Source organism: Hyla sarda, chromosome 5 (genome assembly GCF_029499605.1).
Source record: "Hyla sarda isolate aHylSar1 chromosome 5, aHylSar1.hap1, whole genome shotgun sequence".
NCBI classification, from domain to species: Eukaryota; Metazoa; Chordata; class Amphibia; order Anura; family Hylidae; genus Hyla; species Hyla sarda.
The window spans coordinates 169,896,667-171,048,276 of NC_079193.1; the positions used below are offsets into that span (position 1 = coordinate 169,896,667).

At 43.6% G+C, this 1,151,610-nt stretch overlaps 6 protein-coding genes across 16 annotated transcripts; 3 read left to right on the forward strand and 3 right to left on the reverse strand.

Annotated features, from left to right (window-relative positions):
- Positions 1 to 886: 886 nt before the first annotated feature.
- CCT5 (chaperonin containing TCP1 subunit 5) lies at positions 887 to 14,067 on the reverse strand. 3 transcript variants are annotated; one of them, XM_056520724.1, is made up of 11 exons: positions 14,047 to 14,067; positions 12,526 to 12,586; positions 11,000 to 11,164; positions 9,422 to 9,620; positions 7,398 to 7,590; positions 5,893 to 6,042; positions 4,875 to 4,994; positions 4,064 to 4,249; positions 1,848 to 1,985; positions 1,450 to 1,630; positions 887 to 1,148 (listed from the first exon to the last, which is right to left on the reverse strand). In XM_056520724.1, exons 2-11 carry the CDS (start codon positions 12,575 to 12,577, stop codon positions 1,021 to 1,023), a joined length of 1,512 nt encoding a protein of 503 aa, XP_056376699.1. In that variant the 5' UTR covers positions 12,578 to 12,586; positions 14,047 to 14,067; the 3' UTR covers positions 887 to 1,020. The 3 variants fall into 3 exon arrangements, with proteins under 3 accessions (XP_056376699.1, XP_056376697.1, XP_056376698.1); XM_056520722.1 differs by lacking the exon at positions 14,047 to 14,067 and adding an exon at positions 13,574 to 13,808; XM_056520723.1 differs by lacking the exon at positions 14,047 to 14,067 and adding an exon at positions 13,410 to 13,493.
- On the forward strand, positions 13,744 to 73,767 carry ATPSCKMT (ATP synthase c subunit lysine N-methyltransferase). 5 transcript variants are annotated; one of them, XR_008844065.1, is made up of 7 exons: positions 13,744 to 13,865; positions 23,286 to 23,584; positions 43,471 to 43,608; positions 53,773 to 53,823; positions 60,892 to 61,096; positions 66,142 to 66,351; positions 73,448 to 73,584. XR_008844065.1 is itself a non-coding variant. In XM_056520725.1 (7 exons), the coding sequence occupies exons 2-7, from the start codon at positions 21,740 to 21,742 to the stop codon at positions 73,615 to 73,617; spliced, it is 879 nt and encodes a 292-aa protein (XP_056376700.1). In that variant the 5' UTR covers positions 13,760 to 13,865; positions 21,703 to 21,739; the 3' UTR covers positions 73,618 to 73,767. The 5 variants fall into 5 exon arrangements, 4 of the variants coding, with proteins under 4 accessions (XP_056376703.1, XP_056376700.1, XP_056376704.1 ...); XM_056520725.1 differs by lacking the exon at positions 66,142 to 66,351 and adding an exon at positions 21,703 to 21,755 and having other exon boundaries at positions 13,760 to 13,865; positions 73,448 to 73,767; XM_056520726.1 differs by lacking the exons at positions 13,744 to 13,865; positions 66,142 to 66,351 and adding exons at positions 14,150 to 14,223; positions 21,703 to 21,755 and having other exon boundaries at positions 73,448 to 73,767.
- MTRR (5-methyltetrahydrofolate-homocysteine methyltransferase reductase) lies at positions 66,992 to 139,649 on the reverse strand. Its single transcript, XM_056520716.1, is given in 16 exon segments — positions 66,992 to 68,044; positions 75,554 to 75,736; positions 87,102 to 87,194; positions 95,962 to 96,080; positions 96,247 to 96,445; positions 97,582 to 97,624; positions 99,749 to 99,929; positions 103,879 to 103,967; positions 110,703 to 110,856; positions 115,110 to 115,235; positions 119,932 to 119,984; positions 119,987 to 120,282; positions 122,670 to 122,787; positions 122,930 to 123,083; positions 136,059 to 136,217; positions 139,509 to 139,649. Coding segments are annotated over 15 exon segments (2,097 nt in total). The 5' UTR covers positions 136,203 to 136,217; positions 139,509 to 139,649; the 3' UTR covers positions 66,992 to 67,899.
- On the forward strand, positions 139,424 to 216,474 carry FASTKD3 (FAST kinase domains 3). Of its 4 annotated transcripts, XM_056520719.1 has the most exons (8): positions 139,785 to 139,908; positions 165,701 to 165,895; positions 185,369 to 186,788; positions 189,030 to 189,115; positions 201,001 to 201,175; positions 205,868 to 205,937; positions 208,324 to 208,438; positions 216,203 to 216,474. In XM_056520719.1, exons 3-8 carry the CDS (start codon positions 185,384 to 185,386, stop codon positions 216,299 to 216,301), a joined length of 1,950 nt encoding a protein of 649 aa, XP_056376694.1. In that variant the 5' UTR covers positions 139,785 to 139,908; positions 165,701 to 165,895; positions 185,369 to 185,383; the 3' UTR covers positions 216,302 to 216,474. The 4 variants fall into 4 exon arrangements, with proteins under 4 accessions (XP_056376696.1, XP_056376695.1, XP_056376693.1 ...); XM_056520721.1 differs by lacking the exons at positions 139,785 to 139,908; positions 165,701 to 165,895 and adding an exon at positions 139,424 to 139,465; XM_056520720.1 differs by lacking the exons at positions 139,785 to 139,908; positions 165,701 to 165,895 and adding an exon at positions 139,581 to 139,718.
- A 29,209-nt stretch (positions 216,475 to 245,683) lies between these two features.
- On the forward strand, positions 245,684 to 315,627 carry CFAP90 (cilia and flagella associated protein 90). Its single transcript, XM_056520732.1, has 5 exons — positions 245,684 to 245,725; positions 266,964 to 267,029; positions 277,173 to 277,384; positions 286,861 to 286,977; positions 309,746 to 315,627. Exons 2-5 carry the CDS (start codon positions 267,011 to 267,013, stop codon positions 309,923 to 309,925), a joined length of 528 nt encoding a protein of 175 aa, XP_056376707.1. The 5' UTR covers positions 245,684 to 245,725; positions 266,964 to 267,010; the 3' UTR covers positions 309,926 to 315,627.
- A 136-nt stretch (positions 315,628 to 315,763) lies between these two features.
- ADCY2 (adenylate cyclase 2) lies at positions 315,764 to 848,664 on the reverse strand. 2 transcript variants are annotated; one of them, XM_056520730.1, is made up of 25 exons: positions 847,941 to 848,664; positions 712,097 to 712,294; positions 631,213 to 631,377; positions 550,921 to 551,070; positions 503,763 to 503,911; positions 488,083 to 488,194; positions 483,932 to 484,059; positions 481,011 to 481,169; positions 474,883 to 475,015; positions 471,128 to 471,304; positions 468,923 to 468,966; positions 461,740 to 461,820; positions 457,439 to 457,508; positions 453,603 to 453,700; positions 421,892 to 421,973; positions 408,667 to 408,801; positions 398,850 to 398,969; positions 375,670 to 375,854; positions 369,079 to 369,163; positions 361,517 to 361,675; positions 354,017 to 354,163; positions 328,211 to 328,318; positions 326,704 to 326,818; positions 322,084 to 322,208; positions 315,764 to 316,474 (listed from the first exon to the last, which is right to left on the reverse strand). In XM_056520730.1, exons 1-25 carry the CDS (start codon positions 848,145 to 848,147, stop codon positions 316,322 to 316,324), a joined length of 3,285 nt encoding a protein of 1,094 aa, XP_056376705.1. In that variant the 5' UTR covers positions 848,148 to 848,664; the 3' UTR covers positions 315,764 to 316,321. The 2 variants fall into 2 exon arrangements, with proteins under 2 accessions (XP_056376705.1, XP_056376706.1); XM_056520731.1 differs by lacking the exon at positions 398,850 to 398,969.
- Positions 848,665 to 1,151,610: the final 302,946 nt, after the last annotated feature.

Consider the following 1,151,610-nt stretch of genomic DNA (forward strand, 5'->3'; position numbering starts at 1 on the left):
GGGGAAGGGAATGCAAGTATCTCACCCCCCCCCCCGCCATGTTAATCCCTTTGTGCTATTATTATCGGATATGGCAAGAGGGGATCAGAGGAAGGGGGAATAAGAGCACAAAAGGGATTAAGATGGAAGGGGGGAAATTGTGCAAGAGGAATAATGGCACAAGAGATTAAGATCCTTTTTTATTAGCAATAAGATTTGCCAATTTTCGCCTTCCGATTTCCAACAACCTTTATTTTCTCATTTATCATCTCTATAGTTAATCAAATTAAGTGAGGTCTACTGTGCGACATGGATAGATTTTGTCTGTATGTTCTGCGGTAACTTGAACGCCTTGATAAATTTGTCTCAAATTTTATGTAATAACAGGGGTGGATACACAACACTATTAAAGTTAGCTGAAATCGGTCAAGCAGAAGAAAATGACTACCCTCCCCCATTGATACGCTCTCCATAGTACTATGCTGCTGTGTCATATCAATCCACTATGTACCTGTACATTGGTTCCGTCCACAGACAGTTCATATGATCAGTCCATTATTGTAAGTAGTGACTGTACATTGGTTTGGTCCACAGTTAGCTAAGAAGAGATGTAGAATTAAGGTAGAGTGCCCCTGACCTCTAGTGGCTGCAGCCTAGAACAGGATAAGATGGAGGTGACTGCAGGAAAGGAAGAGGTATGCTTTTATGGGGGGAGGGAAGAGGTTCACAATTTTGTATCGCCACAAATTAACGTATAAATATCCAAATTGCCCTAGGCAGAAGAAAGGTTCCCAACTCCCGATATAAAGGTTGTGGCAGGTGTTATAACCAAGGACAAATGCTAAGAATATACTTCCAGTTGTTATTTGTAAGGGGACAATACAGATATTAAACCAAAACAAAATAGTAAGGATGACAATTTATTTTTTGATAGAAGTAAACATACAGTATGTGGAAAAAAAATAAAAATAAAGTGTTAATAAATAACAGTTGTATACTGCTAAGTGGAAGTGGCTTGGAGCAGATTTCTTCAGTAGCATTTTATTCCTCTGTTTCACCAGGTCTACGTATGTCATCAATCTTCAAAATCATTTTAACAACCTGTGTTGCTAAGGAAATCTGCTGTTTTTTGCCAATCAGCGTTTCTATGACATGCTGCTGTTTCATGTCTAAAAAAAATAAAAGAAATTAAAAACACTTTAGTATCCACAGAAGATGTACAGAAGTGCAGCACAGAGCATCCTGTCAAACTATAGTCTCACATTAGATTTTAGAAACCCCAGACGCAGCCACCTTGGTTATAGAGTTCTAGATTTGCAGTGGATTTAACAAATATTGAAATCTGAAAAAAGGACAGTGTGTAGAATTTTAAATAAAGAATTTATTTTCCTTTGGCAAGTTAACTGGGTTTTATAGAATTTCTTTCACATGCACTGTTAAAAATAAATAAAAAGTAAACTAAATGCTCACCATTAGTGCCCTTATGCAGACAATCAATGCCAAGCGCAGAGTTGTTTTCTTTCAGCTGTTTCGCACGAATTTCTGTCATAGTCTGAATGGGGTTCATACCACTGTTCTCTGCAAGTGACATAGGGATACTTTCCAAAGCATCAGCAAAAGCTCGCATTGCGTACTGCTCCAAGGATGGACACTAAATGGGAAATAGAGGTGAAAAATATGACTTCAATAAGTGTCATTTTACTACCTGGCTAACTACAAACACAAGTACAATAGAGTAACACCATAAAATAATGTTCAACAAATACAAGTAAAATTATCAACATCTACGTTTTTGGAAAACCAAAGCATGTAATATAAAAGCACATTATAGCTATGTTTTAGTACTTAAAATGTCCTTTTTGCATTACCTTGTCAGCAGCTTGGCTTACGGCTAATGCACAGGATATCTCTGCAGCTCCACCACCATAAACAATCCGACTGTCACGCACCAAGTTGCGAATGACACACAGTGCATCATGAAGTGATCGTTTGGCTTCTTCAACAATCTGCACATGATAAAACATTTATTTTCACATTCTATACTAGCAAAGCATAAAACATCCCAACTAGTATTTCTAGGTGTTTAAGTTTGGGATGCTTTATTTCTAGGTATAAAGCATCCCAAACTGTGATGGGTAAGGCTAAGTTCCCATCTGCTCCAGAGCACTGTTCAGGAACTCCGTCACAGAGTCCGTTTCAGACAGACTAAAAGCTGTACGGTCTGTTGCACAGCAAACACCATTGGGTCCCGAAAAGGTCCCAATGACTTTGAATGGGGTCCATCAGGTTTCCATCTGGTGTTCAATGTTGTAAATGAGTTCAGCAGAGAGAACACCCCAAAAAAAAAAAAAAAAAAAAAAAAAAAAAAAAAAAAAAAAAAACAACTTTGTTGCTTGTTTCTTGAATACAGCAAATCAACTCATAGGGTGCACCAATAGGGACAGATGCCCACAACAAGGAAATAATTCTACCGCTGTACAAATCACTAGTCAGACCACACATAGAATACTGTGTACAGTACTGGGCACCAGTGTACAAGAAAGATATAGTGGAGCTGGAGAGGGTTCAAAGACGGGCAACCAGAGTAATAGGGTGTACAGTACCCAGAAAGATTATCAGAATTAGGGTTATTTACTGTATTTATTGGCGTATAACACGCACTTTAAAAACTTAAATTTAAAAGGCAAAAAGCCTGCCTGCGTGTTATACGCCGATAAATCTTCTGGTCACTGATTTAAAGCGGCCGCAGCAGCGTCTGCTTGTTAAGTATTAGCAGTACGGCCACTTTAAATCAGTGACCAGCGGCGTCTCCTCCCAGCTCTGGAAAATGGATAGTGCGGGAGACACTGATTAAAATGAGCCCTACCTTGTCCGGATGTGCCCTACCTTTTAATCAGCGTCTCCCGCACTATCCACCAGTACCTGTGGATAGTGCGGGAGAAAATAAGTGACAGTTTTACTTTCCCTGCTTTTCATAGTTTTGTTTATTTTCCTTACCTGGCTGCGCTTCGGCAGGTCAAGTCAGGCGGGGGGGGGGGGGGGGGGGGGGGGGGGGGGGGGGGTCTTGCGAGCTGTGAAGCAGATGAGTGACGTCCTCTGCTGGCTTCTCTGTGCGGCATCAGAGACGTCACTTTTCATTTCCTGTAGTCGCTGCTGAAGAGTGACATCCTTGATGCCGCGCAGAGGAGCCTGCGGACCTCCAGATGTTGCAAAAGCCGTTGGATGTCCGGGCAAGCTGGGAGTTGTAGTTTTGCAACATCTGGAGGTCCGCAGGTTTAAGACCACTAGATGAGGAACATGATTTGGGGGGGGGATGATGAGGGACATTATGACGGCAGGAGAAGGCACTAAATGCTTAATGTCTGTATGACTAGTGGTGGTCTATGAAAGGGGAAAATGATGAGACATGGGGGGGGGGGGGGGGGGATGATGAGACATGGGGGGGGGTGGCGATGAGAGGGGTAAATGTGGCACAGGGACTGATAAAAGGGAAGGAATGATGTGGCACTGGAGGGGACGGGACCAATCTGAGGTGCAGAAGAAAACGAAGTTGGGGGGGGTGATGTGGCATTTCGTCTAAGTCATTTATTTTACATTTTATTTTTTTTTACTTAAATTTCCCTGTTAAAATGGGGGTGCGTGTTATACGCCAGTGCGTATAAACTAAGATTTCCTGAATGTAATGGCAGTTGGTCTTCCCTGCATATGTAAGCAAGGACGATTGTGGGAAATTGTGTGCTCTGTTGCCAGGAAACGGCAGGGTCACAGTTCAGAGAGGGAAAAAATAAAAATGGAAATGATCAGATCCACCGATACAGATTTAATAAAAAAAAAAAAAAAAAAAAAAAAAAACATTTATATTCTTTTATACCATTTCAATAAATAGGTTGAGCATTGTGTATAAGCACTTAAAAAAAAAACAGCAACCAGTTTTTTTTGTTGCTAAACAGCGATTGGACCCCAAAGCTACCAATCACAGCTCAGCTTTCATACCTTAAAAAGCCAAGCTCCGATTGGTTGCTATGCACAACAAAGTTGCACAATTACAGTTTTAACATCCCCAATTTCTTATTACTACACTTACCATTTTATTACCGCCTCTGATGAAAATGGTTACAGCTCTTGAGTTTTTACATTGCTCTATGACTAGCATTCGATCCTTTGTAGTTCCAAAAGAAATTTCCCGAACTATGCCAGCATAGCCCAGTTTCTCAGGAGTGAGCTCGCAGAATCGTGGCACAATGCGGCCTCCGGTAGCAATAGCTATTAACTGCAAAAGTAACAACATTTTGGTTAACTTAAACTATAACCCAGGTAAGGAATTCCTACCCTGTATATTTAGGCGTGTTAGGATAGTATTTCCAAAAGTCTAATTATGTGATAAAGGGACCTGTACATGCAGTGCTTGGGTACTTGAGAAGTTTCAGGTTGATAGCTAAAGAAAAGATTCTAATATATTAGTATAAAGGAGAGGGCACTGGCAAAACTTGAAACTTGCATTATTTAGGCTCCAGTAAGAAAGCATTTTAAGCCTCTGTTCACATCTGTGCACATCTGTGCTGCGATTTCAGGTTTGATATACAGCAGATAAATAAATAGACCTATGATGGATTATGACATTTTTTGGTGCCAATAGTGCTACATGCTTCACTATTTTTCGTGTTAAACCTGATTGAATCTGCCATGGGAGTTCTGAATGGGTCAAGTGAAGCAGATGTAAGAACAGACTAAAGTATGCTGCCAGTTCAGGAATAAACTCAACAAATAGAGATTTCATAATAAAACTTCAATAGCAGCAGAAACAGCCAAGTGTTCTTGTGCATATTTAAATGGAGATGTTGGTACTCATATACGGAACAATTCCTTCAAAGACGGGCAGATCTAAAATCCCTTACCTCTATTTCAGGCCCTCCGACCCAACGGACAGCAGGCAGCTCATTCTGAAGCAAGAGATGATTTGCTTCATCATCAAAGCCCCACTGACAAATGGCAAGATTTGCACCAGTATCTTTAATCTGCAAGCCAAAAATAAGAGTTATAACTGCTAAATAATTGATTCATTTATGTGTGGGAGGAAAAAAAAATAATTCAAAACTGTCATTTTTTAAAGGGGTATTCCGGGCAAAAACATTTTATCCCCTATCCAAAGGATAGGGGATAAGATGTGTGATCGCAGGGGGCCTGCCGCTGAGACCCTCCTGCCATCTCCCTGCTGAATCTCCAGTTTCGGATACCTCTGGGTTTCCGGTACTGGGGACATCACGCCACGCCATGCCCCCTCCATTCATGTCTATGGGAGGGTGCTTGACGGCCAACACACCCCCCTCCTGTAGACATGAATGGAGGGAGCGTGGCGTTATGTCCCCAGTACCAGAAACCCGGAAGTTTCCGAAACTGGAGATTCAGCAGGGAGATGGCAGGATAAGAAATGTTATCCCCTAACTAAATTCTGTGGGTCAGTACAATTACAGCGATACACAATTTTATAGTTTGTTAGTTCTTTCATGACCCCTATAACCCCGACAGCAATAAATCACAAAATCACATTTCAAACCTAATGTGGGCAAAACATTAAAAAAGCTGTGCCTTTAAGTGCCTATACAGCAGCTTCAATAATTGTTGTACGATTGTTCCTAATGAAGAAAAGAGGTGTAAGCTGCTGTCAGAAAGCTATGGTGGCTGCTATCTTCCTGAAATGCCCAATCCCTCTTTCCCGACATGTCTGCCAAAAGAGAATTGGGAGGCCATCACACAGTTGTCTGGTGCCACCTAGCATGGCGGATTCTGCTGACTTTTCACTAATGTGTAGGGTGGCCTTTACACTGAACTCTTGAAAGAGACGGACATTACAACAAATGTGAGAACATAAATATGGAATGAAAACATAATGATGACAGATGAGTCCATACAAACCTGTTTAACCATCTCAAGGAATTTCTCTTTTTCATATTTTTGAAGTGATTTATAGTCTTCAACTGATGTCACATCAAGCTTATGCTTAGTCTTGGGTTTAGGGGGCTCAAATGGACAAGTGAGAATAGCAATTTTAGCATCTTTAATTTCCTGAAATTAAAAAAAGAATCATTATTTAAAATCAGGTTGTACTATCCAATTTTGTTTTATTTATTTATTTTTATCTCCACACTAAAGACTTTTTTTGGGTGAAAAAACTTTTTCTCCATAGGTCTTAGTTAAAAGTTTTTATTTATTTATTTTAAATAAACTGATGCCAGAAAGTTAAACAGATTTGTAAATTACTTCTATTTAAAAATCTCAATTCTTTAAAAGGGGTTCTCCGGTGCTTACACATCTTATCCCCTATCCAAAAAGCTGTAAGGACCCCTCCCATAGGCTTGCATTGAGGGGCGCAGCGTGACATCACACGGGGGCGTAGGTGTGACGTCGCCCGCCCTGTGGTCGCCCGTAATCAGACCCGAAGCAAACACGCTCCGGGGACTGATTACAAACGGCGTGCCGCGTGCAAGATCCCGGGGGTCCCCAGCGGCGGGACTCCCGCGATCAGGCATCTTATCCCCTATCCTTTGGATAGGGGATAAGATTTTAAGCACCGGAGAACCCCTTTAAGTTCTTATTAGCAGCTGTATGCTACAGAGGAAATTCTTTTCTTTCTGAATTAATTTTTTTGTCTTGTCCACAGTGCTCTCTGCTGACACCTCGGTCCATGTCAGGAATTGTCCAGAGCAGCATAGGTTTGCAATGGGGATTTTCTCCTGCTCTGGACAGGTGCTAATAAGTACTGGAAGGGTAAACATTTTTTAATAGAAGTAATTTACAAATCTGTTTAACTTTCTGGCACCAGTTGATATAAAAAAAAATAAAAAAAATAATAAAAAAAGTTTTCCACTGGAGTACCCCTTTAAAGATTTTGCTTCCACAGCCCCTACAACATGCTGCACAACGTTCTATTTTCTCTGTCTATATTTTGCTCTAAATGTAGAATTGCCTTGTATCTGCTCTTCTCACTTCCAAACCTTTGTCAGCCGTCCGTCAAGGTTTCTCCTCGTCCTACAACCCCCTCTTTGCGGAGTAAAAAGTCCCCTGGCTGAATTATTTAGCTGCTAAATGGTAGGGAATGTCTAATGAAGACATCAGAAAGTCGCTTTACTGTGCATTCAGGAAACAAAACAACAAAAAGAATACAAAATGTGTCTATAGCCTTTAAAACATTAGAAATGTTGCAGTTCTCAATCTGGCCACACATTACAAAAAGCAGATGTTTTCTGTTCTCTTTATACTGCAAAACTGACAAGGGGGCTATAAAAAGGCACAGGATGAGAACTGCACAATTCTCTTTTCTTCTTTACATTAACAGGGTCTGTTACCAGCATTTTTTGCAAGGTAGGATTCTAAGACACAGGTGTGACTGTAGCCTTAGTTGTAAGACGTCTCAATCTTACCTTTGTCATCTGCGGGTGGCTAAAATCTTTGTCTACAATGACACCTTTTATCAGTTTGGTGTCTTCAAGTTTTCCTCCAACTTTTCCTTCAACTTTAATCAACTCAAAATCCACATCTCTGCGCTCCATATCGGCAACAGTGAGAATAGCATTCACCGCGATTTCTGCCATCTGCCTGTGACAACGATTAATTCTATAAAATAAAAAAGTAATCATTACAAGTTGTTTATTGCTCACATGCGCCCACACTGCGTTTGCAGCATTTATAAAATAAGCTCATTTAAATATTTAGTGTTATAGGGGTCAGAATGGCCTAGTCTACAGAGCTGTGAATTTAGTTTGAGTAGAAAGGACTTTTCAATTGCTTTTACGTAAGTTTTTTTGGGAGGTAATAGAACAAAAAACATGCAATTCTACTTTCCTGTGTGAAATGCTGTTTCAGACTTGCATGTCACTCTATTTACTAGGGTAAGCACAGGTCAGGTTCAGATACCGATAATCTATGACCTTTCAGGCCGATAACTTTTACCGATAATACGGTATAAGTTGTCGGCATCCCCCCCCCCCCCGCTGCAGATCAAAAATTTAAAGCGTGCAGCGGCTTTTGCGGGGCCACAGAATGCTGCCACCCGCTTCTCTCCCCCTGCCTGTCCTGAAGTGCTCCCTAGTCCAACCACCAGTGCACATTGCCTCCCCTATCCTCGGTATTATAATTACCTGTTCCCGGGGTCCGCGCTACTTCTGGCTCCGGCGGCGTCCTGAGCTGTCACTGTGAGCATCGACATTGACGTCGCGTTGAGGACGTCACTCGTCATTGCGCTGCACAGCAATAGCACAGGAGCCAGAAGTAGCACGGACCCCGGTCATTATAAAACCGGGAATGAGGGAGGCAATAGGGCAGCGGCGGCAGTCTCTCGCCGGGGCATTATTGGCAAGGTAATTGCCGATACCGATAATGTCCAAAATCGTGAATATCGGCCGATAATCGGTCGATCCCTAGATGCTTAAATAGTAAATCATGGCCAATTTGCGTAATATGCTTAAAGCAAAACCTAAAAGATCCCCATAGACAGAAAAGTTTGCCAAAGCCACCAAGCTTGACGGGATTAGACAACTGTCTAATGTGTATGGGGTCCTCAGGACTCATTCCCTCTCCACTTACAAGAGATGAACACTCAGGTTGATGAGTTTACGGAGAGCGGGAGAGATAGCGGTCAGCTAACCAAAATGATCCTTCAGATATCCTTTATAAAAAGGACACAGACTTCCTTAACCTACCCACATAGACCGATGACCAGCCTTCGGAGGGCAGACAATGATACAGGGAAAGCTGTTGTTATTGTGGGAGTGGAGTAAGTGGACTTTTTCCTTGTAAATAACTCTGTACACCACACAATCCTTTCTATAACAGAACTCAGCTTCTCTAAAATATCTTCTTTCAAGTTTGAGAAATAGAGAATATATCTCTCTCTCTCTATATCTATCTATCTATCTCTATCTATCTCTATCTCTATATATCTCATGACGGGTTCTATCTGCCACTGAAAGTCAGTTCATTCAACTAAACAGGGAATTGCTTTGGATGAAAAAAAATAAAATAAATCAGGCTGTGGGGTGACCTTGTGACCTATCAATGTTTATTTACTGTTTTGCCTGATGTCGATGCCTATAAGCTTGTAAGTGACATGTTGTATACTCTTTTAGGGAGGGGGGGGGGTTTCAATGGCTAATTTCTACATTGATCGTTGAACCATTGTTTATTACTATGGTTTCCATGACTGTTTCATTTATGCATCAGGAGCTTGTATCCTGTCGAAGTTTGTAAAATATTTGAAAAAGCAAATAAAAATATACTTAAAACAGTGTAGGGCCAGCAGCTTGCGCTAACTGCAGATGGAAACCATCCCACGTGTGGAGGCCAATGTACAGAAAATTTTGCCAGTAATACCGCAGCCACCACATGACAAGTAGCAGGGATGAAGGGCCAGAAATGCTTGGACACAAATGTAAATAAAATATCTTACATTTTTGATCCCAGCGTGGTCATAGCAGTTTGGACAAGCGATTCTACATTTTCAGGATCAACTGGATAATTGTCACTGATTTTATCCAGGTTCTCAATAGCAATCCTGGCAGCCTGTTCATAGCCATCTGCAATCCTGATAGGATGGATACCACGATCTAATAATTGTTCTGCATGTTCCAATAATGCTCCAGCAAGTACTTAAAAGAGAGATTTAAGAACATGTTTAATGTTTTACAGGTAACAATAGAACTATTCTATTACACACACCTCTATAGTTTTACACTCAGTGTTCCTAAGTATATCACCAATTCAATAGGAAGACAACTGGAATGTGCATAAATAACTGTAGCACCATCATGGTATTTTCATACAAAACAAAAAGGTGCTACACAAGAAACAGAAAAAAAAAAATACATATGTTAAGACAATTATCTAAAAGAGCATAACTGACTAAGAGGCACTCCAAGCACTTCTTTACAAGGAAAGTTAGCTAAAGCAACTGAATTCAGTTGATCACCAGAAGTACAGCTTCCTAAGTCTGTGGAGAATAGCTGTTACCAGCGCAAGTTGCAGATGCCAACACATTTTCATAGTATTCCCTATTGAAGTTGGCAAACACAGATGAGAAGGGTCAATGAATGTGGATGTTACAGTGCAACTTCTCATCAAATCGCCATATAATACTGTGCACACTGAGTAAAAGCTGTATACAAAAATATATGGTTGCTTATTCTGTGGCTTTATTGCCATAAAAATGACTATCCAACAGTCAGAGTGCCCCGGGGCAGTCATGCCTCTCAGTCTAGATTATTGCTTGGCCACTGATTGACAGTCCTGCCGTTGCTCAGTATTTTGGTGCTTGCTCCTGATGCTTCTCAATTGCAGAACCCTGGCCACGAATCTCCAACTGTTTGAAAAAGCATTTTTACGGGGATAAAGCCACAGAATAAGCAGCCATACCTTTTGTTTACAGCTTTTACTCAGTGTGCACATTTTTATATTTTATATTTCATGCAATAGTTGTGTTTTAATGTGGACAAATCTCATTTATGCTTTCTTTCTAAGGCTGGCTTCACACTACTATCACATACAGAGACCAGATTTGTCTGGGAGATGGGAAAACCGGGCGCTCCCGTATGCCAGCCGGACCAGGCCCATATATTATTCATGTGCATGAGCTGACCGGTGTCAGGTAGTAACTCCGGTTGGCTCATTTTTGCCCCGTATTCGGACATAAAACCACAGTTTTAGGTCCGGTCGCAAAACCGGATACAGGGCAAAAATTAGCCGACCAGAGTTACAATCTGACTCCGTTCAGCTTATGCAAATGAGATGTGGGCCGACTCCGGCTAGAATATGGGAGCGCCCGGTTTCCCATCTCCCAGCTGGATCCGGTCCCTGTATGTGATAAATGTAGTGTGAACCCAGCCTGACATACATGTATAATATGTTGGTGTTAACCGGTTAAAGTACCTTTAATATGCTAGCACTATATTTAAAACTGGCAAACAATACTTGTTAAGGCTTTCTTTGTGATCACATTTTAAGCATAAAATTAGGTAATGCTGCAACTTACCGACAACTCCTGTAGTCCCATCTCCAATTTCATCATCCTGAGATTTGGACAATTCAACCATCAATTTAGCAATCGGATGGTCCACATCCATCATACCAAGTATTGTTGCGCCATCATTAGTTACGGTGACTTGACCATCCTGATCAACCATCATCTTATCAAGTCCTGGAAATTAAATAAGAGTTTAAGGAACCATTGTTTTACAAAATGGGTAAAAAAGCCCTGATTAAGGGTATGTTCACATGGGAATGCTACAGCAAATTTCCTGTTGAGCCATGGCTCATGCAGAGTCGCAGCAGGAAATCCACTGTAGCTCGCCCACGAGAACATACCCCCTTAGGGTAGATGTTGTGGAACTCTAACTCAGCAATGCTGGGAGTACGTCAGCCCCCAAAAATCATGACACATAGGAAACCAGTTTATCACTCAGATTGGTGAAGATTTTTTCAGCAAAATATGTTTAAATATTAACCTAGTCTTATACTGGTCTGCACTCTGCCACACCTGTAAAGCAGCTTTTCATCTAAGCTATATTCACATTGGGGGAGATTTATCCAAATCTGTAAATGGAGAGTGATGCAGGAAAAGATCCTAAAGGTAAATGTCCTGTGTCCTCTAGGTTAACATGTACACCCTGGCACACCAGGAGGCAGCCGGGGACCCGCTGCTAATGGCAGACAATGATCACGCTGTTGTCCGCTATTAACCATTTAGATGTTGTGATCAATACTGATAGCCACCCTAAAGTATTACTAAGCTTTGTGACACTTATCCGACCACCCACAGCACGACAGAGTCAAGATGGCGGCAAGAGGTCTCCTTATCACTCTTCTGGAATCCATTTGTATAGTCTGTCTTCTGTCAGGCTATATAAGCAATATTACTGATCAGCTGTAACGGCATTTATCAAAAATAATAAAAAGAAAAAAAAGAAAGAAAACCCCAGCAGAACAAGTTTTCCAGGGATATTTGCCTTTTATCAACAAATGTTTGTTCATGTCACAAAAAGGCATGGGCAGAAGACTGTCTCAAGTGGCTGTCTTTGCTGTATTAAAAGGAGAACTCTTTCCTCCTCCCCCCCCCCCTTTCTAACTATGGCCATTGTGCGATATAAAAAAATAAAAAATAAAAAAATAAAATCTAAACCTGTACTCCCCTCCAGCCTTCCTGCTGTGCCTCCGGTGTCATGCTCCGGTCCCCCAATGCGATCATGTTCCTAAGCTGCAGCATGACCTCTCATCCATGGAAGCACCCGGGCCCAACATGTCATCCTGCAGCTCCGCTATGTCCCACCAATGAGTCGCTGAGCTTCAGTATGACACATTGGGCCGGGCCCAAAAATGTCCTGCAGGTCAAGAAGACAATCACATCGGGGGACCAGAGCAGGACACCAGAGGCACTGCGGGAACACTAGAGGTACGGCCATAACTGGAAAGGAAAAAAACCTTGACGCCGGAGTTCTCCTTTAAATCACTATGACACATCTAATTTTAGGGTACAAAAGACCAGCAAAACCAATTGCTTACCATTGGGTCCTAAAGAAGTCCTAAGTGTGTTCCCAACAGCTTTAGCGGCCATAATGTGAGACTGAAATATAAAGAGGAAAATCATTAAACAAGTTATTTACATTTCCTAAAAATTATACTTGTCCAGAGGAAAAAAACTGTCCAGTTGCCCATGGCAACCAATCAACTCCTTTCATTTTTAACAAGGCCTCTGCAAAATGAAAGAAGTAATCTGATAGGTTGCTGTGGGCAACTTTTCCTCTGGACCAGTTCTGATAAGTCTCCTCCATCAACTATATATATATATATATATATATATATATATATATATATATATATATATATATATATATATATATATATATATATATAATTTTTTTTTTTATAATTTGACAGTGACACTAATGGTGCACTCACACTACGAAATTCCGCAGTGTGAACTTAACATCAGTGTGAATGTGTTTCAGCGAGACCCGTTCCCACTGCGGAATTTCAGCGGCGGACAATTCCGCCACTGAAATTGTTCCGCGTAAAGAAAGAACATGTTCATTCTTTGCGCGGATTCTTCGGCGGCGGCTGCCAGGCGGAATTCAGCGAGCGGAGATTCTGCAGTGTCAACGCACCGTTGGAGTCTGTTCCATGATGGGGGTAGTAGTAGTAGTACAAACACTAATGTAGCCTCCCCAGTCATCCACAGATTCCCACAGCCAGGAACTACTACTCCCATCATGGAAACAAGTCTGTTCCATGATGGGAGTAGTAGTCCCGGCTGCAGGAGTCTGTAGGCAGGTGTTAAAACGGCCATAAAATAACGGTAAACGACGGACGTTATAGTGTAACAATCTGTAATGTAGGGGGTTCAATGCCGGTGTGAACAGAGCCTAAGGAACAGATACAGCACACACCAGAGTGCTCCATAGAGAACACAAAGCAGCAGGGGAGAAGTCAGTGTGGTGACCGCATTAACCAGTATAAACCGCTATAGGCAGCGCCCTAGAACACATGTCACCGGCCCGTGCACACAGGCCGCGGCCTCCCCCCCAGCGGTATACACGGGAGCCGGACCTACCTTGATCGCCTCCAAACCACACAGACGAGACTTGCGATCTTGATCCTTGATGATAATGAACGGCCGTCCATACTCATCAAAGGCGAGGGTGCCCATGGCAGACATGATGGCGATACCGGGCGGCCGACTGAAAGAACCCAACTGTCTCCAACTGCCAAGCAACGCGCATGCGCAACAGTAAGAGGCGGGCGCTTTATGGCATATTCTGGAAACGTCTACCGTGGGACATACCATTATGCGCTTATAAGAAGGGGTGGTGAACTCACGCTGCATTGTTACCTTTATATAATGAGTAAATGTGTATTTACTACGCCACATAATAGACATCTAATATTAGATTTTTGACTATTTTTTTTCTCCGCCTTCGGTGGGCGTTTCCTTCAAGAGTTCATTGTTAAGGACGTTCTTTTGCAGTTGTTAATTATTATTATTTATTTTTTTGGCAAGGATCGGAGTTTTTCTTGATTCATTACATAGTTCTATTGGTCACGATGGCTCAGGGCTTGCTGGGAGCTGTAGTCCATATCAGGCGGTTTATATTCCAGGTTGACCGTAGGGTGACATGTGTGCGCCATGTGCCGCCTGCAGACCCCGCCTCTTCCTGTCCGCCCCCTCCTTGCGGTTTCTGTGCTGTTGTAGAGACTTCTAAGGTCAGTTGTGCGTTTTACCGGTGTGAGGTGAAAAAATGAAACCCGTGAAAACATCGGACCGCTCCGGGAGGAGCGGTCCGATGTTTTCACTGGTTTCATTTTTTCACCTCACACCGGCGGCGTCCCGTGTGCTTCTGCTGGAGGAACTGACTGGACTTTCTAGTCACAATCTTCTTTCTATCGCTTAGGCTGGGTTCACATCAAGTTTTTGCCATACTGTTTTCAACCCGTTTTTCTAAAGAAAACCGTATGGCAAAAAAACGGATGGAACAGTATGGAAAAAAGGAAACTGTATGCGTTTTTAAACAGTATACTGTTTTTAAAAGCGCATACAGTTCCGTCAGTTTTTATAGAAAAAAAAAAAAAAAAACATACGTTTTTGAAAATGTTGTCCATTTTTAATGGGAGGGGTCTTGGGTGGGGACTTTATAATTCAAATGCGCATGTGCAAAGTAAAAACGTATACGTTTTTCCCGTATGGAACCATATACATGTGCGTTTCCCATTGACGTCCATGTTAAAAAAAAGTATGCGGTTGCAGTACGGTTTTTAAACCGGAGTCAAAACCGTGGTTAAGGTTGGGTTCACACTACGTTTTCTCCCATACGGGAGCGCATACGGCAGGGGGGAGCTAAAACCTCGCGCTCCCGTATGTCATTCATTTCAATGAGCCGTCCGGAGTGAAACGTCCGGTCGGCTCATTTTTGCGCCGTATGCGCTTTTACAACCGGACCTAAAACTATGGTCAACCACGGTTTTAGGTCCGGTTGTAAAAGCGCATACGGCGCAAAAATGAGCCGACCGGACCGAACGTTTCACTCCGGCCGGCTCATTGAAATGAATGACATACGGGAGCGCATACGGTGACATACGGGAGCGCGAGGTTTTAGCTCCCCCCTGCCGTATGCGCTCCCGTATGGGAGAAAACGTAGTGTGAACCCACCCTAACTACGATTTTGTCTCCGGTTTAAAAACCTTACTGCAACCGCATACGTTTTTTTTTTAACATGGACGTCGATGGGAAACGCACATGTATACGGTTCCATACAGGAAAAACGTATACGATTTTACTTTGCACATGCGCATTTGAATCCTAAAGTCCCCACCCAAGACCCCTCCCATTAAAAATGGACAACATTTTCAAAAACGTATGTTTTTTTTTTCTATTAAAACTGACGGAACTGTATGCACTTTTAAAAACAGTATACTGTTTAAAAACGTATACGGTTTACTTTTTTCCATACTGTTCCGTTTTTTTTGCCATACGGTTTTCTTTAGAAAAACGGATTGAAAACAGTATGGCAAAAACGTGATGTGAACCCAGCCTTATTCTCCATGCCAGTGTTTCCCAACCCTACCAAGGCATGCTGGGATTTGTAGTTTTGTCAGTTGTCAAGTCCTTGTCTAAATAATATTTTTTACGTTAAACATACTTTTAAAGCATTTGACCTGATGTTCCCCCCCCCCCCCCCCCCAAATTTTTTCATTTTACTATCTATTATAAAATAGGGGGGCTAGTATGAAAGGGGTACGCCAACGTTATAACACCAATCTCCTAGCCACAGCATTATATGTATCCCCGCGATCTCCCGAACACCAGTGGCTATGACAAATATACTTATGTTTTATCTGCAATAAATAAAAAGATTTTGCAAGTGACTGTGCCTATTTAACCCCTTAAAGGGGTATTCCAGGAAAAAACTTTTTTATATAAATCAACTGACTCCAGAAAATTAAACAGATTTGTAAATTACTTCTATTAAAAAATCTTAATCCTTTCAGTACTTATGAGCTTCTGAAGTTAGGGTTGTTCTTTTCTGTCTAAGTGCTCTCTGATGACATGTGTCTCGGGAACCGCCCAGTTTAGAAGCAAATTCCCATACCGTGTTTCCCCAAAAATAAACCCTACCCCGAAAATAAGACCTAGTTCAGGGGTAATCTGCTGGCGGACCGCGGTCCAGATCCGGACCACGGCCGCCAGTAATGCCCGAAGACCCCACATGGCCACCACAGTAATGACCGCAGACTCCACACACCTCCCCCCCCCCCCCCGGCCGCCACAGTAATGCCCGCAGATCTGACACTGCGCCCGGCCACCACAGTGCGGTAATGCCCGCAGATTCCACATCCCCCCCGGCCACCCCAGTAATGCACGCCAACCCCACAGCCCCCCTCGGCCAGCCCCGGCACCCGCAGCAAGTTAGCTTACCGTAATTCAGCCGGGGCAGGGACGCTGACGTTCTAAAACGTCGGCGCGTATGCACGGCCGACGTCACGGACGTGTCCCTACCCCCGGCTGCTAAGCAACAGGAAAAGATCTCGCAGGAGGGTACCATGCGGTAAGAAAGTGAAATGAGTACCGGTACCCAAGTTTATTATGGCAGAGGGGTGGTGGGCACTGTAGGGCAGTGTTTCCCAACCAGTGTGCCTCCAGCTGTTGCAAAACTACAACTCCCAGCCTTTGGCTGTCCGGGCATGCTGGGAGTTGTAGTTTTGCAACAGCTGGAGGACATTGGTTGGGAAACATTGCTGTAGGGTACGGTAGGAGTGTGGAGGACGACAGGGGAAGGGGAGGATGGGGGGCTGAAGGAGTATGGGGGGCTGCAGGAGTGTGGAGGATGCCCCCTATCCTCCACATTCCTGCAGCCCCCCATCCTCCACACTCCTGCAGCCCCCCATCCTCCACACTCCTGCAGCCCCCCATCCTCCACACTCCTGCAGCCCCCCATCCTTCACACTCCTGCAGCCCCCCATCCTCCACACTCCTGCAGCCCCCCATCCTCCACACTCCTGCAGCCCCCCATCCTCCACACTCCTGCAGCCCCCCCATCCTTCACACTCCTGCAGCCCCCCATCCTTCACACTCCTGCAGCCTCCCATCCTCCACACTGCTGCAGCCCCCCATACCGTAAATAAATGTTGTGTGTTTTTTGTGATTAAAATTAATATAAGACCCGGTCTTATTTTCGGAGAAACACGGTAGCAAACCTCTCCTAAACTGGGTGGTTCCCGAGACAGGTGTCATCAGAGATTACTTAGACAGGAAAGAACAACCTAAACTTCAGAAGGTCATAAGTACTGAAAGGATTAAGATTTTTTAATAGAAGTATCTGTTTAACTTTCTGGAGCCAGTTGAGATTATTAGTTTTTCCCTGGATAACCCCTTTAAGAACACAGGCAATTTTTTTTTTTTTTTTTTGCATTTTCGTTTTTTCCTCCTCGCCTTCTTAAAATCATATCTCTTATATTTTCATTAGTGTTGAGCGGCATAGGCCATATTTGAATTTGCGATATTTCGCAAATATATGGACATATATTTGCTAAATTCTCATATTTGCAATATTTGCGGCCTTTTTTTACTATGTGCCATCAACTTTGCATCCGCATTCACCATAAAATTTGCATGCGCGATATCGTGTGATGAAAAAGCTAAAATTCGCATTTGCCCGGTCTGACAGTAACTAGTATTGGAGCCTTGTTTACACCACAAGCTTGAAACAGGGAGGGATGATCACATGTGTACTGTTTCCAAAACGGAGCCTCCAGCTGTTGCAAAACTCCCAGCATGCCTGGACAGTCAATGACTGTCCGACAATACTGGGAGTTGTTGTTTTGCAACAGCTGGAGGCTCCGTTTTGGAAACAGTGGCGTACCAGACGCTTTCATTTTTATTGGGGAGGGGAGGGGGGCTGTGTAGGGGTATGTGTATATGTAGTGTTTTTTACTCTTTATTTTATTTTGTGGTAGTGTTGTGTTTTTAGGGTACAGTCGCACGGGCGGGGTTCACAGTAGTTTCTCGCTGGCAGTTTGAGCTGCGGCAGAAAATTTGCCGCAGCTCAAACTTGCAGCCAGATACTTGCTGTAAACCTCCGCCCATGTGAGTGTACCCTGTACATTCACATTGGGGGGGGGACATCCAGCTGTTGCAAAACTACAACTCCCAGCATGCGCTGACAGACTGTACATGTTGAGAGTTTTAGTTTTGCAACAGCTGTAGGCACACTGGTTATGTTTCACTGAGTTTGTGACCTAACTCAGTGTTTCACAACCAGTGTGCCTCCAGCTGTTGAAAAACTACAACTCCCAGCATGTACGGTGCATGGTGTACATTGACTGCTGAGAGTTGGAGTTTGCAACAGCTGGAGCCACACCGGTCGTGAAACACTGAGTTAGGCAAAAAAAAAACTGAGTTTCACAACCAGTGTGCCTTCAGCTGTTGCAAAACTACAATTCTCAGCAGTCACCGACAGCCAACTGGTATGCTGGGAGTTGTAGTTATGCAACCAGCAGATGCACCTACAACTCCCAGCATGCACTTTAGCTGTTTGTGCAAGCTGGGAGTTGTAGTTATACAACAGCTGAAGGTACACTTTTCCATAGAAAAAATGTGCCTCCAGCTGTTGCAAAACTATAAGTCCCAGCATGCCCATAAGGGAATGCTGGGAGTTGTGGTGGTCTGCCTCCTGCTGTTGCATAACTACAGCTCCCAGCATACCCTTTTTGCATGCTGGGAGCTGTTGCTAAGCAACAGCAGGAGGCTGTCACTCACCTCCTGCTGCTGCCGGCACACAGGTCAGTCCCTCGTCGTCGCCGCCGCTGCTCCTGGGGCCCCGATCCCAACATTGACGCAGGGGATCGGGGTCCACAGCACCCGGGGTGCACGTCCTGCACCCGCTGACGTCCTCCGGAAGAGGGGCGGAGCGGGTTGCGGGAGTGACACCCGCAGCAGGCACCCTGATTGGTCAGCCGGTAATCCGGCCGACGAATTAGGGCGATCGTGAGGTGGCACTAGTGCCACCTCACCCCTGCGGCCCCGATCAGCCAGTAATTCCGGGTCACTGGAGACCCGATTGACCCGGAATCGCCGCAGATCGCTGGACTGAATTATCCAGCGATCTGCGGCCATCGCCGACATGGGGGCAATATGCCGGGATGCCTGCTGAACGAATTCAGCAGGCATCCGGCTCCGGTCCCCAACCGGCTAGCGGTGGGGACCGGAATTCCCACGGGCGTATGGATACGCCCTCGGTCCTTAAGGACTCGGAATGCAGGGCGTATCCATACGCCCTATGTCCTGAAGAGGTTAAAATCCCTATTTTGACGACCTATAACTTTGTAATTTTTCCGTAAACGTGCCTGTATGAGGGCTCTTTTTTTTTGCACTGTGATCTGTACCTTTTATCGATACCACATTTGTGTATATGAAACTTTTAAATCACTTTTTTATAAATTTTTTGGGGAATAAAATGTGATAAAAAAAAGAGCAATTTTGGACCTTTTTTTTTTTTTTTTTTTTTTTTTTAACGTTTACTCCGTTCAGCGCACGGGATCATTAACATTATATAATGATAGTTCGGACATTTGATTGCTAATACGGTTCAGTGCCATAGGTGATCTGCTCTGGTCTGCTCGATCTCAGACCAGAGCAGAATACTCCTGGAGACGGACAGAGGCAGGTTAGGGGACCTCCGGCCGCCATGCTGGATGATAGAATCCCCATGCACAGTGGGCGATCCGATCATCCATTTTAAGTGCCACACTGCCACAGATGCCGTGATCTGTATTGATCACAGCATCTGAGGGGTAAACCTCTTAAAGGAAAACTGTCAGCTTGCTCCCCCCGCACTAACCAGCGGTACTGGCTGGTAGTGCAGGGGACACCGCCCCGCCGTTCGGCCGATATCTTCGTTTTTCTGTATATGCTAATTAAGTGCTAACTGGCACAGGCGGGGTAACTGGCACTCTGATGTCAGCGTCCGCTGGCCCTCCCTCTGCCTCTCCCCCACTCTGTAATGAAGAGGGAGAGGCTGAGGGAGGGGAGGAATATTGATGAACTGGGCGGCGCTGCAGCCGCTGACGTCAGAGTTCCAGTTACCCCGCCTGTGCCAGTTAGCACTTATTTTGCATATACGGAAAAACGAAAATATGGGCTGGGCGGATCCGTGGCACGGTAGGCATCAAACTGATCAGTGTTCCCCGCATCAGCCAGTACCGCTGGTTAGTGCGGGGGGAGCAAGCTGACACGCCGTGACCCTGCATCATAGCTGGTTGGTCCAGGAGGCTAATCGTTGTGCCGCGCGCTATTAACCCTTTAGACGTGGCAATCAAAGTTGATCGCTGTGTCTAACATTGAAAAAATTGCATCCCGACAGCTCAGTCGTGTTGATCAAGAACACAGAGGTGTCCTGATCAGCTAGGACGTAGCAGGAGGGTCCCTTACCTGCCTCTGGTGCATCCAATCGGCGATTGACTTCTCCATGCCTCAGATCCAGGCAGGAGATGTCAAGCCACGATAACACTGATCATCCGCATGCAGTTCTATGCCGATGATCAGTGTTAGGGGCTATAACATAGCAAAAAAAAGTTACTAATGATGAATTAACCCCTTCCCCAATAAAAGTAAGAATCACCCCCCTTTTCCCATTTTCAAATTTTTTTTTATAAACTATGTAAAACTATGTAAATAAAAATGAAACGTGGTATCGCTGTGTGCGGAAATGTCCGGACTATATAAATAATTAATTAAACCACACGGTCAATGGCGTACACAAAAAAAATTCCAAAGTCCAAAATAGCGTTTTTTTGGTCACTTTTTATAGCATAAAAAAGTGATCAAAAAGTGCAATCAAAACAAAAATGGTACCGATAAAACTTCACGAAATGAGCCCTTATACCGGCCCATACGCGAAAAAAAAAAAGTTATAGGGGTCAGAAGATGACAATTTTAAACGTATAAATTTTCGTGCATGTAGTTATGATTTTTTTTCTAGAGGTAAGACAAATCAAACCTATATAAGTAGGGTATCATTTTAACCATATGGACTTACAGAATAAAGATACGGTGTCATTTTTACTGAAAAATGCACTGTGTAGAAACGGAAACCCCCTAAAGTTACAAAATGGCATTTTTTTCTTAAATTTTTCTATTTTTTTCATACAATGAAATTTATTTCCGTGTCGCCGTTGATTTTTTTGGTAAAATGAATAATGTCACTGCAAAGTAGAATTGGTGGCGCAAAAAATAAGCCATAATAGGGAATTTTAGGTGCAAAATTGAAAGGGTTATGATTTTTAAAAGCTAAGGAGGATAAAATGAAAGTGCAAAAATGGAAAAACCTTGCGTCCTTAAAGGGGTATCCCAGGATTTTTTTTTATTTGATTATGCTACAGGGGCTGTAAAGTGTGTGACGATTTTCTCACAATTCTTATGGGATTTTCACCCCAATATTTATTTTTATCAGCATACAAAATGACTGTTGTATCAGAATTTGTCCAGGTTGCAATGCGGCCGAGGCTTGACTCAATAGTCAGCTGATGACAGGGAGCCTGTCTGCTTCAATGGGTGGAGCGATTTCAATCTGCAACTAATGCAACAGCTGTAGGCACCCTGATTGAAAACCACAGGTCTTTTTGAATGGATGCAGCTCATTTATGTTTCAATGGTTCAATCATTTTACAAGAATTGTAGTTTTTCAACAGCTGGAGGAACACTGGTCAGAAAACACTGGTCTGTTGCATGGAAAGGAACACAGGTGGGTTTCAATGGGTAGGGTGGCTGATGTGCGGGAGGTAGAAAAGTTATCTCACACTTACAAACAAGGAATCCTGGCACTTGAAGTTTAAGGGAATGAACTCCAACAGGAAATTGCCAGCAGTACGATAATTTCACAACATAGCTATTTAGCATGTAGACAAGCACAGATCCTTCCTAAGCATGTCTATTACTGTCTGGTAGGTAGGTGCTAAAAACACCTTATGGTGGATAACCCCTTTAAGGGTAGGATCACACATACTGCATCCGCAGCATATTTCATGCTGCAGATCTGCTACGTGCAGACATGCAGAGCTACCTGGCCAGAGCCCTGTGTGTGGCATGAGGTGTGGAGGCTGGAACACGCATTACAGTTAGTAGAAGCAGGGAGCTTGCTCTAGTGATTGATGTCAGCGCCCATACACAGCATGGAATAAGATGCCGGTGCAGTATGTGTGACCCTACCCTAAGGCGTAAACATACTTATTAGGTTACAAAAACTTTTGTTCTAGGGAAAAAAAAATGTAGCACAATAAGTCCCATGTTTTTTCTCTGCTCAACGTCTTTAAAATACCTGACACTCCGATGACGGACCCCATTCAAGTCAATGGGATCCGTCAGGACCAGGCGGTGTCAGTTGTACTCCGAATAGAGTCTATTTTCCATGGAAAAAAAAAAAGCCAATCAGACCCTTAAAGGAAAACGGTCACTCGTTCACCCGCACTATAACCCAATACACCAGGTTATAGTGCGGGTGAACAGAAGACCGATGCGGGGTCTCGGACTGCTAAACTTATCTGCAGTCCGGAACCCCGATCCTCCAAAGGTCCCCCTCTTTTAGCGCTGACTTGCACTCTGGAAGCTGGCCCGCTGACTGGATTTAAATATTCATAAGCGTTGGTCCTGTGAGCTCTCAGTAGGAACGAGCGCTCACATGATCAGCGCTTTTGAATATTAAAATCCAGCCGGCGGGCCCGCCTCCAGAGCGCATGTCAACGCTGAAAGAGGGGGACCTTTGGAGGATTGGGGTTCCGGACTGCAGATAGGTATAGAAGTCCGAGACCCCGCATCGGTCTCCTGTTCACCCGCACTATAACCCGGTTTCCTTTAATGGGTCAGAGCACAGCGGCTGTGTAAACCTAGCCTTAGTTAGGGTTGGAATACACTACGTTTTAGCCCCTGTGAGTCATACCTGTCGGCATTCCGCTGAAAACGGGGACTGTTAACGGGAGCAGCACACCCCATTCACTACTGCTGCCGAACGGAGTTACCACTAGTGACTATTGCACTATTGCATTCAAGTAAACTCATGACGGGCTGTTGCGCTTTTGAAATAGCGCACACGTCCCGAAAGGAGTCACTAGGTGACTCCTTTCGGCCATAGAATTAAATGGGGTCCGCTGCGCCTGTTAACAGTATACATCAGCATTTGTAAAACAGATTTTTTTTTTACAATAATGGTTATGAGAATGGATATATTTAGGATGAATGTGTAATGTCAATATAAGTTATTTTTTATTTCAATTTCCAGATTTTCCAGTGATGCCCAATACTATGTCAAGTGGCAGTACCCCAGAAGAAGACCTCTCTTTGAATGATATTGATGAAACTCAGAAAAAAACAAAAAGATGGGGTCTGGTTGCAACAGGTGTGGTGGGAGGCACATTATTGGCTTTGTACGCTGTGGCTACTCCATTTGTGGTGCCAGCTTTGAGAAAGATTTGTCTCCCTTATGTGCCTGCATCAAACATTCAGGTGAAAAACGTGTTGAAAATGCTCCACTTGAGGTGTGGAACTGTTGTTGACATCGGAAGTGGTGATGGTCGTATCGTAAGTTCCAAGCAACTTTTTTTATTGTCTTTTATTTATATATTTATTTAATGTAGAATGTTTCTTATAAAAACAAAGTAAGAATAACATATACAGTGGCAGCTATGTGGATAATTATAATTTTTTTTAAATCTCAGCCACATGTCATGGATAAAATGGGGTCAGAAGTGGTCCTGCAGTGCAGTTTAAACCTGCAGTCCTGTCAGATCTGCTGTATATTTGTGCTGATTTTCACCAATCAAAGCGGTGCTCCGCTGCTAGACATCTTATTCCCTATTCCCTATCCCCTGCTCCTGGCCTGCCGCCCGCCCCCCCCCCCATCTCCTGCAGCACCCAGCATTCTAAACAAACACTTGGTTTTGTGTCGTGTCGTGATGTCACACCATGCCCCCTCTATTCATGTCTATGGGAGTGGGTGTGACAGCCGACACCCCCCTTCCCATAGACATGAATGGAGGGGTTGTGGCATGATGTCATGAGGGGACACGGCTATGATGTCACGATCACACCCTCTGGCTCTGAGCGTTCTGAACAACAGGGTGGAATGTTCGCACAGAAAATCTGTATGGGGAAGATTTATCAAAATCTGTCCAGAGGTAAAGTTGCTGAGTTGCCCATAGCAACCAAACAGATTGCTTCTTTCATTTTTGAAAAGACCTATGAAAAATGAAAGAAGCGATCTGATTGGTTGCTATGGGCAACTCAGAAACTTTTCCTCTGGACAGGTTTTGATAAATCTCCCTCTATATATTGTGCGGAATTCCACACTGACATTCTGCTGTGTGAACATGGCCTTAATGGGGAAGTCATCACACATTTATTATCCTTTTATATGCATGGAAAAGGACAGGAAAATGTTGAAAAAAGGATGAAAATTTGCATGAAAAAAAAAGTTACATATTTTTATGCAGTGTGAACTTAGTTTGCAATCTTACAATTAGATGTTTTAATAAATGTGCCCTGTTTTATTCTTAGTATAAATTTACACTACAAAGTCTAAGAATATGCCAAATTTATAACAGTGACTTGTGCTGTTTAAAAATGTGGTGCATCTAGGGTTTCCACCTTTCTTGCAAAAAAAAAAAAATGAAATTACCGGCCATGCTAATTTGCATAATTAATTATATATATTCGTGACATCACAGGAAGTGATGTAAGAGATAAAATACATATGCGGGGGGAAATTTTAATTTTTTTCCTCCTTGCCTTTTAAAATCCATAACTCATTTAATTTCCCATCTACAGACCCATATGAGGCTTGTTGGTTGTGGGACTAATTATACTTTGTAATGACATCACTAATTTTATCACAAAATGTATGGCGATGTATCCCAAGCATCCTTACAAACCCTCCCCCTCCCCCCCAAATGCCACATTACTATGCCTCACAACATCCCCCACAATACTGTGCCTCTTCAATATAATGGCACCTGGGTGATCAGAGGTTGGTTGGCGAGCGGTTTATGAGGCTTGCAACCAGAGAACCGACATTAAGAAGAAGCACGTACCATTTGGCTGCTGTTGGGCCCCCTGACATACACCATACACACATACAGTATATAAAAACACACACAGAGTATACACACATACAGACAGTATATACCAGGGCTTGACAAATTTTTTAGGAGCTAGCAAAAAAAAAAAAAGGTTAGGAGCTAGGATGCCGCAAGTCACATCATGTTATGTAACATAAGGGGTGATGTTATATGATCACTATTTACTGTCCCCGCATCTCTCACAGCATTTTTGTAAAACGACCAGCACGATTTGAATGAAAAACTCATATTTACACATGAATCGCCAAGAATTTGGCGATTAGATTCGAATCACGATACCAGTGTGGCGATTCGATATATCCCAATATATCGCGATACCGTCTAGGTGACGATACATCGCGATATATCCCGTTTCTGTTTAAAAAACAATGTCTTTTACGCTTTTATTAAAACTTTTTTTTTTTTTTTTTTTGTACACTTTATTAGTCTTTTAGGAATCATTAGATTCCTCAGACAGATGAATAGAGTTCTATTGAACTCCATTTATCTGCGATCCATTGATAGAGCCTGGTCCAGCCAGGCTCTATCAATGACAGAGCCGCGGAGAGCCTACACATCTCCCTTTAGACGCCGCGATCGCCGCATGCTGGCTATTAGCGGCGGCCCCCGGCTACTGAGAACAGCCGGGGGCTGCAGAGTATGGAGCGGGCACGAGTCGGGAGCCCGCTCCATACACACTGCAGAGTACCGCATGCTGGATATTAGCGGCGGTGATGCATCAGCGGCCCCCGGATACTGAAATCAGCCGGGGGCTGCAGAGTATGGAGCGGGCACGAGTCGGAGCGCGCTCCATACATCCAGAGCGCCGCCGCCGTGTCAGATCCGGCTGACAAAATGTGGAACTTGTATCTCCTGATGCCCGGGACATGCTTTCTGTGCATCAGGAGATACAAATTCCACATCACTAAAGCGATTTTTCACTTGCCGATACTGAATCGATTCAAAATATTTTTGAATCGATTCAGTATCGGCAAGTGAAAAATCGCGATAATCGCAGGAATAGATTTTTTCTTACATCCCTACTAATATATGCAAAATTCTCAAGCATGTATCTAGAAAAGTTGGGTGAGAACCCATGTGGAGGATATGAACAAGTTGTCACCCAACTTTCCCAGACTTCTGAATAAAAAACTTAGTTATGCAATGTTATAGAGACAGATGAGCTGCGACTATGACTTTGATGAATTATCATGCAGAAGTCTAGGAAAGTTGGTAGAAAATCTAGAAGGGAGTTATGAATAAGTTGTCACCTAACTAATTTTTTTTTATTTACACACTAATAGAGGCAGGTTAGCCATGGCTGTGTGCCTAGGCAGAATTCTCAATCAGGAATCTAGGAAAGTTTGGTGAAATAAGGAGGATATTAAGTTGAGTGGTTACCCAGCTTTCCCAGACTGCTGACTGGTATATGTAATTAGTTATGCAATATTAAAACGGTGTTCTCTACATTGTGGACCTCCAGCTGTTGCAAAATTGCAACTCCCAGCATGCCCAGAAAGCAAACGGCTGTCCAGGCATGCTTGGAGTAGTAGTTTTGCAGCAGCTAGATGTCCACAGGTTTGAAATCACAGCTATAAGGAGATCGTGGAGATTAATTAGATGTCACCCTGCTTTTCACCTCATCATCACATCAGCACCACACATGAGATTGCCCCAATGATCATAAAGGAACAGAATGCACAAAGAGGTTAAAAGGCCCCTCCCCCAGACAACCCCTCAGTGGTTCCTGTTCCTTGGGAAGCATAGAGGTTTTACCTCCTGGTCCTGGGGCTAGTAAAAGGATCGGTGAAAAGACCAAGCCAGGCAGTGGATGTCGGCTCCCTTGGATTCCCTCCTCTGTATGACACCGCTCCGGGTAGTGCGCTCTGCATGGCGTGCCTCCCTTGACCCTTTGTTCCCCGCAGAGGTGCTCCATGAGTTTATGCGGCGGGGAGATGTTCAGTGCAGGACCTCGGGCGCACGCGCGTTTCCCCCCCTGGTTTTTTTCTGGTCTCCGGCAGTTCCGGCACCTGCGTGTGACGTCACACTGCGCACAGGATGCTGGGATTGTTGGGGACCGGAAGTGCCATCACCGTATACAGCGCAGGTTTTGAAAATCAAATTATGCTGGGCTATATAAAGGTAAGACCTCTATTTACTTACTGTCTATTGTCAGAATGGAGGCTGCTGCTTCGTTCCACTCTGATTCTGCGGAGCAGGGGCAAGTAAGTATCTGACCCCTTGGGGTTTCATTTGCTTAAAGAATGTGGTTTTTCCTTTTATTTATGGGTGTTCCTTCTCTCCTTCTAGGGAGACAAGGAGACCCCCCAAAAAACCTTCTAAGGACAAGCCTAAAAAATGTGCAGCATGTGTTATGGTCATGGCAGGTGGTGGATCCTCTGGGCCTGTGTGGATGATGACGTGAGCTGTGCCAGGGAGCGGAGTCTAAGGTGCCGCTGGTTTTCACCAGAGCCCGCCACAAAGCGGGATGTTTTTGCTGCGGCAGGCAGCACCCAGGTCGCTACCCCTGGCACGACTCGTCCACACAGGTAGTTGGGAGGTGGCGTGGCACAGAAGGAGAATGGCAGGACATGGCAAGATGCCAGTAGGTCAGAGCAGGAACAGGTGCAGGGTGGGAAGGTAGCAAGGAATAGGTACAGTAACGGAGACACAGAACTTTCACTATGGCAATAGACAACCAAAGATCCGTCCGGGAACCAAGGGAAGAGCTGATATTTAAGGACCAGGGTGCAGGTGTAAACACTTGACTAAATGAGCACTGGCTCTATAAGAGTGAGAGCTCCGGCACGCGTGCGCCCTAGGAGGCTGGGGCATGCGCATCGGGGCTGCGAGGACAGGGAGGTGAGTAACAGGCTGGAATTCTCATGCGGGTGTGTCCCGCGATGTGAATCCTAGCCCCACCGGCAGCAGGGATATGACAGAGCTCTCACGGCCAGTGTGTCTGGCCGGAGCGCGGATGTTACAGTATGTTTTCAAAAGTTACCTGAAGGGCACTTGATACCCCTAGGTAATTCTTGCACGGCCAGGATTGTTCAGCAGGAGACTCCGTCCTTCATGGATGAATTGAGATCCATGATAAGTCAACAGGTCCAGGCCTCTGTAGCAGCTTCCCTGCCTACGCCAACTACTTTTGATCCTCCTCCTACTAAAAAATCTAAGCCAATTATTCATGTAGACTCAGATTCGGAATCTGAAGTGAATGTTTTGTCTTCTAACTTGGATTCAGAAGATGTTCCCTCTACTTCCAAAAAATTTGAAGATAAAAGATGATATTTCTCGGCTGAAGATACAGATATCCTTTTGGGTGCAGTAAAAATTACTATGAATATAGAGGATCCCCGGCTATCTTTTCAATACGAGATGTTTGAAACCTAAAAAACTAAATGTATTCACTATTCATGAGAACCTTAAAAGTCTAATCATAGATGACTGGAAAGATCCTGATAGAAGACTTATGATTGCTAAAGAATTCAGATCAAGGTTCCCATTCAATAGTGAAGACACCAATTTGTGGAATGAAGCCCCTAAAATAGATATTCAGGTGGCTAAAGTAGTCAAAAAGACATCTTTGCCATTTGAGGATGCTTCACAATTAAAGGAGCCTATGGATAGGAAAATGAAGGGATTACTTCGTAAAAATTGCAATGCCTCTTCTGCACTCTTAAACCCTAATATAGCAGCCACAAGTGTAGCAAGGTCTCTGTTCTTCTGGCTGCGACAACTAGAAAATTATTGAAAATAAAACGCCTAGACATCAATTACTTTCTTCCATTCCCATGTTAAAGCTTGCTACTGCCTTTTTGGTTGACATATCAGCTGAATCAGTAAGGATGGCGGCTAAATCTGCAGCGTTATCTAACTCTGCTAGAAGAGCTCTGTGGTTGAAGAATTGGCAGGGTGATTCAGTTTCAAAGACCAAATTGTGTTCTATTCCCTTTCAAGGTAAATTGGTTTTTGGCAATGTCTTAGATAATATTTAGCAACAAGCAGCAGACAACAAGAAAAAATTCCCTGAAGAAAGGGTACAAAACTGAAAAAGAATTATCATCTGTACAAGAATAAACAGAGAGGGGAGACTACAAGGGTAAAGGAAAGTCCAGAAGGTGGAGTTACCATAAAGGAGGTAAGGGGCGAGAGTTCTTACTCAACCCCAAAACTTCCGACAAAAAGCAGGGACTTTTCTCCGGTTGGGGAGACTCACTCTATTCTACCATCAGTGGAAGGATATTACAAGAAACCCGTTTATTCTAAACTCCATGAAACACGGATTCAAGATAGAGTTAATCTCTCCTTCACCACAAAAATTCCGCACAACAAATCTCAGTTCCGATTGCCTGAATAAACGGTTATTTCAGGGGGTTCAAGATCTACTAGCTCTAAGAGCAATCATTCCTGTCCACTTAGAGGAACAAGAACAGGGCCACTATTCCTGTCTTTGTTCATCAGGACCATAATAAATCTAAAACACCTGAATTGTTATATTACTTACAAACGCTTCCATATAGAAACCCTCAAAATAGCCGTTCCTTTAATACCTCAGAATGCCTGAATGGCAACAATGGATGCATATTTTCACATACCCATTTTTCCCAATCATCGAAAATTTCTGAGATTTGCTGTGATTCAAAACCATGAAACCTTCCACTATCAATTCAAGGCACTACCGTTCGGGATATCCTCTGACCTAAGGATCTTTACCAAAGTGATGATAGAAGTAGTGGCCTTTCTGAGACAAAAAGGAATACTAATTATTCCATATCTGGACGATCTTCTTGTCATTGCTCAGTACAAAGAACTTCTGTCCCAGTTTTTCAATCTAACAATTCTCTCTCTACGTAATTTAGGCTGGATCATCAACTTCCAGAAGTCGTACCTCCTTCCTTCAAAACAAAAATGTTTTTAGGAATGGTGCTGGAACGCAAACAATTAACCTTTCTTCCGGGTGACAAAGTTTCATCACTGATTCAGAAAATCAGAATCAGATGGATGCGACTACCATCAGAAAAGCAATGTCCCTGTTAGGTTCCATGACCTTGTGCATTCCAGCCGTCCCATGGAGCCAAAATCATTCCAGAATGCTTCAAAAACAGGAGAGGATGAGTATTCCTCTGATTTTCAAGAAATCCCTCAAATGGTGGATGAAAAGTCAGAATCTAAAGAAGGGAGTATCCTGGATTTCTCTACTGTCACAGTCATGACAGATGCCAGCCTGAAAGGTTGAGGAGCACATGTACAGGATCTTTTTCTCCAAGCACCTGGTCAGAGGAAACTCACCTCCGTTCTTCCAATTTTTGGAAGCTAAAAGCAGTGTTACAGGCTTTGAAGGCATCAGAACATGTCAGAGACATCATGTGAAGATTTACAAAGACAACACTACCACTGTAGCTTTTCTAAACCACCAAGGGGAACAAAACACAGATTCCTGCAAGTGCATTGTCAATTTCTGCAATATATCTCAAGGGAAGCGAAAATATCCAGACAGATTACCTAAACTATAGAAAATATATAATAAAGAAATTATATGTCCAGTCCTCAAGGATAGTGAAATACAGAAAAAAAAGGCAGAAAGAGCTAGCAAAGAAATAAGAATTAGAGATATAGAAACATTGGAGGATTTAAGTTCACAGATGAAAATATAGGATATATACAGATATAGATAATAACTTAAATAATCATATCTTAATAGAAATACCTGCAGAATGGATAGCTTAAACAATTATGTGAATTTTATTGAATGAAAATTATATAAATTGTATAAAAAAAACCTGGGCAGGGCCCTTGCCCAGGTATTAGGAAAAATATACTTATTTAAAATAAATTAAATATAATAGTTGCCAAACTTCTTATAAAAAAATGTATATAAAAATATATAGTGTTCATAAAGATATTTTATATCAATAGTGATTATACTTATTATAGTCTGATTTGACAGCCACAGTGGTTAGAATTGTTCATCAAATAGAGATAATGCACTGGAATAGCAGCAAAGTAGAAACAAAGAGGGAGATTTATCAAAACCTGTCCAGAGGAAAATTTGCCCAATTGCCCATAGCAACCAATCAGACTGCTTCTTTTTCATTTTGCAGAGGCTTTGTCAAAAATGAAAGAAGCAATGTGATTGGTTGCTATGGGCAACTGGGCAACTTTTCCTCTGGACAGGTTTTGATAAATCTCCCCCAAAGTGTCTGTTAGATGTAACAAATGAGCTGAGCGATATAGTTGTAGCATTCACTTCAATTGATGGTTATGGCAATACTTATAAATCGAGGCTAAACACGTTTCACCACTATTGTGGTATTCCTCAATAGCCTTAATATATTAGTATAATATAATATACTAATCTATTAAGGCTACTGAGGAATACCACAATAGTGGTGAAACGCATTTAGCCTCGATTTATAAGTATTGCCATAACCATCTTTTGCTCATATCAGCCACTAAATCAGCCGATACCGCCTTGCCAGCGCTGCAGTACCCAAATCTGCGGCCCACTATTGAATAGCGCGCTATTCACACCAGGAGGACGCCGGCTTACAGCTGATTGCTGCTCCTTAGGCCAACGGGCGAACAGTGCTCAGCACAACTACATTCACTCACCTTCTGATATTGGATGCCGGCTCTCTGCATTACAGAGAACAACATCGCATGATTTTGGACCAGTGTACCTTCAAAAACGCTTTCCCGGAGGAACCCCTACACCCATGCCAGGTTGGTGGTTGCCCTCGTCCTAGTCCGTGCAGGCGCTGATCTTTTACAGTCACCGGAGTCTGCCGCTCCAGAGACGGTCAGCTGCCGGGGAACACGGCGAAGACTTCTAATAAGGTACCGCTCTGAATATTCAAACTTTGTAATCATCCATACCCATAATAACGGTCTCTCTTCAATTGAAGTGAATGTTACAACTATATCGCTCAGCTCATTTGTTACATCTAACAGACACGTTATTTCTTCTTTGCTGCTATTCCAGTGCATTGGCTCTATTTGATGAACAATTCTAACCACTGTGGCTGTCAAATCAGACTATAATCAGTATACTGACTTTGGACATTGGCTGATATTGATATAAAATATCTTTATGAACACTATATATATATACACACACACACCGGTGTATATATATACATATATATACATTTTTTTTTTTATATACATTTTTTTATAAGAATGTTGGCAACTATTATATTTTATTTATTTTAAATACCGTATATACTCGAGTATAAGCCGACCCGAGTATAAGCCGAGACCCCTAATTTCAACCCAAAATCCCAGGAAAAGTTATTGACTCGAGTATAAGCCTAGGGTGGGAAATACCTCATCCCCCCCTGTCATCATCCAGACCCGTCATTAACATCCTCATCATCATCCCCTTGTCATCATCCCACACATCCCCCCTTCATCATCCCCTTGTCATCATCCCACACATCCCCTTATCATCCCACACATCCCCCCTTCATCATCCCCTTGTCATCATCCCACACATCCCCCCTTCATCATCCCCTTATCATCCCACACATCCCCTTATCCCACACATCCCCCCTTCATCATCCCCTTGTCATCATCCCACACATCCCCTTATCCCACACATCCCCCCTTCATCATCCCCTTGTCATCATCCCACACATCCCCCCTTCATCATCCCCTTATCATCCCACACATCCCCCCTTCATCATCCCCTTATCATCCCACACATCCCCCCTTCATCATCCCCTTATCATCCCACACATCCCCCCTTCATCATCCCCTTATCATCCCACACATCCCCCCTTCATCATCCCCTTGTAATCATCCCACACCCCCCCCCCTTCATCATCCCCACCCCCCCCCCCCCCCCTTCATCATCGGCTGTCCGGGCTTGCTGGGAGTTGTAGTTTTGAAACCTCCGGAGGTCCGCAGGTTGAAGACCACTGCGGCCTTCAACATGCGGACCTCCAGAGGTTTCAAAACTACAACTCCCAGCAAGCCCGGGCAGCCATCGGCTGTCCGGGCTTGCTGGGAGTTGTAGTTTTGAAACCTCCGGAGGTCCGCAGGTTGAAGACCACTGCGGCCTTCAACATGCGGACCTCCAGAGGTTTCAAAACTACAACTCCCAGCAAGCCCGGGCAGCCATCGGCTGTCCGGGCTTGCTGGGAGTTGTAGTTTTGAAACCTCCGGAGGTCCGCAGGTTGAAGACCACTGCGGCCTTCAACATGCGGACCTCCAGAGGTTTCAAAACTACAACTCCCAGCAAGCCCGGGCAGCCATCGGCTGTCCGGGCTTGCTGGGAGTTGTAGTTTTGAAACCTCCGGAGGTCCGCAGGTTGAAAACCACTGCGGCCTTCAACATCATCCAGCCCCCTCTCACCCCCTTTAGTTCTGAGTACTCACCTCCGCTCGGCGCTGGTCCGGTCCTGCAGGGCTGTCCGGTAAGGAGGTGGTCCGGTGAGGAGGTGGTCCGGGCTGCTATCTTCACCGGGGGCGCCTCTTCTCCGCGCTTCCGGCCCGGAATAGAGCCGTTGCCTTGACAGCGACGTATCTGCGTCGTTGTCAAGGCAACGTGACTATTCTGAGGCCGGGCCCGAAGCGCTTAGAAGAGGCCTCCCCGGTGAAGATAGCAGCCCGGACCACCTCCTCACCGGACCACCTCCTTACCGGACAGCCCTGCAGGACCGGACCAGCGCCGAGCGGAGGTGAGTACTCAGAACTAAAGGGGGTGAGAGGGGGCTGGATGATGTTGAAGGCCGCAGTGGTCTTCAACCTGCGGACCTCCGGAGGTTTCAAAACTACAACTCCCAGCAAGCCCGGACAGCCGATGGCTGCCCGGGCTTGCTGGGAGTTGTAGTTTTGAAACCTCTGGAGGTCCGCAGGTTGAAGACCACTGCGGGTGGGGGAGTTCACTCGAGTATAAGCCGAGGGGGGTGTTTTCAGCACGAAAAATCGTGCTGAAAAACTCGGCCTATACTCGAGTATATACGGTAAGTATATTTTTCCTAATTCCTGGGCAAGGGCCCTGCCCTTTTTTTTTTTATACAATTCTTTATATAATTTTCATTCAATAAAATTCACATAATTGTTTAAGCTATCCATTCTGCAGGTATTTCTATTAAGATATGATTATTTAAATTATTATCTATATCTGTACATATCCTATATTTTTTATCTGGGACCTAATATCCTCCAATTTTTCTATATCTCTTTCTGCCTTTTTTTCTGTATTTCACTATCCTTGAGGACTGGACATATCATTTCTTTATTATTTATTTTCTATAGATTTCTTGGTCTTGGGGTAATTAGACCACACCAGTTAACCTCAGGCTAGATATTGATTGAGCTGCACTGCCCTTGACATTATTCTACAGATTACCTAAACTGTCACCAGATCAATCCAGGAGAATGGGAACTCAATCCTCAAGTATTTCAGGAGCTGGTATTGAAGTGGGGCTCATCAGAAGTGGATCTTTTCGCCACTCGAAAAAATCAGAAGATAAACAAATTATTTTCCCTATTTACAGGCGACCTCCCAAAAGGAGTAGATGCCCTTCAACAAAGTTGGAACTTCAAGACAGCCTGTACGTTTCCTCCATTCCCTCTGATCAGCAAGACTCTGCAGAAAATTTGTATGGGGAAAAAACTAAGTCATATTCATATCTCCAAAGTGGCCCAAAAGGGGATGGTTCACCCTTGTTCAGCAACTGTCTGTGGATCCTCCATATCTTCCTCCTGTTGCAGGGCCCTCTATTCTTCAAGGGTCTAACAAATCTGCAGTTGACAGCCTGGCTTTTGAGCGTTCAATCCTAAGTCAGAAAGGTCTCTCACATAAAGTCATTAATACCCTGTAAAAAAAAAATGCAACCTCTGCTATCCATCTAGCAATGGAAGAAATTTGTCTCTTGGTGCGGTTCCTGTCCTCCGGATCCCTTGAACCCTGATATCTCACAAATGATTAACTTTCTTCACGACGGACTTGACAAAGGTTTAGCCATCAGTACATTGAAAGTACAAGCAGCAGCCCTGGGATGCTTTTTTGACACAGGCAATGCAGACCATAAATGGATAAAAAGATTCTTAACCCCTTAAGGACCCGGGGTTTTTCCGTTTTTGCATTTTCGTTTTTTCCTCCTTACCTTTTAAAAAATCATAACTCTTTCAATTTTTCACCTAAAAATCCATATGATTGCTTATTTTTTGCGCCACCAATTCTACTTTGTAATGACGTCAGTCATTTTACCCAAAAATCTACGGCGAAACGGAAAAAAAAATCATTGTGAGACAATTGAAAAAACACAATTTTGTAAATTTTGGGGGCTTCCATTTCTATGCAGTACATTTTTCGGTAAAAATTACACCTTCTCTTTATTCTGTAGGTCCATACGGTTAAAATGATATCCTACTTATGTAGGTTTGATTTTGTCGTACTTCTGGAAAAAAATCAAAACTACATGCAGGAAAATTTATACGTTTAAAATTGTCATCTTCTGACCTCTAACTTTTTTATTTTTCCGCATATGGGGTGGTATGAGGGCTAATTTTTTGCGGTACCATTTTTGCATTGAAAGGACTTATTTTATTCATTTTTTTCATGATATAAAAAGTGACCAAAAATGCACTATTTTGGACTTTGGAATTGTTTTTGTGCGAACGCCATTGACCGGGCAGATTAATTAACGATATATTTTTATAATTCGGACATTTCCGCATGTGGCGATACCACATATGTTTTATTTTATTCAAACTTTTTTTTTTTTTTTTGCAGTGTTATAGCTCCCATAGGGACCTATAACACTGCACACCCTGATCTTTTACATTGATCAGTGGTTTCTCATAAGAAACCACTGATCGATGATTCTGCCGATTGACTGCTCATGCTTGGATCTCAGGCACTGAGCAGTCATTCGGCAATCGGACAGCGAGGAGGCAGGTAGGAATCATGTAATCTGTTCAAGATACCGCGATTGCGCATCGAGGAGGCAGGTAGGGGTCATGTAATCTGTTCAGGATACCGCAATTTCGCTGCGGCGATCCCGAACAGCTCCCTGAGCTAACCGGCATGGTTTCACTTTGATTTTAGACGCGGCGTTCAACTTTGAACACCGTGTCTAAAGGGTTAATAGCGCGCTATTCGCCACGGGTCCCGGCCGTTGTTAGAGGCCGGGCCCGACCCGCTATGATGCGGGGCCATGCCGTGGCCCCCATTATAGAACAAGAGCGGACTCAGGACGTACAGGCACGCCCTGGGTCCTTAAGAGGTTAAATGCAGTGGCGAGATTAAAACCCAGTATAACTAACCTCTTACCGCCTTGGGATCTAAACTTAGTACTTACAAGTCTTACTAAAGAATAGTGTTGCTCGCGAATATTCGTAATTCGAATATTATTCGTGAATATCGCATATTCGCGAATTTCGCGAATATAGCGCTATATATTCGTAATTACGAATATTCGTTTTTTTATTTTTTTCTTCACAGTACACATCACAGTGATCACCCCTCTCTGCTTCCAGCTTGTGTGGTGTAAAGAAGGCTCTAATACTACTGTGTGAGACTGGCGTGCGAATATTCGCATATGCAAATTTTCGCATATGCGAATTTTCGCTTATGCTAATTTTCGCTTATGCCAATTTTGAATATGCTAATTTTCACTTCTGTAAATTTTCGCATACGCGAAATTTCGCACATGCGAAAATAAAACGAGGATATAACGAATATGCGAATATTCGCGAATATATGACGAATATTCGTCCATATATTCGTGAATATTTGCGAATTCGAATATGGCCTATGCCGCTCAACACTACTAAAGAACCCTTTGAACCACTTCTAAAGTCTTCCTTGAAATATCCTACCTGCAAAGCTGTCTTCTTAACAGCCATCACGTTATAAAGACAGGTGAGTGAAATTAAAGCGTTATCCATTGAAGAACCTTATTTGACTATACTAGAAGACAGGATCATTCTAAAGTCAAATCCAGCTTTCTTACCGGAAGTAGTATCAGTCTTTCACAGGTCCCAAGACAGCATTCAACCTACCTTTTGTAATTCTCCATAAAACGAAAAAGAGGAAGTTTTTCATTCCTTGGATGTGAGAAAAACTATACTCTTTATTTACAGCAAACCAAAGATTGGAGGAAACATTTAAATCTATTTGTTCAGTTCCAGGGCCCTAACAAAGGGAAAAAAGTTTCTAAAGCTTCAATTGCCAGATGGGTGAAGTCAACTATTTCTGAAGCTTATAGAAGATCAGGAAGTCAAGTTCCGGAACGTCTCAAAGCGCATTCAACTAGAGCAATGTCTGTCTCCTGGGCTGAAAAGTCTTCTGCCTCTTTAGAACAGATTTGCAGGGCAGCGACTTGGTCTACTCCTCACACCTTCTTTAAACATTAAAAACTGAATGTAGCCTCATCTCAAGATATGGCTTTTGGAGTGCTGCAGGCTGTAGTCCCTCCCTAGACATCGTTTATCTGTTATGTCTCATGTATGGTGCTGATGTGATGATGAGGTGAAAAATGGGAATTATGATTTACCGATGATTCTGTTTTCTTTAATCATCACATAAGCATCCTTTAATCCCTCCCTAAGTTGTGTAGGTATGAGATATATATATATATATATATATATATATATATATATATATATATATATATATATATATGTATATGTATATGTGTGTGTGTGTGTATATATACATATGTGCTTCTTAGTAATTTGTAAACACTGAGGGGTTGTCTGGGGAGGGGCCTTTTAATCTCTTTGTGCTTCCTGTTCCTTTAGGATCATTGGGGCAATCTCACGTGTGGTGCTGATTTGTTGATTCAAGAAAACAGAATAATCGGTAAGTCATAATTCCCATTTTGCCAGGACCCAGCAGTAGAAGATGATCTACTATTATTTGTTGTATGGTACCATATTTGTTGTAATATGACGAATGTGCAATACCTGCATGCTGTCTGTCCCCCTATAACTTCCCCCGTCCCCTTACTTCCAGCAATAGACCGGGCACCTGGAAAGACACCCAGAGCAGCCTTTCATTGACATCCTTGTCCTCCTCTGCAGCATATTTTTTGTTTTCTTGTCTCCTGCTGTCCGGGCTTCCTCAGCTTATTGTGTGATAGGAGGTGGACGAAGGGTATGGCTGTGGGGATCTGGTCAGGTCAGGCGGAGAGTGCATAGGCTGCAGTTTACCGCTAGTAGGGAGCGGGCCAGGTCAGTTCAGGCCAGCTGAAGCTGGGCACAGGCTGCTAGCGGGGAGCTCCATGCAGTCGGGGAAGCGTAGTATGCCGCAGGTCAGAGACTGCCGTCCCCACTGCCTATGCCAGTCACATTATTGGGCATCTGCTCAGATTTTCTTAGCAGGATGCAGGTCACAGCTGCCCAAAGAGGGTTGACAATATCATTGTTTATAGGCAGTATATATAGACATGGAAACAGTGGGTGAGGCTTATCAAAACCTGTGTAGAGGAAGAGTGGCGCAGTTGCCCATAGCAACCAATCAGATCACTTTTTTCATTTTTAAAAGGCCCTTTCAGAAAATGAAACAAGCTATTTAATTGGTTGCTACGGGTAACTTTTCCTCTGCTTAGGTGTTAATAAATCTTCGCAGTGAATACAGACATACAGTATATACAGACAGTGGCCCTCATTTACTATTACAAACCCGACATGTTTTGTCTGGTTGTGCGCCAGTTTCTGTTGCATTGCGCCAGAAATTCTGTCTGCAGCAGAATTGAAAAAACCCTGACTAACTCTACATTTTGCTAAGAAAACCCAAAAAGGGGCATGGCCACCACGAAAAGGGGGCATGGTCTCGGAAAAGGGGCATGTTCCCGACATTTTCACAAAAACCCAACATACCGTATTTATTGTATAACACGCACTGGTGTATAACATGCACCCCCATTTTAAAAGAGAAATTTAAGTTAAAAAAAAGAATACATATAAGATAAATGACAGACTAAATGCCATATCATCCCTCTAACTTAGATTTTGCCTGAACTTCAGTTTGGTCCCCCCTTCCAGTGCCACATCATTCCTCCCCTTTTATCAGCCCCTGTGCCACATTAACACCCATCCCCCCCCCCCTTACTCTCTCATCATGCCCCCACTGTCTCATCATGCCCCTCTGCTCATCATGCCCCCACTGTCTCATCATGCCCCCCTGCTCATCATGCCCCCCTGCTCATCATGCCCTTTCCCCCCCCCCCTGTTTTTGATATATATTTTTTTCCCCCATCTTCCTTACCTAGCCGCGCTCGGCAGGCCAAGTCCGGTGTCGGGTCTTGCGTGCTGTGGTCAGTGAAGCAGGATGAGGCTGCACAGTGTCTGGGACGTCACTCATCATTCGCTGCAGCCGCCGCTGGTCAGTGTGGTCGCAGCAACCGCAGCCATTAGAATAGTCACAGTGGCAGCACCATTGAATGAGTGACGTCCCTGATTGTGCAGCGGAGCTAGCAATCAGGGACGCCACTCATTCAATGGTGTCTGTGGATGGAAATATAAGAGTTATGATTTTTAGAAGGCGAGGAGGAAAAAACGAAAATGCTAAAATAAAATTGGTCTGGTCCTTAAGGTCAAAATGGGCCTGGTCCTTAAGAGGTGATTGGCACCTGTTTGAACCTATCAGTATAAAAGACACCTCAACCACAATCTCAAACAGTCACACTCCAAACTCCACTATGGCCAAGACCAAAGAGCTGTCGAAGGACACCAGAAACAAAATTGTAAACCTGTACCAGGCTGGGAAGACAATAGGCAAGCAGCTTGGTGTGAAGAAATAAACTGTGGGAGCAATTATTATAAAATGGAAGACATACAAGCCCACTGATGATCTCCTTCAATCTGGAGCTCCACGCAAGTTCTCGCCCCGTGGTGTCAAAATAATCACAAGAACGGTGAGCAAAAATCCCAGAACCACACAGAGGGAATGGCCTGCATAGAGCTGGGACCAAAGTAGCAAAGGCTACCATCAGTAACACACTACGCCGCCAGGGACCCAAATCATACAGTGCCAGACGTGTTCCCCTGCTTAAGCCAGTACATGTTTAGGGCCATGTGAAGTTTGCTAGAGAGCATTTCGATGATCCAAAAGATTGGGAGAATGTCATATGGTCAGATGAAACCAAAGTATGAATCGGGTAGAATCGGGTAGAATACAGACATAGCGCACATCTATAATCTTGTATAATGATCTGATTGCTTCTCAGCATAATATAAAAAACTAACAGGTTGTTAGTATACATTTTTGATCAAAAAGTACAAGCCCACTCGCCACGTCTAGGCCACCTATTCAGAGTGGGTCCCTAACATCCCTAGCATAAAATGGCGTAGCACTGGGCGGCGACCACCACCGCCGCGACACAGGTGCCCACGGGTGGGGAAGCGACCCACTGGCAGAGCGGCCCCAATGCCACTCAAACCAGTCTATGGGCCGCACCTGCCCGCAGACACAGCGCCACGGCAGCAACGGACACCGCCCTGCACCACACCAGTGTGAACAAGGTGTAATGGCTCACTTACCCTGCTCTCCCAGTCAGACTGGGAGGCTGCCAGGAGTAAAATGGCCCTAGTGTGGCTAATTACCACCTATATAGGGTTGGGCTGAGGGGGTGGGGAAGAGTGCAGCACATGTTCAAACAAAAAAAAAAAGGAAAGGATAGAAATCACAGTATGAATTTCGGGTAGAATACAGACATAGCACACATCTACAATCTTGCATAATATCAAAAACTAACAGGTTGTTAGTATACATTTTTGATCAAAAAGTACAAGCCCACTCGCCACGTCAAGGCCACCTATTCAGAGTGGGTCCCTAACAGATGAAACCAAAGTAGAACTTTTTGATAAAAACTCAACTCATCGTGTTTGGAAGAGAGAGAGAATGCTGAGTTGCATCCAAAGAACACCATACCTACTTTGAGGTATGGGGGTGGAAACATCATGCTTTGTGGCTATTTTTCAGCAAAAGGGACCAGGACAACTGATCTGTGTAAAGGAAAGAATGAATTGGGCCATGTATCGTGAGATTTTGAGTGAAAACCTCCTTCCATCTTCAAGGGCATTGAAGATGAAACAGGGCTGGGTCTATCAGCATGGCAATGATCCCAAACACACCACCCGTTCAACGAAGGAGTGGCTTCGTGAGAAGCATTTCTAAGGTCCTGGAGTGGCCTAGCCAGTCTGCAGCTTTCAACCCCATAGAAAACCTTTGGAGGGAGTTGAAAGTCTGAGTTGCCCAGCGACAGCCCCAAAACATCACTGCTCTAGAGGAGATCTGCATGGAAGAATGGACCAAAATACCAGCAACAGTGTGTGAAAACCTTGTGAAGACTTACAGAAAATGTTTGACCTCTGTCATTGCCAACAAGGGGTATATAACAAAGTATTGAGATTAACTTTTCTTACTGACCAAATACTTATTTTCCACCATAATTTGCAAATAAATTCTTTACAATCAGACAATGTGATTTTATGGATTAGTTTTTTCCTCATTCTGTCTCTCATAACAATTTTGTTCATAGGGGAATTGTTAAATTTTAATGTAAAGAGTCTCTGTTTTTTCTTTATTAGTTTGCTTCACATTTAACAATTCCCCTATGAACAAAATTATTGAAAGAGCAATAAGAAATAATTGGTATATTTAAGAATATAGAGATGGAGAATTGAACAGAGTAATTAAAAATAAACCATTAATAACATACTGTAAAAATAAAACAATTGGAGATGCAATCAAACAAAAAGATACAGCACAGAAAAAGAATCGTGGTTAAATCAAATAGTACCGAAAGGGAACTTAAAATGTAAATCATGCAATTTCTGCAAATATAACATGAATACGAGTCTGATCAGAATGGGAGCAATTTAACATACGGTAAATGAACTAATAACTTGTTGGACGACAAATATTGTATATGTCATCATGTGCCCGTGTGGGTACTATTACGTGGGTAAGACGAAAAGGCAGCTCAGGATCAGAATAAAAGGGAACACTTTTATTCATTCTGTACAAGAAAAGAAGCACCTCGTCTTATTACCCATGTAAATAGTGCCCACGGAGGAGATCCCACTGTTCTCAGGTTTGCAGGTATTGAAAAAGTAAAATCAAAGCCTGAAGAATTACAAGAGAAAAAACTGCTTCAAAGAGAAGCAGTATGGATATTGAGAACAGAAGAAACGAGACCCGTAGGGTTAAATGACTGCATCGATATGAGCTGTTCTACCTGAAGTCAAGATCTGAAACGCCATGTTATCATGTGACGTGAAAACTAATGGTGACTGGTAGTAATTAAGAAATGCACCTGTATAAATTTTGCCTTGTCCATAATGAACCACAGGCCCGTTGAAGCTCTGTAAAGTGAAGAGCGAAACAGTGCTGTAGCCTAGTGGTACCCCCCCCCCCCCCCCCCCACACACACACACACACACTCCTATGCACATCTCCCATCCTGTAAATGTTATAAATGAGTATTCTTCAATAAAGAAAAGAAGATAGAAGAGCATGGTGAGTGCCGACTTCATTTCTTCTGCGAACTGAATTGTATACTTGCACTATATTTGGTCAGAGCACCACACCGTTCTTCACTAGTGGAAGCTGTTGTTCCAGGCTGAGTAACACACCTTTTTCATGCTGGCAGCGCCGGGCTAATCTGTCTATATGAAGTGTAAATACTTTTTTCCCCCACTGTATATTACAAAGATACCGGCAGGCTGGTGAAAATACCAGCTGTGCTGGTAAAATACCAGCTGGGTGGCAACCCTTGGTGGATCTGAAATCTTCTTGTCTATGGGGGGCATGCCTCCCTCAGTGCACAGGCTCCCCTGCTGGATGGGTCAGAGCCCAGCTGATACTGCCGGATCCGGACGTATCTCATTGTTTCAAATGAGGTCTGTCAGGTGTTGGGTATTTTACAGGAGTTGAGCGGAGAAAGAAAATAAGACATACACTTTTCTTTTTCTCCGCTCAGCTCCCTTCCTTCCAACGGACTGACTGATGGAGCTCCCTTTACTGAAGCACAATGGCTGTGTGAACGAGCCCTAAGAAAATTTAAATTTTACAGCCAAAACATTACAATAATGTTTGTTCACAGCCATAACATAACAATTAAAATTTTAATGAATGAGAATCACCATTTAGCTTAAAAAAAACTTTCAATACTAAGTTTTTTTTTTTTATGTAAAGAATTTTAAAAAGTCTTTTGTTTTCGATATGTTTTCTGTTTTCAAGATGTTCTGAAAGCAATATGGTATGAGTACAGGACTGTTGGGGGGGGGGGGGGTATATATAATACTTTGTAAATGTATTGAAGTGTGAAGGTTAGGGTGCTTTCACACTGCCGTTGGCATCTAATGTAAATGTATATTTCTTAAGGTAATAGCTGCTGCAAAGAAAGGGTTCCAAGCTGTTGGCTATGAGTTAAATCCTTGGCTTGTGTGGTACTCAAGATACAGAGCATGGAGAGAAGGTGTACATCAAAACACCAAGTTTTATATATCCGATTTATGGAAGGTATTGAATATTTTTTTACCCTAAATATTGTTTGACTGCCTTAATTTATTTTCATGAACTGAGGTTCTTCAGTATGCCTTCTGCTTACCTGTTTTAGCTTATGCATCATGCATGGGTTTTCAGCTATTATTGATTCCAATTTCATCACCAAAATGACTTTCTTATGCTGACTACATTTCCCATGAATCCTCTGGCTTTGTAGAGAGAGGGGGCAGAGTCTCCTCACTAGAATATCCCTAATCAGATGACCTCTCTAGACTCTAGCTGCCTAAACTGCGGATACTCATAACTTAGGTGGGTTCAGTGCACACTATGTGCAGTTTTGATGGGTTTCCTTATTAATATGGGTAATGTCAGATCCAAAAACTGTTTGTTGTTACTTTTGTAATATGGTTGTTTAAACATTGAAAACTGCTCCTGAAAATCCCACCACTAGGGGTCACTAACCAGTCCTGCAGCAGCATCAGGATTGTCCATAAATCTTGGACAAGAGATGACTCATAAATCATGGACAACATATGACTCATGGACAAGGCTGCATGAGCAGACACACCAATCACCTCCCACCACCACAAGGGAAGAACACGCCTTCTTTCCCTGAGAGGATTTCTAACACTGTGAGCTAATGAAATGAAAAAAAGCATTTTAATAATAAATATAGGTGATAGAGGCATAAAAATTAGATGAGCATGGTCAGGACTAGGTATGGAGTAACTTTTTAAATTTTTTTTTTTTTTGTGGAATCTGACAAGTATGCTTTAAAGTGTGTGTGTGTGTGTGTATTTTTTTTTTTTTTTGAGGAAAGTGATTTAACCGATCAGGGATGTGGAATTCCTATCGCCCAACGCCTGGGACATGCAGTTCCGGGTGCCAGGCAGGTGAATTTTTCCAGCCCTTAGCTCGGCTTCGGGCAAGCAGGGCTGGAGCTGACAAGCGCGGCAGCGCTCAGGAGTGTATGGAGCGGGCTCCAGACTCCTGCCCACTCCATACTCTGCAGCCCGCGGCTGTTCTCAGAAGCCAGGGGCCACCGCTAATAGCCAGCATGCGGCGATCGGTGCGGCTGGCTATTAACCCTTTAGATCGCCACTGTCAAAGCTGACAGCGGCATCTAAAGGGACAAGTGAATGCTCCCTGGTGGGCTAGTGGGGTGGATCGTCCCCCCCACAGTGCAATCTCGAGTGGACAATCCACTATAGAAGTAGCCAGAGGGCTTACCTCTGTTCTCTGCTGTCCAAGGCTCGGTCATTGATAGAGCCTGGCTGGACTAGGCTCTATCAATGGATCGCAGAGCACACAGATCAATTAAGCTCAATAGAACTCTATTCATCTGTATGAGGAATCTAATGATTCCTCCTAAAAGTCTAATAAAGTGTTAAAAAAAAAAAGTTTTAATAAAAGTTTAAAAGACACACATTTACTCCTTCCATGTTAAAAGTTCAAATCGCCCCCCCTTTTCCTATATAAAAACATGTAAACATAATAAAACTAAACCTATTTAGTATCGCTGCGTGCGTAATACAAACTATAAAAATATAAAATTATGTATCCCATACGGTAAATGACGTAAATGTAAAATACCAAACCACAGAATTGCAATTTTTATAATATCCCAGAAAAAGTTAAAAAGTGATAAGTCAGATCAATACCATAATGGTACCGATACAAAAAATAGATTATGGTGCAAAAAATGAGCCCTCATACAGTCTAGTATGCAAAAATAGAAAAAAAAAATAAAAGCTACAAAAATGGCAATAAAATTTTTTTTTTTAAGTTCTGAATTTTTTTTTAAATTAGTAAAACATGACTGAAACTATACAAGCTGGTATTGCTGTAATGAGGCCGGTCTAAAGTATCAAAACAACATGTTAGCTCAACCACGAGGTAAATGGCATAGAAAAGAAAACCACCAAATTTGCTTAATTTTCTTTTACTATTTCAATTTCACTTCGAACCAAAAATTATATATAATTGGTGGAGAATATGTTCTTGAAAAATGAAAAAGGTATCATTATAATACGTTATGGCTGTTATAGGGCGAAGAGGAAAAAACGAGAGTGTAAAAGCAAAAATTGGCCCAGACAAGTGGATCGTCATGAGGAACAAATACTGTATTTATCGGGGTATACCACGCACCGGCCTATAACACGCACCCTCATTTTACCAAGGATATTTGGGTAAAAAAAGTTGCCCGCTTCTCTCCCCCTGCCTTTCCTGGGGTTTAGAGCCCTGCTGCCGGCCCTTCTCTCCCCCTGGCTATCGGCGCCGCTGCCCGTTCTGTCCCCCTGACTATCGGTGCCGGCGCCCCATTGCCGGCGCCGATAGCCAGGGGGAGAGAAGCGGCGCCGACAGCCAGGGGGAGAGAAGGGGCAGCGGCACCCGTTGCCAGCGCCGCTGCCCCGTTTCCTCTCCCCATCCCTGGTGGCATAATTACCTGGGTCAGGTCCGCGCTGCTGCAGGCCTCCGGCACGCGTCCCCTGCGTCGTTGCTATGCACGGCGCGGCGCACTGACGTCATGCGCCGCGCCGTGCAGCGCATAGCAACGACGCAGGGGACGCACACCGGAGGCCTGCAGCAGCGCGGACCCGGCAACAGGTAATTATGCCACCGGGGATGGGGGGAGGCAACGGGGCAGCGGCGCCGGCAATGGGTGCCGCTGCCCTTTCTCTCCCCCTGGCTGTTGGCGCCGCTTCTCTCCCCCTGGCTATCGGCGCCGGCAATGGGGCGCCGGCACCGATAGTCAGGGGGACAGAACGGGCAGCGGCGCCGATAGCCAGGGGGAGAGAAGGGCCGGCAGCAGCGCTCTAGACCCCAGGAAAGGCAGGGGGAGACAAGCGGGCAGCGACGGCCTCTCTCTCCCCCTGCCTTTCCTGGGGGTGTATCGGCGTATAACACGCACATAGACTTTAGGCTAAAAATTTTAGCCTAAAAAGTGCGTGTTATACGGTAGTTTTTTTTTCATTAAATTTCCACACCCCTGCCTATAATCACAGTTGTGGTGTTTTATGAAATTTTAAAGTAGCATTTTTGTAGCGTTTTGGTTCTGTTTTTGCTATGATTTTCTCAAAATTCCTGTAAAAATTGTGTATTTACCATGAATTGTTCAATGCCATAGGCAGAGGAGCAAACAGGGAATAAATACAACTGCCGCAGATTGTGCATGACATGGTAGAGGAGAGCATTACAGACACACAAAACTTTAATTTTTTTATGGTTTTAGCAAATAAGCAATGCTAAATGTTTTTTTTTTTTTTATTTAAATTCGGAGTACCTCTAAACCCCTTAAAGGGGTACTCCGGTGAAAACCTTTTTTCTTTTAAATCAACTGGTGGCAGAAAGTTAAACATATTTGTAAATTACTTCTATTAAAAAATCTTAATCCTTCCAGTAGTTATTAGCTGCTGAATGCTACTGAGGAAATTCCTTTCTTTTTGGAACACTGATGACATCACGAGCACAGTGATCTCTGCTGACATTTCTGTCCATTTTAGCAACCATGCAGAGCAGATGTATGCAGAGCAGATGTATGCTGAGGACAGCATGGTGGCTCAGTGGTTAGCACTGCTGCCTTGCAGTGCTGGGGACTTGGGTTCAAATCCCACTAAGGACAAAAATAAATAAAGCATTATTATTATAATAATGTCAGCAGAGAGAACTGTGCTCGTGATGTCATCAGAGAGCATTCCAAAAAGAAAAGAATTTCCTCTGTAGTATTCAGCAGCTAATAAGTACAGGAAGGATTAAGATTTTTTAATAGAAGTAATTTACAAATGTTTAAATTTCTGCCACCAGTTGATTTAAAAGAAAAAAGGTTTTCACTGGAGTACCCCTTTAACCCCTTCACGACGAGCGACGTACATGTACGGCGCCGCGAAGTGTCACTTGGCGCGCAGCGACGTACATGTACGTCGCGGGGTTCCGGGAGCGCCGCGTCGCCGGTAGCGGTGATCGGACCGGGATGACTGCTGTTATCTAACAGCAGGCATCCCGGCACATCGCCGAGGGGGGTCCTGAGACCCCCCCATGACCGCGATGCGCGCAAATCGCAGGTCAATTCAGACCTGCGATCTGTGCGATTACGGGTCATTGGTGACCCGGAAAATAAGAGGGATCGTAGGTGTCCGAGACACCCTCGATCCCCCTAAAGGGATAGGAGTTTGGTGGCAGGGTTGCCACCCCTCCTATCCCTGCTATTGGTCGGCCGAGCGACCGACCGATAGCAGACCGGGGGAGGGGGGGTTAAAGTTCGGTTCCCCCGCTTTGCCCACCTATAGGTGTCCGGGCAAAACGGGGGAACCGTCCAGGGAAGGTCGGCGCCGGAGGTCCCTACCTGGATCCCGGATCGCGATCCTCCATGCGGGGATCCCCCACGTGCGGCGGCTTCCGGGTCCTGCTAGGTGAGTTGTTGCCTAGCAACATCCGGAGGGCCACAGTTTACAGTGGTCTCTAAACCGTGGCCCTCCAGATGTTGCAAAACTACAACTCCCAGCATGCCCAGACAGCTGTTTGCTGTGTGGGCATGCTGGGACTTGTAGTTTTGCAATATTTAGAGGGGTTCAGGTTGTAGATCACTAAATGGTCTCAAACTGTAGCCCTCCAGATGTTGCAAAACTACAACTCTCAGCATGCACAGACAGCAGTTTGCTGTCTGGGCATGCTGAGAGTTGTAGTTTTGCAACATCTGGAGGGCCACAGTTTTGAGACCACTGGACAATGATTTACAACTTGAACCCCTCTAAATCTTGCAAAACTACAACTCCCAGCATTCAGGAACAGCATAAGGCTGTCTTGGCATGCTGGGAGTTGTACTTGCGTGCCTCCAGCCATTGCATAACTACATCTCCCAGCATTCCCTTCCGCAATCAGTACATGCTGGGAGTTGCAGTTTTGCAACAGCTGGAGGCACACTGGTTGGAAAATACTGAGTTAGGTCATAGAACCTAACTCAAGGTTTTCCAGCCAGTGTGCCTCCAGCTGTTGCAAAACTACAACTCCCAGCATGCATGGTCTGTCAGTGCATGCTGGGAGTTGTAGTTTTGACCCCCCTCCCGTGTGAATGTACAGGCTACATTCACACTGGCGGCAGATTACAGTGAGTTCCCCGCTGCAAATTTGAGCTGCGGCAAATTTTCCGCCGCAGCTCAAACTCCTAGCGGGAGACTCAGTGTAATCTGCCGCCAGTGTGAATGTAACCTAAAAACACTACACTACACTAACATAAAATAAAGAGTAAAACACTACATATACACACGTACACTGCCCCCCCACCCCCCCACCCCCCTTCTCCAATAAAAATGAAAAACGTATTGTATGGCAGTGTTTCTAAGATGGAGCCTCCAGCTGTTGCAAAACAAAAACTCCCAGCATTTCTGGACAGCAATTGACTGTCCAAGCATCCTGGGAGTTTAGCAACAGCTGGAGGCACCCTGTTTGGGAATCACTGGCATAGAATACCCCTATGTCCACCCCTATGCAAGTCCCTAATTCAGGCCTCAAATGCGCATGGCGCTCTCTCAGTTTGGAGCCCTGTCGTATTTCAAGGCAACAGAATAGGGTCACATATGGGGTATCGCCGTACTCGGAAGAAATTGCCTAACAAATTTTGGGGGGCTTTTTCTCCTTTTACCCCTTATGAAAAGGAACAGTTGGGGTCTACACCAGCATGTTAGTGTAAAAAAATAAAAAATTTTACACTAACATGCTGGTGTTGCCCTAAACTTTTCATTTTCACAAGAGGTAAAAGGGAAAAACGCCCCCCAAAATTTGTATCGCAATTTCTCCCGAGTACGGAGATACCCCATATGTGGGCGCAAAGTGCTCTGGGGGCGCACAACAAGGCCCAGAAGGGAGAGTGCGCCATGTACATTTGAGGTGATTTGCATAGAGGTGGCTGATTGTTACAGCGGTTCTGACAAACGCAAAAAAAAAAAACACACCCACATGTGACCCCATTTTGAAAACTACACCCCACACGGAATGTAATAAGGGGTGCAGTGAGAATTTACACCCCACAGGTGTCTGACGGATCTTTGGAACAGTGGTCCGTGAAAATGAAAAATTTTGCACAGCCCACTGTTCCAAAGATCTGTCAGACACCAGTGGGGGGTAAATGCTCACTGTACCCCTCATTACATTCTGTGAGGGGTCTAGTTTCCAAAATGGTATGCCATGTGGGGGTTATTTTGCTGTTCTGGCACCATAGGGGCTTTCTAAATGCGACATGCCCCCCGAGCAAAATTTGCTCTCAAAAAGCCAAATATGACGCCTTCCCTTCTGAGCATTGTAGTTCGCCCGTAGTGCACTTCAGGTCCACTTATGGGGTACCTCCATACTCATAAGAGATGGGGTTACAAATTTTGGGGGGTCTTTTCTGCTATTAACCCTTGCAAAAATGTGAAATTTGGGGGGAAACCCACATTTTAGTGAATTTTTTTTTTTTTTTTTTTTACATATGCAAAAGTCGTGAAACACCTGTGGGGTATTAAGGCTCACTTTATCCCTTGTTACGTTCCTCAAGGGGTCTAGTTTCCAAAATGGTATGTCATGTGTTTTTTTTTTGCTGTTCTGGCACCATAGGGGCTTCCTAAATGCAACATGCCCCCCGAGCAAAATTTGCTCTCAAAAAGCCAAATATGACTCCTTCTCTTCTGAGCATTGTAGTTCGTCCGCAGTGCACTTCAAGTCCACTTATGGGGTACCTCCATACTCAGAAGAGATGGGGTTACAAATTTTGGGGGGTCTTTTCTGGTATTAACCATTTAAAAAATGTGAAATTTGGGGGAAAACCAACATTTTAGTGAAATTTTTTTTTTTTTTTACATATGCAAAAGTCGTGAAACACCTGTGGGGTATTAAGGCTCACTTTATTCCTTGTTATGTTCCTCAAGGGGTCTAGTTTCCAAAATGGTATGCCATGTGTTTTTTTTTTTTTTGCTGTTCTGGCACCATAGGGGCTTCCTAAAGGTGACATGCCCCCCAAAAACCATTTCAGAAAAACGTACTCTCTAAAATCCCCTTGTCGCTCCTTCGCTTCTGAGCCCTCTACTGCGCCCGCCGAACACTTTACATAGACATATGAGGTATGTGCTTACTCGAGAGAAATTGGGCTACAAATATAAGTATACATTTTCTCCTTTTACCCCTTGTAAAAATTCTAAAATTGGGTCTACAAGAACATGCGAGTGTAAAAAATGAAGATTTTGAATTTTCTCCTTCACTTTGCTGCTTTTCCTGTGAAACACCTAAAGGGTTAAAACATTTACTGAAAGTCATTTTGAATACTTTGGGGGGTGCAGTTTTTATAATGGGGTCATTTATGGGGTATTTCTAATATGAAGACCCTTCAAATCCACTTCAAACCCGAACTGGTCCCTGAAAAATTGCGAGTTTGAAAATTTTGTGAAAAATTGGAAAATTGCTGCTGAACTTTGAAGCCCTCTGGTGTCTTCCAAAAGTAAAAACTCGTCAATTTTATGATGCAAACATAAAGTAGACATATTGTATATGTGAATCCCCAAAAAATTTTTTGGGAATATCCATTTTCCTTACAAGCAGAGAGCTTCAAAGTTAGAAAAACGCAAATTTTTTAATTTTTTCATCAAATTTTGGGATTTTTCACCAAGAAAGGATGCAAGATACCACAAAAATTTACCACTATGTTAAAGTAGAATATGTCACGAAAAAACTATCTCAGAATCAGAATGATAACTAAAAGCATCCCAGAGTTATTAATGTTTAAAGTGACAGTGGTCAGATTTGCAAAAAAGGGCTTCGTCCTAGAGGTGAAAATGGGCTCCGTCCTTAAGGGGTTAAGGGCCAAGCCCATTTTGGCCTAAAGGACCAGGCCAATTTTATTTTTGCATTTTCGTTTCTTCCTCCTCTCCTTGTAAAAATCATAACTTTAAAATTTTCATCCACAGACCCATGAGGCTTGTTTTTTGCGTGACCAATTTTACTTTGTAATGACATCACTCATTTTACCATAAAATGTACGGCGCAAGCAAAAAAATTATTAACCGCAACTTAGCACATTTTGGAAGGTTTTGTTTTCACACTGTACACTTTATGGTAAAAATTACATGTTTTCTTTATTCTGTGGCTTAATACAATGATACCCATGTTATATGCTTTTCTATAATTTTTATTTAAAAAAAATCTCAAACTGTTATAACAAAATTTGTATAACTTTCAAATTTTTCCATATATGGGGCGGTATTAGGGTTCATTTTCTGCGCCATGATTTAGTTTTTATCGGTACCACTTTTTAAAACATTTTTTATAAATTCTTTTTGTAATAAAATGTGACAAAATCAGCAATTTTTGACATTTTTTTACGTTTACGCCGTTCATCATATGGGATAATTAACATTATATTTTGATAGTTCTGACTTTTTTGCGCTTTTTGGGGGTAAAATGGGGGTAAAAGGGATGATTTACAGTTTTATTGGGGGAGGGGATATTTACATTTTTTTATTTTTTCCCCCATAGGGGAGTATTTACTGCAATCAGTTGCGGATCTGTAAATGTATTGCGATCCTAGTAACTTGGTGCAAAGCGCTATACGTTTACAGGGCACCATAATTGTTATGGGCCCGGTTTATAGGAATAGAAATGCAGAAAGCTAATTTTAGAAATATGGGACAGGTGGCTCAATTCCATTGCTAGAATACTATGTGAATGTGAATGTCTACTTCTTTTCCCATTCTTTTAATTTTCTTAACCATTTAAGGACACAGGGCATATAGGTACGCCCTTGTGTCCTGGTACTTATAACACGCCGTGACGCGTTAAGTGGCTTTAAAGAGAGCGCAGGAGCTGTGCTTGCTTCAGAGCAGTGAGTGACTGCTACCATCAGTAGCCAGACACTCACTTCTTATGCCAGACACCGTGATCTAAAGTGAAAGTAAACATCTGCAGTAGCTCATAGGAGATTACCGAACCCCCGCAACGTGATTGCGGGGGTTCGGTAAACTAAAATAGCAGAGGAGGGTCCCCTTACCTGCTCCCTGCCATCAATTACAATGGCTTAGCCAGGCTATATAAGTGGATCGCAAAGTTCACTGTGTAATGCTATGCCATGTGTAATGCAGTCTAAATATAGAAGTCATTCCGGGCTGTCCATTTACATCGGGGAGGTCTCTTATCCGCGCTTCGGGCCCGGAATAGTGGCGTCGCCTTGATGACGACACACAGGGACGTTGCGCCTGAACGTCTGTGTGCGCTGTCGTCAAGGCAACGTCACTACTCCGGGGCCGGGCCCGAAGCGTGGAGAAGAGGCCCCCCCGGTGAAAATGGACAGCCTGGAACGACTAACCCTCCCCACCGGACGGTCCCTGCAGCATAGATGGCCCAGACCAGCTCGCCCTTCCTTCCCGCCGAGGGGAGGGGAGTACAAAACAAAAGGGGGGGCGGGCTGGATGATGACGAAGGCCGCAGTGGTCTTCAACCTGCGGACCTCCAGAGGTTTCAAAACTACAACACCCAGCATGCCCGGATAGCCGGTGGCTGTCCGGGCTTGCTGGGAGTTGTAGTTTTGCAACATCTGGAGGTCCGCAGGTTGAAGACCACTGATGAAGGGATTGACAGGCGGAGAGTTCACTCGAGTATAAGCCAAGGGGGGCATTTTCGTGCTGAAAAACTCGGCTTATACTAGAGTATATATGGTAGTACAAGAATAGAAAAACTATCCATATTTAGGTATCGTTTTAATCATATTGACCTACAGAATAAAAATAATGTATAATTTTTACCATAAAGTGCACTGCGTAAAAACCAAACTTCCCAAAAGTTGCAAAATGGCAGTTTTGTTATAAATTTCTTGCCCGCAAATAATAATTTTTGGGTTTTGCCGTACATTAAATAACAAGAAAGGTGTCTTTACAAAGTACAATTGATCATGCAAAAAACAAGGCCCTCATATGAGTCCTTAAGGTTAAAGATTAGTAGTTTCATGACCCACAAGCCAAAATTTGTCTCTTTTATCACTAAGCAGCTTCTGGTCTGATGCTCAAAATGTATTTATGATGTCTGGTTTATATATTTTCTTATCTTCATAAGTTGGTTATAGGCTTATTTAAGATTGTATAAAATAGCATAGAATTAAATCTTACTATACAACTGAAAGCAGTCAATTCCACTTACTGATTGTATGGCAATATCTTTTTCTAGGTCAGTTTTTCACAGTACACAAATATTGTCATCTTTGGAGTACCACAGATGGTAAGTAACCTTGTTTTAATTGAGTGTTGTTTTCTAAGGTTTTTCAGTTTGTTTCTATCCATCTAAAAGATACTGTCCTAAAGAAGGACATCTTCCAAATTAGACATTAAGTTTTCAACTTGTGGTATGATGTCTGCAAGGTATTCCTACATTATACAGTAAAAAGGTCATAGGTAATTTGATATATTTGTAAGTAGAAGGTACAGTCAACATGAAGCATGCAGTGTATTGTTGCTTCAAAACAATGGAAACCTCAACAGAAGTCAGTGCTGTTTGACTCAGTAGTATGATTATAGCAAGGCTCAGAACTGATGTGAACAATTCCTTAGTAATGTTAAGAAACACTGCTACAGTTTACCTTATACTGTATTTATCGGCATATTACATGCACTGGCGTACAACGCGCACCCTCATTTTCACAGGGAACTTTGAGGAAAAAAGAAATAAATGTAAAATAAATGACTTGGAAGCTCTGAACTAAATGCCTCATCATGTCCCCCCAACTTTGATTCTCCCTGCTCCTCAGTTTGGTCCCCCTGCCTCATCATTCCCCCCCTGCTGATCATACCCCCTTGCTGATTGTCCCACCCTGCTAATTATCCCCCTCCCCCCCCCCCCCCCCCCCCGAATTTTATGTTTTTTTTTAGATTCCCTTACTTGGCCACGCGCCCTCAGGCTCAGGTCAGGCGGTTCAGGTGGACTGTACGGCCAGTAAAGAATCACGAGTAACGTCCTTGCCGTCTCCTCTGCGCGGTGTCAGGGACGTCACTCATCATTCCCTGCAACCGCCACTGGACAGTGTGGCCGCAGTGCCGCCTGCTTGTTAAAGTTCAGAAGCCCGGCCGTAGCCACTTTAGACCAGTCACCAGCGGCGGCTGCACAGGGAATGAAAAGTGACCTCCTGGATGCTGTGCAGAGGAGCCACCACATATTTTTATTTACATTTTTTTTTAAATGGGAAAAGGGGTGAATCGATTCAAACTAATTACTGAAGGGGTTAAATCACATTTATTTATAAATTATCGGCACCGCTGCAAGGGCCCTGCAGACAGATGCCATATTGTACATTAATAAACAAAAACTTACCTATACTGTATCTTACATTTGTTATCCAACTGTGCACACACTACTAACCACCATATATGCTCCCATTTATGAGCTTATAAGAAACCAGATTTGAGGAAAGTCTCTTCACCCCCCCCCACCCCCTGCCCTTGTTACTATACATTTTCTCTGCAGGTCGCACAGGATATGCAACTTTATCTACTAGTACTCATCTGGCATTTTTACCTTTTCAACTACCTCTCTCCCATATTTGAATCACATTTATTAACTTTTTTTTTAACATAGGGGGCTATTACGTGCGATCCTTTGATTGCATACACTGAACAATATAATGCCATAGCATAGATCAGTGTTATAGGTGCTCTGCTGCTCCAGTCTGGACCTCAGGCTTGGAGCAATCAAATGCCGATAGGACAGAGAGGAGCAAGGTAAGGCGCCTCCCACTGTCCTCTCAACTGTTCGGGATTTCACCGCGGCGGTCCCCAACAGCACACTGAGCTAACCGGCAACGGAAATCTCCCGTTTTAGATGCTGCAATCAACTTTGATCGCAGCATCTTAAAGGGTTAATACCGGACATCAGCCCGATCAGGTATTAGCAGTGGGTCTGGACCTGCCGGGTATGAAGCGCACTCAGCCCCAGAAAAAATTAAAAAATAAACATATGCGGTATCGCCGCATGCGTAAATGTCCGAACTATAAAAATATAATGTTAAATTAAACCGCATGGTCAAGTCCAAAATTGCGTATTTTTGGTCACTTTGTATACCCTAAAAAAAAAATATATAAAAAGGCGATCAAAACAATCATGATACTGATAAAAATCATGATACTGATACAAAGATCACGGCACAAAAAAAATTATCCCTCATACCATATAAAGTATTTAGTTTTGCACTTTAAGAAACAGACATTCAATTTAGCAGGGGTATAATACAACCTCAAGACATATCTAGATTGGATCAACATATCTCTACTACTAACCACAGTGGAGTAATAAGTACCCTCAACCTCTTTCCTCTGGCATTCAGACAAATCCGGAATATCAGCCACCCATTTATGAAAGGCTTCAGAGAAAGGGCTAGGCCCCACCTACTGAAGGAGAAGATAGAACTGAGTAAGGGGTTTAGAAAGATCAGTGGTGCCCAGGAGACTCTCCACATCAGAAAACACAGGAGTAAATGTCAAGGAGCCAAACTGCACCAGAACCGCATGCCGAAGCTGAAGATACCTATAAAAGGCATTTTCATGGATGCTATAATGTTCATTCATGTCCTAAAAGGATAAGAAAACCTGATCCTCTCCAAACAAGTGGATCACAAATTTGACTCCCCGAGTTCCCCAGAAACTGGCCTCCTGTACCCCATGCAGGTGAGGAAAAATGCACATTCCCCTACAAGGGTGCCCTAGGAGATACAGTCGACAGATCCAGGTCGACACCCCACGCTGCGTAGACCAGTTGAGAGGCAAGAAAATAGTTATACACATCAGGGGCGGCCAAGCCGCCATGCCATTTAGGAGCCTGGAGAAGGGCCCGTCCAAGTCTGGGAGGCTTTCCCTACCAATAGAAGGATCCTAGAGCACCACACAGTGTATTAAAATATTTCTTAGGAGGAATCAGGGGAGCTAAATGGAATTTGAATATATTGATACTGTCAGCTAAGGATAGAGGGAGTGAAGACCAGGCCTTCAACCTCACCACAGTGGAGCATAAGAGCGATTCCAAATTCAGGGAAAAATAATCAGTGAGGGACCACCTGTACACTCGCTGGAAGAGAGGAGGGAAGGGGGACCCCAGGTGAGAGCGCCATTAGAGAGGACTTTAGAAAAACATTGAGACAAAAAGGAAGGTGCACACCTAGTGCAAATCAATAGGTAATAACAATGGCTGGTGATAAAGAGAAGATGGCTCCTTACCAGACGGGGTTATGCTGAGAGCATAACACCTGAATGCGCATGTGAAGCGGAATGAGCAGAAAATCCACAGCCTCCTCGTCCCTCCGGCGTCCAGGCTTAGACCGGCCGGTGGCAATCAAAACAATATACCCAACGGATCAGGTGTAGGAAAAAGTGGGACTCCTCAGGCGCAGGAAATGGAACTAAAACTTGATGTTTGAAACAAAAAGGAGGGGTGCAATGCTTAAAACATATATAGCGTTTCCAGCCCGAACCGGGCTCTTCCTCAGGCATAAGTATACAGGACACAATCACAGCTTAAAAAGACATAGAATAGAACAACATCCGGGTCACCGGAACCGAACCGGGACCGGAACTAAAACCCAAGTAATAAGATGCACAATTCATAACTTAAAATCACTAAAATATGATAAAACACAAAAGAATACTGACTGGTACCAATGTGATATGTCAATTCTGTGTATAATATCAGATCTATGACAAATTGTAGCGCTGCAGGTACCTGATTGCAGGAAAGCCATCAGCGCTGCCAGAGATAGAGTTGCGCATGCGTGGAAGTGTCATTTCTCCGGCAGCCGCTGACAGTAAAAACCAGCACCCGCAAGGGAAATCAGTGATTGCTACATAGAGATACTAGGTAAGTATAAACATATACAGTAGCAATTACTAAATGTAATGCATGAGAAACAATGATAAAATCATAAGGACAGGGGCTGAAGAAAGTCCCAATATAACTGTGTATAGCATAACCGGTAATATAGTTAGTGTATACCAAATTGCTATAAGTATATGTTGTATGAATATGGCTTCAAAGAGTGGATCACTAATAAGTATAATATATGAATGAACAAAACCCCCTATGAGGACATGTGAAAGGACTAAGAAGATAATGGCAATAAAAACATGATAAAAATAAAGGAGGGAGAGATGAGGAAAAAACACCTGAAGAACTATATATATGTGTGTGTGTCCCTCTATGTAATTAACTCCCTCATCTCATTAAGTCCGTCAGGAGAGAGAGTCTTCATTTTATACATCCAAAACATTTCTAATCTCTTTAATTGCTCAAATCTATTATTCACGCTGGCTGGTACGTGATCAATAGGAGTGATGGTGATAGGATCTGCTTCTTCGGGATGTGACATCATACAATGTTTTGACACTCCATGAAAAAGGAATTTCTTCCTAATATTCAATCTGTGTTGATTCAGTCTCAAATGAAGAGGCCGCGTAGTCCATCCAATGTACTGGAGAGGACAAATTCGGCACTGGATCAGATAAATAACATATTTGCTTTGGCAATTGAAGCAAAATTTTATAGGAAATAATTCACTAGTGGAAGAAGACTGGAATGTAGTGTTGCCATTGGTGATCTGATGGCAACAAAAACATTGTTTTTTATGGCATTTAAAGCTGCCTTTTTTGAGAGGTTTCCCAAAAACATCGACCTGTTCCTTAATGATGGTCCTCTGTCGCCTAATTTGGCTGGGAGCTAGAATACTTTTCAGGGTTGGTGCTCTTCTATAAGTGAATCTAGGCCGCTCTGGTAGTATTTTTGACAGATAAGGATAAGCTCTAAGAATATGCCAATGTTGGCGAACTATTCCTTTAATTCGCTGCGCATCCTTACTATACGTAGAAATGAAACTCAAAGAATGTGTGGCATGTTTATTAGAGTGACCTATCATTCCATTTTCAGGCTCTCTTTTTTTATACAGTCAGATTGTGTAAGAATTTTTGTTTTATTATATGCATTAATCAGAAGCTTGTCGGGATAATGTTTAGAGAGGACTTAGCCCACTTGGACCGTATGCTCGAAATCGAACCAAACTTGTCGATAAGAGACAGGAGAGACCTTTCCGCATCCGCCAAAGTACACTAACACTAGCGCAAAAAGGAAGGAAGACAGTGGGCACCCCTGCCTCGTTCTATGGCCAAGGAGAAAGGGAGCAGAAACATCTAAGTTAGTGCGGTAGCGGGTCCTAGGGCTATCATATAACAAACTAACCCAAGCACAAAAACTGGGGCCCAAACCCAAATGTACCCAAGACCTCTTACAAATACAGCCACAACACCAAATCAAAAGGTCTAATTGACATCCAGACTAACTACCACTCCAGTAGGAAAACCCTCCCCTACCGCTGCAATATTGAGCTGCAGACTCTTAACATTCACATCAGTAGCTCTACCCGGCATAAACCCATTTTGGTCAGGATGAATGATGGAGATGACACCACCTAAGCAAGTAGCCAGTACTCTAGCCAAGATATTAATGTCAACATTTAAAAGGGAGATAGGTCTAGAAGAATCAGGCAACAGGTCCTTTCCAGGCTTGGGGAGTACCACAATAAACGCCTCCCTCATTGAGTCAGGAAGAGAATCGCCAACAGCCATCGAGTGATCCAATTTAAGGAGGATAGGAGCCAGCCTCTCCCCATTCATCCTATACCAATCACCAACCATCCCTAAACCCAGGGTTTTCCCATGATGAAGATCACTAATGGCCTGCTCCACCTCTGCCTGTGCACGACTGAGTATGGGAGGGGATAGCTCACTTAAGAGCTTAGAGGGGGCAGAATACAAGGAGGAGTAAAAGTCCCTGAAGACTGAGTTAATCAGCTGGGGGGGGGGGGGGGGGGGGGGTCAGACACTACAGAACCATCTCTGCCCCTAATACATGGTATAGAGGCAGCAGGGCGGCTAACTCTCGCCAAGTAGGCCAACAACCTCCCATTCTTGTCCCCAAACTCAAATAGGGCAGCTTCCCTGTCCACTAACCACAACTTAACCCTATCCTTCTGGACAACTAAAAGAGACCTCTGAGCCTTGGCCCACGCCCTCTCATTAGCAGGAGAAGGATCCCTAATATAAGCTGCCTCCAAAGCACTCACTTCCTGCAGCAACTTGCTCTCCATAGCCGACCTAATTCTCCTCTGACCCGCTACACTGACACTGAAGCCTGACCGGAGACACCACCAGCAGCTCCCAAGCATCCTTTTGAAGAAAAGTGGTCAGACAGGGTAGGAATTCAGGGCTATTAAAGCTGGGATAGTGGGAGCCCTCACTTAGTGCGGCCACTCACACCTGAATCCAGACCAAGCCCTCCCCCCATATACTCATACAGAAAAATAAAAAAAGTTATAAGGGTCAGAGGGACAATTTTAAACATACTAATTTTGGTGCATGTAGTTTTTAATAAAAAAAAAAAATAAACTATAAATTGTTTATCATTGTAACCCTATGGACTTACATAATAAATATAGTGTTATTTTTACTGAAAAGTGCACTGCGTAGAATCGGAAGCCCCCAAAAGTTTCAAATTTTTTCCCAACAAACATTTTTTTCTGGTTTTGCCATAAATGTTGGGGTTAAATGATTGATGTCATTACAAAGTACAATTGGTGGTGCAAAAAACAAGCCCTCATATAGGTCTGTAGGTGGAAAATTGAAAGAGTTATGATTTCTAAAAGGTGAGGAGGAAAAAACAAAAGTGCAAAAACTGAAAAAAAAAACTCAGTCCTTTGGGGGTTAAGGACCTAATGAAGAGGGGGTAAACATTCACCCATATCCGATTATTATTTTTATTTGTCAGTTATCTGTATTCACCCCTGTTGGTGTCTGTCATTAGAGATGCGCGAACTTACAGTAAATTCGATTTGTCACGAACTTCTCGGCTCGGCAGTTGATGACTTATCCTGCGTAAATTAGTTCAGCTTTCAGGTGCTCCGGTGGGCTGGAAAAGGTGGATACAGTCCTAGGGAAAGAGTCTCCTAGGACTGTATCCACCTTTTCCAGCCCACCGGAGCACCTGAAAGCTGAACTAATTTATGCAGGAAAAGTCATCAACTGCCGAGCCGAGAAGTTCGTGACTAATCGAATTTACTGTAAGCTTGCTCATCTCTATCTGTCATCGCCATAGAGTATTCCTTTTCTTTTGTATCCTTAGGGTGCTTCTGCTTCTTACTAAATTTATTTTCAAACTCTGGTCATTAAGCACTAAAATGGTTTGGTTCCTTAGGTGTTAATAAGTTAATTATTTTAAATTTCATTTCAATACAAAGAATAATAATTTTTTTGCTGTTTTTAGATGCCACAACTGGAAAAAAAACTTGAACTGGAGTTATCTCATGCCTCAAGAGTTATTGCTTGCCGTTTTCCTTTTCCACACTGGATCCCAGAACATATTTCAGGGCAAGGAATAGACACTGTATGGGTCTATGACATGATGACATTGAATAAAAGCAGTATTACAAGATCGGTGGATGAGTTAAAAACAGAAGAAGAACTAGACAGTTAAGCACGCTCTTGAAATTAAGTGTTTCCAGATTTCTAACCAAATCTACCCCTTTGAACAGCTTTACATCCTACTTGGCAATAGCCAAAAAGCCCAAAAGTATAGGAGGTGTATGTGCACCATGTTACCCACCGTCACTAAAACAAACAACAAAAACTTGCATTACATCTGAAGTCCCTTGTAAAGATTTTTTATAAGAGTATGCATTTTATTATTTCAAAAACTTTGTAATAGATAAAAAAGGAACACAGCAACTGAAAAAGGCGCTCCTTGTTGTATCCTAGGCAGGGATAATTCAATGATCAGAAAAATAAATGACTAAAGAAATTATGTGCTTAAAGGAATACGGTCAGCCAGGTTCACCCACACTAAACCCAATGCACTGGGTTATAGTGTGGGTGTACAGGAATCCTATGAGGGGTCACTTTTCTCCCTCCAAGTTATGCCCCGGTAAAGTTACGCTGTTTGTCCCCAGCATGTGACGTGGAGTCATATACCCAGTGAGCGCAGCGCTCTTTCTGCAGAGTGCATGTGCCTAAAGCTTTCACCCAGCTCTCACGATGTGAGAGCTCTGCATATGGAGAGAGCTCTGCGTACGGAGAGAGCGCTCTGGCCATTGTTACTGCGCATGTGCTTGTCCTTTGCTACTCCCGACTTTAGTGAGGGTGAAAGCTTTAGGCCCATGTGCTCTGCAGACAGAGCGCCGCGCTCATGGTGCATGTGACTCCATGTCACTAGCACGTGGATTTGAAGGAAATGATTATGCTAAGTAAGGGGGCAGGCTTAGGATGTGTCAGAGGCAGACAGCCAGCAGGGGCCCAGCCTTGAAGAACAATGCTGGGGACAAACGGCGGAATTTTACTGGGGCATAACTCAGCGGAAAAGTGACCCCTTATTGGATTCCTGTTCACCCACACTATAACCCAGTGTATAGAGTTTAGTGTGGGTGAACTTGGCTGACAGCTTTTTTTTTTTGCACCAATTCTACTGTGTAATGACATCAGTTATTTTACCCAAAAATCTACGGTGAAACAAAAAATAAGTAAAAAATTGTGCAACAAAATTTAAGAATTTTTGTTCCCGGTAATTACACCTTTTTATTCTGTAGGTCCATACGATTAAAATTATATTCTACTTATATAGGTTTGATTGTCATACTTCTGAAAAAAAAAAATCATAACTACATGCACGAAAATGAATAAGTTTAAAAATGTCCTATTCTGACCCCTATAAAAAACTTTATTTTTCCGCATACGGGGCAGTATGAGGGCTAATTTTGTGCACCATGATCGGAAGTTTTATTAGTATCATTTTTGTTTTGATCGGACTTTTTGATCGCTATTTATTTTTTATGGTTTAAAAAATAAATATTTTGGACATTGGATTATTATTATTTTTTTTTTACAAGCACGCCATTGACCGCGCGGTTAAATTATATATTTTTATAGTTTGGACATTTACGCACATGGCGATATCACATATGTTTGTTTTTTATTTATTTTTATTTTTTTAAATGGGAAAAGGGGGTGATTCAAACTTATATGGGAAGGTGTTAAATCACATTTATTAACACTATAACATGCAATACTTTGATCTCTTACACTGATCAATGCTATGCCATAGCATAGCACTGATCAGCGTTATTGCCGCTAGACTGTTCCTGCCTGGATCTCAGGCACGGAGCAGCCATTCAGTGATCGGAGTCCAAGGAGCAAGGTAGGGGCCCTCCTCATGTCCTGCAAGCTGATCGGGACACCGTAGTTTAACCGCGGTGGTCCCCATCAGCTCGACTGAGCTGCCGGGAGGAGGTTAACATTTTTGATGCGGCGATGAACTTTGATAGCTGCGTCTGAAGGTTTAATACTGGAGATCACTACGATCGGTGATGTCTGCGATTAGCGACGGGTCCCCGCTTTCATTGGGACCAACCCACTATGACACGTGACCCCGCGTTATAGAAAGGGAGCAAGTTCAGGGTGTACCGAAAATGCACTTGCGCTTTAGTATTTTGCCTAACTATATTATAAATATAGGGCATTTCCAAGAGGAATCTTGGGTATAGTGTACTCGGCAGATCCCATAATAAAATTTAAAAAAAATATGTTGCTCAGTACCTGATAATGTAATTTTTATGTCTCTCTTACCCGTATTTCACAAAAAAAACACACATTACAGCTGCTCAATGTCAATCTTGTCAAAGGGAAGGAGCACTGTGATGACTCCTCCCTAACTCTACCGACTTGCTGTTCTCAGAGAGCATGGCAGCCATCCTGCAAAGCTGAGACTTGTAGTTTTGAAAGTTTTTGGATAACTTTTTTTGCAGCAGTGTTGTTTTCAGCTGTGTGCCTACAGCTTTTGCAAAACTGCATGTTATAGTCCTATGGGGGCCAAAGTTAAATGTGATCTAACCCCTTCCCTAATAAGTTTGAATCACCCCCCTTTCCCATTAAACTGAAAATAAAAATAAAAAGCATACGTGGTATCGCCGCATGAGTAAATGTCTGAACTATAAAAATATCATTAATTAAACCACACGGTCAATGGCGTACACGTAAAAAAAAAAAAAAAAAAAAAATCCTTTGTCCAAAATAGCGTATTTTTTTAGTCAATTTTTATACTATAAAAAAATAAAAAATAGTATGAATAAAAAATGATCAAAAAGCCAGATCAAAACAAAAATGCTACCGTATACAGAAAAGTAAAAGAAAAGGTATAGGGGTCAGAAGAGGACAATTTAAATGTATTAATTTTCATGCATGTAGTTATTTTTTTTCCAGAAGACAAAAATCAAACCTATATGGAGTAGGGTATTTTAATCGTATGGACCTACAGAATAAAGGTGTCTTTTTACCGAAAAATTTACTGTGTACAAAACGGAAGCCCCCAAAAGTTACAAAAATGGCGTTTTTAATTTTGTCCCACAATGATTTTTTTTTTTTTTTGTTTTGCCATCGATTTTTGGGTAAAATGACTGTCATTGCAAAGTAGAATTGGTGGTGCAAAATATTAGCCATAATATGGATTTTTAGGTGGAAAATTTAAAGTTATGATTTTAAAAGGTAAGGTGGAAAAAACTAAAATTCAAAAACTGAAAAACACTGAGTCCTTAAAGGGGTACTCTGCTGCCTGTGTTGTTTTTTGACCATGTTCCCTTGTTTCTCCTAGCTATGTGTTAGCCTGTGTTTGGTTTCATTATTGCTGAGGGTTTAGTGAGAATCCTACCTTTATTTTTGGGCAATGTAGTTTTGTTTAGACCTCTTTACTGGCGACCACTTTTTTTTTTGGCTTGTCCCCATGTTGTGCTCATAACGTGGTTTTCCTGGTTTGTGACGTGCATTGCGCCTTCCCACCGTGTGATTAATTCTGCTCTGCCCCTTCTTGAATATTAATTAGTCAATACGCTTATCTCCTCCTTTCTTTTGCCCGTCACTACCTTCTCATCCAATAAGGTAGTTGCTGTGACGCAGGCGCCCGTCTGCATCTCAGTGTCTTTTCTTCCTTTGTAGTTAGGTTGGCCTGAATGTTCTCGCCGCGATCCTGCAGATGCAATTGGTTTAGTTTGCGCATGCGCACACCAGGTTCCTCGGCTTCACGACAGTACATTACTGCCGGTAGGTGCGCGCACAATAGCAGGAGGATGACAGCCTTAATGATTCCCTATTGGCCCACGCCTTACAGACTTCAGTGCTAGTATATTAGACTGCAATTAACCTGTTGAATGCCAGAGCCAGAGGGGGGAAAAAAAAGGGAGGCATCGCTAAGGATACTGAAATAAGCAAAGGAGGCAAGGTTACACAAATGAGGAAGGGTGTATAGGGGGCAGAGAACAACAAGCAAAGGGGCAGATTTTACAAAGACTACTGGGAAATGTAGTTCCAAAAGGAAGAGAGACAGGAAGTCACAGCAGAAAGCACAAACGAGCATAACACAATGGGGAAGCTACACAGCAGTTTCTACAGCCCAGGTCACAATGGAAGAATAAGAAGCTACAATATAGAAACACACTTGGGACACAAAACACTGGCCCAGCGGAGTACCCCTTTAAGGGTTTAATCAAATGTGAACATTTTTTTATTATATTAGAAAAAAAAATTTCTTATTTTGCCAAGATGTACAACATATAAAAGGTTTATATCTGACAAAGCCCATTTAAATTCAGGGCTAACAAAGGAAACCCTAGTAGATGTTACCAGTATGGACCACATGACTGCAGCGATCAAAGATTTGTTTGTGCTCTGGTGGGTGACAGTAAGTTGCTATTGAAAAGCCAGTTTGTTTTATCAAGTTAAATGTATTACTCTATGTATGTCTGGCATCATGAGACCAATAGGTAGGAGGAAACATATTGTATATGTAAAATGTACAATAAGAAATATGCACAAAAATTTTACAGGTTTTGTTTTTTTTAATAATTGCATTTAAGAACAAAATAAAGTAAAACTTTTTAATGCCTGCAGGTTTTGTTCCCTACACCAACTATAAATTATATTTTCTGGTAAAAAAAAAAAACTAGACTAACAGTTTGCGCGCGCCCCCACTTAAAATAGTTCATAGAGGGAGCCAAGATTTTAGGTATGAATATTTTAAAACCTTTTTCTACACTGCCGAAATATTTCCTACAGTGTGATAAACCAGCATGTGGGATCCCACTTATATTAATGATCTCTGCTATGCTGTTTTTAGCCACAAGTGGAGTATGAATGGACTAAAAATGTCTATGTACTGCACATGTAAAAGGCTATAGAAATTATTAAATAAGTTATCTAGACTAAAAACAAATGTGCTATGTGTCAGACTGCCGGGGTGCAACTCCTAGGACCCCCTGCCATTTGAAGTGTGTCAAGCACTACACGAAGTGGTGGCCGACGTGCCCCCTCAATGTATCTTTAAGGGACGGAGATACACGAACTGTGGATAGAGGATACGTTAACTGGACTACTCCTTTAAGTTTGTTGTCCCACAACTAAATGTTTCATTGTTCAACATGACCTAAGAAAAGAAATGTAATTTAAAATCATTTTAATAAATTGTTCCTCTTTGTAGATACAGCTGTAACATTTTGTTATGGTGCCCCCTGGTGTTTATTTTTAGTGCAGCTTAGGACATACACACTGGGACAGCACTAAACACCTTAAGTTAGAATGCTTATTGGCTGACCTGCATAACAGCAGGAATCGCTTTACCGCCCATGTACAAGATTATCCAGAAGGTGGGACTAAAATACTGGATGTGCATGTCTATCGGCACTACACAGTAAGTAAACATTCTGAGGGGGTAGCAAAGGAAAAAAAAAAAAACAGAAAAATTATATGTTTGAAAAATTACTTTAACCCCTTAACGAAGCAGGGCGTATATTTAGGTCCTGCGCCGGTCCCGGCGCTCCCATCACATTGCGTCGGTCCCGGCGCTCATTAAAGGCCGGGACCCGCGGCTAATACCACACATCGCCGATCGCGGCAATGTGTGGTATTAACCCTTTAGAAGCGGCGGTCAAAGCTGACCGCCGCTTCTAAAGCGAAAGTATACTGGCTAGTCAGTCGGGCTGTTCGGGACCGCCGCGGTGAAATCGCGGCGTGCCGAACAGCTTACAGGACACCGGGAGGGCCCTTACCTGCCTCCTTGGTGTCCGATCGATGAATGACTGCTCCGTGCCCGAGATCCAGGCAGGAGCAGTCAAGCGCCGATAACGCTGATCACAGGCGTGTTAATACACGCGCCAGTGATCAGCATAGGAGATCAGTGTGTGCAGTATTATAGGTCCCTGTGGGACCTATAACACTGCAAAAAAAAAAAGTAAAAAAAAAGTGTTAAGGTCAGTTAACCCCTTCCCTAATAAGTTTGAATTCCCCCCCCCCCCCTTTTCCCATAAAAAAAAGTGTAAATAAAAAAAAACATATGTGGTATCGCCGCGTGCGTAAATGTCCGAACTATAAAAATATATTAAACCGCACGGTCAATGGCGTACGCGCAAAAAAAATTCCAAAGTCCAAAAAAGCGTATTTTGGTCACTTTTTATACCATTAAAAAATGAATAAAAAGTGATCGAAAAGTCAGATCAAAACAAAAATCGTACCGTTAAAAACTTCAGATCACGGCGCAAAAAATGAGCCCTCATACCGCCCTGTACATGGAAAAAAAAGTTATAGGGGTCAGAAGTTATCATTTTTTCCAGAAGTACGACAATATCAAACCTATATAAGTAGGGTATCATTTTAACCGTATGGACCTACAGAATAAAGATAAGGTGTCATTTTTACCGAAATATGCACTGCGTAGAAACGGAAGCCCCCAAAAGTTACAAAATGGCGTTTTTTCTTCGATTTTGTCGCACAATTATTTTTTTTTCCATTTCCCCGTGAATTTTTGGGTAAAATTACTAATGTCATTACAAAGTAGAATTGGTGACGCAAAACAAAAGCCATAATATGGATTTTTAGGTGGAAAATTGAGAGGGTTATGATTTTTAAAAGGTAAGGAGGAAAAAACGAAAGTGCAAAAACGGAAAAACCCTGAGTCCTTAAGGGGTTAAAAGAATATACAACTAGCCACTTACAAACCACTTCTACAGTTTACCACAGTACAATAGGCACAAATCCAGGAGAAGCTGCAGGGTTTGCTGTAGGTTTTTCATATGGAGTATTAAAACCATTTGCTTTGCAATATACTGTACAACTACAGTTGGGATGTTCTCTTACAGAACAATATAAATCTATTGCTTTACAAAAGGTTTAAAAACATCACAATTTGTTTTCTTTACAATATAGTCTGGGTGTATATTATGATAAACAGTATTTTTAAAAATCAACACCAAATGTCCTGTAAATATCTCTTATCCTCTTTTAGTTTTGCAAGTATCTTCATAGCTTCCAGCTGGTCCACACACAGCTCAGCACATAAAATATCAGCTAAGGCAGCATTAACATCCTTGGCCATATTTTTTGCATCTCTGGAACAAAGAAACCCCCCCCCCAAAAAAACAAATTAGTCTGTTATTCAAACTATCAAAAAGAAAAGAAAAGCTTTAATGTGAAAAAGGATTTTACAAAATGGATTTGCTTCTTGTTTTGGCTCCTTTTTCCATTCCATAACAGTTACTTATCACCAAAATTCCTACAATATAACATCCAAATAACATGATCCTGCAAGTTCAAATTAAATTAACGTTTGGGCTTTACATCCTCACAGCCATATAAATTGTGTAAGTTTGATCAAAATACAATAACTATAATAGTATATTATATTTGATACATTTCTCAGAGATCTTTCTTGCTTGTTCATCAAACAATAGGAGTTTTCATGTAAAACACAGATTACAATTTTTGCAGTGCAAAGCAATTACTCTACGGCTAAGTTTCTACTTGTTTTTTTGTCCTGCGTGCTTTTGTGTGAAAAAAAAAAAAAAAACACCAGAAAAAACGTCAGTGCATTTTCCTAAAAAAAGAAGAAAAATGCAGTAGGGATAGAAAAAAATGTAAACGATTTTTTTTTCTAACAATTTTATTTTTTAAACGGACCAATTTATGTGGGCGGGCAGGGAACTAAAAATTTAGCCTACAATAATACAATTGTAGAAAGGGGCCATTTAAATGTAAAACTATTTTTTATAATTTTTTTTTATTAGTAATGTATTAATTGGGGATCGACCGATATCTTTTTTAGGGCAGATACCGATAATCGGTGGAGGTTAGGGCCGATAGCCGATAACATACCGATATTCCGGTATAAGTTATCGGCTATTTATCCCCACATGACACCGCTGCAGATCATTGATTTAAAGCGGGCGCTTTAAATCAATGCACTGCAGTGGCTTTTGCGGTGCCATAGGCCGCCGCCGCCACCACCCACTTCTCTCCCCCTACCTGTCATGGTGCTCCGGGCCATCCTTCCTTCCTGTAGTGTCCGGCGGCATTCCGGGTGGAGGGTGAACCGGTCCGGGCTGTCCTTCTCCGGGGGTCATCTTCTCCACTCTGGGCAGGCTCCGGCCTAGTAACGCAGCATAGACGCCGCTGCGCAGTGACGCCCGTGTGCAGCGACGCACTTGACGTCACGGCGTAGCGGCGTCTACGCAGTGTACTAGGCCGGAGCCTGCCCGGAGTGGAGAAGATGACCCCCGGAGAAGGACAGCCCGGACCGGTTCACCCTCCACCCGGAATGCCGCCGGACACTACAGGAAGGATGGATGGCCCGGACCACCCCCATTACGGGTAAGTTTAATTTTTTTTATTGACTCGGAGGGTGGGGGAGGGACCCGACCGTTATAGCGGTATGGGCAAAAATCCATACCGGTATAACGCCCAGCACTACGGTGGGGGTGCGACGCGGTGCGGCGGGTCGGGGGGTGGTCGCGGTGCGGTGGGGGCGGTGCGGGGGCATTATCGGCAAGGTAATTGCCGATACAGATAATGCCCAAAATCGTGATTATCAGCCGATAATATCGGCCATACCGATAATCGGTCGATCCCTAGTATTAATGCGTTTAATAAAGTGTGTGTGTTTGTGTTTCACTGTTTTAGGTAGTACTACTACTCCAAGCATGGAACAGACTGTTCCATGATGGGAGTAGTAGTTCCTGTACTAAGACAGATCTCCTCGGGTGTCACGCCTGACACCCAATGCGATCGTCCTATCTATTGTAGAGATGCAGAGCGGTGCTAGTCAGCACTCACATCTCTGCACTATACTCCAGGCCGGCCAGTAATCTGAATAGAAATTCACCTCACTCATTCATCTTTTCATCCCAGAGTGGGGATTGGCCGGATGGTTGCAGCCATTCCCCGCTCCCAGCGGGAAATACGAATCAGTGATGTTCTATTCATATCACTGGCCGGCCGGAGTATAGAGCAGAGATGAGAGCGCATTAGAGAGCCGCTCTGCATCTCTGCAATAGAAAGGACGATTGCATCGGGTGTCAGGGGTGACACCTGTGGGATCTGTCCTTAACTGCAGGTACTACTACTCCCAACAGGGAGCAAACTCTGCACCATGCTGGGAGCTGTAATACCTGCATCGCAACAGATGTCAGAAGTTACACTCTCTGCGATCTGTCTATTAATGCAGGTACTACAGCTCCCAGCATGGAGCAGAGTGTACTCCATGTTGGGAGCAGTAGTACCTGCAGTTAAGGAAAGATCACAGCGGGTGTCACTCCTGACACCCGCTGTGATCCTCCTGTATAATGTATAGATGCGGGTGGTCGCTCTTCTATGGTCCCCTACACTGACTTATATATACACACTTATTCATATTTCCTGCAGAGTGTTGTGTTTGGCTGGAACCATCTGTATATGTGTGTATTATTTATTTATTTAATATATATATTAGTTAGGAGTAGCTGTATTAGTCCAGTGATGCTGAAAAGCAAAATCATCGGTAGTTGCAGTATCTTGTAATACCTTTTTTATTGGATTAACAAGATTATGTAGAGACAAGCTTTCAGGATTCCTCCCTTTATCAAGTCATAAGCATTTCTGAGCTCACAAGGAGAAAACACAGGTTCTATCTCACAAAATATGCAGGGGTTAGAACAACATATGTGGAGAATGGACATTAAGTTGGGCCATAAATTGCATAGCTATAGAACGATAGATACAGATAAGGATGAGGGGGGGCTGGAGAGCAGAGGTGAGGATGGTGGTTACGCTGGACAGAGGAGAAAGGACAATTTTACTACAGAGCCATAGACTGAAGATAAGACTTGGACAGGAGAGGGGGAGCAGGGGTGTAATGGTGTTAGAGCAGGGAGAGGGAAGACAGTTTAGCAAAGGTTATAGGAAATTTTGATAATGGGATAAGAAGCTTAAATCGACATTAAGTCCTCTGTTCTTGGAGTCATAAAGAACTATCATTTTGTCCTATAACCTTTGCTAAACTGTCTTTCCTCTCCCTGCTCTAACACCATTACACCCCTGCTCCCCCTCCCGTCTTCTCTTCAGTCTATGGCTCTGTAGTAAAAGTGTCCTCTCTCCTCTGTCCAGCGTAACCACCATCCTCACCTCTGCTCTCCAGCCCCCCCTCATCCTTATCTGTATCTATCGTCCTATAGCTATGCAATTTATGGCCCAACTTAATGTCCATTCTCCACATATGTTGTTTTAACCCCTGCATATTTTGTGAGATAGAACCTGTGTTTTCTCCTTGTGAGCTCAGAAATGCTTATGACTTGATGAAGGGAGGAATCCCGAAAGCTTGTCTCTACATAATCTTGTTAGTCCAATAAAAAAAGGTATTACAAGATACTGCAACTACCGATGATTTTGCTATATATATTTATATTACACACATACACACACACAGCAACAGGAGAATACAGCAGCACACTGCTAGCACAAAGATATGGATAAAACATGAGTATATAGATAAAACATGGAGTATATAGATAGAACATGAAATTTGCAAGCCAAGTACCTCATAGTTTCATATTTTCATTTATTGCACTACAGCTGTATATCTTCATGTTCTATCTATATACTCATGTTTTATCTATATCTTTGTGCTAGCAGTGTGCTGCTGTATTCTCCTGTTGCTGTATATTTAGCCCAGCAGCCTGCACCTGTAAGCCAGGTCTTTACAATAGTTTGGAATCAATAGTGCTGGCCAACTTATTCTTTGGATAATATATACGGAAGTGCAGGGGACCATAGACGAGTGGCCGGCCGGCCGCATCTATACATTATACAGGAGGATCGCAATGGGTGTCAGAAGTGACACCCAGGGTGATCTGTCAATCAGTACATGTACTACTCCCATCATGGAACAGTGTGTTCCATGCTGGGAGTAGTAGTACTACCTAACAAAACAATTTTTTTTTAAACACACACTTTATTCAACACATTAAAATACATTATTAATAAAAAGTTTAGCAAAATTAATAACAAATATAATTTTTGCATTTAAATGGCCCCTTTCTAAAATTATTTTTATTGTCGGTTACATTTTTAGTTCCCTGCCCGCCCACATAAATTGATCCCTGTTTAAAAATTTTGTTATAAAACAAAAATACATTTTGTTAAATACAATTTTTTCCATCACTATTGTATCTTATTTTCTTAATGGTACCCTACAAAATTTTATTAAAAAAAGTTAAAAAAAAATTTGAATAAAAACCACCAGCAAAAAACGCCAAAGTTAAAACCCACATGGCATTTTTCTTGGCTTTTTTTTTTTTACTCCCATAGACCTCTAAGAAAAAAAACCATTTCATGGAAAGAAACGCCATAGGATAAACATTCTGCGACTTTTCAAAACCGCCAAGGAGCTGAAAGAGTGCATTTGGTGTTTTTTTTAATCCTCTTGGTTTTTTTTCAAAGTGTAAAAGGAATTGTGTTTTCATTGATTTACAGCTAACATCTGTCCATTTGAGTTTTTTTGGGCAAAACGCCAAAACAAACAAAAAAAAAAAAAAAAAAAAGGGCCCTACACCAATAACCTGCCACCATTCATATAACTAATTCTAGTACTAATAGTATGAATTCATAAAAAAAATTTTTTTTTTATATACTCTAGTATAAGCCGAGTTTTTCAGCAGGATTTCTGGTGCTAAAAACGCCCCCCTCGGCTTATACTCGAGTGAACTCTCCGCCTGTCAATCCCTTCATCAGTGGTCTTCAACCTGCGGTTGCAGATGTTGCAAATCTACAACTCCCAGCATGCCCGGACTGCGGCCTTAGTCATCATCAAGCCCCCCCCTTTTATACTCACCTCCCCTCGGTGGGAAGTTAGGGTGAGCTGGTCCGGGCCATCTATGCTGCAGGGACCGTCTGGTGGGAAGGATTAGTCGTTGCGGGCTGTCTATCTTCACCGCGCGGGGGGGGGGGGCCCTCTTCTCCATGCTTCAGGCCCGGCCCGGGAGTAGTGACATTGCCTTGACGACGATGCACAGGGACTTTCATGCGCAACTTCCCTGTGCAAGGCAACGCCACTAGTCCGGGCCCGAAGCACGGAGAAGAGCCCCCCCCGGTGAAGATGGACAGCCCGCAATGACTAATCCTCCCCACCAGACGGTCCCTGCAGCATAGATGGGCCGGACCAGCTCACCCTAACTTCCCACCGAGGGGAGGCGAGTACAAATCAAAAGGGGGGGGGGGGCTGCTGGGAGTTGTAGTTTTGCAACATCTGGGAGGTCCGCAGGTTGAAGACCACTGATGAAGGGATTGAAAGGCAGTGATGATGAAGGGGGGGGGGGGGGGGGGGGGGGGGATGATTTATTTCCCACCCTAGGCTTATAGTAGATTCAATTACTTTTCCTGGGGTAAAATTAGGGGCCTCAGCTTATATTCGGGTCGGCTTATATGCGAATATATTATATATATATATATATCTCCTTCTCTGCTCTTTTTCCCTCTTTGTGCAGGACATCCTGTGGCTACATGTGTTGCCTCTAATGGCATTGCTTCCACTTGCCATTTTTTAAAGGATAATGCTTGCCCACACAGAGGAAGGGGTTTTCAAGAATATCTACACCAGATTGCAAGACTTCTTTGGCCTACCTGGTCATTGGATTTATCGCCAATCGAGCAGTAATGGCTAACCAGCTTTAGCAACCTACATCTAGGATCTACAGCTGCAACATCTATTGATGGATATACGGAACCTGTATGCCTCCATACCAAACCGTATCTCCTGTTGTATCCAGGCTAGAGGTGGCCAAACAGAGCCTCTTTAATTAAAGCGGTACTACTGTGGAATTTATTTATTTTTTTTAAGTCAACTGGTACCAGAAAGTTAAACAGATTTGTAAATTACTTAAAAAATTTAAAAATCTTAAATCCTTCCAATACATTTTATGGGCTGTATACTACAGAGGAAATGCTTTTCTTTTTGGATTTCTCTGATGTCACAACCACAGTGCTCTCTGCTGACCTCTGCTGTCCATTTTAGGAACTGTCCAGAGCAGCATATGTTTGCAACGGGGATTTTCCCCTGCTCTGGACAGTTCCAATAATGGACAGCAGAGGTCAGCAGAGAGCACTGTGGTCGTGACATCAGAGAAATCCAAAAAGAAAAGCATTTCTTCTGTAGTATTCAGCAGCTAATAAGTACTGGAATGATTAAGATTTTTAATAGAAGTAATTTACAAATCTGTTTAACTTTCTGGCACCAGTTGATTTAAAAAAAAAAAATTATAATAAAAAAATAAATAAATAAATAAAAGTTTTTCACGGGAGTACCCCTTTAAACAGTTGTTTCCAATAAATTTATTATTTCGCTCTAATATAATCACTTCCATAAATCATCATTACATTCACATATAAGGTTTCATTTGACTCATAAACTTCAATGTTTCTGAAAGAAAGTAGCTTTATTTTTCTAATCCTGGATAGCACTCCTAATACTATGCTCACCTTTTGAATGTATTCTGTCTCCTACAGCAATCAACATTGTGAGAATTAATTAAGAATTCACATGGAGACTCTTTAAATTTGCTATAGACATCTGACCACAATATATATATATATATTTTTTTTTTTTTAACCAACACAAAAGTTAAAACTTCAAACAGAGAAGCCACACAAAATGATGAATGTGAATCCAGCTTTAATGCTGGCCAAAGTCAGACACTGATACTTGTCTGACTTGCTTATTGTTTATTTTGGTATTAATGCAACCACCCCAATACAGGTTGTCTGTTAATGAATCATATGTATTTGAATTATAATGTACCGTATTTATCGGGGTTTACGACGCACCGACCTATAACACGCACCCTTATTTTTCCAAGGAAATTTGTGTAAAAAATTTTTTTTTACCCAAACATCCTCGTTAAAATGAGGGTGTGTGTGTGTGTGTGTGCGTGTATACCCCGATAAACTTTTTCTGGCCCCACAGAAGCTGCTGCAGATCAATGATTTAAAGCTAACGCTTTAAAATCAAACTGCAGTGGCTTCTGTGGGGCCAGAGTCCCACTGCCAGATTCCCTCCCCCATCCCCGGTTTTATAGTTGCCTTTCCTGGGGACAGAGTCCCGCTGCCGCGTGCTGCCAGATTCCCTCCCCCATCCCTGGTTTTATAGTTTCCTGTCCTTGGGACCGTGCTCCTTCAGGCTCCGGCGGCGTCCTGAGCCGACACTGTGCGCAGCGCAGTGACAGTGATGTTGCGTTGAGGACATCACTCGTCATTGCGCAGCGCACAACAACAGCACAGGAAGCCTCCGGAGCTTGAAGGAGCACGATCCCCAGGACAGGAAACTATAAAACCTGGGATGGGGGAGGGAATCTGGCAGCGGCGGCAGGAATCTGACCCCACAGAAGCCGCTGCAGTTCATTGATAAAAGCGCACGCTTTAAATAACTAAACTGCTGTGGCTTCTGCGGGGTCAGAAACAGTTTATTGGTGTATAACACGCAGATATAGCCTAAATGTGTGTTATATGCCGATAAATACGGTATTTACAGACTAGCTTTGCACAAATGATGAACAGAAATTGGTGACTAACCATACAGTCTACCTTAAAATACTTACCCACAGATGTAAAAGTATCCATTTTCTTTGATTAATATTCGGACAACATCTTGAGAGAAAACTTTTAGGTATTCCTGAACATATTTTGGCACACATTCATTTGCAGTAGGCGGTGCCTCTCTTGAGAAGCATACCTTTAAATGTGTTAATGTACCATTTTTAACAAAATGTCTCAGTTCATCCCTGAAAATAAAGGGTTATATAATTTATTGCCAAGGACAGAAAAAAAAAAAACAGAAAATCATACAGTAAGGTTCAAATAATGGTTTGCCATATATATTACTTCAAGTATGAGTACAGGCTGGCAATCTGCTCCTGTGCAAAACTGGACTCAAGGCTCATTCATTCATTCAATTAGTCCTGACAGGACTGAGACTGTATGAAACTGTAAAAATGTTGCAAGAACACAAGTTTACCTTTATATTTTCATGCACAGAGGCATTCCGCTGATCAGTTTTAAAGTGCACTTAAAATTCTGATACATCACAGAGACATTTTAAATGCCAGGCATTGATTGCTAGAATAAAGGGACACAAGTGCTCACTTGAGCTGCAATCTACCTTCCTGCTTCCCAGAACGGCCCAATTATAAGCTTAGTGAAATGGCACAGTCCATTAAAGCAGGACAAAGAGGGTTGCTAAATAGGGAGTGAAACAAGGTACTGCAAGCTTCTTGGTCTAATGATCGGTGGGGTCAAAAATCACCAGATATCAAATTTATATACTTTAAATATATAATAGCCTAAATCTATAATAAAAAGGAGATATCCCATGCAGAAAAATTTTCTGCCATTATGCCCAGATAGCCAGAATATAGAACAAATGGGACTCACCTGCCTCCGCTCTTTCAGTGTCCTGGTATCACTGCTCCAGTTCTCCTGTGGTGCCTTTTCCCTGTTTGCCCATGGTCAACGAGTCACCCTGTGGCTCAGCTAACCACCAGCCGCAGCAATATATCGGCTTGGCTGATAAAAGGCTGAGCGGCAGTGTGATGCTGAGCCCCAGCAACAAATGCCGGGGTGCAATGCATCACCCTGCATCATACAAGTACATTTATATACACGTCTGATTTTCATTTAGTAAAAATGTAACAGGGGTGCTACTAACAACAAAAACATGCAATAGATCACAAAAAGGAGAAAGAATTGCTGCATGAAGTGCACACCCAAAAAGAAATTGCTAAATAAATAACATCTTTATTATGGGAACCACATATAAATACATGAGATGACAAACACCTAAAAGCAATTAAAAATCTCAAAAAACGAGCCAAGCACAACGTGGGGAGGGGCCATGAACCCCCTAACTCCAACCCTGCCCAATATACGACAATTTATGCTACTACTCCAAAGTGCACAGTGCATACAATATAACAAATAATAATGCAATAATACCCAAAGTGCACAAAATGGTATGACCGAAAAAATATTAAAGAGCAAACCACAAATGGAGGAGCAGATGTAAGGATGATTGCAGGGCAGGGTGACTGGAATATTTTTTTCTGTTATATTTTTTGCACTTGGCCATTATTTCATTATTATTTGTTATAGTGTATGCACTGTGCACTTTGGAGTTGTAGCATAAATTGTCATATATTTTGCAGGGCAGGGTTGGGGTTAGGGGGGTTCATGGCCCTTCCCCATGTTGTGCTTGGCTCGTTTTTAGCTTTTTAATTGCTTTTAGATGTTTTTTGTCATCACATGTATTTATGTGGTTCCCATTATAAAGATGTTCTTTGTTTAGCAATTTCTTTTTGGGTGTGCACTTCATGCAGCAATTCTCTCTTTTTTGTGATTTTCATTTAGTGTCCATCCTACACTTTTCCATCTGTATTTTCACTTAGTCATTCTTTTCCACTTCAATGCAATCACTTTGGCCTTGCATGTGGGAGATAGAGATTATATTATTATATATATACATATATATATATATATATATATATATATATATATATATATATATATATATATATATATATATATATATATATACACACACACACACACACACACATACATATATATATATATATATATACATACATACATAGAGATATATATATATATATATATAGCACATATATTCATTAATCCATCACCATTTTATTTAAACACCTTTCTTATCTAGATTCTTTTTATGGTATACTAGCCGAGTACCTGCCACTGGCTGGTTTTTCCTACCTAATCCTTGTGGGGAGGAAAAGCAACGGATGAGGCTTTTGTCCTCACATATTGTCCTCAAATCCTGACCCCATATCCCTCCTCATATCCCGACCCCCTATTCCATCTTAATGTCCTGTCCCCAAATCCCATCCCCATATCACAAACTCATATCCCATGCCCATATCTAATCTCCATTTCTAATACTCATATCCTGTCCTCAGGTGGGGCTGAGTTGTGATGAAGATATTGAACTGAATATAAAAGGGGTGTGGCTTACACATTGGGTGTGTCTTTGCAAGATAGGGCATGGAATGCGTGGAGGATGTGGCTTTCCAGCCGGACTGACGCATTCACCAGGACAGGATACTTGTATGGGACTTGAAACAAAATCCCCATCCTTCACGTAAGGGGGTAGGTTAGGGTTAATTTAACTATTATATTTTTTTATATGACTTATAAGTAACATGTGACCAAGTATTATCTACATTTTTTAAACCTGTTTTACATTTTTTTTTTTTAAATATGCTGTTTTGAAGTTATGCAGTAACTTATATTTCCCATAGACTTGTATGGGACTTTAACCTGTTGGGGACCATGGGCGTATGGTACGCCCTTGCGCCCTGGTACTTAAGGACCAAGGGCATACCTGTACGCCCATGGGAATTTCGATCCCCGCCGCTAACTGGGGAAATCATTCAGCAGGCATCTCGTGCAATTGCCTGGGGAGCAACCCCCCACCCATGACGTTATCGCCGATCAATTCAGATCAGCGATTCGCGGTGATTCCGGGCTGATCGGGTCTCTGATGACCCGATAGCCCAGAAAATAGGGATGATTAGAGCTGTCAGAGACCGCCCCGATCATCCTAAAGGATTAGGAGCGAGGTGGCAAGGTTCCACCTCCTCCTATCCTCTGATTGGCTGATCAGGACTGATGGATGTCGGCGTAGAGTGGGGGAAGATGGTGGCGATGTGCAGGAGCAGTGGAAGCGGCGGGGACCGCTGACGGCAGTTTCCTGTGTTCACGCTTAACAGGAGGAGGCAGGCAAGTGGAGGCAGTGGCGGCGGTGTCCCAGATGCAGCAGTGAAGATTGCCATAAAGTGATCTTCACTGCTGCTTCTAGGAGTTTCAAAACTACAACTCCCAGCATGATGGCCCTTCAGATGTTGCTGAACTACAACTCCCAGCATGCCTGGGCAGTCTGGGCATGCTTGGAGTTGAAGTTTTGCAACATCTGGAGGGCTACAGTTTGGAGACCACTACACAGTGGTCTCCAAACTGTTCTCCTCCAGTTGTTGCATAACTACAACTCCCAACATGCCCTTCGGCTGTCTGGGCATGCTGGTAGTTGTAGTATTGCAACAACTGGAGGCACACTGGTTGGGAAACATTGTTTCCTAACTCAGTGTTTCACAACCCGTGTGCCTCCTGCTGTTGCAAAACTATAACTCCCAGCATGCACTGACAGACCATGCATGCTGGGAGATGTAGATTTGCAACAGCTGGAGGCACATAGGTTGGGAAACACTGAGTTAGGAAACAGACAGTGGTGCAAAACCACTGTCGTAGTCTGTTACCTAACTCAGGCGCTTGCTGGAGGTTGTAGTTTTGCCCCCCCCCCACGTGAATGTACAGTGAAACTCACTGTAAGCCCCCACCCATGTGAATGTACCCTAAATACACTACACTACACCACCCCTAAATAAAGAGTGAAAAAACCCTTACACTGCCGCCCCCCCCCCCCCAATAAGAAAGAAAAACGTCTTGTACGTCAGTTTTTCCAAAACTGAGCCTCCAGCTGTTGCAAAACAACAACTCCCAGTATTGCCGGACAGCCATTGACTGTCCAGGCATGTTGGGAGTTTTGTAACAGCTGGAGGCACTCTGTTTGGTGGAGGAGGCAAGTGTAACGCTTGCATGAGGGTACACCCCTATGAAAAATGCCTAATTTAGGTCCCAAATGCGCATGGTGCTCTGTCGTATTTCAAGGCAACAGTTTAGAGCCACACATGGGGAATTTCCGGACTAAGATTTGGTCTACACCAGCATGTTAGTGTAAAATAATGTAATTTTTTTTTACACTAACATGCTGGTAATGTCCCATACTTTTCATTTTCATAAAAGGTAAAAGGAAATAAAGACCACCAAAATTTGTAATAAAATTTCTCCCAAGGACGGAAATACCCCATATGTGGGCGTAAAATGCTCTGCGGGCGCACAACAAGTCTCAGGAGTGAGAGCGTACTATGTACATTTGAGGCCTAAACTGGTGGCTCCTGGTTACAGCAGTTCTGACATAAACGCAAAAAAATAAATACCCACATGTGACCCCATTTTGGAAACTACATCCCTTATGGAACATAAGGGGTATAGTGAGCCTTAACACCCCACAGATGACTAACAGATTTTTGAAGCAGTGGTCCATGAAAATTAAAAATGTAATTTTTCATTTGCACAGCCCACTGTTCCAAAGATCTGTCAAACGCCAGTGGGCTGTAAATGCTCACTGCACCCCTTGTTACATTCCTTGAGGGGTGTAGTTTCCCAAATAGTGTGCCATGTGTTTTTCGCTGTTCTGGCACCATGGGGGCTTCCTAAATGAGCCGATACCGATAATCTGTGACCTTTCAGGCTGATAGCCGATAACTTATACTGATATTCCGGTATAAGTTATCGGCTATTTCCCCCCCCATCCAGCCCCGCAGTAGCCGCTGCAGATCAATGACTTAAAGCGGGCGCTTTAAATCAATGAACTGCAGCGGCTTTTGCAGGGCCAGAGACTGCCACCGCCCGCTTCTCTCCCCCTGCCTGTCCTGGGGTCCTCCCTAGTCCAACCACCACCGCCGCCGCTGCCCCATTGCCTCCCCCATCCCCGGTTTTATAATTACCTGTTCCCGGGGTCTGCGCTACTTCTGGCTCCGGCGGCATCCTGAGCCATCACTGTGCGCACTGACTGTGACATCGTGTTGAGGACGTCACTCGTCATTGCGCTGCGCAGCGCTCAGGAGCCAGAAGTAGCGCGGACCCCGGGCCACGGTAAGAATAAAACAGTGGATGGGGGAGGCAATGGGGCAGCAGCAGCCTCTGGCCGGGGAGGCAGGGCATTATCGGCAAGGCAATTCCAGATAATGTCCAAAATCGTGAATATCGGCCGATAACATTGGCCAAACCGATAATCGGTCGATCCCTAATTTCAGCAAAATTAGCTTTCCAAAAGCCCCTCCCTTTTGAGCCCTCTAGTGCACCTGCAGATCACTTTACATCCACATATGAGGTATTTCCTTATTCGAGAGAAATGGGGATTCAAATTTTGGGGGACATTTTCATCTATTACCCCTTGTGAAAATGAAAAAATTGGGGTTACATCAGCATTTTATTGAAAATGTAATTTCATTTTCACGTCCAACCTGTGGGGTGTTAAGGCTCACTGTACCCCTTGTTATATTGCTTGAGGGGTGTAGTTTCCCAAAAAGCAGCCATGTGGGGTGTTTTTCACTGACCTGGCACCATAGGGGCTTCCTAAATGCTACATGCCCTCCAAAAACCATTTCAGCAAAATTCGCTCTCCAAAATCCCATTGTCGCTCCTTCTCTTCTGAGCCCTCTACTGCGCCCACAAAGCACTTACCATCCACATAGGAGATATTCTTACTCAAGAGAATTTGGGTTATATATTTGGGGGGGGGGGGGCTTTTTCTCCTTTTACCCCTTGTAAAAATAAAAAAATATGGGTCTACAAGAACAGGTTAGTGTAAAAAATGATGATTTTGAATTTTCGCCTCCACTTTGCTGCTATTCCTGTGAAACACCTAAAAGGGTTAAACTTTCTGAATGTAATTTTGAATAAGTTGAGGGGTGCAGTTTTCATAATGGGGTCCATTATGGGGTATTTCTAACATAAAGACTTTCAAAAAACTGAAATGGTCCCTGAAAATTTTGAAAATTGATGCTGAACTTTTGAAGCCCTCTGATGTCTTAAAAAAAGTAAAAAAACATGTCAACTTTATGATGCCAACATAAAGTAGACATATTGTATATGTGATTTATTATATACATTTATTTGGAATGTCTATTTTCCTTACAAACAGAGAGCTTCAAATTTATAAAAATGTTAAATTTTCTAATTTTTCATGACATTTTTTAATTTTTCACCAAGAAATGATGCAAGTATCGACGGACATTTACCACTAACAAAGTAGAATATGTCACGAAAAAATATATACAAAAAAAAAAATCTCTGAATCAAATTCATAAGTACAAGCATCCCAGAGTTATTAACCCCTTAACGACGCAGGACGTAAATGTACGTCCTGGTGATGTGGTACTTCACGCACCAGGACGTACATTTACGTCCTGAGCATAACCGCGGGCATCGGAGCGATGCCGGCATCATGTGCGGCAGGTCCCGGCTGTGGATCGCAGCCAGGGACCTGCCGGTAATGGCGGACCCCTGCGATCCCGTGGATGTCTGCCATTAACCCCTCAGATGCCATGATCAATACAGGTCATGGCATCTGCAGCATCGCGGTCACTTAACAGGATGATCGGCTCGCCCGCAGCGCTGCCATGGCGATCCGATCATCCTGCATGGCAGACGGAGGTCCCCTCACCTGGCTCCGCTGCCTTCCGGGAGTCTTCTGCTCTGATCTGCCTTCCCGCAGACCAGAGCAGAAGGTGACCGATAACCCTGATCAGTCCTATACATAGCACTGAACAGGATTAGCAATAAAATGGTTGCTATAAATAGTCCCCTATGGGGACTATAAGAGTGTAAAAATAAAAGTAAAAAAAAAAGTAAAAAAAATAAATAAAAATGTGAAAAACCCCCTCCCCCAATAACAACGTAAATTGTCCCATTTTCCCTATTTTACCCCCCAAAAAGTAAAAAAAAAAAAATGTTATATACATATTTGGTATCGCCGCGTGCGTAAATATCCGAACTATTAAAATAAAATGTAAATGATCCTGTACGGTGAATGGCGTGAACGTAAAAAAATAAAATAAAATAAAAAGTCCAAAATAGCAGCTTTTTTTTTTTATTTTTTTTTATAACATTTTATTCCCCCAAAAAAATCATAAAAAATGTACCGTATTTATCGGGGTATACCACGCACCGGCCTATAACACGCACCCTCATTTTACCAAGGATATTTGGGTAAAAAAAGTTTTTTACCCAAATATCCATGGTAAAATGAGGGTGCGTGTGTGCGCGTGTATACCCCGATATACCCCCAGGAAAGGCAGAGGGAGAGAGGCCGTCGCTGCCCGCTTCTCTCCCCCTGCCTTTCCTGGGGTCTAGAGCGCTGCTGTCGGCCCTTTTCACCCCCTGGTTATCGGCGCCGCTGCCCGTTCTGTCCCCCTGACTATCGGTGCCGGCGCCGATAGCCAGGGGGAGAGAAGCGGTGCCGACAGCCAGGGGGAGAGAAGGGGCAGCGGCACCCATTGCCGGCGCCACTGCCCCGTTGCCTCCCCCATCCCCGGTGGCATAATTACCTGAGTCGGGTCCGCGCTGCTGCAGGCCTCCGTTGTGCGTCCCCAGCGTCGTTGCTATGCACGGCGCGGCGCACTGACGTGATGCGCCGCGCCGTTCAGCGCGATAGTCAGGGGGACAGAACGGGCAGCGGCGCCGATAACCAGGGGGTGAGAAGGGCCGACAGCAGCGCTCTAGACCCCAGGGAAGGCAGGGGGAGAGAAGCGGGCAGCGACGGCCTCTCTCCCCCTGCCTTTCCTGGGGGTGTATCGGCGTATAACACGCACACAGACTTTAGGCTAAAAATTTTAGCCTAAAAAGTGTGTGTTATACGCCGATAAATACTGTAATAAGATTTGTATAAGCAAATATGGTATTAATAAAAAGTACAGATCACGCTGCAAACAATGAGCTCTCATACCACCGCTTATACGGAAAAATGAAAAAGTTATAGGTCTTCAAAATAGGGGGATTTTAAACGTACTAATTTGGTTAAAAAGTTTGCGATTTTTTTTTAAGCGCAACAGTAATAGAAAAGTGTATAATCATGGGTATCATTTTAATCGTATTGACCCAGAGAATAAAAAACACATCATTTTTACCATAAATTGTACGGCGTGAAAACAAAACCTTCCAAAATTTGCTAAATTGCGGTTTTCTTTTTAATTTCCCCACACAAATAGTATTTTTTTGGTTGCGCCATACATTTTATGGTAAAGTGAGTGATGGCATTACAACGGACAACTGGTCGCACAAAATCCAACCCTCATACTAGTCTGTGGATTAAAATATAAAAGAGTTATGATTTTTTGAGGGGGAGGAGGAAAAAACCAAAACGTAAAAAATTAAATTGCCTTAGTCCTTAAGGTCCAAATGGGCTGGGTCCTAAGGGGTTAAGGACTCAGTTTTTGCATTTTTGTTTTTCCTTCTTACCTTTTAAAAATCATAACCCTTTCAATTTTCCACCTAAAAATCCATATTATGGCTTATTTTTTGCGCCACCAATTCTACTTTGCAGTGACATTAGTCATTTTACCCAAAAATGTCCTCTTCTGACCCCTATAACTTAATTTTTCCGCGTATGGGGTGGTTTGAGGGCTCATTTTTTGCGCCATGATCTGAAGTTTTTATCAGTACCATTTTAGTTTTGATCGGACTTTTTGATCGCTTTTTATTTATTTTTTATGGTATAAAAAGGGACCAAAAATACGCTATTTTGGATTTTGGAATTTTTTTGCATTTACTCCATTGACTGTGCGGTTTAATTAACGATATATTTTTATAGTTCAGACATTTACGCATGCGGCAATACCACATGTTTATTTTTATTTACACTGGTTTGTTTGTTTTTTAATAGGAAAAGGGGGGTGATTCCAACTTATTAGGGAAGGGGTTAAATCACATTTATTAACATAGGGGGCTATAACACTGCACACACTGATCTTTTACACTGATCACTAGCATGTATAAATGTGCCATTGATCAGTGTTATCGGGGCTTCACTGCTCCTGCCTGGATCTCAGGCACTGAGCAGTCATTCGCCAATCGGACACCAAGGAGGCAGATAGGGATCCTCCCGGTATCCTGTAAGCTGTTCGGGGCACCGTGATTTCATTGTGGCGGTCCCCAGCAACTGACTGAGTTGCCTGGATACTTTCAGTTTCACTTCAGACGCAGTCAACTTTGATCGAGGTGATGCCCTGTATTAACCCTTCAGACGCGGCGATCTGTGATATCCTGTATTAGCTACGGGTCCCGGCCGTTGATGGCCGCCGGGGCCGACCCAATATGACGCGGGGTCACCGCGTGACCCTGCATAATATCGCGGGAGCTGGCGCAGGACGTAACTATACATCCTGCGTCGTTAAGGGGTTAATGCTTAAAGTGACAGTGGTCAGAATTGCAAAAAATGCTCTGGTCCTTCGGGTCAAAATGGGCTCAGTCCCCAAGGGGCTAAACAAAAACCCTGATCCTCGCAAATGAGATGGGTAAGGGTTAAATTACCTATCCTATGTTTGTAGTTGACATAAGTAACGTGTACCAAGTTTCATGTAATATCTTTAGCCATTTAGAAGTGATGCTGGAACATACACATTAACCCCTCCCCGCAGAATGACAATATAAAAATCATAATGTTCAGGTAGTTCGCGCATCATGACGTTTATATAAGTCTTCAGTTAACCCGGCGGTGCGCAGCATCGCACAGGTTAAGTGGCAGAAGTCCCGCTGTTACCAGCGGGGGACAACTTCTGCACTTCTGCAAGCCTGGGGGGGGGGGGGGGGGGAGGGGGTTGTTGGGTTAAAGTTCAGATCGTGGCACATACCTGCGGGGGACCGGCGGCAGGCACACATGGTGGCAGCAGTCAAGTGGAGGCAGCAGTGAAGGTCGCTCTAAAGTGATCTTCACTGCTGTTTCTAGGAGTTTCAAAACTACAACTCCCAGCTGTCCGGGCATACTGGGAGTTGTAGTTTTGCAACATCTGGAGGGCCACAGTTTGGAGACCACTGTGCAGTGGTCTCCAATCTGTGCTCTTCCAGATGTTGCAAAACTACAACTCCCAGCATGCCCGGACAGTCCAGGCATGCTAGGAGTTGTAGTTCTGTAACATCTGGACCTTCAGATGCTTAGAGTTGCAGTTTTGCAATATCTGGAGGGCTACAGTTTGAGCACCACTTAACGGTCTCCAAACTGTTCTCCTCCAGTTGTTTCAAAACTACAACTCCCAGCATGCCCTTCGGCTGTCTGGGCATGCTGGGAGTTGTAGTTTTGCAACAACTGGAGGCACATTGGTTGGGAAACATTGTTTCCTAACTCAGTTTTTCCCATCCCGTGCGCGTCCAGCTGTTGCAAAACTATAACTCCCAGCATGCCCAGACAGACCATGCATGCTGGGAGTTGAAGTTTTGCAACAGCTTGAGGCACATGTGGGGCCGTCACGCCCCCTCCCATAGACATGAATGGAGGAAGCATCGCATGATGTCACGTCCCCAGTCCCGGAAAACGGAGGTTTTCGAAACTGGAGATGTATCTCCCGCATAGAATGCGGGTGCTGCCGGGAGATCGCCAGGGGGGGGGGGGGGGGGTCTGACCGGCAGGCCCCCTGCGATTAGACATCTTAACCCCTATCCTTTAGCCTGAAATACCGCTTTAAAACAGTTATCCGGCAGCAGCTGAGTGAGAGGCCATCGTATGTTAAAATTATTGTACATCGGGGCCATCACATACACACATAGAGAGATAGATATATAGATATAGAGATAGATATATAGATCTCTCTCTATCTCTATATCAAGGGGATGAGTATTTACCTCAGGGCGAGGCCACCACGCCTGGTGTAACAGAGCTTCAGAAGGCTATTAAGCTTTTATATTCCTTAACAGGACTAAGCTGATACCAGGGAACATTACCTGAAAAGGTGATGTAATGAGCTGCTTTGCATATTCCCCTACCCAGAATGCCCGCAGAGTGCCCTGCTCTGTACTGACGAGTGGCAAAAAACACGAAACAGCTGTCTACAGATGGGTAGAAACTTACCTTTTGGGGAGTAGTCTGGCTTGGCATAAAATCCTGATCAGCTTTTTATATTCCTTAACAGGAGCTAAGCTGATACCAGGGAACATCACCTAAAAAGGTGATGTAATGAGCTGCTTTATATATATATATATATATATATATATTCCACAGAAAATAATCTATAGTTATTTTCTGTGGAAACCTTAGTAAATATGTTGGGTTGGACAGTTGGTCGTTTTTCTTTCAATTTTGGAGCAGACAGAATTGCTGCCACAAAGCCAGGGTGAGAGACAAATTTCCCTGTGCTTGAAGCTGTTTCTTCCTAGTATATGTAGATATTACCTGGTCGAATAAGAAAACAAATACGGCAATATATGTTAATGTGTAATGTAAATATAAATTACCTAAATAAATAGTCCTTATCATGGCTGCGGCAACCAAAAAACAACCATGTTTCTCCAAATATGCATTCCTTCTCCTTTTGACGCTGCATTTTCCTAAATATAAAGGCAAACATCAATAAGAGGACAAAAGAGCTACATAAAGTACATACACGTGGAAAATCACTACAATTATGAAACATGCTAGCGATTTTATACTAGCGAGTGGCTATGTTCACATACCATTTGAGGCTCAAAAACCAGCCAAATTACACGGAAAAAAAAAAGTGAAAACACATTTTTAAAGTTCTCTCAGTCTGTTTTTGATCCTTGTTTCCAACGTTTCAGTAAAAAGCTATAGCCTAAAAGATGCCTTTTTGTAAAAGGAGACTTTTTAAAAAGGATATCTATTAGGTTAAAATTGATTAAAAAATAAATAAATTTAAAAAAAAACACACACACCAGCTAAAAATTATCCTAGTTTCTAAATTGTGAAAATGCTGTTAAGAAGTCTTGGCAAGTAGAATGATCTTATTAAAGTTATTAAAATCTTTTACATAAAAAAGGTATCAGCGGGCAGCATAAAACTGGTGCTGGGCATTTCAGAAAAATCATTAATTTAAAAATGCTGCAAGGGCCCAAGTAAGTAGTCACAGGGGGCAGGTCCCAGCTGCTTCCCATCTGGCCAGCTTGAGTGAAACTCTCTCTCTAAGTAGGGAGAATCAAGTCACTCAGTGCTTGTGGGACGAAAAGCAGCTGCTGGGACCCGCCCCCAGCTCCTGGCGACATTTTTTAACTCTCTAAAAACGGGTCCACTGTAAAATCTTTCTCTGAGGATCCATTGGGGGACACAGAGACTGTGGGTATATCTTGCTGACACTAGCCATACAAAAAGAAAGTCGGCCCCTCTTGCAGGATATATCCCGCCTACTAACTCTGAGCTAATCAGTTTAGTCCCAAAGCAGTAGGAGAGGACCAACCGAGAAAGAAACCAGCAAAAGGAACCGAAAACAACCCCTCGGACAGAAAACTGAACCACAGTAACAAATACAAATGGGTGGGTGCTGTGTCCCCCAGAAAGATTTTACGGTAAGCATAAATAAATAAAAAAAAAAAAAAGTCAATCTACTTTTCTCAGATGGGTCCATTGGGGGACACAGAGACCGTGGGACGTACCAAAGCAGTCCCCGGGGTGAAAAAGTAAAAAATAAAAAAATCAGGCATAAAACAGCCACTGCTGCCTGCAACACCTTGTGACCCAAACTGGCATCAAAAGTGTGCACCTGATAGAATTTAGTGAAGGTGTGTAAGGACTTTACAACCCTCCAGAATCACAAAGAAGGAGTCACCCTGCCGGAAGGAAGAGGTGGTGACGGAAAGATAGATCCGGAGGGCTTGACAATGCAGACAATGTAGGGAACGCTCCTTAGAGATGGATGGAGCTAGACAAAAAGGAAGGAAGGAAGAACGATTTCTTCATTCACGTGAAAGGAGGAAACTACCTTGGGCAAGAAGGAAGGAGGCGGCCAAAAAAACAACCTTGTCCTGATGAAGGACCAAGAATGGAGAGCGACAAGAGCTGCAAGCCGCCAGCTTGGAGACCCTTCTAATGAAGGTAATCACAAGGAAGGCGACCTTCCACAAAAGGATGCGAAGAGAAGTGTCCCGGCGAGGTTCAAACGGCGCCAAGTACCAGATTGAGATCCAAAGGCGAGGTGGGAGACCTGTATTGCCGCAAAGCATGGGCCATGCCCTGCAGGTAGTGCAGACATGAGAGTTGGATGCTAACGACTGTTGAAACAGAACAGAAAGAGCTGACACTTGACCATTAAGAGAGCTGAGTGCCAAGCGCTGATCCAGGCCGGATTGCAAGAAGGCACGGAAAAGAAAAGGTAACCGGAGAAACTGACTGAGCCTCGCACCACCAGAAATAGGCTCGCCAAGTGCGATGGTAGATCCTAGCAGAAGAGGGTTTACGAGCCCGAAGCATGGTGCGAATCACCCTGGTAGAAAACCCCCGAGCTCTCAAAACCGCGGTTTCAACCACCACGCCGTCAAATGCAGCGATAGTAAATTGGGGTGGCAGAGAAGACCCTGGGAGAGCAGATAGGGACAGGAACTGGAAGATGCAGAGGTACGTCAGCGCCCAGCCAGTTAACGTCGGTGTACCAAGCATGTCTGGAGCCACCAGAATGGCGGTAACGACCTCAGCCTTGTGTTTCCTCAGAATCCTGGGGAGTAGAGAGAGGAGGAAAGAGGTAAGGAAGGCTGAAGGATGACCACGGGATCACGAGCACGTCCACTGCCAGAGCCAGAGGGTCATGGGACTTTGCAACAAAGCAAGGAACCTGTCTGTTGTGGCGAGACACAAAGATCTATATCCGGGCTTCCCCAAAGATCGCAGATCTGTGCAAAACATCTCCAGATGGAGCGACCACTCACCTGGATCCGCAGAGGAGCGGCTGAGAAAGTCCGCTTCCTAATTCTCCACTCCCAGAATGTGGATCGCCGAGATGGAGGGAACTCAAGTCTCTGCCCAGAGCAGAATCCTGGAAACTTCTTCCATCGCCAAGCAACTGCACGTGCTGCCCTGGTGATTGATATACGCCACCGCCGCAGCGTTGTCCGACTGGATGCAAACTGGATGACACTGTAGGAGCATCTCCCAATGGAGGAGGCAAAGAAAAATGGCATGGAGCTCCAGAAGATTGATGGGGAGGCACGCCTCCTGGGAGGACCAGCGACCCTGGACAGTAAGGTTCCGAAACACCTCCCCAACCTAGTAGACTTGCATCAGTCATGATGACCTGCCAGTGGAGGGGGGGGGGGGGGGGGGGGGGGGGAGGGGCGACTCCCCCTAGAGAAGGAGGGGGAAGTGTAACCACCACAGAAGAGACCGCAAACGGAGGGGGGCAGAAGAGAGGGCGACACCGGAACTGGGTAAAGGGAACTGCCTCCATGGCCGCCACCATCAGGCCCAGCACTTCTATGCAGAAGCGAATTTGAACAGGAGAGAAGTGCCGTAGACTATGGACACCCTCCGAGATGGACAAGCGGTGCTCCCTAGGAAGCGAACTCGGGCAGCTGCTGTGTTGAAACGGAGACCCAGGAAGACAAGGGACTGAGAATGGGAGAAAGGTTGGACTTCTCCCTGTTGATTACCCAGCTGAAGGCGGACAGAATCTGCACCGTGAGATGAAGGCTCTTCAAGTTTTGGGACCGGGAAGGAGCTTTTATCAGTAAGTCATCCAGGTAAGAAAGGACCGAGATCCCACAAGCCCGAAGGATGGCAATCACTGCTGCCATGCCCTTGATGAACACCCAGGGAGCCGTGGCTAGGAAAAATGGGATGTGCAGGTAAGCATCTCGGATATCCACTGATTAAAGAAATTCCGCCTGATCCACGGACGCGACCACGAAGCGGAAGGACTCCATGCGGGAAATGGCGCAGGAGCAAGTGGCGGTTGAGCAGTTTGAGGTTCAGAATGGGGCGAGCAGAGCCCCCTTTCTTGGGGATGACAAAGATTGGAGTAGAACCCCGAAAAATGCTCCCCTGGAGGAACTGGAACAATGGAGGGTACGTAAAGTGACCAGAAAGGCTGCCGCCAAAGAAGGGGAAAGTGCAGGGTGGGATTGGAAGAAACGATCCCGGGGAAAAGAAGCAAATTCTATCCGGTAACCATCGGATACGACGTCCCGAACCCAGGAGTCCTGAAACTGCACAAGCCAAACGTCCCAGAAAAAGGACAGACACCCGAGAAGAGGACACGGGTGGGGGTGTCCCCTCAGGAGGAGGGAGGCTTACGGTTACTGGACTTGGCCGCGAAGCCGCCAGAATGGTTGCCTGACTTCCAGGAGGGATGTACCTTGAAGGAGGGAGCCTGCTTGGGAGGAAGACCTGAGAGAAAGGCCCGAATGGAAGGAATCTTCTGACTGGGATGGGAGCGGCGAGGCTTGTTCTGCGGCAGCAGAGAGCTTTTACCTCCAGTAGCTTCAGATATGATCTCGTCCAGGTGCTTCCCAAAGAGCAGAGTACCGGAGAAAGGCAACTCAGTGAGGGATTTGTTCAAAGCAGCATCTGCATCCCACGCCTTCAGCCACATGGAGCGATGAATCGCAATCAAGTTACCTGAGGCAAAGGCTGTACAACTTGCGGACTCCAGGGCTGCTGAACAGAGAAAGTCCCTGGCCTGAGAGAGTGGACGAGCGAGGTCCACCAAGTCCTCCCGAGGGGCGTCTGACAGGACACCTTGGTGAATCTGAGAAGGCCAAACCAAAACAGCCTTGACACCCAGTCGGAAGCAGAGGTAGGTAGCAAAGAAAAACCTGCCGCTTCAAAGGCAAACTTTGCCAAGTTCTTGATCTTCTTGTCCGCCGGAACCTTAACAGGGGTACTCCGGGAGTGAATTTTTTGAATCAACTGGTGCCAGAAAGTTAAACAGATTTGTAAATTACTTGTATTAAAAAAATCGTAATCCTTCCAGTACTTTTTAGCTGCTGAATGCTACAGAGGAAAGTCTTTTCGGAACACAGAGCTCTCTGCTGACATCAAGAGCACAGTGCTCTTTTTAAGGACTGTCCAGAGTAGGAGAAAATCCCCATAGCAAACATATGCTGCTCTAGACAGTTCCTAAAATGGACAGAGATGTCAGCAGAGAGCACTGTGCTCATGATGTCAGCAGAGAGCTCTGCTTTCCAAAAGAAAAGCATTTCCTCTGTAGTATTCAGCAGCTAATAAGTACCGGAAGGATTAAGATTTTTTTTTTAATAGAAGTAATTTACTAAATCTTTCTGGCACCAGTTGATTTAAAAAAAAAATAATAATAATAATAATAAAAAAAGTTTTCCACCGGAGTACCCCTTTAACCCCTTAAGAACGACGCCTATTTGGGCCTTAAGGACACAATTTTATTTTTACGCTTTTGTTTTTTCCTCCTTGCCTTCAAAAAATCATAACTTTTATATTTTCATCCACAGACTAGTATGAGGGCTTGTTTTTTTGCGCGACCAGTTGTCCGTTGTAATGCCATCACTCACTTTACCATAAAATGTATGACACAACCAAAAAAATACTATTTGTGTGGGGAAATTAAAAAGAAAACCGCAATTTTGCAAGTTTTGTAAGGTTTCGTTTTCACGCTGTACAATTTACGGTAAAAATGACATGTGTTCTTTATTCTTTGGGTCACTACGATTAAAATTATACCCATGATAATATACTTTTCTATTACTGTTCTAAAAAAAAAAATAAAAAATTTTAACTTTTTTACTTTTATTTTTACACTTTAATAGTCCCCAAAGGGGACTATTTATAGAAATCATTCGATTGCTAATACTGTTCAGTGCTATGTATAGAAAATAGCACTGATCAGTATTATCGGTCATCTTCTGCTCTGGTCTGCTCGATTGCAGACCAGAGCAGAAGACCCCGGGAGACGGTCGGAGCAAGGTGAGAGGACCTCTGGCCGCCATGCTGGATGATCGGATCGCCGCGGCAGCGATGTGGGCGATCCAATCATCCATTCACAGTACCGCGATGCTGCAGATGCCGTGATCTGTATTGATCGCGCGATCGCAGATGTCCGCCATTACGGACTGGTCCCTGGCTGCTATCAGCAGCCGGGACCTGCTGCGCATGACACGAGCATCGCTCTGATGCTCGAGGTTATGCATAGTACGTAAATGTACCATTTACGTAAAGTACATTTACGTCCTGCATCGTTAAGGGGTTAAAGGATGCTGCGTCCGCCAAAGGCAGAGTAGTAGATTTGGACAGATGAGAAACCGGAGGATCTACTGCCGGTGGCATTGTCCACTTGGAAACCAGATCCTGAGAGAAGGGAAACGGAGCTTGAATCTTCTTGGTCCCCCTGAAAGTTTGTCAGGATGATTCCAAGCCGCGTCCAGCAAGGCGTCAAATTCAGCATGAGAACTGAATACCCTGGAAGAACGCAGAGTGCGTTGAAAAGAAACTTCCGGATCAGGATCCGAAGTTCTTGGGTCCTCAAGGTGAAAAGTGTCCCTAATGGCTGACACCAAGCTGTCCACCATGACAAAAAAAATATACAATTTCCCAATAGGGCTTACGCCTTCATGGGACTGATTTCCCAAAACTGATTTCCCTATAAATGTTAAAACTTGTAGCTTTAGCAAGGGTCGAGGTGATAAAGCCAGTTACGGCCGGCAAAACGTCGGGGGGGGGGGGCTGCCAGTCTAGGGATCAGATATATAGTAATACTAGTGTATGGATTGGAGATACTAATAACTCCAGAGTGGAGTAAAATCACAGCATCCCGATTGGGAGATTATCCAACCATACTATAGCTAGAAAGAGGAATATACACTCTGAAATCTGTAACCCGGACTGTGTTTTTTAAAGTTATAATTTTCTCACCATTATTTAAAAATCTTAAATAAATAAATAAATAATAAAGATACAAGTTTTAACATTTATAGGGTTCCCAAGTTTTGGGAAATCAGTCCCATGAAGGTGTAAGCACTAATGGGAAATTGTATATTTTTTGTATAAACCCTGTGAACCACTTTGGATTTTTTCTGTCCACGATGTCAGACACAGCAGAGTGGTCATGATCCGAGGTGGATTCCGACCCATCATCTACTACTTCCCCAGGAGAGTGGGAGCGTGTGGAGGTAGCCTTAGACTGAGGCGTATTAGACCTTGAACGAGGAGTTGGGGACCTGGGATGGACACAGGGGGAGCAGCCCCTAGAGTGGGGACGCTGCCAGCGAGCTGGGAAGGAGCGTGATCTACGGGAAGAATGTCTATCCCTATTACGCGACTCTGGAGAAGAGCCTGACGAAAGCACTTTAGGGCTCTTGGGAGAGCGCTAAAAGTGGGGGTCAGGAGAGACTGAGCGGGACGTGCACAGGGAAGACCGCTCCAAGGCCCAATCCACTGATCTGGAGACCCTAGCTAAGTCGAAGAACGACTGGGAAAGGGAAGAGACCCATTCTGGGGGGAGGGACGGACACCGCGCATTCCAGGGGGGCATCCTGAGAAGCAGGCACAGGAGGGATGGAACGCGTGGTGGAGCAGGCGGAACAGGTGGATTCAGTGGAACGACCGGGCATTTTGGTCTTGCAGCCCACACAAGAGTAGTAGGTGACCAAGGCTGCGACCGCCTGTCTGGGGGTTGGACATAGGTGTTAGTAAGTAAGTAGTCAGCAAATAAAATGGAGCAATCTCACCCAGGTTCTGTGTCCCGTGGCTGGAGCTGGGAAGCAGGCTGTAACTGTGCTGTGTCCTGGCCGGAGCTGAAGAGGCAGGTAGCAGCTGAATCTGCACACAAGCAGGCAGAGGAGGAGGGGGGGGGGGGGGAGGATGGCCTCCGTTTCAGAATGGTGTCCTATTGGAGGAGAGGGAGGCACCCCAAAAATGACCCCCAGAAACACAGAAGGCTATTGGCTGCAGGAAAGAGGGAGGCGGGAGCCCCACCAGCACGCCCATAACGTGGGTGGGCGGAGAGAAGTCCCGGCGCAGGCAGCAGCCATGGCCTCAATTAATATGCTCCCCACAGCATGACCTGTCCAAGCAATGAAAAGCAAAAGTAAACGGCAGCACGACTGCAGCCCAGCTAACAGGGACTGTGGCCGGGCGACGGAGCGTAAGCGGTGACTGGGCTGCTGGGCAGAAGTAACGGCTGCCTAATAGGGAACTATAAAGTAAGTGCTGGCTGGGGGTTGGAAGGGTTGCCTCACAACCCCATGGCATGTGCAGAGAGGGAGAGAGCCCGGCGTCTGTACCTTGACGCAATAGAGAGAATAAAATACAGTGTCCCCCTAGGGAAAATCCCCCCCTGAGGAGAGACGGGGGGGGGGGGGGGGGTTGGGGGGAGAGACATACTCACCAAATTTCGCCATACTCACCTATGACGTCTTTGGCCAGCTATGGTCACCTGCATCATATCAGGCTGAAGAAGCGGGGCAAGCAGGGAAGGTAGGAGGGACCTGGACCCAAGGTACAACCCCAGGCACTGGCTATTGGCGGGAAGGAGTTAACGGTGCATACTCTATGCCCCGTACCGCATATGGGAGAGCTTGTAGCGTCATGCTCCAGGACCCCCCACCTAAAAACAAAAAATAAAAAAAAAAGGAGAAAACCTAAAAACCATGCCCTAGCTATAAAATAAAAAAGGAAGACCAAGTCTGGAGGCCTAGTGACACCAAGCTAAAACTGATTAGCTCAGGGTTAGTAGGCGGGGTACATCCTGCCAGGATTGACCAACTTTCCTTTTGTATGCGTAGGCAGCAAGATATACCCATGGTCTGTGTCCCCCAATGGAGCCGACCAAGAAATTTTATTTTAAACATTCTTTATTAAAGTGCATTTGTCACATACATTCACCACATACAACCTTCCCCATAGCCTAGCAGAGGTTAGTGTCCCCATGCCAAACATACCCTTTTTACGACATCTTGTGTCTTTCTTCTCAAAAAAAAATATTTAATGTTCATTCTGTGTCCCACAGTGTCCGGGAGGCATGGCAAGGTGGTCTGTTGTGCCCCCGGGCGGAAACACTTTTCTCCACTGTGTCACACTGCTTTAATTGACACTCAGAGCCCTACTGCTGACAGCCACCCGATGTGTTTTCTCTGAACAATAGCGGTGAGCTTTACAATCCCTAGAGGCAGAGCTCTTGGTGGCACATGTGTGGACAAAGCACACAGGGCTGCCATCAGCAGGAGAGTCCTGTATGTCAATTAAAGCAGCGTGAGGTAGTGGAGAGAAGTGATGGACCCAGGGGCACAACGGACCCCTGGCCACACTTCACAGGCATGGTCAGACACAAAATAAGGTAGACACTTGCTTTTTAAAAATTCAAATATTTCACAACAACATAAAAGTCTAATGTTGACTACTTGCCTGTGCTGTAAAAAACCAATATATGGTGCAATTCCTGTTCCTGGCCCCACCATTATAATAGGGATAGATGAATCCAATGGCAAATGGAATAAAGTAGATGGTCGGATAAATATTGGTATCTAAATGATAAAATAATGCTGTTGAAATAGTGTACTACAAAACAGGAATAACAAAAACAATGTAGATTGTTTAACATTTGATTTGATTTTAGTTTTATTAAATTATCATAATGAACAAATTAAAAGCAATAATGAATCAAAGCTATGGCTATAATACATTTTATACCTGTGGTTCTGCAGTGAACATGTTTAAACTGCCAGGGGCAGCCATCGCTTTGGATACAGATGTTTCAGCATTTTCTCTCACAAGTTCAGCAAGCCAGCCAGTACAAACACCTTTCCTAGGTAATGGTCGCCCTGAGCAAGGTTCAAAGGTTACGACATTGAAAACGATGAACAATTTTCCTGGATGAAATAAACCGGAGCTAGGAAATAAAATAAAATTATATGGTTACATAAACCATACAGATCATTATGCACATAATAAATGACCACTATAATAAGCTACTTTTATAGTTATAGACTTTAGTTGCTGTTTATTTATATTTAGCGCTGTGATTAAAAGCATATAAATCTAACCAAGAATGAACTGACTTTGTGTCTTCATTTAAGATGTTCAAGTATATGTATTTGTTGAATCTGAATGGTATGGCTATGGCATACATTTATTTTGCCATGTAGGAGTTAAAAATTAAACTGGGATTTATGCCAAAATGTAAATCTAAACTAGATAAAACTTACTGTATGAAAACTCCATGAATTCTCTTACTGCTAAAATCTGAAAATGTGTAAAAATAACATTGGTGCTATTAGAAAGGTTTCATTTCATTAGTATTGGTATTTAACACCAGTGCATGTTCAACATCTCTCCTCTGGCTAAAATCAGACATTTTAATATCTTTATGATGACTGATTTGTTGATGCCATTACTTTCAGAATACAATGACACGTATTTAAGTTTTATACAAAAATTATGTAAAAAGTTCAATAATTTTGTTAGAAAAATTTTAGACACTCAGATTGTAGAAGGTAATGTTGAGATGCGATTTGCAAACCAGATAACATTATAGTGTCTGATGCAAAAACAAAACACAAAGAGAAACTCATCAGAGCAAGCTCCGTGCAGGCAGCAAAAAAAAAATGTAAACCCACCAGAACTGTGAATGGAATTCCAAGTACAAGATCAGTAATGCAATATATCTACAAATTTATTCCACTTAAAGGGGTACTCCGCTGCCTTGCTTCGGAAGCTCCACTCCCCAGTGTCCGCAGGTTTCTTGTTCCGAACGCTGCGTGCAGGCTTCAGTGTTCTGGCCCGCCCCTCGTGACATCATGCCCGCCCCCCTCAACGAAAGTCTATGGGAAGTCCCATAGACTTTCGTTGAGGGGGCGGGCATGACGTCACAAGGGGCGTCCCTGAACACGGAAGCCCGCACGCAGCGTTCGGAACAGGAAACTTACGGACGCTGGGGAGCGGAGCTTCCGAAGCAGGGCAGCGAAGTGGAATACACAGAATTACACAATAAAGTGTAGAATGTGCATATGCTTATTAAGATATTACCTGGCAGCAGAGTAGGATCTTGGTTGTAGCTTTGGAAAATGTTCTAAAGAAAAAATAAATAAATAAGTAAAGTCATATTTACTCTTCTGCATATAACAGATCAATATATTATGAAAAGATTTAAAAAAAAACAGCTTAGTTGCCTTCTGATATCCAGCAGACATTGGGTTCTTAGAGTAGAGTGGGAGTTTAACCCCTTCCAGTTATAGGACGTATGCATACGTCCAATAATCCGACACGTTCGCGCAATTGGACGTATGCATACGTCATAGCGAACTACTACGGGCAGCGCAGGAGATCGGTGACGGGAACCGGCCAGCCCCGGCAGCATTAACCCCATAGATGCCGTGATCAATACTGATCACGGCATCTATGGTGTTGACAGGAGGAACGCTCTCCCCCTGTTCAACGGGTCGCTGTTGGTTGCTATGGCAGCAGGAGGTCAGATCATGACCTCCTGTATGCCTGCTATGGAAGCCTGTGAGATCAGGTTATACAAATGTATTGCAGCATAGTATAACCTGTAAAAAAATAAAATAAAAAGTTCTTCAATAAAAGTATGAAGTGTATAAAAGTATAAAAGCCCTGTATTATCACAAAAAAAGATCAAAACGCCGCAAAAAAAAAAAAAAAATAAATAAAATAAATTGGTGTAAAAATCACCAATTTTGGTACAAAAAGCGGAATAAGAGATATCAAAAGGTAGCGCGTAGCAAAAAAGTGATACCAATAAAAAGTACAGCTCATCCCGCAAAAAATAAGCCCTTAATGGTGTCGGACAAAAAAAAAAAAAAAAAAAAAAGTTATGGCTGTTGGAAAATGAATGGCAGAAAAAGCATTTTGCTCAGAAAAGGAAAAACATAGAAAGCTATATAAAATGGGTATCGCCATAATCGTACTGATCCACAGAATAAATATAACATCACTTTTACCGCACAGTGTAAACCATAAAAAAAGCCAGAAATGTTCCAGTTTTTCACAATATTTTGAAGTTTTTCACAAAAAATGCTTCATGTGTCAACAAAAATGCACCAGTTATATAAAGTACAATAGGTCACGAAAAAAACAATCTCAGAATCGCTCTACTCAGAAAAAGCGTTCTAAAGTTATTACCATTTAAAGAGATACATGTCAAAAAGAGCCTGGTCATAGAGGTAAAAAAATGGATCGGTCCTTAAGGGGTTAAGCAAAAGTGGTGGCAAATTTAGGGACTTTTCTTTTTTGCCCTTGTCAATTTTAGCATGAAAAAGATTCACAGGATAACCTCCTTGTTACGCCTAGCGCTCCGGGTCCCCGCTCCTCCCCGGAGCGCTCACGGCGTCTTTCTCCCTGCAGTGCCCCGGTCAGTCCCGCTGACCGGGAGCGCTGCACTGTCATGGCCGTCGGGGATGCGATTCGCACAGCGGGACGCGCCCGCTCGCGAATCGCATCCCAGGTCACTTACCCGTCCCGGTCCCCTGCTGTCATGTGCTGGCGCGCGCGGCTCCGCTCTCTAGGGCGCGCGCGCGCCAGCTCTCTGAGACTTAAAGGGCCAGTGCACCAATGATTGGTGCCTGGCCCAATTAGCTTAATTGGCTTCCACCTGCTCCCTGGCTATATCTGATCTCCTCCCATGCACTCCCTGGCCGGATCTTGTTGCCTTGTGCCAGTGAAAGCGTTTAGTGTGTCCAAAGCCTGTGTACCTGAACTTCTGCTATCCATCCTGACTACGAACCTTGCCGCCTGCCCCCGACCTTCTGCTACGTCTGACCTTGCCTCTGCCTTGTCCTTCTGTCCCACGCCTTCTCAGCAGTCAGCGAGGTTGAGCCGTTGCTAGTGGATACGACCTGGTTGCTACTGCCGCAGCAAGACCATCCCGCTTTGCGGCGGGCTCTGGTGAAAACCAGTAGCCTCTTAGAACCGGTCCACTAGCACGGTCCACGCCAATCCCTCGCTGACACAGCGGATCCACAACCCGTAAGCCGAATCGTGACACTCCTCAATAGTATAACTATTAGATAAACTTTCAAAAAGTGGCATTTTGTAAACATTGTTACATTATTAGAAGAATACCAGTCATATTGGCGAACAAGAGGTATATTTACATATATTTCTAATGTTAGGTCAGTATCTGCAGTTTGTATTAATAAATTAGAAAAAATAAGAGATTTTTTAAAAGGCAACTTACCTATTAATAAGCCTAATGGAGGCCGGCAGCTTGGGAATGCATTGAGAAGGTCCAACACGCTGACTGCATGGTCTCTAATAAAACAGTTATAATCTGAGCTGCCCTGTTTACTGCACAGCTCCAGCAACCTTCGCTTCTCCGCAGCATCAGATGTATACTCCGCCAGTGCACGCAAGAAGGCCTACAGGGCACGTACAACAGTGTGATAAAACAGACATTATGCATATATCAGTGCAGATGAAATAGTATATACAATTTTGCTATTTATCTTTACATTATTAAAAGTCAGCCCACTATTTAAAAGTTAACCTGCCACCTAAACCACAGGCGGCATAAAACAGGTGCAGGGAGTGCGTTCTTGATACAATGATTTACTCTAAAAACATCTGGCATTTCAGAGAAATCAAAGTTCATAACTTGCCGTACCACAAACAAAACACAATATACATGTAGATAAAAACATATGACCCATGTTTAACAGATTTGCTGAACGTGTATGATTGGTTTTCACAGGCTAGAAATCACACAATTTACACTTATAAGAGGAGATCAAAACCTGTGCAGAGTGATGAAGTTGCCCATAGCAACCAGATTCCTCTCATTTTTCACAGGCCTCTAAAAATGAAAGCAGCAATCTGATTGGTTGCTATGGGCAACTGCATCTCTCTCTCTACACATGTTTTAATCAATCTTCCCCATGGTGCAAAAATCACAGAAAAGAAACGTGGGATGAGATTTGTGGGGTGGCAGGGTGTTCAGACAGTGTTTAAAGATTACCTGTCAGGAGTTTGATAACATTTTTAATCCTCATTAATCCTTATTTGAAACTCTCTGCTAATAAGGAAAATAGACAAATTATATATTGATTCACATATACAATAGGTCTACTTTATATTGTCATCATAAACTTGATATGTTTTTACTTTTGGAAGACATCAGAGGGCTTCAAAGTTCAGCAGCAATTTTCAAATTTTTTACATTTTCAAAATAGAAATTTTTCAGGGACCAGTTCAGTTTTGAAGTGGATTTGAGGGGCCTTCATATTAGAAATACCCCATAAATTACCCCATTATAAAAACTGAACCCCTCAAAGTATTCAAAATGACATTCAAAAAGTTTAACTCTTTAGGTGTTTCACAGGAGAAAATTCTAAATCTTAATTTTTTACAGATAAGAAGAAGACGGCACGGCACTGACACGATGTGGTATAACTGGATGCATCTGTATCAGTGGTGGTGCTCTGGTAATACGGTAGTGGAAAACTTCTAATACATGTGCAGTAGAATAAAGGATAAACCGGCAGACTCCCCACTTTTCTTCTTCTTTATTGCATTAACAATGCAGTAGCATACCCCCAAACTCTGGGTGTAGGGATAACAGTGGGGGGAACAAAAGGCAACAGATTCCGTTTCGCACGGTTTACCGTACTTCCTCCGGCCAAGGAAGGCCGGAGGAAGCACGGTAAACCGTGCAAAACGGAATCTGTTGCCTTTTTGTCCCCCACTGTTATCCCTACACCCAGAGTTTGTGAGTATGCTACTGCATTGTTAATGCAATAAAGAAGAAGAAAAGTGGGGAGTCTGACGGTTTATCCTTTATTCTACTGCACGTCTTAATTTTTTACACTTGCATGTTCTTGTAGACCCAGTTTTTGAAAATTTACAAGGGATAAAAGGAGAAAAAGCCCCCCAAAATTTGTAACCCAATTTTTGAGTAAGGAAATATCTCATGTGTATGTAAAGTGTTCGGCGGGTGCAGTAGAGGGCTCAGAAGGGAAGGAGCGACAATGGTATTTTGGATAGTGAGTTTTTCTGAAATGGTTTTTGGGTGGCATGTCACATTTAGGAATCCCCTATGGTTCCAGAACAGCAAAACACACAACAAAAACATGGCATACTATTTTGCAAACTACACCCCTCAAGGAACGTAACAAGGGGTACAGTGAGCCTTAACACCCCACAGGTGTTTGACAAATTTCCGCTAAAGTTGGACGTGAAAATGAAAAATTTGATTTTTTCTTCACTAAAATGCTGATGTTACCCCAAATTTTTCATTTTCACAAGGGGTAATAGGAGAAAAAGCCTCCCAAAATTTGTAACACCATTTCTTCTGAGTATGGAAATACCCCATATGTGGATGTAAAGTGCTCTGCAGGCGAACTACAATGCTCAGAAGAGAAGGAGCACCATTGAGCTTTTGGAGAGGAAATTTGGAATGTGCGTTTACAAAGCCCCCCGTGGTGTCAGAACTGTGGACCCCCCCCCCACATGTGACCCCATTTTGGAAACTACACCCCTCAAAGAATTTAATAAGGGGTGCAGTGAGCATTTGCACCCCACTGGCGTTTGACAGATCTTTGGAACAGTGGGCTGAGCAAATAAAATTTTTCATTTTCACGGACCACTGTTCCAAAAATCTGTCAGACACCAGTGGGGTGTAAATGCTCACTGCACCCCTTATTACATTCCATGGGGGGGGTGTAGTTTTCAAAATTGAGTCACATGTAGGGGGGGGGGGGGGGTCCATTGTTCTGGCACTATGGGGGCTTTGTAAATACACATGGCCTTCAATTTCGGACACATTCTCCAAAAGCCCAATGGCGCTCCTCCTCTTCTGAGCCCTGTAGTTCGCCCCCGCAGAGCACATTACATCCACATATGGGGTATGTACTTAGAAGAAATGGGGCTACAAATTTTGGAGGACTTTTTTCCTAGTCTCCCTTGTGAAAATGAAAAATGAAGGGTAACACCAGCATTTTAGTGAAAAAAATAAATAAAATTCTCTTCATTTTCCCATCCAACTTTAACGAAAATTCTTCAAACACCTGTGGGTTGTTAAGGCTCACTATGCCCCTTGTTACATTCCGTGAGGGGTGTAGTTTCCAAAATGGGGGTCACACGTGGGTATTTATTGTTTTGCGTTTATGTCAAAACCGCTGTAAAATCAGCCACTCCTGTGCAAATCGCCAATTTAGACTTCAAATGTATATGGCACGCTCTCACTTCTGAGCCATGATGTGCGCCCGCAGATCACTTTACACCCACATATGGGGTATTTCCGTACTCAGGAGAAATTGCGTTACAAATTTAGTTTTTCTTCTTCTTCCTTTTACCGCTTGTGAAAATTAAAAGTATGGGGCAACACCAGCATGTTAGTGTAAAAAATTATTATTTTTTTTTTATTTTTTATTTTTTTTTACACTAACAGGCTGGTGTAGACCCCGGCTTTACCTTTTCATAAGGGGTAAAAGGAGAAAAAGCCCCCCAAAATTTGTAACGCAATTTCTCCCGAGTACGGAAATACCCCATATGTGGCACTAAACTGTTGCCTTGAAATATGACAGGGCTCCAAAGCGAGAGAGCGCCATGTGCATTTGAGGCTTATTTGGGGATTTGAATCCGCCATCAAAATACCCTACAGCACGGGGTGCCTGCTGATATCAGCAGTCATCCCGGTCCGGACCCCACCGTGCACAGGTATGCCCTGGGTTCTTAAGTACCAGGGCGTACCTGTATGCCATGGGTCCCTAAGTAATTAAAGAGACCTGTCAGATTTTGGGGGGGGGGGGGGGGGGGGGGGGGGAAATGAATTGAGTCAAAGGCCAAAACTAGCTTGGTCATAAAGGGGTTAATTTAGGGGAATTTCAGATTGTTTCACATAGCACTAATCACATTAGTAGGTGGGTGATAAAAGCACCTTCACAGGCATCTTTAGACCTCTCAAATTTAGTATTTTAGTCGGTATACGTAAAAAAAAAAAAAAAAAAAAACAGGAGTCTGCCAGGGGGAAAAAAAAAACAGGTACATTTCCTTCAATTAGAGTTTTTCTCTGTCATTTTCACTGCAAATACTACATGTAAAACGACCTTAGAGTTGCAAACGTTTGCCTATTTGCATTTATTTTTAATATGTGCAATTGTCCACAAGGCAAGGCTGAACCCCACAAGTTTCCAATATTTCCTATGGCTTTTTGCCTCTTCCTACTTTAGATTGGAAACCTCTGGAGGTATTGGCTATAGGGTATGGAAATGGGCACCTGCTTATTGGCATATGTGAGAAAAATTCTAATTGCTTAGGTTGCAAGCAGACGTTTGTAAATCTAGTACACCTGCAAAGAATACTTATAAATACCTTCTTTGGCAAAGCCCGTATTTCAAGGCACCATGTCAGCAGGTATTGCACAGAACACTTTTCTGGAACATAATCAGGTATCACTGCACCTATAAAACATAAAGAACAAGCTGAAAGCATACTGGTCGGGAAACACTGCTTTATAACATTCACATACCTTGTTTTGATAATGCAGCCCCCTACAGGTAATTTGAGTTCTTCACTGCCTATTTTAACCCCTTAAGGACCAAGCCCATTTTGACCATAAGGACCATGCGAATGTTATTTTAGCATTTTAGTTTTTTCTTCCTCGTCTTCTAAAAATCAAATTGCTTATATTTTCATCCACAGACTAGTATGAGGGCTTGTTTTTTGCGTGATTAGTTGTCCTTCGTAATGACGTCACTCATATTACCATAAAATGTATGGAGCAACCAAAAAAAACACTATTTTTGTGGGGAGATTAAAAAGAAAACCGCAATTTTGCACATTTTGGAAAGTTTCGTTTTCACACTGTACAATTTCCGGTAAAAATGACACGTGTTCTTTATTCTGTGGGTCAGTATGATTAAAATGACACCCATGATTACATACTTTATTATTGTTGCGGCCCAAAAAAAAAAAAAAAAAAAAAAAAAAAAAAAAAAAAAAGCAAACTTTAACAAAGTTGTAACTTTTAAATCCCTCTATTTTCACAGCCTATAACTTTTTTCCCGTATAAGTGGCGGCATGAGGGCTCATTTTTGCGCTGTGATCTGTACTTTGATACCACATTTGTGTATGTAAAACCTATTTTATAAAAAAAAAAAAAAAACTTAACGTTTACGCCGTTCACCATATGGGATAAACATATTTTAATAGTTCGGACATTTACGCATGTGGCAATACCAAATATTTAAAAAAAAAATTTTTTTATCCTTACACTTTATGGGGGTTAAATTGGGGGGTGGGGAACCTACCGTATTTATCGGGGTATACCACGCACAGGCCTATAACACGCACCCTCATCTTACCAAGGATATTTGGGTAAAAAAAATTTTTTACCCAAATATCCTTGGTAAAATGAGGGTGCGTGTGTGTGCATGCGTATACCCCGATACACTGTCTCTGACCCCGCAGAAGCCCCCAGGAAAGGCAGGGAGAGAGAGAGTCCGTCGCTGTCCGCTTCTATCCCCTTGCCTTTCCTGGGGTCTAGAGCCCTGCTGCCGCCGCTTCTCTCCCACTGGCTATCTGCGCCGCTGCCCGTTCTCTCCCCCTGACTATCGGTGCCCCATTGCCGACGCCGATAGCCAGGAGGAGAGAAGCGGCGCCGGCAATGGGGCAGCGGCGCCGATAGCGAGGGGGAGAGAAGGGGGAGCGGCACCCATTGCCGGCGCCGCTGCCCCGTTGCCTCCCCCATCCCCGGTTGTATAATTACCTGTTGCCGGGGTCGGTCCGCGCTGCTTCAGGCCTCCGGTGTGTGTCCCCTGCGTCGTTGCTATGCACGGCGCAATGACGAGTGACGTCATTGCGTCTCACAGCGCATAGCAACGACGCAGGGGACGCACACCGGAGGCCTGAAGCAGCGCGGACCCGACCCCGGCAACAGGTAATTATACAACCGGGATGGGGGAGGCAACGGGGCAGCGGCGCCGGCAATGGGTGCCGCTGCCCCTTCTCTTCCCCTGTCTGTCGGCGCCGCTTCTCTCCCCCTGGCTACCGGCGCCGGCAATGGGGCACCGGCACCGATAGCCAGGGGGGAGAGAACGGGCAGCGGCACCGATAGCCAGGGGGAGAGAAGGGCCGGCAGCAGGGCTCTAGACCCCAGGACAGGCAGGGGCAGAGAAGCCGGCAGGTCTCTGCACCTGCAAAGCCGCTGCAGTTCATTGATTTAAAGCGCCCGCTTTAAATCATTGAACTGCAGCGGCTTATCGGCGTATAACACGCAGATAGACTTTAGGCTAGAAATTTTAGCCTAAAAAGTGCGTGTTATACGCCGATATATACGTTAAATTTTTATTGGCGGAGGAATCTAAAATATTATATTATATATATATTTTTTTTATTTATTTATTTATTTTTACACACTTTAATAGTCCCCAATGCTCTGATTGCTAATACTGTTCAGTGCTATGCATAGGTAGGGAAGGTGAGAGGACCTCAGTGTGCAATCCTGGACTATCGGATCCCCGTGGCAGCGCTGCAGGCGATCCGATCATCCATATTTCTGACCGCACTCCCGCAGATGCCGTGATCTGTATGGATCACGGCATTTGAGGGGGTTAATGGCAGACATCCGCACGATTGCGGATGTCGCCCATTACCGGCGGGTCCCAGGCTGCAATCAGCAGCCAGGACCAGCCGTGGATGACCCGAGCATCGCTCAGATGCTCGCGTTCATGTACAGGTCGTTAAGGGGTTAAAAAAAAAAATCTGATGTTGCTGTACATCCCACTAGGTTCATCACTATTACTAGGGTATATCTTGTGCTGCATAAACTGCCCTGGAGTGTGTGCAAATTGCCCATCTAGATCTCAAAGCAACTCAATTCTGTTGTCTATACACAACATAGGGGGAAAATGGTCAGTTTCAGGAGTACTCATTTCTTACATGAAGCATAAATATCACAAAGACCAACACCACAATACAGTTTGCAATCTGTAATCCTGACATATGGAGATGTTTTGCCCTCCCAGTTCTTATTAAGTATATGCATTATTTTAAAAAGGAGATTTTTTTGTACTCACAGTAAAATCTCTCGTTGCCTTCATTGGGGGACACCTAACTGATGGGTATATGCTCTTGCCACTAGGAGGCGCTGACACTAGGAAAAAGAAAAGTTGGCTCCTCCCTGGCAGGATATACCCGCCCACCTGCAGTGAGGTAACCAGTTTTGTCACAAAGCAGTAGGAGAAGCCAACGAGGAATTACGTTCGAAGGACCCAAGAAAGGAATCCCGGAGAACCCCAGAAAAAGAAAAAGAAGAAATGGGTGGGTGCGATTTCCCCCAATGAAGGCTACGAGAAAGATTTTACGGTGAGTACAAAAAAAAGAAAATAAAAAAAAAAAAAAAAAAATCTCCTTTTCTCGGTCGCTCTTCATTGGGGGACACCTAACTGATGGGATGTACCAAAGCAGTCCCCTAGGGTGGGAAAAGAACAATCACCAGCGAAACGAGACAGTCCCAGACTGAACTCACATGTCCGCAGGGCCAGCGGACGAGCCCCCAGGTCCGAGACACACCAGGCCCAGAAAATGAGCCCCGAAAGATCTCCAGTTCAGGGAGATGGACCAGTACCCAAAGTAAAAGTCAGTCCTCTGTAGAGACCTAAGGCACCCGGTGATATGTCCACGAAAAACTCTCCTGGCGAAAAAAACTGCCAGAAGGAAGAAAGAGCGTAGAACCGAAAGACCACCCCGACGAACGGATCGCAGAGGGGGTCGTGGTCCGGGCTGCTACAAATTACCAAGACCTGACCCATCACCAAGGCTCAAGGAATCGGAAAGCCGCCTGAAAGAAGGCACACTGCAGCATCATAGGACAGAGTCACGAAAAAGGAACCAACAGCGATAGATGACAATTGACCGGGTAGACCAGAGCAGCCATAAGAACATCCCGTCAGAACGGGAATGGAGGGAGAACCAGGGAGAAACCAGCTTGGACTCCCAGGGGCTGGTTATAGGAAGGAGTACTCCAGAAGACTGTGGTGTCAATGTAGTATGATCGACACCGACCAAAGGTTAAGAAGGACACAATCTTCCAGGGAGAGCACTAGGCTGTGAAAGTGGACCAAAACACACAAGCCTAGGCAGGAAAACCACTGTGGAATGTACTACAACAAAAAAACTAAATAGTTCCCCTAAAGGAGGGAAAAATCAAGGGCGGTCGAGGTGACAACTCAAATACAGACCTACGACAAGTACCCAATCCCCGCACCCCTTGTGAAAAGGGGGATTGGCAAGCGCGCTAGTCGCAGGAGGAGCGGAGAAATGCAAAGACTGGGTGGACGAAGCGCCCAGGCTCCATCGGCAACCCTTGCGCATAGAGGAGCCACCTTGCGTCCCATGAGGGATCGGAACCCCGCACACTGAGGCTGGGGAACAAATACAAGATGTGTTGAGAACCAGTAAAGACAGTGACCAGAAGGCACCTGAGCCACTCTGGACAGGGACCCCAGAGAGAAACCTCCGGAAGAACACGGAGGGGCTGAGCAGATAGGCACTGCAGCAGGTCCCATGGCAGAACAGGGGTGCTCAACCGCCTTGGAACCGCTGGAACGAATTCCTGGAAAAAAATTTGGGCGCCCTCACCAAGCCAAAGGAAGGAGGGCTCTACTCCCACAAAGCAGTCCCAGCATTTGTAGGAACACAGACCTGGGGACCCCAAGAAAACAGTGACGTACCAAGACTGAAGACTTTGTGAAAATGCAGACCTCCAAGGGATCAATGCCCCAGCAGACCAACAGTGTAACCCAAGAAAGGAAAACAGAGCGATGCTACTGTAGCCGCAAAAGGAAGACAGGGACCCCAGGACCCATATGCACACACCCTGCGGGACTGTACCTGGAAGAGAGACACCGGACTACAGCTGCAGTAGCAGCTGAACGGGGAAGGCGACTAAGTGGATTAGAACACCCAACAGACACAGTCTGACCTCGTGGCAAGGAGACCGTTGCCACGAAGGGTCCCGCATAATTATAAAATTATATTATAATATATATATATATATATATATATATATATATATATATATATATAATTATAATATTTTGTGATGAGGTGGCAAGGAAAGGGTGTATTTCCTTGGCTCACCCTGAAGTATCTCTCACCTGCTTCTTAATTAATGAGGCAGGAGGGACGGGAGGTGTGTATATAAGATGGAGAGTCAGTCTAATCTGGGCTCTTCCTAGGAGACAGCAAGTGGGCTGTAGGGGAGAGACAGAGCCTGCTGAGGGAGGAGTACACAGCCCGAGCTATGAGTGGCTCAAAGAGTGACATGAATTGCGAGTAGAAGGTTGCAGGGGACATATGTTTAACCGGCTGAGGGAAGCTCATCGGTTGTTAGTCAGGACAAGCTGATCTGTTTAGACAGTAACCAGACGGTCTAGGATTTTGGGTTTGAGGTGGAGCAAGGTGGAGCAATGACCACTCCCCACTCCCCCGAATCCAACCAGCCGGGGTGGGGACAAGAACTTCACTGATAAAGGGGAGGGAGGGCAGAAGAGATGTGCTGACAGCGACACGGCCGCCGGCATCAGAGAGGCTGCGGGAGAAGAGAGGATGTGGGCGGAGCAAAGCTCTGAGTCCCCGTCCATCCTGTGGAAGAGTGAGAGCCGCGAAGCCTGGCTGGGAATTATCCCGCCGGCTAAAAAGGTACGGCCCCCAAACCAGGGAGTCAGAGGCTTGATACAGCCTCTGATATCCCTGGTAAAACTAAAGACCCCTGCAGCGTGCCAGACCGGAGCGCTCGCTGCGGGGAGGAGGGGGCGGAGCTAAGCTCCGTAAGGAAATGCCCAGATTCTCCCGTCGGCGCTATGAGGGCAGCTCCGCCGACCCGCAAGAAGGGGCGGAGCTAAACTCTGCTGAAGGGGGAGCTGGACGGGCGGCTGCACCGGCCACAATCCCCACCAGCTGAGAGACTACAGACCTGAACCATGGAGTCAGAGGACATACCCCTCTGACATCCCTGGTAAGACTAAAACCCCTGCAGTGAGAGCTCACTGTGGGGAGGAGGGGGGGGGGGGGGGGTAGCTAAGCTCCGTAAGGAGAGGCACAGAATCTCTCCCCCCTGTCGGTTCTCTGAAGGCAGCGCCGGTGTGAGGAGGACTCCCGCGCCCCGAATTCCCGCGTCTGAACTCGGGAAGAAGGGGGCAGAGCTACCGCCGCCATTATGGCCCCCGCCGCCTGCCAGCACAGCGCCGGAGAAGCCGAAACCTGGCTGTAGTGCAGGACTAAGGGAGCCACCGCAAAAGCCGGCGGCTGCCCGTACATAACATACATGTGAGAGAGCCCAGACCCCATAAACATCGAACCCATGACCCCCTTAACCGCCCCCACAACAGTCAGTACATAAGACACAAGGAAGATATTAACCCCTTAAGTCCTCTGCAGGGGGAGGGAGGGGGTGGTTGGGGAACATACTTCCCCAACCAGCTTTACATACTCGCCTGTCTTCGGCCAGCATTTTAGTCACCTGCATCACGTCATGCTGCTACAGCCCAAGAAGAGCAGGAAAAATAGGGGGACCTGGACCCACGGTGCAACCCCAAGCGCTGGCCGTTGGCGGGAAGGGGTTAACTGTGCATTTGTATTTTATGTCCCGTGCCCCTTAGCCGCATATGGGGGAACAGGTAGCGCCATGCTCCTGAACCCCCACCTGAAAAAGGGAAACAAAAAGGAATAAAGAACCTAACTAAACAGCCCTTGCTAGAAAATAATAAAAAATACAAGGTCTGGAGCGCTCCAGACCTATGTGTCTACCTCCTAAGTGACACTAGCTAAAACTGGTTACCTCACTGCAGGTGGGCGGGTATATCCTGCCAGGGAGGAGCAGACTTTTCTTTTTCCTAGTGTCAGAGCCTCCTAGTGGCAAGAGCATATACCCATCAGTTAGGTGTCCCCCAATGAAGAGCAACCGAGAAAAGGTATTAATTTGCCTTTCATTTTGCAGTTGCAGGAGTTATGGCCCTGTTTTGGAGGTCTGACCCCCACGATTACAGACTTTTTCCCTATCCAGTGGAGGCTGGCATACCCCTTTTATTTATGCAATTCTAAAATACAAATTAAACATATATTACAGGGAAATCAGAAAACAAACATTTTAAGCTTTCTGCTATAAATTAATATAAAGTAAGTGACTGCCATACCTCTTTTTTTTGTTTTAGAGTTAACAGTCAGGCACACTTGGCAATCTTTCTGATCAGACAATCCCAGCTTGATAATTAGATCTCTTACTTCATCATCTGGATTTGGACAAACTATGCCAAAGGAATCCCCGGGCTGAAAGTCAATTGTAGTATTCTGGAAAGAAAAATAAATAAAAATAAATAAAATACATTTTAAAATGTTTTATATAACTTAGGGTGCATTTTATATAACTTAGGGTGCATTCACAACACGTTTTCTTCATACGGTCACCGCATCTGGGAGTGTCAAAACCGGACGCTCCCGTATCCCAACCGGACCCGGACAGCATTTTGTTCATTTGAATGAGCCGACCCGAGTCAGATAGTGAATCTGGTCGGCTCATTTTTGCCCCATATCCAGTTTTGTGGCCGGATTGAAAACCGTGGTATGTGGCAGCCCTGCAGATCTGCTCAACAGATGAATTAGCCCTTTCTGTTCAGTAGACTAAAATGGGTCTTGTAAAATGTGCTCTAAGTTCCACAGGTAGAGAGAATACTTAAATATTATAGCATTCAGGGATTGTTTTCATGTTATGTCAGGTGCTTCCCAGGCCCGACAGTCCTGCTGCAGCTCAGAAAGGAGACAGAACACAGGAGGCATCGCGGAAGCAGGTTTATTTTGTTATACCCCACACAATGGAAATACAGCAGCTGATAACTACTGGAAGTAATAAGATTTTTAAATAGAAGTAATTTACAAAATCTGTTTACCTTTTTGGCACCAGTTGATTTAAAATAAAAAAAATAAAAATTGTTCCCCTGAAGTACCCCTTTAACCCCTTAAAGACCCATGATGTACCGGTAGGTCATGAGTCCACTCCCGTTCTATATCGCGGGGCAACGGCCGGGACCCGTGGCTAATAGCTTTTAACCCTTTAGATGCGGCAAAGTTGAACGTCGCGTCTAAAGTGAAAAGTAAATCATTGCCGGTTAGCTCAGGGGGCTGTTTGGGATTTCCGCAGCGAAATTGCGGCATTTCGAACAGCAGGAGGGTCCCTTACTTTACTGTCAAGCGCCAGAATCCATGATCAATGGTTTCCTATGGAGAAACCATTGATCAATGTAAAAGATCAGTGTGTGGAGTGTTATAGCCCCCTATGGGAGCTATAAAATTTCAAAAATAAAAAAAATAAAAAAGTAAAAAGTGAAAAAAGTGAATAAAAAGAGCCCAAATAAAAGTTTGAATCACCCACCTTTTCCCATTTAAAAAAAAAACTGTAAATAAGAGAAAATAAATAATGTGGTATCGCCACGTGCGGAAATGTCCGATTTATAAAAATATATTGTTAATTAAACCACACGGTCAATGGCGTACGGGCAAAAAAATAGTGTATTTTGGTCACTTTTTATACATCATCAATAAGTCCTATCAATGCAAAAATGGTACCACAAAAAACTTCAGATCATGGTGCAAAAAATTAGCCCTCATACGCAGAGAAAAAAAAAAAAAAAAAAAAAAAAAAAGTTATAGGGGTAAGTAGATGACAATTTTAAACGTATACATTTTCCTGCATGTAGTTATGATTTTTTCCAGAAGTATGACAAAATCAAACGTATATAAGTAGGGTATCATTTTAATCGTATGGACCTACAGAATAAAGAGAAGGTGTCATTTTTACTGAAAAATGTACTGTGTAGAAACGGAAGCCCCCAAAAGTTACAAAATTGTGTTTTTTCTTTCAATTTTGTTTCACAATGATTTTTTTCCAGTTTCGCCGTAAATTTTGGGGTAAATGACTGACGTCATTACAAAGTAGAATTGGTGGCGCAAAAAATAAATCATATGGATTTTTAGGTGCAAAATTGAAAGAGTTATGATTTTTTAAAGGTAAGGAGGAAAAACGAAAATGCAAAAACTGAAAAACCCCGGGTCCTTAAGGCACCATTCAGATAAATGGCTATGTATCTCAGATACCACTTCTCCCAGTCGAGGATTTTTTCTGCCGAATAATGTAATTCCTTTCTTGTATAAGCCTTGATTTCTTATCAAGGCTATCATAATTATATTGTCTGAAGATACATAAGAGCCTCTTATGAGTGAAGAGGCTGTCTGTAGGGCTTCTAAATGCTTGCATTTGAACTGTAATGATTCATAGTGTTGAGCCAGATGTTTTGAAAGGACTTGTTGCCCACAGGCTCCCCATCCTCTTTTGCATTCATAGTGATGACTGGCTTTGGATGCCAGCCTACTCCTTTTCTCAGGTTGAATATTTTTGTCCACCACAGAAGAGACTTCTTTACCCAATGTGGAATCTTGATCTTCTCCATTGACATTAGACTGTGGTCCCATGATGAGAGGATGAGTTGTTGGAGAAGTCTTGAGTGAGCCTGGGCTCAACTTACTAAGGAGATACTGACAGTTAAGAATCTCAATAGAGGCTTTTGGGGAGATCAACAACCTGTGCAGAGAAAAGTTGAACAGTTGCCCATAGCAACCAAATTTCCCCTTAAATTTTTCACAGGCTTTTTTAAAAATGAAAAGCGATCCGATTGGTGCCGATGGGCAACTGGTCAACTTTTCCTCTACACAGGTTTTGATAAATCTCCCCAATTGTTACCTTTTCTTCTGGAAGGAGCCAATTTTTTTTTTCCTCGTAAAGAATCATTTTTTTCCTGTAGAAGAAAGGACTCCTAAAAATATCTTTTTCTTGAGATGGGAGGTCTGGCTCTCCTGACTTAGTCTATTGTAGCCATTCAATAGTCCTTGCTGGTCAGGGGAATAGTTGTCTTTATTGAGTCCATTTTGAAGTAATGGTAGGTGACTAATTTTTTGAGCGCCTTCATATTTATTATACTGACATTGGGCTTTTGTACAACAAAGGCATGAATAATGACCTGAACACTCCTTCCTCACAGAAACTGGAGAGATGACCTTCATCCTTAATTTGTAAACTCTGTCTTCTAGGTTTTTCTGTCTAATTGGAGATGGAAGTTGGGTCAACACAAACTTTGAGGGATGATAGGCTTAAAGGGAACCAATCATCAGATTTTACCCTATATAATGCTTGGCAAAGCGTTATATAGGGTAAAATTGTTGTCCTCACCATCCCCGGGGGACGCTCCTGCCCCCAGGGATGGTGAAGATATGAAGTTATAAACTAGTCACCGCCGCCACCGTAAGTAGTCTCCTGGGCGGGGAGCTCTTCTCACCAACTCCCGTTCTTCGGCCGGGAGCGACGCCCCCTCCGATTGATTGATGGGCAGCGTCATTGTTCCGCTCACTGAACAGACGGAGCAGAGCGATGACGCTGCCCATCAATCAAGCGGAGGGGGCGTCGCTGCCGGCCAAAGAACGGGACTTGGTGAGAAGAGCTCCCCGCCCAGGTGACTACTTACGGCCGTGACTAGTTTATAACTACATATCTTCACCATCTCTGGGGGCAGGAGCATCCCCCGGGAATGGTGAAAATAAAGATTTTACCCTATATAATGCTTTGCCAAGCGTTATATAGGGTAAAATCTGATGATTGGTTACCTTTAAAGCTCAATTAAAAATCCCTGTTTGATGGATTTTAGGATCCAAGTGTTGTTGGTGATGTTCTTCCAAAATGCCAGAAATTCTACCGGCCACGTCGCAGTCATTGTTTATCTGTCCACTGCTTGTTATTGAGTTCAGTCCATCTTTAGTATCAGACACCAAAACTATTGAGAAAGTGAGGGCATGGCTATGGTCACAGGCTCCCTGCAGTGCACAAAGAAAGATTGCTGCTCTCCTGTTTCTGCTACAAACTCTTCTCAAGTTAAGTTACCAAACTTTACCTCCTCTTATCTTATGGATCTGTCTTTTGTTGTCACATTAAGTGTGGACATTGAAATTGTGGCTGGCAGCCTATTGGTCTATAGTACTGCCAGCAGAGGCAGACTAGCAGATAAGGTACACACCCCATGCCATGGAGAAGAAAAAAAAAAAAGGGGGGGGGGGGGGGGGGGGGGGAAGTACCAGAAATAAACATAATGTAGCTGCAAAGAATGATTCAATCAGCAACAATAGAGCCCAGGGCTGCCTGAAATTATGTAAACTCTTACTTTTTACATTTAATGTTGATCATTTATAATAATCATGCTCCCATCATGCCATAGTATCAGAAATTAGTGTTTTATGCCTTATACTAAAATCATAAAATGCTAATTTCTGAATGTTTAATATGGACGCAAACACATATCTGAGTGGTAACCCTAGATGAAATCAGTGAGAGCCATATACTTTAATGCCATAGCCTCCTTTCATTTATAAGCTGCCGCTGCTATGGATCGTTAAGTATGTGACAAAAAGCTACATATCTACCATGAAAAAATATTGCATTTGTTATTAGAGTTAATAAAAAAAAAAAAAAAATTAAATAAAAAAATAGTAAAACTGATAATTACTGAAATGTCAAGCTCCAGCATTAAAGTAGTTTTCACAGCATCATTTGTAGTGAGTCTCTTAGCTTGTTTGATGGGAACTGTGAAAATCTCATCTTCAGGGTACAGCAAACTTGTAAAATCAGTATCCTGCAATGAAAGGAAAGGAACGGTCACCATATTGATAAATCTGGGCCATAGTTTGTAAGGCCAAACAAGACATCTCCTTACATGTTCTGCCTATTCTCCTACAGTGTTGAAGAATAAAAATTCTTATGCTGAAGTAGTTTTTTCAGCACCATAACAAAAGTATTAGTGTGTGTGTGTGTGTGTGTGTGTGTGTGTGTGTGTGTGTGTGTGTGTGTGTGTGTGTGTGGGGGGGGGGGGGGGGGGGAGGCCAAACAAAAACAAAGCAGCACAGCCTTTAACCCATCGTGAACATTGGGCGTACTGGTAAGCCATTGCCGCCCGGGACTTAACACACCAGGATGGGACTTAAAAAGCTATGTAAAATGGACATCGTACAAATTACATTGACCTACAGAATAAAGAGAATCTGTAATTTTTACCATACAGTGCACTGTGTAAAAACCAAACACCTCACACTTTGCAATTTTTATTTTGTTGCACATGGCTCTGATCAAAACCCGCCATGACATATGCGCTCTACTAAAGGACAGCTACAAGTACTATAGACAACACTGCTCCAAGGTCTTCTACGAATGGGGCAATAAACCCGGGAGGTACCTGGCTAGGGCGCTCAGGGATAGGAGAGCGGCGCTATACATCCCCTCGGTTACTACGCCCCAGGGTGGGAAGACTTACTTGACGAAGGACATATTATCTGCTTTTGAGCAATACTACACCGAACTGTACAACCTTCCGCACCCTTCTTCTAACTTTCCTCACTCCACAACCCCCATCTAGCTTTTAGAATACATGACCAGGATGGCCCTCCCTTGGCTTTCTGAGGATAATATTGTGTTCTTGGAGGCCCCGTTTACAGAGGAAGAAATAGCAGCAGCTATAGCCAACTTGCCTTACGGGAAGAGTCCTGGCCCGGATGGCTATACCGCCAAATTTTTCAAGACTTTGAAGGGAGACCAGCTCCACCCCCTTTGCGGAGCCTTCAATGACATATCGCAGGGTACCGTTTTTCCCCCTGATTCCCTAACTGCCCATATAACGGTAATCCCAAAGAAAGGCAAAGATCCCAATTTATGCGCCAGCTATCGTCCCATCTCATTGCTGAACGTTGATACCAAGCTGTTCGCAAAGATACTGGCGGATCGCCTGGCGAATGTACTGGGACCCCTGATCCACCCAGACCAATCTGGCTTTATTAAATCAAGAGAGACGCACAATAACACTGTTAGAGCCTTCTCCATCATTCACCAACCGAAAACTACTCAGCAGCCATTGAGGTTTTTCTCTCGATGCCGAAAAGGCTTTCGATAGGGTGGATTGGGGGTTCCTGAGAGCCTCTCTTACACAAATTGGCCTAGGCCCCGCCATGCTGAGATGAATCACGACCCTTTACAATGACCCGACGGCCCGCGTGAGAGTCAATGGCTCTCTGTCCTCCCCCATTCAGATCCGAAACGGCACGAGACATGGATGCCCCCTCTCCCCCCTGCTGTATGTTTTATGCATGGAGCACCTACTGAATGCTCTACGATCTGACCCAGCCATTTTGGGGTTCCAAAAGGGGGGAGAGAAACATATCTGCTCAGCATTCGCGGATGATTTGCCTGCCACCTCTTTGCCTGCCATCTCCCGGGCGATCCGACTACTCTCACTTCAGTAACCACATGGTTAACCTCTCTAAAAGTTTGGGCCTCAACATCACATTACCTGGGGCACTGATGGACAGCCTCAAATTGGCTCACCCCTTCCGATGGCAAACTTTGTCGATTAAATAACTGGGGGTTCATGTTCTGGCGAACCTCTCTGACAGTTTTGACTTAAATTTCCGACCATTACTGCAGACTATCGACAGAGACCTACATAACTGGAACAGAGGGACCTTTTCCTGGTTGGGAAGGGTGAACATTCTAAAGATGAATGTGCTCCCTAGACTGTTATACCTGTTCCAAACTGTACCGATAGCACTCCCGCTCTCCTTCTTTAAAAAGGTGGATAGGACATTTCACAAATTCATATGGGCGGGTAGACCTGCGAGGATAGCCAAACAAATCTTAAAATCAGACGGAAGCAAGCGGGCGGCCTTGCGGTCCTGGACAGCAAGGCCTACTACATCGCTGCCACGTTAAAGGTTTTTGGACCTCCTCCATGATCGGACAACCAAACGTTGGGTGGGTATTGAACTTGGGACTGCTGACATTGCGCTTACTTCCCTCCCTCGGTTGCCCCCTGGGACCCCCTCACAGTGCACCATACAGACCCTGCCATGGGTGTTGGGGGAATTGGTTAGATCTTTTCGGAGGTACATGGAGAGACGGGGATTGATGGAGCCAAACAGTCCTTTGACGCTGGTCCTGGGCAATCCCCTCTTCCCACCAGGCTTGGAGAGTTCCACCTTTCTGGGTAGGGGGGGGGGGGGGGGGGACGCTAGGTCCCTCCCTCCAATTGTCTTTCTAGATGGGACACTGCTTAAATCCTACACTGACCTGGTCCCGTCACACTTACGGACGCCCCTCTTACATATGCAATATCTCCAACTGGACCATTTTATCAGAACCTCAGGCCAGAGCCTGAAGCTGGCTAGACCCCTACTACCCTTTGAGAAACTATGCTCATCAGACTCCATGCCTGTTAAGCCGGTCTCACAGATTTATGGCATATTGATCGAGATAGCTGCCCAATCGCCCACAATTGGAGAATTGTTGTCTCTCGCATTTTCTCTATCTTGGGAGTTTCTTATCCGAATGACCCCAAAGTTCTTCTGCTGTCCATCATGCCTGTTTCTAGGAAGACCCCTTCCAGGGCACTGGCAAATTTTTTGCTGATGGCAGCAAGAACGGTGATCCCAAGATAGTGGAAGGATCCACTTCCCCCGTCCATTACTGACTACATTCCATTACTGGTACAGAGAAGTCCTGTTCCTGTGTTGGATGGAGGAACTGATGGCAGATTCATCGGGTAGACAGGATATGCTAAGATATGGCAGCCCTGTTCTACTTTTGTGTAATCCCCTCTTTATACAGCAAGTGATGGAGTATGAGAATAGAACCCTGTTGCCCTTCCATTCAGGCTGTTGGTCTTCTGTGTGCGGTAGCGTGGCCATGGAGGTGTGGAGGCTGCTTCGTCTCTTGCTGGCGGGTGGAGCCCAGTCCCTGCAGGTAGGTCTGAACTGTTCTTTGTGATGTTACTAAAGCCCCCCCCCTCCCCCCGGCCCATTGTCAGGAGCCTTTCCCATGCTCACTACCTTCTCCCTTTGTTTTCCTTTTGCCTCTTCACTTCCCCTTTCCCCGTCCCCGTCCCCCCCCTCTTGGTGTTAGTTCCCATTCTAGCTCTGTTTTTCTAAACCCCATCTAAATGGAGTTTTCCATTCCTCTTGGATATCTACCCTTTACCTAGTCTAAGGTTCTTTACCACTTTTCCTAAAAATGTTGTGCTGGACTTGCTGTTTGTATTGAATTGAATGCTATATATTACAATACACCGGTCATTAGGATGCTAGTAAGCTTTTGATATATGCACCTCCAACATTTCCATTTTTCTTAATGCTCGAATTTTTCTATGTGATGTTTGCACTGATACATCTTTATGGTATCCTTTTTTCATGACTGTTGTTAGTGTTTCAAAGGGAAAAAATAGCAACACGCTTAAATTGCTGTTCAAAAAGTTTTCTTCATGTATAATAAAGAGGATAACAATTCTCTCATAAGAAAAATCTCATTCACCCATGTGCACAAAATAATTTCAGCAGTGTATGCTTGACAAAGAAGGTGTGCCTTCAAAACATTGCATGGATCTTTCACACCCTCGGGTGTAGGAGATGGCCGTACCTATGGACACAGGTTATATAAATACAGAGAACCTGGCGAGCTGATCAAAATCTCCGATCGGACACTGTTGAAATTATTTTGTGCACATGGGTGAATATGAGTTTTTTTCTTATGAGAGAATTGTTATCCTCTTATTATACATAAAGAAAACTTTTGAACAGCAATTTAAGCGTGTGTTACTATTTTTCCTTGGATGCATTGTGCCGAGTATAGAGCGCTCAGGAAACCACGCTAGCCCTATGCACACCGGTCCCCAATTGTGAATTATAAGTAAGTGTTTCAGCCTAATAAAACACGTGTTTGAATACAAAAAACAAAAAAAAAAAGAAGCCCTTAAAGGGGTACTCCGGCCCTAAGACATCTCATCCACTATCCAAAAGTATAGGGATAAGAGGTCTGATCGCAGGGGTCCCACCGCTGGGACCCCCCGCAATCTCTCATGCAGACAACCACCTGTGGTGGCTGCACAGAGCGATGTTCGGGGACCATCACACCCCCTCCCATAGACTTGCATTGAGGGGGCAGGGCACGACGTCACAAAACTCCAGCCCCATAGTCGTGCCCCTTCAGACACTGAGCGAACATCGCTCTCTGCAGCTGCCACAGGTGGGTGTCTGCATGAGAGATTGCAGGGGTCCCCAGCGATCAGACATCTTATCCCCCTATCCTTTGGATAGGGTATAAGATGTCTTAGGGCCGGAGTACCCCTTTAACTTAAACACAGAGTTGCAGCTCCTGTTATTTTTGTGATATACAAGGATTTGGGCTGCACCGCAAGCACCTGTGGGCTTCATATACTCAGGTGGCTATTCAGGCACCACTGTGCTATGCATTACTATACATTTACTTATACTCAATGCCTACTTAAAACTTACCTTTGCTACAGTGTCAAGAACAAGTACATCTAGATGCGAAGAAGGTACAGCAGAACATTAAGGCTACACTGACACAAGGGAGGCACTGAGTGGACAAGGGAGTGCTCATCTTGTTTGCAAGCATCTGACACAGCTTTGTTTTGTGATGTGCCATCTGAGGCCAGTTCGCTTTCAAGGCTAAGAGATTTCATCTGCATGTCCAAACTTCCAAGTACTTCTGAAATATTATGGTTTCCATTGGTTACATTGTTTGATTCCTCACTCGTCTTTTTATTTTCTGCCTTACATAAGTATTCTTTTTCTAAGGCATCCCAGAGGTCTTTAATCCATGGGTCTACAACCAACTCCAAACTAAAAAAAAATAATAATAAAGAAATCATTACTTAAGCACCTGAAATTTTTTTTAAATACATCATGGTTTTGTAATATTGACATTGTAGAGTGGTAACAAGGTTAATTTAGTGCCCCTACTACTGCAAAGCCCCCTCCATGGTGCACAGCTATTCCTCATTTTGACAATATTTTTAAAGAGGATCTGTGGTCCCTCTTAAAAAAAATGAGTTGCAGTAACCAGTAGATAGCCTAAGGGGGGGGGGGGGATCTGATCACATACCTATTTACAGCATAATGATCATCCACCCTTTTGCGGAGTTACAGGGCTTTGTAGTCCCCTATTCACTGAATCTATCAAAAGGGCAGGACTTTATATTTCAGCTTTTATTTCTTAGACTGTTCTTGTGGAAAGACTGGTTGCAGCAAAGAGTTTCTTTCAGACACTTGATAAATCTTCCCAATAATGGCCAAGACTTAAGGGCTTTTCGCCAGAGGTAAGGATACATTTTTTTGGCAAATGAACTTTAGAAATTCTGCATCAGACCCCATTACAGCCCAATTTGGTGCTCCCTCTCCACTAGAGATGAGCAAACTTACAGTAAATTCGATTCGTCACGAACTTCTCGGCTCGGCAGTTGATGACTTATCCTGCGTAAATTAGGTCAGCCTTCATGGTGCTCTGGTGGGCTGGAAAAGGTGGATACATTCCTAGGAAAGAGTCTCCTAGGACTGTACCCACCTTTTCCAGCCCATCGGAGCACCTGAAAGCTGAACTAATTTATGCAGGAAAAGTCATCAACTGCAGAGCCGAGAAGTTCGTGATGAATCGAATTTACTGTAAGTTCACTCATCTCTACTCTCCACTTCAAAAGGGAATCGGTCAGCTCCATATCATGTTTAGAGTTCAAATGTCAAGGAGGTAACACTGGGTCACAGCAGTATGCCTTCTCCCCCACCCATCCCTGCATGATTGATGTACAGGGCTTGGCTTCCAGCGCTGAGATTTTCATGTCAGTCAGGCAGGGAATGGTGAAGGAGGAGTCATGCATGCTGTAGCTCAGCGCACCCTCCTTGAAACTTTAGCTCTGCACATCATACAAAGCGGACCTGTGGTCAGTCCCAAAAAGTAAAAGTTTTTATATCACCTTGTTTAGGTTTCCAAGATATGGGGATCTTATAGCTTGGTTGATAAGCTGCATTTTTCACGGAACTATCAGATGGGTGGGAAGTTCACTACAATAAAGGGTGTGCATGCTAGGCTAAGCGGGCACTCAAGGCTAGAAAGAAATACAGGGTAGGGTTACACGTAATGAATTTGCTGCTGATGTTACGTGTGACCCTACCCTTAAATAGATAACTGCAGATACAGATTCTGGATTTTCCAAAAAAATAAATTTTTAAATCAGTCCCAGAGGATTATATTCTCCCCCAGAAAGTCTTTTATTTGGGAGTGTGTATTCTTATCAATTTTAAGCGTCTGGATCCTGGTATCATTCCCTATCATGTATTCATACTCTCTCCTCTCCCCTCCCCCCCCCCCCCCCCCCCCATCATCTCTTGCTGTAGGTTCTGTAGCAAGGCCACTACTGCAGCGGCTAGTGTCTGATGTTTAGAGTGATGTGCCTGGCTATCATGAAGCCAAGTGCTGCTCGCCATATTAGCTTCCCCTGTGAGTACTTGTGTCCTAGATCTGGAGGAAGTTTAAAAGGAGCCTTGTTCACAATGAAGTGGTCAATATATTTGCCCCCAGACAGAAGAGATTTTTTACCTTTTGTAGGTATATGGCTACATAATGCAGGTATTTTAGGGAAGAGTTTCAGCGGACGTTCAGAAAATTGATAGCAGTGTTCCCAAATCTCTGGTATCAAAACTAGATATGAGCGAAGTTACAGTAATTCGATTTGTCACAAACTTCTCGGCTCGGCAGTTGCTGACTTTAGCCTGCATAAATTAGTTCAGCTTTCAGGTGCTCCGGTGGGCTGGAAAAGGTGGATACAGTCCTAGAAGAGAGTCTGCCGAGCCGAAAAGTTTGTGACAAATCGAATCACTGTAACGTCGCTCATCTCTAATCAGAACCATAATTCCTCCCACCTTTCTTATATCAGTGAAGTAGGCACTGGTCCTCCTCAGAATGTGCTAAGAGTAATAACAGTAAAATAATAAGATTATTGCAGCAGCTTTTTTAATTCGTATTTTTACTCATGTAATATTGCTGCCTCATCAGTAATGGTGTCATGTTGTTCCTAAAATTAACTGCTAAAAACACACAACTGTCTTGTTAATTAAAAATGGTTAAAAATTAAATAAATAAGAAACAAAGTACATTACCATGGACTAGTATGTTAGCAATGGATGGATTTACCCACTGTAAATATTATAAAAAAGACACAGAGTATTGCCCTTACCCTACACAATCATCAGCATATCCAGTGTCATAAAAATGTTTGGCACCCAGCTCTTGAAGTCTTCGGTCAACTACTTTTCCACCATTGCAAAAGTATGTGTATTCAGAGTCACCAAGGGCTAAAAAATAAATACCACAATGCAAAAGGAAAATTTTAATAAATTTACTTAAATGTTGATGAAAATGTAATAATGTTATGCAGGTTTTATACACTGATTTATATTCTGGCATAACAACTTGTCCCCTACCAAGTGACATTACCTAACAATCCATATCGCAGATGTGCAAAATAGTCATCTGGTAGATCCTTGTTTCGAATTCTCTTCACAAATTTTAAAGCAGTATCTGGAGGATCTCCAGTTCCAGTAGTTGAAATGACAATAACCACAGGATCCTTTTCATTCTCCAGGTTAAACTAGAAACAGGGTAGAGAATCATTTCAAGAGCTTCAACTTTTATTGCTCCAAGTATTGAATCTAGAAAAATTTTAAACAGTGCAGCGACTTATTTAACCAGAGCTCTGTCCCCAACTGAATGGGGACAGTGTTTCTTTCTCTCTAATGAAGGCAACGGAACATGGTGACTAGAAAGTGAGACCAAGGTCTCTGGATTACCTTTCTCTCAATAGGCAAGGATCCCACACCTATCAGGAAGTTATGGGATATCCTGTGCTTATGCCAGAAATACTGTAGATGGGAATAAAACCTTTAATCTGATTCTATTTTCCAAATAGGAACATAGTAAGATCTTATTAGGGGCAGCCAATCAGTGGCATTAAGCAACATATACAGTAATCATGGGCACACACCCTATTGGGATACCCTATAGAACAGTTTCTCAAGCGCGGTCCTCAAGCACCCCCAACAGGTCATGTTTTCAGGATTTCCTTAGTCTTTCACAGGTGATATAACTGTGGTGATGCCCGAGTCACTGACTATAATTATATCACCTGTGAAAGACAAAGGATATCCTGAAAACATGACCTGCTGGGGAAACTGGAGGACCACGCTTGAGAAACACCGCTATAGAATGACAGCGCCTGCAATGGATCAATAAGCAAAACCATCAACATGCCCCAATTGATCATAGGACCATACAGCTATCCAACTAATTTAGATTATTAATTAAGGGATGCCACTTGCACCAATGACTGACCAGTGTCTCCCAGATTGTTGGTGTGCAGCAATGCTTTGCTGCTATGGCAAATGGGGGGAATACAATAGACACACCTGCTTTTTTTTAATCCATAAACGCAATGAGGAATTAAACAAAAAAGAAAAGCCATATATTCACCAGCCAATCCCCCACTGGTGCTGTCCACACTGCACTGACTTGTTTTTCCTCCTGACACACGGGAAGTGTCTGCTCAGCCAAGCTTTTGCCACAGTGGTGGCCTCCCTCAGACGGTGATTGGCAGGCCGGGCATTTCTTTGCATGTCGGGATGAGTCACAAGGCCCCTCATTTACATTAGATAGTTGGCCAGACACACTGAAATCACCAGGTTCTAACAACATTAATGTAATGTATATGGCCAGCTTTAGAACAGCTACAGTGCATAACATAGAATAAATATATATATATATTATATAAAATAAAATAAAAAACACACATATACACACACACATACACACACACACACATACACACACACACACACACACACACCCTTCCTTTTTCTGCATTTATGTTGCAGACTCTAAGCTAATGACCTAGACCCTCTGATGAAGCTGTAAAGAACGAAAAACATGTCAGAGCTAATAGGGCTGGGCGGTATACCGGTTCATACCGAATACAGAAATTTTTGTCCCGCACGATATGAATTTTTCCCCATAACACAATACTGGTTTGGCCCCTCCTCCTCGGGAATGAATTAATCAGCCCAACGCTGCGCTGTCCCCATCGGGGTAAATACTCACATATCACCCGCAAGCACTGCCCTCCTGTTTGTTGCGGGCCGCCGGTGCAGACACTCTATACTGTGCGGTATCCCTATGCCTGTGATGCAAAAGGTAAACAAAATAAAACTAACTCCCCTTCCCCATCGGTCTGGACCAGCTTCCTAGGGAATGGAACGTCGGACAGCCGTCAGCCTATCACTGGCCGCAGCGATGTTACGCCTCGGCCAGTAATAGGTTGAGCGCACTGTCATGTAAGAAGCCGGGTTCTTACATGACAGTGGGCTCAGCCCATTACCGTCCGAGGCGGAACATTGCTGTGGCCAGTGACAGGCTGATGGCTGTCCGACGTTCCAGTCCCCAGGAAGAGCGTAAGGCTGACGTAGGAACATGCGTTAAAGTATATTTTGTTTACCTTTTGCAGCCCCGGCATAGGGATACCGCACAGTATAGAGTGTAAGCGCCGGTGGCCCACAACAAACAGGAGGACGAAGAGGGCACCGATTGCAGGTGATATGTGAGTATTTACCCCGATGGGGACAGTGCAGCGCTGATAATTTATTTTTTGGGGGGGGGGGGAAGGGAAATACCGGTATATACCTTGGAACCGCCATAAGTTACAAAAATACTGTGATACACATTTGGTCATACCGTCCAGCCCTAAGAGCCAATAGTTATGTCATGATCAGGCAGATGTTCTACAGTGTGACATTTCATTAGAGTAAGAGCAGTATAACAAGACTAATACATTACATGTAAACTGCCAGTTATGCATTATGGAGCTAGCGGTACCTAAAAAATTTTTTTTTTTTTTTTTTTTTTTTTACATATTTTGTTTAGGTCTTAATAACAAACATTATGTTTTAGGGTGAGGGATTACAAGCAGGGTTTTACTCATGTAATTTTACCAGAAGAGCCCAAATTACTAATTTGTTAAGGCACCCCCCAGTGTTTTTTTAATTTCCAATCAATCAGAGTACCCCCCTATACAGTTTGTGCTGTGGAAGAGAAGGCTCTTTTCAAATAGCAGATATTTTCTAGGTTGCACAACAGCAGGAATTACTTTGCTTCCTGTGTACAAGTAATTTCAGGTGTTTATATTTTTTTAATATCACATATGTGGCTATTTATCAAAACCTGTGCAGAGGAAACATTGACCAGCTCCGATCACTTCTTGCATTTTTAAAAAGGCCTCTGAAAAATTAAAGAAGTGATCTGATTTGTTGCTAAGGATAACTGTTCCACTCTTCCTTTGCACAGGTTTTGATAAATCTCCCTCATTAGTTTGATAAATGTATTCTAAGGTTGGTATTAGAGTAACATAGTTCATAAATTTGAAAAAAGACCAGAGTCCACCAAGTTTAACATAGGGAAAAAACAGGACGGCAAAAAAACAAAACAAAAAAAACAAAAACATAGAATTACTCTTCCCGGTACTTGTTTTTCGTTGAGCTCAAGATGGCATCAATGGAGAGACTGCCACCTCACCCAAGGGACAGGAAACAGGAACAAGAGCATATAAAGGATGAAACCGGTTGCTATTCCCCAGTTCTTAAGCAAGTATCAAGGAGTAACTGCCAGAATCACCAATGAGTAGCACATTAACTAGAATCTTATGAACTAAGATGAACTCCTATCTCTCTGGCCGCTCCTTTAATGTCTCGTTTTCTGGCTCTACTTCTCCTCTTCCCCTTGCTGTCGGGGTTCCCCAGGGATCGGTCCTGGGTCCTCTACTCTTTTCGCTCTACACATCCCCCATTGGAAAAACAATCAGTAGATTTGGTTTCCAGTACCACCTCTATGCTGATGACACCCAACTCTATACCTCTTCCTCCAACATCACCCCTGCACTCCTACAGAATACCAGTGATTGTCTCTCTGCCGTCTCAGACATGTCTTCTTTATATCTGAAACTAAATCTTTCTAAAACAGAACTTCTTGTCTTTTCTCCATCAACTGATACTGTGCCTAACCCTGACATTTCCATCTCGGTATGTGGTACTACCATAACTCCCGGGCAGCAGGCTCGCTGTCTTGGAGATATACTTGACTCTGATCTGTCTTTCACTCCCCATATTCAGTCCCTTGTCACCTGCATCTCAAAAACATTTCCAGAATCCGCCCGTTTCTCACTACTGAAACTGCTAAAACTCTCATTATTGCTTTGATTCACTCCCGCCTCAACTACTGTAACTCTTTACTAATAGGCCTTCCTTTCTCCAAACTCTCTCCTCTCCAGTCCATCCTTAATGCCGCAGCCAGACTCCTCTTCCTCTCCAGCCGCTACCCCGACACCTCCTCCCTGTGCCAGTCATTACACTGGTTACCAATTCAGTCCAGAATGCAGTACAAAATCCTCAGTCTCACACACAAAGCTCTCCACAATGCTGCACCTCCCTACATCTCCTGCCTCATCTCTGTCTACCATCCTACACGTTCTCTCCGATCTGCTAATGATCTCACACTAACATCTTCTATAATCCGAACTTCTCACTCCAGTCTCCAAGAAATAACCCCCTGCTGCACCGATTCTCTGGAATGCTATCCCTCAATCCCTAAGACTCAACAACATCCATAGTTTCAAACGTGGCCTAAAAACACATCTCTTCAGACAGGCCTATAACATTCTTTAATTGGCCTCAACATATCCTCAATATATCCCCACACCTCTTGTTTGAATAGTTATTGTGTAATTTTATGTCTGATAATGGTCTTTGTTTGTACCTCATAATTGTAAGCGCTGCGGAATCTGTAGGCGCTATATAAATAAAAGAAACTAAAAAAGATTTTTTTTTATAATCTATCTAGCTATCTAGCTATCTATCACATCCAGACCCTTAGAGATCTGGCTACTGATGTGGCAGAAATCACGGGTCTTTTTAAAAAAAAAAAAAAAAAAAAAAAACTGTTGCTGCCTCCCAGGTTTGTTTTTTCAGGAAGTAATCCACCCTCCTAGCCATTGGTTCCTTTAGGGAACCAGCATCCTCACATGGTAGAGCTGCTTTTTTAGCCATTTTGCTACAGATTTTAGGGGATCTGTCCCCATTATAATTCCTGGGACCACCGCAAACTTTATCTTGCTTCTGCCATTCAGACTTTTTGATAGAAGATAACGAATCATGAACCATAAAAGAAATTCTCTTCTTGGGGGTAAGACCCTCAAACATACGGTCCTGTACAGACATATGCACGACTTTATCCTCAAGCTTCATGGTCGCTCTAACCACTCGGACCAATCCATCCACATTCTCAGTTGGAAAAAGAGCACCGCAATGACATTCATCCACAACTTCAGACTCCTCCTCCAATTCTTCTCCCATCTGCAAATAATCTGCCTCATCCAAAATTAACAGACAAGAGCGGCGGATCAGAAGCCACTTTGGTACTCACACCTGGCTGTACAGATGACCAAGTCGACATACATGCCCTAATCTGTTCTCTGACTACTTCTTGCATGCTTTTGGTAAAAGCTGGAGACACCTCCTCCACAATCTTCACACACAGGATTCACAGTGTGAACTCCTATGCAGAATCCAGCTTTCTTCTACATAGTACACATTCCTTACTCTTACACAGTCTTTTAGGGGCTTCCTTAGCCTAAAACAGTAAATAGATCCACCATTAGAAAATAAAACATGTGGTACAGTGTCCCCTTACCCAAACATTAGGTACCGTCTCGGCTATCACAGCTGGTTCCATATTCTCAGTGTGGGATGTCTGCTCCATTTGTTCTTGGACTGAAGCAAAGTCCTTCTCCTTCAGGGTCTTGAGAGGTCCTGGGACTGGCTGGGCACCTCTCCTGTTTAAATCCCCCTCTGGATTACCGCCCTTCCGGGCCAGAAGTCACTTGCCCTCCCCTCTTTGGGTATTTCCTATAGGCCACAGTGCCCCCATCCTCCGCAAGTAAGCACGCCGCACATGCCTACGCAAGCTCCACCCTCTCCCTGGCCACACATAGCGTACCCAGAAAAGGACAGAGCCCACATGGAGACCAGGCTGCCGAAAGGAGTGAGAGGGACCGGGAGACGTGCGCCCTGCCCAGGTGGAGAGGCGCTGCTCCGGGCTCTGCAGAAACCTCTCAAAAGAGGACTTCTGCCGCCAGAGGTACCCTGTCAGTCCCATATTGACCAGGGCCCCCCCAACGTCCCTTAATCCTTATATGCAAAATCCAGTAAACCGAGACCTGTCCCGTTCCTCCTGTAGCTTGTGTCATCCTGATATGCAAGTTGTTCCTGTTCCGCTGATGAGGGGGCGGTCTCTCCATGAGTGCCGCCGTGGGCGATAGGGAAAACCCTCATACTCTAGGTAAAAATACCTTCCTGACTCCAAATACGGAAATCAGAATAGATTCCTGTATCAACCTCCTGTCCCTATAGATCTAGAATCCATAACCTGTAATATGATTATTCTCCAAAAATGCATCCAGACCCCTTTTAAAATTCTTTTACAGAGTTCACCATGGCCACCTCCTCAGGCACAGAATCCCACATTCTCACTGCTCTTTACAGTAAAGAACCCCCATCTAAGCTGGTGTAGAAACCTTTTTTCCTCTAAACGTAGAGGATGCCCCTTGTAAATAACCCCAATTCTGCTAATCTTTCTGGGTACTGTAGTCCTCCCATTCCCCGTATTACTCTGGTTGCCCGTTTTTGAACCCTCTCCAGCTCCACTATATCTTTCTTGAACACTGGTGCCCAGTACTGTACACAGTATTCTATGTGTGGTCTGACTAGTGATTTGTACAGTGGTAGAATTATTTCCTTGTCGTGGGCATCTATGCCCCTATTGTTGCACCAAATGATTTTATTTGCCTTGGCAGCAGCTGCCCGACACTGGTCACTACAGCTAAATTTACTATTAACTAAGACTCCCAAGTACTTTTCCATGTCAGTTGTCCCAAGTGTGCTCCCATTTAATACATAATCCCAGCCCAGATTTTTCTTCCCCATGTGCATTACCTTACATTTATCAGTGTTGAACCTCATCTGCCACTTCTCAGCCCAAACCTCATACCTTTCCAGATCCATTTGTAATAGCGCACTGTCCTCTATTGTGTTTACCGCTTTACAGAGTTTAGTATCCTCTGCAATGATTGCTACTTTACTATTCAACCCCTCTACAAGGTCATTAAAAATAGATAGAGATATATATACACATATATTTATATATTTAATAGAGCATTACCAATAACTGACCCTTGTGGTACCCCACTAGTAACAGTCACCCAATCAGAATAAGTAACATTAAAAGGGGTTATCCACCATAAGATGATTTTAGTATGTACCTGGCAGACAGTAATGGACATGCTTAGGAAGGATCTGCGCTTGTCTTGGGGCTAAATGGCTATGTCATGAGATTACCATAACACTGTGGCTAGCTTTTTGTGAACTGGTATTTCCTGTTTGAGTTTTCTTCATTTGCCTACAAATCCCATAATTCCATTTTCCTCCCTCCCACATCAGCTACCCCACCTACTGAAACATAAATGAGCTGCATCAATTCAAAAGACCTGTGGTTTTCTATCAGGGTGCCTACAGCTGTTGCATTAGTTGCAGATTGATCTCTCCCACGAAGCGATTGCTCCACTCATTGAAGCAGACAGGCTCCCTGTCTCATTCTCATATGTATATAAAAAAAAAAAAAAAAAAAAAAAACAACAAGCGCAATATGGGACTTTAACCTCTTAAGGACCGAGCCCTTTTTCACCTTAAGGACCGGAGCGTTTTTTGCAATTCTGACCACTGTCACTTTAAACATTAATAACTCTGGAATGCTGTTATTCTGATTCCGAGATAGTTTTTTCGTGACATATTCTACTTTAACTTAGTGGTAAAATTTTATGGTAACTTGCATCCTTTCTTGGTGAAAAATCCCCAAATTTGATGAAAAAAAATGAAAATTTTGCATTTTTCTAACTTTGAAGCTCTCTGCTTGTAAGGAAAATGGATATTCAAAATAATTTTTTTTTTTGGGTTCACATATACAATATGTCTACTTTATGTTTGCATCATAAAATTTATGAGTTTTTACTTTTGGAAGATACCAGAGGGCTTCAAAGTTCAGCAGCAATTTTGAAATTTTTCACAAAATTTTCAAACTCGCTATTTTTCATGGACCAGTTCAGGTTTGAAGTGGATTTGAAGGGTCTTCATATTAGAAATACCCCAAAAAAGACCCTATTATAAAAACTACACCCCCCAAAGTATTCAAAATGACATTCAGTAAGTGTTTTAACCCTTTAGGTGTTTCACAGGAATAGCAGCAAAGTGAAGGAGAAAATTCAAAATCTTCATTTTTTACACTCGCATGTTCTTGTAGACCCAATTTTTGAATTTTTGCAAGGGGTAAAAAGGAGAAAATTTTTACTTGTATTTGAAACCCAATTTCTCTCGAGTAAGCACATACCTCATATGTCTATGTTAATTGTTCAGCGGGCGCAGTAGAGGGCTCAGAAGGGAAGGAGCAACAAATGGTTTTTGGGGGGCATGTCACCTTTAGGAAGCCCCTATGGTGCCAGGACAGCAAAAAAACACACATGGCATACCATTTTGGAAACTAGACCCCTCAGGGAACGTAACAAGGGGTAAAGTGAACCTTAATACCCCACAGGTGTTTCACGACTTTTGCATATGTAAAAAAAATATTTATTTTTTTTACCTAAAATGCTTGATTTCCCAAAAATTTTACATTTTTAAAAAGTGTAATAGCAGAAAATACCCCCCAAAATTTGAAGCCCAATTTCTCCCGATTCAGAAAACACCCCATATGGGGGTGAAAATTGCTCTGCTGGCGCACTACAGGTCTCAGAAGAGAAGGAGTCACATTTGGCTTTTTGAAAGCAAATTTTGCTCTGGGGGCATGTCGCATTTAGGAAGCCCCTATGGTGCCAGGACAGCAAAAAAAAAAAAAAAAAAACACATGGCATATCATTTTGGAAACTAGACCCCTCGGGGAACGTAACAAGGGGTTAAGTGAACCTTTATACCCCACAGGTGTTTCATGACTTTTGTATATGTAAAACAAAAAATTTTTTTTTGCCTAAAATGCTTGTTTTCCCAAAAATTTTACATTTTTAAAAAGGGTAATAGCAGAAAATATCCGCCAAAATTTGAAGCCCAATTTCTCCCGAGTACGGCGATACCCCATATGTGTCCCTAAACTGTTGCCTTGAAATACGACAGGGCTCCAAAGTGAGAGCGCCATGCGCATTTGAGGCCTAAATTAGGGACTTGCATAGGGGTATTCTACGCCAGTGATTCCCAAACAGGGTGCCTCCAGCTGTTGTAAAACTCCCAGCATGCCTGGACAGTCAGTGGCTATCTGGCAATACTGGGAGTAGTTGTTTTGCAACAGCTGGAGGCTCCGTTCTGGAAACAGTGGCGTACCAGACGTTTTTCATTTTTATTGGGGAGGGGGGCTGTGTAGGGGTAAGTGTATATGTAGTGTTTTTTACTTTTTATTTTATTTAGTTGTAGTGTAGTGTTTTTAGGGTACAGTCGCACGGGCGGGGGGTTCACAGTAGTTTCTCGCTGGCAGTTTGAGCAGCGGCAGAAAATTTGCTGCAGCTCAAACTTGCAGCCGGATACTTACTGTAATCCTCCGCCCATGCGAGTGTACCCTGTACATTCACATTGGGGGGGGTGGGGGAACATCCAGCTGTTGCAAAACTACAACTCCCAGCATGGACGGTCTATCAGTGCATGCTGGGAGTTGTAGTTTTGCAACAGCTGGAGACACACAGGTTGTGAAACACCGAGTTTGGTAACAAACTCAGTGTTTTGCAACCGGTGTGCCTTCAGCTGTTGCAAAAGCTACAACCCCCAGCATGTACGGACAGCGGAAGGGCATGCTGGGTCTTGTAGTTATACAACAGCCGGAGGCATACTACATTGGCTGGGGATGCTGGGGATTGTAGTTATGCAACAGCTGGAGACACACTGGTTTACTACTTAACACAGCGTGCCTTCAGCTGTTGAAAAAATACAACTCTCAGCAGTCACCGACAGCCAACGGGCATGCTGGGAGTTGTAGTTATGCAACCACCAGATGCACCACTACAACTCCCAGCATGCACTTTAGCTGATTGTGCAAGCTGGGAGTTGTAGTTACACAACAGCTGAAGGTACACTTTTCCATAGAAAGAATGTGCCTCCAGCTGTTGCTAAACTACAAGTCCCAGCATGACCATAAGGGCATGCTGGGAGTTGTGGTGGTCTGCCTCCTGCTGTTGCATAACTACAGCTCCCAGCATGCCCTTGTTGCATGCTGGGAGCTGTTGCTAAGCAACAGCAGGAGGCTGTCACTCACCTCCAACGATCCACACAGGACTGTCCCTCGCCGCCGTCGCTCCTGGGGCCCCGATCCCAACATTGACACCCGGGGTCGTCTTCCCACACCCGCTCACGTCCTCCGGAAGAGGGGCGGAGCGGGTTGCGGGAGTGACACCCGCAGCAGGCGCCCTGATTGGTCGGCCGGTAATCCGGCCGACGAATCAGGGCGATCGTGAGGTGGCACCAGTGCCACCTCACTCCTGCAGGCCCTGGCTGTTCGGGGCCGTCTCTGACGGCCCCGATCAGCCAGTAATTCCGGGTCATCGGGTCACTGGAGACCCGATTGACACGAATCCGCCGCAGATCGCTGGACTGAATTGTCCAGCGATCTGCGGCAATCGCCGACATGGGGGGACATAATGACCCCCCCTGGGCGATATGCCGGGATGCCTGCTGAACGATTTCAGCAGGCATCCGGCTCCGGCTCACCTCCGGCTAGCGGTGGGGGCCGGAAATGCTCAGGGCGTATCCATACGCCCTCGGTCCTTAAGGACTTGGAAACGGGGGCGTATGGATACGCCCTATGTCCTTAAGATTTTTGATATTTACCTAAGATTGTTAGTCAATCAGGCGAAGATATGTAGAATGCAGGATATGATGAGAATATATATCAGATGCTAAAATGATATAGCAACAATAAGTGGACAATGTAATATAAATATGAATAAAACTGTATGGATTAAAAACAAGCGCCTACCTGTTTAAGGTGTGTACATGAGTGCAGGACAGCAGTAAAGTGCATATAGGGATATGTAACAGGGAGGAGGATCTAGTTAAAAAGGAAAAGCAGTGAACTGGTTAAGCAATAGAATGGTGGTTAAAACAATATAAATATGTGATATTGTGCAATTGCCTATTATGACGATAAAATATACTTCCAGATGTAATACATGTCACCAGCATTCAGGTAGAGGGATGCTGCGAGGGGAGAAAACAGTAAGGTTTTTATCCAAGGATAGTGATATACAGTCCGGGATAGTGTGGGCTGTTTGCACCTGTGAACATTTCGAACCGAGGAGCGGGCTATACAAATAGGTATCGAAACTGTTACAAGAGGTGTCAATGTGGTTAAATATTTTTGTGTATGGTACCTTGTATTCGATGCAGCGTCTCTTAGCTGGATATTTGCTGTGGTCCAAATAAGTCCTTGATGTTAGCGGTAGTTGCAGAGATTCACAGGATCACAGGAGTACGCCCCGGCCGGTGGCGTCTCAACCGTAAGATCTCCGGCTATAGAGTAAGCCTGATGGTTCCGGCAGGTGCAGTGACATCACTACAGAGTTCAGCGAGGGCCAAAAAACAATCCAACGCGTTTCGGAGACTTTACACCGGTCTCCTTCCCCGACGAAGGAGACCGGTGTTAAGTCTCCAAAACGCGTTGGCTTACTCTATAGCCGGAGATCTTACGGTAGAGATGCCACCGGCCGGGGGCGTACTCCCGTGAATCTCCGCAACTACCGCTAACATTAAGGACTTATTCTGACCACAGCAAATATCCAGCTAAGAGACGCTGCATCGAATACAAAAGTACCATATACAAAAATATTTATTTAACCACATTGACACCACTTGTAACAGTTTCGATACATATTTGTATAGCCCGCTCCTCAGTTCGAAATTTTCACAGGTGCAAACAGCCTACACTATCCCGGACTGTATATCACTATCCTTGGATAAAAACCTCACTGTTTTCTCCCCTCGCAGCATCCCTCTACCTGAATGCTGGTGACATCCATTACATCTGGAAGTATATTTTATCATCATAATAGATAGGCAAGTGCACAATATCACATATTTATATTATTTTAACCACCAATCTATTGCTTAACCAGTTCACTGCTTTTCCTTTTTAACTAGATCCTCCTCCCCGTTACCGTACATATCCCTATATGCACTTTACTGCTGTCCTGCACTTATGTACGCACCTTAAACAACAGATAGGCGCTTGTTTTTAATCCATACAGTTTTATTCATATTTATATTACATTGTCCACTTTTTGTTACTATATCATTTTAGCATCTGATATATTTTCTCATCATATCCTGCATTCTACATATCTTCGCCTGATTGACTAACCATCTTAGGTAAATATCAAAAATCTTATTTCAAAGTCCCATATTGCGCTTATTGTTTTTTTATACATATGTTATACCCTCATTTGTATGAGATATAGGGACTCATACGTACAAATATAGCAGCATTTGGGCACAACATTTCTCAGTGCTTGCGCTAGTGTTATTACACGTATTTTTTTTCTTTTTAATTTTTTTTTTATAAGGCTCCCTGTCTGCTACATTGCGGATGATTGAACAAGGAAAAAAGAAAAAAAACGGTGCTGGTAGCGCAAACCACTGCAGGAGCTGTTTCAGGTAGGTATACTTCTTTATTAAGCCGTGCAACAACGCGTTTCGAGGCCACAATGCCTCTTCAGGAAAAATGGCTTACCATTAGGTAAGCAGAAGGAGAGCAGCACATCCCCAATGTAAAGTGCACAGGCGCCGTCAGCATAGAGCCCAGGTTCAGGGGTCCATAAAATAGTAGCAAATAGGCAGCAGCAACTCCATAAGGTGCAAAAAGTGGATTTTATTCACACAACGTGAGGCGACGTTTCGGTTTGCTCACTTGAAAATGATTTGGTGAGCAAACCGAAACGTCGCCTCACGTTGTGTGAATAAAATCCACTTTTTGCACCTTATGGAGTTGCTGCTGCCTATTTGTTACCATTAGGTAAGCCATTTTTCCTGATGAAGAGACAGCTATCACGTCCCCTCCCGTAGGCTTGCATTGAGGGGCGGAGTGTGACGTCACACGGGGGCACAGGCGTGACGTCACACGCCGCCCGCCCTGTGATCGCCCGTAATCAGACCCGCAGCGAACTTGCTCCGGGGACTGATTACAAATGGGGTGCCGCGAGCAAGATAACGGGGGTCCCCAGCGGCGGGACTCTCGCGGTCAGGCATCTGATCCCCTATCCTTCGGATAAGGGATAAGATGTCTAAGCACCGGAGTACCCCTTTAAGCATGTCCATTATTGTCTGGCAGGTAAGTACTAAAATCACCCTATGGTGGATAACCCATTAACTACAGAGAACAAGAGACTAACAACAAAATAAATTTAAAAAAATGTTTATTCATAGCATTTACTGCACAATAAGTATCTCACCTTGTCGATATCTTTAAGAGAGAACATTTCAGGAACAAAACCGTACTGCTCTGCCTGTTGACATATTTCCTCAGCAATAGCTTCAGATTGTCCTTTCTGGGTCCCATAAAGTAGCAAGAATCTTCTCTTCAGCGCACCACACATTGTATACCTCGATATCTGTAAATGTGGATACAAAACCATAATATTTCCCTTGTGTTCTCATTGTAAAGCCTGCACTAGGCTGCAGTCTTTTACTATATACTGGGATTTAACTGTTCCAAACCATACATCTTGGGGGGAATTGATAATTCTCTGTACAGTGTTTCCCAATCAAGGTGCCTCCAGCTGTTGCAAAGCTACAAATCCCAGCATGCTTGGAGTTCTAGTTTTGAAACAGGAAAAGGCACTCTGGTCCGCAAACACTGGTCAGTGTAAATAAAGTTCTTTTTCAGTTTATTTCTTAGCCTTAGAGATAGGCAAATGTTACTGGCTGGTGTGAGAGTGAGCAAAAATGTCACTGTTTTTTCTGCAAAAGTCTTTCAAAAATGTTAAAAAGTTGCAGTTAATCACAGACCACTGCAGAAAACTAACCATGCCACATTGTATGCCACGTTGTTTTCTTGAATGAGTCTCAGTCATTTCGGCAAAAATGTTAAAAATTTTCACCCATTGTGTCAAATTTTGCAACCTTTTTACCTCCAAGAATGAAAAATTCCCGCTGATGTGCCATTAAACAGCAGCTCCACTCATTGGGGTGCACAACAAGTCCAGTTCTGTTATAAGAGGGGGAGGGTAGTGCAGTGTGCCTGACCCTGTATGATTACAGACCAGAAATCGCTCAAATTGAATTTGTAATCATTTGATCACAGATTTGCTCTGCACTGGGAGACAAATCCTGCTCTGCCTCCAAAACTACTACCGTACTACAGAATAAAAGCTAGCTCTACAGGATGTAATGTGACACCTGCCAGCTTTCCAAAATGATTGACGTATATAGAAATAGAACCTACCAACTGCTGCAAGGTGAGGAAGAAATCACCTTCCCCCTAAGAGGCGCACTATAATGTAGCTGTGCAATATATTGGGATGGTACCAGAACAGGAAATAAACTGGTGGCACAGAGTATGTCCCACAGACTATTATTGCAGGATCCCCACATAAAGCCTCCCAGCTGAAGTTGCGCTACCATAGAAGTTGGTGCAATCTAAAAGGAGTAAGGTAAGGCAGAAATGATGTCTCTCCTCCGCTGTGTGCTCACACCTGCGCCCGGATCAGCCGGCAGTGTTCCCGGTCCAAATGGTTAAAGAAGAACGATTTCTAGCGCAGGATACAATGCAACAGGTACTTTATTTAGGATCACATGGAATGCACAGAAAACACCAACGCGTTTCAGGTCAAGCTGGACCCTTAGTCATGGCAAGACTAAGGATCCAGCTTGACCCGAAACGCGTTGGAGTTTTCTGTGCATTCCATGTGATCCTAAATAAAAGTACCTGTTGCATTGTATCCTGCGCTGGAAATCTTTCTTCTGAATCTAAAAGGAGTAGTCCAGTTATTGAAAAACTTATCCCCTATCCTATGGATAGGGGATAAGTTTCAGATCTTGGGGGTCCAACCACTGGGCCCCTCCGTGATCTCCTGTACGGGGCCCTTGCTCTCTGGCCAGATAGCATGTCGACCACCGCACGAAGGAGCGGCCAAGACACCCAGATTGCCAAAGGCAGCGCTCCGGCTCTCCCATAAAGTTGTATTGAGGGGGGAGTGTCAGCCGCTGCTTCGTGCGGTGGTCAACACGCCCCCTACCCGCAGACTGCCAGGGCCCTGCAATCTGAAACTCATCCCCTATCATTAGGGCCCAGGATAAGTTTTCAGTCCTGGAATACTCCTTAAAACAGAATTTAACTAAGGCTATGTTTACACTGTGTGACTATACAAGCATAATTCACTTTATACTTGCATTTTTATTTATTTATCTATCTTATGATTTTTGCTGAGAAACAAAAAATTATAAAAAAACATTATGACTGTAAGGCCGAGTTTCCACTTTTTTTTCTGGCAGTTTTTGGATATCTGCCACTGCAGTTTTTGAGCCAAAGTCAGAAGTGGATCCATAAGGGAGGAGAAGTGTAAGTCCTTCCTTTATATGTCCTATTCCTTTTGAATACATTTCTGGCTTTGGCCCCGTTCACACAGAGTAATTCAAGAGGAATTTACTCGAGTAATTCCTCTTGAATTCTCCGCTCCAAACTAATGCACATCTCCTCTGCCCAATGACTTTAATGTAATTTCTGCTGTCCTGTTCACACTGTGGAAATTCTGCTAGCGGAATTCCGACGCTGAATTCCATTCCGCTTGAAGAGAGAGCATGTTCATTCCTCATGCGGAATGCGCTAGCAGAAATCAATAGAAGTCAATGGTAAAAAAAATAAAAATTCCGCCCGAAATCATTTTCGTGTGGAATTGACTTCACTTCCTTCTCCCCCATTTTTCTGCGCAAATTGCACGTAAATTACTTGCAAAAAAAAAAAATTCTGGCCATAAATTTTTTGGCGAGAATTACTCTTGATTTACTCAGTGTGAACATACCTTTTGGCTCAAAAACTGCCAGAAAAAAAAAACAAGTGGAAATAGTCAATAAAAATCTGATTTTATTTATTTATTTATTTATTTTTTTTTTTTTTTAAATAAATGTGTCAAGTTAGCCTAAGGGCATGTTCAGACATCTTATAACCGTGTTGTTTTGGTGCGGATACAGTGCCGATATCCACAGTAACAAAAACCTGAAGCGTCACTTTTGAAAACCAAACAGGAAATGATACAGTAAAGTAGTGATTTGTCACTATTCTCATCTAAGCTATTAGGATCAAATGCACCATGGAAATCAATAGGAGCATTTGGGGCACGTTCACACAGGTAATAGAGGGGGGCGGGGGGTTAAAAATGTAGAATTTGCTGTGTAATTTGAGACAATTTCGCAGTTTAGGCTCCTACTGCTCTGAAAAGTGATGCCATTTTCTTTCAGTGTGATTTTTGGGAAAAAAATTAAATAATTTTGAACACTCTCTATTAAAGTTAATGAGATAAGAAAACTGCTCAATTATTGACACGTTTTGGCCTGTGTGAACAGCTGCATAGTAAACTGTTGCTGCAGAACTGCATGGCGATTAGTTTACAACTGAAGTAAATATTTAAAAAAATAAAAAGCATTATCCAGCCTGCTCATGTCTATGTGAAAACAGCATTCAGCACCTCACTGTCTAATAAAAAATACAAAGTAAATGTAATAAAATATGTCCCTAAAGTTCACTGCCTTCACTTCATCTACAGGCGAACCCTAAGCGTGGGCCGTAAAGCGAGAGGTGTCGCTGTATACAGACGCAGCTGATCAGGCAGGCAGTGACGTCATCAAAACCTTCATCCACATGGTTAGTACCCTCCATGTATGCAGGGTCTGCGCTCTAGCCTTACCTGGGACGCATCCAATCCTGGCAGATGAGCTGTGCGGAACTTTCCTAATAAACGCAGAGCTCTCAGCGCTGAGCAGCTTACACAAGCCAGTTATACAATCATGACCCCACAAGCAACCGGAGCACGCGTGCGCAGTCCATATCCTGGTGTCCGCTTGTGGGCAGAAGATTGAAACACCGGGGAACATACCACAATATCGCACATGGGGGAGTATGTGTACCTTTTACTTCAGCACTTTCTTTAGGTTCTCTTAAAAAACTGTTGCTGTACAGTTTACGGGCGTGTAAGGAACTTTATAAAAGAAACGACCAAAAACTGTGTAAAGACTGAGCCTAGTCCCCCTAGTCAGTTGGTATACGCTACTGTGGGCGGTCGCTATGCGCTATGGCTAGGAATGAAGGTGAGTGTTTTTAGTCGCTGCGCCGCTTTGTGTTTTCTGGGTCGCGGTGTCTCATGGCATGCTGGGAGTAGTAGTGAGTGTCAGTTTATATCTGAGGATGATTCCGAACTACCGAACTGCGCGCACTGACCGGTGTAATAAAGAAAACTACAAATCTGAAGTAGAGTTCCTCCCAAATTAGAGTTACTATACACGTTGGTACACCCCTATCCCATCTGTTCTCAAAAATGACAGCACTGTCAGGCAGAAGCAATCGATAGGGGGAGCCCTCCTGCAAGTGAAGCATTTGCTGGTTGCACATCATTTGATACATTTTGTGCAGGTCACATTTTCTGAAATTTCTCTATTCACATACACTAAAAAGCTAAGCTAAGTCTGGGCTGGTGCAGTTTTAGAGACTTCAGTGGACTTGCGCCTTTTTTGCACCTTTTCACAAAAAGGCGCAGTTCATAAAACCCTTCAGTATCGTGTGTATTGCCAAAATCAGTGGAGGCGGAGCCATGATGTCAGGAGGGGGAGGAGACGCGACATCACGATGCTCCGGCCCCTGTATTGCCAATCATTACGCACAGAGCGAGTTTGCTCTGTGCAGTAATGACAGGGGTGCTGCAGCGGAGATCCTGGGGGTCCCCAGCGGCGGGACCCCCACGATCAGACATCTTATCCCCTATCCCTTGGATAGGGGATAAGATTTCTAGGGACCGAGTACCCCTTTAACCCCTTAAGGACCCTTGATGTACACGTACGTCATAACACCCTGGTACTTAAGGACACATGACGTACGCGTACGTCATGGACAATTCCGGTCGCCGCCGGGTGGGGATCGGGCCAGGATGCCTGCTAAAATCATTCAGCAGACATCCCGTGCAAACGCCCAGGGGGGTCATTACCCCCCCCCCCATGTCGGCGATCGCAAAAAAACGCAAGCGAATTCACACTTGTGAATCGCTGTGATTCCGGTGATGCGGGTCGCTGACTCGGAGATACAAGGTGATCGGGGGTGGATGCACCCCGATCACCTCCTGTATCTATGGGGAGGTGGCGATTTCGTCAAACCAGAGAGACCTCCCTCTAAATTTTCTGCAGACACCTATGCCTAAGGGTGAGTCCCGTGCCCTTGCCCATGAAAACCTGTTGCTGGTCAGGTATAAGGATAAGAGGGATGTCCTTATGCTGACCACTATTCATGGCAATGGCAGCTCACCTGTCCCTGTGCGAGGTACCACAACACCGGTCCTCAAGCCCGATTGTATTCTGGACTACAATCGGTATATGGGGGGAGTTGATCTTTCTGATCAAGTCCTCAAGCCATACATGGCCATGCGCAAAACACAGGTATGCAGGGATGTGGAATTTCTATCGCCCGACGCCCGGGACTAGCAGTTTTGGGCGCCGAGCAGGTGAATTTGTCCGGCTCTTAGCCCGGCTTCGGGCAAGCAGGGCCGGACCTGACAAGTGCAGTGGTTCTGCAGTCTGTATGGAGTGGGCTCCCGACTGCTGCCCGCTCCATACTCTGCAGCCTGTGTCCTCCGAAGCAGAGCAGGGGAGATGAGAAGCTGTGTATTTGTCTTCTCTCCCCTGCTCTGCAGACGTGCGGGGGGAGATGAGGGGCGTTTCTTCTTGCTCCCCGTGCAGACCTGCGTCCTCTGCCTTCACTCCCCCCAGCTGTAGCTTCGGAGAGCTGAGGGGAGGAGGCGCGTCTGCACGGGGAGAAGCTTGTGGCGCTCACAGGGGAGTATGGAGCGGGCTCGGGATTCCTGCCCGCTCCATACTCTGCAGCCCCCGGCTGTTCTCAGTAGCCGGGGGCCGCCGCTAATAGCCAGCATGCGGCGATCACCGCGGCTGGCTATTAACCCTTTAGATCGCCGCTCTCAAAGCTGACAGCGGCGTCTAAAGGGAGATGTGAATGCTCCCTGGTGGGCTAGTGGGGTGGATCGCCCCCCCGCAGCGCGATCGCAGGGGGGCGATCCACTATGGAGGTAGCTGGAGGGCTTACCTCTGCTTCCTCCTGTCCCGGCTCTGTCATTGATAGATCCTGGCTGGACCAGGCTCTATCAATGGATCACAAAGCTCACAGATTAATAGAGTTCAATAGAATCTATTCATCTGTCTGAGGAATCTAATGATTCCTCCTATAAGTCTAATAAAGTGTAAAAAAATAAATAAAATAAAATAAAAAAGTTTTAATAAAAGTTTGAAAGACACACATTAACCCAGTGGTCTTCAAACTGTGCCCCTCCAGATGTTACAAAACTACAATTCCCAGCATGCCAGGACAGCCGTTGGCTTGCTGGGAGTTGTAGTTTTGCAACATCTGGAGGGCCACAGTTTGAAGACCGCTGCATTAACCCCTTCCATGTTAAAAGTTCAAATCACCCCCTTTTCCTATATAAAAACATGCAAACATAATAAAAATAAACATATTTGGTATCGCTTCGTGCGTAATTGTACAGCCTATGAAAATATAACATTATGTATCCCGTACGGTAAATGTAAAAAAATACCAAACCACAGATTTGCAATTTTTATAATATCCCAGAAAAAAAAGTTAAAAAGCAATTAAAAAGTCAGATCAATACCAAGATGGTACCGATACAAAAAACAGATTATGGCGCAAAAAATGAGCCCTCATACATCCTGGTATGCAGAAAAAAATAAGGCTACAGGGGTTAAAAAATGGCAATTAAAAAAATGTGAAAAAGTCCAGAATTTGTAAAACATTATGTAAACGATACAAATCTGGTATTGCTGTAATCAGGCGGCCTAAAGTATAAAACTAACATGTTACCTCAACCACAAGGTAAATGGCGCAGAAAAGAATAACCACCAAATCTGCTAAATTATCTTTTACTATTTCAATTTCACTTCCCTTAATATATATATATATATATATATATATATATATATATATATATATATATATATTTTTTTTTTTTGTTTTTTTTTTGTTCGGAGAATATGTTATTGAAAAATTAAAAGTTATCATTATAGTAGGTAGTTATGGCTATTATAGGGCGAGGAGGAAAAAACGAGAGTGTAAAACGGAAAATTGGCCCGGACAAGTGGATCGTCATGAGGGACAAGTAGATTTTGCTCCATTTTAGTCCCATGGACAAGTAGTTTTTTATAAAATTTCCACACCCCTGGTATGGTACAAAAAAGTTGCAGTCTACTTGGTACAGGTTGCCATGAACAACGCTTTTGTACTGTCCCAGCACGCTGGCAACACAGGGACATTCCTCCAGTTCCAAGAAGAAGTCCTAAAGGTCCTGATCTTTGGCGACCGGGAAAGAGCAGGCCGGACTTCCCAAGGAACTGGAGTAATAGGTGCCAGGATCGTCCCAGGCCAACACTTTCCAGGTGAAGTCCCCCACACTGGAAAGAAGGGACGAACCCAGAGAAGTTGCAGAGTGTGTTACAAGAGGGGGATACGGAAGGACACCACCACTCAATGTGACATTTGCCCCGATCATCCGGGCCTCTGCATTAAGGATTGCTTCAGGGAGTATCACACTTCCATGGAGTACTAAATTTTCCTCATTTACATTTTCCATAATTTGACCCCAATATACCAAGTCCAGAGTACATTCCAAGTTTTAACCCCATAAACCACTAAATTGCCCAAAATAATGTTTCATCTGAAAAAACAAAAACAAACTGATAAGACCTCTGGCGGTATTTTTTACCAAAAATGGGTCATGGGTCACTGAGTCACTATCATTGGGGACTTTTTATGTTGCCTCAAATGCGCAGCGCTCTCTCTCCACCTGAGCGGGGTGTGCATTTGAGGCAACAGGTTAGGGACGGACACACACATTACATTCCCAGAATGATGATTCAGAGCACAGGGTTTGGGGTGGGCATATTTTTTAGTTTTGGCTATGCCCTGGGTCATCATTCTGGGAACATAATTTATAATTTTAGGTCCCACTGTACCCCATTTTAGTTATTTAGTGTACCCCAGTTATTTACCCCATGTAATGCCCCTTGAGGGGGGGGGGGGGGTGGTCCCACTGTTCTAGCTCCATAGGAGAAAGCCAAAGCTCAAGGACCCTGACTGATCTCTGGCACCTCTGAGACCGGTGTGCATGCTGTTTACGCCCAGACTTGAGGTATGTCCTTACTCCTAAGAAATGTATTTACACATTTACAATAAAATGTTCTCCTTTTACCACTTGTGAAAATGAAAAATTTGGGGTAACCCCAGTATTTTAGTGTAAAAAAATCTAATTTTTCATTTTCACATCCCACTTCATGAATATTTATCAAACACCTGTGGGGTGTTAACGCTCACTGTACCCCTTGTTACGTTCCTTGAGGGGTGTAGTGTCTAAAATAGTATGCCATGTGTTTTTTTTTTATTTTGCTGTCCTGGCACCAGAGGGGCTTCCGAAATGCGATATGCCCCCCCCATTTCAGCAAAATTTGCAAATATGACTCCATCTCTTCTGAGCATTGTAGTCCGCCCGCAGTGCACTTGACGTCCACACATGGGGTATTTCCATACTCAGAAAAGATGGGGTTACACATTTGGGGGGGCATTTCTCTTATTACCCCTTGTAAAAATTTAAAATTATGGGAAAAAACTGCATTTTAGTGGAAAATAAGAATAAAAAAACATTTACACATCCAAAGTCGTCAAACACCTGTGGGGTGTAAAGGCTCACTGTACCCCTTGTTATGTTCTTTGAGGGATGTAGTTTCCAAAATAGTATGCCATGTGTTTTTTTTTTTTTGCTGTCCTGGCACCATAGGGGCTTCCTAAATGGGACCTCCCCCCAAAAAAACATTTCAGCAAAGTTTACTTTGCAAAAGCCAAATGTGACTCCTTCTCTTCTGAGCATTTTAGTACGCCAACAGAGCACTAGACTTGCACATATGAGGTATTTCCATACTCAGAAGAGATGGGGTTACAAATTTTGGGGGTCATTTTCTCCTATTACCCCTTGTAAAATTTGGGGGAAAACCAGCATTTTAGTGAAAAAAATAATAATAATTTACACGTCCAAATTTAACGAAAAGTCGTCAAACACCTGTGGGGTGTTAAGACTCACTGTACCCCTTGTTACGTTCCTTCAGGGGTGTAGTTTCCAAAATAGTATGCCATATGTTTTTTTTTTTTTTGCTGTCCTGGCACCATAGGGGCTTCCTAAATGGGACCTCCCCCCCAAAAAACATTTCAGCAAAGTTTTCTTTGCAAAAGCCAAATGTGACTCCTTCTCTTCTGAGCATTGTAGTACGCCAACAGAGCACTTGACTTGCACATATGAGGTATTTCCATACTCAGAAAAAATGGGGTTACAAATTTTGGGGGTCATTGTCTCCTATTACCCCTTGTAAAAATGTAAAATTTGGAGGAAAACCAGCATTTTAGTGAAAAAAATTAAATAAAATGTACACGTCCAACTTTAACGAAAAGTCGTCAAACACCTGTGGGGTGTTAAGGCTCACTGTACCCCTTGTTATGTTCTTTGAGGGATGTAGTTTCCAAAATAGTATGCCATGTGTTTTTTTTTTTTTGCTGTCCTGGCACCATAGGGGCTTCCTAAATGGGACCTCCCCCCAAAAAAACATTTCAGCAAAGTTTACTTTGCAAAAGCCAAATGTGACTCCTTCTCTTCTGAGCATTTTAGTACGCCAACAGAGCACTAGACTTGCACATATGAGGTATTTCCATACTCAGAAGAGATGGGGTTACAAATTTTGGGGGTCATTTTCTCCTATTACCCCTTGTAAAATTTGGGGGAAAACCAGCATTTTAGTGAAAAAAATAATAATAATTTACACGTCCAAATTTAACGAAAAGTCGTCAAACACCTGTGGGGTGTTAAGACTCACTGTACCCCTTGTTACGTTCCTTCAGGGGTGTAGTTTCCAAAATAGTATGCCATATGTTTTTTTTTTTTTTGCTGTCCTGGCACCATAGGGGCTTCCTAAATGGGACCTCCCCCCCAAAAAACATTTCAGCAAAGTTTTCTTTGCAAAAGCCAAATGTGACTCCTTCTCTTCTGAGCATTGTAGTACGCCAACAGAGCACTTGACTTGCACATATGAGGTATTTCCATACTCAGAAAAAATGGGGTTACAAATTTTGGGGGTCATTGTCTCCTATTACCCCTTGTAAAAATGTAAAATTTGGAGGAAAACCAGCATTTTAGTGAAAAAAATTAAATAAAATGTACACGTCCAACTTTAACGAAAAGTCGTCAAACACCTGTGGGGTGTTAAGGCTCACTGTACCCCTTGTTACGTTCCTTGAGGGGTGTAGTTTCCAAAATAGTATGCCATGTGTTTTTTTTTTTTTGCTGTCCTGGCACCATAGGGGCTTCCTAAATGGGACCTCCCCCCAAAAAAACATTTCAGCAAAATTTACTTTGCAAAAGCCAAATGTAACTCCTTCTCTTCTGAGCATTGTAGTGCGCCAACAGAGCACTTCACGTGCACATATGAGGTATTTCCATACTCAGAAGAGATGAGGTAACAAATTTTGGGGGGAATTCTTTCCTATTAACCCTTGTAAAAAAAAAATTGGGGGGAAAACTAGCATTTTAGTGAAAAAAATAATAATTTACACATCCAACTTTAACAAAAAGTTGTGAAACACCTGTGGGGTGTTAGGAATCACTGGACCCCTTGTTACATGCCTTGAGGGGTCTAGTTTCCAAAATGGTATGCCATGTGTTTTTTTTTTTCTGGCACCATAGGGGCTTCCTAATTGTGACATGCCCCCCAAAAACAATTTCAGAAAAACTCACTCTCCAAAATCCCACTGTTGCTCATTCCCTTCTGAGCCCTCTACTGTGCCCGCCGAACACATATGAGGTATTTCCTTACTCGAGAGAAATTGGGGTACACATTTTAGGAAGATTTCTCTCCTTTTACCCCTTGTAAAAAATTCAAAAACTGGGTCTACAAGAACATGCGAGTGTAAAAAAAGAAGATTTTGAATTTTCTCCTTCACTTTGCTGCTATTCCTGTGAAACACCTAAAGGGTTAACAAACCTTTTGAATATCATTTTGAATACTTTGAGGGTGTAGTTTTTATAATGGGGTCATTTGTGGGGTATTTCTAATATGAAGACCCTTCAAATCCACTTCAAAACAGAACTGGTTCCTTAAAAATTTAGATTTTGAAAATTTTGTGAAAAATTGGAAAATTGCTGCTATACTTTGAAGCCCTCTGATGTCTTCCAAAAGTAAAAACATGTCAACTTTATGATGCATTCATAAAGTAGACATGTTGTATATGTGAATCAATATATAATTTATTTGGAATATTCATTTTCCTTATAAGCAGAGAGCTTCAAAGTAAAAAAAAAAAAAAGCCAAATTTTAAATTTTTTCATCAAATTTTGGAATTTTTCACCAAGAACTGATGCAAGTATCGACAAAATTTTACCACTAACATAAAGGAGAATAATCACGAAAAAACAATCTCGGAATCAGAATGAAAGGTAAAAGCATCCCAGAGTTATTAATGCTTAAAGTGACAGTGGTCAGATGTGCAAAAAATGTCCGTGTCCTACAGGGAAAATTGGCTGGGTCCTTAATCCCTTAAGGACCACAGGTTTTTCAGTTTTTGCACTTTCATTTTTTCCTCCTCACCTTTTAAAAATCATAACCCTTTCAATTTTGCACCTAAAAATCCATATGGGGGCTTATTTTTTGCGCCACCAATTCTACTTTGCAGTGAGATCAGTCATTTTACCCAAAAATCTACGGCAAAACGGAAAAAAAAAATCATTGTGCGACAAAATTTAAGAAAAAATTTCATTTTGTAACTTTTGGGGGCTTCCGTTTCTACGCAGTACATTTTTCGGTAAAATTGACACCTCTTTATTCTGTAGGTCCATACGGTTAAAATGATACCCTACTTATATAGGTTTGATTTTGTCATACTTCTGGAAAAAATCATAACTACATGCAGGAAAATGTATACGTTTAAAATTGTCATTTTCTGACCCCTATAACTTTTTTATTTTTCCACGTATGGGGCGGTATGAGGGCTCATTTTTTGCGACATGATCTGAAGTTTTTATCGGTTTTGTATTGATCAGACTTTTTGATCGCTTTTTATTCACTTTTTCATGATATAAAAAGTGACCAAAAAGACCCTATTTTGGACTTTGGAATTTTTTTGCGCGTACGCCATTGACCGTGCGGTTTAACTAATGATATATTCGGACATTTACTCACGCGGCGATACCACATATGTTTATTTTTATTATGTTTATATATTTTTTATATGGAATTTGGGAAAAGGGGGGTGATTTAAATTTTTAATAAGGAAGGGGTTAATGTGTGTGTGTGTTTAAACTTTTTTTAACCTTTTTTTCTTTTACACTTTTAGTCCCCTTAGGGGACTTTTAGGAGGAATCATTTGATTCCTCATACAGATGAATGGGATTACATACAATCCCATTCATCTGTGTGCTCTGCGCTCGATTGATAAAGCCTGGTCCTGCCAGGCTGTATCATTCAGAGAGCCAGAGCCGACACAGGAGGAGAGGTAAGCCCTCAGGCTACCTCAGTAGTGGATCGCTCCCCCACGATCGCGCTGCGGGGGAGCGATCCACCCCACTGGACCACCAGGGACTGGATACAGGCACATTTAGATGCCGCTGTCAGCTTTGACAGCGGCGATCTAAAGGGTTAATAGCCGGCCGCGGCGATCGCCGCATGTCAGCTATTAACGCCGGCCCCCAGCTGCAAGAATCAGCTGGGGGCCGGCCGGTATGACGCGGGCTCCCGACTCGAGCCCGCGTCATACCGGCCGGCCCCCAGCTGATTCTATACACGTCCATGGTCGTTAAGGGGTTAAAGTGTATCTGTCGTTGACAAAAACGTTTTAGAAAATGTAGATAATACCATTATATGTATATTTGTAATATACATTGATTAAAAAATGTGTACATATTTGTCCCTGCAGCTATTGTCTGCCTGTCTCTGTAAGAAGTCAAAATATAGGAAGTGTGGGTGGACAAGCAGGGCTCTGTGCACTTAGGACAAGCAGGGCTCTGTGCACTGAGGACAAGCAGGGCTCTACACTGAGGACAAGCAGGGCTCTGTACACTGAGGACAAGCAGGGCTCTGTACACTGAGGACAAGCAGGGCTCTGTACACTGAGGACAAGCAGGGCTCTGTACGCTGAGGACAAGCAGGGCTCTGTACGCTGAGGACAAGCAGGGCTCTGTACGCTGAGGACAAGCAGGGCTCTGTACACTGAGGACAAGCAGGGCTCTGTACACTGAGGACAAGCAGGGCTCTGTACGCTGAGGACAAGCAGGGCTCTGTACGCTGAGGACAAGCAGGGCTCTGTACACTGAGGACAAGCAGGGCTCTGTACGCTGAGGACGAGCAGGGATCTGTGCACTGTAGACTGAGGACGAGCAGGGCTCTGTAGACTGAGGACGAGCAGGGCTCTGTAGACTGAGGACGAGCAGGGCTCTGTAGACTGAGGACGAGCAGGGCTCTGTGCACTGAGGCTCTGTGACATGCCCCCGGCTCACACTGCAGACTTATTGTCAAGCCAGGAGCCTGCACAGAGCCCTGCTTGTCCTTCCCTCACTTCCGGTATTTGGTCTCCGCACAGAGACACATACGCAATAGCTGCAGGGACAGCATTTTTTCACCCAAAAATATACACATTGTTTGATCGATGTATATTACAAATATACATATGTCTCTGTAAGAAGTCAAAATATAGGAAGTGTGGGTGGACAAACAGGGCTCTGTGCACTGAGAACAAGCAGTGCTCTGTACACTGAGGACAAGCAGGGCTCTGTACACTGAGGACAAGCAGGGCTCTGTAGACTGAGGAGGAGCAGGGATCTGTGCACTGAGGACAAGCAGGGCTCTGTAGACTGTGGACGAGCAGGGCTCTGTGCACTGAGGCTCTGTGACATGCCCCTGGCTCACACTGCAGACTTATTGACAAGCCAGGAGCCTGCACAGAGCCCTGCTTGTCCTTCCCTCACTTCCTGTGTTTGGTCTCCGCACAGACACATACGCAATAGCTGCAGGGACAGCATTTTTTCACCCAAAAATATACACATTGTTTAATCGATGTATATTACAAATATACATATAATAGTATTATCTACATTATACCAACATTTTTTGTTAACAGGTACACTTTAGCCTGTTAACCCTTTCCCTCTATGGTAGTTTTTTTTATTTTTACACTTTTGTTTTTTTCCTCCTCACCTAATGTTATGTGTTCACACACAGCTATTGGATTGCTTGTGTGTGAACAGTTTTATGTTTCCTGGCCAGGGAATAGTTAATGTCTCTGGCTTGCTATCCAATTGCTCCTAGGGTGTGTCTAGATGAGGGTCAGCTCAGCCTAGCCTCAGGGCTGGAGATACTTCATTATATCCTGACTTGCTAAGATTCTGGACATGCTGCATGGAGCTCTTGGTGATACACTCTTTGTTTGAGCTTTTAATCTACTATCCCTGTTTAAGCATGCACTTTGTATTTTCTGGTTTTAACCAATGTTTTGTGGCATGCTCTTAGTATATTTTAAGCTGTGTTTGTTTAGTCGGTTTTAGGATTTGTATGTTCTTTTCTCTGTGTCTGTTCACACTATGTTTTCTCTTGTATCCGTTTATATGAAGTTCTGTGTTTTATATTTCTGTTTTCCTACTGGGTCAGCTTCTAACCATACTGTGGAGTGTGTTGCTGGCCAGTAGTCTATTTGGATTTATTTTTAATGGCTTCTTCATTAGTGGAGTGTCCAGTTTGTGTGTCCAGTGTGAACAGTGTCCTATGTTGCATCCCTGTTACTGTTCCATGGGGACTCCTTGTCTACTGGAGGTGTTTTGTGGCATTGCAATTTATCCTTTCTTGTGTTCAGTGTGAACAATGTTATATATCCTGTGTATTTAGGCATCCCTGTTACCTGTCCATGGGGACTCAGAGGGTATTGTAAGTCCTGCGTCTACTGGAGGTGTTCTGAAGGGATTGGGATTATTCCTGTCTTGTGTTCAGTGTGAACGGTGTTCTATAATTATATCCTGTTGTATCTGTTTTCTGAGTTGTAACTAGGCATCCTTGTTACCTGTCCATCGGGATTCCGTGTCTGCTGGAGGTTTTATATGGGATTGCGAATATTCCTGTTTAGCTATAGATGCCTGTTACCGGTCCATGGGAACTTTGTGTCTACTGGAGATTCTGGGGGATTATGCTATATTCCTGTTTGTTCCTAAAGTCTTTTCAGACTTATTTGTTTTGCTGTCTGCTGTTTTGAACTCTATGTTTATTAGTTCTTTATTCAGATCTTTGGAGTTCTGTTCATGACTGCTTATCTATGGTGTCCTCTGTTCACAACCACTGAGTCCTCTGTTCATGTCCGCTGTTAATATCCTATGTACTACTCTCTGATCTGTGTCCTCTGAACGTTATACTATAGAGTTCTATGTTCCTGTTATGTTTCTGGTTTGTTTATTAGTATGTGTTTTTATTAGGCCCCTGCACTTTAGTTCAGGGAGGGATCGGCGCCCACTTATCGATCCACCGTTTAGGGTGGAGGGGCAAGTAGGCAGGGAGAGTGGTTTTAGGGTCAGTTTAGGGCTCACTCTCCTGCCCCCAGGTCAGTCCCTGACATCTAAAAATCATAACACTTTCAGTTTTCCACCTAAAATCTATATGAGGGCTTGTAATACTATTAATAATTTCACTACAAAATCTACGGCAAAACCAGAAAAAAAGGATTTTTGGATTAAAATTGAAAAAAAAAGCCATTTTGTAATTTTTAGCAGCTTCCCTTTCTACGCAGTGCAGTATTCAGTAAAAATTGCACCTTATATTTATTCTGTAGGTCCATACGGTCGCAAGGATACCCAATTTATACAGGTTTGATTTTATTTAACTACAAAAAAAAAATATTATAACTACGGTACATGCACCAAAATTAATACTTTGAAAAATGTCCTCTTCTGACCCCTATAACTTTTTTTATTTTTCCGTATAAAGTTTTCATCGGTACCATTTTTGTTTTGATATGACTCTTTGATCACTTTTTATTCATTTATTTATGGTATAAAAAGTGACCAAAAATACGCTATTTTGGACTTTGGAATTTTTTTTACGTGTACGCCATTGACCGGGTGGTTTAATTAACGATATATTTTTATAGATTGGACATTTATGCCCATGGCAATACCACATATGTTTATTTTTAATTACACAGTGTTTTGTTTTTTTTATGGGAAAAGGGGGGTAATTCAAACTTTTGTTAGGGAAGGGGTTAAATCACATTTATCGCCGCTCAACTGCTTCTGCCTGGATCTGAGGCACCGAGCAGTCATTCGGCGATCGAACAGTGAGGAGGCAGGTAGGGATCCTCCTCGTGTCCTGCAAGCTGTTCGGGACGCTGCGATTTCACTGCGGTGGTCCCGAACAGCACCACTGAGCTAACCGGCAATGTTTACTTTCGATTTAGACGCGACGATGAAGTTTGATCACCGCATCTATAGGGTTAATGCCGGACATCAGCTCAATTGGCGATGTCCGGCATTAGCCGTGGGTCCTGGTTGCCCACCGGGTATGATGCACGCTCAACTGCTAAGCGCACGTCATACCTCGGGAGCTGCAGATGGACATTAATGAACATCCATTTTCGGCAAGGGGCTAAGAACCAAGGGCGTAAAGGTACGCCCCTGTGTCCTGGTACTTAACACCTTAAAGGGGTATTCCAGGCCAAAACTTTTTTTATATATCAACTGGCTCTGGGAAGTTAAAAATATTTGTAAATTACTTTGATTAAAAAATCTTAATCCTTCCAATAGTTATTAGCTTCTGAAGTTGAGTTGTTGTTTTCTGTCTAACTGCTCTCTGAGGACTCACGTCCCGGGAGCTGTGCAGTTCCTATGGGGATATTCTCCCATCATGCACAGCTCCCAGGACGTGACATCATCATTGAGCAGTTAGACAGAAAACTTCAGAAGCTAATAACTATTCAAAGGATTAAGATTTTTTAATTGAAGTAATTTACAAATCTGTTTGACTTTCCGGAGCCAGTTGATATATAAAAAAAAGTTTTTGCCTGGAATAACCCTTTAAGGACAAGGGGCGTACTTGATGGCGTACCTGTATGCTCTGGCCCCATTACTGGTGTTTGAAGCGTGCTCTCAAGCTGAGCACTTTTCATACCAGGTGGGTCCCGGTTGCAGCCGGGACCCACAGTTAATACTGGGCATCGCCAATTGGGCCAATGCCCGGCATTAACCGTTTAGACGCCACAATCAAAGTGGATCCTGGCATGTTAACGATTCTGGCAGCTCAGCGGAGCTGATCGGGACCATCGCTGTGAAATTGCGATATCCCGATCAACTGAGTGGACAACGGGAGGGCCCTTACCTGCCACCTTGCCGTCCAATTGGTCCTCGGCTTCTCCAGGAAGCTTCAGCAGGCTGGAGCAGCAGAGCACCGATAACACTGATCAATGCTGGGCCAACGCTCTGCATTAAACAGTGTATACAATCGAAAGGTTTGCATAGTATGTAGTCCCTATGGGGACTAATAAAAAATTAAGTGTTAAAAAAAAAAGTTTTTTAAAAGTTAGAAAATTAAATAATGTAATAAAAAATATTCATATGTGGTACTGCCATGTATCAAAATATAAGGTTAGTTAAACCACACGGTCGATGGCGTACACGTAAAAAAAATAAAATGCCAAACTCCAATATGGGATTTTTTGGTCACTTCATATACGATAAAAAAAAAATTATAAAAAGAGGTCAAAAAGTTCCATCAAAATAATAATGGTATTGATAAAAGCTACAGATCACGGCGCAAAAAATGAGCCATCATATAGCCCTGTATGCGGAAAAGTAAAAAAGTTATGGTGGTCAGAAGAAGACAATTTTGAACATACTGATTTTGGTGCTTGTAGTTATAATTTTTTTTAACTAGTAAAATAAAATTTGCATAAATCGGGTATCCTTGTAAGGCCCTGTTCACATTGCCATCGGACTCCGCTATTCGGAGTTCCATCGACAATCTTGCCAGAAGGACGGTAGTTTACCGGAGAAAAAAAATTGTGCAAGCTCTTTTAATTACCTATATTATAAAACTTACTCCTCTATTCTCCTTCCTAAGCTGGTTCCTCTTTTTAATTCTTTTTGGGGGGGGGGGGCGCCCTAAGCGCTAAGGCGCGTAGCATAGACCTAGAGGTCGACGGTGACGCCCCGTCTCCTCCCCGTCCCCATACAGTTCTATGGGGAGCCATGAATGCTGCCTCCCCCATAGAGATGTATGGAGGAGGCGTGCCGACGTCATGCTGTGGCTGGCACGCCCCCTGCATGGGAGAGCCGCGGCCCCATACAGGAGATCGCCGGGGGCCCCAGCGTTCGGACCCCCCGCGATCAAACACTTATCCCCTATCTTGAGGATAGGGGATAAGTGTTTGTAACGCTGCAGATGTCCTCTAAAGGAGATATCCAGTGCGGAAAAACGTATCCCCTATCCTAAGGATAGGGGATAAGTTATCCTAGGGGATAAGTATGTCCTGTATGGGGCCCCGGCAGCCTATGGGAAGGCAGCATGTTGACCACTGCACGAAGCGGCGGCTGACACGCCCCCTCAATACAACTCTATGGCAGAGCCGGAGCGCTGCCTTCAGCAATCTCCGGCTCTGCCATAGCAATGTGATATTTCTGGCAAGTTCCTCACTGCACTGCGGGGTCTCTATTCTTGTCCTACTGCTTCTATTAAATTGCCTCACACTTCCTCTCCGACCTTTCCCTTGTTCAATGGCACTTGGCAGGGATGTCCGCTCTCCCCCCTGATTTTTGCTTTGTGCATAGAACCTCTAGCTGCTATGATCCGGGGGGACTCTGACATTTCTGGCATTGCCCTTCACGATAGGGAATTTAAGATTTGCCTATTTGTTGATGATGTATTGCTAACTCTTACTAATCCTTTGCTGTCTTTACCTGCTTTATATTAACTTCTCCACTCCTATGGTCGTGTTTCGGGCAACCTCTCCAAATCTGAAGCCTTGCCTCTAAATCTCCCTTCTTCCTCGATTTCTCTATTGTGGGCTGTCTAGGTGTGTCACTTTCTCCTAGCTACTTCTCTTTGTACTCTGCTAACTTTCCTGCTCTTGTTTGTGAGCTGCGGGCTCTAATGGAAAAATGGCGGTCCCAATATATCTCTTTTTTTTTGGACGCATTGAGGTGGTGAAGATGACCATTCTTCCCAAATTGCTATACTTTTTTGAGACGTTACCGGTCCGGGTACCTCTCACCGCGTTGCGCTCTTTGCAATTGGCTATTTTCCGGTTTATTTGGGATGCCAAGCGCCACCATCTCCCTATGTCTGTTATGTTGGCCAGTAAATTAATGGGGGGGGTCCCTGATACTAGGGATCGACCGATTATCGGTATGGCCGATATTATCGGCCGATAATCACGATTTTGGGCATTATCGGTATCGGCAATTATGTTGCCGATAAGCCGATAATGCCCCGCCCCCCGCACCGCCCGCACCGCGACCGCCACCCCCTCGACCCGCCGCACCGCACCTCCGACCCACCGCACTGCGTCGCACCCCCCACCGTGATGCTAGGCGGTATACCGGTATGGATTTTTTCCCATACCGCTATACCGGTCGGGCCCCTCCCCCACCCTCCGAGTGAATAAAAAATTAAACTTACCCGTAATGGGGATGGTCCAGGCCATCCTTCCTTCATGTAGTGTCCGGGGGCGGAGGGTGGTCCGGTCCGGGCTGTCCTTCTTCTCCGGCGGGCCTCTTCTCCACTCCGGGCAGGCTCCGGCCTAGTATGCTGCATAGACGCCGCTACGCCGTGACGTCAGGTGCGTCGAGTGGGAACGCCCCCGGACACTACAGGAACGATGGATGGATGGCCCTGAGCACCCGAAGCGGGTGGTGGCAGCGGCGGCCTATGACCCCGCAAAAGCCACTGCAGATCATTGGTTTAAAGCGCCCGCTTTAAATCAATGATCTGCAGCGGTGTCGCAGGGGGTTAAATAGCCGATAACTTATACCGAAATATCGGTATAAGTTACCGGCTATCGGCCCTAACCTGCACCGATTATCGGTATCGGCCCTAAAAAACCGATATCGGTCGATCCCTACCTGATGCTAAATATTATTGGGCTGCCCATATGCGTCACCTAGCTGTGTGGTCTTCCTACCATGCCTACAGTAAATGGATGGAGGTGGAGAAGTTGTGGCTGGCTCAGATCCATCCTAATTCCTTCTTATGGGCTTTCCCCCCACCCCCACTTGTCCTCTTTTGGGTCCCATGTTGTTTTCCCATTGTGTTGAGCTACTGTTCTAGACGATTTCGGCTTCTTTTCTCTTTCTCTCCTTTACAATCCTTTCTCAATCACCCTGATTGATCAGTTGGTTGCTCGTTGGGATCTCCCTTCTTCTGAGGAAGCCCATTCTGTTCAGCTTCGCCATTATCTGTCCTCTAGACAGGACACTCTGACGGTGTCTCTGCCCACAGGTTTTGAATGACTATGTAGGGGCGGTCCTCAGGAGAAGGGACTCCTCTCTTGCATTTATTCTATCTTGATTTCTCCTCCAGATGGACCCCCTCCTTCCCATCGCTATATGAGTCGCTGGGAGGAGGCTCTCAATACTACTATCTCGATCCCTCAATGGCGAATAATCTGGGAGCGGGCCTCCAAGGCATCGATATGTACAGCTTATAAAGAGACACAATTCAAGATGCTCATGGGCTGGCACCACACTCTGGTACTATTGACTAAATTGAACCCTGACATCCCTCCTCAAGGTTGGCGCTGGGGTGTGGGCCTGGGAACTATTTTCCATATTTTCTGGTCGTGTCTGCTTATAGTTAACTTTTGGGTGTGGGTTCAAAGGCTAGTCCACTCAGTCATAGGCTTTTGGTCCCTCTGGACCGCATGGTCTTCCTCCTACACCTATCTACCCGGGTCTTATCAAAGAAGCCGATTAAGCTTTTTATGCACATAGTTCTTGCGGCTAAGAACCTCATAGCTAAGCACTGGAAGCAGTCCTTGCCACCATCGTAAGATGACCTCATAGCTCACATTCGTGAGATTCGCTCTCTAGAATCTCTCACTGCCTCCTTGAATAATACTGTCCCCATGTTTGTGTCAATATGGGATCTGTGGGATCAATTCTCTGACAGACAGCCTCCGTGATTCTGTTTCTTTTAGCTTGGTTCTAGTACTGGCCTCTTGATCTCTACCTCCTTTTCTCTTTATCTGCTCCCCTGGCTTCTCTCTTTCTTTACTCCGGTATTTCTTCTTCTTCACTCTCTTGTTGGTCTTTATGTGTTCTTCCCTCCCTCTCCTCCCCCCCTCCATTTCCCTTATATTTTGAAGTTCCTTACTGATTATTACTGATTATAATTTTACATTATGATGGTTAACTTGCAGGCTGTTAGCTTGACTTATTGTTCCTACTCTGCTATTTTTGCCTGAAAGGGATTGGTATTCCTTTCATAGGAAGCTCTAGTTTTTTTCTGCTACTACTGGTGATGTCTATTTTGTTATTGATTGCTTAGCCTTGTTTGGCTCTACTGTGTTCTTTGTTGATATAAAAACCCTAATAAATATTACAGTAAAAAAAATAAAAAATAATCAGCTACAATCCTGCATAAATGCATCTGACTCCTTTTTCAGGGTCCGATTGTCCCAAAAATAAAATGATCGGACCCTTTTTTTCCTGCAGATTTTGGGATAAAATAAATTATGTCATTACAAAGTACAATTGGTGATGCAAAGAACAAGCTCTTATATAGATCTGTAGGTGCAAAATTGAATGCATCATGTTTTTTGGAAGGGGAGGAGGAAAAGGGGTATGGAAAGGGGATAAGATGTCTGATCGCAGGGGTCCCACCGTGTCGTGGTGGGGCGTGACATTGTGTCTCTGTCTCGGGAGCAGCGCCCAGCACAGAATGCTGGGAGTGGCATGGGGATCGTGGGGGGAGGGGGGGGGGCAGTGGCAGGATTCCTTAAAGCACAACTGTCATTCATTTATAACCCTCCAGATTGTTACCATGTCATAACTGATGATTAGCAACTAAATGCAGCCATACCTTTTATTGTATTCTTTGGTTCCCAACTTTTAAAACCTTTTCTCCTCCATGTCAGCGCTGGGACCCCTGTGTAGTAAGACACAGCTGTCCACAGCACATGTGCCCCGGCCGGCTGTGACGTGCACGCGCCACGGTGAATTGACAGAGCAGGTGCTCTGCACCTTTTGACTTTTAATTTATTCAACAAAAAAGAAAGCCCATTGTCATCCTCTTCTTTCCTCCTCTGCTCCCTAGATTGAGCTGAGAACTCGTTCGCTCCCTGCCTCTAGCACTGCATATGAGTGCATAGATGGCAGAAGCAAGCGCTCGCTCTGTCAATTCATGGCGGCACGCGCACGTCACAGCTGGCCGTGGTGCATGCGCTGTGGACCACTGTGTCTTACTACACAGCGGTCAAAGCACTGACAGGGAGGATAGGATATCCAACTGTGGCTGACCGCCGAAGAAAAGGTTTTAAAAGTTGGGATATTAACCAAAAAATACAATAAAGGTATGGCTACATTTATTTGCTTATGACATGGTAGCAGTCTGGGGGGTTTAAATTGATGACAGTTGCACTTTATCCTCTTGGGAACGAAGGGCGTATCTTTACGCACTTGTCTTGCTCCCCTTCTATGATGCTCGCTCAGGAGCTGAGAATGGGTCATAGAGGGGTGGTCCCGGTGACTATCTACCGTCGGGACCCACAGCTAATGCCGGACATCACCGATCAGTGATACCCGATCAGCTGAGAGGACAGCGGCAGGGCCGTTACCCTTCGCACTGTCCGATCTGTGCCTCAATGCTCCAGTCAGACATTCAAGGCTGGAGCAGTCAAGCACAGATAACACTGATCACTGCTATGCTATAGCATAGCATTTAATAGTGTATGCAATCCAATGAGTGCATGTGTGTAAAAAGTTTTTTTTTAAAGAAGTTGGGGGGGGGGGGGGGGGGGCGAAGCTTGCCGCAGAGGAACATGGTTGCTTGATCCCTGAGCTCCCGCTCACTGTGGCCGTGAATCAGCTATAATTAGCCCTTTCTGCTTTCTGCCCGATGAGGAAAGGTACCTGACGCCGACGGAGGCACCTACCTGTCAGCTCAGATCCTCTTTTTCTCCCCTGGGAGCCTTCCTGAGGCCACTCAGGCAGAGGACCTGCATGTCACCTTGGAAGCTTTATTTAACCCCTTAACGACGAAGGACGTATATTTACGTCCTCCACCGGTTCCCGTGATATGCCGCGGGGTCACGCGACTATCAACGGCCGGGACCCGCGGTTAATACAGGACATCACCAATCGCAGTGATGCCCTGTATTAACCCTTCAGATGCGGCGATCAAAGCTGACCGCCGCATCTGAAGTGAAAGTATCCCGGCTGCTCAGTCGGGCTATTCGGGACAGCCACGGTGAAATCACGGCGTCCCGAACAGCTTACTGGACACCGGGAGGGCCCTTACCTGCCTCCTCGGTGTCCGATCGGCGAATGACTGCTCCGTGCTTGAGATCCAGGCAGGAGCAGTCAAGCACCGATTCCACTGATCACAGGCGTGTTAATACACGCCAGTGATCTGTGTAAAAGATCAGTGTGTGCAGTGTTATAGGTCCCTATGGGAGCTATAACACTGCAAAAAAAAGTTTAAAAAAAAGTGTTAATAAAGGTCATTTAACCCCTTCCCTAATAAAAGTTTGAATCACCCTCCTTTTCCCATAAAAAAAAATAAAACAGTGTGAATAAAAATAAGCATATTTGGTATAGCCGCGTGCGTAAATGTCCGAACTATAAAAATATATTGTTAATTAAACCGCACGGTCAATGGCGTACACGTAAAAAAAAAAAAAAAAAAAAAAAAAAAAAAAAAAAAAAAAAGCTTATTTTTGGTCACTTTTTATACCATTAAAAAATGAATAAAAAGTGATCAAAAAGTCTGATCAAAACAAAAATGGTACCGATAAAAACTTCAGATCACGGTGCAAAAAATGAGCCCTCATACCGTCCAGAAGTACAACAAAATGAAACCTATATAAGTAGGGTACCATTTTAACCGTGTGGACCTACAGAATAATAAGGTGTAATTTTTACCGAAATATGCACTGCGTAGAAACGGAAGCCCCCAAAAGTTACAAAATTGCGTTTTTTCTTCGATTTTGTCACACAATGATTTTTATTCCCGTTTTGCCGTGAATTTTTGGGTAAAATCACTAATGTCACTGCAAAGTAGAATTGGTGATGCAAAATATCAGCCATAATATGGATTTTTAGGTGGAAAATTTAAATGGTTATGATTTTTAAAAGGTAAGGAGGAAAAAACGAAAGTGCAAAAACTGAAAAACCCTGCGTCCTTAAGGGGTTAACATGATCCTGGGTAAATCCCTGTCTCATAGGATAAAGCTGGACCGGGCCCACAGTAGGGCTGGGCGGTATACTGGTTCATACCGAATACCGACATTTTTGTGCTGCACGATATGAATTTTAACCCATACCGCAATACCGGTTTGGCCCCTCCCCCTCGGGAATGAATTAGCCCAGCGCTGCGCTGTCCCCACATCGGGGAACTAATCATATGTGTCCCGCGAGCGCTGTTCTGCCCCCCCCCCCCCCAGTTAATTATCAGCCCAGCGCTGTCCCCATCGGGGAACTAATCACATGTCACCCGCATGCGCTGCCCTCCTCGTCCTCCTGTTTGTTGCGGCCACTGGCGCTGACACTCTATACCAGTGGTCTCCAACCTGCATGCTGGGAGTTGTAGTTTTGCAACATCTGGAGGTCGTCAGGTTGAACACCACTGCTCTATACTGTGTGGTATCCCTATACCTGGGCTGCAAAAAATAAACAAAATTAAACTTTAACTCACCTCCCATCGGTCAGGTACTGGCCTCATCTGCTTCCTAGGGAATGGAACGTCGGACAGCCGTCAGCCTATCACCGGCCGCAGCGATGTTCTGCCTCGGCCGCTGATAGGCTGAGCCCACTGTCATGTAAGGAGCCATCCAGAGCTCCTCCAGAGGGGTGTTCTCCGGGTCCGGATGGATTCACCTACCTGTACTATATAACTTATTCTACTATTCTCCTTCCTTGGCTTGTCCCTCTTTTTAACTCTTTCTTGGAGGGGAGGATATCCCGCAGTCTTTTCTCCGTTCTTTAATTATGTTGATTCCTAAGCCTGGTAAGGACCCTCAGGATTGTTCCAGCTATCGACCCATTGCCCTTTTCAACTCTGACCTGAAATTCTTCTCTCAGGTCCTGGCTAATTGCCTTTGCTGCTTTCTTCCCACCCTTGTTCACAAGGAACAGGTTGGTTTTATACCTTGTTGACAGGGCGGAGATAATACAAGATGGGTAGTGTATCTTATAGCTCTAGTTAATCGGAGGTCCGACCAGGCTTTGATTCTTAGTTTAGATGCTGAAAAAGCCTTTGATAGGCTGGGTTGGCCGTTTCTGTTTGCTACCCTTCAGAAGTTTGGTATCTCGGGCAATTTCCTCACTGCACTGGGGGGTCTTTACTCCTCTCCTACTTACTCTATTAAGTTACCTCACGCCTCCTCTCCAACTTTTTCTTCATTCAATGGCACTAGGCAGGGATGACTGCTCTACCCCCCTGATCTTTGCTTTATGTATTGAACCACTAGCGCTGGGGGGACTCGGACAGTTCTTTCATAACCCTTCATGATAGGGAGTTTAAGATCTGCCTCTTTGCTGATGATGTCTTGCTAACCCTCACTAATCCTCTGCTCTCTCTAGCTGCATTGTATAAACTCCTCCATTCTTATGGTCGTTTGTCAGGCTATAAGGTTAACCTCTCTAAATCCAAAGCCCTGCCTTTAAATCTCCCTCCTTCTTTGATCTTTCTCTTACGGGCTGCCTAATCCTTCCGTTTGTATTCTTCTGCTATTAAGCATTTGGGTGTATCCCTCTCTACTCTTCTTTGTACTCTTCTAATTTCCCTGCTCCCTTTCGTGAGCTCCGAGCTCTAATGGACAAATGGCAATCCCAACATATTTCCTTTTACGGGCGTATTGCGGTGGTGAAAATGACCATTCTCCCTAAGTTGCTATACTTTTTTGAGATGCTACCGGTTCGTGTCCCGTTAGCTGTGTTGCGCTCCTTTCAGTCGGCTATTCTTTGGTTTATTTGGGACGGCAAACGCCACCGTCTCCCTATGTTGGTCATGATGGCCAGTAGATATATGTGAGGATTGGGGTGCCCAATGTGTCTAAATATTATTGGGCTACCAATTCACGCCATCTAGCTGGGTGGTCTACTTTTCACTCCTATAGTAAATGGATGGAGGTGGAGAAGTTGTGGCTTGCTGTGGGCTTTCCCATCCCCTTCTCCTGCATGCTCTTTCCTGGGTCCTATGTAATTTTCACGCTATGTCTAAAGCTCCTGTTCCAGATGATTTCTGCTCTTTTCCTCTTTTTCTCCTCTTCATTCCTTTCTTTATCACCCTAACTTTTCTTCGGGGCTCTCTTCTTGAATGGTTAGGGAATGGATGTGCTTTTTCTTCTCCTCTCTTTCCTCCCTTCTCCCGCCCCCTGTATTTTGAATTTTCTTATGGCCTAATGTTTTATGATGCTTTCCCCTGACGTAAGCTTGGATTTATATTTCTTGAATCATTGTCTTTGCCAGATCGGGACTTGTATACTTTATTCATAATGTTTTTGCCTATTTCTGGCTTTCTCTATTATGGCTATTATGTGCTTGCCAAATTTGATGTTTTATTTGCCATACTTGACTTTTTTTGTGTTCTTTGTTTTGATAAAAAAACTAATAAATATTACAGTTAAAATGAAATGAAGAAGTTAATAAAGTGATTTAACCCCTTCCCTAATAAAAGTTTGAATCACCCCCTTTTTCCCATTTAAAAAAATAAGTAGACAAAAATAAACATAAACATGTGGTATCGCCGCATGCGTAAATGTCCGAACTATAAAAATTTAGCATTACTTTAACCGCACGGTCAATACGTGAAAAAATACCAGTCCAGAATTGCGTATTTTTGGTCACGTTGTATACCCTAAAAAATATCTAAAAGATCAAAAAGTCCCATCAAAACAGAAATGATACTAATAAAAACCACAGATGTCAAAAGTGAGCCCTCACAGAAAAATAAAAAAGTTGATGGTCAGAAGAGGACAATTTTAAACATGCAAATTTTCGTTTGGATAGGGGATAAGATGTCTAGGTGCAGAGTACCCCTTTAAGCTAACAATCGAGTTTACAAGTTTTTATAGCCTTAGCTGAATGGCAGCAGTTTTTCCAATGGTTTACAGCTTCAGTCTTGAACTATTGACCCTCCATTCCCTTCACTTATACAAGTGTCTCTAGTCCTGCAAAAAACATATTTCCTTAACCCCTTATCAGTGAGAGGCTAGGTTACCCATGGGTTCCCTGTAACAGCAGAACACAACACTATGGAAAGTATAAGTATTGCCACTCCTAATTGTGCGTTGTGTGCCATATAGTAAAGCACATGAAAAGCATGCTTCTTCATGGTCACTTAACGTGTTCGTTTTGCGGTTACGTGAGGCACTGCATGCATTGGTCTTTGTTCTTAAAGTAGAGAAGTCATTAATTATAACTTTTTGTGAATTGGGACATTTAAACTTGCTTTTTTTTTTTTTATTCAATTCTAAATTTAGTAGGAGTCGGAGTCGGTGCACTGTTTGCCGACTCCGACTCCAGGTACCCAAAATTTCGTCCGACTCCTCGACTCCGACTGCACAGCCCTGCATATTACCACAAAATCTACAGCGAAACCAGAAGAAAAAATATTTGTGGGGCAAAATTTATAATTGCTAAAAAAAAAAAAAAAAATTTTGTAACTTTTAGGGGCTTCTAATTCTACGCAGTGCACTTTTTGGTAAAAATGACACATTATTTTTATTCTGTAGGTCCATACGGTTACAAGGTTATCTAATTTATATAGATTTTTATTTTACATGCAGCAAAATGAGTATGTTTAAAATTGACAATCTTCTGACCCCTATAACTTTTTAATTTTTTTGTATACAGGGATGTATAATTTTTTATTTTTTGCGCCATGTTCTGAAGTTTTTATCGGTACAATTTTTGTTTTGATGGGCCTTTTTTTATGTGAAAATATGAATGTGAAATAATGTTTTTTTGTGAAATAATGTTTTTTTGTGAAAATATGCAATTTTTGAAACGCCATTGACCGTGTAGTTTAACATTATATTTTTATAGTTCGGACATTTATGCACACGGCGATAAGGCATCGGGGGGGACGATGGCATCCACTCCACTGGACCACTAGGGACTGGTTAAAGGTCCCTTTTAGACTGCTGACAGCAGCGATCTAAAGGGTTCATAGCCGATGCGACAGTCGGCTATTAAAGGCAGCCCCCAGCTTCAGGAATCTACTGAGGGCCGGCCGGTATGGAGCGGGCTCGAGTCAGGAGTCAGCGCCATGCACCGGTTGCGGTCTCAGGATGAGCCATCCCATCCTGAGACCGCAACCGGTTAAACATACTGGTTTTGTAAAAATAAGTTTGAGATTTTTATAAGCAGTACAATAATAGAAAAGTATGTAACCATGGGTATCATTTTAATTCTATTGACCTACAGAATAAAGAGAACGTCATTTTTATCATAAAGTGTACAGCGTGAAAACAAATCTCTCCAAAATTTGCCAAATTGTGTTTTTTCACTCTTGTTTTCTCACTCCTGTCACCCTCCGCTCCATGCCGTATGACGGACAAACACAGCCGCCACCCGCCCTCCATTCATGGCTCTGGGAGGTTGACGTGACGGCTGCGCTCTAGCCATCACACCCCCTCCCATAGACATGAATGAATGGAGCTTGGCGTGACGTCACGATCACAGAAGCCCCAGGCTTCCGGGACCGTAGCGCCACAGCGGTGGGCCCAGAGATCTCTGGGGTCCCCGTGACCTTACCCACCGAAATCAAACATGTTAAACCCCTATCCTTTGGAAAGGGGATAACATGTCACCAAAAATATATAACCCTACATATATAGTAGGTAAAGGTACGTGATTAGACCTCTAACACCAAAAGCAAAAAACTTACCACAAAATCAAGAAGATAATTAACTTTAAAAAAAATTTATTTTATTAATGCAACATGATAAAAATAAAAACAAAAAAAGGAAAGAAATAGAAACAATGTTTAGGCACCAGTAAACATACAAAAGTATAGAAATATGGTAGGACCCAAGTACATGAAAGTAACAATATGCAGATACAGTAAAAGAATACCAGAATAACAGGTAAGGTACATAAATTATACCTCCCAAAAATACAAATACCACATTAAGGGTGCCAGACCATACCTACACCTAACCCCAACAATCGTTTTGCTGTTATGCCGCTTCTTCAGGGGGCGTGTACGCCCCTTGAAGAAGCGGCATAACAGCGAAACGATCGTTGGGGTTAGGTGTAGGTATGGTTCATGTACTTGGGTCCTACCATATTCCTATACATTTGTATGTTTACTGGTGCCTATACATTGTTTCTATTTCTTTCCTTTTTTTGTTTTTATTTTTATCATGTTGCATTAATAAAATTAAAAAAATTTTAAAAGTTAATTATCTCCTTGATTTCGTGGTACGTTTTTTGCTTTTGGAGTTATAGGGGATAACATGTCTAGGGGTGGAGTACCCCTTTAAGGGGTTAAAGAAGGGCTTCAGGTTTTTTCTTTTTTTCCCTTCATTTGACATTTTTTGGATTAAAGTTTTGCTATCATTTGAAAAAACTTTCAACATTTTCTTCAGACCTGTAAAGCGTTTAAAACTCCAGGTTTCAGTCCTGAGTCCTCCTCTAACCTGTGTGGCTGATGACATTGACCGTATCAGGGAGTGGAGTCTAAGGTGCCACTGGTCTTCACCAGATCCCGTCGCAAGGCAGGATGGGTTCGCTGCGGCAGACGACACCCAGGTCGCTACCCCCGACACAGCTCGACCACACAGGTAACAAGGCAAGGTACCAAAGGATAAGGCAGTAGCGTAGTCAAACATAGCAGAAGGTCAAGGCAGGCGGCAAAGGTGCGAAGACAAATAACGTAGAGGGAAGGTCTGGATACACGGGTAAAGCAAACAGGCAATATGGAATGCTTAACTGGTTAACGACCATGGACGTCTATACCTCAGCTGATTGTTGTAGCTGCTTGTCCTCAGTGCACAGAGCCCTGCTTTTCCACCCACACTTCCTGTATTTTGACTTCTTACAGAGACATATGTATATTTGTAATATACATCGATTAACCCCTTAAGGACGCAGGACGTAAATGTACGTCCTGGTGAGGTGGTACTTAACGCACCAGGACGTACATTTACGTCCTGTGCATAACCGCGGGCATCGGAGCGATGCCCGTGTCATGCGCGGCTGATCCCGGCTGCTGATCGCAGCCAGGGACCCGCCGGCAATGGCCGACGCCCGCGATCTCGCGGGCGTCCGCCATTAACCCCTCAGGTGCCGGGATCAATACAGATCCCGGCATCTGCGGCAGTGCGCGATTTGAATGAATGATCGGATCGCCCGCAGCGCTGCTGCGGGGATCCGATCATTCATAACGCCGCACGGAGGTCCCCTCTCCTTCCTCCGTCCGGCTCCCGGCGTCTCCTGCTCTGGTCTGTGATCGAGCAGACCAGAGCAGAAGATCACCGAAAACACTGATCTGTTCTATGTCCTATACATAGAACAGATCAGTATTAGCAATCATGGTATTGCTATGAATAGTCCCCTATGGGGACTATTCAAGTGTAAAAATAAAATGTAAAAGTAAAAGTAAAAAAAAAGTGAAAAATCCCCTCCCCCAATAAAAAAGTAAAGCGTCCGTTTTTTCCTATTTTACCCCCAAAAAGCGTTTTTTATATAGACATATTTGGTATGCGTAAATGTCCGAACTATTAAAATAAAATGTTAATGATCCCGTACGGCGTGAACGGCAAAAAAGTCCAAAATTTAATAAAAAATTTATTAAAAGTTTTTTATATGCAAATGTGGTATCCAAAAAAAGTACAGATCATGGCGCAAAAAATTAGTCCCCATACCGCCGCTTATACGGAAAAATAAAAAAGTTAGAGGTCATCAAAATAAAGGGATTATAAACGTACTAATTTGGTTAAAAAGTTTGTGATTTTTTTTAAGCGCAACAATAATATAAAAGTATGTAATAATGGGTATCATTTTAATCGTATTGACCCTCAGATTAAAGAACACACGTCATTTTTACCATAAATTGTACGGCGTGAAAACGAAACCTTCCAAAATTAGCAAAATTGCGTTTTTCGTTTTAATTTCCCCACAAAAATTGTGTTTTTTGGTTGCGCCATACATTTTATGATATAATGAGTGATGTCATTACAAAGAACAACTGGTCGCGCAAAAAACAAGCCCTCATACTAGTCTGTGGATGAAAATATAAAAGAGTTATGATTTTTAGAAGGCGAGGAGGAAAAAATGAAAACGTAAAAATTAAATTGTCTGAGTCCTTAAGGCCAAAATGGGCTGAGTCCTTAAGGGGTTAAACAATGTGTATATTTTTGGGTGAAAAAATGCTGTCCCTGCAGCTATTGCGTATGTGTCTCTGTGCGGAGACCAAATACAGGAAGTGAGGGAAGGACAAGCAGGGCTCTGTGCAGGCTCCTGGCTTGTCAATAAGTCTGCAGTGTGAGCCAGGGGCATGTCACAGAGCCTCAGTGCACAGAGCACTGCTCGTCCACAGTCTACGGAGCCCTGCTCGTCCACAGTCTACAGAGCCCTGCTCGTCCACAGTCTACAGAGCCCTGCTCGTCCACAGTCTACAGAGCCCTGCTCGTCCTCAGTCTACAGAGCCCTGCTCGTCCTCAGTCTACAGAGCCCTGCTCGTCCTCAGTCTACAGTGCACAGATCCCTGCTTGTCCTCAGTGTACAGAGCCCTGCTTGTCCTCAGTGTACAGAGCCCTGCTTGTCCTCAGTGTACAGAGCCCTGCTTGTCCTCAGTGTACAGAGCCCTGCTTGTCCTCAGTGTACAGAGCCCTGCTTGTCCTCAGTGTACAGAGCCCTGCTTGTCCTCAGTGTACAGAGCCCTGCTTGTCCTCAGTGTATAGAGCACTGCTTGTTCTCAGTGCCCAGAGCCCTGCTTGTTCTCAGTGCACAGAGCCCTGCTTGTCCTCAGTGCACAGAGCCCTGCTTGTCCACCCACACTTCCTATATTTTGACTTCTTACAGAGACAGGCAGACAATAGCTGCAGGGACAAATATGTACACATTTTTTAATCAATGTATAATACAAATATACATATAATGGTATTATCTACATTTTCTAAAACGTTTTTGTCACCGACAGATACACTTTAACCCCTTAACGACCATGGACGTGTATACACGTCCAATGGCTGTTACTGAGGTATGACGCGGGCTCCCGACTCGAGCCCGCGTCACACCGGCCGGCCCCCAGCTGATTCTTGCAGATGGGGGCCGGCGATAATAGCCGACGTGCGGCTATCGCCGCGGACGGCTATTAACCCTTTAGATCGCCGCTGTCAAAGCTGACAGCGGTGTCTAAAGGTTCCAGTATCCTATCCCTGGTGGTCCAGTGGGGTGGATCGCCCCCCCCCCCCCCCCCGCAGCGCGATGGCGGGGGAGGAGGGGTGGGGAAGGGGGTGATCCACTGTGGAGGTACCTCTCCTTCCATGCTGGCTCTGGAGCTCCGAATGATACAGCCCTGCAGGGCCAGGCTTTATAAGTCGAGAGCAGAGCACACAGATGAATGTGGTTTTATAGAACCACATTCATCTGTATGAGGAATCAAATGATTCCTCCTAAAAGTCCCCCAAGGGGACTAAAAGTGTAAAAACAAAAAACTAAAAAAAAAGTGTAAAAAAAAAGTGTAAAAACACACTCATTAACCTCTTCAGGACGCAGGGTGTATGCATATGCCCTGCATCCCAAGTCTTTAAGGACGTAGTGCGTATGGATATGCCCGTGGGAATTCCGGTCCCCGCCGCTAGCCGGTTGGGGACCGGATCGGAATGACTGCTGATATCTATATGCCCAACGTCAATTCAGACCGACGATTATCGGCGGATCCGGGTCATACCAGTGTCCGGTGACCCGGAAAATCAGGGGGATCGGGGGTGTCCCCCTGAAGGGATAGGAGTTAGGTGGCAGGGGTGCCACCCCTCCTATCCCTGCTATTGGTCGTCAGAAGCGACGACCAATAGCAGATCGGTGGCGGGGGAGTTAAAGTTCGGTTCCCCCGTCCTGCCCACCGATGGTACTCCGGGCAGAACGGGGGAACTGTAGCGTGACCGGCGGCGGCAGCGGTGGAGGTCCTTTACCTGATCGGCGGCGGCGGGCGGTGATTACGTGCGGCTCCCTCGTGGCTCCCTGATGAAGACTACTGAAGCCGGTGAGTAGTTGCCTAGCAACATCTGGGGGGGGGTAAACTTTGGAGACCACTATACAGTGCTCTCTAAACTGTAGCCCCCCCCTCCCCACAGATGTTGCAAAACTACAATACTCAGCATGCCCAGACAGCCGTTTGGGCATGCTGGGATTTGTAGTTTTGCAAGATTTAGAGGGCTGCAGTTTGGAGATGACTTTGCAGTGATCTATAAACTGTAGTCCTCCAGATCTTGCAAAACTACAACTCCCAGCATGCCCACACAGCAGTTTGCTGTCTGGGCATGCTGTGATTTGTAGTTTTGCAACATCTGGAAGACCACAGTTTGGAGATCACTCTGCAGTGGTCTCTGAACTGTGGACCTGCAGATGTTGCAAAAGTGCAAATCCTAGCATGCCCAAACAGAAAACAGTTGTCTCGGCATGCTGGGAGTTGTATTTGCGTACCTCCAACGGTTGCATAACTACATCTCCCAGCATGCACTTCGGTGATCAGTACATGCTGGGAGTTGTAGTTTTGCAACAGCTGGAGGCACCCTGGTTGGAAAATACTGAGTTAGGTAACATAACCTAACTGAAGGTTTTCCAACCAGTGTGCCCCCAGCTGTTGCAAAAGTAGTTTTGCAAAAGCTGGAGGTTTGCCCCCCCCATGTGAATGTACAGGGTACATTCACACAGGCAGGTTTACAGTAAGTTTCCTGCTTCAAGTTTGGGCTGCGGCAAATTTTCTGCAGCAGCTCAAACTCCTAGCGGTAAACTCACTGTAAACCTGCGCCAGTGTGAATGTACCCTAAAAACAGTACACTAACACATAATAAAGGGTAAAACACTACATAAACACCCCCTTACACTGTCCCCCCCCCCCCCCCCCAATAAAAAAAAAAAACTTCATACGGCAGTGTTTCCAAAACGGAGCCTCCAGCTGTTGCAAAACAACAACTCCCAGCATTTCTGGAAAGCCACTGACAGTCCAGGCATGCTGGCAGTTTAGCAACAGCTGGAGGCACCCTGTTTGGGAATCACTGGCGTAGAATACCCCTATGTCCACCCCTATGCAATCCCTAATTTATTCCTCAAATGCACATGTTGCTCTCTCACTTCGGAGCCCTGTCGTATTTCAAGGAAACAGTTTAGGGCCACATATGGGGTATTTCCATATTTTGGGGGCTTTTTCTCCTTTTACCCCTTATGAAAAGGAAAAGTTGGGGTCTACATCAGCCGGTTAATGTAAAAAAAATATATATTTTTTTAGACTAACATGCTGGTGTTGCCCCATACTTTTTATTTGCACAAGAGGTAAAAGGAAAAAAGACCACCAAAATTTGGAAAGCTATTTCTCCTGAGCACGGAAATACCCCATATGTGGGCGTACAAGGCTCTGCTGGCACACAACAAGGCTCAGGAGTGAGAGCGCACTATGTACATTGGCTGATTTTACAGCGGTTCTGACATAAACACAAAAAAATAAATACCCAAATGTGACCCCATTTTGGAAACTACACCCATCACGGAATGTAATAAGGGGTGCAGTCAGCATTTACCCCCACAGGTGTCTGACAGATTTTTGGAACAGTGGTCCGGGAAAATGAAAAATTTAATTTTTCATTTGCACAGCCCACTGTTCCAAAGATCTGTCAAATGCCAGTGGGATGTAAATACTCACTGCACCCCTTATTAAATTCTGTGAGGGGTAGTTTCCAAAATGGGGTCACATGTTGGGGGGTCCACTGTTCTGGCACCACAAGGGGCTTTGTAAAGTCACAAGGCCCCCGACTTCTATGCCAACCAATTTCTCTCTCCATAATCTCAATGGCACTCCTTCTCTTCTGAGCATTGTAGTTCACCAGCAGAGCACTTGACGTCCACAAATGGGGTATTTCCATACTCAGAAGAAATGGGGTTACAAATTTTGGGGGGCATTTTCTCCTATTACCCCTTGTAGAAATGTAAAATTTGGGGAGAAACCAGCATTTTAGTGAAAAAAAATTATAATTTACACATCCAACTTTAACTAAAAGTCGTCAAACACCTGTGGGGTGTTAAAGCTCACTATACCACTTGTTACGTTCCTTGAGGGGTGTAGTTTCCAAAATAGTATGCCATGTGGGTTTCTTTTTTTTTCTGTTCTGGCACCATAGGGGTTTCCTAAATGCGACATGCCCCCAAAAACCATTTCAGCAAAATTTGCTTTCCAAAAGCCAAATGTGACTCCTTCTCTTCTGAGCATTGTAGTGCGCCCGCAGTGCACTTGACGTCCACACAAGGGGTATTTCCATACTCAGAAGAAATGGGGTTACAAATTTTGGGGACATTTTCTCCTATTACTCCTTGTAAAAATGTTAAATTTGGGGGGAAAAAATGCATTTTAGTGAAAAAAATAATAATAATTTACATGTCCAACTTTAACAAAAAGTCGTCAAACACCTGTGGGGTGTTAAGGCTCACTGTACCCCTTGTTACATTCCTTGAGGGATGTAGTTTCCATAATAGTATGCCATGTGGGGGTTTTCTTGCTGTTCTGGCTCCATAGGGGCTTCCTAAATGTGATATGCCCCCCAAAAACCATTTCAGAAAAATTCACTCTCCAAAATCCCATTGTCGCTCCTTCCCTTCTGAGCCCTATAGTTCACCCACAGAGCACTTGACATACACATATGAGGTACTTCCTTTACTCGAGAGAAATTGGGTTACAAATTTTAGGAAGACTTTTCTCCTTTTACCCCTTGTAAAAATTCTAAAACTGGGTCTACAAGAGCATGCGAGTGTAAAAAAGGAAGATTTTGAATTTTCTCCTTCACTTTGCTGCTATTCCTGTGAAACACCTAAAGGGTTAACACACTTACTGAATGTCATTTTGAGTACTTTGAGGGGTGCAGTTTTTATATTGGGGTAATTTGTGGGGTATTTCTAATATGAAGGCCCCTCAAATCCACTTCAAAACTGAACTGGTCCCTGAAAAATTCTGATTTTGAAAATTTTGTGGAAAATTGCTGCTATACTTTGAAGCCCTCTGATGTCTTCCAAAAGTAAAAACTTGTCAACTTTATGATGCAAACATAAAGTAGACATATTGTATATTTGAATCAATATAAAATGTATTTGGGATGTCCATTTTCCTTATAAGCAGAGAGTTTCAAAGTAAAAAAAAAAATGCTACATTTTCACATTTTTCATCAAATTTTGGAATTTTTCACCAAGTAATTATGCAAGTATCGACGAAATTTTACCACTCACATAACGTAGATTATTACAAGGATGGAGAGGCTCCTGTGGGAAGGTTCACCAAATGACCTGGGCTACTCAATCTGGCACCTGTACCTAAGGTGTCTGCAAAAAGGCTACTGAATTGTAAGAAATATTGAGGCTCAAGGTCTGTAGATAATGCACACACTTGTTTATTAAATGATAAATAATATATGTCAAAATGAAAATCCGGGATCACAGTGATTAAATTAAATTGTTATAAAAGATAATCCATAAAACAAATAATATAATAAAAGTCCACTGTAAATATAATAATAAATAGTAAATACTTAATAAATAAATAATATACAATATATAATGGATCAACAGCTTCTCCTAGATGACACTCTATATTTCAATTAATGTATCGTGAAGCTGTCATTAAACGTCCATTAAAGTGCTGTGGCAGTCAAAGTAAATCACAGTTCCTCACAATTGTTACAATTCCCTTGCAATGCAACAGTTCAAAGGATTACAGAGTTAACTATTTATCTAAATGTAGCGATCAAGGTAATAGCTGGATACTGTTGTTTATCAGTCCAATACCGCTGGTTATAATAGTCAGTGCTGGCAATTTGCTCTAACTATGCGCATAGTATAAAAATGGAAATCTCTCACCAGTCTGGATGCGGGATGCCGATATTATATTCACCACTTTGTGATCACTGGTAGCATTTGTTCAGTAGCCGCCCGTGCCCGCTCTCCGGCCGGAGAGCGCACCGCTGGAGTCTCGGCCGACTCCTATTGATGCGGGGCTTCAGGATAGTGGGCAGAGTTCTCGGGGGCTGCAGCGCTTACACAGGCAGGTAATTCTAAGTGGCGTCCTCGTGGTGGCAGCGCGTGCTCCTGGTCTCGGACCGCGTGTTCAGAGGATGATTGACAAGTCTTAGCAGATATGGTGAGTAGTGAATTCTATTGACTGCGATTGTAGTTAGCATAGGAGTGGTCTCACAAGTCTCTTAAGGGGGGTCGCTGGACGCGTTTCAGCACCCACTAGGTGCTTTCTTCAGCAGCTTAAATCTATAAGTCCTGGGGGTCCGAGTTTGTTCATTATATAGGGTTAGACTCCACCCCTACCAATGATGATGTCACACTCAGTTGTAAACATTGTAGTGGACATCCCCGCATCAATAGGAGTCAGCCGAGACTCCAGCGGTGCGCTCTCCGGCCGGAGAGCGGGCACGGACGGCTGCTGAACAAATGCTACCAGTGATCACAAAGTGGTGAATATAATATCGGCATCCTGCATCCAGACTGGTGAGAGATTTCCATTTTTATACTATGCGCATAGTTAGAACAAATTGCCGGCACTGACTATTATAACCAGCGGTATTGGACTGATAAACAACAGTATCCAGCTATTACCTTGATCGCTACATTTAGATAAATTGTTAACTCTGCAATCCTTTGAACTGTTGCATTGCAAGGGAATTGTAACAATTGTGAGGAACTTTGAATTACTTTGACTGCCACAGCACTTTAATGGACGTTTAATGACAGCTTCACGATACATTAATTGAAATATAGAGTGTCATCTAGGAGAAGCTGTTGATCCATTATATCTTATATATTATTTACTATTTATTATATTTACAATGGTCTTTTATTATATTATTTCTTTTATGGATTATCTTTTATAACAATTTAATTTAATCACTGTGATCCCGGATTTTCAGTTTGACATTTATTATTTATCATTTAATAAACAAGTGTGTGCATTATCTACAGACCTTGAGCCTCAATATTTCTTACTATAAAATAGAACATGTCATGAAAAAACAGTCTCGGAATCAGAATGAAAAGTAAAAGCATCCCAGAGTTATTAATGCTTAAAGTGACAGTGGTCAGATTTGCCAAAAAGGCCTGCGTCCTTAAGGTGAAAATGAGCTGCGTCCTTAAGGGGTTAACCCCTTCCTTATTATAAGTTTAAATCACCCCCTTTTCCCAAATTCCATATAAAAAAAAAATAAACATAATAAAAATAAACATATGTGGTATTGCTGAGTGCGTAAATGTCCGAACTATAAACATATATCATAAGTTAAACCGCACGGTCAATGGCGTACGCGCAAAAAAAATCCAAATCCAAAATAGCTTATTTTTGGTCACTTTTTATACCATAAATAAAGGAATAAAAAGCGATCAAAAAGTCAGATCAAAACAAAAATGGTACCGATTAAAACTTCAGATCACAGCGCAAAAAATGAGCCCTCATACCACCCCATACACAGAAAATTTAAAAAGTTATAGGGGTCAGAATATGACAATTTTAAATGTATTAATTTTCGTGCATGTAGTCATGATTTTTTCCAAAAGTATGACAAAATGAAACCTATGTAAGTAGGGTATCACTTTAATCGTATGGACCTGCAGAATAAAGATATTTTTACCGAAAAATGTACTGCGTAGAAACGGAAGCCCCCAAAAGTTACAAAATTTAGTTTTTTCTTCAATTTTATCGCACAATGATTATTTTTCCCGCTTCGCCATAGATTTTTAAGTAAAATGACTGATGTCATTACAAAGTAGAATTAGTGGTGCAAAAAATAAGGCCTCATATGGATATTTAGGTGCATTGAAAGGGTTATGATTTTTGAAAGGTAAGGAGGAAAAAACAAAATTGCAAAAACTGAAAAACGCTTGGTCCTTAAGGGGTTAATCTCAGGCTAGGAGCACTGAAGATCCAGCAGGGAAGTGTGGGAGGTGCAAAGACTTTATAGACTAGTTTCAGGTGTACAACTAATTATGTGCATACTGGCCCTTTAAATTTTAGAGCGCTCGCACCCTAGGAGACAGGAACACGCACGCCGGAGCTGAGACACAGTGGAGGAGGCGGCAGCGGAGTGTGGTGACGGGCTGGGATTTGCATGCGGGGGACACAGGGACAATGCGCTTGCGGCCAGAGCGCGAAGTGTGACAGCGTGACAGGACATGCCTCATTTCCGGGCTGTCTCCTAAATACTGAATTAATCAGCAAGAGCAGCTGACCGGGGAGTGCCACACACTTCACAGGGTTATAATACGCGATTGCCGCAGGTCTCAGGATTAAGACCTGGTGCGATCTAAACTTTTCAAAGGACAGGAAAAAGATAAACTGGATTAGCGCTGGATCCGTATTCGTGGTTGCACAAATTGGCAGTAGTCCAAATATAGGTGAAGCAAAAGATTTATTGATACTTAAATGCATTAAAATATATAAAATAGCAATAACACGTTTCGGAGGTTAGATCCCCCTTCTTCAAATTTGCGTGTGTACATATGGGGTTACATACAGTCTTTAAATACACACAAAATAGGTGCCAAATGTAAGTGGATGGAGTCTGGAGGTCACTCTTGGGCATCTCTTATATTCGTGCAAACAGTTAAAAACATATACAATCATATTAGATGCATACAAACAGAGCAGTAGGGGTTAAAAATAAAAGTTTCATGTTGCAATAAATAAAACCTTGTTATGTTTCATTAGGTCAGGTGTATTTTGACCTGGCAGTCAAAGTCAGAAAGAGGCTGAATGAATGAGTGTAAACAATAACAGTCAGCGTGAGAGCGCATAAAATAACTCATGCTGTAGGCGCCTGCAGTGGCATCGATGTGAGCACAAGGGGTATCGGTGCTGACATCGGGGTGAGCGCACTAGATCTCTGTACATTACCAGCACATCACTGAGTGGGGTCCCGTGACTCAGAATGGCCATTAGCAAATAAGGGGGAGTGGTTAGGATGTAATGTTAACGTTAAAGTAGTCAAGGGCGCTCCAGAGTAGGTGGGGGAATATCACGTGTCGCTGAAGCTCCTTGGTGGCAATAATATTACTGTATCATGCATATAATTAGGAATCAGGGCACATAAGACTCTGCAATTAATAAAGATAAGTAGGTATCTTGCCAGATACACTTAAGTAAAAAGTGTGGGGGCATAAAACCCATAGTATTTAAAATGGTTGGAGATAAATATGTACATTATTATTGTGTAACCACTCAAAACAGATGAGCAAAAGTGGAGGTGTCTCAATTACACAAAAGCGGTGTCTAAAAATTAATACCTAAGAGGGGTGGGGGTGTAGAAATCATCTTGATGAATATAAATATAAAAAATAAAAATATATATAGAAACTATAAAATAGTTTATGTATGTATATATACAGTCATTGCCGTAAATGTTGACACCCCTGAAATCTTTCAAGAAAATGAAGTATTTCTCACAGAAAAGGATTGCAGTAACACATGTTTTGATATACGCATGTTTATTCCCTTTGTGTGTGGAACTAAACCAAAAAAGGGAGAGAAAAAAAGCAAATTGGACATATTGTCACACCAAACTCTAAAAATGGTCTGGACAAAATTATTGACACCCTTAACTTAATATTTGGTTACATACCATTTGGAAAAAATAACTGAAATCAGTCGCTTCCTATAACCATTAATAAGCTTCTTACACCTCTCAGCCGGAATGTTGGAGCACTCTTCCTTTGCAAAGTGCTCCAGGTCTCTCTTATTGCAAGGTTGCCTTTTCCCAACAGCAATTTTAAGATCTCTCCACAGGTGTTCAATGGGATTTAGATCTGGACTCATTGCTGGCCACTTCAGAACTCTCCAGCACTTTGTTGCCATCCATTTCTGGGTGCTTTTTGACGTATATGTTTGGGGTCATTGTCCTGCTGGAAGACCCAAGACCTCGGATGCCAATCCAGCTTTCTGACACTGTGCTGTACAGTGCAACCCAAAATCCGTTAGTAATCCTCAAATTTCATGATGTTTTGCACACATTCAAGGCAGCAAAACAACCCCAAAACATCATTGAACCTCCACCATATTTCACTGTAGGTACTGTGTTCTTTTCTTTCTAGGCCTCATTCTGTTTTCGGTAAACAGTAGAATGATGTTGTTACGCCGAGCGCTCCGGGTCCCCGCTCCTCCCCGGAGCGCTCGCTACACTCTCGCTACTGCAGCGCTCCGGTCAGATCCACTGACCCGGTGCGCTGCGATACCGCCTCCAGCCGGGATGCGATTCGCGATGCGGGTGGCGCCCGCTCGCGATGCGCACCCCGGCTCCCGTACCTGACTCGCTCTCCGTCGGTCCTGTCCCGGCGCGCGCGGCCCCGCTCCCTAGGGCGCGCGCGCGCCGGGTCTCTGCGATTTAAAGGGCCACTGCGCCGCTGATTGGCGCAAGTGGTTCTAATTAGTGTGTTCACCTGTGCACTCCCTATGTATACCTCACTTCCCCTGCACTCCCTCGCCGGATCTTGTTGCCATTGTGCCAGTGAAAGCGTTTCCTTGTGTGTTCCTAGCCTGTGTTCCAGACCTCCTGCCGTTGCCCCTGACTACGATCCTTGCTGCCTGCCCCGACCTTCTGCTACGTCCGACCTTGCTTCTGTCTACTCCCTTGTACCGCGCCTATCTTCAGCAGTCAGAGAGGTTGAGCCGTTGCTAGTGGATACGACCTGGTCACTACCGCCGCAGCAAGACCATCCCGCTTTGCGGCGGGCTCTGGTGAAAACCAGTAGTGACTTAGAACCGGTCCACTAGCACGGTCCACGCCAATCCCTCTCTGGCACAGAGGATCCACCTCCTGCCAGCCGGCATCGTGACAGTAGATCCGGCCATGGATCCCGCTGAAGTCCCTCTGCCAGTTGTCGCCGACCTCACCACGGTGGTCGCCCAGCAGTCACAACAGATAGCGCAACAAGGCCACCAGCTGTCTCAACTGACCGTGATGCTACAGCAGCTACTACCACAGCTTCAGCAATCATCTCCTCCGCCAGCTCCTGCACCTCCTCCGCAGCGAGTGGCCGCTTCAGGCCTACGACTATCCTTGCCGGATAAATTTGATGGGGACTCTAAATTTTGCCGTGGCTTTCTTTCTCAATGTTCCCTGCACTTGGAGATGATGTCGGACCAGTTTCCTACTGAAAGGTCTAAGGTGGCTTTCGTAGTCAGCCTTCTGTCTGGAAAAGCTCTGTCATGGGCCACACCGCTCTGGGACCGCAATGACCCCGTCACTGCCTCTGTACACTCCTTCTTCTCGGAAATTCGAAGTGTCTTTGAGGAACCTGCCCGAGCCTCTTCTGCTGAGACTGCCCTGTTGAACCTGGTCCAGGGTAATTCTTCCGTTGGCGAGTACGCCGTACAATTCCGTACTCTTGCTTCTGAACTATCCTGGAATAATGAGGCCCTCTGCGCGACCTTTAAAAAAGGCCTATCCAGCAACATTAAAGATGTTCTGGCCGCACGAGAAATCCCTGCTAACCTACATGAACTCATTTATCTAGCCACTCGCATTGACATGCGTTTTTCCGAAAGGCGTCAGGAGCTCCGCCAGGATATGGACTTTGTTCGCACGAGGCGTTTTTTCTCCCCGGCTCCTCTCTCCTCTGGTCCCCTGCAATCCGTTCCTGTGCCTCCCGCCGTGGAGGCTATGCAGGTCGACCGGTCTCGCCTGACACCTCAAGAGAGGACACGACGCCGCATGGAGAATCTCTGCCTGTACTGTGCCGGTACCGAACACTTCCTGAAGGATTGTCCTATCCGTCCTCCCCGCCTGGAAAGACGTACGCTGACTCCGCACAAAGGTGAGACAGTCCTTGATGTCAACTCTGCTTCTCCACGTCTTACTGTGCCTGTGCGGATATCTGCCTCTACCTTCTCCTTCTCTACTATGGCCTTCTTGGATTCCGGATCTGCAGGAAATTTTATTTTGGCCTCTCTCATCAACAGGTTCAACATCCCGGTGACCAGTCTCGCCAGACCCCTCTACATCAATTGTGTTAACAATGAAAGATTGGACTGTACCATACGTTTCCGCACGGAGCCCCTCCTAATGTGCATCGGACCTCATCACGAGAAAATTGAGTTTTTGGTCCTCCCCAATTGCACTTCCGAAATTCTCCTCGGACTACCCTGGCTTCAACACCATTCCCCAACCCTGGATTGGTCCACTGGGGAGATCAAGAGTTGGGGTTCCTCTTGTTTCAAGGACTGCCGGTTCCCAGTTCTCCTTGCCGTGACCCTGTGGTTCCCCCTGTAACCGGTCTCCCTAAGGCCTATATGGACTTTGCGGATGTTTTTTGCAAAAAACAAGCTGAGACTCTACCTCCTCACAGGCCTTATGACTGTCCTATTGACCTCCTCCCGGGCACTACTCCACCCCGGGGCAGAATTTATCCTCTCTCTGCCCCAGAGACTCTTGCTATGTCTGAGTACATCCAGGAAAATTTAAAAAAGGGCTTTATCCGCAAATCCTCCTCTCCTGCCGGAGCCGGATTTTTCTTTGTGTCCAAAAAAGATGGCTCCCTACGTCCTTGCATTGACTACCGCGGTCTTAATAAAATCACGGTAAAGAACCGCTACCCCCTACCTCTCATCTCTGAACTCTTTGATCGCCTCCAAGGTGCCCACATCTTTACCAAACTGGACTTAAGAGGTGCTTATAATCTCATCCGCATCAGAGAGGGGGATGAATGGAAAACGGCATTTAACACTAGAGATGGACACTTTGAGTATCTGGTCATGCCCTTTGGCCTGTGCAACGCCCCTGCCGTCTTCCAAGACTTTGTTAATGAAATTTTTCGTGATCTCTTATATTCCTGTGTTGTTGTGTATCTGGACGATATCCTGATTTTTTCTGCCAACCTAGAAGAACACCGCCAGCATGTCCGCATGGTTCTTCAGAGACTTCGTGACAATCAACTTTATGCCAAAATGGAGAAATGTCTGTTTGAATGTCAATCTCTTCCTTTCCTAGGATACTTGGTCTCTGGCCAGGGACTACAAATGGATCCAGACAAACTCTCTGCCATCTTAGATTGGCCACGCCCCTCCGGACTCCGTGCTATCCAACGTTTTTTGGGGTTCGCCAATTATTACAGACAATTTATTCCACATTTTTCTACCATTGTGGCTCCTATCGTGGCTTTAACCAAAAAGAATGCCAATCCTAAGTCATGGCCTCCTCAAGCGGAAGACGCCTTTAAACAGCTCAAGTCTGCCTTTTCTTCGGCTCTCGTGCTCTCCAGACCTGACCCATCTAAACCCTTCCTATTGGAGGTTGATGCCTCCTCAGTAGGAGCTGGAGCGGTCCTTCTACAAAAAAATTCTTCCGGGCATGCTGTTACTTGTGGTTTTTTTTCTAGGACCTTCTCTCCGGCGGAGAGGAACTACTCCATCGGGGATCGAGAGCTACTAGCCATTAAATTAGCACTTGAGGAATGGAGGCATCTGCTGGAGGGATCAAGATTTCCAGTTATTATTTACACCGATCACAAGAACCTCTCCTATCTCCAGTCTGCCCAACGGCTGAATCCTCGCCAGGCCAGGTGGTCTCTGTTCTTTGCCCGATTTAATTTTGAAATTCACTTTCGGCCTGCCGATAAGAACATTAGTGCCGATGCTCTCTCTCGTTCCTCGGATGCCTCGGAAGTAGAGCTCTCTCCGCAACACATCATTCCTCCTGACTGCCTGATCTCCACTTCTCCAGCCTCCATCAGGCAAACTCCTCCAGGAAAGACCTTCGTCTCTCCACGCCAACGCCTCGGAATCCTCAAATGGGGTCACTCCTCCCATCTCGCAGGTCATGCGGGCATCAAGAAATCCGTGCAACTCATCTCTCGTTTCTATTGGTGGCCGACTCTGGAGACGAATGTTGTGGATTTTGTGCGAGCCTGCACTGTCTGTGCCCGGGATAAGACTCCTCGCCAGAAGCCCGCTGGTCTTCTTCATCCTCTGCCTGTCCCCGAACAGCCTTGGTCTCTGATTGGTATGGACTTTATTACAGACTTACCCCCATCCCGTGGCAACACCGTTGTTTGGGTGGTCGTTGATCGATTCTCCAAGATGGCACATTTCATCCCTCTTCCTGGTCTCCCTTCAGCGCCTCAGTTGGCAAAACAATTTTTTGTACACATTTTTCGTCTTCACGGGTTGCCCACGCAGATCGTCTCGGACAGAGGCGTCCAATTCGTGTCAAAATTCTGGAGGGCTCTCTGTAAACAACTCAAGATTAAATTAAACTTTTCTTCTGCCTATCATCCTCAATCCAATGGGCAAGTAGAAAGAATTAACCAGGTCCTGGGTGATTATTTACGGCATTTTGTTTCCTCCCGCCAGGATGACTGGGCAGATCTTCTACCATGGGCCGAATTCTCGTATAACTTCAGAGTCTCTGAATCTTCCTCCAAATCCCCATTTTTCGTGGTGTACGGCCGTCACCCTCTTCCCCCCCTCCCTACTCCCTTGCCCTCTGGTTTGCCCGCTGTGGATGAAATATCTCGTGATCTTTCCACCATATGGAAAGAGACCCAAAATTCTCTCTTACAGGCTTCATCACGCATGAAGAAGTTTGCTGATAAGAAAAGAAGAGCTCCCCCCATTTTTTCTCCTGGAGACAAGGTATGGCTCTCCGCTAAATATGTCCGCTTCCGTGTCCCTAGCTACAAATTGGGACCACGCTATCTTGGTCCTTTCAAAATTTTGTGCCAGATTAATCCTGTCTCTTACAAACTTCTTCTTCCTCCTTCTCTTCGTATTCCTAATGCCTTTCACGTTTCTCTTCTTAAACCACTCATCATCAACCGTTTCTCTCCCAAACTTGTTTCTCCCACTCCTGTTTCCGGCTCCTCGGACATCTTCTCCGTAAAGGAGATACTGGCCTCCAAGAAGGTCAGAGGGAAAACTTTTTTTTTGGTCGATTGGGAGGGTTGTGGTCCTGAAGAGAGATCCTGGGAACCTGAGGACAATATCCTAGACAAAAGTCTGGTCCTCAGGTTCTCAGGCTCTAAGAAGAGGGGGAGACCCAAGGGGGGGGGGGTACTGTTACGCCGAGCGCTCCCCGCTCCTCCCCGGAGCGCTCGCTACACTCTCGCTACTGCAGCGCTCCGGTCAGATCCACTGACCCGGTGCGCTGCGATACCGCCTCCAGCCGGGATGCGATTCGCGATGCGGGTGGCGCCCGCTCGCGATGCGCACCCCGGCTCCCGTACCTGACTCGCTCTCCGTCGGTCCTGTCCCGGCGCGCGCGGCCCCGCTCCCTAGGGCGCGCGCGCGCCGGGTCTCTGCGATTTAAAGGGCCACTGCGCCGCTGATTGGCGCAAGTGGTTCTAATTAGTGTGTTCACCTGTGCACTCCCTATGTATACCTCACTTCCCCTGCACTCCCTCGCCGGATCTTGTTGCCATTGTGCCAGTGAAAGCGTTTCCTTGTGTGTTCCTAGCCTGTGTTCCAGACCTCCTGCCGTTGCCCCTGACTACGATCCTTGCTGCCTGCCCCGACCTTCTGCTACGTCCGACCTTGCTTCTGTCTACTCCCTTGTACCGCGCCTATCTTCAGCAGTCAGAGAGGTTGAGCCGTTGCTAGTGGATACGACCTGGTCACTACCGCCGCAGCAAGACCATCCCGCTTTGCGGCGGGCTCTGGTGAAAACCAGTAGTGACTTAGAACCGGTCCACTAGCACGGTCCACGCCAATCCCTCTCTGGCACAGAGGATCCACCTCCTGCCAGCCGGCATCGTGACAGATGTGCTTTACCAAAAAGCTCTATCTTGGTCTCATCTGTCCACAAGACATTTTCCCAGAATAATTTTGGCTTAATCAATTTTGGCAAAATGTAGTCTTGTTTTTTTTATATCCGTGTCAGCAGTGGGTCCTCCTGGGTCTCCTGCCATAGCGTTTCATTTCATTTAAATGTTGACAGATAGTTTGCGCTGACACTGATGCTCCCTGAGCCTGCAGGACAGCTTGAATATCTTTGGAACTTGTTTGGGGCTGCTTATCCACCCTCCAGACTATCCTGCGTTGACACCTTTCATCAATTTTTCTCTTCGGTCCACACCCAGGCAGATTAGCTACAGTGCCATGGGTTGCCAACTTCTTGATAATGTTGCGCTTTGTGGACAAAGGCAAATCTAGATCTCTGGAGATGGACATGTAACCTTGAGATTGTTGATATTTTTCCACAATTTTTGTTCTCAAGTCCTCTTTTCCTCTTTCTGTTGTCCATGCTTAGTGTGACACACAATGCAAAGACTAAGTGAACTTCTCTCCTTTGTATCTGCTTTCAGGTGTGATTTTTATATTGCCCACACCTGTTACTTGCAACAGGTGAGTTTAAAAGAGCATCACATGCTTGAAACAATCTTATTTTTCCACAATTTTGAAAGGGTGCCAATAATTTTGTCTAGCCAATTTTTGGAGTTTGGTGTGACATTATGTCCAATTGGCTTTTTTCCCCTCCCTTTTTTGGTTTAGTTCCAATCCACACAAAGGGAATAAACATGTGTATAGCAAAATACTTCATTTTCTTGAAATTTCATGGGTGCCAACATTTACGTCCATGACTGTATGTGTGTATGTGTATATAAATATATATATATGGTATAAATATATCCAGCATATTGATATTACGATGCTACACTGAACACATATATGGAAAAATGTTTGTTAATGGGATCATACATTTTCTATATACTCATTGAGGCCGGTAGGGACCAAAGTTTTTAGTTTGTGAATCCAAACGTTTTTGCGCTTTCTTAATGTCCCGAAACGTTGGTTTGTATTTTTTGGAGATGTTCAATGGGTGTGTGTTTGAAATCTGTGATCTTACAGTCATGGCTAGTTGCGGCGTGATGAGAAACTCTGTGTAAAGTGAAACCTTCCAAATATTGGGGGAGATTTATCAAAACCCGTCCAGAGGAAAAGTTTCTGAGTTGCCCATAGCAACCAATCAGATCGCTTCTTTCATTTTTAACAAGGCCTCTGCAAAATGAAAGAAGCGATCTGATTGGTTGCTATGGGCAACTTTTCCTTTGCACAGGTTTAGATAAATCTCCCCCATTGTCTCTATGTTTGTTTAGCTTGCACCGGAGAGGTTGAATAGTGCAACTTACGATGGTAATTTGTTCCAAATGAACCATCGTTAGTTCAAACCATCGTATGTTGAGGGATCCATGCAATGTAAAGTATAGGAAGTTATACTCACCTGCCCTTGCCGCTCCAGACCGTCACCGCTGCCCTGAATGTCGCCCTCCATCGCTTAACGTCGAGGACAGGTGAGTGACCATCACCGGACCACATGGGACACTGTAAACGGCTATCCGGTGGCAGCTGAAGCAGTCTGAGCTACCGGATAGCCATTTATGCGATGGCCCCAATGTACACATGCATCGTATGTTGATGCTGCCTTCAACATGCGATGGCCTCTGAGAGGCCATCGTATTTTGAAATTATCATATGTCGGGGCCATCGCAGGTCGGTGGATCACTGTATTTAAAGACTGTATGTAACCCCATATGTACACATGCCAATCTGAAGAAGGGGGATCTAACCCCCGAAACGAGTTATTGCTATTTTATATAATTTTATATGCATTTAAGTATCAATAAATCTTTTGATGCTTCACCTATATTTTGGACTACTGCCATAAACCATGAATACGAATCCAGCGCCGCTCCAGTGTATCTTTTTCCTGTCCTTTGGATTGCCCCAACTGGTTCCTGCATAGGATACCAGTTCTTCTACACTGACGGGTCGCAGGTCCACTTCGTAACAGTACCCCAATTATACAGGGGTGATGTGCATCAACCCAAGGAGGTTTAAAGGTGATAGACGAATCTGCTTTTCTTCTGCACTCTCCTTATCTCACAGAATTACACGAGGTGCTGTCCTCCTGACTTTTTTTCCTCTACTTTACTACAGTGAGCTAAACTTTTTACATGTCTTTCCGACATTTTCCAAAGGACGGTAATACTTTTTAATATATATGAACAGTATGGTTTGATGAATGAAAATGACATGTAAATGTGTTATGTTTCTCTATTCTTTACAGTTATGATCATCTAAAATGGCAATAACAAAATTACTTCAACATTGGCCGTGTATGTCTATTTTGAAAAATGCCTGCTTCATGTGTTTAAGAATACAAAACAGGTTACTGCTTCACCAAACCAGCAGGAGATACTTACTAAAAGAACTTAACTATGGCACAGTTATTCCATGTAAAGGATACCACTCTCTCACATTGTATCTTCCTCGTGTTATATCAGAGTGTTCCATACATCTTTATGGAAAAAGAGAAAATATGGAGCTAAAAGACAAAAAGATAGATGAGAAATATTTGTTAGACCAGTTGTGCTGCCTTTATTCAACCAAACAAATCCTACAATTGCTGGACACTGCTGAACATATATCTGATAGGTTGGCTGCAGAAGCATTGCTAAAAATTGCTGAAGTGGAATCCAAAAATGGTAACTTATTTAGTCACAGTGAGCTGTTTAAAAACAAGACTTTTCAAGCCATTCTTGTACAGTTTGAGCAGGAATGTCAGAAATTATCTACATCTAGCCTGGTGAATGCCCTAAAAGCATTTGTTCAGTTAGGCATGAACATAAGGAGCACTTCATTATCGTGTTTTTTACACGAATGCCAAGAAAGAGTTTTCAATGGACAAATGACAATAGAAAATCTTTGTGTCTTAGGTAAATGTTTGTCATCTATCGAGTCAGACAGTACTATGTTAGAATCAATCATGAATCACGTGCAAATGAAGGAGGTTGAAAGGTGGACTTCAGAAGAGATTGTAATGGTTTATTCCTTGTTACCAGCTATTTCCTTCAATGGACTCCAATATCAAAGCTTATTAGATAAAATGCATACTGTTGCAACTTTAGTATCAACACAACTAAGTCCCAAACAGATCAGTTCTGTGCTTTATTCTTTGGTAAAGCTCCAACAAACAGAAGCCATGGGTCTCATCATAAACTTGTGCAGGCGTTCTGTAAAATATATACCTGCCTTCACAGATGAAGAGCTTTCGAACGTCTTGGCTGCTTTGAATGAATTAAGTTGTTGTGATCCAGACCTTACTGAAGCTTTAGAAAAGCGAGTGTCTGAAACCGCATTTACAATGTCACCAGAGGCAGTTACCCAGGTCATGCAGTATTGCAGTAAAAATCGAATACTCTCTAAACCAATTTTTAATGCTGTAGCTGAAAGTTTTGTTTATAATTCAGAAAATTTTACTACCTATGAAATTACAGCGCAAGTTACTCCTTTTGGCAAGCTGAATTACCTTCCACCTAATGCATCTGATTTGTTCAGGCGCTTGGAAAGAGTTATGAGCAATCGTTTTTCACAGTTCCAGCCACAAACCTTATTGAATTTGTTGCACTCATGCACACTCATACAGCGCTTTCCTGTCAATTTTTTCGAGAAGGTTTTCAGTCCTTACTTTATTCAACAGCTGCAAGGTAGGAGAAACTATTTTACTATTTTGAATAACAGAATGCTATAAATATTTAAAAAATATTCTTAAAACTTACTTAAACCACAAAAACTATCTTTTACCATCCCACATGGCCATGGCTAGCACTTGCAATAACCGCTAATCACCATGTTGCACCTGGGCTTGTGTTTTTCAACGCAGCCCAAAATTAGCAGTAATCACAAGTGAATCCTGTACAAGCACCCGAAATTAGCTTTACAAATGACGCCCTAGTCGCTGGCAAAGATTTGATGGACATTTCAATCAGGAATGTCCTCCAATTAAGAACAGAATTACACTGTTAGGTCGGGTTCACTCTACAGAGTTTCTGACCGGAATTCCGTTTTGAAATTCCACTCAGAAATTCCGGTGCAGCAATGGAATTCCGCTGCACATTGCACACTGTGAAGTTTCTGAGGCGGACTTTCTGCCTGGAAAATCTGCGCAAAAAATTCTGCCAGAACATTGAACTGCTCAATGTCCTAGCAGATTTCCGCTCCACAGACATTGCCGTCTATGAGGATGGCAATGTCTGCACAGTCCTAGCCTAGCCATTAGTTAGGCAGCAATGTCTTCTGTAAATATTGCTAGTAGCAGCAATATTGTGCCAAGTTTATATGGCAGCTTGACCGATTAAGGTCAACAGTAAATAATAGTTCTGTTGTTTATCTTCATACACTCTGGGTAATTATTGCCTTATGCACATTATTGCTTTTCACCGTCCTTTATCTGCATTCCATCTATCTGCATTACTACAAAAGTTGCATACTAAAATCAGTGCCATATTTGCATCCTTTGTATGTTTTTTCTTTGATAAAATTTAATGGCGTGCCAAATGTGGGTAGAATAGGGTTTAAAACAGTGTGCCTCAACCTGTTGCAAAACTATAACTAGTAGTTGTGTAGTTGAAAAAAACATGGTCCATATGTTTGTATTATAGACCTGTAAGCACTACTGACATATGATGCTTCTGCACCTCTGCTACTCACAATTAAGCTTGCAAATTTTTTTCTCTCACCAATTTTTACACAGTAAATTTAATGTGAAGTACATAAATCCATGGATCTATAACAGATTCATAGTACATCCGGGTGCATGAGACACACAAAATGTTCCATTACAATGTACTATGTCAGTAGTTAGATTCCTTTTAAGTACAATGTTAAAGGTTTGTTCTAAATTATATTAAATTATCCCCTATACACAGGATAGGGGAGAAGTGTCTGATTGGAGGGGGTCTGACCACTGAGACCCCCCCCCCCCCATTCCACCCCGCACCCGTTACCTGTAAAACAAGGTCCAGAGACTTTAGTAGGAATGGATCCTTAAGTTGCGCATGCACCCCACTCATTCTTTACGGGAAGGTAACTAAGCATTGTACTTTGCAATTGTCGCTCCTTCCTTAAAGGGGTACTCCGGTGTGAAACTTTTTTTTTTTTAAATCAACTGGTGCCAGAAAGTTAAACAGATTTGTAAATTACTTCTATTAAAAAATATTAATCCTTCCAGTACTTATTAGATTCTGAATAGAACAGAGGAAATCCTTTTCTTTTTGGAACACAGTGCTCTCTGCTGACATCATGACCACAGTGCTCTCTGCAGACATCTCTGTCCATTTTAGGAACTGTCCAGAGCAGCATATGTTTGCTATGGGGATTTTCTCCTACTCTGGACAGTTCTTAAAATGGACAGAGATGTCAGCAGAGAGCACTGTGGTCATGATGTTAGCAGAGAGCTCTGTGTTCCAAAAAGAAAATAATTTCCTCTGTAGTATACAGCAGCTAATAAGTACTGGAAGGATTAATATTTTTTAATAAAAGTAATTTACAAATCTGTTTAACTTTCTGGCACCAGTTGATTTAAAAAAAAAAAAGTTTTCCACCGGAGTACCCCTTTAAGCTTAAAGTGAGCAAGAAAGCTAGGTGCACAAAATAGCTCTGTGTTCCAAGATCCTGGTGGTACAGAGGAGCAAAGGAGGGAAGTACAGTTTTTTTTTTATGTTCTCTCACAGCCTGGGCAATTTTATTGAAAAAAAGTAGCTTGATAACTCATTTTAACAGTGGCTTACATTAAAGTTTATATTCTTGGTAAAGTTTTGTCACACTAAAAAATTTTTTTTGTTTTTTTTGAGATGCTTATGCTTTTTTGTTTTCTTTTTTTTTCCAGAAATAATTGTTGTTTCACCCTAAGTCACATTTGTATATTTAATGTTTAATCAATATTCTAGATCAGAATGGAAACATAGATCCATGTGTGTTATCCCAGCTGGCACAATTATATCTGACTGTTAACCTGGAATGCCCCTTCTACAAGGTATGAGTTTTTGCTATATAAATATTTTTGGTGAGACTAGAAAGATGTCTTGTCAATTTGCATGTCAACTTGAAAAGAGGTGATTTATTATATCCATAAGGATAGGGTCACATAGCACTTCTGCAGCGTATTTTGTGCTCCGTGAAATACACTGTGCAGTGGGAAATACGCTGCAGATTCTCCTACAAGCAGACACACAGTGCTACCCCGCCACAGCTTTGTGTGTGTAGTAAAGTTTGGATGTGGGACTGTGCATCACAGTCATGTCAGAGCGCTGGGCCCACCTACAAACCTTACTGCACACATACAGTACTTATTGCATTTTGATTTTACATTTTTTTTTAAACTAAGAAACACTGACACACATTGTGGACAAGTTTATTTTCCGTTTACATTTATCATTCATTGTTATATTTTGTGTATCTCTAACCCCTTTCAGGGGTACTCCGGTGGAAAGCAAGTTAAATGCCAGAAAGTTAAACAGATTTGTAAATTAGCGATAAGCCGCTAGAGGAGGAGAGAGCACACCGTATAGCTTAAGCATGCAAATATACGATACCACTGGTAAACACTGGCAGCCTCCGGACCCGATATATAACATATGCAGCACCTGAAGGGGGGCACACACTAGATAAAGTATCAAACAATACAATGGAAAAGGGTAGCGTGCACTCACTGCGGGTAAACAGCTGCAGGCCCAAGGTCTGGGATCACCATGGCATGGACGAGGACGTGCCGTGGTGATCCCGGACCTCGGGCCTGCAGCTGTTTACCCGCGGTGAGTGCACGCTACCCTTTTCCATTGTATTGTAAGATTTGTAAATTACTTCTATTTAAAAATCTTAATCCTTCCAGTACTTATCAGACGCTGTATGCTCCAGAGGAAGTTGTATAGTTCTTTTCATTCTGACCACAGTGCTCTCAGAAGTTTGCTATGGGGATTTGCTTGTACTCTGGACAGTTCCTGACAGAGGTGTCAGCAGAAAGCACTGTGGTCAGACTGAATTTTAAGAAGTGTCCAGAGTAGGAAAAAATCCATTCCTAAAATGGACAGAGATGTCAGCAGAGAGCACTGTGCTCGTGATGTTCGCAGAGAGCACGGTGTTCCAAAAAGAAAATAATTTCCTCCGTAGTATTCAGCAGCTAATAAGTACTGGAAGGATTAAGACTTTTTAATAGAAGTAATTTACAAATCTGTTTAACTTTCTGGCACCAGTTGATTTAAAAAATAAAAATAAAAAGTTTTTCACCGGAGTACCCCTGCGGACATGGCCCACTTTGGCCTTGAGAACACAGCCAAATTAAAATTTTTGTGTTTTTCTTTTTTCCTTCTAAGAGGCATTCTTTTTTTTTTTCCACCTATGACCCATATGAGGGCTTGTACTTTGTAATTACACTTTTTATTTTACCATAAAATGTACCACAAAACCTAAAAATTATTTGTGGGTGCAAATTTATAAGAAAACTGCAGTTTTGCAACTTTAGGGGGTTTTGTTTTTATGCAGTGCACTATGCAGTAAAAATGACCTGTTATCTTTATTCTGTGGGTCAATACAATTAAAATGATACCCATGGTGACATGCTTTACTTTTATTTCACTGTTGTTGTTGTTTTTTTTTATTTTTTAAAGTCAAACTTTTTTTTTTTTTTTACAAAGTATGTTTAAAATTGTCCTATTCTTACCCCGTATAACTTTCTTGTTTTCGCTCCTCTCCTGCACATCTTCTCTTCGCCTTCTGTTAAACTTGGATGTGTTTCTTTTTTTTTCTTTTTTTTTCTTTTTTTTTATGTGCACAACAAAAAACAAACCTTAAAAACAATGGCCGAATACGTTTTCTCCCATTTCACTGCACAAATGTATTTTTAACCCCTTAAGGACCAGGCCAATTTTATTTTTGTATTTTAGTTATTTCCTCCTCGCCTTCTAAAATCCGTAACTTATTCATATTTCCATCTACAGACCCATATAAGGGCTTGTTTTTTGCGTGACCAATTTTACTTTGTAATGAAACCTCTGATTTTACCGTAAAATGTACGGCGAACCCAAAATAATATTTTTTTTGCGAGGAAATTTAAATGAAAACCACAATTTTGCACATTTTGGAGGGTTTCGTTTTCACACTGTACAGTTTACGATAAAAATTACATGTGTTCTTTATTCTGTGGGTCAATACGATTAAAATGATACCCATGGCTAGATACTTTTATATTTTTGTACCACTAGAAAAAAAAAAAAAAAACCTTTTGTACAAAATCAGTAATCTAATATCGCCCTATTTTGACCACCTATAACTTTTTCATTTTTTCGTATATAGGGCGGTATGAGGGCTTATTTTTTGCGCCGTCATCTGAACTTTTTATCGATACAACATTTGAATATATAAAACTTTTATATAATTTTAATACATTTTTTTGAATAATATGTGACAAAAAAGCAGCATTTTTGGACTTTAAAAAAAAAAAATTACATTTACTCCGTTCACCGTACGGGATCATTAACATTATATTTTGATAGTTCGGACATTTACGCACGCGGCGATACCAATTATGTTTATAAAAAAAATTACGCTTTTTGGGGGTAAAATGGGAAAAACTGACCATTTTTATTTTTTATTGGGGGAGGGGATTTTTTTTTTTACATTTTTCAACTTTATTTTTTTTACACTTTTTATGTCCCCATAGGGGACTATCTATAGCAATCCTTTGATTGCTAATACTGTTTAGTGCTATGTATAGGACGTAGCACTGATCAGTATTATCGGCTATCTCCTGCTCTGGTCTGCTTGATCTCAGACTAGAGCAGGAGACGGCGGGAGATGGCCGGTGCAAGGTGAGGGGACCTCCAGCCGCCATGACAGATGATCGGATCTATTTTACTATGCGCATTGCCGCAGATGCTGTGATCTGTACAGATCACGGCATTTGAGGGGTTAATGCCGCACCAGGACGTACATTTACGTCCTGTGTATGACCACGAGCATCGGAGCGGTGCTCGCGTCATACACGTCAGGTTCCGGCTGCTATCAGCAGCCGGGGACCCGCCGGTAATGGCCGACATCCGCGATCGCGCGGATGTCCGCCATTACCGGCGGGTCCCCGGCTGCTGATAGCAGCCGGAACCTGACATGTATGACGCGAGCACCGCTCCGATGCTCGTTGTCATACACAGGATGTAAATGTACGTCCTGGTGCGGGAAGTCCCTCCAAACCAGGACGTACATTTACGTCCGTGGTCGTTAAGGGGTTAAAAATATTACATTTTACATTATATTATATAATAAATGGTACCATTAAGAAAAAAAAAAAAGAAATCTGGGTGGCATGACCTGAAGTCAATGCAAGTGGATTGCAGCCTGGAAGAGTTTCGATCCTTCACTGCTTATACTTGTGGTAATTGCCCAGTCTGCTCAGCTCTCCTTCTCTGGCCCCTTGGATGCTCTCTGCTGGTGTCTCCAAACATGCCGTCTTCTCCTTGTGTAGCCTCCTCACGTGCTGTGAGGAGGCTACACAAGTTCCTCTTCCCGCGGGCTGGCACCCTTAACGGACCTTCTGAGCCACATGGAGACCAAGAACTACTGTCTCTCTCCATCTCAAGCTGCAGGCACACACCATTCTCTCCTCCCTGCTACTCCAGAAAGACTGAAAATAGCATCACCTTTAACATCTGACCTGCACAGCTTATGCTACTCCTGCCCGCGCTGCTGTGCATTTTTCCTGTGACTGTACTAGCTATCACATAGTCGGTCCGGGCCATGGATCTGTCTGGGCCTGGACTGTGGGGCTGCAGCTCCCTTGCTCGAATATCATTCTAAGCATGCCCCAGCTTCTGCCTCTTAAAGGAGCTATCCAGACAAAAGTGGTTAAAATAAAAACTTAAATTATATATATACTCACAATAACTCAGCAAGATATCCCAGCTGATTTGTTTCAAAATTGGACCTCCATAGCCCTTATAAACAGCCTTTGAAAATCCATCTGACAGCTGCAAAAAAAACTACATAAACCATCAGCTCCTGCACTTGTTACCTGTGTGAGCTACAGGAGGGGCTGCCTTGAGAGAACTGAGCTGATCAAATAGTCATATAGATGATGGAGGTGTGGGGGCCTCAGCCAATCAAGGACAATCACACACTACATGCTGAAGCTTTCTGCTCTCTGAGCTGAAGACAAGGGAGTGTGACATTGCAAAGTGTTGTGTCTGGCCCAAAATGGACGCTAAACACATTAAAGTGGTGCCTGACAGTCATCATGTGTGCTAAGGACTACTGGACTTCCTGCTTGGAAGAAAAGCTGAGAGAAACACTTTTATGTTAGAAAAAATGTAAAACTTTAACATGTGCAGCTATTTAAAGGTAATTTCATTTGGCTGGAGTTCTTCTCTAATCGGTACTTTACACACAGCCTGCATGGGACTCCCCTCGTACTGCTGACCTGTGCCTGAAGCCTCCTCTCCCCTGTGCAAAAAGCCTGGAAATTCTAAATTATCTGCCTGTTCTTTATCCTGCATCATCGTGCCCAAGGAGATTTGTATCTGAAATCAAAAGGACATTTCACCAAGCAAACTTTCTCTCTCTCTCTCTCATTTACTTGAATTTGAATGTTACACGGCGACTACTCCTACGGGAATTGAAGTCAGTGGATATAACATTTGTTCAAGAGATGCACCATGACAATACTGGAAAATTAAATTTTGCCTTATACAACTCTCCTACTGTTTACACAACATAAATAGGAAGCAAGGAGGTGTTGTGATCCTAATGTGTTATAACTGCCCTTACCCTGTGGAGTACCCTTTTAAACTTTTTGCCAAGATTCTGGGGGACAGGTTGGGTCAGTTGCCTTCTGATCAGGTGAGGTTTGTTACTGCCTTATTGGCGTGATGTCCAGTCTTTATTACGGAACCTTCTGTATATCTGGATCCCCTTAGACTCTGCCATCTAGCTTTTCAATGTCCATTTAAAAACACTCTTTAAACCATCTGCCAGGTTGCTTCTACATGTCCTTACATCTACTAGAATCCTGGAGGAAGCTTAGGGATATCCCCTCTCTGTTAGCGCCTTTTTGCCTCTCTTTTGTGTTGTGTTTTTGATGCCTTTATTCATTGCCTAATGTAGTGTTTTGCTAATAGTTTCTGTAAGTTCTCCTGTCCTGACTGATTCTTGATATTTTATGTATGCATGTTTTCGTACTAGATACTACCTGCTCTTCCGTATCTGAGAAACATATTCTGAGGCCATGCAATTGTACAGTAAAAGCTTTGCGTTTTTACCCAGTTTTCTCGAGATGCCTGCCTATGAATAGGTTTCAAGATTTAATCATTGAATAATTGCTTGTTCTAGAAAATATGGTGGATAAAAGAAAAGAAAGAGTTGAAAAATAATTGAAGATTTTCCTTGGTGAAGGAAAATGTAGATTTTATTGACAAGACGTGAGTATTATGCTTTAAAATCTCTTTTACTATCTAAGCAGCAAAACAATATATATGTAAATATATAAGAAAACATTTTGAAAAACGTAAGCATGATGTAGCCAAACATGCTAACATGCTAAATGAAGCAATCAGAATGCAGTATAGCATTTATGAGTGACAGTTAATATATCTTCCTTCTTCTTTTGAGCGAAGATAAATAGTCCATAGCAGGAAAATCAAATCTGGTAAAGTAGAACCGGAACATGAAGAAACTTCTTCATCAGGAAAGAAATTTCAGTAGAAGAATGGAGGTCTCTTCGGAGATAGCCTTCTTAAGTGTCTGCGAGAACAAAAACAATGAAAAAAATCATAGGGATGAGTTCATTGGGAGGGATAATACTCGCGTCTTGTCTTTAATAAAATCTATATTTTCCTTCACCAAGGATAGGAAAATCTTCAATTTTATTGAAATACAAGACACTCCTATTATGCTAGTTTAAAGTGAAGCATAAAACATAATTAAATATTAATCATCATTTGTCATTACAAAAGTAACATAGAAGCGTGGGAATCAGGTCTGAAATAGAACGTTTTGAAGTTGAGTCGGATGACCAATTTGTCGCTTTAATGATACCAGAAAGAGAAGCTCCAGATAGAAATAATTTCGTTAATACAGCTCCTCTAGTAGAGTGAGCACCAAAATTAGAGGCGTCAATGCCAGCCATAGCCATGGTTAATTTAACCCAATGGGCTAAAGTACTGGAAGAAACAGGTTTGTGAGGCTTACAAAAGGAAATCAGAAGTTGAGAGGAAGAAGGAGAGCGTAGAGATTCCGTTTAGAAAGCGTAAACAACGTACGACACAGAGTTTGTGTTGATGAGGAAAAGTTGGATAGAATACTGGATGTAAGTTCGTTTTTGTACGACGATAAACTGTAAAAATAACTCCTTCGGGGGAGTATTGTCTTCTAGTTATATCAGGAGCTCTAACATCAGATATACGTTTGGAACAGTAAGACATAAAGGAACGGTAAGTTTGAATGAAAGTAATTTTAGTGATAAAGAATCATTATCTTCCCAATAAAGGAAAAGATTGAAAAGAACATTCACATCCCAGGTAGAGTTGTATTTAGGTAAGAAAGTATGCCTTTCAATAGTTTGCATACGAGAGGATGTCTACCAATTGGAACGGAATCAATAAGAGAATGTCTAGCCGAAATAGCGGAGCGATATAAGTTGATAGTTCTATAAGCTCTACCAGCATCAAAGGATGCCGAAAGAAAATTTAGGATGTTAGAGAGAGATGTTTGTAAGGGATAAAAATCCCTTTGGGGGCATCAATGAAGCCAAATTTTCCAGGCTGATCTGTAAGCAGATCTGGTACCTGGAGCCCAAGCATCGGAGAGGAGTTCTCTAGATGTGAGAGAAAGTGGAGAGGTCGCTCTGGAATGCCTGAAATTAGACAGGCCATTAGAACTAGTTGATCTGATAAGATTAACAGATAAGAGTTGCCAAGTGGGTCCTGGAGGAGCTCCGGAACAGAAGGAAGAATATGAGGATAATTTATTAAGAGGTGAAGTAATTGAAGGAACCAAGGTTGAGTCAACCACCAAGGGACGACTAGAACCATAGTTGATTCAATATGTAAAAAGAGGGAAACCTGGCACTGGTGGAGGAACCGAAAGCATATATGACAAAAAACTAGTGTACGAATCCACTAGATAGGGTACAGCTTCCAGGAGGTATAGGTGCTCTTGCGGGGGGTGCTCAAATTAAACAAAATCAATAGTGACATATATTCAAGTAGAGCAGGAAATAATGGAGCAACTCACCCAGGACCAGCGGGAGCTTGATGAAGTCATGTATTCATAAAGCAAAGAGTACAGCTTGATAGCACAATGGGTAGGCTCAGATGGTACGTGGGGTAGCAGCAGACGTCTCCGGGCCACGGTCTGTATTGCGCTGCTTTGCGCTTCGTCAGGCCCCTTCGTCAGGCCCCTTCTGAGAGTGGTTGATTGACTATTGATCAGAAAACCTAAGAACTCTACCTCTTGAGATGGGAGAAGAATGGATTTCTTGAGGTTGATAAGAAAACCCAGGTTGGAGAGGAAAGATGAAGTCCAATCTCTGTGAGTGAGAAGAAGATTTTCGGATTGGGCCATGATGAGAATATCGTCGAGGTAAATAATAAGCCGTACTCCTCGACTTCTGAGTAATGCAACAGTTGGCTTCAGAAGTTTTGTGAAGCACCATGGGGCCGATGATAGGCCGAATGGAAGGCAGGTGAATTGCCATTTTCGATCGTTCCAAAGAAATTGAAGAAATGTTTGGGAAGAAGGATGAATTGGAATGTTTTTTTGATTAACCAATTGTCTTTTAGTAATATATCTCTTAGGAGATGGATGCCTTCCATCTTGAAATGTCTGTACACAACAAAATTGTTGAGTAGTCTCAGATTGATGACAGGTCTGTGACCTCCGTCTTTCTTTTTTACAAGAAAAAGATTGCTGAGGAATCCTGGCGAATTTTGAGGGACAGATATAATGGCTTTCTTTGTGATAAGATTTGTCACTTCTGAATTGATCAGATTTTGGTCTGTCATCGAAAATCGAATAGGATAAGGAAGAGTGTATTGGATGGGTGGAGACACAAATTCTATTAGGAAACCTGATACAGTATTCAGAATCCAAGAGTCTGAAGGAATCATATTCAAATTTTTCAAAAAATGTATGAGTCTTCCGCCCAATGGAAGATTGTAGGAAGAAAGTGGAAGACTTACCTGTAGTTGGTTTAGCATGTGGGACTCCTCCGTTGTCCTCTAGGGCGCCAGGTTCTTGCTCGGTAAGGGAAGAATGGTAGGGAATTTGGAGGTTGGACCGTGTAGGGTTGTTGGTATGGTTGGTTTGTTGATAGGAGCCTCGTGGTTGTTGTCTGGGTGGGAGATAGCGGCCGGAAAAGTGGCTCCTCCCTTTTCCGGCACTACTAAAAAACACTGTTGGAAAAGACCTCTTCTTTAAAGAGGTCTGTGCTTTGTTAATTGAGGAGAAAAGTCCTACATATTTTCCCATCTGGTGTATAAAATCTTTCTAAAATAACATGCCTTCAGTGGGATGCGTGGGATCATTAGAGGCAAGATTTGTAAGTTGGGGGTCTGTTTTCATGAGGATAGAGCGTTTCTGCTCCGTAGATAAGGCAGTATTAGCGTTGACTAAAAAACATACGGAATGTTGTGCCCAGCCCTTTAAAATTTCCGTATCCACTTGGTTGGTGGAGGCAGATGATTCCTCGACTAAATTAAGAATTTTAGACAAAGGGCCTAGGATATCAAGTAGTTTATCCTGACATGCTTTAAAACTCAATTCCCTTTTGGGGATTTTTTCCCGTTTTCATCTGAAACTTGTTTAGAATGGGATCAAGTTCTGGAGTCACAGAAGAATTATGTGGAAGAGTAGGTCTTGGACATTCTGCTTTTAATTTATTGCGGGTTCCCATGTCCATACCTTTATTTATCCTGATAGTTAAAATTTTGCTACTAAAGGATTGGGAAGCCATTCCCCTGATCTTGGGTGGCAGATCAAGGATGGATCAAAACAAGAAGGATCCGATTCCACTAAAGAAGTTTCTTCCTGTATATCAGGGTCCTCCAAAAGCTCATCACTCTCTTGCGAGAGGTATTCGTAGTCATCTATGGCATCATCCTCTTGTGAATCCGAAGATTCATCCGAATCAGGTTCATTAAAAGAATTGGGTTTTAACCGCTTAGCGATTTTCTGAGCCCTTTTATTATGTTACTCCTCTCGGGGAGAGGATAGAATCTGTTTGTGAAGCACAGTCAAGGTGATCTACATTAGGTCTGTCATCCAGCAAATTATCTTCGCGAACCCCTATTGATTGTTTTCTAGGGGGAACATTGCCGTCAGCGGTATTATGTCTTTTGGATATAGCTTTTTTGGGGACATAAAAACCTTTGGCCAGTTTTGAAACTGAGGTTTCAGGAGACCAATAATAGTCTGAAGGGGTTTTAGGGTTGGTATTAGAGGAGCGTGATAACGCCATGGAGACGGATTTAGATATGCTGTCTTGCAAAACCGTGACCGCAGATTGGACTGAGGAGTGAACAGAGCGGGCCACGGAATCATCCACCATATTTTGAAGGTGTTCATGACTAACCATATGAGTGTTTAATGGTTGGGGATGTATCTCCCTGGAGAGATTTCTGGATTCATCAGACAAATCCATTTGGGAATAATAAAATAGCCACCAATAAAATATGTTTGAAATATATAGAGACTATGTATATAATAGGGTATATACTGAAAATACAGTAAATTGTGAGGTAAAGTAGCAATAGAAATGAATTTGCTTTGGCCACTAGATGGTAGTGCAGGATAAGTTAAGAATTAAATGAGTTAACTTAGTAATTAACAAGGTATGTTATTTGTAACAAATTCACCAAGTGCCAGAGTGTGATAGGAGAGGCTGTACTGCATCGCTGAGAGACCTGACTGACAGGATTCCTGCCCAACAGCAGGTGATGACCACTCTGCTGAGGTATCACAAGATTCCCAGAGTGCGGGGAGAAGATATCGGCGGTGACGAATAAGAAGATGAAGGAGACAGAGTGCTGGGAAGAAGCCGACGGTGGCGGAGGGTCAGAGGGATGATCTGAGACGTCGGACAGGTAAAGTATACCTTATATACTCGAGTATAAGCCGAGTTTTTCAGCACGATTTTTCGTGCGGAAAACACCCCCCTCGGCTTATACTCAAGTGAACTCTCCGCCCTCAATGGTCTTCAACCTGTGGACCTCCAGATGTTTCAAAACTACAACTCCCAGCATGCCCGGACAGCCGATGGCAGGTGGTGATGATGAATGGGGGGGGGTGGGATGATGACAGGTGGTGATGATGAAGGGGGGGGTGTGGGATGATGACAGGGGGATGATGACAGGTGGTGATGATGAAGGGGGGGGTGTGGGATGATGACAGGGGGATGATGACAGGTGGTGATGATGAAGGGGGGTGTGGGATGATGACAGGCGGTGATGATGACAGGGGGATGATGACAGGCGGTGATGATGAAGGGGAGTGTGGGATGATGACAGGCGGTGATGATGAAGGGGGGATGATGACAGGGTAATGATGAAGGGGGGATGATGACAGGCGGTGATGATGAAGGGGGATGATGACACGGTGATGATGATGAGGGTGTTAATGACGGGGGTCTGGATGATGACAGGGGGGATGATGTATTTCCCACCCTAGGCTTATAGTTGAGTCAATAACTTTTCCTGGGTTTTTGGGGTAAAATTAGGGGCCCCGGCCTATATTCGGGTCGGCTTATACTCGAGTATATACGGTAGTTTGATTTTTTTCTTCTTAAGTAAATAATAAGAATTTAATGAACGCGGGGTAAGAATATAATTTATATGGAGAATGTATATGTACGGCAACAGTGGAAAAAATGAGGAATAAATAGGAAGATAATAAAGAGCAATATATAAAATGAGCAAATATATATATATATATATATATATATATATATATATATATATGAGTTTTTTTAAATCTGCAATAAATCTGGAGTTTTAAAGAGTGCCGGTATTTCCAGTGCTACACTACTTCTTAGTTGTCTTAGTTCTGTTTTTTCTACTGTTCATTTGCTTACTCCATCAATTGGTCCTCCTAGGATCTTTGGATCCAAGAGCTTCTTAGTTTTTTTTAACAACCTTGGATGGGGATGACTCCTTGATATGGCAACCTTATGTGTCTGACTGTGCTCTGTTTCACTCGCTGTGCTACTTGTAAGGATATTAGCGTATCTTATTTTTTTCCGCTATTACTTATGTTTCTGCTGTTTTTGTAATCGTAACTAAATTTGTGATTTTTTTTACAAAACACCCCAGTCATCCAACATAAAACAAGCCCTGTTTTTGTTGGAAATGTAAAAAGAGTTTTCGCTCCTGGAAAAAAACAAAGGGGTTACAATGGCTCCTGGAAAAAAACCATAGGGGTTACAATGTCCATTGTCAACATATTTCTCTTACATATCTGTTATTGTGCCCTATGGTTGATTTTTTTTCTTTGTCCTGAGCCCATGGTCTCACGTGTCAAGTAGCTGAGTGGATTGTGGAGTGATTTCTGCTGTTGTACATGTAAGCCAATAAGAATTGGCACACTAGAAAAGGCACTCTCACTGGACACTTTTATAAGGTCTTCCAGGATTAGAAAAACATGGCTACTTTCTTCCAAAAATAATGCACATGTACTGGTTGTGTGTGGTTTTTGGAGCTAAGCTGTAATACCAGACACAAAATGGAAAGAACACCAGGGGTGTCATGACAAACATGTGAAAGTAATATTAGATAAATTAGATTATGTGAGATATTTAATCATGAAACAACCCTTTTAACTTTGTGTTTATGTGTAAAGATGTTTTTATATAAAAATAATCTTCTGTTTAACATTTTTACTTAGGGTCCAAAACTCTTTCCAAAATACAGACTAAAATCGTTGAGTACATCTGGATGTTCAATAGAAACAAAGGTCGATCAGATTATGTACAAAAAGGTTAAAAAGGGGTTGATTGGCCTGTTAGGAGAAAAACTGTACTTCGCTTCCCAGGTCCTATCTCCACAGGGTTACATACTAGGTAAGTGTATTAATGTTATTCTGCTAGTTTTGGTATTGGGTGCTTGTCTATAATAATTTATTTGTTGTGTATACCCATGGCGCTGTCTTCCTGCTTCTCCCATGGCTCAGTGCGTCACGCTGCCGGTCAGCAAATCGCCGGCCACAGCAATGTCCCCCCCCTTGGCGACGATAGGCTGGGCGGCAGTGGGAGGCACTGAGCCTAGGTCACCAATGGTGTGGCTCAGTGCATCACACTGCCGCTTAGCCTATTGGCTGCTGAGGCGGGATATCGCTGAAGCAGGAAGGAAGAAGACGCCGGCGGAGGAACAGAGCCATTTACGGAATTGTTTTATTTTATGGCAGCCCGGGCGGTATATATATTTTTAGTTACAATGGGGGTTATCCTTTAACCCCTTAACGACATCGGACGTAAATGTACGTCATGGTGTGGTGGGACTTAACGCACCATGATGTACATTTACGTCATGTAAATGACCATGAGCACCAGACCGTTGCTCGCATCATGCATGGCAGGTCCCGGCTGCTGTCAGCAGTCAGGGACCCACCGGTAATGGTGGACATCAGCAATCGCACTGATGTCCGACATTAACCCCTCAGATGTCGTGATCAATACAGATCACAGCATCTGCAGTAGTGTGGCACTTAAAATGGATGATCGGTTCCATCCGTCTCCTGGGGTCTTCTGCTTTGGTCTCAGATCGAAAAAATAAAAAGTAATGGTAAGATGGTAAAAATCTCCTCACCCAATAAAATTTTAAATCCTCCCTTTTCCCCATTTTACCCCCCAAAAAGCGTAATAAAATGGTGAACGGCGTAAATATAAAAAAAAAAGTAGAAAATTGCTGCTTTTTTGTAACGTTTTATTCCAAAAACAATTAATAAAAAATGTATAAAAAGTAAAATATAAGCAAAAGTGGTACCGAAGAACTACAGATCACGGCGCAAAAAATGAGCCCTCACATCAATACGTTTTCCCAGTTTTTGTGGTAAAATTAGGTGCCTCGGCTTATATTTGGGTTGGCTTACACTTGAGTATATACGGTAATTGTCATATACCGTATATACTCGAGTATAAGCCGACCCGAATATAAGCCGAGGCCCCTAATTTCACCCCAAAATCCCAGGAAAAGTTATTTACTCGAGTATAAGCCTAGGGTGGGAAATAAATCATCCCCCCTGTCATCATCCAGACCCCCGTCATTAACAACCTCATCATCATCACTCTGTCATCATCCCCCCTTCATCATCACCGCCTGTCATCATCCCACACCCTCCCTTCATCATCCCCTTGCCATCATCCCACACCCCCCCTTCATCATCCCCTTGTCATCATCCTCTTGTCATCATCCCCACACCCCCCCTTCATCATCCCCCTGTCATCATCCCACACCCCCCCTTCATCATCCCCTTGTCATAATACCACCCCCCCCTTCATCATCCCCTTGTCATCATCCCACACACCCCCTTCATCATCCCCTTGTCATCATCCCACACCCCCCCTTTATCATCCCCTTGTCATCATCCCACACCCCCCCTTCATCATCCCCTTGTCATCATCACCACATGTCATCATCATCACCCCTCCCTTCTTCATCACCGCTTGTCAATGTCTGTTACAGTGGTCTTCAACCTGCGGACCTCCAGATGTTTCAAAACTACAACTCCCAGCAAGCCCGGACAGCCGATGGCTGCCCGGGCTTGCTGGGAGTTGTAGTTTTGAAACCTCTGGAGGTCCGCAGGTTGAAGACCACTGAGGGCGGAGAGTTCACTCGAGTATAAGCCGAGGGGGGGTGTTTTCAGCATGAAAAATCGTGCTGAAAAACTCGGCTTATACTCGAGTATATACGGTACACAGTTTTTTGTTTTTGGCTTGCTGGGAGTTGTAGGTTTGAAACCTCTGGAGGTCCGCAGGTTGAAGACCACTGCGGCCTTCGACATCATCCAGCCTCCTCTCACCCCCTTTAGTTCTGTACTCACCTCCGCTCGGGGGGACGTTAGGGTGCGCTGGTCCGGTGCTGCAGGACTGTCCGGTGGGGAGGTCGTCCGGTGGGATAGTCGTTCCGGGCTGCCATCTTCACCGGGGGGGCCTCTTCTCCACGCTTCGAGCCCGGAATAGAGGCGTTGCCTTGAAGATGACTCAGAGGGACGTTGGTAATGAACGTCCCTCTGCGTCGTCGTCAAGGCAACGTGACTATTCCGGGGCCGGGCCTGAAGCACGGAGAAGAGGTGAAGATGACAGCCCGGAACGACTATGCCACCTGACAACCTCCCCACCGGACAGTCCTGCAGCACCGGACCAGCGCACCCTAACGTCCCGCCGAGCAGAGGTGAGTACAGAACTAAAGGGGGTGAGGGGGGGGGGGCTGGATGATGGCGAAGGCCGCAGTGATCTTCAACCTGCGGACCTCCAGAGGTTTCAAAACTACAACTCCCAGCAAGCCCGGACAGCCGATGGCTGCCCGGGCTTGCTGGGAGTTGTAGTTTTGAAACCTCTGGAGGTCCGCAGGTTGAAGACCACTGAGGGCGGAGAGTTCACTCGAGTATAAGCCGAGGGGGGGTTTTCAGCATGAAAAATCGTGCTGAAAAACTCGGCTTATACTCGAGTATATACGGTACACAGTTTTTTGTTTTTGTTTTTAAATGGGAAAGGGGGGGGGGGTGATTCAAACTTATTACGGAAGGGGTTAAATGATCTTTATTCACTTTTTTTTTCACTTTTTTATTGCAATATTATAGCTCTCATAGGGGGCTATAACACTGCACACACTGATCTTTTACATTGATCAATGGTTTCTCATAGGAAACCATTGATCAATGATTCTGCCGCTTGACTGCTCATGCCTCGATCTCAGGCACTGAGCAGTCATTCGGCAATCGGACACCAGGAAGCAAGGTAAGGGACCCTCCTGCTGTCTCACAGCTGTTCAGGATGCCATGATTTTGGCACGGACATCCCGAACAGCCCCCTGAGCTAACCGGCAATGATTTACTTTCGCTTTAGACGCGGTGTTCAACTTTGAGCGCCGCGTCTAAAGGGTTTATAGCGCGTGGCACCGCGATCAGTGCATGCTATTAGCCATCAGTCCCGGCCGTTGTTAGAGGCCGGGCCTGACCCGCTATGGCCCCTGCCGTGGCCCCGCGTTATAGAACGGGAGCGGACTCATGACGTACCGGTACGTCATGGGTCCTTAACAGGTTAAAAAATCTCAATCCTTCCAGTACTTATCAGCTGCCGTATACTACAGAGGAAGTTGTATAGTTCTATTCTGTCCGACCACAGTGCTATCTGCTGACACCTCTGTCCATGTCAGGAACTGTCTGGAGCAGGAGAGGTTTGCTATGGGGATTTGCTCCTACTCTGGACAGTTTTTGTCTTCATAAGTGGGAAGTAATTACCGTGTTGCTTCCTTGGCAAGCAGCATAGAAGCAATTTATATATGATGATTTACAATGAACAGAGAATCAGTATGTTGGGTAAAGGAGTGATGATCTGCCGGTGGTGGGGGGGGAGTGACTGAATGAATGTTCACCCAAACTTAGCTCAGTATGTGGACTTGAACATCGATATACATTTTGACTACCAAATGGTCCATATACTATGTACCATATATACTCGAGTATAAGCCGACCCGAATATAAGCCGAGGCCCCTAATTTCACTCCAAAAAACCTAGGAATTTTTTTTGACTCAAGTATAAGCCTAGGGAGGGAAATATATCATCCCCCCCCCCACCCTGTCATCATCCATCATTCCCCCGTCATCATCCAGACCCCCCCGTCATCACCCCCTGTCAACCGCCCTCCCTGTCATCATTACCCCGTCATCATCACCCCCTGTCAATATCCCCCTGTCATCATACAGACCCCCTTTCATTGTGCACTCACCTCCCCAGTTGTTGCTCTCTCTGTTTTTTCCTGTTGCCTAGTAGCTGCAGGGACGTCCGCATACCGGTGGGGATGGCGAGCTGGTCCGAGCATTCATGCCAAAGCGCAGGGATGTCCGTGCGCAGCAGACATCCATTATGTCAGGGTCGTCCCTGCGTGGCAGCGTCAATGCAGCGTCACTAGTCCGGGGCCGGCCCAAAGCGGAAAATAGGGCCTCCCGACGAAGATGGACGGCCCGGATCGTCTCACCCTCCCACCGGAGTGCGGATGGTCCCTGCAGTGAAGATGGATGGCCCAGCCAAACCACCCAAACAAACCCCCCCACCACCCCCCACCGGTATGCCTGAAGAGATTTGAGTATAAGCCGAAGGGGGCGTTTTCAGTATGAAAAATCATGCTGATAAACCCGGCTTATACTCGAATATGTACAGTAAGTATATGTAATACCTCTTCATTTTTATCATAAATCTTGTTAATTTTTCATGTTCTTAAATAAATATAAATATATTTCCTAGTAGGACCACCCCATGAAACAAATGCTTTTTAGAAAACTTATTAGAGCAGTATTTAAATTTATTTAGCAATTCACATTTCCAGAAATTGTATTCATCTGTTAAATGTAGCAGCTGATTCACATTAGTTAATCTAGTTTGGTATCTAGTATCATTGTTATATGATAACCAAATGGAAATCGGTAAAAAAGTGTATAGATAATATGTAATCATAACCCCTCAAAACACGAATTACAGTCAAATGTAATAATATAGTCAATTTCAGTTTTTATTTTTATTTTCGATTATTATTAGATATAGAAATTGGCTTGGATGAAAATGGATTTGTTTTGCCACACTGCATTTTGAAGAAATCCAGTAAAAGGTAAGCATGCTGTGAAACATTTTAGCACAAATACGAAGCAGTTCTTTACTGTGCTATCTTTGCAATTATACTATTTGAAGGGATATTCTGCTTTAGAAACACAGATTGCTAAAATAATGTACAACTAACTGATGCAATTGAAGAAATCTCCAACATTTTTTCAGTACATCAAGGTGGTAAGCTCAAGGTGTATCATAGTTTTGCAGATATTAACAGTAGTAGGCTGTAGAAAAGCTGGCATATCAAAATATGATGTGACAAAGTACAAGGTGGTGTTATTTTGAGATTAAGATATAAGGGAGCATGGATCAGTGATAACCAGGAGGTTATGCCTATGTGCATGACCATTGATAACACTAGACCACTGTTCTATTTAGTTACCGTATTTATCAGGATATACCACGCACCGGCCTATAACACGCACCCTCATTTTAACAAGGATATTTGGGTAAAAAAAGTTTTTATCCATCGTAAAATGAGGGTGTGTGTGTGTGCACGTGTATACCCCGATACACCCCCAGGAAAGGCAGGGGGAGAGAGGCCGTCGCTGCCCGCTTCTCTCCCCCTGCCTTTCCTGGGGTCTAGATCCCTGCTGCCGCCGCTTCTCTCCCGCTGGCTGTCTGCGCCGCTGCCCGTTCTCTCCCCCTGACTATCGGTGCCGGCGACCCATTGCCGGCGCCGATAGCCAGGGGGAGAGAAGCGGCGCCGGCAATGGGGCAGCGGCGCCAACAGCCAAGGGGAGAGAAGGGGCAGCGGCACCCATTGCCGGCGCGGCTGCCTCCCCCCATCCCCGGTTGCATAATTACCTGTTGCCGGGGACGGGTCCGCGCTGCTTCAGGCCTCCCGTGTGCGTCCCCTGCGTCTATGCTATGCACTGCACGGCGCACTGACGTCATGCGCCGCGCCGTGCAGCGCATAGCAACGACGCAGGGGACGCACACCAGAGGCCTGAAGCAGCGCGGACCCGACCCCGGCAACAGGTAATTATGCAACCGGGGATGGGGGGAGGCAACGGGGCAGCGGCGCCGGCAATGGGTGCCGCTGCTCCTTCTCTCCCCCTGTTTGTCGGCGCCGCTGTCCCATTGCCGGCGCCGCTTCTCTCCCCCTGGCTATCGGCGCCGGCAATGGGGCGCCGGCACCGATAGTCAGGGGTAGAGAACGGGCAGCGGCGCCGATAGCCAGGGGGAGAGAAGGGCCGGCAGCAGGGCTCTAGACCCCAGGGCAGGCAGGGGCAGAGAAGCCGGCAGCGCTGGCTGTCTCTGCACCTGCAAAGCCGCTGCAGTTCATTGATTTAAAGCGCCTGCTTTAAATCATTGAACTGCAGCGGCTTATCGGCGTATAACACGCAGATAGACTTTAGGCTAAAAATTTTTGCCTAAAAAGTGCGTGTTATACGCCGATAAATACGGTACTTAATAGGATATCAGGAAGGTGAATTCGCTTTTATCATTCATCCTAAATAAAACAGAAGAAAGATTGTGAGATGTTGGTTAGTCAAGTTATAAAAGTTAAAGAATCAGTAGCATAATATTCATCTTCAGAACTCTTAGGCTAAGTTTCCACTTGGTTTTTTATCTGCCAGTTTTTGGAATACTGCCACTGCAGTTTTTGAGCCAAAGTCAGAAGTGTATTCAAAAGGAATAGGACATATAAAGGAAGGACTTACACTTCTCCTCCCTTATGGATCCACTTCTGACTTTGGCTCACAAACTGCAGTGGCAGATATCCAAAAACTGCCAGATAAAAAACCAAGTGGAAACTTAGCCTTAGGGCGGCTTCACATAATGGAATTTCCTGGCAGAATTCTGTTTGGAAATTCTACTTGAAAATTTTGGTGCAGCAGAGTCCCATTGAGGCAATTGGATTTTAATCCACAGTGCACACTGCGCAGTTTTCGAGGCGGACATTCCACCCGGAAAATCCCCATTGGCTTCACACTATGGAATCTCTGGCCAGGCGAAATCTGGTGGGATATTCCGAATGCATGCAGTGCACTTGATCTACAGAAATTGTTGGATTATATTGCACCCATAAGCTGTTGCGTCTTAAACAACGTTTGCACATGTCCTCACAAGAGCCTGAATTTGCTTAAATATCCTGACATACTATCCCATGGGAAGCTCTGCTGTTTTTTTGTTATATAGATGTGCACGTAGGCAAAAATAAAATAGTCAGGGCCCTAGGCCCTCTGTAACTTATTTCTTAGAAATTGACCTTAGTGTGTTTGACAAAGAATTATGTTAGAAGCTGCACTAGGTATAGGGACTGGTGGGAGGGATAAAAACATACAGCTTATTATTTTTGTTCAAGTGGTCAATAATAAATTTCCCCTTTTCAGTTTTCATTTTGACATTTTTAGTTTTTCTTTTTTCTTTTCTCTAAACAGAATAGCTCTATGCATTGATGATGAAAAAAGATTTTGCTCCAACAGCAATAATCTTCTCGGAAAAGAATGTATCAAACAAAGACACTTAAAATTACTTGGATATCATGTTGTACAGGTGGGTTCAATTCTTTAGCTCAAGCACTTGTATAGCACATTATACGTTTTTGTGGAATAGCTGGGCTGAAAAGGTACAAAAAAAACAAAACAGTACCTGTTGGAATCCCCCACTGCTGTCATTTCAGGAATGCCCAGTTCTGTCTGCTGACCATGTCTTGGTGACCTCTTGACACAATGAAGTGCCTGCTCAGTCTTTCTCAATGTCTCACAGCCTTTCTTGTGTTAAAAGGGAAGACCAAAAAGAATGGCAGCAATCAGGGATAGTCAGGGCTCAAGTCCTGCAGGAACGCGTGGGAACTGAGTTCCTGCACCTTTTCCACAGTAGGAACTCCGTTCCCGTTAGCAGGAGTCCTGCAGGACCAGATCATGAGTGGAAATCTTGGGTAAGTTCCCTCACCTCACCTGGGGATAGTGGGAGGTAATAGGATCAATGCTTGATTAAAGGAGCCCCAGTGTTCGGACCCCCCGCAATCAAACACCTCCTATCTTGAGGATAGGGGAGAAGTGTTTGTAACCCTGCAGATGTCCTTTAATCGCTCCCTGATGTCCCCATTCCCCTGTGTAGCCAGTCTGTGTGCATCATTGTCCATGGACACCTACACTACTACATTTACTATGTGTGTAATTCTCCACTTCATGCCATGCATGTGCAGGAAACTACATTTCCCTGTGCTTCTTGCATGCTCTGAGTCACTGCTGGGGGGAACCCGCCCACCCATTGTAACACAGTTCCTCTGTAAAAGTCACTAGACAGGAGGCCGGGCTCCACTGTGTGACATCAGAAGGGGACCTAGCTTGCAGTGAGATGGAGAGAAGACAAAAAAGACAGCACGGACGGCACAGTCTGATACTTCTGGTGGGTGAATGCATATTTACATCTCTGAACGACACAGCCTTGCCGTAATGTTGCATTTACAAGAAGGCATGTCTTGCCATCTTGTATTAAATGCAAGTAAAAAAGGCTAAAGTGGAGTCAAGACCTCAACCCCATTAAGATGCTGCAGTGGGATCTTAAGAAAGGTGTATGTAAACGAATACCCTTTAATGGTGCTTTGATTTAAAAATAAATACCAACTTGATATGTCATATCAAAAGCATTGATCAAATTATGTTATCTTGAAACATGACTTTATCACGACTGAATCTTTTTTTCTATCTATGGAATGACAAAGTGTTCAAAATATTTCTGTCGACTTGTGTATTAACTGTTGATGTTGAATTAATAAGTACAATTTCCCTTGACCTTTTACCTAATATGCAACTGCGTATCATTAAAAAGGGAAAGGGATGTGACTGTTTCTTCATGTCTCATCTCTATATGTTTTAATACAGTGGCACCAGATAAATAAAAGTTGCGCATTATATCATTGGCCAATGCAGATTTATCACCAGATAACACTCATTTATTCCTCCACACTCCGTGACTCCTCTTTAACCCACTGTAACCTTGTTTCTTCTGTTTTATTATATAGATTCCATTTCAGCCAGCCAGGTCTTTTGCAAACATTAACCCGGTTACTGCCCAATTGTTGTACATTTATTATTTTTAAGTCATATTAGGAAGAAATGTACAATTGCAGAAGCATCACATTTATTTTGCAATTTGCACAAAAAATGATGTACTGTACATGCCTAGCAACACATTTATTTAGTATTTTAGACTTCTTTTCAAGTACTTCTAAGGCTTGCAATTTTCTGTGACTTAAATCAGCTTATAGGTCTAAACTTAAAGGGGTATTCCAGGCCAAAACTTTTTTTATATATATATACTGGCTCCGGAAAGTTAAACAGATTTGTAACTTACTTCTATTAAAAAATCTTAATCCTTCCAATAGTTATTAGCTTCTGAAGTTGAGTTGTTGTTTTCTGTCTAACTGCTCTCTGATGACTCACGTCCCGGGAGCTGTGCAGTTCCTATGGGAATATTCTCCCATCATGCACAGCTCGCGGGACGTGCGTTCATCAATGAGCAGTTAGACAGAAAACTTCAGAAGCTAATAATTATTGGAAGGATTAAGATTTTTTAATAGAAGTAATTTGCAAATCTATTTAACTTTCTGGAGCCAGTTGATATATATAAAAAAAGGTTTTGCCTGGAATACCCCTTTAACCCCTTAACCCCTTAAGGACTCAGGGTTTTTCCGTTTTTGCACTTTCGTTTTTTCCTCCTTACCTTTTAAAAATCATAACCCTTTCAATTTTCCACCTAAAAATCCATATTATGGCTTATTTTTTGCGTCGCCAATTCTACTTTGCAGTGACATTAGTCATTTTACCCAAAAATGCACGGCGAAACGGAAAAAAAAATCATTGTGCGACAAAATCGAAAAAAAAAACGCCATTTTGTAACTTTTGGGGGCTTTCGTTTCTACGCAGTGCATATTTCGGTAAAAATTACACCTTATCATTATTCTGTAGGTCCATACGGTTAAAATGATACCCTACTTATATAGGTTTGATTTTGTCGCACTTCTGGAAAAAATCATAACTACATGCAGGAAAATTTATACGTTTAAAAATGTCATCTTCTGACCCCTATAACCCCTGTGATCAGCATTATCGGCGCTTGACTGCTCCTGCCTGGATCTCAGGCACGGAGCAGTCATTCGTCGATCGGACACCGGGGAGGCAGGTAAGAGCCCTCCCGGTGTCCGATCAGCTGTTCGGGACGCCGCGATTTCACCGCGGCGGTCCCGAACAGCCCGACTGAGCAGCCGGGTCACTTTCACTTTCACTTTAGAAGCGGCGGTCAGCTTTGACCGCCGCTTCTAAAGGGTTAATACCGCACATCGACGCGATCGGCGATGTGTGGTATTAGCCGCGGGTCCCGGCCGTTGATTAGCGCCGGGACCGACGCGATATGATGCGGGATCGCGGCGCGATCCCGCTTCATATCGCGGGAGCCGGCGCAGGACGTAAATATACGTCCTGCGTCGTTAAGGGGTTAAGGACCAGGCCATTTTACACCTTAAGGACCGGAGCGTTTTTTGCAATTCTGACCACTATCACTTTAAACATTAATAACTCTGGAATGCTTTTAGTTATCATTCTGATTCCGAGATTGTTTTTTCGTGACATATTCTACTTTAACTTAGTGGTAAAATTTTATGGTAACTTGCATCCTTTCTTGGTGAAAAATCCCCAAATTTGATGAAAAAAATGAAAATTTTGCATTTTTCTAACTTTGAAGCTCTCTGCTTGTAAGGAAAATGGATATTCCAAATATATTTTTTTTGGGTTCACATATACAATATGTCTACTTTATGTTTGCATCATAAAATTTATGAGTTTTTACTTTTGGAAGACACCAGAGGGCTTCAAAGTTCAGCAGCAATTTTCCGATTTTTCACAAAATTTTCAAACTCGCTATTTTTCAGGGACCAGTTCAGGTTTGAAGTGGATTTGAAGGGTCTTCATATTAGAAATACCCCATAAAAGACCCCATTATAAAAACTACACCCCCCAAAGTATTCAAAATGACATTCAATAAGTGTTTTAACCCTTTAGGTGTTTCACAGGAATAGCAGCAAAGTGAAGGAGAAAATTCAAAATCTTCATTTTTTACAATCGCATGTTCTTGTAGACCCAATTTTTGAATTTTTGCAAGGGGTAAAAAGGAGAAAATTTTTACTTGTATTTGAAACCCAATTTCTCTCGAGTAAGCACATACCTCATATGTCTATGTTAATTGTTCGGCGGGCGCAGTAGAGGGCTCAGAAGGGAAGGAGCGACAAATGGTTTTTGGGGGGCATGCCGCATTTAGGAAGCCCCTATGGTGCCAGGACAGCAAAAAAAAAACACATGGCATACCATTTTGGAAACTAGACCCCTCAGGGAACGTAACAAGGGGTAAAGTGAACCTTAATACCCTAAAGGTGATTCACGACTTTTGCATATGTAAAAAAAATATATATATTTTTTACCTAAAATGCTTGGTTTCCCAAAAATTTTACATTTTTAAAAAGGGTAATAGCAGAAAATACCCCCCAAAATTTGAAGCCCAATTTCTCCCGATACAGAAAACACCTCGCATGGGGGTGAAAAGTGCTCTGCTGGCGCACTACAGGTCTCAGAAGAGAAGGAGTCACATTTGGCTTTTTGAAAGCGAATTTTGCTCTGGGGGCATGCCGCATTTAGGAAGCCCCTATGGTGCCAGGACAGCAAAAAAAAAACACATGGCATACCATTTTGGAAACTAGACCCCTCGGGGAACGTAACAAGGGGTAGTTTGAACCTTAATACCCTACAGGTGTTTCACGACTTTTGCATATGTAAAAAAATATATATTTTTTTTACCTAAAATGCTTGTTTTGCCAAAAATTTTACATTTTTAAAAAAGGGTAATAGCAGAAAATACCCCCCAAAATTTGTTAGGCAATTTCACCCGAGTACGGCGAAACCCCATATGTGACCCTAAACTGTTGCCTTGAAATACGACAGGGCTCCAAAGTGAGAGCGCCATGCGCATTTGAGGCCTAAATTAGGGACTTGCATAGGGGTGGACATAGGGGTATTCTACGCCAGTGATTCCCAAACAGGGTGCCTCCAGCTGTTGTAAAACTCCCAGCATGCCTAGACAGTCAACGGCTATCTGGCAATACTGGGAGTAGTTGTTTTGCAACAGCTGGAGGCTCCGTTTTGGAAACAGTGGCGTACCAGACGTTTTTCATTTTTATTGGGGAGGGGGGCTGTGTAGGGGTATGTGTATATGTAGTGTTTTTTACTTTTTATTTTATTTTGTGTTAGTGTAGTGTTTTTAGGGTACAGTCGCACGGGCGGGGGTTCACAGTAGTTTCTCGCTGGCAGTTTGAGCTGCGGCAGAAATTTTGCCACACCTCAAACTTGCAGCCCGATACTTACTGTAATCCTCCGCCCATGTGAGTGTACCCTGTACATTCACATTGGGGGGGGGGGAACATCCAGCTGTTGCAAAACTACAACTCCCAGCATGTACGGTCTATCAGTGCATGCTGGGAGTTGTAGTTTTGCAACAGCTGGAGGCACACTGGTTGTGAAACACCGAGTTTGGTAACAAACTCAGTGTTTTGCAACCAGTGTGCCTTCAGCTGTTGCAAAAGCTACAACCCCCAGCATGTACGGACAGCGGAAGGGCATGCTGGGTGTTGTAGTTATGCAACAGCTGGAGGCATACTACTTTGGCTGGGGATGCTGGGGATTGTAGTTATGCAACAGCTGGAGACACACTGGTTTGCTACTTAACTCAGTGTGCCTTCAGCTGTTGCAAAACTACAACTCTCAGCAGTCACCGACAGCCAACGGGCATGCTGGGAGTTGTAGTTATGCAACCACCAGATGCACCACTACAACTCCCAGCATGCACTTTAGCTGATTGTGCAAGCTGGGAGTTGTAGTTACACAACAGCTGAAGGTACACTTTTCCATAGAAAGAATGTGCCTCCAGCTGTTGCAAAACTACAAGTCCCAGCATGCCCATAAGGGCCCCGATCAGCCAATAATTCAGGGTCACCGGGTCACTGGAGACCCGATTGACTCGGAATCCGCCGCAGATCGCTGGACTGAATTGTCCAGCGATCTGCGGCCATCGCCGATATGGGGGGTCATCATGACCCCCCTGGGCGATATGCCCCGATGCCTGCTGAACGATTTCAGCAGGCATCGGGGACCGGCTCCGCTCCAGATGGTTTCGGGGGGCCGGTAAAACACATGACGTTCTCATACGTCATGTGTCCTTAAGGACTCGGAAATGGAGACGTATGAGAACGTCATGTGTCCTTAAGGGGTTAAAGGGGCAATCCAGTAAATTAACCATATGTATTATCTGCGAGGAGAGGGGCACAGCAGAAAAAACAACCCTCTCTTACCTTCCCCGTTCCCACACTGCCGGCAGGGTTTGGTGACGTGACATCACACGGCTGCTCATTCAATCAGCGGCAGCATCATTGTCCTGCCTCAGCCGCTGATTGGATGACTGGCCATGTGACCTAAGGTCAGCAAACCCCAGAAGTGACTGACACAGGAAGTGAGTTAAGTGATTCCAGAGAGAGGGTTGTTGGATTTTTTTTTTGTTTGTTTTAGTTTTTACTGAACCCCTCCCTGAGTAAATATTATATAGGATTAATTCACCAGAGTACCCCTTTAAACTAGACAGTCTAAATCTGTACATCTAGTTAATCAAACAGCATCAGCCACTGTGATCAAATAAGACTATTTTTAGACAGTTTAGTCTGTGATTATTTAGCAGTTTTCTATCCTGAAGGTTTAAACTCTTCTTTGTTCTGTCTTTTATTTTATATCCAACAACCCCTTTAACAGCTGAACATTCTGGCTTGATGAAACATACCTTAAAGGGTTACTCTGTTGGAAACATCTTATCCCATATCCAAAGGATAGGGGACAAGATGTTAGATCGCAGGGGGTCCCACCACTGGGGACCCCCACGATCTCCGTGCTGGCAACGGCAGCATCCAGAACACGGAAGCTTGCAGCTGTCACGCCTCCTCCCATAGACAGGAATGGAGGGGGCGTGGCAGCTTGCATCGCCAGTCATGGGGCATGGAGTGGAGTTCGCTCTGTGCACCGAATGACAGGGGTGCCGCAGTGGAGATTGCGGGAGTCCCCATCGGCGGGACCCCCGCGATCTAACATCTTATCCCCTATGGTTTGGATAGGGGATAAGATGTTTCGGCGGAGTACCCCTTTAAACTTTGTTTGGTGTCATATCTGTGATTTTTTTTTTTTTACTACAGTGTAATATATATTGCACACAAATCTGAACTTCACATCATTGGGCCATACTGATAGCCACAAAAAATTATTACAAAAGTAATATTACAAAATAATCCTAATGTATTACCTTCCTATATATATTACTATATCTCTTCATAAAGCGTTTATGTTCTGTTAACACATTGTCACTTTGGGTTCAACATATTGGGGTTTATTTACTAATGTGATCCCGACTATTTTTTCTCGGGTTTTGCACCCAAATTGTGTCGCATGTAACGTTACATGCGACACAATTTGCGACCAAAAAAAAACAAACTCCATTTTACAAGAAAAACCCGAAAAGGGGTCATGGTCACTGGAAAAAGTGGGCGTGGTCCCAAAATATTTACTAAGGTTTCCACAGAAAATAAGGTGGATTTGAGCTGGGAAAAACCTGACAAGATCGTAACAGGTGTAAAAAAAAAAAGCAAAACGTTAGGAAAAGTGCAAAATGTAGGGAAACCTTGGGGAAATACCTTGGGAAAATACCTGTTGAAAATCAAAACCCACAAAGAAACTCCACTCCACTCTTAGTAAATAAACCCCAAGGTAAATAAACCTTAGAAATGTTCTACAGAGCTCCAATTTCCCTACACAGTCCAGTTAAATAAAGTTAAAGTAAAGTTAAATAAAATTCCAGCTTGTTGCAGTAACTACAAGGATAGGTCAAGAAGCTTATTCCATAATGATTTATTATTGAGATCAATATACTGTATACATCATACGTGGTTAACTCCTTATCTTCTCCTAATAGGGGTTACAGGCAGACAGAATTTATCATTGATGGGATTTACAGGGGATGCAGGGGATTTGGAGATCTGCTTCAGAAAAAGAGAGCTGGTACTGCTTTAAAGGGATTACTCTAATCAGCTCAGAATTTTGGACTTATGAAGCTAAAAAATAAATGCTGAAAAGTGAACATTCTCTTTTAAACATCTATATCTTGTTAGACGTAGAGCTATTTTTGTTTCAGGTAAAATTACGGTATTTATAGCAACTCTGTTTTCCATTTCAGATACCATTTTATGAAATCCATAACTTGCACATCGATGAAGAAATTGTTGAATATCTTCACAAGAAGATATTTCCACATTCATACAGAATGAAATGGTAATACATACAAAGAAACCACATATGGACTTATCTAGAATTTTGATTTTACAAATAGAATAAATACATACAAAAATGTTTACTAAATGTTTTTGTAAATATTTCCAGATTTAAAAATCTGTTGTTGAAATTGTGATTCTGGATTAAAATGAAACCATTAATAAAGGATCTTGCACTATAAAACAGTAGTACTTTGGTATCAAAATAATCTTGCAATGTGTATGTTTGAAAAAAGAATATAATGGGCACCACTGCATACATAAAAAATGCATGTACAGTATCCTGCAGAAAAAATACTAAATATCCCCTTCTTAGGTTTATATTCCTCCTAAATCTACAGTACTGTAGTAACACCCTTTCCATGGCACCACTCAAAAGCCTTAACCCCTTAAGGACCTGGGGTTTTTCCGTTTTTGCATTTTTGTTTTTTCCTCCTTGCCTTTAAAAAATCATAACTCTTACAATTTTGCACCTAAAAATCCATATGATGGCTTATTTTTTGCGCCACCAATTCTACTTTGTAATGATGTCAGTCATTTTACCCAAAAAATCGACCCGCTATGGCCACGCCATAGCCCCGCGTTGTAGATCAGGAGCGGACTCATAACGTACGCGTACGTCATGGGTCCTTAAGAGGTTAAAGGGGTATTCCAGGAAAAATATATATATATCAACTGGCTCCAGAAAGTTAAACAGATTTGTAAATTACTTCGATTAAAAAATCTTAATCCTTTCAATAATTTTCAGCTGCTGAAGTTGAGTTGTTGTGTTCTGTCTGGCAGCAGTTCTCTCTGCTGACATCTCTGCTTGTCTCAGGAACTGCACAGAGTAGAAGAGGTTTGCTATGGAAATTTGCTTCTACTCTGGACAGTTCCCGAGACAGGTGTCATCAGAGAGCACTTAGACAGAAAAGAACAACTCAACTTCAGCATCTCATAAGTTCTGAAAGGATTAAGATTTTTTAATAGAAGTAATTTACAAATCTGTTTAACTTTCTGGAGCCAGTTGATATAAAAAAAAAGTTTTTTCCCTGGATAACCCCTTCAATTCCAATTCATATTCCTCTTAGAACTGAAATTAGACTGGTTGAATGAATTCACATTTGCACCAACAAATCCTTCCATAGCATAATGTAATGTAAATAAGTATACTCTTAGTTCCGTTGTATGGCTAAGCTTCAGTGGGTGGGTGCAGCATAACCACGCTCACCTGGAGTCCATGTGACTTATAACATACTAGCTGAGTACCCGGCGTTGCCCTGTTTTTCCTTCCTAATCCTTGTTGGGGAGGAAAATAAACAAAGGAGGAAGCTTTTGACTTCATATCCCGTCCTCATATATTGTTGTCATATCCCAACCTCATATCCTGTCATCATATCCCAACCTCATATCCCATCCTCACATCTCGTCCTCATATCCCGAACTCTTATCCCAACCTCCTATCCAGTACTCCTATCCCGACCTCCTATCCCATCCTCCTATCCCGACCTCCTATCCCTAACTCCTATCCTGTCCTCCTATCCTGTCCTCCTATCTCGACCTCCTATCTCAACCTCCTATCCCGTCCTCCTATCCCATCCTCCTTTCTCAACCCCCTATCCTGTCCTCCTATCTCCACCTCTTATCCCGACCTCCTATCTCCACCTTTTATCCTGACCTCCTATCCTGACCTCCTATCCCGTCTTCCTATCCTGACCTCCTATCCCGACCTCCTATCCTGACCTCCTATCTCAACCTCTTATCTCGACTTCTTATCCCGTCCTCCTATGTTGACCTCCTATCTTGACCTCCTATCTTGACCTCTTATCTCGACCTCTTATCCCATCATCCTATCCCGTCCTCCTATGTTGACCTCCTATCTCGACCTCCTATCCCATCCTCCTATCTCGACCTCCTATCTCTACCTCCTATCCTGACCTCCTATCCTGACCTTCTATCCCGACCTCCTATCTCGACCTCCTATCCCATCCTCCTATCCCGACCTCCAATCCCGTCCTCCTATCTCAACCCCCTATCCCGTCCTCCTATCTCCACCTCTTATCCCGACCTCCTATCTCAACCTCCTATCCCGACCTCCTATCCCGACCTCCTATCCCGACCTCTTATCCCGTCCTCATATCCCGAACTCCTAACTCAACCTCCCTTCCCGACCATCCCATCCACCTATCTTGACCTCCTATATCGACCTCCCATCCCGTCCTCATATCGCGACCTGTAATATGTGTACCAGGTATTGAAATATCTCCAGCCGTACGGAAGTTATGTGAGAACTGGAACTGGTCACAGCAGGAACAATTAACAGCTTTAAAACAGGGTTAGATACATTCCTGGAACAAAATAACATTAATGCTTATGCAGAATTATAAAACTACATCCCTTTCCCTTATCCCCTTACACCCTTCACTTCAATTCCCTGGTTGGACTTGACGGACGTATGTCTTTTTTCAACCATACTAACTATGTAACTAACTATGTAACTATGTAACATACATTTCCCATTGATTTGCATGGGACTTTGAACAAAACCCCCGACCCTCACAAATGGGGGTAGTTAAGGGTTAAATTAACTATCCTATATTTTAAGTGGACATATAAGTAACATGTGACCAAGTATTATCGAAATATCTCCAGCCGTTTGGAAGTTATGCAGTAACATATATTTCCCATAGACTTGTATAGGACTTTAAACATAAACCCCGCCCCTGGCAAATGGGGGTGAGTAAGGGTTAAATCACCTGTCCTATGTTTGTTGTTAACGTATAAGTAACATGTGTGCCAAGTTTCATGTTAATAATCTTTAGCCGTTTGGAAGCTTTCACCCGGCGTTGCCCAGTTTTTCCTTCCTAATCCTTGTTGGGGGGGAAAATAAACAAAAGAGGAAGCTTTTGACTTCATATCCCGTCCTCCTATATTGTTGTCATGTCCCGACCTCCTATCCCGACCTCCTATCCCGACCTCCTATCCCGACCTCCTATCCCGTCCTCCTATCCCGACCTCCTATCCCGACCTCCTATCCCGTCCTCCTATCCCGTCCTCCTTTCCCGTCCTCCTTTCCCGTCCTCCTATCCCGTCCTCCTATCCCATCCATCTATCCCGTCCATCTATCCCGCCCTCCTATCCCGTCCTCCTTTCCCATCCTCCTTTCCTGTCCTCCTATCTCGACCTCCTTTCCAGTCCTCCTTTCCCGTCCTCCTTTCCCGTCCTCCTATCCTGTCCTCCTATCCCGACCACCTATGTCGACCTCCTATCCCGACCTGTAATATGTATACCAGTTATTGAAATATCTCCAGCCGTACGGAAGTTATGTGGGAACATACATTTCCCATTGATTTGCATGGGACTTTAAACAAAAACACCGATCCTCACAAATGGGGGTAGTTAAGGGTTAAATTAACTATCCTATATTTTAAGTGGACATATAAGTAACATGTGACCAAGTATTATCAAAATATCTCTAGCCGTTTGGAAGTTATGCAGTAACATATTTCCCATTGACTTGTATGGGACTTTAAACATAAACCCCGCCCCTGGCAAATGGGGGTGAGTAAGGGTTAAATCACCTATCCTATGTTTGTTGTAGACATATAAGTAACATGTGTGCCAAGTTTCATGTTAATATCTTTAGCCGTTTGGACGTGATGCTGGAACATACACACACACATACATACATTCACACACACATTGAGTTTTATATATATATAGATATACTAGCTGAATACCCGGCGTTGCCCGGTTTTTCCTTCCTAATCCTTGTTGGGAAGGAAAATAAACAAAGGAGGAAGCTTTTGACTTCATATCCCGTCCTCATATATATCCCGACCTCCTATCCCGACCGCCTATCCCAACCTCCTATCACGACCTCCTATCCCGACCTCCTATCCCGACCTCCTATCCCGACCTCCTAGCCCGACCTCCTATCCCGTCCTCCTATCTTGACCTCCTATCCTTACCTCCTATCCCGACCTCCTATCCCGACGTCCTATCCCGTCCTCCTAACCCAACCTCCTATCCTGACCTCCTATCCTGACCTCCTATCCAGTCCTCCTATCTCGACCTCCTATCCCGACCTCCTATCTCGACCTCCTATCCCGTCCATCTATCCCGACCTTCTATCCTGTCCTCCTATCACGTCCTCCTATCCTGTCCTCCTATCTCGACCTCCTATCTCGACCTCCTATCTCGATCTCCTATCTCGACCTCCGATCCCGTCCTCCGATCCCGTTCTCCAATCCCGGTCCCCCTATCCCTGTCCTCCTATCCCGTCCTCCTATCCCTGTCCTCCTATCCCATCCCCCTATCCCGACCTCCTATCCCGACCCATAATATGTGTACCAGGTATTGAAATATCTCCAGCCGTAGGAAGTTATGTGGGAACATACATTTCCCATTTAAAAATCTGTTGTTGAAATTGTGATTCTGGATTAAAATGAAACCATTAATAAAGGATCTTGCACTATAAAACAGTAGTACTTTGGTATCAAAATAATCTTGCAATGTGTATGTTTGAAAAAAGAATATAATGGGCACCACTGCATACATAAAAAATGCATGTACAGTATCCTGCAGAAAAAATACTAAATATCCCCTTCTTAGGTTTATCTCCACCTCATATCCCGACCTCCTATCTCAACCTCCTATCCCGTCCTCCTATCCCGACCTCCTATCCCGACCTCTTATCCCGTCCTCATATCCCGAACTCCTAACTCAACCTCCCTTCCTGACCATCCCATCCACCTATCTTGACCTCCTATATCGACCTCCCATCCCGTCCTCATATCGCGACCTGTAATATGTGTACCAGGTATTGAAATATCTCCAGCCGTACGGAAGTTATGTGAGAACTGGAACTGGTCACAGCAGGAACAATTAACAGCTTTAAAACAGGGTTAGATACATTCCTGGAACAAAATAACATTAATGCTTATGCAGAATTATAAAACTACATCCCTTTCCCTTATCCCCTTACACCCTTCACTTCAATTCCCTGGTTGGACTTGATGGACGTATGTCTTTTTTCAACCATACTAACTATGTAACTAACTATGTAACTATGTAACATACATTTCCCATTGATTTGCATGGGACTTTGAACAAAACCCCCGACCCTCACAAATGGGGGTAGTTAAGGGTTAAATTAACTATCCTATATTTTAAGTGGACATATAAGTAACATGTGACCAAGTATTATCGAAATATCTCCAGCCGTTTGGAAGTTATGCAGTAACATATATTTCCCATAGACTTGTATAGGACTTTAAACATAAACCCCGCCCCTGGCAAATGGGGGTGAGTAAGGGTTAAATCACCTGTCCTATGTTTGTTGTTAACGTATAAGTAACATGTGTGCCAAGTTTCATGTTAATAATCTTTAGCCGTTTGGAAGCTTTCACCCGGCGTTGCCCAGTTTTTCCTTCCTAATCCTTGTTGGGGGGGAAAATAAACAAAAGAGGAAGCTTTTGACTTCATATCCCGTCCTCCTATATTGTTGTCATGTCCCGACCTCCTATCCCGACCTCCTATCCCGACCTCCTATCCCGACCTCCTATCCCGTCCTCCTATCCCGACCTCCTATCCCGACCTCCTATACCGTCCTCCTTTCCCGTCCTCCTTTCCCGTCCTCCTATCCCGTCCTCCTATCCCATCCATCTATCCCGTCCATCTATCCCGCCCTCCTATCCCGTCCTCCTTTCCCATCCTCCTTTCCTGTCCTCCTATCTCGACCTCCTTTCCAGTCCTCCTTTCCCGTCCTCCTTTCCCGTCCTCCTATCCTGTCCTCCTATCCCGACCACCTATGTCGACCTCCTATCCCGACCTGTAATATGTATACCAGTTATTGAAATATCTCCAGCCGTACGGAAGTTATGTGGGAACATACATTTCCCATTGATTTGCATGGGACTTTAAACAAAAACACCGATCCTCACAAATGGGGGTAGTTAAGGGTTAAATTAACTATCCTATATTTTAAGTGGACATATAAGTAACATGTGACCAAGTATTATCAAAATATCTCTAGCCGTTTGGAAGTTATGCAGTAACATATTTCCCATTGACTTGTATGGGACTTTAAACATAAACCCCGCCCCTGGCAAATGGGGGTGAGTAAGGGTTAAATCACCTATCCTATGTTTGTTGTAGACATATAAGTAACATGTGTGCCAAGTTTCATGTTAATATCTTTAGCCGTTTGGACGTGATGCTGGAACATACACACACACATACATACATTCACACACACATTGAGTTTTATATATATATATAGATATACTAGCTGAATACCCGGCGTTGCCCGGTTTTTCCTTCCTAATCCTTGTTGGGAAGGAAAATAAACAAAGGAGGAAGCTTTTGACTTCATATCCCGTCCTCATATATATCCCGACCTCCTATCCCGACCGCCTATCCCAACCTCCTATCACGACCTCCTATCCCGACCTCCTATCCCGACCTCCTAGCCCGACCTCCTATCCCGTCCTCCTATCTTGACCTCCTATCCTTACCTCCTATCCCGACCTCCTATCCCGACGTCCTATCCCGTCCTCCTAACCCAACCTCCTATCACGACCTCCTATCCTGACCTCCTATCCAGTCCTCCTATCTCGACCTCCTATCCCGACCTCCTATCTCGACCTCCTATCCCGTCCATCTATCCCGACCTTCTATCCTGTCCTCCTATCACGTCCTCCTATCCTGTCCTCCTATCTCGACCTCCTATCTCGATCTCCTATCTCGACCTCCTATCCCGTCCTCCGATCCCGTTCTCCAATCCCGGTCCCCCTATCCCTGTCCTCCTATCCCGTCTTCCTATCCCTGTCCTCCTATCCCATCCCCCTATCCCGACCTCCTATCCCGACCCATAATATGTGTACCAGGTATTGAAATATCTCCAGCCGTAGGAAGTTATGTGGGAACATACATTTCCCATTGATTTGCATGGGACTTTAAACAGAAACCCCGACCCTCACAAATGGGGGTAGTTAAGGGTTAAATTAACTATCCTATATTTTAAGTGGACATATAAGTAACGTGTGGCCAAGTATTATCGAAATATCTCCAGCCGTTTGGAAGTTATGCAGTAACATATTTCCCATTGACTTGTATGGGACTTTAAACATAAACCCCGCCCCTGGCAAATGGGGGTGAGTAAGGGTTAAATCACCTATCCTATGTTTGTTGTTGACATATAAGTAACATGTGTGCCAAGTTTCATGTTAATATCTTTAGCCGTTTGGACGTGATGCTGGAACATACATACATACATACACACACACACACACACACACACACACACACACACACACACACATTGAGGGAGATTTATCAAAACCTGTGCAGAGGAACAGTTGTGCAGTTGCCCATAGCAACCAATCAGATTGCTTCTTTCATTTTCCACAGGCCTCTTTAGAGGCCTGTGGAAAATGAAAAAAGCGATCTGATTGGTTGCTATGGGCAACTGCACCACTCTTCCTCTGCACAGGTTTTGATAAATCTCCCCCATTGAGTTTTATATATAGATTGGTCCTCATTTGCTAAGCTAAAACCGACTAATTTTTGTTGGGTTATTTTGACACGTAGGGGGAGATTTATCAAAACCTGTGGAGAGGAAAAGTTGACCAGTTGCCCATATCCAACCAATCAGATCGCTTCTTTCATTTTTAACAAGGCCTCTGAAAAATAAGTGATCTGATTGGTTGCTATGGGCAACTTGTCAACTTTCCTCTGCACAGGTTTTGATAAATCTCCCCCATAGTGTGTGCGACAGTGTGCGCTGGGAAAATCCTACAATTTCGCCATTGTATTGGGAAAAGCCGAAAAAAGGGGCAGGTCTGCCACAAAGGGGTGTGGTCAGTCCAAATAGGGGTGTGGTTTCTTAACCCGACCAAGTTACTATTGAATTCACAGAAAATCCTGTCGATAAATGGCTAGGAATTTCCACCTAGAAAAAGCTGGTCAGTATGCCCATAGTAAATAGAGTGGAAACAACATTTCACACTAGTGAAAACCCAACACTCTTACTATGTGAGTGCCATTGTCTCAGGCCACATGGAATGCTGGGAAAGGTCAGAGACAATACTTCCGGGTATAGGTCCTGTATATGAATATGGGACAGAACTGCGCACAAAGGTAATTGAAGCATATTATACAAAGCTTGGTAAAAAATCCTGAAAAAAACATTTAAGGTTTTGATAACTTAGCTGGCACCTTGAATCCAGAAGTTTGTTCATTGGAAAACAAGTTTTTAAAGCTCCACCTTCTATATGACTGCTCTGTGATTTTTAAGTTGCCAGGTGCTTTTAGGATAAAAGCACAATTTTGTTCCTTTCTTACCTGTTTTTTTCTCAACTTTTGTATGTGTGAAATAAAAATATTTTGTGTTTAACCCCTTAAGGACCAGGCCCATTTTGGTCTTAAGGACCAGGCCAATTTTATTTTTGCATTTTAGTTTTTTCCTTCTTAACTTCTAAAAATCATAACTCTTTTATATATTCATCCACAGTAATGAGGGCTTGTTTTTGTGCGCGACCAATTGTCCTTTGTAATGACATCACTCATTTTACCATAAAATGTATGGTGCAGCCAAAAAAAATACTATTTGTGTGGCTAAATTGAAAAGAAAACCACAATTTTCCAAATTTTGGAAGGTTTTGTTTTCACGTTGTACAATTTTACATGAAAAATTATATGTTTTCTTTATTCCTTGGGTCAATACGATTAAAATGATACCCATGATTACATAGGGGGAGATTTATCAAAACCTGTGCAGAGGAAAAGTTGTCCAGTTGCCCATAGCAACCAATCAAACAGGTTTTGATAAATCTCCCCCATAGTTTTCTATTATTGTACTGCTTTAAAAAAAAATCTCAAACTTTTTAACCAAATTAGTTTGTTCAAAATCCCTCTATTTTGATGACCTATAAGGTTTTCATTTTTCCGTAAGAGGCGCCATGATCTGTACTTTTTTGATACCACATTTGCTTATATAAACTTTTAATACATTTTTATTTATTTTCTTTAAATAAAATGTGACAAAAAAGCAGCAATTTTGTGTTTTTTATTTTTAATTTCTTACCTTTACGCCGTTCACCATATGGGATAGTTAACATTCTATTTTGATAGTTCGGACATTTACGCACGCGGTGATACCAAATATGTTTATAAATTTTTTTTAAGCTTTTTGGGGGTAAAATAGAAATTGTTTATTGGGGGAGGGGATTTTTCATTTTTTTTTATTTATTTCTTTTTTTACATTTTATTTTTATGTTTTTTTATACATTTTTTATGTCCCCATAGGGGACTATTTATTGCAATCACTTGATTGCAGATACTGAACAGTGCTATGTATAGGGCATAGCGCTGATCAGTATTATCAGTGATCTGCTCAGACCAGAGCAGAAGACCCCAGGAGACAGATGGAGGCAGGTGAGAGGACCTCCGTCCGCCATTATGGATGAGCGGATTCCCGTGGCAGCGCTGCGGGTGATCCGATTATCCATTTTAAGTGCCGCACTGCCTCAGATTCCGTGATCTGTATTGATAATGGCATCTGAGGGGTTAATGGCAGACATCGACATGATCGCTGATGTCCACCATTACCGTGGGTCCCTGGCTGCTGACAGCGGCCGGGACCTACCATGCATGATGCGAGCACCAGTCCGGTGCTAGCGGTCATCACGGAGTGTAAATGTATGTCATAGTGCGTTAAGTTCCACGGTACCATGACGTACATTTACGTCCATTGTCATTAAGGGTTAAAGGGGTTATCCACCATAAGGTGGCTATTTACTTTTGGAGTTCCTTCCCTCCAATAACATATCCCAGGATCCCATGTTTGTAGGTGTGAGGTCACTTTTCTGCCTCCCACTCGTCAGCCACCCCACCCATTGCAGCACAGCTACAACCCTGTGGAGAATGATTTTCCCCCCACCCAATGGTCGTTCCACCCATTGAAATAAAGACAGGCTCCCTTTTAACACCTGACTGGTAATCTAATGTCTCGGGTCTCACTTCAACCTGGGAAAAGCTGCGAGAGCACTCATTTTGTATGCTGATTAAAAATGAAAATTGGGGAAAAGATCTCATAAGAGTTGTGAGACCACCATCAAACACAGGTACAGACACTATATTATGAACTAACTTTACAGCCTCTGTAGCATAGTTAAATAAAAAACTATATCCCAGAATCTCCCTTTAAGTTTCCTTTTTCTCATGTGCTCTACTTAAAAATCACTTAATTGGGACTTATACAAGATTGCACTTGGTCCTTGGAGGCAGCCAATCTGAGATCAGACGTACTATAACTCCTAAACAGACTGTCGGCACTGCTGACCATACTGTGGCACCTAAGTAGTTAGATGGAAGGAGTAAAAAAGAGTTTAGTTAAAGAGGTACTCCGCTGCCCCAGCTTTCGAATATTGGAATATTTTGTTCCAAACACTGGGTGAGGACAGCGAAGGTAGTGACGTCAACGCCATGCCCCCTCGTGCAACCACGCCATGCCCCCTTCAATGCAAGCCTATGGGAGGGGGCATGATGGCTGCCACACCCCCTCCCATAGGCTTGCATTGTGGATGTGTGGTGTGACGTCATGAGGGGCGTGGCCGTGACGTCATGACCCCCGCAGCCTGCACCCAGTGTTCTAAATAAACACCAGGTGCTGCACAGAGATTACAGGGGTCCTTTGGATAGGGGATAAGATGTCTAGGGAGAGAGTACCCCTTTAAAAATGTAAAATAAAAAAAATAGCACACATAATTGGCTTTACTTCATCTGTAATGACCTGTAATTGTACCTGTATAATGAACAGCCTAAAAAGATACCATAATTTGTTTATTTTTTTTAACAATTATATAGTTCACTTCCCTGGATTCTCAGTGAATAATCAGCTTTTACCTTCAGCTGGTACATAACTGCTGTAGAGGTTCTATCATAAACCTCTTCAATAGCCACTCACAATGAACACAGCCAGGCTCTGGCAATCTCTTGTCTGTTATGTTCTCACAATACTCAAGTACTATATAAATGCAAGCTTCTTGCTTTCTTCCTTAGGGTGCCTTCAACCTGGGCAATTTAAGTTGAATCTCCACTTGCCGAATTCAGCAAGCGGAGATTTAGTCTGGCAGCCGCCGCCGAAATACTTCAGTTATAGGACCGCGCAGCCTGCACCGTCACCATTGACGGCTATGCAGAGCTTGCAGACTTCTGCGCAAAGAATGAACATGGTCCTTCTTTTGCCGGAACAATTTCAGCAGCAGAAGACCCATTAACACTTGATGTCAAAGTTAACGGCTCAGAATTATGCGGGAATTACTTAGTGTATACGCACCCTTAGTCCATACACACTGTCAGTACACATAGTACAAGTTGTTAGTTCCCCTCTACCACATGTTTCAGGGGCTCTGCTCCCTTATTCCTGTGTGGCATGAATAGAATGGTAACATAGTACTCACAAGCAGAGAACTGAAGTAGCCTCTTTCCATATTACAGACAGCAGCAACAATGCCCTGCCACTGTACAGCAGTATCCACTGAGCCACCCACGAAGGTAGTTATCACCCCCTGCTGTCGCCCCCCCCCCCCCCCCAAATTAGACTGCCCTTACTGCTGCAGCTTTCACTAGGCTAAGATGTTAGCTCTGCCTTCAGGGGTGAGGCTAAAATATGTGTGAAATTTCAGCCAGCCATGGTAGAGATGCCTGTCCCCACCCACCTGATGGCTCATCCTGTGACATCATATTTATTGTAAGGAACAGGGAGTCAACGACTGTGAGATCACAGGAGATAAAGAAATCACAGGCAGAGCAGTCATCTGACCCAGCCTAAGAACAGAAGAAGCGCTGAAAATAAAAAATTAAAGTGTATATACAGTGGGACAAGAGATTTAGTCAGCCACCAACTGTGCAAGTTAAAAAGATTAGAGGCCTGTAAATTTCATCATAGGTATACCTCAATTATGAGAGACAGAATGAGAAAAAAAATCCATAAAATCACATTGTCTGATTTTTAAAGAATTCTGGTCACCTACAAACAAGCAAGATTTCTGTCTCTCTGCCCTCCTCTCCTTACCGTATTAATGGCACCTGTTTGAACTTGTTACCAGTATAAAAAACACCTGTCCACAACCTCAAACAGTCACACTCCAAACTCCCCTATGGCCAAGACCAAAGAGCTGTCGAAGGACATCAGAAACAAAATTGTAGACCTGCACCAAGCTGGAAAGACCGAATCTGCAGTGGGCAAGCAGCTTGGTGTGAAGAAATCAACTGTGGGAGCAATTATTAGAAAATGGAAGACATACAAGACAACTGATAATCTTCCTCGATCTGGGGCTCCATGCAAGATCTCACCCCGTGGTGTCAAAATGATCACAAGAGTGGTGAGCAAAAATCCCAGAACCACACGGGGGGACCTAGTGAATGACCTGCAGAGATATGGGACCAAAGAAACAAAGACTACAATCAGTAACACACTACATCGCCAGGGACTTAAATCATGCAGTGCCAGACGTGTCCCCCTGCTTTAGCCAGTACATTTCTGGGCCCGTCTGAAGTTTGCTAGAGAGCATTTGGATGATCCAGAAGAGTATTGGGAGAATGTCATATGGTCAGATGAAACCAAAGTAGAACTTTTTGATAAAAACTGAACTCTTCGTGTTTGGAGGAGAAAGTATGCTGAGTTGCATCCAAAGAACACTATATCTACTGTGAAGCATGGGGGTGGAAACATCATGCTTTGGGGCTGTTTTTCTGCTAAGGGACTAGGACGACTGATCCCTGTAAAGGAAAGAATGAATGGGGCCATGTATCGTGAGATATTGAGTGAAAACCTCTTTCCATCAGCAAGGGCATTGAAGATGAAATGCCAAAGGAGTGGCTTCGTAAGAAGCATTTCAAGGTCCTATTGTGGCCTAGCCAGTCTCCAGATCTCAACCCCATAGGAAACTTTTGGAAGTAGTTGAAACCTGTGTTGCCCAGCGACAGCCCCAAAACATCACTGCTGTAGAGGAGATCTGCATGGAGGAAAGGGCCAAAATACCAGCAACAGTGTGTGAAAACCTTGTGAACACTTACAGATAACGTTTGACCTCTGTCATTGCCAACAAAGGGTATATAAGAAAGTATTGAAATTAACTTTTGTTATTGACCAAATTCTTAAAAAATCAGACAATGTGATTTTATGGATTTTTATTCTCATTATGTGTCTTTTTAAGTGGGAGAACTTGCACAATTGGTGGCTGACTAAATACTTTTTTGCCCCACTGTAGAACATTCAACCCCTACAAAAGTCAATGCAATTCTAGTTTATTGAACAGTTCTGTAAAACCCCATTAACCAACCCCTAAAGGGCTCCTAGCATCGGAATTATTTGCTGTGGTTTTGTGTTTTGACCCCACAGGGTCTTCTGCCACCTCCTACAAAAGAACTCCTGCGGCCTTGACTTGGTTTAGGGAGAGTCTTAACATTTCTATTAGAAAGGTTCTCTACCTCATCCAGCAATGCACCCAAAAAGCCTCTTTGGCTTAAACTTGATGTTGCATAGGCAAACCAAGGTTTGATTCACATTGTTCTCCATTAGTGGAGAGGGCCATAAATCTAGAGGTCAACATTGATTGGTCTGGGTAACAGTAGAAAATATATTGCCTGGTCTATATACTTACAATATTGCCTGGTCTATATACTTTAAATACAACTTGGCACACTTTTATTTATCAACAATAGGTGGTAGGAAAAAAGTATGAAAAATCTCAAAATACGTCAGTACTAATCAGAGTATAAAACCTTATATCTATCTGACAGCCTTCTTATTTCAAATATGTCCTCCTATCAGGCTTTCCATGTAATACATCCAGAACACTAGACCACAGCCTGGAAACAAATTTCACCTTGGGGTGACATTTATGAATGGATGTTATCCATATCCATTTAAAAGGCACAAGCCTACATGCCAGAATCTCTCTAGCCAACCCCTTGGTTTTTCTTTCCATAGCTTTTTTCAGGCATTTGTCTAGGTTATGTTTTTCAAACAGTGTACCCAGGGGTCAAGTCCTGGAAAAAAAGTGTGGGAACTCACCCAAGAGTTCTACTCAAGGGCTTCTCCTGCTAATGAGAACAGTGTTCCTGTTTTTTTTTTTATATATATATTTGCTGGGCAACAACCACCAATTAGAATTTCCCTTTACGCACGGAACGGCATCTCCAATTCCTCAGTGTGAACATACCCTTAAAGTAGAAATGTTTGCTTCCATCCAGGCAAAATGGCGTCTCTTTCCAGCTCTTTACCTACAATGTAGTACCACCAAAAGGCCACAAGATGGAGACAAAATACTGAACATGAAACATTACAAAAATGATATGTTCACAACTCTGCCCCAACAAAGATGACCAAAAATTATGTTCACACATGCGCTGAAAGCCTATGCATGAGTAGTGAGAAGGACAGAATGTCAGACTGAAGCACAGCGTGGGAAGAGGAAACATGGAGATAGAGCAGGGAAAAAAGGGGATGTAAGTGAAATGTATTTTGAGAGAAAAGGGAAAACTAAGGCAGCATAAATAGATGGCTGTATGCTGAACCCAACATCCATATGATAGCATCAAGTCTGCTCAACAATATTCTACCTAGAAAAAAAAAGAGAAGACACACAGTTTTAGCACTCAAACTGCTGATCCACATGTAGGTAAAATCCCCATAGGAGACAAGTTTTTTTTAAAATTGTTTTGCACCCTGATTTACTTTATTTGATGCGTAACGTTGGTTCTTCTCCCAAGCAGCCACTGCGGTACTCCTAAAGGACCGCAGTGGATGCCTGAAGATGGTGGCGCTGCTAGGAATGGTGTCACTCCTAACTCATAACCCCCCCCCCCCCAAAGAAATATTTATAGCCTGTTGTGACAGATGCGAGTGGTGTAGCTCGTTGCGGAAAATTATTTCCAGTATGAAAACAATAATCATTATAACCTTGCTACACACTGCGCTCTGTGAATATAATGCTACCACACACTGCACTCTCTGAATATAATACTACCACACACTGTACCCTCTAAATATAATACTGGCACACACTGCACCCTCTGTATATAATATTACCACACACTGCACTCTTTAAATATAATACTACTACCAGGGCCGGTTCTGCCTATAGGCAAAATAGGCGGCCGCCTAGAGCGCCCTCTTGATGGGGGCGCTGCTCTGCACTCTGCAAGAAAGTTAGTAGCCAGCTAGCATCCGAAGAACCTGCCCAGCCAGCACCACTGTGTCACCCCAGTAGTAAGGTAATTACATGAGGAGGAGGTTTGTATCAGTGTGTCACCCCAGTAGTAAGGATATTAAATGAGGAGGAGGTTTGTTACAGTGTGTCACCCCAGTAGTAAGGAGATTACATGAGAAGGAGGTTTGTTACAGTGTCACCCTAGTAGTAAGGATATTACATAAGGAGGAGGTTTGTTATAGTGTGTCACCCAAGTAGTAAGGAGATTACATGAGGAGGAGGTTTGTTACAGTGTGTCACCCCAGTAGTAAGGAGATTACATGAGGAGGAGGTTTGTTACAGTGTGTCACCCCAGTAGTAAGGAGATTTTATGAGGAAGAGGTTTGTTACAGTGTGTCACCCCAGTAGTAAGAAGATTACATGAGAAGGAGGTTTATTATAGTGTGTCATTCCAGTAGTAAGAAGATTACATGAGAAGGAGGTTTGTTACAGTGTGTCACCCCAGTAGAAAGAAGATTACATGAGAAGGAGGTTTGTTATAGTGTGTCATTCCAGTAGTAAGGAGATTACATGAGGAGGAGGTTTGTAACAGTGTGTCACCCCAGTAGTAAGGTGGGGCATGTCAAATGGCAGTGGGTAATGTGGCCAATGGGTAAGGTCAATGGGTGGCAAAGTTAGCTTTCATCTAGGGTGACAAAAATCCTTGCACCAGCCCTGACTACCACACATTGTACCCTCTAATTATAATATTGGCACACACTGTAATACTACCACACACTGTACCCTGTCTTGTGCCCTCATCATATTAGTTCCCCTGTCCTGTGCCCCTGACATAATAATGCCCCCTCTCCTGTGCCCACACATTATCTACTGAAGAAGGGGTCAGATTAAGCACCCTGAAACGCGTTTAGAGTTTTTTATCATCTGAATCCAGCACTAAAGGAAACACACTGCCAATTGCTGACAATTTACATGTGAGCCGGCTTTTACTAAACAGATCCGCCTACCTCACCTGGCTCTCCACCTCATCACTGGACATGCAGCTTCTCTGATCCAGGAGGAATCCTCTGTTTGTGTTCTAAGAATATAGAACTGCAAGTATTCAACTCGCTAATTTGCGGGCTTCATCCATTCGGGCACTCCTGCCGGAGTTTCACCCAGTGCAGCACACGCAAAGTCTGCAATCACTGTCATGCACAGGATTGCAGCGCTCGTACGAACAGCCAAAGGACTTCATTCACGGTCCGTCGAGATATAAGATTACACTTAAGGCGGCTAGTTATAATCATTCTAGAGGACTGTATTAAACACTATTGGAGAGACTGTTTAGATGCATTGTGCAGTATATGCATAATTGGCGGACTATCGGAATTCTGAACCAACAGACATTACCAATACAGGAGCATTTTTACAATGGTTAAAATTCTTGCAAAATTTGCAAGTGACGGGTTTATCTCTGAGTGTTTCTTCATTTACTCTGTGTATATTTCTCCCTGATTTACTAATGTGTCGCATGGGAAAAAAAATTGTGTGTTGGAAATTGTGTCGCACGGTAAATTGTAAATATGTCCCCCGCAGAGCGCATGTTATATATGTCACCCCCCCCACAGCGCATGTTATATATGCCCCGCACAGCGCATGTTATATATGTCCCCCGCACAGCGCAATCATATGCCCCGCATAGCGCATGTTATATATGACCCCCGCACAGCGCAATCATATGCCCCACACAGCGCATGTATATATGCCCCCCGCACAGCGCAATCATATGCCCCGCATAGCGCATGTTATATATGCCCCCCCCACAGCGCATGTTATATATGCCCCCCGCACAGCGCAATCATATGCCCTGCACAGCACAATCATATGCCCTGCACAGCGCATGTTATATATGCCCCCGCACAGCGCATGTTATATATGCTCCGCACAGCGCATGTTATATATGCCCCCCCACACAGCGCATGTTATATATGCCCCCCCGCACAGCTCATGTTATATATGCCCCGCACAGCGCATGTATATATGTCCCCCGCACAACGCAATCATAAGCTCCCGGTAGCGCTATCATTGCATATTATCAGCAGAGCATCTCTCCGGGAAGCCGCTGCCCGATGCTCTGCTAATGCTCTGCTTGTGAGTGATAGCGCTTCAGAGGCATATGTGTATAGAAGCGAAGTGGGGACCAGATATATAAGCGTCATCTGGTCCCCACTTCGCTTCTATACACAGTCCTCCTGAGTACAAACACCACAGCTGCCCCATCGCCTCCCCCTATCCCCGTTGTTATAAATACCTGTTCCCGGGGTCCGGGGTCCGCGATCCCTCTGGCTCCGGCGATGTCACTGTGCGCACTAACGGTGACGTCGCGTTGAGGACGTCACTCGTCATTGCGCATCGCAGCGCACAGCGGGGGACATATATACATGCGCTGTGCGGGGCATATTTAACATGCGCTGTGCGGGGCATATATAACATGCGCTGTGTGGGGGACAGATAACATGCGCTGCGGTGGGTATATAATATATAGAAGCCTAGGGGACATATACATTCCCCCAGCGATTCTATATATCTTTCCCCACCGCAGCTCTTCTATTTGAGAACCCTGCAGGGATCCCTGAATGGCTCTTCAGTACCGGCCATTCAGGGATCCCGGCGGGGAGCCGGGAATTTGAAAATGAAAGTAAAATACATCGTACATCGCTGGTGAGCGGACCATGCCGCCCGCTCCCCTGCTTAATAACTTTTGATCGGATCGGGTCTCAGAAGTGAGACCCGATGCAATCAACCCCTTTGCCCCTGTACTACTACCCCCAGCATGGAACAGACCCTGTTCCATGATGGGGGTAGGATTTAGTCAGTTTTGAGTCATTTTCTGACAGCTCAGAGCTGTCGGGTATTGGTGAAGAAAAATTCACAGGTTTTCCTGTGAGTTTTTCATTATACTCAAAGTGTTTTTTCTTTTTTGTCAGGAACACGCCCCTTTTTGTGATAACCACGCCCATTTTGACGGGTTTAAAAAACACTCGGAGTGATGATATATTTTGTCGGGTTGTGCGTCCAAATTTGCGTCGCATGGGCTATGGACAAAAAGAGTCGGGTTGACATTAGTAAATGAGGGCTATTGTTTCCAATTATTGTTGTGTACCATCTAGTATGGTGAGATCCTTGAGGTGTGGTTAATATATTTTGTATAGTTTCTCTTCTGTACTCCTGCCCATCCTGTGTAGCAGATGCTGCTTCAATGTCCGTCTTGGGCCCACTTTCCTCAGCACTCTCTATAATTCATAATATAATGCAATGTTATGTATGGTTATGTACAATGCGGAAAAAAAAAGAATTTAGTTAGCCACCAATGGTGCAAGTTCTCGCACTTAAAAAGAAATAATTTTCATCATAGGTATACCTCAACTATGAGAGACCTAATGAGAAAAAAAAATCCATAAAATCCCATTGTCTGATTTTCAAAGAATTTATTTGCAAATTATGGTGGAAAATAAGTATTTGGTCAATAACAAAAGTTCATCTCAATACTTTTTTATATACCCTTTTTTTTGGCAATAACAGAAGTCAAACATTTTCTGTAAGTCTTTTCACGGTTTTCACACACTGTTGCTGGTATTTTCCTCCATGCAGATCTCCTCTAGGGCAGTGATGTTTTGGGGCCATTGCTGGGCAACATGGACTTTCAACTCCCTCCAAAGCTTTTCTATGGGGTTGAGATCTGGAGACTGGCTAGGTCAGTCCAGGACCTTGGAATGTTTGTTTGGGATCATTGTCACGCTGAAAGACCCAGCCACCTTTCATCTTCAATGCCCTTGCTGATGGAAGGAGGTTTTCACCAAAATCTCATAATACATGGCCCCATTCATTCTTTCCTTTACATGGATCAGTTGTCCGGGTCCCTTAGCAGAAAAACAGCCCCAAAGCATGATGTTTCCACCCCTATGAGAGCCAGAAATCTTGCTTGTTTGTAGGTGACCAAATATTTATTTTCCACCATAATTTGCAAATAAATTATTTAAAAATCAGACAATGTGATTTTATCTATTTTTTTCTCATTATGTCTCTCATAGTTGAAGTATACCTATGATGAAAATTACAGGCCTCTCTCATCTTTTTAAGTGGCAGAACTTGCAAAATTGGTGGCTGACTAAATACTTTTTTGTCCTACTGTATGAGTATTTTCTATGCACTTGTTACTTTAAGAATCCTGTTTCTATGAACCTTGTTAGAGGAGTATGCAGAGGTGAACCAGGTGACTTATCCGGCCAATGGGATCTCTCTAAATTCCTCCCCTATATAGTGAGGTCAGAGTTCAGTTCAGCCTCTTAAGTTCTTACTCTTTTGCTGTGGTACAGTGTGGTGAAGTGTGAAGTCTGTCTGTGAGGTGATTCTGAAGGAGGCCTGAGGCCTAGTCCAGCAACCATGCATCTACTACCAGTTAACCCCACTACCCAGGTGAAAGTCAAAGCCTTGCAATAAGCACTAAGTCCGGGAAATGTAATACAAGTCAAGTCCAGCAACTTAGTAAGGTCCAAGTCACTAAAGTCTAGCGTGGGCTGCATACAAGTCAAGTCAGTCATATATAGCACAATCAACTATAAGTCCCATTAAGCCGATAAGCTTCCCAAAGTTCACCCTGCATCTGCTTCACGCTAATCTGAGCTGTATCGGATTGTACCATCTTTTAAACCTCAGAAAAGCATACCAGTTATCCGTAGCCTTCCGTCAGAGTAATTATTTGCTTCATGCCTGGCACAGGAGAAACTGGTCTACCTCTGGTGGTGTATAGGTCAACCATGCCCTGGCACCACGAAACGGTTAATACACACATTACCCTCACTGACACCACATTTTGTCTTATTTTTGAACAAAGCTAAAATAAAAGCTACAAAGAATTCCAGACATTACCAGGGTACTGACAGCCCTGTTTTTTAATGATAAAATTGTCATACAGAGAGTTCTAAATGGTCTGGCAACAGCTGGAGACAATACTACTGGTGTTGATTTTTACCCCACAAAGCCGTAGAGATTACTTGGGCATTTTGGTTTCTCCTGGTGCTTAATCACCAAAATTTATCAATAACATAATAACCTGATGAGCGCAACAGAATTTGCGTGCCCCAAGTTGGAATAACAGAGAGTCGCATCTGTCTGTCAAGGCACATGCACTAACCTTCAGACTAAACGCAGCTTACCTGTTACCCAGCTGTCTCCCCCGCAGTGTTTTCAACATCTAGGTCATTGTGACTAGGATTTTCTCCGCTCCCTGGTCTCAAAGCTTGGGGCTCTCACTTTGCGATCTCCAGTTTATTAGGTGAGTGACAATTTAAGGCAATTTGGCTCATGGAGCAACCCAAATGCTGGAATACTCTATCCAGCTGGATGTCAGAAAATACAACGACAGCAGTGATGTCTCCAGCTGTTGCCAAATGGAAAATCTAATACAGCCTGACATTACTAGCTTGTCTGGCATGTCCAAATTGTATGTACTAATCTATCCAAATATATTGCTCTTCATAATAATGTATTGCTCTTTTTCTGTCACACAACCCTGCTTGGTGCTTAGTTGTTAGCTAATTTGGATTACTCTATACTAAAAGAGGACTCTAAACTTTCTAAATAAGTGTTACGCCGAGCGCTCCGGGTCCCTGCTCCTCTCTGCAGTGCCCTGGTCAGACCCACTGACCGGGAGCACTGCACTGACACTGACGACGGGGATGCGATTCGCATAGCGGGACGCGCCCGCTCGCGAATCGCATCCCAAGCCACTTACCCGTCCTGGTCCCCGGCTGTCACGTTCTGGCGCGCGTGGCACCACTCTCTAGGGCGCGCGCGCCAGCTCTCTAAGATTTAAAGGGCCAGTGCACCAATGATTGGTGCCTGGCCCAATCAGCCTAATTAGCTTCCACCTGCTCCCTGTCCATATAACCTCACTTCCCCTTCACTTCCTTGCCGGATCTTGTTGCCTTGTGCCAGAGAAAGCGTTCAGTGTATGTCCAAAGCCTGTGTTCCAGACCTTCTGCTGTTGCCCCTGACTACGACCCTTGCTGCCTGCCCTGACCTTCTGCTACGTCCGACCTTGCTCTTGCCTTGTCCTTTTGTACCGTGCCTGTCTCAGCAGTCAGAGAGGTTGAGCCGTTACCGGTGGATACGACCTGGTTGCTACCGCCGCGGCAAGACCATCCCGCTTTGCGGCGGGCACTGGTGAATACCAGTAGCAACTTAGAACCGGTCCACTGGTACGGTCCACGCCAATCCCTCTCTGACACAGAGGATCCACCTCCAGCCTGCCGAATCATAACAGTAGATCCGGCCATGGATCCCGCTGAGGTGCCGCTGCCAAGTCTCGCTGACCTACCCACGGTGGTCGCCCAGCAATCTCAGCAAATTGCCCAACAAGGACAGCAGCTGTCGCAGTTGACCGCCATGTTACAGCAACTTCTGCCACTGCTACAGCAGCAACCATCTCCTCTGCCAGCTCCTGCACCTCCTCCACAGCGAGTGGCCACTCTTAGCCTCCGCTTGTCCCTGCCGGACAAATTTGATGGGGACTCTAGACTTTGCCGTGGTTTCCTGTCTCAATGTTCCCTACATACGGAGATGTTGTCGGACCAATTTCCTACAGAACGGTCTAAGGTGGCTTTCGTAGTTAGTCTTCTGTCTGGAAAGGCCTTGTCTTGGGCCACACCGCTCTGGGACCGCAATGATCCTGCCACAGCCACAGTCCAGTCCTTCTTCGCTGAAGTCCGTAGTGTCTTCGAGGAGCCAGCCCGGGCCTCCTCTGCCGAGACTGCCTTTCTGAACCTAGTCCAAGGAACTTCTTCTGTAGGCGAATACGCCATCCAGTTTCGTACCCTTGCCTCAGAGCTAGCCTGGAACAATGAGGCCCTCTGCGCGACCTTCAAGAAAGGCTTATCCAGCAACATCAAAGATGTACTGGCCGCACGAGAAATTCCAGCTAACCTGTCAGAACTTATCCTTTTGGCCACCCGCATCGACAAGCGTTTTTCTGAAAGACACCAGGAGCTCCGCCAGGAAAAGGACCTTGATCTCTGGGCACCTCTCTCCCAGTATCCTTTGCAATCTACCCCTGTGCCTCCCGCCGAGGAGGCTATGCAAGTGGATCGATCTAGCCTGACCCATGAAGAGAGGACTCGCCGCAGAGATAAAAATTTATGTCTGTACTGCGCTAGTACCGAACATTTCTTGGTGGATTGCCCTATTTGTCCTCCGCGTCTGGGAAACGCACGCAAGCACCCTGTTCAAATGGGAGTGGCGGCCCTTGGTGTGAATTCTGCTTCTCCACGTCTCACTGTGCCCGTGCGGATTGCTCCTTCTGCCAACTCCTCCTTCTCAGCTGTGGCCTTCTTGGACTCTGGTTCTGCTGGAAATTTTATTCTGGCCTCTTTGGTTAATAGGTTCTGCATCCCGGTGACCCGTCTCATCAAGCTGCTCTACATTTCTTCGGTCAACGGAGTAAAATTGGACTGCACTGTGCGTTACCGCACAGAACCCCTGCTTATGAGCATTGGACTGCATCACGAGAAACTTGAATTTTTTGTTCTTCCCAACTGCACCTCTGAAGTCCTCCTTGGTCTGCCATGGCTCCAACGTCATTTTCCCACCCTTGACTGGACCACCGGGGAGATCAAGAATTGGGGTCCTGCTTGTCACAAATGATGCCTCACATCTGCTCCTCATAGCCCCCTTCCTGGTAACACTCTGCCCCGTGACAAGCTTCTCCCTCTGCCCCCCCTCCCCATTCCCACTTCTTCTGGATTGCCTGCCGCTGATATAGCTACCCAGGACCTCTCTTTTTTCCGGAAGGAAACTCAAGAGTCGCCCCCTATGTTCTCGTCTCATTTGGAGGGACAAGGAGACAAAAAGAGGGGGAGACCTAAGGGGGGGGGGGGGGGTACTGTTACGCCGAGCGCTCCGGGTCCCTGCTCCTCCCCGGAGCGATCACGGCGTTCTCCTCTCTGCAGCGCCCCAGTCAGACCCGCTGACCGGGAGCGCTGCACTGACACTGATGACGGGGATGCGATTCGCATAGCGGGACACGCCCGCTCGCAAGCCACTTACCCGTCCCGGTTCCCGGCTGTCACGTTCTGGCGTGCGCGGCTCCGCTCTCTAGGGCACGCGCGCGCCAGCTCTCCAAGATTTAAAGGGCCAGAGCACCAATGATTGGTGCCTGGCCCAATCAGTCTAATTAGCTTCCACTTGCTCCCTGTCCATATAACCTCACTTCCCCTTCACTTCCTTGCTGGATCTTGTTGCCTTGTGCCAGAGAAAGCGTTTAGTGTATGTCCAAAGCCTGTGTTCCAGACCTTCTGCTGTTGCCCCTGACTACGACCCTTGCTGCCTGCCCTGACCTTCTGCTACGTCCAACCTTGCTCTTGCCTTGTCCTTTTGTACCGCGCCTGTCTCAGCAGTCAGAGAGGTTGAGCCGTTACCGGTGGATACGACCTGGTTGCTACGGCCGCAGCAAGACCATCCCGCTTTGCGGCAGGCTCTGGTGAATACCAGTAGCAACTTAGAACCGGTCCACTGGTACGGTCCACGCCAATCCCTCTCTGACACAGAGGATCAACCTCCAGCCTGCCAAATCATAACAATAAGTGGTTCCCCATGCTTAAAAGTCTTTTCACTGTGGCGCAGTTAATAAATATTGTTCACTGCATGGGCAACTGCACAGCCCTGCAACCCACAGCCAGTTTTTACAAAAATTGTTTATTTCAAATAGGCGCAAAAGAAATTCACAAAATTGTGCCTTTTTACAGCCATAAAAAAAAAATTTAAAAAAATGGGAACAGTTTGATAAATCTCCCCCATAATGCTTACAAAATCCCTTAATTATGAGTAGTTTTCTTTCCATAATATGGTCACATTTAGGGAATTTTTGTAAACATGGAAAATCTGTGCTAAAATGCCAAATGACACTCCTTCCCCTCTAAGCAGTTTACAGCTACATATGTAGTATCCTTATATGCGGGGGGAAACTGGCTAATAACTGATGCTTAAAGGGCAATGAATAACATAAAATGTAAATATGTAATAGAATTTACTGAAAAATAACTGATGGAAATCAGACATAGCCCTTGAATTGTGGTTCAACAGAATCATTTTGAAAAACAAAATAATGAAACTGTCCTAGACAAAAATGATGGTCACCTGAACTTGGTCACTAATTTGCTGCATGTCTCTTCCCTGTACTCCCTTCTCATCAGCAGGGACTCCCGCGACCTCCTTCCCTTCCAGGGGAGTTGGGGAATTGAACTCAGTGGCGCCCCAGCACAGCGGAGTGGGAAACGTCATTCCTGCTTTGTCCCAAGTCACCCATATCTGTGGCACTGCAGGAATCGAATCACAAGCTTCTGTCCTGCTGGTACAGAGTCCCATCCCTGCTTCACAGGTTCTATCCGGCTGTCTCCAACCTGTGCTGGCGGTGCCATCAGACTAGTGGAATGCTCTCCCTCATCTGGCCAGGACCCAGTTGTCCTCGTCCCCCTCAGTGACTTGTCAGGCCTCCTACTGGCGGCTGCGAGACGTGTGATCCCGAGGTGCTGGAAGTCAGTCTTTCCCGCTACTGTCAATTGCATTCTGAGGCCAAGAAATATACTGGCTTGGCTTCCCTGCCTGCTCATGATCCTTTACCTTTTTAATGTACTGTTTATGATTGCTATTCTGCTGTGGGGGTCTCCTGCCTGAACCCTTGCTCTGACACGTTGAGATTTCAGTGTTTGTTTGTACAATGCTCTCTCTACATCGTATTGAATTCTTGATATTTTATGGTTGTTTTCCCCGGTTGGTTTTATGGTTGTGTTCCCCTTCTTTTTATTTTGTCTCTCTTCTTGTTGACGTTCAATGAAGCTCTTTGAATATAAAAAAAATATGTATACATTTTCCTGCACAACCTTTTGACTACTGCATTTGTCAAGAAAGTATGGTAGTGTAGCTCAACACACTTCTGCACTTGTCTCCAATTATCTTGGCCCACTCCTCATAAGATACTGCCCCAGCTGTCTCAGGTGTGAAGGTGTCTTCCCCAGACTGCATGTTTCATCTCCTTCCACAGATGTTCAATAGGATTTAGGTTAGGGCTCATAGAAGCCACTTCAGAATCATCCAATGTTTTGCTTTTAGCCATTCTTAGGTGTTTTTAGATGTGTGTTTTGGGTCATTATCCTGTTGGGGGACCCATGACTTGTGACTGAGACCAAGCTTCCTGACACTGGGCAGCATATTTCGCTCCAGAATGCCTTGATGGTCTGGAGATTTCATTGTACCTTGTACAGATTCAAGACACCTTGTGCCAGATGCAACAGTACATTATATCAATGCTAAAAGATTAAGGTCAGAGCATCAAGGACCCCTAAATAATTATAGTCACTGGGGAGTAGGAGAAGACAGAGCAACTGAAAGGATTCTTTAGATCTCTTTATATATATAAAAGAAGAGGGAGGCGCTGATGCAGGCAAAGCCAGTGCTGGTAACACATCATGTAATGTACTGAACTGGTTAAATGTAGATATGACCCAACATAAATTAAAGGGGTATTCCAGGCAAAAACTTTTTTTTATATATCAACTGGCTCCGGAAAGTTAAAATCTTAATCCTTCCAATAGTTATTAGCTTCTGAAGTTTTCTGTCTAACTGCTCAATGATGATGTCACGTCACGGGAGCTGTGCATGATGGGAGAATATTCCTTGCATGATGGGAGAATATCCCCATAGGAGCTGGACAGCTCCGGGACGTGAGTCATCAGAAAGCAGTTAGACAGAAAACAGCAACTCAACTTCAGAAGCTAATAACTATTGGAAGGATTAAGATTTTTTAATAGAAGTAATTTACAAATCTGTTTAACTTTCCGGAGCCAGTTGATATATAAAAAAAAGTTTATGCCTGGAATACCCCTTTAAATAAAGTGAATGTAAGCAAAGCTCTAGGACCAGATAGATTACACCCACGAGTTCTTAGGCTTGGTTCACATCACAATTTTACCATCCGATTAACAGACGGTAAAATCGGAGAAAATCTGATTCCCTGAAATCGCATACTATCGTATTCTAAATATTTGTTTGGCATCAAATTCAAAATTGTATCCAAAAATCGTAGAAAATTTTATCCGATTTTAACAAAAAATCTTGAAGAATTTTGAAGTTTCTAGCACTTTCCAGAGTATCCCAAGGCTACTGCGCATGAGTAAAAAAAAATTGTGCGTGATAAATCTGATGAAATTGTCATGTTATTCAATACAATTTACCATAATAATATAAAAATTGGACACGATTTCAATCCGATTTTAAATCTGGATGAAAAATCGTGGTCAACCACGATTTTACCCCAAGATAAAAATGGGCAAAATAAGATGCGGATCAAAACTGATGCATGTGTTTGATATTACAGTGATCCCTCAACTTACAATGGCCTCAACATACAATAGTTTCAACATACAATGAACAGACAGTCCAGATCTGGGAAACATGTCAATGAACTGACCAATCAGAATGGGCATTCACTGGTAAAACTCCTGTATTACTGAAGCATATGCACTGACTGGTGTCTGGTAGAGCCCCCTACAGTACAGGGAGGTATTACATGTTCTGTACTACTCTAAGGCTAGGTTCAGACTACCGAATCTCCGGGCAGAAAATTTCCGCCCGGAGATTCTGAGTGCAGCCAGCGCTGACTGAATCAGTTGGCGCTAGGACCGCGTGGACACTGCAGTGTGTTCCGCGCAGATTTCCGCCTGAAGAAAGAGCAACCCCTTTCTTCAGGTGGAAATTTCCCAGCGGATTTTCCTTTCACAAATTCTGCTTCACAAATTCCGAAGTGTGAATTTGTGAACGGAAAACCATTCACTACACAGTACATTTTAGCAAGCGGATTTTCCGCCTGCAATTTCGAAGAGGAATTGCAGGCGGAAATTCCGTAGTCTGAACCTAGCCTAAGGGCCAGGGTTACCTGCTCCTTTGGACACCAGGTGATGCGGCTCCATGTTACTTTTTTAGGACATTGCATGTAATGTACAGGACCCTGAAGAAGCTCCTGTCCTGTACATAGACCAGTGCTTCCCAAGCAGGGTGCCCCCAGCTGTTGCAAAACTACAACTCCCAGCATGCCCGGACAGCCTTTGGCTGTCCGGGCATGCTGGGAGTTGTAGTTTTGCAACAGCTGGAGGCTCCCTGCTTGGGAAACACTGACATAGACAGTGATTTACAGCTCCCAGCAGATCTTTCTTACTTTTATATGTAAGGATTTGCTTTATCTATATTAGTTATCTACTTATTTTTTCTTTAATTCTCACTTTTTCCTATTTTTGGATGACATTTTGGTGCCTTTAGAACCAATCACCAGGTTTCCATAGAGTTATAGTCTCAACATACAATGGTTTCAACATACAATGGTTATCCTGGAACCAATTATTATTGTAACTTGAGGGACCACTGTATTACTCAGTGGAAGTCAATGTTTACGACTTGGCATACAGTTTTGTACGATTTGAAGTTAAAAAATTGTGAGAAAAAGTAGGATGGTAAAATCGTGATGTAAACCCACCCTTAGAGAAATAAGTTCAGTAATTTTTATGGGAAAACTATTTAAGGGGCTTATAAAGGACTAGAGGAATATGTAGGGGATTATAGTATTATAAGTGATAGCAGCATGGTTTTACTAAGGACAGAATATGTCAAGCTAACCTAATTTGCTTTTCTGAAGAGTAAAGTGTAAAAGCGGGGTGTCTGTAAATACAGGGGGACAGTTATCACATCTGTGCCCAGTGCAATTCATCAAAGAGTCGCTAACTTTATAAATAAACTGATTTACTTAAAATGTTCCAACTATTTGCCCTTCTCTGCTACACTCGCAAATGGTCGGGGGGTTACTGTGGAAGGGCGTGGTAGCTCCCACATGCCAAATACATTACGATTTATACCTGCTAGCAGGCGTAAACTGTTGTTAAGCCAGTTCGGAGTTGCCATAGATTTAAGTAAAGCCACACAGGGAAGCCTTAGATGCAGCTGTCCCATGCAGGGAATTCATTTAGATTGTTATGTGAGACAGTGGTGTCGCTGTGTGTGTATATATATATATATATATATATATATATATATATATATATATATATATATATATACCATGTTTCCCCGAAAATAAACCCTACCCCGAAAGTAAGCCCTAGCAGGATTATGGGGTAGGGCTGCAATATAAGCCCTACCCCGAAAATAAGACCTAGTCCAGGGGTAATCTGCTGGCGGACCGCGGTCGCCAGTAATGCCCGCAGACCCCACATGGCCACCGCAGTAATGCCAGCAGACTCCACACACCTCCCCCCCCGGCCGTCACAGTAATGCCCGCAGACCCGACACCGCACCCGGCCACCACAGTGCGGTAATGCCCGCAGATTCCACATCCCCCCGGCCACCCCATTAATGCCCGCCGACCCCACAGCCCCCCTCGGCCACCCCCCTGCCTCCTTTGGCTGGTCCTGCGACACCCACGGCAAGTTAGCTTACCGTAATTCAGCCGGGGCAGGGACGCTGACGTTCTAAAACGTTGGCGCGTATGCACGGCCGACGTCATGGACGTGTCCCTGCCCCCGGCTGCTAAGCAACAGGAGAAGATCTCGCCGCAGGGTACCGTATGGTAAGAAAGTGCCCCCCCCCCTAAATATGAATGCTGGAGATGCCAAATGCTGGAGATTTATAAAAACCTGCACAGGGGAAAAGTTGCTAATTGCCTATAACAAAAGGCCTGTAAAAAAAAAATGAAAGAAACAATCTGATTTGTTACTAGGGGAAACTCAGCAACTTTTCCTTTGGACAGGTTTTGGTAAATCTTCCCCTGTAAATTTAGAAAGTTTAGTTTGCATCTGAATTGAAAACTGGCTTAAAGGGGTTGTCTCCCAAAGCTTAGTAGGCCTAAACGTATGCAGTATGTGAAATTTCAATATGTAGAAGCGATTATGAAAACAAACTATTTAAGGGATATATACTTCCTGATCTCCCATGTGCCTGGCTACAGCCCACTAAAATGGGTCAGACATGCTCAGTTTAACTGCAATATCCTAGTCTGTCCAGGAAGTACTGGCTTAGTTAGTCTCCAATGCACATGCAATCAAGGGGGAATTGTGGGAAAGTGTGTGCTCTGTTGCACGGCAACAGCACAATCAGGAAGGAGAGAAAACCAGGAAGTGTTCGGATATATAGGCAACACAGTACAAGTATGTAAGTTACTTTGCATAAAAACACACATCTACATTTACATAAGTGGTACACATCTGATTTAACAAACTTTGCTTTGTGAAACAACCTATTTAAAGGTGTAATCCAATTAAAGGGGTACTCCAGCGGAAAACATTTTTTTTTAAATCAACTGGTGCCAGAAAGTTAAACAGATTTGTAAATTACTTCCTAAAAATCTTAATCCTTTCAGTATTTATCGGCTGCTGTATGTCCCACAGGAAATTATTTTAATTTTTAATTTATTTTCTGTCTGACCACAGCGCTCTCTGCTGACACCTCTGTCCATTTTGGAAATTGTCCAGAATAGAAGCAAATCCCCATAGTAAACCTATCCTACTCTGGACAGTCCCTGACATGGACAGAGATGTCAGAATAGAGAACTGTGGTCAGAAAGAAAGGAAATTAAAAAAAGAAAAGAACTTCTTGTGGAGCATAGCAGCTGATTGAAGGATAAATATTTCTAAATAGAAGTAATTTACAAATTTGTTTAACTTTCTGGCACCAGTTTATTTAAAAATAAAAATTTACACTGGAGTACCCCTTTAACCCCTTAAGGACTCAGCCCATTTGGACCTTAACCCCTTAAGGACTGAGCCCTTTTTCACCTTAAGGACTCGGCCATTTTTTGCAATTCTGACCACTGTCACTTTAAACATTAATAACTCTGGAATGCTTTTAGTTATAATTCTGATTCCGAGATTGTTTTTTCGTGACATATTCTACTTTAACATAGTGGTAAAATTTTGTGGTAACTTGCATCCTTTCATGGTGAAAAATCCAAAAATTTGATGAAAAATTTTTAAATTTAGCATTTTTCTAACTTTGAAGCTTTCTGCTTGTAAGGAAAATGGATATTCCAAATTTTTTTTTTTATTCACATTTTCAATTGTCTACTTTATGTTTGCATCATAAAATTGACATGTTTTTACTTTTGGAAGACACCAGAGGGCTTCAAAGTTCAGCAGCAATTTTCCAATTTTTCTCAAAATTTTGAAACTCGCTTTTTTTCAGGGACCAGTTCAGGTTTGAAGTGGATTTGAAGGGTCTTCATATTCGAAATACCCCACAAATTATCCCATTATAAAAACTGCACCCCCAAAAGTATTTAAAATGACATTCAGTCAGCGTTTTAACCCTTTAGGTGTTTCACAGGAATAGCAGCAAAGTGAAGGAGAAAATTCACAATCTTCATTTTTTACACTCGCATGTTCTTGTAGACCCAATTTTTGAATTTTTGCAAGGGGTAAAAAGGAGACAATTTTTACTTGTATTTGAAACCCAATTTTACTCGAGTAAGGACATACCTCATATGTCTATATTAATTGTTCGGCGGGCGCAGTAGAGAGCTCAGAAGGGAAGGAGCGACAAATGGTTTTTGGGAGGCATGTCCCCTTTAGGAAGCCCCTATGGTGCCAGAACAACAAAAAAAAACAAACATGGCATACCATTTTGGAAACTAGACCCCTCGGGGAACGTAACAAGGGTTAATGGGAACCTTAATACCCCACAGGTGATTCACGACTTTTGCATATGTAAAAAAAAAAAATTTTTTTGCCTAAAATGCTTGTTTTCCCAAAAGTTTTACATTTTTAAAAAGGGTAATAGCAGAAAATACCCCCCAAAATTTGAAGCCCAATTTCTCCCGATTCAGAAAACACACCATATGGGGGTGAAAAGTGCTCTGCTGGCGCACTACAGGTCTCAGAAGTCACATTTGGCTTTTTGAAAGCAAATTTTGCTCTGGGGGCATGCAGCATTTAGGAAGCCCCTATGGTGCCTCGACAGCAAAAAAACCCCCACATGGCATACTATTTTGGAAACGACCCCTCGGGGAATGTAACAAGGGGTTAAGTAAACCTTAATACCCCACAGGTGTTTCACGACTTTTGCATATGTAAAATGCTTCTTTTCCCAAAAATTTTACATTTTTAAAAAGGGTAAAAGCAGAAAATACCCCCCAAAATTTGTAACACAATTTCTCCCGAGTACGGCGATACCCCATATGTGACCATAAACTGTTGCCTTGAAATACGACAGGGCTCCAAAGTGAGAGCGCCATGCGCATTTGAGGCCTAAATTAGGGACTTGCATAGGGGTGGACATAGGGGTATTCTATGCCAGTGATTCCCAAACAGGGTGCCTCCAGCTGTTGTAAAACTCCCAGCATGCCTGGACAGTCAGTGGCTTTCTGGCAATACTGGGAGTAGTTGTTTTGCAACAGCTGGAGGCTCCGTTTTGGAAACCGCGGCGTACCAGACGTTTTTCATTTGTATTGGGGAGGGGAGGGGGCTGTGGAGGGGTATGTGTATATGTAGTGTTTTTTTACTTTTTATTTTATTGTGTGTTAGTGCAGTGTAGTGTTTTTTAGGGTACAGTAGCACGGGCGGGGGTTCACAGTAGTTTCTCGCTGGCAGTTTGAGCTGCGGCAGAAAATTTGCTCAAACTTGCAGCCGGATACTTACTGTAAACCTCCGCCCTTGTGAGTCTACCCTGTACATTCACATTGGGGGGGGAGGGGGGGGGGAACATCCAGCTGTTGCAAAACTACAACTCCCAGCATGTACGGTCTATCAGTGCATGCTGGGAGTTGTAGTTTTGCAACAGCTGGAGGCACACTGGTTGTGAAACACCGAGTTTGGTAACAAACTCAGTGTTTTGCAACCAGTGTGCCTTCAGCTGTTGCAAAAGATACAACCCCCAGCATGTACGGACAGCAGAAAGGCATGCTGGGTCTTGTAGTTATGCAACAGCTGGAGGCATACTACTTTGGCTGGGGATGCTGGGGATTGTAGTTATGCAACAGCTGGAGACACACTGGTTTGCTACTTAACTCAGTGTGCCTTCAGCTTTTGCAAAACTACAACTCTCAGCAGTCACCGACAGCCAACGGGCATGCTGGGAGTTGTAGTTATGCAACCAGCAGATGCACCACTACAACTCCCAGCATGCACTTTAGCTGATTGTGCAAGCTGGGAGTTGTAGTTATGCAACAGCTGAAGGTACACTTTTCCATAGAAAAAATGTGCCTCCAGCTGTTGCAAAACTATAAGTCAGAGACGGCCCCGAACAGCCTGTAATTCCGGGTCACTGGAGACCCAATTGACCCGGAATCTGCCGCAGATCGCTGGACTGAATTGTCCAGCGATCTGCGGCCATCGCCGACATGGGGGGTCATCATGACCCCCCCTGGGCGATATGCCGCGATGCCTGCTTTCAGCAGGCATCGGGCACCGGCTCCCCTCCGGCTAGCGGCGGGGGGCCGGGATTTGACAGGACGTACTCAAACGTCCTTAGTCCTTAAGGACTCGGAAAAGGGGCCGTTTGAGTACGTCCTGTGTCCTTAAGGGGTTAAGGACTCAGACAATTTTATTTTTCGTTTTTTCCTCCTCACCTTCAAAAAAATCATAACTCTTTTATATTTTCATCCACAGACTAGTATGGGGCTTGTTTTTTGTGCGACCAGTTGTCCGTTTAATGCCATTGCTCACTTTACCATAAAATGTATGGCGGAACCCCAAAAATACTATGTGTGTGGGGAAATTAAAAAGAAAACCGCAATTTTGCAAATTTTGGAACGTTTCGTTTTCACGCCGTACAATCTACTAAAAATTACATGTGTTCTTTATTCTTTGGGTCAATGGGATTAAAATGATACCCATGATAACATACTTTTCTATTACTGTTGCGCTTAAAAAAAAAAATCGCAAACTGTTTAACCAAATTAGTGTTTAAAATCCCCCTATTTTGAAGACCTATAACTTTTTAATTTTTCCGTTTAAGTGGCGGTATGAGGGCTCATTTATTGTGCCGTGATCTGTACTTTTTATTGATACCATATTTGCTTTTATAAAACTTTTAATACTTTTTTTATAAAAAAATTTTGGAATAAAATGTTATAAAAAAAAGAAGCTAATTTGGACTTTTTTTCTTTTTACGTTCACGCCGTTCACCATAAGGTATCATTAACATTTTATTTTAATAGTTGGGATATTTACGCATGCGGCGATACCAAATATGTATATAAAATATTATTTTTACACTTTTTGGGGGTGAAATAGGGAAAATGGGACAATTTACGTTTTTATTGGGGAGCATTTTTTTAACTTTTTTTTTTCTTTTTTACTTAAATTTTTAGACTTTAATAGTCTCTATAGGGGACTATTTATAGCAATCATTTGATTGCTAATACTGTTCAGTGCCATGCATAGGACATAGCACTGATCAGTATTATCGGTCATCTTCTGCTCAGGACTGCTCGATCGCAGACCAGAGCAAAAGACCCATGGAAGGCAGCGGAGGCAGGGGAGGGGACTTCCGTCTGCCATGCTGGATGATCGGATCCCCGCGGCAGCGCTGCGGGCGATCCGATCATCCATTTTAGTTACCCTGATGCTGCAGATGCCGTGATCTGTATTGATCATGGCATCTGAGGGGTTAATGGCGGACATCCGCACGATCACGGATGTCCGCCATTATGGACGGGTCCCTGGCTGCTATCAGCAGCCGGGACTTGCCGCGCATGACACGAGCATCACTCCGATGCTCGCGGTTATGCATAGGATGTAAATGTACGTCCTGGTGCGTTAAGTACAAGCTCACCAGGACGCACATTTACGTCCGGCGTCGTTAAGGGGTTAAGTAAAATATCACTTATTTAATTCCCTCATGTAATGATAAATATATCTTCCCAAGCAAGTAATTATAAATAATGCACTGTTGCAGAGCTTTATAAAGCACTAATCAGGCGAAATGCAGCAAAATGAGCTATTCTGCATCCCCTTTGTCTCGGCTTTCTTCCCCGAACTGCCTCTAGCCCCCACCCTTGGAGAGATCATGTGACTTTTATGCTGTCTATGGGGCCTGGCTTGCAGTTCTGTCTCTGAGTCCATGTAAGCCACGCCCCCAAGAAGAACTGCATGGAAGAAAGATCTGACAACTGAGGGGGTTGAGGGAGTCTAGAGGCTGGGGAGTTGGCTGCAGAAATCTTTAGCTGAGCAGGGGAGAGGCAGAAGAGGATGCCGTGTTTGGAGGAAGTGTTAAATGTGGGGGAAGCAGGAGATATCTTGATGTGTGAGACAAACTGTGTGTCTTATGAAGCATAGGTGTGTGTGCATGTCTGTCTTATGAAGCAGAGCTGTGTGCAGGGCCAGCATTAGGGCGGGGCAAACTAGGCAATTGCCTAGGACCCCCATCCCCCAGGGGGCCCCCTGCCGGCTGCTCAGCATAGGCATGTGACCGGGGTGCTCAGCATAGGCGTGCGCAAGCCCGGGGGGGGGGGGGTCCGTGGCTGCCACTGAGCAGTCCGCAGGGGGCCCCTGTCACATTCTGGACATCCCTGTGTCCCGATTGATCTTTTCGGGACACAAAGATGTTTTGGTTACCTTTCTACGGCGGCCTCTGCATTACCGCCGGGAGGTAGCGAACGCAGGGACGTCACTGACGTCCCGTGCTTGCGCCCATAGCAATGGAGGAGCGGAGCATCGAGGAGGACATGTGCTGGCCGGCATGGTAAGTCACCAGCACCAGCTGGCAGCACGTCATCTTCAGTGTTCCGACCACAGCTCCTCCGGTCCCAGGATCTACTGCTATGGTCTCTAGGCCATAGCAGTAGATCGTGACCCTGGACCGGAGGACCGGTGGTTGGAACACTGAAGTGGGGCAGTAGACAGACATACAGCCTCCATTCCTGTATTGGCAGCATAGATATGTCCATATACACATAGCCTTAGGAGTACCGTAGGGACGCATTATAGTTCCCCTCCTATACTAGGCTGTTCACTGTGTTTTGTTGGTGTACTGGTGAGGTTACTGTGTACATACATTACATTACTTATCCTGTACTGATCCTGAGTTATATCCTGTAGATCTTTTATTAAAAAATATTAAACATTACAAAAAGAACAAACATCACCATAACAATAATACAAACAACATACACCTGTATAATATATACAAAAATGAGTCCATATTAGTCTAAAAATGTCCATCCAAGTATCTTCGGGTCCAGCCTCATTCTCACCAAACACACCGCTATAATAACAACAACTACTAAACACTCTACAATAATAATAATACTTACAGTAATAATAATAATAACAATAATAACTAAAAACTGGTCCGGTTGCATTTCCCCACCCAAAATAATAAATATGTCAAACCACCAACAAACACCGCAAACAGAAAAACAGAATATACAAGTGTTTATTTATTTATTTATTTATTTATTTATTTTTTAATTATTATTTTTTTTGGCCCTGAGCTGGTCCCGCATCCCATGCCCCCAGTACATGATAACAGACGTCCATGAACCAGTCCAGGATTTTTTTTTTTTTATTATAAAAAGTCCCACACAGAAACCCCCCTCCCCTATCTACCCACCACCCAACCTAACACTAAACCCCAACACAACACAACCCCTAGAAAAAAAATACAATATATATACATATATACACATATACATAAATGTACAAACAAAACAAATATATACAAAATAATACAAACTATACCAAACCAAACCAAACAACAAACAACAATAAGGCTTTTCAATCACACAAACCCCTAAAGCTCAAGTTCAGTGCCTGCAAGCCCTATATCACCATATATCTACAGCACAAAACAAAAAGACTAATGTGCCAGCATCAGCCCACCACCAGGGGGAGACAACAGGCTAAGGCACTTTAAAGACAGAGCCCCTCCACAGATGAGAGGCCCTGCCAGCACCCAGCCTCTCGTACTCCAGAGAACGCACCTTCACCAGGTCACCGAGAATGTTCCTAACCACCTCACCCACAGGGAGGATTTTACGCTGCGTCGACATTAAACACCGTGCGTTCCACGTGTAATACCTGACCACTGAGCTGACTAGGAATAAAGTGCACCGGTCCCAGCCTCCAAGGTTTCTGAATGCCCCATAGGCCCATTCCGCATAGGAGAGACTGGCCAGCCGAGGCCAACCAATGGAAGTGCCCACCCTGTTGTAAACCTCTGTGTTAAAGGGACAATGAAGCAGAAAATGCTCCATGCTTTCCAGCATGCCTCCACACTCTTCGCGGGGACATCCCCGGTCATCAGAGCTCCTGCACTTCAGATTGTCCCTCACACACAGTTTCCCATGGAAGCAGCGTCAAGTCAAGTCCCAAAACTTCAAGGGGATCCTGATAGAATTCAAAAGCTCTAAACCCACCTCCAGATCCCAACTTGGGCAGTCCTTGAGCGCCAATGGCCTCTGGAAATAAGAAGACAGGACCCTCTTGTCAAGGAATTTCCTCGACAGAGTCCTAATCTCCCACATCCCCAGACCCCACCGACGAATAACCTTCAGAACCGGGGTAGCATAAGCCGGGAGATGTCCGTGTGGTGTGCGAAGATCCTTCACCTGCCCTCCTGTCTCCCATTCCTGGAAGAAAGGCCGAAACCATCCCCTACAGGAGGATACCCACGGAGGAGCCCTCTCTGACCAGAGGTTTGCTATATTGGTCTTAAGAAAGGTATTCACTAGGAACACCACAGGGTTGACCATACACAACCCGCCTAGTCTCCTCGTACGGTAAGTAACCTCCCTCTTCACTAGGTTTAGTCTATTCCCCCATAACATTTGGAAGAACACACTGTAGACCCGGGTCCAAAGAGGTTCTGGCAACATGCATACACTGCCCAGATATATCAGCAAAGGGAGCAGGAAAGTTTTCATCAGGTTAACCCTTTCCCTGAGGGTCAAAGACCAACCCTTCCACTGATCCACCTTCTGAGCGGCGATCTTAAGCCTGCTTTCCCAGTTTTGTTTGGGGTAATCCCCTTGACCAAATTCGATGCCGAGGACTTTTGCGGATTCCTGGGGCTCTGAAAGGGCGTCCGGGAGATCAAAATCAGGATCTCCCCCTCCCAGCCAGAGACTCTCACACTTATCCTGATTGATCTTGGACCCGGATGCCTCCGAGTAGCGGTCCACCTCTGACATCACCCATCTGCCCTCCTCTTGTGAGGAGACAAACACGGTGACATCATCAGCGTATGCTACCGCCCTCAGAGCCGAATCCGGCACTGCCAGGTCCATTCTCACCCCCGCCAACGGTCCACAATCAATCCTTCTAAGGAATGGATCAATTGCAAACACGTACAGCAAAGGGCTCAAAGGACAACCCTGACGGACACCAGACTCAACCTCAAAAGAGCGGCCAATCCAACCATTCACAAGCGGGAAACTCTCTGCCCCTACATACAAGGTCTTAAGCCAATCAACAAACCCCCCTGGCAGGCCATATCTCAGAAGGACAGACCAGAGGTACTCATGGTTAACCCGATCAAACGCTTTTGCCTGATCCAAGGACAGCAAGTACCCCTTCCAGTGGCCAGCCCTACCCTGCTCCACAGCCTCTCGGACACTGAGCACAGCACTGAATGTACTGTGGCCCAGAACAGAGCAATGTTGAGCCCCCGAAAGGAGCCGGGGTGCAAACTCCACCAGCCGATTAAACAGCACTTTTGCCAGAATCTTTCTGTCCGCATTGAGAAGTGCTATGGGACGCCAATTCTCAATGTGGGACGGGTCTTTACCCTTTGACAGGATGATCAGCGCTGACCTCCTCATTGACTTTGGCAGAGTGCCCGAGGATAGACACTCATTAAAAACCGCGGTCAAGAGGGGAACCAAAGTGTCCTTAAAGGTCTTATAGAACTCAGATGTTAAGCCATCCGGACCGGGTGACTTCTTGAGGGCAAGCCCATCAATAGCCATCCTGACTTCCTCTTCCCGGATCATCTCTGTCAAAACGTCAAGAGAGGGGTCTACTCCTGGTTCAGGGACGGTTTCAGCCAAGAAAGCTGATACCTTATCTCGATCTAGATCCTTCCTTCCCAAGAGGTGCGAGTAGTAGGATCTAGACCTACAACTACCCCTATGATAGGTGAATCCCGCGTGGCCTGGAGTGTGCCGGATGTGGACATCCACCAGGCGAGCCTCACTCGCTATGCTATTAAGGGCGACGCTATCATAAGTCAGCTTTTCTCTGGCACCTCCCCTGTCTTGGGGCCTCGTGACAGCATTAAAGTCCCCTCCAAAGACCACCTGCCGACTTGTAAAAAGATAGGGCTTGATCCTCATAAAGAGACACTTCCGGTCCCACTTAGACTGTGGGCCGTAGATGTTAATAAGGCGAAGTTCTTGTCCCCTCATGAGGACATCTAAGATCAGGCACCTCCCCATTTCTAACTCGATAACCCGTCGACATTCTACCGCTGCGGTAAAAAGGACCGCCACTCCGCTATACGGCTCGGCCCCAAGAGACCAGTAGGAGGGCCCATTCCTCCACTCTCTTTTAGCCTTGTAGATAGATGACATATCTGTTATCCTGGTCTCCTGCAAAAATAAAATATCAGCATTAATATGGGCAAAAAAATCATAGGCAGCAAATCGAGCCGTATCTGACTTAATGCTGGCGACATTAATGGACGCCAGCGTCAACGGAGAGGGTGCCGCCATCAAGGGTGATTGAGTTAAACAGCTTTCTTTTTCCCACTCCCCTTCTCACCCTCCACATCAGAAGAACTCTTCACCCTCTTTAGAGAAATAGAAGTGTCCATCTCACCAGATGTCGTTTTACTTTCCTCGTCTCCGGATTCTAGGCCAGTCCCTTCCCCCGAGGACATAACCTCCCCAGGGGAAGAGGACTCGGCGTCCCCTGGAAGCCCCTCTGCCACCTCCCCCTCATCCTCCCCTTCCGAAGAAGAGGAGGAGATGTCCCTGAGGGGTCGGAATCGATTGGAAAGGCCAACCAGAGGGGAGTCAGTTTTGCCTTCCTTTGGCACCTGGACTGGGGTGGGAGAAGATCTTAAATCTCCCTTTTTTTTTCTACTTGTACCCCGCTTTCGTGTCTCCTTCTTCCATCCCCCATCATCCTCCTCCACGCTATCTGAGGAGATGGCACCTTCCTCATTCTGGATCCTCCTGACCTCCTCATTCAGCTCGCCATCCCTCAGGGTCTCAGCAGCAAGGTTGGCCTCTGGGACAGAATGAGAGGTCGTCCCAGTAACCCGGGCTTTCCCCATCACCCTATCCCTTTGGCGTTTATCAAGACGTCTTAGTTGGGCTGGTGTCTTTCTCTTGCTGTTCCTCACTGACCCCTCAGTTCCTCCACCCCTGCTAGTCCCCTCCCCAGCAGATTCCGGCTCGTGATCTTCACCCGCCGGGGACAAGACTGCATTAGCGAAAGAACGAGGACAGCGACTGAATGGGTGCCCTAAGTCACCACACAGGTGACACCTAATCTCTGCACAAGATGCGGCAAGATGGCCTACACCCCACACAAGGCACATTTCTGCACCGTACAGTTTGCACTGAAGTGTGTGGGGTCACCACATCTGTGACAGAGCTTCGGCTGACCCCGGTAGAAAATCTGGATACGATCTCTACCGAGAAAGGCAGAGGATGGAATATGGGTAACTGTATTTCCTGAACGTTTAAGTTTTACCAAAAACGTCCAGGCTCCTGACCAGATGCCAAACTCGTCCCTGTTCTTCTGCGGGACCCCCATTAACTCGCCATACCGTCCTAACCAGGTGATGATGTCAACACAAGAGAGTGATTCGTTACGGGTCAAAACGGTCACTCTCTTGATTTCGTTTTGACGAGACAATGCCTGTAGTGCAAAGTCTCACCAGCCGGGCTCATTCTTTACCAATTCATAATTCCACCAGAAAAGCTCAAGCCCCTCTGGCCGAACAAAACTGATATCGAATTCAGGAGTACCGTAGGGATGTATCAAGGCAAAGATATCAACTGCCTTGAAGCCCATCTTTAGCAAGAGCTCAACCACTTTGGTCCTTGAAGGACACGTATCTTCACCCTGCCACCGAAGACGGACCACATTCCTACGGTTACTACCTGCCCGGCTGTTGGGAGGGACCACACAGTATCGCCCCCTCTTTCCTCTCGGAAGGCAGAGAGACCATGTCTCTCTATCCAGAAGGACAGATCAACTGCTCTACCCTCTACATTAATCGACCTTTCCCCCTTTTTCAGAGCTTCCAGGAGACGTCGCTGCAATAAGCCGTCACTAGAGTCAGGAGACGAGGAAAGTATTCTACTTCCCCCAGCAGTGACATTGGCATAACTCCTATGGTCTGTCACCACTGGGGGGGCAACCAGACCAGACCCTACACCTACACCCCTGCCGATGACAACATCCCCACCACCCCCAATGACAACATTAGCACCAACTCCAATAACATGGTCACCACCTCCCCCAAAAACACCTTCCCCAGTAACATCAATCTCAATCCTCTCCCCAGTCATACATCCCCCAACCCCATTTACCCCATCACTCACACTGGCTGGACCAGCAACAGGTAAACCGGCAAATGATGATGGTGATGTTGATGAAGATACATTTTCAGTCCGTTGTGCCTCGGCATCACGGGGCACTAGAGCTGGGACAACCTCCGCTGGCCCTTTAAGGGACCGGGCAGCATGCTTACCCAGTCTAGAGGAGGCCCCAGCCCTGTTCTTATTAGTGCCCTCCGCCTCATCAGCAATTTCTCCAGTCTTTTCAGGGCGCCGCTGATCAATGGGATCAGCGGCGCCAATACAAAATAAGATTTTTTCTTTTCTTTTGGGAGCGTCTGTTACATCTGTAGTCACCGCGACTAACTCAGGCACTGAGTCACCCCCCCCTCCCACAGGGGAGCGAACTATAGCCCCGGAGTCTGCCCCTATGCCCACTGCTGGGCTGCCCTCACTGTCCGGCCTTGCGGCCGGTGCCTTCTCTACTCCATCCCTGCTGCTGCAAACAGGCATGGAGTTTTGCGCCCTTTTAGTACCTGTACTCTCCCCGCTCCTTTGCACCGAGTCCACCACAGAACACGGGCTGGGCTGGGTAACGGGGCTTGCACAATGAGCTGACCCTGCGGCCGACTCAGGGTATACAGGGAGGGGGGGTGTAGATGTAACTCAACACTTCTTGCTGCTTTGGCTTGGTCTTCTTCTTTTTCTTACCCCCAGGTGCCTCATCTGGCAGCTCATCTCCAAACACCAGATTCTGAGGACACACTGGGGATTCCAGCATACGTATCTGAGCCATTAGCGCCCCTCCCTGGTAGCTGTTGTCACTGTCTTCCCCTGAGTCGGCAGGTGATACTGCTGGCTGCTGTGCAGGGGGCCCACTGTACGGGGCCTGCTGCTGTTGCGACAGGCCACCAGGTGGATCTGGCTGTTGTTCTCCCTCTATCTCCTCCTCATCATCCACCTGGCTCTCAGGTTGCAGCCCCATCAACCTTCTCTGTTTCTTTTCATCCATTTCTCTGAAACGCTCTTGATTTTTCAGCTTTTCTTTAAATGGTCCACTCATCTCCAGCAATTCCTCCTTTCTTTCCTCCAAAGCATTTATTTCAGCCATCAGACCTTTTATCTGTGCCTGGACTTCAGGCTTCTTCTTCTTTGGGGTAACCTCCAGCTTAGAACGGACATGGCGAAGTTCCTCCTGAAGCCTCCTCACAGCTTTACTGGCGTCTTCATACTCACGAAGGTGACTTACGACCCGGGTAGTATAGGTGGAAATAGACTCCCGGGTCCTCAGCATTCCCCAGCCTTCCTCACTGAGGGCGGCTTCACCTCCGTGAGTACTCTGCCTTCCTCCAGATGACTTTGGCTTTCTGCTGGCAGCACCCAGCTTTCCCAAATTGGGATCCTCATTTCCAGAAACCTTTCGGCCTCTTGCCTCTGTGGGGGGTGTTGGAGTGACATTGCTGCGACTCCGGGTGGATCGTCTAACCCCCAAATCTTCTGATGTACAGGCCGCTTGCTGGCCTCTCCTGCCTCCATGCGGCCTACTCCGGGAGGCAGAAGCCTGGGCCTCGCCTCCCTCACTCATCCCTGGAAACCCACTCCCTCCCTGGGGAGGAGAAAGCAGGTCCCAGGTGGAACAGGTGGTAATTCCCTGGAGCTCAGGAGGCACAGCAGACACACACAGCTGAACTTAAGCAGAACCACACCCACAACTGATTGGCTCCCACTCCAGAGCTGTACTCACTATTCTGCTGGTGAGGTCACTGTGTACATACATTACATTACTGATCCTGTACTGATCCCGAGTGTGTGTGGGATGGAGGTGGGGGACCAAAAAAAATAGCTTGCCCAGGGTCCAAGACGGCCTTGTGTGTGCCGCTGGCGCTGCACTGCGCTGCCGCTCGTGGGCCCCTTACCAAGAATCGCTGCTGCTCGGGGGCAAAAACAAATGTAAGAATTACCTACAGATGCTCTTCATAAGTCCATAGGAAATGCCTATGGCAGTACATATCAGTATGGACAGAGTAATTTGTGATGGGTGGGGTATATTGGTGTGGGCGTGGCATACCTTGTGGGGGAGGAGCTTATGGGCCTCCTCAAAAAATCTCCAAATTTATTGTTACCCCACTGGACGGGATATGAGGTCGAGATATGATGACGGGATATGAGGTCAGGATATGAGGTCGAGATATGATGATGGGATAGGAGGTTGAGATATGAGGACGAGATATGGTGTTGGAATATGACAACAATATATGAGGATGGATTTTTTGCTCCTTGCCTTTAAAAAATCATAACTCTTTAAATTTTGCACCTAAAAATCCATGTGATGGCTTATTTTTTGCGCCACCAATTCTACTTTGTAATGACGTCAGTCATTGTGCCCAAAAATCTACGGTGAAATGGAAAAAAAAATCATTGTGAGACAAAATTGAAAAAAAAAACACGCAGTTTTGTAAATTTTGGGGGCTTCCGTTTCTACGTAGTACATTTTTCGGTAAAAATGACACCTGATATTTATTCTGTAGGTCCATACGGTTAAAATGATACCCTACTTATATAGGTTTGATTTTGTCGTACTTCTGGAAAAAATCCTAACTTCATGCAGGAAAATTAATACGTTTAAAATTGTCCTTTCTGACCCCTATAACCTTATTGATCGCTTTTTATTCATTTTTTCATGATATAAAAAGTGACCAAAAAAACACTATTTTGGACTTTGGAATTTTTTTCTCATAAAAAACCAGTGATCGATGATTCTGCCGCTTGACTGCTCATGCCTGGATCTCAGGCACTGAGCAGTCATTCGGGGATCGGACAGCGAGGAGGCAGGTAGGGACCCTCCGGCTGTCCTGTAGGCTGTTCGGGATGCCGCGATTTCGCTGCGGCTATCCCGAACAGCCCACTGAGCTAACCGGCATGGTTTTAGTTTCACTTTAGACGCGGCGTTCAACTTTGAACGCCGCGTCTAAAGGGTTAATAGCATGCGCCACAGCGATCAATGCCACGCGCTATTAGCCATGGGTCCCGGCCATTGTTAGAGGCCGGGCCCCGCGTTATAGATCGGGAGCGGACACATGACGTTCCAGTACGTCATGTGTCCTTAAGGGGATATATATATATATATATATATATATATATATATATATATAAATATAAAATATCTATCAAATATGTGTATATGTAAGTTTAGTCAAACATATATGTGTGTATGTAATGTATATATACAATCTATGTATTAGCTTTATTGAGGAGATGTATTTCTGTTTATCTCTCTCTCTTTCTCTCTCTTTCTCTCTCTCTCTCTTTCTCTCTCTCTCTCTCTATGTATATATATATATATATATATATATATATGCAAAGTACTTATGATATATATATATATATATATATATATATATATATATATATCGTATGAACATATAATTATATAAACAGTGGGTCAAAAAAGTATTTAGTCATCCACCAATTGTGCAAATTCTCCCACTTAAAAAGATGAGAGAGGCCTGTAATTTTCATCATAGGTATACCTCAACTATGAGAGACATAATGAGAAAGAAATTCCATAAAATCACATTGTCTTATTTTTAAAGAATTTTTTTGCAAATTATGGTGGAAAATAAGTATTTGGTCAATAACAAAAGTTCCTCTCAATACTTTAATATATACTATTTGTTGGCAATGACAGCGGCCTAGTGTGTTACTGATGGTAGCTTTTGTTACTTTGGTCCCAGCTCTCTGCAGGTCATTCACCAGGTCCCCCTGTGTGGTACTGGGATTTTTGCTCACCGTTCTTGTGATCATTTTGACACCACGGGGTGAGATCTTGCATGGAGCCCCAGATCAAGGAAGATTATCAGTGGTCTTGTATGTCTTCCATTTTATAATAATTGCTCCCTCATTTGATTTCTTCACACTGCTTGCCTATTGCCGATTCAGTCTTCACAGCCTGGTGTAGGTCTACAATTTTGTTTCTGGTGTCCTTCGACATAGTGGAGCTTGGAATGTGACTGTTTGAGGTTGTGGACAGGTGTCTTTTATACTGATAATAAGTTCAAACAGGTACCATTAATACAGGTAACGAGAGGAGGGCAGAGAGTCAGAAATCTTGCTTGTTTGTAGGTAACTAGAGATGAGCGAACTTACAGTAAATTCGATTCGTCACAAACTTCTCGGCTCCGCAGTTGATGACTTTTCCTGCATAAATTAGTTCAGCTTTCAGGTGCTCCGGTGGGCTGGAAAAGGTGGATACAGTCCTAGGAGACTCTTTCCTAGGAATGTATCCACCTTTTCCAGCCCACCGGAGCACCTGAAGGCTGAACTAATTTACGCAGGATAAGTTATCATTTGCCGAGCCGAGAAGTTCGTGACGAATCGAATTTACAATGTGATTTTATGGATTTTTTTTTTCATTCTATCTCTCATAGTTGAGGTATACCTATGATGAAATTTACAGGCCTCTCTCTTTTTAAGTGGGAGAACTTGCACAATTGGTGGCTGACTAATGACTTTTTTGCCCCACTGTGTATATATACATATATATATATATATATATATATATATATATACATATTTACATATATATGTAAATACACTATAGCAATACTAAAATATGGTTTCCATATCGTCCCTCGGCGGCACACAAAGGGTTAATATCTCTCATTTCTCCTACTGGACAGAAGCATATTATCATAATGGGATTAATTAACTACCAATAAAGTAATCAACCAATCCAGGCACCTGCTCAGCAACCTGATATCCTATAAAAAAAAAAAACACAGAGAAGACACGTGTTTTTTTTCTTCTGTCCTATGGACATTATACTTTTATTTTTTAGGTACAACCCTTCATCGGGTTAAATTTCTCCGCTGGCTCTGCCTGAGTGTCTCAGGCCTCCAGCGCAAACTGCGGCCCATGCTTCTTCCTCAGAGTTCTGGGGATCGCATGTGAGGGATAGCGGGGCCTTGGGGGAATGCTGCCTGGGAGAGTCTTTCTGTATCGGGACCCCTGTGGTAGCGTTTTACCTTGCGGTTCGCTTCCCTGCCTCGGCCTCCAGTCCACGGAGTCTCCGGCGCGCCGCGACTTCCGGCTGGCTGCTAGCGCTCTCTGTTTGCAGTGAGCATGCGCCGCTTATGACGCGCTTCCGGAGCCTAGCGCTGCGGACCTCCCGGGCCCTTCATGTGAAGGGATGTTATCCCTTTATGTTTTCGGACAGTTTCCATTTCCGGTAGGGCCGGGATTTCGCTTATTTAAGCAGAGCTGTTCCAGTTATCGGTCCAGCCTCTACCAAGTGCGCGACTCTGCAGCATACAGGTATGTCCTATGGAGTGGGTTAGCCTATTCCCTAGGAAAATTGTTAGGTTTATGGCTACTGTTAGGCTAACTTAGCCTGTTCATTATGTTATGGGTTTGCCCATCCCTTAATGCTTCTTCTCCCCTGTGTGTCTATATTATAATGTCATAAATCGCTTCTTGATATAGCTGTTTATGAAATTTCAGGATGGATAGGCCTCAGGAATCCCATTCCTCTAAGAAAAGGAGAAGAAAGGAGCATCACAGGATGTGCATTCAGTGCAGCCAACCATTACCAGATGAGTACTCTCCTGACCTATGTTCAGCTTGTTCTGAGTATGCTCCAGCCTCCAGTGCCTTCCAATCTGAAGCTAAACAACTTTTTGGATCGTTTAGATCTAGTCTACAATCCGTTTTGTCTGACATCTCTAGTCACAAAACTTCTAAATCCTCCAAAACCGCAGCAAAAGCCCCTTTGTCACCTGTATCCTCGTCCCAGTCTTCTTCTGAATCTGATGGTGAATTGAAGTCATCCTCTTCTCAGGAACTAGCAGAGGTTGGCACTCCGGAGGATTATTACCTCTTTGAGAAAGAGAAAATTAATTCTTTAATGAAAGCTGTAAAAAAAGACTGTTGAAGGTGCACCTTCTGATGAGAATTTACCTAAAAAAGAACCTCTTTTTTATTTTCCACAGGCCAGTGCTTCTGTTTTTTCAGGTCAACCGTTGTTGGATCCCTTGATTAAAGTCGAATTGCATAAGCCTGAAAAGAAATCCGATTTGGGATCCAGATTTAAGGTGACATATAAAATGGATTTCTAAAATCACGGAGTCTTGGGAGTCTCTCCCTAAGATTGATTTAGCTGTGGCTAGATTATCTAAAAAGTCTATGTTTCCCTCTGATGAATCCTCCTTACTAAAAGACCATATGCATAGGAGAGCGGAGGGATCTCTCAAGAGGATTTATTCCTCAGCTGCTTCAGCCTGCAAGGCATCCCTAGCCTCTACATCTGTGGGTCGTGCTTTGTGTATATGGCTGTCTCAGCTTACTAGAGACTTGCGAGATGGTATTTCCAGAGAGAAAATATACAGGATTTACCCAAAATGAAGTTAGCTGCCGATTTTTTTTGCAGACTTCCCTCTGGATGTTATACGGCTAGTTCTACTGCAGATAGAAGGTCTCTCTGGCTGAAAGAATGGTCAGGGGACGTCCCTGCCAAGAACTATTTTTGCTTTTTACCCTTCGAGGGTAGTGAACTTTTTGGGCCCCAGCTAAATCCTATCCTTGAAGGCATGAGCAGTAAGAAAGGGGTATTTTTTTCCTCCCCACCTAATAAGCCCTCTAACCGTAATAGGAGGAGACAGTTTCGTTACTCCCCTCTTCATAGGAGGTTTGTTGCCCAAAGGGGTAGACAAAGACATCAAAATCGTCAGCAGTCTTCTTCTTATAAGAAGAAATCTCCCAAAGGGGGGGGGGGGGAAAGAACAAGGGTTTTTGACGCCAGCTCCTGGTTACCCTGCGTTGGCGCCAGGCTCTCCCATTTTGCCTCTCTATGGTGTCTAACATCCTCAGACTCGTGAGTAAACTCAGTAGTGTCCAGGGGTTACGCAATAGAATTTTTAAAAAACCCTCCAAACAAATTCTTTATCAACAGAATCAATCAACATACCCTTCCTTTGATAGCGGAGTTTCTTCAAAAAAGAGCATTAGAACCTGTCCCATACCATCAGAAAGGTTTTGGCGTGTACTCCAGGGTCTTCGCAGTCCCCAAGAAAGGAGGATCCTGTAGACTTGTCATAGACCTCACCTTCCTACATTGTCAAAAGACGGCTCAAGATGGAAACCATAAGATCTGTACTAGCGCTCATCGAGGAAGGAGATCTTATGGCAACCATTGACATGAAAGATGCTTACCTTCATGTCCCAATTTTGAAGTCTCACAGGAGATTTCTCAGATTGGCAGTAATCGACAACCATCAAGTCCTGCCTTCCCTTCAGCCTGTCATCAGCGCCACGTGTTTTCACCAAAGTTGCTGTTGTTCTGGCCGCACATCTTCGTCTCCAAGGAGTGAATCTTATCCCCTACCTGGACTATTGGCTAATTCTAGCCCACTCCGAGGAAACTCTGGTCAATCACCTGTATCTCACCATTGCAGTTCTTCAGGATCATGGCTTCATCATCAACTTTCAGAAATCTCAGCTGACTCCGACCTCGGTAGGGAGGTTTCTGGGCTTCAGGATCAACTCGACGGACATGAGGCTGTTTCTGTCAGAAGGCAGACTCCTCAAGCTCAAGTCACAGGTAAACTGTCTGTTAAATTGCACATAGTTGTCGGTCCGTTCTGCTATGAGCGTATTAGGCTTAATCACGTCTGCTCTAGATGCAGTGCCATGGGGGAGGGCGCACATGAGGCCCCTCCAGCTTGACATTTTGAACCAGTGGAACAGGAGAACCTGGGGCCTAGACAGGCTTATGTCGCTTTCTAGTCCTACGGTACAGGATCTAGCCTGGTGGTTGCGTCCCGATAAGATCGAAGTGGGCAGATCTTTACGAGCAGTTCCTCAGGTTCTTCTTACCACAGATGCCTCTGCCAGCGGTTGGGGAGCACATCTTGGGTTCGATTGGGTTCAAGGCTCTTGGAGTAAGTCAGAGGCGGCTCTGTCTTCCAATCGTAAAGAGCTTAGAGCAATACGTCTCGCCTTAATTCATTTCTCTTCTCTGTTACAGGGCCACCGGGTCTTGGTGCAGTCAGACAATTTGCCGTCATTTTTTTACCTCAACAAACAGGGCGGAACAAGGTCACCTCAAATGATGGAGAAGTGTCGCCCTCTCATGATCTGGGCAGAGGATCATCTGGCGTACCTTCATGCAGTCCACATTAGGGTCTCTCTGAACTCTCAGACGGACTTCCTGAGCAGGAAGAAATTCCTCCCTCCAGAGTGGAGTCTCAATTCCAGAATTTTTCGTCAGCTAGTTTAGAAATTCGGCCAGCCAGAGATGGACGTTATGGCCACTCGAGCCAACAGGAAGATTCAGTCATTCTGCTCCATCTATAGCAGAGACCACCCCGACCAGCTGGATGGTCTCTCCTTTCCGTGAAACAACAGGTTCCTGTATGCATTTCCTCCAGCCCCCCATATTCCCAGAATGCTGACAAAGATCAAGGAAGAACATGCGGTAGTCCTAGCAATCCTTCCATTCTGGCCCAGGAGGGCTTGGTTCCAGTTCGCGTGGAAACTTTCGAAAGGCTGTCTTTGGGAGCTTCCCCTCATTCCAGACTTGCTATTGCAGGAAGACCTCTGCCATCCAGCTCTTCACAAGCTGAAGCTGACAGCTTGGCTACTGAAAGGTTGAGACTTAGCGCGCAAGGCTTCTCTGAAGATGTGATATCTCTCCTTGCAGCCTCTAGAAAACTGTCCACCCTCAAGGTCTACTCCAGAGTTATGATTTCTTGGTGTCTGACTTATCATGTTGATTCCCCTTCCTTATCTCATGTGTTGGATTTTTTGAAGGACGGTTTCAATAAAGGCCTCAAGCCAAATACTTTACGGGTACATTTTTTGGCAATTAACAACTTTTTTCAAGGTTCTTTCTCAAATAATGCCCTGGTTTCTAGATTTTTCAAGGCGGTCTCCAATCTCAGACCTTCAGTGGCACCTCCAGTTCCCTCCTGGGACTTACCATCAGTCCTTCAATCACTGACCAGTCATCCTTTTGAACCTCTGGCAGATGCAGACATCAAGTTTGTCTCCTGGAAAACCCGGTTTTTGTTGGCCATTTCCTCAGCTAAGAGGGTCGCCGAGCTTCAAGCTTTATCCATACTTCCTCCATACATAAAGGTTCATGATGATTGTTTAATTTTACGGCTAAATCCTGCATTCAGACCTAAAGTATGCACGGTCTCCAACCTTGCTCAAGAAATTTTCCTTCCTGACTTCTATCCTAACCCTGAGGATGAAGTTCAATCCTCTCTTCACACATTGGACGTGAAAAGGTCGGTTCTATGCTATCTTAATAGAACCCAGGATTTCAGAAGCTCAGAAACCCTTTTTCTGCAATTCCTGGGTCCAAATAAGGGCAAACCAGCTTCCAAGTCTTCATTGGCAAGATGGATTAAGGATCTAATCTGGCTCTGTTATTCTCTACGAGGTGCAGAAGCTCCTATTGGTGTCCGTGCTCACTCCACCCGGGCGATGTCTACATCCTGGGCGAACCTAGCCCAGGTATCTCTTGACCAAATATGTCGAGCAGCAACTTGGTCATCTCCAGACACTTTCATTAACCACTACAAGTTGAATCTCGCAGCTGGCAGGGAAGCGTCTTTCAGCAGACAAGTGCTGGAAATAGTAACCTCTTTACCCTCCCCCCCCCTTTGATTTACTGCTTTGTATATCCCTTTGTGTGCCGCCGAGGGACGATATGGAAGGTTAAAATTTACTTACCAAAATGTTTTCTTTCCATGAGTCCCGAGGCGGCACAGATATTCTCCCTTTCTCCCTATTAACTTTTCTTTTGCTGAATACTACACGTGTCTTCTCTGTCTGTGTTTTTTTTTAATAGGATATCAGGTTACTGGGCAGGTGCCTGGATTGGTTGATTACTTTATTGGTAGTTAATTAATCCCATTATGATAATATTCTTCTGTCCAGTAGGAGAAAAGAGAGATATAAACCCTTTGTGTGCCACCTCGGGACTCATGGAAAGAAAAAATTTTGGTAAGTAAATTTTTACCATATTTTTATATAGCATATATAATGATACATAGTACATTTTTTATATTATGTTACAGTGTTTCCCAAAAAAGGGTGCCTTCAGCTGTTGAAAAACTTTAAAACTTCAGCCCCACGCATGCACAGATGGACTTTGACACAGATGGAGTCACCCATTTTGTGAATCATTGCTATATAGTACAACAGGGGAAAGCAGGATGGGAATGGTTGCTTAGTATGTGATACCCTTAAAATCTTTTTGAGAGGGTTTATTTTTAGAGAAGTGGCTTATAAAATGACAAAAACTATGGCTTGCCTAGTAACATTCCGAGTGTTGGGGCCAAGGAACTGGGGCAGAAAACGGCAGTTAGGAGGAAGTGAGCACAGAGCAGCAGCAAAGAATGCTGGGACCTGTAGTTTAACCCCTTAAGGACGCAGGACGTAAATGTACGTCCTGGTGAGGTGGTACTTAACGCACCAGGACGTACATTTACGTCCTAAGCATAACCGCGGGCATCGGAGCGATGCCCGTGTCATGCGCGGCTGATCCCGGCTGCTGATAGCAGCCAGGGACCCGCCGGCAATGGCCGACGCCCGCGATCTCGCGGGCGTCCGCCATTAACCCCTCAGGTGCCGGGATCAATACAGATCCCGGCATCTGCGGCAGTTCGCGATTTAAATGAACGATCGGATCGCCCGCAGCGCTGCTGCGGGGATCCGATCATTCATAACGCCGCACGGAGGTCCCCTCTCCTTCCTCCGTGCGGCTCCCGGCGTCTCCTGCTCTGGTCTGTGATCGAGCAGACCAGAGCAGGAGATGACCGATAATACTGATCTGTTCTATGTCCTATACATAGAACAGATCAGTATTAGCAATCATGGTATTGCTATGAATAGTCCCCTATGGGGACTATTCAAGTGTAAAAAAAAAATTAAAAAAATGTAAAATTAAAAGTAAAAAAAAAGTGAAAAATCCCCTCCCCCAATAAAAAAGTAAAACGTCCGTTTTTTCCTATTTTACCCCCAAAAAGCGTAAAAAACATTTTTTATAGACATATTTGGTATCGCCGCGTGCGTAAATGCCCGAACTATTAAAATAAAATGTTAATGATCCCGTGCAGTGAACAGCGTGAACGAAAAAAAATAAAAAAAAGTCCAAAATTCCTACTTTTTTAATACATTTTATAAAAAAAAAATTATAAAAAATATATTAAGTTTTTTAATTGCAAATGTGGTATAAAAAAAAAGTACAGATCATGGCGCAAAAAATGAGCCCCCATACCGCCACTTATACGGAAAAATAAAAAAGTTAGAGGTCATCAAAATAAAGGGATTATAAACGTACTAATTTGGTTAAAAAGTTTGTGATTTTTTTTAAGCGCAACAATAATATAAAAGTATATAATAATGGGTATCATTTTAATCGTATTGACCCTCAGAATAAAGAACACATGTCATTTTTACCATAAATTGTACGGCGTGAAAACAAAACCTTCCAAAATTAGCAAAATTGCGTTTTTCGTTTTAATTTCCCCACAAAAATAGTGTTTTTTGGTTGCGCCATACATTTTATGATATAATGAGTGATGTCATTACAAAGGACAACTGGTCGCGCAAAAAACAAGCCCTCATACTAGTCTGTGTATGAAAATATAAAAGAGTTATGATTTTTAGAAGGCGAGGAGGAAAAAATGAAAACATAAAAATTAAATTGTCTGAGTCCTTAAGGCCAAAATGGGCTGAGTCCTTAAGGGGTTAAAGACAGCGTGCGGGGAAGGGAACAAATAAGAGGGTAGAAAGGTGTATTAGAGCCATGTACAGGAGATAAAAAAAGTCACATAATAGGTGCAAGGTTAAAGGGGTATTCCGGGCCAAAACTTTTTTTTTATATATCAACTGGCTCCGGAAAGTTAAACAGATTTGTAAATTACTTCTATTAAAAAATCTTAACCCTTCCTATAGTTATTAGCTTCTGAAGTTGAGTTGTTGTTTTCTGTCTAACTGCTCTCTGATGACTCACGTCCCGGGAGCTGTGCAGTTCCTATGGGGATATTCTCCCATCATGCACAGCTCCTGGGACGTGACATCATCATTGAGCAGTTAGACAGAAAATTTCAGAAGCTAATAACTATTGGAAGGATTAAGATTTTTTAATAGAAGTAATTTACAAATCTGTTTAACTTTCCGGAGCCAGTTGATATATAAAAAAATGTTTTGGCCTGGAATACCCCTTTAAAGTGATTGATTGGGTGTTGATCAAGAAACCTAGGAATTCTAGTTCCTGAGAAGGAATAAGTACAGATTTTTTTAAGTTGATGAGGAAACCTAGGTCGGTCAAAAGAGAGAGAGTCCAATTCATGTGAAGAAGAATTAAATCTTTGGATTGGGTCATAATGAGAATATCATCAAGGTAGATGATTAGGCGTACACCTCGACTTCTGAGAGAGGCTAGCACTGGCTTTAGAAGTTTGGTAAAGCACCAAGGGGCCGAAGATAGGCCGAATGGCAGGCAATTGAATTGTCATTTTTGTTCATTCCAAATGAATTGAATGAATGGTTGGGAAGAAGGATGAACTGGTTCAGTAGGCATCCTTCAGGTCGATTTTTATCAACCAATCGATTTTCAAAAGTATATCTCGAAGAAGATGAATGCTTTTCATTTTGAAGTGGCAGTAAACCTCAAAATTGTTGAAGAATCTGAGGTTGATAACAGGCCTGTGGCCTCCATCCTTCTTTTTTTACTATAAAAATATTGCTTTTGAAGCCTGGACAATTGGAGGTTACAGGGATAATAGGCTATTTTGTAATAAAATCTTGTATTTCTGAATCCATTAGATCTCTGTCTGTTTGAGAAAAATGTATGGGAGGAGGGAGGACAAGCTGAATTGGTTGAGACCCGAATTCTATTTGATAACCTAGAATGGTATTTAGGATCCATGATTTGGAAGTAATCATTCTCCAGGTTATGGAAAAATGTATTAGTCTTCCGCTTAATGGATACATTTGGGAAGGGGCTAAATGTGTTACCTGAAGTTGGTCTGGTACGAGGGAGTCCTCTGGAATGCCAGGATATTCCTCAGTAAGGGAATAAAGGTTGGGTGGCAGTGGAAGTTCCTGGATATGAGGAATGTCCTGATTGATAAGAGCCTCTGTATTGCTGTCTGTAAGAATGGGCCCGGCCGGGAAAACGGCTCCGTCCTCCCGAAAACCTTCCAAAAACCTTTTGAGGGAAAACTTTTCTAAGAGAGGTCTGGACTTTTGAGAGGAAAGAGGAGAGGCCTAAGTACTTCCCCATTTCTTGAATAAAGACTTGCTCGAATAACTGTCACGATTCGGCTTCCAGGTAGTGGATCCTCTGTGCCAGAGAGGGATTGGCGTGGACCGTGCTAGTGGACCGGTTCTAAGCCACTACTGGTTTTCACCAGAGCCCGCCGCAAAGCGGGATGGTCTTGCTGCGGCGGTAGTGACCAGGTCGTATCCACTAGCAACGGCTCACCTCTCTGGCTGCTGAAGATGGGCGCGGTACAAGGGAGTAGGCAGAAGCAAGGTCAGACGTAGCAGAAGGTCGGGGGCAGGCGGCAAGGTTCGTAGTCAGGATGGGTAGCAGAAGTTCAGGTACACAGGCTTTGGACAACACTAAACGCTTTCACTGGCACAAGGCAACAAGATCCGGCCAGGGAGTGCAAGGGAGGAGACTAGATAAAGGCAGGGAGCAGGTGGGAGCCAATTAAGCTAATTGGGCCAGGCACCAATCATTGGTGCACTGGCCCTTTAAGTCTCAGAGAGCTGGCGCGCGCGCGCCCTAGAGAGCGGAGCCGCGCGCGCCAGCACATGACAGCAGGGGACCGGGACGGGTAAGTGACCTGGGATGCGATTCGCGAGCGGGCGCGTCCCGCTGTGCGAATCGCATCCCCAACGGCCAAAACAGTGCAGCGCTCCCGGTCAGCGGGACTGACCGGGGCGCTGCAGGGAGAAAGACGCCGTGAGCGCTCCGGGGAGGAGCGGGGACCCGGAGCGCTAGGCGTAACAGTACCCCCCCCCTTAGGTCTCCCCTTCTCTTTGTCCGGTAACTGCCTCCCCTGGGATGAGGACACCGGGAAAGAATGGAGGGTTTCCTCAACGGCAGGCAGTACAGCAGGAGTGGGAATGGGGAGGGAGGGCAGAGGGCGAGGCCTGGCACGGGGCAGTGTGACACCAGGACGGGGGCCATGGGAAGGCACAGAGGCTTGCCTGATGGGACTGGGAGGGGGGGAGAGGCACTTCCTGTGGCAGGCAGAGTCCCAGTTCCTGATCTCCCCGGTGGTCCAATCAATGGTGGGGGAATGAAGCCGGAGCCAAGGCAGACCGAGGAGAACCTCAGAGGTACAGTTGGGGAGAATGAAGAATTCAATCCTCTCAAGGTGGGGTCCAATAGACATGAGGAGGGGCTCTGTGCGGTAACGCACGGTGCAGTCCAATCTGGCTCCGTTGACCGCGGAAATGTAGAGCGGCTTGACGAGACGGGTCACCGGGATGCTGAATTTATTAACAAACGACTCCAAAATAAAATTTCCTGAGGCACCGGAGTCCAAGCAGGCCACGGCTGAGAGGGAGGAGCAGGCTGAAGAAGAAATCCGCACGGGTACCGTGAGACGTGGAGGAGCAGACATGGAACCAAGAGACGCCACACCCACGTGAGCTGGGTGCGTGCGTGCGTTTCCCAGGCGTGGAGGACGGATAGGGCAATCCACCAAGAAATGCTCGGTACTGGCACAGTAAAGACAGAGATTTTCTTCCCTGCGGCGATTCCTCTCTTCCTGGGTCAGGCGAGACTTATCCACTTGCATGGCCTCCTCGGCGGGAGGCCCAGGCGTAGATTGCAACGGATACTGTGGGAGAGGTGCCCAGAGATCTAAGTCTTTTTCCTGGCGGAGCTCTTGGTGTCGCTCAGAAAAACGCATGTCAATGCGGGTAGCTAGATGGATGAGTTCTTGCAGATTGGCAGGAATCTCTCGTGCGGCCAGCACATCCTTGATGCGACTGGATAGGCCTTTTTTAAAGGTCGCGCAGAGAGCCTCGTTATTCCAGGATAATTCTGAAGCAAGAGTACGGAATTGTACGGCATACTCGCCAACGGAAGAATTACCCTGGACCAGGTTCAACAGGGCAGTCTCGGCAGAAGAAGCTCGGGCTGGCTCTTCGAAGACACTCCGGAGTTCAGTGAAGAAGGCCTGGACTGTGGCTGTGGCAGGATCATTGCGGTCCCAGAGCGGTGTGGCCCAAGACAAGGCCTTTCCTGAAAGAAGGCTCACTACGAACGCCACCTTAGACCGTTCAGAAGGAAACAAGTCCGACATCATCTCCATATGCAGGGAACACTGAGACAAAAATCCACGGCAGAGTCTGGAGTCCCCATCAAATTTGTCCGGCAGGGACAAGCGGAGGCTAGGAGCGGCCACTCGCTGCGGAGGAGGTGCAGGAGCTGGCGGAGGAGATGGTTGCTGCTGTAGCAGGGGCAGAAGTTGCTGTAACGTGGCGGTCAACTGCGACAGCTGCTGTCCTTGTTGAGCAATCTGCTGCGATTGCTGAGCGACCACCGTGGTAAGGTCAGCGAGACTTGGCAGGGGCACCTCAGCGGGATCCATGGCCGGATCTACTGTCACGATTCGGCTTCCAGGTAGTGGATCCTCTGTGCCAGAGAGGGATTGGCGTGGACCGTGCTAGTGGACCGGTTCTAAGCCACTACTGGTTTTCACCAGAGCCCGCCGCAAAGCGGGATGGTCTTGCTGCGGCGGTAGTGACCAGGTCGTATCCACTAGCAACGGCTCACCTCTCTGGCTGCTGAAGATGGGCGCGGTACAAGGGAGTAGGCAGAAGCAAGGTCAGACGTAGCAGAAGGTCGGGGGCAGGCGGCAAGGTTCGTAGTCAGGATGGGTAGCAGAAGTTCAGGTACACAGGCTTTGGACAACACTAAACGCTTTCACTGGCACAAGGCAACAAGATCCGGCCAGGGAGTGCAAGGGAGGAGACTAGATAAAGGCAGGGAGCAGGTGGGAGCCAATTAAGCTAATTGGGCCAGGCACCAATCATTGGTGCACTGGCCCTTTAAGTCTCAGAGAGCTGGCGCGCGCGCGCCCTAGAGAGCGGAGCCGCGCGCGCCAGCACATGACAGCAGGGGACCGGGACGGGTAAGTGACCTGGGATGCGATTCGCGAGCGGGCGCGTCCCGCTGTGCGAATCGCATCCCCAACGGCCAAAACAGTGCAGCGCTCCCGGTCAGCGGGACTGACCGGGGCGCTGCAGGGAGAAAGACGCCGTGAGCGCTCCGGGGAGGAGCGGGGACCCGGAGCGCTAGGCGTAACAATAACATACCCTCTGTGGGGTTCTCAGGCTCATTAGAGGCTATGTTGGTCAATTGGAGGTCAACTTTCATTAAAATAGCGTGTTTGCGCTCGGTGGAAATGGCAGAATTGGCATTGCCAAAGAAACATATGGCTCGTTGAGCCCATCCTCTCAATACTTCAATATCAACGGGTCTGTTAGAAATAGATGCTTCTGCCGCCAAGTCCAAAATTTTGGTAAGAGGACCTAGTACATAAGTTCATCTTGGCACGCTTTACAGCTTCTATCTATTCCTTTTTTTGATTTTTGCCAGATTTCATTAGAAATGTAGTTAAAATCGGATCAAAATCCGGGGTGAGTGAAGCGTTGTGAGGAAGAGTGGGTGTTCGGCACTCGGCCTTAAGTTTATTACAAGCAGATTTTAGTGTTTGGCAACCTTGGGATTGGGTAGCCATTCCCCGGATCTAGGATGGCATATGAGTGAGGCATCGAAGAATGGGTTCCCAGAATCCCCAACAATGATTATGTCCTGATCATCAGGGTCATCAATAATCTCACCACTCTCATCAGAGTAATATTCATTATCCTCCATGACCTCATCTTGAGAATCTAAAGATTCGTCCAAAGACGATTCTTGGAAAGAATCAGGTTTTGTCAGCTTAGCGGATTTATGAGCCCGTTTTAGATGTTCTTCCTCAGGGGACGAGGGTATGGAGTGTCTAGGAATCACACTGGTTAAAGGACCGATGTTAGATCGGAAGTCATTATTATAATCATGGCGAACCCTTTTAGCAGAAAATGTTGAAATCTTAGCAGGGTGATTGCCGTCAGAAGTATTATTAGTCTTATTAATGGCTTTTTAGGGCCTTGAAGACCTCTTGCCATTGTAGAGACTGAAGTCTCAGGAGTTCAGTACTGGTCAGAGGGTGTGGATGGACCAAAAACAATAGGATCTACCATATTGGACCGAGACAAGGCCATAGTAATAGATCTATTAATGCTGTCATGAAGAGAAGAAACTGCAGTCTGGACTGCTGAGTTGACAGATCTTGACACAGTCATCAACTAGGTGCTGTAGATGCTCATTAGTGTTGAGCGGCATAGGCCATATTCGAATTCGCGAATATTCGCGAATATATGGACGAATATTCGTCATATATTCACGAATATTCGCATATTCGTTATATTCCCGTTTTATTTTCGCATATGCGAACATTCGCGTATGCGAAAACTATCATTTGTGCATATTAGCATATACAAAATTAACATACGCGAAAATTCGCATATGTGAAAATTCGCATGTGTTAATTTTCGCATATGCGAATTTCCGCGCGCCAGTCTCACACAGTAGTATTAGAGCCTTCTTTACACCACACAAGCTGGAAGCAGAGAGGGATGATCACTGTGATGTGTACTGTGAAGAAAAAAAAAAAAAAAAAAAAAAACGAATATTCGTAATTACGAATATATAGCGCTATATTCGCGAAATTCGCGAATTCGCGAATATGCGATATTCGCGAATAATATTCGAATTGCGAATATTCGTGAGCAACACTAATGCTCATGAGTGATGGGTTCAGAGACTAAGGATTGAGGACGGATGTCCTTATTAGATGATCTATTGTCTTCAAACATTGTACTAAATGTAAGTAAATAAATTTATATAAATAAATTAAAGTGAATAAATAGGGTAATAAATAGATTAATAGATTAGCTAATGTAAATATTAAATATATAATAAAATATATAAATATTTTAAATGTTTTTTAAAATAGTAGGGTTGAAATAAAGTCAAAAGAATTTAATATATAAATCTGAAATAAATAGGGTGCAATTTAAAATTTAGCCACTAGACGGCATTATAGGATAAGACAAGGCTATATTTGTAGAAATTTGCTTGAAATAGAGATCCGTATAATAAAAAACAAAGTAACAAAAGCCCTCTCGACGAGACTGACAGGGAGCTTGTCAACGTCTAACAGGTGAATACCACACTGTCAGACAAAGTTTTGCGAGACGTAACTGTCAGATGCTCGGAGATGAAGAAAAAATGGCGCCGATGACACAGAAGAAAAAAACAATAACAGAGGAGGTGAGAAGGAGAACGGGGGACCCGGCAGAAGGAGAGATCACTGGGGATGATTGGGAAGTATGGGAAGAACGATAGGAGGTAAATAGAGGCAAAATACAAAGGGGAATATACAAGAAATATATATATATATATATAATGTATATATTACATATATGAGAAAGCGCAATGAAATATGTAAATATGTAAATAACTGTAAAGATGTATAATAGGAGGAAAGATCTTAAAACAAGGAAAGGGGATTAAACAAGGGGGGGAAAGAAAAAAATAGGGGGGATTAATATATATAGGAATAAACTAAAAATATAAATAATGCAATATAAGTAAGGTACAATAAGATATAAATAGATAATAATTACACAATGCAAATAAATGTTTTATTATTATTAGGAAAAATAGAAAAAATTATACACAAATATCAGAGCAATAAAATACTTATCTGATCGCACTGCTGAGCAGCAAAGAAGAAGAAAGAGACTCATTTGTCAGTTACCTTTACTGTGTTCCTGCTAATCTGATTGGTTATTGGTGACGTAACAGCATGTTTGGCTACGTCATACTATATGTGTTCAAAGTTTTTCTGTATCATTTAAATATATATATATTTATTAATTTTATTTTTTTTGCTTTGCTGCTGAGTTCAGTAAAAGAAGTTTTAAGTATAATAGGAGCATCTTAACTTGGTTTTGAAATCATGAGGACACCATTTTGCTGTGGGAGAAATCGAAGGCCTCTGATAGCTCAATATTGTGCATGCAGCAGTCCAATTTACCTTCCCTTTTCCTCCTCCAGGAGAAAAGTAAAAAAAAAAAAAAAATGGGGATAAATGTAAAGTCATGTATCTGATACTGCATGCATCATATGTCCTTGCAAGAGTAAAATGAGAATGTCACTGGTAGAGAAGGATCTGGGTGTACTTGTAGATCATAGACTACAGGACAGTGTGCAATGTCAAGCAGCTACTTCTAAGGTCAGCAGAATATTGTCATGTAATAAATCTGGCATGTACTCACGGGACAGGGACATAATATTACCCCTTTGTAAAGCTTTGGTACGGCCTCACCTGGAATATGCTGTTCAGCTTTGGGCATCGTCTCATTAAAAAGGATGTCCTGGAGCTAGAAAAAGGTACAAAGGAGCAAAAACTTAACTAAGGGGCATAGAACTTCTTAGCTGTGAGAAAAGATTGAAAGAATTACATTTGTTTACACTTCAAAACAGGTTTAGACAAATTCTTAGAAGAAAATAACATTAATGTGTATATATATATAAATACAGTATCACATGCCCTCATCTTTATCCCCACACCCCTTCCCTTCATCATAACCACCCAAACACCTCCCCCCAACTGCCACTCCTCCTCCGAGTTGAACTTAATGGATGTGTCTTTTTTGCCTTTTTTTAACAGTACTAACTTTGTAACTATGTAACTTTGTCTTGATTTAAATGATCTTTTTATGTGTTGTCATTCTGTATACGGTTTTTCAACATAAACCCAGGTTCACAAATTTGTTTCTCACAAATATTCTTTTTTCCCCACACCTATCTGGCTGCATGTTTATTACATATTGAAACAATGTTAGTATTTTTTTTTATAATAGCTTGTTATGTAAATAAGCATTGTGTACAGTGTTTCCAACCAAACAGACAAGCTAAACAATGAACCATTGTGTGCTCCAGAAAGCTTATACTGGGTGTCTCTATCTGAGGTCAGAGGTTTTGTGTTCCATGAATCCTAGCAACCCAGAGACACTTCAGCAATTGCAGCAGCACAAGGAACAAGGGACTGGACGCAGAAAAGTTTGTTACAGTCATGGAAAACAAGGAGCTAAAACCTGAATTTACAGTAATGCTTCATCAACCACATACTTCATCTTTGTCTGCATTTTCCCATGTACCAGTGGATAGAAAAATACCTAAACATTTGAGTTATTTCTATCAGAAAAATAAGGTAAGTTATTTTATATTTGTGGTTTGTCTAAAGTCTTAGGTTAATGTTTATGTTATACTACAGGTAGATAGTATTTTCATTTTGCTGTGTACATAGACATATACTTATAACTTATAATAAAATGTGTTACCTTGCTCAAAACTAAATAAGGAAGTGCAGCTAACAATAGTGATAAGATACACTGAGGTTAACTAGAAAGTGCCAAAATAGAAGTCACAGAGCAGTCAAAGGGCACAGCCCTCAAAGCTTGACTAAAGTAAGACTGGCAAAGAATCAGATAGTGGTGAGAAAGTATGTGCTTTTTATTAGTAATAAAATTATGAATAAAAATATATATGGATACAGGGCCCTTTTGTAGTTAGGAGAGGCTATAAGAGTATATAAATTACGTAAGAAATAAAATGCTAAAACTGAAATAGGTTTGTATAATAAGTTAGCATAAATAGAACCCATATCCAGAATGTTTGTATGTATAGTTCATAAACTTGAGTATGCACGCACAGTCTGGTTGAGCGTGCATGCTGCATTTTATAGATATCAATTCACAGTCCTGTAAATAAAACAGTTCTTTTCAAAAATTGTTTCAGTACAGTTTCTGTAAGGAACAAATAGGTCCTCTCGTACCGCTTACTCTTCCTGTGATCTGTTGGTCCTGACATCCTGGTAGTCTTTGTTCACCTCAACTCTAGCATCACTCGCAACAGCTTTCAGCTGACAGCACCCTACAGGTGTGCAAGCCAGGAACTAGAGAGGGATGATCACTACAGAAGGAACTACATTCAATGTAGTTGCCATAAGCAATAGATAGGCAGGATGAAGAAACAGATAAAAACTCTTTAACTTTTATGGCCCTCCACAGTGTCAGGAGAAATTGGACAGGAGGGAACTACATCACTCAAATGTCCAAGATATAAACTAGAAAATCTTCCAGTTTGGAAGTCTCAAACCCAGAGAGCTGACCGCTGGCATTGAACTGGAATTGGATTCCTTTGATCATGAGTCTGGGGTGGGCTCATCCTTATGGCCTGTACTTAGCAAGACTGCTTACTTACTAGTATGGACCCCTGCGCCCAGCCCGCTCCAGTCATACGACTTTTGAAGATAGGAACCCTGTTCTGCCAGTGTAAACCCTTTGTCTGTTTTTAATGTGTTAAAGGGGTACTCCGGTGCAAACATTTTTTTTTTTTTAAATCAACTGGTACCAGAAAGTTATACAGATTTGTAAATTATTTCAATTTAAAAATCTTAATTATTCCAGTACTTATCAGCTGCTGTATGCTCCACGGGAAGTTCTTTTCTTTTTTAATTTATTTTCTGTCTGACCATAGGGCTCTCTGCTGACACCTCTGTCTGTGTCAGGAACTGTCCAGAGTAGGAGCAAATCCCCATAGCAAACCTATTTTGCTCTGGACAGTTCCTTACATGGACGGAGGTGTCAGCAGAGAGCACTGTGGTCAGACAGAAAATAAATTCAAAAAGAAAAGAAATTCCCCTGTAGTATACAGCAGTAGTGTTGAGCGGCATAGGCCATATTTGAATTCGCGAATATTCGTGAATATATGGACGAATATTCATCATATATTCGCGAATATTCGCATATTCGTTATATTCTCGTATGCGAAAATTAACATATGTGAATATTAGCATATACAAAATTAGCATACGCGAAAATTCGCATATGCAAAAATTAGCATATGCTAATTTTCGCATATGCGAATGTTCGCGCGCCAGTCTCACACAGTAGTATTACAGCCTTCTTTATACCACACAAGCTGGAAGCAGAGAGGGTGATCACTGTGATGTGTACTGTGAAGAAAAAAAAAATATATGAATATTCGTAATTACGAATATATAGCGCTATATTCGCGAAATTCGCGAATTAGTGAATATGCGATATTCGCGAATAATATTCGAATTGCGAATATTCGCGAGCAACACTATACAGCAGCTGATAAGTACTAGAAGGATTAAGATTTTTAAATAGAAGTTATTTACAAATCTGTTTAACTTTCTGGGACCAGTTGATTAAAAAAAAAAAAATGTTTTCCACCGGAAAGTATCCCTTTAATGCTTTGATTTTCCCTAACTTAACTGTTTCCTGTAATATCCTATATTGTTTGATTCTGTATTCATGTTAATATAGTTCCTTAATATTTAACCTTTTTTAATAGTTTGGCACTCAATACTGGTACTCAAACTGTATCAATACTTCGTACTGCCACCTTAAGGACCCAGCCATTTTATACCTTAGGACCCGGCCATTTTTTGCACATCTGACCACTGTCACTTTAAACATTAATAACTCTGGAATGCTTTTAGTTATCATTCTGATTCCGAGATTGTTTTTTCGTGACATATTCTACTTTAACTTAGTGGTAAAAATTTTTGGTAACTTGCATCCTTTCTTGGTGAAAAATCCCAAAATTTGATGAAAAATTTGAACATTTAGCATTTTTCTAACTTTGAAGCTCTCTGCTTGTAATGAAAATGGATATTCCAAATATTATTTTATTTTATTCACATATACAATATGTCTACTTTATATTTGCATCATAAAATTGACGAGTTTTTACTTTTGAAAGACACCAGAGGGCTTCAAAGTTCAGCAGCAATTTTCCAATTTTTCACAAAATTTCCAAAATCACAATTTTTCAGGGACCAGTTCAGGTTTGAAGTGGATTTGAAGGGTCTTCATCTTAGAAATACCCCACAAATGACCCCATTATAAAAACTGCACCCCCCAAAATATTCAAAATGACATTCAGACAGCATTTTAACCCTTTAGGTGTTTCACAGGAATAGCAGCAAAGTGAAGGAGAAAATTCACAATTTCCATTTTTTACACTCGCATGTTCTTGTAGACCCAATTTTTGAATTTTTACAAGGGGTAAAAGGAGAAAATGTATACTTCTATTTGTAGCCCAATTTCTCTCGACTAAGCACATACATCATATGTCTATGTAAAGTGTTCGGCGGGCGCAGTAGAGGGCTCAGAAGGGAAGGAGCGACAAGGGGATTTTGGAGCGTACGTTTTTCTGAAATGGTTTTTGGGGGGCATGTTGCATTTAGGAAGCCCCTATGGTGCCAGAACAGCAAAAAAAAAAACACATGGCATACCTTTTTGAAACTAGACCCCTTGAGGAACGTAACAAGGAATAAAGTGAGCCTTAATACCCCACAGGTGTTTCACGACTTTTGCATATGTAAAAAAATGTAAAAAAAATTTCTATAAAATGTGTGCTTCCCCCCAAATTTCACATTTTTGCAAGGGTTAATAGCAGAAAATAGCCCCCAAAATTTGTAACCTCATCTCTTCTGAGTATGGAGGTACCCCATAAGTTGACATGAAGTGCACTATGGGCGAACTACAATGCTCAGAAGAGAAGGAGTCATATTTGGCTTTTTGAGAGCAAATTTTGCTCGTGTGCATGTCGCATTTAGGAAGCCCCTATGGTGCCAGGACAACAAAAAATACCCACATGCCATACCATTTTGGAAACTAGACCCCTTGAGGAATTTAACAAGGAATAAAGTGAGCCTTAATACCCCACAGGGGTTTCACGACTTTTGCATACGCAAAAAAAAAAAAAAAATTTTCACTAAAATGTGTGTTTCCCCCCCAAATTTCACTTTTTTGCAAGGGTTAATAGCAGAAAATACCCCCCAAAATTTGTAACCCCATCTCTTCCGAGTATGGAGGTACCCCATAAGTTGACCTGAAGCGCACTACAGGCAAACTACAATGCTCAGAAGAGAAGGAGTCATATTTGGCTTTTTGAGAGCAAATTTTGCTCGGGGGGCATGTCGCATTTAGGAAGCCCCTGTGGTGCCAGGACAGCAAAATAACCCTCACATGGCATACCATTTTGGAAACTAGACCCCTTGAGGAACGTAACAAGGGGTACAGTGAGCATTTACCCCCCACTGGTGTCTGTCAGATCTTTGGAACAGTGGGCTGTACAAAATTTTTAATTTGCGCAGCCCACTGTTCCAAAGATCTGTCAGACACCAGTGGGGTGTAAATTCTCACTGCACCCCTCATTACATTCCGTGAGGGGTGTAGTTTACGAAATGGGGTCACATGTGGGGTATTTTTTTTTTTGCGTTTGTCAAAACCGCTGTAACAATCAGCCACCCCTGTGCAAATCACCTCAAATGTACATGGTGCACTCTCCCTTCTGAGCCTTGTTGTGCGCCCCCAGAGCACTTTGCGCCCACATATGGGGTATCTCCGTATTCGGGAGAAGTTGCATTACAAATTTTGGGGGGCTTTTTTCCCTTTTACCTCTTGTCAAAATGAAAAGTATAGGACAACACCAGCATGTTAGTGTAAAAAATTTATTTTTTTACACTAACATGCTGGTGTAGACCACAATTTTACCTTTTCATAAGGGGTGAAAGGAGAAAAAGCCCCCCAAAATTTGTTAGGCAATTTCTGCCGAGTACGGCGATACCCCATATGTGGCCCTAAACTGTTGCCTTGAAATACGACAGGGCTCCAAAGTGAGAGCGCCATGCGCATTTGAGGCCTGAATTAGGGATTTGCATTGGGGTGGACATAGGGGTATTCTGCGCCAGTGATTCCCAAACAGGGTGCCTCCAGCTGTTGCAAAACTCCCAGCATGCTTGGACAGTCAACGGCTGTCCGGCAATACTGGGAGTTGTTGTTTTGCAACAGCTGGAGGCTCCATTTTGAAAACAGTGGCGTACCAGACGTTTTTCATTTTTATTGGGGAGGGGAGGGGGGCTGTGTAGGGGTATGTGTATATGTAGTGTTTTTTACTTTTTATTTTATTTTGTGTTAGTGTAGTGTTTTTAGGGTACAGTCACACGGGCGGGGGGGTTACAGCGATTTTCCCGCTGCGAGTTTGACCTGCCGCGCAAAATTAGCTGCATCGCAAACTGCAGCCTGATACTCGCTGTAAGCCCCCTGCCCATGTGAATGTACCCTGTACATTCACAAGGGGGGGGACCTCCAGCTGTTGCAAAACTACAACTCCCAGCATGCACAGTCTATCAGTGCATGCTGGTAGTTATAGTTTTGCAACAGCTGGAGGCACACGGGTTGGGAAACACTGAGTTAGGAAACAGACAATGTTTCCCAACCAGTGTGCCTCCTGTTGTTGCAAAACCACAACTCCCAAACATTCTCAGGCATGCTGGGAGTAGTAGTTCGGCAACATCTTTAGAGCCAGATGTTGCCGAACTACAACTCCCAGCATGCTTGGAGTTGTAGTTTGCAACATCTGGAGGACTACAGTTTGCAGACCACTAATACAGTGGTTCCCAATCTGTGCCCTTCCAGATGTTGCAAAACTACAACTCCCAGTATGCCAAAACTGTCCAGGCATGCTGGGAGTTGTAGTTCTGCAACATCTGAAGGGCCAGATGTTACAGAACTACAACTCCCAGCATGCCTGGACAGTAAGGGCATGCTGAGAATGTGTAGTTTTGCAACATCTGGAAGGGCACAGTGGTCTCCAAACTGTGGACCTCCAGATGTTGCAAAACTGCAACTCCCAGCATGCCCAGACGCCAAGGGCTGTCTGGGCATGCTGGGAGTTGTAGTATATAGGGTCCCAATACAGCAATGCATGTCGCTTTACGGCGACGTGCATTGCTGTAAAGGGCCCGACCGCGGCTGAAGAGGAACTCACCTGTCGCCGCCGCCGCCATCTTCCTCGCCGGGATCCGGGTCTTCAGGGACGAGGTAAGTACCGGGGCCGGTCCCCAGCACTCCCCCGTCCCCCGCCGCGTCCTCCGGTCTTCCTCCCGTCCTCTCCGGACTTTCAGGGGCCGGGCAGGACGGGAGGAAGTAACCGCCCCCACTCCTGCGATTGGTCGGTTAACTAACCGACAGATCGCAGGGAATAGGAGGAGGTGGCAGGCTTGCCACCTCGCTCCTATACGTTAGCATGGTCCTGGCTGTCTGTGACAGCCGGGATCATGCGAAATTACCGGGCGGTCGGGTCCCAGAGACCCGATCAGCCCGGTATCGCCGCAGATCGCAAGGGCGATTTCCCTTGCGATTTGCGGCGATCGCCGACATGGGGGGCATACATGGCCCCCCTCGGCGTTTGCCCTGGATCCCTGCTGAAGGATTTCAGCAGGGATCCGCTTCCGATCTCCGCCGGGTGAGCGGCGGAGACCAGGAAAAGACATGACGTATGCATACGTCATGGGTCCTTAAGACCCAGGGTGTGAAGACGTATGCATACGTCATGGGTCCTGAAGAGGTTAAAAAAAAAACTGTTAGCCTAATTGCACGCTACTCCTGTCAAGCCATAAGAATGCGCTGGAGAAGCAAACCACACCACAGCACAGCTGAATATTTTGCCATTTGACATACTGTACTTACCTGTACACATTCTGTCAGCCTGCTACCACCGTGGCTGCAACTGATCAATCTCTTCCTTCTTCTGTAGCGGTTTATCATTTCCGACAGGAATAACAATATTTGCAAAAAACTATTTTATTTACAGGAACTGAGAATTGATATATACACTCATGGCTGTAAATGTTGGCAGCCCTGAAATTTTTCAAGAAAATGAAGTATTTCTCACAAAAAAGATTGCAGTAACACATGTTTTGCTATACAATGTTTATTTCCTTTGTATGTATTGGAACTAAACGAAAAAAAGGGAGGAAAAAAAGCAAATTGGACATAATGTCACACCAAACTCCAAAAATGGGCTCGAAAAAATTATTGGCACCCTTTCAAAACTGTGGAAAAATAAGATTGTTCCATGCATGTCATGCTCCTTTAAACTCACCTGGGGCAAGTAAGAGGAAAAGAGAACGGACTTGTAACCTTGAGACTGTTGATATTTTTCCACAATTTTTGTTCTCAAGTTCATCTTCAGAGATCTAGATTTGCCTTTGTCCACAGTGCGCAACCCATGGCACTGTAGTTAATCTTTCTGGGCGTGGACCTAAGAGAAAATTTAATGATGGTGGATAAGCAGCCCCAAACAAGTTCCAAAGATATTCAAGCTATCCTGCAAGCTCAGGGAGCATCAGTGTCAGTGCGAACTATCCGTCGACATTTAAATGAAATGAAACGCTATGGTAGGAGACCCAGGAGTACCCCATTGCTGACACAGAGACATAAAGCAAGACTACATTTTGCCAAAATGAACGTGAGTAAGTCAAAATCCTTCTGGGAAAACGTCTTGTGGACAGATGAGACCAAGATAGAGCTTTTTGGTAAAGCATATCATTCTACTGTTTACCAAAAACGGAATGAGGCATACAAAGAATAGAACACAGTACCTACAGTGAAATATGGTGGAGGTTCAATGATGTTTTGGGGTTGTTTTGCTGCCTCTGGCAGTGGCTGCCTTGAATGTGTGCAAGGCATCATGAAATCTGAGGATTACCAACTGATTTTGAGTCGCACTGTACAGTCCAGTGTCAGAAAGCTGGGTTTGTGTCGGAGATCTTTGGTCTTCAAGCAGGACAATGACCCCAAACATGTCAAAAAGCACCCAGAAATGGATGGCAACAAAGTGCTGGAGAGTTCTGAAGTGGCCAGCAATGAGTCCAAATCTAAATCCCTTTGAACACCTGTGGATATATCTTAAAATTGCTGTTGGGAAAAAGCACCCTTCCAATAAGAGACCTGGAGCAGTTAGCAAAGGAAGAGTCGTCCAACATTCCGGCTGAGAGGTGTAAGAAGCTTATTGATGGTTATAGGAAGCGACTGATTTCAGTTATTTTTTCCAAAGGGTGTGCAATCAAATATTAAGTTAAGGGTGCCAATATCTTTGTCCAGCCCATTTTTGGAGTTTGGTGTGACATTATGTCCAATTAGCTTTTTTTCCTCCCTTTTTTGGTTTAGTTCCAATACACACAAAGAGAATAAACATGTGTATAGCAAAGCATGTGTTACTGTAATCCTTTTCTGTGAGAAATACTTCATTTTCTAGAAACATTTCAGGGGTGCCAACATCTACAGCCGTGACTGTATAACTTGCAGCATGCATGCTCAATTGGACTATGCATACTTAAGTTTACGAACTATACATATAAACGTTGTGGATACAGGTGCTATTTTATACTAACTTATTATACAAACCTATTTTACAGTTTTAGCATTTTTTTATTACATGATATATATATATATATATATATATATATATATATATATATATATACTCTTATAGGGGGACATTTTACAAGGTATTTACAGCGTTTTTTTTTGCATACAAAAGTCGCTCAAAAAGTCATACATGAGCCTAAGCACTTGTTTGTGCGACTTTTGTGGGTAAGCAAAAAGTTACAAGCAGCCTTACCTAAACAAATTTCAGTTTTCCTTTTGCAGTGGTCAGGTATTTATGATGTGGGGAAGTCGCACGTAGGCATAAAAAAGTCGCAAACCCCCTGGAGTACAAAACTCCAGTACGTAAGCAAATTAAAAAAGTGGCAAAAAAGAGCTCCAAATTTATCAACTCCCTGTGATAGTATGATAAATATGTAGCACATAAGCAAAACTAAACCAAAAAAAATTACTTCAAAACTTGCTTACCAAAGCAAACAATGATAAATGCCCCCCATAGTGTCTTCTAACCACAAGGGCCCTTTGGCAGAGACTCTGTAGCCATATATTTATATTCATAATTATATCACAAAAAATGTCATTACTATAAAGAGACTCTGTATCTATATATATATATATATATATGTATATATATATATATATATACACACACATATATATGTATATTGATATTTAGTAATAGCTAAAAGGGTACATGACAAACAAGGTTTCTACTAATAATAATGGATAAGAATGTAAAAAAAATTTCATCCAAAGCTCTGTCCGGTTGTCAGTTTTGTCTGGAAATAATTTTTTCCCATTCAATAGTAATCGGTCTATGCCATTCACATGGGGTTTAGCCTTATCTGGATCCAATAACGTTCATATGTAAAAAAAAGTTTGAAAGATGTTTTCAGTCTACCATGTAACTTTTCTTATGTTTACTGAGCAGATATACACAGCTTAAATGATTTTGTAAATCATTCGACCAGTCACCTATGAATAATGTGAACAGTTTGGGTGAGATATTTTTGACAAAATAGGCCTAGTTTAATATGTATCTTTATAGCGTATCGCCAGAGGGATCCTAGCTGTTCTGAAATCTAGGTCAAACATGTTGTGTGCCTACAGTTCCGGTAAAAGAGTTACATATTTCATGCAGTAGAAGAACAGTTCTAAATTATGTATATAATGTACACAAAACTGGTAATTCTACAGCTGACTTATATACGTAGATATCTTCATTGTTTTGGCTCTATATTTCAGAAAAAAGTTTAATAAGATAGATGATCTTGTTATCTTTTATGTTTTAATGCTTAGAACTGTCAGGTATAGAATAGCCATTTTAATGTGCCAATTCAAATAATGCACCATGCACTTTGTGATAGATCTTAAACATTCCTTCATGAATAATGGAACATCTTTCTCCTATTAAAAGGAAGAACATATTTCTGCATACGACTCCATATTCAAGAGGCCACATAGTTATAATGAAAAACTTCACAGAGATGACAGAAAGTATGCGAAACACAACAGTCTGGATCTTTATACTGAGGTAATAATAAGCGAGAGAAAAAGAGAATAAAAACGCTTTTTAGGACAGCAGATAATAATAAGGAATAATGTATGAAAATGAAGATTTTACAGAGTAAAGGTCCACAATATGGATTTTTCCTTTATAGGTTTATAGGGAATCTCTGACCATGACAGAGCCCTTTTAGTGTTTATTTCACAAAAAAACAATGGTATCAATGGTCTTTTGGTCAGACTGGGACATCATGCCTTCTTCCATGATCTCAACAATACCGTTAAATAACATCCCCTTTCCTAAACCAACTGTTCATATAGTTGCTTATGTTTCTTTGTTTGTTGACAATTGGTTAAAGGGGTATTCCAGGCAAAAACTTTTTTATATATATCAACTGGCTCCAGAAAATTAAACAGATTTGCAAATTACTTCTATTAAAAAATCTTAATCCTTTCAGTACTTATGAGCTTCTGAAGTTAAGGTTGTTCTTTTCTTTCTAAGTGTTCTCTGATGACACCTGTCTCGGAAAACGCCCAGTTTAGAAGAGGTTTGCCATGGGGATTTGCTTCTAAACTGAGCGTTTCCCGAGACAGGTGTCGTCAGAGAACACTTAGAAAGAAAACAACAACCTTAACTTCAGAAGCTCATAAGTACTGAAAGGATTAAAGGGGTATTCCAGGGAAAAACTTTTTTATATATATCAACTGGCTCCAGAAAGTTAAACAGATTTGTAAATTACTTCTATTAAAAAATCTTAATCCTTTCAGTACTTATGAGCTTCTGAAGTTAAGGTTGCTCTTTTCTGTCTAAGTGCTCTCTGATTACACCTGTCTCGGGAAATGCCCAGTTTAGAAGAAGTTTTCCATGGGGATTTGCTTCTAAACTGGGCGTTTCCCGAGACGAGGGAAACGCCCGAGGTGTCATCAGAGAGGACTTAGACAGAAAAGAACAACCTTAACTTTAGAAGCTCATAAGTACTGAAAGGATTACGATTTTTTAATAGAAGTAACTTACAAATCTGTTTAACTTTCTGGAGCCAGTTGATATATATAAAAAAGTTTTTGCCTGGAATACCCCTTTAAGGGTTTTCTAGAGAAAAAAAAGGCATCACTTTTCCAGTAGTCATAGCTTTAGGAGTTCCTCAGAAAGTAAAAAAGGTTGAGAATTACTGACAACATTTAAAGCTGGCTACATATATACTATTGCTGCCTACAAATCCACCACAAATATGCATGCTTCACTCCCCAGAATCTACCTGTTTATTTTAATGGGGTGGGGGGAATTAGTCTGTCAGAACAATTTAGCAATGGCTTATATTTTACAGAAACAATGTATTAGGCATGTTAAAGTACAACATACCTGTTTATTCTGCCCCCCAAGCATCTGCCACCGAAGTTGTGTTCAGACAGCCCCCATACACATTAGATTGTTGGTCTAGCTCTCTTAAATCTGAATCTTTGGCTTATTACGTATGGTCAGTTTAGAGGGAACCTGACAACTAGTTTTGGGACACTAAACCACCAACACACAGCTGGGGTTAAGTGTCCCAAAACTGCCTCTATGATGCCTCCCCAGTTCCCCTCCTTGTTGCAGTTTATTGCAACGTTATTTTAACTGGGAGTAGAGTCCAGTAACTGCATTATTTTCAGCGCATGTGCATTCCACCAACGAAGCCGTGAAGATTGCAGCTCGCTTCATTACATATGTGTTGTGGTATCAGCTCTTCTTCCTTTTGCTCATCCCATAGGCATAATCCCCTCTCCCTGTATTATTTATCCCTCTTTATCTAAGACATCTCGCCTGCCCAGGTATAATTGCTTCCTTCCCCATAATCATAATTTCCACAGTATTATGCCTCTTGCTTAACAGACTGGCACAATATATTTTCCACACTTGCAGTATAGTAGTAGACTGACAAATAAAACTCAGAAGGCAGTGCAGTGCGATCAGAGCCTACGTTTAGTTTAGTGTTGATTGGCCCTACTTACATATAGAGTGGTGATGGTGATTCTGGAAAGTAAGGTTTAAAGCTTATACAATAAAGAAGGAGGACTAGGAAAAAATGGAAGCAATTTGGAAAACATATAGAATGTATTTTAATGTTTCCACTAGCTTGTGTTTGGAACTAGGGAATATTGAATTACAGATGTGTCCTTTTGTAACTTTTCTTTAAAGTATACCTGTCATTAGCAAAAACTCTTTATATAATGTAGAAAATAATATTATATGTATATTTGTAAAATACATTGGTTAAAAATGTGTATTTAATTGTCCCCGCAGCTATTGCCTGTGTGTTTCTATGAAGAGACCAAATACAGGAAGTGTAGGTGGCAAGCAGGGCTCAGTGCACTGAGGACAAGCAGGGCTCTGTGCACTGAGGACAAGCAGGGCTCTGTACACTGAGGACAAGCAGGGCTCTGTGCACTGAGGACAAGCAGGGCTCTGTGCACTGAGGACAAGCAGGGCTCTGTACACTGAGGACAAGCAGGGCTCTGTACACTGAGGACAAGCAGGGCTCTGTACACTGAGGACAAGCAGGGCTCTGTACACTGAGGACAAGCAGGGCTCTGTGCACTGAGGACAAGCAGGGCTCTGTACACTGAGGACAAGCAGGGCTCGGTGCAGTGAGGACAAGCAGGGCTTTGTGCAGTGAAGACAAGTAGGGTTCTGTGCAATGAAGACAAGCAGGGCTCTGTGCACATAGGAAAAGCAGGGCGCTGTGCAGTGAGGACAAGCAGGGCTTTGTGCAGTGAGGACAAGTAGGGTTCTGTGCAATAAAGACAAGCAGGGCTCTGTGCACTGAAGACAAGCAGGGCTCTGTGCAATGAAGACAAGCAGAGCTCTGTGCACATAAGAAAAGCAGGGCTCTTTGCAGTGAGGACAAGCAGGGCTCTGTACACTGAGGACAAGCAGGGCTCTGTGCAGTGAGGAAAAGCAGGGCTCTTTGCAGTGAGGACAAGCAGGGCTCTGTGCACTGAGGACAAGCAGGGCTCTGTACACTGAGGACAAGCAGGGCTCTGTGCACTGAGGACAAGCAGGGCTCTGTACACTGTGGACAAGCAGGGCTCTGTGCACTGAGGACAAGCAGGACTCTGTCCTCAGTGCACAGAGTCCTGCTTCCCTCAGTGTACAAACAGGATCTGTACAGTGAGGACAAGCAGGGCTCTGTGCACTGAGGACAAGCAGGTCTGTGGGCAGTGAGACTCTGTGACATGCTCCCGGCTCACACAGAAGGATAATTAACAAGCCAGGAGCCTACACAGAGCCCTGCTTGTCCTGCCCTCACTTCCTATATTTGGTCTCCACACAGAGACACATATGCAATAGCTGCAGGGACAGCATTTTTTTTTTAACACAAGAATATGCAATTTTTTGCCAATGTATATTAAAAATATACATATAATGGTATTATCTACATTATATAAAAAGTTTTTGCTAACAGGTAAACTTTAAACTCAGTGGGGGACATTTATCAAACTGTTTAGACCAGTTTAAACAGTCTATATTTGTCTCTCAGAATGTCTCAGTCTTTTAAGTTGAGACTTTTATGTGACTTTTGCTTTAGAGCCCTTCTCCACAGAAATAGAATAGTGTTGTACAATAAAGCTTGAAATGCAGTAGTCAGGAATTTATAAATGAGACTTTTATTGGAAAGTCTCAAAAAAGTCACATCAAGGGAAATTACGCAGAAATGTCAGACCATGTCAGACCCTATGGAAATCCAATCTAAATAGTTATTTGGAAGCCTTTTAGCAATTTTTCTGGACGTACAAGGCGACACAGTGCAGTTTCCGTTTCAAATGACATTTTAGCTTTAATCTGAAGGGTAATCTAATCTAATAGTATATACAACTCTAAAATAATACAATTTAATCCCAATGATCCCAAATTTTTTAAACAATTTTGTTATCCATGTAGATGTCTGATGCTAATGTTTTGTTTTCCAGCACCGCAGTCACAGATAACAATGCTTCTTTATTGGAACATCAAGCTAAACACGGTACACGGCACACACAGACCATAGACGGACGTAGCCGCCTTAGTCATACTACAAACACTAAGGATCCATCCAGTCTATATAGGGGAGAACTCCACCCCCTTGCCAGGTATAACACCTGAGCAGATCGAGTGGAGTCCCCACCTACACAGAGAAGGACTCACAGAAAACCTTCCCCTCAGTGCATTTAAAAAATGCTCAAAAAACTAAAACTATAACAATAAAAGTAACTATATATCTAATAAAGCTATGTGTGATACTGACTACTACCCAATTCAAAAATTAGCCAGTGCAGGTAAAGAGGTTTTAACTAATGGTATAAAATCACAAGTGGCAACTGTGTATTAAAACCGAATAAAAAGGTTGCTACACCTATTATCCACTATAAAATATTGATACTGAAGTCTAGAACAATTTCAGTGTGGTCAAAATACTCAGGTGAACACCACATAATTATACAACTGATATACCAATCACGGGTGGAGCAGAGTATGTGACACACAGAGTGAGGAGCAAGAAAACCAATGCTATTTTTATTATAATTATTTTGTTGTTGTTTATGTGCGTAATTACAAAGGAAAACATGTCCCATCATTTGCAAACATCTATATAGTATAGAAGAATGTATGTGTATATACAGTGGGGCAAAAAATATTAAGTCAGCCACCAATTGTGCAAGTTCTCCCACTTAAAAAGATGAGAGAGACCTGCAATTCTCATCATAGGTATACCTCAACTATGAAAGACATAATGAGAAAAAAATTCATGAAATCACATTGTCTTATTTTTAAAGAATTTATTTGCAAATTATAGTAGAAAATAAGTATTTGGTCACCTACAAACAAGCAAGATTTCTGGCTCTCACAGACCTATAACTTCTTCTTTAAGAGTCTCCTCTGTCCTCCACTCATTACCTGTATTAATGGCACCTGTTTGAACTTGTTATTGGTATAATAGACACCTGTCCACAACCTTAAACAGTCCCACTCCTAACTCCACTATGGCCAAGACCAAAGAACTGTCGCAGGACACCAAAAACAAAACTTGTAGACCTGCACCAGGCTGGGAAGACTGAATCTGCAAAAGGCAAGCAGCTTTGTGTAAAGAAATCAACTGTGGTAGCAATTATTAGGAAATTGAAGACATACAAGACCACTGATAATCTTTCCTCGATCTGGGGCTCCACGCAAAATCTCACCTAGTGTATGACCTGCAGAGAGCTGGGACCAAAGTAATAAAGGCTACCATCAGTAACACACTATGCCGCCAGGGACTCAAATCATGCAGTGCCAGACGTGTCCCCTGCTTAAGCCAGTACATGTCTGGGCCGTCTGAAGTTTGCTAGAGAGCATTTGGATGATCCAGAAGAGTATTGGGAGAATGTCATATGGTCAGATGAAACCAAAGTAGAACTTTTTGGTAAAACTCAACTCGCTGTGTTTGTAGGAGAAAGAGCACTGAGTTACATCCAAAGAACACCATACCTACTGTAAAGCGTGAGGGTGGAAACATCATGCTTTGGAGCTGTTTTTCTGCTAAGGGACTAGGGCAACTGTTCTGTGCAGGAAATAATGAATGGGGCCATGTATCGTGAGATTTTGAGTGAAAACCTCCTTCCATCAGCAAGGGCATTGAAGATGAAAGGTGGTTGGGTCCTTCAGCATGACAATGATACCAAACGCACCACCCGGGAAACGAAGGAGTGGCTTCATAAGAAGCATTTCAAGGTCCTGGTGTGGCCTAGCCAGTCTCCAGATCTCAACTCCATAGAAAATCTTTGGAGGGAGTTGAAAGTCCATGTTGCCCAGCGACAGACCCAAAACATCACTGCTCTAGAGGAGATCTGCATGGAGGAATGGGCCAAAATACCAGCAACAGTATGTGAAAACTTTGTGAAGACTTACAGAATAAATTTTTTCAGAAAATTCTGTGAATCGGCCGAATCAAATTTTTAAACAATTCGCTCATCTCTACCTATGATGAAAATGACAGGCCTCTCTCATCTTTTTAAGTGGGAGAACTTGCACAATTGGTGGCTGACTAGATACTTTTTCTTTGCCCCACTGTATATTTTTGCACATAAAAAAGGTATAAAAAAAATATACTAAAAGTAGGTTATTAATACTAGGGAAAATGTTACTCAATGAGGCTCACAACACAATAATATAGGATGGAATAAATCAATAATATAATGTCCTGCCCTTTATTCATTCCCATCGGTAGTCTAGTTCCTATTTTAATTATCCAAAAGAAATCTCTGTCAAGGAGTTTTTGTGGTCACCACCATGTATAGGGGTTCTGACTCATTCAACTCCTTGGACTGAAGTGCTTGAAAAACTCCCTTGATGGAAGCCAGCGCAATGCTTGCTGACCATGGACACGTGTTGGGAACTGAAGAATGGGGAGGATGGCACAAACCCGCATGCAAGATATCTTGCATGCAATGTATCTTGCATGCGGGTTCGTGCCATCCTCCTCACAATGTAAAAAATCTGCCTGTGGGGGAGATGGTGCGGGCCCGCCACAATTGTTCCCGTGATGATGACTTTGAACCTGAGGCGACAAATATTGCATCTTGCCTTAGAGACCGGGGATATCGGGCTCATCATGTTGATCGGGCAATAAGAATCGCTAAAAAACAAACCGGGGATACTCTTGTTGCAGATGGCAAACGACAAGATAATGTTGACAGTATGGATCAGCCCATCGTTTTTTCAACTATAGAGATGATTATATGGCCATACATAGAATTATTCTGAAATACATTCCCATGATTAGTGGGGACCCCGCATATTCTGCTGTATTTCAGGATTGGTTTTCGTTGTGTTTCCATGAAGGCTACCACTATTGCCAACACTGTCTCTCCCAGCTTTTTCTCCAGTAACACCTGAAAGATACCGAACTGGCTCACATGTCCAGGATCCCATAAGTGTGGACACAACAGATGTGTTTGCTGTTCAGTCATAAACAGCAGTACTGCATTTGTTTCTGCTGCCAATGGAGGCATGTTCAAAATCCAACAGTATATCAACTGTGACACAACATTTGTTGTGTACATGGTCACGTGTCGGGAATGTAATATCCAGTATGTGGGATGTATGATGAATGCTCTGAAAGTAAGAGTTCAGAAGCATTTGTCTGACATCCCACATTTTGGTTCCCGACACATGTCCATGGTCAGCAAGCATTGCGCTTACTTCCATCAATGGAGTTTTTCAAGCATTTCGGTCCACAAACAAAAACTTCTTGACCGAGAGGTCTTTTGGATAATTAAATTGGGAACTAGATTCCTGATGGGGAAGAATAAACGACAGGACGTTATATTACATTATTGAATTATCTACCTGTAGTGAGTTCCATAATCATGTATTCCATCGTATATCATTGTGTTGTAAGCCTCATTGCCTAACATAAGCCTGTGGCAAGATCCCTCAGCCCTAGGATTAATAACCTTTATACTGTTAGTATATGTTATTTATACTGGTTTTATGTGCGAAAATATATATACACATACATTCTTACATATTATATAGATGTTTGCAAATGATGAGACATGTTTTTCTTTGTAATTCCGCACATATAAACAACAAAAAATAATGAGAAGAAAAAAAAATTAGGTGGTGGGGCCCAGACTACAAGATGGAATTGGGGGGGTGGGGTGGGGGGTGGAGATAGCATTACTCCTTTATTTTGTTTTGGTTGTTTTGTATACTTATATGGTGGCTCAGTTAGGGATGTTGTCACGATGCCGGCTGGCAGGAGGTGGATCCTCTGTGCCAGAGAGGGATTGGCGTGGACCGTGCTAGTGGACCGGTTCTAAGTCACTACTGGTTTTCACCAGAGCCCGCCGCAAAGCGGGATGGTCTTGCTGCGGCGGTAGTGACCAGGTCGTATCCACTAGCAACGGCTCAACCTCTCTGACTGCTGAAGATAGGCGCGGTACAAGGGAGTAGACAGAAGCAAGGTCGGACGTAGCAGAAGGTCGGGGCAGGCAGCAAGGATCGTAGTCAGGGGCAACGGCAGGAGGTCTGGAACACAGGCTAGGAACACACAAGGAAACGCTTTCACTGGCACAATGGCAACAAGATCCGGCGAGGGAGTGCAGGGGAAGTGAGGTATACATAGGGAGTGCACAGGTGAACACACTAATTAGAACCACTTGCGCCAATCAGCGGCGCAGTGGCCCTTTAAATCGCAGAGACCCGGCGCGCGCGCGCCCTAGGGAGCGGGGCCGCGCGCGCCGGGACAGGACCGACGGAGAGCGAGTCAGGTACGGGAGCCGGGGTGCGCATCGCGAGCGGGCGCCACCCGCATCGCGAATCGCATCCCGGCTGGAGGCGGTATCGCAGCGCACCGGGTCAGTGGATCTGACCGGAGCGCTGCAGTAGCGAGAGTGTAGCGAGCGCTCCGGGGAGGAGCGGGGACCCGGAGCGCTCGGCGTAACAGTACCCCCCCCCTTGGGTCTCCCCCTCTTCTTAGAGCCTGAGAACCTGAGGAGCAGACTTTTGTCTAGGATATTGTCCTCAGGTTCCCAGGATCTCTCTTCAGGACCACAACCCTCCCAATCGACCAAAAAAAAAGTTTTCCCTCTGACCTTCTTGGAGGCCAGTATCTCCTTTACGGAGAAGATGTCCGAGGAGCCGGAAACAGGAGTGGGAGAAACAAGTTTGGGAGAGAAACGGTTGATGATGAGTGGTTTAAGAAGAGAAACGTGAAAGGCATTAGGAATACGAAGAGAAGGAGGAAGAAGAAGTTTGTAAGAGACGGGATTAATCTGGCACAAAATTTTGAAAGGACCAAGATAGCATGGTCCCAATTTGTAGCTAGGGACACGGAAGCGGACATATTTAGCGGAGAGCCATACCTTGTCTCCAGGAGAAAAAATGGGGGGAGCTCTTCTTTTCTTATCAGCAAACTTCTTCATGCGTGATGAAGCCTGTAAGAGAGAATTTTGGGTCTCTTTCCATATGGTGGAAAGATCACGAGATATTTCATCCACAGCGGGCAAACCAGAGGGCAAGGGAGTAGGGAGGGGGGGAAGAGGGTGACGGCCATACACCACGAAAAATGGGGATTTGGAGGAAGATTCAGAGACTCTGAAGTTATACGAGAATTCGGCCCATGGTAGAAGATCTGCCCAGTCATCCTGGCGGGAGGAAACAAAACGTCGTAAATAATCACCCAGGACCTGGTTAATTCTTTCTACTTGCCCATTGGATTGAGGATGATAGGCAGAAGAAAAGTTTAATTTAATCTTGAGTTGTTTACAGAGAGCCCTCCAGAATTTTGACACGAATTGGACGCCTCTGTCCGAGACGATCTGCGTGGGCAACCCGTGAAGACGAAAAATGTGTACAAAAAATTGTTTTGCCAACTGAGGCGCTGAAGGAAGACCAGGAAGAGGGATGAAATGTGCCATCTTGGAGAATCGATCAACGACCACCCAAACAACAGTGTTGCCACGGGATGGGGGTAAGTCTGTAATAAAGTCCATACCAATGAAAGACCAAGGCTGTTCGGGGACAGGCAGAGGATGAAGAAGACCAGCGGGCTTCTGGCGAGGAGTCTTATCCCGGGCACACACAGTGCAGGCTCGCACAAAATCCACAACATCCGTCTCCAGAGTCGGCCACCAATAGAAACGAGAGATGAGTTGCACGGATTTCTTGATGCCCGCATGACCTGCGAAATGGGAGGAGTGACCCCATTTGAGGATTCCGAGGCGTTGGCGTGGAGAGACGAAGGTCTTCCCTGGAGGAGTTTGCCTGATGGAGGCTGGAGAAGTGGAGATCAGGCAGTCAGGAGGAATGATGTGTTGCGGAGAGAGCTCTACTTCCGAGGCATCCGAGGAACGAGAGAGAGCATCGGCCCTAATGTTCTTATCGGCAGGCCGAAAGTGAATTTCAAAATTAAATCGGGCAAAGAACAGAGACCACCTGGCCTGGTGAGGATTCAGCCGTTGGGCAGACTGGAGATAGGAGAGGTTCTTGTGATCGGTGTAAATAATAACTGGAAATCTTGATCCCTCCAGCAGATGCCTCCATTCCTCAAGTGCTAATTTATTGGCTAGTAGCTCTCGATCCCCGATGGAGTAGTTCCTCTCCGCCGGAGAGAAGGTCCTAGAAAAAAAACCACAAGTAACAGCATGCCCGGAAGAATTCTTTTGTAGAAGGACCGCTCCAGCTCCTACTGAGGAGGCATCAACCTCCAATAGGAAGGGTTTAGATGGGTCAGGTCTGGAGAGAGAGCACGGGAGCCGAAGAAAAGGCAGACTTGAGCTGTTTAAAGGCGTCTTCCGCTTGAGGAGGCCATGACTTAGGATTGGCATTCTTTTTGGTTAAAGCCACGATAGGAGCCACAATGGTAGAAAAATGTGGAATAAATTGTCTGTAATAATTGGCGAACCCCAAAAAACGTTGGATAGCACGGAGTCCGGAGGGGCGTGGCCAATCTAAGACGGCAGAGAGTTTGTCTGGATCCATTTGTAGTCCCTGGCCAGAGACCAAGTATCCTAGGAAAGGAAGAGATTGACATTCAAACAGACATTTCTCCATTTTGGCATAAAGTTGATTGTCACGAAGTCTCTGAAGAACCATGCGGACATGCTGGCGGTGTTCTTCTAGGTTGGCAGAAAAAATCAGGATATCGTCCAGATACACAACAACACAGGAATATAAGAGATCACGAAAAATTTCATTAACAAAGTCTTGGAAGACGGCAGGGGCGTTGCACAGGCCAAAGGGCATGACCAGATACTCAAAGTGTCCATCTCTAGTGTTAAATGCCATTTTCCATTCATCCCCCTCTCTGATACGGATGAGATTATAAGCACCTCTTAAGTCCAGTTTGGTAAAGATGTGGGCACCTTGGAGGCGATCAAAGAGTTCAGAGATGAGAGGTAGGGGGTAGCGGTTCTTTACCGTGATTTTATTAAGACCGCGGTAGTCAATGCAAGGACGTAGGGAGCCATCTTTTTTGGACACAAAGAAAAATCCGGCTCCGGCAGGAGAGGAGGATTTGCGGATAAAGCCCTTTTTAAAATTTTCCTGGATGTACTCAGACATAGCAAGAGTCTCTGGGGCAGAGAGAGGATAAATTCTGCCCCGGGGTGGAGTAGTGCCCGGGAGGAGGTCAATAGGACAGTCATAAGGCCTGTGAGGAGGTAGAGTCTCAGCTTGTTTTTTGCAAAAAACATCCGCAAAGTCCATATAGGCCTTAGGGAGACCGGTTACAGGGGAAACCACAGGGTCACGGCAAGGAGAACTGGGAACCGGTTTAAGGCAGTCCTTGAAACAAGAGGAACCCCAACTCTTGATCTCCCCAGTGGACCAATCCAGGGTTGGGGAATGGTGTTGAAGCCAGGGTAGTCCGAGGAGAATTTCGGAAGTGCAATTGGGGAGGACCAAAAACTCAATTTTCTCGTGATGAGGTCCGATGCACATTAGGAGGGGCTCCGTGCGGAAACGTATAGTACAGTCCAATCTTTCATTGTTAACACAATTGATGTAGAGGGGTCTGACGAGACTGGTCACCGGGATGTTGAACCTGTTGATGAGAGAGGCCAAAATAAAATTTCCTGCAGATCCGGAATCCAAGAAGGCCATAGTAGAGAAGGAGAAGGTAGAGGCAGATATCCGCACAGGCACAGTAAGACGTGGAGAAGCAGAGTTGACATCAAGGACTGTCTCACCTTTGTGCGGAGTCAGCGTACGTCTTTCCAGGCGGGGAGGACGGATAGGACAATCCTTCAGGAAGTGTTCGGTACCGGCACAGTACAGGCAGAGATTCTCCATGCGGCGTCGTGTCCTCTCTTGAGGTGTCAGGCGAGACCGGTCGACCTGCATAGCCTCCACGGCGGGAGGCACAGGAACGGATTGCAGGGGACCAGAGGAGAGAGGAGCCGGGGAGAAAAAACGCCTCGTGCGAACAAAGTCCATATCCTGGCGGAGCTCCTGACGCCTTTCGGAAAAACGCATGTCAATGCGAGTGGCTAGATGAATGAGTTCATGTAGGTTAGCAGGGATTTCTCGTGCGGCCAGAACATCTTTAATGTTGCTGGATAGGCCTTTTTTAAAGGTCGCGCAGAGGGCCTCATTATTCCAGGATAGTTCAGAAGCAAGAGTACGGAATTGTACGGCGTACTCGCCAACGGAAGAATTACCCTGGACCAGGTTCAACAGGGCAGTCTCAGCAGAAGAGGCTCGGGCAGGTTCCTCAAAGACACTTCGAATTTCCGAGAAGAAGGAGTGTACAGAGGCAGTGACGGGGTCATTGCGGTCCCAGAGCGGTGTGGCCCATGACAGAGCTTTTCCAGACAGAAGGCTGACTACGAAAGCCACCTTAGACCTTTCAGTAGGAAACTGGTCCGACATCATCTCCAAGTGCAGGGAACATTGAGAAAGAAAGCCACGGCAAAATTTAGAGTCCCCATCAAATTTATCCGGCAAGGATAGTCGTAGGCCTGAAGCGGCCACTCGCTGCGGAGGAGGTGCAGGAGCTGGCGGAGGAGATGATTGCTGAAGCTGTGGTAGTAGCTGCTGTAGCATCACGGTCAGTTGAGACAGCTGGTGGCCTTGTTGCGCTATCTGTTGTGACTGCTGGGCGACCACCGTGGTGAGGTCGGCGACAACTGGCAGAGGGACTTCAGCGGGATCCATGGCCGGATCTACTGTCACGATGCCGGCTGGCAGGAGGTGGATCCTCTGTGCCAGAGAGGGATTGGCGTGGACCGTGCTAGTGGACCGGTTCTAAGTCACTACTGGTTTTCACCAGAGCCCGCCGCAAAGCGGGATGGTCTTGCTGCGGCGGTAGTGACAAGGTCGTATCCACTAGCAACGGCTCAACCTCTCTGACTGCTGAAGATAGGCGCGGTACAAGGGAGTAGACAGAAGCAAGGTCGGACGTAGCAGAAGGTCGGGGCAGGCAGCAAGGATCGTAGTCAGGGGCAACGGCAGGAGGTCTGGAACACAGGCTAGGAACACACAAGGAAACGCTTTCACTGGCACAATGGCAACAAGATCCGGCGAGGGAGTGCAGGGGAAGTGAGGTATACATAGGGAGTGCACAGGTGAACACACTAATTAGAACCACTTGCGCCAATCAGCGGCGCAGTGGCCCTTTAAATCGCAGAGACCCGGCGCGCGCGCGCCCTAGGGAGCGGGGCCGCGCGCGCCGGGACAGGACCGACGGAGAGCGAGTCAGGTACGGGAGCCGGGGTGCGCATCGCGAGCGGGCGCCACCCGCATCGCGAATCGCATCCCGGCTGGAGGCGGTATCGCAGCGCACCGGGTCAGTGGATCTGACCGGAGCGCTGCAGTAGCGAGAGTGTAGCGAGCGCTCCGGGGAGGAGCGGGGACCCGGAGCGCTCGGCGTAACAGATGTGATGTGGGAGGGGGAGGAGAGGTATTATTTAAATTGGTATGTGGGTAATATGGGTCGGACAGGGCACTGGAACCGGACTTGAGAAATGTATGGGCCAGGGGAGGGGGTTAAAGGAAAAAACTTTTTGTAATTTTGATAGTATGTAAAGAGAATGGAAAAGTAATTTTATAAAAAGAATGTATAATTATTGTTATTGCAAATCAAAAATAAAGTGAAAAAAAAAAATAATTATAACAAAAATAACATCGGTTTTCTTGCTCCTCCCTTTAAACTGTGTGTCATATACTCCGCTCCACCCGTGATTGGTATATCAGTTGTATAATTATGTGGTTCACCACATAATTGAAAATGTTTTAGACTTCAGTATCAATATATTATAGTGGATAATGGGTTTAGCAACATTTTTATTCGGTTTTTATACAAAGTTGCCACTTGTGGTTTGATACTATTAGTTAAAACCTGCATTGGCTAATATTTGTATTGGGTAGTAGTCAGTATCAGACATAGCATTATGAGATATATTGTTACTATTATTGTTATCATTATTGTTGTTTGAGGTGAAGATTTTCTTAGTACTTCTCTGTGTAGGTGGGGACTCCACTCGATCTGCTCAGGAGTTACATCTGGTGGGGGGTGGAGTTCTCCCCTATATATACTGGATGCATCCTTAGTGTTTGTAGTATGACTAAGGCAGCTACTTATCACTCTATGGTCCGTGTGTGCAGGGTACTATGTTTACTTTGCTGTTCCAATAAAGAAGTTTTCTTATCTGTGACTGCGGTACTGGATTTCGCTTCTTCCTACATACTCACAGATCTTTCGGAATTTCCTACATACTCACGCGTGTAGTCCACACGCTTCCATGCACGCCTGAGCCGGTGGTGAGCTGGACATTACTCCCTGAGTGTTTTCTAATTTTTTGTTTTCTATATTTTAGTGCTACAATTTCACTTTTGTGGCTAATTCAAAGAATGCATATGAATTTACGCCATGCACATAGTGCAATTTAGTCTCTTTGGAGATTTCTCAAAAAATGTGTAGTGGAAGCGTGGTGTAGTTTACCATGGCACCCAATCAGATCCCTTCTTTAATTATAAAAATTTTGTTGTGATCTGCGAAAAAAAATAAAAAGCCATCTGATTGGTTGCTATGGTCAACTGCACCACTCTTTCTCTACACGTGTTGTCATCAATCTCCCACTTTTAAATTCCACGACACTATGCTGCTGAATAATGACTGTGCCTAAGGCTATGTTCTCATCACGGAATGTCCACGCTTAGAATCTCTAAGCGAATGTTCCATACAGTGCATGCGCTGGCAGAATATTCTGGCACTTGGACCGCACAGTAATGCGCTGTCTCATTGACAATTATGCATTCCACGAGGCTTCCGCACAAAGAATGATTGCGTTCATTCTGTGTGGACACGGACAAAGGAATTTCTGTTCAGGAAACATCTGGCATGAAAATTTCACTGTGTGCACTGAGCAGCAGTGTCACGTTAAATTAAATGTGACTCTGCTGCAGCGGAATCTCCATGTCCATTTCCTATCCAAAATTTGGAATTGAATTTCCATGGTGTGAACCTAGCCTACAATTCTGGCTGATTACCACATGGATAATCCTCCTTTTGAACTTAGACTAACAGAGTGGAGGGCATAGAGCAGTGTTTCTCTTTTTTTTTTAGATAATTGTCTCCGGCTGTGCGAATTTTGTGAGATTTTTTTAAATGACTTTTTAGCTAATTGTCTCAGTCTGTGCAACTTTTGTGAGACTTTTCTGGTCTAAAGTGCTGCAGAGAATAGACACTAAAGGCCATTAGCAAAATTGACTAAACGCCGTGCGACCTTTCATAAATTTCACATACAATAGACCCATGCTTAGAGACTTTTCTCGTCTAATGTACTGCGGAGAATAGACAATGATGGTAAATCTCCCCCAGTGTATTCTGAGATGTAGGGTGTGAGAATAAAACATGTAAAAAAAGAAAATGGCAGCAGCACACTTGGTCATCAAAATGGAGGCTCTTAGTGCACTTTTTGATCAAAACGTGTCCCCCCATCCACCACGCGGAGGTAGCCTTATATAGGATGGGACCCTAACACAAAAACTGAGCCTAACACTCATAACACTCACCTCTGCTGGGCATATAGCCTCTGACTGGGTGACATGTTGCATCCACTATCATTCCAAACCACCTCCTGTGAAATAGGGGAAGGGATGCACGGCTACAGAGGGAGCCACTCCCCCCAATTTGCATACCCTAAAACAAAAAAAACTAAAATGTAGTCAGCACCTATACCATATACACGGGTGCACACTGCTGTGGCAAGTACAAAACATGTAAAATGGCAGCAGCACACTTGGTAAACAAAATGTAGGCTCTTAGCGCACTTTTTGATCAAAACGTGTCCCCCCATCCACCACGCAGAGGTGGCCTCATATAGGATGGGACCCTAATACAAAAACTTAGCCTAACACTCATATTTTGTTGATAAGGGTGCTGCTGCCATCTTCTTTTTTTTACATGTTTTGTTCTTGCCACAGCAGCGTGCACCCGTGTATTGGGAATAGGTGCTGGCTACATTGTTGTTTTTTTTGTTTGTTTTTGCTGTGTAAATTGGGGGGAGTGGCTCCCTCTGCAGCCGTGCATCTCCTCGCCTATTTCCCAGGAGGTGGTTTGGATTGATAGTGGATCCAACATATCACCCAGTCAGAGGCTATATGCCCAGCAGAGGTGTTAGGGTCCCATCCTATATGAGGCCACCTCCACGTGGTGGATAGTGTTGCTCGCGAATATTCGCAATTCGAATATTATTCGCGAATATCGCATATTCGCGAATTCGCGAATTTCGCGAATATAGCGCTATATATTCGTAATTACGAATATTTGTTTTTATTTTTTTTATTTTTATTTTTTTCTTACAGTACACAACACAGTGATCATCCCTCTCTGCTTCCAGCTTGTGTGGTGTAAAGAAGGCTGTAATACTACTGTGTGAGACTGGCGTGTGAAAATTCGCATATGCGAAAATTAGCATATTCAAATTTGCGCATATACGAATTTCCGGGTGTACTAATTTTGCATATGCTAATATCCCCATATGTTAATTTTCGCATACCCGAATATTCACATATGCGAAAATAAAACGAGAATATAACGAATATGCGAATATTCGCGAATATATGACAATATTCGTCCATATATTCGCGAATATTCGCGAATTCGAATATGGCCTATGCCGCTCAACACTAGTGGTGGATAGGGGTACACAGTTTGATCAAAAAGTGCGCTAAGAGCCTTCATTTTGTTGACCAATAGTGATGTCGCGAACATAAAATTTTCGGTTCGCGAACGGTGAACGCGAACTTCCGCAAATGTTCGCGAACCGGCGAACCGGGCGAACTGCCATTGACTTCAATGGGCAGGCGAATTTTAAAGCCCACAGGGACTCTTTCTGGCCACAATAGTGATTTAAAAGTTGTTTCAAGGGGACTAATACCTGGACTGTGGCGTGCTGGAGGGGGATCCATGGCAAAACTCCCATGGAAAATTACATAGTTGATGCAGAGTCTGGTTTTAATCCATAAAGGGCATAAATCACCTATTATTCCTAAATTATTTGGAATAACGTGTTTTAGCCCCCTTTAGGTAGCACATAGAGCCCCCTTTAGGCATCACATAGTTAGATCCCCCCTTTAGGCAGCACATAGATTCCCCCATATTAGGGAGCACATATTTAGAGCCCCCCTTTAGGCAGCACATAGATTCCCCCATGTTAGGCAGCACATAGTTAGAGCCCCACTTTAGGCAGCACATAGATTCCCCCATATTAGGCAGCACATAGAGCCTCCCTTTAGGCAGCACATAGAACCCCCTTTAGGCAGCACATAATTAGATCCCCCCTTTAGGCAGCACATAGATTCCCCCATATTAGGCAGCACATAGTTAAAGCCCCCTTTAGGCCCCCTTTGTTATTATTTCACAGCCAAAAAAGGTTTTTTTATTTTTTATTTGAACAACTGTCACACCAAATGTGATTTGCACTAGTGTGACAATGAGCAAAAAAGGTTGCCAGCAGAGTTCCCCTTTTAAGCAGAGGTCCCTAACCAGGGTGCCTCCAGCAGTTGCAAGACACACGGACTGAACTTATAGCCCTTTTAATACTGTAGTTAGTTGCTTGAAGGAACTTAAGTTTTACACTTGAGTACCCCTTTTAACCAGCGGTCCCCTCCCAACCAGGGGGCCTTCAGCTGTTGCAAGACACACAGACTGATATTTTAGCCCTAAAAAGGGCTTTTTTGGGTGCTGTCCTTAAAACAGATGTTAGACTAGTGCTTTAGGAGTAAAGTGGACCCTGAATACACCACCTAGCAGCAACCTAGCTATCGCTTTCCCTATTACAGCAGGAGTAGCTTCTCTGTCCCTCCACTTTCTAAGCCTGCAGCATGCCGAATGAAGGTAAAATGGCGTCCGTGCAGGAGGTAGAAGGGTCTGGAAGAGAGGGACTGCTGCTGATTGGCTGTAATGTGTCTGTTGACTCTGACTCACAGGGTCAAAGTTTACCGCAATGTTAAAGTATAGGGGGCAAATCGAACTTCACATATGTTCGCCCGGCGATGCGAACGCAAACATGCTAAGTTTGCCAGGAACTGTTCGCCGGCGAACAATTTGCGACATCTCTATTGACCAAGTGTGCTGCTGCAATTTTCTTTTTTTTACATGTTTTGTACTTGCTACAGCAGCTTGCACCCATGTATTGGGTATAGCTGCTGGCTACATTTTATTTTTTTTTGTTTTAGGGTGTGTGAATACCCACTTTTCCCAGCACAAATACAGAGACTGTCACTGTGTTTGATAACAACCGCAGATTGTTATGTAAATGAAGCCATATGGGTGTTCTTATAGCAGGTAGTGATGTTGAATGACTTTCATTAGAAATTGGAATACTTAACTAAACTAAAGGAAAGATAAGGGTTTACACATCAGCAAGTTCAGATTTTTTTCATATTATAGTTTTTCCATAAAGAAGTAAGTCTGGGTTCACATTAATTGAGTTCCATTAACGATGCATTCACACCCCGTTTTTTACATACGGGTGCCGGATCCGGCTGGGGGAGGGGCAAACCGGGTGCTCCCGTACCCCAGCCGGATCAGCCCGCGACTCCATTTACTTTAATGAGCCGGCCGGAGTCAAACGGTGACTCTGGTCGGCTCAGTTTTGACCCGTATGCGGTTTCCTGACCGGACCTAAAACCGTAGTATACTACGGTTTTAGGGCCTGTCCAAAACCGGATACAGGTCAAAACTGAGCCAACCGGAGTCACCGTTTGACTCTGGTCAGCTCATTAAAGTAAATGGAGTCACGGGCTGATCCGGCTGGGGTACGGGAGTGCCCGATTTGCCCCTCCCCTAGCCAGATCCGGCACCCTTATGTTAAAAACGAGGTGTGAATGCAGCCTAAGATCAGTTTTTATGCAAAAAAAATAAATAAAAGCAACCTCAACTGATGCCACAACTAATGAAAAAATGCATCAGATGTCATCTCCATTTTATACTAGAAAAGTTTTCAGCTGATATATGGACCAGTCTTATGCCAAAAAGACCCTTTAAGAACAATAGGGTCCACTCTGACATTGATTTTTTTCTCTGGCATTTACTAACACTCCAGGAGTAAAACTTCTTTAGATAAATGGGAACTAAGCCAAGCTACAGTGGGGCAAAAAGGTATTTAGTCAGCCACCAATTGTGCAAGTTCTCCCACTTAAAAGATGAGAGAGGCCTGTAATTTTCAACATAGGTATATCTTAACTATGACATAATGATAAATAAAAAAAAAATCATAAAATCACATTGTCTAATTTTTAAAGATTTTTTTTTGCAAATTATGGTGGAAAATAAGTATTTGGTCAATAACAAAAGTTCATCTCAATAATTTGTTATATACCCTTTGTTGGCAATGACAACAATCTTTTGAGGACAAACTTTTCTGCAAGTCTTCACAAGGTTGTCACACACTGTTGCTGGTATTTTGGACCATTCCTCCATGCAGATCTCCTCTAGAGCAGTGATGTTTTGGGGCTGTCGCTGGGCCACATGGACTTTCAACTCCCTCCAAAGGTTTTGTATGGGGTTGAGATCTGGGAACTGGCTAGGCCACTCCAGGACCTTGAAATGCTTCTTACGAAGCCACTCTTTCATTGCCTGGGCGGTGTGTTTGGGATCATTGTCATGCTGAAAGACCCATCCACGTTTCATCTTCAATGCCCTTGCTGATGGAAGGAGGTTTTCACTCAAAATTTCACGATACATGGTCCCATTCATTCTTTCCTTTACACGGATCAGTCGTCCTGGTCCTTTAGCAGAAAAACAGCCCCAAAGCATGATGTTTCCACCCCTATGCTTCACAGTAGGTATGGTGTTCTTTGGATGCAACTCAGCATTCTTTCTCCTCCAAACACGACGAGTTGTGTTTTTACCAAAAAGTTCTACTTTGGTTTCATCTGACCATATGACATTCTCCCAATACTTTTTGGGATCATCCAAATGCTCTGTAGCAAACTTCAGATTGCCCTGGACATGTACTGGCTTAAGCAGGGGGACACGTCTGGCACTGCATGATTTGAGTCCCTGGCATTGTAGTGTGTTACTGATGGTAGTCTTTGTTACTGTGGTCCCAGCTCTCTGCAGGTCATTCACTAGGTCCCCCTCATGTGGTTCTGGAATTTTTGCTCACTGTTCTCGGGATCATTTTGACACCACAGGGTGAGATCTTGCATGGAGCACCAGATCAAGGGAGATTATCCGTTGGTCTTGTAGGTCTTCCATTTTCTTATAATTGCTCCCACAGTTGATTTCTTCACACCAAGCTGCTTGCCTTTTGCAGATTCAGTCTTTCCAGCCTGGTGCAGGTCTACAATTTTGTTTCTGGTGTTCTTCAAAAGCTCTTTGGTCTTGGCCATAGTGGAGTTTGGAGTGTGACTGTATGAGGTTGTGGACAGGTGTCTTTTATACTGATAAGTTCAAACAGGGGCCATTAATACAGGTGGAGGACAGAGGAGACTCTTAACCCCTTAAGGACCAAGGACGTACCGGTACGTCCTTGGTCCTGCTCCCGTAATATAACGCGGGGTTACACGGTAACCCCGCATCATATCACGGCAGGCCCGGCGTCATAGTGAAGCCGCGACCCGCTGCTAATAGCGCGCGGCGCCAATCGTGGTGCCGCGCGCTATTAACCCTTTAGCCGCACGCTCAGAGCTGAGCCACGGGGCTAAAAGTTAAAGTAAGAACTGCCGGTTAGCTCAGTGGGCTGTTCGGTATAGCCACGGCGAAATTGCGGCATCCCGAACAGCTTCAGGACAGCCGGAGGGTCCCTACCTGCCTCCTCGCTGTCCGATCGCCGAATGACTGCTCGGTGCCTGAGATCCAGGCATGAGCAGTCAAGCGGCAGAATCATCGATCACTGTTTTCCTATGAGAAACCAGTGATCAATGTGAAAGATCAGTGTGTGCAGTGTTATAAAGTGAATTAAAAAAAAGTGGAAAAAAAAAGTGAATAAAGATCATTTAACCCATTTAACCCCTCCCCTATAGTGCATTTTTGGTAACTTTTTATATCATTTAAAAATGAATAAAAAGCGATCAATAAGTCCTATCAATGCAAAATGGTACCGTTAAAAATTTCAGATCACGGTGCAAAAAATGAGCCCTCATACTGCCCCATACACAAAAAAAAAAAAAAAAAGTTATAGGGGTCAGAAGATGACAATTTTAAACGTATTAATTTTCCTGCATGTAGTTATGATTTTTTCCAGAAGTACGACAAAATCAAACCTATATAAGTAAGGTATCATTTTAATCGTATGGACCTACAGAATAAAGATAAGGTGTCATTTTTACAGAAAAATGTACTATGTAAAAACGGAAGCCCCCAAAAGGTACAAAACTGTGTTTTTTTCAATTTTGTCGCACAATGATTTTTTTTCCATTTCACCGTAGATTTTTGGGCAAAATAACTGATGTCATTACAAAGTACAATTGGTGGCGCAAAAAATAAGCAATCATATGGATTTTTAGGTGCAAAATTGAAAGAGTTATGATTTTTTAAAGGCAAGGAGCAAAAAACGAAAATGCAAAAACGGAAAACCCCCCGGTCCTTAAGGGTTTAAAGAAGTTAAGTTAAGTCTGTGAAAGCCAGAAATCTTACTTGTCTGAAAGTGACCAAATACTTATTTTCCACCATAATTTGCAAATAAATTCTTTAAAAATCAGACAATGTAAGTTTACAGATTAGTTTTTTTCATTATGTCTCTCATATTTGAGGTATACCTATGATGAAAATTATAGGCCTCTCATCTTTTTAAGTCTGAGAACTTGCACAATTGGTGGCTGACTAAATACTTTTTTGCCCCACTATATATTAAACCAAACTTTTCATGTTGAAAAGAGATTTATATATACTTTATATCTATGTACCTATTATTCTTATCTATAAAATATTTTAAAGTATTATGGTCACCAATATGTTAACAATATTATTATTATTTATCTGTTATATTATTAATGTTATTAATTTGCTGTTTAAGATCACTAATATACTATATAGGGGTTAAGTTCTTTTTCTTGTTATGGATGGGGCCGGCCCCTAGGGGAAGCATAGAGTACTCTTTATTATCTTCGCGATGTGCGGCGTGGTGCGCGTGCGCCAGGCTGCCGGACCCATGGCTGCGTGTGTGTAGCGTCAGGTGACCCGGTCATGTGACCGGGTCTGTGACGCGGCACCCGGAAGCTGGCGGTTATCCCGTATCCAGAGGCGAGCGTGCCGACATCTCGCCGCACAGGTGAGATAAATTACAAATATATGGATATGGCAGTTCATTGGTGTATGCTTATATAAAAGGTAACCCCCACTGGATGCACACCACTCCTCGTTAAAGGCTTTCCTGCCGAAACGCCAGCGTTGGAGTGGTGTCGCTCCAATCTCCTCCTTCCTACCTAGGATATTTTTTGTATGTATACCCCCTAATCTTGCATGTATACCTTTGTGGTGCTGTTTTGATTTTTCTTTTGGATAGTGCTATCCTTTACTATGTAATACTGTTGCACTTTAGTACTGTTTTGCATTATTGCATATATAGGTATCCTGATACTTGATTCATGCATATGCACTTTATTGGGGACAGTAATATTTTATAGTTGTATATTGTCAAAAGGGTTACTGGAGGGGCTCGGAGTGACACCCCTTTGTTTTGCCACTTGTTTTTTCTCCCCTTGGGGATTGTTTCCTCTCTTGTTTTTATGTTCCAAAATAAAGAGATATACTGTTTATATGAATTGGTGAAATGACTCCTTTTTCTTTTGTGTATATATAAAGAGATTTATTATATTATTTATCATAATGTTATTATTTATATAGGAAGCTGCTCGTCCTGTGCCAGTTCTAAGCTCTTCAGAATATGGGAGATACCTTCAGCGCAATGTGGACAATGTCAACAGAGAACATGTTAGAATTGGGCTTGTACGTATGGACTTTTACCGCAAGAATGGGATCAGTAAATCACTGGAGGAAGGCTATGGCCACGTGGCTCCATCATGAGGGTACTTGGAGGTGCCTACTTCAATACTTAAAAATAAAGATTACTTGATCCTAAATACATGTTTTAAAAATGAATGTGTACATATTGCTTTGAAACCCAAGACCTTTTTAAATTGATTCATTTTCCCATTTTAATATAGTACTGTCAGATCACTCAACTTGTTAACACTACAAATATTGTTTTTCTGATTTAAATGGGTACTATAGGAAGCTGAACTTATCAGACACTTTTCACCTGCCCACAGGATTTGCAAAAAGTGTATTATTAGGGGAAGGGTGTGGGGGTTGGGTTGCAAGTGACCGCCCATTCAGTCAATCACCGGCAGAGGCGGGACATCGCTGTAGCCGTTGATTAGCTTAGAGGCCTGTAACTTACCTAGGTCCAGGACATTGAGAGCCTAAGAGGGTTGAGAATGGGCCTCATACAGGAGATTGCAGGGGGCCCCAGTGGTTGAAACTCCTGCGATCAAACACTTATCCCCTATCCTGTAGATAGTGGATAAGTGTCTGATAAGTTCAGTTCCTAGAGTACCGCTTTAATAACTAAATAAATATTCTATTGCTATATAGTAATGTGGGAAACATAATACTCACATATAGCATGTTAATTTAGCAAATATTTAGACAAATTAAATGTTGTGGTTTTTATGAATTTTGGGTTTGTGAGAGAGAAGCAGCAAATGTCTATCGAAAGTCTATAAAAAGTTGTCCTTTTGTTTTGCTGCTTTCCCCAGTTTTGTGGTGGTACATTGCAACATGCTTTTTCCAGTCGCCACTGCACTAGTTTAGTTGGTGGTGGAATGGATGAGGGGTTTGTCTATATTGTGCACAGCCATTCAGCCAGCCAAGAAAAAAAAAAAACTGAAAATGTAGCCAGCACCTAAACCCAATACACGGGTGCACGCTGCTGTGGCAAGTACAAAACATGTAAAAAAAGAAAATGGCAGCAGCACACTTGGTCAACAAAATGGAGGCTCTTAGCGCACTTTTTGATCAAAACGTGTCCCCCATCCACCACGCGGAGGTGGCCTCTTATCGGATGGGTCCCTAAACACTCACCTACCTCAGGCTGGGTGACATGTTGGATCCACTAACGATCCAAACCACCTCCTGTGAAAATAGGGGAGGGGATGCACGGCTACAGAGGGAGCCACTCCCCCCAAATTTGCACAGCAAAGAAAAAAAAAAACTGAAAATGTAGCCAGCACCTAAACCCAATACACGGGTGCACGCTGCTGTGGCAAGTACAAAACATGTAAAAAAAGAAAATGGCAGCAGCACACTTGGTCAACAAAATGGAGGCTCTTAGCGCACTTTTTGATCAAAACGTGTCCCCCATCCACCACGCGGAGGTGGCCTCTTATCGGATGGGTCCCTAAACACTCACCTACCTCAGGCTGGGTGACATGTTGGATCCACTAACGATCCAAACCACCTCCTGTAAAAATAGGGGAGGGGATGCACTGCTACAGAGGGAGCCACTCCCCCCAAATTTGCACAGCAAAGAAAAAAAAAAAACTGAAAATGTAGCCAGCACCTAAACCCAATACACGGGTGCACGCTGCTGTGGCAAGTACAAAACATGTAAAAAAAGAAAATGGCAGCAGCACACTTGGTCAACAAAATGGAGGCTCTTAGCGCACTTTTTGATCAAAACGTGTCCCCCATCCACCACGCGGAGGTGGCCTCTTATCGGATGGGTCCTTAAACACTCACCTACCTCAGGCTGGGTGACATGTTGGATCCACTAACGATCCAAACCACCTCCTGTGAAAATAGGGGAGGGGATGCACGGCTACAGAGGGAGCCACTCCCCCCAAATTTGCACAGCAAAGAAAAAAAAAAAACTGAAAATGTAGCCAGCACCTAAACCCAATACACGGGTGCACGCTGCTGTGGCAAGTACAAAACATGTAAAAAAAGAAAATGGCAGCAGCACACTTGGTCAACAAAATGGAGGCTCTTAGCGCACTTTTTGATCAAAACGTGTCCCCCATCCACCACGCGGAGGTGGCCTCTTATCGGATGGGTCCCTAAACACTCACCTACCTCAGGCTGGGTGACATGTTGGATCCACTAACGATCCAAACCACCTCCTGTGAAAATAGGGGAGGGGATGCACGGCTACAGAGGGAGCCACTCCCCCCAAATTTGCACAGCAAAGAAAAAAAAAAAAACTGAAAATGTAGCCAGCACCTAAACCCAATACACGGGTGCACGCTGCTGTGGCAAGTACAAAACATGTAAAAAAAGAAAATGGCAGCAGCACACTTGGTCAACAAAATGGAGGCTCTTAGCGCACTTTTTGATCAAAACGTGTCCCCCATCCACCACGCGGAGGTGGCCTCTTATTGGATGGGTCCCTAAACACTCACCTACCTCAGGCTGGGTGACATGTTGGATCCACTAACGATCCAAACCACCTCCTGTGAAAATAGGGGAGGGGATGCACGGCTACAGAGGGAGCCACTCCCCCCAAATTTGCACAGCAAAGAAAAAAAAAAAACTGAAAATGTAGCCAGCACCTAAACCCAATACACGGGTGCACGCTGCTGTGGCAAGTACAAAACATGTAAAAAAAGAAAATGGCAGCAGCACACTTGGTCAACAAAATGGAGGCTCTTAGCGCACTTTTTGATCAAAACGTGTCCCCCATCCACCACGCGGAGGTGGCCTCTTATCGGATGGGTCCCTAAACACTCACCTACCTCAGGCTGGGTGACATGTTGGATCAGCCAGCCGCAGGACTTTGCCAAAAAAACAATCGGCAGGTCCAGGAATCTAAGGCTCATTAAGCAGAACATTCAGGGTCTAGATTAGTGCAGCCAATCTCTGAACTTGACACTTCATTTTAATTAACTATTTCCCATGATTGTTATTTTTGTATTCTAGCTACTTACTTGGATTAACTCTTGCTGCCCTGTATTGGATATGAACTTGGACTTCCTAATGTTCCTTATGCCTGCTATTCTGTTATTTGTGGACTCTCCTGATTATTTGACTTGGTCTTGCTTCTGTGTACATATGTCAATTTAAGCTTGGACATATATTCTGTCTACCTGGAATGGACTCTTGACTCATTTGTGTCTCTCTGGATTATCAAAATCGCCAGACAGTGGCTACTCCACAGATGCTACCAAGAACTACTTAGCAGCGAAGTCCATATCTCTGTATATGAGTTAAACAGAGAAAACATATTAACTCTTAGTCCCTACTAACCAGAGAGACCAGAGCAAAAATGACAGTGGAAGTGTAAATGTGTGAGAGTAGTCACAATTAAATTTGGATCTGCATTGTAAGATCTACTAACCATTTAGCCACCTTAATAGTGTCTATAAGTTACTAATGGCTGTCTATATGAAGTATATGTGAATGATCACGAATAACTAATATACCAATGGGATAACCTGTGTTCATTTGGATTTGTATGGACTGATAGGCTATGTTTGGATGGACACTGCCATAGGAATAAACAGTCTAATGTTTGGATAGGGTGGTGCTGAAAGCTACATACTGAAGTGCTATATAACAGTCTGAAGGGACTATATATGGAACATACATTTTCTACTAATCAGCAGAAAAGCTACCAGCATATGTTGGAAGTTTATTCAAAGTGTGAAATGTATAAATTGTAGATATGCTGGTAGCTGAATAGGCTAGTGCTTATTTTTGTAAAAGTTGTTTAGAGAAACCGTTTTTTAGAAGATTAAATAAAATTGATACGTTTTAATGTCACAGTATAATGTCAGAAAAAACACCAAAATGATCAATTTGAAATAAATAGCATGTGCTTCGGAAAAGCAGATGTAATCTCTGTTTGAGGCATTAAAAGTATGCCAAGCCTTTACTTATTCATGGGAGAAAAGGAGCCTAATAAAGTAATGTCCCAGTTTAATTTGAAAGAATATTTGCAGGTCCTCAGTGGAGGATCTAAAGCTTCAACTGAACCTTCAAAATACGTTCCAGGAAAGAAACAGGTGTAGAAAGAATGCCAAACACTAAGACATTTATCAGCCAATCAGATTGCTTCTTTTATTTTTGAAAAGGACACAAAAAAATGAAAGAAGTGATCTGATCTGACCAGATCTTAAAAGGTATCTGACACTTTCGGTCACCTGGCTTGAAATTCCTAAGTCTAGCAGAACAATTGTACACTTTCAGTCTCTTGGGTTCTCTGCAGGTGTTCCTTCACTATTGGCATCATCTTAAAAATTATTTCCTGCATTTGTGCAACATGATCAATTACACTTTTATATGGGGTAGCTTCAGTCTCCCAAGTCTTCGTAGCACCATCAAGCAAGCCCCGAGGGTGTCTACCATACAACAATTAAAATGGTGAGAACCCTGTAGAGGCCTAAGGAACTTCCCTGATCGAGAACAACATTTGTGGGAACATACTGTCCCAATCTTTACCATCTTTGTCAACATCTTTTTTCAACATGAATTTCAAGATCTTACTAAACCTCTCTACCAGCCCGTCAGTTTGTGGATGGTATACAGAAGTTCTCAATTTTTATTACATAGTTCTTTCATCACCTTGGACATAAATTAGGTACCTTGGTCTGTTAAGATATGTTTGGGAAGAACATATGAAACAACTCACAGTATTTCTCAAAGGAATCGCCTCTGGTTGTCAGGTAGCACAATTTAGAATTACCAAAATATATCAAAGGGGGATCTTAATCAAAACCTGTCCATAGGAAAGTTGCAGAGTTGCTCATAGCAACCAATCAGAACAATTTTTCAGAGACCTTTTCAAAATTGAAAGAAGCAATCTGATTGGTTGCTATGGGCAACTCAGCAACTTTTCCTCTGGACAGGTTTTGATAAATCGCCCCTATATCTCTGGCAATCCTGTCAAATGGCACCTCAATGACAGGGAGGGGAACCAAAGTGCTCATGAAATGAAACAGACACTGAAACCTTTAACTGACTGGGAGTACACATTTTACATTAGTTTTCATTTTCTTTAAACCTGGGCAATAGAACATCTGAAAAATTATGCTCCATGGTCTTCTCTGTAACATCTGTCTTATCTGCAGTGTCTCGACCATGGTACAAAGTTGTGACCAAAATGCCCCCTCCATGCATCTCTATTGGAGAGCCAGAGATACCCGAACGCTGTATCTCCTGCCCCTCCCATAGAAATGCATGGAGGGGGCGTGTTGGTCACAGCTTCGTGCCATGGTTTACACACTGCATTCATGCAGAGAGCTTGGGCACACAAAACCACTGGGAAAGAGCTTATCACTTATCTACTGAAATACAGAAAATTTGTGCCAAAGAGGACCATCATTCATTGCCTCTGGTGTGTATTATGGGTGATGGTCACCTAGATATTTTATACTCTTACACTCTGCCTCTTGTTTGGTATTAAGATTAGTATGCTGTACAAAAATTCATGTGAAAAGTACATTTGTTAACACACGTGGATCAACCAAAATGTTAAGGAGTAGAAAGAGAAATATTTAAGTACTGAAATCAGGATTGGACTGGGGTGCCTAGGGCCCTCCTACAGAACTGACTCTGCGGACCCACTGTAAAGGTACCCACCCTTTTATAGACCTTCAGCATGCAGCAAAAACATCACAAAGTTACCATGATTTGCACAAAAAATTGCACTTTTGACACAATTTTGTGAAAATCGCTGAGACATTTTTCTGAACTATTCAGGGGTCCACCGCGGGCTCCACCTGTTTCCCTGTGGGACAGTCCAGAAGAGAGCTGCCGCTTGGACAGTAGGAATGCAAATTTATCAGGATAGGAGTAAGGGTTTCCTTAGATCATTTTAAGTTCTTAAACAATTTACTGAAAAATACAACAAAGGAGCACTAAAAAGATAGAGATATTATTTAATTGAATACTTTCAAATTACTATAATAACAGATTATAGCTCAAAATGTTGACAGGTGTTCATTAAGTTCTTTGGTTATAACAAATTCTATTTCATATATTAACTATTCTATTTCAGATATTAAACTTTTTACCCTGTATGCTAATGTTTTTACAATTCATGTATGCATTAGAAAAAATTATTTTTATTACAGTTTGTACTTTTAAGTATTTACAAAAAGAAGCAATGAAACATTAAAATCCACAATTATATAATTATAGTTAATTTATAGGTAAACAAAATATATAGAAATGTTTAATGAAATTGTTTTTCTTACAAAAGACAATGACAAAAAAGCAAAAACATTTGACACATTGGTACAAAAAAGGGTCCTAAGGCAGTCTGTGCTAAAGTGTACAGTGGGGTGGTTCACCCAATATAACAGTGATTATGAGATGCAAAAGTGAAACACATTCACGTGTTGCAAGAGAATTGGGGTAACTACTTAGTTTTTGAGTCTTTATGGCTACTATAAAAATGTATTATTGTAATTAAAGGAAAACTCAAGATGCTAAATTTCCTTGTGATAAAGATCTTGTTATTTCTGTATGTACAAAATAAGTCTTCAGTTCGCCTTTGCCTTTAACATTAATTATTCCTCGGCATGTGCAAATATATCCTAATGTTACCAGGACATTGCTTGTTTCTTCTGTTACCTAAACGGAGAAAACAATTACAATTAGAACTATTCAAATTATTCAATTATTCAAGTAAATAATTATTCAAGTAAATAATTATTCAATTATTTACTTTAAATGTATAGTCTCTTTACATCTATATATACATCTCAAGTTCTACTTTGGTAACAATTTTTACAGCCATGAGACATGTAGGCTGAAAGCTGCAAATAGAGTTTAGGCATACATGGCATAAGGCTATTCTTAAGGCCAGGCACTATCGATAGTATTTAGAATACTGGGCAGACTAGATGGGCCAAATGGTTCTTATCTGCCAGGGGGGAAATCGCTGGATGTTGTATATCTTGATTTTTCCAAAGCATTTGATACGGTGCCACATAAAATGTTGGTGCACAAATTGAGAAGGATTGGGCTGGGGAGAATGTGTGTAAGAGGGTAAGTAACTGGCTCAGTGATAGGAAACAGAGAGTGGCTATTAATATAAAAAAGTACTTATTCTGATTGGGTGACTGTTACTAGTGGGGTACCACAGGGGTCAGTCTTGGGTCCTATTCTATTTAATATATTCATTAATGACCTTGTAGAGGGGTTGAATAGTAAAGTAGCAATCTTTGCAGATGATACTAAACTCTGTAAAGTGGTCAGGACTGTGCACTGTTACAAATGGATCTGGATAGGTTGGAGTTTTGGACTGGGAAGTGGCACATGAGGTTCAACACTGATAATGCACATGGAGAGGAAAAATCCAGGCTGGGATTATGTATTAAATGGGAGCACACTTGGGACGACTGACATGGAAAAGGACTTAGCGGTCTTAGTTAATAGTAAATTTAGCTGTAGTGACCAGTGTTGGGCAGCTGCTGCCAAGGCAAATAAAATCATGGGGTGCATCAATAGGGGCATTGATGCCCACGACAAGGAAGTAATTCTACCGCTGTACAAATCACTAGTCAGACCACACATGGAATACTGTGTACAGTACTGGGCACCAGTGTACAAGAAAGATATAGTGTAGCTGGAGAGGGGTCAATGACGGGCAACCAGAGTAATAATGAGAATGGAAGGACTACAGTACGCAGAAAGATTATCAGAATTAGGGTTATTTAGTTTAGAAAAAAGAAGGCTTAGGGGAGACCTAATAACTATGTATAAATATATCAGGGGACAGTACAGAGATCTCTCCCATGATTTATTTATACCCAGGACTGTATAAAAAGGGGGCATCCTCTACGTTTAGAGGAAAGGTTTCTACACCAGCACAGATGGGGATTCTTTACTGTAAGAACAGTGAGACTGTGGAACTCTCTTCTGGAGAAGTTGGTGGTCATGGTGCAGGGCCTGGATGCATTTCTGGAGAGTAATAACATTACAGGTTATGGATACTAGATTTATAGGGACAGAAGGTTGATCCAGTGATTTATTCTGACTGCCATATTTGGAGTCGGGAAGGAATTTTTACCTCTAGTATGAGGGTTTTTTGCCTTCCTCGGGATCAACTCAGTAGGGACTCATTAGGGATAAAGGTTGAACTCGATGGATTCTTTTTTCAATCTGGTCTTTTTTCAATCTTATGAACTATGTTACTATGTTACATTCTATGTTTCTATGTTACTGTGACTCCCAATGAAGAGTACAAGAATGAAAAAATCAAACCAGCGAGCCAGCCACCCAAAAAGCAGAGCCTAAGGACAAATGTAACTAAGGCATACCCAAGGTAAAATCTGGGCTTAGGCCTCGGCCCATGTCGGGCCATGTTTCTGAAGGCAGGACATATCCACTGGAAGATATAACCCTTGGGGGCCATAACCCCCGGCATCAGTCAAGATAGAGTCGGCACTGGAGGAAGGGTTGTTTGGAGAGAAGCCCAGTGACAGACAACTCAACGTGAGGACAATTTTACAGTAAGGAAACTCGTTGGACCGAGATTGAATGAGAGAAGAAACCAGAATTGCAGTAGTGACAACCTCAGGTAACAAAAAGAGGCATACAGATGCAGGTTTTTCCACTGTTAGGCTATGTTCACACTACAGGATGTCCGCATAGAGAATCTCCGTGCAGACATTCCGGACACTGTGGTTCAGCGGCATAATATGCCGGCACTAGGACCGCAAAGGAATGCGCTGTCTTATAGACGGCTATGTATTCCGTATGGACTCCCCACAAGGAATGAACGTGTTCCTTCTTTGTGCAGACACGTAAAATAAAATTCCCATGCCGGAAACATCTGACTCAGATTATGCTGTGCGCACAGCGAAGCAGAATCCTGCTGAATGTAATGGGACTCTACTGCAGCTGAGTCTCCAGTTAGGCCATGTTCACATGTCAGAATTTCCATGCGTGAGGGTATATGTAACACTATTCGTTACAACCATTGAATGTTGGGAACAACAACTAACATATATTGATGTGTGTACACTAATACTAAATTAACTGTATTATTATTCAATAGTCTGCTGAATATTTGGTTTAGAATTAATAGAACCATGCGTGGGACAGCTGGAGGAAGCTGATTTCACTAATAGTTGCGACCTGCAATGAATAATAGGTGGATCATTGTTTAATATCTTGTAGGAACTAATATCCTTAATGCAACAAGAGCCTAGTTATAACCAGGTATGGACAAAGAATAATTATTTTACCTATGTGAATGCAAAAATAGTGATGGATTTATGACCTGGCATCATTTCAGAGGGGATACAACTCATGAATTTTTCTCCCTCTAATAGTAAACTGTGTTGGATGAGAAGAGAACAGAACTTGATTTTCACTTTATGTAATGCAGGACAGTATAGTACTATCCTATGTGGTAAAGGTGATGGCCCATGAAACTATAATGGTCTCATGGGGGTAGATCAGGGTGGATCTAGATTACACACCATGCCCATGTCTAGTAGGAAACCTAGAAAGGAGAAAAGCCTTAAACTGTCCCTGTCGTTAGCCAAAACTTTTTATATAGTGTAGATCAGTGATTCTCAACCTGGGGTACAAGTACCTCCAGGGGGTACTTGAAAAAAAAAAATCAGTTATGGCAGCCACAGCCACTGGTTACTGGTCTGGACCACTTTGAAAGAAATGGTAGGCTGATGTCACTGCACCGATGAGCAGAGCAAGAGGACAGCAAAGGGGAAGCGTGGGCACTGGGCTGCTGTGGGCAGTAACTACCATCAGCTTTGTTGCTTCACTGCCCTACAGACCAGAGACCTACTACTATGAGCCATAGCAATAGGCCCCAAGACCAGAGGAGCACCAAAGTGGGACAGTATGGCCGTCTACAACTATATATGGGGTCAGTTTGGGGGCCTACAGCTACATTTGGGGGTACAGAGGGGGCCTAACAATTTTATGGGGATGCAATGTGGGTACAATTACTGAGTGTGACAATAAACATGTAGAGTTTGTAAATAGGTGGGTATTGTACTACAGAAAGGAGCCTAAAATGTTTGTTTGGATGGTTCTGTGGAGAAGTCTTGTATGGGAGAAATCTTAATGGCCAGATAGTGAAGAAAAGAAAATTGAGCTGTCAAGGGGTACTCAGGCAAAAAAGGTTGAGAACCACTGATATATGATATGTATATTTGTAATATACCTTGGTTAAAAATGTGGATATTTTTGGGTGAAAAAATGCTGTCCCTCCAGCTATTGTCTGTGTGTCTCTGTGAGGAGACCAAATACAGGAAGTATGGGCAGAACAAGAAAGTGTGGACTAAAACTATACACATTTTTTAACCAATGTTTATTACAAATATACATATAATGTTATTTTCTACATTATATAAAAGTTTCTGCTAATGACATGTACACTTTAATTAAACACTGTAAGGGCTTGTTCACACGGCCGTCTGTCCCCGTTTTTTATATCCCCGTTTCAGTTCCGTTTTTGCAGACTTTAAACGGATTAAAAACTGTTTAAAAAAAATCCCATTCATGTCAATGGGATTTTTTTACAATCCGTTTACATCCGTGTGCACCCGTTTTCACCAGCCTGCACTCATTTCCGTTTTTTTCATGGAAGAACACGGCACATGCAGCATTTTTTCTTCCGTGAAAAAAACGGAAGAAAACACGGACATCATAATTTTAACATTGAAGTCTATGGCAAACGGATGAACCTTTAATGTCATCCGTTTGCATATGGGTTTAAAGGAAATCTGTCATCAGAATCACCCGCACTAAACCTGTTACACAGGCTTGTAGTGCGGGTGATCCTGATTAAAACGCTCCTTACCTGGTTAAAAATGGTTCAGCGCTTCTTAAGATATCTATATTTTTAGTTTTCTGTTATTCCCTGGCTTGGGACTCAGTGGGAGGTGTTATCATCTGGGACTCGGCCACACGTCATTCTAGCTGGGCGGAGCTGCCGCCTGGCTCATGAATATTCATGAACTTAGACCGAGAAAGAAGAATTAGACCAGGAGGATAAGTTCATGAATATTCATGAGCCGGGCGGCAGCTCCGCCCAGCTAGAATGACGTGTGGCCGAGTCCCAGATGATAACACCTCCCACTGAGTCCCAAGCCAGGGAATAACAGAAAACTAAAAATATAGATATCTTAAGAAGCGCTGAACCATTTTTAACCAGGTAAGGAGCGTTTTAATCAGGATCACCCGCACTACAAGCCTGTGTAACAGGTTTAGTGCGGGTGATTCTGATGACAGATTTCCTTTAAAAGATCCGTAATTACATCTTAGCATGCTCAGAAGAGGTGACAGAGCTCCCCGAGGGGAATTTAAAAATGAAAGTAAAATACATCGGTGATCGCAGGGTTGTGGACCGATCAGATCGGATGTCAGAAATGAGACCCGATGCGATCAATCCCTCAGCCCCTTTACTACTACCCCCATCATGGAACAGAGTCTTTTCCATGATGGGGGTAGTAGTACAAGCACTAATGTAGCCTCCCCAGCCGCTGGCAGACTCCTGCAGCCAGGAACTACTACTCCCACCATGGAAACAAGTCTGTTCCATGATGGGAGTAGTAGTAGTCCTGGCTGCGGGAGTCTGTAGGTGGCTTATTTTTCATACTTCATACAAAAAAAAACGGATAAAAAACGGTTAAAATGGTTAAAACAGATACCCGCTTGATCAGCTGTTTCTATCTGTTTTTTAAAACCCGTTTTTTTTATTTAAACGGAACTGGCAACCAGACCTGTGTCTGCCTCCTACTGATACTAAGCTAAAACCAGTTACCTCAGTGCCAGTGGGTGGGTATATCCCACTCCAAAGGAATCGCTTCCTTTTTTCACTTAGTGTTAGCAGCCAATAACCATGGTCTCCTGTGCCCCCAATGAAACATCCCATAAGGAAATTTATTCAGGGAGAATTATTTAACATGCTGCACAAAATTACTGTTCTGAAAAAAAAAATGGAGTCCTAAGGAAAACAGGCACTTGATGTTGCAATGTGGAAAATACGTAGTAGAAGCAAACGGAATGTATAAAAATACCAAGTTTTCCATTGAGTCAGTAGAATGTTCAGTGGGCCATTTCATTTTTGAAATTAATTTACAATTGGTGTAAGCTACATTAGTGTGAATTTATTTTAGCTGCTTTGCAATAAAAAAAATGTAAACCATCTTCAACAACAGCTGATATATATTCTGATATCAAATAATTGAGAACAATATTACCTGTATTTTACCTAAAACTCCTGTGCTCTCCATTCTGCTGGCAACATTTACTGTATTGCCCCAAATATCATACTGGGGTTTTTGTGCTCCAATAACTCCTGCAATTACTGGTCCATGGTTGATTCCTGTGAAATATATTATTTTTAATATTAGGGTTGGGAAACAATAATATAACACAGATGATATTATGAAAGTTTTTTGGTTTAATGATGGAACTAAATATAGGTGGTTTAGACACACTGAAGATATGCGGTGTAAGTAAACTGCAGCTGAGACGAGATTTTGAAGACATTTTGTCTACTTAAGAATGAGAAGAAGGTAGACACCCTACTCCCTAACAGACATATCCGCTACACCTAGTTACTCATCAATTACATTGAAGAGAAATATAAGCACCGGCATGCACTGCCATAGACCCTTTCTGTGTTGGCTGCACAGAAAGGATCTATTTCTTCTCCACAATACCCACAACTCTTTATTTTTATATTCATTAAAACTTTTTGCTTGTCCAGTTGTTTTTTTCTTTTCTTCTTTTTTCTACTCCCCTTTTTTTTCTTCTACCCTTCCCCTCTTCCCTAAAGTAAGGCCATCTTATAATGGAGAGGTGTATACATGAGGTGTTTGCTATAGTTTGCACATTGGTTTGGTAATCCCCATTTTACTGCTTCAGTTTGGTGACACCCTGTGAAGAGCTCCTCGTAGACACATCTTTTTCTATACGTTGTTTAAATACATTTTATTACTGATCTTAGGTTTTTACTAGATTCTCTTGCTGGTTCTTGTTGTCTTGTTCTAACTGGCCTAACCAGGCCGATATATCTCCTTATTTGTCAGTGTTTCATATGCTTCTATATTATATACTCTGTTATTTTCAATACATTTTCAATTTGAAAAAATAACTTACACAAATGTTTGCTAATAGATCCTACAGGAACTTACAATATGCTGAAATACTTATAGTAGAACAGTGTATAGTATGAAATAAGCATAAGAATCCTTAAAATTGTAGTTGTGTGTTATAACCTTGTATTACACATACTCAGCCAGTAGGTCTTGAGAATTTACTTTTAATAATATACTAAATTTTTGTTAATTTCTAAATGCAGTGGTAATGCTGGGTGGCACTTTTTCGTTTTTTTTAATTGGATTACACTGTGTCTCTTCCCACAGAATTTCAGTGGTGGATAATCTGCCGCCAAAATAATGTCCATGCAGTCCAAATCCCAACTGATTCAGTTTGTGCTGGATGCACTCGGAATTTCCAGCTAGTACAGGGCTAAACCTCCTTTTGCCTTCATTTTGTGTAGCATACTTCCTACAAGGTAACAGATTTGGGTCCAAATAGACAAGATGGCATTATGCAGTAGCGGCATATTTTTCAGCTGCACATCCATGATGCAAATCTCCGGTTCTACTGCATCCCAGAGGTGATCTATTGGATTGAGATCTGGTGACTGTGGAGGCCATTGGAGTACATTTAGCTCATTGTCAAGTTTAAGAAATCAGTTTGAGATGATGTGAGCTTTGTGACATGGTGCATTATTCTGTTAGAAGTAGCCATCAGAAGATGTGTGGTCATAAAGGAATGAATATGGTCAGCAACAATACTCAGGTAGGCTGTCACAATTAAATGATGCTCAATTGGTACTAAGGGGCTCAAATTGTGTCAAGAAAATGTCCCCCTACACCATCAGACCACCAACAGCCTGAACTGTTCATACAAGGCGATATGGATCTTTTATGTTGTTAATGCCAAATTCTGACTCATCATCTAAATGTCACACCGGGAATCGAAAATGTTCAGACTAGGCTTTTCCAGTCTTACATTGTGCAATTTTGGCAAGCCTGTGTGAATTGTAGTCTCAGTTTCCTGAACTTATCTGACAGCAATAACATTCTGTGTGGTCTTCTGCTGCTGTAGCCCATCTGCTTTAAGGTTGGACATGTTGTGCGTTTAGGTTTTCGGCATACATTGGTTGAAACAAGTGGTTATTTGAGTTATTGTTGCCTTTCTGTCATGTTGAACCAGTCTACCTATTCTCCTTTGACTTCTGACTTCAACAAGGCATTTTCGTCCACACAACTGCCGCTCACTGGATATTACCTCTTTTTCCAACCATTCTCTGTAAACCCTAAAGCTGGTTTATCTCTTTGCAGATGACCTATTGCTTAGCCTAACAAATCCTTTCACCTTTCTTTCTAACCTATTACACATAAGAGAATAGGATGTCTGTTAAAGTAAGTCTGATATACTCTTGAAATGTTGTCAGCCTTCAAGAGTAACATGTCTTATTTTTTGTATATTGGTGAACTACCTAAACCTTCTTAAGTAACTAATAAATTGTCTTATTCCAAATTGTTCTGGTTAGACAGAATATACACAGTAAAAAATCTTCTTCTTATAACCAAAGCTTGCTGTAAACATATGGAGCCACATAACTACATGGTTCCTATTGAAAGATTCCCTTTTACTGCAGATTTTGCCTTGGAGATTACTGTGATTTCCCATCTACAACAGATGGCATGCTACAGTTTTGAAAATCTAAAACATGTCCAGAATCCACTGTGAGTTTTTAATATTATTTGTTGAAACCCCACCACATGCATTATGTATACAAACCCAAGTATGATAAGTTTGGGTATGAAAAAGAAACACGTACTCTGCAAAAGTATTATGCATAGGTACAGGGGTTGTTTGGCAGGATACAATAAAAAGATGGCAGACGGGGAAAAAAATTTAACAAGCGATACTCACCTCACTGATCCCCCATCAATTCTATTTGACAGAGCCAAATTCCTGTTGGTCTTGGTATCAGAAAGTGGAAATCAGTGAGCACCCAGGCACTGTCAAAAGGGCAGTGGCAGGGCATCTGTGAGGTGATTACTCCTTTATTTTATTTTATTTCCCTCCAGGCAACCCTATTTAGGTCTTTATACACTGCTCAAAAAAATTAAGGGAACACTAAGATAACACATTGTAGATCTGAATGAACTTTACACAGTTGAATGTGCTGACAACAAAACCACACAAAAATTATCAATGGAAATCTAATTTATCAACTCCTGGAGGTCTGGATATGGAGTCACACTCAAAATCAAAGTGGAAAACCACACTACAGGCTGATCCAACTTTGATGTAATGTCCTTAAAACAAGTAAAAATGAGGCTCAGTAGTGTGTGTGGCCTTCACGTGCCCATATGACCTCTCTACAATGCCTGGGCATGCTCCTGATGAGGTGGTGGATGGTCTCCTGAGGGATGTCCTCCCAGACCTGGACTAAAGCATCCGCCAACTCCTGGACAGTCTGTGGTGCAACATGGCGTTGGTTGATGGAGTGAGACATGATGTTGCAGATGTGCTCAATCGGATTCAGGTCTAGGGAACGGGCTGGCCAGTCCATAGCATCAATGCCTTCCACTTGCAGGAACTGCTGACACACTCCAGCCACATGAGGTCTAGCATTGTCTTGCATTAGGAGGAACCCAGGGCCAACTGCACCAGCATATGGTCTTACAAGGGGTCTGAGGATCTCATCTCGTTACCTAATGGCAGTCAGGCTACCTCTGGCAAGCACATGGAGGGCTGTGCGGCCCCCCCCCCAAAGAAATGCCACCCACACCATTACTGACCCACTGCCAAACCGGTCATGCTGGTGGATGTTGCAGGCAGCAGAATGTTCTCCATGGCATCTCCAGACTCTGTCACATGTGCTCAGTGTGAACCTGCTTTCATCTGTGAAGAGCACATGGTGGCAGTTGCGAATTGCCAATTTTGGTGTTCTCTGGCAAAATGTAAGCACAACCCCCACCTGTGGGTGTCTCCAGACTCTGTTAAGAGCACAGGGCGCAGTGGCAAATTTGCCAATCTTGGAGTTCTCTGACAAATGCCAAACGTCCTGCACAGTGTTGGGCTGTAAGCACAACCTTCACCTGTGGATGTCGGGCCCTCCTACCACCCTCATGAAGTCTGTTTCTGACCGTTTGAGTGGACACATGCACATTTGTGGCCTACTGGAGGTAATTTTGCAGGGCTCTGGCAATGCTCTTCCTGCTCCTCCTTGCACAAAGGCAGAAGTAGCGGTCCTGCTGCTGGATTGTTGCCCTCCTATGGCCTCCTCCACATCTCCTGATGTACTGGCCTGTCTCCTGGTAGCACCTACATGCTCTGGACACTACGCTGACAGACACAACAAATCTTCTTGCCACAGCTCGCATTGATGTGCCATCCTGGATGAGCTGCACTACCTGAGCCACTTGTGTGGGTTGTAGACTCTGTCTCATGCTACCACTAGTGTGAAAGCACCACCAGCATTCAAAAGTGACCAAAACATCAGCCAGGAAGCATAGGAACTGAGAAGTGGTCTGTGGTCACCACCTGCAGAACCACTCCTTTATTGGGGGTGTCTTGCTAATTGCCTATAATTTCCACATGTTGTCTGTTCCATTTGCACAACAGCATGTGAAATTGATTGTCAATCAGTGTTGCTTCCTGAGTGGACAGAGTGATTTCACAGAAGTGTGATTGACTTGGAGTTACATTGTGTTGTTTAAGTGTTCCCTTTATTTTTTTGAGCAGTGTAGTTTTTAAAGAAACAAATAAAACTATAAAATATAACTTACCCACTCGAAGCATAAAGTCATTGAATGAATGCTTGTTAATTACATCAAGTTTGGCCACAAGTGCAAATGCAAACTCTACCATCGTTCCTATATGCATGTACTGTTTGTCTGTTTCCTGTGACAGAAAGAAAGAAAAATGGTGAGAAATAATAATTGTAAGTTGAAAATAAATGCATTTTGAAGGGGATTGTTTGCGCTTACAAAATGGGATCAACTTTGTTTCAGAAATAGCACAATTCTCTGTAAGTCAATCATGTAAAAGAGATGTACAAATAGTCCAATATTATTTAATAAAACAAAATTTAAAATGTTTTATTTTATAAAATACATACCAGACAGCATGAAGAAAAAAGTCTTATCTTTAAAGCAGATCACATACCTGTTTATTACCCCCTCCCCCCATTGCTAAATTATAGGGCTTTGTAGCGTCCTCTGATTCGGTGAATCTGTTCGATTGGTGGGACTTTTTAAAAGACTATTAACTGAAACTTGCTTCAAAGGCTTCTTTCTATATGCAAATAGATAACCAGGTAACCTGACTTTGATGCTTAAAATAATTGGATCAGTAACCACAGTTTTTAAACATGTATCCTGGGCTGGAGGGACCCTAAGAAACAAGTATACTTATCCTCCCTGCTGCTGCAGGTTTCCCAAGTCCCCTCTCCTGCAGTCCTCTTCTTCACTACTTCCACTGATGTGCTGTGCCATGGGAACAGGAAATGCCCACTCAGCGACTGATCTCTGTGCTGAGTAGGCATTTTTTGTCTGCACAACACATCAACTATGTGTCGTGCAGAAAAGGGGTGTAGCAGAGTGTGTAAGTATAGATGTTTGTTATGTTGCCTCCAGACTGGGCCACATGTTGTAAAAACTGTTCTTAGCCAGATAACAACTTTATTTGTGGAGATCAGGGTTGAAATATTTTACTAACTGATTATTGTAAAACCCCAGAAGTAAAATTTCAATACCATCTCATCTACAGTAGTATTATTAATCAATCCTAAGGACACTTAAAACTCAAAAAACCTCAAAGAAGTTTCACTAAATAAATAATTTCCAGTATTTACTTACTTTATATTCTTTTCATTTTATTCTTATTTGTGTTTTATGTGTCTCTAATCTACAGTAGGACACAACATTTTTATTTTTCACCAGTTGTCTAAACCCCACTCTCACTTGGAAAAATCTGCAGGCAATAACCCATTTATGCTCTTTAGAATTTCTAAAAGACTGTTTATTTCAAGAACATAAAAAAAAATTCTGCAGACTGTATGAGCAAGTTTATATTTGTGACTTATTGTTCATTTCTATGCTTAGTTTCCCTATTTTTGTGTAAAAATAACGACATGAAAGATACAAAAACAGCAACATAAAAAAAAAAGTGCTTGTCGGGTGAAAATTACTCAGGCCAAAAGATGAAGATCCTAAACTGCGGATGAAATGGGTTTTCCCAACCTGACAACCCTTTTAATTTGCATAGATAAATAATAATTCAATGTTATATTACCTGGCTACATTCCTGACTTGGGGTAGAGTTGAGTCCAGTTGCTGCCATATATGTACTTCCAATAGTTTTGATCTTTTCAACACCACTAAACTTTGGTTTAGATAACAACTGAAAAACAAATAGAACATTTTATAATCCGGTGTTCTATCCAGAAAAAAAAATGAAACTAAGATCTGATTTCATCACGTGAATGTTGTTACAGGTCCAGTAGATTTGTTTAGTTCTTCTATTACATTGTGTGGTAGCATAGTCTGAAGACTATTTTTCAAGTGGATTATTGATCCACCTTTCCTATGATTTCGGTTTATGGGTACCTAGCACATTTCATGGAATTGAAGAAGCCTTCAGGGATTATTTTTACTCCAGCAGAGAATATTATTAGAAAAAAATTGCAAGGGTACCTGTGAATGCCTTCTGCGTATCTATTTTTGCTGATGTTGCATACATGGAATAAGCTCCATTTTGGAACTAGATCCTTTACTGTATGGGTTGTGTTAAGCTATGTTCACACGATAGAATGTTTGCAAGGAAAATTTCCACTGACAGCAGTGTGCTGGCAGAACATGCTGCTTAAAGGGATACTCCACCCCTAGCCATCTTATCCCCTATCCAAAGGATAGGGTATAAGATGTCTATTCGCAGGGGTCCCGCCGCTGGGGACCACTGGGATCTTAGCTGTCATTGCTGCACAGAGCAGCAAAAGTAATGACAGGGGTGCTGCGACCAAGATCCCGGAGGTCCCCAGCGGCGGGATCCCAGTGATCAGACATCTTATCCCCTATCCTTTGATTAGGGGATAAGATTTCTAGGGGCCGAGTACCCCTTTAATGTCTGTGCGAAATTCTCCATGTGAACATAGCCTCATACAGCCTACATTTCACATGAATCCTCTTGGTTTTAGTCTGGAGTTTTATCATTGCACCTGTTCATCTCATCAGACTGCTGGTGCTGTAGATCACACAGGTAAACTCAGACTCATAAGTGGGTTGGTATCAGTTCACACTACCTACAGTTTTGTATATTTTTCTATATTCAAAGTGCACTTTTTAGAGAAATATTACCATTTTGAAAAGGTGATTTGACCAATAATCTCAACTGAAATCTTTAGGCTGAGTAAACAGGTTGAATGCATTCTAGCTGTTTTTGGTGGGATTTTTCAAAATGCAGAAAAAATGTGTTTTACAAAAGTGGGTATGGTAGCGTACATTTCATGTTTCAAAGAGTGAGAGTCCATTATAAAATCTAGAGTGAATTTCACACCAGACCTTTGATAGTGTGAAAATCATGACAATGTTTTTCCCCTAAAAGTACCATGAATAATGACAATAGCCTGATGTGTGCCCGGCCGGCCGTATAGGGTAGCCTAAGGTAAGAAGTGGGAAAACACCAAACTGTTTAGGAAGAGATATTTTTATTGGCAATATATTGCATATTAAACGTCAGCCAGCTTGCAAAATGCTTGAGACATTTCCATCTGCGGGTCAGGGATATAACGCTGAAAACATGGGGACTTCCAGCGACCCAATTTCTTAATGATGTGAGAGGGAACACCATGTCTGGAGGCTGATGAAGCTGCCCCCATCCTAAAGGAGTGACCAGTGATTGACACCGGGTTTAAACCAGCATTCTGAGCCAGAATCCTCATATGTCTTACAAAGTCCTTGGAGGATAGCGGCAATACAGGGAAAGGAAGTAATGGAGAATCGAGAGATTTGTCACGTAGTAACTCCAATAACCAATGAAGGACTTCTACTGGGCACCAAGTATTGTGAGTAGGGTAATAATTAACAAGTACCTGTTTATTTTGCTGAGTTTTGGTGTTGTCTAACACAAGTTTATAACCAGACCCTAAAGGCACCAGATGTCTGATCAACAAAACTTGAGAATTATAATAAGTCTTGGTGAATTCACCTGGCCTCAGGAACCCAAAATAACCCAAATACATAGCTGCTTTTAACACTATGCTGGCTGAAAATCCAAACAGGTGATTATCTAAGGTACGACTAAACTGCTGAAACATAGCTGTGGACAGCGGGATTGTGCCTGGAGGTTAAGGCTTCTCGGATTCCTTTTAGAGCTGCTTTGACCGGGTGAGCACTTAAAATGGATGGAAGACTAGGGTAACTGAGGGAGAGATAGTGTTAAATGCCAGAAAGATACAACCGGATAGAACTGTGGGATAATTTTACCTCTTCAGGACATGGGGCGTATGCATACGTCCTGCATCCCGAGTCCTTAAGGACGTAGGGCGTATGCATACGCCCGTGGGAATTCCGGTCCCCACCACTAGCCGGTTGGTGACCGGACTGGGATGCCTGCTGGAATCATTCAGCAGGCATCCCAGGCACATCACCAAGGGGGGGTGGGGTCCTGAGACCCCCTCCATGTCGGCGATTGCAGAAAATCGCACGTCAATTCAGACATGCGATTTTCTGCTATTCCGGGCTGATCGGGTCTCTGGTGACCCGATCACCCGGAAAATAGGCGCAGGTAGGGAAGCGACGGTGGGATTGGGGGGTGAAGGAAAGTTGCAGTAAAGCAATCTTTACTGTGGCAACCACTAGGAAGGCCGAACTGCAACTCCCAGCATACTGGGAGTTGTAGTTTTGCAACATCTGGAGGGTCACAGTTTTTAGGCCACTGTTACAGTGGTGCCCAAACGGTAGCCCCCCAGATGTTGCCAAAGTACAACTCTCAGCATGCCTAGACTGCCCAGGCATGCTGGGAGTTGTAGTTCTGTAACATCTGTCCCTTCATATTTTGCAATTTTCATGAAATTTTTGAAAATTACTGCTCTACTTTGAAGCCCTCTAATTTTTTCAAAAATTTAAAATGTCCATTTTATGATGCCAACATAAAGTGGACATATTGTATTTGTGAATAAAAATAACACTTTGTTTGGAATATCCATTTTCCTTACAAGCAGAGAGCTTAAAAGTTAGAAAAATGCAAAATTTTCTAAATTTTCCAAAAATTTGGGGATTTTTCACCAAAAAAGGATGCAAGTAACGACGAAAATTTACCACCAAAATAAAGTAGAATATGTCACGGAAAAACAATCTCAGAATCAGAATATTCGGTAAAAGCGTTTTAGAGTTATTAATGCGTAAAGTGACGGTGGTCAGAATTGCTAAAAAGGGATCAGTCCTTAAAGGGTACCTCTCATCAAATAAACTTTTGATATATTTTAGATTAATGAATGTTGAATAACTTTCCAATAGCATGATAATGAAAAATATGCTTCTTTCTATTGTATTTTTCCCGATCAGTCGTGTCAGCAAGCATTTCTGACTCATGCTGAAGTCCTAAACACTCAGAGCTGCCAGCCTGCTTTGTTCACAGCCAAACAGGCTGTGAACAAAGCAGGCTGGCAGCTCTGAGCGTTCTCCTTTGTGAACAAAACAGACTGGCAGCTCTTAGTGTTTAGGACTCCAGCATGAGTCTGAAATGCTTGCTGCCAGGACTGGTAGGGAGACCCCTAGTGGCATTTCTTCAAAGTGGAAAATTAAATATAAAGAAGCATATTTTTTAATAACATGCAATTGTGAAGTTATTCTGCATACATTAATCTATAATATATCAAAAGTTTTTTTGATGAGAGGTACCCTTTAAGGTGAAAAAGGGCTGCGTCCTTAAGGGGTTAAGAGAAAAGTGGCAAAATTATACAAACGCTAAGATGTAGTATATATCTGTGGGCTGAGGGGATGGGTGAGAATAATGAAATTTAGGGAAAGTATCCAAAGCTATTTTATAAGACCTGGCTGTATTTTTGGCTAAAGATGGGTTGATTAATGTTTTTGCTCCGTTGAAATGCCTGCATAATCCAACCTCAAGGTGCTGAACATTGGCAAAAGCGTGGCTATCCTGTCTGCTTTTGGCATGACTTGGCGGAATACCTGGAGATTAAAACGAGACAGTGCGTCAGCGGCCACATTCCTTTTCCCCTCTATATAGGTGCACTCTATGTGGAAATTTAGAAGTAATGCCGTATGAATCATTCTACGGAGAAATGACATGACTTTGACCTCCCCTTGCAAATAATATCAAGCGTGGCCATGTTGTCCGTGCGAAATACTACTGTCTGACCTTGCCAAAAGTGACCCCAGGTCTGGGCTGCCGCCACCATCGGAATGATCTAGAAAAATGCTGACGTGGATGCAAACTCCGGCAAGGCCAGCAATTTCTGGGGCCATGTGTCAAAGAACCAATGGGTGCCGTGTATGGCCGCATAATCTGCGGATGCTGCCGCGTCCGTGATTACAGTTGGTGACAACTGATTGGACCTTGGAATGAACATCGAGACTCCATTCCATCCCATCAGGTATTGGTCCCACATGGCCAAATCTGCTCTGGCAGCCTGATCTAAAACCACAGGAGAATCGGCTTCGGGGGCAGAAGGAAGAAGGGCAAGTAGTCTTGATACGAAAGCCCTGCCCTGAGGGATGATTCTCATCGCAAAATTCAGCATACCCAACAGGCTCTGAAGCTGCTGTTTATTTGACACTGGAGAGCATGCTAAACTGTGAATGACCACCCGGATCCGAACCAATTTCTCCTGTGGGAGCCTGGCCTCCATGTTGGCAGTATCCAGTACAATCCCCAAGAAGGAAATGGAAGTTGAGGGACCCTCAACCTTTCTGTCTGCCACAGGAATATTGAGACAGCGGAAAACATAAAGAAGAGTCTCCAGATTCCTGGGCACACATGAAGGACTCTCGAGTAATAAAAAATCCTCCAGATAATGCAAAACATTGGAACATGACCATTGATTAACTAAGATCCATTCCAATGCTGATGCAAAAGAGTCGAATAGCCAAGGGCTACTCTTTGACCCGAATGTAAGGCGAGTAGCGAAATAATATTGTCCACACCATTTAAACCCGTGCCATTGCCACAGCTCCGGGCGGATGGGCAGCAGTTTGAACGCATCCGAGATATCGGCTTTGGACAGCCATGTACCAGGACCTAACCTCAGGACCCGCTGAATCGCCATGTCGACAGACGTGTATTTTAAAGTGACCTCTTCTGATGGTATTAAATTATTCAAGCTGGGGACAAAGGACGAATGAGGTGCGGACAAGTCATAGATTAACCTGAATTTATTTGGGAACTTCCCACAGGCCACCCTAATAGGACTGACCTTCCATTGGCTGAAGGGAGCCCTGGGAAAGGGGCCAATCACAAAGCCTTTGGAGACCTCCTGGCTTAACAGTTCCGTGACCACCTCAGGGTTACAGGCTGCAGACTGGAGATTCAAACACTCATAGGTCTCATGTGGCAGGCATCCTAATCCTGTGTGGAAACCCCCTCGTGAAACCTTCATAAAGAAAATCCACAAAAGCCTGATCAGGATGATCATGCAAGTAAACCCTAAGCACTTCGGCATTCACCCAGTCTAGTCACGTCTCGGTGCCAGATTTTTTCGGGTTCTGCCTCTTCGGGTGAGCCCTATGGCAAATGCAACAAACATGCAACAATCTGCATTGACAGGACGAGAAATTGAAATTGTTGCACGTTACCAAGGTAGTGAACTGGCCTACCCAATTTATCAACCGAAGGTCCTGCCTGCGCTTTAGCTACAGACCCCCCTTCCACAGCTGTAGACCCTGTCACTGCGTTCGGACACCAGTTCGTGGCGTGGGTGGAAGATTGGCAGATGCCACAGTGGTGTTCTGAGCCCGGCAAAATGCCTACAAAAGAGCTCCGTATCTAACACTGCCCAATTGGTACCCTGCTGGAATTGGGAGAGTGTGGCGGCTGCTTTAGCGGAGAACGACTTGTGATAGTCGTAGAATGACGCACCTCCATATTTATAGCCCAAGTCCACCAATTTGTGCAGGTATTGGTCGAGCTCAGTTCTCCTGCTGGGATGAGCTGCGCAGAGAACATCCCTGAATAGACCAAAAGCCAACACAAATTCTGGAATGTTTAGTTTCCTACTTAATCTGGGATCTCTTGCCTTCACTGTAACTGAAACTTCCCCACAAGCAAACATCTTATTATCCAGAACATCCTGTGAGGCCACCAGGAGGGATGCTAAATTAACATCCTTGCCGTCAAGAATATCTTTCCTGATGGCCTCAGGGATGAAATGTGCTGGAATAAGACTCACGGAGGAAGACGTACCTGGAGAAGGACCCCCAAGAGCCGCCACAGAAACCCCGGCCTCAGGTACTGGATGAGTCACCGCTGCCGCTGGTGCCGAGGTATTGACAGGAGTAACCTCCGCCGAGACCCCTGGAACTGTAGCCGCCTCAGGTAATGCAGGGATTGCTGGCGTAGCCGAGGTGTCCCGGGCCTCCAAAGCCCCCAATCTGCCCTGCATTTCATCCATAGAAGATGATAATTTGTTCAGTAGACTATGTATCTGAACCAAAGAAACTGATTCTTGATCTGCTTGATCAACAAAACGTGGTGAGTCATGGGAGCGTAAAATCCGGAAAAGCTCCGCTTTTCTAGCTGTAGCCGGGAAAGGGATGCCTCGCCGGCGCAGTTCCGCTATGATTTTTGGGACAGTCCAAGTCCTGAATGACAGGATGCTCCCTTGCGTAGTTGATCTGGCAGGTGAGGACCTTGCAGGTGAAGATCTGGGAGGTGAAGAGGGGACCACTGCCCCTTCCATACTTCCTGAGAAAAGAGATATCACGGTAAAATAATGATAATAATCGCCCATCAGAAAATATACTTCTAAGAACGGCAATCCCAAATGACATAAGAGACAACATAAGGCACGTGGATTGACGACAATCTGCCTCTAGAGGTGCGTAAAGACAAGACAAGTGAGCTAACTAAGCCAGATTACGAGGCACGGGGATTGACGTGGGCAATCCACCTCTACTGGCTACCACCCCCCACCCCTCTTTTAACATGATTATCACCCCCCCCCCTCCTAATGACATGAGATATCGAGGACTGACCCGGCAGCCCACCACGGAAAGCGAAAGTGAAAACCAGAGTGGCTAGGGATAGCCTTGCCACTCTCCCCCATCCCCCCCAAAATGTCGGAAAACAGAAAAAATAAATAACCGACGTGATACTTACTATAATTTTGCTCAACCACACACCAGCTAAAATAAATACATTTCAAGAAATACCACATCAGCTGTTGCCCGAAGAGTAAGTGTATCAGATTAACAAGAAAGAATTACAGTACAGTACCTGTAACCGAATGCCGAAAAGGAACGGATGTGTTGGTGGACAGATGAAGGCTGCCTATACAGACACAAGTATGACAATGACGAACAATTATGGCTTGAATTCCATCTGGCTTGAAGATTAATGCAGTCGCCATAAATACCATGATAAACCAAACAAATGACCTGAATAATAACCCTACAAATGCAGTAAGTAGGAACCAACGCTGGAATGGTTAATGATAACGAATGTATCAATCTGAAACGGCATAGGACAAGGCGATCAAACTCAAGTTCTTAACATCCCAAATGACAGCTTGACAATGACTTTGTACGTAACATGATGCTGAACAAAAATATATATGGCATGATCAGAACGTACCCAACCGTAATGTACTAACCGGTACAGGTAAAATGCTCAGAGCAACATTACTAATAAAAGGCTATTATCGTGAAAAGCGAAATAACCAGACATGATAATCATATGACTTTAATACCATACTCTACCATGACCCTGAGTGTAATAATTACCCTCTTTTTTTTTTCAAGCCGAACCTAATCATAATCTAGACCAACCACAAATCTTTCATCATTAAAACATATATACATATACATATATGTATGTATATATATATATATATATATATATATATATATATACGGGATGAGTATTTAACTCAGGGCGAGTTCACCACTCCTGGTGTGACGGAGCTTTCAAGGGCCACAAAGCACTCTGCAGGCAGTGCTTAGTGGCCCTTGAAAGCTCCGTCACACCAGGAGTGGTGAACTCGCCCTGAGTTAAATACTCATCCCGTTTAGTTGTTCTAAGGCCCCTTATCTCAGCCAAGCCAGATCACCCTGCTCTGTACTGACGAGGGGCAAGAACCCCAAAACAGCATTGCCTCCGGAGAAGGATTTGCATAGCTCCTCCCACCGGGACTGGATCTGCATAGCTCCTCCCACCCGGGAAAGAAGACTTTGCAAAGCTTCTCCACAAGCAAGAAAGCGGAAAAGAGCCTGCTGGAAGAAGCCATGGCCTCAACCAGCAAGTCCACCCAGGAGGCTGCAGGGCAAGGCCTGGAGGACCAGCCCCAACCACAGCAAGCTTCAACCTCCACCACAGCAAGGCAGAAGGGTGGCAGAATCCCCAACCTTGAAGCTCCAACCCTGGAGCCCTGGATGAGGCAGACTGTTGCCTTGAAGCTGAAGCCTGTGGATGGAAGGGTGCCGGACATGTCCCACGACGTGTTCTGCAAGAAGATGCTGGCGGATCAAGGCTTCTCCACGGCTGATACCCTTGGAATAGCAACGTTCATGTCCGGAATCTTCTATATCACCTTTGCCACCATTGGTACCTGTAGAAGATACTGGGAGGCAGTTAAAGCGGCGAGTCCCGAATCCCCTTTCTCTCGCTTTGTGGGCAACTGCCCTATTCAAAGAGAAGAGAAGCGGGTGACTGTCTCAATGCGGAACCCACACACCCCAGGCACGGACATCTCGACCTTCCTGAAGCGCTTCTGCACCGTGGTGAGGGAGCCCACCCGCATCCTGAACTCCCTCGGATACTGGACCTGCAAGTGGTCTGTGGTCGTCAGACTGAACAGGAATCTTGCTTCTCCAGATGGACTACAGCACCTGCCACCGACATTCTCCTTGGGCAACTCCACAGGACTTATCTTCTACCCGGACATGCCGCAGACCTGCAGGAGATGTGGCAAGATGGGCCACGAGGGCAGGGACTGTAAGGAGGATGCCTGCAGGTTTTGCCGTGTGACAGGCCACACGACCAAGGATTGCCCCAACAGCAAGACCTGCAACCTCTGCGGATTGGCGGCCCACAGCTACAAGGACTGCCCCCAGAGGGAAAGAACATGGGCATCTGTGGCAGCGAGAGCACCGAAGCCAGCCCCAGCTCCGGAGCCAGCAGCACGGATGGCCAAGCCGACCAAGGAGGGTAAGAAGGCGAAAGCCACCACTCCTGCCCCGTCCTTCCCCTGCCCCTCCCGCCCCATCTGTGGCCCCTCCCGCCTCACCCCGTCCAACTCCTGCCCCCCGTACCCCACCCGGCCCACCCCTGCCCCGTCCTCCCCTGCCCGGCCACTCTCTCCTGCCCCCCGCCCCACCCAGCCTCCTTTCTCTCCTGGCCCAGCAGCACCTAACCCCCCTCCAGCTGCTGGTGCCTGCTCTTTGGAGGATTTTCCTGTGCTTCCTCCCCCAGGTACCATACAGAGGAAGAGGAAAGGAAGGGACAATGCATCAGCTGAGTCCCACAAGAGAAAGATCATCGAGACCTGCGAGACTCCTCAAACTTCAGATGAAGAGGAGGAGATGGAGCAGGCCCAAGCAGAGCAGGTCTGCGAGACACCCGAAGCTCCAGATGGAGAGGAGGAGATGGAGCAGGCCCAAGTGGAGCAAGTCCAAGCTCAGTCTACGGAGGAGCTGCTGCAGGACCCAGAGGTCAAAGAAATCCTAGACGCACCGGCCAACCCGGTCTACAACGAGCTCTTGGAAGGGCACTATGAGAAGCCACAGGAGCTGACAGGCGCCAGAGAAGAGGACCCGCCCGACCAGAGTGGTAACTAGTATTTGAACTAACCTCTCTTTTTATTCCCATGGCTGATCTCAACATCTTCTGCATTAATGTGAGGAGTATTAGAGCTAGGTTTACATTTCAGACTGTCCTTACGTTCTTAGATTCTCAGAGGTGTGATGTTTACATGCTGCAGGAATGTGCTTTGTCTGCTTCTAGGTCTTACAACCATCTGGCCCTTCCTACTGGTCTGGTGGGGGTGACAGTAGATCTGCGGGGGTGGCCATCCTGATCAGGGGAGGTAACTTTGCACTTGATTCCGTCCGGGAGCTCGTTTGTGGCAGACTTCTCGTCGCAGACGGTTCCTGGGCGGTGAGCCTGTGCGGCTCATCAACGTGTATGCCTAACCTGAGAAGAATGTCGGACTGGAGGCACCCCAGGCCCTGCGGGCTCAGCTCGCCACCACTAGGGCAGTAGTGTTGGGTGGTGACTTCAACTGCCCCATTGAGGTGGACGGGCGCAGTTCTGGCACATCCACCAACCTGGACGTGACGTCTAAGCTGCTGATTGAGATGGTGACAGAGGCATCCTTGCAGGACGTTGTTGGGTCCATCGAGAATGGCTCCGTAAACTATACGTGGAGCCGCCCCGATGGCTCGCTCCGTTCTTGGATAGACTTCATCTTCACTTCGAGAGCAGTCAGAAAGGTGTCGTACTCTATGGTCCCCTCGTTCTTCTCTGACCACAGGGCCATTTGATTTCGGGGGACTCTGGGCCATGAATTCCCACCTGGCCCAGGGTCCTGGAAGTTGAATTGTGCCCTGTTGGAGCAGAGGGAGGTCATGGAGGAACATAGGGATGCGTACCTTGTATGGCGTAATGACAAATGTCCGTTTAACTGCATTAGCGATTGGTGGGAATATGTTAAAGTCGAGTTCCGTTGTTTCTTTCAGGCAAAAGGCAGACAACAGGCATGTGCAAAGATGTGGGACTTCAGGAAACTGCAGCGCGAGCTGCAGTCCCTGCAGGACCTGCTACAGTGTGGCTGGGACGTCAGGGAGGAGCTGGAGGAGACCAAAAAGAGCCTGAAAAGACACTTTGAGGAGGAATCCAAGCGAATCGTCTTGCGTTCCCAGGTGGAGAACCTGGAGAAGGGTGAGAAGTGTAACTCTTTCTTTTTCAGGAAGCTCCATGCTGGCCACACGCCCCTGACTGAGCTACGAGATGAGACCGGGAGCAAGGAGGAAGTGGTGGGGGTCGTTTCCGACTTCTACAGCAACTTCTATGTCCCCAAGTCATCCGACCCCGAAGCAGCCGAGAGGTTCTGGTCAGGTATCACTAACGTTGTTGATCCTGCAGGTGCGGCGGCTATGGACGATCCCTTGATGGTGGGGGAGCTGCTCTCTGCCGCTAAATCCTTTAAGCCCGGCAGGACCCCGGGCAGTGACGGTCTCCTGGCCGAGCTCTATGTAGCGCTGGGTGACCTGATCTGTCCAGAGGTGTTCGAGGAGATGGTGGTGGAGGGCAGAATGCCTCCGTCGTTGAGGGAAGGGATGATCACGATCTTGTATAAGCGGAAGGGGGAGAGATGTGACCTGAAAAACTGGCGTCCCATCTCTCTCCTGAACATGGACTACAAGATCCTCGCCAAGGTGCTTGCCAACAGGCTGAAATCTGTCATCGGGCAGATCGTCCATCCGGACCAGACCTGCGGCATTCCTGGTCACAGGATTGCTGACAGCCTTGCCCTTGTGAGAGACACGGTCCATTACATCCAGGACCGTCGTGGCCGTGCAGCCCTGGTCAATTTGGATCAGGAGAAGGCGTTTGACTGTGTCTCGCACGCATTCATGGGCAGGGCTTTGCGCAGGCTGGGTCTGGGGAAGAAGGTTTGCTCTTGTGTTAACGTCATGTTTTTTGATATTTACAGCACGGTATTGGTGAACGGCTGGAAGACTAATCCCTTTTCCATCCTTTCAGGGGTTAGACAAGGCTTCCCTCTTTCACCTCTTCTTTTTTGTTTGTGTTATAGAGCTCTTCGCTGAGACTATCCGGCAGAATGGAGAGATCAGAGGGATCACCGCACCAGGAACAGATCGCTACGAGGTCAAGTGCTTGCTCTACATGGACTATGTGACCGTCTTCTGCGCTGACCAGCGTTCAGTGACTGCGCTCGTCCAGACCTGCGAGGACTTCGGCAGAGCTTCAGGGGCAAAAGTCAACTGCGGGAAGTCGGAAGCCATGCTCTTCGGGGAATGGCACCTGGCTTCTTCCGCCCCCTTTCCCTTTACTGTTAAGCCGGACTTCATTCAAATTCTTGGAGTCTGGTTCAGGAAGGAAGGAGCGGCCCTTAAGTCTTGGCAAGACCGACTAGGAAAGATGAACTCTAAGATCGGACTGTGGAGCTCCAGAAAGCTCTCTATTGAAGGCAAGGCACTTGTCCTGCGGAGTGAAGTTTTGCCTGTGCTCCAGTATACTGCACAGGCCTGGCCTTCCCATACCAAAATTTGCAAGGCCATCACCTGGACAGTGTTTCGCTTCATCTGGGGCAAAATGGACAGAGTCAAGAGACAATTTTTATTCATAGGGTTGCAACAACACATCTGTGATCAAGGTTGTTTGAATTAAAATTGCACCCACACTCACATTTAGCCCCTAGAGAAGAAGCAATGGACATGTAAGCCGCTGTAACCTGGTAGTGCACAATGATGTACATTTACAGTCTATCGCTGGAGCTGCACACAATTCATAGACTGCAGATCCCCCAAAAGTGGCGCAAAGTTAAACTCTCATATATTTTCGAAGCAGCACAAGGGACCTTTAAAAATGTTAGGAGAAAAAAAAAAAGAGATTGATATTGCTGTAACACAAATTACAGTCGTGTTTGAATATGTTTTCGTTTTCGAATAACTAAGTTTCACACAGGCTTCTGAATAAGCAGTTGTGAGACGGATTTGATGTCACATTTTATCCTATTGTTTGATAATTATGTCGATACAAGATGAACCACGCAAGGCAGTACATCGACATACCATCTAGGATAGTTAATATTGTATTATTAGTCACAATACAGCCAAGAATACAGAACTGTGCCTACTAAACATTGAAAACAACTTGTGCCGCATGGGCATCTGAGTTTAGACCCTGTTGATCTAATATAGATAGCCGAACATCAGTTTGTAGTGTCTGATAACCCATTATTATTTATTTATGTGCAAATTGTATTAAAATAATTAGCCACTGCCATTAGGAAAAACTTTTGACATGTCCTAGCTATTTTGATCGGATGGGGGGGTCTTAACTTAGTATTCAGACCTCCACAGATCCAAAGAACGAGTTGGGAGGAGTTTGCGCTTAATCAGCATGTTCTCTCCCGGGTCCGTGTCAAGTGATCTAGATAAACTTGCCATGTAAGTCTATGAGCATGTCTCGATTACATGACACAAGCAGAGGGGGGCAGAGAGAGGAGCATTTAGCAGCGCAGACTTCTTCTAGCTCCTTCTCATGATTAAACACTCCAGAATGCTCAGACTCGGCCGATCAAAACTTTTGACATTTCGCTAGGACATGTGCAAAGTTTTTCATAACAGGTACTCTTTAATTCAGTAGTGTGAGTTGGATTCAGGTCAGCATTTTACAGACCCATTTTTGCGACTGCCATCAGACATTTTGGGGCCCCTCACACAGCTCAAGGCCTGGGCCCCTGTGGCCGTCTCCTGGGCATGCCTGCTATTTTCCCCATCATCTATGAAAAAAATGTTTTAAACACAGGATAAGAAAAACAAGATCCCGTGAGTTCAATGAGTAAGGAAGGAAAAAGGAAATATCACCATACATATTACCATCATACTGTTACTGACCTGATCTGTATGTGACCTCAGCCACTGCAGGTGGGTGCAGCGGGGCCGGGCTGTACCCCCCCTGATGGCGGCCCTGCTTGGTACAGCCATGCATCTGATGGGCAAAACATAACACAGAGGGACCATGGCTAAACCGTCTGATATTGAAGTGGTTAACTTAGGCTATTTTCACACTTTGCTTCACAAAGATTTTCCAACGTATGCCTTCAATGTCTTTCTCAGTGGGCTACCACTCTATAGGAATAAACTGGTACCTGCCATTCATAGGCTGTAATTAGATAGGTATACAAGCAGCTATAGAGAAAAAAACTTAGGGGTAATACATTTTTAAAAATTAGATTTAGGCAAATATACTGCAGTAAAAGCAGACAAGAATCAACACAAAGTGTTTGATGAAACATGTCGGAGGATCATGGATTACTTGGGAGAGATCCCTATGCTGTATGTTCTCGATTATGCTGCTATGATATAATATGCATGCTTTGATGGTATTCTAGCAATGGTCACTTTCTTTTTGGGATATCTATATCTAGTAAAAGATGAATATTATATGGTCCCTAAGTGGTTTTCTCCGTTTATGTCTTGCATTGGTTTTCCCACTGGACCTCATTAGTGTGTACCTTTTTGGTGCTTCTATATGGCATAACATTAATTTTTTTTACTGTATGCTGCTGCAAAAAATTATACAGTGATGTTTAGTAAGGGGATATAGTGATAACCCTCTTTTGGCCTCTGTTCAATGAATGGGGTCCTATATATGTTTGCCATATGTGAGTAAATATGTTAACACATATTTTTTAATACCAACTGTTTATCCAGAAGTCTATTTAGTGATAAGCCTATCTGGCTGTATTTGTGGGAGCGGCGTAGAATAATTAACCCACGCCCCCTCTGTCACTCAGGTGCGTGCGTATTTGTGGGAGGGGTGTTGAATATTTAACGCACGCCCCCGTCACACAGGTGCGTGCGTTGCGTTTGGCGGTGTTTCAGTTTACGGTGCCCCGCTGTAAGCTGGTATGTTCCCCCCTCTCAGAAGTGTGTGGATTTCGGTGGCAGAGGTTTTCGGACATTTATCAGGTCATTGGTAGGTAAGTGCCGGTATTCGGCGAGGGGATATGTCATTCTCATGTTTTCTCTTATTCGATTCATGTTACGGTGGGCGGGGATCGGGGGTCTGCAGTGCTGGTGACGAGTGCAGCGTCAGTACCGGGGTGTCATTGGGGCTTGATTGGTGTTATGTTTATGTGGGCATGGCAGTAAGATCGCCAAGAACTTACCAGGGGCAGCAGCTATGTTCGGGTCCCGGGGGACGGGGACTGCAGTTCCCGGCGTAGTTTTCATTGCGGTGGCTTAGCTGACTGCAGTGCACGGATGCTGTTGCTAGGTGGCGCTGCGCGCGCACGTGTACTGCTAGTCACTTTCTTTACTACATAAAGTTTTGTTGTGAACAAAAAGTGGCTTAATTTTCATCAGTAATGTTATGATGATAGTGGAATACATAGGCTATGGTTGCCAATACAAATGCATTAATCAAGGTTCTGATAAAAAAAATGTTATCTTATACGCTTCATACACTCGTAATATCATATACAGTGCATATAATTATGTTTTTTTCAGTACATTCTTTTCCGTGTTAAGCGCAATATATACAGTCATGGCTTCTGTATAGTACATACACTCGTAATGGATTGTGCAGCGGGAACGGTGGCAGCATAGTATACAGTTCAACTATCATGGTGTTTACAGGTATAGTGTTGTATACAATACAGGCGCACAGTGTTATATGCAGAGGGTACGGTTATAGGTATGTATTCAGTACATACGTTTCATAGCAATACATACGGTCCACACAGTTATAATATTATAAGTGGGAAATACGGTATTGTATTTGTTAATTGCAGTACATTTGGTTATTTATAGGGTTTATCTATATGATGCATAACTATTATAGCAGTCATAATGTTTGTTTTTCATGGTAGCATTAACAGAGCGTTAATTTAATTCATGTAGTTTCACACGTTATAGTGTTTACAGTGCTTTTACCTTTGTAGATATATCATAGTATTACAGGGCATACGTTTGTAGCATTGGGGCACACACGTTTCATCATATTAGTAACATACGTCTGTTACGGTCATTGCGTAATGCGTTTGCATAGCTTTGGTAGCGGGTAATCTTGTCAGCGTTTTCTGGGGGTATACGTATTGAGTCCACAATTGAGCTTTCAAATGTATAGGTGATAACGTTTTTGTTTAGCTGCTTCACGGTATTATGTCATAGCCGAAATATCAATGCCTTATGGCATTCTATACTTGGCATACGCATTGGTGGTAGCGATGCCGAATGTTCATGGACGCTTGTGCTATTATATGGTCGGTACTCATGGCATCTATATTTGATACGCTAGGGGCTTCATTGTGCCTACACTCATGACATTCATACTGTTTACACGCTCATAGAGTTATACTGTTCATGCACTCTGGGAATTTGTACTGTTCACACGCCTGTTCATATTGTGCACACGCTCAGGGCAGGCATATGTTCATACTCTTATAGCAATCTTACTGTCCATATGCTCATGATATTTATACTGTTCACACGTTTTTGGCATGTATACCTTTCATACGCTCATGGCATTTATACTATTCGTTCGCATTCTGGTTACGCTTGTGGTGGTCATACCGTTTTAGGCTCACTGCATTTATACTTTTCATACATTCATGGCATGTACACGTTTATGGCATATATATTGTTCATTAGCCCACAGTAATCATATTGTTCACCAGCTCATAGTACTTGTTATTACATGATCAGGCTATTGATACTGTTCATACGCTTAGGGCAGTTATATTGTTCAGGCAATTTTGGTGTTTACACGATTGTTATGCTCATGATATACGTGTCATAGCCTCGTAGTCATTTATACTGTTTTATACACTCATGCCGTTTCACTGTCCATACGCTCCTGTCATTTATAATGCCTTTATGCTCTTGGCAATTATACAGTTCATACGCTCATGGCACTCATTTTGTTATACGATATTGTTCACACGCTCGCAGCATCTATAATGTTCACACATTCTCAGCAGTTACTGGTCATGTACTCGTGGCATTCGTGCTGTCACATTCATGGTGGTCATACGGTCTTGCAATCAGGGTATTTACACTGTTCATATGCTCCTGTTATTCATACACCCATAGCTTTCATGCGGTACGTGTACTCGTGGTGTTTTATGCTGCACATGCGCTTGTGTGTTATTTTCAGGCACTCAGGGCATTTATATTGTGCATGGCATTATACAGTTTATACGCTCATAGTATTACGGTTGTTTCCCATCACACCTGCCACTTCTGCAGGGGGTCGGTTGACATGGTTGTTCATATCTGACACATATTCAGACCAATAGCATCACGACACATAAGTGGTGTATACTCTCATATCTGCCAAGACTGCAGAGGGATACATTGCATAGTCGTTGCTACTGACACGTTTTCAGAGTGACAACATCACAACACATAGGCGGTTGTATACCCAGTATACCTGCCATGTCTGCAGGGGGATACATTGCGTAGTTGTTTGCTACTGACACGTTTTTTCAGAGCAGCAATATCACGTCACAAAGGCGGTTGTACACCCTTTGTTGGTACTGACGCACATGCTGGGCAGCAACATCATGACACATAGGTGGCTGGCTTCTCCTTAGTACATGACACCTCTGCAGGGGGATAACCAGCGCAGTTGTTGTTACTGACACATATACAGAGCAACAACAACATGACACATAGGCGGTGTTATACCCATTATACCTGCCACGTCTGCAGGGGGATCCATTGCACAGTTGTTGTTACTGGCATGTTTTCAGAGCGACAACAACATCACACACAGGCGCTTGTATATTGACCACACACGACATCGCTGCAGGGGAATTTGCTGAGCAGTTGTTGTTACGGTCACGTCTCCAGTACAATTACATCACAACACATAGGGGTGGTATACCCACCATACCTGCCACGTTTTCAGGGGGATACGTTGAATAGTTGCTGTTACTGACGCATTTTCAGAGTGACAACATCAACACACATAGGCGGTTGTATACCGAACATACGTGACTCGGCTGCAGGGGAATTCCACTGAGCAATTGTTGTTATGGTCACGTCTCCAGTACAATAACATTACGACACATAGGCGGTGGTATACCCATCATACCTGCCAGGTTTGCAGGGGGATACATTGCATAGTTGCTGTTACTGACACGTTTTCAGAGTGACAACATCAACGCACATCACAGCAACGGTGGTTGTATACCGATCATATGTGCAGGTGAATTCACTGAGCAGCGGTTGTTATGGTCATGTCTCAGAGCAAAAACATCACGACACACAGGCGGTGGTATTCCCATAATACCTGCCATGTCTGCAGGGGATACACTGCATAGTTGATGTTACTGATACGTTTTCAGAGTAACAATATCACGACTCATAGACGGTAGACATAGATGGCATACTCATCATACCTGCCACGTGTGCAGAGGAATACACTGCACAGTTGTTGTCACTGAAACATCTTCAGGGTTAACAACAGCACGACATAGAGGTGGCTGTATACTCTTTATATCTAACACGGCTGGAGGAGGATGCACTTCAGAGTTTTCGTTAATAACACACTGTCAGTGTAACAACGGCATGGCGCATAAGGGTTGTAGTCCCTTCATAACTGCCACACCGGAAGTGGGATATACTGCGTAGCTATTGTCCCTAACACGCTTTCTGAGTTATAGTTTCATGACACATAAAAAAAAAAAGAAAGAAAGAAACGATGGATATGCCGGACCTGTCACGTGTACCAGGCACGAGGGTACGCAAAAAACGCAAAGAACTGTCACACAGGTACGATGATTATGTATGTCAATTGGCCAACAGTTTGGGCTTGGCCTCTAAAATAGGGATCGGATAGTGTAGTTTAGGCCTGATAGGCAGCTATCAGTTCTCTCGATTCAATGACACACATCAGTGTGTTTAGCTTGTATGCTAGCATGGTCTAGAGTCAGGGCTGGTTTATTCAGAGTAGGTATAGTGGTTATAGCTACCCATCACTAGGTAGAGCCTTTGTTCATAATAAGTTGGTTGATTCTACTGTCACAGGGTCTGTATTAGGGTATTCAAGGGCAGTGAAGTTAGGGGGTGGGGTTGTTTATGAGGTTTATACATCCTACTACGTAACCTGCCAGGTCAGGTGTTTTTGCTCTCTAAAGGCCTGCCCTCTGCCGCAGCTATGGGCACAGTTTAGCTGCTGTTGTCAGGTTAACCTTCCATGCAGGTCGGTAGGACGTTTATGACGCAAACACGAGGGGAAGTTTGCTCTGACCATGTGACAGTGTCATTCTCACATAAGGCCATTGATCACCACTTTGGGAGGTAATTGTCGGGAATTCTCAGGTCACCCTTATTCGCATTAGGTTAATAGCTCGTTTAGAGAACCTTTTCATGATATGCTAATTTATTGAGATAGGAATTTGGGGTTTTCATGAGCTGTATGCCAAAATCATCAGTATTAAAACAATAAAAGACCTGAAATATTTCAGTTGGTGTGCAATGAATCTAAAATATATGAAAGTTAAATTTTTATCATTACGTTATGGAAAATAATGAACTTTAGCACAATATGCAATTTTTTTTTAGAAGAACCTGTAGATGACATGGTCCATAGTGCAGGTAAGGTATGATTATATTTTATATTCCTTCCCTTTACCAGGCTGTTTAAATGTGGGCCCTTTGATCATGTAGGCACAGTTGACGCAATTCCGACAGGGATATGAGCCTTTGTTTTTTACAGTCACCACACTGTCACCACACTGGAGCAGACGTCAGTCTATGTATCGCGCCACTTCAGCCTAGTGCTGGGGTGGTGGCCGTACATCGACAACGTCTTCCTCCTGTGGAAAGGCTCCCAGACATACCTTGAGGAATTCCACCTATTCCTCAACGGAATCAACCCCCATATACAGTTCACCCTAAACTCCTCTCACGAATCTGTCCAATTCTTGGACACAGTTGTCACCATACAAAACCAACAGATTCACACAGACCTGTACACGAAAAAAACTGATTGTAACTCCATCCTAAGATTTGATAGTAACCACCCCAAACATGTTCTCAAATCTCTCCCTGCTGGCTAAATGATGAGGGCCCGCAGAATTGTCAGCAGGGAAGAGAATGTGGAGAAGGCTTTGGACGGCATGGTCCAGAACTTTACCCAAAGGGGTTACCCTCAAGAACTAGTCCAACCGAGTAAAACCAAAGCACTACACATGGACAGAAATACCCTCATGCACACCACCAGACAGAAAAAAGAAATTACTTTAGTACCATTTGTCTCCACATACAACCCCAGTTCCCAAAAAGTGGCCCAATCCATTCAACAATACTGGCATATACTAAAAGACAGCTATCCAGATATAACTGAGTTTCAAACACCACCGCTGATGTCATACCGCAGACCTCCCAGCCTGAGGAATTCCCTCATCAGAGCTGACATTTCCAGTAAAAGACCATGCCGTCCAAAGCCTTCTCCACATTCTATTCCCTGCTGACAATTCTGCGGGCCCTCATCATTTGGCCAGCGGGGAGAGATTTGAGAACATGTTTGGGGTGGTTACTCTCAAATCTTAGGATGAAGTTACAATCAGTTTTTTTCGTGTACAGGTCTGTGTGAATCTGTTGGTTTTGTATGGTGACAACTGTGTCCAAGAATTGGACAGATTCGTGAGAGGAGTTTAGGGTGAACTGTATATGGGGGTTGATTCCGTTGAGGAATAGGTGGAATTCCTCAAGGTATGTCTGGGAGCCTTTCCACAGGAGGAAGACATCATCGATGTACCGACACCACCCCAGCACTAGGCTGAAGTGGCGCGATACATAGACTGACGTCTGCTCCAGTGTGGTGACAGTGTGGTGACGGTAAAAAACAAAGGCTCATATCCCTGTCGGAATTGAGTCAACTGTGCCTACATGATCAAAGGGCCCACATTTAAACACCCTGGTACAAGGAAGGAATATAAAATTAAATCATACCTTACCTGCACTATGGACCATGTCATCTATATCCTCAGCTGCCCGTGCAACCACATCTATGTAGGTGGGACCACTTTGGAATTCAAAAACAGAATCAGCCAACACAGGTATTCTATTCGCAAAAAACTTTTGGATCTACCTGTATCCAAACATTTCTCAGACATGTGCCACTGTGAAAAAGACTTACATTTCACACTCATTGACCACATACCCCGACTTAAATATGGGGGGGGGGGGGGGGGACTGTACCAGCATCCTAAAAAAACGTGAACTAAAGTGGATACACACCTTAAGATCATTACGTCCCCACAGTTTACCATGCATAACAGCTAAACTCTTGTTCTTTATTTTTTTAGATAATGGATATACGCAAGAAACAGAGGAGGCAACATACTACAACACTGCAACCCCTTGCACAAGTCTGCAGCACGTATTTGCCTCGCTACGAAAAGAGTCTGCCATCTGAAAAACTATGGGCACAGAACCTGTCTCCACATCACCCTGAATCGGGCCCGCTAGTTATTGGCAAGTGGGGGGCAGAATCGGTCTTCCCGCTATTCCACGTCTATGACGGGGGTGGAGGGGGACCGACTGGTGACACTCAATCCACATGTCCATGTGGTGAAGGTCGCCACTGTCCTCTACCCCTGTCACGGGCATCCTTTGAGACCGCATCCGTACATAGCCGCATGCCCACAGGTTGTCCTTCAGTTGTAATGGCTGCCACAGACTCTAGATGCATCTTTGCGCAGGCGCGGGCCTGCCAGAGAACCCGTTACTATGGCGACGCTGATGCCGGAAGGGGATTGGCTCCGGCCTGGTGTGAGTCATCTATGCGCAAGCGCAGTGACTCCCCGGCCGGCACGCGCACCACCGGAGTCTCACAGCGGCGTCTGACGCCACACCACATGCTGCAGATACCGGGATACAGTATGTATGCTCTGCCCCTCATATTACATTGCGTTATACCCTGTTCTTTCTTCACTATGAGTTAGCACCTGTATATGTTACACGACACTGTTGATACCTATGTAATAACACTGAATATGCATTGACCGTATGTATATATGGATCTGTATGTGAATCTTCTTATGATTTTGTAAATATTGTCGACACCACTGTGATTGGCTGACATTATTATTGAGTCACTATTTAACATCCTGTTTGTAACACATGTCTCATGCTTGAGAAAGGCTGTAATTGGACGGCCGAAACGTCGCATGACTTTGGGTGAATAAACCTCACTACCGTTTTTTAACTACATTGGTGTGCTGCTGGATTTACTTATTTTTTGGATATATATATATATATATATATATATATATATATTGCTGATCTGATGCTAACTTGTCAATTGTTTCCTATGGATTTTATTTTTATAGTTTATCTCATGAAATTAATTGTTTCTACTAAAGAGAAGAAACAACAGCAACAATTCATATTTTAACCCCTTCCCGCAGAATGTCATATATAAACGCTGGGTTGTGCAGTGCGTTCGCGTATCCCGGCGTTTATAAATGACATTTGTTAACCCGGCAATGCGCAGCATCGCACGGGTTAACTGGCAGAAGTCCCGCTGTTTCCAGCAGGGGACAACTTCTGCTTCACCCCCAGGACCATCAATTGATGGTCCTGGTCAGCGATCACTGTGATTGGTCCCTGTGGACCAATCACAGTGATCTGGGGTGAAAGTTCAGATCCCCCGCACTGCCCGCCCCTGGAAGTCGGGCAGAACGGGGGACGAAGGCTGCAGGGGCTCGCGGGGACCTGCGGCACACGGGGGGAACACGTGGGGACCGGCGGACTTACCTGGAGCAGCGGCAGGACCGAGGAGCAGCGGCAGGACCGGCCACGTGGGCGAGCAGCGACGGGACCAGCAGGTAAGTATGTAGTCCTCAGAGGCAGCAGTGAAGATCTTCACTGCTGCTTCTAGGAGTCTGAAAACCACAACTCCCAGCATGCCTAGACAGCCTTTGGCTGTCTGGGCATGCTGGGAGTTGTAGTTTTGCAACATCTGGAGGGCCCCAGTTTGGAGACCATTGTATAATGGTCTCCAATCTGTGCTCTTCCAGCTGTTGCAAAACTACAACTCCCAGTATGCACTGACTGTCCAGGCATGCTGGGAGTTTTAGTTCAGCAACATCTGGCCCTTCAGATGTTGCCGAACTACAACTCCCAGCATGCCCTTCAGCTGTCTGGGCATGCTGGGAGTTGTAGTTTTGCAACAACTGGAGACACACTGGTTGGGAAACATTGTCTGTTTCTAACTCAGTGTTTCCTAACCTGTGTGCCTCCAGCTGTTGCAAAACTATGACTCCCAGCATGCACTAAAAGACCATGCATGCTGGGAGTTGTGGTTTTGCAACAGCTGATGCAAGCCCCCCCCCCCCCCCCCCCCCGCCCCGCCACCCCCGTGAATGTACAGGGTACATTCACATGGGCGAGGCTTTTACAGTGGGTTTCTCGCATCTTGAGATGCAGCAAATTTTGCGCTGGGAAACTCGCTGTAATCCACCGCCCATGTGACTGTACCCTAAAAACACTACACTACACTAACACAAAATAAAATAAAAAGTTAAAAACACTACATATACACATACCCTTACACAGCCCCCCTCCCCCAATAAGAACGTCCGGTACACCACTGTTTCCAAAGCAGAGCCTCCAGCTGTTGAAAAACAACAACTCCCAGTATTGTCGGACAGCCGTTGACTGTCCAGGCATGCTGGGAGTTTTGCTACAGCTGGAGGCACCCTGTTTGGGAATCACTGGCGTAGAATACCCCTATGTCCACCCCTATGCAAATCCCTAATTTAGGCCTCAAATGCACATGGCGCTCTCACTTTGGAGCCCTGTCGTATTTCAGGGCAACAGTTTAGGGCGACATATGGGGTATCGCTGTACTCGGGAGAAATTGCGTTACAAGGTTTGGGGGGCTTTTTCTTCTTTAACCCTTCATGAAAAGGAAATGTTGGGGTCTACACCAGAATGTTAGTGTAATTTTTTTTTATTTTTACACTAACATGCTGATGTTGCCCTATACTTTACATTTTCACAAGAGGTAAAAGGGAAAAAAGCCCCCCAAAATTTGTAACGCAATTTCTCCCGACTACAGAGATACCCCATATGTGAGCGCAAAGTGCTCTGGGGGCGCACAACAAGGCCCAGAAGGGAGAGCGCACCATGTACATTTGAGGTGATTTGCACAGGGGTGGCTGATTGTTACAGCGGTTTTGACAAACGCAAAAAAAACAAAACCCCACATGTGACCCCATTTCGGAAACGACACCCCTCACGGAATGTAATGAGGGGTGCAGTGAGAATTTACCCCCCACAGGTGTCTGACGGATCTTTGGAACAGTGGTCCATGAAAATGAAAACTTGTACAGCCCACTGTTCCAAAGATCTGTCAGACACCAGTGGGGGGCAAATGCTCACTGTACCCCTTGTTACGTTCCTCAAGGGGTCTAGTTTCCAAAATGGTATGCCATGTGTTTTTTTTTTGCTGTTCTGGCACCTTAGGGGCTTCCTAAATGCGACATGCTCCCCGAGCAAAATTTGCTCTCAAAAAGCCAAATATGACTCCTTCTCTTCTGAGCATTGTAGTTCGCCCATAGTGCCCTTCAGGTCAACTTATGGGGTACCTCCATACTCAGAAGAGATGGGGTTACAAATTTTGGGGGGTATTTTCTGCTATTAACCCTTGCAAAAAGGTGAAATTAGGGGGGAAACACACATTTTAGTGGAATTTTTTTTTTTTACATATGCAAAAGTCATGAAACACCTGTGCGGTAATAAGGCTCACTTTATTCCTTATTACATTCCTCAAGGGGTCTAGTTTCCAAAATGGTATGCCATGTGGGTATTTTTTGCTGTTCTGGCACCATAGGGGCTTCCTAAATGCGACATGCCCCCCGAGCAAAATTTGCTCTCAAAAAACCAAATATGACTCCTTCTCTTCTGAGCATTGTAGTTCGCCCATAGTGCACTTCAGGTCAACTTATGGGGTACCTCCATACTCAGAAGAGAAGGGGTTACAAATATTGGGGGGTATTTCCTGCTATTAACCCTTGGAAAAATGTGAAATTTGGGGGGAAACAAACATTTTAGTGAAAAAAAAAAAATAATTTTTACATATGCAAAAGTCGTGAAACACCTGTGGGGTATTAAGGCTCACTTTATTCCTTGTTACGTACCTCAAGGGGTCTAGTTTCCAAAATGGTATGCCATGTGAGGGTTTTTTGCTGTTCTGGCACCATAAGGGCTTCCTAAATGCAACATGCCCCCAAAAACCATTTCAGAAAAACGTACTCTCCAAAATCCCCTTATCGCTCTTTCCCTTCTGAGCCCTCTACTGCGCCCGCCGAACACTTTACATAGACATATGAGGTATGTGCTTACTCGAGAGAAATTGGGCTACAAATATAATTATACATTTTCTCCTTTTACCCCTTGTAAAAATTTAAAAATTGGGTCTACAAGAACATGCGAGTGTAAAAAATGAAGATTGTGAATTTTCTCCTTCACTTTGCTTCTATTCCTGTGAAACACCTAAAGGGTTAAAATGATGACTGAATGTCATTTTGAATACTTTGGGGGGTGCAGTTTTTATAATGGGGTCTTTTGTGGGGTATTTCTAATAAGAAGACCCTTCAAATCCACTTCAAACCTGAACTGGTCCCTGAAAAATAGTGAGTTTGAAAATTTTGTGAAAAATTGGAAAATTGCTGCTGAACTTTGAAGCCCTCTGGTGTCTTCCAAAAGTAAAAACTCGTCACTTTTATGATGCAAACATAAAGTAGACATATTGTATATGTGAATAAAAAATTTTTTTATTTGTAATATACATTTTCCTTACAAGCAGAGAGCTTCAAAGTTAGAAAAATGCAAAATTTTCAAATTTTTCATCAAATTTTAGGATTTTTCACAAGGAAAGGATGCAAGTTACCACAAAAATGTACCACCATGTTAAAGTAGAATATGTCACGAAAAAACAATCTCGGAATCAGAATGATAACTAAAAGCATTCCAGAGTTATTAATGTTTAAAGTGACATAGGTCAGATGTGCAAAAAACGCTCTGGTCCTTAAGGCCAAAATGGGCTTGGTCCTGAAGGGGTTAAGACATTTTTGCCTTTCTGAATATAAGGGACACAGACAAGACATTGATAAAATTGCTTATATATTTGAAGATATCTAAAAACAATACTTACATCATCAAAATCTGCAATTATTTCATTTAGAAGTCTTAGGCACTCTAAGCCTTCTTTATTGACATCTGACTCTGTGTAAAATTCTTTGAAGTCCGGAATAGATGCAAACATTACACATACACAATCATATGACTGGTGATATAAATCCTGCAAGAAAAAATTAAGGTAAATAATTTAGATGCTTCAAAATAAATATAAAGAATTGGCTCCTGAACTATTTATTCCAACAACTGCGTAACTGAATAGGTATAATTTCAATCCAGAAGGAATTTCATTCTATGATCAATATAGAATAGATTTGATACAGTAAGCAGAAGAGGTATCAAGAGTGTAACTTGAACATTTAGCCCATTTGGTTTTAAAATTTACTAAATGTACAAAATGTGAAAAGTAAAAACAATAAAGATGTACACACACACAGCACAGCCCCGAGTCCTTACTGCTAAGCAATGAAATAGTGCTGGTAAAAATGCACCGAATCGAACAGGCTTGCACTGTGCTGGACAATGATATTCAGTACACCATTATAAATGGCATGTGAAGGGAGAAGAGGTTACATTAAGCACTAAAGGTTTGCTAATGAGAAGTTATCCTAGATTTACATTTCAAGGAAAACAGGATCCTAGAAAGCAGTGGCGTTGCTAAGGTTGGTGTCACCCGGTACGATATAAAATGGTGTCACCCCATACCTACCCCCCCCCCAGTAAGTTTTTAGCCTGTTGTGACAGGCGCCACTGATGTAGAGCAGTGTGAAAAATTCCAGTATAATAATCAAATATACCAATTGCCAAAGAATGGGAAAGCGCTAAAAAAGGTTTCACCAATTAAAACTACAGCTCCCAGTATGACCTAAGCAGTGGTGAGGTTATGCTGGGAGCAGGCCTGGTGCTGTCATAAGGCAAACCATGCGTCCGCTTGAGGGCGCATGGACTCGCAGCTGATGGGGGCGGAAAAATTAAGACTTTTTTTTATACTAAGACCCCCACCTGTGCGCCCCACCGCCGCACAGCAGAGGTCACTGCTACCACTCCACCCTCTCTGGTTTTATTGCTGCGGCCCACCGAGTTTCCCGAAATGGAGCTTCGCTTGTGTAGGCAGAAATCCTTGCAGCGGCCCTGGCTGGGAGTTGTAGTTTTACTCATCACAACTGCAGAACTTACAATTGACTACAGCTCTGATGGGACATAATGAGGAAAATACACAATAATATCAGTGACTACAGGTGACTTCTCTATAGTCTTTCCTTATGCACCCTCATCATACATAAGGAGGATCATCCTCCTGCCAGTGGCACCCCCATCATCCCGGATGTCGGGGGTGCTACTGGCAGAAGGATGATCCTCCCAATGGATTATGAGGGTGCTACGGCCAGGATGATGGGGGTGCTACATCTGCAGGAGCATCCTCCTGCCAGTAGCACCCCCATCATCCCGGAGGATGATCTGCTGATGGATGATGGGGGTGCAGCACCCCCATAATTCATCAGTAGCACCCTCATCATACATAAGGAGGATCGGATCATCCTCCTGCCAGAGGCACCCCCCATCATCCTGGAGGATGATCCTGCTGATGGATGATGGGGGTGCTACTCACAGGAGGATGATCCTACTGATGGATGATGGGGGTGCTACTCACAGGAGGATGATCCTGCTGATGGATGATGGGGGTGCAGCACCCCCATCATTCATCAGTAGCACCCCCATCATACATAAGGAGGATCATCCTCCTGGCAATGGCACCCTCCAGAGCCTCTCAGCACCCCATTTCTCCCTGTTACATTAAAACATTAAATCAGTGTTTCCCAACCAGGGTGCTTCCAGCTGTTGCAAAACTACAACTCCCAGCATGCCCGGACAGCCAAAGGCTGTCTGGGCATGCTGGGAATAATAGTTTTGCAACAGCTGGAGGCACCCTGGTTGGGAAACACTGCAGTAAATACACAGTTTTGCAGAGAGGTCTCACCAGCTCACCAGTCTCTTGTCTTCACTTTCTCCTCTCCCCGAGCGGCTCCAGGTCCAGGAATGTCCGAGGGTTGGGGAGGAATTTATCACCCATGAATCCTCAGAAGACGCGGAGCACATGAGGCAGGGACACGTCGGGGGAGGGAGCAGACGTGCGCACGGCACTTCTGTTCCCAGAAAGCATTGCAGGTCTTAAAGAGGCAGCTTCCTGGGGCTGGGGGATAGGATTGTGTCGGGGGCTGAAACTGGAGTGCGGCAGCCTGCAGGTCATGAAAGAAGCCTCTTCTGTCTGGGGATGCTGCAAATACTGGCTGAGTTGATTGACGGTGTGCAGATGCGGGGGGGGGGGGGGGGGGGGCGGCTGCTGCCGGCCGTGATGTCACCCCTCCAGGCTGGTGTCACCCGGTGCGCTCCGCACCCCCCGCACCCGGGTCGCAACGCCACTGAGGCTGTGTTCCTGAAATCTGTGAGCCTGTCTCTGTCCGTTCTAGCAGTGGCGTTGCGACCCGGGTGCAGGGGGTGCGGAGCGCACCGGGTGACACACCAGCCTGGAGGGGTGACACCACGGCCGGCAGCACCCCCCCCCCCCCCCGCATCTGCACACCGTCACTCAACTCAGCCGGTATTTGCAGCATCCCCAGACAGAAGAGGCTTCTTTCATGACCTCCAGTTTCAGCCCCCGACACAATCCTATCCCCCAGCCCCAGGAAGCTGCTTCTTTAAGACCTGCAATGCTTTCTGGGAACAGAAGTGCTGTGCGCACGTCTGCTCCCTCCCCCGACGTGTCCCTGCCTCATGTGCTCCGCATCTTCTGAGGATTCATGGGTGATAAATTCCTCCCCAACCCCCGGACATTCCTGGACCTGGAGCCGCCCGGGGAGAGGAGAAAGTGAAGACAAGAGACTGGTGAGCTGGTGAGACCTCTCTGCAAAACTGTGTATTTACTGCAGTGTTTCCCAAATTTGCACAGCAAAGAAAAAAAAAAAAAATGAAAATGTAGCCAGCACCTAAACCCAATACACGGGTGCACGCTGCTGTGGCAAGTACAAAACATGTAAAAAAGAAAATGGCAGCAGCACACTTGGTCAACAAAATGGAGGCTCTTAGCGCACTTTTTGATCAAAACGTGTCCCCCATCCACCATGTGGAGGTGGCCTCTTATCGGATGGGTCCCGTGTATTGGGTTTAGGTGCTGGCTACATTTTCATTTTTTTTTTTCTTTGCTGTGCAAATTTGGGGGGAGTGGCTCCCTCTGTAGCCGTGCATCCCCTCCCCTATTTTCACAGGAGGTGGTTTGGATCGTTAGTGGATCCAACATGTCACCCAGCCTGAGGTAGGTGAGTGTTTAGGGACCCATCCGATAAGAGGCCACCTCCGCGTGGTGGATGGGGGACACGTTTTGATCAAAAAGTGCGCTAAGAGCCTCCATTTTGTTGACCAAGTGTGCTGCTGCCATTTTCTTTTTTTACATGTTTTGTACTTGCCACAGCAGCGTGCACCCGTGTATTGGGTTTAGGTGCTGGCTACATTTTCATTTTCATTTTTTTTTTTCTTTGCTGTGCAAATTTGGGGGGAGTGGCTCCCTCTGTAGCCGTGCATCCCCTCCCCTATTTTCACAGGAGGTGGTTTGGATCGTTAGTGGATCCAACATGTCACCCAGCCTGAGGTAGGTGAGTGTTTAGGGACCCATCCGATAAGAGGCCACCTCCGCGTGGTGGATGGGGGACACGTTTTGATCAAAAAGTGCGCTAAGTGTTTCCCAACCAGGGTGCCTCCAGCTGTTGCAAAACTATTACTCCCAGCATGCCCAGACAGCCTTTGGCTGTCCAGGCATGCTGGGAGTTGTAGTTTTGCAACAGCTGGAAGCACCCTGGCTGGGAAACACTGATTTAATGTTTTAATGTAACAGGGAGAAAGGGGGGGTGCTGAGAGGCTCTGGGGGGTGCCATTGCCAGGAGGATGATCCTCCTTATGTATGATGGGGGTGCTACTGATGAATGATGGGGGTGCTGCACCCCCATCATCCATCAGCAGGATCATCCTCCTGTGAGTAGCACCCCCATCATCCATCAGCAGGATCATCCTCCAGGATGATGGGGGGTGCCTCTGGCAGGAGGATGATCCTCCTTATGTATGATGAGGGTGCTACTGATGTATTATGGGGGTGCTGCACCCCCATCATCCATCAGCAGATCATCCTCCGGGATGATGGGGGTGCTACTGGCAGGAGGATGCTCCTGCAGATGTAGCACCCCCATCATCCTGGCCGTAGCACCCTCATAATCCATTGGGAGGATCATCCTTCTGCCAGTAGCACCCCACCATCCTGGATGATGGGGGTGCCACTGGCAGGAGGATGATCCTCCTTATGTATGATGAGGGTGCATAAGGAAAGACTATAGAGAAGTCACCTGTAGTCACTGATATTATTGTGTATTTTCCTCATTATGTCCCATCAGAGCTGTAGTCACTTGTAAGTTCTGCAGTTTTGATGAGTAAAACTACAACTCCCAGCCAGGGCCGCTGCAAGGATTTCTGCCTACACAAGCGAAGCTCCATTTCGGGAATCTCGGTGGGCCGCAGCAATAAAACCAGAGAGGGTGGAGTGGTAGTAGTGACCTCTGCTGTGCGGCGGCGGGGCGCACAGGTGGGGGTCTTAGTATAAAAAAAAGTCTTAATTTTTCCGCCCCCATCAGCTGCGAGTCCATGCGCCCTCAAGCGGACGCATGGTTTGCCTTATGACAGCACCAGGCCTGCTCCCAGCATAACCTCACCACTGCTTAGGTCATACTGGGAGCTGTAATTTTAATTGGTGAAACCTTTTTTAGCGCTTTCCCATTCTTTGGCAATTGGTATATTTGATTATTATACTGGAATTTTTCACACTGCTCTACATCAGTGGCGCCTGTCACAACAGGCTAAAAACTTACTGGGGGGGGGGGGGTAGGTATGGGGTGACACCATTTTATATTGCACCGGGTGACACCAACCTTAGCAACGCCACTGCACAGCCTAGGTTCTCCTGCCTCTGCACACAACACAAGCTAAGGCCCATGCATACTTTTTGTGTTCTGTCCTGGTTTGTCTGGTACTAGAGATCGACAGCAGATTGAAGAGAGGTAAAGATCCTTTCACACTATGAGTATTCATCCTATTTTAAACATCCGTTTTCTGTCTAAGAACAGATGTATAATAACGGATGAAATAACGGGTGCTAACGGCTGAATAATGTCCATCAAAATAACGAGCATATTCATCCGTTAAGACCAGTTATAACATCCTCCATGTACAGCCGTTTTAACATTTCTGCCTACAGACTCCCACAGCCAGGACTACTACTGCTCCCATCATGGAACATACTTGTTTCCATGATGGGAGTAGTAATTCCCCGGATGCGGGAGTTTGCCTGTGGCTGGGGAGGCTACATTGGTGTTTGTAATACTACCCCCATCATGGAACAGGCTCTGTTCCATGATGGGGGTTGAAGTACAGGGGCTGAGGGATTGATCGCGCTGGGTCTCACTTCTGAGATCCCATGCGATCAGAAGTTATTAAGCAGGGGAGCTGGTGCTATTGCTGCGCTCCCTTGCAATGTATCATGTGTTTTTACTTTCATTTTTAAATACCCAGTGGAAGCCCTGAATGGCCGGTACCAAGGAGCCATTCAGGGCTCTCCGCAGGGTTTTTAAAATGAACTTTGTGAGTGGCAGCGGGGCCATATGTATATTAAAAGCGCTGTGGGGGGCAAGATATATAGCACTGCAGGGGGGGTGGCAGACATGTAGCCTATATATCTAGCCCCACAGCACATTTATAATATGCCCCCCGCAGCGCATTAATAAAGATATGACCCTCACTGGTGCATTTATAAATATATACCCCCGCCAGCGCATTTATAATGTGCCCCCTGCCGGCGCATTTATAATGTACTCCCCGCTGGTGCATTTTTTATGTGCCCCCCCCCCCGCCTGCGCATTTCTCATATAATGCCACCGCAGCGCTATATGTGAAAAGTATTTCTATCAGCAGCTGGCCGGCCCGATGATGCCGATACAATACTTTTCATACATAGTGCTACAGGGGCATATGTATATAAAAGCGCTGGGGGAGGGGGAGATGGGCAGAAGATATATAGCGTTATCTGCCCCCCACCGCACTTCCATATACATATGCCACCGCAGCCCTCATCAGGCCGGCCGGCTGCTGATAGAAATGCTTTTCACATATAGCGATGCGGTGGCATATGTATATAGAAGTGCTGTGGGGGGCAGATAACACTATATGTCTGCCCCCCCCCAGCGCTTCTATATACATATGCCCCTGCAACGCTATGTATGAAAAGTGGTCCGACTGCTGATAGAAATACTTTTCACATATAGCGCTGCGGTGGCATATGAGAAGTGCACCGGCGGGGGGTACATTATAAATGCGCTGGCGGGGGTTATATATTTATAAATGCGCAGGCGGGTGTCATATCTTTATTAATGCGCTGCATATTATAAATGCGCTGGGGAGCTAGATATATAGTCTATGGGGGAGATTTATCAAAGGATTTAGACTGGTTTTTCTTGTCTAAATTTGTCGCACAGAAAGTCGCAGTCTAAATCTGTGCGACTTTTCTGCGACTTTTGCTCTAGAGGATTTTTAGAACAGGATGCATGCAAGTCTATTTTAGACTGAAATGCATTGAAAAATGCATTGGTGCTGAATTTATCAAAAGCGACTTTTCAGCGACAAGTCGCATCGGCTGAAAGTACGCCGAAATGTCAGACCATGTTGGAGCAGGTTTAAATATAGACTAAAGCATAGATCATGTAGTCTGTGCACAGAATTTATCAAGAGCTGTGCGCCATTTGATAAATTCGGTGCACAATAGATCAGACTAACCCTCTGTAGTTTGGTCTATATTGATGCGGGACATAGACAACTTTGATAAATCTCCCCCTATATGTCTGCCCCCCTGCAGCGCTATATATCTTGCCCTCCACAGTGCTTTTACGCCCCCCCACAGTGCTTTCTTGTGACGGAAGAAAAATTTGTGCATGTCCCGTTTTTTCTTCTGTCACAAATAATGTCCGTTATTAATGATGGGCTATAACGGGTCATAACAGATAATAAAAAAAATCCCATAGACTTGAATGGGATTTTGTAACGGACGTTTAACATCCGTTTTTAAGGCTTTTCTAACGGATGTTTACAACAGGTCTTTTAACGGAACAACTTTATAGTGTGAAAGGGGCCTAAGACACCTGGTGGCTAAAACGTTAAAGATTTTTTCTTGGATAGGGAGTCATTTGTGTTAAATGAAGTGATTTACAATACTGTATGTTAATGATCACATAACTTCACATAGAGGGAATATGCTTTAAATGACAGTAACCATATAAATAATAAAATGCAGAAATACAATACATTGAAATTGCTTAAAATTCTCAAATATTGAATAGTGTAAAAAAAAAATGTCCACTAAATAAATAAAGCACTTGACTAAGAACAATCTAGTAATTATAGCAAACAAAAATACTATACAATTGCTAACCTCATTTTTCAGATTTCGTGCTAAGAAGTGTTCAGCAACATGAGCAGGGAGCACATTTTCCAAAAGCACTCTATTCAAGTTTTCCATTGTCTCAATTTCTTCCCGTTCTTTTTTAAACTTGTTCTTCCATAAGAAGTCTAACCTACAGTAATATTCATTCTGTTACAAGAGGACACAGAAGTAAAGAAACAATAGGCATTTTATCCTACAATTCAAATTTAAGTATAAATAATTTTTCTTAAAAACTAGTTATAATTAGAGATGGGCGAATCGAAGCTGACCAAGTCGAATTCGTTCCGAATTTCATGAAAAATTTGAATCTGAATGAATCTGAATTTCCTCGCGCTTCATGGTAACAAATCGCTTCATTCACTACATTTTGTGCGGGCTGGGGGGCTAAAATTGTGGCTACACATGTAAGGACATGGGGCAAGGAAGTCTGTGAAGGCGGGATCACCCTGAATCACATGGCGGCATGCAGCCTATCAGCAGCCAGCCCTGTGATGTCACAGCCCTATATATTTGGCAGCTATTACCGAAGATGGGCATTGTGTTCTGGCTAGAGAGAGAGCAGACACTTTGTGGTCACTAATCAGCGTTACTGACAATACAGATCAGCACAGGGGAAATCCATTGACCTCAAGCCCACATTACTGCAGGCAGGGAGAGTTTAGAAGTCGTTTCATAGTCTGCCAATTGAGATCATTACAGGAAGCACTCCCCATTCAAAGACTACAAGCAACCATAGTGCATCCAGACTCTGTCTGCTCTGCAGCAGTGATTCTAATAGTGACCCCTGTAATCTGCATGTCATACTGAATAACATTATTATTTCACTACCCCAGCACACTCCCTATGCATGTTACGGCAAGGTTCTACACCCCTATTCAGGCTCTCTGTAGCTCGGAAATAGCCGTTTTAATAGCGATTCGCTGCAAATTAATTTGGTTCGAAACAAATTTTTAGGAAAATTCAGCAAATTAGCCGAATAAAATTTTTCAAAAATTCGCCCATCTCTAGTTATAATAATGTAAAATTTAGTATTTATTGGCCGACATTTATCATTGTCTTTAGACTGTTTTTTGTGTCTAGAAAAGGTGCAAAAAATGCACAAGCAGGGCTTATTTGCGCCTTTTTTGGTTTACACATTTCTGCTGATTTTGAGTTGCAATCTACAGATTTTGGCAAATACAGACGATATGGAAGGGTTTTTTGAAAATGCACAAAGCCACTGAAAAGTCTCTAAAACTACCAGCCCAGACTTAGCTTAGCTTTTTGGTGTATGTCAAGAGAGAAATTTCAGAAAATGTGATCTGCACAAAATGTATCAAATGCTCTGTGACCATGTAATAAATTTGGTGCTCCTACACATTACCAGCACACAAAAAAGGTGTAGAAAAATGCTTCACTTACACTACAATGATAAATGCTGACCATTGTTTTTTATTTATATATTTTCTTTTAAGCATATAATCGAGAACTGTTCAATATTTTTTTTCATTAAACTACAAAAATTGTAGTTGCATGATAGCCAGATTGTCTTTATCTACTTATAGCAGTGTGCTTCTGTTGTCCACTAATTGCATAAACATTCCTGAGGCTAGGATTCCACTTGAAAAAACGCCAGTGCAATTTCCTGCATCTGATGTTGTTTCTGGTGTTTTTTCTGGCATTTTTGCATTTGAGTTGAAATTCCATTTTGGCCCCTTTGGCGTGTTTTTCAAAATGTGTTGGGCACCAAAAAAAAAAATAAAATGCAGTAGTGATGGGAAAAAAAATTCTTTAACCCCTTAAGGACGCAGGACGTAAATGTACGTCCTGGTGCGGTGGTACTTAACGCACCAGAATGTACATTTACGTCCTGTACATAACCGCGGGCATCGGAGGGATGCCCGTATCATGCGCGGCTGATCCCGGCTGCTGATCGCAGCCAGGGACCCGCCGGCAATGGCCGACGCCCGCGATCTCGCAGGCGTCCGCCATTAACCCCTCAGATGCCGGGATCAATACAGATCCCGGCATCTGCAGCAGTACGCGATTTCAATGAATGATCTGATCGCCTGCAGCGCTGCTGCGGGGATCCGATCATTCAGAATGCCGCACGGAGGTCCCCTCACCTGCCTCTGTCTGGCTCCCGGCATCTTCTGCTCTGGTCTGAGATCGAGCAGACCAGAGCAGAAGATAACCGATAACACTGATCTGTTCTATGTCCTATACATAGAACAGATCAGTATTAGCAATCATGGTATTGCTATGAATAGTCCCCTATGGGGACTATTCAAGTGTAAAAAAAATTTAAAAAAATGTAAAATTTAAAGTAAAAAAAAAAAGTGAAAAATCCCCTCCCCCAATAAAAAAGTAAAACGTCCGTTTTTTCCTATTTTACCCCAAAAAAGCATAAAAAATAATTTAATAGACATATTTGGTATCACCACGTGCGTAAATGTCCAAACTATTAAAATAAAATGTTAATGATCCCGTACGGTGAACGGCGTGAACGTAAAAAAAAAAAGTCCAAAATTGCTACTTTTTTTAATACATTTTATTAAAAAAAATTATAAAAAATGTATTAAAAGTTTTTCATATGCAAATGTGGTATCAAAAAAAAATTACAGATCATGGCGCAAAAAATGAGCCCTCATACCGCCGCTTATATGGAAAAATGAAAAAGTTATAGGTCATCAAAATAAAGGGATTATAAACGTACTAATTTGGTTAAAAAGTTTGTGATTTTTTTTAAGCACAACAATAATATAAAAGTATGTAATAATGGTATCATTTTAATTGTATTGACCCTCAGAATAAACAACACACGTCATTTTTACCGTAAATTATACGGCGTGAAAATGAAACCTTCCAAAATTAGCAAAATTGCGTTTTTCTTTTTAATTTCCCCACAAAAATAGTGTTTTTTGGTTGCGCCATACATTTTATGATTTAATGAGTGATGTCATTACAAAGGACAACTGGTGATGCAAAAAACAAGCCCTCATACTAGTCTGGCGATGAAAATATAAAAGAGTTATGATTTTTAGAAGGCGAGGAGGAAAAAACGAAAACGTTAAAATTAAATTGTCTGAGTCCTTAAAGGGGTAGTCCAGTGGTGAAAAACGTATCCCCTATCCTAAGGATAGGGGATAAGTCTGAGATTGCGGGGGGTCCGACCGCTGGGGCCCCCTGCAATCTCTCTGTACGGGGGCCAGGCTCTCCGGCCAGATAGCAGGTGTCGACCCCCGCACGAAGCGGCGGCCGACACGCCCCCTCAATACATCTCTATGGCAGAGCCGGAGATTGCCGAAGGCAGCGCTTCGGCTCTGCCATAGAGTTGTATTGAGGGGGCATGTCGGCCGCCGCTTCGTGCGGAGGTCGACACGCCCCCTTCCCGCGGGCTGTTGGGGCTCCTTACAGGAGATCGCAGGGGGCCCCAGCGGTCGGACGCCCCACGATCTGCAACTTATCCCCTATCCTTAGGATAGGGGATAAGTTGTTCACCACTGGGTCACCACTGGACTACTCCTTTAAGGCCAAAATGGGCTGAGTCCTTAAGGGGTTAAAGGGGTACTCCTGTGGAAAAAAGTTTTTTTTAAATCAACTGGTGTCAGAAAGTTAAACAGATTTGTAAATGACTTCTAGTTAAAAATCTTAATCCTTCCAGTACTTTTTAGGGGCTATGTGCTACAGAGGAAATGCTTTACTTTTTAGATTTTTCTGATGTCATGACCACAGTGCTCTCTGCTGACCTCTGCTGTCCTTTTTAGGAACTCTCCTGAGCAGCATATGTTTGCTATGGGGATTTTCTCCTGCTCTGGACAGTTTCTAAAATGGACAGCAGAGGTCAGCAGAGAGCACTGTGTTCATGACATCAGAGAAATCTAAAAAGTAAAGCATTTCCTCTGTAGAATATAGCCCCTAAAAAGTACTGGAAGGATTAAGATTTTTTAATAGAAGTAATTTACAAATCTGTTTAACTTTCTGGCATCAGTTGATTTTAAAAAAAAAGTTTTCCACAGGAGTACCCCTTAAGGAAATGTTTGTAATACCCCTTAATTGCATTTTGTAATATCACTTTATTGTTGCCAACCACTGCCTACATTTTTGCATCATTGGTGTGGTTCCACTGGCTATACTTGGGCCCTTGGGGTCCTTTGAGTATTTGACCTGCTGTTCTTCTTTTTGTCTGTACATTTTTAAAACTTTAATAAAAATTTACAGTTAAAAAAAAAAAAAGCAAATACGCAGCAAAATACGGCATGTGTGACCCTACCCTAATAGAAGGCTTTCTAAAATATAAATCTTCATTTCTATAAAATTGGCATAGCAGGATAGCAGGGGTGATTTTTAAGTGTCAGTTAATATTAATTTGAATATTCTTTACAGAATTCCATTATTGGGGGGAATAATGGTTCATAATGAGCTTGGTTAAACCGTACACTAAATTACATCTGAATTGTACCCCATGTCATTAGCCCCTTAAAAGGGATAAGTGTAAGATCGCGGGGGGTTCGACCGCTGGAGCCCCCACGATCTCCCAAACAGCTCCCCGGCTCTCTGCATGAAACAAGCATTTTCGACCACAGCAGGAAGCAGCGTCTGACAAGCCCCCTCCATGCAGCTTTATGGGAGAGCCGGAGCACTGCTTTCGCAAATCTCCGGCTTTGCTATAGAACTACATGAAGGGGGTGTGTCAGCCACAGCTTTGTGCTGTGGTCGAAAATGCTTGTTTCATGCAGAGACAGGGCACCGTTCGGGAGATCGTGGAGGGCCTCAGCGGTCGGACCCCCGTGACGTAAATCTTCTCCCCTATCCTTAGGATAGCAGATAAGTTGTTGCATCCTGGAGTTATCCTTTAAGGACCAAGCCCATTTTGGCCTTAAGGACCAGGTCAATTTTATTTTAGCATTTTCGCCTTTTCCTCCTCTCCTTCTAAAATCCATTCTCCAAAACTCTTTTTTTTATTTCCACCCACAGATTCATATGAGGGCTTTTTTTTTTTTTTGCGCAATCAATTGTACTTTGTAATGACACCTCTCATTTTACCATAAAATGTACGGCGAACCCAAAAAATTATTATTTGTGGGAGGAAATTTAAATGAAAACCGCAATTTTGCTAATATTTGAAGATTTCATTTTCACGCTGTACACTTAATTTTTGCCATAATTTCTTTATTCTGTGGGTCAATACGATTAAAATAATACCCATGGTTATTTACTTTTTTTTATTATTGTACTGCTTTAAAAAAATCTAAAACTTTTTTACAAAATCAGTATGATCAAATCGCCCTATTTTGACCACCTATAACTTTTTTTTTTCTGTATACAGGGTTGTGTGAGGGCTCATGACCTGTAGGTTTTTTTTTTACCACCTTTATGTATATGTGACAATTTGATCCCTTTCTATTAATTGTTTTGTGAATGTGATATGACCAAAAGGCAGCAATTTTGGACTTTTTTATTTTTACATTCATACCGTTAACTGTACAGGGTAATTAACATTATATTTTGATAGATCGGACATTTATGCACATGGCAATACCAAAATGTTTAATAATTATTATTTATTATGCTTTTTTTTAGTAAAACGGGGAAAAAGAGTGATTTTAAATTTTAATTGGGGAAGGAGATTTTTCAAATTTTTTTAAAACTTGTTTTTACTTTTATTTTTAACTCATTATGTCCCCATAGGAGACTATCTATATCAATCATTAGATTGCTCATACTGTTCAGTGCTATGCATAAGCATAGCACTGATCAGTATTTTCAGCAATCTTCTGCGATCTTCTGCTCTGGTCTGCTGGAAGGCAGATCAGTGCAGAAAACCCGGGAGAGCAGCGGAGGCAGATGAGGGGAACTCAGGCCGTCATCTTAGCTGATCTGATCTCTGAGGATGTCACGCGGGTGATCAGATCAGCTATTACAATAGCCGCACTGCCGCAGATGCCGTGATCTGTGTTGATCAGCAGTCAGAATTGCTGTGCATGACGCGAGCACCGCTCCAGTGCTCGGGGTCATGTACAGGAGGTAAATGTACGTCCTGGTGCACGAAGTACATCTGGAGGTACGTTCACGTCCATTGTCCTTAAGTTTCTGTCACTTTTACATGGGCCAACAAGCTGCAGATATTGGTGATTGGCACTTCTTTTGCTCAGCCTTCAGAAGGCTCATTAAATCTTGTAGCTTGGCTACATGAACGATTTATGGATCATATGTGTGATCTGTGTACACATTATGCGCTTATTTATTCACAGTCTGGTACCATTGTGGGACAAACTTGTTAGTCCAGGTACCTACACATATGACTAATAATAAAATATTAAGATGGAAATTTTTCCACAATTCATTTTTGGTCATGCCCTGTGACTTGACATGGGCGTTCTATCAGAAACAGTAAAGGGGCAGTGGACAGAGCCAGGAACATGAGCAGATGCATGACAGGAAAGCATGGACAAGACTGCATGGATTGGAGATTACCTGACTGCTGTGTGCACTGGTAGAAGTCGTACACCAATGGTAGTGGACGCTGATGTTACTGTACAGTGTAATAGCTGCAATGTAGTTTATATGATGGCATGTACATGTGGATTGCAGTATATCAGCTGTACTAGCTGACAATTAAAAGTACAAATTGGCAAGCATGTTCATAATACTGAAATAGGGTTAATGACAAACACAATAAAGACACCTCCAGTTGGAAAATAATATGAAAATGTAAAATATAGAAAAGCAGTATTGGAGAAGATAGACCAAGGGTAAAAAGTCTCTCAACCACAACAGGGGTTGTTGATATCAATTATTCCAACTGTTTGTATACTGACCTAAAGTTTGGAAGCTATGTACTATTTGACTAGACTTAGATTATTAAAGGGGTATTCCCATCTTAGTGTGCAGAGGAAATAGGCCCAAAAACCTAAAATATTAAGCTTACTAATTTGCTACTTTTTCCCCAGAAATGTATTGCTATTTTCCACATTCTTCATTGTTGGTTGCTCGTTGCCTAGAGAAATGACAAACACGGGATCCTTGCAGTGGTGGCTGTGCTTGCGTAGAGCCCAGTCTTGTGTTCCTGATCAGGAGCCAGTGCACCTGTGTCATGATGCACTCTCCGAGTCCTTTCGATCCCCTTCCTCCATAGAGTTTAATAGGAGGGGTGGGGGGTGGAAATGCACACAGTCAGGCATGCGTTGGGTTGAAGTCACAGGAACACCGCTTGCCTGAACTGTCAATCAGGTGCAAGCGTTCCACCCCTCACTTGGAACACTGCAGGGAAGCAGTGTGAAAGAAGACAGGTAAACCCTGTGATGGGAATATCCCTTTAAATTTAGCTGTAAGCTTACTAAGGCTTTGGTTTATCATTCTGTCTGACACAAAAACTGGTGTGATTTGCCCTTAGCAACCGAGCACAGCTTAACTTTCTTGTTATAAGAGCTCATTAAGATATGAAAGCTTGGCTGTGATTGGTTGTTATGGGCAAATCACAGCAGTTTTTATCTCAGATTGATAAATCTGGGTCTAAATCTGTGATTTAAAAGGCAAGGTGAATTCGGTAGTGTTCATGTATAGCTTACCTGTCTACTAAGAACAAGCAGGGTCACAAAAAATATGAAAAGAGACACAGATCCCATTGTCTTCAGATCTTTCAGAACACCTGGTCTGTAAATACAAATATGTGACATTTAATTTACCATTTCACTACTTCCAGGTAAAATGTTGTCCTACTGTTTACACTTATAACAGCATGCATGCTATTTTCTGTTAGACCTACTATCACACAATGTTGGTTCAATTAAAGGGAATCTGACACCTCGGCAACATAAAGAAAAAACAGAACCCCTGTTTCCAACAGTAAGAAAACAACTGTGTTTTATCAGCTGCATTGTGAACTGACTGCTATGTGACTTGCATTCATGAGATACAACTCCTGCCTTTATTCTTATATTGGACAACTTAATTGTAATATTATGTTTACAAGAGTATCTGATAACTTTTTGGTTGATCATCTCAGTGGATGCCTTAAGATGGTCATATCTAAGGGCACAGGGAAAATTGTACTGGTTGAGATTAGTATAAATATATATACAGTACAAACCAAAAGTTTGGAAACACCTTCTCATTCAGAGTTTTCTTTATTTTCATGACTATGAAAATTGTAGATTCACACTGAAGGCATCAAAACTATGAATTAACACATGTGGAATTATACACATAACAAAAAAGTGTGAAACAACTGAAAATATGTCATATTCTAGGTTCTTCAAAGTAGCCACCTTTTGCTTTGATTACTGCTTTGCACACTCATTCTCTTGATGAGCTTCAAGAGGTAGTCACCTGAAATGGTCTTCCAACAGTCTTGAAGGAGTTCCCAGAGATGCTTAGCACTTGTTGGCCCTTTTTGCCTTCACTCTGTGATCCAGCTCACCCCAAACCATCTCGATTGGGTTCAGGTCCGGTGACTGTGGAGGCCAGGTCATCTGGCACAGCACCCCATCACTCTCCTTATTGGTCAAATAGCCCTTACACAGCCTGGAGGTGTGTTTGGGGTCATTGTCCTGTTGAAAAATAAATGATGGTCCAACTAAACGCAAACCGAATGGAATAGCATGCCGCTGCAAGATGGTTTGGTAGCCATGCTGGTTCAGTATGCCTTCAATTTTGAATAAATTCCCAACAGTGTCAATAGCAAAGCACCCCCACACCATCATACCTCCTCCTCCACACCAGCACACCTGTGAAGTGAAAACCATTTCAGGTGACTACCTCTTGAAGCTCATCAAGATAATGCCAAGAGTGTGCAAGGCAGTAATCAAAGCAAAAGGTGGCTACTTTGAAGAACCTAGAATATGACATATTTTCACACTTTTTTGTTATGTATATAATTCCACATGTGTTAATTCATAGTTTTGATGCCTTCAGTGTGAATCTACAATTTTCATAGTCATGAAAACTCTGAATGAGAAGGTGTTTCCAAACTTTTGGTCTGTACTGTATATATATATTTCAAACAGTACAATTTCAGAAATGCTTGTACATTAAAAATATGGTTAAGTGTTCCTGTCATTTCAAAAAACTATAGACATATCAAAAGTTTTGAACGGTCTAAGTCTTAGTGCTAAGACCCCCACCAATCAGCAGAATGAGTGGGGAGATGCACACAGTAACATGCTTCATGCCCTTGCTTGCAGCAATCTCTGGCCTGTGGCCCCATAGTGTCTTGTAGGGCTGGGATATGTGGAGCCCTAAGCTCACCCACAGCCAGTTTCCCCGCTTACTTGAGTATCTGCCCTAGATACGGATCCTCAACTGGACTAAATGCAGGAGCATACAAAAGTCCAATACAACAAACACTGTACACAAGTCAGGGAAGCAGGCCAAGACACAATGAGTTAACAGGCACAGAACATGATACAAAACACAGAGGATAAATAAACAAACAAACAGTAACAGCATAATCAAACAGGCTGAATCTAAACCAAGAAAGCTTGCAGTACAATACGAAAAACAGAATAGCCAGGTCATGTAGCCAAGGGTCAAAATACACAGGATAGACCAAGAAAGGAGAGATACAAAAGTTTGTGCACATAGGCTCAAACACAAGCAAGGAGTATTTATATCCAAGGACACTGAGACATGATATAATTGGCACATTATCCAAGCGTCTGATTGGCCTGGGCATCATCACAGCAATGCAGAAAGCATCAGCCGACTCCGGATAAATAAACCCTACTGCTGGAAACAGATACACTCATTACACATAGACTGCGATTACTGCAAGCCAGGGAGTGAGACTCACTACTATACGATTCTCCTTGCTCTTCTAATGATCAATGGGAGTCTCAACACTGAGATCCTGACCGATCAAACCATGACATGCTAAAAGTTTTTTTTTTTTTTGCTTTCTAAATAACAGGGACACTTAGGTTTAAATAATGCATGAGTTTAGAACTACAGTATGTATCTTTGTAGTAAAGCCCTTTAGGTTGAAAATGGTCATTCAGTGGTGGGTTTGTGATATATGGTATATCTTTGGCCTGGAGTCCTGCAAGGGGCGACAATATACATGGAATATAAAGAAAAGGATTTTCACTACACAAAAAAGCTGGTATAGATGAGACTGGTCAGAGGTAATCTTTTAGAGAGGTTTGACTTTATCTGTTAAATATGTCTTGTAGAGGTTGTCCATAAAGCAATGCAATAAAAATTGAAAAAAATGCAGATACTAAAATAATTTTAATTTAATTGCAGTTATTTTAAGCACCCTATCTTCATAGCACACAGGTTTTGGTTTCACACCACTTTTTCCCATTTCCTGCAACTTTCTTCCAATTTCCACCATAATAAAATAAAAACTAGTGGCAATTTAAAATCCTGAAAAATTCAGGAGGGAACAATAAAATTACACATAATGAGATTGTGAGATGCTTTAGGAGTCCACCAAAGAAGATTAATCTAAAACATCATAATCCGACACACTAACTTTAAAAAAGCAAAAAAAGGTAAAAGTCCACCCCCCAAATTTTTACATTCTGAAAAATATATAATTGTTGAGGAGGCAAGAGAATCATTTAGGCCGTGTTCACATGTTGTGTTTTATGTGTGGTACATTTGCAGGTTTACCATGATATTCTGAAACTCTGTAAAAATTGTGAAACTTCACAGTGAATTTGCAAATTGCGGTAAAATGTGCCATTTTGCGGCGAACTAGGTAATGTGCCATAAAAACGCAGAAAAAATGTGTTAAACAAAGCTGCCTCCAGTTCAAAGGAGCAGGAGAAGCACTGCCAGAGCCCTTCAAAATGACCTTCAGCAGGCCACAAATGTGCATGTGTCCACTCAAACGGTCAGAAACAGACTCCATGAGGGTAGTATGAGGGCCCGACGTCCACAGGTGGCGGTTGTGCTTACAGCCCAACACTGTGCAGGATGTTTGGCATTTGTCAGAGAACACCAAGATTGGCAAATTTGCAACTGCGCCCTGTGCTCTTCACAGAGTCTGGAGACGCCGTGGAGAACATTCTTCTGCCTGCAACATCCTCCAGCATGACCGGTTTGACTGTGGGTCAGTAATGGTGTGGGTGGCATTTCTTTGGTGGGCCACACAGCCCTCCATGTGCTTGCCAGAGGTAGCCTGACTGCCATTAGGTACCAAGATGAGATCCTCCGACCCCTTGTGAGACCATATGCTGGTGCGGTTGGCCCTGGGTTCCTTCTAATGCAAGACAGTGCTAGACCTCATGTGGCTGGAGTGTGTCAGCAGTTCCTGCAAGAGGAAGGCATTGATGCTATGTACTGGCCCGCCTGTTCCCAGACCTTAATCTGATTGAGCACATCTTGGACATTATGTCTCGCTCCATCCACCAACGTCCCATTGCACCACAGACTGTCCAGGAGTTGGCGGATGCTTAAGTCCGGGTCTGGGAGGACATCCCTCAGGAGACCATTTGACACCTCATCAGGAGCATGCTCAGGTGTTATAGGGAGGTCATACAGGCACGTGGAGGCCACACACACTACTGAGCATCATTTTGACTTATTTTAAGGACATTACATCAAAGTTGGATCAGCCTGTAGTGTGGTTTTCCACTTTGATTTTGAGTGTGACTCCATATCCAGAACTCCATGGGTTGATAAATTTGATTTCCATTGATAATTTTTGTGTAATTTTGTTGTCAGCACATTCAACTATGTAAAGAAGAAATTATTTCATACTATTAGTTCATTCATTCAGATCTAGAATGTGTTATCTTAGTGTTCCCTTTATTTTTGAGCAGTGTACTACAGAGAAATGTGTGAAGTTCTTAGAAGCATATTCCCATAAAAAACCTCTCCTGCTCTGGACAGTTCCTAACACGAACAGAGGTCTGTGTCAGGAACTGTCCAGAGCAGGAGAGGTTTTCTATGGGGATATGCTTCTAATCTGGACAGTTCCTGACATGGACAGAAGTGTCAGAAGAGAGCACTGTTGTCAGACAGAAAATAAATTCTAAAATTTCTCGGTTTTATACAGCAGCTACTAAGTACTGGAAGGATGACATTTTTTTATAGAAGTAATTTACAAATATGTTTAACTTTCAGGCACCAGTTGATTTGAAAACATTTGTTTTCTACTTGTTTCCACTGGAGTTCCCCTTTCACCCTTAACGACCACAGACTTAAATGTACGTCCTGGTTTGGCGGGACTTCCCGCACCAGGACGTACATTTACGTCCTGCGTATGACCGCGAGCATCGGAAGGGCGCTCGCATCATACACGGCAGGTTCCAGCTGCTAGCAGCAGCCGGGGACCCGCCCGTAATGGCCGACATCTGCGATCGCGTGGATGTCCGCCATTAACCCCTCAGATGCCGTGATCAATACAGATCATGGCATCTGCTGCATTGCGGTACTTTGATTGGATGATCGGATCGCCCGCAGCATTGCCACGACGATCCAATCATCCAGCATGGCGGCCGGAGGTCCCCTCATCTGGCTCCGGCCGTCTCCCGGGGTCTTCTGCTCTAGTCTGAGATCGAGCAGAAGATCACTGATAATACTGAGCAGTGCTGTGTCCTATACATAGCACTGCACAGTATTAGCAATCAAAGGATTGCTATAGATAGTCCCCTATGGGGACATAAAAAGTGTAAAAAAAAAAAGTTGAAAAATTGAAAAATAAAAAGTAAAAAAAAAATTGAAAAATCCCCTCCCCCAATAAAAATGAAAATTGTCAGTTTTTCCCATTTTACCCTCAAAAAGCGTAAAATAAATTTGTAATAAACATATTTGGTATTGCCGCGTGCGTAAATGTCCGAACTGTGAATGGCGTAAACGTAAAAAAATTTACAAAAATGCTGCTTTTTTGTCACATTTTATTAAAAATAATTTATAAAAAAATTATCTAAAAGTTTTAGATAAGCAAATGTGGTATCTAAAAAAAGTTAAGATGACGGCGCAAAAAGTGAGCCCTCATATTGCCCTATATACGGAAAAATGAAAAAGTTATAGGAGGTCAAAATAGGACGATTTTAGATTACTGATTTTGTACAAAAAGTTTTAGATTTTTTTTAAGCGGTACAAAAATATAAAAGTATCTAGCCATGGGTATCATTTTAATTGTATTGACCCACAGAATAAAGAACACATATCATTTTTACCGTAAATTGTACAGTGTGAAAACGAACCCCTCCAAAATGTGCAAAATGTTGGTTTTTATTAAAATTTCCTCCCTAAAAAAAATGTTTTTTGGGTTCGCCGTACACTTTATGGTAAAATGAGAGGTTTTATTACAAAGTAAAATTGGTCACGCAAAAAAAAAGCCCTTATATGGGGCTGTAGATGGAAATATAAAAGAGTTATGGATTTTAGAAGACGAGGAGGAAAAAACGAAAACACAAAAATAAAATTGGCCTGGTCCTTATGGTGAAAATGGGCTTGGTCATTAAGGGGTTAATATCACAGGCCCTCCATGCACCACCAGCCAGAACATTGTTAGGCTATGTTCACACAACAGAAAATTTGCAGAATGTTCGCCCAGAACATAAGCAGACATTCCACAAATGTGCATGTTCACTAGGTCCGCTTGGAAATGTGTCTTCATGGACGAGAATGCATTTTTGAACGGATTCCACTGAAAGAATAAACATGTTTATTTTTTCAGCAGACATCAGAATTTTTTGCGGCGGAAACATCTGCAAAAAATATTTTTTGTGTTTTATTTTCTTTCAAAAATTATTCTTTCAATAATTAATATTATTAATTATTTAAAAAAAATTATTGTATAAGATACGTGTGGAGTCCAGTTGCTCTTTTCTTCAATCTAAATTATACATTTTCTCAAGAGTGACTTCATCCCAATTAGTAGTTTTCCATAGGGTTTTGGTCTCAAGATACAATGGCCCTGATTTAAATCCCTACAATTTTATTCCACAGTATTTACTAAGGTTTCCTTATGTTTTTTTTTTCTTTCTTACACATGCTCTGATCTGTGGGGTTTTCTGGTGCAAATTCTGGCAGACAGAATACGTGTCAGGTTTACAATAGTAAATCAGGGCCAGTATTTTCAACTTACAATGGTCGTCCTGGAACCCATTAATATTGTAAATTGAGGAACCAATGTATTTTAATATAAAGATAAAAGATGTTGAAAAATAAGTAAACTGGACAGATTAAATAAAAATACATACCTTTCTAGGGAAACTGTTGCATAGAGATACCTGCTGTAGGCCTCAAGCATTGGAGCATGTGTGTGAAGAAGAATAATGTTGTATATCACCAGAGCGATGATCATGATAATCATTTTCAATTCATAATTTATCCGTATAAATACAGAGCAAGAAATGAATCCAAGAATACAACTGTATATAAAGTACTGCAGATAAAAGACAAATGATAAGACTATTAAATATAGTTTACACTGTGAACCTTAAAGGGGGTTCTGGTGTTTTATAAAAATGTTATATGGTTTTGGGGCCTTATAAATATAGAAAACAAATGTATACTTACCTACCCCTGGTCCCCCTCAGCTCTTGTTACCTGATGCTTCTGTCTTATTCCTGCTTTAGAGAGTGGTGCTGGGTGCAGCTACTGTTGGCAGTGATTGGCTGAGTGGCCAGGTCCTGTTCTGCGAGCTCATCATAGAAGCAGAAAAAAGACAGACCCATTGGGGGACCAGAAGGAGCCAGTCGAGAGTTGTGGGGGGCCAGTGGGGGACATGGGGTAGGTAAGTATAGTTTTCTTTTTTCTAAGGCCCCAGAAGTATACAAATGTTTCCCCTTTAAAAATTTTCACATTAAGGTAAAACTAAATGATGATATAAAGGGGTGTTTTATGTAAATAATATGTGTGATTTACATTTTCTTACATATCTACTTTTCATATCCCCAGAGAAAATTGCACAATTAGGCATGAACTTTCACTGTAAAGCTTTTGTAGCTAACATTACAGTATATAATTGTATATAAAGACAAACACCAATAAGGCCCATCTGATTAAAACATAACTTTTACTGCTACATTAATATGAAACAACACAAGTATAAACAAAAGACATGTACACTTGTATAATGTATGTTTACAAAGTGAATGGCACCCAATATAACTAGGAACATACGGATAAACAGTCAACACCACTATAGTAGCTGATGTGAATTACAGTGTCTGTGATGTGATTTAAGCTGATAGATAGGGAGGAGGAACGGGTACAGGTGCCAGTCCCTATATCTAGTCAATAATCTCTCCCTTCCTAACTAATGTACAACCCTCCCTATATTAAAAGTGTGGATATGTAGATAACATATGTCATCCCCAATATAAACTTCTTGATATCCTATATACAACCATTATTAAATCTATGCATCTTAGATCTCATGAGATGGAAGATTCTAAAAAAATTTTTAAATTGCCACTGGCCCAAAAATGCACCTATGGAAAAATTGCACAAAGTGAAAAGCATTGTTTGTAGTATGTTTGACAGATAACATCTGGCTACAGTGTTTATTTTACCAAGTGAAGGGAGTACTGTGTAACCATCTCTGACTGCTACTTGATGCTGTTTGCCTGTATCGCTGTTAATCTTCCACACCACCTTGATTAAAAGTTAAAACATTAATCAAGTGTAGCCCAAAAGATACCATTACCCCTCGGGGACACAGGGCAAACCTTAACATCCTGGCTGCCTTGTACTTGGAGCACCAGGATGTACAGATATGTTCTGAGTCCCATAATGTGATGGAGTATTCCTTACCTTTTCCATGGCTGCTTCTGGCATAGAGGTAGATTGCAGATTATACTGATCAGTGCTATGCCTATGCATAGCACCAAACAATATTAGCAATTAAAAGATTGCTATAAATAGTCCCCTGTGGGGACTTAAAAAATGTAGAAAAAAAGTGCATTTTTTTTTCTAAAAGTGAAAAGCCTTTTCCCCAATAAAAATCAAACCCCCCTCTTTTCCAATTTAACAAATAAAAAAAAACATAAAAATAACATAGATCAACATATTTGGTATCCCTACATGCAGAAATGTCAGAGCTATTAAAATATGTTAATGATCCCATACAGTGAACGGCTTAACTGCAACAGTCCAAAATCACTGATTTTCGGTCACATCACATCCCAGAAAAAGGGAAATAAAAAGTGATCAAAAAGTTATATAAACAAAAAAGTGTCACCGATAAAAACTAAAGGTCACGGTGCAAATAATGCATCCTCAAACAGTTCTATATATGGAAAAATAAGTAAGTTATAAGGAGTCAGAATAGGGCAAATTTTAGACATGCGTTAACAAATGTTGATTTTTTTTTTTTAAGTAAATAATAATAGAAATGCATGTTAACATGGTATCATTTTAATTATATAGACCCACAAAATAAAGAGAACATGTCATTTATTTTACTCTATCGTGAACTGGGTAAAAACAAAACCCTGCACAAGTTGCAAAATTGTGGTTTTATTTTCAATTTTACATTTAGTTTTCTATTTTATTTCCAATTTTTCTGTATGTGCGTAAAACAGGACAACCACTGCATAAAATGTTTAACTCACACAGATACAATATTAAAAAAAAGAGGACAGAGACACTGGTGGGAGAACATTTCTGCCAGACTGGACACAGCGTTGGAGATATCAAACTCACTGTATTAATGGGCGAGTTTCCAACTCAAAGGGGAGAAAAATATAGGAGATCAAAGTGATGTTCAAATTCAATTCTTTAAAGGGGTACTCCGGTGGAAAACATTTTTTTTTTATCAACTGGTTTAAGGGAATCTGTCAGCTCTTTATCAGTTAAACAAATTTGTAAATTACTTCTTTTAAAAAATCTTCATCATTCCAGTACTTATTAGCTGCTGTATACTAGAGAAGAAATTATTTTCTTTTTGGATTTATTTTCTGTCTGTCCACAGTGCTCTCTGCTGACGCCTCTGTCCAGAGCAGCATATGTTTGCTATGGGGATTTTCTCCTGCTCTGGACAGTTCCTGATATGGACAGAGGTGTTAGCAGAGAGCACTGTGGACAGACAAAAAAGAAATCCGAAAAGGATTTCCTCTGTAGTATACAGCCCCTAATAAGTACTGGAAGGATTAAGATTTTTTAATAGAAGTAATTTAGAAATCTGTAGAAGTAGAAAAATGGGTGGGCACTGCTAGAGAGCCACTATGCAGGTGTAGCAATCAATGTGTTAGGGTGTACGGCTAGTATGCCGTGCTGGACATTTAAAAAAACAGTCTTTCATATACAGTTGAATGAAGATAGAAATAGGTCCGCACTCACCATGCCTTTTCAATATGTTCACTTTATTGGATTCTTCAGATATCCATAAAAAAGCACGTAACAAAAACACCCGAGTGTAGGGAGGGGGAGCTGCTCCAGGCAGGGAGACTAGGAGCGGGCGTCAGGAACAACAGCACCGTTTCACATTATTCACGCATCTTCCGGTTCCTGGTTCTCTGGGATTACCACACAGGTATATATTGGAGAGGGGGAGGGGAAAAGTGCACCCGTCAGCAATGTAATAAAATCCTATGAAAATGAAAATAATCAACTAAAGGTAAAACAGAGATGACAGCATTATATCTTGTGTACAAGGATACCTATGATCTAGGTTTTTTTAATTTTAAATCTATTCTATAAAAATGAACTCAGATCGTTTTGGTCGTTTAAACCCATTGGCCCTAGAGCTTTTAGTTTAATTATTCACCTAGCTTCACTTTGGATAAGCTTTAGGTGTCTGTCTACACCCTGCGGTTGTGTCGGAATATGTTCTATACCCGCAAACTTCATACATTCAGATTTACCTTCGTGTGCTTCTTCTATGTGAGAGATTAAGCGTGTTGCTCCTATTTTTGACTTAAGTTAATAGATGTGTTCCCTGAATCTTGTATTTAAATTTCTTTTAGTCTGACCTATATAGTAATGTCCGCAAGGACACACTATACAGTAGACTACGAATTGCGATTTGCAAGAAATAAACTGATTGACATTAATGATTTGTCCCCCTAACTTAAAAGACTTCTTTTTTAGCATAAATGTGCAGAATTTACAATGTCCACATGGAAAATTTCCATTTGGTGTTTGTTTATTTAGCCAGTTTGGTTTGTTTTCAGTCTCTTTTTTACCTTTTTTGATTGCATCTGATATGATTTTATTTTTACGGAAGGTAATAATTGGTTTATTTTTTGCTATTTCTGCTACAAGTGGGTCTTGTTCTAGCATGTACCAATTTGACCATATTGATTTTTTAATCGCAGTATTCATGGGGCTGTTTTCAAAAGAAAAAAAAATGTTTTTGAGTTGGGGTCACTATGCTTTTTCTTTTTTAATTTATTTGGCATCAATAGTTCTTTTCTTACTCTTGTTTCTGCTTTCATAAATGTTAAATTTATGAAAGCAGAAACAAGAGAAAGAAAAGAACTATTGATTCCAAATAAATTAAAAAAGAAAAAGCATAGTGACCCCAAAAAAAAAAAAAAATTTTTTCTTTTGAAAACAGCCCCATGAATACTGCGATTAAAAAATCAATATGGTCAAATTGGTACATGCTAGAACAAGACCCACTTGTAGCAGAAATAGCAAAAAATAAACCAATTATTACCTTCCGTAAAAATAAAATCACATCAGATGCAATCAAAAAAGGTAAAAAAGAGACTGAAAACAAACCAAACTGGCTAAATAAACAAGCACCAAATGGAAATTTTCCATTGGGACATTGTAAATTCTGCACATTTATGTTAAAAAAGAAGTCTTTTCAGTTTGGGGGACAAATCATTAACGTCAATCAGTTTATTTCTTGCAAATCACAATTCGTAGTCTACTGTATAGTGTGTCCTTGCGGACATTACTATATAGGTCAGACTAAAAGAAATTTAAATACAAGATTCAGGGAACACATCTATTCACTTAAGTCTAAAATAGGAGCAACACGCTTAATTTCTCACATAGAAGAAGTACACGAAGGTAAATCTGAATGTATGAAGTTTGCGGGTATAGAACATATTTCGACACAACCGCAGGGTTTAGACAGACACCTAAAGCTTATCCAAAGTGAAGCTAGGTGGATAATTAAACTAAAAGCTCCAGGGCCAATGGGTTTAAACGACCAAAACGATCTGAGTTCATTTTTATAGAATAGATATAAAATTCTTGGATCATAGGTATCCTTGTATACAAGATATAATGCTGTCATCTCTGTTTTTACCTTTAGTTGATTATTTTCATTTTCATAGGATTTTATTACATTGCTGACTGGGTGCACTTTTCCCCTCCCCCTCTCCAATATATACCTGTGAGGTAATCCCAGAGAACCAGGACCCGGAAGATGCGTGAATAATGTGAAACTGTGCTGTTGTTCCTGACACCCGCTCCTAGTCTCCCTGCCAGGAGCAGCTCCCCCTCCCTACACTCGGGTGTTTTTGTCACGTGCTTTTTTATGGATATCTGAAGAATCCAATAAAGCGAACATATTGAAAAGGCATGGTGAGTGCGGACATATTTCTATCTTCATTCAACTGTAATTTAGAAATCTGTTTAACTTTCTGGCACCAGTTGATTTAAAAATAAAAGTTTAACACTGGAGTACCCCTTTAAGTGCAGGCCTCAACAGAGACATGGAAATTATGTCACATTACCACTTGGTGGACAAGTAAAGTTTCATCCCCTCTGACACTTCCAGAGGCTGACTGCAGTATACATCATATTATACCACCATTGACTGATCAAAAGAACTGAGTTGATCTTATCTGCTGTCTATTTGTATATATGCATGTTGTAAATGTCCTTAAATGAGATGCAATGTTCTGTATATACCACCTCTGGTTGATCAAAAAATTATCCTACACTGAGTTGGTCATATCTGTTCCACCATCTGTAACCATGCCAGTTAGAATTGTATTTAAGAGAAATGTTCTATACATGCATTCTGTAACATGCCTTACCTAAGAGGTCTTGTAAGCTTGCAATCGATATCCTCTCAGCCAATAAAGGTATCATTGCTACTCCAATCTCTAAGGCTAACATGGTACAAACTCTCATCCAATTTTCCACCATAAATAATATTTTTTTTTATGTGCTATACATTTTATAGTAATGAAAGGTGCCATTACAAACTACAATTGGTCGCACAAAAAATAAAGCCCTCGTGTGTGGATTGAATACTAAACGAGTTATGGCTTAGAAGGGGAGGAGGAAAAAAATTATAATTTTCTGTGTCCTCAAGGCCACAATGGGCTGTGTCCTTAACAGGTTTAAGGCAATCTGAAGCTCTTCATCATGCACTTAGCTGATGACCGTTTTCACATTTATAAAATGATGTTTTTCTTATAAGTTCAATACTTGTAGAGGCCAGGTAAAATTCCTATTGTGATGAAAATAATCCTAAAAAGGAGCCATGACTTAGTCTATTAAAATAGGTCTGTGTTATTTCATTTAACACGATACAATTTGTTGGTATCCTGAATTGGAAGCTAGATTGGAAGAATGCTATTTTGGTACACGTGAAGGCTGAACTATTATCCACACTGTTAATTATGAAATCACACCTGCTGTGTAAGATTCTCAAGTGGCTTCATAATTAGCTAGGTTGCAATGTGTCTTTTCATTAGTCACATATTAGGAGTTTACAGATCTTTGCAGCATCTGCATCAGTAAAAAGCATTTTTATAATGAAAAATGTATTGCTATATGTAAGGATATGTAAGCAATACTACTGTGTTAGAGTAAAATATGCTATTACATATGAATAAAATGCATGTTTTAAATATTTTATTTCATACTATAATAATAATCATAACCGACCAAAAGCAAAAGACCCAGTCAAAATAGTGAATACCAATGAATACCAACTATCCCCTACAAAACCAAAAAGATGTCACACGCTAAATTCATTATTTATAGTGGATTTAAGTTTATTTTATTGTTTTAATATTGGAATCTTTACAAATCAGAGGTGTAAAGATAAGTCCAGAAAAATTTGCACAAGGTGCAAGTGTCCATAGTACCAAATACACATTGAATATTGATATAATTATGGTCCCACAATATCCCATATTTTCTTTTTTCCTTAGGTTTATTGCACCAGAGTTTCCAGTCCAATGGCTGAGAGTCAATGTGGATAACCTTGGCTTACCTGGTGCTTTCCCTGGTGGTCCATGTGGGTAACCTGGAAAAAATCAGGAGGTCCGTTGTGGACCTTTTACAGCGTTTCTGTGGATAAGTTAATGCCCTGGAGTGATGGTTCCTCTATCTGGGCGCTTATACAGCAATTACTAAGGTAATTACCTTTTACTATAATCTTTATGTGGCTTCCGGTCCACGGCCATGTTGATTGTGGTGCACACTGCGCTTCTCTTGCGAATAACTGCCCTCCTCTGGTGTCTGACGTAAACTGGAAGTGACGCGAGTGCCAGTCCTCCAGAATACGGCACGCGTTTGCGCTATTTAGGCTGTGCAGAGCCGACGTATGCTGCCTTTCTGTGCAAGCAGCCGGTCTTTCTAGCCTCTAAGGTTGTTGTTGCTCTGCTGTATATGCTGGTCACTTTCTAGGTAGGTGCACAACTGCACTTGGGGTTGAGCACCTCCTGCCATTTCAGACCATGTCAATGTAGTTGTTTAATCACTTTTTAGGTAGCCTTGTTGTGCACATATGCCTTTGTACCTTTACTGATTCTACTTCTATATTCTGTTTTGCAGATGTCTAGCTCTGCCTCTTCAAGGAAGAGAAAGTCTAAATCAAAGCATAAACTGTGCAGATCATGTGACCAGCTTATTCCGGATGCCCAGAGAGGGGACTATTGCAGTATTTGTTCTGGTCATTTGGAACATCATGAAAGTGACTAGGGATGAGCGAATTGAATCTGACAAATACAAATTTGTTACAAATTTCAGGAAAAAATCAATTCTTAACAAATGCGAATATCGCCACAATTCAATCGCACAAATCGCTTCATTAAACTCCATTTAGTGCGGTCCAGGCTCCAGGGCATCTAAAATGGCGGATCCACATGTGAGGACATGGGGCAAGGAATTCTGGGAAGGCGGAACAAAGGTAGGCGGGATGACCCTGAATCACATGCAGCATGCAGCCTATTAGCAGCCAGCCACCCCTGTGATGTCACAGCCCTATATAATCGCCAGCCATTTTGTGGCCAGTCACTTCAGGGATAGACAGCGCTGTGTGTTGCACAGAAAAGCAGTTTTCCAGCAGCGATTCACCTCCCAGTCACATCACTGTTCTGTTGCACAGAGAGGGAGACAGAGAGCAGTGTGTGTTGCACAGAAAAGCATTTTTACAGCAGCGATTCACCTCCCAGTCACTACAGCGCTCTTTTACAGAGAGAGACAGAGAACAGTTTGTTGCACAGAACAGCAGCGATTCACCTCAAGCCCAAATCCTGTCTAGAAGCACTGATAGGGAAGGTAGTGAGATTGAGAGAGAAAGTGCAATTTTGGGTGTAGTACACAGCGACTGTGTGCTGCAGCACTGGTGTGTACTGCTGGTGTTGTACACAAATACTGTTTTAAGCGTACTGGAGCGCATTGTCCTCCCCTCATAAGAGAATACCACATACATACATCTCAGTGGTGTACCATATTGTTCCTGTTCAAGTCTTAAGAGACTAGATACTGTGAAAGGCCAGCCAAAAGTACACACTGGCTGGTATTGTACACAAATACTGTTTTAAGCATACTGGAGGGCATTGTCCTCCCTTCATAAGTGCATACCACATACATACATCTCATTGGTGTACTATTTTGTTCCTGTTAAGATCTTAAGGGCCTAGATACTGTGAAAGGCCAGCCAAAAGTACACACCTGCTGGTGTTGTACACAAATACTGCTTTAAGCGTAGTGGAGCATATTGTACTCCCCTCATATACGCACTAAGTACGTCAGGCAGAGAAGTGCCAGGACGTACACAGAGTGGCAGAGTCCTAAATTCATCAGGCAGAAGTTGAAGCAGATTAGGGACTAGTATCAGCAGGAGAGGCCTGAGCTCCCGGTATCAGCTAGCTGTCATGTCTCAACCAGCAACCCATCTGCCGTCATCCACTTCATCACAAGTGACATCTGACAACCCCAGTCAACAGTCGGTGGGTTCCTTAGACACAACCCTCAGTTGGCATGCCTCTGTCCTATGAGGTTCCCTCCCCACCAGAAGCCTCTTATGCTGTGGGTTCAGCTCAACTATTTAGTGAGGATGATCTAGAGGAAAGTCAGCAGCTACTGCCCAGCCAAGAAGTGGAGGAGACTTCACTAGGCGGGCAAGTAGGGATGAGGAGAGTGACGTGGGAGGTGGTGTTCCGAGTGTTCAGGCTCCCGAAGCAGACACTGTTGAGGAACCTGAGGAGGACATCAGTAACGTGCAGACACAACTCGATGATGATAAAGCCGATCACACTTGGGAGCTGGGTGCAGAAAGGGCTTCATCATCATAAGGAGAAGAGGGTTGCAGGTTGCACCGTGAGGCAGCAGCTGAGCCAGCAAGGTGGTAGCATGGTTGGCAGTCAGCATGGTGGCAGAAGTGGAAAGTCTGGAGCCAAAGCCTACCTTTCCGGGAGGTAGTAAAACAGGGTTTCCTGGAGTCGGCGGCAGTAGCAGTCAATAAGCGTGGACTGTTGGTAGGAAAATCAGCTACTCGGCGGTGTGGCAGCTTTTCATCAAGCATCCGGAGGAGGTTAACATGGCCACATGCAAGATGTGTCGGCAGAAGGTGAAGCGTGGCCAGGGTCCCTATGTTGGCACCACGGCCCTGCTTTAACATATGCAGCATTACCATAAAGCGGACTGGGAGAACCGTTGCTCCGATGTGGTGGTACAGCCTGCTGCATCACCCAGTGGCACGCCACTCCCTGATTCAGGCAGCCAAGTCTCCATCACCTCAGCCAAAGGGAGCTGTGGGTCATACCCATCTTCTGTTGCTCTAGATGCTCCTGCTCCTCCTACTTCTTGTCAGTCATTCTGCCAGCAATCCATCGGTATGCACCCACTCATCCAAAAGCGCAGAAGCTGAATGTGTTCCTGTCCAAGTTGCTATTGCTGCATTCCATCCCAATTCAAGTAGTGGACTCTGCACCTTTCAAAGAACTGATGGCTTGTGCTGAGCTGAGGTGGAGAGTGCCAGGCCGTCATTTCTTTGTGAAGAAGGCAGTACCAGCCCTGCACATCTTTGCGGAACAGAAGGTGGGCCAGTCCTTAAGCCTGTATGTGTGTACCAAAGTGCACGACAACGCCGACGTGTGGAGGCGTAACTACGTTCAGGGACAATACATATCCTTTACGGCCCACTGGGTGTATGTGGTTTCTGCACAGCCACAACAGCAACTTGGACAGGTCACACCGCTTCTGCCTCCACGCTCTCAGGCCGTTGGTCCTGTGACAGTGTGCGACTCAGCCTCCTCATCCTCCACCGTGTCCTCAGCCCCGACAAGTCTCAGTACCCCTCCAGCATACCATGTGTGCAGGGCACGGCAGTGTCACTCTGTTCTTCACATGGTTTGCCTTGGCGAACAGAGTCATACAGGGGAGGAACTGCTAAAAGTCATTCATGAAGTAATCGAATGATGGCTTACTCCACTAAAACTGGAAATGGGAACCATGGTGACCAACAACAGGAAGAACATCTTGTCTACGCTGCAATAAGGAAGCCTGAGACATGCGCCCTGTATGGCACACGTGTTCAATCTGGTTGTCAAGCGGTTCCTGAAGTGTTCCCCCCCCCCATCTGCAAGACATCCTAACAATGGGAAGGAAACTTTGCATGGACTTCAGCCACTCGTATACCGCAAAGCACACCCTCCTTGAGCTGCAGCGTCAGAACGGTATCCTCCAACATGTTGGACCGACTATACGAACAGAGAAAAGCCATCATCGATTTCTTGATGATTCAAGCAGATAGGTGGAGTCGCCTGTGTAACTTCAATGTCAACCAGTGGCAGCTCATACGTGACACCTGCTGTTTGCTCAGGCCCTTTGAGGAAGCCACATTACTAGTCAGTCGCCAGGATTATTGGATGAACAACGTCATTCCACTACTTAATTTCCTACAACACTTGTTGGAAACGATGGCTGTTCAGGGCACTACATCTCACTGCCACATGAGCACAGCAAAACAAAAATAGCCAGTACAACTACCTAATACATGGGTGCACGCTGCTGTGGCAACTACAGAGTATACTCTGTAATTCCCACAGCAGCATGCACCTGTGTATTAGGTAGTTGTGCTGGCTATTTTTGTTTTTGCTGTGCAATTTAGGGGGAGTGGCACCCTCTGTAGCCCTGCACCCCTCCCTGTTTCACAGGAGGTTTTTTAAATTGATAGTGGATCCAGCATCTCACCCAATCAGAGGCCATATGCCCAGCAGAGGTGAGTGAAATGAGTGTTAGGGTCCCATCCGAAATGAGGCCACCTCCGTGTGGTGGATGGGGACACGTTTTGATCAAAAAGTGCACTAAGAGCCTCCATTTTTTGACCAAGAGTGCTGCTGCAATCTTCTTTTTTGTATACTCTGTATTTGCCACAGCAGCGTCCACCCGCGCATTAGATAGTTGTGCTGGCTATTTTTATTTTTGCTGAGCAATTTAGGGGGAGTGGCACCCTCTGTAGCCCTGCACTCCTCCCTGTTTCCCAGGAGGTTTTTTAAATTGATAGTGGATCCAGCATGTCACCCAGTCAGAGGCCATATTCCATGCAGAGGTGAGTGAAATGAGTGTTAAGGTCCCATCCGATATGAGGCCACCTCCGTGTGGTGGATGGGGACACGTTTTGATCAAAAAGTGCACTAAGAGCCTCCATTTTTTGACCAAGAGTGCTGCTGCAATCTTCTTTTTTGTAAACTCTTTTTTTTGTACCCTCTTTTTTCCTATTTTGTATTTTCGAGGAAAGTGTTACTGGTCTTAAAAAGGGTGGCCCCACATAGGAACCTATCCCTTTTTCCACCTAAAAGCCCTGGGAAATGGCAGTGTTTGTAGGTGGAAATAGGGAGAGGTTATCGACCAGCAACCCATCTGCTATCATTGATTGGTTAACACGGTCATCCACTTCATCACAAGTGACATCTCACACCCCCAGTCAACAGTCGGTGGGTTCCATAGACACAACCATCAGTTTGCATTCTGGAGAGGTAGTTAAGCAGTCCTTGTCCTCCAATTGCCTCTGTCCTATGCTGTTCCCTCCCCCATAGAAGTATCCTATACTGTGGTTTCAGCTCCATTTTTTAGTCAGGACGATCTACTAGAGAACAGTCAGCAGCTACTGCCCAGCCAAGAAGTGGAGGAGCCTTCCCCTGCTTCCTTCGGTAGGCGGGCAAGTAGTGATGAGGAGAGTGGCGTGGTAGCGGGTGTTGGGAGCGTTCAGGCTCCTGAAGCACACACTGTTGAGGAACCTGAGGAGGACATCAGTGACGTGCAGACACAACTCGATGATGATGAAGCCGATCGCTCTTGGGAGCCGGGTGCAGAAGGGGCTTCATCATCATCAGGAGAAGAGGGTGGCAGGTTGCCCGTGAGGCAGCAGTTGAGCCAGGAAGGTGGTAGCATGGTTGGGAGTCAGCATGGTGGCAGCAGTGGGAAGTCTGCAGCCAAACGTGCCCGGGGTAGACCACCTGCTTTGCGACAGCCTACTTGTCCGGGATGTAGTGAAACAGGGGTCCCTGGAATATGGCGGCTGTAGCAGTCAGTCAGTGCAGACTGTTGGGGGGAAAATCAGCTACTCAGCGGTGTGGCATTTTTTAATCAAGTATCCGGAGGATGTTAACATGGCCACATGCAATTTAAAAAAATATCTTTAAACTTTTCAATTATGAGGCCCTTTGGACTTGTCAGGCTGCCGCCACCTCCAGGCTGTGTCATTCTGTCACCATATGGTCTCCTCTTGCTGCTCCCACCTCCAGGCTTTGTCATTCTGCCACTATATGGTCTTCCCATGCTTCCGCCTCCTTCAGTCTGTGCTATTCATCAAAAAATTTAATCATGGCTTACTCCAAGAAAACTGGAAATGGGTACCATGGTGACTGACAACGGGAAGAACATCTTGTCTGTGCTGCTTCAAGGAAGCCTGCGCAATGTGTCCTGCATGGCAAACGTGTTCAATCTGGTTGTCAAGCGATTCCTGATGTGTTACCCCCATCTGCAAGACATCTTATCAATGGGAAGAAACTTTGCATGCACTTTAGCCAATCGTACACCACAAGGCACACCCTCCTTGAGCTGCAGCATCAGAACAGCATCCCCAACCTTGTCTGATTTGTGATGTTTCCACACGTTGGAATTCCACCCTCCATATGTTGGACTGACTATACGAACAGAGAAAAGCCATCACTGATTTCTTGATGATCCAAGCGGATAGGGGGACTCCCCTGTGTAACTTCAATGTCAACCAGTGGCAGCTCATACGTGACACCTGGCGTTTGCTCAGGCCCTTTGAGAAAGCCACGTTATTAGTCAGTCACCAGGATTACAGGATGGATGATGTCATTTCACTGCTTCATATCCTACAACACGTGTTGGAAACGATGGCTGGTCAGGGCACTGGAGATGTGTTGCCTACATCTTGAGGCCACATGAGCCCTGTTGGGGCTGAACTGGAGGGGGGACAGTGGAGCACAGGCAAGGTTTAGCAAAATTGGTGGTTTTTCTAGTCATCTGACAGTAGAGGAGGAGCAGGAGCAGTCTGTGGAGCTACAGGGTGATGAGAAAGACGAGACAGAGGACCCGAAACCTGTGAAAATAAAAAAAGAAAATCAGAACAGGCTAAAGGGTAAATTTACACAAAGAAGTTCAGTTCATTTCTTTCATTCAAGCCGATCGGTCCCGTGGCTTGCAGCTTGAAAATCCACTGTGCCTTCTCAAAAGGTATGTGTGTGAATCAATTCCTGGTGGAGGTTTTTTGATGGCTTCGATCCCGAAGCACCGGAGGACCTCTGGTGAACCTCCATGGGATTCACTGACATGCATAGACACTCTGGGGACACTTTGTCCTAGTCTAGTGAGTTGAATATGCTCTCAGTCTTTTTAAGAGGGGTCTGATCATGGAACCAACATAACAGAACTCGCAGGGACAGATGAGACAGTACATTACGTATGGTGTACGGCATGTAATAAAATCTTTTACTATGATGTCTTTGCTCCCAATGTATTAGTTTTTTCTGGTGCTCATGTACTTGCAATGATTGCATCTCCCGCATTAGAAATTACCCTCTGGGGTGGATTTATTAAGCCAGGTAACTTTTTTTTGCATCTAACGCGGGCTTAAATTTACTGTGCACCAATGTATCTCTCTCTCTCTCTATATATATATTATATATATATATATATATATATATATATATATAAAACTCAATGGGCCTCATTTACTAAGCTGAAACTGACCAGTTTTTGTCTGGTTATTCTGTCTCAGACATGTCAGACCAGTGTGCGACAGTGTGCACCTGAAAAACCCGAAAAAGGGGCATGGTCGTCCAAAGGGGGCGTGGTTTCACAACCAGACCGATTTACTATGGAATTCACAGAAAATGCTGTGGGTAAATGGCTGGAAATATCGACCTAGAAAAAGCTGGTCAGAAAATGTTCCCGACTTTTCCCAATAGTAAATAGAGAGGAATCCTGCATGTCTGAAACAACTTATCCCACTAGTAAAAACCCGATACTCTTAGTAAATGAGGCCCAATGTGTGTGTGTATGTATGTGTGTATGTTCCAACATCACGTCCAAAAAGCTAAAGATATTAACATGAAACTTGGCACACATGTTACTTATATGTCAACAACAAACATAGGATAGGTGATACCCTTATTCACCACCATTTGCCAGGGTCGGGGTTTTTGTTTAAAGTCCCATACAAGTCTATGGGAAATATATGTTACTGCATAACTTCCAAACGGCTGGAGATATTTCGATAATACTTGGTCACATGTTACTTATATGTCCACTTAAAATTTAGGATAGTTAATTTAACCCTTAACTACCCCCATTTGTGAGGGTGCAAATCAATGGGAAATGTATGTTCTCACATAACTTCTGTACGGCTGGAAATATTTCAATACTTGGTACACATATTACAGGTTGGGATATGAGGTCGGGATAGGAGGTCGGGATAGGAGGTCGGGATAGGAGGTCGGGATAGGAGGTCGGGATAGGAGGTCAGGGTATGAGGACAGGATATGGGGTTGGGATATGACAACAATATATGGGGATGGGATATGAAGTCAAAAGCTTCCTCCTTTGTTGATTTTCCTCCCCAACAAGGATGAGGAAGGAAAAACCGGGCAATGCCGGGTACTCAGCTAGTTTTTGATAATTTTACTGCGCCTGTATGAAATTAAAGCGGCGACCGCATTCAGAATGGGGTCATCTTTGATAAAATGCCAATGGCGAAAAATCTTTTTTCATATATCTGACGCCAGGCTGTTATACTTGAAGGAGAAGGTAAAGCGTCTGTTGTTAGATGTTTTTGCATTTATATTTTTAGTTTTTTTTTTTTTTAATTAAATCACTTCTGGATATCTGTCTAGTTTTATCCAGTGCATTTTTTCAGAACAGTCCCTGGCTAGCCCCTCTTTTTCAAATGATGGTATAATTAATCTGATTGCTTTAAGAAGTCATACGGAGTACTGTTCACCTTCTTCAGCTGAAGAAGTTGGCTATATGGGATCGCTTCTTTTGTGTGGGGCGGATGATAAGAATCATAATGAAGTTAAGAAAAAGTGGCGGATGGTTTTCAGTACCCTTTTGTTTCGAATGAGCCATCTTTTATATGGACAACGGTATCTAAGAAGGTGAGTTCTGAGGTACTGTACCCTGATGTGAAAAGCATGTTCATCCCGTTTGTGTCGTTCAAATAGGTAACAAAAGCCTGAAATTACATTTCCGTACCATTCCATACAACGAAGACGTCGTCCACAAAGCGTTTATAACACTTTATGGACCTTAAAAACGGGTAACTGTTGCTATAAATCAGCTTTGCTTCCAAAAATTCTAGATATAAATTGGCAAAAGTGCACGATACTGGTGTGCCCCTGGCCGTGCCATTCTACTGTTTGTATTAGCTATCACTGAACTGAAAAAAACTTTTATTGTTCATGTTCACAACAAAAAACAGAGCCTCACTGACAAAATTACAGTATTCTTCAGTCTTGCCACTAGAAAGTGAAGTGTGTAATAGCAAAGACAGGATACAACTTACTAGCACACATAATCTAGAACAGAAGATTCAAAGATTAGCAGAACAGGAGTTAAGGTTCTTTTGGACCACAAAGTCTCTCAAGTCATACCTGGCAAGCAACAGAGTGCCCCATGGGCTCAGAATTTATAAAGAGATCTCACAATTTCAAGGTGACGATGAATTTAAGTCCAAATGGGACAAGTTACATTTACAGCACTCCCTGAATGTCCTAAAATTAGTATTGAAGCGTAATGAAAAAGAATACGAGTCAGTAACTGTAGACTTCTGAAAGTGCAAAACAGAGCTCTGCAGCCGTCTGAGCCAGGAGAAAGCCGATGCTTTTTTCAGCAAAATAGAAACAAAAATAGCTGAACAATAAAAGGAAATAAAAGACAGAAAAAGAGACAAATTCATCAGGGACAGCTTAGATTTTGAAAACAGGAAAATCTTCATATGGAAACATACAGTGCGAGCAGCGCAAAGAAAAAGGAGAGTGCCTAACAAAAATAAAAGAGTTAGTCGTGACTTTTGGACAACCGAGTCAGAGTCCAGCTCTTCCGAGGAAAAGCCAGGACCTAGCCAACGGAGTTAAAAAACAAAACAATAAAAATATAAAGCCACAAGAGAGAACTGAAACATCAACTAACTCAAACCCAAACGTAGCACCCCCTTTAGGCCAAAGACAAGCATAGGAGAGTGCCACAGGAAGGGAAGCACAACAAAGTGTAAAAAGGAAGACTGTCACTTGGAAACATTAGAGGGACAAGACAACATTGTCATTAATCTCTCTGGAGAAGTTTTGGAAAAATACAATTTCTGTGCTGAGCAAAGGATAACATTTTTTCCTACCTGAAAGGTTTGATTGATTGAGGTGGACTTATACAAGGGGATCTGCAAAATGAATTTGCACAAGTTTTTTTAAACTAAGTTGCCATCTCAACAAACAGAGCTTGAAGGAGAAGTTCCAGCTATAGTGGGTGATCTCGGCTTTAGTGCCCACTTTGCCGCATCCCCCTCTGACACACGGGACATGGAAATACTACTGAAATGTCCAGAAATAGGGACTATGGCCCTGTCAAAAGTACCTGCATTCAAAGGTGGGAAAAAATCCTCCCTCTGCCCACTATTGCCAGTGGTAGCAATCTAGAGAAATTCAGCCCCACAATTAAAAATTATCTTAAAGCATTGATCTACCCTGAACCGAGACCTAACCTCTCCTCCAAAGAAAAAAGACCACTGGACTGGCTAAAAGGCCGTACAGATCTTACTGTATGGATGAAGCTATGGAGCAATTAAATGACAAGGGCACATACGTGTTGGTGAAACAAGATCCCACGTCTAAGGTATCTTCTAACCTGCAATCTTTCTTAAAGGGGTACTCTGGTGGAAAACATTTTTTTTTTTAAATCAACTGGTGCCAGAAAGTTAAACAGATTTGTAAATTACTTCTATTAAGAAATCTTTACCCTTCCAGTACTTTTTAGCAGCTTTTTGAATTTATTTTTTGTCTTGTCCACAGTGCTCTCTGCTGACAGCTAATGCCCGTATCAGGAACTGTCCAGAGCAGGAGAAAATCCCCACTGCAAACCTATGCTGCTCTGGACAGTGTCAGCAAACCTATGCTGTTCTGGACAGTGTCAGCAGAGAGCAAAAAAGAAATTCAATAAGCAAAGAATATCTTCTGTAGCATACAACTGCTAAAAAGTACTGGAAGTGTAAAGCTTTTTAATAGAAGTAATTTACAAATACATTTAACTTTCTGGCACCGGAGTACCCCTTTAAGGCAGCAAGTAGAGAAGGGCCTGCTCTCTAAGAAAACAGCAGAGAAGCTTTTTCCAACAAATCCCACCAAACCACAGTGGTACCACCAAATCTCCGGTCAACCGACCCGGATAACCCATAGTTTCTGGGATTGGGTGGGTGAAGGATTACCTCTCACAATAACTAAAGTGGTTCTCCCGCCCACTACTGAAGGACATTCCGTCATTAGTGTTGAGCGGCATAGGCCATATTCGAATACGCAAATATTCGCGAATATATGGTCGAATATTCGTCATATATTCGCTAAATTCGCATATTCGTAATATTCTCATTTTTTTTTTGCGTATGTGAAACTTAACATATGCGAAAATTAGCATATACAAAAATTAGCATATGCAAAAATGTGCATATGCGGAAATTAGCTTATGCAAATTTTTGCATTTGCGAAAATTCGCACGCCAGTCTCACACAGTAGTATTAGAGCCTTCTTTACACCACACAAGCTGGAAGCAGAGAGGGGTGATCACTGTGATGTGTACTGTGAGAAAAAAAAAACGAATTCACGAATATGCGATATTCGCGAATAAAATTTGCATTGTGAATATCCGTCATACATAAAAGATATCGATTTCCTGTCTTGTCTAGATGATATGGTCCTGGAAGAAGGAGATAGCCTGGTTTCGGTGGATGTTGAATCATTGTATACTAGAATCCCCCCACGAGATGGGTGTAAAAGCGGTACGGGACATTCTAGTGGCTTTCGGCAAGACTGAAGAGTACTGTAATTTTGTCAGTGAGGCTCTGTTTTTTTGTTTTGAACAATAATTTTTTTCAGTTCAATGATAGCTGGTACACACAGTACAATGGTACGACCATGGGCACCCCAGTATCGTGCACGTTTGCCAATATATATTTAGCATTTTTGGAAGCAAAGCTGATTTATAGCAACAGTAACCCGTTTTTAAGGTCCATAAAGTGTCATAAACGCTTTTTGGACAACGTCTTTGTTATATGGAACGGAATTTCAGGCTTTTGTTACCTATTTGAATGAAACAAACAGGATGAACGTGCTTTCCACATCAGCGTACAGTACCTCCGAACTCACCTTCTTAGATACAGTTGTCCAAATAAAAGATGGCTCATTCGAAACAAAAGGGTACAGAAAACCGTCTGCCCCTTTGCTTTACCTTCATTATGATTCCTATCATCCGCCCCACACAAAAGAAGCAATCCTATATAGCCAACTTCTTCGGCTGAAGAAGGTGAACAGTACTCCGTCTGACTTCTTAAAGCAATCAGATGAATTATGTCATCATTTGAAAATGAGGGGCTAGCCAGAGACTGTTCTGAAAAATGCACTGGATAAAACTAGACAGATATCCAGAAGTGATTTAATAAAAAAAACAACTAAAAATACAAGTGCAAAACATCTAAAAACAGACGCTTTGCCTTCTCCTTCAAGTATAACCGCCTGACATCAGATATCCGAAAAGCGATTTTTTGCCATTGGCATTTTATTGAAGATTACTGTGTTCTGAATGTGGTTGCCTTGAATAAACCTTTAATTTCATACAGGCGCAGTAAAGCTATCAAAAAACATTGGTGCACAGTACATTTTTACATCCCCTTCAGATGCAAAAAAAGAAGTTACCTGGCTTAATAAAACCGCCCCAGAGGGTAATTTCAAATGCGGGAGATGCAATCATTGCAAGTACATGAGCACCAGAAAAAACAAACACATCGGGAGTGAAGAATCATAGTAAAAGATTTTATTACATGCCGTACACCATACGTAATGTACTGTCTCATCTGTCTCTGCGGGTTCTATTATGTTGGTTCCATGATCAGACCCCTCTTCAAAAGACAGAGAACATATTCGCCTCACTAGACTAGGACAAATTGTCCCCAGAGTGTCTATGCATGTCAGTGAATCCCACGGAGGTTCACCAGAGGTCCTCCGGGGCTTCGGGATCGAAGCCATCAAAAAACCTTCACCAGGAATAGATTCACACACATACCTTTTGAGAAGAGAGGCACAGTGGATTTCCAAGCTGCAAGCTACGGGACCGATCGGCTTGAAAGAAAGAAATGAACTGAACGTCTTTGTGTAAATTTAGCCTGTGCTGATTTATTTATTTGTTTGTTTTCTCCTGCTCTTTTCTTTTTTTCTTTTCACAGGTTTGATTATTTCTATGTCAACCTCATGTTTATTCATCTACCTGTGATCGAGTGTTTACCCGTCCCCCATTTGCTGTTTTCTTTGTTAGTAGGCTATGCAGCCCGGTTACATCACCGATTACAGTGTACCGCCCGCCCAGTTGTAAGTCCTCAGTTGTCTGGTTTCCCATGGCAACCAAAGTTACTTTACATGGTGCCATGTGCACAGCGGCATAGGCGTGACCAAGTCTTGTCTGTTCTCTTCCTGTGATGTGGATCATTGTACAGTAATGTGTGTTCTTCAATCAAGCTTCTTTCAACATAAGGGTGAGTGCTATGTTCTTTTAACAGTTCTCTTTTGGTGAATTTCTACATACTGCTTTATTCTATTTACGCCTGCACCACCTTGGAGTCATCTACTTTGCGGATCTTCTCCAATACAAGAGGCTTGTAATATATCCCAGTGCCGAGTGTGCTCCACATACTTTGCATCAAATCTTTTGGAAAGCCTCTATAGAACAGTGAAGGCTGTTATAGAATCAATTGTGGGGTCTACTATATAATAACACCTATAGTTTTGTAATGTGATGTCAAACTTTCACAGGTGTAATGGTCAGTTGTCCCCCTAATTTGGATCACAGTGTGTATGTATATATATATAAAGACGATTTGGGTGCGTAGGTATGTACTTTTTTACATTTACAAAGTATCTGCAGAAGTCATACATGTTTTTATTTTGCACACCTAAATATGTTTTGAGGTCTTGCAGCATTTCTGCCTTACTGTTTCCTGGCATTAATGTGAGGAGGAGGAGGCTGAGCTACTATTGTCTCATATCTGTTGGTGTGACCTTTCGCTGTACTGCTATGCAGATCACTTTCTAGCATCCTCCTCCATATCTTCACAGAAAGAACAGGAAGTCTCAGCTTAGTTGAAAGGGGTATTCCGTCCATAGACATCTTATCACCTAGTGGCCAGAGAAATACTGCAAGATTTCTGGATTATTTTGTTTTATAGATAAAATGGAAAGTTAGAGATGACAAAACCAAAAAATCTTGAAACATTACTTTAACACATTCCTTTTAACCCATTAAGGACACAGCCAATTTTTTTTGCTAATTTTTATTTTATTTTTGCCTTCTAAGAGCCATAACTCTTTTATATTTCCACCCACAGACCCATATGAGGGCTTGTTTTTTGTGAGACCAATTATATTTTGTAATTACATCACTCATTTTACCATAAAATCAATGGAAAAACAAAAAAAGTATTATTTGGGTCAGGGAAATTAAAAATAAAAAGGCAATTTTGGAAATTTTGGAGGGTTTCCTTTTCCCGCTGTACACTTTACTTGACCACCTATAACTTTCTCTTTTTTTCTATATGCACAGGACTGTATGCTCATTCTTTGTGCTGTAATTTGTAGGGTTTTTTTGTACCACTTTTGCATATGTGTGACTTTTAATCATTTTATATAAAAAAAAAATTGGAAATGTGAAGTGCCGTTCACCGTACGCTATCAAAACATTAGATTTTGATTGTTCGGACATTTAAAAGTGTCCTGATACCAAATATGTTTATTATAATTTTTTTTTTGCTTTTTTGGGTAAATCGGGAAAAAGGGGTAATTTAAAGAGTACCTATTATCAACTAAACTTTCCCCTAATTCCCCTCCCCATCTGTCCCTGTCTCTAACTCTATCTATCCTAGCATTTATTTTACTAAAAAAAACACATAAAAATACCTTTTTATGTTCATCTTCAGTAGCTCAGAGAGGAGCGTCTGAGAAGGGAGGAAGTGGGCGGGGCCCGTCAGGCGCAACGTAATCTGAAGCCTTGCCGGGCCTCTTCCGCCCTTCTTCCTGTATGCTGCACTCCCGAAAGGCGGAGTGCAGGGCAGGGACGGTGTGAGGCGGATTTTTCAAACCCATGCAAAAGTCGGACTGCAGTCCGACTTTTGCATGGGTTTGAAAAATCCACCTCACACCGGCTCTCCTTGTCTGCGGGTGGAGCCTGAGACGCCGTTGGCCAGCAGAGTCAGGAGTGCGCCTGGCAGGGATGCGCACAGTGCTGTGGGAGACCCCTAGTGGCCAAAAGTTTAAACACAAAAAAAAAATAGAAGAATACATTTTTTTTATAGAACCCTATTAGCCTTATAGTTCATTATATATATATATATAAAACAATTTACTGACATGCAGACAACATGACCCCTTCTATGTATCTCTATGGGAGAGGCGGAGGGGGGCGTGTCTTTCAAGGTGGACGACACAAGCATTAGCTGCGCAGATCCGCAGCAGTTTCGGATCCCTGTGCAGACAGGGGATAGGTTGTCTATGGCTGCAGTACTCCTTAAAAAAAATTGGGGGGGGGGGAGATTGGGGGGAGGAAATTTTTAAAATTCTTTAAAACTTTTTTTTTACATTTATTTTACACTTTTTATGCACCCATAGATTGCTAATATTGTTCAGTGCTATGCATATCCATAGTATTGATCAGTATTTTCTATGATCTTCTTGTCTCGGGAGACCAGAGAAGAAGACCCCATCAAAGCGGCCGGAAAAAGGTAAGAAGACCTCCGTCCACTATCTTGGCTGATTGGTTCCCCATGGTCATGCTGTGGGCAATCCAATCAGTGGCGTACATTTTAGGATATCGTCAGTCATAACTTTGTCCCCCCTCAGGCGAAACAGCGTCCTCGCCTCCTCCCTCACACCAATCACCATCATCCTTCAGCCAGAACTCCCCTCCTCCCTCATCCGAAACTCCCTCTTCCAAAACGCTTTCATGCCTCAGACAATTCTCCCTCAGAGGCAACCTCCTGCTGCATAGCAGAGCCGACGCTGCACGGCATGTATAGCAGAGTCGAAACTGTGAACCTTGCACATGTACTACAGACACTACATGTGCTACAGAGTCTGTATAGCAGAGCCGACACTGAATAGCATGTACAGCAGAACCCGTATAGCAGAGAGCCGACACTGACTCGGCTCTACTACAAAGCAGGAAGGTTTTTCATCTAAGGGATGAAAGAGTTTCGGATGAGGGAGTTTAGGATGAAGGAGGAGGGAGTTGCGGCTGACGCCTGACGGAGATAGGTCCGAGGGAGGAGGCGGGACGCTGTTTCGCCTGACGCGGGATGGAGTTATGGCTGACGACTGACTATTGTTCTAAAATGGACACTGTACACTAGATATGTTTTTATTTAAACAGCTAATAAAGAATTGAAAATAAAGGAGATTACTATAAATGACATAACTAGCAGTAATAAATAAAAGAATAAAACAAGAACACTCACCGGAAGAAAAAAATAGTTGTTCTGAATAAGCCATTGTTTCTCTTCTATAGAACCAGACGAACTAGAATTTGACCATTTGAAAACTGAATTTATAGAAATTAAATTATCATCCAGAAAAAACTGCAATTGAATAAAGTAAATAAAATTTTGGTTAAACTTTTATTTATGTCTAATTTATATTTATAATGTGGCATTTTTCATAAATTTTTGCTTTATAAGCTCCATTTCTAATTTTTAGATGTCCCTAAACTAGAGGGGGGACCTAGCTTCTATGTTGTTTCTTATACAATGAGCACACAATGAAGAGGGGATCCTCCTCTCCCATGTCTCTATATTTATATAATATGAAGCAGAAGCAGCGTGGAGGATATTATAGAGCAGAACTAAACAGCCTAAGCTATGGGATCAAGCCATAAGGTAAAATCTTAAATAGAAAACTAGTGACTACTCTTTGAAGTCACTGTTTGCTTCTGGCTCTTACCAATCACACACACCCCTCTCCAAAGACTTGTATGGGCAGCATTTAACTTGATCAATCAGTTAGCTTATAGTTTGTCTTATAAACACAAAACAGTGAAAGTTGTGAAATTTGTGTTGTGTTGCCATGGCTTACTTTTTTAAAATTAGTTATATACTGTAATGAGTTATATAAATTAACGAAGTTTATTAACTGTAAATGAAAAGGTATACCATGAACATATAGTGGACCATATTAGCTATTTAATAGGTGTCAGCATTTCGGCACAATCTGCCTGAATAACTGGCATACATGCTGTTTACTACATTTTATATGTATTGTAGACACCATTTCAGTGGCACCTGAAAAAGGAGGCATGGCTTAATTAAAGGAGTTTTAAGATTAGACACTGTACACCACAATTGCATCAGGATTCTTGTGTAAGATTCTTAGTTTACGCCAACTAACTAAAGATGTACTAGCCTCAACCACTTTGATGAATCTGGTGTATTCTAAGACTAAGGCTAGGTTCAAACTACGGAATCTCTGGGCAGAAAATTTCCGCCCGGAGATTCCGAGTACGGCCAGCGCTGACTGAATCAGTCGGCGCTAGGACCGTGAGAACGCTGCAGTCACCAATAGACTGCAATGTGTTCCGCGCGGATTTCCCGCCTGAAGAAAGAGCGCCGCCATTCTTCAGGCGGAAATTTCCAAGCGGATTTTCCGCTCACAAATTCCGCTTCACAAATTCCGAACTGTGAATTTGTGAACGGGAACCCATTCACTACACTATATATTTTAGCAAGCGGAATTTCCGCCTGCAATTTCAAAGTGGAATTGCAGGCGGATATTCCGTAGTCTGAACCTAGCCTAAGACTTAGACTAAGTATACACTGTTGAAGAATGAGACAGTTTAAGTAAATCGGGGCCAGTGTCTGCCAAATTTAGGTGTTAAGACATCTGCCTAGGCAGTTTTGGAAAGTGCTTACAGGTGTTATAAATGTGGTGTGTAAGTATGCCAGATGTAATGTAGTTTACTGAAATGTATCTGATGTGTTGTACCCAACCACAGTCACCAGACCTCCAAGGTTATCTTGATAAAATTGGCGCAATTTGTGATATTTTATGCCTGCATCCAATGAAGCAATACATATGGCCTTCTATGTTTAAGTTTATTAACATTTTAAAGATCTGATTGATGCCATAATTACTAATAAATATGTTACTTAAAGCCTTTAATGGTGCAGCCATTTTGCTTTAAAGCGTACCTGTCAGATCCCACAAAAAAAAGAGAAAAAAAAGTTACAAAAAAATATTATAATACCTACTCCTGACTATGTACATCTAATAATTTCTCTATCACCTATTTTTTTTTATTATAAAAATACATCTTTTCATTAGCTCATAGTGTTAGAAATCCTCTCAGGGGAAGGGGTGTGTGTCTGCATGCAGCCTTGACTCATGGACAAGCCTGCTGTTGCAGGACTGGTTAGAAATTGAAAAACAAAAAAAACAAAACAACAACCCGAAATTTAGCAAATTGTTTAGTTTTTTTTATAACACAGTTCATCGTGTCAAACTGATATGCTATTTAGATTCTTCAGGTTGGTACAATTACAACAATGCCCAATTTGTTTAGTTTCAATTATGTTTTAATAAAAATGTAAACTTTTTAGTAAAAATAAAAATTATTTAAAGAGATTATCCAGGAATAGAAAGAAAACAGAGCTAATTTCTTACAAGAAGCGCTCCCCGTCTGTCTTCAGGTTGGGTGTGGTTTTGCAGCACAGTTCCATTGAAGTGAATGGAGCCACCATGTTGTAATACCACACACAACCTGGGGACAGACCTGGAGCTGTTGTTGAAAGAAATTACCTCTGTTTTTCTATTCCTGGAAAATCCCTTTAAATTGCCATTTTTCAGACCTGTATACCTTTTTTTTTTTTTTTTTTTTTTTTTTACTTTTTCACCTATGGACCTATTTTGGGGCTCACTTTTTGCATCATTATTTGTAGTTTTTATTGGTACCAATTTAGCATAGATCAGACTTATTAAGTGTTTCATGTATCTTGAAGATCAAAGACCAAAGCCTGAATAACTCTTTTAAAATACGTTTTGGTATTATGTCTGCATTTCTATTCTGTTGTTGATAGTGTTTTTAGTTGTGTGTTGATGTAGATGTGATGTAGACATGTTTGCTACTCTAACTTCCCATGTACAAGCTTCTCCTCTTCCCTGCTTATATCTCTAAGCTGGACTGGGTGTCCGTGACAAAAAATCTATGTGGTCTCACAACACGCGAATTCCGTCGACGAGTGCATGAGCATGTACTTGACATTAAGGCAGCCAAAAATGGCCCTGACCCCTCTTGTACTGTTTTTCCTCTTTCTACTTTAATTCCTCATGGTCTCTCATTATTTTCTTTTTTCATTTTTCATATTCTTCCTTTTATTTTTCTGCGGCTCATTTGATTTCTTTGTGATATCCCATTGTTATATGTATTACCTTTGTCCCTGTCTTTCACATTTATACTTTTTGTCTTTTAGATTCCTGGAATCAATGTCCTGGCTGTTTCTCTATCCCCCCCTCCCCCGCCCTTCCACTTTCCCCTGGAATGTATGCACCATATTTTTGCATCTTGCATGTATATATGAACTATGTCCCATCTTTGCACACATTGCTGCCTTTTACTTTGGTATATGCATTATTTGCACTTTCTATACCTATTTATTATTATTATTTTTATTCATTTATTTTTATCTATTTTTATCAATTTTTATCTATTTTTGCCATGCTGCTTGCACCATCTATAATTTTTTCTTAATTTATATGCATATCCCTATGCCCCCTGTTCACTACCAAAACCATACCCCCCTCGCCCCTTTTTTCGTATACTCATTTTTATTATATATATTGTACATTTATTTACATCCATAGTTATATTGTCCTCATATCTCCCAGTCAGCCGTTACAATATATATATTGTGGCAGTGTGGCAAGGAAAGGGTGTATTTCCCTTGCTAACTCTGGAGAATCCACCTGTGACCTGATTAATGAGGTATCAGGATGGGGAAGTGTGTTTAAAAGGAAAGGAAACAGAATAGTTGGGGCTCTCCCTTGGAAACAGTATGCTGGCTGTTAGAGGGGGAGACACACGGACCGTGTTTAGGTAACACGCAGAAGGCGCTGCGAGTGGTTCAAGAAGTGGTGTGAACTGTGAGTAACAGGTTGCAGGAGACACATGTTTAACTGGCTGAGGGTAGCTCACCAGTTTGTAGTCAGGGCATGCTGATATGTGTAGTCAGTGACCAGACGGTCTAGGACTTTATTTTGTTCCCGTTTATGTTTTGTTTTACCTGCAACCTGTGGAAATAAAGCTGGCGAGGAGCCAGACTTGTATGAGGAACTGTGGTCTGCTGTATTATTGTGAGGAACATGTCCCGTGGCAAGTGACCAGGACGATCCCAGAGCTAATCCCCAAGGAGGAATCCTTACATCTTGGTGGAGAATGCGGGCATGCTGTTGCTAAGTGCAACCCGTTGCCAAGGGCCCTGCAAGATTGCAAGTCGGAGGAGCCCAGCAGAGGAGTTCAAGCACAGGATGGTGTCTGTGGAGGAGCGGTGCTAGGGGCAACGGATCGAGATTTTTCTTCTAGAAAAAGGACATCGGCAGGCCTTTGCTGGGGGCAACCGATGTGGGCCACAACCGGTGGTCGCCAGGATGAAGCTGAGGTCCCGTGAGTTGTTGGTGGGCGGAATCCCACTGTGGGTGGACTTGGATTGTTGCCAGACTGTATCTCGGATTATGCCAGAAATAATTCCATTTGTGAAGTCCCGCCCGGAGCCCGGTAAGACTGTTCAAATTACCTTTGATACATGTTTTGGGGCAGTAAGCCATATGATGGAGATATGTGCGGAACTTACAGTTGAAATTGTACTGGGCAGAGACTTTCCGTATTTCTGGCAGCTTTGGGATGCCGAGTGTGCACCTGAGAGTTCGCACACAAAGGTTCCGGAAGTAGTGAGGACTGGGGGGTCTCTACTGGACTGTGTGAATGGTGCTTCTATTGTGAACCCATGCAGGCTGATAATGTTTTTCTTGAAACACTTATGTTAATGTGTTCTGATGTAAAGAGTACTGTTGCCACCTCTCGCAGGACAAAAGAAAACCTGTGTGAGCTGGAAATAGAAGGTAAAAAGATGATGGTTTTGTTAGATCCAAAATGTGTAATAAGTCTGGTAAAGCCAGACCCTGCTGTAGTGTCTATACAAGCCGGTATCTGGGATTATAAAACAGTGTGTGTATTTCTACTCCTTATGGTACCATAAGTCACAAGGTTGCAATTGAGCCTACCTTAGAGTATGAAGTAGTGCTGGGGAAGGATTTTCCATTTTTTCAGCAGTTGTGGGAAGATAGTCAGGTGACTAGAGCAGGAACACCTGATAGGCTCACAACACTTGATTTACACCACATAGCAGGGGACAGTAACTCCGCAAAGGCTGAGGACGGGGAGTGACAGCAGACTCTAGGTATATATCAGGTGGGAGTGTGCCAGACCACTAGGGGAGCTGAAGAACAGTCAAGTTAAAGAAGTGACTGGAAAAGAAGCTACAGAGATGGCTGTGGAAAAACCAAAACTCCGGAAAAGAGTACTGGTGGAGCTGGGAGCTGCACTTACGGTCACAGACAGAGTCTTAAGTGAAGAAGATGTGGTGTCTGAACTAGAGAGAGGTCGTAACCAGGAAGGTCGAACCACTGGACCACATATTGTTGCAGACCCAGGAGCCCTAGTAGTTTTTGCCAAGCCATGGAGAGACTATGACAAGACAAAAGAAAAGTCTGCCAAGGAGCCGAGGGACAGTTCAGAGGAACTGTTTGGGAATCACCCGGATTCGCTGGTGCCCAGAGCCATTGAAGTTGTTGCTAGGGGCAACAAACTTACCGCCAAGGGATTGCCGGTCCGACGGGAGTGTTTAGCAAGAGTCTCCAGAGTTGCCAACGTGGTCGAAGAGTGCCAGGTGTCAGTGGCACCTGTTGTTGATGATAATAATGAGGCACAAGTGGCCGCAACCCCGAAAAAGGGGGAGCTTCATCTCGAGAGTGAGAAGAGCTGGGTCAAGTGTCTGACAGAGGACCAGAGGATGTCTCAAGGTCTAACAGCGAGAGTGAGGAGACCGCTGTCAGTAAAAGGTCTCGGAAAAGGCGAGCTGGCCTTGGAAAAAAACTGGAGCAGATCCAGAATCTGGAAGAAACCCTGCAGATGTTTTCTGTGAAGTTGATGGAGAAAGAAAAAGAGGTACATCGCTTGACAGAGAAGGACAAATCACTTGCTGACTTTAAGAAAGAGCAAGAAGCGAGGTGTCAGCTGGAAAAAGTCATGGAGCATCACAAAAGGGAGTTTGTGGCTCTGCAGGATGAACTGTCCCTCTCCCAGGGTCTTGTGACCAGCAAGGAGAGTGAAGTGGAGAGTCTGGCCAAGCGGATGTCATTCCAGGAAAAATAAGTGAGTCTTCTACATGGTGCATATCAGGCTCTGCGGAGTGATCACAAGGCTAGGCTGGTAGCCATGGAAAAAATAGAAAAAGAGAAGAATGAAATGAAGATGGAAGTTGATGATCTTGCCAGCAATCTGAAGAGTGTCTCTAAAGCTAAGAGACAACTTGAGGAGGAAGTCAAGGCGAAGAATGCCCTTGCACATGCTCTTCAATCTGCTTGTCATGACAATGACTTGCTCAGTGAGCAGTATGAGGTGGCCCTGGAACAAGTTGAGACTCTGAAACATGAAAACAAGAACTTGCAACAGGAGATCTCAGATCTATCTGAACAGATTGGTGGAAAATTTATCAATGAGTTAGAGAAGACCAAGAAACAGTTGCTGGACAGTGAAAAGATGATCTCTGCACAACTCAAGAGTGAGCAGCTGAAATATATAAAGCTGGAAGATGACATGAAGATCTTAAGAGAGCCTGGAAGCGCAGAACAAAATGCGCAGAAGGTCCCACGTAGATGCCTTGGTTTTGCTGGGAGCGCAACTCTACGAGCAGGTGGCTATGCTGGAGGACAATGAACAATTGAGGAAACAATTGCTGTCTTCGGAAGATCCTGTCAGGGACTTGACAGAGTTACTTGACAGTGAGAGGATGAAGTCTGCTAAGCTCCAGTTAAAGCAGTGAAAATGTGAGAAAAAGGAAGAGGACCAGGAAGTTCTAAAAGAGAGCAGAGACCAAGCTATGGTGGAATTGGCTCAAGAAAGGCTTCTGGGGCAGAAGTTACGGGATACAGGGATGCTTTCTCTGAAGCCTGGTAAAAAGTCCTCTAAAGGCTAAGATTGAGGTGAAGTCCTCTGAAGTTAGGACTGGGCTGAAACCTGGTGTGAAATCCTCTGAAGTGGAGACTAAGGAGGAGTCAGGCGGGAAATCATCTGAACCTGAGCAGACCAAAAATTCTGAAGGTAATGATGAGGCAGAGAAATCCTCTGAAGCAGAAGCTAAACCAGAGTCAACCTCAAAAGCTATGAGTAAAGCGAATGGCATAACTGAAGCTACAGGTGAAGAGAAGAGTAAGCCTGAAGAAGCTGCAGAGAAGAGCCAAAGACTCGGAAGCCAAACCTGAGGAAGCTGGTGCCCCTGAAGAGAAAGCTGGAAGGGATGAGGTGAATCCATGTGAGAAATGCACTGAAGTCAAAACTGTGGTGAAACCAGGTGGGAAGTCCTCTAAAGTTGAAACTGAGATGGACTCGTGTCGGAGGTCCTCTGAAGCTACAGAGAACAAGACAGTGGTTGGTGAAGCCACTGAAGCCGAAAGATTCTCTGAAGCAGAGGCAGAGGTCCGGCAAGCCAGAAGAAGACAAAGGTTAGAAGCATCGGTCCTCTCCCTCCTTAATTTCAAGAACCCTGCCCACACCAGGGTGAAGAACCTGGTACTGGAGAGGCGTGACCGAGAGACTTGCAATTGGTTGCTTGTAAAAGTCCGGAAGAAAAAAGTCAAGGACTTCAGAGACTGTGGGACAAAAGTTGTCCAAGGAAAAGGAAAGGCGGTTGGACTCTGCCTTTTGAATAAAAGTGCTCCTTCCCGGTGGTCTGAGCAGAGGGGGGGGGGGGGGGATATGTGGCAGTGTGGCAAGGAAAGGGTGTATTTCCCTTGCTAACTCTGGAGAATCCACCTGTGACCTGATTAATGAGGTATCAGGATGAGGAAGTGTGTTTAAAAGGAAAGGAAACAGAATAGTTGGGGCTCTCCCTTGGAAACAGTATGCTGGCTGTTAGAGAGACACACGGACCGTGTTTAGGTAATACGCACAAGGCGCTGCGAGTGGTTCAAGAAGTGGTGTGAACTGTGAGTAACAGGTTGCAGGAGACACATGTTTAACTGGCTTTGGGTAGCTCACCAGTTCGTAGTCAGGGCATGCTGATATGTGTAGTCAGTGACCAGACGGTCTAGGAATTTTTTTCCCCCGTTTATGTTTTGTTTTACCTGCAACTAGAGATGAGCGAACTTACAGTAAATTCGATTCGTCACGAACTTCTCGGCTCGGCAGTTGATGACTTTTCCTGCATAAATTAGTTCAGCTTTCAGGTGCTCCCGTGGGCTGGAAAAGGTGGATACAGTCCTAGGAGACTCTTTCCTAGGACTGTATCCACCTTTTCCAGCCCACCGGAGCACCGGAAAGCTGAACTAATTTATGCAGGAAAAGTCAGCAACCGCCGAGCCGAGAAGTTCGTGACAAATCGAATTTACTGTAAGTTCGCTCATCTCTACCTGCAACCTGTGGGAATAAAGCTGGCGAGGATCCAGACTTGTATGAGGGACTGTGGTCTGCTGTATTATTGTGAGGAACGTGTCCCGTGGCAAGTGACCAGGACGATCCCAGAGCTAATCCCCAAGGAGGAATCCTTACAATATATATAAATATAATATAAATATATATATATATATTGTAAGGACTTCTCACTGGGGATAGCTCTGGGATCATCCTTGACACCGCCACAGGACATGTTTCCACTTCAATCAGCAGGCAAACAACAGTACTTTATGCAAGTCCGGCCCCTCGCCAGCTTTATTAGACAGGTTGCAGGATAAATAAAAACATAAGCCAGGAACAAACAAAACCCTAGACCATCTAGTCACTAACTAAACAATCTGGCATGCCCTGACTACCAACTGGTGGGCTTTTCCTGGCCAGTTAAACTTATGCCTCCTGCAACCTTCTACTCACTGTTCACACACAGCGTTTGCAACCTCTTGCTGTGTGTCTCGTCCACACTTCACTGTTGGGGCCACTCACAGCTTGGGCTGTGTGTTCCTCACCAGGACCCCTGCCTCCCCCTACACCCACCTTGCTGTCTTCTGGGGAGAGCTCAGACTACACTGTCTGACTTCCTTTTAAACAGACATCCCTGCCCTGCTACCTCATTAATTTGGCCACAGGTGGAGGTTTCTCCAGGGTTAGCTAGGGAAATACACCCTCTCCTTGCCACACTGTCACAATATATATATATATATATATATATATATATATATATATATATATATATTTGTTTACACAACATAATCCTGGGTCTGGGATTGCACTCATTCTATTTTTCTTTATTTTGCATGATCTGCGGCCATTTTGGGGTAGCCAGGGTTTTCCCCTAGCACTCACCCACCCACGCATGAGCAGCACCAGCGATGGCGGCCATTTTTCTGCAGCCGTACACCCTGCGCAGCACAAGGGATGGCGGCCATGTTTCTGTAGCTATAAACCCTCTACAATACATGCGCACACCATGTGCTGAATACATGAGCGCCGTGGCGTCCCACGTCATTTCTGGCCGTGCGATTTACCACTACACAGACAGGTGTCAGTCCATTTATATTTGGTTATCTTTATATAGATATCGCATCTGTAGTCACTATATGCACTCCTTGAGAAAGCCTTGCTATTGGCGAAATGCGTCGGAGGTTTGTAGCAGGACCGGTCTGTAGCGGGGTGTACAGAAACTAAATTATGACGCTTGTGTCACTGTTCAAACACTATTGAAGTCACCTAAAGTATATGCGTCAATAAGAGAATTTGATTTGTTCTCTTCGAGAAATAGTTCATTGAATTCTGCAACAGATCTAGCTTGAGAATGCAAATATTCAAGCAAATATTTAAGTATACTTTGTAATAACATTTACGGTTCCATGCCTTTAGAAAAATTATCAAGTGTTTAGTTTGATGTCATATTTGCTTCCTTTAGGAAAGCAAATAGATATATTTGACTACCCCTAAAAAATTCATAAATATATTTAAAATTTAGTACTGCTAACATTTTATTATAAAAACATTACCTGATAACAGTAGCATACATTACAAGGTGTATATTTAAGACCTACCATGTTAAGAACAGCCATGATTAAAATAATAGTAGTGAAAGTCACTGTAAAGATAATTCGGGGCCATGGCCTGTTGAGATTTAATCCAGATGATTTTAGCATCCACAGTAGAGATGTTGAAGCCTTTTTACTGCACTGTTAAAAAATAAAACATATAATAATGCAGAACAATAAAACTTTGTCAATGTTTAATTTTTTTTTTTTTATAGTTTTTTTGTATGCATAAGCAGAACCGGATTAAAAGTTTGAAGGGCCTAAAAGTGGCTACGACCCATCAGCTAGGTTGCGGCCATTTGTGGGTCGCTGTGTAACTCTTTTTACTTCTATTATGTGCAACACAGCACGATACACACAATGTGATGTAGGTAGGTAGCTAAGTTGGTTGTTAGCTAACTAGGTAGGTAGCCAGCAAAGGCAGAGGTAGAGCAGCACTTCACAGATCAGTTGCACAGGTGCAAGTGGCAATAGCCCAGGTCAGAGGCTTCCAGATAATTCCATAAAGACAAGTTGCTGCAGCACACTTAAGGTGAAGAAAATAGCTTGTATTCCATCCAAAAAATGTGTAAAAATGCAACGTTTCAGCTGCCCATGCAGCCTTTTTCAAGCATAGGTAAGTAGCTAAGTAGGTTATTAGCTAGCTAGGTAGGTAGCCAGGTAGTTAGGTAGCTAGCTATAAAATGACGCCAACAAAAATGCCCCCATAGCCATTATTTTAGAGCATTAAGTGGACAAGTCGGGGCCCGTACAGGAGATCACTGGGGGTCCTTTGGGTAGGAGACAAGTTTTTCAGCGTGATACTTCTGCTTTAAGATACTTTTCCATTACCAATTATACCAGTATACAAGGAGGAATATTATTGCCATACACATTACCATCATACTGTTACTGACCAAATCCTGCATAATGAGACCAATATTACCAATAACACCAGTATACTAGGAGGAACATTATTACCATAAATATTACCTTTATACTGTTACTGACCAAATCTTGTATACTGAGACCAATATGACCAATAATACCAGTATACAAGGAGGAATATTATCACTATACATATTACCATCATACTGTTACTTACTAAATCCTGTATACTGAGATTAATAATACCAACAATACTAGTATACAAGGAGAAATATTATCAGCATACATACATAGAGCATTACCATCATACTGTTAATGATCAAATCCAGAGTATTAGGACCAATATTACCAATAACAGTATAGATGGAACAAATTATACCGCTACACAAACACTGGATAATACCATACTGAGTAAAAACCACTATACACAGACTATAAATACCAATATACAACACCAGTATACAAATTATACAAGGGCCAAATAATACTGATGCATCAGTAACACACTATACATCACACAGTGACTGTACTGTTACTGAATAAAACCACTGTACAAAGACTTTTATTCCTTCATACAGTGACCATATATAGGTAGATACCAGGATCTATATGCCATATACGTGATTATATACAGGACCAAATAATGGCAGATATCAGCTGCACACAGGATCTGTAAACCATATAAGTGATTATATACAGGACCATATTGAGGTATATACTGGCTATACACGGGATCTGTATACCATAAAAGTGATTATATAGAGGACCATAAAGTGGTATTTGCCAGCTGTACACAGGATATGTTTTCCCTTATAAGGGTAGGGTCACACATGCCATATTTTGCTGTGTATTTGATGCGCAGATTTGAAGCTACAGATTTAATGTTGCAGATTTCAGTGTAAACTAAATGACTGAATACAGCATCAAATCTACAGCTTTAAATCCTGTGTATCAAATATGCGCAGGGTACTGTATGTGTGAATAAACCCTAAGGGTGCGTTCACACGTACATTATCCTGCACAGATTTGATGTGCAGGATTTTCTGCTGCAGATTTCAATGTTAACTAAATGGCTGAACACAGCTTCTAATCTGCAGTTACAAATCCTGTGCATCAAATCTGTGCATGCTACTGTACATTTGAATCCACCTTAAGGGTGTGTTCACAAGTACAGTATCCAGCGCAGATTTGATGCACAGGATTTGATGCCCAAGATTATCTACTGCAGATCTAAATGTAAACTAAATGACTGAATACAACTTTAAATGTTGCGCATCAAATCCTGCAATCAAATCTGTACAGAATACTGTACCTAAGACCCTAAGGGTGTGTTCACACATGCATATTTTTGATGCATATCTGCTGCAGATTTCAAGGGGTAGCAAAATTTGCTACAGCAAATCTGCAGCAGAAAATCCGCACATGTGAACATACACTAAGTGCTCGTTCACACAAGCAGTTTTGCTGCATATTTTAGTGCATATTTTGTTGCAGATTTTCAGCTGCTTATTTTATACAGCTTTTTTTCTGCAGAAAATAAGTATCTGAAAATACGCAGCTGAATATAAGCCGCATAAAATAAAAAGCAGCAGATCAGCTGTGCAAAATCTGCACAAAAATCTGCTCATGTGAACGAGCCCAGGGTACGTTCACACGTGCATATTTTCTGCTGCAGATTTGATTCAACAGATTTTGCCACTCGTGTAAGTTAATGGGCAGTAAAATCTACAGCAAAAATTTGCACATGTGAAAATCCCCTAGGGCTCGTTCACACGCGCGTATTTTTTCAAACTCTGTGGACCTCCCACTGCAAGTTTAAAAATGGACAGGGTCTCCGTATGCGGAATCTCCGCTAATAAAAATCCACCGCAGATCCTATTGAATTCAATGGCGAAAATCTGCTGCGGGTAGCATGCGGAGATCCCGCCCTTTTTCAAACTCATTATTAACTACAACTTCCAGAATGCCCTGATACAGCCTACGGCTCTGCTGCTGTCTCAAACCAAAACTACACTACAACTCCCAGCATGTTGCACTACAACTAAAACCAAAACTACAACTCCCAGCATGTTTCATTATATGGTAGTATAGTAGTTATAGTTGTAATGCAACATGCTGGGAGTTGTAGTGTAGTTTTGGTTTTAGACAGCTGTAGAGCAATAGGCTGTATCAGAGCATTCTGGGAGTTGTAGTTAATAACTAATTGCAACTCCCAGCATGCCTTGACACAGCCTATGGCTTTGCAGCTGACCCAAACCAAAACTACAACTCCCAGCATGTTGCACTATAACTTATACTATACTACCATATAATGCAACATGCTGGGAGTTGTAATTTTGGGTTGGGTCAGCTGCAAAGCCATAGGCTGTGTCAGGGCATGCTAACATGCAGTTAGTTACAAACTACAACTCCCAGCATTCTCTCATATTGCTTATGGCTCTGCAGTTGACCCCAAAAAACAACTACCACCATGGTGCACTTCAACTTTATTAACATCAACAAGTGTCCAGCCCACTGAAAATTCCTGATGCACGCATAGCAAGCCACGCCGCTTCCGTGTATCCACACCCCTCTCTGAAACTACGCCCCCTATATTTCGGAACCTCTTTTTTATAATTTATTTTGGGTGAGGGGTCGGCTGGGCCTATTTTCACGTAAGGGCCTGGAGCTGCCACTCCATCAGCCCCTATGTTAATCCAGCCCTGTGCATAAGAGGAATCATAACATGCTGTGAAACATATTAGTGTAGATGCTGTTTTGAAGCATCTCATTATATTTTATCTGCTTTACTTTGTGTGAGGCAGTCATGTTAAAGTGTATTATTTACTGCTCTAAATTGACATTGTAGTTAGAATTTTTCCCCTAACAGACTTTTTTACACCCTACGTATGCAGAAAAGCCTTCTGTTTAGGATTATGTGCATGTGACAGTTTAACCAAGCCATGACTAAAGACGGCTATATTTATATTGCATTTGAAGCATGCATGTAGGAATATATTGTACATTTGAAATGTGCCACTGAACATAAGGCTATGTTTACACGTCGGAGATTTTGGAATTCAACAGGATTCTGCTGTGCTATGTAGACAGCGGGATTTCCTTGCCAGATGTTTTTGGTAGAGAAATTCTGTTTCCCATGTCTGCAGAAAGAATGAACCTGTTCATTCTTTCTGCGGACTCCACACAGAATGCATAGCCATCTATGAAACGGTGCATTCTTGTGCGGTCCTAGCACAAGCATATAGTACTGGCACCCACAGTCTCCAGAATGTCTGCATGGAGATTTTCCATGCAGACATTACAGAAGTGTACAATATAGGTGGTAAATATATAGTGGTAATTCACATAGTAAAATTATTTTTTACAGCTATACCAACACGTACCATCATGCTTAGGAAAGGCACTGAGCTTGCCGAAACATTGCATTAATGATTAAAGGGGTATTCTGGCTTTATACATTTTATCCCCACCGCAATCTCGGTGCAGTCCCTGGCATTGTGTTCTGGGTGCTGCATCCGAGACGGGGACATGATGTCATGGCCACACCCCCTGGCGATGCCACACCCCCTAGTGATGCCATGCCCCCTACATCCATGGACATGAATGGAGGGGGGCATGACATAACATCACTAGGGGACGTGGCCGTGACGTCACGTCCCCATCTCTGAGGCAGCACCCGGTGTGAGGTGCAGACTTGCGTCCTTGCGTCCCAGCAGCGGGACCCCTGCGATTATATATCTTATCCCCTATCCTTTTGATAGGGGATAAGATGTATAAAGCCGGAATACCCATTTAAAGGGGAACTCCGGTGGAAAAAAAAAGTTTTCAAATCAACTGGTGCAAGAAAATTAAACAGATTTGTAAATTAATTCTATTAAAAAATCTTAATCCTTCCAGTACTTCTCAGCTGCTGCATACTACAGATATACTACAGAGAAATTTGTGAAGTTCTTTCCAGTCTGACAATAGTGCCCTCTGCTGACACCTCTGTCTGTATCAGAAACTGTCCAGAGCAGGAGAGGTTTTCTATGGGGATTTGTTTCTAATATGGACAGTTCCTGACACGGACAGAGGTGTCAGCAGAGAGTACTGTTGTCAGACTGGAAAGAACTTCACAATTTCCTCTGTAGTATACAGCAGCTGATAAGTACTTGAAAGCTTCAGATTTTGAAATAGAAGTAAATTACAAATCTGTTAAACTTTCTGGCCCCAGTTGATTTGAAAACATTTGTTTTTCACTTGTTTCCACCGGAGTTCCCCTTTAATGATTTTAAGCATTTCTTCACTATCTTGGCCCTCTGACCTTGTTGTGAATATGTTTCTTCTGTTAGTGTGTTAATAGAGTATGTAGAAGACATTTCTACATGTTCTACATGTCTGCTACTTTGCATTGGCATTTCAAGTGGTCTTTTTCAGGGTGGATGGTGTCTAGAGCTGGATTCCCTCTGTTACTAACTGAGTTAACTGTAATCCAACCAAATCTGTTGAATTTTTAGAGTAATATACATTGGACAATAAAAAATGCTGCATACTTTTCCAGTGGATTTCACTTTTTAAAATTTGCTAAATTTTTGTAGATAATATAAAAAAAAAATACAGGAACATATATAAGAATGTCATGGCTTCTGTAATGCAGGGAGGTAAAAATTGCATTATGAACACCCTTTATGAGTAGAAGCAGATATGGTGATCAGCTTTATACTGTAGGATGACCTTCTCTAACCTCAACCAAATGGAAGTTTCTTTTGGAATAGACATTTTTCCGATAATTGTGGATGTCATAGAGAATTTGTCCCTCACTTGTAATCTATAAACCCTAACAGACAAACTGAAAAAGCTACTCAGCTCACAGTTCTTTTAGTTTGACAGCAGGAAAAAAAAAAAAAAAAGGAAATTTTTGGCAGAAGTCTAGCCATGCTATTCCTCTTTCCTGCATTATTAATATTTTTTCTATAAATACATAAAAAATGCATATAAAATACATTAAAGTGTCATTATCATTACTTTATAACACATTTACTATTTATTACATAAATGAATGCCCCAGTTTACAATGATTAAAAATAAAATTACGATTTCATTGTTTCTACGCAGATTTATATGTAGGTCTCCTCCCTTTCTCAATTTTTAGGCTTGGTTTAAATTGCACAATAAAAGGAAAAAAAACTACAGTAAAAAAAAGCAGTTTTTTTAATGTAATAAAATGTTCTATTAAAGTTTAATGTATAAAAAAATGATTTTTTTTTTTTTTTTAAACCATGCCCTTATTTAGGACATGTTTGTGTTTTTACATTTATTTCATCCCATATTGAATTCCTAGTGTTTTTCCTTCATATTCTTGAATGTGATTTTTGGATGTCAGTGCATTGAACATGTCAAAGTGCATCCAAATGACCAAACAAAAAGGTTTTTATTCATTGAAAATATCTTGTGTATCATATGTACAGTATTTATTTCCTTTCTCACTTTGTATGTAACATCAAATAGATACCATCCTGTGTTATTCATTCACTTATTAATTTTACAATTTTTTTCATAATTTTTTTTATTGTTCGGACTAATATGGTCTTTATAGTTTGTGAGGCGTCATAAGTACCAAATATAAAATGTGCTACTGGAATCTAGAAGGGTTGCTTGCGGCACTCTGACTGTAAACTCTGATGTACGGGAGTACGTTCGCCACACACTGACAGCTTAGGTACAACTCTGCTAGCAGTGGTGCTCAGTCCATGAAGACAGGTGGAAGTAAAACGAAAACGAGAGACGAGAAGACGGCACTCACCATGCAGGAAAGTCTTTATTTTCTTTGAGCGGCATAACAAAGTAGACAGGCAGGGGAGGTGCAGAGGAGGAGGGGTGACCGGGACACAGTGTTTTGTGCGCCTGCGCGCACTTCCTAATGCCGGAACTAGGAAGCGTTATGCCGCTCTAAGAAAATAAAGACTTTCCTGCATGGTGAGTGCCGTCTTCTCGTCTCTCGTTTTCGTATAAAATGTACTACGGTAGTAAGTATGCCTTATTTTTATAGTGTACACCCTAGTTGCTCTCTTGTATGTGATGCTTTTAGCCTCTTGTGTGTGAATGCTGGCCGCCTCCATTGTTACCTTTTCATGGGATTGAGGGCATTAGCAATTGTGTTATAGTTATTGGCTACTTGTGGTCTGAATATGTGATGGGTTTGACCTAATTTCTTATATTTTGCACCTAGTTTCCCTATTTATAAAAATGACAGGGGAAGGGATATGAAGTTCTAATTCGTACTCGAACCTCTGTTCCTCCCTTGCGGATCACCCATCCTGTTAAGTGTGACCCACCAACCAAGAAGAAACTCCCTTCCCGTGCTAATGTGAGAGAGGTAAGTGGGGAAAACAAACAGTTAAATGTAGTTGACTAGCTGGGTCAATTGGCGGTAGGTCTGGTATAAACACAACCAGGTACCATCCAAGGGTCTAATAACAAGGAGGTCAAGTATGAGCAGAATTAGTAGTCAGAGGGTTAACAGAGTCCAGTCTAAAGTTAAAGCCATGGATTCTCAACTGTGCAGAATCGGAATGACAAGGAATTTCCAAAAGCCAGGCAAAGTTCAAACAAACTGGAGGTCAAAACCGCAATCCATATGTTAGTGAAGTTCACAGGAAAAAAAATCAGAAGAAAATGCCAGAGGCAGAAGCCTGGTTTAAATGGCCTGCACTGTGCAAGCATTGGATGCTGAGCCACAGCCCTGATTGGCCAACCAGTCCTCCTGACAGTATGGCTGTTGGCCATAGAGATGGTAGGTGCTGCCTCACTGTACCGCCATGCTGGTCAGATTGCCAAGTAGCGGGGGAGCCTTGACAACTAAGTATGCACGATCTAATAAATGCTCTTGTTTCAGGTATTGCCCTTATCCTCCTTTCTCACTCGGGATGATTGTAATTCTGCAGTATGTGCATGATGTTTTGCAATGGTTCACTCCACTGGTGGGGTTTATTTAGCAGTCATTTAGCTTTCGTCTAGATCATGCTCTGTTTTTGGTATGCCATAGTGCCAATTTGTTTTATGTAGAAAGAAATGGAGACCGGCGAAGGGGCACCTAGTGTATTACCACAAATAAATGGGAACAGAAAAAAAAGAAACAAAGGTGGGCACAGGTTGCCGTAGGTAGTGGGTGCCCACCTTGAGCGAGTAAAAAACTTGCGTATCAACCCACCAACCGGGGTTACAATGTTGGAAACAGATGTTAAGCCCAGGGTACAGGAGAAGACTTGCCAATCCTGGAAGAAATCATGTAGAGGAGTGGATGCAAAAAACCCTTTGGAGATGGTGCTGCTGGTATCCAGTATGGATATAAATGATCAGACCAGTTGTGTAAACCAAAGCTGGATCAATTTTTTGAGAATAAAGCAGTAGCAAACATGATAACACATTTCAGGGGACAGCGCCCCCTTCTTCAGATCAGTGATACTGCTATACAGGACATACAGGGTTTATGTACACTCAAATTTGGTGCCCAAAGTAATAGGGAGGGGCCAGGGTACAATACAGTAGATTGATTGAAAAAAAACAAATAATAAACATTCACATAAATAAAATCATATAGGTTCATGATCAGATGGCACAATAAGTAGTAACATGCAGAAATTACAAAGCAATAAAGTGTAATCAAAAACTATCATAACATGAACGGGAGACGGGAACCTCCGTAGTATATCCGGAGAGTAGGAGGAAGTAGTCATCTCCAGAACACATCGCTAGGCTAGTAGCAGGCATGTCAGGGAGCGGAGGTGCATCGTCATGGAGACGTGTCTCGCACTGCATACAGCGCTGCAGGGATTAAATAGGTAGAGCGGCGCAGTGGGCGCTGAGAGCGGTGTCACATGCCATGCGCTCATAATGGCAAAAGTACTGGAAAAATATGATGAAAACATTATGAATGGTGAGAATGAACAGATGAATGTAATGAAACATATGGAGAGAAAAATGAGAATGGGTATTCAATAATAAAGAGATGTAATGATTGTGTGTGTGGGAATGAATGATAGGTATGGATAGGTATTAACCGTACTATGTCCTCACATAGGTGTAACCTATACATACACTCAGCCGGTGTAGGTTTTTTTCCTGTTAAACTCATAAGGGCCAGTTACTGTTTTAGGCCAGTAATACCTGCACACCTGCTTTTAACGCCTAATTGAGGTTTAACTGTACTAGGGCATATTGTCCTCACATAGATGTAACCTATAAATACACTCAGCCAGTGTACATGTTTTTTTCTGTTAAACTTATAAGGGCCAGTTACTATTTTATGCCAGCAATACCTGCACACCTGCTTTTAACGCCTAATTGAGGTTTTACAGTACTAGGGCGTATTGTCCTCACATAGGTGTAACCTATATGTACACTCAGCCGGTGTATATATTTTTTCCTGTTAAACTCATAAGGGCCTGTTACTGTTTTAGGCCAGCAATACCTGCACTCCTGCTTTAACGCCTAATTAAGGTGTAACCTTAATAGGGCATATTGTCCTCACATAGGTGTAACCTATACGTACACTCAGCTGGTGTATGTTTTTTTTTTCTCTTAAACTCATAAGGGCCAGTAACTGTTAAAGGCCAGCAATACCTACACACCTGCTTTTAACTCCTAATTCAGGAGTAAGCATGCTGGGGTGTATTTTCCTCTAATAAGTGCAACATATACGCACCCAGTTGGTGTATAAGTATGTCAGGCAGAGAAGTGCCAGGACGTGCACAGAGGAGTGGAAGAGGCCTAAATTCATCAGGTGCAGGCAGAGGTCGCAGCAGACTAGGGGCACATGGCAGCAGCAGTTGCAGCGAGAGGCCTGAGCTCCCGGTATCAGCTAGCGGTTGTGTTTCTACCAGCAACCCATCTGTCGTCATTGATGGGCTAACTTGGTCATCCACTTCATCCCAAGTGACATCTGACACCCCAAGTCAACAGTCGGTAGGTTCCTCAGACACATCACTCAGTTGGCATGGCCCGGGTGCAGTCCCTGTCCTTTGCTGTTCCCTCCTCCACAGAAATATTGTATGCTGTGGTTCAGCTCCACTATTTAGTGGGGATGATCTACCAGAGGACAGTCAGCAGCTACTGCCCAGGCAAGAATTGGAGAAGACATCCGCCGCCTCCTCCGCTAGGCAGGCAAGTAGTGATGTGGAGAGTGGCATGGGAGTGGGTGTTGCGAGTGTTCAGGCTCCTGAAACACAATACACGCCTCCACATCTGCTTCTGCTCCTGCCTCCACGCTCTCACGCGCTTGGTCCTGCGACATGCCTCCACCTCCTCCGCCATGTTTTCAGCCTTCACTGCACGGACAAGTCTCAGAACCCCTCCAGCATACCATGTGTGCAGGGCACAGCGGTGTCACGCTGTTTTTCACCTGGTTTGCCTTAGCGGTCGGTGTCACACAGGGGAGGAACTGCTGAAAGTGATTCTTCAAGAAATGAAATCATGTCTTTTTCCGCGACAACTGGAAATGGGAACCATGGTGACCAACAACGGGAAGAACATCTGGTTGTCAAGCATTTCCTAAAGCCTTCCACCGAATTGCAAAGTATCCTAAGAATGGCAAGGAAACTTTGCATGCACTTCAGACACTCATACAGCGCAAAGCACACCCTCCTTGAGCTGCAGCATCAGAACAGCATCCCCAAACATAGTCTGATATGCAACGTTTCAACCCATTGGAATTCCGCCCTCCATATGTTGGACTGACTATACGAACAAAGAAAGGCCATCAACGATTTCTTGATGATCCAAGCGGATAGCCACTACTCAATGTCAACCAGTGGCAGCTCATACGTGACACCTGCCATTTGCTCAGGCCCTTTGAGAAAGCCACAATGTTAGTTGGCCGCCAGGATTACGGGATGAACAATGTCATTCCACTGCTTCCTTTCCTACAACAGATGGTGGAAATGATGGCTGGTCAGGACACAGGAGACATGGCGCCTACATCTCATGGTCACATGAGCCCTGTAGGGGCTGAATTGGAAGAGGAGGAGGGGACAGTAGAGCACAGGCAATGTGTAGCAAAATGGGTGGTTTTTATAGTCATCTGACAGGAGAGGAGGAGCAGGACCAGGTCTCCTCATGCTGCCACCATCTTCAGGCTGTGTCATTCTGCCACCATATGTTCTCCTCGTGCTGATGTAACCTCCAGGCTGTATCATTCTGCCACCATATCCTCTTGCTGCCGCCACCTCCAGGCTGTGTCATTCTGCCACTATATGTTCTCCTCATGCTGATGCAACCTCCAGGCTGTGTCATTCTGCGACCATTTCCTCATGCTGCCGCCACCTCCATGCTGTGCAATTCTGTCATCATATGTTCTCCTCATGCTGATGCCACCTCCAGGCTGTGCAATTCTGCCACCATATGTTCTTCTCATGCTGTTGCCACCACCAGGCTGTGCCATTCTGCCACCATATGTTCTCCTCATGCTGATGCCACCTCCAAGCTGTGTCATTCTGCCCCTATATGGTCTCTTCATGCTGTTGCCACCTCCAGGCTGTGTCATTCTGCCACTATATGATCTCCTCATGCTGATGCCACCTCCAGGCTGTGTCATTCTGCCACCATATGGTCTCGTCATGCTGATGCCACCTCTGGGCTCTGTCATTGTGCCGCCATGTGATCCCCTAGTTATATTTCTTTGGTTGTCCTACAGTATTAGTTCAATGTAAACAACTTGGGCACCCGGGACACACAACCATGAGAATGGGGGGGCACACTGAGAGGCCGGGTGTTGGGACAGGTGGTAGCTTGCAACGCAGACCACCAGCTTGATTTTAAGATGAAACTACAAGCTTTTTCACTGCAGCAACTTATACACTGCAGCAATTATACACTATTGGAGCTAGAATGACTGCAGCGCCAGACTTGCCCTCCAATGGGTCCTCAAAAAAGGATTAAAAATTAGCTCATTCCAATTACCAGGCTCTGTCATTGTGCCGCCATGTGATCTCCTCATGCTGCTGGCACATTAAACTTGTGAATCTGTTCAAAATCTAATTAAATTAAAAAAATCTATGCAATCTTTTCAATTGTGAGGTCCTATGGTCGTCGTCATATATTACCTCTGGAATTACCACAAGAATCCAATGAAACAGGTTGGAGCGATAAAAATGAACCATAACTGATTAAATTAATCATTCACAGTTTCACAGTCGGGGGGGGGGGGGGGGGGGGTTGGTGAGAGGGCGCTGAGAGGCAGGGGCTGGAACAGGTGGTAGCTCGCCTCAAGGTGGACCACCAGCTCGATGCTCACCCGAATGGGTCATCAAAAAAGAAATAAAAAAAAATAAAAAAATTAAATTATATAGAAATGTCATTAAAAAAAATCTCTTCAATCTCTTCAATTGTGACGCCACATGCAGACGCTCTGTGGCAGTGATTCTAATAGTGATGCCTGTAATCTGCATGTAATACTGAATAACAGTATTGGTTCACTAACCCAGCACACTCCTTATGCGTGTTATGGCAAGGCAAAGTGTTCTACACCCCTATTGAGGCTCTCTGTAGCCCGGAAATAGCCATTTTTAATAGCAATTCACTGCAAATTAATTCAGATCGAAATAATTTTTTTTCGGAAAATTAGGCAAATAAGCCAAATCGAAATTTTCGAAAAATTTGCTCATCTCTAGTGCTATTCTTAAGCTTTTTTTTGCAATGTTCTACTTTGAATCCCTTTTATTCCTGGGGTATTGGCATATTGCAATATTGACCATTTCAGTGGTTATCTTTATACTTTTTCACCTATATTGAATTTATCTATGTGAACAAATGCTATATAATTTTTTACTCTAAACCTACCCAAGCATTGTGAATGTGATTCTACTGACCACCTGCTGCCACCCTTTTTCCTTACTGAGCTGACTGATTTTTTTGCTAAACATTTTTAGCCCTGTGTGTTTGCTTTTTTTGTTAACATTTCCACAAAAAAATTATCTGATGAACTTTAAAGTAAACAGATTGGTTCACATTTACAAAACAGGCAGACTAATTAGCGCTTTAAATCGCTTTTTAAAAAACAGAAATCAGGATGGTTGCCTACCCCCCCCCCCCCCCCCCCCGAAAAAAAAAGAGAAAAATTTGTATCTTTCTCATCGCTTGCCAGATTTCAAACGTGACCAGAAAGGTTTTTGCTAATATGTTCGGAAAAAAGCCTTTATAGGGCACAAACTTTGTTTCCAACTTTGCACCAAGAGCACTTAAATCAAAAACAGGAAACATATTAGCACTGGGAAGCAATTTTTTTGAACTCCCTTTTTTAAGCTCTTAAGCTCTTTATTTTTGCATTGCCATGATTATGGAATTAGCAGAATTAAAAAATTACTTTTGATGTAGTAAAGGAACAACCTACCAGCTGTCCAGCAAAACATACAAAAAGAATGAAAGATAAAACGAAGAATGAAGCTCCAAATGAAATTCCAAGCATCGGGGTTCTGTAAAAGAAATGCAAAGTTAAATATTCCGGTATATGAGATCATAACTAGCTTAACAGTAAGACATTAAATTAGATATTGGCTTATTTCCATATCTAAGAAACATTTTTTTTTATCTAGAGGAATAATCAAAAATCCCATGTATCTTAAAATTTGTACCCATAAAAACTACAACTCCTAAAAAAGATTAAAACTCACAAATAGAGAAACAGAAACATAGCTGCATATTCACAACTAGCACTATGATCTACTTGCTACTCAGCAAAATTTCAAAAACAGGTTGTTCGTGTACCTTTTGATCAAAACGTGCAAGCCCACTTGCCACATCAAGGCCATTTGATAAGGCTTACACATTTTGATCAAATGGTGCATGAACAACTTAGTTTTTAAAATTACAGTGCCTTGTAAAAGTATTGGTGCCTTACAACCTGACATGAATTGTTTAAGGATTTTGAAGATGTTTTTTTTTATTTTATTTATTGTGAAGCAAACAACAAATAGGACAAAAATAACAGAAAAAGTCAATGTGCATATCTATTCATCCCCCTAAAGTCATTACTTTGTAGAGCCACCTTTTGTAGCAATCACAGCTCCAAGTTGCTTTGGATAAGTCTCTATGAGCTTGCCACATCTTACCACTCGGATTTTTGCCCATTCCTCCTTGCAAAACTGCTCCAGCTCCTTCAAGTTGGATGGTTTGTACTTGTGAACAACAATCTTTAAGTCTGACAACGGATTTTCGATTGGACTAAGATCTGGGCTTTGACTAGGCCATTCCAACACATTTGCATGTTTCCCCTTAAACCACTCAAGTGTTGCTTTAGCAGTGTGTTTGGGGTCATTGGGGGAGATTTATCACAACCTGTGCAAAGGAAAAGTTGCCCATAGTAACCAATTAGATTGCTTCTTTCATTTTGCAGAGCCCTTGTTAAAAATGAAAGAAGCGCTCTGATTGGTTGCTATGGGCAACTTTTCCTCTGGACAGGTTTTGATAAATCTCCCCCATTGTCCTGCTAGAAGGTGAACCTCTGTCCTAGCCTCATATCATGCAGGTTTTGCTCAAGAATATCCCTGTATTTAGCACCATCCATCTTTCCCTCAACTCTGACCAGTTTCCCAGTCCCAGCTGCTAAAAAATGGTGATGGATGGTGTTCTTTGGGTGATGTGACGTGTTGGATTTGTGCCAGACATAGCGTTTTCTTTGATGGCGGAAAGTTTAATTTTAGTCTCATCAGACCAGAGCACCTTCCTCCATACATTTTGGCAGTCTCCCACATGTCTTTTCGCAAACTGACAACGTACCTTTTTGTTTTTAGCTGAAAGTAATGGCTTTCTTCTGGCCACTCATAAGGCCCAGCTCTTTGGAGCATACGGCTTATTGTCGTCCTATGTACAGATACTCCAGTCTCTGCTGTGGAACTCTGCAGCTCCTCCAGGGTTACCTTAGGTCTCTGTGCTACCTCTCAGATTAATGCACTCCTTGCCCGGTCCGTGAGTTTTGGTGGGCGGCCGTCTCTTGGCAGGTTTGCTGTTGTGCCATGTTCTTTCCATTTGGTTATGATAGATTTGATGGTGCTCCTGGGGATCATCAAAGATTTGGATATTTTTTTTATAACCTAACCCTGACTTGTCCTTCTCAAGAACAGTCTCCCTTACTTGTTTGGACAGTTCCTTGGTCTTCATGGCAGTGTTAGATTACTGATGCCTCTTGCTTAGGTGTTGCAGCCTCTGGGGTGTAATATCTGTTTATTTGTCTTTGCATTTTTCCGTTTTAGGCCCTGTTCAGACCTTGTTTTTCATGCATTATCTGTTTATGTGCTTTCCTTTTCAGACATGGAAGAGTTAAGCTTTTCATTCAATTGCAAGGCGGGTGTGCCTATATAACTCACGCTCAGTCTGTATTCTAGTTGCTGGTTATTTAGTGCAATACATTTTGTCTGCTTGTGCAATAATGCTGCTATGATGTCTGTGCATTATACTTCTATGTCTGCTTGAGTATTAACTTTACTAATTATCTTGTGATATTTTATCTGAGTTTTAGCCATGGTTATGTAGTCTTGTTTATTGTAGATTTTAGTCTGTGTTACATAAAACGGTTTTTAGGATTGTATTTCCATTCTGCTATGTTGCTAAGTTCACACTGCGGGTCTTCTTGTATCCGTTTTTTGAGGTTTTTGTAACAAGACAACCCTGTGACCTTTTTTGGGAATTGAGTTTTAGTACAAGATACCTCCATGCTCCATGGTGGTCTGGAGATTGAGTTCTAGTATCAAGACATTCCCGTGTTTTCTGGAGGCTTTCTGGGGGATTGAGGTTTTATTCCTGTCTGTTCCTGGAGTCTATGCTGACTCATCCATTTCCCAGTCTTGTGTTCTGGACCTAATCTGTTTGTTAGTTATCTGTGTTCAGTGAGAAGAGTGTTCTACATTTCTATACTGTTTGGTTCATCTGATCTTTGTCCTTTGACTTGTATCTGTAAGTAAACAGTGTTCTATGTTTCTGATCAGTTTTGCCTGTTTATATTCTGCCCTGTTAGTATTTGTATTCTGTCTGGTATATCTGGTTGTCTAGTAGTTTTTCCGCTTCTGTTCTGGCCTGTGACCGAATATGCATAATTTTTGTTTTTACCACTGCAAGTTGTCGATCCATCGCTTAAGATGGAGGGGCAAGTAGGTTGGAAGTGTGTTTTTTGGGTCAGTTTAGGGCTTACTCTCCCTCTCCCCGCAGTGGTCATGACATGGGTCCTTTCAAAAAGGTGTGTGTATATGTAATGGCAGATCATGTGACACTTAGATTGCACACAGATGGACATCATTTCACTAATTATGTGACTTCTGAGGGTAATTGGTTGTACCAGAGCTTTTTATGGGCTTCCTAACAAAGGGAGTGAATACATATGCACACGCCAATTTTCTGTTTTCTATGTGTAAACAATAGTTTTATTTATATATTTTTCTCATTTCACCATTTCACTTCACTAACTTAGACTATTGTGTTCTGATCCATTACATAAAATTCAGATTAACAATACATTGAACTTAAGGCTGTAATGTACCAAAATATGTAAAAAATCAAGAGGGGTGAATACTTCTGAAAGGCACTGTATGCTGAGAAGCAAGTAGATCACAGTACAAGTTGTGGATGTGAGCTATGTTCTGTTTCTCTATTTGTGACCTAAAAAAGATTAGACCTCACACAGCTACATTGTTTTTTAAATTGTTTTGGAAGTAGCAAAACATAACAAGAACTGTATAGCTTGAGTATCACTGGAATCATACTTATCCACTTACCCAACATGTCATTTTTACCACAACTAACACGAAAATCCCCATAAAATTGCTCAGTGTTTTTTATTTTATTTTATTTTTTATTTATTTATTTTTTACAGTTCAACCCCACAAATATTTTTTTTTGTTTTGCAACAAACAATATTCTGCCTTTATAAAAATACAACTTGTTTTCAAGGATATAAACCTCTATGAGGTTCTGTTAATGGAAAATGAAAACATCTTGGATCTCAGAAGGCAAGAAGAAGAAAAAAACCTAAAAAGTTAGCAATTTAGTGTAGAATCAAACACCCCCCCATTTGCAGTAACATAGTTCATAAGGTTGAAAAAAGACCAAAGTCTATCAAGTTCAACTTATATCCCTAATGAGTCCCTACTGAGTTGATCCAGAGGAAGGCAAAAAAAAAACCTCATAATAGAGGTAAAAATTCCTTCCCGACTCCAATATGGCAGTCAGAATAAATCCCTGGATCAACGTGCTATCCCTATAAATCTAAAATCCATAACCTGTAATGTTATTACTCTCCAAAAATGCATCCAGGCCCCTTTTGAACTCTTTCACAGAGTTCCCCATGACCACCTCCTCAAGCAGAGATGTCACGATGCCGGCTGGCAGGTAGTGGATCCTCTGTGCCAGAGAGGGATGGCGAGGACCGCGCTAGTGGACCGGTTCTAAGCCACTACAGGTTTTCACCAGAGCCCGCCGCAAAGCGGGATGGTCTTGCTGCGGCGGTAGTGACCAGGTCGTATCCACTAGCAACGGCTCACCTCTCTGGCTGCTGAAGATGCTGAAGATAGGCGCGGTACAAGGGAGTAGGCAGAAGCAAGGTCGGACGTAGCAGAAGGTCGGGGGCAGGCGGCAAGGATCGTAGTCAGGGGCAACGGCAGGAGGTCAGGAACACGGACTAGGAACAGACAAGGGAACGCTTTCACTAGGCACAAGTGCAACAAGATCCGGCAAGGGAGTGCAAGGGAAGTGAGGTAATATAGGGAAGTGCACAGGTGATACCAATTAAGCTAATTGGGAAGATTGGGCCAGGCACCATCATTGGTGCACTGGCCCTTTAAATCGCAGAGACCCGGCGCGCGCGCGCCCTAGGGAGCGGGGCCGCGCGCGCCGGGACAGGACCGAGGGAGAGCGAGTCAGGTACGGGGGCCGGGGTGCGCATCGCGAGCGGGCGCTATCCGCATCGCGAATCGCATCCCGGCTGAAGGCGGGACCGCAGCGCACCCGGTCAGTGGATCTGACCGGGGCGCTGCAACAACGAAGATGAGGCGGGCGCTCCGGGGAGGAACGGGGACCCGGAGCGCTCGGCGTAACAGTACCCCCCCCCTTGGGTCTCCCCCTCTTCTTGGGGCCAAAGAACCTGAGGAAAACAAACTCAATTTTTCCGTGATGAGGTCCGATGCAAATTAGGAGGGGTTCTGTGTGGAAACGTACGAGACAGTCCAATCTTTTATTGTAAAAACAATAGATGTAGAGGGGTCTGGCGAGACTGGTCACAGGAACGTAGAACCTGTTGATGAGAGAGGCCAAAAAAAATTTTCCTGCAGATCCGGAGTCCAAGAAGAGCATAGTAGAGAAGGAGAAGGTAGAGGCAGATATCCGCACAGGCACAGTAAGGCGTGGAGAAGCAGAGTTGACATCAAGAACTGTGTCACCTTTGTGCGGAGTCAGCGTACGTCTTTCCAGGCAGGGAGGACGGATAGGACAATCCTTCAGGAAGTGTTCGGTACCGGCATAGTACAGGCAAAGATTCTCCATGCGGCGTCGTGTCCTCTCTAGAGGTGTCAAGCGAGACCGGTCAACTTGCATAGCCTCCGCGGCGGGAAGCACAGGAACGGATTGCAGAGGACCAGAGGAGAGAGGAGCCGGGGAGAAAAAACGCTTCGTGCGAACAAAGTCCATATCCAGGCGGAGCTCCAGACGCCATCCGGAAGAACGCATGTCAATGCGAGTGGCAAGATGAATGAGTTCATGTAGGTCAGCAGGAGTCTCTCGTGCGGCCAGAACATCTTTAATGTTGCTGGATAGGCCTTTTTTAAAGGTCGCGCAGAGAACCTCACTATTCCAGGACAACTCGTAAGCAAGAGCACGGAACTGAATGGCGTACTCGCCAACGGAAGAAACACCCTGTTCCAGGTTCAGCAGGGCAATCTCGGCAGAAGAAGCTCGGGCAGGCTCCTCGAAGACACCACGGACCTCAGCGAAGAAGGACTGGACTGTGGCTGTGGCAGAATCATTGCGGTCCCCATCAAACTTGTCCGGCAGGGACAAGCAGGGGTTAAGAACGGCTGGTTGCTGCGGAGGAGTTGCAGGAGCCGGCGGAGGAGATGGTTGTTGCAGCTGTAGCTGTGACTGAAGTTGCTGTATCTGCGGCAGCAGCTGCTGTGACTGAAGTTGCTGTATCTGCGGCAGCAGCTGCTGTAACTGTGACTGAAGACGCTGTGTCTCGGAGATCAAGTATGCCAGCTGTTGATCTCGTTGGGCGATCTTTACGCCAAATTTGTCCGGCAGGGACAAGCAGGGGTTAGGAAGGACCGGTTGCTGCGGAGGAGTTGCAGGAGCCGGCGGAGGAGATGGTAGTTGCAGCTGGAGCTGTTGCTGTATCTGCGGCTGCAGCTGCTGTATCTGTGACTGAATACGCAGTGCCTCGGAGGTCAAGTATGCCAGCTGTTGATCTCGTTGCGCTTTCTGTTGCGACTGCTGGGCGATCTGACGAGCTTGCTGGGCGACCAGCGTAGGGAGGTTAGCGACAACTGGCAGAGGAACTTCAGCGGGATCCATGGCCGGATCTACTGTCACGATGCCGGCTGGCAGGTAGTGGATCCTCTGTGCCAGAGAGGGATGGCGAGGACCGCGCTAGTGGACCGGTTCTAAGCCACTACAGGTTTTCACCAGAGCCCGCCGCAAAGCGGGATGGTCTTGCTGCGGCGGTAGTGACCAGGTCGTATCCACTAGCAACGGCTCACCTCTCTGGCTGCTGAAGATGCTGAAGATAGGCGCGGTACAAGGGAGTAGGCAGAAGCAAGGTCGGACGTAGCAGAAGGTCGGGGGCAGGCGGCAAGGATCGTAGTCAGGGGCAACGGCAGGAGGTCAGGAACACGGACTAGGAACAGACAAGGGAACGCTTTCACTAGGCACAAGTGCAACAAGATCCGGCAAGGGAGTGCAAGGGAAGTGAGGTAATATAGGGAAGTGCACAGGTGATACCAATTAAGCTAATTGGGAAGATTGGGCCAGGCACCATCATTGGTGCACTGGCCCTTTAAATCGCAGAGACCCGGCGCGCGCGCGCCCTAGGGAGCGGGGCCGCGCGCGCCGGGACAGGACCGAGGGAGAGCGAGTCAGGTACGGGGGCCGGGGTGCGCATCGCGAGCGGGCGCTATCCGCATCGCGAATCGCATCCCGGCTGAAGGCGGGACCGCAGCGCACCCGGTCAGTGGATCTGACCGGGGCGCTGCAACAACGAAGATGAGGCGGGCGCTCCGGGGAGGAACGGGGACCCGGAGCGCTCGGCGTAACAAGAGAATTCCACAATCTCACTGCTCTTACAGTAAAGAACCCCCCCCCCCCCCCCCCGTCCCGTCATGTCTGTGCTGGTGTAGAAACTTTCTTTCCTCTAAATGTAGAGGATGCCCCCTTGTTATAGATACAGTCCTGGGTATAAATAGATCATGGGAGAGATCTCTGTACTGCCCCCTGATATATTTATACATAGTTATTAGGTCTCCCTTAAGCCTTCTTTTTTCTAAACTAAATAACCCTAATTCTGATAATTTTTCTGGGTACTGTAGTCCTCCCATTCCCGGTATTACTCTGGTTACCCATCTTTGAACCCTCTACACTGGTGCCCAGTACTGTACACAGTATTCTATGTGTGGTCTGACTAGTGATTTGTACAGCGGTAGAATTATTTCCTTGTCGTGGGCATCTATACCCCTATTGATGCACCCCATGATTTTATTTGCCTTGGCAGCAGCTGCCAGACACTGGTCACTACAGCTAAATTTACTATTAACTAAGACTTCTAAATCCTTTTCCATGTCAGTTGTCCCAAGTGTTCTCCCATTTAATACATAATCCCAGCCCATATTTTTCTTCCCCATGTGCATTACCTTACATTTATAAGTGTTGAACCTCATCTACCACTTCCCAGCCCAAACCTCCAACCTATCCAGATCCATTTGTAAGAGTGCACTGTCCTCTATAGTGTTTACCGCTTTACAGAGTTTAGTATCATCTGCAAAGATTGCTACTTTACTATTCAACCCCTCTCTAAGGTCATTAATGAATACATTAAAGGGGTATTCCAGGCCAAAACTTTTTTTTATATATATCAACTGGCTCTGGAAAGTTAAACAGATTTGTAAATTACTTCTATTAAAAAATCTTAATCCTTCCAATAGTTATTAGCTTCTGAAGTTGAGTTGCTGTTTTCTGTCTAACTGCTTTCTGATGACTCACGTCCCGGGAGCTGTCCAGCTCCTATGGGGATATTCTCCCATCATGCACAGCTCCCGGGACGTGACGTCATCATTGTAATTTACAAATCTGTTTAACTTTTGGAGCCAGTTGATATATAAAAAAAAGTTTTTGCCTGGAATACCCCTTTAAATAGAACAGTACACAAGACGGACCCCTGTGGTACCCCACTAGTAACAGTCACCCAATCAGAATAAGTACCATTAATAACCACCCTCTGTTTCCTATCACTGAGCCAGTTACTTACCCACTTACACACATTCTCCCCCAGCCCCATCCTTCTCATTTTATGCACCAACCTTTTATGTGGAACTGTATCAAATGCTTTGGAAAAATCCAGATATACGACATCCAGTGATTCACCCTGGTCCAGTCTGAAGCTCACCTCCTCATAAAAGCTGATCAGGTTAGTCTGACAGGACCGATCCCTCATAAAGCCATGCTGATATGGGGTCATACATTTATTTTTATCAAGATACTCCAGAATTGCATCCCTTAGAAAACCCTCAAGCAATTTACATACAACGGAGGTCAAACTAACAGGTCTAAAATTCCCAGGGTCACCTTTTGATCCCTTTTTAAATATTGGTACCACATTTGCCATGTGCCAGTCCTGGGGGGGGGGGGGGGGTCCATGTTACTATAGAGTCCCTGAATATAAAAAATAGGGGTCTGTCTATCATATTACTTAATTCCTTTAGAACATGGGGGTGAATGCCATCTGGACCTGGTGATTTGTCTATTTTGATTTTTTGTAGGCGGCACTGTACTTCTTCCTGGGTTAGACAGGTGATCTTTACTGGAGAGTTTACCTTATCTCGCTGTATTTCACCTGGCATTTCATTTTCCTCGGTGAAGACAGTGGAGAAGAATTTGTGTAACATATTTGCTTTTTCCTGATCCCCGTTTATAATTTCTTCCTCGTCATTTTTTAAAGGGCCCACACTTTCATTTTTGATCTTTTTGCTATTTATATAGTTAAAGAACATTTTGGGGTTAGTTTTACTCTCTTTGGCAATGAGTCTGTTTTTTCCATATTTTACTTTTTTCTCTATAGCTTTTTAATTCTTCTTCACTGCCGTCCTGTTTTAATAGTTTAAATGCTTAATTTTTTGTCATTTATTGCCCCCTTAACATTTTTGTTAATCCATATTGGTTTTCTTTTATTTCTGACCCTTTTATTCCCATAAGGTATATACATCTTGCAGTGAAAATTTAAGATATTTTTAAGTCTCCCATTTAGTGTCAGTATTCTTGTTTTTAATAAGTTCTTCTCAGAGTTGATCAAACTTTTCCTTCCTAAAGTTCATTGTTTTTGTGGCCCCTCGAGAGATTCCCTTATTGAAGAACAAGTTATAATGTATTATATTATGGTCACTATTTCCTAGGTATCCTTCTACTTGCACATTAGTTACTCTATCAGGTCTGCTGGTTAATATTAAGTCTAGTAGGGTGCCCCATCTGGTCGGGCCCTGCACTATTTGGGACAGATAATTGTCTTTAGCTATAGTCAGAAACCTGTTTCCTTTATGAGATTCACAGGTCTCAGTCTCCCAATTTATATCAGGATAGTTAAAGTCCCCCATTATTATCACGTCATTTTGATTTGCTGCCTTGTTTATTTGCCTCAGTAATTAATCTTCTGCCTCTTCCATTATGTTTGGTGGCTTATAGCAAACCCCTATCAGGATTTTTTTTATTTTTATCTCCATATATTTCTACCCATAATGACTCGACATTATAGTTTCCCTCCCCTACATCCTCCCGTAGTGTGGCCTTCAGACTCGATTTCACATACAAACTCCTCCCCCTTTCCATTTTGTCCGATCCTTCTTGAATAGACTAACTCTGTATGTAGACCGCCCAGTCACAGCTATCGTCCAACCAAGTCTCTGTAATACCAACTATGTCATAATTCTCCTCAGACATCAACCACTCCAGTTCGTCAGTTTTATTGGTCAGACTTCTGGCATTAGTCATCATGCAATTCAATGGTGTATGTTTTTTCTTCCTATGAAGCCTATCCCTATTAATTATTTGAACCCCTCCCACCACTCCCCCCCCCAGGTATATTACTTTGTCCCCCCTCTCTATCTACACTATCTTCCCCCTCTATGTTGTAGGTTCCCTCCCCCCTAGTCCCTAGTTTAAACACTCCTCCACCCTTCTAGCCATCTTCTCCCCAAGCACAGCTGCACCCTCCCCATTGAGGTGCAGCCCGTCCCTACGGTAGAGCCGCTAACCGACAGCAAAGTCAGCCCAGTTCTCCATGAACCCAAACCCCTCCTTCCTACACCAGCTTCTGAGCTACTTGGTTACCTCCCTGATCTCCTGCTGCCTCTCTGGTGTGGCTCGTGTATTTCAAAATTTGCTGCACAGTTGGAAATATACTGCGTATTCTCCTATCCACACACACACACAGGGCTACCCACGGCAGTCCTGTCTATGCTCAGTGAGGTGTGGAGGCAGGGCCAGTGCACCAAGGTAACTGTGGCCCGCATGCCAGCTTCCAAACCTCACTGCGCACACAGCCCTGTGTGTGTGCTGATAGGAGAATATGCAGTGTATTTTCCGCTGCTTTGTATGTGTTCCATGTGAAGTTTTCCTCTACACAGGTTTTGATAAATCTCTTGGGTTTGGAAAATAAAAATAACAGGCCTAAAGGAAGCATTTCTTTCCAGATAAATTTGAAGACAGTAGCCCAGGTCTAAGGTAATCCAAAGGAAATCATTTTGAGGGGACTCTCGACCTCTATGTTAAACAACCTGGTTACAAGATAGTCTCCCATACACAGACTAGGAAGGCTTATAGCTGCTTAGCTTCATAAGCAAGACAGGTGGAGTAGTAGGCAACACACACAGAATAACATTGCTTCCAGTAAGGAGCTACAAACTATGGATTCCTGAAATCAGGGGACAAGGGCATGAGTTTTTTTTTTTTTTTTATCAACTGGTGCCAGAAAGTTAAAGGGGTTATCCACCATAAGGTGATTTTAGTACGTACCTGGCAGACAGTGATGGACATGCTTAGGAAGGATCTGCACTTGTCTTGGGGCTAAATAGCTATGCTGTGAGATTACCATAATACTGTGGCTAGCTTTTTGTGAACTGGTATTTTCTGTTTTAATTTTCTTTTTTCCCTACAAATCCCATAATTCCATTTTCCTCCCTCCCACACATCAGCTACCCCACCCATTGATACATAAATGAACTGCATCCATTCAAAACACCTGTAGTTTTCAATCAGGGTGCCTACAGCTGTTGCAGATTGATCTCTCTCCCACCACCCATTGAAGCAGACAGGCTCCCTGTCATCAGCTGACTAGTGAGTCAGGTCTCGGCCGCATTGTGAGAAAACCGTCACACACAGGTACAGACACTATATTATGAACTACACTAACTTTACAGCCCCTGTAGCATAGTCAAGTAAAAAAAAATACTGGAATACCCCTTTAAACAGATTTATATATTACTGCTATTTAAAAATCATAATCTTTCCTGTACTTATCAGCTGCTGTATACTACAGAGGAACTTCTTTTCTTTTTGAATTTCATTTTTGTCTCATCACAGTGCTCTCTGCTGACACCTCTGTCCATTTCAGAAACTTTCCAGAGCAGGATAGGTTTGCTATGGGGATTTGCTTATGCTCTGGACAGTTCCTGACACGGACAGAGGTTTCAGCAGAGAGCACTGTGGTGAGATTGAAAAGAAATAAAAAAAGAAAAAAACTACCTGTGGAGCATACAGCAGCTGATAAGTACTGGAAGGATTTAGATTTTTAAACAGAAGTAATTTACAAATCTGTTTAACTCTCTGGCACCAGTTGATTTGAAAAAAAAAATTGTTTTCCAACGGAGTACCCCTTTAATCCCTTAAATTCAAGAGCCACAGACACCATGTTAATCTGCAGAAAACATAAAATTGCCTTACACATTGTGATAGATTTGATACATTTTATATACTGTATATGTAAAATGCCCATTTAGGATGAAGACTCCCCATTTCTGTTACTTGTCCACTCCTCCCCCATCTGCTCTCCCCCCATCTGCTCTCTCTCATATCACCCTTCCCATCGTGTGAAGACTTTGAACAAAGAGAGGCCTGCGAAAAAGTTCAGGAAGTTGAGAGACATGAGGACAAGGCACATCCCCCATGCTATTTGCTCACTCCCTATATGCTAGAACATCCTACTAGTGAGGGTGGGAACTTATGACAAAGGTGATCTAAACTTGAATGATTTGAAATAAAGCTCAGAGGAAAGCACACTGAGAACGCAGAAGCATATGAAACCGACAATGGCTCTGTCTGATTTACTTCTCTATGCTTCGGTATATACATTCTGTATACGGATTTGGCCGGGAGTAAGATAGCTACAAGAACACTGATATAAGCCACCACAGATGTCGCCCAATTTTGTGGGGCCTGGGCTATAGGCCTCATGTTCAAGTCGCAATACACAGACCAGACGGATTGAACAAAGACAGACGCAGACGGGATTTCATCAACTCCAAGCGTACGGTAGGACATACTTGTACCTTGTCAAAAGTACCCATGTATCCCTTTTGTTTTGTCTTACTGGTCTAGACGACTTACACGTGACCTACCAGAGAAGAGACATTTAATAATTCTCGCCCAGAGCCAATTACCCATGTATCTGTCATAAAGTATCTACTGCCCGAGTGTGTATGAAATGTGAGTGAGTGAGTACGCAGGATCCTGGCGGGAGGGACTGGGTCATAATTGGGGAATGAATTGCAAAGTAAATTGTCGTAAGTAGCCAGTTGCATGTCTGGGATGAGTAGACATGCATTGCTAGGACAAAGGCTATTATAAGTAGGCGGCAGCAGTCTAGAACAGAGTGGCGCTGGACACCAGATGCTGTTGTAAATAGACGCTGGATGGGAGCCTAGGATAGGGGGACTTTCTGCAATATTCCTGGGACCTTGCCCCATTATAACTGATTGAATATGTGTTATGTTTTTTTTTTTTATGTGTCCATGGATTATTGTTAAATTAGCTAATTCAGACGAAGAGGGGAAAAAAACTTCCCTTCTAATACTAGATCTAATGTATTAGTGTTTTAAAGATATCTCCTAAAAGTAAGGGTTTTTTGAGAGGGCTTTAGTTGGCAACAGCTGGGGGCACCCCAGAGCTTGTTAGTTTCTGGTGGGTATGAGACAGAGGGGGCTATAGCTTCAAGGAGGGGGCTGTGGAATGTGCAGAAGTAACCTGACCTCACTGATAGAATTGCATATGGAGAGGAAGTGGGGGAAGGGAATTGCATGGAGTTGTATAGAAAGAAAATGGAGTTTAGAAAGAAAATGGAAAGCATGTGGTGAGTTCAAAATGGAATTGATAAATTATAGATATTAAGGGAGTTGCAAGTTTGAAATATATTGATGGTTGATGGGATAAGAAAGTTTATATATATATCTATATATATATATATATATATATATATATATATATATATATATAAACCAAAAAATTATTGCAGCACTACTCAGCCTCAATGTGTGGGTGCCAGCGTCCAAAAACTTCTTGACCAAAAGTCCTCAGTTTAGATAGGATCCAACAATAACGCAGCACTCCAAAGAGTAGCTATAGGTGGCTGAAGAAAAGGCCCGCGGCCTTGAAACGCGTCTAGCCCATTATCTGCACCTTATCCATAAGTGTATATCACTTCAAATAGACTGTATCTGCCATATTCCAATTGCAACAGCTGGATGCCCGAGATTCCGGGACCACTGCTGCACGCGCGCTGTTAGCACCTTATTCATACGTGCAATCCACACCACCTGTTACCTGCATCCACTCACAGCCCCGGTCGGCAGAGTTACTCCTGGACATCATCCTCCCCAAGGCCGGACGCCTCCCGTGCCAGCCCAGGACACTCGGACCCCCGGAGATTCAGCCACTCACCCAGCATACCACCCAGGCGGGCATTGATATCCAGAGTGCCGGACTCAGCCGTGCCAGCCCGAACCTGAGGACTCCAAAGGAGAGTGAGTGGTGCTGTGCACCGAGACTTGACATCTTCATCGCTGACAGTGTTTGCCACATTGTCTGCATTACCTGTCCATGAATTTCCTATTGTAGCTATTGTCGCTACATTCACTACCATATACCGTTACTCCGGACACACCCAAACTAATTGTGACTCTTCATTCTGGACATTTCTTGTTGATTTTTCATTGAACTATCCCTATGAATTATATGGACTGAGAACGTTTTCTCCTTATATATGCAGCAGATATTTAATTAATGAATTTTCTTTGGTGCTACTTACCCATCATATTTATTTCATTTTAATCCTACTATATTCTGTATTTTTTATTATATCTATTTATTTTTTTACCCAGTATATGCCATTCGCCTTTAGCAAGGGCCCTGCTAGGCGATTGGTCATATATATCCTTTTTATATAATAAAGACCATTTCTTGGATCCCATCTCCACTAGTCTTTTCCTTTTTCTCTCCCCTGTGCTTTTGAGGACTGGTTCACATAAATATTTTATATTTATAATTTCTACATATTACATTAGGCCTTTTGGGTGAAGGCAACACCTTTAACCTCAAGCACATTATTTCTTTTATCCTAAGTGAGCTACACATATTTTACATTTCCTAATGAAACACAGTCACATTAAATTGAATGAACTACAAATCTACTGTTTAAACTTGAATGTGTTATAGTACCTGCATACACAATGTGATATACCTATACATTCTACATTGTATTTATTTGAACAACATCAATTTTAAGTGGATAACTTTATAATGATATTTAGTGTAATACGAAGATGCTGATTGTCTTGAACTTATAAGGTAAAAAAAAAAAATGTCAACAGCCATGGTAGGATATCAGAGAATCCATGGTTGATGCTGAGTTATAAATGTAAGTTTGTTCCAAGTAATGTAAAGATGTAATACATAAGAAAGGATATATGGTGACCACACGGAGAATGAAGTTCTACTGCAATAAACCACTCGATCTGAGCTGGTGGTTCAGATAAGCAGAGTTGAAGGTATTCACAGAGATGTGTAAGATATCTGAAGGTATGACACAATGAGTATGGGTAAACTTTAATTATCGCCCACAAGTATGGGCCTATTGAAATAAAAGTGTTCTTGAATCCTTGAGCGAACCAATCTGTAGTTTGTAATTTAAATGTTCAATGTCCGAGAGCGGCCAGAGAAAGTGGCCATCGTAAAGATCAGAGACACATGAAGGAAACAGCCCCAGAAGCCAAGGGGACTGAATGGTAAAGGAGGCTGGCAAGGCTGCAGCGCTCCTGTTCCCCCACAAGGATGGTACAAAGTGTACAGGTGGATGGGAAATGTGGAATTTTTTGGTTAGGTCTCTTGCAGGAACCAGCTATGCATGCTGAGAGAGACCAATGGAAGAAGAAAGAGGTGGTACAGGGTAAAGACTGCATCCGGAGAGAGTTGGTAAGAAAAATGTATTTGCCAGCAGTCTTGTACCCCATGGTAACATATATGACCCCATACACTAAGCAACGGGGAGCTATGTGCATTGTAATGTCAGTACATTGGGTCGCCTCAGGATTCAACAATGCAGAAAGAAGGTTTGTACAGACGTCATCATTTAAATCTGACATATGATCTAGGTAAAACAATAAAGGTACCTAACCAACACACTCCATAAACATCTTACCTGTTATGAGTAGACTTCATCTAACTGCCTGGGGTAGGTCAATATCAGTATCTCCTTGTCTAATTGTACTGATCCCTAACCATAGATACAGTAAAGTGTACAATTAAGAACCTTTAGCAAAATTGCACCTAGTTCAGATTCTGTAATTGTCACTCAATTTTTCAAAACCTATGCAGGAAATAAGTGAGGAAAGAGAAGATTGCATATGATGATCCCGTATAGATGTATCTCTGAAAACTGTTAAATCTATGTCTGTGCATAACCATGGTTGGTCCAAAGGGAAAGATAATCACAACGGATTGTTAGGAGGGGACGTTGTATGAGGAGACTCAGTAGGTAAACATGTAGCTGGATGAGTAAATGATAACCATCGTAAAGTATGAGATACTTGGGGATATGACGTTTAGAGTCAAATTAGAAGGGAATTAAACTGGGGAATACACATTAGTCAAGACACGTCTGCCCATACACACTTCCATTACCGAACCTACAAAGAAATCTAAACCACACTTTAGAGGTAAACGTGCAGCCCCTGCTGGGAGTTTTGATCCCTTTGTGCATATTGATGTTAAAGGAGTCCCAAGGAGGGCCCCAGATGAGTTTTATAGCTATAGGTCAAGTAAAAATCCAGAGTTGAGTCAATAATATCACAGATTTCCATGAGTAAAATTAATTATATCTATTATAACCAACAAAGATTAATACATTTCTTTGTAAATGCTCTTTAAAGTCAGACCGAACAACTAAGAGCCACATCCACTAAAATATTCCAAAATGGTACGGCATTAGATATGATGTATGGTGTAAGAGGAAAAAAGGGGGTATATAAGATGTTTCGGAGACTTTATATCTCAGCCAATATAGGATCGGTAAGATAATTATATGGATAATTCTAATAATCTTGCTTTGTTGTGTGGTGTGTTTTGCCTTGCCTAAAGAAGAAGTGTGGGACGACCATTGAGAATGCCACGCCAGTGATGACAAATGAGGACTTTGAAATTACAGATGAAGCCTATACCCCATTACAGAGCTTCAATGCCATCTATAACACAAGTGACCCATAGGGACAGCATCTGACTCCATATGTCTAAAGTCTGAGACTAAGGGGGTCCATGGATAAGCCATGGGTCGTCTAAAGTACAGTGAAAGGTTCGAGAAAACACATTGGGGCAGATGAGTTAGGATGATGGAAATTAGGGAAAGGGAAAATGGTCATTTTAGGGGGGACTGTCATAGATTTATATGTGTGTATATATAAATTTTATATACTGGATATGTAAAATGCCCATTTAGGATGAAGACTCCACATTTCTGTTACTTGTCCACTCCTCCCCCATCTGCTCTGCCCCCATCTGCGCTCTCACATATCACCCCTCCCATCGTGTGAAGACTTTGAACAAAGAGAGGCCTGCGAAAAAGTTCAGGAAGTTGAGAGACACGAGGACAAGGCACATCCCCCATGCTATTTGATCACTCCCTATATGCTAGAACATCCCATTAGTGAGGGTGGGAACTTATGTTAATGACAAAGGTGATATAAACTTGAACGATTTGAAATAAAGCTCAGTGGAAAGCACACTGAGAACGAAGAAGCATATGAAACAGACAATGGCTCTGTCTGATTTACTTCTCTATGCTTCGGTATATACATTCTGTATACGGATTTTGCCGGGAGTAAGATAGCTATAAGAACACTGATATAAGCCACCACACACATATCTTCACAAAATTACTAAAACTGAAGAGATCGAAATCAGCGTGATTCAGATTCCAGTAGACATTTCATGGAGTTGACAGATGGCTTGCATAGGCGCAGGGAATGATAACATAAAAAGAATAACCATTAAAAAATGAGAACATTTTACTTTTCTGATCAAGAAGAGGGGATTACAGTAAGACATGTCTGAGGTCACCACACTAACAGGCTGTCATTTTTCATTCTGCTTGTCACTTGCATCTTCCCCCTTTTATACAGAGCCACAGAAACAGGTAAACTTTTTATCTTGTTCTCTGACTTCAAAGGAGTTGGTAAATATTGCATCTAGAGCTTTGATCTTGCTATCATCTGAAAGCTAAGATTCTGAACTCTAATATGATACCATCTGGAAGTGAAAGGGGACATTTATTTGTCCTACTTTAAATCCTCTCAAGCTCTCCTATGTTTTTTAATTATGTAATTAGAAATTCTAATAATTTGTATTATATATTTTAGATTAGATACTGATATTACTGTATAAAGAGTTAAAAAAAAACATAATGATATGTGTGCACATGTATCGATTATGTATAGCTTCACTTAAAGGAAAATAAACTTTATCGTCAACGGACTCTGTAAACTATTGCACATTTTGGGTAAATAACTAACATAAAATATCATCAGTGCTCGCCTAGCCTGGATTAGCCTTGCATAGTTTTTCCATGCAACATAAGAATGCTATGACTGAGGAGAAATGTCCAGTAATAGGGGATCCTTGGGACGGAAACAGCTGTAAACTAACAGGGTCAAAAGAAGATTCCAAGAATTGCACTGAGGTATAGTAAAGAAAATTGCAGCCAAATACAACCCTGTACACAACTCACCATTCCTTAGCACATATGGGCTATAACAGCAGATAGCCAGGTTGAATGTCAATGCTGTCTACAATAAACAGTAAGTCATGACTCCAGTGAACAAAAAAGAGCAAATATAAGATCCCTAGGCAATAGAGAAAGATTGCCAGGTAAAAAAACAAAAACAAAAAAAAAAACACAACAGTTCAGGGAGGTGGAGGTGGGATAATGGTGTGGGAAAGGTTTTCTTCTATTCCAAACCCCAAGTCTCACAGAGACTGACTCTCTTCAGGATCACAGGATATAAAACCCCTTATCTTTGACCCTCCCTACTAACATACATTGTAAAACATCACATTGTTTAATTACATTTGGTTATACAAATAGTTAAAACCACAGATCACAGTCCACTGATCAATATAACTTGCTTTCAGTCGAGAGTCTTGATATCATGTATCCCCAAACATGTAGGGGAGGTGAAAGTATAGAAGTTAATTTTCCTAATTTCTACCCTGGGGCGCTGTTGTGTTTATATTGAAAACGTGACCTTGGCACACCTAGGGTCCTCTGATATATGAGGATGGATGCTTGGACAATATATAATATCTAAGTGAAGTGTCCCGATACAGTTTTCCAGAGAGTGGTATGGCTGAGGAGGTCTCTTGTCTCCGTATCGTGAGTTCAACATGCATAACCTGCTGTCTCCTGCTCGTGAGGGGGGGGGGGGGGGGGCTAGCTAACATTTTAAACAGCGGTTAGGTAGCTGGTAGTAGCAATATATAAGTTTGACACAGACTCGGATAGTAACTAATACACCGTATATCCATACATAAGTGTTAGTTAGAGCACTACATGTAGGAGAGGCTATCCTCTCCTTTACTGACCTAGTAAAAACCGCTGATAATTTTAAGTGTCTGTCTTTAGGGTACATATGTATTTTGCATTTTCATAAGGACAATAATAACATTTTTCTATTTTAAGGGGGGTTTCTAGAAAGGGTTGTCCCCGCAAGGGGTTTCACCCCTTAAAGGTTGTTTACTGACATCATCATCATCAAACTCCTCATTGTCCCCCCCCACTCCTCTTAGCATGAACTTCTTATGCTGGGTCACATGATCTTGTTACTAGCAGCAAGGTATGCTGACCTACACAGACAGATAAAAGTGATTAGAAAATATCTCATCTATCACAAAATGGTACTAATAGAAACTACAGAGCACCTCACACAGCTCAGTAAACAAAAAAAATGCCACAGGGCTCAGAATATGCCAATTTAAAGTATATTAATAAAAAATAAAATAAAAAAAAAGGTTTTAAAAGTAAAATAAAACAAACTATTTAACCTCTCAAGGACTCAGGGCATACCTGTATGCCCCGAGCCCGGTGTTTAAAACCGCATCACAACGGGTCGGTCCCGGCTGCTAACGATAGCCGGGACCCTGGGCTAACAGCGCGCGGCACCGATCGTTGTGCCGCATGCTATTAACCCTTCAGACGTGGCGAACAAAGTTGACCCCCACATCTGAAAGTGAAAGTAAGCTCTTCCCGGTAGCTCAGTCAGGCTGATCGGGACATCGCGATAAAATCGTGACGTCCCGATCAGCTAGGACGCGAGCGGAGACCCCCTTACCTTGCTCCGTCACGTCCGATCTGGGTTTGATTGCTCCAAGCCTGAGCTACAGGCTTGAGCAATCGAGCCCCTATCTCGCTGATCCATGCAAAGCTATGGCTTTGCAGGGATCAGGGTAAAAGATCAGTGTGTGCAGTGTTATAGGTCCCTATGGGAGCTTTAGCACTGCAAAAAAAAGGGGGAAAAAAAGTTAACAAAGGTCATTTAACCCCTTCCCTAATAAAAGTTTAAATCAACCCCCCCCCTTTTCCCATTAAAAAACTGTGTAAATAAAAATAAACATATGTGGTATCGCCGCGTGTGTAAATGCAGGTACTATAAAAATATATCATTAATTAAACCTCACGGTCAATGGCGTACGCACAAAAAAATTCCAAAGTCCAACATAGCGTATTTTTTTATATAAAAAAAATGAATAAAAAGCGATCAAAAAGTCAGATCAATGCAAAAATAGTACCGATAAAAACTTCAGAAAACGGCGCAAAAAATTAGCCCTTATACCGGCCCGTACGCGGAAAAATAAAAAAGTTATAGTGGTCAGAAGATGACAATTTTAAACGTATAAATTTTCCTGAATGTAGTTATGATTTTTTTCAGATGTATGACATAATCAAACCTATATAAAAAGGGTATCATTTTAACCGTATGGACCTAAAGAATAAAGATAATGTGTCATTTTTACCAAAAAATACACTGCTTAGAAACGGAAGCCCCCAAAAATTACAAAATGTAATTTTTTCTGAAATTTTGTCGCACAATGAATTTTTTTCCCGTTTCACCGTGGATTTTTGGGTAAAATGACTAATGTCACTGCAAAGTAGAATTGGTGGCACAAAAAATAAGCCATCATATGGAATTTTATGTGCAAAATTGAAAGCGCTATGATTTTTAGAAGGTGATGAGGAAAAAATTAAAACGCAAAAACTCTGAGTCCTTAAGGGGTTAAATAGAGATGAGCGAACTTTTCAAAAATTCGATTCGGCTGATTCGCCGAATTTTCCCCAAAAGTTTGTTTCGATCCAAATTTTTTCGTGGCGAATCTATATTAAAAAAGGCTATTTCTAGCCTACATATAGCCTCTATAGGGGTATAGAACACTTTGCTGTGTTCTAAAACGCATATGGAGTGTGCTGGGGTAGTGAAATAATACTGTTATTCAGAATAGCATGCAGATTACCGGCATCACTTTTAGAATCACTGTTGCACAGCAGCACAATGACAGAGCCTGGTGGTGGCATCAGTGTCAGGAGACTATATAGTGACTGAATAACATAGCGTGGAGGTGTTGGCAGCATGAGGAGACCATTTAGTGGCTGAATAGCAAAGAGTGGAGGTGTTGGCAGCATGAGGACACCATATAGTGGCTGAATGACACAGCTTGGATGAGGCTGAAGCATGAGGACACCATATAGTGGCTGAATGACACAGCGTGGAGGTGTTGGCAGCATGAGGAGACCATATAGTGGCTGAATTGCACAGCGTGGAGGTGTTGGCAGCATGAGGACACCACATGGTGGCTGAATGACACAGCGTGGAGATGTTGGCAGCATTAAGAGACCATATAGTGGATGAATGGCACAGCCCGGAGTTGCCAGCAGCATGAGTAGGCACTAGGCCTTCACAATCCCTAAGATTAAAAGATGAATTAAGAAATTTAAACCGAAGATTTTGGATAGTGGGTGCTACCTATGAGAAAATTTAAAACTCCCAGACCCAGGCCCCACAGCGGCATCAGTAAACCATATATTGCCGGAACGACACAGCCTGGAATTGGCTGATGCACGAGTACACAGCAGGGCTTCACAATTCCCCCCCAAAAAACAACACAATTTTAGAAAAATTTTTAAAAGATTTTGGATAGCGGGTGCTACCTATGAGAAAATATGAAATTCCCAGACCCAAGCCCCACAGCAGCATCAGTAAACCATATATTGCCTGAATGACACAGCCTGGAGTTGGCTGATGCACGAGTACACAACAGGGCTTCACAATCCCCCCAAAAAACAACACAATTTTAGAAATTTTTGAAAAAGATTTTGGATAGCGTGTGCTACCTATGAGAAAATTTGAAATTCCCAGACCCAGGCCCAGCAGCGCAATCATTTTTTGATTTGAAATTGAAAACAAACTTTCAGTGACCCAGACCCCAGCGTGTGGGTACGAAGGACCAAATCCAACAAGCCCCCACAGGGCTCATGTGGCCGTGAGATGTAGGCGCAACGTCTCCATTGCCCTGACCGGCCACTGTTTCCAAGACTTTTCACCAAGGCAAACCATATGAAGAACAGCTTGACACCGCCGTGCCCTACACACATGGTACGATGAAAGGCCACCGAGATTTGGACGTGCAGTGGAGGCCGAGGACACAGTGGAGGATGAGGAGGTGGCGTCGCACACTGTAACAGGACCAACTGCCTGAGAGCGAGAGCGTGGAGGAGGAAGCGGTGTGACCTGTCCAAGTTGCTGTTGTGGCTGTGCAGGAACCACATTTACCCAGTGGGCTGTAAAAGACAAGTATTTTCCCTGCCCTTAGTTACAGCTCCACACGTCGGCGCTGCCGTGCACTTTTGAACACACCGACAGACTCAAGGACTGGCCCACCTTCTCTTGTACAAACTTATGCAGGGCTGGTACTGCCTTCTTCACAAAGAAATGACGGCTTGGGACTCTCCACCTCGGCTCGGCACAAGCCATCAATTCTCTGAAAGGTGCAGAGTCCACCACTTGAAAAGGGAGGGACTGCAACACTAGCAAATTGGACAGGAGCACATTCAACTTCTGTGCCGTTGGATGAGTGGGCGCATACTGTTGTCTCTTGGACATGGCTTCGCCGATGGATTGTTGTCGGAATGGCTGACTAAAAGCGGGAGAAGCAGGAGCGACAGAAGGAGGGTTTGACACACAGCTCCCTTCGGCTGAGGTGGTAGAGCCTTGGCTGGATGAAGGAGGGAGTGGATGGCCACTGGGTGATGCATCAGGCTGGACCACTACATCGGAGCCACGGCTCTCCCAGGCCGCTTTATGGTGGCGCAGGGCCGTGGTGCTGACATTGGTACCCTGCCCACCCTTCACCTTCTGCCGACAGATCTTGCATGTGGCTACGTGAAGCTCCTCCGGATGTCTTATGAAAAACTTCCACACCGCCGAGTAGCTGAGTTTCCCACCTGCAGTCTGCACTAATTGACTGCTACTGGTGCCGTCTCCAGGAACCCCTGTTCCACTAACTCCAGGAAAGGTAGGCTGCCGTGAAGCAGGTGGTCTCCCCCGGGCACGTTTGGCTCCTAAATTTCCACTCCTGCCACCACGCTGACTGCCAAACGTGCTATCGCCTTGCTGCCTCAAGGGCAACCTACAATTCTCTTCTCCTGATGATGATGAAGCCCCTTCTGCACCCGGCTCCCAATTGCGATCGGCTTCATCATCATCAACAGGTGTGTGCACGTTACTGATGTCCTCCTCAGGTTCCCCAACAGTGTCTGCTTCAGGACCCTGAACCCTTGCAACACCACCTCCCACGTCACTCTCCGCATCACTACTTGGCCGCCTAGCGGAGCAAGCGGCGCATGTCTCCTCCCCTTCTTGGCTGTCCAGTAGCTGCTGACTGTCCTCTATTAGATTGTCCTCAGTAAATAGTGGAGCTGAACCCACAGCATAAGATACTTCTCTAGGAGAGCGAACAGCATAGGACAAAGGCAATGGGAGGACAGGGACTGCTCGGGGCCATGCCAACTGAGGGTTGTGTCTGAGGAACCCACCGACTGTTGACTGGGGGTGTCAGATGTCACTTGTGATGATGTGGATGAGCGTGTTAACCAATCGACGACGGCAGATGGGTTGCTGGTCGAGACACGACTGCTGGCTGATAACGGGAGCTCAGGCCTCTCGCTGCGACTCCTGCTGCCACTCACCCCAAGTCTGCTGCCAACTCTGCCTGAAGTATTTAGGCCTCTGCCTGTCCTCTGTGCACGTCCTGGCACTTCTCTGCCTGACATACTTAGTGTGTTTATGAGGGTATTACAATACGCTACACTACTCTTCAAACAGTATTTGTCTAGAACAGCAGCAGGTGATTACTTATGGCTGTCCTTTCACAGTATGTAGGCCCTTTACAGATTAACAGGTACAAGATGGTACACTACTTGGATGTACGTATGCGGTATGCACTGATGAGGGCAGTAATATGCGTAACTATAGGCAGAAAAAATTCAGTATTTTTTTAAAACACCAGCCGGTGAATACTATTTTTTGGACTTTGACAGTATGGAGCACCTTGACAGATTAACAGGTACTAAATGGTACAATACTTGGATGTACCTATGCGGTATGCACTGATGAGGGCAGTAATATGCGCATCTAGATGCAGAAAAAACTCTGTATTTTTTAAAAACACCAGCCAGTGAATACTATTGTTTGGACTTTGACAATATGGAGCACCTTGACAGATTAACAGAAAATAAATGGTACAATACTAGGATGTACCTATGCGGTATGCACTGATGAGGGCAATAATATGCGCAACTATACGCAGAAAAAATAAGTATTTTTTTTAAAAACACCAGCAGATGATTACTTTTGCCAGGAGTCAGGACTTTCCCTGTAACTAGACTTGTTACAGATACAGAATAGTAGACTGCTTTGATGTAGGCATGTGTTATGCATGTATGAGGGCAGACGAATGCACTACAGTCCGCTGAAAAAGAACGTATGTGTAAACAGCAGCAGGACCCAACAGTGCAGCACCAATAAAAAAAAAATACAGGGATTAAACCCTAAATTCCACTCTTTCACCCAATTCTGAGCAGCAGATTATTTCTGGAGCAAAAAAAACAAAACTGAATTGCGCTGAAAAATTAGGTAGTAAGATGGTTGATAAAGTTCAGGCAGCTTGTTGATCTGTATGAGGCAGCTATCTGCCCCTCTCTGCTGCAATGCTCAATAATGTGAATAGGAGGTTTAGCTATCAATGATCCTTCTCAGTGTGAACAGTAAAACACTCTGCACTAATGTCTTTCCCTAATGCTGATGTGACTAGCAATTGCAGTGTAACGCTGTGGTATAAGCTAGTCAGACACACGCAGTCCCGTCCTCTCTGAGTGCATAGACGAAATGAAGAGAGGCAAGATGGCTGCCGATTATATAGGGCTTTGACATCACAGGGGTCAATGAATGCTGATAGGCTGCATCTCACATGTGATTCAGGGTCATCCCGCCTACCTTCATTCCCGCCGCTGTTTCCCACCCTCCCATAATCCCCTGCCCCTTGTACTCACACGTGGATCCGCCATTTTAGGTCTACAATAGCCTGGAATGCTGTAAAATGAAGTTTAATCAAGCGATTCGCGCGATCGAATCGCGGCGATATTCGCATTCTTTGCGAATCAAATTTTTCATGAAATTTGTAACGAATTCGGGTTCGTCAACTTCGATTCGCTCATCTCTAGGGTTAAATTAAGTGTCACTACAAATGTACTGACCCACAGAAAAAAGACAACATGTCAATTTTACCACACGGTGAAAGGCGATAAGATGAATGAATTTTTCAGCCCAAAACTATTTTCTTCTGGTTTGACAGTTCTTTCTATAGTGAAGCAAAAGGTGTCAAGTACACCTCATCCTGAAAACATGGAAACTGGTTGTGTCTTCAAGGGGTCAAAGTTTAAACAACTGCATCAACATAAGATTCTTCACAGAAGTGGTCTTCAACTACAAGCTGTTAGTTGTCATATCACATCAGTGCGGAGCCATAGGTTGGAAGGTTTTGGTAGAGACATTGGGGGAGATTTATCAAAACCTGTCCAGAGGAAAAGTTGCTGAGTTGCCCATAGCAACCAATCAGATCGCTTCTTTAATTTTTTTAATTAAATCTGAAAATGCCAGTGAAACATTAAAAGAAACAATCTGATTGGTTGCTATGGGCAACTCAGCAACTTTTCCTCTCGACAGGTTTTGATAAATCTCTCCATTACCTCCATGACAAAGAGCCTTTTTGCTTTACTTAATTAGAATTATCTCAAGGTGTCTATACACTTATTAAATGAATGAAGCTTTATGAAGCATGTATACCATGTGAAACAGTTGTGTTTTTCTACGTATTTATTAGAAGAAAATACGTTTTCTACTACAATTTGTGGTGAGTGCCACTCTTCCTCTGCATGTGCACTTTGTCAAAGCCGGAAGAAGAATAGATTAATAGAAGAAGAGCGGCACATTTACTTTATATACCCTCATGTTCAAATCCATACCTTACCTTCTTCTAAAAAGCGCACCGGGAAATGTATGAAAACCTGTATGTGCCAGCACAGTCCTCTGTGGGTTCAATCATATATTACATTTATTTGTAAAATGTTCCTGTCAGTTTTATTCTGCTGTGCCCAATGTTCCAGCACACATAACTCATGCTGCCTTCTTTTTAATAAATCACTATGCCTATGACTCCCATCTTTCAGAGGTTTTATCCTCCTGTTTCATGTTCTCTAGAGCCTTCAAACATAATGTGGATTGTTTTTCCAATATAAAATCACTTACATTAGTATAAAATCCAATTTACTACAGTAACTGAGCAACACTATATGAAATCTTTAACCTGATCTACTACATCAGACCATATTGCATTAGATGCACGGAACGGAATAATATGAATGGAATAATATCCACATTTATGGTTTCCACAGGGAGTGGACAGGCAGCCTATTAGAACATTTCTCTGCTTCAGATCTGCTCTCTATCAATAAATCCCTCTGATTATATCATCTTCTTAAAGGGATATTCAAGGATTTTTTTTATTTGACTATTCTACAGGGGCTGTATAGTTAGTGTAGTTCATAATATAGTGTCTGTACCTGTGTGTGACGGTTTTCTCACAATTCTTCTGTGATTTTCACTCCAATATTTATTTTTAACAGAATACAAAATTACTGTTGTCTCAGATTTTTCCCAGCTTGCAATGCGGCCAAGACCTGACTCAATAGTCAGCTGATGACAGGGAGCCTGTCTGCTTCAATGGGTGGAGGGATCAATCTGCAACTTATGCAACAGCTGGAGGCACCCTGATTGAACACCACAGGTCTGCAGCTCATTTATGTTTCCATGGGTGGGGTGGCTGATGTGTGGGAGGGAGGAAAATGGAATTGTGGGATTTGTAGTAAAAAAAAAGAAAAGTCAAACAAGAAATGCTAGTTCACAAAAAGCTAGCCACAGTGTAATGGTAATCTCACAACATAGCCATTTAGCCCCAAGACAAGCACAGATCCTTCCTAAGAATGACCATTACTGTCTGCCAGGTACGTACTAAAATCACCTTATGCTGGATAACCCCATTAAATATATATTTTAGGCTTACAAGTGCCTACATCACTACATGCCCGTCTGAGCCCTGTAGGCTTGCGCTCTGCATCCAAATCATGGAGTAGTACTCCATGTAATAGTAGTAGTTTTTCCACAACCTAACAAAACTTGATCTAAACCTCAATGTGTGAAGGTTTTTTTTCACACACACGCAGTTTTTTTAATGCAGATTTCATAAGGATTGTTTGAATCTCACATTAAAACATTTTTATGAAAGTCTACGGTACAGTATGAAGCAGTAGGTCCATTGAAAGACCAAATAATCCATGGGAAAGTACTCTATCACAAAACTGCCTAGCCACACCAGAATCCATAAGGTGCATTGTTTGTCAGATTGGTGGCAATAAGTTTAGTACCATACACCTTATTGGGTGTATTATTTCAATAAGAAGTTTGCCATGTATAAATTTACTTACAGTAGAGGTTTATACATTTTCATGCTATTTCACTTTCTAGTGCTTTGGTTTGTATATGCAATGATGATGAGAGAGGACATAAACCATTCAAAGGTTGGCCCTCAAAATACTTTCTAGACGTACTCTAATGTTAAAATTAAGATGGAATGTACAGTCATGGCCGTAAATGTTGGCACCCCTGAAATGAAATATTTCTCACAGAAATGGATTGCAGTAACACATGCTTTGCTATACACATGTTTATTCCCTTTGTGTGTATTGGAACTAAACCAAAAAATGGAGGAAAAAAAAGCAAATTGGACATAATGTCACACCAAACTCTAAAAATTGGCTGGACAAAATTATTGGCACCCTTTCAAAGTTGTGGAAAAATAAGATTGTTTCAAGCATTTGATGCTCCTTTAACCTCTTAAGGACGTGGGGCGTATGCATACGCCCTGCATCCTGAGTCCTTGAGGACGTAGGGCGTATGCATACGCCTGTGGGAATTCCGGTCCCCACCGCTAGCCGGTTGGGGAACGGGATGCCTGCTGGAATCATTCAGCAGACATCCTGGCACATCGCCGAGGGGGGTCCCATGTCGGCGATTGCAGAAAATCGCATGTCAATTCAGACATGCGATTTTCTGCTATTCCGGGCTGATCGGGTCTCAGGTGACCCGATCACCCGGAAAATAGGGATGATCGGAGTGGTCAATGACAGCCCCGATCATCCTGAGGGATAGGAGCGAGGACGCAGAGCTGCGATTGCCTTCTATCCCCTGCCATTGGTCAGAACTGAATTCTGACCAATGGCAACGCAGGACAGTGGGTTGCCATGGCAACCCCCTGTTCTGCCCACCCCTGGATGTCGGGCAGAACGGGGGGAGTAGATGGAGGCCGGTACCTGAAGAGAAGATGCCGTGGGTACCGCCGATCGTCGCTGGAGACTGCGGAGATCACGCCACAGGTAGGGAAGCGAAGGTGGGGGGGGGGGGGGTAGGGGCGGGAAGGAAGGGGGCAGTAAGTGATATTTACTGCTGCCCTTCCTAGTGGGTGCCAAACTCCAACTCCCAACATGCCCAGACAGCCTTTGGCTGGGAGTTGTAGTTTTGCAACATCTGGAGGGCCACAGTTTGGAGACCACTGTTACAGTGGTGCCCAAACGGTAGCCCTCCAGATGTTGCCAAACTACAACTCTCAGCATGCCTAGACTGCCCAGACATGCTGGAAGTTGTAGTTCTGTAACATCTGTCCCTTCAGATTTTGCAATTTTCATGACATTTTTGAAAATTGCTGCTCTACTTTGAAGTCCTGTAATGTTTTCAAAAAGTAAAAATATGTCCATTTTATGATGCCAACATAAAATGGACATATTTTATTTGTGAATATAAATAAAATGTATTTGGAATATCCATTTTCCTTACAAGCAGAGAGTTTCAAAGTTAGAAAAATGCAAAATTTTCAAAATTTTCATGACATTTTGGGATTTTTCACCAAAAAAAGTATGCAAGTAACGACAAAAAATTACAACCAAAATAAAGTAGAATATGTCACGAAAAACAATCTCAGAATCAGAATATTCGGTAAAAGCATTTTAAAGTTATTAATGCATAAAGTGACGGTGGTCAGAATTGCGAAAAAGGGCTCAGTCCTTTAGGTGAAAAAGGGCTGCGTCCTTAAGGGGTTAATCTCACCTGGGGCAGGTAACAGGTGTGGGCAATATAAAAATCACTCCTGAAACAAGATAAAAAGGAGAGAAGTTCACTTAGTCTTTGCATTGTGTGTCTGTGTGTGCCACACTAAGCATGGACAACAGAAAGAGGAGAAGAGAACTGTCTGAGAACTTGAGAACCAAAATTGTGGAAAAATATCAACAATCTCAAGGTTCCAAGTCCATCTCCAGAGATCTAGATTTGCCATTGTCCACAGTGCGCAACATTATCAAGAAGTTTGCAACCCATGGCACTGTAGCTAATCTCCCTGGGTGTGGAAGGAAGAGAAAAATTGATGAAAGGTGTCAACGCAGGATAGTCTGGATGGTGGATAAGCAGTCCCTAAGTGTCAGTGTGAACTATCCGTCGACATTCAAATTAAATGAAATGCTATAGCAGAAGACCCAGGAGGACCCCATTGCTGACACAGAGACATAAAAAACCAAGACTACATTTTGCCAAAATGAACTTGAGTAAGCCATAATCCTTCTGGGAAAACATCTTGTGGACAGATGAGACCAAGATAGAGCTTTTTGGTAAAGCACATCATTCTACTGTTTACCAAAAACGGAATGAGGCCTACAAAGAAAAGAACACAGTACCTACAGTGAAATATGGTGGAGGTTCAATGATGTTTTGGGGTTGTTTTCCTGCCCCTGGGTGCCATGAATGTGGGCAAGGCATCATGAAATCTGAGGATTACCAATGGATTTTGGGTCGCACTGTACAGCCCAGTGTCAGAAAGCTGGGTTTCATCGAAGATCTTGAGTCTTCCAGCAGGACAATGACCCCAAACCTACGACAAAAAGCCCCCAGAAATGGATGTCAACAAAATGCTGGAGAGTTCTGAAGTGGCCAACAATGAGTCCAAATCTAAACCCCATTGAACACCTGTGAAGAGATCTTAAAATAGCTCTTGGGAAAAGGCGCCCTTCCAATAAGAGATACCTGGAGCAGTTTGCTAAGGAAGAGTGGTCCAACATTCCGTCTGAGAGGTGTAAGAAGCTTATTGATGGTTATAGGAAGTGACTGATTTCAGTTATTTTTTCCAAAGGGTGTGCAACCAAATAGTTAAGGGTGCCAATAATTTTGTCCAGCACATTTTTGGAGTTTGGTTTGAGATTATGTCCAATTTCTTTTTTTTCCTCCCTTTTTTGGTTTAGTTCCAATACACACAAAGAGAATAAACATGTGTTACTGCAATCCTTTTGTGTAAGAAATGCTTCATCCTCTTGAACAATTTCAGGAGTGCCAACATTTATGGCCATGACTGTATAAATAAATGGCAGAGACCTTTTTGGAACCTAGCCTAATGGTTTAGGACAGGGCTTCCCAATCAGTGTATCTCGAGCTGTTGCAAAACTACAACAACTCCCAGCATGCATGGAAAGCTGTCCTGGTATGATGGGAGTTGTAGTTTTGCAACAACTAAAGGCACACTAATTGGGAAACACTGGCTTAGGGGTTAATTTATACTTTGCTTTCACACACATTGGCCCTCATTTACTAAGAGCGGAGTGTGGGTTTCTTTGTGGGTATTAATTCTCTACAATTTATTTTCCACGGTATTTACTAAGGTTTCCCTACATTTTCCACTTTCCCTACACTATTCTTTTTTTTACACATGCTCTGATCTGTGGGGTTTTCCTCAGCTCAAATCCACCACATTTTATGTGGAAACCTTAGTAAATATGTTGGGTTTTTGTGAAAATGTCAGGAATATGCCCCTTTTCGGAGACGACACCCCCTTTTATTGGCAGCAACACCCCTTTTTTCAGGTTTTCTTAGCAAAATGGAAAGTTAGTAGGGGTGTTTTCAATTCTGGCGCAGACAGAATCTGGCGCACGACCCGACAAAACATGTCTGGTTTGCAATAGCAAATGAGGGCCAGTGTTTTGGTCAGTATTTGGAAATTATTTTTGTCAGTATCTTAACCAAAAACAGGTGTGGGTCAAAAAAGCAAAAGGTGCAAATCGTTCCATTGTAATTTGACTGAAATACTGACTACAATAAGTGAGATCCAAATACTAACTAAAATACTGTGTGTGAACCCAGCCTAACAGTCAGAGATAGATCATCCCAACATGCATATTTTACTAGACCAAAAACATGACTAAATAAGCTCCCATAAATATATAGGGGAGATTTATCAAAACCTGTGTAAGGCTAAGTTTCCACTACAGTTTTTTCCTGGCAGTTTTTGGATATCTGCCACTGAGCTAAAGTCAGAAGTGGATGCATAAGGGAGGAGAAGTGTAAGTTCTTCCTTTATATGTCCTATTCCTTTTGAATACATTTCTGGCTTTGGCTCAAAAACTGCAGTGGCAGTATTCCAAAAACTGCCAAAAAAAACCAAGTGGAAACTTAACGTTAAGGAAATGCTGTTCAGTTGTCTATAGCAGAGGCCTTTTTAAAAATGAAAGAAGCAAGCTAATTGGTTGCTATGGGCAACTTTTCCTCTGGACAGGTTTTGATAAATCTCCCCCAAAGTTCTCATGACCAGTACATTTAAAGCACACATGAAATACTTTGAAATCTACTTACTTTGGCAACACTAAAATCTGTACAATGAAAATGCAGAAGAAAATAAGGTACGCACAGGTCACATAATATTTGAAGTCTGGAAGTGTAGTTGCCCGGTACTGAAGGAAAAAACAAACAAAAAAAACCTCACAAAATTACAATTGTTTTAGACAAAAAAATTACATGAACACTTAATCAAAAGCATCTTTAAAATAAATTATAAAATGTTAATATGTATGTTGTGGAAACTCCAATCTGTAACATGGCCTTTTACAGACCCCTTTAAGATGCATGAAGTTGTAGTAAACATTTCTGCAATACATCTGCCAAGTATGACCCCAAATCGAATCTGGTGCAAAGACTTCGGCTAAGAGTCCACTTGGTTTTTTTTTCTGGCAGTTTTTGAAAGGGGACGGCGGGGTCTTCTCGGCTGGCCGCAGCAGATTTTCCGTAGCGGAATTTCCACTGCGGAAAATCCACCGCAGACCCTACTGACTTCAATGGGGCTTGCGGCTGATTTTCCGCAGCATAAATTCCGCTTTGGAAAATCTGCTGCATACAGCCAAGGAGAGCCCGCCCCCTTTCAAATACACAGCGGGAAACCGGCAAATAAATCCGCCTGTGTGAACGTACCCTTAAAGGAATTATATAATTGTCCCCCACAACCCCACAAGAAAAAAAGTATTCCACAGGCAAAATGGCATGTGCAGTGTGTTTTTATTTTGTGCATTCACTTGCACCAAAGTGATCATCTATTTGTGCGCTATTTTTACGTTGTTTTTTCTTGCTTTGTCATTTTTCGTGTTTTGTGCTTTCAGGGGGCATGGTTAGAAGAAGAACTGGCCACTTCACCTTTATTATGTTGTAAGTCATAGACTGTACATGGTATCATAGTACAAGTATAAATTAAAGGGGTATTCCAGGCAAAACTTTTTTTTTATATATCAACTGGCTCTGGAAAGTTAAACAGATTTGTAAATTACTTCTATTAAAAAATCTTAATCCTTTCAATAGTTATTAGCTTCTGAAGTTTTTTGTCTAACTGCTCAATGATGATGTCACGTCCCGGGAGCTGTGCATGATGGGAAAATATCACCATAGGAACTGCACAGCTCCCGGGACGTGAGTCATCAGAGAGCAGTTAGACAGAAAAAAACAACTCAACTTCAGAAGCTAATAACTATTGCAAGGATTAAGATTTTTAGTCGAAGTAATTTACAAATCTGTTTAACTTTCCGGAGCCAGTTGATATATAAAAAAAAGTTTTGGCCTGGAATACCCCTTTAATGTTATCAAAATAGCTCATCAGGCCCCAGAAAAAGAATTGCCATGTCATTCTGCACGATAAGTGACAACAATTTAAATGCCTGGTCAGATGAAAGTGTAAGGGTATGTTCACATGGGCGGAACTTGTGCAGTATGTCCGCACGGAATATTCTGCATGGACATTCCCTGCAGCAGAGTCCCACTGATTTAAAAGGGATTCTGCTGTGCTGTTTACATGGCAAAATTTCCGGGCCAAATGTTTCTGCTGCGGAAATTCAGATTCTGGCGTCTGCAAGGAAATGTATTACCGTCTATGAGACAGGATTTTTTTAATGTGCGGAGTGTCCCCTGGTATTTTCCGGCTGACATTCCGAACATTTTATGCCCGTGGGAACATAGTCTTACTATGCCATAGTCTTACCAAACGTATAATAAAAGAAAGCAAAATATGAGAACAAATAACTGCTCCATCCCTCCGCAGCCATCCGCTTTATTAAAAACCATTTTACCTCTCAACTGCTGATTTAGGTATGAATCAGTTATTTCCTAGTGTTATATGTACACTGTATAAAGTGACCCCATGTAGTAAAAGTTTCTTTTGTATGTGTGGTCTGTTTATTTTCACATGCATCCAATCCAATCCATCTGGATTTCTTAAAAAAAAAAAAAAAGTGCCAGTGAGGCAATTCATCTCTGTAGAATGGATTTTTTGCTGATACCATGCTAATACCACTGCTGATACAATGGACAAAATAGGTTTGACCTGTTTTAGTTCAACCCTTATGTCATGTTCAAAGGCCAAGTATGCAGTTGATTGAAAGGAAATAAGATAAATTGGCACTTTTCTCCAAAATCTGTTTATTATAATACAATCCAAAAAACTATGTAATAGATCAACCTCCTACCCTAAAATCTAGTGAAACAGGACAGAGACCGCTGTGAGCTAGGGAGTGAGGTTGCTAAAGTGTGCTTTTTCACGCTTGTTCTAATGATCTTTGGGGGTCTCAGTGATGGGACTACAACAAATTAAACCTTGTGACATGTCTCTGTGACATGTATTTATTTATTTATTTTTAACAACAGGGACACTTTAACTAATTTCTTGCATTGGATTTATGTCATTAACAGTTCTTGTACCAGCAAACAGGCAAAGGCTGTGGTCGTGACATCACGTCATGCTCCGTCCATTAATGTCTATGGGGGATTGGCAGCTGTTGCGCTCCCTCCCATAGACATTAATGGTCGGAGCATGGCGTGACGTCACAACCACGGCCTCTCGAACCCAGCGTTTTGAACATAATGTTCAGAAAGCTGGGTGTCTGCATGGATATCATAGGGGATAAGATGTCTAGCAACAGAATACACCTTTAACCAATGACGATTACTGTTATAAAGGTGCTAGACTCTGCCAATACAGAATCCATGCTTGCTGTTGGGAGAGCTAAGGAGGCTGGCGAACTGGTTTACCCTTTTCAGTCTGGCACTGTACTGTTTGTGGCAGCACCATCTATAAGGAGCAAACTGTGTGGCAGTACCATATTCATGGGGCACAATGCTTTCAGTTGTTTGGCAATTTTATTTTGAAGAGCTGCAGTGTGTAGCACTATGAGGAGCTTGACTTAGTATAGGGGTGTTAGGAGTTGCGCCTCGGTCAGACATGCTGGCCGCGGACACATTTGTCCTCCACTGCCCGACACGGTCCATACTGTGATTAGCATTCCGCCATGTGATCGAATTCAGCCCTCTGCTTCTTACCTCCCTCATCATCCCAGTGTGCTTCCTGCTTGCTGGCGTGCATGTCCCCACCTCCTAGGGCACGTGCACGCCGGCTCTGTGAAATTTAAAGGGAAAGTATACATTTAATTGGTTCTTGCTGCTCCATGACCCTATAAGTACAAGCACTTCTTTTTGACCCTTTCCGGATCTTTGTGCCTTATCGGCCTTAGAGAAAGCATTCAGTTTATGTCTTGTCTTGCCATGTATCTGATCCTATTGCTACGTATCCTGACTTTGCTCCTGTGCCACCTGCCCTGACCTCCTGCCAGTCCTGACTACGTGTTGCCTTATCCTTCCAGTGCCACTATACACTGCGGCTGCCTTTGGGGATGAGTCATATCAGGGGTAGCGACCTGGGTTCCACCTATCGCAGCAAGTCCATCCTGCTTTGCGGCGGGCTCTGGTGAAAATAGCGGCACCATAGACTCCGCTCCCTGGTACGGCCCATGTCATCATCCTCACAGGTTAAGCGGATCCACTACACCTCAGTCGTAACAAGGGGCTTATCTGCTGTACAAGTGTCCCCTAAATATGTCCAGCATATATTTACTAGAATTGTAGATTTACATGGTAGAAACATCTTCTATAGATTTTTATTTGATTGTTAGAGTAGAAAGAAAATATCTGTGGTGCACTACACTGTATGCATCTGCCACACCAAACAGGCAACCTGCTGTTAAAAATGTAAATCCCACCCCTGACTTCCTACATATTTGCACCATGGTTGGTATTATTAACTTTGTCTATTGGCAATGGCAAAGAAATGTGCTGTAGTGCCATGTGATTCTACACCCTATACTCTCCCATTTACTTACTTCTTTTTCAAGAGATCTGTTATGGAAAAGTAGTGATATTCTTTGTATGTCCTCTGATTTAAGCCACTGTCTGCAAAAGAAAGCAGCAATGTAAAAATGGTTTGTCTCAAAATGTCCAACAATGAATGTATGACCTTACTACACTTAGACTAGATTTAATTTGCACATTTTTTTATATTGTGTAAACAAAGTCTTATTATTTTTGCCACAATGTACCAAATCTATCAATTAGCATGTGCCTTAGTGATATATTTGGTGCACAGCTTTCACCTAGCTTTCCTAACTTTATGGATATGTTAATTTAAGCAATATTGATAAATCTGCCATAATTGTATCTTAAGCATATACTAGAGTAGTTTCATATGTGATGTTATTTGTGTCATATGCTTAAATATACATGACAATTAGTTGCATATATTTCAATATATATGCCTTAACACATGGCAAAATAGCACAGGTATGTGCCACACATTGGGGTTTATTTACTAATGTGATCCCGACTCTATTTTGTCGGGTTTCACGTCCAAATTGTGTCGCACGTCCCTTGCGACACAATTTGCGACCCAAAAAAACAAAACCCACCATTTTAAAAAAGGGGGCGTGGCCCCATGATAAAGTGGGCGTGGCCCCGACAAAATGGGCGTGGTCCCGACAGTTTTGAAAAATCCCAACATATTTACTATGGTTTCCACAGAAAATGTGGTGGATTTGAGCTGAAGGAAACCCGACAGATCAGAACAGTAAAAAAAGCAAAACGTAGGGAAAAGTGCAAAATGTAGGGAAACCTTAGTAAATACCTTGGGAAAATACCAGTCAGAAATCAAACCCCACAAAGAAACCTACACTCCACTCTTAGTAAATAAACCCCATTGTTTTGCAGCAATTTACCATGGCTTAAAATACACATTATGGCTGCAAAGTTTTTATAGGTAACCACTTTGCAAAATCACAACAATTTGGGGTAAAACATGACATGCTATACTGTACAAATTATACATTACCCTCTATGGGGGAAATTCATAATTATTGGTGTAGGTATATGCTTTTGTTGATCGTTTTGGTTTGTCTAAATTTGGTGTAATTGCACCAAATTTACCATACTTGTGCAAGTCACATGATAAATTTTGTGCAAAGTTCTAAATCTCCACACAGTTCTATTTGTACAACTGAGCTACACCTCACAGACAAAGTGGACACAGGGATTTTGTTCTATTGCTTTGAGGCTCTGAGGTTTCTTGTCCACCCGAAAAATACCAGAAAAACTGTCACAGCTTTTTCCTGAGTTTTGGCAGTTTTTCTTGCGTCTGGTGTGTGGAAACAGTAATTTTTGTCCCCTGTGGCAATTTTTTCACTGCCTTCAGGGTACCACTCCATGGGTCGGATGCAGAGCGCCCGGTCCACAGAGTGTAAGGAGTGATGTATAGCATATACGTATACAGGGTGCAGAGCATCACTACTTACCTCCGATGGCTGTATAGTATACAGGAGTACGGTGTCCATATTAGGACATCATCAGGCGTCAGACAAACCTCCCTCAGCCGTCAGACAAACCTCCGTCAAACCTCCCTCAGCTCTCAGACAAACCTCCGTCATGCCTCAGACAAACCTCCGTCACACCTCAGACAAACCTCCCTCAGCTCTCAGACAAACCTCCCTCAGCCCTCAGCTCTGAGCCAAACCCCCTTCACTCCTCAGACCAACCTCCCTCAGCTCTCAGCCAAACCTCCATCATGCCTCAGACAAACCTCCCTCAGCTCTCAGGCAAACCTCTGTCATGCCTCAGACGTAAGCTGAACAGCCATTTGATGTAAAGTTTTCCTCAATTCGTAGAAAACTGGGAGCGCATGGGCCGCACAAGTAGGCAGCATTAGGAGTGTAGCCCTGCACATGCGCAGTTGTCCATACTGCTCAGAGCGCATGCTCTGTTTCACTCCCCTATGCCGTTAGCGTAGGGAGGCTGCAAAACTTTAAAGGCTGTCTGGCTGACGTGTGAGGCATGCCGGAGGTTTCGCTGAGAGCTGAGGGCTGAAGGAGGTTTGTCTGTGGTGTGCCGGAGGTTTGTCTGATGGCTGAGGGAGGTTTGTGTCGTTGCCTGATGATGTCCTAATATGGACACCGCACAGGAGTGCATAGTGTACCCATGTATACTATACAGGAGCCCAGCAAGGAAAGGGTTAACCCATGCTGCTGCTGAGCAGTTATGGGTTAAGTCTTTGTGCGCTATCCTGTATATACAGCTGTCTATAGATGACTGTATATACAGGATACAGTAGGCAGACGTCAACAATTGGAGGCTCCCTGTTTAGGAACACACTGCAGTATGGGTGCACCCCCCAGGGGAGAATACCAAATATGTACTAACCTTTTTTTTCTGCTTTTCTTCTCATTTCAGATACGTGAATGCAGACTACATCAGATTCGGTGGATTGAGACAATGACCAGTGTTTTTTTTATGTCAATAAAAGGGTTAACGAGGGCTGTGGGGGAGCATTTTTTTTAAATACATTTTTTTTTCAATGTGTCATGCTTTTTATAATAGAATTTTTAGGCTTAGTAGTGGAAGTTGTCTTATAGACGGAGTCCTTTACTAAGCCAGGGCTTAGCGTTAGCCCCAAAAACAGCTAGCGCTAACCTCTATTACCCCAGTACCCATCACCACAGGGGTGCCGGGAAGAGCAGGAACCAACAGGCCTAGAGCTTAAAAAATGGCGCTCCTGGGCCTAGGCAGTAACAGGCTGGCATTATTTAGGCTGGGAAGGGCCAGTAACAATGGTCATCGCCCCACCCTAGTAACGTCAGGCTGTTGCTGCTTGGTTGGTATCTGGCTGATACTGAAAAAATGGGGAACCACACAGGTTTTTTTTTATTTATTTATAAAAAAAGCAAAAACGCATAGGGTTCCCCCTATTTTCAGTATTAGCCAGATACCAACCAAGCAGCAACAGCCTGATGTTACCAGGGTGGGCAAAACCATTGTTACTGGCCCTCCCCAGCCTAAATAATGCCAGCCTGTTACCACTTAGGCCCAGAGCGCCATTTTTGACGCTCTGGGCCTGTTGGTACCGGCACCCCTGGGGCGGTGGGTAACGGGGTAATAATTGGCGGTTATCGCTAGCTGTTTTTGGTGCTAACGCTAAGTCCGGCTTAGTAATGGATTCCGTCAGTAAGACGGCTGCCACTACTAAGCCTTAAAATTCAATTAAAAAACATGACACATTGGAAAAAAATTTTGTTTAAAAAAACACTCCCCCACAGCCCTTGTTAACCCTTTTATTGAAATTAAAAAAAATGCTGGTCATCGTCGCAATCCACCGACTCTGACATAGTCCACTGCATTCACGTATCTGAAAAGAGAAGAAAAGAAAAACACAAAAAATGGGTTAGTAAATTTTTAGTGCTCTACCTTGGGGAGAGCGCAGATAATGCAGTGTGTTCCTAATCAGGGAGCCTCCAATTGTTGCTAAACGACAACTCCCATCATGTGTCCCATGATGGGAGTAGTTGTAGTACCGCATTGCTGAGGGATGGCACTTGCACATCCCCCAACTGCAGGACTTTTTTGGGACAGTTGGGGCTACTACTCCCATCATGGACATACTCTGTCCATGATGGGAGTTATAGTCCAGGGGCTGAGGCGCAGATCGCAGCGGATCATTCTCCTGAGACCCGCTGCAATCCACTTTTATGAACTTAACAAGCCGGTGGCACATGCTGCTTCACTGTGCTCCCTGACGGCTTCAGGCTCCTGTATACAGCTCTCACAATTCATAATCCCCGCTGCTGGGAAACGGGAGCTCTGATAGCTATTCACCAATCAGAGCTCCCGTCTCCCGGTGGCGGGGATTATGAATGATGTGGTTTAGTATGTTCAGGAAGAAATGCAGCAGTGGTGACGTTATCACTAAAGGTGACAACACAAAGAGGTGCACAAGAGAGGGGCAACAAATTATCCCATCTTATAGGACAGAGAAAAGTATTCCTGGCACCTCCCCACCACGGCTTGTAAATTTAATAAATGCGGATCGCAGCGGGTTTCTGGAGAATGACCTGCTGCAATCTGCCCTTCAGCCCCTGGACTATAACTCCCATCATGGACATACTTTGTCCATGATGGGAGTAATAGTCCTAAAAGTCCCAAAAGAGTCCTGCAGCAAGGGGATGTGTAAATATGTAATTATTTTGTAGTTTTTTTCAAATGTGTTTACAAAATAAAAATACATGTAGCTTGAAATTATCAAACGTATCCCAACAATAAAATGTGCAATAACAGTATAAAGTAAAGTGTAAAATGTAAAACTCACTTTTGTGCATTTATGCCATCGATAGCTTGGATCATTCTTTCATGTAGCTCCTCCTCAAATTTTTTTTTTTGTGATTTAGTTCTATAGAGAAAAAAACATTTGTATTTGTTACCATTTACTAATTTGCATGCTATGCTTTACATATTTTTGCACTTTATTTTAAGCTTTAAATAGGCAGCACAACTTAATAGTACAAGCATATATAATATAAAGGCTGTTTGTTCTTTGGACTACCAGTTTCATACTGTCTTATTTATGAAACACTGCTAATGCATGTCAGAGTTCAAAACTTCTCACTTTATTTTATATACCTGGTTATGTGTTTAAAAACAACTAATGAATGGCTGTTTGCAAAGCTGGGAAGAGTGAGTTAAAGGGGTACTTCAGTTTAGGAATATTTATCCCCTATCCAAAGGTGTATGATCATGGGGTGTCCCAGCACGGTGCTCTGGTTCTCCTTGTGCATAGAGCAGGGGTCTGCCAGCACCTCCCATGCATCTCTATGGGGGTGTGCATGGGAGGCACAGGGGAAGAACAGGGGCAGCAGACAGGACACCAGACATTTATTCCCAATATTTATCCCCTATCCATTTTCCTAAACTGGACCACTCCTTTAAATACTATGAAGTCACAATGTTGCTCTGTGCATAGTGAAGGACATAGTCAAAAACCTGTGTAATTTAAGTTACGTCAATATTACTCACACATTGTTTTCTCGCCACTTTTTTAAAGCTGACTTGGTTCTGCATCACTTTTTTATTTTGAGCCTAAATTTTACATTGTTTGAGACAATTCTAAATCTCGAAAAATTCAGGTGGGAAAATGCAAATTTTATATCACGAAATTGTTAGATATTATTATTGCATTCTTCAGATACCTTATATAGGTTTATGGCTCAGACTGTTTTGTGGCACTTTATTAGCTGTACTGTAGCGCTAACACTTGCATGGAAAATTACAGAAAACTTGGTAAAAATGGCACGATTTACTGCAATATGAAAATAACACAATTTTTACAGCAATTTTGGAAATTCTCAGTAAAAATGCAACATACTGCGGCAGCTCCACTCATTAAACACTGCAAGTAAACAAAGCCTCAAGGAGGAAATATTAGAAGAACTGAAAAATTGGGAGAGGCAGAAACGCGAATGTTGTGTCTTCGCCTCTCCATACAGATTAATTGAGGGGGTGTGTTTCCACGCGCTGATGTGTCATTTTCTTGAGCCCAGCAGTCGGACCCCCCATGATCAGACAGTCATCCCCTATCCTGCTGATAGAGGATAAATGTCTTACCGCTGGACATCCTCTTCAACAAAAAAGAAAATTATACTAAATGTTTCAATAGTGTGAATGACGAAAAGTTCAAAATACCATATGAGGTAGAAAAAGGAAAACAGAACAATTTAAATTTGCTAAATGAAATTAAACTAAACTAATAGAAACAAGTATTTCTGTTGAGCACACATCTATTTGTTAATGATATCATTCCATATTACTTTCTCATCATTTCCTAATACCTTTATTTGACCATAAAGATCAGGTTGTGAGGACCCAGAGCTTATATTGGTTTTAGCTTCTGGTTATGTTGGTTTATTAAGTTTATTCTATGATTAATTCCTCATGAAAACAACTCCTATCGACATCACATTTAGCTACAATACCTAAGTTCTCATTTTTCCATATTATATCTTTATGACTTATTATTTTTCTCTACCATATAGTCCCCAGGTACCGAGCTATGTGAACCAGTGTCACAAGGCCAACAAGGCCTTGACGTACAGTCTCTAGTTCTGGTGTTGCAACACAAATAGGTTTGGCAAACAGTGCCTGATCACAGATAGTACAGGAGCAGGTTGCGGGAGATCCCACACGGGGATTTATCCCAGAAAAAACCTCGGCGTGTGAAAGCGCTTCTCCGTTGCAAAAAATAAGGTTGCTGGAAACTTCTTGGATAAGAAGGGGGGATTTATTGACGGTTGGGTTTACAGAAGTAAAGAACACAAAAAGTAAAAAATAGAAAATAAAAAAATATAAAGCAAACAGGATTGGACAACGCGTTTCAAAAGGGTATCCCTTTCTTCTTCAGGTCTGCTGGCTTAATGTAACAAGTGTGCTTATATACACAGTGTGAGGGGTGTGGTCACAGGGGGCTGAACTGTGACGTCCGTCCCTCCAGGCTTCTGGGGGGAGTGTCTGGAGACTAGAACTGAGGTCCCTTTAACATAACTGAAATCTCTCCATTAGAACCAATAGACTAGTGTGGGTCTATGGTAGATGCTGTGGGCTGGGAAACAAGCTAAGCAGTACTTGTGATGGTTTGAGGCTGTATGGGAGATGTCTGAGAGCTACCTAAATAGAGGTATATTCTTTAATTGAAAATTACACTTAGGGTTAAAGGTTAATTGGTATGTGGCTCCTGTGTAGTAATGGTTACATTTATAACATTGTGGTGAGCATGATTGACAAGTGAGGAAGTAATTCATAAACAATGTTACATGGTAATCGATAGTGGAAGGATATGGTTGACATTATAACATTGCAACAGATGTATGAGTATGATGGACATGACTGGGATATAGTCAATAAAGTTTTGGTTTGAACTATTTTGGTAAGTGCTGTTGGTTAACAAAGAGCTGCAGAGGCTAGGTTAGCCCTTTTATGCGGTGCTAAAAGGTCTGGAAATGGATGGCAGGAGAAAAATGTTTTTTTTTGCATGGATTCAGGTTTCCTTTTTATGTGATCAGTTCTGTGGCATCATTAAGCCCATATGGCTGCAAAGTTTCAAGGCGGTAGATCCAGAACATCTCTCGTTTTTTTGAAAGTGGAAAATCTATCATTTTGGTGTGGTGGGATATGGTCTATGGGGCAGATTTTAATTGTTTTTTTTTCTTCTCTATGCATTTCGGAGCAGTGTTTGGAGAGACTGTGCAGAGCGAAGTTCCGTTTGATGTTATTCCTGTGTTGGTTTAGTCTGATGTGGAGTTCTTGGGTGGTCCGACCGACATACTGTTTGTTGCAAGTGCAGGTGATTAAGTAGATAACGAATCTGGATTTGCAGGTGAGTGGATATTTGATGTTATGTTTTTCGTTGGTTCTTAGATTAAAAAAAAAAAAAAAAGACCTCAAAAAACTTCCTATCAACCACAGCAAAAAAACTAAAAACGGATCCCTAACTAGGAAAGAGAAAGAAGCTCTGAAAAAACTTAAAGACAACACAAACCTGGTCATAAGATCCGCCGACAAAGGAGGAGGTATAGTTCTACAAGATTATGAGGACTATCATGCAGAAGCTCTGAAAATCCTACAAGATAAGGACTACTACCAAAAGCTCACCCATAACTCATACCCTCAATTACAAGAAATGATCAAAGAAACACTCAATAAAGCATTTACTGACAACGTAATCACCAAAGCAGAAAAGAAATTCCTCTACATCGACAATCCCTCCGTTCCATTCTACTACCACTTACCCAAGATCCACAAAAACCAAACACAGCCCCCAGGGAGACCAATCATCTCCGGCATCAATAGCCATACATCCCAAATCTCTCACTATCTGGATCTGATACTACAGGACTATGTCCAATCTCTCCCAAGCTATCTGAAAAGCTCAGACGACCTCATTAATCTACTACGCCCAATCCCCTGGCACAACAACCTCATTTTTGTCACAATGGATGTCACAGCATTATACTCCAACATCAAACACAACATAGGACTGGATTGCGTCAGAAGCACTCTAGAAGAGGACCCCAACATTCCACAACAACAATGTACCTTTCTGCTCAAATGCCTGGACATCATCCTAAACAACAACTTCTTCACATACGATGGGGCCACCTACCACCAGACGCGGGGCACCGCGATGGGGACTCGGGTGGCACCGTCGTATGCAAATCTAGTGATGGGCACCTTTGAGAAAACCTTCATAACATCACATCCACTCTTCCAACAACACACGGTACTGTACCGTCGATATATAGATGATCTGTTCATGCTATGGAATGGACCTCCCCAACTCATCCAAGAACTCATCAACAGCATCAATAAAAACGACTGGGGGATCATACTCACATCAAACATATCTGCAGAAACCATAGACTTTCTGGACCTCGAAATCTCTCATACGGACAACAGCATCATCACCGCAACACATTCCAAAAAAGTTGATTCCAACAGCTACCTCCCTTACAACAGTGGACACTACAAAAAGTGGAAACTCAATATCCCATTCAACCAGTACAAACGTATCCGGAAAAACTGTACCTCAGATTACACCTTCAAATCCCAAACGAAGATTCTACAAAAACGTTTTCTCTCAAAAGGATACCCAAAACAAATTCTGAACGAAGCCTATAACAAGACCAAAACCCTAACGCAAGATGACTGCTTACAACCAAAGAAAAACACAGAAAACCCAGACAACCAAATCAAACTGAACTTTATCACTACCTACAACTCATCTCACAATGCAATCAGAACCATACTCCAAAAACATTGGCACATCCTTCAAAATGACCCCATCCTACAAAAATCCCTACCGAGGAATCCAGGAGTAACTTTCAGGAGAGCACCAAACATCAAAAATCTAATCGCCCCCAGCAGACTCAAGCGACATACCAATTGCCACACCAACCACTCCAGTACAAAAACCAAAGGTGCTTCCAGATGTGGAACCAAAAGGTGCCTCTGCTGTACCACAATTGACCACAAGCAAACCACCTTCTTAAATCTAAGAACCAACGAAAAACATAACATCAAATATCCACTCACCTGCAAATCCAGATTCGTTATCTACTTAATCACCTGCACTTGCAACAAACAGTATGTCGGTCGGACCACCCAAGAACTCCACATCAGACTAAACCAACACAGGAATAACATCAAACGGAACTTCGCTCTGCACAGTCTCTCCAAACACTGCTCCGAAATGCATAGAGAAGAAAAAAAAACAATTAAAATCTGCCCCATAGACCATATCCCACCACACCAAAATGATAGATTTTCTACTTTCAAAAAAACGCGAGATGTTCTGGATCTACCGCCTTGAAACTTTGCAGCCATATGGGCTTAATGATGCCACAGAACTGATCACATAAAAAGGAAACCTGAATCCATGCAAAAAAAACATTTTTCTCCTGCCATCCATTTCCAGACCTTTTAGCACCGCCTAAAAGGGCTAACCTAGCCTCTGCAGCTCTTTGTTAACCAACAGCACTTACCAAAATAGTTCAAACCAAAACTTTATTGACTATATCCCAGTCATGTCCATCATACTCATACATCTGTTGCAATGTTATAATGTCAACCATATCCTTCCACTATCGATTACCATGTAACATTGTTTATGAATTACTTCCTCACTTGTCAATCATGCTCACCACAATGTTATAAATGTAACCATTACTACACAGGAGTAGTGTTGAGCGGCATAGGCCATATTCGAATTCGCGAATATTCGCGAATATATGGACGAATATTCGTCATATATTCGCGAATATTCGCATATTCGTTATATTCCCGTTTTATTTTCGCATATGCGAATATGCGCGCATGCGAAAATTAACATATGCGAAAATTAGCATATACAAAATTAACATACGCGAAAATGCGCATATGCGAAAATTAGCATATGCGAATTTTCGTATATGCTCGTTTTCGTATATGCGAATTTTCGCATGCCAGTCTCACACAGTAGTATTACAGCCTTCTTTACACCACACAAGCTGGAAGCAGAGAGGGATGATCACTGTGATGTGTACTGTGAAAAAATAAATAAATAAATAAAAAAACGAATATTCGTAATTACGAATATATAGCGCTATATTCGCGAAATTCGCGAATTCGCGAATATGCGATATTCGCGAATAATATTCGAATTGCGAATATTCGTGAGCAACACTACACAGGAGCCACATACCAATTAACCTTTAACCCTAAGTGTAATTTTCAATTAAAGAATATACCTCTATTTAGGTAGCTCTCAGACATCTCCCATACAGCCTCAAACCATCACAAGTACTGCTTAGCTTGTTTCCCAGCCCACAGCATCTACCATAGACCCACACTAGTCTATTGGTTCTAATGGAGAGATTTCAGTTATGTTAAAGGGACCTCAGTTCTAGTCTCCAGACACTCCCCCCAGAAGCCTGGAGGGACGGACGTCACAGCCCAGCCCCCTGTGACCACACCCCTCACACTGTGTATATAAGCACACTTGTTACATTAAGCCAGCAGACCTGAAGAAGAAAGGGATACCCTTTTGAAACGCGTTGTCCAATCCTGTTTGCTTTATATTTTTTTATTTTCTATTTTTTACTTTTTGTGTTCTTTACTTCTGTAAACCCAACCGTCAATAAATCCCCCCTTCTTATCCAAGAAGTTTCCAGCAACCTTATTTTTTGCAACGGAGAAGCGCTTTCACACGCCGAGGTTTTTTCTGGGATAAATCCCCGTGTGGGATCTCCCGCAACCTGCTCCTGTACTATTGCCACCGCCTGCCAGCGGTCTCGGCAGAAAGCTGCTCCCGATCACCAACCTAAGGCTCTTTTCCTCGCCACATCATCGGGACTTAAAGGATAGTGGCACCCGACTGCTCACCAAGATCTCCATCGCGCACTGGCCGCAAGGTACCAGCACACATCGAGGGGATCATCCAGCTGACCGCATCTGCCGACTCTGCCAAGCGGATCACATCTGAACATCTGGGGTACACCAGAGGACGGTGTCTACTCCACAAAAGCAGCGCTCCACATCACCGGCACCAGGTGACACCCCGCAGCACCGGAGACAAGCAAGAACATCAGCCAGCAGATCCAGCAGTCAGCGGCCCCGGAACCTTGCCGCATACCAACCTATACGCATCGCAGAGTTGTGCCTGTTATGCAGCACAACTCTGAAAGGTGAGCAGAAAATCTCCCTATCCTTCCCCGCTAAATCCCCCCCCCCCCCCCTTACCTCCTATAACTAGAAAGGTAAAGGCACCATCAAGGCGCCACTTCTGTGTTTTTTCTCTTCACATATTTTACTGATCACAGATAGTGGCACATAAGTAAGAGTGCAGCTGGGATAAATAAGTATTTTTCACAGAACAAACATATTTCCCTTTTATTTGCACACTTCCACACTCTCATAAGTATTGAAGCTTAATTTACATTTAAATAAAAAAAATATGCATGACTTACCTTTCAGTGCAACGTTGAAAGTGATACTGACCCATAGGCACATCCTGTAGAAAATAGGATTAAATTACTTAGTTATATCATAGATTATTTAATTAATAAATACAATGATAACTGCTCAGCCAAAAAATGTTGTGTATGTGATGTCTACAATTTAATTTATTATACTGTTTTTTACTGTGCCCCACATTCTCTGCTGTGCACCTTGCGGTTTGGGGTATAGTAGGGTTGCAGGAGGACTGAAAGAATTAGAGTTTGCTCAGATAGAAGCAGACAATGATGTTTGTGTGTGATGTTGTTAGTAGGAGAGGACATAGGGGATGGGTAATATTGGTGTGTGATGTTGTTGGTAAGGGGCATAGAGGACCCTATATAGGAGACTTCAGCCCTGTGACAAGCAATGAACAGTGAGACCGCATAAGGTGCTAAAGGAATCTGCCATCTTAGTGTGGGGGTATGCCTGATGGAAGCAGTGCAGTGGGACTACAGCAGTTGAGCCAGAGTCCCAGAAATACAGAAGTATCAAGCAACTGTACCACGCAGCAAGGTGTGGAAAGTGTTTTTTAGACCATGTAGGCTGTATTAAATTTGAATCTTGTGAGAATCCAATTCCGAGAGACTGTGGGATGTCTGTGGCTTCAGCCCTGTGAGGAACCATGGATGAGGTAGCATTAACCGTGTGAGACTTCAGCCTTGTGAGAAGCCATATCTGGAACACAGTGGCCTGTATATTTCAGAAGTGAGAAGTGGCCTGTTATTCCAGTCATGATAAAATAGTGGACTAAATGGGAGAGTGATAACACAAAGGGCTTTGTAGTAAAGGCTGAGCACAGTCACAGTGTTCCTTATTGCACTGCAAAACAAAGTAAACCTCAATTTAAAATGGTCTATGTTAAAACAACATTGACCAGTGTGAAGATAAAGCTGAACTTGGTGGAGGCACAAGTGCAGTACTGTTTTGTTAGTATACAAAGTGGTGGACCTTAAGGGCTCGGACAGAATGTGACCACTTAGTGGTTATTTGTAAATTTGGCGAATAGTAGCAGCCTAGTGGTTATGAGGACCTGGAGAGGTGCAGGTTGGTTTATAAGATGCGACTGTCATAACCTGCCAGAAATGCCTAAGCAGGGCATTCTTTGGCAATGCATAGCCTCCTAGAGATCCACAGAAACAGTATGGAAGGGGCAATAGCCAGTACCTGCTTTGGGCGCAACCTGGCCTTAGTAAACTGGTGGAGTATCACACGATCCCTCTGGTAGAGGAATATTTTAAAGGTTAATACAACAGTTATATTTTGCAACTTTCAAGTGTTTTACACTACTATATGACCTACAACCAGCACACTTATTGTGGCATTGGGGTATTTGTATGTATCAAGATTTAGAGCCACTCTTGCGGAAAAAAAAAGAAGTTTCCTGTGCAACAGCCAGTGTTCTGTGAACAAACTATCCACCCCTAAAAATTACAAAGATTACCCACAAGATTATACACATTTGTGTATATAACATCAGGCTGCATTTACTGATACTGTCATTACCACATAAATAACAAGAAAATATATTCCTCTACCTTTTTATAGAAATAAAATTAAGAAACACTGCAAAAAGGCACGTGTGAATATAGCTTGGGGTCTCATGCACAAGGCAAAGCCTAGCCGGTTTTGTAGCATGGAGTCAAGGATGTCAACTGGGCCATTTAATGCTGATCTTTCCGAATAAAATAATGCCCTAAAGACAGGATACTTATGAGATGTTTATGTGTTAAGTGCCCCCATCTGAATTTCTTTGCCTGCTCCCATTCTCTTCTTACATTTGACTGATATCAGCTGCTGTATAATTCTTTATCCAGCAGCTTCCATCACTCGAATGTCAAGGGTAAATAACATTTGTGGTTTCAGTTCCCATTGTATTCATCATATTATGCTTTCATCTTCCTTTTTTTCAGATGTTACTTTCAGATGAATAGAAAGAAAATGGTGGCTGTTTACATTTGCCTATCCTGGCAGACATCTGCTTTAAAAAGGAAAAAAACACTTCTTGAAAATGTCCTTACCATAGAATTTTCTTGAGAAAAATTTAGAAAGTATATAGTGATGGAAGAACAACTATTATTTAAACACGATAGAAAAGTGATGTAAAATTTTGCTCAACTGTTTTTATGCTTCATGCAAGTCATGCAAATGAAAAGTTGAGATAGAGCAATCCATACTGTGGTACAAATCTTGCCATTTTCTGTTGTCATGCTGTCTCTATGATGCAGATGTGCAAAAGGCTTTGCTGCTCCCCAGGACTCTAAATAGCGTGTCATACGGACAGATGCCCTCATTTTCGCTCCATCCAATGTGTGTCTTGGTCTGAAATGATGCTGTGGGCTTCGCCTTTCTACCTGGAAAACAAATAGTTTTTGGTTATATTTTTGTTTTGCTATCACAGCTAAATGCCATACTATCCTGTTTCTAATATATAGAGAATTTTAGAAACAATATTTACAAATAATAATTGCTAAGAAACAAGGAGGAAATTGAAATAAACAAATTTATAATAATCAAGAGATTAATTAAAAGGGCTGGCCTGAGAAGCCAGTTCTCTGATGTATGTAGAAATGCATTGCTGGTGCCCATCTGGCTCGTTCTCCATTACTATATCACTAAAATAGTAAAAGGGGTATTCCATATATATATATATATATATATATATATATATATATATTTTTTTTTTTTTTTGGAGCCAATATGGAACAAAAAATGCAAAGTGACCTATCTCAGTCTGCTGTGCTCTCCCTCTGCTTGCCTCTCTGCTTGCTACTTCTGAGATGGACTAATTTCAGCAGTGACAGTCCACTCAGCCAATCCCTGACTTATGAGGGACACTACTGCAGTCAGTGATAGGCTAAGTGGGCCATCACTGTTGACTGGAAACTCTCTAGAAAGTAGCAAGAGAAGTAGACCGAGGTAGTAAGTATATATCAAACTGGGCAATTTCTCAGAGCCCTCAGCTCAAGGAGAGCTCTTGGATATATGGGGAACTGGACTTTTGGCATAATGCTCCAAATTTCTGGATACGTGAGTGCCGTTCTCAACTGTATGTGTGTTGTTAAGACATATATACAGCTGGAAGCTCTGATGGCTCAAAGAACCTTCAGCGTCTTGTCCTGTCACTTAATACTGTGTACTGCAAGATACTTTATGCCTGTGGCCTGAGGCAGACAAAGATAAAGCAGCTACTTATTATGTGCCTCTTCATCAAAACAGAGAAGGAAGGAGAAGTCAATACCACTATGCATGGAAACTGGGAGTAGGTGATTTTTTTTAATGTATTTTTGTTGGCTCAAAGGGAGGGCTTTATAATTGGGGGAAGCAACTGCCTTACTGCCTTTATAACATCTGGAGCCTACTTTATTAATTCAGGAACTAGCTCCCTACTGGGGTACCAACCTACCTAATGGGAGACTTACTTCCCTACTTAATAAAAAGAACCTACTTAACTCACCTACCTATTCATGCTTACTGTAAGGGGCACAAAAGGGGGGCATTATTACAGTGTGGGACATCAAGGGATGGGGAATTTATGTAGATTCTGCAGTTAAATCGTGGCTGGAAGAAGTCATAATGGCAGGGTCTAGGTCAGATGGAGAAAACAGGAAAAGTGAACTCAAAGAAGACATCAAGTTGCAAGATGTTACTATAATGTAATCACTTATATGGTGTACAGATCCTGTGAAATGCTGGTATCTAGCAATATGTGATCACTGAATGCAATCACTTATATAGTCTGCAAAGCCTGTGTACAACTGGTATCTACCTTTATATGGCCATTGTGTAATGGGAAATATTGGCCCTTGTATAATAATATTATTCTGTCTAAATTAGGGTATCATTAGTAATACTTGTATAGTGACTGACTAGTATATAATATGTGACTGTATTGCCACCTGTAGTCTAAAATGGACCCTGACATAAAGGTATGTTTTATGGAAAATATTTTCCAAATATCATTAGCTTTAAAGGGGTTATCCAGGAAATGACTTGTATTAAAAAATCTTAATCCTGTCAGTATTTATGAGCTCCTGAAGTTGAGTTGTTCTTTTTTCTGTCTATGTGTTCTCTGATGACACCTGTCTCTGGAACTGTCCAGAGTAGAAGCAAATCCCCATAGCAAACCTCACAACTCAACTTCAGCAGCTAATAATTATTGGAACGATTAAGATTTTTTGATAGAAGTAATTTACAAATCTGTTTAACTTTCTGGAGCCAGTTGATATGAAAAAAAAAAGTTTTTTCCTGGAATACCCCTACACCTTCTAAACATGTCTGATGTGCATAAAAAGATGGTAATATACATGCCACCCAACGTTGATCATAAACATTAAAAGACGTCAGTTTGTACTACAGGCACAACGCCTTGGAATAAGCTGTAAACTTCTTACAAATGTCCATTTTTTTATTTAATAATGTGTTTTATTATAGGCTATGGAAAAGCTGCCATCAGTGCACACATTGTATAAAAAAGCAGTTATTCCAAATTAGAAATTTTCTTTTTATACAAAGTGTGCATTGACTGTCTTTTGTAGACTTTTGTACAGTCTTTAAATGAACAAATTATTAGCCTTACATATTTTACTGCTGTTTTTTTGTTTTGACTTTACAATGTGTAAACTTAACTTAAAGCGTACCTGTCAGATTCAACTAATATATGTATATACATGTATGTATATATGTATATATATATATATCAATATTAGTTGAATCTGACAGGTATGCTTTAAGTTAAGTTTACACATTGTAAAGTCAAAACAAAAAAACAGCAGTAAAATATGTTACTCGGTACCTAATCCTGACCATGTATGTCTAATTTTTATGTGTCTAGCACCTTTATTTTTTTATTTTTATTACACTGTTACTGTAGCTCACTTGCTTGAATTGCTTTCCAAGGGAGGGGGCGTGGCCTCACTGTGCAGGTCTCCGCCCCCTCCCTCAGTATGCTGTCTTCTCATATCTCCCCTAGCATTAGCAAAACTGCGATTCACAGCATGTCCACACTGTCAGGGCATGCTGGGAGTTGTAGTATTACTAACCCTAGGGGAGATGTGAGCAGCGAGTGGACTGAGATGTGAGGGGCGGGCGGGCGGACATGTGAGTGGTGGGGCGGGCTGCTATGGGAGGGAGATATGTGAGCGGCGGCCGGCGGCTATAAAAGCGGTGGAGAGAGGGCTGATGCTGCACCAGCCAAAATCAGCTGTATTCCCCCATGCGCTCCTAGCACTCACAGCATCAGTGATGCTAGGAGCGCTCCGGTGTGGCGCTCCGGTGTGGCAGTGCAGTTTACTTACCCTGTGCTCGCTCCCAGCAACCACGCACTCACACAGGCAGAGTGAGGGGGCTGGGAGTGAGCACAGCAGCACTGGACTTGCTGTCAATCAAACCTGGGTCCAAGACGTAGGCTATGACCTCTGGACACAGCTGAACTGGTATGTGTCCACACAGGGAGGGGGACCCCTAGTGGTCAGTTTTTTTACTGGCTTTTTCAGCATGAAATCCTCAACATTTTCTGATGAAAGCAATTGCAAAACATTTTGTTTTGCGATGCTTTACAACATATCAAAAGTTTTTGTATCCGACAGTCCCCATTTAAAGGCTAATCTTTAAAGATGTCTGATAAAGTAATATTTTTTATCTTAGGCAATTTGGATAAAACTGAAATTTATCCCACCTCACACCTTAGATTCAAATGCTATGCAACACCTATAGCTAGTCTACTGAAATATCTATAGATAACCATAAAGTGAAACCACTGAAAAATATATCTCAATCTGTAAAAAACTAATCCTCATAAGGCTACGTCAACAGATAATACATACGTTATGGCTCTTGGAATGCGACAAATAAAAATAGGTCCAAAATAGGCTGGTTCTTAAGCAACATACAAAGTTTGCAATTGTAGTTTTAAAGCATAAAATAAACTGACCTTTGGGTTTATAACAAGAAAGGTAGTAACATTATGTTCCTTTAAATATGGATCTCTTACATAGCCTTCACCATCCTCTACTTTGTATGCTCCATTTAAATGTTCCAGTGTAACTGATGTAATATGCACTCGGCTGTGATAATAATCAAATAACCATTGTAAGAAATTAGAGAAGCAACGAGGTGCATGTAATACATGTAATAAAAAATAGCTTATTTGACTTATTTCTTGTAAACAAAATGTTCAATGCAAAAAATATAGCTTAACAGAAATTAGTTCTAAAATAAAACTCATACTAAGGGTGCGTTCCCACCTGGCGTATACTCAGCGTATTTCACGCTGCGCATAATTTGCGGTAACAGCGGGAAATACGCTGCGTATTCCTTCCTCACTATACACACAGGGCTTTCCGGCGGCAGCCCTATGTGTGTAGTGAGTTTTAGAGGCGGGTCCGTGTGCCGGCGTGACTGTGATGCGCGGCTCTGTCTCCAAAACTCACTGCACACATAGGGCTGCTGCCGGAAAGCCCTATGTATAATGAGCAAGGAATATGCAGCGTATTTCCCGCTGCTGCTGCAAATTTTGTGCAGCGTGAAATACGCTACGTATACGCCAGGTGGAAATGCACTCTAAAAAAGACAAGAAATGTTAATGATAAATTAAATTCACATAATAATTACACTGATGATATATAAGATAGGGCCAGGGACTATTGATAGTCAGAATATTGGGCAGACTAGATGGGCCAAATAGTTCTTATCTGCTGACACATTCTATGTTTAATGAAAAACAATGAATTGAATAAAATGAAACATATTTCATATCCTCATAATAACAACCCCCCATTCTGCTTTTATATATTCCCCAAAATATTACTAATGAAAGATAAAGAAGTTATAACTGACCAAATGTGGGCAATCCAAAGCTACAATAACTTTTTTTCAAAGGAGTCAGGATTTTTTGAAAGGAGTCAGGAAGGGGTACTCCGGTGGAATTTTTTATTTTATTTTTAAAATCAACTGGTGCCAGAAAGTTAAACAGATTTGTAAATTACTTCCATTAAAAAATCTTAATCCTTCCAGTACTTATCAGCTGCTTTATACCACAGAGGAAGTTGTATTTCTTTTTGAATTTCTTCCAGTACTTATCAGCTTCTGTATGCTCTAGAGGAAGTTCTTTTCATTTTGAATTTATTTTCTGTCTGACCACAGTGCTCTCTGCTGACACCTCTGTCCATGTCAGGAACTTTCCAGAGCAGGAGAGGTTTGCTATGGGAATTTGCTTCTTCTCTGAACAGTTCCTGACATGGACAGAGGTGGCAACAGAAAGCAGTGTGGTCAGACAGAAAATAAATTCAAAAATAAAAGAACTTCCTCTGGAGCATGCAGAAGCTGATAAGTACTGGAATAATTAATATTTTTTAATAGAAGTAATTTACAAATCTGTTTAAAGGGGTATTCCAGGCAAAACCTTTTTTTTATATATCAACTGGCTCCGGAAAGTTAAACAGATTTGTAAATTACTTCAATTAAAAAATCTTAATCCTTCCAATAGTTATTAGCTTCTGAAGTTTTCTGCCTAACTGCTCAATGATGATGTCACGTCCCAGGAGCTGTGCATGATGGGAGAATATCCCCATAGGAACTGCACAGCTCCCGGGACGTGAGTCATCAGAGAACAGTTAGACAGAAAACAACAACTCAACTTCAGAAGCTAATAACTATTGGAAGGATTAAGATTTTTTAATAGAAGTAATTTACAAATCTGTTTAACTTTCCGGAGCCAGTTGATATATAAAAAAAAGGTTTAAGATCACCATCCTTTTGCAATCAGAACCACTCTGAATTTTTTGTTTTTGTTTATATACATCCTATGTAAACCCCTTAAGGACAAAGCCTATTTTAACTGGAGATGAGCGAAGTTACAGTAATTCGATTCGGCTCGGCAGTTGATGACTTAGCCGGCATAAATTAGTTCAGCTTTCAGGTGATCCAGTGGGCTGGAAAAAGTGGATACAGTCCTAGGAGAGAGTCTCCAGCCCACCGGAGCACCTGAAAGCTGAACTCATTTATGCAGGTTAAAGTCATAAACCACCAAGAAGTTCAAATCACTGTAACTTAAACCTTAAGGACCAGGCCAATTTTATTTTAGCAGTTTCGTTTTTTTCCTCCTCACCTTTTAAATTTCATAACTCTCTTATATTTCCATTCACAGACCCATAAGAGGGCTTGTTTTTTGCACGACCAATTGTACTTTGTAATGTGACATCACTTGTTTTCCCCTTAAATGTATGGTAAACCCCCAAAATATTTTTTTTGTGTAAGGAAATTTAAACAAAAATCACAATTCATTTTCACACTGTACACATTACGGTAAAAATTATGTTTTCTTTATTTTATGGCTCAATACGATTAAAATGATACCCATGGTTACATGCTTTTCTATTATTGTACTGCTTATAAAAAAAATCTTAAAAACTTTTTTTTTACAAAATCAGTATTAAAAAAATTGGCCTATTTTGACCAACTCTAATATTCTCATTTCTCCGTATAAGGGGATGTGTGAGGGCTCATTTTTTGGCTCCATCTGTATATTTTTTAGCACTTTTGCGCATATGTGACTTATTGATCGCTTTTTATAACATTTTTTTGCAATGTGACTGTGCGGGATCATTAACATTATATTTTTTATAGTTAGGACATTAACGCATGAGGCAATATCAAATATGTTTATTATTTATAATTTTTCACGCTTTTATTTTTACTAAAATGGGGGGAAATGGTTATTTAAATCTTTATTGGGGGAGGGGCTTTTTCACATTTGTTTTTCACTTTTTTTCCATTTATTTTACACATTTTTAGTCCCCATATGAGACTATTTATAGCAATCTTCAGATTGCTAATACTGTTCAAGTGCTATGCATAGGCATAGCACTGATCAATATTAGCAGCAATCTTCTGCTCTGGTCTGCTGGAAGGCAGATCAGAGCAGAAGACCCTGGGAGAGTGGCGAAGGCAGATGAGGGGACCTCCGTCTGTCATTTTGGCTGATCTGATCCCTGCGGCAGTGCCATTTCAAGTGCTGCACTGCCGCAGATGACGGCATCTGTCCCAGGACTTATTTAAAAAGCAGTATAATAGATAAGCATGTAATCATGGGTATCATTTTAATCGTATTGACCCAAAGAATAAAGAAAACATGTAATTGTAGTTTTAACGTAAAGTGATCTTTGTAAAAAAAATGCTAAATTGTTGTTTTCTTAAAAATTTTGCCTCACAAATGATATATATTTTTTGTTGTATCGTACATTTTATGGTAAAATTAAAAGTGTCATTACAAAGTACAATTGGTTGTGCAAAATAAAAGCCTTGCTATAGGTTGTGTCCAGAAAGGCCAAAATGGGCTGTTTCCTTAAGGGGTTAAAACAATGTATGTTTAAATGTGTGTTTTATTTTCATAGTGCAAATTAATAAATCAAAGTCAAATCATTGACTCACATGATCTATGAATCCCATGATTTACATTAGGACTTTTACTGCAAACTCTACACCTGCTGTATGGTGTATTTTCATATTAGGGGTGCGTTCACAAGTACATAATCCGCAGGAGATAATGTATGTGTGAACGTACCCTAAAGAAGTTTTAAAATCCTTTCCATTGTTTCATTTGACAACTTGATAAGGAATTGGAAGCACTTTCCCTTTGAACTAATTTGTATTTTTAGACCTGTGTTGGTATTTAGGAACTGCAAATTGTATGATGTGTATAAAAAAAAAAATTCACCATTTGGTAAATAAAAAATGTCATCAATTGAATTTCATTTGTTCAGTTTTCATGAACCCAAAATGTTTACCTGTTAAACTTATATGGTTTTGTGCCATATCTGCGATTTGTCTATGAAGTAAAAAACTGGGAGGACATCCTTTAAGGCTGTGTTTACACAGTGTAAAAGAAGAAAGAAGCTTGTGGGATCCCAAAATAGCTGAAAAAATGACAAAAGTTGTGATAACCAAAACCTAAGGCTAAGTTTTCACTTTTTATTTATTTTTTTTGCAAAAATACCAATAAAAATGCCCATTCTGGCGCATGCCGTTTTTTTGTTGTTAAAAAACGCTGCAGCCAGATGTTAGCTGCAAGTCACTAGGGGACTGCAAAATGCCATATCCATGGGCGTTTTTCAGTTTAAAAAAATCTTTTTGGCATTTTTCTGCTATTTTGGGCTCCCTGGGCATTTGTAAAAACGACCTCTTGTTGAGACTTTGGCGTTTTTTTCAGGAAAATCTTGGCATTTTTCTCCCATAGAAGTCTAAGTGGGTTTTAACTTTGGCGTTTTTGCAGGTGGTTTTTATTCTTTTTTGTTTTGGACTTTAGCGATCCAAAAAAAATATGTAGATGCCTTTTTTTATTGAATTTTGTAGGGTACCATTAAAAAAAAATAAAAAAAATAAAAGATAGAGTAGGCATGGAAAAAAATTGTATTTAACGAGACTTATATTTTTGAAAACAACATTTTTATAAATTTTTAAACAGGGACAATTGTATGTGGGCAGGCAAGCACATAAAAATGTAGCAGGCAATACAAAAAATTTATAAAGAGGCCATTTAATTGTAAAAATAATACATTTTTTATAATTAATTTTGTGAAACTTTTTATTAGTAATTATTTAATTATGTGTTTAATAAAGTGTGTTTCTGTTTTTTATTATTCTTAATTTTTACATTTTTTAGGTACTACTACTACTCCCAGCATGGAAGGGAGTAGTAGTACCTGTACTAATAGCCAGTATAGATTATCCTCCTGTATAATCTATAGAAGTGGGCGGCACGGCCGCACTTCTCTGCTCCCTTGCCCTGCACTATGCTTCTCTGTGATGTGAAGTTCTCTTCACATCACAGATTCATATTTTCTGCTCAGAGCGGTAATTCCCCAGATGGTGTTAGCCAATTACCGCTCTCAGCGGCATAAACGAATCTGTGATGTAAAGATAACTTCACATCACAGAAGGATGCAGTGCGGGCAGGGGACTAGAAAAGTGCGGCCGTGCAGCCAGCTTCTATAGCTTATACAGGAGGATTGCAACGGGTGTCAGAAGTGACGCCCGCTGCGATCTGTCTATTACAGGTACTACTACTCAGTCTGTTCCATGCTGGGAGTAAGTAGTGGTACCCCCCCCCCCCCCCCCAAAAAAAAAGTAAAAAACACACACTTTATTAAACACATAATTAAAATACATTACTAATAAAAAGTTTCACAAAATTATTTATAAAAAAATATTTTTTTACAATTAAATGGCCACTTTATACATTTTAATATTGTCGGCAACATTTTCTGGTCCCTGCCCACTTACATAAATTGGTCCCTGTTTAAAAATGTATAAAAATTTTGTTCTAAAAAATATACATTTTGTTAATTATAATTTTTTGCATCCCTAATGCATCCTTTATTTATTTATTTTTTTGGTACAAAATTCTTAGAAAACACCAAAGGGGCCAAAAATGCAATTTCCACACAAAGGCAAAAACGCCAGAAAAATCGCCAGAAAAAACACGAAACATAATGGCATTTTTTCTGGCATTTTTGCTGGCGTTTGTTTCACAGGAAGAAACGCCAAACAAAAACTCAAGCAGAAACTTATCCTAAAAGAAGTGCAAAAAAGAAACACGATTTCCATATCCAATTGACTTTAGTGGGTAATGTTCAGAAACAGTGCTGAAAATACAGCACAAAAGTCAGCTCTTTTTCAGTCCTTTTTCAGCAAGTTTTTGCAGTTCCCTGCTGAAATAAATGGGTGCAGGTAAAAGTGCTTTTAGGCTTCTTCTGGAGCTTCTTTTGTGCTGCATTTTCACCACTGTTTTTGAACATTCCCTATTGCTAAAAACCATGTTTATTCAGGCTTCTTTTGGAGATTCTTTTACACTGTGTGAACATACCCAAAGGCTGGTTTTACATTTGTGTATTCATTGTAGCCCCCAAGGCTGAGTTTGAACTCAGCTTAAGCATGGCGATTCCATAATTTGTGCAAGGGTTTGCAAGAAATACTGCCATAAGAAACTTGACAATATTGATTGTCTAGATCTATAATAGTTTACATTACTAAGCATCAATCGATAAAGAATACATATCTTACCCAGGAACTCCTCCTGCCTCCATGTGATTTGCTAATGTAACATCATGTGACCAGACATCATATTGCCATTTTTGTAGACCAATAACACCACACAAAACATTTCCAGAATGAACTCCAACCCGCATGTTAATATCTACTCCGGTTGCATCTCTAACTTTCCTAAGAAAAAAAAAATACTACAGTTATATAAAAATAAAACATTACAGATGGAGTGGTAAATAAATGTCTACCTCTATGCAATGTGTTATGCTGTATGGCACTCTTTGGGCAATGCATGCGCTATTTATCATTGGTCAGCGCTTCCAAACCAAGCAAACTAAGAATTACAGGATACCTTACCGGCCCCTACAATATTATTTTTTTCTTTATTGTAGAGTGTTTCTCCAAAGTTTAACTCTCACCTGATTTTCCAATCTGGCATGGAGCAAGACAATCCATGCTGGGTGGTACAGTTGCCAAAGCAACCGTATGATTCCCAGTGAGTTCCATGCTCAAGTCCTATTAATTAGAAATGGGCTTTTGCATGTTAAACCTTTGGTAATTACTGTGGATGATATTGTGAAACAAAAACTATCAAAATTTGGTATCATTGGAATAAGATGGACACATAGAATAAATTAGGCTTGCCAGTTTAACCGCAAAAATTATTACACCACTAAATTACGCAATTCCATTTTATAAATTTTTTTGCTGTAAAGCAAGAGGGACTGAGAAGATTGATATATAGTTTTATGGGAACAGTTCCAGGGTAACTTCATATAATTCATAAAAAAAACTCCACTCATTCTAGGCTAAGCAGTCATGTGAGTTGTTCTACTCCGTGATTGACAGCCTTCTCTATATGTACACCTATACACAGATAACTGTTAATCATGATGCAAATATTAAAATCACAGCATTTAACAGCAATATGGCAGATTTGTGCAGATATGCTCCCACAGGGCACTTGGAGAGAGGGGCCCAGTCGTGGTTGGTCCCATTCCTTTTTCTATTGGTAGTAAACTGTGCAGATCTTCTGTCTCTAGGGAACTGCATTGTCAGAAAATGAAAGGGGATAGCCAGGAATAGAAAAACAAAGCCAATTTATACTAAAAACTGCACCACACATGTCTACAAGATCTAAGTTAATTCTATATTATAATATAAAATAAATATATTCTAATATAATATAAAATAACTAAATTAAGTCCACTTCAATGGAACTGAATGTACCCTGTACATTCACATGGGGGGGGGGGGGGGGGGGCAAACCTCCAGCTGTTGCAAAACTACAACTCCAAGCATGCACTGACAGACCATACATGCTGGGAGTTGTAGTTATGCAACAGCTGGAGGCACATTGGTTGCAAAACACAGAGTTTGTTACTTAACTCAGTGTTTCGCAACCAGTATGCCTCCAGCTGTTGCAAAACTACAACTCCCAGCATGTACAGTCTCTCAGTGCATGCTAGGAGTTGTATTTTTGCAACAGCTGGAGGCACACTGGTTGCAAAACACTGAGTTAGGTAACAAACTCTGTTTCACAACCAATGTGTCTCCAGCTGTTGCAAAACTGCAACAATCAGCATGCATTGACAGTCGAAGGGCATGCTGAGAGTTGTAGTTTTGCAACAGCTGGAGGCACACTGCTACAACTCCCAACATACCATTTGGTAGTCTGTGCATGTTGGGAGTTGTAGTTATGCAACAGCTGAATGCACACTTATTCATAGACAAAATGTGCCTCCAGCTGTTGCATAACTACAACCCCCAGCATGCACAGACTACCAAAGGGCATGCTGGCAGTTGTAGTTGGAACTCCAGCTGTTGCAAAACTACAACTCCCAGCATGCCCTTTGGCTTTGCATGCCGAGAGTTTTGCTAAGCAACAGCAGGAGGTGAACAGGCCTCACCTCCTGCTGTATCCTGCCGCCAGGACCGCCGGAGCTGTATCCTGCCACCGGGACCTATCCTGCTGCTCCTTTCGCCCCACCGATCCTGAGGGGACCCCTGCCGGACCAGGGACAAGTAGGAGACACCCGCCGGCGCTGATTTCCGCTCCGATCGCCGTCCCCAGCAGGTCCGTGATTGGTCGGTCGTTCCGACCGATCAATCACGTGATTGTGAGGCGGCACCCGTGCCACCTCACTCCTGCTGAGTAAGGGTGAATGGGGCTATCTCGGACAGCCCCATTCACCCTTTTTTTCCGGGTCACCGGGTCACCAGAGACCTGATTGACCTGGAATAACAGCAAATCGCACGTGCCGATATGGGGGGACCTCAGGACCCCCCTGGGCGATATGCCGGGATGCCTGCTGAACGATATCAGCAGGCATCCTGGTCCGGTCCCTGCCCAGCGAGCGGGCCATACGCCCTGAGTCTGTCTCTTAGACACTGGACTGTTATCAAATACAGACCTCCCAGTTGGATCCTTTGAAATCATAACCAGTGCTAATCCAGGGTGTGGACTCCTACTTGGTAAAATCAGTACATACTTCTTCAAATGCTGTCAATGTAGGCTATATTGAATATAGATAGCGTTAAATATATACATCAATGCTGTCAATGTAGGCTATATTGAATATAGATAGCGTTAAATATATACATCAATGCTGTCAATGTAGGCTATATTGAATATAGATAGCATTAAATATATACATCAATGCTGTCAATGTAGGCTATATTGAATATAGATAGCGTTAAATATATACATCAATGCTGTCAATGTAGGCTATATTGAATATAGATAGCGTTAAATATATACATCAATGCTGTCAATGTAGGCTATTTTGAATATAGATAGCGTTAAATATATACATCAATGCTGTCAATGTAGGCTATATTGAATATAGATAGCATTAAATATATTTTATTTGCATTTAGGTAAAAATAATGTATACTGGAAGTAAGCAAATACATAAATTACATTTTATGGAACTTACTTTATTGCTTCACACATGTCAAGTCCCATTTTAACACAATTTTTAGCATGGTTAGGCAAGGAAATTGGCAATCCAGATACACAGTAGTAGCAGTCACCTAAGATTTTAATTCTCATACATTCATTTTCCTGTAAAAGAAGGTATAATTATATACTCATAATAGCATAATAGGTTTCTACAATGTAAAAGTATTTATTGGATATCAATGTGCCCTTTAAATTTGCCTGTAAGCAAAAACACATTTATAGGAAGACTAGGGGTAGCAGTTGCACTTCTGCCCTGGTTCCTTAGTGGCATATGGGAGGTGGGGGCATTTTTATGCTTTTATCTGCAAAAGGATATCTAAGACAGCAAGAAGTTTTGAACTCAAAAATGAAAACCTCTTTGAAATGTTTTGTTATTATTTGTTGACTAGAAGCAATTGTAAACCAACAATATTATTATGCATTTATTCTTTTTTTTCTACAAATGCATCAATGCAATATGATATAATTATAATAAAATGTTAAAGGGGAACTCCGGTGGAAACAAGTAGAAAGCAAATGTTTTCAAATCAACTGGTGCCTGAAAGTTAAACAGATTTGTAAATGACTTCTATTAAAAAATCTTAATCCTTCCAGTACTTATTAGCTGCTGTATAAAAGAGAAAAATTTGTGAATCTCTTTTCTGTCTGACAACAGTGCTCTCTGCTCACACCTCTATCCGTGTCAGGAACTGTCCAGATTAGAATCATATCCCCATAGAAAACCTCTACTGCTTTGGACAGTTCTTGACACCGACAGAGGTGTCAGTGGTGAGCACTGTTGTCAGGCTGGAAAGAACTTCACAAATTTCCCTGTAGTATATCTGTAGTATACAGCAGCTGATAAGTACTAGAAGGGTTAAGATTTTTAAATAGAAGAGATTTACAAATCTGTTTAACTTTCTTGCACCAGTTGATTTGAAAAAAATTTTTTTTTCCCACCGGAGTTCCCCTTTAAGTAAATGTGAAACATAAACAATCCCTCTTGTGGACCATTGAGCTGACCCTAAGTGTTGTAATCCTAGTATGGTATGCGCCGAAACATGTGTCGGGGTGAAGTCATACTGGCACCCTGGAGGCTTCCTATATGTGACATGTCCCCCAAAAACCATTTCAGCAAAATATACACTGCCAAAGCCAAATTTTGCTCCTTTTCTGAGCCTTGTTGTGCGCCTGCAGAGCATTTTATGTCCACATATGGGGTATTTCCATACAAATTCTGGTTTTTATTTCTCCAATTACCCCTTGTGAAAATGAAAAGTTTGGGGAAACACCAGCATTTCAGTGAAAAAAAAAACAAATTGCTCATTTTCATGTCCAACTTTAATGAAAAGTCGTCAAACACCTCTGAGGTTTTAAGGCTCACTGTACTCCATTACGTTCCTTGAGGGGTGTATTTTGCCAAATCGTGTGCCATCTGTTGTTTTTTTTGCTGTTCTGGCACCCCGGGGGCTTCCTAAATGCGACATGCCCCCACGAAAACCCATTTCAGCAAAATTCTCTCTCCAAAATCCCAAAGTTGCTCCTTCCCTCCTGAGCCATGTTGTGCACCCACAGAGCACTTTACATCCATATATGAGGTATTTCCATACTCATATATGGATTGGTAGAAATTGGGTTACACATTTTTGGGGGATTTTTTTCCTTTTAATAAATAAAAAAAATTGGGCTACAAGAACATGTTAGTGTAAAAAAATGGAGATTTTGAGTTTTTTCTTCCACTATGCTGCTATTCCTAAAGGGTTAAACTTTTTGAATGTCATTTTGAATATAACAGGGTCATTTATGGGGGATTTTTTTTACAGAAAGGCCCCTCAAATACACTTTAAACTGAACTGGTCCAAGAAAAATTCTGACTTTTTCCTTACAGGTGGAGAGTTTAAAAGCTAGAAATTTTTGAATTTTTCACCAAGAAATTATGCAAGTAATGAACTATTTCTCCTGTTACTATCTTCCATCACAAAATAACGGCCGTTATTAATAACGGGCTATAACGGGTTAAAACAGCTATTATAAAAATTCCATAGACTATAATGGGATTTTCTAATGGCCCTATAGGATTTTGTAACTGACGTTTTACTGCCGATTTTCTGAAGGAACTTCGAAAACGGAGTAATTATGTAATGTGAAAGGGCCTTAGTACGGTATGTAATTATATGATAGTACTCCACTACAGACTTGCCAGATCTGCACCAATGCAGAAGTTAAGCTAATGAGAAAGGAGGTATTAAGTAGAAAAAAAAAATAGCAGAATAAAATAAACTAAATAATGGTAGAATGAGGAGAAACTAAATATACGTAGAATGATGAGCAACTAAATAATGGGAGAATAAGAAGAAACTAAGTAATGGGAGAATAAGAAGAGCACAACCAAAAAATGCAACGAGCAATTTGACTATGTATGGTTTGGGAATTCTATTGGTACCAAAAAAGCAAGTGAAGATGACTAAGGGTAGTCCATTGCCAAAGGAAAAAGTTGGGCAGTGGTCACCCATAGTTTTTCAAATGCAGAGCTGGTCAAACGCCTTCTTGGCATCTAAGGCTAAAATCAAAGCAGGGAACAGATGGGTCTCAGCATGGTGGAGTATGTGAAGTAGTCTTCTAGTGTTGTCCAAAGTCTGCCTGCCTTGGAGAAAGCCTGCCTGATCTGGGTTAATTAGATGTGTTAAGAGAGGGGCTAATCTACTGGCTATGATTTTAGCAAAAATGTTTATGTCCTGATTAACCCCTTAACGACGAGCGCCGTAAATGTACGTCCTGGTGAGGTGGTACTTAACGCACCAGGACGTACATTTACATCCTAAGCATAACCGCGAGCATCGGAGCGATGCCCGGATCATACGCGGCAGGTCCCAGCTGCTGATTGCAGCCAGGGCCCGTAAAGGCAGACACCCGCGATCCTGCGGATGTCCGCCATTAACCCCTCAGATGCCGTGAGATACAGATCACGGCATCTGCAGCATTGCGGACACTAAAATGGCGGCGATCCGATCATTGAGCACGGCAGACGGAGGTCCCCTCACCTGGCTCTGCTGCCTTCCTGGCGTCTTCTGCTCTGATCTGTCTTCCCGCAGACCAGAGCAGAAGATAACACTGATCAGTGCTGTGTCCTATAGATAGCACTGAACAGGATTAGCAATCGAGTGATAAAAGTGTAAAAAGTGTAAAAATAAAAGTAAAAAAGTAAAAAAATAAAGTAAAAAAAAAAATTGAAAAAAACCCACCCCCACTAAAAACGTAAATTGTCCCATTTTCCCTATTTCAGCCCCAAAAAGTGTTAAAAAATATTTTATACACATATTTGGTATCGCCGCGTGTGTAAATATCTGAACTATTAAAATAAAATGTTAATGATACCATACAGTGAACGGCGTGAATGTGAACAATTCTGTCGCATTAGCAATATTAAATCTGCGCCTCTGTGTTTTCTTGCCATAGCTCAACCAGAGAAAAAAATGTGTGCAGACAATAACTGAACAGACAACGTCAATTAAATAGTAGAATTGATCTCTCTATTAAGGAACTGTAGATGCAGGAGACTATAGAGAATCACATGTGGATACTTCAGCTACTAGGTTATCTAACATCTCCCTTCAAGCCACAATCTTAGTCCAGTGGTGAAAAACTTATCCCCTATCCTAAGGATAGGGGATAAGTTTGAGATCGCGGGGGGTCCGACCGCTGGGGCCCCCTGCGATCTCTCTGTACGGGGCCCCGGCTCTCCGGCCAGATAGCGGGTGTCGACCCCCGCACGAAGCGGCGGCCAACACGCCCCCTCAATACATCTCTATGGCAGAGCCGGAGATTGCCGAAGGCAGCGCTCCGGCTCTGCCATAGAGTTGTATTGAGGGGGCGTGTCGGCCGCCGCTTCGTGCGGAGGTCGACACGCCCCCTTCCCGTGGGCTGTCGGGGCTCCGTACAGGAGATCGCGGGGGGCCCCAGCGGTCGGACCCCCCGCGATCTGCAACTTATCCCCTATCCTTAGGATAGGGGATAAGTTGTTAACCACTGAGTCACCGCTGGACTACTCCTTTAATATTTTAAAATTTTTGGATATAGCTTAGATATAGTTTCCTTAATCATTTGTGTTTCCATATATTAAAGTGTTAAGGTTATAAAAACATGTACCTTTGCAATCTGATCAAACTTTCCAAATAATTCGTTGAGCATATGCACCAGTTCTCCTGGAGAGCAATCACTGGCCAGTCGAGTAAATCCAACAATATCTGCATACAAAATGCTAAACACGAAAAACAAAACACAGATATTTAGAACGGTATAAAATAATTTTTTTAATTATGTTTATTAATTTATATAAACTTGCTGTCCATTAGCTATGTTTAGTTTTTTTTCTTCATTTTATCATTATTAGCATTAAACCAGTTGTTTGCTTTGGCCAACCCCTACTTAGAATAATCTGTTCCTATTCCAGAAAGCCCTCATTCTCTAACCCATTTCCTAGCATCACAATGAGCAACAAATCAGTCAAAATATTGTAATTTATCAACCATGTAATAAGATTTCAACACCTACAAAAAACATTCCACATATAAATGATTAATCTAATGGAGGAAGGAGGTCACAGAATCAGAGCCAATAATGATAACAGAAATAATATTAAAGGGGAACTCTGGTGGAAACAAGTGGAAAACAACTGGTGCCAGAAAAATAAACATATTTGTAAATTACTTCAAAATCTTAATCCTTCCAGCACTTATCAGCAGCTGTATGCTACAGAGAAACTCGAGCAGTTCTTTCCAGTCTGACAAAAGTGCTCTCTGCTGTCCCCTCTGTCCGTGTCAGGAACTGTCCAAATTAGAAGCATATTACTAAAGAAAACCTCTCCTGCTCTGGACAGTTCCTGACACGAACAGAGGTGTCAGCAGAGAGCACTGTAATCAGACTGGAAAGAATTTCACAAATTTCTCTGTAGTATATCTGTAGTATACAGCAGCTGATAAGTACTGGAAGGATTAAGATTTTCAAATAGAAGTAATTTACAAATCTGTATAACTTTCTGGCACCAGCTGATTTGAAAAAAAAAATTCCACTGGGGTTCCCCTTTAAAAATGTATTTGCATGTATTGTATATTGAGCATATTTGATGTGCAGGATTTGAAGCTGCAGATTTGATGCTGTGTCCAGTCATTTAGTTCACATTGAACTCTGCAGAATAAAATCTGCAGCTTCAAATCCTGCAAATCCCATATGTATGTATATGTATATTGAAAAGAAGGAGGGAAGCCCGGCATACGAAACTCCAACTTTATTCAGGCAATAAAAGCAGGTACAAACACAATGAATGCCATCAGTAGGACATGTGGACGTGTTTCGGGTGGGTATACCACCCTTTATCACAGATGTCACATGATCATCATCTGTGATAAAGGGTGGTATACCCACCTGAAATGCGTCCAGATGTCCTACTGATGGCATTCATCGTGTTTGTACCTGCCTTTATTGTCTGAATAAAGTTAGATTTTCATATGCCGGACTTCCCTCCTTCTTTTCAATATACATATACATACTGTTACGCCGAGCACTCCGGGTCCACGCTCCTCCCCGGAGCGCTCGCAGCGTTCTCCTGTTCGCAGTGCCCCGGTCAGACCTGCAGACCGGATGGGCTGCGATAATGTCCCCAGCCGGGATGCGATTCGCGATGCGGGACGCGCCCGCTCGCGATGCGCATCCCCACCCGCTTACCAGACTCGTTCCCCGTCTGTGCTGTCCCGGCGCGCGCGCGCCGGGTCTTTGCGATTTAAAGGGCCGGTGCGCCACTGATTGGCGCATGGGCTTTAATCAGTATCTTCACCTATTTATACCTCACTTCCCCTGCACTTCCTTGCCGGATTTGTTGCCTTTGTGCCAGTGAAAGCGTTTCCTTGTGTGTTCCTAGTCTGTGTTCCAGACCTCCTGCCGTTGCCCCTGACTACGATCCTTGCTGCCTGCCCTGACCTTCTGCTACGTCCGACCTTGCTCTTGTCTACTCCCTTGTACCGCGCTTATCTCAGCAGTCAGAGAGGTTGAGCCGTTGCCGGTGGATACGACCTGGTTGCTACCGCCGCTGCAAGACCATCCCGCTTTGCGGCAGGCTCTGGTGAAAACCAGTAGCAACTTAGAACCGGTCCACTGACACGGTCCACGCCAATCCCTCTCTGGCACAGAGGATCCACCTCCAGCCAGCCGAATCGTGACAGTAGATCCGGCCATGGATCCCGCTGAGGTCCCGCTGCCAGTTATCGCTGACCTCACCACGGTGGTCGCCCAGCAGTAGCAACAGATATCGCAACAAGGCCACCAGCTGTCTCAACTGACCGTGATGCTACAGCAGCTTCTACCACAGCTTCAGCAATCATCTCCTCCTCCGCAGCAAGTTGCCGCATCCAACTTCCGTTTGTCATTGCCGGACAAATTTGATGGGGACTCTAAATTTTGCTGTGGTTTTCTCTCACAATGTTCCCTGCACTTGGAGATGATGTCGGACCAATTTCCTACTGAAAGGTCAAGGGTGGCTTTCGTGGTCAGCCTTCTGTCTGGGAAAGCCCTGTCATGGGCCACACCGCTCTGGGACCGCAATGATCCTGTCACTGCCTCTGTACACTCTTTCTTCACGGAGATTAGAAGTGTCTTCGAGGAACCAGCCCGAGCCTCTTCTGCCGAGACTGCCCTGCTGAACCTGGTCCAGGCCAATTCCGTACTCTCGCCTCCGAATTGTCCTGGAATAACGAGGCCCTCTGCATGACCTTCAAAAAAGGCCTATCCAGTAACATCAAAGATGTGCTGGCCGCACGAGAAATCCCTGCTAACCTGCATGAACTTATTCATCTGGCCACCCGCATTGACATGCGTTTTTCCGAAAGGCGTCAGGAGCTCCGCCAGGATATGGACTTTGTTCGCACGAGGCGGTTTCTCTCCCCGGCTCCTCTCTCCTCTGGTCTGCTGCAATCCGTTCCTGTGCCTTCCGCTGTGGAGGCTATGCAAGTTGACCGGTCTCGCTGACACCTCAAGAGAGGAAACGCTGCCGCATTGAGAACCTTTGCCTGTACTGTGCCAGTACCGAACACTTCTTGAAGGACTGTCCTATCCGACCTCCACGTCAGGAAAGATGCACTCCGACTCCGCACAAAGGTGAGACAGCTCTAGGTGTGAACTCTGCTTCTCCACGTCTTACTGTTCCTGTGCGGATTTCTTCTTCTACCTTCTCCTTCTCAGCCGTGGCCTTCTTGGATTCCGGATCTGCAGGAAATTTTATTTTGGCCTCTTTCGTTAACAGGTTCAACATCCCAGTGACCAGTCTCGCCAGACCCCTCTACATCGCCTCTGTTAATGATGAAAGATTGGACTGTACTGTGCGTTACCGCACGGAACCCCTATTAATGTGCATTGGACCCCATCACGAAAAGATTGAATTTCTGGTCCTCTCTATCTGCACTTCGGAAATTCTTCTTGGACTACCTTGGCTTCAATGCCATTCCCCAACCCTCGATTGGACCACCGGGGAGATCAAGAACTAGGGTACTACTTGCCACAAGAACTGTCTTATGTCTGCTCCCAGTACTGTCAGTCAAAACCCTATGGCTCCTCCGATACCAGGTCTCCCCAAGGCCTATCTGGACTATGCTGATGTTTTTTTTGCAAAAAACAAGCAGAGACTTTGCCTCCTCACAGGCCTTATGACTGCCCTATTGACCTCCTCCCTGGTACTACTCCACCCCGGGGCAGAATCTATCCTCTGTCCGCTCCGGAAACACAAGCCCTGTCGGAGTACATCCAAGAGAATTTAAAAAGGGGATTTATCCTCAAGTCTTCCTCCCCTGCCGGAGCTGGATTTTTCTTCGTCTCCAAAAAAGACGACTCCTTACCACCTTGCATTGATTACCGCGGCCTTAATAAAATCACTATAAAAAACCGCTATCCCCTACCTCTTATCTCGGAACTCTTTGACCGCCTACGTGGCGCCAACGTCTTTACCAAATTGGACTTAAGAGGTGCATATAATCTCATCCGCATCAGGGAAGGGGACGAGTGGAAGACCGCGTTTAACACCAGGGATGGACACTTTGAATATCTGGTTATGCCTTTTGGGCTTTGCAACGCCCCTGCCATCTTCCAAGACTTTGTAAATGAAATTTTTCGTGATCTTCTATATACCTGTGTTGTGGTCTACCTGGACGATATTTTGATTTTTCCTTCTAACCTTGAAGAACACCGCCGGCATGTCCGCATGGTTCTTTAGAGACTTCGGGACAATCAATTATATGCCAAAATGGAAAAATGTCTCTTTGAATGTCAATCTCTTCCCTTCCTAGGATACTTAGTCTCTGGCCAGGGACTCCAAATGGACCCGGACAAACTATCAGCCGTATTGGATTGGCCACGCCCCTCCGGACTCCGTGCTATCCAACGTTTCTTGGGGTTTGCCAATTATTACAGACAATTTATTACACATTTTTCCACTATTGTGGCCCCAATTGTGGCCCTAACCAAGAAAAACGCCAACCCTAAGTCCTGGCCTCCTCAAGCAGAAGAGGCCTTCAACCATCTCAAAACTGCCTTTTCTTCTGCTCCCGTACTCTCCAGACCTGATCCATCTAAACCCTTCTCACTGGAGGTAGACGCCTCCTCGGTGGGAGCTGGAGCGGTACTCCTACAGAGAAATTCTTCCGGACATGCTGTTACTTGTGGTTTCTTTTCTAGGACCTTCTCTTCGGCGGAGAAAAACTACTCCATTGGTGATCGAGAACTACTGGCCATAAAATTGGCGCTTGAGGAATGGAGGCACCTGCTGGAGGGATCCAAATACCCAGTTATTACATACACTGATCACAAGAATCTCTCTTATCTTCAGTCTGCCCAACGGCTGAACCCCCGCCAGGCTAGGTGGTCTTTGTTCTTTGCCCGTTTTAACTTTGAAATTCATTTTCGCCCCGCTGACAAGAACATTAGGGCTGACGCTCTCTCTCGTTCATCGGATGCCTCTGAAATGGAAGCTTCCCAGCAACACATTATTCCTCCGGACTGTCTGATCTCCACTTCTCCAGCTTCCATCAGACAAACTCCTCCAGGGAAGACCTTCGTCTCTCCACGCCAGCGCCTCAGGATTCTCAGGTGGGGACACTCCTCACACCTCGCAGGCCATGCTGGCATCAAAAAATCCGTCCAGCTCATCTCTCGTTTTTATTGGTGGCCTACCCTGGAAGCTGATGTTGCTGATTTTGTTCAGGCTTGTACAGTCTGTGCCCGGGACAAGACCCCTCGCCAGAAGCCTGCCGGTCTCCTCCATCCTCTGCCTGTTCCTGAGCGACCATGGTCTCAGATTGGTATGGACTTTATTACTGATTTACCTTTATCCCATGGCAACACAGTTATTTGGGTGGTCGTTGATCGGTTCTCCAAGATGGCACATTTTATCCCTCTTCCAGGTCTTCCTTCTGCGCCTCAGTTGGCGAAATAATTTTTTGTGCACATTTTTCGCCTTCACGGGCTTCCTACACATATCGTCTCGGACAGAGGCATTCAATTTGTGTCGAAATTCTGGAGGGCCCTCTGTAATCAACTTAAAATCAAATTAAACTTCTCGTCTTCTTATCATCCCCAATCCAATGGGCAAGTGGAAAGAATTAATCAGGTTCTTGGTGACTATTTGCGACATTTTGTTTCCTCCCGCCAGGATGACTGGGACGATCTTCTACCATGGGCCGAATTCTCGTACAATTTCAGAGTCTCTGAGTCTTCCACTAAATCCCCATTTTTTGTGGTGTACGGCCGTCACCCTCTTTCCCCCTTCCCACTCCCATGCCTTCTGGTTTGCCCGCTGTTGATGAGGTGACTCGGGACTTCTCCACCATCTGGAAAGAGACTCAAAAATCTCTCCTACAGGCCTCATCCTGGATGAAGGATCATGCCGACAAAAAAAGAAGAACTCCCCCTGTTTTTTCTCCTGGAGACAAAGTATGGCTCTCCGCCAAGTATGTCCGCTTTCGTGTCCCCAGTTATAAACTGGGACCACGTTATCTTGGTCCTTTTAAAATCAAATGCCAAAAACAAAAACTGTCTCCTACAAACTCCTTCCTCCTTCTCTCCGTATTCCTAATGCTTTTCATGTCTCTCTCCTTAAACCACTCATCCTTAACCGCTTCTCTCCCAAGGTTGTTGCTCCTACTCCTGTTTCCGGGTCCTCTGACATCTTCTCGGTTAAAGAAATTCTGGCATCCAAGACGGTCAGAGGTAAAAAAAAATTTCTTGTAGATTGGGAGAATTGCGGCCCAGAGGAGAGGTCATGGGAACCCGAGGACAACATCCTTGACAAGGACCTTATCCACAAATTCTCGGGTTCCAAAAAGAGGGGGAGACCCAAGGGGGGGGGGGTACTCCCCGGAGCGCTCGCAGCGTTCTCCTGTTCGCAGCGCCCCGGTCAGACCTGCTGACCGGATGCGCTGCGATAATGTCCCCAGCCGGGATGCGATTCGCGATGCGGGACGCGCCCGCTCGCGATACGCATCCCGACCCGCTTACCAGACTCGTTCCCCGTCTGTGCTGTCCCAGCGCGCGCAGCCCCGCTCCCTAGGGCGCGCGCGCGCCGGGTCTTTGCGATTTAAAGGGCCGGTGCACCACTGATTGGCGCATGGGTTTTAATCAGTATCTTCACCTGTGCACTTCCCTATTTATACCTCACTTCCCCTGCACTTCCTTGCCGGATCTTGTTGCCATTGTGCCAGTGAAAGCGTTTCCTTGTGTCTTCCTAGCCTGTGTTCCAGACCTCCTACCGTTGCAGCCCCATACCTCTTGACAAAGCTACATAGTAGCGAAACATGTCGGGGGGGAGGGGGGCGAGTAGGGTTTTTTAACTATATCAGAGCAGTCTCCGGAGGAAGCAGAGTGTGAGCTGCAGGCACACTCAGTGTCAGACAGTAATTAATAATCTCAGTGGAGATATTTACAATACATTAGATCAAAACCAAGGAACACTGCTCTGATACCTTTTAAATGTGTGGTTATTTTTGATTAGTTTACAATAAAGGTTATACATTTTAGTTGGTATATGGGAAATTAGGGTATTATTGGATTGCTCCAAGGGGTGATCTATTGGAAAAAGTGATTGGATTAACCCTCCATATACTGGTCTTGACCAGTACATTGGTGTTACGTCATGACCCCTGCAGCCCGTACCCAGTGTTTGGAACAAAATGGTCCAAACACTGTGGCAGTGAAATACCCCATTAACCAAAGTTTACAGCTTGAACCATGCATCAAGTAACGTTTTCCTGGCAAGCCTAGACTCGGTTAATCATCACTCCACGGAACCCCTTTTTTCTGCCGAGTCCAGTGGCAGCATGCTTTAAACCACTCTGACTATTTGCATTATGAATGGTGGTCTAAGGTTCGCATGTTTCTGGCTCACAGTTTCAGCTGAGCTTGCTTTATCCAGTAAGTATCATCTGCTATCAGTTCCTTTTGTGCTGCCTGATTGCCCATCTTCTTATAGAGGCTGCCTAGGCATTATCTGTAGTTCCTTATGAGAACTTAAAGGGGTATTCCAGGAAAAATATTTTTTTTATATATCAACTGGCACCAGAAAGTTAAACAGATTTGTAAATTACTTCTATTAAAAAAATCTTAATCCTTTCAGTACTTATGAGCTTCTGAAGTTAAGGTTGTTCTTTTCTGTCTAAGTGCTCTCTGATGACACCTGTCTCGGGAAATGCCCAGTTTAGAAGCAAATCCCCATAGCAAACCTCTTCTAAACTGGACGTTTCCCAAGACAGGTGTCATCAGAGAGGATTTAGACAGAAAAGAACAACCTTAACTTCAGAAGCTCATAAGTACAGAAAGGATTAAGATTTTTTAATAGAAGTAATTTACAAATCTGTTTAACTTTCTGGAGCCAGTTGATATATATAAAAATGTTTTTTCCTGGAATACCCCTTTAAAAATAATAGATTTTTTTTTATTTATAAATACGACCCTTCTGTAATAAAAATGTCACTCACCCCCCTCATTTAAATTTTATAAATAAAATAATAATGATAAAGTTGGGAAGATTTATCATTGCTTTTTGAGCATTTTTTTTTTGTCTATGTTTAGGCACAGTTCAGGCGCAAGCAGCATATTTTGAGACTTTTATGCGCCTTTTGTATATAGACAGTTTCACGGTGATTGTAGCGTCTAAAATGCAAGTAAAAATGTCCAGGCAGCTCTGTAAGTAAAAACACCTAACCTGCCAAATTCAGGACCCGGGAAAGTGTCTACTTCCCTCCCTCACAAGCGTCTAGAAAAAGTGTATGTGGTAGAGCTTTTCCCACCACAGCAGAGCTGCGCAAAATTCATCATCCTGCTGCACCTTCTTGATAATTGAGATGCACGCTAGTCAAACCCACCACCCAAATAGACGTGGGAAAATAGCTCTACCATAGACATTCTTTGATAAATCTGGGCCTATGTTCGTCGACAAAGAGTGTAAAGAAGTCAGTGAAAGGTGGAGGAAGTGTCATGGTTTGGGGAATGTTTTCTGCAGCAGGAGTTGTGCCTCTCATACAGCTACATGGAAGAGTGAATGCAAGTATGTATCAGAGCCTTTTTCAACAACACATTGGCCCAGATTTATGAAAGAATGTCTATGGTAGAGCTATTTTCCCACGTTTATTTGGGTGGTGGGTTTGACTAGCGTACATCTTATTTATTAAAGTGGTTCTCCCTTGTTTATACTGTTTTTTGTTATTATGTTTGTGTGTTATGTGTGTATGTGTTTTTTTAGGTGTGTTGTGATTATGTATATATGTATTTTCTTACCTTTTGTGAAGATCCGGAAGCTGGCCCCTTTTTCTTCCAGCGGCTTGCTGTGTAACCTCGGCCTCCGCCATGTTGTGTTCGGTAAGTGGGATGTCGGGGTGTGTGTTTCTGACGTCCGAGGCAAATCTTTTCTTCCTATTTCTTCCGTGGCTCAGCGACAAATCTGCGGCCTCTTCCGGCGCATGCGCAGGTAGGTTTTTTTTTTTTAACCAATAAAGTTTTTTTTGTCTAATTGACAGACTGTCTGCGCATGCGCGAGTACGCAAGTGCTACGCTAACAGCATAGCATACGTTAGGTCTACACTAATAGCGTAGCTTCCCGCAAGCGCAGACAATCTGTCAATTAGACAAAAAAAACTATTGGTAAAAAAAAAATTAAAATACCTGCGCATGCGCCGGAAGAGGCCACAGATTCATCGCTGAGCCACGGAAGAAACAGGAAGAAAAGATTTGCCTCGATTTGTCAGAAGCACACCCCCCGATATCCCACTTACTGAACACAACATGGCGGAGGCCGAGGTTACACAGCAAGCCGCTGGAAGAAAAAGGGGCCAGCTTCCGGATCTTCACAAAAGGTAAGAAAATACATATATACATAATCACAACACACATAAAAAAACACATACTTATACACACATAACACACAAACATAATAACAAAAAACAGTATAAACAAGGGAGAACCCCTTTAACCCCTTAAGGACCGGGGGGTTTTCTGTTTTTGTAATGACGTCAGTCATTTTGCCCAAAAATCTACGGTGAAACGGAAAAAAAAATCATTGTGCGACAAAATTGAGAAAAAAAAACGCCGTTTTGTAAATTTTGGGGGCCTCCGTTTCTACGTAGTAAATTTTTTGGTAAAAATGACACCTTATCTTTATTCTGTATGTCCATACGATTAAAATGATACCCTACTTATATAGGTTTGATTTTGTCGGACTTCTGGAAAAAATCATAACTACATGCAGGAAAATTAATACGTTTAAAATTGTCATCTTCTGACCCCTATAACTTTTTTATTTTTCTGTGTATGGGGCGGTATGAGGGCTCATTTTTTGCGCCGTGATCTGAAGTTTTTAACGGTACCATTTTTGCATTGATAGGACTTATTGATAATTTTTAAATGATATAAAAAGTGACCAAAAATGCACTATTTTGGACTTTGGAATTTTTTTGCGCACGTGGTGATACCATATATGTTTATTTTTATTTTTATTTACACTGTGTTTTTTTTTTATTGGAAAAGGGGGGTGATTCAAACTTTTAATAGGGGAGGAGTTAAATGATCTTTATTCACTTTTTTTTGCAGTGTTATAGGTCTCATAGGGACCTATAACACTGCACACACTGATCTTCATCATTGATCACTGGTTTCTCATAACAAACCAGTGATCAAAGATTCTGCCGTATGACTGCTCATGCCTGGATCTCAGGCACTGAGCAGTCATTCGGCGATCGGACAGCGAGGAGGCAGGTAGGGGCCCTCCCGCTGTCCTGTAAGCTGTTCGGGATGCCGCGATTAGCCACGGCTATCCCGAACAGCCCGTCTGAGCTAGCCGGCCACTTTTGGTTTCGCTTTTAGCTGTGCGGCTCAGCTCTGAGCGCGGCTATAGGGTTAATAGCGCGCGGCACGGCGATGGGCGCTGCACGCTATTAGAGGCGGGTCCCGGCTTCACTATGACGCCGGGTCCGCCGTGATATGACGCCGGGTTACTGTGTAACCCCGCGTTATATCAGGAGAGCAGGACCAAGGACGTACCGGTACATCCTTGGTCCTTAAGGGGTTAAGAAGGTGCTGCAGGATGATGAATTTTGCGCAGCTCTGCTGTGGTGGGAAAAGCTCTACCACATACACTTTTTCTAGACACTGAGGGAGGGAAGTAGACACTTTCCCGTGTCCTGAATTTGGCAGGTTAGGTGTTTTTACTTACTTTCACAGAGCTGCCTGGACATTTTTACTTGCATTTTAGACGCTACAATCAAATTTGATTGCAGTGTCTAAGGGGTTAAAGCCGGGCATCACCGTGATCGGTGATGTCTGGCATTAGAGATGGGTCCTGGTGGCAGATAGCCACCAGGACCACCCAGCTATGACCCGAGTTCAGCTCCTGATCACGTGTCATAGAAAGGGAGTGGGACGCTGTCGTCCACAAGAGGTTAAAGGTTGAACTGTGGAAGGTAGAAATTATTCTCATGCCTACTGGTAGGTGGTGTAGCTTTGCGCCTAAAAAAGTACCTTTCCACACAAAATAGCGACTTTTGACAAAAGTCGCAAATGATAAATACGTGACCACTGCATGGTCAAAAAGAAAAAATTCTATGGGTTGGCAAAAAGAGTGAAACTGTCTATATCAAAAGATGCATAAAAGTCTCAAAATATGCTGCTTGCGCCTGAACTGCACCTAAATATTAGTGTTGCTCGCGAATATTCGCAATGCGAATTTTATTCGCGAATATCGCATATTCGCGAATTCGCGAATATTCGCGAATATAGCACTATATATTCGTAATTACCAATATTCTTTTTTTTTTTTTTTAACTTAATTTTTTTTTTCACAGTACACATCACAGTGATCATCCCTTTCTGCTTCCAGCTTGTGTGGTGTAAAGAAGGCTCTAATACTACTGTGTGAGACCGGTGTGCGAAATTTTGCATATGCGAATATTTGCATGTGCTAATGTTCGCATATGCGAAATTTCGCTTATGTTAATTAAGGTATATGCTAATTTTCGCATATGTTAAATTTCGCATGCGGGAATTTTCGCATATGCGAAAATAAATCGAGAATATTATGAATATGCGAATATTCGCGAATATATGACGAATATTCGTCCATATATTCGCGAATATTCACGAATTCGAATATGGCCTATGCCGCTCAACACTACTAAATATAGACAAAAAAATGCTCTAAAAGCAATGATAAATCTCCCCATTGTTCCTTCCTTGTGTTCATCACTCGATCAGCAGCAATTTTCATGCAGGACAATGCCCCCTGTAACACAGCAAAACGGGTAAAGCAGTTCTTTGAAACTGAAAACATTGAAACAATAAAATGGCTGCCCAGAGTCCTGATCTAAACCAAATAGAAAACCTCTGGAAAATCCTTGGTGACAAAGTTATGGCCAAGAAACCGACAACAGTCACAGAACTGTGGAAGAGACTGGTAGAAGACTGTACCAAAATCACACCAGAGCAGTGTGAGAGACTAGTGATGTCCTGTAGGGGGCACAGATGTGCTGAAGTCATTCAAAGCAAAGGCCTGTACACTTCCTACTGATTGGTGACTGTTGGAACATTCAGAAAAATGTACTTACAATCTTTCTCTGTGCTACAGTCATTGCTGCTCTCTAATTATGATCATCATGTTTTTTGAAAAATAAAGGTTTTATGTTGATATACTTTGGTTATTTTGTAACTGTTCTAACGGCATTGTGTACCCCTTACAAAAAATCATTTGTAGATGATCATAAATTGTTCTCTAATTTTGATATCAGTGTATAATTTCCATGATCCTCCACAGTGAACGGCATAAAAATATAATAAAAATAAATAAATAATAATACCAAATGCCAGAAATGCTGATTTTTGTTCCCTTCATATACCATAAAATAATTAACAAAAGTGATCAAAGTTTCACCATACAAAAATAGTACTAATATAAAAAAAATTTAATTAAAATGAGCCCTCATAAATTCCAATATAGGGAAAAATTAACATGTTCTAGTGGTCAGAATATGACAATATTCTAAGCATATTTATTCTAAGCATATTTATTTTCTTTAAAAAGTTAAAAAATGTTGAATGGGCATTGTCACTTAACCCCTTAAGGACTCAGCCCATTTGGACCTTAACCCCTTAAGGACACATGACGTACTGGAACGTCATGTGTCCACTCCCGATCTATAACGCGGGGCCACGGCGTGGCCCCGCGTCATAGCGGTTCGGGCCCGGCCTCTAACAACGGCCGGGACCCGTGGCTAATAGCGCGCGGCATTGATCGCTGTGCCGCGCGCTATTAACCCTTTAGACGCGGCGTTCAAAGTTGAACGCCGCGTCTAAAGTGAAACCGAAAGCATGCCGGCTAGCTCAGTGGGCTGTTCGGGATAGCCGCGGTGAAATCGCGGCATCCCGAACAGCTGACAGGACAGCGGGAGGGCCCCTACCTGCCTCCTCGCTGTCCGATCGCCGAATGACTGCTCAGTGCCTGAGATCCAGGCATGAGCAGTCATGCGGCAGAATCATCGATCACTGGTTTCTTATGAGAAACCAGTGATCAATGTAAAAGATCAGTGTGTGCAGTGTTATAGGTCCCTATGGGACCTATAACACTGCAAAAAAAAAGTGCAAAAAAAAAGTGAATAAACATCATTTAACCCCTTCCCTATTAAAAGTTTGAATCACCCCCCTTTTCCCATAAAAGAAAAAACACAGTGTAAATAAAAATAAAAATAAACATAAATGGTATCGCCGCGTGCGGAAATGTCCGAATTATAAAAATATATCGTTAATTAAACCGCACGGTCAATGGCGTGCGCGCAAAAAAATTCCAAAGTCCAAAATAGTGCATTTTTGGTCACTTTTTATATCATGAAAAAATGAATAAAAAGCGATCAATAAGTCCTATCAATGCAAAAATGGTACCGTTAAAAACTTCAGATCACGGCGCAAAAAATGAGCCCTCATACCGCCCCATACACGGAAAAATAAAAAAGTTATAGGGGTCAGAAGATGACAATTTTAAACGTATTAATTTTCCTGCATGTAGTTATGATTTTTTCCAGAAGTCCGACAAAATCAAACCTATATAAGTAGGGTATCATTTTAATCGTATGGACCTACAGAATACATATCAGGTGTCATTTTTACCGAAAAATGTACTACGTAGAAACGGAAGCCCCCAAAAGTTACAAAACAGCGTTTTTTTTTAAATTTTGTCGCACAATGATTTTTTTTCCCGCTTCACCATAGATTTTTGGGCAAAATGACTGACGTCATTACAAAGTAGAATTGTTGGCGCAAAAAATAAGCCATCATATGGATTTTTAGGTGTAAATTTGAAAGAGTTATGATTTTTTAAAGGCAAGGAGCAAAAAACGAAAATGCAAAAACGGAAAAACCTCCGGTCCTTAAGGGGTTAAGGACTAAGACAATTTTATTTTTACGTTTTCGTTTTTTCCTCCTCCCCTTTCAAAAAATCATAACTTTTATATTTTCATCCACAGACTAGTATGAGGGCTTGTTTTTTGCGTGACCAGTTGTCCGTTGTAATGCCATCACTCACTTTACCATAAAATCTATGGCGCAACCCAAAAAATACTATTTGTGTGGGGAAATTAAAAAGAAAACTGCAATTTTGCTAATTTTGGAAGGTTTTGTTTTTACGCCGTACAATTTATGGTAAAAATGACATGTGTTTTTTAATCTCTGGGTCAATACGATTAAAATGATATCCATGAATATACACTTTTCTATTACTGTGGCGTTTAAAAAAAATAGCAAACTTTTTAACCAAATTAGTACGTTTAAAATCCCCCTATTTTGAAGACCTATAACTTTTCATTTTTCTGTATAAGCGGCGGTATGAGGGCTCATTTTTTGCGCCGTGATCTGTACTTTTTATTAATACCATATTTGCTTATACAAAACTTTTATTACATTTTTTATACATTTTTTTGGGAATAAAATGTTATAAAAAGCAGCTATTTTGGACTTTTTTTTTAACGTTTACGTCGTTCACCGTACGGGATCATTTACATTTTATTTTAATATTTCGGATATTCACACACGCGGCCATACCAAATATGTATATAAAATAATTTTTTTACACTTTTTGGGGGTAAAATAGGGAAAATGGGACAATTTACGTTTTTATTTGGGGAGGGTGTTTTCACATTTTTTTTACTTAATTTTTTACTTTTTTAATTTTTATTTTTACACTCTTATAGTCCCCATTGGGGACTATTTATGGCAATCATTTGATTGCTAATCCTGTTCAGTGCTATGTATGGGACATAGCACTGATCAGGGTTATCGGTCATCTTCTGCTCTGGTCTGCGGGAAGGCAGATCAGAGCAGAAGACTCCCGGAAGGCAGCGGAACCAGGTGAGGGGACCTCCGTCTGCTGTGCAGGATGATCAGATGGCCGCGGCAGCGCTGTATCCGATCATCCTGTTAAGTGACCGCGATGCTACAGATGCCGTGATCTGCATTGATCACGGCATCTGAGGGGTTAATGGCAGACATCCGCAGGATCGTGGGTGTCCGCCATTACCGGCGGGTCCCTGGCTGCGATCAACAGCTGGAACCTGCCGCGCATGATGCCGGCATCGCTCGGATGCCCGCGGTTATGCTCAGGACGCAAATGTACGTCCTGGTGCGTTAAGTACCACATCACCAGGATGTACATTTACGTCCTTTGTCGTTAACGGGTTAAAAAAAAAAGTCAAAAGTTTTAATCGGTCGGGGTCTGAGTGTTCAGACCACAACCAGTAGCTAGAATATGTTGGGAAAAGAGCGCACTAAACAAGACAATCTTACAATGTAAGTCTATGGGATTGTTTTGGTCAGCTGCATTTTTCTACCCACTCGTTCTAACATTGGGGTCTGACCTCGACCAATTAAAACTTTTGATATGTCTCTAAGACATGTCAAAAGTTTTTTTTAAAGCAAGGGGTATACTTTAAATGTTATAAAAATCAAAATTGTTTATCATTGTAATCTTACTGACCTACATACAAACTAACCCCCCCCCCCAAATTGCAAAATTGCATGTTTTCTTTCAATTTCACCACACAAATATATATATTTTTTGTTTTGCCGTACATTTTGTGGTAAAATAAGTGATGTCATTACAATGTACAATTGGTCCCATATAGAAGAGGCCCTAATATATGGCCCTGTATATAAAAAAAAATAAAAAAAAACAATCACTATTAGAATGTGAGATGGAAAAAAAATGCTGACATGAAAATTGGCCCGTTCATTAAGGGGTTAATGTGTTTGCATCTTAAGCTTACCTCACATTAATATGTCTTTTCACATACAGGTTATGAAAATTATTTGTATTTTCCAGTTGCCCTGCTCGTGGACCTTGCAGTCTCTGAATAATTTCTGCTTTCATTTCCATGGCAATATGAGCAGGCAGTAAAGAAAGAAGTAGACGCTCCTGGAAAAGAAAAGTATCAAATTTTAGGTGCAATAAAGCTACAATATCTCTATCTTACAGATACTGTCCAACAATTTCAGATCTAGTTGTAGCTGTCCTAGAAATGCCAGTCCTCAGAAAATCACCAAGTCATATGTGACTAGGTGCATAATGATAATCTGATATAAAAATCTAATATAAAAATCTAACTGTATTGTAATTCTGATAGTGTTTAACTCTAATGTACTGGGAGATACTAGTAAAAAAGGTTGTATGTATTACTAAGAAATAATAACACAATAAAAATCACTAATACACAAAATTGTCAAAATCCACAGGGCCCTTGTGGTTGAGCAGAAGATTAAATAGATATAGGGGTGCATTCACACGACAATTATACAAAACGGCTGCCATATACGGAAGGGAAATTTAAAAGATGCCGTATCAGTTTTATTGCCAGACTAAAAACCGTGACAGACCACGGTTTTCAGACCAGCAATAATTTTTTTTTTTAAATTAGCCCGCCGGAGTCACTACGTGACTCCATCCGGCTCAATCAAATGAATGGAATGCGACACGAGTCCGGGGGGAGGGGGGGATACGGCAGAGTCCGTTTTTTAAATTTCCCGAAACCAAAAAATAACAAAAGTAAAAAGTCCTCAAGGGTACTGTCAATGCATAAAATATGTATAAAATAGTAATGGTCTGTATAAAATAAAGGGATTGCAATAGTATTGGAGATAAATAAAAAAAAAAAGACAGAAGACAAAAGAAAAATGAAGAAAGAACAAGCACTGAGCCATGGAAGATGCTAACACAGAGTCAAGGCCTTGGCGTCTTCCTGACAGGGATGGGGGCGGGGCGTAACAGGGCTTCTAGAGACCAGGGAAGACCGGCATTTAATGTTTAAATGCTCTAATAGTTATTGATCACAGCATTTAAAGGGGTACTCCCATGGAAAACTTTTTTTTTTTTTAATCAACTGGTGCCAGAAAGTTAAACAGATTTGTAAATCACTTCTATTAAAAAATCTTAATCCTTCCAGTACTTTTTAGGGGCTGTATACTAAAAAGAAATTCAAAAAAGAAAAGCATTTCCTCTGATGTCATGACCACAGTGCTCTCAGGTGACCTCTGCTGTTCATTTCATGAACTGTCCAGAGCAGTAAAAAATCCCCATAGCAAACATATGCTGCTCTGGAGAGTTCCTAAAATGGACAGCAGAGGTCAGCAGAGAGCACTGTGGTCATGACATCAGAGGAAACGCATTTCTTTTTTGGATTTCTCTTTAGTATACAGCCCCTAAAAAGTACTGAAAGGATTAAGATTTTTTAATAGAAGTGATTTACAAATCTGTTTAACTTTCTGGCACCAGTTGATTTAAAAAAAAAAAAAAAAAGTTTTCCACGGGAGTACCCCTTTAAACAGTTGACGGACACTGGAGCGATCTCTGGTCTGAAACCTGACTCTCGAGCCCATGCCGTACTCTCGAGGCCACCCAATGACGTACTTGTAGGGTTAAAGAATGAATTACGTCGGATGTAGTTACAATGTAAAAACAATTATTCAAGCAACTCACTGCCAAGGGTGCTGTACTTTGTGTCGCCAACTCACTGCCAAGGGGGATGCACTTTCTGTCGCATATACCATTTCCTTATGGAAACAAGCCCAGAACAAACTTCTGGCTTAATTTTCTAGGGGTTTGTTTCAGCATACTCATATTCCACTATTAAAAAGTCAGTTTCATCCTGCTAAAATTACTCAGATTTTGAAGGATTATTTTTAGTCTTAATATTCTGATTCCCCTTCAGATTGAATATCGGATGCTCATCTCCTGTCTCTGACGGAAAAGGATCTGTCTTTTCTGAATGCACCAATCACTCTGGAGGAACTACAAGGGGTGATAAAGGGTGTTAAAGGAAAACTGTCAGATATTTTCTCCCACACTATCCACAGGTACTGGTGGATAGTGCGGGAGACGCTGATTCCAACTAGGCCTACCTTGCCCGGATCCACTCGGCCGATCCCCCGCAATTGTACTTTTATTCTATGTGGAAATCTTGTTCTAACTGGCACAGGCGGGGCTTCTGCAGCTAAACTGGCACTGATGTCAGCGCTGCTTATGAATATTCATCCCCCCTCCCTCCAGTTACGAAGAGAGGGAGAACTGGAGGGAATTCTTACCCAAATAAATACTGCCTATATTACAGTGCTCCAAAAACAAGGTAAAGATCTGATTTCTAAGGAAGGGTATAGACCTTACATCTGAGGCTTGATCTACACCCATCCCCCACAATGTTATCTATAGATGCTGAAAAAGCTTTTCATAATGTGGTTGGTGATGAGACGCATGGGTTTTGCTGACTCTTATGCTATCTTTCCTAAATTTCCTAAATTTCTGTTTTCTTGTCCCTTAGCTAGGGTACATGTACCAAGTTTCCTTTCAGCCCCTTTCCTGCCCCAGAAGAGCATGAGACAGGGGTGTCCTTTATTTCCTTTTTTATTACAATGTAGCAATTGAGCAAAACTGGCATCTCAGTTGGTGGTGCACTAGTGAAGGCATTCTTTTTTTTTTGTTGATGACTCAAACCCCTTGCATGATCTGGAAAAGATTTTTGAATCATTAACAGATTTTGTTGGACTTCTATCGGGTTTTAAAGGTAATACATTGGTCCCTCAACTTACAATGGCCTCAACATACAATAGTTTCAACATACAATGGTCTTTTATGGACTATTGTAACGTGAAACCATACCCAACATACAATGCTAAGGACAGTTCAGATCTGCGAAACCTGTCAATGTTCTGTACTACTCTTTACCTCTGCCACAGTTAGCTGCTCCTTTGGACACCAGGTGAGGGCGACTCCATTTTACTTTTTTAGGACATTGCATGTACTGTACAGGACCCTGAAGAAGCTCCTGTCCTCTACATAGACAGTGATTTACAGCTCCCAGCAGCTCTTTATTACTTTTATATGTAAGGACTTGCTATATCTATATTAGTTATCTACTTATTTTTCTTTAATCCTCACTTTTTCCTTTTTTTGGATGACATTTTGGTTATGATCTCATGGGACCACTGTATGCATAAAGGTGTGTTGTTGGCCCTCAAAGGGACTGCTAATTTTATATTTGGGACATAGGGCATATCCCAGCTCTATTAATGCTTTGGATCATCTCCTATTGTTCCATAACATTTTGGCTGAGTTGCAGAGATAGAGGGCTTCCCATGTTAGTCAGATGTCATCTCCTTAAAATGATAAGTTTACTAAATTACTCTATCCCATGCAAACTGTTCCGATTTTACTCAAACATCAGGATGTTAATCAGCTTAACTCTGCAAATTTGGGCACTTAAATGTCCCCCTGATAGCAATACACAAGTTAAAGGGGTATTCCAGGATTTTTTTTATATTTGACTATGCTACAGGGGCTGTAAAGTTACTGAGGTTAATAATATAGTGTCTGTACCTGTGTGTGACTGTTTTCTCACAATTCTCCTGTGATTTTCATCCCAATATTTATTTTTAACAGCATACAAAATGACTGTTGTCTCAGATATTTCCCAGGTTGCAATGTGGCCGAGACCTGACTCACTAGTCAGCTGATGACAGAGAGCCTGTCTGCTTCAATGGGTGGAGGGATCGCTTGGTGGAAGAAAGATCAATCTGCAACTAATGCAACAGCTGTAGGTACCCTGATTGAAAACCACAGGTCTTTTGAATGGATGCAGCTCATTCATGTTTCAATGGGTGGGGTGGCTCATGTGTGGGAGGGAGGAAAATGGAATTATGGGATACTCAAAAAGGAAATACCAGTTCACAAAAAGCTAGTCACAGTATTATGGTAATCTCACAAAATAGCCATTTAGCTCCTAGACAAGCGTAGATCCTTCCTAAGCATGTCCATTACTGTCTGCCAGGTACGTACTAAAATCCCCTTATGGTGGATAACCCCTTTAGTGCTTTCATGGTATAGGGGATGGATAATTTTTCTTGATTTCAGATTCTATGGGGGGAGATTTATCAAAACCTGTCCAGAGGAAAAGTTGCAAAGTTGCCCATAGCAACCAATCAGATCACTTTCATTTTTGAAAAGGCCTCTTCAAAATGAAAGAAGTGATCTGATTGGTTGCTATGGGCAACTCATCAACTTTCCTCTGGACTGGTTTTGATAAATCTCTCCCTAGATTTAATTTTTTTTACTACGTCATAGGGTGGATTGAATTAAAGGGATGAATTGCCACTCCAACCACTGCAGGATAAAAATGAACTTATCTTTCCTACTTAGCAGGGATTTGCCTTTTTGATATCGTACTCTAGGGGGACAAAATGCATTGGCCCTGATTTACTAAGAGTGCTATGTAGGTTTATTTGTGGGTTTTAGTTCCCTACAATTTTTTTTCCACGGTATTTACTAAGGTTTCCCTACATTTTCCACTTTCCCTACACTTTGCTTTTTTTTTTATACACATGCTCTGATCTGTAGGGTTTTCCTCAGCTCAGATGGCAGGGGTTACCGAGTCCATAAGGAGGCGGCGGAATCGGCGATCGCGGCGGGATCGGCGTAGGCAGCGGCGGGATCGGTGGCGGGATCTGCGACAGTGAGGAGGCGGCGGCGGAGTAGCGGTTAAGGCAGCAGTAAAGATCCATGGTAAGTCACCTTCACAAAGGCTGTCTGGGCATGAAGTTGTGCCCAAGCTGCAGCCCTACAGATGTTGCAAAACTACAACTGGGAGTTGTAGTTCTGTAACATCTGGCCCTTCAGATGTTGCAGAACTACAACTCCCAGCATGCCTGGACAGTCTCAGCATGCTGGGAGATGTAGTTTTTCAACATCTGGAAGAGCACAGATTGGACACCATTATACAGTGGTGTCCAAACTATAGCACTTCAGATGTTGCAAAACTACAACTCCAAGCATGCCCAGACTGCCCAGGCATGCTTGGAGTTGTAGTTCGGCAACATGTGGCTCTTCAGATGTTGCCGAACTACAACTCCCAGCATGCCTGGGCAGTCTGAATTTGCTTGGAGTTTTAGTTTTGCAACATCTGGAGGGCTACAGTTTGGACACCACTACACAGTGGTCTCCAAACAGTTCTCCAGTTGTTGCATAACTGCAACTCCCAACATGCCCTTCAGCTGTCTGGGCATGCTGGGAGTGGTAGTTTTGCAACAACTGGAGGCACACTAGTTGGGAAACATTGTCTGTTTCCTAACTCAGTGTTTCCCAACCCGTGTGCCTCCAGCTGTTGCAAAACTATAACTCCCAGCATGCACTGACAGATCATGCATGCTGGGAGTTGTAGTTGTGCAACCAGTGTGCCTCCATCTGTTGCATAACTACAACCCCCATCATGCATGGACAGCCAAAGGGCATGCTGGAAGTTGTAGTATGCCTCCAGCTGTTGCATAACTACAAGTCCAAGCATGCCCTTCAGGTGTCCGTGCATGCTGGGGGTTGTAGTTTTTGCAACAGCTGAAGGCACACTGGTTGCGTAACACAGAGTTTGTTACCTAACTCAGTGTTTTGCAACCAGTGTGTCTCCAGCTGTTGCATAACTGCAACCCCCAGCATGCACGGACAGCCAAAGGGCATGCTGGGAGTTGTAGTTTTGCAACAGCTAGAGGTTCGCCCGCCCCACCATGTGAATGTACAGGGTACAATCACATGGTCGGGTTTACAGTGAGTTTCTCGCTGCAAGTTTGAGATGCAGCAAATTTTGCGCTACTCAAACTCCCAGCAGGAAACTCGCTGTGAACCCGCCCGTGTGATTGTACCCTAAAAACACTACACTACACTACACCTTCACAAAATAAAGGGTAAAACACTACATATACACATACTCCTACACAGTTACCCCCCCCCCCCCCAATAAAAATGAGAAACGTCTGGTGCGGCACATTTTCTAAAACGGAGCCTACAGCTGTTGCAAAACAACAACTCCCAGTGTTGCCGGACAGTCCATGTTGCCAGTCCCAGTGTTGCCATTGACTGCCCAGGCATGCTGGGAGTTTTGCAACAGCTGGAGGCACCCTGTTTGGGAAACACTGCCGTAGAGTAAAGTGTAATTCTTGCATCCAGGTCAGTCCCTATGCAAATCCCTAATTTAGGCCTCAAATGCGCATGGTGTTTTCTCACTTCAGAGCCCTGTTGTATTTCAAGGCTACAGTTTAGTGCCACATTTGAGGTCTCCGTACTCGGGAGAAATTGCCTAACAAATTTTGGGGGGCTTTTTCTCCTTTTACCCCTTATGAAAAGGTAAAGTTGGGGTCTACACCAGCATGTTATTGTAAAAAAAATTGAATTTTTATACACTAACATACTGGTGTTGCCCCATACTTTTCATTTTCACAAGAGGTAAAAGGAAAAAAAGACCCCCAAAATTTGTAACACAATTTCTTCTGAGTACGGAAATACCCCATATGTGGATGTAAAATGCTCTGCGGGCGCACAACAAGGCTCAGGAGTGAGAGCGCCATGTACATTTGAAAAGGGCGCCAGGACCTTGGTAAAGGTCCGCGGAGAAGTGGTCAGACCGAAATGGAGAGCCACAATAGAAAATGACCGTCCGGAATTGCAAAGCGGAGGTACCGCTGATGACCGGGAAACAATGAGATGTGGAGGCAGGCACTGGATAAAAAAGGAGCTGGAGAGTGCCCCTAACTGCCTTCGCTAGAGTGGGGAACCGGAGGGTCCAGGAAAGAAAAAAGGCAATCCCATGGAAGGGAAGCAAATTCGACCCAGGAATCCTGAATGTGCGTGGTCCAGGCATCCCAAAAGAGTAAGAGGCGAACAACCACCCGAGAAAGGTCGGCGTGTGGGGGCGACCCTTCAGACCGAGGAAGGCCTACGGGTGCCTGATGGGGCCACAAAACGGCCGGAACGGATAGTAAACCTCCGGGAGGGACAGGTCCGGAAGGAAGGAGCCCTCTTCCCGTGAAGGCACCCGGCTGGACCCTTTGTTGGTACCCTTTGTTGGTACCAAAGGTCCGCAGAACTGGAAGGAGGACTTACCACGGAAAGTGGTTCTGTGAGCCTTATCCAAAGGTAATAAAGAACTCTTTTCCGCCCGTGGCCTCACTTCCTGAAAGCGGCGTCCACATTCCAGGCTTTAAGCCACATGGAGGGCCGGTGGCTGCCAGGTAGCTTGCGGCAAAAGGCAGCACAGTGGCTGCGCATGGAAGCAGAACACAGAAAATCTCCAGCTGCGGAGCATCAAAGAGCTAGATTAAATAAATCCTCCAGAGGGATCTTGAAGACTACCCTGGCGGAGATGGGAGACCATACTGAAAAGGCCCTTGACACCCAGGCCGAAGCAAAAGCAGGAAGAACCTGCTGTCTCAAAGGCAAAGTTTGCCAAAGTCTCCACCTTCATGTTCGCTGAAGGCAACCGCATCAGCCAATGGCCGGGTAGGCGCCTTAGAGAGGCGGGAGACCGGCAGTTCCACAGTTGGAGAGGAGGTCCACCGAGCAATGAGGTCCTTGACGAAGGGATACCGCGCTTGAACCTTCTTCGTTTCCTGAAACTTCTTGTCAGGGTGCCTCCAGGCGGATACCAGCAGGGTGTAAAATTCAGCGTGAGAGCTGAAAGTCTGGCACGAAGAAAGGAGACTTCTGGAGCCACGGCCAAAGTTCCTGGGTCCTTTAGATGGAAGGTGTCTCTTATGGCCGAAACCAATGAGTATACCCCATCAGGCATCCGTGCATTCTCTTGAGTCGGAGGCCGAATCAGAAACCTCATCCACAAGTTCTCCAGGTGAATGGGAACGAGGTGAGGCAGCCCTGGAAGAGGTCAGGCATGATGAGAGGAAACTTCTGGACCACGTCCGAAGTTCCTGGGTCCTTTAGCTGGAAGATGTCTCTTATGGCCGTAACCAATGAGTACACCACATCAGGCATATCCTTGCGGTCCTCTGAGTCGGAGGCCGAATCAGAAAACTCCTCCACAAGTTCTCCAGGTAAATGGGAACGAGGTGAGGCAGCCCTGGAGGTTGGGCACGATGAAAGGAAACTTCTAGAGCCACGTCCGAAGTTCCTGGTTCCTCTAGATGGAAGGTGTCTCTTATGGACGAAACCAATGAGTGCACCATGTCCAACATATCCGTGCGGTCCTCTGAATCAGAGGCTGAATCGGAAACTTCATCCACAAGTTCACCAGGTGAATGGAAACGTGTGAGGTGGCCCAGGAAGGGAGGGAGACGGACCTGGTATGCGGATCTGGAGAGCCAGAGCGGCGACCATGGAAGCATCCTCTGGGGGAGCAACGCTTGCTACAGGTCGGGGTAACGGGGTGATGCCTGCGAGGGGAGCGCCCGTGCCTGTCAGAAGACTCGGGGAATGAGTCAGATGAAACACCCCTATGATGCTGCGAGAGCGTCAGTATAAGGGGAGAGCGGGTCCCTCCGAAGGGCCGGTGTAGGAGGGCCTTTCCAAGGCAGTCACCCCAGAATGGGAAACCTGAGCCAAGTCAGATATAGACTTGGAGAGGGAGGAACCCCAGGTTGAAGGGGCGGCCGAACCCACCAGGTCTAAAGAGCAACCGGGGTAGAAATAGCAGGGGGAGCAGTGGTGCAGGCAGAACAAGTGGGTTCAGCAGAACCAGACATTTTTGAGTTACAGCCTTACAAGTGTAATAGATAACTAAGGAGCTAGTTATCTGTGTGGAGGGAGGAACAGTACTGGGCACGGACTATAGCAAAAACTGAACAGTCACACGCAAGATGTGTCCCTAAGGCAGCTGTGATTAGCATGTTGCAATGCCCATGAGAATTGCGGAGGAGATGAGAAAACCTCTGAATCAATGGCCAGAGGGGGCTGTGCTAAACGCAAGGGCCTTACGCCCTTATGCAGGCTTCGGCAGCCAGGGTGGGCGGAGCCAAAGCGCACCGGGCCGCCGAAGTAAAATATAGCCCGGTCCCTAATGGTGCCCGCTCCCAGCCCCGAGCGCATATGCGAACGCATATGCGCCTGCGGGGGAAGGGAGGGAGCGGGCGAGCCGCGCTGCTGAAATGAAAGTAAGAACGTCGGCAGCCGCGCTGCCGAAATGAAAGTTAGAACGGACGCCGAGCCGTGGTAAAAAGGCAACCACCACACACACATGAATACTGTGAAAAACCACACACTGCTCAGCCCCAGATATAATAAAAGTCCCCCCATAAAGGAAAGGAGGGAAATCCCTCCTGGCCAGCCCCAACAGTCCCCATATAGAAGAGTGGCCCAAAAACTGGGGGTCTCCAGATGTTGAAAGTCCACACCTAAAGAAAAAAGGGGGGATACTCACCTTAGTCAGAAGAACTTACCTCATGAAGTCTTCCTATGAAGTCTTCAGTCAGCTTTTGTCACCTGCATCATGCCGGGCTGCCATGTTCGAGCGAGGAGAGCAGGGAGGTAGGGGGACCCGGACCCATGAGGTACAACCCCAGGCTCTGACCGTTGGCGAGAGGGGGTTGACAGTACATCCATGATGCCTGCGCCCCCTCAATCGCAAATGGGGAAACAGTGAACGCTATGTTCCTGAGTCCCCACCTGAAAACAGGAAAGAAAAAGGAATAAAAAAACTAACACTTCCCTAACCTAGGAAAATAAAAAATATGAGACCTGGTCTGGAGAGAATTCCAGATCAGTGTTCACCTCCTTAGACACTAAGCTAAAACTGATTACCTCAGGTGCCCGTGGGCGGGTATACCCTGCTGGGAGGAGCCGACTTTTCTTGTTGCCATAGTGTCAAGCCTCCTAGAGACAGCAGCATATACCCATGGTCTGTGTCCCCCAATGGAGCCGATAGAGAAAATCTAAATTTCCATTTTCACGTCTAACTTCAACGCAAAGTCGTCAAACAAAAAGGTGTTAAGGTTCACCATACCTGTTGTTACGTTCCTTGAGGGGTGTAGTTCCCAAAATAGTATGCCATGTGTTTTTTTTTTTGCTGTTCTGGCACCATGGGGGCTTCCTAAATGCAACAAGGCCCCCAAAAACCATGACAACAAAATTTGTTTTCAAAAATCCCACAGTTGCTCTTTCCCTCTTGAGCCATGTTGTGAGCCAGCAGAGCACTTTATGTCAACATAGGAGGTATTTCCATACTCGAGAAAAATGGGGCTACACATTTTTGGGGGCTTTTTCTCCTTATACCACTTTTAAAAATTAAAAATAGGGCTGCAAGAACATGTCAGTGTAAAAAATGGAGATTTTGATTTTTCTCCTCCACTTTGCTGCTATTCTTGTGAAACACCTAAAGGGTTAACAAACTTTCTGAATGTCATTTTGAATACTTTGAGGGGTGTAGTTTCTATAATGGGGTCATTTATGGGGTATTTCTCACAGAAAGGCCCCTCAAATCCACTTCAAACTTCACTGGTCACTGAATAATTCAGATTTTGGAATTTTCGTAAAAATTTGGAAAATTGCTGCTATACTTCAAAGTCCTCTAATGTCATCAAAAAGTAAAAACATGTCAACTTTCTGATGCCAATATAAAGTAGACATATTGTATTTGTGAATCAACATAACATTTATTTGGAATATCCATTGTCCTTACAAGCAGAGAGTTTCAAAGTTAGAAAAATGCTAAATTTTCTTAAAATTTGCAGATTTTTCACCAAGAATGGATGCAAGTAACGCCAAAAATTTACCACTATGTTAAAGTAGAATATGTCATGAAAAAACTGTCTCTGAATCAGAATAAACTGTAAAAAGCATCCAAGAATTATTAATGCATAAAGTGACAGTGTTCAGAATTGCAAAAAAGGGCTGAGTCCTTATGGGGTTAAGATAATGCCCTTTATGGGTTTACCCTACCACTGATAGACAAGACTGAATTGAGGCCTGTTCTAACTGCAGTCAGTGTTGGACAGATTTCTTACATGGGTTTGTGACTTGCTCACACACTTATTTGTTTTGGATATCATTATTTGATTTGTTATATAGAAAATTCCATGTTACATTACCTTGCATAAGCTATTAATCTTATTCCATGTACCTCTTTTAGATGCACTTATAATTTTACTCACATATAAGTTTACATTTGTCGCCAAGAGATATTAACTACAACATTGGTTAACATCACCTATACCCTCTCCGGCTGATGTTGTTCAGCAAAAGAAACAATTTCTACTACTTGATCAACTAGAAGTTATTCGAATAATAGAAAAATCATCTAAATCATTTTTTATGACATATTTTTAAGTGTATTTCTGGATGACTCTAAAATAGTACAAGTGATGCTACCCTTTAAGAAATTTAGACGGGTTCTTTGGGATGATTCCAACTTTCTAAATACTTCATATGTTCTCCAATGAAATTCTCTAGCGCTTGGGAAAGTTCATGAAGGAGGGAATTTTTTTGTGGGTCTTTTCATGGTTATTTCATGCCTATCTCAACTTGGCTTTAGTTGGAAGGTGAGCTATGGGTGTTTGGGAGGGGTATGGGAAAAAGGAAAAAGGAGAGGGTTTATGTGTTTTAAGATGATGTAAACAGATACCCGTTTATTACTTGTACTCTGTCTATATGTATAGCCATGTCGCCTGTCAGGGGAGATAATCCCTGAAATAGTTTTTGTTTATAAATTGGAAATGTTAATAAAAGTTATAATAAATAAACAAATAAATAAATAAACATCAATAACAATTATACGTGTGCAAGCAATTTCTCTAAAAAAATTACATGGAAGGCTAGTGCGCTAACTATAGTGTGAATACAGCTTTTAGTGACCATGTGTATTGGCAGAGATCATCATACTATTTATTTAAAAGTTCCCACACTTCATTTATATGAAGTATAGTGTAAATTAATGCTGTGAAAAAATTAAGGTTACAGAGAGTAGGATTGTATTAACTTTTCTTCAGAAGGTTTATATGACCAGGAAATGCCACCAAATGTCATATTCCCTCCGTACAGATTGCTTTACTTACATTTTTAAGATTGCGAGAGAGTTACCGTATTTTCCGGCGTATAAGATGACTGGGTGTATAAGACGACCCCCAACTTTTAGAGTTAAAATATAGAGTTTGGAATATACTCGCCGTATAAGACTACCCCTCTACTGCGATGTACGGTACCTTACCATTGTTTCCCCACACTAGGTTGTCAACATAGTTCCCCCACACTGGGTAGGCAGCATAGTTCCCCCACATTAGGTTGTCAGCATAGTTCCCCCCCCCCCATTAGGTTGTCATCATAGCTCCCCCCACATTAGGGTGTCAGCATAGTTCCCCCCACATTAGATTGGCAGTATTGTTCCTCCCACATTAGGTTGTCAGCATAGTTCCCCCACATTAGGTTGTCAGCATAGTTCTCCCCACATTAGGTTGTAGTTCCCCCACATTAGGTTGGCAGTATTCTTCCCCCCACATAAGGCTGGAAGTATACCCCCACATTAGGTTGTAGTTCCCCCACATTAGGTAGGCAGTGAACCCCCACATTAGGTTGCATCTCCCCCACATTAGGTTGGCAGTATACCCCCAAATTAGGTTGGCAGTATAGTTCTCCCCACATTTGGTTGGCAGTGGACCCCACAGACATACAGTCTTCAGCCATATACAGTGTATAGCTGGAGGCTGTATGCCTGTGTTGTGCCCCACTTCAGTGCTCCGACCACCGCTCTTCCGGTCAGGGGTCATGGTCTACTGCTATGGCCTATAGGCCATTGCAGTAGGTCCTGGGACCGGAGGAGTGGTGGTCGGAGAACCGAAGATGACGTGACGCTGGTAACTTACCATGCGCGTGCATCCTCGCTACTCTGCTCTGCCATTTCCATGGGTGCATGCACGGACATCCCTGTGTGCGCTACCTCCCGGTGGCCCCTGTGTTTTTAAAGTTTTTAAAGGGGCTGCAGAACGGTAACCGGGACATTCCTGTCCTCCGAAAAGATCTTTCAGGGATGTCCCTAATGTTTCAGGGATCTTTCAGGGATGTCCCACAGGGATATCCCTAATGTGACGAGGGAAATTAATCTCGGCCGGGACGCCTGGGGTATCCAGGCCGACTGCATCACCCAGTGTATAAGACGACCCCTGACTTTTGAGAAAATTTTAGCGGGTTAAAAAGTCTTATACGCCGTAAAATACGCTACCTTATAAAGGAAATCAGGTGTCCTCAACCATCTTGATAGTGTCTCACAGTATATAAGATTTTCTTATTTTTAAGACACTTAGGAGCATATTTCTAACTTCAGCACATGTTCCCATACTAAAAGTTAATGTGGATAGCTATGGTCTTCCCCTGGAAGAAAATTGGAGTAAATATTGGAATAAGAATGCTTAAATCCAAGATGGTTCAGGGATTCTAGAAACTGTATTTCAAATTTAAGGAAAACATGCAGGCAATTTTGAGTGTGTAGAAAAATTTAGAGAATCTACAGTCTATAGAAGGGCATCAAGATCTTTTAAATGTTTCACATAAATATTTAGACTCTTTGATTGATTGTTGAATTTCATGTACATTTTTTTTAACCTTTTTTCAACTGCTTTATAATGTGTTTTTTCATCTGAGTTATAATCTCCAAGTCTATGCTCAGAGAAAAGTTCTTAAGTCTGTTTGAATGGACCTACCTGCTTAAAGGGGAACTCCGGTGGAAAAAAAATGTTTTCAAATAAACTGGTGCCATAAATTTAAACAGATTTGTAAATTGCTTCTATTAAAAAATCTTAACCCTTATAGTACTTATGAGCTGCTGTATACTACAGATATTCCTCAGAGAAATTTGTGAAGTTCTTTCCAGTCTGACAACAGGAACTATCCAGAGCAGGAAAAGCTTTCTATGGGGATTTTCTCCTGCTCTGGACAGTGTCAGCAGAGAGTACTGTTGTCAGACTGGAAAGAACTTCACAAATTTCTCTCTAGTATACAGCAGCTGATAAGTACTGGAAGGCTTCAGATTTTGAAATAGAAGTAATTTACAAATCTGTTTAACTTTCTGGCACCAGATGATTTGAAAACATTTGTTTTCCATTTGTTTCTACCGGAGTTCCCCTTTAAAAGGATAGCTTGATAATAGGAGTTCTGAGAGACTCACACAACCTGAGCAGGGATAATAATAATGAGCAGCCTGTGAAGAATTCTAAGCTTCTTAGATGCCTAGAGGGATCTTGAAAACATTTGTCTGATAGATTTGAAAATGGGAAAAATGAGTAAGATAGCCTGGGGACTGTTTGAAGTACATACAGCAGTTGCTGGGAGAATGTAAAAAGTCTTTTTTTCTGCCTGACGACAAAAGAAATAGGTGAGTGAATTATGTGAGTGATTGGAATTTACCGTATATACTCGAGTATAAGCCGAGTTTTTCAGCACAATTTTTCGTGCCGAAAACGCCCCCCTCGGCTTATACTCGAGTGAACTCTCCGCCTGTCAATCCCTTCATCAGTGGTCTTCAACCTGCGGACCTCCAGATGTTGCAAAACTACAACTCCCAGCATGCCCGGACAGCCATCGGCTGTCCAGGCATGCTGGGAGTTGTAGTTTTGAAACATCTGGAGGTTCGCAGGTTGAAGACCACTGCGCGGGCCTTAGTCATCATCCAGACCCCTCCCTTTAGTTTTCTACTCACCTCCCCTCGGTGGGAAGGAAGGTGAGCTGGTCCGGGCCATCTATGCTGCAGGGACCGTCCGGTGGGGAGGGTTAGTCATTCCGTGCTGTACATTTTCTCCGGGAGGCCCTCTTCTCCGCTCGCTAGGGGCCGGCCCCGGACTAATGACGTTGCCTTGACGATTACGCACAGGGACTTTCTGTGCCGATGGCTGTCCGGGCATCCTGGGAGTTGTAGTTTTGCAACATCTGGAGGTCCGCAGGTTGAAGACCACTGAGGGGATTGACAGGCAGTGATGAAGGGGGAAAGGGGGAAGATGACAGGGTGATGATGACGGGGTGATGATGAAGGGGGGGGGTGATGATGATAGGGGTGATGATGACGGGGGTGAAAATGACCGGGTGATGATGACGGGAGTGATAATGACAGGGTGATGATGATGGGGGTGATAATGACATGGTGATGATGACTGGGGTGTTAATGACTGGGGTGTTAATGACGGGATGTTAATGATGACAGGGGGGGATGATGACATGGGGGGGATGATGTATTTCCCACCCTAGGCTTATAGTCGAGTCAATAACTTTTCCTAGGTTTTTGGGGTGAAATTAGGGGCCTCGGCTTATATTCAGGTCGGCTTATACTCGAGTATATACGGTAGTTATTATTGGGATTGATTGAATGAGAATAACCTAGCTGTGATTTAGTTAGATTTATACCCAGACACTTTCTGTTTAGAAATCATTGCACTTTTTTTTTTTTTTTTTCTCTTATGTATTTCTTACGGCCAGGCAAGTTTCAAAGGTGTGTAGAAAGTATGGGAAGACTAGGTTAGGGTTTGTAATCAGGACCAACAGATTGTCTACAACGGTAGCTGTCAGGTACAAGGCCATTTATTGTCTTAGTCTGAAAATTTTTAATGAGTTTGAATATATATAAGGCTATGTTGACACACATCGTTTTGGTACAATAGATAAGCTGGGAATAAAGGGCATCAATGAAAAGAAGCATTAGTTATACCTAATGTGAGAGAACGTGTGCAATTTAATCTTAATCTGGAGCATGGAACAGCTTAGCTACGATGAAGGTTAAAATAATTACATTTGTTTAGTCTTGAGAAGAGACGTTTAAGGAGGGATATGATCAACTTATTTAAGTATATAAATGGCCCATACAAATAATTTGGAGAAAAACTGTTCCAGGTAAAACCCCCTCAAAAAGGCAAGGGGGCACTCCCTCAGTCTGGAGAAAAAAGGTTAAGTCTCAAAGGGCAAAAAGCCTTCTTTACCATAAGAACTGTGAATTTATGGAACAATTTGCCTCAGGAACAAGTCACAGCAGGACTAGTTAAGGGCTTCAAAACTGGGCTAGATACATTTCTAGAACAAAATAACATTAATGCATACACAGAAATATAGAATACCTTCCTTTACCTTTTTGGTTGAAGTTTATGAACATGTCTTTTTTCAACTGTACTAACTATGTAAGTGTTGTATACAGAGAGATTATATAGAAACATAGAATGTGTCGGCAGATAAGAACCATTTGGCCCATCTAGTCTGCCCAATAAACTGAATCCTATCAATAGTCCCTGGTCCTGTCTTATATGAAGGATAGCCTTATCCTTATCTGATGCATGTTTAAACTCCTTCACTGCATTTGCAGCGACCACTTCTGCAGTAAGGCTATTACATGCATCCGTACTAGTATAGGAGAAATAATACGCCGCACTCACCAGACTTCCAACGAAAGTGTCTTCTTTATTCATATAAGATAAAACACGCCAGCAGGTACAGCGGGAGAGCGGGCACACAGGCAAGCAGGGGGAGTGGCCCCCCGCTTGCCTGTGTGCCCGCTCTCCCGCTGTACCTGCTGGCGTGTTTTATCTTATATGAATAAAGAAGACACTTTCGTTGGAAGTCTGGTGAGTGCAGCGTATTATTTCTCCTATACTAGTACGGACTGTCTCTTCTCTGTTGGTACGCTTGCACCACGAACACCAACAGCCGCAGGAACACACCTGAGCATCCCCCTGTGAAAGCACTCTGACATATGTGCCATTTAAATAGGTTACTGGTGCCGGTATTATATTCTTCTATGTATGAAGTAAGACATGCATCCACTACTCTCTCAGTAAAGTAATACTTCCTGATGTTACTTTTAAACCTTTGCCCCTCTAATTTAAAACTATGTCCTCTTGTGGTAGTTTTTCTTCTTTTAAATATGCTCTCCTCCTTTACCGTGTTGATTCCCTTTATGTATTTAAAAGCCTCTATCATATCCCCTCTGTCTCTTCTTTCTTCCAAGCTATACATGTTAAGGTCCTTTAACCTTTCCTGCTAAGTTTTATCCTGCAATCCATGTACTAGTTTAGTAGCTCTTCTCTGAACTCTCTCTAGAGTATCTATATCCTTTTGGAGATCCGGCCTCCAGTACTGCACACAATACTCCAAATGAGGTCTCACCAGTGTTCTGTACAGCGGCATGAGCACTTCTCTCTTTCTACTGTTTATACCTCTCCCTATACATCCAAGCATTCTGCTAGCGTTTCCTGCTGCTCTATTACATTGTCTTCCTATCTTTAAGTCTTCTGAAATAATTACTCCTAAATACTTCTCCTCAGATACTGAGGTCAGGACTGTGTCAAATATTCTACATTCTGCCCAAGGGTTGTTATGCCCCAGGTGCATTATCTTGCACTTAAAGGGGTACTCCGGTGAAAACCTTTTTTCTTTTAAATCAACTGGTGGCAGAAAGTTAAACATATTTGTAAATTACTTCTATTAAAAAATCTTAATCCTTCCTGTACTTATTAGCTGCTGAATACTACAGAGGAAATTCTTTTCTTTTTGGAATGCTCTCTGATGACATCATGAGCACAGTTCTCTCTGCTGACGTTATTATAGTAATAATAATGCATTATTTATTGTTGTCCTTAGTGGGATTTAAACCCAAGTCCCCAGCACTGCAAGGTAGTGCTAACCACTGAGCAACCATGCTGCCCTTAGCATCCATCTGCTATGCACGGTTGCTAAAATGGACAGAGAAGTCAGCAGAGAGCACTGTGCTCGTGATGTCATCAGTGTTCCAAAAAGAAAGGAATTCCCTCTGTAGCATTCAGCAGCTAATAAGTACTGAAAGGATTAAGATTTTTTAATAGAAGTAATTTACAAATATGTTTAACTTTCTGCCACCAGTTGATTTAAAAGAAAAAAGGTTTTCACCGGAGTACCCCTTTAAAATTTCAGTTGCCAGAGTTCTGACCATTCTTCTAGTTTTCCTAAATTCTTTTCCATTTGGCATATCCCTCCAGGAACATCAACCCTGTTAGATATCTTTGTGTCATCAGCAAAAAGGCACACCTTACCATCGAGACCTTTTGCGATATCACTAATGAAGATATTAAACAATATTGGCCCCAGTACAGATCCCCACTGGTAACAAGACCTTGCTCTGAATATACTCCATTGACTACAACCCTCTGTTGTCTGTCATTCAGCCTCTGTCTAATCCATTCAACAATATGGGAGTCCAAGCTCAATGACTGTATGTGGGACAATGACTGTATGTGTGAATACCAAATCCAAAATGGCCTCCCTCCGGATTGGCTCCTCAATCACTTGTAGAGATAATCCCAGTAGGGAATTTAGAATCTGTACTCCTGGCAGAACTAGCTATTTTGGTTTTCCAGTTTATATCCGGAAGATTGAAGTCTCCCATAATGATAACTTCTCCTTTCATTGTCATTTTAGTTATTTCTTCAACTAGTAGATCATCTAATCCTTTAACTTGGCAAGGTGGTCTATATATCACACCTACATGAGTTACCTGATTACCAAACTGCAACATAACCCAAACTGACTCTATGTTGGCCTCACTAACTTGTATTAGGTAAGATTTTATGCTATCTTTCACATATAGGGCCACTCCTCCTCCTCTCTTGCCTTCTCTGTCTCTTCGGTATAACGAGTATCCTGCTATGGATATGTCCCAGTCATTTCTTTCATTAAACCATGTCTCAGTAACAGCCACTAAATCTACATTCTCAGATGCCATTATTGACCCAAGTTCATTGATTTTATTACCTAAACTGTGGGCATTTGTAGACAGGAATCTGAGCTTGTCATTTCTTAACCTCTGTGCTACTGACATGTTCTGGCATTGTTTTTGGGGGGTGGGGGGGGGGGCGCAATTGTACTCATTGCAATTGGACTCATTGATTTTCACTCTTTTGCCCCCCCCCCCCCTTCCTAGTTTAAATACTCCTTTGCAAAGTCTTGGGCATAATCAAAAGGCATAGAGAATCCAACAAAGCACACATTAAAGACTACCTGACTCAATTGTATGTATCAATTCCCAGTAAAAACAATTGTATTTTTATTTAGGAAAGCAAAGTGTATGAGGTTAATGAGAAATCCATACCTATCCCATTAATGCAAAATGACTGAATACCACCTTATCGCTACCATGCGCTTCAGCCGGCTACAACTAATTCTGACTTATGCACTGCATATACTATAATGAAGCGTAACTTTCAGTAACTTTACATTTTAATACTTAGCATGATCGCTAATGTCCTGACAAGCTCAGCCCGAGATGCTTACTATTCCTTGAGGACATCCGTGCCATATATATACTTCGGGTACATTGAGGTACAGCAGGATGGCACCACTGACTAGTCCCCAAAATACAAAACTAACCACTCAAAATATATATATACAGCGGGTGTTGTCGAGGACCTGGGGTCTAGGTGTTTAACCCCTTAATGACCACGTACGTATATTTACGTCCATGGCCGGATCCGGTAATCTGGAGCGTGCTCAGAAGTTTAGCACGCTTCGTATCTGTTGGGTCCCAGTTGCTATCAGCAACCAGGACCCGTGGCTAATACCGGACATATCGGGAGAAATCACTGCCGGTTAGCTCAGCGGAGCTGTTCAGGACCGCCACGGTGAAATAAGAGGACAGCGGGTGGTGCCTTACCTCACTCCATGCTGTCCAATCGACGTTTGATTGCTCCAAGCCTGACATCCAGGCTTGAGCAATTGAGCGCAGATTACACTGATGAATGCTATGCTATGGCATAGCATTGAACAGTGTATGCAATCAAAGGATTACAAGTAATAGTCCCTTATGGGGGCTAAAAAAAAGTGTAAAAACTGTATAAAAGAAAAAAAAAAGTGCATAAATGTGATTTAACCCCTTCCTAAAGTTTGAATCACCCCCATTTTCCCATTTAAAAAAATGTAAACAAAAATAAACATATGTGGAAATTCCAAAGTCCAAAATTGCATATTTTTGGTCACTTTGTATCAAGTGATCAAAAAGTCCAATCAAAACAATCATGGTACAGATAAAAGCTTCAGATCACGACGCAAAAAATGAGCCCTCATACCACCACATATACAGAAAAATAAAAAAAAGTTATAAGTTAAAAAAGTTAAAGTTCACTTTAAACTAAAGTGAAAAAAATGGAAAAATCTGTGGCACTTAAGGGGTTAAACACCACTGACCGTTAGAATGGGAAGGTAAACTGCCTCCATTGCTCGGAAAATGAAATATGTATATAAAGTTAAATACAGATTGGTCAGGAATGACGCAACAGATTGTTTCTAGGTAAGATGCATTTTAAACAGCAAAACTGTAATATGTCTATACTATTTTTCATTATACAAAACAGGGCAAGTTTTTTCATGTTACCTAGAAAAATGAATCAGAAAAGCACAGCATGAGGGAACTTTTCCTTGCAAAGAGATTAGGCTACTGCTCTTATATCATGTTCTCCAGGCTGAACAGGAGTTTGCTGAGCATGACTGACAGGCCAGTTAGCTTGGAGATAAAATAGTAGAGAACTCACTGCCGGTTAACAGTGCAGAACTGTTGGAAAAAAGGACTGACCTGAAGTGTACTATTTCTTCTAGTACAACCACAATTGAGAGCAGCCCGAAAAAAACATACTTTAGAAAAAAAAACTGGGAGATGTTAAAGGGGTTGTTCAAGGATATAAAAAATAGCACTAATTTCTTCCAAATACAGCACCAACTCCTGACCTCAGGTTGTGTGTGGTATTGCAGCTTAGTACCATTGAAGCCAATTTGTAATACCATACACAACCTGAAGGGGTAATGCAGTTTTTGGAAGAAATTAGCAATGTGTTTCAATCCCTGGATAACCCCTTTAAGTTATTTAAATTTAAATTGGATTTCACCCATAGTTTGCTTTAAATACTTTTAAAGTGTGGAAAAATTTAAGGGTACCGTCACATATATGCGGTGATCGGCTCAGTATACAGGCCCCTATTAATGCAACAACTGATGACAAAGTGCATCAGTTGTGTATGAGTCTGGTAGCTAGTTATTTCTGCAGGCAACGCTGCATGATGCGTCCCCCTGTCCAGCATTCAGTGTTCTGATTGAGGTGCTGGAGAAATCTGAACTGTCATCGGCTTCTCTTGGGTACTCTTCTACAGTGTCAGAGGGAACTCAGCTAGATCAACGCATTTGTGATGTACCAGTACGGGATATGTTCCTACAGTCCTGTCAAGTTGAGTCCCTGTATGTCCTCAGGGCTCTCCTGCAGTGTTCCCCTATAATGTGAATAGGTTGTATATTAAGTGCAAAGGACCTTTGAAGTGGGTCACATGATTGTTAATCATATGATAATGATTGTCACATGTTTAAGTCATATGTTTGTTTGTTACCCAGAGAGCACCAGGTGACCCGCAGTTGGCCTATGGGCTCCTTGCTCAGCCCCCCTTTATAAGAGGGGGAGGTACTACAATCTCTCTCTTGTGTTTCACTTTCTACTGAGGTCAAGTCCAATGCAGACATCTCAGGGTCAGTGTCCAGCACATCTTTAGGCCTCAACCTAAATTGCAGCCACAAGTCAGTATGTCAAGTCATCTTTATCTGCTGTCATCATCTCCAGTCAAGTCAACTGTAGTCAGTGTAGCCTGCACCTATAGTCTTTCAAGTCTCTGCAAGTCCCAGCAACTGCGAGGTCCCCTGTGTTACTGGTCACCTCTCTGGGATCCTGGCCAAACTGTATAGACTGTACAATCTGTCTACCTCAGTAAAAGCTACCATTAACCTTAACCTGGCCTTGGACTAGCGGTACCACCTTTGGGTGGTTACATAGGCAAACCATGCCCTAGCGTCACGAACACGAAGGGGTTAATACCATCTACCCCTGGGCAACACCATCTACCCCTTACACCTCACATCACACCCTGTGGCTCACCACACATTCATGTGAGGGCACCCTTATTTTCCAGCAGGGGTGTTGCTAGGGTCCTAAAACATAAGGGGCGCAGGCTCTCTTTGTTACATCTTGCTAATCAGACCTACAGTCTAATCAGGACTGCATCCATATTAAGCTAGCAAGAATTATCCACATGTATTTAGCATATTTCTGTCTCAGAGAATCAATACTGTGATTTTATGCCACAGACAAATCCATCACATTGTCTGCACGTTGTACATGCAGTGTTGGATGCATATTTCTGTAAAACTTAGTTTTCACCCTTTGCAATGCAAGGGTAAAACCTGCAGCAAGTCCACAGCAAATATACATCCAACTATGCATGCAGAGTACTACATGCAGACTGTCGGGTGCTGCAGGGAGATTATGGGGGGGTCCCAGCGGCGATCATATATCTTATCTCCTATCCTTTGTATGAGGGATAAGATGTCTAGGGTACCCCCTCCCTTTAAGCAGCTTTGAAGCAAGCGTAGTGTCTGTGCTCACTTCAGAGCAGTGAGTGTTGGCTACTATCAGCTACTATCACTGCTTTTATGACAGTAGCGGCGATCTTGCCACTGTCTGTCATTTAACCCTTTAGACTCTGTGATCAATGCCGATCACAGCGTCTAAAATTAATGTTGCCGGTAACTCAGGTGAGATCACTGGATGTGATTGCGGGGGTTCAGGGAGCTAAAATGGCAGGGGAGGATCTCCTCAACTGCCTCCTGTCACTGATAGCTGAGTCACTGATGTATCCTGGCTTAGCCCAGCTATATCAGTGGACCGCCAATCTCACTGTGTAATGCTAACATATTTGGTATCGCCACGTGCGTAATTGTCTAAATTACTAACCTCTTCAGGACATAGGGCGTATGGATACGCCCTGCATTCCGAGTCCTTAAGGACCGAGGGCGTATCCATACGCCCGTGGGAATTTCCGGTCCCCACCGCTAGCCGGTTGCGGACCGGAGCCGGATGCCTGCTGAAATCGTTCTGGCATATCGCCCAGGGGGGTCATTATGCTCCCCATGTCGGCGATGGCCGCAGATTGCTGGACAATTCAGTCCAGCGATCTGTGGTGATTCCGGGTCAATCGGGTCTCCAGTGACCCGTGACCCGGAATAACTGGCTGATCGGGCCGTCTCTGACAGCCCCGAACAGCCATAGCCTGTAGGGGTGAGGTGGCACTGGTGCCACCTCACGATCGCCCTGATTCGTCGGCCGGTTTACCGGCCGACCAATCAGGGCGCCTGCTGCGGGTGTCACTCCCGCAACCCGCTCCGCCCCTCTTCCGGAGCACGTGAGCGGGTGCGGGACGTGGACCCCGGGAGCTGGGGACCCCGATCCCCGGCGTCAATGTTGGGATTGGGGCCCCAGGAGCAGCGGCAGCGGCGGCGAGGGACTGACCTGATGCGGCGTGGAGCAGCAGCAGGAGGTGAGTGCAAAAAGGGCATGCTGGGAGCTGTAGTTATGCAACAGCAGGAGGCAGACAACCACAACTCCCAGCATTCCCTTATGGGCATGCTGGGACTTATGGTTTTGCAACAGCTGGAGGCACATTTTTTCTATGGAAACGTGTACCTTCAGCTGTTGTATAACTACAACTCCCAGCTTGTACAATCAGCTAAAGTACATGCTGGGAGTTGTAGTGCTGCATCTGCTGGTTGCATAACTACAACTCCCAGTTGGCTGTCGGTGACTGCTGAGAGTTGTAGTTTTGGAACAGCTGAACGCACAATGGTTGTGAAACTCAGAGGTTTTTTTTACCTAACTCAGTGTTTCACGACCGGTGTGCCTCCAGCTGTTGCAAACTACAACTTTCAGCAGTCACCGTACACCATGCACCGTACATGCTGGTTGTTGTAGTTTTGCAACAGCTGGAGGCACACTGGTTGTGAAACACTGAGTTAGGTCACAAACTCAGTGATCCATAACCAGTGTGCCTACAGCTGTTGCAAAACTAAAACTCTCAGCATGTACAGTCTGTCAGCGCATGCTGGGAGTTGTAGTTTTGCAACAGCTGGATGTTCCCCCCCTCCACTCCAATGTGAACGTACAGGGTACACTCACATGGGTGGAGGTTTACAGTAAGTATCCGGCTGCAAGTTTGAGCTGCGGCAAATTTTCTGCCGCAGCTCAAACTGCCAGCGAGAAACTACTGTGAACCCCCGCCCGTGCAACTGTACCCTAAAAACACTACACTACACTAACAAAAAATAAAATAAAAAGTAAAAAACACTACATATACACATACCCCTACACAGCCCCTCTCCCCTCCCCAATAAAAATGAAAAACGTCTGGTACGCCACTGTTTCCAAAACAGAGCCTCCAGCTGTTGCAAAACAACAACTCCCAGTATTGTCGGACAGCTGTTGACTGTCCAGGCATGCTGGGAGTTTTGCAACAGCTGGAGGCACCCTGTTTGGGAATCACTGGCGCAGAATTCCCCTATGTCCACCCCTATGCAAGTCCCTAATTTAGTCCTCAAATGCGCATGGCGCTCTCACTTTGGAGCCCTGTCGTATTTCAAGGCAACAGTTTAGGGTCACATATGGGATATCGCCCTACTCGGGAGAAATTGTGTTACAAATTTAGGGGGGTATTTTCTGCTTTTACCCTTTTTAAAAATATAAAATTTTTGGGAAAACAAGCATTTCAGGTAAAAAAAAAATTTTTTTTTTACATATGCAAAAGTCGTGAAACACCTGTGGGGTATTAAGGTTCACTTAACCCCTTGTTACGTTCCCCGAGGGGTCTAGTTTTCAAAATGGTATGCCATGTGGTTTTTTTTTTGCTGTCCTGGCACCATAGGGGCTTCCTAAATGCGGCATGCCCCCAGAGCAAAATTTGCTTCCAAAAAGCCAAATGTGACTACTCCTCTTCTGAGACATGTAGTGCGCCAGCAGAGCACTTTTCACCCCCATATGGGGTGTTTTCTGAATCGGGAGAAATTGGGCTTCAAATTTTGAGGGGTATTTTCTGCTATTATCCTTTTTAAAAATGTAAAATTTTTGGGAAAACAAGCATTTTAGGTAAAAATTATTATATTTTTTTACATTTGCAAAAGTCATGAAACACCTGTGGGGTATTAAGGCTCACTTTATCCAATGTTACATTCCCCGAGGGGTCTAGTTTCCAAAATGGTATGCCATGTGTTTTTTTTTTTGCTGTTCTGGCACTATAGGGGCTTCCTAAATGCGGCATGCCCCCAGAGCAAAATTTGCTTCCAAAAAGCCAAAGGTGACTACTCCTCTTCTGAGACCTGTAGTGCGCCAGCAGAGCACTTTTCACCCCCATATGGGGTGTTTTCCGAATCGGGAGAAATTGGGCTTCAAATTTTGAGGGGTATTTTCTGCTATTACCCTTTTTAAAAATGTAACATTTTTGGGAAAACAAGCATTTTAGGTAAAAATTATTATATTTTTTTACATTTGCAAAAGTCATGAAACACCTGTGGGGTATTAAGGCTCACTTTATCCAATTTTACATTCCCTGAGGGGTCTAGTTTCCAAAATGGTATGCCATGTGTTTTTTTTGCTGTTCTGGCACCATAGGGGCTTCCTAAATGCAACATGCCCCCCAAAAACCATTTCAGAAAAACGTACTCTCCAAAATCCCCTTGTCGCTCCTTCCCTTCTGAGCCCTCTACTGCGCCCGCCGAACACTCTACATAGACATATGACATGTCCTTACTCGAGAGAAATTGGGCTACAAATACAAGTAAAAATTGTCTCCATTTACCACTTGCAAAAATTCAAAAATTGGGTCTACAAGAACATGAGAGTGTAAAAAATTAAGATTTTCAATTTTCTCCTTCACTTTGCTGCTATTCCTGTGAAACACCTAAAGAGTTAAAACACTGACTGAATGTCATTTTGAATACTTTACGAGGTGTAGTTTTTATAATGGGGTCATTTATGGGGTATTTCTAATATGAAGACCCTTCAAATCCACTTCAAAACTGAACTGGTCCCTGAAAAATATCGAGTTTGAAAATTTTGTGAAAAATTGGAAAATTGCTGCTGAACTTTGAAGCCCTCTGGTGTCTTCCAAAAGTAAAAACTTGTCAATTTTATGATGCAAACATAAAGTAGACATATTGTATATGTGAAACATAATTTTTTTTTTTCGTAATATCCATTTTCCTTACAAGCAGAAAGCTTCAAAGTTAGAAAAATGCTAAATTTTCAAATTTTTCATCAAATTTACGGATTTTTCACCAAGAAAGGATGCAAGTTACCACAAAAATTTACCACTATGTTAAAGTAGAATATGTCACGAAAAAACTATCTCGAAATCAGAATGATAACTAAAAGCATTCCAGAGATATTAATGTTTAAAGTGACAGTGGTCAGATGTGCAAAAAACGCTCCGGTGCTTAAGGCCAAAATGGGCTTGGTCCTGAAGGGGTTAAAATATAATGTTCATGATCCCGCACGGAAAACTGCGTAAATGTAAAAAAAATTCCAAAGACCAAATATACTGACTTTTAATCACATCATATATCAGAAAAAAATTTATAAAAGGAAATTAAAAAGTCCCATTAAAGCAAATATGATACCAATAAAAACTACAGATCACGGTGCAAAAAATATATGGAAAAATAAATAAGTTATAGGGTTCAGAAAAGGATAATTTTATGCATACCAATTTTTTTTACTGTACTACTTTAAGAAAATGCAAACATTTTTTAAGAAAAAACTATATAAATTGAGTATTGTTTTAATCAGATTGTTCTACAGAATAAAAATGATGTATTATTTTTACTATAAAGTGCACTTCATAAAAACAAAACCCCTCAAAAGTTGCAAAACTGCAGTTTTCTTATAAATTTCCGCCCACAAATAATAATTTTTGGTTTTTGCGGTACTTTTTATGGTAAAATCGAAGATGTCATTATAAGGAGCAAATGGTCACACAAAAGAAAAGCCTTAATATGGTCTGTAGGTGGAAAAAAAAGAGTTAAAGAGTACCTCTCATCAAAAAAATTGTTTTTTATTTTATAGTTTAATATGTATAGATTCATTTTCTAATTGGGTTATATTTAAAAAAATTTATACTTTTATGTGTTTTTTGTGTTTATACTTTTGTCCACTAGAGGTCTCCCTAGGAGTCCCTTTTTTAGTGATTTCGGACTCACGCCGGCCTGGCAGCTGAGTCCGAAATTGCATACTCACGCAGCTCCCCGCCTGTCAATCAGACAGACGGGAGCGAGCGCTGTGCGCGCATCCCTGCAGGGTGCGCTCCTGCCATTGTGAGGTGAAAAATTCAAACCCATGGCTCTGCAAGATAGAAGCAGCAGGGCTAGAGTTAGGGGAGGGCAGAGCAAGGGGAGAGAGGAGGTACACGCCCCCTCCCTTATCTCCTCGAGCTCCGGAGGATGCAGATCTCCACGGGGAGAAGTACACACCCCCTCCCTGAGCTCCCCGAGCTGAGGACGCAGATCTCCATGGAAAGCCAGAGCCGGGGAGAGAGGAAGTACGGCTAGAGCAGGTCTAGAAACCAGAGCAGCGCTCCTTATCTCCCCTGCCTGAGCTCTGACTGTGGTTACTGTACACGGGCTGGGGATTCATACACTGCAGGGACTGGGAATAGATCTCTGCCTGGAGATGATTTCTATGTGAGGATAGTTATGTGTGTGAATGTGTGTGTGTGTGTGTGTATGCTTGGAGTTGTAGTCCCTGTTATGTGTGTGTGTGTATGTATGCTGGGAGTTGTAGTCCCTGTTAGGTGTGTGTGTGTGTGTATACTGGGAGTTGTAGTCCCTCTTAGGTGTGTGTATGCTGGGAGTTGCAGTCCCTGTTAGGTGTGTGTATGTATGCTGGGAGTTGTAGTCCCTGTTAGGTGTGTGTATGTATGCTGGGAGTTGTAGTCCCTGTTAGGTGTGTGTGTATATATGCTGGGAGTTTTAGTCCCTGTTAGGTGTGTGTGTATGCTGGGAGTTGTAGTCCCTGTTATGTATGTGTATGCTGGGAGTTGTAGTCCCTGTTAGGTGTGTGTGTGTATGTATGCTGGGAGTTGTAGTCCCTGTTAGGTGAGTGTGTGTGTGTGTATTCTGGGAGTTGTAGTCCCTGTTAGGTGTGTGTGTATGCTGGGTGTTGTAGTCCCTGTTAGGTGTGTGTATGTATGCTGGGAGTTGTAGTCCCTGTTAGGTGTGTGTGTATGTATGCTGGGAGTTGTAGTCCCTTTTAGGTGTGTGTATGTATGCTGGGAGTTGTATTCCCTGTTAGGTGTGTGTATGCTGGGAGTTGTAGTCCCTGTTAGGTGTGTGTGTATGCTGGGAGTTGTAGTCCCTGTTAGGTGTGTGTATGCTGGGAGTTTTAGTCCCTGTTAGGTGTGTGTGCATATGCTGGGAGTTGTAGTCCCTGTTAGGTGTGGGCGTATGCTGGGAGTTGTAGTCCCTGTTAGGTGTGTGTATGCTGGGAGTTGTAGTCCATGTTAGGTGTGTGTGTGTGCATGTGCTGGGAGTTGTAGTCCCTGTTAGGTGTGTGTTTATGCTGGGAGTTGTAGTCCCTGTTAGGTGTGTGTGTATGCTGGGAGTTGTAGTCCCTGTTAGGTGTGTGTGTATGCTGGGAGTTGTAGTCCCTGTTAGGTGGGTGTGTATGCTGGGAGTTGTAGTCCCTGTTAGGTGTGTGTATGCTGGGAGTCGTAGTCCCTGTTAAGTAGGTGTGTGTGTATGCTGGGAGTTGTAGTCCCTATTAGGTGTGTGTATGCTGGGAGTTGTAGTCCCTGTTAGGTGTGTGTATGCTAGTGTTTCCCAGTTGTAACTAGTTGTAGATTTGCAACACCTGGAGACACCCTGGTTGGGAAACACTGATGTATGCCCTGTATCGGTGTGGTGAACTACAACTTCAAGGAGACTACAGAGGCAGCTGCTGGTGATATACCACAGACTGAAGACTCCTAAATGACACATGCTGGGAGTTGTAGTCCCTTTTGTGTGTATGCAGGGTATCCCAACCAGTGCTGAGTTGCTGATATTAGTGTGTGGTATAACGCTGTATATATATATATATATATATATATATATATATATATTAGTGTGCTGTATATAACGCAGGTTTCCTCAGGCTGCAAGGGGGAGGACAAACTGCATCGGCTGGTTTCCGCTTTTTCACGGGGTGTTCATTAGCCCCTTAAAGAGGACATAGAAATGCATGGGGTTTGTACAGGACATGAATATCACTGTATGAACCCTGTACATTTCTATGTCAGCATTCATACCGGGACGTAGAAATGCACGGGGATCATACAGGGAAGCAGAGATGCACGGGGTCCATAAAGGGACGTAGAAATGCACTGGGTCCATACAGGGAAGCAGAGATGCACGGGGTCCATACAGGGAAGCAGAGATGCACGGGGTCCTTACAGGAAGCAGAGATGCACGCGGTCCATACAGGGAAGCAGAGATGCACGGGGTTAGTACAGGGAAGCAGAGATGCATGGGGTTCATACAGGGAAGCAGAGATGCATGGGGTTCATACAGGGAAGCAGAGATGCATGGGGTTTATACAGGGAAGCAGAGATGCATGGGGTTCATACAGGGAAGCAGAGATGCACGTGGTTCATAGAGAGAAGCAGAGATGCATGGGGTTCATACAGGGAAGCATAGATGGACGGGGTTCATACAGGGAAGCAGAGATGCACAGGGTTTATACAGGGAAGCACGGAGGCACAGGGTTCATACAGGGAAGCAGAGAGGCACGGGGTTCATACAGGGAAGCAGAGATGCACGGGGTTAATACAGGGAAGCAGAGATTCAAGGGGTTCATACAGGGAAGCAGAGATGCATGGGGATCATACAGGGAAGCATGTTAGTGTGCTGTATATAATGCAGGCTTACTCAGGCTGCAAGGGGGAGGACAAACTGCATTGGCTGATTTCCACTTTTTCACGGGGTGTTCATTAGCCCCTTAAAGAGGACATAGAAATACATGGGGTTTGTACAGGACATGAATATCACTGTATGAACCCTGTACATTTCTATGTCAGCGTTCATACCGGGATGTAGAAATGCACGGGGATCATACAGGGAAGCAGAGATGCACGGGGTCCATAAAGGGACGTAGAAATGCACTGGGTCCATACAGGGAAGCAGAGATGCACGGGGTCCATACAGGGAAGCAGAGATGCACGGGGTCCTTACAGGAAGCAGAGATGCACGGGGTCCATACAGGGAAGCAGAGATGCACGGGGTTAGTACAGGGAAGCAGAGATGCATGGGGTTCATACAGGGAAGCAGAGATGCACGGGGTTCATACAGGGAAGCAGAGATGCACGGGTTCATACAGGGAAGTAGAGATGCATGGGGTTCATACAGGGAAGCAGAGATGCACGTGGTTCATACAGAGAAGCAGAGATGCATGGGGTTCATACAGGGAAGCAGAGATGCACGGGGTTCATACAGGGAAGCAGAGATGCACAGGGTTTATACAGGGAAGCACGGAGGCACGGGGTTCATACAGGGAAGCAGAGAGGCACGGGGTTCATACAGGGAAGCAGAGATGCACGGGGTTCATACAGGGAAGCAGAGATGCACAGGGTTTATACAGGGAAGCAGGGAGGCACGGGGTTCATACAGGAAAGCAGAGATGCACGACGTTCATACAGGGAAGCAGAGATGCACTGGGTCCTTACAGGAAGCAGAGATGCACGGGGTCCATACAGGGAAGCAGAGATGCTCGGGGTTCATACAGGGAAGCAGAGATGCACGGGGTTAATACAGGGAAGCAGAGATGCAAGGGGTTCATACAGGGAAGCAGAGATGCATGGGGATCATACAGGGAAGCATGTTAGTGTGCTGTATATAATGCAGGCTTCCTCAGGCTGCAAGGGGGAGGACAAACTGCATTGGCTGGTTTCTGCTTTTTCATGGGGTGTTCATTAGCCCCTTAAAGAGGACATAGAAATGCATGGGGTTTGTACAGGACATGAATATCACTGTATGAACCCTGTACATTTCGTTCATACCGGGATGTAGAAATGCACGGGGATCATACAGGGAAGCAGAGATGCACGGGGTCCATAAAGGGACGTGGAAATGCACTGGGTCCATACAGGGAAGCAGCGATGCACGGGGTCCATACAGGGAAGCAGAGATGCACGGGGTCCTTAAAGGAAGCAGAGATGCACGGGGTCCATACAGGGAAGCAGAGATGCATGGGGTTCATACAGGGAAGCAGAGATGCATGGGGTTCATACAGGGAAGCAGAGATGCACGGGGTTCATACAGGGAAGCAGAGATGCACGGGGTTCATACAGGGAAGTAGAGATGCACAGGGTTCATACAGGGAAGCAGAGATGCATGGGGTTCATACAGGGAAGCAGAGATGCACGTGGTTCATACAGAGAAGCAGAGATGCACAGGGTTCATACAGGGAAGCAGAGATGCACGGGGTTCATGCAGGGAATCAGAGATGCACGGGGTTCATACAGGGAATCAGAGATGCACGGGGTTCATACAGGGAAGCAGGGAGGCACGGGGTTCATACAGGGAAGCAGAGAGGCACAGAGTTCTTACAGGGAAGCAGAGAGGCACGTGGTTCATACAGGGAAGCAGAGATGCACGGGGTTCATAAAGGGAAGCAGAGATGCACGGGGTTCATACAGGGAAGCAGAGATGCACGGGGTTCATACAGGGAAGCAGAGAGGCACGGGGTTCATACAGGGAATCAGAGAGGCATGGGGTTCATTCAGGGAAGCAGAGATGCACAGGGTTCATACAGGGAAGCAGAGATGCACGTGGTTTGTACAGTGGTCTTCATGTCAGCGTTCATTGCACAACAGCTTTGAGAGAAAATCATGTCAGGAGGGACGTTCAGGAGAAATAACACAGTAGCATGTACAGCTTCATCCAGGGGAAATTGAGAAGGAGGAGAAAACAGATGAAGCTGTACATGCTACAGAGTTATTTCTCCTGTACGTCCCTCCTGACATGATTTTCTCTCAAAGCAGTTGTGCAATGAACGCTGACATGAAGACCACTGTACAAACCACGTGCATCTCTGCTTCCCTGTATGAACCCTGTGCATCTCTGCTTCCCTGAATGAACCCCATGCCTCTCTGATTCCCTGTATGAACCCTGTGCATCTCTGCTTCCCTGTATGAACCCCGTGCATTTCTGCTTCCTTGTGTGAACCCTGTGCATCTCTGCTTCCCTGTATGAACCCTGTGCATCTCTGCTTCCTTGTATGAACCCCGTGCATTTTTGCTTCCCTGTATGAACCCCGTGCCTCTCTGCTTCCCTGTATGAACCCCTTACATTTCTGCTTCCCTGTATGAACCCCGTGCATTTCTGCTTCCCTGTATGAACCCCGTGCATCTCTGCTTCCCTGTATGAACCCCCGTGCATCTCTGCTTCCCTGTACGGACACCGTGCATCTCTGCTTCCCTGTATGAACCCCATGCATTTGTGCTTCCCTGTATGAACCCCGTGCATCTCTGCTTCCCTGTATTTACCCTGTGCATCTCTGCTTCCCATTATGAACCCCCTGCATCTCTGCTTTCCTGTATGAACCACCGTGCATTTCTGCTTCCCTGTATCAACCCCGTGCATTTCTATGTCCCCTTCATGGGGCTAATGAACACCCCATGAAAAAGCAGAAGCCAGCCCGTGCCAGCATGTGTCATTCAGGAGTCTTCAGTCTGGGGTTTATCACCAGCAGCTGCCTCGGTAGACTCCTGGGAGTTGTAATTCACCACACCGATACAGGGCATACACCAGTGTTTCCCAACCAGGGTGTCTCCAGTTGTTGCAAATCTACAACTCCCAGCATGCCCTGGTTGGGAAACACTAGCATACACACACCTAACAGGGACTACAACTCCCAGCATACACACACACAACAGGGACTACAACTCCCAGCATACACACACACACATATACACACACCTAACAGGGACTACAACTCCCAGCATGCACACACCTAACAGGGACTACAACTCCCAGCACACACACACACACCTAACAGGGACTACAACTCCCAGCATACACACACACCTAACAGGGACTACAACTCCCAGCATACACACACACCTAACAGGGACTACAACTCCCAGCATACACACACCTAACAGGGACTACAACTCCCAGCATACACACACACCTAACAGGGACTACAACTCCCAGCATACACACACAAACACACCTAACAGGGACTACAACTCCCAGCATCCATACACACACACCTACCTAACAGGGACTACAACTCACAGCATACACACACCTACCAGGGACTACAACTCCCAGCATAAATACACACACACACACACACACCTAACAGGGACTACAACTCCCAGCATACACACACCTAACAGGGAATACAACTCCCAGCATACATACACACACAACTAACAGGGACTACAACTCCCAGCATACACACACCTAACAGGGACTACAACTCCCAGCATACACACACACACACATCTAACAGGGACTACAACTCCCAACATACACACATACCTAAAAGAGACCAAAATTCCCAGCATACACACACGCACACACATAACAGGGACTACAACTCCCAGCATACACACACATCTAACAGGGACTACAATTCCCAGCATACACACACACCTAACAGGGACTACAACTCCCAGAATGTACACACACATCTAACAGGGACTACAACTCCCAGCATACACACACCTAACAGGGAATTCAACTCCCAGCATACACACACACATAACAGGGACTACAACTCCAAGCATACACACGCGCGCACACACACACACACATAACAGGGACCCCCTCCTCCTCCTCACATAGAAATCCTCCCCAGGCAGAGATTTATTCCCAGTCCCTGCAGTGTATGAATCCCCAGCACGTGTACAGTAACCACAGTCAGAGCTCAGGCAGGGGAGATGAGGAACACTGTTCTGGCTTCTAGACCTGCTCTAGCCGTGCTCTTCCTCTCTCCCCCTGCTCTGGCTTTGCATGGAGATCTGCGTCTTCAGCTCGGGGGAGATGAGGGGGGGGCATGTACCTCCTCTCTCCCCTTGCTCTGCCCTCCCCCAGCTCTAGCTTCGGAAATCTTAGGAGAGCTGGGGGAGGAGCGGACACAAGAATTGACAGGGCGCAAAAATCCACCTCACACCCACTGGCCCTCCCCTGTACTCCACCTGTATGCGCGCTCCAGAAAGGGAGTGCAGCATACAGGAAGAAGGGCGGATGCTGGCTCGGCCAGGCTTCGGATGACATTGCGCCTGCCAGGCCACGCCCACTTCCTGCCCTCGTATACTGCTCAACACTGAGGTACCGAAGATGCTATGAAAAAAGTATATACATGGGGTTTTAAACAAAAATAAATACAGGGATAGAGATAGTTAGAGTCAGGGACAGATGGGGAGGGGGATTAGGGAAAATTTAGTTGATGATAGGTGCTCTTTAAGGAGAAGAAGAAAAAACGAAAACACAAAAATGAAAATTGGCTGTGTCCCAAGACCAAAATTGGCTGTGGGCTATGTCTTTATAGTGTTAATAGCAATGAGGAAGGACTTTATTGTATACGGCCGGTTAACCACGGCGCTGACAGACCCAGAGGGACACAAAACGTTAATAACTAAGATGCAACGCGTTTCGCTGCGCATGCGCAACTTCCTCAGGCCTATATCTACTTCAGTGAAAGAAACAAACTTAATTATGGTATCAAAAATTATAATAAAGCAACCTAATATAATGTTATTAGCCACAGTGCACAGATCTTCAATTTTCACCGCTGCTCTCTCCTTTGTAGCTGTGACATCACTTTACAGACTGTAAATGCAGAGAGCTCTTGTCCCTAATATCCACTAACCTCCTGTCTTCCGAGGACCAGACCAGAGATTTATAGAGGGGAGCTAATATTACTACTCATTTGATTTGTGAGTTATTACATAAGACAACAGAGAGCCTGTTTTAACCCCTTAAGGACCCAGCCAATTTTCACTGTAGCACCCGGCCATTTTTTGCACATCTGACCACTGTCACTTTAAGCATTAATAACTCTGGGATGCTTTTACCTTTCATTTTGATTCTGAGAATGTTTTTTCGTGACATATTATACTTTATGTTGATACTTGCATAATTTCTTGGTGAAAAATTCCAAAATGTTATGAATACATTGAAAATGTTGCTTTTTTTTTAACTTTGAAGCTCTCTGCTAATAAGGAAAATGAATATTCCAAATAAATTATATATTGATTCACAAATACAATAGGTCTACTTTATGTGTGCATCATAAATTTGACATGTTTTTACTTTTGGAAGACATCAGAGGGCTTCAAAGTTCAGCAGCAATTTTCCACAAAATTTTCAAAATCGAAATTTGTCAGGGACCAGTTCAGTTTTGAAGTGGATTTGAAGGGCTTTCATATTAGAAATACCCCACAAATGACCCCATTATAAAAACTGCACCCCTCAAAGTATTCAAAATGACATTCAAAAGGTTTGTTAACCATTTAGGTATTTCAAAGGAATAGCAGCAAATTGAAGGAGAAAATTCTAAATATTCATTTTTTACACGGGATAAAAGGAGAGAAATCTTCCTAAAATGTGTAACCCAATTTCTCTCGAGTAAGGAAATACCTCATATGTGTATGTCAAGTGTTCGGCGGGCGCAGTAGAGGGCTCAGAAGGGAAGGAGTGACAGTGGGATTTTGGAGAGTGAGTTTTTCTGAAATGGTTTTTGGGGGGCATGTCACATTCAGGAAGCCCCTATGGTGCCAGAACAGCAAAAAAAAAAAAAAAAAAAAAAAAAACATGACATACTATTTTGGAAACTACACCCCTCAAACAATGGGTCAAGTGAGCCTTAACACCCCATAGGTGTTTGAAGACTTTTCATTAAAGTTGGATGTATAAATTATTATTTTTTTTCACTAAAATGCTGGTTTTCCCTCAAATTAATTTTTTTTTACAAGGGATAATAGGACAAAATGCCCCCCAAAATTTGTAACCCCATCTCTTCTGAGCATGGAAATACCCCATGTGTGGATGTCAAGTGCTCTGCTGGCAAACTACAATGCTCAGAAGAGAAGGAGTCACATTTGGCTTTTGAAAAGCAAATTTTGCTGAAATGGTTTTTGGGGGGCATGTCGCATTTAGGAAGCCCCTATGCTGCCAGAACAGCAAAAAAAAAATACCCACATGGCATACTATTTTGGGAACTACACCCCTCAAGGAACGCAACAAGGGGTACAGTGAGCCTTAACAACTCACAGGTGTTTGATGACTTTTTGTTAAAATTGAATGTGTAAATGAAAAAAAAAAACATTTTTTTCACTAAAATTCCTGTTTTTCCCCAAATTTTACATTTTTACAAGGGGTAATATGAGATAATGACCCCCAAAATTTGTAACCCCATTTCTTCTGAGCATGGAAATACTCAATGTGTGGACGTCAAGTGCTCTGCTGGCGCACTACAATGCTCTGAAGAGGAGGAGCGCCATTACAATGCTCAGAAGAGGAGGAGCACCATTGAGCTTTTGGAGACAGAATAGAAGTCGGGGGCCATGTGCGTTTACAAAGCCCCCCGTGGTGCCAGAACAGTGGACCCCCCCAACATGTGACCCCATTTCGGAAACTACACCCCTCACAGAATTTAATAAGGGATGCAATGAGTATTTACACCCCACTGGCGTTTGACAGATCTTTGGAACAGTGGGCTGTGCAAATGAAAAATTCAATTTTTTATTTTTACGGACCACTGTTCCAAAAATCTGACAGACACCTGTGGGGCATAAATGCTCACTGTACCCCTTATTACATTACATGAGGGGTGTAGTTTCCAAAATAGTGTCACATGGGGGGGGGGTCCATTGTTCTGGCACTATGGGGGCTTTGTAAACACACATGGCCTTCAATTCACATTTTCTCTTCAAAATTCCAATGGTGCTCCTTCTCTTCTGAGCATTGTAGTGTGCCAGCAGAGCACTTTAAATCCACATATGGGGTATGTTCTTACTCAGACGAAATAGAGTTACAGATTTTGGGGGGCTTTTTTCCTATTTTCCCTTTTGAAAATTTTGGGTAACACCAGCATTTTAGTGAAAATTTTTTTTTTTCATTTTTCCATCCAAATTTGAAGAATTTTCATTAAACACCTGTGGGGTGTTAAGGCTCACTATACCCCTTTTTCCGTTCCGTGAGACGTGAGAGGTGTTGTTTCCAAAATGGGGTCACATGTGGGTATTTCTTTTTTTTTGCGTTTATGTCAGAACCGCTGTAAAATCTGCCACCCCTGTGCAAATCAGCAATTTAGGCCTCAAATGTACATAGTGCTCTCTCACTCCTGAGCCTTGTTGTGCGCCCGCAGAGCATTTTACGCACACATATGGGGTATTTCCGTACTCAGGAGAAATTGCGTTACAAATTTTGGGGGTCTTATTTTCCTTTTACCGCTTATGAAAATAAAAAGTATGGGACGACACCAGCATGTTAGTGTTAAAAAATGTATTTTTTTTACACTAACAGGCTGGTGTAGCCCCCAACTTTTCCTTTTCATAAGGGGTAAAAGGAGAAAAAGTCCCCCAAAATTTGTAGTGCAATTTCTCCCGAGTACGGAAATACCCCATATGTGGCCCTAAACTGTTTCCTTGAAATACAACAGGGCTCCGAAGTGAGAGAGCACCATGCGCATTTGAGGGATTGCATAGGGGTGGACATAGGGGTATTCTACACCAGTGATTCCCAAACAGGGTGCCTCCAGCTGTTGCTAAACTCCCAGGATGCCTGGACAGTCAGTGGCTGTCCGGGAATGCTGGGAGTTGTTGTTTTGCAACAGCCGGAGGCTCCGTTTTGGAAACACTGCCGTACAATAAGTTTTTCATTTTTATTGGGGGGGGGGGGGGACAGTTTAAGGGGGTGTATATGTAGTGTTTTACCCTTTATTATGTGTTAGTGTAGTGTTTTTAGGGTATGTTTGCACTGGCAGAGGTTTACAGTGAGCTTCCCTCTAGGAATTTGCACCGCAGCAAAAAATTTGCCACAGCTCATACTTGAAGCAGGAAACTTACTGTAAACCTGCCTGTGTGAATGTACCCTGTACGTTCACATGGGGGGGGGGGGGGGCAAACCTCCAGCTGTTTCAAAACAACAACTCCCAGCATGTACTGACAGATCGTGCATGCTGGGAGTTGTAGCATTGCAACAGTTAGGTTCTGTTACCTAACTCAGTTTTTTCCAACCAGTGAGCCTATAGCTGTTGCAAAACTAGAACTCCCAGCATGTACTGATGCTGGGAGATGTAGTTATGCAACAGCTGGAGGCACTCAACTACAACTCCCAGCATGCTGAGACAGCTATTTGCTGTTTGGGCATGCTGGGATTTGCAGTTTTGCAACATCTGGAGGGCTACAGTTAGAGACCACTGCACAGTGATCTCCAAACTGTGGACCTCCAGATGTTGCAAATCTACGAATCCCGGCATGCCCAGACAGCAAACAGCTGTGTGGGCATGCTAGTAGTTGTAGTTTTGCAAGATCTAGGGGGCTATAGTGTAGAGACCACTGTATACTGGTCTCAAACTGTAGCCCTCCAGACGTTGCTAGGCAACTCACCGGCTTCCGTAGGATCCAGGGAGCCAGCTGCACGACCGCCCGCACCGATCACCGCAGCCGATCGCGTCCCGCAGCCTCCACCGATGGGTAAGTGGACTTCGGCGACCAGTCCCCTTCGGTTTCCCCGTTCTGCCCCACCTATTGTGGGTGGGCCGAACGGGGAAAATTAAAGTTAACCCCCCCCCGCCCCCGATCTGCTATTGTTCATCGCTTTTAAAGACCAATAGCAGGGATAGGAGGGGTGGCACCCCTGCCACCTCACTCCTATCCCTTCAGGCGGATCATAGGTGTCATGGACAACCTGTGATCCCCCTTATATTCCGGGTCACCGGGTCACCATAGACCCGGAATAGGCGCAAATCGCAAGTGGGAATTTACTTGCGATCTGCGACAATCAGCGACATGGGGGGGGGGTCTCATGACCCCCTGGGCATTTGCGCGGGGTGCCTGCTGATCGAAATCAGCAGTCACCCCGGTCCAGTCCCCTACTGGCGCGCAGCGGGGACCAAAATTCCCACGGGCGTAAAGGTACTTCCTGGGTCCTTAAGTACCAGGGTGTCAGGACGTACCCGTACGCCCTGGGTCCTGAACAGGTTAATGGAAACTACTGTGACTGGGAAAGGCTTTCTACTGCCTAACAAAGGAGTCATAAACCTAATGAGCAGCAATATAAGCTCTCACCTTCACATCACTGGTCTCATTCTGAGCAGACAGAAGAGGGGGGGGGGAGAGGAATGGAGTAGGCTGCTTTTACAGCTTGTGACATGATGTCACAGCTACAAGAGAGAGAGCAGAGCTAATAATGGAAGATTTGAGCACTATTGCTAATAACATTATGTTAGAAAATTGCTTTATTATACTTTCTGACACCATATACTGGTTGTTTCTTTCGCTGGACAACCCCTTTAATGCATTAGGATGCCTCTACTTGCCAGGAAGTACACTTGAAAACAAAAAAGTAGTTACATGATATAGTAGTTTAGAAACTGTGGACCTTCAAATGTTGAAAAATTATAACTCCCAGCCTGCTCAGAAAGCTGTGCCTGTAGGGGCATGATGAGGGTTATAGTTTTCCAATATCTAAAAGTCTACAGTTTGGAAACCAATGTACGACAGGATGTTGATGTAGTAGATATTACAAGGTACACAGACTCAGAGTCAACCACAATCTGTAAAGTACACCAAGTCTTAACCCATACCTCTCTCATGCAAAAAGAATAGGGGGAAAAATGGAGGTACTACTCCAAATTATAAAGAAAGACATAAAACAATAGAGTAGTTCCAATATCACATACTGCTCGCTGTTTTCTATTTCCTGTAAACTCAATCTGCCCTTTTGCACCAATACGTGCATTTCAGGAGAGTAAGTTAGTAAGTAAGTAAGTTAGTAAGTAAGTTGTGCACCCACTTACATTATTTGGAAAGCAAAACAAAATCTACATGAATGGAGATGCACATACACAATTTTCTTCTTCTTCTTCTTTTTTTTTTTTTTTAAACAAAACTCCAAATCTATTTATTTCCTACCCTATGTGAACACAGCTTGAGCCAAATAAAAGTTTAAAATAAACTTTTTAGTTTCTTTCATTACAGCCAAATTAGGAAAAGGAAGTCTAATGTAAAAGACTTAAAGCAAGAGATCTCCTGTAGTGCTGGCTCAGAAGGCTATTAACCACACTGTGTAAGTCTATTGTCTACAATAGGTACAAAGTGTTACTCCTGGTGTGGTCTTTTAAACAGCATCAAAAAAAGCACAGGAGCTGTGAAATTAGAAGATATCAGGTTGAGAGGGAATAGGATAAAATAACACTTTTTGAAAGGTGTCACAGCTTGATACCCCTGTACAAAAAGCTTTATCTGTGACACATCCCCTTGCTGATCTGCTGTTTTTGCAGTTATTGCAGTTTTCCGATTAACTCTTATGCGGTATGTTAGTAGAATACAGAACAATTCTTTATTTACGTGCCAGCACTTTTATACAAAAACAGATGAAAAAATAATAGTACTGAAAATAAGGGAATTGGATTTTGTATAATATTTAAAGAGTAAAATCCGATCTTAAAAATAAAACTGTATTTAGGGGACTTAAAGAAATTCAGTCATCCATTATGCATTTTGTATGGACTCGCAAATGGCATAGAGTAGTCAAATGGATTTCTTTGAAGGACTGGCACTGCCAGATGCCATTTAATATTCCTTGGCTGCTCACCAACAGTGTATACCTGCCTTGTCTGCATTGCCTGCCTATACAAAATTGAAAGTGGAAAAACTGTGACTTGCACTGGTACATCCTAAATCCCTCCTGTGGTCAACATCCCATAAGGAATTAGAAGTCGGCCTCTTGGGACCCATTGCGTTTACCAGGTATATTTGGCACACATGCTCTAAAAAGTTCCCTTTATCCTCTTGATTCTTTCCTATGACTTCTTTCTTATTTTACCCTCTTTTTCATGAGAGTCTTGCAGGAGGCATGACTAAACCCTGGTTTAATAACAAGTTGTTTTGGTTTGCTGACAAAGCTGAAAGTTTCTACTGTTTAATGAGCTACTTTTTCTCTTCCATATAGTTCCTCTTTCTCACTTTATGCTCTATTTTTCAAACTACTTCCCTTTCTACTACAACTATTAATGAAAAGCTTTGTAGGGCAGGAGTATTTACTGAGGTCTTATGTTCTATCCTGTATATCTCACTAGTGTTGGTGGCGTGGCACTGAGAAGGGGACTCTCCCATTCATTTTGGGACATGCACTATTATTTGGCCTTTCTCGGAAATGATGGTGTCCTTAACCCCATAAGGACCAGGCCAATTTTCACTGTAGGACAAGAGCGTTTTTTTGCAGATCTGACCACTTTCCTTTTAAGCATTAATAACTCTGGGATGCTTTTATCTTTCATTCTGATTCCGAGTTTGTTTTTTCGTGACATATTCTACTTTATGTTAGTGGTAAATTTTTTGTCTATACTCGCATCATTTCTTGGTGAAAAATTCCTAAATTTTATGAAAAAAATGAAAATTTAGCATTTTTCTAACAACTCTCTGCTTGTAAGGAAAATAGACATTCCAAATAAATTATATATTGATTTACATATACAATATGTCTACTTTGTGTTTGACATGTTTTTAGTTTTGGAAGACATCAGAGGGCTTCAAAGTATAGCAGCAACTTTCAAATTTTTCACAAAATTTGCAAAAGCGGAATTTTTCAGGGACTAGTTCAGTTTTGAAGTAGATTTGAAGGGTCTTCATATTAGAAATACCCCACAAATTACCCCCTTATAAAAACTGCACCCCCAAAGTATTCAAAATGACATTTAGTAAGTGTGTTAACCCTTTAGGTGTTTCACAGTAATAGCAGCAAAGTGAAGGAGAAAATTCAAAATCTTCTTTTTTTACACTCGCATGTTCTTGTAGACCCAGTTTTTGAATTTTTACAAGGGGTAAAAGGAGAGAAATCTTCCTAAAATTTGTAACCCAATTTCTCTTGAGTAAGGAAATACCTCATATGTGTATGTTAAGTGTTCAGCGGGCGCATTAGAGGGCTCAGAAGGGAAGGAGCGATAGTGGGATTTTGGAGAGTGAGTTTTTCTGAAATGGTTTTTGGGGGGCATGTCCCATTTAGGAAGCCCCTATGGTGCCAGGAGAGCAAAAAAACCTACATGGCATACTATTTTGGGAACTACACCTGTCAAGGAACGTAATAAGGGGTACAGTGAGCCTTAACACCCCACAGGTGTTTGACGACTTATCGTTAAAGTTGGATGTGTAAATTAATTTTTTTTTCACTAAAATGCTGGTTTCAACCCAAATTTTACATTTTTACAAGGGGTAATAGGAGAAAATGCCCCCCAAAATTTTTAACCCCATCTCTTCTGAGTATGGAAATACCCCATGTGTGGGCATCAAGTGCACTGCGGGCGCACTACAATGCTCAGAAGGGAAGGAGCGACAATGGGATTTTAGAGAGTGAGTTTTTCTGAAATGGTTTTTGGGGGGCATGTCCCACTTAGGAAGCCCATATGGTGCCAGGACAGCAAAGAAAAAAAACACATCGCCTACTATTTTGGAAACTACACCCCTCAAAGAACGTAACAAGGGGTTCGCTGAGCCTTAACACCCCACAGGTGTTTGATTACTTTTGATTAAAGTTGGATGTGTAAATGATTTTTTTTTCTTTCACAAATGCTAGTTTTCCCCCAAATTTTACATTTTTACAAGGGGTAATAGGAGAAAATGCAGCGCCCTGAACCCCTAATAGGGCCCGGGTCACGCTAAAAAAATTGCGTCGGACCCTTTAGGTCCTATTAGGGGGTCAAGGGGGGGGGAATTTTATTTTTTTAACTTTTTTTTTATACTTTTAACCCAACCTGTCCCTTGCTTTATTCTGTCCTTGCTCTAACAAGGGGTCTTCATCCGTGAGGGGCTCCGATCTTAACAGAGGGGGGGGGGGGTCCCTGGCTCCTTTTTGCAGCTCTGCCTGCTGAATGAGAAACGAGAAGGTACCGTTAACCCCTCCCCTGCCGGCTGCTATCGTCCGGCCAATAGCAGCGATCCTGGGGGGGGGGGTGAAATCGCCACCTCCCCATAGATACCGGAGGTGATTTGGGGTTTAACCACCCCCAATCACCATGTATGTCTGGGTCAGCGGGTCACACATACCCACATTACCGGAATCTCAACGAATCGCAAGTGTGAATTCACTTGCGATTTGCTGCGATCGCCCACATGGGGGGGTCTGATGACCCCCCTGGGCATTTGCGCGGGGTGCCTGCTGATCGATACAGGTACGCCCTTGGTCCTAAAGTACCAGGGAGCAAAGGCGTACCTGTATGCCCTTGGTCCTTAAGTGGCTAATTGATGATCTTACATGTTGTAAACTTCCACTGCCCATACCTCCCTACCCGCTCCTCCCTTGGCCTCTGTCTTTGTCATTATTGTTTCTTTCCATGTTTTTTCCATTATGGTGCATTGTTGTCCTACGTACAAAACCTCAATTGTAATGTCCCTTTTATTCCTGTATTTCTACTGAATAGGGGAGGACACTTTTTTTTTTTTACTTCTTACAGTATGTGCCATATAAAACTATTTTTGTCTTCTTATTCACTGAAAAACCACTGTTCTTTGTTGTTATTTTCAGGAATACAATAAAAACACAGTTAAATAAAAAATGTATTTAGCTACATATAGCAGCAGCAGCTGGTAAGGAAAAGATTACTGTACCTCGGAGAGAAATATAATATCTACAGTGTAGTTGGTCAGAAGTTGGATTTTTTTTTAACCACATACAGCACATTACAGTTTATATTAACATTATAGCTGCTTGTTTTGGTTTTGTTGCCTTTTATTCCATAAAGGATAACGTTTTTCCTTTCGAGTCTTTAAAAACAGCATGCCAAACTGCAAAAATGTAAAAAAATAAATAAAAAGGGGTTATTTAATGGGAGTGTTTTTTTTTTCAGAAGAATGCCCAATCTGCATAATCTAAAAAAAAACAAAAAACCTTTACTTACTTACCTCCAGCGCTCCATCCGCTCTCCTGCTTTAGTAGCCATCTGCAATCCTTTTTCTGTGAGAAAGCATGACGCTTGGGCCCAGAGTGATGCCAGGGTCCGGAGACTCATGCTGCCGCTCAGCCAATCACTTGCCGCAGAAATGTCCTGCCTTGAGCGGGACACAAGAGGCACTGTGGGAGTGCTGAGGGAGGTAAGTAAAGATTTATTTTTTATATAATATAGAATGGGCATTTTTAGGGCAGTAGGCCCTACTGCCCTTTAATGAACCCCGAGCTGTTTGTATTTAATGAAACTATACCTGTTTGTATTTCATGAATTTCCAGCTGCTTGTATTAAAGGGGTACTCAGGTGAAAACCTTTTTTCTTTTAAATCAACTGGTGCCAGAAAGTTAAACAGATTTGTAAATTACTTCTATTAAAAAGTCTTAATCCTTCCTGTACTTATTAGCTGCTGAATACTACAGATGAAATTCTTTTCTTTTTGGAATTCTCTCTGATGACATCACGAGCACAGTGCTCTTTGCTGACGTCATTATAATAATAATAATAATAACTCTATATTTATTGTTGTCCTTAGTGGGATTTGAACCCAAGGCACCAGTACTGAAAGGCAGCAGTGCTAACCACTGAGCCACCATGCTGCCCTTAGCATACATCTGCTATGCACGGTTGCTAAAATGGACAGAGATGTCAGCAGAGAGCACTGTGGTCGTGATGCCATCAGTGTTCCAAAAAGAAAGGAATTTCCTCTGTAGCATTCAGCAGCTAATAAGTACTGCAAGGATTAAGATTTTTTAATAGAAGTAATTTACAAATATGTTTAGCTTTCTGGCACCAGTTGATTTAAAAGAAAAAAGGTTTTCACCGGAGTACCCCTTTAAGGCTCTTAATGTTATTAATGGGTTCTATCATGGTGCAAGAGAGGAAAAAAATGCTTTCCAGGATGATGACATGCTTCCTAAAGTACTGTATATATTCGAGTATAAGCCGACCCGAATATGAGCCGAGGCCCCTAATTTCACCCCAAAAACCCAGGAAAGGTTATTGACTCGACTATAAGCCTAAGGTGGGTAATACATCATCCCCCCCTGTCATCATCCCCCCCGTCATCATCCCCACCTGTCATCATCCAGACCCCCGTCATTAACACCCCCATCATTATCACCCCCATCATCACCCTGTCATTTTCACCCCCGTCATCATCACCCCTGTCATCATCTCCCCCCCTTCATCATCACCCTGTCATCATCCCCCCCTTCATCATCACCGCCTGTCAATCCCCTCAGTGGTCTTCAACCTGCGGACCTCCAGATGTTGCAAAACTACAACTCCCAGCATGCGCATGAAAGTCCCTGTGCTTCGTCGTCAAGGCAACGACACTAGTCTGGGGCCGGCCCGGAGCAAGCGGAGAAGAGGGCCTCCCGGTGAAAATGGACAGCCCGTAACGACTAACCCTCCCCACCGGACGGTCCCTGCAGCATAGATGGCCTGGACCAGCTCACCCTTCCTTCCCACCGAGGGGAGGTGAGTAGAAAACTAAGGGGGGGGGGGTCTGGATGATGACGACGGCCAGCGCAGTGGTCTTCAACCTGCGGACCTCCAGATGTTTCAAAACTACAACTCCCAGCATGCCCGGACAGCCATCGGCATGATGGGAGTTGTAGTTTTGCAACATCTGGAGGTCCGCAGGTTGAAGATCACTGATGAAGGGATTGACAGGTGGAGAGTTCACTAGAGTATAAGCCGAGGGGGGCGTTTTCAGCACGTGCTGAACCCTCGGCTTATACTTGTGCTGAACCCTCGGCTTATACTCGAGTATATACGGTAATGCTATAACTACCATTACAAGCTTTGTCCATTACTCTGGGCTGTCAAATAACATGGATAAATCCGAAATGTTCAAGGTGGACAGTAGACTAATTTATTTTTGGATTATGAAAATTTTTAACAAAAGAAAAGTGTGGAGTACTCTCGGTAATGTGTTGGGTTAGTTTGACTGATGGAAAATGATTTGGATGCCACAATTGTGGTATGCCTTAGATAATATTCCAGTGTGGATTCCCTTCGGTTTCTTTTATAAAATAAATGGTATAATAACTCTAGATGGTTTCCTAGGACATATCCAATGCATAGAGTTTCATGGTGATCCCTAGTCTTTTAAATATAATAGGATGCACTCAGTTTACACCCCCAATGAAATATGAAGTGGCTTCCAGATTGAGCTTGTGTAGAATGATTTGGCCAGGAAACAGGAAGGTCTTAAACAATATGCTGAGCTATGTAATAGGTTCGATATTCCTAATGCTCAAGCCTGTAATATGCCACCAAATACGCCATGCGATAGACAAACAAGTAACTCTAAATGGTTTGATAGATGGGTTTGTTAGGACAACAATTTTTTTGAGGATTGATATCACATACAGTACATATTTATATTGTTTAAGTACAGTGCACAATGAGATACCACTGACTCTAAAGGAAAAATAAGAGAGATATGTTGGTCCACTGAAGAATAAAGTATGGTATGGTAAAGCATGGTAATACCACACCACATCTCATGTTAGTTTGATACACAGGGTATATTGTATTCTGGAGTTTCTATTTAAAGCAGATATATCATGGCAAAAAAAATGTATCCCCTATCCACAGATCAAAAGATCAGATTATGATAGATCCTCATTCTTTAGTCACCCATTCACACCTAATTGTCAATCATTGATTGAAAACACCTAACTGGAATTTCACCCTCAAGTTCTCTTCTACATTAGCCACACACAGAAATGTGACCATGTCTAATATTTTTGACTCATTTGTTTTATTTGTTTTATTTCTCCTTTTCTACTTATGTAATCGATCAAATTTACGCAGAAATATCGAAAATCTTTCAAGCACAACTGTATCAATTAACAATATTACTTTTATGTACATGTACAATATGTACTTGAACCCCTGACCAATGATGTATAAATACAACATTATGCTGTTAAGGATGTTTGATGCAGGCAAAGCAACAGTGGAGCAGTTGCCCAAACTTATCAGATGAAAGCTTTCATTTTTCAGATGACTTTCAAAAAATAGAAAGAAACAATCTGCTTGGCACCACTGAACAAGGTTTGAGCAATAAAGAAAAATCCAATAGATCCAAATCCAATTTTGTTTACAAATAAATAAAAAATGAAACCCTAAAAAGAAAATGAGAAATAAAAACTCTAATTACCTGTTGACGTTTTTCACACTCCAACTTAATGCGTGACTTAATGCAATTGCAAGTATCTTGATAAGTTTGTTGTAGAGCAAGGTCCATAAGATGCTTGTGGTAGGCTCCTGCCAAGTTACCACAGATAAAAATAACCACATTTGCAAGTATCTGTAACACAATAAATGTTATCATTTAAATGACTTGAAGCATCAAACAAAGAAGCAAAAAGTTTTAACAGCAGATAATTTTTAATTACATAATATACACAGCACAGACACAATATTATTAAATATCCTAAAATTCGCCTAACGTTTTCAAAATGTCTCTCTCTATTTACACATTTGCAGTACGTCATTGTGTTTATAGGAAAGTACTTGTACTTCCGAAGTTTCTTGGATTGTGTTTGTAAAAGTGGAGCTGGTGGGAGAACCTCTAATTCCACGGTATATTTTGTTCTTGGTATAATAAACAATAGGGGAAAGTTGGAATTTTGACTTATTTAACAGGCTAAGACAGTCGTTTTATGAAGCAAAGAATAGGAAAAGGCAGATTATGGTTTTGATATTTCCTCTGATTATTTAATAGATTAGTCACATCAAACAAACTCTAACCTTAAGTGTATATCTTTTTTTGGCATTTATGTACATAAAGAATTGCATTATTTCTGGCCTTTATATAAATTATTTATGACATTTTTCACCAGTTTTTTTCTACAGGCTCCATTTGTCAGTTGTCCTTGAGTGAGTGGCAGAGGGATTAAAGGCAGCTTTAATATTTTCCTTACACATCACACAAACACAAGAGGAACCCTGCTTCTTTACATCTCTATAGCACACCCTCAGGAGCTGCAGAAGCATAGGGGAAAATATAGAGCAGTGCTGTGCAGTTTAAGCTGTGAAGTGTAAGAGTTAAATTACTGACTAGATCTTTCAGTAGTCTCCTTGTGTGTCTCTCTGCCTATGTTTATCTACACAGTTTCCTCATCCACCTCCCCTCCCATCTTTTTTAGACTTCTATAGACAGCATGTAAGCTAGTAGTTAAGAACAAGTAGATAGCCCTTTTTATTGACTCATTGAACTATCGTATTTGCACATACTCCTTTCCTTGTTTTGTGGTATTATTAGTAATGTTGGTCTTAACATACTGGGTTTTGTTAAGTAAAAGTACAGGTATCGTATTAGTTCCTTGTGACATAGTGATAGTATTTGTTCCTTGTATAGTGGTACTATTTGGTAACCAAATGAATATTATTTAGAGGTATGACATATTATGATGAATGGCAAAAAATTTTCATAGCTATGTGGTCTTTAATAATAATACAATATTGGCCCTTGGATTAGGGTTTGTGCTGCATCCTTTCAGCTTGAGTGCTGCATCCTTTTTTTATATGTGTTGTTTTTAAGATAACTTTGAGACTGCTCACCGCTAATGATGGACTACAGCAAACACGCTGATATCTGTCATTTAATCCTTTAGATGCCACAAGGGTTCAACAAGTTAAGATGGCAGCCAGAGGCCTCCTGTGTAGCTTTATGCTGCTTTATGAGGCTCTTTTTGTACATGGCACAGCAGTAAACATTGAAAGCATTCAAAATATTGCTTAGAATAGTCTTCTATAGGGACATAAAGGAGAACTAAAGCAAAAATGTTTCTTTATCTCATATGCCAGGACTGCCAAAATAAAAATAATAAACTTTAACTTACCTTTCACCCCTCCTCTGGTGGCAATGTAATTAGTCTCCTGTTCTCCAGCCCTAGTCTTCTTCCAGCTTTTGGTGCCTTACACACTGCAGCTTAGCTTAACGCCAGGCGCAGTGATGTCCTACCTTGGCCAGTGATAGGCTGAGCGGCAGTGTGATGTAATGGGCCCAGGCACCAGGAAGAAGGCTGGTCCCAAGTTAGTTACATCAACACTGGCGCTTAGCCTATCGATGACCAAGTCGGAACATTGCGATATCTATACTCATATGCCTTTGCTAAATGCTATTGCTAAAATATTGCAGAACTACTTTGTTTTCCTTAATTCAAAACATTTCAGCTTGCTCCTTGCCTGAAATTAAGATGAGAACCTTGGATGGAGCCCGAAGAAAGTTAGGAGTTGAAGTCTAAACATTGGGCTTTTGTGGAAGGATGGAAAAATCTCAAGATAGAGAAGTTGCAACATAAGTGACCTATGCTACGCCATACTCAAATGACCAATCAGCATATAAAACAATGATTTGATGCGATAGTTTTACTCTCCCTTTTTTGTAAATTGTAAAAACTAATGTTATTTTCTAATAAAGGGCAGAACTCCTTGGGAGTCAGTGCTGAGAAGGGGATTTATACCAACATTGTCTGGTGTGAATTTGCTTATGTCGACACTCAGCAAAATAGCACAGTGGTAGTCCTTCACAGTTGAGGCATCCTTGACAGTTGGTGTCAGAAGTGGGATTATGATCTTCGAGGGAAGATACAGATCTGGTAGAGCGACACTTTGACCCGCAAGAGGCGACCTATTATTGCCCAAAAACTAGGGGCTTGATCAACCCCAAGAGAACACGGTAAGTCTGCTGATTTTTTATGAATCTGTAGCTTATCTGTGTCTTTGGTCAGTTTTGTGGGAGTTTGGACGGCTTATGCCGACCCTCTAGGATTTAACTCTTAGAGACAGATTTTCCCGCTGTGTTGTTTTTATTTCAAGGCGTAGTTTTTAGTCGCCAGTGACTGACTGCCGCTTTAAATAAGCTCAGAAGGCATAAAAGCAGGGGAGATTTTTGCAGCCTTATAAATCTTGGAGCCTTATAAAATCTTGCAGCCTTATAAAAACAATTTTTTTTCTCTCAGCTCACTGTGAATGCCTGATCAACAACGCTGAACACAGTGTACCAAAGCAAGGTCAAATGTGTATCTTAATGATAACAATAATTATCATGGCAAAAATGTAACTATGAGAATCTTTTCTTGATTTTGAGTCTTTAAAAACTAGTTTTCTTTTGCTTGGATTTAATTTCGATTCTTTTACTTTTTGATCAGTGGATTCGGTCAAGGAAGTTAAAGGGGTATTCCAGGCAAAATAAAATTTTTATATATCAACTGGCTCCGGAAAGTTAAACAGATTTCTAAATTACTTCTATTAAAAAATCTTAATCCTTCCAATAGTTATTAGCTTCTGAAGTTTTCTGTCTAACTGCTCAATGATGAGGTCACGTCACGGGAGCTGTGCATGATGGGAGAATATTCCTTGCATGATTGGAGAATATCCCCATAGGAGCTGGACAGCTCCCGGGACGTGAGTCATCAGAAAGCAGTTAGACAGAAAACAGCAACTCAACTTCAGAAGCTAAGAACTATTGGACGGATTAAGATTTTTTATTAGAAGTAATTTACAAATCTGTTTAACTTTCCGGAGCCAGTTGATATATATAAAAAAGTTTTTGCCTGGAATACCCCTTTAAGAGTGCCGTAGATTTTTGTGTTCGAAGTCCCTGGTAACTTTTGGTTGTTTGTACAGCTGATATCAATTGCATGTATCAGATTTTAATCTGATAGCTTTTGATTTGTATCAGTTCAGTATCTTTATCTGTATCAGAGGAAGTTTTTGTGGCGGCTTACTGATATCTTTTGTGGTGTACTTGAGCAAAACATTTTTTTGACTCTCGTATCTTTTGTGGTGTATCAGTAAAAGGTTTAGATTAGAAGATAAGAGTAGTATCAGAAACAAACGTTGGTTGTCACTGTACGCACCCCTTTGTTTGGTGCTTAGTATCAATTTTTGTTTGGCCAATCCACTGAGAGTTTTTGTTAATAGGGTAATTGCACGATCCTCACTTTCCCTGAGACTTTAAAAGCTTTAAAATTGTTAAATTCTTGCATTGATTGAATTTTAAAGATATAGATGAACACTTTGCCGTCTTTGTTTAAAAGTCAGATTGTTTCTTTACCTGGATATAAAGGCACGTGCAATAGTCATGCACCGTGAGGGAAAGAGACATCTTGAAAAAATTAAGAAATGTATTTCTATTTGTGGCATTCACAAGGGTAGACTACACCCAGACATATGGTTTGAGGCCATTAAGCAGCATAAAGGGATATTAGAGGATAACAATTTGTTGGCTGCTGCCCAAGCCTGGTACCGCACTTTGTGTTCCATAACCAAAGAGAAATATGTAGAAGTGGAATGCAGAGATAAAAAGGAAAATTTAACTGTGTACTTGTATTACAAAGATAAAGACATGCCATCGCCATATAAAGGCAGTGATTCTAACTGTTGGGTATGTCCCCATTGTGGCCAGAAAAACCTGCCCTTAGCTGAAAACTGTGTTACTTGTGGCCAAGCCCGGCCTTTAAATGCTTCTCCTTGTACTCCTACAAACCCTCCCTGTACTCTCAAAATGGTCCCCACCCAAAATGTCCCTGCCCCACTATATCCCATGTTACCTCCTTCTGGTGGTGGCCATGTTGCTATCCCCACTGACGAAGCAAGCAGCCATCTTGCTATACCCGGAAGTAATGCCTCACCTACTTCCTGTACTGGCAGCCATCTTGAAACACCTGGAAATATGGATCCTGCTGCTTCCTCTTCCTGTACTGGCAGCCATGTTGAAACACTCATTACACCCAGTGCAGGTTCCGTCTTACCTACTTCCTCTTCTGTCAGCCATCTTGGTTCACCCAAACTACCTACTCCCTCTACTGAGCATACACCGTATACACCCAAACAGGCCTTGCCTGATGCCAGAAGGCCTCCAACCGGAACTTTCTCTAGCAGCCTTCCTAATGCAGGGGTACTTCCCCTCCTTCCAGTTATGACCCAAGATGGATGTTACTATGTACCTGCTGACCAAGTCACCGGCCTATATCCACATCAATCCACACACTCTTTCGTTGTACCTTCCTCCCAAAGGCCTGTTCCCACTCTTTACCCAGCCCGGTATCCACCTTATTTGATTCTGCTAATAATCGCTGGGTCCCACCGAGGTCTCAGACACCTCCGACCAATGTAGAATGTCCTCCAGCCCAAAATGAGTCACATGTATGGTTCTATTCACCTACTAATGATCATCACCATCAATTCTTAGGAATGACACCTCTTTCCCCTGTTAATACAATCACACCAGCTGGGGTGCGATTTCAAGAGCCTCCCAATACCTCCAACAGTATCATGTCCGAACTATTATAGTAAATAGGGTGCCTGAAAATTTCCAAATGGCCCTTGAAGCAAGAATCTGGAATAATACCTTACTCTGAGTTGGCCTTGGTTCTATGGAAACCCAGAAAGTGGACGCTATAGTTAACCCTGCAAATTCATATCTTCAACATAATGATGGACTTGCTGCTGACCTAGTGAATGCAGGGGGGCGTAGTATCCAACAGGACTCTAACCTGCTGGTAAAACAACAAGGGCCCATTTTAACCTCCCAATTGGCCGTTACAGGTCCCGGGACACTGCCTTGTAACATAATTATACATGCTGTTGGTCCTAGATATTTCCCTGACCAACATGATGCTTGTATAAAGGAGCTCCAGTCCACAATACACCGCATTCTTGATTTTGCTGCACTTTGGCTATTCCACCTGTTAGTTCTGGTTTCTTCGGATTTCCTCCTGATATCTGTCCCAGTGTAATAGTGTCCTCTTTTAAACATCACCAAACAATACCCACATTGCAAGAAATCAGGCTTATCTCTAACATGTACAAAACTGTCCATGCTCTGGTTCAATCAACCTAACCACTTGGTTAAAAAAGCAAAACCACAAGATGACTCAGATGACTTAATACCTGGCCTACCTAAATTCACTCTATCAACAGTGTTGCCTATACAGCCTAATAACTCCAATGATCTATTGCCTGGCTTCTCAAGACCTCAAGAAACAAGACCTAGATCAGTAGAAACTATGCCAATTACATCCACCCCTAGTGGGAAAACAAATGCACCTGGAACAACACCATTAAATACCCAATATTAAATATGCCCCTTTCACCCCTGTGGAAATAAATAATCTTATCAGTCAACTCCCTGACCCAGAGAAACAGCCAATGCCTTTCTATAGAAGAGTCAAGCAAATCCAACAAAACTACTCATCGGTATGGAAGTATTTACATCTTCTGGTCTCTATTAAGGCTGGAGACGCTTTCTGGCCCATAATCTCCACCAGTCTTGATAGCACTCATATTGTGGACCAAGAGACATACTCTTCTGGAAACAAATTCTGCCAACAACTATATGCCTGGGCCAGAGACCGTCTAGCCTCCAGCTCTATCAATATATCTGATGCCTCTCAAGAACCTATGGAGACTGCGGAGAAATTCTTCTCCAGACTGCTTAGACTGTTCCAGGATCAAGGCTTTGCTTGGAAAAGTAACATTCAAGTTCTCAGGTGCTTATCAGATATAGTAGATAAGTCAGGACTCAAAGTTATTGTCCAAGAGAATAATTTATTAGCACAAACGTAATGCGTTTCTGGTCCGGAATGGACCCTTCGTCAGACAGGTGCACCTGTCTGACGAAGGGTCCATTCCGGACCGGAAATGCGTTACGTTTGTGCTAATAAATTATTCTCTTGGACAATAACTTCGAGTCCTGACTTATCTACTACATCTGATCAGTGCCTGAGAACTTGAATTTTACTTTTCCAAGCATTTTGCACCAGACCAGTGCCCCTGATTAAGGACAAGCTGTGGCTGCAGATCAGAGCTTCATAAAATCAGACGTCTACTGAGGTGTTGTGCTCTCAGCACAACCCTATATGGTGAGTGTAAAATCGCTTATCATAGCATTGTTTTTTAACCTTGACATATTACACTAGGGTCGCGTATCCCCTTTTTCTCTTTTTTTCCTGTGCAGGATCAAGGCTATGACCTGGAAACCAGATTACATAAGTAAGCCTTCATCAACACCTTTGTAAGTGGCCTGACTGATACTACAAAGAAGAGGATACTTATGGATACTAGGCCTGAATATGTGGAACTTGAACCAAAACAAATCTTACTCATTGTGAAAGCTATTGAGAAACAAAGTTAACCTGCACCTTCTAAAAAAATTTTATGGAGCAACCCAACTACAAACTACTCAATACCCGGTTCAGAATTATGTCCAGGACATAACCGTTCCTCCTCAGTAACGTGTTTGGAATTATGCACAACGAAGACCATCTGTCAAAAACATCACTTGCTACAGATGTGGTAAAACCGGACATATCCAGCGACACTGCAGATCCAAACCTCTTCCTTCCGACCACCGAATTGATTCATCCACTGTAAGGCATTATAATATGGATCAACAACAATCTGGACCTCTCCCTGTATACCCACCACACTTCAGGATGAATCAACAATGGACACCCGACAACAGAATGACTCAACAGGATGCACCTATTCGTGTCAGATTCAGAAATCATCAAGAATCCGGATCTGGGCATAATCTTTGCTCCTCCTACTACTCAGACTTACAACAACTACCTTATGATCCTCGATAGGACATTAACAAGCCTGTGCCCATATTGATTTCTCAAGTATCCACTCATACCAACTAAATCAGGACAAACTTCTTTTGTAAATCTTACAGTCAGTGGCAAAACTCTTCCTTTCCTAGTGGACCCAGGTGCAGCCAGATCCGTAATATGCTCTAAAGACTAGAGCAATGTCCAGCACAAAAGCACGATGCAAGATGAAATTTATTGTAGATACACACAGCAAACAGCAACACGGATCATGGAGTAGAGTGACGCGTTTCAGCAACCTTAGTCGCCTTAGTTGGTATGACTAAGGCGACTAAGGTTGCTGAAACGCGTCACTCTACTCCATGATCCGTGTTGCTGTTTGCTGTGTGTATCTACAATAAATTTCATCTTGCATCGTGCTTTTGTGCTGGACATTGCTCTATTTTTCAATTATCCGTCTTCGTGGTGTCCGCACGAGTCCGCGCACTGAGGCGGCGGTGGAGAGCTGGACGATCTTTCAATTCCCACACGCTCTAAAGACCTACCATGCACTTCTCTTATCTCCTCTGATCGTCTTTCTTGTAGATGGCACACCTGTTACTTCGAACCTCACCCACCCTATACCTATTGGAGCACATCAAGATTACCTTTCCCACCTGCTTATATCAGATACGTGCCCACTCAACCTGTTGGGTGCAGATTTACTCCTGAAGCTCAAAGCCACCATAAAATATGAGCATGATGGCATGCACCTTGAATTATCTCAACCACTCACACCTGAAGAAGTTTGTATTTTGCAAGCCTCTCCACTGATGGTCATGAATATCGAAACGAAGACTATACCCGATGGCTATCTACAACAAATTCCTGACTATGTTTGGTCCAAATGCTCAGATGATATTGGACTCTTGCCTGTTCCACCTATTAAGGTATTCTTAAAACCCGGAGCCAAGATACCTAGAGTACCCCAGTATCCACTCAAAGCAAACCAAGAAACTTCTCTTTCTGAACAAATCGCAACTCTTCTCAATAATGGAGCCCAGCAAACATTTCTTTGTTTCCAGTAAAGAAGAAGACACCAAAAGGACAACCTGAGAAGTTACACATGGTACACGACCTTCGTGCCATTAATGCTGCCACAATTCTGGATACTCCCATTGTTCCCTACCCACATACTCTGCTCAGCTCGATACCACCAGATGCCAATTTTTTTTTACTGTTCTCGACTTAGACAATGCTTTCTTCAGCATTCCATTGCATCCATACTGCCAATATCTCTTTGCCTTTTCTCACCAAGGAGGACAATACACTTGGACACGCTTGCCAAAGGGAGCTCAAAACTCCCCCAATCACTTTTCTCAAGCCTTATCAATCTGTCTGAATCCATGGTTATGTGCCCATCCTAATGTAACTTTACTTCAATACGTGGATGACCTTCTACTCTGTGCCACATCGCAAGATGAGTGTACCACCATTTCAGTTGATCTGCTATCCTTCCTTTCTTCAATCAAGAATCACAAAAGTGTCCCACTAGGCGTGAATCCCACGCTATCTCAATACAACAGAACAACATACACAACAGCGTGGTAAGGGATAATTACAAATTTTATTAAACACATAAAATACACAGACATGTAGTAAAAATGCACAAAAAGCTATAAAAGCACAAACTGGAAACAACTGGCAGAGAGCCGAAGAAATGGAGACTCATACCCACATATATTGTAACAGGTTAAAGGTAAACATATTGAATAGCAATACATAAGTATGTTGCCGCAAGTGCGGTCCTAAGAAGAAACCCCCATAGGTGCTAAATAAGAGACATCCAACTCTACACAGATAATAAGGAATAGTATTACCAAATGGACCAGAGGGGATATGAGTCACCGCTACCCAACGTTTTGCCAACACCTGGCTTCTTGACAAAACGTTGGCGAAACGTTGGGTAGCGGTGACTCATATCCCCTCTGGTCCACTTGGTAATACTATTCCTTATTATCTCTGTAGAGTTGGATGTCTCTTATTTAGCCCCTATGGGGGTTTCTTCTTAGGACTGCACTTGCGGCAACATACTTATGTATTGCTAATCAATATGTTTACCTTTAACCTGTTACAATATATGTGGGTATGAGTCTCCATTTCTTTGGCTCTCTGCCAGTTGTTTCCAGTTTGTGCTTTTATAGCTTTTTGTGTATTTTTACTACATGTCTGTGTATTTTATGTGTTTAATAAAATTTGTAATTATCCCTTATCACGCTGTTGTGTATGTTGTTCTTTCTTCAATCAACTGCAAGGTGTCCCTTGAAAAAGTTCAGTGGGCACAACAAAAAGTTGTCTTCCTAGAACATTGTATCTCTCAAGGTGCTAAACACCTCACTGAACACAGGAAACAAGCCATACAAGAAATTCCTGTACCTACAACTGTCAAGCAACTACAATCCTTTCTTGGTATTATCACTTACTGCCGACAATGGATTCCTGATGCCTCAGCACTGATGCATCCTCTGTATGATGCCATTCCCGCTATGAATCAGTAGCAGCCACTATCATGAGAAGCCATACAGTGTTTGAACCGCCTAAAAGACCTTATCTTGTCTGCTACAGCACTTGGTATCCCAAATTACGAACTGCCGTTTTATCTGTTTGTCTCTGAAACAAAGGGTCATGCCTCTGGAGTCCTTGCACAAAAACATGGAGACAAATTGAGAGCTTTGGGATACTACTACTACTGTGATAGCAGCTAAGGATCTCTTGGACAAGACCTCAAACATCATTCTTGGACATTCCATCGGTATCCTCGCTCTGCATGATCTGAAAGTTATTCTAACTCAATGCCAAAGAAATCCACTTTCTCTACAAAGACAAGTGAGGCTTCAATGCTCTCTCTTACTCCCAGATAATGTCACCCTTTAGAGATGCACAATCCTCAATCGAGCTACCCTGTTTCCTCTCTCAAGGGGGGGGATATGGAAGAAAAACAAATTAAACACAATGATGGAGACCTTGGTGATCCAGAGCACAATTGCTTAGAGGTGATGGAAATGGAGACATCACATTTACCAACGGTCCAAGAAACACCAATGGATGATGGAACCTTTACTCTCTACACAGACAGGTCCAGACATGCTGATGAAAGTGGCAATTTCCATATGGGATGCTCAGTAGTTAGCCCGTTCGAAGTTCTGCTGACAAGACCACTCCCTCCCAGTGTTTCAGCACAAGAGGCGGAACTTATTGCCCTAGCTGAAGGCTGCCGCATCCCGGAAGGACAAACCGCCAACATCTACACAGATTCCGCCTATGGGCACGGAATGGTGCTGGACTTCGGATTGAAATGGGCCCTAAGGGGGTACATGACTGCAAAGAATAAAGAACATTTGAAGCTGTCAGGACCCTGATTGAAGCCTTAAAACTGCCTAAACAAGTGGCGATTATCAAAATAATCGCCACTGCACACAAACTCACGCTGCACTTAAGGCACTTCTTCAGCCCCGAGGGGCACAGATCTTGGCAGAGGGGAGGTCCCTAGCTCTTTCTCTCAGCTCCGCACGCTGACTGAAATTGGTGGTTGAGCAGAGCTGAGAGAAGGGGACATTAACTTCTCTGCCAGCTGCTATTGGTAGGGCGATCAACAGCAGTGCTCTTGGGGGGGGGGGGGGGGTGACGGTATCTCCACCTCCCCCAGCTACGGGAGGTAATTGACTATCTCCGGGTCATCGGGTCCCATATGAGCGGAATCACCGCAAATCACCGGTAGAACTCAGGACCCCCCTGGCTGTTGTCACAGGAAATCATTCAGCAGGCATCCCAGTCCGGTCCCCGCCCAGCAGGACCGAAATTCCCACGGGCGTACAGGTATGTCCTGGGTCCTTAAGTATCAGGGTGTCAAGGCGTACCTGTACACCCTGGGTCCCTACTGTGGTTAAGTCAGTGTAGTAAAATGTCCTAAAACCTGTATGCATAATAATATGCATGTGTTAATAAGTAAAATACCTTTTCATCTATGTATTACTGTGATGAGCCTTTCTGAATTTTTCTGAGAGGCTGGTGGTGTTTCCCCTGGAGTATGATGGGCTCCTCGCCCCCCTCCCTCCTGCAAGCTGTTTGGAGCTTGTCTGTGTTCTGAGGAACAGAACAGAGATAACCACACCTCCCTCCCCTCAGATATTTTGGTCCATTTTTTTTTGTTAGGCTAGGTTCAGACTACGGAATCTCCGGGCAGAAAATTTCCGCCCGGAGATTCCGAGTTCCGCCTGCGCCGAATGAATTAGCCGGTGCTAGGACCGCGCGGACACTGCAGTCTCCTATAGACTGCTATGTGTTCCGCTAGGATTTCCGCCTGAAGAAAGAGCAACCCCTGTCTTCAGGCGGAAATTTTCTTGCAGATTTTTCATCTGGATTTTCGGCTTCACAAATTCCGAAGTGTGAATTTGTGAACGGAAAACCATTCACTACACTATGCATTATAGTAAGCGGAATTTCTGCCGGAAATTTAAAAGCGAAAATTCCGGCGGAAATTCCGTAGTCTGAACCTAGCCTTCCATTCCGTATTCCGTTCACAAATTCACACTTTGGAATTTGTGAAGCGGAAAATCCACTTAGTAAATCCGCTTAGAAATTTCCGCCTGAAGAAAGGCGGTGCTCTTTCTTCAGGCGGAATTCCTCGCGGAACACATTGCAGTCTATGGGAGACTGCAGTGTCCGCGCGGTCCTAGCGCCGACTTATTCAGTCGGCGCAGGCGGAACTCAGAATCTCCGGGCGGAAATTTTCTGGCCGGAGATTCCGTAGTCTGAACCTAGCCTTAAAGGACCAATATGGCAGGATTTTCAAGGTTCGTATGCAAAATTCAAAAGACAGAGACCCCTAGTGACCATTTTCTAAACCCTTTCTTCACATCTTTAGCACTTACAAGTTTAATGAAGTATATTAGGAAAATGCTTAGTTTTTAAGGTAAAGTATTAAATGGAAAAAAAAGTTGTTTCTAACGACAGTAACGTTTTAAATCTGTGCTTGCCACATTGTATTTGGGCTATTTTTTTTTGCTAAATTTTTATCTTTATATATTTTTTATTATTGGTACCACTTCTGCCTGAATTTTCTTCCTTTTTTTTTTCTGGGAATGGGACCAAAAATCAGTTTTTTGGGGATTTTTTTTTCTCTTTACTCTGTGGTCCGTTCAGGATACAAAATGTATAAGAACAAAAAAGGGTAGGTGGCGCACACTACAGAGGTAAAGGAGTACAGAGTACCAAGGTGACTGCAAAAAACACGATACCCTACGTGTTTAGTGTAGAGAAACCAAGAAGAGAGGGTGCAGACCTTCTAGGTAGACGTATTTGAGTAAAAGGAATATATGAAGTGTATAATAGATATGGATGGTACAGCTGAATGAATATAAATTATTTATTCATATAAAAATGATCAAAATTAACCCACTATCATTGCGTCCAATGAAGTGGTTATAACAATATATATTGTAATAAAATTGGCAAAATACTAATAAAATATAAAATATAAAGTATAAAATATGCATAAAATCAAGAGAATATACCAACTAGAAAACACAATGATAGCATAGAAATGTCTGTATAGCGGTAATTAGTTTGTTAATCTCCGCAGTTTTATCTTTAGTATATATTAGTAGAAATAGTCATTGGAGATATAGTGGTTTATGTTCATAAATAATGTTCCATTTAGGAGATAGACTCGTTGGTGGTATAATTCTCCTATATGAAATTTCTTATCTTAGGATAATATTAGAGGAGGTTGGTGCACGGCACCACTCACCGACCCAGATGAATACCGAGAATGATGCCCTAATAGTGTGGGTGCTGTAGTGGTTCCCAACTTGGGGACTTCCAGCTGTTGCGATAGTTGAGTAGATGTAAGTAATTGGCATAACCTTGTTGGGGTACAAAGTTTGGATGTCTAAACGAGTTTCAGGGGGTCCCCTTCTTCAGTAGCGATGTGGTGAACCTCTATGAAGTGGAAATTTCTATATATAGGAACTTTTTGATGGTACCTTATTAGTAAATTCCAAGAAATGGACCAGATTCTTAAAGGTTGAGTGGAAGTCATGAAATGGATCATTCTGTTCTCAATTGTATTTATATATACAAAGCAGAAAATAGAATAAAATAATAGCAGATGACCATAAAACATAAACACTAGCCGTATACTGTGTAAAGATATATGTAAGAAAAAAAGGGGGGAGGGGGGAATTATGAGAAGTATGGAAAATAATAAGCTGGGTATTGTATTGATGAATGTGCAACCAATGCATATTATAAGAGTACCCAAATGAAAATAAATATAAATAAAATAAGGATGGCCATATGGAAATGAATATAAATAAATAAGATGAATGGGATGAGACTAAAAATATCAATACAAAAAATTGTTGGAATAAAAATAAAATGAAATAAAATAAAAATAGAGAAATGAACATGGGAAGAAAACTGATAATGGGTAAAAATAAATATAGACATACATGTAAACCTAGGATCTTGATGCTGAGTGGTTATGTCGCAAGAGAATCTTCTTATAAAATGCTTCACATGGATCTTAAGGTAGATGGGAAGGTGATATAACTTGGGGGTAGGTATAAATATAAAATATATTAATAATTAAGTAAGGGATAAATAATTTATATTCACTCAGCCATACCATCCATATCTATTATACATTTCATAACCTAGAAGGGCTGCACCCTCTCTACTTGTTTTAGGATACAAAATGTGATTATTTTAAAAGGGTACTCAACTGGAAAAAAACATTTTTAATCAACTGGTGCCAGAAAGTTAAACAGATTTGTAAATTACTTTTATTAAAAAATCTTAATCCTTCCATTCCACATCTGTCCATTTTAGGCACTGTCCAGAGTAGGTGCAAATTCCCATAGCAAACCTTTCCTGCTCTTGACAGTTCCTGACATGGACAGAGGTGTCAGCAGAGAGCACTGTGGTAAGGGAGAAAGGAAATTCAAAGAGAAAAGAACTTCCTGTGGATCATACAGCAGCACATAAGTAATGGAAGGATTAATATTTTTTTTATAGAAATAATCTACAAATCTGTTTAACTTTCTGGCACCAGTTGATTTAAAAGAAAAAAAATTCCACCAAAGTACCCCTTTAACCCCTTAAGGACGTTTTTCCGTTTTTGTACTTTAATTTTTTCCTCATCACCTTCTAAAAATCATAACACTTTCAATTTTGCACCTAAAAATCCATATTATGGCTTATGTTTTACGACACCAATTCTACATTGCAGTGAAATTAGTGATTTTGCCAAAAAATCCACGGCGAAACAGAAAAAAAATTCATTGTGCGACAAAATTGAAGAAAAAATTTCATTTTGAAACTTCCGTTTCTACGCAGTGCATTTTTCAGTAAAAATGACACCTAATCTTTATTCAGTAGGTCCATTCAGTTAAAATGATACCCTAATTATATAGGTTTGATTTTGTCGTACTTCTGTAAAAAAATCATAACTACATGCAGGAAAATGTCTACGTTTAAAATGCTCATCTTCTGACTTCTATAACTTTTTTATGAGGGCTAATTTTTTGCGCCGTGTTCTGAAGTTTTTATTGGTACCATTTTTGTATTGATGAGACTTTTTGATTGCTTTTTATTCATTTTTTAATGATCTATTTTGGACTTTGGAATTTTTTTGCGCGTACGCCATTGACAATACGGTTTAATTAACAATATATTTTTATAGTTTGGACATTTACGCATGCGGCCATACCCCATATGTTTAATTTTATTTTTATTTACACAGTTTTTTTATGGGAAAAGGGGGGTGATTCAAACTTTTATTAAGGAAGGGCGTCAAATGACCTTTATTAACTTTTTTTTTTTCACTTTTTTTTTTTGCAGTGTTATATCTCCCATAGGGGGCTATAACACTGCACACACTGATCTTTTACCCTGATCCCTGCAAAGCCATAGCTTTGCATGGATCAGCATTCTAGGGGCTCGATTGCTCAAGCCTGTAGCTCAGGCTTGGAGCAATCAAACGTCGATCGAACGCGACGGAGCAAGGTAAGGGGGCCTCTGCTCGCGTCCTAGCTGATCGGGACATCGCAATTTTATTGCAATAGTCCCGATCAGCCCGACTGAGATGCCGGGAAGCTTTTACTTTAGTTTTGGATGCGGCGATCAACTTTGATCGCCGCGTCTGAAGGGATAATAGCGCGCGGCACAACGATCTGTGCCGCGCGCTATTAGCCCAGGGTCCCAGCTATCATTAGCAGCCGGGACCGATCAAGTATGATGCAGGGTCACGGGTGACCCAGTTTTAAATACCGGGACCGGGTGCAGGGCGTACAGGTATGAATGGCGTCCTTAAGAGGTTAAGGACTAAGCGTTTTTTCCACTTTTGCACTTTCCTTTTTTTACTCTTTACCTTTTAAAAATCATAACCCTTTCAATTTTGCACCTAAAAATCCATATGATGGCTTATTTTTTGCTATTATTAACATTTGACCGCTAAGCGGTCACTAAGACCCTAAATTTCCCACAAAATATAAAACTTAACGTTTAATGAGCCAAGATTAAAATAACCTCACACATATTGATCCATAATACATTGATTGGCATGACACTGCATGCTATATTAAGTGAATTGAAAAGATAGATTGTGGCTGCAGTCCACAATCTATAGTGTGAGACAATTAAAAATCTAACACATTGCCCGCCCGCCCGGGCGGGCAATGTGTTAGATAGGGCGGGCGGGCAATGTGTTAGATTTTTAATTGTCTCACACTACAGATTGTGGACTGCAGCCACAATCTATCTTTTCAATTCACTTAATATAGCATGCAGTGTCATGCCAATCAATGTATTATGGATCAATATGTGTGAGGTTATTTTAATCTTGGCTCATTAAACGTTAAGTTTTATATTGGGTGGGAAATTTAGGGTCTTAGTGACCGCTTAGCGGTCAAATGTTAATAATATTGGATTTACCCTCCACTCATAGGTCCCCCTTGTTGCATTGGCTTATTTTTTGCGACACCAATTCTACTTTGTAATGACATCAGTCATTTTACCCAAAAATCTACGGCGAAACGGGAAAAAAATCAACAAATTTGAAGAAAAAACGCACGTTTGTAACTTTTGGGGGCTTCCGTTTCTACGCAGTACATTTTTCGGTAAAAATGATACCTTATCTTTATTCTGTAGGTCGATATGGTTAAAATGATACCCTACTTATATAGGTTTGATTTTGTCATACTTCTGGAAAAAATCATAACTACATGTAGGAAAATGTATGCGCTTAAAATTGTCACCTTCTGACCCCTATAACTTTTATATTTTTCGGGGCGGTATGAGGGCTAATTTTTTGCACCGTGATGTGAAGTTTTTAGCGGTACCGTTTGTATTGATCGGACTTTTTTATCGCTTTTTACCAAAAATACGCTATTTTGGACTTTGGAATTTGTTTGCGCGTACGCCATTGACTGTGCAATTTATTAAACAATATATTTTTATATTTAGGACATTTCCGGATGCGGTGATACCACATATGTTTATTTTTATTTACACTTTTTTTTATGGGAAAAGGGGGGTGATTCAAACTTTTATTAGGGAAGGGGTAAATTGATCTTTATTAACTTTTTTTTCACTTTTTTTCCAATGTTATAGCCCCCATGGGGGCTATAACACTGCACACACTGAGCTTTTACATTGATCTTTGTTATCCCTTAGGATAACATAGATCAATGATTCTGCCACTTGACTGCTCATGCCTGGATCTCAGGCACTGAGCAGTCATTCGGTGATCGGACACCAGGAGGAAGGTAAGGGGACCCTCTTCGTGTCCCTCAGCTGTTCGGGATGCCGCAATTTCGCCGCAGTGATCCTGAACAGCCCCCTGAGCTAACCGGCAGTAGTTAAGTTTAACTTTAGACGCGGCAATCAACTTTGAACGCAGCGTCTAAAGGGTAAATAGCGCTGCGATCAGTGCTACACGCTATTAGCCATTAGGTCCCAGCCGTTGTTATAGGCCGGGCCCGACCCGCTATGACGCGGGACCACACGTTATAGAAAGGGAGCAGACTCAGGGCGCCCTGCGTCCTTGAGGAGTTAATTGACGTGTACCAATATTTCCATGCAGCAGTACCAATTATGGTTTTTTTATTTTTGAAAATGAGGTTGATTTAATTTTTTCTTTTACACTTTTTTGGTGTACATAGATCAATACAATGCATATGTATTGTATACATTTGTGTAAAACAGATAGTATATTTATTTATTTACTAGCTGAGTACCCGGCGCTGCCCATTTTTTCCTGCCTAATCCTTGTGGAGGAGTAAAAGCAAATGATGTCATATGCTGTCCTCAAATTTTGACCCCATATCCCCTCCTCATAACCCGACCCCAAATCCCCTCCTCTTATTCTGACCTCATATCCTGTCCTAATATCCCGTCCTCATGTCCCATCCCCATGCCCCATGTCCCGTCCACATGTCCTGACCTCATATCCTATCCCCATATCCAGACCTCATATTCTGTCATCATATCCCATCCTCATGTCCCGTCCCTCTATCCCAACCTCATTTCTTGTCCTCATATCTTGTCCTCATATCCCATCGCCATATCCAACCTCATAACCCGACCTTATATCCAGTCCCCATATCCCACCACATATCCTATCCCAATATCCTGTTCTCATATCTAATCCTGGTTTCTAAACCTCATATCTTGTCCTCAGGTGGGGCTGAGTTGTGATGAAGATATTGTAAACTGAAAATAAAAGGGGAGTGGCTTAAATGGTGGGCATGTTTTTCAAGATGGGGCATGGAATGCGGGCAGGGTGTGGCTTGCCAGCCGGACTGACACATTGATCAGGAGATGCAGGGGGGTATTTATGAAGCTTTTTACCCCGGTTTTCTTGATTAAATTTGTCTCAATATTTTGGCACAGTGTGTTTTTGCGACTTTTCATTTACCTGTGTTTTGGTTTGTTGCTGTGGTAGACGTGTTTTTGGTAGATTTTTTTGCAGTGGTCAAGGATTTATGAAAATGCTACTTTTTTTAAAAAGTTGCATACTTTGGCGCATCCCACCAAAACTGGCGCTAATCACCCCCAAATAAAAAAGCACATAAAAAGTTGCATAATTGTCGCATGGATTAAAAAGGCACACAAAAAGTCACAGAAAATCACCATACAGAGTTAAGTACTGATGTGAGAAATGTGATCAGCACCAGATTTATCACATGCCCTCACCATGTGATAAATTAGGTGCAGGTACACAGTTTCCACTACATGAATTAATGGAGTAAAAAGACGTTCACCTACTCCACTATTTATAAATACCCCCCACAGAGTTTGTGGAGTAAGGTACCAGAAGTCCAATATAATTATATGGGACTTGAAACAAAAACCCAATCCTTCCCATCAGAGGGTAGGTTAGTTTTAATTTAACTATTATAGATTTTTATTTGACATATAAGTAATATGTGACCAAGTATTAGCGAAATATCTTCATCCGTACAGAAGTTATGCTGGAACATACATTTCCTATAGAATTGCATTGCACTTTAAACAAAAACCCCGACCCTCGCAAATAGGGGGTAGGTTAGGGTTAAATTAGCTATCCTATATTTTTGTGGACATATAAGTAACATTTAACTGAGAATTATTGAAATATCTCCAGGTGTTTGAAAGTTATGCAGTAACATATATTTTCCATAGACTTGTATAGGACTTTAAACAAAAACCCTGACTCTCACAAATTGGGGTAGGTAAGGGTTAAATTACCTACCCTATGTTTGTTGTTGATATATAAGTAACATGTGTACCAAGTTTCATGTTAATATATTTAGTGGTTTGGAAGTGATGCTGGAACATACACATACACATTAAGTTTTATATATCTAGACTAGCTGAGTATCCGGTGCTGCCCGGTTTTTCCTACCTTATCCTTGTGGGGGAGGAAAAGCAACAAAGAAGGAAGCTTTTGTTCTCATATCCTGTCCCTAAATCCTGACCCCATATCCCCTCCTCATATCCCGACCTCAAATCGCCTCCTCATATTCAGACCTCATATCCTGTCCTCATATTTTGTTCTCATATCTCGACCCCATATCCCGTCCCTATATCCCAACCTCATATCTCGACCCCATATCCCGTCCCCATATCCTGACCTCAAGTGCCTTCCCCATATCCTGTCCCCATGGCTAATCTTCATTTCTAATCCTCATAACCCGTCCTCAGGTGGGCCTGCGTTGTGGTAAAGATATTGTAAGCTGAAAATAAAATGGATGTGGCTTAACAGGTGGGCGTGTATTCTTGAGATGGCACATGGCAAGCAAGGAGAGTGTGGCTTACCAGCTGGACTGACGCATTCACTTGTGAATTAAGGCACCAGAAGTCCTATATACTTGCATGGGACTTGAAACACCCTCTTTCACATATAGAGGCCGGTTAGGGGTTAATTTAACTATTATATATTTTTATTTGACATATAAGTTATATGTGACCAAGTATTATCGAAATATCTCCAGCTGCTTATGCAGCAACATATATTTCCCATAGACTTGTATGGGACTTTAAATAAAAACCCTGACCCTGGCAAATTGGTGTGGGTAAGGGCTAAATCACCAGCCTATGTTTGTTGTTGACATATAAGTAACATGTGTGCCAAGTTTCATGTTAATATCTTTAGCGGTTTGGAAGTAATGCTAGAACATACACACACACACACACACGTTGATATATATATATATATATATATATATATATATATATATATATATATATATATATAGATAGATAGATAGATCTATGTATCTTGTATTTTTATATAGATTTTCTTAGTACTTTAAGTTTTGTTTTATAGATCTTAAGATCTGCTGTGCATCCTCGAGACTATAAAATTACAAATCATTATCAGTTTTTCTTTGTACATTTTAGTACTTTAGTTTAGAGAATAACAAATTGGTTCCAGTCTAGACCTAGTATCAAGCTTAAATCGCACTAAGAATCTTTTCAATTCTATTTACCCCCAGGCAACTACAAGATTTATAAAAGCAATGAACTGAAAGAAGCACAGGCACTGACCCAACCATGACCTAATTATATAACTATTCTATGGAATACAATAGAGCCGAGGGCATACTTTTAAGTGAAAATCTTTAATGTCATAGTCACAAAAAGATTAAGAAATTATTAACACCATGTTCATCCATTTTTATTTCTAATAAAAAGAATTGAATGTTGCTTACAAGGAAAATGTGGTATGGCTAAAGAGTAGAGTGTGTAATACTAACTTGCTTTTTCAAACTTAAAGAGCATCAATCTATACAGCAATATTTAATACACTGGCTGAATAAAAAGTAAGGCTCTCAAATATAGATTTTTTTATTTAAATAAATTCAAACACTGCAATGCATACATCTGGGGTGGTCAACTGCATTCTGTGTCACAGTGCTAAAGAAAAATGCATCTTTCTGAAACAGAATGAAGTAGAGTACTGTCATTTGTGCTGCCAGAGGCAAGCTGTATGCTTCTTTTAGGTCCTGAACTTAGTCAGAGAGGTAGCATAAAACATGCTGAGATTTGCTCTGGAACTGCTGCAGATCAGTTGCAGAAAATATGCAGGGTTTCTTAACCAAAACAATGGGGGTAATTTACTAATGCGATCCAGACAGTTTTTTCTCAGGTTTTGCGCCCAAATTGTGTTGTCAGAAGATGCGACCAAAAAGACCAAAAAACTTGACCAACTCTTCATTTTACTCAAACAACCTGGAAAAGTCCCTAACAGTTTCAGACTGCAGGAGGGCTCTTACCTGCCTCTTTGCCATCCAATATGTCTTCTGCTGCTCCAGGAAGCTTGAGAAGGCTGGAGCAACAGAACACCAATAACACTGATCAATGCTATGCTATGGCATATATGGGGTATCGCAGCATGTGTAAATAACAGAACTATAAAAATTTAGTGTTCATTAAACCGCATGGTCAATGGCATATGCGTAAAAAAATACTAAAGTCCAGAATTGCGTATTTTTGGTCACTTTGTATACCCTAAAATATTTTTTTAAAAGCTATTAAAAGTCCCATCAAAACAAAAATGTTACCAATAAAAACTACAGACCATGTCGCACAAAAAGACCCAAATAGACCCATATACGGAAAGACAAAAAAGTCATAGGGGTCAGAACAGGACATTTTTAAACATGATGTAACACTCACGGTTAGAAGACAGGAACACTAGAGGTAGTGGATCTGCTGGACCTGTGTGGCAGATGACGTGGGCCGTACCAGGGAGCGAAGCCAGACGTGCCGCTGTTTTTCTCCAGAGCCCGCCGCAAAGCGGGATGGTCTTGCTGCAGAAGGCGGCGCCCAGGTCGCTACCCCTGGCACGACTTGAACACACAGGCGGCTGAGGAGAGTCGAAGCACAGGAGGGATACAGCAACTCGTAGTCAGGATAGCAGAAGGTCAGGGCCGGCCGCACAGGTGCGTAGTCCGGAACATAGCAGGAGGTCCATACGCACGTGGAACAGGAGCAAGGTCAGGTCACAGAACAAGGGGTCAGAAACACAGCAAGGCAAGACTCAGTAACACTTTCTCAATGGCACAAGGCAACAAAGCTCCGGCTGGAATGTGTGGGAGGTGCAGGAATTTATAAGTGAGGCACAGGTGTTAGACTTAATTATGGGTGTACTGGCCCTTTAAATCTTATAGCTCCGGCGCACACTAGAAGACGGGGACACGCGCGCCGGAGCTGAGAGGCAGGGGAGGAGACAGCAGAGGAGCGAGGTGAGTGACGTGCTGGGATTTTCATGTGGGCGCGTCCCTAGATGCGAATCCCAGCCCCGCCGGCTGGGGGAGAGAGGGCTGGAGGAGAGAGTGGGGCAATGCGCTAACAGCCAGCATGTGCGGCCAGAGCGCAAACCCTAACAGTACCCCCTTTGGTCTCCCCCTCCTTTTGTGGTGCAGAAATTTCCCTAATTTTGGTCTCCCCCTCCTTTTGTGATGCAGAGAAGGTCACGATCCAGGATATTCTCCTCCGGCTTCCAAGATCTTTCCTCTGGACCATAACCTTCCCAGTCAACCAGGAAGAATTGTTCACCTTTCACAGTCTTAGTGGCAAGACTCTCTTTGACCTTGTACACATCAGAAAAGCCGGAGACTGGCGTGGGGACAAAATTCTTCAGAGAAAACCAGTTGATGACTAGAGACTTGAGGAGGGAAACATGGAAAGAATTAGGAATACGTAAAGTAGCAGGTAAACAGGGTTTGTAGGAGACTGGATTAATCTTTTGCAACACCTGGAAGGGGCCTAGAAAGTGAGGACCAAGCTTGTAGAAGGGAATCCTGAAGCAAATGTATTTGGAGGAAAGCCAAACCTTGTCACTAGGAGAGAAGGACGGAGGAGGTCTTCTACTCTTATCAGTCTGTGCCTTCATGCGTGAGGAAGCTTGAAATAAATGTCTGGTTTGTTGCCAAATGGAAGAAAAGTCACGGAAAAGTTCATCAACAGCTGGCACATTGGAAGAAACTGGAAGTGGAAGAGGAGGACGGAGATGGAGTCCATAAACAACAAAAAAGGGAGAAGACCTTGTAGACTCGGAATCCTCATGATTATATGAGAATTCTACCCAAGGAAGAAGGAGGACCCAATCGTCTTGGCGAGCAGAAACAAAATGACAAAGATAAGTCTCCAGAATTTGATTAACCCTCTCCACTTGACCGTTGGGCTGAGGGTGGTAGGCTGAGGAGAAGTCCAGATTGATGTCTAGATTGGTACAAAGAGCTCTCCAGAACTTAGAAACAAACTGAACTCCGTGGTCCGAAACGATATGCTGTGGAAGACCATGTAGACGGAAGATATGTAGCAAAAAGTACTTCGCCAGCTGTGGAGCAGATGGGAGACCTGGTAAAGGGATGAAATGAGCCATCTTGGAATACCAATCAACCACGACCCAAATGACCGAGGGTGGGAGATCGGTGATAAAATCCATAGCGATTTGGGACCAGGGAGTATCTGGAATGGCTAAAGGCTGTAAGAGTCCAGCAGGTTTCTGCCAAGGAGTCTTGTCTCTGGCACAAGTGTCACAGGAACGAACAAAATCAGAAACATCACGTTCTAGATGCGAGATTAGAATTGAAGTCTTACGCACTCCAAGATGACCTGCCAACAAAGAAGAATGACCCCATTTCAGAACCTTGCGTCTCAATCTGACGGGCATAAAGGATTTTCCAGTAGGAACTTGCTGAATATTGGCAGGAGCAGCAGAAATCAAGTGCTCTGGAGGAATAATATACCTAGGCGTGGAGTCCAAACCTATGACGTCTGAGTACCTGGAGAAAGCATGAGCTCTAATGTTCTTGCCAGCTGGACGGAAGTGAATGAAGAAATTGAATCTAGAAAAGAACAAAGACCACCTTGCCTGGCGGGGATTCAATCGCTGAGCAGATTGAAAGTACAGAAGATTATTATGGTCTGAGTAGATGCTGACCGGATGAGAAGACCCATCCAATAAATGTTGCCATTCCAACAACAAAAACGACAAAGAGGAGCGCTCCATGGTGCAGATAAATGATGATAAAAGAAATATTGATGGTAAAAAATGTGCTTACCAATATAAGTTGTGCAAAGGCCAGCACAACTTGGAGAAGGGCATATATGTGGATCCCTCTGCTGCCACTCCACAATAAAATGCAATAAAACCAACGACCTCCAAACCAGTGGAAAATAAGGCGCTGAGGGACCAGGCGATGGATAGAGCAATCAGTTTATTCCCAACATGCAACGCGTTTCGCACAAGAGCGCTTCATCAGGCATCGTGATGAAGCGCTCTTGCACAAAACGCGTTCCATGTTGGGAATAAACTGATTGCTCTATTCATCACCTGGTCCCTCAGCACCTTATTTTCCACTGGTTTGGAGGTCGCTGGTTTTATTGCCATTCCAGCAAGGCAAGCTAGATAGCGAGGAGTTCTCAATCTCCAACAGAGTAGTTCCTCTCAGCAGTTGAGAAAGTCTTGGGAAACGAAACCACAAGTTACAGTCTTGCCCTTGGCGTTTTTCAAAGTAAGAACAGCACCAGCTCCAACTGATGAGGCATCAATCTCCAAGGCAAAAGGCTTCTCCGGATCAGGTCTAGAAAGCACTGGAGCAGAGGCAAACACAGACTTTAAACAGGAGAAGGCCTGTTGTGCCTCAGGAGACCAAGTCTTGGGATTACAGCTTTTTTAGTGAGAGCCACAATCGGAGCAACCAAGGAAGGACGAGGCTAATCCAATACCACAGACAATTTATCTGGATCCATCTGCAAGCCTTGATGAGAAACAATGTAGCCGAGAAACAGGAGACTAGACTTCTCAAATAGGCATTTCTCCAGTTTGGCGTAGAGATGATTCTTCCGAAGGCACTGAAGAACCTGACAAACATGTGTACGATGCTCCTCTAAGTTAGTGGAAAAGATCAAGATGTCATCTAGGTAGACGACAACACAGGTGTATAGAAGATCTCGGAAGATATCATTGACAAATTCTTGAAAAATGGCAGGAGCTTAGCAAAATGAAGAGTTAGTCGAGGTTTTTTCAATTCTGGCGCAAACTCTGGCGCAATTGACTATCTATACACAGACAGTAATTGCAATTTAAAAAGCCACAGGTGTAGGAAATTAACTATTAATTGCCATTTTAACCTGTGTGTGTCGCCTTGTGTTTCTGTAACAAGGCCGAACATTCAGAAGTACCTAAACTTTTGATTGGAACAATTTAGGTAATTTCTGTTATCATTATAATGTAACCCCTTAAGGACGCAGCGTTTTTCAGTTTTTGCATTTTCATTTTTTCCTCATCACCTTCTAAAAATTATAACACTTTCAATTTTGGACATAAAATTCCATATGATGGCTTATTTTTTGCGCCACCAATTCTACTTTGCAGTGACATTAGTCATTTTACCAAAACATCTACGGCAAAACGGAAAAAAAATTAATTGTGCGACAAAATTGAAGAAAGAATGTAATTTTGTAACTTTTGGGGGCTTCCGTTTCTACGCAGTGCATTTTTCGGTAAAATTATTCTGTAGGTCCATACGGTTAAAATTATACCCTGCTTATATAGGTTTGATTTTGTCATACTTCTGAAAAAAATCATAACTACATGCAGGAAAATTTATACGTTTAAAATTCTCATCTTCTGACCCCTATAACTTTTTTATTTTTCCGCGTACGGGCCGGTATGAGGGCTCATTTTTTGAGCTGTGTTCTAAAACTTTTATCGGTACAATTTTTGCATTGATCAGACTTTTTGATCGCTTTTTATCCATTTTTTTATGATATAAAAAGTGACCAAAAAGACGCTATTTATTATTTATTATTATTTGCGCATACGCCATTGACGTGCGGTTTAATTACTGATATATTTTTTTAGTTCGGACATTTACACATGCGGTAATACCACATATGTTTATTTTTATTTACACAGGTTTTTTTTATGGGAAAAGTGGGGTGAGGTTAAATGACCATTATTCACTTTTTTTTCCACTTTTTTTTTTTGCAGTGTTATAGCTCCCATAGGGGCTATATCACTGCACACACTGATCTTTTACTCTGATGCCTGCAAAGCCATAGCTTTGCATGGATCAGCGTAATAGGGGGTTGATTGCGCAAGCCTGTAGCTCAGGCTTGGAGCAATCAAACGCCGATCGGACGTGACGGAGCAAGGTAAGGGGACCTCCGCTCGCGTCGTAGCTGATCGGGACATCGCGATTTTATCGCAATAGTCCCGATCAGCCCGACTGAGCTGCCGGGAAGCTTTTACTTTCATTTTAGACGCAGCGATCAACTTTGATCACCGCTTCTGAAGGGTTAATAGCACATGGCACAACGATCTGTGCCGCACGCTATTAGCCCAGGGTCCCGGCTATCATAAGCCGCTGGGGCAGACCAGGTATGACGCGGGTTAACTGCGTGACCCCGATTTAAATACCAGGACCGGTCCTTAAGAGTTTAAAAAGGAGCCAAAACAATTATGTCATAATTAATGGCTTCTTATGATCACTATCCTGAATCAATGCGAAAATGTCAGAATATCTGCCAGGGTATGCAAACTTTTGATCACAACTGTATCTCTGAAATGAAATGATTCAGTGTAAATTGTCATTTATTGATAAAAATTTCTAATATTTTCATGCTTAGGAATCCAGTAGGTCATCCTATCATTGAGTGACAATGTTACTCCTAAGAAAATAAACAGCAGGGCTTAAAATCAATAAGGTACAAGTTATACTGAGTATTTTCCTACAAAGGTTTATATCAATCTGTTCAGCTCCTTTTGTCCTATAACATGATGCTGATACATTAGATTTTCAAGGTTACATGTTCCCTTTAACCATGACATTAGTGTCTCAGTGATAGACCAGCTTTTTAAAATCACATGAGCCAATAGGAAGGTAGTATATCATTAAACAGAAAATATAGTATAGTGGGAGACACACAGACAAGCGATAGATCACACCATGTAAAGATGGAAATTAACCTATGACATATAGGCCCTCATTTACTTAGAAAATCGGGTTGTAAGTCTATCTTGCTTTCTTACCCGACTGCTTTTTTCCCCTGGTATTTATTATTATGTTGCATCCTGTTTGTCGCACTGGGTTTTGTTGGTTTTGGTTTCCAACTCCTCTGAGTTGTCGAGAAAAAATCCACAACAATTCAACAAATTCGGGTTGGAAACCTTTATAAATACGTGGTAAAGCTCAGAAATGTTTGGTTACGCCCCTTTTCGGGTTTGGGAGAATCCACATCGGGTCCGTCGGGAAAAAATGTTGCATCGTGTCGCAGACTGGCGCACGATGTCTGTGACATGTTGCAGACAAAGATGCGCCAAAAAAACCCGACAAAACAAGTCGGGTTTAGAAAAGTAAATGAGGCCCATAATGTACATAAAAATAAATAAAAAGTAGAAATAGTGCTTTTTCATAAAGGGTAAAGGGTGATTTGATGTGTGAGTTACACCAGGTGTTTTAAGTTAAAAAAATATATGCAATGCCAGCGCTGTCCGCCCCATGTGAACTTTCATAACCAGGTGCACTTTTATTTTTTAGGGTGTGGTTTGTATAGTTTACAATATAGACTGGTGAATAGTATCGACCACATTTTCAAAGAGCTTTGTGCCGCGGTTTAAACTGTTCACGTCAGTTTTGTAAAAGTGAGCGTGTCAATGTATATTGTCTGCTTTACATGATATATTCAAAAGGGGTGAGAGTCCAGTTTACATCAAAAATTTCACACCAGCTTTTTGATAGTGTAGAAATCACAGAAATGGTTGTAGTTTTATTGTGTTTGTTTCTTTGTTTATTTTGGGAAAAGGTGTTAAGTAATTATAAAAAAAATATATATATTTTTTTATTTTCTTTTTTTTTCTTGTTCACTGCACCTGCACTCACATTTAAGCTCAGAAATGTTTTATTTATACAATTATCACTTGTCTGGGCACTAGAAACCATGGAATATTTCGTGAGATGTTTCCGCCAGAATTTTCTAGGATGTAAAATTTGGCGCAAAAATCGTAAATTTTGGTGCAAAATTGCTGATTTTGGCACCAAACTCTGCAATTTTGGTGCAACGAAAATCGAATATAGCTGCAACAAAAAAAAAATTGTCGTATAAAAAAAAAAAGTGGCGCAAAAATGCTTTTTTACATATTTTCAGATCTTCAAAGCAGTACAAGAGACCTTTCAAAAATTTGAGGAGAAAAAAAAAAGGTGTGAATAAGCCCCTTTTGCCTGGGCGCATATCATTTGTACTTCCCCCCACATTTTTCAAAGTTTTGAAGTGTGGTCAGGGCTGGCATAAGGTTGCACAAAAATTTGCTACAATTTTTAAAAAGTTGCAGTTGATAAATCCCCGACCACTGCAAAAAGATAACCATACCACACTATATTCAACTTGCTTTCTTGAATGGGTCTGCATGCAAAAATGAATGAGTCTGATAAAGTATGTTGTTCAAATATGAAACGCACTACGCATCAGCACTAGGTGATCCATATCTGTAATGAACAACGTTGCCACGTCTTTCACTGCCTCCAAATTTTTCTGGAGATGGAAAAAGCCATTTTAACTTTTTTATGGAATTCACCATTCGGTTCCAGTAACATGTAAATTCTATAGTTTAAGTCATTACAATCAGAGAAATTATATATATTTACTAGATAGATATTTTTCAATTTATCGAAATGTTTTTTGTTTTTCTTAAATAGTGCATTTCTTAGTTGTCCCACTAGAATACTTTAATACTAGATATAATGATTTGGTATAGAAAAGCATTACTGCATATCAGTATAAAGCTGACAGGCAATCTATAGGCATAGTGCCATGTCCTTGTTTCTGTTTTAAGATCTTTTTATTATTTTTAACAAGACAGCAGATTTACAGTGCATACAATATTCATCTATTAATATATGTGTATATAAATGTAAGAACTAGTCAACAGTATAATACAACAAAACACAGCCACTTATTTGGTACACATATTTAACCCCTTAAGGACCCAGGGCGTATGGGTACGCCCTGTCTCCTTGGTACTTTAGGACCCAGGGCGTACCTGTATGCCTGTGGGAATTCCAGTCCCCGCCGTGCACAAGGCGGGGACCGGACCGGGATGCCTGCTGAAATCCCGAGACCCTCCCATGTCGGCGATTAACAGGTGATCGGCGGTGTACTATAGACCGCCAATCACCTCCTGTAGCTAGGGGGAGGTGGCAATCCTGTCACCTCCCCAGGAGCGCTGCAGCAGGCAGAGTAGGGGTTAATGTAATTAGCGGCTAATAAGTACTGGAAGGATTAATATTTTTTTATAGAAGTAATTTACAAATATGTTTAACTTTCTGCCACCAGTTGATTTAAAAGAAAAAAGATTTTCACCGGAGTACCCCTTTAAGGCTCACTGTAATGCTTGTTACGTGCCTTGACGGGTAAGTTCCCAAATTAGTTTGCCATGTGTTTTTTTTTTTTTTTTGCTGTTCTGGTCCCATAGAGGCTTCCTAAATGCGAGGCTTCCTAAATGATCCCCCCCCCCCACCCATTTCAGAAAAATGTGCTAATTTTACTCCTTCTCTTTTGAGCATTGTTGTGCGCCCACAGTGCAATTGATGTCCACACATGGGGTATTTCCATGCTCAGAAGAAATGGGGTCACAAATTTTGGGGGGCATTTTCTCCTATAATCCCTTGTAAAAATGTAAAATTTGGTGAAAAAACTGCATTTTAGTGAGAAGAAAAATTCATTTTCACATCCAACTTTAACGAAAAGTCGTCAAACACCTGTGGGGTGTTAAGGCTCGCTGTACCCCTTGTTTCATGTCATGAGGGGTGTAGTTTCCAAAATAGTATGCCATGTGTTTTTTATTTTGCTGTTCTTGCAACATAGGGGTTTCCTTAATGTGACATGCCCTCCAAAAACCATTTCAGCAAAATTCCCTCTCCAAAATCCCATTGTCGCTCCTTCCCTTCTGAGCCTTGTAGTACACCTACAGAGCACTTTATGTACACATATGAGGTATTTCCTTACTCAAGAGAAATTGGGTTACAAATTTTAGGGAGATTTCTCTCCTTTTACCCCTTGTAAAAATTCTAAATCTGGGTCTACAAGAACATGTGAGTGTAAAAAATTAAGATTTTAAATCTTCTCCTTCACTTTGCTGCTATTCCTGTGAAACACCTAAAGGGTTAACAAACTCTCTGAATGTCATTTTGAATACTTTGAGGGTTGTAGTTTTTATAATGGAGTCATTTATGGGGTATTTATAATATGAAGGCCCTTCAAATCCACTTCAAAACTGAACTGGTCCTTGAAAAATTTCGATTTTGAAAATTTTGTGAATAATTTGTAAATTGCTGCTGAACTTTGAAGCCCTCTGGTGTCTTCCAAAAGTAAAAACTTGTCAATTTTATTGTATATGTGAAGCAATATATAATGTATTTGGTATGTCTGTTTATCTTATAAGCAGGGAGCTTCAAAGTAAAAGAAAAAAAAAATTCAAAATGTTCAATTTTTTCATCAAATTTTTGAATTTTTTTACCAATTTACCAATAACCTAAAATAGAATATGTCACGAAAAAACTATCTTGGAACCAGAATGAAAAGTAAAAGCATCCCAGAGTTATTAAGCTTAAAGTGATAGTGGTCAGATGTGCAAAAAATGCCTGTGTCCTTAACCCCTTAACGACGAAGGACGTATATTTACGTCCTTCGCCGGCTCATGCGATATGCCGCGGGGTCAAATTGGGTCGTCCCGGCGGCTATCAACGGCTGGGACCCGCGGCTAATACAGGACATCGCCGATCGCGGTGATGACCTTTATTAACCCTTCAGATGTGGCAATCAAAGCTGACCGCCGCGTCTGAAGTGAAAGTAAAAGTATCCCAGCTGCTCAGTCGGGCTGTTCGGGACAGCCGCGGTGAAATCGCGGCATCCCGAACAGCTTACAGGACACCGGGAGGGCCTGAGATCCAGGCAGAAGCAGTCAAGCGCCGATAACACTGATCACAGGCGTGTTAATACACGCCAGTGATCTGCATACAAGATCAGTGTGTGCAGTGTTATATCAAATAAGGGTAGCTGGACGCGTTTCAATACTTTCTCAGTATCTTTCTCAGCAGCATTTATATAATGCTGCTGAGGAAGATACTGAGAAAGTATTGAAACACATCCAGCAACCCTTATTTGATCTCTGAAACCACCATCATCCATATTCTATTAAGCATAGACTTTGTGACTGACCGTACACATCGCTAGTCCCGTGCGCGCGCCCATTAGCCACGAGGACGCGATCGGCTTCTCTAGTGGAAGTGCTGGAGAAACCTTGCCCTGGACCCACCGATACCTGGCGCTGCCAACTTAGGAGACGGCGCCGGAGCAACCTTGCCCAGGACCCACCGATAACTTAGGAGACGGCCGTGTCTTCGGCGGCGCTCTCTCCTGCTGTGAGAGACACCTGTATCACAGACACATCACCGGAGCTCACAAGGGAACGCAGGAGAGATCGCAGCATCTCGTAAAGATTACAGTTCCTGCATTATACAGACTGATGCCCAAGCGGTGAGCGTGTCTTATCCTGTACTACGGAGCGGTGAGCATACAAGTATCTCCTGCTGCCTTCTTCTATCTTGCTTCTTTTAACTAACTGTGAATAGCGATACAATTCATATTTTATGCCGGCTACATCTTTTATTATTGTTACAAAGTGACAGTCATTCTCATTTGAAGCTAACAAGCATAAGAGATTTCCATTACTGCACTTTATCCTATAGACTGTTGTCATCCAATTGTTGCCATAGGATACAACAGTCTGACTGTCATTCAGTGATATTAACTTACCAGTGGAGTCTATACAATTATTCTACAGGTTATGAACATTTTGGATGGCTCTATTAACCCACTAATTGTTTTTATGCATATCTGCAATATTACTAGAAGCTATATGGTGGTCTCAACAGTATGATTAATTTATTTATTACTTATAATACTTTTATGTTATGAATATTATTTTATTTTATCCAGTGATTACCGTGACTTTACAACGGCCCTGTAGGTCATTGGGATCACGGTGTATGCATATTATTAATAAATTTAATTTATTATCACTCTATATGTGTCCATAAATCCTTGACCTTGAGCCCCAATTTTCTTTTCTTTCAATCACCTGATACACCGTAGGTATAGGTGTATCTTTTGGGCAGCCCAGGTCTACTTTGGTCGTGATCCGAACAAGAGCCACTCCATATATATTTTTCTCTACGATAATTTACAAATATGTTTAACCTTCTGGCACCAGTTGATTTAACCCCTTAAGGACCGACCCATTTTTTACCTTTATGACCAGGCTCTTTTTTTTTTATTTGACATGAATCTCTTTAACCCCTTAAGGACGCAGGGTTATTCTGTTTTTGCATTTTCATTTTTTCCTCATCACCTTCTAAAAATCATAACACTTTCAATTTTGCACATAAAATTCCATATGATGGCTTATTTTTTGCCCCACTAATTCTACTTTGCAGTGACATTAGTAATTTTACCCAAAAATCCACGGCGAAACGGAAAAAAATTCATTGTGCGACAAAATTTAAGAAAAAATGTCATTTTGTAAATTTTGGGGGCTTCCGTTTCTACGCAGTGCATTTTTCGATAAAAATAACACCTTATCTTTATTCTGTAGGTCCATACGGTTAAAATGATACCCTACATATATAGGTTGGATATTGTCATACTTCGGAAAAAAATCATAACTACATGCAGGAAAATTTATATGTTAAAAATTCTCATCTTATAACCCCTATAACTTTTTTAGTTTTCCGCGTACGAGTCGGTATGAGGACTCATTTTTTGCACCATTTTTGTATTGATTGGACTTTTTGATCACTTTTTATTCATTTTTTCATGATGTAAAAAGTGACCAAAAATACACTATTTTGGACTTTGGAATTTTTTTGCGCGCACACCATTGGCCGTGCGATTTAATTAACGATATATATTTTTATATTTCGGACATTTTCGCACACGGCGATACCACATATGTTTATTTTTATTTTTATTTACACAGTTTTTTTTTTTCTATGGGAAAAGGGGGGTGATTCAAACTTTTATTAGGGAAGGGGTTAAATGACCTTTGTTAACTTTTTTTCCACTTTTTTTGCAGTGTTATAGCTTCCATAAGTAGCTATAACACTGCACACACTGATCTCCTATGCTGATCCCTGCAAAGCCAAAGCTTTGCACGGATCAGTCAGATAGGGGCTTAATTGCTCAAGCCTGTAGCTCAGGTTTGGAGCAATCAATCGACGATCGGACGCGGCGGAGACAGGTAAGGAGACCTCCGGCTGCGTCCCAGCTGATCGGAAAATCGCGATTTTATCGCGATGTCCCGATCAGCCCGACTGAGATGCCAGGAAGCATTTACTTTTGTTTTCAGACATGGCGGTCAACATTGATTGCCGCGTCTGAAAGGTTAACAGCGCGCGGCACAACGATCGATGCCGCGCGCTGTTAGCCCAGGCTCCTGGCGTGACCCCGTTTTAAACACCGGGACAGGGCATAGGGCGTACAGGTACGCCCTACGTCCTTAAGGAGTTAAATGGTAATAACTTTAGAACGCTTTTTCTGAGCAGAGCGATTCTGAGATAGTTTTTTCGTGACATATTGAACTTTATATAACTGGTGCATTTTTACAGGGCTTTTATTGGGAAAGGGGCATTTTTTTATTTTCTTTTACACTTCATACTTTTATTGAAGAACATTTTATTTTATTGTTTACACTTTTTACAGGTTATGTTGCAATACATTTGTACTGCAGCACAGTATAACTTGATGAGCTGCAAACACTACAGCCTGTGCGATCCAGCCTCTGGCTGGATCTCACAGGCTTCCGTAGCAGGCATACATTAGGTCATGACCTGACCTCCTGCTGCCATAGCAACCAACAGCGACCCGCGATTGTAGCGGCGCCGCCATTGGAGAACAGGGGAGAGTGCACCCCCTGTCAACACCATAGATGCCGTAATCAGGATTGATCACGGCATCTATGGGGTTAATGCTGCTGGGACCGGCGCGATCGCAGCTTCGGCAGCTGCGGCGGGACTTTGGCTGTGATTGACAGCTGGGTCACATCACTGATCTCCTGCGCTGCCTGCGGCAGTGCCGGAGATTGCTATGAAGTATGCATACGTCCAATTGCGCGAACGTGTCGGATGATTGGACGTATGCATACGTCCTATAGCGGGAAGGGGTTAAAAAAAGTTTTCCACGGGAGTACCCCTTTAACTCCTTAAGGACCAGGCCAATTTTCACTGTAGGACCAGAGCGTTTCTTGCACATCTGACCACTGTCATTTTAAGCATGAATAACTCTGCGATGCTTTTACATTTCATTCTGATTCCAATAATGTTTTTTGTGACATATTCTACTTTATGTTAGTGGTAAAATGTTGTCGATACTTGCATCATTTCTTGGGGAAAAACTCAAAAATTTTATGAAAAAATTTAAAATTTTGCATTTTTCTAACTTTGAAGCTCTCTGCTTGTAAGGAAAATAGACATTCCAAATAAATTATATATTGATTCACATATACAATATGTCTACTCTATGTTTGCATCATAAAGTTGACATGTTTTTACTTTTGGAACACATCAGAGGGCTTCAAAGTATAGCAGCAATTTTCAAATTTTTCACAAAATTTTCAAAATCTGAATTTTTCAGGGACCAGTTCAGGTTTGAAGTGTATTTGAAGGGCTTTCTTATTAGAAATACCCCATAAATGACCCCATTATAAAAACTGCACCCCTCAAAGTATTCAAAATGACATTCAATAAGTGTTCTAACCCTTTAGGTGTTTCACAGGAATAGCAGAAAAGTGAAGGAGAAAATTCAAAATCTTCATTTTTTTACACTCACAAGTTCTTGTAGACCCAGTTTTTGAATTTTTATAAGGGGTAAAAGGAAAAAAATGTAACCCAATTTCTCTAGAGTAAGGAAATACCTCATATGTGTATGTCAAGTGCTCGGCGGGCGCAGTAGAGGGCTCAGAAGGGAAGGAGCGACAATGGGATTTTGGAGAATGAGTTTTTCTGAAATGGTTTTTGGGGGGCATGTCACATTTAGGAAGCCCCTATGGTGCCAGGACAGCAAAAAAAAAAAAACATGGCTTATTATTTTGGAAACAACACCCCTCAAAGCGTACAGTGAGACTTAACACCCCACAGGTGTTTGACAACGTTTGGTTAAATTTGGATGTGGAAATTATTATTATTTTCCACTAAAATACTGGTTTTCCCCCAAATTTTACTTTTTTTTACAAGGGGTAATAGGAAAAATGCCCCCCAAAATGTGTAACACCATCTCTTCTGAGTATGGAAATACCCCATGTGTGGGCGTCAAGTGCACTGCGGGCGCACTACAATGCTCAGAAGAGAAGGAGTCCCATTTGGCTTTTGGAAAGCAAATTTAGCTGAAATGTTTTTTTGGGGTCATGTCCCATTTAGGAAGCCCCTATGGTCCGAGGACAGCAAAAAAAAAAAAAAACATGGCACACTATTTTGGAAACTACACCCCTCAAGGAAAGAAACAAGGGGTACAGTGAGCTTTAACACCCCACAGGTGTTTGACGACTTTTCGTTAAAGTTTGATGTGTAAATGAAAAAATTTTTGCACTAAAATGCTGGTGTTCTCCCAAGATTTCCTTTTTTTTCAAGGGGTAATAGGAGAAAATTCCCCCCAAAATTTGTAACCTCATCTCTTCTGAGTATGAAAATACCCCATGTGTGGACGTCAAGTGCACTGCGGGCACACTACAATGCTCAGAAAAGAAGGAGCCACATTTGCAAATTTTGCTGAAATGATTATTTTTTTTTTTTTTGGGGGGGGGGGGGAGGGCATGTCGAATTTAGGAAGCCCCTATGGCGCCAGAACAGCCAAAAAAAACAAAAACACATGGCGTACTATTTTGGAAACTACACCCCTCAAGGAACGTAACAAGGGGTACAGTAAGTCTTAACACCCCACAGGTGTTTGATAAATGTTCATTAAGTGGGATGTGAAAAGCAAAAATTTAGATTTTTTACACTAAAATGCTAAGTAGAAGTAAAGTAAGTAAGTAAAATGTACTAAGTAGACCGCAACTTTTTTGTATCCTATTCGTGTTTTCCACATGGCCATGTATGGCTTGAGGACTTGATCAGAAAGAGCAACTCCCCCCATATACCGGTTGTAGTCCAGAATACAATCGGGCTTGAGGACCGTTATTGTGGTACCTCGCACAGGGACAGGTGAGCTGCCGTTACCATGGATTGTGGTCAGCATAAGGACATCCCTCTTATCTTAATACCTGACCAGCAACAGGTTTTCATGGGTAAGGGCACGGGACTCACCCTTGGGCATGGGTGTCTGGATCAAATTTAGAGGGAGGCCTCTCTGGTTCTTCCGCAGGGTCCCACAAGCGGACGTGGATCTGGGGGCAAAGTATGTGAACAGAGGGATGCTGGTATAAAGGTTGTCCACGTACACGTGGTAACCCTTATCCAGTAATGGGTGCACAAGGTCCCAAACGATTTTCCTGCTAACACGAAGAGTGAGGGAACAATCTGGGGGTTCAATACGGGAATCTCGTCCCCCATATACTCTAAATTTGTAAGTGTACCCAGAGGTACTCTCACAAAGTTTATCCTCTTAAGGACGTAGGGCGTACAGGCACCGGTGTTGAAAACGGGGTCACGCAGTGACCCCGCATCACACCGGGACAGTCCCGGCTGCTAGTCATAGCCGGGACCCTGGGCTAATAGCGTGCCGCACCGATCATTGTGCCGCGCGCTGTTAACCCTTCAGGCGCGGCGATCAAAGTTGACTGCCGCGTCTGAAAGTGAAAGTAAACGCTTCCCAGCAGCTCAGTCGGGCTGATCGGGACATCGCGATAAAATTGCGATGTCCCAATCAGCTAGGACGCAAGCGGAGGTCCCCTTACCTGTCTCTGCGGCATCCGATCGCTACAGGCTTGAGCAATCGAGCCCCTATCTCGCTGATCCATGCAAAGCTATGGCTTTACAGGGATCAGGGTAAAAGATCAGTGTGTGCAGTGTTATAGGTCCCTATGGGAGCTATAGCACTGCAAAAAAAAAAGAAGTGAAAAAAAGTTAACAAAGGTCATTTAACCCTTTCCCTAATAAAAGTTTGAATCACCCCCCCCTTTTCCCATAAAAAAAAAACTGTGTAAATAAAAATAAACATATGTGGTATTGCTGTGTGCGTAAATGTCTGAACTATAAAAATATATCGTTAATTAAATCGTACGGTCAATGGCGTACACGCATACCACGCCCGCTTTGAGGGAATATACTGGCGGAAGATGAGTCTCCCCTCAAAACTCATGAGAGACTCATCTACCGAGAGCTCCCTGAGGGGTATGTAGGCCTCCAAAAATTTGGCCCCAAAGTGATCGATGACCGGCCTCACTTTGTAAAGCCAGTCATAGGCGGGATCACTTCGGGGTGGACATGCTGCATTATCTGCATAATGCAGGCATTTCGAAATGGCCTCGAGCTGCCTCCATGCCATGACCATACAGTAAAGCAGGGCCTGGTATAGGATGTCCCAGCTCCAGTACTGCCTGACACTTGGCTTTTTGACCAGGCCCATATGCAGCTCGAGGCCCCAAAATGGCCTCTTTTCTGCTGCATCCATGGCATAACATTCATTGGGCCTGGCCAAAACAGAATCAGGGTGGTGGGTGATGAACTGCTGGGCGTACAGATTCGTCTGCTCCACTGCAGGGGAGTATGTAGTGTGTGTTTGGTGTGACTGTATTATAGAACGGTGTGTGATTAAAAATCACACAGCGTTATATGGGGTAAAAAATAAAAACTGCTGCGGCAAAAAAAAAAAAAAGGGGGGGGGGGGCATATCACAGTGCCCAGGAACCCTAATAGGGCCCGAGTCATGCTAAAAAAAAACTGTGGCAGACCCTTGAGGAGCTATTAGGGGGTCAGGGGAAATGTTGTTTTTTAACTTTTTTTTACTTTCATTTTTTTTTTTTACTCCTACCTTTCCCTGTTGAGTAATCTGTCACTGCTCTAAGGGGGCTTGTCTTCTGAGGGGGCTCCAATCTCGGCAGAGGGGGGGTCCACGGCTTCTTCCTGCAGCTCTGACCGCTGACTGAACTCAGCCAGCCGGCAGAGCTGCGAGAAGATGCCGTTAACCCCTCCCCTGCCGGCTGCTATTGGCGGGACAATAGCAGAGATCCTGGGGGGGGGGGGGGGGGGGTTGACGAAATCGCCACCTCCCCATAGATACAGGAGGTTATTGGGGTGTATCCTACACCGCCGATCACCAACGATCTCCGGGTCAGCGGGTCACATGACCCGCATCACCGGAATCGCCGCAAATTGCAAGTGTGAATTCACTTGCGATTTGCGGCAATCGCAGACATGGCGGGGTCTGATGACCCCCCCTGAGCATTTGCGCGGGGTGACTGCTGATCGCTATCCGCAGTCACCCCGGTTCGGTCCCCGCCCGGCGCGCGGCAGAGACCAAAATTCCCACGGACGTACGCATACGTCCTTGGTCTTCCTACCAGGGAGCTTAGACGTACTCCAGTGGAAAACTTTTTTTTTAAATCAACTGGTGCCAGAAAGTTAAACAGATTTGTAAATTACTTCTATTAAAAAATCTTAATCCTTCTAGTACTTATTAGCTGCTGAATACTACAGAGCAAATTATTTTCTTTTTGGAACATAGAGCTTTCTGCTGACATCATGACCACAGTGCTCTCTGCTGACATCTCTGTCCATTTTAAGAACTGTCCAGAGTAGAAGAAAATCCCCATTGCAACCATATGCTGCTCTGGACAGTTCCTAAAATGGACAGAGATGTCAGCAGAGAGCACTGTTCTTGTGATGTCAGCAGAGAGCTCTGTGTTCCAAAAAGGTGAAAATGGGCTGGATCCTTGAGGATAGCTTTCCACACAGGTTTTTTTCTGGCAGTTTTTGGATATCTGCCACTGCAGTTTTTGAGCCAAAGTCAGAAGTGGATTCATAAGGAAGGAAAAGTGTAAGTCCTTCCTTTATATGTCCTATTCTTTTTGAATACACAACTGTCTTTGGCTCAAAAACTGCCAGAAAAAAACCTGTGTGGAAACCCAGCATAAGGGGTTAAGCTTAAAAGGAGTTATTCAACGAACGTAATAAAAAAATAAATAAAAATAATAAGATCAGCATAGGACATTAACCTTGCATCTTTTTTTCTACTGTGACCTTTGTCAGAGAGAGAGATCTCCCCAATAAAACTCTACTAAAACATAATATATATAGGTTGTATATACAATATTATATATGATCAGTGTTTCGCAACCAGGGTGCCTCCAACTGTGGCATAACTAAAACTCCCAGCATGAATTGGCAACCAGAGGCTGTTCGGGCATGCTGGGAGTTATAGTTTTGCAACATCTGGAGGGCCACAGTTTGGAAACCACTGTGCAATGGTCTACAAACTATGCCCCTGAAAATTTTGCACAACTACAACTCCCAGCAAGCCAAGACAGTCCTTCACATGTTGCCAAACTACAACTCCCAGCATGCCTGTACAGTGCGGACATGCTGGGAGTTGTAGTATTAGAACATCTGGAGGGCAAAAGTTTGGTGACCACTACACAATGATTTCAAAACCGTGCACTTCCATCTGTTGCATAAAACTCTCAGCATACACTTCAGCTGTCAGTGCATGCTGGGAGTTTTAGCTTTGCAACATCTGGAGGGCTACAGTTTGGAGAACACTGTGCAGCGGTCTACAAAATGCACTCCTCCAGATGTTGCAAAACTTCAATTTCCAGCATGCTCAGACAGACCAGGCATGCTGGCAGTTGTAGTTCGTCAACATCTGGCCCTTCACATGTTGCCGAACTACAACTCCAGCATGCCTGGACAGTCTGGGCATGCTGTAAATTGCAGTTTTGCAAGATCTGAAGGGGCACAGTTTGAAGACCACTAGAGTGTGGTTTACAAAGTGAGCCCTTCCAGCTGTTGATTAACTACAACTCTCAGCATGCCTTTCGGCTGTCAGTGCATGCTGGGAGTTGTAGTTTAAAAAAAAAAAAACATTAGGTAGGCAGCAGTTCCCCCACTTTAGGTAGGTAGCTGTTTCCCCACATTAGGTATGCTGCAGTTCAGGTTGCATTGGGGGAGGGGATTAGGCTGCCTCGGGTGCCGCACGGCCGGGGGAGAGGAAGCAGAGCTGCCGAAGATCGGGCAAAGCAGCCAGCAGCTGCATACTTATAAAATACATTTTTTTTTAAATCAAGGCAAGCTGCTGGCCCACTGGATGGCCTAGCCCATAAAATTGATATGTTCTGAACAGTGCTAGAAGGTGTCTACTGCTCTCCCTCACAAAAAGAGACTCAGCCGTCTCGGAAGGTGGGGACTGTAGGAGGAGGGACAGCAGCCGAGACGGAGATGCCAGAAGAGGGAGGCAAAAAGGAGATTTTTGTTTACTTACTGTAAAATCTCTTTCTCGGAGGATCCATTGGGGGACACAGACCGTGGGTGTATGCTGCTGTCTCTAGGAGGTGTGACACTATGGTAATAAAAAAAAGTCGGCTCCTCCCAGCAGGATATATCCGCCTTCAGGTCCTGAGGTAATCAGTTTAAGTTCCAGAGCAATAGGAGAGGACCAACAGGTCAAAGAAAACCCAAACTGTCCGAGAACCAGAAGAAAAAAACATAACTGAACACACCCTCGGACAGAGAACCAAAGGATACCCCAAAAAAGGGCGGGAGCTGTGTCCCCCAATGGATCCTTCGAGAAAGAGATTTTACGGTAAGTAAACAAAAATCCCCTTTTCTCTATCGGCTCCATTGGTGGACACAGACCGTGGGTGGGCAAGCCGTCCCTTGGGTAGGCAGATAAACAGTCAGGCAGACGGCCGTTCCACTGCCGCCTGCAACACTTTACGGCCCAGACTAGCATCAGCCGATGCGAAAGTATGAACTCGGCAGAACCTCGAGAAAGTGTGTAAAGACGACCAGGTAGCCGCCGTGCAAATTTGCGAGGCCGAGGCTCTATTCTGGAGAGCTCAGGATGCCCCAACAGAACGGGTAGAATGAGCCACAACCTTGAAAGGAGGAATCTTCCCCTTACAGCGATAGGCTTCTGAAATGGCGGACCGAATCCAACGAGAAATGGTGGCCTTGGAAGCAGACTGTCCCTTACGACGGCCTTCTGTAAAGGACTAATAAGGAATCACACTGATGAAACGAAGAAGTGATGGAGAGATAAGACCGAACAGCCCGAACTACATCCAGCTTGTGTAGTAAGCGCTCCTTAGGATGAGAAGGAGCAGGACAAAAAGACGGGAGGACAATGTCCTCATTGAAATGAAAGGCCGAAACCACCTTAGGCAAAAAGGAAGGATATGGCCGGAAAACTACCTTGTCCTGGTGGATCACCAGAAACGGAGAATGGTAGGATAGAGCTGCCAATTCAGACACCCTCCGGATGGAGGTGATAGCAACAAGAAACGCCACTTTCCAAGAAAGGAGGCGGAAGGACACCTCTCTAAGGGGCTCAAAGGGTTCATCCTGGAGGGCACTCAGAACCAGATTCAAGTCCCAAGGGGGAGAGGGTGACCGATAAGGAGGAACAGCATGCGTCACTCCTTGAAGGAAGGTCCGGACATGAGAATTAGAAGCCAGAGGCCGCTGGAAAAGAATAGCAAGGGCCGAAACCTGACCTTTAAGGGAACTGAGAGACAACCCCAGTTCCAAACCCGACTGCAAAAAGGAGAGAAGACGGGGAACCTAGTTGGTTACAGGGGATAAGTCCTGAGCTTCACACCAATGAAAATAAGACCGCCAAGTACGGTGGTAAATTCATGGTGTGAATGACTTGGGAAGAGAACCCGCGGGCCCTCAAAGCCGCGGTCTCAACCGCCATGCCGTCAAATGCAGCGACTGTAAATTGGGATGGCAAGGAGGACCCTGAGAAAGCAGGTCCGGACGGAGCAGAAGGCGCAGTGGAGCGTCGTCCAGGAGCCTGACTACGTCGGTGTACCACGACCTTCGGGGCCAATCTGGAGCTACCAGAATGGCGGAGACGTCCTCTGTTTTGAGCTTCCTCAGAACCCTGGAAAGGAGTGGAAGGGGAGGGAACGGATAGGATAGGACAAACCCCGCTCAAGGAATCACTAGGGCATCCACTGCCAGAGCCTGAGGGTTTCGGGACTTGGACACAAAAGGAAGGATCTTCCGATTGTGCCGGAACGCGAAGAGGTCCACGTCCAGAGCCCCAGAGGTCACAGAGTTGCCCGAAGACCATTGGATGTAGAGACCATTCGCCGGGGTTGGGTGAGGACCGACTGAGGAAGTCCGCTTCCTATATGAGCACCCCTGGAAAGTGAATCGACGAAATGGCCGGAACCTTGCTTTCCGCCCAGATGAAAATCTTGGTCACCTCGGCCATGGCTGCCGAGCTGCGAGTGCCGCCTTGTCGATTTATGTACACCACGGCCGTGGTGTTGTCCGACTGGACGCGGACAGGAAGGGACTGAAGCCGGGACTCCCAATGAATAAGACAAAGAAGAATCGCCCATAATTCCAATATATTTTTCGGAAAAAGGGCCTCTCGGGAGCCAAAGGGGGGGGGGGGGGGCTACGAATTGAAAATGCCCCTCCGGAACTGCAAAGCGGAGGTACAGATGATGGCCTGGAAATATTGGCACATGGAGGTAGGCATCCTTGATGTCCACCGAGGAAGAAACTCCCCTTGTTCCAGGGATACCACCACCGAACGGAGAGACTCCATTTGGAAGCGGCGGATAAGAAGATGACAGTTGAGACGCTTGAGGTCTAGGATTGGTCGCACAGAACCAAAACCAAAATATTGGTATAGAAACTAGTGTTGCTCACGAATATTCGCAATTAGAATTTTATTCGCGAATTCGCGAATATTCGCGAATATAGCGCTATATATTCGTAATTACGAATATTTTTTTTTTTTTTTTTTCACAGTACACATCACAGTGATCATCCCTCTCTGCTTCCAGCTTATGTGGTGTAAGAAGGCTCTAATACTACTGTGTGAGACTGGTGTGCGAATTTTTGCTTATACTAATTTTTGTATATGCTAATTTTCGCATATGTTAATTTTCACACACGCGAATATTCGCATATGCGAAAATAAAACGAGAATATTACGAATATGCGAATATTCGCGAATATGACGAATATTCGTCCATATATTCGCGAATTTGAATATGGCCTATGCCGCTCAACACTAATAGAAACCCCGAAACCGTTCCCCTGGAGGAAAGGGAACGATAACCCATTGGAAAAGCAGAGACTGAAGAGCCTCTCGAAATTGCTTCACCAGGAAAGGAGACCGGGGAGCCCGGGATCGAAAAAAGCGATCCCTCGGAAGGGAGGGGGCGAGTACGATTCAGTAACCGTTGGACACCACGTCCCTGACCCACGAGTCCTGAATGTGTGAGGTCCAGATGTCTCGAAAAAAGTAAGAGATGACCTCTCACCCGAGAAAAAACTGCAGGTGGGGGCTTCACTTCATGCAGAAGTGGGTATGCGGTTGCCTAATATTGGCGCAAACCGGCCGGACCTGTTGGTGTCCGACTTCCAAGACTTGAATGAGGGAGCCTTCTTGTCCCGCGAAGGCGCCTGCCCGGACCCTTTGCTGGAGCCAAAGGTCCAAAAGGACCGAAAGGAAGAGGATTTCCTTTGGGAAGTTGGGCGAGCCTTATTTTGAGGCAACAAGGAACTCTTAACTCCTGTCGCCTCAGAGATCTCATCAAGGCGCTTGCCAAAAAGACGGCCACCCATAAACGGAAGCTCAGTGAGAGACCTTTTAGAAGCGACATCCGCTTTCCAAGCTTTAAGCCACATAGAGTGGCGGAGAACCGCTAGGTGACCCACAGCAAAGGCAGAACAACGGGCTGACTGCATGGAAGCCGCGCACAGGAAGTCCCCAGCTTTAGAACATTGGAGAGCCAGAGCAGACAGATCCTCTGGGGGGATCCCGCTAAGATACCCTGATGGAGCTTTAGGCACCACTCCGACAGAGCCTTGGACACCCATGTCGAGGCGAAGATGGGAAGAAGAGAAGAGCCAGTTGCTTCAGAAGCAAACTTCGCTAAGGATTCTACCTTTTTGTCCGTGGAATCCTTGAAGACAGTGGCATCTGCCAGTGGCAGTGTAGTCGCCTTAGAGATCCGGGAGATTGGTGGATCCACTGAGGGGAAACAACCTTAGTGACAAGGTCCTTGTCAAACGTTCTTGAATCGTCTTGATTCCCGGGAACCTCTTGTCTGGATGTTTCCATGCAGATTCCAGAATGGCGTCAAAATCAGCGTGAGAGCTGAACCTTTGAGGTGCTGGCTTAGCACGATGAAAGGATACTCCTGGAGTGGCATTCGAAGATCCTGGGTCCTCTAAGTGAAAGGCGTCTCTTATGGCGATCACCAATGAGTTCACCGTTTCAACTGAATCCGAGCAGTCCTCTGAGTCAGATGCCGGCTCGGAAGCCTCGTCCGCCAGTTCACCAGGAGAATGTGAACGAGTGGAGGCAGTCCTGGAGGGGGGCAGTCCTGACCTGGTACGCGGCTCTGGCGTGGCAGAGCGGCGACTCCGAGAACGTCCTCTAGAGGAGCGACGTTTGTGCCCAGATGACAGGGAGGGGGGCGGGACCCACGAGGGGGACGCCCACGTCTATCTGAAGACTCAATGGAAGAGTCAGACAAGGCAACCCTAGTACGCTTGTGAGAGCGTGAAGCATGTGGAGACGAGGAGCGGGCCCTCTCAGAGGCCCTGCGCAGGGTAGACCCCTTCAAGGCGGACACCACCTCCCAAGAGGCTTCAGCTAGCGAACGGGAGACTTGGGTTAAGTTAGCCATATACTGGGTCAGGGAAGAAAACCCAGGCTGGTGGAGCGGCTGAATCCACCGGAACCAAAAGGGGATCAGGGGGTACCAGGGGGTCTGGGGGAGCAGTGGAGCAGGCAGGGCAAGTGGGCTCTGTAAAGCCAGGCATCTTGGTATTACAGTGCTTACAGACAAAGTAAGTCACTGACGTCAGGGACTTTCTCACCCTAGTCTGTGTCCCCTGGCAGCTGCCATGAGGAGAACCCGGCTCCATGCAGCTAGAGTGACAGAAAACAGGCCAGCCAATAGCAGAAAGGGGCGTGCCTGAAGCCGAGGCACTAACTAATTGGCCCCTCCTAACTGAAAATCACGCCCACTGCGCTGATTGGAGGCTACTTCGCGTATCTGAAGAGCTCAGACAGCCCTGTGGGCGGAGCTACAGACTGGCCGAGAAGAAACTGTAATGGCACCCGCTCCTTGTCCCGAGCGCACATGTCAACCACATATGCGCTCGGGGGAATAGAGCAGTCGGCCTACACGCCGGCAGAGACTGCCGGAGAAGTGAAGTAAGCCGGCGCTCAGAGCACCCGGCCCGTACTGTAATGGCGCCCGCTCCTTGTCCCGAGCTCACATGTCAGCCGCATATGCGCTCGGGGGAATAGAGCGGGCGGCCTATACGCCGGCAGAGACTGCAGGAGAAAGAGAAGGTAAGCTGGCGCTCAGAGCACCCGGCCCGTACAAGCGCCGCCGCTGTCAGCCGCATATAAGGCGCTGCGGTCAAAGTAACCACACACACACACAGTGAAGTAAAACACAGATTACATGTCCCCTAAAATGCCACTGCTCCCCCAGAATAAAAAGTCCAGCCCCTGTATAAGTCAGCCCTATGACCTGAAAAGGTGGCCCAAAAACAGGGGGTCTCCAGGGGTTGCAAGTCCGCACCTAAGGAGAAAAGGGGGACTTACCTCAGTCAGAAGAACTTACCTAATGGAGTCTTCAGTGAAGTCTTCAGTCAGCTTTTGTCACCTGCATCACGCCTGGCTGCTATGCGCGAGCGAGCAGGTAAATAGGGGGACCCGGACCCATGAGGTACCAACCCAGGCGCTGACCGTTGGCAAGGGGGGGTGAACAGCGCATATATGCAATGTCTGTGCCCCCAGAGTCCCTGAGTCCCCACCTGAAAACAGGAAAGAAAAAGGAATAAAAAACTAACACGTCCCTAACTAGGAAAACAAAAAATCAGAAGACCTGGTCTGGAGAATTCCAGACCATGTCCACCTCCTTCAGACACTAAGCTTAAACTGATTACCTCAGAGCCTGAAGGCGAGTATATCCTGCTGAGAGGAGCCGACTTTTTTTATTACCATAGTGTCACACCTCCTAGAGACAGCAGCATACACCCACGGTCTGTATCCCCCAATGGAGCTGATAGAGAAAATGAGCTTTGATGAGTTTTTACTATAGTAATAATGGTGCTAAGAGTGTACATTTTTAATGAAAGTTAATTGCAAAAATAAAAAACCAAGAAGGAGTAAATTAATAATAAATAAAAATTATTAACTGAACTACTCCTTTAAGTTTCAATAACATTAATATGAGCTGTCTATAACAACCCATGTCCTTGTTTGCCGCTCAACACTATTCATAAAGTGGAACTTCACATCAGTATGCTTGGTTCCTGGGTTAACTCTTTCCATTGGTGCAAGTGCAAGACCTCTTTGGTCGTCCGCAAATCTTTGTTGGTCCTAATTGTTGTTGACCCAAATCTGTCAATAGTTGTGCAATATATTTTGCCTTTGCTGATGAGCGTGTTACAGCAAGTTCCGTTTTGCTAATCCAGCTAATTGTATCCCCTGAAAGTAGTAATCTATAACCAATGGTGGATTTTCCCTTCTTTAAGACCCTTTCAGAAATCATTTCTTTCCGTGTTTGTTTTCCATATTGTATAGTCTTCCCTTAAACGTCCCATTTTCTTGCATCTGGAACACGTTCTAGTGTCATTATTGTAAAGCCTTTTATATACAGCTAAGAGCTTTTCTGTTGTCATTATCTGATAAGTCCCCCATGAATTCTTTTCTTCTCTGATATTCATCTGCTAACCTGATCTTTACAAATTCCACCATCAGATCTGCCTCAGGCATTGTCTTCAGCGCATTGATCAGTATATGAATCAAAAAGCAGTATGGTTGTAACATGGCATTCCAATATGTCCTCACCAATTGACCTTAGCCGCACAATTACCTCTAGCATTGCACTTACCGTATATGCTCCTACATATTTCACATAGCATTTCATATATATTTGGTAGTGCTCTTTTGTCTTATGTGGATCTGCTTGTTATAGTCCACTAATAAGCTTAAGGCATTGCTTTACTGTCTATTTATTTTTCTATTCCTTGATATTGATGTGTGATCTCTGATAGTGACATTTCCACTTTAAGCTTCCATAGCTGGTACTAATCCTTGGCCAGTTTGACCACTGGAAATTTTAGCTGCCAGCAATTTTCTCCCCACCTTTATATGAGTAGGACATGAGTAATTAAAAGAATACTTGTATCAGTTGCTCTACCAACTTGTGCTGCCTTTTACTTATGTCTGGGTCCATAACCTGTTGCAGATGTTTTTGGAGAAAAAGCATCAGCATTCAGACATTGCTGTTTACTTGAGACACACATAATACATCATGTATAACAGATCCGATGGAAGATAACAGATAAGAAGAATTACATCACAACCAGAGAGACTAGCACACCACTTTAACCCCTTAACGACCACGTCCTGTGTATGACCGCGAGCATTGGAGCGGTGCTCGCGTAATACAAGGCAGGTTCCGGCTGCTATCAGCAGCCGGGGACCCGCCGGTAATGGCCAACACCCACGATCACGCGGATGTCCGCCATCAACCCCTCAGGTGCCGTGATCTGTACAGATGCGGCAATGCGCATAATAAAATAGATGATAGGATCGCCCGCAGCACTGCCGCGGCGATCCGATCATCTGTAATGGTGGATGGAGGTTCCCTCACCTGCCTCCGTCCATCTCCCGGCGTCTCTTGCTCTGGTCTGAGATCGAGCAGACCAGAGCAGGAGATAGCCGATAATACTGAGCATTATGATGTCCTATGCATAGCACTGAACAGTATTAGTAATCAAATGATTGCTATAGATAGTCCCCTATGGGGACATAAAAAGTGTAAATCCCCTCCCCCAATAAAAATAAAAATTGTCAGTTTTTCCCATTTTACCCCCAAAAAGCGTAATTTTTAAAATAAAGATATTTTGTATCGCCGCGTGTGTAAATGTTATCCGAACTATAAAAATATTATGTTAATGATACCATACGGTGAACAGCGTAAACATAAACATTTTTTCAAAAGTCCAAAAATGCTGCTTTTTTGTCCCATTTTATAAAAAAATTAATAAAAAAAGATATAAAAGTTTTATATATGCAAGTGTGGTATCGATAAATAGTTCAGATGACGGCGCTAAAAATTAGCCCTCATACCGCCCTATATACGCAAAAATGAAAAAGTTATAGGTGGTCAAAATAGGGCGATTTTAGATTACTGATTTTGTACATAAAGTTTTAGATTTTTTTTAAGCGGAAAAAAATATAAAAGTATCTAGCCATGGGTATCATTTTAATCGTATTGACCCACAGAATAAAGAACACATGTCATTTTTACCGTAAATTGTACAGTGTGAAAACGAAATCCTCTAAAATGTGCAAAATTGTGGTTTTCATTTAAATTTCCTCCCTAAAAAAATATTTTTTGGGGTTCGCTGTACATTTTATGGTAAAATGAGAAAATTCATTACAAAGTACAATTGGTCACGCAAAAAAAAAGCCCTTATATGGGTCTGTAGATGGAAATATGAAAGAGTTATGGATTTTAGAAGGCGAGGAGGAAAAAACGAAAATGCAAAAATGAAATTGGCCTGGTACTTAACCCCTTCTCATACGTCATGTGTTTTACCGGCCCCCCGCAACCATCTGGAGCGGAGCCGGTGCCCGATGCCTGCTGAAATCGTTCAGCAGGCATCGGGGCATATCGCCCAGGGGGGGTCATGATGACCCCCCATGTCGGCGATGGCCCCAGATCGCTGGACAATTCAGTCCAGCGATCTGCGGCGGATTCCGGGTCAATCGGGTCTCCAGTGACCCGGTGACCCGGAATTATTGGCTGATCGGGGCCCGAACAGCCAGAGCCAGCAGGGGTGAGGTGGCACTGGTGCCACCTCACGATCGCCCTGATTCGTCGGCCGGATTACTGGCCGACCAATCAGGGCGCCTGCTGCGGTTGTCACTCCCGCAAGCCGCTCCGCCCCTCTTCCGGAGGATGCGAGCGGGTGCGGGACATGCACCCCGGGTGCTGGGGGCCCCAATCCCCGGCGCCCCTGTTGGGATCGGGGCCCCAGGAGCAGCGGCGGCGGCGGAGACGACGAGGGACTGACCTGTGCGGCGAGGATCGTTGGAGGTGAGTGACAGCCTCCTGCTGTTGCTTAGCAACAGCTCCCAGCATGCAACAAGGGCATGCTGGGAGCTGTAGTTATGCAACAGCAGGAGGCAGACCACCACAACTCACAGCATGCCCTTATGGGCATGCTGGGACTTGTAGTTTTGCAACAGCTGGAGGCACATTCTTTCTATGTAAAAGTGTACCTTCAGCTGTTGTGTAACTACAACTCCCAGCTTGCACAATCAGCTAAAGTGCATGCTGGGAGTTGTAGTGGTGCATCTGGTGGTTGCATAACTACAACTCCCAGCATGCCCGTTGGCTGTCGGTGACTGCTGAGAGTTGTAGTTTTGCAACAGCTGAAGGCACACTGAGTTAAGTAGCAAACCAGTGTGTCTCCAGCTGTTGCACAACTACAATCCCCAGCATCCCCAGCCAAAGTAGTATGCCTCCAGCTGTTGTATAACTACAAGACCCAGCATGCCCTTCCGCTGTCCGTACATGCTGGGGGTTGTATCTTTTGCAACAGCTGAAGGCACACTGGTTGCAAAACACTGAGTTTGTTACCAAACTCGGTGTTTCACAACCAGTGTGCCTCCAGCTGTTGCAAAACTACAACTCCCAGCATGCACTGATAGACCGTACATGCTGGGAGTTGTAGTTTTGTAACAGCTGGATGTCCCCCCCCCCCAATGTGAATGTACAGGGTACACTCACATGGGCGGAGGATTACAGTAAGTATCCGGCTGCAAGTTTGAGGTGCGGCGAAATTTCTGCCGCAGCTTAAACTGCCAGCGAGAAACTACTGTGAACCCCCGCCCATGCGACTGTACCCTAAAAACACTACACTAACACAAAATAAAATAAAAAGTAAAAAACACTACATATACACATACCCCTACACAGCCCCCCTCCCCTCCCCAATAAAAATGAAAAACGTCTGGTACGCCACTGTTTCCAAAACGGAGCCTCCAGCTGTTGCAAAACAACTACTCCCAGTATTGCCAGATAGCCGTTGACTGTCTAGGCATGCTGGGAGTTTTACAACACCTGGAGGCACCCTGTTTGGGAATCACTGGCGTAGAATACCCCTATGTCCACCCCTATGCAAGTCCCTAATATAGGCCTCAAATGCGCATGGCGCTCTCACTTTGGAGCCCTGTCATATTTCAAGGCAACAGTTTAGGGTCACATATGGGATACCGCCGTACTCGGGAGAAATTGCCTAACAAATTTTGGGGGGTATTTTCTGCTATTACCCTTTTTAAAAATGTAAAATTTTTGGGAAAACAAGCATGTTAGGTAAAAAAAATATATATTTTTTTACATATGCAAAAGTCGTGAAACACCTGTAGGGTATTAAGGTTCAATCTACCCCTTGTTACGTTCCCCGAGGAGTCTAGTTTCCAAAATGGTATGCCATGTGTTTTTTTTTTTGCTGTCCTGGCACCATATGGGCTTCCTAAATGCGGAATGCCCCAGAGCAAAATTCGTTTTCAAAAAGCCAAATGTGACTCCTTCTCTTCTGAGACCTGTAGTGCGCCAGCAGAGCACTTTTCACCCCCATATGGGGTGTTTTCTGAATCAGGAGAAATTGGGCTTCAAATTTTGGGGGGTATTTTCTGCTATTACCCTTTTTAAAAATGTAAAATTTTTGGGAAACCAAGCATTTTAGGTAAAAAATATATATATTTATTTTTACATATGCAAAAGTCGTGAATCACCTGTATGGTATTAAGGTTCACTTTACCCCTTGTTACGTTCCCTGAGGGGTCTAGTTTCCAAAATGGTATTCCATGTGTTTTTTTTTTGCTGTCCTGGCACCATAGGGGCTTCCTAAATGCGGCATGCCCCCCAAAAACCATTTGTCGCTCCTTCCCTTCTGAGCCCTCTACTGCGCCCGCTGAAAAATTAACATAGACATATGAGGTATGTGCTTACTTGAGAGAAATTGGTTTTCAAATACAAGTAAAAATTTTCTCCTTTTTACCCCTTGCAAAAATTCAAAAATTGGGTCTACAAGAACATGCGAGTGTAAAAAATAAAGATCTTGAATTTTCTCCTTCACTTTGCTGCTATTCCTGTGAAACACCTAAAGGGTTAATACACTTACTGAATGTCATTTTGAATACTTTGGGGGGTGTAGTTTTTATAATGGGGTCTTTTATGGGGTATTTCTAATATGAAGACCCTTCAAATCCACTTGAAAACTGAACTAGTCCCTGAAAAATAGTGAGTTTGAAAATTTTGTGAAAAATTTCAAAATTGCTGCTGAACTTTGAAGCCCTCTGGTGTCTTCCAAAAGTAAAAACTCATAGATTTTATGATGCAAACATAAAGTAGACATATTGTATATGTGAACCCAAAAAAAATATATTTTGAATATCCATTTTCCTTACAAGCAGAGAGCTTCAAAGTTAGAAAAATGCAAAATTTTCATTTTTTTCATCAAATTTTGGGATTTTTCACCAAGAAAGGATGCAAGTTACCATAAAATTTTACCACTAAGTTAAAGTAGAATATGTCACGAAAAAAACATCTCGGAATCAGAATGATAACTAAAAGCATTACAGAGTTATTAATGTTTAAAGTGACAGTGGTCAGAATTGCAAAAAACGCTCCGGTCCTTAAGGTGTAAAATGGCCTGGTCCTTAAGGGGTTAAAGGGGTACTCTGGTGCTTACACATCTTATCCCCTATCCAAAGGATAGGGGATAAGATGCGTGATCGTGGGAGTCCTGCAGCTGGGGACGCCCGTGATCATGCACACGGCACCCCGTTTATAATCAGTCCCCGGAGCGTGTTCGCTCCGGGTCTGATTAAGTTCGACCGCAGGGCCTGCGGCGTGTGACGTCACGCCCCCACCCCCGTGTGACGTCATGCTCCGCCCCTCAATGCAAGCCTACGGGAGGGTGCGTGAATACTAAGGTGTTAGCTGTTTTAGAGGTTAACACTAAGCCCCTGCTTAGTTATGGAAAGCTGTAGGGATCAGATGGCTCTACTACTAAGCCATTGATATGAGAAAAAATTTGCCTTAGAAATAGTAGTATGGCAAAGGCTAATAAATATGCCTAATAGAGATGAGCAAACTTTTGAAAAATTTGATTCAGCCGATTCGCCGAATTTCCCGAAAAAATTTGCTTTAGTCCAAATTTATTTACGGCGAATTGCTATTAAAAACTGCAATTTCTGGCCTACAGAGAGGCTCAATAGGGGTGTAGAACACTTTGCCTTGTCCTAACAAGCATAGGAAGTATGCTGTGTTAGTGAAATAATACTGTTATTCAGTATGACATGCAGATTACAGGCATCGCTATTAGAATCACTGCCGCAGAGCATCTGGATGTGGCCGATTTTTTATGTAATTTTTATTTTATTTAACTTGAATTTATTTAAATTTTTTGATTACTCATTCTAGTGAGCATCGAGCTGGTGGTCCTCCGCCAGGCGAGATACCACATGTTCCAGCCCCTGCCTCTCAGCGCCCCCCTGACTGTGAAAGTGCAAATGTTTAATTTATTCAGTTATGGTTCATTGTTATCGCTCCAAGCTGTTTCATTGGATTCTTGTGATAATTCCACAGGTAATATGATGTCGACGACCATAGGGCCTCAGTCTTGAAAGGATTACATCGATTTTTTTAAATTAAAATTTAAGATTTATATTAGATTACAAAGTTTAATGTCCCAGCGTTTACTTTGAACTAATACTGTATGACCACAAAACCTAATCTAACAAGGAGTCACATGGCGGCACAATGACAGAGCCTAGAGGTGGCAGCAGCATAAGGAGACCATAGAGCCTCACAATCAATATGATAAAAAGATGAATTTTCTAATTTTAATTGAAGATTTATGGTAGCTGGTGCTACCATAAAAATGTTTAGGTAATGTCCCTGACGCATGAGGAGACCATAGGGCCTTACAATCCCTAAGCTTAAGGGTACATTCACACATACAGGATCCTGCGCAGATTTGATGCGCAGGATTTGTAGCTGCAGATTAGAAGCTGTGCTCAGGCATTAAGTTTACATTGAAATCTGCAGGACATCCTGTGCATCAAATCCTGTGCATCACATCTGCGTACGTGTGAACGTACCCTGAAAGATGAATTTTCAAATTTTAATTGAAAATTTATGGTAGCCAGTGTGATGTCCCAGTACGGGATATGCATCTCACAGTCCTATCAGCTTGAGTCCCTGCATGTCCCCAGGGCTCACCTGCACTCTACCCCTATAATCTGTATAATTGTATATTATGTGTAAAGGACCTTTGATATGGTCACATGGTTATTAGTCACATGAAAATGGTTGTCACATGTTAAAGTCACATGTTTTGTTACCCAGAGAGCACCAGGTGACCAGATAATCCACAGCTAGCCTATGGGCTCCTTGCACAGCCCCCCTTTATAAGAGGGGGAGATAGTACAATCTCTTTCTTTCCACCACACTTTCTGTTGAGGTCAAGTCCGGTCCAGATGTCTCAGGGCATGTGTCCAGCACATATGGAGGCCTCAAGCCTAAATTACAGCCCCGAGTCAGTAAGTCAAGTCATCTCTGTCTGCTGTCACTACCTTCAGTCAAGTCAAGTCTATTATAGTCAGCGTGGCTGTACTAAAGTCTGTCAAAGTCACTGCAAGTCCCAGTGAGCTGCGACGTCTCTTGTGTTACTGGTCACCTCTCTGGGATCCTGGCCTAGCTGTAAAGACTGTACCATCTTTCTACCTCAGTAAAGCTACTATTAACCCTGACCTGTTCTTGGACTCTTATTTGTCCTGCCTAACTAGGACTAGAGGTGCTACCGTTCGGGTGGTTCTCAGTTAAAACCACACCCTGGCATCACAAACACGAAGGGGTTAACAACACCTACCCCTGGGCTACAACACCTGCCCCATACAACTCACTTCCCACCCCAACACCACAGCTAGTGCTACCATAAAAATGTTTAGGTAATGTCCCAGCAGCATGAGGAGACCCTCGGGCCTCACAATCCGTAAGATTAAAAGATGAATTTTCAAATTTAAATTGAAGATTTATCGTAGCTAGTGATAGCATACATTTTTTTAGGTAATGTCCCAGTAGCATGAGGAAACCATATAGTGGCTGAATGAAACAGCCTGGAGTTGGCGGCAGCAAGAGGAGAACATTTAGTGGCTGAATGACACAGCCTGGAGCTGGCGGCAGCATAAGGAGACCACATAGTGGCTGAATGACACAGCGTGGAGGTGGCGGCAGTATGAAATGACCATATTGTGGCTGAATGACACAGTCTGAAGTTGGCGGAAGCAAGGGGAGAACATATAGTGGCTGAATGACACAGCCTGGAGTTGGCGGCAGCATTAAGAGACCACATAATGGCTGGATGACACAGCCTGGAAGTGGCGGCAGTATGAGGAGGCCATATGGTGGCTGAATCGCACAGCCTGGAGTTGGCAAAAGCATGAGGAGACCATATAGTGGCTGAATGACACAGCCTAGAGTTGGCGGCAGCATGAGGAGAACATATAGTGGCTTAATGACACAGCGTGAATGTGGCGGCAGCATGAGAAGACCACATAGTGGCTGAATGACACAGCCTGGAGGTGGTGGCAGCATCAGGAGAACATATGGTGGCAGAATGAGACAGCCTAGAGGTGGCAGCAGCAGCATCAGGAGTCCTGAAAGTGACACGGTGACAGAGTGGTGGGGTGGGTTGCAATACCAGTACCTAGTGATGAAGGTGGGTGAAAAAAGGCCTTAAATCTGTTTTGCACTATCCATATTTGTGAAGTGTTGGTGTGGCAACATGGTCAATCTACTGATGCATCAGGCATTGGTGGGTGGAAATCTTGGCCGATCCATGCCTGATTCATCTTCACAAAGGTCAGCCTCTCAACATTTTTGGTGAACAGACGAGTTCTCCTTGGGGTGACTATGGCCCCGCCGCACTAAACACCCGCTCTGATGGCACACTACTGGCCAGGCAGAACAGCTTTTCCAGGGAAAACTCTGCTAGTTGCGGACACAAATCAAGTTTGGCTGCCCAGAAGTCCGGCGGAACTTTAAGGTGTGTTGACATGTCAAGGTTACATATAGTTACATAGTTAGTACGGTCGAAAAAAGACATATGTCCATCAAGTTCAACCAGGGAATTAAGGGGTAGGGGTGTGGCGCGATATTGGGGAAGGGATGGGATTTTATTATTCTGCATAAGCATTAATGTTATTTTGTTCCAGGAATGTATCTAATCCTGTTTTAAAGCTGTTAATTGTTCCTGCTGTGACCAGTTCCTGAGGTAGACCGTTCCATAAATTCACAGTCCTCACAATAAAGAAGGCGTGTCGCCCCTTGAGACTAAACTTTTTCTTCTCCAGACGGAGGGAGTGCCCCCTCGTCCTTTGGGGGGGTTTAACCTGGAACAGTTTTTCTCCATATTTTTTGTATGGGCCATTAACCCCTTAAGGACATAGGGCATATCCATACGCCCCCGTTTCCAAGTCCTTAAGGACCGAGGGCGTATGGATACGCCCTGAGCATTTCCGGCCCCCACCGCTAGCCGGAGGGGAGCCGGAGCCGGATGCCTGCTGAAATCGTTCAGCAGGCATCCCGGCATATCGCCCAGGGGGGTCATTATGTCCCCCCATGTCGGCGATTGCCGCAGATCGCTGGACAATTCAGTCCAGCGATCTGCGGCAGATTCCGGGTCAATCGGGTCTCCAGTGACCCGATGACCCGGAATTACTGGCTGATCGGGGCCGTCAGAGATGGTGCCACCTCACGATCGCCCTGATTCGTCGGCCGGATTACCGGCCGACCAATCAGGGCGCCTGCTGCGGGTGTCACTCCCGCAACCCGCTCCGCCCCTCTTCCGGAGGACGTGAGCGGGTGCGGGAAGACGACCCCCGGTGCTGGGGACCCCGATCCCCGGCGCCCCTGTTGGGATCGGGGCCCCAGGAGCAGCGGCGGCGGCGGAGACGACGAGGGACTGATCTGTGCTGCTGGATCGTTGGAGGTGAGTGACAGCCTCCTGCTGTTGCTTAGCAACAGCTCCCAGCATGCAACAAGGGCATGCTGGGAGCTGTAGTTATGCAACAGCAGGAGGCAGACCACCACAACTCCCAGCATGCCCTTATGGGCATGCTGGGACTTGTAGTTTTGCAACAGCTGAAGGCACATTCTTTCTATGTAAAAGTGTACCTTCAGCTGTTGTGTAACTACAACTCCCAGCTTGCACAATCAGCTAAAGTGCATGCTGGGAGTTGTAGTGGTGCATCTGGTGGTTGCATAACTACAACTCCCAGCATGCCCGTTGGCTGTCGGTGACTGCTGAGAGTTGTAGTTTTGCAACAGCTGAAGGCACACTGAGTTAAGTAGTAAACCAGTGTGTCTCCAGCTGTTGCATAACTACAATCCCCAGCATGCCCTTCCGCTGTCCGTACATGCTGGGGGTTGTAGCTTTTGCAACAGCTGAAGGCACACTGGTTGCAAAACACTGAGTTTGTTACCAAACTCGGTGTTTCACAACCTGTGTGTCTCCAGCTGTTGCAAAACTACAACTCCCAGCATGCACTGATAGACCGTACATGCTGGGAGTTGTAGTTTTGCAACAGCTGGATGTTCCCCCCAATGTGAATGTACAGGGTACACTCACATGGGCGGAGGATTACAGTAAGTATCCGGCTGCAAGTTTGAGCTGCAGCAAATTTTCTGCCGCAGCTCAAACTGCCAGCGAGAAACTACTGTGAACCCCCGCTCGTGTGACTGTACCCTAAAAACACTACACTACACTAACACAAAATAAAAAGTAAAAAACACTACATATACAAATACCCCAACACAGCCCCCCTCCCCTCCCCAATAAAAATGAAAAACGTCTGGTACGCCACTGTTTCCAGAACGGAGCCTCCAGCTGTTCAAAACAACTACTCCCAGTATTGCCAGATAGCCACTGACTGTCCAGGCATGCTGGGAGTTTTACAACAGCTGGAGGCCCCCTGTTTGGGAATCACTGGCGTAGAATACCCCTATGTCCACCCCTATGCAATCCCTAATTAAGGCCTCAAATGCGCATGGCACTCTCACTTTGGAGCCCTGTCGTATTTCAAGGCAACAGTTTAGGGCCACATATGGGGTATCGCCGTACTCGGGAGAAATTGGGCTTCAAATTTTGGGGGGTGTTTTCTGCTATTACCCTTTTTAAAAATGTAAAAATGTTGGGAAACCAAGCATTTTAGGTAAAAAAAAATAAAAAATGTTCACATATGCAAAAGTCGTGAAACACCTGTAGGGTATTAAGGTTCACATTACCCCTTGTTACGTTCCCCGAGGGGTCTAGTTTCCAAAATGGTATGCCATGTGTTTTTTTTTTTTGCTGTTCTGGCACCATAGGGGCTTCCTAAATGCGACATGCCCCCAGAGCAAAATTTGCTTTCAAAAAGCCAAATGTGACTCCTTCTCTTCTGAGACCTGTAGTGCGCCAGCAGAGCAATTTTCATCCCCATATGGGGTGTTTTCTGAATCGGGAGAAATTGGGTTTCAAATTTTGGGGGGTATTTTCTGCTATTACACTTTTTAAAAATGTAAAATTTTTGGGAAACCAAGCATTTTAGGTAAAAAAAATATAATTTTTTTTACATATGCTAAAGTCGTGAAACACCTGTGGGGTATTAAGGTTCACTTTACCCCTTGTTACGTTCCCTGAGGAGTCTAGTTTCCAAAATGGTATGCCATATGTGTTTTTTTGCTGTTCTGGCACCATAGGGGCTTCCTAAAGGTGACATGCCCCCCAAAAACCATTTGACGCTCCTTCCCTTCTGAGCCCTCTACTGCGCCCGCTGAACAATTAACATAGACATATGAGGTATGTGCTTACTCGAGAGAAATTGGGTTTCAAATACAAGTAAAAATTTTCTCCTTTTTACCCCTTTCAAAAATTCAAAAATTGGGTCTACAAGAAAATGCGAGTGTAAAAAATGAAGATTTTGAATTTTCTCCTTCACTTTGCTGCTATTCCTGTGAAACACCTAAAGGGTTAATACACTTACTGAATGTCATTTTGAATACTTTGGGGGGGTGTAGTTTTTATAATGGGGTCTTTTATGGGGCATTTCTAATATGAAGGCCCTTCAAATCCACTTCAAACGTGAACTGGTCCATGAAAAATAGCGAGTTTGAAAATTTTGTGAAAAATGTCAAAATTGCTGCTGAACTTTGAAGCCCTCTGGTGTCTTCCAAAAGTAAAAACTCATAAATTTTATGATGCAAACATAAAGTAGACATATTGTATATGTGAACCCAAAAAATATATATTTTGAATATCCATTTTCCTTACAAGCAGAGAGCTTCAAAGTTAGAAAAAAGCTAAATTTTCATTTTTTTCATCAAATTTGGTGATTTTTCACCAAGAAAGGATGCAAGTTACCATAAAATTTTACCACTAAGTTAAAGTAGAATATGTCACGAAAAAACAATCTCGGAATCAGAATGATAACTAAAAGCATTCCAGAGTTATTAATGTTTAAAGTGACAGTGGTCAGAATTGCAAAAAACGCTCCAGTCCTTAAGGTGAAAAAGGGCTCGGTCCTTAAGGGGTTAATATACTTATATACGTTTATCATATCCCCCCTTAAACGTCTCTTCTCAAGACTAAACAATTGTAACTCCTTTAATCGCTCCTCATAGCTAAGATGTTCCATGCCCCATATTAGTTTAGTCGCGCGTCTCTGCACCCTTTCCAACTCCGCAGTGTCCCTTTTATGAACAGGCGACCAAAACTGAACAGCATATTCCAGGTGAGGCCGTACCAATGCTTTATAAAGGGGGAGTATTATGTCCCTGTCCCTTGAATCCATGCCTCTTTTGATACATGACAATATCCTGCCGGCTTTGGAAGCAGCAGCCTGACATTGCATGCTATTCTGTAGTCTGTGATCTACAAGTACACCCAGATCCTTCTCTACCAGCGACTCTGACAGTTTAATCCCCCCTAAGACATACGATGCATGCAGGTTATTAGTACCCAGATGCATAACTTTACATTTATCCACATTGAACCTCATTTGCCAAGTGGAGGCCCAGACACTTAGTCTATCCAAGTCATCTTGTAACTTATGCACATCCTCTATAGACTGTACCGTGCTACAAAGCTTGGTGTCATCTGCAAAGATAGAAACAGAGCTGTTAATGCCATCCTCTATATCATTGATAAATAAATTAAACAACAGCGGGCCCAGTACTGAACCTTGGGGTACACCACTAATTACTGGGGACCAATCAGAGCACGAATCATTGACCACCACTCTCTGGGTACGGTCCATGAGCCAGTGTTCAATCCAGTTACAAACTAAAATTTCCAAACCCAAAGACCTTAACTTACCTGTCAGACGTCTGTGAGGGACAGTATCAAACGCTTTGGCAAAATCCAGAAACACTATGGGGGGCATTTACTAATCTTTTACTATGTAGTCTGGTTTTTACCCTGTTTTTTTCTACTTCATTTTTGACTATGTGCGACAAATTTACTAAATTGCTGCACGGCATTAATAAATTTGGCACACATAGGCAAAAGTGGGAAATTTACTTCATGTAGTAGAAAAAATAGTCTGTTCCTTTTTCCTGCTGTCTGAATAGGTTTGGCTGCTGGTTTCCTTCTGGATCTTTTGTTTTTGAGTTTTTTTTTTAGCTTTTTCACCACATCTAAATAATTCAATAACTACAGTGGTCCCTAAAGTTACAATATTAATTGGTTCCAGGAAAACCATTGTAAGTTGAAACCATTGTATGTTGAGACCATAACTCTATGGAAACAGGGTAATTGGTTCTAAAGGCACCAAAATGTCATCCAAAAATAGGAAAAAGTGACAAAGAAAAATAAGTAGATAACTGATATAGATAAAGCAAATCCTTACATATAAAAGTAATAAAGATCTGCTGGGAGCTGTAAATCACTGTCTATGTCAGTGTTTCCCAAGCAGGGAGCCTCCAGCTGTTGCAAAACTATAACTCCCAGCATGCCTGGACAGCCAAAGGCTGTCCGGGCATGCTGGGAGTTGTAGTTTTGCAAAAAATGGGGCCACCCTGCTTGGCAAACACTGGTCTATGTAGAGGACAGGAGCTTCTTCAGGGGTCCTGTACAGTACAGGCAATGTCCAAAACAAGTAATGGAGTTGCCCTCACCTGGTGTCCAAAAGAGCAGCTAACCCTGATACAGGTAAAGTGTACAGAACATGTAATACCAGTCAGTGCATACACTTCAGTAATACAGGGGTTTTACCAGTGAATGCCCATTTTGATTGGTTGGTTCTTCCAGCCATTGACACGTTTTACAGATCTGGACTGTCTGTAGCATTGTATGTTGAGTCTGGTTTCAACTTACGATGGTCCAGAAAAGACCATTGTATGTTGAAACTATTGTATGTTGAGGCCATTGTAAGTTGAGGGATCACTGTAAATTGTAGTCATGGCTCAGAAGTGGTAAACGGCGTTTAGTGTGTGTGTGTGTGTGTGTTTATTACATTTTTTTAACACAGTTTTTTTCTCCCTAAATGTACTTACACTTTTTTTTTTTTTGGTTACTTCTTCTACAGATCTGTGTATCCTGTGGACTCCTTCGGATTCGGTGGACTACTTCGATGACCAGCGTTTTTCTTTGCTTGATGTTAATAAAATGGTTAACGAGGGCTTGTGGGGGAGTGTTTTTTGTAATAAATTTTTTTTAAAACCTGTTGTGTTTTATTTTTATTTTACTTTACTAGACAGGCTTAGTAGTGGAAGCTGTCTTATAGACTGAGTCCATTACTAAGCCGGGCTTAGCGTTAGCCACAAAAACAGCTAGCGCTAACCCCCAATTATTACCCCGGTACCCAACACCACAGGGGTGCCGGGAAGAGCCGGTACCAACAGGCCCGGAGCGTCAAAAATGGCGCTCCTGGGCCTAGGCGGTAACAGGCTGGCGTTATTTAGGTTGGGGAGGGCCAGTAACAATGGTCCTCGCCCACCCTGGTAACGTCAGGCTGTTACTGTTTGGTTGGTATTTGGTTGAGAATAAAAATAGGGGGACCCTATGCGTTTTTTTAATATATTTATTTATTTAAAAAAAAAAAAAACGCATAGGGTCCCCCCTATTTTCATTCTCAGCCAAATACCAACCAAACAGTAACAGCCTGACGTTCCCAGGGTGGGCGAGGACCATTGTTACTGGCCCTCCCCAGCCTAAATAACGCCAGCCTGTTACCGCCTAGGCCCAGGAGCGCCATTTTTGACGCTCCAGGCCTGTTGGTACCGGCTCTTCCCGGCACCCCTGTGGCGTTGGGTACCGGGGTAATAATAGGGGGTTAGCACTAGCTGTTTTTGTGGCTAGCGCTAAGCCCAGGTTAGTAATGGACTCTGTCTATAAGACAGCTTCCACTACTAAGCCTGTCTAGTAAAGTAAGAAAAAAACACAACAGGTTTTAAAAAATTTTTATTACAAAAAACACTCCCCCACAAGCCCTCGTTAACCATTTTATTAAAATCAAACAAAGAAAAACGCTGGTCATCGAAGTAGTCCACCGAATCCGAAGGAGTCCACAGGATAAACGGATCTGAAATGAGAAGAAAACAAAAAAATGGGTTAGTACATTTATTATCACCTGCTCACACATCTCCCGCCCCGCACGACTACAACTGCCAGCATGCCCTTACAGTAAGGACATGCTGGGAGTTGTAGTTGTGTGGTGCAGGAGATGTGTGAGCAGGTGATAATAAATGTGACAAGCTTGTCCCCTGCCCCCAGCTGCAGGACTACAACTCCCAGCATGCCCTTACAGTAAGGTGGGGGGGAGGCCGGGCACAGTGTTTCCCAACCTGGGACTTGTAGTTTTGCAACATCTGGAGGCACCCTGGTTGGGAAACACTGTTTTAGGCCAGTGTTTCCCAACCAGGGTGCCTCCAGATGTTGCAAAACTACAAGCCCCAGCATGCCTGGACAGTCAAAGGCTGTCTAGGCATGCTGGGAGTTGTAGTTTTGCAACATCTGGAGGCAACCTGGCTGGGAAACACTGGCCTAAAACAGTGTTTCCCAACCAGGGTGCCTCCAGATGTTGCAAAACTACAAGCCCCAGCATGCCTGGACAGTCAAAGGCTGTCCAGGCATGCTGGGAGTTGTAGTCTTGCAACATCTGGAGGCACCCTGGTTGGGAAACACTGGCCTAAAACAGTGTTTCCCAACCAGGGTGACTGTTTTAGGCCAGTGTTTCCCAACATCTGGAGGCACCCTGGTTGGGAAACACTGTTTTAGGCCAGTGTTTCCCAACCAGGGTGCCTCCAGATGTTGCAAAACTACAACTCCCAGCATGCCTGGACAGTCAAAGGCTGTCTAGGCATGCTGGGAGTTGTAGTTTTGCAACATCTGGAGGCAACCTGGCTGGGAAACACTGGCCTAAAACAGTGTTTCCCAACCAGGGTGCCTCCAGATGTTGCAAAACTACAAGTCCCAGCATGCCTGGACAGTCAAAGGCTGTCTAGGCATGCTGGGAGTTGTAGTTTTGCAACATCTGGAGGCAACCTGGCTGGGAAACACTGGAATAAAACAGTGTTTCCCAACCAAGGTGCCTCCAGATGTTGCAAAACTACAAGTCCCAGCATGCCTGGACAGTCAAAGGCTGTCTAGGCATGCTGGGAGTTGTAGTTTTGCAACATCTGGAGGCAACCTGGCTGGGAAACACTGGCCTAAAACAGTGTTTCCCAACCAGGGTGCCTCCAGATGTTGCAAAACTACAAGCCCCAGCATGCCTGGACAGTCAAAGGCTGTCCAGGCATGCTGGGAGTTGTAGTCTTGCAACAACTGGAGGCACCCTGGTTGGGAAGCCTGCGCAACTTACCGGCTTCCGTAGGATCCAGCGCTGCACGACACTGCCGCGCGACACTGCCGCGCGACAGTGCCGCGCGACGATCTCCGACAGCGATCGTCGCTGGAGCCTCGGAAGGGTAAGTGAACCTCTTCGCCGGTCCCCTTCAGCTGTTTAGTTTTGCAACAGCTGGAGGACTACAGTTTACAGACCACAAACCAGGGGTCTGCAAACTGTGGCCCTCCAGCTGTTGCAAAACTACAACTCCCAGCATGCCTGGACAGCCAATGGCTGTCCAGGCATGCTGGGAGTTGTAGTCTTGCAACATCTGGAGGCACCCTGGTTGGGAAACACTGTTTTAGGCCAGTGTTTCCCAACAAGGGTGCCTCCAGCTGTTGCAAAACTACAACTCCCAGCATGCCCGGACAGCCAAAGGGTGTCCAGGCATGCTGGGAGTTGTAGTCTTGCAACATTTGGAGGCACCCTGGTTGGGAAGCTTGCGCAACTTACCGGCTTCCGTAGGATCCAGCGCTGCACGACACTGCCGCGCGACACTGCGCGACAGTGCCGCGCGACGATCTCCGTCAGCGATCGTCGCTGGAGCCTCGGAAGGGTAAGTGAACTTCTTCGCCGGTCCCCTTCAGCTGTTTAGTTTTGCAACAGCTGGAGGACTACAGTTTACAGACCACACACCAGTGGTCTGCAAACTGTGGCCCTCCAGCTGTTGCAAAACTACAACACCCAGCATGCCCTGACAGCCAAAGCCTATGGCTCTCAGGGCAGGAGCCCGGGCTGACGTTACAGTGCAGCCGCCCGGGCTCCTCATACGGTCTCCCCGCTACCCCCCCCCCCCCTTGTCTCCCGCCTGGGCTCCTCATACGGCCTCCCCGCTACCCCCCCCCCCTTGTCTCCCGCCCGCGCCGCTCAGCTCCCGCTGCTACAAGACTACAACTCCCAGCGTGTCCTCACTGTAAGGCCATGCTGGGACTTGTAGTCTTGCAACAGCAGACAGATGGGAGTTGTGTGGCGCTGGCAGGTGAGAGGGGGGGTTGTAAATCACTGTAGTGTCCCGGTAGCGCAGTGAGGGTAGCGGGGAGAAAGTATGTCGGAGCCCGGGCGGCAGCAGCTTTTCCTGCTCCATGTTGGAGCTGGAGTAAATTTACTCAATTTTTATGGCCGTTGCGACAGTTTATTGCGCAACTGCGACTGTCTCAGTTAATAAATTCCTGACCACTGCAAGTCAAAACTGAAAACTTGCGTAAATTAAGCGGGAATTTTTTTTTTGACTTTCTAGCTCTTGCTAGGGAAAGTCGCACAATTTATAGGGTAGGCGCAATTGCGACAATTTTGCGCCAAAAATAGTCAGAAAAAAATGACTAAACCCCTTAGTAAATGCCCCCCTATATCCACAGCCATTCCTCTGTCAAGGCTTCTACTCACCTCTTCATAAAAGCAAATTAGATTGGTTTGACAACTTCTATCCTTAGTAAACCCTGCTGGCTATCACTTATAATACAATTATCCCCTATGTATTCCTGTATGTAATCCCTTATAAGTCCTTCAAACAATTTACCCACAATGCACGTTAAACTTACCGGTCTATAGTTTCCTGGGGAAGACCTAGAGCCCTTTTTGAAGATTGGCACCACATTCGCCTTGCGCCAGTCCCTTGGCACAATACCAGACACCAGAGAATCTCTAAATATCATGAACAGGGGTACAGATATTACTGAACTTACCTCTCTAAGAACTCTTGGGTGCAATCCATCTGGCCCTGGAGATTTGCTTACATTTATATCACTTAACTTACCTTGTACCATCTCTACATTAAGCCAGTTCAGTACATTACATGATGTGTTACCAGCACTGACCTGGCCAATGTCAGCTCCTTTTTTCATAGTGTATACAGAACTAAAGAACCCATTCAGTAGCTCCGCCTTCTCTTGATCGCCCGTGACAACCTCCCCATTATCATTATTAAGGGGTCCTACATGCTCTGTCCTTGTATTTTTTGCATTTATATATCTAAAAAAATATTTAGGATTAGTTTTGCTTTCTTTGGACACCTGTCTCTCGTTTTGAATTTTTGCTGTTTTTATTACATTTTTACAGATTTTAATTACATTTTTACAGATTTTAAAGGTATTCCACCACCTGCTGGTTCAAGTCCTGCTCTAGGTGCACCAGCTTCTGATGAGTTGCTTCACTATGTGGGTGAGGAAAGGTACTCATCAGCAACTGTAGACTCAGGCTGCTGCTGATGGAGCTGGTACTGCTCCTGCAACCTCACCCCTCCCCAGCAGCCATGACAGTGGAAGGTGAGCGCAGAGGGCCCCCCAAATCAGACCTGCGAGAGGATGGACGATGGTGCCGATAGGCATCGGCCAACTGACTATGTAGGATGTCTCTGTAGTAGGTAAGTTTGTCCTCCCTCTCAGTGGATGTAAAAAAGGCCCTCATTTTGTGCCGGAAGCGAAGGTCCAATAAGATGGAGAGACAGAAGTCATCCCGCTGCCGAATGGTGACAATTCGGCAGTCACTACGCTTGCATCGTGCCATTTGTGCAAGTGACTTGGAGGGACTACCTGCCTCCATCTCCACTGCATACTGCCAAGGTGTGTCTGGGTCCTCTGTCTTGTTTTCCTCATAAACCTCTAGCTCCTCTGGCTGCTCCTGCTCCTCCTCTCCTTTCAGATGACTAGAATAACCGCCCATTTTGCCAAACCTAAACTGTGCTCCACTGTGCCCCTCCTCCTCTTCCTCCTCCTCCTTGAGTTTAGCCCCCACAGGGCTCATGTGGCCATGAGATGTAGGCACCACTTCTCCAGTGCCCTGACCAGCCATCGTTCCCAAGGAAATAAAGCAGTGGAATTACGTCGCTCCTCCCGTAATCCTGGTGACTGACTAATAATGTGGCTTCCTCAAAGGGCCTGAGCAAACGGCAGGTGTCACGTATGAGCTGCCACTGGTTGACATTGAAGTTACACAGGGGAGTCCTAGCTTGGATCATCAAGAAACAGTGATGGCTTTTCTCTGTTCGTATTGTCGGTCCAACATATGGAGGGTGGAATTCCAATGTGTGGCAACGTCGCAAATCAGACTATGTTGGGGGATACCGTTTTGATGCTGCAGCTCAAAGACGGTATGCTTAGCGGTGTATGAGTGGCTACAGTGCATGCAAAGTTTCCTTTCCATTGTTAGGATGTCTTGCAAATGGGGGGAACACTTCAGTAACCGATTGACAACCAGATTGAACACGTGTGCCATGCAGGGCCAATGGCTCAGCATTCTTTGTCGCAACACAGACAAGATGTTCTTCCCATTGTCAGTCACCATGGTTCCCATTTCGAGTTTTAGTAGAGTAAGCCATGCTCTGATTTCTTTATGAATGACTTTTAGCAGTTTCTCCCCTGTGTGACTACATTCGTCAAGGCAAGCCATGTGAAGAACAGCGTGACACCGCTGTGCACACATGGTATGCTGAAGGGGCACTGAGACTTGTCCGTGCAGCGGAGGCTGAGGACTCGGTGGAGGATGAGGAGTTGCACACTGTCACAGGACCAATGGCCTGAGAGCGTGGAGGAGAAAGCGGCATGACCTGTCCAAGTTGGTGTTGTGGCTGTGCAGGAACCACATTCACCCAGTGGGCCGTAAAGGACATGTATTGTCCCTGACCATAGTTACAGCTCCAGAAAGCGGCGCTGCCGTGCACTTTGGTACACACCGACAGGCTCAAGGACTGGCCCACATTCTCTTTCACAAAATTGTGCAGGGCTGTTACTGCCTTCTTCGCAAAGAAATGATGGCTTGGGACTCTCCACCTCGGCTTGGCACAAGCCATCAGTTCTCTGAAAGGTGCAGAGCCCACCACTTGAAAAGGGAGGGACTGCAGCACCAGCAACTTGAACCAGAGCACATTCAGCTTCTGCGCCATTGGATGAGTGGGTGCATACTGTTGTCTCTTGGACATGGCTTCACCGATGGATTGTTGGCGGGATGACTGACAAAGTAGGAGGAGCATCTGGAGTGACAGAAGGAGGGTATGACACACAGCTACCTTCAGCTGAGGTGTTGGAGCCTTGGCTGGCTGAAACAGGGAGCGGTGTGCCACTGGATGATGCAGCAGGTTCTCCCAGGCCGTTTTATGGTGGCGCAGCATATGTTGACGCAGGGCCGTGGTGCCAACATTGAGACCCTAGCCACACTTCACATTCTGCCGACACATCTTGCATGTGGCCATGCTAACTTCCTCCGGATGCTTGATGAAAAACTGCCACACTGCCGAGTAGTTGATTTTCCCACCAACAGTCTGCACTAACTCACTGTTATTGCCACCATCTCCAGGAACCCCTGTTCCACTACCTCCCAGGAAGGTAGGCTGACGCGAAGCAGGTGGTCTCCCCCGGGCACGCTTGGCTCCAGAATATCCACTTCTGCCACCATGCTGACTGTCCAACCATGCTACCACCTTGCTGGCTCAGCTGCTGCCTCACGGGCAACCTGCAACCCTCTTCTCCTGATGATGATATAACCACTTGTGCACCCAGCTCCTAATTACAATCAACTTTATCATTATCAACAAGTGTCTGGACGTCACTGATGTCCTCCTCAGGTTCCTCAACAGTGTCTGCTTCAGGACCCTGAACGCTGGCAACACCGCCTCCCACGTCACTCTCCTCATTACTACTTGCCTGCCTAGCGGAGTAGGCAGCGGATGTCTCCTCCACTTCTTGGCTGAGCAGTAGCTGCTGACTGTCCTCTAGTAGATCGTCCTTACTGAATAGTGGAGCTGAACCCACAGCATAAGATACTTCTTTAGTGGAGGGAACAGCATAGGGAACAGCATGTCTGAGGAACCCACCGACTGTTGACTGGGGTATCAGATGTCAATTGTGATGAAGTGGATGACCGTGTTAACCAATCAATGAAAGCAGATGGGTTGCTGGTCAAGACACGACCGCTAGCTGATACCGGGAGATCAAGCCTCTCGCTGTCACTCCCGCTGCCACTCGCCCCTAGTCTACTGTGACTTCTGCCTGCGCCTGATGAATTTAGGCCTCTGCCATGTCCTGGCACTTCTCTGCCTGACATACTTAGTGCATATATCAGGGGAGTACAATACGCTTCACTACGCTTAAAATAGTATTTGTCTAGAACAGCAGCAGGTGTGTACGTTTGGCTGGCCTTTTACAGAAACTAGGCCCTTGAGAGTTTAACAGGTACAAAATAGTACACCACTTAGATGTACGTATGTGGTATGCACTTATGAGGGGAGAAAAATGCGCTACAGTACGCTTAAAAAAGTATTTGAGTACACCAGCCAGTAATTACTTTTGCCTGGACTTTCACAGTATATAAGCCCTTGAGAATTTAGCAGGTACAAAATAGTACACCACTTAAATGTAGGTATGTGGTATGCACTTATGAGAGCAGAAAAATGCGCTATAGTACACTTAAAAAAGTATTTGTGCACAACACCAGCAGTAGACATCAATGCTGCAGCACACAGTCGCTGTGTTCTACACCCAAAATTGCACTCTCACTCTCACTTCCTTCCCTATCAGTGTTTCTAGGCAGGATTTATGCTTGAGCTGAATCGCTTCTGTTCTTTTGTGCAACACACTGCTCTCTGTAAAAGAACGCTGTAGACAGTGACTGGGAGGTAAATTACTGCAGTAAGAATGCTTTTCTGTTAAAGACATACTGCTCTCTGTCCCTCTGTGCAACAGAACGCTGACTTGACTAGGAGGTGAATCGCTGCTGGAAAAAGCTTTTCTGTGTAACACACAGCACTGTATGTCCCTATATATCTCTCTGCAGTGTAAGTATGAAGTGACTGGCCGCAAGATGTCTGCCGATTATATAGGGCTGTGACATCACATGGGTGACTTGCATCCTGCATTCATGGTCATCCTGCCTACCCTTGTTCCTGCCTTCCCAGGATTCCTTGCCCCATGTCCTCACATGTGGATCCACCATTTTAGATGCCCTGGAGCCTAGACAGCACTAAATGGAGTTTAATGAAGTGATTCACGTGATAGGATTGGGGCAATAGTCACAATTGTTTCAAATCACATTTTTCCTGAAATTTGTAACAAATTCAGATTTGTAAGATTCGATTCGCTCATCTCTAATGCCCAACACATGTTTTGCAACAACAATTAGAGAGTACTACTAGATAGTTGAGTAAAACATGCATACAAGCAAAGCTATCTAATCATTTCGAAATACGGCTATTTATGCATATGATTTTGTGTTTAGGTATTTTGAGAGCACACATGTTTTATTCCTGTGGGAAGGAAGCATTAGTTATATGTGTAGGTGGTAAAACAGGTGAGCCTAATGTGTCTGGTCAGAATACTGTAAAAGTAGGACAGCAAGTCTCTTGAGGTTAGTTTTCATGGGTTTCCTAGAGAAAATGTCATTTTGTTCCAGCATTGCACGCAGTTCATGGATAATTAAAGCCTGTTATATACAATCAAGGATTATGTTTTTCATATAGAGCCACGTGAATACTACTGTGTATTTTAATATTATTTTCTAATATAATTAACCACTTAAGGATGCAGGGTTTTTTCGTTTTTGCACTTTCGTTTTTTCCGCCTTACTTTTAAAAATCATAATCCTTTAAATTTTGCACCTAAAAATCCAGATGATGGCTTATTTTTTGCACCACCAATTTTTCTTTGTAATGAAATCAGTCATTGTAACCAAAAATCTACGGTGAAACAAAAAAAAAAATTATTTTGCGACAAAATTGAAGAAAAAACACAAATATGTAAATTTCGGGGGCTTCCAATTGTACGCAGTACATTTTTCCGTGAAAATGACACCTTCTCTTTATTCTGTAGGTCCATACGATTAAAATGATACCCTACTTATATAGGATTGATTTTGTCTTACTTTTGGAAAAAATCATAACTACATGCATGAAAATTAATATGTTTAAAATTGTCATTTCTGACCCCCTATAACTTTTTATTTTTATGTGTACGGGGCGGTATGAGGGCTCTTTTTTTGTGCCGTGATCTGAAGTTGTTAGCGGTACCATTTTTGTATCGATCAGACTTTTTGATCGCTTTTTAATTATTTTTTTTCTTGATATAAAAAGTGACCAAAAATAAGCTATTTTGGACTTTGGAATTTTTTTGCGCATACACCATTGACTGTGCAGTTTAATTAATGATATATTTTTATAGTTCGGACATTTACGCACGTGGAGATACCACATATGTTTATTTTTACTATGGTTAAATATTTGGGAAAAGGGGGATGATTTAAACTTTTAATAAGGAAGGGGTTAATGTGTGTGTTTGTGTTTTAACCCCTTAAGGACCGGGGGGGTTTCCGTTTTTGCATTTTCGTTTTTTGCTCCTTGCCTTTAAAAAATCATAACTCTTTCATTTTTGCACCTAAAAATCCATATGATTGCTTATTTTTTGCGCCACCAATTCTACAGTCATTTTGCCCAAAAATATACGGTGAAACGGAAAAAAATATCATTGTGCGACAAAATTGAAAAAAAAAACGCTGTTTTGTAACTTTTGGGGGCTTCCGTTTCCACGTAGTACATTTTTCGGTAAAAATTACCCCTTATATTTATTCTGTAGGTTCTTAAAATGATACACTACTTATATAGGTTTGATTTTGTCGTACTTCTGGAAAAAATCATAACTACATGCAGGAAAATTAATACGTTTAAAATTGTCATCTTCTGACCCCTATAAGTTTTTTATTTTTCTGTGTATGGGGAGGTATGAGGGCTCATTTTTTGAGCCGTGATCTGAAGTTTTTAATGGTATCATTTTTGCATTGATAGGACTTATTGATCGCTTTTTATTCATTTTTAAATTATATAAAAAGTGACCAAAAATGCACTATTTTGGACTTTGGAATTTTTTTGCGCGTACGCCATTGACCGAGCAGTTTAACCCCTTAAGGACTCAGCCCATTTTGGCCTTAAGGACTCAGACAATTTAATTTTTACGTTTTCATTTTTTCCTCCTCGCCTTCTAAAAATCATAACTCTTTTATATTTTCATCCACAGACTAGTATGAGGGCTTGTTTTTTGCGCGACCAGTTGTCCTTTGTAATGACATCACTCATTATATCATAAAATGTATGGCGCAACCAAAAAACACTATTTTTGTGGGGAAATTAAAACGAAAAACGCAATTTTGCTAATTTTGGAAGGTTTTGTTTTCACGCCGTACAATTTATGGTAAAAATGACATGTGTTCTTTATTCTGAGGGTCAATACGATTAAAATGATACACATTATTATATACTTTTATATTATTGTTGCGCTTAAAAAAAATCACAAACTTTTTAACCAAATTAGTACGTTTATAATCCCTTTATTTTGATGACCTATAACTTTTTTATTTTTCCGTATAAGCGGCGGTATGGGGGCTCATTTTTTGCGCCATGATCTGTACTTTTTTTTGATACCACAATTGTATATAAAAAACTTTTAATACATTTTTTATAATTTTTTTTTATATAAAATGTATTAAAAAAGTAGGAATTTTGGACTTTTTAAATTTTTTTTCATTCACGCCGTTCACCGTACGGGATCATTAACATTTTATTTTAATAGTTCGGACATTTACGCACGCGTCGATACCAAATATGTCTATAAAAAATGTTTTTTACGCTTTTTGGGGGTAAAATAGGAAAAAACGGACGTTTTATTTTTTTATTGGGGGAGGGGATTTTTCACTTTTTTTTACTTTTACTTTTACATTTTTTTACATTTTTTTTTACACTTGAATAGTCCCCATAGGGGACTATTCATAGCAATACCATGATTGCTAATACTGATCTGTTCTATGTATAGGACATAGAACAGATCAGTATTATCGGTCATCTCCTGCTCTGGTCTGCTCGATCACAGACCAGAGCAGGAGACGCCGGGAGCCGCACGGAGGAAGGTGAGGGGACCTCCGTGCGGCGTTATGAATGATCGGATCCCCGCAGCAGCGCTGCGGGCGATCCGATCGTTCATTTTAATCGCGAACTGCCGCAGATGCCGGGATCTGTATTGATCCCGGCACCTGAGGGGTTAATGGCGGACGCCCGCGAGATCGCGGGCGTCGTCCATTGCCGGCGGGTCCCTGGCTGCGATCAGCAGCCGGGATCAGCCGCGCATGACACGGGCATCGCTCCGATGCCCGCGGTTATGCTTAGGACGTAAATGTACGTCCTGGTGCGTTAAGTAACACCTCACCAGGACGTAAATTTACGTCCTGCGTCCTTAAGGGGTTAATTAATGATATATTTTTATAATTCGGACATTTCCGCATGCGGTGATACCATATATGTTTATTTTTATTTACACTGTGTTTTTTTTTATGGGAAAAGGGGGGTGATTCAAACTTTTAATAGGGGAGGGGTTAAATGATATTCATTCACTTTTTTTTTCAGTGTTATAGGTCCTATAGGGACCTATAACACTGCACACTCTGATCTTTATCATTGATCACTGGTTACTCATAGGAAACCAGTGATCGATGATTCTGCCGCTTGACTGCTCATGCCTGGATCTCACAGCGAGGAGGCAGGTAGGGGCCCTCCCGCTGTCCTGTAAGCTGTTCGGGATGCCTCGATTTCGCCGCGGCTATCCTGAACAGCCCACTGAGTTAATCGGCACTTTTTACTTTCGCTTTTAGCCACGCGGCTCAGCTCTAAGCGCGCGGCTAAAGGGTTAATAGCGCGCGGCGCCGTGATCGGCGCTGCGCGCTATTAGCGGCGGGTCCCGGCTTCACTATGATGCCGGGCCCGCCGTGATATGATGCGGGGTTACTGTGTAACCCCGCGTTATATCACGGGAGCAGGACCAAGGACGTACCGGTACGTCCTTGATCCTTAAGGGGTTAAACTTTTTATTTTTTTATATTTTTTTTTTACACTTTTAGTCCCCTTAGGGGACTTTTAGGAGGAATCATTAGATTCCTTATTCAGATCAATGCGGTTTCATAGAACCACATTGATGTGTGCTCTGCGCTCAATTGATAAAGCCTTTCCTGCCAGGATTTATCATTCTCAGCGCAGAAGCCAACATAGGAGGAGAGGTAAGCCCTCTGGCTACCTCAGAAGTGGATGGCCCCCCTGCAATCGCGCTGTGGGGGGGCGATCCACCCCACTGGACCACCAGAGAGCATTTAAATGTCCTTTTAGACGCCACTATCCACTTTGACAGCAGCGATCTAAAGGGTTAATAGCCGGCCACGGCAATCGCTGCATGTGGGCTATTAACGCCAGCCCCCAGCTACAGGAATCAGCTGGGGGCTTGCCGGGCTCGAGTCAGGAGCCAGCCTCCTACAACGGTTGCCGTCTCAGGACGAGCTGGCTCGTCCTTAGTCGGCAACCGGTTAAAGAATGTTTCTTGTTTTTATTAATTGTTGCTCTATATTTATATCACTGTTATTATAAATAAATATATAATACAAACATATTAGAGTTTGAAGATGTTGAAAATCGTTCCTAGAGGAATAATCTGCAATTATGGTGGCTACTCTTCTAGAATTCTGCTGGGGTGACAGAAGTCAAGCTACCATCAACATTTGAAACTATTTATACGGTCATAATTGGAAATCACAATGGACTGGTGTTTATAACAGCCTGGTTACTCTCTGAGGCCTGCCCTATAATTGACCGTTGATGTGTACCATTAATCCTTTAGATGCCGTGAATAGGGATGAGCAAATCGAATCTGACGAATCCAAATTCGTTATGAATTTAAGGAAAAATTTGCTTAGCAACGAATCCGAATATCACCATGATTCGATTGCACAAATCGATTCATTAAACTCCATTTAGTGCGGTCCAGGCTCCAGGGCATCTAAGACGATGGCTCCACAGGTCAGGACATGGGGCAACGGATGCTGGGAAGGTGGGAACAAGGGTAGGCGGGATGACCCTGAATCACATTCAGCCTATCAGCAGCCAGCCACCCCTGTGATGTCACAGCCCTATATAAGCCATCTTGCGGCCACTCACAACAGTGTTCTATTGCAAACAGAGGGACAGAGAGCAGTGTATGTTGCACAGAAAAGCATTTTTTACAGCAGTAATTCAACTTAAGTCCAAATCCAGCCTAGAAGCACTGATAGGGAAGGGAGAGAGATTGGGAGAGAAAGTGAAATTGTGAGTGTATTACAGCAGCGATTCACCTCAAGCCCAAATTCAGCCTAGAAGCACTGAAAGGGAAGGGAGAGGTGTAAAAAAGGCTATTTTGGGTGTAGTACACAGCGACTGTGTGCTGCAGCACTGGTATGTACAACAACTGAAAAGCTAATAGTAGTCAGCCAGTTAGGGTGAGCAGAGCACTAGAAGCCACAATCACCTGCTATTAGTGCCTAATACTGGTTGAGTAGCAGAGCGTATTGTCCTCTATTTAGTGTAACCTGTGCGAACATAGGTGTTGTACCATTTTGTGCCTGTTATAATCCTAAAGGCCTAGTTACTGTGAAAGGCCAGACAAAAGTACACACCTGCTGGTGTCGTAGACAAATACTATTTTAAAGCGTATTGGAGCGCATTGTACTCCCCTCATAAGTACACACCACCAAGTATTGATGTGATGCAAAGGTGGAAGGAAACAACGTATGGTCCATTGTAGCCGTTGGGGGTAAAAACTTCCCCTGTAAAGCACTTCTCTCGCATTATTAATTCCATTCTTGGCAAGTGTTACTCGCCCTAAAAAGGGCGGCCCCACACAGGAACCTCTCCCTATTTCCACCTAAAAACCCTGGGAAATGGCAGTGTTTGTAGGTGAAAATAGAGAGAGGTTCCTGTGTGGGGCTGTCCTTTTAAGGGAAAATAACACTTGCCAAGAAGGGAATTAATAATGCGAGAGTAGGGCCTTACAGGAGAAGTTTTTACCCCCACTGGTTACAATGAACTATACATTGTTCCCTTCCACCTGTTAGAGGTCTTTACATCACATCAATACTTGGTGGTGTAGGTGGCACATGGTGTTTTTTGCACACCTTTCCTTTTGGTTTTATTTAAAAAAAAATTTGGGTACATATATTTTATCCTAAGAATATTATTAAAAGTTACGTTTTACGTAATGCATATCCTCAATTCTTACTTGTGCACACTAATGCTTTTACAAAAGAGACCACTGCTGATGCCACCTCCAGGCTGTCTCATTCTGACACCATATGTTCTCCTCATGCTGATGCCAGCTCCTGGCTGTCTCATACTGCCACATATGTTCTCCTCATGCTGCTGTCACCTCCAGGCTGTCTCATTCTGCCACCATATGTTCTCCTCCTGCTGCTACCACCTCCAGGCTGTCTCATTCTGCCACTATATGGTCTCCTCATGCTTCCGCCACCTCCAGGCTGTGTCATTCAGCCACTATATGGTCTCCTCATGCTGCCGCCAACTCCAGGCTGTGTCATTCAGCCACTATATGGTCTCTTCTTGCTTCCACCAACTCTAGGCTGTGTCATTTAGTCACTATATGGTCTCCTCATGCTTCCGCCACCTCCAGGCTGTATCACTGTACTGCCATGTGGTCTCCTCATGCTGCTGGCACATTAAATACAACTTTTTAGGTTGGTGTATTTGAAATCTTCAATTTAAATGTTAAAAAATATATTTAATCCTTTCAATTGTGAGGCCCTATAGTCTCGAAAGGCTGATGCCATCGCCAGGCTAAGCCATTCAGCAAATATATGGTCTCCTCGTGCTGCCACCACCTCCACGCTGTGTCATTCAACCACTATATGGTCTCTGATGCCACCTCCAGGCTCTGTCATTGTGCCACTCTGCGGCAGTGATTCTAATAGCGGCGCCTGTAATCTGCATGTCATACTGAATAACAGTATTATTTCACTAACACAGCACACTTCCTATGCGTGTTAGGGCAAGGCAAAGTGCTCTACACCCCTATTGAGGCAAATCTTTGATGTAAACTGGACTCTCCCACCTTTGAAAATATCATGTAAAGCAGACAATATACGTGGACACGCCCACTTTTACAAAACTGACGTGAATAGTGTAAACCGCGGCCAAAGCTCTTTGAAAATGGTAAGTGAGTTATTACACCTTGTTCACACTGGTGTGGTGCTGGGCGGCGTCCGTTGCTGCCGTGGCGCTGTGTCTGCGGGCGGGTGCGGCCCATAGACTGGTTTGAGTGGTATTGGGGCCGCTCTGCCAGTGGGTCGTTCCCCCCCGTGGGCATTGGTGTCGCGGCGGTGGTCGCCGCCCAGTGCTGCGCAATTTTATGCTAGGGACGTTAGGGACCCACTCTGAATAGGTGGCCTTGACGTGGCGAGTGGGCTTGTACTTTTTGATCAAAAATGTATTCTAACAACCTGTTAGTTTTTGATATTATGCTGAGAAGCAATCAGATCATTATACAAGATTGTAGATGTGCACCATGTCTGTTTTCTACCCGAATTCACTTTGAAAATGTGGTCGATACTTTTCGCGACAAAATTTTTGTGCAAAATTGTTCGTTTTTTTGGCACAATATTCTTTTAGAATCTCCCCCATTGTGTTAATGCGAAAATAATGACTTTTGATGCAAGGTTGAATAGATTCAATAGGCATTTTTACCCATTGTCATCTAGGGTATTTTTTACTTGTCAAAACTGTCAAACACAAAGATATACCTTTCTATTTGTCCTCTATGGCATTGCTTATTGTAAGGCTAAGATTTCAGTCTAAGGCTAGGTTTTAACACAGGTTTTTTTTGTGTGTTTTTTGGAAAACTGCCACTGCAGTGTTTAAGCCAAAGCCAGAAATGTATTCAAATGGAATAGGAAATATAAAGGTAGGACTTATGCTTTTACTTCCTACTGGATCTGCTTTTGACTTTGGCTCACAAATTGCATAGGCAGCTTTTTTCAAAAAAGCAACAGAAAAAGACCTGTGTTGAAACCTAGCCTAAATTTTATTATTTGACCCCTGCTGGGGACCCATATAGAAGACACATATGTTTTAGATTTATCTGTTACAAAAACAGTTTTTTCTTAGTGTAGACCACATGAAAAACATGCTGTAAATACACTGTTAGGCTATGTTCACACAGCAATGTCAGCACAGAAAATCTCAGTGCGGACATTGTCCCTGACAACGAAGTGCCAACATAACATGCTGGGTATGCGCTCATACATGTCTCATACACGGCAATGCATTTATGTGCAGAGTCTGCAGAAAGAATATACTTGTCTATTCTTTTTGCGGACACAGGAATTTGAATTTCCGTGCCAGATGTTTCCGGGGCAGAAATTCTGCTATGAGAACAGTGCAGCACAATCCCATTAAAATCAATGGGCCTCTGCTGCTGCTGCAGAATTCCACATGGAAGGTCTGCCGTGTGAACATAGCCTCAGTCTTTCATTTTAAATTACAACATTTATATGGTTTTACATATTATTTATTCTACAAAATTGTAAAATAATACACATGACTCCATGTATCCAAAACCATATTTGACATTACAATTAAATTGTTTTTACATGCAGGAATTGTCTAGTGCCCATACAAAACAACTTTAATTTTTTTTTTTGTATTTGGCTGTTTTATTTTAACAAAATGGTTGAGTTTAACTATTAACCTGTTGATGACCAAGGACGTGAACTGTGTATGGCGCGGGCTCCCGGCTTTAGCCCGCACCATACCGGCCGCCCCCCCCCCCCGCTTATTCCTGTAGCTGGGGGCTGCTGTTAATAGCAGACATGTGGCCAGCTATTAACCCTTTAGATCACCACCGTCAAAGCTGACAGGGGTGCCTAAAGGACCTTTGAGCCCTCCCTGGTGGTCCAGTGGGGTGGATCACCCCCCCCCCCACACACACACACACACCGCGGTCGTGCAGGGTCAATCCACTTCCGAGCTAGCCAGAGGGCTAACCTCTCCTCCAGCACTGGTCCCAGCTCTGTAATTGATAAAGCCTGGCTGAACCAGGCTTTATCAATCAAGCGAAGAGCACACAGATCAATGTAGTTCTATGGAGCTACATTGATCTGTATGAGGAATCTAATGATTCCTCCTAAAAACCCTTTTAAAAAAAAGGTTAATAAAAGTAAAAAAAAAAAACACCCACTAACTCCTTCCATATTAAAAGTTTAAATCACCCCCTTTTCCCAAATTTCATATAAAAAAATATATAAACATAATAAAAATAAACATATGTGATCTCTCCACCTCTGTAAATGTCCAAACTATAAAAATATAATGTTAATTAAACCTCACGGTCAATGGTGTTTATGTGAAAAAAAATGTCAAAGTCAAAAATTGCATATTTTTGGTCACTTTGTATACCCTAAAAAATGTATAAAAAAAAGTCCCATGAAAACAACAATGGTACCAATAAAAAATACAGATCGTGGAGCAAAAAAGGATTCCTCCCACATCCCTGTATATGGAAAAATTAAAAAGTTATAGTTATAGTTATAGTTAAAACAAAATCAAACCTATATAAGTTGGGAACAGAATAAAGATAAGGTGTCATTTTTATCAAAAAGTGCTTTGCGTAGAATTGAAAGCCCCCAAAAGTTACAAAATGCAGTTTTTTTTTATACTTTTTTTCAATTTAGACCCACAAATAGTTTTTTTCTCTGGTTTCACTGTAGATTTTGGGGTGAAATTATTTATGTCATTACAAAGTAAAATTGGTGGTGCATAAAAGAAGCCTTCATATGGGTCTGTAGGTGGAAAATTGATATTGTTATGATTTTTAGTATGTGAGGAGGGAAAAACTAAAGTGCAAAAATAAAAAAAAACATGTGGTCCTTAACCCCATAAGGACTCAGCCCATTTTGGCCTTAAGCACTCACACAATTTTATTTTTACATTTTCGTTTTTTCCTACTTGCCTTCAAATAATCCTAACTCTTTTATATTTTCATCCACAGCACATATTTGTGTGGGGAAATTAAAAAGAAACCGCAATTTTACAAATTTTGGAAGGGTTCGATTTCACGCCATACAATTTACGGTAAAAATTACATGGGTTCTTCATTCTTTGGGTCAATCCAATTAAAATGATACCCAAGATTACATACTTTTCTATTACTTTTGTGCTTGAAAAAATCACAAACTTTTTAACAAAATTAGCATGTTTAAAATCCCCCTATTTTGAAAACCTATAACTTTTTCATTTTTCTGTATAAGCGGCGGTATGAGGGCTAATTTTTTGCGCCGTGATCTGTACTTTTTATTGATACAATATTTGCATATATAAAACTTTTACTACATTTTTTCCTTTTTTTTTTTTTTTACGTTCACCGTACAGTATCATTACCATTTTTTAATAGTTCGGATATTTACACACGCAGCGATACCAAATATGTTTATTAAAATTTTTATTTATTCATTTATTTATTTTTTTACACTTTTTGTGGGAGAAATAGGGAAAATGGGACAATTTACATTTTTATTGGGGGAGGGGATTTTTCAAATTTAGTTTAACTTTTTTTTTTTTTTACTTTTTTTTTAAAACTTTAATAGTGCCCATTCAATTGCTAATACTGTTCAGTGCTATGCATCGGGATAGCACTGATCAGTGTTATCAGTGATCCTCTGCTCTGGTATGCTTGATCTCAGACCAGAGCAGAAGACCAGTGAAAGGCAGCGGAGGCAGGTGAGGGGACCTCCGTCTGCCGCCGCTTTGGATGATCAGATCTCCATTTTAGTGACCGCAGTGCTGCAGATGCCGTGATCTGTATTCATCACAGCATCTGAGGGGTTAATGGCAGACATCCGCACGATCGCGGATTTTGGCCATTACCGGTGGGTCCCTGGCTGCCATCAGCACCTGGGACCTGCCGCGCATGACCCGAGCATCACTTCAATGCTCGAGGTAATGTATAAGACGTAAATGTACGTCCTGGTGTGTTAATTACCACCACACCAGGATGTACATGTAAGGGGTTAAGGGGTTAACAGATAAAAAGTATAAATATAGAAGATTAAGTGCGTAAGAAAATCACATGGTCATGGCCATGTTTCTTCTGCTCAAATATTTCTGTTTTACTTGTATCTTAGGACAGATATGTGTTGAGCCCAGGCATGCTTATATTTATTTACTGATGATGTTCCAGTTTTTGTTATCTTCCCTTCAAACATCCCTATCCTCCCTAGTTCTTTTGCTTAGTTTCTTTTCTACCTCCTGAATCCTTTAATGGTCAAAGTACTTTGTATACTAGTTACTTTTCATGAGGAGACTTAAAATAAATTACATTATTCCATACCATATTTTCAACATTTTAGTTAAAGTATATAAATTTACATACCTGCCAGACCAAGAATTCTGTTCTACCCTCAGAAGTAGTAGATAGATATACACTCAAAAATACTGTATGCGAAGATGAAGTCAAAATACTGGTGATTACTGCATCCCGCATGCTGAATGGAAGCATGGTGTAGACCACAAATATAATAAACAAGAAAAATGAGACCTGTGCATAAAAAGAAATGAATTACAATAAAACAATACAAATATAAATAACATTAAGTGTAGTAGTAATCATTTTCAATGGAAAAAATATAGAACACTCATTATCACCAAAAATAATGCACCTTGATAGAAATGTCAAATTGCTGCAAAACAATCTATGCCGTTATGTCCCAGGCAGATGCGTAAATGATAACACATGTGGTCTGATTAGACAATGGGTCTTGCCACTAGAGGGAGTAAAAGTACTTCCCCTTCTGCTGCACTTAAAAGGTTCTTAGAGGCTACCTTTGGGTGGTGGACCTCTAAGTAAGAGATTGTTGAGTGCTAGACATGCCTTTATGAAAATTGTTAGACTTTAAGAAGGGGTGCCTAATTGGCCTGTAAGAAGCAGGATGATCATTTCAATGAGTTGCCTTCCATCTAGACTATTCTGACTAACCTGGTAGGAGGAGTCAGAATCAGTGGTTACTTGAGAACATGCATGCATGGTGAAAAGGATTTGGATGGTTCAGAGAGATCACCAGTAGAAAGGATGAAATGATTCTCAGACAAGCATGAGCAGCTCCCACAGTTTTTCTGTCCATCATCTAGACATAGGTGGCACCTTCAATACAAACCAGTCTCTGCCTGGATCATTTCAAAGCACTTAGCAGAGGTAAATTTAGTGTAACAGTGTACATTATGTTACCTGTCATTGAGAGATAGTCATCGTCACTTTAATTTGCAGTAGTGTAAGGAATAAGAAACCTAGATTGCTATGGACTGCAACTCTATAATCTATCAAGAAATCTAGATTCTGAGTGGGATCTTACAACAGTTGGGTGCGAGCTTGAAGGCCTTGGGGTGAGTGCTTAAACCCTGCCTTTGCTGTGAGTGACACACTGCCCCAACTGCTGGTGTGGTGATCTGTGGAGCCATCACATGCGACAGTCAGTCATCAGCCTACAAGTGTGCAAAATCTACAGGTCCATCTGTAACATCTGTGGGCAAATGTGCCGCAGAATACTTTACAGAACCTGTATGCCTCCATGCCTAACTATATCTAATCTTGTATACTGGTTAGAGGCAGCCCAGTGGGTATTAGTTCCTACTTTTAATTGTACAGTTTTCCCCAGGCTTATTTCTTTTTTACTTTAACTTTGTATTTACTTACATATATCAACATTACATTCTAACATATAACGTTTCATTTAAAGTCTCACACTATTTCCTCTCTCCCTGGAGTTAGATATAATGTTACGCGTGCATAAATTCCCTTTTCAGACATCAACTTGAGTAAAACTAACGAGTACATGCAGAGATTAGGAAATAGTTATTTAAAAGAAAATTAGTAGTCAGTAAAAGCTACAATGGTATCTTATCGTGCAGTGTATTCAGACTAGAATTTTTTTTATAAGAAAGGCATAGAATAAAAGCATCTCATAATTATATAACCATCCCGACCAGAATGCGCGCAAAAAAAACCTTCACTCGTGTCCATGACCCTTGGCCTGGGACAGCATTTACATTATAATGACACAAGTTGAGGACTTAAAGGGGTACTCCGGTGGAATTTTTTTTTTTTTTATCAACTGGTGCTAGAAAGTTAAACAGATTTGTAAATTACTTCTATTAAAAAATCTTTACCCTTCCAGTACTTTTTAGCAGCTGTATGCTACAGAGGAAATTCCTTTCTTTTTTAAATGTATTTTTTGTCTTGTCCACAGTGCTCTCTTCTGACACCTGATGCCTGTATCAGGAACTGCCCAGAGCAGCATAGGTTTGCTATGGGGATTTTCTCCTGCTCTGGACAGTTCCTGATACGGATTTATTAATTATTAAAGGAGAGAACATTCATCATCCTTAAAAAGGTTCAAAAATTCCATGCTGCGTTTTTTTCACAGGTAATAAAGAAAATGTGATCTACATGTTGAAATGCCCGTGTTGGTAAAAATTACATTGTTCAAACTAGTAGAAAAATTAAATTAAGAATAGCAGAACATAAAAATCATATCAGGAAAGCGTTACCAACTAAAACAGTAGGAAAATCTACTAAATATAGCAAGACAACAGTAGCGAGACACTTCTTAGAAGCAAACCATAATTATGGACATTTATCAAGAGGTTTAGTCATGTTTTCTTTACTATAATTGTCGCAAAATTGTCGCAACTGCGACTACGTGATTTTTCGTGCAACATTTTGACTGGAAAGCGAGAAAAGCAAGTTTTCCAAAAATTTACTACGTAGTAATAATTTTAAAATGGACTTCGGGTAGTCAGGTATTTATTAACTGCGACAGTCGCAACTGCGCAAAAAAAGTCGCAACAGGGTTAAAAATTTACTAAATTTACTCCAGCTCAAACATGGAGCAGAAAAAGCTACTACCAAAGTAAAAAAGGAAAAATTGCTTACGTGAAAGAAAATTATCAACAGGCTCAAACCAGTTGATAAATAAGTCACATATAAGCAAAAAAAAAGTAAGGAAAAATTTACTAAAAAAAGGAATACATAAGCAAACATTGATAAATGTCCCTCAATGTGAATGAACTACATTGGCAAATTTTAGAACAAGTTCATACAGAGACGAATGACACTCAGAACCGCAAGCATCTCTTGCAAAGGGAAGCTTATTGGATTACTTATATGGAAACGACTTCCCCATCAGGCTTAAATGAAGTCTGTAGTTATAAAGCCTTTTTGTAAAGAGATAATATGTAATATCCATAGGTTAGATTGATCTCACATATAGCATATCATTTTAATGACCAGTATGTCCTATTGGATAACATACACATAGTGAAAAAATGTTTCCCTGTTACCTGACATTAATTGATTGCGAATATCAGGTGTGAGATTCCTACATCTTCCCTTGGATATTCAGGATCTAGTACGCATGAGTACGTCGTGTCATGACCCTGATGGCTCCCAGCTAGTGCTTTAAGACCTCTGCTAGACTGGATGTGTGCAGACATCCTATCTGTTAAAGGGTAGCTCCCACCATCCTATTTTTTTTTCTGTCCCTGCCTATTGCCAATCTATCCCTAACCCCCTCCCTGCTTTAAATTTTTATTTTTACTATATTAAAAATGCCTTTTGTCTGCCTGGCAGTGTGCTCACTACCAGGCAGATTTCCCCAGCAGGCACCACGTCACTGATGCCTGCTGGGGAGGACTTCTGCCCTTAGTTCATCTACACAAGATGCCTCCAGCTGTTTCACCACTACAACTCCCAGCTTGCCCTGACATCTTGACATCTGTTAGTTAGTAACAAGCGGCGCTGCGGCGCTACGGTGCTAGCCCCCCCCCTCCCCGCTACGGCGCTAGCCCGTTCCCTCCTCTACCCCACCCCCCGCCCCGCATACCCCGTTCCCTCATTACACTTGCAGTTACTGCAGAGTCCGGCAGCAGGCGTGCAGGGACAGCGGTGGTGGCGATGTGCGGGAGGAGTGGCCTCCCAGCCAGTGGCAGGGGAGCCAATGTGCTCGCTCCCGCCTGTCTGATTGACAGGCAGGGAGCGAGTGCAGCCTAACTGAAAAAGGACTGATTACCACTCCAAAATCAGTCCTATTTCAGGCGTGACGTGACGCCAGGCTGCAGCCGGCCACTAGGAGGGTGACCCCTAGTGGCCGGTTTTTAAATGTAAATTAAACCTTTTGAATGAAAAAAAATAAAAAAGTATATTAGAGATATGTTGTAGTACATAAGTTGCCCATCAGGATATCCGCTCTGTCTCTAAAGGGAGAAGTAGTAGTGTGTATATATATATATATATATATATATATATATATATATATATATACACATATGCATATCTATTATATATGTGTATTTATATGTACCGTATATACTCGAGTATAAGCCGAGACCCCTAATTTCAACCCAAAATCCCAGGAAAAGTTATTGACTCGAGTATAAGCCTAGGGTGGGAAATACATCATCCCCCCCGTCATCATCCAGACCCGTCATTAACATCCTCATCATCATCACCGCCTGTCATCATCCAGACTCTCATCATCATCACCTGTCATCATCCCCTTGTCATCATCCCACACATCCCCCCTTCATCATCCCCTTGTCATCATCCCCACCCCCTTCATCATCCCCTTGTCATCATCCCCACCCCCCTTCATCATCCCCTTGTCATCATCCCCACCCCCCTTCATCATCCCCTTGTAATCATCCCACACACCCCCCTTCATCATCCCCTTGTCATCATCCCCACCCCCCTTCATCATCCCACACACCCCCTTCATCATCCTCTTGTCATCATCCCACACCCCCCCTTCATCATCCTCTTCTCATCATCTGCCCTCAGTGGTCTTCAACCTGCGGACCTCCAGAGGTTTCAAAACTACCATCAAAACTACCAGCCATCGGCTGTCCGGGCTTGCTGGGAGTTGTAGTTTTTAAACCTCCGGAGGTCCGCAGGTTGAAGACCACTGCGGCCTTCGGCATCATCCAGCCCCCTCTCACCCCCTTTAGTTCTGTACAGTACTCACCTCCGCTCGGCGCTGCTCCGGTGCTGCAGGGCTGTCCGGAGAGGAGGTGGTCCGGTGGGATAGTGGTTCCGGGCTGCTATCTTCACCGGGGGCGCCTCTTCTCCGCGCTTCCGGCCCGGAATAGAGGCGTTGCCTTGACAATGACGCAGAAGTACGTTGGCAATGAATGTACCTCTGCGTCGTTGTCAAGGCAACGTGACTATTCTGGGGCCGGGCCCGAAGCGCTTAGAAGAGGCCTCCCCGGTGAAGATAGCAGCCCGGAACCACTTCTCTCCGGACAGTCCTGCAGCACCGGACCAGCGCCGAGCGGAGGTGAGTACTGTACAGAACTAAAGGGGGTGAGAGGGGGCTGGATGATGTCGAAGGCCACAGTGGTCTTCAACCTGCGGACCTCCGGAGGTTTCAAAACTACAACTCCCAGCAAGCCCGGACAGCCGATGGCTGCCCGGGCTTGCTGGGAGTTGTAGTTTTGAAACCTCTGGAGGTCCGCAGGTTGAAGACCACTGCGGGTGGAGAGTTCACTCGAGTACAAGCCGAGGGGGGTGTTTTCAGCACGAAAAATCGTGCTGAAAAACTCGGCTTATACTCGAGTATATACGGTATATTCCTTAACATCACAACGTACATTTAACAAAGTTAAAGTAAAGTGAAAGTTAAACACAAATACAATATTTATAAAACAATATAAACAATAGGCAAACAGGTAATTCCTCAGCTCACCTTTTCAGCCAGAGCCCTAGCGCACTGTACGGTGTGAACCAACACCAAAGCAATATAAAAAGTAGAAGTCCAGCACAGGATCTTGTGCAAATAAAAGAAGATTCTTTATTCAAGCCACGAGACAGCATGATACATAGTAACACGTTTCAGCCAGTGTGACCAGCCTTACTCATATCAGTAAGGCTGGTCACACCGGCTGAAATGCGTGACTATGTATCCTGCTGTCTCGTGGCTTGAATAAAGAATCTTCTTTTATTTGCACAAGATCCTGTGCTGGACTTCTACTTTTTAAATATAAACAATAATAATAAAAAATGTAATGCTATTATTATGTCAAGGAAGAAAGAGTCCAGCTCACCTCCGTTTGCCGACCGCGTTGCGGACCGGTTTGGACTCCACTGTATACTGTATGCAAGAAGTACCAATGTCCAGCGCGGAAGCTCAAATGCAGGTGCGATCTTTATTGATTGACAGCAATTCACATGGATAGACAGTGACGCATTTCGATTGTCTCATCAATCTTAATCGTACTGATACAGTGTCAGTACGATTAAGATCGCTGATGCGATCGAAATGCGTCACTGCCTGTCCATGTGAATTGCTGTCAATCAATAAAGATGGCACCTGCATTTGAGCTTCCGCGCTGGACATTTGTTCTTCTACAGTGACCCCCCGACCAACGATGGCCCCGACATATGATCAAATCGACATACGATGGCCTCTCAGAGGCCATCGTATGTCAATGTCAGCATCGACATACGATGCTTTTTTATGTCGGGGCCATTGCATTAAGTGCTATCCGGCAGTGCAAAATGCTTAAGCTGCTGCTGGGTAGCAGCTTAATGTTCCCTGTGTGGTGCGGTAAGTATTACTTACCCCTCCATGATGCTCCGGGGTGCCCTCCAAGTCCAGCGCTGGTCTTCCGGTGTCTTCTCGGCCCTCTCCGATGACGTCAATACGCTGCTGCGCACGTCATCCAATAGGAATGGCATACGCAGTGGCATAATGACGTTGCTACGCAAGCCCAGTAAGTCCTTGTGGTAGACAGCAGAGGACTGGAGAAGACAGTGGAGGACCGTAGAAGACCAGAAGAGCCCAGCGGAGGCCCGGGGTCATCATCGCGAGCGGCGGGGACACCATCGCGAGCGGCGGGGACAGGTGAGTACAGCTTCCTATACTTTACATTGCACGAATCCCTCAACATACGATGGATTCGACAAACGATGGCTCGTTTGGAACGAATTACCATCGTATGTTGAGGGACCACAGTATTATTATGTCCTTACATTTAACTAGAGATCACTTTTTTGCCTTCCTTTTACCCAGTCTCGTCCCTTCTTATTGCCTGTCTCCTGTCTCAACTTCAATACCCTCATGCTGATTCCTGAAAAATTCATATAAATAAATAATTGTAAAAATATATTTTACAAGAAATAGACTTAGAAAGAAATCGATCTAACCAACCGCAAACCTATATGCTAGGTTTGTATTCCCAAAACGAACATTGCAGAATTTATTAAACAGTTATAACATAAATCAAAAAGACAAATCTTTAAACATTTATAAATTTTTTTAGATTTTAATTAAATTCATATATGATCTCACCCCTCTTTCATTTTTGCTCCCGGCCACGGCTCTTTAAATAAAGAAGAAAAAATGCCCACAAAAACAGCAATGTTAAAACCCACATTGCTTTTTCATGGTGGCTTTTTTTTCCCCCTTCCATTGACTTCTATGGGAAAAAAAATGCCACAATTTTTGAGAAAAAACACCCTAGTCTCAACTATGTCCACTGAGCCCAAAAAAGCAGAAAAACAAGAGGAGTGAAGATACGCCCAACTGAAAAACGGCAAGTGTATACGCCATTTTGCAGTTCCCTATTGATTAACAGCTAACATCTGGCCGCAGTGTTTTTTCAATGAAAATATGCCGTGCGGCAGAATGGGCATTTTTGGGGGAAGTTTTTGCCCAAAAAAATTCACTGCCTTAAAGGGTCTGCCGCCTTGTAAAAGTTATTGGACATCAATTTTATAAAGCTAGACAACCATTTAAATTGTTATAACCGACTCATGAGTATACTTGTTCTGTGGCCATTAACAGTATATGGAGTGCACTGAGAGATAAAAAAAAACAAACAAAAAAAAAACTCTCCAGAGTAAAAATTCAAATCACCCACCATATCGCATTTTTTAACTAAAAAATGTAAATGAAAAAAATATTGCCACATGTGGAAATGTCCAAACTAATAAAATTGTTAATAAAGCCGCATGGTGGTTAGGGCAAATGTAAACAAATATAACAATGATCAAAAAGTCTGATCTACAGATTATAAACACAAAAGAGTCCCCTTACAGCTTCATAAACACAAATGGAAAAAAGTTATAGGGGTCAGAAAATGGCAGACAGATCAATTTTACCCCATAACAGTGTTCAGTTTGTCAGCATAATTTATGTCAATATAGCATTACAGAGCCCTCATATGGTTTTGCAGATGGAAGCGGCGCCTGCGCTCTGCTACTATAGGAGAGTGCTCATGTGGGAACAGGCTCTCATGTCACTAGTATGTGAGAGTAAAGAATTATAGATATTCAGAAGATGACTCGCAATAGCGGAGTAAGGCTTCTTTCACACTGCTGTTAGTGCATGGGAGAGAATAGCGGGAGAAAAACTACTGCTTGTTTTTCCCGCTATTCATAACGGCACCCAGCAGCCCCCATAATAGTTATTGGGAGATGCCAGGACCTGTTGTTTGCCAATGCTCCCCGTCATGAGAAAGGCTGTTAAAGTCAGAGAAAAAAAGAGACTTTGACAGCCGTTCTCGACAGGGAACAACGGCAGTGTGAAAGGGGCCTAAAGAGGACAGAAGCAGGGAAGCTCGGCAAGCCTGCCTCCACTGCGTAGAGGAGGTAATTTGCATACTAGCAAGGAGGGCAATAATTTAGAGATGACTGGACCAATTTTAGTTGGTAAAACATCTTTTTAATAAAGGTTCAACTGCACTATAACCCAGTGTATTAGGTTTACTGCAAGTGAACAAGTTGTCCGTTTCTCTAAAAGGGGTTACAAGGATCACAAACTGTATAGTTACAATGTTTACAGTTGGAGAACATGTTTAATACATTTTTGTAAAGTATTTCTTATTGTCTCTTTCAATTCTTTAAGTTTTTATATTCATTGCGTAAAGGAATGAACCAGTGTTGGAAAACAGAGTTGATTTGTTCCAAAAACCGCACCAGTCCTGTCCTCAGGTTGTGTGTGGTATTGCAGTTTACTTTCATTGAAGTGAATGGAGCCAAGTTGTTATACCAGACCCAACCTGAGTACAGGTGTGGTGCTGTTTTTGGAGGAAATTAAAGGGGTACTCCAGCCCTAATAATACATCTTATCCCCTTTCCCTATGCCCGCCGCTGGGGACCCCCGCAATCTGTCATTCAGCCCACATCTTTGCAAGCTCTCCGCAGCGCTGGAGGCTCCGAGTGTGCAGCGTGACGACCACGGGGACGGAGTATCGTGACATCACGACTCCGCCCCTGTGTGATGTCACGCCCCGCCCCCTCAATGCAAGTCTATGGGAGGGGGCGTGATGGCATGTCCCGTTATGTATTTTGGGTCTGGTGTGAAGTTCACAATATCGTAAGTATATCCTAGGCAGATGAATAATATGTACCCACAACTGTCAGCCGTTTTGCGTGGTACACAGTGTCAGATGGTCATTAGATATGCATAATGCTGAATGCATTGCAACATGAAGTCTGGTTATTGTGATTGGAATATGTTATTCCATATTGTATGGTCACAGATAGTGGTAGTTGCATTATAATTATCTGAATAGCGATTTGTGAAATCTTATCGGAATTGATAAAGTTATATTGATTTAAGCTAAAATCAAGATGTCCAGTGGCACATTACAGTTAGAATGGACCTTGTGATTGCAATTTGCATAGTGAGATCTTGAGTTTCGGACAATGTAAATAATAGCAATGATGTTATAACCTTATAATATTGAGATCTCAAATGGTTATAAGCTGTAGACATATCATTACGATTATTTACATTGTCCGAAACTCAAGATCTTACTATGCAAATTGAAATCACAAGGTCCATTCTAACTGTAATGTTCCACTGGACAGCTTAAATCAATGTAACTGCATTAATTCTGATAAGATTTCACAAATCGCCATTAGGCTAATTATCCAGTTAAGGACCCAGGGAGTACAGGTATGCCTTGACAACCTGGTACTTAAGGACCCAGGTTGTACCTGCCCGGTGGCGGCCGGACCGGGGTAACTGCTGATATCGATCAGCAGGCACCCCCCGCAAATACCCAATAGCAGCCGGCAGGGGAGGGGTTAATGACCTCTTCTTGCAGCTCTGCCAGCTTACTGAGTTCAGTCAGCGGGCAGAGCTGCAAGAAGGAGCCAGGGACCACCCTCTGCCGAGATCGGAGCCCCTCAGGGCAGAAGACACCAGGGAAAGCAGGGAAAGAAAGGACTGTAAAGGGACAGGTAGGACTGTAAAAAAAAAATAAAAAAAAGATCCCCCCCAGACCCCCTAATAGGTCCTCAAGGGTCCGCCGCAGTTTTTTCAGCATGACCCGGCCCCCCTTTTTTTTCCCCATTTATAATTACACACAGTTATATATAAAAGTTAACACCAAGCACACACACTACATACTCCCCCCCCCACATACACACCCCCTCCCCTCCCCCCCCCCCCCCAACACGATGGCTCGCCAGGCATTTTCGGTGGCTGAGGCATACACTTTTCTTGCCTCTGACTCCGAATCTGTCAGTGAGGACGAGAAAGATCCTACATTCCTGTGTTCTTCCTTGCCCTCCTCCTCATCTAGTACTGATGATGAGCCCCCCAGAAGGCGGCGGAGACTCTGCCAGGCGAGGCCACGCACCCCCACGCACCCCCTTAGATGACACTAATACGAGCGTCCATCCCGCTTGTACTAGGAGTCCGACCCCCAAGACAAGTGTACTGGAGCCCCCTTCCGGTGAACTTGTCTGGAGACCCCCAGAGGGTTATCAGCCACGGATTCCTGAGTTTGTTGGCGACCCAAGAATCCGGATTGACACTGCTGGATACATGGAAATTGACTATTTTAGTTATTTTTTCAGTGACAGCTTTGTCAATCTAATGGTGTAGCAGACGAGCTGACGAATTCCCCCCGAGGTGATCCCACCTATGACCGGCTTTACAAAGTGATAGGTCATAGATCACTTCGGGGCAAAATTTTTGGAGGCCTACTTACCGCTCAGGGAGCTCTCGGTAGATGAGTCTCTTTTATCAGTTTTAAGGGGAGACTCATCTTCCGCCAGTAGATTCCCTCGAAGCGGGCGCGGTAGGGCGTGAAGATCTTTGGCGACCGGGAAAGATCAGGCCGGAGTTCCCAAGTTATAGGTGCCACGATCCCAGAAAAACTGCAGAGTGTGTAACAGAAGGGGGATACAGAAGGACACCACCACTCAATGTGACACTTACCCCGATCATCCGGGCCTCTGCATTAAAAACTGCTTCAGGGAGTATCACACTTCCATGCCGTACAAAATTTTCCCTTTTCATTTTAATTTCCCATAATTTGACCCCAATGTACAAGTCTAGAGTACATTCCAAATTTTAAACCCATAAAACCACTTAATTGCCCAAAAAACTCTTTTATAAAAAAAAAAACTGATAAGACCTCTGGGGGTATTTTTTCCAAAAATGGGTCATGGGTCACTGAGTCACTATCATCAGGGACTTTTTTATGTTGCCTCAAATGCGCAGGGATCTCTCTCCACCTGAGCGGGGCAATGTTGCCATTTGAGGCAACAGGTTAGGGACGGCCACACACATCACAATCCCAGAATGATGATTCAAAGCATAGGGTTTGGGGTGGGCATATTTTTTAGTTTTGGCTATGCTCTGGGTCATCATTTTGGGAACATAACTTTTTTTTATGATGCTACATCCCACTGCACCCCACTTTAGTAACTTAGAGTACCCAATTTTAGTAATTTACCCCATGTAACACTCCTTGAGTGGGGGTCCCACTGTTCTGGCTCCATAGGCAGCTATGTAGAAGCTTGAGGTCCCTGACTGCGCTCCTGCTCTTTCGTGACTGGTGTGCACCCGCAGAGCTGTTTACGCCCAGATATGAGGTATGTCCTTACTCCAAAGAAATGTATTTACAAATTTATGGTGATTTTCTCCTGTTACCACTTGTGAAAAGGAAAAATTTGAGGTAACCCCAGCATTTTAGTGTATAAAAATCAAATTTTTCCTTTTCACATCCCACTTTAATGAACATTTATCAAACACCTTTGGGGTGTTAAGGCTCACTGTACCCCTTGTTACGTGACTTGAGGGGTGTAGTTTTCAAAATAGTATGCCCTGTGTGGTGTTCATTTTTTTTGCTGTTCTGGCACCATAGGGGCTTCCTAACTGCGACATGCCCCCCAAAACAATTTCAGCAAAATTTCCTTTCCAAAAGCCAAATGTGACTCCTTCGCTTCTGAGCATTGTAGTGCGCCAGCAGAGCACTTGATGTCCACACATGAGGTATTTCCATATTTTGGGGGGCATTTTCTCCTATTACCCCTTGTAAAAATTTGGGGGAAAAACAGCATTTTAGTGAAAAAAAAAATACATTTACACATCCAAAGTCGTCAAACAAAAATTTAATTTAAAAAAACATTTAAGCTAAATTTGCTTTCCAAATGCCAAATGTAACTCCTGTTCTGAGCATTGTAGTGCGCCAGCAGAGCACTTGACATTCACACATTGGGTATTTCCATACTCAGAAGAGATGGGGTTACAAATTTTGGGGGGCATTTTCTCCTATTACTCATTGTAAAAATTTGGTGAAAAACTAGCATTTTTGTGGAAAAAATAAATCATTTACACATCCAACTTTAACGAAAAGCCGTCAAACACCTTTGGAGTGTTAAAGGGGTATTCCAGGCAAAAACTTTTTTATATATATCAACTGGCTCCAGAAAGTTAAACAGATTTTGTAAATTACTTCTATTAAAAAAATCTTAATCCTTTCAGTATTTATGAGCTTCTGAAGTTAAGGTTGTTCTTTTCTGTCTAAGTGCTCTCTGAAGACACCTGTCTCGGGAAACGCCCAGTTTAGAAGAGGTTTGCTATGGGGATTTGCTTCTAAACTGGGAATTTCCCGAGACAGGTGTCATCAGAGAGGACTTAGACAGAAAAGAACAACCTTAACTTCAGAAGCTCATAAGTACTGAAAGGATTAAGATTTTTTAATAGAAGTAATTTACAAATCTGTTTAACTTTCTGGAGCCAGTTGATATATATATATAAAAAAAGGTTTTGCCTGGAATACCCCTTTAACCCCTTAACGACGCAGGACGTATATTTACGTCCTGCGCCGGCTCCCGCGATATGAAGCGGGATCGCGCCGTGACCCCGCATCACATCCCGTCGGTCCCGGCACTCATCAATGACCGGGACCCGTGGCTAATACCACACATTGCCGCGATCGGCGGTCAATGCTGACCGCCGCTTCTAAAGCGAAAGTGATAGTATCCCGGCTAGTCAGTCGCGCTGTTCGGGACCGCCGCGGTGAAATCGCGGCGTCCCGAACAGCTTACAGGACACCGGGAGGGCCCTTACCTGCCTCCTCGGTGTCCGATCGACGAATGACTGCTCTGTGCCTGAGATCCAGGCAGGAGCAGTCAAGCGCCGATAACACTGATCACAGGCGTGTTAATACACGCCAGTGATCAGCATAGGAGATCCATGTGTGCAGTGTTATAGGTCCCTATGGGACCTATTACACTGCAAAAAAAAAAGTAAAAAAAAAGTGTTAATAAAGGTTATTTAACCCCTTCCCTAATAAAAGTTTGAATCACCCCCGTTTTCCCATAAAAAAAATAAAACAGTGTAAATAAAAAAAAATAAACATATGTGGTATTGCCGCGTGCGTAAATGTGTGAACTATAAAAATATATTATTAATTAAACCGCGCGGTCAATGGCGTACGTGCAAACAAATTCCAAAGTCCAAAAAAGCGTATTTTGGTCACTTTTTATACCATTAAAAAATGAATAAAAAGTGATCAAAAAGTCTAATCAAAACTAAAATTGTACCGTTAAAAACTTCAGATCACGGCGCAAAAAATTAGTCCTCATACCGCCCTGTACGTGGAAAAATAAAAAAGTTATAGGGGTCAGAAGATGACATTTTTGAACATACATTTTCCTGCATGTAGTTATGATTTTTTCCAGAAGTGCGACAATATCCAACCTATATACGTAGGGTATCATTTTAACCATATGGACCTACAGAATAATGATAAGGTGTCATTTTTACCGAAATATGCACTGCATGGAAATGGAAGCCCCCAAAAGTTACAAAATGGCATTTTTTCTTCGATTTTGTCGCACAATGATTTTTATTTCCGTTTCGCCGTGAATTTTTGGGTAAAATGACTAATGTCACTGGAAAGTAGAATTGGTGACGCAAACAATAAGCCCTAATATGGATTTTTAGGTGGAAAATTGAGAGGGTTATGATTTTTAAAAGGTAAGGAGGAAAAAACAAAAGTGCAAAAACGTAAAAACCCTGTGTCCTTAAGGGGTTAAGGCTCACTGTACCCCTTGTTACATTCCTTGAGGGGTGAGTTTCCAAAATAGTATGCCATGTGCTTTTTTTTGTTTTGTTTTTTGCTGTTCTGGCACCATAGGGGCTTCTTAAATGTGACATGCCCCCCAAAAACCATTTCAGAAAAACTCTCCAAAATCCCATTGTCGCTCCTTCCCTTCTGAGCCCTCTAGTGCACCCACTAGTGCACCCCTCTAGTGCACTTGACATACACATATGAGGTATTTCCTTACTTGAGAGAAATTAGGTAACACATTTTAGGAAGATTTCTCTCTTTTTTTCCCCTTGTAAAAATTCAAAAACTGGGTATACAAGTAACGTAAAAAATTAAGATTTAGAATTTTCTCCTTCAATTTGCTGCTATTCCTGTGAAACACCTAATGGGTTAACAAACCTTTTGAATATCATTTTGAATACTTTGAGGGGTGAAGTTTTTATAATGCGGTAATTTATGGGGTATTTCTAATAAGAAGGCCCTTCAAATTCACTTCAAAACTGAACTGGTTAGGGGCGGAGCCTAGCTGCGGACTGAGATGGACGTGTGAGCCTGCAGCTTTCCATCCTAGCACGCTCTTAACACCTATTACTACCTCTTTACTAGCGCAAAGATGGGCAAAGCCAGAAAGGGAACTTACCATGAACCTGCTTAACCCCCGGATGCCAGTAAAAACCAAGCCGATATGGCTAAATTCCTCAAGAAGAAAAACGCCACCTCACTGGCCAGGCAGCCCAAGATGGCGCCAGCGTCTTCCCTCCAGTACATGGATGAGGATGCAGGCCAATCTGAAGGCAAGGAAGAGAGATTGGCTCCGGAAGCAGTCACTCAGCACTTCCTTAAAAACTCTATAAAAAAGCCCTAACCGATGCACTTAAACTGGTGATTGCCGACCTGACAGAAATCAAGTCTGAGGTACACGCCATAGGCTATAGAACAGAGGCCTTGGAGCGGCGTGCTCCGGAATGGCAGTGCATTCAGATGCCTTGGTGACCAGGCAGAACAGGTTAGTGAACCATGTGAATACAGCTCTGGCCCTGATAGAAGACCAAGAAAACAGGAGCCGCAGAAAGAACATTAGATTCAAAGATATACCGGAGGCCTGGGCTCCAGACACCCTGCGGGAGGAGGCAATGGACATTTTCGCTAACCTGCTGGGACCGGAGAGGGCTTCGCAGATCACGATAGAAAGAATCCACAGAGAGCAACGCCCCAAGCCCCGACCCCTGGATCCCCCAAGGGATGTCATATGTGGGCTGCTTTACTATGTGGACACCGCTGCTATTCTACAGGCGGCCAGAGACCATAGACCGATTGTACTTGGTGAGGACGAAATTCTGTTATACCAGGATATCTCTCCTACTACCTTAGCTAAACGGAGAATCCTAATGCCTCTCTTGGAGAAACAGAGAGGGGAACATTACATATGTGTGGCTCTTTCCTTTTGGACTTTCCATTAACTTGAATGGAAGGAGAATTACAGTCAGGACCCCGGAGGACCTTGAAACTGTGTGGTCAGCGCTGGACATTGCTCCGATGGACATCCCTACCTGGCTCCCTGTGGCTGACCTACCTTCCTTACCATCACTTCCCCGGCAAGATGAGTGGAAACAGATATCCAGTCAGAAGTCCAACAAGGTGAAGAAGACCCCGGTAAAGGGACAGCCGCCAACTCGCTGAGGACATTGTCGGTGCATTTGATGGTGTGGTATGCCTTGGATTGCTGCGGGACTTGAGTATATGTATATCTGTGCAACTAGAGCCTTAACCATTGTGGATGGGGATCGTTAGATACATTACTGAGGACTTACATATCTTGTATTAACCCTGTTTAGTTAATAGGACATAACAGTTACTGTATTGTGTTTTGTGGGCCACTCTGCCACTCCCATTGACGTGGAGCTAGCAGAGATGTTAGTCCTAGAGGGCTTTGCTAGTTAGAGTGGGATAACCCCCAACATTCAGGGGTGCTTCCCTTTACGACATTACCCCACAGAGATCCACCTGACATACTTCACTTTTAGTATACGGTCCATAACGGGCAAATCTGCATAGCCTCCCTAAGGTCTACATATTTTCCTACATGTGGCAGGGCCACTCTTGCAGCACTCCTATTAAGAGGTGTACCCCTTTTTCTATCACTTTTAATTTGCCTCTTCTCCTGCTCTCTTCACACCTTTACACTGCTCTTGTCTTCTCCCCTCTTGTTCCCCACTTTTTTTTACTCTCCCCCCCCCTTGCCTAACTTTTTCACCTCTTCTCCTCCTTCTCTCTCTTCCTCCCTCTCTTTTCTTCTCCCTCCACTGTTCTTGCCTTGCTCTCTCCCCCTTCTCTCCTCCTCTATTACCACTTTTCACATATCTTTCTCAATCATATGCCTCTGCTTAACCTTATAGCATTACTTTCTCCGGCTTCATTTTCTTTCCCTCCCTTTCGCCCAGAGCCTTCCTCCAGACTTGTCCTCTCTGTTCCTCTCCTTCCTCACTTCTCCCATACCTTCCATTTAAGTGATCTGGAATACTAGCTTTAGACAAACCTAATAGATAGGTGTTAGGCTCGTGTCTCACAGGCTGGGATTACAGTTAGAAGAGTAACTGACTCTCCCTCCTCCAGGTCTCCCTCACTGGATTTCCCAACAAGTTGATTTATTTTGAGGATCTTGTTATATACTAGTTTTAATAAAGTTTATTGCTACACCTTACCCCTGCTACCCCTTACCCCACCCTCCTGATCATCACTTCCCTCTCCCTTGACCCGCTCCTGTACCAACCCCCCCCCCTCCCACCTACCAGAGGGCTACCAATATGTCTGATGTTACATTCCTGTCCTTCAACATGAGGGGCTTCAATACCCCTAACAAACGCCATCATGTTCTTGACGTCATTAGAAAACAGAGGGCATCAGTACTACTTTTGCAGGAGACACATTTCAAGGACTGTAAGGCCCCCAAACTATCTACTTGTCATTTTGATAGATGGTTTCACTCTTGTAATTCCTCCTCTGCTTCTAGGGGAGTGTCCATTGCTTTGCATCGCGTGTTGGACACCCTCAAACACATACGTTTACAATTGCCAACCTGTACGCACCTAATCAGGAACAAGTATCCTGGCTACTGACTGCCCTAGACAAGTTGTCCCTGTTTGCGAAGGGACTGATAGTATTAGGAGGCGACCTTAACATCCCGTTGATCCCCATTCTAGACTCCACATCAGGTAAATCTCATATTTCTCAGCGGCTATAGCTAAGCTGCATTCTGAGAAAGACTTCTCATACTTTTTACAACGGTACATAACTCATACCAAAGGTTGGATTACTTATTTATCCAGTCATCTCTTCTCCCTAATCTCACAACCGGTATAGCTTCTATTACTGTCTCTGACTACGCCCCTATCCCCATCTCTCTCCCTTTTGCTCCCCCACTCCCTCTCCAATACAATGGCGGTTTAATGAGGGTATCTTGGAGGACCAAAGGGCTCGGGAGGATATAGAAACTCACCTGAAAATGTACTTTGAGATAAATTCTGGGTCGGGACCCCCGACTCCAATAATCTGGGAGGCTCACAAGTCATATATTAGAGGCATTTTTATAGCATGGGGCTCCAGATTGAAAAAAAGAGCGTCAGCACAGCACTAACTTGCGGCTATCAGACATTTCTAGATAAGAGAAAATGCATAAACGGTCTAAAGCCATAGAAGTACAAGTGGAACTGCAAGCGCTTAGAGAAAATTATTGACCTACCTACAACTGAAGTCATCTAAGGCCTACCTTCACTCCCGACATAGGATATGTGCACACGGTAACAAAGGGGAAAACTCATGACCACCCTGCTTAAGAAAGCTAGAACTAAAAGTCACATCCATGCCATCAAAAATGCTAGAGATGATATCCATGTGTCATCCTCAAACATGGATCTCTCCTTCAAAGACTATAATCATTCCTTTATAATTTGAGGGAGGGGTACACAAATTGAAGAGAGGCTGCGCCTCACAACTGCCTTTCTGAACGACCTAAACCAACCAAGCCTCACCTCGGATATGGGACAGGACCTGATCCGACCGATCATGGAGGAGGATGTGGAAAAAGTAGTAGCCTCATTCCCACCGGGGAAAAGCCCAGGACCAGACAGTCTCCCTCTCTCCTATTATAAGAAGTTTAGAGGTTTACTGATACCCAGACTTACTGAATTTTGTGATGCCATTTTTAGAGAGAATCCTTTACCCGGTCAGGCTCAGGAGGCTCACATCATTCTGTTGGCAAAGGAAGGGAAAGATCCGGTCAAGTGCAGTAGCTATCGGCCGATATCCCTCTTAACTCTCGATCATGGCGAAGCTGCTATCTCTACACTTAAAAAAGTACTTATCTTATTTAGTGGGTTGTGAGCAATCTGGGTTTGTGCCTATGAGGGAAGGCCGTATTAACACATGGAGACTGTTGACAAGTATACACAACGTCTACTCACGCAAAACACCTTTAGTCCTCTGTATAGATGCAGAGAAGGCTTTTTGACAGGGTCAGTTGGAGCTACATGAAAGCGGTGTTGATGAAATTCCAGATCCCAGTGCCCTTTGTAGATGCCGTTTTCTCCCTTTACTCTCGCCTCATGGCATCCTTGCTAGAGAATGAGGTTATTACCCCCCTTCCCCCTTCCCCATAGTGAACAGAACACAGCAGGGGTGTCCCTTGTCGCCTACCCTCTTTATTCTAGTAATGGAGACTCTACTACAGAAAGTGCTTCAAATGGAGAAGATTAAAGGGTTATCCTCACGGGGAGGGGATCTCAAATTCCTGGCCTTCGCGGACGACCTGCTTTTCCTCCTGCGTGACCCCATAGGTAGGTTGCCCAGCCTAGTTTGCCTATTTGACCTCTTTGGTGACATTTCTAGTTTTAAAGTCAATGTGACTAAGTCAGAATTATTAAATGTCTCTATTCCTAGGGCGCAAGAAGCTAGGATTGCCAGCATGGTACCCTTTCCATGGGCCGCTTCCTCGTTGCAATATTTTGGATTGCGCATTCCAAAGTACATTACTAAGATATATGACCTAAATTATAAGCCGTTGCTGAAGGATGTGGGTAAGATGCTGGATGATTATGACCTGCCCATGATTTCATGGCTTGGTCGGAAGAATGTCCTAAACTGTTATATTCTTCCCAAAATTCTTTATATGTTGAGGATGCTCCCTATTGCCCTACGCCAGTCCTTCTTTAAACTTATCAGATCCCTCTTCTCCAGATACGTCTGGAAGTTGCATAAGCCGCGTTTAGCACACAGACTACTGACCAGATGACCGGTAGATGGGGGGATAGGACTCCCGGACATGAGGACTTATATAAGGCTGTTCAACTACAGAAGTGGATAGACCTGATTGCGCCAGTACCCGGCCTACATGCCAATTTACAATGCGAGACAGGGATCCCTACCACTAGCCTCTTGAAAGATCTCTGGCTACCCCCTAGAGTAAAATACAGGTCTGACTCTCCACAGTTACTGTTCCTTGGGGTTTTCTCAACTCGGTCTGAACTCTCTTCTTCCCTGGCTCTCTATATTCCCTCTTCTGCCTGCTAGCCTAATACCTGCGGTTGTGGATAGGCAGTCCTCCACATTTCCGCCACTGTGGGACAGGCTCCAGGGAATAAGCATTTCACAACTGTTTAGGGATGGAGTGATGCCAACCTCTGAGACTCTGAAGAAGCTGTTTCCAATGCAAAGGTACTCCTTTTTACACATTAATCACTTCAGCACGTGTTGCTCCTACTTTTAGAAACAGTTTTGCCCTCTGAGGAAGCGGACTAAGTTTGAGGAGTTGGTCCTAGATCCACAGCCCAAACAGAGAAGGCTCTCAACATGCTTATCCTTTGTTACACTCAAAAGCCATCAATCTCCCCCCTCACTTTGTTGATTCGTGGGCAAAAGAGTTAGGATTGTCTCTGTCAGATGCTGATGTCGCACTCATGCTCCGTCACTCTCATGGCTTTTCAAGGCGTGTTCGATTGCAAGAATCTCATTATAAAATTGTATCTCGATTGTATAAGATGCCTGAATTCCTTCACGTGCACAAGCTCTCAGACACTAATTTATGTTGGAGGTGCACTACAAAGGTGGGCTCTCATGCACACATTTGGTGGACCTGCCCAGCCATCTCTACTTTTTGGAGAGAAGTTAACAAAATCATGGAATCCATTATGAAAACCCTGATTCCTCTATCGTCGTCAGCAGTATTACTGGGCTTACTGTGTCTGGGGTATACCCCGGGGAAAAATTCCTATATTGCACATTTACTGGCAGCTGCCAAGTCTATCATTCTGCTTCACTGGCTCCAAACTGAGCCACCCTCCATTGAGGAATGGCTCTCTAAGGTCCAACAGGTATGTAGATTAGAAGGGCACTAAGAACACATGACAATTTTCTAAAGATTTGGAAACCATGGTTACTGTCGCAGTATTGCAAAGACCGTAATGTGCTATGCTCTGCATGTCGATTTTTCTGTTTGGAACTGATAACAAATGTTCTTGTTGACCCTCTCTGGCACTAGACCCCCTTACCCCTCCCTCAGCCATCTGGCTTGCCTGACCCCATCTTCGCTTGTCCCCCCCCCCCCTCTCCTATACTCCCATTTCTTCCCATGTTTATGTCAATGTATTGATTATTATTTGTTATTACCCATTTGCTCTTCATTGTATGTTTGAGCAGATTTTTGAGCCCTCGTTTTGTTCACTTGTTTATGTTTAAAATGAATACAAATCTATTTGATAAAAAAAAATTAACAGGTTCCTGAAAAATTTCGATTTTAAAAATTTTGTGAAAAATTGGAAAATTGCTGCTATATTTTGAAGCCCTCTGATGTCTTCCAAAAGTAAAAATATGGCAACTTTATGATGCCAATATAAAGTAGACATATTGTATATGTGAATCAATATATCATTTATTTGGAATATCAATTTTCCTTATAAGCAGAGAGCTTCAAATTTAAAAAAAATGCAAACATTTTTCATGAAATTTTGGAATTTTTCACCAAGAAATGATGCAAGTATCGACACAATTCTACCACTAACATAAAGTAGAATATGTCACGAAAAAACAATCTCGGAATCAGAATCAAAAGTAAAAGCATCCCAGAGTTATTAATGCTTAAAGTGACAGTGGTCAGATGTGCAAAAAATGGCCGGGTCCTACAGTGAATAACCCCTTAATAATCCTTAAGAGGCTATAATGCAACTACCACTATCTGTGACCATACAATATGGAATAACATATTCTAAATAACCAGACTTCATGTTGAAATTCATTCAGCATTATGCATATCTAATGACATTCTGACACTATGTACAACGCAAAACGGCTGACAGTTGTGGGTAAATATTATTCATCTGTCTAGGATATACTTACCATATTGTAAACTTCACACCAGACCCAGGATACATAACAGGACGTGCCCGCATACCATTAGGAGCACTGCCAGCATAGTGCATAGGAACTGGACCTACAAGCAAGTCCCGAACTGATGGTGCAACGGCGGCATGTCGCACCAATACATAGATCTACTTACCACAGATACTGAGATATTTACGTCGGATTAAGGGCGTATAGCAGGATGTGCTAGCACATCCCCACGAGTAATGTCAGCGCAGCACATTCCCAGGAGCGCTGTCCGCGCAGCATATCCCCAGGAGCACTGTCAGTGCAGCATATCCCCAGGAGCACTGTCAGTGCAGCACATCCCCAGGAGCACTGTCAGTGCAGCACATCCCCAGGAGCTCTGACAGCGCAGCACATCCCCAGGAGCTCTGTCAGCGCAGCATATCCCCAGGAGCACTGTCAGTGCACCACATCCCCAGGAGCTCAGTCAGCACAACACATCCACAGAAGCTGTCAGAGCAGCACATCCCCAGGAGCACTGTCAGTGCAGCACATCCCCAGGAGCTCTTTCAGTGCAGCAAATCCCCAGGAGCTGTTAGTGCAGCACATCCCCAGGAGCTCTGTCAGTGCAGCACATTGCCAGGAGGGCAGCACAAATAGACTGATCCCAGCAGTGAATTCCGAAATGAATTTGCCACGGAGATATGTTATTATAATACTATATGTCACACTCACCGGGATGGATCAGGAGGTGGATCCGCTGGACCCACGTGGAAGGAGTAGAGAGCCGTACCAGGCAAGCGGAATCTAAGACGCCGCTGGTCTTCACCAGAGCCCGCCGAAAGCAGGATGGACTTGCTGCGGCAGGCGACGTCCAGGTTGCTACGCCTGGCACGACTCGTCCGCGCGGGTTGCCGAGGTGACGCTTGGCTCGGAGTGATGGAGCTGGGATGCTAGAGGCAGACGGCCGACCAGGCAGGGAGAATACTCGTAGTCAGGAAAAGCATTAGGTCAGGGGCAGGCGGCTCAGGTTCGTGGTCAAGAAACGTAGCAAGGGTTCAGTACACGGTCAGGTCAGAAACAGAACAGTAGAAACGCTTTCTCAAAGGCACTGAGCACAAAGATCCGGCAGGGAGCCATAGGAAGTGACATCCTTAAATAAGGGTGGTTCAGGCAAGAACCAATTAAAAGGACACTGTCCCTTTAAATCTTAGTGACTGGCGCTCAGCACCACAGGAGGGCGCACAGGAGATGCGCCGCGACATTACAGTGATGCGGCTCTCGTGCGGCCACGAGGAGGGAGCCGCACACCGGAGACGCCCCGGGGAGAGGAGCCGGAGGGAGGAGGAGAATAGCGGGGTGAGGACCGTGAGCTCGTCGGAGCAGAGGTACGGGAGAGAAGCCGCAGGCGACCCCGCGCCGGGCAGGGGGACACGGCGCGGCCTCTGACAGTACCCCCCCTTTGGCCCCCTCTTCTTTTTAAGTTGTAGGAACTTCAAGATCAAGTCCTTGTCCAGGATATTTCTTCGGGTTCCCAAGACCTCTCCTCCGGACCAAATCCCTTCCAGTCCGCCAAAAAAAAAATCGTCTACCCTTGGAATATTTGGAGGCAAGGATCTGTTGAACTTCAAAAACGTCAGAGGCACCAGAAACTGGAGATGGAGTGGCTGACTTGGTGGAAAACCGATTCAAGACCAGAGGTTTAAGGAGAGAGACATGGAAGGTGTTAGGGATTCGAAGGGAACGAGGCAGAAGCAACTTGTAAGCCACCGGGTTGACACGGCATAAGACTTTAAAGGGACCCAAGAAACATGGTCCAAGTTTGTAACTGGGCTGTTTAAGGCAGACATATTTAGCCGAGAGCCAAACTTTGTCGCCAGGAAGGAAGGCTGGTGGAGGTCTCCTCTTCTTATCCGCCTGGTGTTTCATACGGGAGGAGGCATGGACCAGAGACTGCTGAGTGTCCTTCCATATAGCCTGAAAGTCACGAACCAGAGCATCCACCGCAGGCACATCAGAGAGAATAGGCAGCGGGAGCGGTGGGCGGGGACGAAGACCATAGACAATGAAGAAAGGAGAATTGCTGGTAGAGCCAGAGTCCCGATGGTTATAAGAAAATTCGGCCCACGGTAAGAGAGAGGACCAATCATCTTGACGTGCAGAGACAAAATGGCGGAGGTAGGTACCAAGAATCTGGTTCACCCGTTCGGCTTGGCCGTTGGTCTGAGGACGGTAGGCAGAGGAGAAATCCAGCTTGACCTTAAGGCGGGAACACAGGGCACGCCAAAACTTGGAGACAAATTGGACCCCCCTATCCGATGTGATATGAAGGGGGAGACCACGGAGCCGAAAGATCTGATGAAAAAATAAGCCAGCCAGTTGGGAAGCAGAGGGTAAACTGGAAAGCGGAACAAAATGAGCCATCTTCGAGAACCGATCCACAACCACCCAGATTACGGTGCAATTGGAGGAAAGCGGCAGGTCGGTGATAAAGTCCATGGCTATATGAGTCCAGGGAGATTCTGGGATAGGCAGGGGTTGCAAAAGGCCAGCGGGTCTTTGACGTGATGTTTTATCCCGGGCACAAGTTGTGCAAGAACGAACAAAGTCGGAGACATCATGAGCAAGACTTGGCCACCAATAGTGACGAGAGATGAGGGAGATGGAATTCTGGATTCCGGGATGTCCGGCAAGGAGGGAAGAATGACCCCAATTCAGGACCTTGTTTCTCAGGCGTGGGGGTACGTAAGTCTTCCCTGGGGTTACCTGTTGAAGACTGGTAGGCGCGACAGGAACCAGGCGGTCAGGAGGGATGATGTGTTGAAGCTGCGATTCTAGTCCCAAGACATCGGAGGCTCTGGAGAGAGCATCAGCTCTGACGTTCTTATGTGCCGGACGGAAATGGATTAGGAAATTAAACCAGGAGAAGACTAAAGATCACCTGGCTTGCCGTGGATTCAACCGTTGCGCGGATTGAAGATAGAGATTTTTGTGATCTGTGAAAATAGTAATAGGGAGAACAGTACCTTCCAGCCAGTGCCCCCACTCTTCTAGAGCTAACTTAATAGCCAGAAGTTCCCGGTCTCCTATGGCATAATTCCTCTCAGCAGGAGAAAAAGTTCTGGAAAAGAAACCGCAAGTAGACATTCTGCCTTTGGAAGATTGCTGCGTCAGGACCGCACTTGCTCCTACGGAGGAGGCATCCACTTCCAGAAAAAAAGACTTATCCGGGTCGTGACGTGTCAAGACCGTAGCTGAGGCAAAGGCCGACTTGAGATGGGAGAAAGCTTCCACAGCAGAAGAAGACCAGGACTTTGTTATTCGCTCCCTTCTTAGTTAACGCCACAAAGTGCGGTATGAACTGCCAATAGTAGTTCGTAAAGCCTAAAAAGCGCTGTATGGCTTTAAGTCCAGATGGTTGAGGCCAGTTCAGAACCGCAGAGAGTTTACTTGGATCCATACTAAGTCCTTGGCAAAAGACGATATAACCAAGAAAAGGGAGGCTAGTGTTCTCGAAGAGGCACTTTTCGAGTTTGGCGTAGAGATGATTGCTTCTCAGGCGACGTAGGACCTGACGTACATGGACCCGATGCATTTCCAGGCTTGGAGAAAAGATTAGGATGTCATCCAGATAGACAACGACACAAGAGTAAAGCAGGTCCCGGAATATGTCGTTGACGAATTCCTGAAAGACTGCCGGGGCGTTACAAAGGCCGAATGGCATAACTAGGTACTCATAATGACCATCTCGGGTATTAAAGGCCGTCTTCCATTCGTCACCTTTTCGTATTGTGATCAAAAATTGTAAGCTCCGTGAAGGTCCAGTTTGGAAAAAACCTTGGCTCCATGTAACCGATCAAAGAGTTCAGAAATGAGCGGAAGTGGGTACCAATTTTATTGAACCCACGGTAGTCTATGCAAGGATGAAGTGACCCATCCTTCTTTTCCACAAAGAAAAAACCAGCTCCGGCCGGGGAAGTGGATTTACGGATAAAACCCCTTTGCAAGTTTTCTCTGATGTATTCGGATATGGCTTTGGTCTCGGGAGAAGACAATGGATAGATTCTGCCCCGCGGGGGAGAGGTGCCAGGCAGAAGGTCAATGGGACAGTCATAGGGACGGTGAGGAGGTAGGCTTTCCGCTTGTCTCTCACAGAAAACGTCAGCAAATTCTTGATAAGGAGCAGGAAGACCCGGTGGGGAAGGACTTGGAGACGGTAGTCTGGGTTGAACAGGTTCTAAGCAACGGGTCTGACACTCCAGACCCCAGCACGTGATTTCTCCAGAGCACCAATCCAGGAGAGGGGAATGAAGCCGCAACCATGGAAGTCCCAGGAGAACGCGAGAAGTACAGGGGGGTAGGACGTAAAAGACGATTTCCTCCTTGTGGAGGGCACCAACTTGCATCACGAGAGGGGCTGTTACTTCCTGCACAGCGGTATTCAGACAATCCCCATTAACGGATGAAATGAACAAGGGCTTAGGAAGCCGAGAAACGGGCAAGCGGAACTTGGAGACCAAGTGGGCGTCAAGAAAATTACCAGCCGATCCGGAATCCACGAGAGCAGGAACAGAGAAGGAAACCCCTTGGGGGGAAGTGATCCGGACCGGAATATTTAGGCGTGGAGAGGAGTCCTTCACACCTAGGGTCGCCTCTCCAACGTCCCCTAGGTGCATGCGTTTCCCTGGCGTGGAGGACGGAGAGGACACCGGCTCAAGAAATGTTCCAGGCTGGCACAGTAGAGGCATAGATTCTCTCTTCTGCGTCGAGTTCTCTCCTGAGGGGTAAGACGGGCCCGATCTACTTGCATGGGCTCGTCTGCGGCAGGTGGAGAAGAAGAATCCGGTGGATGCTGGAATACAGGATCCAGCCTTGGGAAGCGACGAGGTCTCGGTAGCTGGTGTTCTTGCCGGAGTTCCTCTTGCCTTTCTGCGAAACGTACGTCAATACGAGTCGCCAAGTGGATCAGGTCCGAGAGAGAAGAAGGGGAATCACGGGTAGCAAGAGCATCCTTGACTCCACTAGACAGCCCCTTCTTAAAGGTGGCACATAGAGCTGCTTCGTTCCAATCCAGCTCGGACTCTAAGGTACGGAACTGGACCGCATATTCGCCCACTGGGTATCCCCCTGGCGGAGGTTCAGGAGGGCAGACTCCGCAGATGAGGCTCGGGCAGGTTCCTCAATTACACTCCAGAATTCGGCAAAGAAAGCTTGCAGATTTGTAGTGACAGGGTCTCCTTTGTCCCAGAGAGGAGTGGCCCAAGCCAGGGCTTTACCGGAGAGAAGACTGAGGACGAAGGCCACCTTGGCACGTTCGGACGGAAATTGGTAAGCCAAAAGTTCAATATGCATAGAACATTGGGTCACAAAACCCCTGCACGTCTTAGAGTCCCCTTCAAACTTGTTTGGCAAGGAAAGACGCACCTTTGGACCAAGAGCAGAAGTTGGAGGCACAGGACCAGGAGCGGGCTCGGGAACAGAGCGTCGCGGCTGTGGCTGCTGCTGCCCCGGAGACACCCCGGGGAGAGGAGCCGGAGGGAGGAGGAGAGCAGCGGGGTGAGGACCGCGAGCTCGTCGAAGCAGAGGTACGGGAGAGAAGCCGCAGGCGACCCCGTGCCAGGCAGCGGGACGCGGCGCGGCCTCTGACACTATATATGTTTTTACAGTTTCTATTAGGTATTGTTTTTAAGATATGTTCATTATGGTATTTTATGATTATCCAGAAATCAGCGCCGGGTTAATGTTTAAACTTAATTTAAGCTGCCATTTTCCTACACCCATCACTGAAGCCACAGGATGGGTGGTTTTGTTTTCTCGGTTTCATTCCCAACCCAGGAAGTCTTACTACATGTTTGTATAAAGTGAGTTAATTCTAAGATCTTAACCATGCACATCTTGATAAAGAGCTCAGTCCGAGCTAGAAATGTGTTGAATGTTGCTACCATTTTATGGGAGAAGCATCAGGGCTGGAGGATTTTTCTAATACTTCCTAACCAACACTTGTTTATGAGCATTTCCACCACTGTCTATATGCCCCTGTCAACCTTGTCTGTTTTACCTTTATTCTTACTAAACCAACTAACCCGTCTTACTTTTTCATCGTTGTCCACATCTGCCTAAAATTCTTCCCATCAATCATGTCTGTCTCCTCTTGTCATGTCATTTTTCTTCCTTTCACAAGATCTTGTTTTTCTCATAACCAGACATATCGGTCTCACGTTTTCCCTTTCAGTCACACTTTCGGTCATTTCACCCTCCTTGCTTTACTTTCACAAATTATACTTGGCTGACGGGTTCATGCAGTCTAGTCTCATTAATTCATTAGGAGTCACATCGTAGTAAATTCCTTTAATCAATCCATCATATAGGTTGGTGAGATTTGACTTCATTGTGTCCTCACATTGTATTGCCATACTTTGGTAAGGTGCCTTTGGGCCTATATTTAAAACATAAAATAGATTTCAACTAATATATGCATCATATCAAACACTCCTCATATCTATCACATTCCTCATAATGCCTAACTGACTCTAGTCCCTCGTGACAACTAGTATTCTATTCTGTCAGTAATTCAGTTTAGCTTATGTTCTGGTTATTCCTTTTTTCCCTTAGAGTCACATTTAACATTATAACCCTTCTATACACATTAAGGGGAGTCAGTCAATTTAATTCATATTTCTATAATATAATCCACCCACAATCATTAAAATATACTCTGCACCTCTTCATGACATGGAGAACCAAAAGTGTGTGCACCCCCTTCTGATCATTGAGCTCAGGTGTTATATTTGAAATAGTACGGTTCGTACTATAGATTAGAACTTTAAATACACAAATAAATATTCACACTTAAAAATATAAGTATTCATTCAAACATAGGTTTATTAAAGAAAAGACAACATTCATAAGTGAAATGCATTTAAAATACTACATGAACCAGGACCATAAATATACATAAGGCCTGTCTCAGGGGTTGCATGCCACAAATAAGGAAAAAACGGAAAGGGACAAAAAAAAAAGAAATGCACAGTGACAAATTGTGAGATTGTGTGACCAAATGTATAAAAATTAAGTACAAGATTACACAAATATGTCCAAGGTAAAATGCTAATGCAATTTTTTACATAGAATAAGTACTCCCATAATGTCACCTACCAAGATACATCATGATAAAGCAACAGGCCATGGAGGAGGATTAGGCATGACAAAAATACCATCATAAAAATAGAAACAAATAGGTCTTCCCTAATGAGAAAAAATGAAAAAAAAGCATAAGTAATTGATGACCCCTAGTACCGCTAAGGATAAAAAAAAAAACACCTTGTGTATCTTGCCGTGGCTAGAGCATTGACTGGAGTGGTGTAAAACATGCCATTATTGGACTACGAAACCATGTAAATGTGTCCTCTTCAGTAATTAATTTTTATTTTACTACAGTGGGGCAAAAAAGTATTTAGTCAGCCACTAATTGTGCAAGTTCTCCCACTTAAAAAAATGAGTAAGGCCTGTAATTTTCATCATAGAAATACCTAAACTATGAGAGTGGTTTTTGCTCACGATTCTTGTGATCATTTTGACAAAACGGGGTGAGATCTTGCGTGGAGCCCCAGATCGAGGGAGATTATCAGTGGTCTTGTATGTCTTCCATTTTCTAATAATTGCTCCCACAGTTGATGTCTTCACACCAAGCTGCTTGCCTATTGCAGATTCAGTCTTCCCAGCCTGGTGCAGGTCTACAATTTTGTTTCTGGTGTCCTTCGACAGCACTTTGGTCTTGGCCATAGTGGAGTTTGTAGTGTGACTGTTTGAGGTTGTGGACAGGTGTCTTTTATATTGATAACAAGTTCAAACATTAACATTAATACAGGTAACGAGTGGAGGACAGAGGAGACTCTTAAAGAAGAAGTTATAGGTCTGTGGGAGCCAGAAATCTTGCTTGTTTGTAGGTGAAGAACCTACAAAATGACACCAGAGCCACGTTGTAACAAAAATGTAACACATTTTATTAGATGACACATACAGATAAAATCACTTAACAATAGCAGCAAGCAGTCAGACTGCACAAATTGACTCACAGGAACAATACCATAGTGTTGGATAAAAAACAGGAAGAGAATATATCAAATGTAGGCAATATATTGCACATCTGTATCCATCAAGCTACATATTAACATAGCATACATGAACAAAACAATGTAACTATAGTGTTCACCAGAATGAAAATGATAATACATAGATTAGATATAGATCCATACTTGGGCTCTAAGAGGGAGGAAAGGGAAAAGTGGCTTAGGTGGCTACAAATAGATGAAATCAGGGTGACAAATTGGAGGAGGGACAGATGATAAACACAAAATGAGGGGAAAATGCACCCACCCATTGTGTCCCCACTATACCCCTCACCACTGCCGGAGCAGAAAGATTATCCACCAGATTTCCATCTAGGTCACCAACCCCAGTATCCCTTACCCACCCCATGTTTTGTTCATGTACGCTATGTTAATATGTAGCTTGATGGATACAGATGTGCAATATATTGCCTACATTTGATATATTCTCTTCCTGTTATTTATCCAACACTATGGTATTGTTCCTGTGAGGCAATTTGTGCTGCTATTTTTAAGTGATTTTATCTGTATGTGTCATCTAATAAAATTTGTTACATTTTTGTTATAACGTGGCTGGTGTCATTTTGTGACTGGTGTCATTTTGTAGGTTCTTTAATTTATGGGACACCTTGCCCTATGTATTTGGTTAATATATAACCCCTTATTGTTGGTTATATTGTTTATAGGTGACCAAATGCTTATAGGTGACCAAATGCTTATTTTCCAACATAATTTGAAAATAAATTCTTAAAAAATCAGACAATGTGATTTAATGGATTTTTTTTTCTCATTAGGTCTCTCATAGTTGAGGTATACCTATGATGAAAATTACAGGCCTCTCTCATCTTTTTAAGTGGGAGAACTTGCACAATTGGTGGCTGACTAAATACTTTTTTGCCCCACTGTGTATATAAATAATATTCAACTAATTAGATATCCAGTGGTGAAAAACTTGTCCCCTATCCTAAGCATAGGGGATAAGTTTCAGATCAAGGAGGCCCCCGCGATCTCCTGTATGGGGCCCTGACAGCCCACGGGAAGGGAGCATGTTGACCACTGCACGAAGCGGCGGCTGACACGCCCCCTCAATACAACTCTATGGCAGAGCCGGAGCACTACCTTCGGCAATCTCCGGCTCTGCCATAGCGATGTATTGAGGGGGCGCATCAGCCACCGCTTCGTGCGGTGGTCAACATGCACTATCTGGCCAGGGCCCCATACAGGAGATCACGGGGGGCCCCAGCGGTCGGACCCCCGCAACCTTAGGATAGAGGAAAAGTTTTTCCCTTTGTGTGTATTGGAACTAAACCAAAAAAAGGGAGAAAATTGGACATAATTTGACACAATACTCCAAAAATGGGCTGGACAAAATGATTGGCATCCTTTCAAAATTGTGGAAAAATAAGATTGTTTCAAGCATGTGATGGTCGTGTAAACTCACCTGGGGCAAGTAACAGGTGTGGGCAGTATAAAAATCACAACTGAAAGCAGATAAAAAGGAGAGAATTTCACTTAGATTTTGCATTATGTGTCTGTGAGCCACACTAAGCATGGACAATAGAAATAGGAGAAGAGAACTGTCTGTGGACTTGAGAACCAAAATTGTTGAAAAATATCAACAATCTCAAGGTTTCCAGTCCATTTCCAGAGATCTAGATTTGCCTTTGTCCACAGTGCCCAACATTATCAAGAAGTTTGCAACCCATGGCACTGTAGCTAATCTCCCTGGGCGTGGACGGAAGAGAAAAATTGATGAAAGCTTTCAACACAGGATACTCCGGATGGTGGATAAGCAGCCCCAAACAAGTTCCAAAGATATTCAAGCTGTCCTGCAGGCTCAGGGAGCATCAGTGTCAGTGCGAACTATCCGTCAACATTAAAATGAAATAAAATGCTATGGCAGGAGACCCAGGAGGACCCCACTGCTGACATAGAGACATAAAAAAGCAAGACTACATTTTGTCAAAATGAACTTGAGTAAGCCAAAATCCTTCTGGGAAAACGTCTTGTGGACAGATGAGACCCAGATAGAGCTTTTTGGTAAAGCACATCATTCTACTGTTTACTGAAAACGGAATGAGGCCTACAAAGAAAAGAACACAGTACCTACAGTGAAATATGGTGGAGGTTGAATGATTTTTTGGGGTTGTTTTGATGCTTCTGGCACTGGGTGCCTTGAATGTGTGCAAGGCATCATGAAATCTGAGGATTACCAACAGATTTTGGGTCGCACTGTATAGCCCAGTGTCAGAAAGCTGGGTTTGCGTCCGAGATCTTGGGTCTTCCAGCAGGATAATGACCCCAAACATAGGTCAAAAAGCACCCAGAAATGGATGGCAACAAAGTTCTGGAGAGTTCTGAAGTGGCCAGCAATGAGTCCAGATCTAAATCCCATTAAACAGATGTGGAGAGATCTTAAAATTGCTGTTGGGGAAAGGCACCCTTCCAATAAGAGAGACCTGGAGCAGTTTGCAAAGAAAGAGTGGTCCAATATTTCGGCTGAGAGGTGTAAGAAGCTTATTGATAGTTATAGGAAGCGACTGATTTCAGTTATTTTTCCAAAGGGTGTGCAACCAACTATTAAGTTAAGGGTGCCAATCATTTTGTCCAGCCCATTTTTGGAGTTTGGTGTGACATTATGTCCAAATTTTTGTTCCCCTCCCTTTTTTGGTTTAGTTCCAATACACACAAAGGGAATAAACATGTGTATAGCAAAACATGTGTTACTGCAATCCTTTTCTGTGAGAAATACTTCATTTTCTAGAAAAATTTCAGGGGTGCCAACATTTATGGCCATGACTGTAATTGACGGGTGTGAGGGTATTTTTATTTCCATAAAACCCTTTTTCGCTATTGTCTTTTTTTTTTGTTGTTTTTTTAAACAATGCAATGTGAAAACACGGCCATAAGGCCATGTTCACACGACGGAATGTCTGCACGGAGAATCCCATAGACTCCGTGTTTATTCCATGTTCATTCTTTGTGCGGACACAAAAAATGGAATTTCCGTGCCGGAAACATCTGGCACGGAAATTCCACTGTGTGCACGGAGCAGCAGAATCCTGTTGCTTTCAATGGGACTCTGCTACTGCGGAATTTCCGTTAAGACATTCCAAGCGGAATTCCGCACAGAAATTACGATGTGTGAACCTACCCTAACACTCACCCTTCCCTGCTACTGTCTATGTCCTGGCTCGGGCATCTTGCTCTGCACTGCAGTCTCTAATGAACATCAGGTGATTCCTAAAGGCTACAGTGCAGCTGAAAACGACTCCCAGGACATAGCCAGGAGGGGTGGGGGGGGGGGGGGGGGGGTAAGTGTAATGCCCTGTAGAGGATCAAAACACCCAGCATTTTGACAGGTGTTCTGCTCCTGTAGAGTAAGCAGTGAGCTGTATAGATTCCATCTTACTTTCTGGCTGCCCTGAAGAAGTTAGGTGGAGATTACTGTGCATCACCACTCAAGCGCATCACCACTCAAGTCAGGAGCGTGTGTCATCTACCTCTAGACAGCACGGGCTCCATTTAAATTAATGGACGCGTGCAGTCTAGAGGTAGACAACAAAACGCTCCTGACATTCAGGAGATCATGGGGGGCCCAGGGGTCGGACACACTGCGATCAGCTACTTATCTCCTATCCTGTGGATAGGAGATAAGTTAATTCTGGCTGCAGTACCCCTTTAAATATCAGTGTAAATAATTTTGGTACAATGTCAGTGTCACGATGCCGGCTGGCAGGTAGTGGATCCTCTGTGCCAGAGAGGGATTGGCGTGGACCGTGCTAGTGGATCGGTTCTAAGTCACTACTGGTTTTCACCAGAGCCCGCCGCAAAGCGGGATGGTCTTGCTGCGGCGGTAGTGACCAGGTCGTATCCACTAGCAACGGCTCAACCTCTCTGACTGCTGAAGATAGGCGCGGTACAAGGGAGTAGACAGAAGCAAGGTCGGACGTAGCAGAAGGTCGGGGCAGGCAGCAAGGATCGTAGTCGGGGGCAACGGCAGGAGGTCTGGAACACAGGCTAGGAACACACAAGGAAACGCTTTCACTGGCACAATGGCAACAAGATCCGGCGAGGGAGTGAAGGGGAAGTGAGGTATAAATAGGGAGTGCACAGGTGAACACACTAATTGGAACCACTGCGCCAATCAGCGGCGCAGTGGCCCTTTAAATCGCAGAGACCCGGCGCGCGCGCGCCCTAGGGAGCGGGGCCGCGCGCGCCGGGACAGGACAGACGGAGAGCGAGTCAGGTACGGGAGCCGGGATGCGCATCGCGAGCGGGCGCTACCCGCATCGCGAATCGCATCCCGGCTGGAGACGGTATCGCAGCGCACCGGGTCAGTGGAGCTGCCCGGAGCGCTGCGGTAGCGAGAGAGAAGCGAGCGCTCCGGGGAGGAGCGGGGACCCGGAGCGCTCGGCGTAACAGTACCCCCCCCTTGGGTCTCCCCCTCTTCTTAGAGCCTGAGAACCTGAGGAGCAGACTTTTGTCTAGGATGTTGTCCTCAGGTTCCCAGGATCTCTCTTCAGGTCCACAGCCCTCCCAATCCACCAAAAAGAACCTTTTTCCTCTGACCGTCTTGGAGGCCAGTATCTCTTTCACTGAGAAGACGTCAGAAGAACCGGAGACAGGAGTGGGAGAAACTAATTTGGGAGAGAAACGGTTGATGATGAGTGGTTTAAGAAGAGAGACATGAAAGGCATTAGGAATACGGAGAGAAGGAGGAAGAAGAAGTTTGTAAGAGACAGGATTAATTTGGCACAAGACTTTGAAAGGACCAAGATAGCGTGGACCCAGTTTGTAACTGGGGACACGAAAGCGGACATATTTAGCGGAGAACCATACCTTGTCTCCGGGAGCAAAAATGGGGGGAGCTCTTCTTTTCTTATCGGCAAACTTTTTCATGCGAGATGAAGCCTGTAAAAGAGAATCTTGGGTCTCTTTCCATATGGTGGAAAGATCACGAGTCACTTCATCTACAGCGGGCAAACCAGAGGGCAAGGGAGTAGGGAGGGGGGGAAGAGGGTGACGGCCGTACACCACGAAAAATGGGGATTTGGAGGAAGATTCAGAGACTCTAAAGTTATACGAGAATTCGGCCCATGGTAGAAGATCTGCCCAATCATCCTGGCGGGAGGAAACAAAATGTCGTAAATAATCACCCAAGACCTGGTTAATTCTTTCTACTTGTCCATTGGATTGAGGATGATATGCAGAAGAAAAGTTTAATTTAATCTTGAGTTGTTTACAGAGAGCCCTCCAGAATTTTGACACGAATTGGACGCCTCTATCCGAGACTATCTGTGTGGGCAACCCGTGAAGACGAAAAATGTGTACAAAAAATTGTTTAGCCAACTGAGGCGCTGAAGGAAGACCAGGAAGAGGGATGAAATGTGCCATCTTGGAGAATCGATCAACGACCACCCAAACAACAGTGTTGCCACGGGATGGGGGTAGGTCTGTAATAAAATCCATACCAATCAGAGACCAAGGCTGTTCGGGGACAGGCAGAGGATGAAGAAAACCAGCGGGTTTCAGGCGAGGAGTCTTATCCCGGGCACAGACAGTGCAGGCTCGCACAAAGTCCACGACATCCGTCTCCAGAGTCGGCCACCAATAGAAGCGAGAGATGAGTTGCACAGATTTCTTGATGCCTGCATGACCTGCGAGATGGGAGGAGTGACCCCATTTGAGGATTCCGAGGCGTTGGCGTGGAGAGACGAAGGTCTTTCCTGGAGGAGTTTGCCTGATGGAGGCTGGAGAAGTGGAAATCAGGCAGTCAGGAGGAATGATGTGTTGCGGAGAGAGTTCAACTTCCGAGGCATCCGAGGAACGAGAGAGAGCATCGGCCCTAATGTTCTTATCGGCAGGCCGAAAGTGAATTTCAAAATTAAATCAGGCAAAGAACAGAGACCACCTGGCCTGGCGAGGATTCAGCCGTTGGGCAGACTGGAGATAGGAGAGGTTCTTGTGATCGGTGTAAATAATAACTGGAAATCTTGATCCCTCCAGCAGATGCCTCCATTCCTCAAGTGCTAATTTAATGGCTAGAAGCTCTCGATCCCCGATGGAGTAGTTCCTCTCCGCCGGAGAGAAGGTCCTAGAAAAAAAACCACAAGTAACAGCATGCCCGGAAGAATTTTTTTGTAGAAGGACCGCTCCAGCTCCTACAGAGGAGGCATCAACCTCCAATAGGAAGGGTTTAGATGGGTCAGGTCTGGAGAGCACGGGAGCCGAAGAAAAGGCAGACTTGAGCCGTTTAAAGGCGTCTTCCGCTTGAGGAGGCCAAGACTTGGGATTGGCATTTTTTTTGGTTAAAGCCACGATAGGGGCCACAACGGTAGAAAAATGTGGAATAAATTGCCTGTAATAATTGGCGAACCCCAAAAAACGTTGGATAGCACGGAGTCCGGAGGGGCGTGGCCAATCTAAGACGGCAGAGAGTTTGTCTGGATCCATTTGTAGTCCCTGGCCAGAGACCAAGTATCCTAGGAAAGGAAGAGATTGGCATTCAAACAGACATTTCTCTATCTTGGCATAAAGTTGATTGTCACGAAGTCTCTGAAGAACCATACGGACATGCTGGCGGTGTTCTTCTAGATTGGCAGAAAAAATCAGGATATCGTCCAGATATACAACAACACAGGAGTATAAGAGATCACGAAAAATTTCATTAACAAAGTCTTGGAAGACGGCAGGGGCGTTGCACAGGCCAAAGGGCATGACCAGATACTCAAAGTGTCCATCTCTAGTGTTAAATGCCGTTTTCCATTCATCCCCCTCTCTGATGCGGATGAGATTATAAGCACCTCTTAAGTCCAGTTTGGTAAAGATGTGGGCACCTTGGAGGCGATCAAAGAGTTCAGAGATGAGGGGTAGGGGGTAGCGGTTCTTTACCGTGATTTTATTAAGACCGCGGTAGTCAATGCAAGGACGTAGAGAGCCATCTTTTTTGGACACAAAGAAAAATCCGGCTCCGGCAGGAGAGGAGGATTTACGGATAAAGCCTTTTTTTAAATTTTCCTGGATGTACTCCGACATAGCAAGAGTCTCTGGGGCGGACAGAGGATAGATTCTGCCCCGGGGTGGAGTAGTGCCCGGGAGGAGGTCAATAGGACAATCATAAGGCCTGTGAGGAGGTAGAGTCTCAGCTTGTTTTTTGCAAAAAACATCCGCAAAGTCCATATAGGCCTTAGGGAGACCGGTTACAGGGGGAACCACAGAGTCACGGCAAGGAGTACTGGGAACCGGTTTTAGGCAGTCCTTGAAACAAGAGGGCCCCCAACTCTTGATCTCCCCAGTGGACCAATCCAGGGTTGGGGAATGGAGTTGAAGCCAGGGTAGTCCAAGGAGGATTTCGGAAGTGCAATTGGGGAGGACCAAAAATTCAATCTTCTCGTGATGAGGTCCGATGCACATTAGAAGGGGCTCCGTGCGGAAACGTATGGTACAGTCCAATCTTTCATTGTTTACACAATTGATGTAGAGGGGTCTGGCGAGACTGGTCACTGGGATGTTGAACCTGTTGACTAGAGAGGCCAAAATAAAATTTCCTGCAGATCCGGAATCCAAGAAGGCCATAGTAGAGAAGGAGAAGGCAGAGGCAGATATCCGCACAGGCACAGTAAGACGTGGAGAAGCAGAGTAGACATCAAGGACTGTCTCACCTTTGTGCGGAGTCAGCGTACGTCTTTCCAGGCGGGGAGGACGGATAGGACAATCCTTCAGGAAGTGTTCGGTACTGGCACAGTACAGGCAGAGATTCTCCATGCGGCGTCGTGTCCTCTCTTGAGGTGTCAGGCGAGACCGGTCGACCTGCATAGCCTCCACGGCGGGAGGCACAGGAACGGATTGCAGGGGACCAGAGGAGAGAGGAGCCGGGGAGAAAAAACGCCTTGTGCGAACAAAGTCCATATCCTGGCGGAGCTCCTGACGCCTTTCGGAAAAACGCATGTCAATGCGAGTGGCAAGATGGATGAGTTCATGTAGGTTAGCAGGGATTTCTCGTGCGGCCAGAACATCTTTAATGTTGCTGGATAGGCCTTTTTTAAAGGTCGCGCAGAGGGCCTCATTATTCCAGGATAATTCTGAAGCAAGAGTACGGAATTGTACGGCGTACTCGCCAACGGAAGAATTACCCTGGACCAGGTTCAACAGGGCAGTCTCAGCAGAAGAGGCTCGGGCAGGTTCCTCAAAGACACTTCGAATTTCCGAGAAGAAGGAGTGTATAGAGGCAGTGACGGGGTCATTGCGGTCCCAGAGCGGTGTGGCCCATGACAGAGCTTTTCCAGACAGAAGGCTGACTACGAAAGCCACCTTAGACCTTTCAGTAGGAAACTGGTCCGACATCATCTCCAAGTGCAGGGAACATTGGGAAAGAAAGCCACGGCAGAATTTAGAGTCCCCATCAAATTTATCCGGCAAGGATAGTCGTAGACCAGAAGCGGCCACTCGCTGCGGAGGAGGTGCAGGAGCTGGCGGAGGAGATGATTGCTGAAGCTGTGGTAGTAGCTGCTGTAGGTCAGTTGAGACAGCTGTTGGCCTTGTTGCGCTATCTGTTGTGACTGCTGGGCGACCACCGTGGTGAGGTCGGCGACAACTGGCAGAGGAACTTCAGCGGGATCCATGGCCGGATCTACTGTCACGATGCCGGCTGGCAGGTAGTGGATCCTCTGTGCCAGAGAGGGATTGGCGTGGACCGTGCTAGTGGATCGGTTCTAAGTCACTACTGGTTTTCACCAGAGCCCGCCGCAAAGCGGGATGGTCTTGCTGCGGCGGTAGTGACCAGGTCGTATCCACTAGCAACGGCTCAACCTCTCTGACTGCTGAAGATAGGCGCGGTACAAGGGAGTAGACAGAAGCAAGGTCGGACGTAGCAGAAGGTCGGGGCAGGCAGCAAGGATCGTAGTCGGGGGCAACGGCAGGAGGTCTGGAACACAGGCTAGGAACACACAAGGAAACGCTTTCACTGGCACAATGGCAACAAGATCCGGCGAGGGAGTGAAGGGGAAGTGAGGTATAAATAGGGAGTGCACAGGTGAACACACTAATTGGAACCACTGCGCCAATCAGCGACGCAGTGGCCCTTTAAATCGCAGAGACCCGGCGCGCGCGCGCCCTAGGGAGCGGGGCCGCGCGCGCCGGGACAGGACAGACGGAGAGCGAGTCAGGTACGGGAGCCGGGATGCGCATCGCGAGCGGGCGCTACCCGCATCGCGAATCGCATCCCGGCTGGAGACGGTATCGCAGCGCACCGGGTCAGTGGAGCTGCCCGGAGCGCTGCGGTAGCGAGAGAGAAGCGAGCGCTCCGGGGAGGAGCGGGGACCCGGAGCGCTCGGCGTAACAGTCAGCATGATTATAATACTTTAAATGGCCTTCAGTATGTTGCTAGCAGCGTAACAATAAAAATGCTGATTACAATCCCTTCACTGCTTTGGCGCCCTTGATTTTTGGAATTTTTTTGCCTTAGTTTGCAAAAACATTTTTTAAACTTTTTTTTCTGGAATGTACAGATAATGACCTATAATGATTGCATGCATAGCTGTTCTTTCCCAGAAGTATTGTTTCTAGAAATATTATGGTTTTTCATTGGGAACCACAGGTTACACTGAAATTGTATATAGTGCAATCCTAGCATGCTATAACTGTGCATGCAGCAACTATGGGTCACGGCGTAAAAATAGTGACAGTCACTTGAAGAAACTGCTTGTAGATATTTACCAGTATGTGGCATCATTTTAAAGTACTGCCTACATCAGTTTCATGATTACAAGCTTTAAAATTGGTTAAAATCCTGGTTTATAGCAAAATCTTAAACACATTTGAGGCTAAAACATTTGAGATTCATGGTCTGGTCTAAAAAGCCATTGGCATCACATGAGTCAGGATAAATTGTTGTGTATATAACTAAACTAGTTTCATGAAGTCTCATGGAGTCTCATGTTTATATTGGCTCCCATACCCAGCACACACACAAAAGAGGGGATCTACTCCCCGTGTCTCCATATACATCCTAAGAAGCAGCATGGAGGGCATTATAGAGAAACAGCATATAGCCTAAGCTTTGAAACAAGCTCTGGGGGAGATCTAATCCTTAGGCAATGTTTACACACCATAAAAAGGCTGTAAATATAAAAAAGTTATTTTTTTCTTTACATCTGTTTTCAAATGTAAAAGGCCAAAAAATAAAATATGACGAGGACGGTGCCTTCCTTAGTATAAAATCAAATACTAGCCAAGGTTTGGAATAAAACCATAAAAAGGCAGTTTATTTGAAATAGTGCAACTTAAAAAGTTTCAAACCCGGACCGGGTTCTTTGTCAGGCAGGGGGTTACAAACACAAAAGGTGCCAACATTAAATGCACAATTAGCTAAACGCTACCGGGTCACCGGGTCATTGTCAGCTGAAGGTTACAGTACTAATTTGCATACCAAAATTAAAAGACATACAGAAATGACAAAAACCTGAAAGAAAAGGTTACTACATTAAATTAGGATTGAAGAAGAACTTCGGGTGAAGAGAAAGAAGTGGATTTGTTAGTTTATTAGCATTTTTTTTTGCAGCACTGCAGGTGCACAGCATGGAGACCACTTGTTGCTACGTGGACATATTTTGAAGAGTTGCAGCTATATATAATGCACTGGCCGTGCATGTTTTGTATCACGTTGCTTGTAATTTTCATCGGTGTTGGACGTTGGCTTTGCAGTCTCTGTGTCTCTCTTTTTTTTGTCTGTGTTCTCTGAACTTACCCCACTCTCCCTCCTTACCCTTTCCCTCTTCATAGACTTGTTTTGACAGGATGTAGTTTGATAGTCCATCTTGTAAACATACGATGGAATTAATCTGCTTTTTATTTCTACATATATATATATATATATATATATATATATATATATATATATATATATCATTTCTTATGTTCAATAGTACTAATCTATTGATTTATGCAAGTAATTCTTGACATTCGGACTACTCTAAAATAAAAAAAAATCTAAGTAAATTAATTATAGCTAGATGCCTTTGTTTAGTTTATCACACACCCTTCCGATTTTAAGGGGGAAAAAAATTATAATAATTACTTATCTAAAAATGGAAATAATTAATTACATTTTTGTACAGAAGTTTTGGGGAAAATTGGGTCCAATCATATTTAGGCAAAAGAGAGTAGTGAGAGTTAAACTTTTGGAAATACAATACCAATGCAGTTTTATTAAACTGAATAAACTGATAAAATGTACAATAGATCAAATGTAACTGTGGAAAAGTCTTTTACAGAAAGCTGGCATTTCAAAGGTCACCCAGTAACAATTAAAGATAATTAAATATACCAGTGTTGAAGAAGTAGACAATATAATTTAATATAAAGCACTTGGGAAAACACTTCCACCTGATCCCTGGTCATACTGGAGCTTTACAAGATTACAAAATTCTGCTTTACAGGTTGGCGGTCCTTTACAATATGCAAAAATGTGCTTACATTATGCATGTCTGAAATTGCACAAAAAAGTCAGACAATGCAGATTGGTAAATTGTTAAATATATTGGAGAATGTGCTTTAGGATCAGATCACATAAAAATTATGAAATTGTTATAGTTTATATAATGTGCTTAACCCCTTCCCAACCCCCAAAATGTCCTTGAATTTAGATTTTTGACTTATGTTTTCTTTCTCCTCACCTTCTAAGACCCATAACATTTTATTTTTCCCCTGAAAGAGTTATTTAAGGGCTTAATTTTTTTTTTGGGGGGGGGGAGGGGGGACACATTTTTACTGGCACCCTTTATTTTACCACATAATGCATTACAAAGCCATACAAAAATAACTTGTAAATAACTTCGCATAATTCCAATGATACCAAATTTTGATTTAATAAAAAAAAAACACCACGTTAAAAAATAAATAAAAAAAAAAACTGTGCTTCCCATGTTCTGACTGCTACAAATTCAGATTTTTCTACTTAACCCCTTAAGGACATTGGACGTAAATGTACGTCCTGATCCACTGGGACTTAGCGAACCAGGATGCACATTTATGTCCTGTACAGGATGTGAGCTCCGGAACGGTGCTCGCATCATGCACAGAAGATCCCGGCTGCTATCAGCAGTCAGGGACCCACCCGTAATGGCAGACATCAGCCATCGCACTGTTGTCCGCCTTTAAACCTTAAGATACCGTGATCAATACAGATAATGGCATTTGCGGCAATACGGCACTTTGAAAGGATGATCCGATCATCCAAGATGGCAGACAGAGGTCCCCTCACCTACCACCACCACTCTCCTGGTATCTTCTTTTCTGATCTGACATCGAGCAGACCAGAGAAGAAGATTGCCGATAACACTGATCAGTGCCTATGCATAGCATTGAACAGTATTAGCAATCTAATGATTGCTATAAATAATCCCCTATGGGTACATAAAGTGCTATAAAAAACGAAAGAAAAAAAATCAAATAGTCACATATACGCAAAAGGGTTATCATAAAAATCTACACATTACGGCACAAAAAATAGGCCCTCAGTGTAATTTTTAACGTTTTTTAAAAGCAGTACAATAATAGAAAAGTATGTAATCATGGGTATTAGTTTAACCGTAATGACCCACATAATAAAGAAAACATGTAATTTCTACAGCAATGTGTACAGCGTGAAAAATAAACCCTCCAAAATTTGCTAAATTTCAGTTTTCTTTTGAATTTCCTCACACACAATAATTTTTGGGAGTTTGGCATACATTTTATGGTAAAATGAGTGATGTCATTACAAAGTACAATTGGTTATGCGAAAAACAAGCCATCACATGGGTCTGTGGATGGACATATAAAAGAGTTATGATTTTTAGAAGGCGAAGAGGGAAAAAAGAAAAACGCAAAAAGAAAATTGGCTGTGTCCTTAAGGCCAAAATGGGCTGTGTCCTTAAGGGCTTAAGGAGCTGTGTGAGGCCCATTGTTTGTACTGTAAGCTGTAAATTTTACCAGTACAACTTTGGCATAGTATTATCCTTTTGATAATTAACCAAAAAAAATTCTGCGATCAGCAATTCAGCAAAACAATCCGCAAGACAATTTTACACACAATGATACCAAATATGTTTTCTTTGTTTTTTTTTTTTTTACATATTTGAATGTGGAAAATGGGAAAAGGGGTGTAGTTTAAATTTTTATTAGTTTTTTATTTACTTTTTTTTTTACCTTTTCAGACACCCCATTAATCATTCAATTGCTTATATAGATCATTGTAATTTATATGCCTTTTTCTAAATAGGTGCATGTAATAGTGAGCTGTATTTGACAATTTTCTTACTTTAAACAGGCTACATACATTAATGGAAACGGAGGCATATGCTTTCAGGGGGTCTGGATGGAAGGATCCTCAACATTAGCTAAATGTAGATGGCTTTTAGTGCTTTTTTCTAGTGTGTGTGTGGTCCTATAGTTCATAGTTAGGACCACTAAAGGGGTGATCTAGCCTTAGAAAGCTGACGGTCTATCCTCATTTAGAATGAGGGGCATTAATAATCATAGAGACACAGGTGTAGAGTAGTGGTAGTGGAAAAATAGAATAATATGTTTTATTCCTATACAGCACTGATTTGGCTTATGAACTTGACCTGTGTGTCGGTATTGTTGATCTATGAACCTGTGGACTATTGTGTTGCATTTACAAAAACTAAGACTAGGGCTACACTGCGACCTTTTGTAGCACTACTTATTGATTGTAACTAGAGATGAGTGAATTTTTTAAAAATTTGACTCGGCCGATTAAAAATGGCTATTTCTGGGATACAGAGAGCCCCAATAGGGGTGAAAAACACATTGTCTTGCCATAACACGCATAGGGAGTGTGTTGTGTTAGTGAAATAATACTGTTATTCAGTATGACATGCAGATTAGAGGCGTCGCTATTAGTGGTGAAAAATTGAGAACTTGGCATCAGATGTGTGGCATCAGGTGGGTGGCAGGATCAGAATAGCAGCTGAGGCAGGTAGGCAGAAGAAAACGGTCTCTTTTATAAAATAATTAGTGTGCACAGCAAAAGTAAGTATTGAGGATATGCATTACGTAAAACTTAACTATTAATAATATTCTTAGGATTAAATATATATACCACCAAATTTTTTTTTTATTTAACAAAAGGAAAGGTGTGCAAAAAACACCAAGTGCCACCTACACCACCAAGTATTGATGTAATGCAAAGACCTCTAAAAGGTGGAAGGGAACAACGTATGGTGCATTGTAACCGGTGGGGGTAAAATCTCCCCCTGTAAGGCCCTACTCTCGCACTATTAATTCCCTAATAAGGGTGGCCCCACACAGGAACCTCTCCTTATTTCCACCTACAAACACAGCCATTTTCCAGGGTATTTTAGGTGGACATAGGGACAGGTTCCTGTGTGGGGCCGCCCATTTTAACCCCTTAAGGACCAAGCTAATTTTCACCTTAAGGACCAGAGCATTTTTTGCAAATCTGACCACTGTAACTTTAAGCATTAATAACTCTGGGATGCTTTTACTTTTAATTCTGATTCCGAGATTTTTTTTCGTGACATATTCTACTTTATGTTAGTGGTAAATTTTTGTCGATTCTTACATAATTTCTTGATGAAAAATTCCTAAAATTTGCAGAAAAAATTTAAAATTTAGAATTTTTCTAACTTTGAAGCTCTCTGCTTGTAAGAAAATAGACATTCCAAATAAATTATATATGCAATATGTCTACTTTATGTGTGCATAATAAAGTTGATATGTTTTTAATTTTGGAAGAAATCAGAGGGCTTCAAAGTTCAGCAGCAATTTTCAAATTTTTCAAAAAGTTTTCAAAATCAGAATTTTTCAGGGAACAGTTCAGTTTTGAAGTGGATTTGAAGGGTCTTCATATTAGAAATACCCTATAAATGACCTTATTATAAAAACTGCACCCCTCAAAGTATTCAAAATGACATTCAGTAAGTATGTTAACCCTTTAGGTGTTTCACAGGAATAGCAGCAATGTGAAGGAGAAAATTCAAAATCTAAATTTTTTTACACTCGCATGTTCTTGTAGACCCAGTTTTTTAATTTTTACAAGAGGTAATAGGAGAAAAAGCCCCCCAAAATTTGTAACCCAATTTCTCTCGAGTAAAGAAATACCTCATATGTGTATGTCAACTGAGGGTTCAGAAGGGAAGGATCAACAATGGGATTTTGGAGAGTGAATTTTACTGAAATGTTTTTTATGGGGCATGTCTCATTTAGGAAGCCCCTAAAAAAAAAAAAAAAAAAAAACACATGGCATAACTATTTTGGAAACGAAACCCCTCAAGGAACGTAACAAGGGGTACAGTGAGCCTTAACACCTCACAGGTGTTTGACTACTTTTTGTTAAAGTTGGATGTGTAAATGAAAAATGAAGTTTTTTTTTTACTAAAAGTTTTTTCCCCAAATGTTACATTTTTACAAGGGGTAATAGGAGAAAATGATCCCCAAAATTTGTAACCCCATTTCTTCTGAATATGGGAATACCCTATGTGTGGACGTCAAGTGCTCTGCTGGCGCACTACAATGCTCAGAAGAGGAGGAGCGCCATTGAGCATTTGGAAAGGAAGTCAGGGGCCATGTGCGTTTACAAAGCACCCCGTGGTGCCAGAACAGTGTACATTTTTACACTAACATGCTGGTGTTGCCCCATACTTTTTCTTTTCACAAGCGGTAAAAGGAAAAAAAATAAAATAATTTCTCCCGAGCACAGAAATACCCCATATGTGGGCGTAAAATTGATTCTGGGGTCTGTATTATGGTGCAGACTGATTCTGGGGTCTGTATTGTGATGAGGACTAATTCTGGGGTCTGTATTATGGTGGGTGGTGAATCTGGGGTCTGTATTATGGTGGGAACTGATTTTGGGGTCTGTATTATAATTGGGTCTGATTCTGGGGTTGGTATTAGGGTGGTGGTGATTCTGGGGTCTGTATTATAATTGTGTCTGATTCTGGGGTTGGTATTAGGGTGGTGGTGATTCTGGGGTCTGTATTATGGTGTGGACTGATTCTGGGGTCTGTAGTATGGTGGGGACTGATTCTGGCATCCGTATTATGGGGGGTCTTATTCTGGGGTCTGTATTATGGGGGGTCTTATTCTGGGGTCTGTATTTTGGGGGGGTCTTATTCTGGGGTCTGTATTATGGGGGGTCTGTATTATGGTGCGGTCTGATTCTGGGGTCTCTTTTGGTGCAGACTGATTCTGGGGTCTGTATTGTGCTGAGGACTGATTCTGGGGTCTGTATTATGGTGGGTGGTGATTCTGGGGTCTGTATTACAGTGGGTGTGATGGGGTTCGCCACTCAGGGATTGTCACACAATCCAAAGAGCAAGAGATGGGAGAACAGCACCAGGTTTATTGACAGAGATCACAAACAAAACACAATCCACAGGATGAGGGGGTGATCCGGAGTCTGGGCAAACAATGGGTAACAGAAGGGCACAGTCACTGGGCAAACAATGGGCCACAGAAGGGCACAGTCACTGGGCAAGGAACGAACTGCAGATCCAGGGATTCAGCTCCGGGTTCAAAACTCCACACTCCAATGTATTGTCCACAGATAACAGCTCCATGTCCAGTGGTACCTTAAGTCCCCTGGAAGGTCCGGTCCTTACATCCACTCCTCAGTTTAAAGGGGTCCACATGTAAGTCCACAGATAACACAGACACAATTCCTTGTTCCAGAGGGTGGCCTTAGCCGCATCGCCTCTATCCCAGCAATTCTCCAGATTCTGGGGCACAATCTCCAGGGCAGTGTTGTACTAGCAGCAACTCTTACCCCAGAGATCATCACAGCAACTGAATGAATCCCACACCCAGCTTTTCTTCCCAGATTCCTGTAAGGGGAGAGAAGTTACCTCCAGAGTCTCCAAGGTGTCGTCCCCCAGACCTGAGGTGGTCAGCAGGAATAATTTGCATTCCTTTGGTCAGTATCCCCCATCTTCCTGTGTCCATCCAGCAACCACCCAGACCATATGTAAGCAGCAGAAGTCATTTGCATTCCTTTGCTTAGCATCTTCCTATGTCCATCTTAGGTCCAGACCTATCAACCATGACAGTGGGGTTTGATTTTGGTGTCTGTATTATAGTTGGATCTGATTCTTGTGTCTGTATTATGGTGAGTGGCGATTCTGGGGTCTGTATTATGGTGGGGACCGATTTTGAGGTCTGTATTATGGTGGGGACTGATTCTGGGGTCTCTATTGTGGTGGGGACTGAGTCTGGAGTCGGTATTGTGGTGGGTGGTGATTCTGGGGTCTGTATTATGGTGCAGACTGATTATGGGGTCTGTATTGTTGTGAGGACATATTCTGGGGTCTGTATTATACAAGTCTGAGTTAAAATGGTTGTTCTCACTGTAAGGTCTTTACAGTGAGAACAATATATAGGGACAATTCTGAAAAAACCCCACCCTGTGAAAAGCCACATCCCCACAAACACCACCCACAGCAAGCCACAACCAACCACACATATTGACGGCACACCAAGCTCCTTCGAAAAAAAATTGGGCACAGCAGTACCAAAAGCACCAAGCTGTGCCTACAAAAGGTTGGTCAGGAGGAGTCAGGGGACAGAATGTAGGGGTATAGAAAGGGATACTGGAGGGAAGCGGCAAACAGTGAGCACAGAGATAAAAGAAGAGGGTAGGTACAAGGCGTGGGGGCACAGGGATCTCTGGGTGCTAAAATGAGGGTAAGGAGTACAGGGACAGAACAGAACAGCAGAATTAAAGAAAAGCAGAGCTTTGCATAGTTATCACAAGAAGCTTCCAACTAATATAGATCTTTTTAGTAATCTTTTTACACCTAAGCCTGTAACTATGACAAGGGGGCATGCTCTACATCCAGAGGAAAGAAGGTTTCACCATCATCACAGACAGGGATTCTTTACTGTAAGAGAAATCAGACTATGGAAGTCTCTGCCACATGATGTTGTGATGTTGGTTCACTGATCATTTTCAAAAGGGGCATTGATACTTTTCTTGAAAAATATATTATAAGTCATTGATGCTATGCTTTTTGGAGATAGGATGTTGAGTCAATGATTTATTCCAATGGTCATATTTGGTCTATTCACACGTACAGCATCCTGCAAATATTTGATGCACATGATTTAAAGCTGTACATTTCACTGTAAACTAAATGACTGAACACAGCTTCAGGGAGCCTTCTCTGTGACTACTGGAAGTACATCTACAGCATCAAATGTGCTGTGTGTGACCCTACTCTAAAGAAATATTTATCTCAGTAAGGGGCAATTTTCAAACCTCAGGGGTTTTTCTTCTATTTCCTCTGCATCAACTTAATAGGTTATAGGATAGACCCTTGTCTTTTTAACCTTATCAGCTATGCACAGTAACTTATCATGATGGATCAGCTAACTTGGTTAAAACGAATGATAACAGGCTTGGCCTGTTATGTCTACTATAAAGATGGAAAAAATGACATCTGTGCATGCCTTATAAAATATATATAATATATATATATATATATATATATATATATATATACACACACACACACACACACTATGCTATGGTTTGGTCACACCACTTAGCCCCTCCACGACATCAGGTTTTTTCATTTTTGCCCTTTTGTTTCTTCCACCTCACCTTCTATAAATCTTAAAGCTTTCAATTTTCCACCTACAGACCCATATGAGGGCTTGTTTTTTGCGCCACCAATTTTACTTTGTAATGACTTGAATCATTTCACCACAAAATCTAAGGCAAAACAAAAAAATATATATTTGTGGGGCAAAATAAATAAAAAACACACCATTTTTTAAATTTTGGGGGCTTCTGAGTCTACACACAGCCCTTTTCGGTAAAAATTACACCTTATCTTTATTTTGTAGGTCCATACAATTAAAAGAATACACAAATTATATAGATTTGTTTTACTTCTTTTAAAAATCATAAGTTTTTGTATGAAAATTTGCATGTTTAAAAATGTCCTCTCCTGACCCTTATAATTTTTTAATTTTTCCATATACAGAGCTTTATGAGGGCTTTTTTAAAGCCATAATCTCGAGTTTTTATCGGTACCATTTTTGTTTTGATGGGACTTTTTGATCACTTTTTATAATTTTTTTTTAGGGTATACAAAGTGACCAAAAATACTTAATTTTGGACATTGGTCTTCTTTATATGTATACGCTATTGACCAAGTAATTTAATTTACGCAGGCGGCGATACCACGTATGTTTATTTTTCTTTACATTTTTTTTAAATGGGAAAGGGGGGTTGATTCAAACTTTTTTTTACACTATTTTATAGTCCTCATAGGAGACTATTACATGCAATCTTCAGATTGCATACACTGTTCAATGCTATGCCATAGTAGAGCACTGATCAGTGTTATTGGTGCTCGATTGCTCCAGGCTGCTGAGATGTTTTTTTTCAACATTTTAAACGCCGTGATCAACATCGATTGCGGCATCGGTGATGTCCGGCATTAGCCAAGGGTCCAGCTCGAGTTATAGAAGGGGAGCGGGACAAGGACATACAGGTACCCCTTCATCCTTAAGTGGTTAAGTTTCTATACTAAGAGGATTCTGAAATCACAATCTTTACATTAAAATCTTTAGGTAAAGTAAGATCTGAAAAATTAAACAAGATGGAAACCACGCTCTAATGAAATGCATATAAAAGCTCCACAATAAGTAAAAGAGTTAGTAAATCTGTTAATGTTTTTCATACGACACTTTGTTAATAGTACTTTGTGTTCTTGGAAACTAATTGCACAGAAGAACAGTTGCAATACTTGAGTCATTTAATCATTTTTATTTGCATACTATAATAAACTTTGGCAAACAATTTCACAGGTAATGCATAAAAAAAAGAATAGATGAAACAAATGAATTGCATGGATGAGAATGTTAAAAAAAGGTTTCTAACACAGACATGTTTAATTACTTCTAGCATTACAAAAATACATAAATGTAAACAATGTAATCAAGGTCAGATAACGGAGGACCCCTAAGGCAGGGCTACTATACAGATACTTTATTTCTATATACAAAACAGTATATATATATATATATATATATATATATATATATATATATATATAGAGTAGCTCAGAGGTTCGGTAGCTAAAGGTGACAAGCCTTTGTTTTACCATTAGAAATGTGAATTTGTGCAATAATAGCTGGTTACAAAAGTAACGCTTGAGGGCTTTGAAATAGGCTTAGATGATTTCTTAGAAGAAAATAACATCAGTGCTTAGGTTAATGGGGTTTTCTAGTTAAAAAAAAAAAAAAGCAGCAACAGGAACTTTAGTATTAAGTAGCTGTCTGACCATTTTTAGAGGTTAATTATTAAACATATTAACATTTATTATAACTATTTGGAGCACTATACTATTGCCCTGGAATTCCAGATTCCCAGACTTTCAATTGCTGCTTTAAACTCATTGACACACATATAGTGAGAGCCCAAAAAGCCATTTGCTCCTTGCTGCAACATCTATTCTTGTACCCTGAAGGATTATTTATGCCTGTGACCTACAAAAGGAAGAGTGTGGCACAAGACTTCTAAGTCCTGGCATAGTGACATCATCACACCAATCTTCACTACAACAAAGAAGGAAGGAAGGAAAAAGGTGCTTTGTGTCTGAGCAGGGATTTTCTTTATTGATCTCATTGCATTAATAATGGGAAGGGGGGGACTGCCTACCTAATGGGAAAACAGCCCTACTTAGTAGGGGGGGCCTACCCACCTACCTACTGAGAACCTACCTATTGGTGGATCCTACCTTTCTTATTGGGGGACCTACCTATCAGGGGTCTTACCTACCTAACTTCTGGATGGGCATACTTAATGGGTTGCACTACTTACTTAATGGGGATATACCTTCTTGCTGGGGGTGACAATTTTTCTATTGGGGATCTACCTGCCTATCATGGACCCTAGGGGACATATATACCTCCTGGAGGGACCACCTTATTTAACAAAGGTAATCCAACCTACCAAGTTAATGGGGGCCTACCCACGTGGAACACAAAAAGGGGCACTAATATAGTGAAGACACGAAGAGGGGCCTTAGGGCCTTATTATTTTGCTTCATCCACATACTTTCTCATCTCTTCGTTAAATATGATGGACATATGTCTTTTTTACCATGTAGCAAAGGTTAACACCTTAAAGAGCTTTTATAGGAAAAAAAAAACGTTCACCAATCTATGTGTGGCTATCTAGGGAACTGCAACCTCAGCTCCTATTTATTACAATAGAAACTGAGGTTACAGTACCCTGGTGCTGCTGCCACACAGAGTCATCTGTAAACAGGTCATCAATAGATTTTCCTAGAAAACCCCCTTTAAGGGGTACTCCACTACTTTAAAACTAAGGAAAACCAAGTACATTGCTTGTGTATCTCCAGTGATCCCATAGAAAATGCATAGAGCATGTGCCAACACCTCATGCACAGGGAGGGATAAGCCTTGTTCTGGAGATTGCGTATATATATATATATATATATATATATATATACTACCCCCTTATGAATGAAGCCAATTTGGGGTATTTTTCAAATCTATGGGCCTCATTTACGAAGGCATTTCCCCAGAGGTTTTGTAGGGTTTTTTAAGTCACATGTGTCATGTGCCCGAATTTCCGACACCCTACGTACTCTACTAAGGCTGGGCTCACACCACGTTTATCACATACGGGAACCGTATCTGGGTGGGAGATGGGTGAACCGGGTGCTCCCGTATCCCAACCAGAGCCGGCATGTATCTTAATAATTTGAATGAGCCGACCGGAGTCAGACAGTGACTCCGATCGGCTCATTTTTGCCACGTATATGGTTTTGTGATTGGACTTATAACCTTTAGGTCCAATCACAAAACCAAATACGGGGCAAAAATGAGCCGACCGGAATCACTATCTGACTTTGGTCGGCTCATTCAAATGAATGAGATATGGGCCGGGTCAGGCTGGGATACAGGAGCGCCCGCTTTCCCATCTCCCAGCCAGATCTGGTCCCCGTATGTGAGAAACGTGGTGTGAACCCAGCCTAACTCTCCACTTTACTTGGAGAACCCTACAAACGGGCATTGCCATCAGGGAAGAGGGGCATTCCTTCAAAAAAAACAACATTTTTGAAAGAAACCTACAAATTTACTAATGTTTCCACATAAAATGTGGTGGATTTGAGCACTGGAAAACTCGACAGCTCAGAGCATATGTAAGCAGAGCAAAAGGTAAATCGCCAAATGCAAGATACAAAAGTAAATACCATGGAAAAATACCTACCGGAAATAAAAACCCACAGAGAAAACTACACTCAACTTTTAGTAAAGGAAGCCCTATGTGGTAATAACTTTTGAATGGTTTGACTTATCCGGATGATTCTAACTTTGTTTGTGAGAGTGTACTTTTTTAGTGATACATTTTCATCAATATTTTTTGTATTTTTAAACAAAATTTAAATCTGCAGACATTTTTGAAAACTTTGCAGTTTTTCAAAATTCTAATTTTTTTTTACTTATAAGGCAGGTAGTCATGAAAACAAGGCAATAATTCAAATGAACCATGTTTACTTTGTTTTGGCATCATTTTTTCCTACTAAAATATTGTAGTGTTTAAAGTTGTATAAAGATAGAAATCACTATGGTAATTGATATTATCCCTCATATCGCTAAAACTCTGAAACTCCACCTGTACATAAATCACCAAGGCAGGAAACCTTGGGATGTGTCTAAACAAAGAAACAACAGTTAAGTCCCTTTCCAGCTTTGGCAGAACTAGAATAGGTCCTTTTAGATTGAGGAGCCAGTTATCAAGTTGCCTTGGCCAAAAAAGTGAAAGATGAGATTTAAAACAATGTAAACACTTATGATAAAACAAATCAGTCCTGGACCTCTCCATTATCTTGTTCTACCTCTCCCTCCCTGAAATCTTCCTCTTAACCTTACCTAGTTTCATCTGGGATAGTAGGCAGTACTGTATCCAAAATATTTTCTCCTGTTCTAGTCTAAAAATCTCCCTGTAACATGTCATGTAATAGTCTTTTGATATTAGAGAGGGAAATGTATTATTGGCAATTTAGGTTCATTTGAAAATCAGGTAAAAAGTTCAATTTGATAATACTTGAAACCTAGCAGAGCTGTAGCCAATACTTTCCACATTGCTGACACATCCTTTCTCCATATCATGTGAATTTTTGAACAATAAACGAATGTAGTTTGTCGCTCTTGCTCATCAGCTTAGCAAAGACTATACAAGATCGAGTATGCTTTTAATTATTTTTATGACTATGTATCTGTGTAAGCAGTTGTGAGATAATGAATGCATGTTCTTGTTTAGGATGAGCTGAGCTCTGTGTTATATAAGAATTCCTGAATTACACATTTGAAAGCTTCCCACTGAAGAGGTATCATGTTTGTAATTGCAAATGAACTACTGAATGCCCTTCTGAACAAAGCAAACAATATCTTTCAAAAGACTGTCATTTATTCCCCATCATCGCTCTGTCTGGGTACAGTCAGACTCAGGAATATTAACCCCTTTAGTACCAAGCCCGTTTTCACCTTAAAGGGGTTATACACCATAAGGTGATTTTAGTACGTACCTGGCAGGCAGTAATGGACATGCTTAGGAAGGATCTGCACTTGTCTTGGGGCTTGTTGTGAGATTACCATAGTGCTGTGGCTAGCTTTTTGTGAAGTTTCATCTCCTTTTTGAGTTTTCTTCTTTGCCTATAAATCCCATAATTTAATTATCCTCCCACACATCAGCACCCCCCCCCCCCCCATTGAAACATAAATGAGCTGCATCCATTCAAAACACCTGTGGTTTTCAATCAAGGTGCCTACAGCTGTTGCATTAGTTGCAGATTGATCTCTCTCTCATCAAGTGATCGCTCCACCCATTGAAGCAGAAAGGCTCCCTGTTATCAGGTGACTAGTGATATCAGGTCTCGGCCACATTGCAACCTGGGAAAAATCTGAGACAACAGTCATTTTGTATGCTGGTAAAAATAAATATTTGGGTGAAAATCACATAAGAATTGTGAGAAAACCGTCACACACAGGTACAGACACTATATTATGAACTGCACTAACTTTACAGCCCCAGTAACATAGTCAAAAAAAAAAACTCCTGGAAAACCCCTTTAAGGGCAAGAGTGTTTTTTGCAAATCTGACCACGGTCACTTTAAGCATCAGAAACTCTGAGATGCTTTTACTTTTCATTCTGATTCCGAGAAAATGGACATCCCAAATAAATTATATATTGATTCACATATACAATAGGTCTACTTTATGTTGGCATCATAAAGTTGACATTTTTTTACTTTTGGAAGACATCAGAGGGCCTCAAAGTTCAGCAGCAATTTTCAAATTTTTCACAAAATCTTCAAAATCTGAATTTTTTAGGGACCAGTTCAGTTTTGAAGTGGATTTGAAGTTCCTTCATATTAGAAATACCCCATAAATTACCCCATTATAAAAACTGCACCCCTCAAAGTATTCAAATTCAGAAAGTGTGTTAACCCTTTAGGTGTTTCACAGGAATAGCAGCAAAGTGAAGGAGAAATTCAAAATCTTAAAATTGCATGTTCTTGTAGACCCAGTTTTTAAAGTTTTACAAAGGGTAAAAGCCCAAATAATTTTCTCACTCAATTTGTGGATGTAAAGTGCTCTGTGGGTGCACTAGAGGTGCTTAGAAGTGAAGGAGCGACAATGGGATTTTGGAGAATGAATTTTCCTAAAATGGTTTTTTCGGGGGGTGGTTGCATTTAAGAAGCCCCTATGGTGCCAGAACAGCAAAAAAAATTAAAAATAAAATAAAAACACATGCCACACTATTTGAGAAACTACACTCCTCAAGGAACGTAACAAGGGGTACAGTGAGCCTTAACACCCCGCAGGTGTTTGACGACTTTTAGTTAAAAGTTGGATGTGTAAATGAATTTAGTTTTTTCACTAAAAAGCAGTTTTTTCCTCAAATTTTACATTTTTACAAGGGGTAATAGGAGAAAAGGCCCCCCAAAATTTGCAACCCTATTTGTAAATACCCCATGTGTGGACCTCAAGTGCTCTGCTGGCGCACTACAATTCTCAGAAGAGAAGAAAGCAAACTTTGCTGAAATGGTTTTTGGGGGGCATGTCGCATTTAGGAAGCACCTATGGTGCCAAAACAGCAAAAAAATTAAATAAAATACACACGGCACACTATTTTGGAAACTACACCCCTCAAGGCAGGTAACAAGGGGTACAGTGAGCATTTACACCCCACAGGTGTTTGACAAATTTCCGCTAAAGTTGGATGGGAAAATGAAAATTTTTATTTTTTTCACTAAAATGCTGGTGTTACCCCAAATTTTGTAATGCAATTTCTCCCGAGTATGGAAATACCCCATATGTGCCCTACGACAGGGCTCCAAAGTGATTGAGTGCCATGCGCATTTGATGCCTAAATTGGGGATTTGCATTCACCACCAAAATACCCTATGGCAGTGTTTCCCAAACAGGATGTCCCCAGGTGGTGCAAAACTCCCAGCATGCCTTGACAGCTGTTGCAAAACTACAACTCCGAGCATGCATTGACAGACCATACATGCTGGCAATTGTAATTATGTAACAGCTGGAGGCACATTGGTTGGAGAGTTTGTTACTTAACTCAATGTTTCGCAACCAGTGTGCCTCCAGCTGTAGCAAAACTAGAACTCCCAGCATATACAGTCTCTCAGTGCATGCTGGGAGTTGTATTTTTGCAACAGCTGTGGCACACTGGCTGTGAAACACTGAGTAGAACACAAACTCTGTTTCACAACCAGTGTGCCTTCAGCTGTTACAAAACTGCAACTCTCAGCATGCATTGACAGCCGAAGGGCATACTGAGAGTTGTAGTTTTGCAACAGCTTGAGGCACACTGCTAAAACTACCAGCATGCCCTTCGGCTGTCCGTGGATGCTGGGAATTGTAGTTATGAAACAGCTGGAGGCACACTTTTCCATAGAAAAAATGTGCCTCCAGCTATTGCATAACTACAACACCCAGCATGCACAGACTACTAAAGGGCATGCTGGGAGTTGTAGTTGTAACACCAGCTGTTGCAAAACTACAACTCCCAGCAAGCAGTTGTTGCTAAGCAACAGCAGGAGGTGAACAGGTCTCACCTCCTGCTGTATCCTGCTGTCTGCACGACCGCCACTGCTGCCACCGCTCCTGCCACCGCTCCTGCCACCGCTCCTGCTGCTCCTGTCCGCCGCTCCTGAGGGGACCCCTGCCGGGCCAGGCAAAGGACCCCCGCTGACCCGGAATTGCCGCAAATCACAGATTTGCAATGGCGATTTGTGACGATTGCCGACATGGGGGGTCTCAGGACCCGCCAGCGGTTTGCACAGGGTGCCTGCTGAATGATCTCAGCAGGCATCCCGGTCCAGTCCCTGCCTGGCGAGCGGCAGGGACCAGAATTCCCACAGGCGTACAGGTACGCCCTTGGTCCTTAACTACCAGGGCGTCAGGACGTACCTGTACGCCCTTGGTCCTTAAGTGGTTAAATTGGAAGAATACTGGAGAATGGTCTGACCAAACTATAGCTTTTACAGCTATGGCACAGATATACACACATATAGCATATTGGTAGCATGCTATTCTATTTCCCTAGGGTGCCATGCTATCAGTGTAGCATGCCACAGAGATAGAAAGAATCTATTAGAGCCAGGACTCCTGTTGCTGTACATACCATGCGGCGAATCACTCAGTACTGCATGCATTAAAGTCTTGAGGGCCTAGATACTATAAAAGGCCAGCCAAAAGTACACACCTGCTGGTGTTGTAGGCAAATACTGTTTTAAGCATACTGGAGTGCATTGTCCTCCCCTCATAAGTGCATACCATATACGTACATCTAAGTGGTGTACCATTTTTTTCCTGTTAAAGTCATAAAGGCCTAGATACTGTGAAAGGCCAGCCAAAAGTACACAACTGCTGGTGTTGTAGACAAATACTGTTTTTAGCGTTGTGAAGCATATTGTACTACCCCCATATACACACTAAGTATGTCAGGCAGAGAAGTGCCAGGACATACACAGAGGAGTGGCAGAGACCTAAATGCATCAGGCAGACTTTGCAGCAGACTAGGGGCAAGTGTCAACAGGAGTCACAGGGAGAGGCCTGAGCTCCCGGTATCAGCTAGTGGTCATGTCTCGACCAGCAACCCATTTGCTGTCATTGATTGGTTAACACGGTCATGCACTTCATCACAAGTGACATCTGACACCCCCAGTCAACAGTCGGTGAGTTCCTCAGACACAACTTTCAGTTGGCATGGCCCGGGAGCAGTCCCTGTCCTCCCATTGCCTCTGTCCTATGCTGTTCCCTCCTCCACAGAAGTTTCTTATGCTGTGGGTTGAGCTCTTTTATTTAGTGAGGACGATCTACCAGAGGACAGTCAGCAGCTATCGTCCAGCCAAGAATTGGAGGAGACATCCGCCGCTTCCTCTGCTAGACGGGCAAGTAGTGATGAGGAGAGTGGTGTGGGAGGTGGTGTTGCGTGCATTTAGGCTCCTCAAGCAGACACTTTTGAGGAACCTGAGGATGGCATCAGTGACGTGCAGACACAACTTGATGATGATGAAGCTGGTCGCACTTGAGAGCCGGGTGCAGAAGGGGCTTCATCATCATCATCAGAAGAGGGATGCAGGTTGCCCATGAGGCAGCAGCTGAGCCAGCAAGGTGGTAGCATGGTTGGCAGTCAGCATGGTGGCAGAAGTGGAAAGTCTGGAGCAAAAAGTGCTCGGGGTTGACCACCTGCTTCGCGGCAGCCTACCTTCCCGGGAGGTAGTGGAACAGGGTTTCCCGGAGTCGGCAGCAGTAGCAGTCAATCAGTGCGGACTGTTGGTGGGAAAATCAGCTACTCGGCGGTGTGGCAGTTTTTCATCAAGCATCCGGAGGATGTTAACCTGGCCACATGCGTCGGCAGAAGTTAAAGTGTGGCCAGGGTCCCAATGTTGGCACCATGGCCCTGCGTCAACATATGCAACGTCACCATAAAGCGGCCTGGGAGAACCGTGGCTCCGATGTGGTGGTCCAGTCTGCTGCATCACCCAGTGGAACGCTACTCCCTGTTTCAGCCAGTCTAAGCTCCACTACCTCAGCCAAAGGTAGCCTGTGTGTCATACACATCTTCTGTCACTCCAGATGCTCCTGCTCCTCCTACTTCAAGACCATGTCCAAGAAACAACAGTATGCACCCACTCATCCAACGGTGCAGAAGCTGAATGTGCTCCTGTCCAAGTTGCTGGTTCTGCAGTCCATCCCTTTTCAAGTTGTGGACTCTGCACCTTTCAGAGAACTGATGGCTTGTGCTGAGCCGAGGTGGAGAGTCCCAAGCCATCATTTCTTTGTGAAAAAGGCAGTACCAGCCCGGCACAATTTTGTGGAACAGAAGGTGGGCCAGTTGTTGAACCTGTCAGTGTGTACCAAAGTGCCCGGCAATGCCAACGTGTAGAACTGTAACTACGGTCAGGGACAATAAATGTGCTTTATGGCCCACTGGGTGAATGTGGTTCCTGCACAGCTACAACAGCAACTTGGACAGGTCATGATGCTTCCGCCTCCACGCTCTCAGGCTGTTGGTCCTGCGACAGTGTGAGACTTTGCCTCCTCATCCTCCACCGTGTCCTCAGCCTTCACTGCACAGAAAAGCCTAAGTTCCCCCCCAGCATACCATGTGTGGTGTCCCGGCATCGGATTGCATCCGTTGCCTTGTGGTGAGGGCCCCAAAGTCAGAGTCCCTAGGTGTAGGTGGGGTCCTCATCCTTAGTTAGCCCCTTGTCACCCCTTTTGTCATTAAAATTATTTAAATTTAATGTATATATTTATATAGTAAGTGTACTTACCTAGTTAGCGTCGCAGGACCTGCGGGTCACATGATGCATTCCAAAGACTCTATGGTTTGTAGTTCAAGGACCTTTGGAGGAAGTCAGGTGGTTACCCATCAGGCTATGTAACGGTGAGTGACAGCTGACTTGGACCAATCCAAAACGGCCCTGCCCCTGCCCATATAAGGGAGCGGCGGCCATTACTCTCACTTTTTCCTCGTGGGCTGTAGACGGAGAAGGATCTGCGCTGCTGTCATCAGTGAGTTAGGCCCGAGCAATGCGGTGACAGTTGTTCATTACTAAGCTGTGAGTATATCAATCCCTAAGCACTCTGCAAGATCACCGAACCGTATCTAACCCCTAAATCCGGACAGATCTTCGCAAATAACCCTAAGTTCAGAGACTTCTATCAAAAGTCAAGGTCCGCAACAACGTCAGTCACTGAAGTGTATGGAGACTGTATTAATGAGACTGTTACTGTTCATTGGATGTACCGCAAGTCTTTAAGTAAAGTTTATCCAAGTTCAACTACCTTGTGGACCTTCAGTCATTTTATGCATGCACCTATCATTACTGGGAAGGGCGGCGATAGGCCGGAGAATTACCTCAGCATACTAGCCCTCAGCCTGGCTTCACGAACCATAGGGTTAACCTTAATCCTTGATATACTGAAGCAAGACCCTGACTACACTACCCCTACCCCAGAGGCCTACCACACATGTGTGCAGGGAACGGCGGTGGCACGCTGTTTTTCACATGGTTTGCCTTGGCGAACGGAGTCACACGGGAGGAACTGCTAAAAGTCATTCATCAAGAAATTGAATCATGGCTTACTCCACTAAAATTGAAAATGGGAACCAAGGTGACCGATAACGGGAAGAACATCTTGTCTGCGCTGCGACAAGGAAACCTGAGCCATGTGCCCTGCATGGCACACGTGTTCAATCTGGTTGTCAAGCGGTTCCTGATGTGTTCCCCCATCTGCAAGACATCCTAACAATGGGAAGGAAACTTTGCATGCACATCAGCCATTCGTACACCGCAAAGCACACCCTCCTTGAGCTGCAGCATCAGAACGGTTTCCCCCCCAACATAGTCTGATTTGCGACATTTCCAAACGTTGGAATTCTACCCTCCATATGTTGGACCGACTATACGAACAGAGAAAAGCCATCACCAATTTCTTGATGATCCAAGCGGATAAGGGGACCCCCCAGTGTAACTTCAATGTCAACCAGTGACAGCTCATACGTGACACTCATGTCGTTTGCTCAGGCCTTTTGAGGAAGCCACATTATTAGTCAGTCGCCAGGATTATAGGGATGAACAACGTCATTCCACTGCTTCATCTACTACAACTCGTGTTGGAAACAATTGCTGGTTAGGGCACTGGAGACACGGTGCCTACATCTCAAAGCCACATGAGACCTGTGGGGCTAAACTAGAGGAGGAGGAGGAGAGGGGGAAGAAGCACAGTGGAGCAAAGTTTAGGTTTCGCGAGATGGGCGGTTTCTCTAGTCATCTGATAGGAGAGGAGGAGCAGCCAGAGGAGCTAGAGGGTTATGAAGAAGGCGAGACAGAGGACCCAGACACACTGTGGCAGTATGCAGTGGAGATGGAGGTAGGGAGTCCCTCTGAGTCACTTGCACAAATGGCATGATGCATGCTCACTTGCTTGCGTAGTGACTGCCGAATTCACCTCTCCTCATGCTGCTCCAGGCTGTGTCATTCAGCCACTATGTGGTCTCTTCATGCTGCCGTAAACTCCAGGCTGTGTCATTCAGACACTATATGGTCTCCTCATGCTGCCACAAACTCCAGGTCATACTGAATAACAGTATAATTTCACTAACCCAACACACACCCTATGCATGTTATAGGAAGGCAAAGTGTTCTACACCCCTATTGAGGCTCTCTGTAGGCCAGAAATAGGTGTTTTTAATAGCGTTTCGCTCCAAATAAATTCAGACCAAAACAATTTATTGGGGGAAAATTCGGCGAACCAGCCGAATCGAATTTTTCAAAAATTCGCTCATCTCTAATGGCTACCATTGTATAAAACGTTTACTGCATGACACAAGGTTTTTTTTTAACTGTATGCCACTGTGTAGAATAGCTTAGTTTATTACACTATTCATCACAGCAAAAGAAAATACATCGACATATACCAGCCCACAGGATGCACACTAACAGATGCAGCCCTTTCTCAGTATCATCATGGCTATTCACCTATACTGTGGCATATTGATCACCATGCACAAGAACATATTGCCATTATCCGCCATTCAATGAGAGTTATTTGCATAGATACACTAAATACCAGTGAACTAACATCTGTGACAAATAACTCCTTCTTCCTGGAATTACACTAGAAGTCCCTGAGCTGAGATACTTCTTACCTTCTGGAAGCCACACATCTCCTCTTAGTATCCTACATTCAACAAGTACTGTGCCTTTCTTTCCAGAATCTGTTGCATGGTAAATCCACATACATTTGCCAAATGTATTGCACAATTTATAAGGGGGATACATAAATAAACTGTGCAGAGTACATAAGGTGGTTCATAAATGTGGTTGAAATAATTTTCCCAGGGATAGTTGGTACATATTGAAGCAATCCTGTATGCACAGGCCAGGTGTGAGGCAGGTTTCACAGTGGCAAATGGTGTCCTTTCTTCTTCCCTCTTTTGTTACACATGCTGCACATTGTTTGGCCCTTAAAAGTAGTAGGGCCCCAAATATTCCCTTGGGTCTCTTGGGTCTTGGTAATCACCTCACTGAATTCCAGAAAAGTTCTCCACTGGTCCTTACATTGATATAGCTCATACAGTACCTCCCCAAGTACACGCCTTACTTTTGTAAAAAAAAAAATATCTATCTATCTATATATATATATATATATATATATATATATATAAAATATTTTTTCATGTGACAACACTGAAGAAATGACACTCTGCCACAATGTAAAGTAGTGAGTGCACACGATGTATAACAATGTTTTATGTTGTGTGCCCTCAAAATAACTGCACACACAGCCATTAATGTCTAGACCTTGGCATCAAAAGTGAGTGACTACACCCCTACCTGGAAATGTCCAAATTGGGCCAGAGTGTCAAAATTTTGTGTGGACACCATTATTTTGCAGCACTGCCTTAAGCCTCTTGGCCATGAAGTTCACCAGAGCTTCCTAGGTTGCCACTTGAATCCTCTTTCAGTCCTTCACTACAACATCAAGGAGCTGGTGGATGTTGAAGACCTGCTCCCCTTTTATTTGAGGATGCCCCACAGATGCCCAATAAGGTTTAGGTCTGGAGACATGCTTGGCCAGTCCATCACCTTTACCCTTAGTTTCTTTAGCAAGGCAGTGGTCATTTTGAAGGTGTGTTTGGGGTAGTTATGTTGGAATACTGCCCTGCAGCCCAGTCTCTGAAGGGAGTGGATCATGCTCTGCTTCAGTATGTCACAGTACATGTTGGCATTCATGGTTGCCTCAATGAACTGTAGCTCTCAAGAGCAAGCAGCACTTATGCAGCCCTAGATCATGACACTCCCACCCCTATGCTTGACTGTAGGCAAAACACGCTTGTCTTGATACTGCTCAACTGGTTGCTGCTAGTAACTTGACACCATCTGCTCGCTTCAAAGCAGTGAGTGTACGCTACTATCAGTAGCCAGACTCTCACTGCTAATGATGGGCAGTGGCGATCTTGCCACTGCCCATCATTACCCCTTTTGACGCTGTTATCAATGCCGATCACAGCGTCTAATGTAAAAGTAAAAAAGTGCCGGTAGCTCAGCCTTCCTCCGAAACTTGATCACTGGGGTTCGATGAGCTAAAATGGCAGAGGAGGGTCCCCTTACCTGCCTCCTGCCAGGCTGTATCAGTGAATCACCAATCTCACCACTTAAAGGGGTAGTCCAGTGGTGAAAAACTTATCCCCTATCCTAAGGATAGGGGATGAGTTTGAGATCGCAGGGGGTCCGACCACTGGGGCCCCCTGCGATCTCTCTTTACGGGGGCCAGGCTCTCCGGCCAGATATCGGGTGTCGACCCCCGAACGAATTGGCAGCTGACACGCCCCCTCAATACATCGCTATGGCAGAGCCGGAGATTGCCGAAGGCAGCGCTCCGCCTCTGCCATAGAGTTGTATTGAGGGGGCGTGTCGGACGCTGCTTCGTGCGGGGGTCAACACGCCCCCTTCGCACGGGCTGCCGGGGCCCCATACAGGAGATCACGGGGGGCCCCAGCGGTCGGACCCCCCCGCGATCTGCAACTTATCCCCTATCCATAGGATAGGGGATAAGTTGTTTACCACTTGTTCACTACTGGACTACTCCTTTAATGCAATGCCATAGCATTGTAAAGTGAATACAATCTAACAATTGCATATAAAACTCCCCTATGGGGATTTATAAAGTGTAAAATAAAAAATAGAAATGTGTCTGTAAAATTACATAAAACCCCCTCCCCTAATAAGCAAATTTACCATTATTTTACAATTTTACAAAAAATAAAGACATTTACATATTTGGTATTGCCGTGTGCATAATTGTCCAAACTATTAAAATATAATGTTTATAATCCCACCCAGTAAACAATGTAAATTAAAAAAATGCCAAACACCAAAAACACAGATTTTTTTATCTCATCGTATATCAGAAAAAAATCATAAAAATCATAAAAAATTCCCAACAAAGCAAATATGGTACCAATAAAATCTACAGCTCACGGCACAAAAAAATTAGCCCTTATAGAGCCCCATATATGGAAAAAGTAAACAAAAAGTTATGGGGGCCATAAAAAGACAATGTTATGCATACCAATTTGGTAAAAAAAAATTAATACAATAATAGAAAACCTTTTTTATTTTTTTTTATTTTAATCGCATTCACCTACAGAATAAAGAGAACATGACATTTTTACCATAAAGCGCACTGCGTAAAAACCAAATCTCCCCAATAAGTGCAAAATTGCAGTTTTTTTTCCTTTTAATATTTCCACACACAAATAATATTTTTTGGGTTTTGGATACATTTCATGGTAAAATGAAAGGTGTCAATACAAAGTACAATTGGTCCCCCAAAAGACAAGCCCTCATATGGGTCTGAAGGTGGAAAAATAAGTGATATGTCTAGAGGAACAAAATGAAAATGCAAAAATGAAAATTGGCTGCGTCCTTAAAGAGGTACTCCGACTTTGGGCATGCTGGGAGTTGTAGATTTGCAACAGCTGGAGGCACACTGGTTGGGGAACACTGTTCTAGCCTACTCAGCATTCACATCATGTTACACCAGTGTTTCCCAACCAGTGTGCCTCCAGCTGTTGCAAAACTACAACTCCTAGCATGCCCAAAGGCTGTCAGGGCATGCTGGGAGTTGTAGTTTTGCAACACCTGGAGGCACCCTGGTTGGGAAACACTGGTGTATGCCCTACAGAGGTGTGGTGAACTTCAACCCCCAGGAGACTTGAGGTAGCATGCTGGTGTTATACCACAGACTGAAGACTCCTGAATGACACATGCTGGGAGTTGTAGTCCCTCTTGTGTGTGTATGACAGTGTATCCCACCGAAGGCTGATTATATTAGTGTGCTGTGTATAAGGGGGCTGACCCAGGAAAATAGTAGGATGGGTAAAGGGCGGAACAAACAAACAAAAACAAAAAAAGGAGCTGCCCCAAACCAGCAAGGCATGTGGCATGCTGGGATTTGTAGTTTTCAGCACAGCAAGAAACAGGAAATAGAAGAAAAGATAGGAAAACAAAGTGGGGGATAAAAAGACAACAAAGAACGGAAATAGAGTAGCCTAAACAACAAGAATAGAAATGAAACAAAACAAATAGGGTAAGGCAAAAACGGAAAAACATGTTGACCACCGGAGTACACCTTTAAGGCCAAAATGGGCTGTGTCCTTAAGGGGTTAAGCACCAATAGGTTAACAAAAATAACATTACCATCAGTTAAAATCCCAGAGGGTGCAAAAGTACAAGCTTGTATATAAGGTGCAGAGATACTATTATATATTGTACATGGTCACAGATTTGTACATAGTCCAGCAAGAAAAGTGGTAACACTGACAATAAAACACTACCAAATTGTGGTACCCCATTGTTTAACATACAGTGGGGCGAAAAAGTATTAAGTCAGCCACCAATTGTGTTCTCCCACTTAAAAAGTAGAGAGAGGCCTGTAATTTTCATCATAGGTATACCTCAACTATGAGAGACACAATGAGGAAAGAAAATCCATAAAATCACATTGCCTGATTTTTTAAGAATTTATTTGCAAATTATGGTGGAAAAAAAGTATTTGGTCACCTACAAACAAGCAAGATTTCTGGCTCTCACCGACCTGTAACTACTTCTCTAAGAGTTTCCTCTGTCCTCCACTCATTACCTGTATTAATGGAACCTATTTGAACACCTGTCCACAACCTCAAACAGTCACACTCCAAACTCCACTATGGCCAAGACCATAGAGCTGTCGAAAGACACCAGAAACAAAATTGTAGACCTGCACCAGGCTGGGAAGACTAAATCATCGATAGGCAAGCAGCTTGGTGTGAAGAAATCAACTGTGGAAGCAATTATTAGAAAATAGAAGACCTACAAGACCACAGATAATCTCCCTCGATCTGAGGCTCCACGCAAGATCTCACCCCGTGGTGTCAAAATGATCACAAGAACGGTGAACTTCAGAATGACCTGCAGAGAGCTGGGACCAAAGTAACAAAGGCTACCATCAGTAACACACTACGTCGTCAGGGACTCAAATCATGCAGTGCCAGACGTGACCCCCTGCTTAAGCCAGTAAATGTCCTGGCTGAAGTTTGCTAGAGAGCATTTGGATGATCCAGAAGAGTATTGGGAGAATGTCATATGGTCAGATTAAACCAGAGTAGAACTTTTTGGTAAAACTTGTCAACTTGTCATGTTTGACATGATGATCTGCCGCCAAAGAACACCATAACTACTGTGAAGAGTGGGGTGGAAACATCATACTTTGGGGCTGTTTTTCTGCTAAGGTACCAGGACGACTGATCTGTGTAAAAGAAAAAGAATGAATGAGGCCATGTATCTTGAGATTTTGAGTGAAAACTTCCTTCCATCAGCAAGGGCATTGAAGATGAAACGTGGCTGGGTCTTTCAGCATGACATTGATCCCAAACACACCACCCGGGCAATGAAGAAGTTACTTCGTTAGAATCATTTCAAGGTCCTTGTTACGCCGAGCGCTCCGGGTCCCCGCTCCTCCCCGGAGCGCTCGCTTCACTCTCCCCGCTGCAGCGCTCCGGTCACATCCTCTGACCCGGGGCGCTGCGATTCCGCTGCCAGCCGGGATGCGATTCGCGATGCGGGTAGCGCCCGCTCGCGATGCGCACCCCGGCTCCCGTACCTGACTCGCTCTCCGTCTGTTCTGTCCCGGCGCGCGCGGCCCCGCTCCCTAGGGCGCGCGCGCGCCGGGTCTCTGCGATTTAAAGGGCCACTGCGCCGCTGATTGGCGCAGTGGTTCCAATTAGTGTGTTCACCTGTGCACTTCCCTATATCACCTCACTTCCCCTGCACTCCCTTGCCGGATCTTGTTGCCATTGTGCCAGTGAAAGCGTTCCTTGTGTGTTCCTAGCCTGTGTTCCAGACCTTCTGCCGTTGCCCCTGACTACGATCCTTGCTGCCTGCCCCGACCTTCTGCTACGTCCGACCTTGCTTCTGCCTACTCCCTTGTACCGCGCCTATCTTCAGCAGCCAGAGAGGTGAGCCGTTGCTAGTGGATACGACCTGGTCACTACCGCCGCAGCAAGACCATCCCGCTTTGCGGCGGGCTCTGGTGAAAACCAGTAGTGGCTTAGAACCGGTCCACTAGCACGGTCCACGCCAATCCCTCTCTGGCACAGAGGATCCACTACCTGCCAGCCGGCATCGTGACAGTAGATCCGGCCATGGATCCCGCTGAAGTTCCTCTGCCAGTTGTCGCTGACCTCACCACGGTGGTCGCCCAGCAGTCACAACAGATAGCGCAACAAGGCCAACAGCTGTCTCAACTGACCGTTATGCTACAACAGTTACTACCACAGCTTCAGCAGTCATCTCCTCCGCCAGCTCCTGCACCTCCTCCGCAGCGAGTGGCCGCTCCTGGGCTACGCCTATCCTTGCCGGATAAATTTGATGGGGACTCTAAGTTTTGCCGTGGCTTTCTTTCCCAATTGTTACGCCGAGCGCTCCGGGTCCCCGCTCCTCCCCGGAGCGCTCGCTTCACTCTCTCCGCTGCAGCGCTCCGGTCACGTCCTCTGACCCGGGGCGCTGCGATCCCGCTGCCAGCCGGGATGCGATTCGCGATGCGGGTAGCGCCCGCTCGCGATGCGCACCCCGGCTCCCGTACCTGACTCGCTCTCCGTCTGTTCTGTCCCGGCGCGCGCGGCCCCGCTCCCTAGGGCGCGCGCGCGCCGGGTCTCTGCGATTTAAAGGGCCACTGCGCCGCTGATTGGCGCAGTGGTTCCAATTAGGGTAATCACCTGTGCACTTCCCTATATTACCTCACTTCCCTTGCACTCCCTTGCCGGATCTTGTTGCCTTAGTGCCAGTGAAAGCGTTCCTTGTGTGTTCCTTGCCTGTGTTTCCAGACCTTCTGCCGTTGCCCCTGACTACGATCCTTGCTGCCTGCCCCGACCTTCTGCTACGTCCGACCTTGCTTCTGCCTACTCCCTTGTACCGCGCCTATCTTCAGCAGCCAGAGAGGTGAGCCGTTGCTAGTGGATACGACCTGGTCACTACCGCCGCAGCAAGACCATCCCGCTTTGCGGCGGGCTCTGGTGAAAACCAGTAGTGGCTTAGAACCGGTCCACTAGCACGGTCCACGCCAATCCCTCTCTGGCACAGAGGATCCACTACCTGCCAGCCGGCATCGTGACAGTAGATCCGGCCATGGATCCCGCTGAAGCTCCTCTGCCAGTTGTCGCTGACCTCACCACGGTGGTCGCCCAGCAGTCACAACAGATAGCGCAACAAGGCCAACAGCTGTCTCAACTGACCGTTATGCTACAACAGTTACTACCACAGCTTCAGCAGTCATCTCCGCCGCCAGCTCCTGCACCTCCTCCGCAGCGAGTGGCCGCTCCTGGGCTACGCCTATCCTTGCCGGATAAATTTGATGGGGACTCTAAGTTTTGCCGTGGCTTTCTTTCCCAATGTTCCCTGCATCTGGAGATGATGTCGGACCTGTTTCCCACTGAAAGGTCTAAGGTGGCTTTCGTAGTCAGCCTTCTGTCCGGAAAAGCCCTGTCATGGGCCACACCGCTCTGGGACCGCAATGACCCCGTCACTGCCTCTGTACACTCCTTCTTCTCGGAAATCCGAAGTGTCTTTGAGGAACCTGCCCGAGCCTCTTCTGCTGAGACTGCCCTGTTGAACCTGGTCCAGGGTAATTCTTCCGTTGGCGAGTATGCCGTACAATTCCGTACTCTTGCTTCAGAATTGTCCTGGAATAATGAGGCCCTCTGCGCGACCTTCAAAAAAGGCCTATCCAGCAACATTAAAGATGTTCTGGCCGCACGAGAAATTCCTGCTAATCTACATGAACTTATTCACCTAGCCACTCGCATTGACATGCGTTTTTCCGAAAGGCGTCAGGAACTCCGCCAAGATATGGACTCTGTTCGCACGAGGCGTTTCTCCTCCTCGGCTCCTCTCTCCTCTGGTCCCCTGCAATCTGTTCTTGTGCCTTCCGCCGTGGAGGCTATGCAGGTCGACCGGTCTCGCCTGACACCTCAAGAGAGGACACGACGCCGTATGGAGAACCTCTGCCTGTACTGTGCTAGTACCGAACACTTCCTGAGGGATTGTCCTATCCGTCCTCCCCGCCTGGAAAGACGTACGCTGACTCCGCACAAAGGTGAGACAGTCCTTGATGTCTACTCTGCTTCTCCACGTCTTACAGTGCCTGTGCGGATGTCTGCCTCTGCCTTCTCCTTCCCTGCTGTGGCCTTCTTGGACTCTGGATCTGCAGGAAATTTTATTTTGGCCTCTCTCGTCAACAGGTTCAACATCCCGGTGACCAGTCTCGCCAGACCCCTCTACATCAATTGTGTAAATAATGAAAGATTGGACTGTACCATACGTTTCCGCACGGAGCCCCTTCTTATGAGCATCGGATCTCATCATGAGAGGATTGAACTTTTGGTCCTCCCCAATTGCACCTCAGAAATTCTCCTTGGACTTCCCTGGCTTCAACTTCATTCCCCAACCCTGGATTGGTCCACTGGGGAGATCAAGAGTTGGGGGTCCTCTTGTTCCAAGAACTGTCTAAAACCGGTTCCCAGTAACCCTTGCCGTAACTCTGTGGTTCCTCCAGTAACCGGTCTCCCTAAGGCCTATATGGACTTCGCGGATGTTTTCTGCAAAAAACAAGCTGAGACTCTACCCCCTCACAGGCCTTATGATTGCCCTATCGACCTCCTCCCGGGCACTACTCCACCCCGGGGCAGAATTTATCCTCTCTCTGCCCCAGAGACTCTTGCCATGTCCGAATACGTCCAGGAGAATCTAAAAAAGGGCTTTATCCGTAAATCCTCCTCTCCTGCCGGAGCCGGATTTTTCTTTGTGTCCAAAAAAGATGGCTCCCTACGTCCTTGCATTGACTACCGCGGTCTTAATAAAATCACGGTTAAGAACCGCTACCCCTTACCCCTCATCTCTGAACTCTTTGATCGCCTCCAAGGTGCCCACATCTTCACTAAATTGGACTTAAGAGGCGCCTATAACCTCATCCGCATCAGAGAGGGGGACGAGTGGAAAACGGCATTTAACACCAGAGATGGACACTTTGAGTATCTGGTCATGCCCTTTGGACTGTGCAATGCCCCTGCCGTCTTCCAAGACTTTGTCAATGAAATTTTTCGTGACCTATTATACTCCTGTGTTGTTGTATATCTGGACGATATCCTAATTTTTTCTGCCAATCTAGAAGAACACCGCCAGCATGTCCGTATGGTTCTTCAGAGACTTCGTGACAACCAACTCTATGCCAAAATTGAGAAATGTCTGTTTGAATGCCAATCTCTTCCTTTTCTAGGATATTTGGTCTCTGGCCAGGGACTACAGATGGATCCAGACAAACTCTCTGCCGTCTTAGATTGGCCACGCCCCTCCGGACTCCGTGCTATCCAACGCTTTTTGGGGTTCGCCAATTATTACAGGCAATTTATTCCACATTTTTCTACCATTGTGGCTCCTATCGTGGCTTTAACCAAAAAAAATGCTGATCCCAAGTCCTGGCCTCCTCAAGCAGAAGACGCCTTTAAACGACTCAAGTCTGCCTTTTCTTCGGCTCCCGTGCTCTCCAGACCTGACCCTTCCAAACCCTTCCTATTGGAGGTTGATGCCTCCTCAGTGGGAGCTGGAGCTGTTCTTCTACAAAAAAATTCTTCCGGGCATGCTGTCACTTGTGGTTTTTTCTCTAGGACCTTCTCTCCAGCGGAGAGGAACTACTCCATCGGGGATCGAGAGCTTCTAGCCATTAAATTAGCACTTGAGGAATGGAGGCATCTGCTGGAGGGATCAAGATTTCCTGTTATTATCTACACCGACCACAAGAACCTCTCCTACCTCCAGTCTGCCCAACGGCTGAATCCTCGCCAGGCCCGGTGGTCTCTGTTCTTTGCCCGATTTAATTTTGAGATTCACTTTCGTCCTGCCGATAAGAACATTAGGGCCGATGCTCTCTCTCGTTCCTCGGATGCCTCAGAAGTTGATCTCCCTCCGCAACACATCATTCCACCTGACTGCCTGATCTCCACTTCTCCTGCCTCCATCAGGCAGACTCCTCCAGGAAAGACCTTTGTTTCTCCACGCCAACGCCTCGGAATCCTCAAATGGGGTCACTCCTCCCATCTCGCAGGTCATGCGGGCATCAAGAAATCTGTGCAACTCATCTCCCGCTTCTATTGGTGGCCGACTCTGGAGACGGATGTTGGGGACTTTGTGCGAGCCTGCACTATCTGTGCCCGGGATAAGACTCCTCGCCAGAAGCCCGCTGGTTTTCTTCATCCTCTGCCTGTCCCCGAACAGCCTTGGTCTCTGATTGGTATGGATTTTATTACTGATTTACCCCCTTCCCGTGGCAACACTGTTATTTGGGTGGTCGTTGATCGATTCTCCAAAATGGCACATTTCATCCCTCTTCCTGGTCTTCCTTCTGCGCCTCAGTTGGCTAAACAATTTTTTGTACACATTTTTCGTCTTCACGGGTTGCCTACGCAGATTGTCTCGGATAGAGGTGTCCAATTCGTGTCTAAATTCTGGAGGGCTCTCTGTAAACAACTCAAGATTAAATTAAATTTTTCCTCTGCATATCATCCCCAGTCCAATGGACAAGTAGAAAGAATTAACCAGATCTTGGGTGATTATTTGCGACATTTTGTTTCCTCCCGCCAGGATGACTGGGCAGATCTCCTTCCATGGGCCGAATTCTCGTATAACTTCAGGGTCTCTGAATCTTCCTCCAAATCCCCATTTTTCGTGGTGTACGGCCGTCACCCTCTTCCCCCCCTCCCTACCCCCTTGCCCTCTGGTCTGCCCGCTGTGGATGAAATTTCTCGTGACCTTTCCATTATATGGAGAGAGACCCAAAATTCTCTCTTACAGGCTTCTTCACGCATGAAGAGGTTCGCGGATAAGAAAAGAAGAGCTCCCCCCGTTTTTTCCCCTGGAGACAAGGTATGGCTCTCCGCTAAATATGTCCGCTTCCGTGTCCCTAGCTACAAGTTGGGACCACGCTATCTTGGTCCTTTCAAAATTTTGTGTCAAATTAATCCTGTCTCTTATAAACTTCTTCTTCCTCCTTCTCTTCGTATCCCTAATGCCTTTCACGTCTCTCTTCTCAAACCACTCATCCTCAACCGTTTTTCTCCCAAATCTGTTCCTCCCACTCCTGTTTCCGGCTCCTCGGACGTCTTCTCGGTCAAGGAAATTTTGGCTGCCAAAAAGGTCAGAGGGAAAAATTTTTTTTTAGTAGACTGGGAGGGTTGTGGTCCTGAAGAGAGATCCTGGGAACCTGAGGACAACATCCTTGACAAAAGTCTGCTCCTCAGGTTCTCAGGCTCCAAGAAGAGGGGGAGACCCAAGGGGGGGGTACTGTTACGCCGAGCGCTCCGGGTCCCCGCTCCTCCCCGGAGCGCTCGCTTCACTCTCTCCGCTGCAGCGCTCCGGTCACGTCCTCTGACCCGGGGCGCTGCGATCCCGCTGCCAGCCGGGATGCGATTCGCGATGCGGGTAGCGCCCGCTCGCGATGCGCACCCCGGCTCCCCTACCTGACTCGCTCCCCGTCTGTTCTGTCCCGGCGCGCGCGGCCCCGCTCCCTAGGGCGCGCGCGCGCCGGGTCTCTGCGATTTAAAGGGCCACTGCGCCGCTGATTGGCGCAGTGGTTCCAATTAGGGTAATCACCTGTGCACTTCCCTATATTACCTCACTTCCCTTGCACTCCCTTGCCGGATCTTGTTGCCTTAGTGCCAGTGAAAGCGTTCCTTGTGTGTTCCTTGCCTGTGTTTCCAGACCTTCTGCCGTTGCCCCTGACTACGATCCTTGCTGCCTGCCCCGACCTTCTGCTACGTCCGACCTTGCTTCTGCCTACTCCCTTGTACCGCGCCTATCTTCAGCAGCCAGAGAGGTGAGCCGTTGCTAGTGGATACGACCTGGTCACTACCGCCGCAGCAAGACCATCCCGCTTTGCGGCGGGCTCTGGTGAAAACCAGTAGTGGCTTAGAACCGGTCCACTAGCACGGTCCACGCCAATCCCTCTCTGGCACAGAGGATCCACTACCTGCCAGCCGGCATCGTGACACCAATGTTCCCTGCATCTGGAGATGATGTCGGACCTGTTTCCCACTGAAAGGTCTAAGGTGGCTTTCGTAGTCAGCCTTCTGTCCGGAAAAGCCCTGTCATGGGCCACACCGCTCTGGGACCGCAATGACCCCGTCACTGCCTCTGTACACTCCTTCTTCTCGGAAATCCGAAGTGTCTTTGAGGAACCTGCCCGAGCCTCTTCTGCTGAGACTGCCCTGTTGAACCTGGTCCAGGGTAATTCTTCCGTTGGCGAGTATGCCGTACAATTCCGTACTCTTGCTTCAGAATTGTCCTGGAATAATGAGGCCCTCTGCGCGACCTTCAAAAAAGGCCTATCCAGCAACATTAAAGATGTTCTGGCCGCACGAGAAATTCCTGCTAATCTACATGAACTTATTCACCTAGCCACTCGCATTGACATGCGTTTTTCCGAAAGGCGTCAGGAACTCCGCCAAGATATGGACTCTGTTCGCACGAGGCGTTTCTTCTCCTCGGCTCCTCTCTCCTCTGGTCCCCTGCAATCTGTTCCTGTGCCTCCCGCCGTGGAGGCTATGCAGGTCGACCGGTCTCGTCTGACACCTCAAGAGAGGACACGACGCCGTATGGAGAACCTCTGCCTGTACTGTGCTAGTACCGAACACTTCCTGAGGGATTGTCCTATCCGTCCTCCCCGCCTGGAAAGACGTACGCTGACTCCGCACAAAGGTGAGACAGTCCTGGATGTCTACTCTGCTTCTCCACGTCTTACTGTGCCTGTGCGGATGTCTGCCTCTGCCTTCTCCTTCTCTACTGTGGCCTTCTTGGACTCTGGATCTGCAGGAAATTTTATTTTGGCCTCTCTCGTCAACAGGTTCAACATCCCGGTGACCAGTCTCGCCAGACCCCTCTACATCAATTGTGTAAATAATGAAAGATTGGACTGTACCATACGTTTCCGCACGGAGCCCCTTCTTATGAGCATCGGATCTCATCACGAGAGGATTGAACTTTTGGTCCTCCCCAATTGCACCTCGGAAATTCTCCTTGGACTTCCCTGGCTTCAACTTCATTCCCCAACCCTGGATTGGTCCACTGGGGAGATCAAGAGTTGGGGGTCCTCTTGTTCCAAGAACTGTCTAAAACCGGTTCCCAGTAACCCTTGCCGTAACTCTGTGGTTCCTCCAGTAACCGGTCTCCCTAAGGCCTATATGGACTTCGCGGATGTTTTCTGCAAAAAACAAGCTGAGACTCTACCTCCTCACAGGCCTTATGATTGTCCTATCGACCTCCTCCCGGGCACTACTCCACCCCGGGGCAGAATTTATCCTCTCTCTGCCCCAGAGACTCTTGCCATGTCTGAATACGTCCAGGAGAATCTAAAAAAGGGCTTTATCCGTAAATCCTCCTCTCCTGCCGGAGCCAGATTTTTCTTTGTGTCCAAAAAAGATGGCTCCCTACGTCCTTGCATTGACTACCGCGGTCTTAATAAAATCACGGTTAAGAACCGCTACCCCTTGCCCCTCATCTCTGAACTCTTTGATCGCCTCCAAGGTGCCCACATCTTTACTAAATTGGACTTAAGAGGCGCCTATAACCTCATCCGCATCAGAGAGGGGGATGAGTGGAAAACGGCATTTAACACCAGAGATGGACACTTTGAGTATCTGGTCATGCCCTTTGGCCTGTGCAACGCCCCTGCCGTCTTCCAAGACTTTGTCAATGAAATTTTTCGTGATCTGTTATACTCCTGTGTTGTTGTATATCTGGACGATATCCTAATTTTTTCTGCCAATCTAGAAGAACACCGCCAGCATGTCCGTATGGTTCTTCAGAGACTTCGTGACAATCAACTCTATGCCAAAATTGAGAAATGTCTGTTTGAATGCCAATCTCTTCCTTTTCTAGGATATTTGGTCTCTGGCCAGGGACTACAGATGGATCCAGACAAACTCTCTGCCGTCTTAGATTGGCCACGCCCCTCCGGACTCCGTGCTATCCAACGCTTTTTGGGGTTCGCCAATTATTACAGGCAATTTATTCCACATTTTTCTACCATTGTGGCTCCTATCGTGGCTTTAACCAAAAAAAATGCTGATCCCAAGTCCTGGCCTCCTCAAGCAGAAGACGCCTTTAAACGACTCAAGTCTGCCTTTTCTTCGGCTCCCGTCCTCTCCAGACCTGACCCTTCCAAACCCTTCCTATTGGAGGTTGATGCCTCCTCAGTGGGAGCTGGAGCTGTTCTTCTACAAAAAAATTCCTCCGGGCATGCTGTCACTTGTGGTTTTTTCTCTAGGACCTTCTCTCCAGCGGAGAGGAACTACTCCATCGGGGATCGAGAGCTTCTAGCCATTAAATTAGCACTTGAGGAATGGAGGCATCTGCTGGAGGGATCAAGTTTTCCTGTTATTATCTACACCGACCACAAGAACCTCTCCTACCTCCAGTCTGCCCAACGGCTGAATCCTCGCCAGGCCCGGTGGTCTCTGTTCTTTGCCCGATTTAATTTTGAGATTCACTTTCGTCCTGCCGATAAGAACATTAGGGCCGATGCTCTCTCTCGTTCCTCGGATGCCTCAGAAGTTGAACTCTCTCCGCAACACATCATTCCACCTGACTGCCTGATCTCCACTTCTCCTGCCTCCATCAGGCAGACTCCTCCAGGAAAGACCTTTGTTTCTCCACGCCAACGCCTCGGAATCCTCAAATGGGGTCACTCCTCCCATCTCGCAGGTCATGCGGGCATCAAGAAATCTGTGCAACTCATCTCCCGCTTCTATTGGTGGCCGACTCTGGAGACGGATGTTGTGGACTTTGTGCGAGCCTGCACTATCTGTGCCCGGGATAAGACTCCTCGCCAGAAGCCCGCTGGTTTTCTTCATCCTCTGCCTGTCCCCGAACAGCCTTGATCTCTGATTGGTATGGATTTTATTACTGATTTACCCCCTTCCCGTGGCAACACTGTTATTTGGGTGGTCGTTGATCGATTCTCCAAAATGGCACATTTCATCCCTCTTCCTGGTCTTCCTTCTGCGCCTCAGTTGGCTAAACAATTTTTTGTACACATTTTTCGTCTTCACGGGTTGCCTACGCAGATTGTCTCGGATAGAGGCGTCCAATTCGTGTCTAAATTCTGGAGGGCTCTCTGTAAACAACTCAAGATTAAATTAAATTTTTCTTCTGCATATCATCCCCAGTCCAATGGACAAGTAGAAAGAATTAACCAGATCTTGGGTGATTATTTGCGACATTTTGTTTCCTCCCGCCAGGATGACTGGGCAGATCTCCTCCCATGGGCCGAATTCTCGTATAACTTCAGGGTCTCTGAATCTTCCTCCAAATCCCCATTTTTCGTGGTGTACGGCCGTCACCCTCTTCCTCCCCTCCCTACTCCCTTGCCCTCTGGTCTGCCCGCTGTGGATGAAATTTCTCGTGACCTTTCCATCATATGGAGAGAGACCCAAAATTCTCTCTTACAGGCTTCATCACGCATGAAGAAGTTCGCGGATAAGAAAAGAAGAGCTCCTCCCGTTTTTTCCCCTGGAGACAAGGTATGGCTCTCCGCTAAATATGTCCGCTTCCGTGTCCCTAGCTACAAGTTGGGACCACGCTATCTTGGTCCTTTCAAAATTTTGTGTCAAATTAATCCTGTCTCTTATAAACTTCTTCTTCCTCCTTCTCTTCGTATCCCTAATGCCTTTCACGTCTCTCTTCTCAAACCACTCATCCTCAACCGTTTTTCTCCCAAATCTGTTCCTCCCACTCCTGTTTCCGGCTCCTCGGACATCTTCTCTGTCAAAGAGATCTTAGCTTCCAAAAAGGTCAGAGGGAAAACTTTTTTTTTAGTGGACTGGGAGGGTTGTGGTCCTGAAGAGAGATCCTGGGAACCTGAGGACAACATCCTAGACAAAAGTCTGCTCCTCAGGTTCTCAGGCTCTAAGAAGAGGGGGAGACCCAAGGGGGGGGGTACTGTTACGCCGAGCGCTCCGGGTCCCCGCTCCTCCCCGGAGCGCTCGCTTCACTCTCCCCGCTGCAGCGCTCCGGTCACATCCTCTGACCCGGGGCGCTGCGATTCCGCTGCCAGCCGGGATGCGATTCGCGATGCGGGTAGCGCCCGCTCGCGATGCGCACCCCGGCTCCCGTACCTGACTCGCTCTCCGTCTGTTCTGTCCCGGCGCGCGCGGCCCCGCTCCCTAGGGCGCGCGCGCGCCGGGTCTCTGCGATTTAAAGGGCCACTGCGCCGCTGATTGGCGCAGTGGTTCCAATTAGTGTGTTCACCTGTGCACTTCCCTATATCACCTCACTTCCCCTGCACTCCCTTGCCGGATCTTGTTGCCATTGTGCCAGTGAAAGCGTTCCTTGTGTGTTCCTAGCCTGTGTTCCAGACCTTCTGCCGTTGCCCCTGACTACGATCCTTGCTGCCTGCCCCGACCTTCTGCTACGTCCGACCTTGCTTCTGCCTACTCCCTTGTACCGCGCCTATCTTCAGCAGCCAGAGAGGTGAGCCGTTGCTAGTGGATACGACCTGGTCACTACCGCCGCAGCAAGACCATCCCGCTTTGCGGCGGGCTCTGGTGAAAACCAGTAGTGGCTTAGAACCGGTCCACTAGCACGGTCCACGCCAATCCCTCTCTGGCACAGAGGATCCACTACCTGCCAGCCGGCATCGTGACAGTCCTGGAGTGGCCAAGCCAGTCTCCAGATAGCAACCCCACCGCAGCCCCAAAACATCACTGCTCTAGAGGAGATCTGCATGGAGGAATGGGCCAAAATACCAGCAACAGTGTGTGAAAACCTTGTGAAGACTTACAGAAAACGTTTGACCTCTGTCATTGTCAACAAAGGGTATATAACAAAGCATTGAGATGAACTGATTGAGAAAGACCAGAGTCACCGCTTGAGTCCAGTCGGCTCATTGAAATGAATTAGATACGGTCCGGGTCCCGCTGGAATACGGGAGCGCCCGGTTTTCTGGTTACCATACTGTAAAAACATAGCGTGAACCCACCCTTAGAGAGATTTTTAGAAGACATGATGTTTGAGACAGCAGAGACAGTCACTGATGTTTTGTAGGAGTGCAAGGGTGATATCACGGGAGAAGCTATACAGCTTAATGTTAGATGATACTGGAAACCAAATCTATGGAAGCTGTGCAGATAAAAAAAAAAAAAAAAGGGGGGGTGGGGGGGAGAAGCCAGGACTCCTTCCTGAAGAATCCTCAAGAACAAGGGGAAGAGGAGAAGAAGTAGAGCTGGAAAATGAGACACTGAAGGAGCAGTCAGAGAGGAAGGAAGAAAACCAGGAGAAAGCAGAATCTTTTAGACCCATGAAGTGGAGACTTTCCTCACTAAAGTGAGAAAAAGTTGGGGATCTACAGTGTCAAATGCCACAGAGCAATCTAGTAGAATCAATAGATAGAAAATACCTTTAGATTTGGTTGTCAGACGATCATTAGTGAGTTTTTTTAGGGCCATTTCTGTAGAGTGAAGGGAGTGGAAAACAGACTGTAAGAGTCCAAGAACCAAGTTCTTATAGATGATTAGTCAGGAATAGACCAAGTGTTTCAGGGCTTTAGTGACAAAAGGGAGATTAGAGATGTGTTGGCTACACAGTATGGATCAACAGATGTCCTTTTTCAGTAATGGGGTTATCACAGAATGTTTGAAGAATGGGGGACATATATCAGATGAGAGGGAGAGGTTAAAAATTTTAGTTAAATGATTGGTAACAGCAGGGGTGAGAGACTGGTTGAAGTGTGGCACTATTGCAAAGCCTGTACCTTTCATTTAAGTGAGTGGTGGTGAATTAATGCCTCCATTTCAAATGTATCAGATTCCCATCAACAGACATGAACTCCTTGGTGGTATATGCCTGGACAAACTTGCCACTGAAAGGGCCTATAAGAAGCCTACTTTTATGCAAGTGATCATAATTGGGGTCATCACTGGGTATGCACCATCACCAGGATCAGGATCGCTACAAATACCATACTATCATAAGAGTTGGGGATTTGGGTGAAAAATTGGTGGTTGTACAAATTAGTCTGGGCCACCAGTGTTGCTGTATCTGGGCCACAATGCTGATGTGCTGAATGCTATCCCTGAGTTCACAGTGAACTTGGAGATCTAGGATACATCATTCTTGGAGTTACTCACATGGGTGTTAGAAGACTCAGGCAGCTGCAGTTGTGGGACACCTTCGCAGAGGTACTACAAAGCAGGACTGACTGGAGAAAATGTGTGTGACTAGCGGATTCACTTTTTAAAGGGAAAAGGGCATAAACACTCTATCGGCTCTGTTTTTTGTTGTGTATGTATGTGTATGGGGTGCATAAAAGGTATGTGGTGTTAGCAAGGGGAAAATATTAAAATATGACTAGGATACTGCAGAATGAATCACTCTAAATTACCATGTACTAAATATTGTGTACTTAATGTCCAGAGCATCTCCAACAGAGCAGACCTTGTTGGGAAATCAAATGGAAGAAATTTACATGGATTTATAAGAGAATCCACAGAAGAAATCTGAGGAAGACCCTTACTTTTCTGCCATGAATTTTCATGTTTGTGCACATCCTGAATGGGGCTAATCCCCATGTGGAGCCGTTCAATATGACAGTTTCAAAAATGGAATCTGCTTCAAAAGATTTCAAATATGTAACAGAAAAATTCTGCAAAGAATTTTCCATCATGGATTTGAAATTTGCACCATAGGAAAAACAAGTGGCAGGCCACTTACTGGAATGGATTTAGCAGTGAACCTGCAGCACACACTGAATGAGCCTAATCTACATATGCATTAAATGTGAGAGAGTATAAGCTTGTTTATTTGGGAATTAGTAGTAAAATATTTTAGCTTAAGTTGTACATAATATAGCACTGGAATATATTGCCAATGTTTAAAACAAAAAACAGATAAAAAGACCAATAATAATTGTTTATAGTTACATTTTCCTTACATTCCTCTTTTTATGAAAACATTGCTGGAAAGGAAATAAGTATGATGCCATTCATACCAGCGATAACATTTTATATTACATTGTCAGTACAAAAAAAACACAACTATGCAGCCATGGTTCAACCTAATAACTTGACTGAATATTTTCATTCTGACTCATCACTTGAAATAAAAGTATACGAATCTCATATTTTATGCTTATTCCTGCTATCATCCAGAAGATATAACATGTATATTTGCAATATACATATATATATATATATATATATATATATATATATATATATATATAAAATACTGTCTGAAAGGTAAAATAAAACAAAAATATTTTTGTTGGACTATACACAAACAAGCTCTGGTGGGTGGGATTGGACTTTTTCAGAGTGTCCATGATGATACATATGCACCACTGAAAGTGCCTAAAATGTGCAAGTGGGCTTCAAAAGTGGATCATGGAGCAGTGTAAGAAGGCGGAATGGTCAGATCAATCAATTTTCTTTTCACGTATTATGGATAGCTGGGTACTTTGCTTACCTGGAGATGCACGCACTATAAGAAGAAGGAAAACTGGTGGAGGCAGTGTGATGTTCTGAGCTATATTCTGCTGAAAAACCTTAGGTTCCAGCTTTCATGGGAATATTGTTTTAACACATACCACCAACCTAAATACTACTGCAGTCTACTACTGCTTTATAGCACCAATATTTCTTAATGCCAGTGGCAACTTTAATATACAAATTCCCAATATCTCAGTACGATTATGCATTTAAGGGATGTGTTGAAAAGACAAGTCCAGCCCATGGAGACACCACCTCACCACTTTTTTAGGACCTTCTGATAATGTCTTGGTGTCAGATACCAGGAACTATTCCTGGACAACCCTGTTAATGCTAATGTTATGGCTTCTTTGGAAGTATGACTGATATATAGTCAAAACATGCAATTTTAGCCATTCATTTTTAGGTACAAGTGTCTGCACTTATAAACACAGGGTTGAGAAGTATATTACATTCATATTATATGCATGAGTAGCAATGAAAACATCTTATGGCGTTAGTTGTTTAGGTCTTTTCCAATATGACAATGGATTGTTGTCCAGCTGAGGTTCTGAACACCTTATTGGGCCACACTTGAGGGATGTCCTGTAAACATTCATTTAGGCTGTTAGATTACACACACAAATTTTTTTTTTATTTTTTTTTTATTAGAAACACTTAACTCCATAAGGATTATTCTGGGGACCAAAATAATACTGTCCAAATAATCCAGTCAAAATTCTTCAACCTTTCTCATTAACACACTACAAATCTAACCACCTCTCCCCCCCAAAGTTCCATGTCTGACTGACATCTCTGCACTTCTGCAGAGTCCACAATTATTTCTCCCATGGGGTAAAGAGGCTGCACCATTTTCCTCTGCTCCGGGGTTGCCTTGATAGTGTTTAGCGCCTCAAGCCCACCCCTTTGCTGACGCCAGCCTCCCTCTGAAGAACAGCTTAGGCTTTTCCCATTTATATGATAAATGGGAAAAGGGGAGGATTTTCAATATTTGTTTATTTTATATATTTTTTTAACTTGTTTGTACAATACATGCTTGTTTGTACAATACATGCTTGTTTGTACAATACATGCTTGTGCATGCTTGTTTGTACAATACACTGCAATACTTCTTATTGGTTGGCTACTCCACCAACCAGATGATAGAAGGGGCTGTGGTGTTTCACTGTTTACCAGTTACAGTGCCGTAGCAGCAATATACTATACAATGTAGCCAGTTAAGAGAAAAGAAGTCTACATTCATGTTAACAATGTTAATGCTTGAACCTACCTGATCCCACGGTGATATTATCCCTCCAAAACACATGAACAGATATCCCATTGACACAAGGCATACCCAGATGACCAAAGAAAAAATTCTTAGGAGCTTCTTGAATACAGATTCTACACACACAAGGATAAATACAGCAAAGAATATTGCTATGGCTGTTGAAATGGTTATTAAAAATGCCACATGGTCTTCAATTACCTGCAAAATAAAAAAATAAAAAATAAATCAAATAAAATGCAATAAGTGCAAAATATTTACAATGACAGTATGAAAACATAAAAGAGCATTTTGTGGCCAGGTGCCTACCAATCACACCTTCCTGGCCTATACCAGGCATAGGCAACCTTCAGCACTGCAGGTGTTTTGGACTACATCTCCCATGATGCATTGACAGCTTTTTGGCTGCAAGAGCATCATGGGAGATGTAGTTCAAAACATCTGCAGTGCCGAAGGTTACCTATGCCTGGTCTATACTAAGCTTCAATTTCTTTGGATTAGAGAAATCCATGCTGATTACATCACAAAGCACGCCATGTGGTGTGAGAGAGACCCTTCTTCTATAAACCATTTAGATGCCACAATCTAGCATTCACAAACCATATATGGATTTAAATAGTCAGTGTCAGAGTTATCTCTATTCCTAGATGTTGCAGCAGGATCAACAGCTCCCACTCCTGTGCCCGTGCCATGAAAATGTAGTGTCCCAGTACAGTTGGGCCAGCTACCATCCACTAGAGAGTTGTCAGGTGCTTGAGAGTAAGGCTAGGTTCACACTATGGAATTTCCACCTGCAATTCCACTTTGAAATTGCAGGCAGAAATTCCGCTTACTAAAATGTATTGTATAGTGAATGTGGAATTTGTGAATGGAAAATCTGCTTGAAAATTTCCTCCTAAAGAATCACGTTGCTCATTCTTCAGGCAGAAATACTCACCGAACACATTGCAGTCTATTGGAGACTGCAATGCCCGCACGGTCCTAGCGCCGAATAATGCAGTCAGCGCTGGCCGCACTCGGATCTCCGGGCGGAAGTTTTCTGCCCGGAGATACCGTAGTGTGAACCTAGCCTAAAAGGTATGTTTGGAGCATAATGTGTATGTTTGGTTACATGTCACTCCTAGCCAATGACTGCAGGAGAAAGTGCCTAGTCCAACCTTCCTCTCCTGAGGAAATGAGAGGACCTATACCTATTAGGAGTAAGTTCTTGCTTGGTTTTGATCACGTGTGTGTCTCTGCTCTTGCTGAGGGGACAAGTATAGTTGGTCCTAGGCTTGCTACTGCTCAGCATTCCTATACATAGACCACATGTTACCTACTTACGGTAAGTCTACAATCTAATCACTGTTTCTGTTCCTGACCGTGCTGTGAAGATATTGTCCGAAAGTTAGCAGTTCGTCTTGTAAGAAAAGAGAAGTTGAACAAGGTTTTGTCTGTGGTACACTGATCTTTTGTAAGCCTAAAGTCAGGTCAGTGCTGCCTGTCTCCCTGGATTCGCCTTTCCAGGTATCACGTAACAGATTGCCACCTAAGAGTGAGAAAAGTGTAGTCCACATGTTGCACCTTGCACGACGGAGAACCACCGCTCATCCAGCAGTTTCAGTAATTTCGGACTCAAAATACACGTACACAGGCTAAAAGCACCTAAAGATTACTACACAGAGCAAAGTTGCTACAACAGCTCTAATTAAAAAGACACTGACCAAATTGCTATTCTTCTTACTCCAAAGCTGTAACTTCCCAAGCTGTATTCAAGCATCTGTATGTCACTGGATTCATACAAGACGTTCAGATAAAGGGGTACTCCAACTGTAGTGGCAGAAAGGTAAACAGATTTGTAAACTACTTCTATTAAAAAATCTTAATCATTCCAGTACATTTTAGGGGCTGTATACTACAGAGGAAATGCTTTTCTTTTTGAATTTCTCTTTTGTTACAACCACAGTGCTCTCTGCTGACCTCTGCTGTCCATTTTAGGAACTGTCCAGAGCAGCATTTGTTTGCTATGGGGATTTTCACCTGCTCTGTACAGTTCCTAAAATGGAGCACAGAGCACTGTGGTTGTGACAGAAGAGAAATCCAAAAAGAAAACCATTTCCTCTGTAGTATACAGCCCCTAAAAGTACTGGAAGGATTAAGATGTTTTAAAGGACATCTGCAGCGTGATTAACACTTATCCCCTTTCCACAGGATAGGGGATAAGTGTTTGATCGTGGGGGGTCCGACCGCTGGAACCCCCTGTGATTTCCTGTACGGGGCCGCGGCTGTCCCGTGCAGGGGGCGTGCCAGCCGCAGCATGACGTTGCAGCCGGCACGCCTCCTCCATACATCTCTATTGGAGAGGCGGGGAGGCAGCGTTCGTGCCTCCCCGCCTCCCCCAATAGAACTGTATTGAGACGTGGAGGAGACGGGGCGTCACCGTCGACCTCTAGGTCGACGCTACACGCCTTAGCGCTCACTATGAGCGTTAATGGCGGCGCCCCGTTAGGGAGATCGCGGGGGGTCCCAGCGGTCGGACCCCCCACGATCAAACACTCATCCCCTATCTTGCAGATAGGGGATAAGTGTATATTGCGCAGCAGTTGTCCTTTAATAGAAGTAATTTACAAATCTGTTTAACTTTCTGGCACCAGTTGATTAAAAAAAAAAAAAAGTTTTCCACGGGATTACCCCTTTAAGTTTACAAGTTGTAAAAAATTCTAGTGTTAAGAGGTCTCATTCCTGCTCTTATGCATACGGGAAGATATTTGTGGGGTTCACAGAGGAATATTGGGTTATTCTGCCACTCTGACATGTGATACATACATTGAGGACTACTACTCCCAACATAACCCTCTATGCTTTCCATAGCCACCACGACAGCACAGTATATGTATGGTGGCTGCCCATTGGTCTCTGCTGCTAACTGCATAAATATATGCAGGATGGCATCAAAGTGTTAATGGATATACATTGTTTTTAGTATGTGGGATTGACTGAGCTCCTTATGTATACATACAAATTAAAGAATAACATTCTGAATACAATGACATGACCAAAGTGTTCATTTTTACAGAGGCTGTTGCTCTTGTCATTCAAAATATGACCTCCAGTAGGCTCCTTACACACTGCCGTTATGTCCCGGCAATAACGTCCGTCAAACTCTGAAATTTTTTATTTTTTTTGCAGTTTGACGGACGTCATTTTGACGGGTCATAATGTGCAATAACGGGTCCCAATGGAGAAAAAGACGGTGCAAGCACTATTTTTTCTCCCGCTATTCACGATCCACAAATAACGGGCTTCACACTGCCGGAGACAACCGGCAGTGTGAATGTAGCCTTAGAAGGAATTTGAATGGTTATAATGCTCCATCATTTTACTGTAAAAGAACAAAAAATTTCAGAAACAAGAGTGTGAACCAAGTTTTATAGTGGTTCCCATAATCTCCAAGTTGTATTTGGTTTCAGAATACAATGATCAATTTAACTTTTTATTTTTTAAATAATTTTGTGATATATATATACACACACACAGATAAGCTGTTGCTCACAGTGAATGGCACTAATTTCTTCCATTGGTTTGTGCAGGTGCTGAGAAGCTGATTGGCAGGGGGGTTAGGACTTGCATGCATCTCCCCTACATCTATTTATGCACTTAAATAGGCACTGTCAGATACAAAAATTTTTGATATGTTATTGGTTTTTCATGCTTTATAAGTTTTGCAATTGCTTTCATTAGAAAATTCTCAGTATTTCATACTGAAAAAGCCATTCAAACAACTGCCCCCACTGTCTGCTTGGACACATAGTAGTCCTGCTGTGTCCATGTATCATCACCTATGTCATGGACACACTTCCTTGATTGACAGCTGAGTGCAGGGCTCACAGCTGGAGGAAAAATCCTCCCACTGTCAGCTTGTGTCCTGCTACTTTCAGTGAAGACAAGCTGGGAGTTGTAGTTTTGCTAATGCTAGGGGAGATGTGAGCAGACAGCATACTGAGAGAGGGGGTGGAGACCTGCACAATGAGGCCACACCCCCTCCCTTTGAGAGGAATTCAGACTAGTGAGCTAAATTTAAAGTGTAATAAAAAAATAAATAAAGGTGCTAGACATAAAAATTAGATGTGCATGGTCAGGAATAGGTACTGAGTGATATATAAAAAAATTTGATTGATCTGACGGGTACACTTTAAAGTAATTTAACAAAAAATAAGCATTTGGATGGGAGCATGATAAGATTACAGGATCAGACTACACAGAGTATATATATAATTTTTTTTGTTTGAACATATGCTGCACTCTTCCCCACCCCCTCAGCCCAAACCTATATAGGTGGTAATTAGCCACACTAGGGCCATTTCACTCCTAGCAGCCTCCCAGTCTGACTGGGAGAGCAAGGTAAGTGAGCCATTACACCTTGTTCACACTGGTGTGGTGCGGGGCGGCGTCCGTTGCTGCCGTGGCGCTGTGTCTGCGGGCGGGTGCGGCCCATAGACTGGTTTGAGAGGCATTGGGGCCGCTCTGCCAGTGGGTCGCTCCCCCCCCCGTGGGCACCTGTGTCGCGGCGGTGATGGTCGCCTCCCGGTGCTACGCAATTTTATGCTAGGGACGTTAGGGACCCACTCTGAATAGGTGGCCTTGACGTGGCGAGTGGGCTTGTACTTTTTGATCAAAAATGTATACTAACAACCTGTTAGTTTTTGATATTGTGCTGATCAGATCATTATACAAGATTGTAGATGTGCGCTATGTCTGTATTCTACTCGAATTCATATATGTAGTCTGTTACTAGGGGGAAACAAAAGAGTAGGATTTATTTTTATTTTTTTATAAAGGTTATTTATGTTCATCATATAGGTTGGATATTGTCGTACTTCGGAAAAAAACATAACTACATGCAGGAAAATTTATATGTTAAAAATTCTCATCTTCTAACCCCTATAACTTTTTTATTTTTCCACGTACAGGCCGGTTTGAGGACTCTTTTTTGCGCCGTGTTCTGAAGTTTTTATCGGTGTCACTTTTGTATTGATCGGACTTTTTGATAGCTTTTTATTCATTTTTTTTATGATATAAGAAGTGACCAAAAATACACTATTTTGGACTTTGGAATTTTTTTGCGCGCACGCCATTGACCGTGCAATTTAATTAACAATATATTTTTATAGTTCAGACATTTTCGCATGCGGCGATACCACATATGTTTATTTTTATTTACAGTTTTTTTTAATGGGAAAAGGGGGGGATTCAAACTTTTAATAGGGAAGGGGTTAAATGACCTTTGTTGTTTGTTTTTTTTCACTTTTTTTTTGCAGTGTTATAGCTCCCATAGGGAGCTATAGCACTGCACACACTGCTCTCCTATGCTGATCCCTGCAAAGCCATAGCTTTGCAGGGATCAGTCAGATAGGGGCTCGATTGCTCAATCCTGTAGCTCAGGCTTGGAGCAATCAATCCCCGATCAGACGCCGCGGAGAGAGGTAAGGAGACCTCCGCCTGCGTCCCAGCTGATCGGAACATCGCGATTTTATCGCGATGTCCCGATCAGCCCGACTGAGCTGCCGGGAACCGTTTACTTTCGTTTTCAGACGCGGCGATCAACTTTGATCACTGCGTCTGAAGGGTTAACAGTGCGCGGCACGACAATGCTATCGTTAGCAGCCGGGAACGACCCGGTGTAATGCGGGGTCTCGACGTGACCCCGTTTTTCACACCGGGACCGGGCTTAGGGCGTACAGGTAAGCCCTAAGTCCTTAAGAGGTAAAAAAATTGTTACAACAAGAGCACAAATAAACCCTAATGGAAACAAATCATATTCTATCCTCTTAACCATACATTTTGTAAAAGACACCTAGCACATTCACAAAATCTTATTCGGGGAGATTGATCAAAACTTGCCCAGAAGAAAAGTTACTGAGTTGCCCATAGCAACCAGTCAGATCGCTTCTTTCATTTTTGACAAGGCCTCTGAGAAATGAAAGAAGCGATCTGATTGGTTGCTATGGGCAACTGGTCAATTTTTCCTGTGCACAGGTTTTGATAAATCTCGCCATTGAGTCCTTTACAATCTTGGACACCTTTGCTAAATTTTCCAGTAAAATGTAAAATTTTCTTTAAAAAAATTAAATAAAATTATTACTTACCGTACAAAAATTTATGTTTGTGGCTAAATGTCTGATACAACAAAAAAAACTAAAAATAAAACATGACACTTATGCATATATTTCCATAAACATTTGTACAAATTCATCAAAACTGAAGATCTTGAATATTCAGTAGTCTTAATCAAATAATTTGATTATGGGCATAGGGGGATTGGTTGTGCAGGTTATCACTCTTTAAAAAAAAAAACTCCTAAGGGTAAGGAAAAACTACAGGATTTACAGTAGCAGTAAAGTGAATGAGATATAAAGGAAATTTGTCAGCTCTATTTGCTGCTAAGAGCTGCAGACACCATTGTTGGGGGTATGAGCTGTTAGGATAAAAAAAAACTTTTCTGGAGTAATGGTGGATACATCCCTCAATGCAAATCTATGGGAGGGGACATGATAACCGCCCTGCAGCGTGAACACAGCGTTCAACTAAATGTTCAAAACGCAGTCGGAAGGCTGGCCAGTGGAGTAGCCCTTTAAGGAGGTGGTGGCAAGCCGATAAAGAGCATGGAATGCTTCTTTGCTCGACCTTACCTCCCAACCCCTTCTTAACTGATAAACAGGGCTTTTTACATCAATTGAGTAGGGGCTGGGAGGTAACAGCAAGAGAGGAAGAGTGCCAGGCTGGGGCATTTGAGCAGCTCAGCACCACCTCCTTGACACTTGGCTGAGAAATAAGCAGGTGATTTGATATGTTTGGCAACCACCATAAGCTTCAGAATAGGTACAATTTAATATCTATTGAAAAGGTGTCAGCAACTGCTAGCAGTAAACTGAGCTAACGCAAACATTACACTGTACTGATGTTACATAAAATTAATAAAAGGGTTTAAATAGATTATTAAACACATTATTAATAAAAAAGTTAAATAAAAAAATAGAATACATTTTAATAAAAAAATCTCATGGACCCCTTTTTCTAATATTAGCAGATGTATTTTCATGTCTTGCCCGCTCGTTAAAATTTGTTCCCTACAATTTTTCCCACCGCTACTGTATCTTTTTTTTTTTTTTTATGGTAACTTACGAAATATAATTAATTAATTAATTAATTTAAAAAAAAAAGCTAACTCCATACCTTTTTTAGATCGCTTGAGTAAAAAAAGAATAAGAACCGCCCTCATGGGAGAAAAATGCCAAGATTTTCCCCCCAAAAAGCCAAAATCTCAATATTTGGTCATTTTTAAAAATCACCCACTGAACCAAAATAGCAGACATCACGATACTCCCTTTCCTGCACCGCCCGTCATCAGCCACAGAGAGATCCTCGCTCTGTGCAGCTGAAAACTGGAGAGGCGGGATCTAACATCTTATCCCCTATCCTTTTGATAGGGGATAAGATGTTTAGCGCTGGAGTATTCCTTTAACCCCTTCCCGCTATAGGACGTATGCATATGTCCCAGCACCCGACACGTTCGCACGCTGGGACGTATGCATACGTCCAAGCGATCTCCGGCACTGCAGCGGGCAGCGTAAGAAATCGGTGGTGGGACCCGGCTGTCAATCACAGCTGGAGTCCCGTCACAGCTGCCGGAGCCACTATTGCCCCAGTCCTGGCAGCATTATCCCCATAGATGCCGTGATCAATCCTGATCACGGCGTCTATGTAGTTGACAGGGGGAGCGCGCTCTCCCTGTTCACCAACGGCGGCACCGCGATACGATCACGGGTCGCCGTTGGTTGCTATGGCAGCAGGAGGTCAGATCATGACATCCTGTATGCCTGCTATGGAAGCCTGTGAGATCCAGCCAGAGGTTGGATCGCACAGGCTGTAGTGTGTGCAGTTGATCGGGTCATACTGTGCTGCAGTACAAATGTATTACTGAATAGTATAACCTGTAAAAAAGTTAAACATTTTATAAAAAGTTCTTCAATAAAAGTATGACGTGTAAAAAAAAAAAAATGCCCCTTTCCAAATAAAAACCCTGTATTATCACCAAAAAAGATCAAAAACACAAAATCATATACATAATAGGTATTGCCACGTCCGTAATGATCTGTACTATAAAACTATAATGTAAGTTATCCCGCACAGTGAATGCCGTAAAAAAAAATACAAATAAAAGTACAGCTCATCCTGCAAAAAAAAGCCCTTAGTCAATAGAGTTTTTTTTTATTTTTTATAACCTATTTAGGCCTACAGCCCCTTGCACACTATAGAATATCCACCCAGAGAAGGCAACATCATAATGGCAATAATTTGGCAATGCATTTCTGAGCAGATTCCGTTGAAATTTTGGAGATTTGAAACACACTTAATTTTTGAAACAAAGATACAACACAGCACACATTTTTTTTTATCATGGAAGTCTATAGGGGAGATCAAAATCTGTGAAGAGGAAAAAAAAAAAAAAGATTAGGCAGTTGCCTATAGGATCCAATCAAATTGCTTCTTTTATATTTCAGAGGCCTTTGTAATAACTAAAGAAATTATCTGATTGGTTACTATTTGCAACTAGATAACTTTTCCTGTGCACAGGTTTTGATAAATCTCACTTAGGGTGGGTTCACACTACGTTTTCTCCCATACGGGAGCGCATACGGCAGGGGGGAGCTAAAACCTCGCGCTCTCGTATGCGCTCCCGTGTGTCATTCATTTCAATGAGCCGGCCGGAGTGAAACGTTCGCTTTTCCCCCGGACCTAAAACTGTGGTCAACCGAACGTTTCACTCCGGCCAGCTCATTGAAATGAATGACACACGGGAGCGCATACGAAGGCATACGGGAGCGCGAGGTTTTAGCTCCCCCCTGCCATATGCGCTCCCGTATGGGAGAAAACGTAGTGTGAACCCAGCCTTACATGTTTAGGTCACAAATTGGCATGTATCAAAGCTATGTGGTGGAGGTATACGTCACGAGGTAATCCGCCCAAGTATACCCCTGCCAGACAACATAAAAACATGGTGTGAAAGGTCAAATATTTTCTTCCTATTTCAAATAGGTGTTGTGACTAGTCACAGCAATTGTTGTCATTTGTGCTGCGTTTCACAATGTTTCCATGACAGCGAAATGATTAAAACTCCTTCACAAAACTATTTTTAAGGGGATACTTATAAGGATGACAGACCAAATTTTGTAGTTTTGAAATAAAATTGTGGAAATTGTGATTGTCACCTGACATTTGATTTTTTTTTTTTTTTTAAAAGAACATTCACGGTTTAAAACAGTTCCTTATTCTGCAATTCACTATGAACTAACAGCATGAACTGTCACTTGATTATTAATATGGACCAGATTTTGGAATATAAGTTAATTAAGCAATTTCTTACAGCAGCAGGCAACAAGTGGATGAATGAATGTGCAAAGCTACTGATGAGATAGTGAACGGAGTAATGATCAGAACTGCAAAGAATTTGTGAAAAAAATTCTTAGGAAAGAAATATTCAATATTTCACACACAATGTTTTTGGGGACTTATTGTACAGTTTAATCCCTTAAAGGGGTACTCCAGTGGAAAACTTTTTTTTTTTTAAATCAACTGGTGCCAGAAAATTAAACAGATTTGTAAATCACTTCTATTAAAAAAATCTTAATCCTTCCAGTACTTTTTAGGGGCTGTATACTAAAGAGAAATCCAAAAAAGAAATGCATTTCCTCTGATGTTATGACCACAGTGCTCTCTGCTGACCTCTGCTGTCCATTTTAGGAACTGTCCAGAGCAGCATATGTTTGCTATGGGGATTTTCTCCAGCTCTGGACAGTTCCTGAAACGGACAGCAGGGGTCAGTAGAGAGCACTGTGGTCATGACATCAGAGGAAATGCAATTCTTTTTTGGATTTCTCTTTAGTATACAGCCCCTAAAAAGTACTGGAAAGAATAAGATTTTTTAATAGAAGTGATTTACAAATCTGTCTAACTTTCTGGCACCAGTTGATTAAAAAAAAAAAAAAGAGTCTTCCGTGGGAGTACCCCTTTAACCCCTTAAGGACGCAGGACGTACTCAAACGGCCCCTTTTCCGAGTCCTTAAGGACTCAGGACGTTTGAGTACACCCTGTCAAATCCCGGCCCCCCGCCGCTAGCCGGAGGGGAGCCGGTGCCCGATGCCTACTGAAATTGTTCAGCAGGCATCGCGGCATATCGCCCAGGGGGGTCATGATGACCCCCCATGTCGGTGATGGCCGCAGATCGCTGGACAATTCAGCCCAGCGATCTGCGGCAGATTCCGGGTCAATCGGGTCTCCAGTGACCCGGTGACCCGGAATTACAGGCTGTTCGGGGCCGTCTCTGATGGCCCCGAACAGCCATAGCCAGCAGGGGTGAGGTGGCACTGGTGCCAACTCACGACCGCCCTGATTCGTCGGCCGGTTTACCGGCCGACCAATCAGGGCACCTGCTGTGGGTGTCACTCCCGCAACCCGCTCCGCCCCTCTTCCGGAGCACGTGAGCGGGAAGAAGATCCCGGGAGCTAGGGGACCCCGATCCCCGGCGTCAATGTTGGGATCGGGGCCCCAGGAGTGGCGGCGGCTACATGTGTGCGGGAGCAGCAGTAGGTGGTGAGTGACAGCCTCCTGCTGTTGTTTAGCAACAGCTCCCAGCATGCAAAAAGGGCATGCTGGGAGCTGTAGTTATGCAACAGCAGGAGGCAGACCACCACAACTCCCAGCATTCCCTTATGGGCATGCTGGGACTTATAGTTTTGCAACAGCTGGAGGCACATTTTTTCTATGGAAAAGTGTACCTTCAGCTGTTGTATAACTACAACTCCTAGCTTGCACAAACAGCTAAAGTGCATGCTGGGAGTTGTAGTGGTGCATCTGCTGGTTGCATAACTACAACTCCCAGCATGCCCGTTGGCTGTCGGTGACTGCTGAGAGTTGTAGTTTTACAACAGCTGAAGGCACACTGGTTGTGAAACACTGAGTTAAGTAGCAAACCAGTGTGTCTCCAGCTGTTGAATAACTACAATCCCCAGCATCCCCAGCCAAAGTAGTATGCCTCCAGCTGTTGCATAACTACAACTCCCAGCACGTACAGTCTATCAGTGCATGCTGGGAGTTGTAGTTTTGCAGCAGCTGAAGGTACACTGGTTGCAAAACACTGAGTTTGTTACCAAACTCGGTGTTTCACAACCAGTGTGCCTCCAGCTGTTGCAAAACTACAACTCCCAGCATGCACTGATAGACCGTACATGCTGGGAGTTGTAGTTTTGCAACAGCTGGATGTTCCCCCCTCCCCAATGTGAACGTACAAGGTACACTCACATAGGCGCAGGTTTACAGTAAGTATCCGGCTGCAAGTTTGAGCTGCAGCAAATTTTCTACCGCAGCTCAAACTGCCAGCGAGAAACTACTGTGAACCCCTGCCCGTGCGACTGTACCCTAAAAACACAGGCCCCCCTCCCCAATAAAAATGAAAAACGCCTGGTACGCCACTGTTTCCAAAACGGAGCCTCCAGCTGTTGCAAAACAACTACTCCTAGTATTGCCAGACAGCCACTGACTGTCCAGGCATGCTGGGAGTTTTACAACAGCTGGAGGCACCCTGTTTGGGAATAACTGGCGTAGAATACCCCTATGTCCACCCCTATGCAAATCCCTAATTCAGGCCTCAAATGCGCATGGCGCTCTCACTTTGGAGCCCTGTCGTATTTCAAGGCAACAGTTTAGGGTCACATATAGGGTATCGCCGTACTCGGGAGAAATTGTGTTACAAATTTTGGGGGGTAAAATTTGCATCCAAAACGCCAAATGCGACTCCTCCTCTTCTGAGACCTGTAGTGCGCCAGCAGAGCACTTTTCACCCCCATATGGGGTGTTTTCTGAATCGGGAGAAATTGGGCTTCATATTTTGGGAGTTATTTTCTGCTATTACCCTTTGTAAAAATGTAAATTTTTTGGGAAACCAAGCATATTGGTAAAAAAAATATATATATTTTTTTTACATATGCAAAAGTCATGAAACACCTGTGGGGTATTAAGGTTCACATTACCCCTTGTTACGTTCCCCGAGGGGTCTAGTTTCCAAAATGGTATGCCATGTGTTTTTTTTTTTTGCTGTTCTGGCACCATAGTGGCTTCCTAAAGGTGACATGCCCCCCAAAAACCATTTGTCACTCTTTCCCTTCTGAGCCCTCTACTGTGCCCGCCGAACACTTTACATAGACATATGAGGTATGTCCTTACTCGAGAAAAATTGGATTTCAAATACAAGTAAAAATTTTCTCCTTTTTACCCCTTGTAAAAATTCAAAAATTGGGTCTACAAGAACATGTGAGTGTAAAAAATGAAGATTTTGAATTTTCTCCTTCACTTTGCTGCTATTCCTGTGAAACACCTAAAGGGTTAAAACACTGAATGTCAATTTGAATACTTTGGGGGGCGCAGTTGTTATAATGGGGTCATTTGTGGGGTATTTCTAATATGAAGACCCTTCAAATCCACTTCAAAACTGAACTGGTCCCTGAAAAAGAGTGAGTTTGAAAATTTTGTGAAAAATTTGAAAATTGCTGCTGAACTTTGAAGCCCTCTGGTGTCTTCCAAAAGTAAAAACACATACATTTTATGATGCAAACATAAAGTAGACATATTGTATTTGTGAACCCCAAAAAAATGTATTTTGAATATCCATTTTCCTTACAAGCAGAGTGCTTCAAAGTTAGAAAATTGCAAAATTTTCATTTTTTTCCTCAAATTTGGGGATTTTTCACCAAGAAAGTATGCAATTTCCCACAAAAATTTACCACTATGTGAAAGTAGAATATGTCACAAAAAAACAATCTCGGAATCAGAATGATAAGTAAAAGCATTCCAGAGTTATTAATGTTTAAAGTGACAGTGGTCAGAATTGCAAAAAACAGCCGAGTCCTTAAGGTGAAAAAGGGCCAATCCTTAACCCCTTAAGGTCCGAGCCTATTTTCACCTTAAGGACCAGAGCGTTTTTTGCAATTCTGACCACTGTCATTTTAAACATTAATAACTCTGGAATGCTTTTAGTTATCATTCTGATTCCGAGATAGTTTTTTCGTGACATATTCTACTTTAACTTAGTGGTAAAATTTTATGGTAACTTGCATCCTTTCTTGGTGAAAAATCCCAAAATTTGATGAAAAAAATGAAAATTTAGCATTTTTCTAACTTTGAAGCTCTCTGCTTGTAAGGAAAATGGATATTCAAAATAATTTTTTTGGGTTCACATATACAATATGTCTACTTTATGTTTGCATCATAAAATTTATGAGTTTTTACTTTTGGAAGACACCAGAGGGCTTCAAATTTCAGCAGCAATTTTGAAATTTTTCACAAATTTTTCAAACTCGCTATTTTTCATGGACCAGTTCAGGTTTGAAGTGGATTTGAAGGGTCTTCATATTAGAAATACCCCATAAAAGACCCCATTATAAAAACTACACCCCCAAAGTATTCAAAATGACATTCAGTAAGTGTATTAACCCTTTAGGTGTTTCACAGGAATAGCAGCAAAGTGAAGGAGAAAATTCTAAATCTTCATTTTTTACACTCGCATATTGTTGAAGACCCAATTTTAAAAAGTAAAAAGGAGAAAATGTTTACTTGTATTTGAAACCCAATTTCTCTCGAGTAAGCAAATACCTCATATGTCTATGTTAATTGTTCAGCGGGCGCAGTAGAGGGCTCAGAAGGGAAGGAGCATCAAATGGTTTTTGGGGGGCATGTCACCTTTAGGAAGCCCCTATGGTGCCAGGACAGCAAAAAAACACACATGGCATACCATTTTGGAAACTAGACCCCTCAGGGAACGTAACAAGGGGTAAAGTGAACCTTAATACCCTACAGGTGATTCACGACTTTTGCATATGTAAAAAAAATATTTTTTTTTACCTAAAATGCTTGGTTTCCCAAAAATTTTACATTTTTAAAAAGGGTAATAGCAGAAAATACCCCCCAAAATTTGAAACCCAATTTCTCCCGATTCAGAAAACACCCCATATGGGGGTGAAAATTGCTCTGTTGGCGCACTACAGGTCTCAGAAGAGAAGGAGTCACATTTGGCTTTTTGAAAGCAAATTTTGCTCTGGGGGCATGCCGCATTTAGGAAGCCCCTATGGTGCCAGAACAGCAAAAAAAAACACATGGCATACCATTTTGGAAACTAGACCCCTCGGGGAACGTAACAAGGGGTAATGTGAACCTTAATACCCTACAGGTGTTTCACGACTTTTGCATATGTAAATAAAAAAAAAAATATTTTACCTAATATGCTTGGTTTCCCAAAATTTTTACATTTTTAAAAAGGGTAATAGCAGAAAACCCCCCCCAAAATTTGAAGCCCAATTTCTCCCGATTCAGGAAACACCCCATATGGGGGTGAAAAGTGCTCTGCTGGCGCACTATAGGTCTTAGAAGGTAAGGAGTCACATTTGGCTTTTTGAAAGCAAATTTAGCTCTGGGGGCATGCCGCATTTAGGAAGCCCCTATGGTGCTAGGACAGCAAAAAAAAAACACATGGCATACCATTTTGGAAACTAGACCCCTCGGGGAACGTAACAAGGGTTTAAGCGAACCTTTATACCCCACAGGTGTTTCATGACTTTTGTATATGTAAAAAAAAAAATTTTTTTTACCTAAAATGCTTGTTTTCCCAAACATTTAACATTTTTAAAAAGGGTAATAGCAGAAAATACCCCCCAAAATTTGAAGCACAATTTCTCCCGAGTACGGCGATACCCCATATGTGGCCCTAAACTGTTGCCTTGAAATACGACAGGGCTCCAAAGTGAGAGCGGCATGTGCATTTGAGGCCTAAATTAGGTATTGCATAGGGGTGGACATAGGGGAATTCTACGCCAGTGATTCCCAAACAGGGGGCCTCCAGCTGTTGTAAAACTCCCAGCATGCTTAGACAGTCAGTGGCTATCTGGCAATACTGGGAGTAGTTGTTTTGCAACAGCTGGAGGCTCCGTTCTGGAAACAGTGGCGTACCAGACGTTTTTCATTTTTATTGGGGAGGGGGGCTGTGTAGGGGTATGTGTATATGTAGTGTTTTTTACTTTTTATTTTATTTTGTGGTAGTGTAGTGTAGTGTTTTTAGGGTACAGTCGCACGGGCGGGGGTTCACAGTAGTTTCTCGCTGGCAGCTTGAGCTGCAGCAGAACATTTGCCGCAGCTCAAACTTGCAGCCGGATACTTACTGTAATCCTCCGCCCATGTGAGTGTACCCTGTACGTTCACATTGGGGGGGAGGGAACATCCAGCTGTTGCAAAACTACAACTCCCAGCATGTACGGTCTATCAGTGCATGCTGGGAGTTCTAGTTTTGCAACCGCTGGAGGCTCCGTTTTTGAAACAGTGACGTACCAGACGTTTTTCATTTTTATTGGGGAGGGGAGGGGGGCTGTGTAGGGGTATGTGTATATGTAGTGTTTTTTACTTTTTATTTTATTTTGTGTTAGTGTAGTGTAGTGTTTTTAGGGTACAGTCGCACAGGCGGGGGTTCACAGTAGTTTCTCGCTGGCAGTTTGAGCAGCGGCAGAAAATTTGCCGCAGCTCAAACTTGCAGCCGGATACTTACTGTAATCCTCCGCCCATGTTAGTGTACCCTGTACGTTCACATTGGGGGGGGGGGGGGGGAACATCCAGCTGTTGCAAAACTACAACTCCCAGCATGTACGGTCTATCAGTGCATGCTGGGAGTTGTAGTTTTGCAACAGCTGGAGACACACAGGTTGTGAAACACAGAGTTTGGTAACAAACTCAGTGTTTTGCAACCAGTGTGCCTTCAGCTGTTGCAAAAGCTACAACCCCCAGCATGTACGGACAGCGGAAGGGCATGCTGGGTCTTGTAGTTATGCAACAGCCGGAGGCATACTACATTGGCTGGGGATGCTGGGGATTGTAGTTATGCAACAGCTGGAGACACACTGGTTTGCTACTTAACTCAGTGTGCCTTCAGCTGTTGCAAAACTACAACTCTCAGCAGTCACCGGCAGCCAACGGGCATGCTGGGAGTTGTAGTTATGCAACCACCAGATGCACCACTACAACTCCCAGCATGCACTTTAGCTGATTGTGCAAGCTGGGAGTTGTAGTTATACAACAGCTGAAGGTACACTTTTCCATAGAAAGAATGTGCCTCCAGCTGTTGCAAAACTACAAGTCCCAGCATGCCCATAAGGGCACGCTGGGAGATGTGGTGGTCTGCCTCCTGCTGTTGCATAACTACAGCTCCCAGCATGCCCTTTTTGCAGCTCCCAGCATACCTCCTGCTGCTGCTCCACGATGCCGCCGCACAGGTCAGTCCCTCGTCGCCGCTGTCGCTCCTGGGGCCCCGATCCCAACAGGGACGCTGGGGATCGGGGTCCCCAGCACCCGGGGTCTTCTGCCCGCACCCGCTCACGTCCTCCGGAAGAGGGGCGGAGCGGGTTGCGAGAGTGACACCCGCAGCAGGCGCCCTGATAGGTCGGCCGGAAACCGGCCGACGAATCGGGGCGATCGTGAGGTGGCACCAGTGCCACCTCACCCCTGCTGGCAATGGCTGTTCGGGGCCGTCTCTGACGGCCCCGATCAGCCAGTAATTCCGGGTCATCGGGTCACTGGAGACCCGATTGACCCGGAATCCGCCGCAGATCGCTGGACTGAATTGTCCAGCGATCTGCGGCAATCGCCGACATGGGGGGACATAATGACCCCCCTGGGCGATATGCCGGGATGCCTGCTGAACGATTTCAGCAGGCATCCGGCCCCGGCTCACCTCCAGCTAGCGGCGGTGGCCGGAAATGCTCAGGGCGTATCCATACGCCCTCGGTCCTTAAGTACTTGGAAACGGGGGCGTATGGATACGCCCTATGTCCTTAAGGGGTTAAGGACCAGGCCAATTTTATTTTTTCCTTTTCGTTTTTTCCTCCTCACCTTCTAAAAATCATAGCTTTTATATTCTCATCCACAGACCCATATGAGAGCTTATTTTTTGCGGCACCAATTTTACTTTGCAATGATATCAACTTATTTTACCATAAAATGTATGGCGCAACCAAAAAAAATATTATTTATGTGGGAAATTTGAAAAGAAAACTGCAATTTAGCAAATTTTGGAATGTTTTGCTTTCTGGCTGTACACTTTACGGCAAAAATTGCATGTTTTCTTTATTCTGTGGGTCAATACAATTAAAATGATACCTATGTTATATGCTTTTTTTTATAATTGTACCGCTTTAAAAAAATCTCAAACTATTTTAACAAAATTAGTATGTTTGAAATTGTCCTATTTTTGACCACCTATAACTTTCTCATTTTTAAGTATACGGGGCAGTATGAGGGCTCATTTTTTGTAGCGGGATCTCTAGTTTTTATCAGTACCACTTTTGCTTATATTTTACTTTTTCTTAATTTTTTGGGGAATAAAATGTGACAAAAAAGGAGCAATTTAAAAAAAAATGTTTTACGTTTACGCTGTTCAACGTACGGGATTATTAACAATATATAGTTAGATAGTTACCCACTTGGCGATACCAAATATGTTTATACATATTTTTTTATTTACGCTTTTTTGGGGGTAAAATGGAAAAAAATGATTATTTACATTTTTATTCGGGGAGGGGATTTTTTCACTTTTTTCACTTTTTTCTTTTACTTTTTTTTTTTTACACTTCAATAGTCCCCATAGGGGACTATTTATAACAATCATTTGATTGCTAATACTGTTCAGTGGTTTGCATAGTGCATAACACTGATCAGTGCAGCAAAACAAAAAAAAAACTTCCTTGTGGGGTGAAAAAAAAATGCCATTTTGTAAATTTTGGGAGCTCCTGTTCCTAGGCATTGCACTTCTCGGTAAAAATGACACCTTATCTTTATTCTGTAGGTCCATACGGTTGCAAGGATAACCACTTCATGTAGGTTTATTTTACTACTTAAAATAAATTAGAACTACATGCACCACAATTAGTGTGTTTAAAATAGTCATCTTCTGACTTCTGAAATTGGGGGGTGATTCACTCTTTTATTAGGGGAGGGACTTATTCCCATTTATTAACTTTTCTTTTTTCTTTACACTTTTTCCTTTATTTTAGCCTATACCATGCAATCTTTTGATTGCATACACTGTTCAATGCTATGCCATAGCATAGATCAGTGTTATCGGTGCTCAGCTGCTCCAGCCTGCATGGCTGGCTGGTAGCAGCAGAGAACCGATCAGATGGCGAGGAGGCAGGTAAGGGCCCTCCCGCCGTCCTGTCAGCTGATCGGGACATTGCGATTTTATTGTGATGGTCCAGATCAGCTCCGCTTTCAGATGATTTCACTTTCATTTTAGATGCCGGAATTAACTTTGACCGTAGCGTCTAAAGGGTTAATCGGCCTGATCGGTGATGCCCGGCATTAACTCTGGGTCCCAGCTTCTGATAGCAGTCAAGACCCACCAGGTTTAAAGCATTCTCCGCTCGTGAAAACGCTTTAAACTCCGGTAAGGGGACCAGGACGTACAGGTACGCCTGCGTCCTTAAGTACCAGGACTCAAGGGTGTACCTGTACTCCCTGTGTCTGTAAGGGGCTAAGACAAAAAATGCCATATTTTGGAACATTGAAAACCCCTCTAAAGGGTCCTACACTTAATTTTATGGCAGTAAAAGTTACGGCTGTAAAATTAAACCATGCATGAAGAGCCTACAGAATCCAATGGGACAAATACAGCCATTCTTAGGGCAAAAGAATGGCCCAAATTAATGTGTAGGAATGTAGCCCCTCAGTTAAGTTCACACTGATTTATGCTCCGACCTGCTCTGTGTCCGTTCGACTGATTTTTGTGCACCGAGCAGAGTCAGAACGGCTCGGAGTGAAAATGACACCACTGGATCCCAACAGATTCCATTGACTTGAATGGGCTCTGTCTGAGATCCCTTTTTTTACCGGAGTTAGGCTAAGTTTTTACTTTTCCCCCCAAAATACTTCAAAACGGCCCTATAGCGTTTTTTTCAGTGAAAAAACACTGCAGCCAGATGTTACAAAGTGCCCATTCCAGGATACAGCACAAATCACGAGGTCCGGTTAAGTGCAGGCTAAAATACTTTATTGCATCAGAGAATACAAATGCAACGTTTTGGCTAGTGAGCCTTTCTTAAGCATAGTACAAACATAACTACAATCTTATATCAGTAACAAATACATGTGATAGGTGGAAACACAGGTGCAAATAGTGCAGCATTATTCATTAAGCCAACCCTCCAAACGCTATAGGTTTAGGCGGTGGTCATGTGACCAAACAGCTGTCAAGCATAAAAACATTCAAAATATGACATAAATGCAGTGTGCGAAGTCTAGAACAATTGGAGTGGCAGACAAGGGGGGACTCCATACTGTCAATGCAGGTCTCTGATGTCTCATAACTTACAGTAAGCGCTGTGATCGCAATAAATCCACACTCCGTCCTTTCCGCTTGTAAACAATGAAAATGCGGCTGCGCAAAGATCACACACGTGATCACAGTTAGCCGGAAGTCTAATTGCCTATCTGTGTATAGAGGATTCCCCTGGGCGTCCACTAGCATGCTGTAACAGATGCAGAGATCTGGCTGACAGACCATAACAGCCAAATGTCAGTCAGATCCCGCAACAGGATCCGGAATGGCATCCATCAAAGAAAGGTGATAGTTGCACATAGAGGAAGGTCAGTGAATGGATATAGATGTTAGCTGTAAATCAATGAGAACTCGCAAAATTTGTTTTCCACTTTGCATTTTTTCAGTTTGGCATTTTTTTAAATCCTTTTGGTGTTTTTTCCATTTTTTTTGGCGTTTTCCTGCTCCTTGGCAGTTTTTTTTTTAATTGTAGCATTTCCCTGAAATCGTGGCGTTTATGGGAGTAAAAAACACCAAGAAAAACGCCATGTGCATTGTAACTTTGTCATTTTTGCAGACAGTTTTTATTCTTTTTTGGACTTTACTGATCCAAAAAAGGGATGGAGATACCTATTTCAATAAAGTTTCGTATAGTACCATTAAAAAAATAAATAAATAAAAAAGATACAGTAGGAATGGAAAAAAAATTGTATTTAACAAAATGTATATTTTTTAATAACCAAATGTTTATCAATTTTTAAACAGGGATCAATTTATGTGGGCGGGCAGGGAACTAAAAATGTAGCGGGCAGTATTAAAAATGTAGAAAGGGGCCATTTAATTGTAAAAATAATATATTTTTTATAATGAATTTTGTTAAACTTTTTTTGTAATGTATTTTAATAATGTTTAATAAAGGGCGTGTGTGTTTTTAACTTTTTTAACTTTTTTCTTTATTTTTTAAATTTTTTAGGTAGTACTACTACTCCCAGCATGGAACAAAATGTTTCATGATGGGAGTAGTAGTACCTGTACAGAATGCAGGACAGCCAGTGATAAATGATGTGAACTTTATTCGGATCCCAGTAAAAACAGCAAGATATGCGGGACAGCCAGTATAAAAGACTATGGGGGGTATTTATCAATTTTGCCTGTTGACAGTGCTGGGGTGTAGTTTAGCAACATCTGGAGGTCCGCAGGTTGGAGACCACTGCTTTAGTGCTTACCTTTCCTGAACCTGTGTGGCCATATCCAATGCTGGCTCAACGGAGGGCGAAGGTTCCTCAGAGACAACTATGTCGCAAAACAGTAGTGCGCAGCCCTGGAGGCGTCGCTGTTTTCAGAAAATAATTTTTATAATGTATTTTGATGCCTTTACATTTTCTGACATTGCTATGTGTGTTTTCCATGTGCAAAATTTCTTGGCGGGGATTTGCGCCAAAAAAACGGTATTTGCTCCAAAATTGCGCCAAAGATCGATTGGCGCAAATGATGAATTACTGACTAAAGTTAAAATCACACACAGGACCGTGTGATTTTGAGAAAATTGTAAAAATGACAGTGGAGAAGATGCGACAAACTTTGGCGCAAAACGACACTGCGCAAAAGTATTGCGCCAAAGTTAAGTGAAAAAAACACATAAATCCTTTGATAAATACCCCCCATAACTAGAAAAACAGCGTGGACGCGTTTTGGGTAAAACCCTTCATCAGTACACATGTACCTGTACTAATAGACAGATTGCCCCGGGTGTCACTTTTGACACCCATTGCGATCCTCCTATATAATTTATAGAAGCGAGCAGTACGGCCGCTTACCGCTCCTCTACACTGTATTCTGCGATGTGAAGTTCTTCACATTACAGGTTCATATTTCCCACAGAGAGCTGTGATTTGCCAGATGATTCCAGCCAATCACAACTCTTTGTGGGAAATATGAATAGGTGTATATACAGTGGGGCAAAAAAGTTTTTAACTCAACTATGAGAGACAAAAGAAAAAAAAATCCATAAAATCACATCTGATTTTTAAGAATGTATTTGTAAATTATGGTGGAAAATAAGTATTTGGTCAATAACAAAAGTTAATCTCAATGCTTTGTTATATACCCTTTGTTGGCAATGACAGAGGTCAAACGTTTTCTGTAAGTCTTCACAAGGTTTTCACACACTGTTGCTGGTATTTTGGCCCATTCCTCCATGCAGATCTCCTGTAGATCAGTGATGTTTTGGGGCTGTCGCTGGGCAACACGGGTTTCAACTACCTCCAAAGGTTTTCTATGGGGTTGAGATCTGGAGACTGGCTTGGCCACTATAGGACCTTGAAATTCTTCTTACGAAGCCACTCCATTGCCCGGGCAGAGTGTTTTGGATCATTGTCATGCTTAAAGACCCAGCCACGTTTCATCTTCAATGCCCTTGCTGATGGAAGGAGGTTTTCACTTAAAATCTCACAATATATGGCCCCATTCATTCTTTCCTTTACACGGATCAGTGGTCCTGGTCCCTTAGGAGAAAAACAGCCCCAAAGCATGATGTTTCCACCCCCATGCTTCACAGTAGGTATGGTGTTCTTTGGATGCAACTCAGCATTCTTTCAGCTCCAAACACAAGGAGTTGAGTTTTTACCAAAAAGTTCTACTTTGGTTTCATCTGACCACTCCTGAGGAAGCCTCCGTAGCTGGAGGCGGAACACGTGGGGTCAGCTTCTCCCTGCTTTGGATGTGAGGAGTCCCGGTAGCAGCACTTTAGCACTGAGCCTGACAGCCAGACTTGATGGACATACAGCACTTTTCTCAGGTCGTAGTATTGCACTTTATATTGGTCAGACTTATTATATGCACTAAGATTTAGTTTTTGCACCTTATATTGGTCAGATTTATATGCACTGAGATTCACATATATTTTTCATTACACTGACATTGGTTAGGCTGCTAGGCGTTTTATATATTATATTTACACTTGCCAGGTGCTACTTATTGGTACAATTTTTAGAATTTGCTGCATAGATTGGACTGTGTTTCATTTGTCCGGGACTGGTTTACATCTTAGGGTTATGTGTACCCACTGCAGGGTGGGCGTAGTAGGATTATATTCCTCCGCTTTTGGACTATGTGTTTTTAATTGTTTTTAATTGTATGTATTCATCTGTCTGTTTTGTGATAAATAAAGATTTATATATATGTTTTGCAACATATTGAATATTTGTGGTGTGCAATTTATATATGGCTGCTAGCTTTCTCTCTTCTTCTGGGTCCATATTCAGTTGCAGCCTATTGCACCCTATCTTTATTGAGGTGGTGCCCATCAGTTTTTTCTATTTATCATCTGACCATATGACATTCTCCCAATCCTCTTCTGGATCATCCAAAATGCTCTCAAGCAAACTTCAGACAGGCCCAGGCATCTACTGGCTTAAGCAGGGGGACACGTCTGGCACTGCATGATTTGAGTCCCTGGCGGCATAGTGGGTAACTGATGGTAACCTTTGTTACTTTGGTCCCAGCTCTCTGCAGGTCATTCTGAAGTTTCTGCTCACCGTTCTTGTGATCATTTTGACACCACGGGGTGAGATCTTGCGTGGAGCCTCAGATCGAGGGAGATTATCAGTGGTCTTGTCTGTCTTCCATTTTCTAATAATTGCTCCCACAGTTGATTTCTTCACACCAAGCTGCTTGACTATTGCAGATTCAGTCTTCCCAGCCTGGTGCAGGTCTACAATTTTGCTTCTGGTGTCCTTCGACAGCTCTTTGGTCTTGGCCATAGTGGAGTTTGGAGTGTGACTGTTTGAGGTTGTGGACAGGTGTCTTTTATACTGATAACAAGTTCAAAGAGGTGCCATTAATACAGGTAATGAGTGGAGGACAGAGGAGACTTTTAAAGAAGAAGTTGCATGTCTTAAATTCTTAAAAAATCAGACAATGTGATTTTATGGATTTTTTCCCCCTCATTAGGTCTCTCATAATTGAGGTATATACCTATGATGAAAATTACTGTTACGCCGAGCGCTCCGGGTCCCCGCTCCTCCCCGGAGCGCTCGCTACACTCTCCCCACTGCAGCGCTCCGGTCAGATCCACTGACCCGGGGCGCTGCGATTCCGCTTCCAGCCGGGATGCGATCCGCGATGCGGGTAGCGCCCGCTCGCGATGCGCACCCCGGCTGCCGTACCTGACTCGCTCTCCCTCGGTCCTGTCCCGGCGTGCGCGGCCCCGCTCCCTAGGGCGCGCGCGCGCCGGGTCTTTGCGATTTAAAGGGCCACTGCGCCGCTGATTGGCGCAGTGATTCCAATTAGTGTGTTCACCTGTGCACTTCCCTATATCACCTCACTTCCCCTGCACTCCCTTGCCGGATCTTGTTGCCATCGTGCCAGTGAAAGCGTTTCCTTGTGTGTTCCTAGCCTGTGTTCCAGACCTCCTGCCGTTGCCCCTGACTACGATCCTTGCTGCCTGCCCCGACCTTCTGCTACGTCCGACCTTGCTTCTGTCTACTCCCTTGTACCGCGCCTATCTTCAGCAGTCAGAGAGGTTGAGCCGTTGCTAGTGGATACGACCTGGTCACTACCGCCGCAGCAAGTCCATCCCGCTTTGCGGCGGGCTCTGGTGAAAACCAGTAGTGACTTAGAACCGATCCACTAGCACGGTCCATGCCAATCCCTCTCTGGCACAGAGGATCCACTACCTGCCAGCCGGCATCGTGACAGTAGATCCGGCCATGGATCCCGCTGAAGTTCCTCTGCCAGTTGTCGCTGACCTCACCACGGTGGTCGCCCAGCAGTCACAACAGATAGCGCAACAAGGCCAACAGCTGTCTCAACTGACCGTTATGCTACAGCAGTTACTACCACAGCTTCAGCAATCATCTCCTCCGCCAGCTCCTGCACCTCCTCCGCAGCGAGTGGCCGCCTCTGGTCTACGCCTATCCTTGCCGGATAAATTTGATGGGGACTCTAAGTTTTGCCGTGGCTTTCTTTCCCAATGTTCCCTGCACCTGGAGATGATGTCGGACCAGTTTCCCACTGAAAGGTCTAAGGTGGCTTTCGTAGTCAGCCTTCTGTCTGGAAAAGCTCTGTCATGGGCCACACCGCTCTGGGACCGCAATGACCCCGTCACTGCCTCTGTACACTCCTTCTTCTCGGAAATCCGAAGTGTCTTTGAGGAACCTGCCCGAGCCTCTTCTGCTGAGACTGCCCTGTTGAACCTGGTCCAGGGTAATTCTTCCGTTGGCGAGTATGCCGTACAATTCCGTACTCTTGCTTCAGAATTATCCTGGAATAATGAGGCCCTCTGCGCGACCTTTAAAAAAGGCCTATCCAGCAACATTAAAGATGTTCTGGCCGCACGAGAAATCCCTGCTAATCTACATGAACTCATTCACCTAGCCACTCGCATTGACATGCGTTTTTCCGAAAGGCGTCAGGAGCTCCGCCAAGATATGGACTCTGTTCGCACGAGGCGTTTCTTCTCCTCGGCTCCTCTCTCCTCTGGTCCCCTGCAATCCGTTCCTGTGCCTCCCGCCGTGGAGGCTATGCAGGTCGACCGGTCTCGCCTGACACCTCAAGAGAGGACACGACGCCGCATGGAGAATCTCTGCCTGTACTGTGCTAGTACCGAACACTTCCTGAGGGATTGTCCTATCCGTCCTCCCCGCCTGGAAAAACGTACGCTGACTCCGCACAAAGGTGAGACAGTCCTTGATGTCTACTCTGCTTCTCCACGTCTTACTGTGCCTGTGCGGATGTCTGCCTCTGCCTTCTCCTTCTCTACTATGGCCTTCTTGGACTCTGGATCTGCAGGAAATTTTATTTTGGCCTCTCTCGTCAACAGGTTCAACATCCCAGTGACCAGTCTCGCCAGACCCCTTTACATCAATTGTGTAAACAATGAAAGATTGGACTGTACCATACGTTTCCGCACGGAGCCCCTTCTAATGTGTATCGGATCTCATCACGAGAGGATTGAACTTTTGGTCCTCCCCAATTGCACTTCTGAAATTCTCCTTGGACTTCCCTGGCTTCAACTTCATTCCCCAACCCTGGATTGGTCCACTGGGGAGATCAAGAGTTGGGGGCCCTCTTGTTCCAAGGACTGTCTAAAACCGGTTCCCAGTAACCCTTGCCGTGACTCTGTGGTTCCTCCAGTAACCGGTCTCCCTAAGGCCTATATGGACTTTGCGGATGTTTTCTGCAAAAAACAAGCTGAGACTCTACCTCCTCACAGGCCTTATGATTGTCCTATTGACCTCCTCCCGGGCACTACTCCACCCCGGGGCAGAATTTATCCTCTGTCCGCCCCAGAGACTCTTGCCATGTCTGAATACGTCCAGGAAAATTTAAAAAAGGGCTTTATCCGTAAATCCTCCTCTCCTGCCGGAGCCGGATTTTTCTTTGTGTCCAAAAAAGATGGCTCCCTACGTCCTTGCATTGACTACCGCGGTCTTAATAAAATCACGGTTAAGAACCGCTACCCCCTACCCCTCATCTCTGAACTCTTTGATCGCCTCCAAGGTGCCCACATCTTTACTAAACTGGACTTAAGAGGTGCTTATAATCTCATCCGCATCAGAGAGGGGGATGAATGGAAAACGGCATTTAACACCAGAGATGGACACTTTGAGTATCTGGTCATGCCCTTTGGCCTGTGCAACGCCCCTGCCGTCTTCCAAGACTTTGTTAATGAAATTTTTCGTGATCTTTTATACTCCTGTGTTGTTGTATATCTGGACGATATCCTAATTTTTTCTGCCAATCTAGAGGAACACCGCCAGCATGTCCGTATGGTTCTTCAGAGACTTCGTGACAATCAACTCTATGCCAAAATTGAGAAATGTCTGTTTGAATGCCAATCTCTTCCTTTTCTAGGATACTTGGTCTCTGGCCAGGGACTACAAATGGATCCAGACAAACTCTCTGCCGTCTTAGATTGGCCACGCCCCTCCGGACTCCGTGCTATCCAACGCTTTTTGGGGTTCGCCAATTATTACAGGCAATTTATTCCACATTTTTCTACCGTTGTGGCTCCTATCGTGGCTTTAACCAAAAAAAATGCCGATCCCAAGTCTTGGCCTCCTCAAGCGGAAGACGCCTTTAAACGACTCAAGTCTGCCTTTTCTTCGGCTCCCGTGCTCTCCAGACCTGACCCTTCCAAACCCTTCCTATTGGAGGTTGATGCCTCCTCCGTGGGAGCTGGAGCTGTTCTTCTACAAAAAAATTCTTCCGGGCATGCTGTCACTTGTGGTTTTTTTTCTAGGACCTTCTCTCCGGCGGAGAGGAACTACTCCATCGGGGATCGAGAGCTTCTAGCCATCAAATTAGCACTTGAGGAATGGAGGCATCTGCTGGAGGGATCAAGATTTCCAGTTATTATTTACACCGATCACAAGAACCTCTCCTACCTCCAGTCTGCCCAACGGCTGAATCCTCGCCAGGCCCGGTGGTCTCTGTTCTTTGCCCGATTTAATTTTGAAATTCACTTTCGGCCTGCCGATAAGAACATTAGGGCCGATGCTCTCTCTCGTTCCTCGGATGCCTCGGAAGTTGAACTCTCTCCGCAACACATCATTCCTCCTGACTGCCTGATTTCCACTTCTCCAGCCTCCATCAGGCAAACTCCTCCAGGAAAGACCTTTGTTTCTCCACGCCAACGCCTCGGAATCCTCAAATGGGGTCACTCCTCCCATCTCGCAGGTCATGTGGGCATCAAGAAATCTGTGCAACTCATCTCCCGCTTCTATTGGTGGCCGACTCTGGAGACGGATGTTGTGGACTTTGTACGAGCCTGCACTGTCTGTGCCCGGGATAAGACTCCTCGCCAGAAGCCCGCTGGTTTTCTTCATCCCCTGCCTGTCCCCGAACAGCCTTGGTCTCTGATTGGTATGGATTTTATTACTGATTTACCCCCTTCCCGTGGCAACACTGTTATTTGGGTGGTCGTTGATCGATTCTCCAAAATGGCACATTTCATCCCTCTTCCTGGTCTTCCTTCAGCGCCTCAGTTGGCTAAACAATTTTTTGTACACATTTTTCGTCTTCACGGGTTGCCCACACAGATAGTCTCGGATAGAGGCGTCCAATTCGTGTCTAAATTCTGGAGGGCTCTCTGTAAACAACTCAAGATTAAATTAAATTTTTCTTCTGCATATCATCCCCAATCCAATGGACAAGTAGAAAGAATTAACCAGGTCTTGGGTGATTATTTACGACATTTTGTTTCCTCCCGCCAGGATGACTGGGCAGATCTCCTTCCATGGGCCGAATTCTCGTATAACTTCCGAGTCTCTGAATCTTCCTCCAAATCCCCATTTTTCGTGGTGTACGGCCGTCACCCTCTTCCCCCCCTCCCTACCCCCTTGCCCTCTGGTCTGCCCGCTGTGGATGAAATTTCTCGTGACCTTTCCATCATATGGAGAGAGACCCAAAATTCTCTCTTACAGGCTTCATCACGCATGAAGAAGTTCGCGGATAAGAAAAGAAGAGCTCCTCCCATTTTTTCCCCTGGAGACAAGGTATGGCTCTCCGCTAAATATGTCCGCTTCCGTGTCCCTAGCTACAAGTTGGGACCACGCTATCTTGGTCCTTTCAAAATTTTGTGTCAGATTAATCCTGTCTCTTACAAACTTCTTCTTCCTCCTTCTCTTCGTATTCCTAATGCCTTTCACGTTTCTCTTCTTAAACCACTCATCATCAACCGTTTCTCTCCCAAATCTGTTCCTCCCACTCCTGTTTCCGGCTCCTCGGACATCTTCTCCGTCAAAGAGATCCTAGCATCTAAAAAGGTCAGAGGGAAAACCTTTTTTTTAGTGGATTGGGAGGGTTGTGGTCCAGAAGAGAGATCCTGGGAACCTGAGGACAACATCCTAGACAAAAGTCTGCTCCTCAGGTTCTCAGGCTCTAAGAAGAGGGGGAGACCCAAGGGGGGGGGTACTGTTACGCCGAGCGCTCCGGGTCCCCGCTCCTCCCCGGAGCGCTCGCTACACTCTCCCCACTGCAGCGCTCCGGTCAGATCCACTGACCCGGGGCGCTGCGATTCCGCTTCCAGCCGGGATGCGATCCGCGATGCGGGTAGCGCCCGCTCGCGATGCGCACCCCGGCTCCCGTACCTGACTCGCTCTCCCTCGGTCCTGTCCCGGCGCGCGCGGCCCCGCTCCCTAGGGCGCGCGCGCGCCGGGTCTTTGCGATTTAAAGGGCCACTGCGCCGCTGATTGGCGCAGTGATTCCAATTAGTGTGTTCACCTGTGCACTTCCCTATATCACCTCACTTCCCCTGCACTCCCTTGCCGGATCTTGTTGCCATCGTGCCAGTGAAAGCGTTTCCTTGTGTGTTCCTAGCCTGTGTTCCAGACCTCCTGCCGTTGCCCCTGACTACGATCCTTGCTGCCTGCCCCGACCTTCTGCTACGTCCGACCTTGCTTCTGTCTACTCCCTTGTACCGCGCCTATCTTCAGCAGTCAGAGAGGTTGAGCCGTTGCTAGTGGATACGACCTGGTCACTACCGCCGCAGCAAGTCCATCCCGCTTTGCGGCGGGCTCTGGTGAAAACCAGTAGTGACTTAGAACCGATCCACTAGCACGGTCCACGCCAATCCCTCTCTGGCACAGAGGATCCACTACCTGCCAGCCGGCATCGTGACAATTACAGGCCACTCTCCTCTTTTTAAGTGGGGGAACTTGCACAATTGGTGGCTGACTAAATACTTTTTTTTTCCTATTGTGTACCATACTATGCCCAACTAGGAGTGACATTATGCCCTCTTCTTTGTGGTTCTGCCTTCACATAGCCACATCCATGACTGAAATGGGCTGCTTAGTCTAAAATGCCCCGGCCTATTTTTGGTCCCAGACCGGCCCTGGGTCCTGAAGATCAAGAAATGACAAAGGGATTCAGTAAGCACCAGTGACAGAAACTTGATGTCATCCTCTTAAGCTCTGAAAAAATTATAACATAGTGTATAATTTTTGCCAAGAGTGCTTCTTCAAGTTGCATACATGGATAAGTGATCGCTGCAGAGCCTGCATGACAGTCAGCAAATGTCTGGCTGCCTGAGGCAGAATCAACTGTTTCTAGGAGTATTGGGAGCCAGACTCTATATAAAAAGGGTTGTCTGTGGCTAGAAAACCTTATTAAGATAAGAATATGCTATTTTTAACAAAATATTTCAACTGTCTGATCTATTTAAGTTAATAAAAGTAGTAAAAATAAAAATCGACTAAGCCTAAACTGTTTGTTGGTATTACATCTATTAAACCATTTTTTGATATGTTTATATTTTCAAACACAGATGAAAAATATGGAAAACTAGATTAATTAAAGCCAATCTGAAATCCAGTCTCTACATTTTATATTTTATTCACATTTTCAGTTCTATTAATTTTCTGCTTTCATGCTCTGTATGCTTATCAAAACCCATCTTCATCCAAGTTCCAAAGACCGAGTGCCAAGCTTTCTGAAATGTTAAATTAAAAACTATTAACCCCTGTGAGGTTTACTAGCTAAAATCCTGATTAAAGAAAAAGAATACAAAAAAAATAAAAAAAATCCTATTCGGAAAGTAATTGGAAATTGGCCTGTCACTTCCAAAACATGTTCAATGGCATTGAGGTCAGGGCTCTGTGCCGAGAACTTGACTTCCGTCACATAAAGTTAAACCATTTTTTTATGGACCTTGCTTTGTGCATAGTGACACAGTTATGTCCCTAAACTCAGGCCACATATACAGAAACAATCAATTGTCTAAACTGCTTTTGATATGCTGTAGTAGTATTATTATATCATTACTCCTCACTGAAAATAAGGGACAGTAGTATAGTGTATTAACAAATTGCTGACTCTCAATTCTGTTTAAAACAAGACTCCATTTCATTCTGCAATGCCAAGACAAGTCTGTGTTAATACATAAAAAAAAATTCTCATTGTTGTAGTAACAGTGAAAAGAATTGCAATTTTACCCTAGGTGGTATGTATTCAAGTCGGTAGAATTCTCTGGTCATTTGAAAACTCAGATTCATTTATCAGACTGACAGATACTGAAACAAGATTAATCACTACAGATAACTTTTCCAGTATTCCAGTTGTGATGGGCTTTACACCTCTCCAGCTGGAATTGTGTATGATGATCTTAGACTTATGGGCCCTCATTTACTATTGCAAACCCGACATGTTTTGTCGGGCTGTGCGCCAGATTCTTTCGTAGTGCGCCACAAATTCTGTCTGCGTCAGATTTTGCACCAGAATTTGCGCCAGAATTGAAAAAAAGAAAACAAAAAAGGGGCGTGGCTGCCGGGAAAATGGGGCGTGTCCACTGGGAAACGGGGCGTGTTCCCGACATTTTCACAAAAACCCAACATATTTACTAAGGTTTCCACATAAAATGTGGTGGATTTGTGCTGAGGAAAACCAGACAGATCAGAGCATGTGTAAAAAAAGCAAAGTGTAGGGAAAGTGAAAAATGTAGGGAAACCTTAGTTTCAACAGTAATAGCTGTTACAGTTGAAAATGGCAGATAATACATTTTATTTTCTTTTGCTCCCACAGTTGATTCCTTCACACCAAGCTGCTTGCCTATTGCAGATTCAGTCTTCCCAGCCTGGTGCAGGTCTACAATTTTTTGTTGACAGAGATGAATGAGAGATTGAGATTTCCAGACATATACTGCTCAAAAAAATAAAGGGAACACTTAAACAACACAATGTAACTCCAAGTCAATCACACTTCTGTGAAATCACACTGTCCACTCAGGAAACAACACTGATTGACAATTAATTTCACATGCGGTTGTGCAAATGGAACAAACAACAGGTGGAAATTGTAGGCAATTAGCAAGACACCCCCAATAAAGGAGTGATTCTGCAGTTGGTGACCACAGACCACTTCTTAGTGCCTATGATTCCTGGCTGATGTTTTGGTCACTTTTGAATGTTGGCGGTGCTTTTACTTAGTAGTAGTATGAACAGAACAGAATAGAACAGAACAGAGCCACCTTTTTTCAATCACATTATAAAACATATAAAGGTTGAGTATTATAACAGAAAGTAAATAGCAATGTGTCTTATAATTACATAAGGAACAATACATTAAACATTTAGTTTGGTGACAGGCACTCTAACTTTATTTTGTAGGTCAAAATCATTACAGAAATACCAAATGTAATTAGTTTTTGTTCTATTTCACTCTATCACAAAAATTGCTTTGCAACTCCCTATTCTGAACCCTATTGGTTTTCTTTTTTTATTATTTTGTGCGAGGGCATTAGATTCTGAAACATGTTCTTTTTTTCTAATTTGTTTATATTTTTTTATTGTAATTTTTTATTTAGCTTTTATACATTAACTGCTTTTAACAGCATTTAGATATGCTTTACAGCAGGCACAAGTAACAATGAAATAGACTAAGGCTTTCCGTTTCACATGAATGGTAAAGGTGTCTGGGCATGCTCTCCACAGAGAGAGAGACTGAACTGTGAGCAAAAGCTATTGAGTGAACCTCTTTTCTATATTTTGGTGTCACCTTTTACTGTAATCCAGTATGTGATGGCTGGAAAGTGGCCAGTAAAGAACAGGAAGTCCCAGCTTAGTTTGGCCTGGTGGCTGGAATGGAAACTGCAAGATTTCAGGATTCTTCTTTTTATTTTGTTAAATGCAAAATTAGAAAAATAAATCATCAAAAATTCTTAAAAATATGTTTAATGTAAAAACTTGATTTAAACAATATCACATTTTTTGATGACACATTTCCTATAATTGCACCAGATCCCACTTCCCCAACTCCTTAAACGTATCCAGTACTAAAGACAGGGAGGCCAATGAATTGTTATCATGATTCTTGAAGGGGTACTCTGCCCCTAATCATCTTATTCCCTATCATCTTATTCCCATTGGCCGAACCCCCCACGATCTCTGGGCCGGCATTACGGCCCTCTGAACATAGAAGGTTGTAGCCTCTGTGTTCATGATGTCACGCCATAGCCGTCACGCCTTGTCCCATAAACATGAATGGAGGGGGTGTAACGGCTGTGGTCGCCTGTCATCTGACATAGAGTCATCCATCCGGTCATTGGATGTCTCGGGGCGGAGTACCCTTTTAAGGGTTGACCAGTTTAAGGGGCAGCCTGACAGAGATCACCGAGAGTTGGTGAGTAATGCACGCTACTGTGCTCTTCTCCCTGCTCATTCTCCCATGGGGGGTCTCAGCAAATGTCAATTTTTTTTTTTTTTTTTTTAAATGACACTTTACAAGCTATAGTAAAATAAAAACTGAGCTGTGATTAGGATAGTTTCGACTTAGGAAGATTGATAAATCTGGGCCAATGACCATAAACATGAAAACACAATAGACCATGGTAAGATAACCTTACTATGGTCTATTTTGACCTTTTAAAGTAGTTATTGCAATAAATGCAGTTCCTTCGTACATCTGTTTATTTTGTGAATTTGGGGTCAGCTAGACATATCCCAGTAGCTTAAAAATTGCACCGACCTAGTGTATTTAAGCAAAGCTTCAGTGCTGGCCACCATTTTTTAAAGGGGTACTCCGCCCCTAGACATCTTATCCCCTATCCAAAGATTTATGATTTTGAGAGTATCGAACAAAAAGGATTGATTGCTGGGGCAAACTATTCTGCTTTTTGTGATACCCAGAGAGTTTCCTGAGCCATGCCAAGTATGGAGCCAGGCTGTCAACAGCGCCCGTACGTGCCCTTACCCTGAACCCCTCTGGCTCCACCCCACCATCCATCTGGTCCACATAATTTGGTCCACATCATATAGTTTCTCCCCTATGTATCGATAGAAATTTAGAAATTTATGTCCCCACTATTCCTTGTATTAAATATTAACATTTGAACACAGAGGTAATTTTTATATATCTGTGATTATACACATACCCATCCTGTATATTTTAACACATATTTCTATTTGACATCCAGAGGATGCCATTTTTATGTACACATTTTTACTCCTTATATGCACTTCCATATATCTGTGATCATGCAAACACATGCACATGCACCTTTTATACCCGTCCTGTATAATCGATCACACTAGGGCAATGCCAGTTGTTCCATACACCCCCCCTTCTCCCCCCCCCCTTTTTGTCGTTCATTTAGGTCCATATTCATATTTACATTTTTTATTATTATAGTTATTCTATTATTTTCATTTTATTTTTATTGGTGTATCTTATTCTCTATTTGTAGATTCGCACAGCCACAACCCCCCTTTTCCAGCCCCAGCCTTCCCCATAATTTATCACACACACTAGTGCTCTATATATGCACTTTATATAAGTTACACCGCTGTATATTTTCCTTCTTTAACTATTATGTAATATTATATTGTAAAATTACCCCTCTATTTGTAAGTTACATCGATATTGTCACCGTATACTACACATTAGTTCCCCTCAGATTCCTATGCGTTTGCATTTTCCCTCATACACCAATTGTAACAAACCCTCTGTTGTTTTTGTCTTTGTTATGGATCCCTCTTCTGGGTTTTCTTTCTCTCTTTATCCCCCTATTCCATTCCCTGATTCTTTTCCTTCTTTTGATCAGACCACTTATAGATAGCACGGTATATAAGGACCAGAATTACCAACATAATACATCTACTGAAGAAAGGGGGAGCCTCCTGAAACGTGTCTAGCTGTTCATTGCATCCCCAAGTAACTTTTCCTACAGAGCACAGTGCATACAAGTGCAATACTACATTTACAATGACCAAGTCAAAACTAGCGACTTTTCCATTCCCTGAGCACGCTCAGCATCATCTGGAAACACCGACAGCGCACACGAGGACTCTGCTTGTAAGCCCCTACACAAAGACATCGCTCCTGCTCTCGAGCACTCGCCAAACGGGACGGTTTGCCTAACCAGCGACTGCCCCACATGGCTGGAGTGAGCAGAAGCCAGAACATGCAAGACAGGTGCCCAGCCGGACGCGTGAGCGGAACATAGTCCCACCGTCTTTCTCTTCACAGGATCGCAAGCTGCACAGCAGCTATTACTGTTAATCGGTGCCCTTGAATAGAGGCATTGCATAAATTGCCAACACTGCGACTGCCCTTTATGGTTTGAATACAAAGGGATATCCATCTCCCACAGGATTGTCTTTACCTTACAGGACTGAGATTATTGCGCTGCCACTTTTTCTTTACAGGAATACCTCCTATAATATGGACATTTTTTATCTGTAGGACGATACTTCATCCACATTTAGCGGAATGCATTTTATTGTTTTATTGCCTATATACCATATTTTATCTATTATTGTACAGATTTATGTTTTAGGTGGGAGTTGCGATACCCTCATTTAGCATTTATTAATACATTTGCATGTTTTACCTACAATTTACCTAATAGTGGTCAGATCTTTTCTTTTTCTGTATCTCTCTGACTTCTGTCAACCTCTCCTTTTTTTTCCTCTATCTTTTTCTTCTTTCTTTTTTGTCCCTCCTCTCCTTTCCCTATTCATAGCACTTCCTTTTTTCCCCATTATCCTCACTCCCCTTCTACCTCTCTCATTATTTCCAGAATTCTCATTATGCTATAACCTATACTCCCATAAACATCAGTATTGATATTATTACCATCATTTCCACCATGTTCCAGTTTATCCCTGTAGAAAACATTGAGGACTGTATCCTTTTCATTTTTAACCTATTAACAAAAAAGATGAATATCTCCTGAATGACTGCACTGATTTTCACCTGGTTAGAAGTTTTAAAAACAGGGTCAGCTGTTTATTCAGGTTAGTGCGGGTGTCTCTGCTGTCAGTTTCACTTCAAAGAAAGTTTGATTAGGTAAGTTAAAGGGGTACTCTCGTGGAATTTTATTTTATTTTTTTTAAATTAACTGGTGCCAGAAAGTTAAACAGATTTGGAAATTACTTCTACTAAAAAAATCTTAATCCTTCCAGTACTTATTAGCTGCTGAATACTACAGAGGAAATTATTTTCTTTTTGGAACACAGAGCTCTCTGCTGACATCACGAGCACAGTGCTCTCTGCTGACATCTCTGTCCATTTTAAGGAACTGTTCAGAGTAGGATAAAATCTCCATACCAAACATCTGCTGCTCTGGTCAGTTCCTAAAATGAACAGAGATGTCAGCAGAGAGCACTGTGTTCATTATTGAGCAGAGAGCACTGTGTTCCAAAAAGAAAAGAATTTCCTCTTTAGTATTCAGCTGCTAATAAGTACTGGAAGGATTAAGATTTTTTATTGGAAGTAAATTACAAATCTGTTTAACGTTCTGGCACCAGTTGATTTAAATTAAAAAAAAGTTTTCCACCGGAGTACCCCAGATACTGGCTGCTACTCACGGCATCCCGCGGTGCCCGGTAAGATGGTGGCTATCACTGATAGCCAGCCATCTTGCCTCGGGACCTAGGGGGTTTCATCCCCCCCCCTCGATCGCTCCTATCAGCTAGTCAATTCTGCCTTGCTGAATGCAGCGTTTTGCACAGAAAAATCCTGAGCAGCGCAGTGTGTGTGTCCCGATCACGGGGATTGGGACACACACACTGCTCTGCTAGGAGACCCCAGTGTCCCTTACCTCTCCCCCCTTCTACCGGTGTCCCTTAACAGTCCCGAGCTGCCAACGCTGTGCCCGCCGGCATGCTTTAGTTTCACTTTCACTTTTTTTTGTTGTTGTTGTAGTAAAGGAGCTGTTTTGTTGTACAACAGTTCCCCCTAGTGTCCTAAACCTGTTACTGCATGTTTTGAGTACTAGACACTAGGGGGGAGCTGTTGTACAGAAGTAATATAAAAATAAAACACATAAATATATACACAAACACACGCACACACACACACACACACAATAGAAAAAGAGTTGCAGCACTGCTCAGTCCAATATAGCTATGGTGCCAGCGCCCCAAACCTGATCAGGGTTCATCCAGACAAAGAAATTGCAATGGTGCAGCACTCCAAAAACTGAGGAGCATTTATTCAAAACATGTCTCTATACAGCAACGTTTCTGCTCCAATGGAGCCATTTTCAAGCCTTAAAAATGGCTCCATAGGAGCAGAAACATAGCTGTATAGAGACATGTTTTGAATAAATGCACCTTAGTTTTTGAAGTGCTGCGCCATTGGAATTTCATATATATATATAGCTATACACACATACACACATATATATTCAAAATGTTATTGTTACCAAAGAAAATGTGATTTTAAACTTTTGTAGAAAATTTGAAAAAATGCTCATAATAATATAAGCCTTCTAATGTCGTAAAAAGTAAAAGAATGTTTAACAAATGATGCCAACATAAAGTAGACATGTTGTGGATGTGAATTAATAATTTAATTTATTTGGCATGACTCTTACAAGCCGAGAGTTTCAAACATGGAGAAATGAAAATTTTTCCAATTTTTCACAATATTTTAGAGTTTTTCACAAAAATCGCTTAATGTATCAACAAAAATTTACGGCTAATATAAAGTACAATATGTCTCGAAAAAAAATCTCTGAATCACTTTGCCAGGTAAAAGCAGTTCAAAGTTATTACCACTTAAAAGACAAATGTCACATTTGAAAAACGGACTGGGTCACGAAGCCCAAAACTAGCTGGGTCATGAAGGGGTTAACTAGCCGTAGGAATAGCAGACATACTGTTTGTGTGGTTCCGGTACCAAAAACCACTCTGGTGTTACGAAAACTAGGGGTTAACAACATATTGCCCCAGGGGTTAATACCATCTGGCCCCACCACCTACACCGCTACACCCGTGGTCCCGCCATACACCGGTGGTCCACTACAATTTTGGCATCACAGACAGGATACGGGTGTGTGTCTTAATCACTCAACCACTAAGCTAAGTCAAGTGAGGCCACCTATGTGCCATATGTAAGTTGTTGCAAGTCCTGCCCTCCCCCAAGTCTGAACTGTGTCCAAGTCAAAATCGCATGCCGTTGTGAAAAAGTGTGCGCCAGTGTGTACGGGACTGTGTTGCTCAAATCAGTTTTTACTGTAGTGCGGATAAAATTTGTGTCTCCCCAGGAGATGCAATGAATCATGGCCAGGAACAGAAAACCTCAGAGAGGCTGGTGAAATCCTAAAAGTGCCGGATTGATTTTTTCTACTTTATCACTGGGTGACTATCCTTTTTGTATCCATTCAATTTATGGATAAAGTCATTGGATATACGCAATCCCCGCTTGTTTTGGATTAATTTACTACATATTGGCCCTCATTTACTATTGCAAACCCGACATGTTTTGTCGGGATGTGCGCCAGATTCTGTCGCATTATGTCAGAAATTCTGTCTGCGCCAGAATTGAAAAAACCCTGACTAACTCTCCATTTTTCTATGAAAAACTTAAAAGGGGGCGTGGCCGCCGGGGAAATGGTGGCGTGGTCACCAGAAAGGGGCGTGTTCCCGACATTTTCACAAAAAACCAACATATTTACTAAGGCTTCCTCAGAAAATGTGGTGGATTTGAGCTGAGGAAAACCCAACTGATCAGAGCATGTGTAAAAAAGTGTGTAAAAAAGTGTGCAAAAAGTGTAGGGAAAGTGGAAAATGAAGGGAAACCTTAGTAAATACTGTGGAAAATAAATTTTTGGGAAATAAAACACACAAAGAAACCTACACTACACTCTTAGTAAATAAGGGCCAGTGTGTTGGACTTCTGCTTGGGAGTAAAGAGCCCCTGGCCTGAATGCATGGGAGCCGCCGGGTTGTTAATCAGTTGTCCGCTGACAATTAGCCAGAGACGTGGCAGTGCAAAATCACAATCTGTCCTTCTCTGCTTTTAAAAGGCTGGCTATTCAGGTTATAGGGCCTGAGACTGAGTCTGAGGAGAGAGTTATACCCCAATGCCAGAACCCCTGGGTGAGACAGCCGGACCCATACTACCACCACCATCGGCTCCCGCCCCAGTGTCTAATACCCTACCAGCCTCGCCAGCCTCAGAAATTCAGAGTGTCAAACAGGACATTGAACAATTGACTGAGGCTGTGAAGGCACTTGCCAGTCAGGCCGCTCAGGCCAGCCATGAACCGCCCCTACCTAAGAGACCTGTATCTGCTCCTGCCCCCCGTCAAGTTAACCTCCACCATAATCCAACCAATAGGCCCCCAGGGACTCAAAGGCCCTTTTGTACCTATTGCAACAAATCGGGACATTGGAAGGTACAATGTTGGGATTTAAACGGATTTCCCCTGAGCTCAAGGACCGGCCCTCAGGAAAGCAGATATCAGGTCCGATCTTAGAAAAATCTAAGGCCGGACTCTTCCTATATGTCGCCCCCTGCCCCTATGTAAAAGTCATTGTGGAGGGTATCCCATTGGAGGCCCTAATCGATACAGGGTCACAAGTGTCCACTATATCTAAAGAACTGTTTTACTACAAGTACTGGAATGTAAATTTTTTGTGTAAACCTGACAGTGTTGATGTCAAGGTGGGGGTAGGTAACGGGAAACCAATACCCAGGCATGGATATTAGGAGCCCACTATTCAAGTGGGAAAACATGTGCTTAACTCCTTGGGGATGGAGGGCGTATGCATACGCCCTCGCGTTCCGTCACTTAAGGACGGAGGGCGTATCCATACGCCCTCGGCATTTCCAATCACTGCCGCTCACCGGGCGGTGATCGGACCGGGATGACTACTGATATCTATCAGCAGGCATCCCGTGGCAATGCCTAGGGGGGTCCTGAGACCCCCCCCCCCCCCCATGTCGGCGATCGCAGCAAATCGCTGTTCAATTCAGACCAGCGATTTGCCTGCGATCCGGGCCATTCGGGTCACTGATGACCCGATCGTCTGGAAAATAAGAATGATCGGAGCTGTCAGAGACAGCTCCAACCATCCTAAAGCATAGGAGCGAGGTGGCAGTGTTGCCACCACCTCCTATCCCCTGCCATTGGTCAGTGAGGCTGACCACCAATGGCAGGAGGAGGGCGGGGGGTTAGAGTTCATTTCCCCCGCTCTGGCCACCGATCGGAAGTCGGTACAGAGCGGGGGAACACGGGCGGCGAGGGGGGGGGAACATGGCCCGAATTACCCGGACCGGTGGAGGCAGCGGAGTTTGCATCCATGAGCAGCGGCGGCAGCAGGAGGAGCGCCGGACGAAAAGTGCGGCGGAGAAGGCTGCAGTAAAAATGGTGGTAAGTGATCTTCACTGTGGCCTTCTAAAAGCTGCAAAACTACAACTCCCAGCATGCCTACACAGCCAAAGGCTGTCTGGGCATGCTGGGAGTTGTAGTTTTGCAACATCTGAAGAGGCACAGTTTGGAGACCACTATAAGGTGGTCTCTAAACTGTAGCCCTCCAGATGTTGCAAAAAAACAATTCCCAGCATGGCCAGACAGTCAGGGATGCTGGGCATGTAGTTCTGCAATATCTGGCCCTTCATATGTTGCAGAACTACAACTCCCAGCATACTTGGACAGTTTGGGCATGCTTGGAGTTGTAGTTTTGCAACATTTGGAGGGCTACAGTTTGGAGACCACTACTTAGCGGTCTCCAAACTGTTCTTCCCCAGTTGTTGCATAACTACAACTCCTAGCATTCCCATACTGTCCAGGCATGCTGGGAGTTGTAGTTCTGCAACATATGAAGGGCCAGGTATTGCAGAACTACACGCCCAGCATCCCTGACTGTCTGGCCATGCTGGGAATTGTAGTTTTGCAACAGCTGTAGGCACACTGGTTGGAAAACACTGTGCTAGAGTCTGTTTCCTAACTCAGTGATTCCAACCCGTGTGCCTCCAGCTGTTGCAAAACTACAACTCTCAGAATGCACTGACATGCCATACGTGCTGGGAGTTGTAGTTTTGCAACAGCTGGAGGCACATTGGTTGGAATCACTGAGCTAGAGTCTGTTTTCTAACTCAGTGGTTCCCCACCAGTGTGCCTAGAGCTGTTGTAAAACTACAACTCCTAGCATGTACGGTCTGTCAGTGCATTCTGGGAGTTGTAGTTTTGTAACAGCTGAAGGTTTGGGGTGCCCCCCCCCCCATGTGAATGTACAGGGTGCATTCACACAGGCAGGTTTACAGTGGGTTTCCTTCTACAAGTTTGAGCTGCGGCAAATTTTCTGCCGCAGCTCAAACTCCCAGCGGAAAACTTACTGTGAATCCCCGCCTGTGGGAATTTATCCTAAAAATACTACACTACACTACCAAATAATAAAAAGTAAAACACTACATATACACCCCCTTACACGTCCCCCCCCCCCCCAAATAAAAATGAAAAAAAGTCACATACGGCAGTGTTTCCTAAAGGCAGCCTCCAGCTGTTGCAAAACCAAAAACTCCCAGTATTGCCGGACAGCCATAGACTGTCCTGGCAGGCTGTGAGTCTTGCAACAGCTGGAGGCACCCTGTTTGGGAAATACTGCTGTAGGGTTTTACTGTAGGTAACCGGGTCCGCCCCTATTGCAAATTCCTTATTTAGGCCTCAAATGCGCATGGTGCTCTCTCACTTCAGAGCCCTGTCGTATTTCAAGGCAACAGTTTAGGGCCACATCTGGGTATTTCCGTACTCGGGAGAAATTGCACTACAAATTTTGGGGTGATTTTTCTCCTTTTACCCTTTATGAAAAGGTAAAGTTGGGAGCTACACCAGCATGTTAGTGTAAAAAAAATTAAAAATGTTTACACTAACATGCTGGTGTTGCCCCATACTTTTTATTTTCACAAGAGGTAAAAGGAGAAAATGACCCCCAAAATTTGTAACACAATTTCTTCTGAGTACGGAAATACCCCATATGTGTACGTAAAATGCTCTGCGGACAAACTACATGGCTCAGAAGTGAGAGAGCGCCATGTATATTTAAGGCCTAAATTGGTGATTTGCACAGGGGTGGCTGATCGTTACAGCGGTTCTGATATGAACGCAAAAAAAAAAAACACCCACATGTGACCCCATTTTGGAAACTACACAGCTCACGGAACGTAACAAGGGGTATAGTGAGCCTTAACACCCTTCAGGTCTTTGACAAATTTCCGTTAAAATTAAAAATGTGTTTTTTTTCCCCCTGAAATGCTGGCGTTACCCCAAATTTTTCATTTTCGTAAGGGGTGATAGGAAAAAAGCCCCCCAAAATTTGTAACCCCATTTCTTCTGAGTATATAAATACTCCATATGTGGAAGTAAAGTGCTCTGCGGGCGAACTACAATGCTCAGAAGAGAAGGAGCGCCATTGGGCTTTTTGAGAGAGAATTAGGCTGGTATTGAAGGCTGTGTGTGTTTACAAAGCCCCCATGGTGCCAGAACAGTGGACCCCCTCCACATGTGACCCCATTTTGGAAACTACACCCCTCACGGAATGTAACAAGGGGTACAGTGAGCATTTACGCCCCACAGGTGTTTGACAGATTTTTTGAACAGTCGTCCGTAAAAAAGGAAAATGTAATTTTTCATTTGCACAGCCCACTGTTACAAAGATCTGTCAAATGCCAGTGGGGTAAAAATGCTCACTGCACCCATTATTAAGTTCTGTGGGGGGTGTAGTTTCCAAAATACTATGCCATGTGTTTTTTTTTACTGTTCTGGCATCACGGGGGCTTCCTAAATGCGACATGCCCCCAAAAGCCATTTCAACAAAATTTGCTCTCCAAAAGCCCAATGTTGCTCCTTCCCTTCTGAGCCCTCTAGTGCACCCGCAGATCACTTGACATACACATATGAGGTATTTTCTTACTCGAGAGAAATGGGGTTACAAATTTTGTGGGGCATTTTCTCCTATTACTCCTTGTGAAAATGAAAAGTTTTGGGTAACACCAGCATTTCAGTGTTAAAAATCTAATTTTTAATTTTCCCGTCCCACTTTAACGAAAGTTCGTCAATCACCTGTGGGGTGTTAAGGCTCACTGTACCCCTTGTTACGTTCCTTGAGGGGTGTAGTTTCCAAAATAGTATGCCATGTGGGTATTTTGTGCTGTTCTGGCACCATAGGGGCTTCCTAAATACCACATGCCCCCCAAAAACCATTTCAGCAAAATTTGCTTTCCTAAAGCCAAATGTGACTCCTTCTTTTCTGAGCATTGTAGTTCGCCCACAGAGAATTTTACCCCCTAACATGGGGTATTTACATACTCAGAAGAGATGGGGTTACAAATTTTGGGGGGGCATTTCCTCCCATTACCCTTTGTAAAAATTGTAAATTTGGGGGGAAAAACTGCACTTTAGAGAAAAAAAATTTTTCTCATTTACATTATCCGACTTTAACGAAAAGTCGTCAAACACCGGTGGGGTGTTAAGGCTCACTGGACCCCTTATTATGTGCCTTGAGAGGTGTAGTTTCCGAAATTATATGCCATGTGTTTTTTTTTTTTGCTGTTCTGGCACATAGGGGCTTCCTAAATGTGATATGCCCCTCAAAAACCATTTCAGACAAATCCCATTGTTGCTCCTTCCCTTTTGTGCCCTCTACTGCGCCCTCCGAACACTTGAAATACACATATGAGGTATTTCCTTACTCGAGAGAAATCGGGTTAAAAATTTTGGGGGGCTTTTTCTCCTATTACCCCTTTCTAAATGCCACATGCCCCCCCCCCCCCCCAAAAATAAACCATTTCAGCAAAATTCACAATATCGCTCCTTCCCTTCTGAGCCTTGTAGTGCACACGCAGAGTACTTCACATCCATATATGAGGTATTTCCTTACTCAAAAGAAATTGGGTTACACATTTTGGGGGTCTACAAGAACATGACAGTGTAAAAAATGAAGATTTTGTATTTTCTCCTTCACTTTGCTGCTATTCCTGTGAAACACCTAAAGGGTTAACAAACTTTCTAAATGTCATTTTGAATACTTTAAGGGGTGCAGTTTTTATAATGGGGTAATTTATGGGGTATTTCTAATATGAAGGCCCTTCAAATCCACTTCAAAACTGAACTGGTCCCTGAAAAATTCTGATTTAGAAAATTTTGTGAAAAATTGGAAAATTGCTGCTGAACTTTGAAGCCCTCTGATGTCTTCCAAAAGTAAAAGCCTGTCATCTTTATGATGCAAACATTAAGTAGACATATTGTATTTGTGAATCAATATATCATTTATTTGGAATGTCTGTTTTCCTTACAAGCAGAGAGCTTCAAAGTTTGAAAAATGCTAAATTTTCTATTTTTTCATCAAATTTTGGAATTTTTCACCAAGAAATTATGCAAGTATCGACAAAAATTTACCACTAACATGAAGTAGAATATGTCACAAAAAACAATCTCAGAATCAGAATGAAAGGTAAAAGCATCCCAGAGTTATTAATGCTTAACCCCTTAAGGACACAGCCCATTTTCACCTCTAGGACGCAGCCCTTTTTTGCACATCTGACCACTGTCACTTTAAACATTAATAACTCTGGAATGCTTTTACTTATCAATCTGATTCCGAGATTGTTTTTTCGTGACATATTCTACTTTAACATAGTGGTAAATTTTTGTGGTAACTTGCATCCTTTCTTGGTGAAAAATCCCAAAATTTGATGAAAAAATTGAAAATTTTGCATTTTTCTAACTTTGAAGCTCTCTGTTTGTAAGGAAAATGGATATTCCGAATATTATTTTTTTTGGATTCACATATACAATATGTCTACTTTATATTTTCATCATAAAATTGACATGTTTTTACTTTTGGAAGACACCAGAGGGCTTCAAAGTTCAGCAGCAATTTTACAATTTTTCACAAAATTTTCAAACTCGCTATTTTTCATGGACCAGTTCAGGTTTGAAGTGGATTTGAAGGGTCTTCATATTAGAAATACCCCATAAATGACCCCATTACAAAAACTGCACCCCCCAAAGTATTCAAAATGACATTCAGTAAGTGTTTTAACCCTTTAGGTGTTTCACAGTAAAAGCAGCAAAGTGAAGGAGAAAATTCAAAATCTTCATTTTTTACACTTGCATGTTCTTGTAGACCCAATTTTTGAATTTTTACAAGGGGTAAAAGGATAAAATTTATACTTGAATTTGTAGCCCAATTTCTCTCGAGTAAGCACATACCTCATATGTCTATGTAAATTGTTCGGCGGGCGCAGTAGAGGGCTCAGAAGGGAAGGAGCGACAAGGGGATTTTGGAGAGTACGTTTTTCTGAAATGGTTTTTTGGGGGCATGTTGCATTTAGGAAGCCCCTATGGTGCCAAAACAGCAAATAAAAAAAACATGGCATACCATTTTGGAAACTAGACCCCTTGAGGAACGTAAAAATGAATTAAGTGAGCCTTAATACCCCACAGGTGTTTCATGACTTTTGCATATGTAAAAAAAAAAAAAAAAAAAAAATGTCACTAAAATGTGTGTTTCCCCCCAAATTTCACATTTTTGCAAGGGTTAATAGCAGAAAATACCCCCCAAAATTTGTAACCCCATCTCTTCTGAGTATGGAGGTACCCCATAAGTTGACCTGAAGTGCATTACGGGCGAACTACAATGCTCAGAAGAGAAGGAGTCATATGTGGCTTTTTGAGAGCAAATTTTGCTCAGGGGGCATGTCGCATTTAGGAAGCCCCTATGGTGCCAGGACAGCAAAAAAAAACGACATGGCATACCATTTTGGAAACTAGACTCCTTGAGGAACGTAACAAGGGATAAAGTGAACCTTAATACTCCACAGGTGTTTCACGACTTTTGCATATGTAAAAAAAAAATATTTTTTTTACACTAAAATGCTTGGTTTAGCAAAAATGTAACATTTTTAAAAAAGGTAATAGCAGAAAATACCCCCCAACATTTGAAGCCCAATTTCTCCCGATTCAGAAGACACCCAATATGGGGTGAAAAGTGTTCTGCTGGCGCACTACAGGTCTCAGAAGAGAAGGAGTCACATTTGGCTTTTTGGAAGCAAATTTTGCTCTGGGGGCATGCCGCATTTAGGAAGCACCTATGGTGCCAGGACAGAAAAAAAAAAACACATGGCATACCATTTTGGAAACTAGACCCCTTGGGGAACGTAACAAGGGGTAAAGTGAACCTTAATACCCCACAGGTGTTTCACGACTTTTGCATATGTAAAAAAAAAATATTTTTTTTTACACTAAAATGCTTGTTTTCCCCCAAATTTTACATTTTTACAAGGGATAATAGCAGAAAATACCCCCCAAAATTTGTAACCCCATCTCTTCTGAGTATGGAAATACCCAATAAGTGGACGTGAAGTGCACTGGGGGCGAACTACAATGCTCAGAATAGAAGGAGCATCATTGAGCTTTTGGAGAGAGAATTTGGCCATGTGCATTTCCAAAGCCCCCCCGTGGTGCCAGAACAGTGGACCCCCCCACATGTGACCCCATTTTTAAAACTACACCCCTCACGGAAGGTAATAAGGGGTGCAGGGAGAATTTACACCCCACTGGTATTTGACGGATCTTTGGAACAGTGGGCTGTGTAAATTAAAAATTTTATTTTTCATTTTCACAGACCCCTGTTTCAAAGATCTGTCAGACACCTGTGGGGTGTAAATGCTCACTGTACCCCTTGTTACATTCCGTGAGGGGTGTAGTTTCCAAAATGGGGTCACATGTGGGTATTTATTGTTTTGCACTTATGTCAGAACCGCTGTAAAATCAGCCACCCCTGTGCAAATCACCAATTTAGACCTCAAATTTACATGGTGCACTCTCCCTTCTGAGCCTTGTTGTGCGTCCCCAGAACACTTTGCGCCCACATATGGGGTATCTCCGTCCTCAGGAGAAAATGCGTTACAAATTTTGGAGGCTTTTTTTCTTTTACCGCTTGTGAAATTTTAAAGTATGGGGCAACACCAGTATGTTAGTGTACAAAAATGTTTTTTTTTTACACTAACATGCTGGTGTAGACCCCAACTTTACCTTTTCATAAGGGGTAAAAGGAGAAAAAGCCCCCCAAAATTTGTTAGGCAATTTCTCCCGAGTACGGCGATACCCCATATGTGGCCCTAAACTGTTGCCTTGAAATACGCCAGGGCTCCAAAGTGAGAGCGCCATGCGCATTTGAGGCCCAAATTAGGGATTTGCATAGGGGTGGACATAGGGGTATTCTAAGCCAGTGATTCCCAAACAGGGTGCCTCCAGCTGTTGCTAAACTCCCAGCATGCTTGGACAGTCAATGGCTGTCCGGAAATGCTGGGAGTTTTTGTTTTGCAACAGCTGGAGGCTCCGTTTTGGAAACACTGCTGTAGGATACGTTTTTCATTTTTATTGGGGGGGGAAGGGGTGGTGGTGGGGGGGGGCAGTGTACGTGTGTATATGTAGTGTTTTACTCTTTATTTTGTGTTAGCGTAGTGTAGTGTTTTTAGGTTACATTCACACTGACGGCGGATTACACTGAGTCTCCCGCTAGGAGTTTGAGCTGCGGCTGCTGCAGCTCAAACCTGAAGCAGGGAATTCACTGTAATCCGCCGCCAGTGTGAATGTAACCTGTACATTCACATGGGAGGGGGGGGGGGGGGGCAAAACTACAACTCCCAGCATGCACTGACAGAACGTGCATGCTGGGAGTTGTAGTTTTGCAACAGCTGGAGGCACACTGGTTGGAAAATACTGAGTTAGGTAATAGAACCTATTACCTAACTCGGTATTTCCCAACCAGTGTGCCTCCAGCTGTTGCAGAACTACAACTCTCAGCATGTACTGATTGCCAAAGAGAATGCTGGGAGATGTAGTTATGCAACAGCTGGATGCACGCAAGTACAACTCCCAGCAGGCCGAGACAGCCATTTGCTGTTCCTGAATGCTGGGAGTTGTAGTTTTGCAAGATTTAGAGGGGTTCAGGCTGGAGATCACTGACAGTGGTCTCTAAACTGTGGCCCTCCAGAGGTTGCAAAACTACAAATCTCAGCATGCTAAGACAGCAAACTGCTGTCTGAGCATGCTGGGAGTTGTAGTTTTGTAATATCTGGAGGGCCACAGTTTAGAGACCACTGTCAGTGATCTCCAGCCTGAACCCCTCTAAATCTTGCAAAACTACAACTCCCAGCATGCCAACACAGCAAACAGCTGTCAAGGCATGGTGGGAGTTGTAGTTTTGCAACATCTGGAGGGCGACAGTTTAGAGACCACTCTCTAAACTGTCGCCCTGAAGATGTTGCTAGGCAACAGACTCTGCACACGCGGCGTCATACTTACCTCCACCGCCGCCGTGATCACAGCCGCCGCCGCCGCCGGGTAAGTGATCGCCGCCGCCGCCGCCGCTACTACACGGTTCCCCCCGCTGTGCCCGGACACCGATGGGAGGGCATAGCGCGGGGAACCGAACTTTAACCCCCCCGCCCCCAGTCTGCTATTGGTCGGCCGCTCCGCCGATCAATAGCAGGGATAGGAGGGGTGGCAGCCCTGCCACCTCACTCCTATCTCTTCAAGGGGGATCGAGGGTGTCTTGGACACCCCCGATCCCCCTTATTTTATCGCGGCGCCGCGATTGATGGGCAGGGGGAGAGCGCTCCCCCTGCAAACACCATAGATGCCGTGATCAGACTGATCACGGCATCTATGGGGTTAATGCTGCCGGGACCGGCGCGATCGCGGCCCCGGCAGCTGCGGTGGGACTCCGGCTGTGATTGACAGCTGAGTTCCACCCGCGATCTCCTGCGCTGCCCGCGGCAGAGCAGGAGATCGCTTGGACGTATGCATACGTCCATTTGCGCGAACGTGTAATTCGCCTGGACGTATGCATACGTCCAATAGCGGGAAGGGGTTAAAGAGACAGTGGTCAGAATTGCAAAAAATGCTCCAGTCCTTAGCGTTATAATGGGCTCCATCCCCAAGGAGTTAAAGGGGTTGTGCGCTGCCCTGACTTTCGGAGCTCCGCTCACAGCGTCCGGAGGTTCATTACTCAGTGTGCGGGCTTCCGTGTTCGCAGCCGCCGGGCGTGACGTCTCGCCCGGCCCCTCGCGACGTCTCGCCCGGCCCCTCGTGACGTCTCGCCCGGCCCCCCGCGACATCTCGCCCGGCCCCTCGTGACGTCTCGCCCGCCCCCTCAACGAAAGTCTATGGGAAGGGGGCGCGATCGCTGTCACGCCCCCTTCCCATAGACTTTGGTAGAGGGGGCGGGCGAGACGTCACGAAGGGGCGGGCGAGGGGCCTGGTGTGACGTCACGCCCGGCGGCCGCGAACACAGAAGCCCGCACACAGCGTTCGAAGTAATGAACTTCCGGATGCTGTGAGCGGAGCTCCGAAAATTAGGGTAGCGCACAACCCCTTTAAGGGACAGGTAGTGATTGTAACTGATGTGTCTGATAAGGGATCTGCAGAATTCATATTTGGGATGAATATCATGAAACATTGTTTTACTTACATAGTAGATTCTTTGCATGCCTCTCTCCCATACATGTACCCCTCAGGCCAGCGGGCTGCCCAGCACCACTTAAAAGGTTCTCCAAGCGGAGCAGAAGTTTGCCAATCGACAAGGAGAAGTTTGCAAAGTACGGATTCAAGACATCAGGTCAGTGACCTTGCAACCTAAAACAGAGACAGTCCTGTGGTGCCGTGCTCATCCCGGAGTGAGAAACAAGGACTATCAAGCCCTGTTGGAGCCTATCCAGTTGGAAGATCATCCATTAGTTTGAGCAGCAAGGAGTCTATTCACCGTTCTTGATGGGAAAGTTACAGTCCGGCTAGTCAATCTGTCAAGTGTGGCTACCATCCTACCAAAGTACACTCCAGTGGCATAGTTGTATCTTCTAGAACCATGTGATATTTTACCAGAACACACACAAAGTGGCTCGACAACTAGCAGCCCAAGTGACTCCAGGTTCTGTGGAAAGTTCCCCCGAATCCTGGTGGGTGCAACTTCATGTGGGAGACGAAACCATCCCTAAGGATCAAGTCAACAGGGTTATCAATGTCGCCAAGAGGCACCATGAAGCCCTCAGTAAGCATCCTACAGACTTTGGACGTACGTCCATAATCCAGCATCGGATTTTGACAGGCGACAACCCATCTATCAAAGAGAGACATCGTCCGGTAGCACCAAGCATGTACCAGACAGTCAAGAAGTTAGTCGACATGAAGGACGCCGACGTGATTCAGGAAAGTCAGAGTGCCTGGGCGGCGCCCCTTGTTCTGGTCAAAAAGAACAATGGGACCACCCGTTTCTGTGTCGACTATAGGAAACTGAATGACATCACCCATAAGGACGCTTATCCTCTTCCAAGAAGCGGAATCACTCACCGCCCTTGGGTCGGCAGCGTACCTCTCCACCTTGGACTTAACCAGTGGGTATTGGCAAGTACCTATGGTTATGGAAGACCAAGAGAAAGCAGCCTTCATGACCCCCATGGGACTGTTTGAGTTCAAGAGAATGCCGTCCGGGCTGTGCAATGCCCCTACTACCTTCCAGCGGCTGATGGAGCGATACTTGGGCCATTTAAACTTTCAGAGTATCCTGCTGTACCTTGATGATGTCATCGTATACTCTAAGTCCTTTCAAGAGCACCTTGGTCATCTGTCAGACGTCTTCCAAGTATTGATCAAACATGGATTGAAGATCAAGCCGTCCAAGTGCCATCTGCTCAAACCTCAGGTACACTACCTAGGTCATGTTATCAGTGCTGAGGGAGTTCAGTCTAATCCCGACAAGGTGGAAATTGTTAAGAACTGGCCTGCCCCGCGCACAGTGAAAGATGTCCGGACCTTCCTGAGATTTGCCGTCTATTACCACTGCTTCATTCCTCACTTCGCCCAGATTGCAGAACCCTTTACAGCCCTCTTGTGGGGTACAGCAAAGGAGAACTACAGTGGGAAGCTACCTGTGGCCTGGACCAAAGAGCACGAGACAGCCTTCCAAGCCCTGAAACACCTATTGATGGAGCCACCCATCCTGATGTATCCAGACTACACTCAACCGTTCTGGCTGTACACCGATGCCAGCTTCAAAGGTTTGGAGGCGGGCGGTCCTATCCAAAGTCCAGGAAGGAAAAGAACGGGCGATAGCCTATACAAGTCGTAATCTGCACGGAGCAGAAAAGAATGATGCCAATTACAGCTCCTTCAAGCTGGAACTCCTTGCCCTCGTATGGGCTGTGACTTAGAAGTTTAAAGATTACCTGGCTGCCACACCATTCACTGTCTATACGGATAATAATCCGTTGGCCCACTTGAACACCGCCAAACTTTGTGCCATTGAGCAGCAGTGGGCTTCAAGGTTTGCCAATTATGACTTCACCATCAAGTGCAGAAGCGGCAAGTCCAATGTCAACGCTGATGTACTCTCTCGGATGGCCCCCAGCGAGGAACCACCTGTCAAAGACGAGTGGGAAGACGTGGAGATTCCCCCATTCTACCAGAGATTTGTGAGTCAGAATACTGTAACTACCCTCGAAGAGGGCGAATCTAGGTCCAAGAAAGTCCAGGAAGATTTGCACACTTGGAGGACTCTGCAGGACAAAAGTCGAGTCATGGGGGATCTGTTGTACTACCTTCTAATGAAAAAGGTACCAACCCTTCTACGTCGGGCTCAGAGACACTACGAGTTGAAGCGGCTGTGGCGACAAAGAAAGCGACTGTTCGTGCACAAGGGACTGTTGTACCGAAACTCTTTGGATCCGGTTCCAGGTGAACAACTTCATCAGATCCTGGTTCCTCAAAGGGACGCAGCGATGGTCCTCAATGCCTAACATGATCAGTCGGGACACTTCCGAGTCCACAAGACAGAAGTCACTGTCAGGCGACGGTTTTACTGGATTGGGATGCAGAGCGACATTGAGAAATGGTGCAGTGAGTGTGCTATCTGCAACGTCACCAAGAACGGGGGTATGGAAGCCAGGGCACCCCTCCATTCCATCCAGAGTGAAAGGCCTAACCAGTTGGTCACGCTAGACCATGTCAAGTCATCTCCTACCCGGTCCGGGTACTCTTATGCTCTAACCATGGTGGATCATTACTCCAAGTGGGTTGTAGTCGTTCCAGTCAAAGCTCTTACAGCCAAAACCACAGCCCAGATGTTCTACTCCCATTGGGTACAAATCCTCCGATGTCCAGAGTCTGTCCTCACTGACCGAGGAACATCCTTTGAGGCCCAACTTCTCCAAGAGCTGTGTCAATTTCATGCCTGCAAAAAACTCAGGATGACTGCCTATAACCCTCAAGGGAACGGGCTCTGTGAGAGGATCAAGTCTTCATTCACATGCTGCGAGCAGCATCTGTGTCCAGGCACGAAGAGTGGCCCCGGTTGTTACCTGAGCTCTTGGAGATTTATAACAACACAGTGCATTGTTCCACTGGATACACCCCATTCTATTTGATGATGGGCAGATATGGCCAGCTACCAAAAGATCGCACAATTGGACTTTAGGCTCCATTCAATAACTCTCTGCAGGCTTCTATGGAATGGGTCTCCAACCATCAAAGAAGGATCAAAGAAGCAAAAAAGAGATTGTCAACAGAAAGATGGATGAGGCTCAACAGAAGCAGCAGCAAGACTACAACCGTCATTCCTCCGCCAAACCCCTCCAAATAGGTGACAAGGTCTGGCTGCGGAAGTTCCTGAGAACTCACAAACTGGGCTCCATCTGGGAAACGGAGTCCTATACGGTGACCGCAGTACCCTATCCTGACTCAGATGTGTATGCAATCCAGAAGTCCGGGTACGAACTGCAAGTCGTTCATCGCAATCGAATCAAGTTGTGTCACAAGGTGGATTTGCCTGTGCTTCCGATACCTCCCTCACCACCAGTCAAACCTGTGAGGGAGTATGTGCCCGAAGAGGGAATTCACCCGTCCATGGATGTTCCCATGTTCCCTCCTGGCCAAGCTGCAATCTTCGGTTTCATACCAACCTGTGGGCCTGTGCAACCAACTCTAGTCACTAAACCAGCTCAAGCTCTGTCACTGTTGGCACAAGAGTATACTCCAGTCTCCAGATCAACTGCAAGTCCAGAGTCACAACCTACTTCAGCTGCTGAAAGGGGGAAACCTGTTGCAAGTCCAGCTGAGTCAGGAGCTCCTGAAGAGGTTTCTGTTCCTGACTCCCAAGAGATGGTGCTGCGTAGGTCCCAACGGTCCACGCAAGGGCAGATACCCGCCAGATACAAAGACTAAAGTATACATAATGTGCACATAAAAAGTACACATAAGTATTGCATACCTCAGTCACATACAGTAGTACTTTAGTACCCAACATTTCACAGTCTACTTAATGTCATGTTATGTGTCATGTTATGTTCGTGCGCAGGATACTTTCCTGGCTAGAAAGTACTCCTGATACTCACCTAAATGAACCTAGTCAATACAAGGTAACGTGAATGTCAAAGTCGTTTCTGTAACAGTTGTCTAGCCTAAATAGGTCTACAATAAACTAATAATATTGTGTTGAGATGTGTTTTAAATGCCAAGGGACCCAAGTAGCCAAGGCATTGGGCAGAGAGCCGCAGGTAACCCAATCTGAAAATGTATAAGTTAAAAGTTTAGTCATGTATACAATGTCTACTATATAGTCTAGTCATGCATAGTGTTATATACATAGTATATAGGTCATCACTAATCCTGTTCAACCGTAAGTCAGAGCATGTGTAGACAATTTATACAAAGACTCTAACGTTATCTGTTATTTCACCAGCTTGAAATGGACGTTTGTTATCTCAAAATGCCTCAGAACTGCATCTGGCCCCGCAGCCACTTCGTCCCTCAACTCTGACAGCACCTACATCGAGGACGACTTATGTTAAGTAGGGGGGTTCGTAATGTCCGAGTACAGACCATGGTCCTTAACTACCCTTAGGCCCTGTCAGGTTGAGACCCTCAGTGACCTGCAGGGTCTCCCAGTTTCCAGAATATTGTGTATACTGCTTTAATGTATAGACAGGATCCTAATGTATAGATATAGCAGAGGACCTGTGAGAGGTTGTCTCAAGGACTTGTAAGTCTGTCTCATGTTATGTTATGCAGTCACATGATTTGTTTTCACATGTTATGTTGTCACATGATGTTCCCTAGAGAGCACCAGCTTATCCTATGACCCACAGCTGGACCAATGGGCCTTAGTCCAGCCTCCCCCCCCACCCCTATATAAAAGGAGCGGCCATTACAATGGCCTGCTGAGGAACAGCAAACACCAGAGATCTCAGTGCTAGTGACCGTTCTGGAAGGCCACAAAGCTACCGTCATTCCAGTAAGTCAAAAGTCTATGTCTGCTATCACTACAAATAGTCAAGTACTGCATACAGTCAAGCCTCAAGATAATTGTCTCAAGTCTATTACAAGTACAATTGGTCCCAGCAAGCTGCGAGGTCCTTCTGGGTTCCTGGCCACCTCTCTGGGAATCTGGCCTAGCTGTGAAGATAATCTCATCTGTCTTAACTCAGTAAAGCCTCCGTTAAACCATAACTGGATGTGGACTCTCCTTTCCTTAACCCCTTAGGGACTCAGGAATTTTCAGTTTTTGCACTTTTGTTTTTTCCTCCTCACCTTTAAAAATTCATAATTCTTTAAATTTTGCACCTAAAAATCCAAATGATGGCTTATTTTTTGCGACACCAATTCTACTGTGTAAGGACATCAGAAAAAACGGCATTTTGTAACTTTTGAGGGCTTCCGTTTCTACATAGTAAATGTTTCGGTAGAAAGGACACCTTCTCTTTATTCTGTAGGTCCATACGATTAAAATGATACCCTACTTATGTAGGTTTCATTTTGTCGTACTTCTGTAAAAAAATCATAACTACATGCAGGAAAATTTGTATGTTTAAAATTGTCATCTTCTGACCCCTATAACTTTTTTATTTTTCCGCGTATGGGGCGAATGAGGACTAATTTTTTTGCGCCGTGATCTGAAGTTTTTAGCGGTACCATTTTTGTATTGATTGGACTTATTAATCACTTTTTAGAAATTTTTTCATGATATAAAAAATGAACCAAATACGCTATTTTGGACTTTGGAATTTTTTTGCCATTAACTGTGCGGTTTAATAAACGATATATTTTTATAATTCGGACATTTCCGCATGCGGCGATACCACATATGTTTATTTTTATTTACACATATTTACACATATTTTTATTTAAATGGGAAAAGGGGGGGGGGGGTGATTCAAACTTATTAGGGAAGGGGTTAAATGATCTTTATTCACTTAAAAAAAAAAATGTTATAGCTCCCATAGGGGGCTATAACACTGCACACACTGATCTTTTATATTGATCAATGGTTTCTCATAGAAAACCATTGATCAATGATTCTGCCGCTTGACTGCTCAGGCCTGGATCTCTGGCACTGAGCAGTCATTCAGCGATCGGACACCAGGAGGCAGGTAACGGGACCCTCCTGCTGTCCTACAGCTGTTCGGGATCGCCGCAGTGAAATTGTGGCATCCTGAACAGCCCCTTGAGCTAACCAGCAGCACTTTAATTTAGACATGGCGATCAACTTTGAACGCAGCGTCTAAAGTGTTAATAGCTGGCGGCACTGTGATCAGTGCCACGCGCTATAAGCCACGGGTCCCGGCCGTTGTTAGAGACCGGGCCCGACCCGATATGGCCCCGCGTTATAGAACGGGAGCGGACTCAGGACGTACAGGTACGCCCTGAATCCATAAGGGGTTAACTAGCCATTGGAATAGCGGAGATACCATTCGTGTGGTTCTGGTACCAAAAACCACTCTGGTGTCACGAACACTAGGGGTTAACAACACCTTGCCCCAGGGGTTAATACCATCTGGCCCCACCACCTACACCGCTACACCCGTGGTCCCGCCATACACCAGTGGTCCACCACATATTCCTAAATTCTTCCACAACCTCTATAACCTGTCTCGATTATATCAGAGAGAAAGAAAAAAAAAGTGTAATCGGCAAAGTATTTTATTATTATCCCCCTTTAGGCCAAAATCCTTGATATCTTCTCTTTCCTTAACCGCCACAGCCAATGTCTCAATGCAGAGAGCAAATAGAAGAGGGGATAGTGGGCTTCCTTGTCTGGTTCCTCTACTTAATTTAATGGCCTCCATCAGTTCCTTATTTACCATCACCTTGCTCTTGGACTGGCTTAAAGCAGTTTAACCCACTCCAGAAATTGACCTCCCAAGCCAAAAGTTTCACAGGTCCTCCATAGGAACCCCCATTCCTTCCTGTCACAAGCCTTCATAGCATCTAGTGAAAGCATGGAACAGGTCGGGTTGGGGGTTTGACTCTTCATTTGAATATTTGTAAAAACCCTTGTTATATTATCGAACTAAGACCACTTGGGAATAAATCTTGATGTCAGAGTTTAGCAGTGATATAGGTTGATATACCTCCACCCTCATAATGTCACCTTTATTTTTTAAAATAAAGATTATATTTGCCTCTCTAAGAGTTTGGTAATTTTTCAGGGTTCATTGAAGACACTCATGGGGGGATAAGAAACACATCCAGAAATACTTTATAAATTTCAATTTGAAGCCCATTTAAACCTAGTGATGAGTGGCCCTGAAATATTTCTAGTGCTTTTTAAAATTCTTTTGGGGTAATGGGATAACCCTTCCCCCTTTTAATGATAAATCCACCTCCTCCATAAATATTCAACCCAATTTATTCAGCATGTCTGTGAAAGGGGTGGAGTTAGCAAAAGCATCATTGCACATATAGCAGCAGCCTGTCTCCAGTGTACTTAAGAAAAAATTACCACATTAGCAACAAAATGAATATCTCAAAAAATCTTAAAACAAAATAAATCTTAAAATCTTAAAACAAAAATTTGGAGCTGTGGAATAAACTATGTAATGACATGTATCTGATGTTGTATAACATTCTACTTTAGAATAATGGCAATCCTACTATTTTGAGCTATACAACTCAACAACAATTTGGGAAATATATATATGTTTACATAGTGTTGGTTTTACACTGGGCCTCATTTATCAAAACTGGCTGAAAGAGAAATGTGTTGCCCAAAGCAATCTATCAGAGCTCAGGTTTGATTCCTTACACCTTTAGACAGTTGATAAATGAGGTCCACTGTGTTTTATACAACTTGATAAATCTCTATGGTCTGAAACATCAGAATGCAATTTGAATAAAAAAAGATATTCTGCTTTGATTCTGATTTGTATGCCACAGCAATGTTCTGCTTTATACATTAATTGCTATGATAGTCTCTCCAATAGCCCTAAGCTTCTGACAAGCAGCATCACTTTCTGGGTACAAAATATATAACTGAGCACTCTTTCTCTAGCTGCTTCTACTGATATACAGTAGCCACTCTCAGTTGTATTTTTCTCAGCCTTCTCATCTTTAATTTCACAATCTTTACTTGCTCCATAGTTATTCATTAATGCTAACATAGGGGATAAGATGATTGATGACAGGGCTCCCACCTCTGGGGATCCCCGCCATCTCGGCTGTGGCACCCCAGACATCCGTTACATGGAGCGAACTTTGCTCCGTTCCGGATGACTGGCGATGCGGAATGTGGTCATGACGTAACGAGCGGGGCGCGGCCATGATGAGCCTCCACCACTGAACACGATGCTTTAAACGAATGTCAGGTGGACCCCAGCGATCAGACATCTTATCCCCTATCCTTTGCATAGGGGATAAGATGTCTAGGGGCAGAGTACCCCTTTACCCACTAACCAGGTAGACACTTTCAAACTACAAAGCTATCTGGCCTCACTAGCAGAGAGGTACTATGTGGCCAATCAAGATGATAGCATCTGTAATCTGCAATAGTACAGGTGAGAGCCCACGTGCATGTGTTCCACTATATCACCAGTACATTTTTCTCAGGAGTGATACAATAACTCTGTGCATATATATAAAAAATAATAAATCTAAAGTGCAATTTCTTGTGTGCAAGATGGCGATGGACACACTGTTACCGGTTGTATTTCGAATTCAGAGTGCAAGTCCAGATGTGGATGTATATGCATGGACAGAGGGGGAAGTGTGGGTTAAAATTAAACGGTGCATGCTCCAAGAAATGAATGACAGAGTTCAGTAACACTGCAAATCTTGCTATGTCAATTAGAAGAGAACACAGTAAATCCTTATTGTTGTCGTTACCAAATCTACAAAACCAGTGCAAAAAAATTATATAACATATCTCCTGCCGTATATTTTCTTTAAATTTTAAATGACCAAAAGAATGAGCACCGATAGTGTGCAGAGCATAGTACCAAGATCTAAAACAAGTATTAGTATATTACTCCACTCAAAAGGAGTCGGAAACAATACAAGGTTGAAACATTAAACCTATCATTACAGATATGCAAATGCTGATATATTACTGAAGGTGATGCTATAGCCATAAGCAAATACAAGTGTAATACTCCATCATATAATATAATATATATAAGCACAATGATATGTCATCCAAAACAATATTGCATGAATATGCATGCCGATAATACACTAAGCATAGTGCTGTACGTATTGATAATGGAGAGCATAACAAAGCACATTGATAATGTATTAGATATGATACTTTAAGCATTAGTAAATGAGAGCTGTAATAATACACTTGTATATTTGTAAAACAGTTCTCCAGTAAAGAAAATGACACTTTCACACATATACAGTTACAATCTATAGGGATACACTACTGTGGATGCACTTATTGGGTTAATCAAGTAAGATTACATCCATATCTGGTATCATATATAATTAGAGATGGGCGAACTCTTGAAAAATTCAATTCGACCGATTCGCCGAATTTTCCAAAATAAATTTTTTGGACCAAATTTATTCACAGCGAATCGCTAATAAAAACGTCTATTTCTGGCCTACAGAGAGCCTCAATAGGGGTGTAGCGCACTTTGCCTTGCCCTAACACGCATAGGAAGTGTGCTGTGTTAGTGAAATAATACTGTTATTCAGTATGACATGCAGATTACAGGCATCGCTATTAGAATCACTGCTGCAGAGCGTTGATGTGGCAGCAGGGAGACCATATGGTATAAAAATTGAAGAGAATAAAGAGATTTTCTATGTAATTTTAATATATTTACATTTTTTGAGGCGAGATACCACCTGTTCCAGCCCCTGCCTCTCAGCACCCCTGTGACTATAAAAGTGCTAATGTTTCATTTAATCAGTTATGGTTCATTGTTATCACTCCAAGCTGTCCCATTGGATTCTTGTAATAATTCCACAGATAATATGACGTAGACGACCACAGGGTCTCAGTCTTGAAAAGATTACATCCATTTTTTTAAATTTAAGATTTATATTAGATTCCCAAGGATGTCACTCTGGGAGTTGTACTTTTGCAACAGCTGGAGGCACACTGGTTGGAAAACCTTCAGTTAGGTTCTGTTACCTAACTCAGTATTTTGTAACCAGTATGCCCCCAGCTGTTGCATAACTACAACTCCCAGCATGTACTGATCACCGAAAGGCATGCTGGGAGATGTAGTTATGCAACAGCTAGAGGTACGCAACTTCAACTCCCAGCATTCCAAGACAGCTGTTTGCGCATGCTGGGATTTGCAGTTTTGAAACATCTGGAGGGCTACAGTTTAGAGACCACTGCACAGTGATCTCCAAACTGTGGCCCTCCAGATGTTTCAAAACTACAAAACCCAGCATGCCCAGACAGCAAACTGCTGTGTGGGCATGCTAGGAGTTGTAGTTTTGCAAGATCTAGAGGGCCACAGTTTAGAGATCCCTGCACAGTGATCTCCAAACTGTAGCTCTCCAGCTGTTGCAAAACTGCAAATCCCAGCATGCCCAAACAGCGATTTGCGGTGATAGCCAACATGGGGGGGGGGGGCTGGGCATTTGTGCGGGGTGCCTGCTAATATCAGCAGTCGGGGCGGGGACCGAAATTCCCACGGGCGTACAGGTACGCCCTGAGTACTTAACTACCAGGAAGCCAGGGAGTACCCATATGCCCTGGGTCCTTAAGGGGTTAAGTGGGAGAACTTGCACAATTGGTGGCTGACTAAATACTTTTTTGCCCCACTGTACATGCCAGAAGACTTCTGGTCTGCAAAAGGTCCATGAGATGGCCTAAACAGTATATACCGAGCCAGAGACAAATTATCTGTAGAAAGTTTACATAACGGCACAAACAGTTAGAAGAAGCCATAAATCTAGGCAAAAAAGCAAACCTCCAACCTGTTTTTGAGGAGTGAGAGAGAAGGGCTTATAGACCCAAAAATGAATCCAAAATACAAAAAGAAATCACCATTTACATTAGCATGAGTGCAGATAATCTTCCAAATGTGCTGTTGACGCTTCTGTCAGGAAGTTTAAAATAAATAATGGTTCAGATGTGTTGGTGTCACAAGCATGTGTTTCAGTGGGTTAATTTGAAGACGTGCTCACAGGGTGCCTGAAACAACTCAGCTTCTATACTATATAAACTCTTAATTCATACTAAAAAAGGCATTACATATATTATCAAAATGCTGATAACAAATATTATAAGGACATGAAAAAAAATTAAAAAATATAATGTGCTATGTATAATATGAATGTGAAGTGTGCCCAAAGGATGCTGTGAAGACTATGTGAAACCTAAATATGTGTGATGTGCAAAATATGAATGACGAGAAAATTCCCAAGTCAAACTAAGTGTGACACATTATGCCATCCTAATGAATGGTGCTATGATAGAATATTTATTTAAAAAAAAATGTGGTTAAAAACAGAGCTGCTGTGTTACCTTTGACACATTAGTATGTCTCTCATTTCAGCTGAGATTGAGCTCCCCTCGCCACATTTCTGTCCTCTGTCTATGTACTCCATCCAGACTAGCGCTCTGTGTTCTGACCCCATCCGGCATCAGCGTGTAGATAGCCATCTTGCACACAAGTCAATCACTTTAGATGTATTATTTTTCTTAAATATTTGCCCAGTGTTATTGCATCACTCCTGAAGAAGCCGTTTTGGTGATACATTGGAACACATGCACGTGGGGTCTCGCCACCCTGAGCTCCTTGTAGTTTTTTTTTCTCATTTTCCTACTCATTGGGTCTCTATACAGGTTCATGCATCCTGTTGTTGGTACTTTCAGCAGTACTACTTTATTCAGGAATTATTTGCTCATTTTGCACTTTTTATATTGTTATTGCTTTGTAGTTCAGTATATATTCTTTGTATGGGTATATTTGATTCATTTCTGTAAGACATTTTACTTGAATGACCTCTATTTGCATTCCTGTCATTGACCCATTATTATTTGTGTGCTCAAAGTACCAGATTTGGATTTATTATTTTTTCCAGTTGACATAGTGTAGTTGGCTGTGATATTTTGTACCTCCATTTCAATGTATTCATTTTTTAAAGAGTTTTGAATGTCACGCCCCCTCCCATAGGCTTGCATTAAGGGGGCAGATCGTGATGTCACATGGGGCGGAGCCGTGATGTCACAATACTCTGGCCCCGTGATTGGCAATCATCAGACACAGAGTGAACATGCTTCGGGGGCTGATGGTAACTGGGTGCTGCGGGAAAGGTCACGGGAGTCCCCAGCAGCGGGACCCCCGCGATCAAGCATCTTATCCCCTATCCTTTGGATGGGGGATAAGATGTCTTAGCGCCGGAGTACCGCTTTAAGGACAAAGCCCATTTTGGCCTTACAGGGGTACTCTGATGGAAAAAAAAATGTTTATTCAACTTGTTCCAGAAAGTTAAACAAATTTGTAAATTACTTCTATTTAAAAATCTTTATCCTTCCAGTACTTAGTTGCTGTATGCTCCACAGGAAGTTCTTTTCTTTTTGAATTTATTTTCTGTCTGACCACAGTGCCCTCTACTGACACCTCTGTCCACGTCAAGAACTGTCCAGAGCCGGAGAGGTTTGCAATGGGGATTTGCTCCTGCTCTGGACAGTTTTGTGGGCGATCCTTTCATCCATTCAAACGACCGCATTGCCGCAGATGCCGTGATCTGTAATGATCACAGGATCTGAGGGGTTTATGGCAGCTATCAGCGTAATTGCTGATGTCTGCCATTACTGGCAGGTCCCTGGCTGCTGAGAGCAGCCAGGACCTGCCGCTCCGATGCTCCCGTCATGTACAGGACGTAAATGTACATCTTGGTGCATTAAGTACCAGGACATACATTTATGTCTTGTGTCGTTAAGGGGTAAGGACTCATTTTGGCCTTAAAGGAGTATTCCGTAGCAAACATCTTATCCCTTGCCCAAAGGAATGGGGATAAGATGTTAGATCGCGGGGTCCCGCCACTTTGGACCCCCGCGATCTCCATGCCGGTAGCAGAGGAGTCAGGAACGCCATGCCCCCTCCATTCATGTCAATAGGAGGAGGCGTGATGGCTATGCTGTAGCCATCACGCCTCCTCCCATAGAAGTGAGTGGAGGGGGTGTGGTGGCCGCATTGCCAGTCATCGGGCACAGAGCGGAGTTTGCTCCATGCGCCGAATAACGGGGTGCCGTGCCGGAGATCGCGGAGGTCCCGAGTGGCGGGACTCCGTGATCTAACATCTTATCCCCTATCCTTTATATGGGGATAAGAGGTTTGCAGCGGAGTACCCTTTAAGGACCCGGCCAATTAATTTTTTTGCTATTTAATTTTTTTCCTCCTCCCTTTCTATAGATCATAACGCTTTCAATTTTGCACCTACAGACGCATAAATGGGCTTGTTTTTTTTGTGTCACCAATTTTAATTTGTAATGACATCACTTATTTTATAACATAATCTGCGAGAAAAAAAAAAAAAGGTGGGGTGAAATTGAAACAAAACAAAATGCCACTATGTTATTTTTGTGGGCTTCCGTTTCTAAGCAGTGCACTTTTCAGTAAAAATTGGACCTTCTGTTTATTCTGTAGGTCTATACGATTGCAAGGATACCCAATTTATGTAGGTTTTATTTTTATTATAGCAGGCAAAATAGAAATGTGGGGCGGCACTGCTATATAAGTGTCCACCATCTATTACCTGGTAACTGTAGAGGTGCCGGATAATCAGAGCAGTCACAATCCAAAAGCCAGTCTTTCTGTGCTCAGTGGCAATAGTGCAAGACCAAATTGTAAAGCAAATAAGAAGAAGGATGTTCATGGCACTAGATACGCTGGCATAAAAGGTACTTCTTTATTTCAAACTAAAGGATCCACAGACATCGGGAGTGGAGACAAGAGGGACAGGTCTAGACCTGTCCCTCTTGTCTCCACTACCATTGTCTGTGAGTCCTTTCGTTTGAAATAAAGAAGTACCTTTTCTGCCAGCGTATCTAGTGCCGTGAGCATCCTTCTTGTTTGCTTTATTTTTATTATACCGTATTTATCGGCGTATAACACGCACTTTTTAGGCTAACATTTTTAGCCTAAAGTCTGTGTGCGTGTTATACGCCGATATACCCCCAGGAAAGGCAGGGGGAGAGAGGCCGTCGCTGCCCGCTTCTGTCCCCCTGCCTTTCCTTGGGTCTAGAGCCCTGCTGCCGGCCCTTCTCTCCCCCTGGCTATCGGCGCCGCTGCCAGCGGGAGATAGGGGCAGCGGCAGCCATTGCCGGCGCCGCTGCCCCGTTGCCTCCCCCCATCCCCGGTGGCATAATTACCTGGGTCGGGTCCGCGCTGCTGCAGGCCTCCGGCGTGCGTCCCCTGCGTCGTTGCTATGCACGGCACGGCGCACTGGCATCATGCGCCGCGCCGCGCATAGCAACGACGCCGGGGATGCACGCCGGAGGCCTGCAGCAGCACGGACCCGACCCAGGTAATTATGCCACCGGGGATGGGGGGAGACAACGGGGCAGCGGCGCCGGCAATGGGTGCCGCTGCCCCTTCTCTCCCCCTGGCTGTCAGTGCCGCTTCTCTCCCCCTGGCTATCGGCGCCGGCAATGGGGCGCCGGCACCGATAATCAGGGGGACAGAACGGGCAGCGGCGCCGATAGCCAGGGGGGAGAGAAGGGCCGGCAGCAGGGCTCTAGACCCCAGGAAAGGCAGGGGGAGGGAAGCGGGCAGCGACGGCCTCTCACCCCCTGTCTTTCCTGGGGGTGTATCGAGGTATACACGCGCACACACGCACCCTCATTTTACCATGGATATTTGGGTAAAAAACTTTTTTTTACCCAAATATCCTTGGTAAAATGAGGGTGCGTGTTATAGGCCGATGCGTGGTATACCCCGATAAATACGGTACTTTAAAATTATAACAAATTATAACATGCACCAAAATTAATATGTTTAAAATTGTCATCTTCTGACCCCTATAACTTTTTTTTATTTTTCCACATACGGGGCTACATGAGGGCTCATTTTTGTTTTTGTTTTGCTAGGACTTTTTGATCACTTTTTATAGATTTTTTTTTGGTATATGAAGTGATAAAAAAATGCAAAATTTTGGACTTGGTTTATTTATTTATTTATTTTTATTATTTTTGACCATGAGGTTTTACTGGTATTGGTACGCCCTCTGCCCACTCCCTTTCTATAACACGGGGCCACACCGCGGGGTCAGGCCCAGCCTCTAAGGCGGGGAGCAATGGCTAATAGCGTGCGGCACTGATATCGGTGCAGCGCGCTATTAACCCTTTAGATGCCGTGTCTAAAATGAAAGTTAACTGCTCCCAGCTAGAACAGTGGGATGTTCGGGATCGCCGCCGCGAAATCGCAGCATCCCTAACAGCTGTAGGTCAGCAGGAGGGTCCCCTACTACCTCCCTCCTCGCTGTCCTATGGCTGAATGACTGCTCAGTGCCTGAGATCCAGGCATGAGCAGTCAAGCGGCAGAATAATTGATCAATGGTTTCCTATGAGAAACCATTGATCAATGTAAAAGATCAGTGTGTGCAGTGTTATAGCCCCCTATGGGAGCAATAACATTGCAAAAACAAGTGAAAAAAAAAAGTTAATGAAGATCATTTATCCCCTTCCCTAATAACAGTTTTAATCACCCCCCTTTTCCCATTTAAACAAACAGTGTAAATAAAAATAAACATATATGATATTGCCGCATTTGGAAATATTTGAATTATAAAATATATTGTTAATTAAACTGCACGGTCAATGGCGTACGCACAAAAAAATTTCCAAAGTCCAAAATAGTTAATTTCCATACTTTGTTATATACCCTTTGTTGGCAATGATAGAGGTCAAAGGTTTTCACACACTGTTGCTGGTATTTTGGCGCATTTCTCCATGCAGATATCCTCTAGAGCAGTGATGTTTTGAGGCTGTCGCTGGGTAACACAGACTTTTAACTCCCTTCAAAGGTTTTCTATGGGGTTGAGATCTGGAGACTGGCTAGGCCACTCCAGGACCTTTAAATGCTTCTTACGAAGCCACTCCTTCCTAGTCCAGGCATTGTGTTTGGGATCATTGTCATGCTGAAAGACCCAGCCACGTTTCATATTCAATGCCCTTGCTGATGGAAGGAGGTTTTCACTCAAAATCCCACGATACATGGTCCCATTTATTCTTTCCTTTTAACGCATAGGTCTTCCTGGTCCTTTGGCAGAAAAAGAGCCCCAAACCATGATGTTACCAGCCCCATGCTTCACAGTAGGTTTGGTGCTCTTTGGATGCAACTCTGGATGCATTGTTTCTCCTCCAAAAAAGACGAGTTGAGTTTTTACCAAAAATTTCTACTTTAGTTTCATTTGACCATCTGACATTCTCCCAAACCTCTTCTGGATCATCCAAATGCTCTCTAGCAAACTTCAGACGGGCCCAAACATGTATTGGCTTAAGCAGGGGGACACGTCTGGCACTGCATGATTTGAGTCCCTGGTGGTGTAGTATGTTACTTATGGTAGCCTTTGTTACTTTGGTCCCAGCTCTCTGCAGGTCATTCACTAGGTACCCCCGTGTGGTTATGGGATTTTTGCTCACCGTACTTGTGATCATTTTGACACCACAGGGTAAGATCTTGCATGGAGCCCCAGATCAAGGGAGATTATCAGTGGTCTTGTATGTCTTCCATTTTCTAATAATTGCTCCCACAGTTGATTTTTTCACACCAAGCTGCTTGTCTATTGCAGATTCAGTCTTCCTAGCTTGGTGCAGGTCTACAATTTTGTTTCTTGTGTCCTTCAACAGCTCAATGGTCTTGGCCATAGTGGAGTTTGGAGTGTGACTGTTTGAGGTTGTGGACAGGTGGCTTTTATATGGATAACAAGTGCCAATAATAAAAGTGACTAGTAGAGAACAGAAGAGACTCTTAAAGATGATGTTACAGGTCTGTGAGAGCCAGAAATCTTGCTTGTTTGTAGGTGACCAAATATTTATTTATTTTGCACCATAATTTGCAAATAAATTCTTTGAAAATCAGACAATGTGACTTTTTTTTCTCATTATGTCTCTCAGTTGAGGTATACCTATGATGAAAATCACAGGCCTCTCTCATGTTTTTAAGTGGGAGAACTTGCACAATTGGTGGCTGACTAAATACTTTTTTGCCCCACTATATATGAAGATTTACAATTGGCAACACAAGCAGCACTCTGGCTACTATCTTAGCTAATTGGGACCGCCGCACTGCTTATTCAAGGTCCCAGTGATTTCCCTAAACCATCTGGCAAATGGAATTTTAACTTTTAGATCTCGAGATCGGAATTAAGTGCGGCACCTAAAGGGTTAATAGCGGATATCAGCATGATCACTGATGTCTGTTATTAGCGATGAGTCTGGGCTGCTGCAGTCGCCTCTCTCCAGGTACGAAACTTGTGAGAAAGCTTCATAAACTTCAAGCATGCAGAGGATTTAACCTCTTCAGGACGCAGGGTGCTCCGGTGGAAAACTTTTTTTTTTAATCAACTGGTGCTAGAAAGTTAAACAGATTTGAAAATTACTTCTATTAAAAAATCTTAATCCTTCCAGTAATTATTAGCTGCTGAATCCTACAGAGGAAATTATTTTCTTTTTGGAACACAGTGCTCTCTGCTGACATCATGACCACAGTGCTCTCTGCTGACACCTCTGTCCATTTTAAGAACTGTCCAGACTAGGAGAAAATCCCCAAAGAGAATATATGCTGCTCTGGGCAGTTGCTAAAATGGACAGAGATGTCAGCAGAGAGCACTGTGGTCATGATGTCAGCATAGAGCACTGTGTTCCAAAAAGAAAATAATTTCCTCTGTAGCATTCAGCAGCTAATAAGTACTGGTAGGATTAAGATTTTTTAATAGAAGTAATTTACAAATCTGTTTAACTTTCTGGCACCAGTGGATAAAAAAAAAAAAAAAAAAAAAAAGTTTTCCACCAGAGTACCCCTTTAACCCCTTAAGGACGCAGGACGTAAATGTACGTCCTGGTACGGTGGTACTTAACGCACCAGGACGTACATTTACGTCCTGTGCATAACCGCGGGCATCGGAGCGATGCCCGTGTCATGCGCGGCTGATCCCGGCTGCCCGATCTCCCGGACGTCCGCCATTAACCCCTCAGGTGCCGGGATCAATACAGATCCCGGCATCTGCGGCAGTGCGCGATTTCAATGAATGATCGGATCGCCCGCAGCGCTGCAGAACGCCGCACGGAGGTCCCCTCACCTTCCTCCTTCCGTCTCCGGCGTCTTCTGCTCTGGTCTGAGATCGAGCAGACCAGAACAGAAGATGACCGATAACACTGATCTGTTCTATGTCCTATACATAGAACAGATCAGTATTAGCAATCATGGTATTGCTATGAATAGTCCCCTATGGGGACTATTAAGTGTAAAAAAATTTAAAAAAGTTTAAAAGTTAAAGTTAAAAAAAAGTGAAAAATCCCCTCCCCCAATAAAAAAGTAAAACGTCCGTTTTTTCCTATTTTACCGCCAAAAAGCGTAAAAAAATTAATTTAATAGACATATTTGGTATCGCCGTGTGCGTAAATGTCCGAACTATTAAAATAAAATGTTAATGATCCCATACGGCGAACGGCGTGAAAGTAAAAAAAAAAGTACAAAATTGCTACTTTTTTAATACATTTTATAAAAAAAAATTATAAAAAATGTATTAAAAGTTTTTTATATGAAAATGTGGTATCAAAAAAAGTACAGATCATGGTGCAAAAAATGAGCCCTCATACCGCCGCTTATACGGAAAAATAAAAAAGTTAGAGGTCATCAAAATAAAGGGATTATAAACGTACTAATTTGGTTAAAAAGTTTGTGATTTTTTTTAAGCGCAAAAATAATAGAAAAGTATGTAATAATGGGTATCATTTTAATCGTATTGACCCTCAGAATAAAGAACACATGTCATTTTTATCGTAAATTGTACGGCGTGAAAACGAAACCTTCCAAAATTAGCAAAATTGCGTTTTTCTTTTTAATTTCTCCACAAAAAATAGTGTTTTTTGGTTGTGCCATACATTTTATGATATAATGAGTTATGTCATTACAAAGGACAACTGGTCGCGCAATGGTCGCGCATACTAGTCTGTGGATGAAAATATAAAAGAGTTATGATTTTTAGAAGGCGAGGAGGAAAAAATGAAAATGTAAAAATTTCATTGTCTGAGTCCTTAAGGCCAAAATGGGCTGAGTCCTTAAGGGGTTAAAGGGGTATTCCAGGCAAAAACTTTTTTTATATATCAACTGGCTCCGGAAAGTTAAACAGATTTGTAAATTACTTCTATTAAAAAATCTTAATCCTTCCAATAGTTATTAGCTTCTGAAGTTTTCTGTCTAACTGCTCAATGATGATGTTACGTCCAGGGAGCTCTGCATGATGGGAAAATATCCCCATAGGAACTGCACAGCTCCCGGGACGTGAGTCATCAGAGAGCAGTTAGACAGAAAACAGCAACTCAACTTCAGAAGCTAATAACTATTGGAAGGATTAAGATTTTTTTTAATAGAAGTAATTTACAAATCTGTTTAACTTTCCGGAGTCAGTTGATATACATAAAAAAAGGTTTGGCCTGGAATACCCCTTTAAGGACAAGGCCCATTTTGGCCTTAAAGGGGTACTCCGGTGGAAAACTTTTTTCTTTTAAATCAACTGGTGCCAGAAAGTTAAACATATTTGTAAATTACTTCTTTTAAAAAATCTTAATCCTTCCAGTACTTATTAGCTGCTGAATGCTATAGATGAATTCCTTTCTTTTTGGAACACTGATGACATCACGAGCACAGTGCTCTCTGCTGACATCTCTGTCCATTTTAGCAACCATGCATAGCAGATGTATGCTAAGGGCAGCATGGTGGCTCAGTGGTTCGCACTGCTGCCTTGCAGTGCTGGGGACTTGGGTTCAAATCACACTAAGGTCAACAATAAATAAAGCGTTATTATTATAATGTCAGCAGGGAGCACTGTGCTCGTGGTGTCATCAGAGAGCATTCCAAAAAGAAAAGAATTTCCTCTGTAGTATTCAGCAGCTAATAAGTACAGGAAGGATTAAGATTTTTTACAAGTAATTTACAAATATGTTTAACTTTCTGCCACCAGTTGATTTAAATGAAAAAAGGTTTTCACCTGAGTACCCCTTTAAGGACCAGACCAATTTTATTTTAGCATTTTTGTTTTTTCCTCCTCGCCTTCTAAAAATCATAACTCTCTTTTATTTCCATCCACAGACCCATATGAGGGCTTGTTTTTTGCGTCACCAATTATACTTTGTAATTACATCACTTATTTTACCATACAATGTACGGCACAACCAAACAAATATTATTTATGTGGGAAAATTGAAAAGAAAACCGCAATTTAGCAAATTTTGGAAGGTTTTGTTTTCACGCTGCATACTTTGCGGTAAATATTACATGTTTTCTTTATTCTGTGGGTCAATACGATTAAAATGATACCCATGATTATATTCTTTCCTATAATTGTACAGCTTAAAAAAAATATCAAACCATTTTTACAAAATTAGTATGTTTGAAATTGCCCTATTCTGAACACCTATAACCTTCTCATTTTTCCGTATATGGGGCGATATGAGAGCTCATTTTTTGCGCCATCATCTGTAGTTTTTATCAGTATCACTTTTGCTTAGGCTTTACTTTTTATTAACTTTTTATACATTTTTTTTAGAATAAAATGTGATAAAAAAGCAGCAATTTTGGACTTTTGAAATTTTTTTACGTTTAGGCCGTTCACCGTAAGGGATGATTAACAATGTATTTTAATAGTTCAGACTTTTACGCATGCGGTGATACCAAATATGTGTATTAATAATTTTTTTTTACGCTTTTTTGGGGGTAAAATGGGAAAAAATGACATTTAACTTTTTTATTGGGGGAGGGGATTTTTCAAATTTTTTAACTTTTTTATTTTACAGTTTGTTACTTTTTTTTTTTTTTTACACTTTTTATGTCCCCATAGGGGACTTTTCATTGCAATCAGTTGATTGCTAATACTGTGCAGTGCTATGTATAGGACACAGCACTGCTCAGTATTATCCGTGATCTTCTGCTCTGGTCTGCTCGATCTCAGATCAGAGCAGAAGACCCTGGGAGATGGCCGGAGCCAGGTGAGGGGACCTCCGGTCGCCATGCTGGATGATCGGATCCCCGCGGCAGCGCCGTGGGCGATCCGATCGTCCGTTCAAAGTACCGCAATGCCACAGATGCCGTGATCTGTATTGATCACAGCATTGGAGGGGTTAATGGCGGACATCTGCGCGATCGCGGATATCCGCCATTACCGGTGGGTAGCAGCCGGGACCTGCCGGGCATGACGCGAGCACCGCTCCGGTGCTCGCGATCATGTCGGCGCATAAATGTACGTCATGGAGCGTTAAGTACCACGTCACCATGACGTACATAGGGACATAGGATGTACAGGTATGCCAGTGGGAATTCTGGTCCCCGCCTCTAGCCGATCGGGGACCGGGATGCCTGCAGAAATCATTCAGCAGGCATCCCGGCACATCGCCGAGGGGGGGGCCTGAGCCATCAATTCAGACCAGCGATCTGCAGCGATTCCGGGTCATACGGGTCTCTGATGACCTGGAAACTAAGGGGGATCGGGGGTGTCCAAGTTTGAGCTACGGCAAATTTTCCGCTGCAGCGCAAACTCCTAGCGGGAAACTCACCATAAACCCGCCCATGTGAATGTACCCTAAAAACACTACACTACACTAACAAAATAAGGGGTAAAACACTACATATACACCCCCTTACACTGTTATCCCCCCCCCCCCAATAAAAATGAAAAACTTATCGTACGGCAGTGTTTCCAAAATGGAGCCTCCAGCTGTTGCAAAACAACAACTCCCAGCATTTCCTTACAGCCACTGACTGTCCAGGCATGCTGAGAGTTTAGCAACTGCTGAGGCACCCTGTTTGGGAATCACTGGCGTAGAATACCCCTATGTCCACCCCTATGCAATCCCTAATCTAGTCATCAAATGCGCATGGCGCTCTCTCACTTCAGAGCCCTGTTGTATTTCAAGGAAACAGTTTAGGGCAACACATGGGGTATTCCCATACTCTGGAGCAATTGCGTTACAAATTTTTGGGGGGGCTTTTTCTCCTTTTACCCCTTATGAAAAGGATAAGTTGGGGTCTACACCAGCCTGTTAGTGTAAAAAAAAATTTTTTTTTACACTAACATGCTGGTGTTGCCCCATACTTTTGATTTTCACAAGAGGTAAAAGGAAAAAACAAAAGACCCCCAAAATTTGTAATGCAATTTCTCCTGAGTACAGAAAAACCCTATATGTGGATGTAGAATGCTCTGCAGACGCACAAGGCTCAGGATTGAGAGCACATTATGTACAGTGACCCCCGACTTATGATGGCCCCGACATATGATCATTTCAACATATGATGGCCTCTCAGAGCCCATCGTATGTTGAAGGCAGCATCGACATATGATGCTGCTGTGTGTCGGGGCCATCGAACAAACAGCTATCTGACAGCGCTGACAACTTCAGCAACTAACAGATAGTTGTTTAATGTGCCCCATTCTGCCTCCTGTTACTCCCATGCTGTCCTGCTAACTCAAGCAGGATTCCACTGTGAGCTCCGTGTAAGCCCCCCCCCCCCCCCCCCCAGTGCAGCCATAGCCAATAGCCTGCAGCATCTTGCTGCAGGCATCCAATGAGCTGCTGGCTGCCCTCCCCTTCCTTTCCTATAGAGCTGCAGTGGGCACGGTCGTAATGGAGGACATTCTGTCCCCCCTGAAGTTATTTAAAGAACTGTACAGTACTGTATGCGATGTCACACATCACATACAATACATATACACACTATACACCCCATACATCAATGTTTCCCTATCAGTGTGCCTCCAGCTGTTGCAAAACTATAACTCCCAGCATGCCCAGACAGTCAATGGCTGTGCATGCATGCTGGGAGTTGTAGTTGTGCAACAGCTGGAGGCACCCTGGTATGTTAAACACTCCCCATACACTCCACATACAATGGTCATCCCAGAACCAATTGGCAGTTTCCCATAGAGATATGTATTACAATGGTTCCAAGGCCCCAGAACCAATTACCATTTTTACATAGACATATGTACTCGACATATGATGGTTTCAACATATGATGGTTCTCCTGGAACCAATTAATATCATATGTTGAGGGACCACTGTACATTTGAGGCCTAAATTGGTGATTTGCACAGGGGTGGCTGATTTTACAGTGGTTCTGACATAAACGTAAAAAAATAAATACCCACAAGTGACCCTATTTTGGAAACTACACCCCTTACGGAATGTAACAATGGGTATAGTGAGCCTTAACACCCCACAGGTGTTTGATGAATTTTTGTAAAAGTTGGATGGGAAAATGAAAAACATTTTTTTTTTTACTAAAATGCTGGTGTTACCCAAAATTTTTCATTTTCACAAGGAAAAATAGGGGGAAAAAAGCCCCCCAAAATTTGTAACCCCATTTCTTCTGAGTAAGAACATACCCCATATGTGGATGTAAAGTGCTCTGCGGGCGAATTACAATGCTCAGAAGAGAAGGAGTGCCATTGGACTTTTGGAGATAAAATTTGTCTGGAATTGAAGGCCATGTGTGTTTACAAAGCCCAGAACCCAAGCCCAGTGCCAGAACAATGGACCCCCCACATGTGACCCCATTTTGGAAACTACCTTATATGCCGGCGTATAAGACGACTTGGCGTATAAGACGACCCCCAACTTTTACAGTTAAAATATAGAGTTTGGGATTTACTCGCCATATAAGACTACCCCTCCTACCGCGATGTACGGTACCTTGTATTTCCCCCACACTAGGTTGGCATCATGTTCTCCCACATTAGGTAGGCAGTATAGTTCCCCCCACATTAGGTAGGCAGTATAGTTCCCCCCACATTAAGTTGCCAGTTCCCCCCACATTAAGTTGCCAGTTCCCCCCACATTAAGTTGCCAGTTCCCCCACATTAGATTGCCAGCTCCCCCACATTAGATTGCCAGCTCCGCCACATTAGGTCGGCAGTTCCCCCACAATAGTAGGCAGCTCCCCCACAATAGTAGGCAGCTCCCCCACAATAGGTCGGGAGTTACCCCACATTAGGTCAGCAGTTACCCCACATTAGGTCAGCAGTTACCCCACATTAGTAGGCAGCTCCCCCACAATAGTAGGCAGCTCCCCCCACATTAGGTCAGCAGTTCCCCCACAATAGTAGGCAGCTCCCCCCACATTTGTAGGCAATTCCCCCACATTAGGTCCGCATTCCCCCACAATAGTAGGCAGTTCCCCCACAATAGTAGGCAGCTCCCCCCACATTTGTAGGAAGCTCCCCCCACATTTGTTGGAAGCTCCCCCCACATTAGGTCAGCAGTTCCCCCACAATAGTAGGCAGCTATCCCCCATTTGTAGGCAGCTCCCCCCACAATAGTAGGCAGCTCCCCCCACATTAGATTGGCAGCTCCCCCCAACAGACATACAGCTTCCAGCCATATACAGTGTATGGCTACAGGCTGTATGTCTGTACTGGTCTGCCCCCACAGTGTTCCAATCACCGCTCCACTGGCCCGGGTCACCATCTACTGCTATGGCCTATGGACCATAGCAGTAGGTGCCGGGACCGGGAAGCGGTGACCGGATCACTTAAGATAGCACGGCCGGTCACTCACCAGGCCCCGGTCGGCGCACGTCCTCCTGCGGTCCTCCTGGTCCTGCGCTCCTCTGCCTCTATGGTTGTAGGCACGTGACGTCACTGATGTCCCATGCATACAACCATAGAGACGGAGGACCGGAGGAGGATCGCAGGAGGATGCCGGGGAATGGTAAGTGACTGGCGGACATCCTTATGTCCCGAAAAGATTTTTCGGGACACAGGGATGTCCAGCATAGGAATACCTATGATTATCTGCCCGGGCCGGCTCCCGTGTGTGGCTGCAGGCGGGGGCCGGCCAGAGCAGCTAAAAACTAATACTGTATACTAAAAACCAGGGGGCCTCCAGCTGATGTAAAACTACAACACCCAGCATGCCTGGACAGCCTTTGCCGTGCTGAGAGTTGTAGTTTCACAACAGCTGGAGGCACCCCGCTTTTTAGTATACAGTATTAGTTTTAACTTGCTCTGGCCGGCCCCCGACTGCAGCCACACACGGGAGCCGGCCTGGGCAGATAATCAGAAGTTTTCCTATCCTGGACCTCAATACCCGGCGTATAAGACGACCCCCGACTTTCCAGAAGAATATTCGGGGTTAAAAAGTCGTCTTATATGCCGGGATATACGGTACACCCTTCATGTAATGTAATAAGGGGTACAGTGAGCATTTAAGCCCCACAGGTGTTTGACAGATCTTTGGAACAGTGGACTGTGCAAATGTAAAATACAAATTTTCATTTTCACAGACCACTGTTCCGAAAATCTGTCAAACACCAGTGGGGTGTAAATGCCCACTGCACCCCTTATAAAATTCTGTGTGGAAACGCACAAGGCCCTCGACTTCTATTCCAACCAAATTATCTCTCCAAAAGCTCAATGGCGCTCCTTCTCTTGTGAGCATTGTAGTCCGCCAGCAGAGCACTTGACGTCCACACATGGGGTTTTTCCATACTCAGAAGAAATGGGGTTACAAAATTTGGGGGGGCACTTTCTCCTACTACCCCTTGTTAAAATGTAAAATTTCGGGGAAAAACAAGCATTTTAGTGAAAAAATTATAATAGTATGCAAAGTGGGTTCTTTTTTTTGCTGTTCTGGCACCATAGGGGCTTCCTAAATGCCCCCAAAAAACATTTAAAAAAAACTCACTCTCTAAAATCCCATTGTTGCTCCTCCCCTTCTAAACCCTCTAGTGCACACACTGAGCACTTAACATACACATGAGATATTTCCTTACTCAACAGAAATTGGGTTACAAATTTTAGGGCGATTTCACTCATTTTATCCTTCAAAAACTGCGTCTACAAGAACATGAGAGTGTAAAAAAACAAAGATTTAAACATTTCCTCCTTCCCTTTGCTGCTATTCCTGTGGCTAAAGCATTAACACACTTACTGAATGTCATTTTGAATACTTTGAGGGGTGCAGTTTTTTATAATGGGGTAATTTATGGTGTATTTCTAATATGAAGGCCCCTCAAATCCACTTCAAAACTGAACTGGTCCCTGAAAAATTCCTATTTTGAAAATTTTGTGAAAAATTGGAAAACTGCTGCTGAACTTTGAAGCCCTCTGATGTCTTCCAAAAGTAAAAACATGTCAACTTTATTAAGCAAACATAAAGTAGACATATTGTATATGTGAATCAGTATATAATTTATTTGGGATGTCCGATTTCTTTTTAAGCAGAGGAAGTTTCAAAGTAAAAAAAAATGCAAAATTTTCAACATTTTCATAAAATTTGGGAATTTTCACCAAGAAATTATGCAAATATCGATGAAAATTTACTACTAACAAGAAGTAGTGTATGTAACGAAAAAAAACAATCTCTGAATCAGAATGAATGAATGAAAGCATCCCAGAGTTATTAATGCTTAAAGTGGTCAGATTTGGAAAAAAAAGTGCTGCGTCCTTAAGGTGAAAATTAGCTGCGTCCTTAAGGGGTTAAATATACATCTTTTGTCATTAAGATTTTTCTGTCTATGGGGCTGTTTAAAATTTTTATTGGTACCATTTTAGTTTAGATGGGATATTTTTGATCTTTCTTTCTAATATATGATGTGACCAAAAATCAGCAATTGGTATCAACATATGGTATCAATAGTTTTATATTTTTAATAGTCAGGATAATTCTTAACATGGCGATACCAAAATAGGCCTCTTTGCCTTTTATTTAAAAAATGGGAAAATGGGAAGATTTAATAAGCTATCATTAGATTAGATAAATGATCAGTGAGATCTGCACTCTACTAGTAATGTCTGCCTAAGGCACACTCTACTAGAAGGTTACTAAGTGGCCAGTATGAAGGCCTTTGGCTGACATGAAAGTTGATCTACTGTGGGCATTTACGAGCATAATGACTGACATCAGAGTGATAGATAATGTTGGTCATTGACTGAGTGAATAGCAGCTGTCAGTCATCGTCTGCAAAGCAAGCACAGCTCATGAGCTCGCTTCACAGCCTTACTGCACACTATGCCATTAAATGTACAGTGCTGTGCATTAAGGCACAGGCAGCCGTGTTGTGTTTTCTAAGTATTAAAACAGCACCCATTCTGTATGATTATATAAAATGCCATATAAAAAACATATTTTTGGATTTTATTTCTTTGGAAAACCAAAAGGTATATTAGTAACAATAATTACTAATATACTCAAAGTATTTAAATTCTTATGACCTTTCAAAAGAAATATTTGTAATTTATCTAATGTGCTGTTTGTATTAAGCAACATTCTATATGCTCTGTAGTTTGCTGAGGTCTGCTTATAATGCATACGCTAATTTGCTTTCTTCACAATTAGAGCGGAAGTGACTTGTTTATCCCTTTCATGCAAGCGTGCAAACTTGTCCACTGTGGCTGTAAAGCTTTGGCAATACCCACAAATGGTTTGGGGAAATCAAAACTAACTACATCAAGCCATAGTAGCAGAATATGTTTTAGATGCAAGAGGGGCCTTAATGGATTTACTAGTATATTCTAAAGATGCCCAGACATATTCAAGTCAGCAAAATTAAAAGGAGAAGTCAACAGTTTAAACACTCGTCTAACTCAATCCATTTCCATACAATTTTATAGTACAATAATGTTGCCATGAAGGATTGTACTTGGCCTTCAATAGAGATGAGCGAAATGAATCGGACGAATCCGAACTCGTTTTGAATTTCATAGAAAATATGATTTGTAACAAATCTGACTATCGTCGCGATTCGATAAAACAAATTGCTTCATTAACTCTATTTTGTGCGGGACAAGGGAACTAAAATGGAGGCTATACGTGTGAGGACATGGGGCAAGGAATTCTGTGAAGGTGGGTAGGAGGGATTCAGGCATGCAGCCTATCAGCAGCAAGCCAGCCCTGTGATGTCAGCCCTATATATTCTGCCTCTTTTAAGCACAACCTTCTGTTTGGTCGATCAGCGCCTTGAGCCGAGTTCCCTTGAAGCCAAGCACCTACTGCCAGTTCTACTTCAGAGGGCAGCAGACGACCTTTTTCCACATACCCATTCTATTGTTGTGTATGCGTTTACACAACCACCCAGGTTGAGCAGTTCTAAAATTTATATATTTAGCTTCCTGGGTCCAACAATACTATTCTATGGAGCGTTTATTTCCTTGTCTCTAACCCTATATATTCGGCAGCCATTGCTGAAGACAGGCATTTCTGGGACTTTTAGCTCAGAGAGCAGACTGTGTGTTACTGACAATCACAATACAGATCTTATTCTTCACCGCAGCAAATCCATTCACCTCAAGCCTGCAGGCAGGCTGACAGGCAGGGACATTTCACTTATTTTGGTGCAACCTTTTTGGGGTGTATTATTCGCAAATAAGTGAAATATTTACGCACTCATCAGTTCTACGTTTTTTTTTCTGGTTAAAGCACTAAAAAAAAAAGACTTCCACAGTAGATTGTTATGCTTATATCTGGTGCAACCTTTTGGGGGTATATTATCTGCAAATGAAATATATACGCGATCATCAGTTCTACATTTTTTCTGGGTAAAGCTCATAGGGGCAATTAGTGTGAAGGCACTAAAAAAGACTTATGCACTAGATAGTTATGCTTATTTCTGGTGCAACTTTTTGGAGTGTATTATCCGCAAAGTGAAATATATATGCGCTCATCAGTTCCACGTTTATTCTTTTTAAAGGTCATAGTTCAAAATAAAGATAAAAAAAAGAAAAAAGGACAAACAAGATAAAGTGAAGTCTGAAAGGAAGCAGCTGTTGCTGGGTGATTCAATCATAAAAAGTGTGGAGCTTAAGGAAAATGGTTTTGTGAGATGTCTCCCTGTTGCTACTGCTAGAAGAGATAGAAGATGTATTCTTAATATTGTTAAGCAAGCAAAGCAGGAAGAGGACTTGGATGTACCATCTAGGGACAAATTACCTGGCTTGCAATGAAGTTTCAGAGGTGAAGGAATCTTTTATCACACTTGGTAATGATGTGCAGGATTTTTCATCCACTGTTTCATTTTCTGAAGTTCTGCCTGTGCATAACTGAATAATAGGCTGAGGCGCAATAAGGAGTTCAACTTATGACTTAGTAAATGGTGTCAAGTGCAAGGATTTGGTTTTGTGTCTGTGTCTCGTGATAGCTCTACTTGGAATAGAAAGGAACTGTACAAAAAAGATGGTTTGCATCTTTCTCTCAAAGGAACAAATGTACTCTGAACAATTCCAAGAATTTGCTAAAGGAGTATTTAAACTAGGAAGGGAGGGGGGCAAAATAGTAAAAAATCCATGAGTCCAATTGCCCCCCGAAACAATGCCAGAACATATCAGTAGCACAGAGGTTAAGGAATAACAAGTTCAGAGTCCTGACTACAAATGATCGCAGTTTAGGTAATAAAATCAAAGAACTTTGGTCAATAATGTCATCTGAGAATGTAGATATAGTGGCCGTTACTGAGACATGGTTTAATGAAAATAATGACTGGGATATAACCATACCAGGGTACTCTTTATACAGAAGAGACAGAGAAGGCAAGAAAGGAAGAGGAGTGGCCCTGTATGTGAAAGATAGTATAAAATCTAACCTAATACAAGTTAGTAAGGCCAACATAGAGTCAGTTTGGGTTACGTTGCAGTTTGGTAATCATGCAGTAACTCATGTAGGTGTGATATATAGACCACCTTGCAAATTTAAAGAATTAGATGATCTACTAGTTGAGGAAACCACTAAAATGACAATGAAAGGAGAAGTTATCATTATGGGAGACTTCAATCTTCCGGATGTAAACTGGAAAACCAAAATAGCTAGTTCTGCCAGGAGTACAGATATTCTAAATTCCCTACTGGTATTATCTCAACAACAAGTGGCTGAGGAGCCAATGCGCAGGGATGCAATTTTGGATTTGGTATTCACAAATGGGGATTTGGTATAGGATGTTATTGTAGGCAAAAGCTTGGGATCTAGAGATCAGTGTGGTTTAATATAAGAACAGTGAAGGAGTCACACCACACAAAAACAAAAGTTTTAGATTTTAGCAAAACAGAGTTTTCAAAAATGAGATTAGTCATAAATGGGTCCCAACCAGACTGAAATAAATTACATGGAGTCCAGGAGAAATGGGGCATCTTACCCCGTTAAGGACCAGCCCATTTTTGCACATCTGACCACTGTCACTTTAAGCATTAATATCTCTGGGATGCTTTTACCTTTCATTTTGATTGGGTGACATATTCTACTTTATGTTAGTGGTAAAATTTTGTCGATATTTACATCATTTCTTGGTGAAAAATTCCCAAATTTGATGAAAAAATTTAAAACTTTGAATTTTTCTAAAATTGAAGCTCTCTGCTTGTAAGGAAAATAGACATTCCAAAAAAATTATATTTTGATTCACAAGTACAATATGTCTACTTTATGTTTGCATGATAAAGTTGACATGTTTTTACTTTTGAAAGACATCAGAGGGCTTCAAAGTTCAACAGCAATTTTCCAATTTTTCACAAAATTTTCAAAATCTGAATTTTTCATGGACCAGTTCGGGTTTGAAGTGGATTTGAAGGGCTTTCTTATTATAAATACCCCACAAATGAACCCAATATAAAAACTGCACCCCTCAAAGTATTCAAAATGACATTCAGTAAGTGTGCTAATCCTTTAGATGTTTCACAGGAATAGCAGCAAAGTGAAGGAGAAAATTCAAAATCTTCATTTCTACACTCGCATGTTCTTGTAGACCCAGTTTTTGAATTTTTACAAGGGGTAAAAGGAGAAAAATCCTCTTAAAATTTGTAACCCAATTTCTCTCGAGTAAGGAAATACCTCATATGTGTATGTCAAGTGTTCGGCGGGCGCAGTAGAGGGCTCAGAAGGGAAGGAGCGACAATGGGATTTTGGAGAGTGAGTTTTTCTGAAATGGTTTTTGGGGGGCATGTCCCATTTAGGAAGCCCCTATGGTACTAGAACAGAAAAAAAAAGCACATGGAATACCATTTTGGAAACTACACCCCTCAAGCCACGTAACAGGGGGTACAGTGAGCCTTAACAACCCCCAGGTGTTTGATGACTTTTCGTTAAAGTTGGATGTGTAAATAAAATGTAAAAAATTTTACTAAAGTGCAGTTTTTTTTCAAAATTTACCCTTTTTACAAAGAGTAATGGGAGAAAATGCCCCACAAAATTTGTAACCCCATCTCTTCTGAGTATGGAAATACCTCATGATAGGATGTAAAATGCTCTGCGGGCAAACTACAATGCTCAGAAGAGAAGGAGTCACATTTGGCTTTTGGAAAGCAAATTTTGCTGAAATGGTTTTTGGGGGGCATGTTGCATTTAGGAAGCCCCTATGGTGCCAGAACAGAAAAAAAAAACACATGGCATACTATTTTGGAAACTACACCCCTCAAGGAACGTAACAATGGGTACAAGGAGCCTTAACACCTCACAGGTGTTTGATGACTTTTTGTTAAAGTTGGATGTGTAAATGAAATAAATGCTTTTTTTTCACTAAAATGCTGGGTTTTCCCCAAATTTTTAATTTTTTACAAGTGGTAATAGAAGAAATGGGGTTACAAATTTTGGGGGTAATTTCTCCTGAGTATTGAAATACCCCATGTGTGGACGTCAAGTGCTCTGCGGGCGAACTATAATGCTCAGAAGAGGAGGAGCACCATTGAGCTTTTGGAAAGAGAATTTGTTTGGAATGGAAGTCAGGGGCCATGTGCGTTTACAAAGCCCCACGTGGTGCCAGAACAGTAGAACCCCTCATTTAGGAAACAATACCATTCACAGAATTTAATAAAGGGGTGCAGTGAGCATTTACACCCCACTGGTGTTAGAGAGATCTTTGGAACAGTGTGCTGAGCAAATTAAAAATTAAATTTTTCATTTCCACGGACCACTGTTCCAAAAATCTGTCAGACACCTGTGGGGCGTAAATGCTCACTGCACCCCTTAATACATTACATGAGGGGTGTAGTTTCCAAAATGGGGTCACATGTGGGAGGGTCCATTGTTCTGGCACTATGGGGGCTTTGTAAACACACGTGGCCTTCAATTCCAGACAATTCTTCTCTTCAAAAGCCCAATGGCGCTCCTTCTCTTCTGAGCATTGTAGTTCGCCCGCAGATCACTTTACATTCACATATGGGATATGTTCTTACTCAGAAGAAATGGGGTTACAAATTTTGGGGGGCCTTTTTCCTATTTTCCCTTGTGAAAATGAAAAATTTAGGGTAACACCAGCATTTTAGTGAAAACAATATTTATTTTTCATTTTCCCATCTGACTTTAATGAAAATTTGTCAAACACCTGTGGGGTGTTAAGGCTCACTATACCCCTTGTTACGTTCCGTGAGGGGTGTAGTTTCCAAAATGGGGTCACATGTGGATATTTTTTTGCATTTATGTCAGATCCACTGTAAAATCAGCCACTCCTGTGCAAATCATCAATTTAGGCCTCAAATGTACATAGTGCGCTCTCACTCCTGAGCCTTGTTGTGCGTCCGCAGAGCATTTTATGCCCACACATGGGGTATTTCCGTACTCAGGAGAAATTGTGTTACAGATTTTGGGGGTCTTTTCTTTCCTTTTACCTCTTGTGAAAATAAAAAGTATGGGGCAACACCAGCATCTTAGTGTAAACATTTTAATTTTTTTACACTAACAGGCTGGTGTAGCCCCCAACTTTTCCTTTTCATAAGGGGTAAAAGCCACCAAAAATATGTAACGCAATTGCTCCCGAGTATGGAAATACCCCATATGTGGCCCTAAACTGTTCCTTGAAATACGACAGGGCTCCAAAGTGAGAGAGCGCTATGCGCATTTGAGGACTAAATTAGGGATTGCATAGGGGTGGACACAGGGGTATTCTATGCCAGTGATTCCCAAACAGGGTGCCTACAGCTGTTGCTAAACTCCCAGCATGCCTGGACAGTCAGTGGCAGTCAGGAAATGCTGGGAGTTTATGTTTTGAAACAGATGGAGGCTCCGTTTTGCAAACACTGCCGTACAATGTTTTTCATTTTTATTGGGGGGGGGGGGGGGGAGGACAGTGTAAGGGGTGTATATGTAGTGTTTTACCCTTTATTATGTGTTAGTGTAGTGTTTTTTAGAGTACATTCACACGGGCGGAGGTTTACGGGCGGAGATTTGCCGCAGCTCATACTTGAAGAAGGAAACTTACTGTAAACCTGCCCGTGTAAATATACCCTGTACATTCACATGAGGGGGGGGGGGGGCGGGAACCTCAAGCTGTTTCAAAACTACAACTTCCAGCATGTACTGACAGACCATGCATGCTGGGAGTTGTACTTTTGCAACAGCTGGAGGCACACTGGTTGGAAAACCTTCAGTTAGGTTCTGTTACCTGATTCAGTATTTTCTTAACCAATTGCCTCCAGCTGTTGCAAAACTACAACTCCCAGCATGTAATGATCGCCGAAGGGCAAGCTGGGAGATGTAGTTATGCAACAGCTGGAGGTACGCAACTACAACTCCCAGCATGCCGAGACAGCTGTTTGGGCATGCTGGGAGTTGCAGTTTTGTAACATCTGGAGGGCTACAGTTTAGAGACCACTGTATAGTGGTCTTAAACTGTAGCCCTCCAGATGTTGCTAGGCAACTCACCAGCTTCCGTAGGATCCAGGGAGCCGCATAGCCGTCCTCTTCTGCCTCCGATCTCTGCCGCCATCGCCGCCTGCTGCTGCCGCCGATGGGTAAGTGGACTTCGGCGCCGGTCCTCCTTGGCTTCCCCATTCTGCCCGGCCTATTGTGGGTGGGCAGAATGGGGAAACCGAAAGTTAACCCCCCCGCCCCCGATCTGCTATTGGTCGTCGCTTCTAGACGACCAATAGCAGGGATAGGAGGGGTGGCAGCCCTGCCACCTCACTCCTATCCCTTCAGTGGGATCATGGGTGTCTTGGACAACCCCGATCCCCCTTATTTCCTGGGTCACTGGGTCACCATAGACCTGAAATCGGAACAAATCGCAAGTTTGAATTCACCGGCGATTTGCAGCGAGCGCCGACATTTGGGGGGGGGGGTCTGATGACCCCCCTGGGAATTTGCATGGGTGCCTACTGATAGATACAGGTACGCCCTTGGTCCTTAAGTACCAGGGAGCAAAGGCGTACCTGTACGCCCTTGGTCCTTAACAGGTTAAATGGGTTGTACAGGAAAAAAACTTTTTAATATATATCAACTGGCTTCAGAAAGTTAAACATTTGTAAATTATTTCTATAAAAAAATTCTTAATCCTTTCAGTACTTATGAGCTGCCGAAGTTGAGTTGTTCTTTTCTGTCTAAGTGCTCTCTCATTACACTAGTCTCGGGAACTGTCCAGAGTAAAAGCAAATCCCCATAGCAAACCTATTCCACTCTGTGCAGTTCCTGAGACAAGCAGAGATGTCAGCAGCAATCCTCCGCAGCAATCTGGTGAGTCGCCATCTCCACCAGCTGAACAACCTTAGCCTGCTATACTCCATGTCTCGTGATGTTATGTCTCCCATTGTTACACACTGCATTGTACTTTGTAATTTAGTGCATTGTTACTTACTGCGTATATATCTTTTGGACTCTGGGTACCATGTAATATCCCTGCATTTCCTTAGTAGTGACTTACTAGCAGCTATTTTTGCAGCTCTCTTTACAGTTACTCATGATTTATTCCTGTTCTTGTTTGCTCATGTTTTTAAGTGATATGATCACATATGTTCTGTATAGTCTACTACTATGTATAATCAATATGGACTATGCTCTTATGTATATATTCTTATACTATGTTGGTCTATGTAGGTCTGAGGAAGGTTTAATTGAGCGAAATGTCACTTTGACTTCTACTTACCAGCACCTGTCACTCTGCCCATGATCCTGTCCCCTCGTGTTGATTGACCGCTTCACTGTACTGCTTTGTCTGCTTAGGGAGTAGAGCGATGATGCTAGTTATCAAGCCGACGGGGTGGGGCCACAGCTGTAGCAACTGGGAGCAACGAATACTAGTAAGCATAAGTCCCCACCCAGGGGACTACTTGCAGGGTGGGCGGGGGGGGGGGGAACGACGACGACGACATTATAACTTAATATCTTCACCATCCCCGGGGGCACACATGTCCCCCAGGGATGGTGACAATAATGATTTTAGCATAATGCATTGTCAAGCGTTATATATGCTAAAATGTGCAGACTGGTTCCGTTTAAGGTGCTCCTCTTCCAGCTAGTTCTAGCTGTCAGTCATGGTCTGAACACTAAGACCCTGACCAAACAAAATTGTTAACATGTCTCTACAACGTCAAAAGTTTTTTAAAGTGACAGTACACATTTAAGTGCTTTCTGCAAACTCTGGCACTGCATTTTTAGAATACTTCAACCCCTTTAGGACAATCGTCTTTAGGATTCAGGAGAGCACAATTTTGCTGTTCAGACCTTAAAAGGGGTATTCCGGCTTTAGACACTTTATCCCCTATGGGGCAGTTAAGCCCCCTCCCATAAACATGAAGGGAGGGAGCGTGAGGTGATGTCACGAGGGGGGGGGGGGTGTGGCATTACATCACATCTCCAGTCCCGAAAACTTCCCGTTTCCAAGCCTGGAGACCCAGCTCTGCACATAATGGGGGTGCTGCAGGGAGATTGCAGGGGTCCCAGCAGCAGGCCCCCTGCCATCAGACATTTTATCCCCTATCCTTTGGATAGGGGATAAAGTGTCTAAAACTGGAATACCCCTTTAAGCAGACATGATGCACAGCCAGACATCAGTTTCTGGTAGCATGCCTGAAGAATCTTTGTCTACTTCTCAGAATCTTTGGATTTTCAGCTGCAGGCAGCCCACAGTAGAATAGCTACGTGTGAACGTACCCTTCAGAAGTATACAGTTATTATCCCAAGCATCCAAAATGATTACTTGTTCAGTAGTTTTCTTTTTATTATCCCCTTTACTTCTGTGGAGGGTCAACTCTTTACTGGGCTCTCAGATGTGTGGTATTTCCTGCCCAGGCATCTGCCCAGTGCTGAGAAACCGCAGATATTTGTCTAGCAGATGCATGAGTAATGTCTGACAAGTGTCTCCTAAAACTAATTGTTTGATGTGCCCCCTATATACTGTATACAACATCTGGTGCATAAAATAATATACAACATACAGAGGTCCCCTGTGCAACAAACGTGCCTGGCCCCCCCTTGTTCAGGGAACCCCCCCTTCATATGTCACGGGGTGTCCAGAAGTGAGCGGCTTCCCTGCTGATCTTCAACAGCCCGGACTGCACTCACGTGACGTGACTCGGCCCGAGCTGCACAGTCACGTGACCTGACAGCGTACAGCATCAGGTCATAGTGCGCACTGTATGCAGTAAGTCTTGAGGAGACCATGGAGGAGGCGGAGGCTGGAGGGTTAAGTAGCGCTTCTCTTGCATATTAGTGAGCACTTCCAGAAGTGCTCACTACTATGAATGGGCCACGGCCGGCTGAAGACATTGTGCTGCCTGGGTCCAAGAGTGAAATGCTGCCCCCCCAAAAAAATAAAAAATAAAATTAAAAAAGGAATTTGCCATAAAATTGCACTGCAACTCACATTAATCTGCAACATTAGGTAGGCAGCAGTTCCCCCACATTATGTAGCATAGTTTCCCCACATTAGGTAGCATAGTGTCCCTACATTTGGTAGCATAGATTCCCCACATTAGGTAGCATAGTTTCCTCACCTTAGGTAGCATTGCTTCCTCACCTTAGGTAGCATAGCTTTCCCACCTTAGGTAGCAGTTTTCCCACGAAGTAGCAGTTTCCCCACATTAGGTAGCAGTTTCGCAACATTAGGTTGCATAGTTTCCCCATATTAGGTAGCATAGATTCCCCACATTGGGTAGCATAGATTCCCCACATTAGGTAGCATAGCACCCCCCCCCCCCAAACACACAGACAGACACACAAACAAACAGACACAGACACACTTTCTTGGCCTGCTCAGCGCTTCTCTCTGGCGGCGGCCTGACAAGTGACGTCCCTTGTCAGACCCGGGTTGGCCGGCTGCAAACTCACTGTCTAAAGTGCCCGGGGGGCCCTACCATGAACCTACTAGGCATAAAAAATAAAAAAAAAAGAGGCAGCAAAGTGCTGCTCCTGAAAAGTGTCACCTAAGACCAATGGTCCCACCAGGTCCCATGGTAGGGCCGGCCCTGGAAAGGGTGGCAGGCCCCCTCACACGCTGGGCCCCTGTGCAGCTGAACCGGCTGCGCTGGCTATATGTCCGCAATGCAAATGTTTTATTTAGATATTGCATTTTTATGATCATGGGCACAAGCTGTAAGATAGAATGAGATATACATATGCTGACAACGGCATCCTGAATCTCCACATTGAAATGCCTCCTTTGTCTAAAGCACATATTCACATTAGGTAGTTGACTGGAAAAATAACTAGGAGAAATCATTTGTCCTAAAGTAGAGGCTAGCTTTGCAACACATCGGTAACCAGGCTATAATGCAAAATAATATAAAGGATCCGCCTGTAATATAGGCTTTGTCTTCTTTAAACTTTACCACTTGGAGTCAATAGGGCGTGCCAATTATTTTTTTACACTCACTACAGTTTTGAATGGAATATTTGTTAGACATTTTTTTTTTTATTATTAGCAGTTCTGTACACTTGTTCAACATATTCAGATGCAGAGCTGCAATATTTCAATCTCTGCAAAATATTTTTAGCTTCCTAATAGAAACTGTCAGCAGATGAACAATTTCTTTTAGTTCTTATTTCACCGAGAGGCATGACTTGGCATGTAATGTAATGTATCAAAAAATAAAGTCCAGTCCATTGATTCCCCGTAAAAACATGGTCTTTTCCTTTACTACATGTTCTTTTCAAATGTGAAGATTTCTCTTATGAAATGTAGCAGTTTGTATATAGCTATTACTCAATGTACGCACTAAATCTAGAAAAAATACTTGGCTCTGGCCATAGAAACTATAACTGTTAGATTTAAATTGTTATTGAAGAGATTGAGAGTAAAGTCAGGTATAGCTGTAACATCAGCACCCGATCTGAATATAAGGTCAATAAGGTCATCAGTGTAATGACCATACCAGACCAACGCAAACAAAAATTAACTTGGAGCTTCCTACCAAGCCATATAAATATTTGTCAAAGATGAGGAGAATTTGGCACCCCCTGACGCGCAGGTATAAGTTGCCATTGAAGAGAAAAAATTATGTTTAAGCAAATAATATACTTTTCTCAACAGGAAAAACAGCACGTCAGCACTATAACCACTGTACATTCATAAGAACCATTCTAATGAGGATGAGGCTAGTTAGTGAGGGATTACAGTGTACATATCAGCAGTAATCCAGATGTAATTGTCAAAACTGTAACGGGTCACGGCAGGTGGTGGATCCTCTGGGCCTGTGTGGATGATGACGTGAGCCGTGCCAGGGAGCAGAGTCTAAGGTGCCGCTGGTTTTCACCAGAGCCCGCCGCTAAGCAGGACGGTCTTGCTGCAGCAGGCGGCACACAGGTCGCTACCCCTGGCACGACTCATCTACACAGGTAGCTGGTATGTGGAGTGGCACAAAAGGAAACTGGCAAGAAGTGGTCAAGGTAGTAGTAGGTCAGGGCAGGCAGCACAGGTGCAGGGTCAGGTAATGGGACAAGGATCAGGTACACAGATATCAGGAACACAGAAACACAGTAGCTTACTCTAGGGCACAAAGTCAATAAAGATCTGGTAGGGAACAAAGGGAGGAGCTGATACTTAAAGACAGGGTGCAGGTGTAAACACCTAATTAAATGAGTACTGGCCCTTTAACCCCTTAATGACTAAGCCCATTTTCACCTCAAGGACCAGGCCAATTTTATTTTTGCGTTTTCGTTTTTTCCTCCTCGCCTTCTAAAATCCATAACTCCTTTATATTTCCATGTACAGACCCATATAAAGGGCTTGTATTTTACCTGACCAATTTTACTTTGTAATAAAACCCCTCATTTTACCATAAAATGTACGGTGAACCTAAAAAAAAATTTTTAGGGAGGAAATTTTTATGAAAACCAAAATTTTGCACATTTTGGAGGGTTTTGTTTTCACACTGTACACTTTACAGTAAAAATGATAGGTGTTCTTTATTCTGTGGGTCAATACGATTAAAATTATACCCATGGCTAGATACTTTTATATTTTTGTACCGCTTAAAAAAAATCAAAAACTTTTTGTAATCTAAAATCACCCTATTTTGACCACCTATAACGTCTTAATTTTTGCGTATATAGGGCGGTATGAGGGCTCATTTTTTGCGCCGTCATCTGTACTTTTTTTTAGATACCACATTTGCATATATAAAACTTTTAGATCATTTTTTATACATTTTTTTTAAATAAAATGTGACAAAAAAGCAGGATTTGTGGATTTTTTTATTTTTTACGTTTACGCCATTCACTGTACGGGATCATTAACATTATATTTGATAGTACGGACATTTACACACGCGGCGATACCAAATATGTTTTTTTCTTTTTTTATTACGCTTTTTGGGGGTAAAATGGGAAAAACTGACAATTTTCATTTTTATTGGGGGACACAGCACTGCTCAGTATTATCGGTGATCTTCTGTTCTGGTCTGCTCGATCGCAGACCAGAGCAGAAGACCCCGGGAGACGGCCGGAGTTAGGTAAGGGGCCCTCCGGCTGTCATGCTGGATGATCGGATCCCTGCAGCGCTGCGGGCGATCCGATCATCCAATCAAAGTGCCGCAATGCCGCAGATGCCGTGATCTGTATTGATCACGGCATCGGAGGGGTTAATGGCGGACATTCATGCGATCGTGGATGTCGGCCATTACCGGCGGGTCCCCGACTGCTGCTAGCAGCCGGAACCTGCCGTGTATAACGCGATCACCCTTCCGATGCTCGCGGTCATACACAGGACGTAAATGTACGTCCTGGTGCGGGAAGTCCCGCCAAACCAGGACGTACATTTACGTCCGTGGTCGTTAAGGGGTTAAATGTAAGAGCTCTAAAACGCTCGCATCCCTCGAGGGGGGGGGGGGGGGGGGGGAGCACGTGCGCCTGGGCTGCGAGAACAGGAAGACCAGGGAGGTGAGTGACGGGCTGGGATTCGCATGCGGGCACGTCCAGCGATCCGAATCCCAGCCCCGCCGGCAGCAGGGACATGACAACAGAGCTCACGACCAGCGTGTCTGACCGGAGCGCAGATGTTACAACAACATTGTAAATGATTCATAACATACAGTACAGACTGAGTGGAACAAGCGGCTGAAGTAAGTAATCAACAGTTGCACAAAGGTTTACATTAACTCAACCAATGTCAGCCACATTATGATAGAATAGGGACAAAAACCTGGACTTGTGCACATTGGGAGGGGAATATGGCTGCAGATGGATACTGTACTTTGATGTAACTGGCTTGTTTTTGAGAAATAGAGCAAGTTCTGCAGCCGTCATCAACCAACACACACAGTTTGGTTTTGAAAGTCGCATAATGTTCAATATCAAGTTAAATATATGAAAATACCTCCAACAGCATTTAGGCCAGGTTCAGTGTTTTTTCAGGCTTATTTTGTTTGTAAAAATGCGTCTGCAAAATCATGAGCAAATTGTGTCTGCAGTTTTAACATCAATGTGATCTATGTACGTCTATGGGAAAAGTGGCTTAGCACAATGGGCCTCATTTATTAAGGCTTCCCTGAGTAGATTTTGTAGAGTTTTTGTATCACAAGTCGTGTGCCAGAATTTGCGGCAAAAAATTCAAAAAACTTTGTTAACAGTCCACTTTACTCAGAAAACCACCGGGGAAACCACCCCATCATTCTTGAAAAAAAAAAAAAAAAAAAGTTCCTACATAAAAGGTGAATTCGAGCTCTGGAAAACCTGACAGCTCAGAGCAGGTGTAAAAATAAATAAATAAAAAATACCTGTTGGGAAAAAACTACAGTCCACTCTTCGTAAATGAGGCCCAATACGTAAAAATATGGATTCATTTTTCTAGTCGTAAAAATAAGTGACAATACGGGAGCATTTTTTACAGCCGCGTAAATAAGTGACAAGTTACTTACTTATGTGGCTGTACAAAAAATTGTTCATATTTTTACATATTGAGTGCTCAACCACTTTCCCATAGACTTAAGTAGAGCACATTCGTGTTTAAAATGCTCCAGTTGGGCCTAGCCATGACTTTTTTTTTATGTATAGCTCCAGTTGAAGACTTCAGCCTAGTCTGTCGAACTTTCCACCAACTGATCCACAATTACACTTTGTTATATACTATGTAGTTCTTTATTATTGTTCCTGTTTATGTTCTCCTGGAGTGGTCCTGTCAATCTGTGAAAGCAGCTTTAATAACCAAAACATAGGCTATGTTAATTACACTACCTCTCTCTTACCTCCATTGACAACACTTATATGACATTGATTCAAGTTGCCACTTATAACGCCAGAGGCCTCAACTCACCCTTCAAAAGGTGTCAAATTCTCCATTTCTTTAAAAAGATTATTATAATTATGGCCCAGAAGACCCACTTCAGGCAAAACCACTTTCCCAATATGTCCTCATTTTTTCCGGACATGGTATCACTGTGGCTCTGGAGGCTTGGCATACAGGATTGTTAGCATTGGTATACACAGAAACCTTCCATTTATTTACCACTCCCATCTGCTAGACCCAGAGGGCCGGATTCTGCTGTTAAAAGCACACATAGGAACACATACTATAGCCCTCGCAAATCTCTATGCCCCCAATCCAGGTCAGACACAATGGTTGGTGTCCACTTTACAAACCATCAAGTTCTCCAAATGAGGGCATAATATTGGTAAAAGGGTACCTTAACCTAGTTTTAGAACCTGCCCTAGAATCTTCCTCAGGGTAATTCGCTTCGTCTTCTAAAGAATTAAAACATGCTCGTACTGCTATCCAGGACTCTGACCTACTAGATGATTGGCACTGCCCTTTCCCCTAAGTAAAACACGATACTTCTCTTCTCTATACTTCTCCTCCCCTCATAACTCCTACCAGTGACTAGACTCCATACTAATCTCCACTCCCCATCTTCAGCTCACTACAGACTTCTTTCACACACTCAGACCACGCACGTGTTTCCATCGAGTTCTCCCTACCAGACTTGACCAAGAGAGTCACTAGATGGAGGCTCAATGAATTATCTTTGGGATCAGAGAAAGAGAGAAGAAGCACTGAACAACTGCTAACGCAAGTCTTTGACCAGAACAAACATTCTGTATCCTCCCCCCAGACTTTATGGGATTGACATAATGCCTTCATAAGGGGTCATTTCATCAGCTTATGTTCCAATCTTTAAAAAAAAGAAAGAGAAAAGCATGTCTCCTTCATTAGCAGCACACCATTTACAATCACTGACAGACCTCAGGTCCCAATTAAGGAATGGATTGAACAGTCAGTCAAGCTCTTTTTTCACTCCCAACAAAAATACTTTGCTCACTGGAAAAAAAGCCTTCAAATTTATGTTACCACCTTAGAAACATAAAAAAAAAGGTTTACAAAATATGGTCATGTCCCTGATCATACCCAAACTCAATATTTCTTATGGTCGCCATGGAAGGGGTATGGGAACTTTCAATGACCCCCTCACCTTGACAATAAATATAATATACTATCCTGTACCACTACAAAGGTTTAGCTAATTTAGCTTTCTCACCGATACCTAGAGAGAGATCTCTTATCCGTTCTCACTCTTGCTGTTCTGTAACTGTCCTCCTTCTGTAATTGCCAGCCCCTCACCCACCATTTCATGGTTTCTTGATTTTTTTTCATTGTTAAAACACTCCCCAAAAAATAAAAATAAATAAAAAGCGGACATAATTTGACTGCGGTGTTGAAGATACATTTATACAAACTAAATATGCCTAAAAGAACACTGTATAAACCTAGCCTTAGCTTCTTAAGGACCAGGCCCATTTTGGCCTTAAGGACCAGAGTGTTTTTTGCACATCTGACCATTGTCACTTTAAGCATTAATAACTCTGGGATGCTTTTACTTTTCATTCTGATTCCGAGAATGTTTTTTCGTAACATATTCTACTTTATGTTAGTGGTAAATTTTCATCGATACTTGCATCATTTCTTGTTGAAAAATTCCAAAATTTGATGAAAAAATTGAAAATTTAGCATTTTTTTTTTACTTTGAAGCTCTCTGCTTATCAGGAAAATAGACATTCCAAATAAATTATATATTGATTCACATATACAATATGTCTACTTTATGATTACATCATAAAGTTGAGATGTTTTTACTCTTGGAAGACATCAGAGGGCTTCAAAGTACAGCAGCAATTTTCAAATTTTTCACAAAATTTTCAAAATCAGAATTTTTCAGGGACAAGTTCAGTTTTGAAGTGGATTTGAAGGGCCAAAATATTAGAAATACCCAATAAATGACCCCACTATAAAAACTGCACCCCTCAAAGTATTCAAAATGACATTCAGTAAGTGTGTTAACCCTTTAGGTGTTTCACAGGAATAGTAGCAAAGTGAAGGAGAAAATTAAAAATCTTCATTTTTTACACTCGCATGTTCTTGTAAACCCAGTTTTTGAATTTTTACAAGGGGTAAAAGGAGAGAAATCTTCCTAAAATTTGTAACCCAATTTCTCTTGAGTAAGGAAATACCTCATATGTGTATGTAAAGTGTTCGGTGGGCACAGTAGAGGGCTCAGAAGGGAAGGAGCGACACTGGGATTTTGGAGAGTGAGTTTTTCTGAAATGGTTTTTGGGGGGCTTGTCACATTTAGGAAGCCCCTATGGTGCCAGGACAGCAAAAAAAATCCCCACATGGCATACTATTTTGGAAACTACACCCCTCAAGGAACGTAACAAGGGGTAAAGTGAGCCTTTACACCCCAGAGGTATTTGAGGACTTCTTTAAAGTTGGATGTGTAAATGAAATTTACATTTTTACAAGGGGTAATAGTAGAAAATGCCCACCCAAATTTGTAACCCCATCTCTTCTGAGTATGGAAATACCCCATGTGTGGACATCAAGTGCACTGCGGGCGCACTACAATGCTCAGAAGAGAAGGAGTCACATTTGGCTTTTGGAAAGCAAATTTAGCTGAAATGGTTTTTGGGGAACATGTCCCATTTAGGAAGCCCCTGTGGTGGCAGGACAGCATTAAAACCCTCACACGGCATACTATTTTGGAAACTACACCCCTCAAGGAACGTAACAAGGGGTACAGTGAGCCTTAACACCCCACAGGTGTTTGATGACTTTTCGTTAAAGTTGGATGTGTAAATGAATTTTTTTTTTTGCACTAAAATTTTGCTTTTCCCCCAAATTTTACATTTTTACAAGGGGTAATAGGAGAAAATTACCCCAAAATTTGTAAACCCATTTCTTCTGAGTATGGAAATACCCCATGTGTGGACGTCAAGTGCTCTGATGGCGCACTACAATGCTCAGAAGTGAAGGAGCGCCATTTAGCTTTCGGAGAGTGAATTTGTTTGGAATGGGAGTCAGGAGCCATGTGTGTTTACAAAGCCCCCCGTGGTGCCACCCACATGTGACCCCATTTTGGAAACTACACCCCTCACAGAATTTAATAAGGGGTGCAGTGAGTATTTACACCCCACTGGCGTTTGACAGATCTTTGGAATAGTGGGCTGTGCAAATGAAAAATGACATTTTTCATTTTCACGGACGAGTGTTCCAAAAATTTGTCAGACACCTGTGGGGCACAAATGCTCACTGTACCCCTTATTACATTACGTGAGGGGTGTAGTTTCCAAAATGGGGGTCAAACGTGGTCCATTGTTCTGGCACTATGGGGGCTTTGTAAACACACATGGCCTTCAATTTCAGACACATTCTCTCTCCAAAATCCCAATGGCGCTCCCTCTCTTCTGAGCATTGTAGTGCACCCACAGAGCACTTTACATCCACATATGGGGTATTTTCTTACTCAGAAGGAATGGGGTTACAAATTTTGGGGGGCTTTTTTCCTATTTTCCCTTGTGAAAATGAAAAATTTTGGGTAACACCAGCATTTTAGTGACATTTTTTTTTTCATTTTCCAATCCAACTGTGGGGTGTTAAGGCTCACTATACCCCTTGATACATTCCGTGAGGGGTATAGTTTCCAAAATGGGGTCACATGTGGGTATTTATTTTTTTGCGTTTATGTCAGAACCACTGTAAAATCAGCCACCCCTGTGCAAATCCCCAATTTAGGCCTCAAATGTACATAGTGCGCTCACTCGTGAGCCTTGTTGTGCATCCGCAGAGCATTTAACATCCACATACGGGGTATTTCTGTACTCAGGAGAAATTGCATTACAAATTTTGGGGGTCTTTTTTTGCATTTACCGCTTATGAAAATATTAAGTATGGGGCAACATCAGCATGTTAGTGTAAATTTTTTTATTTTTTTATACTAATAGGCTGGTGTAGACCCCAACTTTTCCTTTTCATAAGGGGTAAAAGGAGAAAAAGCCCCCCAAAATTTGTAGTGCAATTTCTCCCGAGTACGGAAAAATACCCCATATGTGGCCCTAAACTGTTTCCTTGAAATACGACAGGGCTCTGAAGTGAGAGAGCGCCATGCGCATTTGAGGACTAAATTAGGGATTGCATAGGGGTGGACATAGGGGTATTCTACACCAGTGATTCCCAAACAGGGTGTCTCCAGCTGTTTTGCAAAAGCTGGAGGCTCCGTTTTGGAAACACTGCCGTACAATATGTTTTTCATTTTTATTGGGGGTGACAATGTAAGGGGGTGTTTATGTAGTGTTTTACCCTTTATTTTGTTAGTGTAGTGTAGTGTTTTTAGGGTACATTCGCACTGGCGGGTTACGGGGAGTATCCTGCTAGGAGTTTGCGCTGCGGCGAAAAATTTGCCGCAGCCCAAACTTGAAGCAGGAAACTTACTGTAAACCTGCCCGTGTGAAGGTACCCTATACATTCACAGGGGGGGGGGGGGGCGCAAACCTCCAGCTGTTTCAAAACGACAACTCCCAGCATGTACTGACAGACCGTGCATGCTAGGAGTTGTACTTCTGCAACAGCTGGAGGCACACTGGTTGGAAAACCTTCAGTTAGGTTCTGTTACCTAACTCAGTATTTTCCAACCAGTAGTTTTCCAAACTACAGCTCCCAGCATGTACTGATCGCCGAAGGGCATGCTGGGAGATGTAGCTATGCAACAGCCGGAGGTACGCAACTACAACTCCCAGCATGCTGAGACAGCTGTTTGGGCATGTTGGGATTTGCAGTTTTGCAACATCTGGAGGGCTATAGTTTAGAGACCACTGCACAGTGATCTCCAAACTGTAGCCCTCCAGCTGTAGCAAAACTACAACTCCCAGCATGCCCAAACAGCACGGCGGGCACTGAAATTCCCACAGATGTACGCGTACGTCCTTGATCCTTAAGTACCAGGGAGCTAGGACGTACGCGTACGTTCTTGGTCCTTAACAGGTTAAAGGGGTACTCCAGTGGGAAACCATTTTTTTTTATCCACTGGTGCCAGAAAGTTAAACAAATTTGTTAATTACTTCTATGTAAAAAATCTTAATCCTTCCAGTATTTAGCAGCTGCTGAATGCTCCCGAGGAAGTTGTATACTTCTTTTCAATCTGCTCTCTGCTGAAACCTCTGTCCATGTCAGGAACTGTCCAGAGTACCAGCAAATCCCCATAGCACACCACTCCTGCTCTTGACAGTTCCTAACACGGACAGAGGTGGCAGCAGAGAGCAATGTGGTCAGACTGAAAAGAACTAGACAACTTCCTCTGGAGGATACAGCAGCTGATAAGTACTGGATATTGTTAAATAGAAGTAATTTAGAAATCTGTATAGGTTAAGATAAAAAAAAATTGTTTTTCATCAGAGCACCTTTAAAGGGAGTCTGTGACATTAAAAATGCCATCCAATGGGAAGACATCTTGGTATAGAATAGGATTAGCATGAATACATTAATAGTTTTGCGGGAAAGGTTCTAGGTTAACTAGCATTTTATTAATGAAAATGTATCTGCTCCTTCTGGGCTAAGTAGTCGTGTAGCTGTCATACGCACATTGGACTGCATTTTCAATGTGACAGGTTCCCTTCAAATTTTCACGTATAACTCAAGTACAATAATCACCCCACCCCCTGTCTGCCTGACAAACTATAATATCTTGAAACTTTTTCAGCTCATTCAGAGCTTTTCTTTCACCACCATAACGATTTTGTCAATCAGATGATTTGTTACTATGTAAGGTATTGAGTTCCTTGATTACCTGCTCTGAATATCTATCATAAGAGGGAGGACGAGACTGCACAGGATAGAATTCTGGATTAGACATATGTGCATTGCCATCTGGATTGTACTGTGATTGAAGCTCAGACAGTTCTACTGCTTCACAATAGACAAACATAACAGCATGGCTACAGTTTGATCAATACTGACCACAGGGATTACTTTGAAGTATACACATAATGTGGACTATGTTCTGTGGTTGCCCAGTACAGGAATTGCACCCCTGTACCCTTGCTGCCCTGTCAGTCAGATTCCATCCAGTGACCCCTGCCCCCCCCTTCATCTGTTCCCTAGTATATGTACTTCTATACCTGTTATAAAGTGTATTGTACATAAAATGTGTTAAGCCTTTTAAGACCTGTTGTCATGTGATTGTAACCCAGTGAGGTTCCAGTGACAATGTGACCTACAGGGTGATCTATGGGACCCCTCCTAGTCTCCCCATATAAGCCCTTGGTGGAGCTAGCTCTTATGCTCTTCCTGCTTATCTGAGTTGCAGCAAGGTCAAGTCCTAGGTGTGTGTCTGGAGTCCAGAGGAGGCCAAAGTCTACCACACAGCCACGGATCCAAAAGTCCATCCCCAGCTCCAAGTCAAAGCCTAGTAAGCTACAAACGGGGTATAGTCAGTCTCAGTCAAGACAGTCAAAGTCAACTTGTCTCAAGTCAGCGTGGCCGTGCATCAAATTGTCCAAGTCCATTATAAGTCCCAGCAAGCCCTGTGGTCTCTAAAGTTACTGGTCACCTCCTTGGGCCTAGCCAAGCTGTATAGACTGTTATATCTTTCCGACTCAGTAAAGCTGCCATTGTTCCGTAATTTGGCGTCTGAGTCATTATTTGCTGCCATGCCTAGCCCAGGATCCAGCAGCCTACCTTTGGGTGGTGTAGAGGATAAACCACACCCTGGCGTCAAAAACACAAGGGGTTAATGCCATCTGCCCCTAGGGTAATTCCATCTGCCCTCATCACAGTTCCATCGGTGGCATTACTGGTGTAAAGTGCTTGCGTAATGTTATGTTTCTAAAAATGCGACTTACGTCAAGAATGGGCTTGTAAAAGGTCACAATGAGTCACAGGAGAAAACAATAACCATTTTGCAAGTACAGAATCAGTTGTAAGTGATTTTGCAGAAACATTTAAAACTTCATTCACCTTTTTTTTTGCCTAGGATCCTACGTGCTTCCTGCCACCACATTGTTTCTATTGTTTTTCAGCAGCAGTGTGGTAACCACTTGATCCATGTAGTGGCCCGTTTGTATCCTGCACTAGGAAAACATGGATCAGGAGTCATCACGTTGGTCCATTGAGATGCGGTATCAGAGGATTTCACTGGTAGAGGTGATTAGGATCTTGGTGAAGATTTCTATGTTTTTTTTTTTTAAATCAATATTGGAGTAGATGGTGTATTCTGTTAATGAGACCAGATGTAGATTGTATGTGTATTATAATCTTGTAGGTGTTGCATACATTTTACATGCTACGCTTCCATAATTGTAGTTTCCATTATGTGCATACTATCCTAAGGACCCTGATGGCTGAGCGGGCAGTGCATGTGCCTACACCAAACACAGGAAGTGCTGTGCAACGGGACTGGTTTTGGAAGAACAGTGGTAGTGAGGGCAAGAAAAATAAGTATATGGGGTCTTTATGTTTTCCCCCAGGCTCAACACATAAAAAAATATATATAAATAAAAATAGGAATACCTTTAGGCAAATACTTTCTTTAGAAGGAGACAGTTTTTTTCCCCACTGAAATTCCTTTTTAAATAATAATACAGTCATGGTTGTTAATGTTGGCACCCCTGAAATTTGAGAAAATGAAGTATTTCTCACAGAAAAGGATTGCAGTAACATGTTTTGCTATGCATATGTGTATTCCCTTTGTGTGTGTTGGAACTAAACTAAAAAAGGGAGGGAAAAAAGCAAATTGGACATAATGTCACACCAAACTCCAAAAATGGGCTGAACAAAATTATTGGCACCCTTATCTTAATATTTGGTTGCACACCCTTTGGAAATAATACCTGAAATCAGTCGCTTCCTATAACCATCAATAAGCTTCTTACACCTCTCAGCCGGAATGTTGGACTATTCTTCCTTTAAAAACTGCTCCCTGTCTCTCTTATTGGAAGGGCGCCTTTTCCCAACAGCAATTTTAAGATTGCTTCACAGGTGTTTAATGGGATTTAGATATGGACTCATTGCTGGCCACTTAAGAACTCTCCAGCGCTTTGTTGCCATCCATTTCTGGGTGCTTTTTGACGTATGTTTGGGGTCATTGTCCTGTTGGAAGACCCAAGATCTGGGATGCAAACCCAGCTTTCCAACACTGGGCTGTACAGTGTGACCCAATATGAGTATTGCTAATGCTCAGATTTCATGATGTCTTGAACACATTCAAGCCACCCAGTGTCAGAGGCAGCAAACAACCCCAAAACATCCTTGAACTTCCACCATATTTCACTGTAGGTACTGTGTTCTTTTCTTTGTAGGCCTCATCCTGTTTTTGGGAAACAGTAGAATCATGTGCTTTACCAAAAAGCTCTTTCTTGGTCTAATCTGTCCACAAGACATTTTCCCAGAAGAATTTTGGCTTACTCAAGTTCATTTTGGCAAAATGTAGTCTTGCTTTTTTATGTCTCTGTGTCAGCAGTGGGGTCCTCCTGTGTCTCCTGCCATAGCATTTCATTTCATTTAAATGTCGACGGATCGTTTGTGCTGACACTGATGCTCCCTGAGCCTGCAGAACAGCTTGAATATCTATGGAACTTGTTTGGGGCTGCTTATCCACCATCTGGACTATCCTGCATTGACTTCTTTCATCAATTTGCCCAGGGGCATTAGCTACAGTGCCAAGGGTATGACCGATAGAACATCTTCCACAACCCATAGGGTTGCAAACTTCTTGATAATGTTGCACACTGTGGACAAAGGCAAATCTAGATCTCTGGAGATGGACTTGCAACCTTGAGATTGTTGATATTTTTCCACAATTTTGGTTCTCAAGTCCTCAGACAGTTCTCTTCTCCTCTTTCTGTTGTCCATGCTTAGTGTGGCACACACAGACACATAATGAAAAATCTAAGTGAACTTCTCTCCTTTTTATCTGCTTTCAGATGTGATTGTAATACTGCCCACACCTGTTACTTGCCCCAGGTGAGTTTAAAGGAGCATCCCATACTTGAAACTCTTCCACAATTTTGAAAGGGTGCCAATAATTTTTTCCAGTCCATTTTTGGAGTTTGGTGTGACATTATGTTCCAATACACACAAAGGGAATAGACATGTGTATAGCAAAACATGTGTTACTGCAATCAATTTCTGTGAGAAATACTCTTTTCTTTTCAGGGGTGCCAACATTTACTGCTATGACTGTATGTATGCAATTATAAAGAAAGACATGCCTATAATAAAGGCTGATCTTTTGTATGACTACATCAGAACCTGATTGTCGATGTGTCATAAAAAAAAATGAGCCTCTACTATAAGCCAAAGGATTCTCCTAGTTTATTTCTCCATAATAATATGAATACACAGCTTAATGTGTCAAATTGAAATGTCGACATTCAAGGTCCCATTGTCAGCATATGTAAATTTTATCTCATGTTACAGCACATTCCTATGATCAGAAACAGGTAATATCTCATTACATCAATTGCTATACTACATATGTGGTGTGACTTATGTCATGCACTGCATGTAGGATACACTGGGCCTCATTTACTAAGCTGAAACCAACCAGTTTTTGTCAAATAATTTTGGCGCAGAGTGTCTGCGACATGTCTGCGCCAGTGTGCGCCAGGAAAATCTGACAAACCTGACATTGCACTGTGAAAATAAGAAAAAGGGGTGTGGTCTTCAAAGTGGGCGTGGTTTGCCTGAAAAGGGGTGTGGTTTCACAACCCCACCTATTTACTATTGAATTCACCGAAAATCTTGTGTGTAGATAAATGGCTGGAAATTTCAACCTAGAAAAAGCTGGTCAGAAAATTTTGCTGACTTTTCCCCATAGTAAATAGAGAGGAATTCTGCAAGTCTGAAACAACATTTCCCACCAGTAAAAACCCGACACTCTTAGTAAAATAAGGCCAAGTATGTTGCATGAAAAACCTGTATTAGGAGACATGTGTCACACATCACCAATGCATCTGAAAATCCTGGTCTCTCAGCACTGGGCAGATGCAAATGCACGTAACGCAACATGTCTAAGAGTACAGGAAATAGAGGGTTAACCCTCCATAGAAGAAAGGGGAATACAAAGAAAAACTACTGAATAAGTAATCTTTTTGGATGTTTGGGTTAAAAAAAAATACAGTATACTCCATTAGGCCCTAATAGGATATACACAAATTATATTCTCTTATACATAATTAACCTTAAAGGAGTAGTCCAGTAGTGATTCAGTGGTGAGCAACTTATCCCCTATCCTAAGGATAGGGGATAAGTTGCAGATCGCAGGGGGGTCCGACCGCTGGGGCCCCCTGCGATCTCCTGTACGGAGCCCCGACAGCCCGCGGGAAGGGGGCGTGTCGACCTCCGCACGAGGCGGCGGCCGACACGCCCCCTCAATACAACTCTATGGCAGAGCCGAAGCGCTGCCTTCGGCAATCTCCGGCTCTGCCATAGAGATGTATTGAGGGGGCGTGTCGGCCGCCGCCTCGTGCGGGGGTCGACACCCGCTATCTCGGCGGAGAGCCGGGGCCCCGTACAGAGAGATCGCAGGGGGCCCCAGCGGTCGGACCCCCCGCGATCTCAAACTTATCCCCTATCCTTAGGATAGGGGATAAGTTTTTCACCACTGGACTACCCCTTTAAAGGAGTAGTCCAGTGGTGACCCAGTGGTGAACAACTTATCCCCTATCCTAAGGATAGGCGATAAGTTTGAGATCGCGGGGGGTCCGACTGCTGGGGCCCCCTGCGATCTCCTGTACGGAGCCCCGACAGCCCGCGGGAAGGGGGTGTGTCGATCTCCGTACGAAGCGGCGGCCGACACGCCCCCTCAATACAACTCTATGGCAGAGCCGAAGCGCTGCCTTCGGCAATCTCCGGCTCTGCCATAGAGATGTATTGAGGGGACGTGTCGGCCACCGCTTCGTGCGGAGGTCGACACCCGCTATCTGGCCGGAGAGCCTGGCCCCCGTACAGAGAGATAGCAGGGGGCCACAGCGGTCGGACCCCCCGCAATCTCAAACTTATCCCCTATCCTTAGGATAGGGGATACGTTTTTCACCACTGGACTACCCCTTAACCCCTCAAGGACTCAGCCCATTTTGGCCTTAAGGACTCAGACAATTTAATTTTTACGTTTTCATTTTTTCCTCCTCGCCTTCTAAAAATCATTACTCTTTTATATTTTCATCCACAGACTAGTATGAGGGCTTTTTTTTTGCGCGACCAGTTGTCCTTTGTAATGACATCATTCATTATATCATAAAATGTATGGCGCAACCAAAAAACACTATTTTTGTGGGGAAATTAAAATGAAAAACGCAATTTTGCTAATTTTGGAAGGTTTCGTTTTCACGCCGTACAATTTATGGTAAAAATGACGTGTGTTATTTATTCTGAGGGTCAATAAGATTAAAATGATACCCATTATGACATACTTTTCTATTATTGTTGCGCTTAAAAAAAATCACAAACTTTTTAACCAAATTAGTACGTTTTTAATCCCTTTATTTTGATGACCTCTAACTTTTTTATTTTTCCGTATAAGCGGCGGTATGGGGGCTCATTTTTTGCGCCATGATCTGTACTTTTTTTTGATACCACATATGCATATAAAAAACTTTTAATAAATTTTTTATAATTTTTTTTTAATAAAATGTATTAAAAAAGTAGCAATTTTGGACTTTTTATTTTTTTCGTTCACGCCGTTCACCGTACGGGATCATTAACATTTTATTTTAATAGTTCGGACATTTACACACTCGGCGATACCAAATATGTCTATAAAATTTATTTTTTACGCTTTTTGGGGGTAAAATAGGAAAAAACGGACGTTTTACTTTTTTATTGGGGGAGGGGATTTTTCACATTTTTTTTACTTTTACTTTTAAATTTTTTTACATTTTTTTTACACTTGAATAGTCCCCATAGGGGACTATTCATAGCAATACCATGATTGCTAATACTGATCTGTTCTATGTATAGGACATAGAACAGATCAGTGTTTTCGGTCATCTTCTGCTCTGGTCTGCTCGATCACAGACCAGAGCAGGAGACGCCGGGAGCCGGACGGAGGCAGGAGAGGGGACCTCCGTGCGGCGTTCTGAATGATCGGATCCCCGCAGCAGCGCTGCCGGCGATCCAATCATTCATTCAAATCGCGCACTGCCGCAGATGCCGGGATCTGTATTGATCCCGGCACCTGAGGGGTTAATGGCGGACGTCCGCGAGATCGCGGGCGTCGGCCATTACCGGCGGGTCCCTCGCTCCGATGCCCGCGGTTATGCACAGGACGTAAATGTACGTCCTGGTGCGTTAAGTACCACCGCACCAGGACGTACATTTACGTCCTGCGTCCTTAAGGGGTTAAAGGACAAGGCCAATTTTATTTTTGCGCTTTTGTTTTTTCCTCCTCACCATAACTATTTTATATTTCCATCTACAGACCCATATAAGGGCTTGTTTTTTGCATGACCAATTGTACTTTGTAATGAAAACTCTCATGTTACCATAAAATGTACGGAGAAAGCAAAAAAAAAATTTTTAGGGAGGAAATTTAGGGAGGGACCACAAGTTTGCACATTTTGGAGGGTTTCGTTGCACCGCTTAAAAAAATCTAAAACTTTTTTTTACAAGATCAGTAGTCTAAAATTGCCCTATTTTGACCACCTATAAGTTTTTCATTTTTCCGTATATAGGTCTGCTCGATCCCAGACCAGAGCAGGAGATGGCCGGAGACAGGTGAGGGGACCTCCGTCTGCCATTACTTTACTGTAAAAATGACGTGTTCTTTATTCTGTAGTTCAATAACATTAAAATGATACCCATGGCTAGCTACTTTTATATTTTTTGTACCGCTTAAAGAAAGTTTTTCATTTTCCGTATATAGGGCGGTATGAGGGCTCATATTTTGTGCCGTCATCTGTACTTTTTATCGATACAACATTTGCATATATAAAACGTTATCATTTTTGTGGAATAAAACGTGACAAAAAGCTGCTTTTTTGGACATTTTAAATTTTTTACGTTTACGCTGTTCACTGTACGGGGTCATTACCATTATATTTCGATAGTTTGGACATTTACACATGCGGCGATACCAAAAATGTTTATATATGAAAAAAATATATGCTTTTTGGGGGTAAAATGGGAAAAACGGACGATTTTTATTTTTATTGGGGATGGGGATTTTTCACATTTTTTTCACTTTTTATTTTTACATTTTTCAACTTTTTTATATATTTTTTTCACACTTTTTTATGTCCCCATAGGGGAACTATCTATAGCAATCATTTGATTGCTAATACTGTTCAGTGCTATGCATATCAGTATTATCAGTGATCTTCTGCTCTGGTCTGCTCAATCTCAGACCAGAGCAGGAGAAACAGGGAGATGGCCGGAGGCAGGTGAAGGGACCTTCGTCCGCCATTACAGACAATGGGATCGCCACGGCAGCGATGCGGGCGATCCGATCATCTATTTTAACTTGCGCATTGCCGCAGATGCCATGATTTGTACTGATCAAGGCATCTTAGGGGTTAACGGCGGACATCCGTGCGATTGTGGATGTCGGCCATTACCGGCGGGTCCCTGGCTGCTGATAGCAGACGGAACCTGCCGTGTATGATGCGAGCACTGCTCCGATGCTCGTGGTCATACGCAGGATGTAAATGTACGTCCTGGTGCACGAGGTACCGCCAAACCAGGACGTACATTTACGTCCGTGGTCGTTAAGTGGTTAAATTTGTGTTTCCTTGTTTATTTTTTATATTTTTTCTGCATATTTTTTATTTATTGTGAAACTATGGATTTTCTTAATGAGACACCTGTTATATCATCACGTGACTTTGATGTCGTGCTTTTGATGTATAATGTGTTCAGGTGCTCCAATTGTCTATATTTATATTAGTGTAAACTTATGACTAAGAGTTGAACACAAGCATAGAAACAGGTCAGGAGCTCAGTCTGAGATTTATGCCTAAATGTGCGAGAAGATTTATCAAGAATGCTGGCCCCTTCTTTTCTTCATGTTATTTGGTACAGAAGGTACTAAATAGGGATGAGCGAATCGAATCTGACGATTGCGAATTAGTTATGAATTTCAGGAAAAATGTAATTAGCAACGAATGCGAATATCACCATGATTCTATCGTGCAAGTTGCTTCATTAAACTCCATTTACTGTGGTCCAGGCTCCAGGGCATATAAAATGGCGGATCCACATGTTAGGACATAGGGCAAGGAATCCCGGGAAGGTGGGAACAAGGGTAGGCAGGATGACCCTAAATCACATGCAGCATGCAGCCTATAACAGCCCTATATAATCGGCAGCCATATTCCGGCCAGTCACTTCAGCCTTTCACAGCAGAGAGATAGATAGGGACAGACAGCAGTGTGTGTTGCCCAGAAAACTTTTTTACAGCAGTGATTCACCTACTAGTCACAACAGCATTCTGCTGAACAGAGGGGCAGAGAGCAGTGTGTGTTGCACAGAAAATCATTCTTACTGCAGCGATTCACCTCCCAGTCACTACAGCGTTCTATTATAGAGAGGAACAGAGAGCAGTGTGTTGGACAGAACAGCAGCCATTCATCTCAAGCACAAATCCTGTCTAGAAGCACTGATAGGGAAGGGAGTGAGATTGAGAGAGAATGTGCAATTTTGGGTGTAGTACACATCGACTGTGTGCTGCAGCACTGGTGTGTAGTGCTAGTGTTGTACACAAATACTTTAAGCGTACTGGAGTGCATTGTACTCCCCTCATAAGTGCATACCACATACGTACACCTCAGTGGTGTACTATTTTTTTCCTGTTAGTCTCCAGGGCCTAGATACTGTGAAAGGCCAGGTAAAAGTACACACACCGGCTGGTGTTGTACACAAATACTTTTTTTAAGCGTAGTGGAGCATATTGTACTCCCCTAATATATGCACTAAGTATGTAAGGCAGATATGTGCCAGGACATGCACAGAGGAGTGGCAGAGGCCTAAATTCATCAGGCAGAGGTCCCAGCAGACTAGGGACCAGTGGCAGCAGGAGTCGCAGCAAGAGGCCTGAGTTCTCGGCATCAGCTAGCGTCTCGACCAGCAACCGATCTGCCGTCATCGATTGGTTGACACGGTCATCCACTTCATCACAAGTGACATCTGACACTACCAGTCAACAGTCGGTGGGTTCCTCAGACACAACCGTCAGTTGGCATGGCCCGGGAGCAGTCCCTGTCCTCCCATTTGTAACACTCACGTTTCAGCAGACAGGAACACCGGTGGATGTGGATCCGCTTGACCTGTGTGGCAGATAGTTGCTTTAGAAAAAGGAAGATGTTCTGCAGCGGCGCTTCCCTTGTGAGATCAGTAATCAGATGAAAGTGTGATATGGTATAAAAAGTATTCACCTTTATTGTGCATACATCTTTGGGAAAAAAACAAACAGGCAAGACGCATTTCGGGGTTAAGTTACCCCTTTCTCAATTGCAGGTTAAAAAGACAGCCTTTTTAATCTGCAATTGAGAAAGGGGTAACAACCCCGAAACGCGTCTTGCCTGTTTTTTTCCCAAAGATGTATGCACAATAAATGTGAATACTTTTCATACCATATCAGACTTTCATCAGATTACTGATCTCACAAGGGAAGCGCCGCTGCAGAACATCTTCTTTTTCTAAAGCAACTATTTCTCTTGCCGACCACCACCAAGGTGTTCGGCCAAGTTCCTGCAGGCTGCAGCCCGAGATCTATCGTCTGAACCCACACCGAGGGGTGATACGCCTATTCCAAGAGTCCCCCAGGTGAGCGCATACCACACGGGGGTTAAAGTGGGCATAAACACCAACGGAATCACACGAGGCGCTGTCCTCTCCTTGTTTTCTCTCTTCTTCTTTTACCTGTGTGGCAGATGACACAAACCGTACCAGGGAGCGGAGTCTAAGGTGCCACTGCTTTTCACCAAAGCCCGCCGCAAAGCGAGATGGACTTGCTGCGGCAGGCGGCACCCAGGTCGCTACCCCTGGCACAGCTCGACCACACAGAATTCGAGGCACAGGCAGGATATGGCAACTAGTGGTAAGGATAGCAGTAGGTCAGGGCTGGCGGCACAGTAGAGTAGTCAGGAACATAGCAAGTGGTCAGTAGGCAGGCGGCGGCAAAGGAGCAAGGTCAGGTCACAGAGCAAAAAGTATAATACGTGGCCAGGCAATAAATAAACAGGAACACTTTCTCTTAGGCACTAGGGCAACAAACATCCAGCAGGGAAATGTGGGAGCTGGAGGAATTTATTTAGTCAGCACAGGTGTTAATTAATGGGCGCACTGGCCCTTTAAATTTCAGAGCTCCGGCACGTGCGCGCACCCTAAAGAGACGAGGACATGCCGCCGGAGCCCAGAAGCCGAGGAGAATGCAGGAGGAGCAGGTGGTGAGTGACGGGCTGGGATTCGCATGCGGGCGCATAACGCAATGCGAATCCCAGCCCCACCGGCGGCAGCAGGAGATGGGACCATGTGCTCACAGCCAGCGTGTGCGGCCGGAGCGATCTAGAGGACAGTCAGCAGCTACTGCCCATCCAAGAATTGGAGGAGTCATCCGCCACTTCCTACACTAGGCGGGCAAGTAGTGATTAGTAGAGTGGCATGGGAGATGGTGATGCGAACATTCAGGCTCCCGAAGCAGACACTGTTGAGGAATCTGAGGAGGACATCAGTGATTGTAGACACAACTCGATGATGATGATGAAGCTGATCACACTTGGGAGCTGGGAGCAGAAGGGGCTTCATCATCATCAGGAGAAGAGGGTTGCAGGTTGCCTGTGAGGCAGCAGCTGAGCAAGCAAGGTGGTAGCATGGTTGGCAGTCAGCATGGTGGCAGAAGTGGAAAGTCTGGTGCCAAACGTGCCTGGGGCAGGCCACCTGCTTTGCTGCAACCTACCTTCCCAGAGGGTAGTGAAATGGGTTCCTGGAGTCGGTAGCAGTAGCACTCTATCAGTGCGGACTGTTGGTGGGAAAATCAGCTACTCGGCGGTGTGGCAGTTTTTCCTGAAGCATCCGGAGGTTAACCTGGCCACATGCAAGATGTCTCGGCAGAAGGTGAAGCGTGGCCAGGATCCCAATATTGGCACCATGGCCCTGCGTCAACATATGCAGCGTTACCATAAAGTGGCCTGGGAGAACCGTGGCTCCGATGTGGTAGTCCAGCCTGCTGCATCACCCAGTGGCACGCCTCTCCTTGTTTCAGCCAACCAAGGCTCGACCACCTCAGTCGAAGGGAGCTGTGGGTCATACCCATCTTCTGTCGCTCCAGATGCTCCTGCTCCTCCTACTTCAAGTCAGTCATTCCGCCAGCAATCCATCGGCGAAACCATGTCCAAGAGACAAGAGTATGCGCCCACTCATCCAACAACGCAGAAGCTGAATGTGCTAGGTCCAACTTGCTGGTGCTGCAGTCCCTCCCTTTTCAAGTGGTGGATTCCGCACCTTTCAGAGAACAGATGGCTTGTATCGAGCCGAGGTGGAGAGTGCCATGCCGTCATTTCTTTGCGAACAAGGAAGTACCAGCCCTGCGCAATTTTGTGGAACAGAAGGTGGGTCAGTCCTTTAGCCTGTCTGTGTGTGCCAAAGTGCACGGCAGCGCCAACGTGTGGAGCTGTAACTACGGTCATGGACAATACATGTCCTTTACAGCCCACTGGGTGAATGTGGTTCCTGCACAGCCACAACAACACCAACTTGGACAGGCCACACCGCTTCTGCCTCCACGCTCTCAGGCCATTGGTCCTGTGACATTGTGCGACTCCGCATCCTCCTCCTCCACCATGTCCTCAGCCTTGACTGCACAGACAAGTCTCAGTGCCCCTCCAGCATACAATGTGTGGAGGGCACAGCGATGTCATCCTGTTCTTCACATGATTTGCCTTGGCGAACGGAGTCACACAGGGGAGGAACTGCTAAAAGTAATTAATCAAGAAATGGAATCCTGGCTTACTCCACAAAAACTTGAAATGGAAGCCATGGTGACCGACAACTGGAAGAACATCTCGTCTGTGATGCGACAAGGAAGCCTGAGACATGCACCCTGCATGGCACATGTTCAATCTGGTTGTTAAGCAGTTCCTAAAGTATTCCCCCCATCTGCAAGACATCCTAACAATGGGAAGGAACTTTGCATGCACTTCAGCCACTTGTACACGGCAAAGCACACCTCCTTGAACTGCAGCGTCAGAACTGCATTCCCCAGCATAATCTAATTCGCGACGTTTCCACACGTTGGAATTCCACCCTCCATATGTTGGACCGACTATACAAAGAGAGAAAAGCCATCACCGATTTCTTGATGATCCAAGTGGGTAGGGGGACACCCCTGTGTAACTTCAATGTCAACCAGTGGCAGCTCATACGTGACACCTGCCATTTGCTCAGGCCCTTTGAGGAAGCCACATTGTTAATCCTGTAATCCTGGCAACGGACTAATAATGTCATTCCACTGCTTCATCTACTACAACATGTGTTGTAAACAATGGCTGGTCAGGGCACTAGACACGTGGCGCCTACATCTCACGGCCACATGAGCTCTGTGGGGGCTGAACTGGAGGAGGAGGAGGGGTAGGGTGGAGCACAGTTTAGGTTTCAGGATATGGGTGGTTTTTCCTGAACCTGGAGCAAGACCTGAACCAGCAGGTGATGACATACATGAGCTGAATCAGGCATGGAGCAGCTAGGATTTCCACCCATCAATGCCTGATGCATCACAGTAGATTGACCATGGTGCCACACCAACACTTCACAAATATGGATAGTGCACAACATGTTTAAGGTGCAGCTCCTCAGTAACAGACATTCCTCGCCATCAGATCACAAGTAAGTATTGAGGATATGCATTAGCTAAAACGTGACTTTTCTTAGGATAAAATATATGTACTCAAAATTAGTTTGAAATCAAACAAAGGGAAAGGTGTGCAAAAAACTCCATGTGCTACCTACACCACCAAGTATTGATGTGATGCAAAGACCTCTAAAAGGTGGAAGGAAACAACATATGGTCCATTGTAACCGGTGAAGGGTAAAAACTTCCCCTGTAAGGCCCTACTCTCGCATTATTCATTCCCTTCTTTGCAAGTGTTACTCACCCTAAAAAGGGCGGCCCCACATGGGAACCTCTCCCTATTTCCCCCAACAAACACTGCCATTTCCCAGGGTTTTTAGTGGGAAATAGAGAGTTTCCTGTGTGGGGCCGCCCTATTTCGGGTGAGTAACACTTGCCAAGAAGGGAATTAATAGGGCAAGAGTAGGGCCTTACAGGGGAAGGTTTAACTCCCACCTGCTACAATGGACAATACGTTGTTCCCTTCCACCTTATTGAGGAAAGTGTTACTAGTCTTAAAAAGGGTGGCCCCAAACAGGAACCAATCCTTAATTCCACCTAAAAACCCTCGGAAATGGCAGTGTTTGTAGGTGGAAATAGGGAGAAGTTCCTGTGTGGGGCCGCCCTTTTTAGGGCGAGTAACACTTACCAATAATTAATAATGCAAGAGTAGGGCCTTACAGGGGAAGTGTTTACCCCCCACTGGTTACTATGGACCATACATTGTTCCCTTCCACCTTTTAGAGGTCTTTGCATCACATCAATACTTGATGGTGTAGGTGGCACATGGTGTTTTTTGCACACCCTTCCTTTGGTTTGATAAAAAAAAAAAAAATTTGGGCCCATATATTTTATCCTAAGCATATTATTAAAAGTTAAGTTTTACATAATGCATATCCTTAATACTTGCACGCTAACACTTTTACAAAAGAGACCATTTTCTTCTGCCTACCTGCCTCAGCTACTCTTCTGATCCTGCCACCCGCCTGATGCCACACATCTTATGTCAAGTTTTTTTTTCACCCAACTTCGTCATCTGGTACTGGTATTGTCACCCACCGCACCACTCTGTCACTGGGTCACTTTCAGGATTCCTGATGCTGCTGCAGCCGCAACCACCACCTCTAGGCTGTCTCATTCTGCCACCATATATTCTCCTCATGCAGGTGCCAGCTCCAAGCTGTCTCATACTGCCACCATATGTTCTCCTCATGCTGCCGCCACCTCCAGGCTGTGTCATTCAGCCACTATGTGGTCTCCTCATGCTGCCTCCAACTCCAGGCTGTGTCATTCTGCCACTATATGGTCTCCTCATACTAATGCCACCTCCAGACTCTGTCATTGTGCCGCCATGTGACTCCTTATTAGATTTGGTCTTTTGTAACCACACTACTTATTTAAATGGGCACTCTCATTAAAACTAATTTTTGCTATTGCACTCGTTATGGTAAATGAAAAATATTTCTAAAAAAAAAATATTTAAAAAAATGAAGTTTTCTATATTTTATTTGTGCTTAAAAAAGCTCAAGAGCACATTTTTCCCCAACTCATACACAGACTTTGGACCAAAGTCCGAACACAGGAAGTGCCGCCTGGAGTGCTGGGGGGGGGGGGGGGGGTCAAGCCAACAGCATATGGCAGTTATGTGGGAGAGGAGCTATGATTGGATGAGGCTGGACACCCCCCCTCAGCACAGCCTATTTAGGCTCTCTGTAGGCCAGAAATAGCCATTTTTAATAGCGATTTGCCGCAAATAAATTCGTAAGGAAACAATCTTTTAGGGAAAATTCGGCTAATTGGTCGAATCAAATTTTTCAAAAATCCGCTCATCTCTAGTACTAAACTCTGAACACCCCGCAAAACCTGATGATAGGTCCCTCTAATGTTATGGCTGATCAGTATAGGACATGTTTGAGTATGTGTTGCAGAATGTAAGCTGCAGAATCTGCACCAAAATTTTCCATAAAAGAATAGGGTTTTAACAATTTCCAAACAATTAAAGTAAGAAATCTATAGTGGGTTCTAGGCATGCTGCAGATTTTAAAGTGCACAGCATGTGTCCTGTCTTTTGCTGAAGTGTTGAAAATTTTCACAGCACATTTCATTCATTGCAATGCAATAAGTGAAATCCATTGCTCAATCTGCACAAGAATGAAAAACAAAGTTTGCATGTATAAATTAAAGACATTTTGGTGGCGATTTTTTGCCATAAATGGACACAAAGCATAAATTTGTGTGCAATGTGTAAATCCAGTCTATATAAAAGAGTCAAGGAGCTCCCTCGGGAAAATACTATACACATATGCCTGGTTCTGCATGCTGCTTCATGGTTGTCAAATGCTGACCTAGATTTAATAGTGAAAGCTTGAGAATCCCCTGTGAAAATGTGTCTTGAATTAGGATATCACAACAAGTAGACAGGCAAATAACCAAGATTGATGGGAGATCACTAGCAGGTACACCAAACCATCCACTTAGGAACCTTGGAAATTCTAGAAAGAAAGAATGTTTATTTTCTTTGAAGAGTGATTGGTGTTTTCATAGGAAAGACTGTACCCTAACTATGCCAACAAAATAATATTGTATGATGTTTCCAAAACAAATGTTCAAAAATATTAGATATTACTGTATATACTCGAGTATAGGCCGAGTTTTTCAGCGCGATTTTTCGTGCTGAAAACTCCCCCCTCGGCTTATACTCGAGTGAACTCTCCACCCTCAGTGGTCTTCAACCTGCGGACCTCCAGAGGTTTCAAAACTACAACTCCCAGCAAGCCCGGGCAGCCATCGGCTGTCCGGGCTTGCTGGGAGTTGTAGTTTTGAAACCTCTGGAGATCCGCAGGTTGAAGACCACTGCGGCCTTCAACATCATCCAGCCCCCTCTCACCCCCTTTAGTTCTTAACAGTACTCGCCTCCGCTCGGCGCTGGTTCGGTGCTGTCCGGTGAGGAGGTGGTCCGGTGGGATAGTGGTTCCGGGCTGCTATCTTCACCGGGGGCCTCTTCTCCGCGCTTCGGGCCCGGCCCCAGAATAGTTACGTTGCCTTGACGACGACGCAGAGGTACGTTCATTACCAACGTCCTTCTGCGTCATCGTCAAGGCAACGCCTCTATTCGGGGTCCGAAGCGCGGAGAAGAGGCGTCCCGGTGAAGATAGCAGCCCGGAACCACTATCCCATGACGGGGATGATGAAGGGGGGTGGGGATGATGACGGGGATGATGAAGGGGGGGTGGGGATGATGACAAGGGGATGATGAAGGGGGGTGGGGATGATGACAAGGGGATGATGAAAGGGGGATGATGACAGGGTGATGATGATGAGGGTCTGGATGATGATAGGGGGGGATGATGTATTTCCCACCCTAGGCTTATACTCGAGTCAATAACTTTTCCTGGGATTTTGGGATGAAATTAGGGGCCTCGGCTTATATTCGGGTCGGCTTATACTTGAGTATATACGGTATTTGGCAAATGATGACAACATTTGAAGAGATTGGCCTGCTAAAAGCCCTCAAATAGGAATGTAACTGTATATAAAAGGGGTTAGAAACCATAATCTGCCTCTTGACAAATTATATGTGTGTACTATAAAGCCTTACTTTGCTATACATCGTACTTTAATCCCTTTCACCCTTTAATGACCACGGGTTTTTCAGTTTTTTGCACTTTAGTTTTTTCCTCATCACCTTCTAAAAATCATAACTCTTTACATTTTGCACCTACAGACTAATATGAGGGCTTATTTTTTGTGCCACCAATTGTACTTTGTAATGATATCAATTATTTCCCCACAGAATTTATGGAGAACCCAGAAAAAAATATTTGTGGGGCAAAATAGGGGAAATAAACGCCATTTTGTAATTTTTGGGGGCTTCTGATTCTATGTAGTGCACTTTTCAGTAAAAATTACACCATATATTCATTCTGTAGGTCCATACGGTTACAATGATAGTAATTTATATAGGTTTTTCTTTATTTTACTACTTAAAAAAGAAAATTATAACTACATGCACCAAAATTTGTATGTTTAAAGGGCTTCTCCGGCGCTTAGACATCTTATCCCCTATCCAAAGACAGGGGATAAGATGCCTGATCGCGGAGGTCCAGCCACTGGGGACCCCCATGATCTTGCACGCCGCACCCAGGTTAAAATCAGTCCCCGGAGCGTGTTCGCTCCGGGTCTGATTACTGTCGATCACAGGGCCGGAGCGTTGTGACGACAAGGCTCCGTCCCATGTGACGTCACGCTCCGCACCCCTCAATGCACGCCTATGGGAGGGGGCGTGACAGTGAATACACGTCCTTCGTTGTTAACCAGTTAAAGAGCCGAAGCATATGTCGAGGTGGTGGTGGGGTGCATCTAAGAAGTCCACAGGATGTCCCAATCAGGTAACATGAATAAGGAATAATATTTCTGCAGAATACCATACGTGAGTATGCGCCTCACCTGTTGCTTGGGGTTGGTGTAGATTTTAAGGGTGACTAATAAAGCATTTTGTTGGTGCAGTAGAGTCAGTCTTTTGTAGTTTATGTAGTAAGGGAATAGGTCTGTTATTCTGTTAGCCAAAGGAGTAGAAATAAATATTTTACAGTTCGACTAAAAGAAATGATCACAAAACATGTGGTGTCCCAGTATGACTGTGCCAGCTACAATCCTAAGTAAGTTGTTGGGTGGCTAAAGGTTTGCTTTATGCATAAAATGCGTATCAGGTGTATCATGCACAACTGTGTTTATGGGCATTGCACAGACTGAAGTCTTGTATAGTGTCAAGGGTGAACATCTATTGCATTTATTATACACAGATGAATGATGCTTTGGTCACAAAACCCTCCTAGCCAATCCCTGTGGGAGAAAGTACCAAGTCCAGCCTTACTCTCCTCAGTAAATGGGAGGACCCTAACCTGCTAGTCAGTAGTTGAGGCATGGATTTGCCCCTTGGCTCAGCTCTTAGTGAGGAGACAATTTGGTCATTGGTTTGCACTCACCAGAAATGTGCAAAGGGAACAAATCTATCTTTATTTACAGTGCAGGGTGTATACAAATGTGGGGAGCGGACACAGACATAAATAGCTTTAACTAAGTTACAGCTGTTTCATGCTCGCATTAGTGCTTTTTCAGACCACTGGTGAAAACTTATATGTGAATATACATCTATAGTATAACAAGTATATGTGCTAAGCAAGCACATAAAGATTGCTAAATTGAATAAAAATGCTGCAAAAGCACTAATAAAAAGGAATAGTGACCAAATATCCGTTCTTCTGATTCTAAAACTGTAACCTACCAAGCTGTATTCAAGCAACTGTATTTCAACATATTTGCACAAATACTTGTCTGTTACAGTGAGCGCTCCGGTCCAGCGCTCTGACTGTGAGCGCTCACCTACCTGCTCTCCTGTCAGGGCCACGATTTGCATGGCAGGACGCGCCCGCATGCGAATCGCGACCAGCTTCTCACCTCCCTCCACTCGGCTCTCTGGTTCCCGGCGTGCACACCCCCGCCTCTTAGGGCGTGCGCGTCGGCTGCCTGAAATTTAAAGGGCCAGTGCACCACTGATTGGTGCCTGGTCCCACTGCTATGTTATATAAAGCATCTCCTCCCTTTCCACCCTGCCAGATCTTTAGTGCCCCTAGCCTGAGATTAAGCGTTCCCTATTGTCTGCTGCCTTACCCATGTTTATTGACCCTTCCGCTACGTTTTTTTGACTAGGCATCATTGCTGACAGCCTTGACCTTCTGCGAAGTCCGACTACGCCCCTGCATAACCCTTCTGTACCTCGTCTTTATACAGCTACCTGTGTGATCGAGTCGTATCGGGGTAGTGACCTAAGTGTCGCCTGCCGCAGCAAGCCCATCCTGCCTTGCGGCAAGCTCTGGTGAAGACCAGCGGCACCTTAGACTCAGCTCCCCGATATGGCCCGTGTCATCTGCCACACAGGTTAGAGGATCCACATCCAGGACTGTTACAGTGTCAAGAAGTCTCATTTCTGCACTCCACATATGGTAACAGCTTCATTAACGCACATTCACGTCATGCAGTGCAATATCTCTATGAAGCGACCACAGCTCCTGTGCTTGCTATCAGCAGCCAACACTCAGTCAACGATGGACATTGTTGATCACTTCGATGTCCCTCAATACCCTTTACATACTGTGATTAATCTTGATCACTGCATCAAAGGCTTAAAGCAGTACTCCACTGGCCAGCGTTCGGGACATTTAGTTTCGAACGCTGTGTGCGCGTTGTGGGGGTCGGCACGCCCCCTTGTGATGTCACAACACGCCCCTTCAATGCAAGTCTATGGGAGGGGGCGTGATGGCTGTCACGCCCCCTCCCATAGGCTTGCATTGAGGGGGTGTGGCGTGATGTCAAGAGGGGGCATGGCCAACCCCCGCAGCACGCACACAGCGTTTGCAACTAAATGTTCTGAATGCTGGCCAGTGGAGTACCACTTTAAAAAAAAAAAAAACTTTCAGCCTGTTCACCCACACTAAACCCAATACACTGGGTGATAGTGTAGGTGAATAGGATTCCATCGAGGGGTCACATTCTTAAATTGCTTCAGTAGGTCCTGAACTTCCCATGCTGTATTCAGGGAACTGCGCAAAGGAAGCGGGGCCCCCCTTCCCCCAGCTGGCCGCTTCTGTCACCCTCTGTCACCACCTTATACTGCCCCTGCTGTTTGATTATTCAAAATCTTCAACTTCACGTCCTAGTGACGTGGAGTCACCAGTCACGTGAACGCAGCGCTCTCTCGGCAGAGTGCATGCGCCGGAAGATTTTCCCCTGCTCTCACTTCATTAATAAATCTTCAGGCGCATGCGCTATGCCAAGAGAGCAATGCGCTCATGTGACTGGTGACTTCACGTCACTAAGATGTGGAGTTGAAGACTATGATGAAGTGCTAATTGTGCGATACGGACCGTTGCCCATCCCACTCCCCCTGTTCCTGTCCGCTCCCCCGCCTGACACGCTATGTTGAACATGTCGTGATACAATAAAGAAGTTGTACTACACGTCAAGACCGGGTGAGAACAAATATGCTTAAAATTGCCCTCTTCTGACCCCTTTAAAATAATAATAAAAGTATTATTTTGTATATATGGGGCTGTATGAGGGCTAATTTTTTTGCACTGTGATCTGTAGTTTTTACCATTTTTGTTTTAATGAGACTTTTAAACATTTTTCCTGGTATATGAAGTGAACAAAATCGTCAATTCTGGACTGGTATTTTTTTAACTTTACGCCATTCACGGTATAGTTTTATTAACACTATATTTTCATAGTTTGAACATTCCCACACGCAGTGATACAAAATGTACACCCTGTTCCAAATTATTATGCAAATTCTATTTAAGTGTCACAAAGATTAATATTTTGTTTTTCAGTTGAACTCATGGATGGCATTGTGTCCCTCTCATCGCCACCCCCCCATGTCTCATCATCCCCCCATGTCTCATCATTCCCCCATGTCTCATCATTTCCCCCTGTCATAGACCACCACTAGCCATACAGACATTAAGCATTTAGTGTCTCCCCCACCATCATTTCCCCCTGTCTCATCATCCCCCACCCTGTCTCATCATGTCCCCATCATTCCCCCCTCATCATCCTCCCACCCTGTCTCATCATGTCCCCCAGCATTCCCCCCTCATCATCCCCGCACTCTGTCTCATCATGTCCCCCATCATTCCCCCTCATCATCCCCCCACCCTGTCTCATCATGTCCCCCATCATATCCTTCTTATCATCCCCACACCCTGTCTCATCATGTCCCCATCATTCCCCCCTCATCATTCCCTCACCCTGTCTCATCATGTCCCCATCATTCCCCCATCATCATCCCCACCCTGTCTCATCATGTCCCCCATCATTCCCCCCCTCATCATCCCCACCCTGTCTCATCATGTCCCCATCATTCCCCCTCATCATCCCCCACCTTGTCTCATCATGTCCCCCATTATTCCCCCCTCATCATCCCCACACCCTGTCTCATCATGTCCCCATCATTCCCCCCTCATCATCCCCACACCCTGTCTCATCATGTCCCCCATCATTCTCCCCTCATCATCCCCCCACCCTGTCTCATCATGTCCCCATCATTCCCCCCTCATCATCCCCACACCCTGTCTCATCATGTCCCAAATCATTCCCCCTCATCATCCCCCACCCTGTCTCATCATGTCCCCATCATTCCCCCCTCATCATCCCCACACCCTGTCTCATCATGTCCCCCATCATTCCCCCCTCATCATCCCCACACCCTGTCTCATCATGTCCCCCATCATTCCCCCTCATCATCCCCACACTGTCTCATCATGTCCCCATCATTTCCCCACCTTGTCTCCATCATTCCCCCCTCATCATCCCCACACCCTGTCTCATCATGTCCCCATCATTCCCCCCTCATCATTCCCTCACCCTGTCTCATCATGTCCCCATCATTCCCCCATCATCATCCCCACCCTGTCTCATCATGTCCCCCATCATTCCCCCCCTCATCATCCCCACCCTGTCTCATCATGTCCCCATCATTCCCCCTCATCATCCCCCACCTTGTCTCATCATGTCCCCCATTATTCCCCCCTCATCATCCCCACACCCTGTCTCATCATGTCCCCATCATTCCCCCCTCATCATCCCCACACCCTGTCTCATCATGTCCCCCATCATTCCCCCTCATCATCCCCCACCCTGTCTCATCATGTCCCCATCATTCCCCCCTCATCATCCCCACACCCTGTCTCATCATGTCCCCCATCATTCTCCCCTCATCATCCCCCCACCCTGTCTCATCATGTCCCCATCATTCCCCCCTCATCATCCCCACACCCTGTCTCATCATGTCCCAAATCATTCCCCCTCATCATCCCCCACCCTGTCTCATCATGTCCCCATCATTCCCCCCTCATCATCCCCACACCCTGTCTCATCATGTCCCCCATCATTCCCCCCTCATCATCCCCACACCCTGTCTCATCATGTCCCCCATCATTCCCCCTCATCATCCCCACACTGTCTCATCATGTCCCCATCATTTCCCCACCTTGTCTCCATCATTCCCCCCTCATCATCCCCACACCGTCTCATCATGTTCCCATCATTCCCACCTCATCATCCCCACACCCTGTCTCATCATGTCCCCCATCATTCCCCCCTCATCATCCCCCCACCCTGTCTCATCATGTCCCCATCATTCCCCCCTCATCCCCCACCCTCTCTCATGATGCCCCCATCATCATCCTCACACCCTGTCTCATCATTCCCCCCTCATCATGTCCCCCATCATTCCCCCTCATCATCCCCACACCGTCTCATCATGTCCCCATCATTCCCCCCTCATCATCCCCACACCCTGTCTCATGTCCCCATCATTCCCCCCTCACCCCCCACCCTGTCTCATCATGCCCCCCATCATTCCCCCCTCATCATCCCCCACCCTGTCTCATCATGTCCCCATCATTCCCCCCTCATCATCCCCCCACCCTGTCTCATCATGTCCCCCATCATAATCTCCCCACCCTGTCTCATCATGTCCCCCATCATTACCCCCGTCATCATCCCCCCACCCTGTCTCATCATGTCCCCCATCATTCCCCCCTTATCATTTCCCCATCCTGTCTCATCATGTCCCCCATCATTCTCCCCTCATCACCCCCCCCACCCTGTCTCATCATGTCCCCCATCATTCTCCCCTCATCATCCCCCCCACCCTGTCTCATCATGTCCCCCATCATTCTCCCTCATCATCCCCCCCACCCTGTCTCATCATGTTCCCCATCATTCCCACCTCATCATCCCCACACCCTGTCTCATCATCCCCCCTCATTTCCCACCCCTCACCATTTTCCCATCTCATCCCCCCATCATTCTCCCCCCTCATCATTTCCCCCTGTCTCATCCCCCCCTCATTCACCCCCCCCCTCATCATTTCCCCATCTCATCATCCCCCCATCATGTTCGTCCTATGGCATCCAGTGGTCTTCAACCTGCGGACCTCCAGATGTTGAAAACTACCAACTACTATCATGTCCCCCATCATTCCCCCCTCATCATTTCCCCATCCTGTCTCATCATGTCCCACATCATTCCCCCCTCATCATTTCCCCACCCTGTCTCATCAAGTTCCCCATCATTCCCCCCTCATCATCCCCCCCACCCTGTCTCATCATGTCCCCCATCATTCTCCCTCATCATCCCCCCCACCCTGTCTCATCATGTCCCCCATCATTCCCACCTCATCATCCCCACACCCTGTCTCATCATCCCCCCTCATTCCCCCCCTCATGATTTCCCCATCTCATCCCCCCATCATTCTCCCCCCTCATCATTCCCCCCTGTCTCATCCCCCCCCCCTCATCATTTCCCCGTCTCATCATCCCCCCATCATGTTCCTCCTATGGCATCCAGTGGTCTTCAACCTGCGGACCTCCAGATGTTGCAAAACTACCAACTACTAGCCAACTGCTGTCCGGACATGCTGGGAGTTGCAGTTTTGCAACATCTGGAGGTCCGCAGGTTGAAGACCACTCTTCCCCTTTCCTTACTTGTCTGCGCTTCGTGAGTTACGTCCTCTCCTGGCTTCTCTGTGCGGCATTACGGATGTCACTTTTCGGCGGCGACTACAGGAAATGAAAAGTGACGTGAGTGATGCCGCACAGAGAACCCGGCAGAGGACGTCACTCATCTGCTTCACTGCCCGCAAGACCCTCCGCCTGACCTGACCTGCCGAAGCCCAGACAGGTAGGGAAAATAAACAAAACTATAAAAAGCTGGGAAAGGGGGAATTATGAGGGAGGGGGAGGGAAGGAAAATGAAGTAAAACTCACTTGTTTTCTCCCGCACTATCCTCAGGAATTGGTGGATAGTGCGGGAGACGCTGATTAAAAGGTAGGGCAGATCTGGACAAGGTAGGGTTCATTTTAATCAGCGTCTCCCGCACTATCCACCACACCAGTACCTGTGGATACTGCGGGAGAAAACAAGTGACAGTGCGGGGAGGAGACGCCGCTGGTCACTGATTTAAAGTACCCGCGGCCGTGCTGTAAATAGTTAACAAGCAGACGCTGCTGCGGTCGCTTTAAATCCGTGACCAGAAGATTTATCGGCGTATAACACGCAGGCAGACTTTTTGCCTTAAATTTAAGTTTTAAAAGTGCGTGTTATACGCCGATAAATACGGTAGATTGCCAGGTGAGCCAGGTGAAAGTCATGGTGTGGCCTCCATCCTCCCCTGATCTCAATCCTATTGAGAACCTTTGGAGTATCCTCAAGTAAAAGATCTATGAGGGTGAGAGGCAATTTACATTCGAACAGCAGCTCAGAGAGGCTATTCTGACATCTTGCAAACAAATTCAAGCAGGAACTGTCCAAAAACTCACAAGTTCAATGGATGCAAGACTTGTGAAGCTGCTTTTAAATAAGGGGTCCTATGTAATGTGACCTGTTAAAATGTTTAAAAAGTTAAAATGTTGCTGAGGGTGCGTTCCCTCCTGGCGTATACGCAGCGTATTTCACGCTGCGCAAAATTTATGGCAGCAGCGTGAAATACGCTGCATATTCCTTGCTCACTACACACAGGGCTTTGTGGCGGCAGCCCTGTGTGTGCAGTGAGTTTTGCAGTCACGCTCGCACACGGCCCCGCCTCCAAGACTCACTACACGCATAGGGTTCCCGCCGGAAAGCCCTGTGTGTATAGTGAGCAAAGTATACGCAGCGTATTTCCCGCTGCTGCCGTAAATTTTGCGCCGCGTGAAATACGCTGCGTATACGCCAGGTGGGAACGCACCCTAAAAGTTTGATTGAAATAGCTTTTGATTTCAGTAAATATGCTGCAAACAGAACAAATTGCAATTTTCAGTTCTTTACAACCTATAAAATGTTTTGAAACTTATTGTGCGTAATAATTTGGAACAGTGCATTGCAAGTTGTTTATGTTTAAAAAAAATACTATTATCATTAGAAGGTTTGTTCAATAAAATTTGAATTGTACTCTTACTAGTTGATAACATGAGAATTATGCTGACTGTTATTTACATCAATTATTTAGGTAAATGAGAAAAATATAATTTGCATAATAATTTGGAACAGGGTGTATGTTTATTTTTATTTACATGAAAGTAATTTTGACTGTTAGATCTTGCAATAAATTTTGATCACGGGAACTGAAGGGTTTAAGGGGTACTCCAGCAGAATTTTTTTTTTAAATCAACTGGTGCCAGAAAGTTAAACAGATTTGTAAATTAAAAAAAATACAATGTAGCCCGGACCTTCTAGATGAGTATAAATGGATATACAAGGATCGTGCTTCAATAATAATTGTCATTTATTTATAAAAATAAAATTTCATCACTTCTCACAGGGCCCTTGTGAGAAGAGCATACATAAAAAAAGGTATTAGGCAATAGTATTAAAATTAAACACTTGGCATAGAGTATAGAATAATAGAATAAAATAGCTGAGTAAGAGCTGTACCATACAGATATATTAGAAAGTTTAGGGTAAATATGTCCCTTTTTTTAGGATACAGTGACAGACAGTCTGTATTGATAGTAATTGTTACCGGTCTGTCGGTTGTGGCTCAGGCGGTGGATGTTGCTCCCGCAATAGATAAGTGTCCGTAGTATATACAGTCCACTGTATGTTGCCTCCAATTGTGAGCCTGATCCAGTAAGGTCTGAGCGTGGTGGCAGTCGCTGTCGGATAAGGCGCTGGCAGGCGCCAAAGATCGTGATGGTGTCCGGGGACTGCTGGCGCTAGCGTGCGCTAAAGTTGGTATTCCTCACCGCTTCATTAGTTGGAAAACAGGACCATGTACTGGAAGGCTGGAGGTTCACCTCGTGGTGCCGGCGTCTGACGTCAGAGCCGGGATGGTTACAGCAGGATAGTTGCACCGGGATGATTGCGCCGGGATGGATCCGAACTGCTGGACCGGGTGAATAGTAGAGCGTGAGCACAACTGGTGGTACAGTTCATAGAATGTAACTGGCCATAGAATTTGGGCACAGTTTTAGTACTGCTATGCCAGTAGATAAAGACTAGACGCGTTTCAGGGTTGTATGGTATAACCCTTTCCTCAGTAGTCATAATAGTTGCCATAGATCATCAGTTGTTTTATATGGGCACAAATCCCACCCCTTAACACATTGATAGATAATGGTAAAAAGCATAAATGGATTTAATGGATCGGTTCACCTAGAGAGCAATACTAGATATAGAATAATGTGTCAATTTTATTGGAAAATTGTGGCGATGCGTTTTTAAATGGATGAGATTTTCTTGTATAGTAAAGGAACATAGTATTGTATAACAGAGTGTTGGAAATACATAAATGAGGAAATATAATGAAATACAATTTGAAATAAAACAGAAATGAAACAAGGAAAATGAAAATATATAATAAAACAATGTAATAAAATAAAATAAAATAAAACAGGAAGACATGAAAACATGAAAAAATAATAAAAATAAAAATAGAAATAAAAATAAAAATAAAATAAAATAAAAATAAAAATAAAAATAAAAATAAAAATAGAAATAAAATAAATGAAAATATAATAAACATAAAAATAAAAATAAAAATGAATATGAATAAAAATAAAAATAAAAATAAAAATAATAATAAAAATGGAAATAAATATAAATATAAATAATAATAATAAAAATAAAATAAAATAAAATAAAAATAAAAATAAAAATGAAAATGAGAACAAAAAGTACAATTTAAATAACTACATAGAATGATAATAATAACCCAAAAATAATAATAATAATAACAGTAACCCAAAAAATAATAATAATAGGACATTATTGTAGATGAATCTATAGGGGATGAAGTCAGCCCATGGGATAACCCCTTGATGACCAAATAGGGGTGTTCCGATGGGCCGAGTGAATCCCCTATAGGAATCCAAAGAGTTCAAAGTTGGAGTTGAGTCCACCAGGTTCTAATGTTGCAAATTCAAATATTTTCTTACTTTCCGCTTTGGACATTTTCAATAAGAAACTGCCCCCACGCCAATCTTTTTTGATTAGCTGGAGACCAGTGAAGGAGAGAGAGGACATGTCACTATTATGAACTGTAGAGAAATGTGCAGACAGTGGGTGTTTCAAGTTTTTGTTTTTAATATTGTTAAGATGTTCAGCTATCCTCATTTTGAGGGCCCTTTTGGTTCGGCCAATATATTGCTTCTTACATCCACATTCTATGATGTATAAGACACCTTTTGAATTGCAAGTTATTAGATCTTCAATTTTCCATTTAAAAGTGTTGGTTTGAGAACAGATTTCTACAACTTTTTTGGGGCCCTTTATTTTTGTACAGTTAGCACATGTTCCACACCTAATAAATCCTTTGGTGGTTAGCCAGGAGTTGTTTAGTTTTTTTGGGGGTGGTTTTATGGATGGTGCTATAGTCAAGCCTAAATTCGGGGCTCGGGTGTATACTATTGGGGGACGTGACGGTAGTAGTGGGCCCACCTCTCGGTCTTGTTGTAATAAATACCAATGTTTTTTAATTATTCCTTCTATTTTTTTATATGATCTATTAAAAGGAATCACCAATTTGCCTCCAAAGATATCAGCATTAGTGATTTTTTCTCTTTTTGAAAAAAAGGTGGTCCTATCTAATGTTCTCACATGATCCAGAGACTGTTGGAGTAGCTGATCGGGATAATCTTTCTCTTTAAACTGATTGGTGAGTTGTTGTGCCTCTTCCAAAAATTGATCGTCTGAGGTACAATTTCTTTTTAACCTCCGATATTGTCCTTTTGGGACATTAGTTAACCATCTAGGAAGATGGCAACTGGTGTAACCTATAAAGCAGTTCTTAGCTGTTGGTTTGTAATATGTCTTACATATAAGGTTATCCCGATCAGCACCCACAACAATATCTAAAAAGTCGATACTGGTTTTACTGATAGTAGATGTGAAGTGCAACTAACATCTACTATCAGTAAAACCAGTATCGACTTTTTAGATATTGTTGTGGGTGCTGATCGGGATAACCTTATATGTAAGACATATTACAAACCAACAGCTAAGAACTGCTTTATAGGTTACACCAGTTGCCATCTTCCTAGATGGTTAACTAATGTCCCAAAAGGACAATATCGGAGGTTAAAAAGAAATTGTACCTCAGACGATCAATTTTTGGAAGAGGCACAACAACTCACCAATCAGTTTAAAGAGAAAGATTATCCCGATCAGCTACTCCAACAGTCTCTGGATCATGTGAGAACATTAGATAGGACCACCTTTTTTTCAAAAAGAGAAAAAATCACTAATGCTGATATCTTTGGAGGCAAATTGGTGATTCCTTTTAATAGATCATATAAAAAAATAGAAGGAATAATTAAAAAACATTGGTATTTATTACAACAAGACCGAGAGGTGGGCCCACTACTACCGTCACGTCCCCCAATAGTATACACCCGAGCCCCGAATTTAGGCTTGACTATAGCACCATCCATAAAACCACCCCCAAAAAAACTAAACAACTCCTGGCTAACCACCAAAGGATTTATTAGGTGTGGAACATGTGCTAACTGTACAAAAATAAAGGGCCCCAAAAAAGTTGTAGAAATCTGTTCTCAAACCAACACTTTTAAATGGAAAATTGAAGATCTAATAACTTGCAATTCAAAAGGTGTCTTATACATCATAGAATGTGGATGTAAGAAGCAATATATTGGCCGAACCAAAAGGGCCCTCAAAATGAGGATAGCTGAACATCTTAACAATATTAAAAACAAAAACTTGAAACACCCACTGTCTGCACATTTCTCTACAGTTCATAATAGTGACATGTCCTCTCTCTCCTTCACTGGTCTCCAGCTAATCAAAAAAGATTGGCGTGGGGGCAGTTTCTTATTGAAAATGTCCAAAGCGGAAAGTAAGAAAATATTTGAATTTGCAACATTAGAACCTGGTGGACTCAACTCCAACTTTGAACTCTTTGGATTCCTATAGGGGATTCACTCGGCCCATCGGAACACCCCTATTTGGTCATCAAGGGGTTATCCCATGGGCTGACTTCATCCCCTATAGATTCATCTACAATAATGTCCTATTATTATTATTTTTTGGGTTACTGTTATTATTATTATTATTTTTGGGTTATTATTATCATTCTATGTAGTTATTTAAATTGTACTTTTTGTTCTCATTTTCATTTTTATTTTTTTTATTTTTATTATTATTATTTATATTTATATTTAGTTCCATTTTTATTATTATTTTTATTTTTATTTTTATTTTTATTCATATTCATTTTTATTTTTATTTTTATGTTTATTATATTTTCATTTATTTTATTTCTATTTTTATTTTTATTTTTATTTTATTTTATTTTTATTTTTATTTCTATTTTTATTTTTATTATTTTTTCATGTTTTCATGTCTTCCTGTTTTATTTTATTTTATTTTATTACATTGTTTTATTATATATTTTCATTTTCCTTGTTTCATTTCTGTTTTATTTCAAATTGTATTTCATTATATTTCCTCATTTATGTATTTCCAACACTCTGTTATACAATACTATGTTCCTTTACTATACAAGAAAAACTCATCCATTTAAAAACGCATCGCCACAATTTTCCAATAAAATTGACACATTATTCTATATCTAGTATTGCTCTCTAGGTGAACCGATCCATTAAATCCATTCATGCTTTTTACCATTATCTATCAATGTGTTAAGGGGTGGGATTTGTGCCCATATAAAACAACTGATGATCTATGGCAACTATTATGACTACTGAGGAAAGGGTTATACCATACAACCCTGAAACGCGTCTAGTCTTTATCTACTGGCATAGCAGTACTAAAACTGTGCCCAAATTCTATGGCCAGTTACATTCTATGAACTGTACCACCAGTTGTGCTCACGCTCTACTATTCACCCGGTCCAGCAGTTCGGATCCATCCCGGCGCAATCATCCCGGTGCAACTATCCTGCTGTAACCATCCCGGCTCTGACGTCAGACGCCGGCACCACGAGGTGAACCTCCAGCCTTCCAGTACATGGTCCTGTTTTCCAACTAATGAAGCGGTGAGGAATACCAACTTTAGCGCACGCTAGCGCCAGCAGTCCCCGGACACATCACGATCTTTGGCGCCTGCCAGCGCCTTATCCCGACAGCGACTGCCACCACGCTCAGACCTTACTGGATCAGGCTCACAATTGGAGGCAACATACAGTGGACTGTATATACTACGGACACTTATCTATTGCGGGAGCAACATCCACCGCCTGAGCCACAACCGACAGACCGGTAACAATTACTATCAATACAGACTGTCTGTCACTGTATCCTAAAAAAAGGGACATATTTACCCTAAACTTTCTAATATATCTGTATGGTACAGCTCTTACTCAGCTATTTTATTCTATTATTCTATACTCTATGCCAAGTGTTTAATTTTAATACTATTGCCTAATACCTTTTTTTATGTATGCTCTTCTCACAAGGGCCCTGTGAGAAGTGATGAAATTTTATTTTTATAAATAAATGACAATTATTATTGAAGCACGATCCTTGTATATCCATTTATACTCATCTAGAAGGTCCGGGCTACATTGTATTTTTTTGGTTTCCCTTTTCTTAGCAATTAAGGTATAGTTGCTTGCCCTGTTTGACCTCGGTGCGTAATAGTTGTGAGCTGCACACATCCACATAGTTTTTCAGATTTGTAAATTACTTCTATTAAAAAAAAATCTTAATCCTTCCATTGCTTATTAGCTGCTGAATACTACAGAGGAAATTCTTCCTTTTTGGAACACAGTGCTCTCTGCTGACATCATGACCACAGTGCTCTCTGCCGCATCTCTGTCCATTTTAGGAACTGTCCAGAGCAGAATATGTTTTCTATGGGGATTTTCTCCTACTCTGGACAGTTCTTAAAATGGATAGAGGTGTCAGCAGAGAGCACTGTGTTCCAAAAAGAAAATAATTTCCTCTGTAGTATTCAGCAGCTAATAAGTACTGGAACGATTAAGATGTTTTAATAGAAGATATTTACAAATCTGTTTAACTTTCTGGCACCAGTTGATTTTAAAAAAATAAAATAAAAAAAAGTACCCCTTTACTTTAATGTCTGGCTTCGGCATGAAAGGGAGTAGCTGATAGCAGCAATTTTTCACCATTGATGTTTCCCATTATAGTCAATGGGATCCATTAGGACCCATTGTTGCCCATTGTGCCCCGTCGTGATAACAGACGTTAAAGGCAAAAAAAAAAGAGAGCCTAACGTCCGTTTTCGGACAGGGCACAACGGCAGTGTGAAAGTAGCCTAAAGTGTCAGGTTGAGTAAATTGACTAAAACTTACATTAACCCCTTAAAGGACAAAGCTCATTTTCACCTTAACCCCTTAACGACCACAGACGTAAATGTACGTCCTGGTGTGGCGGTACTTAGCGCGCCAGGACGTGCATTTATGTCATGTGTATGACTGCTCACATCGGAGCGGTGCTCGCATCATACACAGCAGGTTCCGGCTGCTAGCAGCAGCCGGGGACCCGCCAGTAAAAGCTGACATCCGCAATTGCGCAGATGTCTGCCATTAACCCCTCAGATGCCGTGATCAGTACAGATAACGGCATCTGCGGTGGTGCGCATGTTAAAAATAGATGATCAGATAGATGATCAGATCACCCGCAGCGCTGCCGCAGGGATCCGATCATCTGTAATGGCGGACGTAGGTTCCCTGACCTGCCTCTGTCCGTCTCGCGGCGTCTCCTGCTCTGGTCGGAGATCAAGCAGACCAGAGCAGAAGATGACCGATAATACTAATCAGTGCTATTCCCTATGCATAGCACTGAACAGTATTAGCAATCAAATTATTGATATAAATAGTCCCCTATGGGGACATAAAAAGTGTAAAAGAAAAAAAAGTGAAAAATCCCCTCCCCCCCCCCCAATAAAAATGGAAATCGTAAATTTTTCCCATTTTACCCCCAAAAAGCATTCTTTTATAAACATATTTGGTATCGCCACGTGCGTAAATATCCGAACTATCAAAATATAATGTTAATGATCCTGTACGTTGAACGGCGTAAACTTAAAAATAAAAAAGTCCAAAAATGCTGCTTTTTAGTCACATTTTATTCCCCCAAAAAAATTAATAAAAAATGATCTAAAAGTTTTATATATGCAAATGTGGTATCAATAAAAAGTACAGATGACGGCGTAAAAAATGAGCCCTCATTGCGCCCTATATACGGAAAAATGAAAAAGTTATAGGTGATCAAAATAGGGGCGATTTTAGATTGTACTGATTTTGTACAAAAAGTTTTAGATTTTTTTGAAGCAATACAAAAATATAAAAGTATCTAGCCATGGGTTTCATTTTAATCGGATTGACCCACAGAATAAAGAACACATGTAATTTTTACCGTAAAGTTTACAGTGTGAAAACGAAACCCTCCAAAATGTGCAAAATTGGGGTTTTCATTTAAATTTCCTCCCTTACAAAATAATTTTGTAGATGGAGATGGAAATATGAAAAAAGAGTTATGGATTTTAGAAGGCGAGGAGGAAAAAAAAAACAAAAAATAAAATTGGCCTGCAACGCCCTGAGCCCGCTCCCGTTCTATAACGCGGGGCCACAGCCGGGACCCGTGGCTAATAGCGCATGGCATTTTATACGCATACGCCCTGCGTCCTGAAGAGATTTACAATGAAGTTTAATGTTGTAACTGTGTCGTAATGGCGCAACTGTTCTAACCCAGTTACTTTTGAAGTTTAATCAGATAAGCTTTTCGTTAGGTTAAAAGAGAGGGGGTATTCTGAAAACATCCTGAGAGAAGCTAGAAGGAATGCTAGCAATATGGCACAACAGGCTCTAATAATGCAGAGCAAACACCACGCTAGATCAGAAGGTTTAAGACAAGGCATAGTAAGCAATTAGGATAGCAGAAAATTGCTTATAAACAAATCATGAAAAACTTTTTATTTATCTTAGAACAAGATTTGATCATATGAGATGTAGTGACTGATGGGTTGTCTGATGGTGTCTAGAAGAGGTCCATCCCTAGGGTCCACCCTACCTCCAAGTTTGTTTGTCGAAAATAATAAATCTTCTCAGAAAACATGGCATAATTTTCCTGGCAGTTGTAGTTGTGGGCACTACAGGTGAACATGTTGAGGATACATATTTCAGATACTAGAACCTCCCAATTTAACATCTCAGCCCTTTTAAAGACTTCCATGACCATCATGCAAGTGGTCATTCGCCACTATGCATTAGGGGTATAGAATGGCTGTTTACGCACATTAGAGGTGGAGACCTTAGGTGAAAATTATTAAACAGAGAGCCGTATTGGATGCTTGTACACAAGACAATCTTATGGTTTGAATTTAGAGCAAACATTTTTTTGACCTATTAAAAAGAGAAACTGACTGCTGGATCACCCACACTAAACCCAATACACAGGATTATAGCACAGGTGACCTGGATAAAAGGAGATATTTTCTTTGATCGGTGCCGGCAGTCAGGAGGTCCAGATGATAATATACTGATTCTGTCTTTTGCACAGTGGTAGTGGGAGTTAGCATACAGAGCTTCCCTGTCTTTGTCCCCTCTGATACCATATGCCCTCCCACAGTGCGTATAACGCCGAGCGCTCCGGGTCCCTGTTTCTCCCCGGAGCGCTCGCAAAGTTCTTCTGTGTGCAGCGCCCCTAGTGTCCTCAGCAGGGATGCGATCCCTGTGGCGGGACGTGCACGCCCGCGGGTCGCATCCCCATCATCTTACCTACCTCGTCCCCTTTCAGTTCTGTCCCGGCACGCACAGCCCCGCTCTCTAGGGAGCGCACGCGCCAGCTCTATGAAATTTAACCTGTTAAGGACCAAGGGCGTAAACTTACGCCCCTAGTCCTGCTCCCGTGATATAACGCGGGGTTACGCGGTAACCCCGCATCATATCGCGCCGGGCCTGGCATCATAGTGAAGCCGGGACGCGCCTCTAATAGCGCGCGGCACTGATCGCGCTCAAAGCTGAGCCGTGCGGCTAAAAACAAAAGTAAAAGTGCCCGGCTAGCTCAGGGAGCTGTTCGAGATCGCTGCGGTATAATCGCGGCATCCCGAACAGCTGTAGCACAGGAGGAGGTCTTCTTACCCTCCTTCCTGCAGTCCGATCGCCGAATGAATGCTTCAAGCCTGAGATCCAGGCTTGAGCATTCAATCGCCGAAAACACTGATTGATCCATTCCTATGGAGATGGATCAATCAGTGTAAAAGATCAGTTAATGCAATGTTATAGCCCCTATAGGAGCTATAATATTGCATAAGAAAAGTGTTAAAAAAATAATTAACCCTTTCAATTATCCCTTCCCCTAATAAAAGTTTGAATCACCCGGCATTTCCAAGAATAAAAAAACAATGTAAATAAACATTTGTGGTATCGCCGCGTGCGGAAATGTCTGAATTATAAAAATATACCGCTTTTTAAACCGCACGTTCAATGGCGTACGCGCAAAAAAAATTCCAAAGTCTAAAATAGCGTATTTTTGGTCACTTTTTATATCATGAAAAGATGAATAAAAAGCGATCAAAAAGTCCGATCAATGCAAAAATGGTACCGACAAAAACTTCAGATCAGAGCGCAAAAAAATTTGCCCTCACAGCCCCCTGAACATGGAAAAATAAAAAAGTTATAGGGCTCAGAAAATGACAATTTTAAACGTATAAATTTTCCTGCATGTATTTATGATTTTTTTTCAGTAGTAATACAAACCTATATAAGTAGGGTATCATTTTAACCGTATGGACCTAGAGACCTAGAGAATAAAGAAAAGGTGTCATTTGTAACGAAAAATGTACTACGTTCAATTTTGTCGCACAATGATTTTTTTTTCCGTTTCGCTGTAGATTTTTGGGTACAATTACTGATGTCATTACAAAGTAGAATTGGTGGCGCAAAAAATACGCCATAATACAGATTTTAGGTGCAAAATTGAAAGAGTTATGATTTTTTTAAAGGTATGGGGGGAAAACGAAAGTGCAAAGAACGAAAAATGCCTGGTCCTTAAGGGGTTAAAGGGCCAGTGCACCACTAATTGGTGCCTGGCCCAATCAGTGTAAAACACATAAAACCCCCCTTCCCCTTCCTGTCCTTGCCGGATCTTGTTGCCCTAGTGCCCTGAGAAAGCGTTTTGTGTGTATCCCTAACCTGTGTATCCAGACCCTTTGCCGTTGCCCCTGACTACGAACCTTTGCCGCCTGCCTTGACCTTTTGCTACATCTGACCTTGCCTAAGCCTTGTCCTTGTGTACTGTGCCAGTCTCAGCTGCCAGTGAGGTCGAGTCGCTATCAGAGGATACGACCTGGGAGTTACCGCCGCAGCAAGTCCATCCCGCTTTGCGGCGGGCTCTTGCAAAAACCAGTAACTCCTTAGAACCGGTCCCCCGGTATGGCCCACGTCATCGCCTCACTGACACAGAGGATCCACTACCTGTATCCTCCCCGCATACCAGTCCGGGTCCTGACAGTGCGCTCACATAGGTGAAGGATCCAAGAATATTTACGAGGATGAGCTGGGCTGTGTATTGGGTTTAGTCCGTTTCCCTTAAATTTATAGCTGTATGTTTCTTTCTATACTCTTTCTCTGTAAATAAACCTTATACTGATATATATATATATATATATATATATGTAATTTTTCCTTTCTTGGATTATCCTGTGATCCCTTCCTCTTTTTAATATTCTTTTACCCTACTGTGCTGGTTTAATACAAATATACATATTAATATATGTCCAACAATGCTGGTTTAGAATAGATATTTGTGAATGTAAAAGCCAGTTCAGTTTTTTTGTAAGAACTTCTCATCACTTCATGGTGTCAAACCCCCGTGACCCAAAAGGGTATTATATCAATAGTGTTGTTTCTAATATGCACTTTATTCCATGACTAGGGGTCATATCAACCCGAAACATGCCTGCGTTCTCTGTCCTATATGTGTCACTTTAGGATGAATAAAGAAGTTCCTTTTTAACTCCACCATGAGAGCTGGATCCTTTCTTCCTGGACATCTATCCACGTCAGCTTAGCTGCAATACCAGATACACCCAATGGACATTTGTGATGCCAGTTTTTTGTTTTTTTTTTGCACAAAGTTTAAGCAATGGTGCTTTATAATTGGTGAAGACTGATAATACTGTTATGTGGTTTAGAAATGCTGAGACACTATATAAAAGCATAATATGACAGTATCATTATGTGAAAAATCAATAAATCCCAATGTGTGCATAAGTGACAAGGTAAAGTAATGATAGGGTGTGCAAATGACAATTACACAGGGAGCGCCATATACAGCAGTGTGCAAGCCGAGAGTCAAGAAGTGATCTACTGTAATAGTGAAGAAAATTGGTCTGACATTTTTTTCCTCTATACAGTGGTCCCTAAAGTTACAATATTAATTGGTTCCAGGATGACCATTATACGTTGAGACCAGAATACTATGAAAACCTGGTAAATGGTTCTGATGCCACAAAAATGTGATCCAAAAATAGGAAAAAGTGAGGATTAAACCAAAATAAGTAGATAACTAATATAGATAAAGCAAGTCCTCACATATAAAAGTAAGAAATATCTGCTGGGAGCTGTAATCACTGTCTATGTAGAGGACAGATGCTTCTTCAGGGTCCTGTACAGTACACGCAATGTCTTAAAAAAGTAAAATGGAGCCGCCCTTTCTTGGTGTAGCATAGGTTAAGAGTAGTACAGAACATGTAATACCTCCCTGTACTGTAGGGGGCACTACCAGAAAGGAATTTAGTGCATACGCATCAGTAATACAGGCGTTTTACTAGCGAATGCCCATTCTGATTGGTCGGTTCTTCCAGGCATTGACACGTTTCACAGATTTGGACAGTCCGTAGCATTGTATGTTGAGTCTGGTTTCAAGTTACAGTGGTCCAAAAAAGACCATTGTATGGTGAAACTATTGTATGTTGAGGCCATTGTAAGTTGAGGGATCACTGTACAAACTTCCAGGCATCTTGTAATATAGCCCATGCATAATACTTTTATGCACATGGGGGGGGGGGGGGGGGATTTATCATTAGTAGTAGAGCAGTTTTGTCTGTTTTAGGCACACATTTTGTGCCTTTCTACTACTGTGTAGCTGTAATTGCTTTGGTAAAACGTGTTGTAGTAGAACAAAATTTTGCGCAATGCTTGACATTTTGTCGCAAATCTAAGCCATAGTTTTTGCTGTCTTAGGAAAAGAGCTTTCAACAACATTTTTGCAGGAGTTAGATGAAGTGTGTGGATCTACACCTTACTTTGGCAATTTAAATTTGGCACAAGTACACCAAATAACACAACTTCAAAGCATGTAGAAGATTGCTCGCTTTACCAGCACCAACACTGATAAAGTCCCCCATGGAGTGGACCATTAAAATTCTGTCATCTCCTGTACAATTTTCTTTGCAGATTGTCCCTTCCCCATCTTAAATTATTTTTCTATTTAAGTTCTTCACATGCATTAGAGGATACAATTATTCGCTGTATTCATTCGCTCGTTTCCTTTTTTTTCTGCACATTAACACGGCAAAGCTTTTCCAATGCTACAAGATGCATCAAGTGCATGACCCATAAAGCATCACTAACAGGTGGTGTGTACAATAAAGAGGCTTACACAGCTGCCCATACAAGACAGCCACATATGGATGGGTTTCGGCACATTCTTCATCTTCGTTTTTTACAGTTATCATAAGATGATATTTTGTCAATATACACGATGTGCATTTAATATACTTTATATATGTGCTGTAAATATTTACACCCCTAATGTATCAACTTCAAGACATGTTTTCAGTCAAAACAAGAACTTCTCCATTACAGTCAGTGTGGGGCCTAGGGTTGCCACTTTTCTTGCAAAAAAATTACCGCCCATGCTAATTTGCGTAATTAATTATATATGCGTAACATCACGGGATACACATATGCGGGGGGATAATTTTGTCCTATTCCGACCCCTATAACTTTTTTATTTCCCCTTATATGGGCTTGTATGAGGGCTTATTTTTTGCGCCCCCCATCTGTAGTTTTTAACAGTATCATTTTTGTTTTGATGTGACTTTTTGAATTTTTTTTAATTAAAGGGGTTCTCCGCATCCCTAGCCATCTTATCCCTTATCCAAAGGATAGGGGATAAGATGTCAGATCGCCAGGGTCCCGCTGCTGGGGACCCCCGGGATCTCACGTCACACTCGTCCGCCATTGTGGTCGGGATCCGAAGCCTCCAGCGTTGCCGGTATGAGGTGGAAGCCATACAGGTGGGTGCAGCAGCCGAGATCCCGGGGGTCCCCAGCAGCGGGACCCCGGCAATCTGACATCTTATCCCCTATCCTTTGGATAGGGGATAAGATGTCTAGGGGTACGGAGTACCCCTTTAAATTCGGGAGTTACAGTTAGTTACTACAACTTCCAGCATGCCCTGATACAACCTGTGGCACCGCAGCTGCCCCAAACGAAACCTACAACTCCCAGCATGTTGGACTATATAGTAGTATATAGTATAGGTCAGTGTTTCCCAACCAGGGGTGTCTCCAGCTGTGGCAAAACTACAACTCCCAGCATGTTGGACTATATAGTAGTATATAGTATAGGTCAGTGTTTCATAACCAGGGGTGCCTCCAGCTGTTGCAAAACTACAACTCCCAGCATGTTGGACTATATAGTAATATATAGTATAGGTCAGTGTTTCCCAACCAGGGGTGCCTCCAGCTGTGGCAAAACTACAACTACCAGCATGTTGGACTATATAGTATAGATCAGCGTTTCCCAACCAGGGTTGCCTCCAGCTGTGGCAAAACTACAACTCCCAGCATGTTGGACTATATAGTAGTATATAGTACAGATCAGCGTTTCCCAACCAGGGGTGCCTCCAGCTGTGACAAAACTACAACTCCCAGCATGTTGGACAATATATACATTGACCCCCCAACCTACAATGGCCCCGACACGATAATTTCAACATATGATGGCCTCTCAGAGGCCATCGCATGTTGAAGGCAGCATCAACATATGATGCTTTTGAATGTCGGGGCCATCACATAAACGGCTATCCAGCAGCGCAGACTGCTTCAGCTGCCGCCGGATAGCCGTATAAGGTGCCCCGTGTGGTCCGGTGATTGTCACTTACCTGTCCGCGGTGCTCCGGATCGTCCTCTTCAGGATCCCCTGCATCGCTGTCGCTCTCCTGTGTCATCATCACGTCGCCGCGTGCGCTGTCCCTTCATCCAATAGGAGCAGCGTGCGCAGCGACGTGATGGCGGCTATGAAGAGCGATGATCCCAGGCAGCAGAGACAGTCCGGAGCAGCGGGGACACCCCAGGGACGCGGCAACAGCGATGGAGGGCGACATCCAGGGCAGCGGTGATGGTCCGGAGCGGCAGGCACAGGTGAGTATAACCTCCTATACTTATCATTGCATGGATCCCTCAACATACGATGGTTTCAACTAACGATGGTTCATTTGGAGCATATTACCATCGTATGTTGAGGGACCACTGTAGTAGTATATAGTATAGGTCAGTGTTTCCCAACCAGGGCTGCCTCCAGCTGTTGCAAAACTACAACTCCCAGCATGCCCGGACAGCCGTTGGCTGTCCAGGCATGCAGGGAGTTGTAGTTTTGCAACAGCTGGAGGCGCTCTGGTTGGGAAAAACTGGTATAGTATATGGTGCAACATTCCGGGAGTTGGAGGATTGGTTGAAAAAATATCGGCCATTGCATTGCCGGTATTTTTAATATAAAAATACTGGCAGGGTGGCCAAAATACCAGCTGTGCCGGTCAAATACCAGTCAGGTGGCAACCCTAGTGGAGCCTGACTGACCTAAATAGACATTGCTTCTGAAGAAAACCCCCCTGAAAAGGGAAATTCAACAGTGCAGCCCTTCAGCATAGCAGAGCTGGTATTGTAGGACTTCCAAGTTTATTCCAGCCTGGCATCATCATAACCATTGTGCTTACAATAAAGGGGTGTAGCTGAAATGCTCTTACCAGACCAGAAGCAAAGAAGACAGCAAGCAGTGCCAGGCATGCCCCCATGACAATGAGGAGCAAAAAGACGATTAGAGGGTGCTGCTGGCTCATGCAGTAATAGGACTCGTACAGCCAGTCCCTGGACTTCTGCTGCTCTTCCTTCCTAACCACATCATCTGTCCTGTCAAGAAAATAGCGGCGTCTCCTAATCGCCTCCTGCCACATTGCTATCAGCTTCTTATAGCGTCCCAGTTAGGGAGCAGACAGGTGAGTTCAGCCTCCCGGCAGGCAGAAGACGCGGGCTCCTCGATGGCGCTGCTCTGTGAGTGTGTGAGCAGAGCGGAGCAGGTAGGGAGCGGAGCGTTATCCCGCCCGATGACGCTGCCCTGTGAGTGTGTGAGCAGAGCGGAGCAGGTAGGGAGCGGAGCGTTATCCCGCCCGATGACGCTGCCCTGTGAGTGTGTGAGCAGAGAGGAGCAGGTAGGGAGCGGAGCGTTATCCTGCCCGATGACACTGCCCTGTGAGTGTGTGAGCAGAGCGGAGCAGGTAGGGAGCGGAGCGTTATCCCGCCCGATGACGCTGCCCTGTGAGTGTGTGAGCAGAGCGGAGCAGGTAGGGAGCGGAGCGTTATCCTGCCCGATGACGCTGCCCTGTGAGTGTGTGAGCAGAGCGGAGCAGGTAGGGAGCGGAGCGTTATCCTGCCCGATGACGCTGCCCTGTGAGTGTGTGAGCAGAGCGGAGCAGGTAGGGAGCGGAGCGTTATTATCCTGCCCGATGACGCTGCCCTGTGAGTGTGTGAGCAGAGCGGAGCAGGTAGGGAGCGGAGCGTTATCCTGCCCGATGACGCTGCCCAGTTAATGAGCCGCTGTCAGGCGGGAGGGAGGCTGGACGCTGCTGACTCGAAGTTTGCAGAGTGTGCTTCACGGCGTGTGTGAGATGAGAACAATACAACCGGGTGCACGCCCTCCCCGCATCCCCGGCTTCTCTAATATGAAAAGATTACACACACTGCTGCCTGCGAGGTGGATTCAAGTGCCACCAGCTTCCTGTCTGATGTGTCTCAAGGATGGGCACAGCCTGTTTCCTTCTCGTCTCTTGTCATTTTCTTTGGCTGGAGGCTTTTCCATCTCCAGCAGTCCTGTGTCATGAACCCCTCTGACAGGCAGCCTGGAGGGGACTAGTCCTTCCTAAGAACATAGGACACAATAGAATTACATTATTACCAGCAAAGGGACGCTATTTAGCCATTATCATTAACCCTCCGGCTACCAGGGTGTCGGCTATGGCTGGACTGACGTCACATTTGTCGGATACAATTCGCAGTAAATTCCTGGAAAGGAAAATAACGTATTTCAACATATCTACAGATTGTCAAGGGCTGGACGCATGCTGGTGTCTGGCAGGTTTATGCCTGCATACCTTTTTTGTATTGCAACACATAGGCTTAGGACCAGGGCTCAAGTCCTGCAGGAACTCATGGGTACAGAGTTCCTGCACTTTTTGCACAGCAGGAACGCAGTTCCCATTAGCAGGAGTCCTGCAGGACCAGACCTTAAAGGGGTACTCTGCCTCTAGACATCTTATCCCCTATCCAAAGTATAGGGGATAAGATGTCTTATCACAGGGGTCCTGCTGCTGGGGACCCCCGCGATCTCGGGTGCAGCACCCCATACATCCGGTGCACGGTGCAAGCTTTGCTCCATGCTGGATGACTGGTGATGCGGGGCAGAGGCTCGTGACGTCACAGTAATGCCCCTCAATACAAGTCTATGGGAGGGGGCGTTATGGCCGTCACGCCCCCACCCATAGACTTGCATTGAAGGATCACAACGTCACGAGCCTCCGGCGCTGCACCCAACGCTCTAAACGGACGCTGGGTGCAACAGGGAGAACGTGGGGTCCCCAGTGGCGGGACCACTGGGGTCAGACATCTTATCCCCTATCCTTTGGATAGGGTATAAGATGTCTAGTACCCCTTTAAGTGGAAATTTTGGGTGAGTTCCCAAACTTTTTTTTCCCAGGACTTGACCCCTGCTTAGGACAGTGGCCTAGCTAGAGGTTCATTGGTGCTGGTGCAAAAGTTCAGCTCGGTCCCCCCATGTTTCTTCTAATTTCAGCTTGGCCTGCCCGTAAGTTTCAGCGACATTGCTGCCAATGTTGTCTCTAAGCCTTTGTAGCCAGTAATAAGGGTAGTTATGGAGCTGAGCACTGTTTGGGCACTACAGAAAAGCATTGAGTAGATACAAATGCCCTAATAATAAGTTATAAAGATGCCATCCACAGGGGCTCATGGAACAAATACACAGTGTGCTGGATGTTAGAAGTAAAGCATGTAGTAGAATATAATTCCTACCCTGATAATTAAGTATCCCTATTGTTAAAGGGGTATTCCGGGATTTCTTTTTATTTGACTATGCTACAGTGGCTGTAAAGCTAAAATGTAAGAAACAAAAGAGACAGCAGGGAGTGCCCCTCATGAGGACCTCTAGGGTATGATGAGACAGTAATAAAATTAGGCTCCTTACCATTAGGTGTTGGACTCAGAGCACAACACCTACAGTAGCGTTGGGAAAGTCAAGGTTTGGGGCAGCTGCCACAGGGAAGTGCAGGAGATGACAATGTCAGTCCGGTATATTGATGAAAATCGGAAGGGTATGAAAACCTGCTCCTAGATGAAGGCGCTTGCTCCAGGAGAGGTATTAAACAATTTTTATTATGTTGGCAACGCGTTTCGATCCTTTAGGATCAAAACGTGTTGCCAACATAATAAAAATTATCCAATACCTCTCCTGGAGCAAGCGCCTTCTTCTAGGGAACCAAGTTTTCATACCCTTCCGATTTTCAACACTGGCTGTAAAGTTAGTGTAGTTCATAATATAGTGTCTGTACCTGTGTGTTCATGGTGGTCATGCAGTTCTTCTGTTATTTTTGCCTCAATGTTTATTTTTTACAGCATACAAAATGAGTGTCATTTTCCCAGGTGGCAGTGCGGTCCGAGAGATTACATCACTAGTCCGGTGTTCAGAGGGAGCCTGTCTTTGCTTCAGCGGAGTGACCGCTGTGTGGGAGGGAGAACATTCTGCAAGAATTGTAGTTTTACAACAGCTGAAGGCACCCTCATCAGAAAACACTGGTCTGTTGCATGGAAGGCAGCTCAGGTGTGTTTCAATTAGTGGGGTGGCTGATGTGTTGGAGAAAGAAAAGTGACATCACACTTACAAACAAGGAATACTGGGACTTGTAGTTTACGAGAACAAACTCCAACAAAAAATTAGTTTGTGAAACCACTGTTCCCAGTATGTCCTTAATAATGCTAATGAGATACTGGCAGTTATTGATTAGGAAGAAAGGTGCCAGACATCCTATTTCTGCAGACCCAGAGTAACTGATCAGACACAGTCAATGGCAGAATAAACATTTACATCAAGTAACTCACAGGTGATGTATTCTCTGATTGGAGTAATTTATTTTGATTTTCTTCTCCATATGGCCCGGACTGCCATGAGTTTTCTTGTCTTTGGATCCTTATATAAATTGGATACTCTTGTAACCATATGGAACTACAGAATAAAGATAAGGTGTTACAAAATGGCGTTTCTTTTTTCATTTTACCCCACAAATAATTATTTTATATTATATTATAGGTTATATTATAAAATAAGTGGTCATTACAAAGTACAATGGGTGATGCAAAAAACAAGCCCTTATATGGGTCTGTAGGTGCCAAATTGAAAGTGTTATGATTTTTAGAAGGGAAGGAGAAAAAACGAAAATACAAAAACAAAAATAGACTGAGTCCCTAAGGGGTTAAAGGAGTAGGGTAGCGGTGGTTTTTATGATCCCATTATGCCCGGGCTGCAAAAAGAAAAACAAACAAACTTTATTTATCTTCTGTTTCTCCCCCTTTGCACCGCTATCGGTCTTCAGTCCTCCAGTCCTGGTCTTCTCCCTGCTTCCTGCACAATGGGATCCTAAAAACCACCGCTACCCTACTCCTTTAAATAAGTACAGTACATAATGAAACTATATAAAGCAAAAATACTGTATTTATTGGCGTATAACACGCATTTTTTAGGCTAAAATTTTTAGCCTAAAGTCTATGTGCGTGTTATACGCCGATAAGCCGCTGCATTTCAATGATTGAAAGCGGGAGCTTTAAATCAATGAACTGCAGCGGCTTTTGCAGGTGCAGAGACCTGCCGTCGCTGCCGGCTTCTCTCCCCCTGGCTATCGGTGCCGCTGCCCCTTCTCTCCCCCTGGCTATCGGTGCCGCTGCCCCATTGCCGGCACTGATAGCCAGGGGGAGAGAAGCGGCGCCGGCAATGGGGCAGCGGCGCCGACAGACGGGGGAGAGAAGGGGCAGCGGCACCCATTGCCGCTGCCGCTGCCCCGTTGCCTCCCCCATCCCCGGTTGTATAATTACCTGTTGGCGGGGTCGAGTCCGCGCTGCTTCAGGCCTCCGGTGTGCGTCCCCTGCGTCGTTGGTATGCGCTGCATGTCACGGCGCAATGACGAGTGACCCTTCTCTCCCCCCGTTGCCCCTTCTCTCCCCCTGGCTATCGGCTCCGCTGCCCCATTGCTGGCGCTGCTTCCTTCCCCCTGGCTATCGGCGCCGGCAATGGGGCAGCGGCACCGATAGCCAGGGGGAGAGAAGGGGCTGCGGCAACAATAGCCAGGGGGAGAGAAGGGGCAGCGGCGCTGATAGCAGGGGGAGAGAAGCGGCCGCAGCAGGGCTCTAGACCCCAGGAAAGGCAGGGGGAGAGAAGCGGGCAGCGATGGCCTCTCTCAGCCTGCCTTTCCTAGGGGCTTCTGTGGGGCAGAAACAGTGTATCGGGGTATACACATGCACACACGCACCCTCATTTTACCAAGGATATTTGGGTAAACAACTTTTTTTACCCAAATATCCTTGGTAAAATGAGGGTGCGTGTTATAGGCCGGTGCGTGGTATACCCCGATAAATACGGTAATTCATAAGAAAGTGGAGAAGAAAATTCAGAAGAAATTTGACCCCATAGCACTATTTATAAGTGAGATCTCTGTTGTGTGTTAGGGACTATTTTCTATAGGGTTCTTTGCAGTCCAGCAGGTTTTTGTCTTGTCAGATCTAGTTTGGTGGGTCTTAGGTTTTTAGGCAGGATGATTATGCTTTACATGTTATATAGTAAGTATATGAAAACAAGAACTGGCAAGTGGTAGAATCATCCTTAGGGTGTCTCTCATGTGCTAGAATGATACTTCCAGCTTTTGACTAAGTCATATCTGAGCAAAAGGGGAAAAAAAAGGTTGGACCTACCGGTGTCTAAACATTTCTCGGAGGCCAGTCATAAAGAAAAAGACCTAAAATTTATGATACTAGACCATATCCCGCCACTCAAACGAGGGGGGGGGGGGGGGGGTTCGCATTACATTACTCAAGAAAAGAGAATTGATGTGGATCTTCAGGTTTAATACTATGAGACCCTCTGGTCTTAATGCAGAATTTAAGACTACACCTAGATGAGCCAACATCTATACCACTAGGTGTGTCCAAATTGTTCAATGGGTGCAGAGAATATGGATCGTTACCACAGTCAGTGGTTGGCATGTATGGAGCAGCGCCTGCCTTTGGCAGCTGCGGCTCCTTGAGTCCCTGCTTGTGGTTACTGTGGTTCATTCACCAGACACGTGCAAGCAAGCACCGTAAACTGTGTAACAACGTTCACTTGAGCCATGCCAGCTCTATCTGCGCATACCCTTGCTAAATTGAACACAGGACCGCCTGAGAATCTTATTAAAATATGGGCAATTTTGCCAACAACAAACATGGCGATCTCTTCTACTTTCCTCCTGATGCGCATGCGCATCATGTCACACCCCGCGCACGCATTGATTGGTCAGTGTTGGCCGAGAGACTCACACAGGATTGGTGGAGTCTCGCACAGCTGCGCACTGAGACATCACACACGCTCTGTACAGTGGGACACGTGAAAACAGCGGGTTCTGTTGGGTAAGTGCTTTTAATATATACAATCTATGTATTTATGAATATCAAGCACATTTATATGAATATGATGAATCACTGAACACTAGGAAATGTACAGGGATGAACGGCACTTGAAAATTGAAATCTGCAATGTAAAGGAACACCGATCACTGCAGTAATAATGTCTATATGTGAACACTGTTTGTTTATTTATGATTTATGCAATTTGCACTGCCAACCAATTATGTAATTATTCAATTTATTTGTACACATTTAAGACTGCACTTCTCAGTCATTCACTTGAGCTTGATAATGGCGGCGAAAGGCCGCGGAAACGTTGCTTCTGTTTAAACTGGTGATGTAATAAATATCCACTTTATTCACCCAGTCTGTATGCTGCTGAAGTCTGGATTTATGCTACAAGTGTGGACCCCTTACCAAGGTCCCTTTTCAGCGTGCACCCTCCACATATATGGACTCAAATTAGTTGTGCTGCTCTTCTTGGATTTTTTTATTTATTTTTTGAGCAAAAGGAAAGTTATACTGGGGAACTGGCTCTCACTATATTTTGGCATACTGCATCTTGCACTAAATATTACAACAATGGGGCTGTTACTTGTTAAGGCTGTCAGTATGGTGACTATTGCTTTTACTATACAGTGATCCCTCAACTTACAATGGCCTCAACATACAATAGTTTCAACATACAATGGTCTTTTCTGGACCATTGTAACTTGAAACCAGACTCAAAATACAATGTTATAGAATCAATCAGAAATCCGACCAATCAGAATGGATATTTCACTGGTAAAACCTGTGTATTCTTAAAGTGCATGCACTGACTGGTTGTCTGGTAGTGCCCCCTACAGTACAGGAAGGTATGTTCTGTACTCTTTTACCTGTACCAGGGTTAGCTGCTCCTTTGGACATCAGGTGAGGGCGACTCCATTTTCCTTTTTTAAGAACATTGCCTGTTCTGTAAAGGACCCTGAAGAAGCTCCTGTCCTCTGTATAGACCAGCGTTTCCCAAAGAGGTTGCCTCCAGCTGTTACAAAACTACAACTCCCAGCCTTCAGCTGTCCGGGCATGCTGAGAGTTGTAGTTTTGCAACAGCTGGAGGCACCCTGGTTGGGAAACACTGAAATAGGCAGTGATTTATATGTAAGGACTGGCTTAATCTCTAGTAGTTATCTACTTATTTATCTTTAATCCTCACTTTTTCCTATTTTTGGATGACATTTTGGGCTTCAGAACCAATTACCAGGTTTCCATAGAGTTATGGTCTCAACATACAATGGTTTCAACATACAATGGTCGTCCTGGAACCAATTATTATTGTAACTTGAGGGACCACTGTACATTGTTTGTGGATACTGTGGCTGTGACTGCAATGTGGTACTGTGGCTGTCACTATATTTCTAGGGGCACTTTTGCTGTCTCATCAATCAGTAAGTAATAGCATTGCAAATCCCAGACACAATAAGAAATACACTTCACCTCTCTTTTGCCTTGTAATCTAGTAAAAGCACAGCAGGTTTTATGGGATTATACATCTTTGGGCAATATAGGATTCAAATTAACACTCATGACACAAACTTGTGATGTGAAGAAAGGCGTATTAGCTTCCTTTATTCACAACTGCATACAGTCAGTTTTACAATGTCCTTTACATTCGAAACAGCCTCTTTATGGCCACAATGTTTCATTCCTCCTGTTTGCAGGTGAGTGGCACAGCAGAGTTTAAAGAGTTACTGTACAAAACATTTTTTGACATGTTTCATGCAGACATGCTAGAAGTTTTGATCGTTCAGGGTCCTCACCGACCCTCACTGATCTCTAGATGGCTGACAATGGTCTTTACTCGCAGGGTCTTCGCTCAATTCATCTTATTGCAGGTGACAGGCTCCATAAACGCGTCTCCTGCAGTGAGTGATGTGTGTATCCAACCTAGTTCTTACTGCAACCGGTAGCCTGTGATTCTTTCCGTCATTATCCCACACATCAATCTCTTCCAAAATCTGCCACTTCAACTTGCAAACCCTTTGATCTTTTTATAACAATATATCTCATAAATAATTCAAGCCATACATTTATATTTTATTCTATGTGTATGTACTGTATGTGGGACAATTCTGATAGCTTACTACCTGAGCAAGAAAATATGCAGAAAATAGGGATATGTTCATACTAATTTCAGGTAGAATCCACGCTGTTTTTGCTAGGATACCCTTTTGTGTCTTGAGAAAAACTTTGCAAGCTTTGAAATAATGAGCTGCCCTGCAAGTAGTGGCCTCACTAGTAACAGCTGCTGTATTACAAAAACTGAACTTTGGCCATGATTAACCACCCAATGACAATTGATGCATTTATTTTATGGCACCCAGTGGTCATTGAATATATAGCAAGATGTGACCTCTGTATCTTACAGCTGACAGCTACCTGTAACTGTTGGCATTCGACTCTAGTCTGATCCCAGTAGGTTGCATGCCACGACCAATAGGGATCTCAGCATGCAGAGAGTGAATTGACAAAGAGGGAACTGATGAGTTACTATGACAGTTGTAGGCCTTATGAAGGCCCCTGTGACTGACGTAAAGAGATCTTCTCGTACAATTTGCCTCAGGTAGACCGAATAGTATTATGCCAGTGAACTGTAAAAGTAATCTAATGATTGCTTATAAAATACCTTGGGATTGTCAGAGAATTTTAAAAGCAACCTAATGATAGCTTATAAAATCCTTTGGGGAGCTAAAACAAAAGTGTAAAAAAAAGTAAATGTTTTTAAAGACCAGTCTAAAATAGTATAAAAAATATAAACATATTTGGTATTGCGTGATAATCTAGAAAGTACAAGGATTGTGCAGCTCACAGCATGGAACTAGGAATCAACAAGGTTAACTGAATATGCAGCTGTACCCCAATGTTCAAAAATGTATCCCCTCAGGGACATTGTGCGTACAGGTACTCCCTTGCCACCTGAGCCTTAACGCTTCATAGCGGTGACTGGCGGCTACTGTCAGTAGCCAGACACTGAATGCCAATGATGGGTAGCGGCGATCACACTGCTACCCTTTTTTTTAACCCTTTAGCTTCTAAAGTGTAAAATAACACATTCCAGCTAACTCAGGGGTCTTATTTGACCCTGCGACGTGATCGTAGGGGTTAGATAAGGTGAGATGGTGGCAGAAGGTCCCCTTACCTGCCTCTAATGGCCTGCTCTGCATAGCTATGAACAGTGAATGTAAACTGATGATTGCATATAAAAGTGTCCTATGGGGACTTAAAAATTATAAAAATAAAAATTAAAAAATGTTTCTAAAATTGTATAAAACTCCCTTCCCTTAATAATAAATAAAATCGCCCATATTTTCCCATTCTCCCCCCCCCAAAAAAAATAAATAAAAATAAATTGGTATTGTCCCTGTGTAATTGTCCAAACTATTAAAATATAGTGTTCATTATCCCACACGCTAAACGGCGCAAACGTAATAATATAATATACAAAAACAATTAATAAAAAGCAAACAAAATTTGTAAAAAAAAAATAACTACTGATCACAGTGCAAAAAATTTGCCCTCATACATCCACATAGACAGAAAAATAAAATGTTATAGGGGTCAGAAAAGGACAAATTTTACTAAATTGCTTGATAAATGTCTGTCATTGACTACAGAATAAAGAGAACTTGTCATTTCTACCTTAAAGGGGTACTTCACCGCAAACATCTTATCCCCTATCTAAAGGATAGGGGATAAAGATGTTAGATCGTGGGGGTCTCGCCGCTGCGATCTCCGTCGCGTCACCCCATCATTCGGTGCACAGAGCGAACTCTGCTCCGTGCCTGATGACTGGCGATGCAGCCGCCACGCCTCCTTTAGTCGCTTCTATGGGAGGAGGCGTGACGGCTATGACGTAGCCATCATGCCTTCTCCCATAAAAGTGAATGGAGGGGGCTTGACGTCACGAACGAGGAAGCTGCAAGCAGCCGCTGCCGGCACGGAGATTGCAGGGGTCCCCAGCGGCAGGACCCCCGCAATCTAACATCTTATCCACTATCCTTTGGAAAAGGGTTAAGATGTTTGCAGCGGAGTACCCCTTTAAAGTGCACTGCGTAAAAACCATACTCCCCAAAAGTTGCTAAATTGATGTTTTCTTATACATTTTTGCCCACAAATAATACATTTTAATGATGTAATTACAAATTAAAATTGGTCGTGCATAAAATAAGCCCTCATATGGATCTGTCAGTGGAGAAATAAAAGAGTTTTGCCTCTTAAAGGAGTACTCCGGTGGTAAACTTTTTTTTTTTTAAATCAACTGGTGCCAGAAAGTTTAGCTGCTGAATACTACAGAGGAAATTCTTTTCTTTTTGGAACACAGAGCTCTCTGCTGACATCTCTGTCCATTTTAGGAACTGTTCAGAGAAGCATATGTTTGCAATGGAGATTTTCTTCTACTCTGTTTTTAAATTGGACATAGATGTCAGCAGAGAGTACTGTAATCATGATGTCAGCAGAAAGCACTGTGTTCCAAAAAGAAAAGAATTTCCTCTGTAGTATTCAGCAGCTAATAAGTACTAGAAGGATTAATATTTTTTTTTATAGAAGTCATTTACAAATCTGTTTAACTTTCTGGCACCAAGTTGATTTAAAAAAAAAAAAGTTTTCCACCGGAGTACCCCTTTAGCCCCCTTAAGGACCACGGGCGTATGGATACGCCCTTGGTCGCTGGTACTTAAGGACCAAGGGTGTACCTGTATGCCCGTGGGAATTTCGGTCCCCGCCAGGCAGGGACCGGACCGGGGTGACTGCTGATATCTATCAGCAGGCACCCCATGCAAATGCCCAGGGGGTGCCTTCACACCGGCAATTTGCGCCGATTCTGGGTCATACGGGTCTCCGGTGACCAAGAAAATAAGGGGGATCGGGGTTGTCTAAGACACCCACGATCCCCCTGAAGGGATAGGAGGGAGATGGAAGGAGTGCCACCCCTCCTATCCCTGCTATTGGTTATCCAGAAGCGACGAGCAATAGCAGATCAGGGGCGGGGGGGAGTTAACTTCCGGTTTCCCCGTTCTGCCCACCCACAATAGGCCGCGCAAAACAGGGAAACCGACGAGGACCGGCGCTGAAGTCCACTTACCCATCGGCGGCGGTAGCGGGCAGCGATCGGTGGCAGAAGAGAATGGCGATGCGGCTCGCTGGATCCTACGGAAGCCGGCGAGTTGCCTAGCAACATCTGGAGGGCTACAGTTTAAGACCACTATACTGTGGTCTCTAAACTGTAGCCCTCCAGATGTTGCAAAACTACAACTCCCAGCATGCCCAGACAGCTGTTTGCTGTGTGGGCATGCTGGGATTTGTAATTTTGCAACAGCTGGAGGGCTACAGTCTGGAGATCACTGTGCAGTGGTCTCTAAACTGTAGCCCTCCAGATGTTGCAAAACTGCAAATCCCAGCATGCCCAAACTGCAAACAGCTGTCTCGGTATGCTGGGAGTTGTAGTTGCGTACCTCCAGCTGTTGAATATCTACATCTCCCAGTATGCCCTTCGGCGATCAGTACATGCTGGGAGTTTTGCAACCGCTGGAGGCACACTGGTTGGAAAATACTGAGTTAGGTAACAGAACCTAACTGAAGGTTTTCCAACAAATGTGCCTCCAGCTGTTGCAAAAGTACAACTCTCAGCATGCACGGTCTGTCAGTACATGCTGGTAGTTGTAGTTTTGAAACAGCTGGAGGTTTGCCCCCCCAGGTTTGCCCCACACCCCTCATGGAACGTAACAAGGGGTATAGTGAGCCTTAACACCCCACAGATGTTTGAAGAATTTTCATTAAAGTTGGATGGGAAAAAAAAAAATTCACTAAAATGCTGGTGTTACCCTAAATTTTTCATTTTCACAAGGGAAAATAGGAAAAAAGCCCCCCAAAATCTGTAACCCCATTTCTTCTGAGTAAGAACATATCCCATATGTGGATGTAAAGTGCTCTGCTGGCGAACTACAATGCTCAGAAGAGAAGGAGCGCCATTGGGATTTTGGAGAGAAAATTTGTCCGGAATTGAAGGCCACATGTGTTTACAAAGCCACCATACTGCCAGAGCAATGGATGTAATTTAATAAGGGGTACAGTGAGCATTTACACCCCACAGGTGTCTGCATTTTTCATTTTCACGGATCACTGTTCCAGAAATCTGTAAATTTTCCATTTGCACAGCCAACTGTTCCAAAGATCTGTCAAACGCCAGTGGGGTGTAAATACTCACTGCACCCCTTATTAAATTCTGTGAGGGGTGTAGTTTGCAAAATGGGGTCACATGTGTGGGGGTCCACTGTTCTGGCAGCACGGGGGGCTTTGTAAACGCACATGGCCACTGACTTCCATTCCAAACAAATTCTCTTTCCAAAAGCTCAATGGCGCTCCTCCTCTTCTGAACATTGCAGTGTGCCAACAGAGCACTTGACGTCCACACATGGGAATTTCCATACTCAGAAGAAAGGGGGTTACAAATTTTGGGGGTCATTTTATCCTATTACAAACACCTATGACGTGTTAAGGCTCCCTGTAACCCTTGTTACGTTCCTTGAGGGATGTAGTTTCCAAAAGAGTATGCCATGTGTTTTTTATTTGCTGTTATGGCACCATACGGGCTTCCTAAATGCGGCATGCCCCCCAAAAACCATTTCAGCTAAATTTGCTTTCTAAAAGCCAAATGTGACTCCTTCTCTTCTGAGCATTGTAGTTCGTCCGCAGAGCACTTGACGTCCACACAAGGGGTATTTCCATACTCAGAAGAGATGGGGTTACACATTTTGGGAGGCATTTTCTCCCAATACCCTTTGTAAAAATGGTAAATTTGGGAAAAAATACAGCAATTTAGTGAAATTTTTTTTTTCATTTACACATCCGACTTTAACGAAAAGTCGCCAAAAACCTGTGGGGTGTTAAGGCTCACTGGGCAACTTGTTATGTGCCTTGCGGGGTGTAGTTTCCAAAATGGTATGTCATGTGGGGAGTTTTCTGCTGTTCTGGCACCATAGGGGCTTCCTAAATGTGGCATGCCCCCAAAAGCCATTTCAGAAAAACGCACTCTCCAAAATCCCATTGTCGCTCCTTCCCTTCTGAGCCCTCTACTGCATCCGCCGAACACTTGGCATACACATATGAGGTATTTCCTTGCTCGAGAGATATTGGGTTACACATTTTGTGAGGATTTTTCTCTTTTTACCCCTTGCAAAAATTCAAAAACTGGGTCTTCAAGAACATGCGAGTGTAAAAAATGAAGATTTTAAATTTTCTCCTTCACTTTGCTGCTATTCCTGTGAAAAACCTAAAAGGTTAACACACTTACTGAATGTCATTTTGAATACTTTGATGGGTGCAGTTTTTATAATGGGGTCATTTATGGGGTACTTCAAATAAGAAAGCCCTTCAAATCGACTTCAAACCTGAACTGGTCCATGAAAAATTCAGATTTTGAAAATTTTGTGAACAATTGGAAAATTGCTTCTGAACTTTGAAGCCCTCTGATGTCTTCCAAAAGTAAAAACATGTCAACTTTATGATGCAAACATAAAGTAGAGATATTGTATTTGTGAATCAAAATATAATTTATTTGGAATGTCTATTTCCCTTACAACCAGAGAGAGCTTCAAAGCTAGAAAAATATAACATTTTCAATTTTTTCATCAAATTTTGGAATTTTTCACCAAGAAATGATGCAAGTATTGACAAAATTTTACCACTAACATAAAGTAGAATATGTCACGAAAAAAACTCAAATGCGCATGGCGCTCTCTCACTTCAGAGCCCTATCGTATTTCAAGGAAACAGTTTAGGGCCACATATGGAGTATCTCCGTACTCGGGAAAAATTGCACTACAAATTTTGGGGGCCTTTTTCTCCTTTTACCCCTTATGAAAAGGAAAATTTGGGGGCTACACCAGCCTGTTAGTGTAAAAAAAAAAAAAATTTACACTAACATGCTGGTGTTGCCCCATAATTTTTGTTTTCACAAACGGTAAAAGCAAAAAAAGACCTGAAAAATTTGTAACACAATTTCTCCTGAATACGGAAATACCAAATATGTGGAAGTAAAATGCTCTACTGGCGCACATCAAGGCTCAGGAGTGAGAGGGCACTATGTACATTTGAGGCCTAAATTGGTGATTTGCACAGGGGTGGCTGATTTTACAGCGGTTCTGACATAAACGCAAAAAAATGAATATCCACATGTGAACCCATTTTGGAAACTACACCCCTCACAGAACGTAACAAGGGGTATAGTGAGCCTTAACAGAACCCCACAGGTGTTTGACGAATTTTCATTAAAGTTGGATGGGAAAATGAAAAAAAAAGTATTTTAACAAAAATGCTGGTGTTACCCTAAATTTTTCATTTTCACAAGGGAAAATAGAAAAAAAGCCCCCCAAAATTTGTAACACCGTTTCTTCTGAGTAAGAACATAGCCCATATGTGGATATAAAGTGCTCTGCGGGTGAACTACAATGCTCAGAAGAGAAGGAGCGCCATTGGGATTTTGAAGAGAAAATTTGTCTGGAATTAGAGGCCACGTGTGTTTACAAAGCCCTCTTAGTGCCAGAACAAAGGACCCCTCCCACATGTGACCCCATTTTGGAAACTACACCCCTCACGTAATGTAATAAGGGGTACAGTGAGCATTTATGCCCCACAGGTGTCTGACAGATTTTTGGAACAGTGATCCGTGAAAATGAAAAAATGTATTTCTCATTTGCACAGCCCACTGTTCCAAAGATCTGTGAAATGCCAGTGGGGTGTAAATACTCACTGCACCCCTTATTAAATTCTGTGAGGGGTGTAGTTTCCAAAATGGGGTCACATGTGGGGGGGTCCACTGTTCTGGCACCACGGGGGGGCTTTGTAAACGCACATGGCCCCCTGACTTCCATTTCAAACAAATTCTCTTTCATAAAGCTCAATGGCGCTCCTTCTCTTCTGAGCATTGTAGTTTGCCAGCAGAGCACTTGACGCCCACACATGGGGTATTTCCATACTCAGAAGAAATGGGCTTACAAATTTGGGGGGGGGGGGGCATTTTATCCCTTGTAAAATTTTGAAATTTGAGGGAAAACTAGCATTTTAGTAAAAAAAAAAAACATTTACACATCTAACTTTAACAAAAAGTCGTCAAACACCTGTGGGGTATTAAGGCTCACTGGACCGCTTGTTACTTGCCATGAGGGGTGTAGTTTCCAAAATAGTATGCCATGTGTTTTGTTTTTGTTTTTTGCTGTCCTGGCACCATAGGGGCTTCCTTAATGGGACATGCCCCCCAAAAACCATTTCAGCAAAATTTGCTTTTCAAAAGCCAAATGTGACTCCTTCTCTTCCGAGCATTGTAGTTTCGCCCGCAGAGCATTTTACGTCCTAACATGGGGTATTTCCTTACTCAAAAGAGATGGGTTACAAATTTTGGGGGGCACTTTGTCCTATTTTCCCTTGTAAAAATTTTACATTTGAGGGAAAACTAGCATTTTAGTGAAAAAAAAAATAATGTACACATCCAACTTTAACAAAAAGTCGTCAAACACATGTGCGGTATTAAGGCTCACTGGACCCCTTGTTACATGCCCTTCAAATCCACTTCAAAACTGAACTGGTCCCTGAAAAATTTCGATTTTGAATTTTTTTTGAAAAATTGGAAAATTGCTGCTATACATTGAAGCCCTCTGAAGTCTTCCAAAAGTTATAACATGTCAACTTTATGATGCAGACATAAAGTAGACATATTGTATATGTGAATCAATATATAATTTATTTGGAATATTAATTTTCCTTATTAGCAGAGAGCTTCAAAGTAAAAAAAATTGCAACATTTTCTATTTTTTCTTAAAATTTTGGAATTTTTCACCAAGAAATTATGCAAGTATCGACAAAATTTTACCACTAACATAAATTAGAATATGTCACGAAAAACTATCTCTGAATTAGAATGAAAGGTAAAAGCATCCCATAGTTATTAATGCTTAAAGTGACAGTGGTCAGATGTACAAAAAATGGCCGGGTCCTACAGTGAAAATTGGCTGGGTCCTTAAGGGATTAGGGGGTTAAAAGGGTATTCAAGTGGAGAATTTTTTTCTAATCAACCAGTGCTAGAAAGATAAATAGATTAGCAAATTACTTCTATTTAAAAATCTTAACCCTTCCAGTACTTATCAGCTGCTGTATGCTCCAAAGGAAGTTGTATAGTTTTTTTCAGTCTGACCACATTGCTCTCTGCTGACACCTCTGTCCTTGTCAGGAACTGTCCAGAGTAGAAGCAACTTCCCATAGCAAACCTATGCTGCTCTGCACAGTTCCTGACACAGAGGTGTCAGCAGAGAGCACTGTGGTCAGACTGAGCACTGTGATCAGAAATAACTATTCAACTTATACAGCAGTATACAGCAGCTGATAAGTACCTAGAAGGATTAAGATTTTTAAATAGAAGTAATTTACATATCTGATTAACTTTCTGGCAGCAGTGGATTTGAAAAAAATAGGGAGTGCCCCTTTAAGGGGTTAAGAACGCAGGAATATTTCATTTTCGCATTTTCACTTTTTTCTCCTTGCCTTCTATTAGCCATAACACTTTCAATGTTTCATCTACAACTCTATATAAGGTTTAATGTAATTGTTTTTGCACCACAAATTGTCCAGATATCCAAGGGCTAAATTGTCCTTTGTAATGACATCACTCATTTTACTACAAACTACGACGAAACAAAAAAAATTTATATATTTGTGGGGCAAAATTAAGAAAAAAATTCAATTTTTGCAAATACACAGTGCACTTTTTGGTAAACAATTTCAATGATACCCAATTTGGTTTTGTTTTAAAAACTTATAAAAATTTGAACTTTCATTAAAGGTGTATTCTGTTTTTTTTTTATTTATTTTTTATTTGACTGTGCTACAGGGGATGTAAAGCTTGTATAGTTCATAAGGTAGCGTCTGTACCTGTGTTTGATGGCCGTTATTGCAATCCATATGTGATCTTTGCTCCAAAGTTCATTTTTAGTAGCTTACAAAATGAGTATTGTTTCAGGCTTTTCCCAGGTTGCAGTCCGGCCAAAGACATTACATCACTGGTCAGTTGTTGAAAGGGAGCCTGTCTGTGCTTCAATGGGTGGAGCGACTGCTGACTGGGAGGAAGATGATTCTCCACAGGGCTTCATTTAATTGTAGTTTCAATCACAGCACACATACAAGGGAGCTCAGCTGTACTGCAATGGGTGGTTGGTTGATGTGTGGGAGAGAGAAAAGTGACCTCATACTTACAAACAAGGGTCCTGGGACTTGTAGTAGGAGGAAGGGAACTCCAGAAAATAGCCATTTCACAAAAAAAAAAAAGCAACAGCCTTTTGGTAGTCTCACAACACAGCCATTTAGCTACGAGCCTTCCTAATCATGTCCATTACTGTCTGGCAGCTAAGTACTAACGTCAACATATGTTGGATAACCCCTTTAAAATTATATTTTAATAGTTTGGACATTTTTGCATGCAGCAATACCAAATATGTTAATTTCTGTTTACATTATTTTATTTGAAAAATGTGAAAAAGGAGTGATTTAAACTTCTATTAAGGGACTATTACATGTAATCTTTCGATTGCAAACATTGAACAATGTTATGCTATTTGTTGCAAGCATCTGCTACTCCAGTAAAATAATATTTTTTCATGTTGCTTTTAATTTTCACCCTTACCACAGTTTGTGCCCCCTAGTTTTTGTGTTTAGTTTCTTATTGAAAACACTTTTTTTATAAACTTTATTTTATTATTCCTTTGTATCTCAATTACAATAATCATTAATTCATTGTACAGCTTCCATCGTCCATAACAACATACATTATAAAAAAAATATTTTAAAACCCTTACAATCTCAATGGGTCTAATGCCCTGTCCCCACTGTTCATATTTATTCTTCATATTAATGAATCCTCTTTTCCCTTCCCTTTCTTCCTTCCATAACCCCTTAAATGGGCACTGTCAGATACCAAAACTTTTTATATGTTGTAAAGCATGCAAAACCAAAAGGTTTTGCAATTGCTTTCATTAGAAAATTTTCAGTATTTCATAATGAAAAAGCCAGTCAGATAACTGCCCCCCCTGCCTGCTTGGACACATACTGGTCCTGATGTGTCCATGCATCATCACCTATGTCATGGACACACTTCCTCGATTGACAGCTGTGAGTGCAGGGCTCACAGCTGGAGGAAAAATCCTCCCACTGTCAGCTTGTGTCCCGCTACTGTCAGTGAGGACAAGCTGGGAGTTGTAGTTTTGCTAATGCTAGGGGAAATGTGAGCAGACAGCATACTGAGGGAGGGAGTGGAGACCTGCACAGTGAGGCCACGCCCCCTCCCTTTGAGAGGAATTCAGACTAGTGAGCTAAATTAAAAGTGTAATAAAAAAATAAATAAAGGTGCTAGACAAAGAAAAATTAGATGTACATGGTCATTATTAGGTACTGAGTGATATATATATATGACGGGTACGCTTTAACCCCTTAAGGACGGAGCCCATTTTCACCTCTAGGACGAAGCCCTTTTTTGCAAATTTGACCACTGTCACTTTAAACATTAATAACTCTGGAATGCTTTTAGTTATCATTCTGATACTGAGATAGTTTTTTCGTGACATATTCTACTTTAACATAGTGGTACATTTTTGTGGTAATTTGCATCCTTTTTTGGTGAAAAATCCCAAAATTTTATGAAAAAATGTAACATTTAGCATTTTTCTAACTTTGAAGCTCTCTGCTTGTAAGGAAAATGGATATTCCAAATAATTTAATTTTTGGCTTCACATATACAATATGTCTACTTTATGATTGCATGATAAAATTGACGTGTTTTTACTTTTGGAAGACACCAGAGGGCTTCAAAGTTCAGCAGCAATTTTCCAATTTTTCACAAAATTTTCAAACTCACAATTTTTCAGGGACCAGTTCAGGTTTGAAGTGGATTTGAAGGGTCTTCATATTAGAAATACCCCATAAATGACCCCATTATAAAAACTGCACCCCCCAAAGTATTCAAAATGACATTCAGTAAATGTTTTAACCCTTTAGGTGTTTCACAGGAAAAGCAGCAAAGTGAATGAGAAATTCAAAATCTTCATTTTTTACACTCACATGTTCTTGTAGACCCAATTTTTTTATTTTTACAAGGGGTAAAAGGAGAAAATGTATATTTGTATGTGTAACCCAATTTCTCTCGAGTAAGCACATACCTCATATGTCTATGTAAAGTGTTCGGCGGGCGCAGTAGAGGGCTCAGAAGGGAAGGAGCGACAAGGGGATTTTAGAGAGTACGTTTTTCTGAAATGGTTTTTGGGGGGCATGTCGCATTTAGGAAGCCCCTATGGTGCCAGAACAGCAAAAAAAAAACACATGGCATACCATTTTGGAAACTAGACCCCTTGAGGAACGTAACAAGGAATAAAGTGAGCCTTAATACCCCACAGGTGTTTCACGACTTTTGCATATGTAAAAAAAAAATTTTTTTTTCAATAAAATGTTGGTTTTCCCCCAAATTTCACATTTTTAAAGGGTTAATAGCAGAAAAGACCCCCCAAAATTTGTAACCCCATCTCTTCTGAGTATGGAGGTAACCCATAAGTGGACCTGAAGTGCATTGCGGGTGAACTACAATGCTCAGAAGAGAAGGCGTCATATTTGGCTTTTTGGGAGCAAATTTTGCTCGGGGGGCATGTCGCATTTAGGAAGCCCTATGGTGCCAGGACAGAAAAAAAAAAAAAAAACACATGGTAGACCATTTTGGAAACTAGACCCCTCACAGAATGTAATGAGGGGTACAGTGAGCATTTACCCCCTACTGGTGTCTGACAGATCTTTGGAACAGTGGGCTGTGCAAAATTTTTCATTTTCACGGACCACTGTTCCAAAGATCCGTCAGACACCTGTGGGGTGTAAATTCTCACTGCACCCCTCATTACATTCTGTGAGGGGTGAAGTTTCCAAAATGGGGTCACATGTGGGTGTGTTTTTTTTTTTGCATTTGTCAGAACCGCTGTAACAATCAGCCACCCCGTGCAAATCCCCTCAAATGTACATGGCGCAGTCTCGCTTCTGGGCCTTGTTGTGCGCCCCCAGAGCACTTTGCGCCCACATATGGGGTATCTCCTTACTCAGGAGAAATTGCGTTACAAATTTTGGGGGGCGTTTTTCCCTTTTACCTCTTGTGAAAATGAAAAGTATAGGGCAACACCAGCATGTTAGTGTAAAAATGTTTATTTTTTTACACTAACATGCTGGTGTAGACCCCAACTGTTCCTTTTCATAAAGGGTAAAAGGAGAGAGAGAAAAAAAATTTGTTAGGCAATTTCTCCCGAGTACGGTGATACCCCATATGTGACCCTATTCTGTTGCCTTGAAATACGACAGGGCTCCAAAGTGAGAGCGCCATGCGCATTTGAGGCCTGAATTAGGGACTTGCATAGGGGTGGACATAGGGGTATTCTATGCCAGTGATTGCCAAACAGGGTGCCTCCAGCTGTTGTAAGACTTCCAGCATGCTTGGACAGTCAATTGCTGTCCAGAAATGCTGGGAGTTTTTATTTTGCAACAGCTAGAGGCTCCATCTTAGAAACACTACCGTACAATACGTTTTTCAATTTTATTGGGGAGGGGGGGGGTGTATATGTAGTGTTTTACTCTTTATTTTATGTTAGTGTAGTGTTTTTAGGTTACATTCACACTGGAGGCAGATTACACTGAGTCTCCCGCTAGGAGTTTGAGCTGCGGCGGAAAATTTGCCGCAGCTCAAATTTGTAGCGGGGAACTCACTGTAATCTGCCGCCAGTGTGAATGTAGCCTGTATATTCACATGGGAGGGGGGTCAAAACTACAACTCCCAGCATGCATGGTCTGTCAGTGGAGGCACACTGGCTGGAAAACCTTGAGTTAGGTTCTATGACCTAACTCAGTATTTTCCAACCAGTGTGCCTCCAGCTGTTGCAAAACTACAACTCCAAGCATGTACTGATTGCGGAAGGGCATGCTGGGAGATGTAGTTATGCAATGGCTGGAGGCTTTCAAGTTGTAGTTTTGCAAGATTTAGAGGGGTTCAGGTTGTAAATCACTGTCCAGTGGTCTCAAAACTGTGGCCCTCCAGATGTTGCAAAACTACAACTCGCAGCATGCCCAGACAGCAAACAGCTGTCTGGGCATGCTGGGAGTTGTGGTTTTGCAACATCTGGAGGGCCACGGTTTAGAGACCACGGTAAACTGTGGCCCTCCGGATGTTGCTAGGCAGAAACTCACATAGCAGGACCCGGAAGTATTGCTGCTGCCGCCGCTGCACGTGGGGGAGGATCGCGCTCGGGGATCCGGGATCCAGGTAAGGGACCTTCGGCGCTGACCTTCCCTGAACGGTTCCCCCGTTTTGCCCGGACACCGATAGGTGGGCACAGCGGCGGAACCGAACTTTAACCCCCCCCCCTCCCCCAGTCTGCTATCGGTCGGTCGCTCGGCCGACCAATAGCAGGCATAGGAGGGGTGGAACCCCTGCCACCAAACTCCTATCCCTTCAGGGGGATCGAGGGTGTTTCGGACACCCCCGATCCCTCTTATTTTCCGGGTCACCAGTGACCCGTATGACCCGGAAACGTGCAGATCGTAGGTCTGAATTGACCTCCGATGTGCGCGCATCGCAGTCATGGGGGGGGGGTCTCAGGACCCCCCTCAGCGATGTGCCGGGATGCCTGCTGTTAGATAACAGCAGTCATCCCGGTCCGATCACCGCTACCGGTGATGCGGCGCTCCCGGAACCCCGCGACGTACATGTACGTCGCCGCGCGCCAAGTGACACTTCGCGGCGCCGTACATGTACGTCGCTCGTCGTGAAGGGGTTAAGGACCAGGCCCATTTTGGCCTTAAGGACAAGACCAATTTTATTTTTGCATTTTCGTTTTTTTCCTCCTCGCCTTTTAAAAAACATAACTCTTTTATATTTTCATCCACAGACCCATATGAGGGCTTTTTTTTGGCGCCACCAATTGTACTTTGTAATTACATCACTTATTTTACCATAAAATGTACGGCGCAACCAAACAAATATTATTTATGTGGGAAAATTGAAAAGAAAACTGCAATTTAGCAAATTTTGGAAGGTTTTGTTTTCACGCTGTAAAAATTGGCTTTCCAGTAAAAATAACATGTTTTCTTTATTCTGTGGGTCAATACGATTAAAATGATACCCATGTTATATGCTTTTCTATAATAGTACCCCTTAAAAAAAAATCTCAAACCATTTTAACAAAATTAGTATGTTTGAAATTGCCCTATTTTGACCACCTATAACTTTCAAATATTTCCGTATATGGGGGAGTATGAGGGCTCATTTTTTGCACCATGATCTGTAGTTTTTATCAGTACCACTTTTGCCTAGGTTTTACTTTTTATAAATGTTTTATTAATTTTTTTTTTATAAAATGTGACAAAAAAGCAGCCATGTTGGACTTTTTTTTATTTTATTACGTCTACGCCGTTCACCATACGGAACAATTAACAATATATTTTAAAAGATCAGACTTTTCCGTATGCGTCAATACCAAATATGTGTATTAATAATTGTTTTTGCTTTTTTGGGGGTAAAATGGGAAAAACTGACATTTTACCTTCTTATTTGGTCAGTGGATTTTTCTAATTTTTTTTACTTTATTTTATATTTTTTTACTTTTTTTTTTAAACTTTAATAGTCCACATAGGGGACTATTTATAGCAATCATTTGATTGCTAATACTGTTTTTCTATGCATAGAGCATAGCACTGATCAGTGATCTTCTGCTCTGGTCTGCTCGATCTCAGATCAGAGCAAAAGACCCCGGGAGAAAGCCGGAGCCAGGTGAGGGGACCTCTGGCTGCCATGCTGGATGATCGGATCCCCGCGGCAGCGCTGCGGGCGATCCGATCATCCATTTAAAACACTGCACAGCTGCAGATGCCGTGATCTGTATTGATCACGGCATCTGAGGGATTAATGGCGGACATCCACTTGATCGTGGATGTCCACCATTACCAGCGGTTCCCTGGCTGCTGATAGCAGCCGGGACCTGCCACGCATGACGGGTGGTGCGTTAAGTACCACGGCACCATGACGTACATTTACGTCCATTGTTGTTTAAGGGGTTTATTTACTCAGAGTGAAAAAATATAAAAAAATAGTAAAAGCAAAAACAAAAAAACAACCATAATGCTCCTTTCCCCTCACTGAATTCTTCAATTAGGGCCCTGCCAATCCATTCACCCTCACCTCCTTCCATTTTCACGACCATCCTCTTTTTTCATCTATTCTCACCTGCTTATTGTTTTCTTCATTTTATAACATCAATTATATTTCATTTATTTTGACTTTCTCCTCTTGTCAGGAAGAGATATTGCCACAATCCTCCTTCTGTGCCACAATCCTCCCTAACTCTCGCGTGATCCACTGAGGATATGTCTATCACACATCTCCAGGATCAACAAGCTCGAGGAAAAAATACTGCTTATTCGACCCATTTTATTTTATAATGTGGTGACCAGGGTCTAAGGTGCCGCTGGTTTTCACCTGAGCCCGCCTCAAAGCGTCATGGACTTGCTGCGGCAGGCAGCACCCAGGTCGCTACCCCTGGCACGGCTCGACCACACAGGCAACTAAGGAGATGCAAGGCACAGGAGGGACAAAGATCTGGCCGGGGAGTGAGGAGGGTGGAGGAATTTATAAATAAGCCATAGGTGAATTACACTAATGAGCGTACTGGCCCTTTAAATCTTAGAGCTCTGGCATGTGCACTTGCCCTAGGGGACGGGGACACGCGCACCATAGCAGAGAGGCGAAGGCAGGAGAAACACCCGGAGAGTGACGGACTGGGGCTCGCATGCGAAAAGAACAGTGCCCAACTTGCCTGGCGGGGGTTCAAACGCTGAGCAGACTGAAGGTATAGAAGATTCTTATGGTCAGAGTAGATGCTGACCGGATGAGAAGAACCTTCCAATAAATATCGCCATTCCTTCAAAGCTAGCTTGATAGCGAGGAGTTCACAATCTCCAATGGAGTAATTCCTCTCAGCAGGAGAGAATGTCTTGGAGAAGGACCCACAAATTACACTCTTGCCTTTGGCGTTTTTCTGCGTGAGAACAGCACCCGCTCCAATACATGTGGCATCAACCTCCAAAGCAAAGGGCCTCTCCGGATCAGGTCTTGTAAGCACGGGAGCAGAGGCAAACACAGACTTTAAACGGGAGAAGGCCTCTTCAGCCTCTTGAGGCCAAGATTTATGATTAGATGCCTTCTTAGTGAGAGCCATAATAGGAGCAACCAAGGATGAAAAGTGTGGGATAAACTGACCATAATAGTTAGCGAATCCCATAAAGCGTATAATAGCACGTAGGCTTGAAGGACGAGGTCAATCCAATACTACTGACAACTTATCTGGATCCATCTGCAGGCCCTGATGAGAGACCATGTAGCTAAGACTAGATTTCTCGTACAGGCATTTCTCCAGTTTGGCGTAGAGATGATTCTTCCGTACTCGCTGAAGAACCAGACAAACATGAGAACGATGCTCCTCTAGGTTGGAAGAGAAGATCAGGATGTCATCTAGATATACGGCAACACAGGTGTAGAGAAGATCACGGAAGATATCATTGACAAACTCTTGAAAAACGGCTGTAGCATTGCAGGGACCAAAAGGCAATTCAAGATACTTAAAATGTCCGTCACGAGTATTGAAGGCCGTTTTCCATTCAACTCCCTTGCGGATACGAATGAGGTTATACGCACCGCGTAAGTCCAATTTGGAGAAGACCTTGGCACCATGTAGACGGTCAAAAGGTTCTGAGATAAAAGGTAGAGGGTAACGGTTCTTGACCGTGATTTTGTTAAGTCCCCTGTAGTCAATACATGGGCAGACTGAGCCATCCTTCTTCCCTACAAAGAAGAAACCTGCTCCAGCAGAAGAGGACTTACAGATAAATCCCTTTTGGAGATTCTCCTGGATATACTCAGCCATGGCTTTGGTCTCAGGAACTGATAGAGGGTATATCCTTCCACGAGGAGGAGTGGTACCAGGCAGAAGATCAATAGGGCAGTCGTAAGGACAATGTGGAGGGAGAGACTCAGCCTGTTTCTTGCAGAAAATAAATCTTGGTAAGGTGGTGGCAGGCCATGTAAAGGAGGAAGACGAGTCACAAAGCAAGGGATCAAATACACGGCAAGGCAATACTGAGGAACGCTTTCTCGAAGACACAAGGTGATAAAGATCCGGCAGGGGGTGGAGGAGGGTGGAGGAATTTATAAATGGGCCACAGGTGAATTACACTAATGAGCGTACTGGCCCTTTAAATATTGAAGCTCCGGCATGCCCCCTAAGGGATGGACACATGCGCCGGAGCAGAGAGGCAGAGGCGGAGGCAGGAGAAACACCCGGAGAGTGACGGACTGGGGCTCGCATGCGGGTCCCAGCCCTGTCAGCAGCAGCAGGTAAGGGGACCATGGGCTCACGGCCAGTGTGTGCGGCCGGAGCGCATAACGTTACAAAATACAAAACAGTACACTACTTAGATGTAGGTATGTGGTATGCACTTATGAGGGCATAAAAATGTGCTTCAGTACGCTTAAAAATACTTATTTTTACCTGTGTCAGAGATTCCAAAATTCATTTTTTAATCAGAAATTGTCAGAATACCACCTCAGATTCAAAATAATAAAATTATACATATGTTCTCTGAAGAAAATTATCCTTCATGAGATGACAATATGAGTATTGTGTGTTCCAGTGAAATTAGCTCATCGGAGGAACAGGAAAACATGATACAACTTAATTCTGCAACGGAAGAACCACAACAAAAAAGGTCGGACGTAGCAGAAGGTCGGGGCAGGCAGCAAGGATCGTAGTCAGGGGCAACGGCAGGAGGTCTGGAACACAGGCTAGGAACACACAAGGGAACGCTTTCACTAGGCACAAGGGCAACAAGATCCGGCGAGGGAGTGCAGGGGAAGTGAGGTATATATATGGAGTGCACAGGTGAACACACTAATTAGAACCACTGCGCCAATCAGCGGCGCAGTGGCCCTTTAAATCGCAGAGACCCGGCGCGCGCGCGCCCTAGGGAGCGGGGCCGCGCGCGCCGGGACAGGACCGACGGAGAGCGAGTCAGGTACGGGAGCCGGGGTGCGCATCGCGAGCGGGCGCCACCCGCATCGCGAATCGCATCCCGGCTGGAGGCGGTATCGCAGCGCACCCGGTCAGTGGATCTGACCGGGGCGCTGCAGTAACGAGAGTGTAGCGAGCTCTCCGGGGCGGAGCGGGGACCCGGAGCGCTCGGCGTAACAGTACCCCCCCCCCTTGGGTCTCCCCCACTTCTTTGAGCCAGAGAACCTGAGGACCAGACTTTTATCTAGGATATTGTCCTCAGGTTCCCAGGATCTCTCTTCAGGACCACAGCCCTCCCAGTCAACCAGAAAAAAGGTTTTCCCTCTGACCTTTTTGGAGGCCAGTATCTCCTTTACAGGAAAGATGTCCGAAGAACCGGAGACAGGAGTGGGAGAAATAAGTTTAGGAGAGAAACGGTTGAGGATGAGTGGTTTAAGAAGAGAGAAATGAAAGGCATTAGGAATACGAAGAGAAGGAGGAAGAAGAAGTTTGTAAGAGACAGGATTAATCTGGCACAAAACTTTGAAAGGACCAAGATAGCGTGGTCCCAATTTGTAGCTGGGAACACGGAAGCGGACATATTTAGCGGAGAGCCATACCTTGTCTCCGGGAGAAAAAATGGGGGGAGCTCTTCTTTTCTTATCAGCAAACTTCTTCATGCGTGATGAAGCCTGTAAGAGAGAATTTTGGGTCTCTTTCCATATGGTGGAAAGATCACGAGTTATTTCATCCACAGCGGGCAAACCACAGGGCAAGGGAGTAGGGAGGGGGGGAAGAGGGTGACGGCCGTAAACCACGAAAAATGGGGATTTGGAAGAAGATTCAGAGACTCTGAAGTTATACGAGAATTCGGCCCATGGTAGAAGATCTGCCCAGTCATCCTGGCGGGAGGAAACAAAATGCCGTAAATAATCACCCAGGACCTGGTTAATTCTTTCTACTTGCCCATTGGATTGAGGATGATAAGCAGAAGAAAAGTTTAATTTAATCTTGAGTTGTTTACAGAGAGCCCTCCAGAATTTTGACACGAATTGGACGCCTCTATCCGAGACGATCTGCGTGGGCAACCCGTGAAGACGAAAAATGTGTACAAAAAATTGTTTTGCCAACTGAGGCGCTGAAGGAAGACCAGGAAGAGGAATAAAATGTGCCATCTTGGAAAATCGATCAACGACCACCCAAACAACAGTGTTGCCACGGGATGGGGGTAAGTCTGTAATAAAGTCCATACCAATCAGAGACCAAGGCTGTTCGGGGACAGGCAGAGGGTGAAGGAGACCAGCAGGCTTCTGGCGAGGAGTCTTGTCCCGGGCACAGACAGTGCAGGCCCGCACAAAATCAACAACATCCGTCTCCAGAGTCGGCCACCAATAGAAACGAGAGATGAGTTGCACGGATTTCTTGATGCCCGCATGGCCTGCGAGATGGGAGGAGTGACCCCATTTGAGGATTCCGAGGCGTTGGCGTGGAGAGACGAAGGTCTTCCCTGGAGGAGTTTGCCTGATGGAGGCTGGAGAAGTGGAGATCAGGCAGTCAGGAGGAATGATGTGTTGCGGAGAGAGCTCTACTTCCGAGGCATCCGAGGAACGAGAGAGAGCATCGGCCCTGATGTTCTTATCGGCAGGGCGAAAGTGAATTTCAAAATTAAACCGGGCAAAGAACAGAGACCACCTGGCCTGGCGAGGATTCAGCCGTTGGGCAGACTGGAGATAGGAGAGATTCTTGTGATCGGTGTAAATAATAACTGGAAATTTAGATCCCTCCAGCAGATGCCTCCATTCCTCAAGTGCTAATTTAATGGCCAGTAGCTCTCGATCCCCGATGGAGTAGTTCCTCTCCGCCGGAGAGAAGGTCCTAGAAAAAAAACCACAGGTAACAGCATGCCCGGAAGAATTTTTTTGTAGAAGAACCGCTCCAGCTCCTACTGAGGAGGCATCAACCTCCAATAGGAAGGGTTTAGATGGGTCAGGTCTGGAGAGCACGGGAGCAGAAGAAAAGGCCGACTTGAGCCGTTTAAAGGCGTCTTCCGCTTGAGGAGGCCAGGACTTAGGATTGGCATTCTTCTTGGTTAAAGCCACGATAGGAGCCACAATGGTGGAAAAATGTGGAATAAATTGTCTGTAATAATTGGCGAACCCCAAAAAACGTTGGATAGCACGGAGTCCAGAGGGGCGTGGCCAATCTAAGACGGCAGAGAGTTTGTCTGGATCCATTTGTAGTCCCTGGCCAGAGACCAAGTATCCTAGGAAAGGAAGAGATTTGTCACGATGCCGGCTGGCAGGAGGTGGATCCTCTGTGCCAGAGAGGGATTGGCGTGGACCGTGCTAGTGGACCGGTTCTAAGCCACTACTGGTTTTCACCAGAGCCCGCCGCAAAGCGGGATGGTCTTGCTGCGGCGGTAGTGACCAGGTCGTATCCACTAGCAACGGCTCACCTCTCTGGCTGCTGAAGATAGGCGCGGTACAAGGGAGTAGGCAGAAGCAAGGTCGGACGTAGCAGAAGGTCGGGGCAGGCAGCAAGGATCGTAGTCAGGGGCAACGGCAGAAGGTCTGGAAACACTGGCAAGGGACACACAAGGAACGCTTTCACTGGCACTAAGGCAACAAGATCCGGCAAGGGAGTGCAAGGGAAGTGAGGTAATATAGGGAGTGCACAGGTGATAACTCTAATTGGAACCACTGCGCCAATCAGCGGCGCAGTGGCCCTTTAAATCGCAGAGACCCGGCGCGCGCGCGCCCTAGGGAGCGGGGCCGCGCGCGCCGGGACAGAACAGACGGGGAGCGAGTCAGGTAGGAGAGCCGGGGTGCGCATCGCGAGCGGGCGCTACCCGCATCGCGAATCGCATCCCGGCTAGCAGCAGGATCGCAGCGCCCCGGGTCAGAGGACGTGACCGGGGCGCTGCAGCGGAGGAGGTGAAGCGAGCGCTCCGGGGAGGAGCGGGAACCCGGAGCGCTCGGCGTAACAGTACCCCCCCCCTTGGGTCTCCCCCTCTTCTTGGAGCCTGAGAACCTGAGGAGCAGACTTTTGTCGAGGATGTTGTCCTCAGGTTCCCAGGATCTCTCTTCAGGACCACAACCCTCCCAGTCTACTAAAAAAAAATTTTTTCCTCTGACCTTTTTGGCAGCCAAAATCTCCTTGACCGAGAAGACGTCCGAGGAGCCGGAAACAGGAGTGGGAGGAACAGATTTGGGAGAAAAACGGTTAAGGATGAGTGGTTTGAGAAGAGAGACGTGAAAGGCATTAGGGATACGAAGAGAAGGAGGAAGAAGAAGTTTATAAGAGACAGGATTAATCTGACACAGAATTTTGAAAGGACCAAGATAGCGTGGTCCCAACTTGTAGCTAGGGACACGGAAGCGGACATATTTAGCGGAGAGCCATACCTTGTCTCCAGGGGAAAAAACGGGGGGAGCTCTTCTTTTCTTATCCGCGAACCTCTTCATGCGTGAAGAAGCCTGTAAGAGAGAATTTTGGGTCTCTCTCCATATAATGGAAAGGTCACGAGAAATTTCATCCACAGCGGGCAGACCAGAGGGCAAGGGGGTAGGGAGGGGGGGAAGAGGGTGACGGCCGTACACCACGAAAAATGGGGATTTGGAGGAAGATTCAGAGACCCTGAAGTTATACGAGAATTCGGCCCATGGAAGGAGATCTGCCCAGTCATCCTGGCGGGAGGAAACAAAATGTCGCAAATAATCACCCAGGATCTGGTTAATTCTTTCTACTTGTCCATTGGACTGGGGATGATATGCAGAGGAAAAATTTAATTTAATCTTGAGTTGTTTACAGAGAGCTCTCCAGAATTTAGACACGAATTGGACCCCTCTATCCGAGACAATCTGCGTAGGCAACCCGTGGAGACGAAAAATGTGTACAAAAAATTGTTTAGCCAACTGAGGCGCAGAAGGAAGACCAGGAAGAGGAATGAAATGTGCCATTTTGGAGAATCGATCAACGACCACCCAAATAACGGTGTTGCCACGGGAAGGGGGTAAATCAGTAATAAAATCCATACCAATCAGAGACCAAGGCTGTTCGGGGACAGGCAGAGGATGAAGAAAACCAGCGGGCTTCTGGCGAGGAGTCTTATCCCGGGCACAGATAGTGCAGGCTCGCACAAAGTCCCCAACATCCGTCTCCAGAGTCGGCCACCAATAGAAGCGGGAGATGAGTTGCACAGATTTCTTGATGCCCGCATGACCTGCGAGATGGGAGGAGTGACCCCATTTGAGGATTCCGAGGCGTTGGCGTGGAGAAACAAAGGTCTTTCCTGGAGGAGTCTGTCTGATGGAGGCAGGAGAAGTGGAGATCAGGCAGTCAGGTGGAATGATGTGTTGCGGAGGGAGATCAACTTCTGAGGCATCCGAGGAACGAGAGAGAGCATCGGCTCTAATGTTCTTATCGGCAGGACGAAAGTGAATCTCAAAATTAAATCGGGCAAAGAACAGAGACCACCGGGCCTGGCGAGGATTCAGCCGTTGGGCCGACTGGAGGTAGGAGAGGTTCTTGTGGTCGGTGTAGATAATAACAGGAAATCTTGATCCCTCCAGCAGATGCCTCCATTCCTCAAGTGCTAATTTAATGGCTAGAAGCTCTCGATCCCCGATGGAGTAGTTCCTCTCCGCTGGAGAGAAGGTCCTAGAGAAAAAACCACAAGTGACAGCATGCCCGGAAGGATTTTTTTGTAGAAGAACAGCTCCAGCTCCTACTGAGGAGGCATCAACCTCCAATAGGAAGGGTTTGGAAGGGTCAGGTCTGGAGAGCACGGGAGCCGAAGAAAAGGCAGACTTGAGTTGTTTAAAGGAGTCTTCTGCTTGAGGAGGCCAGGACTTGGGATCAGCATTTTTCTTGGTTAAAGCCACGATAGGAGCCACAATGGTAGAAAAATGTGGAATAAATTGCCTGTAATAATTGGCGAACCCCAAAAAGCGTTGGATAGCACGGAGTCCGGAGGGGCGTGGCCAATTTAAGACGGCAGAGAGTTTGTCTGGATCCATCTGTAGTCCCTGGCCAGAGACCAAATATCCTAGAAAAGGAAGAGATTGGCATTCAAACAGACATTTCTCAATTTTGGCATAGAGTTGGTTGTCACGAAGTCTCTGAAGAACCATACGGACATGCCGGCGGTGTTCCTCTAGATTGGCAGAAAAAATTAGGATATCGTCCAGATATACCACAACACAGGAGTATAATAGATCACGAAAAATTTCATTGACAAAGTCTTGGAAGACGGCAGGGGCATTGCACAGTCCAAAGGGCATGACCAGATACTCAAAGTGTCCATCTCTGGTGTTAAATGCCGTTTTCCACTCGTCCCCCTCTCTGATGCGGATGAGGTTATAGGCGCCTCTTAAGTCCAATTTAGTGAAGATGTGGGCACCTTGGAGGCGATCAAAGAGTTCAGAGATGAGGGGTAAGGGGTAGCGGTTCTTATACGTGATTTTATTAAGACCGCGGTAGTCAATGCAAGGACGTAGGGAGCCATCTTTTTTGGAGACAAAGAAAAATCCGGCTCCGGCAGGAGAGGAGGATTTACGGATAAAGCCCCTTTTTAGATTCTCCTGGACGTATTCGGACATGGCAAGAGTCTCTGGGGCAGAGAGAGGATAAATTCTGCCCCGGGGTGGAGTAGTACCCGGGAGGAGGTCGATAGGGCAATCATAAGGCCTGTGAGGAGGTAGAGTCTCAGCCTGTTTTTTGCAGAAAACATCCGCGAAGTCCATATAGGCCTTGGGTAGACCGGTTACTGGAGGAACCACAGGGTTACGGCAAGGGTTATTGGGAACCGGTTTTAGACAGTTCTTGGAACAAGAGGACCCCCAACTCTTGATCTCCCCAGTGGACCAATCCAGGGTTGGGGAATGAAGTTGAAGCCAGGGAAGTCCAAGAAGAATCTCCGAGGTGCAATTGGGGAGGACCAAAAGTTCAATCCTCTCATGATGAGATCCGATGCTCATAAGAAGGGGCTCCGTGCGGAAACGTATGGTACAGTCCAATCTTTCATTATTTACACAATTGATGTAGAGGGGTCTGGCGAGACTGATCACTGGGATGTTGAACCTGTTGACGAGAGAGGCCAAAATAAAATTTCCTGCAGAACCAGAGTCCAAGAAGGCCACTGTAGAGAAGGAGAAGGCAGAAGCAGACATCCGCACAGGCACAGTAAGACGTGGAGAAGCTGAGTAGACATCAAGGACTGTCTCACCTTTGTGCGGAGTCAGCGTACGTCTTTCCAGGCGGGGAGGACGGATAGGACAATCCCTCAGGAAGTGTTCGGTACTAGCACAGTACAGGCAGAGGTTCTCCATACGGCGTCGTGTCCTCTCTTGAGGTGTCAGGCGAGACCGGTCGACCTGCATAGCCTCCACGGCGGGAGGCACAGGAACAGATTGCAGGGGACCAGAGGAGAGAGGAGCCGAGGAGACGAAACGCCTCGTGCGAACAGAGTCCATATCTTGGCGGAGTTCCTGACGCCTTTCAGAAAAACGCATGTCAATGCGAGTGGCTAGGTGAATAAGTTCATGTAGATTAGCAGGAATTTCTCGTGCGGCCAGAACATCTTTAATGTTGCTGGATAGGCCTTTTTTGAAGGTCGCGCAGAGGGCCTCATTATTCCAGGACAATTCTGAAGCAAGTGTACGGAATTGTACGGCATACTCGCCAACGGAAGAATTACCCTGGACCAGGTTCAACAGGGCAGTCTCAGCAGAAGAGGCTCGGGCAGGTTCCTCAAAGACACTTCGGATTTCCGAGAAGAAGGAGTGTACTGAGGCAGTGACGGGGTCATTGCGGTCCCAGAGCGGTGTGGCCCATGACAGGGCTTTTCCGGACAGAAGACTGACTACGAAAGCCACCTTAGACCTTTCAGTGGGAAACAGGTCCGACATCATCTCCAGATGCAGGGAACATTGGGAAAGGAAGCCACGGCAAAACTTAGAGTCCCCATCAAACTTATCCGGCAAGGATAAGCGTATCCCAGGAGCGGCCACTCGCTGCGGAGGAGGTGCAGGAGCTGGCGGAGGAGATGACTGCTGAAGCTGTGGTAGCAACTGTTGTAGCATAACGGTCAGTTGAGTCAGCTGTTGGCCTTGTTGCGCAATCTGTTGTGACTGCTGGGCGACCACCGTGGTGAGGTCAGCGACGACTGGCAGAGGAACTTCAGCGGGATCCATGGCCGGATCTACTGTCACGATGCCGGCTGGCAGGAGGTGGATCCTCTGTGCCAGAGAGGGATTGGCGTGGACCGTGCTAGTGGACCGGTTCTAAGCCACTACTGGTTTTCACCAGAGCCCGCCGCAAAGCGGGATGGTCTTGCTGCGGCGGTAGTGACCAGGTCGTATCCACTAGCAACGGCTCACCTCTCTGGCTGCTGAAGATAGGCGCGGTACAAGGGAGTAGGCAGAAGCAAGGTCGGACGTAGCAGAAGGTCGGGGCAGGCAGCAAGGATCGTAGTCAGGGGCAACGGCAGAAGGTCTGGAAACACTGGCAAGGGACACACAAGGAACGCTTTCACTGGCACTAAGGCAACAAGATCCGGCAAGGGAGTGCAAGGGAAGTGAGGTAATATAGGGAGTGCACAGGTGATAACTCTAATTGGAACCACTGCGCCAATCAGCGGCGCAGTGGCCCTTTAAATCGCAGAGACCCGGCGCGCGCGCGCCCTAGGGAGCGGGGCCGCGCGCGCCGGGACAGAACAGACGGGGAGCGAGTCAGGTAGGAGAGCCGGGGTGCGCATCGCGAGCGGGCGCTACCCGCATCGCGAATCGCATCCCGGCTAGCAGCAGGATCGCAGCGCCCCGGGTCAGAGGACGTGACCGGGGCGCTGCAGCGGAGGAGGTGAAGCGAGCGCTCCGGGGAGGAGCGGGAACCCGGAGCGCTCGGCGTAACAAGATTGACATTCAAACAGACATTTCTCCATTTTGGCATAAAGTTGATTGTCACGAAGTCTCTGAAGAACCATGCGGACATGCTGGCGGTGTTCTTCTAGGTTGGCAGAAAAAATCAGAATATCGTCCAGATACACAACAACACAGGAATATAAGAGATCACGAAAAATTTCATTAACAAAGTCTTGGAAGACGGCAGGGGCGTTGCACAGGCCAAAGGGCATGACCAGATACTCAAAGTGTCCATCTCTAGTGTTAAATGCCGTTTTCCATTCATCCCCCTCCCTGATGCGGATGAGATTATAAGCACCTCTTAAGTCCAGTTTGGTAAAGATGTGGGCACCTTGGAGGCGATCAAAGAGTTCAGAGATAAGAGGTAGAGGGTAGCGGTAGCGTGATTTTATTAAGACCGCGGTAGTCAATGCAAGGACGTAGGGAGCCATCTTTTTTGGACACAAAGAAAAATCCAGCTCCGGCAGGAGAGGAGGATTTGCGGATAAACCCCTTTTTTAAATTTTCCTGGATGTACTCAGACATAGCAAGAGTCTCTGGGGCGGACAGAGGATAAATTCTGCCCCGGGGTGGAGTAGTGCCCGGGAGGAGGTCAATAGGACAGTCATAAGGCCTGTGAGGAGGTAGAGTCTCAGCTTGTTTTTTGCAAAACACATCAGCAAAGTCCATATAGGCCTTAGGGAGACCGGTTACAGGGGGAACCACAGGGTCACGGCAGGGAGTACTGGGAACCGGTTTAAGGCAGTCCTTGAAACAAGAGATACCCCAGCTCTTGATCTCCCCCTTGGACCAATCCAGGGTTGGGGAATGGCGTTGGAGCCACGGTAGTCCAAGGAGAATTTCGGAAGTGCAATTGGAGAGACCAAGAACTCAATGTTTTCTTGATGAGGTCCGATGCACATTAGAAGGGGCTCCGTGCGGTAACGTATGGTACAGTCCAATGTTTCATTGTTAACACAATTGATGTAGAGGGGCCTGGCGAGACTGGTTACCGGGATGTTGAACCTGTTGATGAGAGAGGCCAAAATAAAGTCTCCTGCAGATCCGGAATCCAAGAAGGCCATAGTAGAGAAGGAGAAGGTAGATGCAGATATCCGCACAGGCACAGTAAGGCGTGGAGAAGCAGAGTAGACATCAAGAACTGTCTCACCTTTGTGCGGAGTCAGCGTGCGTCTTTCCAGGCGGGGAGGACGGATAGGACAATCCTTCAGGAAGTGTTCGGTACCGGCACAGTACAGGCAGAGATTCTCCATGCGGCGTCGTGTCCTCTCTTGAGGTGTCAGGCGAGACCGGTCAACTTGCATAGCCTCCACGGCGGGAGGCACAGGAACGGATTGCAGAGGACCAGAGGAGAGAGGAGCCGGGGAGAAAAAACGCCTCGTGCGAACAAAGTCCATATCCTGGCGGAGCTCCTGACGCCTTTCGGAAAAACGCATGTCAATGCGAGTGGCAAGATGAATGAGTTCATGTAGATTAGCAGGAATTTCTCGTGCGGCCAGAACATCTTTAATGTTGCTGGATAGGCCTTTTTTAAAGGTCGCGCAGAGGGCCTCATTATTCCAGGATAGTTCAGAAGCAAGAGTACGGAATTGTATGGCGTACTCGCCAACGGAAGAATTACCCTGGACCAGGTTCAGCAGGGCAGTCTCAGCAGAGGAGGCTCGGGCAGGTTCCTCAAAGACACTACGAATTTCCGAGAAGAAGGAGTGTACAGAGGCAGTGACGGGGTCATTGCGGTCCCAGAGCGGTGTGGCCCATGACAGAGCTTTTCCAGACAGAAGGCTGACTACGAAAGCCACCTTAGACCTTTCAGTAGGAAACTGCTCCGACATCATCTCCAAGTGCAGGGAACATTGTGAAAGAAAGCCACGGCAAAACTTAGAGTCCACATCAAATTTGTCCGGCAAGGATAGTCGTAGGCCTGAAGCGGCCACTCGCTGCGGAGGAGGTGCAGGAGCTGGCGGAGGAGATGATTGCTGAAGCTGTGGTAGTAGCTGCTGTAGCATCACGGTCAGTTGAGACAGCTGGTGGCCTTGTTGCGCTATCTGTTGTGACTGCTGGGCGACCACCGTGGTGAGGTCAGCGACAACTGGCAGAGGTACTTCAGCGGGATCCATGGCCGGATCTACTGTCCTGATGCCGGCTGGCAGGAGGTGGATCCTCTGTGCCAGAGAGGGATTGGCGTGGACCGTGCTAGTGGATCGGTTCTAAGTCACTACTGGTATTCACCAGAGCCCGCCGCAAAGCGGGATGGTCTTGCTGCGGCGGTAGTGACCAGGTCGTATCCACTAGCAACGGCTCAACCTCTCTGACTGCTGAAGATAGGCGCGGTACAAGGGAGTAGACAGAAGCAAGGTCGGACGTAGCAGAAGGTCGGGGCAGGCAGCAAGGATCGTAGTCAGGGGCAACGGCAGGAGGTCTGGAACACAGGCTAGGAACACACAAGGGAACGCTTTCACTAGGCACAAGGGCAACAAGATCCGGCGAGGGAGTGCAGGGGAAGTGAGGTATATATATGGAGTGCACAGGTGAACACACTAATTAGAACCACTGCGCCAATCAGCGGCGCAGTGGCCCTTTAAATCGCAGAGACCCGGCGCGCGCGCGCCCTAGGGAGCGGGGCCGCGCGCGCCGGGACAGGACCGACGGAGAGCGAGTCAGGTACGGGAGCCGGGGTGCGCATCGCGAGCGGGCGCCACCCGCATCGCGAATCGCATCCCGGCTGGAGGCGGTATCGCAGCGCACCCGGTCAGTGGATCTGACCGGGGCGCTGCAGTAACGAGAGTGTAGCGAGCGCTCCGGGGAGGAGCGGGGACCCGGAGCGCTCGGCGTAACACTGGAACTGAGGAACTTCAAAATGGTAAATCTGCCACCTGGGATAGTCAGTCAATTCCAACAGCCGGTGGTCAATATCCACAGTTCCCTGTTTCTGCTAGTCCTTGGCAATATTCCTTTTATTGCTGGTCTGGTATCAACATGTCAATAATGCTGGGAGAGTAACTCAAGGATACCCACATGTTTCCTACAATACACAGTCAATATATGGAGACCATATAGTGGCTGAATGACACAGCCTGAAGGTATCTGAAGCATGAGGAGACAATAAAGTGTCTGAATGGCACAGTGTGGAGTTGGCAAAAGCATGAGGAGACCATATAAATTTTATATTTTGAAATAGACATTGAGGATTTTGAAATTGAACTTTTAAATCCCACATTTTAGTTTCCTAGGCCCCAGCGTGTGGGTACAGAGGACCAAATCTAACAAGGAGTCACATGGCAGCACAATAACAGAGCCTGGAGGTGGCATCAATGTGAGGAGACCATATAGTGACTGCCTGGAGTTTGTGGCAGCATAGGGAGACCATATAGTGTCTGAATGGCACAGCCTGGAGGTGGCTGAAGCATAAGGAGACCACTGAATGCCACAGCCTGGAGGTGGCTGAAGCATGAAGAGACTATATAGTGTCTGAATGGCACAGCCTGGAGGTGGCTAAAGCATGAGGATACCATATAGTGGCTGAATGGCACAGCCTTGAGGTGGCATCAGGAGTCCTGAAAGTGACCCTAATGCAAGGAATTTCTGAAACTGGGGACCAGCACCTTAATTATGTTTTGCAGTATCCATGGTAGCACAATGAGAGAGCCTGGAGGTGGTAGCATTAGCATGAGGAGATCATAGAGAAGCACAATTAGAGAGCCTGTAGGTGGCAGCATCATCATGAGGAGACCATAGAGTAGCACAATGACAGTGCCTGGAGGTGGTAGCATCAGCACGATGAGACCATATGGTGGCACAATGCCAGAAGGTGGAGGCAGTAGCATCAGCATGAGGAGACCATAGAGCAGCACAATTACAGAGCCTAGAGGAGGCAGCATCATCATGAGGCAACCATACAGCAGCACAATTAGAGAGCCTGGAGGTGGCAGTATCAGCATGAGGAGACCATATGGTGGCACAATGACAGAGCCTGGAGGTGGTAGCATTGGCATGAGGAGACCATAGAGCAGCACAATGACAGAGCCTGGAGGTGGCAGCATCAGCATGAGGAGACCATATGGCGGCACAATGACAGAGCCTGGAGGTGGTAGCATTAGCATGAGGAGACATAGAGCAGAACAATAACAGAGCCTGGAGGTGGAAGGAGCAAAATGAGGGCCATGCCAACTGAGGGTTGTCGGAGGAACCCACCGAATGTTGACTGGGGGTGTCGGATGTCACTTAGCTGACACAGGGACCTCATACCTCTCACTGCAACTCCGGCTGCCACACACCCCTACTCTGCTGTGACCTCCGCCTGATGAATTTAGGCCTCTGCCACTCCTCTGTGCATGTTACATACTTATTGCGTATATGAGGGGAGTACAATATGCTTCACTACACTTAAAACAGTATTTGTCTACAACAGCAGCAGGTGTGTACTATTGGCTGTCCTTTCACAGTGTCTAGGCCCTTGACAGATTAACAAGTACAAAATAGTACACTACTTAGATGTAGGTATGTGGTATGCACTTATGAGGGCAGAAAAATGTGCTACAGTACACTTAAAAAAGTATCTGAGTACACCACCAGCCGGTGAGTACTTTTGCCTGGACTTTCACAGTATCTAGGCCCTTGACAGATTAACAGGTTTAAAATAGTACACTACTTAGATGTAGGTATGTGGTATGCGCTTATGAGGGCAGAAAAATGCGCTACAGTATGCCTAAAAACTCTGTATTTTTGTAAAACACCAGCCGGTTGTTACGCCAAGCGCTCCGGGTCCCTGCTCCTCCCCGGAGCGCTCGCGGCGTTTTCTTCTCTGCAGCGCCCTGGTCAGACCCGCTGACCGGGAGCGCTGCACTGACACTGCCGGCGGGGATGCGATTCGCATAGCGGGACGCGTCCGCTCGCGAATCGCATCCCAAGCTACTCACCTGTCCCGGTCCCCGGCTGTCACGTCCTGGCGTGCGCGGCTCCGCTCTCTAGGGCGTGCGCGCGCCAGCTCTCTAAGATTTAAAGGGCCAGTGCACCACTGATTGGTGCCTGGCCCAATCACTGTAATTAGCTTCCACCTGCTCCTTGCTCACATAACCTCACTTCCCCTTCCCAGCATTGCCGGATCTTGTTGCCCTTGTGTCTAGAGAAAGCGTTTCCTGTGTTTGCCATACCAGTGTTTCCTGACCTTCTGCTATCACCATTGACTACGAACCTTGCCGCCTGCCCTGACCTTCTGCTATGTCTGACCTCGTCTCTGTTCAGTCCTTCTGTCCCACGCCTTCTCAGCAGTCAGCGAGGTTGAGCCTTTGCCGGTGAACACAACTTGGTTGTTACCGCCGCAGCAAGACCATCCCGCTTTGCGGCAGGCTCTGGTGAATACCAGTAGCAACCTAGAACCGGTCCACCGGTACGGTCCATGCCAATTCCTCGCTGACACAGAGGATCCACATCCAGCCTGCCGAATCCTAACAGTAGATCCGGCCATGGATCCCGCTGAGGTCCCGCTGCCAGTTGTCGCTGACCTTACCACGGTGGTCGCCCAGCAGTCTCAACAGATAGCGCAACTAGGACAACAGTTCGCCCAACAAGGACAGCAGCTGTCGCAGTTGACCGCCATGCTACAGCAACTTCTGCCACAGCTACAGCAGCAACCATCTCCTCCGCCAGCTCCTGCACCTCCTCCGCAGCGAGTGGCCGCTCCTAACCTCCGCTTGTCCCTGCCGGACAAATATGATGGGGACTCTAAACTCTGCCGTGGTTTCCTGTCTCAATGTTCCCTACATTTGGAGATGTTGTCGGACCAATTTCCCACAGAACGGTCAAAGGTGGCTTTCGTGGTTAGTCTCCTGTCCGGGAAGGCCTTGTCATGGGCCACACCGCTCTGGGACCGCAACGATCCTGTCACTGCCACTGTTCAGTCCTTCTTCGCTGAGGTTCGTAGTGTCTTCGAGGAACCAGCCCGAGCCTCTTCTGCCGAAACTACCTTGCTGAACCTGGTCCAAGGAAATTCTTCTGTAGGCGAATACGCCATCCAATTTTGTACTCTCGCCTCTGAATTATCTTGGAACAACAAGGCCCTCTGCGCGACCTTTAAAAAAGGCCTATCCAGTAACATCAAGGATGTGCTGGCCGCACGAGAAATTCCTGCCAACCTGCATGAACTTATCCATTTGGCCACCCGCATTGACATGCTTTTTTCTGAAAGACACCAGGAGCTCCGCCAGGAAAAGGACCTTGATCTCTGGGCACCTCTCTCCCAATATCCTTTGCAATCTACCCCTGTGCCTCCCGCCGAGGAGGCTATGCAAGTGGATCGGTCTCGCCTGACCCATGAAGAGAGGACTCGCCACAGAGATAAAAATTTATGTCTGTACTGCGCTAGTACCGAACATTTCCTAGTGGATTGCCCTATTCGTCCTCCACGTCTGAGAAACGCACGCACCCAGCTCACGTGGGAGTGGCGTCTCTTGGTATGAAGTCTGCTTCTCCACGTCTCACTGTGCCCGTGCGGATTTCTCATTCTGCCAACTCCTCCTTCTCAGCTGTGGCCTTCTTGGACTCTGGTTCTGCGGGAAATTTTATTTTGGCCTCTTTTGTAAATAGGTTCAACATTCCTGTGACCCGTCTCGTCAAGCCGCTCTACATTTCCTCTGTCAACGTAGTAAAATTGGACTGCACTGTGCGTTACCGCACAGAACCCTTGCTTATGAGCATTGGTCTGCATCACGAAAAAATAGAATTTTTTGTTCTGCCCAACTGCACCTCTGAAGTCCTCCTTGGTCTGCCATGGCTCCAACGTCATTCTCCTACCCTTGACTGGACCACCGGGGAGATCAAGAATTGGGGTTCATCTTGCCACAAACGATGCCTCACATCTGCTCCCACTTGTCTAACTCCTGAGGTGCCACCCATACGGGCTCCTCCCAAGGCTTACCTGGATACTTTTGGCAAAAAGCAAGCTGGGATTTTGCCTCCTCATAGCCCCCTTCCTGGTAACACTCTGCCCCGTGGCAAGCTTCACCCTCTGCCCCCCCTCCCCCTTCCCACTTCTTCTGGATTTCCTGCCTTTGTTGAAGTTACCGAGGACTTCTCTGCCTTCCGGAAGGAAACTCAAGAATCGCTCCCAATGGCCTCGTCTCCCATGAAGGGACAAGCAGACAAAAAGAGGGGGAGACCTAAGGGGGGGTACTGTTACGCCGAGCGCTACGGGTCCCTGCTCCTCCCCGGAGCGCTCGTGGCGTTTTCCTCTCTGCAACGCCCCGGTCAGACCCGCTGACCGGGAGCGCTGCACTGACACTGCCGGCGGGGATGCGATTCGCATAGCGGGACGCGCCCGCTCGCGAATCGCATCCCAAGCTACTCACCTCTCCCGGTCCCCGCCTGTCACGTCCTGGCGTGCGCGGCACCGCTCTCTAGGGCGCGCGCGCGCCAGCTCTCTAAGATTTAAAGGGCCAGTGCACCACTGATTGGTGCCTGGCCCAATCACTGTAATTAGCTTCCACCTGCTCCTTGCTCATATAACCTCACTTCCCCTTCCCAGCATTGCCGGATCTTGTTGCCCTTGGGCCTAGAGAAAGCATTCCCTGTGTTTGCCATACCAGTGTTTCCCGACCTTCTGCTATCACCATTGACTACGAACCTTGCCGCCTGTCCTGACCTTTTGCTAGGTCTGACCTCGCCTCTGTCCAGTCCTTCTGTCCCGCGCCTTCTCAGCAGTCAGTGAGGTTGAGCCGTTGCTGGTGGATACGACCTGGTTGCTCTCACCGCAGCAAGACCATCCCGCTTTGCGGCAGGCTCTGGTGAATACCAGTAGCAACCTAGAACCGGTCCACCGGTACGGTCCACGCCAATTCCTCGCTGACACAGAGGATCCACATCCAGCCTGCCGAATCCTAACACCGGTGATTACTTCTGTCTGTCCTTTCACAGTATTTAGACCCTTGACAGATTAACAGGTACAAAATAGTACACTACTTAGATGTACGTATGCAGTATGCACTGATGAGGGCAGAAAAATGCACTACAGTACCCTTAAAAAAAAAGAAAATTTGAATAAAAATGATTGTAAAACACCAGCAGTACACAACAGGGCTGCAGCCAAAAAAAAGCTGTGTACTTAACACAAAATTGCACTCTTTCAAAGAAAATTAGGAATGGACTGCTGTGCATTATACAGTCTACAGACTAGCATAACCAGCAGATGATTTTTTGTGGAACAAAGACACTGAATTGCACTGAAAAAGTATTCCTGCCTCCTCTGCTAAGGTTTATGAAGTTGAGGCAGCTTGTTGAAATGTATGAGGCAACACATGGCTATCTGCCCCTCTCTGTAATACTATGCCAAAGAAAGTGGCTGGGAGGTTAATGCCTGCAGCTGCAGTAAAAATCCTTTTCAGTGAAAAAAACACTGCTTTCTGTCCACCAGAACGCTGATGTGACTAGGATGTGAAACGCTCCTGGAATGAGCTTTTCTGTGTAACACGCACACAGCGATCTGTATGCAGTGTAATAAATGATATGACGAGCCACAAAATGGCTGCCGAATATATAGGACTGTGACATCACTGGGATAATTGGCTGCTGATAGGCTGTATCCTGCAAGTGATTCAGGGTCATCCAGCCTACTTCCCTTCCCGCCTTGCCTTCCCAGCGTTCCTTGCCCCATGTACTGACATGTGAATCTGCCATTTTAGATGCCCTGGAGCCTGCACCACAGTAAATGGAGTTTAACCTCTTAAGGACCAAGGACGTACCGGTACGTCCTGAGTCCTTTCCCTTTCGCGTGGCCCCGCGTCATAGCAACGGCCAGGACCCGTGGCTAATAGCGCGCGGCAATGATCGCGGTGCCGCGTGCTATTAACCCTTTAGATGCGGCGTTCAAAGTTGAACACTCCGTCTAAAGTGAAGGTAAATCACTGCTGGTTAGCTCAGGGGGCTTTTCGGGATGTCCGCGGTGAAATCTCGGCATCCCGAACAGCTCTGGGACACAAGGAGGGTCTCCTACCTTGTCTCCTGGTGTCCGATCACCAAATGACTGCTCAGTGCCTGAGATCCAGGCATGAGCAGTCAAGCGGCAGAATCATTGATCACTGGTTGCCTATGAGAAACCAGTGATCAATGTAAAATATCAGTGTGTGCAGTGTTTTAGCCTCCTATGGGAGCTATAACACTGTAAAAAAAAATATAGTGAATATAGATCATTTAACCCCTTCCCTAATAAAAGTTTGAATCGACCCCCCCCCCCCCTTTTCCCATTTAAAAAAAAAAAAAACAGTGTAAGTAAAAATAAAAATAAACATATGTGGTATCGCCACGTGCGGAAATGTCCGAATTATAAAAATATATCATTAATTAAACCGCACAGTCAATGGCGTACGCGCAAAAAAATTCCAAAGTCCAAAATTGTGTATTTTTGGTCACTTTTTATATCATGAAAAAATGAATAAAAAGCGATTAACAAGTCCGATCAATACAAAAGTTGTACCGATAAAAACTTCAGATCATGGCACAAAAAATTAGCCCTCATACTTCCCCATATGCAGAAAAATTAAAAAGTTATAGGGGTCAGAAGATGACAATTTTAAAGGTGTACATTTTCCTGCATGTAGTTATGATTTTTTTCAGAAGTACGACAAAATCAAACCTATAAAAGTAGGATATCATTTTAATCGTATGGACCTACAGAATAAAGAGAATGTGTCATTTTTACAATAAAATGTACTGCGTAGAAACAGAAGCCCCCAAAATTTACAAAATGGAATGGTTTTCTTTTTCAAATTTGTCTCACAATGATATTTGTTTTCGTTTTGCCGTATATTTTTGGGTAAAATTACTGATGTCATTATAAAGTAGAATTGGTGGCGCAAAAAATAAGCCATCATATGGATTTTTAGGTGCAAAATTGAAAGACTTATGATTTTTTAAAGGTAAGGTGGAAAAAATGAAAGTGCAAAAACGGAAAAACCCCTGGTCCTTAAGGGGTTAATGAAGCAATTCGCACAACAGAATCACGACTATATTCGCATTAGTTGCAAATCGAATATTTCCTGAAATTCGTAACGATTTCGGGTTCGTCAGCTTCGATTCGGTCATCTCTAGTTACTATATGGTTTCTTATTTAATTAGAAGACACTTTGCCAATCACTCTCTGTAAAAAAATGTTCAACTTTTATATGTTTTAAATGCATTTGAAAAAACAGCCACTAGGTGGCTGGTTGTTTTCCTACCACAAATAATACTGTTTGTTTAGTCAGCTAGTTTAAGACGTAGATCAAACTCAGGAAGTGCTTTGGCAATCAGACAAGCGGGAGTGAGCATTGTGCCTGCCACACGGTGCGCTCCCCCAGACAAGGCCGCGTCACCAGGCTCCGCCCTCCTCTGAAGGAGAGCTGGCTGGCAGCGGGCGCCGGCTTAAGCTCAATGAAGCGTAGCAGAGAGGAGAGGGTGCAAGCGATCCCCCAGCAGGCTTTCATGATGTTGCGTCTGCTGGGGAACGCCCACTTCCTCCTGCCGAGAGAGCACAGTATGTGAGCAAGAATAAAGGTATGTTACAGAGCTTTTTAAAGTTCTGAAATTTTTTTTAAGGGCAGGAAGAGTGTAAGGAATAGTTAGGGAACATAGTGTGAGTTAGTTCGGGATGGATCCTTTGGTGATAGGTTTTGATCATGGCCCTACTTTCTTTTCTTTTCCTCATGACTATACACAATTAGTTCTTTAAGTCTTTCATGTTTTAGACATTCCATCATTTCTGTTTTATCAATATTTTGCTGAAGGTGATGTCTCCAGAACTAAATTCAGTTTTTCAGGTGTGGACTTATTAGAGCTATATTTATTGGGATCATAATCTCCCTCCTTTACTGGTTAGACTTCTAACTTTGCAAGTAATCAGTCAACTTGCATGCCCTACTGCCTGGCTGCACTGTTGACTTATTTTAAGGCTGTCAGAAATCACTACCACTTCTAAAATCTTAACCCCTTAAAGGCATTGGACATAAATGTCTGTCCTGGTGCTTAATGCAAAACATTTTTAGGGGAAGGAGGGGTGTTAGTAGTTAGGGAATATAATCTGTGTTAGTTTAGAAAATATGGTTTGAAGACAGGTACTGTTTAAGGCCACTGAACAAAAACGCAAACAGAAAGTTCTGGAGGTCAGCAACCATCTCTCTTTGGAGAATAGTGGATCTTGGTTCCAGAAGCAGAATTTTATTTAAAATGTGTGGGGATTTGTTTTTAGGTGTAAGATAAAGATTAATTAATTTAATGAAAGCCATCGGAGTCAGGAAAATCCCTTTTTAAGGCCATTGAAACCTTTTGTACTGATTTATTCAGAATTTCCATCCCAAGCTGCTTTTGTGTTTTTTTTTTTAAGGGTGTTACAAAGCAATTTCAAGAACATTTCCAAAACCTTGTGTGGAATGCAGTGTTATCTATACCAAAGCTGTACTACCCTGTTTCCTCGAAAATAAGACCTACGTATAAAATAAGCCGTAGCGTAATATAAGCCATACCCTGAAAATAAGACATAGTGGTAGGCGTGTCTGTCTATCGGCGCAGAATGGTAAATAAGACGGGCAGCCATTCTCATCTGCCCCATCATGACAGCTGCTAACTGTGGCTCTCTCACCCCACACAAACACCAGGGGATAGGGGAAAAGCTTCAGCAAGCAGTCTGCTACTGAACCCAGAGAAATCATTCAATAAATGTTTCCAGAAGAGGACGACTTTATTTGAATAAATGTAGACTGTTGTATTGTTGTACCATGCTTAAAGGGGTTATCCACCATAAGGTGATTTTAGTACGTACCTGGCAGACAGTAATGGACATGCTTAGGAAGGATCTGCGCTTGTCTTTGGGCTAAATGGCTATGTTGTGAGATTACTATAACACTGTGGCTAGCTTTTTGTGAACTGGTATTTCCTGTTTGACTTTTCTTTTTTTTTTACTACAAATCCCATAATTCCATCTTCCTCCCTCCCACACATCAGCCACCCCATCCATTGAAACATACATGAGCTGCATCCATTCAAAGACCTGTGGTTTTCAATCAGGGTGCCTACAGCTGTTGCAGATTGATCTCTCTCCCACCAAGCGATCCCTCCACCCATTGAAGCAGACAGGCTCCCTGTCACCAGCTGACTAGGGAGTCAGGTCTCGGCCGCATTGCAAGCTGGGAAAAATCTGAGACAACAGTCATTTTGTATGCTGGTAAAAATAAATATTGGGGTGAAAATCGCAGAAGAATTGTGAGAAAACCGTCACACACAGGTACAGACACTATATTATGAACTACACTAACTTTACAGCCCCTGTAGCATAGTCAAATAAAAAAAATCCTGGAATACCCCTTTAATAAAAATAAGACATCCCTTGAAAAAAGCCATAGTGTATCTTGTTGAGGAAAAATAAATATAAGATATTGGCCCTCATTTACTATTGCAAACAGGACATGTTTTGTCGGGTTGTGCGACAGATCCTGTCGTATTGCGCCAGAAAATCTGTCTGGGCCAGATGTTGTGCCAGAATTGAAAAAACCCGACTAACTCTCCATTTTGCTAAGAAAACCGAAAAATGGGCGTGACCACTGGGAAAAGGGGGCGTGGTATCCGAAAAGGGGCATGTTACCGACATTTTCACAAAAACCCAACATATTTACTAAGGTTTCCACATAAAATGTGGTGGATTTCAGCTGAGGAAAACCCCACAGATCAGAGCATGTGTAAAAAAAGCAAAATGTAGGGAAAGTGGAAAATGTAGGGAAACCTTAGTAAATACCGTGGAAAATAAATTGTAGGGAATTAAAACCCACAAAGAAACCTACACTCCACTCTTAGTAAATGAGGGCCATTGTTTTATTTTCGGGGAAACACGGTAGTCCTGTAAAGTAAAAGCAAATACTTTTTCTCAGGACCTTATATGAGATTGCAGGACATCCCATTCCAAAACCATGAGTGTAAATATGGAGTTGGTCCTCCTTTGGCAGCAATAATAGCCTCTGCATTTCAGGGAAGGTTTTTCCATTGAGTGTGTATTGGGGATTTGTGAAGTCAGGCGCAATTGTTGAAAAAAAAAAGGTCTAGCTTGCAAACAGAAAATGTGCAGAAGATATTACAAATGGTTGCTCTTTTTAAATCAAGTCAATTACGTACATTTAATGAAAATGTTTTTGTGTACCTCTGCTGATCCTATTAATTTCTGTAAATAAAAAAAAGTTATATTAAACCATTGCAATAAATGTGAAAAAATCCTTCTTTATACAGTAAAAATAGGTCAGTGGGATTTGTCTGCACAGAAACAACAGAAACTGTAAGAATCAATAGAACAATTAGGAACATTTTCAGCTCTCAACCCAGACTGTTTCCGGCTGGAAACACAGATTTACAAGGTAATCCAATTCACAGTTTTAAGAAGCTTACTTTACCAAGACTTGATTGCGTAGCTCACTGAAACATTTATGGATTCATCTGCTGCCGTAAACAAATCATCCATTTAGGATAGGAAACAAGATAAAGAATGTACACTCTTGCACCATGTAATGTGTTAACAGAAATTTTTATAGACATTTTTTTTTTTTTTCAACACCTTGACTGGAGACGATGCTTAGACCCATAAAATGATTTCAGATTTTTTTTAGACAAAAAGTTATCTAAAATCAACATCAGAAAACTGACAGCAATAATACACATTTTGTAAATGTTTTGTGACTTAGGCTTCTTTCCCACTATGTGTGAGGCTCTGTTACAAACAGACGTTAAGGGCCCTTTTTTTTCCCACTTTGAACGCCCTTAATATCAGTTATTATAATGGAGCCTAACTGGAGTCATAACAGGCAAAGAGGATCCAATTCACTTGAATGAGATTCCTCTAATGTCCGTTATGACTCGTTATTCCGCAGGAATATAGCGGGCGAAAAAGACGTCGCAAGCACATTACTGGGCACAAAGTGTGTCCGGTAGTGTGAAAGAACATTTTACATGCATCAACGAAACCAGAAAAGGTTCAATCTTTACTAAAATGGTTTTTGTATGTGCTTTGTGATGGCATAGGTGCAATCCTATGTTGAATCATAAAGTGTACCTCCGGTGCCTATGATTCTGTGCATGTTTTCTTTTATTAATTTTAAACCTTATTCTTCTGGCATCTAAATGCCAGAACAGGGTGCCAATATCCCACCCCTCTCCACTGTATGTAACTATAGACCTAGCATAAAGTGATTGTACAGCACTGGATCTCGTGTTAGAGACGGGTGGTTTGGAGTTGGAAGCTTCGTCTTCTATTGTGGTGCGCGGGAAGAATGGAGCAATTTTCTGGCATTTAGGTGCTGAATTTAAAATCAAAGGGGTATATCAAGATTTTTGGTTCTTGAAATGTAAGACGGGGCAGAAAAGTTAGTCTAGTTACTAATATACTTCACCTACCTATGTTTTGGGGCTGGTATTAACCCCTTAAGGACCAAGGACGTACTGGTACCTCCTTGGTCCTGCTCTCCTGATATAACGCAGGGTTACACAGTAACAGTCATAGTGAAGCCAGGACCCGCCTCTAATAGCGTGCAGCGCCGTTCGCTACGCCGCGCGCTATTAATACTTTAGCCGCGCGCTCAGAGCTGAGCCGCGCGGCTAAAAGTGAAAGTGAAAGTTGGCGGCTAGCTCAGTCGGGCTGTTCGGGATAGCTGCGGCTAATCGCGGCATCCCGAACAGCTGACCGGACAGCGGGAGGGCTCCTACCTGCCTCCTCGCTGTCCGATCGCCGAATGACTGCTCAGTGCCTGAGATCCAGGCATGAGCAGTCATGCGACAGAATCGTTGATCACTGGTTTCCTATGAGAAACCAGTGATCAATGATGAAGATCAGTGTGTGCAGTGTTATAGGTCCCTATGGGACCTATAACACTGCAAAAAAAAAGTGGAAAAAAAAAAGTGAATAAAGATCATTTAACTCCTCCCCTATTAAAAGTTTGAATCACCCCCCTTTTCCAATAAAAAAAACACAGTGTAAATAAAAATAAAAATAAACATATATGGTATCACCGCGTGCGGAAATGTCTGAATTATAAAAATATATCATTAATTAAACAGCTCGGTCAATGGCGTGCGCGCAAAAAAATTCCAAAGTCCAAAATAGTGCATTTTTGGTCACTTCTTATATCATTTAAAAATGAATAAAAAGCGATCAATAAGTCCTATCAATGCAAAAATGGTACCGTTAAAAACTTCAGATCACGGTGCAAAAAATGAGCCCTCATACCGCCCCATACACTGAAAAATAAAACAGTTATAGGGGTCAGAAGATGACAATTTTAAACATATTAATTTTCCTGCATGTAGTTATGATTTTTTCCAGAAGTCCAACAAAATCAAACCTATATAAGTAGGGTATCATTTTAATCGTATCGACCTACAGAATAAAGATAAGGTGCCATTTTTACCGAAAAATGTACTACGTAGAAACAGAAGCCCCCAAAATTTACAAAACGGCATTTTTTTTTTTCAATTTTGTCGCACAATGATTTTTTTTTCCATTTCACCGTAGATTTTTGGGCAAAATGACAAGGAGCAAAAAATGAAAATGCAAAAACGGAAAAACACCCGGTCCTTAAGGGGTTACATTTATTTGTCTTTCTTTTCCCTGGAAGTTTATTTTCTGCAGCTTACAAAATTATTTTTTCACAACATTCCCAGCTTGCTGTGTGGCCCGAGACAATACATCACAAGTCAGGTGCTGAAAGGGGGCATGGCTACTTTGCCTGTTGTGTGGGAAGCTAGACCCCTGATGACATTACCATTGCACATATGATTGCATTTGTCATCATGCAGATCCACAGCTTCTGTGTCAAATGATTTTGGACAAGTCATGTGATCAATGGGAGCGTGATTGTCCTGCAATAAATGGTGCAACCAATGTGTGGGAGGGAAATAAGTCACATTCTACCTTTAAACAAAGGATACTGGGGATTGTAGTCTGAGGAAGTCCACAGAAACAGGAAACAGGTTCCCAAAAAACAAGCCAGCAGTGTAATGAGGGACACAGAACACAGCCATTTACCACCAACACAAGCAAACATTCTTGGTAAAAATGTCCATTACTGTATCACACTTAATTACTTAAGTCATCATATGTTGGCTAACCCCTTTAATGTAATTTTGAAAAATTATACACAGTAATTTAAAAAAAAAAATGTAACAAACGACTGGAGGTACACTTTAAATAACAAATAGTAAAATTACCAATGTAAACAAGACTTTTGAAGTAATGGGGTTAATGACAATAAATATGCTCTCACTTTCATAGTACATGCAAATGCACACATAAATGCACATACAATACACACTTTAACATACCCATAACACACACACAAGCACACACACTTGTTTAATTACCTATCATTTTACTTGTGTGTTATTTTCCCATTAATAAAGCATTGTATAATATGTTGGTGCCATATAAATTAAAATTATTTTGATTATACTGTGCACTTTTACATACACTCACCACATTAAGCATAGAACATACAGTGCCTGCACCAAATGATAATACATTGACAAGACAGCCTTCACTATCACTCACATTTATGAACTTATACTGGGAAGACCCCATAAGACCTCTAGTTTAGAGATGCTCTCACACAGTCATATAGACATCACAATTTGGGCCTTGAGTAACTTTGACCTTTTTTTCCCTGCTTCTAACACGTCAACTTTAAAAACATAACTGTTAACTAGGTGTATCTATTTAATATATCTTAAGCCTTGAGAGATGCAATTGTCCCAAAATAATCAATGTTATTTTACTTTAATATGATTTTTATTGTTATGGTTGATCAGTGAACACATTCATTAAGTACATACGCACACATACTATATAGATATTGCATACACACACATTATATAAAAAACAGTGAAAGGAATGATCGCTGGGGATCACTCTACTGTATCTCCCAAAAGTAAATGTTGTATGTGGATACCAGTTTTTAGAAAGCATATATCTCATCCAAGGAAAGCTGAGTGAAATGTGGTAAATCCAGAAATAGTTAAAGGGGTATTCAAGGAATTTTTTTTGACTATGCTACAGGGGTTTTAAAGTTAGTGTTGTTCATAATATAGTGTCTGTACCTGTGTGTGACGGTTTTCTCACAATTCTTCTGTGATTTTCACACAGTGTTATGGTAATGGTAATCTGGTAATGGTGTTATGGTAATCTCACAACATAGCCATTTATCCCCAAGACAAGCACAGATCCTTCCTAAGCATGTCCATTACTGCCTGCCAGGTACATACTAGAATCACCTTTTCATGGATAACCCCTTTAAATCCCTGAGACTTAGCTTGTTATCTGGCCTGTATTTTTATGGTACACATTAGGTTGATCATTATGGAATGTCTAAAGGTACCTGTCATTATGTGGATACCAGGTGTCCAGGTTAACCCATTGTGTTTTGACCTGAACAGTCCAATGCTGGGACTGTTGCCCAGTTGAGAGCCCATTTCCTAGGGCGGATTGTCAAGTAGGCAGATACAGAGGTTGTTATGGATGCACAACCTCTCCGGCTGGAGCAATGGACTTTCCTGTTAATACCGCATCCATGAAGTTTCACTAGCGACTGTTTTTAGACTTGGATGAATGTTTTCCATTTGTATCTCTATAATTGTGAACAAAGTTTTTGTATGAAACTAAAAGGAAGATAAAGCATATTTCTTTAAAAAAAAAAAAAAAATGTTGGCTGTTACTTGTAAATTTGTTTGAATGACTATGGATTATTGCCTAGAGTAGGAGCCTCCAGCAGTACACAATCACCTACTGTGCGTTTTTAAAAAACACCCATGAACTTTGCATTTTTTACACTATATGGTGCATTAGGATCCCTGTTTTTTGGCAGATGCCTGCCAGTGTTAAAATGTACATGAAGGTATCGAAAGATGCAATGTCTTTGTGGCGGGCAGGGGGGGGGGGGGGGTTGCAATGTAGAGCAGATGTTGTAGCCCTGGGGGCAGATGTTATTAACCGCTTCTTGTCATGACGCCAGGGCGGGGTTTAGCCTTAACCACCTGAAAGTAACACCGCTGGTCCTGGGCTAGGCACGGGGGCAATGAAGACACCGACGCCAAGTTACGGACAACGGTAGCTTTACTGAGGGTAGATGGGTGATACAGTCTATCCAGTACAGCCAATATCCCAAGGAGGTGACCAGTGAAACAGGGGGACCTCACAGGCTTGCTGGGACTTGCAGTATATAGAGACACTTTAATGCAGTTCTTGAGAATCAGGAACACCTACTTCTTCAGGAGCTCTTGATACAACTAGAGTTGGAGCAGGTTCTCTTTCGTCGAATTCTAGAGTAGGTAGCTGTTTGTACCTCGATAGGGTACAGCCATCACTGTATATAGTTCTGTCTTCCAGATAGAGCACAGTTTATGAGTTCTCTGGAACTTCCGCAGCCAGACTTTGTCACCTTGCTGTAGGGGTGTGGTGGAGGGCAGGACGGTTATAATCTTGCTGTTGTCTTAGTTGAGCATCGCCCATCTTTGGATCATTCTTTGATGGTCAGAGACCCACTCCATGGAGGCTTGCGGGGAATTATTAAATGGGGCATGAAGCCCAAACCTCTGGTCCTTCGGGCAGCTGCCCATGCCGCCCCATCATCATGTAGAAAGGGGTGAACCCTGTAGAACAATGGGTCGTGTTATAAATCTCCAACAATTAGAGCAGCAATCGGGGCCACTCTTCATGCTTGGATACAGAAGCTGCTCGCAACATGTGGATGAAGACTTGATTGATACGCTCACAGCGCCCGTTCCCTTGACGGTGGTAAGCTGTAGTCCGAAGTTTCTTACAGGCGTGGAACTGACACAACTCCCGGAAGAGCTGGGCCTCAAAGGATGTTCCTTGGTCTGTTAGGACAGACTCCGGACACCCAAGGGTTTGTACCCAATTGGAGAAGAACATCTGGGCCACTGTTTTGGTTATGAGGTCTTTAACAGATACTACGACAACCAATTTGGAGTTGTGATCCACCATGGTGAGAGCATAAATGTACCCGTACCGGGTAGGAGACAACTTGACATGGTCTAGTGCGGCCAACTGATTAGGCCTTTCAGTCTGGAAGGAATGGAGGGGTGTTCTTGGGTCCTTGCGTACATTCTTGGTGACGTTGCAGACTACACACTCACTGCACCATTTCTCAATGTCGCTCCGCATTCCAATCCAGTAGAATCTTTGTCTGACAGTAGCCTCAGTCTTGTGGACTCCAAAGTGTCCTGATTGATCATGATGTGCGTTAAGGACCATCGCCGCGTCTCTCCGGGGAACCAGAATCTGATGAAGTCAATCACTAGAGACCGGATCCAAAGAATTTTGGTACAACAGTCCCTTGTGCATGAACAGTCACTTCCTCTGTCGCCACAGACGTTTCAACTCGTAGTGACACTGGGCCCGGCATAGACAGGTTGGTACCTTTTTTATCAGAAGGTAGTCCAACAGATTCCCCATGACTCGACTTTCGTCTTGTAGTGTCTTCGAGGTGTATAAGTCTTCTTGGACCTTCTCGGATCTCGGACCTCAGGGGTGGTCACAATATTCTGAATCACAAACTTCTGGTAAAATGGGGGCATCTCCACATCTTCCCACTCACCTTCAATAGGTGGTTCTTCTCCGGGGGTCATCCGAGACAATACATCGGCATTGGCATTTGACTTGCCGCTCCTGTACTTGATGGTGAAGCTGTAATTGGCTAATCTTAAAGCTATAGGCTATCACACGCTCTGCTCGATGGCACCCAACTTGGCCATATTCAGATGGGCCAACGGGTTATTATCCTGTAGACAGTGAATGGCGTGGCAGCCAAGTAGTCCGTAACCCCTACAGGACCCATGACGTACCGGTACATCATCACACCCTGGGTCTTAAGGACCCATGACGTACATGTACCTCATGGGCAATTCCGGTCCCAGCCGCGCGCCGGGCGGGGATGGGACCGGGATGCTTGCTGAAATCATGTCGGCGATTGCGGCAAATTGCAGGTGAATTCACACCTGCGATTTGCGCAATTCCGGGTGATACGGGTCTATGGTGACCTGGAAAATAAGGGGGATCAGGATTGTCCAAGACACCCCTGGTCCCCCTGAAGGGATAGGTGGGAGGTGGCAGGGGTGCCACCCCTCCTATCCCTGCTATTGGTCGTATGACCAATAGCAGATTGGGGGCGGGGGGGTTAACTTTCGGTTACCCCGTTCTGCCCACCCACTGTAGACGGGGCATAACGGCAAAACCGACGGGGACCGGCGCCAAAGTCCACTTACCAATCAGTGGCAGCAGAGTGACGATCGGTGACGGAGATCAGTGGCAGAAGAGGAAGGCGATGGAGCTCCCTGGATTCTACGGAAGCAGGTGAGTTGCCTAGCAACATCTGGAGGTCTACAGTTTGAGACCACTATACAGTGGTTTCTAAACTGTAGCCCTCCAGATGTTGCAAAACTACAACTCCCAGCATGCCCAGACAGCTGTTTGGGCATGCTGGGATTTGTAGTTTTGCAACAGCTGGAGAGCTACCGTTTGAGACCACCATACAGTGGTCTCTAAACTGTAGCCCTCCAGATCTTGCAAAACTACAACTCCTAGCATGCCCACACAGCTGTTTGCTGTCTGGGCATGCTGGGATTTGTAGTTTTGCAACATCTGGAGGGCCACAGTATGGAGATCACTGCGCAGTGGTCTCTAAACTGTAGCTCTCCAGATGTTGCAAAACTGGAAATCCCAGCATGCCCAGACAGCAAACAGCTGTCTCAGCATGCTGGGAGTTGTAGTTGCGTACCTCCAGCTGTTGCATAACTACATCTCCCAGCATGACCTTCGGCGATCAGTACATGCTGGGAGTTGTAGTATTGCAACAGTTGAAGGCACACTGGTTTGTAAAATACTGTTAGGTAACAGAACCTAACTTAAGATTTTCCAACCAGTGAGCCTCCAGCTGTTGCAAAAGTACAACTCCCAGCATGCACGGTCAGTCAGTACATGCTGGGAGTTGTAGTTTTGAAACAGCTGGAGGTTTGCCCCCCCCCCCCATGTGAATGCACAGGGTACATTCACACTGGCGGGTTTACAGTAAGTTTCTTGAAGTCTGAGCTGCGGCAAATTGTTCGCCGCAGCGCAAACTCCTAGCGGGAAACTCTCCGTAACCCGCCAGTGCGAATGTACCCTAAAAACACAACACTACACTAACACATAATAAAGGGTAAAACACTACATATACACCCCCATACACTGTCCCCCCCCCCCCCCCCCCCAATAAAAATGAAAAATTTATTGTACAGCAGTGTTTCCAAAACGGAACCTCCACCTGTTGCAAAACAACAACTCCCAGCATTTCCGGACAGCCACTGACTGTCCAGGCATGCTGGGAGTTTAGCAACAGCTGGAGGCACCCTGTTTTGGAATCACTGGCGTAGAATACCCCTATGTCCACCCCTGTGCAATCCCTAATTTAGTCCACAAATGCGCATGGTGCTCTCACTTCGGAACTCTGTCGTATTTCAAGGAAACAGATTAGGGCCACATATGGGGTATTTCCATACTCGGGAGAAATTGCTTTACAAATTTTGGGGGCTTTTTCTGCTTTTACCCCTTATGAAAAGGAAAAGTTGGGGGCTACAGCCTGTTAGTATAAAAAAATTAAAAATGGGGGGCGTGGCTTGACGCGCTGGCGGGTAGACGCGACTTCTGAGCGCTCCTACAGGGGTCTCCGCACTAAGGGCTCTAACTACATATTATGGGAGGCAACCATAAGAAAAAAGGTGCCCAGAGACCACCGGAACACCCCGTGAATCCCCCTCGCTCCATTTCAGCCTTCTTCTTACCCCAGCAGCTGCGCACAGCCTATTCTCCTGCTGCATCACACGCCAGCACCGCCATGCTGGAAACCGGAAGTGAAGCTCAGACGCAGCACAACGCGGCTTCCCGACAAGGGACCGCGATTCGCAGTATGCCAGAGATCATGGGCGGCGGCCCGGAAAAAACCCAGGAGAGCTCCGTACCCTCTGCTGAGACCACAGACCACCAGGGAACGCAAGTACCTGTTACCCCTCTCCATAATGCGGCCCCTGCAATACAGCCCCTGCAGCGCTCTCCAGCCACTAAAGTCTCCCATACTCAGGGGCTACAGGGAATGCCCGTACCTCCTCCTGAGCTCTTCGCACCAACGCTGTCCCCAATTGCAAATGGGGATAGCACCTTAACCAAGCCGGTCATCAGCCTACAATGGGACCACACAGCCCACTCTCCCCTTTCTGCCACGGGACCACTACAGGACGCACAATCCCCAGAGGGCCCTTACACACCTGTAAAGGTGCACACCGACAAATCTCCCACAACCCCCGAATCAGCCTGCAGACCGATTGTGCACCCTACACGCCTGGCCCCATCTGCCCAGCAAACTACCTGTGCTGTGGCAACTATACAATACCAACCCACCAGCGTAGTGGAGACCCCAGGGACAACCCCCACTCCATTGACCTCAACTACCCTCCAAGTCCCGGGTCCACCACCCAGAAACGTCTTAGATTGGGCTGCTGAAATGGAGGTCACAGACTCCAGGCCTGATAGGAGCACCGACGAATCCTCAGATGACACTGACACCCCCGACTATTGGGGTGCGAGCCCACCTGCGAAAAAAAAACTTTTCAAGACTCCACGTAAAGCCACAGTTCGTAGGACTACTATGTCTGGTAGATCCTCTTCTGATGACTCGCAAGACAATGTGAAACCCACACCTAAAACATCTAATGCTTTGACCTCGAGTAAACCTCATGACACTAACTCCGGGCAGACCCAACATTGTCCCCGCCTCTTCTACCCTCGCCTGAAATGGCAGTCCGCACGCTCAAGAATCACCCAGAACTACAGGCCTTGCTTGCTTTGTTGCCTACCAAGACAGACCTCCTCTCTCTGGCTTCAGATTTGAAATCAGCATGGACAAAGGACTTGCAACCTGTTAAGACAGAAGTATCGCAACTCAGAACCCGAGTTATGCAACTGGAAGAAAACCACAAGTCTACCACACTACAGATACAGGCTTTACAAGACTCCACTAAGAAACTATCCACGCAACAGACTGCAACAATTGAACATCTAGATGACCTGGACAACAGGAATCGCAGGAACAATATACGCATTAAAGGCTTACCAGAATCCGTCCTGCCTCAAGACCTAGCACCCACACTACAAAGACTCTTCAACGAAGTCTTGCAAAAATCTCCAGATAATTTTATAGAAATGGACAGGGCGCACCGTGCGCTGAAACCTAAAAACCCCGACCCAAAGAAACCGCGAGATGTCATCTGCCGGATCCATCACTACTTCCAAAAAGATGACATTATGCGCAAAGCCCGCACTCTCAAGTCTCTTACTTACGCTGGTTGTACGGTGCAACTATACCCTGACCTCTCTCTCCGCACTCTACGCCTGAGATCAGCGCTGAAACCCCTACTTCAAGTCCTCCAAAATGCTGAAATCCTATATCGATGGGGCTTTCCCTTCTCGCTGACAGCGCGACATGGCCCTACCTCAGCGACCCTGAGATCTCCTGATGACGTAGGTCTATTCCTACATACATTCAAACTTCCGCCTATGTCCCTGCCGGAATGGGAAGATTTATTCAACGGTGCTCCTGCTTTTCCACGAGATATACGTCCTACTTACCCACGCGGAAACCAAGAGAGTCCTCATCCCGCTCCACTACCACAACGTCAGAAGAGGAAGACCTGATTGATTCCTGGACTCTCTAGTCGACCTTCTACTACATCTATCCTGATAATTCACCCTGAGACTCTTCAGTTCCTTGTTCCCGGGTACCATATAGTGTACCACACGGTTGTGACTTTTTGTTCATCACTACCTCACCCGATTTAATTGCCATACTAGTATTATCTCATACCATCAGCTGGCGCTAGTTAGCTACTCCTAACTGGTCTCTATCACCGGGTCCCCCTCTACCATGTTTTGTTATTATTGTTACTGTTCCGTGTTCCTGCTCTGATTCCATGCCTCCCAATATTTAGAATTCGTAGGGTCTTAGTACCTGACCAACATGCCACTGCCCACCTACTCTGAGCCCTCACCATGGAATAATGATTGAGTGGCACAATTGATAGCATCCAGACCCCAATCCCCTCTGCTCATTCTCATCCATGGTACTTACTACCACGCCTCTAGCCGGGCGCGCCAACCTCGTTACCCCCACTAGATTTAGGGTCCAGCTGGTTCTGACCCTTTGCTTGGCCCTTATGGCCACCTCATATAGTCCCTTTGCAAACGTGCCTATGCGTTTGCTCCCCCTCTTCAACCCCATGTCCCTGTTTCTGTTTCGCGATACCTTCCTACCTCCCTTTCTGTTCCTCCTCCCTCTCAACTTCTCTTTCTTCTCCGATTACAGGTATACTGTCCTCCGTCTGAAGTGGTTCCGGAGCGTGGTGCTGCGGGTGAGACCCCTCCGTGGTGGTGAGTTAGACTTCATCATCCCCTCCTCCAATGATGGCTGACATAAATGTAACGTCCCTCAATGTTAGGGGACTCAACACGCCCGAAAAGAGAGCCCAACTATTGTATAATCTACACAAGAGGAAATCACACATATTAGCCCTTCAGGAAACTCACTTTCGTAGTGACCAGATCCCCAGATTCCTCAGTCGCTACTTTCCCACATGGATACACAGCACAAACCCAGACTCAAAATCAAAAGGCGTTTCACTCGCCTTCCATAGGTCCTTGCCCATCAAGATAGTAGAATCGATAACGGACCCAAATGCGAGATTTGTATTCGCCAACTGTGACCTAGCTGGCCAGAAATTAACCATTGCCTCCATTTATGCCCCCAATCACGCGCAAGTTGCCTTCTTATGCGCAACCTTAGAAGCCCTATCCTCCTTCGCCACTGGCCACATTATTCTCTGTGGTGACCTCAACATTCCACTTTCCCCCCTTACTGACACTTCCTCTGGACACTCGTATATCCCCTATCGCCAACTCAGATCCATTAAACAAAAACTACACGCCCTTCAGCTCAGCGATACGTGGCGCATAATACACCCTCAAGGCAGAGACTTCTCCTTCTACTCCCATCCCAGAAATATTTATAGTCGCATCGACTATATTTTCTGCTCCCATCATTTCCTTCCATCAATTACATCGGCCTCGATAGGATCTGTCACATTTTCTGACCACGCCCCGGTACACCTCTCCTTCACGCTACCCTCGTTTGCCAAACCCCATGCCACCTGGCGCCTGAACGAATCCCTTCTCCTAGATCCATTATGCCTACAGGAGTTGACAGAAACGATCTCAAATTTTAACTCTGATCATAAACATGACATTTCGTCTCCTCTCATTAAATGGGAGGCGTTGAAATGTGTCCTACGAGGCGTCTTGGTGAGACATGGGTCCCGGCTTAAACGAGAAGGAGCAGCGAAGCTATCCTCCTTACTAACCAACCTAGCCTCCTTAGAATCACAACACAAACAAAACCTTCACGAACAGACCCTCAGGGACGTCATTAAAGTAAGACAGGAATTGCTGTCTCTATTGAACTCAAAATATCAATATTACAAACAAATTACTGGCCGCCATTTCTATGAATGGGGGAACAAATCAGGCAAACTACTCGCCAGAGCTTTAAGAGAAAAACGCTCCTCACTTTATATCTCATCCATCCAGAATAAAAAAGGCACACAGTCTCACCTAACCCAAGACATATTATCAGCCTTCAGACAGTACTACATGACCCTCTACAACCTGCCGACTCCACCCCCTACATCCCCAAACACCCAACCGTCTTTATCGCAATATATCTCCTCCACGGCGCTTCCCCGCCTCTCGCCTGACACCATATCCTCCCTAGAATCCCCATTCACATCAGAAGAACTTACAACAGCTATATCAGCCCTCCCGGCGGGTAAAAGCCCCGGCCCAGATGGTTACACAGCCAAATTCTATAAAGCCCTTCGTGATAACTTGACCTCTCCTCTCCTCACAGCTTTTAACTATATCTCTGATTCATCCTCTATTCCCACATCTTTCTTGAGAGCCTTCATCACGGTGATCCCAAAGGAGGGTAAGGACCCCACCCAATGTCAAAACTACAGACCAATTTCCCTCCTTAACGTGGATACAAAACTTTTTGCTAAACTTATCGCAAACAGACTGGCTACCCATATGGAAGCCTTAATCCACGCGGACCAAGTAGGATTTGTCGGAGGAAGGGAGGCGAGAGATAACACTCTCCGTACCTTCTCTGCCGTCCACTATGCTCGAAAAACCCGCTCTCCTATATTTCTACTGTCTCTCGATGCGGAGAAGGCGTTTGACCGTGTGGATTGGGGCTTTCTTGACGCCACTCTGTCTCAGATTGGGTTGGGCACCCTGATGAAGGCTCGTATAATGGCTCTCTACTCTAATCCACAAGCTCAGGTCAGAGTGAACGGCCTCCTATCCCCACCGTTTGACATTGGCAATGGCACGAGGCAAGGCTGTCCCCTATCCCCGATTCTATACATTTTGTGCATGGAACATCTGCTTAACGCCATCCGGCAAAACAAAGACATCAAGGGACTCCAGACCCCCTCGTGCCAGTGCAAATGCGCCGCCTTTGCAGACAATCTCCTGCTATACCTGTCTGCCCCCCTTATATCTCTCCCCTCGCTTCTCTCCACCATACGCACATTCTCTTACCATAGCAATTACAAGTTAAATCCATCCAAAAGCGAGGCCCTCAATATTACCCTTCCTCCAGAACTGGTCAATCATCTCCGTACTACATACCCCTTCAAATGGTGTGACAGATCCCTAAAATATTTAGGTGTCCAAATCCCCTCCAACCTGTCTGATACTTACACCCTGAACTTCCCCCCGTTATTGAAAATGCTGGGACGGGACCTTGCCAGGTGGGAGCGCAGAGACTTTTCCTGGATAGGACGGATTAACATCCTGAAAATGAATGTCCTACCCCGCCTACTCTATCTGTTCTCTGCTATACCGACACGCCTCTCACGCTCTTTCTTCAGGGAGGTCTCTGCCCTCTTCACTGGCTTTGTCTGGGCCCATAAACCCCCGAGACTCAACAGGGAGATCCTATCCATGCGTAAACTTGACGGTGGCCTGGGTCTCCCTCATTGTCTTCACTACCACCTTGCTGCGGTCCTAGCCAGAGTACTGGATTGCCACACACTTGACAAAAACAAACTCTGGATAGCCCTAGAACGAGACGCCACTTCACTAGACCCCAAAACGCTACTGTGGCTCCCTGGGAAAAAACTTCCTCCTCACCTCACCACAGACATGCCTCCAGTCACAGCCTCGATTGCACACATCAAACGACACTTCTTACCTACCCTCGCGATCTACACGCCCGATGGTCCACTGACGCCTGTTTTTGGCAACCCCCTCTTCCCAGCAGCACACTCTGCCTCTCTCTTCTTAGGAATGTCCAGGGCCGACTCTCCCACATTCTTCCACCTCCTCACGCCGACCTCCCTTAAACCACTTGATGCCCTATGTGGTGGTCCCCCTACATCTTTCATACAATCCTTCCAGTATTCACAACTACATCACTTTTACAAGACTTCCAAATCCCCCCTCCATCTACACCGCACCCTCTCTCCGTTCGAGAAGCTATGTGTAGCCTCTGACAGGACTTTCCGTCCGATTAGCACTCTATATTCCCTCCTACTAGACTCCTTACGGATCACCCCATTACCTTATAGAAACGGGTGGGAGAAGGAACTAGACACATGCTTCTCTGACGAGGATTGGAAGAAAGCGTTACTGCAATGCCATAAACTGTCCACCTCCTGCAAAGCCCAGGAAACGAATTATAAAATACTAACTAGGTGGTACAGAGTCCCCTCCCTCCTCGCAAAATTTTACCCGGGTGTTTCTGACACGTGTTGGAGATGCGGAGAACCTGGGGGAAATATGACACATATTTGGCTGACATGTAATGCCCTGACCTCCTTCTGGTCCCAAGTCTTAGACCTCATTCATAGACTGACATCCATACAACTCCCTAAACTACCTGGCCCCCTTCTGCTATCCATGTTCCCATCTCCTTTACCGAAATGGCAAGCACGCCTCGCGGGCTTCATGGTCCTAGCAGCGAGAACAGTCATACCAAGGAACTGGAAATCCGCCTCCCCACCTACACTCTCATCCTGGTTTCAGGAACTCTCCCACCTTCACCGGATGGAGGAGCTCCTAGCTGACTCCAGACGTCAGGCAACGAAACATCACCTAATATGGGGCCCATGGACTGCCTTCCTATCTACTGACTCTTACAGGACATTATACACTTCACACTCCACCCACCCAGTCCAGGGAGTCTCCCGGGTGTGTTGGGTTCCCAACTCAAACTCCAGATCGCAGCCACGGGGAGGGGATCGAACCTGCTCACCGCACTTGGGAACCCACCGATGCGCTACCTGTAACACTTTGTACCACTACCATTCTTGTACTCATATGCTCTTTTCCTACCCTCCCTTTCAGTATGGTGTTGCCCCATACTTTTTATTTTCACAAGCGGTAATAGGAAAAAAAGACACCCAAAATTTGTAAGGCAATTTCTCGAGTACGAAAATACCCCATATGTGGGCGTAAAATTCTCTGCGGGCGCACAACAAGGCTCAGGAGTGAGCGTGCACTATGTACATTTGAGGCCTAAATTGGTGATTTGCACAGGGGTAGCTGATTTTACAGCGGTGACATGAGCACAAAAAAATAAATACCCACATGTGACCCCATTTTGGAAACTACACCCCTCACGGAACATAACAAGGGGTATAGTGAGCCTTAACACCCCACAGGTGTTCGACAAATTTTCGTTAAAGTTGGATGGGAAAATAAAAAAAAAAATAATTTCACTAAAGTTCTGGTGTTACCCTAAATGTTTCATTTTCACAAGGGAAAATAGGAAAAAAGACCCCCAAAATTTGTAACCCCATTTCTTCTCAGTAAGAACATACCCCATATGTGGATGTAAAGTGCTCTGCTGGCACACTTCAATGCTTAGAAGAGAGGGAGCACCATTGGGCTTTCGAAGAGAAAATTTGTCCTGCATTGAAGGCCACGTGTGTTTACAAAGCGCCCATAGTGGCAGAACAATGGACCCCCCCCCCCCACATGTGACCCCATTTTCGAAACTACACCCCTCATGTAATGTAATAAGGCGTGCAGTGAGCATTTTTCACCCTACAGGTGTCTGGCAGATTTTTGGAACAGTGGTCCGTGAAAATGAAAAATGTAATTTTTCATTTGCACAGCCCACTGTTCCAAAGATCTGTCAAACTCCAGTGGGGTGTAAATACCCACTGCACCCCTTATTAAATTCTGTGAGGGGTGTAGTTTCCAAAATGGGGTCACATGTGGGGGGTCCCCTGTTCTGGCACCACGGGGGGCTTTGTAAACGCACATGGCCCCTGACTTCCATTCCAAACAAATTCACTATCCAAAAGCTCAATGGCACTCCTTCTCTTCTGAGCATTGTAGTGCACCAGCAGAGCACTTGACGTCCACACATGGAGTATTTCCATACTCAGAAGAAATGGGGTTACAAATTTTGGGGGACATTTTCTCCTATTACCCCTTGTAAAAATGTAAAATTTGGGGAAAAAAATGCATTTTAGTGAAAAAAATATTTTCTTTTCATTTACACATCCAACTTTAACAAAAAGTCGTGAAACACCTGTGGGGTGTTAAGGCTCACTGTACCCCTTGTTACGTTCCTTGAGGGGTGTAGTTTCCAAAATAGTATGCCATGTGTTTTTTTTTTGCTGTGCTGGCACCATAGGGGCTTCCTAAATGCGACATGCCCACCAAAAACCATTTCAGCAAAATTTAATTTCCAAAATCCAAATTTGACTCCTTCATTTCTGAGCATTGCAGTTCGCCCGCAGACCATTTTACATCCTAACATGGGGTATTTGCATACTCAGAAGAGATGGGGTTACAAATTTTGGGGGGCATTTTCTCCCATTACCTTTTCTAAAAATGGTAAATTTGGGGAAAAAATTGCACTTTAGTGAAGAAATTTTTTATTTTTATTTACACTTCCGACTATAACGGAAAGTCGTCAAACACCTGTGGGGTTTTAAGGCTCAGTGTACCCATTGTTACATGCATTGAGGAACGTAGTTTCCAAAATGGTATGCCATGCGGGGGGATTTCTGCTGTTCTGGCACCATAGGGGCTTCCTAAATGCGACATGCCCCCCAGAAACCATTTCAGCAAAATTCACTCTCCAAAATCCCATTGTCGCTCCTTCCCTTCTGAGCCCTCTACTGCACCCGCCGAACACTTGACATACACATATGAGGTATTTCCTTACTCGAGAGATATTGGGTTACAAATTTTGGGGGGCTTTTTTCTCCTATTACTCCTAGCAAAAATTCAAAAACATGGTCTACAAGAACATGCCAGTGTAAAAAATGAAGATTTTGAATTTTCTCCTTCAATTTGCTGCTAAACACCTAAAGGGTTAACAAACCTTTTGAATGTCATTTTGAATACTTTGAGGGGTGTAATTTTTATAAAGTGGTCATTTATGGGGTATTTCTAATAAGAAGGCCCTTCAAATCCCCTTCAAAACTGAACTGGTCCCTGAAAATTTTCAATTTTGAAGACTTTGTGGGAAATTGCTACTTTGAAGCCCTCTGATGTCTTCCAAAAGTAAAAACATGTCAATTTTATGATGCAAACATAAAGTAGACATATTGTATATGTGAATCAATATAAAAAAAAAATTTGGAATATCCATTTTCCTTATAAGCAGAGAGCTTCAAAGTAAAAAAAAATGCAAAATTTTCTTTTTTTTCATAAAATGTTTGAATTTTTCACCAAGAAATTATGCAAGTATCGACAAAATGTTACCACTAATATAAAGTAGAATATCCAACAAGTAGAAAAAGACAATAAGTGGACTCACCGCAATAGCTGCTTTATCCATGAAGTTTATTCAAGGTCCACATCAAAGGTTAACAGTGCAGGGAGACTCCCTGCACTGTTAACCTTTGATGTGGACCTTGAATAAACTTCATGGATAAAGCAGCTATTACGGTGAGTGCACTTATTGTCTTTCTCTACTTGTTGGATTACATAGACTTGAAGCTCTTGCACTTATAAGTTTGCACCACCACTTGCTGCCACAATATACCACACTGCAGGCAAGTGTTCCACACAACATCCCACAGGTGTATGCACAAGCAGTGCCAGGCTGTCTCTATCTCTCTTACCTTGCTGATAAAGTAGAATATGTCACGAAAAAAACTATCTCGGAATCAGAATGAAAGGTAAAAGAATCCCAGAGTTATTAATGCTTAAATTGACAGTGGTCAGATGTGCAAAAAATGGCCGGGTCCTACAGTGAAAATTGGCTGGGTTCTTAAGGGGTTAAACTTTTTGGTCATGGCCTATACGAGGGCAAGAAGTTCCAGCTTGATGGAGCTGTAGTTGGCATCATATTTTTTATGCTCCTCGCAGGTTACGACTGGCATAGGCTATCACACGCTCTTGCCCTTTTTGCACTTGGGACAGGAAAGCTCCCAGACCTATGAAGCTGGCATCAGTATATAGCTGGAACGGCTGACTGTAGTCTGGATAGAACAGGATAGGTGGTTCTGTCAGCAAACATTTAAGAGCTCGGAACGCTGTCTCTTGCTCTTTGGATCATTAAACAGGTAGTGTTCCACTGTAGTTCTCCTTCATGGTTCCCTGCAGGAGAGCTGTGAGGGGTTCTACAATCTGGGCGAAGTGGGGAATGAAGCGGTGGTAGTAGCCGGCAAATCCAGGAAGCTTCTGCCATCCTTCAATGGGCGCTGGGTAGGCCAGTTCTTGACAACCTCCACCTTTTCAGGATTGGGCTGGACTCCCTCGGCGCTGACAACATGACCTAGGTAGTGTACCTGGGCTTAAGCAAATGACACTTCGATGGCTTAATCTTCAACCCATGTTTGATCAGGACTTGGAAGACGTCTGACAGATGACTGAGGTGCTCTTGGTAGGACTTGGAATACACAATTACATCGTCCAGGTACAATAGGACACTTTGAAAATTCAGATGGCCCAGGCACTTTTCTATCAGATGCTGGAACGTAGCAGGGGCATTACATAGCCCAAACTGCATACTTTTAAACTCGAACAGTCCCATGGGTGTCACAGAGGCGGTCTTCTCTCGGTCCTCTGGCTGGGAGTGACTCTTCGATTACACTTTTAACATATAACATATGTACATAGGGGAGAACGCTGCAGGGGGCCCTGGGGACATAAAGGGACACTGCCTGACAGGGCAGGAGAAGGGTACGGGGAAACACCATCCTGTACTGAGCTACCACATCTTTTTCAAAGCATTCTGAACATTCTCCCTTTTTGAGCACGATAGACTCACTGACAAGTTTGGTGGTTGGCCCTGTAGTGAAGTCCACAAGAGGACATCAGTATATACTAATAGGGGGAGATTTATCAAAAACTGTCCAGAGGAAAAGTTGCTGAGTTGCCCATAGCAACCAATCAGATTGCTTCTTTCATTTTCAGAGGCCTTTTCAAAAATTTAAGAAGCAATCTGGTTGCTATGGGCAACTCAGCAACCTTTCCTCTGGACAGGTTTTGATCTCCCCCATAGTGTTAGATCATGCCACCAATAATGCCACCCTTATTCAGAGGCTGTACCTTTGAGGAAAAAGCTAATCATCAACAAGCTTTTTAACATGTTTTTTCGCACAGGTGTACCCAAAGAGATCCTTACAGATCAGGGGACTCCTTTCATGTCTAAGGTCATCAAAGATATGCATTAGCTCTTGAAGATTAAACATGTGCGTACATTTGTGTATCTTCCACAAACTGATTGTATTGTTGAAAGGTTGAATAAACCAATGAAGGGCATGTTAAAATGGTTGGTTAGCAAGGATGAGGGGATTGACATTGTCTTATGCCTTATTTCATCTTTGCAATTAGAGATGAGCGAAGTTACAGTGATTCAATTCGTCACAAACTTCTCGGCTCTGCAGTTGCTGACTTTAGCCTGCATAAATTAGTTCAGCTTTCAGGTGCTCCGGTGGGCTGAAGACTCTCTCCTAGGACTGTACCCACCTTTTCCAACCCACCGAAGCGCCTGAAAGCTGAACTAATTTATGCAGGCTAAAGTCAGCAACTGCTGAGCCGAGAAGTTTGTGATGAATCGAATTACTGTAACTTCGCTCATCCTTCTTTGCAATCTGTGAAGTATCACAATCCTCCACAGGTTTTGCTCCATTTAAGCAGGTATATGGCACACACCCATGGAGGCTACTGTACATTGCTAAGGAAACTTGGGAGCAGCAGTGTACACCTTATAAAAGTGTAATAGAGCATACTGCTGTCATTCAAGACAGGTTTTTGGCTGCCATGTCAATAGTTAAGGACCACTTAGAGCATGCATAAGAGGCTCAAAGTCGTGCCATCAACAGGTCGGTTAAACCATGGGGATCGAGTGTTGGCACTTATACCAACTGTAGAGAGCAAGGGGGCATGTACCAAGGCCTGTGTGCCAAGTCAATTTGTGAACTTATGTAGTCAGGGGTGTTGCACATTTGGGCCCTGCATGTATGATGCGACTTTCGGTAGCACAGATGCCTGTCTTTTTGCGTGACAGTGTGGCATTTTATGGGTGTGTTTAAGGCATGACTTTTCCAAAAGGATACGAGGTACAGTATACAATGGTGCATAGCCCAGTGGGGAAGTAGTTAAAGGGGTTATCCAGGAAAAACCTTTTGTTTTATATATATATATATATATATATATATATATATCAACTTGCTCCAGAAAGTTAAACAGATTTGTAAATTATTTCTATTAACCCCTTAAGGACCAGGCCCATTTTGGCCTGAAGGACCAGATTAATTTTATTTTTGCATTTTTGTTTTTTCCTCCTAGCCTTCTAAAAATCAGAACTCTCTTATATTTCCATCCACAGACCCATATGAGGGCTTGTTTTTTGCGTCACCAATTGTACATTGTAATTACATCACTTATTTTACCATAAAATGTACGGCGCAACCAAACAAATATTATTTATGTGGGAGAATTGAAAAGAAAAATGCAATTTAGCAAATTTTGGAAGGTTTTGTTTTCACGCTGTACACTTTCCGGTAAAAATGACATGTTTTCTTTGTTCTGTGGGTCAAGACAATTAAAATGATACCCATGATTATATTATTTTCTATAATTGTAACGCTTAAAAAAAATCTCAAACCATTTTAACAAAATTAGTATGTTTGAAATTGCCCTATTTTGACTACCTATAACCTTCTAATTTTTCCGTATATGGGGCAATGTGAGGGCTCATTTATTGCGCCATGATCTGTAGTTTTTATCAGTATCACTTTTGCTTAGGTTTTACTTTTTATTAATTTTTTATAAATTTTTTTTTGAATAAGATGTTACAAAAAAAGCTGCAATTTTGGACGCCGTTCACCGTACGGGATGATTAACAATATATTTTAATACTTCAGACTTTTACGCACACGGCGATACGAAATATGTGTATTAATAATTTTATTTATGCTTTTTGGGGGGTAAAATGGGAAAAACGGACGTTTTACTTTTTATTGGGGGAGGGGATTTTTCAAATTTTTTTTACTTTTTTATTTAACATTTTTTTACTTTTTTTTTTTACAATTTTTATGTCGCCATAGGGGACTATTCATTGCAATCAGTTGATTGCTAATACTGTCCAGTGCTATGTATAGGACACAGCACTGCTCAGTATTATCGGTCATCTTCTGCTCTGGTCTGCTCGATCTCAGACCAGAGCAGAAGACCCCGGGAGACGGCTGGAGCCAGGTGAGGGGACCTCCAGTACCGCAATGCCGCAGATGCCGTGATCTATATTGATCACGGCATCGGAGGGGTTAATGGCGGACATCCGCCCGATCGCGGTTGTCCGCCATTACCGGCGAGTCCCTGGCTGCTGATAGCAGCCGGGACCTGCCGGGCATGACGCAAGCACCGCTCCGGTGCTCGCGATCATGTTGGCGCGTAAATGTACGTCATGGTGCGTTAAGTACCACGTCACCATGACGTACATTTACGTCCATTGTCGTTAAGGGGTTAAAAAATCTTAACCTTTCAGTACTTATGAGCTGCTGAAGTTATGTTGTTCTTTTCTGTCTAACTGCTCTCTGATGACACGTGTCTCGGGAACTGTCCAGAGTAGAAGCAAATCCCCACAGCAAACCTATTCTATTCCCGAGACAAGCAGAGATGTCAGCAGAGAGCACTGTTGTCAGACAGAAAAGAACAATTCAACTTCAGCAGCTGATAATTATTGGAAGGATTAAGATTTTTTAGTAGACGTAATTTACAAATATGTTTAACTTTCTGGAGACAGTTGATGTATAAAAAAAAGTTTTTTCCTGGAATACCCCTTTAATTAGCGATGCTAAGCATTGTTAGTTAACCCAATGGATATATCCTCTTACTGCTCCTTCCTGTCTTTGCTGTATTTTTCTTCTGTGATGGACTCTAGAGGGTTGACTACAGATAAGGATACAGTACAGACAGGAACAAGGTAGGTGAACGTTAGGCTCTGTTCTCACGCATAGTTTAACATGCCTTTTTTCTCCCTAAAGGCATGTGAAAAATTTTGTGGAAGCTCTTGTTATTTTTTGTTCTGTTCTCTTTTTTTTGTCTTTCAGATACATCTAAGCTGAGGACTACATAGTTACATAGCTTCCTAGTTAGTACATTTGTCCATCAAGTTTAACCAAGGAGGTGAAGGGCGGGTGCTGTAATTCTATATTTCTGCATATGCATTAATGTTATTTAGTGCTAAGAATGTATCTAAGACTCTTTGAATCCCTCACCGTTTCTGCTGTGACCAGTTCCTGAGGTATACTGTTCCATAAGATGGGGGGAGTGCCCAGTGTCTTTCACAGGGTTTTTTTTTCCACATTTTTCATGAGGGCCATTTATATACTTAAAGAAGTTGATCATATCTCCCCTTAAACGTCTCTTCCAAGACTAAACAAATGTAGTTCTTTTAATCTTTTCTCATATCTAAGATAAGGGGAACTCCGGTGGAAATAAGTTAAAATAAAAGGTTTTCAAATCAACTGGTGCCAAAAAGTTAAGCAGATTTGTAATTAACTTCTATTTCAAAATCTTAACCCTTCCAGTACTTATCAGCTGCTGTATACTACAGATAGATATACTACAGAGAAATGTGTGAATCTCTTTCCAGTATGACAACAGTGCTCTCTGCTGACACCTCTGTCTGTGTCAGGAGCTGTCCAGATTAGAAGCAAATCCCCATAGAAAACCTCTCCTGCTCTGGACAGTTCCTGACACGGACAGAGGTGTCAGTAGAGAGCACTGTTGTCTAACTGGAAAGAACTTCACAAATTTCTCTATAGTATATCGGTAGTATACAGCACCTGATAAGTACTGGAAGGGTTAAGATTTTTAAACAGAAGTAATTTACAAATCTGTTTAACTTTCTGGCACCAGTTGATTTGAAAAAAAAAAATTCCCACTGAAGTTCCCCTTTTAACCCCTTAACGACGCAGGACGTATATTTACGTCCTGCGTCGGCTCCCGCGATATGAAGCGGGCTTGCGCCGCGATCCCACATCATATCGCGTTGGTCCCGGTGCTCATCAACGGCCGGGACCCGCGGCTAATACCACACATCGCCGATCGCGGCGATGTGCGGTATTAACCCTTTAGAAGCGGCGGTCAAAGCTGACCGCCGCTTCTAAAGTGAAAGTGAAAGTGACCCCGCTGCTCAGTCGGGCTGTTCGGGACCGCCGCGGTGAAATCGCGGCATCCCGAACAGCTTGCAGGACACCAGGAGGGCCCTTACCTGCCTCCTCGGTGTCCGATCGGCGAATGACTGCTCCGTGCCTGAGATCCAGGCAGGAGCAGTCAAGCGCCGATAACACTGATCACAGGCGTGTTAATACACGCCTATGATCAGAATGAGAGATCAATGTTTGCAGTGTTATAGGTCCCTATGGGAGCTATAACACTGCAAAAAAATGTTAAAAAAAAGTGTTAATAAAGGTCATTTAACCCCTTCCCTAATAAAAGTTTGAATCACCCCCCTTTTCCCATAAAAAAATAAAACAGTGTAAAAATAAATAAACATATGTGGTATCGCCGCGTGCGTAAAAGTCCGAACTATAAAAATATATAATTAATTAAACCACACGGTCAATGGCGTACGCGCAAAAAAATTCCAAAGTCAAAAAAAGCGCATTTTTGGTCACTTTTATACCATTAAAAAATAAATAAAAAGTGATCAAAAAGTCCAATAAAAACAAAAATCATACTGATAAAAACTTCAGATCATGGAACAAAAAATGAGCCCTCATACCGCCCTGTATGTGGAAAAATAAAAAAGTTATAGGGGTCAGAAACGTATAAATTTTCTTGCATGTAGTTATGATTTTTTCCAGAAGTACGACAATATCCAACCTATATAAGTAGGGTATCATTTTAACCATATGGACCTACAGAATAATGATAAGGTGTAATTTTTACCGAAATATGCACTACGTAGAAACGGAAGCCCCCAAAAGTTACAAAATGACATTTTTTCTTCGATTTTGTCGCACAATGATTTTTTTTTCCGTTTCGCCGTGCATTTTTGGATAAAATGACTAATGTCACTGCAAAGTAGAATTGGCGATGCAAAAAATAAGCCACAATATGGATTTTTAGGTGGAAAATTTAAAGGGTTATGATTTTTAAAAGGTAAGGAGGAAAAAACGAAAGTGCAAAAACTGAAAAACCCTGAGTCCTTAAGGGGTTAAGCCGGTTTTCAATCCAGTTACAAACAAAAATTTCTAAATCTAAATACCTTAAAGAGGTACTCTGCCACTAGACATCTTATCCCCTATCCAAAGGATAGGGGATAAGATGTCTGATTGCGGGGGTCCCGCTGCTGGGTACCCCCGGGATCTCTGCTCCAGTACCCCGCTGTCATTACTGCACAGAGCAAACTCACTCTGTGCGTAAGGACGGACGATACAGGGGCCAGAGCATCGTGATGTCACGGCTCCGCCCCTCGTGACATCATGGCCCGCCCCCTTAATGCAAGTCTATGGGAAGGGGCATGATGGCTGCCACGCCCCCTCCCATAGACTTGTATTGAGGGGGCGGGCTAGTTTGCTCTGTGCAGTAATGACAGCGGGGTGCTGCAGCCGAGATCCCAGGGGTCCCCAGCAGCGGGACCCCCGCGATCAGACATCTTATCCCATATCCTTTGGATAGGGGATAAGATGTCTAGGGGTGGAGTACCCCTTTAATTTAATCAAACATCTATGAGGGACTTCTATAGGGATTTTGAAGCTCATCATTTTTCATATTAAATTGTTTATTTGACCACACCTTATGTTGATCTTTACTGAGAGGGACAACTCATGACTCCATTTGAAAAAGTTACAAGTTTCCAAATGCAAACTTCATGTTTAAAACCAGCTCTTAGGTTTATCCTTACAAGTCAATTAAATGTGTGGCAAACCTGATCAGATATTTAAGATAAATGTCGGCTTTCATTATTTCATTTAAACGTAAATATGCTTGGTCAAAGTATACATAATGTTTTATTTATTTTCTTTAAGATTATGTGATTAGATATTTTTTATTATTTCTTTTTTCATCTTATGCAGTATACTTTGTGCCTGAATTCCTTTGATCATAAAACCATTGCAAGTCTGTAGTATAAGAAAAATACTTTATTCTTCTTTGAAACTGTCTTCTTTCATCTTCAAGTTTATTTTAGTCTAATTACGTTTCAGCTTTTGATACTATATCCTTTATAATGTTTAATACAAACATATGTCCTATTTTTCTTTGTAAATTAGTTTTCCTTAACGATCGCCAAAAATTAGCATTTTGTTAGATTACATTTTGATGCAAATATTAGGAACTTGGGAAAAAGCAATTCTATTCATAATGTTCCAATGTCATACTAATTAGGACCATGTTTGCAGTATACAGTGTATATATATATATATATATATATATATGTATATGAAATCAGGAGTCTGTATTCTTCATATGAGGTTTATGGTAGAGCCCTGCGCGGGACTGTTTTTTTTAATCCCGCTCCCGAGTGCTCCCAATGAATTTCTGACCATTACCACCTGTTCCCGCAACATGTGTGTCCAATTGCATTCACTCCCGCAACTTGTGTGTCCAATCTCTTCTGCTGTCGCTAACATTTATGCAAAGCTGCTTAGTATGGCAACCAACATGGCCGCCAGTAGTTTACAGGGACTAGTATATGATTTCTAAAGTGTGCCTGCGCATAAAGTGATCCAGCTATAAGCAAATATTCCTTTCAGAAGCTTATAAAAGCTAGGTTACAATATCTGACCTAACTTTTCCATGCTCCTGAATGGCATATCTGCTTATAGTTGTATCACTTTATGCACAGGCAAACTTCAGAAATCCTATACTAGTCCCTGTAAATTACTGGCGGCCATTACACAAAACCCGCAAATGATATAAAATCATTTAGCCCCATAGGTCTCACAGCCTGTAACCTGTAGGTCCATTCAGCTTCTCTTTGAAGTAGGGGATGGTCCTCTCTGTGGGGGTTTAACCACCTCAACAATCTGTGCCTTCAAACCTGTACACCTACTCTGATTACTCTGATGATGTTTTTTTTTTTTTAATGAATAGCGACCGGAGTGTTGTGTTCATTCAAAATATGCCTTATATGTTCCTGTAAGCGTTTTTTAAACGGGCAAAATGTTTTGCCCACCTCATTTTTTGGGCACGGACAAGTAAGCAAATATACAACTCTTATGGTATTGCAATTTGCAAAATGCCTTATGTTGTATTCCTTGCCTGTATCCCTCGGTGAACACATCCTCCCAGAAGCCTAGATATAAATTGGCGTAGCTGGGGGCACAGGGACTCCCCATAGCTATGCCACGCCTCTGGAGGAATACTGTACCTTCAAACATAAAGTAATTCCTGGTCAATACGAATTTCAGCAACTCCATCACAAATTCATTATGCATTGCATATTGAACACCCGGGTCTTAAGAAAAAATTATATTGCTTCACATCCCTTCACGTGAGGGATGGACGAGTAGAGAGCCTCCAAAAAGGCATTTTCCTCGATGTGGAGGCCCATTAAACCTGTTGAGTATGCCCATTGTATCCCTCACTTAGGAGGGCAAATCATAGACAAAGTGGCACAATATTAGATCCACATATTGACAAGCATTTTGAGTCAGGCTTTGTATGCCCGAAACTATCGGGTGACCCCTCAGGGGGAATGTCCTCTTGTGAATTTTAGGAATACTATAGAAGGATGCTATCTTAGGGCAATCTGGTTTCATGTATCCAAACTTAGCATCATCGATTAATTAATGTTGTTTGGCTTTGGCTCGGTAAAATGCTTGTTAACCCCTTAAAGGGGTACTCCACCCCTAGACATCTTATCCCCTATCCAAAGGATAGGGGATAAGATGTCTGATCGCGGGGGTTCCGCCGCTGGGGAACGCCGCAATATAGCATGCAGCACCCACCTGTTTCTTGTCCGGAAACGCTGGAGGGTCTGGGTCGTGACCACGGGAACGGAAGTCCGTGACATCATGACTCTGCCCCCGTGTGACGTCCTGCCCCGTCCCCTCAATGCAAGTCTGTGGGAGGGGGCGTGACGGCCATCACCGGAGTACCCCTTTAAGGACCAGAGCATTTTTTTGCACATCTGACCACTGTCACTTAAAGCATTGATAACTCTGGGATGCATTTCCTTATGAATTTGGTTCCGAGAGTGTTTTTTGGTGACATATACTATTTTAACATAGTGGTACATTGTCGTTGATACTTGCATAATTTCATGGTGAAAAATTCCAAAATTTAATGAAAAATTTAAAAATGTTGCATTTTCTAAATTTGAAGCTATCTGCTTAGAAGGAAAATAGACATACTAAATAAATTATATATTGATTCACATATATAATATGTCTACTTTATGTTTGCATCATAAAGTTGGCACGTTTTTACTTTTTGAAGACATCAGAGGGCTTCAAAGTTTAGCAGCAATTTTCCAATTTTTCACAAAATTTTCTAAATCTGAATTTTTCAGGGACCAGTTCAGTTTGAAGTAAATGTAATGAGCATTCATATTAGCAATACCCAATAAATGACCCCATTATAAAAACTGCACCCCTCAAACTATTCAAAATGAAATTCAGAAAGTTTGTTAACCCTTTAGGTGTTGCACAGGAATAGAAGCAAAGTGAAGGAGAAAATTCAAAATCTTAATTTTTTACACTGGCATGTTCTTGTAGACCCCCAAAATTTGTAACCCAATTTCTTTTGAGTAAGGTAATACCTCATATGTGGATGTAAAGTGCTCTGCGTGTGCACTACAAGGCTCAGAAGGGAAGGAGCGATATTGTGAATCTTGCTGAAATGTTTTTTGGGGGGGCATGTCGCATTTAGGAAGCCCCTATGGTGCCAGAACAGCAAAAAAAAAAAAAAAAACACATGGCATACTATTTTGGAAACTTCACACCTCAAGGCACATAGCAAGTGGTACAGTGAGCCTTAACACCCCACAGGTGTTTGACGACTTTTCGTTAAAGTCAGATGTGTAAATAAAAACAAATTTTTCACTAAAATGCAATTTTTTCCCAAATTTACCATTTTTACAAGAGGTAATAGGAGAAAATGTGTAACGCCATTTCTTCTGAGTATTGAAATACCCCATGTGTGGACGTAAAGTTCTCTGTGGGGGCACTACAATGCTCAGAAGAGAAGGAGCCACATTTTGCTTTCAGAAAGCATATTTAACTGAAATGGTTCTTTGGGGGGGCATGTCGCATTTAGGAAGCCCATATGGTGCCAGAACAGAAAAAAAAAAAACACATGGCACACTATTTGGGAAACCGTACCCCTCAAGGAACGTAACAAGGGGAACAGTGAGCCTTTACACCCCACACAAATTTTAGCTAAAGTTGTACGTGAAAATGAAAAAAAATTTTCACTAAAATGCTGGCCTTACCCCACATTTTTTTATTTTCGCAAGGGCTAAAAGAGAAAAATCCCCCCAAAATGTGTAACCCCATTTCTTCTGAATATGGAAATCCCCCATATGTGGATGTAAAGTGCTCTGCTGGCACACTACAGGGCTCAGAAGATAAGGAGCGCCATCAGGGGCCATGTGTGTTTACAAAGCCCCCGTGGTGCCAGAAACATGCCCCTCCCCCCACATGTGACCCTATTTCAGAAACTACACCCCTCACGGAATGTAATAAGTGGTGCAGTGAGCATTTACACCCCATTGGCGATTAACAGACCTTTGGAACATTGGGCTGTGCAAATCTAAAGATTTAATTTTTAATTTTCATGGACCACTGTTCCAAATATCTGTCAGACACCTGTGGGGTGTAAATGCTCATTTTACTCCTAGTTACATTCCATGAGGGATGTAGTTTCCAAAATAGGATCACATGTGGGGGGTCCACTGTTCTGGCACCATGGGGGCTTTGTAAACGCACATCAATTCCAGCCAAATTCTCTCTCCAAAAGCCCAGTGTCGCTCCTTCTCTTCTGAGCCCTGTAGTGCACCCGCAGAGCACTTCACATCCACATATGGGATATTTCCATGGTGGCACAAATTTTGTGGGGCTTTTTTCCTATTACCCTTGTGAAAATGAAAAATTTGGGGTAATGCCAGCATTTTAGTGAAAAAAAAAAGCAAACATTTTATTTCCACATCCAACTTTAATGAAAATTCGTCAAACATCCCTTGTTATTTTCCGTGAGGGGTGTAGTTTCCAAAATGGGGTCACATGTTTTTTTTTTTTTTTTGCATTTATGTCAGAACCGCAGCAGCCACCCCTATGCAAATCACCTCAAATGTACATGGTGGGCTCTCACTCCTGAGCCTTGTTGTGCACCCGGCAAAGCAATTTACGTCCACATAAAGGGTATTTCTGTACTTAGGAGAAATTGCATTACAAATTTTGGGGGTCCTTTTTTTCCTTTTACCTCTTGTGAAAATGTAAAGTGTGGGGCAACACCAGCATGTTAATGTAAATTTTTTTCTTTTTTTACAATAACATGCTGGTGTAGCCCTCAATTTTACCTTTTCATAAGGGGTAAAACGAGAAAGAGCCCCTCAAAATTTGTTAGGCAATCTCTCCTGAGTACGGAAATACCCCATATGTGGCACTAAACTGTTGCTTTGAAATATGACAGTGCTCCGAAGTGAGAGAGTGCCATGCGCATTTGAGGCCTAAATTAGGGATTTGCTCAGGGATGGACCCAGATGCAAGCATTACACTTGCCTCCGATAGCAAAAATACCCTATAGCACTGTTTCCCAAACAGGGTGCCTCCAGCTGTTGCAAAACTCCCAGCATGCCTGGACAGTCAATGGCTGTCCTTCAATACTGGAAGTTGTTGTTTTGCAATAGCTGGAGTCTCCATTTTGGAAACAGTGTTCTGCGTGATGTTCTTATTTGTATGGGGGGGGGGGGGGGCTGTGTAGGGGTATGTGTATATGTAGTGTTTTACTTTTATTCTGTGTAGTGTAATGTTTATAGAGTACATTCACACGACGGGGTCTACAGCGAGTTTCCCGCTGGGAGTTTGAGCTGCAACAGAAAATTTACTGCATCTCAATCTCACAGTGGGAAACTCAATGTAAACCCCCACCAATGTGAATGTTCCCTGTAAATTCACATGGGGGGGGCAAACCTCCAGCTGTTGCAAAACTACAACTCCCGGCATGCATTGTCAGCCGAAGGCATGCTGGGACTTGTAGTTATGCAACAGCTGGAGGCATACTACTTCAACTCCCAGCATGCCCTTTGGCTGTCTGTGCATGCTGGGAGCTGAAGTTATGCAACAGCTGGAGGCACACTGGTTGCAAAACACTGAGAGTTTGTTACTTAACTCAGTGTTTCGCAACCAGTGTGCCTCCAGCTGTTGCAAAACTACAACTGCCAGCATGTACGGTCTATAAGTGCATGCTGGGAGTTGTAGTTTGCAATAGCTGGAGGAACACTGGTTGCGAAACACTGAGTTAGGTAACAAACTCTCAGTGTTTCGCAAGCAGTGTGTCTTCAGCTGTTGCAAAAACTACAACTCTCAGCATGCCGAGGGGCATACTGGGACTTGTAGTTATGCAACAGCTGGAGGCACACTACTACGGCTCCCAGCATGCCCTTTGGCTGTCCGTGCATGGTAGGGGTTGTAGTTATGCAACATCTGGAGGTACGCTTTTTCATTAAAAAAAAAAGTGCCTCCGGTTGTTGCATAACTACAAGCCCCAGCATGCATAGACTACCAAAGGGCATGCTTGCAGTTGTAGTTGTGCCTTCTGCTGTGCATGCAGGGAGTTGTTGCTAAGCAACAACAGGAGGCAGCCTTACCTCCTGCCGTTGCTACGCTCCCTGGGATCCTCTTCATCGCCGCCGCTGGTCCTGGAGCCCTGATCCCAAAGACTCCTGAGATCGGGGGCCCCTGGTGCCATTAGTGACACCCCCAGCAGGAAACCTGATTTGTCAGCTGGTAATGGCAACGGATTAGGACAATCATGAGGTGGCACCAGGTGCTGTCTCGGATTGCACATATCACCCTTTTTTTTCTGGTCACCGGAAATTGATCGATGTCTGACTTGTGGGTCTGAATTGATTAGCGATGGAATACCCCTTTAACAGAGCAGGTAGCAGAGAGTGGACCCTGTTTGACAGACAGGTGTTTGGTGCTGGAAAGCTGTGGCAAGCTGGCTTTACACCTATTCTGGCTTTACACCTAGGGTCTGAGGGGAACATTTATCATTGCATGCATATTTTGTGGGATCTTTTTGGTGGAGCATTTCCTAATCAAGTGTACTGTTTGGGGCACGGTGGAGCACTTTATGCAGTGGACATGAAATTATAATGTGCAGGTTTTTTGCACAAACCTACACCACCTAATAGAGCTTAAACCTAGCTCTACGGCTCACTGGTTTCTATAATTGCACAAAATTTATCAAGTCCCATGCACCATTTTGGTAGATTCTGAGCAACTGTTCTAAAATTACACCGAGCAAAAATGGGTAAAATCTATACTACCTTACACCAACATTGATAAATGTCCCCTTAAGAGTGCTACTATCCATTACTCATCTTTCCTTAATGAGCGCAACATACCTGTCACTGCACAAGCAAGAGAGCATACAGCATGCCATTCTTGCAGGTTTTCTGAGGCCCTGGCTTGTTCCGCCTCTATCCAATACTGCGAAGGTTGATCATCATGGTCATCATCATTATCACTGTCACCTGTGTAGGTTCCTTGTCCCCTATCCCTTTGCCAGATTCCCTCTCAAAATCGTCCTCAGGTCCAACTTCCTCATCCTCCTGATACGACTTCTTCTCAGGGAGAACATCAATACTGCTGCCAGCCAGATGTGAACCTTCCTCTATTCCTCCTTCCACAATTATCAATGTGAGTGTTTGGTCCAGAAGGAATATCAGTGGAATACCATCACTAATTCAACTGTTGTTCTTGTCCTTGAAACCATAAATCAACAGGGGTGCAGGTAGAACACCAGATCCATAGCCGAGTCATGCCAGGGAGCAGAGTCTAAGGAGCCGCTGGTTTTCACCACAGCCCGCTGCAAAGCGGGATGGTCTTTCTGTGGCAGGCGGCACCCAGGTCGCTACCCTTGGCACGACTCGTCCACACATGCTGCTGGGATGAAGCGTGGTACAGAAAGATAAAGACAAGATGTGGTCAGGATAGCTGTAGGTCAGGGCAGGTGGCACAGTAGCAGGGTCAGGTCACGGAACAAGGATCAGGTACACGGATAACCAGGAACACAGGAAACACAGTAGCTTTCTATCAGGCACAAAGGCAACAAAGATCCGGCACAAGGCAGGGGGAGGTGCACACACTTATAGGGAAGGAACAGGTGTAGACACTAATTAGGGCGTACTAGCCCTTTAAATCACAGAGCTCCGGCGCGCGCGCCCTAGGAGGCAGGAGCCGGGACTGAGAACACGGAAGACCAGGGAGGCGAGTGACGGGCTGGAACTCGCTTGCAGGCGCGTCCTGCAATGCAAATCCCAGCCCCACTGGCAGCGGGGACATGAGAGAACACTCACGGCCAGCGTGTCTGGCTGGAGCGCTGACGTTACAGTTACATTCGGTTTTTGGAAAGAGAATTTAGCTGGAATTGTTTTTTGGGGCCATGTCACATTTATAAAGTGACATGGTGTTAGGACAGAAAACCCTCTTTTTTTCTGAATACTATATAATCCCACACATCCACATGACTAGGTGCAGTCAGCTAACCAATATAAGGGAAGAAAGTTTTATGTGGTCACTGTATGGAATTCTGGTCATACTATTTTGTTGGTGTCTCCTAACAGGCAACTGATCAATAAAAAGAAAGCAATGAGTTTCTATATTGTCATTTTCCCAGATTTACCAGTCTTCCTGAGGACAGAAACGTTCTGGTTTTCCCATAGCAACTGTCCTCAGGCATATTAGTAAATCTGGACCATTGTATGCAAGCACTGATGATACCACAAGCTATGTGTATTTTAAAATCTACTATTGTCTCTTCTTGCCTAGGTTTACAGCACTTCAGACTATTGCTTGTTACACTGCTTGATGTGGATCCTCTAACCTGTGCAGCAGATGACATGGGCCGTATCCTGGAGCGGAGTCTAAGGTGCCACTGATCTTCATGAGTGCCCGGCGCAAGGCAGGATGGGCTTGCTACAGCAGGTGACACCCAGGTCCCTGCCCCCGATACGACTCGACTACACAGGTAACTGGGCAAGACGAGGTACAGAAGGATGAGACAGAGGCATAGTTGGACTTAGCAGAAGGTCAAGGCAGGCGGCAAAGGTGCGTAGGCAAATAACATAGTGGAAGGGTCAAAATACACGGGCAAGGCAAACAGACAATTGGGAATGCTTAATCTCAGGCTAGGGGGAACTGAAGATCTGGCAGGGAGGAAAAGGCTGAGCTGCCTTATATAATTTTGACAGAAGGACCAGGCACCAATCAGTGGTGCACTGGCGCTTTAAAATTCCTGAAGCTGGCGCGCGCGCTCCCTAGGAGGCAGGGGCGCACGCGCTCTCTAGGAAGCAGGGGCACGCTCGCCGGGAAGCAGAGGCCAGAGCGGAGGCAGGTGATAAGCGAGTTGCAATTCGCATGCGGGCACATCCCGCGATGCGAACTGCAGCCCCAATGGGAGAGTGGGGAGGTGAATGCTCAAGGTCGGAGCGCCGGAACAGAGCGCTCACCGTAACAGCACCCCCCCTTGTGGTCTCCCCCTATTTTTGAAGGACAAGAATTTTTGAATGAGGTCACGGTCTAAGATGTTGTCCTGCGGCTCCCAAGACCTTTCCTTCGGCCCAATCCCTTCCCAATCCACAAGGAAAAAACGTTTTCCCCTGATAAACTTGGAGTCCAAAATTTCCTTGACGTTATAAACATCAGAGGTACCTGAGATGGGAGTAGGAGAAATATCTTTTTTTAGAAAAGAGGTTATGAATAACAGGTTTCAAAAGGGACACATGAAAAGAATTCGGGATCCGGAGAGATCCGGGCGTTTTTCGGTTTTTGCTCTTTTGTTTTCTCCTCCTTACCTTTAAAAAATCATAACTCTTAAAGTTTTGCACCTAAAAATCTGTATTATGGCTTATTTTTTGCGTCACAAATTCTACTTTGTAATGATATTAGTCATTTTACCCAAAAACCTACGGCAAAATGGGAAAAAAATCATTGTGCGACAAAATTGAAAAAATACAGCCATTTTGTAACTATTGGGGGCTTCCGTTTCTACATAGTACATTTTTCGGTAAAAATGACACCTTATTAATATTCTCTACGTCATTACGGTTAAAATGATACCCTACTTGTATAGGTTTGATTTTGTATTGCTTCAGAAAAAAATCATAACTACATGCAGGAAAATGTATATGTTTAAAATGGTCATATTCTGACCCCTATAACTTTTTTATTTTTCCATGTTCAGGGCGCTATGAGGGTTCACTTTTTGCGTCGTGATCTGAAGTTTTTGTCGGTACCATTTTTGCATTGATCTGATTTTTGATCCCTTGTTATTAATCTTTTCATGATATAAAAAGTGACCAAAAATACGCTATTTTGGACTTTTGAATTTTTTTTGCGTGTACGCCATTGACCAAGCGGCTTAATTAGCGATATATTTTTTTTAAATCGGACATTTCCGCGATCGGTGCTGCACGCTGTTAGAGGCGGGTCCCGGCTTCACTATGACGCCGGGCCCGCCGTAATATGATGCGGGGTCACCATGGGACCCCACGTTATATCACGTGAGCAGGACCAAGGACATACTCATACGTCCTTGGTCCTAAAGGGGTTAATCTTATAAGGACCCAAATAGCGAGGGCCCAGTTTATAACTAGGTATCTTAACCTCTTAAGGATGCAGGGCGTATCTGTACGCCCTGCGCCCGGTCCCGGTAGATAACGCGGGGTCACGCCGTGGCCCCAGCAGCTAATGAAAGCAGGGACCCAGGGCTAATAGCGTGCGGTACCGATCGTTGTGCTGTGCGCTATAAAGTTGATCGCCGCGTCTAAAATGAAAGTAAAAGCTTCCCGGCAGCTCAGTCGGGCTGATCGGGACCATCACGATATAATCGTGATGTCCCGATCAGCTATCACGCGAGCGGAGGTCCCCTCACATGTCTCCGTCCTGTCCGATCGGCGAGATACAGGCTTGAGCAATCGACCACCTATAACACGGATCAATGCAAAGCTATGGCTTTGCAGGGATCAGTGTAAAAGATCAGTGTGTGCAGTGTTATAGCCCCTAAGGGAGCTATAACACTGCAAAAAAAAAAATTGGAAAAAAAAATTAACAAAGGTCATTTAACCCCTTTCCTAATAAAAGTTTGAATCACCCCCCTTTTCCCATAAAAAAAAAAACTGTGTAAATAAAAATAAACATATGTGGTATCACTGCGTGCGGAAATGTCCAATTTATAAAAAAAACATTGTTAATTAAACTGCACGGTCAATGGTGTACGCGCAAAAATATTCCAAAGTCCAAAATAGCGTATTTTTGGTCACTTTTTATATCATGAAAAAATTAATAAAAAGGGATCAAATAGTCCAATCAATACAAATGGTACCGATAAAAACTTCAGATCACGGTGCAAAAAATTAGCCCTCATAGCGGCCAATACGCGGAAAAAAAAAGTTATAGGGGTCAGAAGATGAGAATTTTTTACGTATAGATTTACGTATTTATGATTTTTTTTTAGAAGTACAACAAAATCAAACCTATATAAGTAGGGTATCATTTTAACCATATGGACCTACAGAATAAAGATAAGGTATCATTTTTACTGAAAAATGCACTGCCTAGAAACGGAAGCCTCCAACAGTTACAAAATGGCATTTTTTCTTAAATTTTTCCATTTCACCGTGGATTTCTTGGTAAAATGACTAATGTCATTGCAAGGTAGAATTGGTGGCGCAAAAAATAAGCCATCATATGGAATTTTATGTGCAAAATTGAAAGTGTTATGATTTTTAGAAGGTAATGAAAATGAAAATGCAAAAACTGAAAAACCCTACATCCTTGAGGGGTTAAAGCGGATATATTTGGATGACAACCAGACTCTGTCTCCAGGAGAGAATTCGGGATGAGAATGCCTTTTCTTGTCTGCTTGAGACTTCATAGGAGACGTGGCATATAACAGAGATTGACAAGTCTTCTGCCAGATGGAGTAGAAATTCCGCACTTGTTCATCAACCATGGGAACTCCAGAGGAAGAAGACAAGGGAAGAGGAGGACGAGGATGAAGGCCATAGACCACAAAGAAAGGTGAAGTGCCAGTGGATTCAGAATCCCTAAAATTCAGAACTCAGAGACGAACTGGACTCCACGGTTGGATACAATATGAGATTGCAATCCATGTAAGCGGAATGTAACACTCACGTTTCTGAAGACAGGAACCCTGGTGGATGTGGATCCCCTGGACCTGTGTGGCAGATGACTCGGACTGTACCAAGGAGCGGAGTCTAAGGTGCCGCTGGTTTTCACCAGAGCCCGCCGCAAAGCGGGATGGACTTGCTGCTGCAGGTGGCACCAAGGTCGCTACCCCTGGCACGGCTTGACCACACAGGCGGCTAAGGAGATGCGAGGCACAGGAGGGATAAGGCAACTCATAGTCTGGATAGCAGAAGGTCAGGGCAGGCGGCACAGTAGCGTAGTCAAAGCAAAGCAGGAGTTCAGTAGGCAAGCGGCAGAGGAGCACGGTCAAGTCACAAGAGCAAGAGATCTGATACACAGCAAGGCAATACAGAGGAACGCTTTCTCAAAGGCACAAGGCAACAAAGATCCAGCAGGGAACTGAGGAGGGTGGAGGAATTTGTAAATGAGCAGGTGGATTACACTAATGAACATACTGGCCCTTTAAATCTTAAAGCTGCTGCGAGCGCGCCCTAGGGGACGGGGACACACACGCCGGAGCAGAGAGGCAGAGGCAGAAGAAACACCTGGAGAGTGACGGACTGGGGCTCGCATGCGGGCACGTCCCGCAATGAGAGTCCCAACCCCGTCGGCAGCAGAAGGTAAGGGGACCATGCGCTCACGGCCAGCGTGTGTGGCCGGAGCGCATAACGTAACACGAAAGATATGGCAATATGGCAAAGAGAAAGCTTAGTAAGCTGTGGTGCAGATGGTAATCCAAGTAGGGGCACAAAATGAGCCATTTTAGAGAATTGGTCTATGACAACCCAGATGACCATATTGCCGCCAGAAGAGGGAAGGTCTGTAATAAAGTCCATAGCATTATCGGTCCAGGGAAGCTCTGGAAAGGCTGTAGAAGGCCTGCAGGTTTGGAACGGGGGTCTTGTCCCAGGAACAGACCGAACAGGAATGGACAAAATCAACGACATCCTGTTTTCAACTAGGCCACCAATACTGTCTGGAGATGAGCTGCAAGGACTTACAACTTACAGAAGAGAAGAATGACCCCACTTCAAAACCCTGAGTCTTAAACGGAGATATACATACAGTAGAAGGACAATTTTTCCTTATGCAGAACTCCAACCTGCATAGATAAGGGTTCTGTGCGGCATAAGACAGTACAGTCCAGAATTTCTCCGTTGACTGAAGAGATGTACAAAGGCTTCAGAAGGCGGGATACTGGCAGAGGATCCCTTTTTACTAAGGAGGCATCAATTAAGTTTCCCGAAGAGCCAGAGTCCAGGAAGGCAAGAACGGAAATAGTCTCTTTGGAGGGTAGAGAAAGCTTGACCGTCAAATTCAAGCGTGGAGAGGAGGTATTCCCACCTAGGGAGGCCTCTCCTACAAATCCTAGGTGCAAGCGTTTCCCTGTGACTGTGGACGCAGAGGACAAACTTTGAGGAAATTATCTGCACTAGCACAGTAGAGGCATAGATTCTCAGCCCGTTGGTGAGTTCTTTCCTGCAGTGTCAGACAAGATCAATCCACCTGCATAGCCTCCACTGTGGGAGGCAACGTAGAAGGTTGTGATGGTTGCTGGAAGACAGGTGCCAGGCGAGGAAACCGCCGAGGTTGTGCAGACTCCCTTTCTTGACGTAGTTCCTCATGTCATTCAGAGAAACAGATATCAATCCGAGATGCCAACTGTATGAGTTTGTTCAGGGTAAAAGGCAATTCCCAGGCAGCAAGGACATCCTGGATTTGGCTAGAAAGTCCTCTCTTAAAAGTGGCGCAAAGAGCTTCATAGCTCCGATGCCAGGGTATTGAATCGGATGGCATGGCCCACGGAGGAGTTGCCCTGAGAAAGACTCAGCAAAGCCGTCTCAGCGGAAGAAGCTTGTACAAGCTTTTCAAAGACACCTCGGAATTCAGACAGAAAAGCCAGTTCCGCCATAAGTTCTATGTGTCACAAAACCACGGCAAGACTTGGGATCCCCCTCATACTTCTCAGGAAGAGACAAATGGAGCTTAGATCCTGGAACAGGAGGAGGCTGTGGCTGCTGCGGTTGTTGTTGAGCAGAAAGCAACTGCTGCATCATGGCGGACAATTGGTTTAACTGTTGCCCCTGTTGGACCAACTGCTGCGGCTGGAGAGCCACGATAGAGGCGAGGTCCGAATTATCAGGCAGAGGAACCCCAGTGGGATCCATGGCTGGATCTTGCTGTAACACTGCTGGATGTGGATCCTCTAACCTGTGTGGCAGATGACACGGGCCGTATCATGGAGCAGAGTCTTCACCAGAGCCCGACGCAAGGCAGGATGTGCTTTCTGTGGCAGGCGACACCCAGGTCGCTACCCCCGATACGACTCAACCACACAGGTTACTGGGCAAGACGAGGTAAAGAAGGATGAGACAGAGGCGTAGGCGTATATATATAAAAAAATGAAATAATCCAGAGGAGCAGCACAATTAAAAGATGTTCCAATGCAGTAAGTGGTGCACGCTGGAAAGAGACCTTGGTGAGGGGTCCTTACTTGAAATACAAAATACAGACTCCAGCAGCACACGAGCTTATATGAAAACTATATAAAGGGGTGGGCCATTTATATGGATACACCTTAATAAAATGGGAATGATTGGTGATATTAACTTCCTGTTTGTGGCACATTAGTATATGTGAGGGGGGGGGGGACTTTTGGAGATGGGTGGTGACCATGGCGGCCATTTTGAAGTCGGCCATTTTGAATCCAACTTTTGTTTTTTCAATAGGAAGAGGGTCATGTGACACATGAAACTTATTGGGAAGTTCACAAGAAAAAACAATGATGTACTTGGTTTTAACGTAACTTTATTCTTTCATGAGTTATTTACAAGTTTCTGACCACTTATAAAATGTGTTCAATGTCCTGCCCATTGTCTTGGATTGTCAATGTAACCCTCTTCTCCCAATCTTCACACACTGATAGAAACACTGCAGGAGAAATGCTAGCACAGGCTTCCAGTATCCATAGTTCCAGGTGCTGCACATCTCGTATCTTCACAGCATAGACAATTGCCTTCAGATGACCCCAAAGATAAAAGTCTAAGGGGGTCAGATCGGGAGACCTTGGGGGCCATTCAACTGGCCCACGACAACCAATCCACTTTCCAGGAAACTGTTCATCTAGGAATGCTCGGACCTGACACTCATAATGTGGTGGTGCACCATCTTGCTGGAAAAACTCAGGGAACGTGCCAGCTTCTGTGCATAAAGAGGGAAACACATCATCATGTAGCAATTTCGCATTTCCAGTGGCCTTGAGGTTTCCATTGATGAAGAATGGTCCCACTATCTTTGTACCCCATATACCACACCATACCATCATTTTTTGTGTTCCAACAGTCTTGGAGGGATCTATCCAATGTGGGTTAGTGTCAGACCAATAGCGGTGGTTTTGTTTGTTAACTTCACCATTCACATAAAAGTTTGCCTCATCACTGAACAAAATCTTCTGCGTAAACTGAGGGTCCTGTTTTAATTTTTGTTTTGCCCATTCTGCAAATTCAGTGCGCCGATCTGGGTCATCCTCGTTGAGATGCTGCAGTAGCTGGAGTTTGTAAGGGTGCCATTTGTGAGTAGCTAATATCTGCCGAAGGGATGTTTGACTTATGCCACTCTCCAGTGACATGCGGCGAGTGCTACGCTGTGGGCTCTTGCTGAATGAAGCTAGGACAGCCACAGATGTTTCTTCATTAGTGACAGATTTCATGCATCCACATTTTGGCAAATCCATCACTGAACCAGTTCCACAAAACTTAGCAAGCAGTTTGCTAACTGTAGCATGGGAGATGGGTGGTCTCGTAGGGTGTCTTGCATTGAAATCTGCTGCAACGACCCGGTTACTGCGTTCACCAGACATCAACACAATGTCTATCCGCTCCTCACTTGTTGACCTCGACGACATGTCAATGGCTGTAAACAAAGAGAAACTTGTAAATAACTCATTAAAGAATAAAGTTACATTAAAACCAAGCACATCATTGTTTTTCTTGGGAAATTCCCATTTAGTTTCATGTGTCACATGACCCTCTTCCTATTGAAAAAACTAAAGTTGTATTCAAAATGGCCGACTTCAAAATGGCCACCATGGTCACCACCCATCTTGAAAAGTTTCCCCCCTCACATATACTAATGTGCCACAAACAGGAAGTTAATATCATCAACCATTCCCATTTTATTTAGGTGTATCCATATAAATGGCCCACCCTGTCTAATTTATTTGTTATGTATATTTTTCTTACAAACAGAGAGCTTCAAAGTTAGAAAAATGCTACATTTTCAAATTTTTCATGAAGTTTTTCACTAAGAAAATATGCAAGTATAAGCGAATATTTACCACTAACATAAAGTAGAATATGTCACAAAAAAAAAAATCTTGGAATTAAATTCATAAGTAAAAGCATCCCAGAGTTATTGATGCTTAAAGTGACAGTGGTCAGATGTGCAAAAAATGCTCGGGTTCTTAAAGGGGTACTCCCATGGAAAACTTTTTTTTTTAAAATAAACTGGTGCCAGAAAGTTAAACAGGTCTGTAAATTACTTCTATAAAAAATTTTTTTAATCCTTCCAGTACTTTTTAGGGGCTATATGCCACGGAGGAAAAGCTTTACTTTTTAGATTTTTCTGATGTCACGACAACAGTGCTCTCTGCTGACCTCTGCTGTCCCTTTTAGGAACTTTCCAGAGAAGGAGAAAATCCCCAGAGCAAACATATGCTGCACTGGACAGTTCCTAAAATGGACAGCAGAGGTCAGCAGAGAGCACTGTGGTCATGACATCAGAGAAATCTAAAAAGTTAAGAATTTCCTCTGTAGTATTTAGCACCTAAAAAGTACTGGAAGGATTAAGATTTTTTAATGTAAGTAATTTACAAATCTGTTTAACTTTCTTGCACCAGTTGATTTAAAAAAAAAAAAGTTTTCCACAGGAGTACCCCTTTAAGGTTAAAATGGGTTTGGTCCTTAAGGTGTTAAATTGGCACTGGTTAAAGATATTCAGGGAGGTAGATGTAGGTAATTAAATCCTTTATTAAAGGGGTACTCAGCTGCCCAGTGCTTATTTCACCAACTTTTTACCTCTTACTGGATGACTTCACATAACACCCCTGTACTGTATGCGCCTTATCCATTAGCGTTGTCGTTCCCTGAGTTGGTGTTCTGTCTGGCTCACATTGCTGCTTATTTCCTGTTGTTCTGTCAGTGAAAACTACCATTCCCCTAATACTTTGCGGCCTGATTATGCGCTTAGGTGCCACCTATTTTTCCTTGTTATTCCGCCCATCCTTTTTTTTGTTCACACCTATGTGCATGCCCCTTTTTTTTATTTCCATCCATAGGCGTCCTAGCTTCCGCCCCTTGTTTCTTCTTCCCACGCCCATTATGTTCCATCGTTCGGTAGAGAAATTCGCGCCTGCGCATCCCTATGCTGCCAGCGTAGTGCTAACGTAGCATACATTAGTAGCGTAGCCATGCGCAGTTCTCCTTTCAGTTCAGGATTTACGTTCCTAGCGTAGCCCTGCGCATGCCCAGTTGTCCTTACAGCTCAGGGCTACGCTACTAACGTAAGCCCTTATCTGTAAGGACTACTGAGCATGCGCAGGGCTACGCTACTGATGTAGCCGACGTTAGCCCTACGCTGTAAGCGTAGTGCTGAGAACGCGATTCACAAAATGACCAGACATGCACACTACGCGCCGAAGACCACCAGACATGACACATGCGTCTAGCGCAAAGGACGATTGGACAAAGCTAGGACGCTCACACAAGGGGCGGCAAAGAAAGTGAAAAACGTCATTCCCACACAATTTCAAAGAATGAATATTCAAGAAGTGGGCCGGCTTGACTACGGACACGGGAGGAGGGAAATGCGGACGTCAACGCCGACACTGCAGGGCGGGCTGACAATAACATGGCCGCAAACGTTGTCAGCAGTCACCAAGCACCAAAAAACTACACTACTTCCTGCACATAGGAACAGTAAGTATAATGGAAAGAATATGCATTATTGACACAGCAAGCATATTAGAGAGTTAAACAACTTTACACAATGGGCAAATGTATTGATAAAGTCATAGCAGCGGAGTACCCCTTTAATACTACTCAGATAAGTATAGATTATAAAGGCAAGAAGAAAGAAATGAAGGGTGACAGTCACTGGGATCTGATGCACTGGATGACTTCATTATTACAGGTGTGGTGTACAAAGCAAGTAGGAGAGAATGGACGCTCGTAGCGCCAGCAAAGTTAAAGCCTTTTTAAAATACACCTGGGAACTGACATACCTGGGCAGGTGTTTATAGTTGCTAGTGAAAATAAAAGCTATATATAAGTAAACAGGCATTAATTGCTTAGCGACATATAAAGGCTTCTTATAGAAAGATGCGAAGGCCAATTTTATTGTTTATGCCGAGACTGCCTTGTGCCTGAGTGCGCATAATCCATCTATCCTCCGCTTGGAGCAGGGCTTTCCTCCTATCTCTTCCATCTTTTGCGGACACCCGTTTAATATAAAAAAATGTCAGTGTCCGTAAGTTTCCCTCGTGGTCCTCCAGAACATGCTGCATTACATGGGGAAACCCTTACCGGATCTTAGAGAATAAATATGCTCTCTGAGTCATGTGTGCAATGGGCGCATAGTGCTACCTATATAAAAGGGCCCACATTCACACACAATTCCATACACAACAAAGCTTATGCGGCAACAGATAAAGTCTCTCATGACTGTCACGGTCCCTTCCACTAAAACATTTTTGCCATGAAGGAGCTGAGGGCACCATTTGCAATTACTGCATTTATGGTTTCTTATCAGGGCTGAACCCTGTAACCAATCCTGATTTTGCCCCACAAATAATTTGTTTTGCCATAGATTTTATGGTAAAATGGGTGATGTCATTACAAAGTACAACTGGTCCCGCATAAAACAAGCCTTTCTAAAAGTAAAAGACCTATGGCTATTAAAAGGCAAAGAGGAAAAAAATAACAAAAAAAAAACATATTCAAAAATAAAAAATTGCTGTATCCTGAAGAAGTGAACTAGCAGCACAGATGTTAACATAGCACAGGGCATATGGCTGCTGGAATGTTGTGCAGCAGCACATGGAAACTGTCCATATCCCAAAGGTTTTTTTTTTTTTTTTTTTTTTTAGTATTGCCTCTTTAAGATGTAATTGTAATATAAGGAAAAGCTATTGAAATTGTGCTGGAATGGTAATTCACTATTATTCATTGCACTGAAAAAATCACAGACCATCTCAGAATAAACAAATGTGCTTTTTAATTTATTGACATAGGAGAAAAGGTGTCATTCCAAAATGTACTGACAATTTGTATAGATAGTACAGCCTTACAAAGAGGTTAGTTTAGCGCACAAATATTATATTGTCTGATTAAATATTTATACAGCTTATCATTAAACAAACAACTGCATGCTATGGTTTGTCCTGCCAACAAAGTGACATGAAGAAAAAAAAATATTGTGCACCATCTGCTTTGGCAAACTGTCATTGTCGATTGAGTTTATGCCAAGTAAATAGATTTGTGTGAGGAAGACATTTGTGACTTGTACCAAAATAGTCATTTGCTGGGACAGTGTGAATTACAGAAGTTAAGGTTCTATTGTATTTTGTAAACAAAATGTACCATTTCTCACATTACACGCCTCTGTGAAAACAAATACATGGAGATTTAGCAAGCGTCTGATGAGTCTCAAGTGTTTCCCATCGTAACCAATCACAGCTCAGCTTTCATTTTACCAGAGCAATATAAAAAAAAAAAAAGAAAGCTAGACTTCGATTTCTGCTTAGGTAGGTGACACCTCAGAAGCACCAGTCTGAAATACAAATGTCTTTGTGTATTTAGGGGTAAAATGCACTTTCAGTCTCAGCATTCCTTATAAACCCCTGGTAAATACAGCAAGATGTGCCCTTCCCCTATATTTTCACCCCTTGTGTGCTAGATCTAGTCAGTACTCGGATATTGCGACACACCACTTATTACCTTTACAATACCCTGGATTTTTAAGAGTACCTGCCACCATCTCCATTGCTTATTATGCTGCTGGTATGTTGCCCTCTTCATTACCTGCCCCCCGCAGTTTTTCTTTTTAATTTTCGCCCAGTATTTCCTTTATAATCCTCTTTCATAGCTTGCTCACTGCAGGCAGTGTTCAATGTAGCTGAGGTGCTCCATGCAGCGTGCACAGCGCTTGCTCTCGTCTGTCTGATTGACAGGCAGGGAGCTGCGCTGTGCTCGTCAGTGTCCAGGCTCCACTATGAGAGTTAGGACTCGTGCATGAGTCTGAACTCTATGAGAAACTTGCGGCCGGGACCCCTAGTGGTCAGTTTTTACAAGTCCAAAATAAATATATAAATACATGTTTTTTTTAATGGCATGGTATTTAAAAAGTTGTTTCTAATACATTAACAACATATAAAAAGTTTTTGTGATGACAGGTACTCTTTAACAATGCGAGATCCAGGCTGAAGATTATTGCTGGGTACCTCTAATTTAGGATTTTTTTTAACTTTGGGGGGCATTTATCATTGTGTTTCGAGCTGTTTTTGTGTGTATATTTGTTGCACATTTGGCGCATTGCTGCGCCTCGGGCTATTTTTTGTGGCTTTTGAGTTTTCACTTTTATTTTTAAAGTGCATACAGACCATTACTCTTATGCAGTGGTAATTATTTATCAATTGCAACTTTTTTAAAAAGTCACAAAAATTAAAAAAAGTCACAAAACTACACCAGCCCAGACTTAGCTTAGCTTTTTGGTGTATGTGAAGAGTGAAATTTCAAAAAATGTGTACCTCCACAAAATGTATCAAATGTCCTGTGACCATTTAATAAATGTGGTGCTTCTACACATTCAGCACACACACACACACACACACACACACACAAAAAAAGCTTTACTTTTGAGCTACAATGATAAATGCTAGAGATGAGCGAACTTTTCAAAAATTCGATTCGCCGATTCGCCGAATTTTCCCGAAAAGTTTGTTTCGATCTGAATTTGTTCGCGGCGAATCGATATTAAGAAAGGCTATTTCTAGCCTGCATACAGCCTCTATAGGGGTATAGAACACTTTGCTGTGTCCTAAAACGCATATGGAGTGTGCTGGGGTAGTGAAATAATACAGTTATTCAGAATAGCATGCAGATTACCGGCATTGCTCTTAGAATCACTGCCGCACAGCAGCACAATGACAGAGCCTGGTGGTGGCATCAGTGTCAGGAGACCTGTCCCTGTCCGTATTTTTATTTTTTTTTATTAAAAAATCACACGCAACAAGCGTTCCATTGTGTAACGACTAGCATTTTGAAAAATTCAATTTTATTACTGATAAAATTATCAGTAAATTAAAAAAATAAACACTACCCAAGAGTGTTTAATTACCCCATACATTGCACCAGGAGCAGTCAAGAGTAGGCCTCAGCAGTACCCAAGAGGCTTTAATAACCCCCTACCTTTGCACGATCAATTGCGAGATCGAGCAATACCAGGTGTGTTATGCCCTCTGATTTCCGGGGCCGCAGGCAAGCTCCACTGAACGAATTAGCGTGTCTCTATCTTTCATCGACCGGTGCTGGTAACCCGCTAACTCCCGGAAAGGTAAGCTGCCGCGAAGCAGGTGGTCTCCCCCGGGCACGTTTGGCTCCAGAATTTCCACTACTGCCACACCACGCTGACTGCCAACCGTGCTACCGCCTTGCTGACTCAAGGGCAACCTGCAACTCTCTTCTCCCGATGATGAACCCCCCTTCTCCTGAGATCGAGCAATAACAGGTGTGTTATGCCCTCAGATGTCCGGGGACGCAGGCGCGCTCCACTGATCGGATTAGGGTGTGTCCATCTTTTTTTGTAGCACCCGCAATCCAAAAATTTTTAATTCCCAGACCCAGGCCCCACCTCTGCGGCATCAGGAACCCATTTATTGCCTGAAGGACACAGCCTGGAGTTGGCTGATGCACCAGTACACACAGGGCTTCACAATCCGCCCCAAAATCAACAAAATTGTATAATTTTTCTTTTTTAATTTACAACTTGGACCCCCCAAAGACTTTCTTCTCAAAAATAATGAACCACACAATTGTTGATTTTTTTTTTTTTTTATTGAAATTCCTAGACCCAGGCCCCACCTCAGCTGCATCAGTAACCTATAGATTGCCTGAAAGACACAGCCTGGAGTTGGCTGATGCACGAGTACACACCCGGGCTTCACAATCCACCCCAAAAAAACACAATTTTTTTTAAAATTGTCTGACAAAATACCTTTTTGTTAAAAAAAGCGCATATACAGCAGTTCAGAAGACTCTATAATGCAGGACGGTGGACCACCTAAAGGCATTCTTCTCTAATATAATAAACCACACAATATGTTCAATTTTTTTAAATAATTGAAATTCCAAGACCAAGGCCCCACCTCTGCTGCATCAGTAACCCATATATTGCCTAACGGACACAGACTGGTGTTGACTGATGCACGAGTACACACTATACACCCGTCACCCGGGCTTCACAATCCACCCCAAAAAAACGCAAAATTTTATTGAAATTGTCTGACAAAATACCTTTCTTTTAAAAAAAAAAAACAAGCGCATATACAGCAGTTCAGAAGACTCTATAATGCAGGACGGTGGACCACCCAAAGACATTCTTCTATAATATAATAAACAACACAATATGTTCAATTTTTTTAAATAATTGAAATTCCAAGACCAAGGCCCCACCTCTGCTGCATTAGTAACCCATATATTGCCTAACGGACACAGACTGGAGTAGACTGATGCACGAGTACACACTACACACCCGTCACCCGGGCTTCACAATCCACCCCAAAAAAACGCAAAATTTTATCAAAATTGTCTGACAAAATACCTTTTTTTTTAAAAAAAAACAAGCGCATATACAGCAGTTCAGAAGACTCTATAATGCAGGACGGTGGACCACCCAAAGACATTCTTCTATAATATAATAAACAAAACAATATGTAAAATTTTTTTAAATAATTGAAATTCCAAGACCAAGGCCCCACCTCTGCTGCATCAGTAACCCATATATTGCCTAACGGACACAGACTGGAGTTGACTGATGCACGAGTACACACTACACACCCGTCAACCGGGCTTCACAATCCACCCCAAAAAAACGCAAAATGTTATCAAAATTGTCTGAAAAAATACCTTTTTAAAAAAAAAAAAAAAAAAAACAAGCGCATATACAGCAGTTCAGAAGACTCTATAATGCAGGATGGTGGACCACCAAAAGACATTCTTCTCAAAAATTATAAACCACACAATGTTTGAAATTTGGTTCAAAAAATTATTACATGTGTGTAAGCGCATCTGTCTCCAAAAAATCAGATGACAAAAGGATTCTAATCACCAAAAATGATTAAGCAGAGATAATCCCTCTCCATCTATTTATTTATTTCATTAAAAAATCACACGCAACAAGCGTTCCGTTGTGTAACGGTTAGCATTCTGCAAAATTAAATTTTATTACTGATAAAATTACCAGTAAATTTAACAATAACACTACCCAAGAGTGTTTAATTACCCCATACATTGCACCAAGAGCAGTCAGGAGTAGGCCTCAACAGTACTCAAGAGGCTTTAATAACCCCTTACCTTGCCCGATCAATTGCGAGATCGAGCAATAACAGGTGTGTTATGGCCTCAGATGTCCTGGGCCGCACTAGCGCTCCACTGAACGGATTAGCGTGTCTCTATCTTTCAAGGACAGGTGCGTGTTGCACGCTGAAACCAGTTCGTGATAGGGATCTGTGATTGCAATTATTTAACCTTAAAACGAGGAAGTACCAGTAAGTGAGGGTCATAAGCTGGCGTTTATTAAGTCCCTGCCCTTTGTACACACCGCACGTCGCTATAAGCGATTGGATTAGTTAGTGAGTTGGTTAGTGAGGTCCTCGGATCGGCCCAGGCGGAGTAGGAGAAGGCCCTGGCAGAGCGCCGAGAATTTAACGATCATTGTTGAAATTTGCATTAAGCATGTATTTAGCTACTGCTAAACATCCAAAAATGTAAGGCCCAAGGCCAGAGGCACCAGGGAGGCAATTAGTTCCTGAAAGACACAGAATGAGTCTGGAGCATGTATTTGCAGTACCGAAGAGGTTTTCATAACCCCTTACATTTAAAGATCAATGTTGACATTTGCATTAAGCATGTATTTAGCTACTGCTAAACTTCAAAAAATTATAGGCCCAAGGCCAGAAGCATCAGTTTTCCCCATATTAGGAGCATAGTTGTCCCCCAGATTAGGCAGCATAGATGTCCCCCAGATTAGGAGCATACTTGTCCCCCAGAGTAGGCAGCATAGATGTCACCCAGATTAGGCAGCATAGATGTCCCCCAGATTGGGAGCATACTTGTCCCCCAGAGTAGGCAGCATAGATGTCACCCAGATTAGGAGCATACTTGTCCCCCAGATTAGGCAGCATAGATGTCCCCCAGATTAGGCAGCATAGATGTCACCCAGATTAGGCAGCATAGATGTCCCCCAGATAAGGAGCATGCTTGTCCCCCAGAGTAGGAAGCAAAGATGTCATCCAGATTAGGCAGCATAGATGTCCCCCAGATTAGGAGCATACTTGTCCCCCAGAGTAGGCAGCATAGATGCCACCCAGATTAGGAGCATACTTGTCCCCCAGAGTAGGCAGCATAGATGTCACCCAGATTAGGAGCATACTTGTCCCCCAGAGTAGGCAGCATAGATGTCACCCAGATTAGGCAGCATAGATGTCCCCCAGATTAGGCAGCATAGATGTCCACCAGATTAGGATTTTAGTTGTCCCCCAGATTAGGAGCATAGTTGTCCCCCAGATTAGGCAGCATAGATGTCACCCAGATTAGGCAGCATAGATGTCCCCCAGATTAGGAGCATACTTGTCCCCCAGAGTAGGCAGCATAGATGTCACCCAGATTAGGCAGCATAGATGTCCCCCAGATTAGGAGCATAGTTGTCCCCTATATTAGGCAGCATAGATGTCCCCCAGATTAGGAGCATACTTGTCCCCCACATTAGGCAGCATAGATATCCCCCAGATTAGGAAGCATAGATGTCCTCCAGATTAGGCAGCATAGATGTCCCCCAGATTAGGCAGCATAGATGTCCCCCAGATTAGGCAGCATAGTTGTCCCCCAATCAGCGCGGGCCAGTCAGAGCCAATCAAAGGGCCGTATGTGGCAAGCGGGCCGTACAATGCCCAGATCTGCCCCAGAGGGTTTCATAACCAACCACAATAGAGAACATTTTGTTGTAGGAGCATGGTCAATCTACTCAGACCCATCTGTCATTGGTGGCTGGAAATCCTGGCTGATCCATCCCTGATTCATCTTGACAAACGTCAGTCTCTCCACATTTTTAGTGGACAGACGAGTTCGCCTTGGGGTGACTATGGCCCCGGCCGCACTAAACACCCGCTCTGATGGCACACTACTGGCCGGGCAGGACAGCTTTTCCAGGGCAAACTCCGCTAGTTGCGGCCATAAATCGAGTTTGGCTGCCCAGAAGTCCAGTGGATCTTCAACGGTTGTTGGCAGGGTCATGTCGAGGTAAGCCACCACCTGCTGGTTCAGGTCCTGCTCCATGTCCACCTGCTGCTGATGAGTAGCTTCACTATGCGGCTGAAGGAAGCTACTCATCAGCGACTGTAGACTCAGGCTGCTTCTGATTGAGCCGGTACTGCTCCTGCCACCCCTCCCCTCCCCAGCAGCCGTGGATGTGGATGGACCATGTGGCCTATAGGCATCGGCCAACCGACTACATAGAAGCTCCCTGAAGTAGGTCAGTTTGTCCTCCCTCTCAGTGGGTGTAATAAAGGCCCCCATTCTGGGCCGGTAGCGAGGGTCTAATAAGGTGGAGATCCAGAAGTCATCGTGCTGATGAATTTTGACAATTCGGGGGTCACTACGCAAGCAACTCACCATGCATCGTGCCATTTGTGACAGTGACTCGCTGGGACTACCTGCCTCCATCTCCACTGCATACTGCCACGGTGTGTCTGGGTCCTCTGTCTCGCCTCCCTCGTAATAACCCTCCAGCTCCTCTGGCTGCTCCTGCTCCTCCTCTGCTGTCCAATGACCAGAAACACCGGCCATCTCATCCACCGTAAACTGTGCTCCGCTCTTCCCCTCATCATCCTCCTCCAGTTCATCCCCCACAGGACTCATGTAGCCTTCTGATGTAGGCGCAACATCTCCATTGCCGTGACCAGCCATGTTTTCAATCATTTTTTGGAGTAAATGTAGGAGTGGAATTTTGTCGTTCATGGCGTAATTCGAGCGATTAACAAAAAATGTGGCTTCCTCAAAGGGCCTCAGCAAACAACAGGTGTCACATATGAGCTGCCACTCGTTCACATTGAAGTTACACAGGGGAGTACTCCTATCTGCTTGTATCATCCAAAAATCCGTGATGGCTTTTCTTTGTTCGTATAGTCTGTCCAACATATGGAGGGTGGAATTCCAACGTGTGGCAACGTCACAAATGAGACTATGTTGTGGGATACCGTTCTGACGCTGCAGCTCAAGCAAAGCGTGCTTGGCTGTGTACGAGTGGCTGAAGTGCATGCACAGTTTCCTTGCCACTGTCAGGACGTCTTGCAAATGGGGTGAAGACTTTATGAACTTCTTGACAACCAGATTCAACACGTGTGCCATGCAGGGTGAATGGTTCACACTTCCTTGTCGCAGCGCGGCCACAATGTTCTTCCCATTGTCGGTCACCATGGTTCCCATTTCCAGATTTCGTGGAGTAAGCCATACTTGGATTTCTTCCCTAATGAACTTTAGCAGTTCCTCCCCTGTGTGACTCCGTTCGCCAAGGTAAACCATGTGGCGGCTTGACACAGCTGTGCCCTACACACGTGGTACGATGAAGGGCCACCGAGATTTGGACGTGCAGTGGAGGCCGAGGACACGGGGGAGGAGGAGGAGGAGGCGCACACTGTAAAAGGACCAACTGCCTGGGAGCCAGAGCGTGGAGGAGGAAGCGGTGTGATCTGTCCAAGTTGCTGTTGTGGCTGTGCAGGAACAACATTTACCCAGTGGGCCGTAAAAGACATGTATTGTCCCTGCCCGTAGTTACAGCTCCACACGTCGGCGCTGCCGTGTACTTTTGAACACACCGACAGGCTCAAGGACTGGCCCACCTTCTCTTGTACAAACTTATGCAGGGCTGGTACTGCCTTCTTCGCAAAGAAATGACGGCTTGGGACTCTCCACCTCGGCTCGGCACAAGCCATCAATTCCCTGAAAGCTGCAGAGTCCACCAGTTGGAAAGGGAGGGACTGCAACACCAGCAACTTGGACAGGAGCACATTCAACTTCTGCGCTGTTGGATGAGTGGGCGCATACTGTTGTCTCTTGGACATGGCTCCGCCGATCGATTGTTGGCGGAATGGCTGACTACGAGCGGAAGAAGCAGGAGCGCAAGAAGGAGGGTTTGACACAATGCTCCCTTCGGCTGAGGTGGTGGAGCCTTGGCTGGATGACGGAGGGAGCGGATGGCCACTGGGTGATGCGGCAGGCTGGACCACTACCTCGGAGCCACGGTTATCCCAGGCCGCTTTATGGTGGCGAATCATGTGTTGACGCAGGGCCGTGGTGCCGAGATTGGGACCCTGGCCACCCTTCACTTTCTACCGACAGATTTTGCATGTGACTACGCTAAGGTCCTCCGGATTCTTTATGAAGAACATCCACACCACAGAGTAGCTGATTTTCCCACCCGCAGTTCGCATTATTTCACTGCTATTGGTGCCGTCTCCAGGAACCCCTGTTCCACTACCTCCCTGAATGGTAGCTTGCCGCGAAGCAGGTGGTCTCCCCCTGGCACGTTTGGCTCCTGAATTTCCACTACTGCCACCACCACGCTGATTGCCAACTGTGCTACCGCATTGCTGCCTCATAGACAAAGAGCAAATCTCTTCTCCTGATGATGATGAAGCCCCTGCTTCTGCACCCGGCTCCCAATTGCGATCGGCTTCAAAAGATGTGTGCACGTCACTGATGTCCTCCTCGTGTTCCACAACAGTGTCTGCCTCAGGACCCTGAACAATTGAAACACCGCCTCCCACGTCACTCTTTGCATCACTACTTGCCCGCCTTGCGGAGCAAGGGACGCATGTCTCCTCACATTCTTGGCTGCCCATTAGATGCTGACTGTCCTCTATTACATTGTCCTCGCTAAATAGAGGTGCTGAACCCAAAGCATGAGATACTTCTTTGGGAGAGGGAACATCATAGGACAAAGGCAATGGGATTACGGGGACTGCTCCCGGGCCATGCCAACTGAGGGTTGTGTCTGAGGAACCCACCGACTCTTGACTGGGGTTGTCAGATGTCGCTTGTGATGATGGGGATGAGTGTGCAAACCAATTGACGAGGAGAGATGGGTCGACGACACGACCGCTGGGTGTTAACGGGAGCTCAGGCCTATTGCTGTGACTCCTGCTGCCACTCGCCCCTAGTCTGCTGCCAACTCTGCCTGACGTATGTAGGCCTCTGCCCCTTCTTTGTGCACGTCCTGGCACTTCCCTGCCTGACATACTTAGTGCGTTTATGAGAGTATAGAACAGCAGCAGGCGATTACTTACGGCTGTCATTTCAAAGTATATAGGCCCTAGACAGAATAACAGTTACTAAATAGTACACTCCTTTGTTGTATGTATGCCCTTTGCAATGATGAGCGCACTGTTAAGCGTATTTATACGCAGAAAAAAAATTCTTTTTTTGTTGTATACACCAGCCAGTGTATACTAATGTGTGGAATAGCACTGAATTTAGCACCGAGACAGAAATACAGGTACTAAATAGTACACTACTTGGTTGTATGTATGCCCTTTGCAATGATGAGCGCACTGTTAAGCGTATACACCGGCAGGTGTATAACGTGTGGTATAACAATTTAGCACAGAAACAGAAAAAAAGGTGGTATATGGTACGCTATTTGCTTGAATTTAGGCCCTTTGCAATGATAAGGCCACTGTTAACCCCTTAACGACGCAGGACGTATATTTACGTCCTGCGCCGGCTCCCGCGATATGAAGCGGGATGGCGCCGCGATCCCGCATCATATCGCGTCGGTCCCGGCGCTAATCAGCGGCCGGGACCCGCAGCTAATACCACACATCGCCGATCGCGGCGATGTGCGGTATTAACCCTTTAGAAGCGGCGGTCAAAGCTGACCGCCGCTTCTAAAGTGAAACTGAAAGTATCCCGGCTGCTCAGTCGGGCTGTTCGGGACCGCCGCGGTGAAATCGCGGCGTCCCGAACAGCTGATCGGACACCGGGAGGGCTCTTACCTGCCTCCTCGGTGTCCGATCGACGAATGACTGCTCCGTGCCTGAGATCCAGGCAGGAGCAGTCAAGCGCCGATAATGCTGATCACAGGCGTGTTAATACACGCCTGTGATCAGGATGAGCGATCAGTGTGTGCAGTGTTATCGGTCCCTATGGGACCTAGAACACTGCAAAAAAAAAGTAAACTTTTATTAGGGAAGGGGTTAAATGACCTTTATTAACACTTTTTTGTGTTAATAAAGGTCATTTAACCCCTTCCCTAATAAAAGTTTGAATCACCCCCCTTTTCCCATAAAAAAAATAAAACAGTATAAATAAATAAATAAACATATGTGGTATCGCCGCGTGCGTAAATGTCCGAACTATAAAAATATATCATTAATTAAGCCGTACGGTCAATGGCGTACGTGCAAAAAAATTCCAAAGTCCAAAAAAGCGTATTTTGGTCACTTTTTATAACATTAAAAAATGAATAAAAAGTGATCAAAAAGTCCGATCAAAACAAAAATCATACAGATAAAAACTTCAGATCACGGCGCAAAAAATGAGTCCTCATACCGCCCCGTACGTGGAAAAATAAAAAAGTTATAGGGGTCAGAAGATGACATTTTTAAACGTATAAATTTTCCTGCATGTAGTTATGATTTTTTCCAGAAGTGCGACAAAATCAAACCTATATAAGTAGGGTATCATTTTAACCGTATGGACCTACAGAATAATGATAAGGTGTAATTTTTACCGAAATATGCACTGCGTAGAAACGGAAGCCCCCAAAAGTTACAAAATGGCGTTTTTTTTTCGATTTTGTCGCACAATGATTTTTTTTTCCGTTTCGCCGTGCATTTTTGGGTAAAATGACTAATGTCACTGCAAAGTAGAATTGGCAACGCAAAAAATAAGCCATAATATGGATTTTTAGGTGGAAAATTGAAAGGGTTATGATTTTTAAAAGGTAAGGAGGAAAAAACGAAAGTGCAAAAACGGAAAAACCCTGAGTCCTTAAGGGGTTAAGCGTATTTGTACTCAGGAAAAAAAATTCTTTAATACACCGGCAGGTGTATAACGTGTGATAGAACACTGAATTTAGCACAGAGACAGAAAAAAAGGTGGTATATGGTACGCTATTTGCTTGAATTTAGGCCCTTTGCAATGATAAGGCCACTGAAATAGCGTATTTGTACTCAGGAAAAACTTTTTTTTCTTTCATACACTGGCAGGTGTGTAACGTGTGGTATAACACTTAATTTAGCACAGAGACAGAAAAAAAGGTGGTATATGGTACGCTATTTGCTTGTATGTAGGCCCTTTGCAATGATAAGGCCACTGAAAAAGCGTAGTTGTACTCAGGAAAACCTTTTTTTTCTTTAATACACCGGCAGGTGTATAACGTGTGGTATAACACTTAATTTAGCACAGAGACAGAAAAAAAGGTGGTATATGGTACGCTATTTGCTTGTATTTAGGCCCTTTGCAATGATAAGGCAACTGTTAAGCGTATTTGTACTCAGGAAAAAAAAAATTCTTTAATACACCGGCAGGTGTATAACGTGTGGTATAACACTGAATTTAGCCCAGAGACAGAAAAAAAGGTGGTATATGGTACGCTATTTGCTTGAATTTAGGCCCTTTGCAATGATAAGGCCATATTTGTACGCAGGAAAACCTTTTTTTTTTTTTTAATACACCAGCAGGTGTATGACGTGTGGTATAACACTGAATTTAGCACAGAGACAGAAAAAAAGGTAGTATATGGTACACAATTTGCTTGTATTTAGGCCCTTTGCAATGACAAGGCCACTGTTAAGCGTATTTTTATGCAGGAAAACCTTTTTTTTCTTTAATACACCGGCAGGTGTATAACGTGTGATAGAACACTGAATTTAGCACAGAGACAGAAAAAAAGGTGGTATATGGTATGCTATTTGCTTGAATTTAGGCCCTTTGCAATGATAAGGCCACTGAAAAAGCGTATTTGTACTCAGGAAAAACTTTTTTTTCTTTCATACACTGGCAGGTGTGTAACGTGTGGTATAACACTTAATTTAGCACAGAGACAGAAAAAAAGGTGGTATATGGTACGCTATTTGCTTGTATGTAGGCCCTTTGCAATGATAAGGCCACTGAAAAAGCGTAGTTGTACTCAGGAAAACCTTTTTTTTCTTTAATACACCGGCAGGTGTATAACGTGTGGTATAACACTTAATTTAGCACAGAGACAGAAAAAAAGGTGGTATATGGTACGCTATTTGCTTGTATTTAGGCCCTTTGCAATGATAAGGCAACTGTTAAGCGTATTTGTACTCAGGAAAAAAAAATTCTTTAATACACCGGCAGGTGTATAACGTGTGGTATAACACTGAATTTAGCCCAGAGACAGAAAAAAAGGTGGTATATGGTACGCTATTTGCTTGAATTTAGGCCCTTTGCAATGATAAGGCCATATTTGTACGCAGGAAAACCTTTTTTTTTTTTTAATACACCAGCAGGTGTATGACGTGTGGTATAACACTGAATTTAGCACAGAGACAGAAAAAAAGGTAGTATATGGTACACAATTTGCTTGTATTTAGGCCCTTTGCAATGACAAGACCACTGTTAAGCGTATTTTTACGCAGGAAAACCTTTTTTTTCTTTAATACACCGGCAGGTGTATAACGTGTGATAGAACACTGAATTTAGCACAGAGACAGAAAAAAAGGTGGTATATGGTACGCTATTTGCTTGAATTCAGGCCCTTTGCAATGATAAGGCCACTGAAAAAGCGTATTTGTACTCAGGAAAAACTTTTTTTTCTTTCATACACCGGCTGGTGTGTAACGTGTGGTATAACACTTAATTTAGCACAGAGACAGAAAAAAAGGTGGTATATGGTACGCTATTTGCTTGTATGTAGGCCCTTTGCAATGATAAGGCCACTGAAAAAGCGTAGTTGTACTCAGGAAAACCTTTTTTTTCTTTAATACACCGGCAGGTGTATAACGTGTGGTATAACACTTAATTTAGCACAGAGACAGAAAAAAAAGGTGGTATATGGTACGCTATTTGCTTGTATTTAGGCCCTTTGCAATGATAAGGCAACTGTTAAGCGTATTTGTACTCAGGAAAAAAAAAATTCTTTAATACACCGGCAGGTGTATAACGTGTGGTATAACACTGAATTTAGCTCAGAGACAGAAAAAAAGGTGGTATATGGTACGCTATTTGCTTGAATTTAGGCCCTTTGCAATGATAAGGCCATATTTGTACGCAGGAAAACCTTTTTTTTTTTTAATACACCAGCAGGTGTATGACGTGTGGTATAACACTGAATTTAGCACAGAGACAGAAAAAAAGGTAGTATATGGTACACAATTTGCTTGTATTTAGGCCCTTTGCAATGACAAGGCCACTGTTAAGCGTTTTTTTACGCAGGAAAACCTTTTTTTTCTTTAATACACCGGCAGGTGTATAACGTGTGGTATAACACTGAATTTAGCACAGAGACAGAAAAAAAGGTGGTATATGGTACACTATTTGCTTGAATTTAGGCCCTTTGCAATGATAAGGCCATATTTGTACGCAGGAAAACCTTTTTTTTCTTTAATACACCGGCAGGCGTATAACGTGTGGTATAACACTGAATTTAGCACAGAGACAGAAAAAAAGGTGGTATATGGTACGCTATTTGCTTGTATGTAGGCCCTTTGCAATGATAAGGCCACTGAAAAAGCGTATTTGTACTCAGGAAAAACTTTTTTTCTTTAATACACCGGCAGGTGTATGACGTGTGGTATAACACTTAATTTAGCACAGAGACAGAAAAAAAGGTAGTATATGGTACGCTGTTTGCTTGTATTTAGGCCCTTTGCAATGATAAGGCCACTGTTAAGCGTATTTTTACGCAGGAAAACCTTTTTTTTCTTTAATACACCGGCAGGTGTATAACGTGTGGTATAACACTGAATTTAGCACAGAGACAGAAAAAAAGGTGGTATATGGTACGCTATTCGCTTGTATGTAGGCCCTTTGCAATGATAAGGCCACTGAAAAAGCGTATTTGTACTCACTTACAGGGGTCAGTGAACACTGATAGCCTGCATCTCACATGTGGTTCAGGGTCAGCCCGCCTACCTTCATTCCCGCTGCTGTTTCCCGCCCTCCCATAATCCCCTGCCCCATGTACTCACATGTGGATCCGCCATCTTAGCTCTCCAATAGCCTGGAACGCTGTAAAATGGAGTTTAATGAAGCGATTAGTGGAAGAATATCGGTCCTGTGGTCCCGAGAAAAAAGAGAAGTGCTTCTGTGGGCGCTCACCTCCGTCACAGATGTAGTCGTCACAGGTATGTGGAAGTTTCCGAGAACTTGGAAAAATAAAACCGCTTGGACACGGATGTATTTTGGAAAATAAAAAGAAGGTTTATTCCTTCAGCGTGCAATACAGCAACGCGTTTCGAGGGGCAGGGACCCCCTCTTCATCAGGCTATCTGATTGGGCAGTGTGGATGTCCTTTATTTATGCCTCATTTGCCCGCGAAAATCACATGTGTGTGTTACATAACATGAAAATAAAACAATAAAGAAAAAAAAAGAAGAAAGAAAAAAAAAAGAATAAATAAATAAATAAAAAATAAATAAATAATCAAAATAAATAAATAAAATCCATAGAAAAGAAGACATTTACATTAAAAATGGAAGTGAGCATTCTGTAAAATAACCCACAGATGGTCAGTTTGACTAACCATTATATTATGCACCTTATCTTGTATTGCATATGTGATATATAATAATTCTGCAGACGTCGGGCCATTTCAAACGCTCTCCCTTCGGAGATCTACAGTGGCTGGGTGAGAGGTCTGAGGCACCGACTGCCGGTCTGTCCACACATCCGTCCTCCTGGCTGCTTATTGGATTGGGGACCGGCGTCAAACCCATTTCCCCACACAGGGATGATTACATTTATTTAATGCGTATGTGTATGTACATACACACACATCCATACGCATGGTGGATGGATGTGTACTTATCAGCTGTTTGTTTTGTTTTAATTCAGTTTGTTTGTTGTGGTTGTTGTGTCAGTTGTTAACTATCTCATCTTTTTAAGATATTAATTCCACCGCTTCATTCAGGCCATGTGGTTGTAATGTCTGGAGGCTGTAAATCCAGAACATTTCTTTGCGTGACAGGATTTCAAACCTATTTTTCTTTCCCGGTGGAATGTGCTCAATTGGGGTTATGGATATGGCTGTCATGTTTCCCTCATGCATCAGGCTCAGATGTCTAGATAGGCTATGGTGCATGAATCTCTTCTTTATGTTGGAACGATGCTGATTCAATCTCAAATGTAATGGTTGTGTTGTTCTTCCAACATATTGTTTACCACATTGGCACTCTATGAGGTAGATGACATATTCCGTTTGGCATGTCATCAGATGTTTGATGGGGAAGGTTTCACCCGAATGGGTACTGGAAAAACATTTTTGATTATGGCGTATGGTAAAGCAACATAGGCATCTAGGTTTTCTGCATTTGCATGTTCCCACGTTTCCAGTTTTGTAGTTTTTCTGGGAGGATTTGTTGTGGCATTTGAGATTGCTTGGGGCTATCATACCCTTTATGGTTGGTGCCCGCCTGAAAGTCAATCCCGGATTTTTTGGGAGAATTTTTCCTAGGTGTGGATCACTTAGTAGTATTCCCCAATGTTTCTTCATGATGTTTCTGATTTTTGTTTGACCCGCTGAATATGTGGTGATGAAATTGCATCTGGTTTTTTCCTCATTCTCCTTTTCTTTTTCTTTCTTTTGTAGGTGGAAGGCTCCCGGGTCCGTTGCCTCAAGACATTCCTCTTGGGTAAGTGCACAGGTTTTTTCATATGCATTTTCAATTAATTCTTTCGGATATCCTTTTGCTATGAATCTGGACTTTAAGATTTTGGACTGTTCGGAAAAGGTGGTAATATCTGTACAATTTTTTCTTACTCTCTTGAATTGTCCAAAGGGAATGTTTTGTTTCCACTTCTTATAGTGGCCACTGGTAAAGGATATATAATTATTGGAATCAACTTTCTTGAAAAAGGTGGATGTGATGAATCTATCCCCTTTATGGGTGATGTGGAGGTCCAAAAACTCAATTGAAGTGGAGGAAAAAACGGGGGTGAATGTCAAACCCCAGTGGTTGGTATTAATATCCGTGACAAAAGATTTGATGTTCTCTGGGTGGCCACGCCATAATAAAAACAAATCATCTATATACCTTTTGTATATAGTAACATGTTTTTTATACAGGGGATGTTTTTTTATCACCTGTTCTTCAAAGCAACCCATAAAGAGGTGCGCATATGATGGTGCCACTCTGGTCCCCATTAGTGTTGAGCGGCATAGGCCATATTCGAATTCGCGAATATTCGCGAATATATGGACGAATATTCGTCATATATTCGCGGATATTCGCATATTCATTATATCCTCGTTTTATTTTCACATATGCGCAAATTCGCGTATGCGAAAATTTACAGATGTGAAAATTAGCATATACAAAATTAGCATAAGTTAAAATTCACATATGCGAAAATTCGCATATGCTAATTTTTGCATATGCGAATTTTCGCACGCCAGTCTCACACAGTAGTATTAGAGCCTTCTTTACACCACACAAGCTGAAAGCAGAGAGGGGTGATCACTGTGATGTGTACTGTGAAGAAAAAAAAAAAAGAAAAAAACGAATATTCATAATTACGAATATATAGCGCTATATTCGCGAAATTCGCGAATTCGCGAATATGCGATATTCGCGAATAATATTCGAATTGCGAATATTCGCGAGCAACACTAGTCCCCATGGCCGTCCCCCTTATTTGATGGTATAGGGTGCCATTGTATGAGAAAAAATTGTATTCCAGAATGAATTTCAGACAATTGGTAAGGAAAATTACCTGTTCGATTGGGATGTTTTTGTCTTTTTCCAGAAAGGAAATGGTGGATCGAATTCCCAGATCATGTTGGATATTCGTGTATAACGATGTTACATCCATGGTGAGTAAAACCATGTCATCTTCCCAGGGTGTATCATTTAAGATGGTGATCAGCTGATCTGAATTCTTCAGGTAACTTGGTAGATCTGCCACATATTCCTGCAATATCCTATCTAGATATTGGGACATGTTACATGTGGGACTATGTATCCCAGAAATGATGGGTCTGCCCGGGGGGTTTTGAGTGTCCTTGTGTACTTTTGGTAGATGGTAATAATATGGTGTCCCAGGGTTAGGATTAAAAAGAAATTTCTTTTCATTCTTTGATATGATTTTATCCTCCAGAGCTTTGTTTAAAAGACTTAGAATGTCTTTCTGTAATTTTGGAAAAGGATCTGTGCTGATCGTTTTATAGTAGTTATTGTCTCCAAGAATCCGGTTGGCTTCTTTGTTGTAATCTGTGTAATTTTGGATTACTATGCTTCCTCCTTTGTCAGCCGCACGAATGACAATGTTTTCATTAGTGTTGCTCGCGAATATTTGCAATTCGAATTTAATTAGCGAATATCGCATATTCGGGAATTCGCGAATATTCGCGAATATAGCGCTATGTATTCGTAATTACGAATATTCATTTTTTTTTTTTTTTTTTTTTCACAGTACACATCACAGTGATCATCCCTCTCTGCTTCCAGCTTATGTGGTGTAAGAAGGCTCTAATACTACTGTGCGAGACTGGTGTGCGAATTTTCGCATATGCGAAAATGTACACATGCTAATTTACGCATATGCGAATTTCCGTTTATGTTAATTTTGTATATGGTAATTTTTGCATATGGTAATTTTCGCAAGCGCGAATATTCGCATTTGCGAAAATAAAACGAGAATATTACGAATATGCGAATATTCGCGAATATGACGAATATTCGTCCATATATTAGCGAATATTCGCGAATTCGAATATGGCCTATGCCGCTCAACACTAGTCTTCATTCTTTTTCAGATTTCTCAGGGCGTTTTGCTCACCTTTGCTCAATCTTCCTTCGCTTTGTTTTCTTGGAAAAGCTTCTGGTAGGCTTTTGAATTCATCTGCCACCATTTCATGGAATGTTTTTATAAAATTGCCCTGACTCTCAGTGGGATAAAATTTAGTTTTTATATGAATTTCTGGGTGCTTCCCCAGGAGAATTTGTTCATCTTTTTTCTCAGGACCTACGGTCCGTTCAGGATCCTTCTGGTTTTTTGGAAGGGAGAAATGCCGTTTTAAAGTTAGGCGGCGTGTGAATCGGTGGAGGTCTAATCAGATAGCCTGATGAAGAGGGGGTCCCTGCCCCTCGAAACGCGTTGCTGTATTGCATGCTGAAGGAATAAACCTTCTTTTTATTTTCCAAAATACATCCGTGTCCAAGCGGTTTTATTTTTCCAAGTTCTTGGAAACTTCCACATACCTGTGACGGACTACATCTGTGACGGAGGTGAGCGCCCACAGAAGCACTTCTCTTTTTTCTCGGGACCACGGGACCGATATTCTTCCATTCCAGTGACCGTCCTCCGCCGGTGAGAACGGGTCTAGTGCCGGCTGCACTCCTTCAATCTGTGTCCCCCAGAATAGTGGGAAACAAGCGTCTACTGGTGTTGTGCCCACGGTACAACACAGAAAGGTGAGCAAACCTAACAGAACAACTGAAAACACGAATCTGGAAACGGCTGCTCCCCCCCTTCCTTGGAGCCGACATCCATTTTTAATTTAATTTAATTATTTTCTTTTACACTCAGATTATCTATATATATATATATATATATATATATTTTTTTTTTTTTTTACTACGCTTAGATGCGCATTGTGTCTCCTCTGTCTTTTTCTATATATTTCTGTTGACTGTGGACCGAATCACCGCTGGGTTTTTCGGGTTGCCCGCCAAGGGCCAGAGTTGTGACTACTGCGGCACTAGCAATTTTTCCTGGTTCCCCAAAGATGGAATATTTCTCCGAAAGACATACGGTGAGAGACCAACTTATTTCTGAACTTACTGACACAACCCAAGAAAACAGAATGTCTTCTGGGGATAACAATGACTGTATTAGGCAGGAATCTGCTGAAATGACAAAACTGTTTAATGATGTAGAAAATCATATGTTGGATGAACTACGCCATAGTGTGGACATCGATTTTCTTAACATATATCTCACAGAGAACTTGGCCCCGAGGGGGTTAAGATTAACTTTTGATCCCACCTTCAAAGAGGACACTGCATATGTACAGGAATGGGATACTTTGTTAAATACATGTTCAAATATGTTGATTGACCATATAAAAAACAAACGCAATAAACTGCACCAGGACATCACTAACAAGATAGAATCTATAATACATAAACTAGAGTCCCATTCACATAGGAAAGAATTCCACACACTTAACCACAATATATCTAGTCGAATTGCCAAAATACAAAAAGAAATCATCACGAAAAAAGCAGGCAAACTGGTGCGAGATAGAGGCGACAGAAATTAAGGGATTTACAGATGTTGGCATAAAAAGAACAATTCCACATCCAACACCACAATCCACCCTGCCCGAAGTGAATATGCGGATCCTGGAGCAGCTACAAACAGGGACCCAAACACAGCCCGTACACCAGGGATACATAGATTCCACAAAAAACCTTTCAAACATCTTAAAGGAACATATACCCACAAAAAAACCTGGCACAATTCTAAGAACACATACAATAAGAAACCAGCGACCCCACTCCACAACAACAAAAATAACAACACAAGGAGGGGCAATGAAACACAGAAAACACCTGCAAATCCGATCCCCCCTCTGATCCTGGAGGATCCCCTAAAGGGCCTGAGAAGTACGGTCGAACAAATAAAGAAGAAATTAAAGGAGAACATCAATGCAGAGGCTGAAAATTTCACCCCCACAGTATTGTTCCTTTCTCCATCTCCCACTGAAGCCACAGGTTTTTCTCTATTAGATGTCTCCATATGTCCCACCCCCACGCATAATGAGAGCTCTAATTCAAATTCCCTTTTAGAGAGTAATAAAAAGGACCAGGAATCGGAGAAAATATGCGCCCCGCTCCAACACTTGGTCCCATGCCACGCTCCACCACAGAACACATCAGGGATCACCCTGATTGATAATACAGAAGCAGGAAGAGGAGCGTCAGTCCCTTTTCTAAAACCCCTAAACAACAAAACAGCAAAAGATGGAACTAAAGAAAATATAATACTGATAGACCAGAGTGAGGTCGATTTAAACCCTGGAGAAGGTCCCAGTCAAAACCATCTTGACATCCCTGTCTCTTCCACACACGGAGAGTCTTTTTTAGGGGCCAGTCCTGCACGACACAGGACTATCAAAGATTACTTCTTTGTAAGAAAACCAACAAAAAGAAAATTAGAAGAGGAACCAGAGGAGGAACAACGGCCAAATCTAGAAAGCTGCATTAAAAAAGACAGAAAATAAAAAATACTCCGAATAGAGGGGGAAAAAAGGATGAAGATTCTCTAATCAAGATTTTCAATCTATCCAACCACACGTTAGAAGTAGATGAAAAATCCCTTTTACAAAGGGGGTTGTCTTTTTGTCCACACTATAACCCCAAAAAATTTGATCTATTTTTAGACCTCCACCGATTCACACGCCGCCTAACTTTAAAACGGCATTTCTCCCTTCCAAAAAACCAGAAGGATCCTGAACGGACCGTAGGTCCTGAGAAAAAAGATGAACAAATTCTCCTGGGGAAGCGCCCAGAAATTCATATAAAAACTAAATTTTATCCCACTGAGAGTCAGTGCAATTTTATAAAAACATTCCATGAAATGGTGGCAGATGAATTCAAAGCCTACCAGAAGCTTTCCCAAGAAAACAAAGCGAAGGAAGATTGAGCAAAGGTGAGCAAAACACCCTGAGAAATCTGAAAAAGAATGAAGACATTGTCATTCGTGTGGCCGACAAAGGAGGAAGCATAGTACCGTATATACTCGAGTATAAGCCGACCCGAGTATAAGCCGAGACCCCTAATTTCAACCCAAAATCCCAGGAAAAGTTATTGACTCGAGTATAAGCCTAGGGTGGGAAATACCTCATCCCCCCCTGTCATCATCCAGACCCGTCATTAACATCCTCATCATCATCCTCTTGTCATCATCCCACACATCCCCCCTTCATCATCCCCTTATCATCCCACACATCCCCCTTCATCATCCCCTTGTCATCATCCCACACATCCCCCCTTCATCATCCCCTTATCATCCCGCACATCCCCCCTTCATCATCCCCTTATCATCCCACACATCCCCCCTTCATCATCCCCTTATCATCCCGCACATCCCCCCTTCATCATCCCCTTATCATCCCACACATCCCCCCTTCATCATCCCCTTGTAATCATCCCCACCCCCCTTCATCATCCCCACACCCCCCCTTCATCATCCTCTTCTCATCATTCGCCCTCAGTGGTCTTCAACCTGCGGACCTCCAGAGGTTTCAAAACTACAACTCCCAGCAAGCCCCGGCAGCCATCGGCTGTCCGGGCTTGCTGGGAGTTGTAGTTTTGAAACCTCCGGAGGTCCGCAGGTTGAAGACCACTGCGGCCTTCAACATCATCCAGCCCCCCTCTCACCCCCCTTTAGTTCTGAGTACTCACCTCCGCTCGGCGCTGGTCCGGTCCTGCAGGGCTGTCCGGAGAGGAGGTGGTCCGGTGAGGAGGTGGTCCGGGCTGCTATCTTCACCGGGGGCGCCTCTTCTCCGCGCTTCCGGCCCGGAATAGATGCGTTGCCTTGACAATGACGCAAATGACGCACCTCTGCGTCGTTGTCACGGCAACGTGACTATTCTGAGGCCGGGCCCGAAGCGCTTAGAAGAGGCCTCCCCGGTGAAGATAGCAGCCCGGAACCACTATCCCACCGGACCACCTCCTCACCGGACAGTCCTGCAGGACCGGACCAGCGCCGAGCGGAGGTGAGTACTGTACAGAACTAAAGGGGGTGAGAGGGGGCTGGATGATGTTGAAGGCCGCAGTGGTCTTCAACCTGCGGACCTCCGGAGGTTTCAAAACTACAACTCCCAGCAAGCCCGGACAGCCGATGGCTGCCCGGGTTTGCTGGGAGTTGTAGTTTTGAAACCTCTGGAGGTCCGCAGGTTGAAGACCACTGCGGGTGGGGGAGTTCACTCGAGTATAAGCCGAGGGGGGTGTTTTCAGCACGAAAAATCGTGCTGAAAAACTCGGCTTATACTCGAGTATATACGGTAATCCAAAATTACACAGATTACAACAAAGAAGCCAACCGGATTCTTGGAGACAATAACTACTATAAAACGATCAGCACAGATCCTTTTCCAAAATTACAGAAAGACATTCTAAGTCTTTTAAACAAAGCTCTGGAGGATAAAATCATATCAAAGAATGAAAAGAAATTTCTTTTTAATCCTAACCCTGGGACACCATATTATTACCATCTACCAAAAGTACACAAGGACACTCAAAACCCCCCGGGCAGACCCATCATTTCTGGGATACATAGTCCCACATGTAACATGTCCCAATATCTAGATAGGATATTGCAGGAATATGTGGCAGATCTACCTGAAGTTACCTGAAGAATTCAGATCAGCTGATCACCATCTTAAATGATACACCCTGGGAAGATGACATGGTTTTACTCACCATGGATGTAACATCGTTATACACGAATATCCAACATGATCTGGGAATTCGATCCACCATTTCCTTTCTGGAAAAAGACAAAAACATCCCAAACGAACAGGTAATTTTCCTTACCAATTGTCTGAAATTCATTCTGGAATACAATTTTTTCTCATACAATGGCACCCTATACCATCAAATAAGGGGGACGGCCATGGGGACCAGAGTGGCACCATCATATGCGAACCTCTTTATGGGTTGCTTTGAAGAACAGGTGATAAAAAAACATCCCCTGTATAAAAAACATGTTACTATATACAAAAGGTATATAGATGATTTGTTTTTATTATGGCGTGGCCACCCAGAGAACATCAAATCTTTTGTCACGGATATTAATACCAACCATTGGGGTTTGACATTCACCCCCGTTTTTTCCTCCACTTCAATTGAGTTTTTGGACCTCCACATCACCCATAAAGGGGATAGATTCATCACATCCACCTTTTTCAAGAAAGTTGATTCCAATAATTATATATCCTTTACCAGTGGCCACTATAAGAAGTGGAAACAAAACATTCCCTTTGGACAATTCAAGAGAGTAAGAAAAAATTGTACAGATATTGCCACCTTTTCCGAACAGTCCAAAATCTTAAAGTCCAGATTCATAGCAAAAGGATATCCGAAAGAATTAATTGAAAATGCATATGAAAAAACCTGTGCACTTACCCAAGAGGAATGTCTTGAGGCAACGGACCCGGGAGCCTTCCACCTACAAAAGAAAGAAAAAGAAAAGGAGAATGAAGAAAAAAAACAGATGCAATTTCATCACCACATATTCAGCGGGTCAAACAAAAATCAGAAACATCATGAAGAAACATTGGGGAATACTACTAAGTGATCCACATCTAGGAAAAATTCTCCCAAAAAATCCGGGATTGACTTTCAGGCGGGCACCAACCATAAAGGGTATGATAGCCCCAAGCAATCTCAAATGCCACAACAAATCCTCCCAGAAAAACGACAAAACTGGAAACGTGGGAACATACAAATGCAGAAAACCTAGATGCCTATGTTGCTTTACCATACGCCATAACCAAAAATGTTTTTCCAGTACCCATTCGGGTGAAACCTTCCCCATCAAACATCTGATGACATGCCAAACGGAATATGTCATCTACCTCATAGAGTGCCAATGTGGTAAACAATATGTTGGAAGAACAACACAACCATTACATTTGAGATTGAATCAGCATCGTTCTAACATAAAGAAGAGATTCATGCACCCTAGCCTATCTAGACATCTGAGCCTGATGCATGAGGGAAACATGACAGCCATATCCATAACCCCAAATAAGCACATTCCACCGGGAAAGAAAAATAGGTTTGAAATCCTGTCACGCAAAGAAATGTTCTGGATTTACAGCCTCCAGACATTACAACCACATGGCCTGAATGAAGCGGTGGAATTAATATCTTAAAAAGATGAGATAGTTAACAACTGACACAACAACCACAACAAACAAACTGAATTAAAACAAAACAAACAGCTGATAAGTACACATCCATCCACCATGCGTATGGATGTGTGTGTATGTACATACACATACACATACGCATTAAATAAATGTAATCATCCCTGTGTGGGGAAATGGGTTTGACGCCGGTCCCCAATCCAATAAGCAGCCAGGAGGACGGATGTGTGGACAGACCGGCAGTCGGTGCCTCAGACCTCTCACCCAGCCACTGTAGATCTCCGAAGGGAGAGCGTTTGAAATGGCCCGACGTCTGCAGAATTATTATATATAACATATGCAATACAAGATAAGGTGCATAATATAATGGTTAGTCAAACTGACCATCTGTGGGTTATTTTACAGAATGCTCACTTCCATTTTTAATGTAAATGTCTTCTTTTCTATGGATTTTATTTATTTATTTTGATTATTTATTAAGTTTTTTTATTTTTTAAATTTTTTTTTTATTTTTTTATAAATTTTTTTAATTATTTTATTATAATTTTTTTTATTTTTTTTTATTTTTATTTATTTTTATTTTTTCTTTCTTCTTTTTTTTCTTTATTGTTTTATTTTCATGTTATGTAACACACACATGTGCTTTTCGCGGGCAAATGAGGTATAAATAAAGGACATCCACACTGCCCAATTAGATAGCCTGATGAAGAGGGGGTCCCTGCCCCTCGAAACGCATTGCAGTATTGCATGCTGAAGGAATAAACCTTCTTTTTATTTTCCAAAATACATCCGTGTCCAAGCGGTTTTATTTTTCCAAGTTCTCGGAAACTTCCACATACCTGTGACGGACTACATCTGTGACGGAGGTGAGCGCCCACAGAAGCACTTCTCTTTTTTCTCGGGACCACGGGACCGATATTCTTCCATTCCAGTGACCGTCCTCCGCCGGTGAGAACGGGTCTAGTGCCGGCTGCACTCCTTCAATCTGTGTCCCCCAGAATAGTGGGAAACAAGCGTCTACTGGTGTTGTGCCCACGGTACAACACAGAAAGGTGAGCAAACCTAACATAACAACTGAAAACACGAATCTGGAAACGGCTGCTCTCCCCCTTCCTTGGAGCCGACATCCATTTTTAATTTAATTTAATTATTTTCTTTTACACTCAGATTATCTATATATATATATATTTTTTTACTACGCTTAGATGCGCATTGTGTCTCCTCTGTCTTTTTCTATATATTTCTGTTGATGAAGCGATTAGTGCGATAGAATCGCGGCGATATTCGTTGCAAATCGAATTTTTCATGAAATTCATAACGAATTTGGGTTCGTCAACTTCGATTCGCTCATCTCTACTAATAACTATTGGAAGGATTAAGATTTTTTAATAGAAGTAATATACAAATCTGTTTAACTTTCCGGAGCCAGTTGATATATATAAAAAAAGGTTTTGCCTGGAATACCCCTTTAATGGCACCTGTTTGAACTTGTTATCAATATAAGACACCTGTCCACAACCTCAAACAGTCACACTCCAAACTCCACTATGGCCAAGAACAAAGAGCTGTTGAAGGACACCAGAAACAAAATTGTAGACCTGCACCAGGCTGGGAAGACTGAATCTGCAATAGGCAAGCAGCTTGGTGTGAAGAAATCAACTATGGGAGCAATTATTAGAAAATGGAAGACATACAAGACCACTGATAATCTCCCTCGATCTGGGGCTTCATGCAAGATCTCACCCTGTGGTGTCAAAGTGAGCAAAAATCACAAAACCACACGGGGGGGGGGGGGGGGGGTTCTAGTGAATGACCTGCAGAGAACTGGGACCAAAGTAACAAAGGCTACCATCAGTAACACACTACTCCTCCAGGGACTCAAATCATGCAGTGCCAGATGTGTCCCCCTGCATAACCCCATATGGACTGAGCCATTTTTCACCTTAAGGACTGAGCCCTTTTTTGCAATTCTGACCACTTCTGTCACTTTATGCATTAATAACTCTGGGATGCTTTTACCGTTTATTCTGATTCCATGATTATTTTCTGTGACACATTCTACTTTAAAATGTTCGTCGTTACTTGCAACCTTTCTTGGTGAAAAATCCCCAAATTTTATGAAAATTTAGAACATTTTGCATTTTTCTATCTTTGAAGCTCTCTGCTTGTAAGGAAAAATGAAATTCCAAATAAATTATATGTTGATTCACAAATACAATATGTCTACTTTATTTTGGCATCATAAAGTTGCCATGTTTTTACTTTTGGAAGACATTAGAGGGCTTCAAAGTTCAGCATCAATTTTCCAATTTTTCACAAAAATTTCAAAATCGGAATTTTTCAGGGACCAGTTCAGTTTTGAAGTGGATTTGAGGGGCTTTCATGTTAGAAATACCCCACCAATTACCCAATTATAAAAACTGCACCCCTCAAAATATTCAAAATGACATTCAGAAAGTTTGTTAAACCTTTAGGTGTTTCACAGGAATAGCAGCAAAGTGAATGTACATGTGCATGTTCTTGCAAAGCCATTTTTTAAATTTCTACAAGGGGTAAAAGGTGAGAAATCCCCCCAAAATTTCTAACCTCATTTCTCTCGTGTAAAGAAATACCTCATGTGTGGATGTAAAGTGCTCTGTGGGTGCACTACAGGGCTCAGAAGGGAAGGAGCGACAATGGGATTTTGGAGAGTGAATTTTGCTGAAATGGTTTTTGGGGGGCATGTCGCATTTAGGAAAAACTCACATGCCACACTATTTTGGAAACTACACCCCTCAAGGAATGTAAAAAGGGGTACAGTAAACCTTAACACCCCACAGGTGTTTGACGACTTTTTGTTAAATTCGGATGTGTAAATGAAAAAAGAAATGTTTTAACTAAAATGCTTATTTTTTACCACAAATTTCACATTTTACAAGGGGTAATAGGAGAAAATGTCCCCCAAAATTTGTAACCCCATTTCTATTATATAAATACCCCATGTGTGGATGTCAAGTGCACCGCGGGCCAACTACAATGCACAGAAGAGAAGGAGCCACATTTAGCTTTTGGAAAGCAAATTTTGCAGAAATGATTTTTGGGGGGCATGTAGCATTTAGGAAGCACCAATAGTGCTAGAACAGGAAAAAAAAAACAGGAAAGACCACATCGCCTACTATTTTGGAAACTACAATCCTTGAGGAACGTAACAAGGGGTACAGTGAGCCTTAACACCCCTCACGTGTTTGACGACTTTTTGTTAAAGGGGGACTTTGGTGGGAAACTTTTTTTTTTTTTTTTTAAATCAACTGGTGCCAGAAAGTTAAACAGATTTGTAAATTACTTCTATTAAAAAATCTTAATCCTTACAGTACTTATTAGCTGCTGAATACTACAGAGGAAATTATTTTATTTTTGGAACACAGTGCTCTCTGCTGACATCATGACCAAAGTGCTACCTGCTGACACCTCTGTCCATTTTAGGAACTGTCCAGAGCAGCATATGTTTTCTATGGGGATTTTCTCCTACTCTGGACAGTTCTTAAAATGGACAGATATGTCAGCAGAGAGCACTGTGCTTGTGATGTCAGCAGAGAGCACTGTGTTCCAAAAAGAAAAGAATTTCCTCTGTAGTATTCAGCAGCTAATAAGTACTGGAAGGATTAAGATTTTTTAATAGAAGTAATTTACAAATCTGTTCAACTTTCTGGCACCAATTGATTTAATTGATTTCCGTGAGGGGTGTAGTTTCCAAAATGGGGTCACACGCGGATATTTATCTTTTTGCGTTTCTGTCAGAACCGCTGTAAAATCAGCCACCCCTGTGCAAATTACCAATTTAGGCCTCAAATGTACATAGTGCACTCATGGCCGGATTAAGAGCATTATGGGCCTGGTGCTGAAGATTTTGATTGGCCTTTTTATCAAAGTATATATATATGTTCCCCTCACATATAATGCCCCATGTTCTACCCCCTCAGAGGGCATTATATGTGAGGGGCACAGGACATGGGGCATTATATGTGAGGGGCACAGGACAGGGGGGTATTATAGGTAAGGGGCAAATGTCAAGGGGGCATTATAGGTGCATTATATGGGCACATGACAGGGGGGGGGCCTGTCATGTGCCCCTCACATATAATGCCCCCTGACATGTGCCCCTCACAAATAATGCCCCCCCTGTCCTGTGCCCATCACATATAATACCCCCTGTCCTGTGCCCCTCACATATAATGCCCCCCTGTCATGTACCCCTCATATAAAATACCCCCTGTTCTGTGCCCCTCACATATAATGCCTCCCTGTCCTTTGCCCCTCACATATAATGCCCCCTGTCCTGTGCCCCTCACATATAATGCCCCCCTGTTATGTGCCCCTCACTTATAATTTGCCCTTTTGTGTGCATGCACACCGCCCCCCCTCCCCCCAAGTTTTAATAATTCCCCTATACCATACGGCGCCCGAGCACCTCTCTCCAGCTGTCCCATTTCTCACACGCTGCTCCGTTCTTGCAGTGTGAGAGCTGTGGGGAGGTGATCTCCGGGCGCCAGCGCAATGATTTGACATGATCACGCGGCCTGCCATGGATGGCGTCCCCACGGCTCACACTGCAAAAATGCAGCAGCGTGTGAGAAATGTGAGGAAATGGTGGAGCGGGACAGCTGACAGCTCCCGCTCCACCGTGCCTTAGTACAGGAGGGGCAACAATCTCAGGGGGCAATTGCCCCCCCCCCCCCCCCCCTGGATCTGCCACTGGCAGCACGGAGGTGATAGAGCAAGGGTCTCAAACTCAAATTATCTGGGGGCCACTGGAGGTAGCAGCTCAGTGAGGCTGGGTCGCATGCGACCCTTACATATAATGCCCCCATCATGTGCCCCTTACATATAATGCCCCCACCAGAAGTAGCACCTCCATCATCTACCAGAACCCCCCCCCCCCCATTCCCCCTACCCCTGTGTGGTAATAGCATGAGCTTATGGATGATGGGGGTGCTACTTCTGGGGGGAGTATTAGGCAGGCAGCAGTTTCCCCATAATAGGAAGGTAGCACGTTCCCCACATTAGGTAGGTAGCAGTTTCCCCACATTAGGTAGTAGCAGGTTCCCCACATTAGGTAGTAGCAGGCTCCCCACATTAGGTAGTGGCAGGTTCCCCTCATTAGGTAGTGGCAGGTTCCCCATATTAGGTAGTGGCAGGCTCCCCACATTAGGTAGTGGCAGGTCCCCCACATTAGGTAGTAGCAGGTTCCCCACATTAGGTAGTAGCAGGCTCCCCAAATTAGGTAGTAGCAGGCTCCCCACATTAGGTAGTAGCAGGCTCCCCACATTAGGTAGTAGCAGGCTCCCCACATTAGGTAGTAGCAGGTTCCCCACATTAGGTAGTAGCAGGTTCCCCACATTAGGTAGTAGCAGGTTCCCCACATTAGGTAGTAGCAGGCTCCCCACATTAGGTAGTAGCAGGCTCCCCACATTAGGTAATAGCAGGTTCCCCACATTAGGTAGTAGCAGGTTCCCCACATTAGGTAGTAGCAGGCTCCTTACCTGTCCTGCGCTGCGCTTCTCCTCTCCGCCAGCGGCCTGACGAGTGACGTCACTGACGTCCTGCGTGGGTCTGCAGAGGGACGTCACATGCGCAACATCCCTCATCAGACTTGGGCCGGCCAACCAGTGACTGGAGGGTGGGGTAAGTGAAGTATTCCGGCATTTAGTGCTGCTCGCCTGAAGCAGGGTTAAATGCCTGAAGAAGTTACCTGCCCGGCGCCCGGAACTGCATGTCCCGGGCGTCGGGCAGTACAAATTTCACATACCGCAAACTTTCGTTCCGTGGGCCGGGAGTTTGAGGCTTGATTGTCGCAGGTGCTGGTTGGTCTGTGTGGGCCGTTTGTGCGGGCCGCTGGGCCTATTTTAACGCAGGGGCCTGGAGTGGCTGTCCAGAAATGCTGGGAGTTGTTGTTTTGCAATGTTTTTCATTTTTATTGGGGGAACAGTGTAAGGGGGTGTATATGTAGTGTTTTACCCTTTATTTTGTGTTAGTGTAGTGTAGTGTTTTTAGGGTACATTCACACGGGCGGGTTTACGAGGAGTTTGAGCTGCGGCGGAAAATTTGACGCAGCTCAAACCTGAAGCAGGAAATTCACTGTAAACCCGCCCGTGTGATTGTACCCTGTACACTCACATGGGGGGGGGGGGGGGGGGGCAAACCTCCAGCTGTTGCAAGACTACAACTCCCAGCATGCACTGACAGACTTTGCATGCTGGGAGTTGTACTTTTGCAACAGCTGGAGGCACACTGGTTGGAAAACCTTCAGTTATGTTCTGTTACCTAACTCAGTATTTTCCAACCAGTGTGCCTCCAGCTGTTGCAAAACTACAACTCCCAGCATGTACTGATCGCCGAAGGGCATGCTGGGAGATGTAGTTATACAACAGCTGGAGGTACGCAACTACAACTCCGAGCATGATGAGACAGCTGTTCGTGCATGCTGGGAGTTGTAGTTTTGCAAGATTTAGGGGGCCACGGTTTAGAAACCACCGCACAGTGTTCTCCAAAATGTGGCCCTCCAGATGTTGCAAAACTACAAATCCCAGCATGCCCAAACTGTAGCCCTCCAGATGTTGCTAGTCCACTCACCGGCTTCCGTAGTCTGCAGTAGTGTTGAGCAGCATAGGCCATATTCGAATTCGTATTCGCATATTCGTAACATCCTCGTTTTATTTTCGCATGCGCGAAAAATCGCGTATGCGAAAATTTGCATAAAAATTAACATAAACGCAAAATTCGCATATGCGAAACTTAGCATATGCTAGTTTTCGCATATGCGATAATTCGCACGCCAGTTTCACACAGTACTATTAGAGCCTTCTTTACACCACACAAGCTGGAAGGAGAGAGGGGTGATCACTGTGATGTGTACTGTGAAAAAAAAAAACAATATTCGTAATTACCAATATATAGTGCTATATTCGCGAATATTCGCGAATTCGCGAATATGCAGCAGGGAGCCAGCCACACGTCATCGTCGCCCGCCGATCACCGCCACCGATTGTTGCATGCTGCTGCCGATGATGGTAAGTGGCCTTCGGCTCTGGTCACCGTTGGTTCCTCCGCTGTGTCTGAACTACAATGGGTGAGCAGAGCGGGGAACAGAACGTTAACCCCCCCGCCCCCGATCTGCTATTGTCATCGCTTCTGAACGACCAATAGCAGGGATAGGAGGGGTTGCACCCCTGCCACCTCACTCCTATCCCTTCAGGGGAATCGTGGGTGTCTTGGGAGAATGTTATATGGTCAGATGAAACCAAAGTAGAACTTTTTGGTAAAAACTCAACTCGTTGTGATTGGAGGAGAAAGAATGCTGAGTTGCATCCAAAGAACCCCATACCTACTGTGAAGCATGGGGGTGGAAACATCATGGTTTGGGGCTGTTTTTTTGCTAAGGGACCAGGACGAGTGATCCGTGTAAACACAAGAATGAATAGGGCCGTGTATCGTGAGATTTTGAGTGAAAAATTTCTGCCATCAGCAAGGGCATTGAAGATGAAATGTGGCTGGGTCTTTCAGCATGACAATGATTAGTGATGAGTGTCATTGCCCATATTTGAATTTGCAATATTTCACGAATATATAGACGAATATTCGTCCTATATTCGCGAATTTCGCGTATTCGTTATATTCGCATATTCGAGGAAGAAAGCAGTGAGGGGGTGGGCAACTTTACTATTGGTTGCTAGGGATGTTGTTGATAACCTGACAAGTGTATTTGCATCATTCTAATTGGCCCACAAGTGAAAAGAAGGAATATGCGAATATTCACATATGCTAATATGTGCATATGCAAATATTCACATATGCGAATATGCGCATATGCGGATAAAGTGAATATTGGTAACTTTTAATTTATAGCGAATATATTTACAATATTAGCGAATTTGTGATATTCACGATAAAAATTTGAAATGCGAATATTCACGCCCAACACTAACAATCAAATTGTGCTGAAGTCAGCTCATTCCCTCCTTCTGAACAAACCTGTGTCACGGACCCGCCGGCACCGCCCCGGCTTCACAGATAGAATCCAAGAAAGAAGACAATGTCCGGCACCAGGAGTTCAGGTATAAAACTAGCATTTATTTGTAGACAAGACAAATGGTCGCAGTGGTCACCCTGACGCGCTTCGCGCTGTGTAGCGCTTTGTCAAAGAGTGAAGACCAACACATAACAACTTGTTAAAATAGTGTGCATACATATCACGTGATACATAAAAACAGTGGTTAACAGGAAAACACGGTATGGATCCATATATTTACTAGCTTCATTGTGTTGTTTATCTATCTATTCTCACATTTGGATATCACATGTCCTACATATGAACAATGGTCATTACTTCTGGAATGGGAATATACAAAACAGACAAATATATAAATAAATGAATAAATAAAAGCTATTGTAACAGCCCAACTAGTTACTATTATTATAATTATTGTGATCGAAGAAGGATGAGGAGTAGAACAGGGGCAAATAAAGATTTTTTTATATGAAAATAACAGTAGATATGAAAATGAACCATTGGTGTACAGATCATTTACTCACTACCTCTCGCTTAATATACACTGATCAGATCTAATCTTCGGTTCAAACCATTCGGATGTATAGTTTTCAAAGAAAACATCCAAAACGTTTCCCTGTTCAGAAGATGCTTTCTCATATCACCCCCTCTGATTTTTTTCTTTATTTTTTCCATACACTTAAGGTCGCTGCACTGCCTCCATGCATATCACAAAAATGTTTAGTTAAAGACAAAACTCCTACCTTAAGCCCCGTCATATCTGAGATATGTCTTCTAACCCGCACCTTCAGCTGATTACTAGTTGACCCTACATATTGTAGTTTACACTGTGTGCATTCCGCTAAATAGATTACATGGTCTGTACAACAATTTATGGAACTCCGTATGGGGTATGACTGGATGGTAGTGCGGAATGTGAAACTACTAGTTTTTTCTATATACTTGAAGGTGATACACCTATTGTGTCCACATCCCACACTACCCACATATCTAAATCATCCATCCTCCGTTCGTTCCTGTTGGTTTCTAGTGTTGAACAAACTGAGCGAGAGGACCGTGCCCAAAGTCGGACCCCTTCTAGGTGTTACGTTCACACCTTCCGAAACAACTTTCCCCAGTATTTCATCCACTTCTAATACAGGTAAATATTTTTTCACTTTTTGGTTTGTTGTCAAAATTTCTTTGTCTGTTGTCCCTAGTCTCTCTCCTATCTCCCACTGTGTTATCTCTATCCTTAAATTTAACCCTTCTTGTTGCTCTCTCCAAACTTTCTCTTCTATAACCTCTTTCCTCCAGCTTTTTTCTCAACTGTTCCGCTTCCCTATTATATACATTTTCCAATGCACAATTCCTTCTTATACGGCAAAATTCACCATATGGGATGTTCTCTACTACATGCCTCGGGTGGCATGATGTGGCCAGTAGGATGGAGTTAGTCGATGTCACCTTGCGATAAGGGCTGAAAATAATTTTATTGTCAGCAATAGACAAGGTGACATCGAGAAAGTCCATCCTCTCACAATTAAAGTGTGACGTAAATTGTAGATTTAAATTATTATCATTAATGTAACTCAAAAATGCACTCAGAAAAGGGATTATTGTCCGAAAAGATGTATTGTAATTCCCAAAATATCATGTATATATTTGCTAGAGATGGCGAATACTTCGCCCCCATCGGTGCTCCCCTGGCCTGAAGATAATAAACCCCATCAAACATAAAAAAATTGTGATTTAACAAAAATTCAACTGCCAGGATGAGGTATTCCTTCAGGCCAGGGGAGTATGCGCTATACTGATCAAGACAAAATCTGAGTGCATCCAAACCCCTTCCCCAGGGTATGGAGGGGTACAGAGCAACAACGTCACATGTGACAAATACAAAATTCTCTTTCCACTCTTTGTTTTCCAAAATGGTGATAGCATGTCCCGTGTCCTTTATGTAAGTTGGGGTGATTTTTGTTATAGGCTGTAGGTAGAAATCCACCCACTCTCCTAATCTCTCCATTAGAGACCCTATTCCTGCCACTATGGGCCTCATAGGTGGAGGAAAGAGTCCCTTATGTATCTTAGGTAATGAGTGAAAGACGGGCATTATGGGGTTTTCTACTAACAAATAGGTTTCCATTTTTTCATTTAAAATGCCCATGCTCCATCCTTCACTCAGTACCTTTTTCAATTTATCTTTCACCCAATCTGTGGGATTCCCTGTTAGTCTCCTATAGATCTCTTTGTTATCCAACATTTCTAAATTTTATTTAGCATACAATCCTGCATCAAGCATAACAATATTGCCACCTTTATCGGCATTACGCACTATGATATTGGTGTTCTCACTTAACTGTTTAAACACCAATTTTTCTGCTCTATTCAGATTCCCCAGAGTACTGTTACTGGAGCAGGATCTATGCAATTCCACAAGATCTTTTTCCACCAACTCCTGGTATCTATCCAGGGCCTCCGTTCAGGAGGCCACAGGATAGAAACCAGGTTTGGTGGTGTGGAACTGTTTACCCGATACCTCATTCAACATGCTGCAGCACATTGATCTGATGGGAGAAATCATTACAGACACCTTGAACATCAGTATTATCTTTTACATTAGTGCCTCTGTCCCCTCCTTTATCAAAAAAATGTCTGCGTAAGGTTAAATCTCGAGCAAATTTATTAACATCAAGTATCGTAGAAAACAAGTTAAATCTACAGGACGGGACAAAATTAAGCCCCTTACTCAAAAGGGACACCTGTGGGGCAGTTAAGATGCTAGCTGAGAGATTAAGCACAGGGTATAGCGGGGGGCCAGTAGTGAGCGCAGGGGATATCTGGCTTCGCCTTTTATGCCTGTGCCCCCCCTCCTGATCCTCCGTTTGGGTGAATCTTGGGTCTAGCTCCCAAATCCTCTGCCCTTGCTTGGGCGTGTTGCAAGGACTCCACAGAGGAGGAGCTAGATATATTGCGATGGAAGTCCTCTTGTGACGTGTCTGCATCCGAAAAGCTAACCCTTCTTGCAGCATTGTATTGCGTTTTTCCCTTGCGTTTTTTGTTTTTATTCTTACTTTGCTTTTTAGATGTATTGCGCAGTATGGAGCGAGGTGTTTGAGTGTCCTTTCCTTTATCCATAAACCAGGAGAAAACCAGATCATGTTTATAGTCCTTAGTATCTCTGTCAAATTTGTTTCTCTTGATATTCATGATATCTTTCTCAATATAGTCCAACTTATTGATTATTTTGCCTTCCAAATTCTTAAAGTCCTCGTGCTGCTGGAAGGGAACAATCAGGTTTTTTGTCTCCTCCACCTTCTTTTGCAAGGAACACAATTCTTGTTCTTCCTCCTCTATAATGTAAGAGATTAACTTTTTAGAACATTCCAATAATGCATTATCCCACTTCACTTCAAATTGGGGAGAGTACACTCTCACAGGTCGTTTTTTCAGGCATAGACCTCTCGGGACAATGTCCTCTGTGAGATAGGTGGTCAATGCTTTATGATCCCACCACACTTTTAGCTCTTTAACCATAGTGCTTTCCTGTTACCTCATTAACATTAAAAAGTCTGTGGGAGCAGGCACATTATCACCCCCCTCGTGTCTCACAAAAAACTGACCTTGCTTTAGTGTCCTGATCAGGTTCCCTTGTCAGCGATGTTGTGGACGGGGTGCCGCCTATAGCTCCTTGTGCGTCCAAGTCTTGTCTTTCTTTGTCCGCTATGGTTTCCATGCTTGGATTCCAGGGAGGAGCACGAACCACGGTGCAGCACAGCAAACAAATTATGTTGAAGTCAGCTCACTCCCTCCTTTTGAACACACCTGTGTCACGGACCCACCGGTACTGCCCCGGCTTCACAGATAGAATCCAAGAAAGAAGACAATGTCCGGCACCAGGAGTTCAGGTATAAAACTAGCATTTATTTGTAGACAAGACAAATGGTCGCAGTGGTCACCCTGACGCGTTTCGTGCTGTGTAGCGCTTTGTCAAAGAGTGAAGACCAACACATAACAACTTGTTAAAATAGTGTGCATACATATCACGTGATACATAAAAACAGTGGTTAACAGGAAAACACGGTATGGATCCATATATTTACTAGCTTCATTGTGTTGTTTATCTATCTATTCTCACATTTGGATATCACATGTCCCACATATGAACAATGGTCATTACTTCTGGAATGGGAGAATAAATATACAAAACAGACAAATATATAAATAAATGAATAAATAAAAGCTATTGTAACAGCCCAGCTAGTTACTATTATTATAATTATTGTGATCGAAGAAGGATGAGGAGTAGAACAGGGGCAAATTAAGATTTTTTTAAATGAAAATAACAGTAGATATGAAAATGAACCATTGGTGTACAGATCATTTACTCACTACCTCTCGCTTAATATACACTGATCAGATCTAATCTTCGGTTCAAACCATTCGGACCCCCCGCTAAACCCTGTGCTTAATCTCTCAGCTAGCATCTTAACTGTCCCACAGGTGTCCCTTTTGAGTAAGGGGCTTAATTTTGTCCCGTCCTGTAGATTTAACTTGTTTTCTACGATACTTGATGTTAATAAATTTGCTCGAGATCTAACCTTACGCAGACATTTTTTTGATATAGGAGAGGGCAGAGGCACTAATGTAAAAGATAATACTGATGTTCACGGTGTCTGTAATGTTTTCTCCGATCAGATCAATGTGCTGCATTTGAGATGTTTAGAATATAAATCAAACAGCATGTCGAATGAGGTATCGGGTAAACAGTTCCACACCACCAACCCTGGTTTCTATTCTGTGGCCTCCCGAACGGAGGCCCTGGATAGATACCAGGAGTTGGTGGAAAAAGATCTTGTGGAATTGCATAGATCCTGCTCCAGTAACAGTACTCTGGGGAATCTGAATAGAGCAGAAAAATTGGTGTTTAAACAGTTAAGTGAGAACACCAATATCATAGTACGTAATGCCGATAAAGGCGGCAATATTGTCGTGCTTGATTCAGGACTGAATGCTAAACAAAATTTAGAAATGTTGGATAACAAAGAGATCTATAGGAGACTAACAGGGAATCCCACAGATTGGGTGAAAGATAAATTGAAAAAGGTACTGAGTGAAGGACGGAGCATGGGCATTTTAAATGAAAAAATGGAAACCTATTTGTTAGTAGAAAACCTCATAATGCCCGTCTTTCACTCATTACCTAAGATACATAAGGGACTCTTTCCTCCACCTATGAGGCCCATAGTGGCAGGAATAGGGTCTCTAATGGAGAGATTAGGAGAATGGGTGGATTTCTACCTACAGCCTATAACAAAAATCACCCCAACTTACATAAAGGACACGGGACATGCTATCACCATTTTGGAAAACAAAGAGTGGAAAGAGAATTTTGCGTTTGTCACATGTGACGTTGTTGCTCTGTACCCCTCCATACCCTGGGGAAGGGGTTTGGATGCACTCAGATTTTGTCTTGATCAGTATAGCGCATACTCCCCTGGCCTGAAGGAATACCTCATCCTGGCAGTTGAATTTTTGTTAAATCACAATTTTTTTATGTTTGATGGGGTTTATTTTCTTCAGGCCAGGGGAGCACCGATGGGGTGAAGTATTCGCCATCTCTAGCAAATATATACATGATATTTTGGGAATTACAATACATCTTTTCGGACAATAATCCTGTCACGATGCCGGCTGGCAGGAGGTGGATCCTCTGTGCCAGAGAGGGATTGGCGTGGACCGTGCTAGTGGACCGGTTCTAAGTCACTACTGGTTTTCACCAGAGCCCGCCGCAAAGCGGGATGGACTTGCTGCGGCGGTAGTGACCAGGTCGTATCCACTAGCAACGGCTCAACCTCTCTGGCTGCTGAAGATAGGCGCGGTACAAGGGAGTAGACAGAAGCAAGGTCGGACGTAGCAGAAGGTCGGGGGCAGGCGGCAAGGTTCGTAGTCAGGGTGGATAGCAGAAGTACTGGTACACAGGCTTTGGACACACAAAACGCTTTCACTGGCACAAGGCAACAAGATCCGGCAAGGGAGTGCATGGGAGGAGGTCAGATAAAGGCAGGGAGCAGATGGAAGCCAATTTAGCTAATTGGGCCAGGCACCAATCATTGGTGCACTGGCCCTTTAAGTCTCAGGGAGCTGGCGCGCGCGCGCCCTAGAGAGCGGAGCCGCGCGCGCCAGCACATGACAGCAGGGGACGGGAACGGGTAAGTGACCTGGGATGCGATTCGCGAGCGGGCGCGTCCCGCTGTGCGAATCGCATCCCCGACGGCCATGACAGTGCAGCGCTCCCGGTCAGCGGGACCGACCGGGGCGCTGCGGAGAGAGAGACGCCGTACGCGCTCCGGGGAGGAGCGGGGACCCGGAGCGCTAGGCGTAACAAATCCCTTTTCTGAGTGCATCTAATGGGTGTGCCGTTTTATCGACGACCTCCTCATTATTTGGAGGGGTACAGAGCAACAATATAGAAATGTTTTGAGTTACATTAATGATAATAATTTAAATCTACAATTTACGTCACACTTTAATTGTGAGAGGATGGACTTTCTCGATGTCACCTTGTCTATTGCTGACAATAAAATAATTTTCAGCCCTTATAGCAAGGTGACATCGACTAACTCCATCCTACTGGCCACATCATGCCACCTGAGGCATGTAGTAGAGAACATCCCATATGGTGAATTTTGCCGCACAAGAAGGAATTGTACATTGGAAAATGTATATAATAGGGAAGCGGAACAGTTGAGAAAAAGGCTGGACGAAAGAGGTTATAGAAGAGAAAGTTTGGAGAGAGCAACACGAAGGGTTAAATTTAAGGATAGAGATAACACAGTGGGAGATAGGAGAGAGACTACGGACAACAGACAAATAAATTTTGACAACAAACCAACCTTCGTAATGGCCTATAGCTCACAATTCGCTGGTATTAAACGTATAGTGAAAAAATATTTACCTGTATTAGAAGTGGATGAAATACTGGGGAAAGTTGTTTTGGAAGGTGTGAACATAACACCTAGAAGGGGTCCGACTTTGGGCGCGGTCCTCTCGCCCAGTTTGTTCAACACTAGAAACCAACAGGAACGAAGGGAGGATGGATGGCTTAGATATGTGGGTAGTGTGGGATGTGGACACAATAGGTGTATCACCTGCAAGTATATAGAAAAAACTAGTAGTTTCACATCCTGCACTACCAACCAGTCATACCCCATACGGAGTTACATAAATTGTTGTACAGACCATGTAATCTATTTAGCGGGCTGCACACAGTGTAAACTACAATATGTAGGGTCAACTAGTAATCAGCTGAAGGTGCGGGTTAGAAGATATATCTCAGATATGACGGGGCTTAAGGTAGGAGTTTTGTCTTTAACTAAACATTTTTGTGATATGCATGGAGGCAGTGCAGCAACCTTAAGTGTAAAGGGTATAGAAAAAATAAAGAAAAAAATCAGAGGTGGTGATATGAGAAAGCATCTTCTGAACAGGGAAACGTTTTGGATGTTTTCTTTGAAAACTATACATCTGAATGGTTTGAACCGAAGATTAGATCTGATCAGTGTATATTAAGCGAGAGGTAGTGAGTAAATGATCTGTACACCAATGGTTCATTTTCATATCTACTGTTATTTTCATATAAAAAAATCTTTATTTGCCCCTGTTCTACTCCTCATCCTTCTTCGATCACAATAATTATAATAATAGTAACTAGTTGGGCTGTTACAATAGCTTTTATTTATTCATTTATTTATATATTTGTCTGTTTTGTATATTTATTCTCCCATTCCAGAAGTAATGACCATTGTTCATATGTGGGACAGGTGATATCCAAATGTGAGAATAGATAGATAAACAACACAATTAAACTAGTAAATATATGGGTCCATACCATGTCTTCCTGTTAAAGGACAACTGTAGTGGTCAAAAATCCCTGCCCAAATGTTCCCCAAACAAAAGTTATACAATTCAGTCAATTAGTTCTTTTTACCTATATGCAGCCGTTTCTGAGATATTAGAGTTGCCAGCATAGCCCAGTAGTCCTGCGTCCGTCCCCTATTCATTACATTGCAGCCGCCATCTTGGGGACGGAGATCTCTTCCTCCCAGCAGTGTTTGTGCTCCCCCTAGCCTCTGTCAGCTCCTCCCTCTTATGCATATGCATGAGCGGGTGCTTTCTGAGGCAGCCATAGGCTCATCCTCAGAAACGCCCCTATCTGTAAGATTCAAGCAGGGGGAGAATGAGGACGTGCACAGCTCCTCCCCCCTCCCCTGCTCTGTCTACATAGGACCTCACTTATCACGGGGAGGATTCAAGTTTTCATGGGGGAAAACACAGAGCAAACCACAGAGCAGGGAGGGGAGGACGTGTGTGAAGGAGACATATTACACTGCACGGGCTGGTGGTGTATAGACTACAGGGAATAAATATCATACTGGGGGGGGGGGGGGGGACTACTGAATGACACATGCTGGGAGTTGTAGTCCCTGTTATGTGTGTGTGTATGCCAGTGTTTCCCAACCAGGGAATGCTGGGAGTAGTAGTTTTGCAACATCTGGAGGCACCCTGGTTGGGAAACACTGGTGTATGAACTACAACTCCCAGGAGATTACAGAGATACAATAGAGGTGTTGGTGAACTACAACCCCCAGGAAACTACAGAGATACAATACAGGTGTTGGTGAACTACAACTCCCAGGAGACTACAGAGATACAATACAGGTGTTGGTGAACTACAACTCCCAGGAGACTACAGAGATACAATACAGGTGTTGGTGAACTACAACTCCCAGGAGACTACAGAGATACAATAGAGGTGTTGGTGAACTACAACCCCCAGGAGACTACAGAGATACAATAGAGGTGTTGGTGAACTACAACTCCCAGGAGACTACAGAGATACAATAGAGGTGTTGGTGAACTACAACCCCCAGGAGACTACAGAGATACAATAGAGGTGTTGGTGAACTACAACTCCCAGGAGACTACAGAGATACAATAGAGGTGTTGGTGAACTACAACACCCAGGAGACTACAGAGATACAATATAGGTGTTGGTGAACTACAACCCCCAGGAGACTACAGAGATACAATAGAGGTGTTGGTGAACTACAACTCCCAGGAGTCTCCTGATACAGTAGAGGTGTTGGTGAACTACAACTCCCAGGAGTCTCCTGATACAGTAGAGGTGTTGGTGAACTACAACTCCCAGGAGTCTCCTGATACAGTAGAGGTGTTGGTGAACTACAACTCCTTTATACACTCAAACAGCAGAAAGCTGACACGGCATGCTTGGATGTATAGTCTTGCAACAGCTGGAGTCACCTCTGCAACTCCAAGCATGCACATACAGCAGAAAGCTGACAGGGCATGCTGGGATTTGTAGTCTTGCAACAGCTGGAGGCACCACTGGAATTCCCAGCATGCCCGAACAGCATATAAAATAACTGGGCATGCTTGGAGTTGTAGTTGTGAAAAAGATGGAGGGACCTCTATCAGGACAGTTTTATAGACAAACAATTATGTTTTTTTACCATTTTTCCTTTCACTCTCCACTCTCCAGTGCCCACACTAAAGTGAGCACGGAGGCAGCTGCTTCATCACTGGACAGGAGCAGCATGGGGAGGGGGAGATGAGCAGAAGGGGAGGGAGATGTGGGCGTTACAATATAATAATTTGCTCGGGGGGATAGAACAGGGGGAGGGCAGCAGCTTTCAGGAAGTAAGCACAAGGCATGATGGGAGATGTAGTTTTATTTTCACTTCTCCTCCATAATTCGTGTGCTGATAACGGGAGAACGACTGGGCCAATTTTGATGGGGGAGACATCGTTGGAAAGGTGTTTCAAAGACCTATTAAATGAGGTAAAAAAAAGTTTTTTTGCCCAGCACTGCAGATGTCCTTTAACCACTGTTTTTATGTATCACGTGATATGTATGCACACTATTTTAACAAGTTGTTATGTGTTGGTCTTCACTCTTTGACAAAGCGCTACACAGTGCAAAACGCGTCAGGGTGACCACTGCGACCATTTGTCTTGTCTACAAATAAACGCTAGTTTTATACCTGAACTCCTGGTGCCGGACATTGTCTTCTTTCTTCAACACTAACAATGATCCCAAACATACCACCCGGGCAACGAAGCAGTAGCTTCTTAAGAAGCATTTCAAGGTCCTGGAGTGGCCTAGCCAGTCTCCAGATCTCAATCCTATGGAGGGAGTTTAATGTCCTTGATGCCCAGCGACAGCCCCAAAACATCACTGCTCTAGAGGAGATATGCATGGAGGAATGGGTCAAAATACCAGCAACAGTGTGTGAAAACCTTGTGAAGACTTGCAGAAAACGTTTGACCTCTGTCATTACCAACAAAGGATATATAACAAAGTATTGAGATGAAATTTTGTTATTGACCAAATACTTATTTTCTGCCATAATTTGCAAATAAATTATTTAAAAATCAGAAAATGTGATTTTATGGATTTTTTTTCTCATTATGTCTTTTATAGTTAAGGTATACCTATGATGAAAATTACAGGACTCTCATCTTTTTAAGTGGGAGAACTTGCACAATTGGTGGCTGACTAAATACTTTTCTTGCCCCACAGTACAAGAATGTATACCCTTAAGTACTGCAGATGTGTATGGTGGTGGTACATAAATTAAAACAAGAATACATAATATGTACCCAATTTCACAGTGCAGAAATATAGATATACCAGCAGTGTCTAGAAGTTTATCTATTAATTCCCAATTAATTTTCCTATGTATTAAAACACTCCCCTTTAGAAAAAGCAGAATAAGTTAAGTATGCTTGATATGACCAAAAACTCTGTGTTCAGTTTCTTGTGCTGAGTTTCAATAATAAAAGCAGGTGAAACAATTACCTTAAGAAGGTGGGATCACTTTCCACAACTCCCTCTGGAAAGCCCACAAATCTTAAATTGCAATGTCACTCACTATCTGTTTTCAAGGTCTGCTATTTCACTCTTCAGAGACAGTTTTTTTCATGTGAGACTTTTCATCCCCAAGGAGGCTGATTCTATTTTCTGCTTCATCACACCTCCCCCTTATCCCATTTAAGTCATCTCTCATGAAAGATATTTCTGTTGAAATACAGCCAACTTGTTCAGTTAGCGCACTCAGAATGGAGTTACTGTACATTTATTAACTGCTGTCAAGAATTCAGCTAATGCTTGATCCATTGTACTACCACCCTAGATAGCTTATTTCCCAAATACTGTTGGTGAGGCAAGAAATGTATCCATTTCATGACAAAATTTAGAGTCTTTATTGTCCTTATTAAGACTTGCTGATTTATGTGAATTAGGCAACATTGTAAGAACCCTTTCCCTAAAAACCAAAAAAGTCCCTAGATACAAAAAAAATGTTTGCAGTTGTGTAACGATGTTAGCTAGTGTCTGAATATTTCTTCAAACAGTAAGTCTCACTCCTTACAGTACCATTCACACTTACAATGAACTTGTCACTAAAAGCATATTGACAGATGCTTTAATCTCAATCAGAGTATTTAAAACTATATAGATTACCTAAACTTGGAGCCAGCAACTAACAGTCCACTTAAAGGGGTAGTCTGGGTAACTAAACCAATAGCCCATCCTTTCCCTCTTACTAGCCTATTTATTTGTCTAAATGTCATTTATTAGCTAAATAAAGCAGTTTTCCATATTATAGTTGTCACTTTCATACAGGGAAATACAAGAAAAATACGTAATCTAGCCATCCACAGTGTCTTTGTCCAACTCTCTCTCTGAAAGCATCCCCCATCGTTCTAAGGGACACAGGCCACATGGTTTCTGCCCTGCACTGATAAGTCATGCTCCCTTTAGCTGGGAGGTGCTTGCAGCCTTAGTCAATCGGAAACTTAATCTCTCTGATTATAGAGCAGGAGGGTGGGGCTGCTTTCAGAGAGGGAGCTGTGAGGAACTGGAGGACAGTGAGAACCGAGCTGCAATAGCTGCCAGAAAATGTAGTATTCCTGCTTAAGAAGAGTGAAGGATGGCAAAGAATATCACGGAGCCAGAGAAGACCACATGAGCCATGCCTATCAGGCAGGATAATTTACAGGGAACTTATTTAGGTAGTGTGGTGGTTTTGAAGTTTTTTTTTAATATGTACATTGCTGGAGCAGCCCTTTTAATTCCTTATAATTCTATAAAGCTTATAAACAGTTCATAAAGTAGTTAGTATGGTTAAAGGAAAACTGTCAGCTTGTTCCCCCATACTAACCAGCGGTACTGGCTGGTAGTGCGGGGGACGCTGATCAGTTTGATGCTTACCGTGTCCGGTTCCACCCCGTAATCTTCTATTTTTGGTATATGATAATTAGGTGCCAACTTGCACCGGCCAGGCTAACTGGCACTCTGACGTCAGCATTTTTTACCCCAGCTCATCAGTATTCCTCCCCTACCTCTGCCTCTCCCTCTTCTCCCCGCTCTGTAATGAAGAAGGAGAGGCAGAGGGAGGGGAGGAATGTTGATGAGCTGGGAGGTGCTGCAGGCAAAAATGCCAAAACGCTGACGGCAGAGTGCCAGTTAGCCTGGCCGTTGCAAGTGAGCACCTAATTAGCATATACCAAAAATAGAAGATTACGGCCGAACGGCGGGGGCGGATCCGGGCATTGTAAGCATCAAACTGATCCCCAGTACCGCTGGTTAGTGCGGGGGAGCAAGCTGACAGTTTTCCTTTAAAGGAGTACTGTAGTGAAATGAAACGTATCTCCTATCTGCTATGTTGAAGAGTCGTGTGATTCTATCTCTTCCTTTTCCCATCCCTTCTTGTTGTTAGAACACAGGAAAGGAAAGGTTAATACTGGTTTGGGGTTAAGCAACCATTGGTGTAGGTGTCTAGAACTTGCGTGTGTATAAAGTAACTGGTCAATCCATCTCCTATCTCCTGACTGCAGCTGTGACTTGCTACTTGGGCACATTTGATTTATATTTAGCTTGTCAATACTATAGGTCTTTTAAACATCTTTTTTTGTGTACATACACTAATTGTTTTGTAATATGAATTATTTATACTCATTGATGTTTATTTATGTGCCAGTTCATTAATTAATTTAACTAAGAAGTCTTAGTATGATATTTAATTGTTTACATATAATAATACATTGTAGCTCCAAACTATTTAACCCCTTAAGGACCAAGGACGTACCGGTACGTCCTTGGTCCTGCTCTTCTGATATAACGCGGGGTTACACAGTAACCCCGCGTCATATCATGGCGGGCCCGGCGTCATAGTGAAGCCGGGACCCGCCTCTAATAGCGCGCAGCGCCGATCGCGGCGCCGCGCGCTATTAACCCTTTAGCCGCGCGCTCAAAGCTGAGCCGCGCGGCTAAAAGTGAAAGTGAAAGTTCCCGGCTAGCTCAGTCGGGCTGTTCGGGATAGCCGCGGCTAATCGCGGCATCCCGAACAGCTGACAGGACAGCGGGAGGGCCCCTACCTGCCTCCTCGCTGTCCGATCGCCGAATGACTGCTCAGTGCCTGAGATCCAGGCATGAGCAGTCATCCGGCAGATTCGTCGATCACTGGTTTCCTATGAGAAACCAGTGATCAATGATGAAGATCAGTGTGTGCAGTGTTATAGGTCCCTATGGGACCTATAACACTGCAAAAAAAAAGTGAAAAAAAAAAGTGAATAAAGATCATTTAACTCCTCCCCTATTAAAAGTTTGAATCACCCCCCTTTTCCAATAATAAAAAAAACACAGTGTAAATAAAAATAAAAATAAACATATGTGGTATCACCGCGTGCGGAAATGTCCGAATTATAAAAATATATCATTAATTAAACCGCTCGGTCAATGGCGTGCGCGCAAAAAAATTCCAAAGTCCAAAATAGTGCATTTTTGGTCACTTTTTATATCATTTAAAAATGAATAAAAAGTGATCAATAAGTCCTATCAATACAAAAATGGTACCGTTAAAAACTTCAGATCACGGCGCAAAAAATGAGCGCTCATACCGCCCCATACACGGAAAAATAAAAAAGTTATAGGGGTCAGAAGATGACAATTTTAAACGTATTAATTTTCCTGCATGTAGTTATGATTTTTTCCAGAAGTCCGACAAAATCAAACCTATATAAGTAGGGGATCATTTTAATCGTATGGACCTACAGAATACATATCAGGTGTCATTTTTACCGAAAAATGTACTACGTAGAAACGGAAGCCCCCAAAAGTTACAAAACAGCGTTTTTTTTTTCAATTTTGTCGCACAATGATTTTTTTTCCCGCTTCACCATAGATTTTTGAGCAAAATGACAGACATCATTACAAAGTAGAATTGGTGGCGCAAAAAATAAGCCATCATATGGATTTTTAGGTGTAAATTTGAAAGAGTTATGATTTTTTAAAGGCCAGGAGCAAAAAACGAAAATGCAAAAACGGAAAAACCTCCGGTCCTTAAGGGGTTAATCTACTTTAATTATCAACTTGCAGCAGTATGGCATAGTCATATTTATTTATAGATTACGATATAGTGGTAGTTTATATGCTTATGATTTGGCAATATTTATATATGTACTTACATGAATTATGTCCTGCAGCTCTGGGGCTCTCCACTTTTCAGTTTTAATAATGTATTTTTGTGCACATGTTTTTAATTAAGTCAATTGTGTATTTTGTTTTGTTTAATGAATTTCATATGATTTGTGTCTACTTTGGATTCTTGGGTTTAGATAGGTCTTGATTTATTTATACGGTAGAATTATTTTTCTATTTCTAAGAAAGGTTCTGATCTTCAACCTTGCAGTCACTAAATGAGATTACCATACGTTATCACTACCTTTTACCTTTGTCTACTCATAGGAAGCCATGGACGTACATCTTTAGATTTTATTGTTAATTTGCCTAGTCCTAATGGGCTAATTGGGTGGTTGTTTAGAAGTTCAGCAAGATGGCACATTTTTTTCTGTTCAGGTTGCTGACACATTGGCCTCTCTCTCTTCAACATGTGGTGAGACTTGTTTTTGTAAGAAGCTGTAAAAATCAGACAGGGAATCTACTCTACTAGAGGAGCCTAAGAAGACATTGAAGTCTGATTCATTTTCCAATGCATTGAAGTCTACAGCACAAGATTGGCAAAAATGTACATAAGGCAAACATGAGCAGAAGGGAGACTGTACATCCCCGAATGAGCCATAACAAAGCCTTGATGCATAAAAAAGAGATCCTGTAGTAATACCTATGTGTGCCCACAACCGGAATAATCAGCATTCCCTTCCAAGGGAAAAGGTTGGCATACCCCAATAGAGCTAGTGGTGAGAAATGCCAAATACATTTTATGCATTTTTTCCCTTACATGATGGAAGAGCAGTGCTGTCATAAACACGTCGGGCAGGGGAGAAGCAAGCCCTGAGCTTTCCGCAGAACCCCATTCCCTGCCTACTTGCATAACCGCCCTAAATAGTGACTCTACAACTTGGACACAGTTCATATACTTACTAAGGTGCAGGGACATAATGGTCAAAACAATAAACAGGAACTGTACAAGGTCGGGAACACAAGTCAGAAAACCAGAATACGGAATAATGACAGGAATACAAAATAGTAAAAAGATATCAATAAAACATGGCATCAGGTATATAGCAAACAGACAACGGCCCAAGAACCAAAGCAAGATAAAACAGCAGATATGATAATATGAACTAGACAGGATACAAAGAAAAATATAATGAGGAAAATAACCAGGAATGCAGAGGATGAACAGGCAAACTGAAGTCAAAAACTATAAAGATCAAGCATAAGCAAATACTTAATAACAAGAACAGATACAAAAAAAAAACACAAAGACTAAAAGGTCTGAACATGGACTAAACTCACTCCCAGGTCATAAAACTAGCAAAGGTCAAAAATGGAACAAACTATAGGAGGAAGAGGATTAACTTCAAAACCAAACTCCAAACATGGAGGAACAGGACTTACCACAAAATCAAACTTCGAACATGGAGGAATACAAATAAAAAACAAATCTGAACATGGGCCAAGATATAGGATAATACAAAAATGGGTGTGATCACTAGCCAATATACAAGGAACAAGTTACTAATACAGATACAAAACTAGAAAGGATAAAATTAACCGGTACAGACAAATAACAGGCATGTTCACACAACCATGCAAGTTTGGTAGCTAGATGTTGGAAAAGGCTATACGGGGTCTCCCACTCCAAATACATTTTATGATATTGGATTGCTATTGTTGTATATCAACATGTCTGAGGAGGATTGTTTGTTAAGGATAAAGAGGTCTGCTGAAGCATGACATCTTTATTAGATGGACTCTACGTATCATTTAAAGAGAGAGCTTAGATCATCTGGCAAGGTTGGACAAAATTATTCCTATCAATGGCAGAAAGTTCAAGTTATATAAAGAAGAGCCCTTTTTTTAATATCTTAGTATGTTAGATGGTCTTGAAGGACATCAACCAGCGGTATTATCAGAAGGGAGCTGGAACCAATCTATAAAAGTTGGCATTTACTTTCAAACCTGAAAGTTGTAAAAACATCATCGAGGAAAGGAAACGGTTGTAAACTATAGCCTGGGGGCCCATGCACAGAAGGAAGATAAAGGAGCGGAATGAGCCTGAGAATTTAAAGCTGTCCAAGACATCTCCCAGTCACATCCAACTGACATTGTCAAATGCTTTTTCCACATCAATGGCTAAAAGGGCTGAGGAAGTCTTAGATGGACACTTTCATGCTCTTACTACCTATACCCATTAATTTCAGCAGGATAGTAGCCAAACGATCTTTAAGACCTTAGTCATTAATTTTACCCCTTAAGGACAAAGCCCATTTTGACCTTAAAGACCAGAGCATTTTTTGCACATCTGACCACTGTCACTTTAAGCATTAATAATCCTGGGATGCTTTTACTTATTAATTTGATTCCGAGATTGTTTGTTTGTTTTTTTTCGTGACATATTCTACTTTAAAATAGTGGTACATTTTTGTTGATACTTGCACAATTTCTTGGTGAAAAATTCCAAAACTTCTTGAAAAATTTGTAAATTTTGGATTTTTCGAACTTTGAAGCTCTCTGCTTGTAAGGAAAATAGACATTCCAAATAAATTTTATATTGATTCGCATATACAATATGTCTACTTTATGTTGGCATCATAAAGTTGACCTATTGGAAGACATCAGAGGGCTTCAAATTTCAGCAGCAGTTTTAAAATTTTTCACAAAATTTTCAAAATCTGAATTTTTCAGGGACCAGTTCAGTTTGAAGTGAATTTGAAATACCCCATAAATTACCCCTTTATAGAAATTGCACCCCTCAAAGTATTCAAAATGACATTCAGAAAGTTTGTTAACCCTTTAGGTGTTTCATAGGAATAGCAGCAAAGTGAAGGAGAAAAATTCTAAATCTTTATTTTTTTACACTCGCATGTTCTTGTTAACCCAGTTTTAGAATTTTTACAAATGATAATAGGAGAAAAAGCCCCCCAAAATTTGTAACCCAATTTCTCTTGAGTAAGGAAATACCTCATATGTGAATGTAAAATGTTCTGTGGGTGCACTAGAGGGCTCAGAAAGGAAGGAGCGACAATGGGATTTTGGAGAGTGAATTTTGCTGAAATGGTTTTTGGGGGGCATGTCGCATTTAGGAAGCCCCTATGGTACCAGAACAGCAAAAAAAAAAAAAACACATGGCATACTATTTTGCAAACTACACCCCTCAAGGAACGTAACAAGGGGTACAGTATTCAAAGTATTCAAAATGACATTCAGTAAGTGTGTTAACCCTTTTCACAGGTGTTTCACAGGAACAGCAGCAAAGTGAAGGAGAAAATTCAAAATCTTCATTTTTTATACTCGCATGTTCTTGTAGACCCAGTTTTTGAATTTTTACAAGTGGTAATAGGAGAAAAAGCCCCCAAAATTTGTAACCCAATTTCTCTCGAGTAAGGAAATACCTCATATGTGTATGTCAAGTGTTCGGCGGGCGCAGTAGAGGGCACAGAAGGGAAGGAGCGACAATGGGATTTTGGAGAGTGAATTTTGCTGAAATGGTTTTTGGGGGGCATGTCGCATTTAGGAAGCCCCTATGGTACCAGAACAGCAAAAAAAAAAAAACACATGGCATACTATTTTGGAAACTACACCCCTCAAGGAACGTAACAAGGGGTACAGTGAGCCTTAACACCCCACAGTTGTTTGACGACTTTTCGTTAAATTTGGATGTGTAAATTAAAAATAATTTCACAAAAATGCAGTTTTTTGCCCAAATTTTTACAAGGGGTAACAGGAGAAAATGGCCCCCAAAATTTGTAACCCCATTTCTTCTGAGTATGGAAATACTCCATGTGTGGACATCAAGTGCTCTGCTGGCGCACTACAATGCTCAGAAGAGAAGGAGCGCCATTGAGCTTTTGGAGAGAGAATTTGTTTGGAATTGAAGTCGGGGGCCTTGTGCGTTTACATAGCCCCCCCGTGGTGCCAGAACAGTGGACCCCCACATGTGACCCCATTTTGGTCAGAAGAAAAGGAGCACCATTGGGCTTTTGGAGGGAAAATTTGTCCGGAATTGAAGGCCACGTCTGTTTACAAAAGCCCCCATGGTGCCAGAACAATGCATTGACCCCATTTTGGAAACTACACCCCTCACAGAATTTAATCAGGGGTTCAGTGAGCATTTGCACTCCACTGGCGTTTGACAGATCTTTGGAACAGTAGGCTGTGCAAATGAAAAATTTCATGCCCGAAGAGCACTTTACATCCACATATGGGGTATGTTCTTACTCAGGGGCTATACATTTTGGGGGGCTTTTTTTTCCATTTCCCCTTGTGAAAATGAAAAATTTAGGGTAACACCAGCATTTTAGTTAAAGACCTGTGGGGTGTTAAGGCTCACTTTACCCCTTGTTACGTTCCGTGATGGGTGTAGTTTCCAAAATGGGTCACATGTGGATATTTATTTTTTTATGTTTATGTCAGAACCACTGTAAAATAAGCCACCCCTGTGCAAATCACCAATTTAGGCCTCAAATCTACATAGTACGCTCTCACTCCTGAGCCTTGTTGTGCGTCCGCAAAGCATTTTCCGCCCACATATGGGGTATTTACATAATCAGGAGAAATTGCATTCCAAATTTTTTCCTTTTACCTCTTGTGAAAATAAAAACTATGGGGCAACATCAGCACCAAATTTATTTATTTTTTAAACTAACAGGCTGGTGTGGACCCCAACTTTTCCTTTTCATAAGGGGTAAAAGGAGAAAAAGCCCCCCAAAATTTGTAACATAATTGCTCCCGAGTAGGTAAATACCCCATATGTGGCCCTAAACTGTTTCCTTGAAATACGAGAGGGCTCCGAAGTGAGAGAGCGCCATGCGCATTTGAGGACTAAATTAGGGATTGGGGTATTCTACGCTGCTGATTCCCAAACAGGGTGCCTCCAGCTGTTGCGAAACTCCCAGCATGCTTGGACAGTCAGTGGCTGTCCGGAAATGCTGGGAGTTGTTGTTTTGCAACAGCTGGAGGCTCCATTTTGGAAACACTGCCGCATGATACGTTTTTCATTTTTATTGGGGGGAAAGGGGGGGCAGTGTAAGGGGTGTATAAGTAGTGTTTTACCCTTTATTTGGTGTAGTGTAGTGTTTTTAGGGTACATTTGCACGGGTGGGTTTTACGGTGAGTTTCCCGCTATGAGTTTGCACTGCGGTGGAAAATTTGGCATAGCTCAAACTTGAAGCAGGAAACTCACTGTAAACCCGCCCGTGTGAATGTACCATGTACATTCACATGGGGGTGGGGGGAAAACCTCCAGTTGTTGCAAAACTACAACTCCCAGCATGCACTGACAGACTGTGCATGCTGGGAGTTGTACTTTTGCAACAGCTGGAGGCACACTGGTTGGGAATCCTTGAGGTAAGTTCTGTTACCTAACTCAGCATTTTGCAACCAGTGTGCCTCCAGCTGTGTCAAAACTACAACTCCCAGCATGTACTGATCACCAAAGGGCATGCTGGGAGATGTAGTTATGCAACAACTAAAGGTACGCAACTACAACTCCCAGCATGGCGAGACAGCCGTTTGCTGTTCGTGCATGCTGGGAGTTGTAGTTTTGCAAGATTTACAGGGCCACAGTTTTGCAAGATTTACAGGGCCACAAAGTGATCTCCAAACTGTGGCCCTCCAGATGTTAAAACACTACAAAACCCAGCATGCCCATGCTGGGAGTTGTAGTTTTACAACATCTGGAGGGCTACAGTTTAGAGACCACTGTATAGTGGTCTCCAAATTGTAGCCCTCCAGATGTTGCTTGGCAACAACTCACAGACTACTGTAGTCTGCACCAGGGAGCCGCACCTCACCACCGCCTGCTGCCGCCGATAAGTGACTGCTGGTCGCATCAAGGTTCCCCGTTCTGCCCGTACTACCGTGGGTGGGCAGAGTGAGGGAACCAAACTTTAACCCTCCCGCCCCCGATCTGCTATTGGTTGGTTGCTTCTGACCGACCAATAGCAGGGTTAGGAGGGGTGGCACCCCTGCCACCTCACTCCTATCCCTTCAGGAGGATCGGGGTGTCTTGGACAGCCCCCCCCCCCCTTATTTTCTGGGTCACAGGAGACCCGTATGACCCGAAATCGCCGCAGATCGCCGGTCTCAGCCCCCCCCCCAGGGATTTGCACTGGGTGCCTGCTGAATGATTTCAGCAGGCATACCGGTCTTGTCCCCGCCCGGTGAGCAGCGGGGACCGGAATTCCCACGGGCGTACAGGTACGCCCTTGGTCCTTAAGTAGCAGGGTGTCAGATCACACCTGTACCCTGGTCCCTAAGTGGTTAAGGTTCTAATTTATTATCAAGATGATTCAACATGATTCTGTTTTGTCAGGTGATTTACCTTCAAAAGAACTTTTATATATGCTGTCAGTCCTGATGAAAGCATTTTCCCTCTCTACTGAATAAATTTGAAAACTTCCAGCAATACCAGGGCTACATCCAATGACATCTCCTTGTAGAACTCCCCTACATAGCCATCCGAGCCAAGGGGCCTTACAGTTGTGAAGATGCCTTATGGAGCATTTAACAAGAAGAGATCCTCAGCTGCAAGAGAGAAGTTGGAGAGAATTTAGGTAATGTATTGTGATGTGTAGAGCCATGAGTATATAAGGTTTGATAAAAATGTCAAAGTATGTCATTTATTTTTCGTGAGTGAAAGTGTAAAGACCCTGTGCTGTTCACTAGACTCATTATAGGGACTACCTTCATGAACCCTCTGGCAAGGTTAACTTATTACCTTATTAGAAAAAGAATACATCTCATTGATCCCTAAATAACTTACCTATATTTTCCTGATTCTAGAGGAAAGCAGTATATGCAGTGGGCAAAACCTGGTTTGCATGGGAGAAGGCTAGCCTAGCTTTCCTCTTTTAAGTACATAAGTTGACCTATGGATAGAAAGGAAAGCTAGTCACCTGTACTAGTAGATGGAGAAGTCTTCTCCATACAATTAAAGGGGTACTCCACTGGAGAATTTTATTTTTAAATCAACTGGTGCCAGACAGATTTGTAAATTACTTCTTTTTAAAAATCTTAATCCTTCTAGTACTTATCAGCTGCTGTATGATCCACGGGAAGTTCTTTTCCTTTTAAATTTCTTTTCTGTCTGACCACAGTGCTCTCTGCTGACACCTCGGTCCATTTTAGGATAGGTTTGCTATGATGATTTGCTCCTACTATGGTCAGCGGAGAACACTGTGGTCAGACAGAAAGGGAATTCAAAAGAAAATAACTTCCTCTGTAGTATACAGCAACTGATAAGTACTGGAATTATTTTCAAATAGAATTAATTTAAAAATCTGTTTAACTTTCTGGCACCAGATGATTTTAGAATTTTTTTCCAGCGTAGTACCACTTTAACTTTCTGCCACCAGTTGATTTGAAAAAAAAAATTTTCCACAGGAATACCCCCTTTAAGGGCTCTGGGAACTGCTACACATTTTGCGAAATGTAAGTCTGGTATCTACCGCATGCCTCATTAGTTTAAGGTGGGAGACTAAGTCTGCTTATCTAAAAAAAAAAAAAAACAGATTGAGAAAGCCTTGATTCTATGTCACTTTACAGACAGCTCCATTACCTTGTAGACTGGCAAGGCTTCCTTGGCATATTTAAGAATCTATTTACTGGCTTTAAGGGCGGTTAATCCTCATTCTGCTGCCTATGTGCTCTGTATCATTTGTCTGATGTGCTGTCAGTTTTATATATTTTTTTATTCTTTTTTGTATTATTGTTTCAAATAGTGATGTATGTTTGTATGATTTCCTTGCTTGACTGCTGGCCAGTTATCCTATCCTACCCCACCATAAGTTCTGGCAATATCTGGGTAATAAGAGCTATTGTTAGGACTCATTGTTACAGTAACCTCTTCCTGTCTACTACTTTTTTTTGTGCTTTTTAAAAGCATTTTACTTTGAGTTTTCTGACATCTTCCATGGTCTTCTTGTATGGTTCCCTTTTAATACCTTCATATTTTTTTAGACTTTACACAAAAGTTTACAGATAGCTTAGAACAACCAACGTCTATTGCCACTTGGATTTCCATCTTATTCTATAATGCTTTCCAGCCAAGAAATCACTGTATGTGAACATAGCCTATACTGACCTAGGGATCTTGCCAGCTTGTTTCTTAGTGGTAAGTTTTAAGCCTTGCTGCAAATACCCTCATGTCTCCTTGTCTCAACCATCAGATTCTTTTTCAGCTGGTCTACTTGGCCCTTGCTGTTTATCTTCCCTCAGGTTCTCTAACTTTCCCAATGCCTCTATCCCCAGCCCACTGATTTGTCTCACAGCGGTTAAACATGAGTCTTTCTGCTCAACAAACATATCCTTAGGCCACAAAGTAAGTCAGCATTCCCAATGCTGTGGCGCCAAACTTGTCCTTTTAAAGGCCTTTTCCCCTCCTCTTTTTAGTGTGAGCACCACCATGCTTGCTAGACACCTCCTTCTGCAAGCTGGCAGACAGAAAATGTCTTCCATACAGAGGAATGATGCATAGTTTATCTATCAATCTCACAATTTTAAAGGGTTAAGGTTTTTCAAGTTCTAAAAAAAAGCCATGGCAGCACTGAATAGTACAATGATCTACCTAATGTTGCTTGTAAATTTGAAGAGACATCTCACATAAAAGAAATCACCTTTTTAGGCATAAAATCCATTTGATCATGCTGAATCAATGACAGAATAACCTACAGTCTATCTGTAAACACCTAAATTATTCTCTTAAAATTAGCATGTAGGCAGCATGTTGGAAGAATACTAAATATTTCAGATGCATTTTTTGCTCCTTATGCTCATTTTTAGAGATGAGCGAATTGATTCTGACAAACCTGAATTTGTTACGAATTTCATGAAAAATTTGATTTGCAACGAATGTGAATATCGACGCGATTCTATAGCGTGAATCACTTCTTTAAACTCCATTTACTGCGGTCCACGCTCCAGGGCATCTAAAATGGCGGATCCACATGACAGTACATGGGGCAAGGAACGCTGGGAAGGGAAGTAGGCAGGATCACCCTGAATCACATGCAGGATGCAGCCTATCAGCAGCCAGTCACCCCTGTGATGTCACAGATCTATACATTCGGCAGCCATTTTGTGGCTTGTCATATCATTCATTACACTGCAGAGAGATAGGACAGACAGCGCTGTGTGTTACACAGAAAAGCTTGTTGCAGAAGCGTTTCACCTCTTAGTCACATCAGCCTTCTGTAGGACACAGAGCACAGCGTTTTTGCACAGAAATTAATCCTTACTGCAGCGATTAACTCCTCATTAACTGTGAACAGCATTGTATTACACAGAGAGGCAGAAAGCTGTGTGTTGCCTCAGCTGCTGAAACATTTTCAAAGGAGGGAGAAATAATTTTTTAGGGCACAACAACTGGTCTGCTAGTTATACAAGTCTGTAGACGGTATAATCCATACCCAGTAGTCCATTCCTAATAATATTTGAAATAGAGTCTTTTTGGGTAGTGCACAGTGACTATGTGCTCCAGCATTGTTGTGTACTGCTGATGCTGTGGGCTTTTTTTTTTTACTGTACTGTAGCGCATTTTTCTGCCCTCATAAGTGCATACCACATACCTACATCTATGTAGTGTACCTGTTAATATGTCAAGGGCCTACATACTGTTAAAGGACAGCCAAAAGTAACCACCTTCTGGTGTTTTACTCCAACACTTTTTTTTAAGTGCACTGTAGCACATTTTTCTGCCCTGTTTGTTTCACCACAAATGGTCTGCTGGTTATACTAGTATGTAGACGGTATAATACATACCCAGCAGTCCATTCAAAATAGTCTGTGAAAGAGTGGAATTTTGTGTTTAGTACACAGCAACTGTGTGCTGCAGTACTGTTGTGTACTGCTGGTGTTGTGCAAAAATAAGTTTTTTAAGCATACTGTAGCGCATTTTTCTGCCCTCATAAGTGCATACCACATACAGTACTATTTTGTACCTGTTAATCTGTCAAGGGCCTACATACTGTGAAAGAACAGCCAAAAGTAATCACGGCTCGTGTTTTACTACAATACGTTTATTAAGTGTACTGTAGCGCATTTTTCTGCCCTCATAAGTACATACCACATGCCTACATCTAAGTAGTGTACTATTTTGTACCTGTTAATCTGTCAAGGACCTACATACTGTGAAAGTCCAGGCAAAAGTAATCACTGGCTGGTGTTTTACTCCAATACGTTTTTTAAGCGTACTGTAGCGCATTTTCTGCTGTTTTTGTTCCACAACAAATGGTCTGCTGGTTATACTATTCTGTAGATGGTATAATACATACCCAGCAGTCCATTCCTAATAGTCTGTGAGAGAGTGTGCAATTTGGGGTTTATTACACAGCAACTGTGTGCCGCAGCACTGTTGTGTACTGCTGGTGTTGTGCAAAAATACATATTTTTTTCCCTCTTTGTTGGGAAACACCAAACCCATCAAACTTTTTCAAAGGACATGTTTTCTTAAACTAACTATTTCACTTTTTAATCGCTGCTCAACAGATGATAAGGGTGCTGACTTCATTTTTCACATAAGAGCTGACAGCAAACACATAACAATTATTTAAATCACAAAATCTTTCAAATATAAATAATTACAAAACAACACAATCATATATTGTGACAAATATATAAAATAGTTATAGACACTTTAAGCAAGTGCCCTGAGAAAAACTCAGTGCCCTGAGAAAAAAATGGAAAAATATATAAAAATTTGTATTTTGCTTATAAAAATGAAATACTGGAGAGACATGTTAACTTTAGATAATATAATGCAGAAAGATACAAAAAAGTTAGCACAGTTAAGAAATGTGCCAAAAACTACAAATATCATTAGTAGTCAACTGCAAATTTTTTGGAATTAAAAATTCAGATATTGAATCCAGAGATCATTGTCTTGTTTCATCTTTTCATCTTGTTTCATCTTTCATCGTATTTTCTTCATTATTGCTAAGAACTCCATGGCCAGCCTGTATTTCCAGTAGAACTATAAGAGTATGGATTTGGCACTGGATTCTGATTTGATACCTACATCTAAGTAGTGTACTATTTTGTACCTGTTAATCTGTCAAGGACCTATATACTGTGAAAGGACGGCCAATAGTACACACCTGCTGCTGTTCTAGACAAATACTGTTTTAAGCGTAGTAAAGCATATTGTACTCCCCTCATATACGCAATAAGTATGTCAGGCAGAGTAGCACCAGGATGTGCACAGTTGAGTGTAAGAGGCTTAAATTCATCAGGCGCACAAGAAGGTCGCAACAGAGTAGGGGCGTGTGGTAGCCGGAGTCGCAGCGAGAGGTCTGAGCTCCTGTTGTCAGCTATCAGTCGTGTCTCGACCAGTAACCCAGCAGCCATGATTGATCGGTTCACTCGGTCATCCACTTCATCCCAAGTGACATCCAACACCCCCAGTCAACAGTTGGTGGGTTACTCAGACCCAACCCTCATTTGGCATGGCCCTCATGCTGCTGCTGCCACCTCAAGGCTCTCTCAGTGTGCTGCCATGTGACTCCTTGTTAAATTTGGTCCTTTAAACCCACACGCCGGGGCCTGGGACAGTAAAACTTGGGAGTTAAAATTTCAATATCAAAATCCTCAATTTCAATATCTTAAATTTAAATGAAAAAATCTTAAATTTCAATGGTCTCCTCATGCTTCAGCCACCTCCAGGCTGTGCAATTCAGCCTCTATATGGTTTCATGATTCAGCCACCTACAGGCTGTTTCGTTCAGCCACTATATGGTCTCCTCATGCTGCCCAAACTCCAGGCAGTCATTCAGGCACTATATGGTGTCCTCATACTGATGCCATCTCCAGGCTCTGTCATTGTGCCTCCATGTGATATGTGACTTCTTGTTAAATGTGGTCCTTTGTACCCACACACCGGGGCCCGGGGCACTAAATCTTGGGAGTTAAAATTTCAATTTTAAAATCCTCAATTTCAATTTCAAAATCTTAAATTTCAATGGTCTCCTCATGCTTCTGCCAATTCCAGGCTGTGCCATTCAGCCACTATAGGGTCTCCTCATGATTCAGCCAATATATGGTTTACTGATGCTGATGTGCCTAAAAAAATTTATGGTAGCACTAGCTACCATAAATATTCAATTAAAATGTCAAAATTCATCTTTAAATCTTAAGGATTGTGAAGCCCTAGTGTCTACTCATGCTGCTGTCAGATCCAGGCTGTGCCATTCAGACACTATATGGTCTCCTCATGCTTCAGCCAACCCCAGGTTTTGCCATTCAGACACTATATGTCTCCCCATGCTGCCACAAACTACAGGCAGTCATTCAGCCATTATATGGTCTCCTCATGCTGATGCCACCTCCAGGCTCTGTCATTGTGCCACCATGTGACATGTGACTCCTTGTTTGATTTGGTCCTTTGTACCCACATGCCGGGGCCCAGGGCACTAAAACTGGTGAGCTAAAATTTCAATTTCAAAATCCTCAATTTCAAATTTTTACATTTAAAAATCTTAAATTTCAATGGTCTCCTCATGCTTCTTCCAATTCCAGGCTGTGCCATTCTGCCACTATATAGTCTCCTCATTCTTCAGCCACCTCTAGGCTGTGCCATTTAGCCACTATAGGGTCTCCTCATGATTCAGCCACCTCTAGGCTGTGCCATTTAGCCACTATAGGGTCTCCTCATGATTCAGCCACCTCCAGGCTGTCATTCAGCCAATATAAGGTTCACTGATGCTGCTAGGCCTTGGTCTAAAAAATGTTATGGTAGCAGTAGCTACCATAAATCTTCAATTTAAATTTCATAATTCATCTTTTAATCTTAGGGATTGTGAAGCCCTGGTGTCTACTCATGCTGCTGCTAGCTCCAGGCTGTGTCATTCAGCAACTATATGGTCTCCTCATGCTGCCAACACCTCAACGCTGTGTCATTCAGCCCCTATATGGTCTCTTCATGCTTCAGCCTCATCCAAGCTGTGTCATTGAGCCACTATATCATTTCCTCATTCTGCCAACACCTACACGCTGTGTCATTTAGCTACTATATGGTCTCCTCATGCTGACGCTACCTCCACGTTGTGTCATTCAGCCACTATATGGTCTCCTCATGCTGCCAACACCTCCATGCTGTGTCGTTCAGCCACTATATGGTCTCCTCATGCTGCCAACACTTCCACACTGTGTCATTTAGCCACTATATGGTCTCCTCATGCTGCCAACACCTCCACGCTGTGTCATTCAGCCACTATATCGTCTCCTCATGCTGCCAACACCTCCACGCTGTGTCATTTAGCCACTATATGGTCTCCTCATGCTGCCAACACCTCCAAGCTGTGTCATTCAGCCACTATATTGTCTCCTCACACTAATGCCACTTCTAGGCTCTAGAGAGAGGGAGGAAGGCGCCTCATGTGCGGGGTCAGTAGATCTTGTTGGTGGGGGTAGGGGACGGTAATTCCCAAGCCGCTTACCAGAGTTGGTTGTGCGCCCACACACAACAAGGTAAAGTGCAGAAGAAGTAAAGAAGAAGGTCCACTGCAGCCCTCCTGGGTGAGAGTAAAATCAAAACCGAAAGACCAGGGAGTCAGGAGTTTGTCTGGCGCAGAGAGGAACCATCAGTCAGCCAAGTAAAATCAATGGATTTATTAGATGCAATGCGTTTCGCTGCGCATGCGCAGCCTCATCAGGCATAACAAGAGAAGGCTGGTAATAGGTATATATACCTCCAGGAATTAACCATTAGAGTACTTTTTGAAAGGGTTGTTACATAAAATTACAAATCCACATATGAATGTGACAATGTATAAAAAATATATCAATAAATATAAATAGACAGACAAAAATCACAAAAATAATAAAACAATAATGTAAAAGCACAATGAAATCATATAAACATATACATATATATATATATATATATATATATATATATATATATATATAATACAATTATCGCATGTGGTGTGAATATACCACCACAAGCGACTCAAGCAATCACATCGCCTAGTCACCGGTGCGGCATTCAACAACGCAAGTTGGATATTATTTTAATATAAAGACCTATAAGGTGCTATGTATGTTGGTTCAAAAGAGTAAAAAATTGATTTGTATATCAATGCAATATTAAATGAAAAATAAACAGTGCGGTAAAACAAATCGCAACTGACCAGAGGGTGATGTATGAACACTATTTAGAGAAAGTGAAAAAAATTAACTAGGATGACTAGTGCGGTATTGAATATAGCACCCGGCGAAAACGCAGGGTCTGAATATTCGTAAAGATCCAAATATACAAACATTATATAAATAAATAAAAGATGCGAAAGTTTCTGTATACAGAAAGGAAGGAAAAACAAAAAACGGAACATGAATAATAAAATATAAAAAAATAAATACACAATGGGGCGCTCCAGGGTGAACAGCACAGAAGGAACAACGAAAAAAACTATCAAGATATAATATTTTGGTGATTAGTTCATTGGAAGAAATGGAAAGTTTTTAAACCCTAATTTATCAGATTATTTAACTGTATCGATACATTCATTAAAACCTTGAGGGTGCAAAGTATGTCGTTTGTCGATCCAGAAGGATTCACGATTATTTAATCTTTGTATTCTGTAAATGAATGGGAATAGTTTCTAAAATAATTAATTTCAAAGTTTTGGTATTTTTTTGATGGTGAAGAGTGAAATGTCGGGACAAACTATGCAACAAAAAACCATGTTTTATGTTCCATCTGTGCTTGTTCATCCTGGAGCGCACCGTTTGTGTGGTGCGGCCAACATATTGGCGGTCGCAACCACAGGTTAATAGATAGATAGCAAAAGTGGTGTCGCAATTTAGTGAATCTTTTATTTTAAATGTTTGTTGTGTGGAAAAAGAAGAAAAAGTATCAGTTTGGATGATCCAATCGCAACAAAGGCAGCGACTTTTTTTACAAGGGAAACAATACGGTTAAATGGAACAGGTGTTCTGTGGTGTACGATGTTCGGAAAATCTACTGGGGGCTAATAAATTGCTAAGATTTTTGGAACGTCTGTAGGTGACATTAGGAACTGGGGGAATTATTTGGTTTAGAATTTTATCATTTTGAATGATGGGCCAGTTTTTAGTTAATATTTTTCTGATATTAGATGCCTCAGGGGTCTGAGATTACCATTTGAATCTTCCTTTCCTGATGATCCTCTTTTTACTAAAGAGTGGGATGAATTTACGGAAAATTGTTCAAGGGGACTTGTTACTCGTCTCCTGGACAAAAGAAATACATTAGTCCTCTATTATCGGGACAAAGCCAGGTCCATTAAAAACACTCTGGCAACCTTTTCGGGCTGCTCTGAATATCACAAACTTGAGGGACTGTTATCCAATAGATTACAAAAACTCGAGATAGAAACCATAAATAAAAAAGTACATAAGTTTAATCGTGACAAACAGGATTATATGTGTGGCCAAATACATAAATGGCCAAGATATAATCCTCAGAGACAAATGCCTAATAATACTTTATCCTCTAAAAAACAAGAAAACCCAACTAATTCCATTTTGAAAACATCGTCTATCACTCCCTTGGGGACTGATAGAAGATTTGAACATAGCAGAACCATAGTAAATTCAGCTCGTGGTAATTCCCAACATTCTAACTCAAAAAATTCTAATAGTAAGAAAAATCAAATTACCTCTGAAACCAAATCATCAACTAATAAATCTTGTATGTCTGCCACTAATGCCAATACAAGTTGTAGCCAAAAAGTTACCACTATTACACGGATCTCCCCTGCCAATTCTAATGTTAATGTTCTTAACAACACTACCACTAATACTCTCCTATCATTAGACAGACCAGCACCTAACATGGTCTGTCCTTTGCTTCCTCCACTTACTTTTTCGGATCCCTGTCATGGGTTGGACCTGGGTTCCGGGGCAGTGGGGGGTCTCTATGCTGGGCAGCCCTGTAAGTCTCTCGACTGCTCCATCGATTCCTCCCTCCTCACGGTACACGAGGTTTCATTGTCTGACATGAGTTCCACACTTATTGATAGTTCACAATATGACACATTTGACACCCCAGGGAGTTCTACTCCTGCTTCCACTTCTTCATCTTCTTTTTACAATTGCCCTCCCACTACAGATGCCACTCTAGCGTGCAATGCCAATTTGGATGTACGCTTACGCACGATCACTCAGTATTACCCCCTCATAAAGACACTAAATCGAACACAATCCTTAATAAGAAAGGAAAACCCAGAGGTTGCAGAGGAGGTCAAAGAAAACGCCATCCCACTTCTACAACTATCTCAAAGACAGAAAAATTAATAACAAAAAAAGAAAATATAATAAAAAAAAATTTAATTTATCTAGTTATATACTTTCCGAAAATGAAACTAATTTACTTGCGAAGGGGCTTTCTTTTTGTCCTGCTGCACGTCCGAATGACTTTCAGTTATTTTTAGATCTAAATGACTTTATTCGTAGACTAACATTGAGCCGTCATTTTTTTATTCAGAACAGATCCGATCATCAAACTATTAATACCCCCCATATTTCGAATTTGGGAGTTTGTAATTCTAGTATTGGTAACTCTCCTACTTCCGTTACCACATCAGTTGACATGACTCCAGCTCGTCATGTACTAGTAAAACCTAAATCTTCGTTTTACCCTTTACACAATCGTGGCAGCCATCTTGAGACCTTTTATCATATGGTCATGCAGGATTTTTCAAATTTGTGTGATAAATCTGTTATTTTTAAGGAGAATGATAATCTAACTTCTGCTGAGAGAATTGCAATTAAATCCATACAGAACAATAAATCTATTATTGTTCGCCCTGCAGACAAAGGTGGGGGGGTCGCTGTTTTGAATAGGGCTGATTATAAAAATGAAGCCCTCAGAATCCTATCAGATCTTGAATATTATACCCCGCTTTCCAATGACCCTTCTCCTCATATTTTTTCACAATATTGTTCGCTTATAGGTGGAGCTGTAGAAAATCAATTGTTGGATAAGAGGGAGCACACATTTCTCAATATTAAAAATTATGATTTACCTATTTTTTATTATTTACCCAAATTACATAAATGCCTAACCAATCCCCCTGGTAGACCTATTATTTCTGGTATTGGTTCGATTACTGCAAACCTTTCCCACTTTATAGATTTATTTCTCCAACCTTTTGTTTTACATTTACCATCCTATTTGAGAGACTCAGCTCAGCTCATTTCTGAACTACATGCCCTATCCCTACCCCCCCCCCCCCCATTATAGTTTTCTTACCCTGGATGTGTGCTCCCTCTATTCTAACATCTCCACTGATTTAGGTGTTCCTGCAATTAAACATTTTTTACAAGAGGACCCTTCACTAAACCCCAATCAGTCAGAATTTTTACTGGAGTCTATTAGATTTATTCTTCTTAATAATGTTTTTGAATTCAATCATACCATTTATCGGCAGAACAGGTGCTGTGCCATGGGGACTCGATTCGCCCCCAGTTACGCAAATTTGTTCATGGGGCGATTCGAGTCCCTAGTTATGGCACAGTCCCTGTATTTTAAGTTTGTTTTTTTCTTTCGTCGTTATATTGACGACCTCTTCTTGATCTGGGTAGGTACCAAACATGAAGCTGACCTCTTTGTACATGAGCTGAATACTAATACATGGGGCATAAAATTTACTATGCATTATGCAGAAAACTCCATTCAATTTTTAGACCTTGATATCCATAAAACAGTCGATGGCACTATTTCCACGAAGACTTTTTTCAAATCTGTTGATATTAACAGTTTTTTACAGTTCGACAGTGCACATTATCCAAGCTGGCTAAGAGGGGTGCCATTCGGCCATTATTTACGAATTCGCAGAAATTGTACTTCTGATTCAGATTTTATTTCTCAAGCTGAGGTTTTAAAACAACGCTTCATACAGAAGGGCTATCCTAAATCGCTCCTAACTAAGGCATACATGAAGGTGAAGGATAAAAAACAATCTGATTTAGTTACATCTATTTCCAAAAAATCTAGTTCCAATCAGCCTCACAACCCCTTTAGATATAACTTTGTTACGAATTTCAATATTGAGGCATCTAATATCAGAAAAATATTAACTAAAAACTGGCCCATCATTCAAAATGATAAAATTCTAAACCAAATAATTCCCCCAGTTCCTAATGTCACCTACAGACGTTCCAAAAATCTTAGCAATTTATTAGCCCCCAGTAGATTTTCCGAACATCGTACACCACAGAACACCTGTTCCATTTAACCGTATTGTTTCCCTTGTAAAAAAAAGTCGCTGCCTTTGTTGCGAATGGATCATCCAAACTGATACTTTTTCTTCTTTTTCCACACAACAAACATTTAAAATAAAAGATTCACTAAATTGCGACACCACTTTTGCTATCTATCTATTAACCTGTGGTTGCGACCGCCAATATGTTGGCCGCACCACACAAACGGTGTGCTCCAGGATGAACAAACACAGATGGAACATAAAACATGTTTTTTTGTTGCATAGTTTATCCCGACATTTCACTCTTCACCATCAAAAAAATACCGAAACTTTGAAATTAATTATTTTAGAAACTATTCCCATTCATTTACCTAACAGAATACAAAGATTAAATAATCGTGAATCCTTCTGGATCGACAAACGACATACTTTGCACCCTCAAGGTTTTAATGAATGTATCGATACAGTTAAATAATCTGATAAATTAGGGTTTAAAAACTTTCCATTTCTTCCAATGGACTAATCACCAAAATATTATATCTTGATAGTTTTTTTCGTTGTTCCTTCTGTGCTGTTCACCCTGGAGCGCCCCATTGTGTATTTATTTTTTTATATTTTATTATTCATGTTCCGTTTTTTGTTTTTCCTTCCTTTCTGTATACAGAAACTTTCGCATCTTTTATTTATATAATGTTTGTATATTTGGATCTTTACGAATATTCAGACCCTACGTTTTCGCCGGGTGCTATATTCAATACCGCACTAGTCATCCTAGTTAATTTTTTTCACTTTCTCTAAATAGTGTTCATACATCACCCTCTGGTCAGTTGCGATTTGTTTTACCGCACTGTTTATTTTTCATTTAATAATGCATTGATATACAAATCTATTTTTTACTCTTTTGAACCAACATACATAGCACCTTATAGGTCTTTATATTAAAATAATATCCAACTTGCGTTGTTGAATGCCGCACCGGTGACTAGGCGATGTGATTGCTTGAGTCGCTTGTGGTGGTATATTCACACCACATGCGATAATTGTATTATATATATATATGTATATGTTTATATGATTTCATTGTGCTTTTACATTATTGTTTTATTATTTTTGTGATTTTTGTCTGTCTATTTATATTTATTGATATATTTTTTATACATTGTCACATTCATATGTGGATTTGTAATTTTATGTAACAACCCTTTCAAAAAGTACTCTAATGGTTAATTCCTGGAGGTATATATACCTATTACCAGCCTTCTCTTGTTATGTCTGATGAAGCTGCGCATGCACAGCGAAACGCGTTGCATCTAATAAATCCATTGATTTTACTTGGCTGACTGATGGTTCCTCTCTCTTCCAGACAAACTCCTGACTCCCTGGTCTTTCGGTTTTGATTGTACTTCTAGGCTCTGTCATTGTCAGTGATTCTAAAAGCGATGCCTGTAATCTGCATGTCATACTGAATAGCAGTATTATTTCACTACCCCAGCACACTCCATATGCGTGTTAGAGCAAAGCAAAGTGTTCTACACCCCTATTGAGGATCTCTGTAGGCCAGAAATAGCAGTTTTTAATATAGATTGGCCGCAAATAAATTCGACCCAAACCAAATTTTTTAGGAAAATTCGGCCAAATCGAATTTTTCAAAAGTTCGCTCATCTCTACTCATTTTATTCTGTTTGAGTGACTCTACTAATATATGTGCGATATGTCATACTGAATATTTTGAAGGTAACAGACAGTGAAAATAGGTCAGGAGGCATCTGATGATAGGAAAAAAAAACTGATGATTTACAGCCATAAATAGTTTTTCCCATCTTATAAAGTGTGTGCATATTATTCAAATGTCTTTACTTTATGATCAATCCCTCTGAACCAGATTTTTTTTTAAACTTTAATGAGGTGGGCTCAGGGGGGGGACCCTGTCCCTCTCGGTGTGCGGCCCAGGCCCGGTGAGCACTCCCCCCCAGGTCAGCCCGACCCGCATCTAGCTGGGAGGCAGAGGGCAGCGGTCCCCCTTAAACTCACACCCCTGGACTTCGTACGACACCCCTTGGCGCCACCGCTCGGGCTCCCCGGGCAGCTCTTGGTTCCCTGGCTCCTTAGGAGAAAGATGGGAGTTTTCCAACTGTGCATGTCCGGGCCAGGGCGGGGGAGGCGGGGACCCACAGAGCAGCGGAGGAGATTCCGGACCTGAACCAGATTAAAATGAGATATTATTTATGCTGATCGTTGCCAACACTAAGAAGATACAAACTGTATTAGGCTTTGTTACTAATATGTAAATATCATTCTTTGCGCAATGAAGGCAAGACTCGCCAAACATAGCATTCCTGGCTCCGCCCTCTCTGCTTGCCCACCTTGCGCTCACATGAGTGAAGTGTTATAAAAAAGTCATACACATTAGATTAAACTATGCTTAACCCAGCTAATTTGGCAGCTAATTTGCTCTTCTCCGACATCAGGCAAAGAAGGGTTGTTCATGTTAAATGTCAACATGTCCAGTTCTTTTGTTCCCAGTAGGATAATTCTGTCTCTTCATTCAGAATGAGAATAGTTTATATGCAACTGATAGCTATCTTACATGGCTAGATTTATTATCAGTATATTGAAAATAAATATTCATTTTGTTAAAGTGAATTTTAAAATACCATGCCATCTTTTTTGTCAGCACAACATCAAATGTTAGCATTTTCAATTTCATGGCAGGTTATAGATAGATTTTTGAGCTGTTTGTACTAGAAGCAGTAGATAATAACAAAATACAAGTTTATTTCCAGAATAGATCCACAGATGTAATGGGATTTACACTACATTGATTAAACAGTTATTATGATATGCAGACACTGTTAAGGGAATTAATTTAAATGCTGTGGCTCATATCATTGATTTCCATTACATAGTTTCTAAAGCTTCCCTGACTGACATCTCACTGATCTGAAACAATTGGCCAATTTGTGATTTCTAAACTCTAAGGAATGCATTACGTGAGTAATTCCTTGGCTTTCAAAAATATATTTAAAATACATAAAAGACTATACATCTGCAGCAATAGCTATTAAGTTAACCATGTTTTCTCCATATATTTGTGTACTCAAATATTTAGCCATATTTTGATGTTAAAAGGGTTATAGCAAAGCAGAAAAGCTGCATAATGTTACTGATATTTTGATAACAGCATGCATCTATTGGACATTGCATGTGGGAGTGGTTTTGCCCACACAAGATGATCAAGACCAACACCTACCCGCTTCCGGAAAAGTATAAATCATAAAGAGACACCTTAGATGAGATTGGTAGTTACAACCAGATTATGATAACTAGAGATGAGCGAATTTTAGAAAAATTTCATTTGGCCGATTCTGTGCATTTTCCGAAAATTTTTTGGTTTGGTCCAAATTTATTTGCGGCAAATCGATATGAAAAAACAGCTATTTCTGGCCTGCAGAGAGGCTCAATAGGGGTGTAGAACACTTTGCTTTGTCTTAACACGGATAGGGAGTGTGCTGCATTAGTGAAATAATACTGTTATTCAGTATGACATGCAGACTACAGACATTGCTATTAGAATAACTGCGGCAGAGCATCTGGATGTGACAGCAGGGAGACCATATAGCGTCAAAATTGAAGAGAATAAATAGATGTTTTAATGTAATTTGTATTTAATTTAATTTGGTGAGCATCGAGCTGGCGGTTCACCGTGATGCAAGTTACCACCTGTTCCAGCCTGTGCCTTTCAGCAAACCCCCCCCCTCCCACTGTCTTACCTTTTGTGGAACTGCAAATGTTTGATTTAATCAGTTATGGTTCATTGGTTCATTGTGATCGCTCCAACCTGTTTCATTGAATTCTTCCACAGCTATTATATGACATTGACGACCATAGGGCCTCAGTCTAGAAAAAATCGATTTTTTTAAATTTAAATTTACGATTTTGAAATTGAAATTAAAGATCTCCTGCATCGCCGTCGCTCTCCTTCGTCGTCATCACGTCGCCGCGCACGCCGTCCCGTCATCCAATAGGAGCGGTGTGCGCAGCGACGTGATGACGGCAATGAAGAGCCGGGGACGCGGTGACAACAATGGAGGGCGACATCCAGGGCAGCGGTGACGGTCCGGAGCGGCGGGGACAGGTGAGTATAACTTCCTATTCTTTTCATTGCACGGATCCCATAACATACGATGGTTTCAACTAACGATGGTTCATTTGGAATGAATTACCATCGTATGTTGAGGAACCACTGTATAGCCGCTGAATGGTACAGCCTTGAGTTGGCTGCAGCAGGAGTAGAACATATAGTGGCTGAATGGCATAGCCTGGAGTTGGTGGCAGCAGGAGTAGAACATATAGTGGCTGAATGGCACAGCCTGGAGTTGGCGGCAGCATGAGTAGAACATATAGTGGCTGAGTGGCACAGCCAGGAGTTTGCGGCAGCATCAGGAGAACATATAGTGGCTGAATGACAAACCCTGGAGGTGGCAGAAGCATGAGGAGAACATATAGTGGCTGAATTACACAGCCTGGAATTTTCGGCAGAATGAGAACACCATATAGTGGCTGAATAACACAGTCTGGACACAGCCTGGAGGTGGCAGAAGCATGAGGAGAACATATAGTGGCTGAATGGCACAGCCTGAAGTTGGCGGCAGCATGAGTAGAACATATAGGGGGAGATTTATCAAAACCTGTGCAAAGGAAAAGTTGCCCAGTTGCCCATAGCAACCAATCTGCTCGCTTCTTTCATTTTGCAGAGGCCTTGTTAAAAATGAAAGAAGCGGGCTGATTGGTTGCTATGGGCAATTAGTCAACTTTTCCTTTGCACAGGTTTTGATAAATCTCCCCCTTAGTGGCTGAATAACACAGCCTGGAGTTGGCGGCAGCATGAGTAGAACATATAGTGGCTGGATAACACAGCGTGGAGTTGGCGGCAGCATGAGTAGAACATAAAGTGGCTTGTTAAAAATGAAAGAAGCGGGCTGATTGGTTGCTATGGGCAACTAGGCAACTTTTCCTATGCACAGGTTTTGATAAATCTCCCCCATAGTGGCTGAATGACACAGCCTGGAGTTGGCGGCAGCATGAGTAGAACATATAGTGGCTGAATGGCACAGCGTGGAGTTGGCAGCAGCATGAGTAGACCATATAGTGCTGAATGGCACAGCCTTGAGTTGGCGGCAGTATGAGGAGAACATATAGTGGCTGAGTGGCACAGCTTGGAGTTGGCGGAAGCATGAGTAGAACATATAGTGGCTGAATGGCACAGCCTGGAGTTGGCGGCAGCATGAGTAGAACATATAGTGGCTGAATGACACAGCTTGGAGTTTGCGGCAGCATCAGGAGAACATATAGTGGCTTAATGACACAGCCTGGAGGTGGCAGAAGCATGAGGAGAACACATAGTGGCTTAATGGCACAGCCTGGAGTTGGTGGCAGCATGAGTAGAAAATATAGTGGCTGAATGACACAGCCTGGAGTTGGCGGCAGCATGAGTAGAACATATCTTGGCTGAATGACAGCACAAAGGTGGCGACAGCATGAGGAGACCATACAGTGGCTTAATGGCACAGCCTGGAGTTGGCGGCAGCATGAGTAGAACATGTAGTGGCTTAATGACACAGCGTGGAGGTGGCAGCAGCATGAGGAGACCATATAGTGGCTGAATGGCACAGCCAGGAGTTGGCGGCAGCATGAGGAGACCATATAGTGACTGAATGACGCAGCCTGGAGTTGGCGGCAATATGAGGGGAACATATAGTGGCTAAATGAGACAGCCTGAAGGTGTCAGCAGCAGCATCAGGAATCCTGAAAGTGACCCGGTGACAGAGTGGTACAGTGGGTGGCAGTACCAGTACCCGGTGACAAAGCTGGGTGAAAAAAGGTCTCATGTGGAGGAATGTTTGTAACTGGGGAGCAGCACCTTAAATCTGTTTGGCACCATCCATATTTGTAAAGTGTTGGTGTGGCACCATGGTCAATCTACTCTAATACATCAGGCATTGGTGGGTGGAAATCCTGGCTGATCCATGCCTGATTCATCTTCACAAAGGTCAGTCTCTCCACATTTTTCACGGACAGACGAGTTCTCCTTGGGGTGACTATGGCCCCCGCCGCACTAAACACCCACCCTCATGGCACACTACTGGCCGGGCAGGACAGCTTTTCCAGGGCAAACTCTGTTGCGGCCACAAATCAAGTTTGGCTGCACAGAAGTCCAGCGGATCTTCAAGGTGTGTTTGCATGGTCATGTCAAGGTATGCCACTGTAATGGATGTATATATATATATATATATATATATATATATATATATATATGTGTGTGTGTGTGTGTGTGTGTGTGTGTCTGTGTGTGTGTATGTATGCAGCATAAAATGGCCATTTTGACACAAACGCCCCATCCCCCTCATGCTACTCTGCTCTTGGCTCACTCCCTCCATTGTGTAAGAGGAATTTCCTGACAACGCCTAGAAGCTTTGGAGCCCGCCAAAATTTAACAGATGTTTATACCTTATATGGTATGCACATGGTATGCCAGGGCTAAGAACACCTCCCTAGTGAGGGTGGGAACTTATGTTAATTGCAATGGTGATATATGCTTGGACGTTTGAGAATAAAGCTCAGAAGCAGAATTTTGAAGTATTTGAAACTGACATGGCTCAGTTTAATTTACTTTGGTATACACATTCAGATGATTTGGTCGGGAGTAAGATTGTTACAAGGTAACTGATAAAATCCTTATCAGTTTTGGCACCCGAAACAAAGAGGGACCTGGGTTTTGGATCATAAGCCAGTCGGGTAAGATACCAGGCATCATGTTGGACCAAAAGAGATGGAACAGAGGGCAGTGGATCATCTCCGGGAGTACGGTAAGACACCTTCTTGTACCTAGCCACAGTACCACTGTCTCCCCTTTTGGTTTATCTTGGTGCCTCAAAGGGGTATTCCAGGCCAAAACTTTTTTTTATATATCAACTGGCTCCGGAAAGTTAAACAGATTTGTAAATTACTTCTATTAAAAAATATTAATCCTTCCAATAGTTATTAGCTTCTGAAGTTGAGTTGTTGTTTTCTGTCTAACTGCTCTCTGATGACTCACATCCAGGGAGCTGTGCAGTTCCTATGGGGATATTCTCCCATCATGCACAGCTCCCGGGACGTGACATCATCATTGAGCAGTTAGACAGAAAACTTAAGAAGCTCATAACTATTGGAAGGATTAAGATTTTTTAATAGAAGTAATTTATAAATCTTTTACAAGAAAGAATTGGGGCTCAGGGTAAATGATGTATGGACACAACTGGCTAAATATGTTAAATGATGATATTTATTATTTATAGTAATCAAATTGTTTGTAAGACGTGGTAAGTACCGTGACTTACAGGGCCCTTGTAGAGCCACGGCACTCCATACAAAAATATAGTATAGATAAAATTGCAAATAAAAATAAATTAATCATGAATATAAAATATTATTTAAAACATAATAGTACTATTGAGACCACTCAAAAATTATGGATATCCAACAAAAGGTCCTCTTTGGAGTTTGGACCTCTTTAGATGTTAGTAACTAATAGCAACCCATGGGGCTATTTATAGCAATATAACCACAGTCTATTGAGTCTTTTGATAAATAGTTAAATAGGTCTGTATCCAGTTTGTTAAAGCATATCAATGTTGCGCTGTTATGTCCCTTGGTAACAGAGTTAATATATCACTTGGTAGCAGAGTTGTAATAATTGCCGGCAATTGTAACAGTTAGTAGAATGATACAGTTATGCTCACCGCCCCGGGATCGGTACTTGTCAGGATGCTGTTGCTCTTTGGGGATGCTGCGATCCCTCCTGCGGTCTCTCCTGCGGCTTTTAGGGATAGTTGGAGATACTGCGATCTCTCCTGCACTTTCTTCTTTGCGCTTTACTGGAACAAACTCTGTTATCTCTCTCACTGCGGGAGAGGATACTGTTGGGGGACTCTGCCGTCTCCTATGGTGAAGGTGCCGTGACTGGCGGTGGGTTCAGAATGTTGTAGCTCCAGCACTTCTATTCAGAGTAGCGGTCGCGTCCTCGTGGCTACAAGGCGCGCGTATGTGGCTGGCAACTGACCGGGTGAGACACCTATCGATGCGGGACTCACAAATGCTTATGTAAGTGGTCTCAATAGTCGTATTGGGGGGGCTGGACGCGTTTCAAGACTATACTCAGTCTTTTCCTCAGCAGCAATTGCTACTATTGCTGCTGAGGAAAAGACTGAGTATAGTCTTGAAACGCGTAAAGCGCAAAGAAGAAAGTGCAGGAGAGATCGCAGTATCTCCAACTATCCCTAAAAGCCGCAGGAGAGACCGCAGGAGGGATCGCAGCATCCCCAAAGAGCAACAGCATCCTGACAAGTACCGATCCCGGGGTGGTGAGCATAACTGTATCATTCTACTAACTGTTACAATTGCCGGCAATTATTACAACTCTGCTACCAAGTGATATATTAACTCTGTTACCAAGGGACATAACAGCGCAACATTGATATGCTTTAACGAACTGGATACAAACCTATTTAACTATTTATCAAAAGACTCAATAGACTGTGGTTATATTGCTATAAATAGCCCCATGGGTTGCTATTAGTTACTAACATCTAAAGAGGTCCAAACTCCAAAGAGGACCTTTTGTTTGATATCCATAATTTTAGAGTGGTCTCAGTAGTACTATTATGTTTTAAATAATATTTTATATTCATGATTAATTTATTTTTATTTGCAATTTTATCTGTACTATATTTTTGTATGGAGTGCCGTGGCTCTACAAGGGCCCTGTAAGTCACGGTACTTACCACGTCTTACAAACAATTTGAATACTATAAATAATAAATATCATCATTTAACATATTTAGCCAGTTGTGTCCATACATCATTTACCCTGAGCCCCAATTCTTTCTTGTAAAATATTACTATTTTCATTCACCTTGGGTATAGGTGATATTTTTTGGGTAGCCCAGGTTGCTATTGGTTACGGTGAGAACAAAGAGCCACTCCAAATCCTCTTTTTAACCTAATTTACAAATCTGTTTAACTCTCCGGAGCCAGTTGATATATATAAAAAAAAGGTTTTGCCTGGAATACCCCTTTAAGTCGACTGGCTCGTGACCAACTAGAGGCAGGTAACTCGCCCAGTATTATGAACCTGTGCCTGTCATAAAGTAACTATCTGCTACCAGAGTGTGTATGAAATGTGGGTCATGAACGGGGAATACTTAATTGTGGCATAAACTGATGATATCAGTGGAGTGGAGTTTGGCGCAGGACGCCAGTTATACTATTAGTAAACTCAAAACCACATATAAGGATATGTGCCTAAAATGTCACTTTTATTTCGTCAATTTAAAAGTATATACAAAAGTGCACTGTGAGGTAAAACAGTATTAAATTGGATACTATGATCCTCTCCCCTGAGCTAGGTGCACAACATGCACAGCTCCAAAGGCGATCAATATTCACTACAGATACTTGCAGAGATCAATATTGTATCAGTACAGAGCTTCACATTTAGACATATTAGCACTCAATAGTCACCAAATGCGTTTCTGCTGCCTGATGCCAAGCAGCTTCATCAGTGGTAACATATTGTATAGGGCTAAAGGTAAAATGATGTATCATTACCAGTGTTTACTATTAGCCCAGTAACTCCTGTATAGAGCTGGATACAGATTAAAGGTATCCAGCTCTATATTGCCACTAAATGAACAGTGGAGTATCATTTCTCCTGCAAAGAAAAATATCTCAGAACTCCCGAGCTGTAGGCTCTTGTGTGTGTCTATCCACGGCCGTACCTACAAACAAAAAGACATAACATATATTGTTCCTTTTGTTTTCTGGGTTCCTGCAAATAAGAATAGTTTCTGGCCAGGCCAGTACTCACAGTTACAAGGTTATTTGATAAGCTCCGGAGCAGTGCGCAACCTGCGTCATGCAGGGAGCCGTGGTTGCACGGCCACTCGCGCTCACTGACTCTGGACTCAGCATCTGCTGTCATATCTGCTCCGGCCCTCTACGTCACTTCTGCCCTATTCCTCTGGCCATCCCCGCCTGACACAATGCGGTGGGGGTGGTGCCTACCCCTTCCCGATCGCGAACATGTGATCGCAATTCAGGAGAGGGATAGTGACGTGTATTAGCAGGCTGTCACGGATCACGGCCAATATTACAAGTTTCTCTCAAAGTAAAGAGGATATTTAATGAGGTTTGTATATGCTCATTTCCCTATATGTACAACCTTTTTAGTATGAGGTATTCCTAAATAAAGCCATTTAATCCTTAATTTATTCACCAGATTTTTGGCGATATGAGAATTGAACAGAGAGGGCACCCAGATTTCCTATGAATGTCTCGGGGGGGTATGATCAATCAAATCAGTGTCACTTGGGACACTTCTACATTAATTAATAATTTGGGAAGGTAAAATGGATTAGTCAGATATGATCCACAGAGGGAAGTTCCCATTCACTAATAGATAAGGGTGAAGGCCAGGTTACACCATAGAACCCTTACAGATCATGGTTAATCTAAAGGTTCTATATGGGTGGGTTGAGTAGGGGGGAGGGGGAGAGAGGCCAGCCTAACAGGGTATGTAGGATTGGGGGGAAGAGGATCACAGTATCCAATTTAATACTGTTTTACCTCACAGTGCACTTTTGTATATACTTTTAAACAGACAGAATGAAAGTTTAATTTTAGGCACATATCCTTATATACGTTGTTTTTGAGTTTACTAATAGTATTTAGAATGCTGGATATGAGACTTGAAAATTGGGCTTGACATGAGGCCTCCACAAGTATATTCTTTATTCACCGGTTATACTGTCATAAATAGACACTGAAGACATGTCTAGGACAGAGATTGTCATAAGTAAACATTGCGTGTCTAGGACAGAGATTGTCATAAGTAGATATTGCGTGTCTAGGACAGAGTGTACACGGTGCATGGGACTCTCCGCAATATTCTTGGGACCTGTCCCATTGTAACTGATTGTATATGTGGTATTTGTGTCATGTCATGTATTCATGTGTGTATGGATAAATGTTACGCTAGCTAATGCAGACGAAGAGAGGGAGTAGATCTTCCCTTTCTAATACTGGGCCGAGTTAAAAAGGCAGAACTACATTTAAATGTGTCTGTTAATTGAACTCTAATGTTTTAGAGATATCTCCTAAGGAAAGGATAGGTTGAGAAGGGTTTCTTAGCAGCTGGAGGTCTCACAAATAGGTACCACCTTGAATGGAGCAAGGGGTGGGCCTTTGGACAGTTGCATGAGACAGGGAGAAGCAAAGGTCACAGAGCTGCAGTTTAGAGTTGCTGAAAGGAAAGGACGAGGTTGGCCACCAGACGTGAAGAATATGTGTGTGTGCAGAAATGGGAAACGTATAGAGATAAGGAAACTGGAGAAACTGAAAAAGTGTGTGTGTGTGTATGTGTGTATAAAGGGATGAATAGAAGGTATGATGGGAGTTGCAGTACAAGTGATAAGACAAGTGAAAGAGGAGCAGAATGTTTTTAGCAGCTTGATTAGAGAAAGAGAGGAACAAAATGAGGTTTTGATAGGAAAGCATGTGGTGAGTAAAGAATGGATATTATGGATATTAAGGCAGTTTAAAGTTGATGGTTGATGGACAACAGTATTCATATACAGCAGTGTGATTCTTGAGAGCAATTGTGATTTGATTTAGTTATATTGTAGTCATCTGAATGGGCATAGTTAACTCAAAGTTCTTGGCTAAAAGTATGATGAAAATAATTAAGTAATGAAATTAACATTGATGTACAAGATATACATTTTTGGTAGCCTGTTGATATGATGTTGAATGAAGATAGCCTTTGTTTAAGGGTGTGGATAATAACTCCCAGTTGTGTGAGATTCCATGAATGGAAATGGAGATTGAATGGGGATAGCTGTGGGACAAAAAGAATGTGAAGCCACCTGAGAAGGGTTCTTAGCATGTGACTTGGTGGCAGAGAGAGAGAGCGGGGGAGGGGAATGTGAAAATAGTACCAACTGTATACAGTGTTGGAGTACCCGGAATTGGCAGCCATGTTACCACTCCCGGAAGTGACTGTTCCTCCCATTTCCACCTCCGGCATCTTAGCACACCTAGTATAGTGAAGTATGTATGAAGTGGATAAATGAATCAGGAATACATGTAATATGACCAGTGAATGTTTTCTTGTTAAGTTGTTTATGTAAGTGTTTGTGTTTCAATGGATCCTTTTAGATTGGTAAAGAACAAAAGAAAGTCCACGTGGTATTAATTGAACCTATTTGATGATATTTCAATAATTCCGAATAAGTTTTATTTTTACAGTTGCGCAGGATGGATGCCAAAAAATGAAGTGTTTCAAGAAATGCAATTAATTATCTGATTATATTATAGGAGTAATTTGGCCAAGAAGAAGACGTTTGGCCAAGAAATATAAAATAAAAGATGATATAAAAAATAAATAAATAAATAAAATAAAAAGTGATCACTATTTAATTGATGAATATTACCTTAAGCATTTAAAATCCGCTAATGGTTTATTGGATTATACACAATGCGCATTGAAGATGATTTTTCCCAATTTTTTGAAAGAGCTCACATTTGTGGTGAGAATGTATATGTCGGTATTGTTACATGTTACTTGTGTACCATATGTACCAGATTGACAGCCTTGGTCTACTGAAACACAGTCACTGTCACGATGCCGGCTGGCAGGTAGTGGATCCTCTGTGCCAGAGAGGGATTGGCGTGGACCGTGCTAGTGGATCGGTTCTAAGTCACTACTGGTTTTCACCAGAGCCCGCCGCAAAGCGGGATGGTCTTGCTGCGGCGGTAGTGACCAGGTCGTATCCACTAGCAACGGCTCACCTCTCTGGCTGCTGAAGATAGGCGCGGTACAAGGGAGTAGACAGAAGCAAGGTCGGACGTAGCAGAAGGTCGGGGCAGGCAGCAAGGATCGTAGTCAGGGGCAACGGCAGGAGGTCTGGAACACAGGCTAGGAACACACAAGGAAACGCTTTCACTGGCACGATGGCAACAAGATCCGGCAAGGAAGTGCAGGGGAAGTGAGGTGATATAGGGAAGTGCACAGGTGAAGACACTAATTGGAATCACTGCGCCAATCAGCGGCGCAGTGGCCCTTTAAATCGCAAAGACCCGGCGCGCGCGCGCCCTAGGGAGCGGGGCCGCGCGCGCCGGGACAGGACCGAGGGAGAGCGAGTCAGGTACGGGAGCCGGGGTGCGCATCGCGAGCGGGCGCTACCCGCATCGCGAATCGCATCCCGGCTGGAAGCGGAATCGCAGCGCCCCGGGTCAGTGGATCTGACCGGAGCGCTGCAGCGGGGAGAGTGTAGCGAGCGCTCCGGGGAGGAGCGGGGACCCGGAGCGCTCGGCGTAACAGTACCCCCCCCCCTTGGGTCTCCCCCTCTTCTTAGAGCCTGAGAACCTGAGGAGCAGACTTTTGTCTAGGATGTTGTCCTCAGGTTCCCAGGATCTCTCTTCAGGACCACAACCCTCCCAGTCCACTAAAAAAAAAGTTTTCCCTCTGACCTTTTTAGAAGCTAAGATCTCTTTGACAGAGAAGATGTCCGAGGAGCCGGAAACAGGAGTGGGAGGAACAGATTTGGGAGAAAAACGGTTGAGGATGAGTGGTTTAAGAAGAGAAACGTGAAAGGCATTAGGGATACGAAGAGAAGGAGGAAGAAGAAGTTTGTAAGAGACAGGATTAATTTGACACAAAATTTTGAAAGGACCAAGATAGCGTGGTCCCAACTTGTAGCTAGGGACACGGAAGCGGACATATTTAGCGGAGAGCCATACCTTGTCTCCAGGGGAAAAAACGGGAGGAGCTCTTCTTTTCTTATCCGCGAACTTCTTCATGCGTGATGAAGCCTGTAAGAGAGAATTTTGGGTCTCTCTCCATATGATGGAAAGGTCACGAGAAATTTCATCCACAGCGGGCAGACCAGAGGGCAAGGGGGTAGGGAGGGGGGGAAGAGGGTGACGGCCGTACACCACGAAAAATGGGGATTTGGAGGAAGATTCAGAGACTCTGAAGTTATACGAGAATTCGGCCCATGGAAGGAGATCTGCCCAGTCATCCTGGCGGGAGGAAACAAAATGTCGCAAATAATCACCCAAGACCTGGTTAATTCTTTCTACTTGTCCATTGGACTGGGGATGATATGCAGAAGAAAAATTTAATTTAATCTTGAGTTGTTTACAGAGAGCCCTCCAGAATTTAGACACGAATTGGACGCCTCTATCCGAGACGATCTGCGTAGGCAACCCGTGAAGACGAAAAATGTGTACAAAAAATTGTTTAGCCAACTGAGGCGCTGAAGGAAGACCAGGAAGAGGGATGAAATGTGCCATTTTGGAGAATCGATCAACGACCACCCAAATAACAGTGTTGCCACGGGAAGGGGGTAAATCAGTAATAAAATCCATACCAATCAGAGACCAAGGCTGTTCGGGGACAGGCAGGGGATGAAGAAAACCAGCGGGCTTCTGGCGAGGAGTCTTATCCCGGGCACAGATAGTGCAGGCTCGCACAAAGTCCACAACATCCGTCTCCAGAGTCGGCCACCAATAGAAGCGGGAGATGAGTTGCACAGATTTCTTGATGCCCACATGACCTGCGAGATGGGAGGAGTGACCCCATTTGAGGATTCCGAGGCGTTGGCGTGGAGAAACAAAGGTCTTTCCTGGAGGAGTTTACCTGATGGAGGCTGGAGAAGTGGAGATCAGGCAGTCAGGTGGAATGATGTGTTGCGGAGAGAGTTCAACTTCTGAGGCATCCGAGGAACGAGAGAGAGCATCGGCCCTAATGTTCTTTTCGGCAGGACGAAAGTGAATCTCAAAATTAAATCGGGCAAAGAACAGAGACCACCGGGCCTGGCGAGGATTCAGCCGTTGGGCAGACTGGAGGTAGGAGAGGTTCTTGTGGTCGGTGTAAATAATAACTGGAAATCTTGATCCCTCCAGCAGATGCCTCCATTCCTCAAGTGCTAATTTAATGGCTAGAAGCTCTCGATCCCCGATGGAGTAGTTCCTCTCCGCCGGAGAGAAGGTCCTAGAAAAAAAACCACAAGTGACAGCATGCCCGGAAGAATTTTTTTGTAAAAGAACAGCTCCAGCTCCCACTGAGGAGGCATCAACCTCCAATAGGAAGGGTTTGGAAGGGTCAGGTCTGGAGAGCACGGGAGCCGAAGAAAAGGCAGACTTGAGTCGTTTAAAGGCGTCTTCCGCTTGAGGAGGCCAAGACTTGGGATCGGCATTTTTTTTGGTTAAAGCCACGATAGGAGCCACAACGGTAGAAAAATGTGGAATAAATTGCCTGTAATAATTGGCGAACCCCAAAAAGCGTTGGATAGCACGGAGTCCGGAGGGGCGTGGCCAATCTAAGACGGCAGAGAGTTTGTCTGGATCCATTTGTAGTCCCTGGCCAGAGACCAAATATCCTAGAAAAGGAAGAGATTGGCATTCAAACAGACATTTCTCAATTTTGGCATAGAGTTGATTGTCACGAAGTCTCTGAAGAACCATACGGACATGCTGGCGGTGTTCTTCTAGATTGGCAGAAAAAATTAGGATATCGTCCAGATATACAACAACACAGGAGTATAACAGATCACGAAAAATTTCATTAACAAAGTCTTGGAAGACAGCAGGGGCGTTGCACAGGCCAAAGGGCATGACCAGATACTCAAAGTGTCCATCTCTGGTGTTAAATGCCGTTTTCCACTCATCCCCCTCTCTGATGCGGATGAGGTTATAGGCACCTCTTAAGTCCAGTTTAGTAAAGATGTGGGCACCTTGGAGGCGATCAAAGAGTTCAGAGATGAGGGGTAGGGGGTAGCGGTTCTTAACCGTGATTTTATTAAGACCGCGGTAGTCAATGCAAGGACGTAGGGAGCCATCTTTTTTGGACACAAAGAAAAATCCGGCTCCGGCAGGAGAGGAGGATTTACGGATAAAGCCCTTTTTTAAATTTTCCTGGACGTATTCAGACATGGCAAGAGTCTCTGGGGCAGAGAGAGGATAAATTCTGCCCCGGGGTGGAGTAGTGCCCGGGAGGAGGTCGATAGGACAATCATAAGGCCTGTGAGGAGGTAGAGTCTCAGCTTGTTTTTTGCAGAAAACATCCGCGAAGTCCATATAGGCCTTAGGGAGACCGGTTACTGGAGGAACCACAGAGTCACGGCAAGGGTTACTGGGAACCGGTTTTAGACAGTCCTTGGAACAAGAGGGCCCCCAACTCTTGATCTCCCCAGTGGACCAATCCAGGGTTGGGGAATGAAGTTGAAGCCAGGGAAGTCCAAGGAGAATTTCCGAGGTGCAATTGGGGAGGACCAAAAGTTCAATCCTCTCGTGATGAGATCCGATGCTCATTAGAAGGGGCTCCGTGCGGAAACGTATGGTACAGTCCAATCTTTCGTTGTTTACACAATTGATGTAAAGGGGTCTGGCGAGACTGGTCACTGGGATGTTGAACCTGTTGACGAGAGAGGCCAAAATAAAATTTCCTGCAGATCCAGAGTCCAAGAAGGCCACAGTAGAGAAGGAGAAGGCAGAGGCAGACATCCGCACAGGCACAGTAAGACGTGGAGAAGCAGAGTAGACATCAAGGACTGTCTCACCTTTGTGCGGAGTCAGCGTACGTCTTTCCAGGCGGGGAGGACGGATAGGACAATCCCTCAGGAAGTGTTCGGTACTAGCACAGTACAGGCAGAGGTTCTCCATGCGGCGTCGTGTCCTCTCTTGAGGTGTCAGGCGAGACCGGTCGACCTGCATAGCCTCCACGGCGGGAGGCACAGGAACGGATTGCAGGGGACCAGAGGAGAGAGGAGCCGAGGAGAAGAAACGCCTCGTGCGAACAGAGTCCATATCTTGGCGGAGCTCCTGACGCCTTTCGGAAAAACGCATGTCAATGCGAGTGGCTAGGTGAATGAGTTCATGTAGATTAGCAGGAATTTCTCGTGCGGCCAGAACATCTTTAATGTTGCTGGATAGGCCTTTTTTAAAGGTCGCGCAGAGGGCCTCATTATTCCAGGATAATTCTGAAGCAAGAGTACGGAATTGTACGGCATACTCGCCAACGGAAGAATTACCCTGGACCAGGTTCAACAGGGCAGTCTCAGCAGAAGAGGCTCGGGCAGGTTCCTCAAAGACACTTCGGATTTCCGAGAAGAAGGAGTGTACAGAGGCAGTGACGGGGTCATTGCGGTCCCAGAGCGGTGTGGCCCAAGACAGGGCTTTTCCAGACAGAAGGCTGACTACGAAAGCCACCTTAGACCTTTCAGTGGGAAACAGGTCCGACATCATCTCCAGATGCAGGGAACATTGGGAAAGAAAGCCACGGCAAAACTTAGAGTCCCCATCAAATTTATCCGGCAAGGATAGGCGTAGACCAGGAGCGGCCACTCGCTGCGGAGGAGGTGCAGGAGCTGGCGGAGGAGATGACTGCTGAAGCTGTGGTAGTAACTGCTGTAGCATAACGGTCAGTTGAGACAGCTGTTGGCCTTGTTGCGCTATCTGTTGTGACTGCTGGGCGACCACCGTGGTAAGGTCAGCGACAACTGGCAGAGGAACTTCAGCGGGATCCATGGCCGGATCTACTGTCACGATGCCGGCTGGCAGGTAGTGGATCCTCTGTGCCAGAGAGGGATTGGCGTGGACCGTGCTAGTGGATCGGTTCTAAGTCACTACTGGTTTTCACCAGAGCCCGCCGCAAAGCGGGATGGTCTTGCTGCGGCGGTAGTGACCAGGTCGTATCCACTAGCAACGGCTCACCTCTCTGGCTGCTGAAGATAGGCGCGGTACAAGGGAGTAGACAGAAGCAAGGTCGGACGTAGCAGAAGGTCGGGGCAGGCAGCAAGGATCGTAGTCAGGGGCAACGGCAGGAGGTCTGGAACACAGGCTAGGAACACACAAGGAAACGCTTTCACTGGCACGATGGCAACAAGATCCGGCAAGGAAGTGCAGGGGAAGTGAGGTGATATAGGGAAGTGCACAGGTGAAGACACTAATTGGAATCACTGCGCCAATCAGCGGCGCAGTGGCCCTTTAAATCGCAAAGACCCGGCGCGCGCGCGCCCTAGGGAGCGGGGCCGCGCGAGCCGGGACAGGACCGAGGGAGAGCGAGTCAGGTACGGGAGCCGGGGTGCGCATCGCGAGCGGGCGCTACCCGCATCGCGAATCGCATCCCGGCTGGAAGCGGAATCGCAGCGCCCCGGGTCAGTGGATCTGACCGGAGCGCTGCAGCGGGGAGAGTGTAGCGAGCGCTCCGGGGAGGAGCGGGGACCCGGAGCGCTCGGCGTAACAGTCACATTAGATTTGAAGAAACTACATATCTACTGTCTGAACTTGAGTATGTTTATAGTACCTGCATACACAATGTGATATAAGTATATCATTGCATTTTTTGGAATAACATCAATTTTGAGTGGATAACTTTATAATGATAATTTAGTGTAACACTTAGATGCTGATTGTCTTGAACTTATGAGGTTAAAAATTTAAGAGCCATGATAGGATATCAGAGATTCCATGGTTGATGCTGAATTGTAAATGTAAGCTTATTCCAAGTAATGTAAAGATGTAATACATAAGACAGGATTTATGGTGACCACTCACAGAATTAAGTTCTACTTCAATAAACCACTCGATCTGAGCTGGTGGTTCAGAAAAGTAGAGTTGAAGATGTTCACTGAGATGTGTAAGATATCTGAAGGTAAGTTATAAAGAGTATGGGTACACTTTATTACTGCCCACAAGTATGCGCCTATTGGAGAAAAGATTTTCTTGAATCCTTGGGCAAACCAATCAAATGTAGATTCTGTAGTTTGTAATTCAAGTGTTCCAAGTCCTATTGCTGCCAGAGAAGGTGGCCACCATAAAGATCAGACCCACATGAAGGAAACAACCCTCAGAAGCCAAGGGGACTGGATGGTGGAGAAGGCTGCCAAGACTGCAGTGCTCCTGTCCTCCCACAGTTATGGTACAGAGTGTACAGGTGGATGGGGAAGTGTGGATCTGTCTGGTTAGGTCTCTTGCAGGAACCAGCAATGCATTCTGAGAGAGACCAATGGAAGAAGAAAGAGGTGGTACAGGGCAAAGACGGCAGCTGGAGAGTTGGTAAGAAACTGTGTGTGCCAACAGTCTTGTACCCCATGGTAACATGTATGGCCCCATACACTAAGCAGAAGGGAGCTATGTGTGTAGTAATGTCTGTACATTGGGTGGCTTCAGGATTCAACAATGCAGAAAGAAGGTTTGTACAGACTTCATTATTTACATCTGTTATGACCTAGGTAAAACAATAAAGGTACCTGACCAACACACTGCATAATCATCTTACCTGTTTTAGAGACTATGAGTAGACTTCATCTAACTGCCTAAGGTGGACCAATATAAGTATGTCCTTGTCTGACTGTACTAATTCCCTAACCATAGATACAGTAAAGAATACAACTAAGAACCTTTTGTAAAGTTGTGCCTAGTTCAGATTCTGTCATTGTTACCCAGTTCCTTAAATCTAAGTGTGTGTCAGGAAATAAGTGAGGAAAGAGACGCTTACATATGATAATCCTGTATAGATGTATCTAAGATATATTCTCTGATAACTGTTAAATCTATGTCTGTACATACTGTCTGTACTGGTTGTTCCAGAGGGAAAGATAATCACAACGGATTGTCAGGATGTGACGTATGAGGAGAATCAGTGGGTGAACATGTACAAATAGCGGAGTGAAATAAGCATTTTAGTGGGTGATAATGTTATAAAGAAAAGGAATACTTGGTGTAAGATTATAGAAAGGATAACCCAACCTATATAGCAAGAAAACTGTGGCAGACAACAACGTGAATGCAAATAACAATAATTTTTATTATTTAAAAATTACAATAAAAACAAGAATGGCGTCTGACAAATATGGAGGATCTCTCATATGAAAGCTGCTGGTATTAGGTAATATGAAATGCCAACACAGCATAAAGAGGTAGTACTAGGAATCTTATAGCAGCATAACAACAATAAGGTGCAATATCCAAATACAGTGCATGAGGTACAAACATAAAGTGCATAAGCAAAGTACAAGCACAGGATCACAGCAGCAAATACCTACATGTGCAGACAAAAAGTGCAATAGAGAGACGTCCACCCCTACGTCCGTTTCGGACTTGCGTCCTTCTTCTGGGAGTGGTCTAATCATAATGGTGGTACATATTTATAATGACTAGTGCCCAATCACACCTACGATATCATAATAACAGATACAAAACAGCTGTCTTACCAGAAACCTGAGAGGTGAGTGGCGTGGCGCAGTATGTCCGTCATCAGGATGGGTCCGGGAGCGCAGACGTGCGATCTCACGGCGTGTGACGTCGGGATCACGTGACCGCGGTATCCGGAACCAGCCGATGAGGGAACACACTGCGTCCGTATGAGAACTTCCGGCAAGCGCCACGTATGGGACCATGATCATGTGACTAGCCGTCGCCAAGCAACAGCAGCCACATGACCAGGGATCCCATGACGTGCGCAGAACAGCACAACTAGAGATTGCACACAGCGCCATCTATTGCACCAATAAAAAAAATGGCATATTTACAGCCGAAATACAGCGCCCTCTATTGGTTGCACCAGAGTGTAAGTATAGAAAGCTTACCTATATGTGAAAAAAAGGATAAAGAAAAGGAAAAAGTGAGGGAAGGGGAAGTGAGGATATGTACAGAGTGTGATGAAGAACAGTGTGAGACAAAGTCAAATTAAGACAACATAATTAGACATATATATAATTCACCAAACTCTATAAAAAATATGGGAAATAAGTGCCTCTAGTAAAAAATGGGATCTAATGGCCCATACAAATAAATAACACACATGGTATTCCTAAAAACGTGTATGTGGTGTATGTAGTGTCTCATACTGAATGTAGTGATCATGCTTTCCTCTTTTCTTTCTTTTCCTTTTCCCCCTTTTTCCTTTTCGCTCCCTCTTTGCCCCTTTTTTGTTTTGTCCTTTCTTTTCTTTTCTCGCTTCTTCTTTTCCCTTTTTTTCACCCTTTGCTCCCGTCCCTTTTTGTTGCTCTTCCCCCCTCTCTTTTCCCTTTCTCTCTCTCTTCTCTCTCTCTCTCTTTCTTTCTTTTTTCCTTTTTTGTTTTTTTCACACACCTTTCATTTTTGCAGTGGCACATTTTGTGGTGTATTTTTTCACATTACTTATCATTCTTTATATCCTCCCCTCTTTTATTTCACTCACCCTTTATTGCATTTGTATATTACAGCATCTACACAACTATAGATGCTTCTGTCACCACTTACACGCCTATTCAACATATATTTTTTTGTACACATTCTTTCACATAATCTTTGCATCTATTATTTGTTTCACATCCTCAGATCTATACACACATTCATTATTTTTCACATACTCCTCTTTATGTTTTAATGATCACTACATCCAGTATGAGACACTACATAGACCATATACTCGTTTTTAGGAATACCATGTGTGTTATTTATTTGTATGGGCCATTAGATTCCATTTTTTACTAGAGGCACTTATTTCCCATATCTTTTATAGAGTATGGTGAATTATATATATGTCTAATTATATTGTCTTAATTTGACTTTGTCTCACACTGTTCTTCATCACACTCTGTACATATCCTCACTTCCCCTTCCCTCACTTTTTCCTTTTCTTTATCCTTTTTTTCACATATAGGTAAGCTTTCTATACTTACACTCTGGTGCAACCAATAGAGGGTGCTGTATTTCGGCTGTAAATATGCAATTTTTTTATTGGCGCAATAGATGACGCTGTGTGCAATCTCTAGTTGTGCTGTTCTGTGCACGTCATGGGATCCCTGGTCATGTGGCTGCTGTTGCTTGGCGACGGCTAGTCACATGATCATGGTCCCATACGTGGCGCTTGCCGGAAGTTCTCATATGGACGCAGTGTGTTCCCTCATCGGCTGGTTCCGAACACCGCGTTCACGTGATCCCGACGTCACACGCCGGGGGATCGCACGTCTGCGCTCCCAGACCCATCCTGATGACGGACATACTGCGCCACGCCACTCATCTTTCAGGTTTCAGGTAATACAGCTGTTTTGTATCTGCTATTATGATATCGTAGGTGTGATTGGGCACTAGTCATTATAAATATGTACCACCATTATGATTAGACCACTCCCGGAAGAAGGACGCAAGTCCGAAACGGACGTAGGGGTGGACGTCTCTCTATTGCACTTTTTGTCTGCACATGTAGGTATTTGCTGCTGTGATCCTGTGCTTGTACTTTGCTTATGCACTTTATGTTTGTACCTCATGCACTGTATTTGGACACAGCACCTTACTGTTGTTATGCTGCTGTAAGATTCCTAGTACTACCTCTTTATGCTGTGTTGGCATTTCATGTTACCTAATACCAGCAGCTTTCATATGAGAGATCCTCCATATTTTTCAGACGCCATTCTTGTTTTTATTGTAATTTTTAAATAATAAAAATTATTGTTATTTGCATTCACGTTGTTGTCTGCCACAGTTTTCTTGCTATATAGGTTGGTGTATCCGTATTTTCTGTATTTGCAATACACACATGTCCACATACATATAGCCTTAGGAGTACTGTAGGGAACATTTTTATAAGCTCCCCTCCCAGGCTTTATACTGTGTCTTTTCGGTGTATTTATAGAAAGGATAAGCCTAGCTAGTGGGATGAGTAAATGTTAACTGCTGTAAATTATGGGATACTTGAGAATATGAAGCTCAGAACCCGATAGAAAGAAATTGGACAGGAGAATGCAGATTAGCCAAGACTCTTCTGCCCATACACATCTTCACTACCAAACCTACAAAGGAACCAAAACCACAATCTAGACGTAAACGTGCAGCTCCTGCTGGGAGCCTTGACCCCCAGGTGTATATTGATGCTATAGGAATCCCAAGGGGGGTTCCAGAGGAGTTTAAAGCTATAGGTCAAGTAAAAGCCGGATTTGAGTCTATAAACCCCAGATTTCCATAAACAAGTACGTAGACTGGATTAATTATATCCATTATAACCAGCAGAGATTCTTACATTTCTCAGTAAATGCTCTGAAAGGTCAGGCCGAACAATTAAGAGCCACATCCACTAAAATAACCATACTTATACATTTTTATAATCTTGCTTTGTTGTGTTTTGCCCTTGCCTAAAGGTGTGAGACGACCGTCGAGAATGCCACGCCAGAGACTACGAATGTGGACTTCGAGATTACAGATGAAGCCTATACCCCATTATAGAGCTTCAATGCCATCTATAACACCAGTGAATTATAGGAATAGCATCTGACTACATACGTGTAAAGTCTGAGGCTAAGTGGGTCCATGGACAAGCCAAGGGTCATCTAAAGTACAGTGAAGCGTTTGAGAAAACAAATTGGAGCAGATGAGTTAGGATGATGGAAATTATGGAAAGGTAAAATGGCCATTTTAAGGGGGGATTGTAATGGATCTATATATGTATGTATATATATATATATATATATATATATATATACACACACACGTATATGTATGCAGCATAAAATGCCATTTTGACAAAAGCCCCATCCCCCTCGTGCTACTCTGCTCTTTGCTCACCCCCTCCATCGTGTAAGAGGAATTTCCAGACAATGCCCAGAAGCCTTCGAGCCCGCCATAAGTTAACTGAGGACCATACCTTATATGGTATGCATATGGTATGCCAGGGCTAAGAACACCTCCCTAGTGAAGGTGGGAACTTATGTTAATTGCAATGGTGACATAAGCTTGGACGTTTCAGAATAAAGCTCAGAAGTAGAATTTTTGAAGTACTTGAAACTGACATGGCTCCGTTTGATTTACTTTGGTATACACATTCTGACGATTTGGTTGGGAGTAAGATAGTTAGAAATATTAGTGTATGAAAAGTTTGGCCATACATATACCCAGGTTTTAGTACATAATACCTCTCGGCAATAAGTCAGGAAAAAATATATATTGTTGTCCCTACCAGGGACTGAGGTGCCTTCTAAAATGTAACTTTTAACCCCTTAAGGACTCAGGGTTTTTCCGTTTTTGCACTTTCGTTTTTTCCTCATTACCTTTTAAAAATCATTACCCTTTCAATTTTCCACCTAAAAATCCATATTATGGCTTATTTTTTGCATCGCCAATTCTACTTTGCAGTGACATTAGTCATTTTACCCAAAAATGCACAGCGAAATGGTAAAAAAAATCATTGTGCTACAAAATTGAAAAAAAAACGCCATTTTGTAACTTTTGGGGGCTTCCGTTTCTACGCAGTGCATATTTTGGTAAATATTACACATTTCCATTATTCTGTAGGTCCATACGGTTAAAATGATACCCTACTTATATAGGTTTGATTTTGTCGCACTTCAGGAAAAAATCATAACTACATGCAGGAAAATTTATACGTTTAAAAATGTCATCTTCTGACCCCTATAACTTTTATTTTTCCACGTACATGGCGGTATGAGGACTCATTTTTTGCGCCGTGATCTGAGTTTTTTATCGGTATGATTTTTGTTTTGATCGGACTTTTTGATCACTTTTTATTCATTTTTTAATGGTATAAAAAGTGACCAAAATACGCTTTTTTGGACTTTGGAATTTTTTGGCGCGCACGCCATTGACCGTGCGGTTTAATTATTGATATATTTTTATAGTTCGGACATTTATGCACGCGGCGATACCACATATGTTTATTTTTATTTTTTTTGCACTGTTTTATTTTTTTTATGGGAAAGGGGGGGGGTGATTCAAACTTTTATTAGGGAAGGGGTTAAATGACCTTTATTAACACTTTTTTTTTACATTTTTTTTGCAGTGTTATAGGTCCCATAGGGACCTATAACACTGCACACACTGATCTCCTATGCTGATCACTGGCGTGTATTAACACGCCTGTGATCAGTGTTATCGGCGCTTGACTGCTCCTGTCTGGATCTCAGGCACGGAGCAGTCATTCGTCGATCGGACACCGAGGAGGCAGGTAAGGACCCTCCCGGTGTCCGATCAGCTGTTCGGGACGCCGCGATATCACCGCGGCGGTCCCGAACAGCCCGACTGAGCAGCCGGGATACTTTCAGTTTCACTTTAGAAGCGGCGGTCAGCTTTGACCGCCGCTTCTAAAGGGTTAATACCGCACATCGCCGCGATCGGCGATGTGTGGTATTAGCCGCGGGTCCCAGCCGTTGATGAGCGCCGGGACCGAAGCAATATGATGCAGGATCGCGGCGCGATCCCGCTTCATATCGCAGGAGCCGGCGCAGGACGTAAATATACGTCCTGCGTCGTTAAGGGGTTAATAATGTAGTTTAAAAATAACGATCCACAAACTATAAAAAATTATAATAAATCTTCAAGGAGTGATATTATCACAATATTGCGACTATTGAGACCAATGGCGCGGTAAGTATAGCACCAGTGGTTAGGTACACACCATACTATAGTTGTATAATCCTAGATGCGATGTTGACACTATCATATATAGTGATCAAAATATTCCCTTATCCCAACGCGTTTCCATGTAGGTTTTAGAGTATATAAAACTACCCCCCACACTTCTTCAGGGGATTAGGTCTATGGTTAAGGCAAACTCTGGAGTCAAGTATCACACTAATATATGTTACTGTATATATCCCTTTAAATGGGCAAATTTTCAACCAATGACACCCAGAGGATAACCACCATGAAGCAATCTGCGTCAGTACAACTCCGGCTCTTTGATTAGCTATCGCGTCCAGAGACCAGGCAGGGCGTTTCTCACCATCCCGGTTAGTGCCTATAACGATAAAAAATCATAGACGTCTCCCTTAGCAACTAGTAGATGACTTACCCCTCTTTGCTGTTTTTCGTGCATTAGCAAGTGGGTACTCACTGTCTACTGGATCAAATAAAGTGAGAGAGCCGGGCACTGTAAAAATAATATGCCCTTATTTAGAATCTCATTCAAACAGAATATATGGAGCATATACAGAGTAGCCGCATAGTAACTAACAAGAGGTAAGTAATAATATGTTGTCTGATTTACTTGCATACAGCTGTTCAAGACAAAGTGCGCATAAATCGCTGCGGTGGCAGCGAGTACCGGAGCGGTGTCCGGGCTATCTGCGTGTCAGGTGAACACGCCGGCGTCTCCATCAAGCCGAGGCGCACCTTATTTATGTCATTGGATGCCCGTCCCCATGATGCCACTCATGGGGGCGTGGTCCCCGCTCAAGTCCCGACATCGGGATAGATCGGGTTTGGCAGTATTCACACTTCGGATGTGATATCGGCTAAGTTATAAACATATAAATAAACAAACACTGACTTAGGCTAAAGAAATGGAACAGATATTAACGAGTAGTAGCTTATAAATAAGATAACTATACCCAGTATCGGGTCTGTTGTGCCTCCATCTGCACAATGTTACAGGCATCTTTATTAATCCAGTCCTGGATGTCAGTATGCCTGCTCTAAATTGTGACCTTCTCTCTACATAACACATTGGTTATCAGTATATCTACACACAGTTAGTAATCACATAGTAAACCGCCATTGACCAGATTTAGTCCTGTGCTGATCAGGTAAGTAATAGACACAGTCCTGACCATGGTCCAAATTTTTCATCCTGCCCATATTTTAAATGGTGCTTTGGAATATTTCATAGAAGTCGGTACTGGAGGACGTAGTGATGTCTAAAAAAAAGTTGCAATAGCGATACATCGTTTTCACATCATTGGCAAAGATGGGTATAAGCATAGAGATAAGGATAGTATGTTTAGTAATCATACATATTAAGAAGTATATCTATTGGGTGGGCGGGGAAGAAGTCAAATCACTTTCTATAGCACTCAGTGTCCCATTCATGTAGATAGTATAACACCCCATTATCAACAAATACTCAATTAGGTCCTGTCACGATTTGGCTGGCTGGAGGTGGATCCTCTGTGCCAGAGAGGGATTGGCGTGGACCGTGTTGGTGGACCGGTTCTAAGTTGCTACTGGTATTCACCAGAGCCCGCCGCAAAGCGGGATGGTCTTGCAGCGGCGGTAGCAACCAGGTCGTATCCACCAGCAACGGCTCAACCTCTCTGACTGCTGAAGATAGGCGCGGTACAAGGGAGTAGACAAGAGCAAGGTCGGACGTAGCAGAAGGTCAGGGCAGGCAGCAAGGATCGTAGTCAGGGGCAACGGCAGGAGGTCTGGAACACAGGCTAGGAACACACAAGGAAACGCTTTCACTGGCACAATGGCAACAAGATCTGGCGAGGGAGTGCAGGGGAAGTGAAGTATAAATAGGGAGTGCACAGGTGAACACACTAATTAAGCCAGCTGCGCCAATCAGTGGCGCAGTGGCCCTTTAAATTGCAGAGACCCGGCGCGCGCGCGCCCTAAGGAGTGGGGCCGCGCGCGCCGGGACAAGACCGACGGAGAGCGAGTCAGGTACGGGAGCCGGGATGCGTATCGCGAGCGGGCGCCTCCCGCATCGCGAATCGCATCCCGGCTGAGAGAGGTATTGCAGCGCACCCGGTCAGCAGGTCTGACCGGGGCGCTGCAAATGCGAGGATGTTGCGAGCGCTCCGGGGAGGAGCGGGGACCCGGAGCGCTCGGCGTAACAGGTCCATATTGTTCATAGGTCCCATAAGGTGAACTTTAATGTGTATGGGACAACATATGTTACTTAGACATTTAGGGAGATACATGATATTGGACTGGATATCCCTATTTGGAATAACCGGAAGGGGGGAATTGGATGGGCCTAGGAGATCTGTTCTAGCCCTGTTGGATCCTGGTTTATATCACCTCAACCTAAGCGGCAGGGCGGTACCGAATGTCAGGAACCTCCTGTTGCACCCTAGATCTCCCTAACTACATAGGTGGCACCTAAATCCTAAAGATCCACTGGGATCTCCCCTAGCTACCTCAAATCAGCCACCCTTGGGTAGGTCCTGTCTGTGGGTCTCTTCCCCATAGCCTCTAAATGAAACAAGAAAACGATAATTGTTCATTAAGGCCCCTTGGGGCCATAGTTTGTAGTTTGTAGATCCATCTACATTCTTGTTGCAGAATGGATCTATCCCAATCTCCGCCCCTTTGTGATGGCTTAAACAAATCAATGCCAATGAATTTTATTTGAGATATATCACTATTGTGCATAGTATTTAGGATCTTTAGGATTTAGGTGTCACCTATGTAGTTAGGGAGATCTAGGGTGCAACAGGAGGTTCCTGACATTCGGTACCGCCCTTTTTAGGGTGTCCATGCCGCTTAGGTTGAGGTGATATAAACCAGGATCCAGCAGGGCTAGAACAGATCTCCGTAGGCCCATCCAATTCCCCCCTTCCCGTTATTCCAAATAGGGATATCCAGTCCAAATATCATTCTGTGGGTCTCTTTTCCCCTTTATATTAATTATTATTTTTATTTTTTAATTTGTCTTCTTCTACTCTTCTCCCCTCCACACATTAGTCCCAATACCATGTATCTCCCTAAATGTCTAAGTAACATATGTTGTCCCATACACATTAAAGTTCACCTTATGGGACCTATGAACAATATGGACCTAATTGAGTATTTGTTGATAATGGGGTGTTATACTATCTACATGAATGGGACACTGAGTGCTATAGAAAGTGATTTGACTTCCCCCCCCCCCCCCAATAGATATACTTCTTAATATGTATGATTACTAAACATACTATCCTTATCTCTATGCTTATACCCATCTTTGCCAATGATGTGAAAACGATGTATCGCTATTGCAACTTTTTTTTAGACATCACTACGTCCTCCAGTACCAACTTCTATGAAATATTCCAAAGCACCATTTAAAATATGGGCAGGATGAAAAACTTGGACCATGGTCAGGACTGTGTCTATTACTTACCTGATCAGCACAGGACTAAATCTGGTCAATGGCTATGTGTAGATATACTGATAACCAATGTGTTACGTAGAGAGAAGGTCACAATTTAGAGCAGGCATACTGACATCCAGGACTGGATTAATAAAGATGCCTGTAACATTGTGCAGATGGAGGCACAACGGACCCGATACTGGGTATAGTTATCTTATTTATAAGCTACTACTCGTTAATATCTGTTACATTTCTTTACAACTTAGCCGATATCGCATCCGACGTGTGAATACTGCCAAACCCGATCTATTCCGATGTCGGGACTTGAGCGGGGACCACGCCCCCATGAGCGGCGTCATGGGGACGGGCCTCCAATGACGTAAATAAGGTGTGCCTCGGCTTGATGGAGACGCCGGCGTGTTCACCTGACACGTAGATAGCCCGGACACCGCTCCGGTACTTGCTGCCACTGCAGCGATTTATGCGCACTTTGTCTTGAACAGCTGTTTGTAAGTAAATCAGACAACATATTATTACTTACCTCTTGTTAGTTACTATGCGGCTACTCTGTATCTGCTCCATATATTCTGTTTGAATGAGATTCTAAATAAGGGCATATTATTTTTACAGTGCCCGGCTCTCTCACTTTATTTGATCCAGTAGACAGTGAGTACCCACTTGCTAATGCACGAAAAACAGCAAAGAGGGGTAAGTCATCTACTGGTTGCTAAGGGAGACGTCTATGATTTTTTATCGTTATAGGCACTAACCGGGATGGTGAGAAACGCCCTGCCTGGTCTCTGGACGCGATAGCTAATCATAGAGCCGGAGTTCTACTGACGCAGGTTGCTTCATGGTGGTTATCCTCTGGGTGTCATTGGTTGAAAATTTGCCCATTTAAAGGGATATATACAGTGACATATATTAGTGTGATACTTGACTCCAGAGTTTGCCTTAACCATAGACCTAATCCCCTGAAGAAGTGTGGGGGGTAACTATATACTCTAACCCCTACATGGAAACGCGTTGGGATAGGGGAATATTTTGATCACTATATATGATAGTGTCAACATCGCATCTAGGATTATACAACTATAGCATGGTGTGCACCTAACCACTGGTGCTATACTTACCGCGTCATTGGTCTCAATAGTCGCAATATTGTGATAATATCACTCCTTGATGATTTATTATAATTTTTATAGTTTGTGGATCATTATTTTTAAACTACATTATTAAAAGTTACATTTTAGAAGGCGCCTCAGCCCCTGGTAGGGACGAGTAAGATAGTTACAAGATAACTGATAAAATCCATATCACCACCACCTGCTGGTTCAGGTCCTGCTCCAGGTCTACCTGCTACTGATGAGTTGCTTCACTATGCGGTTAAGGAAAGGTACTCATCAGAAACTGTAGACTCAGACTGCTGCTGATGGAGCTGGTACTGCTCCTGCCACCCCAACCCTCTCCAGCAGCAATGGAAGGAAGGTGAGCACAGAGGGCCACCTGAGTCAGACCTGTGAGAGGATAGGCACCGGACAACTGACTACATGGGATGTCCCTGTAGTAGGTCAGTTTGTCCTCCCCTCAGTGGGTGTAAAAAAAAGGCCCCCATTTTGTGGCGGTAGCGAGGGTCCAATAAGGTGGAGAGCCAGAAATCATCCTGCTGCCGAATGGTGACAATTCGGCGGTCACTACCCAAGCAAGTGAGCATGCATCGTGCCAATTGTGCAAGTGACTCGGATTGACTCCCTGCCACCATCTCCACTGCATACTGCCACGGTGTGTCTGGGTCCTCTGTCTCGCCTTCCTCATCACCCTCTAGCTTTTCTGGCTGCTCCTGCTCCTCCTCTCCTGTCAGATGACTAAAAAACCACCCATTTCACAAAACCTAAACTGTGCTCCACTGTGCCCCTCCCCCTCCTCCTCTATTTCAGCCCCACAGGGCTCATGTGGGCATGAAATATAGGCGCTATGTCTCCATTGCCCTGACCAGCCATTGTTTCCAACACATGTTGTAGGAAATGAGGCAGTGAAATGACGTCTTTCATCCCGTAATCTGGTAACTGACTAATAATGTGGCTTCCTCAAAGGGCCTGAGAAAATGGCAGGTGTCACGTATGAGCTGCCACTGGTTACACAGGGGAGTGCCCCTATCCGCTTGGATCATCAAGAAATCGGTGATGGCTTTTCTCTGTTTGTATAGTCGGTCCAACATATGGAGGGTGGAATTCCAGCATGTGGCAACGTTGCAAATCAGACTATGTATGGGGATACCATTCTGACGCTGCAGCTCAAGGAGGGTGTACTGTGGTGTACAAGTGGATTAAATGCATGCAAAGTTTCCTTTCCATTGTTAGGATGTCTTGCAAATGGGGGGGAACACTTCAGGAACCACTTGACAACCAGATTGAACATGTGTGCCATGCAAGGCACATAGCTCAGCCTTCCTTGCCGCAGCGCAGACAACATGTTCTTCCCGTTGTCAGTCACCATGGTTCCCATTTTCAGTTACATGGAATAAGCCATGCTCCGATTTCTTTATGAATGACTTTTAGCAGTTCCTCCCCTGTGTGACTTCGTTCGCCAAGGCAAACCATGTGAAGAACAGCGTGACACCACTGTGCCCTGCCCACATAGTATGCTGAATTTCCACTGAGACTTGTCTGGGCAATGGAGGCTTAGGACACGTTGGAGGATGAGGAGGCGGAGTCGCACACTGTCACAGGACCAACGGTCTGAGAGCATGGTGGAGGAAGCGGCGTGACCTGTCCAAGTTGGTGTTGTGGCTGTGCAGGAACCGCATTCACCCAGTGGCCATAAAGGACATGAATTGTCCCTGACCATAGTTACAGCTCAAGACATCGGCACTGCCGTACACACCGACAAGCTCAAGGACTGGCCAACCTCTTGTTCAGAGCTGGTACTACCTTCTTTGCAAAGAAATGACGGCTTGGCACTGTCCACCTTGGCTCGGCACAAGCCATCAGTTCTCTGAAAGGTGCAGAGTCCACCACTTGAAAAGGGATGGACTAAAGCACCAGCAACTTGGACAGGAACACTTTCAACTTTTGCGCCGTTGGATGAGTGGGCGCATACTGTTGTCTCTTGGACATGGCTTCACCCATGGATTGTTGGCAGAATGACTGACTAAAGTAGGAGAAGCGGGTGCATCTGGAACGACAGAAGGAGGGTATGACACACAGCTCCCTTCGGCTGAGGTGGTGAAGCCTTGGCTGGCTGAAAGAGGGAGTGGCGTGCCACTGGGTGATGCAGCAGGCTGGACCACTACATCAGAACCATTGTTCTCCCAGGCTGCTTTATAGTGGCGAAGCATATGTTGACGAAGAACCATGGTGCCAACATTGGGACCCTGGCAATGCTTCATCTTCTGCCGACACATCTTGCATGCGGCTATGTTAACCTCCTCTGGATGTTTGATGAAAAACTGCCAATTAGCTGATCTTCCCACCAACAGTCCACACTAATTGACTGCTACTGCCACCATCTCCAGGAACCCCTGTTCCACTACCTACCAGGAAGGTAGGCAGCCATGAAGCAGGTCGTCTTCCTCGGGCACGTTTGGCTCCAGAATTTCCACTTCTACCACCATACTTAGTGCCAATCATGCTACCACCTTGCTGGCTCAGCTGCTGCCTCACAGGCAACCTGCAACCCTCTTCTCCTGATGATGATGAAGCCCCTTCTGCACCCGGCTCCCAATTGCGATCGGCTTAATCATCATCAACAAGTGTCTGCACGTCACTGATGTCCTCTTCAGGTTCCTCAACAGTGTCTGCTTCAGAACCGGGAACGTTGGAAACACCACCTCCCACATCACTCTCCTCATCACTACTTGCCCACCTAGCAGAGGAAGCGGCGGATGTCTCCTCCACTTCTTGGCTTGGCAGTAGCTGTTCACTGTCCTCTATTAGATTGTCCTCACTGAATAGTGGAGCTGAACCCACAGCATAAGATACTTCTGTGGTAGAGGGAACAGCATAGGACAGAGGCAATGGGAGGACAGAGACTGCTCTCGGGCCATGCCAACTGAGGGTTGTGTCTGAGGAACCAACCGACTGTTGACTGGGGGTATCAGATGTCACTTGTGAGGAAGTGGATTACCGTGTTAACCAATTGATGACAACAGATGGGTTGTTGGTCGAGACGTGACCCCTAGCTGATACCATGAGATCAGGCCTCTCGCTGCGACTTCTGCGGCCACTCTCCCCTGGTCTGCTGCAACCTTTGATGAATTTAGGCCGCTGACACTCCTCTGTGAATGTCCTGGCACTTCTCTGTCTGACATACTTAGTGCGTATATGAGGCGAGTACAATACGCTTTGCTAAGCTTAAAAGAGTATTTGTCTAGAACAGCAGCAGGTCTGTACTTTTGGCTGTTCTTTCACAGTATCTAGGCCCTTGATGTAGGTATATGGTATGCACTTATGAGGGCAGAAAAATGTGCTACAGGACACAAAAATAAGTATTTGAGTCCAACACCAGCCGGTGTGTACTTTTGCCTGGCCTTTCACAGTAGCTAGGTCCTTGAATGATTAACAGGTACAAAATAGTACACTACTTAGATGTAGGTATGGGGTATGCACTTATGAGGGCAGAAAAATGTGCTACAGTATGCTCAAAAAACATATTTTTGCACAACACCAGCAGTACACAGTTGCTGTGTACTAAACCCAAAATTGCACTCTCTCACAGACTATTAGGAATGGACTGCTGGGTGTGTATTATACCGTCTACAGACTAGTATAACCAGCAGACCATTTGTTGTGGAACAAAGAGGGCAGAAAAATGCGCTACAGTATGCTTAAAAAAAGTATTGGAGTAAAACATCAGCTGGTAATTACTTTTGCCTGGCCTTTCACAGTATCTAGGCCCTTAACAGATTAAAAGGTACAAAATAGTACACTACTTAGATGTAGGTATGTGGTATGCACTTCTGAGGGCAGAAAAATGCGCTAAAGTATGCTTAAAAAACGTATTGGAGTAAAACACCAGCCGGTGACTCGTTTTGCCCAGCCTTTCACAGTATCTAGGCTTTGGCAGATTAACAGAACAGAAAAATGCACTACAGTACACTTAAAAAAAATGTTTGCACAACACCAGCAGTACACAACAGTGCTGCAGCACACAGTCGCTGTGTACTAAACCCAAAATTGCACTCTCTCAAAGACTATTAGGAATGGACTGCTGGGTATTATATCATCTACAGACTTGTATAACCAGCAGACCATTTGTTGTGGAACAAAGACACAGAGTTGCGCTGAAAAATTATTCCTCCATCCTCTGCTAAGGTTTCTCAAGCTGAGCCAGCTTGTTCAAATGTATGAGGCAACACACAGTTCTCTGCCCCTCTCTGTAATACAATGCTGTAGAAAGTGACTGGGAGGTTAACCCCTTAAGGAGATGTGCCATAAATGTACAGCGCTGCATAGCACCTCTTAGCGCACAGTGCCATACATTTACGGCGTGGCACGAGCACAGGAGATGCACTTGCTTCATTCCCAGCAGGTTCCGGTGGCTGTCAGCAACCACGGACCCGCCAGTAAAGGCGGACATCAGCGATCACGTTGATGTCTGCCATTAACCCCTCAGGTGCCGTGATCAACACAGATCACGGCATTTGCAGCAGTGCAGCACTTATAATGGCTGATCTGATCAGCCAAGATAGCGGACGGAGGTGCCCTCCCCTGCCTTCGTCAGTCTTCCTGGGTCTTCTGCACTGATCTGCCTTCCAGCAGACCAGAGCAAAAGATCACCGATAATACTGATCAGTGCTCTATGGGGACTAAAAAAGTGTAAAAAAAAAGTTGAAAAAAAAAAGTTGAAAAATCCCCTCCTTCAATAAAGGGGAAGATTTATCAAAACCTGTGCAGAGGAAAAGTTGTCCAGTTTCCCATAGCAACCAATCAGATCGCTTCTTTCATTTTTCACAGGCCTTCATGAAAATGAAAGAAGCAAGCTGAAGGGGTTACTGTATTGTATGTATCCATCACACAGTGTCTATATGAGACCAGGCCCCACCTCAGAGGACTATCTCACATACTGAAGGGGTTACTGTATTGTATGTATCCATCACACAGTGTCTTTATCCTGTCAGCATTTAATGTTATCTCTTTGCTCGGAATGTAGCCACGAAGGTTAATTAACCATATTAGGACTTCCTATTCTTACATGTGTTATGGCTTTCTCGATCATCTGTCTCTCCCATGAATTCTCTCAGAAACCTCCGTATACCTAATATAATAGGCTAGAGATTATACCAAATATTTGAGTGACGGAAGGAGGGGTGCAACCCCCCCCCCCCTATATTATGTGCTTACGGACTACTGAATAAACTAGAGTGAATTTGACCAGACAAACTGTTGTTACGTGTTATTTCTGGTAGATTCATTCTCCTGGATCCAGATAAAGACTTAAATCAAGCTAACCACCGAAGTTCGGTACCAGGGGTACCTAGATAAGATCAGATCTCCTTACAATCTGGGGGCTCAGTCCGGGGTCGAGAAAGTCATCCCCGGATCCGTATGAGGGATATCTGTTTTATCCTCTGGCTGATCCGAGGGCACTGACAGCGTCTCGATCCAAGTAAGTAGAAACTTCGGGGGGTTGCTGTGTCTGGGACACAGAGTGTCAGGGACACAATAGACAAAGGCTCAGGGAGTCATAGGTGATTATAAGAGGTGCTCCGGGAGCCCCATATCACCTTAGTCAGAGATAAGTGCACTTAAAACTAAAAGAAGCTGTTCGGGGAACAGAAGGTTACAAGCTTAATTTAACTCTTATATATATGTAGTTTGTAATAATAAGAAATTTTAGAAGTGATAAGATCATTTGTTTGTGTGAGATGTTGACCGGGTGGTAAGTGTACGGTCAAATCTCACTGTGATTTTTTTGTACTAACATCATTGACTGTGTAAAATTGCATGCGTTGTGGAGAGCTGCAAGACGCCCCACCCCTCTGGCTAGGAGAGAATCTGTTGACCCAGAGACCGGTGAACGCAAGTGGTGGCTCAAAACAGCACTAGTCGATAGGGGTTTTGGGAGAGTGAGCAAACATTAAGATACGAGTCCGCTGATCAGTTGACAGGAATTGTCGGAGCCTTTGCGGTTCAGCACAGCCAGTCCTGACAGTGATTGTATGATCACACTCCAAAACCAAACATACTAACATGGGAGCAAAAGGCTCTAAAACTAAGTACCCTAAACCAGAGCCAGGGGAAACTTGCAAATGTTATGTAACCCGTGTTAGTCCAAAAAAACTATTACCTGATCAATCCATGGGTAGACGATTTAGCAGGCTGGACTGAGGTAATGGATGCTGCAGATCCATTCCCCAGAGACGGTGACAATAGTGTGTATCATATGGATATGGTCAAAGGACTATGTCTGGGTGATAAGGCAGCCTGGCCGCATTTCGATGCGGACCCTTCCTGGGACATGGATTATATGTCCAAGGGAGGGGAACAGTGGCTAGAAATAGCCCCCCATTGGTATGATGCAGGTAATAAGAAAAGGAATAAGAACCACAGCTGTCCCAAAGATGATAGGTCCCTTCATGAGATAGAACGGGAAATAAGTTTGAAAGGGAGAGACCAGAAATTTCCACCACCACCCCCTTCACCGTATAACAGACCCCCTCCAGTAGTGCCTCAGTACCCAGTGTTGACTCCAGATGAAGAAGATGCAGTCACAGCAGTCATAACTAGGAGAGCTCCCCAGCCACAACCTTTAGCAGAATTAGCATGAGAGAAGGGAGCTGCAGGAAGAGATAAGGACGCTGGTGCTCAAGGAGTTACTAGTGGGGGGGTCCAGACCCGCAGTATGTCTGACAAACAAGAAATAAGTGAAGAAGTTAAAATGTTTGCCCCTTTTCTAACAGCAGGACAGCATCTTATAAAAAAGCCCATAGATCTAGAGACCATTGACAGGGAATACATTACAGATCACACTTTCAGCATTATACCTGAGTGCCCCGTGAGTCTTCTTGGGAGAGATCTGTTTGTAAAGCTGGGATTGCAGCTCACAGTTGAAAACAACGGTATCAGTATATACTCTGATGCTTTGCCCATTGTAACTCCACTGATTTTTACAAACATACAGGAACACCCAGAGCTAGGGGACATAGACCTATCACTGTGGGCAAATGGGGCCTATGACACAGGGCTCATTGATTGCACACCATACAAAGCTACCCTAAAGGGAAGGCAGTACACCTGTATATCAGAAACAATACTCCCTTTCAAGAGAAAAACTTGATGAACTTAGGTCAATGATAGAAGAATTCCTAGAAAAAGGAATCCTGGAAGAGGTGATTTCACCCTACAGCACGCCCGTCAATCCAGTGACAAAGGCAGATGGTACTACCCGCTTTGTACAGGATTTGAGGGCAATAAACAACATCATTGTGCCTATTGCTCCTATTGTCCCAGATGTCAATTCACTTCTTTCTGCCATTCCTGCAGATGCTGTCTATTTCAGTGCGATAGATCTGAAGAATGCTTTCTTTTCTATCCCAGTTGATAAGGCGACCAGACCACTTTTTGCTTTTTCCTTTGACGGACGTACACTGACCGGGTGCAGAATGCCCCAGGGATATGCTGATTCACCTGTTGTGTACAGCATAGTCCTCCAAGCCACATTAAAACCATGGTACCCCCCCCCCCCAAGGTTCTGTGCTGCTGCAATATGTCGATGATTTGTTGTTATGTAGCATGTCAGCGGAGGCCAGCATTCAGGATGGTTTATCACTGTTACAATGGTTATCAGGATGTGGTCACAAAGTGGCACTTGAGAAAATGCAATGGTGTAAAACGCAGGTGAAATATTTAGGGTTTGTCCTCACAAAGGGAGAAAGGAGAATCAGCACAGAAAGGGTCAAGTCTATTGCGGGCCTGGTCACCCCGCACACCAAGAAAGAAATGCTTTCCTTCCTTGGTATGATAAACTACTGTAGACAATGGATCCCTGATTGCTCCTACTATGACAATGTTCTGAGGCACGCCACTCTGGAACAGAGTCCAGATTTGGTGAAATGGTCTCCTGGAATGTATGATGCATTTGATTATTTGAAATGTTCGCTCATGTCGAGTCCGGGGCTTGGCCTCCCTGACTATAAAATGCCTTTTCACATGTTTGCACACCAAAATTGTAAAACCATGGCGGGGTTACTGACACAAGAACATGGAGGCAAGTTACGTCCTTGTGCATTTTTCTCAAAGGTGATGTCCACCTCTGTACAGGGGATGCCGGCATGTCTGCGTTCCCTTGCAGCCTGTGCAATGATGGTAGAACTGACAACTCCTATTACCCTGGGACACTTGACCTTCCTGCACACCACACATGATGTTGTAGGCTTACTCAAAGGTGTACATACACAGCACATGTCAGCACAAAGATTGGTGCTATCCAATTTTGCAGAAAAATCCAAAAACAGGATTGATCTGCAAAGAGGGGAAGCCGTGCATACCAAAACACAGCGCATCTGTCTTCATTGCACATTTTTATACAGTTTCAGCTCTGCTAATCCTACATTCCTCACACTGCTTCACATGCTTTTCCCTTCACAACCTTGAGTCTCTCTACTGATGTTTCCACATCACTGATGCCAAGCAGTTAGTCACAGACTACATACACAGATGCATCACATGTTTGAGAAACAATCCTAACAACCCATTGATGATTCCTCACCAACACCTTGACTACCCCACTACACCATTCACTCACTTGCAGGTTGATTACACGCATATACCTAAAACAAAAGGAAAACAGGAATATGCATTAGTGATAGTGGACATGTTCTCCAGATGGCCAGAAGTCTTTCCTACAAAATCAGAGGATGCTAAAACTAGAGCCAAAATCCTGACCCAACAGATAGTCCCAATGTGGGGCCGTCCTCTGGTCATTGAATCAGACCGTGGGCCGGCCTTTACCTCAAAGCTCAACAAGGACATAGTAAGACTGTTACAGGTGGAGTGGAAATTCCATATTCCATATCACCCAGAGAGTTCAGGGGTCGTGGAACGGATGAACAGAACAGTGAAAGACAAACTTAGGAAGGCCACTGCTGGAACATTTGAAAAATGGAAACAAATCCTGCCCATAATACTTGCAGAGATCAGAATGACACCTAATAAGAAGCTAGGGTTGTCACCATTTGAAATGCTAATGGATAGGCCCTTCCCTACTCCCTGGGCACAGCGCCCCCCTAGTGATACAGGAAGGGGATTTGGACCTGATCAGAGATGAGTATGTTATTAATCTGATCAAGGTCCTCAGTAAAACTGAAGAAAAAGTTGCTTGTAAATCTCCCTCTCTTCCACAGGAACCAACTCACCCATTCCGGGTAGGAGACCAGGTGATTGTCAAGGCCCTCCAGAAGGGAAAGAAGCCGGGGAGCTTCATCTACGGACAACCCACCGAGGCCATCACCAGAACAGCGGTCCTCACTGAGCAGTCACCCACCTGGATCCACGCCACAAGGATCAAGCTGTTAAAGAAAAGAGAGGTACTAACGGAGGCAGACAGCCTTGACCTCGAAAAAGGTGGAAAAGGGGTACAAACGGGGGCAGACAGCCCTGACCCCCAACTAGGCGAAAAAGGGGTACAAACGGGGGCAGACAGCCCTGACCCCCAACTAAGCGAAAGTCTCCATGAGTTCTGGCAGTTAATTGACAAGAATGACACCCCAAATCATACTGATAACAATCTCATTGACTTTTCTGACATGTAGTGACACGGAGAGCTATAAGCAAAATTACAAGCAGCAGAATCCTCTAATACCCCACACCATGGCTTTCAAGAATAAAAGAGCGGTATCTGATTCAACATATGAGGACACTTTAGCAATGGAAACAGGAGTCTCAGATGCCAATCTTTGGGTAGAATGGATGAAATACACAGCAGCTTCCATCAATAAAAGTAATTGTTATATTTGCGGGACTGCGAAACCACATTTGGGTACGGTGCCATTCACGCTTCCCTCAAATATAGAAAAATGTTTTTTAAATCTTTTCAAGAATATTTCTAATAATGACACTGATTGCGGAACCTGGAAAATGAAATACCCTTTGCTAACAGAGACCCCACACTCAGGGGCAGGTATACACATATACCCAGGGAATTACACATGCTATAGGGGAGAAATGGAAGATATCAATAGAAAGAACTTTACAAAGAGATATTGTGCTAGTTATAGCTCTGTAGAAGTGTCACTCACTCAGAACCAAGTTTTTTCAATAGGTGACATTTACTGGAACTGTGGCGATGGTAGAATAAGGTTCAAGCTAGAGGGCAAGTGGAAAGGAGAGTGTGCTATAGCTAAAGCCATTATGAACATTCACATATTCACAGAAGGGGGAGAACACGTAAACTCTGCCACAAAAAGGATAAAGAGATCAACACCTGCAGGTAGCTTCGATCCACATGTATACATAGACACAATAGGGGTCCCAAGAGGGGTCCCTGATGAGTTCAAAGCCAGGAATCAAGTAGCTGCGGGCTTTGAATCTATTCTTTCTATAATCACTGTGAACAAAAATGTAGACTGGATTAATTACATTTATTATAAACAACAAAGGTTTGTAAACTACACAAGGGATGCGTTACGAGGTGTTGCAGAGCAGCTCCAAGCTGATTCCATTATGACATTTCAGAACAGAATGGTCTTAGATATGATTCTGGCAGAAAAAGGTGGGGTGTGCAAAGTGCTTGTGGATCCTACATCATGCTGCACCTTCATACCTAACAACACTGGCCCCAATGGGAAAGTAACTATTGCAATACAAAAGTCTGCCGAACTAAAAAAGAACTCAGGTATTACAGATCCCTGGGATCAATATTTTGGATGGTTTACTAACTGGAAACATGATTAACACAATTAGCTATTATAATTTTTGTAATCATTATAGTTATTGCTGCATTTTCTCTATGTGTGATACCATGTATTAGGAGGTTGCTAGAAAAGGGAGTCGCCAATGCCACGGCCACATTTTACCAGGCCTCGCCCTCATTGGCTAATGAAGACACTACACCCAGTGGATACATGCAATACCTAAAACTCTACAGAGAAAGGAAGTTAAAAAAAGGAGAACCGTATAGTATAAAATAATATAAGGTTCTAAGAGGGGATTGAAGGGGTTACTGTATTGTATGTATCCATCACACAGTGTCTATATGAGACCAGGCCCCACCTCAGAGGACTATCTCACATACTGAAGGGGTTACTGTATTGTATGTATCCATCACACAGTGTCTTTATCCTGTCAGGATTTAATGTTATCTCTTTGCTCGGAATGTAGCCGAGAAGGTTAATTAACCATATTAGGACTTCCTATTCTTACATGTGTTATGGCTTTCTCGATCATCTGTCTCTCCCATGAATTCTCTCAGAAACCTCCGTATACCTAATATAATAGGCTAGAGATTATACCAAATATTTGAGTGACGGAAGGAGGGGTGCAACCCCCCCCCCCCCCCCCTATATTATGTGCTTACGGACTACTGAATAAACTAGAGTGAATTTGACCAGACAAACTGTTGTTACGTGTTATTTCTGGTAGATTCATTCTCCTGGATCCAGATAAAGACTTAAATCAAGCTAACCACCGAAGTTCGGTACCAGGGGTACCTAGATAAGATCAGATCTCCTTACACAAGCTGATTGGTTGCTATGGGCAACTGGGCAAGTTTTCCTCTGCACAGGTTTTGATAAATCTCCCCCAAAGTTTTTAATCATCCTTTTTCCTCACATTAATACAGAAAAATTATAAATAATAAACATATTTGGTATCGTTGCATGCGTAAATGTCCGAACTATAAAAATGTAATGTTAATGATGCCATACGGTGAAATGGCGTAAACGTAAAAAAAAAAGGCAAAAATGTAATAAAAAGCAATCAAAAGGTCACATATACACAAATCTGGTACCAAAACAAACTACAGATCATGGATGAGCCCTCACAAATCCCTGAATACAGAAAAATAAGAAAGTTAGAGGTGGTCAAAATAGGGCAATTTGAAACAAACTGATTTTGTAAAAAAAAGTTTGAGATTTTTTTTAAAGCAGTACAATAATAGAAAAGTATGTAACCATGGGTATCATTGTAATCATATTGACCAAGAGAATAAAGAAAACATGTATTTTTACCGTAAAGTGTACAGTGCAAAAACAAAGCCCCTCAAATTTGTAAAATTATGATTTTCGTTAAAATTTCCTTACGCAAAAATAATTTTGGGGGGTTTACCATACATTTTAGGGTAAATTGAGTGATGTCATCACAAAGTACAACTGGTCTAGCAAAAAACAACATATGGGTCTGGGAATGGAAGTATAAAAGTTATGAATTTTAGAAGGCGAGGAGGAAAAAACAAAAACGCTAAAATAAAATTGGCTGCATGCTTAAAGTGAAAATGGGCTGAGTCCTTAAGGGGTTAATGGCTGCAGTAAAAATGATTTTCAGTGAAAAACGCACTGCTCTCTGTCCGCCAGAACTCTGACGTGACTAAGAGGTGAAACGCTGCTGAAAAAAGCTTTTCTGTGTAACACACAAAGCGCTGTTCTGTGTAACACACAAAGAGCCCTATCTCTCTGCAGTGAAAGGATGAAGTGTCTAGCCGGAATATGGCTGTCGATTATATAGGGCTATAACATAACACGGGTGACTGGCTGCTGATAGGCTGCATCCTGCATGTGATTCAGGGTTATCCCACCTACCCTTGTTCCCACCTTCCCAGAGTTCCTTGCTCCATGTCCTCACATGTGGATCTGCCATTTTAGATGCCCTGGAGCCTGGACCACACTAAATGGAGTTTAATGAAGCGATTTGTGCCATAGAATGGCAACGATATTCGCATTTGTTGCAAATCAAATTCTTCCTGAAATTCGAAACTAATTTGGATTCATCAGATTCCATTCGCTCGTCTCTAATGATAACCAAATTATGGCTTCAATGGTAAGACCGACTACCTGGGGTAGAAAACAATAATAATAGGGCAGACTTGCTTCCAATAGTGTAAAATTGCAGTATGAATGCTTACCAAATTTATCATGGTGGTTCAAGTTGTTTGATAAATTCAGTGCATTTTTCTACAATTGTGTCTTACTTTACATTACTTATTAGTTGTCTGCAGAATTTTGCATAACATTTTCCAATAAAGCCAATTCAGTTTCACAATACTTTAGTGAACAAGATGCAAAAGGTGTCTAAAATACATGATAAATGTGATGCACAGTAAGTACACTCATTTTTAGGGGCAGATTTCTGGCACATTTGCAATTGTTAATCTGCCCTATGTGTTTATGGTGTAAACTTTAAAGACCAAAGTTAGAGTATAGGGGTATTCCAGGATTTTTTCTATTTGACTATGCTACAGGGGCTGTAAAGTTAGCGTAGTTCATAATATAGTGTCTGTACTTGTGTTTCCTGGTGGTCTCGCATTTCTTCTGTGATTTTTGCCCTACATTTATTTTTAACATACGCAATTAGTGTTGTCTTAGGTTTTCCCAGGTTGCAGTGTGGCCGACACACTACATAACTAGTCAAGTGTCCAGAGGGAGCCTGACTTTGCTTCAATGGGTGGAGAGACCGCTGGATGGGAGATCATTCTGCAAGAATCATTCTGCATGGTCAATAAAACACTGGTCTATTGCACTGAAGGCAGCACAGATGTGTTTCAATGGGTGGGGTGGCTGATGTATGGGAGTAAGAAAAATGACCTCAGACTTACAAATAAGGAACTATGGGATTTGTAGTTTGAGAAAACAAACTCATTACTGTCTGACAGGTATGTACTAACATCACTTTATGGCGGATAACCCTTTATTGTGTGCAATTTATCACAGTGATTCATGTTGTTTGATAAATCTGGGGTATCCATAGATTATATATTTTATGTTTACTCCAAATGTTACACCACAGTTTTGGTGTAATTTTAGCACACAGAGTCGCACATAAGACACGCCCATTCCCAAAGTGAAATCTACCTTCCACCAAGCCTTTCCAGCAAGGTTCCCTTGGTAAGCAAGGGACAAAAGTTTCAAAAAAGTGTCTAAAACTCCATAAATGTGTTGTAAATCATAATGCTAAGAAGTTTGAAGCATTTGCATTAGTAATCTGCCCCATAGTATTAATGTTTTTCAATGCATTAATGCATTCTGGGAGGTTTTTCGGTCTCTTCTTTAAACTCAGAGAGGACAATATAAAATGGTATACAACCTGAATATTTAAATAAAGATAAGGTGCGAAAAAAAGCCAAATACATTTTTGATGAGGAATAAAACTTTTTGTGGCCATTATATGATTTGTAGCGTGCATTTTACATAGTTTTATCTGTTATAATGTCTCCCATGCACAGCTAACATAGATTACTCTGCATTCATATCTATGGGAGGGGGCATGACAGTACATAGCTGTCATGCCTCCTCCCATAGACATGAATGGAGGGGGGCATGATGGCCGTGATGACGGGGGTGCTGCGCTGGAGATCGCGTGGGGTCCAAGCATCCGGACCCCGCTATCAGACATCTTATCTGCTATCCTTTGGATAGGGGATAAGTTGTTTAGGTGAGTACCCATTTAAAAAACTTCTTACAGGGAATGCAGATAGCCAAAGTAGGATGATAATAGTAATACTTAATTGATAGTCTTTAGAAGGGCCTGGTCAGCCCTGCAAATCTAAATTGTACCTAGCACAACAAGATTGCTGCCCTAAAAATGATGATCCTTCATTCATACCTTTTTTAAATGGACACTGTCAGATACAAAAACTTTTTATGTGTTGTACATCTTGACAAAACATTTACCTTTCTACTAGATAAGAAAATTTTATTTCCTTTTTATAGAAATCACTGCTTATAACATTGTGACTTTGTTCAAGCTGAAGCATAGGCATGGACAAAGTACAGTATGTGAGGGTGGGCTAGCACTCCTCCTGTCTAATAGGACTCCTCTGTGCCCTCTCCTTTCTAATAGTACTCCTCTGTGCTCTATCCTGTCTGATAGTACTCCTCTGTGCTCTCTGCTGTCTGATAGGACTCCTCTGTGCTCTCTCCTGTCTGATAGTACTCCTCTGTGCTCCCTCCCGTCTTATAGTACTCCTCTGTGCTCTCTCCTGTCTGATAGTACTCCTCTGTGCTCTATCCTGTCTGATAGTACTCCTCTGTGCTCTCTGCTGTCTGATAGGACTCCTCTGTGCTCTCTCCTGTCTGATAGTACTCCTCTGTGCTCTCTCCTGTCTGATAGCACTCCTCTGTGCTCTCTCTTGCCTGATAGTACTCCTCTGTGCTCTCTCCTGTCTGATAGGACTCCTCTGTGCTCTCTCCTGTCTGATGGGACTCCACTGTGCTCTCTCCTGTCTAATAGCACTCCTGTGCTCTCTCCTGTCTGATAGCACTCCTCTGTGCTTTCTCCTGTCTGATAGTACTCCTCTGTGCTCTTTCCTGTCTGATAGCACTCCTCTGTGCTTTCTCCTGTCTGATAGTACTCCTCTGTGCTCTCTCCTGTCTGATAGTACTCCTCTGTGCTCTCTCCTGTCTAATAGCACTCCTGTGCTCTCTCCTGTCTGATAGCACTCCTCTGTGCTTTCTCCTGTCTGATAGTACTCCTCTGTGCTCTTTCCTGTCTGATAGTACTCCTCTGTGCTCTCTCCTGTCTGATAGCACTCCTCTGTGCTCTCTCTTGCCTGATAGTACTCCTCTGTGCTCTATCCTGTCTGATAGTACTCCTCTGTGCTCCCTCCTGTCTGATAGGACTCATCTGTGCTCTCTCCTGTCTGATAGTACTCATCTGTGCTCTCTCCTGTCTAATAGCACTCCTGTGCTCTCTCCTGTCTGATAGCACTCCTCTGTGCTCTCTCCTGTCTGATAGTACTCCTCTGTGCTCTTTCCTGTCTGATAGTATTCCTCTGTCCTGTCTGATAGTACTCCTCTGTGATCTCTCCTGTCTGATTGTACTCCTCTGTGCTCTCTCCCGTCTGATAGTACTCCTTTGTTCTCTGTCCTGTCTGTTAGTACTCCTCTGTGCTCTCTCCTGTCTGATAGTACTCCTCTGTGCTCTCTCCTGTCTGATAGTACTCATCTGTGCTCCTGTCTGATAGTAATCCTCTGTGCTCCTGTCTGATAGTACTCCTCTGTGCTCCTGTCTGATAGTACTCATCTGTGCTCTCTCCTGTCTGATAGTACTCCTTTGTGCTCTCTCCTGTCTGATAGGATTCCTTTGTGATCTCTCCTGTCTGATAGGACTCCTCTGTGCTCTCTCCTGTCTGATAGGACTCCTCTGTGCTCTCTCCTGTCTGATAGTACTCCTCTGTTCTCTGTCCCGTCTGATAGTACTCCTCTGTGCTCTCTCCTGTCTGAAAGTACTCCTCTGTGCTCTCTTCTGTCTGATAGTACTCCTCTGTGCTCCTGTCTGATAGTACTCCTCTGTGCTCCTGTCTGATAGTACTCCTCTGTGCTCCTGTCTGATAGTACTCCTCTGTGCTCTCTCCTGTCTGATAGTACTCCTCTGTGCTCTCCTGTCTGATAGTACTCCTTTGTGCTCTCTCCTGTCTGATAGGATTCCTTTGTTCTCTCTCCTGTCTGATAGGACTCCTCTGTGCTCTCTCCTGTCTGATAGTACTCCTTTGTTCTCTGTCCTGTCTGATAGGACTCCTCTGTGATCTCTTCTGTCCGATAGTACTCCTCTGTGCTCTCTCCTGTCTGATAGTACTCCTCTGTGCTCTCTCCTATCTGATAGGACTCCTTTGTGCTCTCTCCTGTCTGGTAGGACTCCCCTGGGCTCTCTCCTGTCTGATTGTACTCCTTTGTTCTCTGTCCTGTCTGATAGTACTCCTCTGTGCTCTCTCCTGTCTGATAGTACTCCACTGTTCTCAGTCCTGTCTGATAGGACTCCTCTGTGATCTCTCCTGTCTGATAGGACTCCTCTGTGCTCTCTCCTGTCTGATAGCACTCCTCTGTGCTAGAGGATTGCTAGCCCACCCCCACTTCCTGGACTTTGTCCATACCTGTGCTTCAGCTTGGACAAAGCCATGATTTTATAAGCCATGATTTCTATAAAAAGGAAATAAAAATTTCTTATGAAGCATAATAGAAAGTTTAATGTTTTGCCAAGATGTACAACATATAAAACATTTTTGTAATTTACAGTACCCATTTTAGTCCCTTAATACTAGGGCACATCCCTTATAATAACCGAGTAAGCTAGGCCAGTCCTACTAGAGCACAGTAATATTTAAAATATTTATATGGCATGAAAAAAATTATATAAAGTGATATTTGAATAGAGCCATTAGTGTTAGGATTCGGCAGGCTGGATGTGGATCCTCTGTGTCAGCGAGGGAATGGCGTGGACCGTGTCGGTGGACCGGTTCTAGGTTGCTACTGGTATTCACCAGAGCCCGCCGCAAAGCGGAATGGTCTTGCTGCGGCGGTAGCAACCAGGTCGTATCCACCGGCAATGGCTCAACCTCGCTGACTGCTGAGAAGGCGTTGGACAGAAGGACTAGACAGAGGCAAGGTCAGACGTAGCAGAAGGTCGGGGCAGGCGGCAAGGTTCGTAGTCAATGGAGATAGCAAGAGGTCAGGAACACTGGTAAGGCAAACACTGTAAACGCTTTCTCAAGGCACAAGGGCAACAATATTCCGGCCAGGAAGGGAAGGGGAAGTGAGGGTATATAGACAGGTGCACAGGTGGAAGCTAATCAGACTGATTGGGCCAGGCACCAATCATTGGTGCACTGGCCCTTTAAATCTTAGAGAGCTGGCGCGCGCGCGCCCTAAGGAGCGGAGCCGCGTGCGCCAGGACGTGACAGCCAGGGACCGGGGCAGGTGAGTGACTTGGGATGCGATTCGCGAGCGGGCGCGTCCCGCTATGCGAATCGCATCCCCGCCGGCAGTGTCAGTGCAGCGCTCCCAGTCAGCGGGTCTGACCGGGGCGCTGCAGAGAGAGGAACGCCGCGATCGGCGTAACAGTACCCCCCCCTTAGGTCTCCCCCTCTTTTTGTCCGGTTGTCGCTTCACATGGGACGAGGACATTGGGAGCGATTGTAGAGTTTCCTTCTGGAAGACAGAGAAGTCTTGGGTAAACTCATCAAAGGCAGGCAGTACAGAAGGAGTGGGAATGGGGAGGGGGGGGCAGAGGGTTACCAGGACGGGGGCTATGAGGAGGCAAAATCTCTGCTCGTTTATTGCAAAAAACCTCGGCATAGTCCTGATAGGCCTTGGGGAGACCAGGTATAGGAGGAGACACTGAGGTTTGACTGATGGGACTGGGAGGCATTTTTTGTGGCAAGAAGCACCCCAGCTCTTGATCTCCCCGGTGGTCCAGTCAAGGGTAGGAGAGTGGCGTTGGAGCCATGGCAGACCGAGGAGGACTTCAGAGGTGCAGTTGGGCAAAACAAAAAATTTAATTTTTTCGTGATGCAGTCCAATGCTCATGAGCAGGGGTTCTGTGCGGTAACGCACAGTGCAGTCCAGTTTTACACCGTTGACCGAGGAAATGTAGAGCGGCTTGACGAGACGGGTCACAGGGATGTTGAACTTATTAACAAAGGAGGCCAAAATGAAATTTCCCGCAGAACCAGAGTCCAAGAAGGCCACAGCTGAGAAGGAGGAGTTGGCAGAAGGAGAAATCCGTACGGGCACAGTGAGACATGGAGAAGCAGACTTCAGACCAAGAGACCCCACTCCCACGTGAGCTGGGTGCGTGCGTGCGTTTCCGAGACGTGGAGGACGAATAGGGCAATCCACTAGGAAATGTTCGGTACTAGCGCAGTACAGACATAAATTTTTATCCCTGCGGCGAATCCTCTCTTCATGGGTCAGGTGAGACCGATCCACTTGCATAGCCTCCTCGGCGGGAGGCACAGGGGTAGTTTGCAAAGGATATTGGGAGAGAGGTGCCCAGAGAGCAAGGTCTTTTTCCTGGAAGAGCTCCTGGTGTCTTTCAGAAAAACTCATGTCAATGCGGGTGGCCAAATGGATAAGTTCATGCAGGTTGGCAGGAATTTCTCGTGCGGCCAGCACATCCTTGATGTTACTGGATAGGCCTTTTTTAAAGGTCGCGCAGAGGGCCTCGTTGTTCCAAGATAATTCAGAGACGAGGGTACGAAATTGGATGGCGTATTCGCCAACAGAAGAATTTCCTTGGACCAGGTTCAGCAAGGCTGTTTAGGCAGAAGAGGCTCGGGCTGGTTCCTCGAAGACACTACGAACCTCAGCGAAGAAGGACTGAACAGTGGCAGTGAGAGGATCGTTGCGGTCCCAAAGCGGTGTGGCCCATGACAAGGCCTTTCCAGACAGGAGACTAACCACGAAAGCCACCTTCGACCGTTCTGTAGGAAATTGGTCCGACAACATCTCCAAATGTAGGGAACATTGAGACAGGAAACCACGGCAGAGTTTAGAGTCCCCATCATATTTGTCCGGCAGGGACAAGGGGAGGTTAGGAGCGGCCACTCGCTGCGGAGGAGGTGCAGGAGCCGGCAGAGGAGATGGTTGCTGCTGTAGCAGTGGCTGAAGTTGCTGTAGCATGGCAGTCAACTGCGACAGCTGGTGACCTTGTTGGGCGATCTGTCGGGATTGCTGGGCGACCACCGTGGATAGGTCAGCGAGACTTGGCAGCGGCACCTCAGCGGGATCCATGGCCGGATCTACTGTTAGGATTCGGCAGGCTGGATGTGGATCCTCTGTGTCAGCGAGGGAATGGCGTGGACCGTGTTGGTGGACCGGTTCTAGGTTGCTACTGGTATTCACCAGAGCCCGCCGCAAAGCGGGATGGTCTTGCTGCGGCGGTAGCAACCAGGTCGTATCCACCAGCAACGGCTCAACCTCGCTGACTGCTGAGAAGGCGTGGGACAGAAGGACTAGACAGAGGCAAGGTCAGACGTAGCAGAAGGTCCGGGCAAGCGGCAAGGTTCGTAGTCAATGGAGATAGCAAGAGGTCAGGAACACTGGTAAGGCAAACACTGTAAACGCTTTCTCAAGGCACAAGGGCAACAAGATCCGGCCAGGAAGGGAAGGGGAAGTGAGGTTATATAGACAGGTGCACAGGTGGAAGTTAATCAGACTGATTGGGCCAGGCACCAATCATTGGTGCACTGGCCCTTTAAATCTTAGAGAGCTGGCGCGCGCGCGCCAGGACGTGACAGCCGGGGACCGGGGCAGGTGAGTGACTTGGGATGCGATTCGCGAGCGGGCGAGTCCCGCTATGCGAATCGCATCCCCGCCGGCAGTGTCAGTGCAGCGTTCCCAGTCAGCGGGTCTGACCAGGGCGCTGCAGAGAGAGGAACGCCGCGAGCGCTCCGGGGAGGAGCAGAGACCCGGAGCGCTCGGCGTAACAAATAGCATCTTAATACATTCTATTTTTATGGACATCCCTCAACAAGTGGGGATATAAAAAGCATACATTTTTGCTAATTTATAAAAAATGAATAACTACAATTTTACATAAGAATTCAGACCCTTTGATACTTGAAATTTACCTCTGGGGGCCTTTCTCTTGATCATCTTAGAGATGTATCTGCACCTTGACTGGAGTTTACCTGTGGTTACTTCCATTCTTTCCGATTTGGAAAGACACAGCCCTGTCTATAAAAGATCCTTGTTAACTTCAAACTCTTCATTGTGAATAAAAGGGCACTGCCCACAAATGGTCATTAAACCAAGGATGATAAGAAAATGTGATTATTGAATTTTATATGTTTCTGGACCAATCTGGACCCCTTCATTAGATAACAGTAATCTGGTAAAGCTTTAAACGGTACTCATAATTCCCAGTATATATATATATATATATATATATATATATATATATATATATATATATATAGTGCAAGTGCATACCCCCATGGATGTTTTTTCAAAATCCCCAAAATTCTTAGTGCAGTTAATGGGTAGAAAAATAAGCTGCACAAAATATGCAGCAGATCCTGTACGTATAAACATACTCTTAAAGAGAACTTGTCACCAAACTAAACTTTTATTATAGTGTTCCTTATGTAATTATAAGACACTTTGCAATTTACTTGCTGTTAAAATTCTCATCCTTTATATGTTTCTGATGTGATTGAAAAAACTGCCACTAGGTGGCTCTGTTCTGTTCCCTGCCACAAGTCAAACAGTTAGTTTGGTCTCCTCCTGGCCTAGCAGGAGACCAAACTCAGGAAGTGCAGGGCATGGGGAGGCACAGCTCTCACAGGCTTCAGTGATGTTGCGCCTGCTGGGAAACACCCACTTTCTCCTGCTGGAGAATAGGTATGTTTCCCATAAAAGGGAATCCTTTGGCAACATAAACAGGTAGCAACTCAACAATAAAAAGTACCTACATGACCGTCACCTGATTGTTCTGACGCATTTAACCCTATTGACATGCTCTTATTACTGGCAGTATTAACTGTTGTATGCAGTCTGATTTTGGATGGTTTGAATGTGTTCCAGAGTCTGCCACCTCTCTCGATCTACTTAGATGCTATGGTTACTATTGGCGTTGTCAGTCACCACTATGAACTTGTGAGGACAACTCCTGTTCCTGTACAGTCAATATGATGTATAAGATTCAAGAGGGAATACAGTATATTATGCAAATTACATACGTAATTATCATTTTACATTGGGGGAAATAGCTTACTTTTGCATAGAGCACTAATGTAACACCCACAGAAGTGCATTGAGCATTTGTTGTATCTTTGTTACATCATCTGCTAGTTGTCATAGGTATGCTTGTATGTTATGATTTATATTGTATTGTCTCATACAAAATTTATTATTGGATTTATAAAGAAAATCACCATCTGCTAGAATATGACACAGAAACGAAAGAGACAGCTCAGTAAGGGATCTGCTGTACAAACAAAATAATGAAAACATATTAAAAAGACACCATTAGTAGGTCTTTAGAAATAACTAACCCCAACGGTAAATAGAAAATCATTGTGGTCCCCTCATTCATGTGTCATTTGAGAAGAGGCTTAAAGAAAAGGTAACATTTGATTGACATGAACCAAGAAAATAAGAGCCCTATGAGAGAATAAAATATTTACTTCTTATCATTGTATATTTCTACACTTCACTTGTTATAAATGTTTAATGTATGGCTTCATTCCCCCTCAAAACACTGCAAAAAGCAATATCAGGATTCAAAAATGTTGAAGAAATATAAAAAGATTTAATAATGAATTGGTCATAAGATATTAATAAATAGAAAAAAATTGATTGAGTATTTTTTATTTACAGCTTATACATTATGTTTTATGATGAGTCTTGAGTAAATACTTATAGATAATTTAGAGTGTTTACACACAAATGTGTGCACACATTGTGACACTGTGGCAAGGAAAGGGTGTATTTCCCTAGCTAACCCTGGAGAAAACGCCACCTGTGGCCTAATTAATGCGGTAGCAGAAAGGGGAAGTGTGTTTAAAAGTAAGTCAAACAGAATAATCTGGGCTCTCCCCCAGAAGACAGCAAGGTGGCTATAGGGGGGAGGCAGGGGTCCTGGTGAGGAACACAAAGCCCAAGCTGTGAGTGGCCCCAAGAGTGATGTGGATGAGATACACAGCAAGAGGTTGCAAACGCTGTGTGTGAACAGTGAGTAGAAGGTTGCAGGAGGCATAATTTTAACTGGCTGGGAAAAGCCCACCAATTGATAGGGCATGCTGGATTGTTTGGTTAGTGACTAGACGGTCTAGGGTTTTGTTTGTTCCTGTTAGAGATGAGCAAGCTTTTGAAAAATTTGATTCGGCCAATTCACCGAATTAAAAAAAAAATTTGGTTAGATACGAATTTATTTGAGGCCAATCTATATTAAAAATGGCTATTTCTGGCCTACAGAGAGGCTCAATAGGAGTGTAGAACACTCTGCTGTGTTCTAACATGCATATGGAGTGTGCTGGGGTAGTGAAATAATACTGTAATTCAGTATGACATGCAGATTAGAGGCATCGCTTTTAGAATCACTGCCGTAGAGCTGCACAATGACAGCGTGGAGGTGTTGGCAGCATGAGGAGACCATATAGTGGCTGAATGACACCGCGTGGAGGTGTTGGCAGCATTAGGAGACCATATAGTGGCTGAATGACACAGTATGGAGGAGGCTGAAGCATGAGGAGACCATATAGTGGCTGAATGACACAGGGTAGAGGTGTTGGCAGCATGAGGAGACCATGTAGTGGCTGAATGACACAGTGTGGAGGTGTTGGCAGCATGAGGAGACCATATAGTGGCTGAATGACACAGCCTGGAGCTGGCAGCAGCATGAGTAGACACTAGGGCTTCACAATGCCTTAAAATAAAAGATGAATTTTAAAATTTGAACTGAAGATTTATGGTAGCTAGTGCTACCATAAAAAAAATTTAGGCCCAGGCCCAGCAGCATCAGTAAACCATATATTGCCTGAATGACACAGCCTGGAGGTGGCTGAAGCATGAGGAGACCATATAGTGTCTGAATGGCACAGCCAGGAGTTGGCAGCAGCATGAGTAGACACCAGGGCTTCACAATCCCTAAGAATAAAAGACGAATTTTGACATTTAAATTGAAGATTTAGGGTAGCTAGTGCTACCATAAAAAAAATTTAGGCCCAGCAGCATCAGTAAACCATATATTGTCAGGAGTTGGCTGAAGCATGAGGAGACCATATAGTGTCTGAATTGCACAGCCTGGAGTTGGCAGCAGCATGAGTAGACACTAGGGCTTCACAATCCCTAAGATTAAAAGATGAATTCTGAAATTTAAACTGAAGATTTTGGGTAGCTAGTGCTACCATAACAACATTTTTATTCCTAGGCCCAGGCCCAGCAGCATCAGTAAACCATATATTGCTGAATGACACAGCCTGGAGTTGGCTGAAGCATGAAGAGACCATATAGTGTCTGAATGGCACAGGCAGGAGTTGGCAGCAGCATGAGTAGAAACTTAATACAAGAATTTAGGTGCACTACTGTGGTAGATGTAGACAATGACATTGGCTAACCCTCAACACTGATGTTAAAATTGAGACATTAGCCATTATATCCTTGTATGAAGGACATACCTGAGCACGCACACCAACGCCAAGGTTTCTTAAATGGCACGGGACCTAACACCAGCCTACCTGTGTATGATAATCAAAACCAGGGGCCAGTGGGCAATTACGGCAGCATAAGGCCGACTCACAACCTCCCCCCAGGTACCCTCCAGTGTGGCTAGGCACAAATCAATGGGAGGAGGTAGGCAGACTACAAGCCCCACCTAAGTTGGCTGATATAGTTGCTGGCCTCACATGTGCACCTTAATGCTGCCTAGAAAGTGTTCAAGTCGCATTACATATGGAGTTTACACACGTCCAAGTATAAATTTAAACAACAACAAAAACGTGGTCTCAAATGGCTGGAGGTGCTCAACCCCAAATGCAGTTGTACAATTGTGCATTTATACTTGGGGAGCAGATCATCCCCTTGTTGTACATTGCTAGGGGCTATCCCCAGCATAAAATTGCATAAAATGGGGGATGCCTGCAGCAGACTACAAGTGCCACAATTAGAAGCCTACACCAGATAGACGGTGTGGATGTGTAACATTAAAATGATAAAAGAATTTAGGTGCACTACTGTGGTATATATAGGCAATGACATTGGCTAACCCTCAACACTGATGTTAAAATTGACACATTAGCCAGTATATCGTTCTATGAAGGACATATCTGAGCCTGCACACCAACGCCAAGGTTTCTCAAGTGGCACGGGACTTAAAATTAACCCACCTGTGCGTGATAAGCAAAACCAGGGGCCAGAATTTTGAAATTTAAATTCCATACCATGAAAATTTTTTAGGCCCAGACCCAGTAGCATCAGTAAACCATATATTGGCTGAATGAGACAGCCTGGAGTTGGCTGGAGCATGAGGAGACCATATAGTGTCTGAATGGCACAGCCTGGAGTTGGCAGCAGCATGAGTAGACACTAGAGCTTCACAATCCTTAAGATTATAAGATGAATTCTGAAATTTAAACTGAAGATTTTGGGTAGCTAGTGCTACCATAACAAAAATGTTATTCCCAGGCCCAGCAGCATAGGTAAACCATATATTGCCTGAATGACACAGCCCGGAGTTGGCTGAAGCATGAGGAGACCATTTAGTGTCTGAATAGCACAGACAGGAATTGGCAGCAGCATGAGTAGACACTAGGGCTTCACAATCCCTAAGATTAAAAGATGAATTCAGAAATTTAAACTGAAAATTTGGGGTAGCTAGTGCTACCATAACAAACATTTTATTCCCAGACCCAGGCCCAGCAGCATCAGTAAACCATATATTGCCTGAATGACACAGCCTGGAGTTGGCTGAAGCATAAGGAGACCATATAGTGTCTGAATGGCACAGCCTGGAGTTGGCAGCAGCATGAGTAGACACTAGGGCTTCACAATCCCTAAGATTAAAAAATGAATTATGAAATTTAAACTGAAGATTTTGGGTAGCTAGTGCTACCATAACAACATTTTTATTCCCAGACCCAGGCCCAGCAGCATCAGTAAACCATATATTGCTTTAATGACACAGCCTGGAGTTAGCAGCAGCAAGAGTAGACACTAGGGCTTAACAATCCCTAAGATTAAAAGATGAATTCTGAAATTTAAACCATGTGAAGAACAGCGTGACACCGCCGTGCCCTGCACACATGGTATGCTGAAGGGCCACTGAGACTTGTCTGGGCAGTGGAGGCTGAGGACACGATAGAGGATGAGGAGGTGGAGTCGCACACTGTCACAGGACCAACGGCCTTAGAGCATGGTGGAGGAAGCGGCAAGACCTGTCCAAGTTGGTGTTGTGGCTGTACAGGAGCCACATTCACCCAGTGAGCCATAAAGGACATGTATTGTCCCTGACCGTAGTTACATTTCCAGGCATCGGCGCTGCCGTGCACTTTGGTACACACCGACAGGCTTAAGGACTGGACCACCTTCTCCTCCACAAAATTGTGCAGGGCTGGTACTGCCTTCTTTGCAAAGAAATGACGCCTTGGCACTCTCCACCTCAGCTCAGCACAAGCCATCAGTTCTCTGAAAGGTGCAGAGTCCACCACTTGAAAAGGGAGGGACTACAGCACCAGCAACTTAAACAGGAGCACATTCAGCTGCTGTGTCGTTGGATGAGTGGGCGCATACTGTTGTCTCTTGGACATGGCTTTGCCGATGAATTGTTGTTGGAATGGCTGACTAAAAGTAGGAGGAGCAGGAGCATGTGGAGCGACAGAAGGAGGGTATGACACACAGCTCCCTTCGGCTAAGGTGGTGGAGCCTTGGCTGGCTGAAAGAGGGAGCAGCGTGCCACTGGGTGATGCAGCAGGCTGGACCACTACATCGGAGCCACGGTTCTCCCAGGCCGCTTTATGGTGGTGAAGCATATTTTGACGCAGGGCCATGGTGCCAACATTGGGACCCTGGCCACGCTTTACCTTCTGCCGACATATCTTGTATGTGGCTATGTTAACCTCCTCCGGATGCTTGATGAAAAACTGCCCCACCGCAGAGTAGCTGATTTTCCCACCAACAGTCCGCACTAATTGACTGCCACTGCCGCTGTCTCCATGAACGGAACCCCTGTTCCATTACCTCCCGAGAAGGTAAGCTGCCACGAAGCAGGTGGTCTGCCCCGGGCACGTTTGGCTACAGAATTTAAACTTCTCCAACCATGCTGACTGCCAACCATGCTACCACCTTGCTGGCTCAGCTGCTGCCTCACGGGCAACCTGCAACTCTCTTCTCCTGATGATGATGAAGCCCTTTCTGCACCCGGCTCCCAATTGTGATTGGCTTCATCACCATCAACAAGTGTCTGCACGTCACTGATGTCCTCCTCAGGTTCCTCAACAGTGTCTGCTTCAGGACTCTGAACGCTGGCAAAACCGGCTCCCACATCACTCTCCTCAACACTACTAGCCCACATAGCAGGGGAAGCGGCAGATATCTCCTCCACTTCTTGGTTAGGCAGTAGCTGCTGACTGTCCTCAATTAGATCGTCCTCACTGAATAGTGGAGCTGAACCCACAGCATAAGATAATTCTTTAGGGGAGGGAACAGCATAGGGCAGAGGCAATGGGAGGACAGAGACTGCTCTTAGGCCATGCCAACTGAGAATTGTGTCTGAGGAACCCACCGACTGTTGACTGGGGTGTCAGATGTCACTTGTCATGAAGTGGATGACCGTGTTAACCAATCGACGACGAGAGCTCAGGCCTCTCTCTGCGACTCCAGCTGCCACTCGCCCCTAGTCTGCTGTGACCTCTGCATGAAGGATTTAGGCCTCTGCTCCTCTGTGCACATCCTGGCACTTCTCTGCCTGACATACTTAGTGCGTATATGAGGGGAGTACAATACGCTTCACTACGCTTAAAACAGTATTCGTCCAGAACAGCAGCAGATGTGCACTTTTGGCTGGCCTTTCACAGTATCTAGGCCCCTGACAGATTATCAAGTACACAATAGTACACTACTTAGATGTAGGTATGTGGTATGCACTTATGAGGGCAGAAAAATGCGGTACAGTATGCTTAAAAAAACGTATTTCTGAAAAACACCAGCTAGCGATTACTTTGGCTTGGACTTTCACAGTATTTAGGCCATTGACAGATTAACCGGTACAAAATAGTACACTACTAACATGTACGTATGCGTTATGCACTTATGAGGGCAGCAAAATGCGCTGCAGTATGCCTAAAAACTCAGTATTTTGTAAAACACCAGCCGGTGATTACTTTTGTCTGTCCTTTCACAGTATGTAGGCCCTTGACAGATTAACAGGTACAAAATAGTACACTACTTAGATATAGGCATGTTGTATGCACTTTTGAGGGCAGAAAAATGCGCTGCAGTACCCTTAAAAAAAATTTATTTTTGTAAAACACCAGCAGTACAAAACAGTGTACAAACACAAAATTGCACTGTCAAAGACTGTTAGGAATGGACTGCTGTGTATTATACTGTCTACAGACTAGTATAACCAGCAGATGATTTATTTTGGAACAAAGACACTGAATTGTGCTGAAAGATTATTCTTGCCTCCTCTGCTAAGATTTATGAAGTTGAGGCAGCTTGTTGAAATGTATGAGGCACCACACAGCTATCTGACCCTCTCTGTAATACTATGCCGAAGAAAGTGACTGGTAGTGTTGCTCAGGAATATTCGCAATTCGAATATTATTTGCGAATATCGTATATTCGCGAATTCGTGAATTCCGCGAATATAGCGCTATATATTCGTAATTACGAATATTCGTTTTTTTGGGGTTTCTTTTCACAGTACACATCACAGTGATCACCCCTCTCTGCTTCCAGCTTGTGTGGTGTAAAGAAGGCTGTAATACTACTGTGTGACTACTGTGTGAGACTGGCGTGCGAAATTTCGCGTATACGAAAATTAATGTATGCGAATATTCGCATATGCGAATATTCACATATGATAATTTTCGCATACGCGAAATTTTGCATATGCGAAAATAAAACAAGAATATAACGAATATGCAAATATTCGCGAATATATGACGAATATTCGTCCATATATTCGCGAATATTCGCGAATTCGAATATGGCCTATGCCGCTCAACACTAGTGACTGGGACGTTAAAGCCTGCAGCTGCAGCAAAAATCCTTTTCAGTGAAAAAAAACACTGCTCTCCATCCGTGACAATTCTGATGTGACTAGGAGAATGTTAAACGCTGCTGGACTGTGCTTTTCTCTGCTGTAACACACACACAGGCTCTGCATCCTATTATCCTTCTGCAGTGTATTGTAATGAAGTGAGGAGCTGGAATTATGGCTGCCAATTATATAGGGCTGTGACATCACAGGGGTGACTGGCTGCTGATAGGCTGCATCATGCATGTGATTCAGGATCATCTTGCCTCCTTCCCGCCTTGTCTTCCCAGCGTTCCTTGCCCCATGTACTGACATGTCGATCCGCCATATTAGATGCCCTGGAGCCTTCACCCCAGTAAATGGAGTTTAATGAAGTGATTTACGCGCTAGAATCGTGACGATATTTGCATTCGTTGCGAATCGAATATTTTCTGAAATTCGTGATGAATTCGGGTTCGTCAGCTTCGATTCGCTCATCTCTAGTTCCTGTGTTATGTTTTTATTTATCCTGCAACCTGTCTAATAAAGCTGGTGGGGGGCTTGACTTGCATAAAGTACTGTTGTTTGACTGCTGATTGAAGTGGAAATGTGTCCTGTGGCGGTGTCAATGACAATCCCAGAGCTATCCCCAGGGAGAAATCCTTCCAATTGGTTGAGGATGTGGGCAGCGCGTTGCTAAGGGCAACCAGCAACCAGTTGAGTTGCAGGGAAGTTGTTGCCAGGAGCAACCAACCGTGCATGTTGCAAGTGGGACAGGCCCAGCTGTGGAGAACAAGAGCAGGACTGAGCCTGTGGTGAAAGCGTTGCTAGGGGCAATGGAGCGCTCTCTCAGGTGAGGAGACAGGTGGACGGGCCACCTGAGCAGCGCAACAGCAGTAAGTCGTGTTGTTTGTTTTGCAAAATTGGGTCGACGTTGAAATGCCGTTGCTAGGAGCAACCGATGTGGACAGCAACCGGTTGGCGTCAAGATGGATGCTGTGGTAAGCACCTTGATTAAATTGGCTGCAGTTCAGCAAGAGGACGACTTCACACCTGATGATCCTCTGGTCAGTAAGCCAGAAAAGATGGAAGTGAGGATCAGTGAGTTGTCTGGTATCCTGCTGTACGTGGAACTGGACTTTCACCAGGCTGCATCCAGAGTCATGCCGGACATAAAACCTTTTGTGAAGATTCGACCAGAAGCTGGTAAGACTGTTCTAATTGACTTTGAAACCTGTTATGGCACAGTGAACCATGTTATGAAGGTGTGTGCCGAGCTTGAGAAAGAGATTATACTGGGCAGAGACTTCCCATATTTTTGGCAGTTGTGGAATGGGGAGAGTGTGTCAGAGAAATTGCACACAAAGGTTCCTGTGAGGTAATGGTGGGTAGTGTGTCACTACTTAACTGTGTGAACTGTCCTGTAAATTTTGAACCTATGCAGTGTGATGCTGTTTTCTGTCAAAAATTCATGCCTATGTGTTCTGAAGTAATGTGTACTGCTGCCAACTCTGACAGGACAAAAGAAAACCTGTGTGAGCTGGTAGTAGGGGGTAAAAAGCGGATTGCTTTTCTAGAGCCTTAGCCAGAACCTGTCATAGTGTCTATACAGGCAGTTATTTGGGGTTGTAAAACTATTTATGTCTGTATTTCTACCCCAATGGTACTGTGAGTCACAATGTTGCAATAGAGCCCTCCTTGGAGTATGATGTAGTACTGGGGATGGATTTTCCATTTTTTTCAGCAGTTATGGGAAGACTGTCAGGTAACTAGAGCGGGTACACCTGATAGTCCCACAACACTTGACTTGCACCACACACTAGTTGAGAGTTATTCAACAGAGGCTGAGGATGAGGAGTGTCAGCAGTCACTAGATATATGTCAGATGGGGGTCGGCCAGACTGCTGGGTTTTCTGAAGAACAGACCGCAAGTCAAGTCCAAGAGGATCCAGAGACTCAAGTGACAAGTGTGCCTCTGTCTGAAACAGAATCCCCAGTAAAACCAGAAATGGATCAGGTACAGGAACATGGGTTCCATCCTCCAGCTGAAGATGAGCCCAAGGTGGAGCTAGAATTGTGCGGTAATCTGGAAGAGGTGACCGGAAAAGAAGCTACAGATATGTCTGTGGATAATGCAGAAGTACTTGAGTCCTGAGTGAAGGAGATGTGATGTCTGGACCAGATGTTGTTGTTGCAGACCCAGGAGCTCTTCACGTTTCTGGAAGTGAGCGGAGAGACGGTGGTGAAGTGAAAGAGAAGTCTGACGGAGAGCATAGAGGGGGCCAGGTTCCTTGCATAGGGGACGACGACCCTAAAGGAGGAGAAGAGTTTGAACAAGTTGGCTTGAAAGAGCAGGAAGCAAAGCTTCAACTGCAGAAAGATGAGTTTGCGGCTCTGCGGGATGAAGTGTTCCACTCCCAGGATCTTGTGACCAGCAAGGAGAGAGAATTGGAGAGCCTGGCCAAGCAGGTCTCATTCAAGGATGAAGAAGTGAATGCCTTGTGTGAGGCATATCTGGCTCTGCAAAGTGATCACAAGGCTAGGTTGGTAGCCATGGAAGAGCTGGAGAAGGAGAAAGTTATAAGGGCTCATAAGTTACAGAGTCTGGAGGCGCAGAACGAAACGCACCTTAAGTCTCACGCAGTTACCTTGGATACACTGGGAATGCAGCTCTCTGAACAAGAGGCTCAGCTAAAAGTCTATGAGCAGAAAGTTTCCAAGATGGTGCAGCTGAATAAAGACAATGAGCAGATAAGAGAATAACTGCTGTTCCTGGAGAATACTGTCAAAAACCTGACAGAATTGCTGGAAAGTGAGAAGATGAACTCTGCTAAGATCAAGAGTGAGAAGCAGAAACATTTAAAGCTACTGGAGACTGAGATGCTTTCTCTAAAAGTGGCGGAGTCTGAGCAATGGACTCAAGAAACAGTAGTGTCTGAAGACCATGAGAGAAAGCCATTTGAGAAGTCCTCTGAAGCTGAGACTGAGGTGAAACTGTTTTACATTTTTATTGGAGGAGGGGATTTTTCACATTTTGTAACTTTTTTTTTTACTTTTTTTTACACTTTTTATGTTTCCATAGGGGAATATTTATAGCAATCATTTTATTGCTAATATTGTTCAGTGCTATGCCTAGAGCACAGCACTGATCAGTGTTATCAGTGATCTTCTGCTCTGGTCTGCTCCATCTCAGACCAGAGCCGAAGACCCCTGGATACAGACAGAGGCAGGTGAGGGGACCTTCATCCGTTATTACAGATGATTGGATCCCCGCGGCAGTGCCGTGGGCGATCCGATTATCCATTTTAAGTGCGCACTGCCACAGTTGCCGGGATCTGTATTTATCACAGCATCTGAGCGGTTAATGGTGGACATCAGCGTGGTCGTCATGGTGCGGTGGTACATTTATGTCCTTGGTTGTTTAATATTTATTACCCCAATTCTGATGTTTTTACAACTATCCCACATGGGGCTTTTGTGCACTCCATGACTCAAACACAGGCTTCAGACATATTGGAACACCTAATGAATGTTAGGGATTTGATAATCTTGGGTTATCCACTGCAATAAATCAAGCTTGCTTTACTACAAGACGGGGTGAGTGCACCTTCAATCTACTTGGATATAAAAACGAAATAATATAAACAAAAATAATCATAAACATATGTGGTATAGTTTCATGCTAAAATGTTAGAACTTTTAAAATGTAATGGTAATTAAAGAGGTTATCCAACATTAAGTGTGATATAGTCAGGAAAATGCTTACCAATGCATTCCTGTTTTGTATGGAGTTTAATGTCTGCATTCTGTGACCCTATAACGCTGCTGTTCTGTTGTCTGAATAATAATTTTTTCCGGTTTATATGCGCTGCATATAACTACATTTCCCGGCATCCTTGTTTTCAAGTTGGATGGTGACTTTGAGACCTCTCACCATGTGTTCGGCATGCCCCTTGCAGCACAGCCACACTCCCTGGTGTGCGTACTCTGCTGCAAACTGCATTACCCTAAATCCCAGGGCACATTTACATGTCTGTCATAATGTGCTTAGCACTCCTAGTGCATCACAGCCTGACTTATGATGCTTGTCTTGGCCCATGGTGGATGCCGGGAAAAACCTGACAAGACAGAAATTTTGCATGCTGCACACAGGAAACAACAGTGCAACACAAAAAAGAGGCCAGGAATCACTAAGCAAAGGTATTAAAGTGATTTTTAGTTAACTTCTCTACCCCTAAAGGTTAAAAAGGCTAACAAATATATGGAATACCCCTTTAAACTCCATGGTCAGTTGCATAAACGTAAAAAAATACTAAAGTCTAGAACTGATGATTTTTGATCACTTCATATATAAAAAAAATGATTTAAATGTCCCATCAAAACAAAAATGGTACCAATAAAATTACCCCTCATATTGCCCCATATATTCCCCAACTTATACCTTTATAAACGTAGTAAAATAAAACAGTCTATTTAAATTTGTGTAACACTCACGTTTCAGAAGTTCCGCTGGACCTGTGTGGCAGATGACTCGGACCGTGCCAAAGAGCGGAGTGAAGGTGCCACTGGTTTTCACAAGAGCCCGCCGCAAAGCGGGATGGACTTGCTGCATCAGGCGGCACCCAGGTCGCTACCCCTGGCACGGCTCGACCACACAGGCGGCTGAGGAGATGCTAGGCACAGGAGGGATAAGGCAGCTCGTAGTCAGGATAGCAAAAGGTCAAGGCAGGTGGCAAAGTAGCATAGTCAGGATGTAGCAGGAGGTCCGTGGGCAGGCGGCAGACGAGCAATATCAAGTCACAGAGCAAAGGAACAGATACACGGTAAGGCAACTCTCAGGAATGCTTTCTCTCAGGCACAAGGCAACAAAGATCCGGCAGGGAAGTGAGGAGGGTGGAGGAATTTATCAATGAGCCACAGGTGAATTACACTAATGAGCACGCTGGCCCTTTAAATCTTTAAGCTCCGGCGCGCATGCCCTAAGGGACGGGGACATGTGCGCTGGAGCAGAAAGGCAGAGGCTGGGGCAGGAGAAGCACCAGGTGATTGACGGACTGGGGCTCCCATGCGGGCGCTTCCCGCGATGCAAGTCCCAGCCCCGCTGACACCAGCAGGTAACGGGACCATGCGCTCACGGCCAGCGTGTGCGCCCGGAGTGCATAACATAACAATTTGCTATTGTTTTAAGCATATGGACCTACAGAATAATAATAACATTTCATTTTTAACAAAAAGTGTCCTGCATATCGAAGAAAGACCCAAAATCTGCAAAATGGTGGGGTTTTTCTTTCATTTTGCCCCGCAAATTTTTTTTAATTTTTATTTCACCGTTGATTTGCTGGCAAAATGCATGATGTCATTACAAAGTAAAATTGGTGCCTCAAAAAACAAGCCCTAACATGGGTCTGTAGCTGACTGTGGCAGCCGGACAGGCAAGAAGAATGGGTCAAACTGACACTAAAGATAGCTCAAGATGCAGCACAGCGGATTAAGGTGTTCATTAACAGAGCAGGTACTGTGGCAACAGCTAGCCAAGATGGCTACAGGTGCAGACTGGAACAAGCTGAAAACAGACAGGAATTGTGATAGACAGTCAAAGTTCATAACAGGAGAGCCCAGCCAGATTCCAGGGGATGAGGCAAAGGCAAAGTCCAGTGTACTGGCAGGGATAAGCAGACAGGATAATCAAGCAGACAGAGACCTTAGCAGTTTAAGATACAAAACCTTGCTGAGCCTTCAGGCAACAGGTGAGGGACATTTAAATAGGGAGCGCCTTGCAGGGATTGGAGGGGAAACTACTAGGGAGTGCACACTAGCTCTATAAAACTCAGCCAGTGCTCGTGCATGGCCTCTAGTGGCCAGAGTTAGAGTTAGAGCAGGAAGACCAGAAAATACAGCAAACACATGGCACGGAGAATGTCGCCTGACCCTGATTAAAACCAGGACACATGGTACGCTGGTGGTTGCCAACCAGCAGCATTACCACAAAAGTCTAAAATGTAAAAATCGCTGTGTTCTTAAGGGCCTGACACAGTTCTATTATTATTATTACATACTACTAGTATTATACTACAAGAGATCTCAAAAGTATAGATCTCTAAATAGTGTTTGATATGTTCTAAAACATAAAATGTTTTTTCCATGGCTGCATATGTTAATAACATAAAGATTCAAGTTTATATTGTTGCCAGATTACAAAACATAATAGCATGATCTCTGATACTGTAGAAGCTGGTATAGACTGCCTAATTGATGAACCCAATTATCTATATTCCATTAAAAATAATGAAGCCTATCAGAATGAGTGTGTTGAGTGCAGTGAGGTTTGCAAATCATTTATCAGCCAAATTAGAAACCTGACAAAGAAGCAGCAATTGCAGTTAATAGTCTGATGGGAATTCAATATCTAATAGATTTGTGAGGTCATCCAAAATGAAACATTGTATTTAACATTATGTATTAATAGTCATTTCTATTAGATTTAAAGTCCATTTTAATAGTAAAACTTTATCACTATGGGGTGAGCTGGCTTCAAAAATTATTTAGTATTACCTCTAATAAAAAATAAAAAAACAAAAAACAAATAAACAAAAAAGACAACACTGAAAAGTGACATCAGCCAGGGTCTGTGTGCATTAACTCCTTCCTATATTAAGCATACCTATAAATCCTAAGATAGCCTGGTGACAATGGAGACACAACAGCTATGCATGTCTAATGATACCAGCTGGTCACAAAGATGGAAATTAACCATGAACTCCACTTTTCAATGGGTGCTCATTGTGTGGTGGTTAAAGGACATCTGCAGTGTGATTAACACTTATCCCCTATACACAGGATAGGGGATAAGTGTTTGATCGTGGGGGGTCCGACCGCTGGGACCCCCTGTGCTCTCCTGTACGGGGCTGTGGCTGTCCCGTGCAGGGAGCGTGCCAGCCGCAGCATGACGTTGCAGTCGGCACGCCTCCTCCATACATCTCTATGGAAGAGGAGAGGGAGGCAGCGTTCGTGCCTCCCCATCTCCCACATAGAACTGTATGGGGACGGGGAGGAGACGGGGCGTCACTGTCGACCTCTAGGTCGACACTACGTCACCATGAGCGCTAATGGCGGCGCCCCGTTAGGGAGATCGAGGGGGGTCCCAGCGGTCGGACCCCCCGCGATCAAACACTTATCCCCTATCTTGTAGATAGGGGATAAGTGTATATTGCGCTGCAGTTGTCCTTTAAGCCCATTAGTTACAATATGAAAAATTCAACAGCATTTAATTCTGATATGTTAGTCAATTTTATATTAATGAAGCAAAATTATAGTTTCAATTGGCTTTTTTGTTTTCTTTTATTGAATCATGACAGGAGACATAGGGGTTCAATTCATTTTGATTGACATTATCAAATTTAGGTTCAGATGAGATACAAATTGCAACCTTTATCAACCGATATGGATCACATGAGTAGCAAGGAAGTATAAGCAAGAAAGCGGTACAATCCCAATGCCCCTGCTCCAGGCAGATATTCGTATCATAGGAGAGCCCAGTCAAGCTCATCACACCAGTCACACCAGCCCTACTCCCAGGATTGTGGTGTGGTGCTGCTTAATGTACGGTAGCCAGACCCCTATAGTCTTCATTCCAGGTACACTAACAGATTGCATTACATTGATTTGGTTGTGTAACAAATACAATACAATAATGCCAGGCCACATGTAGCTCAGACTACTAGGAGTAGCCTGCATAGCCTTATCGTTCTGCTATGGCCTGCAGCATCTTCGAATTTCTCTACCATTGAGCACCTGTCGTCATTGGTCGTAAAGTAAAAAAGGGAGCTGTCTGCAGTGCCCATCTGTAACATAGTTTGTAAGGTTGAAAAAAGACCAGAGTCCATCAAGTTCAACCTATAACCCTAATGAGTCGCTACTGAGTTGATCCAGAGGAAGGCAAAAAAAACCTCATCTTAGAGGAAAAAATTCCTTCCAGACTCCAAATATTGCAGTCAGAATAAATCCCTGGATCAACCTTCTGTCCCTATAAATCTAGTGTACATAACCAGCAATGTTATTATTCTCCAAAAATGAATCCAGACTCCTTTTGAACTCTTTTACAGAGTTCACCATGACCACCTCCTCAGGCAGAGAATTCCACAGTCTCACTGCTCTTACAGTGCATTCATTGTGGCAGAACATTCCTCTGAGAACCATGTATGTATTTCTGTGTGTCATACACATATTCAATATTGTATAAATGGAGATTTTCAAATATTTAATTTCTATTATTTAATTTTTTTGCATATTATTAACATGTCTATTAATAATGTCATTTCCATTATTCCACAAATTTTTCTTCTTGGTGATGCAATTTCAATGTTGAAGAGTGTATATTTATTGTCAGGTGTGGATTTTTCTGGGCTATACTAGTGATTTACCAAATAAAACTATTAATATAGTGTTCCTTGTGAAATTAGCAGACTCTTTCCCATTCACTTGCTTTTAAAATTATCAACATTTTGCTCCCTATGTATTTTATGATTGCATGATGTGTCATTGTTCTATCCTGCCCTGTATGTCTGTTTTCAATCCCTTAAGCACCTGGCCCATTTTGGCCTTAAAGGGGTATTCCAGGAATTTTATTTGACTATGCTACAGGGGCTGTAAAGTTAGTGCAGTTCATAATATAGTGTCTGTACCTGTGTGTGATGGTTTTCTTAAAATTCTTATGTGATTTTCACCCCACAATTTATTTTTAAAAGCATACATAATGACTGTTGTCTTGTATTTTTCCCAGCTTGCAATGTGTCCGAGACCTGACTCACTAGTCAGCTGATGACAGGGAGCCCGTCTGCTTCAATGGGTGGAGGGATCGCTTGGTGGGAGAGAGATCAATCTGCAAGTAATGCAACAGCTGTAGGCACCCTGATTGAAAACCACAGGTCTTTTGTTTCAATGGGTGGGGTGGCTGATGTGTGGGAGGGAGGTAAATGGAATTGTGGGATTTGTAATAAAAATAAAGAAAAGTCAAACGGGAAATACAAGTTCACAAAAAGCTAGCCACAGTGTTATGGAACTCTCATGACATAGCCATTTAGCCCCAAGACAAGCGCAGATCCTTTCTAAACATGACTATTACTGCCTGACAGGTATGTACTAAAATCACCTTATGGTGGATAACCCCTTTAAGGACCAGGCCAATTTTATTTTTGCATTTTCGTTTTTTCCTCCTCGGTTTTTGCAATTTTCCCCTACAAATAATATTCTTTTAGTTTTGCAGCAAATTTTATTCTAAAATGAAAGGTGCCTTTACAAAGTACTGAACTGCCATGCAAAAAACAAGTCCTCATTTGGCTTTGTGGATGGAAAATTAAAAAAGTTATGTCTCTTAAATGGTGATCAAGAACAACAACAAAAAAACTAAAATGAAAATTGGTTGTATCCTTAAGGGCTGGACAGCCTGTATACTTGAGTGGTTAAATATAATGCTAGAACGTTCATTATTAGTGCTGCTAAAGTTACGGAGGGGGGCTGGTTCTGTGAACAGATTGGCCCATGGTACAGCTAGTCTGCCACCGGTACCACATCAACTGCCAAACTAAGTGGGGGCAGTATTATGTCATAAGCATGGAACTGGTTCACTGGTGTTTATTGTTAATGTAATTGCTGACAGAATCAAGATCAATTCCGAAGTCTATAGAGCTATACTTTTTATTTAGTGAAATGTTTCAAAAATACTAGGATGATGTTTCTAAGTAATGATGAATAATGACCCAAAACACACCAGGATTGGTGAGAAGTGTCTGATTGTGGGGATCGGGATCTGACCTCTGGGACCCTCTGCAATCTCAAAAAGGGGGACCCAGCTGAATGGAACAGCAAGCGAGCATGTGTACCATTCATTCTGTATGAGGCTAACAGAGATGCGGCTCCAGCCGCTCTATAGAGATTGGTGTGTGTGCCAAATTGCTGCTCCATGATCCTGGTTTTGGAGATTGTTGGGGTCCCAGAGGTCAGACTTTTTATAAATAGGAGTTAAATTTTCATCTCTGGATAACCCGTGCTTAAATAGCTTAGGGTCCTTTGATCACATACCTTTTTACAGTTTCTTGATACACAAGATATGAGGGTTTATCTTTTGTCTAACAATTTACGGAATCGATGAGAAAGCCGGAAACTTAATTTTAATTATGGGAGGGATTATTAGGTGATGGGAAGGATTATACAGTCAGAAGGCGTAAATGTTGTACATTGAGGGGCGTGTATGCGTAATACACACCCCTTGACTGTATATTCCCGCTCATAACCAACCATCAGAGAGTTTCCAGAAATGTCAGAAATACTATAAACCCACATATTTCAAGAACAGAAGGGTGTATCTAGGAACTGTAAAAAATAGGTGTGTGACCCGGGGCCATAAACTATTTAATGACAATGCAATCTAATTTTGGGGTGTTGGCCACAGGTCCTCTTCAAGCCAAAATCTGTCATCTCAAATCAACCTGATTGAACATGCTTTTTACTTGCTGTAGACAAAACTGAAAGACCCAAACAAGCAGCCATTGATGAGGGATATGGTAAAGGCCAGACAGAGCATCGGAAGAAAGGAAAACTTACTTGGTGATGTTCATGCATTCCAGACTTGCAGACCAAGACTTACTATTGAAAATGTTGGCACAATTTGCACCAAAAAGCTGGCTTACATGCTGTGCACAACATTCATTATGTGTTTTAAACATCCTACAAAGAGGATCGGCTTAACAAAACGGGTGTGACTTAATATGTCACACAGCGCGCCAAAATTACTCCAGAATTTTGATACTTGTGGAGTTTGTTAATAGTTGGTGTAAACTTTTGACAGAGATGAAAAATGCACCAGATTCATCAAACAGCTTGAAAAATCTGGTGCACCCTTAGTCTGTCTACAGTACACCAAGTTTACACTGTCCAATCATTCATTTTAATAAACCTGGGCCTATTTTCTCTCTTGGCACACTGTGGGTATGACACAGTACATGTTAAAACTGAATTTTGCTGGGTTTCTAACACATACACGAGGTGTATAACACTTCCTGATGTGAACCCAGTCTAACCATTACCCACACCATACAAATACACATTCTTTTCCTACTTTCTACTAAACTTTAGTGTTACTGTTCCTGAAAGAGATGTCTACAATAGTTGTTTGGTTAGCATATATTGTTTTATAGTATGTGCTCAAAAAGGGGGCACATAATTCCGTAGGCATTTGCTATTCTTAGTGATTGAAGAAGACATTGGGTTCAACAATGATAAGAATACAGCTAAAATAGACAGCTAACCTATTTATATGATGGGAAGTGATAGTTAATGAATCATATAGGGAGAAACGTTTTAAATGAATTCATAGAGCATTCTGCACTTGTCACGAAGAAAGTGCTACCTTGCCTTTTTTGCAGTATAAACACTACAGTTAATGAACTCTAGAGGGAGTACAATGTAATTTATACAGAATTCTTGAAGAAAACAAACAGTTACTAGAAAATGTGATTCTGTTCTAAAGATCTCTGAACCTACATGAGCCATACCTTATACAAATTTCTACATTAATAAGGTCTGTACTAGGATAGTGTTTAGACCCCGTACTCCGGTGGAAAAAAACTTTTCTTTAACCCCCTTAAAGGGGTACTCCCGTGGAAAACTTTTTATTTTTTTTTTTTAAATCGACTGGCGCTAGAAAGTTGCACAGATTTGTAAGTTACTTCTATAAAAAAAAATCTTAATCCTTCCAATACTTTTAGGGGCTGTGTACTACAGAGGAAATGCTTACATTTTTGGATTTCTCTTCTGTCACGACCACAGTGCTCTCTGCTGATATCTGCTGTCTATTTTAGAAACATCCCCATAGAAAATATATGCTGCTCTGGACAGTTCCTAAAATGGACAGCAGAGGTCAGCAGAGGTCAGCAGAGAGCACTGTGGTCGTGACAGATGAGAAATCCAAAAAGTACAGTTATGTCATGGGCAGTTCTGGTCCCCGCCGGGCGGGGATCGGACTGGGATGCCTGCTGAAATCATTCAGCAGGCATCCCGTGCAAATGCCCAGGGGGGTCATCAGACCCCCCCATGTCGGCGATCGCGGAAAAGCGCAAGTGAATTCACACTTGCGATTTGCGCGATTCCGGGTCATTAAGGGTCTATAGTGACCCGGAATGTAAGGGGGATCGCGGGTGCCACCCCTCTTATCCCTGCCATTGGTGGTCTAGACGCGACCACCAATAGCAGATCGGGGGCGGGGGGGTTAACTTTTGTTTTCCCCATCCTGCCCTCCCACAATAGGCGGGGCAGGACAGGGAAACGACAGGGACCGGCGCCGAAGATCCACTTACCGATCCGGACGGGCGACGGAGGCTGTGGGCGACGACGTGCGGCTGGATCAGACGGAAGCTGGTAAGTTGCCTAGCAACGTCTGGAGGGTACAGTTTGAGACCGTTATACAGTGGTCTCTAACTGTAGCCCTCCAGATGTTGCATAACTACAACTCCCAGCATGCCCAGACAGCTGTTTGGGCATGCTGGAATATGTCGTTTTGCAACAGCTGGAGGGCTACAGTTTGAGACCACTATATAGTGGTCCCTAAACTGTAGCCCTCCAGATCTTGCAAAACTACAACTCCTAGCATGCCCAAACAACTATTTGCTGTCAGGGCATGCTGGGAATTTTGCAACAGCGGGAGGACCACAGTTTGGAGATCACTTTGCAGTGTTCTCTAAAACTGTAGCCCTCCAGATGTTGCAAAACTGCAAATCCCAGCATGTCCAAACAGCAATCAGCTGTCTCGGCATGCTGGGAGTTGTAGTTGGGTACCTCCAGCTATTGTGCCCTTCGGAGATCAGTACATGCTGGGAGTTGTACTTTTGCAACAGCTGGAGGCACACTGGTTGGAAAATACTGAGTTAGGTAACAGAACCTAACTGAAGGTTTTCCAACCAGTGTGTCTCCAGCTGTTGCAAAAGTACAACTCCCAGCATGCACGGTCTGTCAGTACATGCTGGGAGTTGTAGTTTTGAAACAGCTGGAGGTTTGCCCCCCCCCCCCCCCCCCCCCCCCCCCCATGTGAATGTACAGGGTACATTCACACAGGCAGGTTTACAGCAAGTTTCCTGCTTCAAGTTTTTCCGGACAGCCACTTACTGTCCAGGCATACTGGGAATTTAGCAACAGCTGGAGGCACCCTGTTTGGGAATCACTGGCGTAGAATACCCCTATGTCCACCCTATGCGATCCCTAATTTAGTCCTCAAATGCGCATGGAGCTCTATCATTTCGGAGCCCTGTCGTACATCAAGGAAACAGTTAGGGCCACATATGGGGTATCTCCGTACTCGGGATAAAATGCACTACAAATTTTGGGGGTCTTTTTCTCCTTTTACCCCTTATGAAAAGGAAAAGTATGGGCTACACCAGCTTGTCAGTGTAAAAAAATAAATACTTTTTATTTTCACAAGCGTAAAAAGGAAAAAAAGACCCCCAAAATTTGTAACGCAATTTCTCGAGAGCGCACCATGTACATTTGAGGCCTAAATTGGTGATTTGCACAGGTGTGGCTGATTTCACAGCGGTTCTGACATAAACGCAAAAAAATATCCACATGTGATCCCATTTTGGAAACTACACCCCTCACGTAATTTAATAAGGGGTACAGTGAGCATTTACACCCCACAGGTGTCTGACAGATTTTTGGAACAGTGGTCCGTGAAAATGAAAAATGTATTTTTCATTTGCACAGCCTAATGTTCCAAAGATCTGCCAGTGGGGTGTAAATACTCACTGAACCCCATATTAAATTCTGTGAGGGGTGTAGTTTCCAAAATAGGATCACATGTGGGGGGGTCCACTGTTCTGGCACCACAGGGGGCTTTGTAAATGCACATGGCCCCTGACTTCCATTCCAAAAATTTTTTTCCCAAAAGCTCAATGGCGCTCTTTCTCTTCTGAGCATTGTAGTGCGCCAGCAGAGCACTTGACGTCCACACATGGGGTATTTCCATACTCAGAAGAGATGGGGTTACACATTTTGGGGGATCTTTTCTGCTATTAACCCTTGCAAAAATTTTAAATTTGGGGGGAAGTACACATTTTAGTGAAAAAATAAATTATTTTTTATACATATGCAAAAGTTGTGAAACCCCTGTGGGGTATTAAGGCTCACTTTATTCCTTGTTACGTTCCCCAAGGGGTCTAGTTTCCAAAATGATATGCCATGTGTTTTCTTTTTTTTTTGCTTTTCTGGCACCATAGGGGCTTCCTAAATGCGACATGCCCCCCGAGCAAAATTTGCTCTCAAAAAGCCAAATATGACTCTTTCTCTTCTGAGCATTGTAGTTCGCCCGTAGTGCACTTCAGGTCAACTTATTGGGTACCTCCATATTCAGAAGAGATGGGGTTACAAATTTTGGGGGGTATTTTCTGCTATTAACCCTTGCAAAAATGTGAAATTTGGGGGGAAACACACATTTTAGTGAAAAAAAAATTTTTTTTTACATATGCAAAAGTCCTGAAACACCTGTGGGGTATTAAGGCTCACTTAATTCCTTGTTACATTCCTCAAGGGGTCTAGTTTTCAAAATGGTATGGCATATGTTTTTTTTTTTTTTGCTGTTCTGGCACCATAGGGGCTTCCTAAATGCAACATGCCCCCCAAAAACCATTTCAGAAAAACGTACTCTCCAAAATCCGCTTGTCGCTCCTTCGCTTCTGAGCTCTCTACTGCGCCCGCAGACATATGAGGTATGCGCTTCCTCAAGAGAAATTGGGCTACAAATAAAAGTATACATTTTCTCCTTTTACCCCTTGTAAAAATTCAAAAATTGGGTCTACAAGAACATGCGAGTGTAAAAAATTAAGATTGTGAATTTTCTCATTCACTTTGCTGCTATTCCTGTGAAACACCTAAAGGGTTAAAACGCTGACTGAATGGCATTTTGAATACTTTGGGGGGTGTAGTTTTTATAATGGGGTCATTTGTGGAGAATTTCTAAGATGAAGACCCTTCAAATCCACCTCAAACCTGAACTGGTCCCTGAAAAAAAGTGAGTTTGAAAATTTTGTGAAAAATTGGAAAATTGCTGCTGAACTTTGAAGCCCTCTGGTGTCTTCCAAAAGTAAAAACACATCAATTTTATGATGCAATAATAAAGTAGACATATTGTATATGTGAATCAAAAAAATTTATTTGGAATATCCATTTTCTTTACAAGCAGAGAACTTCAAAGTTAGAAAAATGCAAAATTTTCAAATTTTTCATCAAATTTTGGGGATTTTTCACCAAGAAAAGATATCACAAAATTTTACCACTATGTTAAAGTAGAATATGTCACGAAAAACATTCTCAGAATCAGAATGAGAACTAAAAGCATTCCAGAGTTATTAATGTTTAAAGTGACAGTGGTCAGATGTGCAAAAAACGCTTCGGTCCTAAGGTGTAAAATGGCCTGGTCCTTAAGGGGTTAAGGACCACAGGTTTTTCCATTTTTGCACTTTTGTTTTTTCCTCATCACCTTCTAAAAATCATAAATTTCAATTTTGCACCTACAGACTCATATGAGGGCTTATCTTTTGCGCCACCAATTGTACTTTGTAATGGCACCAATCATTTCACCACAAAATTTATGGCAAACCCCAAAAAAAAAAAAACTTGATGGGCAAAATTGGGGTCTGCCGATTCTAAACAGTGCACTTTTCGGTAAAAATGACACCATGTATTTATTCTGTAGGTCCATATGGTTACAATGGTTCCCTAATTTATATAGGTTTTTCTTTCTTTCATTACTTTAAAAAAATTATAGCTACATGCACCAAAATTTAGTATGTTTAACCCCTTAAGGACATAGCGTTTTTTCTTCTTTCCCCCTTACCTTTTAAAAATCATAACCCTTTAAATTTTGCACCTAAAAATCCATATGATGGCTTATTTTTTGCGCCCCCAATTCTACTTTGTAATGACATTAGTCATTTTATCCAAAAATGACGGCGAAACGGGGAAAAAAAATCATTATGCGACAAAATGGGAAAAAAACACCATTTTGTAAATTTTGTGCACTTTTTGATCGCTTTTTATTCATTTTTTTATGTTATAAAAAGTGACAAAAAATACGCTATTTTGGACCTTGGAATTTTTTTTGCGCGTACGCCATTGACCGTGCAGTTTAATTAACTATATATTTTTATAGTTTGGACATTTACGCACGCGGCGATACCACATATGTTTATTTTTATTTACACTGTTTTTTTTTTTATGGGAAAAGGGGGGTGATTCAAACTTTTATTAGGGAAGGGGTTAAATGAACTTTATTTTTTGTTCCCTTTTTTGCAGTGTTATAGCTCCCGTAGGGGGCTATAACACTGCACACACTGATCTTTTACACAGATCACTGCAAAGCCATAGCTTTGCATTTATCAGTGTTATCGGCGGTTGATTGCTCAAGCCTGGATTTCAGGCTTGCAGTAATCAATCGCTGTTCGGACGCTCAGGAGGCAGGTAAGCCACCCTCCTGCTACATCCTAGCTGATCGGGACATCGTAATTTTATCGCGATGTCCCGATCAACCCGACTGAGCTGTTGGGATGCTTTTACTTTCACTTTTAGATGCGGTCAATCAACTTTGATCGCCGCGTCTAAAGAGTTAATGCCGGACATCTGCCAGAATGGCGATGTCTGGCATTAGCCACGGGTCCTGGTTACTGATAGCAGCCGGGACCGTGCGGGTATGATGCGAGCTGAGCTCGCTTCATAACCCTCCGGTGCCGCAACGCCGTATAAACGTCACCAGACATGAAAATGATAAGTATATATTGCTGAAATTTCAAATTATATGACACAAATAAATTCAGCAATACACAAAAGTGTACGAAAATATGCAAAATTTTATTAGGAATACAAATACATATTAAAATCAAATGCATAAGCACAGTGCACAGGACTGAAAGGACACAGGGGGTATAGGCAAAGACATTGGGGCAAAGAAAATACAAGTGCATACATACAGTCATGTAAGATATATTGCTGAGGGTACATATAAGCCCTGGTCAGAATACTCAGACAATATCTCTAGATATGCTATCTAAGTATTGGAAAGTTTTGTTAGTGGACCCTGTTCTTAGGTTATACCTACCTAGTACACCATCTATCACTTTTCGGCGGGCCCCGATTTTGAGGGACAAATTGGTACGTAGCCACTACCAAGCACCACAACAGCCAGGAATATTTGGAGTGAACAAACCTAGGTGGGGATGCAAACCTGATGATCACCCACACTATCTCTTGTACTACCTTAGGTGTTATCTACCACACCACATGCCCCTGTGGCTTGATTTACGTAGGACTCACCACAAGAGAATTGAGAAGGAGAATCAGAGAGCATGTGCTGGATATTGTGGCTGCCAAGGAAAAATGTGATCTGAATACACTCACCACAATCCCTCGTCACTTTAAATTATACCACAATTCGGATCCGACAGGATTTAAGGTGAGGGGGATTGATCGTATTTTTGTAGGGATCAGAGGTGGGGAGTGGAAAATTCGCTTGGCCCAAATGGAGACACGTTGGATATATAGATTAAAAACCCTACATCCCCTTGGTCTGAATGACCATGCGAGTTTCGTACCCTTTTTATAAATCTATTTTTGTAGTTGGTATCCTGATTCTGTGTTTTATTGGTTCCAGTTCTTTACCCACTGTTTTTAGACATTTTAGCAGTGGTCCTTTTTGTTATTTATATATGTGGTTATTTAGTTGTTTCTTTCTCTTCTTTTCTTTTTTTACTTTTTTGTTATGCAGTATCAAGCATCTCGGGCCATCGTGGACCTTAATCTTTGAACTCTGGAAATATTGGGTTACTGTCACGATGCCGGCTGGCAGGTAGTGGACCCTCTGTGCCAGAGAGGGATTGGCGTGGACCGTGCTAGTGGACCGGTTCTAAGCCACTACTGGTTTTCACCAGAGCCCGCCGCAAAGCGGGATGGTCTTGCTGCGGCGGTAGTGACCAGGTCGTATCCACTAGCAACGGCTCACCTCTCTGGCTGCTGAAGATAGGCGCGGTACAAGGGAGTAGGCAGAAGCAAGGTCGGACGTAGCAGAAGGTCGGGGCAGGCAGCAAGGATCGTAGTCAGGGGCAACGGCAGAAGGTCTGGAAACACAGGCAAGGAACACACAAGGAACGCTTTCACTGGCACTAAGGCAACAAGATCCGGCAAGGGAGTGCAAGGGAAGTGAGGTAATATAGGGAAGTGCACAGGTGAAAACCCTAATTGGAACCACTGCGCCAATCAGCGGCGCAGTGGCCCTTTAAATCGCAGAGACCCGGCGCGCGCGCGCCCTAGGGAGCGGGGCCGCGCGCGCCGGGACAGAACAGACGGGGAGCGAGTCAGGTAGGGGAGCCGGGGTGCGCATCGCGAGCGGGCGCTACCCGCATCGCGAATCGCATCCCGGCTGGCAGCAGGATCGCAGCGCCCCGGGTCAGAGGACGTGACCGGAGCGCTGCAGCGGAGGGAGTGAAGCGAGCGCTCCGGGGAGGAGCGGGGACCCGGAGCGCTCGGCGTAACAGTACCCCCCCCCCCTTGGGTCTCCCCCTCTTCTTGGAGCCTGAGAACCTGAGGAGCAGACTTTTGTCAAGGATGTTGTCCTCAGGTTCCCAGGATCTCTCTTCAGGACCACAACCCTCCCAGTCTACTAAAAAAAAATTTTTCCCTCTGACCTTTTTGGCAGCCAAAATTTCCTTGACCGAGAAGACGTCCGAGGAGCCGGAAACAGGAGTGGGAGGAACAGATTTGGGAGAAAAACGGTTGAGGATGAGTGGTTTGAGAAGAGAGACGTGAAAGGCATTAGGGATACGAAGAGAAGGAGGAAGAAGAAGTTTATAAGAGACAGGATTAATTTGACACAAAATTTTGAAAGGACCAAGATAGCGTGGTCCCAACTTGTAGCTAGGGACACGGAAGCGGACATATTTAGCGGAGAGCCATACCTTGTCTCCAGGGGAAAAAACGGGGGGAGCTCTTCTTTTCTTATCCGCGAACCTCTTCATGTGTGAAGAAGCCTGTAAGAGAGAATTTTGGGTCTCTCTCCATATAATGGAAAGGTCACGAGAAATTTCATCCACAGCGGGCAGACCAGAGGGCAAGGGGGTAGGGAGGGGGGGAAGAGGGTGACGGCCGTACACCACGAAAAATGGGGATTTGGAGGAAGATTCAGAGACCCTGAAGTTATACGAGAATTCGGCCCATGGAAGGAGATCTGCCCAGTCATCCTGGCGGGAGGAAACAAAATGTCGCAAATAATCACCCAGGATCTGGTTAATTCTTTCTACTTGTCCATTGGACTGGGGATGATATGCAGAGGAAAAATTTAATTTAATCTTGAGTTGTTTACAGAGAGCTCTCCAGAATTTAGACACGAATTGGACCCCTCTATCCGAGACAATCTGCGTAGGCAACCCGTGAAGACGAAAAATGTGTACAAAAAATTGTTTAGCCAACTGAGGCGCAGAAGGAAGACCAGGAAGAGGGATGAAATGTGCCATTTTGGAGAATCGATCAACGACCACCCAAATAACGGTGTTGCCACGGGAAGGGGGTAAATCAGTAATAAAATCCATACCAATCAGAGACCAAGGCTGTTCGGGGACAGGCAGAGGATGAAGAAAACCAGCGGGCTTCTGGCGAGGAGTCTTATCCCGGGCACAGATAGTGCAGGCTCGCACAAAGTCCCCAACATCCGTCTCCAGAGTCGGCCACCAATAGAAGCGGGAGATGAGTTGCACAGATTTCTTGATGCCCGCATGACCTGCGAGATGGGAGGAGTGACCCCATTTGAGGATTCCGAGGCGTTGGCGTGGAGAAACAAAGGTCTTTCCTGGAGGAGTCTGCCTGATGGAGGCAGGAGAAGTGGAGATCAGGCAGTCAGGTGGAATGATGTGTTGCGGAGGGAGATCAACTTCTGAGGCATCCGAGGAACGAGAGAGAGCATCGGCCCTAATGTTCTTATCGGCAGGACGAAAGTGAATCTCAAAATTAAATCGGGCAAAGAACAGAGACCACCGGGCCTGGCGAGGATTCAGCCGTTGGGCCGACTGGAGGTAGGAGAGGTTCTTGTGGTCGGTGTAGATAATAACAGGAAATCTTGATCCCTCCAGCAGATGCCTCCATTCCTCAAGTGCTAATTTAATGGCTAGAAGCTCTCGATCCCCGATGGAGTAGTTCCTCTCCGCTGGAGAGAAGGTCCTAGAGAAAAAACCACAAGTGACAGCATGCCCGGAAGAATTTTTTTGTAGAAGAACAGCTCCAGCTCCTACTGAGGAGGCATCAACCTCCAATAGGAAGGGTTTGGAAGGGTCAGGTCTGGAGAGCACGGGAGCCGAAGAAAAGGCAGACTTGAGTCGTTTAAAGGAGTCTTCTGCTTGAGGAGGCCAGGACTTGGGATCAGCATTTTTTTTGGTTAAAGCCATGATAGGAGCCACAATGGTAGAAAAATGTGGAATAAATTGCCTGTAATAATTGGCGAACCCCAAAAAGCGTTGGATAGCACGGAGTCCGGAGGGGCGTGGCCAATTTAAGACGGCAGAGAGTTTGTCTGGATCCATCTGTAGTCCCTGGCCAGAGACCAAATATCCTAGAAAAGGAAGAGATTGGCATTCAAACAGACATTTCTCAATTTTGGCATAGAGTTGGTTGTCACGAAGTCTCTGAAGAACCATACGGACATGCTGGCGGTGTTCTTCAAGATTGGCAGAAAAAATTAGGATATCGTCCAGATATACCACAACACAGGAGTATAACAGATCACGAAAAATTTCATTGACAAAGTCTTGGAAGACGGCAGGGGCATTGCACAGTCCAAAGGGCATGACCAGATACTCAAAGTGTCCATCTCTGGTGTTAAATGCCGTTTTCCACTCGTCCCCCTCTCTGATGCGGATGAGGTTATAGGCGCCTCTTAAGTCCAATTTAGTGAAGATGTGGGCACCTTGGAGGCGATCAAAGAGTTCAGAGATGAGGGGTAAGGGGTAGCGGTTCTTAACCGTGATTTTATTAAGACCGCGGTAGTCAATGCAAGGACGTAGGGAGCCATCTTTTTTGGACACAAAGAAAAATCCGGCTCCGGCAGGAGAGGAGGATTTACGGATAAAGCCCTTTTTTAGATTCTCCTGGACGTATTCGGACATGGCAAGAGTCTCTGGGGCAGAGAGAGGATAAATTCTGCCCCGGGGTGGAGTAGTACCCGGGAGGAGGTCGATAGGGCAATCATAAGGCCTGTGAGGAGGTAGAGTCTCAGCTTGTTTTTTGCAGAAAACATCCGCGAAGTCCATATAGGCCTTAGGGAGACCGGTTACTGGAGGAACCACAGAGTTACGGCAAGGGTTACTGGGAACCGGTTTTAGACAGTTCTTGGAACAAGAGGACCCCCAACTCTTGATCTCCCCAGTGGACCAATCCAGGGTTGGGGAATGAAGTTGAAGCCAGGGAAGTCCAAGGAGAATCTCCGAGGTGCAATTGGGGAGGACCAAAAGTTCAATCCTCTCATGATGAGATCCGATGCTCATAAGAAGGGGCTCCGTGCGGAAACGTATGGTACAGTCCAATCTTTCATTATTTACACAATTGATGTAGAGGGGTCTGGCGAGACTGGTCACTGGGATGTTGAACCTGTTGACGAGAGAGGCCAAAATAAAATTTCCTGCAGATCCAGAGTCCAAGAAGGCCACTGTAGAGAAGGAGAAGGCAGAGGCAGACATCCGCACAGGCACAGTAAGACGTGGAGAAGCAGAGTAGACATCAAGGACTGTCTCACCTTTGTGCGGAGTCAGCGTACGTCTTTCCAGGCGGGGAGGACGGATAGGACAATCCCTCAGGAAGTGTTCGGTACTAGCACAGTACAGGCAGAGGTTCTCCATACGGCGTCGTGTCCTCTCTTGAGGTGTCAGGCGAGACCGGTCGACCTGCATAGCCTCCACGGCGGGAGGCACAGGAACAGATTGCAGGGGACCAGAGGAGAGAGGAGCCGAGGAGACGAAACGCCTCGTGCGAACAGAGTCCATATCTTGGCGGAGTTCCTGACGCCTTTCAGAAAAACGCATGTCAATGCGAGTGGCTAGGTGAATAAGTTCATGTAGATTAGCAGGAATTTCTCGTGCGGCCAGAACATCTTTAATGTTGCTGGATAGGCCTTTTTTGAAGGTCGCGCAGAGGGCCTCATTATTCCAGGACAATTCTGAAGCAAGTGTACGGAATTGTACGGCATACTCGCCAACGGAAGAATTACCCTGGACCAGGTTCAACAGGGCAGTCTCAGCAGAAGAGGCTCGGGCAGGTTCCTCAAAGACACTTCGGATTTCCGAGAAGAAGGAGTGTACAGAGGCAGTGACGGGGTCATTGCGGTCCCAGAGCGGTGTGGCCCATGACAGGGCTTTTCCGGACAGAAGACTGACTACGAAAGCCACCTTAGACCTTTCAGTGGGAAACAGGTCCGACATCATCTCCAGATGCAGGGAACATTGGGAAAGAAAGCCACGGCAAAACTTAGAGTCCCCATCAAATTTATCCGGCAAGGATAAGCGTATCCCAGGAGCGGCCACTCGCTGCGGAGGAGGTGCAGGAGCTGGCGGAGGAGATGACTGCTGAAGCTGTGGTAGCAACTGTTGTAGCATAACGGTCAGTTGAGACAGCTGTTGGCCTTGTTGCGCTATCTGTTGTGACTGCTGGGCGACCACCGTGGTGAGGTCAGCGACAACTGGCAGAGGAACTTCAGCGGGATCCATGGCCGGATCTACTGTCACGATGCCGGCTGGCAGGTAGTGGACCCTCTGTGCCAGAGAGGGATTGGCGTGGACCGTGCTAGTGGACCGGTTCTAAGCCACTACTGGTTTTCACCAGAGCCCGCCGCAAAGCGGGATGGTCTTGCTGCGGCGGTAGTGACCAGGTCGTATCCACTAGCAACGGCTCACCTCTCTGGCTGCTGAAGATAGGCGCGGTACAAGGGAGTAGGCAGAAGCAAGGTCGGACGTAGCAGAAGGTCGGGGCAGGCAGCAAGGATCGTAGTCAGGGGCAACGGCAGAAGGTCTGGAAACACAGGCAAGGAACACACAAGGAACGCTTTCACTGGCACTAAGGCAACAAGATCCGGCAAGGGAGTGCAAGGGAAGTGAGGTAATATAGGGAAGTGCACAGGTGAAAACCCTAATTGGAACCACTGCGCCAATCAGCGGCGCAGTGGCCCTTTAAATCGCAGAGACCCGGCGCGCGCGCGCCCTAGGGAGCGGGGCCGCGCGCGCCGGGACAGAACAGACGGGGAGCGAGTCAGGTAGGGGAGCCGGGGTGCGCATCGCGAGCGGGCGCTACCCGCATCGCGAATCGCATCCCGGCTGGCAGCAGGATCGCAGCGCCCCGGGTCAGAGGACGTGACCGGAGCGCTGCAGCGGAGGGAGTGAAGCGAGCGCTCCGGGGAGGAGCGGGGACCCGGAGCGCTCGGCGTAACAGTTTTATTGAGTTTTTTTTTTGTAATTCCCCCCAATGAACATGCACCTGGTCTAGGATATTCTCACTGTTTTATACAGTTTTCTTTTTACAGTTGTCATGCTCTGTGTTAATTGGCACTTTATGCATCTTGCACTTTAGTGGCTAGACACGATGTAGAATAAAGAAAATGTATATAATATTTTTTATATACATTTTTTATTACAAATTTTTTCTCATGAATTCATATGAATTTTTCACTATTATTACTTTTTTAACAAACGTTACTTCTTTTCACTTATATTCACTTTCACCATTCATTTCACATTATTTAATGCTTTTTATTGATATACCTTTTCACTCACACCATATATTTATCTTATATTATATTATATTATTGTACATTATTTATACACTTTATTTATACACTTCACTTTGTCTTTATTGTTTATACTTATCGTTTTTTTACTAGCTGTACACACATATGTTTATTATAATTTATGTATTCATCATCAGTTAACCCCTTAAGGACGCAGGGTTTTTCAGTTTTTGCATTTTTGTTTTTTCCTCCTTACCTTTTAAAAATCATAACCCTTTCAATTTTCCACCTAAAAATCCATATTATGTCTTATTTTTTGCATCACCAATTCTACTTTGCAGTGACATTAGTCATTTTACCCAAAAATTCACAGCAAAACGGAAAAAAAAAATCATTGTGCGACAAAATCGAAAAAAAAAAACATTTTGTAACTTTTGGGGGCTTCCGTTTCTACGCAGTGCATATTTCGGTAAAAATGACACCTTATCATTATTCTGTAGGTCCATATGGTTAAAATGATACCCTACTTATATAGGTTTGATTTTGTCATACTTCTGGAAAAAATCATAACTACATGCAGGTATGAGGGCTCATTTTTTGCATTGTGATCTGAAGTTTTTATTGGTACCATTTTTGTTTTGATCGGACTTTTTGATCACTTTTTATTCATTTTTTAAAGGTATAAAAAGTGACCAAAAATGCGCTTTTTTGGACTTTGGAATTTTTTTTATGTGTACACCATTGGCCGTGCAGTTTAATTAATGATATATTTTTATAGTTTGGACATTTACGCACGCGGCGATACCATATATGTTTATTTTTATTTACACTGTTTTATTTTTTTTTATGGGAAAAGGGGGGTGATTCAAACTTTTATTGGGGAAGGTGTTAAATGATCTTTATTAACACTTTTTTTAAACTTTTTTTTTTTGCAGTGTTATAGCTCCCATAGGGGCCTATAACATTACATACACTGATCTTTTACACAGATCACTGGTATGTATTAACACGCCTGTAATCAGAGTTATCGGCGCTTGACTGCTCCTGCCTGGATCTCAGGCACGGAGCAGTCATTCGCCGATCGGACACCAAGAAGGCAGGTAAGGGCCCTCCCGGTGTCCTGTAAGCTGTTGGGGACGCCGCGATTTCACCACGGCTGTCCCGAACCACCCGACTGAGCAGCCGGGATACTTTCACTTCCAACGCGCCGGTCAGCTTTGATCGCCGCGTCTGAATGGTTAATACAGGGCATCACCGTGATCGGTGATGTCCTGTATTAGCTGCGGGTCCCGGCCGTTGATAGCCGCTGGGACCGACCCGATATGACGCAGGGACACTGTGTGATCCCGCGGCATATCGCGGGAGTCGGCGGAGGACGTAAATATACGTCCTTTGTCGTTAAGGGGTTAATATGTGATTTAATCATACTTTTCTATCTCTTAGCACAACATTCTGGGTCCTGGTTAGTCTTCGGTGGTGGTAAGTGTTTTGCACTTTGTTTTGCCTTCACCCTGTTTCTTTCACTTGCACCATTATCACTGCGGTTTTCCTCTATCTTTTCTTCTATTTTTTCTCTACTTTCCTTTTGCGCATGAGCCGCTTTGCCACGCTCCATAGCAACCTCTATCAGGAGTGCTCTACACAGCTGGCTCTTACCTCCGTAATATACACGGAAACTGTGGCCAGTGCACATGCGCGAACATCAGTGACACCCACTCATGTGACTGATCACATGATCGGAGCAGCGCTCCATACCAGGAAGTGGTGCTGTGATCGCTTCTATTTCCCCTAATGCTATGAACCGGACATGACGCTGACTACACCACACCAGGTACTTAGTTAATTCAGTGGGAGGGGTAATAAATTAGTGGTTACGATTGGCCCACTGACTGCATAAATATTGACCTCCATGCCCATTTGACATGCCCCCTGACGAAGCAGTGTGCGAAAACGTATGTTTGGGATGGAGCTGAGAGGTATCCAGAGTAGGTGCATGTTCATTGCCTTTTATGCATTCCGTTATATGCCTTCATTTTGTACCTGTGCATTTGTATTATGTTTGCCTTGTATCCTTGTAGTTCCCCATGTGGCTAATTGATTTCATACTTGGCTTATCTTAGACTGTACATTACCCGTATACTACACTTTATCTGCACATCTCCCTCAGATATACAGCCCCTCTTGTCCTCCCATCTTTTTCCTGTGCCACCATTTTGCCATCAGTTATATGTGTTTTTATGTGTCTTACATGTGTTTTTTTCAATAAAGTTATACTTGTTTTTCTAAATTTATACTTTGGTCTCTGATATTTTGGTGTTGATATTCGGTAGTGACCAGGGTATTGGCATACTCGTAGCCTGCTGTTTTGGTAACCCTAAAACATTAGGGTGACTAACTAATTAGAGAATCCATAGAAAGATGGTAGTGCCAGCATACACTATCATAATAATAATTATATAACTAATAAATTACACAATTTATTACAAATTGATGATTTAAAAATGAAAAAATCACCTCTAGCGATATTGGCTGCCGTAAGCCGTTCTGGGAGAGTGGGATACCGAGAGTAATTCTGCTGGTATTGCGCAGTAACCACCTGGCCATACCTCACCCTTGAGTTGCTGTGACTCCGCCTCCGCATGACATCACGGAACGCACTTTATGCATCTTGCACTTTAGTGGCTAGACACGATGTAGAATAAAAAAAATGTATATAATATTTTTTATATACATTTTTTATTACAAATTTTTTCTCATGAATTCATATGAATTTTTCACTATTATTACTTTTTTAACAAACGTTACTTCTTTTCACTTATATTCACTTTCACCATTCATTTCACATTATTTAATGCTTTTTATTGATATACCTTTTCACTCACACCATATATTTATCTTATATTATATTATATTATTGTACATTATTTATACACTTTATTTATACACTTCACTTTGTCTTTATTGTTTATACTTATCGTTTTTTTACTAGCTGTACACACATGTGTTTGTTATAATTTATGTATTCATCATCAGTTAACCCCTTAAGGACGCAGGGTTTTTCAGTTTTTGCATTTTTGTTTTTTCCTCCTTACCTTTTAAAAATCATAACCCTTTCAATTTTCCACCTAAAAATCCATATTATGTCTTATTTTTTGCATCACCAATTCTACTTTGCAGTGACATTAGTCATTTTACCCAAAAATTCACAGCAAAACGGAAAAAAAAAATCATTGTGCGACAAAATCGAAAAAAAAAAACATTTTGTAACTTTTGGGGGCTTCCGTTTCTACGCAGTGCATATTTCGGTAAAAATGACACCTTATCATTATTCTGTAGGTCCATATGGTTAAAATGATACCCTACTTATATAGGTTTGATTTTGTCATACTTCTGGAAAAAATCATAACTACATGCAGGTATGAGGGCTCATTTTTTGCATTGTGATCTGAAGTTTTTATTGGTACCATTTTTGTTTTGATCGGACTTTTTGATCACTTTTTATTCATTTTTTAAAGGTATAAAAAGTGACCAAAAATGCGCTTTTTTGGACTTTGGAATTTTTTTTATGTGTACGCCATTGGCCGTGCGGTTTAATTAATGATATATTTTTATAGTTTGGACATTTACGCACGCGGCGATACCATATATGTTTATTTTTATTTACACTGTTTTATTTTTTTTTTATGGGAAAAGGGGGGTGATTCAAACTTTTATTGGGGAAGGTGTTAAATGATCTTTATTAACACTTTTTTTAAACTTTTTTTTTTTGCAGTGTTATAGCTCCCATAGGGGCCTATAACATTACATACACTGATCTTTTACACAGATCACTGGTATGTATTAACACGCCTGTAATCAGAGTTATCGGCGCTTGACTGCTCCTGCCTGGATCTCAGGCACGGAGCAGTCATTCGCTGATCGGACACCAAGAAGGCAGGTAAGGGCCCTCCCGGTGTCCTGTAAGCTGTTGGGGACGCCGCGATTTCACCACGGCTGTCCCGAACCACCCGACTGAGCAGCCGGGATACTTTCACTTCCGAAGCGCCGGTCAGCTTTGATCGCCGCGTCTGAAGGGTTAATACAGGGCATCACCGTGATCGGTGATGTCCTGTATTAGCTGCGGGTCTCGGACGTTGATAGCCGCTGGGACTGACCCGATATGACGCAGGGACACTGTGTGATCCCGCGGCATATCGCGGGAGCCGGCGGAGGACGTAAATATACGTCCTTTGTCGTTAAGGGGTTAATATGTGATTTAATCATACTTTTCTATCTCTTAGCACAACATTCTGGGTCCTGGTTAGTCTTCGGTGGTGGTAAGTGTTTTGCACTTTGTTTTGCCTTCACCCTGTTTCTTTCACTTGCACCATTATCACTGCGGTTTTCCTCTATCTTTTCTTCTATTTTTTCTCTACTTTCCTTTTGCGCATGAGCCGCTTTGCCACGCTCCATAGCAACCTCTATCAGGAGTGCTCTACACAGCTGGCTCTTACCTCCGTAATATACACGGAAACTGTGGCCAGTGCACATGCGCGAACATCAGTGACACCCGCTCATGTGACTGATCACATGATCGGAGCAGCGCTCCATACCAGGAAGTGGTGCTGTGATCGCTTCTATTTCCCCTAATGCTACGAACCGGACATGACGCTGACTACACCACACCAGGTACTTAGTTAATTCAGTGGGAGGGGTAATAAATTAGTGGTTACGATTGGCCCACTGACTGCATAAATATTGACCTCCATGCCCATTTGACATGCCCCCTGACGAAGCAGTGTGCGAAAACGTATGTTCGGGATGGAGGTGAGAGGTATCCAGAGTAGGTGCATGTTCATTGCCTTTTATGCATTCCGTTATATGCCTTCATTTTGTACCTGTGCATTTGTATTATGTTTGCCTTGTATCCTTGTAGTTCCCCATGTGGCTAATTGATTTCATACTTGGCTTATCTTAGACTGTACATTACCCGTATACTACACTTTATCTGCACATCTCCCTCAGATATACAGCCCCTCTTGTCCTCCCATCTTTCTCCTGTGCCACCATTTTGCCATCAGTTATATGTGTTTTTATGTGTCTTACATGTGTTTTTTTCAATAAAGTTATACTTGTTTTTCTAAATTTATACTTTGGTCTCTGATATTTTGGTGTTGATATTCGGTAGTGACCAGGGTATTGGCATACTCGTAGCCTGCTGTTTTGGTAACCCTAAAACATTAGGGTGACTAACTAATTAGAGAATCCATAGAAAGATGGTAGTGCCAGCATACACTATCATAATAATAATTATATAACTAATAAATTACACAATTTATTACAAATTGATGATTTAAAAATGAAAAAATCACCTCTAGCGATATTGGCTGCCGTAAGCCGTTCTGGGAGAGTGGGATACCGAGAGTAATGCTGCTGGTATTGCGCAGTAACCACCTGGCCATACCTCACCCTTGAGTTGCTGTGACTCCGCCTCCGCATGACATCACGGAACGCGCCGCGCATGCTACAGGGGAGGTCTGGAAGAGGAGCATGTCCATCCTACACTGTGCGGCGATATCGATTTCATAGTGTAGGAGGGTTGGATCGGCAGGGAAACAAATGCCGGGCCGTTTGAAGGAATTTGGGGGCCTCAAGCAAAATAGACATGATGTTCGCGCACGTCACGCTCTCAGAATACCTAGAGCCAGTGTCAGGATGTAGTAACGCCAGTCCTTGAATTCTGGGAGCGTGACGTGAGCGAACGTCAATACGAGGCTGACACGGGTATCTGTTTGGCACTTAACTGGGGGACGGGGACATCCTGAGTTCCCGGCAACTACAGGTGAGCCGGGCACAAAAATAGGAGCCGGAGGCCGAGCGGCTTTAGTTTCTGCCTCCCACTCCAGGCTCTCGCACTGCTGGTCTTGCCGACCAACAGAGCAAGCTGCCAAACCGGGATAGGGACAATAGGACGGCCCGGCACAACAAGCACTGGCTCTGCTCAGGGCCCCTGGGCCAACTCGGGGCTCCAAGCAATTGCTTGGTTTGACTGTCCTGTAGCGACAGGCCTGAATAAATGCATGGCAAGGCAGTGCAGCATGGAGGTGATAGAGCTTCAAGTTTGAGGCTTGATTAGGGTGTGCCCAGGCGCGCCCGGCACACCCTGTGCACATGCCTATGTATATGTTAATAGTTCAGACATTTTCACACATGGTGATACCAAATATGTATATTTTTATGGAAGTTTAGACTTTTTTACTTACAAAGTGGAAGGAGGGCGGTTATTTAAATTTTTACTCTTGAGTAATTTTTTAAATATTTATAAACTTTTTTTTTTTTTACACTTTTAAAGTCCCCTTAGGGGACTTGTACAAGCAATATCATTGCTTCTACTGATCAATGAAATGCTCTTTCATAGCATTGATCAGTTAAATTAGTGCTCTTCCAGCACAGACTGCCTGAGGCATGGTAGCTGCCTCAGTAGCTGATCAGCACCACAAGATTATTTTGCTTGTGTCCCAATTGGACCCCTGACATGTGCAGCAACTGTCCTTTACTCTCTAGAGGGTTAAATTGTCTGGATTCTGATCCTGGTAGTTGCAGGCAGGTGTCAGCTGTAAGATACAGCCAGCACCCGCTCCATATACAGTGGGCTCCTGACCCCACTTCATACGCAGATTGCCACCATAAACAGGGTTAATTTGTATGTTTTGTCAATAATATGTTAAACACTACAAAAGGACCACCGTTTTTGAATATCTTTTTTATAACAAAAAAAATGGAAGCAACTCTTCTGTCTAGGAAACAGTTGTGCATGACCTTTTAAATCATTACAGTTTAATAGTCCATTAAAAATACATATGAATTTTATATGGTATTATTCTAGTCAGGAGCACAACAAATACCATTTTTTTTCTCTATTTAGAAAATGTACCACAGGTGACACCTTTTCCAGAAGATTTTCATTATTTCTCATTTTATTTAGAATAAACATTAGTTTTATATTTCTTTGAGGGCATATCATTAAAACTGGTATATATGATGTAAATGCAAAATGTAAAAGTACTGAACCTTATAAAAAGTAAAAGTACCGGGGTTTAACAGGGAAATTTTGTATTCCCTTATGTCCTAACCAGCAGCGCAGATGGGGTATTCCAAAACACCAAATACCTCTTCCCCCAGCCCCTTCTGCCCGCAAACTGGTAAGACCGATAGAATTTTATTGAACAATAAATTTAATTAAAGTGAAAAATACACCCACATAGCCACTATAACTCCTTAAGGACGCAGGGTGCATCTGTACGCCCTGTACTCGGTCCCATGTTATAACGCGAGGTCACACGGTGTCATAGGGGGCTCGGCCCGGCACCTAGTAAAACCGCGGTGTCCCGATCAGCTGAGGGCACATGAGGAGGGTCCCTACCTTCCTCCTCGGCATCCGATCGGCAATTGCTCCATGCCTGAGATCCAGTCTGGAGCAATGGAGTGTAGATAACATTGATCAATGCTATGCTACAGTGTCCATTTTAGGACATCGTCAGTCGTCAGCGCTACCCGCATCGCGAATCGCATCCCGGCTGGCAGCAGGATCGCAGCGCCCCGGGTCAGAGGACGTGACCGGAGCGCTGCAGCGGAGGGAGTGAAGCGAGCGCTCCGGGGAGGAGCGGGGACCCGGAGCGCTCGGCGTAACAGTTTTATTGAGTTTTTTTTTTGTAATTCCCCCCAATGAACATGCACCTGGTCTAGGATATTCTCACTGTTTTATACAGTTTTCTTTTTACAGTTGTCATGCTCTGTGTTAATTGGCACTTTATGCATCTTGCACTTTAGTGGCTAGACACGATGTAGAATAAAGAAAATGTATATAATATTTTTTATATACATTTTTTATTACAAATTTTTTCTCATGAATTCATATGAATTTTTCACTATTATTACTTTTTTAACAAACGTTACTTCTTTTCACTTATATTCACTTTCACCATTCATTTCACATTATTTAATGCTTTTTATTGATATACCTTTTCACTCACACCATATATTTATCTTATATTATATTATATTATTGTACATTATTTATACACTTTATTTATACACTTCACTTTGTCTTTATTGTTTATACTTATCGTTTTTTTACTAGCTGTACACACATATGTTTATTATAATTTATGTATTCATCATCAGTTAACCCCTTAAGGACGCAGGGTTTTTCAGTTTTTGCATTTTTGTTTTTTCCTCCTTACCTTTTAAAAATCATAACCCTTTCAATTTTCCACCTAAAAATCCATATTATGTCTTATTTTTTGCATCACCAATTCTACTTTGCAGTGACATTAGTCATTTTACCCAAAAATTCACAGCAAAACGGAAAAAAAAAATCATTGTGCGACAAAATCGAAAAAAAAAAACATTTTGTAACTTTTGGGGGCTTCCGTTTCTACGCAGTGCATATTTCGGTAAAAATGACACCTTATCATTATTCTGTAGGTCCATATGGTTAAAATGATACCCTACTTATATAGGTTTGATTTTGTCATACTTCTGGAAAAAATCATAACTACATGCAGGTATGAGGGCTCATTTTTTGCATTGTGATCTGAAGTTTTTATTGGTACCATTTTTGTTTTGATCGGACTTTTTGATCACTTTTTATTCATTTTTTAAAGGTATAAAAAGTGACCAAAAATGCGCTTTTTTGGACTTTGGAATTTTTTTTATGTGTACACCATTGGCCGTGCAGTTTAATTAATGATATATTTTTATAGTTTGGACATTTACGCACGCGGCGATACCATATATGTTTATTTTTATTTACACTGTTTTATTTTTTTTTATGGGAAAAGGGGGGTGATTCAAACTTTTATTGGGGAAGGTGTTAAATGATCTTTATTAACACTTTTTTTAAACTTTTTTTTTTTGCAGTGTTATAGCTCCCATAGGGGCCTATAACATTACATACACTGATCTTTTACACAGATCACTGGTATGTATTAACACGCCTGTAATCAGAGTTATCGGCGCTTGACTGCTCCTGCCTGGATCTCAGGCACGGAGCAGTCATTCGCCGATCGGACACCAAGAAGGCAGGTAAGGGCCCTCCCGGTGTCCTGTAAGCTGTTGGGGACGCCGCGATTTCACCACGGCTGTCCCGAACCACCCGACTGAGCAGCCGGGATACTTTCACTTCCAACGCGCCGGTCAGCTTTGATCGCCGCGTCTGAATGGTTAATACAGGGCATCACCGTGATCGGTGATGTCCTGTATTAGCTGCGGGTCCCGGCCGTTGATAGCCGCTGGGACCGACCCGATATGACGCAGGGACACTGTGTGATCCCGCGGCATATCGCGGGAGTCGGCGGAGGACGTAAATATACGTCCTTTGTCGTTAAGGGGTTAATATGTGATTTAATCATACTTTTCTATCTCTTAGCACAACATTCTGGGTCCTGGTTAGTCTTCGGTGGTGGTAAGTGTTTTGCACTTTGTTTTGCCTTCACCCTGTTTCTTTCACTTGCACCATTATCACTGCGGTTTTCCTCTATCTTTTCTTCTATTTTTTCTCTACTTTCCTTTTGCGCATGAGCCGCTTTGCCACGCTCCATAGCAACCTCTATCAGGAGTGCTCTACACAGCTGGCTCTTACCTCCGTAATATACACGGAAACTGTGGCCAGTGCACATGCGCGAACATCAGTGACACCCACTCATGTGACTGATCACATGATCGGAGCAGCGCTCCATACCAGGAAGTGGTGCTGTGATCGCTTCTATTTCCCCTAATGCTATGAACCGGACATGACGCTGACTACACCACACCAGGTACTTAGTTAATTCAGTGGGAGGGGTAATAAATTAGTGGTTACGATTGGCCCACTGACTGCATAAATATTGACCTCCATGCCCATTTGACATGCCCCCTGACGAAGCAGTGTGCGAAAACGTATGTTTGGGATGGAGCTGAGAGGTATCCAGAGTAGGTGCATGTTCATTGCCTTTTATGCATTCCGTTATATGCCTTCATTTTGTACCTGTGCATTTGTATTATGTTTGCCTTGTATCCTTGTAGTTCCCCATGTGGCTAATTGATTTCATACTTGGCTTATCTTAGACTGTACATTACCCGTATACTACACTTTATCTGCACATCTCCCTCAGATATACAGCCCCTCTTGTCCTCCCATCTTTTTCCTGTGCCACCATTTTGCCATCAGTTATATGTGTTTTTATGTGTCTTACATGTGTTTTTTTCAATAAAGTTATACTTGTTTTTCTAAATTTATACTTTGGTCTCTGATATTTTGGTGTTGATATTCGGTAGTGACCAGGGTATTGGCATACTCGTAGCCTGCTGTTTTGGTAACCCTAAAACATTAGGGTGACTAACTAATTAGAGAATCCATAGAAAGATGGTAGTGCCAGCATACACTATCATAATAATAATTATATAACTAATAAATTACACAATTTATTACAAATTGATGATTTAAAAATGAAAAAATCACCTCTAGCGATATTGGCTGCCGTAAGCCGTTCTGGGAGAGTGGGATACCGAGAGTAATTCTGCTGGTATTGCGCAGTAACCACCTGGCCATACCTCACCCTTGAGTTGCTGTGACTCCGCCTCCGCATGACATCACGGAACGCACTTTATGCATCTTGCACTTTAGTGGCTAGACACGATGTAGAATAAAAAAAATGTATATAATATTTTTTATATACATTTTTTATTACAAATTTTTTCTCATGAATTCATATGAATTTTTCACTATTATTACTTTTTTAACAAACGTTACTTCTTTTCACTTATATTCACTTTCACCATTCATTTCACATTATTTAATGCTTTTTATTGATATACCTTTTCACTCACACCATATATTTATCTTATATTATATTATATTATTGTACATTATTTATACACTTTATTTATACACTTCACTTTGTCTTTATTGTTTATACTTATCGTTTTTTTACTAGCTGTACACACATGTGTTTGTTATAATTTATGTATTCATCATCAGTTAACCCCTTAAGGACGCAGGGTTTTTCAGTTTTTGCATTTTTGTTTTTTCCTCCTTACCTTTTAAAAATCATAACCCTTTCAATTTTCCACCTAAAAATCCATATTATGTCTTATTTTTTGCATCACCAATTCTACTTTGCAGTGACATTAGTCATTTTACCCAAAAATTCACAGCAAAACGGAAAAAAAAAATCATTGTGCGACAAAATCGAAAAAAAAAAACATTTTGTAACTTTTGGGGGCTTCCGTTTCTACGCAGTGCATATTTCGGTAAAAATGACACCTTATCATTATTCTGTAGGTCCATATGGTTAAAATGATACCCTACTTATATAGGTTTGATTTTGTCATACTTCTGGAAAAAATCATAACTACATGCAGGTATGAGGGCTCATTTTTTGCATTGTGATCTGAAGTTTTTATTGGTACCATTTTTGTTTTGATCGGACTTTTTGATCACTTTTTATTCATTTTTTAAAGGTATAAAAAGTGACCAAAAATGCGCTTTTTTGGACTTTGGAATTTTTTTTATGTGTACGCCATTGGCCGTGCGGTTTAATTAATGATATATTTTTATAGTTTGGACATTTACGCACGCGGCGATACCATATATGTTTATTTTTATTTACACTGTTTTATTTTTTTTTATGGGAAAAGGGGGGTGATTCAAACTTTTATTGGGGAAGGTGTTAAATGATCTTTATTAACACTTTTTTTAAACTTTTTTTTTTTGCAGTGTTATAGCTCCCATAGGGGCCTATAACATTACATACACTGATCTTTTACACAGATCACTGGTATGTATTAACACGCCTGTAATCAGAGTTATCGGCGCTTGACTGCTCCTGCCTGGATCTCAGGCACGGAGCAGTCATTCGCTGATCGGACACCAAGAAGGCAGGTAAGGGCCCTCCCGGTGTCCTGTAAGCTGTTGGGGACGCCGCGATTTCACCACGGCTGTCCCGAACCACCCGACTGAGCAGCCGGGATACTTTCACTTCCGAAGCGCCGGTCAGCTTTGATCGCCGCGTCTGAAGGGTTAATACAGGGCATCACCGTGATCGGTGATGTCCTGTATTAGCTGCGGGTCTCGGACGTTGATAGCCGCTGGGACTGACCCGATATGACGCAGGGACACTGTGTGATCCCGCGGCATATCGCGGGAGCCGGCGGAGGACGTAAATATACGTCCTTTGTCGTTAAGGGGTTAATATGTGATTTAATCATACTTTTCTATCTCTTAGCACAACATTCTGGGTCCTGGTTAGTCTTCGGTGGTGGTAAGTGTTTTGCACTTTGTTTTGCCTTCACCCTGTTTCTTTCACTTGCACCATTATCACTGCGGTTTTCCTCTATCTTTTCTTCTATTTTTTCTCTACTTTCCTTTTGCGCATGAGCCGCTTTGCCACGCTCCATAGCAACCTCTATCAGGAGTGCTCTACACAGCTGGCTCTTACCTCCGTAATATACACGGAAACTGTGGCCAGTGCACATGCGCGAACATCAGTGACACCCGCTCATGTGACTGATCACATGATCGGAGCAGCGCTCCATACCAGGAAGTGGTGCTGTGATCGCTTCTATTTCCCCTAATGCTACGAACCGGACATGACGCTGACTACACCACACCAGGTACTTAGTTAATTCAGTGGGAGGGGTAATAAATTAGTGGTTACGATTGGCCCACTGACTGCATAAATATTGACCTCCATGCCCATTTGACATGCCCCCTGACGAAGCAGTGTGCGAAAACGTATGTTCGGGATGGAGGTGAGAGGTATCCAGAGTAGGTGCATGTTCATTGCCTTTTATGCATTCCGTTATATGCCTTCATTTTGTACCTGTGCATTTGTATTATGTTTGCCTTGTATCCTTGTAGTTCCCCATGTGGCTAATTGATTTCATACTTGGCTTATCTTAGACTGTACATTACCCGTATACTACACTTTATCTGCACATCTCCCTCAGATATACAGCCCCTCTTGTCCTCCCATCTTTCTCCTGTGCCACCATTTTGCCATCAGTTATATGTGTTTTTATGTGTCTTACATGTGTTTTTTTCAATAAAGTTATACTTGTTTTTCTAAATTTATACTTTGGTCTCTGATATTTTGGTGTTGATATTCGGTAGTGACCAGGGTATTGGCATACTCGTAGCCTGCTGTTTTGGTAACCCTAAAACATTAGGGTGACTAACTAATTAGAGAATCCATAGAAAGATGGTAGTGCCAGCATACACTATCATAATAATAATTATATAACTAATAAATTACACAATTTATTACAAATTGATGATTTAAAAATGAAAAAATCACCTCTAGCGATATTGGCTGCCGTAAGCCGTTCTGGGAGAGTGGGATACCGAGAGTAATGCTGCTGGTATTGCGCAGTAACCACCTGGCCATACCTCACCCTTGAGTTGCTGTGACTCCGCCTCCGCATGACATCACGGAACGCGCCGCGCATGCTACAGGGGAGGTCTGGAAGAGGAGCATGTCCATCCTACACTGTGCGGCGATATCGATTTCATAGTGTAGGAGGGTTGGATCGGCAGGGAAACAAATGCCGGGCCGTTTGAAGGAATTTGGGGGCCTCAAGCAAAATAGACATGATGTTCGCGCACGTCACGCTCTCAGAATACCTAGAGCCAGTGTCAGGATGTAGTAACGCCAGTCCTTGAATTCTGGGAGCGTGACGTGAGCGAACGTCAATACGAGGCTGACACGGGTATCTGTTTGGCACTTAACTGGGGGACGGGGACATCCTGAGTTCCCGGCAACTACAGGTGAGCCGGGCACAAAAATAGGAGCCGGAGGCCGAGCGGCTTTAGTTTCTGCCTCCCACTCCAGGCTCTCGCACTGCTGGTCTTGCCGACCAACAGAGCAAGCTGCCAAACCGGGATAGGGACAATAGGACGGCCCGGCACAACAAGCACTGGCTCTGCTCAGGGCCCCTGGGCCAACTCGGGGCTCCAAGCAATTGCTTGGTTTGACTGTCCTGTAGCGACAGGCCTGAATAAATGCATGGCAAGGCAGTGCAGCATGGAGGTGATAGAGCTTCAAGTTTGAGGCTTGATTAGGGTGTGCCCAGGCGCGCCCGGCACACCCTGTGCACATGCCTATGTATATGTTAATAGTTCAGACATTTTCACACATGGTGATACCAAATATGTATATTTTTATGGAAGTTTAGACTTTTTTACTTACAAAGTGGAAGGAGGGCGGTTATTTAAATTTTTACTCTTGAGTAATTTTTTAAATATTTATAAACTTTTTTTTTTTTTACACTTTTAAAGTCCCCTTAGGGGACTTGTACAAGCAATATCATTGCTTCTACTGATCAATGAAATGCTCTTTCATAGCATTGATCAGTTAAATTAGTGCTCTTCCAGCACAGACTGCCTGAGGCATGGTAGCTGCCTCAGTAGCTGATCAGCACCACAAGATTATTTTGCTTGTGTCCCAATTGGACCCCTGACATGTGCAGCAACTGTCCTTTACTCTCTAGAGGGTTAAATTGTCTGGATTCTGATCCTGGTAGTTGCAGGCAGGTGTCAGCTGTAAGATACAGCCAGCACCCGCTCCATATACAGTGGGCTCCTGACCCCACTTCATACGCAGATTGCCACCATAAACAGGGTTAATTTGTATGTTTTGTCAATAATATGTTAAACACTACAAAAGGACCACCGTTTTTGAATATCTTTTTTATAACAAAAAAAATGGAAGCAACTCTTCTGTCTAGGAAACAGTTGTGCATGACCTTTTAAATCATTACAGTTTAATAGTCCATTAAAAATACATATGAATTTTATATGGTATTATTCTAGTCAGGAGCACAACAAATACCATTTTTTTTCTCTATTTAGAAAATGTACCACAGGTGACACCTTTTCCAGAAGATTTTCATTATTTCTCATTTTATTTAGAATAAACATTAGTTTTATATTTCTTTGAGGGCATATCATTAAAACTGGTATATATGATGTAAATGCAAAATGTAAAAGTACTGAACCTTATAAAAAGTAAAAGTACCGGGGTTTAACAGGGAAATTTTGTATTCCCTTATGTCCTAACCAGCAGCGCAGATGGGGTATTCCAAAACACCAAATACCTCTTCCCCCAGCCCCTTCTGCCCGCAAACTGGTAAGACCGATAGAATTTTATTGAACAATAAATTTAATTAAAGTGAAAAATACACCCACATAGCCACTATAACTCCTTAAGGACGCAGGGTGCATCTGTACGCCCTGTACTCGGTCCCATGTTATAACGCGAGGTCACACGGTGTCATAGGGGGCTCGGCCCGGCACCTAGTAAAACCGCGGTGTCCCGATCAGCTGAGGGCACATGAGGAGGGTCCCTACCTTCCTCCTCGGCATCCGATCGGCAATTGCTCCATGCCTGAGATCCAGTCTGGAGCAATGGAGTGTAGATAACATTGATCAATGCTATGCTACAGTGTCCATTTTAGGACATCGTCAGTCGTCAGCGGTAACTTCATCCTCCATCAGGTGAAACGGTGTCCCGCCTCTTCCCTCAAAAGTCCACAATAGCGTATTTTGGTCCCTTTTTATACCCCTTAAGGACGCAGGGTGTACCTGTACACCCTGAGTCCGCTCCGTTCCTATAACACGGGGCCACGCCATGGCCCCGCGTCATAGCGGGTCGGACCCAGCACCTAGCAACAGCCAGGACCCATGGCTAACAGCGTGCGGCACTGATTGCGGTGCCGCACACTATTAACTCTTTAGACACGATCAAAGTTGATCACCGTGTCTAAAGTGAAACTAAACTGCTCCCAGCTAGCTCAGTGAGCTGTTCGGGACCGCTGCAGTAAAATCGCGGCATCCCGAACAGCTGTAGGACAGGGGGAGCGTCCCCCTACCTTTCTCCTGGTGTCCGATCGCCGAATCACTGCTCAGTGCCTGAGATCCAGGCATTAGCAATGAAACGTCAGAATCATCGATCAATGGTTTCCTATGAGAAACCATTGATCAATGTAAAAGATCAGTGTGTGCAATGTTATAGCCCCCTTAAAGATCATTTAACCCCTTCCCTAATAAAAGTTTGAGTCACCCCCCTTTTCCCATAGAAAAAAAATCTGTGTAAATAAAAACAAACATATGTGGTATCGCCACGTGCAGAAATGTCCGGATGATAAAAATATATTGTTAATTAAACCGCACGGTCAATAGCGTACGTGCAAAAAAAATCCAAAGTCCAAAATAGCGTTTTTGGTCACTTTTTATATCATGAAAAAATGAATAAAAAGCGATCAAAAAGACCGATCAATACAAAAATGGTACCGCTAAAAAAGATAAAAAGTTATAGGGGTCAGAAAATGACAATTTTAAATGTATAAATTCTCCTGCATGTAGTTATGATTTTTTCCCAGAAGTACGACAAATTCAAACCTATTTATAGGGTATCATTTTAATCGTATGGACCTACAGAATAAAGATAAGGTGTCAATTTTTTCCCAAAAATTTACTACGTAGAAACGGAAGCCCCCAAAAAATTTTAAATGGTGTTTTTTTTCTTAAATTTTGACGCACAATAATTTTTTTTCCCATTTCGCTGAACATTTTTGGGTAAAATGAGCCATCATATGAATTTTTTGTTGCAAAATTGAAAGGGTTATGATTTTTAAAAGGTAAGGAGGAAAAAACAAAAATGCAAAAACGGAAAAACGCTCAGTCATTAAGGAGTTAAACGTATTAATTAAGGTGTAATTTTTACCGAAAAATGCACTGCGTAGAAAGGAAGCCCCAAAAAGTTACAAATTTGTGTGTTTTTTTTCTCAATTTTGTCCCTCAAATATATATTTTTTTGGTTTCGCTATAGAGTTTTTGGTAAAATGACTGATGTCTGTTACGCCGAGCGCTCCGGGTCCCCGCTCCTCCCCGGAGCGCTCGCTACACTCTCTCCGCTGCAGCGCTCCGGTCAGATCCACTGACCCGGGGCGCTGCGATTCTGCTTCCAGCCGGGATGCGATTCGCGATGCGGGTAGCGCCCGCTCGCGATGCGCACCCCGGCTCCCGTACCTGACTCGCTCTCCCTCGGTCCTGTCCCGGCGCGCGCGGCCCCGCTCCCTAGGGCGTGCGCGCGCCGGGTCTTTGCGATTTAAAGGGCCACTGCGCCGCTGATTGGCGCAGTGATTCCAATTAGTGTCTTCACCTGTGCACTTCCCTATATCACCTCACTTCCCCTGCACTTCCCTGCCGGATCTTGTTGCCATTGTGCCAGTGAAAGCGTTCCTTGTATGTTCCTAGCCTGTGTTCCAGACCTCCTGCCGTTGCCCCTGACTACGATCCTTGCTGCCTGCCCCGACCTTCTGCTACGTCCGACCTTGCTTCTGTCTACTCCCTTGTACCGCGCCTATCTTCAGCAGCCAGAGAGGTTGAGCCGTTGCTAGTGGATACGACCTGGTCACTACCGCCGCAGCAAGACCATCCCGCTTTGCGGCGGGCTCTGGTGAAAACCAGTAGTGACTTAGAACCGATCCACTAGCACGGTCCACGCCAATCCCTCTCTGGCACAGAGGATCCACTACCCGCCAGCCGGCATCGTGACAGTAGATCCGGCCATGGATCCCGCTGAAGTTCCTCTGCCAGTTGTCGCTGACCTCACCACGGTGGTCGCCCAGCAGTCACAACAGATAGCGCAACAAGGCCAACAGCTGTCTCAACTGACCGTTATGCTACAACAGTTACTACCACAGCTTCAGCAGTCATCTCCTCCGCCAGCTCCTGCACCTCCTCCGCAGCGAGTGGCCGCTCCTGGGCTACGCCTATCCTTGCCGGATAAATTTGATGGGGACTCTAAGTTTTGCCGTGGCTTTCTTTCCCAATGTTCCCTGCATCTGGAGATGATGTCGGACCTGTTTCCCACTGAAAGGTCTAAGGTGGCTTTCGTAGTCAGCCTTCTGTCCGGAAAAGCCCTGTCATGGGCCACACCGCTCTGGGACCGCAATGACCCCGTCACTGCCTCTGTACACTCCTTCTTCTCGGAAATCCGAAGTGTCTTTGAGGAACCTGCCCGAGCCTCTTCTGCTGAGACTGCCCTGTTGAACCTGGTCCAGGGTAATTCTTCCGTTGGCGAGTATGCCGTACAATTCCGTACTCTTGCTTCAGAATTGTCCTGGAATAATGAGGCCCTCTGCGCGACCTTTAAAAAAGGCCTATCCAGCAACATTAAAGATGTTCTGGCCGCACGAGAAATTCCTGCTAATCTACATGAACTTATTCACCTAGCCACTCGCATTGACATGCGTTTTTCCGAAAGGCGTCAGGAGCTCCGCCAAGATATGGACTCTGTTCGCACGAGGCGTTTCTTCTCCTCGGCTCCTCTCTCCTCTGGTCCCCTGCAATCTGTTCCTGTGCCTCCCGCCGTGGAGGCTATGCAGGTCGACCGGTCTCGCCTGACACCTCAAGAGAGGACACGACGCCGCATGGAGAACCTCTGCCTGTACTGTGCTAGTACCGAACACTTCCTGAGGGATTGTCCTATCCGTCCTCCCCGCCTGGAAAGACGTACGATGACTCCGCACAAAGGTGAGACAGTCCTTGATGTCTACTCTGCTTCTCCACGTCTTACTGTGCCTGTGCGGATGTCTGCCTCTGCCTTCTCCTTCTCTACCGTGGCCTTCTTGGACTCTGGATCTGCAGGAAATTTTATTTTGGCCTCTCTCGTCAACAGGTTCAACATCCCAGTGACCAGTCTCGCCAGACCCCTTTACATCAATTGTGTAAACAATGAAAGATTGGACTGTACCATACGCTTCCGCACGGAGCCCCTTCTAATGAGCATCGGATCTCATCACGAGAGGATTGAACTTTTGGTCCTCCCCAATTGCACCTCGGAAATTCTCCTTGGACTTCCCTGGCTTCAACTCCATTCCCCAACCCTGGATTGGTCCACTGGGGAGATCAAGAGTTGGGGGCCCTCTTGTTCCAAGGACTGTCTAAGACCGGTTCCCAGTAACCCTTGCCGTGACTCTGTGGTTCCCTCAGTAACCGGTCTCCCTAAGGCCTATATGGACTTCGCGGATGTTTTCTGCAAAAAACAAGCTGAGACTCTACCTCCTCACAGGCCTTATGATTGCCCTATCGACCTCCTCCCGGGTACTACTCCACCCCGGGGCAGAATTTATCCTCTCTCTGCCCCAGAGACTCTTGCCATGTCTGAGTATGTCCAGGAAAATTTAAAAAAGGGCTTTATCCGTAAATCCTCCTCTCCTGCCGGAGCTGGATTTTTCTTTGTGTCCAAAAAAGATGGCTCCCTACGTCCTTGCATTGACTACCGCGGTCTTAATAAAATCACGGTTAAGAACCGCTACCCCCTACCCCTCATCTCTGAACTCTTTGATCGCCTCCAAGGTGCCCACATCTTTACTAAATTGGACTTAAGAGGCGCCTATAACCTCATCCGCATCAGAGAGGGGGATGAGTGGAAAACGGCGTTTAACACCAGAGATGGACACTTTGAGTATCTGGTCATGCCCTTTGGCCTGTGCAACGCCCCTGCTGTCTTCCAAGACTTTGTCAATGAAATTTTTCGTGATCTGCTATACTCCTGTGTTGTTGTATATCTGGACGATATCCTAATTTTCTCTGCCAATCTAGAAGAACACCGCCAGCATGTCCGTATGGTTCTTCAGAGACTTCGTGACAATCAACTCTATGCCAAAATTGAGAAATGTCTGTTTGAATGCCAATCTCTTCCTTTTCTAGGATATTTGGTCTCTGGCCAGGGACTACAAATGGATCCAGACAAACTCTCTGCCGTCTTAGATTGGCCACGCCCCTCCGGACTCCGTGCTATCCAACGCTTTTTGGGGTTCGCCAATTATTACAGGCAATTTATTCCACATTTTTCTACCGTTGTGGCTCCTATCGTGGCTTTAACCAAAAAAAATGCTGATCCCAAGTCGTGGCCTCCTCAAGCGGAAGACGCCTTTAAACGACTCAAGTCTGCCTTTTCTTCGGCTCCCGTGCTCTCCAGACCTGACCCTTCCAAACCCTTCCTATTGGAGGTTGATGCCTCCTCAGTGGGAGCTGGAGCTGTTCTTTTACAAAAAAATTCTTCCGGGCATGCTGTCACTTGTGGTTTTTTTTCTAGGACCTTCTCTCCGGCGGAGAGGAACTACTCCATCGGGGATCGAGAGCTTCTAGCCATTAAATTAGCACTTGAGGAATGGAGGCATCTGCTGGAGGGATCAAGATTTCCAGTTATTATTTACACCGACCACAAGAACCTCTCCTACCTCCAGTCTGCCCAACGGCTGAATCCTCGCCAGGCCCGGTGGTCTCTGTTCTTTGCCCGATTTAATTTTGAGATTCACTTTCGTCCTGCCGATAAGAACATTAGGGCCGATGCTCTCTCTCGTTCCTCGGATGCCTCAGAAGTTGAACTCTCTCCGCAACACATCATTCCACCTGACTGCCTGATCTCCACTTCTCCAGCCTCCATCAGGCAAACTCCTCCAGGAAAGACCTTTGTTTCTCCACGCCAACGCCTCGGAATCCTCAAATGGGGTCACTCCTCCCATCTCGCTGGTCATGTGGGCATCAAGAAATCTGTGCAACTCATCTCCCGCTTCTATTGGTGGCCGACTCTGGAGACGGATGTTGTGGACTTTGTGCGAGCCTGCACTATCTGTGCCCGGGATAAGACTCCTCGCCAGAAGCCCGCTGGTTTTCTTCATCCCCTGCCTGTCCCCGAACAGCCTTGGTCTCTGATTGGTATGGATTTTATTACTGATTTACCCCCTTCCCGTGGCAACACTGTTATTTGGGTGGTCGTTGATCGATTCTCCAAAATGGCACATTTCATCCCTCTTCCTGGTCTTCCTTCAGCGCCTCAGTTGGCTAAACAATTTTTTGTACACATTTTTCGTCTTCACGGATTACCTACGCAGATCGTCTCGGATAGAGGCGTCCAATTCGTGTCTAAATTCTGGAGGGCTCTCTGTAAACAACTCAAGATTAAATTAAATTTTTCTTCTGCATATCATCCCCAGTCCAATGGACAAGTAGAAAGAATTAACCAAGTCTTGGGTGATTATTTGCGACATTTTGTTTCCTCCCGCCAGGATGACTGGGCAGATCTCCTTCCATGGGCCGAATTCTCGTATAACTTCAGAGTCTCTGAATCTTCCTCCAAATCCCCATTTTTCGTGGTGTACGGCCGTCACCCTCTTCCCCCCCTCCCTACCCCCTTGCCCTCTGGTCTGCCCGCTGTGGATGAAATTTCTCGTGACCTTTCCATTATATGGAGAGAGACCCAAAATTCTCTCCTACAGGCTTCATCACGCATGAAGAGGTTCGCGGATAAGAAAAGAAGAGCTCCTCCCGTTTTTTCCCCTGGAGACAAGGTATGGCTCTCCGCTAAATATGTCCGCTTCCGTGTCCCTAGCTACAAGTTGGGCCCACGCTATCTTGGTCCTTTCAAAATTTTGTGTCAAATTAATCCTGTCTCTTACAAACTTCTTCTTCCTCCTTCTCTTCGTATCCCTAATGCCTTTCACGTCTCTCTTCTTAAACCACTCATCCTCAACCGTTTTTCTCCCAAATCTGTTCCTCCCACTCCTGTTTCCGTCTCCTCGGACATCTTCTCTGTCAAAGAGATCTTAGCCTCTAAAAAGGTCAGAGGGAAAACTTTTTTTCTAGTGGACTGGGAGGGTTGTGGTCCTGAAGAGAGATCCTGGGAACCTGAGGACAACATCCTAGATAAAAGTCTGCTCCTCAGGTTCTCAGGCCCTAAAAAGAGGGGGAGACCCAAGGGGGGGGGGTACTGTTACGCCGAGCGCTCCGGGTCCCCGCTCCTCCCCGGAGCGCTCGCTACACTCTCTCCGCTGCAGCGCTCCGGTCAGATCCACTGACCCGGGGCGCTGCGATTCTGCTTCCAGCCGGGATGCGATTCGCGATGCGGGTAGCGCCCGCTCGCGATGCGCACCCCGGCTCCCGTACCTGACTCGCTCTCCCTCGGTCCTGTCCCGGCGCGCGCGGCCCCGCTCCCTAGGGCGCGCGCGCGCCGGGTCTTTGCGATTTAAAGGGCCACTGCGCCGCTGATTGGCGCAGTGATTCCAATTAGTGTCTTCACCTGTGCACTTCCCTATATCACCTCACTTCCCCTGCACTTCCCTGCCGGATCTTGTTGCCATTGTGCCAGTGAAAGCATTCCTTGTATGTTCCTAGCCTGTGTTCCAGACCTCCTGCCGTTGCCCCTGACTACGATCCTTGCTGCCTGCCCCGACCTTCTGCTACGTCCGACCTTGCTTCTGTCTACTCCCTTGTACCGCGCCTATCTTCAGCAGCCAGAGAGGTTGAGCCGTTGCTAGTGGATACGACCTGGTCACTACCGCCGCAGCAAGACCATCCCGCTTTGCGGCGGGCTCTGGTGAAAACCAGTAGTGACTTAGAACCGATCCACTAGCACGGTCCACGCCAATCCCTCTCTGGCACAGAGGATCCACTACCCGCCAGCCGGCATCGTGACAATGTCATTACAAATTACAATTGTGGCGGACAGTAGGACTGATGTGTAATGAAAAAGGAGGTCCCAGCACTCACCAATGCAAGCAAAAAGAAGATTTATTGTATATCCAAATCACAGGACGCGCTTGACGCGTTTCGGCACTTAGCCTTCCTCTGCTGTCAGCTGGATCACTCGCAGGCGCCAGTTATATGCACGAGGAGGCGCCCATAAGTGACGTCACTTCACTGGCCGGCACGCCGGGAGTGACGTCACGTAGTCATGGTAACAATAAACAATATAATATATGCAAGATAACAGTGTGATACATTGTATAAGTATACATAGTGGCAAGGACGAAGCTTGTGCATCATCTCGCTACTCTTAGCAGCGGGGAAGCAGAAATACATCAGGTAATGTCACACGTAAGATAGCACTTCACTGCGGACCGATCGCGGTGCTGTTCGCGCTCCCCCGGCACGGGGGAGTTAGCGCAGCTCATCAATGTCCAATGACGTAGTAAATTGCCTATGGCGGTAGGGTACTTAGACCCAAAAACCGCTCACGTCTAGCAGTGAAAAGCAGTGCATCTCGCGTCATGCAGTATCAATGGGGAGAGTAGAGCGCAGCTGCGCGTCCAGCTGAAGCTCAATAATGCTGGTCACTCACTGAATAGGAGTCAGAGAGGATCCACCAACAGGGCATATGTATAAGCAAAGAATCGTCAAGCGGAAGTAGTATCAGGCATGAGCAGGAAAATTAGTAGTGACAGAATCGCGTCCATATGATCATCCTGAAACACAGAAAATCCGACAACCAACTGGTGGTCACAATAATGATACAAACAAGAGTAAATTGTAATAGGCATAAGCATTATGGCAACATAATAATCAGAAGCCAAACCATATTATAAGGAGGTCAAATGTAATGGCATGCAGATCATATACAGTAAATCATATGTAACAACATACCCATCAGCCGAGGGGATAGACTATGAAACCCCACCTCCCCGGTTGCCAGACTCAGACCGAGCTTGTGATAGCTAAAATGAAAGAACAAGAGGTCAGGGAAGGATTCACAATAAACTAGTTATTTCATATTCTCTATTTAACCCCCTAGGTTCCAAGGTTTGCAGGGTGTGAATCCAAAAGGCTTCTCTTAATAATAGGCGTTTTTTTATGTCCCCCCCTCTTTTAGGCATGGTGACTTGCTCGATGACCTGGAATTTAAGTTGGGAGATGGAGTGACCTTTTTCTTTGAAATGAAATGGAACGGGTAATAGATAATTGGCACAATGGATAGTGGATTTATGTATGCTAATTCTATCCCTAATGGTCTGCATCGTTTCCCCTATGTATAGTAATCCACACGGGCATTTTATCACATAGATTACGTTTTTGCTTAGACATGTGTGGTATCCCTTGATCCGATATGTTTTGCCCGTGTGGGGGTGAGAAATCTTGTCGCCCTTCAACACATTGGAGCATTGGGAGCATTGAAGGCAGGGGAAGGTACCATTGTGCCTCGATGTGAGGAGTCTCTGTGTGGATATGTGTTCCTCCTGTTTGGGTAAGGCCCGTACCAAGCTGTAGTTAAATTTGGTGCTCTTTTATACAAATCAATGGTGGTAAGGTGAACTCAGGAATGTTAGGATATTCCTCTTGCAATATGTGCCAGTGTTTGCGTACAATATTGTCTATCTTAGGTGTACACGGATGAAACTCGCGTACGAATGGTATACGTTGAGTGGTAGGTTGTGTTCTGGTACATGGAGTGTCCCTTCTGGCCTCTCTGAGGATATGATCCGGATACCCTCTATCTCTAAATCTGGACTCCATCTTGTTGAGTCTGGTCAATTGTATGTCTGGGTCACTCACAATGCGCTGTCCTCTTTTGAATTGAGATTTGGGGATCGCCTTTTTTATGCTATGTGGATGCACACTGAAATGTAGAAGGCTATTCCTGTCTGTTGCTTTTTGGTACAGGTCTGTGGTGATGTGACCCTGTGTATCTTTCTGGACCAAGGTGTCTAGAAAAGGGATGGATTCCTGGCTGAGTGTGAGGGTGAATTGTAACTCCTCCCATATGGAATTGAGGTAAGATAGGAAGGACATGATGGTGTCACGTGGCCCCTCCCATATGCAGAAAATATCATCAATATATCTACGCCATACTTTGGCGTAAAGTTGAAAGGATGGATGGTTGTATACAAAAAATTCTTCAAAATAAGCCATGTAGGCATTTGCATATGGGGGGGCCACGTTCTCACCCATCGCCGAGCCACGTATCTGTAGGTAGAACTTGTCCTTAAACATGAAGTAATTGTCATATAGTACAATTTTGAGTAGTGAAATAAAGAAGTTTTTTTGGGTGTCATTGTATGTGCTTTTTTGTAATAGCCATTCTGTCGCTCTGATACCTTTTTCATGTGCTATTGATGTATAAAGGCTGACTACGTCAATTGTGACTAACCAGGTGTTGTCAGAGGTGTCAGTGGTGTTCCTAATGATGGAGAGATATTCAGATGTGTCTAGCAAAAAGGATGTTGTTTGTCTGATCAAGGGTGTAAGTGCTTTCTCCAGGGTAACTGATAGAGGATTGACAGCGGAGTCTATAGATGCCACGATGGGACGTCCTGGGGGGTTGGTTAATGTCTTATGGACTTTTGGTAAATTATATATCACGGGTGTGATGGGAAATTCCTTAATCAAGAAGGTCCCCAATTTGGCATCTATAGTTCTGATTTCTAGATAGTGTGTTACAAGATCATTGATTTATTTTCGTATTTTGGGCAAGGGGTTGTCCGGAAGAAGCTTGTACGTGGAGCTGTCAGAGAGCTGGTGTAAAATCTCTCTTTCATAGGCCGAGGTATCCATGATGACAATGGAGCCCCCTTTGTCGGCCGGTTTTATGGTGAGATCACCATCGCTGATCATGTCCTGTAAAGCCTTCCTCTCTTCCCTGGATAAGTTGATCCTAACTTCCAGTGTATTAGACATGTGTCTGGTGGTTATATTTTCCACCTCTTGCTGGACTAGTTGGATGAATGTTTCAGTAGGGTGGTATGTATGTGGAGGGTTATATCTGCTCTTGTTCCTGAGGCCGAACTGCTGAAGTGTCAGTGTACCATCATTCTGGCTTGTCGGTGCGTCTGAAATAGGGTTATTGGAAAAATGCGTTTTTAACCTAACATTGCGATACAGTCTGTGTAAGGCCAGATCTAATTGGAATGTATTGAATTTGCCTGTTGGACAGAAGGACAAGCCCTTCTGGAGTACATTGAGCTATGTGGTGTTGAGGGGTTTGGATGAGATGCTGATGACAATGGATTTATTCCTACCTGAGCTCGGGTCTGTACTTGGGGACCTCGTGCGTCTGTGGTGGCAACCTGCCCTCCTCGTTTTTTGGGGGGTTTGCGCCCTCCCCGGGCCCTGGGAAAAGGGTAGCGTGCTTGTTTACCGCCTGATTGGTCGCTGCTGGAGCCAGAGGAATGGTATCCACCACCTGTGTATCTCCCCAATGGGCAGGCATTCCCTTGTGAGTCTTGCCATCTATAAACGGTTTTATTCAAATAGTCCTCTGTATCCCTGAGGCATTTCTAGCGTTTAGTGGCTTCAATGTCTTTTCTGTAGGTCTCAAGTTGTTGATCCAAAATGTCTTTGAGGATTTTAAACTCCTCTTCGCTCACACAGTCCTGTAGTTGTAGCTCCACACTCTCAATTTTGCTCTTGGAGGCGTTAATGGCTGTATGCAATTTTTCCACGGTCAGGGTGATGATATCCAGTGAACACTTGTTGATTATTCTCTCAAAGTCTTTACAATATGAAGAGTCATCTGAAAAAAGAGTAGGACGTAGGTTCACACGTAGTCCTCTGGGGATCCTACTCTGTCTGTGGTACTGTCAGTGTGGCAGCATGCAGTTCATAGGATGTCAATTTACGTGATTCTTTTTCAAAGTCACGTTTAATTAACTCACTTGAAGGAATCTGTAGAAATTCTGTGCTAACGATTGGTAGAGATAAGATCTGGGCTGTCTCCTCTGGGTTGAAGGATAAAGTGGTAGACATCTGGCTTGCAACTCAGGTGCACGTATAAGGTCACTCAGTAGTAGAGAAATGGTCGGCACTTCTGAGTGGTGGTGGTGCACAAGGAAAAATGATGATGTAATGAAAAAGGAGGTCCCAGAACTCACCGATGCAAGCAAAAAGAAGTAGGACTGATGTGCTCCTGGCAGTATTCCATTTAGAATCTGCATACTTTTACATTTTTGTTCCTTATTTTTTTCTTAGAAGTATTTAGCAGCTTATTAGCTGCCTTTTCTTTTATTCTGGTGCTGGGCCAATTTAGTTTTGTCTAGCTAGTCAGATCCTTTTCTTTATGCAACAAACAATGCTTGTGCTAAATGAGCACACTGGGTTATTAACCTCTACCTCTGCCTCTAAGGGGCCTCTAAGTAATTAATATATCAATATAGCATAGAAAAAAACCCTAAATAGTGAATAAAGTACATATCACTTCCCATTTTTGTCCCCTACTCTTGTTATTTTTTGTCACTGAAGCACTTCCAGCCACTGCCGTAGCGCATGTCAGCACTTTCAGTTACTTCCTGAGTGCACCAGTATAACAGCGAAAGGAGCAGTCTAACTTATCCTTATTGCTCTTCTCTCTACAGGCAAAGACCCTCCCACCCCTTTTGAGCTACACTCCGTTAATATAGCGCTTTGAATACCGGATCTGTCCTTCTACACTAAGTCCTCGAGGAGTTACGTTATTGTTCAGATGTTTCTCCCAGCACAAACACTATATTCTAATTTTAATAGACTAACTTTAGCAACTAGCGATGAGTGAACTTACAGTAAATTCGATTCGTCACAAACTTCTCAGCTCGGCAGTTGATGACTTATCCTGCATAAATTAGTTCAGCTTTCAGGTGCTCCGGTGGGCTGGAAAAGGTGGATACATTCCTAGGAAAGAGTCTCCTGCCTCTCTTAACCTTTGTATCAGAACCTTTTCCTGACGAAGGGCCCATTCCGAGCTAAAAACTCGTTGATATGTGCTTCTAATAAATTACTTTAAGTTTTATTTTTGCTCTACCTCTGCCTTCTAAGGGGCCTAGGGGCCTTTAAAGCAGACAAGACCCTACTTTCTGCACTTAAAAACTGAATGGAAGAAACCTGAAAAGGGTCTGGTCTTAACCAAAAGACCATGTTCCCTATCTGTAAGGGTCATTTATCCTCCTGGGGACCAGTCCCCAAAGTTGACATAGTGGTAGCTAAAATGTCAAAGAGAGGGGTGGTTTCTGCAGAAGATGGGTAGAGTCGGCAGGACCCCATGGATAGGAAGGTCAATTGTGCATTCAAACACATATACACGCTGGTTTCTGCCTCAGTGGCAATTGCTTCTTTTTGAATCACCAACCCTTAGGCCTAAACAAGTTACACTCCCTGTTTTATCCAACCTGGTCTTCTCTTAGATGGTAGTCCCATCTGGAAGATGGCAAGTCCCTGATCCAACCCTGATCATACTTACTACACACACATCCCTTGAAGGTTGGGGCATCTTCTGAACCTGACAGTAAAATGTTTCTGGTCTCCTTAGGAGAGACTGTTGGCATCCAATCTCCTGGAGATCTGTGCAATCAAGCTAGCCTTATTCCACTTTGCTCCCCTTATTCAAGGGAAAACAATGAAAGTTCAATCCAACAGCATGACCGCTGTTCTGTACATCAACAAGCAGGGAGGCACTCGATCCCAAAATCTCCTCAGAGAGATGGGTCTGATCCTAGATTGGGCAGAGAAGAACCTCACCCATCTAACGGCAGTTCATATTCAAGGGTCCCTCAACATGATTGCCGATCTTCTGAGCTGAGGACTTCCAACCGGAGAGTAGTCTTTCCTCCCAAACATATTCAAAGAACTTATGCCCAGGCGGGGTCTGCCAGAGATCGATCTCATGGCTATGAGGTTCAACACCAAGTTAGAGAAATTCTTGTCCTTTTACAGGGAGGACAATCCAGTGGAAATCAATACCCTGTCAATCCCATTGAGGTTCAGGTTGGCCTATATCTTCCCTATGATTTCCTTAATTCCGAGGGTATTAATGAAAATCAGACATGACCAGAAGTCAGTCATAGCCATAATACCATTTTGTCCCAAAAGAGCTTGGTTCACCCAACTCATTCAGATGAGTCAGAGGCAATACTGGAGGCTTCCCCCAGAGCAAGCACTAGTATCAAGGGACACTCACAGCTGCTCAAATCTTCAAATGTTCAATCTGACAGCCTGGAGGTTGATCAGTCACTTCCACAGTTAGAAGGGCTTTCTGGTGCGGTCTTGAGGACTATGTTACACGCCAGGGTGGTCTCTACTAATTGAGCTTAAGCAAGAATCTGGAAGATCTTTTAAAATGGGTGTTACAGAAAACAAGTGTTCAGTACGGATAAGTCTGTTTCCACCATTATCAACTTCCTACAACATGGTCAGGATAAGAATCTATCACCCTCAACCTTGAAAGTGCATACGTCAGCCATCTCTGCCTATGTTAATAGGATCCTGTCTCAAGACCCACTTATCCAAAGATTCTTGAAGACTAAAACCTACAATTGTACAACCAGTCCCTACTTGGGATCTCTTGGTAGTGCTCAAGTGGTTATTATCTCCCCCATTTGATTCTATGGAGGTCGTGGATATGAAATCTTCTTATGAACCATACACAAAGTTTCTGCCGGATCAAGTCCTCTTGAGATTCATCCCATCATTCATCCCTAAGGTGCCGACATTCCACAACATTAACCAAGTTATTTCACTTCTGGTTTTGGTTCCATGACCATCCTCGGATGAAGATAGAGGCCTACCCTGCCTCGATATTTCGACATGTCTCTGGATCTACCTAGATAAATCAAAGGAATTCAGGAAGGATGAAAATATTCAAATTCTATTTGCCGGGGCCCGGAAAGGCCACAAGTCCTCAAAATCCTCCATTAGTTATTGGGTTAAAGAAGACATTTGAGAATTCATGGTATCTCAAAATCTAGAGCCATTTGAGTTAGTAAGAGCTCATTCAAACAGGTCTGTATCAACCTCCTTTGTGGAAATGAATCTGGTTCCTTTGGAACATATTTGCAAATCTACAAATTTGCAAATATTCTCACTCCACATTTATCACCCACTACAGACTTGACACTTGACACTTTACTTCTTATTTGGGTGCACAGTTTTATCTGCCACCAGGCATGAGAGCTCTCCCTTATATGGGTTCTGCTTGCCATATCTACATCTGTGCTGCTGGTTAGGACATAAGGGAATCATTCATTTCTAACGATAATTTGTTTTCCCTTAGTCCTAATGGCAGCACACAAATATCCCTCCCTAAAGTTTCCATAGTAAAATTATTGCTATAATCTTCATAATTATTATAATTGTTATTTTTCTTCTTGTATGTTACACAAGGGACTGAGGGTGATCCCCTCCTTTTGCGTCCTACCAGTTTTTGGGTGGTGGAATACCCCATCTGTGCTGCTGTTAGGATTAAGGAAAACAAATTATCGTTTGAAATTAAGGATTAGCTTGCATATAGTATTAACCCCTTAACAACCAAGGACATAAATGTACGTCCTGGTGCGGGGGTACTTTGCGCACCAGGGCATACATTTACGTCCTGTACATGACCACAAGCATTGCTGCGTGCAAGATCACGGGGGTCCCCAGCGGCGGGACCTCCGCGATCAGGCATCTTATCCTCTATCCAAAGGATAGGGGATAAGATGTCTTAGCGCCGGAGTACCCCTTTAAGGTCAAAATGGGCTTGGTCCTTAAGGGGTTAAGGTACACCCAGGGAAGCTTCTACCATGAGGCCACTTGTATATGTGGCCTCAGGGGTGCAACCTCCTAACAGCAGGTGGCAGCAGAGCACAGTTGAAAGACCCCGCCCATTGCCTACTGATGGTGGCTTGGTAAAATCATGTTTTCTGTCTCCATTTATGTGTGCGTGAGTACACTATTTGTGTTGTGTGTATATAATGCATGCCTGTAAAGTATGTAATGTGCACATTTGTGTGTGTATACACATATAAAATCTATATTTAAATGTGTGCATATAGATACATATATATGTTTACAAAATGTAAAAGAAGCCCTGGAAAAACAGAATTTTTTTTATAAAAGGTGTTCCAGGAGTCAAAATATGCAAAAGTGGTCTGTGTAAAATCTCATGGCACCTGTATATATACATGCGTGTGTGCGTGTGTTTCTGTAGTTCGCCTCCGGCAGCAGAGAGACTAAGTTTACCCCTGGGGACACCTCCCCTCCAACTCATTACAGGAGACAGGTTTCATAGACTGTCTATAATTAGTCGAATCAGGCCTGCCAGCGAATGAAGCGCAGCAGTACACTTCACTCTGCTATAACTGAGACCAGGTGCAATTTAAACTTTCAACATGTCTGGACAGCATTTCTAAAGTTTTTACAAACAACAGGAATGGTTTAATTCTACAATTATTGAGTATGAGTATATATTATTTCTTTTAATAAAAGGACTATGTAACAAGATTTCTGAAAACACAGAGCACTGCTGTTTATAAGGATAGCTGTGAGTCTCCAATAGTAAACTAACTTAAATTGGAAGGTGCCACCTATTATCTTGTTCCTTTGAATAAAATGTATCATGTCAATTATAGAGGTAAACCATTTTAACGCGTTTTACTATTATGTAACATTTTACAATTCTTATTATCATTTTTATCATATAAAAACAACAAAAACAACTGTGGTCAAAATTGACTTAGTCCCAAGGTATTTACATTCATGTTTTTATGTCATTTTTCTGTAGCAATTTTTTCATTATTTTTAATGCTTGAGGGTATTGTCAGTCTTAAAACATCATACACCTCCGGAAATAATAGAACTCTGTATCAGTTTCTTATTGAAAATCTGCAAACCAAGAGTTATTGATACAAAAATATATTTTAAATTGGTTACTTTACTTTGTTTTGTGCAAAACGTTCAATTTACTGTTTTAGTGTCCTTTTTCTTTATTTTAATCCCTAACTCCTGCTGTCTTTGCAGGATCGCTGAATTGTATGTGGGTCAATAAAAAGTGTAGCTGTCATCTTTGAAATACTCCTGACATGTCATAGAGACATGTAAAACGTTTTTATCGGTGGAGTTCTGGGTGACCTAAAGCTAAAACAAAGATATATCAGAAAATTCTTAGCCAAAAAATGGGAGCTAAACAAACTAGGAAAAGGAGAAAGTTGTATCACTAAAAGATTTTAAAAAGGATAGGAAGGAGAATGTGCGGTACTAATAACAAAAAGGCAACCTCCATGGGAGAGGAGGAAGTTTTATGTAAGTATAAATATCATAGATAATAGTGGCAGAGGTAGGACTGTCCTCTCTACTTTATCTCACTTTGTAGAGTAAATAGTAGCATAGAGGGAGACTGAAGTGCTTAAAGGGGTACTCCGCTGCTCAGCGTTTGGAACAAACTGTTCCGAACGCTGGAGCAGGTGCCAGGAGCTCATGATGTCATAGCCCCACCCCCTCATGATGTCACACCCCGCCCCCTCAATGCAAGTCTATGGGAGGGGGCGTGACATCCGCCACGCCCCCTCCCATAGACTTGCATTGGGGGGTGGGTGTGACATCATGAGGGGGCGGGGCAATGACATAACAAGCTGCCGACTCCCGCGTTCGAAACAGTTTGTTCCAAACACTGAGCAGCGGAGTACCCCTTTAACAGGACCCTGGAATTTGTTAAAAAGTAGAGTTGGGTAGGAAAATTGCCTTCTACCTCATGGGGTTAGTTTGCAGGAAAGAAGGCTGGACTGGATGGATGCAAGCCCTTTTTCCAGTCTTACAAACTGTTATAATGTTACCCTGTAATGTTGCTATGTTACTGTATTAGATTAAATGTTTTAGATTTTACATGTTAACACCTTAATGGACGTCAATGTATGTACTGAGTTGTGTTCTGTCAATGAAGTGAGTGCAGGAACGTGGCACTGAATAACAGCTCGCTGCCCCATCAACATTCTCGCAACATATATGCAGGGGTCCGATCAGTTTCCATGCAAGGAGACCCTAAGTATGCTTCCCTGCTGTGGATGGGGACATTTTCCTACAGATACTTCCTCTAGTAGGAGATCACTGATCCCACTAAGCAAGTCTATGCAGTTGCATAGCATAGTTCAGTATTAGCAATCTAATGATTGCTTACAATAATCCCCTCTATGGACTTAAAAAGTGTTAATAAAATAATGGAAAAAAGGGTTGGGGTCAGAAAAGGACATTTTAAAATTAATTATTTTGTTGAAATACTTTTTTTAACCCCTTCAGTATTTGGTCCTTAAAGAGCTTATTCAGGATTACAAATACAGAGGTGATTACTTAGAAAAAAGAAAAAAAACAGCACCACACCTGTCCTGAGTTTGTGTGTGGTTCTGCAGCTCAGTTCCATTGAAGTGAATGGAGCCAAGTTGTTAAACCACACACAATTCGTAGACAGGGGTGGTGCTGTTTTGGAAGAAACTAGCTCTGTTTTTTCCTGGGTAGCCTCTTTAAGGGCACAGTCATATTTTCTAAATCTGACCTGTCTCACATTATGTATTATTAGTTTTGGGGTGCTTTTACCTATCATACTGTTTCTGAGATTGCTTTTGAGACATATTCTACTTTATAAGAGCGGTAAATTTAGGAATAAGTGTTTCTTTGTGAAAAAGCATTTTTCTAAATTTGAAATGTTATGCTTGTAAGGAAGATGGTCATGCCACATAAATTAAATATTGATTCACTTTACAATATGTCTACTTTATTTTGCCATCATTTGTTAAACATGCTTTTACTTTTTTTTAAACCTTAGACATTTCAAAATTTTAGCAGCAAAAGTTTCACAAAAGTGAAACCCCATAAATGACCCAACTGTAGAAACTGCAATCCTCAAAGTATTGAAAAGGACATTCACAAAGTTTGTTAACCCTTTAGGTGTTTTACAGAATTAACAGAAAAGTAAAAGAGAAAAGTTTTGGAACAGTGGGAAGTAAACATGTTGGCATAGCCCCACATTTTCCCATTTCACAAGGGGTAAAAGCACCCCAAAATTTGAAACAATTTATCCTCCTGACTATGGAAATACCCTTTTACGTTTATAAAGCACCCATGGTGCCAGGATAGTGGAAACTCCCCACATGTGCACTCCATTGTGGTCTAAATGCTCCCTTGTTGCATTTCTTAAGGGGTGTAGTTGCAAAAATGGGGTCACTTGTGTTTTTTCTAGCTTTTATATCAGAATCTCTGAAACTATCAGCCATTGCAGTGTAAATGACAAATTGAATATGGTGTATTTCCATATTCTACTTTTTCTACTTGCAAAAAAAGAGAAAATATGGAGTTAACCCCAAAGTTTTCCTTTTTTAGAGCAACACTAATCACCCATATTTTCCGGTCCACTGCGTCACTGGACAATCTGGATCGCTGTTACGGAGGCCTAGGACCCCATAGGTGGCATGAAAAGATGGCTGTTGTTAGATAATCTCCCAATCCTGGAACCCTGCACCATGAATGTACGACGCTGTGAGCAAAGTACCACGCTGCAGCGCCATACATTTATGGTGCATATCCTTAACCCCTTAAGGACCAAGCCCATTTTGGCCTTAAGGACATAGCCAATTTTATTTTCACATTTTCGTTTTTTTCTCCTTGCCTTCTAAAAATCATAACTCTTTTATATTTCCAGGCACATATAAGGATGTTGCCTCCACGTTCATTCTTCCACAAAACGGAATTTCATTGCCGGAGGCATCCAACACAGAAATTCAGACTTGTGAAGACATGATGTAAAAGCAGAATAGTGAATGCAGCTCTTGAAGTGACTAGAGGATAAGCCATTATATAACAGCAGAATAACAAGTACAGCTTTGGAGGTGACTGGGGGATAAGAAGTCATATAACAGAATAGTGGGGGACATGTATCTTTATGTGTCTATTGTACACAAATCTACCCCTTTACACTGCTTGTCTAATTTACTATTGCTCAAGATTTACTAAAGTTGTGCACTCCTTTGATAAATGTTGTGCAAATATAGAAACACCCCCCCCCCTGCTCTACCGTCCACTCCTTCTCTACCGCACACTTCACAGAGCTGTGGCATTTTCCCACTGTACACTGCTCACATAGCTAGAAGTGCCGAAGCAGCAGTGTGTGCCGAACAAAACTCTGCACAATAGTAAAATCATAAATCTTTAAAAAGTACACAAAGAGGGAGATTCTCAAAGAATTTTGCACCAAAAAAAAAAAAATTTTGGTGCGGAAAGTATCAACCACATGTTCAAAGAACTTTATGCCGCGGTTTTCACTGTTCACGGCAGTTTTGTAAAAGTGGGCGTGTCCACGTATATTGTCTGCTTTACATGATATTTTCAAAGGGGTGAGAGACCAGTTTACATAAAAATTTCACACCAGCTTTTTCATAGTGTAGAAATCACGGAAATGGTTGTAGTTTTATTGTTTTTTTTTTTTTTTTGTTTTTTTTTGGGGGGGAAAGGTGTTATGTAAGTAATCATTAAAAAATAAATAATTATTATTGAAAAATGTTTTTTTTATTTTTTATTGGTCACTGCACCTGCACTCACATTTAAGCTCAGAAATGTTTTATTTATACAGTTATCGCTTGTCTGGGCACTAGTAACCATGAAATATTTCGTGAGATGTTTCCACCAGAATTTTCCGGGATGTAAAAGTTGGCGCAAAAATCGTCAATTTTGGCACAAAAACTGCAGATTTTGGCACCAAACTCAGCAAAATAAAAAAAGGGGGGAAAAAAAACAATATGACTGCAACAAAAAAATATATTTTGGTGCAAAAAAAATTTAAAAAAGTGGCGCAAACATGAATTTTCACATATTTTCAAATAAGCAAAAGAGACCTTTGAAAATGTGCGGAGAAAAAAAAAAGGTGTGAATAATATTGCTGGAACAGAAATATCAGTAGTTTTTGAATGTCTGGGTTTAAAAAAATATGTAATTTTGCTGAACAATCTGTCCTCTTACTTCTATATCAGTGTTTACCAACCAGAATGCCTCCAAGTGTTGCAAAACTTGGCATGTCAGGAGTTGCAGTTTTGCAAAAGCTGGAGGCACCCTGGTAGCAGAAATTAGTGTGTGATATGGGTATGCAGCAGAGCTGAATGTGTGATTATGTGTAAGCATGACCACGCACACACTCAGCTCTGCTACATACACACACTCAGCTCAGCTACGTACACACACTCACACACTCAGCTCTGCTACATACACACACTCACACACTCAGCTCTGCTACATACACACACTCACACACTCACCCCTGCTACATACACACTCACACATTCAACTCTGCTACATATACACACTCACACACTCAGCTCTGCTACATACACACAATCACACATTCAGCTCTGCTACATACACACACTTACACTCAGCTCTGCTACATACACACTCACACACTCAACTCTGCTACATACACAATCACACACTCAACTCTGCTACATATTCACACACACTCAACTCTGTAAAATACACCTGATCACACACTCAGCTCTGCTACATACACACTCACACACACTCAGCTCTTCTACATACACACTTACACACTCAACTCTGCTAAATACACAAACACACACTCAACTCTGCTGCATACACACACTCAGCTCTGCTACATACACAAACTCACACACTCAACTCTGCTGCTTACACACAATCACACATAAACATAGACCTAACAGCTGTACCTCCTTCTCCCTCCCTGCACATACAGTGGTATATTCTTAGCTGTACGGTCACCATGGTTACACTACACAGGTGCAATCTCCTGCTCTCATCAAGAACAGTGGGGAGTTTGAATTTTACACAGTTAGAAGTATGAATTGTGCCGGGAAGTGTATTTTCCCGGTGTATTATCCCGGTGTATGGGGTTAGACTGCAGGTGAAGGGGTGATCACAAGCATCCATAAACATTGCATTTTTTTTAAAAGGTACATGGAAAGGTTTTAAGTATCCCATAAATAATCTGACTGGTGGCAGAAGCATAGCAATCTCCTTGGAATCGATGTTTTAGAGCATCTTGATACGTGCAGTTCAAGATGGCTTGTATTTGCGTTTAAAATATGGTCATTGCGCAAGATTTCTGCAGGTAAAAGTATGCAGTTAATAAATTTGTGCGTACTAAATATGTCACTCCAAGGTACACCGAAAAATACACATCTGGAGGAAATGCTCCACCAGAATGTACGCAAAAAAAGACGCAAAAAAACAGCTTGCACAAAATTTTGCGCAAAACTTTTAACACAGAGCAGGGAAAAATCTTTGATACATGTCCCCCAGTGAGTACAGCTTTGGAGGTGACTGGAGGATAAGACATGATGTAACAGCAGAATAGTGAGTACTGCTTTGGAGGTGACTGGAGGATGAGAAGTAATAGAAACATAGAATGTGTCGGCAGATAAGAACCATTTGGCCCATCTAGTCTGCCCAATAATCTAAATCCTATCAATAGTCCCTGTCTCCCTATCCCTCTATTATATGAAGGATAGCCTTATGCATATCCCATGCATGTTTAAACTCCTTCACTGTATTTGCAGCGACCACTTCTGCAGGAAGGCTATTCCATGCATCCACTACTCTCTCAGTAAAGTAATACTTCCTGATATTACTGTATAAACCTTTGCCCCTCTAATTTAAAACTATGTCCTCTTATGGTAGTTTTTCTTCTTTTAAATATGCTCTCCTCCTTTACCGTGTTGAATCCCTATATGTATTTAAAAGTCTCTATAATTTCCCCTCTGTCTCTTCTTTCTTCCAAGCTATACATGTTAAGGTCCTTTAACCTTTCCTGGTAAGTTTTATCCTGCAATCCATGTACTAGTTTAGTAGCTCTTCTCTGAACTCTCTCTAGAGTATCTATATCCTTCTGGAGATACAGCCTCCAGTACTGCGCACAATACTCCAAGTGAGCACTGCCCGCAGGAGCACACATACCTGCCGCACTGAGTCACACATTAAAAGGAGACTTGCTAACAGGTGTATAGGACTGTGCCGGATCTTTTTTTCTCTATTGTGGTTTCATCGAAGATATTAAACAAAATTGGTCCTCAGATCCCTGAGGTACCCCACTGGTAACAAGACCTTGCTCTGAATATACTCCATTGACTACAACCCTCTGTTTTCTGTCACTCAGCCACTGTCTAATCCACTCAACAATATGGGAGTCCAAGCTCAATGACTGTAGTTTATTGATAAGTCTTCTATGTGGGACAGTGTCAAAAGCCTTACTAAAATCTAGATATGCGATGTCTACTGCCCCTCCGCCATCTATTATTTTAGTCACCCAGTCAAAAAAATCAATAAGATTTGTTTGACATGATCTCCCTGAAGTAAATCCATGTTGTTTTTTTTATCTTGCAATCCAGGGGATTTTAGATGTTCCACAATCCTATCCTTTAGTAGGGATTCCATTAATTTCCCCACTATTGATATCAGACTTACTGGCCTATAGTTGCTTGCTTCCTCCTGCTACCTTTCTTGTGAATGGGCACGACATTTGCTAATTTCCAATCTTCCGGTTTTGCTAGCTCACCACTAAGCTCTTTTAGTAATTTTGGGTGTATCCCATCAGGCCCCTATGACTTATTTGTCTTCACTTTAGATAGCAAACGTAGAACCTCTTCCTCTGTAAAGACACATGCATCAAACGATTCATTAGTCTTCCTTCCTAATGGAGGTCCTTTTCCTTCTTTTTCTTCTGTAAAAACTGAACAGAAGTATTCATTAAGGCAGTCGGCTAGCACTTTATTGTCTTCTACATACCGTCCTTCCTTTGTTTTTAATTTAGTTATTCCTTGTTTTTATTTCCTTTTTTCATTTATATATCTGAAGAATGTCTTATCCCCTTTCTTCACAGACTGAGCTAGTTTTTCTTCTGCCTGCGCTTTAGAAGTTCTTATAACTTGCTTGGCCTCTTTCTGCCTAGTCTTGTAGATTTCCCTATCTTCATTGCTTTTGGTTGTTTTATAATTACTAAATGCTAGCTTTTAGTTTTTTATGATTTTGGCCACTTCTGCGGAATACCACAGAGGTCTCTTCCTTTCCTTGCTTTTACTCACAAGTCTTATGCAGTTTTCTGTTGCCTTCAATAATGCATTTTTTAAGTAGTCCCATTTCTCCTGGACTCCATGTACTGCGTTCCAGACTGACAGGGACTCATTTATGGCTAATCTCATTTTTGAAAAGTCTGTTTTTCTAAAATCTAAAACTTTTGTTTTTGTGTGGTGTGACTCCTTCACTGTTCTTATATTAAACCACACTGACTGGTGATTACTAGATCCCAAGCTTTCACCTACAATGGCATCATATACCAAATGCTCGTTTGTGAATACCAAATCCAAAATGGCCTCCCTCCGGGTTGGCTCCTCAACCACTTGTTGTAGAGATAATCCCAGTAGGGAATTAGGAAGAATAGCGAGTTCAGCTTTGGAGGTGACTAGAGGATAAGACGTTATACAGTATAATGACAGAATAGTGAGTACAGCTTTGGAGGTTACTGGAGTATAAGTTGTGATGTAACAGTAGAATACTGACTGCATGAGGATCCCCCGTCTCACCGCTACATGGCCAGTTGGGAGGGGGCTCTTAACACTACCATCGCCTTGCCTCAGTGGCGTGTTATCTGGGAGAGGGAATCTAAGGCCTCTATCTGCACAGGTTACAAGGAGACCCAATACAAACTGAGCCCTGAGCTTTTAAATAGACTGAACCCAACCATCCCCCCTCAGTGCTGGCATTGTTGGCGTGTGTTTGGGTACGGTGTTAAATATTTTTTGGTCCTTTACTCTCCTAGGGGATTATTGGAAAATGGTACAACGATTGATAGCTGCTGCCTTGGGTGTCTCGGTCCCTTTAGATCCTCGAATATACCTTCTCCACCTTTCTCATACTGCTGTCTCTAGAAAACCGTTCAAGCTTTTTATGCATATTGCTTTTGCTGCTAAAAACCCTTATAGATAAATGTTGGAAGAGAACTATCCCTCCCTCTGAGTCTGACCTGTTGGCCCGTATCCGTGAGATACACTCCCTAGAATCCCTCACAGCCTCCTTGAATAATTCTATCCCCGCTTTTCTCTCTCGGTTTGGGAACCTTGGGACTGCTTTACTGATCAACAGCCACCTTGATTTATCTAGCTCTACCTTTTCTTCTGATTTTCCTCCCCTTCTCCCCTTGGTTTTGTGTTTTGTCCTGTATTTGACTTCGTGGTCCCTTTATGTAGCTTTTATCCCTGCCCTCCTCTCCCTTCCCTTTTTGTGTTTGTAGCCCTCTGGGCGCTAGTGCCTACTGAGATGAGGCGTTAAGGTATGCCTTTTCTAGGCTTATATGGCTAACGAAACAATACATTGTATTGGTGCTCCGGTATTGGGTATATCTGTTGGTGTTTATATGCCCTTTCTGACTCACCATAATTGTTTTACTGTTAGCCCTGCTTCTGTGTATTCTATAGCAGACTGTTGGGTTTACCCCTTCACAATGTTATTTGTGTGTTTCTTTATTTGGATTTGTAACTGAAAAATTATTTAATAGACATTACAGTTGAAAAAAAAAAAAGAATACTGACTGCAGCTTTGGAAGTGAATGGAGGATAAGACATTATATAACAGCAGAATAGTGTGTACAGCTGTGGAGGTGACTGGAGGATAAGACGTGATGTAACCATAGAATACTGACTGCAGCTTTGGAAGTGAATGGAGGATGAGACATTATATAACAGCAGAATTCTAACTGCAGCTTTGGAGGTTGCTGGAGGATAAGACGTTATAGAACAGCAGAATAGTGAGTACAGCTCTGGAGGTGACTGAAGGGTAACACATTATATAACAGCAGAATAGTGAGTACAGCTCTGGAGGTGACTGGAGGATAAGATGTGATTTAACCGTAGAATACTGACTGCAGCTTTGGAGGTGAATGGAGGATAAAAAGTTAAATAACAGCAAAATAATAAGTACAGGTTTGGAGGTGACTGGAGGATAAGATGTGATGTAACAGTAGAATACTGACTGCCGCTTTGGAGGTTACTGGAGGATAAGACATTACAGAACAGCAGAATAGTGAGTACAGCTTTAGAGATGACTGGAGGATAAGATGTGATGTAACATTAGCATACTGACTGCAGGTTTGAGGTGACTGGAGGATAGGACATTATAGAACAGATCCTGTGCCATTCAGAAGCCAGGGAAAGCTGTGTGTGACCAGACAGACCCTGTAATTATTACAGGGCCATGAGTCATTAGACAGAGTTTGAATGTCACACACAGCTTTTCCAGGATTCTGAATGGCACATGATCTGACTAGCAATGACACATTCCTTACCATTCAGAAGCCATTGGAAAGTTCTGTGTGACAATCAGACACTGTTATGACTCATGGCTCTGTAATGCTTACAAGGTCTGACTGTCACACACAGCTTTCCCAGGCACCTGAATGGCTAGAAATGTGTCAGTGCTAAGCAGGTCACATGCCATTCAGAAGCCTGGGAAAGCCGTGTGTGAGTCAGAACCTGTAATTATTATAGGGCCACGAGTCATTAAATAGAGTTTGAATGTCACACACAGCTTTTTCAGGCTTCTGAATGGCACATGATCTGACTAGCTATGACACATTTCTCGCCATTCAGAAGCTATTGGAAAGTTGTGTGTGACAATCAGACACTGTTAGGACTCATGGCTCTGTAATAATTACAGGGTCTGACTGTCACAAACAGCTTTCCTAGGCACCAGAATGGCTAGAAATGTGTCAGTGCTAAGCAGGTCACGTGCCATTCTGAAGCCTGGGAAAGCTGTGTGAGACAGTCAGACCCTGTAATCAATACAGGGCTATGAGTCATTAGACAGTCTTAATGTCACTGTCTTCTTACAGACCTGCAGTCATCTGTGGTGTAAATCCTCCTTCAGCACGGAGTCCGACCTCATACCACATTCCTTTCCCTTCTCACAGCGGCAGTTCACTACCATGTGATCTTGTACTCGTCATGCAGACAGTCAGGGAAGCTGTGCTGCAGACACCAACTGGTCGGAACTTCCCCTCCTCTCTTCTCAGCTGATCCTCCACACTCCCGCCAACTAAAAGTCGGAGAGAGAGGTGCAGAGTCCAGGTCCTGAGGCAGGGAGGCTGCGGCTGCTGATACTATTAGGAGGACGGATGGTAGGAGCTCGGCCAGTATATAGGAGCCAGCAGGGCATAATGAGAATAGTTCCAGAAGTGGTGCTTTACAGCAGAGGCTTCCGGACTTCCCCAACATGGCGCTGGCTCCTCTTTGGTCGCTGTGTTCTGCGCATGGCAGACATGCGCAGAACACAGCATTCTAGTCCCTAATTGTTAATTTCTATTGATAATATGTTTTCCCTTAGTCCTAACAGTGGCAAAGATGGGGTATTTCGCCCCCCCCCCCCCCTGTGGAAATTTATTGACAACCTAAAAATAAAAGCAATAGACCCTCCCATCCCCCCTATAAGTAGGAGGAAAGAGCCCCCCCCCCCCCCTTGTGTAGTTACAAGTAGAAGAAAGAAAATAATTGTCAGTAAGGGAGGGATTGTTGTGCCACTGTTAGGACTAAGGGAAAACAAATTATTGTTGGAAATTAACGATTCCCTTACGTCCTAACCAGTGGCACAGATGGGGATTTAGCAAGTAGATACCCCATGAGAGGGTACTTATGCCTGGCGGAGGATAATACCGACCGCCCAAATGAGGAATAGCTAGCTATTCCGGAATCTACTCTATAGTGAGAGGTGAAAATGGAGTGAGAACTCCAAGAAGCAGATTTACAGATGCGTTCCAAAGGAATCGAGATTCTTTCTGCAAAAGAGGTAGCTACTGCTCTGGTAGAGTGAGCTTTAACAAATTCAGGGGGCTCCAGACCCTGGGAAACATGAAACTCCCAAATGGCTTCCTTAATCCAGCGACTAATAGTTGGTTTGGAAGCCCTGAGTCCCTTACGGGCACTAGAAACTGGAAGGTTTTCATCCTTATGGAATTCCTTGGATCAATCCAGGTAGATCCTGAGACATCTCGACAGGTCGAGGGTGCGAAGGCCTCTTGTATCTTCTGAGGAGTGGAGCAGAGCTAACACAGGAAGAGAAATAACCTGGTTGATATTAGTAAATGTTGGCACTTTGGCAATAAAAGTGGGCAAAAACTTAAGAAGAACCCTATCCGGGAGGAACTGACTATAAGGCTCAAAGGCGGAAAAGGCCTGGAGCTCTCCGACTCGTTTTGCAGAAGTGATGGCCAACAAAAAGGTAACCTTAAGTGTGAGGAATTTTAAATCCACCTCCTCTAAAGGGGGGGAGGCTCAAAAGGGGGGGAGATGATAACCCCCTGAGCACAACCGATAAATCCCAAGCAGGGATGGGTCGAATTATTGGTTTAATTCTAGAGGCTCCTTTCAGGAACCTTCTAATTAGGGGGTCTTGAGAAAGAGACTTATTGAGGCAAGCCGAGATAGCTGATACATGCACTAGTATGGATAGTCCTTTGTCAAATCCATCTTGTAGGAATTGCAGAACAGCAGGAATGGTAGGATCCTTTGGAGACAGTTGGCATAGCCAACACCAGGCTGAGAATGTGCTCCATATTCTTCCATAAGATCTAGTGGTAGCCTCAGATCTGGAGTGCGACAATGTTCTCAAGACCGACCCTGAGAGCCCTTCTACTCCTGGAAGGGACCGATCAACCTCCAGGCTGTCAGGTTGAACATCTGTATGTTGGAGCAACTGTGAGTGTCCCCTGACACTATTGCTTGCTCTGGGGGGAGCCTCCAAAATTGACCCTGACTCATCTGAATGAGTTGGGTGAACCAAGCTCTTTTGGGCCAATATGGAATGATGGCTATCACAGAGGCTTGGTCCTGCCTGATTTTCATCAAAACCCCTGGGATCAAGGAAATAGGAGGGAAGATGTAGGCCAGCCTGAACCTCCAAGGGATTGACAGAGCATCTACCGCCAAGGGATTGTCCTCTCTGTAGAGTGAACAGAATCTGTCCACCTTGGCGCTGAACCTCGTTGCCAAGAGATCAATCTCTGGCATGCCCCCCCTGAGCGTGATCTGATAAAAGATGTCTGGATGGAGAGTCCACTCTCGGGTTGGAAGGCCTCTGCTCAGGCGATCTGCTTTTACGTTGTGAGTACCCCGGATATGAACGGCCGATAATTGGGCGAGGTTCAATTCTGCCCAATCCAGAATCCCACCTATCTCTCTCAGGAGACTTTGTGACTTCGTGCCTCCCTGTTTGTTGATATATAGGACAGCAGTCATGCTGTCTGACTGGACCCTCACAGCCTTGCCGTGAATGTGAGGAGCAAAGTGAAAGAGGGCTAGTCTGATGGCCCGGATCTCTAGGAGTTCAAGTATAATAACTTCTCCTGAGGAGACCAAGTCCCTTGGACCGTCATGTCCAGAAGAGGCGCTCCCCAACCTACAAGGGATGCATCTGTGGTAAGTATGATCCAGACAGGTTGGATCAGAGATTTTCTGCCCTGGAGGTGAACCCACCAACGTAGTGAGGACCGGACTTGAGGAGACAGGGAGTGCACGGAATTTAGTCCCCTTGATCTGTGATCCCACTTGGCTAGTACTTCCGACTGAAGCGGACGTAGGTACCACAAAGCCTTGGCTACCGCTTCCGCGGTTGCAGATATTAGTCCCAACATTTTCATTAGAAAGCGGAGAGTTACTCGCTTGGGAACTAAGAGAGATCGGGCTGTGTCCTGTACTCATAGTTTCCTTTCGGTAGTTAAATGAATAGTCATCACGGAATCTATCATAAAACCTAGGAATCTCACGGATGTGGCTGGTTGGAGATTGCATTTGTTCCAATTGATTATCCAGCCTAGTTGATGGAGAAAGGACACAGCAGTCTGATTATGTTGGAAAAGGATCGCTTGGGAGGAGGCTTTGAGAAGCCAGTAATCTAGGTAACGGACTATACACAGTCCCTGAAGTCTTATAGCGGCTACCACAGAAACTACTACCCTGGTAAAGGTATGAGGTGCCGAAGAGATCCCGAATGGGAGGGCGAAAAACTGGTAGTGTCTTAGAACTCCCTGAATTTGAACAGCGATCCTTAAGAATTTTCTGGACCCAGGCTGGATGGGGATATGAAGATAAGCATCCTTGAGGTCTAAGGTTGCCAGGAAGTCCCCTGGCATAAGAAGATTGATAACTGATTGAATTGTTTCCATTTGGAAACGCTTCAGTCTGATAGACTGGTTGAAGAACCTTAAGTCTATGATCATCCTCAAATCTTTTGTGGCTTTGGGAACCAGAAACACTGAAGAATAGATGCCCTCCCCCTGCTCTTGAGAGGGAACTTCCTCCAAGGCACCCTACTGGAGATATTCCAGAATATAGGCTTCCAAAATATTTTGTTTGTTGGAAGGCAGAAGTCTGGTTCTTACAAATTTGTCTGGAGGAGTATCCTCCAGATCCACTTTGTACCCTTCCGAAATAAATCGAAGGACCTAGGGATCTTGGATATGGGTCTTCCAAGCATCTAAGAAATGGTGGAGACATCCACCTACAGGAAGAGACGGGAAGGGAAGTGGGGATAGAATGGGAGCACTGGCTGGAATCCAAGAGCCTTGAGGAGGCCCATAGTCAGGGCTCCGGGGATCTTCCACCCTTGGAACCCCTGGGGCGTCTACCGCCCCTTTGCTTTTGGGACCCCCAATCTTTTGGGGGTTTGGCTTGGGAGCCAGATCTGGCTCAATACCTTTTACCTCGACCATGAAAGGACTGCTGAGGAAGGGATTTCTTTTTCAGATCAGACAGTCCCTCCATAATGCGGACGAGCTCAGTCCAAAAAAGAATGCCAGGCTCGTATGTCATGGCACACAAGGTGTGCTTAGAGAAGGTATCAGACCTCCATGGCTTCAACCATAAGGGGCGACACCCCGCAGAGGAAAGGGCCATAGTTTTAGCAGCCAACTTAAGCTGTTGAGGGGCGGCATCACAGAGGAAATCGATGGCTAAACTAGCCGTCTTACAAGAGGCCAAAATGTCATCCCTAGAGACCCCATGGTCTAGGTCAGACTGCATCTGAGAAAATCTATTTCTTAGAAATTTAGCCACCTCAGAAGAGGCTATCGCCACAGAGGCGGCGCCAAGGTGGAGGAGTAAGAGCGCCGTAAAGAGCAATCGGCCTTACGATCCATGGCATCCTGGAGGCTGGAGCCATCATCAGAGGGAACCAAGGTCCGTTTGGATAACTTGGAGATGGCCAAATCCACCTTGGGCACAGGTCCCCAGGAAGATACCTGGTCTTCCTGCATAGGGAACATGCTCTTAAAGCCCTTGGTAAGCACGGGACCCTTCTCCGGCTTTTTCCATTCTGTCTTCATTAAAGACAGCAGGGACTCATCCGCTTTAAAGGCCCTAGGCCCCTTAGAGGCAGATGTAGAGGCTTCACCCCCTTCGGCATCACGGTCCCCCGATGTGATAGACCTCAGCAGCTGCTGTGTTTTCTCCGGAAAGAAGAAGTACTGGAACTTGTCTTATTCCTCAGATGAAGAGGACTGAGAGTCATCATGGGCTGCTTCCCCAGACACTTCCATCGATCTTGGAGGCGAAGATGGTCTTGAACGCTTCGTGGACATCATCTGTTTTAATTCGTTGATGGAAGCTCCCATGGTTTTCAAGTTAGAGGACACAAAATCTTTGACCCAGACCACCATGTACTGGATAGCGGGTTCTTGCTGGGTCTGGTATCTGTCACGGCATGAGGGACAGCAAGAAAACTGATAGTTGTCCTCTAGCAAGGTCTGACAGTCATAGCACTGCAAGTGCTTCCTCTTGGAGGACGTTTTCTTTGAAGAAACCTCCCGGGTAAATAAGAGCAGTTAAAAAATGGGAAGGGAAGAAAGGAGAAAATCGCAGGTAGCAAGCTAAGAAGCCACAAGGCTTAATAGCAATTTTTTAAGATATAGTAGGCTGTTGAAAACAAGCAAGCACTACTGCTCCAGGAGGCCGCCTGGACCTTCTGAGCAGGTTTATATAGGGCCCAGCACTAATTGGGCCATAAGTCCCTCCCAATGTGGGAGGATTCAATATAAATTTTTAAATGCCAAGCAAAATAATAAAAGAAGCTTACCAGCCTCAGTAGACATTAAGGGGTTACAACCCCACATCAAAGAATTTCAATTATTCAAAAGGCATTAGCCTTAATATAACAATAAAAAAAGACCAAAGGGCCGGAGGTGATGTCAGACACCCCTCCTGAGAGCAGAGCGCGCAGAGCGCGCAGAGCGCACACAGAGGAAGGCGGAAATTCATTGCCTAGAGACAGAGGTGACATCAGACGCCACCTCCGACCCGCCTCCTCCCCAAGCAATGCGCACAGAGAATGCGCCCAGGAGAAGGAGAGACGGCGTTACTAAGCCACAGCACCAGGGAGAGTGGTGGAGGCAGGTGAGTGGACCTTTATCCACCATCTTGGATGATCAGATCCATGCGGCCTTGCTGTGGGCATCCATCCATTAGAACGGTCTCAATGCTGCAGATGCCATGATCAGTATTGATCACAGCATCTGAGGGGTTAATGGCAGACATCAGTGACATAGCTGATGTCAGAAATTACTGACGGGTTAAGTCCTGTGTCCTTAAAGTGGTACTCCGCCCCTAGACATCTTATCCCCTATCCAAAGGATAGAGGATAAGATGTCTGATTGCAGGGGTCCTGTCCCGCCCCCTCACATAGACTTGCATTGAGAGGGCGGGGCGTGACATCAAGGGAAAGGACGAGCTATCCTCGCTCCGTGCAGCAAAGGAACAAGGTGCTGCAGGAGAGATCGCGGGGGTCCCAAGCGGCGGTAACTCCGCTATCAGACATTTTATCCCTTATACTTTGGATAGGGGATAAGATGTCTAGGGGTGGAGTACCCCTTTAACTCCTTAATGACAATGGACGTAAATGTACGTTATGGTGCTGTGGTACTTAACGCACCATGGCGTACATTTACACTCTGTCATGACTATCAGCAGCCAGGGACCCGCCAGTATTGGCAGACCTCTGTGATCGCGCGGATGTCCGCCATTAACTCCTCAGATGCAGTGATCAATACAGATCACGGCATCTGTGGCTTGGCTGTACTTTAAATAGATGATCGGATCGCCCGCAGCGCTGCCGCAGGGATCCAATCATCCACCTGGCTCCGGCCGTCTCCCGAGGTCTTCTGCTCTGGTCTCAGAACAAGCAGATCAGAGCAGAAGATGACCGATAACATTGATCAGTGCTATGCCCTATGCATAACACTGAATAGTATAAGCAATCAAAGAAATGCTATAGACAGTCCCCTAGGGGGACTATTTAAGTGTAAAAATGAAAGTAAAAAAAGTTTTTAAAAATTTGAAAAATCCCCTCCCCCAATAAAAATGTAAAATTTACTTTTTTCCCATTTTACCCCATAAAGTGTAAAAAAAAAAAAAAAGTTTATACACATATTTGGTATCGCCTTGTGCGTAAATGTCCGAACTATTAAAATATAATGTTGTTGATCCTGTACTGTGAACAGCGTGAATGTAAAAAAAAAAAGCGCAAAATTGCTGCTTTTTTTCATATTTTATTCAAAATATATAATTTATAAAAGTTTTATATACACAAATGTGGTATCAAGAAAAAGTACAGATCATGGTGCAAAAAATTAGCCCTCATACCGTCGCTTATACGGAGAAATGAAAAAGTTATAGGTCATCAAAATAGAATGATTTTAAACATACTAATTTGATTTCAAAGTTTGTGATTTTTTTTAAGCGCAAAGATAATATAAAAGTACCGTATATACTCGAGTATAAGCCGACCCGAATATAAGCCGAGGCCCCTAATTTCACCCCAAAAACCCAGGAAAAGTTATTGACTCGAGTATAAGCCTAGGTTGGGAAATACATCCTCCCCCCTGTCATCATCCAGACCCCCGTCATTAACAACCTCATCATCATCACCCTGTCATCATCCCCCCTTCATCATCACCACCTGTCATCATCCCCCCCTTCATCATCACCACCTGTCATCATCACCGCCTGTCATCATCCCACCCCCCTTCATCATCACTGCCTGTCATCATCCCACCCCCCCTTCATCATCACTGCCTGTCATCATCCCCTTATCATCCCACACCCCCCCTTCATCATCCCCTTGTCATCATCCCACATCCTCCTTCATCATCCCCTTGTCATCATCCCACCCCCACCTTCATCATCCCCTTGTCATCATCCCACACCCCCCTTCATCATCCCCTTGTCATCATCCCACACCCCCCTTCATCATCCCCTTGTCATCATCCCACCCCCGCTTCATCATCACCACATGTCAATGTCTGATACAGTGGTCTTCAACCTGCGGACCTCCAGATGTTTCAAAACTACAACTACCAGCAAGCCGGAGCCGACATCATCCAGCCCCGCCCCCCCCCTCCCCTCTCACCCCCTTTAGCTTTGTACTCACCTCCGCTCGGCGGGACGTTAGGGGGCGCTGGTCCGGGCCATCTGTGCTGCAGGGACCGTCCGGTGGGAGGGATAGTCGTTCCGGGCTGTCCATCTTCACCGGGGGGCCTGTGCTTCGGGCCCGGAATAGAGACGCTGCTTTGACAACGACGCACAGGGACGTTCCTCATGAACGTCCCTGTGCGTCGTCGTCAAGGCAACGTGACTATTCCGCGGCCGGGCCCGAAGCGCGGAGAAGAGGCCCCCCCGGTGAAGATGGACAGCCAGGAACGACTATCCGTCCCCACCGGACAGTCCCTGCAGCACAGATGGTCCGGACCAGTGCACCCTAACGTCCCGCCGAGCGGAGGTGAGTACAAATCTAAAGGGGGTGAGGGGGGGGGGTGAGAGGGGAGGGGCGGGGCTGGATGATGTGGAAGGCCGCAGTGGTCTTCAACCTGCGGACCTCCAGATGTTTCAAAACTACAACTCCCTTGCTGGGAGTTGTAGTTTTGAAACATCTGGAGGTCCGCAGGTTGAAGACCACTGAGGGCGGAGAGTTCACTCGAGTATAAGCCGAAGGGAGTGTTTTCAGCACGAAAAATCGTGCTGAAAAACTCGGCTTATACTCGAGTATATACGGTACATAAGCATGGGTATCATTTTAATCGTATTGACCCACAGAATAAAGAACACATGTCATTTTTACCGTAAATTGTACAGCGTGAAAACGAAACCTTCCAAAATTTGAAGAATTGCGGTTTTCTTTTTAATATCCCCACACAAATAATATTTTTTTGGTTGCGCCATACATTTTATGGTAAAATGAGTGATGTCTTTATGCAGGACAACTGGTCCCACAAAGAACAAGCCCTCATACTAGTCTGTGGATGAAAATATAAAAGAGTATTTTTAGAAGACGAGCAGGTAAAAAAGAAAATGCAAAAATAAAATTGGCCTGGTCCTTACGGTCAAAATGGACTTGGTCCTTAAGGGGTTAAAAGTAGTACAATACAAAAACTATGTAAACATCAGTATCTTTGTAATCATGTGATGTGTGTGTTATAAATATAGAATATATTTATAGATACCAGTCCTCAAAAGTGCTGCAGGTACAGAGTGAATAGAGGGATAATAGCGAAGAATAAACAAATAAAGAGATAGAACAATAGTAAAATGAATGCAAAATTTATTTATATCAAATGATGTATGTCGTCACCTTTAGCAGGGCCCTTGCGTGGGGTGAACGGCAATATTAAAATATGGATAGTATATATTATTAATGAATTAAAAGGTATAATAAAATTTATAAAATAGCGCTTGAATGGATAAACTATATGTGGAAATATTCACAGTCGCTATTGCACTTAGTCCATTTGAATAGAATCCGTATGATACAGTTCGTAGAATTATATTGAGTGGATGCAGTTCATAGGTACAGTTCGTTGGTGATATAGTGCCGATTAGAAGCGTACTGTTTGTGTATCGCTAGTAATGATCTACGGTGCACAGCACCACTCACCCATCACTATCTAGAGACTATATAAAATGAAACTGTGACCTATAGACCAGACACTATATAGCTACTGAAGAAAATGTCCGTGACATTGAAACGCATCTAGCTTGCCACAGCCTAAACGCTATTGTACAAAGACTATTACTATCGCCATCATTTGATTAATTTGACATACTATCATTTTGAACTGCTGGATGCCCTTTAATTGGAGACCACTGCAGCCCGCGCGCACATAGTGCCGCGTTCACACACGTGGAACGCTCTCTGCAAATCCATCCTCACAGCCCCGGTTTACCTACGTGAGTCCCGGACATCTTATCCACAGGCCGGACGCCTGCCGTGCCAGCCCGGGACCCACGAACCACCGGAGAACCACTCACCCATTACACAGACGGGCTCACACAAGACGGAGCCGTCCCCAGCACAGGAGGCAGTCGTGACAGCCGTGACAACCGTGCCAGCCGAAGCAGTGGGTGAGTGGTGCTGTGCACCGTAGATCATTACTAGCGATACACAAACAGTACGCTTCTAATCGGCACTATATCACCAACGAACTGTACCTATGAACTGCATCCACTCAATATAATTCTACGAACTGTATCATACGGATTCTATTCAAATGGACTAAGTGCAATAGCGACTGTGAATATTTCCACATATAGTTTATCCATTCAAGCGCTATTTTATAAATTTTATTATACCTTTTAATTCATTAATAATATATACTATCCATATTTTAATATTGCCGTTCACCCCACGCAAGGGCCCTGCTAAAGGTGACGACATACATCATTTGATATAAATAAATTTTGCATTCATTTTACTATTGTTCTATCTCTTTATCTGTTTATTCTTCGCTATTATCCCTCTATTCACTCTGTACCTGCAGCACTTTTGAGGACTGGTATCTATAAATATATTCTATATTTATAACACACACATCACATAGTTATAGGCCTTATTGGGTGAAGGTAACACCGTTAACCTCAAGTACTATCTCTATCCTAGGTGAGCTACACACATTACACATCTCTGTAATCATATTGACCCACAGAATGAAGATAACTTGTCAGTTTTACTGCAAAGTGCACTGCATCAAAAATGAAATTTTATGGTAAAACAAGGTGTCAATGCAAAGTACAATTGGTTGTGCATATAACAAGCCCTCAAGTGGCTTTGTGGATAGAAAAATATAGAGTTATGAAAAAATGAAAACTGACTGTGTCTTCAAGGCCAAAATCTGCCCTTACGGGGTTCAAGGGGATGAGACACAAAAATATTAAAGGGGTACTCCGGTGAAAACCTTTTTTCTTTTAAATCAAATGGTGGCAGAAAGTTAAACATATTTTTAAATTATCTGTAGAAATATATATATTAGGGCTCAGGGTTTGAGACAACTGGACAGGTTGTGTTTCAAGTAATATTTCAATTTATTGATTATATATAGTGTGACAATAGAATATAAGATAAAATGTAAATAGCAGCAACTGCGTCTCACAGGGCCCTTGTGTAGGCGCAGCACCAACTATTAAGAACTATAGCATATGTATAGTACAGTATATAAAATATAAAAATATACTTGTAAAAAATTGTAAAAATTATAAAATATAGAGACCACCATAAACATATATAGAGAGAGGGATCTGGGTGGGAAACTCTTAGTCCATCCGCTAAGGTCAATAATCTCCTCTCATAAAAAAGTCCTGCTAATATAGACCAATTCTGGTATTGTGGTAACCAATGGCAACCATAAGGTTAGTAACCCGTAGCAACCGTTCAGATGAGTCCGGCTATTTTAGCACTTCAACGTTTAAGTAGAAGATATACTTGCTATTTCTAGACAATGTTCAACATAAACAGCTAGTGTGCAGTCACTGTTAATATGCATGCATATTTGTATGATACTTTGTATCTCACCGCTCCCGGACACTGATGCGCTGAACTTCACGGGGATGCTGCGATCTCCTCCTGATGCGCTGTGAAATCCCACAGTATGTTAGCACTGAGTAGCTGTCTTGGCATGAGACAGCATCACCGGAGACTCGGCCGTCTCCCACAGTGGTGATGTTGGTAGATGGTGGGTTGCGAGTGGTGTTGTCGCAGCGGTTCTGCGGATGCGCACGTACATGTGCCGGTGGCGTCCTCGTGGCAGCGAGGCGCGGATGTCTCCTTCACCGGGTGTGTGACACTTATTCTTAGCTGCTGAAGAAAGGACTGAGACAGTCCTGAAACACGTCCAGCGTCCTCTCAATACCTATTGAGACCACCAGTGTACTTGCCCTGCTTAGTCAATAGCAGTCCGATACCGGATAATAAACTGTCAATCACCCGACACCCGGTGAAGGAGACATCCGCGCCTCGCTGCCACGAGGACGCCACCGTCACATGTACGTGCGCATCCGCAGAACCGCTGCGACAACACCACTCGCAACCCACCATCTACCAACATCACCACTGTGGGAGACGGCCGAGTCTCCGGTGATGCTGTCTCATGCCAAGACAGCTACTCAGTGCTAACACACTGTGGGATTACACAGCACAACAGGAGGAGATCGCAGCATCCCCGTGAAGTTCAGCGCATCAGTGTCCGGGAGCGGTGAGATACAAAGTATCATACAAATATGCAAGCATATTAACAGTGACTGCACACTAGCTGTTTATGTTGAACATTGTCTAGAAATAGCAAGTATATCTTCTACTTAAACGTTGAAGTGCTAAAATAGCCGGACTCATCTGAACGGTTGCTACGGGTTACTAACCTTATGGTTGCCATTGGTTACCACAATACCAGAATCGGTCTATATTAGCAGGACTTTTTTATGAGAGGAGATTATTGACCATTGCGGATGGACTAAGACTTTCCCACCCAGATCCCTCTCTCTATATATGTTTATGGTGGTCTCTATATTTTATGATTTTACAATTTTTTACAAGTATATTTTTATATTTTATACACTGTACTATACATATGCTATAGTTCTTAATAGTTGGTGCTGCGCCTACACAAGGGCCCTGTGAGACGCAGTTGCTGCTATTTACATTTTATCTTATATTTTATTGTCACACTATATATAATCAATAAATTGAAATATTACTTGAAACACAACCTGTCCAGTTGTCTCAAACCCTGAGCCCTAATATATATATTTCTACAGACAAACTACAATCTGACACCTTGGGTATAGGTGTCTAATTAGGTAGCCCGGGTTTATTTGGTGGGTAGTCAGACAAGAGCCTCTCCAACTCTTCTATATTTTTAAATTACTTCTATTAAAAAATCTTAATCCTTCCAGTACTTATTAGCTGCTGAATGCTACAGAGTAAATTCCTTTACTTTTGGAACACTGATGACATCACGAGCACAGTGCTCTCTGCTGACATCTCTGTCCATTTTGGCAACCATGCATAGCAGTTGTATGCTAAGGGCAGCATGGTGGCTCAGTGGTTAGCACTCCTGCCTTGAAGTGCTGGGGACTTGGGTTCAAATCCCACTAAGGACAACAACAATTATTATTATAATAACGTCAGCAGAGAGAACTGTGCTCGTGATGTCATCATAGAGCAATCCAAAAAGAAAATAATTTTCTCTGTAGTATTCAGCAGCTAATAAGTACAGGAAGAATTACGTTTTTTTAATAGAAGTAATTTACAAATATGTTTAACTTTCTGCCACCAGTTGATTTAAAAGAAAAAAGGATTTCACCGGAGTACCCCTTTAAATGAAAAGTCTTTACTTTTGCACACCACTTCAGTAAATGGTGTTTCAAAAGCCTTGCAGTGGAAATGCTCCTAAATAATCAAATATATGGTACAATAGTACACTCTAGTGGTTACAACTATGAATTGCTTTATTAAAATTGTAAAAGGAAAACTACAATTTAAAAGACTGTACCAGTGAAAAAGCTGTTTTGTTTTAAGTAGACTGTAATAGATAAAATTACACATATAAATCCCTATGAAGAATAGCAACATGATATGTATTGGTAGTATCCATCATTTGGTATTACCTTATTTGTAGGATATTCTCTCTCTGTTCATGAAGGAGTCGGGGTGGTGTCACCTGGTCCTCACACAGGTTTTCCTTATAATACTCTTGGTATGCTATAATGCTCTATATACTTGTATGAATGGTTAGATGTAATATGGGCATATTGCACTTTATATATACAGAAGCATTGACTGCTCACTGTCTTCACTTATGCATTTATGTAATGTTTTACTATTATTATGCTTTACATCTTTCTTTGTATACATGTAATTTTCTGTATATATATATTACATCTCAGTGATAAGGTTCTGTAATGCCACATTTTTGTAATGTGTGATTCCTCCTTTTTATTATTATGAATTTTTAACTTTAAAGGAGTACTCGGGGAAACTAAACCCACAGCCCTTCCTTTCCCTCTCATCAGCCTATTTAATTGTCTAAATATCATTCATTACTTATTTGCATGAAGTGAGGGAATGACATCATCCAGCCATCCACTCTGCCTCTGTCCAAATCCATCTCTGAAAGTAGCCCCCACCCTCCTTAGAGACACAGACAATGTGGTTTCCATCCTGCACTGATGAGTCATGCTCTCTTTAGTAGTGAGAACTGGAAGGTGTGTGCAACCTCAGCCAATCAGACAATGTACCTCTCTCTGCTGCTCTGAGCAGGAGGCTGGGGGCTGCTTTCAGAGAGTGAGCTGGCTGGCAGAGCAGAGCTGCAATGATTGCTGGGAGATGTAGGCAGGGGAAGGTAAGGATGGCAAAGAATATCAAGCCAGAGAAGACAACAGAGGCCACAAGAGACATGCATATTCGGCAAGATAGTTTACAAGAAACATATGCAGGTAGCGTGGTGGCTTTGGAGCTTTTTTTTTATACAGATACTTTCCTGGAGTACCCCTTTTAATGCTTTCAATAAAGATATACAGTATGTTGCATGGTATGTATGTTGTTATGAGGAGTGACTGGGGTTAGGGCATGATGGATACATCATTACACATACTAGCTTTAAAATTTTTTATCATATGATAGAATATTTTTTCTTTTTGGCATTATCTGTATATGTCTTTTTGTGGATTGATACGTGCTGTATTATGTGCTTCATCAGACGTATCAGAAGAGCTGATTGGTGCTCGTCCACCAATTGATTTTATGAGCTCTTGGAGCAATTTGTGTTACCCCTGGTTTTATGGGCTTGAAATAAAAGTTATATTTTAATAAGTCTATTATTCTGTGATATACTTTGGTCGATAGACGGACTATATATTCTGTGAAGTGACTATGAGGAGTTACGGCCAATTCAAATTTTTATGGCCACTTTTTTTCCTGTATTGTCAGGAGAGGGAGACCGTAATTGCCCTAGATCCACTTCGTCCTACCTATAGACAATGGAAATATAACAAGTAAATTGTGTGGTTTTTAACCAAAACTTTATGGTGTTATACAATGAATATGCAAATATGTTGCACATATTTGTCAGCATGCTCTCAAAGTGAATGCTACCTTATTCCCTGGGCATATGACATGGGCCCCACAAAGAACAGTACCCACACACTTTTATTTTTGAGTAGTTTGTGTTGCTGTGCATGGATATGGCAGCATTAGATTATGACAGAATGACATATGTGCATACATTGTCACAAATTGGCTGAATGAAAAGCCTGTACATCTGATGAAGAGGCTCTAACGCCTCGAAACACGTTATGTTTGGCAAATAAAGATTTGGATGTCTCCATCTGCCTGCCTCTGACTGTTGGATTATGTTGTTTAACGTGCAATCAAGTCATGTTATTTCGATTCTATAGATCAGTACAATTACAATACCTTATTTCCATTTAACTTTTTTTTAAATTGTATGCTTAAAATTGCCGCTATCACCTCCATAACTTTTTTTCTTCTTTTGCCTATGGAGATGTTTTCAGACTTATTTTTTTTGCGCTATTTTCTCTAGTTTGTATTGCTACCATTTTGATTGATCAGAGTTTTAATTCACTTAATATTCCATTTTATGTGGCATAAAATGTGACAAAAAAACACAATTCTGGCATTTAATTTTTCTTTTAATTTATGCCTTTCATCGTGCAGTTTTATTAACATTTAACATTAACATTTTAATAGTTTGGACATGTCTGCGCACAGCATTAGCAATTTTTTTTTGGTTTACACTTTATTTGAAAAATGGGGAAAGGGGTACTCGGAAATCACCTGGTGGCAGAAAGTTAAACAGATTTGTAAATTACTTCTATTAAAAAAATATTAATCCTTCCTGTACTTATTAGCTGCTGAATACTACAGTGGAAATTCTTTCCGTTTGAAACACAGAGCTGTCTGCTTAGTCACGAGCACAGTGCTCTCTGCTGACATCTCTGTCCATTTTAGGAACTGCCAGAGTAAAAGGGAATCCCCATAGAATACCCAACAGCAAACGTATGCTGTTCTGGACAGTTCCTAAAATGGACAGAGATGTCAGCAGAGAGCACTGTGCTTGTGATGTCAGCAGACAGCTCTGTGTTTCAAAAAGAAAAGAATTTCCGCTGTAGTATTCAGCAGCTAATAAGTACAGGAAGGACTAAGATTTTTTTATAGAAGTAATTTACAAATCTGTTTAACTTTCTGGCACCAGTTGATAAAAAAAAAAAAAAAATGTTTTTCACCGGAGTACCCCTTTAACTTATTATGGAAGGGATAGATTATAATAGTGGTTTACAATATTTATTTTTGATTTATATATTCTCTACTTTATTAGTCCCCCTAAGGGACATGCATGAGCAATCATTATATTGCTCAAAAGATTAATGCAATACCTTTGTGCTGCACTGATCCATAAAATCTATGCCTGCTGCAGACAGTGACAGAGGCTTAGGTAAACCTCCATCATGAACTCCCTTCAGAAAGTCCATAAAACGGCAGTCCAAAAATTCCATTCATGTCAATGGGATTTTTTGACCATCCTTTAACATCAATTATGTCCCTTTGTGGCTAACGTCCATTATTTTTTACGGGGAAAATAACGGTGCATTCACTAATTTTTGTCCCGTCAAAAATAACTGTGGAATTATGAACGTTAAAATTTTAACATTGAAGTCGATGGATGACAAATATTCACAACTGACATCTGTTATTGTCAGTTTTTTTATGTTCCATTATTGCTACTGAGCATGCACAGTACAGCATCACAACCAGGAAGTCACATGGAAATAAAATAATGGACATAAAATAATGGACTATAACGGATGGCACGTCCATTATTCATGACCTGTTATTGCTGAATAACGGGTGTAAGATTGCAGGAACATACTGATAGTGTGAAAGGACCTTAAACTGTTTTTTCATAACATATTGGGGGAGATTTATCAAAACCTATGCGGAGGAAAGGTTGACCATTTGCAAAAACAACCAATCAGATCACTTCATAAAAAAAAAATAATAATAATAATAATAGTAATCTAATGCTATGGGCAACTAGTCAACCTCTCCACTGCACAGGTATTGATAAATCTTCCCCATTGTACTTTAGTGATAACATTTATGTCACATAAATTAGTTATGTTAATTTATGTTATTTGTTAAACATTTCACAAACATTTAACTTAACTTTTTTCCAAATTTTCGAAAGACTTTCAAAAACATTTCAAGTAAATTTAAAGGGGCTTGTAAAACAGAAACTCTCATACAATGCTCCGTTTCAAAAATAGCACAGCTCAAATTATTTAAAGTGAATCTTGTGATTTTGTTATGATGTCTACAATGTATATTTTGTTGTGATCTATAATAGAGATCTTGAATAAATCAGCTTAAAATAATTTAAATCAGAGGAATATATATAAAAACATGCAGAAAATATATGTTTAACACCTTAAGGACCAAGGGCGTTCTGGTACACCCTGGTACCATTACTGGTTTTTGAAGCGTGCTCAGGAGCTGAGCTTCAAACCCAATGGGTCTCGACTGCTTATCAGCAACCAGGACCCACGGTTAATGCCATGCGGCCGTCTGGTCATCTGGTAGCCGCCTCACATGATCACTAGAGCCAAGAAGGCAGAAGCACAGCACTTCACAGGGTCAGCACATCATCAGCAACCACAACATACATTTCCAGGACGATGATCAGTGCTTAGCACCAAAACCTTCTCTTCAAGAAGGACGTTTCTTAGTTGGACCATATTCATACATTATAGTATTTTATTATACTGAGACTTGGAAGATACAGCACATTCATAATTTCAAAAAGGGGACAATTGTTCATATCTACTATTGTAGCACAGACAGTTACGTTGCTTAAAATTGTACACATGGGGTAGCTGGTAACACTAACCTTGGTAAACATTTCCTTCTCCGTGTGAGCTGTGCAGAACTACTATTGTTGAATCTCTTAAAAAAATACTAAAACATTTTAGCAAGACAAGTTAATGTTTTCATTGGGACTAATCTGTGGTGCTTTCAAAACTTACCACTTTTTAATCAATTTTTATGAGATAGTATGAAAATAAAAAATAGTCTGTCATTTTTTGTGTGGTACAAATGGCATTTTTGATGTCATGGTTGTCATGGAGCGAACTGTCTCTTCAGAGGCAGAGAACCCAACAAAGTGATTTAGTATTAGCATCTAATGGTTCCATGGCAATAGTCCATGTGATATGCTCCACCAATGACAGTTGTAGTAAACACGCACACTAAACTTACACCAATCCTAACAGTGCCATGTCTGTGATGGTGAGTAATTCCACCCTTCCCTATTATTCATATATCACTGTATTTGCACCTTGAATGTATATGTATCAATCACATACACAATATGTATGCTCTAACACTATTTAAGATCTGCAATACACTTTAACATGAAAAAAAGAAATTTAAATCACTAATTATGCACAATTTATGCTTCTAGTTGTTTGCACTGAGTATTTACACGGCCCACTACTGCACCACATGCTTTATTATGGCTCCAGCATTTTTTTTTGCTATGAGCTAAATACATTTTGTCTTTTTTTTTTTTTACTGAAAACTAGAGTGATGCACAAACATATATCTTTGTACCCCTTTCTAATCTAATCACTTGTAATGAGGGAAATGGGGGATTGAGAGTTTATTGTCTCACAAAGAGACTATGAAGGAGATTTATCAAGCTCTGTAGTAGATTTTTTTTATTTTTGCTTATCCCAACGCACATTTCTGAAATCTGCTCATGTAGTAAAAAAATGTTTTTGTACTTTTCAGTGGTCATGTATTTATCAAATGCGATACTGGCGCTATTTATGAAGAAAAAAAATTGCATCTCCGTTTAACCCCTTCAGGACCAAGCCCATTTTGGCCTTAAGGACCAGAGCATTTTTTGCACATCTGACCACTGTCACTTTAAACATTAATAACTCTGTCTCGGAATCAGAATGATAACTAAAAGCATCCCAGTTTTTTCGCGACATATTCTACTTTAACATAGTGGTAAAATGTTATGGTAACTTGCATCCTTTCTTGGTGAAAAATCCGTAAATTTGATGAAAAATTTGAAAATTTGGCATTTTTCTAACTTTGAAGCTTTCTGGTTGTAAGGAAAAGGTATATTACGAATACATTTTTTTTTTATTCACATATACAATATGTGTACTTTATGTTTGCATCATAAAATTGACAAGTTTTTACTTTTGGAAGACATCAGAGGGCTTCAAAGTTCAGCAGCAATTTTCCAATTTTTCACAAAATTTTCAAACTCAATATTTTTCAGGGACCAGTTCAGGTTTGAAGTGGATTTGAAGGGTCTTCATATTAGAAATACCCCATAAATGACCCCATTATAAAAACTACACCCCCCAAAGTATTCAAAATGATATTCAGTAAGTGTTTTAACCCTTTAGGTGTTTTACAGGAATAGCAGCAAACTGAAGGAGAAAATTCAAAATCTTAATTTTTTTACACTCACATGTTTTTGTAGACCCAATTTTTGCAAGTGGTAAAAGGAGAAAATTTTTACTTGTATTTGTAGCCCAATTTCTCTCGAGTAAGGACATACCTCATATGTCTATGTAAAGTGTTCGGCGGGCGCAGTAGAGGGCTCAGAAGGGAAGGAGCGACAAGGGGATTTTGGAGAGTAGGTTTTTCTGAAATGGTTTTTGGGGGGGGCATGTTGCATTTAGGAAGCCCTATGGTGCCAGAACAGCAAAAAAAAAAAACACATGGCATACCATTTTGGAAACTACACCCCTTGGGGAACGTAACATGGGATAAAGTGAGCCTTAATTTCCCACAGGTGTTTCATGACTTTTGCAAATGTAAAAAAAAAAAAAAAATTACCTAAAATGCTTGTTTTCCCAAAAATTTTACATTTTAAAAAAAGGTAATAGCAGAAAATACCCCTCAAAATTTGAAGCCCAATTTCTCCCGATTCAGAAAACACCCCATATGGGGGTGAAAAGTGCTCTGCTGGCGCACTACAGGTCTCAGAAGAGGAGTAGTCACATTTGGCTTTTTGGAAGCAAATTTTGCTATGGGGGCATGCCGCATTTAGGAAGCCCCTATGGTGCCAGGACAGCAAAAAAAAAAACACATGGCATACTATTTTGGAAACTAGACCCCTCAGGGAACGTAACAAGGGGTTAAGTGAACCTTTATACCCCACAGGTGTTTCACGACTTTTGCATATGTAAAAAAAAAAACTATTTTTTTTACCTAAAATGCTTGTTTTCTCAAAAATTTTACATTTTTAAAAAGGGTAAAAGCAGAAAATACCCCCCAAAATTTGTAACACAATTTCTCCCGAGTACGGCGATACCCCATATGTGACCCTAAACTGTTGCCTTGAAATACGACAGGGCTCCGAAGTGAGAGCGCCATGCGCATTTGAGGCCTAAATTAGGGACTTGCATAGGGGTGGACATAAGGGAATTCTACCCCAGTGATTCCCAAACAGGGTGCCTCCAGCTGTTGCAAAACTCCCAGCATGCCTGGACATTCAACGGCTGTCAGACAATACTGGGAGTTGTTGTTTTGCAACAGCTGGAGGCTCCGTTTTGGAAACAGTGGTGTACCGGACGTTTTTCATTTTTATTGGGGAGGGGAGGGGGGCTGTGTAGGGGTACGTGTAGTGTAGTGTTTTTATTGTACAGTCACACGGTCGGGGGTTCACAGTAGTTTCTCGCTGGCAGTTTGAGCTGCGGCAGAAAATTTGCTGCAGCTCAAACTTGCAGCCGGATACTTACTGTAAACCTCCACCCATGTGAGTGTACCCTGTACGTTCACATTGGGGGGGGGGGGGACATCCAGCTGTTGCAAAACTACAACTCCCAGCATGCGCTGACAGACTGTCCATGCTGAGAGTTTTAGTTTTGCAACAGCTGTAGGCACACTGGTTATGTATCACTGAGTTTGTGACCTAACTCAGTGTTTCACAACCAGTGTGCCTCCAGCTGTTGCAAAACTACAACTCCCAGCATGTACGGTGCATGGTGTACGGTGACTGCTGAGAGTTGTAGTTTGCAACAGCTGGAGGCACACCGGTCGTGAAACACTGAGTTAGGTAAAAAAAAACTCTTAGTTTCACAACCAGTGTGCCTTGAGCTGTTGCAAAACTACAACTCTCAGCAGTCACCAACAGCCAACGGGCATGCTGGGAGTTGTAGTTATGCAACCAGCAGATGCACCACTACAACTCCCAGCATGCACTTTAGCTGTTTGTGCAAGCTGGGAGTTGTAGCTATACAACAGCTGAAGGTACACTTTTCCATAGAAAAAATGTGCCTCCAGCTGTTGCAAAACTATAAGTCCCAGCATGCCCATAAGGGAATGCTGGGAGTTGTGGTTGTCTGCCTCCTGCTGTTGCATAATTACAGCTCCCAGCATGCCCTTTTTGAATGCTGGGAGCTGTTGCTAAGCAACAGCAGGAGGCTGTCACTCACCCAACTCCTGATCCACGCTGCAGGTCAGTCCCTCGCTGCCGCTGCTCCCGGGGCCCCGATCCCAACATTGACGCCGGGGATCGGGGTCCCCAGCTCCCGGGGTGCACGTCCCGCACCCGCTCACCTCCTCCAGAAGAGGGACGGAGCGGGTTGCGGGAGTGACACCCGCAGCAGGTGCCCTGATTGGTCGGCCGGTAAACCGGCCGATGAATCAGGGCGATCGTGAGGTGGCACCAGTGCCACCTCACCCCTGCTGGCTATGGCTGTTCGGGGCCGTCAGAGACTGGAGACCCGATTGAGCCGGAATCCGCCACAGATCGCTGGACTGAATTGTGACCCCCCCTGGGCGATCATGACCCCCCTGGGCGATATGCCCCGATGCCTGCTGAACGATTTCAGCAGGCATCGGGCACCGGCTCCGCTCCAGATGGCTGCGGGGGCGGGGGGCCGGGAAAGCACATGACGTTCTCATACGTCATGTGTCCTTAAGGACTCGGAAATGGAGACGTATGAGAACGTCATGTGTCCTTAAGGGGTTAAAAGTCACATATGTATTCCAGGTTCCTGGATTACAGAAAGTGCATACGTCCGCAGGAAAGGAAATTAACACCCACTTTAACTAACATTTCCCGCTGCGCTACCTACATATATTGCCCCCCCCCGCTACGCTACCTATATATATTGCCCCCAGCAGTGCTCATATGTGCCCCCCCAGCGAGCGCATACATATGTCCCTTGCAGCGCTATCTGTAAAGTATACTTTCAGCAGCGTATCATGCTGCTGGCCGGGGAAGGCAGAGCAATGCCGCTCGCTTCCCGCCCAGCAGATGCACTGCTAAATGTATAAGGCAGTGAGGGACATGGGGGACCAACACACATTTTAGGACTACTACTCCCATCATGGACAGACTCCGTCCATGATGGAAGTTATAATACATGGGCTTAACAGGTCATTATCCAGAGACGCGCTGCGATCAGCATTTATTAACTGTAAAAGTCTGCGGCACATGTGGCTCCACTGTGCTCCCAGCGGGGAATACTGTATACGGTGTCATAATTCATAATCCCCGCCACTAGAATACGGGAGCTCTGATTGGTGAAAAGCTTTTCACCAATCAAAGCTCCCCTCTCCCGGCGGCGGGGATTATAAATTATGACAGTGTATACAGGAGCCGGCGGGCAGCGCAGTGGAGCTGCATGTACCGTCAGCTTGTTAACTTAATAAATGCAGATCACAGCTGGTCTCTGGATAATGACCTGCTGCGATCTGCACCTAAGCCCATGGACTATGGCTCCCATCATGGGCATAGTCTGTTCACGATAGGAGTAGTAGTCCTAAAATTCTTGTCCCAAGAACAAAAACAGAAAACATCAATACACATTCCCTCTCCCATACCCATCATAATACAACACAAGTAGTGTAGTGTTTTTATTGTACAGTCACACGGTCGGGGGTTCACAGTAGTTTCTCGCTGGCAGTTTGAGCTGCGGCAGAAAATTTGCTGCAGCTCAAACTTGCAGCCGGATACTTACTGTAAACCTCCACCCATGTGAGTGTACCCTGTACGTTCACATTGGGGGGGGGGGGACATCCAGCTGTTGCAAAACTACAACTCCCAGCATGCGCTGACAGACTGTCCATGCTGAGAGTTTTAGTTTTGCAACAGCTGTAGGCACACTGGTTATGTATCACTGAGTTTGTGACCTAACTCAGTGTTTCACAACCAGTGTGCCTCCAGCTGTTGCAAAACTACAACTCCCAGCATGTACGGTGCATGGTGTACGGTGACTGCTGAGAGTTGTAGTTTGCAACAGCTGGAGGCACACCGGTCGTGAAACACTGAGTTAGGTAAAAAAAAACTCTTAGTTTCACAACCAGTGTGCCTTGAGCTGTTGCAAAACTACAACTCTCAGCAGTCACCAACAGCCAACGGGCATGCTGGGAGTTGTAGTTATGCAACCAGCAGATGCACCACTACAACTCCCAGCATGCACTTTAGCTGTTTGTGCAAGCTGGGAGTTGTAGCTATACAACAGCTGAAGGTACACTTTTCCATAGAAAAAATGTGCCTCCAGCTGTTGCAAAACTATAAGTCCCAGCATGCCCATAAGGGAATGCTGGGAGTTGTGGTTGTCTGCCTCCTGCTGTTGCATAATTACAGCTCCCAGCATGCCCTTTTTGAATGCTGGGAGCTGTTGCTAAGCAACAGCAGGAGGCTGTCACTCACCCAACTCCTGATCCACGCTGCAGGTCAGTCCCTCGCTGCCGCTGCTCCCGGGGCCCCGATCCCAACATTGACGCCGGGGATCGGGGTCCCCAGCTCCCGGGGTGCACGTCCCGCACCCGCTCACCTCCTCCAGAAGAGGGACGGAGCGGGTTGCGGGAGTGACACCCGCAGCAGGTGCCCTGATTGGTCGGCCGGTAAACCGGCCGATGAATCAGGGCGATCGTGAGGTGGCACCAGTGCCACCTCACCCCTGCTGGCTATGGCTGTTCGGGGCCGTCAGAGACTGGAGACCCGATTGAGCCGGAATCCGCCACAGATCGCTGGACTGAATTGTGACCCCCCCTGGGCGATCATGACCCCCCTGGGCGATATGCCCCGATGCCTGCTGAACGATTTCAGCAGGCATCGGGCACCGGCTCCGCTCCAGATGGCTGCGGGGGCGGGGGGCCGGGAAAGCACATGACGTTCTCATACGTCATGTGTCCTTAAGGACTCGGAAATGGAGACGTATGAGAACGTCATGTGTCCTTAAGGGGTTAAAAGTCACATATGTATTCCAGGTTCCTGGATTACAGAAAGTGCATACGTCCGCAGGAAAGGAAATTAACACCCACTTTAACTAACATTTCCCGCTGCGCTACCTACATATATT

Coding starts and splice junctions, on each gene's coding strand:
- CCT5 (XM_056520722.1), bottom strand. CDS start 13,807: ATGGTATGTCCCACGGTAGACGTTTCCAGAATATGCCATAAAGCGCCC. Junction 12,587..13,573: donor GTGGTTTGGAGGCGATCAAG/GTAGGTCCGGCT, acceptor TTTATATTTCAG/TCTCACATTATGGCCGCTAA. Junction 6,043..7,397: donor GCCACCCGCAGATGACAAAG/GTAAGATTGAGA, acceptor TTTTAATTTCAG/GAAATTAAAGATGCTAAAAT.
- ATPSCKMT (XM_056520725.1), top strand. Junction 23,585..43,470: donor GAAGTGGTGATGGTCGTATC/GTAAGTTCCAAG, acceptor ATATTTCTTAAG/GTAATAGCTGCTGCAAAGAA. Junction 53,824..60,891: donor TCTTTGGAGTACCACAGATG/GTAAGTAACCTT, acceptor TGCTGTTTTTAG/ATGCCACAACTGGAAAAAAA.
- FASTKD3 (XM_056520721.1), top strand. CDS start 185,384: ATGGCAATAACAAAATTACTTCAACATTGGCCGTGTATGTCTATTTTG. Junction 186,789..189,029: donor CTTTATTCAACAGCTGCAAG/GTAGGAGAAACT, acceptor TCAATATTCTAG/ATCAGAATGGAAACATAGAT. Junction 201,176..205,867: donor TCCACAGGGTTACATACTAG/GTAAGTGTATTA, acceptor GATTATTATTAG/ATATAGAAATTGGCTTGGAT.
- CFAP90 (XM_056520732.1), top strand. Junction 277,385..286,860: donor ATTTCTATCAGAAAAATAAG/GTAAGTTATTTT, acceptor TCCTATTAAAAG/GAAGAACATATTTCTGCATA. Junction 286,978..309,745: donor GTCTGGATCTTTATACTGAG/GTAATAATAAGC, acceptor TTATTTATATAG/GAAGCTGCTCGTCCTGTGCC.
- ADCY2 (XM_056520730.1), bottom strand. CDS start 848,147: ATGTGGCAGGAGGCGATTAGGAGACGCCGCTATTTTCTTGACAGGACA. Junction 421,974..453,602: donor CAGATTTTAGTGTTGCCAAA/GTAAGTAGATTT, acceptor TTTCTTTTACAG/AACCCCGATGCTTGGAATTT. Junction 328,319..354,016: donor TAATTGCAGATTTTGATGAT/GTAAGTATTGTT, acceptor TTTGTTTTTCAG/TTGTTATCTAAACCAAAGTT.